We start from the raw sequence: 1,130,647 nt of genomic DNA, 5'->3' as shown, positions 1-1,130,647 counted from the left end.
TCTCGGGGTGTCCGCGGCAGAAGTGCATCCCTTGCCCACAACTTATTGGAGGTTTTGTGTCCACCAACCCTGCCCGCCAGAGTGGCGCTTCTCCTACCCAAACCTTCCCTGCAGCCTCCCAAACCTTCCCTACAGCCTCCCAAACTGATGCCCCGGCCTCATTGTCTCGTCCTGTGAGAAAAACATAAATTGAGGACAATGACGTCTGCACTGAAGGGCTTATGTCCATTCGTTCAACATTCACTGAATGTCTACTTTAGGCCCGACATTATGAGCGGCTGTGTCCCTGCCCTCCTGGACTTGAACAGTGATACATAAAAAGGTAATGTTCCCTTAATGTTGTTTTTCTTCCTTACATCAGTCCTTTCTCTCATTTCCAGGAGGAAGCCGCTTGGACAGGATAAGGTCCAAGTCTTTACAAACATGGCACATACATCGCCGTCCACGACCTGCCCATGCAGCATCTTCTGCTCTCCTCACCTCCCTTGTGCTCCAGCAACGCACCTCTGTGGTTTCTGCCCACTTAGGCTTTGCTCATTCGGCCTCCCCCACTCCTCCACCTGCCTTGAATATCCTCTCCCCTCTCTTAGCTGGGCCAACTCGTACTCATCTCTTACCACCAGGCTTAAGGGTCACCTCCCCTAAAACCTTACTTGATATATGCCCCCTTTCTATATGCCTATTATTTCACTTATCACATTGAATTACAGTTATATTTATGTGTCTGTCTGTCCCAACAGATAGAATATCATTGAGGGCAGGGACTATCTGTTACCACATCAATGCTGGGCACTGCCTGGCACATGATATACAACTAATATATGATAAATAAATGAATGAATGACTGTGGAAATAAATGAAGACCACCCAAATGAGGACAAAAAGAGGCTATTTATACCTGCTTTAACACATCAACCACCATCACATGAGTCTGGCAGAGACTCAGAGGCTGTCAGGGGAGTGGAAAAGCTTAAAATGAAAAAAAAAAAAAAGGAGGGAGGAAGGTTTCATGTGTGCTCTGACTTAAGAGTATTAGCATGGGGAAGCTGGAGGCTGGCTAACTAGAAGCAGGGCGTCTTATGTGATTGGTTTGGAGGAGCATGTTTGGCTTTCTCTGGTTGGTCCTGAGTTGGAAGGGCAGGGGCAAAAAATAAGGAAGCTGACAGTCATTGACCGGTCATGAGAGTTCTGGGCTGATTGCTGCAGAGGTTGTGGGTCAGAGCTCTAACTATATATGGTATGGCCATCGTCCAGTTTGTATATTCAGTCTCTCCGGACTATTGTTTTTTCTCTCCTTTACCCTCCCAACCTGCTTGGGCTTCCTAACTTGCCTTTCTCCTTCAATTCTCAGTTCTCAGTTTTCTTCTCTGTCCTCCAATCCCTACTCTGTTTCAAGTGTTATATTTCATCTGGGCCCTCAGAAACCACATTGAGTAGAATAGTTGCATAAAGTTAGGATTAACCACAAAATTATACAAATATCAGGTAGTTTTATTATTCCAGAGTCCAGTTCAGTGCCTGAAACAAGGTAGACTCAACAAATGTTTTGGAATAATTTTTTTTTTTTTTAATTCTTGAAGTTGCCTGCCAACTGTGCAGTTCTATGTATCAGTCAGTTCTAAGCCTATGTATATTTCAAACTCCAGTCTTCCACTAAATGGGTGTTTTTAAGTGGAAATAGAATTCCTATGTATGTTTTAAATAGCACTTAATTCATATGGCTTATAAACTATATTAACTTAGAACTTGAAGGTGCATTGAAACATCTAGTTTGCATTTCACAACTACTGTTATAAAACAAAAAAAACCCCTGGATTTTAATCCCAACACCTTCTCGTTATACTTTCTTTGTCTGTCTGGTTTGGACAATACTTTCTTCAATAAGTCCATTTTCCCTCACATATTTGTAAAGCATGATTCTTTACAAAAGTCTGCAATGCTTATCTGACTAATAGCTCACAGGGCTGAGTTCTGAGGTTTCCAGTTAGGAGGCCAAAAAAATGGGTTGAGATCATTTCTCCATCTCATTTGCTGTAACTCAACATGTTGAAACAAATTACAGAGATCCATATTTCAAAACAGGTTTTTAACTGCTTTTTAAAGGCTTGTCCACAATTACACAAAATTTGCAATTTTCTCAAAAGTCCTTGATGCTACCCAGCCCTAAGCATAATTAGCCAAACCAGTCCCACACTAGGTGTCAGTAGTCTGCATCACTTTATTTCTCCTCATCAGTTCTCCTTCATTCAACATTCCATCCTGCCCTAACCTCTAAAGGAGTTTAAGTAATGTGGTCTTCACCCTCCCTTTCAAGTTTACTCATCTCTCTTTATGTGTCTTTTAGGCACCTCCTTATCCAAGACCAAACTCATTGTCTCTTCACTCTCACCATATCCACCCAAACCTCCTCTGTTCCTAATCCCAGCTTTGATGAGGTACCCTGTGATTCACCCAAGCAGAAATCTGCAAGTCATTCTGGAATTTCTTCCTTCTACTTCCTTTTCCCATTCCATCCAATTAGTCACTAGATTTCTTAATTCAAGTGCCTAAAATTATCTCCATTATCTTCTTATGAAGGCTTCTAACTGGTGGCCCTGCCTCCAGACCCATGGCCCTCCTGAGGACCCTTCCATTCTGATGTAGTGAAATATACTCATGCTGCTTCCTGTTTTAAAATCCTTCCGTGGTTCTCCATCCCAGTGGGATATAGTCCAAATTCCTTGGCATGATGTGGCAGATTCTGCTGACTGCCTACCCAAAAAGTCAACAATCTCTCTTCCACCTTGTTAACAGAATCCCCATTTTATTTGAATAAGCATACTCCTGTGCTTGGCCAGTGCTAAAGAGTGCTAGGCTCCAACCCCAGCCCCAGGGAGTAAACTGTGATTGGTCTAAGCCAATCATGGTGGCCCATTCCCTCACCAAATATTGAGCCTGGGCATATGATGCAATTCTAGCCAATGATGCTGAAGGGAGTCAGCTGTTGGGAGGAATGAGAGCAGGAGGAAAGACGTTTCTGGGAAAGATTTTCTCCGTCTTAAAAAGAGTATAAGTCAATAAAAAGTTTACATAATAAGAGAGAAAAGAAGGCCCCTTTTCTACCTCCAGAAGTAATCTTAAGGATATGATACCTGGAGTTGCTATAGCCATCTTTAACCATCTGTAACTCAATCCTTAATAACATCATTTAGCTGCTAAGTTAATTAACATGAGAGCAGCCCTACCAATGGACTTATTATTTGAGATACTAAATTCATTATTGTTCTTATTTTTAAGTAGCTTGAATCAGGGAATTCTGTTACCTGTAGCTTCCTAGCTGGTCTATGTGGCTTGCAATGCCTGCTATGATCTAGCCCCCAACATCTTCCAAGCTCCCCAATAGGTATTCTCACCCACAATCCTGACATATTTAAAGTTCTCAGAATTACACCTTTTCTCACCTCTGAGCCTTTGTACTTGCTGTTACTTCTGCGTAAATGACTTTCTTTCACTTCCCTGCCAAATGAACTCCTGTTTATCCTTCAAAACTCAGCTCAAATGTCGCCTCCTCTATGAGCTCCCCCAGTCAGCTTAGGAACTTCTTCTTCTCTGCTCTTGTAGCACTTTGCTCACGTATATTTCTATTATGGCAAGAACAATTGTTTTAAAAGCTGGCAGCTATTTGAGTGGACCTGGTCCAGTTGGCTTGGTAGGAAGACAGAATATCTAGGTTTTGGACCTTAATGGGTGTATTTGGTCAGGGAAAGTGGGATCCTTGGGCTTAGCCTAGATGAGAGAGGTTTAGACCAAGAAGGCTTAAATTACTCTGCATACTAAAATACAGGAATTTTGAGCATTCCCTCCAGAGGCTGGGTTTGGGGAGCTCTGGTAAGCAAAAAAGAAACAGAGATGAAACAAAAGAAGAGGGACCTGTGCAAGGTGGTAGCAGGCCGGACTGAAGAGAAGATCCTAGGAGAGAGTCCCTGTATTATTTGTCTATAGTTGCATGACAAATTACCCCAAAACTTGGTAACCTAAAACAATAATAAGCGTTATTATCTCTCACGGTTTTCATGGGTCAGGAATTTGGGAGAAGCTTGGCTCAGGTCTCTCATGAGGTTGCAATCAAGATGTCAGCTAGGGCTATAGTCATCTGAAGTCTTAAGTGGAACTAAAGGATATACTTCGGGCCGGCCCCGTGGCTTGGCGGTTAAGTGCGCGCGCTCCACTGCTGATGGCCCGGGTTCGGATCCTGGGAGCGCACCGACGCACCGCTTCTCCGGCCATGCTGAGGCCGCGTCCCACATACAGCAACTAGAAGGATGTGCAACTATGACATACAACTATCTACTGGGGCTTTAGGGAAAAAGAAATAAATAAATTAAATTAAAGGATATACTTCTAAGATGGCACACTTGCAGGGCTGGCAAGTTGATGCTGGCTGTTGGTGGGAGGCCTCAGTTCCTTTTCACATGTGACTTTCCCAGGGATGCTTGAGTGTCTTCATCACATGGCAGCTGGCTTCTCCCAGAGTGATCTGAAAGAGAGAGTGAGAGAGTGCCAGGTGGAAGCTCTGTCCTTTCTAAGACCTAATCTCAGAAGTCACGTATCTTCACTTCTGCCACATACTATTTGTTAAAAGTGAGTCACTAACTCCCAGCCCACATTCAAGGGGAGGGCAGTTAGGCTCCACCTTTTGAAGGGAGAAGTATCAAACAATTTGCAGACATATTTTAAAATCACCGCAGTACCCAAGGCAAGCTGGTCAGGGAAATTTCAGATAATAGCGTTGACATCTAGGGTTCAATTCTGAGTTCTGTGCTATGTTATAATCCTCTCCGTGACACCAAAGCTTCAGTAAAAGACTAATAACCCTACAGCCATGTGTTTGAGTACTTTGAAGAATGAAGGCACAGCAGTGCAAAAAGATGACAGCAACTGTAGGAAGTGAATTAACAAGTAGGATGATTGAAAAATTGACAAATGCAGGAAATCAATGCCACAGGTCATTCAGAGAAGTGAAGGGCCCCTCCTCAGAGATACCAGCAGGAGAGGCGGGGTGCGGTATGGCAAACTTAAAAATGCCCATAGTACTTGGGATGAAGGCATGGAGAGAAGGATATTGATCCCCTTCTCTTGGTATCTATTCCAATTTTATTTGGGTATGGGCACCTTCCCCATGCATAGCCCATGTGCATTTGAGGATTGACCCCACCCCTGGCTCTAGGAGTGGGACATGCAAGCCAGGCCTAAGGTATTGGGCAAAATCCAATGCCTTAGCCAAAGCTATTTTTTCAGGAGTGGGCATATAGCCTAATTTCAGATAAAAAGACATGTTTCCTGAGGGGAAAAAAATTTATTTGCTTTTCTTAGAGAGTGCATGAGGGAATAATTCCTTCTCTTTGTTTCTACCCTACTCCCTAGATTCTTGATGACATGGTTAAGCCACTGAATCAAACCAAACCTGAATTTCATTCTATCTCTGAACATCCAATTATATGAGCTAATAAATAATATCTTTTATTGTTGAAGTCAATATGAAATAGGTACTCTTCTTTCAATTTTTAATATGTTTAAGGATTTTCACAATTAAAATGTAGGGAAAAAACTACATTAGATACCATTTTTCAACTACCAGGTTGGCAAAGATTAAAATGTTTGATAATATGCTATGTTAGTTAAGGGGTAAAAAAAACTCCATACTTCCAGATGCTCCAGCCCAAAATCTTAATCCCTCTCTTGTACCCATACCCCACATCCAGTCCATGAGCAAAGCCTCTTGGCACTACCTTAAAATTGTGTCCAGAATCCAGCCATTTCTCACTAACCTCATTGCTTCTACTCTGGTCCAAACTACTATCATTTCTTACTGAATCATTGCAGTAGCCTCCTACCTGGGCTTTCTGCTTCTACCCTTGCCCTGTACAGTCTTTTCTGAACACTGTAATCAGTGTGATCCTTTCAAGTGTAGACCAAATCATCACTCCTCCTAACTCTCCAGTAGCTTCTCATCTCAGAGTAAAAGCCCTAGTCCTCATAACAACCTACAACACACACACCTCTTAGCTCTCTAACCTCATTGCTCACTGTTATCCCCTTCGCTCACTTTACTCCAGCCACACAGGGCTCCTTAACTGTCTCTAGAACATGACAGGTGCTCTCTTGCTTTAAGTTTTTTGTAAGCAGTGTTCCCTTCTCCAGAGCTTTGATACAATCTCTTCTCCCTACCTAGTGCCTTGCTCCCTTACCTCCTTCAGTCTTTATTAAAATATCAACTTCTCAGTGAGACCCACCCTAACCAGCCTGTTTAAATTACACCTGTCCTTCCCACCCACACTTCCTGTATCACCCTTTTCCTTGCTATTTCACCATTTTACATATAATATGTTTTGCTTATTGGTTTATTGTCTGTCTCCCTGCAACTAGAATATAAGCTGCATCGGAGCAGGAACTTGGCTCTAAAAATGAATAAAGTAGCTCTTTATGCACGGATATGAGAAGATCTCAAAGAAATGTTGTTAAATAAAAAACTGATAGCTAACGAAAAACCTCATATCACATATAAAAATTAACTTGAAATAGACCATAGTCCTTACTGTAAGGACTAAAACTATAAAACTTGTAAAAGAAAAAATAGGAGAAAATCTTAGTGACCTTGGGTTTAGCAAAGATTTCTTAGATTCAAAGCAGAAGCAAGATCCATAAAAGAAAAACTTAATAAATTGGTCTTCATTAAGACTAAGATCTCCTCCTCAAGAGACACTGGTAAGAAACTGAAAAGATGAGCCACACCCTGGGAGAGAAAGTGTTTGCGAATCACATATCTGATAAAAAACTTGTATCTAAAATATAAAAAGAATCTTCAAAACTAAACAGGAAAACAAACAACCCAATTATAAATAGACAAAAGACTTAGATACTTTACCAAAAAAGATATACAGATGGCAAATAAGCACATGATGTGTTCAACATCATTAGTCGTTAGGGAAATGCAAATTAAAACTACAATGACATACTACTACATACCCACTAGAATGGCTACAATCAGAGAGACAGACAAGGGGCCCGCCAAGTGGCGCAAGCGGTTAAGTGCGCACGCTCCGCTGCGGCGGCCTGGGGTTCGCCGGTTCGGATCCCCGGCGTGCACCGATGCACTGCTCGCCAGGCCATGCTGTGGCGGCGTCCCATATAAAGTGGGGGAAGATGGGCACGGATGTTAGCCCAGGGCCAGTCTTCCTCAGCAAAAAAAAAAAAAGAGGAGGAATAGCAGATGTTAGCACAGGGCTGATCTTCCTCACAAAAAAAAAAAAAGACAGACAATAATTTGCCAAGAACATGGTACCATGTGCTAGGACCCTGAAGCAGCTCCCCGGGGAGGCCCACATGGAGAGAAACTGAGGCCTCTTGCCAACAGCCAGCACCCACTTGACAGTCATGTGACTGAGTCATTGTGGAAGTGGATTCTCCAGCCCCAGTCAAGCCTTCAGGTAGCAGAAGCCCCTGCCAACATCTTGACTGCAACTTCATGAGATACCCTAAACCATAACCACTCATCTCAGCCACTATCAAATTCCTCACCCAGAGAAACTGATAATAAATTTTTATTGTTATTTTAAGCCACTTATGTTTTGTAGTAATTTGTCATAGAGCAGTAGATAACTAATATACAACCACATAGGCTTAAAAGAAATAATATATACATTGGCTGGCACATAGTAAGCCCTTCATAAAAGTTAGCTGTTATTATTATTATTGTTGTGTAATGGATGCATGTCGCTTTTCACCAGCGATTGCAAGTTTCTTAAAAAGGAAGACTGCAGCTCATTCCCTTTTTTTGCACTCTCTGCCTCTCCTCATCCCACTCAGCCCCTTAGCACACTGCTGGGCACGCGTATAACAGAAGCCCAATAAGTAACGCTCGAAGGGAGGGAATTAAATCTAAAAGTGAAACAGTTTACCTTTGTCACTTGGATGATAGCTTTCTACTTTCTAAAATATTCGATTATCTCTTTTGGTGCAGTCAGTGTAAATGCCTGAGCTTTTATATGCTAGTTTGTAACGAGTAAGCAGTAAAGGCAAGAAAGACCAAGGAGTGAAGAGAAAAGACTTGGTTGATTAAAAGGAGACAACTAAGAAATGAGCACTGGATAAGACAGAAGACCAGGTAAGAGGGTCAAGGATGCGCTTGTAGTAAAAGTAGCAAAAAATGGGAATAGGACCTGGAGAACAGCCAGAAAAATCACACAGATAACTCAGGGCTTCAAGGTTCGTGGGTTTGAGGCTCACATCTGCTGCCATACTTAGTTTTTTGTTAATGATGATGTTGTTATTGTTGTTGATAATGTTTGCTGCCTCCATAACCCTGGCTAGTTGCTTTGAGAATACATCTCATATTTATAAAGGATTCAATACTAGAACATTAAAAATACATCACATCTACTTAGATAAATAAGCCAAACCTCATCCCTTGCTGATAGCTTTTCTTCTTTGTATGTCAAGGACAACAGACCCTTACATTCTTTGATAATATTCGAGGAAAGTTTTGTAATTCTAGCTGTTTTACTTAAGGAATTAAAAATATTTAAATCTACTCTTTATGGTACAAAGTTCATACGATAATTGAGGTCACACATGACGTGGGCCTGAAGGAAGGATATTATTGTTAGGAGAAAAGAAGGCTTATTGTGAGCTGTCCCACACTTGGTGCTCTAGTCTAGCAACAAGTTGATTGTGCAAACAAGCAAAGGACAGTGACTAGTCATGGTCATTTTGGTTTCTTGCTTGGCAGTCAGGTAACATGTCATCAGTTTCTGCAATAGGTGGATGGACAGTCAAGGAAAAGTAGGTTATGTAAAGAATAATGATGAGAGTAGTAATAATAATCAACATTTGTTGAGTTCTAGCTATACGCCTGATAGTGTAGTAAGAACTTAACATTCTTTTTCTGACTGCATCCTCAAACAATCCAATGAAGTATGTGTTGTTATTACCATCTTGTAGATGAGATAACTGCAGCTTAGATCAAGTCATGGACCTTCAGCTACCCTATGATACCCACCTCTTGCTCGTTTTCTGACGGAGTCAGGACCAAGACAAAGGCAGCATGAGTCAGAGATAAGCCTCTCTGTTTCTTCCTTTTTAATCATTTTAACTAACTCTATTTTAACAGTTTATTACCTTTATATAGAGAGGCAGCAGACGGTGTGGTTAAGTTTACACTCTGGAGTCAGACAGACCACGTTTGAAACCTGGTTTCACTGCTTACTAACTGTGAGAGGAAGTTATGTTCATTAAAGCTCATTTTCTTATCCATAAAATAAGAATAATGACCCAAGTTCTAGGGTTGCTGCCCTCAATCTTTCTCCACAGCAGCCAAAGTGACCTTTTCAAAATGCAAAATTGACCGTGTTATCTAACTTCAACTTAAAATTCCACAGTGAGTTCCCATTGTTCTTAAGATATAAACTGATCCCCTTAACGTGACTTTCAAAGCCTGTCATGGTCTGGCCCCTCCACTCCTCCCAGGCTTCATCTCAAACTATGCTTCCCTTTGCCCCCAAAACATTGGCCTTATCTTCTCATTACGAAACTTTTTTTGTGTGTGTGAGGAAGATTGGCCCTGGGCTAACATCTGTTGCCAATCCTCCTCTTTTTGCTTGAGGAAGATTGTCCCTGAGCTAACATCTCTTCCAATCTTCCTCTCTTTTTTATTGTGGGACGCCGCCACAGCATGGCTTGATGAGCAGTGTGTAGGTCCATGCCTGGGATCCTAACCTGCGAACCCCGGGCTGCAGAAACAGAACTGGCGAATTTAACGCTATGCCACCAGGCCGGCCCCTCATTACAAGACTTTTGCAATATGATATTCTCTGTGTCCAGAAAGTCCTGCCTCCCTTACCCCTTCTACCACACCCCCATCTGACTTAGCTTAATTAACTCTTCTTATCTTTAAGATCTTATTTCAAATGTCACTTTCCCTGTGTGACATAACTCCCTAGACTAAGTCCCTTTAACATATGCTTTTAGTGTATCAGGTGTTTTCCCTTCATAGCACACATCCCAGTCATAATTTTACATTTATGAGTCTCTGGTTAATGCCTGTGTTCCCCAGTAGACTCTAACCTCCACCAGAGAAGAGACCATGTCTAGTTTTGCTCATCATTGTATCCCCCGCACCTAGTTCAGGGCCTGGCACATATTGTTTGAAAAAATACATGAATTGGCTAGCACTATTAGGCTTTACTGGCCCTGCTGAGACTATAATCTTAGCCTATGGAACAAGCATCTGGGTGTTTGGAACTAGTATGGCGACAACAAAGCAGTATTTCTCAAAGTGTGGTCCATGGACCACCTTCGTCAGAATAACCTGCTTGTAAAGTGCAGGTTCCCATGCCTCACTCCCAGAGGTATGATTTGATAGTTCTAGGATAGGATCTAGAAATTTGCCTATCTAACAAGCTCCCCTGGGTGATTTAAGAACCAACGGTAAAAAAAGGGAGGAAGGAAAGGAAAGGCGAGGAAGAAACTAATTTGTACTCCACTACCTTTTAATAAACTCTCACAAAGTAGTGGCAGGAGCTCTATTTCTAGTCCTGGCTCCTGAACTCACTGTAGGTCGTGTTGCTTCCAAGAGAGCTTCCCAGAATTAAGGCCAAGATTAGGAAAAGGATGAGTCTTGCTAGCTCCTTATTGGGTAATGTCTCTGGTTACAACTGCAGGACACCTAGGAGGGTTAGGCCTTGGCTGGGGAGGGTGGAACTCACTGGGTGAGTCACTGCCACCACCTAAGGGGAGAAATAGTAGCTCAGGCCCAAGATCTATGAATGTCTCATTCATTATTTACATATTCAAATAAATTTTACCAGACACTTATAGTGTTTCAAGTACTATGCTATTCTGAAAATATAATGGTACAGGGGGAAAAAGTAAGTAAAAAAGATGCTCCTCGCCTTGATGGGGCTTACCATCTATTGGTGATATAGACATTAATGAAATAATTTTATAAAATATGCAAAATTACAACTGTCTAAGCTCTGCAAAAGAGAAGACCTGAGGCACATGCTGGGAGAACTGATCAAGTCAGGGAGATCAAGGAAATAATGATTGATTAGGGATATGAAAACAATATAACTATAAGTCAGATTTTGATGAATAATTACTTCCATAAAAAGTAAAATTTTATTGGACTGCACCTCTTAATTGATAGACTGGGCTTTTAAACATTTTTAATTATATCATGGATCATTAGATGACTATTATTTTTTGGTAGAATCAGAGGTCTTCACCAATTCTATTCCTATTTTTTGTTATTATAGGTAGGTACCAAGGAACCTTTTTATACATATAAGTGAATGAGTGGAGGTTTGCCATCTTTGTCACAATTTTTCAATCTCCTTAAATTTTGTTAAAAGATTAGAAACCATCTCATTTGCAAAAGGATATATTACTCATTTGAATAATCACTTTCTCAGTCACAGGAATTAACATCAAAAAGGCTTATCAAGTGACTATTAATTATTCTTGTTTCTCTTTCACTTAGAGGCATTTCAGTTTTGGAGCTAAAAAATCCATAAAGTTGGGTGTGTTTCATGATTTTTTTGTTGATTGTGAACAAAGACCAATTTCAATTATTTAGGTCATGTTAAAGTGCCTAGAGAGTTCGTTACAGATGGGCAGAAATTGGTATCGTAAAATATTATACACAGGTTTGCAATTTCATTTCTAGATTTAAACAATAAGTTTAAAGTTATACTTCTGACAGAATTTAAAAATAACATGTCAACATCTGAGAAAGAGAAATTAATTGTAACTAAATAAACAGTTTCCTAAAGTTCAGGGTATTATATCCTAGATTACATTCTGGGAACACTTTGTTTTACCAGGTACATAAGTAGATGCTTCTAAGAGTGCAATTTTAGGGGCCGGCCCTGTGGTGTAGTGGTTAAGTGTGCGCACTCCGCTGCTGGCAGCCTGGGTTCGGACCCCGGGCACACACCAACACACTGCTTGTCAGGCCATGCTGTGGCAGTGTCCCATCTAAAGTGGAATAAGATGGGCACGGATGTTAGCTCAGGGCAAGTCCTCCTCAGCAAAAAGAGGAGGATTGGCATGGATGTTAGCTCAGGGCTGATCTTCCTCTCACATGCACAAACACACTAAAAAAAAAAAAAGAGTGCAATTTTATCTACTTTGTGGAAATAAACAGCAAAAAGAAGAGAAGGTGTTATATGATTAGTAGGTGCAGGGCTTACAAAAAGGTGTAAAAATAATTGTTTGGGGGCATTATTTACAGAATTTACAACATGTTTCTTTCAAGGTATAAGGATATCATAGAAATGCATAAATGAGGGGGAAAATGAGTGGCAGTGAGAAGATTTGTGCCCAAATGAGAATAAATATGGATTTACCATTTCAAATAATATTTTTTTCCTAACTGCATCTGTTTCAACTGAATTTGAGTATGAAATGAGCTGAAACTTCCTACTAGACAAGAATCAATGAAACTAAAGTAATTTTTCTGGATTCTTGCCTGTGAGCTAGAGATATGTTTGTTTCTTAGATAGATCAAAATGAGTAATTTTCCTGGTTTTGCCTTTTTTGCTTTTAGAAATAAGATCTTTTAGGAGAAACTTGAAAAAAAAAAAGGATAATGTGATCGCAGTAACTACCCCCCCAAAAAATGTGCAAAGAGAAACAGTTTATTGCTTAAAGCATGATGAAACTCAATTTCCAAAAGAAGATACTCTTCAACATATCCTAATTAGGTCTTTTACTTTTTTAAAAACAGCTTTATTGAGATATAATTCATATACCATAAAATTCACCCAATTCAATGGCTTTTAGTATATTCACAGGGTTGTGCAACCATTCCCACCATATAATTAAAAAAAAAATTTTTTTTTTTAATATTTGGAACTTTTTAATTAATTAATTTATTTTTTGTGAGGAAGATCAGCCCTGAGCTAACATCCACGCCAATCCTCCTCCTTTTTTTTTCCCCCCTTTTCTCCCCAAAGCCCCAGTAGATAGTTGTATGTCATAGTTGCACATCCTTCTAGTTGCTGTATGTGGGATGCGGCCTCAGCATGGCCGGACAGGCGGTGCGTCGGTGCGTGCCTGGGATCTGAACCCAGGCCGCCAGTAGCGGAGCGGGCGCACTTAACCGCTAAGCCACTGGGCTGGCCCCCTAAAACATTTTCATCAACCAAAAAGAAACTTTATATCCATGAGCTGTCACTTCCCAGATCTTTCACTTTTGTCCAAAGTAAATTTTCTTCAGGTTGATGTGAGGCAGACTAGGAGTTCTAAAATGACTAGTTTAGAGCTGCTGTTTGGAGTTACAGAGGCATAGACATTTGAGAGGATAATAAGATACTAGCTTGTTCAGCTCATCTGTTGGATGCTAGCCAATCTTTCCTTTTTCAAATTGAGATGAATCTCACATAACGTAAAATTAACCATCTTAAACTGAATAATTCAGTGACATTTAGTGCATTCACAATGTTGTGCAACCGCCACCTCTACCTACTTCCAAGATATTTTATCACCCCAAAAGGAAACCCAGTACCCATTAAGCAGTTGCTCCCATGCCCCACCCCTGCCACAGCTGGGTGTTCTGTCTCTATAGTGCTATCTATTCTGGATATTTCATATATGTGGAATCATATGTGACCTTTTGCATGTGACTTCTTTCACTTAACATGTTTTCAAGGTTCATTCACATTGTATTATATATCAGTACTTTGTTCCTTTTCATGGCTGAATTATATTCATTGTATGTATATACACAATTTATCCATTCTTCTGTTGATGGACAGTTGGGCTGTTTTCACCTTTTGCCTATTGTGAATAATGCTGCTATGACCAAGCATGTACACATACTTGTTTGAGTACCTGTTTTCAATTGTTTTGGATATACCTAGGAGTGGAATTTCTGGATCATATGGTAATTCGATGTTTAACTTTTTTTTTTTTTTTTTTTGGTGAGGACGATTAGCCCTGAGGAAGATAGGCCCTGAGCTAACAGCTGTGCCCATCTCCCTCTATTTTACATGTGGGACGCCTGCCACAGCATAGCTTGATAAGCGGCACATAGGTCCACGCCCGGGATCCGAAGCTGCGAAACCAGGGCTGCCGAAGTGGAGTGCACGAACTTAACCACTACGCCACCGGGCCAGCCCCTCGAAGTTTAACTTTTTGAGGAACTGCCAAACTGTTTTCCATGGCCACTGACAATTTTATACTCTCACCAGCAATATATGAAAATTCCAGTTTCCTCACATTCTCGCCAACACTTATTTTCTGAGTTTTTGATTATAGCCATCCTAGTGTGTATAAAGTGGTATAGCCAATAATCTTTTTTTGTGTGTGCCAATTTTAAATACAGTTTTATTTAAGACATTGCATTTTCCACTTACAATACAGTGCTTATAAAGTGCAACGTTATTTTCCTTTCCCTGTGCATATATTCCATATTCAAGTACCAAGAATGCCCAGTTATTTACTATAGCAGCTCAACTTTAAAACTGCCATGGAATTTGCTACAAATTTGGGCCCTTCAATTGTTTTGTGTGGAACAATGCTAAATCTATGCTCAGGTCCAACAATCTTTTAACAAAGGAAAATGAAAATGTTTTTACTACAAGCCTGAAGAAATATTCAACAAAATATAAAATACAAATTTACTTTTGACATATTTTCCTTTTACTTGAAAGCAGGATGTTGATCTGTGAAAAGTAAACATGTACTTCTAGAAATACTGCAAAATATAAAATTGAGACCCAAGTTGAGACATGAGTAAATGAAGAGTATCACTCAGCTCTTTCTTATTTCTGACCAAAGAGGGAGTATTGCCCTTTGCAGCACATTATTACTTCTCAGCATGCATTTTTATAAATCTTGAATATCCTAGTCCTAAGATGAATAGCTAACACACAGACCTTGCCATAAATGTGTCACCTGAATGAAATAAGGCACTACCTTTAATATTTAATTATGCTCTTTTTGTTTTGTTCTCAGGAGACTCCCTCAGAAACAATGTATTCTTAGATAATAGTCAGGGGTTGGAATAGGTGAATAGTTAAATTAAAAAACCACGATATATAGTACATAGAACATCTCACTAGGACCTAAATATCCATTCCTAAAGCCATGTTTTACCCTTAACAGAAATATACGTAAGTCAGAGAAAGACATGAAGTCTCCAGTTGTACCTTGATTAAAGGGGGCCTCGCTAATACCAGGATTGTTTGGCTACCAGGAGGTTTTTACGCACCAAGGCAGTGAACTATAGTAAGATGAAGGATGGGTGAAGGCTCACTTTTCTTTTGTAAGGTGGGAGGACAGACTGAGAAACAGGAGGACGGAAAGGAGAACTGCTTTCTCCGGAAGGTGAGTTTTAGGAAAGAAGCAGAAGATGAGGAATAGCAAATTCCCTTGAATCTTTGTTCCCCACAGACCCCTTGGAAAGTCTTCCTGTACACATTCTTCAGTCTGAAACTGCTAAAATATATAATGATATCTTCTCATCCCTTCAGCCCTCACTGACAGCTCCATCTCTGAATTCCTACAACTCTTATGGTCTGTTCTTCATAATTTAGGAATCAATTTCTCTTTAAGTGACTATAAAGAAATCAGTCTTATTTTCATGTGTGGCTGCTGGAATCAGTCTCATTTTGTATTATACTCATAACTCATGCCCAATCATGCATGATGGCACTTTAGGGAAAGCGGGTAATGTAGTGGGACCTGTTTTGGACCTTCAAGAATGAGAATTTTGATAAAAACAAAGGGAGAAATGCATTCTAGGGAAGAACATGTGTCGGTTAGGGTATAAATCAGCTGCTGTAACAAAGATTCAGACTAACAGCAATTTGTTGAACAAGTTCTCTCATGTACTAGAACATGAGTAGTCCAGAGGTACTACTGTTATCCACAAGGCAGCAAGTTTCTTCTACCTTTTGCTCTGACACCTGCTAAGGTATAGGCCTTGTCCTCAAGGCCAAAATGGTTGACATCGTCTGGGTCTGTATTCTAGATGACAAAAAGGGAGAAAATGAGGAAAATACTCAAAGAGGACATAATCTTTCTTTTAAAGGCAGAACCCAGATGTTTCACGTCACTTACACTCACCTGCCACTAGCTAGAACTTAGTCACACAGCCAGCCAACGCTAGCTGCAAGGGAAGCTGGGGAAAATATGGACTTCAGCTGGGAAGCCATGTGCCCAAGCTAAAACTTGGGGTTTCCATTATTAAAGAAAATAAATGAACTGATATTGAAACAACTAGTGGTCTCATAGATATATGTAGAAAAGAAAATGACAGGAGATAGAAGGGAGAATGCAGAAAACAAGTGTCCTAGGAATATCACAAAATAAGATTCTACAGTGCCTGACTGAGGAGTTGCAGATGTGGGAAGCTATTGAGAGTTAATAAAGAATATCACCAAGAAAGTTGTTTCTTTGCTTGCTAATTTGTTTTTTAGAAAGGTTTAAGTGCTGGTGAGATGTAGGATAGAGTGTGTATAGATGTGTTGAGGGGTATATCAGATAGGACGGGTTAGGTCCTTGCTATTCAAAGTGTGGTCCAAGGTCTCGCAGCATCAGCATCACCTGGGAGCTTGTCAAAAATGCAGAATCTCAGTCCCCACTCAGACCTACAGAATTATAGTCTGCATTTTAACAAATTCTTCAGGAGTTTAATATTATATTAAAATCTGAGAAGCACTGGGGTAGATTATGCTATGAGATGGAATAATCCTAAAGTCTGTGTCTTAAAACAACCAAGATTTATTTCTTACTCATGCTGAAACTCCATCTGGGAGGACAGGGGAGGCAAGTAGGCAACTCTGCTACATCAAGGCCCCAGTCATGTGGCAGGGGAAGTTAATGCGTGGCTCCCATGCTTCTCTCACATTTCATTGTTCAAAGCAAATCTCGTGGCCATGCCTATCTTCAAGGAGGTGGGAAGAATAATCCTACCTGGAAGGAGGGGAATCAAAATACTGGCAAAGCCAGGGGATCCCAGAAGTAGGGAGGCCTTTCAAAGGTTATTACAGTATAGATGTAAAGTGATCAGATACTGGGAAAGAATAATATCAATAGGAAAGAAAAGGAGAGCATAAACAAAAGAAACATTTCAGAATAATTATTCTGAAGGGGTAGTCAGGGAAGATTCCCAGCTTTGGAGTCTCATTGATTGGGTAGAAAAGGAAAATTTAGGAGGAATTGGTTGGAGTGGGGAGTGGAAAGGCTGAGTTTGGAATAGACATCCTGAGTCAGAAATTAAGGTGGATATTCACTCTCTGCCTATCTTCCCAAACTCATCTTGTATCACTTCCCCCCTCACTCACCATTCTCCAGCCACATTGACCTTCTTTCTGTTCCTTCATACACCAATCTTGTTCTCACCTTAGCCTTGTTGTACCTCCTGTTTCCTCTGGAATGTTCCTCTCTGGGTCCATCATGAGCTCCTGCCTATTATTCAGAACTTACCATAGTGTCATCTCCTCAGAAAGACCTTTCCTGGTCATACAAATGTAGCCACCCAGTCACACTATCACACCTCCCTATTTCAGTTATCAGCACAGTACCTAGAGCTATCTGATATTTTTCTTGTCTATCCCTCTCCCCCCATTAAAAAGTAAGCTCCATGAGAGCATGGACTCCCTCTGTCCTGTATCACCAGCTTCAAGTACATTGTCAGGCATAGAGTTGGTACTCAATAAATATTTACGGAAGGTTCACATGGAAATTTCAGTTAAAAAGTATACAATAAGGGAAACAGAAATAGGGCTCCAATGAGGAAATGATTTGGAATGGTAAAGTTCTCTAAGGTATTAAAGATGAACAAGAAGCATTAAACCTTTAGGAATGCTCCCCCTCAGTGGGTAGAGAAGTGTAGGAGATTCAGAAGTCTAAAATGTGGGATAGAAAGGGTCTTGAAGCTAGGAAAAAGTCTCAGTGAGGGATGGGTCAATGGTAGGGGGTAAGTGTTATCTCTCAGCCAAGAAAAACCAGAATAAGAAAAAGACCTTTGGACTTGGAAAGGTCATCTGTGACCACTGAATATGTAGGGCTTAAGGAGGGAAAGGACATAGCAGGTATAGGTCATTACTGGAGTAGTCTGGCAGTAAAGTGAATTAGTACTCTAGCAGGATGGAGTTCCTTTTTGTGAGACCTGTGAGAGCTCAGGTTCTTACCCTGAAGTTAATGGACCCCTAGGGGGGCCACGAGTCACCTTGAGGGACTCTGCAAACTCAGAAATTATATTCAAAATTGTGTGTGTGTGTGTGTGGGGGGGATTTATAGCTTCATTATTTTCCAAAAGGTCGAGACCCAAAAGTTAGTAACCACTGCTGAATAGGAATAGATGAGTTAAAAAAAAAAGTTAAAAAAACAAGACCCGCCAAAAACAGAGGCCCAGAGAAGAGCTAAGCTTTAGAGAAAAAAAGGAAAACCATTCCTTATTTAAGGAAAAGCTATAGACACATTGAGAAGGTCACACTTGCATCATCATCTCAGTAAAATAAGTAGTCAAGACAGAGCTGAAAACAGTGTGGAGGCTTGTGCAAACACGTTCCAGTGAAGGGAGACTGCAGAAGCCGGACAGACGGAGTGGGGAAAGCGCCTGTATTCCTCAACCCAGCCTGCAGCCCTAGTGTAGCTCCTGTGCAACGTCACGGCCCAGGAGATGGTGCTCAAGGCTGGGAACTGCTGGCATTGTTCTTTAACCAGCGCGCGCCCCTCTCAGACTCCAGCCGACCTGCCCCGGAGGGAGAGGGGTCTTATCACAAAAGGCAATTATTGCCAGGCGGTAGGGTTCATCAGCGCGTCAGCTCGGGGACAAGCTGTACGTCCGAACTTCCCTATAGCTGCCGTACTTTCCCTGCTGTGTTTGGGCAACTGCTTCCAGTCTGGCCTCTCCACCTGTCGTCATCTATGAATCATCCCGCCCGATTTCGACATCTCCCTTCCCAGTCTCCAGCTCTCAGCCTGGCGCAGGGCCCGGCGACAGCGGGCCCCCGAAGAACTCATTCATTCAACAACTGCGGGGTGTGCTGGGCGACTTGGGGTGCAAGCCCAGTACGGGGCGCTGGGGCCTGAGGAGGACCGGGTCCTCCGGAGTCAGCTCGCCCACGGCCTGGGAAGCCAACACTCCAGACCCAACTAGAGTCTAACGGGCCGCCGCCCGCATGTCGCAACAGTTTCCCGGACAGGCCCGCAGGCTGTGCCAGGGGATGCCCGGCCCGGGCCGGCTCGGCCTCACGCCAGCCCGAGATCCCGCGGGAACAGAGCTCTCGGGCCAGGGCCGCCCGCCCGCGAGCCGCGCGTCTCGGGATGTGGGGCCGGCGCCTGAGCGCGGGTTCTAACGGCATCCGTCAGTGGCTTGACCTTGAAGGCCTGGCACCCCTCCACCCCGCGATCCCGCCCGCAGCTACACAGGCGCCAGTCAGGACCCCAAATCCGGCCTCAATAACCCCTGGGCGCTTCGCTTTCTTCCTGCAGCCAATCGGGTCCCGACGTGGTGCGGCCCAATGGCCGCGGTCAGAGTATCAAGAGCGGTTGAGCCTATCAAAGCTCAGCCTTAAGTTTCTCCCGCCCTCCAGGAAAGTCGGAGGGCGGGTTAATTGTCCATGTCGGCCAATCAGTAGCCAATAAACAAGAAGCTTCCAAGATCAAAGGGGAAGGGGTGGGATCTAAGCGGCAGCAGCGCCGCGGTGCGGAGGAATGACAGGCAACTTCACTAATGCCACAGACAAATTTTTCCTACGTAAGCAAAGGGGCGGGGATAACTTGGCGGCTGCACCAATGGCTGGCGGAGGGGCGTGTCCACGGGGCCAAGCGGGAGCCGGAGGCCCCGGGCTCTCTGGGGCGCGCCTGAGGCGGACGCGACGGGGCTGGGGGGCGGTGGCGGCGGTGGCGGCAGCGGCGGCGGCGGGGGTGGGCGCCGCAGCTGGCCCGGGTGGATGGAGTTGGAGGGGAGGGGTGCTGGCGGTGTGGCGGGGGGGCCGGCGGCCGGGCCGGGGCGGAGCCCCGGGGAATCGGCGCTGCTGGACGGGTGGCTGCAGCGGGGCGTGGGCCGGGGGGCCGGCGGCGGGGAGGCCGGGGCCTGCAGGCCCCCGGTACGTCAGGACCCGGACTCCGGCCCGGACTACGAGGCGCTGCCGGCTGGAGCCACTGTCACCACGCACATGGTGGCGGGCGCCGTGGCAGGCATCCTGGAGCACTGTGTGATGTACCCCGTCGACTGCGTCAAGGTGAGACCTGGACCGGCTCCGAACCCGACCTGGGGCTGACCCGACCCCTGGGTCCTGTCCGGAGCCAGGATCCCCGCTGAGAGCGGGAGCTGACATGAGTTCTTCCTGGCTCCTGCCACCACCACACGATTCGACCGATACTCCATGCAAGCAAGGTCCCGGCTGGGAGCTGGTCCCAGTCAGGAACCAGGACCCATTTCTAACCACCAGTGAAATCTGAATTGGGACTCTGGACGGAAAATCTGTCAGCCCAAGCCCTGGATCCCAGCTGGGACTAAACAGGAATAGGGTGGGGTGGGATGGGATGGGAACAGGTAAGTGCTACTAACTTGATTAAGGTGAAGCCAACTGGCATGAATCAGACCCTGAATAGGACCTTAATGGCTTGAGATGTTCTCTGGGCCAGTGCTTTTACAAGCTCCTTGCTGTGTCTCCCCTTAAAAGTGACTGGGCAGGAACCAGAATCTGGAATCTCTCAGCCAGATAAAGGATTTACTTATTAAATCTTCACCCATGAGTGGCTGGAAATCATTGTGCAGTCAGAATTCAGAGTTCGAGACTGGAAATAATATGGGAAAGACCATGTTCAGGAAAAGGTTTCGGTTTCTCTGTGCAGCAAGCATGATACCCCACCTATTTCCTGAACATGAAAATTGAGCTAGGATTAGGATTGTGTATGTGCAGGGAGCACATCAGCCCTCAAACAAGAGATGGAACTGTCGTGTATTTCTTTAGCCACCTGAAGTTGACAAAAAGGGAAAAGTTGTCTCGAAGGGAAGCATGACAGTATTGGAAAGTACATGTAAGTGTGAAGAAAAGGAAATTGGATCAGCACAGGGGCATCATTCATGTGAAAGTAAAACTAATCGCATCCCTAACCAACCAGGCTGATTTGTGAGTACAGAAATCAAGTGCTTCTGAAGGAAGCTGGGTGAAGAGGGGAGCAGATTATTCTTTACGGTTCTTTTTCCTGTGCATTAGTAAAGGTACCAACGACTAAAAGTGAGGACTAAACTGACTGAGAAGTAAACTCAAAGGGAATGTTGAAATAAATATAAGACAGAGACTGGTGCTGCCTTTACATATCAAGGCTGTCAGTGTCCTCACAGCTCTTTGATGTATGTTTTCTCCTCGAATTAGGAAAATGTTACATATTCAAAAGTAGGAGAGTATCAAGTTCGGAAGTGCAAAGTCTCTCTCTTCTGCTTCTCCCTGCTTCCCGTACCACTTCATTAGTAATGTGAATGAGAAAATGGGGAAAGTGCTCATTAAGCTTTGTGAATGACATTGAGTTGGTAGGAGTATTCTAGCGCATTGCAAGGTAACGGCTACCAAGGGCCATACGCATTGGAACTGTGGTAAACACACTTGGCCTAAATGGTTATTAGAATTTTAAATACCCTGTCAATTGAGAGGAATAGAAATAAACAGTAAAATCCATGAGAGAGAAGAGGATGGTTAATGCTCTAATAATATTGAAATGTAAAATGGATAAGTACAAATAAAAAAGATTCAGGCATTCATGTAAAAGGGTCTAGGTTGAATGACTGAATCGTTAATGCTATATATCCGAAAGTTAACATGATCTAACTGCGAAGTAACCTCATTAAGTCTGTGAGTAGAGAGCAGGGTCTAGGGAGCTATGTTTCAGGATGGGTATCAAATGAAAACTAGATCAAGGAAAGCAATGAAAATTATTTAATGACTTGAAAAATACAATACAATAATGTAACTGATTTAGAAATATTACAACTTATCAATTTAAGTGTCATCCCATTACCTTGAGAGGCTATCTCCTTATTCCATGTTGCTACATAATGTTACTATTGCTGTAAATATTTTATAAATTCCTCTGTTAGAAATGCCTCTAGAATATTTGGGTGCATATCCTTAATGGGGGCAGATCTTTGTCCTGTGACAAGATGGGATTGAGTTTTTCAATTCCATCTTGAATTCAGAGAAAGCATTCAGAATCAAATATGGCAGACAAGGTGGGAAATCAAAATGGGTAATACCGGTTTGGGCAAAGATAAGGTGGGACTGGAAAGCAAGGAGACTGATTTACTCCTGAGGGCGATAAACTCACTGAGGGAACACTTCTAAAAGAGGAGTTCCAGAAATGTTTTGCATAACCACAGCATTGCTGGAATAAGTCACTTCTAGCCTTCCAAGGTAACTATTTTGAAGAACAGTTCTTATTCATTTACATAAATGTGCTTTGGAATTTTTGTTTTTTAAAAATTAGTCATACAACATTACAGTCATGCCTCAAAGCTCTACATTAAAGAAATAATTATTTGATCTGGAGGCAAAAATGCTCAGGAGTCTTCAAAAACACAAAAGCTTATTTTAGAAGAATCATTTTCATTTGCCATTAACGCTGGGATCTAAATGACCAGAGGAAAGAACTAGGTGAGACCAGTAGGGTTTAGTGTGAGTAAATATGTTAAACATGGTTGTGCAGACACAAAAGTAAAATTTAAATCTCTTTCTTCAGAAAGGGCTTCTCAGTTCACTTGTCCTGGGCAGCTGTTCTTCCTCTTTACCCTAAATAGGTGGTGGAGAGGAAGAGTAGCCCAACCATACCCTAAGACAAGAGGCAGGTATCCCTGTTGAAGCCTAAAAGGCAACCAGTGTTTGCAAATGAAAGCTGACATTGCCTCCTGGCATGCAAGCCTGTGCACCCCAGCCACTTACCAGGGTCAAGTTGACTTAAAATATCCTTGGGAGGGACCATGGGAAGTCAGCATAGCCTTGATAGGCCATAGTTCTTCAGCCAGCTATTTTCATGGTCATCATAGTGGGGTTTGGGAGCCCAAATAAATCCTAATTTTCCTTTTCTGAGCCTCAGAGGCAAGCCCCAGACTTTATCTAAAGGGATAGGCTCTGGAACCCGAACCAATCAGAACTCTTCTCAAAATCATCTGGCTAAGTACCCACTGCCTTTTGGCTCTTTAGTGATGAAGCAAATAATCTACTTACGTAATAAGTTTAAGAGGGAGAGAGCAAAGGGAAATCAATCTTTTCCAAACTCCAGATGTAAATGGTTATCTAACACATTCACCAATGAAAGGTTAGGAAATGGAAACATTGGCTTATTTGATTTTCTTGCATGTAATAATAATTATTTTTCAATAAATGGCAATTATTGTTTGCCAAGCACTATCTGATGTGCCTTACATACATTTATTCGTTTAATCCTTGAAACCACTACATGAAGTAGACACCATTTTCATTATTTTATAGATTAAGGAGGCAATTTAAGTGATTTGCCCAAGGTCACATAGATTAAGTGGCAGAGTCATGATTTGAACCCAGTCTTACTCCCAAGCCTTTCATACAGTCTCCGAAAAGCAGATTTCCAGAACTAAGCAAGGCACAGAATTTTACAGTAGTGCTTATTCCTAAACATGACCTTCAGATTATTAGCTGGACTTATAAATCATTATAGCCACAGAGAAACTTTAAGTAAAAAATACAAAATTAAACCTGATTTATTAGTGGTTGAGGACCAGTTAGTTGGCCATGCATATTTGTGAAATGACGTAAAAGAGATCTGCAAATTCTGAGATATGAACTAGTATTTCTGAGAATCATATTTGAATACAATAAAAAGCCTTCTACCTCTAGCACCTCATAAATTACCAAGGGCTTTTACATGCCTTAACTCTTTGAATCCCCACAACAACCCTATGAACCAGCCATTCTCTCTCATGATAGATAACAACATTGAAGCTCAGAGAGGTTGAGTGACATACCCAAGACAACACAGCTAGCAAACTCAGTCTTGCTGACTCAAATGAGGCCTCTCGTTTACCAAACCACTTACTTCCCCACTAGTTCATTTGGCTTTTCTTCAAAGCCAGGCAGTAGTTTTTTATATTGAAGACTATTCATAAATTCTTATTTAGCAATTTCATCTTTCTCCAGAAGAAAGATTTAGGGGCCCACAAATTTGGGGAGCCAAATTCATTTTTATATTTGGTGTAACTTATGCCTGGGTCCTCTCCATGAGGGTGTATTTTCACTGAGTTAGAATTGTGAGTTAGATTTAGACGGGGGTGTAAAATATTCCAAGTGACTTACTCACAGTCCAGGTTTCTCTTGGTGGTGAAGGGTTCCAGGCCTCTGAGGCCAGACCCTTCAAGACTAGTTGCTCAAATAAGCCATTGACTCCAGCAGAGCAATGCAATTTCTGAACATTCTCCCTATACAAGATCAGTTTTGAGCAAACCTGTGGAAACACATAATTGTTCAGCTACCAGGCCCAGTTTATCTTTATTAGTAGCCATAGCCAGCAAAGACCTGTAGTCTCTCTGAATAACTTCTCTGATGGATTTTATACCCCCCGGGTGATATGAAAGATCAGTAAGCACGTCCTTTATTGGAAATTTATGGGCTTTTTTTTTTTTTTTACAAGTGGAAGAGAATGTATCAAATTGTGATAAGTGATACTGTGTATTTCTGATTGAACTTCCAGTAATTAACCTTTTAAGCTTCCAGTTCTTTGTTGGTGGCAGGCAGGAGAAAATAACTAGAGGGATGTGGATTGCTTGTGGTTAACTAGGACCTGTTAATCTGGTTAATTTCTTTTCTCCCATGCTCTTGAGAAAAGCATTATTCTTGGATTCCAGGTGGCCAACAGAAGGTTCAAGCTTTTATTTATTTATTTATTTGTTTAATTGAGGTCATATTGGCTTACAACATGGTGTAAATTTCAGGTGTACATCACTATATTTCTCTTTCTGTATAGACTGCATCATGTTCACAACCAATAGTCTAGTTTTTATCCATCAGCATACTTATGTGCCTCTTTACCCCTTTCACCCTGCCCCCACCCCAGGAAGGTTCAAGCTTTTAAATCCACATTGATTCAGTGATTGGAAAGAAGTAGGAATTTAAACTGTCCTTGGGCATCAGTTGCCCCTATTGGCTCACTAATGGCCTACTTGTTACTTTCTGAACTGGTACAGACACAGCTAAGATTCATTCATTCTTTCATTCATTCAGCAAACAAATCTTGAGTGCCTACTGTGTTCCAGGTACTGGACATTGACTTTTAACTGTTAGTCTCCATGCTACCTTAGCCTTGAAATGGATCAACAGACAAGAGACCTTCATTGGGAGACACACACCACTTCAGAGAAGGTGTGTGATTTGGGAAAGTGTTTCAAATAAGATTCATTTCCCAAATTTCAATAAAACTTTGTCCAGCAGAGAAAACTGGACTGTGGTTACCAGGGCAGTGGGGGTGGGGGGTGGGCACAAGGGGTGAAGGGAGTCATATATGTGGTGATGGACAAACAAAAATGTACAACCCAAAATTTCACAATGTTAGAAACCATTAAAACATCAATTAAAAAAAAAAAAAAAAAAAAAAAACTTTGTCCAGGAACATCATACAAAATATCTATCATGTACTTTCGTTCCAGTCATTGATTCTTCTAGAGATTCCAAGGCTTATGTTTCACTGAGACTGATTTTATTCACTGATGACGGTTTGGGGATTCAGTCAGTGTAGATTAGAAATCTGGAAGTCTGTTTAGTTTTAGAGATTAGGTTGGTTTCCACCTTCATAGTTTCAGGGTAAACTTTCTTTCCCAGGAAATGAGAGGAACATCTATTAGGAATGCTACTTCTCTCAAGACTTTTAGCTTACAGGCCCAGCTGCCAATGCAAATAGTCTGAAAAAGTCAGATTATCATCAAGGATACATCAAAGGATGAGCCTCATCTCGTTAGTGTAGTGTGTGGTCAGGAAGCAGGCCCAGGATCAGTCTTCAGAAATAATGCATAAAGTATGTTGTAGACAGTAAATACTTAACTTTAGAATCCATTTGTAAAGAACTCTTAGTCTGAATTTATTGAGGCACAGAAGCAACTTCTGAAATACAGGTTTGATATTTGTTGCTGGAGCTATGAATCATTTTGGAGTTCCAAGGACACTTACCAAGGAGTGATATTCTCATGGAAAATAACAGTATACCACTCTTAGGGTCATAGATGACTAGAAAAGAAAGGTCTAAGGCTTGGAAAGGTTGGATATAGATTTGGAAGGAAGTAAAACTGGATGCCAGGTGTCACTCCTGCACATGGGCACCGTTCCATGTAGAACGTCTGCCCAGTGCCCAAAGGCTGAGTGTTGAGGTTGGGCGAGAAGTTGGCATCGCTGACATTACACTTCTCCTTTCTGTAATTTCAGACCCGGATGCAAAGCCTACAGCCTGACCCAGCTGCCCGATATCGAAATGTGTTGGAGGCCCTTTGGAGGATTATAAGAACGGAGGGCCTGTGGAGGCCCATGCGGGGGCTGAACGTCACAGCAACAGGCGCAGGGCCTGCCCACGCCCTCTATTTTGCCTGCTATGAAAAGTTAAAAAAGACATTGAGTGATGTAATCCACCCTGGGGGCAATAGCCATATTGCCAATGGTATTGAGCCTTCCTGTGCTGGTTCCCCCACTTTCCCAACTCTTTGGGCTTTGCTGCTGTCAATGCTTTCCAGTCTCAGCATGGTTTGGAGCTGAAGCTTTGGGCTGGGGTAGGCCAGATTATAGGGGAGGGACTTCCAAACCTGATGTTCTCAGACTGCGGGCTGCTTCAACCCCACGCCTCCTTTGGGGCACCTCAACAAAGGGTTACAGTCTCCTCCCTTACCTACCAGCTTGACTCTCCTCTCATCTCCCTGGCATCAACTTCTAATGCCCTGGTAATGTGGAGACACACATTGAACTACCCCATTGGTTGTATATTTCTTGATAGTCGGGTGGTATCCTGCTCAGGGCAGGATTGGAGGTGACCCAGTTACCCAAGGAAGACAATAATGGAGCTCCAGCTCTTCACCTCACCTTTTCAGGATCCCTACAGACCCGAGGCAGTTTGTGTCGTTGAGGACATGACAAGGCCTCGACAAGTGAATGGGGTGGGGCCAAGGGACTTCCGTACAGAGAAACCAGTGGGTTGGAAGTTGTGTGGTAATGGAAGGCATAACAGCCCGGAGATTTGGGATTGTCTGAAAGCCAAGTTGAGTGTGGAGAGGAGAGGGTGAGGAATCCAGTAGTTCAGGACCTGAGGAAAGGTCTAGATTTGGAGACTGGGGTTGGGCAGCATAGGGGAGGCAGGATAGAAGGTGAGATTCTGTCCTGAAGATCTGACCACCCTCCCCTAGTTTTCTCCCTCCATTGGAGGCATCCTTTGATGCAGCATCCTTGATTTGCTGCATCCTTTGGCACCAGTGAATCTGCTTCCTGTCTGGGGCATGAACTGCATTTATGCTCAGAACCATCTTTGTTGATAAAATCTGGGCTGTTTTCTTTGACTTTTCCTGGCCTTAATATAGATGCGGAATGTACATTGGTGACCTTACTCGGTTGGCAGGAACGGGAGTTTAGGAGCAGTGGGTTCCCATCTTTTGAACTGGCTCTCCCCCCCCCCCCCCCCCCCCCCCCCCCCCGGGGTTTAGCACCGTCCCTCTCCATTCTGTGGCCTCAGTGAATCACTCCCCTCCCTTGGCCTTACATGTGGCAGTTGTTTTCTCCTTTGCAGGTGCGGCGGGGTGTGTGGCAACATTACTTCATGATGCAGCCATGAATCCCGTGGAAGGTAATGATTCCTCAGCTTTTCCCTCCGTGGGGGTTCGCAGCCATATCTGCATCTCTGGGCTTTTCTTTTATTTCCGGTTTGTAGAAGAAAGCTGGGGCGCACTCCATCAGTTTTGGTGGGAAATTCCGCCGTGTTACCTTGTCTTACCACTAGAGGGCGCTCCTTCCCTGTTGTCGGTACGTAGGACCCCTTGGACGGGAAGCATATTTATTGAGATTTCATTCATCTTTGGGGCTTCCCTGGAAAAAGTTATGGCTCTACTTGGCTTGTTCCTGAGCCTTCTTGGAAATCCCCTTTGTAATGGATTTGATCTCATCTGAAAATTTAGCGGATTATTTCACCTTTTTTCAAAGAGGTGAAGATAGATTTTGACATTTAAAAATACTGCCTTTCTGGGGCCGGCCCCATGGCGCAAGGGGTTAAGTGCACTCGCTCTGCTGCGGTGGCCCCCGAGGGTTCGCCAGTTCTGATCCCAGGCGTGCACTGAAGAGCACCGCTTGTTAAGCCATGCTGTGGTGGCGTCCCATATAAAGTAGAGGAAGATGGGCACGGATGTTAGCCCAGGGCCAGTCTTCCTCAGCAAAAAAACAAGAAGAGGATTGGCATTGAACGTTAGCTCAGGGCTGGTCCTCCTCACACACACACACACACACACACACAAATACTGCCTTTCTTGTTGAATGAAGATAGTTGAGATAAGAATGAAAGGGTAAATTGTAGAGTTCAGTCCCTGTACTGCTACTTGGATCTTGGCTTTTCAGTTAGAGAATGAGGTACCCAAGTAAATGAAGAGATGGCTTAGTCCTCATGTTCCTTAAGTCCCACTTCTTTGCCTGTCTGGGCATGGCCATCGCATGGAAAGGGCCAAAGCTGAGCTAAAGATCCAGAGCTCACACCCTGTTATCTACTTGAGGGAGAAGGACATGTTTGGAAACTAAAGCCACACTCCTTTTGGCTAAGAATTTTGTTTTCTTTTTGGAAGCACTTTTTTCTCTCCTGTGGTAGAATAACTGTCCTCATGTCATAAGAGTTAGGTGTTCTGCATACCTGAGAATTGGGATTGTTAGGGTTATAGGTTCATTATGTTCACTGCCACTGAGTCATTTCTTGTCTCAGGAGTTATGAAAGGGTAAGATAATTATAACAGGTACTTATTTCAAGAAAACCCTCTGGATTCTCTAAACTAAAAATACATCCTGTGTGTTAATTGGCTGGCTTTAAAGAAATCCTACTGGAAGTGGGTCCCTTATTTTTTAGCTCTTTACCAACCTTCTCCTATCCCCTCCTCAAAAAAGGGAAACCTTAACTCATCAGGCTAACCGACAGCTCACCCATACTTTTTTCTTTCTCCATCCCATTGGCTGATCCACTGACTCGGGACTCTGAACCTGGACACTCTGGCTCACCGGTTGGTTGCTGTCCCCATTTCCATCCTCCTCGTTGATGGCATCACCAGTGGTCAAGCAGAGGATGCAGATGTACAACTCACCGTACCACCGGGTGACAGACTGTGTTCGGGCAGTGTGGCAAAATGAAGGGGCCGGGGCCTTTTACCGCAGCTACACCACCCAGCTAACCATGAACGTTCCCTTCCAAGCCATTCACTTCATGACCTATGAATTCCTGCAGGAGCACTTTAACCCCCAGAGACGGTACAACCCCAGCTCCCACGTCCTCTCCGGAGCCTGTGCAGGAGCTGTAGCTGCCGCTGCCACAACCCCACTGGACGTTTGCAAAACACTGCTCAACACCCAGGAGTCTCTGGCTTTGAACTCAAACATTACAGGACATATCACAGGCATGGCTAGTGCCTTCAGGACGGTGTATCAAGTAGGTGGGGTGACTGCCTACTTCCGAGGGGTGCAGGCTAGAGTAATCTACCAGATCCCCTCCACAGCCATCGCATGGTCTGTGTACGAGTTCTTCAAATACCTAATCACTAAACGGCAAGAAGAGCGGAGGGCAAGCAAGTGAAGTAGCACTGAAAGAAGCCGGGGGTTCAGACAACACTGCTGCGTCTGCCGCTCCAGCCACATTCTCTGTCTCCTGGCACGCTCCAGCCCTGAGTGGAGTTGGAAGGAAGGGAGAGGGCTCTCCCCAGGCTATTGGTGTTTTGGCAAACACCAGTTCCTGCCACCTTTCCTTCAGGCCCTAAACATGTGCAGCAGAGCACACTACAGCACCTTTGACAACCTCTCCATCCTGGGCCTGATGACCTGCTCTCGACTGTTATAGAGGGATAAGCAGCTCATTCCCCTGGTTCCTAATAAAAAGCCTTTAAATTAAATGGTTTCATGGGGTTTGTCTTGCCAAAGGGGAAGTGGAATGCTGTCAACTATTTTTGACTTTAAGTGTAAATCAAGGGGCCCAAGGGAAAGGTTTATTGCGTATGTCTGTAGTTTTTGTTTCTGCTGACTTTCCTGGTGATTTAAGACTTTGGGGCCCTACTACCCTTGTTTAAGTAATAGGCTCCAGGGAATCTCCCTGATGGCAGAACAATGGGTGCCCTTGATCCCCACTATTGCCTTTTCCCTAGGGCGGTGGTGTGGCACAGAAGAGGTAGACCTCTGCTCTGATTTTCAGCTTTGCCTGCCGCAGTAACACTTTCCATGTGGTGCTTTGTTTTCTAATGTTGCAAAACTAAAATTAGTCATTGAACTGCAAGCCCTGAAGATTACATGGTAAATAATAATAATTCCTTTCATTTGATTTTAAGGCTTTTACAAAGTACTTGAACATGCGTGATTTCATTTGGTTCTCACAAAATCTGTGAAGTAGGCAGTGCAGGTATCATCTCTATTTTACAGCTAAGCAAAGCTCAGCAAGGCTGTGACTTGCTCAAGGTCTCACAGTAAGTGCAGAGCTGAGACCCCAACCCACATCTTTTGCCCCCAGAAGTGAATCTAATTGTGCCTTTCTGCAGACAGGAAATGAGCAGAGGGCACATACTCCAACTCGCCACCTCCTGAAGAAGCTCTGCCCAGTGACCGCTTAGGCTGTTTGGAGACTTCCAGGGATGGGGCTTTCACTGGGCTTTGTGGATCAGTCTGTTCCTTTTTTTTTGGTATCACCAGTTATTAGCAGGTTCTTCAGTACATAGAGTGGAAATCTACCGCCATGAAACTTCCATCTATCATGCTTGTTATGTCGTCTGTCACTCATTCAATAACTATTGAGTGTCTCTGTGTCAGGCACTGGTGTTGGGGATACAATGATAAATAAAACCACCCCAGCTCTCAAGGAGCTTATTGTCTGGAGAGGAAGATAGATGTAAACAGGCAATTACAAGATAAAATAACAAGAAATATGATAGGTAAACCTAGAATACTCATTTGGAGGATATAAGAATTCCCAGCCTGGCCTTGGGTGACTGGCTTTAGGAGGAAATGACATCTGAGGTGACACCTGGAGGGTAAAAAAGCTAACTCGGTGAAGAGAGGAGGAGAAATGTTCTAGGCAAAGACCTGGAGGTAAGACAGGGTCAGAAGTGTTTGGGGTTTGGTGTGCAAGTGGCTTGGTAGGTCTGACACAATCTTAGCAAAGCGTGCAGCTGGAGAGCTGAGCAGGGCCTGCGTCTTAAAACCACCGCTAAGAAGTTTAGAGTTTATCCTGAAGGCAATGCAGAGGCATTACAGGGTTTTAAGCAGAGGTGTAGCGTGATCAGACTTACAATTTAAACAGATCGCTTCGGCTCTCTGAGAAAGGATTAGAAGAGCAGAGCAAGACTGGACAGGCAGGCAGACCTGTTAGGAGGCTGTCACAGTCCGTGAGGCAAGGCTGCACAGTGGTCTGGACCAGGACTGTGGCAAGGGAGACTGAGAAAAGTGCCAGACTGGAGTGATGTTAGGGTTGTTCAAGCAATACGGCTCCGTTACAGAATAAATCTTGTCCTCCTTCCACCTGACAGCCCTTCAAGTATCTATGGAGAATCATGTCTGAATGCACTGGGAAAAAAACTGTCAAGAAAACAGCAGGGTCTCCTGTCCTAAGTCTTATTTAAGTAAGCTGTGCTGCCCCTCTGATTTAGAGATGGAAAAGAGAGATGTTAATAGTGCTAAACGGTGGTCACCCGAGTTTGAATCGCCTGTGGAGTAAAAAGAGCATGATGACAAAATCATTGCAGAGGTCATTTCAGAGGGTTTGCAAGTAAAAATGTAAGAGCATGAGAACAAAGGGATGCCTCGCCAGCCCTTGCCCCTGCAGTCAGCCTTATAAAGCTACTGCCTGGCATGGTGTCCGGACCACAGTAGGCATTGTGGCAATAAGGCCCATGTTTCAAGAATAGGATATGGAGTAGTTTCTGAAAGAACGGTAGCCACTAAAAACCCTTCAGCTCTAATGCTGCTCACAGATAACGAGAAAAGAATGCAAAAGTGACCTTCCAATCTCCAATTGTGCCCTAGCTACTGGAGAACAGTTTGTTTGGATTTTGGACAGGGCATTAGGTTCTGCAGGTATCTTGGCCCTGTCACTAGAGAGGATAGAGACAGAATAGCGTGATAGGGTTGAGCAGTCTGAAATACCAGGGACTGGATACTTGGGTCAGGAACCAAACCTCACTTCCATGGGGCTCACCATCGCCGTGAGAGCTCTGGGCATTCGGGCATTCCCAGGTCCAGGGCCTCTCTGGAAAGCCAGGTAGGTTATGTGGCACCTTGAGGATTGAGGACCAAGCCACCATCAAGTGGCCAACTCCTGCACAGTGCTATGTGATGGGGAAAGTAAGGAAATAAGTCACAATTTGGTCAGAGAAAATTTTTCCTAATTGTTGAAACGAGACCAACGTGAATGAAACAACCTTGTAATAACACAAGACAGAATATAGCCAGTTACTGGATTATACAGAACAAACAATGAGGTTTAGAGACAGAAAAGATAAGTGTAGGTCAGACTTTATGGGGAAGAGGTGGCTTTGATGAATAGTAGAATAAAAAATATATAAAAGCCATTAAAAGTGGAATCATGCTTATCTTGTAAAATTTAGAAAACATAGAAAAAAAGAAAATACCTCCAATCCCATTACTCAGAGAATATGACATTTTGATATACACATCACCCAATATTTTTTCTATGCATTTTTTTGTTAATATTCAAAGTTCAGGTCACACTTTAACCAGCTTCTTTCACATGATAGTATATGGTGCCCATCTTTCCACATTATTAAATTTTCTTCCATCACTTCAATGTAAACGGCCATGCAACATTCCATTTATATGAATGTACAATAGCTTATTCAATCAGCCCCTTGTTGCACCTGTATAATAACTTATTATCAAGAGCATTGTTGTGTGGGGCCGGCCCCGTGGCTTAGTGGTTAAGTGCGTGCGCTCCACTGCTGGCGGCCCGGGTTCGGATCCCGGGCACGCACCGACGCACTGCTTCTCCGGCCATGCTGGGGCCGCGTCCCACATACAGCAGCTAGAAGGATGTGCAGCTATGACATACAACTATCTACTGGGGCTTTGGGGGAAAAAAAATAAATAAATAAAATCTAAAAAAAAAAAACAAAAAAAAAAAGAGCATTGTTGTGGGTAGCTAGAATCTGAACAACGAAGAGGAGAGTAGGGTAGGTGTGGAGAGAAGGTTCAGAGTGGGGAGACAGTTTGGCGCCACCTCCCGGCAGGTGCTGAGGGGATCCTGACTGGAGACCAGGGTGTGTGTCAGGGGATGGAGGGGATGAGGCTGACCAGCAGGAACGGCAGAGGGAGGAGGGTTCTTAGAAGTCATCCCTCCTGGAGCCCCCGACTTCACTCTACAGCATCCCGCCGCGTTCACCACCTCCACTCCTGTGTCTGGGAGCTCCCTGCTGCTCGAGGCCATCCATGTCATTGCTGCAAAGTTCATTGCTGTTAGAAAGTTCATTCTCCATGGTCTCCTGCTTCCATTCTAGGATCATGTCACTCCCTTGAGTCTGTTGTCAAATTTCTCACCATGGCTTGACATAATTTAGCCCCTGCCTCTCTCTCCAACCCAAACCTTCCACATTAACATGAGGCATTCAAAACAAACATGTATTTTTTTGAAAATCTAAAATATTCCCTCTGTTGTCTTCATTCATTGATTTAGGAGGCTTGATAAACAATATTTTGTCTAAACTATCAGAAACTTCACACCATTGATGTTCAGACTGGATGTGCAGGACTTTGTTACTTCCTGCCACCTTAGACTGGTGAGTAGAGAACAAGTTTTGTGGGTGCTGTACCCAGTATTCCATGCATCATCAGAGCTCCATAAATACAACCTTTACACCACCACCACTCCCGCCCCCTACATTCACATACTAAAAAGAAAAGAGAACAATTCTTTCTATCAAGGCACTTAGGTCTCCCTGTAATTTCCACTTATGATCTCCTTCTGCCAGCTGGAGCAGCATGGAATCAGACTAATCCTTCTCTCTGACAGCCCTTCAAAAATATTAAGACAGCTGTCATGTCACCCAGGGAGGGTCAGATTATGGAAAGCCTGAAAGCCAGGCAGAGGAGTTTACACTTGACTTGGCAGCTAATGAGGAGCTCTCATTCTTAAGCAGAGAGGGACACGACTAAAGTAATGTCTGAGGATGATTCAACGAGCAGCCCAGACATATACAACCTGGAAGAGAGGAGAAAGCTGGAGATAGGACCTCCAGCTGAGGCACTGTTGTCACCATGCAGAAAAAGAGGAATCTGAGAAAGATGGTTACAAGAAGGTGAAAGGGACTTGATGATGGCTGATGCATTCCTCAGGGAACTTACCTGTAGGTTGTCTTGCATTCATCTGGCTGTGTCATCTCTTTAGTTAGACTGGGGCCCAGAATTGCACCTTTTCGGTATCACCCCCTGCACCTCAGTACTCGTAACAGGTGCTTGATAACTACTTGCTGACAATGGAATGGTGGTGGTCAGACACTGAGGTTTGTCTGGGAAAATGATGGTGCTGGGGTTAGTAACGAGCCACTTCACAAACATGCACTGAGCAGGTGGGGGCACTGGGGTAGATGCTGGGCCTATGTGATGGTCAGTTTTTGTGTCAATGTGGCAGGGCTATAGCCCCCAGATTTTCAAACACTAGCCTAGACGTTGCTGTAAAGGTATTTTGTGGACATGATTCAAGTCTATAACCAGTTTACTTTAAGTAAGGAAGGTCATCCTAGATAATCTGGATGGGCCTGATTCAATCAGTTGAAAGGCTTTAAAAGCAGAACTGAAGTTTCCCTGATGAAGAAATTCCACCTGTGGGGGCCAGCCCCGTGGCATAGCGGTTAAGTGCGCGTGCTTTGCTGCTGGAGGCCCGGGTTCGGATCCCGGGCGCGCACTAATGCACCACTTGTCAGGCCATGCTGTGGCGGCGTCCCATATAAAGTGGAGGAAGATGGGCACAGATGTTAGCTCAGAGGCGGTCTTCCTCAGCAAAAAGAGGAGGATTGGCATGGATGTTAGCTCAGGGCTGATCTTCCTCACACACGAAAAAGAAATTCCACCTGTGGACACAGCTTCAGCTTGTGCCCAAGACTGTGTGTGTGTGTATAAATATGTATATATGTGTATGTATATGTATATACGTGTGTGTGTGTGCGTGCGCGCACATCTCCTACTGGTTCTGGTTCTCTGGTGGAACCCTCGCTGATGCAGTGGATAAGTGTGTATACACGTAGCAAAAGGAAACCATCACTTACTGAACCCCACTACTGGCCACACCCCTCAATTCCTCAGTCTTACTCAGTCCTTTCACAATCGTCCCAACTATACCGAGAGGTGAGCACTATTATTCCCATTTTTCAGAAGAGAAAACTGAGACTTAGAGGAGTTAAGTAATTTGCCCAGTCTTGTGTTCTTTCTACATACTGTTTCCTCTGTTTACAACATTTTGGCCCGGATCTTTGGATGGTGGGTTTCTTCTTATCGTTCAAGTCTGGGCTCAGAGGTCACCTTCTCAGACAGTCTTCCTTGACCACGCAGTCTAAAAGGAGTACCCTCAGTCACTTTCGTCTCCCCCTGTTTTATTTTATTTTTTCATAGACTTTATCACTATTTGATATTATGATGTTTATTCTAAGCACTCCTTGTTTTAGCACCGATCTCCCTTACAACCAGAACGTCAATTCCACAAGAGCAGTGCTTTTGTTGCCTATCTTATTCATCATGATTTCACCAGGGCCTAGAACAATGCTGGGCACTTAGTAGGAAGGCACTGAAAAACTGTTAAATGAGTGATTTCATTAATTAACTGAAACCAGCTCCTGCTGCCAAAGAACTCAAAGTCTAACGGACAACAGAGATAAATAAACAGCCGGCACGGTCATCGTGAGGGGGGAAATTCAGATCTGATACCTCTCAATGCTCATGGAAGTCAGAATGTTCCCTTTGAATCAGGCGTGTAGTCCTCAGGGCTGCGTAGCACTGTGGTTAAGAGCACATTCTCTGGTGCTGGCGTTACAGGGTTCGAATCCCAGCACTACCCTTTACTCACGAGTGTGTGACCTTGGACAAGTTCCTGGCCCCTCTTGCCTCTGTTTCCTCTTCTGTGAACTGGAAGTAACAACAGCAGTTATCTTATAAGGTTGTTTGTGAGGATTAACAGGGCTAATACATAGTGAGTGTGTTTAAAACCAGGCCTGGCACGTGGTAGGCACTGTTGAAGAATTTGCTATTACTAGTGTGCCAGACAACTAGACGTTAGACTCGCTATTCACGTCATTGTATTGTGATCGACTGTCCCAATTAGATTGTAAACTCCTTGAGGACAGAAGCCCAACTCTTTTTGAGCTCATTCCCTAATTCCAAGGAATTTGGGTTTTATTTTGGCATCTGGTTTGATGATGAGTCACCAAGGGATTTAATGCAGGGAGGGTGGTGGTCAGATTTGGGTTTTTGAAAAGATTCTTCTGGCAGCCAGGGGATGGTTTTGTGAAGGGGGAGTGTAGTGGGTTGAATGGTGTCCTCCCTAAAATTCATGTCCACCCAGAACCTCAGAACGTGACCTTATTTGGAATAGAGTTTTTGTAGATGGAATTAGGATTGAGATGAGATCACGCTGGATTAGAGGGGGCCCTAAATTCGATGACTCGTGTCCTTATAAGAAGAGGAAAGGAAACAGTCACAGAGAGAAGAAGGCATGTGAGACAGAGGAAGAGAGTGGAGTGGTGCAGCTATAAGCCAAGGAATGACAAGGATGGCCATAAACCAGGAGATGCTGGAAGAGGCACGGAAAGAGTCTTCCCTAGAGCTTTCAGAGGGAGCATGGCCTGGCAGACTCCTTGGTTTTTGAACTTCTAACCTCCAGAACTGTGAGAGAATAAATTTCTGTTGTTTGAAGCCACCCAGTTAGTGGTACTTTGTTACAGCAGCCTTGGGAAACTGATATAGACAGTGTAAGGAATGGAGGCAGGGAGACCAGTGAGGAGGCTGATGACGGGGCCTAAGCAGAAATTATGGGAGCCTGAACAAAGGCACTGAAGGTATGGAGAGGAAGAGACAAACTGGAGGGACATATAGGAGATTGAATCAACCGAACCTGGCAATTAGCTGTACTTAGGGTTACAGTGAGGAGTCATCTTGGATGGCTTGCAAATTTCTGGAACGGAAAGCAAGTTTTCTGGGGAGGAATAATAAATATAGTTATGAACATGTATTTGAGGCCTGACTAGATTTTTGTGATCTGCAATATGGATTTAGGAGTTAACTGTACAGAGATTATAGCTAAAGCCATAGAGAGAATGGAAAAGGCATGAGTTAGAATAGGTACTCTTTTTTTTTTTAAACTCTTTAAAAATAGCACACATAAGGGGCCAGCCCTGTGGCCTAGTGGTTAAGTTCGTACGCTCCGCTTCAGCGGCCTGGGTTCATGGGTTCGGACCCTAGGCATGGACCTACACCACTCATCAGCCATGCTGTGGCGGCGACCCACATACAAAATACAGGAAGACTGGCACAGATGTTAGCTCGGGGCTAATCTTCCTCAAGCGAAAAAAGAGGAAGATTGGAAACAGATGCCAGCTCAGGGCGAGCTTCCTCAACAACAACAACAAAAATAGCGTACATAAAACGCTTAAATAGCATACATAAAGTGCACAGCTTGATGAAGTTTTACGTATGTGTGCACCTGTGTAACTACTACACAGAATGTTTGCAAAACTCCAGAAGGCTCTTTTGTGTTCTCTCACAGCTAATACCATCCCCCAAAGGTAACCACTATGCTGACTTCTGCTATTGTGGATTAGTTTTGCCCGTGTCTGAACTTCATAAAAATGGATTCATATGGTATATACTCTTTTGTGGCTGGTTTCTTTGGCTTGACATTGTGTCTTTAAGATTCATCCATGTTGTTGCATATGGCTGTTTGTTCTTCCATTGCTGTGTAGTTTGGATACACCACAATGTATTTATCCATTCTCTTGTTGATGGATGTTTGGGTTGCATCCAGTTTTGGGTTATTTCCAGTTTTTACTCATATAAACATTCTTGTGCTTGTCCTTTAGTGGACACAAGCACTCTTTTCTGTTGGTTAAAAACATAAGAGTGGACTCGCTGGGTTGTAGGGATTTATATGTTTAGCTTTAGTAGATATTACCAAACAGTTCCAAAGTGATTGTATCAATTTATGCTCCCGCCAGCCCAGCAACATATGAGAGTTCCGGTTTAGCGCAAATATTTTTTCTACTTGTTAACTTTTAATTTGTATATAATTTCACAATTCTGGAAAAGTTACCAAAAAAAGTATGAAGAACTCCCATATATTTTTTACCCAGATTCTCTAATTGCTAACATTTTGCCCCATGTGATTTATCATTTTATCTATCTGTGTATCTAATCTATCCACACACATACATATTTTTATGAACTATTTATGCCCCCTTTATCCATAAATACTTGTATGTATTTCCTAAGAACAAGAACTTTCTCTTACATAACCACAAGACATTTATCAAAATCAGACAATGTAACATTGATACAAAATTATTATCTGATCCACAGTTCATATTCAAATTTCACCAATTGCTCCAACAATGCCCTATTTTATAGCTTTTTTTTTTTTCTGATCAAGCATCCAATCCAGGATCACACATCGCACTTACTATTCATATCTCTTTAGTCTTCTTTAAACTAGATCAGGTCCTCAGCCTTCCTTTATCTTTCACGAACTGGATTTTTTTTTTTTTTTTTTAAGATTACAGGCCAGTTATTTTGTAGAATGCCCTTCAATATGGTTTGCTTGATGGTTCCTCACAACTACATTCAGGTTATGCAGTTTTGGCAGGTGTACCATAGAAATGATTGAGTCCTTCTCAGGGCATCATATCAGGAGGCACACGAGGTCAGTTTGTCTCTTTATTGGTATTGTCAACTTTGATGAAATGTTTATGGTTGTTTTCACCACGTTAACCCACTTTGAATTACTAATTTTTCCTCTGTAGTTAATAAGTAACTTGTAGGGAAGTGCTTTTGAGTTTATGTTAATATCCTGTTCTTCATCAAACTTCCATCCACTAGTTTTAGCATAGACTGATAATTCTTGTCTAAATCAATTATTACTCTAATGGTTGCATAATGATGATATTCTAACTTCTACATTTATTAGTTGATGTTCTGCTAAAAGGGAGAGCTATCCCTTCTTCCCTGTTTATTTATCTATTTACCTTAGTATGAGCTCATAGATTCTTCTTTTAGTCTATGAATATTCTGTGGTAATATTACCATTGTATTTATTTTGATGTTCAGATTGTCTCAGACTTAGCCAATGGGAACCTCTCTGATTCCTCTGTTCTTTTGGCATATTGTCATCATCTTTTTAGAACTTCCTTGCTTGCTGGCACAACATAATATTCTAGGCTTATCTTGTACTTTCTCTATCTCAGCCCTGGAATCAGCTGTTTCTCCAAGGAGCCCTGGTTCTTTTTAGTGGAGAATGGTATTTAGAAACCAAGATCTGAGTGTCAAGTATGCACAGTGCTACTGGGTGTCTGCTTCTAAGCCCTTCAGCAGACAGAACTAAGAAATAGAAATAGATATTTATATCTTAATTTATTTCTATATCTGTACATACACACACACATACAACCATGAATTCATACAGATATCTCCAGTTCCAATTCAATACCACAAGGTTTATTTTAGTCTTCTCTTTCTCCATATTTGTAACTCTCTTCTCCAACAGAGAGAACTGGCTCCCATTATCACCAGTATATTTACTCATTTGCTCAATTCTATGGCACACAAAAACTATTTCAGAATTTCTGATCCACACCATTATAGGAAAAACTCCTTTTAACTAGAATTCACTATTTGTTAGTTTTGTTTGTTTGTTTACTCTCCCTTCAGTGTGGTAATGTTATTTATTTAAAAAAGAATTAGGTTCATCTGTTTCTATTTTTTTGTTTGTTTTTGTGTGTGTCTGAGGAAGACTGGCTCTGAGCTAACATCTGTGCCCATCTTCCTCTATTTTGTATATGGGATGCCACGACACGTGGCTTGATGAGCAGTGCATGGGTCCGCGCCTGGGATCCGAACCTGCAAACCCTGGGACACCGAAGAGGGAGCGCGTGAATTTAACTGCTATGCCACTGGGCCGGCCCCCATTATTTCTATTTGTATTCCATTTTAGGTTGTTTTTTCAACCTTGTTGCTCCTTTTTTTTTTTAAGAGTAAAAGTATTCCTCATGGAGGCCCTGTGGGGTTTGTGGATGAGTTTCATGGGGACTGTAAAACCCCTGGAATTTTATGCAAAATATTGGATATATGTGCATTTTTGGGGGGTAGAGAATCCGTAGCTTTCATATGATTCTCAAAGAGGTCTTTAGCCCCAAAAGGTTAAGGAAGAGCAGTAACCCAGGCCCTCTTAGATGCCTCCCACTAGTGGGGTGGGAAGTTCCACCAGACTGTGAAACTTTCCAGGGCAGACAAGATCTTATCCACTTTATAGCTTCAGTGCTGAGCACACATACAAATGCCAAGTGAACAGAAACCAAAGAGAAGGGAAACTTGGGAGCAAATCTGCACCTTGAAGCAAGCTCAGGGTTGCTTTCTTCCTGAGAATCTGTCTCCCCACCAGTGGCAGCATGGCATCTGGTCAGATGTCTTAGATTCTGAGCCTCCCAGGGCAGGTCTAGAACCAAACCAGAGTGGGGAAAACACAGTCTAGGCATTTGTTCACAGGTGTACACAGAAAAATAAACTAGAAGAAAAATCTGAGTTTGCTGCAGAGACACTGACCCAAGGCTCTGACGTACTCCCTGCATAGGTATCTTTTGGCTGCAAGGTCCCTGCCAAACTGGAGAACAAGAGTGATTATACATGAGTGGGGAAGCTGTGAGTCACACAGCGTTTGCCACCTGCAGGCACCAGCTAAAAGCTTTCCCTGGGTGTGGTGGGAGGTAGGGACCCACCCTGGCATCTGACACAGGACATTTCACTGAAGGGCGGCACCGCTCCTCAGGGAGCTTCTGCTGCTAAAGAGAGGCCTAGGAATGTAGACACAGTAGTCCAAAATTATTTAATGGAAAATTCCAGAAATAAACAAATTATAAGTTTTAAATCGTGTGCCATTCTGAGTAGCCTGACGAAATTTCGTGCCATCCTGCTCTGTCCCACCCAAGACATGAATCATCCCTTTGTCCAGTGCATCCAGGCTGTAACACTACCTGCCCATTAGTCACTTAGTAGCTGTCCGGGTTATCAGATCGACTGTCGAGGTATTACAGTGCTTGTGTTCCAGTAACTCTTATTTTACTTACTAATGGCCCCAAAGCACAAGAGCAATGACGCTGGCAATTCAGATACGCCAAAGAGAAGCCGTAAAGTGCTTCCTTTAGGTGAAAAAGGGAAAGTTCTCGACTTAATAAGGAAAGAAAAAAAATAGTTTGCTGAGGTTGCTAAGATCTACAGTAACTTTTAGAACAGTATATTGTTATAATTGTTCTATTTTATTAGAACTGTTGTTAATCTCTTACTGTGCTTAATTTATGAATTAAATTTTATCATAGGTATGTAGGTCTAGGAAAAAACATAGTATATATAGGATTTGCTACCATCCTCGGTTTCAGACATCCCCTGGGGGTCCTAGAACGTATCCCCTGTGGATAAGGGGTGCCTCGTGGTCAAGGACAGTCTCCCTGGAGGGCCTCATCCCAGCACATCCCACGGAGTGCTGGCCAGGAATCCAAAAGAAACAGAAGACCCCGTCCCTGCCAGGTGGCTCAAAGAATGTTTAGAAAGTCATAGGTTCTATGGCTATGGACCACGGGCCACACACTGAGCCCATACAAGCTAAGTGATCCGGGGATGTGGTAAGTCAGAGGAAGTTTCCTAAAGGAAGGAGATGATACTGACTTTGAAGAAAGGAGAGAGAAGAGAGAAAAGACAAGGGCGTTCCATCTGGGAGTGATGGCTCAAGGAATCAGCAGAGGTATGGAGAAGAGACGGCTGATCCTGACGGCACAGAAGGGAGGTTGCTTCCGAGACCAATCCAGAGGGTGCTGAAGCTGTACGCCCATAAAAGACGCTGCTCTTCAACAGGGGCAATGCGATGAAAATGATGTTTGAGGAAGAGACTGTGTGTAGGGCTGAATTTGGGGAGCCAAATGCAAGGAGGACAGCAGGGGGATTACTAAAGTCCTCCGGATGGGAGATATGCCTGGGCTGGGACAGGTGGCAGTGGGACCGCTTGTTAACCCTACCTGTTAGCAGATCAACAAATATAAGCAGATATTTATATCTTAGTTGATTTCTATATCTGTACACACACACAAAGATGAAAATAAGAATTTGCATCTTGTATGACTCTGTGGTTTAAAGTCACATTTGCATATATAGAATCCTTACAAGCAACAATGAGAATTATTTATAATTATTTATTGAGTGTCTATTGTGTGCTGGTCATTGAGTTAACTGCCCACTGAACCTCACAACCACTCTCTGAGGGAAATATATGGGAAGCAATGTACTTTCTACCACTTGATAGCATGTGTTGTAAGTCTGCTCAATGTGAGTCTCATAAGAACTCTGTGCGTTAGGTGTGGCAGGAATTATTATCCTCATTTTCCAGACAAGAAAACAGACGCTGAGAAAGCGTAAGGCAGTTGCTCACAGCAACACAGCCGAGGACTGTGAGCCAGCTCTTTGGACCCTTAGTTCGGGGATCCTTACACCTCACTTTCACTCTGATTTCATGTATGCAGTGTTAACAGAGACCTCCAGTGTAAAATACTACTTTGGCTAGATCTGCTGCCCACTTCAGCTAAACACACCAAATTCCTGGCATTGATTTACCAATGGTTAGTAATTCAGCTTGTTCAGGGTCACTCAGCAGAGTCTAATCTGCCTAGACAAAGTGCCCAAGGAGTGGAAGCAGAGGTGAGGGCCAGGGGACCAGCCCTCCCAGTCACCTCCCCATCTTCAGAAGACAAACACTCTCCATTTCCCCCACTCCCAACTCAGAGAGGGCCTAGGTTGCCAGAAGGTGGAAGATACATAGATTCGCATTACATCAGGTTGCACAACAAGATACAGGCAGACAGAGCTAGGGCAAGGTCTCAAGGTCACCACTATTTCTTCATGCCAGGGTTGGGTCTCAGGAAAGCAAAGAGAATGCTGAAGCTTGCTTGGAATTAGAGCAAGCAAGGAGGGGATCCCTGGGGAGGCACTTCCTAGGCCTCATCTAGCAGATGCTCCTGCCAGCCACTCGGAATGCACTCCCACTCCCCAGCCACAGCCAGCCATCAGCCAATTGTGGCCAAGTAAGCACCAAGTTCTTTCGTTTGAGGTGTTCTCCCCTTTTCCCCTCAAATCCTCTCTTTTCCAGGACCATCAGCAGCTTGTTGCAATTTTTCTAACCTACTCAATTACATGGGTAATTGTGAACCAAGATAGTGCTTGCTGATTTCACCTTTGGAACATGTGAACTTAAGGTACGTTTTACATCTGGCTAAATCCTGAGATCTCTGCTTTCTCTTCTGCTTGGCTCACCCGATTCTAAGACCGCTTTCCCCAGATTGCAGAGAGGGCTGCAACACAGCACTGGGGCTGGGGGTGCAGTGAGTACAAGGCCCACACATGGCTCCAGAGAGGAGCCCTCTCTGTGCAGGAGCTGGAAGACAGCCAACGCCTAGGCATCAAGCAAATGGGCGGCTTAGCTTCAGGCAAAGACCAAGTATCTGTTCTTATCAAGTTAATGGCTTGACATGTTTTCCAACTGAGAACAAGACCTTAGAACAGGCTCGAGAGCAAGAAGTCAGATTTGGGATTTAGCTTGCTTGCCTGTCTCACAGGTGTTCCAAGACGGATGGCTGTGTCTCTCCTGGGGGCACTGTACATCCCCTGGAAATAGCAGCAGCTCTAAGTATGAAATTCTTCATGCAGCATTTTCTTACTCTAGAGCTTTCATTCCACAAAACGTATCAAGCACTTATTGTATGCCAGGCATCTGGAATGTGGGCATTGACAGTGGAAAATATATAATTCTGCACTTACTGTATGCTGGGCCCTGTTCATTCTCACAACAGCCCTGTGGGTTGCTATAAAAATGCCCCCATTTTACAGAAGAGGAAACTGAGGCTTAGAAAGGTAAGAAATGTGCCTAAACTCACACAGCAAGTACATGACAGAACCAGGATTCCAACCCAGGATTCCAAAGCCTGTGTGGCTCACCACTGCCCCACAGGGCCCCTGAGAAGTGAGAGGCAGTCCTGCCCACAGAAGCCACGTCCCAGGGAGAGACTCACGCATAAACAGATCATGAAATGTAGGGTGCTCCTGGCTCGAACAGAGGCAGGAAGAAAGGATTTTCTTTCACTTTCTGCCTTTTCCTGTGGTGGTGCTTGTAAGTGGGACCCCAGCATGTTTCGAAATGTCAAGTTTAGGGGCTGGCCTGGTGGCGCAAGCGGTTAAGTGCACGTGTTCCGCTGTGGCGGCCTGGGGTTTGCCGGGTCGGATCCCGGGCGTGCACCGACGAACCACTTGGCAAGCCATGCTGTGGCGGTGTCCCATATAAAGTAGAGGAAGATGGGCATGGATATTAGCCCAGGGCCAGTCTTCCTCAGCAAAAAAAGAAGAGGATTGGCAGATGTTAGCACAGGGCTAATCTTCCTCACACACACACACAAAAGAAATGTCAAGTTTAGTACTTGTCTTTCTGTGGCTGCTCACTTCTTTGCTAGTTGTCAGAGAGTCGAGAGGCCAGTGAGGAATGGCCACCTTGGAGGGTCCTTCTGTTCACATGTGATGTCCAGCTCTGATAGGCTGAGACTGTGACATCCGTTGTCTCGCTTAAACTCATCCGGCTGCTCTTGCTGGTCCCTCTGCATGGAATGCGCTTCCCCGGATGCCACCTGGCTCACTATCTCACTTTTTCCCGGTCTCTGCTCCGGTATCACCTCCCCAGAGAGGTCTTCCTTGAATTCCTTATCTAAAATAGCTTCCTCCACCCTTTTCAGCCTTTCACTCTGCTTTATTTCTCTGACTGCACTCACAACTGTCTGCAGTTTTACTATATACATATCTGCTTGTTGTCTGTCTCCCCAGATGAAGACTGGGCCTTATTCTGTCTCGGTCACTGCTCTACCCCCAGTACCTAGAACAGGATCTGGAGCACAATAGATAATAATTTATTGAGCAAGCAAATCAATTTAAACCTTACAACAACCCCACAAGGAAAGTATCATTAACATCATGAACCTTGGGGCCGGCCCAGTGGCACAGCGGTTAAGTGTGCGCGCGCTCCAGTGCAGCTGCCCGGGGTTTGCAGGTTCGGATCCCGGGCACGCACCAATGCACCGCTTGTCAAGTCATGCTGTGGCAGCGTCCCATATGAAGTAGAGGAAGATGGGCACAGATGTTAGCCCAGGACCAATCTTCCTCGGCAAAAAGAGGAGGATTGGCATTGGATGTTAGCTCAGGGCTAATCTTCCTCACGAAAAAAAAAATCATGAACCTCATCACCATTTTAAAAATAAGGGAACGAGTGTTGAGAGGTTATACGGCAAGTCAAAGTCAAGCAGAGCATACCCGCCAGTCTGGATATACGCCCGGGCCCCTCTCACTCCCACACCACCCCCTTGGCCAACATTGCCCTCCTCTCCTCTCTTGACTCAACACAGTTCTGTGGTCCGGCACTGTTAGCTGATGATAGAAAGGAAAGAAACCCAACAACACCGAGGAGAGCCATGTACAATCCCTGGGCAGGGCAGAGTGGCGTCCTCTGAGGAGCACAACGCAGTGTCAGTGTCACCACCACCCTTCCAGTTGCCACCTTGGTCCAGCCGCCGCACAGTGGGCCAGCAAGAGCGGCTCAACCTTGCTGCACTGCAAGGACATGTGCCCCTCCCCCTCCTGGCCATTCACGGGGAGCCCTGACACAGGGCACCCACACTTCCGTCTCAATAAGTCCCATGTTGCATGAAAGAATCCGTCCTACCAATGTGCGGATGTCCGCCCCCTCATGGGCAGCAGGCTGCTCCCAGCACTCTGAGGGTGGAGACCCGGGTAATGACCCACCTTTGGGTTCCTGGTACCAGGCAGAGGCCGCCCAGAGGGAGGGGAAGTGAGGGCAGGACCCCAAGTGTGTGTGTGAGGGAGTGGCAGTGCTCCAGAGCTCACTCAAACAAGCACAGGGTCTGAGAGTGGGAAGAAATGTTAAAAGCAGCTGAGAGATCTGAGTGTGTGGCCCAGTCCACTTCTTAGAAGCTGTGTGGTATGACATAGGGAAGATACTTCCTTTGTCAGATGGGGATAATAAAATAATACCTGCTCAGAGTACTTCTTTCAGCGTAAGAATAAAATCCAGTAACAAATATGTAAAAGCAACGTAGAAACTCTAAAGTATCCACAAACACAGAGATATGTTACATATATATTCATTCTGATTAAAAAAAGGAAAAATGACTCATTATGGAAAATATAATGAATATAATCAATATGTAAAAAGTATAAAGAAGAAAATAAAAATTACCTATAATTCTACCACTCCGATAATCACCATAACCATTTTGTATATCCCTTCCAATCTTTTATCCAAAGCACACATATGCAAATATATATTATATATGCATATGCCCACCCACCACAAGACTGGCTTGCACGGACTGTATCCCTAGGGCTTCTCAGAATTTTTCTCATGAATTTCACTTGAGTAGTAATCTTAACCTACACTGGAACTTTATCATTGTTCTGGCTAAGTAAGAAGTTTTAGAAACTTATTGTTAATAGTTCTTCAGTCCTTTAGTTTAATAAATATGCAGTTATCTGCAACATGGTACACTGGAAAAACCATTACACTAGGAATCAGGAGATCTGAGCTCTTTCCCTGTGTCTGCCAAGAAAGAGCCTCTGTGTCTCAGTTTCCCCACCTGTGAAATGAAGGTGATGGTCTATGCCTTGAGGGTCAGATGAGAGCATCTATGGGAAGGTGTTTAGAAAAATCACAGAGCACTCCCAGGTGAGAGGTTCTGTTTGTATCCATCCCCACACACGCATGTACAACCAGGGAAACAGCGCGCCTGCATGAGTCCCGGTCTCATTTAACAAGTCCTGACAACTGAGGGCAAAGGCTTGAGAGAGTCTGCTGGTTTCTAAGATGCTAAAGTGCCATTCCCTTTGCCTCCAGCACTTACTAATGAGTCACTCCCATCTAACCCAGAGCTAAAGCATGCCCCAAAGTGGTTGACTGTTACCCCAAGAGATGAGGAGTACTGGTACACTTCCCAGCTCCAGAGTCTCATCCTTGAGGGCTTAGAGCCACATCTTCTCTGAGGCCATTGGGTCCTGTTTTCTGAAAGTGAATTCTTGCAATAACTGCAACTAGGCTTGTTAAACATGAAAGTTTCCAGAGTCAAAGTCTTTGGGGGTGGGGCTCAGGAATCTGCATGTTTAAGAGCCCCCCACTACATGATTCTGATGTACTCATCAAGTCTGAGAACCGATCCAGTCTGACCTCTCATTTTACAGGCAGGAAAACTGAGGCTCAAGATTACAAAGCCATGAGTGACCTGCTGAGTCAGGGCCATAGGACCAGAACTCAGATTTCTTTATCCATCTCTCTCTGCTTCTTTCTCTTCTTTCTTCCCTTCCTCCCTCCCTCCCTTCCTTCTTTTGTCTCTTTGTTTTGAGAACATAGACTTCTTTTCTCTCACCACATGCAGTTCAGCACAGGGGTTCCAGTTCACTGGGCAGTTCTGCTCTACATGGTTATAGAATTCAGATTTCTTGTTTGTATTTAAATAATGTTCTAGTTCTTTTTTTCTTTTAAAGTCATAATTCTTTTAAAAATCAGTAACAAGGAAAGATGGTTTGAAACATAGTAATGAGTGTCCACAAGTTTTCAACTGCCGGTGGAAGCTAAGACGTGGGAAGACAGGGTGGAGTGCGGGCACATGGAAAGTGGTTTTATTCATTTGTTCATGCATGCATACATTCATTTATTCATCAAGCCATCACTAAACATCTAGGAGGTGACTGGTGCTGGGAACACAACAGCACCTAAGACAGGGTGCCTGCTTTTGCTCTAAGTCAGCTCACGTCACAGCATCACTCACTAAGAAATGAAACCAGATGACCTAGTGAGCAAGCTCTAAGGCAAAAGGGGCCAGCAGTAGCCTGGAGGAAAAGAGAACATGGTCCCACCCCAGCTTTGTTCTCTCATGTGACTGTCACCCTCCGCTTCCCTCTTCTTGGAGATGCAGAATCTGTGGTCCAAGAGTCACATGCAGTGTTTCTATTCCCAGACTGGCCATACCCTTGGCTCAAGAACAGAATCCAGGATGGGGAAGGAGGGTGACTCTTCCTCTCTCCCAGAGCATCAGTGCCCCACATGTTGGGAACACCAGAGAGTCAATGAGGGGCATCCCTTGACAGACCAGCAGGCTTAGCAGACCACGCAGAGCCAATAAACATCATCTCCCTGGACTTTAATAAGGTTTTGAATGGGTTCCCACTTAAGTAGTCCTTGAGAAACTTGGAAAATACGGCAGAATATGAAAGTTTTATTAGGCAGTATGTTGGGGAAATTAGTGGTGCCATTTAGCACCCCCCAAAATCATTTTTGTCATTAATTTGCTTTGCCTAGGTGGTCTCCTAGCCACCCTAGTCTTCTTCCCTCGTCTCTCTCCTAATCTCTGTGACCCTTTAAAATCATATAACGTCCTTCAAAGGGATCGTGCGGCTTTGAGCAGAGTTGTAAACTGGGACTTGAATAAAAACTGGGGTCAAGGGAGGTATAACAGAATGATTTAAGCAAACAAAGACCACTTTATGTTCCAACCTAAATGCTGAAAACATGAAACCATTCTTAAATACATGCTGGCTGAGTTTAGGGTGAATAAAACTTCCTTTTGAAAATAAACTTTGTCTTCTACAATCAGTTCATTATATACCATCGCCAAAGTGTGATCCGGGCAGAGAGAAAAGCTTTGCAAAGGCAGATAAAGGAGCATAAATTGCCCAGTGGGTTCAGAGTGGGGAAGAGTCAGGTAGCTACAGCACAGGGACATAGGGTGGCTGAGGCTGAGGAAACCGCTCAGGGTTTCTGCCTCCCTCCTCAGACAGTCACACCGTAAACTCACAGCTACCCCACCTCCAGGAGGCAGAAAACAGAACGGAGAAAATAATAGCTATTGATATTTACAGACACATTATTATGTGTCTCCTAAATGGAGAGCACTGTGCTAAGAGATTTCCATACATTCTCTCACTTGATTTCCCCAAAAATTATGCAAGGAAGGCATTATCCCTTACCTCACAGATGACTTAGCCATGGTCATCCAGCTAAGGTAGGACTTAAACTCAGGCCCCCCACATGCCAAAGCCTGCACCATTTTTTTTAAAACCACATCACAGAGAAGATGAATATAAGGATCTGTGCCTGTGATAACATGAGCATTTCTCATGATTTTCCCACATTTATGAATATATTTTTTCTTTGAAAAATCATTCATTTAAAAAAAAATGTCATACATATTTAACACAGTACATTCTTATAAAAGCCAAACAATTCAGAGCGAATAGAATCAAAAGTAAGACTTCTCCTTGACATTCCCTAGAATTAAAAGTGTAGATGTAACAAATGCACATTGGAGAAAAATTTTCTAAAAGAAACATAATCTATAGTCCCTCCACTTTAATGAAACAACTGGGAGTAATTTAGAATATTACTTTTCAGTCTGCTTTTTCCTACACTTGGGGTGTTTGTTGTGTGATATCTACTTGATGTGGTTTGCATCCTGCTTTCCTCTGATTATGGCATGGGCATTTTCCATGCCATCTGCCTGGTCTTCTTACCCCTCGGAGTTACCAGCTGGGTGACATTTAATTGACAGCCACAGTTTGCTTAACCATCCCACTATTGCCAAACATTTAGACCGTTTCTAATTATTTGCTGTTATCAAGTGTGCTGTGATTAAGATCTCCATGCATTTTTTTTTTCTTTCTCTAGTTTGGATTATTTCCCTAGCATTCCCAGAAGTAGAATTACTGGGTCAAAGGGTGTGAACATTCTTAAAGCTCTTGATCCATAGTGCCAAACTGTTTTCCAAAAGAATTGAACCAATTTTCGCTATTTGGAAGCTTGCTACTTTCTCTGTGTGAGAAGTTCGGAGGAAGGACTTTGTTTAAGGCTTCTTATTCTGCTTAACTGAAATCACTACACTTTAATCCTGCTGTTTCATACGGCCCCTTTCAAAGTCTGTTGACAATGTTTGACCATCTGATTACTGGGTGGAAGATTTATACTGGTCTCGCTGTCTCCAGGCTTTTCCTGCCTTCAATCTGTTTTCCACACTTCAGCCAGATTAATTCTTTTGGAAACATCACTTGCCTTGTGTCACTGCCCTGCTCAGTAACTTGCAGTGACTCTATTTCCTCCGGGATCAAGTCCAAACTCCTCTACCGGGTCTTGAAGACCCTCCATAATAGGGTCCCACCCCCTTCCCGGTCATTCTGATCTCCTACCACCCTCTGCAGACACCTTCAGCCGCTTCCCTTCTCGTCTCTAAATTATGCTCCATCTGCTTTCCACCTTTGCTTATGTTTTCTCCCACCTGGAATGCTTCCCCCTCCTTTCCACCTAGTCCAAATCCTTCTCTGCTTTCAGGGCGGTTCAGCCCCCCCAGTCAGTTGAGAATTCTGCAAGAAGAGCCGTGGAAAGTGGGGAAAGACCTAGAATCAAGAATGAAGAAAGAGGGGGAAACAAAAGAAGGAAAGCAGTAGAGATACCATTAGGGGCCAGGAGGACATGGGTGCCCTCACATTAAAGGCAGGAATAGTTGGCAAGAGAGATCAGAACCAAGGCAAAATTCTTTGTACCATAGATGAAATTTAGGCTGTTTCTCATGGCCTAAAGAGGGGATCTGTGAGAAAGTAAGTTGTGGGGTAGGGCTAATAAAATAATGATGACAATAATATTTATAATGTATTAGTTAGGGTTAGTTTCCCCTTGAGAAACTGAGACCTGAAAAGTAATGGTTTAAATATGAGAAAAATTAACATATTTTTTGAAAAGAAATCCTCAGGAAGTCCAGAGCTGGAATGGCAGCTCCCTGCTCATCAAGGACACGAGCTCTTTAACTCTCTGCAATGCCATCCCCAGGGTGTGGCCTTGCTCCTCATGCTCTAAAATAGCAGTTGGGGCACCAGCCATCACATCTAGAGTCCAGACCAATAACAGGCAGAAGGATGATGAAGAGAGTCTCCTCTATTTAGGGAGTCTTCCTGGAAGTTCCATGCAATGCTTCTGCTCAGAACTCATGGGCCTAGTCACACGACTGCACCTAGCTGCAAAGAAGTCTATGTGCCCAGATAAAAATCAGTGTTATGTTACTAAAAGAAAGAAGAGAATAGATTTCGGGGCACACAGCTAGCAGTACGTAGCTATGTAGCACAGGTAGCACTATGCTACCATCTATTGAGGCACTGTGGTAATCAATTTATATCTATTATCTCTTTTAATTTGCATACCAATCCTATGAGCAAGTACATAGTGCAAAGGAGAGGAAGACCTGGACTGTGTCTGAGTTCAGAGCCTGGGCTCTTTTTTTTTTTTTTCCATTTAGGCTTCATGGAAACTTATTGTTCATGACATAAAAATCAGAAAATAATTGGTAAATATCTTTTTTTTTTTTTGCTTGACCAAACATCCACACACAGAGTTCACCTTTCAGAGACGGAATCTTACAGTATCTGAAATCTCATCTCACAGCACAGAACTCACTGGACTCCCTCCTTAGTATGTGTTTAGTTATATGTTTTGGTATATTGTTTGTATATTTTATTATTATGATTATGATTATTTGTGTGTTATATATATTTTAGTTACATTGTAGGTCTTATTTATGAAGAATATGTAAGACTTTATAGGTTATAAAATAAGCAGTTCTCAATAAATAATATTGAAATGATGTTCTAAAGGGAAAAATAGCAATTTATTTTTGAGAACATTCAAGGTAAGCAATTTTCACAAATGAGAGGTTTTACTAAAATAACTGTGAATGTGAAAGAGGGTAAGAAAGATGAAATTCTTCCTCCTTCAATTTGTATTGTGTTTTGGAATATTACTCCAGTTTTCCTGCAAAACAAATGAATGGAAAACTGCCACATAGAGAGGTGGGGCAGGTTTGCTGATGCTAATTTTCTGATGAATTGATATCTGAGATGCTGGGAAGCATGAACTCTTGTTGGAGTTGGACGAGTATCATGGCCCCAGTTGGAGAGGCAGGGAGGGGGTGAGGCAGGATGGTGGGGCTGGAGGGCATATTTGATTACAAAAGGAAAGCTGTTTGGAAAAAGGGCTTCAGACTGATAGAGATTGCAGACAGAGAAGGAAGAGAGAGTCTAGGGCAGAGTCTAGGTTAAAAAAATACAGCGGGCATGGAATGTGGGGGCGGGCAGCCGATTGGAGCTTAAGTATTGGCAGATAAGGCAGTTTCAGCCGTGCACCACTGGCTACCCTTAGTTCCTCCCAAGCTCCCGAGGCTGAATTCTACCCAGTGACTACAGCTAAAGAACCATCAGGCCCAGTAACTGCCAATGTCTTGTCACTGTGCCTTCTGTGGCTGTGTGAACCTGGGCTGTCTGCATGCTGCAGTAGAGGGGGGTTTGCATTCTGGAGGAATGACCAAGGCTGGGTGTTGCCAAGGGAAGGGAGCCAGAGGAAGCCACAGGGAAAGACTAGTTCCTGGAATGTAAGCAGCTAGAGGGCAAGGAACAGGTCAGTTTTGTTCCACGCCTATGTCACCATGCCAAGTACAGTGCCTAGTCCATGGTCCCCTACACTCTCAGCCAATGAAGTTTTGTTGAATGAATGAATGAATGAAAGACTGTGGCCCAAGGTCACAAGCTGAGAAGGATCCATAAGCACCTTCCTGCTGGCCCTTTAAGATGGCCAGTTGGGAACATCAGGAAACATTGTACGGGAGGCAGCCCTGGCCTATGTCATCACAGGGGCGACTGCAGGTTGAAGACAGGGGCTGGTCACAACAATGTGGTGGGTCACTGGTGTGGCGTCTAGGGCCTTACATGGCAGAGACTGAGAAATCACTGAGATTGGGTAAGGGGAGGACTTTGTCCTTTCTGTGTCTCTTTTGCCCTCTTCCTACATTTATTGACCCCTTACTAAGTCTCAGGCATCGTCCTAAAAGCTGTACATGCATTATCTCATTTAATCCTTTGATATTCCAAGGAAGTTGACATTAACACCCCCATTTTCCAGATGAAGAAACTGGAACTCAAAGAGGTTAAGTAACCTTTTCAAGGTATGACCACTCTTAAATGGGAAAGCAAGAAGCCAGCCCAACTCTCTCTGAGCCCAAAGCCCTCATCTTAACCACTCCGCTCCCTGCCTCTCTCAGCTGCAGGCTGTCCCTCATCCTCTTGCTCACTTACTCAACCTGGTCGCAAAACGTATTTTGTTTATCTAACTAACATTTTATTTTGAGATATTTTCAGATGAACAGAAATTTTGCAAAAACAGTATGAAGAATCCCCATTTTACTCCATCCACCTGCCCCAAATGTTGGCCTTTAACTGCTGGGAGTAAATATTGGTTACATTCTCTGACTACATTTTTATATTCCCTTGGACTTAAATTTTCATTTGGTTTTCGGGGATTGCAGACGCTTGCAGAAGGCGAGGAGAAGAAGTGACATGGCAGCTGGCCGGTAGGCAGCAGGCTCCACTGACCACGTGGGAACCTGAGCCCCAGGAACAGATGTGCCGACTCCCAGCATTCCCCCAGAGGACAAGAGGGTCATCCAGTGACTCGCCTAATGGGGAGGCTTCTGAGGAATGTCCCAGACACCAGGCTTGAGAGATTCATTAGCTACAAAAGATGTCTAAACAAGGGAAATATTAGCAATGACAGCCCCTCGGAATAATCCCATCTCTTATTCCTTCGCACTGTCAATTTAGGGCAGAAGGACTTATTGTGAACCTACTGTGTGTCGGGACTGAATTAAGTACTGGGGCAAATGATAAGATTGTCAATGATGCTGCCTCTATCAGCAGAAAAATCGAGATGGTTGACTAGAAAAGATAAGGGAGCCTTGGTAGGAATTTCCCCACAAGTAGTTGATTAGGGATCCTTGGTTGGGGGAAAACCTCACAATTATTTTGGAAACAAAATTAGGAGGCTGGGAGATGGGGGGAGGGAGGCAGGAGAAGATGGGACAAGTTCTTGCATGAAAACAAGGGAACCCAGCTCTGTTTCCTGCCTCATGCTGGTGGTCTTTGGAAGGAGGGGCAGCCCAGGAGGGAAGGAGGCCAGAGAGGCCAGGGGGCCAGAACACTGCAGTTCTAAGGGCGGAACCTACCTGCAACGAACGCAGGCAGAGCCCCAGTTCAGCCCGCAAGCAAATCTACAGACCGTAAAAAAGAAGAGGGGATTCGGCTAATGCTTCTGGGACATATTTGCAGACAGAGTAGAGGGGAGATCCGTGGAGAGCGAGGAAGAAGCCCTGCCCCACCCCAGGATCTTTCCCTGTACCCGCAAACCTTCTTGGTTCTTTTTCCTTGCATGTTCTCTGTGCCTCCCTCATGCCCAGTTTCACCCTGCAGACTTTGACCCACAAAACCCCAGTGGGGACCTGCTGAGGCTCTCAAGTCAGACAGATTTGGATTCAAGTCCCGACTTGCTACTACAGGCTGGGTGGCCGCTTAACCTCTCTGAGCCTCAATTTCTCAACTGTAAAGTGGAAGTGCTGACACCTCATTCACAAATTTGACATGATGATTGAGGGAGATTAGCCATGTCAAGTGCCCTACATGGCTCCAGGCAAGCAGTCTTCTTTCTGACTTCTCAGCCCACTTTCCCTCATAGCTGCCTGCCCTTCATCTCTGATAACACTAGTGGCCAGCGTGTGGCTCTCTCCTTGTCCATTCTTTCCAGGTTATGGTGGAAACAGACCAAGGAGCCTGAATCTGGGTTTGACTCCTGGTTCTATCACTTAACAGCTATGTGATCGTGGACAAACCAGTTAACCTCTCTGAGCTCAAGCTTCTCACTTGCAAAATGGAAATTGTACCTGCCTGGAACAAGATAATGTAGGGAAGAGCTTTGCAAGTGTTAAAGCACTTTATGAGAGTTAGCTGCCGTAGGGTGCCCCGCCCTCCATCCTCCCACACCAGGCCAACTTGGGTAGAAGGAGCACTGAACAGGGAGTTAGGAGCTCTGAGCTCGGGTCCCAGCCCCATCACCAATTTTGGGTCCTTCGACAAATCACGATCCTCCCAGCGCCTCAGTTTCCTCACATGTAAACTGAAGTGTCTGAACAGAATATCTTTTATGGCCTCTTCTACCATGAGGTTCCACACATTTGTCACTGAAGGGGTCAGGAGTTTATTTTCTGACAAAAACACAGTTGGGCCTCGAGGACGTCCCTGCTTCTGTGCTCAGATCTGCTCTCCTCGCATTCTTCTATTAATAACGCCAGGATCATGCACTTCTGGGTCGTGTGTGAGCCTGAGGGTGTCTCCAATACTCGGGTTAGGGTAATTAGTCTTTTTGACCCTTAGCAGGGGAAATGTCTCCAGTTGGGGGGAAATGAAGTTGTCAAACATAGTCCTTAAGGAGAGGGAGATTTATAGGGGATCACATACAAAAGCACAGGAATTAAACAAACAAACAGGGAAAGAGCTCTTAAAAGCTCAGACCAAACAATATATACCGCACGCTATGGTCAGGCAGGTCAACCAGTGGTCCGAGGGCTCCCCAGGCACCACCCAGGCGGAACAGCTCGGACAATTGTTCATCTTCCAAGAATCCCTTCCCAGAAACCATAGGGTTGCAGGAAGGTAAAGCCAATGACTTCATCGAGCGGAAGAAATAGCAGTGGTCAGTACAGTCCTCTGGTGACCATGTGGTTTTTTAAAACTTGCCTCTCTGTAGCCCAAGATTTGGGCTCTGCTCTCTCTCCTACCCCTCCTCATGGCACCCTGCGCCCTGACTAGCCCAGTCCCACTGCTCCTCCTTGTGTCACTCCAGCTCCCCTGCCCGTCTTGGCCCTCTTTCAGGAAGAGTCTCCATAAAACACAGGATGTCCAGTTAAATTTGAATTTCAGGTAAACTACAAATACTTCTTCTAGTATAAGTATGTCCCATGCAATGTTTGGGATATATTTATACCAAAAATTATTCATGGTTTAGCTAAGTTTAAATTTAAGTGAGCCTTCTGTACTTTTATTTGCTAAATCTGGCAACCTACTTTCAAGGCATTTTTACTCGCTGTTGTCTCTGTCCAGAACACACCACTCCCACATCTTCCCTTGGCCAGCTCTTTGTCATTCAGGCTCCACTCAAGTGTCCCCTCCTTAGAGAGACGCTCTCTGACCCTTCCCCCCAATTTAAAGTAGCCACTCTGCCCCCATAGTGCCTCTCTAGCACATTCCCCTGTATTACTTTTTTCACTCTGAAATGAGTTTGCTTATTGGCTTTCTTGCTTAATGTCTGTTTCCTCCAACTAGAATGATAGACATTGCTGTGTTCTTCCCTGAACACTTTCCATCACCTGAATGTACCTGGCCCATACCAGGCACTTAATAATATTGGTTTAAAGAATGAATGAATGGAATGTATGCTTTAGAGCAGTGCTTCACAAATTTATTGAAAACCCTGGAGATTTTGTTCAATTTTGTTAAAATCTAAATTCTGATTTGGTAGGCTGGGCATGGGCCCGAGATTGTGCATTTCTAACAAGCTCCTAGTGATGCTGCGGATGCTGCATCCGTGGTCCGTGGACCACACTGTAAGAGGCAATAGAATTCTCTGTAATGATGGAAATGTTCTATATCTGCATTGTCCAATATGGCAGCCACAAGTCACATGTGGCTCTTGCGTACTTGAAATGTGGCTAGTGTGACTGAGGATTGCATTTTAAATTCTATTTAATTCTAATTAATTTAAGTTTAAATAGTGACATGCGGCTAGTGGCTACTCTAATGGATCGCACAGCTCTAGGGAAGTGGTTCTCAATCTTGGCTGCACGTTGGAATCATCAGACGCAAATTTAAAAATACAAATGCCCAGGACTCACTCCAGACCAATCAAATCAGAATCTCTGGGTTTGGGTCTTAGAGCGCTGGGTTTTGTGGTTGTTTTTTCAAGCTCCCTCAGGTTATTCCAAAGTGCATCCAGAGTTGAGGAGCCTGCCCTCGAGTTTTCAAAGCAGTCATGCCTTCCTCGGCTCATTCAATCCTACCACAGACTGGACAGCAGATGAGACAAGTGTGACTAAGTATCATCAATCCCATTTTGCTGGGAGTAACAGGTTCAGGAAGGTGAAGGGATTTGCCCAAGGTTATATAGCTGATATTTGATGGAGCTAGGACCCACCTAGCCCTTGTGTATCCCCACCCAGCCGCTGCCTCAAATTCTTTGTGAAAAAGGGGCAAACATTTATCCATCAAATTACCTTTGTGAAAAGAGGCAAATGTCTGTCCTTCAATCAGACAGTCAGGCAAGTCCATCCTTTCTCCATAGCTGCCACCAACTTCCATCTGCTTTTGATGCCCCCTTTCCCAGGGCCTTGTCTGGCCACATCCCTCCCCAGGGAGGTGAGTCGATTAGAATCCTCACCCTGTTTCATCATTGACCAATAAAAGAGGTCTCTCTCTACAAGACAGGAAGGAAATCCAAGTTTGAGTGGAAGAGGGCACCTTGCCATGGAACTCACCACTCCCAGGGTGGGGCCTCCAAGTGGGACAGACCCGCTCCTTCCTGCCGGGCCTGCCCACAAGACTGACGGGTTTTAGGGAGAGAAGTCAACAGTGACAATACTGGTGACCCGGGAGGGTCTCCCAAAGAATTTACAGACTTTGCCAGGGTTTCTCATGGCTGGGTCGGGATACCACTGGTGGGGGCCACGTGGGGAGGGTGGTTTTGGGTGATCCATGGGAAAACTTACAAAATGTTTAATAGTTATGTATTTATCTTAATGTATATTGAGAAAAATGCAGCTCACTAAGTCTGTAATTTCGCAGATATTTCTGATACAAAGTTCCCAGCAACATTAATTTAATTAAGAAAAAAGGGAGCACATTTAAAGCAAAATGTTAAGGAAATAATAGTACCAGTGGGACTTGGATATGGCCAACATGGTGACGACGCCTGGGTGTCCCCAAAGGGTGCAGTGGGAGGGGGTGGACAATGTCCTTTGTACGGAAGGTCAGAGTTGGAAAGGAAGGCTTTCGTGGAAACATTTCATGGAAAGACGTCAGCAGCACATCTTTCAATAATAAAGAATTACTGTTGTTGACAAGAAATTCATTGTCTTGGAATAATGGCCAGGAATGAAAATAGCACAGCCTCAAGCCCTCCTGGGCCTGCAGTGAGGTCCAGCTGCGGGAAGAGACTAGCAGCTTCTCCAGCCCTTTCAAGTCCCAACAAGCCTTTGAGAGACCACACTCAGCCCAACACCTCAGTCCTGCTGCAGACATGAGGAGAGAACTGCGTGCGTCCAAGCCCCGTGTCAGAGGACAGATCATAGTGGAGACCAAAGAGCCTGGTCCCAGCTGTCCAGGGATAGGATTTCCTCAGTCTCACCAGCCCCTGCCTGGAGCCTGGGTGGACTAAGCTCAGAGTGGTTACTGTCTAAAAGGACACACCCGGATCCATGGGGCCAACCCCACATACACTCATTCACACCTTTACTTGTCAATGGGACTCAGAGCTCCCTGGGGAATGGATGCTCCGGGACCCTGGGATGGGAAAGGATGTGTGTTCAGTTTAAGGGGCTGACAGTCACATTCTGAGAATGAAAAGGGATTGGATCCAGTTTTTAAGAATGAGAGTTGCCATCTTTAAAATATCCCAAGACGGGAGGAGGCATGAATAGGCAGAGCCCTGAGGATTTTAGGGAGGTGAAAATACTCTGTATGATATGGTAATGGTGGACACATGTCATTATACATTTGTCCAAACCCATAGAATATACAATAGCAAGAGTGAAACTAGGGACTCTGGGTGATGATATGTCACTGTGGGTGCATCAATAGTAACAGAAGTGCCACTCTGGTGGGGGATGTTGATAGCGGGGGAGGCTATGCATGTGTAGGGCCAGGGGGTGTACAAGAAACCTCTGTACTTTCCTCTTAATATTGCTGTGAACCTAAAACTGCTCTAAAAAAATAAAGTCTTAAAAAAAAAAGTCCCAAGAGAATTTATGAACATGCAAAATCCAATCAAACTAACTTGGGGCAGGGTGGCAACTTCAGGGAGACCTGACTAGATTGTGAGTGTAACTGAGGAAGCTTAAAGTGTTTATATTTTATGGGGCTCTAGCTAAAGAAAGACTGTGCCCAGAACTGGCATAGTCTGTATAAGGCACCCACGAAGGTGCACTCAGAGAAGCAGTTGGGCCTTATATCCTCAGTACGATGTAAGGGACAAGGTGCCCAGAGCCACAACTTGGAAATCCATCGGGTTTGGAAGCAGCTAACAACCACAACCACGATCACATCAACAGCTAACATTAACTGAGTACTTACTATGTGCCAGTCACCATTTTAAAAGCATTTAATCCTTTCAACAACCCTAGGAGGTAGGCACTAATATTATCCCCATTCTACAGATGAGGAAACTGAGGCACAGAGAGGTTAAGTGACCCACCCAAAGCCACATCTGGATAGTGGACCTGGAGATATCTGGTACTCACAGCTGCATGATACTGCCACTGAGACCATCAAGGTAACACCCATGCTCCAAGCCCATGCTCACCAAGCCATCCTCAAAGGCAATGCTGGCTAAGAGTCAGCAGAGTGGGGTTCAAATCTTGGCTCTGTCACAATTCAGTTTCTTAACCACTTTATGCCCCAGTGCCTCATCTGTAAAATGGGAATAACAACATCTGAGGGTGTGTGAAGATGAAATGAGAGAATATACTCAAAGCCCTTAGCAGCGTTGGTGGCATGGGGGAAGCTCTCCACAGTTACTCATGGTTACTGCAGCGTGACCTCGCCGACAGGCAAATCTTCCTGGGAAACCTCATAATAACCATGGCTCCCTTTTACTGAGGGCTTCCCTCATGCCACGCACTCTGCTAAGAGCTTTGAGTACATCTCCATCTTGTTTCATTTTCACACACCCTGCGTGGCAGGTGTTATTCTAATTCAAAACATTTGAATTCTGGTTTAGCCATTTGAATTTAATCGTTTCCCAAGAGACAAATGTCTTCTGGATGTAGAAACCAAACAGCACCTTCCAGCCTGCAGAGCTAAGGCCCAGGCCCCCGGAGGGCTCCGTGGGGGTGCCCAGCAGGAACCCCCCAGGCACCAGCATGGAGCTGTCTCTATAGGCTGCCACAGGATATACCCGGGACACCCTGAAGCTGCTAATCCTAGCATCAACACTGTGCTTTTCCTTGAAGGATTTCCTTTCCTTTAACAAAATTGGTATTGACTAATATTAACACATAATCACAAACTGTTAACACCAATGCTTGTTTCATGTGTGGCTTCCTAGGCATTTTCACATGTGTGTATATATACATCCTTTTTTAAAAAACAAAAATGGGATTCTATTTTATGTGCTGTTCTTGCTTTTTCACCTAATATATGATAGAAATTTTTTCGTGTCTGAATATATAGCTCTGTATCATTTTTTAAAATGCTATATAGAATGAAGCATGCTTTTTTTTTTTAAAACTGGTTAAGGAATATTGAACATTTTTCCTTTTTACTCATCTGCGTTTTGTAATTTTTCAACAATGAAGATACATCACTTACGTAAAAAAGAGATCATACATGCTTTTTAAAAAATAATATTGAAAAGGTAATGTAATGACCCTAGGAAAGTACACACAGCTACAAATGAAACACAAATGTTCACAAAATGAACACAGTTTCATCTTTGTTAATTGTTTTCCTGTTTTTGTCCACATACAAGAACTAAAACAAATATTTTTACTTAATTATAACCCATGCTGAAATACTCCTTTATCACATTATCTGAAACATTTGTCCATGTGCCTGCAGCGCTCCCTGAAAGGCTCGTATAAAGGTGCAGAGGGCGTGGGGGGGGGGTGGAAGGTGTTGGGCTGTTCCACAGGGCACTGTCTAGTCCAGGGATGGAGCCCTTAGCAGTATGGTGAAACCTCTGGACCCCTTCTCAGAATAATACTTTCAAATGTATAAAATAAAATATATAGGATTTCAGAAGCAACCAATTACACTGAAATACAATTATTACAATGAAAATATGTACTGTGGTAATAATATACGTACTTCTTGTGCATGAAGGAGCCAAGTCTAGCAGTGAGTCTAATTTCTATCATAACTTCAAAGTGATGATAAACACAAATATTTCATGATATCTACAACACAATAATGTGATTTGAAAACATCTGTGATTTCTATTGGTGACAAATCTCAAGTACAGCTGTGGTCGGTTGTGTACATTTGTAATTGAAGGAAAAGTTACATTTCATTTTATGTTAGCGAAAATAGAGGTGTCATATTTCTCCCCACTCAAGTTCACAGACCTCCTGAATTCTATAAGGGTAGAGGGTTCTAGGTCAACAGACGCCTGTACCACAGAATTTCTAGACTTATTAGCCTAGGAAAGGTGAAGGGAGAAAATTATTTCCAAATCTCTTTCCCTTTTCATTTTTTTCTATCCCTTCTACCCAAGCCACCTGCCTCTCCAGCTCCCATGACTATGAGATCATTCAAAATTAATTTTGGGGTTTCTCCCATTTCTAACCATCTTTCCAGCCCCAAAACACTTCGGCTTTCTGGTCATCTCTGCACATACATAGAAAGAAGCTCGTCTTGCTGTCTTCCATCTCACCATGTTTTATATGTGCACTAGATTGAACATGCACATCCCTTCTTCTTCCTTCCTGAGAGTTATGAAGTCGTCCAACAAGTCCAGTCAGTTCTGAACGAAGGAAGCTGGATAATCCGCCTACTTATTGGAGGCTGCCTAGTCCAAATAGATGTTTTTCATCACCGAAGGTATTTTCCAGGCCTCTGCAAATCCAGAGGATCAGTCTCCTTCCTTCATACAAGCATTGGCACTGGATTCATTTCTGAAATCTCCGGCACCAACCAGGCTCTGGTTTTTGGCCCAGATTTCAGAAATTATCTGCGATTGTACTCTCTTTTCCTTCCACCAATAATTATAACATATTGCATTTGTGTGGCATCTTATGCTTCTCAGAAGTAGTGTTCCAAGGGACAGGATGTGGACTCAGAACTCCAGATTCCTAACCCAATGTTCATTCCATGATGCCATGATTCAATTATTACTACTTCTGTTATAACACAGAATTCCTTAAACATAGTAAACTCGTGTCCCTTTTCGATAAACATGAAAATCTCATGCTCTCCTTTAATATTTTTTGAAAATTTAAAATAATTAAAATATTGTGGCTAAAAACAAATTAAAACAATGGGAATTTAAAAAAATACCCTATTTTATTTTTTAAAATACTACTCTTATTTTGATTTTTAAAAACAACATATATTTAACTTTAATCATAAAATATCCTAGGGTGATCAAACTGTCCCAGTTTGCCTGGGACTGTCCCAGTTTTAAAACTGAAAATCCTACAGCCCACAAACCTCTCAGTCTCAGACAAACCCTCTGCCCTGGGTAAACCAGAATAGTTGGTCATAGCAGATATCACCATGAGCTTTGACTTTGATTATTGGACACCATTTTTTTAAATCCTGCATCGGGTCAAAGACAGAGCACAACAGGGGTTATTTTCCTTGCCACACCTGTGTTGCTCCACAGAGATGTGGATCCTCCCCCATCAATTTTCTAAACTAAATGGTCACATTTAGCCAGACAGAAAAATCAAATCAAATACTTGTTTCTCTAAATGATTTTTAAAATTAAAAACGTATTTAAATGCCAAAAAGTTAGGCTTCATTGGTTGTAAGCAACAGAAACCAACTCACTTTAACTTAAGTGAAAAAAGGATTTCTCAGAAAAATACGGAGTAGCTCACAGAATCCAAGGAAACCCTGAAGAACCAGGCTTTGGAATAGACAGGAACCAGGATAGCTCCTGGGATCTAGGTAGCAGGAATCAATGGGCAATCTCTTTAGGGCAGAGATTAGCAAACTTTTTCTGTAAAGGTCCAGAGAGCAAATATTTTAGGCTTTGTGGGGCAGTCTCTACTATAACTACTCAGTTTTGTCTTTGTAGCATGAAAGCAGCCATAGACAATACATAAACAAATGATTGTGTCTGTGTCCCAATACAACTTTATTTACAAAAATTGTCAGAGGGCCGGATTTGGTCCATGGCCATAGTTTGTTGACTCTGCTTTAGGGTGTATCCTTTGGCATGGATCTGCTATAATAACTCTTTTCAATCTACACATCCCTTGGCTCAAGACTCAAATTTAAGGGAGAGAGCATATGATTGGCAGAACTTGGGTCCCTGGCTCATTCTTTGGCCAGGGGAAAGTGGGATGGCTTGAGTGGCCAGACTTTATCCAATTAGGAGGGATGATTCCCCAAAGCAAAATTAAGGACAGTCAAGAAAAGAAGGAGGAATGGATATAGGTGAACAACAGATGTTCACCACCTCATCTTCTGACTTTCTCCATCATCTTGTTAGTTTACCTCTACCACTTTACTCTCTAGGGAAGGAGTCAAAGCAATCCACATGGTTCTAGCATCAGATTACAGTGTTTATTCAACTGACACTAAGTGAGCATTGTGTGACAAAAATCACATTTCTCCCAGATTGGTGATTAGAATTGAACCCTAAAGAATGTCGACTGAAAGATAAAGACTATCATCAAATTTAGTCCTTCATTTTTTAGAGGAAGAATTGGAGGACCAGAAAGTTTATGGGGGTCCCCGTATTGCCAGTTACAAGGGGGCTTATTCACATGTCTCTGTGAATGACATGCGCCCCCCTGGAGTTGCACAGGGAGAAGTGGGCAGCTTGAAGTTAGTTAGTTCATGAAAGGGATGCAATGAGAACTTAGTTTTCTGACTTTTGGTCCAAGCCTCTTTGTTGCACCATTATATTAAGTTTAATTCAGCCCAAGCCTTGATTTCTCCAACACACATAATCCTCTCTCCTCTCTCCTGCAATCGCCAGGACCTGGCACTTTTGTCCTTGTGGATTCAGAGCCTGCTACACACTTGCGCAGAGTAGGCAAGGCATTGGTGGTAGGATTTGAGAATATGTAATGCACTTCTTCCCCAGTGATATATATCCTACTAGTCTATCACACGGCTAAGGTTAGAATGATTAGTGAGTGAGGAAGACTACTGCTCTTTTATATTCTGGCAAGTCAGTCCTGGGAGACTGCTCTGCTTCTTTCTTCTAGAAGCAAAGTATTCCCACCTTCCACTGTCCTGGAGTCTTTCTGCCTTGTGTTGTTCTCTAGCCCTATTTTGACCCCCACCCCCACTTCTCCTCTCCCAACACCTTCCTCTTCTTGGCAGTGGGAGGGGGGCTCTTTGATGTTGGCTCAGGTGGAAACCAGAGGAAATCCTAGATTAGGCTCTGATGGCCAAGAATGTCTAGCAGCCCCAGGGAGGGGCACTCAACTGGAATAAGATAAGAGCATGGACTTTATGTTTATGAAAAAAATTGCATTTTGTGATATTTCTGTAAAAGTTGAGCTAATCAATGCAGGTACTGAGTACTATGATTTTGGTAGAGGAAAAAAACATACATTGCACACGACAATAGGGTGAAGGGTGACCAGATGTCCCAGTTTTCTCAGGACTGAAGGATTTCCCAGGACTTGGGACTTTCAGTGATAAAACCAGGAAAATCCCAGGCAAATGGAGACAAGTTGGTCACCCTAGGGATAAAGAATAATAATAATTTACTATGCGTCAGGCACTGTTCTAAGCACTTTACATTCATTTACTTCTCAACCGACTCAGTGAGAGAGGTACTATATTTATTTCTGTTTCACAAATGAGGAAATTGAGGATCAGATAAGGCAAGTAACTCACTCAAGGTCACACAGTTAAGTAAATGTAGACTGGGATTAAAACCCAGGTCAGTCTGACTCCCAAATCAATCCAATCTGTGACGATTCTTAACCATCATGATAATTTTTTTCTTTCAACTATTTATGAAGTTTAGTAAACATAAATTGGGATTAGCCTTTCAGAGATTACCATATTGAATTGGGTGGCTCTGGATAAGCCACATCTCTCTATTACCACACCTTAAATTGGAAAGACGTTTGGAAAATTCTTTTTTTTGACACATCATGTTCAACCATTCTTACAGGTGAAATAGGATGTTCAGAAATAGACACAAATACATATAAGAATTTACTATTTGATAAAGATAGGACTTCAAATTAGTGTGGGAAAGTGTTAATTATTCAATAATTGTTGCTGGGACAATTAGGCAGCCATCTGGAAAAAAGTAAAGCTGGATCTCTTATTTCACACTTTATCTAACATAAATTCCAAATGGAGCAAAAGTTTATTTGAGGGAATGAAATCAAAGAAATACTAGAAGGGAGTACGGGAGTGGAGAAGATCTTTCTGAGTATGATACAAAATTCAGAAGCCATAGAAGAAAAACTGATAAATTCAACTACATTTAAAAAATTCTCTGCATGGAAAAACAAAGTTAAAAGATAAAACCAACTGGGAGAAATATTTTCAATGCATCACAAACCAAGAACGAATTTCCTTAATGGATAAAGCATTTGTACAAATCATAAGAAAAAGATTAACAAACAACACAACAACACAACACAATAATACAATGCAACACAATACAGCAATGATGAGAATAGACAGACCGTTCACAGAAGAGACTGACTCCTAACCATTTGAAAAGACATTCAGCTTCACTGATAATAAGAGAAATGAAAATCAAGACTACAATGAAGCATTGTGACCCATCCATTGGATTGGCAAAGATCCAAAAATCTGATAACTCTGTTTTGGTGAGAGTGTAAACTGGTACAATCTCTTTAGAGGGCTATTGGCAAGGTCTATCACAATTTAAGACAAACCATAACCTTTGACTTGACAATTCCACAGAAACACTTCCATACGTAGGAAAACAATCTGCAAGGATTTTTGTTGCAGTATTTTTGGTCATTGAAAGCAACCAATACATCCATCAAAGGGAAATGGATAAATAATTGTATTATATCTATACAGCAGAATATTATGCAGCCATGGAAAAGAAGGAGGAGCCTACCTATAGTGATAAGGAATGATCTCCAAGATATGTTGTTAAGAAAACAAAATGCAGGACAATGTGTAAAGTATGGTACTATTTGTACATGTGTGCCCTGAAGGAGGGTAGATAATATGTTGTGCATATGTGCCTTTCTAAATGAATGAAAATCTCTGGAAAGATACACAAAAAACTGATAACAGTGGTTCCAATAAGGAACTCTCCCTTCCCTAGAGACTTACTTTTATATCTTTTAGAATTTGCAATATGTCAATGTCCTACCAATAAGTAAGTAAACAAGTAAATTAGTAAATAAATAAGTTGTTTTAAATGTAAGGGACAGCCAGGGCTGGTTTCATGGATGTACAACCTGTGCACTTGCAAAGGGCCCTCCCTTGGTTTAATGTTCTGACGTTGTCATCTTGAAATTCTTAATGACTGGGCTAAGTTATTTAGCCAGTCCCGTGGAGACCCTTAATTTACAAGTGCTATCTGGGACTGAGTCCTGATTTAAAAGGAGATCCTCATGGAATTCAAAGACTTTTTCATTTTCTTGTGGCCACTAATGACCACCATTGAACAATAAATATCCAAATAAATCTTTGCAATTGTAGGGCAAACAATCAAAATCATAACTATTTGCCTGATCTCTAAAAGCCACACATTTGCCAGCTAAAATACCTACCCTCAAATGATGAGATTCACTCTGCCCAAACTGGAAAAGCCATTTACAACTCTTCAAAACCTGCCTGACATTTCAGCTTTCTGTGAAAGGAGGGTCTGCACAAGAAAAATCTCACGTGGTTTCTGCCTGCCAAGCAGACTAAACAAAATGATGGTTCTGTTAAAACACATCTGCATGAGATAGTTTGCTTTTAGGAATTTTGTTATGATAACCTCGGGGGGCAAACAAACACAGCAGCACTAGCTCCTACCTGGCCGGGGTTGCACTGGTCCGCCCATCGCAAGTGTAATGGTCTGTTCCATCTGGGTGGTTTCATCGAAGGATGATTATTCGCAAGTGAATGGATTATAAACATATTTTCTTGTAGGACTAGAATAAGAGCCAGAAACACTACAGCAAAATGAACCAAAGACAACATTCAAAGGCTAAGGAAGGAGAAAGATGTAGCTTAGACAACCGTGATGTGCCTTTATTACGTATTTAGTTTCTCAGCTGTAAAATATTACCTTCTTCACAAAACCATGCCACAGATTAAATGAGATAATGGATGTGAACATGCTTTATAAATTGCTAATTACGGAGGTATCATCATCCATATTATTACATAAGGGTATTATTTTGAGTGGGTATTTGTGTTTTTACTGCCGGTGCTGTTTTGAATGGGAGGGGGCAGCCACATTTAATACCTCCAACACTAACTAAAGAAACCTTTTTTTCTAAGTACAAAAGTAATACAGGACCTCACAATGTAAAATAAACTAACAACCAAGAAGTAATTAGGGTGAAAAGTGAAAGTTCCCCTTCACCTTCTGCCACAAATTCTACTCCTCTGTTAGCATAGTATGAATTCTTCTGGGAAGCTTTTTTTTTTCTTTTTTTGGTGAGGAAGACTGGCCCTGAGCTAAAATCTGTGCCCATCTTCCTCCATTTTGTATGTGGGACGCTGCCACAGCATGGTTTGATGAGCATCGTGTAGATCCGCATCAGGGATCCGAATCTCGAATCCCTGGCTGCCAAAGTAGAATGTGCAAACTCAACCACTATGCCACCAGGCTGGCCCCCTAGGAGTTTTTTTTTTTTTAATGTATCTGAAAAATTTAAAATAAAACCACTCGAACTCTATGAGATGCATCTCAACCCCCTCCCCCTCTTTAGGGAATGTCATTGCTTCTCATGGGATAAGATCTCACCCCTAAACCCTTTGCAAAAGCAGAGATGCCTCTAACTCCTAACCTTGCTTCATTAAATTAGTTGCCCAATACAACTGCTTCCAGGACGTTAAGAATATTCACAAGAAGTTTTTTGAAAAGTAGATCCTGCCATTAGGTGTTAGAATAATCCGTGGACTGATTACTAGATTTATCCTCAGGGCATTAGATCTTGGGGGGAAGACCAGTGGGTGACTCTAATCATTACAGGAAATAGTAATTTCCAGTCACCTGTTAAAGTAATAATAATTTTAAAAAGTACTTTGCATGTATCAGCTCTTCAATTTTTACAAAGACTGTATTAGGTAGGCAGGATTATGAGTCCCATTTTAGAGATGAAGAATCTAAAGCACAAGGGTCCAGTGGTTTTGTCACACACTGGTAAGTGACAGTCAGTACGTTAAAACTCTGGTGGTGGATGATCTTATGCAGGGCTTTTGGAAAGTATGAACACAGCCATCATCACAGAATTCCAATGTTTCTCCAAGACCACCTGCAGCAAAACCTCCAGGGGCTTAAAAAAGGCAGACTCCTGGGTTTCCTTCCAGAGCTATGGAATCAGTAGCGTGAGACCCCGGAAACCGCACCTAAAATTTTTTTATTTACTTTTTTTATTGTGCTAAAATATACATAACAGAATTTACCATTTTAATCATTTGCAAGTATACAATTCAGTGGCATTAAACATATTCACAATGTAGCACAACCATCACCATCATCCACCTCCAGAACTTTTTCATCATCCCAAACTGAAACTCTGCACCCATTCAACAACAGCTCCCCATTGCTCCCTCCCCAGCCCCTGGCAACTGCCATTCTACTTTCCGTCTCTCTGTATTTGACTATTTTAGGTAACTCATAAGTGGAAGCATACAATATTTGTCCTTTTGTGTCTGGCTTATTTCACTCAGCATAACATCTTCAAGGTTCATCCATGTTGTAGCATCTACCAGAATTTCATTCCTTTTTAAGGCTGAATAATATTCCATTGTACAGACATACCACAGTTTGTTTACCCATTCATCCATTGGTGGACATTTGGGTTGTTTCCACCTTCTCAGTATTGTGAATATTGCTGTTATGAACATAGATGTATAAATATCTGTTGAAGTCCCTGCTTTCAGTTCTTTTGGGTATATACCTAGAAGAGGAATTGCTGGAGCAAATGGTAATTCTACGTTTAATTTTTTGAGGAACCACCATAGTGTTTTCCTCAGCAGCTGCACCATTTTACATTCCCACCAGCAATGTACAAGGGTTCCAATTTCTCCACATTCTCTCCCACACTTGTTATTTTCTGGGTTTTTAAAATTTGTTTTTGTTTTCAATAATAGCTGTCCTAATAAGTGTGAAGTGGTGGAATCTGCACTTTTAACATGATCCTCCACATGATTCTCATTCACACCCAAGTTTGAGAACCGCTCGTATTCAGAAATCTTAGCAGCAGGAAGAGAAGGGGCGGCAACCCTTCTAAGCCTGAGAAGTGAAGCAGGGATTTGGCTACGAGTGTCATCATCAACAGCAGGTTGATGGGGAAATCTTGACCACCCCCAAATGAAAAACTTTTTCAAAGGAATGGTCTTAAACCACCTACTAAGAAGTTGGTAGGTTGAAGAGAAATAGGGAGACTGTTTCTGAGCTTGGTAGCCACCCTGAGCTGAGTCAAAGCAAAGAAAAAAGTCCTTCAAACCACAGTGCCCCCAGCAGCGTTGAGCAGGGCTTTGAAATAACTAATAATGTTTAGCGGCACAGTCCACAAAGGGAAAAAAGGTCTTCTCTGGCAATGTCTGGCTGAGCACGCGTGGCGAGGCCCTGCCACCACAGGCGAGGAGAACTGATGCCAGTGATGACAGAAAGGATGAAAGGAGGCAAGGGAGAGGAGACCCTTACAAGGGTGGAATGTGAGCCTGTGACCTTGGGTTTCCCTCCACCTGAAATCTTTCTTAATACTTAGGTTGGTATTCACATAACTTTTGGATGGAGAAAAGCACTGGTTAAAAAGTTGGGGAAGTGGGACCCAGGCTTTCAGGTGATGAAATTGTGCCCCCTCGTGGTTGTTCTCTAAGACATTCAAGTCATTAAAGATTCGCAGGCGAGGGCGAGGAATGAACTGGCGGTGGAGGTAAGTAACAGCTTTAACTTAACTCACTGTAGTTGGCTGGAACGGGGAGAATTTTGAAAACAACTCTATTTCCTGTGGTAATCTGGACGCTGACAGTACTTTCTGTAGCGAAGAGTGATACCAGTTGCATTTCTTGAATGCTTCCATCTCATACCACGCTCCTCTGCCCAACACTGACAGGTAGGTTTTATTATTGTTATTATTATTACTGTTCTCATGCAATGGGTGAAGGAACGGAGGCTCGGAGAGGTTAAGTGACTTTTTCAAGCCCACAAGCTCCACTCTTGAACCACAGCTCCTCTCAACATGTAAGCACATAAGAACATAATGGAAAAGAACAGTAAGATCATTGGAAGGAAAATCCATGCCTTTTTACTTAAGTTTCCCACCATGGCAAGGGTCAAGCAGAGACAGACACTGGAAAATAATTTTATGTATGTTTGTACCATACAAATAATAAAATTATTTGTAGAGAAATTAGAAGATACAAATAGGCAAAAAAAAAAAAAAGGGAAACAGAATTATTTATCATCCCATCACACAGATCTATTCACTATTTGCATTTTGGCAAATATTATACAAGACTTTTTACCATGCCTATATATAACAGTATGTATTATTAAGAAAGAAATAATAGTCTTTTGTTGTTGTTGTTCACTGAGGCATTGTATTTGTATGTATGTATTACACCCCTAGAAAAAAATTCTGGGATTTTTCCCTCCTGTGTGTTTTGGTCTTGCTTCCTCTTGGTCCATGGTGCCAGCTGAAGACATTAGTACAATGAAACCAAACTGATGGGATGAAAGCAGATTGTTTTGTCACTTTTCTAGATCATTGAATTGCACACCAAGTCTGGGGCTGATCACCACACGCTTGTTTAACCTGCCTGTGAGGTTCACAACAATTTCCCCAGCTCTGTGATCACTAGTGGTTTCACATTCACCAGTGTAAGCATGCTTCATCATCAGTTAGAAACCGGATGATGCCTTTGGAGCACAGCCTAATAAGAACCCGGTGTTTGCCTCTCTTCTCGGCAGTGTTGAGGCTCTTGAGAACATTGGCCAGGACGCTCATGTGCACCACTATGGTGGCACGGAAAGGTGGTAGAAAGAGCAGATCGTCTTTTATAACCTAGTTTTCCTCTTACCATATCACAACATTCTAAAGGCTGCCTTTAACTTTTTTTTTAGTGGCTTTATTCATAATAGCTAAACACTGAAAGAAGCCAAATAGCCAAATATCCATCGACCAGTTGAATGAATAAAACATTTGTTATATATATATATATTTACATATCTCATATGATATATATATATATATTTCATCTGATATACAATATACATAACATAAAATTTACCATTCTAATCATTTTGAGCATACAACTCAGTGGCATTAAGTACATTCACAATGCTGTGCAACCATTACCACCATCCATCTCTACTTTTTCATCATCCCACACTGCAACCCTCTACCCATTAAACAATAACTCCCCATTCTCCCCTCCCCTCAGCCCTTGGTAACTCCTATTCTATTTTCTTTCTCTATGAATTTGACTATTCTAGCTACATCATGTAAGTGAGAGAATACAGTATTTGTCTTTTTGTGACTGGCTTATTTCACTTAGTGTAATGTCTTCAAGGTTCATCTCTATTGTAGCATGTATCAGAATTTCCTTCTGTTTTAAGGCTGAATCATATTCCGTTGTATGGACATACCATATTTTGTATATCCATTCATCCATCAATGGACATTTGTGTTGGGCCTTTAACTTTTCAAGTTTGTTTTCTTGCCACTTCTATAATTACAAAGCCATTAGAACATAAAGGGGTGATATGGTCCTGATTTGTGAACCCAGCATATGGGAAAGACAACTTAAGTGAATGGTTTGAAGAAGTTACCTCAAGTTCTTAAATCTTTACTGAAGGCCAAAAGAATTCACCCTATCTTAGAAGGTGCCTGCTGGGCACGCTGGAAAAAGCATTAGAAGTAAACCAGAGAGTATTTTGTTGATCTGTAGCGGACTATGGTGCCTGTTGCAAGTGGTTCTGACCTTGAGACCTCAACCAAAACAGAGATGAGTTGAAATAGTCCTGAGAAGGAAACTTCTGGAAAGACCAAAGTTTCAGGAAGGCATGAGTATTAGGCAGGAAGTAGTAGGCGTGAGTACTAGGAGAGAGCCCTAAGGAACATCTTTTGAAGTTACAGAGAGTGATTTAGGACAAACAAAAGTATCCAATGGGTAATAAAAATACACTGGTAGTTACCTTAAGAGGTATTTGAAGTTAAACTATAACTAGGTACGCATCAATATCTGTGGCATGAATAGAAGAATGAGTTTAAATGAATCCAGGCCCATAATAAGTCATCACCCACCATATATTTTTCATTTTGAAGAGTGCTCACCTCCCTATTATCTCATTTAGTTTGGTCCTGATAACAATCAAGCAAGTCAGGCAGGGAAGGGCTCACTCTCCTGACTGCACAGATCAGGAAACCAAGGCCCAGGGAAATGAAGTGATCTGTGGTGTTATGGAAGGAACAGGGTGTGGGCTCGCAGGCCAGAGTTCTCTGGGCTCTGCCACCTGTAGCTCCTAAGCCTTTCCTGTGACACCATGGTATGGAGAATTGAGGAACAGACCCCTAATCTTTAGCAACTGATGTAGCACAGAGTAACCTCTCTCTCCACTGGGTGTCCCTGGAGACCACATCAGAGATGCTCAACAGATGGACCACAGCCCAGCCCTGTCTACCACTTCTGTGTCTACAACACTTCTCTCTGCAGTCCTCAGCAGTAAAGGTTTGCCTATGGCTGTTGTCTAAGCTACGGAGCAACCCCTCCTTTTCCTCCTCTATAAAAATGCTGGGTTGGACTCTGAGGGCAACTTTAAATTTAAGGCTGTAGTCTCCTCAAGTCTAAAATGCAATAACCTCTCTCCACCAAACAATTTAACTTGTTTAAATCAGGAGGTATCTTACAATCAATGTCCAAAGGAACTCACCTGCCACCACTTCCCCTGCCCTGGCCCTCTGCATTGTTATCAAATGGACGACATCTTTGAATTGAAGAAATCACGGAGTCCCTCAGGGCACGGGAGAGAGGAAAAAAGAGTTGCTGGTGGGATTCTGGCTGGGTTGTCCAGCTGACTTGCATCCCACCACCTTGTTGTTGGTTGGTGACTGCTCATTGAAGTCCCAAGCCCAGGCTGAAACCTTTATGTGTGAAAAGGGCTTGACATGAAATGCATCAAAATGTAAACTTTGTGTGCAACAGCAATCCTACTCCTAGGTATATACTCAGGAAAATTGAAAACATATGTTCCCACAAAAGCTTGTTCACAAATGTTCACAGCAGCATTTTTCATAACAGCCAAAAAGTGGAGACAACCCAAATGTCCATCAACTGATTAACAGATAAACAAAATGTGGTATATCCATACAATGGAATATTATTTGGTCACAAAAAGGAAGGGCATTCTGATATATACTACAAGATGGATGAACTTGAAGTGAAAGTGAAGCGAAAGAAGTGAAAAGAAGTCAATCACAAAATGCCACATATTGTGTGATTCCCTTTATATGAAGTCTCCACAATAGGCAAATCCATAGAGAAGGAAAGTAGATTAGTGGTTGCTGGGACTGGGGGAAGGGAGAATGGGACTGCTAACGGGTATGGGGTTTCTTTTTTGGGTGATAAAAATGTTCTGGAATTACGTAGTAGTAATGGTTGCATAACTCTTTGAATATACTAAAAATCACTGAGCTGTACACTTTAAAATGGTGACTTTTATGGCATATAAATTGTATCTCAATAAAAATTTATAAAAAAACAAAAAAGGGGTATGTAAATAATTGTATAAATTATACCTCAATAAAAATGATAATAAAAGGGGAGAGGGCTTTAGCAGCTTCCTCCTCGACTCTGGAAAGCTGGTCCGGAAGCACCCCTTTGCCCAGAGGACAGGGCAAATTCCTACGAAGCCAGAGCCTCTCCACTTCCCAAGCTTCCAGCAGGGAGATCTGCAGGGACTGGAGAGATCCCACGTTACATCTCAAGGCATCTGACATTCCCAGACCCTCCTAAGGGAGCACACTTAGTGACACAGGAATCCATCCCAACACACCTGAAGGGCTGTCACGTGACACGGGGATTGGGCTTCCGAGTGACTCCAGTGGGCAGAATCAGGACCAGTGGATGAAGTGACAAGAAGGCACGGTCTGGTCCATAAGAAGAAAGAGTCCCGAGGGATTAGAGCCATCTGGAGATGGTGTGAGTGCCCAATCTGGGCTGCAATCAAGCAAGGCCGGAGGTCCACCTCTAGGACCTCGTGTATTTATATATTTTCCTAGCCAGGACCGGATGTTCCAACTCTGAGGTCCTAACAGTCTATATGAAGGATGAGGGAGGAAAACAGGAAAAAAGAAACTGAGAAGGGAGGGTCAAGAGGGGCTATTGCCAGGATGTGTGACAGAGGCATCACATGCAGTTTGAAGGTGGCCGTTTCTTAGCAGGTGGGCACTGAGATGAGGAAGACATAGCTGTTAGCAGAGCCAGACTACAGACTGACCCTTTTGAGGGGAAAAGTTACTCAAACTCAAACCCTCAAATGCTATTGGGAAGTCTCATGTGGTGATTAAGTGCAAGGGCTCTGGGTTCAGCTGGTCCTGGGTTCAAATCCTGATCCACTACTTGGTAGCTGTGTGACCTCGGGCAATGCATTAAGATCTCTGGGCCTTCTTTTCCCTGGTTAAAGACATTAGAATAGGTGGCTGGCCCCATGGTGTAGTGGTTAAGTTCAGTGCGCTCTGCTCTGGCGGCCCAGGGTGCGCGGGCTCAGATCCCAGGAGCAGACCTACACCATTCATCAGCCATGCTGTGGCGGCAAACCACATATAAAACAGAGGAAGATTGGCACAGATGTTAGCTCAGGGCTAGTCTTCCTCACCAAAAAAGAAAAAAACAAACGAAAAAACCATTGGTGTAATAATAGGTCCTACCTCACCGATTTGTTCTGAGGATTAAAAGAAATAAGGTAAATAAAGTGCTTAGCCCTAACATATATTCACAGTAGCTGTTGCAAGCTGACCTAAACAGATTTCATTATGCACAAACTATCAGGTTGCTTTTGGTAGACGTAGGGAGGTGACAACATTATGGGTGGTTGAGGGCTAGCTGCTCCTCCCACAACTTCACTTCACGCGAGTTTCAGACCAAATTCTGCCACGTTTTAGACATTTATTAGACACACTTTTATCAGCAACTAGACGCAAAATCTGTTCTGAAAGCTGGAGATAGCTCTGTCCTTTCAGGTGCTCTCAGCAGGTCTTGCATGAAAGGTTTGCTTGAGAGGGACCTTCCAATCTAGAAGCAGAATTAGGTTAACCCCTAGGCTCCGGGCAAATCAAATCCTTTGACATGATGGCTGGACACAGGACCCCGTTAGAATCTAGCTACAGGTACCATCCAGAAAGGCGAAATGTATGGGGCTCAGTAAACTTTTTTCTTCCTGTCATGCAGGGGTGAGGAGGGACTGTAAGTTGTCTTAGCCATTATGCGTGTCTTCCATACCACAGATTTCAATGATGAGAACTCATTTCTAACTGGTTTATTAACAAGCCATTTTTCCCCAGTGAAACCAATCTAATCCACTTATTACGCTGACTACAATGCTCTGGTGCTAGTGGGAGGTGACGGCTGCAGCCCTCAGAGCAGCGGTGAATGTCTGACTAATGCTAGCTGATCACTCCTGTGCCGTATATTCTGGATCAAGGCACCGGCCTTCCCCAGAGCACAGTTTAAATGCACACATATTTACTACCACATTGTAACCACAGACATCAGAGAGCTGGCTGCTTGTCTCCAGTGCCCTGGTACTTCTGAAGTAGAGACTTGTCTTTCGTAGTAGCTAACCACCTAGGTTATGGAAGCCTCCTATAAGCCAGTCATTCCCTTACATCCTTGAGCTCATTTACATTCTCATAACAACCCTTTGAGGTGTGGGCTATGACTCCCATTTTGTCGACAAGGAAAGTGAAGAGAGGCTAAGTTACTTGCCCAAAGCCACAGAGCTGTAGGACATTTGGCAGACATAAAGTGAAGAAAACAGAAATAAGAATCTCCTTGTAAATGTGGTATCTCATCTTAGGTGACGAGCAAAAAAGAGATTGTGTGGCCACCAAGTCGGCCAGCTGTCTCCTGCAGAGAGCCTTCCCTCAGCAAAAAGAATCACCTATCCTCTCATGTAATCCAGCACATCTCATTTACCTCCATTTGAGCATTAATGTCATACTCTCAATTGACTGCAGAGAGATGCACTCTCTTCCCACTGTTCATACCACCTTGTCCACACCCAGCCCCAGACCACCTCCATCTAGAATTACACAAGCCAAGGGCTAGGGTTACTGCACTTAGCACTGAAAGGCCGCCTCATTCCAGCCTTTTAGAGCCAGGCAGCTCATCACTCACCACCTGCCAGTTGGATGGTGTATTCTGGGCTTGCTCTGTTTCTGCCAGGGCTGAAAACATGCAAAGGGGGAAGGGCCAGCAGGAATGGAACAGGCTGAGCAGGGCTGGAGGATATAAGTGACATGGGAATTTGGAGAACCAACATCCCTCGGGGGTTAGGGCTGGTGGACAGGTGTGAGGGTCTCCACAACTGACATAGTGTATGTGACTAACGGCCTGCATGCACTGTCCCCAACTGGGATTACTGAGGGCCTTCTATGTGCAAGGCATTTTTTAAATGGGGATTTCAACACAGTCCCTGTCTTTAAGGGAAGACAAGATAGGTGTCCTCCTCGTTCACCCCCCAACACTCTCAATCAACCTGTTCCTCCTCTCCTTTTCCAGTCTCCATGAAAGATACTCCCAGTCACCTTCTCACCTAGTCCAGGAATCTCAGAGTCATCCTGGAGTCTCCCCTCTCCTTCACCTCTTACATCCAATAAACTGGCATGTCCTACAGATGCTATCTCCTTTTCTTTCCCATTTTCATGATCCTAGTTGAATATTTCACCATTCCTCGCTTGGACTATTGCAATAGTCTCCCCACTAGTTTCCCTGACTCTAGGATTGGCCCCTTACCCCACTCCTCCCCACTATAGCCAGATGATCTCTCTAAAATGTGCATCTGACCTTGTCATTTCCCTGCTAGAAATCCCTCAGCAGCTTCCCACGACCACAGAATAAAGCCCAAGCTCTGATTCATTCTGTTACTCTTTCACTAAATATTTGATGAGCGCTTTCTCTGTACTAGGCACTGTGCCAGGAGTGAGTATACAGGTGTGAACAGAACAGAAATGGTCTTTGTCCTCAGGAGGTTTGCAGATGAGTGGAGGAAACAAACAAAACAAACAGACCAACATAATATGACATCAAATTGTGATAAGAGCTGCCAAATGAAGGAACCAGGGGCTAGAATAGAGAATCACAGTGGGTGCCTACTTGAGGCCAGGCATTCAGGAAAGGCGTCTCTGAGACTGAAGGATGAGCAGGAGGCAGCCACGCGAAGAGTGGGCAGGGCATAAAAGAACTTCATATATTTTACAAACGGAAGGAAGGCTGCGTGGCTGCACAGTGATGAGCAAGGTGAGTTTGGGGAGGTCACAGGGGTCAGATCATGCCTTGTGGACCATGGGGAAGAGTTTAGATTTCATTCTAAGTACACTGGGAAGCCACTGAAGGCTTTTAAGCAGGTGAATAACTCGGTCTGACTTACATTTTCAGAAAATCACTTTGGTGGCTACCTGAAGAATGGCTCAGGGGCGGTCCCCGGTGGCCTAGTGCTTAAGTTCGGCACACTCTGCTTCGGCGGCCCAGGTTCGGTTCCTGGGCGCAGACCTACACCACTCGTCTGTCAGTGGCTGTGCTGGGGAGGCGGCTCACATACAAAATAGAGGAAGATTGGCAACAGATGTTAGCTCAGGGCTAATCTTCCTCAGCAAAAAAATAAAAATAAAAATAAAAAGAATGGCTCAGAGGGCCACAAGAGTAGAAGTGGTATTATGCACTGAATTCATCTGTTGAAGTCCTAATCCCCAGTACCTCAGATTGTGACTGCATTTGGAGACAGAGTTCTTAAAGAGGTAATTAAGTTAAAGTGAGGTCGTTAGGGTGGGCCTTAATCTAATATTAGTGGTCTCTTTATGAGAAGAGGAAATCTGGACACAGATACAGAGGGAAGATCCTGTGAAGACACAGGGAGAAGACGGCCATCTACAAGCCAAGGGGAGAGGCCGTAGAAGAAAATGACCATGCTGATACCATGATCTCAGACTTCCAGCCTCCAGAATTGTGAGAAAATAAGTTTCTGTTGTTTAAGGCACCCGGTCTGTGGTACTTTGTTATGGCAGCTTGAGCAGCCTAATACGAGTGGGATGTCCACTTAAGAGGCCATTGAAGAAACCAGGAGAAAGATGATGGTGGCTTGTTCCAGAGCCGAGGAAAAGGAGATGAAGCGAAGGAGTGATTCCAAAAAGAGCTTGAAGTATGATATAGAACTAGCTGATGGTCTAGATGTGGGGTGAGGGAGATGGAGGGATCAAGGATGACCAAATCAGCTGGGCCTGAGCAGGGTGACAGCGGTGCCCTTCACTGAGATGGGACAGGACTAGAGAGAAGGAGAGGAGGGAAGAGAAGCAAAGCCCCTCGTCGTGACCTCCATGGAGTTCCAGGTTCTCAATGACAACGAAGATAACATTGGCTGCCCTCCTCCAAAAATTAAGTTAAATAACCCACCATAAGGTTTTTAAAAATTAATAGACTTTATTTTTCAGAATATTTTTAGATCTACAGAAAAATTGAGTAGACAGTACAGAGAGTTCCCATATACCCCTCTCCTCTGCACACAGTTTCCCCGATTATTCCAACATAAGTTTTAAAGGCAAAGGAAATTGCTCTGAGAGTCAAAACCAAACCCATGCATGTCTACCTGTTGCTCCCCCAACACAGAGATATGGTTTCAGCGTGGGAAAACTTCACAGTGACACGGGGGAGCACAACCTGCCCCCGGCTCTCTTTTAACCCTCTCTCCACCAACCTCCCACCTTTCTTTTTACAGAACTAGTTTAACTTTTTGTGTGTGTGAGGAAGACCAGCCCTGACTTAACATCCAATGCCAATCCTCCTTTTTTTTTGCCAAGGAAGGCTGGCCCTGGGCTAACATCCATGCCCATCTTCCTCTACTTTATATGGGACGCCGCCACAGCGTGGCTTAACAAGCGATGCGTCAGTGCGCGCCCGGGATCCGAACCGGCGAACCCCAGGCCGCCACACTGGAGTGCGCACACTTAACTGCTTGCGGCCCTAGTTTAACTTTTCTTCACTTAGCCTGGCTAACTCCTATTCATGCCTCAAAACTTGCTTCAGGTGTCACCCCCTCCCAGAAGGCTGTCCTGATCCTCCCCTGGTTGGGACAATAGCACCCTGCGCAACCCACAGGTTATCCCTTCCCATCTCAGATGGAGGGAAATGTTCTTTATGAATGTGCCTCTCCCATGATACTATAACCAACTGGAGGGCAGGGCCCCTGGCTTCTTGTATCTGTATTCCTACTGCCCAGCACAGTGCTTGGCTATAGTAAATACTCCATAAATATTTTTTCGACTGAACAGAAAGTGATTGGTGCCATTAAAAAAAAAAAAAAAAGAACAAAGTGCTCTGGGAGTTCAGGACTTAATAAACTCAAAGCCAGTCAGCAAGACTGCCTGCTAATTGCAGATCAGAGGCTCCCGGGGAAGAGGAATCGCATGGCTTATTGCGGAAGGTACTTAGAGGATGCAGAAGGGAGTACAGTAAAGGGAGCAGCTGCTTGCGGTGAGCTGTGGTCTGACATGTCAGCGAGGAGGCTGGGCATGTGCTGACACTGACAGGAAAGCAGGTCATCTTCTGTGTGCGTGGCCCATTGCCCTGCCCCTCCATTAGAGTGGCCCATTGTGTGTGAATGTGAATTTGACACGGAATCTATAGACTTTGGGGTTGAATCCGATTTTGTCCGCCTGATAAATGAGTGTTGGTTAAATGATCTATCTTCTCCCTGGAGGTCCTAATTCCATTTCAGTGGTAATTGGGTCTTATTAAGCTGCTTGAATTCTTGTAGCTCCCAGGATGGCCTCATATTATATACCCCGTGTTATGTATTTGTTGTGTTCAACAAATAGGTTCTACTCAAGGTTTTGCCATGAACTGGCTGTGTGACTTTGGAGAAATCATGTAACTTCTCTGGCCCTCCATTTTCTGTCTGGGGGCATTGAAATGATCTATTTGTCTTTTCCAGAAAGCTCTGGGGAGATGAGGAAGAGCCTGGAAACAAAGCAAGGAGCTTGGAGTAGAGGATCCACCTTCAACATTCTGCCATCCTACACCTTCTTTGCTGTTGGTATCCTGAGGATTTCCCTTTGCTGCTAATCAGATGATTGCCGCCTTGCTGGCTCCCCTCCCCTCCCTTGTACTGAATACACTCTGTGCGTGGGGGACTTTTCTCTGTCAAAGACCACTGATGCACATAAAAAAGTACTACAGTTTATATACAAATAAAAAAGTAATGTAATATAGTTGCCATTTTCATGAGATAATTATGATGGGTTCAAGTTGTCTTATTTTTACATATAAATAACAGAATGCATAAAGCTATCCAATATTCTTTAATTCCATATTATGTCAGTTAGCAGATAAAAGGAGAAGTGAGGGAAGAATGAAGAAAGGGAAAAGGAGAAAGAGAGGAAGAATGACAAGCAGAGGTTTAAAGAGGAAGAGATGGGGAGGGAGAGAGGGGGAGAGGAGAAGGGGGGGAGAGAAGAGGTGAAGGGAGGAGAGGTGAGCAGAGGAGAGGAGCAAGGTGAGGAGAGGACAAGAAAGGGAGAGGAGAGGTGAGGAGAGGAAAGAAGAAGACAGGAGAGAGGCGAGGAGAGGAGAAAGGTGAGGAGAGGAAAGTGAGAAGAGCATCAGGAGAAACAAGAAAGCCGAGTCTAAAGAGCGCCCGTGGGCCCTGCCCTCATCAGGGCTGCTGTCTTTCATCGAAGGGTTTTTTGTTCGCACTTGCCCCCAGGATGTTAGTCTCTGAGTCATCACTGTCCACAACCCAAGTCCTCACCTGTAGCTTTTAGTGCCTTGAGGATTAAATCCACTGTAGGAACTACAGTCAGCTGGGGGAAGAATTCTTCTTTAGCCTGTAGGGGCTGTGACAAGAGCAATATTTGTCCCAGTGCCTGAGGAAATCGAGCAAACCCAGTCACAGGGCTGGACACTCCCTCCCCCGGATAGAGGCCAAGCCACCTATTTATTGCTGAATTTTGCCCAAGACAGCGATTGTTTTGGTGTCCTGGAAAGGTAGTCAGCACATCCGCTTAGTGTCATGTTATTCAGGGTATAGAGAGAGGAGTTAATAGATGCACGTGGCAGCAAAGCTTCCATGTTTGGTTGTGTGAGTTGTTCACTGAACAAGGGTGTCCACCCTAAGAGTCACCCATTTCTACCCACCAAGCCAAGCACATGGCAAAGCCATGTCCACTTGTAGGAAGTGATACCTTTTTCTAATTTGCCCAAAGGTGACCCAGAGTCCATTCAGAGCAGGTTTGCTCATTTATCTGAAGGAAAAATACTGAGAGACTGTGAGCAGCTCTGGAGGCTCGATCTGCACCTGGACTCCAGGGCCCTAGAGATGGCAGTGGGAGAGGAAGGGAAACTAGCGCAGACCTCCCCCCCACTTTACATTTGCTCTCTGGCTTGATCGTCATCACATCCCTACAGTGTGGGTGAGGCAGGTGTTCCCTGTTTTCAGATGAGGCTGCTGTTGCTTAGAGAGATTAAGAGACCCGGTCAAGGGCATGCAAGAGAAGTAAATGTGGGAACTTAGCACAATACCAGGCATAGGTGTGTCAATGAACAAAGGACTGTGGGAGCTAAGAATAGACATCAGTTATGCAGACTCCAAGTCAGATGCTCTTGCTGACTCTCTGAAGAGGAATTGGGCTATTGCCAAGTTCCCCTCTTATCTGATTTTGGTCACTGTCAAGCATGAGTGGGTCTTCCTTAAAGGACTAGCAGGAGTGGGGGACCTGGAGAATTCAGGTCCTTCCTCAGCCCAGGGAAGCCTGGGAGATGTATGCACCTCTGAAGCCTGAGTCTATATGGCCTTGGGTCCCTGGCCAACACCAGAGGGTACTGACAGAGGTCCTCAGAGGCAGTGCCAGAGAGAGCTGTGCATCTCCCTGTGACCACTAGAGGGCGCAGGCAGGGCACTGCTGCTTCGTACTCCAAAGATGCTAAACAGATGAGATCAGTGATAGAGCCAAGGTAGGAGAGGGAGCAGTTCTTAGATGAGAGACCTCACCAAGAGCAGCCATTGAGGAGGAAGTGGGCATCCAAGCGAAGAGCCAACAGCTGGTCAGTGTGTCTCAAGGAGTTTTCTGAGAAAGCAAATAGATCAGCTCAATCGCCTGCTCTGATACTAGCTGAGTGACCTTAAACAAGTCTGAGCCTCAGTTTACTCATCTGTAAAATGGAGCTACTATGACTTGGGGTTGCAGAGTTGTCATGAGCCTTCCAGAATGTCTAGTACGCTGCCTGGCACTTTCGGCAGCTGGACTATGGTTTATTATTATAAAAATCCTACTATGTTTCTGTTCTCAGGGAAATTCTGAAAGGATATTTGAGCCGTGGAGAGAGTCCCTGAAGAGATTCTGAATTGTAGCCTCCTGGTGGAGGCTGTGTTCCTCCCAAATAGTCAAACATTATTCAAGTGCGTATGCCCACAACCTCGGAGGTATTTTTTGTTTACAGTCCCAAAGAGCACTGTGTACAATGTTAAACACAAGTTGGGGACACGCGGAGCTGGGAGAGGGGATGTGGGAAAGGAAACTTGCCAGAGAGGAAAAAGGGCTGGGGATAGGTGCAGGGACAGGACGTTGAAAAGAGGGAGTTAGTGGAATATAGTGGGGAAAACACTGGATTGGGTGGGACGTCAGAAGGCTACTAAGAGGAGGGGTGACCTGGGGGCAGACATTCTCCTCTCTGGGGTCATTTCTTCATCTTCCAAATGGGGAGGTTGAGCTGATCCCTGCTAGCTCTGACATTCTCTCATTCCACATGGGGAAGCAGGAAGAGAATCCCAAAGGAAGTGGAAATATAGGACAATGCCAATATCTGCTCCAGGTCATACCTCCAGTTGTTCATCCTTTTGTCAAACACGTATCAAACATCCAGCATGTGCTGGGCACTGTACTAAGGTGCTGAAAAAACTGGACAGACAAGCCATGTGTTCCTTGTCCTTAAGAAGCCAGTCATCGAGTGGGCAGTGTAGGTGCCTCTCCTCTTACACGTTCAGTCTGAGAGGGCAGGAAGGCGTTGTTAGGGACTAAATAGGAGGAGGAGGAACTCTGGGTCTGATTTATTTATCGAATTCCTCAAATTCCTGCTGACTGTTTGCCGAGCCTGTGCCCAATATCAACCAGGCAATCAATTTTGCCAATGTTTACAACATTAGTAATTTTTAAAATAATATATTTATTTGTTTGTATTGCACTTTATACTTTTCTAAGCATTTTCTCCTAAATTATTTTCTTTATGCCTATCTCTGTAGGCAATACAAAAGAAACACAAAACATGATCCTTACCCTCAAGGAGCTTATTTTCTAACTGAGGGTGGAAATAATGAGACAATAAACAAAATTACTTAGGTCAAGAGCTAAATTTTGCCAGGTGAGGCCATTTCATCTATATTAAGAGAACGTAATGTGCAATCACTGTCAGCTGTGGTAGCTGGAGAAGACTTCATAACAGGAAGGCACTCGACTTAGAGATAGGAGGGGTTTCACTGGGAAGAGCTGAGAGGCTCCTCCAGGAATGAACATGGCAGACAAGGGGTCAGGGGAGAGGCACAGTAAGGAGATTGTGTAGATCATTAAAAATTAATGAGAAATTTCGCTGATTAGGCACGGTAATGAGGGTTCACTAGTTGTTTTGAGAGCATGTCTGATCCTACACACAGTGAGGAGCCATAGTTTGGTTGAGAAAATGCAGGAACCTTCCATTAAGAGGCATTTGGGGAAAATGAATCTGGAGCCAGTATAAGGAAGGGGTTTCTCAGCGATACGCCCAAGCCAAGGTGCCAAGTTAGGAGGCCATTATAGTAAAGTGCTCAGGCTTTAGAATCAGACACACCTTGATTTGAACCCTGGCTTTTGTCACTTAAGAACAGGGTGTCCTTGAGTAAGGTGTTTATATTCTCAAACTTTCATTTCTTAACCCATAAAATGGAGATCGTATCACTTAGCTTTCAGGATGCTTCCAGTATTAAACAGGTCAGAACATGCAGAGCCCAGTGCCTGAAATGTATTAGGTGCTCAGTCAGTGTTAGTTCTCCCATTCCTTCTACTCTAAGTGAAGAGAGACTTGCAGGGAAATCATTTGTTGACTGATTGGTTCCAACCAAAGGGAAGAGAACAAGGAAAGGTGATGCCCTTGGCAGAAGGAGATGTGAGTACTTTGGGGGAGTGGTGATGAACTTGAGATGACAATGGTAGAGGCACAAGCAGAATCATCCCCTAGGCATTTGAAAATATGACATTAGAGGGAGACCAAGGCTACAGCTGTAGATTCAGGGGCCCTTAGTATAAAAGTAATCCTTGACCCTGTATGTGCAAAGACAAGCTTCAGGACAGCAGGAGTGTAGACAAGCCACTGAGACTCGGAGGGTTCCATTGTGTGGGGCTGCAGACACAGGAGGAGAAACTGCTCTGTGAGAAAAAAAATGATCAGGATAGTACCGAGTGTCAAAACCACGATCAGATCTCGCAGGAAAAAAGTGATTGTGATAAAGCGCAAGCTGAGGAGAAGCCACTTGATCTCAAAGACTGAGTCTCGCATACTTAGGGGGAGTGGTGGGACTTGAACCCCTCGGGAGTGCTGGAGAAGGGGATCAGGTGTCAGGGAAAGAGCTGAACCAGTTACCAGAACCACAAAGGTAACTTCCAACTGGGCATCCATCTTCACCACTTGGGAGGTAAGCATCATTTTGGCTGAAGGAAAGGTAAGTAGCTCGTGAAGACAAATATTCAGAAATCTGACCCGAAAAGAGATAGGAAAGATATTTGAGGAAGGGGCACCAGTGTTAAGATAATATGGAGAGATTGCTACATGTTTGAGGGTGAAAGGAAGAAAGGTATAGAATATTAAATTGTAGGGTGGGGGGACCTCAGAACTCAAAATAAGAAGCATTGTTTCTAGAAGTAGGAAAGAAATTATGTCTGGACTTTAAGGGGAAGTGTTACTTTTAGAGAGAATGGATACTTATTCCTCTGAAGACTGAGGAATAAAAACATACACTGAGGAGAGTGGGAACCAAGAGGGAGAGCCTCCCAGTGGGCCTCAGCCTTCTCAGAAGAGCAAAGGAAGATGGAAGTGTTTTAAAGGCTTAGGATGAGGGGACCTCCTGTGGGGAATATGCCAGACAGTCCAGGCACAGAAGAAATGGGTGATCCAGAGAACACCTACTGAAGAATGACCAAGAGGCTGAGGACAGTCAAAGAAACTGAGGCCATTTCACCTGGAGAAGGGAAGGTCTACATGGGATTCAATGGCTGGCTGCAAATATTTGAAGAAATGACATGTGGAAGGAGTAGACATCTGTGAGAATAGGTGGAGAAGCTGATGGAAGTCGCAAGAGGCAGATTCCACATGAACATAAGGTAGAACTTTCTCACGCTTATGGAGTGGAGAGGTGAGTGTTTCTTCCACGGGTGGTGTCCAGGACATACCGGACAGTTACTTGCCCAGGATGCTGCAGACAAGATTCAACATCAGAAATGAGTTGGACTTTGGTGATTTCTAAAGCCCTTCCCACCAGCACAGCTGAAATCTATAGCTGAATCTATAGGCATGTAACAAATCTAATTTCAAGAATCTCAAGGCTAGAAGGAACCTTAAAGTTCATCTAATCTAATAATCCATTTGACTCTTGAGCCCCCTCCATGAGAGGCCCGCCAAGTGATTGGGGACTTTACAACATACCCAAGCTAAGCCTGAATCCACCAGTAGCCGCTGGGGGCACGGAGTTTCTAGTCACTTATCATCTGGATAGAGAACTAATCTGTGGACCGTGCAGAGAACTCACTGTCAAGATGGTCCAGGTGAAACTTTCATGAGAACCCTTCTCAATGAAAGAGGAAATATATGTGAAATATTGATTAATCTTGTGTATAATTTTGAGTTGCTCTTCACCCTTGTTTACTACCTGAAAACCCAAACTTACAAAGCAAATGCTGGGTTATTATTCATATTTCAAAAGGATTCTTCATTTTATAAAACAATTCACTTTGGGATACTTTTAAGCAACAAATTCCAGAGATGAACTTAAAATGTACTGTTTTTCTCCTTCCTCACAAGCAAAAAGCTCTTTACACACAACTTCCTGAGAACTCGTGTGTCACAAAAAGTGAATTCCACTGGTATTACAACATGACAAACACTTCCTCTGCTTAACTGGCCACACACAAGTGGTCAATGATCCGTTTGGATCTGTCCAAAGGGAGGCTTAGCAAAGGACATCTAATCTGATCCAGAATTTCAAGATCTGCACCAGCCAGGGCTCCCTTTACCCAGGGAAGGGAGTTAGAAAACATTAGAAATATTCTCAGTGGCACTGGGTGGAAAGTCCTATTGAGGTTACTGCTATGTTTACTAGCTGTGTGGCCTTGATGGGAGTGACTTAATCTCTCCCAGCCTCAGTTTCTACATGTGTAAACAAGGAATATCTAACTCACATGGTTATTCTGAGGATTAGAGAGAATGTCTACAAAGCAACACACACACACACACACACACACACACACACGCCCTGACACATAGTAGGCAGTCCCTCTGCTGGCTCCCCAGGGCATCCTTTGCTTCTCAGCAAGCCAGTGAGGTAGCACACCCAAGGATTAGTAATACCATTTTATATACGGCACAGCCAAGTTGCAAACTAAAACTGAGCCAGCACAAAACTTGGCTTCTCTGGCATGGCTGCAGCCCTCCAGGCAATCTCACCATCTCCTCTGGTGGGATATTCCAGTAAGAAACAGTAAAGGAAGAGGAGCTCTGATTTTAAGAAGGCATAAAGTAACAAGAGCTGGGGGAGATGGGCCACCTCCAAACTCATGGTCCTTTCCTAATGCACTGCTAACCCTGGTCCAGTTCCTAGGGGAGAAGGCTGATTGGGTGGGAGGCCTGACTGCAGGAGTGGGATAGTATAAAGAGTGAACTTTAGACCCCATTAATGTCTCTCAGTCCCCAAGAATCCCTCCAACCATCATCATCATATTTACTATGGTGGCAATTTTCATTATCTTACTTAAAAGTGAACCAAAGCCTCTTTTAACTACATGCTCAGCAGAATGACCAAAACGAAAAAGAAATGAAACAAAAATACTAAGCATTGGGGAGCATGTGGTGCTACTGCTGGCGGGAGTATAAATTGCTATGGCCAACTTTAGAACACTGCTTGTCAGAATCTACTAAAGCTGGTATTCATACCCTATGACACAGTGAATGCACTCCTAGGTATATACCAAATAGAAATATCTATTACAGTCGCCAAAAGACATACTAGAACTGTGTTGTCCAATACACGTGGCTCTTTATATTGAAATTAACTATAATTTTAGAAAATTAAAAATCCAATTCCTCAGTTACACCAGCCATGTTTCAAGTGCTCAGTAGCCACATGTGACTAGTGACTACCCTATTGGACAGCACAGACATAGAACATTTCCAACAATGCAGAAAGTTCTATTGGACACTGTTCTAGAATGTTTGTAGCAGCACTATTTGCAACAGTCAAAAACTAGAAACTACCCAAATGCCCATCAACAGCAGAATGGATAAATTAATTGTGGTGTATGCACACAAGGGAATACTCTAGAGTAATGAAAGCGAGCGATCTAGAGCTACGCGCAGCAATATGGATAAACCTCACAAACGAAAGAAGCCAGGCACATTCGAGGACACACTACACGATTCCATTTATAAATGTTCCAAACCAGACAAAACTAACCTACACTGTTAGAAGCCAGGACAGTGGTGACCCTTGGCAATGGTAGTAGTGAGGAGAAGGGAGTGTGTGGGGAGTTTTGGGGGACTGGTAATGTTCTGTTTCTTCTGGGAGTTGGTCTCATGGGAGTGTTCAGTTTATGAAGATTTAGCGAGCTGTACACATATTTTCTGTGTTTCAAACTTCAATAAATTTTCTAAACGCCCCTTTAGAAAGCTTTGCTGTTATTAATGTTACCTACAATCTAGGTTGAAAAAAACCCTGCGTCATTTCACTAAGGCAAACGTGGTTTTGAGATCAGTGCCTCTTCCCCAGACGCCTCCCCTGGACTTCCTACAGAGGCCTTATGGACTCACCAAACCCTCCCCGGAGCGTCCTACCTCCGTGCTGCACGCTGGGCCTGGCTCCGCGCCCAGGTTGCGATTCTCAGGACTGCTGGCTCTTCAAGTTTGGGTTCTCATCCCGAGGGTTGGCCAGGCTCTCCCGGGGATCGTCGGTGAGCTCCCTGCCCAGCGGGCTCTGACCGCCCCAGGCCTGTCGGGGAGGCGGCGCCCGCCCCGCGGCACCTGCGCTACCCGCGGCGGTTCCGAGGATCCTTCCCCTTCGCGCGGAGCCAGGCTGCGGCCGAGCTCTGAACCGTCTGGTCACGGCGAATCTGCCGGCCTTCCAGAGCTCGGCCCCTCGAGCTGGGAGAAGGCGCCCAGGAAGTCCCCTCTGGAGCTCCGAACCAAAAAGCGAAGGAGGAGGAGGAGGCTGCGATTGAGGCCTTGAACCAACCCGCCTCCAGCACGCGCCTTTCTGCAGGGGAGCGCCCGCCCACCCGGCCCCACCCTTGCGGAGATGCGCAGCCCCAGGTCACTCTGGCAGCGTCCGGGAACAGTGGCGCGCGGGACCCGGGAGAAACCCTGCGGAGAGGGGCTGGGTTTCCCCTTCTGACCCTTTCCTCCCAGCAGTGATGGGCTAGAGGGGACTCGCGGCTCCATCTGGAACCTCGTTTCACCTCTCCCTTCAGTCGAATTCCCGAGACCCAGCCAAGGTCCAAGCCTCTGCGAAGCTGTCCCAGGCCTGCAGGCCCCGCCGGGCGCCGCCTGCCCCTGGCTTGCCAGTAATAGCTCCGACCTGCCTCTGTGATGACGCGCGCCCGCAGCGTTGGGGTTCGGAATCCTCGGGCCTGCCCTGCTCTCCCCGCGGACCTGGAAGTGCCTCAAGCGCAGAATAGAGTCCTGGGCTTAGCGTACAAGGCGACTAGCACCGGGCTGGCCCGTAACATTGATGCAATCAATGCCTAACGCGTACCAGACACTCAGCTAAGCTGCTTTTACACGGATAATCTCATGTAATTTTCAAAGCCAAAGTGATTAGTACATGAGTGTTTACATATATAAACATTCATTGAGTTGTACACTTAATATTTTTGGCGTTTTACTGTAGGTTAAAAAAAACTATGAGAGAAGTGCTATAAGCATACCCATTTTATAGAGAAGGAAACTGAGGTTCAGAGTGCTCCCAACTTACTCAAGGTCTCTACCGCTGGTTGTGGTGGTGCTGAGATTAGAATAGAGGCAGCCTGTCTCCAGAGTCCAGACTCTTAACCCCTCAAGATTAGGCTTTGCAGGAAAAAAAAATGCCGGCCTTCTAGAACCCATTTCACCTCTGCCAACAGTGGTGCCTACCCACTTCTTGAGCCCAGTGTGGCACCAGTCACTGGGAAGGGAGGGATTATCCACTCATTCAGGGAAGCAAGGAGGGTTTGAGCCAGAGGTGACCCCTGAAATCATCTAGTCCATCCTTCTCTCTGCCTTAGAGCTCAGACACCAGAGCCCAAAGGGGTGACTGACTTCACCTGCTCAAGTCTCACGGGTCATTAGAAGCCATGCCTGGATTTTAGGATTCCTCCTGGCTCACAAGACAGTCCAGTGAAGCAGCAGTTTGGGCCTGGGAGGGGGTCTTTCACCTTTCGATGGCCGAGGCCCTGGAACCCCAGCAAGGAGCAGTACGGAAATCCTTCATGGAAGAGATGGGAGCTATTTATACCCGGAGATTGCAGGCTCCAGGGAAGGGTAGGGAGCGGGGAGGGGTCTAGTCCAGGCTGGCTTTAAGTATTTCAAGACACGCAAACTGCGCGGAAGCCAATCCATAGAACCACCTCTGTTTCCTCTACAAGGGTCACACGCCTCTTTTCCAGAACAGGAGGGGATGCAGAGTGAAGGAAGACTAACGCGGGCCAGGAGGAAGCTGAGCAAGGAAGATGGGGATCTGCCACTGGGAGCGCTGAGAGGCCACGGCCCGGCAGGATACAGACTAGGTTGGAGAAGAAGGAGTTGCTTACTTAGGAAACCCCCAGAGGAGGGAGGGCGTCTGCTTCCAGAGCCTTGGGTTCCTAGTGCGCAGGCGCTGAAATCCCGCCTTGGAAGTGAGCTCTTCGGGAGTGCGCGGCAGCATCCCCATCACCTACCATAACTCTCACCTGGTGAATGTAGGGGAAGTCGAACTGGGTCTCACAGACAGGTCCCGGATTTATCGTATACGTCCGAGCTTCCCATCCTCACCCCGCCCGAGTCCTCGCTCTCTTCCCTATCCCCGCGTCCTCCCCAACCCCTAAACGTTGAGTCATAGTGTCAAGGTCATCACCAAGTTCTCAGCCTCCTTTTCTAGGTTTTGAGCTGCAGAGCGAGGGAGGGGCAACAACCTCTTAAGGAAGCCCCAGGCGGCATCTCGGAGTACCGAAGATGGGAACTTCCTGTGGGATCGGGATGGGTTGCACGTCTTCCACTGGCGATTTCAGGTGTCCTGGCTCCGCCCAGGTGGGCCAAGAGACCGGCTCCGCATCTCCCTTGCATCCAGCACCGAACGCCGAAGCTCCACACCACTGGAGCCTCCTGCGGGGCCCTGGAGCGCCCAGGAAGGCGCCGCTGAAGGAACCTGCCCCCATGGTCTCCTACTGTGTTATCTGTCCCAGAGGAAAAAGATGCCAACCTGGCCCCCCACGACCTCACTGGGACCTCGCGGGGAGGGAAAGAGACAAATCTTTGCACGACACTATGTTGTGATATTGGAAAGTACCTAAGACTCTGGCGGCACATATGAGGGAGTGATTACCTCCACTTGGGTGGCTCAGGAAAGAAGTCTGGCCTTAAATGAGGAGCAAGAGTTCACCAGAAAGATGGGGGTGGAAGGGCATTCCAGAAGGAGGCAAGGGCATGGACAGAAGCATGGAATGGAGGCTGCAACAGCAAAGCGCTGTTTGGGTTGGCTTCCTTCTTGTCATTTGGGCATCAGTTTAAATGTAATCTCTTCAACGTGGCTTTCTCTGACCACCTACTCCAAAAGAACCCTCCCGCCAGCATTTGGTTCTATTTCCTTTCTAGAATTTATCTATTTTTTTACATGCATTTGTTTTGTTATTTACCTCTCCGCCACACCACCCCTGAAAATAAACTCCATAAGCCTGTGGACAGTGGTTTTATCACCGTCCTCAGCATGCGTAACAGTGCAGGTGAACATACATTAGTAGGTGCTCAATAAATACTGTTGCATGGATGAATGAATGAATGAGTGGTTCGCGGCTGCCAGCAGTGAGAAACGAGTTAGGAGGCGAGAATTCCCTCCCCAGCCCTTAGCCTAAGCAACTCAAGGGAAGATGATAGCTGCAGAAGAGAGGGCTCGCTAGCAAGGGGGCTCGGGGCGTCGTGGTGCTGAAAGCAGTGGTGGGAGGCGGTGTCCCAGCTCCAGGGCGGCTTGAGGGAGGAGGGAACCGGCGGCGAGGAGCTGAGGGACCGGCGGTCTGGTGCAGTAACTCACGCTCGGCTCCAGGGTCTTTCTGCCTCCAGAGAGGCGACGGGAAGGAGGGTCTTCGCCCCCCGGGCGCCGCCTCTCCAGCCTCCTGCTAGGCCCTTTTGGATGCGTCCAAGCCTCATCCTGGGCGGTCAGCGGGTTTTGCAGGATTCCCTTGCCTGCTTCTCTCCCTTCCTCCCCTCCTCTTTTTTCGTCCTCCTCTTCTGGGTCTCTGCAGCTCTCTAGCCCCGCGGCCCCGCAGCAGCCTAGCAGCCCCCGCCCCCTCCTGTAAGGGCGAAATTGCTAAACTTGTAGCAATAATGACCCTGCATTCAGGCCGCCGACTCCCGCTGAACGTCTCCGCGCCCCGGCCGGCCCGGCCTGATCAGAGCTCCCCTCCCTGCTGCCTGCCTAGCCCCCGTCCCGCTTGCCGCCCCCTCCCCCAGCGCACAAAAAGTGGGGAACAAAACCCCCGCGCATTTCTCCGTCCCTCTGTTGAGCAGACTGCTGCACAAAGCCCCCGCTCTGAGAAGCAATGGGGAGCTCGGGGGGGATGTCAATCCCGACGCGCTGGGGTTTTTGTTCGCGCAGGGGACTTCGCCTTCCTACCACACCTTTTGTTCGGGACTCCAATAAAAAGCCATTCTTTCCGCACCTTCCCGGCCCGGAGCTGCCTTTCAGCGAGGCCCGGCCCCACAATGGCACGGCGCTCTGAGGCCTCCCCATTCACCCGCCTTGGCACGCTCACAATCGGCCGTGTGGCAGCACAGGCCTCGCACAGGCATTCTCCGCAAGTGACAAGGAGCCGCATAAAGCCGCGGCCGCCGGGGGAGAAGGGAGGGCGGCCAAGGGGGCGAACTCGGCCGCGGCGGGGCGCAGCGCAGCGCCCGCCAGCGCGCTGGAAGCCCGGGAGGCGGCCGAAGAAGGAGCCGCCTTCGCGCCGCCTACGGCTGGGCCTGGGGACGAGGTTTCCTTTTCCCTGGCGACCCTCGAGGTGGGGCTGAGTCAAAACCTTGATCTAACGCAAGCCCAGGCACTACCCAAGAACTGGGTAAAACTTAAGTGGATTAGAAAGCCCGGGACCTCAAAAGGCCCTGAGTCTCCGACCTGTCCTCCTCACAAGAGTAAAGAGAAATTAACGAACAAAGCCATGAGGAGATCAGATTTGCAGCCTGGGGGCTGACGCAGGGGAGACCAGGCCTGCTACCGTCCAGAGAGGACTGCTTTTCCTCAGGCACCTTTTCCTGCCCTGCCCGCCCTGTTTAAAGGATCCCTCCCCACTTTTCGGGGCTAAACAGTCTGCAGCCGGCCAACGGTTTGGAAATATTGCACCTTGTTTATTGACTCCTGTAGTGTATGGCAGCGGGTGTGTACACGGCGTGCGGATATAGTTATATATATATTATATGTGCTGAATACAGAATATGAAACAGAAAGGAAACCCGGTAACACCTCCGGTAGGCCACCAGGTCTCCGATTTGTTCAGCCCCCCAACTTCTGATCTCGCTCCACTGGCTTTTCTCGCAGAGTTCTGCTCCCCCTGACAACGCGGAGATCCAGGCCGAGGTATCTGCTGCGGACGGCAGGCGGTTGGAAAAAGGAAAATCGACTGTGGTGTGGCGCCCCGGGCCCGCAAAGGAGGCAGAGGGTCGGTGGGGCCTGGGGATTTCTCAAGCCACGACGCCCATTTTTCTCTCCTTCATGCCTTTTTTGTCCTTGGGTTCTTCGTCAATGCTTCTTGGAGGCCGCGGGAAAGCGGAGGGAGAGAAGCCCTTCTGGCTCTGGGAGAACCAAGCGGCAGCCAGAGTCCCAGCCTCTCGCACTCCCTTCGGGGCCAGGGTCGGGGCCATCGTCCACCCCGGAACCCAGCCAGCGTTTCTGCCTCAAAGACAGTCTCCGAGAGCGGTCCCGGGCATCCTCCTCGCCCCTGAGCCCCCTTCCCCAGGCCTCGTGTGAGTGGCGCTCCGCGGCCCTGGGGAGCGAGACGTGTATATATTTTTTAACGAGGGGACCTGGCCCTTGGATCCAGCCTTTCTCGCGCTTCAGTCCCGCGGCGCCAGGCTGCGGTGGGGCGCCCGCCGCGTGACCCGCCCGGTTCCTACCAGGCCCGGATGCCCTGCAAGGTGCCCTGCGCGCACGCGGCCCCAGCCGCGGCACCCTGGTGCAACGGCTGCGCGCCCCCACCGCTGCCGAAGCCGCCCAGGTTGCTCACGTTCACAAAGGGGCCGCCTCCCGCCGCGCTGCAGGGGGGCTGCATGGCCGCGGCCGCCGCAGAGGCGCCGCCACCCCCGCCGCCGCCGCCGCCGCCGCCGCCCGCCGGGTACGCACAGCCGTAGCTGCCGCTATAGGCCGCGGCGGCGGCGGCGGCGGCGGCGGCGGCGGCGGCCGCGGCGGCTGAGTTCCCATAGCCGTAGGCGGGGAAGCTGTTGTAAGAGTAGGCGCCCGCGCCCACGCTGTAGGGCGCGCCGTAGGGTTGCGCGCCTGGCGTGACACACGGCTTGCCGTCCCGCACCAGCACCGGCACGGCCACGCGGCGCGGGGGTGGCGGGGGCGCGTGCGCGCCGAGCTCCAGAGACTTGTCCTGCCGTTGTCTCTTGCACTTGTACCTGCGATTCTGGAACCAGATCTTCACCTGCGTGGACGTGAGCTTCAGGCTGCTGGCGAGGTGCTCGCGCTCGGGCGCCGACAGGTACCGCTGCTGCTTGAACCTGCGTTCCAGCTCGAAGACCTGGGCTTGTGAGAAGAGGACCCGGGGCTTCCGCCGGCTGCGTGGCTTCGGCCTCTCGCTCTCCTCCGCCGCCTTACAGTCTCCGGCCGCCTCCAGAGGCTTCTTCAGCGGGCAGCTTTCTGCGGAAGAAGCAAAACAACAGCGTCCCTTAGCTGTTCGCGACCTCACCGCGGCTCCGGTCCCGGAACACTGTGGCCCCTTTTGGTGGCAGCGCGGAGCGTGCGGTAGTAAATGCTCGGACTTTTTGGAAAGTTTGTGGCTCCTGGAGCCGTGGGACCCTGTGGCAGCCCAAGTACCCTCAGAATGCCCTCGGCGGGCGGAGGCACGTTCCGTGGGGAGGGTAGTTAGTGCACGTTTATTTAGAACTTGTGCATCTGCAAGAGAAGAGATTACCCTGTATTAAATGTGCGGCTCTGAGCACTAATGACTATTTTCAGGATGAAAGTTTGCAACTACATAATAACGACAGTATTTGCAAACTCGTTTGCCTTCCACTCCGTCGCGGAGAGCTAAAGGTGTGAGGAGTGTTGGTATTTGGGGGCCGGTGTGCGTGAGTTGCGGGAAAATCTTTCTGTTGGGAAATATCTGAGTGTAACGCTCGTGCATTGCCCAGGGACTATTTTGTTTATTTATTTATTTATTTATTTATTTATTTATTTATTTATTTATTTATTTATTTATTGCTTTTAAAAGACCACATACCCACAACTAAAAGTCTGTGTGACCTTAGAAAGAAAAAGAAATTTGATTGACTGACTGATTTAGAGTTTCATGTCGATTTTAGGCCCAGGGGAGCTGTCAGAGCACAGGCCTTGGCTTCCGCCACATCAAACCTCCTCTTGGGGAAGGAGGTTCTCTGACCCTGTCCTCTCAGAAACAGACACTTCCTTGGAGGCTTTATTCAGTTATCCGATTTCCCTACCCAGCACCTCCCGTCTGATGTGAGCGGCCGGGATCTCGGACTAAGTTCCGCGCGTTTTTCATTGGGCCGGCAGCCCACAGCCTGGGACACAAAGCAAAACGTTACGAATTTTCAAAAAAGGCCGGCGCCTCAGGGGTGTGAATGCTATGCTCAGCGCGGAATGGAGTGTTCTCACGCACTCTGCGACCATCCCTCCCTCCCTGCGGATGCGGTGCATGCCAGGACTCTGAGCTCCAAGCGGAGAAGTGAGGAAACCATCCAGCTAAGACTCTACCACAGTTCCTGCGTTCTCCGGACGCTAGGGACATAACCTGCTTGGACAGACTTTTCTGAGAAGAGAGAGCAGCTGCCCTGGCCTCAGAGAACTCGTCTCACGCCAGAGGGAAAGTGGAAAAGGTTCAGGCTCTTGCCCCTTTGGATCTTGGGAAGAGCAAAAATACTGTGAGTTGTCAGGACCCAGCAGCTGAGCCCGTGTTGCAGCATCAGGGCAGCAATAACTACCTTCTCCTCCCTCGGGGGCTGCACCGCCTCCCCCCTCTGGGGGGGAGTAGTTGTCGGGGTCACCTCGTCCTTCTCCCTCCGCCCCGGCTCCCTCTCAGGCACCTGCGCTTTGCGGAGCTCTCATTGACCAGGGCGAGGCATGACCCCAAGCAAAGGTTAAAGGGTGGGCAGCCGTGCTAGCAAGCTTTGTGGGCTGTTTGCGGGCGCTCCGCTCCAGATGTGCGGGTGCGTTTCCTTTCCCCCTCTACTCACTTTGGCTCCGGTCCCTCACGACCTCGGGCTCCTCTTCATGTTCCTTAGGCCCGCTGCACGAGTCTCGCAGAACCGTGTGGACATAGCTCTGGGGACAGAGCCCCGAATCCCCGTGGCCATCGGCTGTGGCTAGTGAGTTCAAATAGGACAGTTTCTCACCCTCTTCTTCCTCGTCCTCCTCCCCTCCGTCAGAAAACTGCGTCCCTTCCGCGGCGGCCAGCATGCAGGGCGCCGAGTGGAAGTGGTGCTCCAAGTCCGCCTGCAAGTGCGCACCGTGGAAGTGCTGTTGCTGCTGCTGCTCCAGATTCAAAATATCTTTGACTGAGAAAGGGGTGGAGGTGACCGGGCTTGGTAACATCATCAGGGCCACTTAATTGTCCAGTCCAAATACTCAATAAATCCCGGCGGGGGCGGGGAGGCAGCGCGGCAGCTCCAGCTCTGCTTCTGGACTCCGCCGCTGCTGCCGAGTCGGGCTTTTGACAGACGCGGTCCCGCTCCAGTCTAAATCGCCTCCATTGGCCCGGACCTGGGGGTCTGGGTTTTGTTACAGCCACTGCAGGGACTAGGGCCGGGGCTGCGAAGCCTGTGTCCGGGGGTCGTGCGTCACGTCGGGGGCGGGGCTCTCGCCTCGGCATCCCTCCCCATTGGTTCCGGTTCATGTGGGCCACGCCCCCCGCATCCACTGAGTGGGGTGCTGTGGCGCTACCAGAAATAGACAAGGACTAGTATAGAGTCGCGAAATCCAAGATGCTGCGGACGAGGCTGCACTGCCCCGGGTGCCCGAAGGACCGATTCCCGCCTCGCCTGGCCGCACCTTCCCGGCCAGGGCCAGTGGTGGGAGGCTTCCTGTCCGCGAACCAACTGCTGGGAAGGATGACCCAGGAGCATGGTTTCTCCAGCAGCTGCGGGGGCAGGAAAACTTCCTGGCCTGTAAATACCCGGCACTGGATCCCTAAAGAGACGGAATGTTCTATATACCTATGGATGGGCGACGTGTCTGATTCCGCCTCGTTGACTTTGCTCAAGCCGTTCCATCAACTTGGAACGTCTTCCCCGCCCTTGTCTCCATGGGTCGAAAGCTGTTCTCGAAGACTGCTCCAATACTACCTTCTCCAAGGAAGCGCTCCCCGATCGCCTAGCCGGAAGTCATCTCTCCCGCGTCTGAATTTGCACCACGTGTTAGTAAAGGACAGTCGTGTCACTTATCACTTTCCACCTAGTACTATAGCTGTGTTGCCTGCCTGGTCTCCCCGGGTAGACTATGAACCCCCGAGGGCAAGGTCCTGGTTGCGTTTGCCCTTGTAGCCCTTGCAGCGGCCGCGGTAAGCAGGTATGTGAGAGACAGGACAAAGGAGTTATTACTGAACTTTGTTGTCTGACAGTTCTTGGTTCGAATCCTGGCCTAGTCAGTGTGTGGCCTTGGGCGTTTCTAAGCCTCGGTTTCTTTGTATACAAAAAGGAGACAGTAATACCCTTTTCAAGGTTGTTGCCAGGGATAAATGAGGCAAATCATGCCAGGAGCTTAGTGCAGGGCCCTGCTCATGTTAGTGCTCAATACATGTCAGTTACCGCTATTCTGAATCAGAGGCCAAACAGTGTTTGACTGCATTGGTGATGACGTGGCTGGAATGCCGCACACGCTGGGTAGCTTCATAAGGTCTTGAGAGCAGGATCTGTCCTCACAAGGGAGGTTACCCTGCCGTGGCGGCCGTCTTTTCCGTCTGTTGAAATTGGGCGCCTGGATCTAGGCCTTGATCCCCGGAGGCCTTCTTTCTAATTTCTCCAGCCCACATACCTTCTGGCGCCCTCGTGCGGCTCTGGTTGTTTTCTGGGCGAATCTACAGGGTCCCCTGAGATTCTGGAAACTCCGCGCTGGTGGGGATCATCTTCCCGCCCAATAGATATTCGCCTGCCACCACGCCTAGCCCAGTGAGGAGCAGCGGGCCCTACTGTGAGGCCCACAGAAAGACCTCCACGCGGCGCTGGCTTTGAAAAAATAGGAACCGGTTCCGGCCCAAATGTGGCGCCCCTCGTCCGGCCCTAGCCGCCCCCAAGCATTTTTTGGCAGCCACGATGGTGGAGCTGGGGGGGGCGGGGACCGGCCTCAGCTGGAAGGGGCGGGTGGAAGGCGCAGGGACTGTGGACAACGCCCCGGGGAGGCGCAGACTTGAGATGGGAGTGGGGGTGAGAATGGAGAGCTACCATGCGGGGCCCCGCACCGGCGGGAGGAGTGGGTGCCCAAGGCCGAGGAGAGAAAGAACAGCCAGTCGGGAGGGGGGAGAGGCGGGGCTGTTCCGGAGCGAGCGGAAATGGTGCGGGGAGTCAGCCTCTGGGGCCGCCCGGGGAGCTGGGATGCGGCGCGGGCCACGTGCGCCAGGGAGTACTTAGGGTGGCAGGCGGCCCGCGGCGGTGGTGGAGACCCTCTGTGGGCAGAGCCTAGCGCTGGGACGACCATCCCTCAGCCGCAGGTGTGCCCGGTGACTTTCAGCTTTGAATTCAGTGACTATTGACGCCCCAGGCGGGGCCGGCGTCTCCAAACCAGGCCACGGGGCTGCAGAGAGAAGAACGCGCCTGCTTTTGCCGCGGATCGCGAGCGCTCGGGCGCGAAGATCCAGAGAGAGGTGGGGGTGAGTGCGCGGCACTGCGGGGCGGGAGTCCTTGAGTGTGTGCGTCGCGGTACCAGGCGAGCATAAAAGAAGGAAGCCTCCAGTCCCACTCCTCCACCCCCATCCCCAGGGCTAGACAGGCGCGGGGAATGTTTCTGCTCCTCTCTGGTCTCCAATTTATTTCACCTCTTTGGGTGATTTTCTTGAGTAATTTCAAGATTCCAAAAAGAAAAGAAAAGAACAGAAAAAGAAAAAAGCTACCGAAACTCTCCCCAGTTTCCAACCGAAGCCTGCATCTCCTTGTCGCCTTGCTGCCTTCCCTTGCTTCTCCGCGGCGCTCTGCTCCTAGACCTTCCCAAAGCCCATCCCCAAGAACCCCCATCTTAGAACCCGTAGCCCCGGGGTGCCGGGAACACCCAGACACGCCCACACACCCGCTGCTGCAACCAGGAGTCCACCGAGTTGCCTCCTCCCTGAGCACGCAGAAGGCTGTCTCCTCCCCACTCGTAGGCCTACGCGGTCCGCTCTCGCCCAAATCCGCTGCCACCACTGCCCCGCTAGGTACTCTGGGGCCAGGCCCGAGTGGTTCTCTCCGGCGGCCCCTGACCAGGTTGCTCCTCGGCAGGCCGTCCTGGGACGCAGTTCAGGCCCGCCAGGCTGGAGGCCCCTGAGGATCCGGAGCGTGAGGAGTCCAGGCGAAGGGGCCTAGCGGGCGGTTTCTGTGCCGCATCCCCCTTTTCTCTTCTCATCCGCAGCCCTGCGCAGGGCTGATTTGGCGGCCGAGAGACTTCTACCCGCTACCTAGAGCTCATCTTGGTCTTATGCCCTGAGCAGGCGTTCAGGTCGTCGTCTCTGGCTGCCCTCTCCCTGTTGTTCAAGGCTCTCTTTGGTCAGTCTGGTTCTCCCGAAGCGGAGCTTCCCAGCAGGGATCCCTGCCAGGCCAATCCCATCTAGGCGGCCTGTTTTTCCCTCGCCCACAGCCCGCAGCCCCGACGACCCGGGAGGGTGTGCGCCACCAGCTGCGCGCCGCTGTCCGGGAGGAAAACGCCAGAGCGGTAGTTACACTACAGCAGCGGTCGGTTCTTGGGAGTCGCTTTGATGAACGTGGAATCTGGGTCCATCGCGTATCCGGTTACGGTCCCGTTCTGGGGCATTTGCATTCTCTGGTCTGAAATGAGGATCTTTGAAATTCTGGAGCTGTGCTCGACTAATAATAGGTTTTCGTTTCTTAGACAGTTTAGCCAATTACTGTCAGATAAAGTAAATATCGTTGCATCCATGGAAGCGTTTGATTTTATATTAATTGAGTGTATCTGCCCCCGGACGATTTTGTCACGTTATACATTTATGCAAGTCCCCCTCCTCCCGTCTATCATTAAAGAGCATAGTAAAATGATGGCAAATTCTATGAGGGGGAAGTGCTATATAGATGCATAAGTGATAAATAAAAATATACCACTTTTTTTGGAGAAAAGCCATGTGCTAATCATTACAATAAAGATCAAAGTGTGATGATTCTTTGAAAACTGTAAAGTGTTCCCATAAGTTATTATTCTCTGCACAAAAATTGCTTAATATACATATAAATATAGGCAGATAATCGATCATTTTAGTTGTATACGCCACTGCTAATGTTGTTACCTTCCAAGTATTCAAATAGCCATTTAATTATGTAACCTATGCCACAAAAATGTTGAAATTTATCGTGGCTTTCTAATCTAAATATAGCACCACAGTCAGAAGTGATTTTCTTTAAAGCATGAAAAACCATCCTGTGATGAACTCAGCTAGCCAAAACTATACGATAACATTTCAGGTGAATTTTTTTCATCAAATATTTTCATTTTTCACTGCTCTCCCAGAAATTTCATTTTCAATGACGTTTTACAAAAAAAGAAGAAAGAAAAACGTTTCCTCTTTATCGGCAGCACTAAATAGTTTTTATTTTGTTGTTACTGCTGGTGGTGGTGTGTATGTGTGTGTGTTTTGGTTTGGTCTTTAGTTGAGGGATGTTAGAGAGTTATCCAAAATTTTTGAGCAAGCTAGAGACAATAGTGTTTTGTGAGAAGAGTTAATACATTTTCGACTTTTAAAGAAATGTCAACTAGGTAGGTCAGTCCCAGAAAGCATTAAACTGATCTAGTTTCTTGAGAGGATTTTTTCCCTTGTTTTGGTAATATTGTAAAAAGATTTTAAAATGGCATTTTGAGCAGTTTAGCTTGTTTTGTATGTGTTTGTATAAATGCCAGATTTTCCTAGATTGTATTTGGAATTGAGTTTTCTAAATAACCCACCACTTCCCTTCCCTCGGAGAAAATCAGTCCAAGTTCAGTAATCCGTGTAGTTCTTTGTAAATTACAGGCCCTCGCTGAAGAAGGGAGTTTCGATTTCTCAGGGAGAGGACCTTCCACATCTATCTATGTGTATCTGCCCCCTCCAGAAAATTTTAAGATAACAGTGTAAATATAGCTTTCATCACGAAAACCAGTGCTGTTCTGCCATTAGAACACACAAGTCAGAAAGGCTATTTTGTCGAATTAAAATCAACTCGATATTTTTTCAAACAAAAACGCCTAGAGGACGCCTATACGCAGACATTTATTTGTACTATTTGCGTGTGCTATTTGGGAGTGCAGTGAGCGGTTTTAACTTGGGGATTAAATTGGAATTCTGGATGCATTCCTTAACTCTTTTTTTTTTTAGCGTGAGTTTAACTTCCTGTAGAGAAATTTCAATGTCTATAGACCTTTTAAAATATAATCTGACTTCAGAAGAGCAGCTGCAGTCTTTAGCGAATTAATTCACTTAAACCAGAAAGCCAGCCTGCTCTATGCCGATCTCTGAGCAGTAAGGGTGGGGGTGGAGGAATGTGGTTATCCCGTTCCAAGAAGCAGAGATTCTTCGTGAGTCTTCCTAGCGCGATCTTCTCAACCCTGTCTGCTCTCAACCGCAAGTCCTGGGACCTCTGCCTCCTCAGACGTGGAAATCTTTTCCCAAATCTCCATGGGGGTCACGTTGCGGCGAATTACTTCAAACCGTTTGAGAAGGAAAACACCTTTCTCTCTTGGAAACAAACGTTTGCCGCAGTCTTGTCGCTTAAGTATCGCCTTATCCCGCCGTCGCTGCGTCCAGCCTGAAGGTCCTACTATTTGGTCGACACCGGGAGAGCGATTCCCAAAGTGCGGCGGAACCATTGCTCCGTCAATGGGCGACCAGTCTGCGGGCCTAGCCGCCCACTTGCCCTTGGTTCCCTGAAGCTCTGGGGGCACCCAACAATTACCACTGCCCTGGCGACAGTCCCAGCTTGCCTGACCCTAGGGAGATGTTGGCAGACGGGGGCAAGGAGTGACTGCCGGCTTTGCTTGGAACGAGCTAGGGACCCGACCTGGAAAGGATCGAGGCCCTAGGCGGCCGCGGCGCACCAGGGCGCACAACCACAGGGACAGAAGGCGTGACGCGCCGGAGGAGCCAGGTCCAGGCCCGCAATTCGGGGCCTCTGGACTTTGCTGGTGTGTCTGGTCGGAGGTCAAGAGTTCGGCGGCCTCGAGGCTGCGGGCGCTGTAAGGTTGGCAGGCCTCACTCTGCCCTGCCAAACACGGGCGCCGCGTCTCCAAGCCCGCGCACTTTGTCCGCGCTGGTTGAGGACGGGGGTGCGGGGCTTTCTCTCCTGGAGCGTCTCTCTCCAGCTGCCAGTCAAAAGCACCGGGCCCTAGCGAGGAGCCCCAGGGAGACCTGGGCTGCGCTTCTGTCCTTGAACCTACCTATATCTTCTCAAACTCTGCTCGACTCCTCCGCACTCCCGCCAACCGGGCAGAAGAATCTTACCTCTCGAGTTTCGTGGCACCCAGAGACTCGGCAGAATCTCTGAGTCCGGGACCCCAGAACTTCTGTGGGCATCCTCCTCTCCCCCCTCCAGCCAGCCTCTCTCCCCTTTAGGCCCCTTCCTCTTTCGCTGGGCCCATCTCTTACTCCCCCACCCCGTCCCTTCCTCACTCTCTCTTTTTCTCACTACCCTTCCCCCACCTCCCTTCGCTCTCACCTCCTCTCCCTCTCCCTGGCCTCCTTTCTCCCTCCTTCTCCACTCCTCCCCACCTGTTTCACTGTTCCTTATTTTTTCATTCCCTCTTCCCTTCCCCCCATCTTATTTCATTCCCTTTCCCCCCCTTTTTTCTCGCTCCTTCACTCCCGATGCTCTCATGCATTTTGTCCCTGGACACTGAGCAGGGCTCCACTCCTGAGCCCCAGACCCCTCTCCCCCATTTCCACCTCTGTGCTTACGCTGTCCCAAGAGCTGCTCATAAAAATGCCCAGGCACCCTTGGGCGTGCGATAGGGACACTCTTCTGCACCCTGCTCCAGCCTGTAGGATCTCTGCCACCTTCCAGCCCCCAGTTCCCAGCAGCCTGGGCTGTGGGCCCTGACCCGGCTGTGGGACTCCAGGAGGCAGGCTTGGCCACCCTCCCCATGGAAATCCCCACTAAGGCAGATCCTGCAGAGCCTCCATTTCCTTCTATTGTGGCGAACCACAGCGGAGCTGAAGGTGACCATAAGGCCTGGGCCCCAGGCATCCCTTGAGAGCAGATGGGGGCTCCTAGACCAGAGTCTACGCCCTCCCAGAACAGGGCCAGGACAAGAGCAGACTGAACTGACCTTCCCTTTTCTTTCTTTCCTGCCGGCTCCACTTTAGATTAGGGGGCTGTTTAGCCTTAAGATCACCCCAGCTGGAAAGTGTTTCCGAGACTGCCTTAAAATGCAGGAGCCAAATGTGGGAGAGAAGAGTGGGGTCCCCGGCTCACATATCAGCCAGAAGGGGCAAGGACTGAGCACTCTGTAGCTGTTCCGGGCCCACCTATGATCTCCTACCTCTTCCTAGCTGCTGGGCATGGGGCCAGTGGAGCCACTGAGTCACTGGCTTCCAGAGAGGAGACAGGGCTTTCGACCTTCTCCCCTGTGAGTCAGGCTCCCCAGCTGCATGGTAGGCAGCTGACTGCCCTCTACCCTTTCACCTCCCATCTGCAACCATGTTTCTGAGGTTGAGGGCAGTTGCATAACTCTGATAAATATGGGTTTCCACCAGATGGACATGGACCTGACATATGTTTCTTATGACTTATCTTTCTCCTTGAATGAAAAGGAAGGTGCTTTCCTGTGTGAACCCATCAGTGTGTGCATATATGGATAGGCACAGGGAAGAAGGCACTCAGGACTCCCCGTAAATGTAGACTCTACATTAGGGCTCTGCTCTTTCAGAGAGTGTGGTCATCACAGAAGGGCTGGGCCAATACTCATTCTGAATCCCCCTCCTCCTTTTTTCCCATAATAACGTGAATTACTGGTAGTGACATGAGATTTGGAGAGAAATGTTTACATGATCTAAGATGAAAACTTGCTTCCATAACTATTAGATGCTCTATTTCCATACAGGCAATTTATGGGATCATTACAATTAGTCTTGAAGAAAGTGGTCCCATAAGGACCTGTCTAAGCTGCAGTCAGAGAAGAGGGAATAGATTTTATTATCAGAGTTGTAACGACTGTGGGTGTTCTTGAAAGTAATAAAACCACATTGAAATTATTCTGCAATTTAGACTTTTAAAAACTCCACATCCCCCCCATTAGTATGGTAGAGAGGGTGGCCTGTGTGTATGTGTGTTTATGTACCGTGCCCCCCACACTGAGTGAACACAGATGTGGGCACATGTGAACGATTTACACCTCCCACAACCAGTAAGCCAGTAAGCGTGTATGTGAATGGATGTGCACAGACCTCCTGAGCGTGCATGTATAAGAGTTGGCACCTATGACACCCTCCTCAGCAGGGAGAGCCCACAGAGTGAGGAGGCTGGGTTTGGGGTGGGGCCTGGGGAAGATGTGGCTTTCTCTAAATCATAATCACACCTCTGCCTTGGGCCAAAGCATCAACCCTGGAGTCCGCCAGAGCGGTGTGGAGCCTGGTCCTGCGGCTTTAGTCTTGTAACCTTGAGCCAGTCCTTTAACCTCGCTGAGCAGCAGTTCTCTCACCTATAAAAGGAGATAATAATGGTGCGGACTTTACAGGCCTGCAGTAGGGATTAAAGAAACGATGGAAGGAAAGCGCTTACAGAGAAGCCTGCAGTAAATGTTCTTGTGATGGTGGCTGAGCGTGGGCACAAGGGGTGGTTTTTAAGCACAAGGAGGGAGGCCCTGAACCTCTCCTCCACTGAACAGAGATCAGGGAGCAGGATTCCCAGGTGCTTCTTTTTCTCACTTGGAGAAAAAAGTATTATTTAACTATCAATCAAATTTTGCACTTTTTTCTTTTTTTTCCGGTCCCCAAACAAGGAGACTAGTTGTCTTAATCGTTAGAGTTTTAGGATATACTCTCAGAACCATTAACAGCCTCCTCTCTGCTTGGCCCCCCCCCCCCCCCCCCCCCGCTTCCCACTCCCCACCCTCTGTAGCAGAAGTAAACAAATTCCACACCCAGACCGAGCTTTCCGCTCCCACAAATGCATCATTTTTAGCGGCAGTAAACAAATCTGCTAAGCCCATGTCATTGTTATCGTGTTTAGATAAAGATCTGACCAATTAGTGTCCTAGCTGGAATGTAAATAAATCAGCTGCCCTGGACCTACCCTGGTGGTGGGCGTCCATCTCCCACCCAGGCCTTGCACCCCGATGCAAGGCCCAGCACTGCTCCTTCTCTCCTTTTCCCTCTGGTGCGGGTGAGAACCTCTGGCCTTGGGATTCACAAGGTTTCTAATGTCTGTCCCAGATCTGCTGTGTGACTTCAGGCAAGTCACTTAACCTCTCTGAGCCTGTTTCCTTTTCCATAAAGTGGAGTTAATGATGACTACCTCTCAGGGTTGAGAGTGAGCAGCAGTAATAACAGAAATAATACAGCTGATAATGACAATAATACTCCCACCAGCAATGCTCATATAGATAACATTAGCTACCATTCATGGCTTTCCTATAAGCATGGTATGGCTCAGTGACTAAGAGCCTCCCCACTCCCAGACTCCCACATAAACTGTCAGAGGGTGGGCAAGCGAGCTCTGTAGGGCTGGGAGACTCATGGGTATGGAGATGGGAGAACAGCACCTGTGTGTAAACCCCCGCTAAGTGTCCACCGTTGTGACTGTTTCTGCTTCTTGCAGCAGCTCTTGTCTATGGCCCTATTCATGTAACCATTTGACAGAGGAGGAAACGAAGGCTCAGAGAGGTGAGGTAACTTGCCCAAGGTTAAATTGCTTGCCTTCCACATTCCTCTCCCTCTCTTTCCTCCTCTCTCTCCCCTGGGCAGCCCCAGTTACCAGGCTGAGCACCACGCAGGGACTGCCTGCCCAGGCACTGTTCTCTCTGCTTCTGTGAATTCCTGCTCGGTACTCGACAGCCCTCCCCCACCCCAAATCTTCCTGGAGGGCCCAGGCGGTAGTCCGCAGCGCAGCCCCCAAGAAGAATGTGCCCGGGTGACGGGATTGACTGGAAGCTGCCTTGAAGATAAACAGGCTGGGCGGTGGGGTGGAGCCGCGTGGATCCTCCTCCCCTCCTCTCCCTACCAGCAGCCCCTCAGAGCTGCTTCCTTTCTCCCCATCTCTGTCCTTCTTAGCTTTCTTCTCAAAAAGAAGAGGGGCTGCCAGTCCTGCGCTCTGTCTTCTGAGGCGCCTGCCATGGAGTTAATATTAATCGTGATAATAAACTTCCCATGTGATAACAAAGCGTTCCACATGCATGATCATTACAACATCCCCAAGAGACAGACATTATTGCTCCTCCCTTCTCAATTTAGAGCTATGGAAATTGAGGCCTGCAGAAGTGAAATGACTTGTCTAAGGTCACAGAGCAGGTAAGGGGTGGATGCAGGACTTCCAGGCCCGTGTGCTAGATGCTGCTGCTCCACCGCCTGGTGGGCTGGAGAGACCGTCCTGGTCCAGCCGGACTCCAGGAACAGGGACCCCAAGGCCACCTGCCCTCAGGGAGACCTTCTTGTGTGAGGCCCCTGAGCTGACCCCCTAGCCCACAGGCCTCATTCTGGGAGCAGCTCCTCCTGAGCCCTGGCATTCTCCCTCTGGGAGCGGTGTCAGCAGCCCCTGCGCTAGAGCAGGCCCACCGATGCCTCTGGGAGCGCCACGAGCCCCACTCCGGGTCCCTGGGAACAGGCTGCAGGGGAGGTGGCTCCCCTCCCTCTCTGTCCTGACCTCTCAGGCCACTCTGCCCACGCCCTCCGCAGAAGACGGAACTTCCCACTGGAAGCCAAACCACCGCAGCCCGCAGCCCGGCGGGGCCGGGGACGCGCTGGAGCCAGGCTCCAGACCCTGGAAACCCGGCCCGTCGGAATCTGAGCAAGTGCCTGTACTTCAGTGTGCACGGTGCGCTTCCTGGAGCAGAGTGGTGGGTTCAAATCCTGTCTCCGGGCGAATTCCTTAATTCGGAGCCCCGTTTTTCTGATTTGTAGAACCGGGAATACTGAAAGTACCCACCTCCTAGGTGGCTCTGAGGACTAAAGGAGATTACCTCTGTGAAGCAATTAGCGCGGTGCCTGGCACAATAAACGCTCAATAAATGTTAGTTTATCATTAACCCTGGGACTGGTGGAGGCTGGCTTTTCCGTTTCTGGGTGTGAGCTCTGTGTCCCTGTGCGCCGCGAGGCTGCGGATGGGGCCGGGTAGCACCCGCGGGCTGTGGCTGGACACTTAGGCGCGCGAGTTTTTGGAGAAGAGCGGGGTTAACCCGGTTGGGCTGTGTTTGGGGCCGGGCTTAGGCGGTTACGTTAACGAGCAGCGGCGGCGGCACGGCGTCCTCGGCGTGTGTGTCTGTCCCGAGCCGCGTGCGTGACGAGGCCTGTGCGTGTCAGGAGCCGGTCCCCGTTGACGCGCCTGCGGGGACCTCACCTGCTCTGGATTTAGATTTCGGTCAGGCCAAGAACCTCTGGTTTACCTGACGGATGCGTGGTGTCCACGATGTGTACACAAACCCGAGCGAGGCTAGAGTCCCGGGTGCTCGGCCTCTGGATCATCGAACAATTTGCGCTATTAATGGTTATTTTATTTATATCGTTAGAATTGTCCCCCCCGGGTCTGTTTACACCAACGTCTGGCCGTCCAGGCCGCAGTGTTTGGACAGGGGATTACACTAATGGATGGCGAGCTGGGAGGAGGGAAGGAGGCGCGGCTGGAAACTGGGCTCCCGGCTGCCACGCGGGGTGGGCCTCGAGGGAAGAGGGAGCGGGCCTCTTCTAGGCTCGACCTCTGACCTTAGGAGGGAAGGAAACGTGTCTGCCCGCGATAGGAAGCTTCGGCCTCGGGTGGGGTGGAGGCTGGAGGTGCCTGCTCCCGGGGAGGCCCCTACCTCTCTTCTCTCAAGGCCATTCCGAATTCGAGGTCGTCCCGCTTGGGCGCACACACGTCAACAAGTAAACAAGACCTGGAGCTACCAGGATGGCGGCCGCTTTGATTCCCTCTGTGGGTGGACGCCAGCTCAGTGCTTCGGCCTCTAAATCCGGATTATGGCTGAGCCCCGGGCGCCTGGCGGCCGACGGGGTTAGAGCTGCCTTCAAAGGGCGGCCTCCCAGCGAGCGCAGAGCTCCCCAAATCGCGGAGGCCCCCCAGCACCCAGCCCTAGGTGCGCACCCCACGCCCACTGAGCACTTGGGAGCAAATTCAGCCTGCGCACCCACCCCACGCAGTGGAAGGGCCGCCATCTGACAGCGGGCAGGTGGCCTGCCCGCTGGCACCCAGGGCCGACGAGGATTTCTGGGATTTTTGGCAGCCTCCAGCTTCAAAAGACCTAGGCCTGGAATTCCTGGCTTTGGAGCCAAGCGTCTTTGCTACAGGGCTAGGGCTGATGCGTAAAAATATCTAACGTTTAGTTAGCATTTACTATGTGCCAGACACCATGGCAAGCATTTTTACTCTCCCCAACAATCCTAGGGACTGTTATCTCATTTTACAGAAGAGGAAACAGGAGGCTTCAGGAGCTTGGGCAAGGTCTCTGACAGCTGGTGTCAGAGCCAGACCTCAAACCATGAGGTCTGGCTACAGAACTAGCGCGGTGGTCCTCAACGTTTTGGGGTTCGAGCACCCGTTTCTGACCCAGATGTAAGCTATGGACCCTCTCCCTGGAAGAATGCTCATGGGCACATGCAACCCTTTGTCAACAATTTCAGAGTCTTCACGGAGCCCCCTAGTTCCTGGCCAAGTACCTCTGTAAAGCTTTGGCTTTACAGGTTATACAAATAGCATTTGATTTAATTTGTTAATTTTGAACGTAGACTAGGAGGGTAGTACTTTTTATATCTGTTTCGTAACTGAAGATTCCTGAAGCTCAGAGAGGTAAAGTCACTTGCTGGAGATCACACAGCTAGTAAACGTGGAGTTGGGCTCTCAGATCTTTGGATTCTAGAGTCTTCGTGCGAACCACTTCTCCAGTCTCCCAAGACCCTGAAGTTTTCCTTTTCCTTCCCTCTTAGCTCTTGCTTTCTCTCCTCCGGTGGCGGCGGCGAGTACGTGGGTCCAGCCCTTTGGAGGATCTGGGTTTTTCTTGGGGGCCTCTGCGAGGTGCTCGGCTGGCGGGGGCGCAGCGCCAGGACCCCGTTGCCCTGTGCTCTGTGGGCCGCGCTGCCAGGACGCGCGCTCCGGTAAACGGTTTATCTAAAGACAACTTCTGTTTCTCGTTCGCTGTCGGGAGTTGCCCTGTAGCCAGCAATGAAAAATGCGCCTTTTCCCGAGACTCTGGCGCTGGTGATTTATGTGGGAACCGTCCTCACCCGTGAGGCCTGGGCTGCTCAGCCGGGCCTAGGGGGTGGAGGAAGGGGGCCGGCCTGGAAGAGAACCTGGTGCCCTGGCCCTTCCAGCGCCCGCTTTTACGGTGCCCCCCTCCATCCCTACCTCCAGGACATTTTACAGCCGCTCCCCCAGGAAGCTGAGCGCTTTATCGCGGTAAAGTAAACACCATTATCCCAGGTCCATTAACACGGAGATTTTGGCGTTGTAAATAGACTGCGAGAGGGAAAAGAGCAGCCCCCGCGAACTCCCTTGTAAAACGGTGAAGGTTCTCCAAGATTTATGGCCGCTGATTGGCCCCCCAACCTTCTAAAAAATCTCGGTCTTGACCAAAGCCAGAAGGTAGGGCATTCCCCCCAGCCTAGAAATCCCGCCCCGGGTGTTAAGACTGCAAGGGAAGGGAGTCCCCAGCCGCGACTAGCCTAGTCATTAATTTTCTTTAAGTCACAAGCCCAGGAATGCTGATTCTTTTCCGGCTGTGGATGCGTAGATAAACCCTGCAGCTCCCCAGGAGCTCTTAGCAGGGAGCAACCAGTGTAGATGGTGCCAGGGGCCAGGATGCTTGTGTTCCAGGCTTCTTCCTCATTTGTAAACTGGATAGTGCTTTCAGCAGCTACTTAGGAATCTATAAAGCACGGGAGACTTGTCATGGGTGGGTACTGCCCAAACACCGTCTCCTAGGGCAGTCGTTCGGCCAGTTTGTATGGCCTTGCTTTTGCTTCTCTTTCCAAAAGGGTATGCCCACCTTATTTACTCTTGGGCCAGCCTAGATATGCAGTCAAGTGAGGACGATGGTGCTGGCACACAGTAGAGTAGACAGTCCTAGCTCTCCATCTCTCTGCATTTCTATTTCTGACGAGTATCTAGTGACCTGTTCCAGGAACTTTCTGTCCAACTGGAGTGTGGTTTTCTTATCCCCTCAAGTCAATATTTATATCAAACAGCGGATTTTGATCTAGGAAAGGTGGCTCAGTTTGATTGAGAAAACAAAGGGACAAGTTCTCTAGGCCAAGGAAGCTTCAGGAGGACCCAGCCTCTCCTACCTCTCGCCGAGGTCACTTTCAGGACACAGTCCATGCCCGCTGGAGCCACTTGTTTTTCAGCCCTGAGCATTCAGTAATTCTTGTGGGAGCCTCCGTCCCGCTGAAGGGTTGGCTTTGGGGGAGGGGCAATAGAGAAAAAACCAGGAGCAGAAGAGTGCCAAAAATTGTTTTGGTCCTTTGGCATAACTGGCTTTATCTAGAGCAGGGACTTGTAACCTTTTTTTTGTACCAAAGACCCCTTAGACAACTTTGACAGTCTGTCAAAGCCTATAGACCCTCTCCCAGAATATTTTTAAATGCATAAAATGAAATACGTATAATAATATTGAAATACGGTTCTCAAAATCCTTTTTAAAAATAGTGCTATAATAATTTATATGCTTCTTTATTAATTGATTAAATAACAAAATCTAGTGGCAAGCCTAACAACAACCATAATTTCAAAGTAGTGATGAGTGTAAATGGGATTTCCATGTATCTGCAGCATCAGTAATGTGCTATGACAGTATCAGTGATTCCTCTGGGTGACAAAGCCATGGGTACTACCAATACTACTGAGTTTGTTGCTTACATTTAATAATGAAGTAAATGCTAACTTACAGTTATAACTAATAAAAATAAAGATGTATTCTTCCCCTTCAAGTTCATGGACCCCCCCCCCCCAATTCTATCCTCAGATTCCTTGGAAATCTATAAACCACCAGGTTAAGAACCGCTGGTCCAGGGTCAAAATCTAGACTACTTCATCTCAAACAGTGGTCTTCAGATCACCTGCATCAGAATCTTCTAGAGGTGTTTGTTAGAAAATTCTAGGGCCCCCTCTGAGGTCTACTCTGTAGCTGGATCCTGGAAACTACATTTTAAACTTAATTCTCAGAGGATTGTTTTCACACAAAGTGTGAGAATGGCTGTATCTGGACCTCACTGATTAGCATCAGCACTTTGGCTGGCTGCTTGGATAATGAAAGGAAGATCCCCTTGGAGAGCTGGGGAGTGGGGTGGGAAAGCAGGGATGCTGGGCAGAAGCTCTTCTGTGGAGACTGCTTTGAGGTAGTGAACATGAACTCGGTGGGCACAGCAAGCTGGGGCACAGGAGAACACCAGGGAAGGAAGCTGGAATGGGACATTTTGGTGAAGGGTCCTAACACGCTGGCAGAGGCCCTGGAAAAACTTCGGGAATTAACTGGTCTCCATCCGCACCTTTATCCTGAGTCTTACACATGAGAAGAGAAATTTGCCAAAGGGCACATTGCTAGTGGCAGAGGTGGGTCTATAGTCCACTATACTGAAATGCCATGTTTAATCCCCACACTTGCTGATGGTGAGTTCAGGGCATAACACGTGGTCAGTGGCAAGCCCCATCCCTATGGCCCTATATAAACTTCTCTATCAGCCCTCTGCACTGGCTTCCTTTTTTCTTTCAGGTGCTCCTGAGTTTTGAGCTCCTTTATAGAGTCTTCCCACGTTGGCGCCTTTGGAGCATTCATTCATTCATTCACTCACTCATTCTTCACTCAGTGGATGCCATGACCAGGCCTTGTCCTAGATCCTATGAAAGATATAGAAGTGAGTAAAAAAGTGATCACTACCCTTAAGGAATTTTCACAGATACTCTCTCTTACCACTACCAATCTTAAGTAACCCTGATATGCATTAAACCTCTTTTGACCCAGGCCTGATTTGATGTTCGTGCAATCACCAAAGGCCAAAGAAGTATTGTCAGAAGGGAGGAAGAGCTTGTAGCGTATTGATTAGTTGGGACCTGTCTTTTCTATTATAAAAGGAAACTAGTTAGACCATGAGCTTTGATGAGCATCCTTACAATGTTCAAGTGTCGAACAAAGTGGAGCTTGTTCCAAATGTAAGAAATGTACAAGACACACCCAACATGACACTTGAGGATAGTTGTGAAATTGCTGGCCCCAGATCAAGCAAGTGATGATAATTGACATCACAGAGTAAATACAGCTCTAGCTAATAAGTTTTCGCTTGGCGTGAGCTTCAGTACTGTTTGCCTCACTTTGTATTCTCATACGTGTCTTCATGAGGGTCTTAGATGACTCTCATAGATAGCAGATCGGTCTGTGTGCAGAATTCAGAGTTTAATAAAAACACGGAAGAGTGGAAAGGGAATAGGGTCTCGAGTCAGAAGATTTGAGTTCCAGTTCTGTTTCTGTCACTTAAGAACTTTGTGACTTGGGCAAATAAGTTGAGTTGAGTTTTCTCTTTGGTAAAAATGAGTATAGCAATGCCTGTTTCATAAACTTGTTGAAAGGAGTGAGATAATGTACGATAAAGGTGATTTGTAAACTCTAAATCACTATACAATGTCAGTAGTTATTATATGTTTTTGGAGCCAGATGGACCTGGATTCCAAGCCTGGCGTGGAATACTTGCTGTTTGTATAAGTCATTTAACATAACATAACATACTTGCCATTTGTATAAGTTATTTAACTTTCCGAGCTTCAGTTTCATTATCCATAAAATCGGACTAATAATACCTATTTCTCTGGATCATTGTTCTAAGATTTAAATAAAATCATGTATATAAAAGAGTGTCCACCACTTTGTAAGGCAGCCCACAGTCATTCGTAGGTTGTTGATGTTGGAATGGTAGTGACTGTGTACTATTTGTCCTTGTGTCCTTAGAACACAGCAGAGAGTGCTGCGCATAGTAGACTTAATTTTAGTTGAAGGAATGATGAAAGAAGCTTTGTATATGTGTCACCAGGCACAGCATAAGCTATACGTCCTCAATGGCCAAGCATAGCTACTCCTGGATCAATTGCAACCTCAATTTTACCCCCATGGGCCCGTTGCATTCACCCCCCTCCCTGGAGGAAGATGGGGTCATGATGAGACTCGGAGAGTCAGTAGCAACAAACTGCTCCAGTACATGGCTTGGGAAAAAAATATAAGTTCCTAAATTACCATTCATCAATCAAGCAATCAATCAACAAATGTTTATTGAGCTGCTACTGTGTACCAAGCACTGTTCTAGGTGTTGGGAATTCAGTAATAAACAAGACAGACAAGATTTCTGTCATCAGTCCCATGAGCCAGTGCGAAAAGTGACACCTAGAGTTTCTGTTTCTTTTCTTGTTTTCTTTTTGAGATGAGTGGATTTGCAAATCTGGAGGTTGAAGCCCAGGGAAGTTGCTGTGGTGGCTGAGCCTGGGAAAGTGGTCTCTGTTTGAGGAATTCAAGGATGTACAAAGGACTGGAGAATCAAGCACAGCATAGTAACATACACTAGTCAATAAAGACGCAATTGACAGAGGGAGCAAGAGGATGACAGAGAGAGGGCAGGAGGTTGTGGGGGAGACATAGAATTAGTTTTCTATTGCTGCCACAACAAATTACCACAAGCTTAGTGATTTAAAACAACACAAATTTATTGTCTTAACAGTTCTGTAGGTCAGAAATCTGACATGGGTCTCACTGGACTAAAATCAAAGTGTTAGCCTTTTTGGAAGCTCTAGAGGAGAATCCATTTCCTTGCCTTTTCCATCTTCTAGAGGCTGCCCACTTCTTTGGTTAATGGCACCCTTCCTCAATCTTCAAAGCCAGCAATGACAGACTAAGCCCTTCTCAGCTGCCATCTCACTGGTTCTCTCTCTGACCCTTCTTCTGTAGTCAAGTCTCTCTCTGATCACAGTTGAGAAAGGTTCTCTGCTATTAAGGATTCATGTAATTAGGTTGGGTTCACCTGGATAATCCAGGATAATCTCCCCACATCAAGGTCTATACCCTTAATCACAGTGCAAATTTGCCATGTAAGGTAACATATTCACAGGTTCCAGGGATTAGGGTGTGGACATCTTTGGAGACCATTATTCTGCCTACCAGAGGGAAAGAAAGAGAGAGAGAGAGAGAAGAGAGGTGAGAGAGAGGAGAAGGGGGAGAAGGGGGAGAGGGAATGGGGAGGGGAGAGATAGAAGAGAAGGGAGAGAGAAACATATGCCTGATATCTTTCCTGGAAAAATGGACTTCCAATAACTGAACAATTAAGAATTAAGAATGCAGCTAAAGGGGCCGGCCCTGTGGCTTAGCGGTTAAGTGCGCGCACTCTGCTGCTGGCGGCCCGAGTTCGGATCCCGGGCACGCATCAACACACCACTTCTCCGGCCATGCTGAGGCTGTGTCCCACATACAGCAGCTAGAAGGATGTGCAGCTATGACATACAACTAACTACTGGGGCTTTGGGGAAAAAAAGGAGGAGGATTGGCAATAGGTGTTAGCTCAGAGCCGGTCTTCCTCAACAAAAAAAACCACGGGGGATTAGCATGGATGTTAGCTCAGGGCTGATCTTCCTCACACACACACACAAAAAAGAATGCAGCTAATGTTCAACGTTTTCTAGTAAATTGTATTTTACTTTTTGCTGCACATTCAGCAGCTGTAGACATAACATATGACACTCAGAGCACAAGCCAGCATTATTAACTTCTGCCTCCTCTTCCCATCTAGGAGTCCCTACTACATGCAAGCTATATTCGAGGGTGCAGGCAATTAACTCCTTGTTAATTACGCTTTATCTTTGTCATATTTCCAGGTTTCCATCTGATGCAAGATGAGCCCCAGGCAATGCTGCGGGAGAGCTGCTATTTGTCTTTCGTGCCGCTCTTGTCTTTACCACTAAACAGACTCCTCTGCTTAAAAGCACATGCACAATTGTCTGAGGAATTTTTTTCTATTTTTTTAAGGTATACATATGGCAAAAGACTGGGTGAGAGAACTGCAAAATGATAGTATTTATTAGGTGGTAAAATTATGGATTTCGTCCTTATTTCTTTTTTAAACAATACCCACTGTTCTTTTGTATTTATCAATAAAAATGTCTATTCACAAGTGTTAGCCACGTGCTAGTTTTGCAATATGGAACTGAGAATTGGAGATCAAGATTTAGATTTTATCCTTTTATTTCTGAGGAGGCAGCCTTGCCCAGAAGAGAGGAATGGAAGACTCAGGTAGATCTGAGTTGCAGTCTTAATTCCTCCATATACAACCTGCTTGACCCTGGGCAAGTGACTCAGTTTCTTCAGGTGTAAAATGAGGACACTAAATAGCTTTTATCTCATAGCGTTTCTGTGAGATTAAATCACAGATGCACACAACCTGCTTAGGCTGGTGTCTGGCACGTAATAGGCCCTCAATAAATACAAATTGTTATTTTTAGAGCTCAAACATTCCTTAATCCAGCCCTCAGAGCAAATATCAAATCTGTTATCAGGGACAGCAAGGATGGTCATGTTCCCAATTTCTGAATGTGGCAATTATGGACAAACAGAATGTGTTTTTATTTGAGAACCTTCAATTTAGGTGAAAGCCTATAAGTGACTTAATTATATAGACAAACACTATTGGTAATGCAAGATATTAAGGCAAAGAATAAAAAAGCAGTCTTCGAATTTATTTACTTATTACTTATGGAGCACTTAGTATTTTCCTGGTCCTCTAGAGATGGGTCTCTGTCCCCAAGAATTTACAGTGTACCAGGGGAAAAAAGAAATGAACACAAATAGCTATACAAAGAGGCAGAATAGACAACAAGAACCTTGGAAGATTCAAGAAGGAAGTTTTCCTGGAGGATGGTCAGGGAAGAATTCATGAGGAGGTGGGATTTGAGCTGGGCCTCGAAGGAGGATGGGGTTTTGACAGGGTAATGCCATGGTGGGAGGACATTCTAGATCGCCCTGCAAGCATTTTCAGAGAAAATCTTCCACTAGCACAAAGATTCAATCCATGTTATTCCCAAGAGTTATGTTCTTTGAAACATGGAAGAGTTTAGATGCAATATTACAATAGTTCTAAAATGATAAATATGCAAAGAATTTAATAATATAAGATGCTTATGTTAAACAGGCTCTCAAAAAAGGCATATGTCAAAAATGTGTGCACAGTTTGTTGTCAATTATGTAAAATACACAGAAAAAAGAATGCAGGAAATACTTAAAAATGTTAACACTTAACTGCGTTTAGGTGTTGGGATTATGGAATTTTCCTTCTATATGGTTATTGTGTGTGTGTGTGTGTGTGTGTGTGTGTGTACTAAATACTAAGAAAGGAATATATAAAACACATATGTTCAGTTTCAATATCAACAACAACAATAGTATAAACACTTATGAACTCACCGCCCAGGTAAAGAAATAAAACTTTGCTGGTACTTAGAAGTCCCTTGTGCACCCCTCCCAAATTGTATGCCTTCCTTTCCCACAGACATTATTGCTAACTATTTCCTTAGAGTTTTTCAGCCTATGTGTGTATCCTTAAACACCATATTGCTTAACTTGGGGGGAAAAAATGAGTGTGAAACATGAATCTAGCTCTGTGAGAAAAGAACTATATTGCCACTATTATATATGAAGGCTCCAAGAAGGAGGAGAGAGGTGAACAGAGTCTGTGGGTCATAGGCCTACCATAGCATTCCTGAGATTTTGCCTGAACCCTCTGGGAGAAGTCAATGGGCAAGACCATAAATAAGTTTTGAAGTCTAGAGCTCTGGAACCAGGGAATCTAGAAGGGCTGTAGTGTGGGACAGAGACTGGATATCCAATGGATATATGGGCAAAGGGAGTGGGCTGCTCTGTATGTTTTGCTTCTAAGCACCTATAGACTCCCTCTAACACTCAAGAGTAGATCCAAGAAGACTTCTCTGGAGTGAACTGAACATCTTCAGCTGATCCATTTAGCTGGCATGGACAGGAGAGCTAGAATTCGATCTGCACATGGTCAGGGCAAGCAAGTATAAATAAGAATCAGGGTCAGGCTCACCTGGGCACTCTGTCCTCAAGTTAAGAAGATGGTATAGGGGCCAGCCCCGTGGCTTAGTGATTAAGTGCACGCACTCCGATGCTGGTGGCCTGGGTTCGGATCCCGGGCGCGCACCGACGCACCGCTTCTCCGGCCATGCTGAGGCCACGTCCCACATAACAGCAACTAGAAGGATGTGCAACTATGACGTACAACTATCTACTGGGGCTTTGGGGGAAAAATAAATAAATAAATAAAATTAAAAAAAAAAAAGAAGAAGGTATAATGGCAGAGGAAATCTTGGTGATGACAATGCTAAGAATGTCTGGTCCTTAGATCTTACTGGTCCAGTCTGAACTGGAGGCTGTCCTCTTCAGTGGGGGCAAACTGTTCTCTTGGGATCTCCATCAATCTCTTAGGGATTCCCTTCAGCTCTCTCCTAGGCTGGCTTATTGGTTTCCTGTTCCCACTTGCTCTTCCTGGTTAGTGCTTTATTTTGTAGGAACACTACTTGCAAAAGCTTTTTGAAAAAGAAAGGGTGCATGGGAGATCAATAGCTTGAGAACTCAAATATCTTAAAATGACTTTTATTCTACCTTCCTATTTGTTGATTGTTTGTCTGGATCTAGAATTCTTGTTTGGAAAATAATTTTTCTTCAGAATTTGGAAAACATTGCATTCTAGCTTCCTTGTTAGTATTGAGAAGTCCCAATCCTCTCTAAATCATCTGTTCTCTCTCTCAAAACTTGTAGAAGATTTTCTTTTTCCTCAATGTTGTGAAATTCCACAATAATGTGCCTTATTGTAGATCTATTTTCATCCCTTGTGTTAAGCACTTGGTGGACCCTTTCAGTCTATCAATTCACGTCCTTCAGTTTAGGAAATTTTCTTGGATTATTTCATTAATTTTTATCCCTTCTGTTTTCTTCTCTCTCTCTTCTATTATTTGGATATTGGATATTTTGGACTGATCTTCTATTTTTCTTTTCTTTTCTTTTCATTCCTTATTTTCACCTCTTTGACTTTTTGCTTAACTGGGAGATTTCCTCAATGGTATCCTCCTACTCAAGAGGAACTTTTCATTGTTGCTTTAATGTTTTTAATTCTCAAGAGCTCCTTTTAATTTTGTCTTCTGAGTGTTAGTTTGTTGAAACACACATCCTGTTCCTGTGTCATGATTGCAATATCTTCTCTTATTTCTTTGAAGTTAATATTGATAATTTTGTTTTGTTTTCTCCTTTGCATAGTTGCTGTTTCTTCCAAGTTACATTTTTTTCTGTTTTTGTTGTTGTTTTGTTTTATCTTTGCATTTCACAATAATGGCTTTCCTCAGATATCTGGTCATACTTGAATGTCTGATTGTGATTAAGAATGGGCACCCAAAATGCTGGTCGGACCTTCTGAGAGCAGGAGTGTGGCTTTGGACTCTGAACTCACTGTTTGGTGATTTGGGTGAGCTGTTTTTTGCAGATCTGACATCCCCGATGTCAGGATCTTTAGATGTTTCCTCTTGGGCTTGTCAAATTCTCAGGCAAGATTATTCCAGTTTCCTGCCTGGTGCTGCCCATTCTGAGATTTTGAGGGTTCTATGGTATAAATTGGATTGGTTCTCAGCTTTCTCCACTGCTAATTTGAGATTCAGCTCTCTTGATTCTGCCACCTGTCCCTAATCTTACAATTGAGAAGTGAAAAAACTAAGGAACAAACAATCAAAGGTAGGACTACGGAGTCAGGTTCAATTCTGGATCCTAACATCCAATTTCTGTTTCAGAAAGGAGTCAGACCTGTGTAAGAGGATGCAAAAATCAATTAAATTATATATGTCCTAGATGTTCAGCTAACTCTTTAATCATGTGGGGTAGTGGAGGGAATCTTGGATTCCCAGAACAGCTAAAGGTCAGAACTGGAAGGCACTTCGGAACCAATTCAAGCCTGACATGTGCAGAAAAATAGCCCCGAAACCAGTCACCCTGTATTTGCTCCAGAAGGCATTCTCTGAGCTCTGTGTTTGCCTGGCCTAATACACAGCTAGCTCAAGATCCTTGTGCACACATCTCCCAAGGGAAGAGAGGGAGCCCAGAAGTCTGGATCTTGAGGGAAAAGAAACTTTCAGAGGTGATCTGCTCAGTGGATTGGTACTCACTGAGGCACCAAAGCAAACTGTTGCCTTATCAGGTTTTGCCTCTTTTAATAAAGTTAGGAACATTTGGGAAGGGCTTGGTCCTGGAGGAGTGGATCATAGAGTGATCATAAGGAAGGATGATGGAAGAATATTTCACCTCCCGTTCCCTACCAGGGGCAGTCCAAAGATGGAACCCCAATTTCCAAACCCATCATTAGAACCTGTGCTACGGGGCAAGTCAATACAAAGTATTGTTATTCCTAGCAGCCTCAATTGGTAGAATCATAGCTAAAAATAGGAATCAGAGGCTTTTAAAGTGATCTGAGCTGTCATTCTGGTTGGTCTTTCTCTCATAATTTCCCTCACCTGATATTGTGCTGACTTGGCTCCACATCCTCCCTTTTTTGTTTCATTATATTTTGTATTAAACTTTAATTTTATTTATTTATTTGAATAGGTATTAAATTCATGTTTTTCAGATTTCAAAACGTACGAGTCTCCTATTTTCTCATGTGCCCCAGCCCCTAGTTTCTTTCCCTCGAGGCAACCAATGTTATAAGTTTTTTAAATGTATCTTTCAGAAGCATTTTGTGCACATACAAGCAAATAAGTACATATTCTTTTTTCTTCCTTTTTGCCTTTTGCACAGATGGTAGCATTCTGTACATAGTTTTCTGCACCTATCTCCCCACCAAATAGCACTTTTCATTGCTGTTGTTTAATATACCTCTACATAGTATTCCATTGTATGGATAAACTGTAGTGTATTCAACCAATCCACTGTTGATGAACCCTTATGTTATTTCATCTCTATTTTTTATTTTGAAGGCTTTATTTTTTAGGATTTTTCCTCCACTCTTCTTTTAGATTTTTATTTTTTAAAAAAGGATAAAAATTCAGAATTTTAATAGACATTGAGAAATTACATGCCAAAAAGATTACAGCAATTTACAGTCCCACCAAATATAGGAGAGTGCCTGTTTTGCATTATTCACAATAGCCAAAATATGGAAACAACCCAAATTTCCATCAACAGATGAATAGATAAAGACAATGTGGTATATACATACAATGGAATATTATCCAGCCTTAAAAAATAAGGAAATCCTGCCATTTGTGATAACATGGATGAACCTGGAGGACATTATGTTAAGTGACATAAGCCAATCATAGAAGGACAAATACTGCATGATTCCACTTATTTGAGGTAACTAAAATAGTCAAACACAGAAGCAGGGGCTGGAGGAGGGGAAGATGGGGAGTTGTTTAACTGGTATAAAGTTTAAGTTATGCAAGATGAATAAGTTCTAGAGATTTGTTGTACAATATAGCACCTATAGTTAATAATACTGTTTGTGCATTTAAAAATTTGTTAAGAGAGTAGATCTCATAGTAAGTGCTCTAAACACACACACACACATGCACACACACACAAAGGGACACAAGGAAACTTTTGGAAGTGATGAACATGTTTATTACTTTGATTGTGGTGATGGTTTCATGGGTGTATGCATATGTCCAAACTCATCAAATTGTATACATTAAATATGTGCAGTTTTTGGTATATCAATAATACCTCAATAAAGCTGTTTTTTAGAAAAGAGAAAGTGCCTTTTTTTCAGAGCTTCACCAGTATAACTTATTCTCAATCTCTGAAATAGTCACCATCTAATAGGCTTTATTTGTTTATTTCTAAATAACATTTTCCACAATCTGTACAAAAAAAATATTGCTAGATAAAATTTACAAAATGCAGAGAAGCAAAATGATTAAAAAATAACTGTAATAACCAGGTTACAATTATTATATTCTTTTTCTTCCTTTTTTTTGGTATAAATATGGTAACATACTACATATATTGTTTCTTTTTTTTTTTTTTTTGAGGAGATCAGCCCTGTGGTAACATCTGCCAATCCTCCTCTCTCTCTTTTTTTTTGCTGAGGAAGACTGGCCCTGGGCTAACATCCATGCCCATCTTCCCCCACTTTATATGGGATGCCGCCACAGCATGGCTTGCCAAGCAGTGTGTCGGTGTGCGCCCAGGATCCGAACCGGCGAACCCCAGGCCGCCGCAGCGGAGCGCAAGCACTTAACCGCTTGCACCACCAGGCTAGCCCCCATATATTGTTTCTTAACTCAGTTCCTAAAGTTAATAACATTTGATGAACATTTTCTATACTATTAATTACTTCCCTGTCTATAACACATTAAAATTTATTTTATAAAAACTTTAAAACATGTAAAAGTGGATAGAATATAAGAATATCATAATAAACATTCATATACACACCACCTAGATTTAAAAATTAACATTTTCAGGAGGGATGCACTTACATGGTGACTGATAAACAATAACGTACAACAAAAATTTCACAATAAAAAAATAAAAATTAACATTTTCCCATTTAACTTAATCTATTTCTTTTTTTTTTCTGAGTATTTTAACATACTTCCTGGCCATCATGATATTTTACCCTACATATATTTTTTTAGATTTTAGTAAAACCACTCTTCCTCGGTTATCTCCTTAGAATACATATAAAAAGTGATTTTATATATATTTGTATATGTGCATACCTACACGTACATGCATATATATATAATTATATGATGTTATATGTATTATATATATCTATATTTTACATATATATAAAACTACATGATAAAATTACAGGGCTTCCCTGAGGCAAAATGGTAGAACCAGGCAAGCTCCTCGTCCTGAGGTACACGGCACCCTTGTCCTTTGTCTAGGGACCCAACAAAGCCATTTGCACAAAGTTGCTGGGAACTTAAAAAATATAATAAATATTGAATAGCAGATAAGTCTGTAAAAATTTCTCTTTAAAGCAACATTAGCTGTGAGGTAGCTAGGGAAAACATTCGTATCCTTATTTTACAGACTGGAAAACCAAGGTTCCGTGAAGTTAAGGACTTGCTATAGACCACACGCTAATGAACAGAGATGGGATTCTAACTCATCTTTTTACTTCAAAACAAAATGTTCTTCCTCCCAGGAATTTTGCATCCTAAAAGAGGGCTGCAGGGGAGGGTGATGCTTTACACACAGTGATGAATTGGTGGTGTGGGATTCTGGGCTTTGGAGGAAGAAATTTTGGGAAAGCACTACCTTTCCAAAGACCAATGTCTACCTGCTCCACCTGGAGTTGGAGGTAAGCACATAAGGGTCTTCCTTGGGGGAGGAAGCAGTTGGAGAGATTTTGCAAAGGGAGAGCTAAAAGGATTTGGGAATTTGCTGGACACTGGGAAAGGGGAAGAGGTATTAGGGAAGATGCCAAGTCTTGAGCTCAGATGAAATGAAGAATTTCGGCTTGGAGTTGTTTTTGGGGAAAAGATGACAGTACCCACCAACTTTGGCATATCGCCTTTGGAAAACATCTAGAGAGAGATGCCAAGTGGTCATTTGGAGATTCAGGATTGAAGCTCAGAAAAGGAATCTATAAGACTATAGAGTTAGGAATCATTGAAGTAGAGGTGATGGTATATAGAGGCCATGGCAGGAGATGGATAGAGACAGAGAGAGTGGAGAGGGCCAAGGATGAGGTCATATGCAGGATCATCAGGAGAAGGAAAGAGAAAACCAAGAACAAATGAAGGAGACAGAGAAGAAGCATCAGAGAGAGAGAATAGGAGGAGGATGGTGTGGTGTCACCAAAGTCTGATGAAGAGTCCCATCAAAGAAGGCAGGGCCTATCAACAGACCAAAGGTTCCTGGACAGTCAAGGAGGATGAGAACTGAGAAAAGGCCATTGGATGTGATGAGAGCTGACAGTGTGTTACTGAACTGAGTAGTTAGGGGAAAAATCAGGTTGGAGGATTATGAATGGGGTGAAATATGGAAAAAATAAGCATGTATCACTCCATCACCTTATGCTCCTCTGCAGGGGTCGCTGGCCCATGATGAGGGCAAAGTAGTGGGACGCTTCCTCCTCTCTTCCTGCTGCTTCATGTCCCAGCTTCCACTCTCTTGCAAGTACATATTGCATTCAAATCTATTGTTTTCCACTTAAACTACCTTCTTCCTAAATAAAAATATTGGCAAGAAATTATAATACGAGGCTCTTTGCCCTCCACCGCCCTATGTCCTACATAGCTCTGTGCTTCAAAATATTCATAGCGGGGGGCCGGGGCTTAGCGGTTAAGTGCACACGCTCCGCTACTGGCGGCCTGGGTTCAGATCCCGGGCGCGCACCAACGCACTGCTTGTCTGGCCATGCTGAGGCTACATCCCACATACAGCAACTAGAAGGATGTGCAATTATGACATACAACTATCTACTGGGGCTTTGGGGAGAAAAAGGGAAAAAAAGGAGGAGGGTTGGCAATAGATGTTAGCTCAGGGTCGGTCTTCCTCAGCAAAAAGAGGAGGATTGGCATGGATGTTAGCTCAGGGCTGATCTTCCTTACAAAAAAAAAAAAAATTAAAAAAAAAATATTCATAGGGAAGGTCCTAGTAATAATGTGTGTGTGAGAGAGAGTTTGTGTGTGTGTTTAATTAAGGTATAACATACATACAGGAAGGTGCACAAATCTTAAGTGTACAGCTTAATGAATTTTTATGTAGCACATGCCTGTGTAGCTACTATCCAGATCCTGATATAGAACATTTCCAGCTCTCTAGAAGGTACTCTCAATGCCTTTGGCTGTGATTATGGAGACCTGGTCCAACTCCAGAGGTGAACCCATGGTGGGGAGAAGTCCTGACGTCAACGTTTAGCTGCCTCTGAGAAGTAGGATGAACGATGGTGAAAAGTGTGTGTGGACACCGGACTACTACATGGGTTTAAATTCCGGTTCCACTGCTTACCAGCTCTGTGACCTTTGGCAACTTACTTAACATTTCTGTACCTCAATTTCTGTAAAATGGGGCAATAATGATACTTACTTGATAGGATGGTGGAGAAAATTAAACGAGGCACTGAGAAGAGTGCCTCGCACATGGTAGGCACTCAATAAATGTTAGCTCTTTTTAAGCCATTGTTGGGAATTCCAGGGGCACTACTGGAGCCAATGGAGCATATATTTGGGGGTGGGTCACGTTGATCCTTCAAATCCCATCCTTAGTCATTACCACCATGCTTAAAAGGACTGGGGCTTTTCACTACCTCACCCCAATCTCTCCATGGGATCTCTGTTCTACCTGGGCACTGCATACTCAGCTGAGGAAGTGGAGACGCCAAACCTAGCTCTGGTGGTGACTTTATCAAGATTTTTCCATCACACTTGCTGGGTCATCGGAAAGGCTTGCTCACTGTGCAGGCCAGCCAGCTTCCAGGGAATTCATCAGCGAGTTGGATCTCGGTGTGTGTGACCCTCAGCTGCTCCCAGGGCTTTCCCCTTCCTTCTTCCCACCCAGGGTTCACCTCTGGAATTGGACCAGTTCTCCACAATCACAGCCAGAGTGACAGCAAGGTGTGATGGATGGACAAGGAGCTGTGGAGTGGCAGCGCTCTTGGTCAGGAACCCAAGGCTGTGTTTATGAGAAGGAAGAGGCTGTTTCCTGGAGCAAGCATAATGCAGCTCTAAAAAAGGCAGAGGAAATACATCATGCGAGGGAGCGTAACCCTGGGAGGACTGCTGGGAATCCGAGTACCAGAGAAGCCCTGGCAGGTCAAGGTGCCTCTGACAAGGCCTTTTTTATAGGCCATTTGCGTGAGGGTTTGCCGCTGTTCCCTGCAGAGCTGACAGCCACTCAAGGTCTCAGTAGGGAGCTTGGAAGCTAATCTTAGCTGTCGCTTTCCAGACTTTCTCCACTGGCCCTGCTGATGCATTTAGAAAAGAAATAACAAACTCTATTGTTTTAAAAAACTGCAAAAATGACAGTTTTGGCTGTTGACTCTTGCACTGATGCAAACAGAATGGGAGTGTCAGCTCTTTGCCTCCTTCCAAACTCAGGGCAAAAGAAAGTCTAACTGGATTCCCCCAATGGTCAAGAGAGGTCCGAAAATGTGTTTTCCCCAAAGAGTGTTAATATCTCTGTTTATCTCTAAGTATTCTTGTTCCTCTGACTTCCCTGAAGGGCCTGCTGGGTGATAAAGGAGATTCAGGGTAGAAGCAGCTCTCTGTGTGAGCTTCCTATGGCTGCTGCAACAAACTACACACTTAGTGGCTTTAAACAACAGAAACATATTCTCTTACATTTCTGGAAACCAGAAGTCCGAACTGAGTCTTACAGGGCTAAACTCAAGATCCTGGTAGGGCTGCTTCCTTCTGGAGGCTCCAGGGAAGAATCTGTTCCTTGCCTCTTCCAGTTCTGGTGGTTGCAGGCATTTCTTGGCTTTGTGGCTCCTTCCTCCATCTTCAAAGCCAGCAGCATAGCATCTTCTCTTTACATCTGCTTCCCTCTGCTTCTGTCTTCTAATCTCCCTCTGCCTCCTTCTTCTTTTTTGTTTTTTTAATTTTTTTATCGTGGTAAAATATACTTAACATAGTTTACCATCTTGACCATTTTTAAGCGATTCAGTGGTATTAAATACATTCATAATGTTGTGCAACCATCACCCCCATCCATCTCCGTAGCTCTTTTCGTCTTGTAAAACTGAAACTCTATATTCATTAAACAACAACCTCCCATTCCCTCCTCCAGCCCCTGACAACCACCAGTCTACTTTCTGTCTCTGTGATTTTGGCCACTCTAAGTATCTCATGTAGGTGGAATCATACAGTATTTGTCTTTTTGCAACTAGCTTATTTCAGTGGCATAATGTCCTCAAGGTTTGTCCATGTTGCAGCATGTGTCAGAACTTCCTTCCTTTTTAAGGCTGGATAATATTCCATTGTATGTATATACCACATTTTGGTTATCCATTCATCTGTCAATGGACACTTGGGTTCCTTTCACATTTTAGCTATTGCGAATAATGCTGTGAACATGGGTATATAAATATCTCTTTGAGACTCTGCTTTTAATTCTTTTGAGTATATACCCAGAAATGGAGTTGCTGAATCATATGGTAATTCTATATTTAGTTTTTTGAAGAACTGCCACAATGTTTCCCACCACAACTGTACCATTTTACATTCCCACCAACAGTGCACAAGAGTTCCAATTTCTCCACATCATTGTCACCACTTGTTACTTTCTGTTCTGTTGATAGTAACCATCCTAACGGGTGTGAGTGAGGTGGTCTCATTGTTTTGATTTGTGTTTCCTTAATGATCAATGCTTTTCAACATCTTTTCCTGTGCTTATTGGCCATTTGTATATCTTCTTCAGAGAAATGTCTATTCAAGTCCTTTGTTCATTTTTGAATTGGGTTGTTTGTTTGTTGCTGAGTTTCTGCCTCCCTCTTACAGGACACTTGTGATTACATTTAGGGCCTACTTGGATAATCCAGAATAATCTCCCCATTTGAAGATCTTAAAAAGTCTCTTGTCCCATTTAAGGTAACATTCACAGGTTTCAGAGATTAGGACCTGCATGGTGAGGGCCAAATTCAGCCTATCCCGCCCTTTAATAACCATAGGAATTTATTGAGCATTTACTGTGTGCTAAGTACTGTGCTAGGTGCCTTAATGCAGGTACCCTTCTAATTCTCCCCCTCTATGAAGTAGTACTGCCTCCGATTTGCAGACAATAATAGCTAGCACTCACTGAATTCTTAGCATGTGCCAAGGTCTCTTCTTGGACTTTAGATGTATTAACTCTTTTAAGTCTTACAGCAGCCTATGAGATAGGTACTATTATTACCTGCATCTTAGAGATGGGGAAACTGAGGCATAGATAGGTTAAGTAATTTGCCCAAGATCTTCTAGTAAGAAGCAAAACTGGAATTTGAACCTAAGCAAATAGCTACTAAACTTTCTGCCAATTCATCTTTGTTCTTCCTACTTCATAGCAGAAGGTTTACCTGTCTCTTTATAGTCTTTATTCCACTGACAAGGTGAAAGTTGTACTGTGATCTGAGGGTCACCTATAACGTCAACTGGCCAAATACCAGTTTTTTCATTGCCTGGGTATATTCCTTTGCATTCAGTGTTGGCTTTACACCCCTTTGAAACTAAACATTCTTAGAGGAGTAACATATTAAGTCATTAATACTCTTGTGTGAATAGGTTTCTGGGTAGTTTTTATAATAGAAAAAGAAGCATGAACTTGAGGGTTAAGAAAGAGAAAGCTGGGATCATGGCAGGGTGAAAAATCATGAAGTGGATGGAGGAATGGGGCATAAAATGACCCAGCCTTGAGAACCTGTCATGCTTAGGAAGGAGGGATGGAGAAAGGGGTGGGGGAGGGGTGAGAGACAGAGAGACAGAGAGACAGAGAGAGAGACATGACAAATGAGAACTGGAGTGTTTTGAACCCATGGAAGTCAAGTTTGCTTCAAGATGGCCAAGCTGAAAGTGTGGAAATGAATGAACAGCTGGGCACTGGAGCAGGCGCTTTACTGGGAAGCAAGGTGGAGAGAAGAGATGATAAAGGGGACTCACTCCATCAGACTTTTCAGACCGATAAAACCCCAGTTCATCACTACAATATATTAATTCAAGAAGTATTCATTAAACTCCTACTGTGCCCTCAAGGCTTTTCAAAGAGCTGCCATTGGAGAGGCTTCTGCTGTCATGAGTACAGTCATGAAGTAATGCTGGATTGCCAACTGGCAACCCCGGAGCCTATTTCTGGAAGCAATATTTTTACCAGCAAAGCATTTAAAAATGGAATTAGATTTTTTTTTTTTTTAGCTTGAGCATGCCCACACTTCTCACATTCTATACTGGCATGTTCCTAACCCACTTCATGCAGTACTTATCCAGCTCCTGAAGGCTTTTGAATTTATACCCCTTGGGATAAGGCCTTTTGCCGTGTGATAGAGGCTGCCAAACTTTCAGAATGAAAGCTGTTAAGCCAAGGAAAACTATGATTACAACCATCTTAACTCTAGAAGGTCACACACCTCACCTTTCAGCCTCATTTGTCCATCATCATACGCCATTAGAAGATCCATATGTCATGAATTTTACTGCTACAAATTATAGGGTCAGATCCTATCCCATTTTGTCATCCTCATTTGGCTCTCCTGGGAGGCTGGAGGCTATTTCTCCTTTTGAGTAAATGGGAAGTGTTTGTCTCAATGGCCTTTAACGGGTGGGCAAAATTAACCTTCAGCCTCCACATGTACAGGAGTTGTGTGGCAAAGAGGGTAGTTTGGGCTAAGACTCATTGGGAGCTGGTAGGAGCTGAGGAACCAACATTATATCAGGTGATTCTGCTAAAAATGATAGGATGGCAGAGCTAGAAGACAGCTTAGATTATTCATTCATTCAACAAATACTGATTGAGGGCTGATGTTTTACTAGGTGCTGGGGTCACAGCAGTAAAAGACAAAGTCCCTGCCCTCATGAAACTTGTGTCTAATAGTGCAGCTATTCATAATCATGTGTGTAGTCCAATGCCTTTATTAGATAGACAATGAAACCAGGATCAGAGCAGGCACATGAATTGCCTAAGGTCATTCAGCTTGTTAGTGATGAAACCATGACTGAAAATAAGGTTTGACACTCATTCCCAGGCTTTTTCTTCTTCCTACCTCCTTGTCCTTTTTAATGGTTTTTATCTGCCTTAATCTTCCACATTGATCCATCCCAAACCATTCTTGTATTGAAGTTGACTTTATTGAGGTCCTCTGAGCTCGATTATCAATCGACTCTTTTATATTAAAGAATTGAGCAATTTGTCCCATATTTATAGAGCAACTTCCCTCATTTATTGCCATTCCTTCTTCCCAGTATGTTACATTCAAAGGCATCACTGCCTACTGCAATTATTATATTTCTATAAATGGGTTAAATGGGTCATTTTCACAGAAGAGTACATACTGTATCATTCCATTTTTATGAAATTCTAAAAAAGAGAAATTCTATTTATGTGAAATTCTAGAAGACTGTGGAAAAGAGAAGTGTATGAATAGTTACCTAGTGTCAGGGGTGGGAATTTATTGCAAAGAGGCACAACAGAACTTTTGGGGTGATGGAAATGTTCTCACTCTTTAATGTGGGGTGGTCACCTAGTATATACATTTGTCAAACTCTTCAAATTGTATACTTAAGATGGATGTGTTTTATTGTTTGTAGGTTATACATCAATAAAGTCAATTTTTTGAAAAAGAGACTTTTTGAAACAGGTTTGCTTCTCTGCAAAGAGGCACATAGGATCTGCCCAGAGTAGAGAGTTGAGACTTAAAATGCAACCACTGAACTAGTATGGGTGATTCTACCCAGAGAGGAAGTGAGACTAGAGAGATGAATCTGCTCTTCGCTCACTTGGTCTTATTTGCTATGTGCCTGTCGTAAGGCAAGCATTTTACTGTAGTGGGTGTGATATCGGTGTTTAAAGATGCTTTAACTGGCTAGGCTTACTTATGGAGATGTCTTTAGAGAGGCATGTAAGTGTGGGCACGTCTATTCTACTTTATAGCTGATTTAAAGACTTTTCAAACATAGTTTTTATCATACATAATTTTCACCATATCAGCTGTGTTAAAAACTTAACTATCCACTTTTTTTTCTGTTGGAATTGCCATCTTCCAGTAATTGCCAAAATGACCAACACAAAGGGAAAGAGGAGAGGTGCCTATTATATGATCTCAAGGCCTTTTAGCAGGCATGGCGTTGGTCTTTTGGCCACATACATGCAAATCTACAAGAAAGATGATGTTGTTGACATCAAGGGAATGGGCACTATTCACAAAGTAATGCCCCACCAATGTTACTACGGCAAAACTGAAAGAGTCTACTGTGTTACCAAGCGTGCTGTTGGCATTATTGTAAACAAACAAGAGCTCGATTCTTGCCAAAAGAATTAATGTACATGTAAATATATTAAACACCTTAAGAGCCTAGATAGCTTCCTGAAATGTGTGAAGGAAAATGATCAGAAAAAGAAGGAAGCCAAAGAGAAAGGTACCTGGGTTCAACTGAAGCACCAGCCTGCTGCACTCAGAGAAGCACACTTTTGTGAGAACCAAGAGAAAGGATCCTGAGCTGCTGGAACCCATTCTCTATGATTCATGGCATAATAGGTGTAAAATTAAACAAATAAATAAAAGACCTCTGGACTATGAAAAACAAAAAGAAAAACAAAACTTTAACTATCCCATGGAAAAATCAACTCCATTATTTGTTCTCAGTTTGTTTGGAGGTAGAGGACAGAAACTGAGTTCTAGGTCCATCACAGTCTAATCCCTCTCCCTTCTAGGGTATTTGATAAAATATTTTCCTGGGGTCTTGAATCAGTTTATCAACCTGCAAATAAGCCTAGCCCTTTATGTGTCTCTGAATATGGATGTGTGTGTGTGGATGTGTGAGTGTATGCTTACAGTCGGTGGCCTTGTCTTTTCTATCAACTTGGAATCACTTCCAAACTCCTAGAAGTGAGAAGTTATGTTCATTTTTTTCTTTTTCTGCTGAGGAAGATTAGCCCTGAGCTAATGCCTGTGCCAATCTTCCTCCACTTTATATGTGGGTCACTGCCACAGCATGGCTGACGAGTGGTATATGTCCGCGCCCCGGATCAGAACCTGCGAACCGGGCCACCAAAGTGGAGCACGCCATACTTAACCACTATGCCACGGGGCTGGCCCCAATTTTTTTTTTTTTAAAGATTTTATTTATTCATTTTTTTCCCCCCAAAGCCCCAGTAGATAGTTGTATGTCATAGATTCGCATCCTTCCAGTTGCTGCACGTGGGACCCGGCCTCGGGTTGGACGGAGAAGTGGTGCCTTGGGGCGTGCCCGGGATCCGAACCCGGGCCGCCAGCATCAGAGCGCGCGCACTTAACCGCCAAGCCACGGAGCCGGCCCATGGCCCCAATTTTTACAATAATATAAGTATGTACAACGGTTTCTGTGGTTACCTGGTAAATGTATGTGGACCATTTGATTCCTTCTGCTTTTCTAACCTCAAATTGTAATTGCAATTTAATACAGGGCTCAAACACCCTTGGTGGGCAAATCTCCCCACAGAAGTATCACAGAGCCAATGAAACCATTTTAGGGGGTCTGTGCAATAATTATTTCGCTGAAGTTACTCAGTCTTTCTCCAGCCTCACCCCAGCCTCTGGGTGATGGATATATAATTTTGGGAAGTGATACATATAGGGCCTAATTCTAATAATACCTTAGATTTGCTGGGCACTTGGTGCATTTCGTGGTACTTTCACATGTACTATCCTCATAACCAGCCTGGGAGGTGTATTGGACAGATATTATTATCCTCATTTCATTGATGAAAAGCCCAGGCTCAGAGAGGACATGAGATTTGCCCAAGGTCATATGGTAAATCAGCAGCAGAGTTGGAACAAGGACCAATAGCCATGGACAATTAATGAGACAAGGACAGAATAGAAAACCTGGAGAGTCATCATAAAAGGATTCAACAGGCAAATATATGAGGAAGGCAGTCACAATTTATTGAGTACCTACTCTGTGTCAGGCACTGTGAGAGGTGCTTTATGTATATTACAAATGCAAGGTCATAGAAAATAGGGAGTTGTGATTACGTGGGGGAATGACTTGCTATTATCCCATTTTACAGAAGAAGAAATTAGGAGTCCAAAAGGATGAGTTTGCTCAAAGTACTGGAAGGAAATCCATTCACCATCCTTTTATAAGAATATCCCAGAGTGTATCGATGACCCAAGCCCTAGTCATTCCTTAACCTCAGCTTCAGTCTCTACTTTCTTCTCCTTGGGCTTCACCCTCATTATCAATCTTTGTTTTCACTTCATCTTCAACTGTATTTTCTATCTCAACCTCACTCTCAGTTTTAAATTAATCTTCTCGCCATGATCAGGGAGAATCAGTTTCAATAAATAGTAGTTGATGATAAGGAATTTCACATTTCCTGAGCAACCCCACCTAGTCTCCAACTTGCCAGCACAATTTCTGACACACCATCTTTCTCACGCCAGTCTGTAGATAATTGTTTTCAAATATTTCTGTTGAATAAGTTTGTGTATTGTCTTCTCCATTATTTGTAAGCTCCCTCAGGATAGGAATTATGGCTATACTTTGCTCTTTAGACTAAGCTGGCATAGTTATTTTTGGATTGTGGGGAGTTAATATAGGTTTGTTTCTGGTGATGACATGTTTACACTCACACTGGGTACACAGGATTTCTTCACTGATCATTTTCGTTTGCTTTTTGTGTTGGATCCAGAAGTTTACTGCATTTTTTTATTTTCATGATACATTATTTACTATTACCATTAGATTTTACTCAATGTATTCATTTATTCATTCCACAAACATTTATTGTGCTAGGTAGCAGGTATACAAAAAGAACAAGACAATCTCAGATTTCAAGTCTTGAGGCATCAACTACATTTTTCTCATTTTGAAAGCATTTTATTTATTTTGGCTTTGTAGTTGTTTTGCAAGCAGTAATTTGATCAGAAAGAATAACCATAATTTTGTGACTAATTGTTGGATTATTTTTGTAAGCACCAGGAGAGACAGCAGCTTTTGAGGTCTTGACTGATTCTTTTCAAATGCTGTTTAGCCACAATATGGCTGAATTTACTCTTAGATTTGGCATGCCCTGCATTTCTCTAGCATTGAACCAGACTCCTCTGGCTATTTCCTTTTCATGAGGCGGAAGCTTAGGTTAAATAAAAGGGGCACCCCGAAAGTAGTGAGATGCCAAAGAAACATTAGGAACAACTGTACCAAAAAAAGGAGATCCTTTCATGATTCATGGTCTTCACCCTGTAAGGGTATTTATTTACTACCATGGAATGATACTGCCATCTACAAATAGTTGTTAGATGCCCATAGTCGGGGAATATGACAGACTGGAGTTGTGGGATTCCAGCCACATTGGATCTTGGTGAAGGACCGTGTAGGGATGCATGCTGCCCTTTCTCGTCAGTGTGCTGATTTAGTACTGGGGTAGATCAGTATGTGAAAGAAAAGAAGGGTACAGGGTACCCTTTCCTAGAACATTCTAATTAGGAAGATGCTTTGTTGCATCTTTTAGAAGACATCTAACTAGATAAAAATGATTTTGTTTCTGAGAGCATAAAGAATAAATTTCAAAGTGTTCCCTCCCTACATATAGCATCCGTCACTGTTGATTATATTATTATTATTGTCATAATTTCCACTGACCAATATAGTTCACTATGGTGGTTTTGCAGTATAGACCAGAGCAAGAAATATTTCAGAAGAATGGAGCATTGGGTATATTCTGTGGTACAGTGCAGGTAAAAAGTTGGTGAGCATCCTTCATCTAGTATCTTTACTCTTTCCTCTATCTTTGTTTTTCTAGATCTTCATAATCAGAGGCTCCCTTATCTCCCTAAACTTATTTTCCATATGGTTCCTCAATCAAAACCCCTCTCACAGTTTAGGCCAAGTTTCCTTACTTCCATCCCTCCCCCACAGGATACAAATCCCTTCCTCAGTTCCCCTTGGGAGGAATGCCTTTTCTGCCTTTCCCCAAACCTTTCCTTCCTCCAAGGTCCACTTTAGACCAATGTCCTCCATCAAGTCCTCCCTGACAGCTCCTGCCCAGTTCCCTCTTCCTTCTCTGACCTCCTACTACACAATGGTCTGTGATAATAATAGCCTTCATTGGCCCAGTGGTTGACAAAGCACTCACTCACTTGTGATTTTCACAAACCCCTGAGGTTGGTAAGGAGAATTTTCTTGTCCCCTCAGACAGAATGAAAAACCATCTCAAGGTTGCATTGCAAATGGCAAAACTGGGACGTCAGCCCAGGTCTTTGAAGTGCAAAGCTTTTCCATTACAGTTTTTTTTTCTCTATCTCACACGTCTATACCCCAATAGAGCCTAGTTCAGAGTTGAGAAAAATTAGATTCTCCAATAACTCTTTGTAGATTGCTCTACTGACCTTGTCAGATCTTCATCTTTCTTCTTATATCCCATCTGCTCCCAATTCAAAGTGGCTACTTCTACTTGTCATGAACCATGTGTCTACAAAGCACCAGAGGTGGAAGATCTGTTTTTCCCAGACACCATCTCTGATGGAAGCTGTTTCTGGGGAGTGGGGCTGAGGTCTGTTCTCTGGCAATGCTGTCTGTGAGGGGCACGTTCTCCCTGAAGAGCTAGGGAGGGGAGATATTGCTAAAGCACGGCAGAATGAGGACATGATTTCACTTGTTTGTTATGAGATTTTTTTTTTTAACCAGAGAAAAGGGGTATTTAAAAAAACACTAGCAGAGAAAATCTCTCTCCTTTGGCTGAGTGACATTTCATGCCTGTTCATATCGTTGTGTCAGTCTTTGAAAAATGAAGAGCTATAAGCAGACTCTTTCCTCACTAGACAAAAGGAAGAGCTGGGTGTTTCCCTGGTAGGAGACCTGCACGTGACGAGTGAAGCATTAGGATTGGGGCTGAGTCACTGGCATTGGGAGGGTGGGGGTCAGAACCTTCCCCTGAGCTGTCAAAGCCAGCAAATGTGCTTAGGGCCATAGTTACACACACCTGTTGGCTGCAGCCAGTGCTGGTATTGTCAGCATCTGGGACATGGCTCAGGGAAAATCTCCAGCTGCCTTCAGTTCTTTCAAAATGGATCTTCTCCAGATCAGGGGGGCTAGTGCTTTATTTTTTAATAACAAAATTATTTAGGACTCATGATTAGTTGCAAAATAGTATAGAGAGTTCTTGTGTACCTTTCACCCAGCTTCCCCCAATGATAATATCTTATCTAACCATAGGTGTTTGTTTTTAATATAGTATCTAAGAATAAATACTTTATTATTATCTCTTATGGTTCTGGGGGTTGATGAGCTCATTTGGGTGGTTCCCATGTGGTGTCCTTCATTCGGTTGCTATCAGATGGCAGCTAGGCTAGAGCCATCTGAAGGTTTCTTCACTCATGTGAAGCTGGGCTGGTAAGGGATCTCCGTCTCCACGTGGCCTCTCCCAGAGGGTAGCTCTGGCTTCCTTAACAGCAGGGCAGTCTCAGGGTAATCAGGTTTTTTATATGGTAGCTGACAGAGCAATTGTTCCAAGAGGGCTGGGTGGAAGCTGCAAGGCTTCTTATGATCTAGTCTTGAAAGTCCCAGAACATCACTTCCATCACATTCTATTGGTCAAGCAAGTCACTCAGGCCAGCCAGATTCAAGGAAAGAAGAATTAGACTCCACATCACAACAGGAGAAGTAGCAAAAAATTGACAGCTATCTTTTTTTTTTTTTTTTTGTGAGGAAGATCAGCCCTGAGCTAACATCCATGCTAATCTTCCTCTTTTTGCTGAGGAAGACCGGCTCTGAGCTAACGTCTATTGCCAATCGTCCTCCTTTTTTCTCCCCAAAGCCCCAGTAGATAGTTGTATGTCATAGTTGCACATCCTTCCAGTTTTGACAGCTATCTTTATTCCTCCACAACCGCCCTGCAGTCTGCTGGTCCCCAAGTGAGGGGACAAACATGACAAGGAATAGCATTGTTTATGTCACTAGTAGGATAAGCCCTTTTGTCTGATTGACTCTATGAGAATTTTCATACAGTCACAGTGTCACAGCACCAGTGGGCAGCACATGCTCAATTGCTGTTGTCTGACAGAGCAATTGAGTCACCTTCTCAACCCATAGACAGTAAGTGGAAATAAATAGGGAGATAGTGAATATCTCTGTGGACTTTAGGGTAAACCCTGGAATTGGCCTTGAACTGTTGCAGCTTTCATTCTCCAAATAGGCTGGCAACCATCACATATTTTTTGCTACATTTGTGTCTGTCACAAAGCAATCTGCCTGGACTAGACAAGGTACTGGGCTAGGTGCTACATGGGTTACCAAGATGACTTATGCATGGCTCCTGCTCTCAGGAACGTGGATAACAATTCCTCCCTACTTGTCTGCTGGGGTCTGGCCTGGGTGTTAAGCAAGACTGGAAAAATGGAGAGGCCTTGGGTGGTGAGGGGAAGCAATGGCCACATTGTTGTGATGGTTAAACAGGTTCACGTGGTTATTCCATGAGGGAATCAGCAGCGTGCTTCTGGACAGCAGCCACTATGTGAGGGGAATATTCTTGTTCTCTCTCAGGCAGAGAGCAGGAGATGGGGATTGGCGTGTTGGATCTCGACTTTTCTTCTAAAACATTTACCCTCTTCTGTGCCCGGATGTCAGATTATCCAGGGAACAATTCTTTGAGCATGCCTTGTCTGGGTGGAAAGAAATCTTCCCCGAGCAGTGGGGAATGTCCAACTCTGGGCGGGTGGAGTTGGGGAAGTCTTTCAGGTAGAAGCACAATGGGCTTCAACAGAAGCTGGTGAAGCGAGGAGAGGGGAATGAATCCAGCGCACCTCGGATTAAGGGAAAGGCTCAAACTGAACAACTCAACTGGTTTGTGTTTTGAACATGCTTCCTGTGATCCTTTTCCTCAGATAAAAGATGATTGTAGTTCCAGTTCTGGGGTTTATGGGTGAGGAAATTGAGTGGAGAGGAAATTCTGTGGAAAGCGAAAATGGGTGTGTCTGATAATAGCAGAAGAATTGGGTGAAAGGGCTCCACCTGGAGGCCTTTTTTGGTGGTGGCAGCAGAAAAGTGGAACCCGGGTGCCTCTGGGCAGTGGTCTCGGGGTCTGAAGAAGAGAGGAGGAGGGTTCTCGCCTGAGACTCCCTCATGAACGGTGTCAGAATTGTGGAGCTCTGGGTTGATAGAATGGGCTGGAAGAGAACTGTGCACGTCTGACTGAGCCCTGAAGCGTGTTGCTCAGAGGAAGGGGGAAAGGCTGCCTTAGGCATGGGTTGGGCGGAGGGAGACGCTGTTAGGCAAATTCCAAGGGTTGGGCTTATGGGAAGCCTCCTCAGCTATGGTATTGCCAGTTCTCTGGATGTGCCATGTTCTTTCATACCTCCGTGCCTTTGGCAATGCTGTTCTTTTTGCCTGGAATACTCTCCCCTCTTCTTGGGCCTGGATGATAGGAGATTTTAAGATTCAGTGGAAACTTCAGGACTTTAGGGGGATCTTTTCTGATCATTCTCAATTTGGATTAGGGGCCCCTCTTCTGTGTCCCATGTGACTTGAGGTTCCCATTGGACATGAGCTCCATGAAGGTAGGGATTGTGTCTGTCTTGCTCATTGTAACATTCCTAGCACCTAAAACTTGAAAATTCTCATTAAATATCTATTACTGAATGAAATAACTCAGTTGTAGCAGTTATCATAGGTACGAATATTGTCTGTAGACTTGTCTGTCTCTCCCACCAGACTATGAGCTTCCTGAGGGCAGGGACTGTGGCTTACTCATCTTGGTAGCTCCAGCCCATTAGCTTAGAGTCTGGGAATTAGAGGGTGGCTTATCAATATTTGTTGAATGAATGTTAGACAGGGAGGGAGCAGTCTGGGGGTACATGTAAGGCTAGTCAGTGATTCTAAGCTCTGGCTTTAAGAACACCAGGGGAGCTTTAAAAGTGAAAACAGAGTCTCTGGCGTGGGGCCCAGGCATCGGTCTTTTTTAAAAGCTCCATAGGTGAATCTAACGTTGGGAACCTCAGGGCTAGGCTCTAAAGGAATGTGAAATCTAGGGCAGCCAAGAGAACGTTCCAGAACAGAATCCCTTTCTGCTGGAGAGGGAAAGGCTTTAGTTCTCTTCCAAAACTGTGTAGGTATTGGAGCAGAAGAGTGCATCCTAACACTCAATAGATTGTCTCCAGAAGAAGAACTGAGGTAGCCAAATGCATTCCGATTTTAAGAAATTAGAACATTTCCAAGAATGGTCTTCACTGTAATTCTCCAGGACCAGCAGAATCAGTATCACCTGGAAGCTTACTAGAAACGCAGAATCTCAAGCCCTCACCCTCCCAAAGCTACTGAGTCGGAATCTGCATTTGCACAAGATCCCCACGTGATTCGTGTGCACATTAAAGTTGGAGAAGCATTGTTCTGAAGTAGTTATTCTCAAAGTATGGCTGGGGCACCAGCATCACCTGGGGTAAGGAATGGGGTGGGGGTGGAGAGTTATGGTTCTCACACTTTAGCTTGCGTCAGAATTACCTGGAGGGTTTGTTAATCTCAGGTTGCTGGGACAATTCCCAGTTCAAAGGGAAACTGGTAAACCCATGAACCACTTCATTCAGGAGGTCTGGGTCGGATGTGAGAATTTGCATTCCCTACAAGCTCCCAGGTGATGTTGATGCTGCTGGTTCAGAGACTACACTTTTTGGCTGACTAAGGCTGTTATGACCATTCACGTACAAGTCTTTGTGCTGACATATGCTTTCCTTTCTTTTAGGTAAATGCCTAGGAGTGGGATTGCTGGATGATGTGAGAGTTGTATGTTTAATTTTTTAAGAAACTGCCAAACTATCGTCCAAAGTGGTTAGACCATTTTACATTCCCATCAACAGTGGATGAGTTCTGTTCCTCCACATCTTCACCAACCCTTGGTATGGTCTGTATTTTAATTTTACCTACTCTAATAGATGCGTGGTGATATTTCATTGTAGTTTTAATCTGCATTTCCTTAATGACTAATAAAATTGAACATCTTTTCATGTGCTTATTTGCCATCTATATATCCTCTTTGGTGAAGTGTCTGTTCAAATCTTTTGCCATTTTCTTATTGGATGGGTTAATTGGTTATTATTGAGTTCTTTTCTTAAGTTTTGATATTTCTTTACCCTAGAAATAAGTCCTTTATCATATATATGATTTGCAAATATTTCCTTTCAATTATTTGTGGCTTTTCTTTTCATTCTCTTAGTAACTTTCAAAGAGCAGAAGTTTTAAAATTTGATGTGGTCCAATTTATCAATTTGTTTTTTTATGGATTGTGCTTTTGGCATTGTGTCTAAGAAATCTTTACCTAACCTAAGGTCACAAAGATTTTCTCCTATGTTTTCTTCTGGAAATTTTATAGTTTTAGGTCTTACATTTAAATCTATAATCTATTTTTTGTATATAGATATTTGATTTTTTCATCATTGTATGTTGAAAAGACAATCTACTGAATTGCCTTGTTGAAAATCAGTTGTTCATAAATGTGTAGGTCTATTTCTGGACTCTATTCTGTTCCATTGATCTAATTGTCTGTCTTTACTCTCATACATTGTCTTAATTATTTTAACCTTGTAATCAAAGAGTGTTAGTCCTCCTCCTTTTTTGTTCTTTTTCAAAGTTGGTTTGACAATGCTAGGTCCTTTACATTTCCATATGAATTTTAGAAGCAACTTTTTAAATTCTACAAAAAAGGCCTACTGGGATTTTTGTTGGGATTGCGTTTAATCTACAGATCAACTCGGGAAGAACTGACATCTTAACAATATTGTGTCTTCCAAGTCATGAATGTGGTATATCTCTTTATTTATTTAGACCTTTAATTTTTCTCTTAATGCCAGGATATAGAAACACTATTAATTTTTTGGGGGGTAGATTCTGTAGGATTTTCTACATATATGATCATGTTATCGGTGAATAAAGACAGTTTTACTTCTTTCTTTTCAATCTGGATGCTTTTCTTTCCTTTTCTTTCTTATCACAGTGCCTAGATCCTCAGTGCAAAGTTGAATAGGAGTGGTAAGAGGGCATATTCTTATCATCTTCCTGATCATAGGAAGAAAACAGTCAGTCTTTCACAATTAGGTATGATGATATAGCTGTAGATTTTTCAGAGATTTTTCTTTTAATCAGGTTGAGGATGTTCTCAACTATTCCTAGTTTGTTGACTTTTTAAAAAAACCAGGAATGGATATTCGATTTTGTTAAGTGATTTCTCTGCATTTGTTGAGATGATTATATGGCTTTTCTTTTTTAGTTTATTAATATGATGAATTACATTGATTTTTGAATGTTAAACCAAGCTTGCATTCCTTGGATAAACCTCACTTGGTCATGATGTATCCTTCTTATGTATTATTGGGATCCGTTTTGATAAAATTCTGTTTAGAATCTTTGCATCTCTGTTCATAATTCCTGTAGTAAGTATCTGGTTTTGGTATCAGAGTAATGCTGGCCTCATAGACTGAGTTAGGGAATATTTCCAGTTTTTTAATTATCTGGAAGAGTTAGTATAGAATTAACACTATTTTATCCTTAAATGTTTGTTAGAATTCACCAGTGAGGCCATCTGGGCCTGGAGTTTTCTTGTGGAAAGCTTTCTAACTATGAATCCAATTTCTTTAGTAGTTAAAGGGCTATTCAGGTCACCTATTTCTTCTTGAGTGAACTTTGGTAGTTTGTGTCTTTCAAGGAATTTATTCATTTCATATAAATTGTTAAATTTATTGGCATTAATTTTTCATAATATTCCCTCATCATCCTTTTAATACGTGTGGAATCTGTAGTGATGTCACTTCTCACATTCTTTATGTTAGTAATTTTTCTCTTCTCTTTTTCCTGATCAGTCTAGCTAGAGTTTTATTAATATTGTTGTTCTTTTCAAAGAACCAGATTTTGGTTTCATTGATTTTTCTATTTTTCTGTTTTCTATTTCATCTCTTTCTGTTCTGACTTTTATTATTTTGTTTCTTCTACTTGATCTGCTTTTTCTGGTTTCTTATGGTGGAAGCTGAGGTCCACCAATCATTTGACTCGTTGACTTGAGACCTTTCTTCTATTCAAATACAGATATTTAGTGCTATAAGTTTCCCCCTAAGTACTGCTTTAGCAGTACCCTACAAATTTTGAGATGTTGTGTTTTCATTTTCTTTCAGTTAAAAATATTTTATAATTTATAATTATAAAAAATTTATAATCTCTTTTGATTTCTTCTTTGATTCATGGGATTTTTTAGAAGTTGTCATTTAATTTAAAAATACTTGGGGATTTTTCCAGAGATATTTTGGGTTTTATTTATGTCTTAATTCCATTGTGGTCAGAGAACATACTTGGTATGCCTTGAATTCTTTTAAATTTATTTAGACCAGTTCGTGGCTCACTGTATGATTTATCTTGGTGAGTGTGCCATGTGCACATGACAAGAACATGGATTCTGCTATTGTTGGGTGGAGTGTTCTGTAAACGTCAATTAGGTCAATTTGGTTGATTGTTTAACTCTTCTATATGCTGACTTTCTTATTACTTATTATATGAATTGTTGAGAAAAGAGTACTTAAATGTCACACTGTAATTGTGGATTTGTCCATTTCTTCTCGCAGTTCCATCAGTTTTTGCTTCATCTACTTTGAAGTTCTGTTATGAGGTGCATAAATGTTTATTCTTTTGATGATTTGATGCCTTTATCCCTGGTAGTATTCTTTGCTGTGAAATCTATCCTGTGTGAAATTAACAGAGCCACTCCAGGTTTCTTTTGGTAAGTGTTAGTGTGGCATATCTTTTCCTATCCTTTTACTTTTAACCTACTTGTATTTTTAGATTTGAAGTGCATTTCCTATAGACAGCATAGAGTCTGTCTATTTTGCTACATTGCTATTTTGTCTACATTGCTTTTTTTTAAAATCCAATCTGACGATCTCTGACTCTTAATTGAAGTATTTAGATCATTTACATTTCATGTTGTTATTTATATGGTTAGATTTAAATCTATCATCTTGCTGTTTGTTTTCTATTTGTTCCGTCTGCTCTTTGTACCCCTTTTCTCTTTTTCTGCCTTCTTTTGGATTAATTGACTTTTTTATGATTTAATTTTATCTCCTTTGTTGGCTCGTTACCTATAACTCTTTGTTTTATTTTAGTGTTTGCTTTAGAGTTGATAGTATACATCCCTAATATATCACAGTCTACCTTCAAGTGATATTATATCACTTCATGAATAGTATAAGATCCTTACAATAGTATACGTTCATTTCTCCCTTCCTGACTTTTATACTATTGTTGCCGCACATTTTACTTTTACATATGTTATAAACCCCATACTAATTGTTATTATTTTTGTTGAGATGGTCAATTAGCTCTCAAAGAGACTTAAATAATAATAAGAAAATTTATATATTTAACCATGTAATTACTATTTCCAGCTTTCTCTATTATGTTGTATAGATCCATATTTCCATCTGTTATCATTTTTCCTCTGCCTGAAGGACTTCCTGTAATAATTCTCTTATTATGGGTCTGCTGGTGGAGAGTTCTTTCAACTTTTGCTTTAGAAAGATATTTTACCAAATGTAAAATTCTTGGTTGACACTTTTTTTGCTTTTAACACAATTGTGTGCCACATAATGACATTTAGGTCAATAAAAGACTGCATATATGATGGTGGTCCCGTGAAATTAGTACCATGTAGCCTAGGTGTGTAGTAGGCTATACCATATAGGTTTGTGTAAGTACTGTAGGGGAGGAAGAAATTTTCCTCTACTCTTCTAGGTTCTTTGGCTGGGCTAAGAATTAAATCGACATGAGACAGATTAACAGGAGAAAAACAAAAGTTTAATAACATGTACACTTGGGAGAAACCCAGGAAAATCAAAGCCCTCATCTTAAGCACCATCCTCAGCTAAAAACAAAAGAAGATGTTGGGAGTGGGGAGAGTCAGGGACTTAAACGGCAAGGAAGGCAATTCACAAGTAGGTGAAAAGGAGCAAACATTTGGAGAACGAGTGTTTGGCCACACAGAAACTGAAGAACAGAGAGGGGAGCCCAACAAACAGGCTTTTCTAGGTTCCTCCCTGTCTACCACCTAGTTCCTGTTATACTAAGGTGATAGCTTGTTTCCTGAGACAGGGTTTTTTATCTGAATTCTTTTAGGCAGTTAAGGGGAAAGTAACAAGAAAAACTTTCTGAGTCTTTTGTTTCTTAAAAATAATCAGCCTAAAATCATCTTCATGTTAACGAGACACATTTTGGGGTGGCAGATTTTGTTCTTCTTCAGTACACTCTATGATGTTTGCACAATGATAAAATCACCTAACAATGCATTTCTCAGAATGTATCCACATTGTTAAGCAACTCATCACTGTCCTTTAATGATGTTGCTCCATTGTCTCTTTGTTTACATTGTCTCTAAAAAGAAATCTGCTGTCAACCTGTCTTTGTTCCTCTGGACAGTCGTGTGTCTATTTTCTTTTTTTTTTCCTGGCTACTTTTAATATATTTTCTTCACTACTGCTTTGGAGGAATTTGTTTATGATGTGCCTTGATGTAGTTTTTTATATGCCTTGTGCTTGGAGTTCATTGAACTTCTTGGATCTATGGGTTTTCATAACGTTTGGAAAATTTTTGCCATTATTTATTACATATATTTTTGGCCTTCCCCTCCCTCCTTTTCATGAGGACTCCAGTTACATGTATTTTAGGCTGCTAGAAGTTGTCCCAGAGATCGCTGATGCTCCGTTGTTTTTTAATTATTATATTTTATTTCTGTTTTATTTTAGGTAATTCTGTTGCTATATATTCAAGGTCACTAATCTTTCCTTCCCCTGTCTAAACTGCCATTAATCTCATCTAATGTACGTTTTTCTCTCACATGTTTTCATGTCTGCAAGTGTGATTTGGATCTTTTTCTTTTCAAAATATGTGTTCCTCCTATGACTCAACAACAAAAACCCGAATAACCCAGTCAAAAAATGAGCAAAGGACTTGAATAAACATTTCTCCAGAGATGATATACAGATGGCCAACAAGCATATAAAAAGATGCTCAACATCACTAATCCTTAGAGATATGCAAATCAAAACCACAATGAGATATCACCTTACACCTATTAAGATAGGTATAAAAAAGCAACAACAGAAAATAACAACTTTCAGTGAAGATGTGGAGAAATTGGAACCCTGGGCACTGTTGGTGGCAATGTAAAATGGTGCAGTCACTATGGAAAACAGTAAGATGGTTCCTCAAAAAATTAAAAATAGAATTACCATATGACACAGCAATTCCACCTCTGGATATATATCCAAAAGAATTGAAAGCAGAATCTCGAAGAGGTATTTGCACAACCGTCTTCGTAGCAGCACTATTCACAATAGCCAAGAGGTGGAAGAAACCCAAGTGTCCATTGATGGATGAATGGATAAACAAAATTTGGTTTATACACACAATGGAATATTATTCAGGCTTAAAAAGGTAGGAAATTGACACATGCTACAACATGATGAACCTTGAGGATATTATGCTAATAAAATAAGTCAGTCACCAAAAGACAAATACTGTATGATTCCACTTATATGAGTTATCTTGAGTAGTAAAATTCAAAGAAACATAAATAGAATGGTGGTTGCCAGGAACTAGGGGGAGGGAGAAATGGGGAGTTATTTTTAATGGGTACAGAGTTTTAGTTTTGCAATATGAAAAAGTTCTGCAGATTGGTTACACAGCAATGTTAATATATTTAACACTACAGAACTGGACACTTAGAAATAGTTAAGATGGTAATTTTTTTACCACAATAAAAAAAATCCACAAGAAAACACAAAATAGATCATACAACAACAAAAAAATAATAAACAAGAACTCTATTAATGTATTGAGAATATATTTTTGGGAAAGGTAACATATTGTTCATCCCTTTAGAAAGTCTATTTTAAAAACATGTTCTTTCTAACCATATAATTAGAAATAAAACAAATGGTGTTTACTTTTTAAAGAAATATATCTTCCAGGTCTGTACTTAATTTTTGAAACATATGCAATACAATTATAACTGTTTTAGTGTCTTTCTCTGCTAAATCTAACATCTGTATCTGTTCTGTATCAGTTTCAATTGATTGTTTTATCTCCTCACTATGAATTGTACTTTCCTGCTTTTTTTGCATGCCTAGTAATTTTTTATTGGATTCCAGACATTTAAATTTTATTTTGTTGGGTGCTAGGTATTTCTGTATTCCTATAAATATTCTGGGGCTTTGTTCTAGGGCTTGGTTAAATCACTTAGAAACAGTTTGATCTTTTGGGTCTTGTTCTTAAGATTTGTCAGGAAGGACTGGAGCGGTGTTCACTCTAGGACTGATGAGTCCTTACTACCAACTGTGTACTCTACCCTGCCTCCTCCACCCATGAATCTTGAGGTTTTCAAGACTGGCTGGTGGGAACAGAGACTATTCCCATGTGAGTGCCAGTCAGTCACCTCTAGTCTTTTTGGATGGGTCTTTCTCTGGCCTCAGATAATTTCCTTATATGTATGTGCTGATCAGTAGTCAGCTGAATACTCAAGTGGAAACCCTCTGCAAACCTCCAAAACTTCGTCTCTCAGTGCAGTTGTCTCTTTGTTTGTACTCTGTCCCAAGAATAGAGTTCTTAGGAACTCTGTTCTAGCAGTCTTGGGCTCCTCAGATTCTCAGCTTTGTATTCTCACCTCGTTGAGTTTTCCCGGCTCTGCCTGGGCTCCCCATCTCTGTACTGTGGCCTGGAAACTCTCTCAAGGCAGCAAGCTGGGGCAACTGTAGTACTTCCTTCATTTTTTTCAAATCTTCAAGGATCACTATCCTTCTTTGCGTAATATCCAGTGCCTTTCAAACTATTGTTTCAGATATTTTGTCAAGTTTTTTGGTTACTCTCAGGTGGGAGAGTAAACCAGTCCTCTATCTTGGCTGGAACTAGAAGTCTGCATTTAAAATTAAATTCATACTTTTATTTGAAAAGTTCTTTATATATTTCATAGAATTAAAAATAAATGATTTATCTATTTCTCAACTAAAACCATAGTTTTCTTTACTTGAAAACGATTCCTGACCAAGTGAATTACCCTTTGCTTTAAAAGCAACCCCATTGCTCACTCCAAGATGTTAGAGCAGAGCTGCATCTGTATCTAAACCAAGCTGCATTAAATCACTGTGTGTGTACTTCACGATGACTGGCAAACACAACTGTCGTTCTAGGTACAGCCACTTGAACTAGAGCAGCAGCATTAAATCTTTGCCTCACTCAAGTATGGCCATTCTGTGGTTTCGTTTACAGCTGACACGTCAAAGACATTATAAAGAAGAAGATGAAACTCAAAGGTAAGATTTATAAACATAGGCTCCCTGCTCTTAGATTAAGTGTCCCTGAAGACTTCAACCTAAAGTGGATCTCTGTAAGTAGAATCCTGGTCGTGCACATGCTGATGTCTTCTGTTTGGATACTGAGGGGAATCGTTAAGTGACTATGTAAATCTGACGATAGTGAAGCACAAGCATTTATTTGATAGTGTTGAATGGGGGGAGGTGCAAAATGTGAAGCAGTAACAAATGAAAACTGCCTGTAGACGTGGAGGAAAGGCGAAGATATATTCAGGTGTGCATTGAAGTATTGAAATGTAAGTGCACTACAGAAACAACGCAGACTCTGGGGCCTGGATTCAAATCCTATCTGTGACAATTACAGTTATGTAACCTTGGGAAAGTGACTTACTCTTCCTGTCTTAGTTCCTACAGTACTACTGCACAGGATTGTTGCAAGAATTAAATGAAATAATATGGGCAAAGCACTTAGAACAGTGCCCAGAGATAATGAGCTCAATACAGTGTTAGTTATTGGTACCATCGTCATCATCATTGCTGTTTTGGAGAATTGCATGTGCAAGGGCAGAAAGGAATATAGAATGTGTAGAGCATCAACAGAGAAGGTCTCCTTGAGAAGGAAGAATCTGAGCTGGGCTTTAAGCGTAGAAAGAACTTAAAACAATGGAAATGGGCAGTAGGAAACAGGCAGATTCTGGGTGTAGGAAACAGAATGAGCCAAAGTACAAAGAAAAAAGGTTTGAGATATAAGAAAGTCTAGCTGGTGTGTATGGTGTTGCTGGGCAGTAGAGAGTGATAAGACTGGAAGGGGGAAAAATCACAAAGTTTGGCAACTGTTTAGATGTGGAAAATGAGGGAGAAGGGGGTGTCATGTATAACCCAAATATAAGCTGGACATTCATATGGCTCAGTCTCCAAGCAAAAATGAAATGAAAAAACAGTCTAGCAACCAAAACTGTATTAAAATTAATTCAAAATTTTGCTTGCCTTTCTCCAAGAACATTAAAAAGCATGCAATTCATAAACTTTAGGAACAATCTCTAAACTTCTCTTTCCTTTCCTCTGTAATTCTTACATCCCACCAGCTCTGGAGCTTCTCAATCTCTTAACCCCTCACTTTCCATTTCTTCTGTCCTGAAACTCTCTCAATAGCCTCAACCCGTGAGGCCCTTGTCTTTTGTTCCCCTCCTCCTTTCCTTCTGCCTCTTCAGTCTTGTCTCTGTTTATCCATGCTCCTGATTTTGAGTCATGAAGCCTAGGGACCATCCTGAAAGAGGCAGAACTCTCCTTAGAGGGCAGGCTGAGCAAAGCTATCAAAGACAATATTCTCTTTATGGGTGAGTGGTAGAGAGATTTATGTTGTGGCAGAGAGGTTATGTTTTAACATTCTCATGTTAATACATTTTTTAAATCATCAAAGAGAACACTAAGGTTTTGAGCCTTGGTGATAGGATAATGGAGGATATATCATTACAGAAATAGGGAAGCCAAGGAGGGAAGGGCTTGGGGGAGCAAGATGTTGAGTTTGGAATTGAACATGTACTGGAGCTACAGCATCATTCCAGCTGTAGGTAGACAAAAGGAAGCTGGTTAAATAGATCAGGGATTTCGACAGATTTGGGCATCATCCCAAAGAAGTGATAGTTGAAGATGCGAGAATGAATGAGAAGAGAAATATAAAGAAAACGTAGAGAAAGATGAGAGTTAAGGACATAACTTTAGGAAATACCTACATTTCAGGATAGGAATTGACAAGAGGATTTGGGAAAGGAGAAAGAAATCCTGGTGTCCAGGCCTCACCCAGACCAATTCTATCAAAATCTCTGGAGGTGGGATTCATACATTAACATTGTTGACAGCTTCCCAAGTGATTCCATGTGGAATCAAGACTGAAAACCATTGTTCTAGTGGCTCTCACGATGCCTGATCGCTTTTAGGGTTGTGTGGAAAGCAGTTGTTAAGGAATAAAGTTCTAGTTTATTGGATTTAAAAACCAGAAATTCTAACATTCTCATTTTGCTGAAGAGCCCAAGGCTCAAAGAGATTAATTAATTTTGTGACCTTAAATGAGAAATTTAATGAATTTTCAGCCTCCTACTTACCTCTCACTGTCATAGACACAAAATCCTCGGTCATCTGCTCTCACCCCACTCCTCCTCACCCCAGCCCAAGGCCTCTACTACTTCTGCCCTAAGACTTCCTGTCTCTCATTCTAAGACTGTGCAATCCTTCCAAAGGCTCTTGGTTTGGACTTTAGGACACCATATTTCTGTCTGGTTAAAGGCTCGCTTGAGGTGCCTTCAGCAGTGCAGACCAGACCACACGGTCAGAGGAAAACCCTTTAAGGCACTCTCTTATAACTTTGTGAGCCTGGAGGGAAGGTTAACCTCTAGAAGAAAATGCGGCGGGGGAGACATCCTGTATTTTGAGGTGTTGGAGGTGGAGATGCCCTGACTTCTAGCACAGCCTGCTCCCCAGAAACTCTAGCAGCCCCCTCCATGCTGTTTATGAAGTGGCGTCAAAGTCTGGGGCTGTGGTGGTGAGGCCTGCCAGAGCTCATGAGGACACAGCATTTGTGGGAATTCTGTGACTCCAGAAGGCGAAAGGTCAGTTTCTTTTCATTGACAGTGTTCTTGCTGCCCAAGGGTTTATCTCTGAGAATCTTGACTGGCTTCCAGGGTCAGGCTTCACCTCCATTGTTATCTGGAAACACAGGAACAGCCCTTTTGTCGTGCCAGACTGGGTCAGACATCGGACCCCATTCCCCACGGCACTGTTATCACGCCCTCCTCCCACGAGTAAAGTTCTGCAGTCTTCCAAAACAGCTGGAAGAGGATTTTTAAAAATACACAAACCTGCTCATGTTCCTCTCATACACATCCATTTGTGCTTGATTTATGCTCCCCTCTGTGTTTCATTTTCTCTCTAGGCTCCACAAAATGACCCGTGAATAAGATCCAGCATTGGAATGCTCCGTGGAGCTTGAGGACACGCCTGAAATCCCCTGCAAACACTTGTCTTTCACTCCTGCTCATACACAGAGAGGATGCGCACATATAACCCCTGAACTCACACATGACTGCAGCCCACAGTCATACTAAAAGTGGGTTCGAGTTACACATGTGCTTGCTTATACCTCAGCTCACACACTCCCACCTGGAGGTTTGTGTACACATGCCTGTTCATTCCTAGCAGAGCCGACATCTGCATTTATAGCCACATCAAAAACACACCTTTAGGTTCCTAAGAAACAAATGGCAACAGAGAAGGGAAACAGGGCAGCTGTAAGAATGGCCCTGCTCCTTCCTCTTCTGTCCTGAAGCAAAGCAACCAGGATCTTTTGGGCTAACTCTGTGTGCTGGGCCCCAGTGTGCTGGGCCCCAGTATAGACTCTTAAAACAGGCCCTGATCCGACTCTAAGGCTAAGAACAGCAATCTCCGCCCCAGCCACGTCTGCTGGGTTCCTCCAGCTGTCTCCAGGGCAGTTCTCCCTACATGCAAACTATTAGCATTTCCTGTTAAAACATTTCTAATAAATAAATGAATACATCATCTTCCCAACCCAAAGCAGGTCTGTAAGCAGCCTAGGAGCTACTCTGAGCTAAGGATGGACATGGACCACCCGGCACCAGCCCACTGGCCCAGGGCCAATGCTGCTTTTGTTTGAATTCCTGTATGAGTAACTGCTCGAGCTGACGCCAGCCAAACTCAGTGAAATATTATTTTTAATATTAAATAAATACATGGTAGGGTGTGTTGATCTTTTTTTTTTTTTCCCAGTAAATTGCAGCATCACAACATAGAAACCAGCTCTGTATCCAGATTTCCTCGGAGAGCAGAAGGAAGGTTGACATTCTTTTGACCTTCCTCATGGAGCACTTACCCCCCAAGAGACAGAAAAGTCCCAGTTGGTCTTGACAGGACCCTATTTGGAGTAAGCTGGGAGTTCAAATGGTAACAAAGCTTATATAGGATCACTAACCATTTTTGTTAATTTTTCTAACTTAGTGTTTCCTTTCAATATACAAAAAGCCCATAGTCTTTACATAAAAATCAGAAAACACAGATAAATGAGAAGCTGCTGAAATCCCATTATCCAGTAAGAGAATTACTGCTGAATTTTGGTGACTACTCTTTCCAGCTTTGACGTATTTACATGTATATATCACATAAAGTGAATGCTGATTTTACAAAAATGGTCTCACAATGTACATATGTATATTTTTTAGATAAAATTAATTTTTGGCATTTATTTTATGTTAGTAAATACTTTCCTGAAATTCTACATGTAAGGGCTACTTAATACTCCATCATATGAATATGACACAGTGCACTCAACCATTCTCCCATTGCCGGATATTAAGGTTGTTTCCAAGTTTTTGCTCTTATAAACAGCACGCCACTAAAACATCCTTGTGGTTAAATCTCTGCTTATATGCTTCATTATTTTCTTAGGATAAAGTCCCAAAAGTAGAATTTTAAGACTTTGGCAGTATATTGTCACATTGCCCTCTGGAATGATTATACCAACTTATATTGCCACCAGCAAGGAATCAAAACGTTCCCCTGCTTATACCTCTGCCACACTGCATATTGTTCTTCAAAAACGATCTTTGACAATTGGTTAATAAAAAAAGAAAAGAGCAACCAACCTTAAACATTTAATGTGAGAGGCAAGCAAGGTAGAAATTTTTCAAATCTGAGTGGTGGGTGGCTGCACTGTTGGGCAGTGAAGGGGACAGACAGAAAAGGAGCCCTTGGCTGTGATGGCCTTGAGAAAGGCTCTGGCAAGTGAGAAGGCACCTGACACCAGGTGCGGCTGGATGAAGTCAGTGCTCTGAAGCCCCAAGGAGAGCCAAGACAGGAGGCCCCACCATGGGGTTTCCCAAAATGTATTCTCAGTGAGATCAATTTATTTGGAGAGAAAAGACACTAAGGTCAAGGAGGTTGTGGGAACAGTGGGATAAGCCAGGTTAGACCAGTTTTTTCATAGCAGGATTTCCTTAAACCTGTAAAATGCTAATGGGGGGCATGTGTGGTATGCAATGTTTCCTGAGCTTAATTAACCACAGATCCAGCCCCACCCCTATCTTTTTTATTTTCCACAATGCATCTCATGGATCTAGCCCTTGGTGGAACACATTCTAGGAAATGCACTTTAGTCTGATGCCATAAATGGAAAATGCTTTTCACAGAAAGGGCAGAGAGTGGGAGATAGGACAGAAAAGAGGATGGGGTGACAGAAAGAGGAGGACAAGAAAAAGCAGGAGAAGAAATGGAATTAGAAAAAAGGGGCAGGAGAGAAACACAAAGAGGAAAGGGAAGAAGAAAGGGATGCAAAGGGAGGGAGGAACAATTGAAGAGAATGAGGAAAGTAGCAACAGAGAGGCCCCTTATTACTAGAACCACCTCCCCACTGCTTTTAGGGAGACCCAGGAGCCTGTAATCTCCTCCGGGCTCATCTCCCCTTACAGGCCACCCCAACCCCCATGTCACTCTCCACACCGGGTTTTCTCTGAAATATTACCCATCTCACAGCCCCTTCCTCAATGGCTATTACTTAAATGCAAGAATTCATTTGAAAGGGAAGCTCAGAACATAGAAATAAAGAGTAGGCCCCAAAAAAACCCAGAAAAAAAACCATAAAATAAGAAATTCCAAAAATATTTAATCACTACGTCTTATTGTTGGTGTATAGCTTCTTGTGGCACAATAGGACATGACCAAAACTAAACAAACACACTCCAGTCAGCCAGGAAGTCTAGTTGCCTAAAGAGCAGACGAAGGCAAATTGACAGCTTTTAAACACCAACTGGGCCTTTCACCCAAGAGGGCCTGATGTCAAGCAAACTGAAAGCACAAAAGTGGCAAAATAAATTCCTAAAGCTTAAATGCAGTGCATGTACACAGTGCTAAGCCCTTTAGAATTCCACAACAAAAAGACATTTAATTATTTAATGGAAGCTATTTTTTATTTTTTAAAAGTCTCAAGTAACACATGCTAAAATAGAAATAGGCATTTTGAAATAAACTAATGGAGCGTTCATCCAAATCTGAAACCCCTGAGTTCTCACCGTCATATAGCTAAGGAAGGGATGGAATTGGAGAAAGAACCTGGATTTTAAAACTCCAAGTCTAGCACTCTCTCTGATGCACCTGTGCTACTTCACATTGAGGTGCAAGCATGCCAGGATAGGCAGAGACTAGGAGATTACTTCAAAGATTTGAGATAAAATGGCATTTCTCAAAGATTTTTAGGGAAACATTTTGATATAAAAGTATAAAGGTACATTATGAAGTAGAACGCAGAATTTGCTTGACATTTTACTATAAAATAAAAGATTTCAAAGAAATTGGCACTAATGTGGACCCTTTCTGTCTGTGCCCCCAGACCTTCGGATGGTGTGCTTTCATTGTTCTCTGCTCTTCTGGTGGAAATGAATGAGAAGTACTGGCTCTTCACCGTGCTGCCTCTCATCTCTTCTCTTCTCCTCCTCGTTCTTCTTTATCAACTTCATTTATTTAGGCGGTGTTGCCACTCTCAGAACCCCCCAAAGGCAGCTTGCTTGTGAATCATTTCAGAGGTGTGGGGATCCTATGTCAGGTTCTGGTGAGGCTGTCTTCCCGGCTTACGGACAGCTGCCTTCTCACCATGTCCTCACATGGCAGAGAGAGAGAGAGAGGCTCTCCGTTCTCTCTTCTTATAAGGCTACTAATCCCATCACGGGGGCTCAACCCTCAGGACCTCTTTTAAACCTTGTTACCTCCCAAAGGCCCCATCTCCAAATAGCATCACATTGGGGGTTAGAGTTTCAACAAATGAATTTGGAGGGGACACAATTCAGTCCATAGTGATCAGTTAGGATGATTTCAGTTGTAAGTAACAGGAGACCCAACTCAATGGGCTTAAACAATAAAAGGCATTTGTTGGCCCAGAGACTTGAGGCAAATTAGGGTGGGCCTCAGAAATAGTTGATCCAGAGCCTGAACCATATTATCAAGGACTCTGATGTCCAAAGCGTTGCCTTCATGCTAAGACTGTAATTCTCTCAGTGTAGGTTGTCTGAGACTTTGTGCTTCCTAGTTCACCTCCAGTGAACATGTCTCAGTAGTTGGAATTATGGCATGAATCCATTCCCAGACCAATCACTGTGGCCAGTGTGATGGGCTTTACTGATCCACTTAAACCACTCCAAGAGCTCAAGGAAGGTTCAACTCATCCAAATTCCATGGCTGCTTCATAATCTGGGAAAGAGAGGAGTAGAGATGATGGGACATGACTCTGGGGCCCACTATACTTTCCTCTTTAAAACTATCCACTTTAACCTGTTGAGTGTTCATGATATGTGACAAGTTCTAAGTAAATAAGAACTGTCTAACTGATCATCTGCCTGATTATTATGACCTTTGGTGAATATCCTGGGAGGACGTAATAATGGTGTGAACCCTACAGAAAACGTAAAGGAAATGCTGTGAATACTAAGGTCAACATCTCTCTGAACTCTAATGTTGTGGCAACACAAAGGAATTCAAGAAAAGGACAGAAGTCTCTGGCCCCAAAAACTGCATTTGGGGTTTCATTGGGTCCACGTTTCATCAGCATCTACTCCCTCTTCCAGGTCTGGGAAGAGCCATCTTCGTTCTTCTTCCATATAGAAACTGGCATTGTATCATACCAGTCTGGTAGGATCTGAATTCTTATTTTTAAATTTTGTTTCATTTAAATCACTTTGCAAAACGCTTTGGAATATATGTAGTTTAGAAGTTGGGAGTCCAGGGCCAGCCTGGTGGTGCAAGCGGTTAAGCGCACGCCTTCCGCCACGGCGGCCCGGGGTTCACTGGTTCAGATCCCGGGTGTGCACCGACTCACCGCTTGGCAAGCCATGGCGTAGCAGCATCCCATATAAAGTGGAGGAAGATGGGCACAGATGTTAGCCCAGGGCCAGTCTTCCTCAGCAAAAAAAGAGGAGGATTAGCAGATGTTAGCTCAGGGCTGATCTTCCTCACAAAAAATAAAAATAAAAAAAAAAAGAAGTTGGGAGTCCATTATGCTAAGTGAAATAAGCCAGTCACAAAAGGGCAAATACTGTATGATTCCATTTATATGTGGTACCTGGAGCAGTCAAATTCGTAGAGACAGAAAGAATGGTGGCTGCCAAGGGCTGGAGGAGGGGAGAATGAGGAGTTATTGTTTAATGGGTACAGAGTTTCAGTTTTTCAAGAAGAAGAAGAAGAGTTCTGGACATGGATGGTGGTGATGGTTGTACAACGTGTGAATGTACTTAATACGACTGAACTGTACACTTAAAAATGGTTAAGATGGCAAATTTTATGTTATGTGTATTTGACCACAATTTAAAAAAAATGTCGGGAGTCATATGTGGGATTTCCTTTTCTTTACCTTACTTTCACCATTATTTTTTTAAAAGCCTCTTTTCCATTTCTATTATAAACATCTTACTTGAACAATAAGCAAAACTTTTTCCCACCTCAGACACTAGGACTTTTTTTTCTTAAGATTAAATTTAGACCTTCTTTGAGGTACTCTAGATTTTTTTTCTAGATAGACAATGTATTTTTTTCTTCTCAAATGTTCCTTTCCATTTTTACCCTCCCTGATAATGGAGTTATTTTGCAGCTCATTTTTCTTTCCCAAATGAAATAACTTTAGTGGCTATTAGAGTTATCATCATCACACATTTTCTTGGGAGGGTGAGAATAGTCTAACCACATTTTGGGTAGGATTCAGCAAAAGCCAAATTCTACCACTTATTGGGATATATACAGCCTGAGTGTTGCAACTTTCCCCAGGCACTCAGCAGTCACCTTCTCTGCCAGGCCCTTTAGGAACACGATTTCATTGAGTTGTCCCAGCTTCCCTGCGTGGTCTGTATGTCATCACCAGCATACACGGGGACACTCAGAGGGGTTACGTTACTTGTTCAAATCTCGCAGTTGGTGTCCTTGGCTCCAAAGTTTTGTAATGTCTTTCTTTCTACACCACACTGCCTCCACCCAGTCTTTTCCTTCTACTCCAAGTCATTAGGACACCTCGATTTCTGATCTCCTGGAGCACTGACTGCCTTTTGTGGAAGATTGAAAAACCCTGCTGGGAAGAGCTGGTGCTGAGTCCCCTGTGGTACGACATTAGTCATCACAGCTTTCGACTCTCCTCCCACCTTCTCCCCTCTACATCCACCCAGTTCTTCCTGGTCCCCCCAGTTCTCTGGCTGCCACCACCACACCTAACCCAAAGGACACTTCAGTCCTCTCCTTGAGCCAGCCCAGGTGAGACCAAATCCCTTTCTTCCCTTTTTTTTTTTTTTGTGAGGAGATCAGCCCTGTGCTAACATCCGCCAACCCTCCTCTTTTTTTGCTGAGGAAGACGGCCCTGGGCTAACATCTGTGCCCATCTTCCTCCACTTTATATGGGACGCCGCCACAGCACGGCTTGCCAAGCAGTGCGTCGGTGCGCGCCCGGGATCCGAACCAGCGAACCCCGGGCCGCCGCAGCGGAGCGCGCGCACTTAACCGCTTGCGCCACTGGGCCGGCCCCCCTTTCTTCCCTTTTTAAGCAGAAACAAGGAGAGCACTTTTCAAAAGTAAAGGAACGTTTACTATGAATGTAAGATGAAACCAAACAAAACTGCAAGCAGGAAAGACAAAAGCATCAGAGTAGATGTACTGACAGAAGGAGGATCCTCTTCATGATTTAACTGCAGTCCTTCCAGAATGGCTGAGGGTTGACTTGACTTCAGTTCCGTTCCCATCTATACTCCCTAATCCCCTCATGGGGAAGGAAGCAGAATCCCAATTCCTTCATCCTTTCTGGGTCTGGAGGACAAATGGACAATTGTCCCCAGAGAAAGAACCCTCACAGCTCTCCAGCATTAAAGTAACATGACTGATTTCCATACCTGGAACCTTGAGTCCTTCTCTTCGGTTGAGGGGTAGAGGAAACTAACATATTGAGCATGTAGTGTGAGAGGACTTGACAGGAGTCTAATCCTCAAGGCCACTCCCACAAATAAAGTATTGTAAGGAAGAGTTAAGAGTGTGTTCAAATTCCAGCAGTGCCCACCACTAGCTGGGAGACTGGGCAAGTCATTCCACCCCTCCAAGTCCCACTTCTCTCCTATGTAGGATATCAAGGGGGATTGAAGAGGTAAATGCACACAGCACTCCAAATGTTTGCTGTTATCAATGACCCTATGATTAGGTGTCAGTACTCCAATTTCACAGATGAGGCAGCCTTTGAACCCAGGTCTGCCATGGTCAAGGCCCACGTTCTTTCCATTTCTCCATTGCTGTGGCCCTCATGTGAACACTTGTTCTCTTAACCGTTACCAGGTCGTGCATTGTTGGAGGCCATAACAGCCCTAAGTAAACAACTGTTTGAATTGAATGCATGAATGCTCATGTTAGTAAAAGGAGAGGAAATGATTTGAATTTGAGAGACAGAAGAGGCACTTATACCAGAGGCTAATAGATTAATTCATTCAGACAGTTAGTATTTACTGAGCACTCACAGGATACCTGGCCCTGTTCATATAGGTTGTACCATTTTGGATGCCTGGAGGAAGTGAGGAAGGCAGGATGGGGGAATTGGAGGAATGGGGAAGTTGGTCTAAAAAAATTAAAAGTCTGAATTATAATTTTTAATATTATTTCATTATTTCCGGATAATTATAATCCTCAAACTTGGCTAAAAAAGTATTTTTGGCGAAAGTTAAAACTGATTGGATGATTGTAATAAGCATATTAGTAGTTGTTATATGAAAACATTTCTGTCCTCTTCTATCTTCAAATCCTGGTTACATGAATACTTTGCGTAATCTCCCAAAGCTGGTGATTTTAAATTTCAAATCAGCATAGAGTCCAAGTGAAGGTTTTTATTGGACTATTGCTATGGGCGGAAAGTGCTTGAAAAGAAGACATCATGCCTTGGATTGGAGGACAAGATTCCAGAGAGCAAGACTCTGTGTCTTGAAGGAGGTTTATGCTCCTTAACTCAGTAATTCATTTGATTTAGGAAGGGGACAAGTAGCACAGGTAGGAGCCCCAAAGGTCAGAAGCATGCACAGTTAGTTGGGAGTAACACCACCACTGCTGAGAAGGCTTGATGCAGTTAGGGTTGTGGATGGATTGGTGGAGACAGGGGAAAAGAGGGAGGAACCCAAGGCCAAGGATCCCTCCGTGTGGGCATCTGCAGGTTCAGACAGGTAAGAGAGCAGACAGGTTAAAGCAGGTTGGATCTCAGGTGACACAGTGAGATAGGGCTCATGGGAGCAGCTCCCAACCACGAATCCTCAAAACAAGTGTTGTAACAGGAGTGAGATCAATCCGAGGACCTCACTCCTCTTGCAGTCAATCTTGAGTCGTCAAATGGACTCTGGTTGGTGCAGAAAGGGGACTTGCGAAGGCAGTCTACTAAGTTGCCTCCAGGCGTATTTGAATCTCGGTCTGTCACAGGTTGAGCCATCTTGGTAAATCATTTAATCTTCAGGCTTTCACTTCCTCATCTGTAAAGTGGGGTTGACAACAGTCCCTGCCTCACTGGGATGTTATGAGGATTAAATAACTTGATGAATGCCACATGTTTAGCGCTGTACCCAGCGCCTAGGTGCTCAACACCAGGCAGTGATGATTACTATTGAACTCTAGGGACCTACGGCTACCACTTTGGGTTTGTGAGCCCCTCAAGAACAGGTTCTATGGTTTTATCTTTAAGTACTCATCAAATTACTTAGTTCAGCATCATTATTGTTGTTAATAAAATAACATTCAGCTATTTGGAAACATGGCTTCTGCTTCCAACAGTGAATAATACCTGAAACCAAGCAACCTCTCTATGGACCTGGAACCAACTCTCCCAGATTTTTTCCACCAGAAAAAGGAGATAGCTGAGTCATAGCAGTACAGTTAGGCTGTCATGTGAGTCATCCCTCCTCCCATTGCATATCCTTACATCATTCCCTGAACCTCAGATCACAATAGAGGAGACACCATAGAAAGAAAGAAGCAAGAAATATGAAAGCAGAGTAGAGAAGTGTCGACTCCGAGGGTAGGAAGGCATTGAAGGTTCTCCAGACCAACCACCCCACAGTCATTAAGAGTGGTAACAGTGATGTCAAGAAGGGAATGGGGACTAATAATAATCCCTTTCAGAAAGCTAAAGAAATTTAAATGATCTATCTCCTCAGAACAAACCTGCATTTTTTAAAAGCTTTCTTCTTGTTACCTCTTAGCCTTCCCTCACTTCTCTATACCACTGCAGCTGCTCCTACTCAGCCTGTGGAGGAGGGGAGATTAGGGATTCCTCTGGAGCTACTGTCACATGTTCAGCTGCCCATTGCTATCACTGTCATATTCCCAGCTCTGACGCCCCTATTCTAGTAGCAGAATATTAAGAGGAGAAAGCTGACAATATACCTGGTCCTACTCACTAAGTTTGGCATTAGATCTCTGCAAAACTAAGATATTGCTCCAAAGATTAAGAGGATAAGACCAACGAGTTTATTTGGAAATTTGTTTTTTAAATGTCATGTTAAAAATCTGTATATGTAAGAACACTCTCATTTCTACTTACCTGTTCACAACCCAAATAATGCTATGCGGCACATTAACAGTATTCAATTTAGACAAAGAAAAATCTCCCTCAGTGGGACACACCCTTACAAGTGAAATGCTGATGAAAATTTGGCTTAGACTTCACCAGTTCTTTAAAAAGAAAAACAAAAAGACTCATGCAAAGTCTTTAAGATTTACAATTTTTATTGTTTCTGCAAAATCATGGGACCAAACCAATTATTTAACCATTTATCTTAAAACTAAAGCTGTCTTTTGGGGAAATAAAGGGAGAATGGAGAGAAGCAAAGAGAGGAAGGAAGGGAACCCTCTAAGGAAAGGCACGGGCAAAGGCTCTAGGGTGGTTCAACAGAAGCTTTGCTCCTAATGACAACGTTAACAGTTGCCCAGTGTTACAGGGGATAGGCTGAGATCCCTGGGGGAGCAGAGAGGAGGTCTCTTCACCGGATCCTGAGGTCTCTGGCTGAGAAGCTCTTTTGCAAAGATGCAGCTATCATCTCCTGTGAATATTCTCACCAGATAAGTTAGGTTAAATTATGAGAGACCTCTCTTTTTTCTGACCCTGATTACTGTCTTCTGCTGAGCTTTCTTAGTACTGATGCGTGTTACCATCTTTTTTTCTTTGCAATCCTTTCCTTTTTAAATGCTGTCTCTCTACATATCTCTTTCATTCAGAGTATAAACTTTTTTTAAAAAGTCCCTTCATTTCCTAATTTTCTCTCCCTCTCCAACTCTCTATCTCCTACCCTTTGCCCTTCTGTTCTTTTGATTATTTATCTCCTTTTCTGTCTTACTTGCCATTCATCTTGCTCTAACACTGCATATGCGTGCCTAGTCATATTCAGGTCTACATCTTCAGCCCAAGATAACTCCATCTCTTCACAGGGAGGAAAAGCCAGAAAAAACCCAGAGCTCTGGGTTCTGGCCCTTCTCTTGTGTGTGGCTCTGTTATTCCCCTAGAGCTTCCAGATCTTAGTCTCAGCATTGAAACAAGAGAATGAACTAGGATACCACTCAGTAAAGCACTCCGTGAATCACCTTTTGACTAAAGACTCGGAAAACACAACTTCACCAATTAAAGTGTGAGATGTTCCAGGCTGACATTATGCCATTGATATTATGCTCTTATAGGACCAGGTATTCTGGCTAAAGCCCAGCCTCTGCTACACTACTGCCCACAGGCATTGGGACGCTTTGTAATTCTCAGTAGGCTTCACTTTGGAATTATAGAGACTTTGGCAGAAAGGTTCTTCAAAGTCAATGCAGTCCATCTAGCCATCTGCATCCCCAAATCCAGGGAAGGGGAAACTTAACTACTTCCCAAGGTAGCCCAGTCCATTCCATGGGCAAATAAGAAAGTTGAATTTTCAAAGAAAACATTCCTATGTTTGGTCATGGTGGTTGTTTGCTTAGCAAACTATCCTTCCATGAATGATAGTTATTCTTAATTTTCAGTAGCCATAGGTCATTCCTCTTCTATCAAGGTCTTTGCAAGAGAAAGCGCTTAAAGTTATCCGAATACTGGATTATCTTTTTAAAATTTACAGATGTGGAGGTAAAAATGAGTTTGTAGTGCATGGATCCAACCTCATCAGCCTCATCATCATGAATAATAATAATAGCTAACACTTCTATAGAATTACTATGTGCCAGGCATTATTCTAAGCATTTTAAATATATTAAATCGAGAAAATATGATTTCCCTAAACAGCTCTTCCTATTTGCTTCCCTACAGGGGCCCAGAATATGATGGCACATCAACAAAAGAGGAATCTAGGTGTCATCTAGTCCAATTCTCAACTGTCCAGAAAAGTCCCAGAGAGCTAATGTGCCTTACCTTAGGTCACACAACTATTAGTGGTAGAGTGGGATCTCAAATGTCTTAATAACAACAAGCTCACCATTCATAGCCAGGATTAAGTAAGGTATTTTAGGAACTTGGGATTCTTTTTCATAAGAATCTGCCTCATTTTGCTCTATGTGGCTAATATTCTGCACAAGGTGCCAGAATCACTTTTCTATTTTTTCCTACCTTTTTATCTTTTTTTTTTTTTTTTTGGTGAGGAAGATCAGCCCTGAGCTAACATCCATGCTAATCCTCCCTTTTTTTTTTTTTTGCTGAGGAAGACCGGCTCTGAGCTAACATCCATTGCCAATCCTCCTCCTTTTTTTTTTCCCCCAAAGACCCCCAGTAGATAGTTGTACATCATAGCTGCACATCCCTCTAGCTGCTGCATGTGGGACGCGGCCTCAGCATGGCCGGAGAAGCGGTGCATCGGTGCGTGCCCGGGATCCGAACCCTGGCCGCCAGCAGCGGAGCGCGCGCACTTAACCGCTAAGCCACGGGGCCGGCCCCCTTTTTATCTTTTAAAATAAGCCCTTCTTTGAATTTCTTTTCAGGCACTTGTATCATCTCTCTTCCATTTCCCAGTCTATTTAAAAACATTTTTTTTTGTGAGGAAGATCAGCCTCAGCTGAGCTAACATCTGACAATCCTCCTCTTTTTGCTGAGGAAGACCGGCCCTGGGCTAACATCCGTGCCCATCTTCCTCTACTGTATGTGAGACACCGCCACAGCATGGCTTGACAAGCAGTGCATTGGTGCGCGCCCCGGATCGGAACCCCGGGCCACTGCAGCGGAGCGCGCACGCTTAACCACTATGCCACAGGGCTGGCCCCATATTTAAAAACGTTTTTAATGTAGCTAAGTGAGTTTCTTTCCAAGTTAGAGTGAGATTTCTGGATCAGGAAGAAAATAATCATTTCAGCTTCTCTGCCATTAACTCTCTTATCGGAACAACTGGCAAACACAGTTCAGTTGACCTATTCAAGATCTGTCAAATCTTTCTCCCGCGTGGTTTGTGGTGAAGGATGTAAGAAGCAGTGGGAAAGCAGGTGTCAGGGAGAGGGAACCCTGTATAGAACAAGGAGATGGACAGTCTCTTAGCTGTTGAACAGAATACCTCGCTGGCAAGACAGAAGGGAGCTGGCTCCCTGGCTAGTTGCTTCCGTGGAAATTCACCTGAATTCTGCTCCTGGGACAGTCCTGGAGCATGATATGGAAACTCCTGCCCAACTCTGGTTGTGAACATTTCTTCCCAAGAAGCTCTGTCTGGGCCCTATCCACATTTGGAACCAGATCTGTCAACATCAGTAGAGAGGAAAGACTTTCCTCCTCTCAAAACATGGGAATATTCTATATCAGCAACCGTTCTTTTCACTAGGAGTTTGGTGCATCATGTGTGGGCTACCTAGAATATTTTAAAATCATATTTGCCTTCAAACAATCACAGCTTTATAAACAGTATGGACACGGACAGAGGAGTCAAATTCAATCTATAACGAATGCTAAGGCAATTCCAAAAATATTTTATTGTGTAATATATTGTTCAGAATTTGTTTATTGGGTTTAAGCTTCTTTTATTTTTAATACAGATATTATTATAGTTGTATTTGTTGGGAAAAAATACAGAAGAGAAATTGGTTGATGTTTACTTAGGTTTTGGGCAAAAGCATGTTTTCCCTAATTGAACTTTTCTCCACTTCTGTAACTATAAAAATGGGATTTGTATAGATTTTAGGGTCACACACACCTGGGGCTGAATCTTTCTTCTACAACTAACAGTGTAGAACATTGTTCTAACAGTTGTAGGAGCTCGTGTATGTGACTTAACTCTCTGAGTCTCTGCTTCCTTCCATGTGATAGCACTTATCTCACAAGCCAATGTGGGTTTCAAACAAGATATTTGAAAAGCACATGGAATAAGTTTGCATAGTGCTAGGTACACAGACACTCAGTAAATGTTAGTTTCCTTCTTTCTCTGTGTGTGTATGTTTGTAGTGAAGAGGAGGAAATGAGTTGATGAGTATGAATTGGAGGACCAGTCCAGACATAAAGGATCTGTAAACAATCAAACTAATAAAAAATCAAACACAAAACAGAAAGGAACAGAGGTGAGAAACAGAAAAAGTTTAGAAAAATGCTATCCAAAACAAAGGTTTACTCAGCACCTCCCACTTATATGTTTAAGTCCTCGACCTGGTAACCAATGTCTGGGACTCAAGGATAGTTCTTGTCTGCAAAGAACGTACAATACTTTTGAGGAGACCAGCTTTATTCATTTGTAAAATAGATAAATAAAATGCAAAGGAGTTGTTACTCTTGAAGTTGAGAGGAGAGCAATTTCTGTATTTATGGTATCTTTGGAGACCAGACAGAAGTTCAGTGGTGCTGTGGATGGGAGGCAAGAGCAGATGAGAAAATGACCAGCCTTTTGAGCCTGATGACAAAGGCTTGGGAACATCTTAACACGGGGAGACTGTCGGTTTTGTTAAAACAGCAGCGGTGAAAAATGATCTTAATATTCTTTGAAACAACAGAAAATCCCAAAACAAACCTAAATGGGGCCTGGTAGTCTCACTGCGTTTATGTTCAGGGGGAGGGGTGGGTGGACAAGCTGAAGATGTCCAGCGCATACTCCTGGTTTCCCTATTCTGCCTGAGAGACACCGATACTCTTTGTTGAGTTACTTATCCAGATCCTCTTTAAGCTCCATTTCTTTCTTTTCTCAGCAGATCCCTGGAGAGATGCCCTTTCAACCCTCCATCTCTGCTAAATGCCTTTTGGATCCCAGAAGTGGAGCCCATTGGATGGTTGGATTGACTCAGAGCAGACTATTACTGAGGCCTATTAGGGCTGACTAAAAGAATTCTAGCCAAATCTTCCAGGTTAGAAGAGAAATGACAGCTCCTCCCAAAGATATTTCCATGACAAAGCACAGCAACCGTCCTACAAAGGGTTAATCCTCCCCCCTCCCCTGCCCCCCAACTTGCTGCCAGAGATCAGCTAATCTGATAATTACGGCAACAAACACAGTTTAGACAAACAAGACCTGACCCTGAGGGTTTGGAATGAAAACATTTACTCTCTCCCTCCCCAGAGAGATGGTGCCTGGAGCATACACACAGAGAGACACTGGGAAAATACCCTTGTGCTGGAGCGACAGGGTGAAAACATCTGTGTTCCTGAGCTGCTTAAGAAGATAAAGTTAATGGGGAGAAGGGACGGGCGGGGGAGGTGGGAGGAGGGGGAAATGGTGCAGTTGAAGGGCGTACATGTTTGGAGCAGATGGAAAATGTACCCATAACTGGAGATGTAAGCCAATTGTAATTAAGTTTACAATAGAGGCAGAGTGAGAGGAGAGGTACAAAGGAGACTCAACATGCAGAATTCCAGGGAAAACCTGGACAGTGGCTAAAGGAGGAGAGACATCTTAAAACACCAAAGTGGGATTTACTCCTGAGAGCTAGAGGGGAAGGATATCCAAAGTCGTCCATGATTCTAAGTGAATTCAATATCTGCCAGCCAAGGAGTGAGGCTCACAGTCTAAGTTGGTTGGTCATCCTCTTCTTACCCCCAGATTTGCTTCTAAGCTGAATAACGTGCCTCTTTCCCCTCTCTGCCTCAAAACTTGTCAAGCTACTTTTTCCCCCTTTTACTTCTAAAATACTGCTTCCTAGAAGATATCTGCTTGGTTATTTAAGCTGGAGAGATTCTGACCTTGGCTTGCTTCAATCTGGAATTCCAACAGTTCTCCTTTCCCAATACCCTCAAGCTTTGCCCCATGTACCCATGTCCTAGTGCCAAACGTCATTTCTTTTTTACATGTGGCTGACGGTGTGTCAGCTGGTAAACACTCCTTGCCCTTTAGAACTCTCCAAATTATCTCTAGGCATCCAAATCCTTGGGGAATTTGCAGATCATATATATGGATGACACCAAGCTAAGAGGAATAGCTACTGTGATTGATGAGAGGGATCAAGGTTTAAAATGAATCCCATAAGCTGAAAGATGGTCTAAAATCAATACGATAGGATGTGCCAGGAAGAAATGTGAAGCATTGTCTAAATGATCCAATAATCAATTGTACAAGTATAGGATGAAGAGACTTACAGAACAAAAGTTTATGAAAAAACAAAACAAAACATTTTTTGGTTGACAGCTTGTTCAATGAGACAACAATGAACCTATCTGCTTAAAGAATGACTACAGTCCTAGTAGGCATTAATAAAATTATTGTGATCACATTAGCACTGTGCTGTGTTCTTAACCAGGGAAGGGTAGGACTGAACAAATCTCTTTTTTTTTTTTTTTTTTGAGTATAATTGTCAGCTGACCAAGCACACAGAGTCCAGTAGGCTGTGCAGAACAATCTTGTTTTATTTGTTTGTGCTTTAATTTATTTTCAGGTTCAAGTGATCTATTGCAATCTATACAGGGTCCACCTTGGCAATCATCAGTGGCTCCCATACCACTGACGATTTTGAAGCTCATACAAGCCCACTTGGCTGCCGCTCTACTGGTCTGTTGGAGAGTCCCCCACTTCCCAAGGAGAGACTCTTCTTTCCAAATAGGCCAGTCTTCTCACTGTCCCTCACACACCCCACAGTTCTTGGTTCATTCATTCCTTCCTCATAGATCCATTGACCATTCACTATGTGCCAGGCACTATTCCAGGAACTGGAGATTCAGTGATGAGCAAGATAGGGTCCTTGCCTTCACCAAGCTTATGGTATCATGGGGTAGGCAGACCCTAAACAAAAACTGAAAAAAAATCAGATAATAAAAAGGTATGAAAAGTTATCAGGTACTTGAAAAGCCTTCCACCTTCTGCCTGGACTTCTCAGAACATTACCTCCTGCTTCCTAATCCAGCTCAAGTTCCATCTTCCCCTTGGAGGCAGAGAAATCCTCCAGCTCTCTCTGCCCTGAGCTCCTAGTGTCCAGGGGCTTGTAACACATAATTTATCACTCAACTACTCTGTGTTTCCCTAATTCTAATTTTGCCTCCCAACAGACTATAGGAGATGGTAAACTTTGAAGTTATAGGATATGCCTTCAATTTAAATATATTCAGTCAATCTCTCCCTAGAATGTTCTTTAAAAGGAAATGAAAAGCACAGTTCAAACATGACTTGAAGTTTTTAAGCTGATTCCCAGATAACAAGAGAACTTCTTCCAGTGCCTCGAAATCCTCTAGAAAAAGAATGTAAAGTTAGGACAATAGTTTGTTTATTTGCTGAACTTAACCTCCTCCAAAGGATCCTAGACTCTGTAAGGAGATCTTTAAAGCAACAAACATAACTTAAACTGCGTAGTAGCAAGATTAGAGGGAACAGCAGGAGGGAAACATCCAACAAGCTCAAAAAGGGAGGAAGGTAAGGACAGACAATGGCAAATGCAGAAAAATGATCAGCCCCATATTGAGCCCAAACAACATTCTTTTGGGCCCCTCACACTCTGTAGAATAAAAGTGGGCTAAGAAAAACCAGAAACAATACGAATGGCCATCAATAGAGGACTGGTTAAAGAAATAATGGCAACCTGATATGGTAGACTGGTATACAGAAAGAATAAGGTAGATAAAGCTACACTGACAGAGAGAGATGGCCACTGCATAGCTTAAGAAGCAAGTCTCAGAACAATACAGGCAATATGATCCTTTTCATTTAAAAACTATATTCATATATGTGTAGAAAAATGTGTGTAAGGATATATACCAAATTGTTAACAATGGTATTTCTGGGAATGGGGTTATAGGCAATGGCGTGGGGGAGACAGATAGGCAGAGGAATTTAATAATTTATTTTTACTTTATAACTTCTGAACTGTTGTATATCCTGCACCTAATTATATATGTATTTTGAGAATGAGCGTTTATTGCTTTAATGAAACAATAAACAGTCAAAAAAAGCAGCTAGAGTCTTCATTAATCTCTCTTTTGGAGAAGACACCCATGTTGTGGGGAACAAGGTCATTCCTAATTTTTGGTTTGCTCCTTGGAGAATTATGGATACCCAAAGGGGTTCTTGGATTTATATAGGTCTCCTTGTGCTACATGCCACATGGAAGGACTTCTGAAGAAAAATCCTAAGTATTCACCAATGGACTGAACATGGCTATGCCCTAGGAGGTGTTCCTAGGTAGAACGAGAGCATACCCAAACCAAAGATACAGCAGGGCACGGAAGGAGGGAGATGAGGGGGCAGCTAGAATCATGTTTCACAAGTTTGCTTCCTTAGTGCAACTAAAGGATGCACTGAACAAATTCCTTAACAAATTTTTTTGTTCTATAAATGAACTTCTGGAAAAATATGCATAAATAAAATTTTTACATCAACCATAATTTTAGGCACTAAGGGAAAACAATATTTAAGGGATGTTGAGGTCAGGAATGTGGCTTTGGAATGATAGAGACACCTCTAGGTTTGCCGCTTACTAGATTTGTGATCTTGGCCAAATTATGTCATCTCTCCTACATCTTCTGAGTTTCTTTTGGGGGGCTCCTCCTTCACTTTCCAGCCCTGAAATGCTGATGATCCTAAGGCTGCTGTCTGAGGCCCTCTTCTCCCTTCCTTGGGTAATATCTTCCCATGGCTCGTTACCGCCACATGCCCAGGCCATACAAGTCAACAGATCAGGCCAAATCTCTCTCCTCAGCTTTATGCTCTGCCGAACACGTTTTAATGGATCCCCATTTCCCACATAGTAACATGCTTTACATGGTCCTTCAGAATCTGGTTTTGGTGTATCCTTTCCAATCTCATCACTCACACACTGCCCTCTTCCCTGTCTGCTCCAGTCATACCAAACCACTTTTCATTTTTTTGACTAACCACGTTATGTAGTCACTTAATTCTGGGCCTTTGCAAGTACTGTCTCCTTAGCCTCGAGCCTCCTTCCTCCTTTTCTTCTCTTGGCTAACTTGTACTCATTGCTTAGATCTCTGCTCACGTCTCACTTTTTTTGAGAAACTCTTCTTGATCCTCCTGGTCTAGGCCGCATCTTAGCACCTAATGCAGTGGTTTCCTGACACTGCACTGCTGGCACCGCATGGAATGACTTATTTACACAGTTGGATTGCTCACTAGATCATGAACCCCAGGAAAGCAAGGACCACATTTGTCTTGTTTGTCACAGTATACTTAGGACATAACCCCAATACTGACGTTTAATAGTCTTACAATAGATATTTGTTGAATAAAGCACTATTATTATTTACATGAGCAAGGTGATGTAATGGTTGAGAATTAGTCTCTGGGTTCAAATTCTAGCTTTACTACTTAACAGCTGTGCAACCTTTGGCAAGTAAATTAACTCGTTTGTGCCTCAGTTTCCTCATCTGTTACTCCATCTAAAATGGTTAGATGAAATGAAAGACTAAATGAAATAATCTTTTTCATTACAAAGCAAGGACTCGATAAATATCAGCTATTTTAATACTTGAAAAAATGCTGAGAGGGCCGGCCCCGTGGCTCAGCAGTTAAGTGCGCGCGCTCCGCTGCTGGCGGCCCGGGTTCGGATCCCGGGCGCGCACCGACGGACTGCTTCTCCGGCCACGCTGAGGCCGCGTCCCACATACAGCAACTAGAAAGATGTGCAGCTATGACGTACAACTATCTACTGGGGCTTTGGGGGAAAATAAATAAATAAATAAAATTATAAAAAAAAAAAAGAAAAAATGCTGAGAGCATTACCTGGCACATAATAAGAACTTAATAAATATTAGTTATTACTATCACTATGATTTTTTGTAATGATAAAAAAAAATCTCTAATTAGTTTAGAAAGTGGAGATTTTTGAGTATAGATTTTCTTAAACTGCAGCATATTTGTACTTAGTAAGTCAGGTAGTCTAGTAGCTATTCCCTCTAGGAAAGTATTTGAATACTTGGGTGGAAAATTACTAGGGACATTAAGAGAGCAAGAAAGGAGAACCAATTGTGCTCAGTGTTAATAATATTTTAGATTTCAGTTTTTACTCTACAGTGGTTGGACATTAAAAATAATATTGTTTCTATGATTGTTGCTTTTGTTCTAGACGGGAGTTCTCAAACTTTGGTGTGCAGCCACATCGTCTGGTAGCTTGTCAAGCTACTGACCACCTGCCTCTATCCCAGAGGTGATTCTGAGATGGGCCTGGGTCCCTGGACTTTAACCAAGCTACCCTGGCATCTCTGATGTATACAGAGGTTTAAGAACTTGTGATCTAACAAAAAGCAGTTGGTTAAAATCAACCACTTCTCTGACCATGTCTCAGCAAGACTTGTCAGGAGTTGCCTCCTCCAGGGGTCTCTGAGAGATTGGTCTCTGGGAGATGCCTCTGCTGCTGAGTGTGGCCTCTGGGGACTATTGTTACCTCCAGGAGAATCCCAGAGATAACTGGCTCCACCTCTGAGGGCAACAGCTGCTGAGAACTGGCTCTGGGCTTGTTGGCCAAAGGGGAGAGGAGCTTGGGCCAAGAGGTGTGCTGGGAGTGCCAGTAGGAGCCCTTGCTGGAGGCGCTGCACCAGGTAGCAGCAGGTAGCCGCTGTGCTTCTCAAAGTGGGGCCCCAGGATCACTGAGAGTTTGTAAAAATGCAGGTTCCTTGGTCCTACTCCAGACCTACTGAATCAGGATCTGCATTTTAAATGAGGTTCACAGATTTTTCTGAGGCATGTAAAGTCTTAGAACCCACTAACAGAAGGGTGAGTTGAAGAGACATTGGGATTCCAGTGTGTCTGTCCTCAGCAGTCTAGAGTGCAGAGGTGTTTTTGTTTTGTTTTGTCACATTCCCCTTCCTGGTAATGTGGCAAAGTTGGAGGCCCAGGCATTCTGCCTGGAACCTCAGATGGACTTCTCAGATCTTAGGTGGTCATCCACCCTCAAAGACCAGGTGGAGGACGTAACCTGGAAAAGACTTTTTTTTTTGTGAGAAAGATCAGCACTGAGCTAACATCTGATGCCAATCCTCCTCTTTTTGCTGAGGAAGATCGGCCCTGAGCTAACATTCATGCCCATCTTCCTCTACTTTATATGGGGCGCCGCCACAGCATGGCTCTACAAGCAGTGCATCAGTGCACACCCGGGATCTGAACCAGCGAAGCCCAGGCCGCCGCAGTGGAGCGCGCACACTTAACCACTTGCACCACCGGGCCGGCCCCTGGAAAAGATTTTGTAAATCAAAGCATAGCTTTCTTTGAGTTATTAGGTGTTATGCACTTTTCTGAGGACAACTAGAGTGGGCATTTGGTTTTTAGGAACTATCTGGTTAACATGATTTTCTTTTGAGAGAAATTTCGATTGTGGTAGGTGGGCCTTGTCTGGATTCCTCCTGTAGGATCCTGCGAGGGTGACAGGGCTATCTATCCTGGCACACTTGGCTCAGGTGAGTGAAGCGTTTTGTAGGTGACATCTACTCTCCTTATCTGTCAAACAAAGATAGATGAGCAGGGACCTGGTTGCCGCGGGGTATGTTACCACCTTGGCTTTCCCATCAAACTCTGTCAGGCTTTGTAACTTGAAGAAATGAAAGGGGGAGCACGAGAGAGACAGTTTCTAATGAGCTGTCAGCGGGGCCCCACCACGGGCTAGAAGCCTCGTTCTTTGTCAGCCAGCTTCAGCCCTGACTTTGTTCCACTGCTATTAGGGTAAAATCCTTGAGTTTCTCTCAGAGAAAGAGAAGTGGCCTGGGGCTGAGAGGCACAGATTCATAAGTAATTTCTCTCATTATACACTTCCAGTGCTTAATCACCATCTCAAAGATGAAGGGCTATCACAGCAGACTTTGAGAATTTTGCCCTAGACAAGATACACCTCCCTCATACTACAGCTTAATCAGTGTGTGCTTTCCTCATTTGCCTGAAATGGGAGAGACCTGGTTTTCAGCAAGGCTGGGTGGTAGGTGACTTTCTGTCCCTAGTGAGTTTTAGGGCTGGGACAAGGGAGAATGTACACAGTGCTAACGTAGAGATCCTTCTAGAAGTGGGATCTGCTCACATGAGTGAGTTATCCGAGGAACCAGAGAGGTTGTTAAGAGGTTGTTGGCCAAGTATGACATTGGATGGGAGAGTATCTAGAGAAGTCAGCAATAGGATTCCAATAATCCCAGAGTCGAGAAGTGACAGATTTAATAACAAAAACCTCGGGTGCCCTAGCAGTTTTTGTTTTGTATAGGTATCATAGGTTTGTTTTATCTTTGTCAGTCACTATACTATTTGTTATAAAATTATGCGTTCAAGATTCTGATATTAAAATAATAATTAGTTTAAATAGTCCATAATCCAGGATTACAGATGGTATGACAGCCAACAGCCCTGGAATGTGTTTTGAATAGTTACCCAAGCAGTGCATGGATACATTCTTGTTGTAAAATATTTAGAAGTTTACACAGCAAAAAGTCCCTTTTCCTCCCATTCCTCTTCCCAGAGGTAACGACTGTCAAATACTCACCAAACCACTGTTTGGTGAGTATCCTTCAGTGATCTTTCTAAACATTTACATATACATGTATGTATATATGCACACATATTTTCACATAAATGAAATCATATATCATATATTGTTACGTAACTTTTAAAAAACGTTATAATGTATATCTTGGAGATATTTTCATGGCAGTACATATAAGTCTTCCTCATTCATTTTACCATCAGCACAGTATTGCATTATATGGATGTGCCCTACTTATGTAATCACTCACCAATTGGTGGATATTAAAATTGTTTCCAATATGTTTGCTATTACAAACAATGCTACAGTAAGCCTCTGTGCACATACATCTTTGTACACGTATATTTGTAGGATAGATTCCTGGAAGTAGAATTGCCGGGTCAACGGCACAGCTTAAGCCATTTTTTTGTTTCATTACTATTTCTACATTTGTTTATTATGCAACATGTCTAACTCTGTTCATCTCTTGATTCACCTCTATCAATGGTTCTCAACTATGGCAGTGTATTAGATGCACCTGAGGAACTTTTAAAAATTATGTATGCCCAGCCTGCACCCCAGATCCACTTTGGGAGTGGAGGCTCTTTGGGAGTAGGGCTCAGGCTTTGGATTTTCAGAAAAACATCTGAAAATTCTAATGTGCAGTGAGGATTGAGAATCAGTGATCTATACATTAAACAAAATAAAAAATCTAGAGCACTTTAAGATAGTACAACTGATTATAATGGAAACAATCAGAGTCAGTCAAATAGTCACTGATTACTCTTTAATCGTTTACTCTGAAAATAGCTTGAGTAAATCAAGTTGTCCGGGTGAAAATAAATTTGATGTTTAATAGTTTATATCATTTTTATCTCTTGAAAATCCTTTCCTTTCCTTTTCTTTTATCTCAGAGCGTCTTCAGTTCAAAACTGCGAGCAAGGTGGGCCAGGAATGACCTTGCCCATTTTGCAGTCCAGAAAGCTGATGGGGGTAAAGTGATGCTTTTCAATTTTAACGTGATTAGGAAAAATCTGAGGATCTTCCTAAAATGCAGATTCTGACTTAGTAGGTCTGGGGTGGGGCCTGAGATTTTGTTTTTCTAACAAGCACCTAGGTGACACTGATGTCACTGGTGTGAGGGTCACACTCTGACTGGTGAGCACTAATCACTAAGCACTAATCACTAAATACAATGGAGAACCAAATCTAATAGAAGAAACTGGTTGTCATCAAAGTGACAAACACTTGGCATAACAAAGAACGAAGTGGAAGAAGAAGGGAATACAGGGTAGGGAAGGATGGAGGGCAAAGAAGCCCTTCCTCTACATCAGTTAACTGAGAATGCCCGTTATCCTGGAATCTCATGCTCTAAACAAGGGCACGTCCTGAATATGGCACTAAAAGCATTGCAAGCCTATTGGCTGTCATACCATCTGTAATCCTGGAGCTTGCCCAACACTGTTTCTTGTCTCTGACTACAACCTTCCCTCCTGGGGGATCCTGATGGGAGCCCATGAGACCTTTAGTGCTCATTGCACTGCCTTTCATACCTCAGTGACAGCCCAATCTTCCTCTGGGGAACCAGAGGCCCCAACTCTGGACTTGACTTGTCTCCTCCCATCACTTACTCTCTTGACATAATAGTCTTCCAGAGGAGACTTTGCAGCCCAGCGCCGGCTCTCATGCCCATCACACATGAAGGAGATGCTGCGAGTCTCTTGGCCACATCCACGCACCATCTGTGACAGGGCTGTCCTCTTTGGACAGTGCCTGCCATCAGTTTTCTTCTCACCCTTTAGAGATTCTTGTCCTATGTAGGATAAGAATAATAAACTGTAAATAAATGTTTCTTATTCTCTTTTCTCTTGATATTTGTTTCTTTCTTTAAATTAATAAAGATCTATGTTACTCAGAGTAAATTTCTTACTTGCTTCACATTTCTCAACTGAATCGCAAAGATAAAAATACTTGTATCTGAACTAACGGAAATTAGATTTTTTTAAATGATATTTTTGTGTTTTTATCATTTGCAACAAAATTGCTAAAAGCAACAACAAAATAACAAATTAAAGGTGTTATTTTTAATGGGCCATTTTCTCTTGGAAACATTGGCTACTAAAATGAATTCCAGAAATTTAAGATTAATGTGTGCAAGTGTAGGGTCTAAGAGGTGCTACTGGGGTAGGAATTAGAAGTGGAATGCTATCCATGCTGGAGGGAACATTCTGAGGGGGAAAGAACTGGCCTCAACTAGGTTAATTTCCCTTCTTATATGCTTTCATGTGCCTTTTCCATGAAGGTACGTAGCACTCACCATGGCTGTAATTTTAGTAATTTGTTTGTGCAATGCTCTTATTATCTGTCTTCTCCATTAGATTAGAGAATCCATGAGGATAGGGACTTTGTTTTTTTACTCACCATGTTATCCTTAGCATTTGGTGCAATGCCTGGCACATAGTAGATGATCAATAAATATTTATGGAATGAATGAATAAATGGATGAATAAATCATGAAGAAAAATAAACACTGGTATTATGTTATGAGATGAAGTTAAACTAAGGTTAAAACTCAAATTAAAAAAAAAAAGCTCTCAAAAAAAAAAAAAAAAGCTCTCAAGAAGTCTACAAAGCTTAGCTACAGAAGAAAGATTCCTGATTGGAAAAGTTGGAGACTCATTGCTTTAGTTATGTGGAAGATTAAAACTCACACACAACACCTTACCCCTTTAAATAATTTTGACACTGTTATGTCATTCTTCTCTGTAAGCCCTCTGCCTCTTCCATCTCTAGAGCAGGATGTTTCCCTGTTAAGAACTTGGAAGTGTTGTATGGAAATTAACATGATGTCAGAAAGCAAATACAGTGACTTCATCACAGGAACAAGGACCTCCCGTGGTCTTCTTAAACACAGTTAATGAACCAGTAATACATTAAAAGTGTTTTTAAAAATATGCTCTACCTCAAAGGGAAGTTGTGGGATTGATTTTCAGCTATGATTTAACATAAAATATTTTGAGTTCCCTGGAATAAAAGCACAATACAAGCGCTAAAAACAGTAACGTCTCATATTTCATTCAATATATTTTTATCATGTAAGAGGTAACATGGCACAGTGCAGCAGGGATCCTGAAGCTAGACTGTCTGCTTCCATATCCTCATCGTTGTCTAGCTGTGCCATCTTGTGCAAATTGCTCAATTGCTTTTTGCCTCAATTGCCTCATCTGTTAAATGGGATAATAAGACCACCTACTTCAGTTGTTATTGTAATTTGAATGAGTTAGTGTTCGTAAAGTGCTTAGAACAGTACATAGCATATAGTAAGCACTATATACATGGTTGTAATGTGCTAGGCTGGTATTAAGCATCAACAGGCCCCCAGGAAAGTAGTGAACTAGTATCTACTGGACACTTGCTGTGTATCAAACATCAACCTTTAGGCAGTTTTGCATCAATTCTTATGACAATCCTGATGGAGATGTCATCCTCATTAATTCCTTCAGCCAATATTTATTGAGTGTCTACTAGATGTTAGGAGCTGTTTTAGGTCCTGGGATATAGCATCTTGCGATTTATATTTTTAAAAATCACTGTATTATTAACAAGTGATTTTCAATAGCTCCCTTGATTTCCAGATCAGCTCTAAAATGTAGCACACCATGCTATTCTTTATTACAAAAGTTTCTCATAATTTCTGAAGTTTTAAATTACTACATCAGTAGTGCTTTGGAGAGCTATTTTTTTCCTATATTCTACTTAACTATTATTGTTAGAGACTATCTTAATTTTGTACTTTTGTGAAGTTTCTTTCAAGTCTGTTATTTTTTAAAGAAAAAATTGATTTTTTAGGTTATAAAATAACACATTTGTTGGAAAGTATGTCATTGTTTACTATTTTTCTATGAAAGCAATGCTGCAATGCATAAGTGTATCCCTCTATACCTATCCGTCTGTGCACACTTGCATACATTTCTGTAGGATAGAGTCCTAGAGGGGAAATTGCTTGGTAAAATGGGATGTGCTTTAATTTTGACTGATATTGCCAAAATGTGCTCTAAGAAAAGGTGTTATCGATTGACACTCTCACCAATAGTGCATGGAAGTGCCTTTCCCCTGCACTCTCAACATTGTTTTTAATTTTTGTCAGTCTGATGAGCAAAAATGGATAAATTGGTATGGTTTCAAATTAATAACGAGAATGATTTTTGGTATGTTTACTGGTCATTTGTATTTACTCTTTCCTGATTGATTTCTTTATAGCCTTAATTCATTTTTCTATCAATACAATAAAGTTCTGAGTATCTAATAGATGTGACTGATAAACATGCTGCAAATATTTTTTCCACATCATCATATTTTTATTTATGGTGTCTATCACCACACAAAGTCACTTTTTTTCTTTACAGCTTCTGAGATTGTGTCATTATTGGGAAAGTCTATTCCACCCTAATACTGTTTCAAAAATCTCCAGTATTTTCGCTATTTTGTTTGTAGTTTAAAACATTTAGATCTTAAATCCATCTAGAGTTTATTTTTGTGCTTGGTGCAAAGGAGAAAACCAAATTTTTTATCCCAAATGAATTTGACATGATAATTGACATTCACGACATTATATGACGATCTGTGCTTGAAACGGTGCATTATCTCGAAAAGCACATATTACGAATTAAATACTGTCATGCTATCCTGAGGGTTCCAGAAGCACATACATCTATAGCTAAAGCATGGTCTTTTTCTGGGACAGTTTCCTTCTGTACTCCAGTCCTTACACATACCAGCTAAATAAAAATGCTACTGTGATAGCAATAATGATTAAAAATAATACTTTTCCCCAGTAATTAACAAGTCAGATATTCTGAAAATAAAATAATTGGCAAGTTAGTTTATATTTCAATGTGATAGTTTTCTTCTCATAAATGTTTACATGCTAGATGTAAATGACCCGTGAAAGCACTTTATAGAGGTCCCTCCCTTTTCTGGCAAATATTCCCAGGTTTACAGAAAATGGCGATCTATAGGTTAGAGAGACTAGGGCAGAACCTCTATGAGGGGAGGATGAAATCTTGTGATTACCTTGCTCCACACATCCATAGCCACAGAGTGAAAGTTCTATATTTTTTTCTATATTTTCTAAATAAAGTTCTATACTTTTTCCAATCAATAAAGAAGCACTTTGGAAACCAGGTACTAGTGATGTGGAAGATAGTTATTAAGAATTAATTCTGGATGAAAAAGTTCTAGAGATCTGTTGCTCAACAATGTGCATATAGTCAACACTACTGCACTGTATACTTTACAATGGTTAATATGGTAAATTTTATGTTCTATGTTTTTTACCAAAATTAAATAAAAAGAGTAAAAAAATTCTTCATTGTAGTTGATGTTTTTAATCAATCAACAAATATTTGAGTACCTATTATGTACCAAATATCTTGTTGCTGTGGAAGATACTAGGAAATACAATTGGTGATTTCAATTCTTAAGGAACTACCAACAGGCAAGTTGGAGGGAAATATTAAGTACACATGAAACTGAACAGCCTCAGGCAATATAATGGTATTAAATGAGAAGAGACACAAAGTCTTATAGGAGTTTAGAAAAAGCAGGAATCTGGCTACAGTGATAGAAATATTTGTTAGGTATGTAAACAGCTTTCAAAGCACTTTGATATATGTTTTCCAAATTGACCCTTTTACTTGATCTAGAAGGCATTATCTCCACTTAACAGATGAGGAAACAAAGGCTCAGGGGTTGTAATTTTTCCAAGTTCACATGGCAGAACTGGGAACTAGACTCAATGTCTTCCAGTTTATACTCCTGGTGGGATTTACTTAAATTGGAACTGAAGATTTGCTGCCAAAAGAGTTTTGAGGGTTAGAGCAGAATCCAATGTGCTAGGGATACTGTAGTTAGGTATTTGCTAAAATTGTGATTATTCTCTCCTCTCTGTCATCCTGCCAAAGAGCATCATGTAACTTTTAGTACAAAATTATATACATATATATAATATACATACATGGTCACTTAATGGGTAGAGAAACTCAAATTACACTGCAATAGAATGAGGACTAGCATATAAGGCTTCAATTTCACTCTTATATACACACAGCCCTTTAGCCAACTGCAGTCCCATGAAAGACATTGCTTACCCATCATGTCCAACATCATTCTTTAGAGTCATAATACATCTGGTACAGTTGAGATAGGTCTCATCTGACCCAGGTGTGACAGAGAGGAAAACTAACACAGACAGCAGAATAAAGTCAGTGAATTAGAATTTAAAAGCAGTTATCAGGGCTAAGACCATATGAGTTGCACACATTTTTTAAACCACATCCTGCTAGTTCAGTAGATTGACTCCTACCCAGAAAGTGCAGGAGCATTAAGTCTGTTCATACAATAACCCTATCTGATTGCCCAGGGTCAAGCTACTGTTTATCTTTGCCAGACAGAGCCCATATCCTGAGCAGGGGACCTAAAACCTTCCGCATTTTTCCCCAATTATTTCAAGGCAGTACAGGCTCTGACGTTGTTTCTACGTAATCACCGAAACAATAAGAAAAATACTTATATATATTTTTAAGTATTGGGTGAAAGTAAACACCAAGACACAGTGGTCAAGAGCTTCGCGTTTATTTTCCTTCTCATGAACGCGCAACATTTTGCAAAAGAAGGGCAGTCCTGCCCTCTACTGCTGGATGCTGAGATGTTAGCAATACACTTCTATATTCCCGCTAGCTGTGTGGAATAGATTAAGACAATCTACTACGTTGTTTTAGACAATCCCTTTAAAGAGTTGTTTAGAAGAAATGTGTTCACGGCAAACACATTGAATTTGTTTCCTTCATTATTTTTTCTTCTACCTTCATCTTGTACCAAAGCATAGAACTTTAGGACATGACCCAAAAGGATATCACAACTGGGGGAAAAAAAGCTTAGGACATTGCTCTAGAAGTAGGAGGCTGTATTTGTGATGCATTAAGGGAGAAACAGGTCAATGAGAGGAAATTTTCTTCTGACTTTGTCTGTAGCCTTCTTGATCTTCTGTCATTTGGAGTGTCTTCATTTGCTTTTTACTAAGGTGATCCATTTCCTTCCTTGTGTTTCTTTGACTGGAGAGACAGAGACATTGAGAGAGTAGCGGAATAGTGTTTCTAAAACACTTTCTGCTCTTCAGAAAAAGATAGTATAGAAATACAGGGCCGGCCCCGTGGCTTAGCGGTTAAGTGCGGGCGCTCCGCTGCTGACGGCCCGGGTTCGGATCCCGGGCGCGGATCCCGGGCGTGTACCGACTCAGTGCTTCGCCGGCCATGCTGAGGCTGCATCCCACATACAGCAACTAGAAGGATGTGCAGCTATGACATACAACTACCTACTGGGGCTTTGGGGGAAAAAATGAATGAATAAAAAAATTATTAAAAAAAAAAGAAATACAAAGGGCTATTATTAACACTGTTACATTGTAATTAATTATTAAATCTGTTGTCTTGTTACCTTTAAATTGCTTTGAGATTTTACCCATCTCTACAAAGACTTCTTGGAGGAGTCTAAATATTTAAAAAATTGTGTTCTCTGCTTTCTTTTCCATTTTTTTTGTATTCACCTTTTTTTAACTGTGAAATTTTTGTTATACATTATTGCTTGTCAGTCACCATATAAGTGCATCCTTCCACCCCTTGTGCCCACCCCCAACTCCCCTAGCCCCTGGTAACCACCAAAGAGTTCTATCTGTTCGTGTGTTGGTTTATCTTCCACATATGAGTGAAATCATGCACTATTTGTCTTTCTCTTTCTGGCTTATTTCGCTTAACATAATATCCTCCAAGTCCATCCATGTTGTTGCAAATGGGACGATTTTGTCTTTTTTATGGCTGAGTAGTATTCCATGGTGTATATCTACCACATCTTCTTTATCCAATCATCAGTTGAGGGACACTTGGGTTGCTTCCATGTCTTGGCTATAGTGAATAATGCTGCAATGAACATAGGGGTGCATAAGCCTCTTTGGATTGTTGATTTCGTATTTGTTGGGTAGATACCCAGCAGTGGGATAGCTGGATCATAAGGTATTTCTATTTTTAATTTTTTGAGGAATCTCCATCCTGTTTTCCATAGAGGCTGCACCAGTTTGCATTCCCACCAGCAGTGGATTAGGGTTCCCATTTCTCCATAGCCTCTCCAGCATTTGTTGTTTTTTGTCTTGGTGATTATAGCCATTCTAATGAGTGTAAGATGATATCTTGGTGTGGTTTTGATTTGCATTTCCCTGATGATTAGTGATGTTGAGCATCTTTCCATGTGCCTATTGGCCATCTGTATATCTTCTTTGGAGAAGTGTCTGTTCATTTCCTCTGCCCATGTTTTTATCAGATTGTTTGTTGTCTGGTTGTCCAGTTGTGTGAGTTCTTCGTATATGATGGAGATTAATCCCTTGTTGGATATATGGTTTACAAATATTTTTTCCCAGCTGGTGGGTTCCTTATTCATTTTGATCCTGGTTTCATTTGCCTTGTAGAAGCTCTTTAATTTGATGAAGTCCCACTTGTTTATTTTTTCTTTTGTTTCCCTTGTCTGAGTAGACATGGAATTCGAAAAGATCCCTTTATGGCTGATGACGAGTAGTGTACTACCTATATTTTCCTCCAGGAGTTTTATAGTTTCAGGTCTCACCTTCAGGTCTTTGATCAATTTTCATTTAATTTTTGTGTATAGTGAAAGAAGATGGTCTACTTTCATTCTTTTGCAAGTGGCTGTCCAGTTTTCAGCACCATTTATTGAAGAGACTTTCCTTTCTCTACTGTATGTCCTTAGCTCCTTTGTCAAAGATTAGCTGCCTGTAGATGTGTCTTTTCCATTTTTAAAAAATTTCAGAGTATTACACCTTCAAGAGGCTGGAGCAGACAGACTTCAAAGAGAGCTAACCTAACCCTTACGCTACAGTGACCTAGGGACTACAGTGCAATCTCTATGACAATAATAATAACTTCTACAACTGTGTTAAAGGTGTGTGTGTGTATCAACACTAAGCAAAAATCTTTTTGTCCCAATTTACAGATAAGAATACTAAAACTCAGACACACTAATTTACTCAAAGTTTCAAAACTAGTAACAGGCAAAACTAGAATTTGATAGGAAGTGTTCTACTATGCAGCTCATCATTCAATGGACAAACTAAGCAAATCTCAAAGGCAAGTGCTTGTAAACAACATCTGTGATGTTGATGACAGCTAATACACTGAGTACTCACTAAGTGGTACAATCCAAAATGTTTTACATTAAATCATTTAATCCTCACAGCAACCACATGAGGTAGAACTATTATTATCCCATGTTACAAATGAGGAAACTGAGGCACACAGAGGAAATCTAGTTCCAGAGGACATGATTTAACCATTATGCTATACTGCCTCATTTTTTTTTTTCGGTGAGGAAGATTGGCCCTGAGCTAACATTTGTTGCCAATCTTGCTCTCTTTTTGCTTGAGGAAGATGGTCCCTGAGCTAACATCTGTGCCAATCTTCCTCTACTTTGTATATGGGATGCCGTCACAGCATGGCTTGATGAGCAGTGTGTAGGTCCACGCCCAGGATCTGAACCCGAGAACCCTGGGCAGCCAAAGTGGAGTGTGTGAACTTAACCACTACGCCACCAGCTGGCCCTCTATTTCCTCTTAAGTAAAGTACAAAACCTATACAGCACAACAATTTCTGAATGGTGCCCTGGAACTTAACTACATTCAACAAATAGATAAAACCATCAGTAGTTGTCATCCTGTTGATATCTCTGTTACCCAAAGTTCTCAGCAGCTAAAAAAAACATTCTGCTCATTTTGGTGCCCAGTTCAGGAACTAACATAAGACCCTGTCCACTCCAGGCCTTATTGGATATGCCCTTCCATGAGATAGAAAGCAGGGAGAGACCCTCACTTGGTCCAATCCATGTGTGGGAGTAAGGAGAGGAGTCATACGTAAGGAAGGGAGGAGAGAATCGAGGGAAGAGAAGCAAGGGGAGATGGTTCCACCAAGGCACAGCAGGAAACAAGCCAGTTAATTTGAGGGGAGAGGTTGATGAGTGACCACTTTCCTTAGCAAGAGTAAACTGAATAGGGTGAGAAAACAGCCCCACCTTAGGGGCTGTATGCTTATCTTATCACGCAATATTTAACTACACGGTGAGGCTTGAACAGATTTCCTCTTACAGCTTTGGTTTTTAAAGAAACATTCGTTCAGCACACAACTCAGCTTCTAAATAATATTCTACCCTTCGTGACAGCATACACCCAAATATAACCATTCCGAAGCACTTTGCCCTTGAGTGCAAAGTGTGAAAAACTCCTCCCTCCCCTGACTTGCTCCTAAATTTAGAGCTTCTGGGTCTTAGGGGCAAGACTGAGTACAGTAAGCAGGTGTGGATTTGCTTGGAGGTCCATGTAGCACCCACTGCTGCCCGGTCTGGCATGCCTCTTATGCTATGGGGCAGTGCTGTTCAGCCCTGAAGGCTTCAGATTTGAGAGTATATTCTAAAGGAATTCATTCCAGATCAAGCTGTTGGTTTGTGGTTCCCAGTTCCTTTCTTCCACTTCTTTTGAAGAAAAGAGAAGCAAAAAAGGCAGAAGAGAGATGGTAGGGAGGACACTTGAACAGTCAGTCATAGCAAAGTGGAGGCAGGGAGAATACCAGCCTCTTTTTCTTCTGACTCTTACTGCCCTTTCCCTGGACACTCACTTTACCTGGCTGCCTACTGGTCTGGGCAACGTTGGCTTCTCAAGAGTCTTTTGCTTGAATTCTCCATTCAGCAGGGAGGCAGTGTCGTGCCAATTCAAAGTCAAAGTGTTAAAATTAGCGATGGCCTGGGAAGCATTTTGTTTATTTCAAGACTGGCACTTTCCTTAGAGGGGCAGTCTGCAAGGCTCAAGACAGAAGGGGACTGAACTTAATCTCCAAGAACCTTATATTCCCAAGGACAAAAGTTTGAGACTTGGATCCCACATAATACGTAGTCCTCCTCCTCCCCACACCCAGTAACTGTTTGCCCCTTCTAAAATTCAGAACAAATATTATGGAGAAATACTACACATGGCACTTTCTTTGCCCCTGTCAGCATTAGTTATGGAGATGCTTAGGTTGTCAATAAATATTTATTTGGACTTAGCTAAGTTGATAGTGTTTGGGTAACCTAGGGTTGTTTTTCCCCCAGGGAATGATGTAAGCAGTGACCGTGATGTTGTTGGCCAATGCTGTGAAGATCATACTTTGAAGTCAAGCTCTGGGAAGGCTGAGCTATAGAAAGGCCCCTCTGCCTCTGCTTTTGGAAGCACTGAAAGTTCATGGTCATTTCACCTTCAGTACTGAACTCGCAATTCTTAGAGGAAAGAGTTGTTAACAAAACACTGGGCAGTTACCTTTAAAACCAGAGGCAAAGTTTCTGAAAAGAAGCAGATGCTACAAAGGTTGGCAAGTGTTGCACAAAGTTCTCTTGGCTTATGTCTATTACTTTGAATGAAAATTCATTTTGAGATTCGTGGTATTATCCAATGAATAAAGGCTGAGGTATTGTTTTCTTCTGAAACACCAAGAGAACTGACTCCTCCTTCCACCATTTATTGAATGCTTACTAAGTGCAAGAAACTGAGGGAGGCTTATACAGGGTCAGATCGCTAGCCAAAAGAAGCCTGCTCTCCACAAGGGGTGTGGCAGATGTGCAATGGTAACAATAGCCAACATGTAGGGAGTGCTTACTACATGCAACTAAACACTTTATACGTATTAACTCACATAATCCCCACAATAACCCGGAGGAAAATACTATTATCTCCACTTTACAGAGCAGGAACAGAGAGGTTAGCTACTTGCCTAAACCTGCCCAACTCAGTAAGTGGCACAGCCAGAATCCATACCTAGGTAGTCTGGCTCCAGAGGTAGGTTCTTAACTAGGGCATTTTCTAAAATGGTAATATTGCCAACAAGCTACAGAAGCACAGGTAGGAGAGACAGATTTTGACCAGAGTCGGGGTTACGGGAGGACTTTATGGAGGCAGCATTTGCTCTGGGTCTTGAAGGTCACCGAATGCAGAGGGGTCTGGGGAAGAAGGAAAGAATGAAAAATCGGGGGTAGGAACAGCCTGACTAAAAGAGGCAGTTCGGGTACCAGGCGGCTGACTACAGCGAGATCTGGTTGAGTGAGTGTGTGGGGGGAAAGCTGGAATGGGAGGCCGCGCCCAGATCCTGAAGGTCCTTGAGGACCAGGCTCTCTGTAAGGAAAGGGGAGCAAAAATCTCAAACTGGAAGAGCGGCGGAAAGGAGTTCCCGGTCACTCCCTCACTTTTAGTAGCATGTTCCTTCTCAGAGACCAGGGCGGGCGGCCCACCCACACGTCCCTCAGGGGGAAACAGCCAGCCGAGACGGTCAAGGTCGCGCGCGGGCTCCGGAGCTGTACGTCCTGGCCGAGGACGGCGTCCCCAGCGCAGACGCCGGGGGTCTGGCTGCCAGCCCGGCCGGGCAAGGCCGGGTCAGGAACGTGCGCGCTGCCGGGCCTGGCAGCGAGAGCACCAGCTCCGCGGTTACCGGAAGACCGGTCCTCCGGAATTCCCGCCGACCATCTCTCCCTCGTCCCATGGCCCTCGAAGGTCGCGGAGGCCGCCGGGACCGGCCTCTCAGACCGGTCCCCCAGCACCGGGAGACCCAAGGAATAACGGCCTCAGCGATAGGAGCACCCTCTGCCAATCAACCCTAGCCCCCGCCCCATCTCAGCCGGCGTACATTGCATTGGTTGTATCATTACCGGCCTCCGATAAGATTCTCTTCTTGGATTGGCTAATAGCATCTCCTCTCGCCTGTCCTTTCTACGTCAGAAGCTCGCGATTGGTTAAGCGCGTTGCCAAGCTCTGGACGCGGCCAGACCATTGGAGGCCGCGGGCCCGCCCTCGCCGGCTAGGTGAAGGTGAGCGTCTCCTCCAGCCGCCGTGACTAGAGGGGACTGCAGGGCTCCCGGCGCCTGTTGAAAGCTCTCGGCTGACTCGTGCTCTCTCGCCATGACGTCTCCTTCAGTCTTTACCGAGGTTCCGCAAGCCCAGCCGGTCCTTGTCTTTAAGCTCACTGCTGATTTCCGGGAGGATCCAGACCCCCGCAAGGTTAACCTGGGAGTAGGAGGTAAAGATGCAGTGCCCGGGAGGGTGAGCTGCCTTGGGAGTGGAGCGGACCTAACCCGGGCCGTGGGGACTTGGGAGAGGCCGAGGCCCAGCTGGGCGCTGGCCAGAGAAGGGAGCCCCGGAGAGGAGTCAAGATCCACAAGGCTTAGTTCAATCTGCCCATTTTACAGATGGGCATATTGGAGTCCCGGAAAAGGGAGATGTGTCCAGGGTCACCCAGAACAGATGTAGCAGCCAGGACACAAACTCAGTTATGCCGCTTCCCCGTTCTGTGTTCTTTATACTACATCCTTTCGCCTCTTAAGAAATGGGGTGGCCAGAGATTATAAGGAAAGGGAGGAAAATAGGAAGCCTGATAGGCTTGGAGTCCTGGTGGCTGGGGAATGGATGAAGGAGAATTCTTAGCTCTAGAGACCTCTGGTCTGCGTGGGTAAATATTTGAGTGACTACCAGGTATCAATCAGGTACTTTACCAAGACTTGTGGGGAAGACTGAGGCTTGGTTTTGGCCTCAAGGAGTTTAAAATCACCAGGTGTTAAGTGAAATAATAGAGATGTAAAACGCTTCTGAGATAGGTTAATGCTGCCTGGGGGGGATCTGGGAAGAATGTTCTAGCCCTCAAAGATATGGTAGGAATGAGCAGAGATGGTGGAAAGAGTGTAGACAGAAGCTCACTTTCTACGCATCTTGTCTTCCTTTCTTGCTTCTGTATTTCTTGGACTTTGGACAGTTCAGAACATGGGCCTCAGTTTCCCCTTCTGTCAAGTAAAAGATTTGGAATGGAGTGCCCCTGAAATTCCTTTAACTCTAATCTTCTCTGGTAAATTTATTTCTGTCACTGTCGTTTGGGTGTTTGAAGCCCCACAGACAATTGACCACGTACAAAGACCAGCCAGGGAGAAGAAAATGGGTAGGATGATGTTCTAAGCGAGGAACAGACTTAGAGTAAATGGACTAGAAATTTTGGAAAGAGAAAATTGAACTGTTTTGTAGCAGAGGGTGGGTGAGAAAGAGGTTCAGAATCAGGCTTCCCACAGTGACTGTGTCTTTACATAGGACCTGTTAAAAAAAAGTCTTCACCAAGGAGTACGGGGGAGGGGTGAGAAAAAAGCCATTAAAAAGTGTGGTTTGTTGAAGCTAGGTAATGGGTACATGGGCATCCATCATATTATTCTCGCAACTTCTGTATGTGTTTGAAATTTTACATAATAAAGCATTTTTTTAAAAAAGTCAGTACTACATAGTTTCACCCATGGACAGAAAGCAGGCGGCAAAGTGGGAGAAATATTGAAAGACTGTCTTGCATTGAATTGGAATGGGCACCATTCAAACTCTTAATTTAAATTCAATCCAAAATCTCCAAGTATTTCTATAGGGCCAGATATATAATGAAGAACTAATATTGGTGCTGATCTAAATACATCTTTTTAAAATCTCAGATTTTATTGGCTCAGTGACCTTTGAACTATCTTACAGGTTTTTTTCTGAGGATTAAATACATTTAAAGTGCTTAGTATCTGGCACATAAGTAGGAGTTATGTAAGTATTAGCTATCACTATTATTGTTGTTTTCACATTTATTTGGGGAGGTCGCATAAAAGATGTTGAATAGAAATTTTCAGCTCGAGAACTGCAAAATGAATGTCATTGGTTCAGAAATAAACTGCTCAGGCAGAGAAAAAGCTCGCTGCCAGCCCAGGCCACAGGTGACTGGCTCAGAAGCATAGCCCGCAGCTCAGATGGTCACCTCAACTGTAACAGTGCCTTTGTCGTTGTTGTCCAGGAACCCAGGAACTCCCGTCTCCTTACTATGAGCAACTGATTTATGCATTTTATCTCGTTTAATGCTTACCATTGACTCTGGAGGGTTGTTTGTTACACTAACTGTTTTAGAGATAAGGAAGCTGCAGCCCAGATTGATGAAGGGTTTGCCCCAGGTCATGTGGCCATAGATGTAGAGCTGGGATTCCAGGCCAGGTCTCGCAAGCTCATGGGTTCCTGCCCCCTCCTCTATTTTGGGTACCTTCAGGTCTTCCAGAGGGAGCCAGTACACTGGAGTGGGAAGAACCAGGAGATCTGGGTACAGGCCCAGCCCTGCGGTCGAGCAGTATGACCTTGGGAGGGTTATTTAACATCCGGGATTCAGTCTGTTAAATAAGGAGCCAGGACTGAATGACCTCTTTCTAAAATTCTACTCTAAGGTTCGCTAGCACATTACATGACTATAGTATAGGACAATAATGTTACTGTAGCCTCATCAGTTGACTGAGCATTAAATGAATAATTACGTGTGAAATGTGACATATAAATGAAAAGTGTTGTATAAATGTTATTTTTGTTGATCACTGTGACCCGTCTTTTCTGTGGATGGCAGGTGCTCAGTAAGGGTGTAATTAAAATAAAATAAGAGGTCTCTTTCCAGCTTTTGTATGTCCTAGTTCTATTTATTCACATCACAAAGTATATCCTTTGTGAAGGAAATGTAATTTATTGCTGACTTTGGGGAAGATACTCTTTTTTTTTCCGAGTTAAGATAAAACCCAGTGGAGGTTATCCAGCTCAAGTTCTAGTGATGTTGGACATGTTTAGAATAAACTGCAACTGTAATCTCCTTAGCTATTTCCTACTTGCAGATGGTTTCCCTAGAGATTTTTTTCTTGCTGTGACTATTTCTGTAATTTCCTCACAGTTAAACAGAGCAGAGCATCACATTTTCCACTGTTAAGAATGACGCTCTCTGAGTTGACTGTTTTAGTGCTTCTCAAAGTTTCAGACAAGTGGCTTTAAAGGCAGGGGAGACATGGGTCCAGCCTGATGCAGCCTGAAGCAAGACATTTCTTCATAGATTCCAGTCCATTTATCATGTAAACCTAGCTTTATTTCGTTCCAGATAGACTGCGCTTACTTTAATGTTGGTTGTTGTTTTTAATGTGGGTTCTTAGCGTCGTCAAGTAAAATTGTTGGAGAGATGTGCTGTATCAGGTGTTTCTGAGTACCCCCTGGCCCTCTCCCCAGGACCCTAGTTGGAGGAGGGCCTTACAGGCATCTCTGCCTGGGCTCTTGGGTGGGGATGGGAAGGGAAGTGGAGATCTTAGGGGGAGGATGAGGGTGATGGTTTGATCATTTCATTCTCTATGTTCTTCTTTTCTTTTCTTCTGGAAAGCAAGACTGCTGGACTTACCTGAAACCTGTGTGACTCCTCTAAAAGGGCTTGTACCCAGGAAGAAGGGGAGTGGTGCGTGGAGCTGGGACCATGCTAATAAAAAGGCCCATTAAACAGTCCTCTGGGGCCTGCTTGCTTTGGCCTTTCCTTAGACATCTCTTGCTCTTAAAAAAAAACACATGGATCCATGAACTTAATAGTGTGACGACCTAGCTCTTACAGTCCTTGTGATCTTGGGCAACTTATTCAAGTTTTCTGGCCTCAGTTTCCAGATCCATAAAATAGGGATCACAATATCTATTTTGTGAATTGTTATAAGAATTAAATGAGTAAAGAATTAAAAGAGTAAAAAAAAAAAGTAAAGTATTTAGCACAGTGTCTTGTATGTATGAAGTATTCAGTAAATCCTTGTTATTACTATGGCATCAGCTACCGTAGTCAATGTCTGTAATTATGAAATCTTTCTTTCCATCCTAGACTTCTGTCCTGAATGCCAGACCCATACTTGCTACAGTTTGCTGGACACATCCTACAACCTCCTCACCTTCAACATGTTTAAAACACAACTCATCATTTCCACCTTCCCCTCGATCTTTTCCTTTTTCTTCCCCTTATATTCTATATCGTGGTCGTTCCCCCCGCCTCCCCAGTCAATATCCAGACTAGAGAGAGACCTTGGAGTCGTCGGTGACCCTTTCCTCGTTTCCACGTCTGTTTATGTGGTCATTAGGTTCTGTCTTTCCTACCTCATAAGTCTATTTTGAGTATCTCCTCTTTTCTTTATCCCTGCTGCCACTGCCTTCCATCAAGACCTCATTATTTCCCGTCTGGATTATTGCAGTAGCCTCTTGACTTCACTATCTGTCTCTGTCCTCCTCTCCACTTTATTTTCCATCGTGTCACTCAAATGATCCTGTTAAAATGTATAGCTGGCCATGTCACTCTCTTGCTTAAATGCTCTCAGTGGTTCTGCATTGAAACGCAGTTCCTTAGAGGAGACTCTCAAGATTCTTTGAGCCACTCCCTGTTCTTCCTCTCTGGATCCTACCCCCAGCCATGAAAATGCAGATCCTCAAAAACCTCATGTCTCCAAGCCTCTGGGAACTTGCACAGATGTCCCCTCTGTCTGGAGTGCCCTCCTTTCCTTGTCTACCTTTTAAACTCTTATTCATCTTTCACACTTCATTCTTTGTAAAATCTTCCCTGACCCCTCACAGGAGAATTAAGGGCTCTATGCTGTTTCCTGGAGGGCAGATAATATTTTATTTTATCTTATCCGTTTCTGTGTAGCTACTTCTAGCTAGTGCCTGGTTCATGGTAGATTGTGTAAGTCCTTGTTAAATGAATGAGTGAATGAAAGAGCAAATGAGAAACTTATGGGTCCAACAAACAGAATAAAAATCCCCTGGGAGAGCAGGCGTAGTGGTTGTTGATAATGCTTGACCTCGTTGCTCTAATCACCCAAGAGTAATCTGCAGTTCTGCTTCAGTTAGGTGAGGCATTGGGAATAAATCTGGAACTGAACCTGGGGGAAACTGGGCAGTGAAGTAGGAAGAGGGGTGCAAATTGGCCAATTTCTCTTTAGTCATAATATAGACACAATGCCTCTCTGCCTCCAGTCGTATTATAGGAATTTTTAGAGTTGCACAGAGTACCCATTACTGGTAAGAACAGTGGTACTATGGCTTTTTCTTTATCTTTCATATTTTATTTATTTACAATACATGATTTACTAATGACATATTTTCATAAATATATATAGCATAAATATATAATATATATAACATCCAAGCACAGATGTGAAGTGTAATGGAACTGGTTTTTTATGAACACCCACACTCTTGTACATCTAAATAGTATCCTCGCTGTGTAGTGTAGTCCATGTATACTGCTATCCTTCAAAGATTTCTGGAAACCCTCTTTTGGAATGGCCTTCAGAGCATGTTAGAACCACACAGGAGACCATCTCTTAATTATTGGTCTCCGTTAATATCATCCAGTTTATTCACCCACCTACTTTGCTGAATGTGATGCAAGTACTATTTCCAAAAATTAAATTTACTTTTCAAGGATGAAGATTTGGCACCATTTAGGATATTCACAGTAATGAGATGTTGCCTCTAAAAACAATTCCAAAAGAAGAATTCTAAGAATACTTTGAACAATGGTAGCATTGTGATCATAGATAGGGTGATCTGCTTCAGGGACAACTCTTACTTGGAAGTAATTATTTTGGTATCTCTTTAAAAAACCAGACCAAATCCCACCTGATAAAGTAGGCATTTTGAACTTGCTGAGAGGGAGTTAGTTTGGTGGGCCAGGGGGTATAATGTGAGTGGTGTGACAGTAGTGTGAGTTAGATCCACTTGCCCAGAGACTGTTGGGTGGTTAGTGGCTGTGTTAGTCTGGAGCTCTGTCCACATTTTTATTACTAGCTCGATGTGCTTATCAGATTTGCAGATGACACCTTCCTGGAGGATAGAGTTAGTTGATAGAATAGAAGACAGATGCACAATCAAAATGATCTTAGTGTTCTATAACTTTTGACCTAGTAATGTTACATCTAGAAATTTTTCATAAGGAAACACTCACGAATATGTGTAAAGATAGAAGAACATTCATCACAATGTTTATAATAGCAAATAATCAACACAAATAGCTAATAAATTATCCATAGAAAGGAATATTGTCTAGCCACTAAAATCATGCTGTAAATGGCTCATATATATGAAAAATGCCCAATTGCATTCATAATAAGAGAAAAGCAAACTAAAATTGCCCTGAGGTACCATTTGCACCCTCATTTTGGCAAATTCACTTGGTGGGTGAGGCTGTGAGGAAGCAGAGCCTCTTATACATTGATGGTAGGAATGGAAACTGATAAAATCCGTATGGAGGCCAATTTGGGTATATCTGTCAAAACTGCAAATACACATACTTCTCAGCCTGCTCTTCCATTTTCATCCCTGCCTCTTACAGATATATTTGCACACATGTAAGATGACATATGTACAAGGTTGTTCACTGAAGTATTGTTTTGTAATAGCCAAAGATTGGAAACAACTCAAATGTCCAAATTATGGTACATTAATCAATTATGCAGCTGTAAAAAAGAGCAAAGACACTCTGTATGCACAGATATAAAAAGATCTTCAAGTGGAAAAAGCAAGGAACAAAACAGGATATAATATGCTATCTGTTACCTTTTGCGTAAAAGGGAAAACATAAGCTGTATTTGCTTGTGTAAGCATAGGGAAATTCTGGAAGGATACAAAAAGAAATTAAGAACAGTTGTTATTTATGGAAGGAGAGGATTTGGAACTAGGTGGATGGAGGATATGAATGGGATGTGGGGCCGGTTACGTTTGGTGGTTAAGTTTATAGTGGTTAAGTTTGGCACGTTCCACTTTGGCAGCCTGGGTTCACAAGTTCAGTTCCCAGGCGCGGATGGACGCCACTCGTCAGCCATGCTGTGGTGGCAACCCACATATAAAGTAGAGGAAGACGGGCACAGATGTTAGCTCAGAGCTAATCTTTCTCAAGCAAAAAAAGAAAAAAAACCACGAGGAGGACTGGCAACAGATGTTAGCGCAGGGCTAATCTTGCTCAGGAAAAAAAAAAAATGGGATGCGGACATGTGAATAGATCACCTATTAGAAGAATAGTTAATGACGATGAAAGATATTCATGATATATATTTAATAAGTGGAAGAAAGCATGTTGAAAATTCTATATTCAATATGATGCGTATTTTATAAAGGAATATACTCATGTAAAATAAAGCTTAGAAGGCTGCCCACCAAAATTTTCATACTTATTTCTGAGTGCTGGGATTATATGTTAATCATGTTTATTATTTACTTCCTGGGCTTTTTTAAATTTTATACAATGAACATGTATTGTTTAATAAACAATATCACCACCCTAAAAGGTGATTTAAAAAAAAAAAAGTCAGGGATTAATGTTGGGCAGAAATCAACCAGATAAAACTTAATCAGAATTATTCTAAAATTTTCAGTTTCAAAACCTTGCAAAAGCATAGGCTTGTTAGAGACTTAAACATTCCAGCAGAGAGACTTAAACATTCCAGGGGAGAGGCACATGACCCCTGTCAGGAGTCCTAGTCAGGGGGATCATTGGGTTGGCTGCACGCCAAAGCAGCTGCCCTCTAAAGCTATAATCCCCAAATAATCATAGAGTAGTACAGAAAAAAAAATCAGTGATAGGATAACTCAGTAGACTAAAAATACTTTTATTGTAGAAGAAATGCTTAGACATTCGCTGTAAGCAAGATTAAATATCATGAAAAAGATAAATGTAGGTCAATAAAAGTGTGAAGCAGATGAAGTAGAAGAGTCAAAACGGTAAACACTGGCTGATGTCAGCACACAGAGAGGACAAAGATGTGTTTAAATGGGTTATTGGCTGATTGCATAACCAGTTGCTGGAATCTTCAGTCAGTTTACTCACCATTTGTCCCATTTCTGTTCTTATAGGACAAGAGGAGGAAGTGGTCCTCCTTCCACCCCTCTTTCTCCATGTTTATGTTTGAAGGTGCAGCATTCATCTGAAGTAGCTCCTAGCCCTTTTCTGGAAATCTCTTGGGGAGATGCAGGAGGAAGAAGATGACTGGGCCAGTGGCTGTAGAGACCTCAGTCCAATAGTAGTACTGACAGGGCATTTGTAAGATACTTTTTAGGGTGCAGAGTGCTTTCGCATGCACTCTCTCTCTCGATCAGGCTCTGTGATGCCCCAGTTTTATGTTAGCATTCTACTTTTTGGGGGTCATATATTTAAGAACTATAAGTTCCATAATGGTAGGAACCATGCCTGTCCTTCTGTTTTCCCAGCACCTAGTCCAGTGCCTGGCCCAAAGCAGGCAGTCAGTAAATGAATGAGCTTTATTTTAATTTTTCTCACTGTTCTGTTTTGATTGGAAGATGGTAGAATTCTCCCTGTTCATGGTTCCAAACTCTTACTTGGATGAATCTTGACTCCTCCGTTCTATAACTCTTTCCCATGTTCCAGCTTATCGCACAGATGATAGCCAGCCCTGGGTTTTGCCTGTAGTGAGAAAGGTGGAGCAGAAGATTGCTAACGACAGTAGCCTAAACCACGAGTACCTGCCGATTCTGGGCCTAGCAGAGTTCCGGTCCAGTGCTTCCCGCCTTGCCCTTGGGGATGACAGCCGAGCTCTCCAGGAGAAGCGGGTGAGTTTTGGGTGAGGATATATTTTCTCTTTAGAAACTGTGAAGGTAAAAAGAGGTTGAAAATTCAATTTGTTTTAGAGTATTAAACGTTATGTCTGTTGAACTGTCAATGAATAGTGTTTAAGTGGAGTGACCTCAGGAACCTGGTAGTGCAAATAATGATCCATACACAAAGCACAGCTCCTTTGCTTGTTCACTTTTTCCCAGTAGATCATCAGATTTCAGCTGTTGGGTTTGAGGCAGTCAGTAGAAATGCCTCAGGGGAATTTAATGGCATGATCAAGACATTGGGGTCTAGACTCAGCTCTGCTACTGCTTTTCACCATAGGCAAGTCATTTACCCGTCTCGCCCCTTCGTCTCACCTACATGTTAGAAACAGACTAGTCTGTGGTTCATGGTCCCATAAGGAACACTTGCATAAGGGGATCATTTAAGGGGCCTCTGAACCCCCTGAAATTTTTTGCAGAATTCTGTGTGTATGTGTTTTTCTGGGGAGAAGGCTCATAGCTTTTATCAGATTTTCAAAAGGAGTCTGTCACCCCCTTAAGTTCAAGAGCCACTAGTCTAGATGCTCTCTGAAGTTCCTACCAGTTCTTTTTTTTTGGTAAGGAAGATTAGCCCTGAGCTAACATCTGTTGCCAATTCTCCTCTTTTTGCTGAGGAAGATTGGCCCTGGGCTAACATCCGTGCCCATTTTCCTCTACTTTATATGTGGGACGCCTGCCCACAGCATGGCTTGATAAGCGGTGTGTGGGTCCAAGCCCGGGATCTGAACCTGCAAACCATGGGCCACCAAAGCGGAGCGCTCAAACTTAACCACTATGCTACTGGGCTGCCCCCCCCTCCTTTTTTTTTTGAGGAAGATTGGCCCTGAGCTAACATCTGTTGCCAATCTTCCTCTTTTTCTTTTTTTTCTCCCCAAAGCCCCAGTACATAGTTGTATATCCTAGTTGTAGGTCCTTCTAGTTCTTCTATGTGGGATGCCACCTCAGCATGGCTTGATGAGCAGTGCGTCGGTCCGTGCCTAGGATCTGAACTGGCGAATGCTGGGCCGCCACAGCGGAACACGTGAACTTAACCATTACACCACAGGGCCAGTCCCCTCCCGGTTCTAATATTCTTTAATTCTTCTAGCCTTGATCTCAGCGTCTTTCATTTAAGTGCTTCTTGGTACGTATTCTGTGTCTAACTAGAGACACATGGAAGAAGAACACATTTGGAAGCAGACACGGTGAGAGAGGCTCTATGTGGTGGGAAGTGGTGTGGTCGAGATGCTCAGTGTTGTAGGGATTCAGAGGAGAGGGAGGCTGGTAAGGGCTGATGATGGGACTTGAGCTCAATGTTAGGGAATGAGGCCACACACTGGTTCTCAACTTTGGCTGTACATTAATATCACCTGGGGAGTTTTTAAAAACATGCTGATGGCTGGACCCCATGCCAGACCAGTTCAATCAGAATCTTGGAGGGTACCACCATTTCCTGCCCTTTCACTCCCTTTCCCCTCAATTCCCTTCCCTCCATGAGCATATTTTTAAAAGCTCCCCAGGTGATTCTAAAGTCCAGCTGGGGTGGAGAACCACAAAGTACAGAGGAAGGAAAAAGGCAAGGTATTTGTCTGGAATAGTCGGAGTCCAGGGTAGAGGTAGGAGGTAGGCAGGTCTAGGTTGTAAAGAGACCTACCTTATTAGAGCTGGGAGTGTGTTGGATCAGTCAGGCAGGCTGATTTTGGCAGCCAGGGCAGGAGAAGCCACCTGAAGTTCTGAGCAGAGGAGTTGCCCAATAAAAGTGTTGTTTGAAAAAGATAAACCTGGCTGGATGAGTAGGAAAGGGAAGAGCTCAGGTTTTTGCAATAGTCCAGTTAGGGATTGTGTAATTGAAACCAGCTGCCGTTTTTGCTCCCCCAGGTCAGTGTTAGAGTGCAGCCTTCACACATGGAATGGACCCCATCCTAGAATCATTTGATTTATTCCCCACATGCTGTTACCCAGATGCCCTGATAAGCAAAAGGCATGGTAAAATGAAGGTTGCACACAGGCACATTCTTGTGTGTATCAGGCAGCAGGGAGGCTCTGGGTGAAGGTCTTGGAACTCAGGCCAATGATTAGGCAAGTAACTAACTTAATTAGGGTTTTACCTGGATTGATATGAGAGACTATGACTTGCTTCAAGGAACTGAAGGAATACTGAAGTAGAAATGGTAGTTTAGAGATTATAGGTGGCATTGGGAAGTTGCTCTGGAAATCCAGTGTTTCTACAGAGGGAGAAGAGAGTTTTGATGAAGTTTGAAAGTGGGGAACTTTGGCAACTAGAGGCTATCTTCTGAGATGCTGTTGATAAATTAGTTGGAATTCTGTTGTTGACAGATAAAAACAGAGTTCTGCATTGGGGAGCTTCTTTCTCTGACTGTACATTTCTTATACCCTTATTAACTGTGTTAGGCAAATGCTTGTTCCTCTGCCCAGTGTTCCCCTTTTGATCACTTAATTCTGTAAGACATGGGGCTGTTGCTTGTGGAACATAGCCCTCCCTCTTGTAGTTCATCCTGTTTTGTGTTTTTAATCATAGAACAAATTTAAATGGCAGTCTGTAAATATTCGAAGACCTTCTTTTTTTGGCCTGGTTTACACTTTTCTTGGCATCTACATCACCCAAGGTACCATTTGATTCTGAGCTCTGAGCCTTTCCTCTTTTCCTGGACATCGTCACCATCCCCAAGCAACTGTCTTAGTTCAGCCCACCATCATCTCATTTGGAATCTTGTAATAGTCCCTTGCTTCTGGTTTTCCTCATTCTAGTACATTCTGCACATTGCAGCTAGAATGATCTTCCTTAGCAAAAAAAGTTAATCATGTCACCTGCTCCCCCCTCACACACACACAGTAGCTTCTCCATTATCTACAGGGTAGAATCCAGACTTTGAACTGGTCATGCAACATATTTTGTAGCCAGCCTTCATCCTGTTCTTGCGTTACCCTCATCCCCTGTCCTCCCTGGTGTCCTGGCATTCTGAGAACCTGTTTTCTGATGTTTTTAGACATACTAGGCCCTGTCGTGACTTAGATCCTTTGCCTCAGCTGTTCACTCTGATTGGAATGTGCCCCTTCACTTCTCTGACTCCCCAGTCCCCACCTCCAAGTCCTTCAATGCCCAATCAAGGGTTACCTCCCTGCTGAATCCTTAGCTCTCAGGCAGAGCTGGTTGTTCGAATCCTCTGAGTTATCACAGGACTTTGTTCACAGCTTGGGAATAACAGTACTTACTGTAACATATAATTTTATAGGTCTGTCTCCTCACAAGACCATAACTTCCCTCAGGGCAGGGATGATGGCTTACTTATTTATCCACAAATCTTCAGCATTTAGCTCTTAGCCTGGCACCTCAGAGATTCTCCGATGTTTGAATTCACTCATTCAGTCAGTCAACAGATGCGTGCTCACCACTAGGGGTAGATGCTCCAGCTCTAGATGCTGAGCACAACCGTGACCAGAACACCCCAGATCCTCTGCCCTGGCTTACAGTTTTGTAGAGAGAAACTGACTATACACATAATAAATAAGAACATGATACAGTATATCAGAAGATGATAAATGCTATGAAAACAGAGCAGGGGAAGGCATATTAGGAGTGCTGAGGGAGGGAGTGAGAGTGGATACAGTTTTAACTAGGGTGGTCATGGTAGAAAGAGAAATGACATTTGAGCCAAAACTTGAAGGAGATGAGGCATGAATAGAAGAATGAATGAACCAGAAAACAAACAGTAATCATGTCTTCCCTTAGATTTTTCTTCCCGAGATTTAACATTACCAGGTCCATCACTCATTTTGAGGAGACCTGTTTTCTAGATCATCACTGCATCTTATTGCTTCTCCATTTTCAGACCTTAGGACTCAGACCAAATGTCTAATTTTCATCTCCTACATGGTCATGTTTCAGCTTCTGAAATTACTGAGCTGCTGCAGCTAGGAGAGCTGGTGACATCCCAGTTTCTCACTTTGGCCATTGCCTCTGGGAGACTTGGGGATTTTGCTGTGGCTCTCATCTTTCCAACACTGTCCTTTTCTTCATCTAGTTCAGCCCATGTTTATTTAGTGCCATGTGCCAGATACCATGAGAATTGCTAGGGGCACCCAGAACTTCAGTGCTTCATGGTCTTGGCTACAAGCAGCTTCTAGTCAGCTCTCCTGCTCCTCACAGTGAAGTCATAACTTCAGCATATTGTGATCTCAGACAAGTGTTCTAGAGTCCAGCAGGGATTTCTTCAGGTGGTGTGGCTAAGTCGGGAGTACAGATTATCTATTGGCATCACTTCACACCATCTTACTGGGTTTCCCTTATTCTGAATACCCCTGTCCAGCCCCCCAGGTCCAGTTGCCTGGCTCCTTGAGAAGTCTGTACTTATTTCCTTTGGTATTGTGGTTTCCCTTCATCCCGAATACAGGACTTTCTTGGGCTCCAGAGCAATTCACCAAAAATCAATTCACAGAAGGACCAAATTGTTACATTATTGATTCGCCAAAAATTTGTTTCTGTTAATTGCTCATATAGTTTAGAGCAATTTGTGTTTCACTGAAGCTATCCAGTATTCAGTATATTTTTAGGGAGTGATAATTTCTTGAGAATTTGATATTTCAAGAGTCATATATATCCTGAATGTCAAAGATTAGTTAATGTTAGTGAAGTGGGTTTATCTCCTCCAAACACATTTTCAATCTAGTCTGCTGACTTTCTAACTTCCTTTAATTAATGAATTTGCTTTCTGGAGTGGGAGAGAAAGGGTGGAGTTAAAAGTTGAGCACAGGAAATAAAAAATTATGCCTGGGAATATTTTCACTGATGTCCATGTGCACATCTCATGCGTTCATGATGACTTAAAACCGTGTTCAAGGGAAACCTTGTTCATTTGTATAGAAAGTATTAACATTCCAGAATTGTGTATGTATTTGAAATGTGAAATAATGTATAAAGTTGATATTCAATTTAGCTGATGACAAATCCATGAAAAATAAATGCGCATTTGGGTTATATCACCTTGGTAGCTATTTGCATAAACAATGTAGGTAGATCACAATGTGGGGGCAAAACCTTTACAGTAATGGGAAGGAACTGGTTCCCAGTGGGGATCACTGTGAAGAACAGAGATGTTAGTGTGCCAAATTGGACATGCACTGGCCGTTTTCACCCTAGCCCACTGCCTTTGCTTCTCTCTGCAATCTACGGCCACGCTCAGTTCCTCATTTCCTTGAGCATCAATTTTGCTTCTGTTTCATGTTTCAGATGGTATTCTTTCACTGATAGAACAGTGGGGAATAATAATGGTGATAATTGATATCATTGCCTTGTTCTCAGCTTAAAGAGGATTTCTGCTAATGATTCATCATATGAAGGTGACTTATTCATCATGGCTGAATGAGTTTTTTTTTTTTCTGGTTATTTTCAGCAAGTATCCATTGTTTGCTGTTTTACTGAGCATTTATATCAGGAATGGCTATACTTTTCTCATCTGTTATGATGATCATCTGAGTTATCTCTATCTAACAGCACGACAAATTTTATAATATATTTGTTAATTATCATGCATTCATGGGATGACTCCCTTGGTCAAGGGAGTATTTTTTAATCTACTGTTGGATTCATACAGTTCATTAATGTTTATTTGGGAGGTTAGTATGAATATTCATGAAAGAGCTTGGTCTCTCCCTTTTTTCTATTGTTTTTTCCTTTGTCATCTTTTAGCATCAGTGTTATGTTAGTTTTTTTAAAAAAGATTTTGGAAGATTTTCTTTTTTATCCAGGAAGATTTTTTTACCTTTTTATTGTGGAAAATTTCAAATACATACAAAAATAGATAAAACAGTGTAATGAACAAACCCACATGTATCTATCACCTAGCTTCAACAACGATCCGTATTTGGTCAGTCTCGGTCTCCCTGCCAAAGCTGGATTATTTTACAGCAAATCCCAGACATCTAAATATATTTTAAAAATTATTTGAAAATTTTACAAATAATACATGAATACATTCTCCTTATTTTTAAAAAACAACTTATAGATTAGGCCAAAGTCCTTTGACCACTGTTCTCATATCTTAGACCTTCCTCAGATGTTGCCACTGTTATTATATTGGTGTGTGCCCTTCTTTTTATTTAGATAGACTTTCTCCTGTGATCTTTTTCTTTCTCCTTAATCCTTTAGACATATTAAGCACATGTAATGTATGATATTTCTCTACTGAGGGAGTTATGCTAAAACCAAATTAGAATTGTGAAAGATATATAGGCAGAACAACATCAGCAGGGCATAGAGATCTAGAGTGAGAGGACCTGCATTCATGCCCAGCTCTGCCACTCACCAGCTGTGTATCCTTTGGCAAACCACTTCACTGAATCAGTTTCCTTATGTGTAAATTTGGGATCTAGAACTTACTTTACAGGGTTGTGTGAGGATCAAATAAGAATGTGTGTGAAGGTATTTTGTAAATGGTATAAAACATAGGACTTTTATTATTGCCCATGTGAGGTCATTTTAAGATGAGAGGAAGCTTAAGAAGAGGAAAGGAGTATTCACATATCACCTTTGTTTCATTAGAACGTGTTTCTAAGGATTAATAAGCCTGTGTTATAGCAAACAGAAGGAGTATTGCAGATTGATGTCAATGGCAAGGTAGAAAAATTATTTTACAGGCTTCTGCTGGAGGGCACTTTGATCTTGGGATGGGTGCCAAAGGGATGGGTTTGCCTTCCAGGGCACACTCTAATGTGGCCTATGTCCTCTACCTCTGTGTTCAGAGGGGAACTCCCCTGAGAGTGAGACTTCCAGACTTCCTGGGTTGAAGACCTGGCCCTACTGCTCAGTAGCTGGTAACTTTGAGCAAGGCGCTTCATTTCTCTTAGCTTCAGCAAATAATAGTATCTCTTCATGTAGTTGTGAGGTTTTGATGAGATCATACATTTAAAGAGCTTAGCACAGAGCAGGCACAAAGTAAGTGCTCTTCATTACTATATTTTTCCTAATATTTTTTGACCTTCCCATTATCACCCAGTGACCCTGCTTCTTCTCTTTCAGGTAGGAGGTGTGCAATCTTTGGGGGGAACAGGTGCGCTTCGAATCGGAGCTGAGTTCTTAGCGCGATGGTACAATGGAACAAACAACAAGGACACGCCTGTCTATGTATCCTCACCAACCTGGGGTGAGTCCTTTTTTTTTTTCTTTTTTTTCTGGCGAGGAAGATTAGCCTTGAGCTAATGTCTGTTGCTAATCCTCCCCCTTTTTGCTGAGGAAGAGTGGCCCTGGGCTAATATCTGTGCCCATCTTCCTCTACTTTATATGTGGGACGCCTGCCACAGCATGGCTTGATAAGCGGTGTGTAGGTCTGCACGCAGGATCCGAACCCACAAACCGTGGGCCTCCGAAGTGGAGTGCGCCAACTTAACCACTACGCCACCAGGCTAGTCCGTAGGGTGAGTCCTTTAGCTGTAGTGAGAGGAGAAACAGAGAAGGCAGGGAGAATTATCCTCATGGCTCTCACTGCTTACACAGAAAATGTAACCCAGCCCTGGGTCAACTGACATTTGGGAATGGCTTAAGCAGTGGATTATGGCAGGACATGAATAACCTGATGCTTAAGTGCAGATTTGGAATACTTTTTCCCAGGACTCTTGGTAGACTTGTATTTTAGTATATGTTGAAACTTCCCTGAGGAGGCATAAAATCTAGGTGAAGGAAGTCCCACTATAGTAGGATGTAAGTTTACCATGACTACGACTGGTTGAATTTGTTCTTGGTTACAATTGTTCTTCTAAATCTTAACCCTTTGCCTCCATGTCACCCAGTAGACATTGAGCCTGCAAAGGCCCTGGAAGCTGACTTGTGTCCTTTCCAATTATGCCTCCTTGTGTTTGTAAAGGTGTTTAACGTTTTACCCCTTTGCTTACAGAGAATCATAATGCCGTGTTTTCTGGTGCTGGATTTAAAGACATTCGGTCGTATCACTATTGGGACGCAGTGAAGAGAGGACTTGACCTCCAGGGTTTACTGAATGATCTGGAGGTGGGTGATTAGTTGACAAAGTAAACAGAATTCTGTGGTGTCAGGAGGAGCAGGGAAAAGTGTTTGCATCAGTTGATAAGTTTGAGAGTCTGAGACATCCTACCCAGACCAGATGGTGGTTTCTGAAATAGCACATGAGGAGGGAATATGCTGCCCCTTGACCAGTGAGCCACTGCCTCTGTCCCCCCATATTCCTGCTAGTGTCAGAGCTGACATAAAAGCTTCCTTCTCCTCAGAATGCTCCTGAGTTCTCCATCATTGTCCTCCATGCCTGTGCACACAACCCAACTGGGACTGACCCAACTCCAGAGCAGTGGAAACAGATCGCCTCTGTCATGAAGGTAACTGCCTTTTCAGAGCATCTCTTAAAAAATGGTATATATTAATATTTAATGTATTCAAAAGCAGTAGCTGTTTAGTGAAGAATTTGGAAAATGGAGATGAGCCCAAAGAAGAAAATAAATATTAACTGTAAATCCTATTACCCAAAGAAGGCCACTGTTAGCATTTTGGTGTACAGAATGTCAGGCTTTTTTTTTTTTTTTTAGTGTGGTGATATATATATATATATAGTTTACATAGATGGGATCATTTTGTCTATACTGTTTTGTAACGTACTTTGTCTTTCATTTGAACTCCTTTACATGTCATCAGCATTGTTTTCCATGCATGGATATGTCACATTAGGGATTAATTAAATCGATGGACATTTAGATCTCAGGTTTCTTGCTCTTATGAACAATTATTTAATAAAACTGCTTTTTTTATTACTTCTTTTTGGAATAGTTTTCTAGATTGGAATTTCCAGCTATATAGTCTTCATTAATGTGTTTAAAGAATACTTATTGAGAAACTATTATGTGCCAGGCACCATGGGAATACAGTAGTGAACCAAGCAGAGATAGTCCCTGCCCTCAAAGAGCATACAGCCTGTCCGGGGAGACAGCTGTGTTGATGGGGTTATATGGAGGCACAGAGCCAGACTTTGGGGAGTGTGTGTGTGTTGGGAGGGGTGGTAGTGGCAGAAGAAGCCTTTCTGGAAGAAGTGGTTTCCATGTTGAGATTTGAAGGAAGAGGACAGGTGGGGGCTGACAGGGAAAGAATGTTCCCTACAGAGGGAAGAACATGGTCAAAAGTCCAAGGCAGAGGTCATGGCCTATTTAAGGAAGTGAAAGTAATTTGTGGCATGGCCTGGAGTTCCAAGGGAGTTGGGGGAGTATGAGTGATGACACCCGGGAGGTAAACGGGGCCAGATCCTGTGCTGAGTCACTGAACTTTATTCTGAGGGCAGTGGGGAGCCACTGAGATCTTTGACATCATGGAGTGACGTGTGGGATGTGATTGTCTTCAGGTCACCCTGGCCACATAGCAGGGAATGGATCAGAGGGAGGCAAGATTAGACAGGCTGGGAGAGCAGTTAGGAGGCTATTGCCCTAATCCAGGGAGGAGTTGATGGTGACCTGAATGAAGTAGGTGGCAGTGGCAGATGTGAAAGGATTCTAGAGCTCTCAGGAGACTGGAGTGATGGGACTTGGAGTGTGATTGGCTGTGAGGGCTGAGCTGCAGAGGTAGGAGTGGAGGATGCACCCTGGCCTCTGGGTTGGACAGTTTGGGGCAGGGAAGTATCTCCTCAGAGTGAGCCCAGTAGGAGGAACAAGTTCAGTGTGGGGAGCTCTTTGAGGAGATCAGAGTGATCAGAATAGATCACTTCCTTCCTTCATCTTGAGTAAGCAGACACTTGACTACACTTATCACACCAGGAATTCATGCGGAAGAATCCACCAACATAGGATACTACCTCCATGCCTCAAAAATTAGCTTTGTTGGCAAAATGGCATTTTGACATCTAGGACAATATACTTAAAAAACATGAGGTTTACTGAAATTGTTAGATTTGTTGGTTGGTTTTTAGCTGAACAGAGAAGCAGATGTAAAGTGGTTGGATGCAGCAAGAAGAGAAATAGGAGAAATGGACAGTATTAGAAACTCCTTCCAGGCACCAGTTGGGGATGGAAGGCTGGTGTCTAAAGTTGGTTCCAGAAAGATTTCCTGCCCTGACTTGCTTTCTTTCCTTGCAGCGCCGGTTTCTGTTCCCCTTCTTTGACTCGGCCTATCAGGGCTTCGCATCTGGAGACCTAGACAGAGACGCCTGGGCCGTTCGCTATTTCGTGTCTGAAGGATTCGAGCTCTTCTGTGCCCAGTCCTTCTCCAAGAACTTTGGGCTCTACAGTGAGTGCTCTCCTGAGTTACCGCTCCACCCAACCCCTGTCCCCCAACAGGGCTACTAAGGCTGATTCTTGTCCCTCTCTTTAGATGAGAGAGTGGGGAATCTGACCGTGGTTGCAAAAGAACCTGATAGCATTCTGCGGGTCCTTTCCCAGATGGAGAAGATTGTGCGAATTACTTGGTCCAATCCCCCTGCTCAGGGAGCGCGAATCGTGGCCTTCACCCTCTCTGACCCCGAGCTCTTTAAGGAATGGTAAGGGGCTCAAAGCCTGATGGGCAAGGGATGGGAATGCAGAACAGCAGTTGTCCCATTACATTTAACTGTCTGTTCCTTTTATTTTGGCAAAGGCAGGACAAAATTACTTTAACCTCTTTGAGTCTCAGATATTTCTGTAAAGTAGGGCTGGCAGCTACTCACATGTGTGTAACACAACATGGGAACACAACATCAAGGAGGTCCTCTATGAGTGCGAGTTTCCCCCACTCTCCCACCACCCAGGCTTCCTCTGCCTGAAGTCGGGAAACAGAGGAAGGAATTCCTGATAGAATAGAATATCCAACTTCAAGTTAGTGTGACAATTTTGGGGCTTTTCATTCTTACCTAATTTACATAGATTTTATCTTATTTTGAAAGAGTAATTTTTTATAACAGCTAAATTTGTAGTCTCTACTTAATTAGGCCTGATAAAATATATTCTCCTGCCTAGGTCAGCACCTAGGTGAAGTCTGAGTTAAAACATAAGTGGTATTACAGCCAGTATACCCAAGACTAGCACTAAACTCCATCAGTAAATATCGTCCTTTCCTTCTGCAGGTAAGTCTGTCTCTCTGGTCTGCTTATCCACCTCTCCAGCATCCACAGACCATAATGGGCAGATCATGATCCCATTTTCAGTTTATCGATTAAATTACGGTTTTTAAATGGACGTGTTTTTGTGTACCATCTCTCCCATCTGGGTTGGTATTGATATTGCCATCCACTCAGGACAGGTAATGTGAAGACAATGGCTGAACGGATTCTGTCCATGAGATCTGAACTCCGGGCACGATTAGAAGCCCTCAAGACCCCTGGAACCTGGAACCATATCACTGACCAAATTGGAATGTTCAGCTTCACCGGGTTGAACTGTAAGTGGCCCCGCACCTTGAATGCTCTCTGTTGGACACAGCTCTCCTCTCGTCAGTGTTCTTGGGTTCAGCTCCATTTGCTCTTGCCTGATTGGTCAGCCATGACTTTGGACCAGAGCAAGTTAGGTTTTCTCACTGTGTCCTACCCATCTCCGAACCCCTTGGGTCTCAGAAGAGCATTACTATGGTCTGCCCTGGTGACCCATAAGTAAGATATTTTCATTTTTGTGGGCTGGGAAGTAGCTCAGAGCATGCTGGGAAGTAACAGGATTTGTAGCTTGGCGCCTTGATTTATGAAAGGTCTTATAAATGCTCAGGTACCTTTTGGCTTTTCCTCAATCCTAAGTATAAATATTATAGATGATTATTCAGGGACCTAATTTCTTAACAGATCTTTCCTAGTCTCCAGGCATTGCCCTCAGAAAGAGGTTGCAAAGTTCTCTCTCCATGTCTAAAGGACTTAGATTGGTATTGGTATTAAAAGCCAATTGAAAGTCTAGTGGGCAGCCATGCATGATCTCGGTCAGCTGTCAGTAGGATACATCAGTGACTGGCTGTCCCTTCTGATGACAGAGGATTCATTCATCTAGTAAATAATTCCTGAGCACCTACCTGCCAAACCGCCAGTCACATGGTGCAGATGTGGCTACCCACCTGGGTGTGGAGCTTGTGTCCAGGTGGCTCTAGGGACAGATGTGTGCCTGGCTTGGTAGTAAGTGGAACATCACAGGTGCTGCGAGGTACTTTAAACCACCAGAGTGCCTCTTTGAAATGGGCTCAGAAAAAGCCAAGGGAAATAAATATAAACAAGAAAGGTGGTAGAGATTGTATATTGTAGACCCCTTGGAATACTTTGTGGTAAAATAAGGCTACCCAAGAAAGTAAAGGATAGCTCCGTTAGCTGTAGGTGTCCTCACGACCCTGGAATGGGGAGTTAGTTCACTGGAATAAGTAAAATCATCCCTATATAAGTTTTAAAATATTAAATGTAATGGAAATGGTGTTTAGTAGTAATATTCTAAAAGCTCACAAGATGGGGATGTCTCCCCATAAAATATCCATATCATCCCACTCTCCAGAGTAGGAAATTAGTTTTTTTATGAATTGAAAAATGGTGAGAATAGACCTGTGCTTATAACACAAAAGTTTTATTTTTAGCACTTAGCACCATTTACCCTTTTTAAAAACAGGGTTTTTTTTTTTTTGCTCCCAACATTTTCAAGTTTTAACATAGGAAAGAAAAGTTTTAAACATACAGAAAGGTTGGAGGAGTTGTACAGTGAATGCCATATACCTACCAGCTAGTTTCTACAATTCTCATGTTGCACAGTACTTCCTTTATTATGTTTTATTCATCAGAATGGGGGCTTTCAGCTTGTAGTCCATGGATGTACTTTTGGAGATGTGTGAAGCTCCTGAAATTATATTTTAAAAATCATGTATGTGTATATTGGCCTTTTTCTCGGCAGAGTCCATAACTTTTACTAGCTTCTCAACTGTGATGCTCCCCTCCCCAACAAAAGTAGAGAAGTTTCATATTTATTAAAAACACAGGTGGGAGCCCTGTAACCACAACATCTGCCTCTGGGGCATAGGCTTTACAAATAGTGGTGCGCCTGTGGCTCTGTTGTTGGTGTGTGAGGTTAGGCTTTATCTCCTTGGATGACTGTAATTCACACAGACCACAGAGTGGTCCAGGCTACTTCCGAGGTCGGTTTGTTTGGAGTGGCCCAGGGATAGCACTGAGCACAGGGTCCAGGTTTTCCATTTACATAGAGACAGCATAGCATCCTGGCCAAGAGCTCGGACCCTAGAGTTACAGTCTCTGCCTTAAAATCCCAGACTCACCACTGACGGTGTGACCTTGGGAAGGTCATTTAACTTCCCTCTGTGCCATCTATAAGATGGGGATGATGATATTATTATTAAGATTAACTGAGTTAATATAAAGTGCTTAGAACACTGCCTGGCACATAGTGTTTGCTCCTGATGATTATGATTTTATTACCATCTTAGCTCAGGCTGCTATAACAAAATACCACAGACTGGTGGCTTAAACAACAGAGATTTATTCTTATAGTTCTGGAGGCTGGAAGTCTGAGATCAGGGTGCCAGCATGGTCAGGTTCTGGTGAGGGCTCTCTGCCTGGCTTGCAGATGGCTGTCTCCTTGCTGTGTCCTCACATGGGGGGCGGGGGGAGGTGGACAGAAAGAGAAAGCTTTCTGATCTCCTCTTATAAGGACACTAATCCCATCATGGGAGTTCCACCCTCATGACCTCATCTAAACCGAATTACCTACCAAAGGCCCCATCTCCAAATACCATCACATTGAGGGGTAGGGTTTCAACATATGAATTTTGGAGGGACACAAACATTCAGTGTGTAACAGTTATCATCATCCCATTCTCTCAAATTGATGGTGTCTTAAGGGTGCTAATTACTTAGGCAAAAGTCAGCTAAAATCCTATCATGGCTTTGCAATAAAGCAAAAATGCTCTGTAGATTGTGCCATAAAGGAAGTCCAGGAAGTCCCCTCCTATTTCATACACGAGCATTCCTGCAAACACATGAGAAAGCCCTCCTGCCTGTATTTGAATGAGAGAGCTGAGAAAGGCCAGGTTAGAGAGGTCTTTGCAGTTTTCCAGCCCGTTGGTTCATGCACACAGACTTTATCCAGCACCTCTCACGCGGGGTCTTGTACAATGTACTAGGAAAATGAAGTGTCAAAAGAGGTTGCTGCTAGGTGCTCAGGGATAAGCAGATACAGGTTAAGGAAGAGATAAAGGAAGCACTTCATAACTAGTTGTTCACATCAGTGGAGTGTTCTTAAGTCTGAGGGTTGTCTTAGTTGGTAGGATGTCCTGGTGAATGTAATGTGCAAGGTTTGGTTGGGAGGTGGTCCCAGGTTAAAATTCCCATCAGGAGGAGCCATATTAAACTTTCTGGAGATTAGAAAGTTAGCTAATAAGAGTAGTTTCCAGAATCTATTGAGCGTATTTCCCTATGTGTCAACTAGACAAAATAGCTCCTTTTGTTTTGCTTCTCTGCCTGAGGGGGAAAGAAGGAAAATTGTAATTGTCATGGAATCTCTGAATCTCCATTGCTTAAAGGATTCCTACTACTCTGATTATCTCTCTTTTGGTTTTCAACAGCCAAGCAGGTTGAATATCTGGTCAATGAAAAGCACATCTATCTGTTGCCAAGTGGTCGGATCAACATGTGTGGCTTAACCACCAAAAATCTAGATTATGTGGCCACTTCCATCCATGAAGCAGTAACCAAATTCCAGTGAAGAAACACCACCCAAACCTCTGTCACGTGTGTTCCCTGCCTGTGCAAACCTAGTTGTGTATATCGTGGATTCCAGACTCCCAGAGGACGGAAAAGGCTGCTCTGCCTCTGTTTAAACTGGCTCCGTGTGAAGAGAACATCCCTTGCAAAGAAATGGGGGCCTGGGATTAGAGCCCTTTTGGAAGCCAGAGCAAATTTAGGTATTTATTTAAGAAGAAGAAAAAGGTACTTTGATCATGAGATATAGATATTTTGTCCCCTCACTAGAAACGGGAGTGTTGCCATGTCACTCATGTGCTTCTGCGTGTTGCTTGACTCTGTGCAAAGTCTACTTCCAAAGATCAAGTTGTCTGAAGAGCCACGTGTGACTGTGGGTGTTGGCTGTGTCATTAAAACTCATCATCTTGACCCAGGGTGTCTGTCTCCCTGCTCTTTCTGCATGGCTGTGTCCCTAGCCCTAAGCTTTAGGTTTTTATGGTGACCGAGGTAAGAAATATATTTATATCTCACACACACACATACATATTTAACTGAAATATTTAACTGAAACAAAAGTGTCACAAAACAGTATTTGCCCTTGTGATGTGTAGTGCATTCTGGTATTTTCTAGTCCATTCTATTCTATTGTGTTCTATTTCACAAAAAAAATAAAAGTGCTGATCAAGACCCATGGAATTGATTTTGTGGTCCACTAATGGGTGTGTACCCCTGGTTTAAAATGAATACTATAAAGGGATTTACTAGTTGCTAAAGAAAAAACTACAATGTATTCTTGCAATATGCCTCTCTTTAGTGAACTCGCGGTACCACAACTCTATTTTAGTTTTGTGGGCTTGTCTATCAGAAGGCCAACTCTCTTCTTATATCATTCTGGAAACTGGACTTCACGGATTCATAGAAGGGTTGACATGACTCACGGTGATGCTAGAACACCAGCCCCACCCATTGTGGTTGGAGTACCGCCTACCCTATTGAAACAATTAGAGCCACTTCAACATAGATCACATTTTCCATAAGAGTCCAAGGGACTCTCCAAATGATGGTTATGTAGAATTTCGTGGGGTTGAGTCTTACTTACACCAAGAGGGCTACTTGGAGTTTTAGAATATTGAAAGATAATTCTTGTTATTTTAATGGATCTCCCCTTTTGAGTTGTTATAAAATCCTACAGTCTTGAGAGTGATTAGGTCTTAGAAGTGATCCCCTGGTGCAATAGTCTCTTCTGTATTGTCTCTGACTTGTCATTTTCAACTGGGGTGGGGGTAGGGGGATGGATGCATCAATACATGGTGAAGCATCCCATTCTATTGATGGAGCACCTTCATTAAAAAGATCTTTTACCTTGATCCAGAACATGATCTCCATCTGTCCTATTCCCCGGTCCCCTCCTCCCTTCCTTTAAACCACAGACACTAAGTCGACTGGCTCTTCTAATTGATGACCTTTCAAATATTTGAAAGTAGCAGTTGTTATTCCTTGTTTTTGCTTTTCCACATGCAACTCCCCTCCCCCATTCTTCAGTGTTTCCGCACAGCATATGGTTTCCAGATCCTTCAACGTCCTGCTGGATGCCCAGCAGTCCATCAGAGGACACTGTGCAAGTGTGTGATTGGGCCTGGCACACGTGAACGGACTTCAAGTGATTGGATGATCCTGCACTCATCTCTTCATTACCTTCCTTTCTATCGATATTTGCTCTCCTTCCTATTTAAAGATGTTTGTGAGTCAGGGAATACAGGCAAAAGAGGAGTCAAATGATTCACCTTCTGTCCGTCTATCATTCCCCCCAAGCATAGTTTAAACCATGAATTCTCAAGAGGGTGACAGCACCTCCAAGGGGGCAAAAGTTGGTTCTTGGAGGCAAAAAAAGCCTGAGATATGAAAATGGTTGGTGGCCCTTCAAAGTGCAATCCTCCTTGACAACATCTTATTTCTTGGTATTTTAATTTCTCTTGTTAGGGAGGATTTAAATTTAATTTTTCCCTTTGGGAGAGCACCAATGAAAAAAATGGTTAAAAGCACTTCTTTAAATCAAAGTGCTAAAATGTTGCAGCATTTTAAAAAAGCACCAATCTCAGTGGGACTTTGGCCTCTTCACTTTGTTCCTACATATATTTTGGTCAGTGTTTCCTCCAGTGTGTTCTAGTTTCCCAGGTGTGTTCACATGAAAAAAGGGCTCTGTGTAAGTTGGGGACAAGCTGGGCTTACTGAGTTCTGATGGTTTCTGTCCCGTAGGACTTCTCAGGGCCCCTAGCACGCAGGTGTGCACTGTGGCTGTGGGAGGTAGGATGGTTTCACACGTTTTGCCTGCTCCCCAGAAGGGTGCTCACACCTCCGGCTCTGCCACCTCCTGGCTGTGGAACCTTGAGCAAGTCACCTAACTGCTCAGAGCCCGGTTCACAGTCTACGAAACAGGGACAGACTGTAATGCCTCCTTCACAGGGTAGTACTAAGAAAGAAATGAGCTAATGTATACTTTGCACAAGATTTGGCACATAAAGCCCTCAGCAAAATAGTTGTTACTAACATTTATTATTATTGTTAATGAAGTTAAGAGCTTTTATGGAGGCTCCTGGGAAGAATCTTAAGTCGTTCTGGCACAGGCCGCTAATCAGCCTGTGTGCAGGTTTGAGAAATTGGTGGTAGGAGTCCGATTCCAACCTTCCTCAAAGATGTTAGATGCTCAGACACCTTCCCACCTGTCTAGCTGTTCCCTCCCTCCACATTGTTTAAAACTCACCAATAAGCCTGGCCCACTCCCTGTTCCTTTTCCCAGCCTTTGGTTGGAAACTGCTGGAGTCGTGTTACTTTGGCTCCTCTCCAAATGGTCTGCAGAAGCGAGCTGGTGTGACTAACACATTGTCTCTGGGCTTGCCTGGGTCTGGTCCCCAAGCCCTTGAACTTGGAAGGCACCCAGCCCATACCTCGCATATCACAGGGGTTCACAAATGCCAGCCCTTCTTATTGTCTTAGTGCTTCTTCCGTGTCCTTATCCACACTCTGGCTTCTCATTTGGGTTTTACTTTCCATTTCCGGCATTCGCTCCTGCAAAATTTTACCCATCTGACCTCCCAAAGCAGAGCCTGGGCGTTTTCCTGTAACCTTAACAGCAGCGTCACACCTGGCCCTGGCAGGTGCGGCTTCAGGCAGGTGGGCCTCGGGCGAGGTAATTACAGGTGTGTACCAGCCAACCGGCATCTCAAATACCACCAGGGGCAAGGAAAACAGCCACATTCCAGGAAAGGCATTTTCATTTTATTTAAAAATTATTTACAATTTATTGAGCCTTCATAAATCCTTTATTTTAAAATCCTCTTTTTTTTAAACTTTTTTTAACCTGAAGAAAATCTTGGGGGCGGGGGCGAGGAATAAGGCGGGGAGTGGTGACAGGCTCCTCAGGGATTTTGCAAAGGGAGGGATGTAATGCAGCAGCAGTGGCCTGAGCCCGGTGGCCTAAGGGGTAATGAAGACTAGCCAGGCAGGCCCCCTTGGGCCAGTGGCCAGCTGGGCAAGAAGACTGCATGATGGCAGTTCTTGCTTGAAACTCACCGTTCACCGCTTGGGTCGGAGGCACCCAGCACCGAGGGCTGACCCTTTGCCTATTCCTACCAGGCAAGAGTAGGTTTGGGGGTGGCTGGTAGCTGTGGAGTTGTCTACGAGAAGTCATGCACTGCTGAGCCTCAGACAGAACCAGGCAAGCGGTATGAAGTCAATAACACATTGCTGGGAAAGCCATCTCCAGCTGAAAAGTCTTTACTTCCACACGCTGTGGCCCTCCTGTCTGCAACACCTGCTCTAGTTTGGCAGGGAAGAGGGGACGGGGTTGTGTGGTGTATAGGTTGTATAATACTCTAGGGTATGCCAAGAATTTCTGAGGACTTCCACTGCTTGATGGGTGCCAGCTTTCCCCATCGATTTGATGGACACTTGAGAAGACCACTTATAACTAAAAATCTGTCTCAAACTGCCCACTATTCACTTAACTCTGCATTGCAGAAACTTTGGGCTGAAAGTTCCACTAGCTTAAACAGTGGTTTTTAACCTTGTGGGTCTGAGACCTTTGAGAATTTTAGGAAAGCTTCAGCCCTTTGGAAAACACGCATGAGAACACATACTAAATTCTGACAGTGCTAGGGGTTTCATGGACCCTCTGAAGTCCAACAGTGGACCCTCTGGGGTGATGGACCCCAAGTTAAGAACCCCTGAGTTAAAGGCTCTGGTGGGTAAGCATTTTCTTTTGAGATGCAAATAACCCAGAGGAAATATCAGTCTCCCACCTCCCATGTGATTACTGATTGAATGGGTATGGAGATGTAGCAGTAATGGTTTTAGAGGAAGCAGAGGTAAGCCTGGATGGAAAAGCTTGGGAACAGTTTGGAGATTCAGCAGGCAGCACTGGATCACTGGATCTCTGACTGAGGGAACCCAAAGGGTGGGAGATAGATCAGAAAGGGAGACAGATGTCCCAATGACAAGCTTCACTTACTTCCACATTTTCCCAGAGGCTGGCGGTGTGGTTCCTCACCAGAATAATTTTATTCTTTAAGTAGGTATATGCCGTCATTCTGCCATCTGGTGGTTATGCTTGGAATTGCATCTGCCCCAACATCCAGGTGAAAACCCAGAGATCTAGTAAGTTCTTGGAATAAAGTACACTTAGCTGACCTGCTGGGGTGGAGTAAGGGTGGGGGTGAGAAGAATGGATGAAAAAGAAGAGTGATTCTTCACTGTTGCTGTTTGGTGCACACTGAAGTCCCAGGAGAGCTTGCATCCTTCTTGGCTGACCTGGGCACTCTTTGGTCTGTCATGGCTAACCTTGCTTTAGCAGCTTAGAATTTTTCCACATAATTTTTTTTGTTGTTGCTTTGATTTGAACTTAAAACCTGAAGTTGCATCTCTGGCTCCCAATTGGGTCTCTCTGCTCCCTGCTCCTCTTCCAGAGCAGATTTATCCATGGATCAATGACTGCTGATTGGGAGCCAAAACAGATATGTCCCTGGGGAAAACAGTGACTTGAGGTTCCATCTCACATTCTTTCCCTTCCAGCTGAGGCACACTTCCCAGGTTGCTGGAACCCTTATCTACAGGAAACTGGTCACTGACAGTTTTCTGTACTGTAACTTCACATGCCAACATGGCTGAGTCCCACTGCTCTAAAGTTCTGGAGGAATTCTTGGTGCATCTCCTGAAATTAACCTTCATACCTGCTACTCCAGCCTCCTATGTGCCTGTCTGCCAGTGGCACCTTCTGAGTTAAGCTAAGCATGAAATATGGCATCAGGGGATCCCAAAGAACTAAAAGGGCATCAGGGGTCCCAGAGTGGCACTGTCAGCTTGGGGTCATTTCTTCTCCAGTCTCAGACTGTGCTGTGGACAAGACCATTTCTAGCATGTTCCATCGCAGGCACCTCCCATTATGGCCACAGGAAGGCTCTGCGTCAAACTGGAGGCAATGAGGGAAAATCTGCCAAACTGACAGCTAGGGGTGAAGAGATGGTAAGGAAAGCAGAACGCTCTGTCACCTGTGGGAGGAAGCAGACGATGGGAGGGTGGGTTCTCCCCCAAAGCTCTGGAATCTCACGCACCCAGTGAATGCTGTCTGCCCTGTCATGTGATCAGAGGCATTAAGTTGGAGTTCTCCTCAGAGGCTCGCTCTCCATCTGATGACCTCTTCCTTTTTCGACCACCTGAAAAACACAGTTTGTAAGGATCAATCTGTAAGACTGGGAGGACATTCACACTTTCTTGGTGGTCCAAGCTCTCTTCAAAATGAAGCAGAAATGGAGACGAAGCCCTTAATAGTTTGGCAGGAAGTAATCTGCATTGTATCCTGTGCTAATATCAGCATATTTACATCTTGAAAGATTAGGATGCACCTTCCACTGAGATGACATCTCCTAAAAGCCAGAAACCCAGGCTAGTGCCAATGGAATGGAGATTTCCTGGAGAAGACTGAATAAAGCCCAGGTAACGCCTCAGGATCATGCCTTCCCCATCCCCTGAAGGCCCTGGCCCGAATGACTGCTAGACACTCTCTGAGAGAGGACTGGTCTCACAGCCTGTGATGTCCCATGAGCCAGTGGTGGTGGGTGTAGCTGGGAGCCACTCCCAGGGCCTACATTCTCTAACTCAGAAGCAACCTCCCTGCTGCACTGGGGCAGGTGGGGGTAATTACATAATTATCCTCAAGGATGGAAGGGCACTCTGTTCCTAGCTCTGTTGTTTTTAGGAAGAAGTATTTTTCACCTTGTTCTCTCTGCCATTGACTTCCTTCCTTGGAGGATACTGCTTTCTTTTTATTTATTTTATTTCCTTTGAGTCTCCCAGACACAAATTCTTTCTTTAAAGGGCCAGATAGTAAATATAGGTTTTGCAGACCACTTGGTCCCTGTTGCAACTACTCAACTCTGCCATTGGGGCCATAGATAACAAATGGGTCTATAATCCAATAAATCTTTATTTACAAGAACAGGTGGGGAAGGGAGGCCAGGATTTGGCCCATGCCATGGTTTGCAGACTCCTGTCCTAGATCACCAACTGAAGGGGACAGATCCCCAAACCATCAAGGGTGCAGTCCTGGCCCAACCCCTATTGTGGATTTCCACAATTGAACCTCATTAGGGTTCCCAAAAGGAGTCAGTGGTTCCTCCTCCAGCAGTAATATCCTAACATGATGTTTCTACTAACTAGCAGGTGTGCAGCTCTTGTCTGGGTGAAAAGCTACTCACTCAAGGTTCTCAGCAGCTTCTTGCCCATAGTTTCCTCAAAGTCGCTACTGCAGGGGCTGGTCTCTGTGTCCAGGTTAATATTACAACATTCACTATCTGATGCTGTGAGAAAGGAAAGAAGACAGAACTCAAGTCTTTCCAACCTACACACCCAGGGATCTAGTAGGGTGATTCTGGTTGATGTTCCTCTGCAGGTGGAAGTTCAAACAAGAGCCAAGTCAGTGGTGGCCATAACAAGGAAGGGATGCCCAGGATGGTGTTGGCTCTAGTTAGTTAGCAAGAGGCATTTTAGTGCCACAAAAGGAACAAAGAGACAGAGAACAGGAGTGGGAATCCAGCTATCCAAACACTGTTTGGCAGGAGATAGAAGAAGAGAACAAGATGTTCTCTATTCAGTATCTTTGCCAGACAAAAAGCACATCTGAAGACAAGTGGGGATGGCTCCTTCCTCTACTTGCACAGACCTTGGAAAATCACAGAGTTCAATAACAATTAAGCACATGCCTCGATCTTCTCCGACCAAACCCAGTGCGGATTCAGAGAGCCACAGACTCGCAGAGCCGGGAAGGGGCCCAGGCCCTTATAGTCAATGTAATAAGAACCTAACCAGCGAGGCAAAGTGGTGTGTGGAAACTGCACTGCACCCAAAGCCACGAGGTTGCGCCCGCTTCTATGTAGTATATAGACTTGGGCAAGTCATTTCCCTTCTCCAGGCCTTAGGGTCCTCATGTGTCATACAAGGAGGATGGACTAGATGATCTCCAAAGACAGCCCCATTTCCTCCATTCCTACTCCTTTATACAATTTCTTGCTACATGCTTTAGCCGCTAAATTCAGTGTGTGCAGGAGAAAACGAACATCAGTGCTAAATTCAGGTCGTGTAATGGTGATTAAGTATGTTCCAGATTTTCTGAGTTAGCCACAAGTTCAATCATGTTGACTCACTGACTTCAAAAATCTATGAGCACTTGTCAGGTCATTGCTCTGGATTTGAGGGGTCTCAGACTATGGAGTGGGGCAGGTCTGGAAGGGCAGGTGGGGTAACTGCTGGGCTAGAAGATAGGTAGGGCGCTGCTGAGCGCTTGGGGAAGTATATCTTACTGAGGCAAGCACAGGAGGATCCCAGGACTGGTGGGACACTGGGAGCTTGGAGCAAATCACTGTCAAGACAGAAGCGTTCAATGTCTCAGAGGGAGGTGATATGATCTCAGACCTCAGGACAAGTCCTACAGTTACTGCTGGTCTCTGGGGCCCAAAGGAAGGGAAGAGCTCTGCCAGTAAGAGTGATGGCTGACTTCAGTTTCCTAATCTGTAAAGTAGGAAACATGATGTGCCCTCTATCTATGTTATCTCATCTATACTCCAAGCTACTTTATGAGCTGGCCACCATGATTTATATCTATCAACATAAGGAAACTTATCTAGGAAGACAAGGAAACTGAGTCTTAGGTTAAAGTAACTTGCCTAAAATTGCATAGCTCCTAAATGAAGGAGCCGGGGTCTGAATCCAGATGGAAACCCAGCTCCTAACACTGTGTACACACTGCCTTCCTGGGAGAGTGAATTAATGGGCCTGAGGCATGGAAGGTGCTCATTAAATGTTAGTTTCCTTCCCTGGTGGCATAAGGAGGTGGGAAGTTTTACACGCGGGCTGGGGGCCCAGGCTCCCCTCACCCACTCAGCCTGGGCCCTCCCACTGCCTGGTGGTGATGACCCTCCCCTGCTCCTGTGGGCCCAGTTTCCCTCCCTGACCTGCTCTGGTGGGAACAGCTGCAGGAGACAATGAGAGCTGCTGTGTACTGCGCTCCTCGAAGTCCATCATTTCCTCCTGGGTGAATGCCATCTCCTCCATCCTCAAGTACACGACCTCGCCGGGGCTTCTTAGCCCGTCTGAGCGGCTGCCTGGGGAGGACAGCGAGCGCATCACCCCTCTGCTTTAAAGAAGATTTGGGGCTCCATGAAGCACAAGATGGCAGCTCTGGGCCTCACTGAGGAGCAAGGCAGGGCCGTCCTCACCCCGTGGTAGCCGAGTCCAACCACCTGACTGACTTACACAGCAGGCTGTTCCTGTTGTTCAGCAGGGTGACAGCAGCATCATCCTTGGGGGTCTGGGGTGTGCCCCGGGTCGCAGGGGCCTTGGTGGAGTCTCCATCAGTGAAGGCCTCCACGTCAGGTGACTGGGGTGAGCTGTCCATGTGGCAGGCGGTGAGCGCGTTCTGGTACTGCTGCCGTGTGATCTAGAAGGAAGCGGCAGAGATGAGCAGAAGCTCAGGAGGAGCTGGGCAGAGCCCTCGCTGGATGTGGCCAGCCTTCCTGAGCTCAGAAGCAGCCCCACTAGGGTGCTTAGGAACCCCTGGCCTCTGTGGCCTGGGATCTATGAAGTGGGGGCCTTACCCAAGCTGTACCAGCCCAGTGGTTGAGAGGCAATGAGGGGACCCTTTGCTTATTTGCCACCAGAGTTCCCACTGTTCATTTTTATTAGCTCTGGACTCCTACAGTGCACCTAGAGGAGCCAAGCCTTCTTTTCCCGAGACCCTGGAGAGGATGGAGGGCGTCTTCTGTTAGCAGGGTGGTTTCCATGGAGAAGTTTAAAAGACACACTTATACTATTGCCAAGGGCCCTCTCCTATAGGGTCAGTCAGTGGGGACTCTGGTAAGGGAAGCTCTGCTGCCCCAGGTCTTACAGTCAGGAAGCTGGAGGCTGCGGCTTGAGAGAGCATGGGCATTTCTAATTTGGACTTGGCCCATCACTGGATGTGGGATCATGCTCCTATGTGAGAAAAGTCCACAGCAGAGGTGTCTCCCAGATGTCTCCTCAGATCCTGGGAGTCCTACTAGTGACTTTCCTGATGTGTCAAACCTCACTGGCAAGTGAAGGCATCTGGAGAGTTAGGCTCAGCCAGACCAGAAAGGAACTTCCATAATTCCATGCAGGAAAAATATGGATCAAATGTCTTTTCTGGAAAACAGGAAGAAGGTTTCTCTGTCATCCCTGTTCTCTGGGTGTATGTCATAGACTGGTGCTGCGAATGCTTGTTTCCAGTGAAAACAGGCCAGTTTTTGCACCTCCCACTATAGGAATATGATACTGTTAATCAGTGAATGGCACTGGGGGGAAAATGAAAATGCTCATAGCACAGCATCCTTCCCAGTCCCGGGTCCCCTAAAGTGTTCGGACCCTTCTTCATTGCATTTGGCTGGAGACCTGGCACAACTACAAACTGTGCTCATTTTGCCTCCTCTTTCCTTTGGGGGCAGGATTGGTATTACATGTGAGAACAGTAACAATGTCTGGCTGGAAACCGGAGAGGGGATGGTTAAGATTTACACACTGGAACACAGGGGGCTTGAAGTTAGCTTGGTATCTGGCAAGGGCTCTTTCAACAGTGGCCCCTTGTCAACTGCTGACTCCTCGGCACCTGCTCTCCAAGACCTCCTTTCCCTGCTGGCTTGGGTGTGTCCCACACCTGGCCTCCCTGGGGGCTGTGGGTCATGGTCAAACCCAAGGCCTTGAGTCAGTCCTAGACTGCTCATTACTCGTACCTTCTGGGTTGACTCTCTGTCATCTCTGGCTCATCCCACTTCTGCCTTCCCCATCCACCAGGCTTTCCTCTTTCCCTTTCTGTACAGGCTGTTGCTCTAGTCATTTTTATTGACTGAGTTAATTTTTTCTGCTTTATTATTCTGTGATGTTCTTGCTACCATTTTCTAGATCCTATGGTCTTCTGATTCCTCCAAAATGTCTTAAAATCACCAATGCTAACAAGAGCTTCTTGACACAATCTCTTGTTTTAAGAATTATTTAGCACTCATCCTGAATATTAGGTCACAATCTCCCCCAAAATATTTGACCTCAACAACCATTCAGGCAATGTTTACTCTTCATAAAGAGAAATCTTTGATTTTCCCTCAAGTTGGGAACCCATTACTTTGTTGGACATTATCAATCCTTTCTTTCTTCCCTAACAAACTTCATGCAGAAAATCTTGCATGAAGATCAAGCAAATTCTAAGGACAACTAATTAATCACAAAAACACCAATGAAGAATGTATGTTGGGGCCGGCCCGGTGGCGCAAGCGGTTAAGTGCGCGCGCTCCGCTGCGGCGGCCCGGGGTTCGCTGGTTCAGATCCCGGGCGCGCACCGACGCACTGCTTGGTAAGCCATGCTGTGGCGGCGTCCCATATAAAGTGGAGGAAGATAGGCACAGATGTTAGCCCAGGGCCGTCTTCCTCAGCAAAAAAAAAAAAAAAGAGGAGGATTGGCGGATGTTAGCTCAGGGCTGATCTCCTCACAAAAAAAAAAAAAAAAAAAAAGAATGTATGTTGTTTGCAATACTTACAGGACACACACATGTAGAGATCCCAGGCTTCTAATCATACTACTGCCCATTAGAGGGGGCAAAAGCAATTCTCTTGATAGTTTAAATCAGTGGTTCTCAAACTCAGGACCAGAATCATCTGGAGGGCTTGTTAAAATAAGATTACTGAACCCTACTCTCAAAGTTTCTAATATAGTAGGTCTGGGGTGGACCCTGAGAATTTGCATTTCTAACAAGTTCTCAGGTGATGCTGCTGCTGGTTTGGAGACCACACTTTGAGAACCACAGACTTAAGACCTAGTTAAAATCAGACACCATCTGGGCCTGCCCCGTGGCTTAGCGGTTAAGTGTGCGTGCTCCAGTACTGGCGGCCCGGATTCGGATCCCGGGTGCGCACCGACACACCGCTTCCCCGCCCATGTCGAGGCCGCGTCCCACATACAGCAACTAAAAGGTATGTGCAACTATGACATACAACTATTTACTGGGGTTTTGGGGGAAAAACAACGAGGAGGATGGGCAATAGATGTTAGCTCAGAGCCGGTCTTCCTCAGCAAAAAAGAGGAGGATTAGCACGGATATTAGCTCAGGGCTGATCTTCCTCACAGCAAAAAAAAAAAAAAAAAAAAAATCAGACACCATCCTACTCAGGTTTTTGTTTTTCTCCCTTTAAAGGATTTAAAAGGATAAAACAGCAAAGTGTTAACAACTGGCTTTGATATTTTTCAGGTCAAAATGATATGTCCTATGATTTATGGCATGGAATGATGGGTCTCAACTTAGTATTTGTCCAGTCTTCAATAGATTCCATGTTCTTGTTGAGAACACCTGACTTTTGCAGCCTCGTCTGTTGGGAAGTGAGAAGAGAAATCAGGTTTCAAAATTACCTCAAGATGTCAACTCTGTAGCCTGCCCTCAACTAGTCTAAAACCTTATCTTTGGTCAGTCACACAATATCAACCCATTGACTGTGATACAGCCCATGCTGGTGGCTTAGGGACATGTAAGGCTTCAGATAAAGGATCAAAGTGACATGTCAATTACTCATGCCTGGGCTGGCCCCGTGGCTTAGCGGTTAAGTGCGCGTGCTCCACTGCTGGCACCCCGGGTTCGGATCCCGGGCGCGCACCGACACACCGCTTCTCCAGCCATGCTGAGGCCGCGTCCCACATACAGCAACTAGAAGGATGTGCAGCTATGACATACAACTATCTACTGGGGCTTTGGGAGGAAGATAAATAAATAAATAAAATCTTAAAAAAAAAAAATTACTCATGCCTCCAGGGACAGTGGTTCTCAACGTTGGCAGCACATTAGAATCACTCAGGGAGCTTTAAAAAAGTCCCATGCTCAGGCAACACCCTTGAGCAATTATATCCAAATCTCTAAGGGGGGCCCAGACATCAGTGGTTTTTAAAGCTCCCCAGGTGATCCCAATGCAAGCCAAGGATGAGAACCACGGCTCTGGACTCGAAAATTCCCCCTGCAATCAATTATTATCTTCACTCTCCTCAATAATTGCCTTCACTGATGTTAAACTTTCATATTGGACCCCCGGCTTGTATAGAGGGCTAAAATAAGAATCCTCCATATGAAGAACATAAACTCTGGCAAAACCACAGATGAAGCCAATATGTATTTTTTTTTTTTCTGATGCCTTCCATAGTCATGTAGGAATCCATCAAGAAATCACTGCCAGGAAAAAGCTCCTTTCTCTAGATGAATTATATACTTCCTTATACTGGATGAGAACACAAAAATCCACTATATTTCCCCTTTTTGTTTTTATGACCAGTAAGCTTACAGATAAATTTAGTATTTACTTGCAGTAGCAAACTCATTCCTGATAGCTTTTTCACCAAATTGTTTTGCAATTTCTTTTAAATTTTTTATTTAAAACATCATTGGATTATTTATTTTTGGAAATCATATATACTACTGGAAGTGCTACAAATATCCTAAAGAGATGGAACTGATATTAAATTTTCAGAACGTGGTGAAAGCTCTAGTGCTAGTGTTATCCAGAAGAGCTTGCTTTTGCAGATAGAGGGTGGTATATGAGGATGGAACCTTCCATCCGTATAGTGCACTATGGCTTACAGAGCACTTAGGTATGTGTTATCTCCTTTGCTGTTCATAATGACTGTATGGGACAGGCATGAGAGGTCTTGTGATCCTCACTTTACAAATAAGGAAATGAGGTCCAGAAAGGTTGAGGGATTGCCTAAGGTTTGACAGTTAGCAAGCCTTCAGAGCCCTAGCCAGTGCACTGTCTCATACAGTGTGTGTTTTGCCTGGGAAAGTTCTGATAAATAAATGAAAAGCGATAGGATATATTGGAGTATATGAGGAAGCTATTTGGTTTAAAACTAATTCAGCCTGACCTTGTTTTTCCCAAAGGGCCTGAGGTGGCCTGTTGAGCGTGCATTGTACACCTGCTTTAAACATTTACAATGTCCCAAAGACAAGAATGATGCCCTTAAAGATAGAGATGTATCTTCCCCCATATCGGCATTTCCTTAAGGATAAGCATCTCCTTCTAGAAATAAGGATTAATTACCGACCTGCTGTGCTCACTTTGTGACCACTGATCTGCTGTGCCAGCAAATCAGTGACTATTGTGAAAGGGACATTCCTATCACATGTGACGTATGCTCTTTGTTCCAAGACAGTATATAACCACTCTGTACACCCTACTTCTTTGGTGCCCTTGGAGAAGGAAAGCCCTGGGTTATACTCCTGAGACTTGGCTCATAAAAAACCCACTCCAATTTTGACTTATATATTGATTATGGATTATTTGCATCAACAGTGCTATTCACTCTTTGGAGCCAGAGAGAGGGAAGGTAAAGTGAGAATGTGGACTCCAAGTTCTCAGGGAGAAGAAAACTCCAGAGTCTAATAATGGCACCCCTTTCAATCTGGAAATTTTGTTTAAAGGGCCTTTACTCCTGCTCTCCAGGGAAAATCGTCTGAGCCTGGGCTCTGTACACTGCAGACGTACCTGGCTGCATTAGGCTGCCTTTAACATGCCTACTAAGGTTGCCTTTCACAATCCTTTAGGGGAGGTGCCCCAGAACTGCTTTGTAGTTTTAGGGGCTGGACATGGCCTGAACCAAGGTCATCATCAAAACTCAATTTTCTAATGAGCCCACAGGTTTTCTGAAGGTGAAGCTTTCTTTGGAGTCCTGCAGGTTCCCCTGGCTTAAAGGACAGGAAAATTTCCTAAATGACACTTGATAAGTTCAACAAAACACTTGATATTACTGTTTGGGTTCTCTTAACTAGTTAATTTAGATTTGGCTTCCAGTTTAGTCAAAGAAGGCCAAATGACCTTTCACCTACAAAATATGGTGTGAAACACATTGCGTACTCAACACAAAGGTTCAAGTCCCAGTTTTGCCACTTTCAAGCTGGGTGACTTTGACAAATCATTAACTTCTTTGAGCCTGTGAAAGAGGTCCACAGATAATGAGATAATGTGAGTGAAATGTGTTATACAACTGCTAGGAATGATTGTTTAAAACATGTCCACATCCGTCTCTCACAATTTAACTTTATAACGGGCGTACATTTCAAAGAAGGGAGTCAAACACACCATCTCATTATGTCTAAACTGTTCACTGCACACCATGAGGTGGGGGTGTGGGAAGGAGTAGTGTCCTGCCCCCAGAGTAAGTGTGATGGGAGGTGCTGTGAAGGCAAGCTTAGGTCTTGGGAAAGTAAATCCTTAGCCAAAGACATAAAGCAAAAGAGGAAGTAGTGGAAGGAAGAAGATTCCAAGTAGGGACAAGGGTAAAGGAAGATGGAGAAGAAAAGAGACAGTGAGTGAAAGAAAGAGGAAGGAGGGAGAAGGAAGGGGTGCCTTCTGGTTTGACTTTGAAATAAATTTGTGGGCTTAGGGCTCCTATCATTCATTTGTACATTAGCTGTGGTCCCCAAGCTAGAAGCCTCTTAGAAGTGTTGCAAAGTGCTCTATTTTATTTAACTAATTTATTTATTTTTGGAAAGGTTCTGTCCAGGTTGTACATGCAGTGAGCTGTATCACTGTCTTTTTGTTCTTAAGAAACAATGATATGCCTCTCCAGTAACCTGGAATCAAGGATCCAGGAACCTAACCCTCTCTTTAAGCACTGTTACGGAAGAAAGGATGAGCTGGGAATAAAGGATTACTTCTGGTAACAACACCAAGTAGTAAATATATTCTTTCCTCATAAGGTACTGAGTTCCCTGTCATTGGAGGCATTCACACAGACGTTAAACAATCACTTGTCAATTGTTTTAAAGAGAAGATTCAGACAGCTACAACCAGAATCTAACGTCAGTGGGAAGAAGCATGGTAATGTGTGTGTGTAGGGGGTGGGGGTGGTTGGCCCACATACAGGGATAGGAGGCAGAGGTTCGGGGAGGGTCTGCACTGGTGGGTGGTTGTATAAAAGGAGAGGCATTACCCGTTGGTCACCTTCTCTATGTGTCTCACAGCCTTGCTTTCACACTGCTTCCTCTTTTTAAATTTAAAAAAAAAAATCATAAACTACTGCCATGTCAATGTGTCACCTTAAAAGAAACTGTTGGCCAGGCACCACTCTGGAAAATGTATTGAGGGAAGCAAGCTCTCCCCAGCTGCATTTCTAGATTTGAGCATCATTTTTTGTCAGTTCCCTCCCCTTGTTCAACAACCTATGAGAACTTCTTTCTACCTAACACAGTACTGTCCAATAGAAATACAATGTGAGTCATAGAGGTAATTTAAAATTCTCTACTAGTCACATTAAAAAAAGTAAAAACAAACAGGTGAAATTAATTTTAATAATATATTTCATTTAACCCAACATATCCAATATAAGTTTACTTCAACATGTCACCAATATAAAATTATTAATGAGGAATCTTACATTCTTTTTTTCACTAAGTCTTTGAAATCCAGTGTGTATTTACATTTACTGCACATCAGTTTGGATGAGCCACATTTCATGTGCTCAGTAGCCACATGTGGCTACTGGCTGTTGTACTGGACAGCGATGGTCTAGCAGATCAACCTAAACCACTCTGCCTGGTTTTGATAATCCGGCCTTGCAATAGCGTGCCTACTGCTTGCCAGAGCAGAACCACCGGTCCAGCACAGCTCCTCTTTCACAGTTCCTTGAATGCGCTGTGTTTACTTGCCTTCCATTACCCTGTTTATTGGTGTCCCTCCTCATGGTATTGCCTTGACTTCTCTCTTCTTCTTTCCTAATTCTTAAAGGCCCAGTACATTCTCAAGCCAATATAGTGCTTAAAATTAGTGCTACACAATTTTGTAACCAATTAGATACTACCCTGCATTGGTCACTGTTATTATGTTTTTTCTCCCTAACTAGATTTTAATCTCTTTATGATATGTTTTATACTTTTTTAAAAAAATTTTTTGTGAGGAAGATCAGCCCTGAGCTAACACCCATGCCAATCCTCCTCTTTTTGCTGAGGAAGACCAGCCCTGAGCTAACATCTATTGCCAATCCTCCTCCTTTTTTTCCCTTTTTCTCCCCAAAGCCCCAGTAGATAGTTGTATGTCATAGTTGCACATCCTTCTAGTTGCTGTATGCAGGACGCTGCCTCAGCATGGCCGGAGAAGCGGTGGTCAGTGTGCGCCCTGGATCCGAACCCAGGCCGCCAGTAGCGGAGCACGCGCACTTAACCACTAAGCCACCAGGCTGGCCCCCCACCCTTTTATTTTGGTGAGGAAGATCAGCCCTGAGGTAACATCCGATGCTGATCCTCCTCTTTTTGCTGAGGAAGACCAGCCCTGAGCTAACATCTATTGCCAATCCTCCTCCTTTTTTTCCCTTTTTCTCCCCAAAGCCCCAGTAGATAGTTGTATGTCATAGTTGCACATCCTTCTAGTTGCTGTATGCAGGACGCCGCCTCAGCATGGCCGGAGAAGCGGTGGTCAGTGTGCGCCCCGGATCCAAACCTGGGCCGCCGGTAGCGAAGCACGCGCACTTAACCACTAAGCCACTGGGCTGGCCCCCCACCCTTTTATTTTGGTGAGGAAGATCAGCCTTGAGGTAACATCCGATGCTGATCCTCCTCTTTTTTGCTGAGGAAGACTGGCCCTGAGCTAACATCCGTGCCCATCTTCCTCTACTTTGTATGGGATGCCGCCACAGCATGGCGTGACATGCGGCGCATAGGTGCCGCACCCAGGATCCAAACCTGCGAACCCCGGGCCACCGAAGCGGAGCGCCGGCACTTAACCACTTGTGCCACTGGCAAGCCCTATACTTCTTTAGTATAGCTCATGGTGCCTAGAACCATCATTAGTGCTCAACAAAGACACTGATTGGTTCATTGAGGGAATCAAACCACTGTTCTAAAGAAACACATTTTTATTCTGTCTTCATTACTGTAGATACAACCATTTCTTAGCAATAGCTTGAGTTTAAATTGTCTTCTCTTATACTTTGGCCAGTTAAGAACTCAAGCATCCTCTAAATTACAAAGGAGGGTCAGCCCCATGGCTTCGCGGTTTAGTGCACGCACTCCGCTGCTGGTGGCCCAGGTTTGGATCCCGGGAGCGCACCGACGCACCGCTTCTCTGGCCATGCTGAGGCCGCATCCCACATACAGCAACTAGAAGGATGTGCAGCTATGACATACAACCATCTACTGGGGCTTTGGGGGAAAAAAATAAATAAATAAAATTATAAATTACAAAGGAAATGGAGATTTGTTTATCTTGAAACTAACAAAAGGTTAGGGTGCCCTTTTGGACATTTGACATAGCAGCTAACGTATCCAGAAGTTAACCTTTTGGCCAGTGTGACAGCTCCCATCATTTTATGACGTTCATCCCTCAAAACACGATCCTGCAATTTAGGGGTTCTGCCACCAGATGGTGATGGGGCACCTTGGGCAGGGTTACACAACCCAGACTATAAGACATCTGCCAAATATTCTTAGTTCAATAATGATATTTACAGAACATATTTTTAAAAAATTCATAAGGATTCTTTGTTACCTTCATAACTTATTAATTACTATTCATCATGGCTTTAATATCTTTCCCAGATAATCATTAGATACACCTCTCTATCTGATTTTGTAACTCATCTTTAAGTCAAATTACTCCTGGACTTCATAAACAGTTCTGGAACTTCATTCTATTTGGACATGAAAAGCCCTTGCAAAATCTTCCCAGCCAGGCACGGGGCTTCAGCCAGTGAAAACACCCCTTTAGCACGGTCTTCTCTTTAGCTTCCTCAAAACTCTCTTCACGTGAATGCGGGGGGAGGCAGGTAGGGGAGGTGAATAAAAGAGCAGCCCAAACAATGGCCCTAACAAATCCATTAAATCAGGAGGAGGGAATTTTTAACTTTAATCTAAAGCATCATCTTAACTTATATGAAAAAATAAAAGAGAAAACCAACACCAAAATAGAACAAACACTTGTGTTAAAACAAGGGTTTGAACTCCCCAAATTCCCTTCTACAGAACTACCCATTCCAACTGAAGTTTCTAAGAGACTAGAGCTACAAGTTTCAAGAGGTTTTTGAATAAGGCTTTAATTGGTTTCTCAATTCCCCTCAACTTCTACTTTTGATATTTAGTCTTCTCAGTTTCAACATGTTTAGGTGGAAAAAAAGACCATGTTCTGTGCTGCTCAGCTGCCCTGGTCACCACAAGGTCCTCTGGCCTGCACCTGAGAACTGACCTCGGATTTGGGGTCATCAACACCCCCACTGTCTCATGTCAGGAAAGAGACTTCCCTTTTATGTTCCTCGTTATTTGTAGAATGTTCCCTTTCCTTATGTTCTAAGGGAGGATAAGTGAGATCATCTATAAGTTTTAAGAAAATTCTTACAAACTCAAGGCTAGGTATTCATCTTAATACATTCCTCTTGGAGGAGTTGCCAATCCATCTCCTGCAAGTGCTCTCCAACCTAGGCACACCTACAGATGGTTCAGAAAACTCTGGGGCTCATTAAACATGACTCCTCAAAATCTTTTTCACTTTTCTCCCCAAGCAGCAAGCCAAGTCCTCATATTGATTTTCTGAACTTATGATATAAAGGGTGTTATGGACTAAATGTTTGTGTTCTCCCAAAATTCATATGCTGAAATCCTCACCCCCAAGGTGATGGTGTTTGGAGGTGAGGCCTTTGGGAGGTAATTAGGTCATAAGGATGGAGCCCTCATGAATGAGATTACTGCCCTTATAAGAAGAGGGTTTGCTTCCCCCCTCTCTCTCTCCTCCTCACCATTTGAGGACACAAGGAGAAGATGGTCACCTGCAAACCAGGTAGGGGGCCCTCACTAGACACTGGATCTGCTGGCACCTTGAACTTGGAATTCCAGTCTCCAGAACTGTGAGAAATAAATATTTGTTGTTTAAGTCACCCAGTCTATGGTAATTTGTTATAGCAGCCAGACCAGACGAAGACCAATGGAAAGACCTGAGAAACAAACTTGAAATTCCCAATGCACTTGAAATAGAATCCAAATGCCTTACTCTGGCTTAAAGATGCCAGATACTCTGGCTTAAAGGTAACACTGCTGCCGATGCTCCATTCTCACCGCACACCAGCCTCTGTCTTTGTGCACCATGTACCAGCACTCAGATCCTTGACCCACCAAACTCTTCTCTGCTTCTGTTGTTTCTATCTTGAACATCCTTCCCACCTCCCCTTTCAGGTCTCAGCAAAAATGTCCTTTTCTCAGTCTGCTCTGATAACCATTTCTAAAGCAGCCTCCTTGCCAACTCTGCCCAATCACTGTTTACCCGACGACCCTGTTTCTTTCTTTCATGGCCTTTATCACTACCTGAAATTGTCTAGGTTAATTATGTGGTTACTTGTTTATCATCTTTCTCCCTCTATGAGCACGGAAGCTCCAGAAAGGCAGGAGCTTGCTGTCTTGTTCACCACAGCATCTTGCCAATGCCTAGACAGTGCCGAGCACAGGGCAGGCATTTAATAAGTATTTCTTTAACCACTTACTCACATTGTGACTTTCAATTTCTTTCCCCACAAACCATGTGACCAGTACTACAAACCAATAAGAGTTAGCATAGTTTCCCATTTTTTCCTACCTCTACTTCTGAGAAAGGTCTGCAATGAGAGGGCTTCACTGCTGGAAGCAACAGGGAGGAGAATCAGAGGCTGAGGTTTTCTGAGGCTTAACCTCATTGTCACGTTAGAATTAAGTGTCCACACCTGTGGACACACCTGTGAGTCATACACACCTGTGAGTATTGCTGGGTTAGTTCCTAAAGTCACTTCTCCACGGCTCCTTCAACTCTGGTTTCCCACAACTCTTCCTAAAGCCCCGGGATTTGTGGGTTTGGACTCTGAAGACAGAGAGACCCAACTTTGAAGCTCGGCTCTGCCACTTACTAGCCACATGACCTCATACTTCTCAAGCCCCAGCTTCTTCATATATAAAATGGAAATGACAGTAGGACCTACCTCATAGGGTGGCTGTGAGACTAGATGGATAATTCAAACAAAGGACTAGTAAAGTGTGGTGCACAGAGCACCCCACAAACAGTTATTATCCCATCCCACCCCCACGTTCAGCCCCTCCCTCTGGTAACTTTCCATGGTTACTTTTATCAACTGATGTCAGTTTTAGCTCAGGCTCTCTGCAGAGTTGTGGAACACAGAAAGCTAACCAGCACACACGACTCTCAAATAATCAGGGCGTGTGTTCTGGACAGAAGGAAAAGACCTTCTCCCACCTTTGAGATTTAATACACCTCTTGTTATGCAGCCTGCAACCGGCACGAGAGTTACCAGGTGGACTCATTGGGTGTTTTTGTTGGACTCAGATAAATGGGGCTCTCTCCTGATCTCAGGCCCAAGCACGTAACGGTTTGTAGAACGCTAGCAAACAAAACAGATAAAATCTATCAAAGCAAGAGAAAGGAGGACATTTTAGAAGGTTTCTGTGCAATACCAGTCTCACTGAGGGGTATGAAGAAACAGCTCCCTCCTCTTTAATTACAAGGCTGCGAACATTGCTGCCTCCCTCCACTGCATTTGCCAAGTGGTTCTCTCCAAATAGCTCAGTGATGTCAAGGGGCGTAGTAGTTACACAAAGGATTTTCAGCTAACATACAGGCAGAATTCTGTTTTAGACTTAAATATTAAGAAGTGAAAATAAACTATCATACGTAAAATCATAGCATGGTTTCTTCTATATACTTGGTTTATTAATCACATGCAAATTTATCTTGAAAAAACAAAATCAAACTGGTGCCTATGGCGGGGGATCCAAAGGAAACAGTGCTGCTTTTTAATTCCCTATTGCTTTGTGCCTCAATTTCCCCACCCAAAAAATGGGTATCAGGAGATCTTAAAAGATTGACAAATAATGAATAGTAATCAAGCTAACTGAAAACAGGGTCCTTATAAAGCCAGGGAACAACCGCCACCCAGCATTACCTGGGGGAATGGGATGCACATCCTGTCCCGCTGCCCCAGCCAACTCTGCCCCTGGGCGTGAGGGGATGGCCCTCCCGGGGGGTGTTACCTTCACAAACTGCACATCGCTGAGGATGTGGACTGAGTAGTCGGGCGTGTAGAGGTTGTTGCTGCTGCTGCACAGCTGGGTGTTGCTCCCCCCAAAGTCACTGCGCTCACGGTTGGGAGACTCGGAGCGGTTCAACCCGCTGCAGCGAGAAGGGGATCGGTTTACTGCAGATGGTGCGGGAGGGGAGAGGGAGGAAGGCAAGGAGGGCGGGTGGGGAGAAAGGAGAGGGAAACGAAAAGAGAGAGAGAGGTGTTGTTTACTGAGGCACCACGGGACTGTTAGGCAATGGTAACACCGAATGGCGGAACCAGGCCCTCACCCCCCATCAGAGCCCAGCTGCTCCACTGATGTTTATTCCTGTGAGGAGCAAATACCTAAGACAGGAACTCATGGCTCCACTCTGCTCAGGCTCTTCCTGTTCCCCACGACCTCTACCAGGGAGGAGCAGGGGCAGAGGTGGTCCACTGCCTTTCTCATTTCTGGTCTTTGGGTTAAGTGCAGGAGATGAGGACTGTGCTGTGAGTGTGGTTAGCTACCCTAGACCCTGAGACCCCGAGATCTCCTACCAGAGTGATTTTATATAAACTTAATTCACAAACTTATTTTAGAAGGGCCAAGGCCCTAAGTTTGCCCTCAAAACCCCCTGTCCCGGCACAGATAACCAATCCTCCCCGTGGTGAGGCATTTTAGTGGGCATAACTCAGGTCTGCCCCAACAGCAGCAGGGCCCGGGACAAGCGGAGGCCCACAAACTACATATTTAAATCACATTAATAAACTGTTAAAATATGTTCTTTGTCCTTGACAAACATACCTTTATAACAACCTAGAAGGCCAGGTCCAACTCCTTAGAGTTTTGTGCCAGAAAATAGGGCTGTGTGGGGAGAACCAGCCCCCAGCCTCGGGCTTCCTGGGTCGCTTTCCCCAGGGCTGTCTGGGTGGGAATTCCGGGATTCTTGTATCTGAAATATGCTCTAGAGGCAAGAATACATCTCTGGGTGGGCACATCTCTTTGTCCCTGCAAACTCCTCACCCCACAGAGAGGGCCAGGGCTGAGGTGGGCCAAAGTGGGGCCCTCTGAAGTATGGGTCTAGGGCAGGGCTCCCTCTAGGCCTAAGTAGGGGGACTAGAATAACCTAGAGGCTTTCTGTCAAAGGCCTCCTAAATGTTCAGACTCAGGTCCTTTTTCCATTTTCAAGAACCACTTCTTGGGAATGTTCAATTAAGACCATGTCACTTGGTTTCAAAATGGACTATGTGAACTACCTTCCCCAGGATCAATAGAAGAGAGGTTCTTAAGGTGACCCTAGCATTATCTTAACGACAGAATAACCCCAGATGAGAGACTGTGAAGCCCCATCCACCCCTCTCCTTCCCAACTGATGCTGCTCTGCATTTCTTCCCCCAAAAAGGGGGAGGCTGTCAGCCTCTCATAACATAGGTTTAGTTCAGGGGCTCAAATGAAGAGTTGGATTTCTCAGAGATTCTGTTCCTTGTTCTTTCAGGGTAGAACCTTGGGAATTTAATTCTGTTTCTTGAGATAATGCTGCCATCAATCAAAATATTTGATTAGCATCAATTTGGAATGAGTCCTGGAGGGCTGATGATCTGTTTAGCTGCCAAGCTGTTATTGTCTGGCAAACCACTTAGTGGAAAGATTAAAATAACAATAGATTGAATCACTTTCTCATTAGAACCATAATAATCACTGCCTTGATAGGATTATAGAATTAAGGATTCCAATTCCAGTCTTCCCCTTCTCAGTAAATGTCATTCACAAACCTGGGGGTCACCCTTGACTCCTGCCATTCCCTCAGCCCCACATCAAGTCCTCTTATCTCCACTTCCCACATAATAAGCCCATCTGCCTCTATCTCTGTCTCCACTCAAGTCTGAGTTACCATCACCCTCGCCTGGACCATGGTCTGTCTCCCCACTTATAATCATATAGTTTGTTCTCACCTCAGCTGCCAGAAGCACATTTAAAAAACACAAATAAGCTTCCTTTTATTCAGTCTGAATAAAATCTAAACTCCTTGCTTTGTCCCCTAAAGCCCCCCATGACCTGACTCCTGCTTTCCCGTCTGATGTCATCTTGGGGCTCCTTCCCCCTCCCCTGCTTGCTCTGCTCTAGCCCACTGGCTGCCTTGGGATCCTCAATCAGGCAAGCATCCATGGAAAAGCAGATGCCATTTCCCCTACTCCCCTCTCATCCCCACCTCCCCTGCTTGCTTCTCAGTCATTAGGTCTCAGCTGAAATGCCACGTTCTCTGAAGACTTTGGCCACCCTAAGAAGATTCCCCCTGTTTTCCTCTATCACTTCCCCCTATTCATTCCTTCAAAGTACTTTCTATAAGTTTTAATGAATTACACATTTGTACTTATTTGTTATGTCTACTCAATTCAACTCTAAATTCCATGATGGCAGAGACCTTGTCTTTTCACATCATTGTACACCTCGTACCTAGCACACAGCCTGGCAGAGCAGGTGCTCAATAAAAATGTACAGAACGAATGAATTAGCACCTAAGAGTCCCTTAAGGAGTTTTTATTTTGAATCTAAATTTTGTTTAAAAAAAGGTTTCAGAGCTCTCAAATCACCCTGGAATCCGAAGCCTTTCCTCTGCAACCTAAAGTCATTCTGGGGAAGCTGGCTTCTCCAAGAAGCTAGGAGTGGGCAGAAGAAAACTGCAGAAATGCAGCTAGAGAGAGATAAATAGTGTGCAATGAGAATCAAAGGGCACTGAGAAGCTGCAGGCCTTGGCCCAGTACCTTGTGGAAGGGCCATAGGGAGAATCAGGACTTTGTGTTTGTTTATTTGTCTGCTTAACAAGAGGTTGGAGGTCCTGGAGTCAGTCTCTAGGGTCCCACTTATCCACTGGGTGATGGAGGACAAGACCCTCCCCCAGAGTGACCAAGGACTGAGAGGGACAGTGACGGTGCCACGAATAAAGTGAAGCACCAGGTGATTGTAAATGGCAGTAGTACTGGGGAGACAAATATGCATTTCATTTCTGGTCCTGGTCGCTTGAAAACAAATGGATGAGTTCCGGCTTGGCTAGACCCTTTGTGGCTGTTCTAAGGTGGTGGCTGGCTAAGTAAGTCAATGGTGCTTCCTCAGGGCTAGTTGTTGTGGAAAAGAGGGGCAGGCAGTCCTGCAGGAGAGTGGCTTCTTTGGTCTGTAAGTGGAGTCTGGAAAACTAGACCTTGACCTGGGGTGTCTTATCCTCAACTCAGTTTGGAACAGGGGAGAGAGTGTGAGCAGGTCCCGTGGCTTCAGTTACTCTTAGAAATAACCATCGCTCCTTGATAATCCTCCTGGTTGGACATGTGCTTCACAAACCCCACATCTGCTGTACCACATCCTGAGGCCTATGTCACAATTCAAGATAAGTTCAGGGAGGGTGAGAGGGAAAGACAGCCCTTTCTTATCTACTAAACAACTTCCATCCATAGAAGGTTCTGCCTGAATCACTTCCACCCTCCATTGGAAAAGAAGCAACAACTACATCTCTGTTCCCCAAAAAGCTCTCATCCTCACTGGCTCTCAGCACAGGCACGTCACTCTGCTGTCACTCACAGGGACCTGCATGTCAAACACAAGCGATAGCACTGCTGTACTGGGAGGAGAAACATGGTTTGCTTTTTTTTTTTTAAAGTAAAAACAATGCTATTGAAGCTTTATTCATACAGTCCCAAAGGATTCCCAACATCAAAAGACATAACTGTCTTACAATCGGGTCTATAAAAACATTTTAAAAGGAAAAGGAATCCTCATTTCATGACAAAGTCCCAGCTCATCTGACTATTGTGCAAGATCAATGTTTTCATGTCCCAGAGCCTGACATTCCTCAATAGGTGGGATGCTGATGACTCGGCATTTTGGTAATTGTGTACATACATTCAGAGGTTTCTGAGCAAGTGAAATGGAAATGCTTTTAATGAAAAAAAGAGAAGAAATCAGTAACAGACGAGTATCCCAGCAGCATGGCAAACTAGTTCAAGTTGTATAATTCCCCTTGGCATTTCCTAAGAGCACAGAGGCACAGCTTGGGGGAGTGAAGTAAGGAGAAAAATCCTAAGTATACTGCAAAGAGGTCTAAGAGGGGATAGACCAAACAGTGATGCGTAATACTGACCACAGGACCCCTCAACAGGAGGGAGGCTAAGCAGCCAACATACCCCTTGCCCACTGTTGCTCTTACATCACACCCTCAAGCTGGCCCTGGAGAGACTGGGTGGTGGGGAGCAGGGTTTTCTGCTCTAGACGCCCAAGTGCTGTGGAGAAGTGTGGTGGACCTCATTTCCTGCGGCCTTTGCATGGCCAGTCTGCAAGAGATATCTGTCCTAGATGGCAAGTTGGGGTTATTGAGGTTGGGTGGAGAAGACACTGGAGTAAAATTGGGGTTGGGGTGGGAGATGGGGTGGAAGAGGATTTTACACTGTAATAGGGGCTGGATGGAATCTCCTCTCACTCTGCACTGATATGCAGGGGCCCCAAAAACCTATACACAGCTCTGGGACTCCGCTTCACTCATGACACCTGTATCTGGGGAGCAGGATCCATGTTACAGAAGAATGCCCCATTCCCTTTTTCAGTCTGGGGAGTGGAGGGGAAAGTAGGGTTCAGTGGCTGCATGTTTGCATCTTTTGGAGCCCCAGTGAGTAACAAGGGGGACCAGCCCACTTTGGTCATGGTCACTGTGCCATAGGCCACCCATATTCTCCAAACTGGATGGGGGAGTTTAATTACATAGGCTTATTAGAGTACAAACTAGGGTTATTAAAATTCATCATTCTGGGGTAATATTCAACATCAGACAACCAAATGCCAAAAGCTCTCTGTCAAAGCTACAATGTGAACTCTGCAAATCAGCCCAAGTCAGGAGCCCAGATGAACTCGCTCACGTTACATGGAGCTTTAATGGTTCCCAAATGTTTACTATGCAAGAGCCAACCCAAAGGAAAATTTCCACTTACCACATTTCACAAAGTAAAAAGATTATTTTTAGGGACTTCCTGTATATTCTGGGAGAAACCTCTATCCTTGCCAATTTCAAAGCACATTACAGACGGACAATCGAGCAAACCCTTGCTCCCGATGCCTCTCCCTGCTCTCGACCTCTCTCCTGCCTCTGTGCTTTTGTGGATTTGGAAGGATTGTCATGGGCAACTCGAAATCATTTCCACCACTGGAGAAGAAAGAAGGAATCAGTCTGGGGAGGGGGAATGATAACTGCCATGTGGCCATGTAGCTTCAGTGGGTTGACCAGAAGGTTCATTTTTAAATGCAAGCACCTGCAAAGCTGGCTAATTACACTGCACTCTGGAGGTAGTCCACAAACCCTCTACTTTCCTTATTTCACACTAAGGCTCACATAGAAGGAAGCTCTCTATGGATAATGGTGCCAATATTCGGTGTGGCCTCAATCCAGTGTGAGCACCATATTCGCTAGCACGGCTGCTTTCAAAATGCAAGTGTCATAGCTCTCTAGGGGGCACAAAATGCCTACTTTCAGAGGGGCGGCAAGGTCCCAGGCAATAGGAGCAGGACCTAAGAGACTTGTATTCCAGTCCTCATCCCTCTACCTTCTTACTACACCTATGACACTGACCCAATGGCTTAATTTCTCAGAGCCTGTTTCCGTACCTGTTGTTTCCCAACAATAATTCCCGCCCATCTCCTAAGGTGGTTGTGGGGATCAAATAAAACGACAAGGTTCTTTTTAAAGACCCTATTAATTTCCAAGATTTATCTTTTTCCCTGTGTAAGAAGGGGGTAAGACATAATATACATAAATTAATGTATCTGGATCATAAATCAACTATGGGGCCAGAAAATACCCAGGGCTGCTTTCCACAAAAGTCCTATGACTGAGGCTTCTTCTGGTGATATGAGAAGCAAGAGTGACAGTGGAAATACCATAATATATGTCCAGGGGATGTCACCTGATCACTGAGGAGGCTTGGAGGTTGGTGTAGAGACCAGACAAAGAAAGTGTGGAGAGAAAAGAGCCGAGGGAGAAGCAGGGCACCCCCATCTCGTTTTCTCCTGCTGTGCCAGTCACTGCTCCACTCCACTGAGTTAAACCAAGGGTGGGAATAAGCTGGCCTTGATCTCACTCTTTGTTGCTCACTTGTTTCCTGCTGGGTTGAACACCCACAGTCATGAAAAGGGGGGGGAAGGTTAAAAGAGCTCTCAGGAGCACACAGCACCAGCCAGAGTTAGATTGGAAGTATCAGTACCTCCTGGGGAATGGTACAGCACGAATGAGTCACTTTAATCTTGTCTGACACTGGGTTGCCATGAAGTTTCTCATAATAAATATTAATGAACTAGAATCAGCCTTCCTTTAGCTGGGAAATTACAATTAACTCGGTTGTCTGGTTAACTTGAGGGTTAATTAAAAAGGAAAATATACTCCTGCTTTGATCCTTTCGTTTGAACATCTTTTTAAAATGTGCATTTTTCATTTCTGCTGAACCTTCATAGCACACTGTACGTTTACCAAGATTCCCCCCATGCGAAGGATCCTGAAGGTCCATGATATGGTCATTTCTAATTTTGCTCGCATGCAGGAGTAGACCAGTTAGCTGTGGGGGCGGGGTGTGTGTGTGCACCAGCTTGGCATCTCACATTGATCGCTCTGTCCTGTAGTCATCATGAAGGCACGAGCTCTCACGAAGCAAGAAAAATTTTATTTCATGGTGGAAAATCACCATCAAGTGAGAGAGAAAATTTTGGTAAAATTCGAGAAGGTGGTTAATTTGTCTTGTACCTCTAAACATGGGAATCAGATGGGTTTTGATGGAAAAATGTGATTTGGTAGAAAGTAGAAGTCAACATAAATACTTCTGAAGTTGCAAACTTGGGGGCTTGAGGTCTCAGGACACAGCCTTTTTGAATGTTGAGGGTCTACTGCACAGACAGTGAAACATGGCTGGATTCTTTATGACTGAGGATATGGTGGGGGCTCAGAATCATTATCGTAGCAGTGGAATAAGGAAGAGAGACACAGACGGTATAGGAAATTGGACTGTGTTCTAACTTGAGGGCATTACTTGCTCCATGAGCCTAAGAGATGAAAACAATGTGAACAGTTAACTGATTCAATGCGAACAGTTAACTGATGGTTCAGATTTATTGCATTCTACTCAATCCTTGGATTACTATATAGCTCTATGAGGAGCTGCTTAACCTGATTAAAAAGAAACCCAGTAACTTTTATTTAACTAACAAGAGAAGTTAACCTAATGAAACATTATTTTGAAATTTTTACGTACAGCATCCTTTGTATGACCAGAGCCAGAGGGAATATGGTCACCACATAGTAACATAACTAGAAAGATGAGGGTGGGTTAGTGGTTGGCTAAAGGCAGAGACCACATAGAAGGAAAGGTGGAGGAAAAATAGGAATAAAGCATAACATTCCATTGTTTCTTTCTATTTTTCTCCTGCTGCACTCCTCATCCCTCCATTCTGCAGTCAGACAAATGATGAGGAAGAACTCACACCATCCCTTACCCCCACTATTTCTCTATGTACATACACAGGTACATCCCTGGGAGCTAAATTCACAGTGATGGCACTGGACCAGCAATGCCTGGGTTGTGTGTGCAAATGAGTGTTATTTGCACAATGTGCTATGCCCTAGTCATGGGAGTGCCTGCTGGGAGAGACTAGTTCTCATGCGGGACAGTGACAGAGACCAAAGGCCTCTTGCGAACCCCACTGGATCTATGGAGACCGAGACACCCATGCATGTTTACCTGGGGAGCCTGCCAGAGAGTCCCCTCTGCTGAAGGCGAAGGTACGAGACACAGAGACAGGCACTAAAGAGTCAAGGGCCAAGGAGTTGTGAGTTGCAAGGGGAAGATAAACACAAAAGGAGAGAGACAAAGAGCAAAGTGGGTGAGACAGTCTGTTCCTGGATCTTCACAATATCACATTTCTCTGCAAAAGGGAATCTTTTCTCTGAAAACATGGAAATCACATCCTCTTACAAAGTCACTCTCCAGAAAGAGGAAAATAAAACAGACTTTGCTGAAGGTCGTCCAAAGAGATGTGCAATCATCTTAGAGGGAATCAGACCTGCCAATGACTAGAACAGGCAGTGCCCCGTGGGGAGCGCGTGTAGGCAGCGTTCTCTCTGAGGCAGACTTTTTGAGCCAGCAGATACGCTGGGAGCCCAGCACTGCATTCCCTTCAGGCTCTCCCAGGTGCCACATGTATCCTGCTCACCTGCTGGAGGGCTGAAAGCAGAGTGCATGCTCCTGCTAGGGGCATCCTTGAGGAGGCCGTATCCCGCCTCAGACTCCTAGGAATTCCCTCTGTGGTCACAGTGCTGGGGAGAAACTGTGCATTGCTAGAGGCTCGGGACACAGGAAGGGCAGCATTTCTAGCAATCTTAATGTGAATCAACTTGATGATTTAAACCAAAGTCACTTCTTAGCAAGTTCAAGTGCTCCCAAGCACCTCTCTTCCTATCCCCTTTTCCTGCTCTCTCCTTCCCCAGAGAGTCTGAAATGGTGCTGACAATCACTTGTGGCCTGGGGCAGGGTGAAGTGCATAGCAATACTCCAGTCCTTCTCCCATCTTGACTCTGATGAAGTGGTGTTTGGCATGAGAATCTGTCTTCATCTCTCTTGTCTGATCATTCCCAGAGTCCTTTCCAAGGAGCTAAATGAAGTCAGTGTGCAGGTGACAGCACACTGAAATAGGCAGCTTCCGCAGTCTTATTCGCTGCACCAGAGGATTTTACTGAAACTACCCAGACATAGAGGGGAGTTGGGGGTGCTTTATTCCTACCTGATAATCATTTACTTTGACAAGAGATGTCAAAGAATATTTGAATGGGTCCCTAATTTTGTGAGACACACTGGAATAAGAAACTCCACATTCTCAAGAAGAATCCTAGCACTTCTGGGCTACAAATTAAATGTATATCCTGCCAAGTGACAGAAGACTTGTTCTCTCCCCATCTGTACAGCCCTGTGAGCAACTATTCCGGCTACCCTGAGCTCAGGCCCAGTGCCTCCAGAGTGCCAGGTGCACCAGGGTCCTCCAGGGTTTTCCGGCAATCAGAACCAAGATAAAGGAGACAGTGCTGGCTGTGTTCCCTTAGCCCTGCTCAGGAAATCACAGTGACTTACTTGTAACCTCAAGTTCAACTTTGAGGCATCGGTCACAGGGCCAGTGTTCTAGCAAATTCGTCACCCCAGTTATCACCCTCAAAGGTTGATAAAGCTAAAGTCTGGCTTCAAGGACAGGGGTAGTTTGCTAGACCAAGATCCTACAAGAGTTTACTGCCTTGTGGTTTAGACTTATGCCCTCCCTCAACCTACAGGCTGAGGTTCTTGGCCGGTGAAAGATGCTGGGTGGCTGGACCTGGGCTGAGAGTCCACCAGGGACAACCATAGGGTGTGGTGGCCTTTACAGTTACTTCACACTTCACCCCACTAAGTGGTGAGGGCTTGGGGGAGGATGGAAAACGTCTCCATACCCCTACAGGCTAATTCAAGATCTTTTTCCTCCCGAAGATTGATCAAGATCCTCTGAATGGGAAGGGAAAGAGAATTTAGTGCTTCCTTTTAGTTAACCAGTTTTGAAGGAGAGATCAGTGTTGCAAGTTTACTCTTCTCTCACTGATAAAATGAAAGGATTTTGATAGAAAGAATTAGAGACAGGAGGGAAGAAAAGGAGGAAACTAGATAACATCTTCCTACTACTTAAAAAATAGTGTTTTTTTTTAAAAGAAAGAAGGTCATCTAAATTAGGTGGGCTGGGGAGCCTTATGTAGCTCTTTCCGCCAGAGTTCCCTCCTCTTCCTTTTGGTCTTCTGGAAGGGCTAGAACACGGCCAACATGTCTAGGAAACATTTAGAATCCCAGGAGTTACTCACCTTGAGCAATCTCTAATGTGAGGATGGAAATCTCCTTAAAGAACCAAGGTTGACCCAGTCCTGTAGCCCATCCCTCTCCTGTCCAGAGTTCTTGTACTGAGTACTGATGCTTCCTTCATCAACCCTAATTGAGATTTGTTGGCTTATATAAGTATACTAACATACCAGGGTTTCTATTTTACAGATCTCCTTCAATTCATGTTGGGCCACCCCTTGGGTGTGGGCACTATTTCAATTTCATTTCAGCCCTCTGCTGGGCTACAATGTGAAATTACAGTGTAAATTATTCTAATATTCCCACATAGCAATTGCATTCTGGAACATGATGGATCACAAATCTGTATTTCTTTGTGCTGTGTGAACTAGTCAGGGCACTGGAATGCATCCAGTTAAGTCACCAACTTGCTGGGTGATTTGGAGCAAGTCATTTCTTTAGTTTCTCTGTGTTAAAATGATATCTACCTTTCATGTGTGAGGGACTGTGATATCAAGCTTTGGGACCTTCTGATCAATCCCAATATAAAACACGATGTAAAATCTTTTTTATGCTGAGAGAAAACACCCCTTTTGGCATTAAAACGGCCACCATAAACACTAACAGCTCAAAACAATGCAAAATTCAGACCAGTGAATCAAAAAGAAATCTAGGAAAATCATTCTTTCTGGATCACACTTATGTCACAATAAATGCCATGCCTTCTAAACGCAAGTGCAGTAACTATGCAGGAAACTGTGAGAAGCTAGAGCACAGAAGGGGCACAGCAATCCAGCCAGCAGCCCTGTGCCAGCCCCCACCATTAGCATGCACGGCCAGCTGGCAGACACCTCTCCACCAGCTAAGATGTGGTAAACGAGGAAAGAGAAGCAGATAAGCAACATACTGCACCAGCCTGGGACATATATCCCAAGATCTTGCAGTCACTTCTTACTAACCCCACACACACATAGTAGCATATTAGGTTTTTGAGAGAAGGCCAGTGGGTGAATTATCATAGCAGAGAAGGAAAGGCTGAACTTCCACCAGACTGCACAAATCACCTGCCTGCATTCCCTGGCAGGTGACAATAAACAGTGCCTCCCCTCACAGCCTCCCTCCCCGCCATTCATCACTTGCATGTGAGCAGGGAAGCAGCAGAAAACATTCCAGACACACAGAAACTAAGCCCCCATGGTCTGTGGGTACCTGACAGGAAGCAGTGTTCCTGGCAGAGCATTACAAAGAGTCTGCCAGCATTTGTGTTAGCCCCAGCCCAGGTTCAGAGTGCTCAGCCCAGGTCCCCAGCATGGGCTGAGGCAGGACTACAATGGGGAGGATGAGGGAAGGGTTTGAGAGATACATACGAAAGACACAGGATCCAGCCAGACTTCCAACCTTTCGCACGTCGTTATCTAAGCACAGAAGGATGCAATGTGTTTCAGAGGCAATTCAGAAAACACACCTACTTATGGGAATTCTCCCTCTTCCACCCCACCCTCAGCCCCAATTAACCCTGTAAAAACCAGGCAATCAAATGGAAGTGTAAAAAGCAAAATAAACTTGTCTTTTCATACTGAAAAATACCACTATCCATCCCTAACACATAATAATGTTACAGTTCACCATGAACTTCCACAAAAAATCTCTCTGAATGAACAATGATTCTCATACCCGTTTTACAAAGGAGGAAACTAAAGCCCAGGAAGTTAAATGGCTTGTCCAGAGTCCCTAACAAGAGTCAAGATTTGAACCCAGATGCTTTTTTTCCCTACAATATTCCATTGCCTCCCCAATAAGCTATGGCTCGGGAACTGGAATACCTGAGCAAGCAGTGGTCATGATGGCTGGGACACCATAGTAGGTGAAGGCTCCGTTCTCAAAGCGAAGGCCTTCCTTACCAACCTCCACCTCCACTTTACCCTGGAGAAAGAAGGAAGTGTACTAAGAGTGTGTACAAGCACCTCCAGCTCTATTATTGACTACAACCCTAAGCACTTCTGCCTGGATAACAAATGGACTTAAGTTCCTATCACAGCAGAATGTGAATTCTGTCCAGACTTAACGTTTCAGAAACAGCACCTCTCACTTCAGTAACCTTCGCAGTAAATTAATTGCTTAGTTCATAAAGCAGCATCCAGTCATGAATAACCAAGATGTCCTTGCATACTATAATGGCCTCTCCATGATGCAGGTCCAGGCACCAGCTAGCCTGGGCCCCTGTAAAGTGCCCCACTGGTTTAGTCTGAGATTAGACCATCTTTAAGTCTGGTTGAGATAAAATCTGATTCTGTGTAAAGCTTGTTTAATTCATCAGCAATAATAATGATACTAATGGGTATCAGATAGTGTACGTCTATGGGCCTGACACTGTGTTACGTGCACTGCATGGGTTCTCATTCAATCGGTCCCACAACTCTATGAGGCCCATATTGCTTCTATCCCTAGTTTACAGATGAATCAATTTTGAGGCTCACAGAGGTTAAATAACTTGGTCAAGGTTGGTTAGGAAGCAGCAATACTGGAATTTTAAAGCCAGATCTTTCCAATTTCTGAACTTACACTCTTGCCACTACATTTTACTTCCTTCAAGTTTTATTTGAAAACAGTTAAGTTTACATTAAGCATAAGACAGCAGATTGTATGGGTTCATTATGTTATATAAACAAGGTAACAGGACTCTTCTCGATTTCCAATAGTGGAGAATGTGACTCCATTTTTGGAGAAGGGAGGTCATTTTATGGAGGCTATTTGGAAGGATGAGTGTGGGCACTCAGCAGTGTCAGAGCAGACAGGCTGCAGGTGGACTGTAACAAAGAGAGGCCACTTCTAAGTTAATGCAAGCTTAAGTAAGATTTTAAGACAATTGCTGTATTTAGGCTTCATAAGATTCTGTTGGGAAGAGACAGGGAATAGTGACAGAGCTAATGGTGGAGCCAGGCCAGGGCACCAGCAGTGTCACAAGCTGGAATCATGCCTGACACTTACTTACAACAGGCTTATCCAGGCACCCAGGGCAGAAGGTGATCGTACTTAAGTGAGTACCAAAAAGATGCTGCACATTTTTCACTCTGTGATTTATTCCCTTCCTGGTCCTCTCAAGGGGAAGAAGATTCAAGGGACTGCAAAGGCTGAAACGTGGCAGAGAGAATGGATGTGGTCTGTGTACCTCCAGAGAGCAGAGCAAGGACCAGTGGGTGGAAGTCAGAGATGGTGAGATTTCAGCTTGACAGAGGGAAGGGCTTTAAACAAGAAGTATCTAAAGTTTGGGAGGCAGTGGACTGTTCCATTTCTGGGCATGTCCAAGCAGAGACAAGGAGGTATTAGGGATTCTGTAGGACAGCAGTTGTGGAAATTTGGTCACAGAAACTCTCTGCTAGAGAAGCACCCGCCCTACTGCCCCACCACAAACACTGCTCATGTCAGACTAAATGCCATCAACATCCCACCATTCCCAGGACATCAGCCAGTCACACCTGGCCCCTTTTGCGGGTCATGGACAAACGCCCACCCCAACTGGCCTTGCTCCCGAGGCAGCCAGCTGAGTCTTGGAACCTGGCACTGAGGACGCACAGCCATTCCTCTCCAGGATGGAGATGCCCTCATCTTGCCCTTAGAGGGTCCCTGGCTTTCCTACTCACCTGCAGAAGCAGCACAAAGTAGTCCACAGGGCGGTTGCGCTGGTAGATGTAGTGTTCTGGAGCCTTCTTGTTCTTCTCATCAAACTTCAACTCCTGGATCACATTTGGATGTTTCAAGAGCCGGAGGAGGATCTTCTCCGAAAGGTACAGAGACTTAAAGGGCTCCACTTCTAGGGGAGAGTGAGAGGCAGGAGGAATCGGCAGCTGGGAGGAGTCAGGGTGGGTACAACCAGGGCATGTGTCTAGAGCCACCTCCACTCATACTCCTGGCACCCGGCTAGCAGGGCTCCTGCGATTCCCTCGGGTTGGGTGTCTCAGGCCTTCCCCCTGCCCTCTGGGGATGTGTGTCCCTGCACTGGCACCTCAGGAGAAACAAATTACCATTTTGAAAATGTCAGTTTTGTTATTAATTTTCTCCTTGATTCTATTTAAAGTCAGGCATTGACTTAAAAAAGAAGGCAATCTTGCCATTTGTGACAGCATGGATGAACCTGGAGGACATCATGCTAAGTGAAATAAGCCAGACACAGAAGGACAAATATTGCATGATACCACTTACATGATGAATCTAAAATAGTCAAACTCATAGAAGCAGAGAGGAGAATGGAGGTTGCCAGGGACTAGGGGGAGGGGGAAATGGGGAAGTATTAGTCAAAGGGTACGAAGCTTCAGTTATGCAAGATGAACAAGTTCTAGAGAGCTACTGCACAGCATAGAGCCTATAGTTAACAATACTGTACTGTGTACTTAAAAATTTGCTAAAAGAGTAGATATTATATGTTAAGTGTTCTTATCACACAAATAATAATAATAAATAAAGAGGGTGGGAGGAAACTTTTGCAGGTGATGCTTATGTTTATGGCATAGATTGTGGTGATGGTTTCATGGGTGTATACTTATCTCCAAACTCATCAAGTTGTATACACTAAACATATATTGCCTTTCGTATGTCAATAATACCTCAATAAAGTGGTTTTAAAAAAAGTTAGGGGCCGGCCCCGCGGCTTAGTGGTTAAGTGCGCGCGCTCCGCTACTGGCGGCCCGGGTTCGGATCCCGGGCGCGCACCGACGCACCACTTCTCCAGCCATGCTGAGGCCGCGTCCCACATACGGCAACTAGAAAGATGTGCAACTATGACATACAACTATCTACTGGGGCTTTGGGGAAAAAAAAAAGGAGGAGGATTGGCAATAGATGTTAGCTCAGAGCCGGTCTTCCTCAGCAAAAAGAGGAGGGTTAACATGGATGTTAGCTTAGGGCTGATCTTCCTCACATAAAAAAAAAAAAAAGTTAGGTATGGATAACTAAGCCTTGTGAACAACAAAGGCTTTAATGCTATAATCAAATGATATACAGAGAATTTAATCTGACCTATTTGTATGACATGAATGAAATGAAATTCCATGTTAATAGAGACAATTATTTAAGTGTTAAGTTCTCAATCATGTGAAGTATCATCACATCATATTTACATATTAGCAGATATTATACATTATATTGTTATATTATATTATACTGTACTATATTACATTATATTAGCAGACACAGCTGCTTTGCTCTAGGAAATCTGACAGCCAGTAGTTAAAAGAAATCTGTTTTCAGAACTAGATAACATAGTTATCTAGTTGATAACTATGTTGATAACTAAGTTGATATCTAGTTGATAACTAAGTTGAAAACTCTACTTTAAAGAAGCTCCAATTTAAAATTTTCTACTTTTTAGCACCTGGAACAGCACTAGCACTCATTATACACTCAATAAATATTTGTTGGATTAATTAAATATTGAACTTAACGATGGGTGAGATCATTTGAGGTCAGCACATTAATTAGGCATGGATGAGAAGGTTAGGGGGTTCAAAGGCAAATTTTACCTTCTTTATAAGAAAGAGAAGTTTATCTTTGGATCCTCTCACCTTTTTTTCTTTCTACAGATTCCAAGACTGACAATCCACTTCTGTATTTTAAGAACTCGTAGCTCACAGGCCTATATGGTCCCTGCAGGGTATGGGCCCCCAGGCCTTGTTGCTGGATAAGACAACACCTTTCCCTCCCTCACAAATCCTCTGGGGCACCCCCAACTCCAACAGGATGGAGGTCGGCCTCAGTCTCCTGCCAGGAGGCAAGAGGAGGAAAGGAAAAGTGCAGCAGTGGTTTCTTTAGCTCTTTTCTCCAGCAGAAGAGAGAAAGGCAGAGTTCCTTCATAGAAGATCAGGCCTGGGGCTGAAAATGACAATATGTGGCATCCTGTCGCTCTATCTAAGGCAACCTCCTCTCCTGGAACAGCGGTTCTCAGTCCTGGCTGCACACTGGAATTAGCTTGCAAGATATTAAAAATGATTGGTGCCTGGGTCCCACCCTCCAGATTCTGCTTTACCTGCCTGCTGTGGAGACGCAGGTGGGCAGAGTCATACCTGTGGCCATGAAGCGGTGTGTGGCCAGCAGAAGCTGTGGAGAGATCTTCACCCTCATCTCTGAGTCGGAAAGCTTAAACAAGGAGAAGTCGTGCCGCTTCCTCTCCCGGTGTGGGACCCTCTGCTTTTTCCGATTGTCAGCTGCAGGATCACAGGGGACAGATTGTGGCTATCTCAGAATCACTGTTGGGTTTGGAGGTCTTCCCAGAGTCACATGGGACAGATAGGTCCTTTGGGACCACATGAATTTCTGCAAAGTGTCAACTGTAGGTGATGTTACAACATCTCTTTCCCAGGGAGTGGAAGGATGTTGATAAGGGGTAGAAGGCGGGAGATGCTATAATGTCTCAGGATTACTTACACTTAGGTGGTGGGTAGTGAAAAGGGAAAAGGCTGGCGTGGGGCCGCCAAGGCCAGGGTTCTAGGGCTGGATCCCCTACTTACAAGCTGTGCAACCTCTCTAAGCATGTTTGTTTGTTTCACTCTATACAATAAGGTTAATCATTACTAATAACTCTTCTACTCATCTTGTGCAGTTATTATGAGACTCCAACCAGAACCCATCTGTGAAATGCTCACAAAAAGGCATTCAGACACAAGGGACTTCCATTCTCAGCATCAAGGGGTTTCTGCCTCTGTCCCTCTCCTGTCCCTGGAGCTGGGCTCACCTGGTCTCTTCCTGCTGATTTAAACCACACTCTGAGCAGTGGAGGCATGCCACCCAAGGGAGCTTGTGGTCACCTCCTCTTCCTACTCACAATTCCCCTGCTTCAACCCTAGCCCCTCCATGGGGAGAAAACTGGAGGAAATAAAGGGAAGAAAGGAGAAGAAATGGGAACAGCTCTGTAACCTACAGAGACAGGTTCTCTGGGCAGTGGTCTCAGGCAGGACCTAGAAGAATCCAGAAAGCCTGTGATTATTGATTGAGAAAATTCGCTTTTTCCAATTTAATTTTTTTCTCTCTCTCTTTTTTTTTTTTTTTTTTTTTTGCTGAGGAACATCTCCCTGAGCTAACATCTGTGCCCCTCTTCCTCCATTTTGTATGTGGGATGCCACCACAGCATGGCTTGATGAGTGATGTAGGTCCTCGCCTGGGATCTGAACCCGCGAGCCAACGGGCCAACGTTGCCGGACCAAAGAAGCCAAAGCAGAACATACCAAACTTAACCACTACACCACCAGGCCGGCCCCTCTCTCTTCTTTTTTTAAGCTTGTCTTATAAAAAGTATTTTTTAGGGGTAGAGGAAATGTTTTCTTTGGTCATATCTCTTTTGCTTTCCCTTAGTTTTGAGTAAAACTTTGAAACTTCCAGCCTAGCTCACCTGTGCGAAGGGGAGCAGGGAAAGGGATCTGGGTTTTCTCCAAACTTGGCCTGGAGAAAAACAGGGCTGCGGGGAACCGACAGTGCAGGCTGAGTGGACGGAGTGGAGATTAAAGGGAATGAACCCCAGGGACAGGCAACCAGGGCCCCAGAATCTGGCTCCCTTGGACTCTCTTTCTCCTTTTGGAGCTCACTTCAGCTGCACCCTTTGGGTTTCCTTCTAGAGCAGAGAAAGTGCCCTTCCATCACACCATTCTCCTGTGGGCCTGCCTTGGACTCTGGGCCCCTGCTTAACACCTTTTGCTCAGATCGCAACAGTGGCGAGATCCAGACCCAGGTCTCCTGTGGGTCAGGGTCAAGTGGGAAGAAACACAGTATTCCCGGCTCCTCGGCCTTCTCAGAGCTCTTAAGAAATCATGCCAGAAGCTTATTTATAAGGGTGGGAAAACCCTAACCCTCTCATTTAGAAAGAGGATCGCTCAGCAAGAGCACAGCAAATATATGTATCGGACCCATTCTTTTGCTCTCACTGGTGAGCAACCTTCTGCTTTGCATGACATGTTTGCCTAAATATCCCCTCTTTCCTCCATCAGAATGCCACTTAACATTTCATCATTGGAGAATAATTCTTCTGATTTCCTCTTCATTCCTTTTATTTTAATACTGAGTATTTGGAGCATTAAGGTTGTTAGAACAAATGCCCTAGGAGGAGCTTCTTCATTCATTTAGACTACTATCACTACTATCAGCCACTAACACTTTAGTGTGAATGTCTTCACCAATATAACTATGGAAACACTTGGGAATTCTCAATCAAGAGTGGTGGGCAGAGGTGGAGAAGGGAATGGAGAGGGAGAGGTCAATCCCTATTTAAAGAAGACGAGCCTGGCCAGGGCACCACAGCAATACTAGATACTGTGACACTCCTGCTGTATTCTCTCAAGGTCTGGCCCACCTTTTAGGTTTGATCTCTTCTTAGTCCAAGGGGAACGCACTCTTTCTGCACCACTCACTGCCTTATAGTATCAAAGTGTTTTCTACCAGGAGCTAGTTTCTAGCTGCTGAACAGCTGCTTCTAGCAGACCGAGGGGAGGAAAAGGGATTGCTGTCCCATAAGATGAAATTCAGAGGAGGAAACATTTCCCAGCCTAGGGACTCCCATGGATTTAGATAACACTCCCAACCCCGGAGACTGAGACAAGCAGGAGACAAAGCACGCCTTTGCAATGTTTGCAAGCAAAGCTCTGATAAGGCTCAGTACCCCAAAGCAGTTACTATCTGCATAGAGGAGTCCGTATTGTTCCTGAGGGGGAGTGGGCAGGAGGGTGAAGAGACCAGGAAGAAGGGAGCAGGGACAGGAGCAGAGACTGGAGCCAGGGGTGGGGAAGGGAGGAGAACAAGAAACCAGGCGGCAGGGCTGAAAAAGCATAAGAGAGAAAAGCAGTGTCTAAGACGGGATAGTTAAAGTTTCGGCATAGGTTGCAAGTGGGCAACCTCACGACAGTCTCCATTGCACACTGATGTTCCAGTGTGAGTGGAACCCCAGGGGATGCTGGGGTCCAAGTCTAGGTGGGCGAAGAGACAAAACAGGAACACAGGGGACAGAAACAAGGGCGGAGTGGCCTCTGGCCACCATCCGAGGTACACTTTGTTTCCTTTAGTTCCTTTTCCATCCAAAGGCCAGGAGGTCTCCTTTTCATAGTCTTGGCTCAGCTCCTGAAGGCTCCCTCCTGATAAACATTTAGCTAGCATGTTCTCAGTGATTCAGGGGTGATTCAAGTGAGGGTATCTGGCCATGCCAGCCCTGGCATCAGGTGGTCGACACATACATGGGGCTTGCCCTGACACCCTTTCATACTGTATATCAAACTAAGCCAGCTTTGAGAGTCTCAGAGGAAAACAGGATGACCTTGGATGATAGCCAAGGCTGTGCACTTACTGTAGAGGTCAGTTTCGTCCAGGATCTCCGATTTGATGATCTCCTCTATGATGTCCTCCAGCGTGACAATGCCCATCACCTCATAGAAGGGGTCCCCTTCTCCCTCATTATTCACCCGCTGGACAATGGCCAGGTGAGATTTTCCTAGAAAACAAATAAAGTCGCAGTTAAGCATCTGAGACACTTTCAGAGACCTTTCCTTGTGAGAAAATTATACAAACTTGCTCTCTGACTAAGCTTGGGACTGAACCCATCCCAGGACCTCCTTAAAATATGAAGTTTGTGTACAAGCTCTTGCAAATGCAAACCTTATACTTTTACATCTCTGTCTCTTTTTAGGAAAGTTACCTAATACATCCAAAGCCAGTTAAATTTGTTTTCTTTGAATTTTCACATATAGCAAATATATCTAAGCTGAAGGATAATGAATAATCTAATTGAAAGAACAATAATTTGGAGTCAGAAGATTGGGTTGAAGCTGTTCTCCTCCTCCAGGCTTCCTCCCTCCTGTGCCCCCAACTATTCCACTTACTATCTATGCACCTGACCCTCAGCAAATCACTTAACCTCTACTGAGTCTCAATCTTCTCATCTAGAATTAGGGACTAATACCAGTGTGGTGACTTTAAAACATGGCCCCCAAGTTCTTTGATATGCCTCCCATTGAGAGGTGTGGTCTATAGTCCCTTCCCTTGAGTCTGGGCAGGCTTGTGACTGCTTTGACCAATAAAGAAGGGGGAAGTGTCTGCTATGTGACTTCTGAGGCTAGGTCATAAAAGGCATGTGGCTTCTGCTGCAGAAACACTCTAAGAAGTCTGATGACTACCCTGAGGCCACCATGGTGGAGAGACCACTTAGATGCTTAGGCGACAGTACCAGCTGAGCCCAGCCTTCCAGCCATCCTACTAAAGTACCAGACAGGTTAGCGAAGAAGCCTTCTTGGCAGCGGATCCACAATCTCAGCTGATCCAGCACCACCCTCTGGAGTCCTCCCCAGCCATTCAAGTCATCTCCAGCTGTGGCTCCAGATACTGTGAAGCAGAGATAAGTCATTCCCGCTGTACCTCCTCTGAATTCCTGACTCACAGAATCTGTGAGCATAATAAAATCGTTGTTGTTTTATGTCTCTAAGTTTTGGAGTGGTTTGTTAGCAGCAATGGTAATGAGGACAACCAGTACCCATAGGTGACTGTGGAGCTCAAACAACCTTGAGCATATATGAAGGTGCTTCGTAAACTATAATGTGTCATTGGCAGTTATTTAATTTTTATTGCCTAACAACTGAATAATAATAATTAACATTTATTGAGCTCTAACTATGTGCCAGGTGCTATTCGGAGCACTTTATATGTATTGATTCGTTTAATCTTCATAACAACCCTGAGGCGAGTACTATTATTATGGCCATTTTACAGATGAAAGAATTGAGGCACAGATTGGCTAAGTAACATGACTAAAGTTACACAGCCCACAAGTGGCAGAGCTGGATTGCAAACCCAGATAACTGGGTTCAGTCCTAACCTAGGGACTGACTCTTCCCTAACAGTCCTGCTTCACGTTGGTTTCTTTTCATCTGCTGATAGACACATTTCCTGGTCCTGTTTCTAAAGTGCAAATCTGGGTGGTTCTTTCTTGGGCTAAGAGACATTTAAGGAGAAAATCGAGAGTACTGACTCAGATGTGCTATTCTTGCCGAAAAAAAAAAGGAAGTTCATGCTTTCTCAGTGTTATTCTTTATAAGCTATTGCTTGGCCATCAACAAACATATCAGATAAGAGGAGCAGTCAGTTTGCAGGAGGCATAAATAACCATTAAAATTTAAACACATGAACTCCTGCATCAAATACCTCAAATCACAAGATAGTTACCCATTGGGATTTTTACCTGAAAAGAAATTGGAAAGATGGCATGTATATCCCTCAAGAATGGTCTCTAATTTCTTCTCCACCTTCAACCCGTCCTTTGACTTACTTGCACGGATCTGATCATGCCACTGCCTTGCTCAAAAACCCTCTATGGCTCCTAGTGCTCACAGAAGCAAGTCTAGATTCATTAATTTGGTATTATCAAGACTGCAAATGGGCCGGCCCCGTGGCTTGGTGGTTAAGTGAGTGCGCTCCACTGCTGGCGACCCGGGTTCGGATCCCGGGCTCGCACCGACGCGCTGCTTCTCTGGCCATGCTGAGGCCGCGTCCCACATACAGCAACTAGAAGGATGTGCAGCTATGACACACAACTATCTACTGGGGCTTTGGGGGGAAAAAATAAATAAATAAAATCTTTAAAAAAAAAAAAAAAAAAAAAGAATATCACAGCAATATTTATAAAATGGGCCGGCCCTGTGGCTTGGTGGTTAAGTGCGCGCGCTGCGATGCTGGTGGCCCGGGTTCGGATCCCGGGTGCGCATTGAGGCACCGCTTCTCCGTTCATCCTGAGGCCGAGTCCCGCATACAGCAACTAGAAGGATGTGCAGCTACGACATACAACTATCCACTGGGGCTTTGGGGGGAAAAAAATAAAATAAATAAAATCTTTAAAAAAAAAAAAAAAAAAAAAAGACTGCAAAATGTGGCTCTTCTCTATCTTTCTAAATGCATGCCCTGCTACATCCCCTAATCATTCTATAGTCCAGGTGCAGATTACCTCCACTCCTCAACTTCCTCCACGCCCACTTTCTAAGTCTTGGCTCACCGTGTTTCTTTCTCCCATCCTGCCTCTGCTGGCCCTTCAAGTTATAGCTCAGGTGCCAGCTCCTCCAGAAAGCTCTCCCAGATCTGTCCCATTCTGAATCGGAACCAACCTCTCCTTGCCTCTGTTTCTAAGCCCTTAATAACTACATTAGAGAATTTATCACAATGTGCTGCTTCTTGTAACTAGCAATGTGTGTGTCCTCTGCTGGACCATGTTTCTTGCTCAGATCATAAGCTCCTTCAGGACAAAGGCTCAAACACGTAGATATGGTTCCCTCCATGTAACACGCAGCCAATAAGTGCCTGATGAACTGAACTAAGGCTGAATAAAAATCCATAGTTGATATAATAAATGATATTAAAATGAGATACTAAAACCTTTATTTTTTGATAAAATACAATGTGTTTAAATTAAAATTTAAACTCTGTGTCAGTGGTTCTAAAATTATCCTTCTTTGAAACAACTGCATCCTACCCAACTGGACTAAAGTGTTTTGTAGCTCAAATTAGATTATGTTAATTGTTAGAATGTGCTCAATTTAAAGTTTTTTTTTTCAACACATTGTTCTTAAATTTATGGTACCCATTCTCACTTTTCTGCTAAGATGTGCTAGCAGATAACAAATGCCTAGTATGACGGGAAAACTTGGAAAAGCAATTTCTTAAAATTGTTTTCTATAATTGGATAATTTTTGCAGTGTGGAGCCCAGAATATATATAATACAGCCGTACTTCCCACCACTAAGATGTTAGATCATAAGATAGGATTAAATAAATTGATATTTTATGATGTTTTACAAAGAGTACCATAACTTCCATGTGAAAATCTACCATTGGTTTATACTTCATAAGTTCAATTTGAGGACACACTATGTGATTACCAGTAAACACTGATTTTAAGTCCTAATTACATAATATTCAAGACAATGCACTTATGTAATCTATTTAGAAACATTTTATAATTCACAATCAGCCCTTAAGATTCCCTCAAGTGCCTGTAGAGATCTACAAACAAATGAAGGAAGTCATTCTTTCTTGGGTACAGACAGGAACAGGAATCAGCAATCACATAATCCTGTTCTGAGCTGACACTCAGGGAAAGAAAACTGCTGTTCCCATGACACACATACCTTAGGTCCTTCCTCTCTCAAAAAGGTTGGCCTTTAAGAAACCTATCTCCTTGTACCCCTCCTCTTCCTGGGCCCCAGAGGTGTTGGAGTGGCCCCAAGTAAAGCCAATCTTGAGACATGGAAAAGTGAGTCACTTCCTCCTGCCACAGCAATGTACATCCCTCTCTATTGGCATTTACAATAATAACAGCTATTATTACTATTATTATTATTATTATTATTATTATAGCAGCTACCAGTTGCTATACACACTCTAGGGACCAGGCACAGTGCTGGGCACCATATACACATTATTTCACTGTGTTATTGTTCTCTATTTATATGTGGTCGCCCCACTATGATAGTAAGCTCCTTGAGGAGCAATAGCTATGTTCTACTTATCTCTATGTCCCCAGAATCCAGAATAGTACCTGGCACAGAGTGAGAACACCATAACTAGTGGGTGATAAGTAGATGTCCACAAGCAAAAGAATGAAGTTGGACACCTACCTCACACCATACACAAAAATTAATTCAAAGTGGATCAAATGCCTAAATGTAAAAGCGAAAACTATAAAACTCTTAGGAAAAAACATAGGAGTAAATCTTTGTGACCTTGGAGTAGGAAATAGTTTTTTAGATAAGACATCAAATGCATAAGCAAGCACAGTAAAATAAGTAGATAAATTGGACTTCATCAGAATTAAAAAAGGACAAGCCAGCCCTGATGCCCTAGTGGTTAAAGTTCGGGATGCTCTGCTTTGGCAGCCCAGGTTCAGTTCCTGGGCACCGAACCACACCACTCGTCTGTCAGCAGCCGTGCTGTGGCGGTGGTTCACATAGAAGAACTAGAAGGACTTACAACTAGAATATACAACTATGTACTGGGGCTTTGGGGAGGAAAAAAAAAAAAAGAGGAAGATTGGCAACAGATGTTAGCTCAGGGTGAATCTTTCCTAGCAAACAAACAAAAAAATCCTTCTTGATTGATCTTAAAAAAAAAAAAAATTGAAAAAGGACATCAGCAAAAAAGTGAAAGACAACTTACAGAATAGGAGAAAATATTTGCAAATCATATATCTGATAGGGAGCTTGTATTCAGAATATATAAAGAAAATTTACAACTCATAAAAACAACTCAATTAAAAAGTGGGGGCCGGCCCGGTGGCGCAAGCGGTTAAGTGCGCGCGCTCAGCTGCGGCGGCCCGGGGTTCGCTGGTTCGGATCCCCGGCGCACACCGACGCACTGCTTGGCAAGCCATGCTGTGGCGGCGTCCCATATAAAGTGGAGGAAGATGGGCACAGATGTTAGCCCAGGGCCGTCTTCCTCAGCAAAAAGAAAAAAAAAAAAAAGAGGAGGATTGGCAGATGTTAGCACAGGGCTGATCTCCTCACACACACACAAAAAAAAGTGGACAAAGGATGAGAATAGACATTTATCCATGCAAGATATACAACTGGCCAATAAGCACATGAAAAGATGCTCAACATCTTCATCAACAGAGAAAAGCAAATCAAAATGCCAATGAGATACCACTTTATACCCACTAGAACAGCTATACCCAAAAAGATAGACAAAACCAAATGTTTTTTGTTTGTTTGTTTTTTTAAACATTTTGAATTTTTATTTTTTATGTAGTTGTTTTTTTTTTAATTTATTTATTTGTTTTTCCCCCAAAGCCCCAGTAGATAGTTGTATGTTACAGCTGCACATCCTTCTAGTTGCTGTATGTGGGACGCGGCCTCAGCATGGCCAGAGGAGCGGTGCGGCGGTGCGCGCCCGGGATCCGAACCCGGGCTGCCAGTAGCGGAGCGCTTGCACTTAACCGCTAAGCCACGGGGCTGGCCCAAGACAAAAACAAATGTTGATGAGGATGTGGAGACACTGGAATCCTCAGACATTGCTGGCAGGATTGTAAAATGATTTACCTGCCTTGGAAAACAGTTTGGCACTTTCTCAAAATATTAAACATAAATCATCTTATGACCCAGCAATTCCACTCCTAGGTATATACCCAAGAGAAATAAAAGCATATGTCCACACAAAAACATGTACGCAAATGTTCACCGTCATATTAATCCTAACAGCTAAAAAGTGGAAACAATCCAAATGTCCATCAACTGATGAACAGATAAACAAAATGTGGTATATCCAGGCAATGGAATATCATCTGGCCATAAAAAGGGAATGAAGTACTGATAAATGCTACAACATGGACAAACTTCGAAAACATTATGCTGAGTGAAAGACGCTAGACACAAAAGGCCACACATTGTAAGACTCCATTTATAGGCAAATTCCAGAATAGGCTAATCTATAGAGAAAGAAAGTAGATTAGTGATTGCTAGGAGCTAGGAGAAGATGGGAATGGGGAGAATCTATGGAGTTTCTTTTGGGGTGATGAAATGTTCTAGAATTAGATAGTGATGGTTGCATTAGATGGCTGATGGTCCACTGAGTTGTACACCTTAAAAGGGTGAATGTTATGGTACGTGAATTCTATCTCAATCAAGCTGTTACTAAAAAAGAAAGCCAATTGGAAAAAAACAATAACCAGTTCCTGAATGAACAGGTAGGTTGGTGGGGCTGAAAGTTGCAAGCAACACACAGGTGAGTAAAAATAGGAACTACCTCATAAAAAGAGAATAGGTTGAAATGAAAGAGCAATACTGGTTTGGACACGGGTGGTAGTGCTGGTAGCATGCTGGTTTAGAGTGCTTGTTGTCATTTGGTGCTCTAGGACGTGGCAGAGACCACAAGTGGACACAGGTGAGGCAACTGGGAGACCAGGAATGGGGAAGAAAGCACCATCTTATGACTTTCTGTGGTGGTGGAAATGATGAATGAGTGCTTGTCACAGATGAGAGGAGAGAATCTGAGGATAAAGAGCTGTTGGCCTGGGACATAGTAGGTTCCCATCTTTATTAGAGATATTATCAACCTGAGGGACGACTTATGGTTATTTAAAACTTGTAAACTAGGGCAAACTGGGGCAGTGGGGGCTCAAATTTCCCAAATGTTTCCATCTTTTTCTGAGCAAATGCTGATTTCTAACATGCATTATTTCTCTTCCCAAGGATGAGTGTTGTGTTTTCTTCCTAATGACATACTTGAGGGAGTGGCTTAAATTTGGGATATTCCTCTCTTCTTATGCCCTTCTGTGAGGTTCTGTGAAGGAGAACTGTGGCCTTTCCTGTGGAGCTGTCCCTCTACAGATCAGCAGAATTTCTCAAGGGCTTTCTCATGATTATTAGTCTATTAATTTCAGTTTCCTTCCAACTTACTAGAAAAGCGGGATGCCTGTGAAATAGTTTAGGCTAATAATGATGATGATCATTAACATTCGTACAGAACTTCACAGTTTGTCAGGAGGCTTCATATAGAGTCCAGGAGAGTCTTAGAGTTTATGAAAAGATGTTCTTGAGAACTGTGAGAATCCCTCATTTTGTGAATCAAAAATGTTTGGACAGGCCCCCAGCTTTCTCCAGAATCTATTGAGAGACAATAGGAACTGCAGTCTTATGTACATGCCTTATGCATATTTTTAAGCAAGTTGGCCTCTTTTTTTCAACTTCCTCTAAAGGATTCTCTTTCATTTGGTGCCCATTTTCCTTGAAGAAGAAAAAAAGACCATTTCTTTAGGATCATTACTGCAAACAAGATGACACAAGGAGACGGGCAGAGCCCTGTTGAACAGCAGATGTTGAGGAGCTGCTAAATGCTCTGCTTTGCACATTCTCAGCCTTGAGATAAATCCGAAGCAATGGGGCACTGGAAAAATTACCCTTCTATTTGCTAAAAATAGTCAAAGTGACAAACTTTAAGCTTGGTAATTCCAATGGCCTATTGGATCTCATTAAGATACAATGAGGCAAAAAAGTTATTCTTTAAGTAGAAAATTCGTGAATGCTTCTACTTTATGAGGTATATTTACATGTCCCTTGACCATACTGTTGTGGCACTTAACACCAACAGATGGGAAATCTCTGGGCTAAGTTGAAAGATAAACAGTGGATTTTTATGGCAATACATTTTCTAAAAACTAAGGCTCCATCTGTCTCTGTTGTAAAGAGTATATTTTATTCTGGGTTCACTGGTGTTCTACTTCGGAACTGGTAACTACAGACTCTCTGGCCTCTGGTTTGGCTCGCTGCTGTGTTCCTGGTGTCCAGCCTCAGCAGAAACCCCAGCCCTGTCCTGATGGCTTGGCTTGCCAACACACCTTTCCTGGTTTCTAGCAGCTGTGGGCTCCTGAAGCCTTGGTTTGCTTCCCACAAGCCTGGATTACTTCCTCCCGGCCTCTGATTTACAATCTTTAGCTCCACTGCTGTCCACACCCTGATGAGACACAAAGTAGAGAATACGCACCTATAGCTCGTTTGGACTACACTGTTAGGATGGTTTTGGTTGGAACTGGAAAATTAATCCTTAATGAAGCATAAGGGGTCAGAGTCACACCTTCCTGGGATTAAGTCATATTACAGCCCTCCATTAAACAGGGCCACCCTCCATGCCCAATGTTTCGGAATGCATTTCACTTAGTTCAATAGTTATCAATGCTGACTGTACATTAGAATGATCTGAGAAGCTTTAAATACATTCTAAAGAGTGGATCCCTGCCCAGAAATTCTGATTCTATCAGTTTGGGGTGGGGCCATGGCATCAACAGTTTAAAATGTTCTCCAGGTGATGCTAAAATTCAGCCAAGGCTGAGAACTATTACTTGTTTTATAGTAATGGGTCTCAAAGTACGGTCCCTGGACCAGTAGCATCAGCATCACTTGAGAACTTAGTTAGAAATGCAAATTCTCAGGCCCTACCCCAGACCTACTAGGGGTGTGGTCCAGTGATCTGTGATTTAATAAGCTTTACAGCTGTTCTGATGCAGGCTAAAGTTTGAAAACCACAGATTTATGGGTAGGCTCTATGGCACTCTGGTTATTTGTCTGATGACCTATTAATGAGGAAGAGAAACAAGCACTGAGATGTCTAGTAGAATCCTGGTCCCTTTGGTGCACCTGGTTTAAGTCACAAGATGCTAAGTACTCATGGAAAGAGAAAAGGACCTCCTGGAACAAAGGGTGGTTGTGATGGCAAGCTGATGAATGCTTCTCTCATATGATGTGGTGGTTATGGTATTTTGTTGACAGGGGGCAGAGAGTGATTGTTGACTGTTAAATGCTGAGCTTGGAAAGAGGTTTCTTGTAGCTTTTGTACCAATCACCTCTGAGATGAGCTTGAGGTACTGCACTATGTATTGAGCTCTTGGTGTGTCTGAGGTCAATAAAATTCTCCACTACTGAAAGTCAAACCAGTCTTTTCTGTTGCCCCAAGAATCCAAAGGGTGGTCTCGGTACTGGTGACTGGTAGTGCTCTATGTCATCAACACCTGGCATCAACAAACCCAAACTACAAGTCAGATTTCTTAGAAGAGCGACTAGGTTTTTAGACATTGCTTTTAGAGCAGCGGTTCTCAACTGGCACTGATTTTGCCCCCAGGTGACATTTGGCAATGTCTGGAGACAAAATAGGTTGTCACAACTTGGGGTAGGGAATGCTAGTGGGTAGAGGCCAGGGATGCAGCTAAACATCCTACAATGCCCAGGACAGCCCCACATCCACAACAAGGAATGTCAATAGAGCTCACTGGAAACCCTGCTTTAAAGAGACAGAAAGTTAGGAAGTGGGAGCAACATCACAACTGTATTTTGGTATTCAAAGAAATTGAAATATCCTCCAAAGGTCTTTAATAATTATAACCTCTAGATGGTTTAGGCACGTCCACAAAGAAGAGCTCCCAAAGACTCTGTTAGCATACCTCCTATGCCTTGAAAAAAAAGCAAATAATTGATTTGCTTCCTCTCTCTTTCAAAAATAGCTACAGCACTTTGGTAAGGTAACTGTTCCCAAGATAAAATATAGAAGCTAGCAGGAAAGCATATTGCTTGGAAATAGAAAACTAAGGAAAGTAGAAACCATTTTATGGTTTTATGGTTTCTACCTCACTCATGACCTTCACCTTGTAAAATAAAGTGGCTTTTGCCATGTTCTTATTCTCCCTGGTGTCCCTGCAGCATCTTTTATTCATTTGGTAGACAGTATTGAGTGCCTCTTCTTTCTTACCTTGGTCTTGATGACCCTCTACCACTCGAAGTGTGTTCCTTGGAGCAATAGCATTGAACATCACTTGGGCACTTTTCAAAATGCAGGTTCTCAGGTCCCACCCCTGACCTGCAGAATCAGGACCTTGGGTGGTGAGGTGGGGCCCAGACAGCTGTTTTAATGATATTCTAGGTGATTCTTATGCACACCAAGTTTGAGAAGCACAGCTCTTGCCACTTGCTACTCAAAGTGTGGCCCTTGTACCAGAAGATTTGGCATCACCTGAGAGCTTGTGAGAGATGCAGAAGTTTGGCCCCCATCCCAGCAGTCTAAGTCAGAATGTGCATTTCCTCAAGCTCTCCACATGATTCTTATGCACTTTTGAGTATGAGAAGAACTGGTAAAGACTACACTGGTTTTCTCTCCACCATTCAAGACTGATATTTTTCTGTTTCCATTGTGGATTCCTTTACTTTATCCTCACCAAAAGACAAATATACCTCAAAGACCAGCTCAGTGATTCTCAACCCTGGCTGCATGTGAGAATTACCCAGGGAGCTTTAAAACCTATTGATACCTGTGGCCCACCCACAGAAGTTCTGATCTAATTGGTCTGGGATTGGTCCAGGCATTGGATGTTTAAAACTTCTTCAGGTGACTCTAATGGGCAGTTGCAGGTAAAAAATCTCTGCTCCAGTCCTTGATCCTCTGCTCTTCTCTCTCCTCTCGATCAAAGATCCTAGCGAGCCCATCACTTTAAATATAACCATCACCTCTTTCCTGAGAACTCAATTTATATCCTAACTTCAGTGTCCATTTTGAACTCTCATCCTGTTTTAGATATTTTGCCAGAGCTGCCCCCTTGTCTTGTCAAAATCACTTATCCAAATAGGAACACATGATCTACAAGACCCACCATCCCTGCTCTTCCTCCCTCTTCACTACAGTAAATGGCGCCATCAACCTTCTAGTTACCCAGACTCATAATCCAGGAGTCATTTTTACCTCCTTTTCCTTTGCTGTTATTTAGATAAAAATCCCCACATTCCTCCAATTTGTGTTTTCTTCCTTCATTCTTTCAACAAGTACTAACCGAATGCCTCCTATGTGCCAAGCACTCTTTTAGGCACTAGAAATGCAGCAATGAATACATGAACAAATAATTTTCCTTCTGTAGCTGACATTCTAGTAAGTGGGGATGAGAGATAATAAACCAAATAAATATATAAAATCCATAGCACAGTTCTATAGAGAAAAGCAAAGGACGGAAGGTTGATGAGGGAGTGTGTAGGAGTGAGTGAGCAGGTGTTACAATTTTAGGAAAGGGAAGCCAGGGATGAACTCCCTGAGAAGGTGGTATTCGAATAAATTTCTGAAGGCAGTGAGGGAGCCCCATGGGTATCTGTGGGATATCTTGGCAGTAGAACAAGATGCAAAAGCCTTGAGTTGGAAGTGTAACTGATGTGCTGGAGGAACGGGAAGGAGGCTGGTGCAGTGGCTGTAGAGTGTGGGAGAAGAGAGTAGTAGGAGTCAAGGTCAGGGAGGTAAGGGGTGGGGTGGCTGCAGCTGCAACAGAGCCTGGAAGGCCTTTGTAAGGATTCCTACTCTGAGTGAGATAAAGCCATTGCAGAGTTTTGTATTGTTGTGTGTGTTTTTTGGGCAAAAAAAGTGATATGATCTGACTCATGTTTTAAACAGATCTCTAGCTGTTGTGTTAAGAATGGACACAACGTGGGCAGAGGTGGAAGCAGCGAGACCTCATAGGAAGCTCTGGCACTCATCTGAGGGAGAAATGGCTGGTGGCTTGGACTGGGATGGTAGTAGCCGAGGGGGTGAGATGTAGTCAGATTCTCTAGATATGTTGAAAGCAGAGTCTACATGAGGGACTGGATGTGGGGCAAGAGAGAAAGAGAAGTTTGGGCCTGAACTATAAGAATGGAACTGCAATTTACAGAGTTTGGGAATATTGTGCAAGGAGTAGGTTTGGCAAAGAGAGCAGAAGCTCTGTTTTGGACAGGTTTAAGTTTGAGATGCCTTTTTAGATGTCCAAGTGGAGATGTCAAGTGGCAATTGGAAATGTAAGTCTGGAGTTAATATATCTTTGGGAGAATGAATGAAATGACCAAGGGAGTGAGAGTAGACAAAGAGATCCATTTCTGAGCCCTTGGGCATTCTAACATTTAGAGGTCATAGAAATGCAACCAACACTCATGCAACAAATATCTGAGTGTCTGATATGGGTAGGCCCTGCCTCAAGTGCTGAGGGTACATCAGTGAATATGATGTGGGAGGAACCAGTAAAGCAGACTGAGGAGGAGCATCCAGAAGGTAATGAAGTCTCAGAGATTTCCTCCTCTTCCAGTTGCAAGTGCATAGTCCTTAATTTCTATGTCCTCATCATATCCTGGATGACTGCACTAATATCCTAACCAATCCTCCTTTTGGTTTTTCAAGCTCTAATCCACCAAAACCAGACTGACTGCCCCCAAACACTGCATTTATGAGGTTATTCCCCATCTTAGTAACATGTACCAGTTACCGGGGAGGATCATCTCTGAAGTCTTCTTGCTGCCATTAAAGACCTCCATGGTTTTTGGTATATACCTTCCCTTCTTTCCCACCCCTCTTTCAAAATGCATTGTGCTTATTCCCCATTCAGAAATTAACTGGTCGAAGAATACCCAGCTAATAAATGGTAGAGCCAATATTTGAACTCAGGGAATTGAATAGGACCCACCCTAGCTGGGGTCTGTGGAAAGCTTCAAGACACAACTAAACAAGACTGAATACTTTAACCTCAGTCCTCTCAGACTCAGAACTGGTCTTGGAGGCTGCCCATGGGGCCAGTTTGTCTCTCTCCAGGTTCAGGCCAAACATAACCAAGATCCCCTGCTTAAAAATCACTGTATTGAGGGTCAGCCCCAGTGGTCTAGTGGTTAAGTTTGGTGCGCTCCGCTTCAGTAGCCCAGGTTCGGTTCCTGGTTGAGGACCTACATTACTCATCCGTCAGTGGCCATGCTGTGGCGGTGGCTCACCTACAAAAAGAGGAAGATTGGCAGTGGATGCTAGCTCAGGGCGAATCTTCCTCAGCAAAAAAAAAAAATCACCATGTTGACCCAGAGTTATCTGGCTAAGCTTTGGCTAATGGTGACATTCTCAGATCATGAACCAATCTCAGATATGAGGATGATATATTGAAAGGCAAATGGGGGGGCTGGCCCCAAGGCATAGTGGCTAAGTTTGGTGCGCTCTGCTTCAGCGGCCCGGGTTTGCGGGTTCAGATCCTGGGCACAGACTCATACCACTTGTCAGCCATGCTGTGGCAGCGACTCACATATAAAGTGGAGGAAGACTGGCACAGATGTTAGCTCAGGGCAAATCTTCCTCAGCAAAAAATAAAGAAAGAAAGAAAAAAGAAAGGCAAATAGGGCTGGCCTTAGTCATCCAAAGAGCATTTAGTTCTGGGCCAGCCCAGGGGCTATGGTCAAACTAGGCTGGTCCCTGGGAGAAGAGAGAGGTGTGGCTCTCAGAGGTTCTATTTGAAGTAAGCCAGACACCTGAGGTGACCTTAAAACCGCAGCCTTTTGAAGGTTCTCATTCCAGGCGAAGACAGCCTACAGCTATTCCAATGTTCTCCACACTGTTTCTCATCTAAACCAAGCTGACTCCTGAGGGCACAGGTCAACATTCATTCCATTTTCCAGTTTTTGCCACAGTGGTGATTGCCACACCTACTGTTCACGAGGTGCATACGTAACCTCTGGTCTTCATTGTATCTCTGCAAATGAGGATTGTTATTACTAGTCTGTGGATGAGAAAACTGAGACTCAGAAAAATTAAGTGACTTGCCCAAGGGCCAAGAGTTAGTATGCGACAGAACTGGAAACACACCCAGGTCTGTCTGCCTCCACAGCCTGTGCTCTTCCCAACATGCCTTGCAGACTCCACATTTCAAGCCAAATCTCAGGTTTCCTGCCTCAAATGTGTTAACAGAAATGTGAACTTATTTTGTAAGTGCCCAGAGCCTGCAGGAAAGTATGCAGCCCAGCATCTCACTAGTGAGTTAGTTAGCAAGAGAGGAGAAGAGCTTTGAACGGGGAAGGGGAAAGGAGGCACAGTCCCACCTCTCCACAATACTTCTGCCTTCTGGTCCAACCCTTTTTCCCATGTCTAGCCTGATATTTCATTTTAGTGGACTGTTTGGAGCTTAGAGGGGTTTCGTTGATCTGACTGTGATGTTTATTTACATGGTCATGTTTTTTTATTTGCCTGGGGTGTCTGAGGAAGGGCAGAGTGATGGGGGAGGAAACCTAATGCTAACTGATGGCAGGATAAGAGAAATGTAAGGAAATTGCCACAATTCAATTTTGGTCTCCTGGGCCCTATGCAAAGTATACAGCTCTCATTTCTGTTTTCTTATCATATATGTGACCTTTACAGTGGCTGGATCAGAGGAAGCACTTGTTATACAAAATGACTGACTAGATACAATTCATTTACCTAGGTCAGTGAGGTAAGAGGCAAATGGTGGAGTGTCTTACTGTACAGGCATTATTTAGCCTTCCTAGTAAGCTTACAACGTAGGATCATTATTTCCATTTTAAGAAGAAGGAAGATAAGCCTCATTCAGAGTGGTAGCGTGACCTGCCCCAGTCACATAGTTAGTAAATGAAGGAGCTGGCATCTGAGCCCAGGTGTCTACGACTCTCTGTGTTTGTGGCTCTAGAGTCTGAGGCGGTGAGTCACAGATGCGGCTTCTGCTTCTGCCTCAGTCACTAACATTGAGCAGGATACTCAAGTCTTGAGATCCCAGGTGCAAAATGGGGATAAATTCTACTGACTTCACGTGCACAGTGAGCACAAAATGAGTTACTGTTTCGGAAAGATCTTTGCAAACATAAAAGGCTTTGCAACTATAAGGGATTATCGTTGCTGTTTTTATTATTTGTCCTTGCTGGGCTTGGTTTTCTCCACCTGAAAATTAACGGATGGGACCAGGTGATCTCCAAGCTTCCTTTTCTGGCTCTAAAATTCTATACTTTTATGAGTCTAAACAATCCTTGGCTACAAAAACAGTTTGGCTTTGCAGGAGGCTTCTTTGTGATGATAAATGGCATATTAGAATTTTAACAGTGCCAACAGTTACAGCCTCTCGCCTTTACAAAGGGCTGTGAACTCCTAATGTTTATATCTTAATATTGGAGAATTCCATTGGAATGAGAGGAGAAAAGGCTGCCTTGACCCATGCTAGATAGTTTTTATGTAGACAATCAAATCAAATCACTTTCTATCAAATCAGGAAGAGAAACACAAAAAACACAAAAACCAGTCCTGTAGCAACCACCTTGATTTGGAAAAACAAAATGTCCCTTTCTCTAGTTTAAAAAAAAAAAAGCTGCACTTTGTAGTAATTGTCCTGTTCTACTTCATTGGAAATAGAGTAATCAACGCATTTATCACCAAAAAATTTCTTGAGCCTTAAAAAGCAATTATAAAAAAGAGAACCATGTCACCCAGAGAACCATGGTAACCAGCATCATCAGGGCATGAAAAAATAGTTGTTAGTCACTAGAATCTAAGCCGGATGGCAGTTTGGCTTGCTAAGCAACACTGCAAAAATAGCAGAGTAACGACCCATTATCAGCAGGTCTGACTTTGCACGGCTCTGAATCTGGTCCCAGAAGGAATTATCCCAGGTTCATACAGCAACCCCATACCCTAGGCTCCCAGTTAAAGCCTAATTAATCATTTATTCAACAAATATTTATTGAAGCTTATTGTATGCCAAGCACACAATTCCCAAAATGTGTATTTACTTGGCTTCTCAGTTAAATAGAAGCTCTGAGATACACACAGAAAGAGCGGTTTTGTGATGAGTGAGGTGGGGGCAGGGATTTGCTGGAGGCTGGCTCAAAGAGAACCAGCAGCTGATAGCCAGAGGACAGAGATAAATAAAAGAGTAGACAGAGAACTGCTTTATAATACTGCATAAAATAATGACAGTCTCATGACCGTGATCCTGTGTCATCAGGAAAAGATTAAGTTATATTTAGGATCCTTTGTTAGGGAAGGCAGGAATGGGTATAAAATATTTTAGAAATATCACCACCAAAAATAGTTAAAATATACAGTTTTGGCATTTAGAGGAAACAAAAATGACGTTTGACAAATACCTCTTTCTGCCTAGTTCCCCATTTTGCTGGAAGGAAAGCAGCATTATGATCATTGCCCTACCAGCATTCAAATGTAGCATCCGCTCCCTTTCTGCCTTTAGCTGAAGCTCCTGCCTCAGCTGGAATGCCCTTTCCCTTCAGAATTGCTTATCAGAGTCCCTCTCCTCTCACTTCCTCAGAGAAGTTTTCCTCGACCCTTTCAGGGAATTATATCTTCCTTCTGCCTTCACCCACAGATGTTGTCTGGATGCCCTTGCCTGCACCCCAGGTGGCCTTGTATCATTTCCATCAGGGCGCTTCCTCCTTTCATGCTCCTGGAGGGCAGGGTCTTTCCTATATCCATATCCATCCCTAAGCCCTGGTAGCTCAGCGCTCAGTGAATGTTCCTGAACTCAATTGCCCAGATGACATCATCAATCACTAGGGGGAGACGGAGGGTTGGTTGGCAGAGGCGGCGCTTCCCCTAATGGCTGTAGATAGCCCAGGAACCCCACATGGCACCCATGCTCTTTCGTCAGAGCCTTTGCATGTCTGCTCCCTTCTAAAAAGTTCTTCCTCTGGTGAACTCCTTCTCACCACCCTTTAGGATTCAGCTCAAATATCACTTGGGGAGGGGGGAGTCTATCCTGACCCACAAGACCAGGTCAGAGCACCCTATTATATGCTCTCTTAGCTCCCTATACCTTTTCTTCAAATCACTTGTCCCCATTTGTAATTATTTATTAGTTAGTGCACATCTCCCTACTGAACTGCAAGCACCAAGAGGGCAGGAGACCTGACGTAGAATAATGTCGTATGGAAGGAAGGAAGGAGGGAAGAAGGAAGGAAGGAAGATAGGTGAGGATGAAGAAAGGAAGGAAAGTATTTGATGGTTAAAAAATGGAATTGAAGTGAGCTACGATATTCTTCAAATAAAAAAGGACTCACAAAGGATGATAAAAAGAGGAAACAGAATTTAGCTACAGCCTGTGGGATTTAGATTAGATAAAAAGATAGTCTGACAATGAAGCCTGTTATGCCCTCCACAGGATAACTAAATCTAAAAAGAAAAAGTGTGAATTAGAGTTCTTCTCAGGTTTTTCAGTGCCCCTTCCAGCTCAGGCTCCACTGTTACCTGGTATTTCTTTTGCCAGGTTGACAAAAAAAATTATTGCAGAACAATATGACAACCATCATAATGAAAACTTTTAAAGAAAGAAATATAAATCAACAATTTTAGCACCTTATATACTTAATTATTTTCACTTTTTCTTGTTTCCTTTTGTTCTTCCTCCCTGCACATGATGGACTAGGCTCTGTTTATTATTTGCTCTAATTATTGTTCAGAAGGTAAACATCTTATTCTAAATTATATTAATTATTATTTAGCAACATTTAACACATTTTTAAGAATATTATCCCTAATTATACCCATGAAAATAACTTTTTATTTTCTTATATTGAAGACAAAGAATGTAGAACTAATGCTTTGTCAGCTTTTTATAGAATTAAGCAATGGGATGATTATTCTTCCTGCTAAAATAGCTCACACCAGAATTTTAGAGTGATAAAGCAAAGCACTGACTTTTCAACCAGATTATTCCTGGTGAAAATATTACATTGTGTGTCTGCACCAGGAGCACTTACTGGCTAGTTGGATATACTTTAGGCAACAGATCACATGCTGTAGGACCAAAGATTGAAGAGGATGCCTTTCAGCTCCATATATATGGCTGGTCAATGGCTTTTTTGTCCACACTGTATTCCTAGGGAGCACAGTGCCTGGCCCACAGCAGGAGATCAATAAATATTTACTGAATGAATGAATGGATGAATGAGCAAAGACTGAGTATGAAAACTGCAACAGGGCATTTTACATAATTTTACATGGCTATGCTAATCTACAGATGGAGTAACCCAACATTATGTGGATTACCCCATCTTTTGTTTGGGAAGATGGTGATACTAACCCAGCAGAGCTGAGTTGCTTAACTAAGTTAAGTACCAGAGCTGTAGTGCCCAGAGGCCTTTGACTTCAGAAGAAAGCTTTATTCCTTCTCCCTGTTGTCTATACAAGGTTGGTTTTCTCCTAAAAACAATCCAATAAGTAGACTAGTAAACTTTAAAAATTAAGTTCAATAAATCTCTAAGGCTCCATTTTATAAATTTGTTTTCCCAAATTACAGAACTCAACCCCAAGGAGACTATTGTGAAAATAATACTATCACATCAAAAAATCACTCTTGGGATTAGAACGGGATATTTGATTTGTGGAAGAAGGCAAGACCATGGGTTTTTCCCTTTACTTTCTTTTTAAGTATTTGATTAAGGTTCTTATTATGTGTAATATATTTTTACATGACAAAATATTAAAAGTTATTATTTCAGGATAGTGGGATGATTAACTTCAGGTGATTTTCATATTTTATCTACTGTTCTATATTTTTCAATTTTCTATAATAAATACGCAGTACAGAAATTTATAAACTTGAGTAAAATTTTCATAAAAGCAAAATAACCTAACCATAGTTACTCTCTTCTTCATGTTCTCATTGCATTTTTATATTTCTATTATAGCACTTTGTTTTAAGGATTTATGTACAGGTCTGTCTTATCCACATACTTATAAGCTGAGCCATGATTTGGGAATTGTAATGTTGTTGGAAGTCAGGGGAAAGGTGAGTCTAGCCTGCCTTCTAGCTTTACAAAAGGCAATACTATTCTCCCATTAGGTTGTAGGCTCTTTGGGAGCAGGGATTGTATCTCACACACCCAACTCTTAACACAGTGCTTTGAACATGAAAAGGGCTATATAATTGTTACAATAAATAGATGTACCTAAAGAAGCAAAGAAACAATATACAACATTTTCTTCTAACATTTAAAATTTGTCTTTGTCCTGCTGCATGGGCCAAAATGATTAGGCTGGAAATAATTAACGATTCATTTACTAGAGCTCTGCAGATCCCGTCCATTATGTTAAAGTTTAACTCCTTCAGTCATTCAGTCAGTCATTCAACAAACATTTATTGAAAACTTACTTTGTGTCATATCCATTGTTAGGTGCTACAGCTACAAAAAAAGATAAGACAGTCTTTGCCCTCCAGATGCTCATTATATGGGTGGGTGGCACTTATAAACAGATACTGATAATGCGGCCTGTTAGTTCAATAATAGAGATATCGAACAATTAAGTTGGCCAAAAATGGGGTTTACAGGAGAAGGTTCCCAGAGGAGGAGGCCCCTGTATTGAGCATTAAAGGAGGATCTGGAGTAGGGATTAGTCAGGCAACACATATTCCTGACAAAGAGTACAGCATGAGTAAAGGGACAAAGGCAAGAAATAGCACAGTGTGGCCAAGGAGTTCGGTGTTGCTGGAGCATAAAGCTGTGGCAGGGAGCGGTAAGTGACGAGGCTGGAGAGGAGGGCAGGGAGCAGGTCGTGAGGGCACAGCTTAGACTTTGTCCTGCTGGCAGTGGGGAGTGCAGAAGGGTTTTAAGCAGGGATGACATCACCAGAGATTATTTTAGCAGCACTGGAGAGGACGGATTTGAGGGAGCCAAAAACTGGAAGAAGCGAAACATCTTAGGAGGCATTTGCACAAATGGTAATAGATTTGTGTTTATATTTAATAACCACAGCTAACATTTATTTAGGATTTATTATGATAGTTACTAAACAAGCATTATTATGCAATGTCTTAACATTTCAAGCAACCCTACGAGTAAATACTCTTATTATCTTTATTTTATAGCTAATGAAACAAACAGTTAAGTACTTGCCCAAGGCCAGGATGCAACCCAGGCAGTCTGGCACCAAAGCTTATGCTCTTAATCACTATCCCATTTGTTTAATTTCTGTATCTTGCATTAGAATGAAAGCTCCATGCAGACAGGAACCTTATTGGTGGTGTTCTCCACTGTGCCTACACAACAGGTACATAGTAACTATTTGCTGAACAAAATCAATGAATAGCCTAAGTGGAAGAAATAGTGGGATAAATTATGTACAGGTACAAGAACTATCTATACATTGGATGCAACATTGGCAAATTTTTTGCAGACTTTGTTCCAAATATTTGGTAGACTTTGGTGATTGTTATGGACTGAATGTTTGTGTCCCTTCCCCACTCCAAACTCATATGTTGAAGTCCTAACCCCCAGTGGGGCTTCTAAGAAAGTAATTAAGGTTAAATGAGATCCAAAGGGTGGGGCCCTAATCCAACAGGATTGGTGTCTTTATAAGAAGAAGAGGAGAGACAAGCACTCCTGCTCTCTCTCTCTCTCTTTGCGTGTGCCCCGAGGAAAGGCCATGTGAGGACATAGTGAGAAGGTGGCCGTCTACAAGCCAAGAAGGGAGCTCTCACCAGAAACCAAATTGGCTGGAACCTTGATCTTGGACTTCTAGCCTCCTGAATTGTGAGAAAATAAATTTCTGTTTAAACCACTCAGTCTATGGTATTTTGCTATGGCAGCCTGAGCAGCCTAAGACAGTGATTAGTAGGATGAGGGTGGGGAGTGAAGGAGAGGTTTCTAGCCTGGGAGACTGGAGGGGCAGTAGTGCCACTAACTGGGGTAGAGAACCCAGGAAGAGTAAGAGGAGAGTTGGTTATGGTCAGTGGAATGGAGTTAGGGTTCACCTCACTGAAACATAGAAATATAGTAGAAGTTAGCTATTTAAGACCATTTATTCAACAAATGTTTATTCATCCCCTAGCCATGGTGGCCCCTGTGCTTGCCCTGAGAATACAACGTAAATAAGATTCATTCTCCGCTCTCAAGGAACTCACAGTCCAGTGGGGAGAAATACTGTTCCCTTTTATAAAGCTAGCATGCTGGCTGGAAAGAAAAACCATTTTCCTTTTCCCCACTTCTAAAGACCTGGAACCCATAAGAAATATATAGAGAAAATCCCATATGGAGAAGAGCTTTGGAGTTACACGATCTGGATTTGAATCTGGACCTTGGAATATACTAGCTGAGTGCTGACCTTAGGCAGGCCAAGTTATCCTTCTGGGCCTTAGCGTCCTCACCTGTACCTGCAGAGTTGCTTTAAGGATCAGATAAGAGAGGGCAGGTAGAAATGTTTTGTAAAATGCAATATGTATGTTAGCAAGTATTGTAACTATAACAGCTACATTTCTAACCTGCAGAAACAAGAGGTGAATCAGCCATGGGCAGCAAGTCAGAGGCAAAAGGCCAGCTTTGAATCCTGTGGGTGGCAGGAGTTTTGGGATAGAGGATGGAACAAGACTGGTGTAGTGGGAAAAAGAACAGGCTTTGGGCTCCTACGGACTAGTTCAAATCACAATTCTGTCAGCTATGAGAAGTTGAGCAAATCATGTTATTGATTTGAGCTTCAGTATCTTCATCTGTAAAATGGATTTGATAATACCTACCCAGGAGGGTTGTTCTGAGAATGTAAAGGGCTTGGTGTGGTGCCTGGCAGAGCTATTGCTCAATTAATGGCAACTGTTGTTCCTATTAATATTATTTTCCTCTCCTACCTCCTAAGGGCTTTGTTTAGGTGCTTAAGTTACTTGAGATGCAAGGAAGTGAGGCAAATGGAAGGGCTGTTACAACTTGCTTAAAAAGTTATTTTTAAAGGCAAAGAAAAGTAATTCAACTTGGTTTTCCTCTCCTAACCTATAGTACAAACATAACTCTTACAGAAAATGACTACTGGATTATATGGCTTGGACCCAGAGAACACCTACCTTGATAATTATTCCTTGTATTTATTCTAAGTAAATCTACCAATCAGTGTTGATAAGGGTTCTCTGAAGGCAATGCTTCTCAAACTTTAATATACACACAAGTCAAGTGGGGGCTTGTTAAAATGCAGATTTTCATTCAGTGGATTTAGAGTGAGGCATGAAATTCTGTATTTCTGAAAAGCACCCAGGTGAGGCCCATGCTGCTGGTTTACGGTCTACACTTTGAGGAAGGAGCAAGGCTCTGAAGGGACATAGAAATTTCTTCCTTGGTGTGGTATTCACTGTAATGGCCTTCTTCTCTTTAGTGATCTACCTAATTACAAACTAACTACTAAATAGAACACTAACAAGTCTTTTTCACACCAGATTTAGAAATTCTGCAACAGGACTCATTTCAGATCAATACAGACTTTTTTTAGCAGCCTACTACATGCAAGGTGGTGGGGATAAAAAGGTTAGTAAGACACAACTCCTGCTTCTGAAGACTGCCCGTAGTCTATCACTGCATGCCCTTGTAGACTGTTCTTTTCTGAGGGCAGTCTTATTGTCCACCCTGTTGCCTAACACTATATAGATGCTCAATACACACTAAATGAATGGATAAATGAGTTCACAGGAGTTTCATTGAAAACGTCTTCTGGCAGCACATGATAATGAGGTTCTATCTTTTTGTGTGTGTGTGTGTGTGTGAGGAAGATCGGCCCTGAGCTAACATCTGATGCCAATCCTCCTCTTTTTTGCTGAGGAAGACTGGCCCTGAGCTAACATCCATGCCCATCTTCCTCCACTTTATATGGGACGCCACCAGAGCATGGCTTGACAAGCGGTGAGTCGGTATGTGCCCGGGATCCGAACCTGCAAACCCTGGGCCGCCAAAGCGGGGCGCCTGCACTTAACTGCTTATGCCATTGGGCTGGCCCCAATGAGATTCTATCTTAACTGCACTCTATCTTACCTATCACATGGAAGAGGTGGTTAAGGTAAAACAAGGCTGATAGAGTGGGCCTTAATCCAATTTGACTGGAGTCCTTATAAGAAGAGATTAGAACACATAGAGAGACGCCAAGGATGAGCACACACAGACAGAGGGGCAACCGTGTAAGGACACAGTGAGAAGGCAGCCATGTGCAAGCCAAGGAGAGAGGCTCAGAAGAAACCAAACCTGCTGACACCTTGAACTTGGACTTTCAGCTTCCAGAACTGTGAGAAAATAACTTTCTGTTGTTTAAGCCACCCAGTTTGTGGTATTTTGTTACAGCAACCCTAGCAAACTAATATAGATTTTTACAGTTTTTAAGCCCAGATCCAAGGCTCCCTTCTGCAGGGTACACAAAATGTAAGAATAATTCTAAGAGTGGATGGATGAACCTGAGTGCTTTGGGAATGAGTCATGCAAGGACTTGGAGGAGACAGACACAAGAGGGTGAGACAGTAGCTCAGACTGGGCTAAAACAGCTGCAATATACGCAATTTCCCTCCCCTTATGATACCAACACAAAATCTAAGGCTGTTCTTTCCCCAAATCTGAGACTGAAAGTAGCTTTTCAACTTTTTTTCCCCTTCTCCGGCTACATTTTGATGTTTAACACAATTTCACTTGTCTAAAAATACTGTGGCAGAGGAAGACCCCAGATTTCTCTCTGCATGCAAAGTCTTTATATACAAAGAGTACCTGGTCTGATAAGGTAATGAGATTGAATTTTTGACAAGAAAGTGTATCAAAAATACACAATCAAATGAGATTCTTGCTAGCCACAGGGAAGCTACATTTGAAGCCAGATTCTAAAGTCAGGGGATTGATGTTTGTTTTGTTTTGTTTTTAATAAACATGCCATCTCATATATACAGATGAATACCTCCTTCAAAATAGTCATTCTGGAAAGTTCTACTGTTCTCAAATCATTTCTGGAATTGCTTTCAGGGTCTGTGAGTTAGTCTTCTGAATGCTCTCAGTGGTGACTCTTGAAGGTAGATCTGATTTTCAAAAACAACCAAAGGTCCTCTGGTGTCAGCTCTGGCTAACTAGGGTGATCAGTCACATGTGTAATGCCACATGTAATCAACTCTAAAATATCCAGGCCAATTTTTCTGGAGTGAATTGTACTCAACCCCAGAAGCCAGTTTCTAAAGGGAAACTCTAGACATGTAGTAAATGTGTTATGGGCATGACATCAAGGGGGGGGATGGTGACTGCTTTGAAGGAAACCCCATTAATTTGGATATGCAAGTTTTCTAATGGGTCCCTATACCAGAATATTTCCTCAGGTCCAGATCTACCCTACCTCGTGGGACCACAGTTCCCAGAAGTACAAGGACCTCACCGTCCTACTCAACTTTTAATCTCCAACCTGGGTACTTGGTGTAATGAATAGCTGATGGAAAGCTCAGTATGAGGGGAGAATGCCTAAAGTGTCTGGGGCTGAATCTATGTGATCCAAAGGCCAGAACTAGGACCCAGAGAGACATTCTGGAGAGGTAAATTTCTGCTTCATGTAAGAAAGACATTGTCAGCAGCTGGAGCTGTCCAGCAATGGAGTCAGTTTGCCCTGGAAATGGTGAGTTTCCCACCCAGGGAGGAGTTTAAAGCAAAGGCTGCTTGTTATGGGAACCTGCAGAGGTTCTTCCTGTAATAGGGAGCCATGCAATCCCATCCAAGGGCTATCCCCTGAGTTCAACCTGCACAATACCCGGCAACTGTTAGGCCCTGAAAAAATACTGGAATAGAATGAATGAGGAACCGGGAGTGAGGCACACATCTTGTGAGCCAAGTAAAGGAGAAGAGGCCAGGGGCTCAGGCAGCTGCAAAAAAGGTAGGGAGAAGAGAAATAAAAAGAGCCAGGGAGCCATGAGATGGGCCTTCCTTGAGTTTTTGGTACCGTAGCAGAGAAGTTGCTTTGGGTACTGAAGCCTCACATGTTTATGAAAGGGCAATACTTTTGAAGGGGGTAGGAGTTGAGGGAGGAGATAGACCACTGCTCACCCTTCTTAAACTCCTCCAGCACCGTATCCAGCCTGGTATCATTGAAGACGCAGTGCAGGGGCCGGTTGTAGAAGCGGGTGACGGTGAGAAGCGGGGTGCAGTCGTCAGGGTCCACGAAGGCCAAGTCCTTGACAAACAGAATGTCCACAATGTTGTGCCGCTGGTCGCCCTCGTACACGGGGATGCGAGTGTAGCCGCTGCGCAGGATCTCGGAGACGGTGGCGAAGTCGAGCACGGCGTCGGAGCGCAGCATGAAGCAGTCCCCGAGAGGGGTCAGCACCTCCTCCACCACCTTGGTGCGAAGCTCCAGGGCGCCTTGGATGATGTTGAGCTCTTCCTTCACCAGGTCGCTGTAGGGGTCCGCGGCCCGCAGCGTCTCAAGCAGCTTCTCCCGCGTGTAGAAGGTGCTTATTTCCTGGCGCAGCGCCCAGTCCAGCAGGCGGCTCAGTGGGTAGCACACAGGGAAGGCGGCCGCCATCAGGAGCCGGGTCAGGCACACGCTGTGCGAGGCAATGGCCAGCCCGTGCCGCGAGCACACCGAGTAGGGGCAGATCTCGGCGCCCAGGAACACGGCGCCGGTGCACACGAGCGCCGGCAGCCACGGGAAGTGAATCCCCGCCTCACCGTAGTCTTCCTCCGGACCCCCGACGCCCGGCGGCAACGAGGCATACAGCCAGCCGGCCAGGGCCGCGTTGGCTCCGGCTTGGCCCAGGAGCAAGGTGCAAAGCAGATGGGTCCCCCTGCCGCGCACGGCCTGCACGCGGCGCGCCTGCTCCTGCTCGGCGGCTGAGCCGCTGTTCCGCAGCACCCGTAACTCCACCGGGTCTAGCGAGAGCAGGCTCAGGCGCAGGCCGCTGAACAGTGCGGACAGGGCCAGCAGCAGGAGCGCCCCGAGCGCCCGCAGCCACGCGGGGGGCAGCAGGTCCCCGCCCGGGCCATACAGCCGCGGGCGGACGCGCAGCAGGAAGCCGCCGGCGGCGCCGTGGTGGTGCCAGGTGCGCCCGTCCCAGGCGCACAGCGAGAAGAGCTTCCCGCCACCGTCCGCGCCGCCCCGCTCTGCCTCGCCCTTGCGCAGCTCCCGCACCCGCACCTGGACTAGAGCAGAGCCTGCTACGCCTCCGGGGCGCAGGGGCCCCAGGACCTCCACGTCCGACGCCCAGTCGCTCTGCTCGCGGCAGCGCTGCGGCCCCGGGGAGCGCGTGGGGACAGCGCTGGGCAGCAGGCCACTCCCGCCCGGGGGCTCCTCGATAAACACGAGCCGCGGAGCCCAGTCGCCGGTGCCGTTCTCCCCCGGGGAAAGGGTGGGTGCGGGCACCGGAGGAGCAGGCGCCGCGGGCCCGGGCTGGAAATAGACGCGCAGGAGAAAGCTGGTGCCTTCGGCCGCGCGCAGGGTGCCCCCCTCCAGGGACACGCGGCCTCCAGCGGTGTCCTCGGGCCGAAGGCCCAGCAGCCAAGCGGCGGCGGCTGGGGGCCGAGGAGACAGGGAGAAGAAGAGCAGGAGCACAGCGCCTCGGCTGCAGCAGTGCCGGAGCCTGACACCCACCGCGGCTGCCGCCGCCGCCGCCGCCGCCGCCGCCATCCTGCACCCGGCGCGGCTGCACGTGATACTGCAGACAGCGGAGCAAGAGCTGGGGGGAGGAGGAGCCAGGGCCGGGAACTGGCCTGGGGCAGGTCACCACGTGTACGCCCCCTGCGCGCGTGGGCTGGAGGCGGTGAAGGTTCAGACCCTGCTTGGGCAGGTGGTCCCCGCTGGAGGCTGGAGCTCTTCACGCATCACTGCATAACCCTAACACACTTCGGTGTATCTGAGATGCAGCTGAGAAAGCTTGGTTTGGAGCACGGCCTCCACTCCAGCAGTAGAGCGCCCCTCCGCAGACTCCTACCCGGCGGTAATTCCCTGCCGGCCCACCGCTTCCCCATTGGCCGAGGCAATTTCCCAGCATTTCGCCTCTCGTCCTGCCTTTTGCGTTCCCCCTTCTGGTCAAAGGGTATTCTGGAGGCAAGTCTTGAATCTGTGAAAACTTTATGTTTGGTCTCAACTCCAACTGACCTTTCATGTTTCAAAAATTTCCAAATTACTTAAATTCAATTCCTTGTTAAGATTCGAATGTAATACCATTGTGCAATGGAATACTATGCAGCCAGAAAAAAAGAATGAGTGTATCCATGTGTTTGTGATATGGAAAAATCTCCAAAGTAATAGTTGAAAAATAACAAGGTGCAGAAGGATGTATATAATATGCTACTATTTGTGCTAAAAGTATTCATGTATAAATTTATATGTACATGTATACATATATAAAATATTAGATTTAACATACAGAGGATACACAAGAAATTTGTAATAGTGTTCCCCTCCCGAGCACGACTAGAGTCTGGAAGTTTGGTTGAAAGATACTTTAAAATATAGGGACAGAGAGATGAACAAGAAGTTACAAAGATAATACAGAGATCCCAGTACCCGTCACCCACCCAGTTTCCCCCAATGGGTACATCGTAACTAGAGTAGAATATAAATTGCAGGAAATTGAAATTGGTATGATGTGTGAGTATGGTTCTATGTCATTTTATCACACGTGTAGATTTATGTAACCATCACTGCAATCAAAATACAGAATTATTCTATCATTACAAAGATCTAGCAGGGAAACTTTTGATTGAATTCCTTGCATTGTTTGAATTTACCGTGGGTCTGTATTACCTTATTTTTACTTTCATGCATTTATTGAAAATTTTTATAGTAAAATTCACTTTTTGGTGTGCTGTTCTATGAGTTTTGACAAATGCATATTCATGTAACCATCACAATCAAGAATAGTGCCATTACCCCCCAATATTCCCTCTTACTGTCTCTGTGGTCAACCCCTCCCCCCACCTCATCCTCCGGCAACTACTAATTTGTTCTCCGCTATAGTCTTCCTTTTCCAGAATGTCATGTAAATGGAATAATACAATGTGTAGCCTTTTGTATCTGGCTTCCCTTACCTTGTTAGTGTAATGCATTTGAGAGTCATCCATGTCGTAGTGTTTATCAATAGTTCATTCCTTTTTATGGCTGGATAATATTCCATTATATGGGCTGTATCACAGTTTGATTATCTGTTTACTGGTTAAAGAACATTTGAGTTATTTCCAGTTTTTGGCAATTATGAATAAAGCAGCTATAAACATTCATGTGCAGGATTTTGTGTGAACGTACGTTTTCATTTCTCTTGGGTAAATTTACCATAGGTCTGTATTACTTTTTAAAATATAAAAGTAACAATAATTTGGCATACTACTTTGGCACTTCTAATTTAAAAATAATTGCTGTGTGTGAAATCTTATTTTCCATAGAATTTGTGAGACCCCAAAGATAAAGAAAGCCCTGCAAAGAATAAAGCTCAATACAAATGGTCCAGCTAAAAGTTACCTTCTTTTCACAACAAACTTTTATCATCCGGAGTGGAAAGAGCCTCTTTCTGGTTCGGGATTAGAAAGGCCTTAGTAGGCTGCTGGTCACATTCCTACATAGGTTGCCTTTCACACTCTGCAGGCAATGGGAAACAAACCTGCCATCGCCTTAAAATACACTAGATCCTGTCCACTACAAGCTGCCTCTTGCCTAGGCTGCTTAAGAGACAGACAGAAGATTTCATCTGAAGAGGGCACATTGAGGCATTTATTGGAAGTACAGGGGATATACAGGGGAGAAGTGGGGTAAGGCATGTGATTGTTTCTGGTAAGTGTTGGCAAAAAATCTCTCACTTTTCTCCTGACACTTAGATCTCTCTCCTCTGCCAACATAAGCTCCTCAGCACAAAGCTGTTATCCTAAGGGCTCTCCCACCTCTTTTAGATCACGGGCCTTTATCATCCACATAATACCACCTAACACCTTTATCAAGCTTTAGAGTTACAAAGGAATTTCATATTTATTATTTCACGTGCACAATAGCCCTGTGAAGTAGATTTAATTATACTCATTTTATAGATCAGGTTAAATGACTGGTGCAACTGATTTGGATTCTAGGTTGATGCTCCCTCACACCACAGTGCTGACCAGTACCAAAATAAAACTTTTCAAAAACGTTAGATCAGGAATTAAAAAACCTAAAGTTCTTATTATAAAGTATTACATGCTCATTGAAAATAAAATTTATTGCAGAAAAGCATAAATAAAAATAAACTATATCCCCACCAACCAGAGATAAACACTGTTAATATTTTGACACGCTTTTTTATTTTCTACATAGATTACTGAGAAATACACACACATATGTATGCCCTCATATATTTCTGTATTCTATAATTGAATACATATTATATGTACAATTCTGGTCTGCTTCTGTCACTTAACATATCAAGAGCATTTTTCCTAATGTAATAAAAAAACTTTCATAAACATAATTTTTTTCTTTTTGCTGAGGAAGATTTGCCCTGAGCTAACATCTGTTGCCAATCTTCCTCTTTTTGCTTGAGGAAGGTTCACCCTGAGCTAACATCTGTGCCAGTCTTCTATTTTGTATGTAGGTTGCTGCCATAGCATGGCCACCGATGAGTGGTATAAGTCAGCACCCAGGAACCAAACCTAGGCCGCTGAAGTGCATGCTGAACTTAACCACTAGGCCACAGGGCCAGCCCCGTAAACGTAATTTTTAGTGAATGATACTATTACATTATTGGATATATATATATTATATTACACTATATTATATTATATTACATTATATTATATTATATTGAGAGAGAGAGAACTGTAAGAATGATCCCATTTCTGTTTGCACCAGCTCTATTATTAACAAGTGTTAGGCTTAGGAAAGTCAATCTACTTTTCTGGGCCCATTTTCTCATCTGTGAAATAAAAGAGAATTTTAAGGTCCCAACCCTTTTATGAGTCTGTGAGTAAGGGCTAATGTACACTGGGGAAAGATAATCTAGAAAGACTAAGTACTTTTCCTTTACTGAATAAGAGATTCTGCAAAAGTACTGAGTTTCCAGAGCTCTATTCTAAGTGAAAGGATTCCTGGGGACAGGTTCAGGCAGTGTGATTCTAATAAGGAAGAGCTGCCAAAAATAGCTCCCCAGAATCTAAATGTTGACTACCTTTCTAGTTTACAATATAAGCACTTCCTAGTTTCCAAGATGGGCAATTCCTCACTTCCTAGAGAGGTGGAGGAAATGATACTTGCCTTTAATCTCATGACTATGCTATTTCATAATATACATGTTAAATGCTTTTGCTTATTTCATTACTTGTTCATTCATTCAATAAATTCTTGTTAGTCAACACGGTGCCAGGCCCTGTGCTAGATATTGTGCATAAACAGATACCATCCTTGCCATCATGGAGCTGAGAGTCTACTGAGGATGACAGACATGAACCAGAGACTGCTTACCTACCTCATTAATTAATTACTCCTATGAAGGAGATGTTCAAAGTGCCATGCAAGTATATAATCTGGGGGCCCATCTAGAGAGGAAGGTCTGGGAAGACTATACCCAAAAATGAAATTTAATGAAAATGGAAGAATTTATACACTAGGAAGACTATGAAAAATGTATTTTGTGCCTTCTATTCCTTTTTGTACTACTTTTAAAACTATGACAATGTAATAATAATATTCTGATAATATAATCCATTAACATTTATTGAGTGCTTACTATGTGCTGAGTACATTATCCTTTCTAATCCTCACAATAGGTGAGAAAACTGAGGCTCTAATTGGGTAACTGTGAAAGTCATGTCATTAACGGGGAGTGGGGCCCAGTTGGTTGGACAGACTCTGAGTCCAGAGTCTACAGTATAAAAAATTAGGAAAATAATAATACCAAGTAACACTTACATAAGGTTTACTAGATATCAGGCATAAATTAACACATTTAATTCTCATAAGAACTTTTGGAGGTGGGTATTATTATGATTATTTCCACTTTACATGAGGAAGCTAAGCTACAGAGAGATTAAGTACCTTGGTGGTCAAGATTTTACACTACACTGCCTATAGCTATCTGTCATACTTTTGTCCATTTACATACATTGTTTTACATAGTTGCACTTGTAATGTTCCTACTATTGTATTATTCTGTTTCCTTTCATTCGTCATTATGGCATAAGTATTTTCCCTCATTAAAACTATTTATAAACATGTTTTTCCTTTTTCCTTCCTTCCCCTCACCCTCTATTGTTATTGTTGTTTATTTGTTGGTTTTACCACAGGCAGAGGATTGAGTTAATCATTTTCAGTTCATGGGCTATGAAAAGGCCTCCTCCACCCCATCCTAATCCCAATCCCATCTCCCACCCCTTCAGACAGCCACTGCCGTATTTTGATATGTCCTTAAACATGTATGTATCCTTGTAAAATATATAGTATTGGTTTGTGTCTGTGTTTTCTTTTATTGAGATATGATTCACATACGATAAAATTGACCCTTTTAAACTATACGATTCAGTGGTTTTTAGTGTATTCATAAAGTTGTATAACCATCATCACTAATTCCAGAATATTTTCATCACCCCCAAAAGAAACCCTATACCTTCTAATGCTCATTCCCATTCCCTGCTGCAGACTCTAGCAACCGCTAATATACCTTCTGCCTGTGTATGTGCTTTTAATTTTCATAAAATGTGCTGTAGAACTTGTTCTGTTTCTTTCATTTTCATTCAACACTATGTTTGTAAAATCTGTCCGTGTTGCTGAATGTACCCCTGGTTTGATGTTTCTAAATGCTGGGTGGTCTTCCAAAGTGGATAGCCACAATGTTATTTTCATCCATTCCCTTGGAGATGGATGCTTAGATTACCACCAACTTCCTACTACCGAAAACAAAGCCACGGTGAAATCCTTGACCATTCCCTACTGGACCTGTGGGGGATACCTCTGGGATGTACCCACTGTGGGACTGTCAGGTCACAGTGTATACATATACTTAATTTCACTCAGTACAGCCAGATTACTCTCCACCAATGGTGACTGAAGTTGCCTGCTTTCCTATATCTTAGCTTACACTTAGCGTTATTCACTTCCCAAATTTGGCCAAGCCGATGGGCAGGAAGTGCTATCTCATTTTTAAAATTTGAATGTCTCTGATTCCTAGCAACTTTGAGCATCTCTTCATATATTTGTTAGGCTTTTAGGTGTGAAATTGGGTGGAATGGGGCTAAAGTTTTGGGCCGGCATTTAAAGTACATCTGCTCTTTTATAGGACATACATTCAACAGTGCTTCATATTTGAAACTAAAACACTAACCCATGCTTTACTCTGCTTGAAGCCCTGGACCCTACTCAGACAGAAGCACGGAGATGGAGCTTCCCAGTACAGCAGGGGTAAGGCAGTCTGGACTTGTTAATGTCTACAATAAACAGTTAATTGTGTGCACAGCATTTCTGAGATACAGACATTTCTATCCATTAATAAGGGAAGCTCCTGCCTAGGACAGAGAGGGTTTGTTTGTTTCTTCCCCAAAAGATCAAGAAGTTTTTTTTTGAGAATGATTAATCCCCAGCATCTGGGCAGTCAGAAGATCAATCCAACTTTAACCACCAGCTAATCAGTTTCTTCAACCCTTGAATCAGGTAATCCAGTGTGGGGTACCAGACTGGGTCACGAAGAGCTGGAAGTAGAAGTGATAACCCCCAGCCAAACAGAAACGAATATTGGAGATGCTTTCTTTACTGGGAGGAGATAGAAAAATGGGAAGTCATTCATATGTGATTGGTTTGAGTGTTCTTTTTCAGGGTAATCTGGTTCTCAGGTGGGCAGGGAGGGACAGTCAGTCTGATTGAGACAGCCTTTAATGCAGGTAAACATTCGTTTTTTTTTCTTCTGTATAGAGCAAAGATTCTCAAATTTTATTATGCATAAAAATCACCTGCAAGTTTTTTTTTTTTTAACAGATTCTAGAAGAATACACAGGAAACTAGTAACAGTGGTTGCCTCTAAAGAGAAACTAGTAGATGGAAAGGGGGATAGGAGAGAGATCTTCCCTTTGATCGTTTAAATTTTGTACAATTAACATATATTTTCTATTCAAAATAATTTACATTTAATTTAAAAATGTGCCTTTCTCGGGCGGGCCTGGTGGCACAAGCGGTTAAGTGCACGCGCTCCGCCGCGGTGGCCCGGGGTTTGCAGGCTCGGATCCCTGGCGCGCTCCGACACACCACTTGGCAAGCCATGCTGCAGCCACGTCCCATATAAAGTGGAGGAAGCTGGGCACAGATGATCGCTCAGGGCCAGTCTTCCTCAGCAAAAAAAGAGGAGGATTGGCAGATGTTAGCACAAGGCTGATCTTCCTCACACACACACACAAAATGCGCCTTCCTATCTCCATTTTGATTCTGTGAGTCTGGAATACGACCCAAGAACTTGCATTTTAACAAACATGTAATGTGACTCCAATACAGCTGACTGTTGGCTCACTTTTTGAGACAATGATATTAAAAGAGTGGTTCTTGGGACCGGCCTGGTGGCGTAGCAGTTAAGTGCGTGCTTCACCTCGGCAGCCTGCGGTTCGCAGGTTTGGATCCCGGGCACGCACTGACACACCGCTTGTCAAGCTGTGCTGTGGCGGTGTCCCATATAAAGTAGAGGAAGATGGGCATGGATGTTAGCCCAGGGCCAATCTTCCTCAGCAAAAAAAAAAAAAAAAGAGGAGTATTGGCATTGGATGTTAGCTCAGGGCTAGTCTTCCTCACAAAAAATAAAAGAGTGATTCTTAACCTTTTTTTTGGATTTACGCATGCCTGTGAATTTCTGATGAAATCTATGGGTCTTTTCCTTAGAAAACTGCACATATATTCAAGGACACAATGTGAATATGTTGTGAATACAACTGCAGGAGGTTCATGGGAACCCCGGTGGCATTATGTCTGTGATTCTTATGTTAGGGACTCCTGATATAGAAATTTTGTTCTATATCATGGCAAGGAGTTTTTATAAGAGAGAGTTTCAGAGAATTGAGAACACCTTTAAGTGTGAGTGTGTGTGCATGCATGTGTGTGCGTGCACGTGTGTGTAAGAAAAGAGCAGAGGTGATTTCTACTTTTGATGAAAGGGTTCCTTCTTCATTTCTAGAATCAGTTCCTAACTAATAAAGGAACAGAAGATAGATCCCTCAACAATTCTCTTCCAGGTACATACTGTCCACAAACATTTTAATGAAATTTGCAGATGACCCCAAAAAAAGGATATGTTGCAAACACCAGGAAAGCCAAAGAAATTATATAAAACATTAGCAATATGGCAGAGAATGACACTCAATTTGGAAAATTTTCAAGTAGATGCATCTGGAGAAAAGTAATTGGAAAGAAAATTTTTCCTGGGGAGGGCAACACCTGGAAAATAGTAATGGCTATAAAAGGCCCAAGGGTGATGCTAAATGGCAAATTAGATACATGTTTGTTGTATAATATTGCTAGAAAAATATGACACTGGCCTCTTGTCACAAAGCAAGGAGATAATGGCTCTTTCTGTTTGGCCCTAGTGAGATAGCACCTGGGATGCTGTTTTTAGTTTTGGACACTTCATTAGTGGAAAATTGTTGATTAGCATTTGGGAATTTGGAGGCAAAAACCAAGAACAATTAAAAGCATTTATTTGACACGACTCAACCATTCCAAACCAACTGCACGGAGGGAAAGAGAAATAATGAAACTCCAAATTTAAATTGTGTTGCTGAGGAATCAAAGAAATCAAGGTCTCTTCATTTCAATTTCAGCATAGAACCACTGATTATTGGAGTTGGGAGGGACTTTGGAGATGGATTTTGATGACCTTTGAGTTCCTGTGCAGTGCTAAAATTTTGTTAGCTGGGCAGGTTGCTCTTGGGCTATGCATTCCACAGAGATCTATAAAGGGTCCTCTTAAAATACAGATCTGATGTTATTCACCTAGTTGAAACCCTACAATGGATTCCCATGGCATTTAGAATAAATCCAGGCATTTCACAGGACTCCCATTGTCCTGCTGAATCTGGCCTTTGCCTAAATCTTGGCTTCTACCACTCTTCCCTTAACTCACCAGTCTTCATCCACAATGGCCTCCTTGCTCTTTCTAGACCTCTCCAAGATCGTTCTAGCCTCATAGTCTTTGCATTGCTGTTTATTCCCCCAGCTCCTTGTATTATTGATTCCTTCTCATCTTTCTTCTTTTCATAACCATATTATCTAAAGTTTCCATCCCCACACCATCATCCTGTTTATAAGTATTATCACAATCTGTAAATATGTTTATTTACTTGCTTGTTTATTATCTTTTTCTCCTATTAGGATGTAAAGTCCAGGAGAGCAAGGACCTTTTCTATATCATTCATTCCTATATTTCCAGTGCCTTGCATGAAGTAATAGCTAACACATATTGAGTTCTTACATATTCCCAACCCTGTTCAGTGATTTACATGTATCAGCTCATTTAATCCTCCCAGCAACCCTGTAAGATAGGACTATGATTCTTTCCGCCCTACAAATGGGGAAATTGAAGTACAAAGAGGCTAAGTTTAATTTGCCCAAGGTTAAACAGCAAGTAAGTTTGGTTGGACCAGGGTTTGAACCTTGGCAGTGTAACTTGCCCAGGGTCTGAGAAGTTAATGGAAAAGCCAAAGCTAGCATCTAGGGCTTCTGGCTGCCTGGTACTCATCTGTCTGGAGAACAGGCAATGGATTAATTACTTGGATAGTTATGTACCGTTATCTTTTCCCCTATGAGACATTCTAGTAAATGAGGATTTGCCTCCATATTTGAGAATGTGTGATCTTGAGTCATTCCTTTTGGGGATAGTGAGGAAAAGAGAAAATTTAGGAAGAGGGACAGGAACAAAAACAGAAGGTAAAACATATGGCAGAACAAGATTTCAACTTTTTGTGACACAGTCTTGGGAGAGGCAAAGGAAGCTAAGAGGAAGTAAAGCAAGGACTTGTTTTCTGGACCATTATGAGGCAGGGAATTGGGCTGGTATAAGAGGAGTTGAGGGCCATGTGCCATGGCATGAACTTGTTTATCATGAGCCAAAACAAGCCTTACATAACCCCGTATTTTGGAGAGAAGGTGGAGAAATACCTGCTTAGCTAGGCCAAACAGACTAAACAAAGTGTGTCTAAGGCCTTTTTGTATTGAGCATCCAGTGACTCAGTCTCTGTGAACCTGTGGGATCAAGGATATGGGAGTCGGTGACACCTCTATGTTATAAAATCAGAAAGACATGTTTGGATGGAGGAGCCAACAGGGACATCTTTTTTTTTTTTAATTTTTTGTTTATTGCAGTAACATTGGTTTATAACATTGTATAAATTCCAGGTGTACATCATTATACTTCTATTTCTGCATAGATTACCTCATGTTCACCACCCAAATACTAATTACAACCCATCACGACACACATGTGCCGAATCATCCCTTTCGCCCTCCACCCTCTCCGCCTCCCCTCTGGCAACCACCAATCCAATCTCTGTCTCTATGTGTTTGTTTATTGTCATTATTATCAACTACTTAATGAAGGAAATCATACGGTATTTGACCTTATCCCTCTGACTTATTTCACTTTGCATAATACCCTCAATGTCCATGCATGTTGTCAAAAATGGCTGGATTTCATCGTTTCTTATGGCTGAGTAGTATTCCATTGTGTATATATACCACATCTTCTTTATCCATTCGTCCCCTGATGGGCATTTAGGTTGCTTCCAAGTCTTGGCTATTGTGAATAACGCTGCAATGAACACAGGGGTGCATGTATCTTTATGCATTGGTGTTTTCAAGTTCTTTGGATAAATACCCAGCAGTGGAATACCTGGATCATATGTTAGTTCTATCCTTGATTTTTTGAGGAATCTCCATACTGTTTTCCATAGTGGCTGCACCAGTTTGCACTCCCACCAGCAGTGTATGAGAGTTCCCTTCTCTCCACATCCTCTCCAACACTTGTTGTTTCCTGTCTTGTTAATTATAGGCATTCTGACGGGCGTGAGGTGATACCTCATTGTAGTTTTGATTCGCATTTCCCTGATAGTTAATGATTTTGAACACCTTTTCATGTGTCTGTTGGCCATCTGTATATCTTCTTTGGAGAAACGTCTGTTCAGGTCTTTTGCCCATTTTTTAATTGGGTTGTTAGATTTTTGTTGTTGAGATGCATGAGTTCTTTATATATTTTGGAGATTAAGCCCTTATCAGATGTATGGTTTGCAAATATCTTCTCCCAATTGTTAGGTTGTCTTTTCGTTTTGTTGATGGTTTCCTTTGCTGTGCAGAAGCTTTTTAGTTTGATGTAGTCCCATTTGTTTACTTTTTCTATTGTTTCTCTTGCCCCGTCAGACATGGTGCTTGAAAATATGTTGCTAAGACCGATGTCAAAGAGCGTACTGCCTATGTTTTCTTCTAGAAGTTTCATAGTTTCAGGTCTTACATTCAAGTCTTTAATCCATTTTGAGTTAATTTTTGTGTGTGGTGTAAGGTGAGGGTCTACTTTCATTTTTTTGCATGTGGCTATCCAGTTTTCCCAACACCATTTGTTGAAGAGACTTTCTTTTCTCCATTGTATGTTCTTGGCTCCTTTGTCAAAGATTAGCTGTCCATAGATGTGTGGGTTTATTTCTGGGCTTTCGATTCTATTCCATTGATCTGTGTGTCTGTTTTTGTGCCAGTACCATGCTGTTTTGGTTACTATAGCTTTGTAGTATATTTTGAAATCAGGGAGTGTGATACCTCCAGCTTTGTTCTTTTTTCTCAGGATTCCTTTACCTATTCGAGGTATTTTGTTGTTCCATATAAATTTTAGGATTCTTTGTTCTATTTCTGTGGAAAATATTGTTGGAACTTTGATAGGGATTGCATTGAATCTATAGATTGCTTTAGGAAGTATGGACATCTTAGCTATGTTAATTCTTCCAATCCAAGAGCACTGAATATCTTTCCATTTCTTTGTGTCTTCTTCAATTTCTTTCAGCAATGTTTTATAGTTTTCCATGTACAGCTCTCTCACCTCTTTGGTTAAGTTCATTCCTAGGTATTTCATTCTTTTTGTTGCAATTGTAAATGGGATTGTATTCTTAATTTCTCTTCCTGCTACTTCGTTGTTAGTGTATAGAAATGCAACTGATTTTTGTATATTGATTTTGTATCCTGCAACTTTACCATATTGGTTTATTACTTCTAAAAGTTTTTTGGTGGATTCTTTAGGGCTTTCTATATATAAAATCATGTCATCTGCAAATAGTGAGAGTTTCACTTCTTCCTTTCCAATTTGGATCCATTTTTTTTCTTTTTCTTGCCTGATTGTTCTGGCGAGGACTTCCAGTACTATGTTAAATAGGAGTGGTGAGAGTGGGGATCCTTGTCTGGTTCCTGTTCTTAAAGGGATAGCTTTCAGTTTTTCACCACTGAGGATGATATTAGCTGTGGGTTTGTCATATATGGCCTTTATTATGTTGAGGTACTTTCCTTCTATACCCATTTTATTCAGAGTTTTTATCATAAATGGATGCTGTATCTTGTCAAATGCTTTCTTTGCATCAATTGAGGTGATCACGTGATTTTTATTCTTCATTTTATTAATGTGCTGTATTACGTTGATTGATTTGCGAATGTTGAACCATCCCTGCGTCCCTGGAGTAAATCTCACTTGATCATGGGGTATCATCTTTTTAATGTATTGTTGTATGCGATTTGCTCGTATTTTGTTGAGGATTTTTGCATCGATGTTCATCAATGATATTGGCCTGTAATTTTCCTTTTTTGTGTTGTCCTTGTCTGGTTTTGGTATCAGGGTAATGTCAGCTTCGTAGAATGAGATAGGGAGCTTCCCCCTCTCCTCAACTTTTTGGAAGAGTTTGAGAAGGATAGGTATTAAGTCTGCTTTGAATGTTTGGTAGAATTCACCAGGGAAGCCATCTGGTCCTGGACTTTTATTTTTGGGGAGGTTTTTGATTACTGTTTCGATCTCCTTACTGGTGATTGGTCTATTCAAATTCTCTACTTCTTCTTGATCCAGTTTTGGAAGGTTGTATGATTCTAAGAATTTATCCATTTCTTCCAGATTGTCAAATTTGTTGGCACATAGCTTTTCATAGTATTCTCTTATAATGTTTTGTATTTCTGAGGTGTCTGTTGTAATTTCTCCTCTTTCATTTCTAACTTTACTTATTTGTGCCTTCTCTCGTTTTTTCTTGGTGAATCTAGCTAAAGGTTTGTCAATTTTGTTTATCTTTTCAAAGAACCAGCTCTTGGTTTTATTGATTTTTTTCTGTTGTTTTTTTGGTCTCTATTTCATTTATTTCTGCTCTGATTTTTATTGTTTCCCTCCTTCTACTGATTTTGGGCTTTGTTTGTTCTTCTTTTTCCAGTTGCTTTAGGTGCATTGTTAGATTATTTATTTGAGATTTTTCTTGTTTGTTGAGATAGGCCTGTATTGCTATAAACTTCCCTCTTAGAACCGCTTTTGCTGTATCCCATAAATTCTGACATGTCGTATTTTCATTTTCATTTGTCTCCAGGTATTTTTTGATTTCTTCATTGACCCAGTCATTGTTCAGTAGCATTTTGTTTAATCTCCACGTATTCGTGGCTTTTCTGATTTTCTTTCTATAGTTGATTTCTAGTTTCATACCATTGTGGTCAGAAAAGATGCTTGGTATTATTTCAATCTTCTTAAATTTATGGAGACTTGTTTTGTGGCCTAATATGTGATCAATCCTGGAGAATGTTCCATGTGCATTTGAAAAGAACGTGTATTCTTCGGTTTTTGGATGGAATGCTCTGTATATATCTACTAGGTCCATCTGTTCTAGTGTGTCATTTAAGGGCAATGTTTCCTTATTGATCTTCTGTTTGGATGATCTATCCGTTGGTGTAAGTGGAGTGTTAAAGTCCCTTACTATTATTGTGTTACTGTCTATTTCTCTTTTTATGTCTGTTAATAATTGCTTTATATATTTAGGTGCACCTACATTGGGTGCATAGATATTTACAAGTGTTATATCCTCTTATTGGATTGTTCCCTTGATCATTATGTAATGCCCTTCTTTGTCTCTTTTTACAGTTTTTCTTTTAAAATCTATTTTGTCTGATATGAGTATTGCTACTCCAGCTTTCTTTTCATTGCCATTTGCATGGAGTATCTTTTTCCATCCCTTCACTTTCAGTTTGTGAGGGTCTTTAGGTCTGCAGTGTGTCTCTTGTATGCAGCATATATATGGGTCTTGTTTTTTTATCCAATCAGCCACCCTGTGTCTTTTAATTGGAGCATTTAGTCCATTCACCTTTAAAGTAGCTATTGATAAGCATGTACTTACTGCCATTTTTTAACTTTTTTTTTTTTCTCAGTGTTTTAGTAGTCCTTCTCTATTCCTATCTTCTTCTATACAGAATTGATGGTCTCCTTAGTTTGACCTCTGGCTGAAAGCTCTACTCTTTAACTCCCCTCCTTTTATGTTTTTGATATCATATCTAACCACTTTGTTGTGCATTTGTATCCATTACCCTCTTATCATGGAAATAGATAATTTTTCCTATTTGTGGTCTTCTCTTTTCCCCTTAAATCAGTCCCTTTAACATTTCTTGTAGCACTGGTTTCTTGGTGACAAACTCCTTTAATTTTTGTTTGTCTGGGAAATTTTTGATCTCTCCTTCCATTTTGAATGATAACCTTGCTGGGTAGAGTATTCTTGGCTGTAAGTTTTTTCCTTTTAGCACTTTAAATATATCGTGCCACTCTCTTCTAGCCTGTAAGGTTTCTGCTGAGAAGTCAGCTGATAGCCTTATGGGGTTTCCTTTGTATGTAACTTGACTTTCTCTCGTGGCTTTTAGGATTCTCTCTTTATCTTTAATTCTGGACATTTTGATTATGATGTGTCTTGGTGTGGGCCTCTTTGGGTTTATCTTGTTTGGGGCTCTCTGTGCTTCCTGTACCTGGATGTCTGTTTCCTTTCTTAGGTTAGGGAAGTTTTCATCTATTATTTCTTGAAATAGATTCTCTGCCCCTTTGTCTCACTCTTCTCCTTCTGGGACACCTATAACATGGATGTTAGTGCGCTTGAGGTTATCCCAGAGGTCCCTTAGACTGTCCTCACTCTTTTTAATTCTTTTCTCTTTTACCTGTTCAGCTTGGGTAATTTCCTCTAGTCTTTCATCCAGCTCGCAGATCCGTTCTTCTGTATCCTCTACTCTGCTTTTGAGTCCCTCTAGTGAATTTTTCCTTTCCAGCATTGTATTCTTCATTTCTGATTGGTTCTTTTCTATATCTTCCATTTCTTTGTTGACATTCTCACTGAGTTCATCTATTCTTTTCCCCAGATCAGTGAGCATCCTTAACACTCTTTGTTTGAACTCTCTGTTGGGTAGGTTGCTCATTTCTGTTTCACTTAGTTCCTTTTCTGGGGTTTTGTCCTGTTCCCTTACTTGGAATGTATTCCTTTGCCTCCTCATTTTGCCTCTTTCCCTGTGCTACGTATTAGGTAGGTCAGCTACGTCTCCTGCTCTTGGATAGGTGACCTTATGTAAGTGATGCCTTAGGAGACCTGCAGTGTACTTCCCTCAGTTCTCAATGTTCCAGGGGTGACCTCTATGTGGGCTACGTGTGTCCTTCTGTTGTGGTCTGTTTGCTCTCCCTGTCGGCACCCAGGGAGGCCGAGTTATGCTCCTGGCCAGCTGTTGTAATGCTCAGCTGCTTGTAGTTGTTGTGGGCCCTTCAGTCTCTTTATCAGGTCTGGGGAGCCCCAGCACAGTTGGCTGCAAGTTCTAATACCACACTTGTGTTTCAGTATTTCTTTTAAGTGAGTAGGCCCCCAGCGTGGCAGGTTGTTAGGCTCAGGGGCTTACAATTGCTATAAGCCTCCAGCCTTTAGGTCTCTTGTCAGTTCTCTGAGGATTGCAGCTGGGTGGGGCTGGCCTCAGGCATGGGAGCACCCAGTTGTTTCAAGCTTTGGAGGGTGGGGCAAACCCCCTCTGTGGGTCTTTGAGAAGCACAAGTCTTCTGCAGCTGAGAAGGCCTGCCACCCACAGGTCCACACACACAGTCAACACAGTCCTGCCCTGTGTGCATGCCCCGACTTCCTGAAGCGGACCCAGTCTCTCCATGGCGGGAGCCCCACACTCTCCACCTGCTCCTTGTGCCCGCCCTGCCCCACTGAAGTGGGCTCAGTTGTCAGGCTGCAGAGCATCTAGTCACCAATCTATGCAGCCCCACAAGTTGCCTGAGGGCTTGTTGTTGGGTGAGGCCAGTCTCTAGGGTGGGCTGCCTGCCCTGGCTGAGCTGGATTAAATCGGTGCTCTAGTGGGTGGGGCAGACACTGGGCTAGCAGGCCTCAGGGAGAACTCCAATGGCTTCTGTGTCAGCATGCCCACACCAGGCCACAACAATGGCCGCCGCCAATGTCCCAGTCCCTGGAGAGGTCTCAAGTCTCACTGAGATGCACTCAGGACCTATTAGGTGAGTCTCTTTTCACCAAAGCACCATGCACCTTTCTTTCTGGTGATTTTAGGTTGCTTTCTGAAACGGGTGAGTTTGTGCATGGGCCCTTTAAGAGCTGGTTTTACTTTCTTTGTAAACCAGCTTTTCTGGGGGTACTCCCCAATGTTTTAGTAGCAGGCAAAGTCAGATATTATGCCGCTTGTCTCGATTGTGCTGGGTCCACAAAATGCCCACAGTGGGGACGCTCCCTGGCTCTGGGCCCTGCTCCTCCAGGGAGGGCTGCGTACCTTTGGGCTGCTCCCGGGTGGCCATGACGCTGGCGGCTTGTGAAGGTGGTGTTTTTCTTCTCCAGAAGGGAGTTTCTGCCTCTTCCACCTCAATTAGGATTGTCTGTTATTGCAGGAGTTCCTCTCATCCAGTTTTCAGTTCTGTCTCAGGGGTAATTTTTCCACGAGTAGTTGTAAATTGGCTGTGTCCGCAGGAGGAGGTGAGTTCAGAGTCTGCCTACGCCACCATCTTGACTTCTCCCTCAGGGACATCTTCTTAGTTTGCAGATTATCTGCAACCAAGCAAAACAAATTTCCAAGCATGTTGTCAAAAATGAAAAGTTTTTAGCAAGCGTGGGATGAAACATTGAAATTATTTGGACATATCACTATTACATAGGTGAATATTAATATTAACTGCCTTAACTGTTTTATTAGTAGGAATGAAAACATATCTATAAGTGATTTCGTTGGTTCACTCATGCTGGCCTTGGTTTCTTTAACTCCAGTCTTGTTTTGTTTCTCCATTCTTCATGATGAAGAGATTGATCATTTTTTTTAAATTTTACTTTTTTAAATTGACTTTATTTTTTAGAGTAGTTTTAGGTTCACAGCAAAATTGAGAGGAAGGTTCAGAGATTTCTCATATGACCCCCGCCCCATATATGCATAGACTGTTCCATTATCAACATCGCCCACCAGAGTGGTACATTTCTTCCAGTTGATGAATCTACATTGACACATCACAATCACCCGAAGTCTATAGTTTACATTACTGTTCACTCTTGGTGTTGTACATTCTATGGGTTTGGACAAATATATAATGATATGTATCCATCATTACGGTATCATACAGAGTATTTTCACTGCCCTAAAAATTGTCTGTGCTCTGCCTATTCATCTCTGGCCACACCCCCTGAAAACCAGTGATCTTTTAACGTCTCCATAAGTTTTCCTTTTCCAAAGTGTCATAGAGATGGAATCATATAGTATGTAGTCTTTTCAGATTGGTTTCTTTCACTTAGTAATATGCATTTAAGTTCTCTATGTCTTTTCATGGCTTGATAGCTCATTTCTTTTAGCACAGAATAATATTCCATTATCTGGATGTTCCACAGTGTTCTTATCCGTTTACCTACTGAAGGATATCTTAGTTGCTTCGAAGTTTTGGCAATTCCAAATAAAGCTACTATACACATCTGTGTGCAGGTTTTTGTGTAGATATAAGTTTTTATCTCCTTTGAATAAATATCAGGGAGTGCAACTGCTGGATCATATGGTAAGAGTATGATTACTTTTGTAAGAAACCACCAAACTGTCAGTGGCTGTACCAATTTGCATTCCCACCAGCAATGATGGAGATTTCCCGTTGCTCCACACTCTCACCAGCACTTAGTGTTGTCAGTGTTTTGGATCTCGGCTGTTCTAATAGATGTGTAGTGGTATCTCATTGTTGTTTTAATTTGCATTTTCCTGATGACATATGATGCGGAGCATCTTTTCATATGCTTACTTGCCAACTATATATTTTCTCTGGTGAGGTATCCATTAAGGTCTTTGGCACATTTTTTAATCTGGTTGTTTGTTTTCTTATTGTTAAGTTTTAACAGTTCTTTGTATATTTTTTCCAACTTCATTGAGGAATAATTGACAAATAAAATTGTGTATATTTAAACTGTACAACGTGACAATTTGATATTCATATACATTGTGAAATGATCACCATGAACAAGTTAATTAACATGTCCGTCATCTCACATAGTTACTTCTTTTTGTGTGTGTGGTGAGAACACTTAAGATTTACTCAGCAAATTTCAAGTATACAATATCATATTATTAACTATAGTAACTGTGCTGTACATTAGATCCTCAGAACTTACTCATCTTATAACTGAAAATTTATACCCTTTCACCTACATCTTTCCATTTCCCCCTCCCCCAGTCCCTGGCAACCACAGTTCTACTCTCTGTTTCTATGAGATCGACTTTTTTTCAGATTCCACATGTAAGTGAGATCATACAGTATTTGTCTTTCTCCATCTGGCTTATTTCACTTAGCATAATGCACTCCAGGTTCATCCATGCTGTTGCAAATGGCAGGATTTCCTTTTTTTAAAGGTGGAATAATATTCCATTGTATATATATACTACATTTTCTTTATGCATTCATCTGTCGATTGACACTTAGGTTGTTTCCATATCTTGGCTATTGTGAGTAATGTTGCAATGAATGTGGGAATGCAGATATATCTTTGAGATATTGATTTTGTTTCTTTTCAATATATAGCCAAGAGTGGGATTGCTGAATCATACGATAGATTTTTAATTTTTTGAGGAACCTCATACCATTTTCCATAATGGCTATACCAATTTACATTCCCACCAACAGTGTATAAGGATTCCCTTTTCTCTATATCCTCGCCAACATTTGTTTTCTCTTATCTTTTTGATAATAGCCATCCTAACAGGTATAAGGTGATATCTTGTGGTTTTAATTAGCATTTTTCTGATGGTTAGTGATGTTGAGAACCTTCTCATGTACTATTGGCCATTTGTATGTCTTCTTTGGAAAAATATCTATTCAGGTTCTTTAACCATTTTTTAATTGTATTGTTTTTCTGCTATTGAGTTGTATGAGTTCCTTATATATTTTGGATATTAACCCCTTATCAGATATATGTTCTGCAAATATTTTCTCCCAATACATAGGTTGCCTTTTCATTTTATTATTTTCTTTTCTGTCCAGAAGCTTTTTAGTTTGATATAGTCTCACTTGTTTATTTTAGCTTTTGCTGCCTGTGCTTTTGGCTTCATATCCAAAAAATCATTGCCAATATCAATGTCGAAGAGCTTTCCCTCTACATTTTCCTCTAGAAGATTTATGGTTTCAGGTCTACAGTAGTGTACAGTAATGCCCTAGGCCTTCACAATTCACTCACCACTCACTCACTGACTCACCCAGAGTAACTTCCAGTCCTGCAAGCTCCATTCATGGTGAGTGCCCTATCAGGTGTACCATTTTTTATCTTCTATGCCATATTTTTACTGTACCTTTTCTATGTTTAGATATGTTTAAATACACAAATACTTACCATTGTGTTACAGTTGCCTACAATATTCAGTACAGCAACATGCTGTACAGATTTGTAGCTTAGGAGCAATAGGCTATACCACATAGCCTAGGTGTATAGTAGGCTATACATCTAGGTTTGTGTAAGTACATTCTATCATGTTCACATAATGATGAAATTGCCTAATAATGCATTTCTCAGAATGTATCCTCATCATTAAGAGACACAAGACTGTACCGTTTTGATTGCTATATCTTTATAATATAGTTTCAAATCAGGGTGCATGATGCCTCCAGTTTTGTTCTTTTTTCTCAAGATTGGTTTGGCTCTTTGGGATCTCTTGTGGTCCCATATGACTTTTAGGATTGTTTTTTCTATTTCTGTGAAAAATGTCATTGGAATTTTTCTCATCTTTTCCTCCTCAGTTTTATTGAGATATAATTGACATACATCACTGTATAAGTTTAAGATATACAGCATAATGGTTTGACACACATATATCATGAAATGATTACCACAATAAGTTTAGTTAGCATCCATCATCTCATATAGATACAATAAAAAGATAAAACAGAAAAAGAATAAAAAGAATTTTTTTCCTTATGATGAGAACTCTTAGAATTTACTCTCTTAACTTTCATATATATTATACAGCAGTGTTAACTAAAGTCATCTTGCTGTACATTACAACCCCAGTACTTATTTATCTTGTAACTGGCAATTTGTACCTTTAGACCACCTTTTTCTAATTCCCCTGCCCCCCAACCTCCAGTAACCACAAATCTGGTCTTTTTTTCTATGAGTTTTTTTTTTTTTTAAGATTCCACATATAAGTGAGATTGTACAGTATTTGTCTTTCTCTGTCTGACTTATTTCAGTTAGCATAATGCCCTCAAGGTCCATCCATGTCGTTGCAAAAGGCAAGATTTCTCTTTTTTATGGCTGAATAATATTCCACTATATATATATATATATCTTTCGGGTCTCACAATTATAACTGAGAAACATTTTATTTTTGTATAAATAGCAGTATTCTCTCTAGATCTCATTGGCTTCAATAGTATATTGAATAGTATATATATATACTATATGGGCCGGCCCTGTGGCTTAGCGGTTAAGTATGTGCGCTCCGGTGCTGGCGCCCCGGGTTCGGATCCCAGGCGCGCACCAACACACTACTTCTCCGGCCATGCTGGGGCCGCGTCCCACATGCAGCAACTGGAGGAATGTGCAACTATGACATACAACTATCTACTGGGGCTTTGGGGGAAAAATAAATAAATAAATAAAATTAAATATATACTATATATGTGTGTGTATATATATATCACAACTTCTTTATCTATTTATCTATTGATGGACATTTAGGTTGTTTCCATGTCTTTGCTATTGTAAATAATGCTGCTATGAACATGGGGGTGCAGATATCTTTTAGAGTTAGTGTTTTCATTTCCTTTGGATATATTCCCAGAAGTGGAATTGGTGGATCAAATGTAGTTCTATTTTTAATTTTCTGAAGATCTCCTGTACTGTTTTCCATAGTGGCTGTACCAATTTACAATCCCACCAACAGTGCACAAGGGTTCCCTTTTATCCACATCCTCACCAGCATTTATCTCTTATCTTTTTGATGATGGCCATTTTAACAGGTATGAGGTGATATCTCACTGTGGTTTTGATTTGCATTTCCCTAATGACTAGTGATGTTGAGGATCTTTTCATGTACCTGTTGCCCTTTTGTATATCTTCTGTGGAAAAATCTCTATTCAAGTCTTTTGCCCATCTTTTAGTTGGATTATTTGTTTTTTTGGTATTGAGTTGTATGAGTTCTTTATATATTTTGGATATTAACCCCTTATCAGATTCATGGTTTGCAAATAGTTTTTTCCTGTTCCATAGGTTGTTTTTTCACTTCATTAATTGTTTTACTTTGAAGCTTTTTAGTTTGATGTAGTCCCACTTGTTTATTTTTGATTTTGTTGCTTGCGCTTCGAGCGTTGTATCCAAAGAATCATTTCCAAGACCCATGTCAAGGAGCTTTTTTTCTTCTAGAAGTTTCATGGTTTCAGTTCTCATGTTTAAATCTTGAATCCATTTTGAGTTAATTTTTGTGAGTGGTGTAAGATAGCAGTCTAGTTTCATTCTTTTACATGTGAATATACAATTTTCCGAGCATCATTTATTGAAGACACTGTCTTTTTTCCATTGAGTATGTTAGCTGTGGTCTTGTCATATATGAACTTTATTATGTTGAGGTACATTCCTTCTATACCTAATTTGTTGAGAGTTTTTGTCAGGAAAGGATGTTGAATTTTGTCAAATGCTTTTTCTGCATCTATTGAGATGATCATATGAATTTTATCTTTCATTCTATGAATGTGGTGCATCACATTTATTGATTTGCATAGGTTGAACCATCCTTGCATCCCTGTAATAAATCCCACTTGATTGTGGTATATGATCCTTTTAATGTGCTGTTGAATTTAATTTGCTGGTATTTAGTTGAGGATTTTTGCATCTATGTTCATTAGGGATATTGGCCTGTAATTTTCTTTTCTTGTAGTATCCTTGTCTGGTTTTGGTATCAGGGTAATGCTGGCCTCATAAAATGAGTTTGGAAGAGTTGGTTCCTCCTTCATTTTTAGAGAGAGTTTTAGAAGGATTAGTAATAATTCTTCTTTAAATGTTTTGATAAAATTCACCAGTGAAGCTGTCTGGTTCTGTGCTTTTATTTGTTAGGTCTGTTTGGTCTAAAGTGTGGTTCAAGTCTAGTCTTTCCTTATTGATTTTCTGTCTGGATGGTCTATCTGTTGTTGAAAGTGTTAAAGTTCCCTACTATTATTGTATTGCTGTCTATTTCCGCCTTCAAATCTGTTAATAATCACATAATATATTTAGTTACTCCAATGTTGGGTGCATATATGTTTATAATTGTTATATCCTCTTGATGAATTGACACTTTTATCATCATATAATGACTTTTTTTGTCCCTTGTTACAGCTTTTGTCTCATTATAGCTTTTGTCTGATATAAGCATAGCTACCCCTCTTCTCTTTTGGTTTTCATTTGTGTGGAATATCTTTTTCCATCCCTCCACTTTCAGCCTATGATTGTCCTTAAAGCTAAAGTGAGTCTCTTATAGACAGCATATAGTTGAGTCTTGTTTTTTAATCCATTCAGCCTCTTTATGTCTTTTGAATGGAGAATTTAATCCACTTACATTTAGAATAATTATTCTAAAGAGACAAAACTGCTGTTTTGTCAATTGTTTTCTGTTGGTGTTGTAGTTCTCTTATTCCTTTCTTCTTCTGTTTGCAAATTGATGATTTTTTGTAGTGGTATGCTTTGATTCTTTTCTCTTTATCTTTAGTGTATCTACTATAGGTTTTGCTTTGTGGTTACTACGAGGCTTTCATAATACATCATATAACAGTATATTTTAAGCCAATAACAACTTAACTTCAATCATATAAAAAAGCTCTACATATTTACTTGCCCCACACACATATTTTATGTTGTCGATGTCACAGTTTATATCTTTTTATATTGGGTATCCATTAAAAGAATATTTAGCCATACTTATTTTTAACACTTTTGTCTTTTAGCCTTTACACTAGAGTTCAATGTGATTTATATGCCTTCATTATAGTATTAGAGTATTATAAATTCGACTATATATTTACCTTTACCAGTGAATTTTAAACTTTCATATGTTTTCTGGTTACTAACTAGTGTCCTTTCATTTCAGCTTGAAGAACTCCCTTTAGCAATTCTTGTAAGGAAAGTCTAGTGGTGATGAATTCCCTCAGTTTTTTTTTTTTTTTTTTTTTTTTTTTTAAAGATTTTATTTATTTTATTTTTTCCCCCCAAAGCAGATAGTTGTATGTCATAGCTGCACATCCTTCTAGTTGCGGCATGTGGGACTCGGCCTCAGGATGGACGGAGAAGTGGCGCCTCGATGCGCACCCGGGATCCGAACCCAGGCCGCCAGCATTGCAGCGCGCGCACTTAACCACCAAGCCACAGGGCCGGCCCTCCCTCAGTTTTGTTTGGGAAAAAACCGATATTTATAAAACAGAAATCTGATTACACCAAATCCTCTGCTTCCAATGGCTCCCTATTGCTCTTAGGATAAAGTACAAATTCCTTAACCTGGCTAATCAAAGTCCTTCATGAGCAGCCTTCTCTCTGCTTCGTTACTCTGCTTCTCAATGGTGGTTAAGTGGCGGAGCTGGGATTTGAATCCGGATAATTGACTTCCATAGCCAATATTCTTAATTGCTTCCCTGCATTGTCCCAGCAGTCAGCCATATTGAATTTCTTTCATTGTCTCCCATGAACTATGCTTTTCGTTGTCTTTAGGCTTTGCTATATGCTGTTGCCTCTGCTGGAATTTCCTCTGTCCACTCTCTTGACCTGGAAAACCCCTTCCTATTTATCCTCAGATCTCAGCTTTGAAATTTGTCTAAGAAGCTTTACGTGATTCTCCAAGTCTAAGTCAGAAGCCCCTGCCCTATAGTTCTATAAATCCTTTTCCTTCCCCAACATATAACTTATTCTTTATATTATAATTGACCATTTATTTATTTACCTCCTTGACAAGAATTTGGATTCTGTGATTTCAGGGACTATGATCATCTTATGCATCGTTATATCCCCAGTGCCTACCACATAGTAGGCACTGGGAACATATTTGCTGTATAAACGAACAGAAGTCTTAAAATTTCTTAATAGGGTATTTTATTCTGAAAGTTTTTGGAAACTTAATACTGGGGGTTGGGAAGGGAATACTATAGTTATTTTCCTGTTTGGATCTTTCGTGGGGGCAATTCAAAGTACAACCTAGAAAGAACTCAAAGGCAGGAGAGATGCTCATGAGAGACAGAAAAAGAGACATCTGGGATGGGTAGAAGCTGGTGCGGCTTTGCTCCTAGTGTTTTCCTCTCAACGGCCCTTCTTAGCTGGTTTATCAATATGTTGGCCGGGTGGGGGCCACACCGTCCCTAGGGGGCGTCTGTGAGCCCTGGGAAGGCGGCTCCCTCGCAGCCAGGAGCCTCCTCACAGCGGAAAACATCGCGGTGCTTCATCACCCTTGAGGGCATCTCGGAGCCTCATCACGGCCGGTAACATCGCGGTACTTCATCACCTCTGAGGGCGTCTTGGAGCGTCCTCACAGCCCATAACATCGCGGGGCTTTGCCACCCATGGGGGCATCTCGGAGTCTCCTCACAGCCCAGAATGTTCGCGTTCGGGAGCTTCCCAGAGGTCTTCGAAAGTCCAGGAACTTCTTATAGGTCGTCGAATGTGCAGTGGCCCTCCAACACGTGTTCCGCCTCTGCCTGTCTTTTCGTGGGGCCCAGAACGCCTGACTGGAACCGACCGAGCCTGCGGAAGAATGGCGGTCGCCTGACTGGAGCCCTTGAGAGGAAAGATCCCCGCGAGTGAAGGAGAGGAGGCCTGAGCTTGCGGGAGTCGTCAGCAGCAGGACTCCGTCCAGGCTGGGGCCTGTGCTCTCCGAGGGGCGGAGGATAAAAGGAAAAACTGGAGGATAAAATGTAGAAAATAAAGTCATATGTTTCCCGGGAAAGCTCTACTTCCAAAAAAGAGGGAGCCAGGAGGGGATTATTTTTCCTCGGCCGTCAATGGTGAAGAGACCCTTGGTGGGTGGAGAGGAGGCCCATGAGCCCGACAGCCGACTCCGGGCTGACGGACCCTGGCTGAGGTCAGAGAGCAGCAGGCGGCGGCTCAGAAGACAGGTGAGCACCACCCCCTTTGGAGAACTCCTAAAGAGACTAATCGAGGAGGGGATATCCCGAGAAATGTGGACTCCCTGCTCATCAGGGGGATGGGGACTGAGAGCGCAAGATTGGGGCTGTGGCCCTGAAGGGGTCAGATTTATACTCACCATTCTGGAAGACTGTGGGAAACACTAGTGTATTTGGATTTTCAGTTGCTGCAACTGGGTGACCTTTTATGGAACTGAGGAAGAGATTAGTGGGTAGGACTCAGCTGAAGAACCTACTAGTTATAAAATGTTAATATAAAATCACCATAGAAATAACTAAAGCCCTGCCAGTGAATCTCCAAGCTTATTTGCTTAGCCTGAGTCCAGAGATTTAGATATATTTATTTTTTGCTTGCCCTCCTCATTCCATTCCTCCTACCTGCCCTCCGTGCCTTCTTCCTCCTCACTTTTTGATCCTCTCCTTAGGTCGTCTCCTCCTCATCATTCCCTCCTTCCTTCCATTAACCCCGGAGTTCTTAACCCTAGAATTCTGGTGGTCTGTGAACTAGGAAGGAAAGAAAATCACATCTTTATTTTGTTTAACATCTAAATAAATTTTTGCATCGTCATCAATTATGAAAGTAATCGTAAACAGCAGTAGTAGCAGCAGTACCTATGACTATGTCATCAATAGAAATGACGTATTAACAGTAGTGCTACCTTTGTCACCATAGAAATTACAGATGTCATTTACATTGTGGTATTTAGAAATATTTTTGCTCACTGCTGTGAAGTTATATGTTATTTGACTTGCCACCTGATCTTTTATTCACTGCATTAACATTGAAACATATTTATACTATATCATTAATTTTTAAAAATATTTTGATAACTATAGTTCAATATAATTGGTTTCGTTTGCATACGTCTCATCCATTCCTTATCTTACTATGGTGCATAGAAGGAAAATTGGTGCTGATCTTGAGAAAGTGAATGATCGAAATCCTTGGGCCACAAATCTTTTTTCCAATTTAGGTGGTTTCCAGTTCGTTCTTTCAACAAAATTGAAGGAGGACCTAATGTAGTTGTTAATTGATAGATAATTAAAAGTAATTTTTAATAATAGGTCACTATTTGGGGGATTTTTGGCATATAACTCTGGAGGAGTTCAAAGAATTATGTGATGTTGCCATAATGAAATGGGTACTATTCCCATCTACTAATTTATGTAAACAGGCTTTCTCAAAGCTTACTTAAAAAATAAATGAAAAAAGGCAAGGGATTGATTTTGTACATGCACTCATACTATCAGCAAATGCATAGACATAAAATAAAAGCCACATTGATCTCACAAGAGGTATGATGCCAATAAAAATTTTGTTTAATATCTATATGAATTTTATTATGTTTATGCTATTTTTCTCCATTGGGTACTAGTACTAATTGTAATGACAGTAGTTCAGAAGAAAATTTTTAATACTCTGAGCCTTATGATCACAGTAAGTGACACCTTGATTTTGGACTACTGGCCTCCAAAACTGTGAGAGAATAAATTTCTGTTGTTTTAAGCCATCAAGGCTACGGTAATTTGTTACAGCAGCCATAGGAAACTAATACAGCGGGTATATAGTGTATACAAACATTCAGTTTTAGTGGATACTGCCAAATAGTTTTCCAGACTGGTTGTACCAGTTTACACTTAGTAGCAGTGTATGAAAGTTCTGGTTGTTCTACATCAAAGATTGGGGGCCAGATATTAAAGAGTCAGAGAGTAAATATTTTAGGCTTTATAGGTCATATGGATTTGTGGCAGATATTCAGCTCTGTCGTAGCGTGAAAAAAGCCATAGATAATACATAAATGAATGAGCATAGCTATGTTCCAATAAAACTTTATTTACAAAAATAGGTGGTGGGTCCTAGTTTGCTGACCCTTGCTCTGTATCCTCACCAACGCTTTGTGTTTTCTGTCCTTTTCGTTTTAGCTATTCTGGTCTATGTGTTGTGGTATCTCATGGTTTTAAATCACATATCCCTGATGACTAATGAGGTTGAGCATCTTTTCAGGTGTTGTCCATTTAGATGTACTCTTTTGTGAAGTGCCTGTTCAAGTGTTTTGCTCATTTTTAGAATAACAGTTTGAGATATAATCCATATACCATAAAATTCATCCTTTTAAAGTATACAGTTCAGTGGTCATTAATATATTCAAAGTTGTGTAACTATCATCAGTACCTAATTTCACAGCATTTTCATCACCCCCCTCTTCAAAAAAAATCCCATACCCATTTACAATTACTTTCCATTCCTTCTACTCCTAGCCCCTGGAAACCATTAGTCTCCTTTCTGTCTCTATGGATTTGCCTATTCTGGACATTTCATATAAGTGAAATCATACAATATATATGATCTTTTGTGTCTGGCTTCTTTGACTTAGCATAGTGTTTTCAAAGTTCATCCATGTTGTAACATGTATCAGTACTTCATTCCTTATTACAGCCAGATAATATTCCATTGTATTGAATACACCACATTTTCTTTATCCATTCATCAGTTGATGGGCATTAGGGTTGTTTCCTGTTTTGGCTAATATGAATAATGTTGCTATGAATATTTGTATACAAGGTTTTTTATGGACATATGTTTTTAATTCTCTTGGGTGTATACCTCAGAATGGAATTGCTGGTTCATATGGTTACTTTATGTTTAACATTTTGAAGAACTGCCCAACTATTTTCCAAAACAGGTAAATCATTTTACAGTCCCACAAGCAATGTCTGAGAGTTCCACTATCTTCACATCCTCACCATCACTTGTTATTGTTTGCCTTTTTTTATTATAGCTATCTTAGTGGGTGTGAAGTAGTATCTCGCTGGGGTTTTGGTTTGCATTCCCTTAATGACTAATGATGTTGAGCATCTTTTCATGGTTTATTGGCCAATTATATATATTCCTTAAAGAAATGTCTATTCAGATTCTCTGACCACTTTTTAATTGGGTTACCCATCTTTTTATTGTTGAGTTGTCAGATTTCTTTTTACGTTCTGGATACAAGTCCCTTATCTGATATATGATTTGCAATATTTTCTACCATTCTGTTGGTTGTCTTTTCACTTTCTTGATGGTGTCCTTTGAAGTGCAAGCATTTTTTCTTTTGATGAAATCTGATTTGTGTATTTTTTTTCTTTTGTCACTTGGGCTTTTCGTGTCATATCTAGGAAACCATTGCCTAATCCAAGTTTATAAAGATTTCCACCTATTTCTTCTAAGAGTTTTATAGTTTCAGCTTTTACATTTAGGTGTTTCATACATTTTGAGTTAATTTTTGTATATGGCGTCAGGTAAGGGCCCAATATTACTTTTTTGCATGTGGATATCCAGTTGTCCCAACATTTGTTGAAAAGGCTATTCTTCCCCCATTGAATGGTCTTGGCACCATTGTTGAAAATCAGTTGACCATACATGTAAGGGTTTATTTTTGGACTCTCAATTCTGTTCCATTGCTCTATATGTCTGTCCTTATGCTAGTACCACACTCTCTTGATTATTGTAGCTTTGTAGTAAGTTTTGATGTCTGGAAGCATTAGTCCTCCAACTTTGTTCTTTTTCAAGGTTGTTTTGGCCACTCTGAGTCCTTTGCTTGTCAAGCAATGCAAAGAAGACAGCTGGGATTTTGATAGGGCTTGTCTTGAATCTGTAGATCAATTTGGTGACTATTGCCAACTTAACAATATGAAGTTTTTTGATCCATGAACGTTGGAACAGGGGATGTCCTGCCATTTATTTAGGGCTTCTGTAATTTTCTTCAACAGTGTTTTGTAGTTTTCAGTGTATAAGTCTTGCACTTCTTTTGTTAAATTTGTTCCTAAGCATTTTATTCTTGTTAATGCTATTGTAGATGGAATTGTTTTCTTAATTTTATTTTTAGGTGTTCACTACAAGTGTATGGAAATATGTTCTATTTTTAGGTGTTGATCTTGTATCCTACAACATTACTGAATTTGTTTATTAGTTCTAATTGTTTTTTTAGTGGATTTCTTGGAATTTTATATAGATATAAGATCATGTCATCTGTGAATAGAGATCCTTTTACTTCTTCCTTTCCAATCTGGATGCTTTTTTTGTGTGTGTGTGTGTGTGTGTGAGGAAGGTTAGCCCTGAGCTAACATCTGTTGCCAATCCTCCTCTTTTTGCTGAGAAAGATTGGCCCTGGGCTAACATCCGTGCCCATCTTCCTCTACTTTCTATGTGGGACGCCTGCCACAGCATGGCTTGATAAACGGTGCATAGGTCCACGCCCAGGATCTGAACCTGTGAACCCTGGGCTGCTGAAGTGGAGCACATGAACTTAACCACTATGCCACAGGGCCGGCCCCTAATCTGGATGCTTTTTAATTCTCTTTCTTGCCTGATTGCCCTGGTTAGGTTAAAACCTCCAGTAAAATGTTGAATAGAAGTGGTAAGAGCAGACATCTTTGTTTTGTTTCTGATTTTAGGGAGAACACTTTCAGACTATTACCATTAAATATTATGTTAGCTGTGGGTTTTATGTAGATGCCCTTTATCATTAGGGATAAAATGCCCTTCTATTCCTAGTTTTTTTTGAGTAATTTTGTTATGAAAGGGTGTTAGAATTTGTCAGATATTTTCTCTGTGTCTACTAAGATGTGGTTATTGTCCTTTATTCTATATATATATGGTTTATTACATTGATTGATTTTCTTATGTTGATAATCTTTTTTATATGTTGCCTTTTGCTCACTTAAAAATTGGGTTTGTCTGTGGTTTTTGTTTTTATTTGTAGGAGTTCATTATATCTTCTGATGGTGTCATTGCACTCTTAATGATGTCTTTTAATGAGCAAAAATTATTAATTTTAATATAATCCAGTTTACCATTTTTTTCTTATGGTTAACACTTTTTGTGTCTTATTTAAGAAATCTTTGTCTACTCCAAGATTATGAAGATGTTTTCTTATTTCTTTTTTTTCTGAAAGTTTTACTGTTTACTTTTCACATTTAGATCTTTAATCCATTTGGAATTGATTTTTAGGTGTTAGCAAGAGGTCAGGGTTACTTTTATTTTTATATGGATATCCAATTCACTTTTCCTTACTGGACTGTCATCTTTTTTCATGAATTAGTTGGCCACATATATGTGGGTGTGTTTCTAAGCTCTCTATTCTGTTCCAATAGTATTGAAAAAAATTTTTTTTTAACTCTTTATGCATTCAGTTCACTTTTTGTATTATTTCAGGGCTACTCTTTCTAGTTTAAAACCATTTGTCATAATTTTTAAAGTTAAGGTGAAATTCATATAATATAAAATTAGCCATTTTAAAGTGAACAGTCCAGTGGCGTTAGTGCATTTAGTGCACAGTGTTGTGCAACCACCACCTCTGTCTAGTTCCAAAACATTTTCATCACTCCAAAATAAAACCCCATACCCATTAAGCAGATACTCCCCATTTTCCCTTCCTTCCTGCTCCTGACAACCTCCAATATGCTTTCTGTCCCTATGGATTTACCCATGGATTTACTCTATGGATTCCTTCTGGATATTTCATATAAATTGAATTATAGAATGTGTTACTTTTTGTGTCTGGCTTCTTTCACTTAGCACAGTGTTTTCTACTTTTATCCACATTGTATCATGTATTGTTACATTAGTTTTTGTTTATCCTTGCACCAATGTCTTAATTCCTAGGGTTTTATAATAGGCCTTCTTGTCTGGTAGTTCCCTAATTTTATTCTTTTTCAGGATTGCCTTGGCTATTGTTGGTCTTTTGTATTTTCCTATAAATTATAGAATTAGCTTGCCTATAATACAAAAAAAAAAAAACCCAAAAAACCCTGGGGGCTGGCCCGGTGGTGTAGTGGTTAAGTTCATGTGCTCTGCTTCGGCGGCCTGGGGTTTGTGGGTTTGGGTTCCAGGCGCGGACCTACACACCGCTTGTCAAGCTGTGCTGTGGCGGCGTCCCACATACAACATAGAGGAAGACTGGCACAGATGTTAGCTCAGTGACAATCTTCCTCAAGCCAAAAGAAGAAGATTGGCAGTGGATGTTAGCTCAGGGCCAATCTTCCTCACCAAAAAAAAAAAAAAAAAACCCCCAATAAAACCTGCTTAGGATTTTAATTGAGATAGTATTAAATCTATAGATCTGGTTGGAGTAGAGCTGACAGTTTAACATTTTAACAATTTAAATTTAACAATTGCAATTCATAAATATAGTATATCCCTCCATTTTAGTTTAAAAATCTTGCATGTTTAAAAAAAAACTTATTCCTAGATATTTGACATTTTTGATGTTGTTATAAATGGTATCTTTTCTTAAAATTTCATATTCTATTTATTTGTTGCTGGCATATAGAAATACAATTATTATTTTTTATATTGGCTGTGTATCCAGCCACCTTGCTAAATTCACTTATTAATTCTAATAGTTTACCTGTAAATTCCTTTAGATTTTATACAGTATAATCATTTGCTGAATATGCCATCTTTATTTCTTCCTTTTTAATCCTTTTTGTCTTTTTAAACTAGTTAATTAATTAATTTAGCTTTAGTGCATTGGCACTGTTGAATATTTCTAGCTGTCATCCTTATTCATTTCTGATCTCAGGGGAATCTTTTTCTATGTTTCATTATTAGCTATGATTTTTTTTGTATTCTTTTTATCAGATTAAGGAAGTTACTTTCTATTATTACTTTACTAACAGATTTTATTTATGAATGTGTATTAACTTTTATCAATTCTTTTTCTTCAACTATCAAGATGATCATATGATTTTACTTTCCTCTTTTTTCTATTAATGTGGTGAATTACCCTGACTAATTTTTTTACTTCCATTTTAATTTTTTTATTGAGGTGAAATTCATATAACACACAATTAACCATTTTAAAGTGCACAGTCCAGTAGTCGGTGTATTCACAATGTTGTTTAACCACCAGCTCTCCCTAGTTTCAAAACCTTTTCATGACCCCATAAAAACACCCTGTACACATTAAATAATCACTCTCCATTCTCTCCTCCCAACTCCTGGTGACTTCTAATCTGCTTTCTATCTCTATGGATTTGCCTATTATGGATATATCATATAAAAGGAATCATACAATATGTGACCTTTTGTGCCTGGCTTCCTTCGCTTAGCATGTTTTTGAGGTTCATCTAAGTTTTAGCAGGCGTGAATACTTCATTCCTTTTTATGGCTGAATAATATTCTGTTGTATGGGTATATCACATTTTGTTTATCCATCCATCCATTGATGGACATTTGGGTTGTTTCAGTTTTTGGCTATTATGAATAATGCTGCTAAAAACACTCATGAACATGTTTCTTTGTGGACATACGTTTTCATTTATCTTGGCTATATACCAAGGAGTAGAGTTGCTGCTTCATATAATTCTGTGTTCAACTTTTTGAGATCCTATAGACATTAAAAAGAAAATAGAAAGATATTATGAACAACTTGATTTCAGTTAATCTGAAAAGCTGGATAAAATTGACAAATTCCTTGAAAAACATGAATAATCTGTAATCAGATATTTTCTATTTCATTTTTCTCCTGTATTAATCAGTTCATTATGTATTCTTTTACTATTTCAGTTACTCTAGAAATTGTAACATACATTATTGACCTAATACAATCTAACTAAAATTATTGCTTTTATTATATTTCCAATGCTTGAATCTCTGGTAAATAACATTTCACGTGTGTTGGCACAACTTGTTGCTGGAGGAATTAGGTGTGTCCTGTGTGACTCCGTGGAGAAGGGACTCTTGGAAGCTTGCACCTGGTGGCCTCTGGACTTTGCCCCATGTACCATTTCCCTTTGTTGATTTTGCTTTGAATCCTTTCACTATAGTAAATTATAGCCATGAATATGACTATAAGTTGAGTCCTGTGAGTCCTTCATGCAGATCTTTGAACTTGGGAGTGGTCTTGAGGACTCTCAGCATAGATGTTGAGACTGATGGTGCCACACATACATTAAGAGGATATGAAAAGAATTATTAACTTACATAATGAGCCTTTCTAGGGAGAGGAGGGCTCGGCTCTCAGTAGGTCCAAAAATGACTTTCGAGAACAAGGAGAGGTGACAGGCTTTGGCTTTTATTGTGGTTAGGGGTTGGGCTGGAGTGAGGGTTCTCATGTGAGCTGGGGCTTGCATATTTTAAATTCCCACCTGTGCCAAAGGAGAGAGTGAATGTGCATTGTTATCAGCTTTCTCAGATATGGAGTTTGAAGCCATCAGTAGTCAAACATCAAAAATGGGAGTCAGACTCTTTGTTATAATTCAGCTCTGATATTTGACAGCTGAAATGTTCCATGTTTCATTTAATTGAATTTGAACTTGTTTAAGCCGTATGGCATTTTTTGAGGCCTGCAGCCTGGGGCTGGTAAGGGAGTTAAAGTTCTATTGAATGCCTTGTTCAAGAGCCCAGTATTGTATATTTTGAGAATTGAATTGAGTGTCTTGGTCACTGTAAATAATGTTTGGCACAACAAAGGTGAGAAGAAATGTCTTGGTGAGGTTTGTAGTGTGACTTTACTATGTGCAGAGATGTGTAATCTTGGTATATATTTTGAATATCAGTAAGGCATAAGATTCTGAGAGTTCTTTACCCTGAATGGAGTAACTTTGGATAAGAAATTATTTCTACCATTTGCAATGACCCAAAGGTCAGTAAAAATGTGTAAATGGGACAGATTGTTGACTAGAGCATCCAGTGCTAAGATGACTGCTTGAAGTTTGGCTAATTTTGCTGATCCTTTGATTCCATCCTTTATCAGAGATGTGCCATTAAGGGATGAAAAGCAGCAGTTCTCCATTGAACTCCATCATGTATGATGGTGGTATTGCTGCCCGTAAAGTACGTGAACTCCCTTTGCTGTTCACTCAGTTGATCCCAAGGGGCTCCCTAGGCATCTGGGAGAAAAATGACCTTCTCGAGCACCATGGCATCTGTCAAGGGACTGAGGACAGGGGAGGCCACCCCCTCCTGCAAGTGGAATACACCAGAGGGCCCAGATTTGGTTCTATCTTGTAGGTACTATTTCCATTTAGCAAGGAGGCCTCAATGGCCATGCTGAGTTTGGGGGTGCTGCTTCCGTGACCTAATACATAATGGGCAGCTGGGTATGGAGCATCACCAGGTTGTGGTCTGTGAGAGCCTCTGTTTCCAGGAGAGCCCAGTAATGAACTAATGATTGCCTCTCTAATAGCGTGTACAGGGTGGGGTTGAGGAGAGCAGATTCTTGCACCAAAAACCCATGGGCAATTTATGGCCATCATTGGTGATCCAGAGCTCTAGAATCTATGAGAGGAGGTTGCTAAAGCCTCTTGTGGTAGGAGAATAATGGCCCCAAAGATGTCCATGTCCTACTCTCTGGAATATGTTATCTTACATGGCAAAAGGGACTTTGCAGATATAATTAAGTTAAAGACTTAATTGATATGGGGAGATTATCCTGGATTATCTGGCTGGGTCCAGTCTAATCACAGGAGTTCTTAAAAGTGGAGGACCTTTCCTGGCTGTAATCAGAGGGAGATTTAATTATGGAAGAATGGTCAAAGAGGTATAATTTTGCTGGCTTTGAAGATGGAGGAAGGGGACATGAGCTAAGGCATGTGGGCAGCCTCTAGAAGGTACAAAAGGCAAGTAAATGGGTACTTCCCTAGAGCCTCCAGAAAGAAATGAAGTTTTACTGACAGTTTGATTTTAGCCTGGTGAGAACTGTGTTGGGTTTCTGACTTACAGAATTGTAAGATAATGAATTTTGTCTTGTTTTTAGCCGTCAAGTTTGTGGTAATTTGTTACAGCAGTAATAGAAAACTAATACACCACTACTTGAAGTAGCCTTGGAATTTGGACAGATTCTAGAACCTTTTGTTGTAGGAAGCTATATTTAAAGTGAGCCAGGGCCAGCCCCGTGGCTTAGCAGTTAAGTGCGTGCACTCTGCTACTGGCGGCCCGGGTTTGGATCCCGGGTGCACACCGACTCACCGCTTCTCCGGCCATGCTGAGGCCACGTCCCACATACAGCAACTAGAAGGATGTGCAACTGTGACGTACAACTATCTACTGGGGCTTTGGGGGGGGGGGGAGTGAGCCAATTTGTGATCAACAGCATGAATGGGCCAAGTAAAATTTCTTAATGAGAAATATGTTGCTTCCAGAACCGAAAAAGGCCTAAAAGATGTTGGGCTTTTTTAATGTTGTGGGTGTTGAGAGGATCAAGAGCTATTTCTTGCTTGTGTCAGAGATGGAGGCATATCTGTTTGTCCCTTTATCCTCTATTTTATTTTTCATAACTCCTGCAGGAGTATAGGAGGTATCTTAGTTAAATTTAGTGGGATTGGCAGATATAACTATAATTAGAGCCTCAGTATCATTTAAGGCCATGGAGATTTGCCAATTGGTATATTTCAGCAGATGTTAATGTTAATTCAGAACCTATGTTGTAGCGGCACACAAGCCAATTTGGCACTCTTTTTTCTTTTTGTTGTATAAATTATTTTAGTAAATTTTAGATTTCTAATTGGATTAAATTGTGAACCTCTGTTCCAGATTTTTGTTTCTTCCCTCTGTAACCGTGTATGTGTGTGTTTACTGGATATATTCCTGGGGGTGGGACCCTCTCTACTCTGCTTGTATTTATAACTTTCTTCTTCCAGAGATTCTCAAATCCATATCATCAGAGTTAGGGGCCTACCCCATGGCGATGGTAGTTTGATCGGGTTTAAGGACTTTGGGCTTAACTCAAGTTTGAATTACCTCCTTGGCTGGGCCAAAGGGGTGCCATGAGTGTTTTTCTCTATATATCTGAGGATCAAGATCTTTTTTTGGAAACAGAAGCCTAGCTGGCAGCAGGAGAAGCAGAGGTATTTAAGGCATAGAGTGCTAGTGAGCCGTATGTGCTTAGGAGAGTGGACCTCAGCATGCTACATGGTGATTACTTTACCTCCACACAAGTGATGACTTGAGCTGTTTATTGCACAGTGTATCAGTCTTTTCTCTGAGTGTTCTATAGAATAGTAACCAACACCTGGTTGAGACACACAGCCATTGGTCACATGGTAAGAGTCATTTCCCTGAGTCTAGTGTTAGTCATGGCTTATGCTGGAATTGAGACACACAATTCAGTTTGAGACACACTGATGGGTCCTGGTCAAGACACATGACCCAGGGCTACTTTAAGGAGGAACCCACTCCCATACCTCTGTCTCTAAATGCCAATTATTGAAACTCCCAACTTAGGTCTGTTAAATCTCTAACAGAAGCTTAGTAGGAATCAGAAAACGCAGCACAAAACAGCACAGTTCCAAGTGCAAGCTCTCCAGCAGATAGCAGTGCAGTTCAAAGAGCTTGCTTTCCAGCAGGCAGCTCCTTAAAGTGCATCCTCATTAGCAATCAGCAGAGCCAGTTAGCAGGCTAAAGAGAGAGAAGAAAGACCCCCAGTAGCAGTGATCATCATCCCAACATCCTGCTCACAGGATGTTATGATTATTCCTTTGGGGGGCAGGATCAACCCCCTCCACCAAAAAGTTCATTCAGTTGTTGAGACTGATTTTACCCCACTTGAACGAAGAGGTGAGAAGAGGATTTATTATTCACATAATGAGGCTTTCTGGAGGAGAGCAGGGCAGATTCCCAAGCAGGTCCAAGAATGCCTTGAGAGAGCAAGGAGAAGAGAGTGGCTTTAGCTTTTATTGTGGAAAGAGGGTGGGGATGGGGTGAGAGTAGCTACACATGGCCAGGGCTTGTGTGGTTTGGACTTCCTGTCAGTGCCAAAAGAGGGGATATGCAGGCTCTCTTATTGGTTTGTCCATATGTGGGGCAAGAAGGTAAAAGGGAGGGGTGGAGCTTGAAAGCTACCAAAAACAGAGTCAAGTTTTTTATTCTAATGGATCTTTGATCAGTTTTAGAAAATCCGCAATCATCATCTCTTCAAATATTGCTTCTGCCCCATTTTCTCTCTCCTCTTCTTCTGGAACTCTAATTACATGTTAGATTTTTTGACTGTGTCTCATATGTTTCTGCGCTCTGTTTGTTCTCTCTCTTTCTCTTCATGTTGTCTCTCTCTCCTCTACCACTCTCCAGCAGTCTTTTTGTGCTTAGATATTTTCTGTTGATTTCTCTTTGAGTTCACTTCCTATCTTCTGCTAGGTCCATTGATTTTTAGACACATCCATTGAGTTCTTAATTTTATATATTTTATTTTCAGTTTTAGAATATCCATTTGATTCTTTATATAAATTCTACATCTCTGTTGAAATTTTGTATCCTTTCTTCTCTTTTGTCCATCTTTTCCTTTATTTTCTTTAATTTATGAATCATTTAAAGTCCTTGTCTGCTAACTCCAATATCTGGATCACCTAGGGTCTGTTTTTACTGGTTATCAGTCAAATAGTTCTGTCTTCTATACCTAGTAATTTTTGTTTGAATGTCAGATGTTTTGTATTAAACACACACACACATCCCAACTTTAGATGCTTCAGATGATGGTGTCTTTCACTAGAGAGGTAAAATTCTAAGAGAGACTGGGGGTCGGATCACCTTAATCCAGTTACAGGCTTGTTTAGATCAAGACTGGTTTGCAGTTTTAGTCAGATCTAGTCCACCTTTGTTTTCCTTGTTCCTAGGACATGGTCCTTCATGGCTTTTCATTGAGAGCAATGGTTGGGGAGAGGGTCCTTTGTTTAGAACCAAGATTCTGCAGAAATTTTCACTCTACTTTACAGAGGTATTTTGATTAGCTATTTAGCCTTGAAGCTAAATAGCCTTGAAGCCTTGAAGCTCCCATGAAGCTTCAAAATATCACACATCTTTTTGAGGAGGAGACTGGCTGTGAGTTTGAGGTTTCTCAAGTCTCCAATTTGGGTGCTTTGGTCCTGCACAACTGCCAAGATGGCTGGTTTCTCTATTCTCCAGAAGCAGCCTTCTGACAAGCCTGGATTCTCAGTTTCAGGCTGTGCCCATATTGGCAAATGCTGTGAGGAAAAAAGTGGTAGTAGCTGGTAGTATTAATCCATCATTCCCTCCAGGGCTTCACCTCTCATTGGTTGTATTCAAGGTCCTTTTTCTTAGTCAGGCTTTGTCTCCTAAGTATGCATAGACTCTAGGAAATTGCCGTCTGCCTTTTGGAAGTTTTGGCTTATCCTCAGAATTCAGCGAATAACCTGAGGAAGAAACTGGCCTTGTATCTGAAGCTTCTCAGATGTTCAGTTTTGTCACTCCAGCCCAAGCAACTGTCAAAAATTTTGTTCACTTCTCTGTCCTATAGCAGTATTCCTGTGCTTGGCCCAATTCCTGATCTCAGCCATTAACCAGTGCCCAGAAATAGCAAATGACCTTTAGATCACCTCTGAATGGTTCTCTGCTCTCTGGAATTTTGTTCCTGATATTCCTTATTGCCTTCACAGCTCCTTGATACCTTTAAATATGTGATTTTTCTAATTTATCCATATTTTAGTTATTGTTAAGTGGTAATGTTTACCTGCTTCAGACTACTCCATCCCACATGGGACCATAAGTGGTCAAAGGTCCATATTTTTTAAAAAGTCTTTTGGAGGGCTAAGTGAGCAACCTTTTGAAAACCTCTAAACTAGAAAGTGATTAAACAGACAATACTGCAGTGAGGTAAGTGTTGTGACAACTTTAGGAGACTAAGGGCTACCTGAGCTAAGGTTAAAGAAGGCAGATTTGGGGAGTCAGGGGGCACTTTCTGGAGGCAGTGTTGTCTAAGATGATAACCTAAAGGTTAAGCAGGAATTAGTCAGGCATAGTTGAGGGTAGACTTTTCAGAATTTTTCTTGGAATCTCTCACTTTAGCTAGCAGGCTGCATCTGGCGTGTACCTCAGACTTTCCAGATAATCAGTCCTGAGCACTTGGGAACTGAATACCATGATTTCTGGTGTCCTGAGGTCTGGATGTGCCCAAACCACACTTCCTATCTGCCCTTCACAATTGACCCACCTTTCTAAAATTCTTATCATCACACATAAATTTAGATGCTAGATTCTTGGAAACAATGCATTTTAAATCAGATCTGCCTTCTGGATTCAACTTTGGGTTCTAATTCCACCAGTTTAGGGTAGCATTATTTCAAAGAAACTTTACTTCCCAGTGGAGTACTCACTTTCATAGGACACCAGGATAAAGGAGAGGAAAAGTTTGCTAAGGTCCTTTGCCTGACCTGGCCTTTGTTAGAGAGGATGCAGCTTCTTTCAGAAGCTGGAGATAGTGAAAAATGTTTTCACAGTCCTTGAGGCTAGGAAGTAGAACATGGTACCTGGGAAGGTTTGATTGTAAATTGGCTTTTTCTGTATCTTCAGATACCTGTGTTCATCTTCCCATGCTTAAAAGTTAACTAGGGGCCGGCCCCGTGGCTTAGCGGTTAAGTGCGCGCGCTCTGATGCTGGCGGCCCGGGTTCGGATCCCGGGAGCGCCCCGAGGCACCACTTCTCTGTCCAACGCGAGGCCGAGTCCCACGTACAGCAACTAGAAGGATGTGAACCTATGACGTACAACTATCTACTGGGGCTTTGAGGGGAAGAACTGAATAAATAAAATCTTTAAAAAAAAAAAAAAAAAAAAAAGTTAACTAGGATTGCCATTGGTAATCCTAATCCTAATGACTGTGAAGTCATTAGGAACTTGGATGCTATTAACTTCCCTTCTGTATTCCTTTCTCTTCTCACTTTTACTCTTTCACCAGAGAAGTCAAAGAAAGGAACAACAGGAGTCTTTACAACCAGGTAGCTCACCAACACTTATAAAGCATTTTCATGAATGCAGTGCAAAACAGCTCAGAGGAAGTAAGGGACTGCTTAAGGGACAGTGATGGGCTTTTCTTTGTGTCCTTAGTAGGCACATGGTGGTCTGGTGGAGTGTTTAAGAATATTTTAGACCCCATGTGGGATCAGATTTACTTTCGTTGTTTGTTGTTATTGCCATTGTGTCGATTTCGACTCCTAGTGACCCTGTGTGCAGCAGGGCTGAACCCTGCCCAGTCTTTTTGTGCCATCCTCTCACCTTCTGGCACTTCGATGCTCCACAGCTATTCATAGAGTTTTCATGGCCAATTTTTTCAGAGGTGGGTGGCCAGGTCCTTTTTCCTAGTCTGTTTTAGTCTGGAAGCTCTGCTGAAACCTGTCCACCATGAGTGACCCTGCTGGTATTTGAAATACTGATGGCACAGCTTTTAGCATCACAGCAATACATAGCTGCCACAGTATGACAACTGACTGACAGGTAGTATGGTTCCCTGACGGGGAAACAAACCCCAGGTGTGGTGGTGAGAGCACGGAATCTTAACCACTAGACCACCAGGGCTAGCTACTTTTATTGTAGTTTCTCTTATTCTGCCATTCCACGGCCCAGTGTTTTCAATGTATCTCTCACTACTTTAGACCAACGTTTGGTCTGCTATCAGTCATTTATGAGTTTGATCTGCTATCAGTCACTTATGAGTTGGAATAGGCTGGCTCAGCTGGGACTATTAGATCTGTTCCCAGAAACTACTTGTTGAGAAGACCTTCTATAGATTTAAACTGTTTTATGTTTGTTGGAGTTTTTATTGCAATCATATAAAATTTTAGCAGTGTGGATCAACTAGGAGTTAACTGTCCATTTGCGTTTCTGTAGGAAAATGTATTTGACTTTAAAATAAATCAATGAATACAGCTTATTTGTAAATTTTAAAGATTTTTATTTATTTATTTATTTTACCCCCAAAGCCCCAGTAGATAGTTGTATGTCATGGCTGCACATCCTTCTAGTTGATGTATGTGGGACGCAGCCTCAGCATGGCCAGAGAAGCAGTGCGTCGGTGCGCGCCCGGGATCCGAACCCGGGCCGCCAGCAGCGGAGCACGCGCACTTAACCGCTAAGCCACGGGGCCAGCCCTTATTTGTAAATTTTAAACTGACCATATTTGAGGGTTTTTTTGGGGGGAGGGGGATAAATATCTTGATTTCTGATGGGGATAAAACACCTTTTATCTAAGTCCTGGATGCAGAGAGGGCTAGGGGAGTTCTGGTCTGTAGTCTCAGCACTATGTTGCTAGTGGTTAGAGTTGAGAAGGAAGAAGCAGTGGTACTGATGAATACCCAGGAATGGCCTCAGTTTGGCTGATATATAGATCACTTCACAGGGTTGGCATGGTGGGGATTATCTGGATATGGATATATCTCCTGGGCCCCGAGGCCACTGGGCTAGAGAAGTAAAAACAGGCTCACTTAGGGGAAGAGGAGAGAGATTTGTAGCCCAGCTGACCTGTAGAGGAAGAAGGAATACTTTGATCAAGGCTGGGAAATAATACCAAATTGTTTTCCAATTTATTTTCACCTGAATCATTTTATTTTCTCTTCACAGTAATTGTAGGATTTGTTTATATTACCATTCTACAGATGAGGCTACTCTGCCTTAAAGGGATTAAGTGGCATGTTTCAGGTTTTTCAGCCCAAGTCTTTCGATTCCAAAGCCATAATCCTTATCTGCTCTACCTTGCTGCCTTATTTAGTGTTATTTTTTATAAGTGATATTTTGAAAACAAAGTGTATCTTTGGCTCTTGTCAGTAGAAGTATGGCAGTATTTTCCAGTTGTCCTTTTTTTTCAAATAAAAATTTAAATACAGTATTATAAATAATTTGGAAAATATAGAAAAGAAGAAAGAAGAGAAAAAGTCATCTTTAATCCAGTCTTTTCTTGCCTTTTTAAAATAGTTGAAATAATAAATGTGAGCATGTTTATGTATAATTGTATCTTGCTTTTTTCATTTAACATTACAATGTCAGTGTTTTCAAAGTTTTAATAAACCATTCATAAATAAACCTAATTTTAATGGCTATTTGATAGTCCTTTGTGTGGATATACCATAATTCCATTCTGTTGAGGGGCAGTATGGTATAATGGTTAAGAAGACAGACTACGGACTATTTGTGTTTTAATCCTGATTCTGCCACCTTTTAGCTGTCTGTATTACCTTGACAACTTAAGTACCTCAATTTCTTCATTTTTAAATTGAGAATATAGTACCCACTTGTTGAAAAGATTAAATGAGTCTACACTTGAAAAACCCTTCAAATATTGCCTAATACAAAATAAATGCTATTTAAGTAAAGGATATTATTACTGTTATTTTTCTACTGATAAATATGTAGGTTATTTCATTTTCTCATCTGATAAATAATGCTATTAAAAACATCTCTGTTCTTTTCATGGTTACCGGGGCAAGGTGGTTGGGAGGTGGGCACAAGGGGTGAAAGGAGGCATTTATATTGTGACTGACAAACAATAATGTACAACTAAAATTTCACAATGTTATAAACTATTAAGACATCAATAAGAAAAATCTCTGTTCTTATAGATTTTGTGGGATTTTCATTACTTGCTTAAAATAGATTTCCAGAAGTGGAATTACTAAGTCAAAGTGTATTTTTTAAAGCTTTTGAAAGGTCTCACCAAATTGCTTTCCAAGTGTGTTGCTAATTTACAATTTACCCTCTCACCTGCAGTATATTAAAATGATTATAGCTCTGTCCTATGAATGCTGTATAAATAGAGCACAGCTTTTTTTTTTTTTTAAGATTTTATTTATTTATTTTTTCCCCCCAAAGCCCCAGTAGATAGTTGTGTGTCATAGCTGCACATCCTTCTAGTTGCTGTATGTGGGACACGGCCTCAGCATGGCCGGAGAAGCAGCGCGTCGGTGCGAGCCCAGGATCCGAACCCGGGTCGCCAGCAGTGGAGCGCGCTCACTTAACCACCAAGCCACGGGGCCGGCCCAAGCACAGCTTTTCCTTGACACACACACACACACACACACACATATATAATTTTTTGGTGAGGAAGATTGGCCCTGAGCTAACATCCATGCTAGTCTTCCTCCATTTTGTATGTGGGACGCCACCACAGCACGCCTTGATGAGCAGTGTGTAGGTCAGCACCTGGGATCTGAATCTGTGAAGCCCAGACTGCTGAAGCAAAGCATGGGAGCTTATATATATATATGTATATTTTCTTTTGTGAGGAAGATTGGCCTTGAGCTAACGTCTGTTGCTAATCTTCCTCTTTTTGTTTGAGGAAGATTGTCCCTGAGCTAACATTGTGCCAGTCTTCCTCCATTTTGTATGTGGGATGCTGCCACAGCATGGCTTGATGAGCAGTGTGTAGGTCCTTGCCTGGGATCCAAACCAGCGAACCCAGGGCCACCGAAGTGGAGTGCGCAAACTTAACCACTATGCCACTGGGCTGGCCCCCATATATATATTTTTAAATTAGATTTATCTTCAATTAGAAATAGTACTGCTCTGGGAACTATCATGTATATAAATGAAAACCCATTCTCTTGTAGATGGACTTCAGTAGAAAGCCATGTTTTCTGAGTATAGACTCAGAACAAAGGGAGTTGGTGGAAAAAATCAAATATTTCATGTCACTTGGCTGAGATTGCCTGATATCTCTGTCTCTACAATGGAGGTCATCATGTCAATGGGAAAATAATGATAATAAAATCACATTGAGCACTTACTAGATGCAGGCCCTATAATAAGGAATTTGCACCTATTGTGTCATTTAAGGCCTACAACAGCTTATCAGGTAATATTACTATTACTGCTATTTTACACTTGGAGAACTGAAGCTCTGAGAGGCTGGGAACTTGCCTAAGATCATCAGAGTGGGGATTCAAACCCTGGCAGTGTAATGCTCAAGTCTGTACTCTTTACCACTACCCCATTTTGAGTATTGAAAGTTGTTAGTTAAGGTATACTCTTATTGGATATAATTTTAAAACATAATCCATTGATCAGACAATACTATTGCATTTACCTGAGAGAAATATCCCTAGAAAGGGGTATTCTTGCCCTAAATAGGTTTGCCAGGAGGTGAAGACTAAGGAGGAAACCTGGAACCTCATTTGGAGTTTAAAGTGTTAGCCTTGTCCATCAGTGGTGGACCTGGACAAGTCTTTGTCCAGTCATATTGGCAAGCATCTTGGCTGGTGGACTTGGAAAATCACAGGGATGGCCAGGGTTTGGACTGAGACAGTAAGATGTTTTTACCTTTCTCTGCCCATGTTTTCCTCTCCTTTCCATCTTCTGTAATTGGCTATAATCTGGGGCTGAGGTTTAAAAAAAATCATAATTGTTATATTATTGATTAAAATCTAAAATTCTGTTTTCTTGATCAATTTTTCAGTTATTATTCTGTGGTTATACACTGTTTTAAATTGTTTAAAGATTTAAAAAATTACCTTTCTAGTGTCTGTGTTTGCTTTTAAAACTGGCAGCTGTAAAAAACAAAAGTTGTTTTTCACTTGAGCATGATCCTTAATTGACTTCCCCCACCCCTGCCCCTGTTTTTATAGGAAGAACAAAATGTTCATATCTTCTTCCCTAAAACTTATTCTAGGACTGGGTACACAATCTCCTCAGAATTTTTTTAAATGCATTTTAAGTCATGGCTTCCCCAAGCTTTCAAATTCCTATTTTTATATGACAAAGGCAAAGTATTTTAAATTTTATTTCAATGTGCATTATTCATCTTTCAAGGCACAGTTCAAGTCCCATTCCCTTGAAGGGGAGGAAGACTATCCTCTACCCACTCTGGGTCCTTTCTGGCTGGGCTACAAATTAAATTGAATAAGAGAACGAATAGCAGGAGAAAATCAAACAAAGCTTTATAGCATGTATACATGGGAGAGACCTGGAAAAACTGGGCAACTTGACAAAATGGCGGAGGTTCTCCTCTTAAACACCCTCTTCAGCTAAAGACAAAGGAGGATGTTGGGAGTGGAGGGATTCAGTTATGGGAGATTACCAGAAAAGTACAATAAACAAGAGTAAGGTTATTATGCAGCCTTACCTTCCGCACTGATAAGTTTCTAGAGATGAGGTCATCCCCTCCTCTTCCCAGTACAGAGAGGGAGATACTTTTACAAATGGAGATTTCCCTTACAAATGTAAATGTTCAGTAAACAGAACTTTGATAAGAACGGGCTTAGCAAGGACCCTCCCAGTTTATTGATACCCAGAGTTATCTATGGTGATGGCCTGTCCTGGGGCCAGGCCTCTTATCTTAAATTCTTTTAGGCAGTTTAGGAGAAGGTCAAATGTCCTTCATGATTCTTCTGAGTCTTTATTATCTTCCACTTGAAATAATCCGCATACCAGAGTGGCACATCTTGGGGCGGCCTGCCCTGAACCCCATCACCCTTAATAAAGCTTTGCCTGACTGCTCTTGATTATCCAATATTTCTCAATCCCAAATCAACATTTGCTGTATAATCATGCACTGCTTTGTGAAGTAGCTTATATAGTTTGCTGTTTTTTTTTTTTGGCTATTTACTTCTATAACAGTAACTGTATTTTTTTTTTAAATATTTATGTGCCCTTTAGATTTAATGGTGATTCTCAGATAGGTGTCGTATGTGTGTGTGATGGTGGTGGTGGGGGACAGGTAGCTGCTTATCAGACCTTACACATGAAGAGGGTCACGTGTACTCTGGAAAAGCATAGAACTTCTAGCAAGCAAAGTAGAGATTACCAAGTGGGTGGGGATAGAATGGGAGAGGTGAAAATGGAGAGGGAATTCCTCCTTGAATAAGAGTTGGGGGCAGGTGGGAGCAGGGAAGATAACGTATCAGAAACTTCAGAGCTGTGTGAGATGTTTAGGTTTATCAAAAGAAGATTGAGAAGTATTGCTCTAGAACTGTACTCCAATGGCTTTTGAGCACTTGACATGTGGCTAGAGTGAATTGAGATGTGCTGTGTGTAAAATAAACACTGGATTTCAGACTTAGTATGAAAAAAGTAAAATGTCTCATTAATAATTTTTATATTAATTACATGTTGAAGTGATAGTATTTTAGATATATTGGGCTAAACAAAACAAAATTAATTTTACGTTTTTTAATATGACTGCTATGTGGCTCATATTTGTGGTTCTCATATTCTGTTGGGCAGCACTGCTCTAGAATGCAAGTTCTGTGAGTGCATGGGCTGTCTCATTCGTCTCTGTAATACCTTGCACCTAGCACAGTGCCAAGCATGTGGTAGGCATTCCCTGAATGCTTGTTTAATCATTTGTCTTCCCCTCCAACTAGATTATAAGCTTCTGACGACTCAGGACTGCATTATAATGTTTGAGTACCTCCCCATATGCCTAGTAGAGGGTTACACACATAGGCATTCAGAACATATTTATTAGATGAATAAATAAAATAATGCTTTCTGATGGAAACTTCCCAAATGTTTGTTTCCTCTGTTATTAGCCAGTTCCCAGCTGGTTTTCAAACATCTCCAATATGATATGTCTGGCTGCTTGCCCCTCCCCTTTCCCCTTTTTTCTCCTTTCCTCTGTCTTTGTCCTTCTAAACTCTTCTTTTTCTTAGATATCTTAAAACTGACATGGTATGTAGGTCCTGACAACTTTTATTTATTCCTTCAAAAGGCATTTAGTCAGCCCCCTCCTGTTTCGAGCTTTTTGTTCATCCTTGCAAATTTCCATTAAAGTTCACTGGAGGGAAATGGAGCTTGCCAAGGGCTGAGAGGAAGATCTAGCTTTCCTTTCTCTCTGCCCAGACACCTGCACAGGCCTTCTCAGTGGGGCTCACTACAGTGTGATTTACTTGGCAGATTGGAACCCTCTACAAGCCAGTGTCTTTTATAAGTAAATAACTAAATGGGAGTGAGAACAAGAGAGGAAAAAAGAGAGAATGTGAGCCAAGGAAGAAAAACCGCATAACCCACAGACAGTCTGAAGATCTGGGGAATGATGCCAGCTCTAGTCCTTACTAGGAGTGTAATTTTGGGGAAATCTCTTCTCAGAGTCTTAGATATTCATTAGAAAAACCCAAGGAGATAGGATGATTTCTGTGGTCCCTTCTGGCGCTAACACTCAGTGTTCTCTAACCACTAACGAGAGAGAGCAGAAATGAGAAACAAATGAAGATCAGACCATTGTGAATTCAGGATAGGAACTCCATTGGTTGACCCACCATTTGTGACCTTGTGTGCTATATTATTCCAACATCAACATTGTAAAGTCTCTTACTCTTTAATTCTACTGTTATTCTTTCCTCCCTAGTAGTTTTTTTTTTAAATGAGACTTATTTTAATTTTATTTATTTATTTCCCCCAAAGCCCCAGTAGATAGTTGTATGTCATAGTTGCACATCCTTCTAGTTGCTGTATGTGGGACGCCGCCTCAGCATGGCTGGAGAAGCGGTGCGGCAGTGCGCGCCCGGGGTCCGAACCCTGGCCTCCAGCATTGGAGTGCGTGCACTTAACCGCTAAGCCACGGGGCCGGCCCTCCCTAGTATTCTTTCTGAAAACAGTATACGCATAAGAAGGGGGCTCCTTCAGGGTTTGCTTTAGCTCTAATTACTTTGGTTGGTCAACAATTTCTTTTTTTTCTTTTTTTTTTTTTGGTATTAAAATACACATCTAAAATTTACCATCTTAACCATTTTTAAGTGTATAGTTCAGTGGTATTAAATATATTCACATTGTTGTGCAGCCGTCACCACCATCCATCCCCATAACTCTTTGCATCCAGTAAATCTGAAACTCTATGCTTATTGAACAATAACTCCCCCTTCTCCCTTCTATACTTTCTGACTACTGTAAGTACCTCATATAAATGGAATCACAGTAGTTGTCTTTTTGTGACTGGCTTGTTTCACTTAGTATAATGTCCTCAAGGGTCATCCATGTTGAAGCATATTGCAGAATTTCCTTCCTTTTTAAGGCTGAATAGTATTTCATTGTATGTATATACCATATTTTGCTTATCCATTCATCTGTCGATGGACACTTGGAGTGCTTCCATGTTTTAGCTATTGTGAATAATGCTGCTATGAACATGGGTATACAAATACCTCTTTGAGACCCTGCTTTCAGTTCTTTTGGATATATATATACCCAGAAGTGGAATTGGCTGGGTCATATGGTAATTCTAATTTTAATTTTTTTGAGGAAACTTCATACTGTTTTCTATAGCAGCTATACCATTTTACATTCCCACCAACAGTGCACGAGTGTTCCAATTTCTCCACATCCTCACCAACACTTGCTGTTTTCTGTTTTATTTTTGATATTAGCCATCCTAATGGGTGAGATGATATCTCATTGTAGTTTTGATTTGCATTTCCCTAATGATTAGTGATGTTGAGCATCTTTTCATGTGCTTATTGGCTATTTGTATGTCTTGGAGAAATGTCTGTTCAAGTCCTTTGCCCATTTTTAAATTGGGTTGTTTCTTTCATTATTTGAGTTTTAGGAGTTCTCTATATATTCTGGATATTAATCCCTTATTAGATATATGATTTGCAAATATTTTCTCTCATTCTGTGGGTTGCCTTTTTACTCTGTGGATAGTGTGTCTTGATGTACAAAATTTTTAAATTTTCACGAAGTCCAATTTGTCTGTTTTTTCTTTGGTTGCCTATACCGTTGGTATCATATCCAAGAAATCATTGCCATATCCAATGTTATGAACCTTTAATCCTATGTTTTCTGCTAAGAGTTTTAGGTCTTACATTTAAGTCCTTGATCCATTCTGAGTTAATTTTTGTATCTGATGTTAGGTAAGGTCCAACATCATTCTTTTACATGTTGATATTCAGCTTTCCCAGCACCATTTGTTGAAGAGACTGTCCTTTCCCCATTGAATGGTCTTGGCACCCTTGTCAAAAATCGTTTGACCATATATACGAGGGTTTCTTTCTGGGCTCTATATTCTATTCCATTGGTCTATATGTCTGTCTTTATGCCAATACCACATTGTTTTGATTACTGTAGTTTTGTAGTAGGTTTTGAAATCAGGAAATGTAAGTCCTCCAGATTTTTGTTCTTTTTCAAGATTGTTTTGGCTATTTGGGGTCCCTTGAGAGTCCATATGAATTTTAGGATGAGATTTTCTATTTCTGCAAAAAAGTTATTGTGATTTTGATAGGGATTGCATTGAATCTGTAGATTGCTTTGGGTAATATTGACATTTTAATAATATTAAGTCTTCCAATTAATGAACATGGAATGTGTTTCCATTTATTTATGTCTGCTTTAATTTCTTTCAGCAATGTTTTGTAGTTTTCGTTATATAAGTCTTTCACCTCATTGGTTAAGTTAATTCCTAAGTATTTTATTCTTTTTGATGCTATTATAAATGGAATTGTTTTTGTAATTTCCTTTTCAGATTGTTCATTGTTTGTATATGGAGATGCAACTGATTTTTGTTTGTTGACTTTGTATCTTGCTGCTTTACTGAATTCATTTATTCTAACAGCTTTTCTGTGGACTCTAGGATTTTCTACATATAAGATCATATTATCTGCAAACAGAGATAATTTTACTTCTTTCTTTCCAATTTGGATGTCTTTTATTTCCTTTTCTTTCCTAATTACCTTGGCTAGAACTTCCAGTACTGTGTTGAATAGAAGTGGTGAAAGTGGGAATCCTTGCCTTGTTCCTGATCTTAGAGGAAAAGCTTTCAGTCTTTCACCATTGAGTATTATGTTTGCTGTGGGTTTTTCATATATGGCTTTTATTATGTGGAGGTAGTTTCCTTCTGTTTTGTTGAGTGTTTTTTATCATGAAAGGATGTTGAATTTTGTCAAATGCTTTTTCTGCGTCAATTGAGATGATCATGTGGTTTTTTCCCTTCATTTTTTTGATGTGACATATTGCATTGATTTTTTTTTTTTTTTTGTGAGGAAGATCAGCCCTGAGCTAACATCCGATGCTGATCCTCCTCTTTTTGCTGAGGAACATTGGCCCTGAGCTAACATCTGTGCCCATCTTCCTTTACTTTATATGGGATGCCGCCACAGCATGGTGTGACAAAGTGCATCGGTGTGCGCCTGGGATCCAAACCCGCGAACCCTGGGCCACCGAAGCGGAGCATGCACACTTAACCACTTTTGCCACCAGGCCGCCCCTGCATTGATTGATTTTCATATGTTGAACCATCTTTGCATTCCAGGAATAAATCCCACTTGGTAATGTTGTATAATCCTTTTAATATGCTGCTGACTTCTGTTTGCTAGTATTTTGTGGAGGATTTTTACATCAAGGTTTATATGGGATATTGGTTTGTAGTTTTCTTTTCTTGTAGTGTCTTTGTCTGGCTTTGGTATCAAGGTTATGCTGGCCTCATAGAATGAGCTAGAAAGTGTTCCCTCCTCTTTAATTTTTTGGAGAAGTTTGAGGATGATTGGTATTAGTTCTTCTTTAAATGTTTGGTAGAATTCACCAGTGAAGCCATCAGATCCACGGCTTTTCTTTGTTGGGAGATTTTTGATTACTGATTCAATCTCCTTACTAGTTATAGGTCTATTCATATTGTCCATTTCTTCATAATTTAGTTTTGGTAGGTTTTGTGTTTCTAAGAATTTGTCCATTTCATCTAGGTTATCCATTTTCTTTGGCATACAGTTGTTCATAGTACTTTCTTATAATCCTTTTTATTTCTGTAGAATTGGTAGTAATGTCCCCACTTTTATTTCTGATTTTGGTAATTGGAGTCTTCTCTCTTTTTTTCTTAGTCTGTCTAGCTAAAGATTTGTCAATTTTGTTGGATCTTTTCAAAGAATCAACTTTTTGTTTTATTGATTTTGTCTATTATTTTTCTGTTCTCTCTTCCATTTATCTCTGCTCTGATCTTTATAATTTCTTTTCTTCTACTAGCTTTGAGTTTAGTTCTTCTTTTTCTAGTTCCTTAAGTTGTAAAGTTAGGTTGTTGATTTGAGATCTTTCTTGTTTTTTAATGTAAGCATTTATAGCTATAAATTTCCATCTTAGCACCACTTTTGCCGTGTCCCATAAGTTTTGGTATGTTGTGTTTTCATTTTCATTCATTTTTTAGTATTTTTAAATTTCTCTCGTGATTTCTTCTTTGATCCATTGGTTGTTTAAAAATGTGTTGTCAAATTTTCAAAATTTTCCAGTTTTCTTCATGTTACTGATTTCTAACTTCATCTGTTGTGGTTAGAAAAGAAACTTTGTATGACATTTATATTTTTAAATCTATTGAGGCTTAATTTGTGGCCTAACATATATCTATCCCAGAAAATGCCCCATGTGCACTTGAGAAGAATGTGTATGTGTTACTGTTGAGTGGAGTGTTCTATGTATGTCTGTTAGATTTAGTTGGTTTATTGTGTTAAGTCCTCTGTTTCCTTACTTACCTTCTGTCTGGTTGTTCTATTCCTTATTGTGAGTGAGGTATTGAAGTCTCCACCTATTATTATGGAACTGTTTATTTCTCCCTTCAATTCTGTCAGTTTTTGCTTCCTAGATTTTGATAGTCTGTCATTAAGTACGTAAATGTTTACAACTGTTATATCTTCTTGCTGTATTGAACCTTTTATTAATATATAACGTCCTTCTTTTTCTCTCGTAACCTTTTTTGATTTAAAGTCTATTTTGTCTGAGATTAGTATAGCCACTCCTGCTCTCTTTTGGTTACTATTTGCTTGGAATATAGTTTTCCATCCTTTTACTTGCAACCTTTTGTGTCTAAAGATACTTTGGATACTTTGTATCTAAAGTGAATCTCTTATAGACAATATATAGATGGATCATGTTTGGTTTTTTTTTAATCCATTCTGCCAATCTCTGCCTTTTAATTGAAGAATTAATCTGTTTACATTTAAAATAATTACTGATAAGGAAGGGCCTACTTCTGCCATTTAGCTGTTTGTTTTCTGTGTGTCATAAATGCTTTTTATTCCTCAGTTCCTCCACAGGCCTCAAATTGTGGAGGAAATCAAGAATCATGGTTTTAATACCTAATACTTAAAAGTACTTTTTGAATGCATACACATTATGATCCAGTACCAAGATGAGAAAGATAAGTTATCAAATGTTAAATAGTCTTCAAGGGAAGTAGAACATTCTTGAAAAAAATGAAGTTATTTAAGGGTACATTTTTAAAAAACTATTTATTAAGCACTTAATATTTACAAAGTACAGTGCTTGGCTCTGTGGAGATATAAAATAAAATAATAACAATGGCAGCCACCATTTATTGAGCAAAAACAAGCACGATGTTAAGCCATTTAAAATGTGAGTTTATTTAATCCTTACAACAACCCTGTGAGGTTAAGCAGTGTTGTTATTCTCTTTTTCCCTGACTCCATTAATGAATCTTCTTGGCTCTACTTCCAAAATATATCTCATTTCAGTCCACTTCTCAGCATCTTTACTGCTACTACTCTAGTCTAAGTCCAATAATTTCTCATGTGACCTGCTGATCTCTCTACTTGCATTCATGTCTCCCTGTGATCCTCTTTCCACAGAGCAGCCATCATGAACTTCTAAAAACTGTCTATAAGATTATGTCATTCTTCTGCTTAAAACCCTTCAATGACTTTCTGGCACATGTAGAATAAAGTCCAAACTCTTTACCATGATCTACAGAGTCTTACACAATTTGTTCCTTGCTTATCAATCTTAATTTAATTTTATTTATTTATATTTTTTTCCCCCAAAGCCCCAGTAGATAGTTGCATGCCATAGTTGCACATCCTTCTAGTTGCTGTATGTGGGACGCGGCCTCAGCGTGGCTGGAGAAGCGGCGCGTCAGTGCGCGCCTGGGATGCGAAGCCAGGCCGCCAGCAGCGGAGCGCGTGCACTTAACCGCTAAGCCACGGGGCTGGCCCTCAATCTTAATTTAAATGAGACAAGTCCTTTTAATAGGGAATCCAACAGAGTTATGAGATTTATTACAACTTTTAATGATAAAGGGAAGAAAAAGGAAATTCCAAAGCTCTTCCTTTCACTTAACAAAGAACTTCTCAAGTATTATACTTTTCAGAAAATAGATTCAAGTATTATTACAAGGACAATAAATTATTAAATGAAGCAATCAATCAGAAATGGAGACTTTTAGAACTTATAGGTTACTTTCACAGGACAAAGCAACAATTACTTATGTTTTTATAAATGACATTTTATAATAACAGAAAACAGACAATATTATATATTTTCAAATGTCTTTCACAGTAGATAGCAGAGAAAGTCGGATATTTTTGTGAATGTTCTCAATATAACACCTTGTTAAATATAGTAATTACAAAAATAACAATAAATAACATATATTACTTATACTATGTGCTAGGTGCTATTCTAATTTATTTATATTTATTAACTCTTAATCCTTCCCAAAACTCATGAAGTAGGTACTATTATTATCATTTTACAGATGATGAATTGAGGTACAGAAAGGTTAAGTAGTCTGCCTTAAGTCACATTTCTAGTAGGTAGTAGGATTATAGGATTTGAACCCAGGCAATCTGGCTCCAGAGTCCACACTTTTAATAGTATACTGTATTGCTTCTCAAATACAGTGTACTATGGAGCCTTCTTTTCTTGCAGTTGTATAGTAAGAGAGAACAGTTTTCTTTACTCTCTTTCTGAGACTTCCGTCTCAAGTAGTTTTGAGGAACTATAGCTTCAAGGCTAAGCATTGGAATTCCAGTGGAACTGAGAGAAAAGAGTAGACTTGAGAATCTTAAAACTGTTGATACAGAAAAGGATGGAATAGAATTGTAACAAATGGAATATGAGGCATGGGATGTTTTGCATCAATATTCTCCAACCTAATCTCTTCCAAGTCTCTTTCTGGTTTACTAAGCCCCTGGTACAGTGGTCTTCTTTTGCTTCTTCCCAACATACCAAGGTTGAACTGCCTCAGAGCCTTTGTACTTGCTGTGATTTCTGCTTGAGATGCATTTCTCTTGGCTCTTTGAATTGCTGACTTCTTGACATTTAGGTCTTGCTTCAAATTTCACTTCCTTAAAAGGTGCCATCTCTCACCATCCCGTCTACTGTTCTCCCTCCTTTATTCTATATCACTTTGTTTTGTTTTCTTTATAGCATTGAATTATTTATTTGTTTACCTTTTTATTGCCTTTCTCCCCATTATAATAGAAGCTCCATGAGTGCAAGGACCTTGAATTTTTTACTAGTCTACCCTCAGCATCTAGAGCTGCACCTCACATATATAGGTATTCAGTCAATACTTGTTGAGTGAATGAATGAAATCTCATTTAACAGATAAAGAAACTGAGGCTCAAGAAAGTGTCTTGTCTAAGGTCACAGAGCTATTAAGTGTAGGAGTTTGGATTTGAAGCCAGAGCTGCATTTTTTTTTCTTTTGTTTTGTGAGGAAAATTCACCCTGACCTAACATCTGTTGCCAATCTTCCTCTTTTTTGCTTGAGGAAGATTTGCCCTGAGCTAACATCTGTGCCAGTCTTCCTCTATTTTGTATGTGGGTTGCCGCCACAGCATGGCCGCCAGTGAGTGGTATAGGTCTGCACCTGGGAACCGAACCTGGGCTGCCAAAGTGGAGTGTGCTGAACTTAACCACTAGGCCATGGGGCTGGCCCCCAGAGTTGGAATTTTAACAACTGCCTAGCTTGCAACATGAGACTGGCGTAACCATAACACAGGGTGACAAGGAGTGAGGGCTGCGTTACATATGCAGGCTAGGTAGTGATGATAGAGAATGGTTCCAGAATTTGGTCAGAGGTTCTTTGCTTTTATGCTTCAAATTGTGGCTCTTTCACTGTTCCCCAGAGTCTGGGAAAGGTTAAAGGGAAATTTTGTCATTGTTTAACTGCTCTTATGAAAGGTGTAAAAGAGAGGTTGACGTAATTATTAGGTAGTTGAGATTGGGGGAATGCATATAAATCTCAAATGTCCATTTTGTTCCTTTTCTCTATAACTGGGGACATTTGCGGCTCTACTATATTGCAGATATTAAATAAATACAGGTGTGTTTTAAGAGATGTAATGGCATGATAAATTTGGGATACTCACAAACTAACTATCTTGGAGTTGGAAGGGACTTTGAAGAACTTCTGATCCAGAAAGCTGAAGAGACTTGTCTGGGATCACACAACAGTTAATGGCAAAGCTAGTCAAGAACCCAGTTCTCCAGGACTTGCAGTCACAGGCTCTGTGCACAGCCCCATTCTGCCTCACTTTCGAGTTGCTAGGAGCAGTCTCTAAAGGATATGCTGAGAGGGCCTCTGGGTCTCCTCTGACATCAACTTTAAAATATGTGCCAGTGTGAATTTTCATATACAGAGTATGGGATTTTTCAAGTAAGTCACGTCTGTTTTATTTACTCAGTGTAGTCCCTGACAGCAATATGCAAATATAGAATTTATTTAGTCTGCCTTCCCTGGTGACTTGCCAGTCTATGAGGGGGGAGGAACACATTTTATGTTTCCCATGGGTTTTGTTTGTCATAGCTCGGTTTCCCATAATGAAAAGAGTCCTGGGTAGCCCCATATGGGACAAAGCTGGAGATTATTAAATGCTTCTGTCTTTTGTACATTGGGCATTCACATTTACTTATGAAGTTCCTCCATGCATTGAATTTAGAACTTGCCAAAATCTGCTACTCAAAAATTGGTTTCTTGGGTTTTCTATGAACTACAGTATTTGACAAAGGAAAGCTAGTCTTTTAGTTACAGTGTAAGACATTGGAACCTGGGTTTTATTTACAATTTAGGAATCTCTCTTAGCTAAGTGTACTCCCTTAGGTAAAGAATAAAAGCCTTGATTCTTATTGAAAACTATATATTCTTTCACCTCTGCTTTTCCCATGCCAACATGTTCTTTATCAGAATGAATGTTCTGGGCCGGCCCTGTGGCTTAGCGGTTAAGTGCGCGCGCTCTGCTGCTGGCGGCCCGGGTTCGGATCCCGGGCGCTCACTGACGCACCGCTTCTCCGGCCATGCTGATGCCGCGTCCCACATACAGCAACTAGATGGATGTGAAACTATGATGTACAATTATCTACTGGGGCTTTGGGGGAAAATAAATAAATAAATAAAAATTATGAAGAATGAATGTTCTTGGTCTAAAAATCCAGTGTCATGCTTTCTGTATGTAATTTGCTTGTAGCATATTTCTCTGAGATAGCTCATTTACATGCTATCACTTTCTATGTTATCAGTAAAAAACAATGCAACCTTCTCATGAAAAGAAGCCATTTCTTCCTCCCTCCTATTGGTTCTGTCATCTCTCAAAAAGAATAACAATTGCAACTCTGTTGTTCTGAAATGAGATTTCTTTTTTTCTGATGATAAAGGAAGATCCAGGGAATTTATATGAGCTCAATGACTAGGAGAAAACTAATAATTTTTGTAAATTGTGATTTTGATGACTCAATCAGTTATCTTTGGTATTTTGAAGTCTACTAAAAAGGCATTTTTTTAAAAGGGAAATATGTGTCTAGAATATAGTCTCTTTTCAACATTTCACTATTACTCTCTTCTCCCATTGCAGAATACTCACTCGGTATTTGTAGTAAAGGAATGATCTGATGTTGAACACTTACTGTGTGGCAGCTACTTTTACATACTTTAACTCATTTAATCCCCTCAACAACTTTATGAAGTGGTTATTTTTATACTAATTGTTACTGATGAAGAAATAGAAGGTCAGAAAGTCCAAGTAATTTGCCTAAGGTCACACAGTTAGTGTAGTAGAGCTGGAATTTAAACCCAGATGTGTTGATTTCTGTGGTGGTGAGTGCCAGCTGCCTACTCAATATTAATTTACTCTTTCTTATCAATAGAACCCCAATTTTATTTGAGGCGGAAAAAGATTCTATTTATCAGCCTGCTTTTCAGCTAGGAGTGGCCATGAGATACAGGTGAAAATTGTTAAATGAGACTTCCAGGAAGGACTCAGCTGGGAGTTGTATTTTGCTCTTCTCATCTTCCATGTTTCTGTCTAGAAATTAGATGTGATGGCTGGAATTCCAGCAGTTATCTTGTGATCATGAGGGAGCCTTGAGAATGGAAGCTGCATGCCAATGCTAAGGATAGCAGAGTAGAAAAATAGGAGTCTGAGACCCTGATGACAATGTGGTGCCACCATAGCCCTGGACTGCCTACCTTCAGACTTTATGTTAATGAAAGAGAGAGAGGAAAAAAACTCACTGGCAGATCTGTGTAAGAAGCAGCTGATTGTAGTTCCTAATTAAGACAGACTTCAAGAACCATTCTACATTTACGACAGTAGTCCAGTACTGCTGCTGAATGTTTTGGAAATATAAAAAAATATAAAGAATAACATAAAAATCACTTGTAAACTCAGAAATAGCCATGTCTACCTTTCAAACTTTTTTTTTCTGACATACATATTACTTTACACATATTCATCGTCAAAGTATTGTGAAGAGTCCTGCTGTTCCTAATTTATTGTTTGGAGTTTTACATATCAGATTTTCTTAAAGTGAGGTGCACATGTATTAAATTGTATTATATGATAGACATCTTGATGTTTCCATCCTCTTCTTAGGAATTTGAGAATTTATATTTCATTATATTGTGCATATGGCATTTATACTATCAAAAGTTAGCTAATTGTTTCAAAAACTACCAGGATGCACAAATGCTAATTATTTCTATTATTAAATGCCTTCTAACATGGAGCGTGGGGGTGGTATCTGAAGTACCCTTTGAGATAGAAGGGCTTGTAGAGATCTCAACTGGTGAAGAACTACCCCCTTCCATTATCCTATCTTTTCATGGCTTCATCCAGCAAGACTGAGATCACTGTTTCAAAAGGCATCCATTTCATTTTTGTTGAACATCTTAACTTGGTAGATTAGTTAAGATCTACCTTAAACTGAGCCCAAACCTTAATTTCCTTTGCTACTACCTGTGGACCTAGCTCTGCTTTCCACTGCAAAATAGAACAAAGTACTTCAGCTTCTTTTACATTTTTCTCGAAGTGGGGCGCAAGCGAAGTCCCAGGAGAATGAATGAGATGATCTACCTTTTTGATTTGTATTTTTGTGTATTTTTAATGTACATTATTTGTTACAGTAGTAAATGTATATAATTCATACATTAATGTATATTTGATATGTTAAAATATGGTCAAAAAGTTTGGAGACGACTCTTCTATCCTTCCAATATCCTTCCAATATCTAAAGCCTCTCTTTTATAGCCCTTTTCTAGCTAAGAAGTCTTTGGGGGCCTTTCTTCAACTGACCCTCGTAAGATATTGTTTTTAGAATTCTACCACCTGGTTTTTCTTCTCATGAGCTTCCTAGCTTATCAGTGTCCCTCCAGATGTGGCCTGCTTAGGCAGAACAACATTTTGTGAGGACTGACTCTAATATTTCATTGTACCATGAGTTATTTAACTATCCTTTTATTGCTAGACATTTAGGTTCTTTCCAACTTATAAATAAGGCTCTGTGCTCATGCTCATTTTGAGTATTTCCTTAGGATAACTTCCTAATTGTAATTATTCTGTTAATAAATAATAATATTTTTAAGGCATTTGATATATATTGCCAAATTGTCCCCTAGAAAGATTATATCACTTTATTCTTCCACTAGAAATAGATGAGAGTATCCAGTTATTATAGCCTTGGCAAAAATTAGTTATATTACTGGGTGTTAATATTTTATTTTACTGTTGTCTAATTAGGTGGACAAAATGAAATTCATTGTTGTTTTATTTTTAATTTCTTTGATCTTGGTGTTCTAATTGTTTTCTGTAATTAATTTATAAATTGTACCAAATGTTGTCTATTCTGTACATTATTTATTTTGAACATTAAGTATTCAATATTTGCTAAATACCCTTTTCCTTGATTTACTTTTTGGACCAACAACAAATAAATGGAAAAATATTAATTAAGCCATCACATAGAGGTAGATTTTGTCTCTGTGGGAATAAGGAAAAAGAAGCCTAAGGTTTGGATTGCAGGTTTGGATTGGTGTACCCATAATTTTAAAATACAGACCAGCAGATCATCTGAAGAGAAAGACAGAAAGACATTTTACTGGCATAAAGTCAGGATTTCCTTTTTTCCCGGATGCTAGCAAAATTGTTTTTCCCTCTGTCACAATACATTTTTTGTTTTATTATTCAAGTTGCTCTGTAAGCGTTGGGTGTGTGCAAGTGTGTGAGTATGTGTGTGTGTGTGTCTGGAATTTATAATGCCATAAAATGATAGAGATTACTGTTTTTATGCTATTTCTCCTGCCCCCCCCCCCCCGGGGGTATCCTAGTTTCAATGGGGGATAAATTAACTCCCAGGAGTTTTCCAACTTGTTCACTTTAAATATTTTCCCTGTAAAAAACCCACCTGACAGTCATTATCCATTTTCTCCTCTTTGTTCCATTCTTTCAGAATTCACCTGGTAGCTTACAAGTTATGACTCCAGGGTGGGTGGTGGTGGTGGTGGTGAAAGGGGGGGTGGCTTGGTGGCGTAGAGGTTAAGTGTGCGTGCGCACCGATGCACCGCTTGTCAAGCCATGCCGTGGCGGTGTCCCGTATAAAGTAGAGGAAGATGGGCACCGATGTTAGCTCAGGGCCAATCTTCCTCAGCAAAAAGAGGAGGGTTGGCATCGGATGTTAGCTCAGGGCTAATCTTCCTTGCCAAAAAAAAAAAAATTATGACTCTGGGTAATATAGCACTATGATTTAATATATCTGTTCCCAGCACATAATCTTACAATAATCAATGTAAATGCTTGCAGTAATCAGTTCTGGCTGTATTTTAAATTTATAAATACTTCCCACTATTATAGTAGGATAATATTTTTATATTACACTATTCTTTCCAGTACCTAAGTCACTTCCTGGTATCTAATTTGTTGTACTAGGATACTTCTCTTGAACTAAATGGCACCCTTGTGGCTTGAAAAGAAAGAAGTTGCCTTTCTGTATACATGTGTCACTGTCACTGATTTAATAACCCTTGCAGAGAATGGAACTCAATATTGTTTCTTGTCTGCTGTTACTAATAGCAGTTATCCTATTTGCCAGTTATGGGATTTTCAAGACTCTAAGCACAAATTAAAAAAACAAGATAGATTTTTTAAAAACTCTAGAATGCATAAAAGAGCATTATAAATGTAATTTGGATGAGGCTATGAATGTTCAGGTAAGAAAAGAAGGGGCCAATGGGTTATTTGAGACATACATATTAAAGGGATCAGTGTGTAGTGAAACACCCTGGGCTAGAAGCAAAATTCCTTTTAAAAATTATGACTAGATAATCATGCTACACAAGTACCAAACTATGAAATTTTAACACTTTTCTATAGGTTTTTATATGCTAATGAAATAAAGACATTTAATGATACGTAGAATAGTTCGTAGGCTATAGGGCAAATAGGCATTAGTAAAGAAAATGTATATGAAGCACTAAGCGTAGTGTCTGGCTCATTGCAGGTGTTAGTAGATGGAGCTATTATGATTATTGTTCTAACTAGTAATATTGTTATATATATGTGATAAAATAGTTCAAAAATTAGTTTTATTCATTTTTCAACAAATATTTATTAGACACTAACTGTAGGCAAAGTACTATGTGTGGTAATAAGATGAATAAGATACTATTATTTGTGGCATATAAGCTATCATTACTAAAGATTACTAATAAAACCAAATTTTTACTATCTCTATTTTGCTGTCTTTTGTCCCCCCATATCTATGTTCATATACCATGTACTTTTAATCAGTCATTAACATTACCAGGATTTCATATCACACACATACACACCCTCCTGTAACAATCTCTTCCCTATAAGAGAAGAATATAGAAATATGTAAGAATATAGAAACTCTCAATAGAAGGATTTTCTTACAGTCCCATGTTCTAGATATTCTGGCCTAAGGGAGCCTGGTCTGGGCTGGTACCTGGTATGCCCTCGGGGCAACACTACAGTCATCTTGTTGGAGAGAGGGGATGGAGAAGACCCAGGGAGGATACTACAGCTGGAAAAAGGGAGGATTCAAAGTGAATAAGCTTTACATATCCCTGGGATGGACCCCATGAGCAGGGGGTGGGGAGTGAGAGGGAGGCGGAGGAAGAAGAGAGGGGATTCAGTAAGATGGGTCAGGATTAATAAAAAAGGAAGGAAGAGAGAGGGCTATCTCTGGGATCCTTTCTGGTCTAGACAACTGAAGCAGGTAATACTTAAGTAGGGTGACCATAATATGTTCCAGATTGTCCAGAAAAGTCTAGTTTATACCTTGGTCCTTATGTACTTAATAGTATTCTCTTAGCTCTCAGAAGTGTCCCAGGTTGAATGATAAATTATATGGTCACCTTACCCTTAGGGTACTAAGGTGTCCAGGTCAAGAAACTTCCCTTGGCTCATGCCATCTACAGGACTACCTACAGAGAGAATGGGGATGCACTGAGGGGAAATGATAACAAAAAGTCAACTGCAAATAGTAAGATAAACTTTAAAGATTTCACCTCAGCTTGTCTTTCATCTCAATAGGAAAAAGTAGAAGCTGAATGCAAATGTACTCCAATTCTCCAGGAGCTGTAATACTGGGTTTTGGAGGAACTAGATTCTAGATCTAACTCAGTCACTAACTTGCTAATATGACTTTTCCTCTTTCGCCTTTGCAAGAGCCTCAGTTTCCGCATCTGTACAATGAAGGACTGAATTAAATTATTTCTTAGGTCCCTTGCAGTTCTGATATTAAATGTTTATTTTTTCATGAGAAGTGGACTGGAAAAGAGCACCCTTGCAGAATTTTGTTCAAGTTTAAAAAGTTATATCCATGTAAGTGAGATTGCTACATCCGCTGTTGGTGAATTATATTTCCCAGCTGAGTGTTGTGTGGTTTAACTTTATACTACATGAAGACTTGCTACAGTTTGCTCTGTGGCAATTGAGAAAAAATTGCTTTTCAGGCAGCTGTAGTGCCATCCTTGTTAGAGAATTTCATTACCTGCATTTAGCCTCCCAAGATGTGATCGCAGACAGAATGGGAAGCTCTGAAAACATCCATCTGCCCCCAGAGATGTTATCTCTTGCCAAGGCAGTTCTGATGCAGGAGCTGAAAGCCCCCTTTCTGTTTCTGTGTCCATTGATTGGTAGATTGCAGCTCAGGAGCTCCAAGCTTAGTCCTTAGTTTCTGTTCCTGTCTCCTTGGATTTCCTGCCTCACACTGTTACAGGCATTTTGCTATTCTCTATGTATACAAATGGTACCAGAGAAGTTTTGTGACCCTAGATTGGTTAATGATCTGTTTGCCTTTATCTTCTATAATAAGTGCTTGCTTCAGATTGGATCTTAGAAGTCATGTCTGTGGCATCAGAGAGAGTGCATATATCCTCATTGGCCAGAGCATCATGGATTCCTTTTTTGTCCCCACTGTGGTTAAAGGCCACTCCTTCCCTCTGTAGTATTCATTTTTCTAGAAGGTCTGTCAGTTACCGGATCATTTATCTGTCACTCCATCCACCCATCTATCTATCCATCTGTCCATTTTATATGCGCCCTGCTTAAAGATCTGTATCAAGTGACTCTAAGAAAGAAGACTTGTATCCTTTGTTTCTCTTGGGAACTAATCCCCTACTCGCAGGGGAACTTTATATGTTAGACTTGATTCTCCCAGATTTTAGTGCCTGGATTTAGAACCCTATTTTCTTAGAATCTATTTTTCTTGTCTATAATTTGTTAAGCATTTACCCTTAACTTGCTTTACAGTGATTGCATTTGGGCCAAAGGGAGAAGGAGAAGGAAAATTCTCAGGCCATATATATAGATACACATTTTATGTCAAAAAACTCTTTTATTATGGAGAGTTTCCAAAAGACTCCAGAAGTAGAAATATATAATGAACTGCCATGTATCTATCACCTAGATTCAATAATTACAACATTTTGAGAATTTTTTCAGCTATCTTCCCTCTCTCTTCTTTTTCCTAGAGTATTTTAAAGCAAATCCCAACATATAATTTCACTTATAAATATTTCAAGATACATCATTAACTCTGAGCACTTTTTCTTTTTTTTAAACATAACTACATGACGGCCTGAGTTTGGCTCCATCTTCAATGTCCTAGTTTTTGCTTAACGGGAACTTTCATAATGGGAAAAGTATAAGGAAGTAATGAAGGGGAAGTTGGGGTGTGTATATGGGGGCATGGGAGTCTAGCAGTGAAGGTCAGAGTTGTTCAAGGGAATTTTAATCCCTCTCTTAAAATCAGCTACAGGTGATTCAAACTCTAACTGGTTACCTCTGATAGCGCCATGTTACAATTATTATTTAATCTCACTTGTAAGCAGATGTTCTTCTAGGGCTTCCCAACACAGGTCTAGAGCTTGAGGACATTTTCATGAATATTCCATTATGTATCTCTAAAATATAAGGGTTTTTAAAAAACCATAACTGTATAGTTATATCATATATATATTACATAAAAGAATTACTAGTAAATCCTTAATATCAAATAACCAAATTTCCAGTTGCCTCATAATACTCTGAACTTTTTTTCATTTTACTTGAATCATGTTGTGATCGGTTAATATATTTTTAAAGTCTCTCTTAATCTGAAGTGCCCCTGCCTTGCAGTTTTTTGCAGAAGAAACTAGGTAATTTGTCCTGTAGAATTTTCCTAAGTCTGGATTTTCCTGCTTGCATCTCCTTGATGTTTAACGTATTCCTCTGCTCTCTGTATTTTCCTGTAAATTGGTAGTTGAGTTTGGAGATCACGTTCTTTTTTTTTTTTCTGCTCAAAACTTTTTCATAGATAGTGCTGTGTTCTTCCACCAGGAGGCACACCATATGATTGTCTTTCTTTTTGTAGTGTTATTTTCCCAAAGATCTGTGATTCCTCTTGCTAGAGAAATCTGTGCATTAAGAATGCTCAGTGCTACTGGGTTGGTCATTTTTTCTAGGCTATTTCAGTGGATGGAACTAGGAAACCTGATTTTTTTAAAAGATAAAATACATCCTGAATTCTCCATAATACTTCCAATTCAAATTCAGTACTATAGGATTTTTACTTAACTTCATTTTTTTGTTTATTTGTTTTTTAATATTATGTGTTATTCTAATTCTCTTTCTTTTCTTCTATGCTGAGAACTCTGGTTCTCCTGAATACTGAATATGATAGAATAAAATAGAAAATAACATAAAAGTTAATTTGCTTTATTCCACATTACACATATAACAGTCTAAGAATAACATCAATACTATCACTAACAATTATGATGACTATTAGAGATGTATAAACTATTATGCTCTAAAGTCACTTGACATAGTTCTTCTGTGTGTAGTTATACCTCCACTGGATATACATTTAGGTTTCTTTGTTTCATTTTATTTTCAATTTTTAAGGGTTGCTTTAAAAAAAGCTTTCTTTTATAATTAAGTAAAATATTTACATGACTCTAAGTCAAATCAGTAAAACAAGCTATATTTTAAAAGTTCAATATCTCTATATAATATCTAAGTCCACTTATACTTTGATTTTTGTCTGTTGGCTTCCTATGTAAGCAATATTAAAATTAGCTAGAAAACTACTTCTTCCCTTCCCATTTCTTCTCCCCCAGCATCTGATTTGAAGTCATATCCTTTTACTCCCAGTTAATCTGCAAGCTTATTCTACTTTTGTTACCCTTTCCCATGTTTTGATAGTTTTACTGGATCTACATTTAAAGCATATAGCCACTGCCTACTATATTCCCTCCCTTATAACTATCATTTAGTCTTGGTTCTATAAGTAAATATGTAGTTAATGTTCACCACCAGTTCTCACGTAGATGTCTCTCCAGTCATTTGGGTTGTCTAAAGTTCATTCTCTAATAGATTTCTCTGGAAGGTTTCATGAGAGCTATATTCCTTGAGTTCATATGTGTCCTCAACAGTTTTTCTGTGGCTTACTAGAAAGTCAGTTTGGCTTGATATAAAATCCTTGGTTCATATTTTCTGTCCTTGAATATCTTAATATACTATTTTGTTGTCTCCCAGTATAAAGTGTTGTTGTTGAAAACTGATAATAAATCTGATTTCGTATCGCTTATAAGTAAGTTGGTCAGATTTTTTTCCCTCAGCTTTATTGAGCTAAAGGATATTTTCTTTTCTTTTTTACCCAATATTTTACCCAGTATGTCATTGGTGATTCTGTGATGCAATGTGTCCTTTAAATAAGCAGGGGTTTTTTTCAGGAAAGTTTTATTGAGTTGTAATTTTTCATATTTATTCTGTTCCACTTTTTTGGTTTTCTTCCTCAGGAACTCCTATTATACTTTTGCTAGATCTTTTTTACCTATTTTCTGTATTTGTCACTTTCTTTGAAATTTTTAAATCTTTTTCTTCTTTTCCTTTCTTCTTTTTATCTCTTTTTCTCTTTTTTGTCTGTTTATTTTAAGGCAGTATCTTTTATGTTATTCATTCTTTCAGTTGTTTTGGTCTTCATTTCTGAAATGATATTTTTCTTTTATTTTTAATTCTCTTCGGAGTTTTGTTACCCTATTTCAGGGATTTTCTAATTGTGATTTATGCTTTTCTTTCATATCTTCTATCATTTTCTTAATTTCTTTTACCATGTTTTAAAATATTTGCTTATAATTTTCATAGTTTTCATGGGCATGTCTTTTCTGGCATGATTATTTTTTATTTGTAGAGAGATTATTCAACTTCTATTCTCTTTCTTATTATATTTTTGCATGAAGTTGATTATGATTCTTTTTCATTGCTCATTTTTATGCAAAATTAGTTTTCCTGAACTTTTAGGAAGGAGAGGTGGATTATGAGAGATTTTCTAGCTTCACAGCTCTAGAGCTCCCGTCTGTGTGTGTGTGTGTGTGTGTGTGTGTAGCATTAAAAAGTATGGCCTATTGCTTTCTGAGATATCCTGATTTTGTTTCCCTCCTCCAATTTTATCTCAGCTTTTTGTTTTTCTTTGCCTCAAGTGTCTACGTACTGTACAATTCAGATTCTTTTCCCAGATGTTTCTCCTCATTATGGGGTTTTATTTGTGGAAGGGAGTTTTGGCTGGTTGATTTTGTGAGTTCACAAGGCCTAGAGTGCTTCAAGCCCTTCAGACTTCCCATGGATCCTTGAACCCACTCACAAATTGAATTATATAAAATTTTCCCAGTCTTCTGGTGCTGTTTTCAAATATGCCTGCTGTTCTTTGCATTGAGTCTATGTTAGAGAGAGAGAGAGAGAGAGAGAGAGAGACAGAGAGAGACAGAGAGAGACAGAGAGAGACAGAGAATGAACATAAACAAGAATGTGCACATATGAGTTAGAGGATTTCTGAGACAGCTTCAGGAGCCAGATTCTCTATGCCTTGCTCTCTAACCATACTATGCTCAGTAAAAGTGAACAGAATCATGGGTATAGACTTAGTCTTTATACACTAGAAAATGTTGTATATCAAATTCAAAATCTATAGAGAAAATCAAATTATCAACATTGTTGAAAAAGGAGATAAAATTTGTTTTGTGCAAAATATATCCTCTGTTAGAGAGAAGGGAGTGTCATTTAGATTGAGAAGGGAAAGCTGATAAAAATGCTAAAAGACATGTTACATTGATTTAAATGTTTATTAACTCTAAATATATGGGCCTACTTATATGTTACATAGACTGGTTCAGAATATCTGAGTGATTAAGAGCTTAGCCTCTGGGATGACAGATCTAGAGTTGAATCCCCAAACTACTTCTTACTAGCTATTGACTTCCAGCAAGTTACTTAATCTCTCCAAGCTTCAGTTTTTTCCTTCTTTAAAATGAGGCTATAAGAACCTGTCTATTAGAGTTATTATAAAGATTAAATGAGGTAATGCATTAAAATGCTTTCCATAGTATCTGGTACTTAATAAATGCTCAAGAAAGCTGGTTATTTTAAGTATTATTCTTTGTCTGTATGGGCAGGTAGATGGATTTCATACCTGAGATGATGAAGGAAGGGCTTAGAGTGACATCAGCTTTATTTTCATATTGAGTCTTCCTCTGGCAACATTTTTTTCCTGCTTGCCTGCCAGCACAGTATTGTGTGCTTACTCTTTTTCTGTAATAGTATGACTTTGTTTTGATTCCATCATGCCTTGCATACAATGCGTACTAAAATAAATATTTGATAACTGTTTTTGTCTTCACAGAATACGAGTAGCACATTACATGTTTTTAGGTAATCTGGTTAAAGCTCAAGCGGGCCATTCCCAACTTTGTCTTCAGGAAGTTCATGCTTTTTCAGCATCTGGACTTTCAGACTTCCCAGCGACTGGGAGTTATTCCTCACAGACCTCCTGGCTGTTGCTAGGTTTGAGATTGGTGGTTTATCTATCATAACTCTCACAAAGACCCATAGACACATCTGTAGGCATTAATTTTCATGTTGTTTCTGACCTATTCCATATTTTACAATTGCTTATTCACAAAACCCCTGTAATTCTGTATTCCTTGTAGTGTTTACCTAGTCAATTTCTGTCTTCTTTGGCTTTGGAGCATCATTTTATTAATGATAGCAGTATCACATTTTCCTATCTCCCTTTTTTCCATGGGCTGTATGTTAAGTGCTATGTAAATGCAAAGATGAGTTTCACTAAAAATTTAGAGAACTGAAGAAGTTTCAGTACTTAATTGCTAAACCTTAGATAAATTTAGCCAAGGGTTGTAGAGCAGAGCCAGTTCTGGAAACCGTTTCTAAAATAATAGATCTCAGGTTCTATTTGCTGTCCCCTAAAGTAATGCTTCTCAGACTTTAGATCTGAATTTTAATCACTTGGGGAACTTGTTAAAAATGTAGACTCTAATTTTGTAGGTCTGGAGTGGAGCCTGAAATTCTGCATTTCTAACCAGCTCCCAGGTTATGCTGATGCTGTTGGATCTGTGGAGCAGAAGTATGATCTGACCAGATATGCAATGAACTATGAAAACACATTTTGCCTTTCATTTACACTTTTTATGGTAATTAATCATATGAAATATCTTAACAGCTGGCAAATTATTTATATTAAATATAAATATCAAAGATAAATGAGAGGAAGATCTATTTACAGTTTTTAGCTTCATTGAAGATGGATTAGGAAGCATATATAAATTAGTATTAGAGGTTTAGTTTAGCCATTAAATTTTTTTCTGACATTGCTAGGCATTTTATTTTTACATGTACCCACACAAATTATTACAACAACCCTGTAAATTAGATTACTGTTCCTATTTTACATATAAAGAAATTGAGATTCAGGAAAGTTAACTTTCCTTAAGGCTTCTTAGTAAATAGTAAAGATGGGGTGAACTTAAGTCTGACCTCAAAGTTCATTCACTTGGCACTGCAATAAGCTGCCTTTCTAAGATTGTTTTCCTGGGAAATGGGCTTTATATAAATGTTAAACATGTCTTAAGGAACCTTCTAAGGGAGTTTATATGTTTATATATCTGGGAAAATTTAGATAGTTTAGCTTTGTGAGTCTTTACTGTACAGAGTTCTGTGACACTTATAGTGGTGATGGAAGGGATGTGTACAGTGTATGTGTTTGTGTGTGTGTGTGCACATGTGCTTTCCTTAAATAAAATGCAATCTTGTAAGGAGGTATTTCCTCCTCTCTAAAACCAGAGGCCTGAAATAAATGATCTCTAAGATTCCTTCAAGCCCAAATATCCTATGATATATGTGATATTTTTGTTTTTGAAAATGGATTGTGAGAGAGATGGGGGATTTAAAACATTTCCACCAGCAGATGGCACTCCAACATTTCTATAGCAGGCAACCCTTAGCTATTCCCCCAAAGTAGAAACTAGGCAAAATTGGAGACAGATAAAAAAGAAAAAAACAAAACAAAAACCCAACTCATTAAATTATGAAATATTTCAGTCATCATTGTGATGAAAAATTATGTGTATCAAATAATATATACAAATTAGTGTTAAGTCATAATCCCTTACAGTGCTCCACAGTACTTTTCACCAAATTCTAAACTATAGCACTCTTCGAATGGGTTTGTATTTGTATTTGTTAACCTGTTCATTTTTCCAGCTAGACTGTGAGGTTTCCAAGGACAAGAATATTCTTTGGATCCCAAGGTGGGGGAGCAGACACACTACCTAGCCCATGGTCAGTACTTAGTAAATATCTCTCCCTTTCATTCCCCAGAAAATTGGTTAAGTTTTGCCTTGTATGCAGGAGAATATTTTTGAACATTGGTCCATGTAAAGCCTTTTGTTTTATTTTTTCGCCTTTCAACAATTACTTTATAGGCATCAACTTTGATGAGTTTGATGTATGTCCTTTGATATTTTTGTATCCTTATAAAATACACTGTTTCATATATGTTTAATTTGCACTAATGTTATTAGGCTACAGATCTCATTCTGTTTTTTTTTTGTTTCTCACATCTCGTATTTAAAGCCCATCCAAGTTGTCATATGTACATTTAGTTCATTGCTTCTAACTGCTGCACTCTTTATTTCACCTGTCCATTTCTCTTGTGATGGACATCTAGGTGCCTCCATTTCCTTAGTATTAAAATCAATGCTTTATAGACTATCTTCATTTGAGTCCTTTTACGAGCCTTTTGTGAGTTTCTTGGGAGTTTGTGTCCATAGTGGGATTGCTGGGTCTTAGGGAATACACATACATGATTTCAATAAATGTTGCCAGATCACTTTCCAGAATGGCCCAACCAATTTACACTCCCATCAGCATGCAAGAAGGTATCCATCTCTCCACATCCACAATTAGTGTTATCCAGTATTCAAATTTTGCCAGTCAGATGGTGTAAAGTGAAAACATTTCTTGAATAAAAGAATAATCAGTTGAGAATCCATTAAAGCTAATAGGATGTATAGTATTTTCCCCCTTTGAGGGTAGTTCCTCACTATCTGAACTTCCATTGTCTAAACTTAGGAACAGAATAGATTACAATAATTTTTTTTGAGATATCCGTTAGTATTTGAACTCTTGCTCCTCATAACCTGAAACCTAGGAATCAAATAGATTCAGAACATGGTATCCCTTGTCATCTAAATTTGCTCTCTGAAACTGGTAAGAGAATTGTATAGCAAGGGATCCAGAATATGTCCAGGCCCCACTCCAAATCAGTTATCAGAATATCTGGGGGTGGGCCTGGGCATGATCATGTTTAAAAAGCTCCTCAGGGGGCCGGCCTTGTGGTGTAATGGTTAAATACGCGCGCTCCACTTCGGCGGCCCAGGGTTCACAGGTTTGGATCCCAGGTGCGGCCCTATGCACTGCTTATCAAGCTATGCTGTGGCAGGCATCCCACATATAAAGTAGAGGAAGATGGGGATGGATGTTAGCCCAGAGCCAATCTTCCTCAGCAAAAAAGAGGAGGCTTGGCAAAGGATGTTAGCTCAGGGCTAGTCTTCCTCGCTCCCCCCCGCCCCAAAAAAAGCTCCTCAGGTGATTTTAACGTGCAGCCAGGGTTGAGAATCGCTAACCTAGACTCCCAAATTATTTTCATGTCTTCCTGAAAGGTAAAAACACTTTTAAGTATTTAAACACAGGAAATACTATTTTATTATGATGGACAGGCTTCAGAAAATCAAAAGAGAAATTTAAAATCTAAGTGTCTGATGGAAATGAAGCAAACGTCCTTAAAGTTACAGCACATAAATGTCTCTAGGTAACCAAAAAGACTAGAAGAATTGGAAAATTTTGGTAAGAGTTAAGGCTGGTAAGATTTAGCATAACTGGCACTGAACTAAGGAAGAAATTGGATCTGCTTATGTGGGGACAAAAGTACTCCAAAGAATTAGGGATCTAGATGTTAATTCAGGTGGAGGTAAAATATTCAGTTGAGTAAATATATACCAGTAGAGTCTATCAGCTGATTTTGATTATTGAAGAGTGGCTTGAACCTGTGGTATGCTTTCTATTGTCAATATTTGTTTAACTGTCATTATTATGAACTAAGCACATTAGGGTATTTAAAAAGGTCAAAGTGTGCTGTTAGCCTAGGGAACGAAAGAAAATACAGTCACAGCTAGTTATTTTTTGGGGGTCAACAAACACAATTGTGTTCCAGGCAAATGTTTTCTTACAGGTCCTATTTCTAAATGTCAAGATTAAAGTAGGATATATATTGAGATAAATATATATGATTTAGATATTTCACTTTCTTAGAAATCATCTTTAGCATTAATTAATGCTTAGAATTGTCTGACTAGGAAAGTGGTATGTATAAACAACTTATACAAACATATGTAGTTAATGAAGCTATAGAACATGTGAAAGGCAATCTGAATTTTTCTCCTGGGACATTATATCTGAAAGTTCTCAGGTATTTTTCAATAACAAACATACCAAAATCATAGTCTAGTTATCAGTCAGTAGAGCTGGCTTTAGTCTCAGGTTCTTCAAGAAACAGCATTTTGAACTTTTTGACTCTTGATTTCCTTACCTGAATTATGAGGATAAAGTTTGTCCTATCTATGCTATGAGCATAAAATGGGATAGTATATATGTAGTTATTATTATACTATTTCAAGACCTTAGATTTCAGGTGTATAATTTCTTCCTACCTTATATATGCAAGTTACATTTATTTCCACAATGAAACCCAACCAATGAAAATGATAGTAGAGTAGCAACTATGTGCCAGGAACTAAAGACATTACCACTATTAATTCTCACAACACATGTGGAGGGAAGCATACTTATGCCTATTTTATAGATGGGGCAGTTGGGGCTCAGCAAGAATAAATGACTTGTTGGTCACATGAGCAGACAGTAAATTGTGAACTGGGTTTTAATCAAAGTCTATTGCACTTCAAAGCCCGTACAATTTCCAGTATGAAATGATGATTTTCAGGACTTTCCTGAATGTACAAAAGGCAAAATGGGCCAGGCTGATAAAATCACTCTTCAGTGGGTGTGACTAATAAGACGTGAATAATTTTAATCTCTTTTTCATTACTTGGTTTTCTACCTTTAGCAGTTCCTCAAATAACTGTCATCCCTACTCCCAAACATGCTAAGGGATTTCAAAATGAACTCATTAGAGTCAACTACATTTATTATGATTATGATCTTCCCCACATAAATCTGTTGCTTGATGGCAACAATGAGAACAAAAACCATCCAGCTAGAGTTTTCTTATATAATGAGATTGAACAATCATAGAGTTATAAATTCCTTTCCTCTTTAACTTTCCATATGGAGAAAGTGTTGCCATCTCTTGCTTCTCCAAGCAGGACAGAGACACAGTCTTTGATGATAAAACAACATACCTCGTTATTCCCCAGCATTGTCCTCTGCCCACTCCTGACTCCCCTCTCCTAGTGGAAAATTGAAGGAGGCATGTAAAACCTACTTAACTTTTCTTCCTTTTTCAGATGCTAATCACAGGCAGAAGAGCCTGCGTGGTAAAAATATGTGGTATGTACTTGTTTTATTTTTGCATTTATTGACATCATATTAGATAGAGTTGACCTTTTTTTCACGTTTATCACTAAGTTATTTATGTATAACTTAATTCTTGCCCAAGTCATCAATTAAGGGGATGTATATGTGGCAAATGTGGGAGAGAGGGAATAAGAATAAACAAGAAACAAACAGCACAGTTGTATAATATTTTATAATTTATACAGCAATTTCTCTATACATAACTTTATTAGATTCTTACTCTATTCTAGGATATTATATTAATTTTACAGAGTAGGCTGCTGAGGCTTAGAACAGTTAAAAAATTTACCCAAGTTTTCAAAGCTAGGATCTGGCAAAATCAGATCTTAAACTCAGGTCTTCCAACTCCCAGTCCAATGTTTTTTCCACTTTATATTGACAAGTTGTTAGAGGGTATGCAGTAATTTAGCCACTTACAGTAGAGTCTTGTGGTTAAGAACACAGATATAGCTTTAGAATCAGGTGGCCCTGGGTTTCAATCCTGTGCTGCCACTTATTAGCTGTGTACCATGAGAAAGTTGCTTAACATCTCTGAGTCTCAGTTTTCTCATAGGTAGATTAGATATAATAATGAATTATATCTACCTCTCAGAGTTATTTGAAAAGATTAATAAGAGAACAGAGATAGCCCTGAGTACCATCCTGGACCATAAGATCTTGATAGATAGAAGTCATCATGGGCAAGTATATAGGTAGCGATGAGACAGTGGACTGGCTGCTATAGTTTCATGCTTCCCAGTCCCAGTTATGTTGGAAAGAATTTTTTTCTCACTATTAGATATCTTTGTATAGTTTTCTTAGAAGGGGAAAATGGGCATAGAAATAACTATGGCTTTGAATGCTTAATAGAAGGAGAGGGAGGTGGCATATAAAGTCAATGAGTTTGTGACAGGCTAAAGATGAGAAAAAAGCATAGGAAGAGTGGAAAGAAATTACTGTAGTCAGGATGACTATATTAAAAAGCATGCACATGTTGCAGCAACACTGTATGCTACAAAGTAAAATTTGGCCATAAACACAGGATACATCAGTAGTCCCAGTCACCAGTCCTAATACCCATTTTGGTCACTGGCATATTTCCACTGGTCTGAGATGAAATGATAAAAATAATATAGTGATTTTTCATGAAGCTAAATTTATTCAGTTTAAACATTTGCTCTTTATTTTGACATATCTTTTCAGCTTTTTTTGGCTGTTAAAATGTTCTTTTCTTTTGGGAAGTAATAGTGATAAGTAGTTGATAGATTTTTTTAAGGTCCTTACTAGACAAAATAAAAGGTTGGCAAATATATGTCAGCTCTTCCCCACTACGTAATATTTATTTTGAAATCCCAAAGTCTAGAAATCACTGAAGCAGATAATCTTCAAGATTTCTTACAGGTCTGGGAACCTAGACTCCTAGATAACAAAGGAATTTATCTATAAGGACCATTCAGTAACACCAGGCAGAGCATTTCCAAGGAGTCTTCAATGCATCTAGTTCCCAATAATTCATATTTTATACAGAGGCCCAGTTCTTGTCCCTTAGGAAATTACAATCTAAGATGGAACAGAGATGCAGATGGTTGTTACCCAGCACTCAGAAGACAGGAGAGAAACATCAGTCTAAAATACAGATTAATAATGAGCTACTTACAGCCTATAATTTACCATTAGATGAGAGGCAAGACAAAAACCATGATATGGGAGAGGGGGGTGTGCCATTTGGAAAGAGTAGCCCTGTGAAGATCTATACCCAAACTAGGCCAAAGGACCAGACAATCAGGTCATCGGGGAGTCAACCAGGGCTATCTGGAACTCCTTAAATGTTATTAAATTGCCTTCTTTGCCCCATGTCCTGAGGCTGGCCATGACTATAGAATTTCAATGGCTAGAGAGATGGTTTTCATCAGGGCATAAGAAAAATGCACTTTGTTTTGTTGGTTTTGATTTTTATACCACATACAGGTCTTTATAAAAGCATTAAATATTGGTTAAAGTAACTAGGCCACCAAACAATTACAGAATAGTTGGGTCAGTAAGCAAATAGATAAAATTTATAATTAAGCAGATTCACATTATACTTAGGTTCATCTTTAGTTACAAGAGTAGATACTTTTGAAAGGTACATTAATTTTGGACATCTAGTGGATAGACGATTTCTATATTTAAGTGGTCTTCCACTGGTCCTGATTAATGTGGCTTCTAAAAGTACATTCACTTTTAAGCCAGGGGGTGTTTAGGCCCTTGGAACATCTGGCTCCTTGTTAAAAACATATAATTGGTTTTAATTCTGGATATAGAAATAAACTAATGGCTTCTGAATTTGCAAGAAAGTATTTCCTGAAGGAGATGATCAGGAAAATACTAATAACTGGAAAAACAAATTACTGAACAGAAACCTAAAACCAAGTTTACTGTGACAAATAAAGGTATTTTTTCACATTCTTCTTGAGAGCAATATATGATTTTAGTGCATTGAGCATGATTTGATTTAACATTAATTTATTTCACAGACATTTATTGTGCCTACTAAGTGCTTGGGTCTAGAGATATAAAGATAAATAAAAATCTTTGCTCACCAGACTATCACCATCTCTAGGAGGTGCTCAGTGCACATTTTAAAATTACAATTTTTACTAGAACTTCTACCATACCACACACCCACACACAGAAACACGTCTATGTTCTAAAGGATCTAGGAGTGTTAGAAATTTTCAGGAACTGAAGGAAGCAGATCTTAGGGCTGGAGCCCACATCTAAGACTCCAGTATGTAACATCTTGGTTTTTAAAATCATCTTTAAATGATATGCCTTGGATTTTCTTTCTCCTTTGGCCTCATTTTATGCAGTCCTACTTCTAGAAGGTCTTCATGGCACTTCCCAGTCTAACCCAACTTAACCTCTGGATTTCTTGATCGCTTAGTTTGGTAAAAGCTCCTCAGGGAACCTCAGTTGAAGGTCGTCTACTCCAGTCCTTCCCAGATTCCTTCATCCTATCTTGGGGGAGGAGGTTAGGGGAGACAGGTTGCCATTTCAATGTTTGTCCGGCAGCTCTGAGACTGCCCTTTGCACCTCCACCCTTCGGGAAAACCTTTGCTCTGCATTTTCGAGTTTTGCCTGTTTGATATCAGGAGGCCCTGGGACGCTCATGTGTACCCTCACTGCATAAAGTAGTTCTCATCTGCCAAGTGGAAGACCCGTTTTGTTCCACAAAGCAGCTGAAAGTGGGGCCCAACGGTGTGACTGCAGCACACTCTACCTGGCCTTTTCCCAGCGCTTTAGTTTGGGACCCGGGCTCGATCTGAGAGATGCTGTGGTTCAGGGCTCCATGAGCTGGGGCGGGTGGTGCACCGCGCGGCTCCCGGCTGTTCTCGCGCATCCAGGAGCTATGTGCGGGCGAACTCTGGCTGTGACCCCAGGCCGAGTTTGAAAACGTAGCTGTGTCTGTCTGTACCTCTCCGGCACCATAAGGGCGTCCGTCCCCGCAGGAGGGGCAAGCCCAGGGTCGACCTCGAGGAGGGGCTGGAGGAGCGGCTCTGCTTGTTCCCTAGAGTGGTCAAGCAGTGGCTCAAAGGCGTGCAGCGCCGCCCAGACTCTCCAAATACAGACAAGGTTGCTTTGGTTTGGCCTAAGTCAGCAAATATTGGAGCCCCCAAGACACTTTCACCTCGGATGCAAAGCAGAACGGAGCCACGCCTAGTCTGGGATCTTTTGCCCTCACGGGAAGATAAGCCCTTTGACCTGGTCACTCCATGTATTCCTTCTGGCTACCTTTTGCCCTGTCGAAGTCAGAGGATGCGTCTGTGTGGTTGCCCAGCGCATCGCAGAGGTCCAGACTTGTGTGCATGGAGTCTCGCTCTGCGCTCTATGCTGTGGCAAGAATCACAGTCGCCGCCGCAGGACCCTTCTGCAACTTAATCACCCTTGCTTTTGCTGCTTCAACCCAAAAGGAAGGCCCGGAGCGGACGATATGCCTGACGCTGTCAGGACAAACAGGCGCGCGGCCGGTGCGGACTCTTTACCCCAGCGCGCCCGCGGCGGGCGTGGGGCTGTAGTGTGAGGGTCGGAGCTAGAACCGCCCATCCCGGAGCCTCGCAGCGTGGAAAGTAAAACAAGACCCCAACGCCGTACCCCAAACGTTACAACAGTACTGTTTCGATCCCTTCCTCCGCTTTCTGACCCTAGAGGGTTAAATCAGGAGGGTACAACACCACCCCTTCCTCCTACATCCCGCCTCTCCCCACACCCCCTTACCTTTAAAAAGTTAAAAAATGTCTGCAGTCGAAATCTCTTAAAGGGGCGGTCCTGGTGAACGAGTACTCTTGGCACGAGTCGCTGAGAAGGCTGGCTAGGGGCGTGAGTTCGCTCCACCAGCACCAAAACACTGAAGAAGAAGAAAAAAAAAAAAAAAAAAAAAGAGTGAGAGAAGGGGGGAAAAAGGAAGGGAAAAAAAGGGGGGAAAAAGGCAGACAGACACACACTTTAGATAAGGACAATTAGTCACCAGCGAGACCCTGTAGGAAGAGGTTTAAATCAGAGGGATTTAATGAGGGTGCTCTGTGCCTTCCCTGAAGCCATGCCCTCCAGCAACTCCCGCCCCCCCGCGTGCCTAGCCCCGGTGGCTCTCTTCTTGGCTCTGTTGCTCCATCTCTCCCTTTCCTCCCAAGCTGGAGACAGGAGACCCTTGCCTGTAGACAGAGCTTCAGGTTTGAAGGAAAAGACTCTGATTCTACTTGATGTGAGCACCAAGAACCCAGTCAGGACAGTCAATGAGAACTTCCTCTCTCTGCAGCTGGATCCGTCCATCATTCATGATGGCTGGCTCGATTTCTTAAGGTAAGGCAGGGGCTTCGATGGATCATTTTTTTTTTTTAAGTAACAACCCCCACCCCTTCCAACCCCCCATTCCAAAGGGGGAAGAAGAAGAAAATAAGCCAAGCGGATCTCTCAGAGAAGAAAGGAGGTTTTCCTCCTCCTGGAATATTTGCTGTGAGGCTGTAACTGGTGATTGAGAAAAGCAATGTTTTCTATTAAGATGCACATGTTTGCAATGCAGAAGGCATTTCAGAAACTTATCAGTTATGACTGAAAAAATGTTGTGCTTACATATATCCACAATTAGCCTCCCTGTCTCCTTCTGATAAAGAAGCAAGAAGTTCAGGGAAGTTGCAAAAGCGAAGAGATGATCTTGAGCAACAAAGACCCGAGAGGAATGGGTGTGTGTGTGTGTGTGTGAGAGAGAGTGCGTGTCTGTGAGTGTTTAAGCCGGGATCGCACGAAAGTGGAATTTTCCACGGAAAGATCGCTTCGTCTGTTCTCTCCCACTTCCAGACGGAAAACGAATTTAAGCAGGAGGCTTGAACGGTGGGCAAGTTGGATCGGATTTTTAAAATTTTATTTTATATCCTCCGCTGTTGTCTCCAGACTTCAGGACTTTGTAAGACGCTTTTTATAGATCAAATGGCCCCCAGTCCCTCCTCCTTAAATCTCCTGCGGTAACTGCATAGTTTAGTTTTTCTTTAAAGAAAAAAAAAAAAAAATCCTCGCTCCGGTCACAGCATATATAAGGAGAACGGAAAGGGTCCTAGAAATACTCCGGGGATGTTTCGGAGGTCTGAACCTAGCACCGGCGGATTAGCAAACCTGGAGGTTTATGATCACCGACTCCCTCTCAACTCTAGGGCTTGGAATCTAACTGGACTCACTCTCCTTGAGTTGTTACTGTTCAGCAGTTAGGCAACCACGATCCCTTCCCATTAGGGACAGAGTTGCAGTGTAAAAAAAGAAATAAATAAATCTTCTGCAATATCGAATCCAAGTGTTGAATTTTTAAAAACTCCCTTCAAGTTGGAGCCTCAGCGGCGGTCTCCCTCGAAGAGCCCTGAGCGCTCTCAGTCCCACTTCTCTGCCCAGAGGCCGAGTCCGCTGCGCGTCTTTCGTGAGTATTTTTCACTCCTTGCGAAATTCGAGTTTTGCTTCTCGCGTGCGCCGGCCGCTCAGTCTCCGGGTCTCCTCGGCTCGGCGGGGTCAGCGGACGCGGCAGGTAGCGACAGGCGCCACGTGGAGCGCTCCTTCCACGTGGAGCGCTCCTTCCACGTGGAGCGAGCGTTGCCGGAGGACTGAGTGGCGGCGGCTGCTGCTGCTGCTGCTGCCGAGGCCATTTCTGTTCGAGCCCATGCCTCCGCTGGGAGGGCGGGAACAGCTCCGCGCGGCCCAGCTTCCTCCTCGGAAGCTCTGCAGAGCGCGTCTCTGAGCTCGTCCGAGTGTGGAGGGTGACAGGAGTTTTCCGAAATATTTGCCCCACTTGCGTTGCCCTTCTCCAGCTATGCGGACTTCTTCAGGTCCCCCCCCCCCCTTTTTTTTAACTATCCCGTTCGCGCTAAATGCTTGCCGCAGAAAAGATTCTGGAAGGGAGCTTTTCGGGGAAGAAGCCGTGGCGGGGCGCATTTGCATTGGCTGTGCAGGCTTCCGGATGGACAGTTGTTGGAAATGTGGTTTCCGCGGAGCTGGACTCTTGCAAACGTCTCCTCTGCCCGCCGCGAGCCCACGCGACGCCGGACTACGCCTGCCCTGGAACGCGGAGTCCTGGAGTCCTTGGCCAAACCCTTCCGGCCACCAGACTTCTCGGGGCGGCCACGACTCTTGTCAGAAACTCTCCGAAAGTGGAGTCTCCGGTTTTTTTTCTCTCTGTTTCCGCCTCATTTATGATACTCTCTAGTTTCTTCATTTGGATTTGGATTTTCAGAAGCTGAACCAGTAAAGCGTTAAAAATAACCTTCAGATCCGGAACTCAGCTGATCTGTGATGCTGCTTCTCTATCCCTTCCCGAAGTTGCAGCGTTCGGCTTTTTAAGAACCTGTTTATGGAAATCCTGACCCTAAATAGATGTAAATGCTGCTGTTCTGGTGCTTCTCGAGTCTCCTCCGACGCGTAGGGTCCACTTTTCAGCAAACTTTACGTTCCCCAGCGCTTCCAAACGGCCCCAAGTGGGAAGTAAAAAAGATGGAGCCCAACTCGGGGTATGGAGAGAAGGATGTTACCTTTCCTGAGATCAGGCTGAATTATTTCAGGGGCCAGAGAGACATTGTTTTACTGTGCAAGGCGGGGGTGGGGAGTGTTCTCAGAGAGGCAAGGATTTGCCCCGGCAGTCTCTCTTGCCCAGGGATTTGGGAGATGGATGCGGTTGTTATAAGGCAGTGGAAAAGGAAAATTAACTTTGGCATTAAAAAAAAGTCAGAATCAACTTGAGCTCAAGTGCCTGGTCTGAGAGAAAGAAGGCAGGTTTCACCTTCTCCACTGAGGTTGCGGTGTCCCTGGGGCGAGGAGGCAGATCCCGGCCTTCAGCCTAGAAGTTTGGCAAAAGTCTGAGGCCCCAGGTCCGTGCGCTGCGCGTCTCTGCCAGGAGCGCTTTCCCGGCAGTGGCAGAAGCCGGCCAACTGCGCCGTAGCCTCGTGTTCTCAGCAGAAGTGTCCTCCTCACCCCATACGCACACTCTGTTAATAAACACAATCTAACCCTTTGAAAAGAAGTACCTTTGGCGAGCAGCGTCTGGGCTTCTGAGGGAGGGGGCCGCGGCCGGCTGGGCGCAGAAGGCGTAGCCCCCGCAAGCCAGGCGGCTGAGGGCAGGGCGGGCTGGGGCGCCGGGCGCACGCGAGACGCCGCGGAGCGGCCAGAGGCCCGCGCGGGCGTTGGGCTGGGGCGGACACAGAGCCCCCTAGCCTCGGCAAGGTGCTCGCAGAGAGTGGGAAGAGGGCCTTGCTCGGTGCCTCGCCCCCTCTCTCCTTCCCCCCCGGATCCTTTCCTCTCTCTTTCTCTACCCCTGCAGCTCCAAGCGTCTGGTGACTCTGGCCCGGGGACTTGCGCCCGCCTTTCTGCGCTTCGGGGGCAAAAGGACCGATTTTCTGCAGTTTCAGAACCTGAGGAACCCAGCGAAAAGCCGCGGGGGTCCCGGCCCGGATTACTATCTGAAAAACTATGAGGATGGTGAGAAACTTGCTTCCCATTCTTGCGGGGTGGGGGAAGTTTGGGGAAAAGCTGGTAGCTGCGGGCAAGGAGACACAGGAGAGTGGGACTCCTGACGTGATTACGCAAAGGGGGCTCGCCGGGTTGTCCTTGTCCCTGCTGCGGGCCTTTCGCTGGGCAGCCGAGTCTCCCAGGCCGCGAACTGGTAACGAAAACTTCTGGCAGGCTAGTCCTGTGGGGGAGAAGATGCAGTGGGTTTCTTGAGAAAATTCAGCCAGGTTCATAGGCTACTAAAGGGTCAGGGTCACAATTCATTCCTAAAATTCTAGAAAAAAGTGCCTTTTTGTTTTTCTTAGTTCTTGCTTTCCTGAGTTGAGGATGTGGAAGGATTCAGCCTTTTTGAAACTCTCTCGCAAGTTTTCTGGAATAATCCCTTTTAGATTGGTCTCTTGTTGGGGAAGGTTTGAAAATCTCCGCAGTGAGTTCTCCTTCAGATTGCCCAATCTCAGAGTAAAATTTTTTCTGTTTTAAAATAGGCTTATTATAAATGCCAGCCTTCTGTCTTGCCAAGATCAGATGAGTTAAGTGTTGGAAGGACTTTGAAAACTCCAAATCCCATTCCAGTGTGAGAGGCCAATCTTTTTAGTTTTGAACAGTGTCATTTTAACTAGAAAAAAAATGAAAATGGTATTTTAAAATATTTGTTTAGTGGGTTTGATGTTACTATCTATGAACTATGTGGGTAGAGGGACATACTTTGTTTCAAATATGCAAAATGGGACTTGATAGGTCCTCAGCCACTGAGGCTGTTTAGATTGGGTAGAAGAGGCGTTAGTGTCCATTCTTGGAGGACTATCTCTGCCTTGCTGTCCCTTTTCATAAGTGAGCTACAGTTTTATTTTTAAAGGACTCAGGGACAGGTTCTTAGAGCTCCCTGGATTTTCTTACATCTTGTCCTTATAAATCTGCAAAACAAGGAAATGCCGTTGTATTTTCTGGGGCTTTCACTGAATGGGAATTCTGGAGAGGTATTGGGATCTATTTCAAGGGTATCTGAGAAACATGTTTTTAAAGTGCCAGAATGGAGAAAGAGAGCAAGGCTGAGGCTTCTTGAGTTTGAAGCATGAATAGGAGTTACCCTTTTATAACATTTGCCAAAGTATGTAGGTGTTTAAGGCTACGTCTTTTCAAAGGTAAATGCCATTGCCCTAAAAACGTACATTGCAAGTAGATTTTGCTGTCACTCAGCATAAAATGCTGAAAGGTAAAAGATAATCCTGAACAGCAGCTCTGATGGTAATTTGACCCAGGGCCTTATGGCTCCCAGGGTCACTGTCAGCTTTGTGATCAGACACAAGAAGGGAGAATATTAATGGTTTTCGTGATGAAACAGCTCTTCTTCGAATCTATTTGAACTACTTCCTCTTTAGTTTGTGGAAAAACTTGTAAGAGCCCCAGCAACCACTGGGGGAAAAAGGACCATTATAACTTTTTGGAATTGGCTTTTTTCTTCCAAACTTATACCTAGGATTATATTACTGATTCATTGAGAACATGAGAGCTACTTAAAATGAAGGATACAATTAGTTTCCCTTTGTAAAAGGAGAAAGTGGGCATCATGGGGAGAAAGGAAATTGGCAAAAGGCCGTGCCCCGTAAAACTTCATAGAATTAAAAACAATCAGAAATGGAAAAGATCTAAGAGGCTATCTTCAATCCTTCCACCACTTCAGGGGTCAGTGCAGGATCATTCCATATGGAATCCTTTTCTTATTTTGTCCAACCTGGTATTAAATATCTCTAGGAATGTAATTTTCACCACTCCTGTGGGAGAGAGTTCTCTGTGCCATAGATTTTTGCCAGCAAATTTATCCTGAATTTTCCCTTTATAAATATTCTCCAAATATTTGTGATTATTCTTCTTTGCATTTTTTAGACATCTACCTTCAAAATAATTTCTATCTTTGGTGTGAGTGTCAGCTTCAAAAAAATGTTTCTTCATAGCTGTTTTTTATCTAGACTACCTGGATTTAATTCTTTTAAAACTTTCTTTAAAGTCAGTCCTTCCAGACACTAATCTGTTTTATTGCTCCTAGCTGAACTCCTTTTGATTTATGTCTCCCTGGTAATAAGATGCTCTGAACTATATCAGTATTTGAGGCCTTAGCAGAGTTAAAGAGAGTAGGAATGCCCTATTTCTGCCCTTTGATGCTCGCATATCCTTAAATCACCCACATTGTCTTTGTTGTTGCATTGCAGAATTCAAGGCAAAAATGTTTCTGGTATAGTCTTAGCAGTTTTGCAAAGTTATGCTTCAGTTGTCACTTTTCATCCAGTGATAATTGTCATCATCATGAGCATCTTAAAATAATTAGGTCTTCTTAGTAAATGGACCTGTAATAGGCACCTGTAATAAGCACCTTATTAAAAAAAAAAAAAAAAAAGATCTGTTGGTTTAAACATACTACAGAATAACAACATACATTTTGAGTAATAAGATACACCTACTGGCACATTATGAAACTGAATGATATAGTGAAGAGAATAGGGAATTTGAGCTTAGAAAGCCTGCATTGCAGCCTGGCTCTATCACTTATGAATGTGTGGCCCTGGGCATGCTGCTTCTGTATAACATATGGATGATGATAATACCTGCTGTGCATTTCTTCTGTGAGGGTTCTAAGAGATAATGTGTGTAAAATATTTTGTCAGTTGCACAGCACTGTATGAAGGCTAAGGATTCTTACTTTCATTAAAGGCAATTTTGGAAAATTTATAACATATATTTAATATTTCAAAATGGGACTAAGGAGTGAATAAGATTCAGTGAGACAGGACTTTATACAGAAAAAAGAAGATAGATTTAGGGAATTGTTTGAGAAGATTAAGAGAATGTAAGGAGAATTGCCTTTAAGGAATGGAGGTGGAGAACATGGGGTGGCTTTCTTTTATGTATGTGGTAATGAGAGAAGAGACTAATCTTTAGTTTTGTAATATACTAACGTTAAAATGAACTCATAGTTCCAGCTTGGGTAAAATATGCTTTTCCGGTTAATTCATTCGTATTGCTATCTTGATGTGATTTTCTGTTATTGTTGCTTTCTCCTGAATTAATAGTTCAATTAAGAAGTCATGTGGTTTCTATTTTCCAAATACTTTTTTTTATTGAGGTATAATTGACTATTTTCCAAATACTTTTTAAGCACTTTAGTGCAACTGCGTTTTCTCTAACTTTCTAAAGCCACTGTTATATATCGCTTTGGAGGTTCTCTGGTTACTCCTTTAATACAGTTACCTGTTCTACTCTATGCTTAGGCAACTTGAATTTCATAGAAACATGGTGATGATGGAGGAAGTAAAAATAGGATTGTTCTTCATGCCTTGGAATCTTACCCTTTGCCTAACTTCCTCTCTGTTCTATCTAATGTTATGCTTTTCATGCTCCCAACAAAGAAATCTCAGGTTAATCTTTAGTTCTTAAGTCTATTTTGCTCCAGTTACCCCTCTTTGTTATATATCAGTGTGCTTTTTTTTGTTTGCCTGTCTTTTTACTGCCATAACCATATCTTTAATCAAGATGTACACCGTTTATTATGTGCATAAAAAGCCAGCTTGATATTTCTAAAATATCGTAATTCATCATGTCACTCTTTTGCTCTAAAACCTTGATGATTTTTGGATTGCATGCAGAAAATGTTCAAACTCCTGAACATGGCATTCGAAGCCTTTCCCTTCTCAGTCTCAGCTTTCCTTTTGTACCCAATGTTGCCATATACCTTTTATTACAGCCCTACTTGATTTTCACTGTCTCTTTAAAGCACCTTCATTATCTCAACCCCATACCTTTGTTCAGCCAGTGTATCTCTGCTTTGAATGCCTTTCTCTTGGCTCTGTGCAAATCTTACCCTCAACTCCACCCAGTTCTTGAAGGACTGTAAATGCCCCTTATTTTCACAAAGCCTTTCTTGAACAGGTCATTCCATAGCGATCTCTTCTTTCTCTGGACTGTTTTAGCTTTTACTCTCTAAGCTGTTCTTTTGGCCACTTCGGCCTTGTTTTGCTCTTTAACTTTTCACTTATATATTTGTTTGTTTTACCTTTCCAACTAGAATGCAAATTCTTTATAGGAAGGGACTATATCTAATTATTGTATATCCCCAATGTCTAGCATTATGTATGACACATAGTAGAGCTTCAGCAAATATTTGTGGGTACACAGTAGGTTAAGCACCCTCTTAAAGGCACTGGGAAAATGGAGACGCCCAATGAAGAGACGAGTGAACGCATACATGAAGATTCTATTCATTTTTCACCTTCAGTGCATATTCCCTTGAAGTCCCTTCTTAATGCTTATTGTAATGACATTTTTCATTATTTTAACCATGGACTCTTTATCTTTGGTAGTCTAAGTTGTCTTGGTTTCATGCTATGCATTAAAGCAACTTTACCACCTGCTTTAAAGCCTTGCAGTGGACCCACACTATTTTTTTATCGTTCTGTTTCTTCTTTCCTTTACTTTTGCTTTCCCTTGTTAGCCTTATGTAGTTTCTATGCCTAATTTTCCAATTTCTGATTTTAATAGTGCCTTTTGACAAGTTTCAAATTTTTTTTTTATTTCCATCTCCTGAAGATTTTCTCTTCAGAGAGCTTCTGAAATCCTAAATGATGAATGTGAGTACACTTCGTAAGCTCTAAGGCACTATACAACTATTATTATTGTTTCCCTTTCTGGAGGACGTTTTCCCAGTTTTAGTAAAGGTGAGGTAGTTAATTCTTTTCTTTGTATTCCCATTTCATCAGTCAAGACATATGACGTAAGAACAGCACAACTGCCAAAATACAGATTTGCCTTGAACTTATTCACCTTTCACGATCTCGTTTTATTTCACATAAATGTTTCTTGAAATTCAATTACATTTAACAAGTATTTATTGGTTACCTTCTCTGTGTTTAGTTTGATGCTAGACAAAGAATGGCAGAATATAAAATAAATAAAAGATACTATCCCAAATCACCATTAGAATACAAGAGTAATATTTGCTATAGGCAAGATCCACTAATCAGAGTTAATGTTAGTAGGAGAAACTTGAAGGTAAAATAGGATATTTGCATAGCTTCAAAGACATTCCCCCACAATATTTATTAATTAATTATTGTGGTGGTTTTAGCATATGTCCACAAATTCTTTGATACTTCTCCCTCTACGAGGTGAAGCTTGACTCCCCTCTCCTTGAGTGTGGGCTGGATTTAATGACTTGCTTCTTTTTTTTTTTTTAAGATTTTTATTTATTTATTTTTCCCCCCCAAAGCCCCAGTAGATAGTTGTATATCATAGCTGCACATCCTTCTAGTTGCTGTATGTGGGACGCGGCCTCAGCATGGCCGGAGAAGCGGTGCCTCAGTGCACGCCTGGGATCCGAACCTGGGCCACCAGCAGCGGAGCGCACACACTTAACCGCTAAGCCACGGAGCTGGCCCTAATGACTTGCTTCTAAAGAAAAGAGTCTAGAAAGGGGAAAATAGTAACTTTATAGTGGAGAAACTGACAGATATCATTTTAACAAAGTCATCAGATAAATCGCGTTGATATCATGTATTCCCTGATATGATGTGATGAGAAGGGCACTTCATCTTTGTAATATTCTTCTTCCAAATCCGTAACTCTCTATAAACCTGAGAAAACACTGGTGAACCCCAAATTGAAGGACATTCTACGAAATACCTGACCTGTACTGTTCAAAAGACACTGTCCCTGCTGTCACGAACTAATAGCTTAGTTGGTGAGATAACATTTATACTGATAAAACTGAAGAGTAACGCAAAGACAATAAAGAATGAAGTGCTAAATGGAACATAATGGTGTGCCAGGGTGTAACAGGAAAAGTAGAGATTGAATGCTGGCTGAATTTAGATGGGAGTTAGGTTGGGCCTTGTGAAAGATGGGTAGACTTTGGAGAGGTGGAGAAGAAGAAGAGAATACATTTAACTCAAGGGAAAGAGCATGAGGCAAAGCCTGAGTATATGTTTGGGCAGTAAGGAGACCACCCTGGCTGCATAGAAGGTACATGTTAGAAATTATCTTAGTTTATGTTGCTAGAACCATGTCAAATTCTTCTTTATAAAAACCTATTTGCACATTTTTTTGTTAATTCAGAAATGTTTATATCTAAAAAAAATCAAAAATAAAGTACATATTATAAATTATTCTACGAAAGTTTATATTGGTAGAACTATGTCTAAATTGGGTTTTAAGAAGTCCTAATGTATTTTTGTTAGCTCCAAAATATGTAATTAAAAAAGAAGAAAGTACATGCGTGAGAGAAAATGTTGGTTGGGTAAATCTAGATCAGATTATGAAAATCTTGAATTTTAGGCTCAGTAAAATGGAATTGGCCCTATAGGAAAATAGAGGCCGTTATAAGTTCTTTTACTCCATTGGAGAAGGGAAGGATGTGTTTTCGACATGGACAATGATCCTTGCCCTCTCCCATTCTCCTTTTCCAAATCACTGCACACATTCATGTACTTGAGCTAAAGTGTGTTATAACTTGCTTAGTGAAGTTTGAGTTATGAAGCATGTTTGAAAGACAGATAGTTTAAAATTGAACTGTTAATTTGATTCTTATAGGGTATATAAAATAAAGGTTTTAGAATTTGCTTGATAATTTTTATGTTATCATTCCTTCTTTTATAGAGTAAAAACAGGCAAGTATTTTATAATACTCATTGACTCATGAATTTACTCATTGAGCAGATGTCTAATATCAGGCCCCTGTTTGACAGTGAGGCTGGGAAGATGAATGAGGGCCAGGTACTATTGTCAAATTACATACTACTGACCTCTTGTCACTTCAATAGCATCAGCCAAAAGCAGTTTCTAGAGATTTTTAGGCCCAAGAAAAGCTTCCATTCTAACTTCATCATTGGCATTTCATGATTTGTCTGCTAGCAACTTTAGAAGGATTTGATACACTTTAATATTGTATTAAAGGATGTCAGAAATCACCTGAAGTTTTATATATGTTATTCTACCTTTTGGAAACAAAATGGATGCATTTTCTGTAATGTTTGAAATTTGGTACCCAGGTCCTGAGTGCTAGCTGCAGCTCACTATACCTGGGTACTCTTGTGAATTTGAATGTGGTATCTCACAGAGACATAGTCATCATGTCATTTAGTCACAGTTTAGTCGTTGTGGCCACCTCTGTAGTGCTAGAAGTGGTAGAGATCAGGAAACTCTGGTCTATTGCTTGTAGAGATGGTTTAATTAATTTTAGTGAGTCAGAAAATCCAGTAAATAAACCTTTCAGTTGCAACTACATTTGTATAGTTTATCACCTGGTCACTGGGGCCAAAGGTAATCCACAAACAGTTGTGTGTCCCTGTACAACACAAATTGTGCTACTGTTGCCAATACCAAATATCATTATTTCTCTTGCCAAAAAATTTGTTTAAATTCTCTCATTCTCCCAAGCCCTCCTGGTGGGATGGGTACCTCATGGAAGAAAAAAAGTTTCCTTCAAGATTCTCTGAGTCTGTTCAGTCTGCCAGTCGCATGGTCTGGGCTCCTGGAGTCAGGATCCTCTTCTGAGAATCCTTTGTCAAAATGAATTAGGTGTTAAGAGTCTTAATTTTGGTTTTCTTGGTGCATTAATCAAGTTTTCCACTGTCTCAGGCTATGAGGCGATGGATTGGAATTCTGAGCAGAGTGTGTGTGAGTGTGTGTGTGTGTGTGTGTATGTGTGTGTGAGAGAGACAGAGACAGAGACAGAGAGAGGCAGAGACAGGAGAATGAATGAATATTTGAGCATGGAGAATTTGGTCAGTTTTATTTCTTGCACTCATCCATGGATGGTGATGTAGCACATTTCTAGACTAGTGGCTGGTGCTGTTGAAGGTATATATACCTTGTTGAACTCCTTTGTCCTTTGGTTTCATGATCTGATTGAGTTGGGTTCAGTTCAATTTTCTTCACTTTAGTATGGTGAAAAACAGTGTAATTTTGCTTAATTCAATAAACATATTTTGGTTATAGTTATATGCCAAGCTTAGTGCTAGGTATTGGGGCTACGAAGAGGAATAAAACATGAACTGTACTTTCAACGTGCTCTAGTCATACATATCCAATAGAATTTCACAGTGGTCTCCAGTATCATCTCTCTACTTTAGTCAGACTAATCTTCACCCAGTCCCTCTCCTTTACTCACACTATACCCTCCACCTTGAACACTCATCTTCCCTCTTGAATTCAACATTTTACTTGTCCTTCAAAGCTCTGCCCAAGTCCCCTCTCTCATTAAGTCTTCTGCTAAGCCAATTCACGTTAATCCCCCCTCATTCTCTGAATTTTTCTGAAATTCCTCTCTGAATACTCAATCTAATTTAGTCCAAGTGCCCCAGAATTTATGTTTGATTGACTTAAGCAAACATCGTTTTTGTCTCTAGGAATTTACAGTCAAAACACATTGCATCGACACACGCATAAAAATCCATATAGAGATAACCATCATCATGCTACATGGAACAGACATATTAAGTCAAATAAAGTATTTATGTTATTTACAAACTTTAATGCATGTGTTGCTTTTTGTGTGGCAAAGGATTAAGAGTGAAAAATATAAGCTGCGTATTTAGAAAAGATGGAGTACGTGTCTGTATCTATATGTTTGTATTGAGGGAGTTGGGGATTAAACCAGTACCTTATTTTTGCTTGCTCTGGAAAGGCAAAAACACCTTAAAGGATGGAAGGTGAGATTGGATAGCTGAGAAAAGGTTAATTGCCCAGATTTGGGGTATTATTTCTGAAATACTATGGAAGAAAGGATATTTCTCTGCGGTGTAATAATAGTGATAACAGAGCAGCCCTGATGGTCTAGTGGTTAAAGTTCGGTGTGCTCAGCTTCAGTGGCCTGGGTTCGGTTCCTGAGTGCAGAACCACACCACTCATCTGTCAGTAGCCATGCTGTGGCAGCAGCTCACATAGAAGAACTAGAAGGACTTACAACTAGATTATACAACTATGTACTGGGGCTTTGGGAGTTAAAAAAAAAAAAAAGAGGAAGATTAGCAACAGATGTTAGCTCAGGGGAAATCTTTGCCAGCAAAAAAAAAAAAAAAAAAAAAGCAATGCCATTTAAAAAAATAAAAATAATAGTGATAATATAATAATAATATTACTTAGCATTATCGCGTGCTTATGTACCAAGTACTGTTTCAAGTAATTTACGTGTATTAACACATTTAATCCTCTTCTCAACCCTGTGAGGAAAGTACTGTTTTCCCCATTTGACAAATGGAGAAATCAAGGCACAAAGTGGTTAACTAACTTGCCCAAGACCACCCAGCTAATGAGTTGTGGAGCAGGGACTTGATGACATCAGTCGTTAAACCTGCAGGCTTAAATGGAACCTCTGCTGTGAACTTCACAAGGAGACTGGTTACTAGTCTCAATTCTTCTACTAACTAACTATGTGCTGTTGGGCAACTTGTTAACCCTCCTGAATCCTTCCTTATCCATAAAATGAAGAAAACTGACTGCATTGACTACATGTAGCATCTAATTCTAAGATTCTGTGAGTTAAAGATCTCCTCAGGCACACAAGATGTGCAGGAAATAATAGCAACAAGAACAAGATAGGATATATTCAAAGGTTGAAGGCTGTAGAACAAGCTGTAAGGGCTATAGGAGTTCAGAGAAGAGGGTTAAGTGAGAACTGGAGTAGTCAAGGGGTCTTGACCTGGCCTTAAGGGTAAATAATAATAATGTTAATAATAGCTGCTGTGTGTTGAGCTCTTACTGTGTTTTACATTGTTACCTCATTTAATTCTTAAATCAATCTGATGAGAAACCTTTGTGTGTGTGTGTGTGTGTGTGTGTGAAGAAACCGAGACTCAGAAAAGACATGTGACTTGCTTAAGTCATACAGATGAGTAGTTGGTAGAACCAGGATTAGAACCCAGTCCTGTCCTCTCTTCACCATGCTTAGAAAAGAGAGGGATCCAGTCTTTGATCCATTCATTATTTCATTTATTCATCCATTCATTTATCTGGGACTCAAAAGCCCTATGCTTCACGTTGTGGAGCATTAAAAAAATGTGTGCCATAGTCCTTCCCATGAGGGTCTTCGAAGGTCTTATGGGTTAGAACACAAAATAGTTGTTAGGTAAAACAACAAGAGAATAATCACGTAGAGATAACACGAACAATTGAAAGAGATGGTTGTCACACTTGATGACATAGTGAAGGAATAGAACAACAACTGATTCAGTATGGGGTAGAACTTAGTTTCTCTGGGAAGGAGATATATTTTGGAAGCAGATGCACTGAAGAAAATAATAGAAATGGATCAACAGTTATTGATGTAATGAAAATGGCAGGAAAAAAAGCAGAAAAATAAGAATGTTTGAAAAAGTTGTCGGAAAGTTACTGTCAAATTGTTGGACAATTTTAGAATTACTTTACTTTTTATTTATAAACTGGCCCCAGACTCTGCCTTATTCGTCCTTCAAGTTCTAGGCCCAGTGAAACGTTGTGAAGGGTAAAAGGGACTGATAAGGGTGAAGTTTCAAGAAAATCCTCCCTTCATACCTCCTTCCCTTATCTTTCTCTTTGAACTGAGATTTTGTTAAATTCAAGTAGAGAACACTTTTATAGCCACTTAAAATGAAGAAACCAAGGAGCAAAGAGGTTGTGTATTCTACACAAAGTCTCAGGGGTTGTTTAAGTAACTGTGCTGGTTAAGTGACAGAGCTGTGGATGGATCCAGGACAGTCTCACTCTGAAGCTGGTGATGTTCACTGCCCCTGTTATAGCATAACAGCACAATGTTCCTCTTTCTTCTACCAAGACAGCTTCAAAGGCCTTTCCTCTAAGGGTTTATATTAGCTTGAGTCTGATTTGAAAGTTTGAGAATGGGGCTAAATGAAAGCTATTGTTGTTTCCCTTGTGGCTGTTTGCATCTGGTTTGGGCACCTATCACCTCACATCTATTCTGTCACCTCTCTCTGAGGGAGCTGGGTTCCTTGTCTCCAGCCTCTTTCCATCCTGCTGCCTGATTAATCTTGCTGAAGCTCCACTGTCCTCCTGTCACTGCCCAGCTAGCAACCTTCAGGGATATCCCTTGTCTGCTAACTCAAGTCCCCTTCGCTCTCCTGCAGCTTTCCAAGGCCCTCTAGAGTCAGCCCACCCTGCTTGGCCAGTTTCTTCTCTCCTCCTCCTCGCAGGAACGTGAGTCTATTCACAAGGAGATGGTGTAGCTTCCTGTTACAGAGCTCCTGCTCTCTTTGCCATTCTCTTAATTTCTAACCCTCTGGATCCCCTACTTCATCATCCATCCACCCACTTTCTTCCCTTTTCTGAATTCTTCATACCTTTCAAAGCCATGCTCAAATCTGTCTTTCTCTATGAATTCTTCACTATTTCACCTCAAAGATTTAATTAGTTCATTAACTAACTGAAACGTTAATTGAGCCTGAATTTCTAAGGCACTTTTGGTCTAAAAATCACTCCTTTGGCTATTTTCATATTCTGCCTTTTGTTCTTAGGTATCTTTTTGTGTGTGTTCATGTAAACTTGGCTCTACCCCTAGATTATAAGTCACTGTGAGAGTAGTGATTATTTCTACAACATCTCGTAAAGTGCCTGTTGCATTGCAGCTCTTCAGTAAATACTTGTTGACTGATTATTTACCATTTATTTGTTAACTTAATATGCCAAAGGGAATAACTTCTTTTCTAGTCATTGTTTCTGCTTTCTTTTTTTAATTCGTAGGATATTTCTGGTTAATGCTTAACTTCTTTATTGATATTTTTACTTTTAAAGATTTATGATTTTTATTTATTTTATTAATTACCAACGTACTGCATACTCATTAATATAACTTCAATAATACATATATCAAATAATCCCCAATCCCACTCCATAGATATAACCACTTTTAACAGTCTGGCATGTATCTTTTCAGACCTTTCTCTATGCATACAGATGTATATACATTTTTAAATATGTAAGTGGGATCACATTGTTGTACAACTTCCTTATCTAGATAACCTTTTGATCAGTAATTATGGTCTGTTTTTCAGTGGCTAAAGAATAATAATAAAGAATAATATGGATGAGCTATAATTTTAACCATTCTCTCTCTTTCATTGGTACTTTTTTGCAAGAACTTCTCTGTTTGCTATTTGTCTATAGTTTCTAACAAAGCAGTGCTGTAGCATCATACTTCTCTCTCCATATTGGAACTTGATCTAAATTATTTATTTTCCCCTAACGTCTTTTTAAACAACCTTATCCATTTTAATCCTTTTAGCTATAATACATTCTTGGAGCAAACGTCAAGAAAACAGCCTTGGCAAAACTAACCCTGTGCATCAAAATATGGTTTCCTTTTGTAAAACAAGTGCTTTGTAAAGTTTTGGATTCAGATGGAAAATAACACTAAAAATATTTAGACTTTTTTTTCAAATAGTTTTTTGTTCAAATCACTATGTGATTTGAAAGAAATCCTAGCGGAGGATTTCTTGATTCTCTTTGTATGTTACTCATCTCATTAAGTCTGCTCTGTGAATTTGAATACTAGTCAGCCAAAGAAGGGAGATTTATAAAGACCTGGTGTAATGTTTTATTAGAAACAGTCTAACGAAGACAGAAGGTAGCCATTTTTGAATAGCTCCCTAATCAGTCATTTGCAGAAGAAAAAGAATTACACTTTACATTTGTAATATTCTTTAAAGATTATAAAAACTCCTCTGATTCTCACAGAAACTGTATATAGTAAGTCTTATTTTAAATTTTGGCATTTCCATTTTATAAATGAGAAAACAGACTAAAAGAAGTTGCTCAAAGTAACATGGCTTTTAAGTGATAGAGCCGGGATTAGAACTCAGTACTTCCACCTTCAAGCCTGACACCCTTAAATGAGGTATCATAGCTAATGATAATCCCTTCACTCCACTGCAGTGAGCCAGGCGGGTGCTTGTGTTCTGTGGTGGGTAGGCCAATCTGAAAGAGGTTCTCTGGGAGACTAGAAAGGGTCTATGGTTTTTATGAGAGGCCATGTTTGCTTGTAGGTGTGCTAGGGTCCAGTTTAGTCCCAGATTCTTACATCTTTTTGAACAGTTCTTCATTAACAAACTACTGAACAGGCTGCAGAATGCCATTCTTGGAGATCTAGCACCTGAATCCCAGATTCCCTTGAGACTGGGCTCCAGACCCAGAGTGAGGTTAGAAGCAGCCCAGAGAATAGGACAGAGGGGACTTTGAGAGCATTCCTTGGGATGCTAATATCACAGAGGAGGCTTCCAACAAAGAATTTAAAAGCCTTTTAAGTGCAGACATTCATTAGCTATCACAGTGCACCCAGTGAGAGGGAGGAGGAGTCTGTTTCATTTACCTCAGAGGAGGCCCAGAGTGTGTAAACAGAGGAGCTGGCAATAGAATATGAGCTTTTTGGTGACATAGTCACTAAACCATGCACACTTAGAAAAAAAATGTTTGTAATCACCATTGAGATAAATCTTTGCGTATCTCTCAGTGTCCTAATAGGTACGCTATTTTCATCTGGGTGTTTATTTCTTTGAAATTATTGAAAAATCAGATTGTGGACTTGTTTGCCTGGCCATTAGGAATTCCCTTGGAAGAGTAGACTCAGGTTAAATCCAGTGACATGTAGATTCAAAAGGAACTACAGGCCAGGCTTAGCCAAGTTAAAATCCATAGGTGAAACTGAACATGTAACCTAAAACCTTTAGAAAAATAAATGCTGTTGTTTCATAGAACATTTGTAGAAGCAAATGAATGGCACCCCAGTCCAAAGGTCAGGATTTTCAACAACTTGCAGCAGAAAACTTACAGTTATTAAATGTCTTCACTAGGGGTTTTTGTGTTAGTGGATGACTGAGGTCTTTTGTTTCTTCTGTTTTCCTCATGGCAATAAAGTTGAAATTTAGCAAGCTTTCAAAATGAAGTTTCTCATAGAAGTTATAACCACAGGTTTTAAGTTTTCATCACCTAATTGTGGAACAGAACGAGTGAAAACTTGGGGGGAGGGGAAAGGAAAGTTGAGGACACATGTGGTGTATATCAAGAATCTGTGTAAATCAGGAAGGTGTGGTAAGGGGGATTTCCTGTGTTACAGAACTGCTGAAATAGTGATCCCTACCCTCCATCAAGACCTTCCAGATGAAGGTGCTGGCCTTTCCTGACAACGGGCAGAGATGGTTTGCCCCTTACCTGACACACTGTAGTTTCCTTGAAGCTTCAATCAACACTTTGCTGCTATGAAGAACTCATCCTGGGAATAATGTGTTCTTTGATTGTGTCCTTTCTTTTGTGCCTCATGAGTTTGGCGGGTACCTACCTGTAGGATGAGGCCAGACTAGTAAATTTGAGCCTGTACTTTTTTCTCCCTGCTGTAGGACAATTCATTTCCAGGTTTCCAGGTATTATAATAATAACTACCAATTATTGAATACTCATACATCCCAAGCACTGAGCCAGAGGTTTTCAAAGGTGATCATGTTTTTTCCTCACAACCCCATGAGGCAGGTACTATTAATTGTCCCATTTGATAGAAGCTTAGAGAAGTTAGTCAGTAGTTCTCAATTCTGGCTGCACATTAGAATTAGCTAGGGGAGCTTTAAAAAATATTGAGTCCTAGGCCAATTAAATCAATCTCTAGGGTGGAGCTGAGACATTGTGATTTTTAAAAATCTCTCCAGCATTTCTGAAGTGCACAGCAGGGTAAGAACCCCTGGGTGAAGTGATTTGCCTAAGGTGCCCCACATCATCTGAATCTAGAGCCCAGGCATAACCACCTCTGCTGTTGTAGTGATGCCTGAACTTTAATGTGCCTGTGAATCACCTGGGGATCTAGTTAGAAATGAGATTCTGCGTTTCTAACAAACTCTGAGGTCATGCCCATGCTGCTTCTGGATACTACTATTAGTACCTGTGGTAGCCAGAAGGGGAAAATGTTCACTGAAAGGCAGGAGCAAGATGGGAAGTTGGGAGGGGCTTCTCAACCATTTTACTTTAGTGGTGATGTCAGGGATCGCAGACTGACTATATAAACTTCTTAGTGTTTTCCTAGGGCTAATTAACCTGTTTCAGATTATTTCCCTGTTCCTGAGAATCCTAGGAACTTCAAGACTGTGGCAAAACTAGTAAAACTTCCCTTGTTGAGGCATTTTCATCTATTAGTCGGGTAGAGATGTGGGTTGTAATTACTAAATTGGTCAGCTTTCAGAACCCTTTTCTTCTCTTCTTTAAGGAGGCTGAAGCAGGAATTTAGATAGATGAGAAATTACAAGAAATCCATGAATTTTCAGTTAAATGCTCATTCAATAAACATTTGTTAAGCACCTACTATGAACCAGCATTGCATTATACTTTCCGTACAGGATGCAAAAATGAATGGGACATAGTCCTTGCTCTGATAGAAGTCACACTTTAGTGGGAAAAAATGACATATACAAAGATAATGATATGGTAGCAATATGAGTAGATAAATTACAGAGGAAGATGCGGTAAACTTTACCTGAAGTAGTTGAGGAAGACTTCATAGGTGTCACCAGACAAATTTACTGTTGTTATTTTTGATTATTGTAAATGTTTATAAGCGTTTAGGTTATTAGACCATGGCTGAGATTTCTTAAAGTTTCCTCTGTATTACAGAATGGTTTTATAATTTTGAGATTAAGGGTCCAGATGATTCTCATCAATTAATCTCAATCTAAAAAAAATTGAGATTAAATGTATTTTCTTCTGGAAACTACAATATCAGTAACATCATCAGTTTGCATTTATTAAGCACTTCCAAGGTGCTACAAGCGTTGTCTCATTTAATCTTTTTTTTAAATAGCTTTATTGAGCTGTAATTCACATTCCATACAATTCAAGTACCATTTAAAGTATACACTTGGGTGGTTTTTAGTATATTCATAGAGTTGTGCAACCATCACCATTATCAATTTTAGAACATTTTCGTCACTCTAAAAGGAAACGTTGTACCCCTTAGTTATCTCACCCAAACTCCCCCAACCCCAGCCTACCTGGGCAACCACTAATATACCTTCTGTCTCTCTGGTTTTGCCTATTCTGGATATTTCATATGAATGGAATTATGCAACATGTGGTTTTTGGGACTGACTTCTTTAACTTAGCATAATGTTTTCAAGGTTCATCTTTGTTGTAGCATATATCAGTACTTCATTTCTTTTTATTCCTGAATAATATTCCACTGTATGGGTATACCACATTTTGTTTACCCTTCATCAGTTTAATCGGCATTTGGGTTTTCACTTTTTGGCTCTTGTGAATAATATTGCTGTGCAGGTTTTTGTGTGGACATACATTTTCATTTCTCTTGGCTGTGTACCAAAGAGTGGAAATAAATGCTAGGTCATATGGTAATTCTATATTTAACTTTTTGAGGTGCTGCCAAACTGTTTTCCCCAGTGCCTGTACCATTTTACATTCCCATCGTCAGGGTATGAGGGTTCCAATTTCTCCACATCCTTGCTAACACTTGTTACTGTCTCTCTTTTTGATTCTAGCTATCCCACTGGGTGCAAGATGGTATCTCATTATGGTTTTGCCTTGCGTTTCCCTGATAGCTAATGATGTTGAACATCTTTTCCTATGCTTTTTGGCCATGTGTATATCTTCTTTGGAGAAATGTCTATTCAGATCCTTTGCCCATTTTTAAATTGAGCTGTGTTTTTATTATTGAGTTCTAAGAGTTCTTTAAATATATTAGATGTAAGTCCCCTACGGGATATATAATTTGCAAAATTTTCTCCTGTTTTGGTGGTTATCTTTTCACTTTCTTGATTATGTCCTTTGAAGCACAAATTTTGATGATGTCTCATTTAATTTTCACAATGTCTCTGGGAGGTAGATTCTATTATTATTTTCATTTTATAGAAGAAGAAATTGAGGCTCAGAGATGTTAAATCTCTTGGACAAGGCCACACAGTTAATAAGTAGCAGAGCCAGGATTTTATACCCACCTCATGCCCCTCACCCCACCCCTCGCAGGCAGTTCGTCTCTAGCACTTGATTCCTAATGCTTCTTTCAGATTACTTTTTCTAAACAAGTGAACCCAGAGCACAGATGCTCAAGAGAGAATGTAAACCTTCTAGGCCTCTTATATTGGCTCTGGCTATTGACAGTGACATTGTCTCAGGTATTTACCTCAAACTGAAGTTCTGTACTGGGCGGGGCGGTGCCTCAAAGGGAACAGTCTTTTTTTTCTTTGCCAAACACTCAATGAATAGGATGCTTTCTTTTGGTCATGGACATCATGATCTCGGGCAGCAGAGGGATGGAGCCCATGGCTAGAAGTGGTCTATTTAATCATTGTATGATTCTGTATCAAAGATTGTTAATGAAGGAATTCATTACTGTTGATCTCTTCAGAGAATTTTGTTTTCCTTCTTCTTACTGAAGTGTAATGACCTAAAATATTTTACCCCCAGGATATCTTTTCCTCTTCTCTGCTTTTTAGGCTTTGCTTAGAAGTCTGATTTTTCTTAAGATAGACAAAAGTTCAACCTTATTTTGAGACCTAGGCTTTTCTCTCAAAGAACGTTTCTTTTAGTTCATGAGTATAATGAAACCTTTTTGATGCAATGCCAACTCTCCTTCCCGCCTGTTTAACTACCTTTGGTATTGCTCACTTTTCGTTTGGTCTTACTGTTACTGTCGTATTCCAAGCCTCCTAGTAGAATGGTAGGTCGGTATCCATAATTTCTTTGAAAGGAAGAGAATAAACAGTTCTTGAGCACCTGCCTTTTGCAAGGCACTTTGTTATATCTCATTTAATATTCACAACAACACTTACTAGGCGGGTTCTCGAAATATCACCATTTAAAGATGAGGAAACTGAAATTCAGAGAAGTTAAGTGACTTGTCCCAGCTGTACAACTAGGACTTGGCAGAGTTAGAGCTGATAATTCTAAAATCTATTTTTTTTTTAACAATATATGGTTGCTTCCAGTCCATTTTAGAATCTTATCATATCTAGTTCAGTGATGAGTACATAGTGTGTGGTCAAAAATTCTTACTTACTTATGAGGCCAGCCCAGTGACATAGTGGTTAAGTTCGCACGCTCTGCTTTGGCGACCTGGGGTTCGCAGGTTCGAATCCCAGGTGCAGACTGATGTGCTGCCCATCAAGTCATGCTGTGGTGGCGTCCCATGTACAAAATGGAGGAAGATGGGCACAGATGTTAGCTCAGAGCCAGTCTTCCTTGGCAAAAAGAGGAGGATTGGCAATAGATTTTAACTCAGGGCCAGTCTTCCTCACCATCCCCCCCACAAAGTGATTACTTACTTGTACTGAATTCCTGTTTTAACATGCCCTTACAACATTTAAAAGCCAGAGAGAGGCTAATGATCCTCTTACTATAAAATAATGATGCCTAAGGACTCATTCCACACTTCATCTTAGAGTAGACCTCTATCCCTGGTATCTCTACCCTTGAGTGTATGGTGATGTCTTTTAAATCACTATATATCCTGTGCCAAGCTCAGGGCCTGGCGTACAGTAGGTACTTGATAAATATTTGTTGAAAGAATAATGAATGGGTTAGGTTGTAATGGTCTGGAATCCATCAAAATTGTAAACAAAGGTCTTTAATTCACGTAACTTAAGGGTAGTTGTCCTTCCAGTGGTTGTTTCTGGATCTGTGTTTGCAATCTCCATTAACCAAAAGAGCCCCAGAGTCTGCAGAGAATCTACAAGTCTAATGTAATAAAATATTCTCATGCAGAAAATAGAGGTCTTGAGGAGCCGCAGCTTGCATGTGAAGAGGGAGCTCTCACATCTTGAGAGTCTTACTGTTTTAGAGCTAGCTTGTGTATTCAGAAGGAAAAAAATACAGGGAAAAACTAAAAACAGACAAAAGCTAAATGGACGACTCTTAGTAATGGGATGTGAGGAGTGAGTAGAATTCTTGGATTCTGTTCCCAACCTGGCAGATGATTTATTCCACTACTTCCCACCCCTGGCTTTCTACCCTGGTAGTCTCATTTCCTTTACTAGTATAGGAGTGGACTGTGGTGAGGATATGGAGTAAGCATTGTGAAACCTAGATGACATTGGTAGACGGATGATTACCACCATGGATACCAGTAACATGTTCACCTTCTGGCATGGTGATTCTTGGTTTACTGGAAGTTGGAAGGGCTCTGGAAGTAACTGGGATCCTAGGCTGAGAAGTAAAATTTTCTTGGGAATGAAGGAATATAGGATGAGTTTCTGTTTTATGCATATTAACCTTTGATCCCTTTTCTGAGGTTTTTAGTCAAGGTCGGAAGTTATTTGGAAATGAAGGCATGCTCTTCTTTTATCTTTTTTTTTCCACAAACTGTTTAAAGTTTGGAATTGATGAGCTAAAGATAATGATCACGTGCCATTGGGCCAATCCCATTTCTAATATACCAAAGCCATTTGGGAACCAGTTTTAAAAGGCTTTCCTTGGGAGATGAAATTGGATTGAGGTTTGGGATCAGATTATGGAAGACAATCTGAGAGTTAACTTGAAAGTTAAGGAGTTTGGACTTTATCCTTTAGACAAAAGAGAGTGAAGGAAGGACTGTGACTAAGAAAATTATATGTGATATTTTAGGACGATTTATCTAATGCTCCTCACAGGACAAAATAGAACAGTGGTAAATTCCTAGCTGCAGAGGGACCAAGGAGAGGCTAGTGAAGATATTCAGGAGTGAGATGAGGATAGATTACATTAGTGAAGCAGAAGTTGGAAAGAAAGGGATAGTTAGGGAGTCATTACAAAGGAAAATTTAACAGGACATGGTAATTGATTTGATATGGATAGTATCTTTTGCAATTAATTTGTGCTCCAATTGTAACATGAAAGGGAGAGTTGTTTTTTTTTTTTTTTAAGAGAATTCACTGGGATCAAGCAATGCTTATAAACTGAGAGATTAATAGCATTGGCATGAGTCAAACGTAATTTTTTAAAAATTTTGTCAGTGCAGAGCAGGTTTTTGGCTCTGTCAGTTTGACTGGAAACAATCCCCTTTTCTACATTTTTTTTTTTTTTGCATAATTCCTCTCTCAGAATGCAAAATAAAGCCACACATTTGGATAGTGGAGGATGGGGTTAAAAAATGTTTTCCGAGTATTAGTACATGGGCAGAAAACACTTTTGTATTTAAGACTTCCCCAGATATATATGACATATCTGTGTGACAGATACATATGAATCTAGCTAACATATAGGGGAAAAAACCTTTCCTAGTAGCTAATACTGCACCCTTAAAGCTGCCGTGTTGTCGTACAGTTATATGTTCTTGCTTATAAATAGGGACTAGTTGACTGAGTAGATGGTCCAGTTAATTGTCATCATCATCATCACTGTTGTTATCATCATATAGCTATTTTTATTATTAATGACTCTTATTAAACATTTAATATGAGCCAGACATTGTACCCACATTATACCTACTATTTTATTTAATTCTAATAACTATCTCATGAGGTAGGTAACATTTTTTATTACTGCACAGATGAGGAAACTCAGGCTCAGAGATGTTAAGTAATTTATTCAAGATCATACAGCTAGTAAGTGGCAGAGCTAGGACAGAACTTAAATCACTTTGACGTGAAAGCTCTATTATATCTGGTGAACACTTCCAAGTATATCTCCAACAGACATATGGGGAGCATCAGTTTTAGAACTAAAAATCAGCAGCATAATATTATTGTATCTCCTAAAGAGAAATCTGATTATAGGGGCAAGGAATTATTTACAAAATGTTTGATGGGGCAGGCCTGGTGGCGTGGTCGTTAAGTTCATGTGCTCTGCTTCGGCAGCCTGGGGTTCCAGGGTTCAGATCTCAGGTGTGGACCTGCGCACTGCTTATCAAGCCATGCTGAGGCAGGTGTCCACATATAAAGTAGAGAAAGATAGGCACATATGTTGGCTCAGGGCCAATATTCCTCAGCAAAAAGAGGAGGATTGGTAACAGATGTTAGCTCAGGGCTAATTTTCCTCACCAAAAAAAAAAAAAAAGTCTGATGCCATTATTTTAGGTGCCTATCACTTTGCTACATCCTGATCTTATTTCCATAAGTCAGTGACTAATAGTAATGAGTCACTATCTGCCCAGGTAGGTTTTTTTTAATTGTGACCAAAAAAAAATAACAAAATTTACCATCTTAGAACTATAATGTAAATTCAGTAAAGTTGCAGGATACAAAATCAACATACAAAAATAAGTTTCATTTCTATGCACTAACAACAAATATGAAAAGGAAATTAAGAAAACAGTCCCACTTACAATAGCATCAAAGAGAATAAAATACTTATGAATAAACTTAACTAAAGAGATGAAAGACATGTACACTGAAAACTAGAAAACATTGATGAAAGAAATTAAAGAAGACTCAAATAAATGGAAAGACATCCATGTTCATGGATTGAAAGACTTAATATTGTTAAAATGTCCATGCTACCCAAAGCAATCTGCAGATTGAATGCAATCTATACAGAAATAGAAAAAACAGTCCTAAAATTCATTTGAAATTATAAGGGACCCCAAAGAGCCAAAACTATTTTGAGAAAGAAGAACAAAGCTGGAAGCATCACACTTCCTGATTTCAAAATATATTACAAAGCTACAGTAATTAAAACAGTATGGTACTGGCATAATGACAGGCATATAGACCCATGGAACAGAATAGAGAGTCCAGAAATAAATCCACGCATATTCAGTCAACTGATCTTCAACAAGGGTGCCAAGAATACACAATGGGGAAAGGATAGTTGCTTCAACAAGTGGTGTTGGGAAAACTGGATATCCACTATTCACAAGCAGAAGAATGAAATTGGACCCTCATCTTACACCATGCACAAAATCAACTCAAAATGGATTAGAGACTTAAACATAAGAACTGGAAGTGTAAAACTCCTAGAAGAAAATATGGGGAAAATCTTCATGACATTGGTCTTGGCAATGATTTCTTGGATATGACAACAAAAGCACAGGCAACAAAAGCAAAAACAGACAAGTGGGACTATAACAGACTAAAAGGTGTCTGCACAGCAAAGGAAACAACAGGGTAGAGAGGCAACTCATGGAATGGAAGAAAATATTTGCAAACCATATATCTGATAAGAAGTTACTAGCCAAAATATATAAGGAACTCCTTTAACTCAATAGCAAGGAAACAAATAACCCGATTACAAATTGGGCGAAGGACTTTAATAGGCATTTCTCCACAGAAGACATACAGATAGCCAACAGGTTTATGAAAAGATGCTCAAGATTACTAATCATCAGGGAAATGCAAATCAAGAACACAATGAGATATCACCTCATACCTGTTAGGATGGCTATTATCAAAGAAACAAAAGATAACAAATGTTGGTGAGGATGTGGAGAAATGGAAACCCTTGTATACATTGGTGGGAATGTAAAATGCTGCGGCCACTATGGAACTGTACAGAGGTTCCTCAAAAAATTAACAATAGAAATACCATATGATCCAGCAATACCACTTCTGAGTGTTTACCCAAAAGAATTGAAATCAAGATTGCAAGGATATTTGCACTCCCATGTTTATTACAGCATTATTCACAATAGCCAAGGTGTGGAAACAACTTAAATTGTCCATTGATGGATGAGTAGATAAAGAAAATATGGTATATACATACAATGGAATATTATTCAGCCTTAAAAAATAAAGAAATCCTGTCATATGTGACAATATGGATGAATCTTGAGGACATTACGCTAAGTGAAATAAGCCGGTCACAGAATGGCAAATACTGCATGATTCCACTTGTATGAGGTATCTAAAATAGTCAAACACATAGAAGCAGAGTAGAATGTTGGTTTCCAAGGCCTGGGGTGAGAGGACATGGGGAATTGCTATTCAACAGGTAAAGAATTTCAGTTATGCAAGATGATTAAGTTCTAGAGATATGCGGTATGACATTGTAGCATATCTGCTGTAACAACACTGTATTGTACACTTAAAATTTTAAGAGTTGATCTCAAGTGTTCTTACCACAATAAAAAAAGATTTCTATCACAACAATATTATAGAACCCTAAGGTTTATTATACGAATATATAAGAGTATTAAAGTGTTCCAACAGTAGATAATTAATACTTTGATTAATGGATAGATTGGTTAATTATGAGAAAAGTAAGGACATTCAAACTGATATTTTTGGACATTTACTATTTGTCAGACGCTGTGCTAAATGTTTAGTATAGTTTGTTTCATTTGAATATTCAGAAAACCCTGAGAGAAAGTTATTACTACTCACCTTTTAACGATGAGGTATCTGAGATTCAGAAACATAAGTGAGTTGTGTGAGATATTATGGTTAGTAAGATTTAAAACCAGGTCTTTGTTGTTTTTGAGTGTTTGTTTTTTCTTACTTCAGAAACTTATCTCTTTAGCTAATAATAAATTATTGTGACCTTTAAACAAAAATTTACTGCCTTAACCATTTTTAAGTGTTCATTTCAGTAGTGTTACTCCCAGGTAGTTTTGAGTCTATGGAAAGGCTGTATCCTCTCTATCTTCTTCACCTTTCTCAGATTCAGGTTTTTACATTAGTAATTCTATATTATGTTTACATGGTATATTATTGTTCACTAAGCGCTTGGCATATGGGCGTCATTTAATCTTCAAACAACCCTGTCAGATGGGTGTTCTTATTCTTATTTCAAAGAAGAAGAAACAGAAATTAGGTGGCTTGCCCAGTTCAAAAGATTAAATTGGTCAGAACTGAAACTTGCACTTGGTGCTTCTAACTCCATCTTTAGTCCTTTCCTGTAACCTATTCAAGTTTTAGTAGGGTGTTCTGCTAGGAGGTGGAGGAAAGGCAATTTGCTAATGCTGGTGATTCAGAGATGAATAACACCATGCTTGCTTTTAAGGAACTCCTCTTGTAGGAAAGACAGATATGTGCATAATGCATGTAAAATAGAATGTTAATGTTAACCTGGAGACACATACAAAGTCTGGTGTTAGCAAGGAGACATGAAGAACTAAGTCATCCTTAGCTGGAATACAAATTTTCGTCTCTCCTTATATACCTGTAGGACAGTATTTCTCTAACTGGAATCTGAAGACTGCTGGAGGGTAGTATGCCTCTGTCAATATCTTCTCAGCTGTCCAGGAATTCTTTACTAGGATTTAAAAACTTTATGTTTCATCCTAATGATAATCTAATATTTATGTGGATCTGGCTATATTCTAATTCATCTGGATGAACGCTTCTGCCACACAGGATTTTATTATCTGTATTTATTGGTCTTTAGGATTGTGTTGGTGCCAAGACCTACTACTTTAATTGTCTTAGATTTGTGGGGAAAGAGCAGGGGCAAACTTAATACGTAAATGATATGATTTGCCCAGATGAAGGCACAATCACGTCAGAGAGGGCTATAGGAAAAAAAGTTTAGAAATACTTCAAATAGAGGGAAGTCATGGGGGAACTGAATGATCCATAGGGCCTACACCAGATTCAAGATGATGATGGTGATGATGATGATGACAATGACAAGGATGACGATACTGGTTATGGTGACAGTTAACATTTTTTGAGTGCTTGCTATGTACCAGGTACTGGTACTTTGCGGCTATTAGCTCATTAATTTATCATAATAATGTTATGAGCTAAGTATTTTTATTTCCTTATTTTGTGTATGAGGAAACTGAGCATAACTTGTGCCATAAATCCTAGCTATAGTCAGATCATGAGTGGTACTTGGTATTTCAATAAAAATGATGCCATCCGTCATATTAAATTGATGATGGTAATTTAAATTTTATGGATTTTTTCTTAGTTTGTTTCTATTTAACTTATAAATTTGTTTGTTTTTTGTAATTGCCTAAGAACTATAGGTAAAGTCTGGTTTTTATGTTTTTAAATACTTAAATAACATGATGATAAAAATAATTTAATTTTGAGAATAATCCATGAGAATTTCTTTTTTTCTCTCTTTGTCTTTAAAAGTAGAGCTATATCTGAAGCACACTGCCAGGGTACGTCATAGATATTCTACTCTGTCTTCTGTTGTCCTCTGTCATAGCAGCATGACACTCTCTGGGTCTAGAGACTGAAATGATGGACTCCCAACTTTTTTGACATGTACTTCTGTTAGTAAAAACTTTTGAGCACACCCACAAATTTTGTTTGTGTATTTATTTATTTATAAGTTATATATTTATACTATTGTATTGATTATATGTTCTACTATCGCATATTCACAAAAATAGAAATTATAATAGATTAAAATGTATAAAGAGATGTCACATTATTTTCTCCTCACATCCTCAGTGCATACATAACCCATTTTGGAGACCACTGGTATAGAAGACAGAGTTTTAGACTAAGATTCAGAAGACTGGGTTGTATTCCTGGCTCCATTGCCTTGGCCAAGTAATTTATTATTTCTAGGCCTCTGTTTATTCTTAAAACTTGAATTTCATAGGCTGCTTTTTCTGTGAACAAATTATAACTTTGCTCTTTCTTACATTACAGTTAGTTTAGGGTTGTAGGTAATGATTGGTGTGCGTTACTAATTGTAGGAGTTAGGACATTTGAACATATTTCTTGCCAACATTATCCACATTTTATTTGTGATGGGTTAACTCCTTGGATTTTTTAGTAAAAGATGTTCCCATGATCCTGAATATATATGAAATATAGTTTATCAAATATATTTGTGAAACATTAGGTTAAACAAAGTTAAATAGGTTTCTTTAAGGAGTTTTTAATATACTAATATGCAGTGTAAGTCTCCAAGAGAAGGATAAAGTATGTGTTTCGTGAGACCAGTGTTCCACAGAACATGCTTTGAGAATCTCTGGGTCTGAGAACTTTTTTGAAGTCATTGGGTATAGCAGTTAAGGACATTGGCTTTAGAGTCAGACCTATATCTGAACTCTGAGTGAAGCTAGAAAAACTCCATAGGGAGGCAGGCAGTGGGGGAGATTAATGTGGGGTGACAGAAGCATCTACGTAGGCTAGTTCTCAGAGGGTTGGAGGCACTCTCTCTGCTTCCAGAACATCTCTTGAGCCCCCTTTGATGAAGAGAACAGCGAGAACTCCCCATCAGGCAGCGTGGTCAGTTAATTCAGAGGAAGGCAAGACATTCTAGGATATTTCAAGGGTTTCCCTCTGTCTCCAAAAGGACCCACATGAGATGCACCGCTCCCTTCAGAGCCATGGTCAGAGCCCACTCGGAAGAATATGTTTTACCTAAACAAAAATAAACAAACTGGCAAACAAAATAGAAAAAATTGTCCTTGACATGGAATTGGTGAGCTATACCATGCAGTTAAGTGAGTTCTTTCAGGACACTAACTTTGGCACTTCTTAACTTAGGGTTAAGCTCCAGTCTTCAGGTGGGTCTGATGTCATTTTGTGTATAGCTCCCACTAGGCAATAATCAAACTTTGCAGCAGAGAGCACTTTATTAGATTTCCACATAATGACAAAACCACTTAAGTAAGTTTGTGCTTTTTAATGAGGCCCTCTCCTCTGCTCCCAAACATGAGGTCTTTTGCTCCTCAATTGTCTACTCTGACATATAGAAAAGGAGAGAAAGGTAGGTGTCTCTGCCTTTTGGGGAAATGTGGGATCTTCCATTTAAACTTGCTCTCGTGTGTTTTGCTTTCTTGGCCTGTTTATATAAATATAAGAAGCCAGAAGCCAGTGAAAATAAAAATCATGAAGCTGTCCATGAGACATGCAGAAGCAGCCTCCTTGAATGATAAACAAGCTCAGCTGCAGAAAGATCTGTGGTCTGATATTCATTACTGAAAAACTTCCATTGGATGGACAGTTTGTCCGGATGAGTTAATTAATTTTAAGAGCTCTTTCTCCCCTTAGAAATATACCATTCCAGATTGGCTGAAAACATGTTTACTTTGAACATTCATCAGTAATTCTGGGTCTGGCACCCCACAGCTTGGTTTGCTTTGGTGCCAGCTGCATGTGGCAAAGAAGTTAATTAGATGTCTCTTGTGTTAAAAGGGGGAGAAGTCATGAGGGGGAACAGGACTCTTGCAGAGAGAAGGAGTGTGGAGTTTCCAGTTCTCCTCACGACTGGGAAGCCATGAGCACAGAGACTAGTTCATATGAATCCATAAGGAATTCAGAGGCTTTTTCCAAGGGCAGCTTCTCATCTCTGCAAATGAATTTCCATTTCGATATTCTAAAAATATTTAAACAAATTATTTCACTTGTCCAAAGTGAAATAATTTTCTATCCCAGATTTAACCTGCCTTCCAAGTCCTATTTGAATCCTACCTTTACTCCCAAACTTTCTCTTATTGCAATGGCTTTATTAAGTTCTTGTCTGAAGTTCTAAAGCACCAGGAGATTATAACTGTGCTCTTTTCCAATGTATGGTATTATTTACTGGTGTTGCAAGTGTATTTAGTAGGTCTCTCATTTAGATTTGAGTGAGGAATTGCCTTGTGAGTGGTAGAACAAGTGACAGCCTTTGCAAATGATTTTTAAAAAAATTTCCTCTTCTTCCACCACCTCCCCATCTCCTTTTTATTGATCAGCATTATTTAGGTAAAATTTGCCAGTTTTTAAATGTACAATTTGATACATTTTGACAATTATATTCATTTGTTAACTACTACTGTAGTCATGATATAGAACACTTCTCAAAAAGTTTCTTCTTGCCCCTTTATAGTTAACTCCCTACTCCCCCCTAGGAACTACTGATCTGCTTTCTATTACTATAATTTTACATTTCCTAGACTTTTATTTAAATGAAATCATGCAATAGAAAGCCTTTTAGGTTGAGCTTCTTTCACTTAGTGTAACACTTTGGAGATTCATCAATGTTGTTGCATGTATCAGTAGTTTGTTTCTTTTTATTGTTAAGTAGTTTTCATTGAATGGATATACTACAATTTGCTTTATCCATTTTCCACCTGATGGAAATTTGGGTTCTTTCAAGTTTTTGGCTATTATGAATAAAACTGCTGTGAAAATTCATATCTTTTCATGGATGCATGTTTTTATTTCTTTGGAATAAATACTTGGGAGTGGAATTGCTGGAATGTGTGGTAAGTGTATGTTTAACTTTTTAAGAAATTGACAAACTTTTTCCCAAAGTGATTAGACTGTTTTGCATTCCCACCACCAATGTATGAGAGTTCCATTGCTCCACATCCTCATCAAAGCTTGTTATGGTCAGTCTTTTTAATTTGAGCTATTCTAGTGAGTGTGCACTGGTATCTCATTGTGTTTTTATTTGCATTTCCCTAATGACTAATGATATTGAGCATTATTTTATGTGCTTATTTGCCATGTATATTTTCTTTGGTGAAATTTCTGTTCAAATCCTTTCTTTATCTTTAAGTTGGGTTGTTTGTCTTATTAAGTTGTAAGAGATTTTATATATTCTGGATACAAATCCTTTGTCAAATATTTGTTTTGTAAATATTTTTCCCCTGTATCTGGTTTGCCTTTCATTTTCTTAAAACATGTCTTTTGAAGAGTAAAAGTTTTTAATTTTGGTGAAGTCCAACTCATCATTTAAAAAAATAATTTGTGCTTTTTGTATTCTAGGGTTTATAAAATGCATTTTTAAATGATCAGAATCTATTTTCAATTAATATTCTACAGTTTCATGCATAGTTTAAGTACCATATTACTCCCTCCCATCCCTCATGCCATTGATAGCATAATTTCCTTTTACCATATGCTGTGCACAAAATTCATTGTTCCTATTTTTGCTTGAATCATTCAGCTATCTGTTAGAGTAATTAAAAATAAGGGAAAAGGATTTTGTTTTACCTTCATTTATTCCTTTTCTGACACTCTTCAATGTTTTTTTACATCCAAGTTTCTGACCTATATCATATTCCTTCTGCCTGAAGACGTTCTTTAATATTTCTTAAAGAGTAGGTATGCCAATAATGAATTTGTTTGTCTGAGGAAGTATTTCTCCTTTACTTTTGAAGGATGTTTTTGCAGTATAGAATTCTGGGTTGACCTTTTTTTTCTTTCAATATATATATATGTACATAAAGATGTCAGTCCATTCTCTTCCATGGTTTCTGAAGAGAAGTTTGCTGTAATTCTTATTCTTGTTTCTCTGTAGGCAGTGTATCTTTTTTTTCTCTGTTTTCAAGATTTTCTCCTTATCTTTGGATTTTAGCATTTTAACTTTGATATTCCTAGGTGTGTGTGTGTGAGTGTGTGTTTGGTGGTTATTTATCCTGTTTAGTGTTATCTGAGTTTATTGGATCTGGCCATGGTTTGTTGTCTGTCAATAATTTTGGAAATTTTTTTTGTACTTCTATTTCTGTATTGATTATGTCATGTTCACAATGCAAATACTAATTACAGTCCATCACCACATACATGCCTAATCATCCCTTTCGCCCTCCTCCCTCCTCTCCTCCCCTCTGATAACCACCAATCCAATCTCAGTCTCAGTGTGTTTGTTGTTGTTGTTATTATCTACTACTTAATGAGTGAGATCATTTGACCTCCCTCTGACTTATTTCACTTAACATAATACCCTTATTGTCCATCCACGTTGTCACAAATGGCTGGATTTCATCGTTTCTCATGGCAGAGTAGTGTTCCATTGTGTATATATACCACATCTTCTTCATCCATTCATCCCTTGATGGGCACTTAGGTTGCTTGCAGGACTTGGCTATTGTGAATAATGCTGCAGTGAACACAGGGGTGCATGTATCTTCATGCATTGGTGTTTTCATGTTCTTTGGATAAATACCCAGCAGTGGAATAGCTGGATCATATGGTAGTTCTATCCTTAATTTTTTGAGGAATCTCCATACTGTATTCCATAGTGGCTGCACCAGTTTGCACTCCCACCAGCAGTGTATGAGAGTTCCCTTCTCTCCACATCCTCTCCAACACTTCTTGTTTCCTGTCTTGTTAATTATAGCCATTCTGACTGGCATGAGGTGATATCTCATTGTAGTTTTGATTTGCATTTCCCAGATAGTTAATTATGTGGAGCATCTTTTCATGTGCCTGTTGGCTATCTGTACATCTTCTTTGGAGAAATGTCTGTTCAGGTCCTTTGCCCATTTTTCAATTGAGTTGTTAGGTTTTTTGTTGTTGAGATATATAAGTTCTTTATATGTTTTGGAGAATAACCCCTTATCAGATACATGGTTTTCAAATATCTTCTCCCAATTGTTAGTTTGTCTTTTCGTTTTGTTGATGGTTTCCTTCACTGTGCAGAAGCTTTTCAGTTGGATGTAGTCCCATTTGTTTATTTTTTCTATTGTTTCTCTTGCCTGGTCAGACATGGTACTTGAAAATATATTGCTGACACCAACGTTGAAAAGCGTACTTCCTATGTTTTCTTCTAGAAGTTTCATGGTTTCAGGTCTTACATTGAAGTCTTTAATCCATTTTGAGTTAATTTTTGTGTATGGTGTAAGATAATAGTCTACTTTAATTTTTTTGCATGTGGCTGTTCAGTTTTCCCAACACCATTTATTGAAGAGACTTTCCTTTCTCCATTTTATGTTCTTGGCTCCTTTGTCGAAAATTAGCTGTCCATAGATATGTGTGTTTATTTCTGGGCTCTCCATTCTGTTCCGTTGATCTGTGTGTCTGTTTTTGTCCCAGTACCATGCTGTTTTGATTACTATAGCTTTGTAGTGTATTTTGAAATCAGGGAGTGTGATACCTCCAGCTTTGTGCTTTTTTCTCAGGATTCCCTTAGCTGTTTGGGGTCTCTTGTTATTCCATATAAATTTTAGGATTCTTTGTTCTATGTCTGTGAAAAATGTTGTTGGAACTTAGATAGGGATTGCACTGAATCTATAGATTGCTTTAGAAAGTATGGACATCTTAACTATGTTAATTCTTCCAATCTAAGAGCATGGAATATCTTTCTATTTCTTTGTGGCTTCTTCAATTTCTTTCAGCAATGTTTTATCGTTTTCAATGTACAGATCTTTCACCTCTTTGGCTATGTTTATTCCTAGGTATTTTATTCTTTTTGTTGCAATTGTAAAAGGGATTGTATTGTTAATTTCTCTTTCTGCTGCTTCGTTTTTAGTGTATAGAAATGCAACTGATTTTTGTTTGATGGTTTTGTATCCTGCAACTTTACTGTATTCATTTATTATTTCTAAAAGTTTTTTGGTGTATTCTTTAGGGTTTTCTATATATAAAATCATGTCATCTGCAAATAGTGACAGTTTCACTTCTTCCTTTCCAATTCGGATCCCTTTTATTTCTTTTTCTTGCCTGATTGCTCTGGCTAGGACTTCCAATACTATGTTACATAGGAGTGGTGAGAGTGGGCATCCTTGTCTGGTTCCTGTTCTTAGAGAGATAGCTTTCAGTTTTTCACCATTGAGGATGATATTAGCTGTGGGTTTGTCATATATGGCCTTTATTGTGTTGAGGTACTTTCCTTCTATACCCATTTTATTCAGAGTTTTTATCATAAATGGATGCTGTATCTTGTCAAATGCTTTCTTTGCATCAATTGAGGTGATCACGTGATTTTTATTCTTCATTTTATTAATGTGGTGTGTCACGTTGATTGATTTCCCGACGTTGAACCCTCCCTGCATCTCTGGAATAAATCCCAGGTGGGATTTATCATGGTGTATAATCTTTTTAATGTATTGTTGTATGAGATTTGCTCGTATTTTGTTGAGAATTTTTGCTTCGATGTTCATCAGTGATACTGGCCTGTAATTTTCTTTTTTTGTGTTGTTCTTGTCTGGTTTTGGTATCAGGGTAATGTTGGCTTCATAGAATGAGTTAGGTAGCTTCCCCTCCTCTTCAATTTTTTGGAAGAGTTTGAGAAGGATAGGTATTAAGTCTTCTTTGAATGTTTGGTAGAATTCACCAGGGAAGCTGTCTGGTCCTGGCCTTTTATTTTTGGGGAGGCTTTTGATTACTGTTTTGATCTGCTTACTGGTGATTGGTGTATTCAAATTCTCCATTTCTTCTTGATTCAGTTTTGGAAGATTGTATGATTCTAAGAATTTTTCCATTTCTTCTAGATTATCCAATTTGTTGGCATATGGCTTTTCATAGCTCTTATAATCTTTTGTATTTCTGAAGTGTCCACTGTAATTTCTCCTCTTTCATTTCTGATTTCACTTATTTGAGCCTTCTCTCTTTTTGTCTTGGTGAGTCTAGCTGAAGGTTTGTCAATTTTGTTTATCTTTTCAAAGAACCAGCTGTTGGTTTTATTAATTTTTTCTATTGTTTTTTTAGTGTCTATTTCATGTATTTCTGGTCTGATTTTTATTATTTCCCTTCTTTGACTGATTTTGGGCTTTGTTTGTTTTTCTTTTTCCAGTTCTTTTAGGTGTGCTGTTAGATTGTTTATTTGAGATTTTTCTTGTTTGTTGAGATAGGCCTACATTGCTATAAACTTCCCTCTTAGAACCACTGTTGCTGTATCCCATAAATTCTGGCATGTTGTAATCTAGTTTTCATTTGTATCCAGGTATTTTTTGGTTTCTCCTTTGATTTATTCATTGAACCAATCTTGTTCAGTAGCATTTTGTTTAGTCTCCACATATTTGTGGCTTTTCTGTTTTTCTTCCTATAGTTGATTTCTAGTTTCATACCTTTGTGGTCAGAAAAGATGGTTGGTATTATTTCAATCTTCTTAAATTTATGGAGACTTGTTTTGTGGCCTAGTATGTGATCTGTCCTGGAGAATGTTCCATGTGCATGTGAAAAGAATGTGTATTCTTCGGTCTTTGGATGGAATGTTCTGTATATATCTACTAGGTCCATCTGTTCTAGTGTGTCATTTAAGGCCAATGTTTCCTTATTGATCTTCTGTTTGGATGATCTATCCATTGGTGTAAGTGGAGTGTTAAAGTCCCTTACTATTATTGTGTTACTGTCTATTTCTCTTTTTATGTTTGTTAATAATTGATTTATATATTTAGGTGCTCCTATGTTGGGTGCATAGATATTTATAACTGTTATATCCTCTTGTTGGATTGTTCCCGTGATTGTTATATAGTGCCCTTCTTTGTCTCTTGTTAGTTTTTGTTTTAAAGTCTATTTTGTCCGATATGAGTATTGCTACCCCAGCTTTCTTTTCATTGCGATTTGCATGGAGTATCTTTTTCCATCTCTTCACTTTTAGTTTGTGAGTGTCTTTAGGTCTGAAGTGTGTCTCTTGTTTGCAGCATATATATGGGTCTTGTTTTTTTATCCAGTCAGCCACTCTGTGCATTTTAATTGGAGCATTTAGTCCATTGATGCTTAAAGTAGCTATTGGTAAGTATGTACTTAGTGCCATTTTTTAAGGTTTTTTTTCTCAGTGTTTTAGTATTTCTTCTCTGTTTGTTTCTTCTTCACTTGCTTTCTTCCATTGTGGTTTGATGGCTTTCTTTAGTATTATGTTTAGGTTCCTTTCTCTTAGGTTTTTTGTGTATTTATTATAGGTTTCTCATTTGTGATTACCATGGGGTTCATATACAGTAACCTACATATATAGCAATCTGTATTAAGTTCATGGTCTCTTTCATTTGACCTCTGTCTGAAAGCTCTACTCTTTAACTGCCCTCCTCCCACATTTTATGTTTTGGATGTCATATCTAACCTTTTTTTTTTGCGTTTCTATCTGTTACCCTCTTATCCTGGAAATAGATAAATTTTCCTATTTGTGGTCTTCTCTTTCCGCCTTAGATAAGTCCCTTTAGCATTTCTTGTAGCACTGGTTTCTTGGTAACAAACTCTTTTGATTTTTACTTGTCCGAGAAACTTTTTATCTCTCCTTCCATTTTGAATGATAACCTTGCTGGGTAGAGTATTCTTGGCTATAGGTTTTTTCCTTTTAGCACTTTAAATATATCATGCTACTCTCTTCTAGCCTGTAAGATTTCTGCTGAGAAGTCAGCTGATAGCCTTATGGGGTTTCCTTTGTATGTAACTTGTCTTTCTCTTGCGGTTTTTAGGATTCTTTCTTTATCTTTAATTCTGGACATTTTAATTATGATGTGTCTTGGTGTGGGCCTCTTTGGGTTTATCTTGTTTGCTGTTCCCTGTGCTTCGTGTACCTGGATGTCTTTTTCCTTCCTTAGGTTAGGGAAGTTTTCAGCTATTATTTCTTTGAATAGATTCTCTGCTCCTTTGTCTCACTCTTCTTCTGGGACACCTATAACATGGATGTTAGTGCACTTGATGTTGTCCTAGAGGTCTCTTAGACTGTCCTCACTCTCTTTAATTCTTTTTTCTTTTATCTGTTTGGCTTGTGTGATTTCTTCTAGTCTTTCATTCAGCTCGCTAATCCATTCTTCTGTATCCTCTACTCTGCTTTTGAGTCCCTCTAGTGAATTTTTCATTTCCAGTATTGTATCTTCATTTCTGATTGGTTCTTTTCTATATCTTCCATTTCTTTGTTGACATTCTCACTGAGTTCATCCATTCTTCTCCCAAGATCAGTGAGCATCCTTAACACTCTTTGTTTGAAGTCTCTGTCAGGTAGGTTGCTCATTTCTGTTTCACTTAGTTCCTTTTCTGGGGTTTTGTCCTGTCCCCCATTTGGAATATATTCTTTTGCCTCCTCATTTTGCCTCTTTCCTTGTGCTTGTGTCTAAGTATTAGGTAGGTCAGCTACATCTCCTGATCTTGGAGAGGTGACCTTATATAAGTGATGCCTTATGAGGTCCGGCAGTGTGCATCCCTCTTGTCACCAGTTCCAGATGTTCCAGGAGTGACCCCTGTGTGGGCTACATGTGTCCTTCTGTTGTGGTGGCATTGCTCTTCCTGTAGGTGCCAAGGGAGGCTGAGCTGTCCCCCTCTCAGCTATGTATAGTTGTTTTGGGCCCTTCAGTCTCTTTATTGGGTGTTGGGAGCCCCCTACAGTTGGCTGCAAGGTCTAATAGCACATTCCTGTTGCAGTTTTTCTATTAAGTGAGTAGGCCCCCAGTGTGGCTGGTCATTAGGCTCAGAGACTATTGCTATAAGCCTCCAGCCTAGAAGGCTCTTGTCAGCTCTCTGAGTATTGCAGCTGGGTGGGACTGGCCTCAGGCATGGGAGCACTCAATTGTTCCAGTATTTGGAAGGTAGGGCCAATCCCCTATGTGTGTCTTTGAGAAGCACAAGTCTTCTGCAGCTGACATGCCCTGCCACCCACAAGTCCACACACGTCGTCAACACAGTCCTGCCCCTTGTGCACTCCCCGGCCCCCTGAAGTGGACCCAGTCTCTCCAAGGCAGCAGCCCCATACACTCCAGCAACACCCCACACTCTCCACCTGTTCCTTGTGTACGCCCTGCCCCACAGAGGTGGAGCCACTTGCCAGGCTGCGAAAATCCAGTTACCAATCTGTGCAGGCCCACAAGTTGCCCAAGGGCTTGCTGTTGGGTGGGACCAGTCCCTAGGGTAGGCTGCCTGCCCTGGCTTACCTGGATTAAATTGGTGCTCTAGTGAGTGGGGCAGACCCTGGGCTAGCAGGGCCCAGCGAGAGCTCCAATGGCATCTGCCAGTGTCTGTGTCAGCACACCCACGCCAGGCCACACCAATGGCCGCTGCCAATGTCCCAGTCCCTGGAGAGGTGTGACCTCTCACCGAGGTGCACTCAGAGCCTGTCAGGTGAGTCTCTTTTCACCAAAAGACCGTGCACCTTTCTGTCTGGTTATTTTAGGTTGCTTTCTGAGACAGGTGAATTTGTGCATGGGCCCTTTAAGAACTGGCTTTAATTTCTTTGTGAACCAGCTTTTCTGGGGGTATTCCCCAATGTTGTTAGTAGCCAGGGAAGTCAGATATTATGCCACTCATCTCAGTTGTGCTAGGTCCAAAAAATGCCTATAGCAAGCATGCTTCCCGGCTCAGGGCCCCCACTACTCCAGGGAAGGCTGCGTACCTTTGGGTTGCTCCCAGGCAGCCATGAAGCACTGCGGCTTGTGAAAGTGGCGTTTTTTCTCTCCAGAAGGGAATTTCTGCGTCTACCACCTCAGTTAGGACTATTGTTTGCTTCAGGGGTTCCTCTCATCCAGTTTTCAGTTCTCTCTCAGGGGTAATTTTTCCAAGAGTAGTTGTAAATTGGCTGTGTCTGTGGGAAGAGGTGAGTTCAGAGTCCGCCTACGCCACCATCTTGACTTCTCTCCACACCTGCTCTGGAAAATTCTTAGCCATTATTTCTTCAGCCCTGTTCTCCCTTTCTTTGCCTTTTAGGAATGCAATTATGCATATAATATAACATTTGATATTGTTCCTTTGCTCTTGGGTTCTCTGTTCTGTTTTTTTTTTTTTACCTCTTTTTTTTCTCTGTGCATTTCCTTTAAGTAACCTCTATTTGACCTGTCCTCTCTTGCTTGTATGGTTTCTTACAACAGTCTGCTGTCATTCATATATGTATACGTGTGTGTGTGTATATATATATATTTTTTTTCTTTTCCCCCTTGTACCTACTGTGTCTTTTTGCTCTGTCTACTTTTAAGAGTTTCTTTTCATCTTTGGTTTTCAGTAATTTGATTATGATGTACTTTGGTGTTTGGTTGTTCCTGTTTCTTTTTCTTGAGGTTCTCTGGGTTTGTAGTTTTCATCTAATTTAGAAGTTTTGACTATTATTTTTTCAAATATTTTCCCTGTCTTCTCCCATCCATTTTTGGTACTAATTCCTCATATGTTAGGCTGCTTAATATTGTCTGATAGCTCAGTGATGCTGTGTTAAAATTTTTTCAGTCTTTTTTCCTCTCTCTATATTAATTTTGGATAGTTTCTACTGCTATGTCTTTAATTCCATTAATCTTTTCCTCTGCAGTGTCTAAGTTACTGTTAATCCAATCCAATATACTTTTCATTTCAGTTATTAGATATATATATATATATATTTTTCTTTTTTGCTGAGGAACATTTGCCCTCAGGTAACATCCATTGCCTATCTTCCTCTTTTTTCTTTTTTTTTAACATGAGCCGCCACCACTGCATGGCCACTGACAGATGAGTGGTGTGGTTCTGTGCCCAGAAACCGAACCTAGGCCACCAAAGCAGACCACAGTGAACTTTAACCACTAGGCCATCAGGGCTGGCCCTCAGTTATTATATTTTTTATTTCTAGAAATTCAATTTGTTTCTTTTATATTTCTCATTTTCACTCTTGTGCTTTCTTTTATCTTCCCAAACATATACAATATATTTTTAATAGTTTTTTCATATCTTTGTTTACTACTTCTATCATCTGTGTTATTTTTGTGTCTATTTATATTTATTGCTTTTTCTCCTATTTATACATCATATTTTCTTGCTTCTTTGTGTGCCTGGTAATTTTTAATTGGATGCCTGACATTTTGAATTTTACATTGTTGGATGCTCGATATTTTGATATTCCTTTAAATATTTTTTTTTCTTTTTCGGGGATGAATTTAAGCTCCTTGGAGCCAGTTTGATTTTTGTTCAAGGCTTTCTGTTAAGCTTTGTTAGGGTGGTCAAAAAAAGTCTCTAGGCTTTGGCTAATTTGGCTTCTCTACTGAGGCAATACCTTTCTGAGGCAGTACCTTCTACATCCATACCCTTCTTACTTGATGCCTTGTGTGTTATGAGGTCTTTTCAGTCTGGCTGGCCAGAATATGAACTGTTCCTGGTCCTGTGTGAACTGTGGTGATTGTTCCACTTTCTCCTTCCTGGGGGATCTTTTCCTTGCCTTGGTAGTTTTCTCACATATGGCAGGTCCTTACTCAAAGGTGTCAGGTAACTGTGCTGTAGATCTCTGGAGCTAATGCTCTTTGTGTAGCTCCCTCCTCCCCTATACTATTTTCTGTAAATTCTAGGTGCCTTGGCCTCTCCTAACTCTGCACTCTGTCTCCTCGACTCAGAAAGACTGCTGAGTTCTGTTTGGGTTTCCCCTCCCTGTACTACAGACTGGAGGCTCTCTCGAGGTAGTGAGATAGGGCATCGTAGGGCTCACCTTGTTTGTTTTTACTTCCTCAGGGATCACTGTCCTGTGCTTTCTATTTTCTTATGTCTGAAACCTTTGTCCCATGTATTCTGGTCCTTTTTTCAGTTATTTAAGGTAGGAGAGTTAATCTGGTTCCTGTTATACCATCGTGATTGGATGCTGAAATTCGTGATATGATTTTAAGTTTCCCAAAATGTCTTCCTGTCCCCAAATATCTTCCTTACTGCATTTTAGGTGCTTATAATTCCACCATTAAATAATCATTAATTTGGATCTTTTGGTATTTGAATATCCTAATAAGATGCAAAAGTGCCCCATAGGAAAGGAAGCATAATAGTACAAGCAGCTCACTAAATATTTATGGAGCATCTGGAAGCATAGAAATGTTATAGAACTAGAACTCTAGGTGCCTGGCTTCAGTCTCAGATCTACCACAAACTATGTGTGAACCCTGGCCAAGTTATTTAACTGGCCTGCGTCCAGTTGTATCATCTGTAAAATAAGTAAGGTGGAATAGGTCATTAGATGGAATAAGTGATTAGTTGGCCTCTGGCTGAGAGCAGAAGTAGGCCCATGCTTTACTCCTTAAGGAACTTAATATAGTTGGAGAAACACAACTAAATTTCTTTAAAACTCCAACAATTCATAAAGGACACTGTAGGAAAATATAATCTATGCTAAGTGCTATGAGAGTTCAGACGTGTTAACCAAATAGATTAATATATAAGGTCTGAAAGAATAAGATAAGACTTTGTAGCAGTGGAACTCAGGGTGTTTCCTGGAAGGTTAGATATTTGTGGATAAGCCAAAGGGGACAAAAGTAAGGGGAATAAGATGTTCACCTTTGTTAGAAAATTTTCATTGTCTAATGAGAGGGTAGTCTTCTGAGACTGGATCAATTTCAGGGTGTTATTTATGAAAATGGAAGTAATTGTTCCTTTTCCTATATCACTAAGAGCTAACAACAATTAATATTTTAATAGTGGTTGTAACTCTTGTGGTTATTTTGAGATGGTTATAATATAATTTTTTCAGAGTTACGAGTTTTGCAGACCCTTCCTACTATTTCTTAAACAAATCCCAGATCTAATTTGTACCCCAAACAAAATTTACTAAAGTTCCATATTATTATTCATCCCTTTGACTTCTCTTGTGTTCCCTACCTTGGTCAATGGCATCACTGTCTACCTTGTCTCTTAAGGAAAACTTTGAACTATTTTTGATTCTTTTCTGATCCTAATCTCTCATATTCATTTGGCTGTCAGGTATAGTTGTCCTTAACTCTGGAATCCTCTTTTATTGATGCCTTAATAGTTTATAACATTGTGAAATTTTAGTTGTACGTTATTATTTGTCTGTCACCATATAAATGCCTCCTTTCACCCATTGTGCCCCCACCCTACCCCCCTTGCCCCTGGTAACCACGAAACAGTTCTCTCTGTCCGTGTGTTGGTTTATATGCCACATATGAGTCAAATCATGTGGTGTTTGTCTTTTTCTCTCTGGCTTATTTCGCTTAACATAATACCCTCCAGGTCTGTCCATGTTGCTGCAAATGGGACAATTTTGTCTTTTTTTATGGCTGAGTAGTATGAAATCCTCTTTTTTGCTACTGCAGTGTTGCCAGCTTCTTACCTCTGTCCCGGACTATTATGACAGATTAATGGGTTCCTCTCTTCCTCAGCTCTCCTAATATATTCCTCGTACTGCTATCAGAGTTATTCTTGTGGCTAGCCTTCAGTAGGTCACTTCTCTGATTCAGAGCCTCTCACATCTCTTCAGAGCCTGGAAGATAAAGCTCAAACCATAAAGGCACTCGTAATTTTGCTCCCAGCTGTTTTTCCAGGTTTCTTCCCACCCTACTGTACTCTAGTCTTGATATTCTAAATATGATATGTGGAGAAGGGAATATTCCAAACAGGAAGCAGAGTTTGCAAAGGAATGAAAGTATATAATGTATTTAGATTCTCCATCAGATAGACTTCTACTTATCCTGTAGTAAATACTTGGCTAAGATGTCGCCCCTTTTATTATATACTCCTGACTTTATCCCCTTTCCCTATTTATGCAGATTATAAGTGCTTACCACATTGTTTCAGAGTTATTTTTCTTCTTACTTTTTTCCAGAGTAGGTTGTGAGCTCCATGTGGGTAGGAACCAACGTTTATTCTCTTTGCATTCCTAGAGTCCAATATAGTGTGTTGAGCACATTGTAGGACCTGACATGTTTGTTTGAATTGATCACCGGCACACATAACTAATATGCTCTTGTGAAAGCCGGGTTCTTTCCAGGACTTCTGGTTCTCTGGGTCCCCCCGGGCTGCCACTAGGAGGCTCCAAAGCCATCCACATGAGGAAATTTGGTTTGCTTCCAGGTTAGGCAAGGAAGTGATGATGCTTGACAAATCCTTCTTGAAAGTTCAGATATCTAAACCTTTGTTTTAATTTGTTTAGAATTCTGTTTTGTTTTCTGGTTGACTTTGACATTTAGCAGCTTTAGATTACACATTGCCCTTTGGAGAACTTATAATATACCTAAATGGTGATAGGCCAGGGATATAAACATTCTAGTCCCAGCCAATCTACCCATATCATGGGGGAAATCAACTGTCAAAGAAGCTAAGTTAGTTTTTTCAGGTACAAAGCGAAGGCAAGGGCTACTGACTCTAATCCAGTGCCAAAATATTTCTTCTCTTCTTCATCGAAAAGCATGTATTAAGTGTAATTGTTGGCTCCTGTCCTTGCCTATCATTCATTTACCTTAAAACATTTGAATACATCAGATTCCAGCAGAAATTGCCATCTAAGATTATTGCTGCTCAATGACCAAATATGCCAGGCCATTGGCTCTAGTTGGCATTCATGACTGCTGCGTTGGTGCAGTAATTTCTAAACCATTTATTAGAAGATTGTCTCTTTAGGGGCTTCTTGATACTGGGATAACTCTAGAGCTTCTGAGTGGTTTTTACTGTTTGGATATGAGGAGGAAGAGAGGAACCCTTCGGTGAAGAGCTACATTATCTCTTCACGCATCTGTGTCTTCTCTTTCCATATCTAAATTCTGTCTATTCTTCATGGTTGAGTTCATCTTCTATGAGGATTTCTCTAGGCTGTAACATTCTCTCTTTTTTCTGAGTTCAAAATAACTAAATCTTAGAGTTGGAAGAACTGTAGTTCATGAAGTCCAATCTTCCACTCAATGTGTGAATCCCAAGTCTGGGTTAAAATGGTTCACTGAGTGAACCAGCAGATGTCTTGGTTTTGAGCAAGGCTTCTTATGTAGCTGTTCGTGTCTAAGCTCAGTACTCTTCTAAGAACTAAGGCTTTACTTCAAGCTGCTTGTATCACTGTTAACAGCTATTTGTGATTACACAGTCTGTCCATGAGGCAATTTATTTGGCACTTTTGTGAAGAAATGATTAGGTCAAACAAAATATCTTTGTGGATGGAATCTCAGCAATTGCGGATGAAAGAAATGAAGTAGATGTGATACATTCTGGTACTTTGTATAGATTAGAATTAGATCCAGTTCTTCAGGGATGCTCGCTTGAAAATAGACTTCAAGTTGATTGGGTATGAGTCCTGGTATACAGATGAAAAATCAGGGCTGTGGTCAATACTGTGAGGACAGCCTTAAAACTGTTTAGCAGATGATTGATTTATGGTGAGTTGTTGTGAGAAGGCTCTGCTGCTTGGTTCAGCTTCCAACCCAATTGTATTGCATGTTTTCATGAACATTTTTGAGATGGAACAATGGTGTCTTCAATTGGGAATGATGCAATACTGGAGAAATACTGCAGACCACAGAGGAGGGAGCTGAAGCAGAGAGTTGAATATTCATGGACATCTGCCAAATATCCATATATATTTGCATACATTTAGTAGAAATGGATAAAAATGCTTGCTGAGGCCAATTCTGCCATGGTGTCATTTATTCTGCTGGGTGATTTAGTGGGAAGAGCATCAGCAGTAGAGGCCTGGGTTCTTATCATTACTTGATACAAAATGCTGTGCAATCTTGGGCAAGTCACTTCATCCCTGGCCCTAGTATTTTTATCTGTGAAATTTTAGGGTATTCTATCTCTACTAGTCCCTCTAGAGCAGGAGTCAGCAAAGTGCAGCCTGCAGGCCAAATCTGGGTCCACGTGTCTTTGTAAAATTTTATTGGAACAGAGCCATGCCCATATATTGTCTATGGCTGCTTTTGCATTACAACAGCAGAGTTGAGTAGTTGCAACAAAGGCTGTATGGCCCACAAAAGTAAAAATATGTACTGCCTGGCTCTTTATAAAAAAGGTCTGCCAACTCCTGCTTTAGAGAGCTTTTGAAAATATTGGGAGGTTTTAAATCATTGAGACTAGGGATGCTACCAGTATCTGGTTTGTGGGGGCCAAGAATGTAAAGTGTCTTGTAGAGCAGGACATACTGAAGAGCTGTCTTACCTGAAATTCCAATAACTCCATCCTAAGGATTCCTTCCTTATTTTTGATTCTAAGGAGAGCCACTTTTAAAAACTATAACAACTCTCTTAGGCCACTAAGGCAACAGAGTTTCCCAAGATAAGTGGGTTAGGAATTTTTTTAACCACTCCCCATAACTGAAAAAGAGTATCCACCAAGAATTTAAATCAATTATTATGCTTAATGGTGAAATGCTAGAAGCATTCTCTTTATTTTTTATTTATTTATTTATTTTTTTGTGAGGAAGATCAGCCCTGAGCTAACATCCATGCTAATCCTCCTCTTTTTGCTGAGGAAGACCGGCTCTGAGCTAACATCTATTGCCAATCCTCCTCCTTTTTTCTCCCCAAAGCCCCAGTAGATAGTTGTATGTCATAGTTGCACATCCTTCTAGTTGCTGTATGTGGGACGCGGCCTCAGCATGGCCGGAGAAGCGGTGCGTTGGTGCGCGCCCGGGATCCGAACCCGGGCCACCAGTAGCGGAGCGAGTGTACCTAACCGCTAAGCCACGGGGCTGGCCCCAGAAGCATTTTCTTTAAAATCAGGAAGAAGCCAACAATGCCTGCAGGTGACCTTTGTACTAGAGGTTCTAACTGGCACAATAATGTCAAGAACTGTGAAGGATGAGATTTTACCCTACTTGCAAGCTACAAGGTAGCCTACCAGAGTTTCATGTATGCTGGCAGAAGATATAAGACTCCTGTATCAGACACAAAGGAGTTTATTTTTTACAGCAATAGCAGCGGCCAGAGTATAAGCAATTTTTTTGCACTGTTTTCCTGAGTCTCAGTTCACATAGGACAACAGGAAGAGTGCTAGGTGATACTTGCACATGCAATGGTTGTATTATAGGAGGGAATCCTGAGATTAAAGAACCTGAATCTTTTATGAGAAGTAAACAGGCCTGCCCTTTGCTCTGGAGGGAGGTTCTATCTCTATTTTCTAAGACTGTTTGACATACAAACATCTTTGAAAAGATAATCTAGAACAAAGGCAGCCAGTGTCTCTGATTGTAATATAAGCAGAAATGCAAGAATCCTATGTTTTCCAACAAATAAGAAAAGTAAAATCAATAAAATATATAAGAATTAAGAAGGAAGAAACAAACTTGTTTTTATTAGCAGATGTATGATTGTTTGTATAGTGAATTCATGAACATCTAGTCACAAATGGTTAGAAATAATAAGAAAGTTTGCCAAGATTGCTGGATTCAAACTCTATATAGCAAAACCAGTTGCATTTTTATAAACTAGGGACAAAAATTTAGAACATATTATAAAAATGATACAATTTATAAAATCAGCAAAAAACATAATACCTTTGAATAAATCTGTGAAATATTGCACCAAATTTTAATAGAGGACATTGTAAAACTTTACTGAAAAACACATAAAATTAGACCTACATGGCCATGCATAATATCATGGATAGGAAGATTAAATATCTTGAAATTGTCTCCAAATTAATTTATAAATTCAGTGCAGTTCAAACTCCTACAAGCTGTGTGTGTGTGTGTGTATGTGTGTGTGTCTTACTTAACAGGTTGATCATCTCAATAGATACAGAGAAAGCATTTGATAAAATTTAACATCCATACATGATAAAAACTCTCAGCAAACTAGGAAGAGTAAGGAACTTTCCTAACCTGATAAAAATCATCTATAAAAATACTACAGTAATGTCATTCTTAATGATGAAAGACTGAATACTATCCAAGATTGAGAAGTAGGCAAGGTTGTTCACTCTCACCACTACTATTGAACATCATACTTGAAGTCTTAACCAGTACAATAAGGCAAAATAATGAAATAAAAGGCATACAGATTGGAAAGGTAGACATAAAACCGTCTCTATTTGCAGCTAAGACAATAATCTACATTAGAAAATCCCAAAGAATCTATAAGAAAGTTCTTAGAACTAGTAATGAGTTTACCAAGGCTGCACAATACCAGGTTAATATACAAAAGTGAACCATATTTCTATATATGTACTTACAACGAACACTGGAATTTGAAATTTGCAAAAAATACTGTTTACAATAGCACAAAAAGATATAAATCTAACAAAATGTATGCAGAATATTTATGCTGAAAACTACAAAATTGTGGTGAAAGAAATCAAATAAATGAAAAGAGAAAGATATAGCATGTTCATGGTTTAGAAGACTCAGTATTGTTAAGACATCAATTTTCTCCCTAATGTGTGATCTATAGATTCAAGTCAATCCCAATCAAAATTACAGAAAACTTTTTTTTTCCACAAAGGAACTAAAATTGGCAAAACAATTCTGAAAAAGAACAACAAAGTTGTAAGACTCACATTACCTGATTTCAAGACTTAATAAAAAGCTCCAGTAATCGAAGGAGTATGGTATTGGTAAAGGATAAACACATAGATCAGTAGAACAGAATAGAGAGCTTAGAAATAGATGCACACAAATATTGTCAACTGATTTTTGACAAAGGTGCAAAGGCAATTTAATAGAGAAAGGAAGTCTTTTCAACAAATGGCACTGGAACAATTGGAAATTCTATGTGAAAAGATGAACCTTGATACGTACCTCACACTTTATATAAAAATTAACTCAAAAGTGTTCATATACCTAAATATAAAACACAAAAATTATAATAATTCTAGAAGAAAAAGTAGGATAAATCTCTGTGGCCTTGGAATTGGCAAAAAATTTTTAGATACAATATCAAAAGTATAGTCCATAGAAGAAAAAAAATGATAAATTGGACTTTATCATAATTAAAAACTTCTGCTCTGTGAAAGACCCTGTAAAGAAAATGAGAAAGTGAAGCCACAAACTGGGAACAAATATTTTTAAAATCACAAATCTGATAAAAGATTTGTATCCAGAACTTTTAAAGAACTCTTAAAATAAAAAACAATAGAAAATAAATAACTGAATAAAAAATGGGCAAAAGATATGAACAGACACTTTACCAAAGAAAATATTTGGATGGAAAATAAGTATATGAAAATATGTTCAACATCATTGTCATTAGGGAATGGAAATTAAAACCACAATGAGATACCACTACAAATCTATTAGATTATCTAACAAACAAACAAAACTAACAATAGCAAGTGCTGTTGAGGGTGTGGAGCAAATAGAATTCTCATACATTGCTGATGAGAATGCAAATTAGTACAGCCACTCTGGGAAAGAGTTTGGCAGTTTCCTATACAGCTAAACATACATTTATCATATGACTCTGTAGTCTTGCTCCTAGGAATTTACCCAAGTCAGTTGAAAACTTATGTTCACAGGAAAACCTATATGTGAATGTTTATAGAAGCTTTACTCATTGCCAAAAACTGGAAACAACCCAGGTTTCAGTGGGTTTCCTTCAGTGGGTGAATGGGTAAACAAACTGTGGTACATCCATTCAATGAAATACTACTCAGTAATAAAGAGGAATGAACTATTGATCCACAACATGGATGAATCCTAAATGCATTTTGCTAAGTGAATGAAGCCATATCCCAAAGACCACATATTGTATGATTTCATTGATATGACTTTCTGAAAAAGACAAAGTCAGAGAGACAAAATCCCCAAACCAAAAAACAATAGATCAGTGTTTGCCCTCGGGTGAGAATGGAAGAAGGGATGGATAATGAAGAAGTAGCATGAGGGAGTTTCTTAGGTGATCAAAATGTTTTGAGTGATAATGTGCTAGTGGATACTTGATTCTATACAGTTGTCAAAACTCATAGAACTGTATACCACAAAGAGTGAATTTTGCTGTCTTCAAATTTAAAAATATCAACCAGCATGTTGGGGAAACCAAAGATGGAATGTAGATTTACAAATGAATCTTAACTGCATTATAGTGAATGACACAACCACACTGAAGGCTTAGAGAAGAAAGGAGCTGACCTAAGTAGCTTTAGTTTGACTGGATATTGTAAGGCTAATGAAAAAAGAACTGAACAAAAATGCTATACTGTAGTTGGTAAATTTGTTTCTCATAGGATTAACAAATCTGAAACTGCTTGTATACTGCTGTTGAACAAATAAGTAAATATATTGTTGTTGATGACAAGCAGGTTTCTCACTGTCAGAGAAAGAAATTAAAATAAGCAAATGGGAATGCTAGAATGAACCATTTGGTATTAGATTGGAGTTGGAGGCATCAATATGAACTAATGTGTTCTTTTTTTTCTTTTAATAGATATGCAGAAATAAATATAGATATGTGTGTATGCATCAGTTACTACATACATATACATTTCCTAGCTCTATTTACTGAAAGGGCCTAGAAATTTTCAACTTAAAAGGCAAATTTGCCTATTATTTTACCTTCAAAATGAGTTTATTTGGGAATAGCCAAAAAAATTGCAATTCAGGATGTGCATGCTATGGCAAACCATAGGCAAATCCAGAAAACAAAGGAGAGGAGCTTGCTTTTATAGAGAAAAAGGAGAAGTAGAGAAGGGCTGTTCTAAATGAAAGTCCATTGGGGGAAAGTAACAGTTTGGGGCAGCAATGGCTTCTCATTGGCTGAGCTGCATTGTTTCTCATTGGCTGGGCTGTTGCCAGGTGGAGAGAGAAATCTTCCTTCAGTAGTAAAGTAGTTTTACTTTCTGTTGAAGATGTAAGCATATGTCTCTTCCTGTTTGGAGTAATTGACCATGTATGCTAGGGCATGAGAGCTCCCCCTACAGTCCTTCCTGACACCGGTTTAGTTGAGGTTTTTCTTATTCATTTCACCAAGTAGTGACACCCCAGTAGCAATGAGCACATGGTGTGCCCAGATCTTGCTTTTTAAATACCGTTCTCCAACGAAAGGAACCAGGGCTCCTTGGAAAAATGTGTGATTCCAGGACTGGGGCAGGAAAAATACAAGATAATCTTGGAACATTTGTGGTGTTAGAAAGTAAGGAAGTGCTTTAAAAAAAAATGATGGGAGTATGTCAAAAGGACACAGAAGCTGACCTGAAAAAACTCCCAATAGCCAAAGCTGGAACAACTTATGCAACAAAATAAATAAATATGCTGACTTAAAGAATAAAATAAATATCCATAAGTCAGTACTTATATAGACAGTGGTTGAATAAATAAATGGAGAAAGGACAGCTCTTCCTTACAGATGAATTCCAATTAATAAATGTAGAAGGAATGATAAAAATAGAAAATCACCATTAGAATATCAGAATAATAATTACTGTAGGCAAGATCCACTGATGAATGCTAAAATTAGTGGGTAGAAGTTTACAGAAAAATGCAGTATTGCATAGCCTCAAAGTGTCTCCTACAAAATATTCGTTAATTACAAAGGCAAAATAGTAACTTCACAGTGGAGAAACCTGTTAGAAACCACCTTAACCGAGTGATCAAGGTTAACATCATCGTTAATAATACCTCTGTGGTATCCTTCCCCCAAATCCATAACTTATTCCAGCTATGAAAAAGCTTCAGCCATCACTTAGAATACCTCTGTGGTATCCTTCCCCCAAATCCATAACTTATTCCAGCTATGAAAAAACTTCAGCCAGCCCAAATTGAGGCACAGTCTATTTGAACCTGATGAGTATTCAACCAGTACTGTTCAAAAGTGTCAAAGTCACGAAAGACAAGGAAAGACTGAAGGACTGTCATGGTTTAGAGGAGATTAAGGAGACATAGAAACTAATGCAATGTGAAATCCTGGATCAGGTTCTGGACTACAAAAAGGGTACTAATAGAGAAACTTGTGAAATCTAATACAGTCTGTAGCTTAGGTAATAGTAATTTGTACCAATGTTGATTTCTTAGTGTTGATAATTGTCCCTTGGCTGTAAAGAATGTATACTAATACCAAATATTTTTATGTATATAATAAAAGCATATATGCACACACATACATACATACAGCTATATATTACTTGCAGGATTTAGAATGGTGATTATCTTTCTGAGGATGGAGAGGGGAAGGAGAATGTCATTGCAGAGAGGTAAGCAGAGGGCTTCAAGTGTTTCTGAACTGTTTTATTTCTTCAAACAAATCTGAAGCAAATATGGCAAAATGCTATGAAAGGATAGAGCTGGGTGAGAGTACATGGGTGTGGGTGGGTATTCTTTGTACAGTTCTCTATTTGAAACATTTTATAATGAAGACAATGTAAAAATGAAGGATTTTTTTTTTTTCTAAAAGTGATATACTGAATGCTTAGGAGATCCATTCTACTTTCTGTCTCTATAAATTTGACCATCATAGGTACCTCATACAAAATGGAATCATACAGTATTTGTCTTATTGTGACTGGATTATTTCACTTAGCATAATGTCCTCCAGGTTCATCCATGTTGTAGCATGTGTCAGAATTTCCTTCCTTTTAAGGTCGAATAATATTCCACTGTATGTATGTACCACATTTTGTTTATTTATCCAACGATGGACACTTTGGTTGCTTTTACGGCTATTGTGAATAATGCTGCTATGAACATTGATGTATTATTTTTGTTACTTTTTAACAATTTTTTGAGCTGTAATTTCCATACCATAAAAATTCACCCATTATAAGTATATAGTTCAGTTATTTCTGTGAAATGTATAGAGTTGTGCAACTGTTATCACAGTCCAGTTTTAGAATTCTCATGCCTGTTTGTAATCAATCCTTGCTCCCATACCAGCCTCAGGAAACCATTCATAGCTTTCTGTCTCTATCAATTTGATTTGCCCTTTCTAGAAATTTTACATAAATGGAGTCATACAATACACATTCTTTTCATGTCTAGCTTCTGTGTTGTTGAGGTTATCCAGGTCTTTCATTTATCAGTAGTTTGTTTCTTTTTATTGCTGAGTGGTATTCACCTGTATGGATCTACCGCATTTTGTTTATCTGTTTACCAGTTTATGAACATTTGGGTTGTTTCCAGTTTGGGCTGTTATGCACAATACCACTTTGAATATTCATGTACAAGTCTTTGTGTGAACATATGTTTTCATTTCTCTTGCATAGATTCCTAGGAGTGGATTTGTTGGGTCGCACAGTAAGTGTATGTTTATCTTTTTAAGAAACTGCTAAAGTGTTTTCCAAAGTGGCTGTACCATTTTACATTTTTCACTAGCAACGTATGAGGGCTCCTGTTTCTCTACATCCCTGCTAACACTTGGTTTTGTCAATCTTTTGGATTGTAGCCATTCTAGTGGGTAGCACCTCATTGTGGTTTTAATTTGCATTTGCCTAATGACTAATGATGTGCATCTTTTCGTGTGCCTTTTAGCCATTTGTATATCTTCCTTGGTGAAATGTCTATTCAGATATTTTGCCCGATTTTTAATTGGGTTGTTTGTCTTTTTAAGTTGTAGAAGTTTTATTTATATATTTTATTATGTATGATTTTCAAATATTTTCTCTCAGTCTGTGGCTTGCCTTTTCATTTTCTTAATGACGTCTTTTAAAGAGCAAAAACTTGTACTTTTGATGAAGTTCAGATCATTATTTTCTTCCATTATGAATTGTATTTTTAGTGTTATAACTAACAACTCTTTACCTAACCTAAGGAAACAAAGACTTTCTATATTTTCTTCTAGAAAATTTAGACCTTGAGTTCTTTTTTTTTTTTTTCTTATCTTTACTGTTCGTTTATTTTTCTTAAAAACGAAGAAAAACATCAGAATTTAACATGCAATAATGCCCAGAAATAGCGCATAATGGCAGATATGATTCCTGATTTTAGATAATGGAAATTGGCAATCTGTTTTCTAAAGTTTCTAACATTGTCCATATCTTTAAAGCAGGCACATGTATATGATAACTCATAAAGTCATATGCGGTCTTGAAAATACTATTCTTATTTTGTTGATAAGTTTAGATTAAAATATCATTCATAATTTATTATTTGGAGTTAGAAATGTTATGTAATCTTTAAAAGCTATTTTTGGAGAAGAGCCCAACTGTGGAAATGAATTATTCAGATTTGCAATGTATGCTGACGTGTTTAAATGCTTCAAGCTTTCAGTCTTGTAAGCAAGCTATTCGTAAGGTTATTTTAAATAATACATGCATCTCTGAGCACTTAAGTTGTCTAACTCCTTGGACTTAATAGTCTTGTTGACAAGTATTTTCTTTTTTTTTTTTTTTTTTTTCCTCTGGCTTGCCTTTTATCTTTTTAATTAAAAAACAACTTTTACAACACATATTTTGATACATAATTTTGTGAAGTAAACAACAATTGTCTAATTGTGGATATGACTTTATATATATTTGTTTTTTTTTTTTGCATTTTTTTTTTAATTTTTTGTTTATTGCAGTAACATTGGTTTATAACATTGTAAAAATTTCAGGTGTACATCATTGTACTTCTATTTCTGCATAGATTACATCATGTTCACCACCAAAATACTAATTACAACCCATCACCACACACATGTACCGAATTATCCCTTTCACCCTCCTCCCTCCCCCCTTCCCCTCTGGTAACCACCAATCCAATCTCTGTCCCTATGTGTTTGTTTATTGTTGTTATTATCTACTACTTAATGAAGGAAATCATGCGGTATTTGACCTTCTCCCTCTGACTTATTTCACTTTGCATTATACCCTCAATGTCCATCCATGATGTCACAAATGGCTGGATTTCATCGTTTCTTATGGCTGAGTAGTATTCCATTGTGTATATATACCACAGCTTCTTTATCCATTCGTCCCTTGATGGGCACTTAGGTTGCTTCCAAGTCTTGGCTATCGTGAATAACGCTGCAATGAACACATGGGTGCATGTACCTTTACAAATTGGTGTTTTCAAGTTCTTTGGATAAATACCCAGCAGTGGGATGGCTGGATGATATGGTAGTTCTATCCTTGATTTTTTGAGGAATCTCCATACTGTTTTCCGTAGTGGCTGCACCAGTTTGCACTCCCACCAGCAGTGTATGAGAGTTCCCTTCTCTCCACATTCTCTCCAACACATGTTGTTTCCTGTCTTGTTAATTATAGCCATTCTGACGGGCGTCAGGTGATATCTCATTGTAGTTTTGATTTGCATTTCCCTGATAGTTAATGATTTTGAACATCTTTTCATGTGTCTGTTGGCCATCTGTATATCTTCTTTGGAGAAATGTCTGTTCAGGTCCTTTGCCCATTTTTTAATTGGGTTGGTAGTTTTTTTGTTGGTAAGATGCATGAGTTCTTTATATATTTTGGAGATTAAGCCCTTATCAGAAGTATGGTTTGCAAATATCTTCTCCCAATTGTTAGGTTGTCTTTTCGTTTTGTTGATGGTTTCCTTTGCTGTGCAGAAGCTTTTTAGTTTGATGTAGTCCCATTTGTTTATTTTTTCTATTGTTTCTCTTGCCCCGTCAGACGTGGTGTTTGAGAAGATGTTGCTAAGACTGATGTCGAAGAGCGTACTGCCTATGTTTTCTTCTAGAAGTTTCACAGTTTCAGGTCTTACATTCAAGTCTTTAATCCATTTGGATTAATTTTTGTGTATGGTGTAAGGTAAGGGTCTACTTTCATTTTTGCATATGGCTATCCAGTTTTCCCAACACCATTTTTTGAAGAGACTTTCTTTTCCCCATTGTATGTTCTTGGCTCCTTTGTCAAAGATTAGCTGTCCGAAGATGTGTGGGTTTATTTCTGGGCTTTCGATTCTATTCCATTGATCTGTGTGTCTGTTTTTGTGCCAGTACCATGCTGTTTTGGTTACTACAGCTTTGTAGTATATTTTGAAATCAGGGAGTGTGATACCTCCAGCTTTGTTCTTTTTTCTCAGGATTCCTTTAGCTATTCGGGGTCTTTTGTTGTTCCATATAAATTTTAGGATTCTTTGTTCTATTTCTGTGAAAAATGTTGTTGGAACTTTGATAGGGATTGCATTGAATCTATAGATGGTTTTAGGAAGTATGGACATCTTAACTATGGTAATTCTTCCAATCCAAGAGCACGGAATATCTTTCCATTTCTTTGTGTCTTCTTCAATTTCTTTCAGAAATGTTTTATAGTTTTCGGTGTACAGATCTTTCACCTCTTTGGTTAAGTTTATTCCTAGGTATTTTATTCTTTTTGTTGCAATTGTAAATGGGATGGTATTCTTAATTTCTCTTTCAGCTACTTCGTTGTTAGTGTACAGAAATGCAACTGATTTTTGTATGTTGATTTTGTATCCTGCAACTTTACCATATTCGTTTATTACTTCTAAAAGTTTTCTGGTGGATTCTTTGGGGTTTTCTATATATAAAATCATGTCATCTGCAAATAGTGACAGTTTCACTTCTTCCTTTCCAATTTGAATCCCTTTTATTTCTTTCTCTTGCCTGATTGCTCTGGCTAGGACTTCCAGTACTATGTTAAATAGGAGTGGTGAGAGTGGGCATCCTTGTCTGGTTCCTGTTCTTAGAGGGATGGCTTTCAGTTTTTCACCATCGAGGATGATATTAGCTGTGGGTTTCTCATATATGGTCTTTATTATGTTGAGGTACTTTCCTTCTATACCCATTTTATTCAGAGTTTTTATCATAAATGGATGCTGTATCTTGTTAAATGCTTTCTCTGCATCTATTGAGATGATCATGTGATTTTTATTCTTCATTTTATTAATGTGGTGTATTACGTTGATTGATTTGCGAATGTTAAACCATCCCTGCATCCCTGGAATAAATCCCACTTGATCATGGTGTATAATCTGTTTAACGTATTGTTGTACGCGATTTGCTAGTATTTTATTGAGGATTTTTGCATCGATGTTCCTCAGTGATATTGGCCTGTAATTTTCTTTTTTTGTGTTGTCCTTGTCTGGTTTTGGTATCAGGGTAATGTCAGCTTCGTAAAATGAGTTAGGGAGCTTCCCCCCCCCCTCAATTTTTTGGAAGAGTTTGAGAAGGATAGGTATTAAGTCTTCTTTGAATGTTTGGTAGAATTCACCGGGGAAGCCGTCTGGTCCTGGACTTTTGTTTTTGGGGAGGTTTGTGATTACTGTTTCGATCTCCTTACTGGTGATTGGTCTATTCAAATTCTCTACTCCTTCTTGATCCAGTTTTGGAAGGTTGTATGATTCTAAGAATTTATCCATTTCTTCCAGATTGTTGAATTGGTTGGCATATAGCTTTTCATAGTATTCTCTTATAATCTTTTGTATTTCTGAGGTGTCTGTTCTAACCTCTCCTCTTTCATTTCTGATTTTACTTATTTGTGCCTTCTCTCTTTTTTTCTTGGTGCGTCTAGCTAAAGGTTTGTCAATTTTGTTGATCTTTTCAAAGAACCAGCTCTTGGTTTTATTAATTTTTTCTATTGTTTTTTTGGTCTCTATTTCATTAATTTCTGCTCTGATTTTTATTATTTCCCTTCTTCTACTGATTTTGGGCTTTCTTTGTTCTTCTTTTTCCAGTTCCTTTAGGTGCATTGTTAGATTGTTTTTTTTTTTTTAAAGATTTTATTTATTTATTTTTCCCCCAAAGCCCCAGTACATAGTTGTCTGTCATAGCTGCACATCCTTCTAGTTGCTGTATGTGGGACGCAGCCTCAGCATGGCTGGAGGAGTGGTGCCTCGGTGCGCACCTGGGAACCGAACCCGGGCCGCCGGCAGCGGAGCGCACGCGCTTAACCGCTAAGCCACGGGGCCGGCCCTGTTAGATTGTTTATTTGAGATTTTTCTTGTTTGTTGAGATAGGCCTGTATCGCTATAAACTTCCCTCTTAGAACTGCTTTTGCTGTATCCCATAAATTCTGGTATGTCGTATTTTCATTTTCATTTGTCTCCAGGTATTTTTTGATTTCTTCTTTGATTTCTTCGTTAACCCAGTCGTTGTTCAGTAGCATTTTGTTTAATCTCCACGTATTTGTGGCTTTTCTGATTTTCTTCCTATAGTTGATTTCTAGTTTCATACCGTTGTGGTCAGAAAAGATGCTTGGTATTATTTCAATCTTCTTAAATTTATGGAGACTTGTTTTGTGGCCTAATATGTGATCAATCCTGGAGAATGTTCCATGTGCCTTTGAAAAGAACGTGTATTCTTCGGTTTTTGGATGGAATGCTCTGTATATATTTACTAGGTCCATCTGTTCTAGTGTGTTGTTTAAGGCCAATGTTTCCTTATTGATCTTCTGTTTGGATGATCTATCCGTTGGTGTAAGTGGAGTGTTAAAGTCCCCTGCTATTATTGTGTTACTGTCTATTTCTGTTTTTATGTCTGTTAATAATTTCTTTATATATTTAGGTGCACCTACATTGGGTGCGTAGATATTTACAAGTGTTATATCCTCTTGTTGGATTGTTCCCTTGATCATTATGTAATGCCCTTCTTTGTCCCTTTTTACAGTTTTTGTTTTAAAGTCTGTTTTGTCTGATATGAGTACTGCTACCCCAGCTTTCTTTTCATTGCCATCTGCGTGGAGTATCTTTTTCCATCCCTTCACTTTCAGTTTGTGAGTGTCTTTAGGTCTGAAGTGTGTCTCTTGTATGCAGCATATATATGGGTCTTGTTTTTTTATCCAGTCAGCCACCCTATGCCTTTTAATTGGAGCATTTAGTCCATTGACGTTTAAAGTAGCTATTGATAAGTATGTACTTACTGCCATTTTTTAACTTTTTTTTTTTTTCTCAGTGTTTTAGTAGTCCTTCTGTATTCCTTTCTTCTTCTATAGAGAATTGATGGTCACTTTAGTTTGACCTCTGTCTGAAAGCTGTACTCTTAACTCCCCTTCTCCCTCATGTTTTTGATATCATATCTACCCTCTTTGTTGTGCATTTGTATCCATTTCGTTCTAATCATGGAAATAGATAATTTTTCCTATTTGTGGTCTTTTCTTTTCCCCTTAAATCAGTCCCTTTAACATTTCTTGTAGCACTGGTTTCTTGGTGACAAACTCCTTTAATTTTTGCTTATCTGGGAAAATTTTGATCTCTCCTTCCATTTTGAATGATAACCTTGCTGGGTAGAGTATTCTTGGCTGTAAGTTTTTTCCTTTTAGCACTTTAAATATATCGTGCCATTCTCTTCTAGCCTGTAACGTTTCTGCAGAGAAGTCAGCTGATAGCCTTATGGGTTTTCCTTTGTACATAACTTGACATTCTCTTGCGGCTTTTAGGATTCTCTCTTTATCTTTAATTCTGGACATTTTGATTATGATGTGTCTTGGTGTGGGCCTCTTTGGGTTTATCTTGTTTGGGGCTCTCTGTGCTTCCTGTACTTGGATGTCTGTTTCCTTCCTTAGGTTAGGGAAGTTTTCATCTATTATTTCTTGAAATAGATTCTCTGCCCCCTTGTCTCGTCGCTCTTCTCCTTCCGGGACACCTATAACACGGATGTTAGTGCACCTGATGTTGTCCCAGAGGTCCCTTAGACTGTCCTCAGTCTTTTTAATTCTTTTCTCTTTTACCTGTTCACCTCGGGTAATTTCTTCTAGTCTTTCGTCCAGCTCACAGATCCGTTCTTCTGTATCCTCTACTCTGCTTTTGAGTCCCTCTAATGAATTTTTCATTTCCAGTATTGTATTCTTCATTTCTGCTTGGTTCTTTTTTATATCTTCCATTTCTTTGTTGACATTCTCACTGAGTTCATCTATTCTTTTCCCCAGATCAGTGAGCATCCTTAACACTCTTAGTCTGAACTCTCTGTCGGGTAGGTTGCTCATTTCTGTTTCACTTACTTCCTTTTCTGGGGTTTTGTCCTGTTCCCTTACTTGGAATGTATTCTTTTGCCTCTTCATTTTGCCTCTTTCCCTGTGCTTGTGTCTACGTATTAGGTAGGTCAGCTACATCTCCTGCTCTTGGATAGGTGACCTTATGTAAATGATGGCTTAGGAAGCTTCCAGTGTGCTTCCCTCAGTTCTCAATGTTCCAGGCGTGACCCCTATGTGGGCTACATGTATCCTTCTGCTGTGGCCTGTTTCCTCTCCCTGTAGGCGCCCAGGGAGGCTGAGTTATGCTCCTGGCCAGCTGTTGTAATGCTCAGCTGCTTGTAGTTGTTGTGGGCCCTTCAGTCTCTTTATCAGGTGTGGGGATCCCCAGCACAGTTGGCTGCACGTTCTAATACCACAATTGTGTTGCAGTATTTCTTTTAAGTGAGTAGGCCCCCAGCGTCGCAGGTTGTTAGGCTCAGGGCCTTACAATTGCTGTAAGCCTCTAGCCTATTAGGTCTCTTGTCAGCTCTCTGAGGATTGCAGCTGGGTGGGGCTGACCTCAGGCACAGGAGCACCCAATTGTTTCAGGTTTTGGAAGGTGGAGCAAACCTCCTATGTGGGTCTTTGAGAAGTACAAGTCTTCTGCGGCTGAGAAGCCCTGCCGCCCACAGGTCCACACACACAGTCAACACAGTCCTGCCCTGTGTGAGCGCCCCGACCTCCCCAAGCGGACCCAGTCTCTCCACGGTGGGAGCCCCACACACTCTGCCACCGCCCCACACTCTCCACCCGCTCCTTGTGCACACCCTGCCCTGCTCAAGTCAGCTCAGTTGCCAGGCTGCAGAGAATCCAGTCACCAATCTATGCTGGCCCACAAGTTGCCTGAGGGCTTGTTGTTGGGTGGGACCAGTCTCTAGGGTGGGCTGCCTGCCCTGGCTGAGCTGGATTAAATCGGTGCTCTAGCGGGTGGGGCAGACCCTGGGCTAGCAGGCCTCAGGGAGAACTCCAATGGTGTCTGTGTCAGCACGCCCACACCAGGCCACAACAATGGCTGCCGCCAATGTCCCAGTCCCTGGAGAGGTCTCACCCCTCACCGAGATGCACTCAGGGCCTATTAGGTGAGTCTCTTGTCACCAAAGCACTGTACACCTTTCTTTCTGGTGATTTTAGGGTGCTTCCTGAAACGGGTGTGTTTGCGCGCGGGCCCTTTAAGAGCCAGTTTTAGTTTCTTTGTGAACCGGGTTTTCTGGGGGTGCTCCCCAGTGTTTTAGTAGCAGGCACAGTCAGATATTATGCCGCTGGTCTCGATTGTGCTGGGTCCACAAAATGCCCACAGCGGGGGCGCTCTCCGGCTCAGGGCCCGTGTCTCCAGGGAGGGCTGCGTACCTGTGAGCTGCTCCCGGGGGCTGTGAAGCTGGCGGCTTGTGAAGGCGGCGTTTTTCCTCTCCAGAAGGGAGTTTCTGCCTCTTCCACCTCAGTTAGAATTGTCCGTTGTTGCAGGAGTTCCTCTCATCCAGTTTTCAGTTCTGTCTCAGGGGTAATTTTTCCACGAGTAGTTGTAAATTGGCTGTGTCCACGGGAGGAGGTGAGTTCCGAGTCTGCTTACGCTGCCATCTTGACTCCTCTCCGACCTTGAGTTCTTATATTTAAGTCTGTGATCCACTTTGAGTTAATTTCTTGTGTATGGTGTGAGGTAAATGTCTAAGTTCTTTTTTTTGTATGTGAGGAAGATTGGCCCTGAGCTAACATCTGTTGTCAATCTTCCTGTTTTTTTTTTTTTGCTTGAGGAAGATTGTCCCTGAGCCAACATCCGTGCCAGTCTTCCTCTACTCCACATATGGGACACAGCCACAGCACGGCCCAACGAGCGGTGTGCAGGTCCGTGCCTGGGATCTTAACTGGCAAACCCTGGGCCGCTGAAGCGGAGCATGCAAACTCAACCATTACGCCACCTGGCCGGCCCTCTAAGTCCTTTTTAATTTTATTTTGAAATAATTTTGGACTTATCAAAACTTACAAAAAATAGTACAGAAAGTTAACTAAACTGTAGACCTTATTTGTATTTACCAGTTTTTACATGCACTTGTTTCTTCTGTGTGTGTGTGTGTCATTCTGTGAAATTTTATTACATATATGAATTTGTGTAACTGATGTAACGGTCAGAATACAGAACTGTTTCTCCACACAAAAGCACCAACCTCATGCTACCCCTTTTTAATTTATTCTCTATCACTATAATTTTGTCATTTTGAAAATGTTATACAAATGGAATCACACAGTATATAACTTTTTGAGATTGCCTTTCCTCCCTTGTTTTTGGTAATTTGTGTCTTCTTACTTTGTCAGTCTAGCTCAGGTTTTTCAATTTTATTGATCTTTTCAAAGAAGCAATATTTTGTTTCATTGATTTTCTTTTTTCTATTTCATTGATTTCTTTTTTTTTTTTTTTTAAAGATTTTATTTATTCAGTTTTTTCCCCCCAAAGCCCCAGTAGATAGTTGTATGTCATAGGTTCACATCCTTCTAGTTGCTGTACGTGGGACTCGGCCTCGCGTTGGACGGAGAAGTGGTGCCTCGGGGTGCTCCCGGGATCCGAACCCCGGTCGCCAGCATCAGAGCGCGTGCACTTAACCGCTAAGCCACAGAGCTGGCCCGTATTTCATTGATTTCTATTCTGATCTTTATTTTCTTCCTCTGCTTGCATTGTGTTTAATTTTTTTCTTATTTTTCTAGTGTCTAAGTGGGAACTTAGATTATTGATTTGAGACCTTTCTTCTTTTCTAATATAGATGTGTAAAGCTATAGATTTCTCTCTAAGCACTATTTAGGCTCTGTCCCATAAATTTTGATATCTTGTGTTTCCATTTTCATTCAGTTCGAAATATTTTTTAATTTCCCTTGTGATTTCTTTGACACATAGGTTATTTAGAAGTGTGTTGTTTAGTTTCCTAATTTGGGGGGATTTTCTAGAGATCTTTCTGTTACGGATTCTTAATTTAATTCTAGTGTTGTCAGAGAACATACTTTGACTTCAATTTTTTTAAATTTGTGAGACTTATTTTATGGCCTAGCATGGGACTAGGACTATCCTGGTTATGTTTCATGTGTGCTTGGAAACTATGTGTATTCTGCTTTTGTTTGGTGTGTTCTATAAATGTCTGTAGGTCAAGTTCATGGATAGTAGTTTTCACACCTTCAATACCCTTGCTGACTTTCTGTCTAGTTCATCAAATATTGAGTGGGGTATTGAAATCTCCAACCTTAATTGTTGAATTCCCTTTTCAATTTAGTCAGATGTTGCTTCATGTATTTTTTTTTTTTTTTTTTTGGTGAGGAAGAATTGCCCTGAGCTAATATCTGTTGCCAATCCTCCTCTTTTTGCTGAGGAAGATTGGCCCTGGGATAACATCTGTGCCCATCCTCCTCTACTTTATATGTAGGACACCTGCCACAGCATGGCTTGATAAGTGGTACCTAGGTCCACGCCTGGGATCCAAACCTGCAAACCGCAGGTCCCCGAAATGCAGTGCGCAAACTTAACTACTACACCACCCGACCGGCTTCTGCTTAATGTATTTTTGAACTCATTTGTTAGGTGCATATACATTTATAGTTGTTACATATGTATTCACCCTTTTATCACTATGAATTGTGCCTGTTTGCCTCTAGTAGTATTTCTTGTCTTAAAAACAATTTTGTCTGTTATGAATATAGTCACTTCAGCTCTCTTATGGTTATTCTTTGCATGATATATCTTTTCCCACTCTTTTATTTTCAAGCTATTTGTGTCTTTAAATCTAAAATGTGTCTCTTTTCAACATGTATTTGGATGTTTCTTTTTTAAACTCAATCTGACCATCTGTATCTTTGATTAGAGTGTTTAGTCATTCAGATTTAATGCAGCTATTGATATGGTTGAATTTATGTCTGCCATTTTGATATTTTCTATATTTCTTATGTTTACTGCCTTCTTTCTGTTAAACAAATTTTCTAGATTTTTTTTTTTAGATTACTTATGTAGTTTCTTTTCTGATTTTTACATTATATTATTTTCAGTTATTTCCTTAGTGGTTGTTCCAGGGGCTATGCTATGTGTCTTAACTTATCACAGTCAAATTCAGGTTAATACTAATTTCATTTTGATGAATTACAGCAGCTTTGCTCCAATACAGCTCATTTGCCTATTCCTTCTATTGTGCTAATTTTGATCTATATATTACATCTATATGTTATAACTATAGTATATTTTCTTCTTTATATAATCTTATGTATTTAAAAAAATTGAGTATAAAAGGTCTTTTATATTTAGCTACATATTTACTATTTCTAATGTATTTCATTTCTTTCTGTGTGTTTGAATTACTGTCTGGTATCTTTTTCTTTCAGCCTGAAGGATTTCCTTTAATATTTCTTATATTGCAGATATGCTAGCAATAAATTTAGTCTTTTGTTTAACGTGGAAATTTCTGTATTTTTGCCTTCACTTTTGAATGATAGTTTTGCTGTATATAGAATTCTTGGTTATCAGAATTTTTTTTTTTTGGCTCTTTGAATATGTCATTGCACTACTTTCTGGCCTTCATTGTTTTGGATTAGAAGTCAACCATTAATTGTATTGCTGGTACCCTTTACCAGATGAGTTTTTTCCTCTTGCTTTTAAGATTTTCTTTTTATATTGATCTTTCAATAGTTTTACTATATGTTTAGGTGTAGATCTCTTTGTAACGATCTTACTTGGAATTTTTTGCACTTCTTGGATCCATGGATTAATGATTTTACGATTTAATGATTAAATCAAATTTGGGGTGTTTTGATCATTTTTTTCCAAATAATTTTCTGTCCTTTCTCTCATTCTCTTCTCCTTCTGAGATGCCCATTACCCATCTGTTGGATTGCTTTGTTTTACCCCATAAGTCTCTGAGGCTCTGCTCATTTTTCCTTGATCTTTTTTCTCTCTGTTTTTCAAGTTAGCTTACTTCTATTCATCTGTCTTCACATTCTCTGATTTTTTCTCCTGCCCTCTCACATCTGCTGTTAAGCCTTTCTAGTGCATTTTTCCTTTCAATCACTGTATTTTCCAACTCAAGAATATCCATTTGGTTCTTTTTTAATAAAAATTTCTATTTCTTTATTTCAGTCTCCTATTTATTGAGTCATTGTCAGACTTTAATTATTTAAACATGGTTTCTTTTAATTTTTTAAAACATATTTATAATCTCTTCTTTGAACTCTTTGGCTGCTGAGCTCACATAGATTTAGTTCTGCTGACTGCTTTTTTTTTTCTTGATTGTGAGTCACGCTTTCCTGTTTTTTGCATGACTTATAATTTTTGTTGGAAACTGACATTTTAGTTAGATTGTAGCCAATCTATAATCTTATTTTTTCTCATGAGAATTGTTATTGTTTTGCCTTTTTAAAAAGTAAATTATTTATACTTAATTTTTCTATCCTGTGCTGCCACTGATATTTCTTCTCGGTTTTTGAAATTATTTAAAATTTTTTTTTAGCTTGGCTTCCTAGGGTTTACCTCTTGAGTCTTCATAGCTTAGTGATCAGCCAATGATTGTTCAGAAGTTGTGTTTCAAACACTTTGAATCCTTAAGGCTTCTACTCTCTGCTGGTAGATTTCTGTGTGGATTGGTAAAAGTATTTAGTTTTGTGGCAGTTTTAAAGTCTACCTTGCCTTTTACTTTCCTCACAGCCTCTTGGGTCTCTCCTGTGTTTGTGTACAGTCTCCCTGTTAGCCAGTTTTGTGTGAAGAACTTATGCTATTTTGAGTCTCTCCTGCATGTGCACACAGCCTCCTAGTCAGCCAAAGATGTGTGGAAAGCTTATATAGCTCATTTTTATGTCTTTCAAAGTTCTAGGACCTCCCTGTTAAAATTTTTGGCTGGTCTGCCAGTCTGTTGCTTGCCCATACCAGAACTGCAACCTTAGGCTAGCGGAACTGTGGGTTACTAATGATTGAAGCATGGAGAAAGACATTTAGCAGAAAGAAGAAAGAACAAAAATACAAACACTACCATGCTCATGTGTGCATAAGTTATGATGAGCAATAACTTGACACCAAGATATCAACTTTGGTGCGAGATGTTCTCTCCCTTGGTACTTCCCTCAGGGTATGTGTTGGGTCTTTTGGCATCCTTGAACTATATATCAGGGTAAAGATCATAGGAGAGATGAGGAGATGACATATGGATAGCTTGATATTTGGAACTACTTTGGTCACATAATAACAAAGAATATCAGCAAGGAGGGGAGAGCTAGTAGGGAGAGAGTGGAGATTTAGAAATCATCCACTCCATCAGCTTCTCGGTTTGGTAGACCAGGAAAAAACTGAGGCACAAGGATGTTAAGTTTTTAGTCTATAGCTTCATGATTATTTGGTAAATTAGTTGTAATTTGTACATTAAGTCTTCTGGTTTTGAGTCTTTATTCTTTCTATTATGGCTGGCAGAGAATACGAGAAAAGTATAAGTTTTTGTAGAGCCATAAAATTTGTGAGTTAAAAATGACCTAAAGGAGTAATAATATCCTCTAATAATAACTTTCTGATATTGTTATAATCATTATTGGCTACCACTAAAACGACCAGCACGCGTTAAATGCCTAATATATCCCTATCACTGTGTAAGCTCATCATAAATATGTTATTAGTGTTCTCATTTTTAAAAATTAGGGAAAGCATTGAGAGATTTAGTGATTTGTCCAAGAACTCTCAGATAGTAAGTAGTAGAGCTGAGATCCAAACTTATAACTGTTTGAATTCAAAGCCTGTGCCTTTAACTGCCTGTTATATTATAGGTGATAGTGCCTAACCCTATACCTGGAAGGCTTTAATGCCTATACTGGAATTATTTATTGTGCATGTGTCACCCAGTCTATGCTTGAATACCTCTAGGGATGGGAAACTCACTCCATCCTCAAGTAGCTCTTTTCCTTATGTGATGGCTTCTGTTACAATTTTCTTATGTGGAATTAAATAGTATGTCTTTTGATTACTCCTGTAATGTTTGGCTTTCTGGATTTACACAGAATAAGTCAGTTATCTCTTCTGTATGAAAGCAAGTCTTCTTTAGTTTTTTCTTTGCCAGGTTCAGTACTCTCGTTTTTTTCAGCTATTTTTAAAAAATCAAAATTATTTCCCATCTTTATACTTTTCTTTGGATACACTCTAGACAATTAGTATCTAGCTGAGACTATTACAGCTGGGGATAAATATAATACCACAAGTTGGATACTAATAACAAAAATAATAATAGCTATACTTTATGGAGCTGTTATTATGTGGCATGCATAGTGCTAGTCTTTTATATATCTTTACAATAAGTTAGATGAAGAAATTGAGGCTTACAGAGGCTATGTGAACTTGAGCAGGTCACTTAAGCTTTGTGGACCTCAGTTTCCTCATATATACAATAGAAATAATAATATTTTTTATCATTTAGGATTACAAAAACAGATTAGGATTTCAAAAATAGGTAACTGACTATTAATAGCTTGTACAAATAATGCATTTGTCTCACATAACAAGAAATCAAGAGATGGGCAGTCTAGCACAAGTATGGTAGCTGTGGTAGCTCAATAAAGACATTAGGGGGCCGGCCCCATGGCTTAGCGGTTAAGTGCGTGTGCTCCACTACTGGTGGCCCGGGTTCGGATCCCGGGCTCACACCGACGCACCGCTTCTCCGGCCATGCTGAGGCCGTGTCCCACATACAGCAGCTAGAAGGATGTGCAACTGTGACATACAACTATCTGCTGGGGCTTTGGGGGTGGGGGGGGGAAGGAGGAGGATTGGCAATAGATGTTAGCTCAGAGCTGGTCTTCCTCAGCAAAAAGAGGATGATTAGCATGAATGTTAGCTCAGGGCTGATCTTCCTCAAAAAAAAAAAAAAAAGACATTAGGGACTTAGGCCCTTTCCGTCTTTCTATTCACCATCCTTGGTATGTAGTAGTACTTTGCTGTCTTGCTTCTTGACTCATTGTCACAAAATGGATACTATACCTTCGGGCCTCATATCTATGTTTTAGGCATGAATAATAGGAAGAACTAAAGACTGAAGGAAAAAACTTTCTCTTAGTGAGGCTTTGTCTTTTAGTTTGGCAAGGGAAATCCCCCTAGGGGATGGCCTGCAGCTCTTTGGCTAAAAACATGTTACATGGCTACCGCTTGCTTCAAGAAAAGCTGGAAAGTTGAATATTTTAGCTTTTCAGTCAGTAGAGGAAGGCAAAGGAGAAGGGATTGTGTTTAGGGTTTGGGTCAGCTAGTCAACAATGTCTACTATATACTTTCAGAGGATTTTTGGAAAAATTCAATGATACAATGTAATTTAAAAGTTTTATAGAGTGTAATTTAAATAAATGTAAACTATCTATTTATTATTCCTCTTGCCATCTATTGGATGGTCTTAAAAACTAGAGTGTATCCTTGAATTAATTTATCCTAATTTTGTATTTAAGCCTGAGAAAATCTATGAGGTTAGTTAGTTACTTCTGTTAAATGAGTTCACTTTATTGCCCACATTCTAGAAATTGGTATAAATATGTTTAGGCATAAATACTGCGTTATTTCCATCCAGCTCCCCTGTTTTCATCTAAGAATTAGTGAGGATCATTTCCATATCTGGCTAATCTTTGTGTACTACATGTCCTAACCCTCATTGTTATGGCTTTGTATTTATATCTGGGTTTCTTTTTTAGGGCTCCATTGATGTATTTGAAGACTGTCTGTCCAGAGAGATGTTACACTCTTCATGCCACATGCCATATTTTCTCCTAGGTGTCATTGAGCATTGCTTAAAGAACTAAACTTTCCTATTGGTACCATCAATATGGGCATTAGTTTTTCCCTTCCAAAGCCGTTGGTGTCAACAGTTGCAGAGCAGTTATATTTTAGCATTTTCTCCTAAAATCTTTCAGTTTTCTGTGTAAAATTTGAAAATTTCTAGAGTTGTCAACCTGATTGATGCTGATAGCGTCATTTTTTTCTATGATAATCAGCTGAATTATATTTTAATTTGTAAAAATAGACAACTTCAGGGCAGGAAAGCTCCCTGCTCATTGGAAGCTTTCTAGATGAACGTTTGTTTTTGAGGAAGAGTGTTTTCTGGAGAATAACATCTGCTTTGAGTGAAAATCATACTGAAGTATAAAAAGCAGCCCATCACTAAAATAATTAGGAAAGAGGCAGATCTGCAAAGTGATTCTAGCCCTACTCTTGGTTTCTTCTGTGACCAACAAAATACTTCCAGATTGAAGGCGTGATTACTGAGTTAGAATATATGCAGAGGTACATGAAAAATATCAGGAGAAATTCTGAGCAGCTCACCCACAGAATAGCAGCCCTAATTGGAGCTGAATGGGCTGGCTGAGTGGTAACTTTGAAAATAGGTCAAGTATCCTGAATACACATGCTGGAGCTATCACCTGGTCCTACAGCACGAAGTAGAGGAAATGACCTTTATAGTCACTAGTATTCAGACAAAGTTGTATTATTTTTCCCCATGGAGAATGGTAAAAGATGTTAAGAAAAGGCCCCAGGAGGTAAATGAGTCTTGGAGGTGAGCTGAGAAGGGAAATAGAGGAGTAAGAATCTTAAATGAGGTCAGAGAGAGCTAAGAAACAGAAATCTCCAAAGAATTTGGAAATGACCAGAGAAACTTGAAGGATGTACTGTGGAGTATGAGACCCTTCAGGTTTATTACTTCTGAATCTCTTCATTCTGATGAAAATGTTGGTAGTTTATAAGTTCTGTCATTTTGGGTGAAACAAGACGTTGATGTGTGTATGGTTTTTCGTCTTGTTTTGTTTTGTTTTTGCTGCCTGCCTTCTTTCTTTCTTTCTGTAGACATTGTTCGAAGTGATGTTGCCTTGGATAAACAGAAGGGCTGCAAGATTGCCCAGCATCCTGATGTTATGTTGGAGCTCCAGCGGGAGAAGGCAGCTCACATGCATCTGGTTCTTCTAAAGGAGCAATTTTCCAATACTTACAGTAATCTCATATTAACAGGTAAGGCTATAGGAGCTGGCTGAAATCGTAGAGCACCATCGATTGATGGCCTCCATCAGTTAGCAACTTGACGCTTGGAAAACACTAGAGTGGGATCCAGATGAGCCTACATTTGTCTGTCTCCACCCACTGTATCCCTTTTTTAATTGAGATGGCTCTTGTCTTCCTATAAAAATATTTTTTGTAGTTTGCAGATGTATTTTTGCCTTGAGGTTATGGGTGATTCAGCATGTGTGATCTCAAAAGACAGAACCAATGAAAACCTAAGGAAGCCTTATAAAAATATGACTTTTTAGATTTGCGCCAATAGATTTGAGAGAATTACTAAATTTGGTGTCTAAGAAGCAGCTATTTTCTCTTTCTGCGTATGCCCTTTCTATGAACCCAGTGAATTTAAAGATGAAATATAAAGGAGATAATGATCCACAGGCAGAGCTGAGAATGTTCTATTCCTGGTAGAGTTTGAAAATATCTGGGGAATTTGATTTTCTTTTTAAGAGCAAAGAAGCTATGAGACTGAGTCATACTCCCTTACATCCTTGGTTCTAGGAGGGAAGTGAATATGTGTCAGAGCTCCAAGGAGAAACAACTTTTTGCAGGACTGCTTGCAAACTGCTGGTAAAGAGCATGCGAGCTGCATGCCTTTCTCAAGCTTTGGAAAAGATTCTAGTAGCAGAATCTAATGTGAGACTCAATGAAGGACTTGAGATGAACTAAGAAGAGCAGTCCAAGTTGCCTCCATTTTCTTGAGGGTATGCAAGGCAGACCTGCAATATATTGACCCAAATAAACTTTAGCAAATCAAAAGTGTTTGTTTTCCCTTGTTTATGATTATTTAAAAAAATAAAAAGATGGAATATTTGACAGGCTATGAACATCTCATACTTATTTTTGTAAACTCCAAGTTAGGAAAATTTTAACTTTTTTACAGGCTTCCTGACATGTCATCAGGAATTGCTGAGTGGCAACTCAACTGTTTTGCTTTTTAAAAAGCTAAGACTCTTCCAACTTTTTATCTTGTACCTGGTGGAAAACCCAACAGCATGAGATGAAAGCCAAATTTGAATGTGGCTTTGGTGAACAGAGAAGAGGATTATGAATTTCATAAGTATAGGCCCTATTTTTTGCTCTCTGATAGGTCATTAAGGAGGGAAAACTTAAAAGTGATTTTTGGCCAATTTTGTATGCATGTATTTCCCTAAATTGGTTAGTGAAACTGTGTTTAAGTTTAGATGTTTGGGAAGAACATAGATTTTTCTCAAAATTTCTTCAGTCTACCTCAAATGTACAAATGTACATGTATTTAGTATTTTCCAATTCAGTTATTGGAAATGAAATATTTTTATTTCATCCTTATTCTAATATTTTTAGGCACATATTGGAGATGTCAGACCCCATGTTCTTTAATGTGGCATAGAAAGGGCTTAGGGTAATTCTAACCCTAAACTGTGGATCCAGAGTGTGGCTTGAAAGCGTATTATCTTTGAAAACGCAAGTGTTCTATTGAGTTCAATGGAATCTTTTCTAATTCTCAGTAACATAATCCCTTTGGATGTTTATTCGCAGTTCAAACTGTTGGAATCAACATTGTCAACTTTTACCCTGACAACTTGCTTACTTTCCGCTAAACAAACTTACCCTAGAGAAGAGCCTCTTTCCTGCTCTCACTTCTCCCAAGCTGCTTCAAAGAGTCCTCAGGCATTTTCGACATTTTTCACCCAAATGCCTGTGCAGAGGTGGTACCTTGCTGCAGACAGAGCATTTGGTGTGCCCCGGTGTGTTTACATGAAAGTTCAAAAGGTTTTGGTTCCAGGTGTTGGGAAGAGACGGAGTCATTTCAATTTAGCACCAATGGTAAAACTATTTTAATGTCCTTTAACTAAGTCTTTGATTTTACACAGTGTGGTTTTCTAATTGTTATGAAGTTTAATCCTTGATTTCTTATATAAATTTTGAGAACATGGTCTCCAGACAGCTAAACATAATATTTAAACATAACTAAACTAACTTTTGTAAATATTTCCCTTTTCAGTGATGAATGTGTATTAGTAAGGAGAGTGAGGTTGAAGGGGCCGAGACCTCTCAAATGAAGTGACTTTCTCTACCAACATGTTCAGAACACCTACTCTAGGATTTCTACTTGGTGATGTTCCACTTATTTTATATAACTCGGGCATAATGTTTGAAATACCTGCAGTGAAAGTATTTATGTGGGAACAGGATGAGGAAACTGGGCCTTCAAAGAAACATCAGAAAGAGATCAATTTTTCATGCTTCTGCCCTTCCCTCACTTGCTCTCCCCAGTATTTGCAGAATTTTATGTATATGGGTAGCAGTGTATTGTAAATATTTCCTGGTCAGTTAGTGGTATATTCTTTATTTTAAAATTGGACAGCTAAGATCACAGTATAGGAAAGAAATTAATAAAGTGATTGAAATGTCAGATGGTTAAAAGCATGTTAAAAATGCTGGTTGTTGCCCTCCACCTCACAAGCAATCCCTCATTCTTAGATGTTCCATCTTTAGCTGATGTGACTGTCAGCGTTGAGGTGAGAGGCATGCCTTCATATTCTGCATTCCAGCCCATGATCTCTCTTAAATAGCCACCCCTCAGATGAGAAAAATGATATTTTAGCTTTGAGGGAACATTTAATAAAAGGAAACAACTCTACAGTCCTTAGAGACAGCCCAGTTAATGGAAACTAATAACAATTCTTTAATGCATGTATCTTATTGAAGTATTCTCATTATATCATATTTTTAGAAAAGTGGATTGTGTTTTTGCATGGTACTAAACATATCTTAATGTTTTCATTTGGATGATTTACAGAGTATTGGAAATAATGTTAGCTTCACCTAATCTAGAGGGTTTTTGAGGTAAATTCTAAGGTTATGGGAAGGTGATGGAGAAATTCCAGTAAAACATCAGTGATAGAACTATTTTAAATGGTGATGAGTCGTACGCTGTGCTTTTCACACTGACTCACAACATGTGCATGTGTGCTTGTCCTGCAGCTTCTTGAATCTGAGTGTGCTAATGTCACTGTGCATGTTACTCAAGGAGTGATAAATGAGAGAGTGAGTTGGACAGGGAACCTTTAAGAAAGTACAGGGATCATGTCTTTCATTTCTTTGTGCTCTCGTGATTCTTAATGTAATACTGCTCTGTAAATGTTACATGTATATAATAATGTATATAATACATGATGGATATAATACTGTGTATATAATACTGTGTATATAGTAAATGAATTTACTTGAAGACTACTTTTTTATTTTTTATTTTATTTTATTTTATTTTTGGTGAGGAAGATCAGGACTGAGCTAACATCCTTTGCCAATTTTCCTCTTTTTGTTGAGGAAGATTAGCCCTGAGCTAACATCCGTGGCCATCTTCCTCTATTTTGTATGTGAGATGCTGCCACAGCATGGCTTGATGAGTGGTTTGTAAGTTTGTGCCTGGGATTTGAACCTCTGAACCCCAGGCCGCTGAAGCAGAGTGCGCGAACTTAACCACTACGCCACTAGGCCGGCCCCCTTGGAGACTACTTTTTAAGGGATAATTTTGACATCTATTAAATAACTTTTATAGGTTCAGATTCAGTTATTTGTCTCCCCTCACCTCACCCTGCCTCCTTTTTTGAGGTGGAAATTGAACTTCTGTGGCAGATCCTTGTACTATAATCAAATGAAAAATAGAAAACAAAAGTTAACAGTCAGCCTTAAGGGGAGATAACATTTTCTAGGGAGGATACATTTTCTAGGATTTTGTTTAGAATATAAACTCCTGGAGGGCGAGGAATATCATATTTCTATAGCATTATACGTAGTATGTAGAACATAGTGAATGATCTTGAAATGAGGTCAAATTTTAAAAAATTTATTTGTGCTATGAAGTCATCTAGTCAACTCTCTGTAGCCAGGCAGCCTGAACCGTTGCCATCATAAATGGGTGGCATTACTCAAGATGCTTTCCAGTATTCCCTTATGAGAACTCTTGTCATGTTATTGGCTGCCACTTTTTGTTTTGTAACTCTTTTTTCAGTCATTAGATTCCAAAGTGGCCTGGGATTCCTGTGGTGCGCTTTACTGTGTTACTGTGGCAAATGAATTGAGCAAAAGAGGCTCATACTTCCCTGTTGTGGCCCATTCTTCTAAATTCAATTGAGCAAAAATCAGTGGAACAAGAACTGTTCTTTTAGTTCCCACAAACCATAATACTCAAAGGACTATTTCCAGGTCTTTTTAATTATTTGCATTATATTCTATAATATTGAATATAACATACTTTATTTAACCATTTCTGTATTAATTTACATTAATTTATATACATGTTGACACATTTCTTTTTTTTTTTTTTTTTCCTTCTGTGAGGAGGGTCAGCCCTGAGCTAACATCCATGCTAATCCTCTTTTTGCTGAGGAAGACCAGCTCTGAGCTAACATCTATTGCCAATCCTCCTCGTTTTTTTTTCCCCCCAAAGTCCCAGTAGACAGGTGTATGTCGTAGTTGCACATCCCTCTAGTTGCCGTTATGTGGGACGCTGCCTCAGCATGGCTGCAGAAGCAGTGTGTTGGTGTGCGCCCGGTATCCGAACCGGGGCCGCCAGTAGTGGAGCGTGCGCACTTAACTGCTAAGCCACGGGGCCGGCCCAACACATTTGTTTCTGTAGAGTAGATTTCTCAAAGTGGGATGTCTGGATCAAAAGGTATGTATTTTTAAATTTATAAATTCAGCTTTATTGAGGTATATTTTACATGCAGAAAAAATAAATTTTGACAAATTTACGTACTATAAAGTTACATAACCGCCAACACCATCAAGATATAGAAGATTTCTGTCACCCTAAAAAGTTCTCTTGTCTCTCTGCAGTCAATCTCCTTTCCTTTCCTCTAGTTCTTAGCTGTGTCTGATCTGATAATTGTCCCTAAATGTCATATAAATGGAATAATAAAGTGGTTGTGTGTGTCTGATTTCTTTCACTTAGCATAATTTTTTTGAGATTCATTCATCTTGTTGCGTATATCAGCAGTTCATTCCTTTTTATTGGTGGGTAGTATTTCATGTTATAAATATCCTACAATTTGTTTATCCATTCATCTGTTGATGGACATTTGGTTTGTCTCTAGTTTTTGGTGATTACGAATAAAGCCACTATAAACATTTGTTCTCAGATTTTTGTGTTGACATATGGTTTCATTTCTCTTAGGTAGATACCTAGGAGTGGAATTGCTTGATTTTTATGGTGTCTGTTTAACTTTATAAGAAACTGTCAGAGTGTTTTCCAAAGTGGCTATACTATCTTTCATTGCACCAACAGTGTGGGAGAGTTCTAGTTCCTCCACTTCCTTGCCAACAATTAGTATTGTTTATTTTTTAAGTTTTGGCTATTCTAGTGATTATGTAGTAGTATCTGGTGGTTTTAATTTGCAGTTTACCTTATGACTAATGATATTGAGCATCTCTTCATGTGCTTATTTGTCATCTATATATTTTCTTTGGTGAAGGGTCTGTTCAAGCCTTTTGTCCATTTTTGAAAAGTAATGAGTTTTGTTTTCTTACTATTGAGTTTTGAGAGTTCTGTGTTTATTTTGGGCTACAAGTCCTTTATCAGACATGTGATTTGCAAATATTTTTTCCTCTATGACTTGTCTTTTTATTTTCTTAATAGTTTCTTTCAAAGAGCAGAAACAATTTTGATGAAGTCCAATTTATGAATTTTTTCTTTTATGGTTTGCATTTAAAATTTTAATGAGTCTTGCCAGACAGTTTTCAGAAAAGATTGTAGCAATTCCCATTCCCACTAGCAGTGTACGAGAGCAATTATTTCCTAGCATTCTCATTAGCCTCTGGGTATTAGTGGTCTTTTCAAAGTCTACCAAGTGAGAACTGTTATCTCACTGGTGCAACTTTATAGCCAGGTTGAGTATATTTTCATATATTCGTTGGTGGTTAGCGTTTTCTGTTGTGAATTACCTATTCATATTCTTTGACTTTTTAAAAAATTGAGTGTTGATCTGTTTCTTATCAGTTTGTAAATACTCTTTGTGAATTAGGAATGTTAATCCTTTGTTATATGTATTGCAAACCATTTTCCTCTGATATCACTTATTTATCGACTGTTTTCAATTTAGAGTTTTAGTCTTTTACTATGACTGGAATTTGTGATTACATATAGTGTGATATAAGTATATAACATTATTTTCTTCCAAGTAGCTAGCCAGCTTTGCATACACTGCTTTTTAAAATAAAACATTCTTTTGCCACTGCATTGAAACATCATATATGTTATATATTATAATCCCACATATATTTTTACCTATTTCTTCTTTTTTTCTTTTTTGCTGAGGAAGATTTGCCCTGAGCTAACATCTGTGCCAGTCTTCCTCTATTTTGTATGTGGGTCGCTGCCACAGTGTGGGGGCTGACAGTGGTGTAGGTCTACACCCAGGAACCAAAGCCAGGCTGCTGAAGCAGAGCGTGCCAAACTTAACCACTAGGCTGTGGGGCTGGCCCCAATTTTTACCTATGTTTGAACTCTATTTTCTGCCATTTTTCTGTTCTTTATTTCTCTGCCAAAGCTATACCGTTTTGATATCTGGTAAGGCGTATTAACCATTCCTTCGCTTTTCTTTTCCAAGATTTTCGTGGCTATTTTCATATAATTACTTTTTTGGAATGAACTTCTCATTTTCTCCAGTTCAAGAAAATTCATCACTGGATTCTGATTGGAATTATGTTCAATTTATATCCTAGTTTGGGAAGGGTTGATATTTTTGTGATATTGTCTTCCAGTTAAGAACACGGTATATCACTTTACTTGTTCAGTTCTTGTTTTATGTTTTGTTTGTTTGGTTTTTGTGAGGAAGATCAGCCCTGAGCTAACATCCATGCCAATCCTCCTCTTTTTGTGCTGAGGAAGACTGGCCCTGGGATAACATCTGTGCCCATCTTCCTCTACTTTATATGGGATGCCGCCACAGCATGGCCTGACAAGTGGTGAGTTGGTGCGCATCTGGGATCTGAACCCGGGTTGCCAGCAGCTGAGTGCGCGCGTTTAACCGCTATGCCACGGGGCCGGCCCCTCTTGTTTTATGTTTGATAATATTTTATAATTTTTTCCTATAGCTTTCTTGTTAAATTTATTCTTTAATATTTTATACTTTTGCTGATGTTGGGAGTGAACTTCTTTCTTTCTCTTTATAACTTATTTCCAGTATAGAGAGAAGTTATTGATCAAAGACAAGGGTATATTCATCCCTTTTCTAAATTTTTACCAATTATTTTTCTTTTAATTTCTAAAAACCTTCCAAACAATATTGAAAAATAGTGGTATCTGCTTTTCACATGATTTTAATAAAAATGACTTCACTATTTTATGTGCATAAAGATCTGAATAATTATCTACTAAAACCAATACCTTTAAAATCAACATGTATTTTTCAAAATGAATATGACTTTATTATTGTTTATGATTGTAATAGAGATAAAAATATTTTGATTAATATTTTTATAGGCCTCTCTATATCTATACACACATATATGCATAAGTCATAAACATATAGTAAACACATACATATATATATACAAATCAAGTAATGTAATACATGCCTATTACTTTGTAACATCTTTTTTCTTAACAGTGTTTTGTGGACATTTTTCTATATCAAAGAATATAGGTTCATATTCTTTTTAACAGCTACGTTAGAATTTCATTGTATGGATATATCATAATTATTTAGCTGATGTTATTTAACTGTCTATTGATAGAAATCATAGTTGTCTCTAATTTTTCATGATTATACACAATGTTGTAATGAACATCATTGAATATATATCTTTGTACAATTCCTGGAAGTATAAGTGCTATGTAAAAGGAAAACACATTTAAAATTTTGATGCACTTAGTAAGTGGACTTCCAGAAAGGTCATGCCATCTTATACTTAGACCAGCAATGCATGAGAGAACTCATTTATCTTGTGTTTTGCTAATGCTGATTATTATTATTTTTTTATTGCGGTAACATTGGTTTATAACATTATATAAATTTCAAGTGTACATCATTATATTTAAATTTCTGTGTTGATTACATGTTCACCATGTAGTGTTGACCACCCAAAGACTAATTACAATCCATCACCATACACATGTGTCTAACCACCCTCCTCCATCCTCACTTCCTCTTTGGTAACCACCAGTCTCTGTCTCTATGTGTTTGTTTATTGTTGTTTTTATCTTCTATTTATGAGTGAGATCATAACAGTATTTGACTTTCTCCCTCTGACTTATTTTGCTTAGCATAATACCCTCAAGGTCCATCCATGTGGTCACAAATGGCAAGATTTCACCCTTTTTTATGGCTGAGTAGTATTCCATTGTGTATATACCACATCTTATTCATCCATTCATCCCTTGATGGGCACCTAGGTTGCTTCCAAGTCTTGGCTATTGTGAATAATGCTGCAGTGAACAAAGGGGTGCATGTATCTGTACGCATTTGTGTCTTCATGTTCTCTGGATAAATATCCAGCAGTGCAATAGCTGGATCATATGGTAGTTCTATTCTTAATCTTTTAAGGAATCTCCATACTGTTTTCCACAGTGGCTGCACCGGTTTGTGCTCCCACCAGCAGTGTATGAGAGTTCCCTTCTCTCCACATCCTCACCAACACTTGTTATTTCCTATGTTGTTAATTATAGCCATTCTGACAGGTGTGAGGTGATATCTCGTAATTTTGATTTGCATTTCCCTGATAACTAGTAATGTTGAACACCTTTTTATGTGCCTGTTGGCCATCTGTATATCTTCTTTCAAGAAATGTCTGTTCAGATCTTTCCCCCATTTTTTTAATTGGGTTGTTACTTGTTTTATTGTTGAGATGTATGAGTTCTTTATATGTTTTGGATATTAACCCCTTATCAGATATATGGTTTGCAAATATCTTCTCCCAATTGTTAGTCTTTTTGTTTTGTTGATTTCCTTTGCTGTGCAGAAGATTTTTAGTTTGATGTAGTCCCATTTGTTTATTTTTTCTATTATTTCCCTTGCCCAGTCAGATATGGTACTTGAAAATATGCTGCTAAGACTGATGTCGAACAGCATGCTGCCTATGTTTTCTTCTAGAAGTTTCATGGTTTCAGGTCTTACATTCAAGTCTTTAATAATCCATTTTGAGTTAATTTTTGTGTATGGTGTAGGATAATGGTCTACTTTCATTCTTTTGCATGTGGCTGTTCAGTTTTCCCAGCACCATTTATTGAAGAGACTTTCCTTTCTCCATTGTATGTTCTTGGCTCCCTTGTCAAAAATTAGCTGTCCATAGATGTATGGGTTTATTTCTGGGCTCTCGGTTCTGTTCCATTGATATGTGTGTCTGTTTTTGTGCCAGTACCATGCTGTTCTGATTACTATAACTTTGTAGTATATTTTGAAATCAGAGAGTGTGATACCTCCAGCTTTGTGCTTTTTCCTTAGGATTCCTTTGGCTATTCGGGGTCTTTGGTTGTTCCATATAAATTTTAGGATTCTTTTTCCTATTTCTGTGAAAAATGTTGTTGGAACTTTGATAGGGATTGCGTTGAATCTGTAGATTGCTTTAGGAAGTATGGACATTTTAACTATGTTAATTATTCCAATCCAAGAGCACAGAATATCTTTCCATTTCTTTTTGTTTTAAAGTCTATTTTGTCTGATATAAGTATTGCTTCTCCAGCTTTCTTTTCTTTGCCTTCTGCATGGAGTATCTTTTTCCATCCCTTTACTTTTAGTTTGTGAGTGACTTTAGGTCTGAAGTGTGTCTCTTGTATGCAGCATATATATGGGTCTTGTTTTTTAATCCAGTCAGCTGCCCTATACCTTTTGATTGGAGCATTTAGTCCATTGAGATTTAAAGTAGCTATTAAAAAGAATGTACTTACTGCCATTTTGTTACTTTTTTCCTGAGTGTTTTAGTAGTTCTTCTCTGTTTTCTTCTTCTCCTGCTCTCTTCCTTTGTGGTTTGATGGCTTTCTTTAGTATTATGTTTGGCTTCCTTTCTCTTGTTTTTTTGTATGTTTATTATAGGTTTCTGGTTTATTGTGGTTACCATGAGGTTCGTATATAATAACCTACATGTATAGCAATCTATATTAAGTTGATGGTCTCTTTAGTTTGACCTCTTGCTAAAAGCTCTACTCTTTTATTCCCCTCTTCCCACATTTTATGTTTTTGATATCAAATCTAACCTCTTTTTTGTGCTTGTTTATCCATTACCCTCTTATCATGGAAATAGATAATTTTAATACTTTTGTCTTTTGACCATCATATTAGCTTTATAGGTAGTTGATCTGCTACCTGTACTGTATATTTGCCTTTACCAGTTTTTTAATGGTTTATTTATTTATTTGATAATTTTCTTATTCCTATTTGTGGTCGTCTTTTTTCCACCTAAATAAGTCCCTTTAGCATTTCTTGTAAGGCTGGTTTCTTGCTGATAAACTCCTTTAGTTTTTGCTTGTCTGGGACACTCTTTATCTCTCCTTCCATTCTGAATGATTATCTTGCTGGGTAGAGTATTCTTGGCTGTACGTTTTTTCCTTTCAGCACTTTAAATATATTGTGCCATTCCCTTCTAGTCCGTAAGATTTCTGCTGAGAAGTCAGCTGATAGCCTTATAGGGTTTCCTTTGTATGTAATTTGCTGTCTTTCTCTTGCAGCTTTTAGGATTCTCTCTTTATCTTTAATTCTTGACATTTTAATTATGATGTGTCTTGGTGTGGGCCTCTTTGGGTTTATCTTGTTTGGTGCTCTCTGTGATTCCTGTACCTGGATATCTGTTTCCTTCCTTTGGTTAGGAAAGTTTTCAGCTATTATTTCTTCAGATAGATTCTCTGCCCCTTTGTCTTTCTCATTTCCTTCTGTGACACCTATAATACGGATGTTAGTGTGCTTGATGTTGTCCTGGAGGTCCCTTTGACTACCTCGTTCTTTTTAATTCTTTTTTCTTTTATCTGTTCAGCTTGGGTGATTTCCTCTAGTCTTTCATCCAGCTTGCTGATCTGTTCTTCTGTATGATCTACTCTGCTATTGAGTCCTCTTAGTGAATTTTTCATTCCCAGTATTATATTCTTTATTTCTGATTGGTTCTCTTTTTGTTTTTTGGTGAGGAAGACTAGCCCTGAGCTAACATCTGCTGCCAATCCTCCTCTTTTTTTTGCTGACGAGGATTGGCCCTGGGCTAACGTCCGTGCCTATCTTCCTCTACTTTACATGTGGGGTGCCAGCCACAGTATGGCTTCATGAACAGTGTGTAGGTCCATGCCTGGGATCTGAACCTGTGAACCCCGGGCCACCCAAGTGGAGCACAGGAACTTGACCACTATGCCACCGGGCCAGCCCTGATTGGTTCTTTTTTATATTTTTCAGTTCTTTGTTGAAGTTCTCACTGAGTTCATCCATTCTTCTCCCAAGATCAGTGAGCATCCTTATGACAATTAGTTTGGACTCTTTGTCAGGTAGATTTTTTTTTTTCCTGTGAGGAAGATTAGCTCTGAGCTAACATCCATTACCAATCCTCTTGTTTTTTGCTGAGGAAGAATGGTCCTGGGCTAACATCCATGCCCATCTTCCTCTACTTTATATGGGATGCCACCACAGCATGGCTTTGACAAGTGGTGCATTGGTCTGCACCCCGGATCCGAACCTGGGAACCCTAGGCTGCCGAAGCAGAGTGCGTGAACTTAACTGCTACATCACTGGGCTGGCCCCTGTCAGGTAGATTTTTTATCTCTGTTTAGTTTAGTTCTAGTTCTGTGGTTTTGTCCTGTTCTCTTACTTGGAACATAGTCCTTTGTCTCCCCCTTTTTGCCACTTTCTCTGTGCTTACATCTATGTATTAGATAGGTCAGCTACATCTCCCGATCTTGGAGAGGTGGCCTCATGTAAGACATGCTTTATGAGCCCCAGCAGTGTCTTTCCCTCTCATCACCCATTCCAAATGTTCCAGGAGTGTCCCCTGTGGGGGCTACATGTATTCTTCTGGTGTGGCACGGTTGTTCTTGCTGCAGGTGCCCGGAGAGGCTAGGCTGTCCCCCTGTCCAGCTGGTTGTAATGGTCAGCTGCATGTGGCTGCTATGGTCCCTTCAGTCACTTTATCAGGCATGGGGAGCCCCAGCACAGTTGGCTGCAAGGTCTACTAGCACATTCCTGTTGCCGCTTTTTCTGTTGAGTGAGCAGACCCCCAGCGTGGCTGATTGCTAGGCTCACGGGCTTACAATTGCTATAGGCCTCTGGGCTGCAAGGCTGTTGTCAGCTCTCTGAGGATTGCAGCTGAGTGGGGCTGGCCCCAGGCATGGGAGCACCCAATTGTTTCAGGCTTTGGAGGGTGGGGCCGATTCTCTATGTGGCTGTTTGAGAAGTACAAGTCTGCTGCAGCTGACAAGCCCCACCGCCTGCAGGGCCACACACCCCATCAACGTGGGCCTGCCCCTTGCGCGTGTCCTGCCCCGCTGAAGTGGACCCACTCACCCGGCTGCAGAGGTTCCAGGCACCCCACTTATGCAGGCCCACAAATTGCCCAAGGGCTTGCTGTCAGGTGGGACTAGTCCCTAGGGTGGGCTGCCTGCCCTAGCTGAGCTGGATTAAATTGGTGCTCTAGTGGGTGGGGCAGATCCTGGGCTAACAGGCCAGGGGAAGAACTCCAATGGCATCTGCCAGTGTCTGTGTCAGCACTCCTGATCTAGGTCACAATAATGGCTGCTGCCAATGTCTCAGTCCCTTGGGAGGTAGTCTGAGCCTGGGAGGTCTCACCTCTCATTGAGATGCACCTGGAGCCTCTCAAGTGAGTCTCTTTTCACTAAAGGACTGTGTACCTTTCTTTCTGGTGATATTAAGTTGCCGTCTGAAACAGGTGAATTTGTGCATGGGCCCTTTAAGAGCAGTTTTTTTTTTCCCCTTATGTCTATGGCTTTTCTGGGGGTATTCCTCATTGTAGTTAATAACCAGCAAAGCCAGATATTATGACACTTGTCTTGGTTGTGCTGAGTTCAAAAGCTGCTTATTGTGGAAACATTACCCCACTCAGATCCCCCACTCCTCTAGGGAAGGCTTCGTACCTTAGGGTTGCTCCTAGCTGGCTGTGAAGAGCCATGGCTTGAAGGTGGCTTTTTTCTCTCCAGAAAGGAATTTCTTCTTCTTTCAGCTCAGTCGGCACTGTCCCTTGTTGTGAGGGTTCTTTTTATCCAATTTTCAGTTCTCTTTCAAAGAACTTTGTAATTGTTCCAAGAGTAGTGGTAAATTTGTTTGTGGGAGGAGGGAGGAGGGAGAATTCAGAGTCCACCTATGCCGCCATCTTGACACCAGATCTTGGTAATGCTGATTATTTTTTCATTTTTATCTATGTCAGTGTAATAGACAATAATTGATATGGAATTATTTTTTTTTATTTTATATTTTTTGTGAGGAAGATCAGCCCTGAGCTAACATCCATGCCAATCCTCCTCTTTTTGCTGAGGAAGACCGGCCCTGAGCTAACATCTATTGCCAATCCTCCTCCTTTTTTTCCCCAAAGCCCCAGTAGATAGTTGTATGTCGTAGTTGCACATCCTGCTAGTTGCTGTATGTGGGACACTGCCTCAGCGTGGCTGGACAAATGGTGCGTCGGTGCGTGCCCAGGATCTGAACCCGGGCCGCCAGTAGCAGACCGTGTGCACTTAACCGCTAAGCCACAGGGCCGGCGCCTGATATGGCATTATTATTTTTCATTACATTTCATTGATTACTAGTGAGGTTAGTGGTCTTTCTACATTTTTTGCCATTTTTATTTCTTCTGTGAATTGTCTGTTTCTGTAACCCAATTTTTTATTGGGTTATTGGTCAGTTTCTTATTGAATTATAAGGTCTTTTATATATTAGTGATAGTAATTTTTTGTCATGTATATTACAAAAAGAGAAGTCTATTCTTGAGCTTTTTAAATTTGTTTTTGGTGTATGTATAGTTTAGTAGTCTTTCCATTTTGTTTCTCTTCTCTCTCTGTCTGCTCACTCCTGCCAGGCTAGCAGTTTGGGGATTTTCTCTATCCTATTCTCTATTCCTGCCCTCAGTGTGGCTAGTCCAGAACCAGGTTTATTGTAGTCTTTGGTTCTACTCTGTGGTGATATTTGGGGTGTTGTACATCCAGTCTTTAGGCCACATGGCCTGCCTGGGTTCTAGGTGTTCTGTAGCCCCTCTCATCCCGTCTCCCTGCCACTTGCCATCAACTGCTCCCTCTGGCAGCAGGCTGCAGTGGTTTTTCTTTTTCCATTTAGTGAGTCTGGCTCTGGTTTTCCATGTCTCCCAGGTCACTTTTTATCTACATTATCTCTTAGCATTCCAACTACTGGCTGCCACTGTGATAGTGAAGAGGTCAGCAGGTTTGGAGCAGGGACTACTTTAGATATGGCAGTCAAGGAAGACCTCTCTTAGCTGAGGCTTTCCAGCTGTGTAATCAATCGTTAGTATGTTCTAAGCCTCAGTGTCCCCATCATAAATAGGTGAATAATAGTATGTGCATTGCTTTTCTCTTGGAGTTGTTTTTGGGAATCATCATCTCAGAGTGTGTGAAAACTAGAGGAATAATGTTCTGTTCTTATATTTCAATAATAAAATGAGTGTGAAAATACTTCATAAATGGCAAGAGCTCTGCTTCATCTCTTTATAAACGAAGGAATCATAGTGGTCCCTTGGTGCAGAAATACACAAGTAGTTGGGCAGCTTTCAATTCCACCTAGTGTATTGGTTCAGCATGTGAGTTTTGGAATCAGACAGTCTGAGTTTGACTCTAGAATAGCAGCTTACCAGCTCTCTTATCTTGGGCACATTTTTTATTCTCTCTTCAACTTTAATTTCCTCACGTGTAAAATGGTGATTGTATCTTACCTACCTCAGAGAATTGTTTGAAGATTGAGGTTTAAATTGTTTGAGGATTAAATGAGGTTATGTATACAATGCTTTTAGCACAGTGCCTGGCACATGGTAAGTATTCAACATATGTTAGCTTTATTATTGTGGTTAATCTTACTGTGCTTTCAAATGCAAATATTACTCTTGGGTAGCTCAGTTTCTTTTCTGGTACTGACATCTTTCTGCTTTTAAAACCTTAGTTGATACGGTATGGTAAGATAAAACCAATCAGAGACAATTTTGAGCTCTCCTGTTAACTTAGGGTAACTTCATGATAAATCTCCCTACCACTCTGAACCTTAGATTTCTCAGTTATCTAGGACGTGTGTAAGGATTAGTAAAATAAAGCACAAAGAGTCATTCAGTCCCCTGGAAAATGAAAGTGTGAAAATGTGTCATGTGGGAAGCATTGTTCATAATTTTTTGGGCAAGCATTTTGAGTTCCTTGAAGGCGTGATATTAACTAGATGAATATTAGTTGGTATTAGAATTCTTCCTGATTACCCTAAAATGAAGCTCTGAGGCTGTCTTTGTTGTTAGTGCCATCAAGTCAATTCAAACTCCTAGTGGCCCTGTGTACAGCAGAGAGGAACCCTGCCCAGCCTTATTACACTGTCCTCTCATCCTCTGGCGCTGTATCAGACAATGCTCTACTGCTATTCATAGGGTTTTCATGGCTAGTTTTTTGGAAGTGGGTGACCAGGTCCTTCTTCTTAGTCTGTCTTAGTCTGGAGCCTCTGCTGAAACCTCTACCATGGGTGACCCTGCTAGTATTTGAAATACCGGTGACATAACTTTTAGCATCAGAGCAACACGTAGCTGTCACAGTATGATAGCCAACAGACAGGTGGTGTGGTTCCCTGACCGGAAAATGAACCCAGGCTGCGGTGATGAGAGCACTGAATCTTAACCACTAGACCACCAGAGCTGAGGCTGAGCAGAACAGAAATTAGATGGTATTTTACATATTTAGAATTAGCCTAATGCTGTTATTAACACAATGAAATGTCTGCGTAAAAAAGTCAGTGGCCATACACAAATGCACAATCATGAGGTTAAATAACACAGGACTAGAAGTTTGCCTTTTCTCCAACCACTTTGGGGTTTTAAGTACGAAGATATACTCTGTTGCTCATAAGTCCTCTTACAAACCATCACATAAGTGAAGCATTTTTTTTTTACAAATTAAATTTCTTATTATTAGATTCAACAGACATAAAATTACATTTCAGTAAGTATGATTAAAAAGTAACAGGAGAAAAGGATATAATTACAAAAACTGTACATTTTGTACATTAAAAACATAGTATTGGCAATTAGTATAGAGAATCGTTAAAAGATATTTTTGAAAAAGTGTTTGTGTTCTGCTTCTCTCAAAATTAGACTTGGGAACATTGATTGATTTCTCTCCTAAGTTGATGGAAGCTTTGTCTTTATGAATCACAGAATGAACTTCCTTGTTTGCAGGAGACTTTGTGTTAGGAAACCTGGAGAGATGGTGATTACTTCTTGCTTTTCACCTGTACTCTGTAAAAGATAATGTAGGAAGGAATCTTTTGAATTAATTTTGACTTTAGCTTTCCTATTTTCTCACTATGGGAAGCAGTTTCTCAGAGGTTTCTTCATTTAGGTTGATGGCATCATGTCAAAACCTAATTGAATAAAAACAATTTTTTGGACAGTGAATTAAATACAGACAACCCTCTGCAGGTCTGTTTGAACCCATTGGTGGATTTTAGAGTATTTAGGTCACTGATTCATCTCCAAGGTTCCAGGCGGATGTGGGAGAGGGGGTATGGGCACTCCATGAGATGTGCAATCAAATTCATTGAGTGGGGGAGTTTTGCTAATAATTAATTACGCAGCCATCTTGTCAAAAGATTATTAGTTTTGTACATTTTTTATTCGTTCTGAGAATAAAGTAAGAATTTTCATAATTGAGAGGAATGGACAATGTTCTATCATCCATTAATTTTTAATGTATTTGAACATATTGCAGTTCACATGTGCCCAGTTAAGTGGATTTAAAGGGATTTTGAAAAGAAACTGGATTAAATATAGTGCTAATAATCCCAGCACAGAGGAACAACAATTGCAAAGCCAACGGTTTGTCTTTTAGTATGAAATATTTGTCAGCCACATAATAAAGTAAAAATAATCAAACAAGAAATTGTCCTAAAATTGTCTGAATTATCAAGAAGACTATCTGAAAATTGAATTTACATGTCTTTTGTTTTGTTTTTGTTTTTTGTTTTTTTTGCTGAGGAAGATTGCCAATCTTCCTCTTTTTGCTTGAGGAAAGGTTCGCCCTGAGCTAACATTTGTGCCAGTCTTCCTCTGTTTTGTATGTGGGTTGCCACCACAACATGGTCGCTGATGAGTGGTGCAGGTCCGTGCCCAGGAACCAAACCACTAGGCCACAGGGCTGGCCCCGCTACATGTTATTTTTAGTAATGTGTCTTATTGAAAGTTTGTATAATGCCCAGACATTAATATTATATAATACTGTTTAAAAAATAGCAAAAAAGTTTTTGAACCATTATCAAAATAAAACACAATTTTAAATTATTGCTTATTTAATTTTAGCTGATTATTTTAAAATTTCTATTTGACGTGTTTTATAATGTATCTAACATATTACTGCAGTAGGTGCATGTGTAATATATATCAATGTATATGTAATATATATTATATATAGATGATTTATATAAAAAATGTTTTACTGATATGTAATCAAAAAAATTTGGAGACCAAAAACCTATGAAGACCTTTGTTCCTCAAGGCAGCATAGGAGAGTAGATATGAACAGGAACTTTAGGGTTAAATAGACCTCGGTTTTGATCCTGTACTTACCATGTACTAGTTGTGTAGATTTCGGCAAACCTACTTAATCTCATTCCCATTTGTAAATTAGGGAAAATAATATCTTACATGGTGTAAGGATTAGATTAACTGATGTTATGAAGTGCTTAATACAAAGCCATACACTCAATGAATGTTAGCTATTGTTATAATTATATTATTATTAATAGAGAGATTGTCTATCTTTTAGGGGATCTTCTATAAATAAACCCATGTCTCAGATACTATCACAATACAAAGTGAAAAACAGCTGAGTAGATTTTAAAAGAAACAAGTTCTTAAATTTCATGATTGTTGTCAGAGCTAAATGTTTCCATGCATCTGTTGTGTGTGTGTGTTTGTGTGTGTATGTCTTTGTGTCTGTGAAAGGGTCGAGGCTTTGGAGGAAATAGAGAGTTTATTACAGGATTATAGGGGCACAGGCACATCAACACAGTTGCCACACTTCTTGCCCAGAGCAGCTCTAGTCTCTGTTAGGGTTATGAAGAGGAGAAATGCAAGCATCCTACAATATATTTAGTCCTTTGCCTATTTCCTTTGACTACAATGGCTTCAGCTATTATATGTTACCTGTTTCTTTTCTTGGTATGACAAAAACTTGCAGATCTGCAGATGAAGCTTCACACATAATCTGGGTGAATGTGGAACTATGATGGGAGTAGGAAGTGATAAATTGTACTATGCAGCAGGGAAAAATAACATTTTGTTCGTTTGGAATAGCCATTTGATTCTCCTGTGGCTTATATTGTAAAGTATATTATTGTAACAGTGATTGATGGTTAAAGTATTTGGGAGAATTTTTCAGAGTTGAGAGACCTGGATTTCAGTCGTGCCATTTGCTTCACATGTGTCCTGGGGCAAGCCTCAGCTTTCTCATTCATAAATTTGGAATCATAGTATCTGCCTTTTGTCAATATTCATTCAACCCATATATGAGCTGCTATCATGTGCTAGCACTGTACTATCCACTAGGGATATTTAGGTAAGAAGATTGATCTGATCCCTGCCCTCACTGATGTTAGAGTCCTGTAAGGAGATAAACCTGCAATCAATTATAGCTTGTTGTGATTAGGGCTATATTAGAGGAATAGCAGTCTGAGTTGGCCTAGGAATCAGAGGGGTCTTCATGAAGGAAGTGGTGCTAATGATCTCTAAGTGTCCTACGCTTACACTAAAATTCTGTTTAGCACTTGATTCAGAAATTATGGACTGTTTGGCAAACTAAAACGGATAGGCACAGGAGCAGTTTTTCTTCAAATGTGTTGGTAGTCTCTGATGCCTTCAAATAAAAAAATTAGTTTACAGGTAAGTAACATTGCTTTTTTTGTGCAGTAGGATGAGAGGTACTATATGTAGGTACCTGCATATGAGGTTTAGAATTAGAAGGGTTGAGCAACTTGGAAAATCTCAATCTTTCTTCCTTCTTCTTCTTCTTTTTCCTAATCTTTTTTGCTTGTGTGAGGATATACGTCAGGGCCTCACTCTCTGTTTTTTCCCTCCAGGTTTTAATCCACACTTATGGCTTAAATTTATGTCACACAGAGGTAGGTCCTGATTTTTGTGAGATCTGTAGCTTATAGAACTTTATTTGCCCTCTTTAAGAAAAAGGATACAAAATTATAAACTGAGAACTACATATAAAAGTTTATATGGAAAATCAAAAGACTCAGAATACCAACACAATACTAAAAAAGAACAAAGTCTGAGGACTGATACTACCGGACTTCAAGACTTGCTATAAAGCTACCATAATCAAGATAATGTGATATTGGTGAAAGATTAGACAAATAGATCAATGGGACAGAATAGAGACTCCAGAAATAGACCCTCACAAATATAGTCAACTGATCTTTGACAAAGGAGGAAAGGTAATTCAGTGGAGAATGGTTAGTCTTTTCAACGCACTGTGCTGGAATAACTGGACGTGCACATATTCAAAAAATGAATCTAGAAGCAGACCCTAGACCTTTCACAAAACTTAACTCAAAATGCATCATAGACTTAAGTGTAAAACACTAAATTATAAAACTTCTAGAAGATAGCATAGAAGAAAATCTAGGTGATCTTGGGTTTGGTGATGAGTTTTTAGATATAACGCCAAGAATGTGATCCATGTAAGAAAAAATTAAGCTGGACTTCATTAAGATTGAAAGCTTCTGCTCTTCAATAGACACTCTTAAGAGAATGAGCAACTAGGTCCAGAAATACTCTGAATTCTTAATTTTTAACTTGGAATAAAATAAAATGATATTTTGTGTTTGATTTGTCAAAAAATTATCTTCCCTTTCTCTCCACATACACTGTGGTATGTATTTCAAAAGTGAAGTTGCTGATCCTCTACAAACTTAGAAATTTCTGTTTTATGAAAGGGAAAATGGCTAATAATAAAGATTTGAATGATGCTTTTATGAATCTTTTGGGTAATTTCAGTAGAATTTTTGGGTTTCCTCACCATTAATAAAGGAGAGATAGAATAAAAATATTTTTCTTTTGTCATCAGGATTTAAGTATATTTATTTTGCCCAGTAAAAGCCTTATTTTCAATTGCCACTTTCCATTTACTCTGAACATATTTTCTCAGGATTACTATTTTCTCAACTCATTTTGTGAAAATGGGACTCTATACATCTTCATGTAGGTGAATCTTACTTTTTCATAAATATTCCCCTTTCCAATACATTGAAGTCATACTTTATATTGGAAGGGAGGAGGATGCTTATTATTCTGTTCTCCTAAGGCAAGGAGGACAGGGTATACCTGCCAAGGGTGGAACTTGTACACATACCCAGAAGAGCAGTTTCCACGTTTGTGCTGTGGCTGCTGCTCCCTTGTCTTCAGAGAGGACTTTGGGCTGAAGAGCTGACCAGGAGCTGAGAATGCAATCTCCTTTTCAAGTGGGGCTAGTCAAAGGAAGTGTATGTGCTAAGCAGGAAACAGTACAGGAAACTAATGCTAATGGGTGTGCCTTTTTCTTTTAAAATAGCTTCAAGATTATATTCTCCTAGGAAGAGAAATCCCCAAACTAACAACCTTGTGTGTTTGAGTCTGATAATTCTGTTTATGATGTTTAAGAGATGTTTGCTTATGACACAAACTTATTTGTTAGCATATGATTTCTGGAGAACAAGATTTTTTATTCACACTTTTTCCCTCTTCACATCACTGAGTCCAGGACTATATTTCTTGATCCTCCATATGAGGAGATGCACAGAACCTGGTTTTCATGGGACCTCATACAACTAGTCTCATATTCAACAGTGATGTTTACTACTCTTATTTCTTCCAAGTTAATTGTTGTATCTGTGATAACTCCATTTTTTTTCCGTGTGCCTGCAGTGTCCAACTCAGTGTATGGAAAATTTTTCTTCATGTCTTCTTTAACCTCTTTGTAGAAGAGGAGTATGGAAGAGAAGAACAAGGCTCACATTTGTTATGCAGCCAAAAGCCATTCTGGAGTGTTTGGGGGGTTATTGAATGCTGCCACATTTTTTGTGTGTGTGTGTGTAAGCTTAGCTCTGAGCTAACATCTGTTGCCAATCCTCCTCTTTTTGCGAGAACGTCCATGCCCATCTTCCTCTACTTTATATGGGACGCCGCCACAGCGTGAGTTGACAAGTGGTGCGTCAGTCAGCGCCCGGGACCCGAACTCGCAAACCCCAGGCCGCTGAAGCGGAGCATGTAAACCTAACCGCTATGCCACCGGGCTGGCCCCGGAATGCTGCCACTTTTGTTCCATTTTTTTTTCTCCTGAGAAGAAGAGGCAATAAAGAGCCAGCCCCATATAGCACAAGAGCTTCCTGTTCAGCATTATCATTCATTCTTGGAGTCACCCCACTTTCAACTGGGAAATAATCCATTCCGCCCTATGCGAGTTGGGAATGACTCTTTTGTTTGCCTGGCTGAAGTCATCATTTCAGCAGTTAGTACTCTAGGCAAGCATTCCAAGAAACTCATAAAAAGCTAACTAGATAAAAGATTTTCCAAATTAAGTATAAATTTATAGCTGGGAGTATTATTAGGAATCAAGTCCAACCCTGCCACATTATAGGTAAATAAACTAAGGCTACTTGTTCAAGGTCACACAGTTGCCTAGGTGGGACTAAAATCCAGGCTTTGAATTCTTAAGTTCATTGTTCTTCCCACTACGTTGCAAAATGCTTTCTCTCCTGGAAATGAAATAACATATGTCCAATGGAAAAATAATTGTACAATTAAAGAATTAATTCATATATGTACTCCAAAATGTTTATTGAAAGGCTGCTCTGTCTAACGCAGAGGTTGCCATTCATAATATGGAGGCAAATATGTCAGTGTTTCAGTCCCAGTATGATCCTGTTGTCTGTTGGTGTGACCAACAGGCAGATCCATGACAACACAAGGAGGATAAGTGCCCTACTCTCAGATGTGGGGACCCAGAGAAACTGCCTGGGGGATAAGGAGGTGGACATTTTACCTGAGTCTTGAAGGAAGACTGAATTGTAAAATGCACGAGAGGATACAGTTTACTTTTATTGAAAATGTGATATATCATTTAACCCTTTATGACCTACTGAGACTTTCAAATCTCTGTAGTAAAGGCATCACTTGCAAGAACATCCAATTTAAGAAACAATTACAGGCTAAGAGGATTAAGGCTACAAGGTAAATCCAAGAGGGACTTTTTAATTCTTTTTAGGTCTTTTATCTTTATTTTTGGTGTTTGCGTGGTAGCTATTTATATGGTCTTTTTTTTTAGGGTAATGATTAGATTTTAGGCATAGATAATGGCAAAAAACAATATCCCTCTGTTATGTGCTTTTATTTTTCATAGAATTATTATTAATAGAATTACCTAGGTGATAATATAAATTAGCCATGAAATATTATATAGGGAGAAGTTGGAAGAAACAGATTTCTCAATATGAGGGGCATACTGTGTTACTAAAAAAATTCTGAATTTTTTTCTCTAAACAGTGTCTCCTCTTTCTCTTACCTGCAGGTTTGCCACAGATCACTTTCGGTATACCCTCTCTTTTTAGTTTATTCTTTTTAGTCTGAAGTCATGAAATACCTAGTTAGTACTTTTCTGCTAATCTGTCTGAGTACAATAAGCTTTTAACAGACTCTCAAAGCCTCCCAGCACGTCTGTTTTCTAACTGCCTAGTTTTGTGTCTCTGTATTTTTGTCCACAGCTGTTTCCTGTCTTATAGCTCAAAATAATAGTATCTTCTTTTAACTCTCCAGAAGCTGTGAACTATTTCTTAAAGAGGAGACATGCAATGTCATTGTCTGCTTCAGCCATTTATAATTCCCTTCATCTAGAGAGGAAAATTGCCTGTTTTATTTTACAGGAGTTAGATCTATATTTTTATGTCCTATTTGAAAAGCAAAATAGATTTAAGCCTGCTAAAAAGGTCTCCTTACAGTTAGTCCTATCTTGCTTCTCAGTAGAATATTAATATTTGCAGAAGCCTGGTGGGATGTCCTCTCAGAAAAATGAACTCAGGAGATACTTAATGTTCACCTTGTTCCTCTTCTTCATTCCACGAAAACCGAATATGCTCAGTGTACATGTCCCTGGGAGATACATATCGAATGTTCATCCAGAAGTTCCATGATAATTCCAATAATATGCTGTTGGGATTTGAGTAGTCTTTTATCCATAAATCATTTATTAACTGAAAATCAAATGTATATAAGGCACAATGCTAGGAGCCATGGAGAAAAAGAAGTTGTATATATGTTCTTTATTTCCAGAGTAACTAAAACACACAAAGTGTTAAATGTTGATCAAAGAATAAATGCCAATATAAAAATATCATTTAGAATTACAAAGTTAATAGGCACATGTGAAATTAATTCTTACAATTCGTGTTTAGTGTTGGTTGAGGTAGAGCAGGACATGGCTCCTTTGGGGAAGGAGTCTGTGAAGAGAGCACTAACTCATTTTCTGAATTAGCTTAGAAATGATAAAGGGCTAGAAAACCAATGGCAGAAATTTTTTTTAAATGACAGTATTGGAATAGAAACTGATTAGTAGATAAAGGTATAGTTAACCTTTCAGAAGCAAGGGATCTGTTTAAGGGAAAGTTTAAATATTCTATTTCAAAAAATGCCTAGACTACTATCAGATTAATGTCAGAGAAAAGATCATGGAACATGTTCTAGAAAAATTAGTGAAGTGTAGTAAATTCTTAAAACGTAGGAATCAGAAAGGCCAGCAGGACTAGAATTTTGACTTTTAGCACCAACAGTGGGCTTTGGAAAATGCCTTCTTTAAGCCTCAGCTTCCTCAGCTATAATATGGGGATAATAGTAGTATCTATTTCATAGAGTTGATGTGAGGATTAAGTAATATGTATGTTTGGGCTTAGCACAATGCCCAGTTTATAGTAAGCCCTCAAGTAAGTGGCAACCATTATAAATATTATATAACCTAAGCTTGGAAAAATAGTAGGGGTTTAAAATATAATAATGTTATTTTTAAATTTTTACTCTGTTTTTCTCTTATATTAAAATCAGAATTGCTCTTCTTATACCAGTTCCTGAGAACCCTAGCACTTTAGTCAGCTGGTGCAGGTTTAAAAAAATCGTTGGTGAAATATTATTGATAAAATGTCATTAACCTGGTATTTAAATTGCCCCCTCTTAAAACTCTGTTAAAATCTACATCAATAACATGATTACCATAAGTAGAGCTGATTCTAGCTTTTTTTTCTTACAGAGATTTCAGAATAGATTGTTTAAATGTGATAAATTGGCTATTTAAGATCTTTTTAAGAACTAAGGTTTTCTACAAAACTAAGTACCAGTATGAGAGATAATTTTTGCCTTCTTTAATGATTCAGATAATAAGATGGAATTAAGAATAAAAGAAGTATATAAGAACATACACATATGCACATACGTTTTACTTTGAAAGAGAGAATATACCATCTTTTTAAAAGTGCCCCATGGAACATTCTCTGAACTTGAATAAGTAAAAAGTTCACAAAGAACATCTCAATATAGTCTCTAAAGAATAAATAGTGTAGGGGCCGGCACCGTGGCATAGCAGTTAAGTGCGCGCTCTCTGTTGCTGGAGGCCTGGGTTTGGATCCCGGGTGCGCACCGAGGCACCGCTTGTCAGCCCATGCTGTGGCGGCGTCCCGTATAAAGTGGAGGAAGATGGGCACAGATGTTAGCCCAGGGCCAGTCTTCCTCAGCAAAAAGAGCAGGATTGGCATGGGTGTTAGCTCAGGGCTGATCTTCCTCACCAAAAAAAAAAAAAAAAAAAAAAGACTAAATAGTGTATAATATAATAAAACTAGATATTAATAACAAGAACAACAATGAAACCCTGCCCCAATCTGGAAATTAAAAAAAAAAAATCCCAAGAAATCTCTCTTAAGCAATTCCTGGAGTAAACAAGAAATAAACAATCTAAAGTTATAAAATTTCTAGAAAACAATGGTAATGAAAATACTAGATGTCAGAAACTAAGGGATACAGCTAAGGCAGTGCTCATAGAAAAATTTGGAGGCCTAAATAATTATCTCAATAATGAAAGAATGAAAATCAATGTACTAAACACTTAACTCAAAAAATTCAAAAAAAATAAAAAAGTGTATCTATACATATTGATAATAGTATGTATTTGCATAAAGAAATTCAAGAGGGAAACCTTAGAAACAAAAGTGATTATCTACGGCCTGCCACAGGCAGAGGCATGGGATGAATAAAAGGTTGAGAGGGAAACTTTATATGCCATTTTATGATGTTTTGCTTCTTAAACTATGTGAATGTATAAATTATTCAGAAATTTGAAGAAATTTTAAAAGTACAAGTTACTAGTTTTTTTCAGGAAAATATTCTCACACAAAAACTTAAACAAGACAACTCAGATAGCTAGTTAATAGATCTGAGAGAGGAACTCTTGAGAGGTGGGAAGGGCTGTGCTTTTCAAGAAATGTTCTTTTTGGAGAATGAAGTGAGTTAGTTTGCATGCCCAAGTCTATATTATATTTTTAAGATTCTCAGAAGTCAACGAGTCTTATTGGAACCAGAAAAGCAGTTTTTTCCTCTTTTTAATGCCTTTTATGTACTAGGTGTGTTATTTCTAGTGTTTACAACAACCTTGCAAAAATTGATGGTGATATCCTCAGTTTACATCTTAAGAAACTGTGGCACAGAAAGGCTGAGGGACCAGGCTGGCTTTGAATGTTTGACTCCAAAACTCAGTGGGGCTACTTCCGTCACACCATGCTGTCTCCAAACTCAAGCTGATTATGCTTTCAGATATTCTGAAGTAGTAGCGTTTCAGAACTATTGATGCTTAGCTCCCTGAGGGTTTTCTGAATATTTTTCCCCTATGAATTTTCCATTGGAAATAGTAAACTGACATTATTCCCAAGTGTCAGTGGAGGGGCTTTGAAATGAGCACATTAGGACCACAGTTTACCGTCTTTAGAGTAATGGACTAGCCATGTCATGACATTTATTGACCTGCTTTTTTTTTTTTTTTTTTTTTTTTTTTTGTGAGGAAGACCAGCCCTGAGCTAACATCCGTTGCCAATCCCCCTCTTTTTGCTGAGGAAGACTGGCCCTGGGCTAACATCCATGCCCATCTTCCTCCACTTTATATGGGAGCCACCACAGCATGGCTTGACCAGCGGTGCGTCAGTGCGCGCCCGGGATCTGAACCGGTGAACTCTGGGCCGCCGCAGCGGAGCGCACGCACTCAACCGCTTGCACCACCTGGCCGGCCCCATGACCTGCTTTTTAGTGATGACAACAATAATAGCTACCATTTGTTGAGAATTTATTATTTAGGAGGCATTATACATTTATTGGGTCTTTTAATGTTTACCATATAGTAAATTCTGTGGGATGTTATTAGGTGTTGAGAGGGGGGAAAATGATTGCATGGTAAAGCAGGTTTGGGAAATGCTGAGTTAAAACCATTTTTTCAGTGAAGGACTTATTAGAGCCTTTAATATGCTGATATACATGTGAATTTCAATGAGGGGTCTACAGAATGTGGTTTTTCCTAACCTTATTTGACCAGACCAGTAACCTTTTCCTTCCCCTTTTCCTCTCCACTTTCTTTGCATTGCCTTGAGACTAGGATGATCTGAAGAATATACTTTCAAAAACACCATCTAAAAGGATTTGTTTGGAAACCTCAGGAGTCTCAGCGTTTGAGCTCATGCATATAACAAAGATGAGAGCAACTTTTGAGTTAAATTAAAGAACCTTTAAAAGGAAAGCTCATAGAGCAGCCCGGTAGCGTAGTGGTTAAGTTTGCTCACTCTGCTTCGGCAGCCTGGGGTTCACCAGTTCGGACCTACTCACTGCTCATCAAGCCATGATGAGGAGATGTCCCATATATAAGAGCTACAACTCTACAACTATGATACACAACTATGTACTGGGGCTTTGGGGAGACAAAAGGAAAAAAAAAAAAAAAAAAAGAAGTTTGGCAACAGATATTAGCGCAGGGCCAGTCTTCCTCAAAAAAAAAAAAAAGGAAAGCTCATACAGATTAAAAACCCATAGTGAATTTTGTTTTAAGCTAATGAATAATGTAACATGTCCTTTATTGAAAGAGAATATGAGAAAAGGACCAGAAAAAAAAAATGACACGGCAGAATGCAACATCAAGAACATTTGAATCAGGGGACATAGTAATGACATGCCCCCGTAAAAGCATATATTAAAAGCAGCTGGGGCAGAAGAATATGCTGGCAGAGCTATCAAGAAACACCACCATAGGGAATGGAGTACAGAATATCAAATGCAATATGTGTAGGAGACTTTGTGCCCTTCATTTTTTTTCTTTAATTAGAGCAACTCCACTTTTTAAGGAAACAGAGAATGGGCCAAAATCACAGTAAGTAGTGGCTGTGACTTTAAACAACTCTGTTATTTATAGATCGATGAAGCTGTGAGTATTCTAGAAATAATCGTGGACTTAGAGTCTGGAGACCTGGGTTCAGATTTTGCTCTGCAGGTACCAGCTAAGTGGCTCTGGACAAATAACACGGTGTTACTTACCCGTATTTCACAAGGTTTAGGTTAAATGAGGTAGTGAATGTGATTCTCTGTGCTACATAGTAGGAGCTTAATAAGTTTAGTTGTAGCTCTGTGCCTCTTTGAGTACATAAAAGAAGGTTAGGATATTTCAGAACTTCTATTTCCTAAATTTATGGGATACTATTACAAGAAGCTTCTTTTTGTCACTGATGGAAATAATCTGTAAATAGCATCTCTTGAAGGATTATTACTATCAAAAGAAGAAAGTATTGTTTTGTTTACACCTAGTTAAGGTACAATCCAAGTGTTTGAATTAAAAGATTATCTGGCCTCAGAGAGAGTCCTGTGGGAGGGAGGCTGAGACAGAGATGGCTGCTGTGGGTTTTGAGGACTGATGGACTAAACCAATAGTTCCCAAACTTAAGTAAGCATAAGAATCCCTTGGGGGAACTTGTTAAGAAATGCAGATTTATAGGCTATAGCCCCAGAGCTCTTGGGTGGAGGCAGTAAATTCCATTTTTGCCAATAAGCACCTCAGATGTTTTTGATGCAGATCTTTGAACACATTTTGAAAAAATTGAGCTATAACCTATATAAAACTATCATAACAATAATGGAATAAGATACAATAATAATGTGCAGATGAAATAATTGTTTTTAGAAAATTTATTAATATTTTTACATGTTTGATCACTATGTTAAATTTTTTGAAATATTTTTTCTTATCCTACTCATCTATTGATTGGTTCATGTATTTCTCATGTAAGCATGTATACTTAAATTTTATTTAGAATTTATAGATATTTAAATTTATACTTGTGAAAGAGAGTATTCTGATAATGATTTACTGCTTTGGGGAAGTCTTGTTGCAGTAGAACTTCCCAAATGTTCCAGGTTCTTCTTGAGCAAGTTCCCGCATTCATTCAGAACATATTTATTGGGGATCCAGTATGTGCCAGGCACTGTTTTAAGTGCTGCAGAATATAACAATGACCATTTTAGAAGGGAAGAGAACATCAACTAAATGAATAAAATATATACTCTGTTAGATGGTGATGAGTGCTATGGAGAAAAATAAAAGCAAAAAAAGGAGGTAGGAGTGCTGGGATAGGTATTCCATTTTAAGTAGGGTGTTGAGAGAAGAACTCACTGTGAAAGTGACATTTGAGGAAGACCTAAAGTAGGTGGGGAGCAAGTCATACAGGTAATAGGGGAAGAGCATTCTAGGCTGATGGAGCACCATGAGCAAAGACCCTGAGCCATGAGCATGTCTGTTGTCTTTCAGGGACATCTGGGAACCCAGTGTGGCTGGAGAGGTGTGAGCAAGGTGAGTGTAGTAGGGAAACGCGTTTAGCGAGTTAATGAGAAGGGAGGTTCAGAAAGTAAGAGATGGAAGAGGACAGATGGTTTATGGTCTTGGGAATTTTTCAAGTTACAATAATGATCCTAAAATAATCAGAAAGCATCACAGCATTCTGAGTTGGTTTTAATAATCTTGTTAAGAATTGCCACACAGCGGGGCCAGCCCTGTGGCGTAGCGGTTAGGTGCGCACGCTCCGCTGCTGGCGGCCCAGGTTCAGATCCCGGGTGTGCACTGATGCACTGCTTGTCAAGCCCTGCTGTGGTGGCGTGCCATATAAAGTAGAGGAAGGTGGGCACAGATGTTAGCCCAGGGCCAGTCTTTCTCAGCAAACAATAGAGGAGGATTGGTGTGGATGTTAACTCAGGGCTGATCTTCCTCACACACACAAAAACAAAATTGAAACAAAAAAAAAGATTAAAAAAAAAAAATTGCCACACAGGACCATTGCTATGATAAAATAATTTTCAAGGACTGGGAAATGTCTTATTCCTCTTAGAAAATCCAGTGCCTGCAAAATAAGCATTTGATAAGTATTTTGTTGAGCTGCATTTCTGAAATGAATGGTCAGAAATGGGGTTTGGGATTGAGAACTCCACATTAAGGATTTTTAGAAGAAATTACTTACAGGTTGATTTTGATAATAAATGCCAAAGTTCAGTCAAGTTTCTGTAATCATTTCTTGATGTGAACTCCTGGTCCTCAGATGAGTTAATTCAAGGCCAACACAATCACAAAAACTTTTCTTTTGGATAAAAGATATGTCTTTCCCTTAGTAATTTTTTCAACTGAAATACATTGTGCATATTTTAGTTTTTTATTAGGAATTGCACTCATTCTACCAAATAACATGTTTATTATCACTAAGTGTTTTTTGTTTTTTTTTTTTCAGTCTGGGACTTAAAAAATTGTAAAGAAGTTTGAGCTTAAGTTAGAGTTTCTAAATCTCATTGAACTTGATGGATAGGTTGGTAGAGGGATCTAGATAACTTTACTGAATTTGCTATTTGGGGACAGTTCAGATAATGGACTGTTGGATATTCCCTGAAGCCAATGAAAAGCCATTGGATTATATTAATGAGAGTGTCATTCTTATTAGATTTGGAGTTTAAAAGGATCGTTCTTCCACCTGTGTGGAGAGTGGACAGTATTCAAGATAGGGGGACAGGAGGCCAGAGCAATGATACTATTGCAATTGTCTGGGGAAAAAATGAACAAGGCTAAAGAGAGTAGAGCTGAAGAAGAAGGGAGATGCTCAAGAGTTATTAAGGAGACAGAACTGAGAGGTCTTGTTGACTGAATGAATATGTGTGTTTCTGTGTGTGTGTGGGCAAGGAGAGATGGGAGATCAGTAGAGGAAGAGTGAGGAATGTAGGATGAGTCTCAAGTTTCTGGGTATTACTAGATTGCCACTTCACCAGTTGGTATCTATTTGTATGCAAGTTCATAAATGTCCTGGAACTATTAGAGTTTACAGTTCAACTCAATGAAAAACAACAAATAAAAAACAAGAAAGAAATACAATTTAGTGGCTAAAGAGTCAAGTTGTTTTGGAATTGAGTGCAGCTTTTATTCTAATATTCTTAATAATTGTTTTTTAACCTTCATGTATCACTTCTGGTATTGTGTGCACATTTAAGAGAAAAGGAGCCATAATAATTGTTTTTTAACCTTCATGTATCACTTCTGGTATTGTGTGCACATTTAAGAGAAAGGAGCCAAAATCAAACCATCTTAACAAAGAAAATTACAGCAGTCAAATTAGGATATGCAGAGGACCATAGTCTGCCCTCAGATGCAAACCCAGAATTTCCATTGACGTCAATACTTACTGCTCACACGTATCCAAGGGCAGAACCTGGCCCTTAGAAATTAAATTAAATAATTCCCTGTGTGGGACACCAGAAAGTATCACAGATCTTCTGAGAGGGACAAGCTACTAACCATGAAAGGAAAGTTTTTCTGTGGTAATGTCAACATTGATGGATTAAGATGGCCCAGGGATGTAAAATATAGGCCCTGCCCACTACTGTTTAAGTTTACAAACAGTTATGATCTGCAGATGTGTTTTCAAGAGTACACATGACTTTTCAAACATACAAGAGATGGCTCTAGTGATGTTTTCATCCTTTGCCTGTTGTATGCTTTTAAATACAATGAAATTAAAATTCTAAACCTATTTCAAAATCACTCCCATTCTATAATTTTAGAATTGGAATAGTACAGAGAAAAATAAACATTTTCCAAATTAGTGCTACATTTCCTCCATTGGTGGATACATTTTGCACAATGATCGTACTAGAGTTTGAGAATTGCTAGTAATCTTTTGGACTCAATAAATGGGAAGTTGATACTCTGCATGATCTTCTGATTTGGGGGTTGGATGGAGGTTGAGGTCTTGTCCATCCTCTGAAGGAGAGACGTGGTCCTTTTTTTGCGTAGTAGTAAGCTGAAGGGAGTCTTCATTTTGTGACACCATCACTTTTGTTCTTTGACTGAAAGAAAACACACTGTTCTTTGAATGAAAGATGAGATTAGGATAATTTGTTTTCTATAAGAAATACATTTCAAATATATACAGAGGTCATCATTTAAACTCTTCAGATGAAAGTACTCCTGTGTATTACCATATTTAAGCTGTTTAATAATACTTCCTTTCTCCCAAACCTTCAGTTCAACTACGGAAACATTTATTGTGTGACTCCTTTAGGGTAGTCTCAGGGATGGCGCTCTGGGCTGAAAATCCAGTCCCAGTTATCCTGGTACTTAACATCTCTTGATAGGGGCAGACATACTACACTCTGCACAGAAGACAGAGTGTGGTAAGTTCTGTAATAGACATAATAAACAAAATTCTGGGAGAGAATAGAGTGGGAGAGTAAAAGTCCAAGTTTTCCTCCTGTTTTGGAAAGGCTTCAAGTAGCCCTGATCATCTGTGGTGCACTTTGAAAATAAGTGTGGTTTTGATTGGTGACAGAGGTGTAGGTGGGATAATAAGAACCGTATTCCAGGTGGAATGATAAGACTGAACAAAGAATTAGATGAGTGCTTGATAGGAATATTGGGGATCAGTGAGGCATCTGGGGTGGTTAGAACACAGGGTGCACTGAGTAGTAATAGTGGAGATGAAATAGTTGTGACCAACCTTTGGCCCTTGTATGCCAAGCTCAGGAATTTGGATTTTGCTCTGAAAGCACTTCACATTTGGCCAACCTCAGTACATGTCAGGATAAAATTCCAGTCATTTCTCTTAATAAAAACAGTCTCACGGATATTATCTTTAAGGCTCTTATACTCACATCCAGTTTTTATTTTTTCACTTTCTTTCAATACTTTTAATAAATACGGTTCTCTCTCCGTTCAGGAAAGTTTTAATATTGAATAAACAGGTTTATGAACCAGTATGATGGATATCATAGAAGGAATTCAAAGTGAAAAAGGGTGATGTGAAAATCTTTGGGTGAGAAGGAGACACATGAAGTAGATACAGCTTTCAGCTCTTACTCTCTCGCTATAGTTTTCTGTTGCTTAGAGATGATGTAGGTTACCAGCACAGGCATGCACCTAGCCCCAGCCTGGCAAACTGTGGTGCTGGGAAGTAATCTTGGACCTCTGTGTTAGCCCCAATATGCAGACTTGGATAAATTACTCCACTTCTCTGCATCTCATGTTCTTTATTTTGAAAATCAGGAGTTGGTCTAAATAAACTCCAGGTTCCTTTCCCCTTCCGTGATTCAATATTGAGCAGTCACGGCTGCACCTAGCAAGAGAGACCTCCTCTTGGATTTTTCTTTGTTGCTGCTGGGCATTGCTGAGGCACACTAGCATCTCACTCTGGATGCACTCACAGATTCCTGCATCTGGCTTGCTCTGTTCTCTCCCCTTGTGTCACACCTACCGGCCTAGTGAAGGGTGGTGGAAGAGATGGGAATGAGGGGTGCTAGAGATAGAGAGGAAAGTTGTACTTTGAGCTGGAGGTGTGAAGGATATAGACCAGGAGAGGGAGAACTACAAAATAGGCAAAGCTGATCTTTCTCACTGCTGAGTTTGTTGTTTTTCCTATGTACCTTCTCTGTGTCATGTGATATTGACTGGGGCCCGTTGCTCAATTGGCTTGTTTTTGCAGGTTCTACTCTGTAAACCTCTTCAGATAAAAATCACTGTTTGCTGGCAGCCAAAGGCATGCATTTATAAGAGGTGCTATCTCTGGTCTTACCAAGTTTTTTTGTTTTTGTTTTTGTTGCTGCTTTTTAAAATTTTGTCCCTTGAGGGGTACAATTCAAATTGTTAGCCTCATTTAAATCAATTTCTAACCAGTGGAGCCAACCTGCCCAGCAAAAGTGGTTCCCCAGGGAGGCTCAGTGTTGGCTTGTTTGCAGAAAGATCTAACTTTAAAAATAACCCCCTGAGTATAAGGGAAAACCCATGCCCTGAGAACATTTGGATCATTTTCTGTGAGGACCTTTGACCTACCTGGGAACTAATGTGCATCACATGGTTTGTTAGTGAAAGGGGCCAATACATATTTGCATAAAAAAAAGGCCACTTTACATCTTAATTTCTTCCAGCATTTTCCTGAGGGGGAAGAAAGCCTGAAATCATTGTCATTGCCCTTAGTTCTCTGGTATTGAAAATATGGACTTCAGTGCCCCCAAATGTACTGGTTACTAAGAAAAGCAAATGCTTCTCTGTGGCATTCTGTTGACATTCTGGAAACAGTAGTCTGCCTAGCATTTATTTCAGGATGGGGAGGAATCAAGTTTTATGGTCCTCTCTGTAAAGGGCAGAAGCCAAACAAATCTCAGACTTCTGACCTGGCTGTGAATGGCAGCCTTTTTCCAATAGCTGTACCTCCATTTCAGATCGAAAATGCGCTAACCAGGCCTGAAATGACTCTTGGGAGAAAACTTTAAGCAGTTACTTTAAAAAAAAAAGCCTTTTGCACATTCCCTTACAGCTTTGCAGGTCTTCAGTTCAGACTTGCAGATGGACAGTGCCTTCTGGCTCATAGACATTTTCAGACATTTGCAAAATTCTCATTTTGTTCTTTGACATTTGTTCTTTTTCCTTCAAGACATTTTCTTTTCCATTATTGACCCCAAAAGTATATTTGTTGCAGGAAAAGAAACTCGAGTCCCTCTCAACAAACATCTCTTTCCCAGAAAAATAAATGACAAGATAGTTGAGAAGGGATGGAGGACTTTTCACTGCCCTCTGCACTGCCCACAGTGCACGCAGTTATAGTGTCTGGATTGAGGAAGCAAAGACCTTTACTGTTAGTTAGTGTATCTTTGCAGTCTTCTCCCTTTGTTCTTCTCATAATCTGTGAAACGACGTTGTCCATCATGTGTGAGGCCTTTGTGAGTTTCTGAGCCTAGGTTTATTTAAAACTAAAATCTGATCTGTTCCCTTTGTCCCCTTTATCCTTCAAGCTTAGGCAGGAAATCTGAGGTACCATGTCATGATAAAAATAAAAAAGTGCAATACATAAAAGCTCATTGTAAATGGGGAAATGCTATTTAAATGTAAGATCTTACCTAAAGTGAAATGGAGGGTGTCAAAATTGACTTTATTGGAATCATTTTAAATGGAGTCAGAGCTGCCTTTCCAGAGAAACTGCCTTGCTGTCTTGAACCTTGGACTGGGCCAAACCTTTAGACTGAACCGAAATGGCAACTGTTTTACAAGCAATTGTTTAAGTCAGCAGGAAAACAGAAGTCCTGATCACAAAGACTGAGGATTATGGACTTTCTGAATACAGAATCAATAGTCAATCAGTGTTTAGCCAAGACTAGCTTCTGCCTCCAATTCTAATTAAAATTCTTTGTAATACAAACCTCCTTTTGCCTTTAAAAGCCCCTGACTTTTACTCCCTAGTGGGACGCTATTTGGGTTTCTACCTGAGTCTGTGCTCCTTGAATTGCAAATCTTTGATCCTAAATAAACGCTTTGCCTCTTAAGTTGGTTTCTGTTTTTGTAGGCTGACAAGATTTTAAAAAAATCTCCTAGGCCTTTTATGTGATTTACTTTAGGTACTTGGAAATGCCCTATTTTTCACAGTTGCTTTTGATTCAAAAATGTTTAGAATAGTGACCTTGAAGTTATCTAGTTCACACTTTCCTTTGGGCAGAAATTCACTTAAATAATCTTAGAAAGACAGATACTCTTTTCATCAAAGACTGTAGAGTATAAGAATCCATATCTCTTTTGGCAGGCTTTGCCAGGGTTTCACATCCCTTGAGATGTGGATTCTGATTTTCTTTTTTTCTTTCTTTCTTTTTTTTTTTTTTGTGAGGAAGATCAGCCCTGAGCTAACACCCACGCCAATCCTCCTCTCTTTCCCCCCCCCACCCAAAGCCCCAGTAGATAGTTGTGTGTCATAGTTGCACATCCTTCTAGTTGCTGTATGTGGGACGCAGCCTCAGCATGGCCGGAGAAGCAGTGCCCAGTACCCGAACCTGGGCCGCTGGGGGCGGAGCACGCGCACTTAACCACTAAACCACAGGGCCCGTCCCATGGATTCTGATTTTCAGTCTAAGGATCTCCTGCTCTAATTGAAGGCTGTACCTTTGTCCCATTACAATGGAAACAGGACAGCCATTCACCATGATCAATGTAACATTCCTTTGAAGTCTTGAAGGCTCAGCTTCTCTGGATGAATATGTCTGGTTTCTTTAGACTTTCTATATAGTGACTATTTCCAATAACTTTGTTATTCCAAGCATCGTCTCAATTTCCCAAATCTTGTTTTAGTTTTAGGGCCCCAAAGTAGAGATCTCTAATTAAAGGCATGCTCAGTGCTGGAAGATGAATTTGTCTCTCTACTGTTCTCTTCTTTTTTATGTGTTTCTATACATAGTAATCCAATTTTTCTTTTTTTTTTGGCTACCAAATTACATAATGTACTTTTTGACATTCACATATTTTTCTGTTTTGCATAGTAAGGCCTTAATTTAGGACCTGGCAAAATATGAACTTCAAGGTTCCTAGGAAATAGGGTGGAATGGCATAACTAATAGTGTTTATGCTCTCTGTGAATTCCTTTTTTCATTCATTCAACAAATAATGTGTATCTAGTATGTGCCAGGCACTAGAAACTTAGCAGTGAGCAAAGATGATAAAATCTCTGTCTTCCTGGAACCAACATTCTAGTCAAGAATTTCTCACCCCCCAACTTTTTCAGTTGAAGTGTGTATGGCCTAAGAATGTAGCTGAGACTGGATATGTAAGGTGAGTGATAGCAAGTTACCTGTTCAGCTATAACACAGAATAACTGTGAATTTCTGAGGAGGTAATATCAGCCAACTGCCTAATATTCAGGAGCTTAACTGGAGTGTTCAGCCTTAGCAAAGACATCAAATAGGCTGTACAGCAACTCTTAAGTTTGCAAGATGACAGGCCCTGTCATTGTCTCTAGTCCTCTGAAGGGCTATGGAAGAAGGATTTACCATGGCCTGTAGGGTCTAGGGTCTCATGAAATACCACTGGTACAATTTAAAAAGAGACATGTTTTAGTTCACGGTATGGAAGGGCTTTGCAATAAAGCTGTCTAAAAATGAATGGATAGCTTTAGGAAATTGTATCATTATCATCATCACCATCGTTATTTTTTGTGGTAGAATAGTACTCTAGTAGTTACTTTTTGAGTGATTAATATGTCCAGGTAGTGTTCTAAGGGCTTGAAAGACATTATTTTTAATTTTCAAATCATCCTGTGAAGTATCATTATCCCTATTTTACAGATAAGGAACCTGAGACTTAGAGAGTTTGTGAGTTTCCCGTTCCGCATCTAGGCTAAATGACAGATGGTGGTGTTGTAAAGAGATTGAAATAGTACATGGGAGGAGGTGGACCACTATTTGTCTTTATATTGTACAATGTGAGTTTTAAATGCACGTATAAGAGCTTTTTACTTGTATGCGGAACCACAGAAATTACATGAGTTGTATTTCGTAGCTCATACTTGCATATGTATTTTGATCTTACCACAACAGTGGAAATGCTGTGCAGTCCATCTCAACAGTCTTTTTTTTTTTTTTGAGGAAGATCAGGCCCTGAGCTAACATCCATGCTAATCCTCCTCTTTTTGCTGAGGAAGACCGGCTGTGAGCTAACATCTATTGCCAATCCTCCTCCTTTTTTTTCCCCCAAAGCCCCAGTAGATAGTTGTATGTCATAGTTGCACATCCTTCTAGTTGCTGTATGTGGGATGTGGCCTCAGCATGGCCGGAGAAGCGGTGTGTTGGTGCACGCCCAGTATCCGAACCGGGCCATCAATAGGGAAGCACGCGCACTTAACTGCTAAGCCACGGGGCCGGCCCCTCAACAGTTTTTACTTCACTCTTTGATAATGCGCACATTCTCCCAACATTCTCTACCTTCAGCTTACTGATGAATAAGGAAAAACCAAAAGGAAAAAGAACTATGGATTGTCCTCTTTCCCTTTCTTTCTATGTCATCATTTTCATTGTAAGTGGTTGGTTAATACAGGGAAGGAACATGAGTAAGAAAGCAAATGATAGGCTTCCTTGGTTGTTCGAGTTTCTTAGAATGCCACTGCCTTCTTTCTGCAGTCAAAGCAGGTTCTGGTTTGAATGAAAAGTGTGATTTCTCAAGGCTGCTAGTGCCTCCGCTTTCTCAATTGTAGACGTAACATGCTTATCCTAGACTCACTTTGAGTCTCCCTGTAACTCCCACATATTGTGGATCCATCAGAATTTTGTGCTCATAGAGCTTCATGAAGGCTATACGTGAAAGGAGTGACAAGGGATGGCAGGTGAAGGGGTGGGGGTGAGGGGGTGGAGGGTGAGAGGAATATGCATATTACACATATCGCCTCTACTGATGTGCATGCTGCATTGTTCCATGGATTTAACTTACAAAACACAAGTTCAAAGATAATATCATTAAGAATTTTAAGATAGCAATGGCAGAGCATTAAACTAAGCACAGAGCCCTTATAAGCACAGGGCTTTGAGTATAAAGTAAGCATGTTATAGATGCATCACAAAAGCTATATGCTAATGGGATAGCGAGGAACTGTGGCAGACATGCATATTGTGTGCATCGCCCCTGTTCACACTCATGTTCCATTGTCCCATCAGACTTAGATTACAAAACACAAGTTCAAAGATAAAATTATTAAGAATTTTAATATGGCAACAATAGAGATTAAACTAGGCATAAAGCCCTTCTGAGTGTGGGCCCCTGTGACTCTTCAGGTTGCATGCCTATGAAACTGGTCCTGGCTTCGTCACTCACTTTTCTGATGCTTGGGATGGGATGACTCAAAGGCTGAACTCAACTGGGCCGGTTGACTAGAGCACCTACCTGCGGTCTCTCAATGTGAATTGGATTTCTCCCAACGTGGTGGTTGGGTACCAAGTGGTAGAGTCCTTAGAGGGACCTTTCAGTGGACAAATATTCCAAAAGAATCAGGTGGAAGCTTTTTGGCCTTTAATAACCTAATATTGGATATCACCTAATATCAGCTCTGCCATACTCTACTGGTGGAAGCAATTAGAAGACTAGTCTGATTCAAGGAGAAGGGACATAGAGCCCACTTGTCAATGGGAAGGTGTCAAAAAATTTGGGATCATGTTTTAAAACTGCTTCAGTGCTTAAAACTTACCAGGTGCTCAGGTGTTTTCACACTCTTCTCTTTCTCTCTCTGTTGCCATTTCCTCACGTCTAGTTCTTTCTCTCTCATCTCCCGTCTTCCTCCTCCTCTTTCCTCCTCCTCTTTTTTCTTATTTTTTTTTTATTTTGACTCTCATTGCACCACACTTTTCTCATTGTTGAATAGGAGAAAACATTTAGAGAGTTGGAGAGAAACATGAAAGTGGGTGAGAAACTAAGAGGAAGAGAGAGAAGTGTGGATTTATGGCAATATTTTAAAATTTCAGACACCTAAGTTATCTCCATTCACTCTATCTCAGACCCACCTTCATTTCAAGGAAGATCTGTGTACACATTTCCATTTCTTCCTATTTATTTCGCATTTATTTACCTTTGAATATGAGCACTTCTGCTAGCCCTGGTCTCATGTTCTCTGCACTTCATTTCTCTATAACTCTACTACATTTCTTGACTCTTCTAGAATTCAAGCAACATGGCTTCAAATATTCTATAACCAGCATTATATAAAAGAGATAGAAACTTATTCCAAATAAACTGAAGCAAGATGTGGCTGCAAGAAGAATTTTGGCCTATAAATGTGAAAAAAAATCTCATTGTATATTTTAAGAGAATGCATTTGGCAAGAGCATGGACTTCAGTGGAAACTGATAGAGCTGGTTTATATAAAGCATCTTTAACCCATCTGCCACTTAAATGATGGATTCTGACTCAGTCTCCTTATTTCAAAGGATACCACTTGAGTATTGCCTTAAATCTCAAGCAGCACTCATAAAACAGCACTTTGATTTGCTGAGTGAAGCTAAATCAGAAACGTGTAGACTTGGCATCACTCAGATTTACAAAATGATTGAGCAGTGTCAGGCTAATGCCAAATAAAACAATGTGATGAACTCTAAACATTATTTTCTCACATACCTAAGAGTACTTGGTTCCAGGCTCTCCAGAGTCAATGCCAAAGATACCCTCGCCCTGACAGAATCTATGGCTTTGAGAGGGAAATGTATCATGGTGTTTGTCCCCAAAGCCATTATTTCCCACATGCCACAGACCTGGTTTATATTGTTTACTAGATAATTAAGAAGCAACAAAAGCATTTTATATTGGTATTATTTGTTTTTTGGCTAAGATAATTCAAACTAGGTACGTTAAAGTAGTGTCCCACAAGGAACATTAGGCTAACAGTTTAAACCCCAAATGAAATCTTTTTTCAATAAGAAATTATCTTTTATCTCAACAGCCTAAGATAGGTGTTTCCATTTTTGCTCTTTTAAAATCGTTACAGTGTCATGTCCATACCATTTTGTATTCCTCTTTTCCCATGAATTATAACAGTATGAAGAACATGGGCTTAGGAGCCAGACAGACCTGGATTTAAATCTTGGCTCTATCATCTACAATCTTTATGGGTTTGGTCAGGTTGTTTATCCACTTTGGTCTTCAGTTTGTTTATCTGTAAAATGAGGATAACAACTGACCCCCAAATATAACTTGGATTCCACATGACTAGTCTCTGTGTAGCATCTTATTCAAAAAAATAGTAATTTAGCAGAAAAATATGACTGAAAGTAGTTAAGATATTTAGTCTTTAAAATATAAAAAAAAATTTATAAAATAAATTTTAGTGGCTTTATTGATATATGATTAATATAGAATAAACTGCATGTATTTAAAGCATAAAATTTAATAAATTTTAACATTTATATACGCCCATGAAATTATCACCACAATGAAGATAATGAACACAGCTATGTTCCCCAAAAGTTTCTTCATGCCCCTTTGTAATACCTTCTTTCTGCCCTACCCTCACTCCCCCATCCCTAGGCACCTGACCTGTTTTCTGTCATTAAACATCAGATTGCATTTTTAAAAATTTTATATAAATGGAATCATAAATTATGTACTGTTTTTTTGTTGGCTTCTTTCACATAGCATAATTATTTTGAGATTCAACCATGTTGTTGCACATATCAATAGTTCATTCCTTTTTATTGCTGAATAATAATCTGTTGTGTCAATAGATCACAATTTGGTTACCCATTTACCTGTTGATGGACATCTGGGTTTTTCTCCTTAGTTTTTGACTATTACAAATAAAGCTGCTATGAATATTCTTGTACAAGGCTTTGTATGAATATATGCCTTTATTTCTCTGGCAAGTGTATGTTTAACTTTTTAGGAAATTACCAAACTGTTTTCTATAGTGGTTGTAATCATTATGCTTCCCACTAGTATTGTATGGAAATTCTAGTTGCTCCACATCCTTGTCAATACTTGGTATGATCAATCTTTGTAATTTTAGTCATTCTAATAGATAGGTAGTGCTATCTCATTGTGATTTTAATTTGCATTTCCCTAATGAAAAATGGCATTGAGCATCATTTTATGTGGTTATTTGCTATCAGTATATTGTCTTTGGAGAAGAGTATGTTCAAATATTTTGCCCATTTTAAAAAATTGGATTGTTTATTTATTATTGAGTTTTGTGAGTTCTTCATATAGTCTAGATAAAGTTCCTTTATCAGATATGTGATTTGCAAATATTTTCTCCTGGTCTATGGCTTGTCTTTTTCTTCTCTGAACAGTGTTTTTCATAGAGCAGAAATTCTTAATTTTGATGATCTCCTGTTTATCATTTTTTTTCTTTCTTTGTTTTATGAGTCATGCTTTTGGTGGTGTTACATTCTTAATGCACAGAAAAACTTAAAAAAAAAAGTCTTTAGACATCTCTCTCTAAATTGCTCTGGTCCTTGCTCTATACTTTCCCTAAATCTCCTCAATACCTAGATATGTAGACTCTTTTGTTTTTCTGCCTCTACCCTACTTTTCCTGTCTTTATTATGGACGAAATATCCCAATCTTATTTGTCCAAGTAAGCATTTTTTTTCAGTTTACCAAATAAGAAACTGCTACAGTTATAGTAGCTGCAGTGTCTACATAACCCTCTTTAGATGAGAACCAACATGGACAACATGAGCATTAGATGAGATGACACATGACAGTGCTGATTACCAAGTAAATGCTTGATGTGGCTATCATTATCATTTCCATTTTGTGTGAATTTAGCTAAACACTTTTCAGCATTGCTCACAACTGTGAAGCTGAGTATTGGTACTATATAGATATAACTACAGTGTGCATATAATAAATGTAAGCATATAAGAAGCAAGGAGAGAGGGAAGAAAAAGTTCTTTTTTGGAACATACTCTTAAATGTAATTTTTTTTTTAACTGGAAAATCACTTGTTTTCCATAGATGTAGTAACCTCACATATGAGATATCACCTAAACCAAGAAGGATGTCCAAAATCTGTAAAGTGATTTGAGAACTGAGAGGCTTAGGTCTCATGACTTGATCCCAGTATTGCCCTGCAAGCCAAAATATTGCAGTTACTAACTTTTTTGGGCAACGATAGCAGGAAAAAAAAGTTCTCGTATGGCCTTTTTAGATAGCTATTCTCAATTTCCCCGTGAGATCGCCTTAAATATTTAAAGGACTTTTGAGATCCAGGTTGGTTCTAGAGCTTTTTAAACATATACTTGGACAACATTTCCAGCTTTCTAGCTGGTCTTAAGAATCCTTCTGGAACCCAGAGGTATCAGAGCTAACTGAGTTCTATGATTCTGGGTTTTGTTCAGACCAGGATTAGAGAGTACTCTCAGGGGAACACTGGCCTCATAGAATGAGTTGGGAAGTATTCCCTCCTCCTCCATTTCCTGGAAGAGGATGTGAAGATTGGTATTATTTCTTCTAAATGTTTAATAGAATTCACCAGTAAAGCCATCTGGATCTGGTTTTTTCTTTGAGCAAAAGTTTTTAATTACTAATTTAGTGTCTTTAATCATTATAGGTCTGTTCAAATTTTCTGTTTCTTCCTGAGTCACTTTTGGTCAACATTTGTGTCTTTCTAGGAATTTTTTATTTCATCTGAGTTGTCTAATTTTTGACATAAAATTGTTCATAATACTGCTTTATAATTCTTTTAATTTCTGTGGGAGCAATGGTGATGTGTCCTTTTTTCATTCCTGATTTTGGTGATCTTTCTTCTCATTTTTTTTCTTAGTGGGTCTTGCTAAAAGTTTGACAGTTTTTTTACCTTTTCTTACAATCATTTTTTGGTTTTATTTATTTTTTGGTTTTATTTACTTTCTCTATTGCTTTTCTATTTAATTGATTTGCAGTCTATATTATTTCCTTTCCTCTCTTTGCTTTGGGTTGAGTTTACTTTTCATTTTCTAGATTCTGAAGGTGGAAGCTTAGGTTGTTGGTTTGAGATCTTTTTTCTAGCAGAGGCATTTAAAGTTATAAATTCCCCTCTAAGTATTGCTTTGCTAAAAATGGATAAATTTATTGCTGGCTATTTTTTACTTCAGAAGATATAGTAGTAGTTTTTAATCTTGTTTTGGCAGAGACTATCCAGATATTTGTTCTGTTTGGACATTGGGGTTGAATATTTACTGCCCTGCCAAAGCTACAATCTTTAGGGGCATATACACTGTTGCTGGGAATTCTGTTTTGTCCCAAACATTTGTCCTCCAGAGAAAGTCTTACAAAACCATTTCTCCAGCTGTCTACCTATACCTATTCACTTTCTGCCCTGCATTTGTGATTTTCTGTGACTTCTCATTTTACTAGTTCAGTTGCTTTCCATGATCACTTGAAGCTGAGAGAGGAGAGGAAGTGAGGGATATAGTGTTCCAAATGATGAAAGGAACTCATCAGTGTCAAACATAAATTTTGGATGAATGGGGTGATGTGATTTCAGAGGTGTCAGGAAGGCACTCCTCATGCCTTCATTTCTTCTTCCCACCCACATTTGTCTGGTTGATGCCAACTCACTCTTCAATCCTTGGCTTAGATATTTCTTCTTCTAGAATTCTCTGACCCTTTGCACTTGCTTAGACCTCCCTCTCATAACACTATGTCTTAACTCTATCAGCAATTTCCACACTTTGTGTAACTGTTTATTTATCTGTTCTCCATGTTTTCTGAGGACGGGGCCCATCAGTTTGGTTCACATTGTGTACAGTACCTGGCAATACTGGGTACTCATGTGGAATTTAAAAAATCGATTTCTGAAATTTAGCAGTTATAGCTTTAGTCCTTTGTATGCTTTTTACTCATCAATGTAAATTTGTTTTTCAGATCCTTCCCTAAAAGCAGGTTTTGTTGGGAGGGTGCTTGGGGTGCATCAAAAGAGAACTGAAAGGGGCAAAGGGTACACTAAGGTTCCCTTAGTGTGCTTAAAATGGCTTATTGGAATTCTTGTTTTTTGATAAATTTGTAACATTTTGATATTACCTTCAATGATGAAATGGAAAGCATGTATATTTAATTTATTTCACAAAATTGAGCTGGTGATCTTGTTGTACCTGAAAGAAGTATGTTTAAATTTAAAATGATCTGACAAACTGAGAAAAAGGGAAGATAAAAAAAAAAGGAAATTTCAATTTGGGGTGATTACTTTAGAAGACAAGTAGGTCAGAGATGATGTCATGTTCTAGGGATAGCATTAATGTCTGTAAGATGCTTTAATCATGAGAATAATAGTAAAAAAAGGTAAGAATTGCTAAAATTTACAAGGAAATTTTCTCTGATCATACTCTTTTTAAAGACAGCTATAATTCCATACTTTAACCTAGAATTACCACATTTTTATGCATATGGAAGGCTTGACACAACTTTTTTTTTTTTTTAGTTTTTTCAACTCAAATTATTTTAAGTAAGAAATTCTGGTGAGAAATAATAACACTTCACATATGTATATCACCTTAAATTCTTTATGGCTGATAAGGTGTAACTTAAGAATAGTAACACTGGTACTTTGCTTTATAATTTGCAAAACACTTTTTTTTCTTTAAAACTTATGAAAGAAGTTCATTTGGTTGGAGAAAATTACAAGATATACTATGTATATATATATGTAAATATATATAAAGTATAAGTATGTATAAAGTATATTTCCCCCATACATTCTCTAATTACATTTCCCTGGAATTAATACCATTAACAGTTGTGTAAACTTCTAGACCTTTTTCTATTCACATATAAACATATATATGTGTGCATATAAAAGATATATAGCAAAGGTATAAATGTAAAATATCTATATATAGGCACACATTTATTCACAATAAATTTAGTTATTTTAATGCATATCCTGGACATGTATTTTTATGAATTTAAGATAGTATTTCTGATTGATAGTTTACTAGCAGTAGAATTGACGGACTAAAGGTTGTTCACATTTTAAATGTTACAGGCAAATTGCCTACTTAAAGGTTCATACTCCCTCCAACTGTGTATGTATCCTTTTCCCTACACCATTGCCAACATAGGTGTTATCAATTTTTTTAATTCTTGCTAAGCTGAAAAGTGGTATCTCTTTGTTTAGTTTGCAATTTCCTGATCTCTAGTGAGGTCGAACATCTTGTATTTCTTCTGCAAATTGCCTATGTATGCATTTCCATATTTTTATTTGGTATGTTATTTGTATTTTTCATATTGATTTGTAGAGGTTTTTAAATTATTAGAGATATTAACATTTTTGTTAAATATTTGTAATAACTATTTTCTCTCAGTTTAACATTTATCTTTTAACTTTGTTTATAGTGTGTCTTACAAAAAATTTTTTTTTGTCAAATCTTTAAGATTTTCACATGTATTCTCATACAATCCCTAAAACAAATCTATGAAGGTAATAAGTACTGTCATCATTGTACAGATGAGCCAGCTGAGGTTCATAGAGCTTAAAGGTTCATAGAGACGGGACCAAGGAGGAAGGGACTCACATCTAAGCCTATACTGCTAGAAATGCACACCATGTCAAGGGAAACTGTAGAGAATAGGTGAATAGGCTAAGGAGCCACAGAACTAAGAAGGAGCCACAGAACTAAGAAGGAGCCACAGAACAAAGTTCCCTTCTAAACTGAGTATTCCTCAGGGCCCAGCCATTGGTCAACAGTCTTTAAGGAGGCTGTGCCTAAAGCAGCAGTAATAGTTTTGCAATGGCCTCTAGGTGGTTCTGGTGATATGAGGTGTTTGTAACTCCTTTGGCTTAGATTTGACACCCATTTCCCTTCCTCGCCTCTCCCTGCCAACTTTGTTTTATGGCTCTTGGCTCAGATCTTGGATATTAACTTTGCTTATTTCGTGACTTCTGGCTCTGACCATTGGCTGGGCCTATGGACAGATTACTGGCTGTAATCTCAATGGATCCTCTGGTTCCAGATCCATGGTTGAAGGCCATTGTGCTGAGAGTAGGTCTTAGGCCTTTGTATCACTGGATGACAGAGAGATGGAGAGTTGGGGAAAATGCAACAGAAAAAACTTTACTTAAAAATGCCCTCAAAATGTTTAATGAGAAAACTGAGCTACTGGATGGAGTGGTACATTTCATTCTTTTTTCTGACTGGAAAGAACTAGTTATGGGCAGTTTACTCTCTCAGCATGGATTGAAGTCATATAAATTCTCCTTAATCATTCTCTCACCTGGGGTTTGAGAGGAGCAGGGAGACTAGAAGAAACTGGCATACACCTCCTAGCCAATCTGAAATCTGGAAGGTAAAGTAAGCTATTGTCAAATAAAAAAGCAAAGTATAGAACATTGTGCATAGTATAATCCTATTATTATAAAATAAAAGCCTACTCTAGAATATTAATATTGGTTGGGATTCTAACTCAAAAGTAGTAAAATCCAACTTAGGCTAATTGAAGCAGAAAACCTTCTGATAGGGATTTTGGTGGCAAATTGATAGAAGTCTTAGAGCAGTTTCTGCCCATTTCTCCCTCCCTCTCCCTACAACCATGAGCTCACTATAAACATATGCAATCACTATCTCATAGCCAACCATGGGGAAAAGCCAAAATTTTCTCTCCAATACTTCTTAGCATATGGAAGTTTCTATCTCATAAGTTAATGTTTATTAACAAACATTTCTATTTTAAAGCATTTCTATTTGTTTAGATATTGTTTACGTACAATATCTCATTTAATCCATACAACAACCCTATTTACAGATAGGGAATGTGAGACAAAGAGAGCTTAGGTAATTTGCCCAAGCTTACACAGCTAGTAAGTGGTAGAGCGAGGGGCTCAAGAATATATGCTCTTGGGGCCTGCCCCGTGGCTCAGCGGTTAAGTGCGCATGCTCCGGTGCTGGCGGCCAGGGTTCGGATCCTGGGCGCGCACCGATGCACGGCTTCTCCGGCCATGCTGAGGCCGCATCCCACATACAGCAACTAGAAGGATGTGCAGCTATGACATACAACTATCTACTGGGGCTTTGGGGGAAAAAATAAATAAATAAAATTTAAAAACACTGCAAGATTTCTTAAAAAAAAAAAAAAGAATATATACTCTTTACCATCTTCATCGCTAAGCAATGCCACCCCTCATGGGTGAAAATATGAGAGAGGGTGAATGTTTTTTTAAATGATAGCTAACATTTATTATAGCTAACATTTATTGAGTGTTTATTATATTTCAGGACATGTAGTACATACTTTACATGTAAAATGTTGCTTAATCTTCACGACAGTTCTTTGTGGGAGGCACTATTTTTAATCTCTTTTTTATAAACTTGAGGGTAGGGAGGTAAAAGAACTTGCTGAAGCCCATACAATCAGTAATGGCAATGCTAGAATTTAAGCATATACGTCTCTGATGCCAGGACCTATGATATTAACTATCTTCTATACTGATAAAAAAACAAACAACAAAACCCAGCTACATTTAGTCTTCTAAGTATTGAACTCACAAACCTACCACTATTAAGTTCAGACACTGAAAGGCGACTTTCAGAAATTTTTGAGAGAGTAACAGGAATGGACACACTTAACTTGAGGACTTGCTGTGGAGGCAGTGTGGTGCAATGGACAGCATACTGGACCATCTGGGAGATAGGGTACTAGGATTGGAGTCCTAGACCTGCCACCAACTCGTTATGTGAGTTAGTTCACCTCTCTGGGTCGAAGACTCATTTATAAAATTAGTGCATAGGATTAGATCATCTCAAAGGAACTTTCTGATTCTAATGTTCATTGATTATCGCCACAGATAGATTATAAAGAGGAGATGTTAGACTATCTTAGAGTTTGGTTTTGCATGACTGTTCAGTTGGACATTATGCTGTCTAGGTCTTTTTTGGATTATTTTCCAGCTGATGGACTACCTTTGTCATGGGCAGACAGATTTCCTTCCTGCCCAAGTTCCCTCTCATCATCACCCTGTCTCTGGTACACCACCCCTTCCTGTCAACATCCAGGTTTCTTTTCTACAGGGCTCTCTGTGTAGGACTACATACTTCTGTAAACCACTACCCCTGACCTGAGCCTTCTCTGAGTTCCTGGGTTATTTGTCATCTGTATCTGTCACCAGATACTTAGTTACCTTGAATTATTTATTGTTGCCCATGTTTGCATTTTATGTCGAATTTTAAACACTACAAGCTCAAACTTTTAAATTCACAGTTGACTTTAAACATAAAAATATGTCCCCACATATATACCACAAGGACATTCATTTAGTCCATATTATCATTGTTATGTCTTTTGTGATTTATTTATCATATTTTATTATGTTTGTAATGTGTCCTCTTTTTCTTTTGAGATGCTCCTTCATTTTTATACATAAGTTTTTTTGGGGGGGTTACATTTCATTATTGCCTTTTCTGGCATTTTTCTAATTTTGTTCTTGTTAGGAAATATTTTTTAAACATATTTGTGAGATTTTCATATATATTGAATCATGTGAAGTGTTTGTGGTTCTTATATTACTCTTCTATGTGTCTCTTATGCCTCCACAACTAGACTAAGTTTTTTTTTTTTTTTTTTTTGTGAGGAACATCAGCCCTGAGCTAACATCCATGCTAATCCTCCTCTTTTTGCCGAGGAAGACTGGCCCTGGGCTAACATCCATGCCCATCTTCCTCTACTTTATATGGGACGCCGCCACAGCATGGCCTGGCAAGTGGTGTATTGGTGTGTGCCCAGGATCCGAACCCTGGCCTCCAGCAGCGGAGCGCGCACACTTAACCGCTACTCCCCGGGGCTGGCCCCTAGACTAAGTTTTTTGAGGGCAGGACCATATCTGTTGTACCAGCTCCTGTCCTGGTACCTTTATCTAGGAATGATCCCTTCAGTGAAAACTCTGTGAAAAGTGCTGTGCCAAGACTTATAGTTATAAATTATAAACCACTCTTCTTGCCTAATTTTTTTGTACGTAGCTCTATTTCCTCTTTCAAAATGACATATGAATTTGTTATTCCCAGCAAATAAGTCTACCACAGTAGAGATGATAATTTATTTGGGTGAACATGTTAGTGTTTTCATTAAAAAAAAAGAGAAAGAGAGAAGATAAAAGAAGTGTACTAATACCTATATTAGCCTTTATCATCACCAAAGTAAAGCACTAGTAGAGACTTGAAAATGTTTGTGATCGTTAAGAGACTACCCTTTCTTGATGCTAACAAGAATGAAAGAAGATACATAAAAAGAACAGGCAAAGTAGAAAATTCTTGAAAGTTTAAAAGTGGGAAAGAAATTTATTTTAGATACACATTTATTTAGACCTCTGGCATCTGCTGATCCTGAGTATGAAAAGTTCACCACAGTTCCTCATGGTAGGATTGAACACTTCAATTTTTAAAAAATCTACTTTGAGTAAGGAGTCATGTGAGACTCTTGCTGTAACCATTGTGCAGTTCTGGAACCGAACCTTGAATAATGGTCTTTATTGGTATGAACAATGGTCTTTATTGGTATTAAACAGGGATTGGCAAACTATGGCCCATCGGCTAAATCTGGCCTGCTGACTTTGTATAGTTTGTGAGCTAAGAATGATTTTTACATTTTTACATTTTTTAAATGATTGGGGAAAAAAATCAAAATAATAATGTTTTGTGACATGTGAAAAGTATATGAAAAACAAACTTCAGTATCCATAAATTGGAACAAAGCCATTCTCATTCGTTTACCTATTGTCTATGGTTGTTTTTACTCTACAATGACAGAGTTGAGTAGTTGTGACAGAACCCGCATGTCCCACGAAGCCTAAAATAGTTGCTATCTGGCCCTTTACAGAAAAAGTTTGCTTTTATACTTCTGGTATAAAGTAAGATACGATAGGAGACCAAAAAAAAGTGGGTTGGGGGCAGAAAAGAGGATAGAAGATAGAGGCAGAATCCCTTTCCTGCTACCTTTTGGTCCTTCCCTTGTCCTTCCTGTTCCCCAGGAATCTCTCTCTTTTTCTCTTTCACACCCCCTCCCCCACTGCACCCCACTTCTGTATTCACAAACACATGTATGTTGTGAAACAAAAAAAAACAAAGTCTTTCATTCTTATGAGGGTTTGTGGTTGCTTTTAATCTTTTAAATTATATTTTCCTTTATTATTTTAAATCTGGAGTTTGGACCATCTGGGAGAGAAAACTGGGGACCTCAGTATGTAGGCTCTCCATTTGGCAACAGCTAAAAGTAGTGCTAAGACTAGTCAAGAAGAGTGAGACTGAAAATGAAGCTTTGTTGGCCTGTTTTGGGAAATTTGGACCAGATCCAACAGTTTGAGCACCATTTTTGACCACCGCGCTGGGAATCCTGTTTTGTTCCACTGTACAGAAAACCTTTAGGGGTTAAAATTCTATCATTCAGTTCTACATGGAGAAACGACGACACAAAACTAGGGGCTCTATTAGAGGAGAAGCTGAAACTGATTCAAACAAGATTTCATTAACTAATTTGGGGAGCATTTGGAGCTGTTCTGAGCTATACAATTACTCTTTTTCTCATTTCCACTGGCACTCTGAGAATCAGATCACCTGGGGAAAGCAGATTTAAAAAATTCCAGATGGTGTGTGCGATGCTCCAGCTGTGGAGAATCTCTCCCAGTCAGGCAATCTGCCTTTCTGCCGGGACCCTCTAAAACTGTGCTGCCCATTTGTCATGCTTCTCCAATTGCAGCCTTCTGGATAGCTTCTTTTTGCCTTGTCTGACTCTTGCTTTCCAGTTTTTATCATCCCCCTTCATGAGCTAATGTAGTAACATCTCTTCATTGGCTATAAATCCATAGAAGAACCTGATATAAAATATGGTTTTGTGAAAGAAAATTGGAAAACATCTGTTTTTTTACCCATAAGATTCAGTGTTCACTTGTCTCATATGACGACGTGACTCTTTGTGCATGTGTGAAAAAGAAAAGAAACAGGAAGAGGGGAGGGAAAGGCTAGCATGAGGGTGAGCAAGAAAGAATTCGTGCATGTGGCTTTGGAGCCAGCTGGACAAAATAAGTTCATCTCCATGTCAGCTTGATTAGAATCCTGGGTTAATGTTGGGAAAGGTCAGTCTCACCGACTTGAATGAACTTGATGGGGCTACCAAAGACGTGATTGCTCCTGAATTGGTCCTGGATATTGTCTTGATTATAAGCTTTGTCTGGAGTTATTCTTAGCTTATGATGCAAGGCCTGAAGCTTATAGGCATCTTTTGGTCTCCAGAGGGTTCAGGTGGGCTTTTCTTGGAGCTTGAACACTGTGGGGAAGTAAAAGGAAGAAGCAGACAGCAGATGAAACCCCAGGCTGTTGGCTACCTGCTGCCCTTGTTGTGTCTTTCTATAGTGAATATACCTTTCCTAATTTGTAGAATATTAAATGGGTGAATTTTAGAACCTTCCATTTTAGGTATGTTATAGTCTATAATTGGGTTCAGGAAAGATACATGGGTCACTTGAGTTTTATTTTACTTGGTACGTGGTACCTTTTGAAATCTAGATGGAAAATAACATAAATTGGCAGGAACTGAAATTTCGTTTCCCATATTTTGATGTTAAAAAAATTATATATCATAAAATGCAAAGATCTTAAGTTTACAGTTTGATTAGTTTTGTTAAAAGTAAACAGCTATGTACCCACCACCTCAGACAAGATCTAGAACATTTCCATCATCCAGAAAGTTCTCTGTGGTCCCTTTCCAGTCAATCCTCATCTTCCAAAGGCACCCACTGTTCTGATTTCTATCACCATAGATTATTTTGCCTGTTCTTGAACTTCATGTGTATTCTTTTGTGTCTGGCTTTTTAAGCTTAAAATAATGTTTCCTATACTTATCCATGTTGGGTGTATCAGTAGTTCATTTAAAAAAATTACTGAGTTGTTTTCCGTTGTATGAATATCCCACAATTCCTTCATACTTTCTCCTGTTAATGAACTTCTAAGTTGTTTTCAGTTTTACAGTCATTTGTCACTTAACCACGGGGATATGTTCTGAGAAATGCATCATTAGGCAATTTTGTCATTGTGGGAACGTCATAGAGTGTACTTACACAAACCTAGATGGCATAGCTTACTACACACATAGGCTGTATGGTACTAATCTTATGGGACCACTGTCATATATGTGGTCTGTCCTTGACCAACATGTTGTTATGAGGCACATGACTGTATAGAGCAGAAAGTTTTAATTATGACGTCTAATTTATCAAAATTTTCTTTTGTAGTTAATGCTTTCTGTGTGCCATCTAAGAAATCCTTGTCTACTCCCAAGGCCACAAATATTTTTTTCCATGTTTTCTTCTAGACATTTTATAGCTTTAGATTTTACACTGAAGTATATGACCCATTTCACATTAATTAATTGTGTCAGGGAGAGATTAATGTTCATTTTTTCCATATTTATCTAGTTATTGCAGTGGCATTTGTTGAAAAAACTATTCTTTCCTCACTTAATTAAACAGTTGAGGATTTGGGCTATTGGTCTGTAACTTTCTTTTTTTGTAATGTCCTTGTCAGATTTTGGTATCAGGGTTAAGCTGGCTTATAAAATAAGGTGGAAGCATTCTTTTCTATTTTCTGAAAGAGTTTGTGTAATATTGATATTGTCTTCCTTGGAGGTTGATAGAATTTACCAGTGAACCCACCTGAGCCTGGAGCTTTCTTTGTATGAAATTTTTATTATAAATTTAGTTTCTGTAATATATGTAGGGCTATTCAGATTTTCTATGTCTTCTTTAGTCATTTTTGTTAATTTTTTAAAGGAATTTTCCCATTTTAAGTTGTTGAATTTCTTGGCATAAAGTTGTTCATAATATTACCTTATTATCCTTTTCATGTCTGTTGGATCTGTAGTGATGCTTCTCTTTTATTCCTGATATTATTAATTTGTGTTTTTTCTCATTCTTAATTATTCTTGGTAGGTGTTTATTAGTTTTATTAATCCTTTAAAAGAAAAAACTTTTGGCTTTGTTAATTTTCTCTATTGTTTGCTGATTTATACTCTGATCTTTATTATTCCTTTCCTACTACTTACTTTGGATTTAATTTGCTCTTCTTTCTCTAGCTTCTTAAGGTGGAAACAGATACTTGATTTTAAATCTTTCTTTTTTCTCTAACATAGGAATTTATAACTATAGATTCCATCTTGAAGGACTGTTTTGGCTGCATTCCACAAATTTTGATATGTTATTATTATTCAGTTGGAAGTATTTTCTAATTTCTCTTGTGATTTCTTCCTTGACCAATGGGTTATTTAGAAGTGTGTTATTTAATTTCCAAATACTGGAGATTTTCTATATATCTCATTATTATTTATTTCTAATTTAATTTAATTTTATTGTCAGAGAACACACTGTGTAGTATCTAAGTTTTCAGTCTTTTGGTTTTTAGATTTACAGTTGGTGTTTTTCCTCAAAAGTTTTTGGCCTTTATTTCTTCAAATATTTTATTTGCTCTAGTCTCCTTTGGGACCCAATTATATGTATGTTAGATCATTCCATATTGTCCAAATATCTATGAGGCTCTATTAAATTTTTTCAATAATTTCTTTTCTCTCTTTTTCAAATTGGATTATTTTTATTCATCTGTCTTCAAGTTCACTGCTTTTTATTCTACAATCTGTTTTGAAGCCCATCTAGTGAATTTTTTATTTCAGTTCTAGAATTTCTGTTTGGTTCTCACTTATTTATTTATAGTTTCCATTTCTCCACTGAGTTTTCTTATCTGTTAACTCATTAAAACTATATTTTCTTTTTCTTCTTCTTCTTCCTCTTCTTTTCTTTCTTTCTTTTTTTTTTTTTTTTTACATATTTATAATAGGTGCTTAAAGTCTTTGTTAAGTCCAACATTTGGGCCCTTTCTGATCTGGTTTCTGTTGACTGATTTTAATTTTTTTGTTTATTTATTTTTGACTATAGATAACATTTTTCTGTTTTTTTTTTTTTTTTTTTTGATGTTTTAATGGTTTCTAACATTGTGAAATTTTGGGTTGTACATTTTTGTTTGTCCATCACCATATATATGACTTCCTTCACCCCTTGTGCCCTCCCCCACCCCCACTGCCCCTGGTAACCACAGTCCAGTTTTCTCTGTCCGTGTATTGGTTTATATTCCACATATGAGTGAGATCATACAGTTGTTGTCTTTCTCTTTCTGGCTTATTTCACTTAACATAATATGCTCCAGACCCATTCATGTTGTTGCAAATGGGACGATTTTGTCTTTTTTTAGTATTCCATTGTATATATATATATACCACATTTTCTTAATCCAATCGTCAGTCGAGGGACACTTAGGTTGCTTCCACTTCTTGGCTATGGTGAATAATGCTGCAATGAACATAGGGGTGCATAAGCCTCATTGGATTGTTGATTTCAGGTGCGTTGGATAGATTCCCAGTAGTGGGATGGGTGGATCATAGGGCGTCTCTATTTTTAATTCTTTGAGGAATCTCCATACCGTTTTCCATAGAGGCTGCACCAATTTGCATTCCCACCAGCTGTGTATGAGGGTTCCTGTTTCTCCACATCCTCTCCAACATTTGTTGTTTTTTGTCTTGGTGATTATAGCCATTCTAACAGGCGTGAGGTGGTATCTTAGTGTTGTTTTGATTTGCATTTCCCTGATGATTAGTGATGTTGAGCATCTTTTCATGTGCCTATTGGCCATCTGTATATCTTCCTTGGAGAAGTGTCTGTTCATTTCCTCTGCCCATTTTTTGATCGGGTTGTTTGTTTTTTTGTTGTTCAATTGTGTGAGTTCTTTATATATTATGGAGATCAACCCCTTGTCAGATGTATGTTTTGCAAATATTCTCTCCCAGCTGGTTGGTTGTCTGTTCATCTTGATTCTGGTTTCATTTGTCTTATAAAAGCTCTTTAATCTGATAAAGTCCCACTTGTTTATTTTTTCTTTAGTTTCCCTAGTCTGAGTAGGCATGTCATCTGAAAAGATTCCTTTAAAACCAATGTCAAATAGTGTGTTGCCAATATTTTCTTCTATGAGTTTTATAGTTTCAGGTCTCACCTTCAGGTCTCTGATCCATTTTGAGTTAATTTTTGTGAATGGTGATAGCACATGGTCCACTTTCATTCTTTTGCATGTGGCTGTCCAGTTTTCCCAACACCATTTATTGAAGAGACTTTCCTTTCTCCATTGCATGTTCTTAGCACCTTTGTCGAAAATTAGCTGTCCGTATATGTGTGGTTTTATTTCTGGGCTTTCAATTCTGTTCCATTGATCTGTGTGTCTGTTTTTGTACCAGTACCATGCTGTTTTGATTACTATTGCTTTGTAGTATGTTTTGAAGTCAGGGATTGTGATGCCTCCTGCTTTGTTCTTTTTCTTTAGGATTTCTTTAGCTATTCGGGGTCTTTTGTTGCCCCATATAAATTTTAGTATTCTTTTTTCTATTTCTGTGAAGAATGTCATTGGGATTCTGATTGGGATTGCATTGAATCTGTAGATTGCTTTAGGTAATATAGACATTTTAACTATGTTTATTCTTCCAATCCACGTGCATGGGATATCTTTCCATTTCTTTATGTCATCTTGGATTTCTTTCAATAATGTCTTGTAGTTCTCATTGTATAGGTCCTTCACCTCCTTGGTAAGATTTATTCCTAGGTATTTTATTCTTTTGGATGCAATTGTAAATGGTATTATCTTTTTGAGCTCTCTTTCTGTTAGTTCATTATTAGCATATAGAAATGCAACTGATTTTTGTAGATTGATTTTGTACCCTGCAACTTTGCTGTAGTTGTTGATTGTTTCTAATAGTTTTCCAACAGATTCTTTAGGGTTTTCTATATATACAATCATGTCATCTGCAAATAGTGAGAGTTTCACTTCTTCGTTACCTATTTGGATTCCTTTTATTCCTTTTTCTTGCCTAATTGCTCTGGCCAAAACCTCCAGTACTATGTTGAACAGGAGTGGTGAGAGTGGGCAGCCCTGCCTCGTTCCTGTTCTCAGAGGAATGGCTTTCAGTCTTTCCCTGTTGAGTATGATGTTGGCTGTGGGTTTGTCATATATGGCCTTTATTATGTTGAGGTACTTTCCTTCTATTCCCATTTTATTGAGAGTTTTTATCATAAATGGATGTAGTATCTTGTCAAGTGCCTTCTCTGCGTCTATTGAGATGATCATGTGGTTTTTATTCTTTGTTTTGTTGATGTGATGTATCACGTTGATTGATTTGCGGATGTTGAACCATCCCTGCGTCCCTGGTATAAATCCCACTTGATCATGGTGTATGATCTTTTTAATGTAGTGTTGTATTCGGTTTGCCAATATTTTGTTGAGGATTTTATGTATCTGATTTTTAAATTGAATACTGACATTGTGAATAAAAATACTATACAGTGTCTGGATTCTGTTTTCTTTTTCTGGATAGTATTGATTCTTATTTTAATGTGCAGTTCAATCACTGGCCGGTCACCTTAAACTTTTGTGGGCTCCGCTTTATACTTGTTCAGTACAGTGGAAAGTTCAGGGTGTTTCTTAAGCCCCTCTAGCTTGGCAGGACTTAACTTTCAAACTCTGTCTCCCTTGTGGATCTCATTAGGATTTGGTTTCAGGCTTTGTTAGGGTGGATCTAGAGTATGTCTTACACTAGCATTTGATTCTTACTCCTGTGGTCTGGCCTTCTCGTGTCTCAACTGAATGCCAGGGATGTTATCAAAGTATTAACAGGATCTCTCTACTCTGAAAGGGCCAGGAACTCTGCTTTTCTTCTAGCACTGCTTATCCTCTAATATCTCTATTCCCCTCTCAATTCCACAGTAACTGCTATCTGGTAAACCTTGCAAGGTCTCACTCTGAACATGTACAGACTCAGTCTTAGTCAGGGATTCACACAGGACTTCCCATGTGGACTCCTAGGGCCTTCTTCTCTGCACAGCCACCTTTTCTCTGATGCTTTGCCTCATAGAGTGCAGTTCAACCAACCTGAACTCTGATTTGTTTCTCCTCAGGTCAGTAGGATCACCTTGATCTGCTCAGATTCCAACTCTGCACTGCAGTTGGGAAATTGTATCCAGTCAGAGAGCTGGGTGATCATAGGGCTGACCTCATGAGTTTCCTTTCTCTCAAGGGTTGCAGTCATGTGCTGTCTGTTGTCCACTGCCTGAAAAAGTTTGCCTCAAATAGCTTGCTCAGTTTTATAGTTGTTCACGTCAGGAGGGCTGATCTAGTACCAGTTACTCCAACATAGTTGAAAGTGGAATTCTAGATCTACCATTTTGCTATTTGTTTTCTATTTGTCCTGTCTTTTTTTTCCCCCTGTTTTTCTCCTTTCCTGCTTTCTTTTGGGTTAATCAGATTTTTAATGTTTCATTTTAATCCTTCTAATGACTTTCTGGCTATAATCTTTGTATTATTTTTAAGTGGTTGCACTGGAGATTACAATATGGATCTTTAATTTACCACAGTCTACTTAGAGTTAATATTGTACTATTTCCAAAAAAAAAGTAAAAGTTTTATAATACTATAATTCCATTTAATCCCCCACCTTTTGTGATATTATTATATATTTTACATCTACATATATTATAATCCCCACAATACAATATTATAATTTTTTCATTAAATAGTTTTTTTTATTGTGGTAAAAACACACATCATAAAATTTATCATCTTAACCATTTTTAAGTATATACTTCAGTAGTGTTAAGTATATGTAGTCAGTTGTTTTTTCAAGAAATTGATAGAGCCGGCCCCGTGGCTTAGCGGTTAAGTGCGCACACTCTGCTACTGGTGGCCCGGGTTCGGATCCTGGACGTGCACCGACGCACTGCTTCTCCGGCCATGCTGAGGCCGCGTCCCACATACAGCAACAAGAAGAATGTGCAACTATGAAATACAACTATCTACTGGGGCTTTGGGGGAAAAAAAAAGGAGGAGGATTGGCAATAGATGTTAGCTCAGAGCCAGTCTTCCTCAGCAAAAAGAGGAGGATTAGCATGGATGTTAGCTCAGGACTGATCTTCCTCACAAAAAAATAAATAAATAAATAGAGTGTATTGTTATAATTGTTCTATACAAGAAATTGATAGAAGATAGAAAATATCACCTGTTAAAATTATCCACATATTTACCATTTCCAGTCCCCTTTAATTCTCCTTGTAGGTATGAATTTCCATCTGATGTCATTTCTCTTCAGCCAGAGAACTTCTTTTAGCATGAAGTGTGTGTCTTGAAGACATCCTCTCAAATTTTGTCCGTATGAAAATGTCTTCAATTCTGCTTCATTTTTGAAGGATATTTTACCTAGCTATGGAATTCTGAGTTGATGGTTTTTAATTTTTGTTTTGTTTTTGTTTTTTGGTTTTAAAAAATGTTGTCACACTTTCTTCTGGCCTTCATTCTTTGTGTTGAGAAGCTAGCTTTCATTTATATTATTCTTCCTTTTTATGTAATGTGTCATTTTACTCTGGCTGCTCTTAAGATTTTCTTATTACCTTTGGTTTTCTGCCATTTTACTAAGATGTGCCTAATGTGGCTCTCTTTATGTTTTTCCTAATTTTGGTTTGGTGAACTTCTTGGATCTAAAAGTCAGTTTTTCATCAAATTTGGGGATTTTTCATACATTATATTTTCACAATTTTTTGCCCACAACTTCATGCTCTTTTCCTTCTGAGATTTTTATTACGCATATGTCCAACTATTTGATATTGTTCTACAAATCCCTGAGACTCTGTTAATTTTGTCCCATCTTTTTTTCTCTGTGTTCTTCAGGGTTAATACTTTCTATTGATCTGTTTTCAAGTTTGTGATCATTTCTTGGAATGGCTCCAATCTTTTGTTAAGCCCATCTATTGAATTTTTTATTTCAGATATTGTGCTTTTCATTTCTAGAGTTTTCATTTGGTTCTTTTTCACGGTTTCTATTCTTCTGCTTAGATATTCCATCTTTTCATTCATTATTATCATCTTTTCTTCTAGTCCTTGATCGTATTTATAATAGCAGCTTTAAAGCCCCTGTCTGCGAATCCTAGTATCTGCATCATTTTGGGGTTTCTATTGACTGCTTTTTCTTTTAACTATGGGTCACATTTTTCTATTCCTATGTCTGGTAATTTTTAAATTGTATCTGGACATTGTTTGATTCATTGTAGAGAATCTGGATTTTGTTCTCTTTGTCTGAAGAGTGCTTTTTTAAAAAATTCAAGCAGACAGCTCAATTATTGGCTGATCAACTAAAGTAGTGTAGGCTTTGTTTTACACTTTGATAGAGCAGGTCTGTTTTAGTTTTTGTTTTAGTCTTAGGGTGAGACATAGTCTTGACTCCTATAGCATTGCTCCCTTCTGCAATTTTACTGGAGAGTCCAGATGTTTATCAAGCCTCTCTACCTTGGCAGAATTCAAACTCAAAACACTCTCTCTCTGCATTGGGCAGCAGCTGAAATCTCTCCTTAGCCTTTTCAGCTTTCCAGCTGTTGCTTTCCAGCAGACTTTTTGGAGTCTCACAGTTCAATGGTCAGTTTATACTTAGATTTTATACTTGGATTAGAATCGTATGCTTAGAATTTATACTTAGTTTTGAGGGCTCCCTCTTCTGTGTAGCTTTTTCCCCTCTTGGATTTTCTATCTCAATTTCCAGACTCTTTACCAGCCCTAAACTCTGTGCCCTGGGGTTTTCTGCACCATTTTGCACAGACTGGGGAATGCCCTGAATAGATTATTGAGTAAATTATTGTATATGGCTCATTCATTATCTGTCTTTGGACTGAATCACTGTTCCATGGAAAAAAGGGAGAATGTTTATTAAAAAAACAGTTGCGCCAATAAACTGTCATGGTGACAAGCCTACATGGGTCTTCTGTGACTGGCGTGGAAAATGATCGGCAATGATAGATTGGCATACTATATCTCATCAGGAGTCAAATTAGGAACATTCTGTCACTGCAGATCATTGAGCAACCTATATCACCATGTTTTTTTAAACAAGATCCCCCTGAAGAGTATGTGCATTTCTCCTTCTTGTTTGGTTGTAGTAGAATAGGTGAGGTGCCCAGATAAGTGGCTTTGTGAAACTTCACATATCTTGTGAAATAGAATTTGTATGTCTTCTTTCTGATTTGCACTGTTCATGAGAAGGTGTTTCTGGTATGTTTGCCCAGCATATTTTATTTTCTTCCTTCTGATTATAACATTTCGGCTACCATCCTACGTTTTCTTTGGAGAACTCTTCATGTTGTTTATGGGGGACACTGAGTCTTTATACTTGTGCTCCTTGCCTATCTTCTTGATCTATACCCTATCTTTCTTTCCTCAGGAGTGGAAATATGGCCCCAAATTACCATAGTGATTGGTTCAAGTATAGGCCAGGATACAGGTAAGACCAAATACATCTATGGACAGCTAATCTTTGACAAAGGAGCCAAGAACATACAATGGAGAAAAGAAAGTCTCTTCAACAAATGGTATTGGGAAAACTGGATAGCCACATGCAAAAAAATGAAAGTAGACCCTTACCTTACACCATACACAAAAATTAACTCAAAATGGATTAAAAACTTGAATGTAAGACCTGAAACTATGAAAATTCTAGAAGAAAACATAGGTAATATGCTCTTCAACATCGGTCTTAGCAACATATTTTCAAGCACCATGTCTGACCGGGCAAGAGAAACAATAGAAAAAATAAACAAATGGGACTACATCAAACTAAAAAGCTTCTGCACAGCAAAGGAAACCATCAACAAAACGAAAAGACAGCCTAACAATTGGGAGAAGATATTTGCAAATCATACATCTGATAAGGGCTTAATCTCCAAAATATATAAAGAACTCATGCATCTCAACAACAAAAAAACTAACAACCCAATTAAAAAATGGGCAAAAGACCTGAACAGACATTTCTCCAAAGAAGGTATACAGATGGCCAACAGACACATGAAAAGATGTTCAAAATCATTAACTATCAGGGAAATGCAAATCAAAACTACAATGAGATATCACCTCACACCCGTCAGAATGGCTATAATTAACAAGACAGGAAACAACATGTGTTGGAGAGGATGTGGAGAGAAGGGAACTCTCATGCACTGCTGGTGGCAGTGCAAACTGGTGCAGCCACTATGGAAGGCGGTATGGAGATTCCTCAAAAAATCAAGGATAGAACTACCATATGATCCAGGTATTCCACTGCTGGGTATTTATCTAAAGAACTTGAAAAAACCAATGCATAAAGATACATGCACCCCTGTGTTCATTGCAGCGTTATTCACAACAGCCAAGACTTGGAAGCAACCTAAGTGCCCATCAAGGGACGAATGGATAAAGAAACTGTGGTATATGTACACAATGGAATACTACTCAGCCATAAGAAACGATGAAATCCAGCCATTTGTGACAACATGGATAGACATTGAGGGTGTTACGCAAAGTGAAATAAGTCAGAGGGAGAAGGTCAAATACCGTATGATTTCCTTCATTAAGTAGTAGATAATAACAACAATAAACAAACACATAGAGACAGAGATTTGATTGGTGTTTACCAGAGGGGAAGGGGGGAGGGAGGAGGGCGAAAGGGATAGTTTGGCATGTGTGTGTGGTGATGGGTTGTAGTTAGTATTTGGGTGGTGAACATGATGTAATCTATGCAGAAATAGAAGTATAATGATGTACACCTGAAACTTATACAATGTTATGAACCAATGTTACTGCAATAAACAAAAAATAAAATAAAATAAACCCTCTACGGGAAAAAAAAAAAAAGACCAAATAGAATTCTCTTCAGTATATTTCTGTTTAGCTTAGACCATAGCTCCTAAGGCAAGAACCATGTTTTGCTCACCATTGCACCCTCTGCACCTAGCACAGGCCTGGAACAACGTGAATGAGTGTTGAATAGAATGAGTGGCCCTTGGCAGAATCATGTAGTGATGGTGACTTTGGCTTTCCAAGACTGGATGCTTCTTTTCCTACCTGATAGCATTTTTCTAAGAAATGTGAGTTAGAAATTGGCAAAGCTGTTCATCAAGTGGACCTCACCAATATATCATTGGGGGCATGACTGAGAGAGAAGAAAATCCCAGAGGGAGCACATTTGAAGCTAGACCCTCATTTCCCCAGAGCAGTACAAACTTTTGATCTTTGAAACAGGTGTGTGTGTGTGTGCGTGTATGTGCGTGGACATGTGCGCACATGTACATGTGTGTGTAAAATGAAAGATGAACCAGGAGGTTTGTTCCTTTTCTTAGAGCTCTTTCCTTCAAGTCTTTGTTCCCCATTCTGTCCCCAGGACATCAAAGGGGACTCAGGAAGCTCTCTCTCTAGATATGCCTATTTCAAGTATATCAGCTCTATATCTCAAACTTTGGGGAAATACCATTAGTATTATTGAAATAACATTTGTGAATTAGGAGACCCGGACGCAGTCACAGACTGGTCAGGGGAAGAACAATTTAGGAAGTGGGAATGATGGCACCTGGTTAAGATGTATTACTTTTGCAACCATCTCCATTTTTTTGTTCTTCCTCCTTCTGTTCTGAGGTACTCAGTTGCTGTTGATCTCAGAGTCATAGCTTTCCTTGTAGAGATTTTAGGAGAAGTATTGTTACTATACTATAGGCTAAACAAGAATAAGCTTTTTGGAAAATTTGGAAGTTTAATTACCATGCATATCATTGTTTCATTGTGAAACTGTTATTAAGTTCTAAACATCTAGCCTATATATGCACATTTATAAAACAGCCTGCTTCTAAGTTGGAATGATTCCTTGTCAACAAATTTAGATTCAACTAATGGTTAAGTGCCCATATAAAGTAGCACTAAGCTAGGGCTTTCATATGTTATCTTGCATAATTATCATAAAAACCTTGTGTGCATGTAGGGGGGAGATATTATTCTTCCTTATATTATAGAGAGGAATTTGGCAAACAATTAGAATTCAAAATGAACACTGTGACTTCTGGTTTCTTGTCTGGCATGTAAGGAATTTAGATGTCTCTACTCCATCTTAACAAGAAATAAAACACTGAACAAACAAAAATCATACCTTGTTAGACCTGTTGGAGAAGTGAGGTCACAGGGCAAACCACTGCCCCCAAAATTGGAGATACAGACAGGTGAATACAAAGAACCACAACTTACCAGAGCCGAAGCCTCCATGGGAAGCAGTGCTGGGACAAGGAAACCTGAACTGTAATGATGAATTGCTAGAGACTCAGTGTGGACAACTCTGAGAGTTAAAAACTCCAGGAGGGACCCAGTCATTGGGGGAACTCCTACACTTTTGTGAGTTTTGCCTCCAGCAGCTTGACCTGGTTCTCACAGTGAATATTGGAGAAAAATCCTTTTCGTGCTTCTGGCAGGGGGAGGGGAAAAGAAACCATCTTGAAATATGCCAGAGCATTCTGTTCTTCTTAACCAGGTCTTCTCTCAGGAGAAACTATTTAACCAAAGGCTGATCTGCTGGGGTTTTATCAGAGCCTAACTGACTTGGGAGATGGAAAATACCTAACTCCAGCCTCCTCTAGCCATCCTGTTCCGCCTAAAGTTGGGGGCCCGGGGCGGGGGCGGTTACTGAGAAGCACTTGTGAAGTTTACAGTCAAGAGGTACAGGATCACTAAAAGACTGAGACCTAATCATAGTACTATAAAATGCTTTCCCTCCCCATATCTTACCACCACATCACTAAAGGCCTACAGCAATTCTAGTACATCACGTTCAGCTATCAAGAAAAATTACAAGACATACTAAAAGGCAAAAAAAAACATAGTTTGAAGAGACAGAGCAAGCATCAAACCAGATCCAGATATCACAGGGATGTCAGAATTATCAGACCAGGATTTTAAAACAATGATGATTAATATACTAAGGGATCTAATGGATAAAGTGGGCAGCATGCAAGAACAGATTGGCAATGTAAGCATAGAGGTCAAAATTCTAAGAAAGAATCAAAAAGAAATATTAGAGATAAGAAATGCTGTAACAGAAATGAAGAATGCCTTTGATGGGTATATTAGTATTCGTATAACCTAGATGAAATGGACCAATTCCTCGAAAGATACAATCTGCCAAAACTCAAACAAGAAGAAATAGACAATCTGAGTAGGCCTACATCTATTAAAGAAATTGAATCAATAATTAAGGTTCCAAAACATCGCCAGGCCCAGATGGGTTCACAGGAGAATTATACCAAATATTTAAGGAAGAAATTTTACTAATTCTCTACAATGTCTTTCAGAAGATAGAAGCAGGGCAACTACATCCTACTCATTCTATGAGGCCAGCATTTCCTTAATACCAAAACTAGGCAAAGACATTACAAAAAAATTACAGGACAATATCTCTCATGAACATAGATGCAGAAATCCTTGACAAAATGTCTTTCAGTAGGTGAATGGATAAACTGTGGTACATCCAAACATGGAATATTATTCAGTGCTAAAAAGAAATGAGCTATCAATCCATGAAAAGACATGGAGGAATCTTAAATGCATATTACTAAGTGAAAGAAGCCAGTCTGAAAAGGCTACATACTATATGATTCCAACTATGTGATGTTCTGGAAAAGATAAAACTATTGAGACAGTAAAAATATCAGTGGTTACCAGGGGTTAGGGAGGAAAGAGGGATGGATAGGCAGAGCACAGATTATTTTTAGGGTAGTGAATCTCGTCTATATGATGATATAATGATAGATACAACTCATTATAAATTTGTCCAAACCCATAGAATTAAAACACCCAGAGTGAACTCTAATTCGACCTATGGACTTTGAGTGATAATGATGTGTCAATATATGTTCATGAGTTGTAACGAATGTACCACTCTGGTGGCAGATGTTGATAATGGGGAAGGTATGCACATGTAGGGGAAGAGGGGATATGGGAAATCTCTGTACCTTTTGCTCAGTTTTGCTGTGAACCTAAAACTGCTCTAAAAAATAAAGTCTGTTTCTAAAAAATGAACATTGTATTATTCTTTGATAATAACAAAAGGGAAAATGATAAAACCTTTAGCATTTAAATGCTCATTTGATATTTGACTAAAGTCTTGGTACTCATTTCTTTAACTTCCATTATATCTCCTATAAAAATACAATTTTATCATATATATTTATAATTAATTATTTCAAGTAAAATGGTGTGGATTGCTGCTAAATGTGCCCAGCACTCTTCTAGGCAGAACAACATGTACAGAAGATGAGGAAGATACAGATCCTACTCTCAGAAGGACTTCAGTCACAGTTAAGAAATATTAATTTAGGAAACAGCAATACACAACACTTTGAAGTACCAATGTTTCAGAATATCTGCTTTTTTTTTTTTTTTTTGTAGTATCAGGGCTGTGATAGTCCTTTTCCTGATTAGTTATTCTTAGTCCACGTTGCTTATGGATCATTTAATTTGGAATAAGATCAAGTCTAACCCAGAGAAATCTCATAGCCAAAAAATGAGTAACAATGTGAAAGCTGCTCCCTCAGAAGACACGTAAAGCCAATCTTTTAACAAACACCAGAAGAACAATAAGTACCTTAATTAGCCTATTCACCATCAAAATTTCAGTGACTGTAGGAAGATATAACTCAAAATCCAGTAATGTTCTTATCCCCGAGTAAGACTCAGAGCCTTCTCTCTTAGAAATGGCTTCCCAGCCTCCCAGTGGAATAAAAAGCTCTCATCACCTTCTGTTTTCCATCTTACTTTAAATCCTACTTCACAGATTGTGTTAAGGGTCAATTTGGCATCCATTTCTCAAATCAGGCTTGGCTAGTGCTCTTTATGAACAAAGCACAATTCTTGAAAAAATGCTACTAATTCAAGTTTTAAAAAATGCACTCCTTGGGTGATTCCAGAAGTGTTTGGCAACAATTGCATTGTTAGACAAAACAGAAATAATCATCAAGCTGAGAAAGAGCTTCTTTTATATACTGTTTGGTAGAAAGTTAAATAGTTCCCCATACTCAAACATTGATTGGTGTCCTGACCTTTCCAAATATTTAACCTGTAAAGACATTTGAGAAGCCCAGGACTTGCTCTCTCCATCTCTTCAAAAATGATAGATTTCACTTGAATTTTTACAAATGGAAACTCACAACTCCCTATTGCTGCAAAGGAGCAGCTGTCTTATAAGATACAGAGTGTGAGAAAACACTTTCCAGAGAGCTCTGGGACTTTCTATTATCTGGAAGTTTTAAGGTCTTAAAATTTGTGAAGAAAATGAAAGTTTTATTTGTTTATTTGGTTTTAAATGACGGGTCTACTAGATAATTGGCTGCACCTGTTTGGAAGCAGCCCTTCCCAGTTTTCACTTAGCATGCTGCTGCAGGTATTTGCTTAATTTCTCTCAGAAATGTGTGTCATCAAATAAGAAATGTATAAAATTACCATTTAAAAATAAGTAGTTGGCATTTTCAGAAGAATCATTTCCATGAAATTCCATGATTATGAACTAATGCTAAGCTTTTTCAAACCAGTTGTTTCAAGAATTTAAAGAAAATTTACTACTATTAAATCTTGGCCAGATGACCAGTGATAGCAGATTATATATGTAGTTTCAAAATTTTTGTTTTGCATTATCAGGGATTAAGTACAATGGAACATATTTTGTGAAATCAGAAGTAGAGCTGGGGCAAAGAGTTCTCAAAGATCTTGGTATTCTGTAAGGCTCTTATTAGAACTGGTAGGAGAACATAGAAATGGAACCAGCAAACGTGTGGGGCGCCTTACCCTCCAAATGCCAACTGTAGGATTCTGCCTCATTCCCGACTAGATTAATTACCAAGTTATCTCCAGGGAACTAGCCTTCCGGGAGTGAGTGAAGATATTTAAAGGAAGAGCTGAATAGCCCAGTGGCTGAGAACTCTTTCAACTTAGAGTTGCTTCATATTCTGATGGTTGAGTAGAGGCCCTGGCCAGTGGACTCTTGCAATTATATGGAAATTAAGCTATACCTTTTATATTCCAATGAAAAGGAAGTACAGCAGCATGTTAAACTGGAAGTTTCTACTAAAGCATAAATGTACAGTAGATGTCACATACTAAAACAAAGTACCAGTCCAACATGTAGAAGGATAAACCTGGAAACTGGTCACATAATCTTAAAAACTCCTCATCCATACACAGGGTTTTAAAGAGTGGATTGTTAGATGTTTGAGGAGGATTTTTTAAGGAAGCTTTATTTGGAGAAAGTTGTACTCTGAATCTCTACACCTCTCTCCCAAGAGTGGGGTGAGAGTGCTTCCCTCTTCACCTAAGGTGAAGAGAGAAGGGCTATCTAAGGCCCTTCATATGGATTTCCTGTCATTGGGTATGGGAGAGTGCATTGGGAGAACTGACTTCTCTTCAGGAAATCTAGAAAATAAAAGATAGATGGCCTAGCTGCTTTCATGGTGGGGCAAAGGAGAATTGCTATTGCATTGGGATTTAACTGAACTTTTCAGAGTATTTTTGGGGAAAGTATCCATGTGTTTCTAGTGGATCAAATGTGGGGTCTAGTGGATCCCCCAAAGTGTTTCTAGTGAATCAAATGTGGGGTCATATGAACAAGGGCCGGTATGGGGACATCTTAGATCCAGTTCAGTAGAAATTCCTAGAGGGGTAAACAGGCCTCAGCGGAGGTGTACTACTGTGTCCCTAGAGCCTGAGGACTGCCAGAACAATATAAAGTAATGCATTCCTCCAAGTCAAGGGAAATGAATGTGACAGACTGCCAGCATTTGGGAGTGTGTATGGTGCTTTGAATAATCTGTGAAGACACCTACAAGAGAAAGAGTAGCTTTAAGCTTCTGCCAGGCTCAGAGCATGAAGCCAGATTATAACCATACTAATTAAGTAAGAGTTTTCTGGCTTCCCTTACTTTTCCCTTATGCTTGTGCAAAGCCTTGAGCAGGAGGTAGATGTAATTTTGAATAAAGTATAAAGGTTTGATTATACCCTGGGTCCTGGGTTTAGACATTTTGTGAACTTTAAGACTGTGGCTAAGTCTTAAAGTGATCATAGAACATTTGTTACCTGAGAGTGAGAATTAAAAGCCATGGAACTGCCCAAGTTTCCATCCAGGGGCATAGGAAATGCTTCCCCTCCAAAATAGATTTTAAAGGAATAGTGTGAGACTAACTATGCTATCCGATTATCTCCCATGAGTCTACTTGTTCAGTGTGCTGGTTTTGTAAAAGTTTTTTTTGAAGTTTGCAAATTATGGCACAGGATCATTTTAGAAGAGAGTGTCATGGTGGTTAAGAACATGAGCTCTAGAATTAGACGAGGCTCAAATCCTGGCTCTGCCACTTTTTAGTTATGTGATTTTGCATAAGTTACTTAACTTCTTTAGAATCAATTTCCTTATCTGTAAAATGAGGATATCAGTAGTAACTACCACAAAAGGTTGTTGTTAGGATTAGATAGGATGATGTAGGTAAAATGTACACCTTGGTGCCTAGCTCAAAATGTTAGATATACAACAAATTTGGACTTGGAAGAGGTTAAATTTTGCAGTAAGGGAATTTAATCATATAGATTTTAAAGTAATAGCTAATTGTGAGCTAGATTGGTTTTTAAGCTTTTTGCTGTTGAAAATATTGTCAAAATATTTTTTCAATGTAAATTATCAATGATTATTATTTGTAATTTTTTAATGTGCCACTATGAACCATGCTAGAATACAGATGCTTGTAATCCTCATTTACTGTTGCATTTATTTCTGTAGAGTAGATTTATCAAAGTGGGATGTCTAGTTCAAAAGGTGTATGTATTTTAAAATTTCACAAAGTTAACCTTATTAAGATATAATTTACATATGGCAAAAAATGACTTTGACAAATGATTGTAGTATACAGTAGTCCCCCCTGATCCACAGGGGATGCATTCCAAGACCCCTAGTGGATGCCTGAATCTGTGAATAGTACTGAATCCTATATATACTATATTTTTCCCTATACATACATACCTATGATAAAGTTTAATTTATAAATCAGACACAGTAAGAGATTAACAACAATAACTGGTAATAAAAGATAATATATACTGTAATAAAAGTTACCACAGATTTTAGCAACCTCAGCGTACGATCTTTTTCTTTCCTTGTTAAGTCGAGAACTTTCACCTATTCACTTAAAGGAAGCACTTTATGGCTTCTCTTTGGTGTATCCAAATTGCTGGCATCACTACTCTTGCACTTTGGGGCCATTATTAAGTAAAATAAGGATTACTTGAACACAAGCACTGTGATACCTCAGCAGTCGATCTGATAACCCAGACGGCTGACTAACAAGTGGGTAGGGTAAACAGTGTAGATATGCTGGACTAACGGATGATTCAAGCCCCGGGCAGGATGGATGGATGGTGGGAGATTTCATCATGCCGCTCAGAACAGTGTGCAGTTTAAAACTTATGAATTGTTTATTTCTGAAATTTTCCATTGGGGAGGACTACTGTGTAGTTATGTAACCACCACCACCATCAAGATAATAGATTTAAATCACCCTGAAAAGTTCTCTTGTGCCCCTTTGCAATCAATCTCTTCTACCTAATCCTAGTCTTCAGCTGTCTCTGATCTGATATCTATTCCTAAAGTTTTGCATTTTCCAGAATGTCATATAAATGGGATAATAAAGTGGTCATATGTATCTGGCTTCTTAGCATAATGCTTTTGGAGATGTATCCCTCTTGTTGCATATATCTGCATTTTCTTTTTAATTAATGAATAGTATACTATTATATAGATGTTGTACAATTTGTTTATTCATTCATCTATTGACGGACGTTTGATTTGTTTCTAATTTTTTTGTGATTATGAATAAAGTCACTATAAACACTTGTTCTCAGATCTTTGTGTGGACATATGTTTTCATTTCTAATTGCTTAGGCATTATTAAGTGTATGTTTGACTTTTTAAGAAATTACCAAATTTTTTCCAAAGTGACTACCATTTCACATTCCCACCAGCAATGTACGAGAGTTTCAGTTTTCCCACATCATTGCCAACACTTGGTATGGTCAATCTCTTCAATTATTGACATTCTAGTGGGTGCGAAGTGGTATCTCATTGTGGTAATTTGCGTTTCCCTAATGACTTTGCATCTTTACATGTGCTTATTAGCCATTTGTATATGGTGAAATGTCTGTTCAGATCTCCAGTTCATTTTTTATTTTTTGTGAGGAAGATCAGCCCTGAGCTAACATCTGATGTCAATCCTCCTCTTTTTTTTTTTCCCCGAGGAAGACTGGCCCTGAGCTAACATCCGTGCCCATCTTCCTTTACTTTATATGGGACACCGCCACAGCATGGCTCGACAAGCAGTGAGTCAGTGTGCGCCCAGGATCCCAACCGGCAAACCCCTGGCTGCTGCAGCGGAGCGTGTGCACTTAACCGCTTGCACCACCGGGCCGGCCCCTCCAGTTCATTTTTTAATTGAGTTGTTCACCTTGTTGAATTTTGTGAGAGTTCTTTACGTATTCTGGGTACAAGTCCTTTATCATATAAGTGATTTGCAAAAATACCTTCTCTTAGTCTGTAGCTTGTTGTTGTTGTTGTTTTATTTTCTTAAAAGTATCTTTTGGAAGAGCAAAAATTTTTTATTTGTCAAATCATTTTAATTTTTTTTTTATGATTATCTGAGTATATCTTTATTTTGCCTTCACATTTATAGTATAGTTTTGCTGGATATAGAATCTTTGGTTGACAGGTTTTTTTCCTCCAGTTCTTTGAATATGCCATTTCACTGCCTCTGTCCTCCACTGTTTCTGATTAGAAGTCAATCTTCAATGATATTGTTATTCTTCTGTATGTGAGGGATAGTTTTTCTCTTGATACTTTCAAAAATTTCTCTTTGCTTTTGTGTTTCAAAGTTTGACTTATGATGTGTCTAGGTTTGGATCTCTGTGTGTTTATCCTACTTGGGGGTTCTTGAGCTTTTTTGGATATTTACAATAATGTATTTCATCATTTTGGATATTTTCAGCCCTTGTTTCTTCAAATACTTTTTCTGTGCCTTTTATCTTTGCTCTCCTTCTGGGGTTCCCATTATAATATATTGATATAATTGATGTTGTCTTACAGGTCTCTGAAGCTTTGCTAATTTATCTTTCATCTTTTTTTCCCTCTCTCCTTCATGTTGGATAGTTTCTATTGATCTCTCTTCTAGTTCACTGATTCTTTCTTCTGCCATCTCCAGTTTACTGTTGAGCCCATTTAATGAGTTTTTCATTCCAGTTGTTATACTTTTCAACTTTAGAATTTCCATTTAGTTTTTTTGTAGTTTATATTTCTCTCTTGAGATTTCCCATTTCCCATAAAAATTTCCCATAAAAATTTTGAGTCATCATTCTCATATTTCCCTTCAACTTTCTGAACAAACTATTTTTAAAAGTTTTTTGAACATATTTATAAATAAACAGTTACTTTGAAGTCTTTGACTGCTAACATCTAGGCTCACTCAGAGTTAGTTTCTTTTGTCTTCTTTCTTTTCCCTGAGTGTTTCTTTGCATGCGTTATAATTTTTTTTTGCTGTTGTTGTTGCTGAAAGCTGGATATTTTAGATAATATATTGTAGCAACTCTGGATTCTGATTTTTTTCCCCATTAAAAGTCTGTGTCTGTGTTTTGTTTTTTGACTTTTTCTTAGTTTGTTTTTAGTACTTGCCTGTACCTACACAGAAGAATCTGTCTGCCCTGTGGTGTTCAGCTAATTGATGTCTCTGTTAGTTTTCTGTTATTATTTTATTTTTTTTAGTTTTGCTTCCTAGGGGTTGCTTTGTGCCTACATAGGTTAGTGGTAGCTAGTGGTTTGAGAAGAAATTGTGCACAAGTTCCCTCAAGCCCATAAGGTTTCCACCTTCTGTTGATGAATGTGTATGTGGCTTGAAGAGTGTATTCAGAGTTCAGCCAATTTACAAGTCTGCCTTCACTTTCTGCCTGGCTCTTTCTGGTCTTCTCTTTGTATGTCTGTCAGCCGGGACATGTGATGAGCTTATCTAGCTCTTATATGTCTCTTTCATTTCAAGGCTCTCCACGTTCAATTTCTGGCTAATCCATCACTTGTACCAACTGGAACTTCTTTTTGGAGAGAGTATTGGCTGATCTCTTTAATCCACCATAGCTGGAAGTCTTGCTTATCTTAATGTTTTAAGACTGTTGATTCATATTACTGAATTTGTTTCTTTCTTCTTTCAGTCTGTAGGTATACGTATGCAAGATATTTTTAAAGGTGGATAATTGAGTGAATTATTGTATGAGTCCATGAATATTTGAGAATATTTTTCTGTTTTCTCTACATGTGAGTGACAACTTGGCTTAGTATAAAAATTTGTGGTCACAATCATTTCTCCTTAAATTTGGTAATACATAGTTGTCTTGCATTTGGTGTTGTAGAGAAGAAATATGACTTTTGTACCTTTATATAGAATTTTTTTCATGTTTGAATGATTTTAGAGATTTTTCTTTATTGTTTCAATTTGAAAGTAGAATATATCTATGTATAAGCATTTTAAAATTAATTTGGTCTAAAATTGAAATAAATTTAATGAGAAATACATGAAATCTAAATAAAGAAAACAGTAAAGTTGTACTGAAGTTCATAAAACCAGATCTGAATAAATAGAGAAACATACCATATTCCTGGAGAGGAAAACTAAATGTTATTTCTTCCCAAATGCTGTGTTACTTCATCTTTCATCATATCAGGTGACACGTAATGTATGTTTGTCTCACCTTTAGTAATACAATTATAGTCTGAATCCCAAAGGGGTTTTGGGGGGATAAAATTTGACAAATTGATTTTAAAGTTCATTTATAATAATAAATATGTGAGAGTATCCAAGAAAATTTTGGAAAGAATATATTATAAATCTAATGTTTTTAAAACACTGGGATAGGTAAAAAGATTAATGGCATAGAAGAATGAGTCTAGAAAAAGAAGTAAGTATATATGGAAATTTAATATATAAAAAAGATTTTGACATTTCAGATCAATGAGGAAAGATAGATTCAATAAATTGTGCTGAATACATGACTATGCAACTTTAAGAAAATAAATTTAAATTTAATTTTCTACTTCATATCACATACAAAAAAATTCCAGATGAATTAAAAATCTAAATATAACTCTTTTCCCAATGATATGAATGTTATAAAAATGTGGAGGAATATTTTTAAGATTTTGGGTATAAATACACGTTATAAAACTTAGTAATAATAAAGGAAATGTATAGCAGATTTGACTATATCAGACTACACTTCTGTTTTATAAATACTATATGAAGTTGAGACAAACAACAGATTAGAAGAAAATGGATGAGAAATATAGAAGACAAAAACTTGGTAAGCATCTGTGAAAATGGACACTGCTGGTGGAAATATAAATTGGTATAATAATTAGGAGGCACGTTCTTAGCAATCCTATAAGTAAGACTCTATCTTATAGAAATAATTCCATGAGCATATTAATATATATTTTATTTGTAGCATAATTTAAAATAGCAAAATACTAGAAATAACTGAATGTGCAATAATAGAGGAATTGATTAGATAAATTTGGTACATCTATTCAGTTGAAATACATACAGCTATTAAAAGGAATGCAGTAGAACTATATGTGCTGATACGGAAAGATGACTGTGATATGTTTTTAAATGAAAAAAATGCAATTTGAAGAACATCTGTTAAGCATGACCCAGTTTTTACAAAAAGAAAAATATACATGTGAAGATCTGTGTGTACATATATGCATGTCTATAATCCATAATCTACCTGTATAATCATAGAAAAATTGTGAAAGAATACATATTTTACAGTCAATAGTGGTTAGATCTAGTGTATGAGTTTTAAGGGATGGAGGTAGACATTTACACTTGAAAATCATTTTTGAAGAATAATTAAGGGCAAGTAAATATGCTCAAGATATAAAGTATAAAAAGTACTGCCCTGACTCTTTAGTTATTTTGGTTAGGCCAGGTCAGAAATAAGACAGTTGGATGGGAGAGCTGACGTCATTCCTTTTCTTTCCTTCCTTCCACTCTTAGCATTAACCCTGCCTTTCTATTGCTTGATTCCAAGACTTCTAGAGCCCATTTCCACTGAACTAGCTCCCTTTCTCTGTGCTACCATCCCTAGCTTGGACTTTCTATAACACATTGCAATTTGAGGATCTTGCTGAAGCTATACTCTACTTGGAAAGGTCAAACACAGTATCATGGCCCAGAATACCTGCTGCTTCAGAGGGGAAATGGCAAATATATATATTTAATGTCCTTCATTTGTATGGAACTTTACATAATGATTTTATGTGCACTATCTTGTTTGAGTATTCCACTAGTTCTGTGAATTGGGCAAGGCAATCATTCCTATTTTAACAGAGGCTTGACATGGTTGGTGTCTTACTCGAGACAGGCAGGTATGAGAGTGAAAGATAGATCTAGATAATTACCCAGTTAGAATGAGAGCATGACAAATAGGAAGTGAAATAACTCCAAAGAGTAGGTAGAGCACTGGCTGGGAGTCAGAAGCCTATTTCTTTGAACATTTCATTTTACCACTTCAGACCTCTGCTTCACATTAAAAAGATTAGTCAGAGTGGCAAACTCAAATGCCTTTAAGGATCAGACAGGGATTTAAATGAGTGGAGCACAGGGTAAACATTTTAAAGGAGTGGAAACTGGTGAACTAGAGCTCATGTACTCCCTCCAAAACCTGGGAAATTTAGAAAAAGATTAGTGCTGTTAACACTGATTAATGCTGTTAACACTGATTAATGCTGTTAACATTGGAGCTTTAGCAAGTCTGTTGGCCAGTCCAGCCCATGGGCTTCCAGTTTGTAGCTCCTAGATTAGTTGATTTCTTTTCAAGTCTAACATCCTCTTATCCTTATTGTAACATAGAAAAGTAATTGAATGAATGAGGGGAGCAGTTGGTACAGGGTATTGAATTTATAATATGATTTGATTTTTAAAAACTTTTTATTTGGGAATATTTTAGCAATTCGCGATATACAGGAAGTTGCAAAGATGATACAGAGAGGTCCTGGGTACCCTTCATCTAGTTTCTCCCTTTTGCTACATATTGCATGACTATAGTACAATATCAAAACCAGGAAATAGACATTGGTATGAAGTGTGTGTATAGTTTGTTTTCATTTTATCACATGTGTAGATTTGTGTAACTGCCACCACAATCAAGATACGTAACTATTCCATCACCACAAAGATCTTCTTGTGTTACCCCTTTACAGTCCCACCTACTCCTTTGCCCCCAACCCATGGATGTACCACAGTTTAATCATTCACCTATTATAGGACATTTGGTCATTTCCAGTTTTTGGCTATTGCAAATAATGTATGAACAATTGTGTATAGGTTTTTGTGTGGACTTCATTTTCATTCTGGGATAAATGCCCAGGAGTGTGATCGCTGGGTCGTATGGTGAAAGTATATTTATTTATTTATTTATTTATTTATTTATTTATTTATTTATTTTTAAATTTTATTTATTAATTTTTCCCCCAAAGCCCCAGTAGATAGCTGCATGTCACAGCTGCACATCCTTCCAGTTGCTGTACGTGGGACGCGGCCTCAGCATGGCCGTAGAAGCGGTGCGTCGGTGTGCGCCCGGGATCCAAACCCCGGCCGACAGCAGCGGAGCTCATGCACTCAACCGCTAAGCCACGGGGCCGGCCCGTGAAAGTATATTTAATTTTTTTAAACTGCCAAACTATTTTTAAGAGTGACTGTGCCATTTTATAATCTTACCAGCAATGCTTCTTTGCATTCTTGCCAGAATATAGTATTGTTACTATTTTTATTTTAGCTGTTCTAATAGTTACGTAGTGATATCATCATGGTCTTAATTTGCATTTCTCTATAGGCTAGTGATGTTGAACATCTTTTCATGGTCTTATTTGCCATCCATATATCCTTTTTGGTGAAAGGTCTCTTCATGTCTTTTGTTCCTTTTCTATTGTATTGTTTGTTTATTTTACTGTTGAGTTCCCTCAGAACTGTGAATATGTCACCTTATGTGTCAAAAGGGAATTTAGGTTGCAGATGGAATTAAAATTGCTAATTAGTTGACCTTAAGATAGAGTAATTATTCTGGATTATCTGGGTGGACCCAACAGAATCACAAGGATCCTTGAAAGTAGAAGACCAAGGCAGAAGAGTAAGTCAGAGTGATTAGATGTGATGTGAGAAAAACTTGACCTGTTGGTGTTCTGTCTGTTGTTGTTTGCTTTGAAGAGGAAGAAAGGGGGTCATGAGCCAAGGAATGTGAGTGGCACCCAGAAGCTGGAAAAGGCAAGGAAATGGATTCTTCCCTAGAGCTTCCAGAAAGAAGTGCAGCCTTGCCAACACCTTAATTTTAGCCCAGTGAGACCCATTTCATACTTCTTATTTTCAGTAATATAAGATGATAAATTTATATTGTTTAAGCTACTTTATTTGTGGTAATTTGTTATAACAGCAACAGAAAACTAATATAAGTATCAAGGTAATTCTTCTATATCAATAAGTGTTCATTAACTATAGGATTTTTAAAAACTTTTTAAAAGCAGAGGCATAGATGAAATTTAAGATAAATAAACGTGAATTTGAAAGGGATGGAGGAGAGAATATGTGGGAATCCTGAGGTACTTCAATGGAATCTTTAGGGTTCCATGGTATTCATTTGAAGGTTATTGATTTTTTTTTTTTCTTTTCTGAGGAAGATTCTCCCTGAGCTTACATCCATTGCCAATCCTCCTCTTTTTTGGCTTGAGGAAGATTAGCCCTGAGCTAACATCTGTGCCAGTCTTCCTCTATTTTGTACATGGGACACTGCCACAGCATGGCTGGTGAGTGGAGTAGGTCCACGCCTGGGATCTGAACCCGTGAACCTGACTGCTGAAGGGGAGCATGCAGAACTTTAACCACTCAGCCATGGGGCCGGGCCCCGAAGATTATTCATTTTTAATGGTTGAATAGTGGTGTGTTTTTCTGCTTTTGTAGACCCATAGTTTCTTATGTGCTGATGTTTTTTTTTTTTTCTCTCTCTACTTCTTTCTTCAAGCAGTGGGTGAACAGAAGGGGGACCTCATGATCTCAAGAAGTAATAGAACAGGTTGAAGACATTTTCTAAACATTGCCCTGTGTGCAAATATGTGTCTGCTGAATCTAGATACAACAGCTGTTTCTCACTTTCTTATGATGTGCTCCAAACATTCAGCAGTATCTGTGAAAAACACGTTTAAAATGTCTTATTTATGATGTGGCAAGTAGAGATTAAGATTATTGTGCTTATACTTGAGCCAGATATATGTGGTGTGATTGATGCAGACATTCAAACTAAGACTAAAAGTGTAGGTTGATTCGTGCGTATTTTGTGAATGTTGTGATTGCTCTCATACTTAATAAGGCAGTGGAAATCCCAGGAACAAAAATCACTGACTAATAGCTTGCCATATTTGAACTTCTGGCGTTCCCTACCTAAGCCTAAAAAGTGCTGAGCCTATTCCTTTTTCATTGCCAATATGTTGCATTTATCTTAGAGATGGACCTACTGACTTAACTACAAATTGTTTATCCTTGTATTTGAGGACTTTCACAGGCTTCCCTGCTTTGTTTCCCAAGAGTGTCCTATAAATAATTCAAATATTATAAAAAATGGTTGTTTTCTGGTCCCTACAACTAGTTGTACGTTTTCCTTTCCATGCCTTTATCTACTTAGAATTCTCTCCCGTCCTTCCTCCATCTTAGCCTACAAAGGTTGCACGCATTTTTCAGATCCCAGCTCAAATTCTATCTCCTTATGTGAAATGTCCTCATTCCCTCTGAATATGAAGGAATTTGTTATAGAGAGGTTAATTTACTATGCTATGTGTTATGGAAATTTGAGTATTTATAAACTCCTTGAGATAGAAGCTTTCTGAATGTTTTTTTTCACTTATTTAGGACCTAATATAAATTTAAGATTCTCAGAAGGTATTGTATAAGGTTATATGAAATAGCTATTGGAGTAGAAAAACTAGGACAATTGTCATGGGCCCACCCCCAAAGAAAATTCTTCACATTTGAAAACCAGCTTTTGGTGACTTGGTTTCAGTGTTCATATGTGTGCCTTTTATTTTGTATTAATGTATTTTTTATACCTAACACACTGGTTTCATGTATTTGATATTGAAGTTTCAAAGAACTAGATTATTTAAGAGCAAGTTGTATATTAGCCTCCTTGGTAATGTTACTTTAGAACAAAGAAGGGGAAAATATGACTATCCTATTTCAGAGCTCATCTTATAATTGACGAATACCTCAGAAATTGCTATTCTCTTTTAAGCCTTGGGAAGCCAAGAGGGGTAAAGGATGAGGATTCTTCCAAAGTTTTTTGTTCTATTATGTGCAAGTTCCTTCTTGTTACATACATTCTTATTTCTCCCTTCAGCTGCTCAAATGAACCAAAAATTAGCTTTCAAGTGAAACCAAATAGGTCCTCTACATATAACTCTCATTTCCCCATTTCCATTTATGTAAGGGGAGAGGAAGAGGGGTCAGCCTCAACTGTATTCATTCAGCAAATGTTCATCCAACATACATGTTTGTTGAGCACCTAGAACAGTGTCTAGTCCATACATCAGTGACTAAGACAAAGTCTTTGCTCTCATAGAGCAATCGTTGTAGTAGGGACCTTTTCCAAATCATTAATATATCATTTTCTCATTGAAAGGCTATGCTGTCTTATCTTTCTATTCTTCTCAAAACTTTGTTGACCTCCGCTACCATATTGGAGTTACTTCTACCTTCCTTTGTTACTTCACCTTATTTTTGCTGTTATGTTGCACTTTAGAACCCATGTTATCTGGATGCCCCACACGCTGGCTGCAGTTCACTGTCATTCTTGATCTTCATCTTCATATCACTGTTCTTCATGGCCAGAACCTGGCGCTTACTCTCAAAAGAGACTGGGGACTTCTGTGTCTGATTAAGAGGGAGTAATAGGGATTGGATTTAGGCCTTCCTGCCTGAAACATCTACAATACCAGGCAAAATATATGAATAATAGTTTGAAGACAGCACATCAGGCAGCTCAGGACTGTGACCTCTGAGAAAGGGAAACAGATGAGATAAGCTCTACAGTTGTACCAGCTTACTGCTTGGAGAGAATTTCCAGACTTCATTGGAGGAGGAGGAAGCCAAGGCTGACCCCAGTGGTTTTCCTGAGATGAGGAGATGAAACTTGGAGTCCAGGGAGGCCAAGGTGGCTAAAGTGCACATTTGTACAAGGAGAGAGCTTCAGAGATATTCAGAGGGTCCCCATTGAGTTTTCAGCTTACTATTGACCAGCACTTGTGTATAATGAAACTGTCAGGGGCCAGGGAGTGTCTACCCAAAAGAAGCAGAGGAATAATCTGTGGGGTTCACACAGGTCTGGGAATAGTTCATATTCTCACCAACCATAGTGAAAAATCTCATAATTAATAGGACATTGGATAAATTACTCAGAAAGATATTCTCTCATTGGTGGGGTAAAATCAGTATTAGGTCCAAGGTTGCTTTGGTCCTGCTTAACAAAACTAAAAAGTAGGCATCAACAGAATCAAACTAGTTCCAAGAGGAAGGAGATCATGAAAGTAACTGAGTTGCTTATGTGCTTCATGGCTCATCCCTGAGCTGGGCGTGTATGAATCTGATCCTAAACACCAGATTGAAAACTTTGAGAACCGAACTAAGAGTTAGACCACTGATCCAGTACAATGCTGGCCGCTGCGGGGAAAGAGGGGGCACAAACACAGAATATATTAAAATAGCACTGTAAAGTCTTTGAAAACAGAACTGTCATTGAAACCATAACCCAAGGAGGACTGGTTTGCACTTATGGCCTGAACTCATCTGGGTTGATTGACTACTAAAACAAAAATATCAACATTCTCCATAGGACTGAACAAGGCTGAGAGTCTTATATCATACTATTCAAAATGTCCAGCATATAGCGAAAAATTACATGACATACAAATAATCAGGAAAATCTCAACTTGCATTGGAAAAAATAATCAACAGATGCAAATGACAAGATGACACAGATGTTGGAATTATCTGACAAAGACTCTAAGGTAACTCTTATAATAATGCTCTAACAAGTAAAGGTGGACACTCTTAAAACAAATAGACTGTCTCAGTAAAGAATAGAAAATGTAAAGCAGAAGCAAATGGAAATTTTAGAATTGAAAAATATAATAACTGAAATACAAAACTCACTGCAGGGGCCGGCCCCCTGGCCTAGTGGTTAAGTTTGGCATGCTCTGCTTCAGCAGCCCCGGTTCAGTTCCCAGGCACGAAGCTACACCACTCGTCAGTGGCCATGCTGTGGTGGGGACCCACGTACAAAATAGAGGAAGATAGGCACAGATGTTAGCTCAGGGTGGATATTCCTCAAGCAAAAAGAGGAAGATGGGCAACAGATGTTAGCTCAGGGCAAATCTTCCTCAGGAAAAAACAAAAACTCACTGCAGAAGCTTAATAGCAGAGTGAAGATGACCGCTGAAAGTGTCAGTGAATGTGAAGATAGATCAAGAGAAACTATCCAATCTGAACAAAAGAGAGAAAAAAGATTGAAAAATAATTTAACAGATCCTCGGGGATATGAGGGTCAGTACTAAAATGTCTAACATTCATGTCATTGGAGTCTCAGAGGGAGAGGAGGAGAAGTGCAGTGCAGAAAAAATACTTTAATAAATAATGTCTAAAACTTATCAAATTTGATGAACGATATAATCCTGCAGATTCAGGAAGCTCAGAGAATCCCAAACAGTATAAACCCAAAGAAATTTACATTGGACACATCAAAATCAGTCTGCTAAAAACTTAAAGCAAAGACAAAAACTTGAAAGCAGCCAGAGAAAAATGATCTATTATTTATAGGCGAGCTAAGATCCAAATAACTCCATATTTCTCATCAGAAACCATGCTGGCCAGAAAGAAGTGGAACAATGTTTTGTAAGTGCTGACAGAAAACTGTTAACTGCAAATTCTGTATCAGGTGAAAATATCCTTCAGAAAGAAAGTGAAATAAAGATGTTCTCAGACCAATGAAAATGATTCATTTCTAGGAAACCTCTTGGAAGAATTGCTAAAGGAAGTTCTTCAGACATAGGGGAAATGGTACCAGAAGGAAACTTGGAAGATCAGAAATGAAGTAAGAGGAATAGAAATGGTAAATTTTATATTATGTATCTTTTACTACAATAAAAAAGTAAAAGGATGGAAAAAGTTATACTATAGAAACACTAATATAAAGAAAATTAGAGAGGTTACAATAATATCAGACAAGTAGACTTCAGAAAAAAGAAAATTACCAGGGATAAAAAATAATGATAAAAAGATAATTCACCAAGAAAACATAATCCTGAATTTGTGTGCACCTCCCAACAGAGCTTTAAAATACATGGAGCAAAAACTTACTAGGATAAATTAATTATTTAGATAAGTTACATTAAAAGTGATTCTATTTATGTAAAATTGTACAAAATGTAAACTAATGTACAGCAACAGAAGTCAGATCAATGATTGCCTGGGTACAAGAGGGTAGATTACAAACAGGAACAAGGAAACCCTCAAGGGTGATGGAAATGTTCATTATCTTGATTGTAGTGATGTTTTCTTGTGTAGTACATATTTTAAAATTTATCAAATTGTATACTTTAAATATATGTTGTTTGTTGTGTATTGATTATACCTCAATAAAGCTATACAGAAAATTAAAAGAGATAGACTGGAACAGATCTAATCTTCCACACTTGTCTTAGTTCATAGACTCCATATTTCTCACTATTCCTACTCTTCTTCCCTACAAATCTGCTGTTTACCTTTTTTGGATCTCTGGTGTCTTCACCACTTGAAGCTCTTTCTTTGCTTTTGGATAGCCCCTTTCTGGCCATACATCAAGGAAAGCCAGCAGACTGAGGGAAGTGCTAGAATGTCTGACCTTGCCATTCCAACTGAGAAAAGAGAACCTAATCTAAAGGGAGAGGGTATGGGAAGGACAGACTGTTAAAAAAAATTGTTTTAAGATCTTGAGTCTTGAAGTCACAAAACTACCAGTTATTTCTAAGCTTTGTCTACTGGAAGGAAGCTCCCTAAAAAGCACATGAAAAGATGCTTAATATCATTAGTCATTAAGGAAATGCAAATCAAAACCCCAGTGAAATGCTACTTCACACTCACTAGGATGGCCATAATAAAAATTTTTTAAATGGAAAATAACAAGTGTTGGCAAGGGTGTGGAGAAATTGGAATCCTCAGACAATGCTGGTAAATTGTATGCTTATGGTCTGAATGTGTGACGTGATATCTCTGGGATGTGATCTGTGGTTTGTTTGGGTTGATGGCATGTGTGCTTGTATTTGTGTTCATTAAATGATTGTAGAAGGGCTTTGTGAATAAGTGCTGCCTTTAGGGCATCGTAAATTTGGGAGTAATGTAAAACAGAGGGCCCCGGCAAGTGTTAGACTCCAGAAGAGTCCTAGAAAAGAAAAAGGCCCCATTTTAGAAGATTATAATTAACTGGAAGAGTAACTTGTGTAGTTATAGAATATTAATAACTAATTAAGACTTGTATGAATATTCTGAAATTTGAAAAGCATGTTACCATATTCAATCTCATTGATTCTTATAATGTCTCAGTGATGTAAGTAACATTATCCTTATTTTATGAAGGAGAAAACTACTTACATTTTAGTGCACTTAGTACTAACCTAATGAGTTTTTTGCTGAGTTGAAGATTGCTTAATCTACCAACATCAATAAGAGATGATCTGTTTACTCCTGAGTTTTCTCTCTTCTTTGAAGGGTAGGGTTCCTCCCAAGTCTTCTAGAGCTTTTGCAGTTCAGGTCAAACACGTGTCCCTCCCCCCAAAATGCTTCTGGGATGAAGAAGCAATTGGAAAGTAAATGTTGGTTTGGAGACTACTAATATTATAGAGAGAAATCAATACTCAACCAGATAGCTTGGGGCTCAGGCAGTGAACCCTTCAAGATACAATATGTAGAGTTAATGGACAAGCCATTTTGTGTCCATCATCATGTGTACTATGTCAGATATAGAGATTTAGAGAGAGAAAGGCTGTTGGGAAATGTGAACTTGTTGATATGGATGATTTGATAGTAATCTTCACTCTCTGTGTAAGCCTTGAATATGCTATTCTAAGTTGATGTTTTCTCATCTATAAAATAGAGATAATGGTAGTGGCTGCTTCAAAGGGCTTCTCTAAGGATGAAAAAAGATAATGCATACAAATCAGTTAATATCAGACCTGATGCACAATAAGCAATTGATACATATTAGCTATTAATATTAATAAATTGTCATGGGTGAAGACAAAGATTATATACTCTAGTAGTAGAAAATCAGTTAGAAAACACTTGGAAGTGGGAGGAGGAAAGTCACAGAGAACATCTTTAGGTAGAGAGAAAGAACTTGGAGGAAAGAGAGGCTCCATGAATGGATGTTAGGACCACCAGCGGTGCAGCCTGATCTGAACTAAAGGATAGGTCTTGGAAGAATAAGAGAAAAAGATTTCTACTCATAAGTAATCATGAAAGCAATGAGGTAGAGTATTCTCTGGACTTTGGGGGTGGCAGTAGAAGCAAGGGTAGAATTAGGAAGGGAAGTGACAGCCTATAAAAGTCTCATCATTGCATTCTTTCTGTCAGGCTAATTTAGGCAGTGAGATTTTGTCCTGGAAAGTGATTTATTCTAGATCATCATACACTTAATTAAATAGAATCAGAATTTAATTAAACAGACATTTATTGAACACCTTGTACTTATAAGGCAATGTCTTATGTAACTGTTAATTTTGATATGTTCGGTATATGACAAGGCCCATGTTCTTCAGGAGCCTACTCAATATGAGCAAATGAGTATGCAATGCAGATGATCAGTCATGGATTAGGGGTACTGAGAGAATTGATGGGGTAGGAATATATTCTCCCAGTGGCATGGTCTTGAAGATGAAAAATACCTGGAATCACTCTTGAGTGTTGTTGGTAATAGAAAATGTTTAGGACAAAGTGCTTGGGGACCTTGTTTATGAAAAGTACCCAATTTGTTTATTCACATGCTTTCTCTGCTAGATATGGTTACACTTGGAGCACTGTGTTGGTTTGCTATTGTTATGTAACAAACTACCTGAAAATTCAGTGGCTTTAAACAACAAATATTTGTCATTGTTCGTAAGTCTGAGAGTCAGCTGCCTGGGGGTTAGTTGATCTATACTGGGCTTGGCTCAGGCATTTCTTGCTCTTTGGACCAGTATTCATATTCTTACAGTGATGGTAGAAGGCAAGAGAGCAGATGGAAACATGCAAGGCCTCTTGAGGCCTAGGTTCAGAAATAGGTCACTGTCATTTCAGCTTCATTCTGTTGGCCACAGAAAGTCACATGGCCAACCAAACGTAGGGTCAAGAAATAGGGAAGTATACTTGGCTCATGGAGGTGGAGGAAAATGAGTGAAAATTTCTGAACAATTATCTAATCTACCAACCACAAGCTCTGAGAACACTGGCAAAAGGCTCTTCAGAAAGCCAAATAGTTTGGGTCCCATTACACTGACCATGTAAGTCATGCCCCTGGCTAAAATTGGAACTTTGAACAGTGCTTTCTATTTGCATAGCAAATTAAAATTCACAAAGAACTTTCACATGTGTTATTTCAGAACTGCTCATTAATATAAGCAGAGATTATCATCCCTAAATTAAGAATCAGACATGAAATTGCAATCCTAGGTTAACAATCTCTAGGGATAAACAGACAGGAATGGTTTCCACCTGATTTAGTACAGAAGAAATTCCGAAACATAGTTATGTAATCAGGGGCCATCTCGGGGACCTAGATGCAGCAAATAGGCCTTTCTCTTCTTGTCTGGGACAGGGAGATTGGAAGAATGTCTTCTATATATTTCCTTCTCTTTGTCTAGAATCTGGACTTTATACTGAGAAAGAAATCATGGTTTTTCTTTCTTTGACATCAGATGAGTAGAAAACATTATTTTGGCTGCTTTTATAATTTCCTCTTATTCCAAAAGCCTAGAAGATTGGAACTGATTACTACTTTGCCTTTGTTTTTTTGGTTGTTGTTGTTTGTTTGTTTATTACAGTAACATTGGTTTATAACATTGTATAAATTTCAGGTGAACATAACTAGATTTGAAAGCATTTGTCAACTAGCATTTGGCAGTGGTTAGAAAATGCCTCAGTTGATATAGCTTCTAGTTTCACTTGTGATTTGGGTATGTGGCAGTTACTATTAGTTTCCTGCTCAGCAGCCATTCCTGCCCTTCTTCCTTCCTAAGAAGGGCCTCAATTTTGTTCAGGAACAGGCAGCTAAATTCTTCAGGGGAGCTGATTCCTTCCCAACCTTAGGTAGATGGATCTTGATTACTTTAAGTCAATTGTGGTAATTCTAATCTCTTTACCAGTGATTGGTTTGGGAATGGCCAATGAAGTAAAAATGGAAATCTGCTGGGTGGCTTCTGGGAAAGGTTTCTTCACTTTTAGAAGAACTGCACTGAGAAAAACAGCCCCTTTTCTGCCTCTAGACACAACTATGTGAGGAGATAATGCCTGCAGCTGCTGCAGCCATCTTGTTACCATGAAGAGACATACCTGAAGACAAAAGCCAACATCTAAGGACAGCAGAACAGAAATTGAAAGGATTTGCATCATTAAAGATATCGTTGAGCTACTGAATTAATCAACCCTAAAAACACCTTACTTCAAGAATTCTCTTTTCATGTGAGAGATTACATTTGTGTATTGTTAACAGTATTTTTTTTTTCCTGGCGTTTGCTGCTGAAAGTGCCCTAATTAATTGAAAGTAGGACCTTTAGTGAAATGCTCTACGTCTTGCCCTGCCTTGACCCTCAAGGAGGCAATAAATACGGTGATCAGGAGCGTGGGCTTTCAAGTGTAACAGACCTGCATTTAAATCTTGGCCCTTGCCTTTTATTAGCTGAATAACTTTTAAGTTATTTAACCTCTCTAAGCTTCCTTTGTCTTCTCATCTATGAAATGGGAATAATTATATTAGCTATTTTACAGAGTTATTAGGATTAAGTAGGATAATGCATTCACAGCCTTCACACAGTATGAATCACACAGTGCTCAATAAAGTCTTATTATTTTTAATGTTTACAAATGCAGATTGATGGCACTGTCCATACCATTTGTGCATTCAGCAAATATTGATTAGGCACATAGTTTGTAGGTTGAGTGTTGAAGAGAGTGTGCTTCTCTCCTGTGGGGACAGAAATCTAAGTTGTGAGAGGAGTTTTTTTTTTTTTTTTTTTTTTTTTTTTGTGAGGAAGTTCAGCCCTGAGCTAACATCCATGCTAATCCTCCTCCTTTTGCTGAGGAAGACCGGCTCTGAGCTAACATCTATTGCCAATCCTCCTCCTTTTTTCTCCCCAAAGCCCCAGTAGATAGTTGTGTGTCATAGTTGCACATCCCTCTAGTTGCTATATGTGAGGCGTGGCCTCAGCATGGCCAGAGAAGCGGTGCGTCGGTGCGCGTCCAGATCCGAACCCGGGCTGCCAGTAGCGAAGCTAGCGCACCGCTAAGCCATGGGGCCGGCCCAGGAGTTATGTTTATGGGAGAAAGTTTTACAATTTACAAGAAACTGTAAAGCTCTTAATAGAGGGATCAGATAGTTGAGAGTTCTTTACTTCCCTGTCCTTTCCTCTTCCTCTGGGGAGGAGGAAATAGACTACCCCATCCTGTTACTGTGACTTTTGAGATATGTTTCAGAGGGCCTTGACTCCACTCTCCTAGCCAAGAATCATCCTCCTGTGCCATAGTTGGTTGTTCTAGTTTGCCAAGTCATGTCCATGGCCTCTGTGTTCTCTGGCCCTTTAAGCTGAGCTGAGTCAATATTTTCAGCCAGTATTTAAGACAGAAGCTGGTGGTAGTCTAGAAAACCACTTAGAATGCCTCCCTTCACCTATCCCCACATATACCAGGCAGGTTATCCCTGCCCCGAAAGAAAAGCCACTGCTGTCTTCTTTCACTAGCGTAGTCTTGTGTGTTCTTCATACAAACTTAGGAGACCTCCATCATGGTGTCACCTCTAGGTACCCCGCCCTCCCCCAACACACAAACATACGCCCAACCTGCCCTTCCCCTAGGCAGAAAAGAGCAAAGCATTTTATAGTTGTGGTAGGAGGTAAAAGCTTGGGAAGCCCCGCTCTAGAGAAGCTGCTGTGAGATTGCCTTGGAAATAGAATGTCAGATCATCTTTCAATCCAGGGCAAGCACACTGAAATGCACTGGGGTACAGAGAAAGAGAACTGGGCCGGGACCCAGGAGAGTGGTGTTCTAGAACAGACTTACTGTTGGACCTTAGGCAGTTACTTTACCTTTCAATGTCTATTTACTCATCCCCAATTAAGAACTATATATAAACAGAATAGTTATTTAATTTATTTAATTATGAATATTTAATGTATGAATTATACGTTCATTTGAATAATTAGTTAATGTTTTATTATTTAAGTAAGTGCCTCTACGAGATCAGAGACCATGTCTGGTTCTACTTGTTATTGTATCTGCTAGCCTAATTCCTGACATAGAATAAGTGCTCAAAAATGATTATGACTGAAGAAATGAATCTATAATATGAATGGGCTCTGAAGAGGATCCCTAAGGTCCCTTACTGTTCTATAAATAAAGGGAAACTTATATTTCCTTATGCCCTCCTTAGTGTAAAACCAATAGTGCTTCTTTGAGAAGGAACACAAATGCCATTGTATTTGACGGGGGAAGCCATCTCAGTCTCTGAAGCATCAAGATACCGGGGGCACTAGAAAGAGCTTCTGAGGAAAATCTGGTTATTTTAACTCGACAAGAGTGCATTTGATAAAGCTTGAAAGTATACTCATGTATGCACTTATCTTAAAGAACAAGATAGGATCATATAAAGGTAAGACTATTATCTTGGACTATTTGTCTCAATCAAGAATAAGAGAAAGTTCAGGGGCCGGCCCTGTGGCTTAGCAGTTAAGCGTGTGCTCCACTACTGGCGGCCCAGGTTCGGATCCTGGGCGTGCACCGACGCACCGCTTGTCCGGCCATGCTGAGGTGGCATCCCACATACAGCAGCTAGAAGGATGTGCAACTATGACATACAACTATCTACTGGGGCTTGGGGAGAAAAAGGGAAAAAAAGGAGGAAGATTGGCAATAGATGTTAGCTCAGGGCTGGTCTTCCTCAGCAAAAAAAAAAAAAAAAAAAAACAGGAGGATTGGCATGGATGTCAGCACAGGGCTGATCTTCCTCACAAAAAAAAAAAGAATAAGAGATAGTTCAATGCTACATGTTGAAATAAATTTGGGAGCTTCCATAAAAGTAATTGGAACACTGAAGAATTCTATAGGAGAAATTGACTCCTATATGTGAGATGCCTCTGATGTGGAGGACATCTTGAAGTAATATGCAACTCTTGATGACACCTCTTCAACACTTAGTAAATCTGACCTTTCCTTTTATCTGTTATTATGCTGAATCACATGGCCCAGCAGGCAGCTAACACATTGCAACCAAACTTCACAATTGCAGGCTGGAAACATGTGCTCCTCAAGTTGATTAGTGATATTACCAGTGTTTAAACCCATTTCCTGTCACCTTGGAGGATGGAGGTTACTTGACAGGAAGTCATTCTGCTGTCATCCAGCAGGGCTGCCAATGCAATTCTTTAAACTTGTCGGTGAGTAGCGAGGCAGCCGGCTTTACTCTCATCTAAAGCTTTTGCACATGTTGAGTAATGCAGGCATTTAGCATATCATGGAAGCACCTAGTTTTGATACTAATGGAATGTGCATTTCCTTGAGATTTCTAAGTCCCCAAAGGTTTTGGCAAATGCTGACATGGAAACTGTTTTAGTTAAAAATGGGTTTATTTTGTGCTTAAAGGGTCATTTCGTATTAGCTGTGTCTTCAAGTCAGTTTTGAAAAATCACCTCTTTGGGGCGTGGGCAAAAAAGAAGTCCCAAGAGGCGGCACATTTCCTCTAATAAATTCAAGCAACTTTTTCTTTGTATTGAAGATATTATTTGTCATACATTTTCCTTGTCATACTAAGCATTCCCAGACCATCATTTAAAACAGATTGGTAATTTGGCCCTTAATTTTGGCACCTGTACATCTTTTAAAGCTCTGGTCTGTGTTTGGAGACTTAACTACTCTGTAAGTTAATACCCTTTTAGGGCCTAAACACCACCATTAACAGCAAATTGGCCTCTCAGGATGCTGGATAGAACCATTTTTTATATTTATTTGTTTAATCTTTATTAGCCAAAGGTTGTCCAACAGCTCTAAGGGAGTGAATTGCCCATGAGGCTTGGAGGCATGTTTAAATCTTTCCCTTCTTCCTAACTTCAGGGTTAGGAAAACGTTGGATCGCTGTAAGTACTTTGGGCTGCTTATGATTCCAATCTCCGTTTCTAGGCGGCCCTGAAAATCCAGCCATAAGCTGCTCCCATTCTCTGGCCTGTAGGCCTAATAAGTAATTCCTAGATTTTCATAGCTGGAGGAGACCACAGAGATCATCTGGTCAAAACCACTTATTTTTACAGGTAGGAAAACTGAAGTGCAAAGAGGGGAAGTGATTAAGTTGCTAGAATCTTAAGTTATTTTTCTTCCCAGGAGGTATTTGCTTTTTAATAAAAGTCTTCTAACACAAAATCTTCAAGAACCAAGGGAAAGGATTCCTGTTGATGGAGTTTCATGAACTGTCAGGTGGTGGGGAGCTATTCCTGGACTGGGAAGCTCTTCAAGTAGGTGCCTATTCCTTCTGCTTTTCTTTCTTATTAGTACTAACTCCTCCTCTGCTAGGGAGTAAGACTTTTTAAAATTAAAGACTTCATTCCATGTAATATCTGGCTGTGTTTATTTCAGGACTACACCTAAGTACAGTGCCTGGCATGAAGCAGGTGCTTAAAAATGTGTATTGAAAGCATATATCGAAATAGCTTTAAAGATTCCTGTCTAATGAAAAGTAACATTCTGTTGAAGGAAGAGCATTTTATTTAAGAGTCCAGATTCCCAACCCCTAATAATAGCTCTGCCAAGCATGACTGGTGATTACCGACTTGTCAATGTTCTTTTTTTTTTTTTTTTTTTTTTTTAAATATTTTATTTATTCAGTTTTTTCCCCCCAAAGCCCCAGTAGACAGCTGTATGTCATAGGTTCACATCCTTCTAGTTGCTGTACGTGGGACTCGGCCTCGCGTTGGACAGAGAAGTGGTGCCTCGGGCGCTCCCGGGATCCGAACCCGGGCCGCCAGCATCAGAGCGCGCGCACTTAACCGCTAAGCCACGGAGCCGGCCCTCAATGTTCTGAAATTGTGCAATTAACATTCATCTTCATAAGGTTTTTGTGTCTATTCTGAATACTTATGAATACTTGGCTAATCTTTTGCTGGTTCTTGGCTGGTAGGGATTGAGATGAGAAGAAAATCCTAGATTCTTAGAGTTAGATGGCCTCTTAGAGGTCATCTAGGCCAACCTACTATCTGAACCTTGCTTGATTTCCCGTTGCAATAAACCTGCCAAATTGTTAACAAGGTTTTGCTTAAAGCACTTCCTGGGTAGGGCAGCTCTCCATACCACGAATTGGTCCAGTCATCTTTGAACAGACTTAGAAAGTTATGCCTTTAAAAACAAGTTTTTATCTTTAGCCATATCCTGCATCCTTAAAATTTCTACCCATTGGTGGTAGTTCTGATCTCTGGAATCATAGGAGTGAAGTCTAATCCCTCTTCCACAAGACTGCAATTCATGAGTCTATTTTTTCCCAAGCTTGGAGGGCATATTATTAACATTATTCCTAATGAATTCCTTTATTATTATTATTTATTATTCCTGAAGATTCTTAGGCTGATTCCATGGTAATTTTTCTTACCAAGTATATTTTATTTACCTTTATAATATTTTGTGCTTAAAGATTTTCAAAGTGGAAGCTAATAAACACATTTAATTTGTTTAGTCTGCCTTCCTAGTCTGTTGGCTTTCCGTAATGATAGTTGCTTTGTGTTTTTGTTTGTTACTTTCAATAGAAAAGTTTCATTTGATGTCCTCTTTAGGCAGAGTAAAGAATCTCATTCGCCAAAGAATCTCACTGAGTTTTGGATTATTTCTTCATGGGAGAACAGCTATGGTCACAACAGAGGTCTGTCATTAATAATTGGTCTTTGAGAGATTCCATTTTCAGTCCAAAATAAATGAATAAATAGACAATAATAGAGTGTATCGCTCCTCTTCTCAAAAAGTTTCAGTTGGCCATGACTGTCTTCCATTTATGTCTAAATCTTACTGAATGTTACAGTACTACTCACAGTGTCATCTACAGACAAGCAGCATCAACATTACCTAGGAGCTTATTGGAAATGAATTCCCAGGGCCTACGTAGACCTATTGGATCAGAATCTTTGGTCCCCAAAATCTGTGTTCTAATAACTTTCAGGGAATTCTTAAGCACACTAAAGTTTAAGATGCATTGGTGTAAACTTCTTAGACTAGCATTCAACATCTACTGAAATAGCAAAACAACCTTTCTTGCTCTTTCCTTCTTATCTAACTCTTAAGCTTTGTCCAAATTCACATACTTGATATTCCATCATAGATCCTTTACTTACTTTCCTACTAATTTTCGCTCACATCATTCACTTGGCTATGAATGTCCTTACTGCCTTTTTTCCTTAAGGCTCAGTTCAAATGTGACCTCTTCTATGAAGACATCAGAAAGTCCCCAACTCTAAGTGGCTCCTCCTATTTCTAAAACTATTTTAGCAATTTGCATCTCCCTGCACATTACATTCTTCTCTAAATTAAAATTGTTACTTATCTTTTCTCCAAACCTCCCTCCTCCTCCCTATTCCACTCTGACCATAAATTCTTAAGGAGAGGTCTCTTTTTGAACTTTCCCATAAACATGTAGTCAGGGATCAGGAAATGTTTGTTGAGCACATGAAGTAATCTGCTATCAATGGAAAAGCAACATATTCAGAATTTAGAGATCTGGGTTCTGGTCTAACCTCTGCCATCAGTCAGTTTCATTTCTTTGAGCAAGTCTCTTCATCTCTCAGGAAGTCAGTGTTCTCATCAGTAAAGTAAAAGTGTTGGACTGGCTGATTGTTTTTCAGACAATGGTCTATAGATAAATACCAGTCTGTGATGAAGTTTTCAGCAACTTAGGATGAAATGAGAAAATAAGAACAATGTGGTGAGTTTAATGAGGCTAAATTCATTTAATTTTTAAGTTCTAAGTTTATGTTCTTCCCACATTTTTGTTTTTAAAATGTCTATAACGTTATGCAACGGTGCTAATAATTGAGGGTAGTTGCTAGTTTAAATGCCTGTATTTCGCTAAAGCAAATGACTGTGAGAAAATGAGCAACCCTTTTTGGTGCAGTTAATATTTAATTTTTTGAAATGTTACTGGTCTATGAAATCCATAAATATGTGAATCACTTGCTTAGATGCTCTCCAAGTCTTCTCCCAGGGTTAACATTCTATAGTCTGTGAACTGTAGTTGGATCAGGCTTGGACACGAAATCCCTGTGGAGAACCCAGGTGCTACAGGAACTGAAGTTTGGAATTCTACAAGAGACTGGCTGCCTTGTCGCTGTGGTTCAGTGTTGAATCGGTACTTCAGGATGGTTACAAGGACATGTGGCTGCCAGTAACCTTGCTCTGGGGGGAGATTGAAAGCTGGCCCTGGTGCTCAGTCTTCTAAGATCCTACAGAACAGCTCCAAAAGCTTTTGCACTGAAAAACTACATAATTGAACCAAAATGGAAATTTTCATAATTCTCCCAACCCTCGAAAAGTTTTTGGTTCATGCTTGACAGGGCAATAGGAACTTTCAGGTATAAGTTAAGGAAGTGGTGTCATTAATAGTAAATGACAGTTTTTCTAAAATGCTACATGTTTTCAGATATAGGACTGAATTCTATTACAATAAAAAAGGGGCCATTTAAGAAAAGCTTATCAAACGGTCCTCAAGATTGCTTCATTCTGTTTCCATTTCAGTCCCCATATCCATTCCAGTCCCCCAAGCACTGAGTCTGGCTGCTTTAGTATTCAAGCACACTGACTCAACAGGCTTTCTGTATCTAATTTTACAGTAGCATATCACTCGATTATTAACACATTAAAGGCAATATACAGGGCCGGCCCCGTGGCTTAGCGGTTAAGTGCGCGCGCTCCGCTGCTGGCGGCCTGGGTTCGGATCCCGGGCGTGCACCAACGCACCGCTTCTCCGGCCATGCTGAGGCCGCGTCCCACATACAGCAACTAGAAGGATGTGCAACTATGACGTACAACAATCTACTGGGGCTTTGGGGGGAAAAAATAAATAAATAAAGGCAATATACTTCTAGCTTAGAAATCTGATACTAACTGGCTTTGGGATGTTTTATTTAAAAAGCATTTTCCAAATGGGGCTGTGAATTGTTCAGTTTCTTTATTCAGGACTAAAGAAAACATTAATTCTGCCAGCAAGTTTGTCCAACAGGGCAGAAATATTAGAGTCTTGGAGTTTACCTGTCAATCTTGTATTTTCATGTCCTTTGCGTAGAAACAAGCCTACAAGCTAATTGACTTCTGTTCCTTTCCTGTTGGCCTCTCATTTTTCTGAACATGGAGACTCAAATTAAAACAAAGATAAAATTCCAGGGGAAGCTGGCATTGATCAAGTTTTGGATAAATTAAATTAAGTGCTTTTTACTGAACTCAGCAGTATTAGTTATTAAAACCAGAGGGCTATACCCTGACTAGTGTAAAAAAAGAAAACAATGACTCATACTGCGGCACAGATTTTATTGGGAAATTAAAGCACTCATTTTCTTTTATTCCATTAAAACTTTTGCAGACAAACACATGTAAACAAGATCAGGAGATGGAAAGCAGTCAGGAAATCAGTCTTGCTGGGCTCTAGTGCTTCATGGGTTCTAGCTTTCAGTTGAAAGAACTTAGCGGGGAACAAATTTTATCTGGGAAGAAAACAGGAAGGCATACTAGGATTTTCTTTTTTGGAGGGTATAAGTCAGATGAGTTGTCAAAGTGCTCCTTTGTTTCTGGAGTAAGTGGGAATTATGTATAAAGGGAAAGGAAAGAGGGCAGCAGTAAAGAGTAGCATAACATTTATTAGCTAGGAAGTTAGACTCTCAAATCCCAGCTTTAGGTCTACCACTTACAGGCTAGTTGACCTTAGGTAAGACATTTAACCTCTCTGCTCTTGTTTTCTCAGCTGTGAAATAAGGGGCTAGACTAGTTAGTTTCTAAAGGCCCTGCTCTCATTCTGTCATCTATTTCTATGTCTTGTTTTGTGCTGTGGAAGACCACCATGACCTATAGTGAATATAGCAATTAACCCAGGCTGGCCCAGGCCAAATCTGTCCTGCCATCTATTGTTGTTATTTTTTTAAGTTAACTAAAAAAGTCTATACTTTATTCAGATTTCCCTAGTTTTTACGTTTTTTTTTTTTTTTTTTCTGTTTAGTGTCTCATCCAGGATACCATACTATGTTTAATCGTCATGCCTTTTTTAGACACATTTTGATTGTAACAGTTTCTTAGACTTCCCTTGCTTTTCATGACTTTGACAGTTTTGAGGAGTGCTGGTCAGGTATTTCATAGAATGTCTCTGTATTGAGATTTGCCTGATGTTTTTCTCATGATTAGACTAGGGCTACAGGTTTTGGGAAGGAAACCACAGAGGTAAAATACCATTCTTTCATCATATCAAGAGTACATACTATCAACATGACTTATCACTGTTGATGTTGACCTTGATCACCTGGCTGAGGTAGTGTTTGTGAAATTTCTCTACTATAAAGTTACTTTTTTCCCTCCCCTTTCCATACTGTACTTTTTGGAAGGAAGTCCTTATGCATAGACCACACTTAAGGAATGGGGAGTTATGATCCACTTCCTTGAGAACAGAGTATCTACATAAATTATTTGTATTCTTCTGCATGAGGAATTTGTCCCTTCTCCCTCTTTTATTTATTTATTCAATCATTTATTAATATCAATATGAATTCGTGGATATTTATTTTATTTTTTGGTTATAGCCAATATTTCTTTATCTATTTCATTGCTCAACTTATTCTAGCTTTGGCCATTGGGAGCTCTTTCACTTGGCTATTATGTCCCTTTGACATACTTCATCATTGGGCTTTTGTTGTTGTTTTTGAGCATTTCCTTTTGCCACCTGTTTTTGTAAATAAAGTTTTATTGGAACACAGCCACCCTCATTCTTTTATGTATTCTCTATGGCTGCTTTTGCACTACAAAGGCAGAGTTAAGTCAATGTAACAGAGACCATATGGCCTGCAAAGCCTGAAATATTTCCTATTTGATCCTTTACAGAAAAAAGTTTGCTGACTCCTGATTTAGACCATTTTCTATGTTTTCTAGTAATGCACTGTAGCTGTAACTTGATGGAGTATAATTTAAAGGATTTTCAGATTTAACTTTATGTCATTTTTTTCCTTCAGAACATTATCTTGACCCTGACGTATAATCACCAGTGGTACCATCAACAAGCCTTTGCTAAACGCTCATGGGTTTGGGTGGCTATGTTCCTTTGGCTATGACTGCTTCCTTGCCCAGATACTTGACTATGTAGTTGCAATGTGCCTTTTCTGTCAGTAGTTTTTTCATTGAAAGGAAAAATTTAAAGATCAGGTCTATTGTGTCTTTATTCCTTTTACTAACTTGGACTAAAAGAATTCATATCACCAAGGCCTGAATATTTTTTTTTAAGGTCTGAATTGTTTAAATGGCTGAGTACTTGAGAAATTCCTTGTTGATAGCACTAGGTCTGCCTCATGGAAGCAGATAAGTGGAGAATTTGATGCGAAGTGAAGAATGTTGACTAGTTTTGTACAAGTCCGTCGAGCTTATGTCATTGGTAAATTTACTCAAATTAGAACCAAAGTTTTCAGTAGTGAAATATGAGTGCATTAGCCCACTTCTCTTAAGTGTTCTCTAAGCCATGTGCTCTGACCTGTAGTGAGAGAAAATAAATCATCAGGCTCCATGGGTTTAATATGTCTAAACATCTGGATTTAGACATAAATCTTATTTCAATATGGTTTTCACACTCCAACATCATCATCTCACCAAATGAATAAAGTTGTCAATAGAGGGTGATTAGAGAAATGGGGGTGATTTATTTCAAATAATAAGTGTATTAATGTCCCAATGAAGCAACATTAGTGTTATAAATTCAAATTTCATTTCAACCCTGGAATTACACAGATAGGAGTAGAATGGACAAGGATAATACTCATTTGCTTTCTCTGGTGTGTTGGGACTGATATCCTGTATAACACCATGCACGCAGGGGACAGGATTTGACCCACAGTATGGCCTAATTCAGATTAGAGAATAGTGGTGCTTGATATTAAAATTTTACTATAAAAATAAAAATTAAAATAATGGACTGAGAAAGTTAAAGTTCTCTCAGGTATATTAAGCTTAGCACATAATATAAAGTTCTATTTCTTTCTGTTTTCACTGCCAATCTTTTCAATTATGTAGTCTGTCCCATAGTCTCCATTTTCAATTCATGCTCTCATTAGTTTTCTGAAATCTGCCCTTTTCTCTGATTACTTGCCTGAGCCAGATTTCTTGAAGGTCACCATGACCTCCTAATTGCCAATTCTAATTGTCTTTTCCCAGCCTTGGTTTCCTTGATTTGCATGCAACATTTGATACTGTTTTGCACCTCTGAGCAGGGGTGCGTGTTTTTTTTAAAGTCTAGTTCTTAGCCCTTAGCTTTTGTCACTCTGTGCAATATTCCTTGGTAATTTTGTTTCCTACTTTGGCTCCACCTCTGTGCAGATAATGGTCAAATCTAAATCTCCAGCCTGATCTCTGTCCCTGGTAATTATCTCCACTAGACATTTTCACGTGGTGTCTTGGGTCATCTCAAATTCAGTGTATCTTAACCTGTCATTTTTCTTTCTTAAATTTGGTTCCTTTCTTTTAAATTTCTTATTTCTATTAATAATTCCACCATTCTCAGGGTTGTCTGTGCCTGACATTAGAGTGACATTGGATGCACCTTTTCTCTTGTTCTCCATAGCTCGTGAGTTAACAAGTTCTAATGACTTTCTCCCTGCATTGCCTTTTTTTCCCCTGCTTTACCTTTCTGTAAATATTTACTGAGTACTGTCCACCGTGTGCTAGGGATTGTTTTAATTTTTCTCTTCCTCTCCATTCTATCCTGGTTTACCACTCCACGTCTACACTATTACAATGACCACCTCAGATTGGCTTCTCCTGCTTTATTGTTTCTCGACGAATCCATCTGTCATACTCCATGCCAGATGACATTTCTTAAAAGTGAATTCCATAATGTCATTCAAATAATTATAGTAGCTCCCCACTATAAAGAGAATAAGGTAAAACTCCTAAGCTTAGTAGTAGAATCTTTCCGATATTTCGCCCAGGCTTGTCTTTGGAGTATTAGCTCCCTCTTTTCTCTAGAATCCTCTTTCCACCAAAGCAAGCTTCCCCATAACTCACTAAACTCACCTTTGTTTGGGCTTTTCCTCTTGAAAATCACGGTAATCATAGTCTGTTTACCTAAAATGCCTTCTTTATTCCATTTCACAGTACAATCTGCACGTCTTTCAAGTCCCAGGTCACATCTCACTTTCAGTGAAATTACATCAGTATAGGGTAGCAGCATGGTAGATAGAAGGAGAAACAAGAGATTTGAAATCAAGATTTACCTCTGCTAGTCACCATCTGGGTAACTTTGGACAAATCACTTTGCCCAACCTTTGTTTCCTCATCTATAAAAGAGTATGCTGTTACCTTTACAAGGATGTTGGGACGATTAAATAAATACCCCTATGTAAACTCTCCAGGCACCTAATAATTGCCCACAAATGTTTGTTGCATCTGAGTCTCCAAAGCCAAATTGCAATAGCATTTTTTGCACAACTCATTTTTTCCTCTATATATTTACTGCATACTATGGCGAGTTATCTCTTTGTAATCTTTCTCTCTCTATATAGACACACACACAGACTCTCTCTCTCTCTCTCTCCTCTCTCTCTCATCTAGCAGAGTGCTTTGGGCATAGCATGGGGCTAGTGAATATTGATTTATATATTATTTCACATGATGGCACAGGGTTTAACTGTAACCATCTCTCTCCTTTTCCCCTAACCTCAGTCATCCCCAAATACCACCCCCACCCCCATACTCACATATCCATATACTTGGATCCAAGCAATAATAGATAAATCTAATTCCAGCCTCTATTGGAATTCTGTCTTTGAGCTGCCTTCCCTTTGGGCAGAATGGAAGGGGAATAAGACTTGTCCTTTGATATTGATGGATGAGTTTGCAAGATTGGAGTCTCTGTAGTATTCTCTGGTATTCAGGAGGTGTCACTATAGCCTTATTTGCATTGTGAAAGGGTAGCACATACCGTTAGCACGAGTGGACCACTTGCAGTAGTACAGAACTCTGGGTGCTGAGTTATCTTCATCTGGCCTTTCAAATAGTGTGTGCAAGACTATCAAGGGGAAAGCATTGAAATTCAAGGCACATATCTTTATATACTCCTGAGAAGTGATGGGGAGTTGCTGGAATGCTGAGTGATCTGGTTCAATTGTTGTGTATGGAAAAAATGATTTCAGTTCTAGCATCCAGAACAGTTTGGAGCTAAATGAAGGAGGAACCACGTTTCTAGGGAGCTGAGGCCAAGGTGTGATGATTATTTACAGGCATGTTCATGCCCTTCTTATAAGAAGCTTTTATAGGCAGATAGTACTGGCCAAAATCATGTGAAGTTATCTGTGGTCTTCTTTCATCTCTTCTACTTCTTCTAAAATTCTCCTCTAGATTCAGCAAAAACTAGCTGAGCTTTCCTTCAGGAAAGCTTGAAGGCTATCACAGGGAAAAAAAAAATCTCAAAATTTTCTCCTTTAATTTGGCAAATCTAAACAAATAAAAGTTTTCAAAAAATGCCTGAAAGGAGTCTTTGGATGGCAACGTGTTTGTCTATAATCCCTTAACCCAAATCACAGCTTTCTCCTGTTCTATTTGCTTGTGATGAAATATATTCAACTAAGTGTTGGCTTGACCTTCTGACATCAGGATAAAAACCTTGTCAAATTTCAACACAGTTAAGCTCACGTGCACTATAGTACCTGGAAAGGAGACCTCAGAAAAGAATGGTTTGGGCATGACTAGTGGGAACACTTTTCCTGTTGTATTAGAAATAAACCAGTGCTCCTGATGGAAGGAAAAGGTCGCTGTGCTGTGGGACATGCCTTCTGTGAGATGAGGCTCTGACCACTAATGACACTTGTGCTTTTCATTACAACAGAGGTGTTAACCACATCATGCTGGCGGTGCTCCAGCCCTGGCCATTGCAGCCTTCTGCTTCTGCAGCCTTCCTTGTCTTTGCCTCGGTTGGCTGTAGAATTCTTCACTTCCTGTCCTAAACTTTTGTGAGGTGTCGTGGCTGTTAAACAGCTGCCATGTTGCAGGCCAGATGTCGCTGCACTTTAGTGTGCATGAAATGTTCCTTCTATAAAAAATTAGATAGTTTAAAAATCTGTTTTGAAGGTTTGTAAAACACTTAGGATTCTTTCAGATAAGAGGACTATTTGTATATTCTTAAACTGTGTGTGAAAAATGGGCCAAAGTATAAAATACAAAGGGTGAAAATAGTGTAGTCCCTCAGTCTCCTGATTGTGAAAATAAGTTGCTAGCTATTTTGAGGGGAACAAGTAGATATCATCCAATTAGACTTTCAAAAATCTATAACAGGTTTTCTAATCAAAGGCTTTTAAAATGCAGTTATTGCATTGATTTTGGAGCGGGAAGGGTGTGTTTTGACTGAAGTAGGGACTTTATTTAGGAACAAGAAACAAAAGGAAGAAATAACGCATACTTAAGTTATTTTAAAAATTGTTTTATTAAGGTATAATTTACATAGAGTGAAGTAAGAGATCTTAAGTGAACAGTTTGATCAGTTTTCACAAATGCACACCCTTGTGTAACCCCATCCCTGTCAGCACCCAGTACATTCCCATCACCCCCAGAAAGTTTCCTCATGCTCCTTCCCAGTCAGTGCTCACGCTGTCCCACCCTCAAACAACCACTGGTCTGATTTCTGTCACCATAGATTGAGTTTGACTATTGTAGAACTTCATAAAAATAGAATCATGCAGCATCTAGTTTTTGTATCTGACTTCTTTCACATAACATTTTTGAGATTCACCCATGTCGTTGTTTCTGTCAGTAATTTGTCCCTTTTTTTTTTTTTTTTTTTTGTTAAAACTTATGAGTTGTTTATTTCTGGAATTTTCCACTTAATATTGTCAGACCATGGTTGACTGCAGATAACTAAAACTACAGAAAGTGAAACCATAGATAAGAGGGGACTACTGTATATGAAAAAAACACTCTATAAAACATGATATACATTATTATCCTGTTTTTAGTTATGTTATACTTACATGTGTTTAGGCATAGAAAAAAGTCTTAAAGGTTATACTCTTTTTTTTTTTTTAATTTTTTGTTTATTGCAGTAACACTGGTTTATAACATTGTAAAAATTTCAGGTGTACATCATTGTACTTCTATTTCTGCATAGATTACATCATGTTCACCACTAAAATACTAATTACAACCCATCACCACACACATGTACCTAATTATCCCTTTCGCCCTCCTCCCTCCCCCCTTCCCCTCTGGTAACCACCAATCCAATCTCTGTCCCTATGTGTTTGTTTATTGTTGTTATTATCTACTACTTAATGAAGGAAATCATACGGTATTTGACCTTCTCCCTCTGACTTATTTCACTTTGCATTATACCCTCAATGTCCATCCATGATGTCACAAATGGCTGGATTTCATCGTTTCTTATGGCTGAGTAGTATTCCATTGTGTATATATACCACAGCTTCTTTATCCATTCGTCCCTTGATGGGCACTTAGGTTGCTTCCAAGTCTTGGCTATTATGAATAACGCTGCAATGAACACATGGGTGCATGTACCTTTACAAATTGGTGTTTTCAAGTTCTTTGGATAAATACCCAGCAGTGGGATGGCTGGATCATATGGTAGTTCTATCCTTGATTTTTTGAGGAATCTCCATACTGTTTTCCATAGTGGCTGCACCAGTTTGCACTCCCACCAGCAGTGTATGAGAGTTCCCTTCTCTCCACATCCTCTCCAACACATGTTGTTTCCTGTCTTGTTAATTATAGCCATTCTGACGGGCGTGAGGTGATATCTCATTGTAGTTTTGATTTGCATTTCCCTGATAGTTAATGATTTTGAACATCTTTTCATGTGTCTGTTGGCCATCTGTATATCTTCTTTGGAGAAATGTCTGTTCAGGTCCTTTGCCCATTTTTTAATTGGGTTGGTAGTTTTTTTGTTGGTAAGATGCATGAGTTCTTTATATATTTTGGAGATTAAGCCCTTATCAGAAGTATGGTTTGCAAATATCTTCTCCCAATTGTTAGGTTGTCTTTTCGTTTTGTTGATGGTTTCCTTTGCTGTGCAGAAGCTTTTTAGTTTGATGTAGTCCCATTTGTTTATTTTTTCTATTGTTTCTCTTGCCCCGTCAGACGTGGTGTTTGAGAAGATGTTGCTAAGACTGATGTCGAAGAGCGTACTGCCTATGTTTTCTTCTAGAAGTTTCACAGTTTCAGGTCTTACATTCAAGTCTTTAATCCATTTGGATTAATTTTTGTGTATGGTGTAAGGTAAGGGTCTACTTTCATTTTTTTGCATATGGCTATCCAGTTTTCCCAACACCATTTTTTGAAGAGACTTTCTTTTCCCCATTGTATGTTCTTGGCTCCTTTGTCAAAGATTAGCTGTCCGAAGATGTGTGGGTTTATTTCTGGGCTTTCGATTCTATTCCATTGATCTGTGTGTCTGTTTTTGTGCCAGTACCATGCTGTTTTGGTTACTACAGCTTTGTAGTATATTTTGAAATCAGGGAGTGTGATACCTCCAGCTTTGTTCTTTTTTCTCAGGATTCCTTTAGCTATTCGGGGTCTTTTGTTGTTTCATATAAATTTTAGGATTCTTTGTTCTATTTCTGTGAAAAATGTTGTTGGAACTTTGATAGGGATTGCATTGAATCTATAGATGGCTTTAGGAAGTATGGACATCTTAACTAGGTTAATTCTTCCAATCCAAGAGCACGGAATATCTTTCCATTTCTTTGTGTCTTCTTCAATTTCTTTCAGAAATATTTTATAGTTTTCCGTGTACAGATCTTTCACCTCTTTGGTTAAGTTTATTCCTAGGTATTTTATTCTTTTTGTTGCAATTGTAAATGGGATGGTATTCTTAATTTCTCTTTCTGCTACTTCGTTGTTAGTGTACAGAAATGCAACTGATTTTTGTATGTTGATTTTGTATCCTGCAACTTTACCATATTCGTTTATTACTTCTAAAAGTTTTCTGGTGGATTCTTTGGGGTTTTCTATATATAAAATCATGTCATCTGCAAATAGTGACAGTTTCACTTCTTCCTTTCCAATTTGGATCCCTTTTATTTCTTTCTCTTGCCTGATTACTCTGGCTAGGACTTCCAGTACTATGTTAAATAGGAGTGGTGAGAGTGGGCATCCTTGTCTGGTTCCTGTTCTTAGAGGGATGGCTTTCAGTTTTTCACCATTGAGGATGATATTAGCTGTGGGTTTCTCATATATGGTCTTTATTATGTTGAGGTACTTTCCTTCTATACCCATTTTATTCAGAGTTTTTATCATAAATGGATGCTGTATCTTGTCAAATGCTTTCTCTGCATCTATTGAGATGATCATGTGATTTTTATTCTTCATTTTATTAATGTGGTGTATTACGTTGATTGATTTGCGAATGTTAAACCATCCCTGCATCCCTGGAATAAATCCCACTTGATCATGGTGTATAATCTGTTTAACGTATTGTTGTACGCGATTTGCTAGTATTTTATTGAGGATTTTTGCATCGATGTTCATCAGTGATATTGGCCTGTAATTTTCTTTTTTTGTGTTGTCCTTGTCTGGTTTTGGTATCAGGGTAATGTCAGCTTCGTAGAATGAGTTAGGGAGCTTACCCCCCTCCTCAATTTTTTGGAAGAGTTTGAGAAGGATAGGTATTAAGTCATCTTTGAATGTTTGGTAGAATTCACTAGGGAAGCCGTCTGGTCCTGGACTTTTATTTTTGGGGAGGTTTGTGATTACTGTTTCGATCTCCTTACTGGTGATTGGTCTATTCAAATTCTCTACTTCTTCTTGATCCAGTTTTGGAAGGTTGTATGATTCTAAGAATTTATCCATTTCTTCCAGATTGTCGAATTGGTTGGCATATAGCTTTTCATAGTATTCTCTTATAATCTTTTGTATTTCTGAGGTGTCTGTTCTAACCTCTCCTCTTTCATTTCTGATTTTACTTATTTGTGCCTTCTCTCTTTTTTTCTTGGTGCGTCTAGCTAAAGGTTTGTCAATTTTGTTGATCTTTTCAAAGAACCAGCTCTTGGTTTTATTAATTTTTTCTATTGTTTTTTTGGTCTCTATTTCATTAATTTCTGCTCTGATTTTTATTATTTCCCTTCTTCTACTGATTTTGGGCTTTGTTTGTTCTTCTTTTTCCAATTCCTTTAGGTGCATTGTTAGATTGTTTATTTGAGATTTTTCTTGTTTGTTGAGATAGGCCTGTATCGCTATAAACTTCCCTCTTAGAACTGCTTTTGCTGTATCCCATAAATTCTGGCATGTCGTATTTTCATTTTCATTTGTCTCCAGGTATTTTTTGATTTCTTCTTTGATTTCCTCGTTAACCCAGTCGTTGTTCAGTAGCATTTTGTTTAATCTCCACGTATTTGTGGCTTTTCTGATTTTCTTCCTATAGTTGATTTCTAGTTTCATACCGTTGTGGTCAGAAAAGATGCTTGGTATTATTTCAATCTTCTTAAATTTATGGAGACTTGTTTTGTGGCCTAATATGTGATCAATCCTGGAGAATGTTCCATGTGCCTTTGAAAAGAACGTGTATTCTTCGGTTTTTGGATGGAATGCTCTGTATATATCTACTAGGTCCATCTGTTGTAGTGTGTCGTTTAAGGCCAATGTTTCCTTATTGATCTTCTGTTTGGATGATCTATCCGTTGGTGTAAGTGGAGTGTTAAAGTCCCGTACTATTATTGTGTTACTGTCTATTTCTGTTTTTATGTCTGTTAATAATTGCTTTATATATTTAGGTGCACCTACATTGGGTGCGTAGATATTTACAAGTGTTATATCCTCTTGTTGGATTGTTCCCTTGATCATTATGTAATGCCCTTCTTTGTCCCTTTTTACAGTTTTTGTTTTAAAGTCTATTTTGTCTGATATGAGTACTGCTACCCCAGCTTTCTTTTCATTGCCATTTGCGTGGAGTATCTTTTTCCATCCCTTCACTTTCAGTTTGTGAGTGTCTTTAGGTCTGAAGTGTGTCTCTTGTATGCAGCATATATATGGGTCTTGTTTTTTTATCCAGTCAGCCACCCTATACCTTTTAATTGGAGCATTTAGTCCATTGACGTTTAAAGTAGCTATTGATAAGTATGTACTTACTGCCATTTTTTAACTTTTTTTTTTTTCCTCAGTGTTTTAGTAGTCCTTCTGTGTTCCTTTCTTCTTCTGTAGAGAATTGATGGTCACTTTAGTTTGACCTCTGTCTGAAAGCTGTACTCTTGAACTCCCCTCCTCCCTCATGTTTTTCATATCATATCTAACCTCTTTGTTGTGCATTTGTATCCATTACGTTCTAATCGTGGAAATAGATAATTTTTCGTATTTGTGGTCTTTTCTTTTCCCCTTAAATCAGTCCCTTTAACATTTCTTGTAGCACTTGTTTCTTGGTGACAAACTCCTTTAATTTTTGCTTATCTGGGAAAATTTTGATCTCTCCTTCCATTTTGAATGATAACCTTGCTGGGTAGAGTATTCTTGGCTGTAAGTTTTTTCCTTTTAGCACTTTAAATATATCGTGCCATTCTCTTCTAGCCTGTAAGGTTTCTGCAGAGAAGTCAGCTGATAGCCTTATGGGGTTTCCTTTGTACGTAACTTGACATTCTCTTGCGGCTTTTAGGATTCTCTCTTTATCTTTAATTCTGGACATTTTGATTATGATGTGTCTTGGTGTGGGCCTCTTTGGGTTTATCTTGTTTGGGGCTCTCTGTGCCTCCTGTACCTGGATGTCTGTTTCCTTCCTTAGGTTAGGGAAGTTTTCATCTATTATTTCTTGAAATATATTCTCTGCCCCCTTGTCTCGCTCTTCTCCTTCCGGGACACCTATAACACGGATGTTAGTGCGCTTGATGTTGTCCCAGAGGTCCCTTAGACTGTCCTCACTCTTTTTAATTCTTTTCTCTTTTACCTGTTCACCTCGGGTAATTTCTTCTAGTCTTTCGTCCAGCTCACAGATCCGTTCTTCTGTATCCTCTACTCTGCTTTTGAGTCCCTCTAATGAATTTTTCATTTCCAGTATTGTATTCTTCATTTCTGCTTGGTTCTTTTTTATATCTTCCATTTCTTTGTTGACATTCTCACTGAGTTCATCTATTCTTTTCCCCAGATCAGTGAGCATCCTTAACACTCTTAGTTTGAACTCTCTGTCGGGTAGGTTGCTCATTTCTGTTTCACTTACTTCCTTTTCTGGGGTTTTGTCCTGTTCCCTTACTTGGAATGTATTCTTTTGCCTCTTCATTTTGCCTCTTTCCCTGTGCTTTTGTCTACGTATTAGGTAGGTCAGCTACATCTCCTGCTCTTGGATAGGTGACCTTATGTAAGTGATGGCTTAGGAGGCTTCCAGTGTGCTTCCCTCAGTTCTCAATGTTCCAGGTGTGACCCCTATGTGGGCTACGTGTATCCTTCTGCTGTGGCCTGTTTGCTCTCCCTGTAGGCGCCCAGGGAGGCTGAGTTATGCTCCTGGCCAGCTGTTGTAATGCTCAGCTGCTTGTAGTTGTTGTGGGCCCTTCAGTCTCTTTATCAGGTGTGGGGATCCCCAGCACAGTTGGCTGCAAGTTCTAATACCACATTTGTGTTGCAGTATTTCTTTTAAGTGAGTAGGCCCCCACCGTGGCAGGTTGTTAGGCTCAGGGCCTTTTTTTTTTTTTTTTTTTTTTTTTTTTTTTGTTTATTGCAGTAACATTGGTTTATAACATTGTAAAAATTTCAGGTGTACATCATTGTACTTCTATTTCTGCATGGACTACATCATGTTCACCACCAAAATACTAATTACAACCCATCACCACACACATGTACCGAATTATCCCTTTCACCCTCCTCCCTCCCCCCTTCCCCTCTGGTAACCACCAATCCAATCTCTGTCCCTATGTGTTTGTTTATTGTTGTTATTATCTACTACTTAATGAAGGAAATCATACGGTATTTGACCTTCTCCCTCTGACTTATTTCACTTTGCATTATACCCTCAATGTCCATCCATGTTGTCACAAATGGCTGGATTTCGTCGTTTCTTATGGCTGAGTAGTATTCCATTGTGTATATATACCACAGCTTCTTTATCCATTCGTCCCTTGATGGGCACTTGGGTTGCTTCCAAGTCTTGGCTATCGTGAATAAGGCTGCAATGAACACAGGGGTGAATGTACCTTTGCAAATTGGTGTTTTCAAATTCTTTGGATAAATACCCAACAGTGGAATAGCTGGATCATATGGTAGTTCTATCGTTGATTTTTTGAGGAATCTCCATACTGTTTTCCATAGTGGCTGCACCAGTTTGCACTCCCACCAGCAGTGTATGAGAGTTCCCTTCTCTCCACAACCTCTCCAACACATGTTGTTTCCTGTCTTGTTAATTATAGCCATTCTGACAGGCGTGAGGTGCTATCTCATTGTAGTTTTGATTTGCATTTCCCTGATAGTTAGTGATTTTGAACATCTTTTCATGTGTCTGTTGGCCATCTGTATATCTTCTTTGGAGAAATGTCTGTTCAGGTCTTTTGCCCATTTTTTAATTGGTTTGGTAGTTTTTTTGTTGTTGAGATGCATGAGTTCTTTATATATTTTGGAGATTAAGCCCTTATCAGATGTATGGTTTGCAAATATCTTCTCCCAATTGTTAGGTTCTCTTTTCGTTTTGTTGATGGTTTCCTTTGCTGTGCAGAAGCTTTTTAGTTTGATGTAGTCCCATTTGTTTATTTTTTCTATTGTTTCTCTTGCCCGGTCAGATGTGGTGTTTGAAAAGATGTTGCTAAGACCGATGTCGAAGAGTGTACTGCCTATGTTTTCTTCTAGAACTTTCACAGTTTCAGGTCTTACATTCAAGTCTTTAATCCATTTGGAGTTAATTTTTGTGTATGGTGTAAGGTAAGGGTCTACTTTCATTTTTTTGCATGTGGCTATCCAGTTTTCCCAACACCATTTGTTGAAGAGACTTTCTTTTCCCCATTGTATGTTCTTGGCTCCTTTGTCGAAGATTAGCTGTCCATAGATGTGTGGGTTTATTTCTGGGCTTTCGATTCTATTCCATTGATCTGTGTGTCTGTTTTTGTGCCAGTACCATGCTGTTTTGGTTACTATAGCTTTGTAGTATATTTTGAAATCAGGGAGTGTGATCCCTCCAGCTTTGTTCTTTTTTCTCAGGATTCCTTTAGCTATTCGGGGTCTTTTGTTGTTCCATATAAATTTTAGGATTCTTTGTTCTATTTCTGTGAAAAATGTTGTTGGAACTTTGATAGGGATTGCATTGAATCTATAGATGGCTTTAGGAAGTATGGACATCTTAACTATGTTAATTCTTCCAATCCAAGAGCACGGAATATCTTTCCATTTCTTTGTGTCCTCTTCAATTTCTTTCAGCAATGTTTTATAGTTTTCAGTGTACAGATCTTTCACCTCTTTGGTTAAGTTTATTCCTAGGTATTTTATTCTTTTTGTTGCAATTGTAAATGGGATGGTATTCTTAATTTCTCTTTCTGCTACTTCGTTGTTAGTGTACAGAAATGCAACTGATTTTTGTATGTTGATTTTGTATCCTGCAACTTTACCATAGTCGTTTATTACTTCTAAAAGTTTTCTGGTGGATTCTTTAGGGTTTTCTATATATAAAATCATGTCATCTGCAAATAGTGACAGTTTCACTTCTTCCTTTCCAATTTGGATCCCTTTTATTTCTTTCTCTTGCCTGATTGCTCTGGCTAGGACTTCCAATACTATGTTAAATAGGAGTGGTGACAGTGGGCATCCTTGTCTGGTTCCTGTTCTTAGAGGGATAGCTTTCAGTTTTTCACCATTGAGGATGATATTAGCTGTGGGTTTCTCATATATGGTCTTTATTATGTTGAGGTACTTTCCTTCTATACCCATTTTATTCAGAGTTTTTATCATAAGTGGATGCTGTATCTTGTCAAATGCTTTCTCTGCATCTATTGAGATGATCATGTGATTTTTATTCTTCATTTTATTAATGTGGTGTATTACGTTGATTGATTTGCGAATGTTAAACCATCCCTGCATCCCTGGAATAAATCCCACTTGATCATGGTGTATAATCTTTTTAACGTATTGTTGTACGCGATTTGCTAGTATTTTGTTGAGGATTTTTGCATCGATGTTCATCAGTGATATTGGCCTGTAATTTTCTTTTTTTTGTGTTGTCCTTGTCTGGTTTTGGTATCAGGGTAATGTCAGCTTCGTAGAATGAGTTAGGGAGCTTCCCCCCCTCCTCAATTGTTTGGAAGAGTTTGAGAAGGATAGGTATTAACTCTTCTTTGAATGTTTGGTAGAATTCACCAGGGAAGCCATCTGGTCCTGGACTTTTATTTTTGGGGAGGTTTTTGATTACTGTTTCGATCTCCTTACTGGTGATTGGTCTATTCAAATTCTCTACTTCTTCTTGATCCAGTTTTGGAAGGTTGTATGATTCTAAGAATTTATCCATTTCTTCCAGATTGTCGAATTGGTTGGCATATAGTTTTTCATAGTATTCTCTTATAATCTTTTGTATTTCTGAGGTGTCTGTTGTAACCTCTCCTCTTTCATTTCTGATTTTACTTATTTGTGCCTTCTCTCTTTTTTTCTTGGTGAGTCTAGCTAAAGGTTTGTCAATTTTGTTGATCTTTTCAAAGAACCAGCTCTTGGTTTTATTAATTTTTCTATTGTTTTTTGGTCTCTATTTCATTAATTTCTGCTCTGATTTTTATTATTTCCCTTCTTCTACTGATTTTGGGCTTTGTTTGTTCTTCTTTTTCCAATTCCTTTAGGTGCATTGTTAGATTGTTTATTTGAGATTTTTCTTGTTTGTTGAGATAGGCCTGTATTGCTATAAACTTCCCTCTTAGAACCGCTTTTGCTGTATCCCATAAATTCTGGCATGTCGTATTTTCATTTTCATTTGTCTCCAGGTATTTTTTGATTTCTTCTTTGATTTCTTCGTTAACCCAATCGTTGTTCAGTAGCATTTTGTTTAATCTCCATGTATTTGTGGCTTTTCTGATTTTCTTCCTATAGCTGATTTCTAGTTTCATACCGTTGTGGTCAGAAAAGTTGGTTGGTATTATTTCAATCTTCTTAAATTTATGGAGACTTGTTTTGTGGCCTAATATGTGATCAATCCTGGAGAATGTTCCATGTGCATTTGAAAAGAACGTGTATTCTTCGGTTTTTGGATGGAATGCTCTGTATATATCTACTAGGTCCATCTGTTGTAGTGTGTCGTTTAAGGCCAATGTTTCCTTATTGATCTTCTGTTTGGATGATCTATCCGTTGGTGTAAGTGGAGTGTTAAAGTCCCCTACTATTATTGTGTTACTGTCTATTTCTGTTTTTATGTCTGTTAATAATTGCTTTATATATTTAGGTGCACCTACATTGGGTGCGTAGATATTTACAAGTGTTATATCCTCTTGTTGGATTGTTCCCTTGATCATTATGTAATGCCCTTCTTTGTCTCGTTTTACAGTTTTTGTTTTAAAGTCTATTTTGTCTGATATGAGTACTGCTACCCCTGCTTTCTTTTCATTGCCATTTGCGTGGAGTATCTTTTTCCATCCCTTCACTTTCAGTTTGTGAGTGTCTTTAGGTCTGAAGTGTGTCTCTTGTATGCAGCATATATATGGGTCCTGTTTTTTTATCCAGTCAGCCACCCTATGCCTTTTAATTGGAGCATTTAGTCCATTGACGTTTAAAGTAGCTATTGATAAGTATGTACTTACTGCCATTTTTTAACTTTTTTTTTTTTTTTCCCTCAGTGTTTTAGTAGTCCTTCTCTGTTCCTTACTTCTTCTATACAGAATTGATGGTCACTATAGTTTGACCTCTGTCTGAAAGCTGTACTCTTTAACTACCCTCCTCCCTCCTTTTATGTTTTTGATATCATATCCAACTTCTTTTTTGTGCATTTGTATCCATTACGTTCTAATCGTGGAAATAGATAATTTTTCCTATTTGTGGTCTTCTCTTTTCCCCTTAAATCAGTCCCTTTAACATTTCTTGTAACACTGGTTTCTTGGTGACAAACTCCTTTAATTTTTGCTTGTCTGGGAAATTTTTGATCTCTCCTTCCATTTTGAATGATAACCTTGCTGGGTAGAGTATTCTTGGCTGTAAGTTTTTTCCTTTTAGCACTTTAAATATATCATGCCATTCTCTTCTAGCCTGTAAGGTTTCTGCTGAGAAGTCAGCTGATAGCCTTATGGGGTTTCCTTTGTATGTAACTTGACATTCTCTTGCGGCTTTTAGGATTCTCTCTTTATCTTTAATTCTGGACATTTTGATTATGATGCTTCTTGGTGTGGGCCTCTTTGGGTTTATCTTGTTTGGGGCTCTCTGTGCCTCCTGTACCTGGATGTCTGTTTCCTTCCTTAGGTTAGGGAAGTTTTCATCTATTATTTCTTGAAATAGATTCTCTGCCCCCTTGTCTCGCTCTTCTCCTTCCGGGACACCTATAACACGGATGTTAGTGTGCTTGATGTTGTCCCAGAGGTCCCTTAGACTGTCCTCACTCTTTTTAATTCTTTTCTCTTTTACCTATTCACCTCGGGTAATTTATTCTAGTCTTTCTTCCAGCTCACAGATCCGTTCTTCTGTATCCTCTACTCTGCTTTTGAGTCCCTCTAATGAATTTTTCATTTCCAGTATTGTATTCTTCATTTCTGATTGGTTCTTTTTTATATCTTCCATTTCTTTGTTGACATTCTCACTGAGTTCATCTATTCTTCTCCCCAGATCAGTGAGCATCCTTAACACTCTTAGTTTGAACTCTCTGTCGGGTAGGTTGCTCATTTCTGTTTCACTTAGTTCCTTTTCTGGGGTTTTGTCCTGTTCCCTTACTTGGAATGTATTCTTTTGCCTCCTCATTTTGCCTCTTTCCCTGTGCTTGTGTCTATGTATTAGGGAGGTCAGCCACGTCTCCTGCTCTTGGATAGGTGACCTTATGTAAGTGATGGCTTAGGAGGCTTCCAGTGTGCTTCCCTCAGTTCTCAATGTTCCAGGGTGGCCCCTATGTGGGCTACGTGTGTCCTTCTATTGTGGCCTGTTAGCTCTCCCTATAGGCGCCCAGGGAGGCTGAGTTATGCTCCTGGCCAGCTGTTGTAATGCTCAGCTGCTTGTAGTTGTTGTGGGCCCTTCAGTCTCTTTATCAGGTGTGAGGAGCCCCAGCACAGTTGGCTGCAAGTTCTAATACCACATCTGTGTTGCAGTATTTCTTTTAAGTGAGTAGGCCCCCAGCGTGGCAGGTTGTTAGGCTCAGGGCCTTAGAATTGCTGTAAACCTCTAGCCTATTAGGTCTCTTGTCAGCTCTCTGAGGATTGCAGCTGGGTGGGGCTGGCCTCAGGCACAGGAGCACCCAATTGTTTCAGGCTTTGGAAGGTGGGGCAAACCTCCTATGTGGGTCTTTGAGAAGCACAAGTCTTCTGCAGCTGACAAGCCCTGCCGCCCACAGGTCCACACACACAGTCAACACAGTCCTGCCCCGTGTGAGCGCCCCGACCTCCCCAAGCGGACCCAGTCTCTCCACAGCGGGAGCCCCACACACTCCGCCACCACCCCACACTCTCCACCCGCTCCTTGTGCACACCCTGCCCCGCTCAAGTCAGCTCAGTTGCCAGGCTGCAGAAAATCCAGTCACCAATCTATGCAGGCCCACACGTTGCCTGAGGGTTTGTTGTTAGGTGGGGCCAGTCTCTAGGGTGGGCTGCCTGCCCTGGCTGAGCTGGATTAAATCGGTGCTCTAGCGGGTGGAGCAGACCCTGGGCTAGCAGGTCTCAGGGAAAACTCCAAAGGGGTGTGTGTCAGCACGCCCACACCAGGCCACAACAATGGCCGCCGCCAATGTCCCAGTCCCTGGAGAGGTCTCACCCCTCACCGAGATGCACTCAGGGCCTATTAGGTGAGTCTCTTGTCACCAAAGCAGTGTGCACCTTTCTTTCTGGTGATTTTAGGATGCTTTCTGGAACGGGTGAGTTTGTGCGCGGGTCCTTTAAGAGCCAGTTTTAGTTTCTTTGTGAGCCGGGTTTTCTGGTGGTGCTCCCCAATGCTTTAGTAGCAGCAAAGTCAGATATTATGCCGCTGGTCCCGATTGTGCTGGGTCCACACAATGCCCACAGCGGGGGCGCTCCCCGGCTCAGGGCCCCGCGCCTCCAGGGAGGCTGCGTACCTGTGAGCTGCTCCCGGCGGCCGTGACGCTGGCGGCTTGTGAAGGCGGCGTTTTTCCTCTCCGGAAGGGAGTCTCTGCCTCTTCCACCCCTGTTAGGACTGTCCGTTGTTGCAGGAGTTCCTCTTATCCAGTTTTCAGCTCTGTCTCAGGGGTAATTTTTCCACGAGTAGTTGTAAATTGGCTGTGTCCACGGGAGGAGGTGAGTTCAGAGTCTGCCTACGCCGCCATCTTGACTCCCTCCTCAGGGCCTTACAATTGCTGTAAGCCTCTAGCCTATTAGGTCTCTTGTCAGCTCTCTGAGGATTGCAGCTGGGTGGGGCTGGCCTCAGGCACAGGAGCACCCAATTGTTTCAGGCTTTGGAAGGTGGAGCAAACCTCCTATGTGGGTCTATGAGAAGTACAAGTCTTCTGCGGCTGAGAAGCCCTGCCGCCCACAGGTCCACACACACAGTCAATACAGTCCTGCCCTGTGTGAGCGCCCCGACCTCCCCAAGCGGACCTAGTCTCTCCACGGTGGGAGCCCCACACACTCTGCCACCATCCCACACTCTCCACCCGCTCCTTGTGCACACCCTGCCCTGCTCAAGTCAGCTCAGTTGCCAGGCTGCAGAGAATCCAGTCACCAATCTATGCTGGCCCACAAGTTGCCTGACGGCTTGTTGTTGGGTGGGGCCAGTCTCTAGGGTGGGCTACCTGCCCTGGCTGAGCTGGATTAAATCGGTGCTCTAGCTGGTGGGGCAGACCCTGGGATAGCAGGCCTCAGGGAGAACTCCAATGGTGTCTGTGTCAGCATGCCCACACCAGGCCACAACAATGGCCGCCGCCAATGTCCCAGTCCCTGGAGAGGTCTCACCCCTCACCGAGATGCACTCAGGGCCTATTAGGTGAGTCTCTTGTCACCAAAGTACTGTACACCTTTCTTTCTGGTGATTTTAGGGTGCTTCCTGAAACGGGTGAGTTTGCGCACGGGCCCTTTAAGAGCCTGTTTTAGTTTCTTTGTGAACCGGGTTTTCTGGGGGTGCTCCCCAGTGTTTTAGTAGCAGGCACAGTCAGATATTATGCCACTGGTCTCGATTGTGCTGGGTCCACAAAATGCCCACAGCGGGGGTGCTCCCGGCTCAGGGCCCCGCGTCTCCTGGGAGGGTGCGTACCTGTGAGCTGCTCCCGGCGGCCGTGAAGCTGGCGGCTTGTGAAGGCGGCGTTTTTCCTCTCCAGAAGGGAGTTTCTGCCTCTTCCACCTCAATTAGGATTGTTCATTGTTGCAGGAGTTCCTCTTATCCAGTTTTCAGTTCTGTCTCAGGGGTAATTTTTCCACGAGTAGTTGTATATTGGCTGTGTCCACGGGGGGAGGTGAGTTCAGAGTCTGCTTACGCCGCCATCTTGACTCCTCTCTTCAATTTGTCCCTTTTTTGTTGCTGAGTACTACTCTATTATATGAATATACCACAGTTTGTCCATTATCCTATTGATAGATATTTGGATGTTTCCAGTCTTTGGCTAGTATGAATAAAGTTGGTATGAATGTTATTGTGCAAAGCTTTTTTAGACATAGGTTTTCATTTTTCTAATACAAATATCTAGGAGTGAAATTGCTGAGTCATAGAATAGAGAGATGTATGTTTAATGTTTTAAGACACTGCCAAACTATTTTACAAAGTGGTTATACCATTTACACTCCCACCAACAATGTATGAGAGTTCTGATTGTTCCACATTCTCTTCAACATTCTTTCTTTTTAATTTTACTGATTCTAGTAGATGTGCAGTGGTATCTCTTTTTTTTTTTTAAGTTTCTATTTTCAAATTTTGGCTTTACAGAAGTTTTAAAACTTTTGCAAGTTTGGATTTGAAAGTTCCTATAGACCCTTCGCCTAGCTTCCCTTAATATTAACATCTTACATCATCCTGGTACATTGATCAAAACTAAGAGATTAACAGTGTTAGAAGACTATTAACTATTCTATAGCTTTTAATTGGATTTCCTCATTTTTTCTACGAATGTCTTTGTTTTGTTCCAGGGTCAAATCCAGGATAGGACATTGCATTTAATCTTCTTGTGATTTTAATTTGCACTTTTCTGCTGACTAAGGATGATCATTTTTTGTGTGTTCATTGGCTATTTATATGTTTTCTTTTGTAAAGTGTCTGTCCAAGTGTCTTGCCTGTTTTTTTGGTGGGGGGGGGGATTATTTGCCTTTTTATCATGGATTTTTAAGAACTTCTTATTTTGTTCTGGATATGGGTCTATTGTTAGATATATGTGTTGTGAATATTTTTTTCCAGTCTGTGGCTTATCTATTTATTTTCTTAATGGTATTTTTTGATGAATATAAGTAAGTATTTAAGAAGGAAGTGTAATATTAGAGTTCTCATGGATCAGAAAGGTGGCTCAGATTTAGTATTTTCAAAATTAATCTGGAGGGCCGGCCCCGTGGCTTAGTGGTTAAGTGCATGCGCTCCGCTGCTGGCGGCGCGGGTTCGGATCCCGGGCGTGCACCGACGCACCGCTTCTCCGGCTATGCTGAGGCCACGTCCCACATACAGCAACTAGAAGGCTGTGCAACTATGACACTCAACTATCTACTGGAGCTTTGGGGGGAAAAAAAATTAATCTGGAGAGAAGAACATACTATGACTTCTTCAAAGACATAGGTTGAACTAAGTTTGTCTGGACTCTGCAATATAAACCCAAAGGGCCATATATCAGGAATAGGCCTAATAATAATAATAATAATAACAACAACAACAACAGTAATTACTAATACTTGTTGGGTGTTTACTTTGTAGCAGACCTTTTGCTTATTGCTTTATAGGCATTATTTCATTTTATTCTCACAACAATCCTATGAGGTAGGATTATTATTATCTGCATTTAAAGGTAAGGAAACCAAGGCTTAAAGAAATTAAATATTTTGTTCAAATTATGGCTAGAAAATGGTGAATTTGGGGTTTGAATCCAGGCAGTTTGATTCCAGAGCCTGCAGAATTAATTTCTGCACCATTCTGATAGAAAGAAAGAAAATCAGTGAACTTCAGTGTATGTTGGCTATGAACGTGGGAATCAAGAGCTATAGAATACTATGTTCTGATGTCATCGCTGTGGCTAAAGGTGTATATTGATACCTTTCTGGGAAACACTACTTTATCTTTGGATAAAACAGGTGCCCTTCTACCTAGAGCAGCATGTGTAATTTTTTTTGGTGACCATACTTCAAAATGATGGCATCAGAAAGGTCAACTAAAATACTATAGAGAGAGGAGGAAGAGTGGTGGTGATGGAGATGTTCAGGAACAAATTACACAGATTGGAAGTGATGTATGAAGCTGAGAGGGACGATAACCAATATATAAAAGTATTCAGAATATGGACAAAATGAGCATTGTCTTAGTCACTGGATCTCAGAACTGTAGCATATGAGGACCGTCACTGAAGTTTTTACCATTGATGAAAGCTTATGTAAAATAAAAGAAAGAATTCTTGTACACAACTTGTGGACCTTTTTAACTGAAGAGGTAGTGAAGGGTAAAAATAGAAATATATTCAGATGAAAGGTTGAAAGGTTTGATGAATGGCAGTTCCATGAGTTATTTAGGGGAGCTAGGCTGTGACAGGGAGGGGACAGGGACAATCCTAAGCTTTGAATTTGATGTCCAAGAGGACAACTATGTTCAATTTTGACAAATCCCATAGTAAAACTTTAGGATGTTCTGTATGTTTGAACAAGTTGTCTTTTCTAGAATATGACATTGTATTTTTATGTTATTGTTTATGCAGTGCTCTCTGGCTCAGGTGCCCTAGCCCTCTTCATTATTTAAGTCTCAGTTCAAATATACCTCTTTTGTGAAGCCTTCCATAACAATTCCAGGCAGCTGTTACTCCCTGCTCTGTGTTCCTTGTAATTTCCTCTATTTTAGCACCGATCACAGTGTTTAGGCAATCTTATAGACTAAATTTTTACTGTTTGGTGAATGATTGGATGGAGGGACCATGACTCAAACTCAGTGTGTCAAATCTTGAGGTCAAAGAGATCAAAGAGGAAACAAGAATATATAATCCTCCTATATGCCCAGAACTAGAAAACTTGATATTGGTTAACTGTAGTGATTCCCATCACAACTATTATCCCCATTGTGAGGTAAGGCTCAGAGAAGTTAAATATTTTGTTCAAGGTCAAACAGCTGCAAAGAAGTATACCCAGGATTGGAACCCAATGCTGTCTAACTTCAAACCCCATGCTTTTAACCATTCAAAAATGAAGACTTTTTGGCTCCTGTATCACATTTAAATTTGCTCCACACCTGGCTACCATTAAGAATACCCATAGGGAAAAGGGATGTTATTCCTTTTCTTAAGCCTCTTTTAAAGACATCATTCTCCTCTTCCTTGTATATACTTTCTTGTATGATCAGCTTCTTGACTGCAAGGCTTTTCCTTCTTATTTCATTATTTCCACCATAGATCTAGCACAGTGCCTTGCACATAGTAGGTGCTCAGTGAAAATTTATTGAATTGAATTAAATCTTACTGTGCTCCAATGATTCAACACAGAGGCTGGGCTGTGGCTTGGAAATAAAACCCTCATTGCCTCAGCTTCCCTATAGATCTCCCTGCTAAATGATTGGCAGCAACATAATCTCATGCCTGTGTTCTGGAATACATTGACATTTTCTATTTTAAAATGTTTTATTTTGGCCCTATTAGAGAGTTATTACTAAGAAATTCCATAAAAAAAAAAATAAAAGTTACTGTGATAAAACAACTATTTAAATTTTAGAATTGGTCATAAAGAAGGCAGAAAATTAAAGGGGAAAAGGGCTATTCTAGTTCCTTAGGGCCCAAGGGAACAATAAATTATTTTATATAGTAATATATATTTTTGTTATTTTTAATATGTACTTTTAAAAAGTAATCTTGCCTTACATACGAGTTTATCCTGTATTTAGGAATATGCAGTAACATATTGTCTCTGTCTTTAGGAAATTAAAATCTGGTTGGGAAGACAAGATAAAGTTAAAAGATGCAATTGATTTATTTCTACATGAGTAGAAAAGAGTCAGGGCTATATGGCTTTAGAGAAATATTTGTGGAACTGATGAAGCGGAAGAGGTGGTTGAAACCTGAAAATGGTCAGCAAGAGTTTTGGAGAGAGTGGAGTTGTCCGAGTGCAGCCTACTTCAGACTGCTCCCAAGCAGTTTTATGTGACTGGAGGAAAAAACACCACCTTGCTAACTAGTCTCACTTTGATTTCATGATCGTTAACCTGAAATAGGTCTTGATGATACCCAGCAATCTTACTATTTTTCTTGTCCATTCACTCTCCTATTCTCACTTTATCTTCTTTCACCAAAATCTACATTTCTTTTTCCCTCTTTTCCTTTACTTTCATTGGCATACAAACATAGATCCTTTTAAACCTAAGTCAGACCGTGCAATTCTTCTGCTCAAAACCTCCCATTGGCTTCCCATATCTTTCATATTAAAGTACAGAGCATGCTTTTATGTGAGGGCTTTTGCATTAGCTATTCTTCTGCTTGGAAATTTCCTCCCTCAGATGCCTATGTGGCTTGTGTCTTACTTCCTTCAGGTCTTTCTTCAAATGTCAGAGAGGCTTTTCCTGGCTGGCCACCCATACAGAATCCAATCCCCACTCTGACCTCAGCACTCTCCAGTCTCCTTACTCTGCTTTATTTCTCTCCACATTTTATATTTATTTGTTTATCCATTTAATATCTGTCACTTCTCATTTGAATGTAAGGGACTTTGTTTTGTTCTGTGTTATATTCTCAGAGCCTACATGCTGCAGACACTCACTAAATTTTGAGTGAATGAATGAGTGAATGTACTAGACATTTGAAAAACGAGTAGACATTTGCTAGATGAAGTAAGGAAAGTCATTCCATGTTAGGGAAATGATAAGAGAAAACAAGTAGAGGTGAAAATATGCATGATCATTTGTAGAGATAGTAGACCAGTGTGACTAGGGCATCGGATTTGAGTTGGGAAATGGTGGGACAAACTTATAAAGTTATGTTGGGGTATGCTGTGAAATGTTCTGAAGGACAAACTAAGGTTTTTTATTTGTATGTGTAGATAATGTGAAGTGATTGCAGGTTTTAGAAGAATGGAATGGGTCTTTCCTGCCACTAGGACAGAATCCATTAGGCACATCCCATGGAAGCTAACAATCTCTCCAATGTCCCTATTGTAGAGCTCCAGATGCCTGCCTTATTTTGGAATATAGATGAAAAGATTTTAATTAATTTTCATTTTTGAGCTGGAAGACACATTTGACGTCATATCGTTCAAACTACTACCATGATGCTCTAAGTGCTTTCATGGCAAGAAACATTGTTTAGCACATTGTCTGACATTTAGTAGGAGGCAGTAAATATTAGTTGTATGCACACTATTTGTTGAGTGAAAACAAGTCTCAAAGAATTTGAATGACTTACCTTAAGGTCACCCAACAGAATAGTTCCCAACTTTAGTCTTTTGGCAACTGTTCTTCATGGTTTCTTTATAGCAAGTAATTCAAGAGATTAACCACATAATCCAGACTCTAGACTTAGATTTTTTCTCCCTTAAATGATTAACTTAATGTTAAAATACAACCGTATTTGTTGTATTAGATGTAAATAACTAAATGAGATATACTTTGCATTAAAATGGAATGGAATAGAACTGTAAGCACGAGTTACCTATTCCTAGTTGATTGCTTATTAGGATTATAATCTTTCTAAAATGCATTGTGAATTTTCTTTACCATAACTTTATCTTGGCCTCTGCTTGGTTGGTTGCTGGCTACTTTGACATTAGAAAGCCACATCTGTTTTTAGGTGCTTAAAAGCTCTTTTCTCCTGATTCTTGACTTTCTTTTATTCTTTCTTATCAAAAAGAAATAAAATTTATTCTCTTTGCTTTTAGATATCAGATGTTCAGTGACTTTACCCTAAAAACTGAGCCAATAATTCATTTGTCTATGAGTCTTGTGTTAGAGAATCTATTGAGTACATAGAGAAAACTTTCTCCATAGAGCATCATTCCAGCTCTTTCATCTGTTTTTATTGTTGTTGTTTTTGTTTATGTTTTTTATTAACTTAAACATCTTATAACTTGTCAGCTTTGCATCCATCTCTCTTCTCAGTGCCCCAGATTCCTCACAAGACAGCATCTCTGTGGGTATATGCCATAGCAGTTGAAAGAGAGCTTTAGATGACACTATTCAGATCAGCAAGCATTTTCTATTTTTTTTATGATGGTTGACCTTTTATCTCCACTTGAATTTCTTTTTTTTTTTTTTTTTTTGTGAGGAAGATCAGCCCTGAGCTGTGTGTCACCAATCCTCCTCATTTTGCTGAGGAAGATTGGCCCTGGGCTAACATCCGTGCTCATCTTCCTCTACTTTATATGGGATGCCGCCACAGCATGGCTTGACGAGCTGGGCGTTGGTGCGTGCCCGGGATCTGAACCTGCGAACCCCGGGCCACTGCAGCAGAGCGCGTGCACTTAACCGCTGCACCACCAGGCCGGCCCCTCCACTTGAATTTCTGATGGGGGTTAAGGCTTTTTTCTTTAAAAAATATTTTAAAACATACGTTGATAAAAATGAAACAAAACTTAATTTTTGAGGGAAAAAAAGGATAGAAGAGCTATTTTCTCACAGTGATAATTTGGAAGCAGTGATTTAAGAGTAGTATGGAGTTAGTCAAGTGGACAGTTCAAGAGAAGGAGACCAGTTATGAGGGTGTTGCTTTAATCCAGGCTCAGGTATTAGTGTTAAGGAGGTATTAGGGAAATAGGAAAAAATGTATGAAAGCAAGGGTAGGATTGACTTTTTTGAGGAATAATAAGGGAGAATTAAAAATAGCTATAGACATAAGGCATTCAGGAGGGCAAACTGGTTTTAGATATATTGGGGATACAGGGAGAAAAGGACATAGAGGTAGAAATAGCCACTAGGCAGATGATGATATTGGACAAGAAGATAGAAGAGATGTCAATATTGGAAACAGTTTTGAACTTTCATTAGTCTAGTGTTCTTTTACCTAAAGACTGTCTGGATCTCCTGGTGGAGCCAGAGTGAGAGGGAACAGGAAGAATTAACATTTCTTGAACCCAGCAGTAAGTTGGATACTATGCTACCCTTTCATAAATGTTATTTCAGTGACTCTTACACTCACCCTGTGCGAGTATGAGACTCACTTTCCAGATGAGGAGGTTAAGAGACTTGCCCAAGGTCTCTTGCTAGCACATGATAAAGCCAGGGTTAAACAGGGTTAAATTTTGTGTCCAAAGGCCATGCTCTTCCCATTTATATCTTACTGATTCTGACACCTAGAAAGAGGACAACTGGAAAGGAACTTTGGGAATAGGGATTAAGAAATACACGGGGATGGTGAATTGGGGTTGAGAGGGCAGATGAAGAGCATGAAAGAGTTAAGTTAGTTGTCTACGAAAGAAAACAGGGATTGGCTTAGGCAGTGTGAGAACCTCATTGACTAGTAAGTAATAGGTTATTCAAAACCAGGTTATGTAAAGGTAGAGCTGATTCTATTTAAGATCTTTTTTCAATTGTCTGGTGGCTGATATGGTTGAGGTTTTCCTTCACTATTTCATATTCTTAATATATTGGAATGTTGCCACCTACCATAAACGTATTGCCATCTTTGGCTAAAGATTCTACAAGGGATAGCTACTGAAACTGTCAGAATTTGGAAAGGTTCTAATTATAATATCCGATCATACTCCATCTTTGCAGCCAAACCACAACAGAGATTGAGCCATAGAGGAAAAGCTTTTTTGACTTGTCAGCCAGAATATATAGCTACTAGACATAAATGTGCCTTAACTGTTTATTTAACGTTAAAAGTTGGGCTGTGCAATAATATTAGGTTCAGCCATATGAAACTGCCAATATTCCACCATTTTTAACAACAATAATAGCAAAATAATAAAAACAATAATTTATTGGCATTACCAAATCTTTACAATGTGCTAAATGCTTACCATGATTATTTCATTTAATTCTCCAAGAAAAACTGTGTGATGGATACCATTTTCCTCCTTTTAGAGATGAGGCTAAGAAATGTAAGAAATGTTAAGAGTTGTCCATGGGCACATAGGTTGGAGGGTAGCAGAGTTTGAATTTGAACTGAGGTCTCTCTTATGAGTAGCAGCTATTTAGTCCTGTCGAAAACATCCATAAGACATTTGGTCCACGCCAAAAGGTCCTTGATATTTGGTCCTGTCCAAAATGTCCATGAGCATATTTGGTCCATGCCAAATGGTTTTGGACAGGACCAAATATCGAGGACTTTTTGGCAGAGACCCAATGTCTCCGTGGATGTTTTGGACAGGACCAAATATGACAAAATATCAGGGACCTTTTGGCATAGACCCAATGTCCTATGGACATTTGGAACAGGACGAAATGGTCCCACAAACATCAAGGACCTTTTGACGTGGACCAAAGGTCTTACAGACGTTTTGGACAGGACCAAATGTCTTGCAAGGCTCTCTGACGATAAATGCCCTGCCTTTCAGTATACTAGTTTGATTCCTTATGGAGAACTATAAAAATGAAGACACTTGTAGTAATAATTATCTGTCTGTGGTATTCATCTCACATGGAATGTGTTATTTACATTTTAATTAAGACATGCAAAAATTGGTATCTTGCCTCTCTAGCTGCAGGTGCCTTCCTAATGTGGCTTCAAGATTAGAATAACTTTCTTTATTCTGAGGCCAATCAAATGTGGCTTTGCCTCTTTTACTTTGCCTTGCAAAAACTCCTTCTCTGGACATTTCTGCTTTTGTTGCTTACATGTCCTTTTGGAAAATAGGGAGAATGTCTGAAATAGTATATCAATAAGGAAGAATTTCTTTCTTTTCTATTTGTTGTTTCTTTTTTCATGAGCTACTCTAGTAGTTATGTTCTAAACGTTGCCAAAAGCACTGAATTAGGGAATACTGAGCCGCTGCTCCTGGGGGAAATACAAGGTTAGTTTCCTGTGAGCTTCTGGTCACATTTTTGTCAACTGACCAATACATAGCCTTGTTTTATATGTGTTTCTTTTAAAAGAAACCTTATTTAATATGTACTGCATACAGATAATTAATTGCATGCAGTATTTCTTTATAATAAAACACTAGCTGAGAGGAATGTAACATTTTTCTGACTCTGGGTAATGTGACTATAAATTTTTTTGGCTTTTAGCCTCACAACAATGCTGTCCACTATGCTTTTTTTTAATTGGTCATCATCTCATGAATCCATAAATTTAGCCTCTTTTCCATCTTTCCCATAGCTTTACCACACACTGTAAATGCTATTTTAGCACTGTCTGGAGTGGAGTGGCCTTTCACTGGAGGTACTGTATGGTTAATTCATTAACATTGAACTCAAGACCAACAACACTGGAACTCGCTGCCTGAGGAAGTTTATCTAATACTCGTATTTCCTCTTTAAGGCATATCACAGCATTCTTGCACACTTAGGAACACTAGAGAGCACTTCGGCACTATGCTTGGGCACCATTTTAAATAGCGAAATCACCAGCAAAGAGCACAAAAATGTGAAAACGTGGCAGGAATAGGCCGAGAAAAGCACACTTGTTTACAGTTTGAGAGCTGAAACAAGAAGGCATACATCACCTCATTTGACCTCAGATGGGAACATGTGAGAAGGGCGTCAAATTTTCTCTGCTCTGCACATGTCCATGAATGAGCTCGAGAGCACCACAGTATTGACTTTGGGGTTGCAAGTAAATTTTAGCAAGCAGACAAATTTGCAAATACAGAATCAGCAGAAATAAGGATCAACTGTAATTGGATTTATTACAAACCACAGTTTTTTCATGCATTGCAATTTTCAGGACTTTTATGATGCCTTGAATGAATTAGGAAGAACAAAGTAACATCTTAAAGCTACCACATGCTGTATAACTATATTTCTTGGAGTAGCCCTGTAAAGGAAAATGTTGAATTTATTTTCAGGTTACTATTAGACAGACAGAAGCTGAAGTAAGTAAAGGAATTATTTTCAAATCACAGAACAAGCCATTGTTGAGTCAAAATGCAACTGTAACAAAACACCAGATTGCCAGGTTATTTTTGCCATATCTGTTGATACTACCCTACACCTCTTTTTTTTTTTTTTTTTTTTGAGGGTCTGCTGATGAAGGTAATTTCTTTGAGACTATAGCCTTTTTTCCTTACTCTCTTATGCCTGCTCAACTGTACATGTTTATTTAACAAATACTTACTGAAGGCTTTATCTAACAATGTTTGCAATTTTTTTTTTTTTTTTTTTTTGTGAGGAGATCAGCCCTGTGCTAACATCCGCCAATCCTCCTCTTTTTTTGCTGAGGAAGACGGCCCTGGGCTAACATCTGTGCCCATCTTCCTCCACTTTTTTTATATGGGACGCCGCCACAGCATGGCTCGCCAAGCAGTGCGTCAGTGCACGCCCGGGATCTGAACCAGCGAACCCCAGGCCGCCGCAACGGAGCGCGCGCACCCAACCGCTTGCGCCACCGCGCTGGCCCCTGCAATTTTTAATATTTGTGTAATAAATATGATGTAGTGGTTAAAACCTCAGGCTGTGATGGCTGGCTGAAATGCTGGCTTTACCGTTTACTAGCTGTGTGGATTTGGGCATGATATTTATTGTCCCTAAATCTGTTTCTCCATTTGTAAAACTGGTGAAATAATAGTATATTATTTCATATATACAATAAATGATTTTTATATAATTCATATATATAAATAGTTATTAGGTTGTTGTGAGAGTTAAATGAGATAATTTGTATAAAATGCATAGCACAACAGTAGGTACATATAAGCATTTTATAGGAAGTATGTATTAACATTACAAAGAACCTATTTTAAATGAGAATACAACAGTTCTCTAAGGCAGGGGATGTTTGTATTACCTCTGTTATTTATTATCTGTTTTATAATGAAATCTCAGAGAAGTTAAGTGACTTGCTTCCCAGACTCCACCACCTTTAAGTCTGGTGAGCTGTCCCTCCAGTGAATTTACAATAAATCCTGTTCTTCCACTGTTAGAGTATTAATTTACAAGATAATGTAATAAGTCACTTGAAATGACATGTGGGCAAGGATCACGTTTGTTGTCTTCATGGTTGCCTAGCTCATTGCCTGGCACATAGGAGGTCCCTAGTGTATCATTACTGAATGAAAAGATTAAATGCCCGAGTCACCTAGTTTTTATGTAGCCCTGCTGTTTTCCATTTCCACTCTTAATTCCCAGTATTATTGCCATTATACCCCTGCTTCTTAGGCACTACACTAGATTGAAAGAGTGAAGACAACAAAGAGACACAAAACACAGTTCCTGTTCAAGGAGTGTACAGTCTATTACAGATAGCAGATGGATAGTGTATCAGTTTCCTGTGGCTGCAGTAACAAATTACCACAAACATGGTGGCATAAGACAGTAGAAATTTATTCTCTTCACAGTTCTGGAGGCTAGAAGGTGTTGGCAGGGCTGGCTTCATTTGAAGGCTCTCTGGCAGATTCTGTTCCTAACTCTTCAAGCTTTTGGTGACTCCAAGTGTTCCGTGGCTTGTGGCTGCATCACTCCAATCTCTGCCTCTGTGGTCACATTGCCACCTCCTCTTCTAACTGTTCTCTGTATGTCTCTTAAAAGGACACCTGTCATTGGATTTAGGGCCCACTCGGATACTCCAAGATGATCTCATCTCAAATTCTTGCCTTAATTACATCTGCAAAGACCCTTTTTCCAAATAAGGTAACATTCACAGGTTCCAAGGATTTGATGTGGATATTTTGAGGGGCCATTTTTTAGCTGACCACAGATAGCAACCACTGTCAAGTCCATTTTTATGAAGGTACAAACAGTTCCGTACTTTGGGTATGAGGAATGATTATGTTGCCAAAAATAAAGAGGGAGATGGCAGTACGTACAAAACACAGCTCAGGCATGCTTAAGAGTTGTCTTTTTAAAATATGTTAGGTTCTGAATACCTTCCCAGCTACACATGCTAAGTTCTTATTGAGAAATGTAATATGCAGTTCCCCCTCCCCCTCCCCCCCTTCCATATCCCCACCCCTAGAAAAGATAGTGGAATATAGGCTCTGGAACCAGATTCCTTGGCTATAAATCCCTCATCCTACCCCCATCTTTTCTAGCCATGTGGCCTTGGGTAAGTCTTGCCTGTAAAATGGGAATTATAATAGTACTTACCTCTTTGAGTTGTTGTAAGGATTAAATGAGTTAATACACATAAAGCATTTAGAACAGTGCCTGGCACTTAATAAGCACTTAATTAGTTAATACATGTTAACTATTATTAGCTATTGTTGTACTTGCCTTTGTTGGAGATACAGGAGAAATATAAGACATGGCCCCTTTCTTTGAGGTGTCTAAAATCCTGTGGAAAATAAGGACTAAAATAGCTGAGTTCTGGTTGTAGGATGAGAGAGCAAAATCAAGTCTACCTCAGAGGTTGTTATGGTAAATCTCATGTGAGATAAGTAGGCCTGAACTGGTGCTGTGGTAGGGAGTGGAAGAGAAGGGTGGGTTAAGTGAAGAGTTTTAAAGGAAAAATGGAACAAGACTTGCCAACTTTATTCTCCCTTGCTATGGTGGGAAAAACAATCTTTTTCTTAGTTTCACTCTATTTCTAAAACCAGCATTGGTTAGCCTTTTTCTCTAAGGTGGATTAATTGTAAGATTCCTTCCAGATCTCAGATTTCTCAATCTGAACTGTTCTGATTTTTGAAGAAATCCCCTAGGTCCAACAATCTGTCCGAGTGAAGCCTAATCTAGTTCCAACCTCTCTGTTGTCTGAATTATTCTCTGCTGAATAATCTACCCTTAAACCCACTGACTCCTGCTCTTATAGCTCTTGAAACCCATGAGCTGGGTTTCAGATACCTCTATATGAGAAAGGACTTCCTGAATAAAGTATATATGCTTATATTTTTCTGTAAATACTTAATCTCCTTCCAATCCCTTCCTCTGATGGAAATATAGAGAAATAGCCAGGAAGAAAGAAGAGCAAAAGTCTTGTGAAAAGATGTGGCTGTTGTTTCTTTTCTTTGAATAGTTGGTGTGATGTCAGGGTAGTTTTTCTTTCTACTTTGTAAGTATATAGCAGAGTACACACTGATTCAGCCAGAAATAGCAACATTATAATCTCAGTTTCTGTTGCAGTTTCTCTGTTAAATCTAATAAAATTCCTTGAAAAGCAGTCACCCAAACAAATGTGAAAAAGGAATCCTTTTAGGAAATGAAGTTGAAGAAGATAAAATTAAAACCAAATTAGAAGAACATTCTTATATTATTCTCATAGTTCAGCCTTCATATAGTTGTTATTCATTAAAAGAAGATAAATATAACATTTCATTTGCTATATTGAACACCAGAATAATAAAACTGCTACATTGAAACCAGAATAACAAAACTAATAGCATTAAATTTTCCCACTAATAAATGTTTGATGTTATCTTTATTCAAGTATCAGTTCCCTGCTTCCAAAGTGGTACATCTGCAGTCAATCTCTAGTTAGTGGTTGTAGCTGGAGAGAGATTTATTAACAGTAAAAGGGAACAAGGCAATATGATTTTTAGTTACTTTATAATGAATATATTGGTGCCTAAAGTAGAATTACCGTGACTGACATATAACTCAGAATTTTCCACAATCTCTTTCTGTGATCACTGGGTAATTCTCTTCTCTCTCTCTCTTTTTTTTTTTTTTTGTGAGGAAGATTAGCCCTGAGCTAACATCCGTTGCCAATCCTCCTCTTTTTGCTGAGGAAGATTGGCCCTTGGCTAACATCTGTGCCCATCATCCTCTACTTTATATGTGGGATGCCTGCCACAGCATGGCTTGATAAGCGGTGCATAAGTCCGCGCCTGGGATCTGAACCTGTGAACCCCAGGCCGCCGAAGTGGAGCACACGAACTTAACCACTACACCACTCGGCCAGCCCCAGTAAAGTTGCTGTATCAGAGCAACTTTTAAAATCCTGCATTATAGATATTTTATTTGGCATTAAAAATCATTCTCTTTGCTCACTCAAGCTCCCCTGTATTTTTTTTTTTTTTTGGTGAGGAAGATCAGCCCTCTGCTAACATCTGCCAATCCTCCTCTTTTTTTGCTGAGGAAGACTGGCCCTGGGCTAACATCCGTGCCCATCTTCCTCCACGTTATATGGGATGCCGACACAGCATGGCTTGCCAAGCGGTGCGTCGGTGCACGCCCGGGATCCAAACCGGCGAACCCCGGGCCACCGCAGGGGAGTGCGCACCCTTAACCGCTTGTGCCACCGGGCAGACCCCAAAGCTCCCCTGTATTTTGAACCTCCCTTTTGTCTCTGTGTCTGTGTGTGGTGGTACTGGTAGTGGGGATATAGAAGATGATGAGGATGAATATAGTTTTTTTTAAAGAAATTATTTCATTTTTGTCCATTTTGCTTATTATAGGAAATTTGCAAAATACAGACACATAGAAAGGATGATTTAAAACATTACCCAGGGCCGGCCCCGTGGCTTAGCGGTTAAGTGCGCGCGCTCCGCTGCTGGCGGCCTGGGTTCGATCCCTGGCGCACACCAACGCACCACTTCTCCAGCCATGCTGAGGCCGTGTCCCACATACGGCAACTAGAAGGATGTGCAGCTATGACATACAACTACCTACTGGGGCTTTGGGGGAAAAAATAAATAAGTAAAATTATAAAAAAAAAATAAATAAATAAAATAAAATAAAATAAAACATTATCCAAATATACTTCTGGAAAATTCCAGTGAAAAACCTGAGCCTCTTATTTTTTTCCGTTGTCAAAAATGCTGTACTCTTGTTCTTAGGAGTTGTTCACATTATAGCAAATTTGAAACTTACCTTTTGTTATTCCTAAGATGTGGTCATCAAGACCATCCAGTTTAGAAGTACTGTTTACATAGCAGTTGCTTTTGTAAGTTTTGTAGGCCTGAGTATTTTACTTTGGAGGCAGAATCTTCACTATATACAAGAATTTACCTTCAGAGACAAAGGCATTTGTGAGCAGGAACTTGTTCGAGCATTCTTGGAAATTGATACATTGGAGGGATATTCTGAAATTAGTGAATTAGCTTGGCGCTTTTACTGGGTAACAGCTTTCTTCTGAAAGATGTTTCTTTCTTTACATCAAAGTTGTGACTTGCATTTGATCTAGACAATAGATGGCTTATTCATTCAGGTAATTTGGCGTACTTGTAATCATGGTTATATAGTTCAAATGCAGAAAATTGCAAACGTTCTCAATTTTGTGTTATTTGTTGGTGGTTTTCTTGACAAGGGTTACTATAGCCTCTGATTGATGAAAGGTACAATACGCCTTAAATTTATGGTTCCTTAGTGTAGTTTATTATCGTTCTCACTTGATTTGTACAAACCATATTGTACGATAGAAGCCACTGCAGCTTTGTAAGTAAAAAAATTCACAGATTTTTTTTTTTTTGGTTGCTTGGTGAAATCTAGAAGAATATGTGTACAATTCAACATGATGGTGTTACTATTACATGACTCAGGAGTCTATATATAAAATTTGTCATCTTAAAAAAAAAACTTATCATCTGTATCAAAAGCATTTTAATCTGTAAACAAGGAACATGTCCACATGGAGTTGTCCCCAAAATACTTATCTCATAAATACATTAAGAGGTAACTGCATCAACATGAGACTACATTTCTGGGAACTGAAATGCTCTCTGCATTGCTAATGAGGGGTAGGATTTGCTATAAAGAAAATAGAACAAGGATATAAAGATAATAGAACTAGGATGGCTGTCTTCCTTCTTTCCGTTGGCACTCTTAAGCTTTTTGGGATAGAGGTTGAAGGGGTGGTTTGAGCTATGTAAGAGAAGACAGGAAGAAGGACAGATGATAGCAGAGTTGTTTTATTTACTGCATAAATAACGTAATGATGCAATGTCAGATAAACAGTCCAATGGAGCAGAATAGAGATCTTGAAGAAAGATCCATGTGTATGTGTTACTTATATATGATAAAGTGGCACCACAAATCAATGGAGCTATATGTGAAAGATAAGTCTATAAAGCTAATGGAAGAAAGTATAAGTGAATATCTGTGTAATCTAAGGGCTCAAGAAATGACTTCTCAATAAAATTTTAAAAGCACAACCTGTAAGGGAAATACTGATAAATTAAAATTAAGAATTTTTTTCATTGAAGCCTCCAGAGACAAAGATAAAAGACAGACGACAGAAGGAGAGAATATATTGACAATGTCTATAATTATGAACAAGAGGTTAATATCGTGGGTATATATGGGACTCCTGGAATCAACAAGAGAAAAATAGGTGAAAGATAGGAACAGAAATTTTATTTAGGAAAAAACCCTAAAAACTAACAAGCATATGCTCAAAATTATTAGTAATTTTGAAGATAAAAATTGTAAAAACAATGAGATACTACTTTCTATCCATTAGACTAACGCAGTTAGAAAGTTTGACAAAGCCAAGTGCTCAGAAGTATGAGGGATATAGGTGCCCCCATGCACTGCTGGTAGGATTGTGGAGTGGTACAGCTACTCTGGAGAGCAAATGAAGAGTATCCTTACTCTCGGACTTGGAAATTCCACTTATGTGTTTTTATTCCCGTGGAAATTCTCATCAGGGTACATAAAGGGACATGTACAAGAGTATTCATTGCAGCCTTATTTGTGGTGGGGGTGGTTAGAGCAATCTGGGTGTTCATTACTGGGAGAGTGCATAGATAAAATGTGGTGATTGCAGGACAAGGAGTATTATGTAACAATTTGTTCTTTTATCTAATAGCATGGATGGATTGTAAAAACATTGTGAATGAAACAGTAATATAAAATACAATATCATTTATGTGATATATAAAAAAATACGTACAAAATAATACACATTTATGAAAGTATGTGCAAAGAAAAATATATTAAACACATTTAAGTCGTTGGTTGTCTTCAGAATGGTGGGACTTGAATGGATACAAAGAGAAATAAAAAAATAGATGTAATAAGAGAGGGGCTTTGCAAAGATCAGTGAAAATGATGTGCCATGAACTGAGTGTAATTAATTCTACCCTCTGCATTTGAGGTCACAAGCAAAAAAAACCAACAAAAACAATGTTATAACAATAACATAAATTAAATAACAATAATAGAAATTAAAAACCAAAAGAACCACAATTCCTCTACAAATTCTTTATTGTTTGCAAGAATAAATTTCGTTGTTGTTGTTACTCTTGGTAATTCTGGTGCCTGGCATGTAGTAGTAAGTGCAAGTAAATTTTTGTTAGATAAATGAGTAAAATGAATGGATGAATGAATACAAATAATTATTTTTCAGTAATCCTGTGCTCTTTGTAGTTGTTATCTCCAAGTTTTAAACTGCTCTGAGTCAGGGAAATAAATATAGCCTCTCCATTTTAGTGGCTCTCCATTTTGGTGTGCACCATATCACAAAGTGTTTTAATTAAATTAGAGGCTTCTTTATAAAATACAAATTTGATTACTTCCATGACCAAATGCTTTATTGGCTCCATTTAAGCTTTTAGGGGAAAAATGACTTTTCAAAACTTAACATGCATGTGATTTGGCTTCTGACTGCATCTTTTTGCTTCATCTCTTTCCTTAAGCACCCTGAGTGCTGTGCCATAGGGAACTTCTTTCATATCACAAATGTGACATTTTGTATGATGACCATTTGCCTCTGTACATTCTGATCCTGGAATAATGCTCTTTCACTGAAGAAATTTATGAAGTGGTTTCAGATACTTGGGACAATCAAAAAAGTCTATTTTAGGCCAGTTATTTGTGTTAAGCACCTGGATTCAAAGGATGCTATCAATGATAAGAGAAAAGGGTACATTACTTAAGTTAATGTATTTTTTAGTATCAGCTCACTTTGCTTGAGCAGGGTTACCAAATTATTAATTTTCCGCTAATCTAACCTTGTTCTTGCCTTCACTGAGCCAGAGAAGGTTCCATAGTTATAAAATGTCAGAGTTGCAAGGGGCCTTTAAGGTCACTGTAGGGCAAACGCTCGGGTCACTGGTTAGGGACTGAAGACAATAGGGGGAAGTGACTGGCTTACCACCACAATGCATTTTGTCTTCAATCAAGTGTTCTTTCTAGAAACCACATCATGCTGCTTCTTAATTAACCTCAAGTAATGACTCAACATGAACACCTACCTAGAAAGACAAAACCAGAAAAGTAAAGAAGACAAGGTTAAAATATCGACTTGTCCATTTGCCACCCTGAGGCTTGTGGAAGTTTCCTTTCCTATTGAATAGGGAAGTCTGGGCAAAAATAGTTGGCATTGAGCTTCAGACCAATGCATGCAGCTATTAACTATTTGAACTAGGAATGAACAGTGGACATTTCCTTTCTGATACTGGAGAACAGGTGGAAAAAGGAAAGGTTAGTATAGGAAGTCCTCAGGTTACTAAGACTTGACTTACAAAGACTTGGCTTTACATACTTTTCCTTAGCCAAGATGAATTCTTCATGGTACATAATCATATACGTCAGGCTAAGCCTTGAGTAGTTTGTTGTGTGAGGAATGAGAAGACCTGACAGGAGTCTCATTGGGAAGTTGTATTTTCTCTCTCTGTCTTTTTCTATTACAGATAACCATTTAATTATCTAGTAATGTAAAGTGACTTTGATTCATGTGAAAAAAAGTACTTACATAAGAGTTTCCACAATAGTAACTTTATAGAAGTCAGAGAATATTAATGATATGAAACCAGAGCAATGTAGCTATGGAGATCCAGACGGTGCTGATTACCCAAAAGCAAACTAGGCATATGCTTAGGATGCTAGTGAAAATAGACTTGCCAGATTCTTTTAAAAAATTTTTTTATTGATGTCATAATAGTTTATAACATTGTGAGATTCCAGTTGCACATTATTATTTGTCAGTCACCATATAAATGCACTCCTTCATTCCTTGTGCCCACCCCCCAACTCCCTTCCCCCTGGTGACCATCAAACTGTTCTCTTGTCCGTGTGTTAGTTTATATTCCACATGTGAGTGAAGTCATACAGTGTTTGTCTTTCTCTATCTGGCTTATTTCACTTAACATAATACCCTCCAGGTCCATCCGTGTTATTGCAAATGGGACGATTTTGTCTTTTTTTATGACTGAGTAGTATTCCATTGTACATATATACCACATCTTCTTTATCCAATCATCTGTCAATGGACGCTTGGGTTGCCTCCACTTCTTGGCTATAATGAATAATGCTGTAGTGAACACAGGGGTGCATAGGCCTCTTTTGATTGTTGATTTCAAGTTCTTTGGATAAATACCCAGAAGTAGGATAGTTGGATCACAAGGTATTTCTATTTTTAATTTTTTGAGGAATCTCCATACTGTTTTCCATAGAGGCTGCACGAGTTTGCATTCCCACCAGCAGTGAATGAGGGTTCCCTTTTCTCCACAACCTCTCCAACATTTGTTATTTTTCGTCTTGGTGATTATAGCCATTCTCACGGGTGTAAGGTGATATCTTAGTGTAGTTTTGATTTGCATTTCCCTGGTGATTAGTAATGTTGAACATCTTTTCATATGCCTATTGGCCATCTGTATATCTTCCTTGGAAAAATGTCTTTTCATATCCTCTGCCTATTATTTGTTTTTTTGTTGTTCAGTTGTGTGAGTTCTTTATATATTATGGAGATTAACCCCTTGTCAAATATATGATTTGCAATTATATTCTCCCAGCTGGTGGGTTGTCTTTTCATTTTGATCCTGGTTTCCTTTGCCTTGTAGATGCTCTTTGGTCTGATGAAGGCCCACTTTTTTATTTTTTCTTTTGTTTCCCTTATCCAAGTAGACATGGAATTCAAAAAGATCCCTCTAAGACCAACGTCAAAGAGTGTTCTGCCTATCTTTTCTTCTAGAAGTTTTATAGTTTCAAGTCTTTGATCCATTTTGAGTTAATTTTTGTGTATGGTGAAAGATAATGGTCTTCTTTTATTCTTTTGCATGTGGCTGTCCAGTTTTCCCAGCACCATTTGTTGAGGAGACTTTCCTTTCTCCATTCTAGGTTCTTAGCTCCTTTGTCGAAGATTAGCTGTCCATATATGTGTGGTTTTATTTCTGGACTCTCAGTTCTGTTCCATTGAATTGTATGTCTGTTTTTGTACCAGTACCATGCTGTTTTGATTATTATAGCTTTGTAGTATGTTTTGAAGTCCGGGATTGTAATGCCTACAGCTTTCTTCTTTTTTCTCAGGATTGCTTTAGCTATTTGGGGTCTTTTGTTGCCCCATATGAATTTTAGGATTCTTTGTTCTATTTCCATGAAGAATGTCATTGGGATTCTGATTGGGATTGCACTGAATCTGTAGATTGCTTTAGGTAGTGTGGACATTTTAACTATGTTTATTCTTCCAATCCATGTGCATGGGGTATCTTTCCATTTCTTTATGTCATCATCGATTTCTTTCAATAATGTCTTATAGTTTTCATTGTATAGGTCTTTCATCTCCTTGGTTAAATTTATTCCTAGATATTTTATTCTTTTTGTTGCAATTGTAAATGGTATTGTATTCTTGAGTTCTCTTTCTGTTAGTGCAAAATGCAAAAATGCAACTGATTTTTGTAAGTTGATTTTGTACCCTGAAACTTTGCTGTAGTTGTTGATTACTTCTAATAGTTTTCTGATGGATTCTTTAGGGATTTCTATATATAATATCATGTCATCTGCAAGCAGTGAGAGTTTCACTTCTTCATTGTCTATTTGGATTCCTTTTATTCCTTTTTCTTGCCTAATTGCTCTGGTGAGAAGCTCCAGTACTATGTTGAATAAGAGTGGCGAGAGTGGGCACCCTTGTCTTGTTCCTGTTCTCAGAGGGATGGCTTTCAGTTTTCCCCATTGAGTATGATGTTGCCTGTGGGTTTGTCATCTATGGCCTTTATTATGTTGTGGTACTTCCTTTCTATACCCATTTTGTTGAGAGTCTTTATCATAAATGGATGTTGGATCTTGTCAAATGCTTTCTCTGCATCTATTGAGATGATCATGTGGTTTTTATTCCTCATTTTGTTAATGTGGTATATCACATTGATTGATTTGCAGATGTTGAACTTATCCCTGTGTCACTGGTATAAATCTCACTTGATCATGGTGTATGATCTTTCTAATGTATTGCTGTATTCGGTTTGCCAATATTTTGTTGAGGATTTTTGCATCCATGTTCATCAGCAATATTGGCCTGTAATTTTCCTTCTTTGTATTGTCCTTGTCTGGCTTTGGTATCAGAGTGATGTTGGCCTCATAGAATGTGGCAAGAAGTGTTCCATCTTCCTCTATTTTTTGTAATAGTTTGAGAAGGATAGGTATTAAATCTTCTTTGAATGTTTTGTAAAATTCTCCAGAGAAGCCATCTGGTCCTGGACTTTTATTTTTTGGGAGGATTTTGATTACTGTTTCAATCTCTTTACTTGTGACTGATCTATTCAGATTCTCTATTTCTTCTTGATTCAGTTTTGGGAGGTTGTATGAGTCAAAGAATTTATCCATTTCTTCTACATTGTCCAATTTGTTGGAATATAGTTTTTCATAGTATTCTCTTATAATCCTTTGTATTTCTGTGGTTTCCATTATGATTTCTCCTCTTTCATTTCTAATTTCATTTATTTGAGCCTTCTCTCTTTTTTGCTTGGCGAGTCTGGCTAAGGGTTTGTTAATGTTGTTTATCTTCTCAAAGAACCAGCTTTTTGTTTCATTGATCCTTTCTCCAGTTTTTTGGGTTTCCATTTCGTTTATTTATTGTTTCCCTCCTTCTGATAACTTTGGGATTTGTTAGTTCTTCTTTTTCTAATTCCGTTATGTGTAGTTTAAGATTGTTTATTTGGAATTTTTCTTGTTTGTTAAAGTGAGCCTGTATTGCTATGAATTTCCCTCTCAGCACTGCTTTTGCTGCACCTCATATGAGTTGGTATGGTATATTTTCATTTTCAATTGTTGCCAGATAGTCTTTGATTTCTCCTTTAATTTTCCAATGATCCATTGGTCTTTCAGTAGCATATTGTTTAGTCTCCACATCTTTGTCACTTTCCCAGCTTTTTTCTTATAGTTGATTTCTAGTTTCATAGCCTTATGGTTGGAAAAGATGCTTGTTATTATTTCAGTCTTCTTAAATTTATAGAGATTTGCCTTGTTTCCCAGAATATGGTCTATCCTTGAGAATGTTCCATGTGCACTTGAGAAGAATGTGTAATCTGCTGTTTTTGAATGGAGTGCTCTCTCTATATCTATTAAGTCCATCTGGTCTAGTTTTTCATTTAAATCCATTATTTCCTTATTGACTTTCTGTCTGGGTGATCTATCCATTGATGTAAGTGGGTGTTAAGGTCCCCTAGTATTATTGTGTTGTTGTTGATATTTCCTTTTAGGTTTGTTAATAGTTGCTTTATGTACTTTGGTGCTCCTGTGTTGGAGCCTATATGTTTATAAGTGATATGTCTTCTTGGTGACATGTCCCTTTTATCTTTATATATTGCCCCTCTTTGTCTCTCATTACCTTTTTTATCTTGAAGTCTACTTTGTCTGATATAAGTATGGCAACACCTGCTTTCTTTTGTTTGCCATTAGCTTGGAGTATTGACTTCTATCCCTTCACTCTGTAGGCTCACCAGATTTTTTTTTTAGTTAGCCTTTTTTTAAAAAGGCATAAAATTGGGCACCAGGGGCAAAATCAGAAATTTGTTGGGCTTCCTTACACTTTTTGTTTCCTTTACAGGCTAGCATTGTTTTTATTTTGAATTACATAGTGAGAGATGTGTAGGGAGAGGGAAGTCCATAATTTTTCAGTCCTATAAGGTCTTAGTTCTTAATCTGAAAAATTCATTATTCAAGCCAGGAGTGAATGAGTCATGTGTTTGATAGACTTGTTTCCAGTATTCTCTAAGGCCTCAGAATTTCAATCTTGAGTAGATCAGACACTCCCTCTCCTCATGCTTCTATACCCCCTGGTCAATTTGGAAAGACACCCAACATAATTGAGTTGTTTCTAAACTCTCCCAAGTTAAAATCTTAATGAGCCATCTATCCGTAACAAGTGGCAGTTTGGGGTCACTAGTCGTTACTCAACTGAATCATCATCCAAATATTTTTCTTTATTTGCTTTACTGGTTCATTATTTAAATTATTTTTTTTTTCAAACTTAGCTTAGAGTCTGTCTGAGTCTTGACCACATGTGAAGTTTGACATTTTAAAGGTCAGCTGGTTTGAGTTATTTGTATGTAAGAGTCAACAGATTTGTTTTTTCTTTTTAAATGGGGAAATGTCTATTGTTTTTTCCACTTGAAAAACTAAAGAAAACATAGAAATATCTCAGGAGCTTTCTCCAGACTTTCCCAGAAAGAGTCCGTATTTGTGCCGACACCAAGCACAGGGAAGTTGCAGCCTCATGTGGTTTGGAGACAGTTCACATTGCAATAGCTGAAGGGTTATATGAGGGGAAACCTGTAGAAGAAAGATTTCCACTGGTTTAGGTGCAGAGAAGAAAATATGACTTCTTCATATCTGTGTTATAACACTCTAGAGTATCACAAACCCTAATGTGGAACCACATTTGGGACATGGCTGGGGTGGGGCTAACATTATCATGTTAGCTAAGCTGTTTCTGGCATATTCTATCGCCTCTTAGCTCAGACCAGCTCCAGTATCTCTATCATCTTTTTAAGCTTAGTCTTCCATGGCAACTGCTAGCTAAAAGCTCAAAAGAAAACATTTTGGAGTCTACCACCTTCTCCTAACTGCTTTCTCCTCTAAAGCGTGATTTGCATGGCAGAGGATGATCTTCTTAAAATGAAGACCAGTCATGCATTCCCTTGCATCAAACCGTAACCTTTTCCATAACCTGGAAAAACCCTGCATAATCTGAACCCCAGCCTAGAAGGATTTTAATATTAACTTAGTTGAGGGGGCAGGGCTAGGGAGGGTGTGGACCAAGGGACCTTGACATTGGTTGGTAGAAAAGTTACAATTTACAAAAGCACCACCATTTAACTATCTTTTCTTTTTGTCATCCTGGCAGCTTTCATATTGCTACCTCTGAAGTCTTTTCATTGTAGTATTAACAGCTGTAATTCAATATATTACTGGTACCTTTTAAAAATGTGACACTTTGGTAGAATATACTCAGGGGAAGGAGTTGTTTCCTTTCTCTCCTATCTTACTGTATTTCAGCCTGGTCTCTTTCTATTTCTCTACCTCATCTCTTTTTTCAGTTACTTTAATTTACCAACCTTTTTCTGGCCTCAGGACCTTCACACAAGCTGTTCCTTCTGCCTAGAAACTCTTCCTCCCTCTCTTTGCCTGGCTAAATTCTACTAATCCTTTAGAACTTGGTGTAATTCAGTCCTCATCAATGAGGACTTCCCACGAATGACTGAATGAATTAGAGATACAAAGAGGAACAATGCAGGGTAGTAGCCCTCAGGGCGCATATAATATTGCTAGGATGATATGTTGTGAATACGTGAAGAGTTCATGATACAAGACAGCTAGTAAGTTAAGAGACCTGAGTGCTTAGAAGAGGCAGTAACCATTTTTAACTGAGGTTTTTATTATAGACTTCACAGAGTAGGGTAGGTTTTGAAGAGAACTTGAAGGATGATAATATTTGTGTTGGTATAGAGGAGGGGCACAAGAAAATGGAATTTTCTTGTTTGGGAGAAGTGACTGTGGGAGTTGGATTGGAGTGGAGACACTGATTGGGGAAGGAAATCATTGACCTTTAGAGGTGAAAGAGACCTTATATTCAGATTCAAATGACTTCAGTTGAATGCCTACCATATGTCAAGAATGTTAATTTTTTTTTAACTTAAATTTATATTTACCCTAACTATATGAAAACACTATTACTTATAGTTATATTCTAGATAAGGAAATTGAAATTCATAGAGGTTAAGTGACTTGCCCAAGATTGCAAATTAGCAAGTGGCAGAAACTGATATTTTAACCCCTTAACTCCTTAGTTGGAGCCTGGTACTCCTTCTACTTTCACATGCTACTTCTTATAAATAGTCCCAAAATAAAAATCGGGTTGGAAATAGATTGTAGAGGACCTGAATGTGAAATTTGAACTTTCTTTTTTAGGCAACGGTGCCTATTAAAGATATTCTGATCAGGGGAATTACATGATGAAAGTAATATTTTAGGAAGATTATTCTGTTAGGCAAATGCAGGATAGGTGAGAAATGGGAGTCTGTTGACAGAGTGACTAGTGAGGAAGGTATTGTAGTAGTCTAGGTATGAGGTAATAAGTGGCCTTATCTGGAAATTGGAAACGTGGGAAGCAAGTTATGTGTATTAGGAAGAGGATTAAGGAAGAATCAATAATACTTGGTGATGATTAAATATGATGGGCAGGAAAGAGAAGCCAAGGGTGATTCCAAGGTTTTGAGTCATCTAGGAGAATGGTTTACCTCCATTAAGAGAGAAAGGAAAATTAGGGATTGGCATTGATTTAGGGGAAAATATAATGAAATTGGGTTATTTATATGATGCTAGCAAGACATATAATTGGAGATATTCTGCGGGCATCTTAAGAAGATATGACTGGAACTTGGGAGAGAAGTCAAGGCTTGAGAGATTTAATTAATAGTTGACTAATAAATGGGATAGCAAATGTCAGGAATGCAGACGAAATCTCTGGAAGTAGGAGGTCTTGATAGAGCAGAGGATTGGGAACAGATCCTTGGGGAATACTAACATCTAGAGGGAAGGAGAGGTAAGCAGTACCTGAAATACAGACAGTAGAGTGATTGGAAGGTAGGAGAGCCAGACTAGAGGAACACTATGGAAAGGAAGTGTAGTGAGCTATGTCACAGTGTCAGATGCTTGATACTTGCAGATAATGTGGTTTCTAAGTTATTATTAAAACAAATTATTTGCTAGGAAAAGGGCCAAAATGAAAGTAATGCCAAGGAATACCAAGTAGCTCAATTTAATTACACTTTCAATAAACTCATTTATTTATAATGTGTAACAGCTGTTTCCTTTTAAAGCTTAGATCTCTGTACAGAAAACTTTAAGGAGGGACTGCTTATGTTACACATTCACAAGAAGGAAAATAGAAAATAACTGGAAAGTAAAATATAACACAAAATTAGAAAAGGCTAGGCAGTTGAGGGAAGAGCAAAATCAAAATGCAGAAGAGTGATGGTCATAAGTCGCTGGATGGGCTCTGGGGTGGGGAAAAATTTGTGTGGATTCATTGAGCCCTGCAGGTGTTCCTCATTTAGTAATAGACCTGTTTTTCTCAAGTTGTATGAACATTCATTCACCTGTGTTTCCCATTGACTTACATTATAATGTGAAATATTTTATCTCCATCTGGCAGTGAATCTAGATAATAGACCCTGCTGTTCCTAATGAGTGTTCTTTGCTAAGTCATTAACTTTATCTTGACTTTTGGTTCTTAGTGTATAAAGGCATTTCTGAAGCCTTTTGCCCCCCACGCAGTCTATGGTTCTGTGACTAATCCTTAACTGGAAACTGCTACCATTGATGTTCTCCACCTAAAGAAACATTTTGACACATCTTTTTGATGTGAAACTCCTTATTATTTCTTCTAAGTCATAGAATGCCTCTACTGGGCAAAAGGCTCTAAGGGGGCAATTATACCCATACTTCTGTATTTCTTGATGTTTCTATATTTCTAGTCACTCACGTGGCTGCTATATGTAAACCAAGTACAAAACAAGAGTGAATGTGAGGATGAGTGAGATGAAACACAGTAACACAATTTAATACACAAATGCATTCTCAATGCTGAAAACAAACAAACAAGCAAAGAAAAGAGACTGGAACATTCTAAATTTTTAATGTCTGCAATTGTGGGAATTGTGGTTTATTTGTTTTATATTTTCGTATCTTTTTGCCTTTGCTTTTTGTATTGTCTAAATTTTTCTGCAGTTATCATATTTTAACTTCTACAATCAAAAAAATGATAAAAGTGTCTTGTTAGTTTTTTATGCATATCCCAAAGGGCTTTTAACATGATAGAAGTGTAATAAGTCTATCTTGATTGTTTATTGGCTGATCTTTAATGAAAGTAATGAAAATCGTGTGCTGTAGAGAAATCTTATGCTGTGTGGGTCCTGAGGATCCTTAAGGTGACTACCAGTATTCTACAGTTGGGATCTAGTGAATTAGGTTCCCAATTCAACAAATATTCACAGAGAATATACTCTGAATAACATAAAGGGGATCTACAAAGATTAGCAAGACTTCCAGGAGCTAACAATCCTTTTAGGGAAAATGAGAAACATACATAACTAACTACAATTCCAAGAAAATGAATTCATGCTGCATTAGAGTTATAAACAGGGCTGTGTGACTACAGATGAGGGGGAGAGTAGCTCTGACTTGGGATAGTAGAAGGATACATTTTTAAATGTTCTCTTTTCAGATTATATAATAACTAATTTTCCCCAAATTTAATCATTTTCAACCCACCTTCATAATTTCTCTCTTATCTGCGTGCCATTTTTACAGTTGATCCATCTTTTTAACTTTAATAATTCAAATAAATGAATTAAAGAAGTAAACTTTATCTTAGTACTGTAAATGGAAAACCCTTTCACTTGCCATAAAAAGACAGTAACTAAAAATAAAGACAGTATAAATAAAACAGTGTTATTAAATTCTATCTAGGTGGTGTTGCCTGTTCCTTGGCTCTGAGACTGAGTCCTTATAAAAAGAAAGCTTAGCAAGTGTGGGAGAGATGCTAATGACATATTAGCATGGCACTGAGACTTGCTTCTTAACAAATAAGAAAATCAGAAAAAGAATTGAAAATGGAATGGCTTTCTAACTATGTGATTCAATGCTATTTAATGTCTTCTCTCAACACTCATGGTTCGTTGTACCAGTCTCACCTCTTTGGAAGTACTTTAGTGAATCAACAGTCCAGATTTTAGGTGTGATGGATATGATCTCAGTAGAAAAGAGGCAGATTTCATGGAAGAAGTGGTGTCTGAGGCTTTTGGTTGGCAGAATCTGATGTAAGGATATTCCCGTGGAAAAGCTGTGCACAGAAGCATACTGGTTTCTATGGTGGCAGTAGAAAGAGGAGAAAGAGGAAGACTTGCTTATATTTTACAGTCTTATTTTTCTGCCCCCAGAACTCATTTTGGGTCTAGAAGGAAGGAGAAGCTGAATGCCTGCTTTCCTATATTTGTAATGCCTTCTTCTTAGTTGTCTCCATCTAGATGAAGGCCTCCACCCCCAGTCCTCTGTGAGTCTGCTTTAGACTATAAATGCCTCTGCAGATGTGAATAATGGGTGCCTTTTCTAATGCAGATGACATTTGTGTACTGAAAATGGACTTCACTATTGGGGTTTGCTGGAGTTTATCGGGTCCAGAAATACAACCTCTCGACTGTAGATCGTTGAACACATTAGTATCATTTCACAAAACATCTTCAGCACCAACAGTGCTTTGATGTTTTGAAATCCAAGATAAATGCTGTCAGTCAAGATAGAAAGTGATATTTCTTTATGGGCTAGACCTTTGAAAAGACACGGGTGTTGGACTTGGCAGTATGTCAGCAGCCCCTGGGACTCCTTTCCCACTGGCCATTTTTTTCAGAGATAATTTTGACAAGAGACTGGAGAGAATCCCTCTCAGTTCTCTGGGGAATGTGAAATTACTGGATTTATAAGATCTATCTTGTTTGCCTCAGAAGAGCCCAACTTTAAGCTTGGTGAGAACTGGAGTTTGTAGCAGAATGCAAAGTTACAATGAAACTACTGCCTTAGAAAGTATATATTCACATCTCATGCAAATGTGCACAAAACATGATCAATATCTTAGTTACGCTCCTCTCAGAATAATAATACATGTATTGGCTGTCATGTTTTTAGTGCCTTTTCTGCTTACGATATGCCAGACACTGTGTTTTTCAGTTCACACACATTATCTCTAATCTTGACATGAACTCTGTAAAGTTGATATTTTTTCCACTTTCAGATGAAGAAATTCAGGTTCTTATGGAACTGGCCAAGCTCACATAGTTAGAAGTGGTGGGAGCCAGTACTTCTTAACTCTATAAGTCTGTCTTTAAATTTAGTTCCTAAATTTGACATGATATTCCGTGAGATATGATAGGAATATAATCCAGCAGAAATATTATAAACTTTTAATATTAACGTAGCTTAAGTTTACATTTTCCTTTCTCCTCCTTCCTACCCCCTGTGGCACATGAGCATCACACAAGCATAAGAAGGTGCTAGAGCACAGGATTTAGAGCCAGACAAATCTGGTTTGAGTCCAGCTCCATCACTTACTAGTTCTCAGACGTGGCAAGAGATTTAATTTCTCTAGTACTCAGTTTTTTTAAACTATAAATCAGGTGTAATAACAGTGCCTATCGCTTGAGGTTAGTATTATTAAATGAGATAAGGTAATTTAAGTACTTAGCACATTGCCTAGCTTGTAGTAAATGCTCAATAATAGACAGCTTGAATAATAATCATTATTCATTTATTTAATTGAATTTCAACTTTCCCTATTGTTTCAGCTTCTCTTTTGTTCCATAGTTCTCTGTGTGACCTCTTTTTCCTTGTGTTTTTTAAAACTCCATTATTTGTTTGACTAATCCTTGACTTTAATTTGTTCTCTACGATGCCCAGCTAGGTTCTACAAATGTGTTGAAAATATGTCATATGCAAATTACTTGGCTTGGTTTAGCTATTGTACATGTATATAAATATATATGAATGTGTGTGTGTGTGTGTGTTTGAGTGTGTGAGTGACATATATAGAGACAATGAAAGACCTCTGAGACACTGGCCCCATAGGGCATTATTTTGTTAACAACCCTGCTGATCTCCTCTTGGGAATTCAGATCCATCCTTAAACAGCTAAACTTTCTGGAAGATTGTGACTCAGCTTGTCAAAGCTTACAGAGAGCAAATGCTGGAAGAAGAGAAAGCCACTCTAGCTGCTTTCTTTCTTCTCTCTGCAGATGTGAATACTTCCCACAAACTCCTATATGAAATCTGGGAGAACCAGGGAAACTGTTGAGCTGTTAAAGAATTTTATTTATTTATTTTTTCCCCCAAAGCCCCAGCAGATAGTTGTATGTCATAGTTGCACATCCTTCTAGTTGCTGTATGTGGGAGGCGGCCTCAGCATGGCCAGAGAAGCGGTAGCATTGGTGCGCTCGGTGCGCGCCCGGGGTCTGAACCCGGGCCGCCAGCAGCAGAGCGCGCGCGCTTAACTGCTAAGCCACGGGGCCGGCCCTGAGCTGTTTATTTTGTTGCAAACAAGGGTTAAGAGAGTCTTTTCTGAATATTTTTATTGAAAGACAAGAATGAAATCTTATATTACTTGACCAATATGTTTATTTTGAGGGAATTTAAGATTTAACTACCTTGAATTGTATCTCTGTTAATGACATGCCTACATGATCTTCCTAAAGCCCAAGCAGTCCAATGCAACAACTAGGAAAAGCTGCTAAGGAAGCAGGGGGAGGAGGAGTGAGACTCAAGAATTGCAAGCCACTTTATTGATTGGGCACATTGAATTAGAAGACTGCTGTGTGGGCATGCGTTCACATGGGGACTTAGATAAATCAGACGTTTGATGGGCTCAGGCTAAGGTGACCTTATCCATCCTTATCACAGTGAGGATGGCCCTTTTGAGAGGACTGAAAATACTCCAATCTAGACTTACTGCTATGACCTATGATAAGGTCTAAATGCCAGTCTCCTGACTTCAGCTGTAGCACTCTTTCCCTCATTCAGTTTTTGCCAGCACCCTAGCTTTCTTTTGATTCCAAAGATACACAGAGTTCATTCCTACTTTGGACATTTTGCGCTTGTCCTTCCCTCTGATTGAAATGCTCTACCTCCAGATTTTTTTATGGCTGCCTCCTTCTAATCCTCAAGGCTTCAGCCCGTATGTTAGCTCCTCAGAGAGGTCTTCTCTGACCACCTTTGGCAAGAATGCTATTTGCTGACCAATATTCCTTCTTCCTTTCTTCCCTTGTTAGGCACATTGGCACACTCAAGTAACTATATTACCCAGGCTCCCTTGCAGCTGGATGTTGCCCTGCAGCTAAGTTCTGGCCAATGAAATGTAAGCCAAAGTGTAATGTAGTGCTTTGAAAACAACCCCTAAAAGGAAGGAGGTGCACCTTTCTTTCTCCTCGCTCTATCCTCTTCCCTGGAACACCAAGGTGATGACTGGGCTCTGGCAGCCATCTTGGATCATGGAGAAAAGGGCATTCACTAGGTATGGTGGAGAAGAGATCTGGAAAGCCCGAGTCCCTGATGAATTTGTGAGTCTCTAAAGTAGCCCTGGGTTGTCTATTTCCAGGCTTCTTTTAAATGATAGGGAAATAAACTTTATCCATTTAAGCCACTGCTATATTTGGTTCTTTCATATATTCAGCCAAACCTACTACAAACCTATTTAAAGTATCCCTCTCCTGCCTGCACACACCATGTTCTATCATACCATTATTCTCTGGTTTGTCTTTGTCAAGGCACTTTTTAACAATTGGAAATTCTCATTTCTTTCTTTCTTTATTGTTTGTCCCTCCCATCTAGAATGTAAGGTCTGTGGGGGAGAGATCTTATCTTCCTTGTTCACTATGATGTCCTCAGAGCTAAAACAACGTCAATAGAAAATTGTGCTCATGGTGGCAAGATTGAGTCCTCTGGACCCATAAGGGCAAGGGAAAATTGTGAAAGATAAGAGGTTTCAGGGTTTTGTTGGAGAGAAGGAGATAGCAAGGAGGATTATGAGAGTAGAAGGAAATGTAGAGAGAATGCAAAAGGATATTACTCCAAGTACAGAGGTGGAGAGCACAGCTCTCCCCACAAAGGACTCCTGCATCTCAGTGTCCTCAGCATTCACACAGGGCTGGCACTTAGGGGTGCTCAGTAAATGGTGAATTGAGTAGAAAAAGTGTAGGCTGTCTCCTCTGTGTAGGCACCATCAATGCTACACCTTATCTCATGTTTCATAATGAAGGAAGCAGTCTTTTTCATTATATTTCTTCATATGAATCGATAGGCTTTCTACACCAAAGTTACAAAAGCCATAGAAAAATATCTATGCTAAAATCGATCTGCAGATGTCTTTTCTAAAAGTAAAAGCATAGTAAATAAAAAACGTTCAGAAATGTCAGCAAGTAATTTCAACAAATTGGTGACTTTTAAAGCTTATTATGTTCTCCCTAATGCTGTTCGTGTTGTCATTTTTGAGGAAACCTTGATATCTTGCTATCATGAGTAGCAGTAAATCAAGAAGATTTTTAGTGATACATTTGGTGCCTCTAGAGCTCCCAACAGAGTGGAAAAGGGAATGAAGATTTTTAGGCCTTCCCACTTTACTGCCCGTAGACCTCTCTAAACTCTTAGTGGTCTTTTCTTCCTACTCTGTGTTCCTTATTAATAATAATGACTATGCTTTGTTGCGTGCTTATTATAGATTTGACACTGTACTCAGCACTTTGCTTACATTATCTTTTTTTCACTCTTTTTTTTGTTGTTGTTGAGGAAGATTCACCCTAAGCTAACATCCATTGGCAATCTTCCTGTTTTTTTTCTTCTTTTTTTGCTTGAGGAAGATTCACCCTGAGCTAACATCTGTGCCAATCTTCCTCTTTTTTGTACGTGGGATGCCTCCACAGCATGGCTGATGAGTGGAGTAGGTCTATGCTTGGGATCTGAACCCGCGAACCCGGGCCACTGAAGTGGAGTGCGTGGAAATTTAACCACTCGGCCATGGGGCCGGCCCCTACGTTACCTTTTTAATCCTGGGCAAAACCATGTGAATTTGGGAATTTTATTCCCAGTTTACAGATGAAGAAGCTGAGGCTTAGAGGAGTTAAGTAAAGTGTTCAACGTTGCATAGGCACCAATTGGGCTGAGCTGAGATGAGGACTCAGGTCTTTTGGGCTCCAAAGCCTGTGTTCTTAACCAGTTGCACTGTTACATGGCCATGTTATACTGCCTCCACAATGCCTCTTGTGCCACTCTCTAGTTGCCATGTATCATCAAGATAAGTCTTACCCATTTCTCCCAATTCCTCAAGCTCCTAAATAGTCCATTCCTTCTACTCTCTCAATGTGGAACTGTGTCCTTTTGCTCTGAACCAAGTGGGCCCACAAATTCAAGGAGGGCTGGGTGAATAATACAGCATCCCACAGTGTACAGATCTGGTTGGGGGTAGAAGGGACCAGACCCAGGCAGTGTGAGCACAGTTTGGTGCAGTGAGATGGCTGAGTCTGTCCATATCCCTGCTGTGTTGGACAGCAGGGAACAGTAGCAGAACTGGATTTGATATGTCCATATGGGATAAGACCAAGTCAGCAAGGTTCCAGTCATGTGTGAAGACTCCTATCCCAAGGTCTCTATACCAAGGCAAGGGCCAAATGAATTCTAGCTCCTGCTGGCATCTTACAACTGAAACCTTTTTCTCATTGGGCGTCTCAGAACTGCCGGGTCAACCCAGCTTCCAGAAGGAAGCCCAGTTCTCTTATGTAAGAGATATCCCCCTTGCCAACCGGGAGCCTTTGGCATCTTTTTTCCAACTATATAATAGTCCCCTGGACTTATTTGGGGCTCTGGCAGAAGTAGGGGGAAGAGAAAATGTGGGTTGGGTATCATGAGTCATTATTCTTTGTGATAGCTTATGATCACTACTGCTGTGGACTCAGTTGTGTCCTGCCAAAGTTATATGTTGAAACTCTTACCCTGCACTGTGACTATATTTGGAGATAGGGCTTTTAAGAGGTAATTAAGGTTAAATGAGGTCATAAGGGTGGGGTCCTAATCCTATAGAATTGGTGGCCTTATAAGAAGAGGAAGAGGGAAGAGATGTTTCTCTCTCTCTCTCTCTCTCTCTCTCTCCATGTACATGCACCAAAGAAAGGCCTTGTGAAGACACAGTGAGAAGGAGGCCACCTACAAGCCAGGAAGAGAGCTCTCACCAGAACCCAACCATACTGGCCCCCTGATATTGGACTTCTAGCCTCCAGAACCGTGAGAAAATAAATTCTGTTGTGTAAGCCACCCAGTCTATGGTATTTTGTTACGGCAGCCCCAGCTGATGAATACTACTACTTTATCATCAGAGCCTTTGTCCTCAGTGGCTGGCCATTTTCTTTGGCCAGAGCAGCAGGAATTTTTTAAGTCCCTAAAAGGAAAGCAAACTGATCAAAGTAATTCACAGTGAGTTGTGAACGGCTGACAAGTTTAACCTGAGCGAGGAGAGATTTGCCATTTTAAAGTGAGGTTTGTACAGCCCATCTCTCACTCCTTTCCCACCCCACCCCCAATCCTGGCCTGTTTTTTGCTCAACTACACACACACACACACACACACACACTCTCACACACACACTAATCCTTTTGAGCAAGTAATCCTTCCTCAATAGCCCGTGGCTTTCTAGACCATCCTCTTTTCACACACATGGGGGCCGTGGGACACAGAAAAAAGAGGTGACCTGCTTAGCACCTCACTTGTGAAAGGGATCCCACCTCTGAGAGTAGATTGTTTTTTTCTGTCCATAATATATGAAAAACAAAATCCTGTAAAATGGAGTCAGGAAGAGGTCACACTCATCATTCCCCTCTGTAAGTAAGAACGGCAATTCAAGTCAGCAATCATTCTGTGTAGGGTTAAGAGTGGTTAAGGCTTTGGCATCAGCTACCTGGGCTTGAATCTTGGCTCCACAGATTATAGCTATATGAAGTTGGGCAAGTGATTTTACCTTTCCAAGCCTTCACTGCCACATCTGTAAGATGGGGTTTATTATAATGACTATTCAAAGGGATGTGGGGATTCAGTTGGGTAATTTATGTTAAGCTTATAGCAGAGAATCTGGTTATCTAAGTACTCCATAAATGTTGGCTTTATTATTATTTACTAAGCACCTCCTGTAAAGGACACTATACTTGGAAATACACAGAGAAATAATGCTCTGTACCTGCCCTCAGGAAGCTTACATGTATGAAAACAGCATGCAGGATTTCTGTGTGATGAAGAGACCCTCATAGACACCAAGTCTTTCAAAACATCTTCAAAATTCCTGTTTTCCAATAAAGCTACTGTCATGTTTTCCTGCACACTCAGTTTATCTGTCTTCTTAAGCCTTTTGAAGTCAGCTACACTAGGCTTTTTTGCATCTTTCCTTCTAGCCCTGTGCACAATGTGGCCAAATATTATACCTCATGTATTATTTTTTTTTGTCACATCCCTGGTGCTTCTCCAAAGCAGACCCTTTTCTTGCATGCAAAGGAGGGAGACTTCCTTGGAAGAACATCTAGTCCAAAGGCTCCACGTATCACATATGCCGACTTTGTCGTTTCTTCACAAAGACATATTTTCTTGGAAAAAAAAAACAAAAACAAAATAGAACAGCTCTGTAAGAATGATCAGCCTATCTTAATGGTACCAATAAGGATAAAAGTACTTTGTTTCTCTTCTCCGTTGGAGCCAGAGCTGTAATATTTCTGCAATCATACTGTTGTTGTTTTTTTTTTTTAATAATTTTATTTATTCATTTATTTTTTTCCCCCAAAGCCCCAGTAGATAGCTGTATGTCAGTTGCACATCCTTCTAGTTGCTGCATGTGGGACGCGGCCTCAGCATGGCCGGAGAAGCGGTGCGACGGTGCGCGCCCAGGATCTGAACCCAGGCCGCCAGCAGCAGAGCGCGCGCACTTAACCGCTAAGCCACAGGGCCGGCCCTGCAATCATGCTGTTGTTGTCCATACACGGTTATTGCAGTGTGCTTTTGGTTTGAAAAAGAAAAGGAGCTGGTATTTGTCTCCTCATGCTTATAAATGGCTCTTTCACCTTCTCCCTCATCTTGCACTCCTCTTCCTTCTCTAGTTAAGCTAGTAGAATGCGGAAAGGGCTAACCACCACTTCTTGACACTTGTTCTTAGAGGCCCGGCTTAGATAGCTTTCAAAGGAAATTTCCTTCATTGTAGTCTCTGATAAAAGGTGGCACAGAAAGCTAGATTGAGGCTAGTGCATATGTAAACAGTGATGCCAATAGTTAGAAGATGTAAAGGGGAAAAAAATGCTTACCACTTCTCAATGGACTAAAAATCACAATGGTACTATGTGGTTTTTGGAAGAGGGAGCATGTTGTCAGCTCATGACTTATCATTTGAATTGCTTATTCTCTTGAACGAGTTCTTTGAGATGGAAATGTTTATTTGTTTATTGAGTGAGCACATGTCAATATTGCATTGAAAAAAAGGCACTGGTACATTCTGCCATCATATAACATCCTATTGAAAGGCCAGATTAATTGTATTGCCTCTGTGATTGTCTGCTTTTAGAAAATCAGTTTTAGAGATCTTGGTACAGCCACAGAGATGGTCAGAAACATTTGGAAATATTGATAACATAGCAGGAAAATTATAATTGATTCTGTGAAAAAAGCTGTATCATTTTATCTTTTTCATTCATTTTAATCATTTGACAAATATTTACTGAGTACCTCATACTGTGTTTCAGTGAATCTAAGACTTTATCCATTATGAGATGCATCATCATTTCAGGTACCACTAGAGTGGTATGCAGCTTCTGATATGGCTCCCAGTGATCCCCACCTCCTAATATTTGTGCCCTTGGGTAATCCTTGAGCGTGGGCTGGACCTAGTGACTTGCTTCTGAAGAATAAAATATGAGAAAACATATGCGATGTCACTTCATGACTAGGTTAAAAAAGACTGTGGCTTTAATCTTTCTAACACTCTGTCTCTCTTTCTGGCACTCTCCTTTGTCTTCTTGCTTGCCTGTTCTGATAAAGCAAGCTGCTATGTTGTGATATGCTCTTGGAGAGGCCCAAGTGAGAAACCCTGAGGCAGAAGACCCGGTTAAGCTGCTCCTGGATTCCATAGACATAAAAAAGAAAAAAGGAAACACTAAGATAAAATCAACTGTTACTAAAGAGTCTCAAGAGTTCTGTTTTCTAGCTTAATATGGAAACACTCAGTCTTTTTTCAGTTTCAACTAGGCATAGATGCTGTTACCATATGTGTGTGTGTGTGTACTGGTATTTTTATAGCATTTTTTTCCCATTTACCATGCGTCTGCTTTTTTGTTTTGTGTTTTCCCTTTTTATGCCTTTTTCTTTTAGCTGCTTTTTTTTTCTTCCATGGGCTGCAGCTTGTCTTTATAGAAAAGATATATGCTTCAAGGCCCAAACTTACTGACTTTGTAATTTTACTTAATTTTTCTGAACCTTAGGTATCCTATGTGTAAAATGGGAATAACATCTGCTATATTAGGCATGATCTTTTTATTTCAAGTATCAGAAACCCAACTCAGACTAACTTAGGCAAACAATAAAAGAAGAAATTACTGATTGAGGTAACCAGAAAGGGGTGCAATTGAGGCTCGGGGATTACTGCCCCAGGGACTGCAGTGTCATAAGAACTGTCCCTTTCCATCTATAAATTCTACTACTTTCTTGTTGGCTTCATTTCCTTAGACTGGCTTCTTTCACATGGCTGGAAACTTGGTTACCAGCAGCTCCCGTTTCTTACGTCTCTGACACAGTCTTGCCATCTGAGAGGGACTGAATTTCTTTCCCAAGCTCTAATCTAATAAATGCCAAGCAAAGACTGATTGGCCCACCTTGGGTTACATTCACTGTGGGAAAAGGCAGAGGCCTGTATTTGGCAACCCTCAAGAAAACTACCTGGTTAGAATGTATGTGGGGAGCATTACACCATTTTTTTGAAGGATTATTATGAGAGTTAGAAAAAAAAATTCTTCTAAAGTACTTGGTTTATATTATTGTTGTTGTTATTTTTTCTATGAGTGTGAAAGGTACAGTCTCATCTGTATATGTGAAAATAGAGACTGTGGTCTGTGCTTTAGCTTCATCACTAACCAATTTTGAGGATTGGGCAAAATAAAATACAATGTGAATGGTAAATGTAAAACAAGAGATTAGTATTATCTAATTGTCTTTCTTTAGGTACCATTAAATTTTCTCTAAAAAGGATTTTGACATTGAAAACAATCAATATAAGATTAAAAAAAACTTTGAGGAGGGAAAATAATTACCTACAATCTCATTTACTTAATGCATATTCCTTTCCAGGCCTCTTTCACATCCCAAAAACATCTACAGAGTTATAATTGTATTTACCTATACTTTCTATCCAGCTTTTAATATTACATAATAAACATTTTCCATCTTTCTAGGTAGCAATCAGAATAATAATGTAATGGCTATATATTATTATGTTATGTTGATAGAGCATAATTTATGCTGCACTTCCCCTTTATTGGCTGGATTTTACAATTTAATTTAATATAATTTAATTTATTTTTGGCTGTTATATATAATGTCACATTGTAAATTCTTAGTAGTACACTGGATTAAAGATAGATTGTACTAGCATAAAGTTGTTCACAAATAGGTAGTTACACTACTGGCTAAGTCTTCAATAAATACTTGTTGTATGAGTGAATGTGTCAAAGAATGGGCTTCATGGAAGTAAGCAAACTTTAACATGGAAAGAGCATTTGGCTGAGCATAAAAGGAGAGGGAAAGTTATGTGCACTTGAAAATTGTGGGGAGGGGGAGAGCTTGTGTTGCAATGTAAGATGCCTTCTGTATCAGGAACTTTGACTTCTGTATGTGCCCAGCTCTGTGACCTCAGACTATGCCTTTACTCTCCTGAGCCTCAGTTTCTAGAGGATTCCTAAAGTTCCTTTCAAATAAAAAATTATTTGATTGTCTGATATCGACTGTGTACAGACAGTCTGACCAGAGAGAGGGTATGGATAATGATTTCCTGATATAGATTACACAGCTGAACACAGCAAATTATAGGTATTGTGAGCAACTTAACTATCTTGATGGCTGCTGGAAGCTAGTGTCAGCCCAAGGCTGGACATCTTATGAATTCTTGTTTGATTGACAGTTTTACGTTTAAGACGGTGAAGCAGGAAAGCAATGAGAGAATATTTCTGTGTCATCTATAAATGTGATAAGTAGGGAAAGCTATCAGAAGATCAAATGTGAGCAAAAGGTCATTTTTCTTAAGGGAAAAGGAGTGAATTCCAGAAACAATAGAGTGATTTATATGTTCCAATATATGTAAAAACAATGTAGAGAATTATAAAGCCTATGCTTTGTGAACATTTAGAATAAAAAGTGGTGATCAGTAAGAGCCAACTTGTGTTCACTAACAAGAAACCCTGCCAAAGTAAATTTGCTTCCTTTTAGGGTGCAGTTAGTGGCTTGATGTATTGGAGAATTCTGTACACAAAGGATATATTGATTTCAGCAATCAATTTACAAAGGCTTCCATGTCATATATCTTGTAGCTAAAATGACGAATTTGCACCTAAGTGAATTTGCAGTTGATTGAGCAACCATTGTGATGTGACAGCAAAACAATCTAAGCAATCTTAGGCTCCATTAATAGACGTGTAATGTCCATTAAAAGGGAAATAATGGTCCCCCCAGTTATTAAAATTAATAGTGCTCAGGAAGGTCCTTGGCTCTCCAGGTGCCCTTTCCTTCCAAAGTCAGCACTATGGAGAAGATAAAAGAATAGATGTGTGAGCTTAAAAAGGTCAGGGATGAAGAAACTTGAAGCTAACTAAGGATTTCAGGGACAGATGAGGAAAGAGGAACCTTTCTACTTAAGCCAAAAGACAGGTATTGTGATAGTGTTAGACTAGGTACAATGAGTGAGTTATGGGTTTCCTGAGGAATGGTATTGTGTCTCATTGACCTGTGTAATCCATTCTCACCCTTAAAGCCTAGCACATTATGTCTGGAACAGAAGAAATACTCAGTAAACAACTATTGAATAAATGTTAAATGCAAATGCATGAATGGCGTTGCCTTCCAAGCTGAGAAGATGCCCTGCCAATACCTCTGTCCCTCAAGACCACTGAAACAGTATAAATTATAAGTTGCCCAAGGCAGTGCTACTGGCTCTAGCATTGTGCAAAGAGAATACTCCAATGGTAGAGTTTATAGACATCCTATTCAACTCTCCTTTTTCGATAAGAAAACTGAATCCCCAAAGAGACCAAGAAGCTTGTCCAGGATCTCATAGCTAAATAGAAACACTATTGGTTTAGGAAGTGCTAGTCTCTTGGATCCTAGTCCAGCAAAGCTTTCTCTGCCTCCTTCCTGCCCTACTGCTCTCTGCCTCTGCTGCTTCCTAGACAAGTCCTTTAATACGTTTTCTCCTTGAACACTTGACATAAATGGACTCCTGTCAATCACTCCTGAGCTCATTCCCTACTTTCAACTTTTGCCATCCAAACTGATCTGGATTCTTGTTCTTGTATCTATTTGGCCTCTCAGTATGAGAGGCCTTCCCTGTACCCCTCACTGCTCCCAGTCTGAGATTTTGGTCCTCAACACTATCCCAATTCTTTCTCTCTTAGAAAGCGAAAGATGATGGTTTTATTAGTTATCTATTACTGTGTAACAGACTACCCCAGAACTAAGTGCTTTAAACTACAAACATTTATCATCTCAGTTTCTATGGGGAAGGAATCTGGGAGCTGCTTAGCTGGGTGGTTCTGGTTTAAGGTCTCTCATGAGGTTTCAGTCAAGATATTGGCTGTGGCTGCAGTCTTATCTGAAGGCTCTACATGGGGAGGATCCATTTATAAACTCTTTCACATGGTGTTGACAGGCCTCAGTTCCTTACTGGCTGTTGGTCAGAGGCTTCAGTTCCTCACCACATGGAACTTCCCATAGGTTGCTTGAATGTCCTCATGACACAGCAGCTGGTTTTACCCAGAGCTAGTGAGCTGGGAGACAGAGAAGAGAAAGAGAAACAGGGACAGGGAAAGAAAAGCCATTGTCTTTTATAACCCAGTCTTGGAAGTGACATACCATCTGCCACAAATTATTTGTCACACAAACATTCCTGGTACAGTGAAGGAAGGGACTATACAAGGGCGTGAATACCAGGAGGTGGGCATCCATCTTGGAGGCTGGCTACCACACGAGTACAGGAGTGCTCTTTGGCAAGGAGGTGCAGAAACAATTAAAATTTATTTTAAAAGCTATTTTAATGTGGAATACATTCATGTAGTCCAAAAATCAAAATAATATAATAAAAAGATATTCAATACAAGTTCTTGCCCTCATCCTTCTCTCTTCTCATAGGTAACCATTGTTAAAAGTTTCTTGTATATTAATTTAGAGCAGAGGTTGGAAAATATTTTTTATTGAGTCAGATAGTAAATATTTTAGGCTTTATGGGCCATACAATCTCTGTTGCAACTACTTAGCTTTGTTGTTGTAGCATGAAAGCACCTATAAACAATAATAAACAGGAGAACATGGCTGTGTGCCAATAAAACTTTATTTATGGACACTGAAATTTGAATTAAAAGAAAATTTTTCTGTGTCATGAAATATTCTTCTTTTGATTTTTTTCAGCCATTAAAAAAAGAAAAAAAAACATCCTTAGCTTGTGAGTTGTATTAAAACAGGCTGATTTTGTGCTGGCAGTAGTTTGCCAACCTTTGTTCTAGACTTTCTTTATGCAAATACAAACAAATACAAATATGTAGTCTTATTTTTTCTCCATTAGGGACATTAAACAATTCTGGGTCACCCCAGAACAATCCTCTTATCTGTACTCTCTCAATTTTTGATTATTGAAGATTCTTCTGGCAACTACCCTCTGTCTTCAGCAGCCATTCAACCTGAATACTTCTTCACAAAGCTGGTCTTGTCCTCCCTTTGTTCAGAAGGAAGAAACTTTTAGTATGTAGTATCTTGGATCAATAGGGCCCAGGATACCTTAGATATCATCTTGTTTGCCTCCTTCCTCCTTTTTCCATTTTATAGACAAGGCATCTGAAGTCTAGAGCTTTTTAGATTTTATTTTATCAAGCATAGAGCTAGTATTCCAACCCTCATCAAAGAAAGCCTTACTTTGCTATAGGTTGTAAACAAACGGAAAATGGAAGATTATAGGGTCTGCAGTGTGCACTGTCATTGAAGCTTCCATTTTCTCTGTTCCTTTGCCTGGCATGATGACAGTGGTGTATGTTTCTGGAACTTTATGTCTGCTATGTGTGTTTACAAGGGCACGTTCAATGTACTATGAGTATTAATAGGAATGTGGCAGGATGTTGATGGCTGCTAGAGAGTGTCAGGGGCCAGGGACTCAAAGGTAGGGTGGGTTTGTGGTAGAAATATGAGATTTGGTGGTAACTGTGTAAACAAAAGGTTGCTTGTATGTCTAATTGGCTTTCTTTTTTTAATTTAGAGTTTGGGGTTTGGTTTTCAGTGTCATGGAAAGAATAAGGATGAGTAAGGGAGAAAATGTATTATAACTTTCAGTTAATGTGTCTTAATAACTGCCTTTTTTTTTTCTCCTTGTGGGCTTGGTGGAAAAAGCATGTCTCAGATTTAATGGTGCCTTGAAGACATGTTGACGTTTTGTTGTCACGACCATCGTTGTCAACTCTGGGGACATTGGTTGATTGGCAGGGAAGGCAAAGAGAAGGTATTTAGGCAAATAGGTTGGTGAAGACTTTTCCATTACCTAAAAAGCTACTATGAATCATGCCTCCTTTTTCTCATGCTTCATGCAGTGCGTGCTGATCACGGGGTACACTAAATCAGGATCTATCTCCATGAGTGGGCAATCCTAGCTGTATTACATCTCCTACCTTCAGTACGGCTCTGTGTACTTTACATGTTTCACTACTCTCTGATCACATTTTATTTTAATTTTGTTTTCTACCTTTAATTCTTATTTAGACCTTTTCTTCATTCTTCCTATTCACTTTCAAACCTCCTCCCACTGGCTCAGAATCAATTGAAAAATCAGAGTTCTGGGCAGACCCATGGCGTAGCGGTTAAGTGCGTGTGCTCTGCTGCTGGCAGCCCGGGTTCCGATCCCGGGCGCACACCGGTGCACCACTTGTCAGGCCATGCTGTGGCGGCGTCCCATATAAAGTGGAGGAAGATAGGCACAGATGTTAGCCCAGGGCCAGTCTTCCTCAGCAAAAAGAGGAGGATTGGCATGGATGTTAGCTCAGGGATGATCTTCCTCACCAAAAAAAAAAAAAAAAAAAAAAAAAATCAGAGTTTTTACTATTTCTTTTCTGAGAGCTGTCATTTTATGGCTTCATAAATTCATTGAACAAACTACTATTGCCAGGCAAAAAGCCTGCCCTTTGAGGCTTGCTTTCTAGCAGAGGAAGACAGACAATCAATAATAAACATTATCACTGAATAAATATAGTATTTTAAAAGGTAATGTAGCCTACTTCCATTTCCAGAAAGATAGAGTAGATGTACTTTTCTCTATTCCTCTTGCTAAGTACAACTAAAAACTTAGCATTAAAAATAATGCCAGTATTGTATATCTATATATTGGCATTGGGGGTTAGGATTTCAACATAAGTATTTTGTTCAATGAACTGAACAAACATTCAGTTCATTGTAGATGACAACTCTGAGATAAAAGAAATGTTAGAATTATCTGACAAAGATTTTAAAGTAACCATGATAGAAATGCTTCAATGAGCAAAATATATATATATGTATATACATTAAGTATATATGTATACTTAAAATGGATTATAGACTTAAAATACGAATCATAAAACTATGAACTTTCCAGAAAACAAAATAGGAGAAAATCTTCAGGATCTAGAGCTAGGCCAACAATTCTTAGACTTGACACCAAAAGCACAATCCATAAAAAGAAAAATTAGTACATTGGAGTTCATCAAAATTAAAAGTTTGCTCTCTGAAAGGCCCTCTTAAGAGGATAAAAAGACAAGCTGCGGACTGGGCGAAAATAATTTGTGAATCACATATCTCATAAAATAGAATATATAAAGAACTCTCAAAACTCAACAGTAAAAAACTAAACAATCCAGTTAGAAAACTAACAAAAGACATGCCAGATACTTCACTTGAAGAGGACATACAGACGGCAAATAAGCACATGAAAAGATGTTCAATACCGTTAGCCAGTAGGAAAATGCAAATTGAAACCACAGTGAGATCATTACGCACCCATCAGATTGGCTAAAATTAAAAATAGTGACAACAAATGCTGGTAAGGACGTGAAGAAACATACATTGCTGGTAAGAATATAAAATGGCACAGTCACTCTGGAAAACACTTTGGCAGTTTCTTAAAAATACTAAACATGCTACCACCACTTAACCCAGCAATTGCACTACTAGACATTATCCTGAGAGAAATAAAAACATGTTCACACGTAATTGATAGTAACTTATTTGTTATAGCCCCAAATGAGAAACATCCTAGATGTCCTTCAGTGGGTTAATGGTTGAACAAACAGTAGTGCATTCAAACCATGGACTACTACTCAGCAACAGAAATGAACGGACTACTGGTAACACACAACAACTGGGATGAATCTCCAGATAATTATGCTGAATGAAAAAAAGCTAATCCCCAAAGGTTACATATTGAATGATTCCATTTATGTATCATTCTTGAAGTTACAAAATTGTAGAAATGGAGAACAGATTGGATTAGTGGTTGCCAGGGGTTAAATTGGGAGAGTAGGGGGTTGGCATAGGAGGGAAGTATGTGTGGCTATACAAGGAGAATATAAAGGATGCTTGTGATGATGGAAATGTTCTGTATCTTGATTATCAATGCCCATATACTGGTTGTGATAATGTACTGAAGTTTTGAAAAATGTTACCATTGGAGGAAACTGGGTAAAGGGTACATGGGATCTCCCTGTATTATTCCTCTCAACTGCATGTGAATCTATAATTATCTCAATAAAAAGTTTAATTTAAATTAATTAATTCTATAATTAAACAAAATTAATTAATTAATGCTATAAAGCAGGGTAAGGATTATTGGGAATTCTAGATTTGCAGGGAGTAGGTATGATTTTAGAATGGTCAGAGTATGCTTAATTGAGACAGTGACATTTGAGTAAAGATTTGGATAGGTTGAGGAGTTAACCATATGCCTATCTAGGAGGAAAACCATTCAACTAGGAGCAGCCAGTGTAATCAGTAGCTTGATTGTAGGGCTTGTTATTAACTGCTTATATATTGTCTGCCCCTAGAATCTGAGTTAACTGAAGACTACATGTATGTATTATTTGCATCTGTATTTCCAGTGCCTACCTGGGCACATAGACATAGAGTAAATTCCTTAATTCTATTCTTAAACTCAACCTTATTTTTCATTATATAGATTTAATTCTCCCACTCTTCTTCCTAGAATTTTATTTGTAATATATCAAGTAGGATTACAATGTAACATTGTTGTTGTGCTGGTATATTTCATCACCAGAAACAGATAATCTTACTCTTTGTCAGTGATGGATGCACTAAGAACCCTGAGGAGGGGGCAAATGATTTCTGTTCACTTTAGTTTTCCTTTCCTTTCACAGAATAAGATTCAGATAGGTGCTCAGAAGTCTTTCAGTTGTTCTTCCTCCTTCCCCTCTTTTCTTGCCCATTCCCTTCTTGTAGTGTGTCAATTTCATGTTGCTGCCATGTTTGTGCTCAATGATTGTGAGAATCCTTTCTCTTTGTGTCCATTTTTTCTGTGTTTCGGAGTGGAACACCTCTAAGGCAAAGACAAGCACACCTCTTTTGCTTAGCCTGGTGGCCTTTTGTAGCTTAACTTCAATTTGTCAGGCTCTCAGACACCCTACCTTTCACTAAGGAGTGAGGATGGGTTACAAAGAAGTAGATAGAGTACCCTATCTTGTCATTCTTGATAATCATAATAGTTAGCACTTTATATGAGCACAAACTATGTACCAAGCACTGTGCTAAGAACACGATAATGACATACATTATCTCTGTTAATCTTCAAATACCCTACAAAGAAGATGCTATTATTATTTCTGCATATACTAATGAGGAAATGGAGATCCAGAGACTGAGTGGCTTGTTCAGAGTAACAGGCACAGTAAATGGCAGAGCTGGGACTTGATCCCTTGTCTCTATAATACCAAAATCTGGATAGGACATTATCTAGATTTCTTTATCCATTTGGATTCATAGTTGAAACTACAGAACCCACTCTAGCTAGGTTAAGCATAAGGGAATTTATTAAAGGATATTAATCAGCTCACAGAATCTCTGGGAATGTCAAAGGGGTCCTAGATTTAGCCTTTTCGTTACAGCTGATCACTTGCATCTAGCACATGAATCTTTCCCCACGAATTGTCACCTACTAATTTATAGTTACCAACCCTTACCTTAAAAGAGGAGCATGAGGGTAGGTGACAGAACATCATGGAAAATATTCCCTTAATTATGTTCTCCTGCACCCATGGGAGAAGGTCTGTGACTGCACTGATTTCAGAAAATTTCCTCACAGGACATTGGCTCCAACTGCTAAAGAATAGACTTTGAAAAGAGAAGGTCTGTCCTGATAAGTGATGTCACAGTTGGGCAAAGGAGTATGTACTAATGAACCATGCAAAGCCCCAGTCACTAAAGTTGGGGTTTTACAGATGTGTTTTTATGGATCCTTATTTACCATGAACGTTTAGATGGTAATTGGAGCACAAATTGTCTGTTAAAATAGTTATTTCAGCTTTCCCCTGACCATCGTAATCTTCTGGTAATCCCTCTCTTGGCCCTCTCCAGCTGTCTGCCCCTTATTCAGAGAGAGGCCAGCTTCCCCTTTGCTGCTGTGAGTGAAGGCTGAGCCTTAATGTGTGGCCACTTACATAGCTTCTCCGCTTTCTAGTCTAAAAGGAGGCTAGATCACTATATATGGTCACTGGCTTCTCTGATGTGGAGAGCAACCCCGTCCTCTCCCAAAGCAGATGTTCCCACTGACAACAATGACATAAATAATAGTAATTTCCAGTTACTGAGTACTCAGTGTGTGCCAGGAACTGTGCTAAATGCTCAAGCTGCCTTGACCCACTTAATCCTCACAACAAGCGCACAAGATAGGTACTATTATTATAATCAGTTTACAGAAGAGGGAACTGAGGATCAGAGAGGAAAAACCTTGCCTAGGGTCACCCAGTTTGAGTACCTCACAGAGCCAGGATTTAGACTCAAGTGTGTTAGGAGTATAGAGCCTATGCACTTAACTATGATGCCAGACTGCCTCCCTTGACTAGAATTCTTGTGTGTTGACTTTGAGGCAGTGTCATCTAAATACTCTCATGGCAGCTGGATGAAGCTGCTTGTAGCAGGAAAGGCAAATTCTCCTGAGAAGTGGATGAACACTGTACTCCAGAGAAGGCTATGTTGTCTGCCTGCATTGCTTGTGCCCCTGGGGCTCAAAGAGGAGACTATGATTATTTAAGTTGAGAATTCACTTGGTTCAAAACAAAATTCTTATGGATAGAGTTTTCACTATTTTTAGTTCAATCCGGTTTTTATGGGAAGTTTAATCTAATTTAATTCAATTACATGAAATGTTAGTAAAAGATGTTCTGGAAGTTAGAATGGAACGTATGACCCAAAGGAGGTGGATAAGTCATTAAGAATAAAATGTCTGACTGTGAGAGCTGTTAAACACTGGGCCGTTGTGTAATTTCTGGAAAATCCTAAGGACCAGCTACATTTCTGTCTCCTAGAGGTGGTTTACATGTGAGATTCTCTGTGGAGGGCCTCACATTTCCCTGTGATTCTTTTTTTTTTTTTTTTAAAGATTTTATTTATTTATTTTTTCCCCCCAAAGCCCCAGTAGATAGTTGTATGTCATAGCTGCACATTCTTCTAGTTGCTGTATGTGGGACGCGGCCTCAGCATGGCCGGAGAAGCGGTGTGTCGGTGCGCGCCTGGGATCCGAACCCTGGGCCGCCAGCAGCAGAGCGCACACACTCAACCACTAAGCCACGGGGCTGGCCCTTCCCTGTGATTCTTATTCTTAGTTTAATAAACTTACTTAAACTACTGTATCAGTTCAAGTCCTCTGAGAAGCAGACACCAACAGAGAAATTAGACACATATAAGTTTTTTTCTGGAGAAACACCCGTGAAGAGTAAAGGAGAAAGGAGCAGGAGTAGGCAGGGAGAGCCTTCAAATGGTGATGCAGGTCTGACATTTGTAAAAGGAGCAGATGAGGGAAAGAAAATTGGGCAGGAGGAGCTTTATACCACAATGCAGTTCTGAGGAAGACCTGGACAGGCTGATGGGAGTCTTTAGGCAAACGTTCCCCATTAGAGAAATCTGTGTTGGGGGGATGGCCTAGCTCTGCTGCACCTTCTGTGTTTAGTCATTGCCTGGGAGCAGCACAGGGCTGGGGTGGGAGTGGGGTTGGTCAAAGGATGGGGGCGGGTGGGAAACATGGCCTCAGAGTGAACGCTGCTGCAGTGGATCTAAAGGTACAGCAGCTGGAGGCTGTCAGATAGCTATGCTTCTAGCAGCAGGTTCTCTTGAAGGGAGAGCTGAGTGGGGCATCTCCATGTCTGCCACAGTTACATATTGCATTGCCAAACTGGGGAACTTTCCTAAAATTTACTGCTAATGTCAAGTGAACCAAGAAGCAGACTTTGCATTTCAACAGTATTTTCTCCTAAAAGTAAATCCCCTGGCATCAAAGTGCATTGTCTATAAAAATCCCTTCATCCCTTCCTTTCTAGACACCATATCCAACTATCTGGCCTTTTATTTTTTTCTGCAATATTTGCCATTTTGATATCTAATAATTTTTCTAAATGCTTCAAATTTCTGTTCTGATGTGAAAAGAAAGTACACTCTTGTACATACTTGTCACTTTCACTTTTCCATAAATGTTGATTAATCTAAAACGATAATTTTGTCTCTTGAATATACTTAAAATTTGTTCTTCCTCTCCTGTGCTTTTAGATTAGCTCAGTTCCCTCATCCTCACTTCCTTGGATTATTTTAGTAGCTTTCCATTTGTTCTCTCTGCCTCTGTGTTGTCGCTGTTTGGTTCACCTTCTGTACAGGCACAAAGCGTGAATCTGACCTTTTTGGAGAACTTCAGTGGCTTACTAGCAGTTAGAGGAAAAAAAAATCCAAGGTCCCTAACATGGCAAGCGAGGTAATTAACTTATCCCTGCTCACCTTGCTCAGCTTATCTCCTTTTCTACTCCCCGATGTGCTTTCTATTCCAGTGCTATGGAACCAATTACAGTTCTGCACACTGCCTGCCTGTGTATATACTCTTTTCTTGTCTAGACTGTACTCTTTTGTGTCCGCTTGATACACTGCGACTAAAAATCTGGTCACGTATCACATTCTCTTTGAAGCTTTTCTTGATTTCTCTTCAGAATTGATCACTTCATCTTTTGTATTCTACTGAATCTCCTACCAGTCTGTAATTGCAAGCTCCATGTTTTATATTATAATTTTTTGTAATCTTTCTTCAAGGGCCCTGGTTGTATCTTATTTTTCTTTACAGCCTTTCCACCTAGCACAATGCTTAGCCCATGAGAGGTGCTCAATAAATGTTGGTAAACTGAACCAAAATTGAGTTACATTCTTTGTATTGCCCACAACGTCTAGCACAGAGTCTCCTAGAACAAATATTTGTGTAATGGGATGTAAATGAATGAAACGAAAATATATTTAAGGAACCGTAAGAAACCTCAATTTCAATTATTCATTAACTGGACTTGATGATGTTTACATCTTATCATTTTGATTATTTGAGAGCAGTTGCCTTGCTTGTCTTACTGTGAGGTCAACACCATTCATATATGTGTCACATGTGTATGTATAAATGTGGTGATACAGTAGGCAAGAACTGAGGGCTAGAGTTATCTGGCAAGTATGGTCCTGACATGATATCATTTTCATTTCCATATAATCTGTACCTGAACAATTATATTGGGTTGTATCTGCAGAAAAATGTCACTAGTGATGTGTGACTGCTCTTCATTAAAATTCTTTGTAGGCATTGCCATCAGAAAGACTAACAAAAAAGAAATGAAACTTCCCTGCCCGATACCTACCAGAGTCACTCCTTTACAAGTGTTGCTAGATGTTTATTTGTTCCTTCCTTCCTTCATTCATTTCACTCATTCATTCATTTATCTTTCAGTTTATAGTGATAAGTGAAAACAATCCACGAGAAAAATAATAATAGTAATAATAAGAGAAGATGCCAGTTATTGAGTTCTCATTCAGGCACAAAACTAGGTGACTTAATCCTTAGAACAGTGCTATAGGTAGAAAATATTATTTTCACTTTAAAGGTGAAGAATTGCATGCTCCGAGAAGTTAAGTGGTAGAGCTAGGATTTGAAGGCAGGAGTTAGTGCTTTGAAATAGCCCTATTCCAGGATTGATTTCAGAATCATCTATTTCAGAATTATTCCCACCAATACACCTTAAGATTGCTTAAGTGATTTTTATTGCCGAGTTTTTTTCCACTCAAATCAGGAATCTGATGATACCAACTTCTAAATTTGATGATGGCATACAAAATTAAATTCTGAATCACCATCATATTTATTGAACAGCTAATGTATATAGTTAGAATGTTTGTAGTTTAGTTCTTATTTTGCTTGCAAGAATTGTTTCTATTAAAAATGCTAGTGATTCTTCCTCAAATTCCTCCAGTTTTCAACCAGCTAATGGTGAGGAGGGTGTCTGCATTTAAATTGACAATGATAAAATAGTCTTGTGTGGCTCTGCATTTGTGTAACATTTATAAATGGCTTCCTCCTTCCCTACTTCCCCTACCAAAAGAGCAAGAATTGAAAAACTTGGCACAATCTGGAATAGCTGCCAAGTCCCCATGTGAGGCCTTTATTTTGCTTTTAATAAAGACAAACCACAATATAGCCCAAGGGGAACTCCAGTCAGACCTATAGCAGCCTCATTTCCTCCCAATCGGAGGCATGGTGTGGATAGATGCTCTAGAGATACAGCAATGCTAACGTGGGAAGGGCTGACTAGGGAGGGGAGCCTAGGCTGAGCTCTGTGTAGAGGCAGGGCCATGCCTATGTGTTAAGGCTAATCAGAATAGATGATCTGATTATCTCCCAGAATATAAACACTCCCGAAACTTAATGGTTCTATTTATGTTGAAAGAAATCAAGAAACAAACTTTGTTATGTTATTTGGAATAAATCTGTGCAGATAGTAAGCAGAACCAGAAACTGTTTGAAGTTGACAAGCCAGGGGCATACATGAATATGATAACTTTTCGTTTTTGAAAGCACTTGATTTTATCAGCTTGTTTACCTATCTGTCACAATAGAGCATAAAACCAAGAAATGCTTTCATAGACTGATATCTGTGAAATGTGTTCCTGGTAGCTAAGAAGCAACCAGAGAGTCATATATCAGTTTTCTGCTCTTTGTTAAATGCAGTAATAAACTAGTTCTTCAAAAATCACCTAACTGGATATCAAATAGATTGTGGCAGTGGGCAGATTTATAGCAAGGGGTAGACACTGTCTGTGTAACAAATTGCTCTCGCACCAGTATTTCACGCCCTGTGCAGATAAATCAAAAGCAATTTGTCACATTCTCAAAAATTCACTTCTATTAAGTTGTTAAACAAAGCAAGTAATTGCGGTACAGAATTTTCTATTCTTTAATCCTCAACCAAAGGACACCATTTAGGCCTCTGACAAACCTGGATGGTTATCGCAGCCGGAACAGAACTGGTTAAATCTTATTCTGCCTTCCAACAGGGAGCTAAAAGTAATTGCAAAATATTTTGTCCCCCCTGGCTCTGCGTGTAGATTTAAAATTAAATTGGTTCTGGTTAGCAAGCTAGAACAGGGCAACTAAATTGAATTTTCTGAGGAATGTTGTGAATCCTATGTGAAAAAAAAAATCACATACGGAGTTTGTATGTTTCCTGCTATCCTTTCTTTTGTACTCTGCTCTCTCCTGTCCATTGTAATCTTTCCATACTCTCCTCCCTGTTGGTAAAGCCAGCCTCAACAGCCTCAATTGTATCTCATTTGGAGTTTTATATGTATTTTTACCTGTGTGTATTTCTCTGAAAGTTTCAGACACTTCTTTTTCTCATCACCCTTACCAAACACTCCTCAAGTGCAAATTGCTCTGTTTTTCTCTCCTCTCACTCACACACTTTCTGTGGAATGAGATTATTGTTAGCATTTTATCAAGTTTGCGCAGAAGAAAAGCAAACACAGAAACATCAGAGACTGGGGCATATGAAGTTTTAGGCTGTTGATTATGTTTTTAAAGCACAGTTATAGACTTTTGTGTTGCTAACTTCCAGAGTAGATGATGACATTCTAAAGAAGATTCTAGAATTATCCCCTTCGAATTGAGTTTTTTCCTCCCTCTCATTTTTCTTTTTTTATTTTAACATTTATTTTTCTTACTGTAGAAAATATGGAAAATTCAGAAAAGTATATAGAAAAATATAAAAATTGTATCAAAGTTTATTGAGGTTTATAGACATATATAGAAGAAAAAATAATCTTACCATCAAAGACAAAAACAATGAATGATTTGGCATTTTCCTTCCAATGTTTTTTTTTTTTTTAATGTGCATATTACTTTCTATATTGTTAGGATTATACCGTGTATACACTTTTGGAGGTTGCTTTAACCTTGGAAAGTTTTATAATGGTTTTTTCTTAAATTGATCTTTGACGTAGGGGCCTGGCCTTGGGTTGAAGTCTGCCACATACTTTGCTTCCATGATTCTCTGAATGTTTAGCTAGCAGGACATCTGGAATATGATAAAATTGGCTTCAGTTTGGCAGCAGACAGATGTCCATCTTCTAAGCTCTTCTCCCTTTGCTCTTGAGTTTAGAGGGCAGATATCTTAGTGCTGCCACAGTTCGGATTTCTCAGCTTCCACCAGGGTGCTTTTTCATAGGACCTGAGTAACTTTTCTTATTAAATATTCATTCTGTATGTAAGAAGATACTAGATCAGACATACATCTGATGTTACAGCAAGTTACTAAGTGTGTCTGCCCTGGATTAAGAAGTGTTTGCTATTTGGCCTTTAGGCAACATATTGGAGCAATCTTAATTTTTATTTTGTGGTTCCTTCCAGGAAGATAAATGCCCCAACTGATACTAAATTGTGTGGGTTTGAGAAATTCATAGCGTTTTTTGTTTTGCCTCTTATTTTTGTCGAAGAAATAGCACTAGGTCTCACAATGTTTAAATCCTCCATTTTCACCTTCTAAAATTTCATTTCCCTCACTGATCTTATGAGAAAGAGAAAAAAGATAATAGCTGTTTACTTTATTCCCCTAAATTATTTGTGGATTTGAGGCTCCATCAGTCCTTCAGTATGGTACTTTGCTTGCTTTTATTAAGGAATCATCCCTTTCTTTTTAAGTTCTTAAATACTTCCCTTTTAAGAAATCTGTTTAAAAAATTTTGAAGATCCATCTCAGATGCCCCCAGTGAGAGCTTTAATTTCATTTTATTTGCTCTGATTTAGGCATTTCCAAGCCAGGGTGGGCAGTCAGTGGTCCACATCACTGGGCTCTGTCAGTGGCGTTTGGGTTGCTCATTTGGGAAACTTTTAGACCAGTTTTTCTCACAAATGAAGTGTCTTTAGGGTGGTATTTTCTGATATTTCAAAAGGAAACCAAAAACCAGGAATATTTCAGTCTTCTTTGAGGCCATTTCTTTTTTTCAAGTACTGTTGGGCCCTGCTTTGCCTCCACTGTGCACTAACTGAAGATACCATAAGAGGGTATAGAGATTTACACACAATTTACTTCATTACATGAAGACAGATTACAAATGATTTCTGTCCTGCAATTCGTCTCAGCAATTGTCCCATTAAAGCAGATAAATAATTTAAAATGGTGATTGACTTCCAGTGTGTACAATACTCAAGTTTCAGGGACAGTGACTTTAGTCATCTCAGTTTGGTTGTAGGTCCTCTCTGTGGGCTACTCAAGATTTCACTATAAAGAGATGGGATTCTTTTAGCATTTTGCAACTGGTGTTGCTAATTAGATTATAACTCCACCTTGGATATAAATTATTTAATACAATTCTTTAATACATTTCTTTTGAATATCTGAAATCTTTGAATAGAGAATTTTAACTTTAGCCAATCAAGTAAAGGGAGATATAAGAAAGAAGAAAAACCTAAACTTAACACTAATGGCATTGCTAGAGATTTCTGTTCTACCAGGCGTGGTATCTAGCTGAGGCAGATGTTAGAATTCAGTGGGTTGATATTAGAGATGTTTATTACAGAGAACAAAGTGGTTGCTAAATACAGGACTTTTCCCTCTTTCTGCATCTTCCTTAAATTCCATATCCAATCAGTCACCAAATCCTGCTCATGGTAATCTGTCTCCTTATCTTCAATGCCGCAGCACTATCAGTGTATTTGTTGCTAACATTTATTGTCTAATATGTAGCCAGATACTACAATAGCTACATTATCGTATTTAGACACATTAACAATTCTGCAAAAGTAGGTATTATTGTCTGTATTTTACAGAAGAAGAAACAGAGGTTTGGGGAGATTATGTAATTTTTCAAGGTCAAACAACTTATAAGTGACAAAACCAGGTTTTAAACCGAAATCCATCTGGCTTCAAAACAAATTCATCCATTGCTTGCTCTATTTGCAAAAGCCTCCTAATTTTCCTGCCCCCACCTCCATCTCATTTCTAGCTCCCTCCTATCCTTTTTTGCTGTACTACTATGTTAATATTCAAATATGCAAACATCAGTGTACCCCCTAATTGCCTAAACAATGAAATCTAAACCTCTGGGCTTGTTTCAACCTGATCTTAGTTGGATCCCTACCTCATCTCTAACTACTCTCCCACCCGTTCCCTGTCTCTCTACCTCCTGGCTCCTTATGCTTCAGCTGCTTATGCTTCAAATTTGTTGGCATTATCTGAATGTTCCCTACTCTTTAACATCTTTGTGCTATTTCAATTGCCCAGAAAATACTCCACCTGCCCCTTCTTAGTCTGTGAACTCCTATTCATCTTCCTAGACCAGCTGGTGTTACTTCCTTTGTGAGGCTTCTCCCAGCTTTCCCAGGCAGTCCCTCTGACCTCTGTACTTCCATTACACATGCAAAGAGCCTTAATTGCTTATGTTTTTGTTCTGCCTAACAAGCCTGCAAACTCCTTAAGAGCAGGAGCCAAGTCTTATTCTTTGTACTATCTCCTATGGCTCCTAGCAAACAGTCTGGCAATGGGCACCAAATAATGTGTTGCCTCTAGAAAACTGGGAACCACATTATGTCTTGATCAAGGAAATATAGTCCAAAGACTAGAGCAACATTTGTTAAAGTCTTCTTTCTCCTCCAAGCCATTTCTTCTATGCCTGGTGGAATTGTTTCTCATTGCTAGCTGTCTGATACTTTCTCCTCTTTCCCTCTCCTCTTTCTTGGCTAAGCTTGTTTTGTTTTTCTTCTGGTTTAATTCTGTCTTCCTTGTCTGATTCTTCATACTCTGCATCACAAAGACTTAGAGAACATTTTCTTGTGGGAATAGAAATTTCTTCAGAATGACTGGTGGAACCTCAAATCCACAAATAATTGAGAAGAATAAGCAGCTAATATTTTTTTTCCTCTTTCCCATATGATCATTGAGGGAAATGAAATTTTAGTGGGTGAAAATGGGAGAGACCTAGTTGTATTTCTTCAACAAAAATAAGAGGCAAAACAAAATAAAAATGCTATGAATTTCTTAAACTCAGGCAATTTAGTATCAACCGGGGCATTTATCTTCTTGGAGGATGGCCAGGAGAAGCTGAGCAGGCAAAAACTCAATTCCTTTTAGTTCAGTAAGGTCTTAAAGGAAGACTGTGAACACTCATGCCTTAAGACCTTTAACAAAATTTTTAATCCACAAATGTATTTTTCATTGAATTTGGTCTAGTGGAAAGATCACTGCATATGATCAGCTGACTTGGGTTCCAAGGTCTCTGTTCTGGGTTCTTCTGAGTCTTAAATGTGGTATGCAATGTAGAAGTACTTTGCAAGCTACAAAAAAATACATGACATTGAGTGATTACTGTTCCTCTGGGCCTGTCCTCAGGCCTGCGTGGGCATTGTCCCCTCCTTCCTTTAAAGCCTTCTCCTGTCTCAGCAGATACTGCTGCTGGATTTTTTTTTCTTTTACATTTTGTTATTATATATAGCATACAAACTAAAAAGTGCATAAAACATATACTTACAATTTAACAAACAGTTAGGGGCTGGCCTGGTGGTGTAGTGGTTAAGTTCACGTGCTCCACTTTGGTGGCCCCAGGGTTCGCAGGTTTGGATCCCTGGCGCGGACTTACACACCTCTTATCAAGCCATGCTGTGGCAGCGTCCCACATATAAAATAGAGGAAGATGGGCACGGATGTTAGCCTAGGGCCAATCTTCCTCAGCAAAAAGAGGAGGACTGGCAATGGATGTTAGCTCAGGGCTAATCTTCCTCACAAAAACAACAACAACAAAAAAACAAACAAAAAACCAAATAGTTGTACATGAAACCTCATGTAACTGTCAAGAAATAGAACATTGCTGGCACTCCTTGAAGCCCCACCCTACCCAATGTGTCCTTTTGCTGATTTTTCACACTTTTAGCACTGGTCTCTTTATCTTCTTCAGTTGAAACTTTTCTTTCCGGGTAACTTAGAATCCTCCTTGGGCCTGATGCTATACTGAAGACAGTGAGGGCATCTGACCAGGGAAAGCTTTATCCAGTAAAGCAATTCCATCTCATTGCCCCAGCTCCTCCTTGGGCACCAGAGTACTACTCCCCTCGCTCACAACCATCAGCTTCTTTTCTCTATCCCTCAGAAGGTAAGCAAATGGTCCCTAGGTGCCTCTCCTTGTAGCCACATTGCATCAATGGTCTTGCTGTTGTTTTTCTCTCTCTCAGCATAGTTAGATGTGTTTTTATGAATACATTTTTCTTCTTCTAAAAGCAACATGGTCTCTTTTTAGAAAACTTGGAAAATACTATAAAGTATAGATAAGAGTATTAAGTAATCATGCAGAGATTGCTTACATTTCTCTTGACTTTTTTTTTCATATTTGAATGACTTTTAATTTTGCTTTCTTTATTTAATGTGATATTATAGGTGTTTGCTCATGTCATTAAAATTCTTCATTAATATCATCTTAATGGTTACCTAATATTCCATCACATGGATGTTGTTTACTAAACCATTCCTTATGAATGGCATTTTAAATGTTTTCTATTTTTTTTTTTTAATTTTATAAGTAACCTTTCAGTAAACACCTTTACGCGTACATTTTTATCTGTATTTCCATTTATTGGCTTAGGCTAAATTCCCTAAACTGAAATTTTTGAGTTAAAAAGCATGTATTTCAAAATATAACATTTTTTAAATGATTATTGAAGTATTACATGTTCCTTATTAGCCTTTTTGAAAATACAGGGAAAGAACAAAGATTATAGAAGTTACCTGTATCAGTTACTGAGGTAACAAATAAACCCTGAGATGTCAGTGGTTTAACACATTAGTAGTTTATTTCTCTCTCAGAGAAATGTGGATCAGGCCTCTTCTGTGTGACTCTCTTCCAAGCATCAGGGACCCAGGATACTTCTCTTTGTGGCTTCACCATTTTGTGGCTTCAAAGTCACTTTGGTGTCACAGCTGACTGACAGGGGAAAAGGAAAGTGAAGTGTGGAAGATCACACGTGGATCTAGGCCTGGAATTGACATATATGGCTCCCACCCACATTCCATTGCCTGAGCTCAGTTTCATGGCCAAGGGAGATACAAGGCTACAAGGGAGAGGGTATTTAGGGCAGAACATTTGTCTTTTTGTGCCAGGAGGAAAATGAAATGGTTTGGAGAATATACAGCGTTGTTTTTAGCATATCACCCAAAATCCTGTCTCCTAGAAGTAACCCCTATTGGTGTGCACTATGGTCTGATTGTATCACCCCAAAATTCATATGTTGAAAACCTAATGCCCCATGTGATGGTATTAGGAGGTGGGACCTTTGGGAGGTGATTAGGTCATGAGGGCAAAACCCTCCTGAATGAGATTAGTGCCTTTATAAAAGAGACCCCAGAGAGATCCCTCACCCCTTTCACCATATGAGGATACAAAGAGAAGTTGGCAGTCTGTAACCTGGAAGAGGGCCTTCACCAGAACCCAACTATGCTGACACCTTGATCTTGGATTTTCAGCCTTTAGAACTGTGAGAAATAAATTTCTGTTGTTTATAAGCCACCCAGTTTATGGTATTTTGTTATAGCAGTCTGAATGGACTAAGATAGTATGCTGATATATTTCCTTTTGATCTTTTTATATAAATATATTGAATATTAAATAAAGTAACAATTACTTTTCATATATATCTTGTATCCAGTATTTATTGCCTAACATCTTAGGAACATTTTTATGTTATTAAATATTCTAGCTTTGAATATTTTTAAAGTTCTTGTTGTATAAAGACAAATTGTTTTTCAAAAATGTGGCATCAGCACTGTGTAAAGGTGACTTGTGTGGTGCTTTATTGTTTCATGTCTTGCTTAACCTCTTTGGGCCTTGGTTTCCTCATCTGGCTACCTTATATGGTTGTTGTGAATATTTAACAACTTAGTGCAGGCGCTTAAAATAGCGCCTAGCATAGAGTAAGTACTCAGTAAATATTATCTATTACTATTATTGTACGAAGAGACTTGAACTCCCCACGTCAACTATCAGTCTTTTGCTTTTACGTTGGTATCTTGGATATGTTTTGCATCCCTCTGTGTTTGATATTGAGTGTTCTAAGCTTTTTTTTTTTTGGTGAGGAAGATTGACCATGAGGTAACATCCATTGCCAATCTTCCTCTTTTTGCTGATGAAGATTGGCCCTGAGCTAGCATCTGTGCCCATCTTACTCTATATTGTATATGGGGCGCCACCACAGCATGGCTTGATGAGCAGTGCATAGGTCTGTGCCTGGGATCTGAGCCTGCAAACCCGGGGCTGCCGAAGTGGAGCACACAAACTTAACCACTATGCCACCGGACCGGGCCCTCTAAGCATTTTTAAAGTAATTTTTTATTCACAAAATAGGGTGATCTTTATCAAATAAGCTTAACTACAGTGGTGAAAGAGATTTTCAATAAATACTGAGTGTTTCTTGGGGATACAGGGAGGGAAAGGAAATTATAGTTTGTTGAACTTTTATACCAGGTCTCATGTAATTCTCCTAGCAACCCTGTAAAGCGGGTATTATTATCCAGATTGATTAGATAAGGAAAGTGAGGTTCAGATAATTAATCCAAGATCACAAAATGCTAGTAAATAGTAGGATCAGAATTTAAACCCAGATCTGTCTCCCATCAAAGTCTCTCTGCTATTCCATGATGCCATTTATACTGTTTTCCTTGTTGCACTTGTGGTATGTTAATATGGAATAATGCGCAGTTTTTAGGCCAAGCGGTGTTCAAGCAATTACAGTGACTATTGTTAAGCACCCAAAAAAGAATCCTGAAGCACATTTATGCTTTATGGTTGATAGCTGCTTCTTCACCTCTCCATCCTCTTTTCTTTCTTTTAGATTTTTGAATTGAGAACCAGAAAGAACTCTTAACTTTAGCTTACAAACATTCAAACAATGTGCTAGCATTAAAAACAAAGTAGAACATTGTACCCCTGTATTGGCCAGAAAGCCCTGACACCTCAGCTATGAATGTATATCAAAACACAAGTCCACTTCCCCTCAACATTTTTTATATTAAGTACTTACCTTGCTGGCCATTTAAAACTCAGTCTGGATTGATACAGAAACTTGGGGAAGTTTCAGCACAATTATTATTTAAGTTTCTTTCCCACATCCAGTCTTATCAGTTCTCCTCTCAGTTATATTCCTGCTGCCATGGTTGGGGTCTCTATAACCTCACAAATGGGCTGCAGTCATAATCTTCTAACAGGTCTCCTGGCCTCTGGTCCTTTTTCTTCTACTTCATCTAGATCAGTCTGTGGACCAAATCTGGGCCTGTTTTAGCACAGTCCTGAGAGCTAACAATAGTTTTTACATTTTTAAAGGGTTGGGAAAAAAAGAAGAAGAAGAAAATGTGACAGATCCTGACAGCCAAAAATATTTACTATCTGGTGTTTTACAGAAAAGAGTTTACTAACCCCTGATCTAAATTACCTCTGGCAGATCAATCTATGGAAAAACCCCTCACAGAGACCATGAAGTATATGACATAATGGGACAAACACTAGCCCTGGGCAGTGGAGTCTTGGCTTCTCGTCCCAGGCTAAGCTTCCTGTATCTGTTTCCTCATTTAGAAAGGGAAGTGAAATGATATGACCTTAAGTTCTTCTTCTTTTGACTTTCTAACATTTGTGGGTTTTTTTTTATTTTTAAAATTATATGAGTAATTCATGCATATGAGAATAGTTTAAAGTAATATAGAATATATATGTATATATGTTCTTGTGTGTATGTGTCTGTGTGTGTATATATATATTTTTAAAAGTGTCTAGGTGAAACTTTTCAAGTGTTTTACACACAATACTTATACATACACATAGACATATACATATGAATATATATCTACAATTTTTTTCCAAGTCAACAATACATTGTGGATATCCTAACTTGTCATTGTATACAATATTTCCTTTATAAAAATGGCAATACGGTGGTCTGTTGACCCTCCAGATGGGTGCCATGGCAAATGGGAAATCTGCACTTGTGCTTTGAAAGAAAAGCCTTGTGAACCACTGTTCTGGGCTATTCCCCAGACTTCATAAAAAGATGGTGTTAAGTCATTCCATATGGATGAGAATTATTCTTTCTTTTTCAAAGACTTATCCTCCTCAAACATGCCATGCTTATTCTTGATCTTGTTCGTGTTGTTCTGTCTTGTGTGAATGACCTGCCTACCTCACATCTGTCCTGATTCTACCAGCCTTCCAATATTCATCTTTATCTCAAGGTGCCTTTCTTACTGGGAACTTTCACATCCCATTGCTTAAGCCTAATTTACTGTTTTCAGAATTCCTACTCTTTGATTTCTATTCTCCAGAAGTATATGACTTGCCTTTTAAAGGGACTGCATATAAGGACATTATTTCTGCCCCCAATTTTTTCCAAATCATTCATCAGAGCAGCTTCCTATAAGTGAATAATACTGTGTAGTTTCTTAAAGGCATATAACATTCTGAAAAATTTTATTGTATTCTACAAAAATTATAGAATCTTAGATTTTATTGATAAGGGGGGCTTCCGGCAATTATTTGTTTTTCTGAATGCCTTTAGGCAAAAAAAGGCATCGTTATCTCTATTGACAAAGACAGCAACAGAGGCCCCAAGAGATTCTATAATTTGTCAAAATCTACATCAATTTGTCATTCTTCCCTCTGGATTAAGGAAAATTAAGCAAGTCTTTTCATCTTCTCAGAATCTAACACAGTAGACAATATATGCACACAAAGAGGCAGTAGTTTAGAGCATGTGTTTTAGAGTCAGAAAGACCTGAGTTTGAGTCCTTACTTCATGATTTCCTAGCTGTGTAATTCTAGACAAATTACTTTATCTTTGTAAGCCTTAATTTCCTTATCTGTAAAATGGGCATAATAATAGTTCTTCCTCACAGTATTGTTGTGAAAATTAAATACTTAATACAGTATATGACATGCTTAGCATAGCTCCTAACATAGAGTAAATTCAAATTGTTGTTATTATAAATGATATTAAGTGAATAAATTATCTTTATTACCAAGTTGTTCTAATATTCTAATTATTCACACGTGTCCTTATGTGTAACCTATATCCTTTATACTAAAATTTTACTCTCTATTCTTATACTATTGGTTTTCTCCCTTTCACTTGTCTCTGAAATAAGTAATTCCATTCCTTTCACCTTTCTTCTAATGTTCCTTTGGCACCTCTGACTCCTCTCCAGGTTTTCTGTAGCCTATTCAGTTGTCAAATAGTGAGATGAACATCATAACTGAGCAAGAACCTGATCAACTGCCTAGTGTCTGGGGTTGCCTAGAGACCTGTGATGTTCCTAATATCGTAGTTTCTTCACAATGAAACTGCATGGCAGTGGTTTATTATCTCCTTGTTGCTTCTTGAGTTTCCTAGAAAGCAGATTCTGAGGTAGAGATTAGCATGGAGGGAGTTTTCTGGGGAGTGCTCTCAGGATCAATACTTTTGAGGGAAGGGCAGGAGGCAGAATTGGGCAGAGGGAGAAGTTGGTCTGTGATACGTTCCAAACAGGGGCTCCACAAACTCCATCAAGGCTCTGGAGCTGGGATGGCCTTTCAGAGTCGAGGTGAAGGGGTCAGACCTTCAGACCCCCACATCAACCAATCGTTGGAGGCAAGCTGCAAGAATTTGGAAGAAACAACTCTTTTCAGCCATGGACAATTCCTAGAGAGGGCTGTCAGCTGAGGGTTGTCAGCTGACAGCACTCCCAGTCTCTGAGGAAATGAGTCCTTCATTCTTGAAGAGGGATCTGGTAGGTGCAACATAACGTCCACTGTAGCTTGTTTTGTGCCGTTGTTTCCCCTAACCTTGAAGGTCTTTGTCTTCCGTTGTCTGTAGTGAATATCATTCTTTTAATTTCCAATTCTATCTTCAGTTTGTGTCCTTCTCATTTTGCCTCAGAAATTATACAGTGCATCTGAACACAACAAAGGGCTTTTCAATCCAGAGCCAGTAACTCTCAACCTATTCCTCTCTAGCCTTTATTGAATAGTACCATGCTGGTACTATTTAGCAACTCATTGAAAAAATCTTTATAGCTAGTTGTTTCTAATGCTGATCTGGGAGGGAGGGCCACCAAAATACCATGGGTAATAGTTGCTACCTCCATACCTATAGGCTGGTTGGATAGGAGTCATTGGGGCGTGAACATTTGTATTTCTGTAAGTTATTTAAATAAAATGCCTCCCTTTTCCTAAGTTTGATCCCCCCGACCCATGTCTATCAGTTGCTGGGCTCCAATCTGACATACTTGTTAGTAACCATGGTAAGTATTATATAGGTATAATGCAGACATTTAGCCTGTATATGTGATTGATGTCATATATGGTCTCTATTTTACTCCTGTCTCTTATTATGCCCAGATAAGTGAGAACTGGCAATAATGTATTAAATGTTAAAGACTTAAAAAAAAAATCTTACATTTGTATGTTATTAAGATTGAAATATATGTACACAAGAATCGGGACATTGAAATATTAAATGTCAAATAGTACTATTAACTCTGCTATATTACAGCGAGTATTATTTGAGATTATAATTTAAATTCTTTGCCCATTTTTAATATAGACAATCTGTAGAACCACCTTACTTTTACCTTGTTTTTATTTCTTGATTTTATATGAATTTATTGATTAACTTGTTATGTAGCTTATAATTTCCTTGATGGTTGTTTTTAAAGATAAGGGAGGGGTAGGAAATGTGTAGAGAATCAGCAGTTTTTATTAGAAGCCATCATGGTACAGATAAGCAAATATTAAATCAACCAGAGAAAACACTGTGCTTATGGCTGTGCATGTGGGAGATTTGAACTACAGTAGAACTTTGTGTTTAAATTATTCTGGGAGAGGATATTGTCCTCACTGAGATAACTTCACTTTCACCTTTTAAAAGAAAATGCATGTGATTGATAAGGGTATGGCAAGCTCATAGCTCCCACTAAAATTCCTGCTTACCTTCAGAACCCTGCCTTCAACACCATGTTTTCTACCACAGCTATGTACTGTTCAAGCTTACTATTCAGTTGGCCTTTGTCTCTTCCAACCATGATCTAACCCTTCTTCCATGTTATTCTCCATCTCCTCAGTCAGTCTTGAAATCATTACATTTCAAGCTGTTTCCTTTTCTTCCAGAAACGATTACAATTCCATCTGTTACTCTCAGTTATAAGAAAAATATTGTATTTATTATTTTTTCTCGGATCTTAGAGCATGTTACCAACTTTATCCTCACTAATTTACAAAGAAAGTAAATAAAGCAACAATTATTTCTAAGATATTGATATGTCTCAGTTTATATAGTTTACAAAATACTTTCATATCATGTTTGCATTTAATTATCACAATAAACTGGTGAAGTGGGTGGCGTTTTCTCCATTTTGCAGTTAAAACACTGGGACTCTGGATATTTAAATGACTTTTTTTTAAAATCACAAAGCTATTAAGCCTAATTCATTCAACCCAAGTTTTCTGACTCTAAGTCTAATGGCAAAGTCTGTTCTCCCTTAGCACTTTTACATGCTTCAATTATGGTACATGTTGATTTATGTCTTAATTATGTGTTTACATATCTGCCTCCCTTACTAGACTATAAACTTTTTGAAGGCAGGTACCAGGTCTTATTTGACTTTATATGATAGGTGCTTAATACAGTGTCTGACATGACGTAACCACTCTATAAATTTATCAAGTAAATGAATGAAATCAGGAAAGCCTCACAAATTATTGTAGTCCAAGAACAAAGATGAAATAAAACCCCAAAAGAAAATCTGAGGATCACTTTTCCAGGACTATATAAGAAAATTTTAAGTGCTTCTAAAGCAAGGAAGAAGAGAAAGAGTTGATGAGACCACTTCTTAATCATAGTGCTAAAGAGGCATAGGGTGGAGAAGAGACTAGAGAGAGACTGGATAAATTTTTTGACTTGAGTTTTTAATGTTTTTAAACAGCTTTATTAAGGCATAATTAATATACCATACAATTCACCCATCGAAACTATACAACCCAATGACTTTTAAGGTATGCATCTAATCACCACAATCAGTTTTAGAACATTTCACTACCCCAAAGAGAAAACCTGCACTTATTAGCCATCACTCCCTAAACTCTCACCTCTTCTAGCCCTGGGGAACCAGTAACCTATTTTCTGTCTCTATAGGTTTACTTATTCTGGACATTTCATATAAATGGGATCATGTAATATATGGTATTTTGTGACTATCTTCGTTCACTTAGCATAATGTATTCAAGTTTCATTCATTTTGTAGCATGTATCAATAGTTCATTCCTTTTTATAGCTGAATAATATTCCATTGTATGAGGGCTGGCCCCATGGCTTAGCGGTTAAGTGCACGCGCTCCGCTACTAGTGGCCCCGGTTCAGTTCCCGGGTGCACACCAACACACTGCTTGTCTAGCCATGCTGAGGCGGTGTCCCACATACAGCAACTAGAAGGATGTGCAACTATGACATACAACTATCTACGGGGGCTTTGAGGAGAAAAAGGGAAAAAAAAGGAGGAGGATTGGCAATAGATGTTAGCTCAGGGCCAGTCTTCCTCAGCAAAAAAAGAGGAGGATTGGCATGGATGTTAGCTCAGGGCTGATCTTCCTCACACACACACACACAAAATTTAATTTCTGATTTTACATTGCTAATATATAAAAATACTATTGATTGTTGTATATTTATTTTATATATTGCAACATAGTAGCTTTTTTTGAAGATTCCATTGGATTTTCTACGTAAACAATGATGTCATCTGAGAAAAAAGAATTTTCTTTCTTCTTTTCCAATCTGAATGCCTTCTTTTCTTGGCATATTTCACTGGCTAGAACCTCTAATCCAATGCCGAATGAAGTGGTAAGAATGGGCAACTTTTTGTTGCTCTGAATCTTGGGGGAAAGCATTCACACTTTTACTATAAAGCATGATGCTAGCTATAGAACACTTATAGATGCCCTTTATCAAATTAAGAATGTTTTCTTCTATTCCTATTTTGCTGAGAGTGTTTATCATGAATGGATGTTGAATTTTGTCAAGTTTTTTTTTGTATTTATTGAGATGATTTTATGGTTTTTCCTTTTGATCTGCTAATACGATTAATTACATTGGTTTTTCAAATGTTGAAACAATCTTGTACTTCTGGGATACACATCACTTGGTCATGATGTATTATTGTTTTATATATTGCAAGAATTTTCCTTGTGGGAAAGTTTTAGATTACAAATCAATTTCTTTAGTAGATATATGGTATTCAGATTTTCAATTTCTTCTTGAGTCACTTTTGACAATTTGTGTTGTTCAAGGAATTTTTCATTTCTTCTACATCGTCAAATTGATTGCCATAAAATTGTTCATAATATTCTCTTATTACTCTTTTGATATATCTAAGATATCCAGTGATGACTACTTTTTTATTCCTGATATTGGTAGCATGTGTCTTCTTTCTTTTTTATGCTCAGTTTAATTTAAGAATTTTATTTATTTACATTTTCAAACAACTAGATTTTGGTTTAATTATTATTTTTGTTTTTTTATCTTTTTAAAAGTGTTATTCATCTCAGCTCTTATTTTGATTTCTATCCTTCTATCTACTTATGGTTTAATTTTCTCTTTTCCTTTTAGCATCTTAAGAAAGAACCTTATATTATTGATTTTATACTTTTCTTCTTTTACTGAAAAAAGCATTTAAGGTTATAAATTTCCCTTAAGGACTACTTTATCTGTATACCACAAATTTTATTATGTTGTTTTCTTTTTTGTTCAATACAAAATATTTTCTAATTCCCTTATCTTTTCTTCTTTTACCCATGGATTGTTTAGAAGTGTGTTGTTTAATTTCCATATGTTTTTGAAATTTCCAAGATATTATGTTGTGGCTGATTTACAGGTTTAACACAATTGCTATCAAAATCTCAGCAAGATGTTTTTGTACATATAAACAAGATTTTTTTTCTAAAATTGGTATGGAAAGGCAAAAGTGAGGGAAATCAGTCTACCTAATTTCAAGATTTATTATGTCACTATAGTAATCAAGAATGTCTGCTATTGACAGAGGAATAGACACATAGATCAATGGGATATAATAGATAATCAAGAAATAGATGCACATATATATACCCAACTGATTTTCCTTTCTTTTTTTTTTTTCTCTTTATTTTGAACAAATTTTAGATTTACAATTAAGGCTGCAAAAATAATACAGAGAATTTTGAATACCCCTCACCCAGCTTCCTCTTACGTTAACATCTTACATGACCATAGTACAATTATCAAAACCAAGAAATTAACATTTGTACCATTCAAATTTCACCAATATTTCCACTGATGTTATTTTTATGTTCCAGGATCTTATCCAGGATCCAGCATTACCATTTAGTTATTAATTCTTCTTAGTCTCCTCTATTATGTAAAGTCTCAATTATTCCTTGTCGTTCATGGCCTGAACACTTTTTTTAAAAATAAACTTTTCATGATAGACAATTTTACAGTGACATCAGCAGAGTGAGTTGTTCCCTTTGTCTCTTCTCTCTAAGTTACAACCAGTTGGACATCCTTTGACCAACAGAGGATTCCCTACACAGCACAACAGGATGCATAAGAGATCTATGCATCTATACATCTGAAGATGGGTGGACTGGATCCCTGGGAGGCAGTGTAACTAGGAGAGCAGCCTCCTACCCGCTCCCCTGGCTGCAGTGATCCAGGGCATGGATCCTCACGTAGCAGCTTGTGTGACTGTTAGTGGAGGCAGCAGGCACCCCAGCCTATGGGTCTGCAAGTGGACCAGAGATGGTGGGCGCCACAGCCTGTGTGACTGTGAGAAGTCGTGGCAGGGGCAGAAGAAATAGCTCTTCTCCTCCCCAGTGGTGGCAGGTAGAGCCTGCTACCAGAGGCTTCAGGAACTACAGCAGAACTGGTGACCTAGCCGCCAGTGGCAGCACCCCTGACACCAGCTCCACCAGCAGCAGGGGCTGCATACAAGTCCCTGGGTCCCTGGGCCCCCAGCAGCAACAGCAACACCTTTGAATCCAGCACCCCTGGCAGTGGTGCAACCAGCACCCCTGGACAACCCAGGAACAGCAGCACAGGTGGTGCACAGGGCAGTAGCATCCGAGCTTGTGGAGAGTGAATGGAGGAACATGAGACCGAGGGGATCCCAGAAGGAGCAGAAGTGCTCATAGCCTGGTGACCCCAGTGGTGACACCTGAGACTACAGTGATATCATAAGCAGCAAGGCACTAGCAACATCAGAGGCACAAGGCAGCACAAGGAAGGCATTGACAACACCTCTAGCAGAGGCAGTGGAGGGTAGAAAGTGCAGGCCCTCAAATACAATGAGAAGCAGCTCAGAACCAAAGTAACCAAAACCATACCCAAATAAGAAAAGGTGGTTACTACCACAGAGGTGCTAGCAGAGGACCAATTCATCAAACACCATGAAGAACTACAGTAACATGGCAGAACAGAAAGAGAATGACAACTCTCCAGAAACAAAACTTGAAGTCATAGAAAATTACAATCTAACTGACAAAGAAATCAAAATAACTGTCATAGAGAAACTCAATGAGTTACAAGAAAACTCAGACAGTTCAGTGAGCTCAGGAATAAAGTTAATGAATAGAAGGAGTACATCACCGAAGAGATTGAAAGTCTAAAAAAAAAAACCAAACAGACATTCTGGAGATGAAGAAACCAATTAATGAGATGAAAAAATAATGTAGAAAGCATTAAAAATAGAACAGACCATATGAGGGAGAGAATTAGTGAGCTCGAAGATAAAAACATAGAAATGATTCAGGTGGAGGAGGAGAGAGAACTAATATTTTTAAAAAATGAAGAAATTCTTCAAGAAATATCTGACTTAATTAGTAAAGTAATCTAAGGATTATAGGTATCTCAGAAGGATAAGAGAGAGAGGAAGGAGAAGAGAGCTTATTTAAAGAAATAATAGTGGAGAACTTCCCAAACCTGGCAAAGGAGTGGGACATGCAAGTACACGAAGCTAATAGAACTCCTAATTACCTCAATGCAAAAAGACCTTATCCAAGGCATATAATATTAAAACTGTCAAAAGTCAGTGGCAAGAAAAATATGAAGGGCAGCAAAAGAGAAAAAAATAACCTACAAAGGAACCCCCATCAGGTTTTCAGTCGATTTCTCAGCAAAAACCCTACAGACTAGGAGAGAGTGGAATGATATATTCAAATACTGAAAGACAAAAACTATTAGCCAAGAATACTCTATCCAGCGAAATTATCCTTCAGATAGGATGGAGAAATAAAAGCTTTTCCAGACAAACAAAAGCTGAGGGAGTTCATTGCCACTAGACCTCCTTACAAGAAATGTTGAAAAGAGCCTTCTGACCTGAAACAAAAAGGCAAAAGTTTATGAAGCTTTGAGCAAGGAGATAGACAGACTGAATTAGAAAATTTCAGCTCTATATCAGAATAGGTGAGTAAATGCTTAATTATAACTTAAAGGATAAAGGTAAAGAAAGCATCAAAAATAACTATAACCACTTCAATTTGGTCACAGACTCACAACACAAAAAGAATAATTTGTGACAACAATAACATAGAAAGGGAAGAGCAAAAGGATGGAACCTGCATAGGCTAATGGAGATAAGAGGCTATCAGAAAAAGGACTATCTCTTCTATGAGATCTTTTATAAAAACCTCATGGTAAGCACAAAACAAAAAATGAGAGCAGAGTGACAAATCGTAAATTAAGATAAAACTGAGAAAAACATCATGAAAACCACCAAACTGAAATGGCAGACAGAAATACAGGAGAAAGAAACAATGGAAATTTAGAGCATCCAGAGGGGAAAACAAAAAAGATAACCTGGCAGTATTAAGCCCTCATGTATCAATAATCACTCTAAATGTAAATGGATTGGATTCACCAATTAAAAGACATAGAATGGCTGGATGGATTAAAAAACAAGACCTAACAATATGCTGCCTCCAGGAAACACATCTCATGGTAATAGTCTTTGGGTGCTGAACATAATGTAATCTACACAGAAATTGAAATATAATGATGTACACCTGAAATTTATGTAATGTTACAAATGTTACCAATGTTAACTCAATTAAAAATAAATAAATAAAAGGAAACATATCTCAGCTCTAAAGACAAACATAGGCTCAGAGTGAGGGGATGGAAGATGATACTCCAAGCAAATGGCAAGCAAAAGAAAATAGATGTAGCTATACTTATATCAGACAAAACAGTCTTCAAGACAAAAAAGATAATAAGAGACAAAGATGGGAATTATATAATGATAAAGGGACATTCCACCAAGAAGACATAATATTTATTAATATATATGCACCTAACACAGGAGCACCAAAGTATGTAAAGCAACTATTAACAGACCTAAAGGGAGAAATTGACAGCAACACAATAATAGTAGGGGACCTTAACACCCCACTTATGTCAATGGATAGATTATTCAGACAGAAAGTCAATAAGAAAACAGTGACCTTAAATGAAACATTAGATCAGATAGAGTTAACAGCTATATATAGTACATTCCTTCTAAAAACAGCAGAATACTCATTCTTCTCAAGTGCACGTGGAACATTCTCAAAGATAGATCATATGTTGGGAAACAAAGCAAGGCTCAATAAATTTAAGAAGATTGAAATCATAGCAAGCATCTTTTCTGACCACAATGCTATGAAACTAGAAATAAACTACAGGAAAAAAGCTGGGAACATCACAAATATGTGGAGACTAAACAGCATGCTACCGAACAACCGTTGGATCAATGAAGAAATCAAAGGAGAAATCAAAAAATACCTGGAGACAAATGAAAATGAAAACACAACATACCAAAACTTATAAGATGCAGCAAAAGTGGTACTAATAGCAAGACAGGCCTACCTCAACAAACAAGAAAAATCTCAAATAAACAATCTTACACTATACCTAAAAGAACTAGAAAAAAAGAACAAAGCCCAAAGTCAGCAGAATGAAGGAAATAATAAAAATTAAAGCAGAAATAAATGAAATAGAGACTAAAAAAACAATAGCAAGGATCAATCAAACTAAGAGCTGGTTCTTTGAGAAGATAAACAAAATTGACAAACCTTTTAGCCAAACTCACTAAGAAAAAAAGAGATAAGGCTCTAATAAATAAAATCAGACATGAAAAAGGAGAAATTACAACAGACACCACAGAAATACAAAAGATTATAAGAGAATACTATGAAAAGCTATACGCCAACAAATTGGATAACCTAAAAGAAATGGATAAATTCTTAGAATCATACAACCTCCCAAAACTGAATCAAGAAGAAATAGAGAATCTGAATAGATCAATCACAAGTAAAGAGACTGAAATATTGATCAAAAACCTCCCCCAAAACAAAAGTCCAGGACCTGACGGTTTCTCTGGTGAATTCTATTTTAGATTGTTTTAGATTTAGAGAAAAATGCAAAGATAGTGTTGAGAGTTCCCATATACACCATACCTAGTTTCCCTTATTATTAATATCTTACATTAGCATAGTACATTTGTGACAATTAATGAATCAATACTGATACATTATTATTAGCTGAAGTCCATACTTTTTTAAGATTTCTTTAGTTTTTACCTAATGTCCTTTTTTTGTTCCAGAATCCCATGCAAGAGACCACATTATGTTTAGTCGTCACGTTTCCTTTGGCTCTTGGCTATAAGTTTCTCAGACTTCTCTTGTTTTTGATGACCTTGACAGCAGTGAGGTATTTTGTAGAATGTCTCTCATTTGGGATCTATTTGATATTTTTCTCGTGATTAGATTGGGGTTATGTGTTTTTGGCAGGAAGACCACAGAGGTAAAGCACCATTTTCATCACATAATATCAAGGATATATGGTATCAACATGACTTATCCCTGTTGTTGACCTTGATCACCTGCCTAAGGTGGTATTTGTCAGGTTTCTCCACTATAAAGTTACTTTTTCCCCCTTCTGTTCATATTGTGCTCCTTGGAAGGAAGTCGTTATTCACAGCCCACTTTTAAGGAGTGACAGTTATGCTCTGCCTCTTTGAGGGTGGAATAGCTATACAAATTATTTGGAATTCTTACGAATGAAAGATCTGTCTCTTCTCCCCATTTATTTATTTATTCAATCATTTATTTGTATCAGTATGGACTGTTGGATATATATTTTCTTCTTTGGGTTATAATCCAATACTACTTTATTTCATTGCTCAATATGGATCATATATTTTAATGTAAAATGCAACACTATAACTTCAGAAGAAAACATAAGAGACAATCTATGAGACTTTGATTTGGTGATGAATTTTAGATATAATGCCAAAAGTGTGATCCATGAAGGCAAAAAATTAATGTTACACTTTACTGAAATTAAAAACTTCTTTTCAGCAAAATATACCATTAAGAGAATGAAAAGACAAGCCATAGAATGAAAGAAAAGATTTGCAAAGCATATATCTGATAAAAGACTGGCACTCAAAATATACAAAGAACTCTTAAAACTCAACAATTGAGAAAAGGAAAAAGCCCCACCAGATTTAAAAAACAAGCGAAAGATATGAACAGACACCTCATCAAAGAAAATATACGGGTGTAAATAAGCATATAAAGAGATACTCAACATCATTTGTTATTAGGGTATTGCAAATGGACTGCAAAATGCTACTGCCACTTTGAAAGGCAGTTTGGCAGTGAACTAGTCTTACCATACAATCCCACAATCACACTCATAGGTATTTACTCAACTAATATGAACTTTTCTGTCCACAAAAATACCTGCATGTGAATGTTTGTAGCAGCTTTATTCATAATTGCCAAACACTTGAAGCAACCAAGATATCGTAGGTGAATGTATAAACAAAAGTGGTACATCCATACAGTGGAATGTTATTCAGTGATAAAAAAAAGAAATGTTATCAAGCCACAAAAGGCATGGGGATGCATCTTAAATGTATATTGCTAAGAGAAAGAAGCAAGTCTGAAAAGGCTACATACTATATGATTCAAAATCTCTGGATTCCTTAATTTCTACCCTCTTTGATTTCTCTTATTTTCTTGCCAGCTCAGTAATTCATTTTATATTTTTATATTTTATTCAGAATTTAATTTTCTATGCAGGTCAAGTAATGTTCAGGGTATCTAATTTGCTATCTCATTAGAAATGCAATTCAAGCATTTTCTTTCAATATTTGGTATCCCACCTCATGGCTTTCTTGTAATTTGACTCTGTAAATACAGATGTTTACATGGAATGCATACCCTTTTGTCTTCAGGAAAAAGGGATATCTTTACTAGCTTTGTGACCGTGTAGCAGTTATTTAACCTTTTTAAGCCTCATTCTAAAAATGAGAATGATAATGATATACTTCCTAGTATTGTTTGTAAGAATTAAATAAGATAATATACATAAAGCACTTAGACCAGTGTGTGGCATTTGGTAAGCACTCAAATCAGCTACCCGTCTGCTCCCTGCTTCAGGAAACCCTCCTACAAAGGTTTAACACCAAAAATAAAAGTGTTAATGGCTTTTTCAACAATATACTTCTCACTTCTGTCACAGAAGTTAGTCACAATTCTTGGGTACAGAGATAATTAAAATCATTCATGGGAAACAAGAGACTTGTCATAAGGCAATTAATTTTCATTGTCAGAGAGTTAACTTGTTGATGAATTAGCTTGTGGTTTTTGGAAGTTGGGACTGAAACTCAACTCAGCAGAAAGGGCACTGGCCCAGTTGTGAATATCTTGTTTGTACCTAAATCGATCTGTAAAGGATAGTAGAAGGTTCTTCTGCTCAAGAAACATCGGAGAGTATGTAAATTGAGACATCAGGAGAGAAAGGTTCATATTTGTTCATTTCTGGTAGATTTCCTGTACCTACTCCCATGTCTTACATATGATAAGCACTTAATAAATATTTGCTGAATTAAGTAGAAGATGGACTCAGTGGTGTCAGGATATATTGAAGAATTTTTATTCCAAATTTATTCCAAAGCTCCTTTAGGATCTTTGGGATTGTGATGCAGCCTTGGTTGTCATATTAGGTTGTGACCTCTGACAGTTGAGGATTTGGATAATGCAACGGAGATATAGTGCACCTAATCCTGAGAGCTCTCTCATTTTCTGACAACATTTATTTTACTTAAGTTTTTCTTTTTTCTTTTCCTTTAACTTAATTTTGAGAAGAATATTTTTCAACTTTTTGCTCATCTTTTTTCTTATGTTCCCCATCCCTAGTTTTATGTCTGAAAGATTTGTGATCAAATGCCAGAAGTATAAGTAATTCTCCCACACTCTCAGTTTAAGAATGTAACAACCGTTAATTCCATTACTTATGTTCCATGAGTCAGAAATAAATGTTCCACATCTATGGGGTTTCAGCTGCACTGACTCTATATGGTTTGAATTAATTATTCAGTTTATTCTTAACCCTTCCATGCTTATGGGATCATTTTGAAATTCTGATGACTTGCTATTCAAATGGTTTTTATTGGCTCTTGCTGCTAATTTGCATAGTCTCTTTTTTGTTTCTTTCTGAGTTCCATATATAATTTGGAGTAAATACTTTGATGGAGTGACCAGAAGAGTTTAAAATCTAGTTCTGTCCATAAAATAGCCATGTCAAAAGCATGCTCTCTAATTACCCTCTGCACATAGCATAGAGATGTATAGGTTTCTATGTAGCTATTAGAATGCCCTGGGCTTGGTGCCCCTTTTACAACCCCAAATGAGCCAGAACTGTCATTTATTAATGCTATCCTTTAGCTGGAAAGTTTTTTCCTTTTATTTTTGTTTCATTTGTTAGTTTCTATCTACTGACTTAGTTTTTTTTTTTTTGTGAGGAAGATCGTTCCTGAGCTAAGATCTGCCAATCCTCCTCTTTTTGCTGAGGAAGACTGGCCCTGGGCTAACATCCATGCCCATCTTCCTCCACTTTATATGGGATGCTGCCACAGCATAGCTTGACAAGCGGTGTGTCGGTGTGCGCCCGGGATCCAAACCAGTGAACCCCAGGCCACCGCAGCGGAGCGTGCGCACCCAACCAGTTGCGCCACTGGGCTGGCCCCCGAATTAATTATTTTAAATGCATTATATAACAATACCACACTAATACTGGAAACATTTTTAAAAAGAAAAAAACAGGATAACTCAATTTATCCAAATATATCAACTCATTTCATTTTTCTGTGTTCTTTTCCAGCTCTTATATACATGTATACACATTTCTATATAGTTGAAATCATAATGTTCAGGCAATTTGGGTCATGCTTTCTTCACTTAGCATTATGTCGTACATATTTTACCATAATATAATCTACCCTCTAATTCTCTATCAGGTTTTTTACCACTTTTAATTTGTTGAATATTTAGGTTTTTTTCATTTTTTTTTCCTACTACATTCAGTAATATCACAAATTATCTCACTAAAAACTTGTTTCTCCTTTACAATTATTTCTTAAGGATAAATCCCCAGGGGTGAGGTTATTGGATCAAAATGTAATAAAAAATAATAGCTTGTATGTCTTCACTATTTCCCATGTGCCAAGTTGTGAGTGGGGCAGGAATTTACCTGAATTTGATCTTCACAATAACTCCTTCAGATAGCTACATTATTATCTTTATTTTACAGATAAGGTAACTATGTTAAACAATTTAAGTAAATGGGTATTGAAACCTTGCTACTCTGAAAACTAGAGACTGCAATTTAGAACTACTATATGAATCTCATGTTCTGGATGTCTTTTATCAAATTGCTCTTCTAAAGAGTTACATTAATTTGTAGTAGTTCTCCACCCTGTCCTGTCCACCCAAGCTGTGAACCTTAGAAAAGGTTATGCATTCCTCTCTTCCCTGCCCCACCTTCCACTCAGTTTTGTGAATTTAATGAAAGCAAAAGATACCCCATAGTTAATCTAGAATTTTGGAGTTGGAAGGGAACTCCTGGAATATCATCTTATTGATTAATAAAGTGAGGTTCAGAAGAGTGAAATAATTTGTCCAAGACCAACCTGGGATACTTGATGCCCTGGGCTAGTGACTCCTGCAGGCTACTTTGCTGCCATCCAGCTGTTCCTATCTTCCTTCTGTGTTCTTTCTTTACTTGGTCCTTGCCAGCAGATACTAACTATAAATGTTGCAGAGCAAGCCCAAGAATAAAAGTTTAAAAACTAAAACAAATCCAGTCTATATGACTGAATCAACCTTATTTCCAGTTCATTTTTCTGGGGAAGGGGCAAGAGAAAATATCTAAAACAAAAATATGTTGTTTTAGAAGAGAAAGTGATTGATATGACACTAGTATCACTGGTGAGATTACTAATTCTGAGGCTATGGCTCCAAATGACTAGTTTTCACATATCTTTTAAGCAAGTCCAGATTGAAAGAAGTATCAAATTTAATTGGCTTCCCACAATTCCTTGTTTTTGTTGGAGAAATGCCTTGTTCATAGTTAACAAGGGATTTACTAAGGCCTTATGGATTGTAGAGAAACACCTTTTGATATATAAATGAATTATGTGTATTTCAGTGTGTTTATGCCAGTCATTTTGAGGAGGAGAAAAGGAGAGGGTATTTGAGCACTTAGTATGTGCCAGATTTGTTTAACATACCTTCACTTCCGTAATCCTCAAACAGAGGATGTTTTCCCATTTTACAGATGAGAAACCTGAAGCTCAGAAAAGTTAACCGACTGACTCAAGGTTACAACAGATAATTAAGAGGTGAGATTATATCTGATTCCACTATGGTTTCTTCTCTCATTGAAGCTCACTGATAGTTTTCCTTAATTTTGTAGCACAAAAATTGGGATAGTCAATTATAATTATCATTTTTTAAGGAAGTAGACAAAAATATTTGTCCTTTTTTGACTTTAGAAAAGGTGATTTCTGAATAACGACTCTGACTAGGAGTTATTCTGAAGCAATTTCCTTAAGCATGAGAATGTAAGTGATCAGACTCAACCAACAGTTTTCAATGGAAAATAAATGTAGAGATAACAGAAGGAAGAGTCTATTTACTAAATTTCCTTCACTGCGGATTACCATGCACTGCTGGGCTTTCTTTAGAACCTATCTTGATGTGTATGTGTGTGTGCATGTGTGTTTAAAGGCCTGTCTCTATTCATTAAATTCTGTGACTGTTCTTTTTGTGTGTTTGCATTTTCATTTTAAAATTGCTTTAATTGTATTTTCCTGTGTCATGTTGTTTTCACCAAGGCTGACATTTCTTGTTTTCCAAAGGATACATTTGCACCAAGTTTGGCAAAGGCTTGTTTTCTGTCTCTCCCCCATGCAGCTTCTCTTACTTTCTCCCTGATCAGTTCTCCCTTTATGTCTTCAAGATTGCATCGTTTCTGCCCCTCCTCCCTTTTTGCTTTTCCTGTTAGTTTCTGGTCTCCTGAATTGTTTTTCTTCAAAGTTCATCTCTGTGAATGCTTCTTGGATTAATCCTATTTTACTTTCGAACTCCCACCACACCTCGGATGCTCTTTCTTTCCTGACCCCATGGCTTTCATAATGCCTCTTTGTCTAACCTTGCTCCTCATTTACTCGACTCATTGATCCTGTGTTGTCCACATGGTTCACATTTTTTAAACCAGAAACATCTGCATGGGCAGGAGATGCTAATAATAAATAATTAAATTTAGCACTTGCCATGTCTTAGACCTCTTTACCAATGTTACTTAGTTTTTTTCACACAGCAGAGATAATAGGTAATATCAATTTTTTTCCCCCACTGCGGAAACAGAGGGGGCTAATAACTTGAAGAAATTGAGATCCAACTCTGGAATTCATGCAATATTAAAGCTGATATTATGATTCCCAGCTTTGACCTGAAAAAAATTAATTTATATTGTATGTTTGTGTTCAATAGAGGATTAATCAGAGGTGATTATGTACATTTGGTGATACAGGAAAACTCATTGTTTAGTATCTTAATAATTTGAAATTTGTGACTTTTTTGACAGTGAGCACCGAGGCATTCTTTTGTGCTATCTCTTTAAATTTACAGAGGACCCAAAACTATAAGTCTCTGCTTTACCTTCTTCAGAAAGCAGAAGATTGAGGATCTGACCATTTTTATGAATATGACTAATTGCAAATGAAAGCCATTGAAATTTGGAAACTGTTTTTAAGCAGTTAGTTATACTGTTATATCTTCCAAATTCATGATTCATCCTATCACTCTCCTGCTTGAAAAAAACATTCTGGCTCCCCATTCCTTGCTGGATTAAGGAAGTACTCCGGGAGCCATACCGGGCTGGCTCTGCATTAAATACATCCATCTTTTCTTGTGCTTTTCTGATCCTCTTAACCCCTTTCTCCTCCCTAAGTTCTACTCCCGATAAATTTACTCATCTGGCCATTTCAGTATTAGCACTAAGCCTAGAACATGTTAGGAACTCATGTTCATTCAACTCTTTTTTGAATGGATAACTCTCAATATCCCTCCTAATGAATCCTTTTATCTCTATCCTTTGAACCTTTCTAACTCTGCAGCAGCCTCCCTATGGTGTTCTTCTCTTAGTAGACTTTGTATTTGCGTCATTAGCATGCATCTCTTCTGTCCCCTACAGGCCTTTAACTCCTCTGGCTAGAAATTATGTGTTGCTACAGTGTTAAGACATTATACATAATAGATGCTCTATAAATTTATGTGGAGTTGGATATATGTGAAGTAGTAAATCTTTGTTAAATGTATTCTACTAGATTAGATTGGCGTGCTTTTTATTTAGTCCAAACAAATGTGGTTTTACCTTATATGTTTTGGATGTTATCTATGCATATAATTCATATGTAGAATATATAGAGAATATATGAATATTTATAATATTTCCTCCCCAGCCTTGTTTTTAAAAAACCATGTGGCAGGAGATTTATGATTGAGAAATATAAGAACTCACGGCACAAATGGTCTTAGGAGGACTAAGAACTCATCTATAAACATCTTTATAAAATTCTTTATTTTGTATATTTTAGTATTGACACTTCAAAAGAAACTTTTCATCCTAAAGTTTTAACAAGATATGCGTAAATTTGTTATGCTTTTTTGTAGATAATATGGGTACTAAGAGGATGTTTATTTTTCTATAGCTGGTCTTTCATCTAAACTTTCAACACCTTTCAGGTTGTGTGCTCTATCTCTAGGTTTCATCATGTTTCCAGAGGTTAAAATAATTTGGATACTTTGAATGGAAATACAAAAACAAAAATAAAAAACTACAAATAGCCTTAATTTAATATACTCTGCAGAACTGAGTAGGCATTTCCCAATTCTCCTAGTCCTTAGCTCTGTCCATGCCAAAGCATATTTTTTCAGCCCCTATTCTACATATTTTAGCTTCTTTTCTCCTAATAAGTTAAGTATACAGTTCTAAGTCTTGGATTTACCTTCTATAGTTTCCTTTCTGTACTTTAAGGCAGCAGGGCAAATATTTCTACTCTTGTTCTGTGAACATTTTTACATTTTTTTTATTCCCAGCACCATCCTTCTTTTTCTGGAGTACCCTCAAATCAGCTGTTCATCATTTGCATCTCTGTGAATAGTTATGGATGTAGAATTTAGTACCTATTGGAATTTCCTCACCACCTCCCCTAAATTTACTTCCTCTAAAGCACCAGCAAACAATATAGACTTTGTTGAAGATTTCCTGGAGGAGCAGAGGAGAGAGTTTACATCACTCATTCCACAGCCAACACCTTCAAAATCTCTATTAGATATTCCTATTCTTTAAAATCTCTTCTTAGCCTTATTACCATCAAGGATTGTCTTCCCTAATGTTTTCTCCATGCACAACTCAGCCTTCTTGGCTCCTTTCTCTACCAGATTTTCCATGAGAATTTTCAGTACCTCATCAGTTTATTATGCAAAGTTATAGAGATCAATTCTAGCTCCTACCTGTAAACTTATATATCTAAATCCATCACAGGGCTCAGAAAAATAAAGGAAGGAACCTTAGTTGTAGGATCTGTGTTGCTTAGAAGGAATGATCTTCTTTTATTACTTGGAGGATCTTACTCCAAACTCTGAGCATATGAAATATTTATTTCAACTAAGTTCTGTGCTCTCCTCAAAAGAAGCTGTCTTATCATTTGCTAAGAGAATAAACACTTCTTTATATTGTTGTTATGTATAATATCTCTAATAGGAGTGGCTTAAAATGACTATATTTTGGAATATATTCATTGGAAAAGGAAATGTACACAAAAATCTTCCTATACTAGAATTTTGTCCAAAGTCCTAGCTGTTATGGAGGAATTTCTGTTTGGAGGATTAAATAAGACAACATGTATTACATGAGGTGTGTGGTTATTCTTATTGTTATTTATTATTCTTGTTTATTATTGTAAATTTTATTAGATACCAAGCTAAAATGATATGCAAGAATCTTTTAAAAACAAACATATTAGAACTCTAATATCCAAATGAGTTTTAATCGCTTTAAAGTAGTTTTTATTAGAGGTCAGACATATTACAACAGTGTTATCATGCTTATAATTTTTGTCCAGGGGAATTAGCTTTCAGGCAGTTATATTAAGGCCTCACCAGAAGAAAATGTATTTCACTATAATGTAATTTTTTTTTTTTTTTAAAGATTTTATTTATTTTACTTTTTCCCCCCAAAGCCCCAGTAGATAGTTGTATGTCATAGCTGCACATCCTTCTAGTTGCTGTATGCGGGATTCGGCCTCAGGATGGACGGAGAAGTGGTGCCTCGATGCGCACCCGGGATCCGAACCCGGGCCACCAGCATTGCAGCGCGCGCACTTAACCACCAAGCCACAGGGCCGGCCCACACTATAATGTAATTAAAAATTTTTTTTTATTCCAAATTGGTACTTAGGTAGTTTAGTCCCAAACTTTCTTTACTAACTTGGCTCCAAATTGCTTTTGATTTACCATCAGTGAGAGTGTTTGTTTAAAATGATGTGCCACAGGCTCAGAAGGCAGTGTCCAAGGAGAACCAATGGTAGCAAATTTGGAATAAATATACTATTTCCTAAATACTTGTGTGATCTTTGGCAAGCCATTTCTCTTTTCCTCTGGGACTCAGGTTTCATTCTTTAGTATATTGAGGGGGTTCCTGTCAAACTCTATCATTCAGTGATCACAATAGAAAATAGTAGCATGTTAAAGCAACAACCTGAGGCAACTTGAGTTGGAGCTTCAAGAAAGAGAAGAAAGAGGATGAATGTTTATCAGGAGCATGGTTTTATTATATACTCTTGCCTATTTTTTAATGCCATAATTTAAATTTTAAATTTTTAGATTTGGAAAAAATAGTTCTTGCGACTACCATATTAATAGGAGAGGCAGGTCTAAAGTGTACAGGCATACCTTGTAGATATTGTGGGCTCAGTTCCAGACCACTGCAATAAAGGGACTGTCACAATAAAGTGAGTCACATGAGTTTTTTGGTTTCCCAGTGCATATAAATGATGTTTACACTATTCTGTAGTCTATTAATTTTGCAATAGCGTTATGTCTTAAAAAATATACATACCTTAATTAAAAAATACTTTATTGCTAAGAAATCTTAACCATCGTCTGAGCCTTTAGCAAGTTGTAGTCTTTTTGCTGGTGGAGAATCTTGCCTTGGTGTTGATGACTGATCAGGGTGGTGGTTGCTGAAGGTTGAGGTGTCTGTTGCAATTTCTTAAAACAAGACCATAGTGAAGTTTGCCACATCAGTTCACTCTTCCTTTCACAAACAATTTCTCTGTAGCATGAAATGCTGTTTGATAGCATTTTACCCACGGTAGAACTTCTTTCAAAATTGGAGTCAATCCTCTCAAACCCTGCCACTGCTTCATCAACTAAGTTTATGTAATATTCTAAATCCTTTGTTGTCATTTCAACAATCTTCACAGCATCTTCACCAGGAGTAGATTCCATCTCAGGAAACCACTTTCTTTGCTCATCCGTAAGAAGCAACTTCTCATCCATTAAAGTTTTATCATGTGATTGCAGCAATTCAGTCACATCTTCAGGCTCCACTTCTAATTCTAGTTCTCATGCTATATCCACCACATCTGCAGTTACTTCCTCCACTGAAGTCTTGAACCCCTCAAAGTCATCCGTGAGATTTGGAATTGACTTCTTTCACACTTCTGTTAATGTTGATATATTGACCTCTTCCCATGAATCACAAATGTTCTTATTGGCATCTAAAATGGTAAATCCTTTTCAGAAGATTTTCAATTTACTTTGCCCAGACCCATCAGAGGAATCACTATTTATGGCAGCTCTAGCCTTACAAAATGTATTTTTTAAATAATAAAACTTGAAAGTCAAAATTAGCCCTTGATCCATGGGCTGCAGAATGGATGTTGTGTTAACAAGCATGAAAACAACAATAATCTTGTATATCTCCATCAGAGCCCTTGAGTGACCAGGTGCATTGTCAGTGAGCAGTAATATTTTGAAAGGAATCTTTTTTTTTTCTGAGCAGTAGATCTCAATAGTGGGCTTAAAATATTCAGTAAACCGTGTTGTAAACAGATGTGCTGTCATCTAGGCTTTGTTGTGCCATTTATAGAGCATAGGCAGAGTATATTTAGCATACTTCCTAGAGGATTTTCAGGTTGGTAAATGAGCATTGGCTTCAACTTCAAGTCGCTGGCTGCATTAGCCCTAACAAGAGAGTCAACCTGTCATTAGAAGCGTTGAAGCCAGGCTTTGACTTCACCTCTCCGGCTATGAAAGTCCTAGATGGCATCTTCTTCCAGTATAAGGCTACACTGAAAATCTGTTTCGTCTACATTGAAAATCTGTTTTTTAGTGTAGCCACCTTCATTAATTATCTTAGCTAGATCTTCTGGATAACTTGCTGCGGCTTCTACATCAGCACTTGCTGCTTCACCTTGCACTTTTGTTATGGAGACAGCTTCTTTCCTTAAACCTCATGAACCAACCTCTGCTAGCTTCACACTTTTCTTCTGCAGCTTCCTTACCCCTCTCAGCCTTCATAGAATTGAAGTGAGTTAGGGGCTTGCTCTGGATTAAGTTTATAAACAAGGGCATCTTGCTCCACTCTGTCTGCAGCACTGTGGATTAAATGAATGTCTTCTTTTCCTTCCTATGGTGGAGAGATTACTAGGCTCAGTTCTGGTGGTCAACATGAGATATATAATCCTAGCATTAGCCTGAGCAAGAGTTTCCCAAACTTCAGTCATTTATACCATCTTCATGATTTTTGCTGTATCTACTCACCATCTGTTCAATTGTTGAGTTAATATTTTTCTTTAAAGCAACTTAAACTTTTTACTTAAATACTTAGGTTTAGCTCACCTACAGTAAATATGTCTGTAAAATCTCAGGTTTGATATGCTAGTTATATTTTTAAATTCACAGTAAAATTAAAAAGTTTGCCTATTTACCATCCAAAATCATCTCATGACCCACCAGTGGTACACATACAACATTTTGAGCAGTGATAATTTCAACTCACCACTGCCCCTTGATCCTGCTGACTGGAACATCTAAGAAAAGGATATCTGAAAAGTGCCAAGAAAACTAGAGGGAATGCTAGATATTATTTCTTACCATGTCAGAATATGAAGCTGTCTTGTTCATCCTGTCACCCAGAACCTAGAACAGTTTCTGGCACATGATAGATTTTCAATAAACTGTTAGGAATGAACTTTTGGATAATTGAAGACCCAAAGATTTGTTTACTTCTCCTCTTTTTATTCAGAAAATTTCAGAGTGTGGCTTCCATTGGAGATATACTAAGCAGCATCAGCTTATTCCATGTAGATTTACCATAGAAGGTTAAGCTTGACCACACTTAGTTATCTTGGTGCCTTCATGGTCAAAGGGGCCCATTTTTAACCTCACTTAATGCTGCAGTTTTGCTTCCCAACATATAGAACATACAGTTTTAGGTGGTATCTGAATTGATTTCATATGGTTCATGAACATGGCATTAAATAACATTTGAACCACATAGTGAGGAAGTTACTCTAGTTTCAAGCTTCCTTTAATTCTGTTTATGTTAAGTACACTTTCTTAGTTTGGCACTAGCTGAATATGTCTCAAATATTTCAAAAGGCAGGCAACAGTATATAAATAGATTTTAATAACATTGTTTTGTTTTCCATTTGTATCTATGTTTACAGAGCAGTATATTATATTGGTTAGGCAAACAGGCTTTGGAGTCTCTCAGCCTGGATTAAAAATACCAGGTCTGCTACCTACTGGGTGTGAGATCTAGGGTAGGTTACTTAATTTCTCTGTGTCTCTTTGCTCTCAACTGTATATGGATCTAATGATGGTACTTACTTCATGGGGTTCATATAAAGATCAAAAGAGCTAATACATGTAAGGCACTTAAAATAGTACCAAGCACTAGCAATACTCAAAAAGTGTTAGCTATTGTATTTACTTTTGGCAAGTGAGAGTAGTTTTCCATTATAGTAGGAAAATAAATTTATGTTAAAATAAAATTTGAGAAGTAAAAAAGTGGTCAATGTAGAGAAAAATATTAAATAAATGCTAGCATAGGTAGTAGGAGGCTCTAGCTAAAATCTCGTGAAAATGGATGACTAAACTTTGGAATTTGTTTTTGGAATTTTTGAGGAAAATGTTGAGCCCTATTTTCAGCCACCCTATGGTCCATCTCTAAGCAGACTTAAGGTGGATTTTTCTAGTTATTTTCATAATCAAGTGGCAACTTTGCCAGCTGTACATTAATATTCAAATCCATTCAAAATATGGATTTTCTTGCAAGCAGCAGCAGTAGAATATCTTCACTGCAGGCTCTCACTAGAGAGCTTTGTCCTGAAATGTCACTTCCGCAATTTTTGCCACAGTCTTAGCTGAGATCATTAGGAGTTGCAGAAGATGGGCTAAAGGACATGTTCTCTCTCATCCTTTCTATGAATTCCAAGTTCTATTCTCAGACCAGATAAAACCAACAGATGGATATTTGTCCGAATCTCATTACTTACTATCCTGCACATATGCTTTCATTGAGATTTTTATATTATACCTCTGGAGTTACTTGGACATGGCTTTATTATAAGGAATGCTATTGAATATTTTATAAAATTATTCTCAGAAACATTGTTTATTTTGTTGTGAAATATCTATTATATAAGAACTTACTGTATAAATTCCTTGTAGAAGATGAATTAGCATCCTTCCTTTTATTATAAAATAAAATTCATTTGGTGGACTTGTTGTTTCCCTTTTACTCCTAAGTGATGGGAAGTTTGGAACTAAAATTAATATTTTTTTTCAGTAATATATATTAGCCTAGATTTTTAAGGAAATATGTACTTCCTATCACTGTGACTTTTATTTTAAATTTCTATTTTAATAAAATTTTGTAGATGTCTTTTATTGTAAGCTGTCTCTAATCCTATTTGGAAGTACTAGGAGGCAATTTAGGTAGTGACAAAGTGCACATGCTCAAGCTGTCTGTGTTCAGATCCTGGCTCCATTGTGGCCCAGATGTGTTATCTTGACATTTCACTTAATCTTTCTGTGCCTCATTTTCTCATCAATTGAATGGGAATAATAACAGATACCACCTCGTAAGTTTGTTGAGAGGATTAAATCAGTTATTGCTTAGTATAGTGCCCAGCAAATCATAACTGAAAATAAATGCTAGCTGTTTTTCAAAAGTAAGAAATGTGAGAAATTAAATAATAAGTAGCATTTAATCATTATGAAGAGTAAACTGATAAGGAATTAAAATAGTTAGGAATTAAATGTGCAATTTTTTTCATTTCCAAAACCAATGTACCAATTATTTGTAGGATTGTGATTTGCCAAGGCCTATGTCCTACTTTAGGCTGGGTAGCAGATATGCAATGAGTGAGGGTATTTTGGGGCAGTTTTCATTCACCTCTTAATTTATTCAGTGTTTATCACGTTCCCTGTGTGGTTGCTCTGGGCTCTGGGGATTCAGAAATAAACAAAATGAAGTCCTAGCCCAGTGGAAATTAGCATCTAGGTTTAAGAGGGTATCAAAGGAAGAAGGCTAGCTTCAGGGGGGAAATAGAATCTAAACCACAGAGAGTGCTAATATGTAGTAATTACAAGAGAAAGTCTGTGAGTTCTAGTCTTTAAAATTGACCTGGAACATCCACTTCCAGTCAAGATGGAATCACAGGAACCAGAATTATGCTCTTGACTTAAACACCTATAAAGCCGGACAAAATATAGGTTTCAGATCTTGGACAACAGGCAGCACAGGACTGTGATCACTGAGAAAAGGAAAACAAATGTCTCTAACTTATTGCCTGGAGGTAGTTTCTAGGTCACAGCCCATGTACAGGATGCTATCGGAGTGTATGGTAAAGGGATCTAATTTTTTTCTAGAAGTCATAGAAGGCCTCCTTGAGGAAGTGTTATTTATGCCAAGACCTAAAAGACTCATTTATTCATTCAACAAATATTTATTGAACAACTATCATGTGCACGCATTGTTCTAGGTGCTAGGGTGGCAGAGATGAACAATGCAGATAAAGTAGGTAACTTGCTCTCATGGACTTTACTTACTGGTGGATGGATAAGAGATAAGCAGGACAAGGTGGTTAGGGGTGATAGAATGTTCCAGACTGAAGAAACAGAAGGTTCAATGACCCAAGATTGAGAGTGATCCTAGTATGTCCAAGCGATTAAACATTAAGTTTGATTAGAATGGAAATAGAGGGAGTTGACAGTTGAGGAGTGACGATGAAGCTGGAGAATGATGCAGGGATCAGAGCATGCAGAGTGTTGTAGACCACGTTAAGAATACGATGCTTTATCCCAACAGTAATGGGAAACCACTGATGTTATTTAAGCAAAGAAGAGATTGAATCAATTTTTATATTATTAAAAGATCACTCTCGCTCTAAATTAAGACTGAATTGGAATGGGCAAGAGGCAGGGAGATCAGTTAGGAGGCTAATGCAGATGCCCCAGAGAGTGGGTTTAGAGACAGGATTACAGTATGACAGTGGGATGGAAAGAAGCAGATGAGTGAGACAGATTGCATGATAGATTAAACGTCTGGGGAGGGAGGAAAGGGAGAGAGAGAAGTGAGGGATGACTTCTCTATTTCTGTCTTCAGCAACTGGGAGAATGATGTCCTTTTCTGAAGAAGAAACTATTTGCGGGAGGACAAGATAAGTCTACCTTTGGACATAGTGCATTTGAGATGCCTATCAAATATCCACATGGTGTGTCAAGGTAGTGAATACACAAGTCTAGAGCTCAGGTGAGAGTGCCAGCATGATATGGAAGGCCTCAGCATGTAGGTGGTAGTAGAAGTTGTGGACGTTGGTGAAAGTAGCCCTGTCGCCCATGATATGCCTAAGCATCTTTAGTTTTTCTGTTATTTGTTTTTGTCTTTGTTTTTTATCTGTCTGTATGCTTAGTAGTTGTTTTAAGGTGTTCCACACACATCTGTGATCTGTAAGAGATGCTCTTAATCTTTGATTTCCTTTAGAGGACTTCTACTTTTTCCTAGCTTTTGGTGTAAACTTCTATACATAGTGCATACACCATAAACATTTTTGATAGAGAAACCAGGAAGCATTATTCCTGTTCCAGTTGCTGACTGGTCAGCACCCACTTTTCTCTCTAACAGGTATATCATTCCACATTTGAGGCAATAGGAATTACAGGAATTTTGAAGGATTTTTTTCTTCCACTATTATGTGTATCCTGGCAAAATAAATATGCGTTCCCTTATTGGATCAGGCAGCCAGAAATGTAGAGCTCTAGGAAATCCCTAAAGTAATGAGCTCTGCAGTGTAAAGACCCACGTGAATCATTTTCAGGCACAAGTTGATTCAGCTTGTCCCCAAATTGGCGACGGTTTTATGGAGCAAACATCTGTGGCCTTGGTGGACCTCAAGAAATTAGACTTACAGCCGACAATTTTTGAGTTAATACTGGGGAACAACTGTAGCTCTGTGTGTGTGTGTGTGTGTGTGTGTAAGATGCATTTCTGCAGAATTCTGTTCCAACAGGGAACATGAGTTTTACATTATGGTTGTTTGCCTTTCCATACATGACTTTGCCTTCAGTCTTTCTCTCGTTGGAGCTGCAGTGCTGCTCTATTCTGCTCTATGTTTCTTCAGTGCAGCTGCAGGCATGTCTTTTGGCAAGGTTCTGTGTTTATTATAATCTCTGTGATGTGCAAAAGTAAATTTCTTTTTTAACTTTCTCTTTAAATACTTAGAATTATGAATGTGGTTTTCATTAAGGGTTTCAAATTGAAACATTTCCTTTTTCTTAAGACAGTTTTCGGTTAGAATATTTTAGGGTTTTGAGAAATACCAGATGCCCAACTCACAAAGTGCAAAAAAAAAAAAAAAAAAAAAAATCATCAGTTACTCCTTTAAGCTGCCATGGTGTGGCTAAGGTTGTAGGGCATGGATTTGGGTCACAGTCACAACTAAGTAACTCTTTTTTACCCCTTTAAATGACTACAACCTATTTACAAACTTGGGAAACCTTCCCTAAATAATATGATGGGTGTTTTTCGTTTATGTAAACTCATGCCTGTTAGGCTTAGGGCTTACTTCAGGCCTGGCTTTTCAGATCAGATACTGGTTTTTCCTCTTGTAGGCTTATGACCTTGAGAAGTCAGCTAACCTTTGTGAAGGTTAAGAGCTCAAGAGCTTCATATGTGTAACTCAGATGTTCTGCTCTTATTATATATAAAATGAATATTCAAAATTAAATGACTATATGCTCTGCTTCCTTTTGATTATTAAATATATCTATGTATATATAAATATGCTTGTGATTACATGGAAATAACTCTGCAGTGCTATTACAGAACCTGAGTAACAATTGTTGCATAGAGGTAAGGGGGAGACTTATTTTTCACTACGTATTATTTTCTATAGTTGAATTTTTTTCCATGTTCAAGTATTATTTTTAAAAAAACAATATAAAGCAAAATCAATATGAATACAAGCCCCTATTTTGTGAATTGTGAGAAATATTTCCTATTCTTGAGTTTGTCTTTTCAGATATCCTAGTCCTAAGTGGTCAATCCTCTTTACTGTCAATGGAAAGTCTGCCATGCCAGCAAAGGATTTGTACCTGGCTGCTTTTGCTGCTCTCTCTCCCCTATAGAGATAGATAGTGTTGCTCCTTTATTTGAGGACAGCTTGTCGCACCCACTAGTTCCTGCTCAGAAGCAGAGCATTGTTTGCTTCCAGATTTGGGACTCCACCCTCCTCTCCTCACAGTCTCATGGCCTCAACACAGGCTGCAAGCAGCTGCTCAGGAAGAACACAGAAAGAATGATGAACTCATAGAATTACCAGTGTTTTCAGGAGGTCTACTCTTGCAGGAAGCTGTCAGCTCTGTTTTTATGGGTAGGAATTCCACAGCTTCCCTGGGTAGATACGGTCCATTTGGGTCCTTTCCTCCTATGTTGTCAGTATACCATTTCTCTCAATGACTTGGATGAAGATAAAGAGTCTATGTGTGACATGAAGGTGATACAATCAGGATCCAAAAATATCTGAATTTAGCAAGATCAATAAATATACATATAGCCAAATGATCTATCACTTAATGGGAAGAGATGTTTGAACATCAGTCTGTATGAAAGAGAACTGGGACTTTAGGTGAAAGTGATGGGCTACCAAACATGTTAATGCTTAGGCTATTTTAAAGTAAGAAAAATACCTAGAATGAATCTCATCCAGTTAGGCCATATATAAACTATTGCTTTCTGTATCAACATTTTATTTTTGAGGGGGATAGTAACAAACTGCATTTATAGGAGAGTAACAAACAGAGAAGAGCTTGAATCACTGTGATGATGTTTAATTACGATAGCTAGCATTTGTTTACAAGTTTCTATGTACCAAACATTCTGTTAAGAGCTTGTATTAGTTTTTGCTGTGTAACTATGGTAGATTAGATTATTGTTTAGTAAATATTCACTCCTTCCTCTTCCCAAATCCGTTAGAAGAGTAAACTTTCCCACTCCATTGTTACTAAGCATGGCTATGGGACTCGCTTTGGACTCATGGCCTGCAGAGTTTGCTTCCTCTCCCCTTGACTTTGGACTTGGGCACACGACTTTCTTTGACTAGTAGTAAGGTAGTAGATGTCACAGGCAAAAGCCCAGCTTTTTTGGTGTTTTTTCTTAGTTAGGTTTGCCCTCTTATACTCCTGCTTTTCACTTTTAGGTGAACATATCTTGGGTAGCTGCTGGTCTGAGAAGGATAGGACATATTTGGAGCAGACCTAGACCCAATCTGCAGCTTTTTGAGTGAATCACAGCCAAGACCAGTGTAGATCAGCTGAACTCCAGACATCCTATAGAAAAGAGAGCTAGAAATAAATGCTTATTGTTGTACACTATTGAGTTTTCGTATAGTTTGTTATGCAGCATTATTATGGCAATAGTTGATCAATATTGTAACAGACAACCTCAAAGTCTCAATGACTTACAACAAAAAACTGTTTTTCTCAAAAGTCTGCAAATCAGTTATGGCTCTGCTGGACTTGGCTGAGATAGGCTAGGCTTGGCTTCAGACGACTGCAGGTTGGGTTCAGGTCTGCTTTGTGTGATTTCTTATTTTCCTTGGGCTAGTGACTCCATGGGGGCATATTCTTATGGAAAATCATAACAGCACAAGAGAGCAAACATATTTAAAGTTTCTGTCACTTCTGCTAACATTACATTGGCTAAAACAAGTCACTTGGCTAAACCCAACATCACTGGAACACCGACGTATGCTCCATCCACAGTAGTAGGCCCTGCCTACATGGCAAAGAGCATGAATGTGTACTTCTAACACAGGGAAGGTATGAAAAGTTGGGAACAATGATCATCCAATCTACCCCAGTGCTTGACACATAATTTATTTTAATCTTTACAATAATACTATGGAATCAATACCATTACTATTTCTCTGTTACAGATGGGGGAAACTGAGATACAGAATGGATATTAAATATCCAAATATCACACAGTCAGCAGGTTGTGGTTATAGAATGTGAACCTTTGGAGTATAATGCCAAAGACTGTACTCTTTACCACTATGATTTACCTCCTCCCAAACATGTCATGGGCAATGTCTAAAGGAATAAGAGCTGCTTTGCTTGGAGAGGAGAAGCCATGTGTTCACCATCTTCCTAGCTCTGAAGGGCTATCATACATTTTATGTGTCATCAAAATGTAGTACTCTTAGTATGGGTAGTGGGTAGAGAGATCAAAGGGATATAAATTTTGGCACAATTAAAGAAAACCTTTTTAACAGTCAAAAATTCTGAGAGTGAATGTATCCAAGCAGATACCTAGGTGACCACTAGGTATGGATGTTATAGAGAAGATCCCAATATCATATGGAGAATCAGGTTTGCTTGAGAGAAGAATCTTGGAACTTTAAGGATCCTTCCAGCCAAAGAATTCTATAATTCTATGAAAATGTAAATTGTTTTAAAAATAGATACTTATTCTCAGTTAATAAAAACTTACCAGTAGTAATAGAGTTTTCCAGTGTTTAAAATGGCTAGACATTTTTTAGAGCTAGCTAATAATTAAGAATCTTATGTCATGCTATGAGTCAGCTATGCCCCATTTTATAATATTCCAGATGTGTGCAATAGATAACTTAGACGTGGGTTATTTATGACAGTGAGGTATAAGGACAATTCATTGAACTTCAATTCATTGAAGTCACTAACTGACCTCATTGTTCCGCTCTGGAACCCAGTTTCCTCCTATGTAAAATGGGTGGTGTTAGGTTAGATACTCTTTAAAGACTTTCAACTTGTCTCTGATAGTCTGTATATGAAGAATTTGAGGATTTATTGTTTGTTTATTAAAAAGAGTAAAAGTAACTTGGGGCATCCAAAATTTACACTCTTGTTCTTTTAAATAAAAATAACCCTATCTATATGCAGATATCTAGGAGCACGTCAGGTGTGCAAAGCAAAGTGTGATTCTGTGTCTCTTTAGGTGACACACGGGAATCTCTCTCTTTTCTTTTTCTCTTCCTATGCTCATTCCTCTTCTCTATTGGATTTTGTGGCAAACTTTTAATTTTAAAGTTTATAATTAAAATAAAAAATTCATTATAAAGATAGCATTTGAAGTTTCTACTAACTGCTTCAAGTTTTAAAGAATATTTTTTTAACAGGAAAATATGCTAAAATATGTATCTGATAGCAAATTCCAAATTCTCATGGAATTCTTGCTCAGCAGAATGTTCTGTGATGTGATATATTGTGATTTATTGATAGGGTCATGTGCTAACATCCTCTTGGGTTGATGCCACATGACCTTTCCACTGTTGCAGTCTCTTACATATGCATATAACAGAGGCTGTCAACTGAAAGTCAGAGGATGTCACAAAACAAAAAAATGCTTGGTGGCAACAGAAGTACCACCCTACACTTTATATTTTTCAGGAGAGATGTCAAGGGACCAGTTGTATGATATTTGAAGCTTCTGTTTCTGATGAATGTGTTGGTTAGAGTAGAAATATCAATTTCTTTGAACAGATGTGTCTTGCTGTGCTTAAGTGGCATGGTGTATTACAGAAATCTACTTGTTACAACAAATTATGAGAGGGATAGCTTCCTGAAGTCTTTATATATTTAAAATTACATAATTAGTGATATAACTTCCCATAGAAATAAATGTAAAGCCTTGTAACCATTGTAGAAAGTTTTGGGCTTTAATGATGCTTTTTGTTCTCCTAACCTTATCTCAACACACTGGAAGTAACTCAGGATAAACTGCAGTCTCCTTAATTAGCAGCATGACATACTGATTGTGATTGTCTAGCATTCTTCATGACATTTTATCAGATCTAATTTTCTTTTTTTTTTTTTTTTTTAAAGATTTTATTTATTCATTTTTTCCCCCCAAAGCCCCAGTAGACAGTTGTATGTCGTAGGTTCACATCCTTCTAGTTGCTGTACGCGGGACTCGGCCTCGGGTTGGACGGAGATGTGGTGCCTCGGGGCGCGCCCGGGATCCAAACCCGGGCCGCCAGCATCAGAGCGCGCGCACCCAACCGCTAAGCCACGGAGCCGGCCCAGATCTAATTTTCTTAAGTATACTTTTATGTTTTAACTTTTTGTTTATTGAAGTAACATTGGTTTATAACATTGTATAAATTTCAGGCGTACATCATTATACTTCTATTTCTGCGTGGATTACATCATGTTCTCATGTTCACCACCCAAATACTAATTACAGTCCATCACCACACACATGTGCCTAATTATCCCTTTCGCCCTCCTCCCTCCCCCCTTCCCCTCTGGTAACCACCAATCCAATCTCTGTCTCTATGTGTTTGTTTGTTGTTGTTATTATCTACTACTTAATGAGTGAGAGCATATGTTATTTGACCTTCTCCCTCTGACTTATTTCACTTTGCACAATACCCTCAGTGTCCATCCATGTTGTCACAAATGGCTGGATTTCATCGTTTCTTATGGCTGAGTAGTATTCCATTGTGTATATATACCACATCTTCTTTATCCATTCGTCCCTTGATGGGCACTTAGGTTGCTTCCAAGTCTTGGCTATTGTGAATAACACTGCAATGAACACAGCAGTGCATTTATCTTTATGCATTAATGTTTTCAAGTTCCTTGAATAAATACCCAGAAGTGGAATAGCTGGATTGTAGGGTAGTTCTAATCTTAATTTTTTTTTTTTTTTTTTAAAGTATCGTTTCTTTTTTTTTTTTTTTAAAGATTTTATTTATTTTATTTTTCCCCCCAAAGCCCCAGTGGATAGCTGTATGTCGTAGCTGCACATCTTTCTAGTTGCTGTATGCGGGACTCGGCCTCAGGATGAACGGAGAAGCGGTGCCTCGATGCGCACCCGGGATCCGAACCCGGGCCACCAGCATCGCAGCGTGCGCACTTAACCACCAAGCCACAGGGCCGGCCCTAACCTTAATTTTTTGAGGAATCTCCATACTGTTTTCCACAGTGGCTGCACCAGTTTACACTCCCACCAGCAGTGTATGAGAGTTCCCTTCTCCCCACATCCTCTCCAACACTTGTTGTTTCTTGTCTTGTTAATTATAGGCATTCTGACAGGCATGAGGTGATATCTCATTGTAGTTTTGATTTGCATTTCCCTGATGGTTAATGATTTTGAACACCTTTTCATGTGTCTGTTGGCCATCTGTATATCTTCTTTGGAGAAATGTCTGTTCAGGTCTTTTGCCCATTTTTTAACTGGGTTGTTAGTTTTTTTGTTGTTGAGATGCATGAGTTCTTTATATATTTTGGAGATTGACCCCTTATCAGCTGTATGGTTTGCAAATATCTTCTCCCAATTGTTAGGTTGTCTTTTCGTTTTGTTGATGGTTTCCTTTGCTGTGCAGAAGCTTTTTAGTTTGATGTAGTCCCATTTGTTTATTTTTTCTATTGTTTCTCTTGCCCGGTCAGACATGTTGCTTGAAAATATGTTGCTAAGACTGATGTCGAACAATGTACTGCCTATGTTTTCTTCTAGAAGTTTCATAGTTTCAGGTCTTACATTCAAGTCTTTAATCCATTTTGAGTTAATTTTTGTGTATGGTGTAAGGTAACGGTCTACTTTCATTTTGTTGCCTGTGGCTGTCCAGTTTTCCCAACACCATTTGTTGAAGAGACTTTCTTTTCTCCATTATATCTTCTTGGCTCCTTTGTTGAAAATTAGCAGTCCATAGATGTGTGGGTTTATTTCTGGGCTTTTGATTCTATTCCATTGATCTGTGTGTCTGTTTTTGTGCCAGTACCATGCTGTTTTGGTTACTATAGCTTTGTAGTATATTTTGAAATCAGGGAGTGTGATACCTCCAGCTTTGTTCTTTTTTCTCAGGAGTCTCTTGTTGTTCCATATATTCGGGGTCTCTTGTTGTTCCATATAAATTTTAGGGTTCTTTGTTCTATTTCTGTGAAAAATGCTATTGGAACTTTGATAGGGATTGCATTGAATCTATAGATTGCTTTAGGAAGTATGGACATCTTAACTATGTTAATTCTTCCAATCCAAGAGCTTGGAATATCTTTCCATTTCTTTGTGTCTTCTTCAATTTCTTTTAGCAATGTTTTATAGTTTTCGGTGTACAGATCTTTTACCTCTTTGGTTAAGTTTATTCCTAGGTATTTTAGTCTTTTTGTTGCAATTGTAAATGGGACTATATTCTTAATTTCTCTTTCTGCTACTTCGTTGTTAGTGTATAGAAATGCAACTGATTTTTGTATGTTCATTTTGTATCCTGCAACTTTACTGTATTCGTTTATTACTTCTAAAAGTTTTTTGGTGGATTCTTTAGGGTTTTCTATATATAAAATCATGTGATCTGCAAATAGTGAGAGTTTCACTTCTTCCTTTCCAATTTGGATCCGTTTTTTTTTTCTTTTTCTTGCCTGATTTTTCTGGCTAGGACTTCCAGTACTATGTTATATAGGAGTGGTGAGAGTGGGCATCCTTGTCTGGTTCCTGTTCTTAGAGGGATAGCTTTCAGTTTTTCACCACTGAGGATATTAGCTGTGGGCTTGTCATATATGGCCTTTATTATGTTAAGGTACTTTCATTCTATACCCATTTTATTCAGAGTTTTTATCATAAATGGATGCTGTATCTTGTCAAATGCTTTCTCTGCATCTATTGAGATGATCATGTGATTTTTATTCTTCATTTTATTAATGTGTGCTGTATTATGTTGATTGATTTGCGAATGTTGAACCATCCCTGCGTCCCTGGAGTAAATCCCACTTGATCTTGGGGTATAATCTTTTTAATGTATTGTTGTATGCGATTTGCTAGTATTTTGTTGAGGATTTTTGCATCGATGTTCATCAGTGATATTGGCCTGTAATTTTCTTTTTTTGTGTTGTCCTTGTCTGGTTTTGGTATCAGGGTAATGTCAGCTTCGTAGAATGAGTTAGGGAGCTTCCCCCAGTCCTCAATTTTTGGAAGAGTTTGAGAAGGATAGGTATTAAATCTTCTTTGAATGTTTGGTAGAAGTCACCAGGGAAACTGGCTGGTCCTGAACTTTTATTTTTGGGGAGGTTTTTGATTACTGTTTCAATCTCCTTACTGGTGATTGGTCTATTCAAATTCTCTACTTCTTCTTGATCCAGTTTTGGAAGGTTGTATGATTCTAAGAATTTATCTATTTCTTCCAGATTGTCAAATTTGTTGGCATATAGCATTTCAAAGTATTGTCTTATAATGTTTTGTATTTCTGAGGTGTCCATTGTAATTTCTCCTCTTTCATTTCTGATTTTACTTATTTGAGCCTTCTCTCTTTTTTTCTTGGTGAGTCTAGCTAAAGATTTGTCAATTTTGTGTATCTTTTCAAAGAACCAGCTGTTGGTTTCATTAATTTTTTCTATTTTTTTTTTAGTCTCTATTTTATTTATTTCTACTTTGATTTTTATTATTTCCTCTTCTTCTACTGATTTTGGGCTTTGTTTTTTCTTCTTTTTCCAGTTCCTTTAGGTGCATTGTTAGATTGTTTATTTGAGATTTTTCTTGTTTGTTATGATAGGCCTGTATTGCTATAAACTTCCCTCTTAGAACTGCTTTTGCCGTATCCCATAAATTCTGGTATGTCATATTTTATCATTTGTCTCCAGGTATTTTTTGATTTCTCCTTTGATTTCTTCGTTGACCCAATCATTGTTCAGTAGCATTTTGTTTAATCTCCACATATTTGTGGCTTTTCTGATTTTCTTCCTATAGTTGATTTCTAGTTTTATACCATTGTGGTCAGAAAAGATGCTTGGTATTATTTCAATCTTCTTAAATTTATGGAGACTTGTTTTGTGGCCTAATATGTGATCAATCCTGGAGAATGTTCCATGTGCAATTGAAAAGAACGTGTATTCTTCGGTTTTTGCATGGAATGTTCTGTATATCTACTAGGTCCATCTGTTCTAGTGTGTCATTTAAGGCCAATGTTTCCTTATTGATCTTCTGTTTGGATGATCTATCTGTTGGTGTAAGTGGAGTGTTAAAGTCCCGTACTATTATTGTGTTACTGTCTATTTCTGTTTTTATTATATATTTAGGTGCTCCTACATTGGGTGCGTAGATATTTACAAGTGTTATATCCTCTTGTTGGATTGTTCCCTTGATCATTATGTAATGCCCTTCTTTGTCTCTTTTTACAATTTTTGTTTTAAAGTCTATTTTGTCTCATATGAGTATTGCTACCCCAGCTTTCTTTTCATTGCCATTTGCATGGAGTATCTTTTTCCATCCCTTCACTTTCAGTTTGTGAGTGTCTTTAGGTCTGAAGTGTGTCTCTCGTATGCAGCATATACATGGGTCTTGTTTTTTTTATCCAATCAGCCATCCTATGCCTTTTAATTGGAGCATTTAGTCCATTGACATTTAAAGTAGCTATTGATAAGTATGTACTTACTGCCATTTTTTAACCTTTTTTTTTCCTCAGTGTTTTAGTAGTCCTTCTCTGTTCCTTTCTTTTTCTTTTGCTCTCTTCCCTTGTGGTTTGATGGCTTTCTTTAGTATTATGTTTGGGTTCCTTTCTCTTAGTTTTTTGTCTATTTATTATAGGTTTCTGGTTTGTGATTACCATGGGGTCCATATACAGAATTGATGGTCTTTTTAGTTTGACCTCTGTCTGAAAGCTCTACTCTTTAACTCCCCTCCTCCCACATTTTATGTTTTTGTTATCATATCTAACCTCTTTTTTATGCATTTGTATCCATTACCCTCTTATCGTGGAAATAGATTATTTTTCCTATTTGCAGTCTTCTCTTTTCCTCTTAAATAAGGCCCCTTAACATTTCTTGTAGTATTGGTTTCTTAGTGACAAACTACTTTAATTTTTGCTTGTCTGGGAAACTTTTTATCTCTCCTTCCATTTTGAATGATAACCTTGCCGGGTAGAGTGTTCTTGGCTGTACGTTTTTTCCTTTTAGCACTTTAAATATATTGTGCCACTCTCTTCTGGCCTGTAAGGTTTCTCCTGACAAGTCAGCTGATAGCCTTATGAGGTTTCCTTTGTATGTAACTTGTCTTTCTCTTGCAGCTTTTAGGATTCTCTCTTTATCTTTAATTCTGGACATTTTAATTATGATGTCTTGGTGTGGGCCTCTGTGCTTTTATCTTGTTTAGTGCTCTCTGTGCTTCCTGTAGCTGGATGTCTGTTTCCTTCCTTAGGTTAGGGAAGTTTTCATCTATTATGTCTTGAAATAGATTCTCTGCCCCTTTGTCTCACTCTTCTCCTTCTGGGACACCTATAACATGGATGTTAGTGTGCTTGATGTTGTCTCAGAGGTCCCTTAGACTGTCCTCACTCTTTTTTAATTTTTTTTCTTTTACCTGTTCGGCTTGGGTGATTTCTTCTAGTCTTTCGTCCAGCTTGCAGATGCATTCTTCTGTCTCCTCTACTCCTCTACTCTGCTTTTGAGTCCCTCTAGTGAATTTTTCATTTCCAGTATTGTATTCTTCATTTCTGATTGGTTCTTTTTTATATCTTCCATTTCTTTGTTGACATTCTCACTGAGTTCATCCATTCTTCTCCCAAGATCAGTGAGCATCCTTAACACTCTTTGTTTGAAGTCTCTGTCAGGTAGGTTGCTCATTTCTGTTTCACTTAGTTCCTTTTCTGGGGTTTTGTCCTGTTCCCTTACTTGGAATGTATTCCTTTACCTCCTCATTTTGCCTCTTTCCCTGTGCTTTTGTCTATGTCTTAGGTAGGTCAGCTATGTCCCTGTTCTTGGATAGGTAACCTCATATAAGTGATGCCTTATGAGGCCTGCAGTGTGCTTCCCTCAGTTCTGAATGTTCCAGGAGTTACCCCTTTGTGGGCTACGTGTATCCTTCTGTTGTGGCGTGTTTGCTCTCCCTGTAGGTGCCCAGGGAGACTGAGCTATGCTCCTGGTCAGCTGTTGTAAAACTCAGCTGATTGTAGTTGTTGTGGGCTCTTCAGTCTCTTTATCGGGTGTGGGGATCCCAGCACAGTTGGCTGCAAGTTCTAATAGCATATCTGTGTTGCAGTATTTCTTTTAAGTGAGTAGGCCCCCAGCGTGTCAGGTTGTTAGGCTCAGCGGCTTACAATTGCTATAAGCCCCCTGCCTTTAGTTCTCTTGTCAGCTCTCCGAGGATTACAGCTGGGTGGGGCTGGCCTCAGGCATGGGAGCACCCAATGTTTCAGGCTTTGGAAGGTGGGGCAAACCTCCTATGTAGGTCTTTGAGAAGCACAAGTCTTCTGCAGCTGACAGGCTCCACCACCCACAGATCCACACACACAGTCAACACAGTCCTGCCCCATGTGTGCACCCCGACCTCCTGAAGTAGACCCAGTCTCTCCACGGCGAGAGCCCCATACACTCCACCACCGCCCCACACTTTCCACCCTCTCTTTCTGCACGCCCTGCCCCACTGAAATGGGCCCAGTCGCTAGGCTGCAGAGAAACTAGTCACCAATCTATGCAGGCTCACAAGTGGCCTGAGGGCTTGTTGTTGGGTGGGGCCAGTCCCTAGGGTGGCCTGCTGCCCACGCTGAGCTGGATTACATCGGTGGTCTAGTGGGTGGGGCAGACCCTGGGCTAACAGGCCCCAGGAAGAACTCCAATGGCTTCTGTGTCAGCATGCCCACACCAGGCCACAACAATGGCCGCCACCAATTTCCCAGTCCCTGGAGCGGTCTCATCTCTCACTGAGATGCACTCAGAGCCTATCAGGTGAGTCTCTTTTCACCAAAGCACTGTGCACCTTTTTTTTCTGGTGATTTTAGGTTGCTTTCTGAAATGGGTGAATTTGTGCATGGGCCCTTTAAAAGCCAGTTTTAATTTCTTTGTGAACCAGCTTTTCTGGGAGTATTCCCCAATGTTTTAGTAGCAGGCAAAGTCAGATATTATGTCACTCGTCTCCATTGTGCTGTGTCCACAAAATGCCTATAGCGGGAGCGCTCCCTGGTTCAGTGACCCGTTCCTCCAGAGAGGGCTGCTCCTGGGTGGCTGTGTAGCTGGCAGCTTGTGAAGGTGGCGTTTTTTCTCTCCAGAAGGGAATTTCTGCCTCTTCCACCTCAATTACGATTATTGTTTGTTGCAGAAGTTCCTCTTACCCAGTTTTCAGTTCTCTCTCAGGGGTAATTTTTCCATGAGTAGTTGTAAATTGGCTGTGTCCGTGGGAGGAGGTGAGTTCAGAGTCTGCTTATGCCGCCATCTTGACCTCTCCAAAGTGCTTTCTGACTATACTTTTAAACACCAGTTCCACTACTGATTTGAGTGATGTAACAGCATCATTATAAATAAAAATTATTTTAAATTGAAGAGATGGCCACTGTTAAAATAATTGCATAATAGTTACCAAGACATCTTGTCCAAGTTTTATTACCCATGAACAGTATGGCTGATCTGTTTACCACCTTAAACGGCACCACTATGAGGCAAATTATAAACTGTTTATAATTCACTTGGCCTGCCAGCTTTGAAATTGTGTTTCTTAACAAATAATTTTTTTCAAATTTTGCACATAAACTGAGGCTTTATTTCTATTTTTATGTCAAACTTTTTCAGATTTGAATAATTCAAAATGCAATGGAACTGTACCTACATGCTACTTACAAATGGATGTATCCAGTAGTCAGGCTGGGATACTTTGCTGGAAGATCTTCTCTTGAGCAGAAAAGGGATTTGAGGTGTTCTGTAAGAGTTTCAGGGTCATAGAGCTTTCCCACCCTATGTTTCACATGATGGGCTCCAGTCTCAGGTAAAAGGTGAGCACATTTATACGTGCAAAAGGAAGAGCACAGAAGTTGGGTTCTTATAACCAACAAGCAGATTCAATTGATCATCTTGCTCATATAAATGACAGCTCATACAAATGCACATACTCATTCCTTCTTGTTGAAATGAAATGAAATACTAATGAACACTTTCAAATGAAGATCTGGAGGTAGCTTTTTTTTTTTGACAGACTTGTAGTTTATTTTGTATTTTTTAAAAATAAATACACTTTAAAGAAAAAAGTCTTTCATTTGTAATTTCCATATTGGTGAGAAAGGGAAGAAAAAAAGATTTTTGAAAAACTGAATGAAAAGAAAAATAGAGGGAGTGAACTTATATCCTAAGTTCCCTCAACTCCACAAAACCAATATCCACAATGATCTTACTGTCCCCAAACCATGGAGGTGGATGAACCTAGGCATTTATTCAGCAAACAAGCAGTGCCTTCCTCTCCACCTCTGGCATGAAGGAAAACAAATTAACCTGATAGCATATGAGGCAACAAAACAGGTTAAAAATCATATATTTATAATAAAATATTCTTAATCCTTATCAATTTAAGAAACCACAATTTTCCTTTTCATCTAAATATGTATGAAAAATGCTTCTGTTCTTTGGACATTTTCTTCTATAGAAAACGAAGTACAAGGACAAGAGATGTGGTGCATATATGTTTATACTCTCAGTTGGGCATCTTCCACCCATGATATAGAAAGCTGGAAAGAGGGTCACTCCTACTCTAAAAGAAAAAGCCAGATAATGTGAGAATTCATAACTTTTCTTGAACCCATCAGTGAGCTGAGGTTGCAAGAAAACCATCCACCTTGAAATCTGAGGGAAGACAGTTGCCTCCAAGACAGCGCTGGCTTACATGTAGCAGAGCACAGGAAGGTGGGGCCATAATCAACTGGGTAAGATGAATTCAGGTAAAAATTTTAACAAATTGTTAGGTGCTGAATGTGGGCTAGCATGAGAGTGTACAACCTCTGGGAGCTTCACACACAAGGGAGAATTCAGACCCACTTGCTGGCTCTTCTCCATGGGCCTCTACTGGGTGTTCACAAGAAAGACTGGGAATGTGATGAAGTGGAAACTGAAGGAGGGGAGTGGCCACCACTGCAGGAAAGACAAAAATTCCCCATTGGACTCTTTTTCCCTAAGGAACAGAAGCCTTAAGTCACTGGGGGAAGGGCAGCAAACCTTGTTTTGTATGTATGACTTTATTCTGTCATCCTCCTTCTTTAACCCCAGAAAGGCAGACATACTCCATTTATTTATTCATCTTAGAGGGTATAGCAGGATTTTGAAGTGACTCAACCCTACTTTTTCTTAATAAATAAATAAATTCATATTTAATAATGTATGCTAAGAACAATGTAATGTATAGGAGCTTCTGTCAGTTCTCTGCTCTTTTTCAAAATAAATGTATCTGAATTTATCTACCAAGTATTTTTCATTTTGTCTACAATTTGTTGATAACTCTTTTACATTTTTACATTATATTTTTCTTTCTCATGTTTCTACATTTCTCTTTCCTAGAATACATTTATAGAAGGACTAAGTTTTACAACAGCGAACCAATCCTGCCGTATATAATGTTCTCACAAACTCTACTTTATATCCATTCTTGTGTTATTGTACTAGCCTAATATATTGTAACCATTGCTTATCAACTCTTAATATTCAACACCTCTTCCTAGATTCAATCCATTTCCTTTGTCATTCATTAGGTACCTGTTTTCTCTTACTGGTTGTTGGTTTTATTTATTTACTTTCGTAATCTTGTTTCCTAGGGACACAGCAGACTTTTATAGGGAATAAAGCAATTCAGGTGTCATTAGTTGTGAGTTCTTACAGTTGCATAGAGTATTTCACTTTGCAAAGGCCACTTCTCTTACATTGCCTCATTCAAGTTTCTCAGCATCCCTGTGCAGTGGATATTATAGATGTTATTTTTCCCAATTTGCAGATTAGGAAACAGGTTTATCTGGATTCACAGGCACACAGTTAGTAATAGACTTATCCCTCAAACTCAGCTTTTCTGACTTCAAATCTAAAGTTCTTTTACCTATATTTTCCAGTTAAATTCTATGAAAAGGAATGAGCTTCCCTGATTTTTTTTAACATATTGTATCATTGTCCTGTTTTCACTGATGCAGAAAACCAACACCTTTTATTTCCGTTTAAGTGACAACTTTCAACTTACAGTAAACTTTCTCATCTCTGAATCTGGCCTTTAAGCCCTAAGTTAGGACTGAACTTATTTTGCAGGAATGAGAGTTTTGCAGACAACACTTACTCAAGACTACACCTTCTGAGAGAGGAGCCATAGAGATTTTTTGGTTTTCCAGAAAAATGGTACAACTTCTAGTGACCCATGGCTCCAGGTTTACCAGAGGCATTTGAGTGAATCACGGCAGGCTCCTTGTTTTGGATAATGAAATCACAGAAAATTATAGCTGTAAGTGACCTTGCTGACTTACCCTTTCATTTTATTGATGTGTAAACTTGGGCCCAAAGAGATAACTTGCTGAAAAGTATGTAATGATTAGTGATAGGATCAAGACTAGCATACACGGTATACCTACTATTAAATCTTCTCCATTAGTAACTATGGACTCGGGGATTTTAGGGTAATGTATTGAAGACAGAGACCAGTATGGTTTACAGGATCTTAGAAACATTATTAGACTTGATATCTTGGGAGTAGTGAAGATGACATCTCAAGCCTAGATTAAAGGAATTGTTTTGACAAAGGCTTATATAAATTAAAAAATTATGTGCACTTAAAAATTTCTTTTGTAACATTTATAACTCCCTCCAAGATCAGCTCTATTCTACCATCATATAAACCCACATCAAATAACTGGTAATAGAATTATTAAGAGAAATGAGAGGAAAAAGCTTAGTCTCATGACCTATGCTATCAGTTTGGAAATCATTGACTTTATAGGGTCTACCTAGTTAATCTTATCTTCTTGTGAGGTCTTAGGATCTTATGATATGTGTACCCACTTGTAGGAACCTAATTATTTCATTAGGTTTGGCATTTTCTTGGCATCGAGGATGCCACATATATAAGTAAAAAATACAGCAAAATTACATAAATCCTACATATCAGTTAAGTCAGAGCCTACAAAAATGTGCACAGTGGAATAGTAACTCTATGAGATTCTCCACAGAAAGAAGTTCTTTGGCCAATTAAACTTGAGACTGGCTGCAAATTATACTCTCCTTTTGGAAATTCTCAATGCTTGTTCATGTATTAAAGGCTCCAGGAAGTCTTGTAGTAAAAACCTAACATTTTCTTTACTCTGTTTCTCTCAACACTTTTTGAGCATAGAACTTTTTTTTTTTAACACGATACTTTTCACATTCTATACATTTTGGGACACAGTGGAATACATTTTGGGACACAGTGAACTAAGAGAAATAAAGGCAAACATTCTAAGATACAAAGGAGTGTGTGCAATAACCATGTGGCCCTATCTGCTGATGTGGTAGTTGAATAACGGCCCCCAAAGATATTCACGTCCTAGTCCCAGAACCTGACTCTTACCTTATATGGCAAAAGGGAGTTTGCAGATGTGATTAAATTAAGCATCTTGAGGTGGGGAGATTTTCCTAGATTATCCAGGTAGGCCCTAAATGTAATCACAAGTGTCCTTAATAAGAGAGAGGCAGAGGGGGATTTAACACAGAAGAGGAAGTAGGAGATGTGACAATGGAAGCAAGAGGTTGCAGTGTTTTGAGGAAGGGGTCATGAACTAAGGAAGGCAGGTGACCTCCAGAAGCTAGAAAAAGTAGGAAAGCATATTCTCCTCAGAGCCTCCAGAAGGAACCAGCCCTGCTGACACTTTGATAGTAGCTCAGTGAAACAGATTTTGGACTTCTGACCTTCAGAACTGTAAAAGAATAAATTTGTGTTGTTTTAAGCCACTAAGTTTGTGATAATTTGTTTCAGCAACAATAGGAAACTAATACAACTGATAAGGAAAAGCAGGATATTAGAGAGCTAGAACTAGTCCTAACCTGGCTGGATATACCTCACCCCAATTCCATTTTATTACACCCTTTTATAGACTCCCTCACAAAAACTCCTGACTTAAACTAGTAATCTTTCCCCCACTTTGGATGGTAAATGGAAAGCATTTGTATACAATTATCAATATTAACGTAAGCAAAATAAATAATTTTTTAAAGATGTTTATAGAATCATTTGAGACCTCAGTCACCTATTGCAAGGAATGCTGAAATCCATATGGCCATTGTTTTGTCTATTCACTAAATAAATAATATTCTTCTCATATAAATGTGAGAATTAAGTTTTGAATATATATATTGCTGTGAGCATACTGAATTCTGAGAGCCTTTCTATTATACATTTTCTCAATCAACAGAACTAAAAGGCTGCCTGGGTTTCTATCCTAGCACTGCCACTTGCTAGTTGCATGACCTTGGCCAAGTTCTTTCACTTATCCAAGCTTCAGATAGCTCATCAGTAAAATGAGGAAAATAATAATATTACCTCATGCCCTTATTGACAGATTAAATGATATAATACGTGCAAAATATTGATCATGGAGCCCAGTTTATAATAAATTCTCAAACATGTGAGCTACTGTTGTTATTAATCATGTAATTAATCCTCAATACCCAGTGGTACCCATAGTTCTATTTGTTGGTATCCAACTTATAGCACTGGTTTCTTATTGGAAGCCATGGACCTTTGCAGTGACCCTGTGGCTGTTTACTAAGAATGGTCTGCAGTGTCACTTTAGCCACTTAGAAAGAACACACTTCTCCTTTATGTAATTATTTTTATAAAATTTTGACCTTCTGCTTTTTAACAAAATATTTTAATATGGCACAAATAACAAATATAATGAACAATATATTTCACATTCATTCCTTTTGTGCTTTTCAAATTAAAATTCCAGTTGGTTAAACTTTAATATACAAAATTTAATTTATATAGAATTCCAATTAAAACAGGGTAAAGTCTGCCAGATCCTTTAGCCTTCTGAAGTACCTCCTAGAAACCACTCCTTTTTGGGCCCTTTTTCTGGAATAGAAGCCAATTAGAAAAATAAAAGCAAGCAAACAAAAACTTTCCTGTCAATGACAATTCACTATGTGAAATCAAATTTTTTAGAGAAAAAAACAAATCTCATCCTGAAGGATCAGTGGCCTTCAATATCTATAAATTTGTAGAACAGAAATTTCTTGGATGCCACACTTTTTGTTCCAAAGACTTAAGATAAGGCAATTTCCCATTTAAACTTTATTAAACTGTTTTCTGTTTTGTTTTTCAAATTTCCTTTGATTGCTTTCAGTAGAAAAACACGTACAAAATGAACAGTTGCTACTTAACAGATATATATTAGTATTTTCCAAGTGGGCAAGCCTTCGTAAGAAGTACTAAACGACAATACCACTCCCATCAGCAAATAGTTTATCTGCTTTTCAAATAGTTTATGTATTCTTCTTACCCAGATTAAGTTCTGTTTATTCACCTTTTTCCTTTTTAAAAACAGCTTTATTGAGGTATAATTGACATACAATAAACTGTACATATCTAAAGTGTTTGGTTTCACAATTTTCACATATGCATACACCCATAAAGCATCACCACAATCAAGATAGTTAACATATCTATCAATCCCAAAAGTTTCCATGTGTCCCTTTGTAATACCTCTGTTTGTTGAATAGACTGTTCATTCTCCACTGTTTGGCCGTTGCACCTTTGTCAAAGATCAGTTTTCCATAGAGGTGTGCATTTATTTCTGGACTCTATCCTGTTTCATTGATATATTTGTTTTTATGCCAGTACGACACTGTCTTGATTACTGTAGCTTTAAAATAATCTTTGAAATCAGATGGTGTTAGCCCTCCAACTTTGTTCTCCTCCTTCAGAGTTCTTTTGGCGAATTTAGATCCCTTGCATTTTCATACGAATTTTAGAATCAGCTTATCTATTTCTACAAAAAAAGCTTGTTGGGATTTTGATTGGGATTGTGTTGAGTATGTAGACTAATTTTTGGATTATTGAGAGCTCAACAATATTGAGTCTTTTGACTCAATAAATCTCTCTACATTTGTTTAGGTCTTCCTTAGTTTCTCTCAGCAATATATTGTAGTCTTCAGTGCACAAATCATTCATAGATTTTTGTCAGGTTTGTCCTGTTATGGACTGAATTGTGCCCCCCACCAAAAAAAAATCATATGTTGAAGCTCTAACTCCCAATATATTTGGAGATAGGGAATTTAAGGTGCTAATTAAGGTTAAATGAAATCATAAGAGTGGGGCCCTAATCCAATGGGATTGTGTCCTTATAAGAAGACGAAGAGACGCCAGGAGTGTGTGTGCACAGAGGAAAGGCCATGTGAGGAAATGGTGAGAAGGTGGCTGGCTGCAAGCCAGGAAGAGAGGCCTCACCAGAAACCAACCCTGCTAGCACCTTGATCTTGGACTTCCAGCCTCCAGAACTATGAAAAAATAAATTTCTGTTGTTTAACCCACCCAGTCTGTGGTATTCTGTTATGGCAGCCCAATCAGACTAATACATATCTCTAAATATTTCATATTTTTGATAATATTTTAAATGTTACTTTTAAAATTTCAATTTCTGATTGTTCATTGCCAGTATGTATAGAAATGCAATAGCTTTTTTATATTGATCTTGTATCCTGCAAATTTGCTAAAGTCACTTATTAGTTCTAGCAGTTTTTTTGTACATTCCATTGAATTTTTTATGTAGATATGTTATCTGTGAATAAAGATAGTTTTACTTACTCATTTCCAATCTAGATGCCTCTTATTTCTTTTTCTTTGCTTAATCAACTGGCTTGAATCTCCAGTACAATGTTGCATAGAAGTTGTGAGAGCAGATATCCCAGTCTTGTTTCTGTTCTTAAAAGGAAAGCATTCATTCCTTGATTATTAAGTATATTGCTAGCTAGATTTTTCATAGATGCCCTTTATCAGATTGAGGAAGTTCCTTTCTATTCATAGTTTGTTGAGTTTTTATCTGGAAATGATGTTGTATTTTGTCAAATGAGATATTTTTTCTCTGTCTATTGAGATAATATCTTTTTCTTTTTAGTTTGTTAATATTGTAAATTTTATTGATTGATCTTCAGATGTTAAACCAGCTCTGCATTCCTGCAATAAACCCTACTGGTCACAGTGTATCATCTATTTAATATATTGTTGAATTCAATTTGCTAAAAAATTTGTTTAGAATTTTTGCATTATTTTTTGCATCAGTTTATGAGGAATGGTGGTCTGTGTTTTTCTTGTAATGTCTTTGTTTTGATATCAGGGTAATGCTGGCCTCATAGAAAGAGTTAGGAAATACTTCCTCCTCTTCTATTTTCTTGAATAATTTGGCACTATTTCTTCCTTAAATGTGGGTAGAATTTACCATTGAAGCCAACTGGACCTGGAGTTTTCTAGGAGGGAAAGTTTTTAAACTACTATTTAAATTTCTTTAATAGATATAAAACTATTTAGGTTATCTAGTTCTGTTATCTGTAGAATTTGTAGTGATGTCATCTCTCTCATTTTTATTACTAGCAATTTGGGTCTTCTCTCTTTTTTTCCTAGTTAGTCTGGCTTGAGGTTTTATTGATCTTCTCAAAGAACCAGGTTTTAGTTTCATTGATTTTTCTCTATTATTTTTCTGTTTTGTTGACTTCTGTTTTGATCTTTATTATTTCCTTTCTTCTGGGTACTTGGTCTTTAATTTGTTCTGCTTTTTCTAGTTTCTTAAGGTAGAAGATGAGATCTAATATAGGCATTTAATGGTATAAATTTCCTCCTAAGTACTGCTTTAGTGACATCTCATAAATTCTGGTATGTTGTGGTTTTATTTTTATTCAGTTCAAAATACATTCTAATTTCTCTCTCTCTCTGTCTTTATATAGACTTAATTTTTTTTAGAGCAGTTTTAGGTTCACAGCAAAACTGAGTGGAAAATACAGAGTTCCCAAGTATTCCCTGCCCCCACAGAGGCACACTCTCCCATACCATCAAAGTCCCACACCAGAGTGGTACATTTGTTATAATAGGTAAATCAACATCGACACATCATTATCAAACCAAAGTCAATAATTTACATTAGGGTTCACTGTTGGTGTTGTAGTTCTAAGGGTTTTGACAAATGTATGATAATATGTATCCACCATTATAGTATCATACCAAATCATTTAACTGCCTTAAAAATCTGCTGTGCTTCACCTATTCATCCTCCTCCCCAACCCCTGTCAACCACTGACCTTTTACCATCTCCATAGTTTTCCAGAATGTCATATAGTTGGAATAATACAGTATATAGTCTTTTCAGATTGTCTTCTTTCACTTAGTAGTATGTATTTAAAGTTCCTTTATGTCTTCTAGTGGCTTGATAGTTAATTTCTTTTTAGTGCTGATTAATATTCCATTGTCTGGATGTACCATGGTTTATTTACCCATTCACCTATTGAAGAACATGTTGGTTATATCCAGGCTTGGGCAGTTAATGAGTGAAGCTGCTATAAACATCCATGTGCAGGTTTTTGTGTGGGATGAAGTTGTCAGTTTATTTGGGTAAATATCAAGGAGTGCGATTGCTGGATGGTGTGTTATTAAGAAATGTTTAATTTTGTTTCCAAATGTTTAGGATTTTTCTAAGGGTCTTTCTGTTATTGATTTCTAATTGAATTCCATTGTGATCAGAGAACATACTTCATATGACTTGAATTTTTTTGAATTTTATGTTTTATGGCCTAGAATATGGTCTATTTTGGTAAATGTTTTGTGTGTAGTTGAGAAGAATGAGTATTCTGCTGTTGGGTATAATGTTTTATAAATGTCAATAAGGTCAAATTATTTGATAGTGTTATTCAAGTCTACGCTATCCCTGCTAATTTTTTGCCTACTTTTCTATAAATTATTGAGAGAGTGGTATTGAAATTTCTGACTATAATTGTAGATTTGTCTATTTCTCCTTGCCAGTCTGTCGGTTTTTCTTCATGTATTTTGAAGCTTTGTTATTAGGTACATAAATGTTTAGGATCATTATTTCCTCTTGATTTATTGACCACCTTATCATTATGAAATGACCCTCTTTATCCCTGTTAATACTGTTTGCTCTGAAGTCTACTTTGAGTGATATAGATATAACCACTCTAACTTTCTTTGACTAGTGTTAGCATGGTGAAACCTTTGCCCATACTTTTGCTTTTAACCTATTTGTTTCTTTACATTTAAGGTGCAGTTCTGGTAGCCAGCATATGGTTGGTCTTGGTTTTTATCCAGTCTGACAATCTTTGCTTTTTAATCAGAGTAGTTAGAGAATTTATATTGATAATCAATGATTTTCTCTATGTGTTTCATTTAGGATAGTTTCTAATACTATTCCTTCAAGTTCACTAATATTTTTTCCTACATTGTTTAATCAGCTGTTAATCCCATCCAGTATATTTTTCATCTCATACATTGTAGATTTTATCTCTAGAAATTTGATTTGGGTCTTTTTTATGTCTTCCATGTCTCTACTTAACTTTCTGAACATATAGAATATAGTTACAGGGGCCGGCCCTGTGGCTTGGCGGTTAAGTGCGCGCCCTGCGATGCTGGCGGCCCAGGTTCGGATCCCGGGTGCGCATCGAGGTACCACTTCTCCGTTCATCCTGAGGCCGAGTCCCACATACAGCAACTAGAAGGATGTGCAGCTACGACACACAACTATCCACTGGGGCTTTGGGGGGAAAAAATAAAATAAATAAAATCTTTAAAAAAAAAAAAAGAATATAGTTACAGTAATTGTTTTAAAGTCATTCTTTATCAGTTCTAACATACCTATCAGTTTGGGTTTGGTTTTGATTAACTGATTATTTTCTTTATTATGGGTCATGTTTTCCTGCTTCTTTGCATACGAGGTAATCTTTGATTGAATGCCAGATATTGTGAATTTTACCTTGCCAGGGTCTGTATATTTTTGCATTCTCATACATTGTTTTGAGTTTTGTTTAGTGATAGAGTTAAGTTACATGGAAACAGTTTGATCCTTTCATGGCTTTCTTTTATGATTTGGTAGGCAGGTCTGGAGCAGTGTTCAGTCTACGGCTAATATTCTCTACACTGAGGCAACTCAGATCTTTCTGAATTGTCTCTCCAATGCACTGTGAATTATTACATTCCCAGTCTGACTGGTGGAAATTAACACTATTCTCAGTCTTGGTGAGCATCAGGCACTGTTCTCTATAATTCTTTTGGATGGTTTTTTCCATGGCTTCAGATAGTTTCTTCATACTCACGTGCTGATCTGTATTCTGCTAAATACATGAGGAGGACTTTCTACAGATATTCAGGGTTATGTCTCTGTGCATCTCTTTCCTCTCTGGTACTGTGAACTAGGTGCCTTGGTCTTCATACTTTCTCATCTTCATCTCCTCAAATCAAGGAGTCTACTAAGCTCCCTCTCACTTCTTCCTCCCTGTGCCATGGCCTATAAACCCTCTCAAGGCAGAAAGATGGGAAATTATAGTGCTACCTTATTTCTCCTCTCTCAGAGTTCACTGCCCTTTGTTGTCTGATGTCTAGTGTCTTGAAAATCATCATTTCATGTATTGAATCTGGCCCTTGTTACTCCATCTTGGCTGGAAGAAGTATCCCACGTTTTCCTTTAAACTACATTTAGTGACTTACCAATTTCAAAATATCTTAGGAATCAGTCAGCATACCTTCTATTTTTAAAATCTGTAATTTTATTTTCTTTTTATGGTCACCTAGCTTAAATTGATTCATTCATTTGAGAAGAGAAAGTTTTCAACTATAATTCAAGTCTTAATTCTTCTCCTAACTAGGGGTATGATTGTTGGATTTCAGTAGAGATTATCTTCTATGAACCTTTTTAAAACCAAGATTTTATGCATCTGTTCTCCTGTGACAATAGTTAAAAACTGTTTTGGTAACAGTTTGTGAAGATAAAAATATGGAATAAAAAAATTAATTTAACCTAGTTAGATATCATTGCTGCCTGCTAAAATTACCCAGTGGTAAAACCTACTCTCATTTATCCTCTAAGGTGTTGAGAAGGAAATGGTCCAAGAACCATAATTCTTTAAATTCCTTGGGTTATTAGGAAATGAAAATTTCAAAACATTTAAAAATGTTGTTAAATGTACATTTGATCAGTAGTGCTCAAAAATTATTCTAGTACCAAGCCAGCAAAGACTTTCCAGTCATAGTCAAATAATGAACGTCAGAAAAAGAAAACCTGGCCATTTATATAGCAGCTTCTCCTCATACAGAATGCATGGGCCTTGACACTGTCATTCTTTAAGGTCAACTTGAATTTATGGGTATCCTATTGGCTTGCCTGGGAAATGTGCCATGTATAGTGTTTCCATACAGTCCCCGTGTTGGCTTAGTGAGTCTGACAAACTGGGTGAGTTTGTTTAGCCTCTCTCAGCCTCACTGTCTTCATCTATAAAAATGAGAATAATTATAATACCCATCTTAGTATAAGGATTAAATAAAATAATTCCTTAGTCCATGCATTCTCAGTAGGGGCAATATAACCCTCAAGTTGGTGAAAAATTGTTTCTTAGGGGAGTGTGTGTAAAAAAAACTTTGATATCACAATGGTTTGTGCCTCTCCAAAGTGCTTCAGTAATAAAACAGATATACAGTATATGTGTGGTATTAAAATTTCATGGGGGGGCCGGCCTGGTGGCGTAGTGGTTAAGTTCGAGCACTTCTCTTTGGCAGCCCAGGGGTCACAGGTTCGGATCCCAGGCACGGACCGATGCACCACTTGTCAAGGCATGCTGTGGCGGCATCCCATATAAAGTAGAGGAAGATGGGCATGGATGTTAGCCCAGGGCCAATCTTCCTCAGCAAAAAAGAGGAGGATTGGCAATGGTTGTTAGCTCAGGGCTAATCTTCCTCACACACACACACACAAATTTCATGGGGGAGGGAGGGTGATTAAGAAAAATAAATGTCTAAAAGGGCTCCTGGGGAAGATGATAATAAAAACAATTGAGAATCACTGCCTTGATCCAATGTTTAGGCATTATCATTAGTTTATTAGTTTGGTTGGTCAATTAGAACCCAGAATGCATTTTCTGTGTGAGATTAGTGTTATAAATCAATGATTCCCAACATATGGACATGGTTTCTGGAACCTCAGAAGTAGAAGAGGTCTTTGAATCCATTTATATACCAATCATTACCTATAGGCTAAATAAATTTTGTGTTTTGTGTAGTATATATAACTTCTCAATTATACATACGTATAAACTATATCTGTACATATTGTTATGATATTTACAACTTCTCAAATATATATTTATTATGATGATAAACAAAAACTGAAATTCATTTAAAAGTTTTGAATTCATAGCAGCTTTCTTCATTATGTATTTTCTAAACTAATAGATTCTAAAAAGTCCAGCTACCATCATTTGAAAGCTCAGAAGATGTTTTTGTATTTGAAAAAGCTCCTTATACTCGGTATAAGTTTGGTAAACACACTTATAAATGAGAGTTAGGGTTTTTAGGCCAGCATTGAAGATCTGTTTAACCCATAGGGTAGCTGAGCTGTTTTACTAATTGTGGGCCTGAGTACCTCTGAGACAAGCCACTTCTAAACTTGAAGCAGGAGAGTATGGAAGAAGTGGAGGCTAGCTGTAAGTTTCCTCTACTGACTACCCTTTATTGGCACTGGACAGGGTGAGTAGGAGGAGCCAAGAAGCAGCAACTGTGTACATATGGGCAGTTCACAGGGCAAATGTTCCTGAATCGGGAAATATATATGTATTTACATAAATACAAATATATAAATATATGTGTTATATATATATTTATTTTTTGCCAGATCTATTCCTGTTTTCTAGCTGTTAGAATTACTGACAAGATCTCGCAGAAGTAATGTCAATGATTTGGGGTATTGGAATTTCCTAGATCCTATTAACTGCTTTGTTATTTCCTTTCCCATATTTTTTCCAAGGCTTAGGTCTCTTTGCCTGTGACTTTTTCTGGGAACCAGTAGTCAGCAAAGATTCCCTCTTTTCCTTGTGTTTTCAACTGCTGTCACATGTTTCATTCCTTAGGGAATCAAGGATTTTCCTTTCTACTTATAAACAGTATTGTTTCTACCTCTGGTCCCAAGAATCCTGATCAGGCCTCCTTGATAGTTGTCTCTTGCCTGCTCTACTCTTTTGGGACTTTATGTACAATGACAGTGTTTTATTTCAAAATTTTCTCTATAGATTCTGCTCTGTTTTCTGAACCCTATTATATCCTTCCACGATCATGCTCTCATAGGCATAGGAGAGAATAACCGTAGACTCTAAACTGATGATCTGATGACAGCATTAAAGGGCTGAATATTTTGAAATTTATCATCTACATTTTAATATGAGGTTAGCAACACTATGAGATAGGACAGATATTAGTTCCACTGGACAGATCAGAGACAAAATAACGTCATAGGTCTAGAAAGTGGAAGTGCCAGGACTTCAAAGCAGATTTTCTGAATCCAAACCTAGAGATTTTTCTAAATTTCTAAGAATTGACATTTGGAATGTATGAGCGGTTCAGGTTTTACCAGTTTGAATATCCTGAATAAAGCCCTTTAATTCCCTCCTTCTCTATTTTTCTCTCTCTGGAAGCCAGCTTGCTTCCAGCCTCTTTTCTTGGCCTCTCATGCTGTGGACCTCATCTCCAGTACCCTTCGGGCTCTGGTTCCAGAGTGCTAAAGATGTCACCTAGCTCCACACAATGGTAGAGCCATATGAGCCTTGGCTGTAACCCAGCCAGTACCCCTATTATGGATTCAAATGAATCTTTTCTTGGTATATCTGCTAATCAATATTTAATTAGAAGCACATAATTTTTTTTTTTTCCGTTTAAGCATGGATTTTCACCTTGATATCATACTGGAGAAATCATTATTCCTGTGAACACTAGACAGCCTTATTTCAAACATTCACCCCCTCCAGGTGATATTTAAAAATCATGAGACATCTTGGAGTCATAAGTAACAATGGTCACATTCCTTACCACTGACTATGGTCAGCTTGCTGCAGTGTTGAGATGTGGCCCTCTGAGACCTCTTTCTGCCTCCCCTTCTTGATTGTGTCATCTTCGTTCTCTTTTGGTTGTTCAGTGACTCTCTGATATGGCTTCCTTCTCATGTCTATCCTCTTCTAATCCCTTACACGATCCTTCTTAACCTCATATCCATCAAAATTTATCTTCACATTATGTCAACAGGCACATATTGAAGGCTGATTGCTTCAAGGCCCTATCTTGTTCTAAGGATAACTGATGATCTAGTAAGTGATAAACTAATAATGGATGAAAATGCATGAATGAGTTAACATTTATTTCGTATGGTTTCCAAAGTCAAATTGTGCTCTCTGTCCTAGATGTTCTGTGGTGGTGCTCCAGGGTTCCTTGGAGGTGGAAGGATTCTAGATTCCTCCCCCGACCCCTCCAACCTCCACTGCTGCAATCACAAGAGTTTCAGTTTCATCTATTTCATAATTTGGACTTCCATGTAAGGTTTCATTAAATAAAATATTCAGTGAATAAAAAAGATTGGAAGAGCACTGCCTTAACCCCAAAGAGAGATGAATGTTGGGGCTCCTGTTTCTCTGGCTAGATCTTATATGCAGAAAAGAGCTTCTTCAAGCCCCATATTTGGCTATACTTAAGGCTTGCTTCAGATGGTTATGTAGGCGAGAGAAGAATGTCCTATGACTAACTTTGAACAGCAAATGAAGCCAAGGTCCCTACCTTTCATAATGAGAATATTTTAATATCTTTACCAGCTGAGAAATTTTCTTCATTAGAATATTTTGTTTAATATCAGAAGCCAGCTGCTTCTGCATTCATCCACTCAATCAGAATGCATTTATAGTGAACTGTATGTTCCCTGCCCTCACTGAGCCTAAAATCCACACTTTTTTTGTGTATGTGCCTGTGGGAGGGGGGATTTGGGGGCATATAAATTAGAATTCAGAGTAAAATGAACTGAATGCTTTGTAGACGTGTGGAGAGCTGACAAAGCAATTCATGCAATTATTTTGAATTTACGGCCATAGGGAATCTGGGAGAAAGGCTTCATGAAGAAGCTGGCATTTGAATTAAGTCTTAGAAGTTGAAAGGACTTTCAAAAGTTGAAAAAGGGGATATAGCCTCATGGTTAGTGGATAATAGCACAATATCTGAGATTTTGTTAGAATGCCAGGGCTCTAGCACATAGTGTTACTTGGAGCAAGTTATTTAACTTCTCTTGGTGTCAATTTCCCCATCTGTAAATGGGCATATTAATAGTAACTATTTCATTGAGTTGTTGCGAGGATTAAATAAAGCAATGTGTGCAAAATACTTAAAACATATAGAAAATGCTCAATTTCGTTAACTTATAAAAGTTAGCTATTTTATGTTTTTGTTGTGGGAAGGATAATCCAAGTTGAGTGAACAGCATAAGCAAAGATAGGAAAGTATGCCTTTAAAAGGTTTGCTCTGATAGTCAATGCTTCCACAGCTGGGATGCCACCAGAGTTCTCCAAAGAGCTCAAGGCATAGACTTAGGGATGCTATTAACACCACAGCACAACCACATTTTAAAATGATATCACTTTTTGCCAGCCAACCTGGGAGTGTAATATTCATTCATAATGAGGACTAGCAAATTTTTTCTGTAAAGGGCCAGATAGTGTGTGAGTACATGTGTTTTAGGCTTTGTGAGCCATGTGGTCTCTGTTGCAACTCTGCTATTATATGTCAAAGCAGCCATAGACAACACATAAAGAAATGATCATGGATGTATTCCAATAAAACTTTATCTATGGACACTGAAATTTGAATTTCATGTTATTTTCATGTGTCATGAAATATTAGTTATCCTTTGATTTTTTTCAACCATTTAAAATATAAAAACCATTCTTAGCTTGCGGGCCATATGAAAACAGGAGGTGGGCTGGATTTGGCCTGCAGGCCATAGTGCTGATCCCAGATTTGGAACATTGTTCCCTTGGTGAAATGAATTCTGCATTCTAAACAATTGACTTTGAAACAGACTTTTGTAATACAACCTGTTGGTTACGTAGGGGCTACGCAGCCCCTGTATTCTTTTAGCAGCCCCCTCTGCTGGTTGATTTTATTCACACATTACCATGAACAGATTTCTCAGCAATTCATTCCCCTTACAAATAATTTGTAAAACCAACTCACATTTACTGGTAACATTGAGTTTGGCACCCTTCCACACAATTACAAAGAGGTTTTTCAGCAACTTTTCGTCTCCAGCTTTCAGTCTCTGATACGAACCACTGTTCCTTCTTCAAACTTACTTTTCTCTAACTTCCTGCTGATTTATTAATAAAGGTTGCAGCTTTATGACCATGGAAATCAACCTATTAAGTACAGGAATGAAATTCCTATTGTCAAATTTGGTTTTCTATTAGTTGTCCTAAAAATATCACAGACCTTTCAAGTTGCCAGAGAATCAAAGCTTAATAATCATGCCTCAGGGTTTTTTTTTTCTTTCTTTTTTTCTTTTTTACAGGCTGCTAATTGCCAGCACTTACTCTATTCCAGACAATCAAGGTCAAGAGTGGCAAAATATACAGTTTCTGAGTCAGCCTTTGTCTTTGTATCTGAAAAACCAAATTTCAGCCTCCGCAGTTAGGGATGCTAATAATTAAGACAAATTTATTCATGTAAGGCATTCAACAACCATTATTATAGTGTTAGGCAAGCTACTTAAACTTTCTGAGCCTCATCTTGTCTGTAAAATGGGAATAGCTATTTTGAAGGATTGTTAAGGATTGAATGAGATGATGTATGATGCCTGATAGCTATTGGTAGTTATGATTATTATTTGATGATTATTTGCCTCTAAGACCAGTGTTTTTCCTTTATAAAACTCTTTCTCAAATGGTTCAGTCATGGGGCCAGCCTGGTGGTGCAGCGGTTATGTTCTCAGATTCCGCTTCCAGCAGCCCAGGGTTCGCCAGTTGGGATCCTGGGTGCGGACCTCTCACTGCTCATCAAGCCGTGCTGAGGTGGCATCCCATATAGAAGAGCTGCAGCTCTACAACTATGATACACAGCTATGTGCTGGGGCTTTGGAGAGAAAAGAGAAAAAAAAGAGAAAGATTGGCAACCGATGTTAGCACAGGGCCACTCTCCCTCAAAAAAAAAAAAAAATAGTTCTGTCACATTTTTTTCTGACTCACAATGTTTTGTGAGATCACATCATGTTTTCTTCTCATCTCTTTGACATCTTACAACCAGAAAAGTTTCTGTATGCTACAAATGTGAGCATTCCCTGTTTCAGATAATGCATAAAAATGCTAAATAAAGCTGTCTTAGATTGGATTCCTGGGTAACTCCATTATTAATACTTCTTTATTGGGGCAGGCGTGGTGGCATAGTGGTTAAGTTCATATGCTCTGCTTTGGCAGCCTGAGGTTCGTGGGTTCAGATCCCGGGCATGGACCTACACACTGCTTGTCAAGTCATGCTGTGGCGGTGTCCCACATACAAAAAAAAAAAAAAAATAGAGGAAGATTGGCACAGTTGTTAGCTCAGGGCCAATCTTCCTCACACACACAAAAAGAAACTTCTTTAGAAAAAGTCATATACATTTAACTCTCATCCTTGCTTCTGGTCATTAATGTAATTCCCTTTCTAGTGTAAGACGAAACTCCTTTGAGATTCATGCTGTAGGTTATTTTCTCATGTCTTTGGAACTTGATTTGGGGTGGTGTGTGTGTATGTTTACTATTCTGTATTTCAATCCTCATTTTTATGTTGTAAATATTGTACTTGTATTAATAGACTTTAGGGATTTAAAAATTTATGGTATTCAATGTTCTCAACCAATAAAGAAATATTTGTTGCTCTGAAAAGATAATGCTATTTCTATTCCAACTAGCACGTGGAGGGCTGAATTGCCTTCACAGTACAATGAGCTATTTTCTAGCTTATACAGACATGTAAACGTGTTTTCCTTCTATTACATATATGTCTGGCTACAAAGTACAGATATGAAGTCCTTTATACCTGTTCAAGGTATTCAAAGGGGACTATAAGTAAAATAGATGATCCTGGAATAAATAGGAAGGGCTGATCAACATAATTAGGTGAATACAAGGTCCAAGAGTAAGAGGATGAATTAGCCCAAAGTTCCAAAAGGGAGATGACTGCACATATTTGGTTGGATATCTCCTGAGAGATGATGTCTCTGAGTGACTCTACTAATTATAACATTTTGTGATCAAGATTTAATGGGCATGGGCCTTGAGGTAAGAGTCAGCTGAGGAAAAGCTGAATGTGAGGAAGTGGTAGAGAGATAAAGGAGAAATTATCTATATTGTGGAAAAGCTAGACTACCCACTGGGTCACTGAGTCTTGGCCAGACTGCAGCTGATCACGGGCTTCCTTGAGTATCAAGGGTTCTCCTGTGGGAATAATACTAAAGTGGTACCTATTACAATGTTTCTGATTTTTATAGGAGACAATGGATAGCTACATGTGGGATGACTGTGTACTTGCTAGACTAGTTGGGAAAGGCAAGGGGCAGGAGGTTCATTCTATATTGTCCTGGGTTCAGCCTTAGTCTTAGATAGGTACTGTGTCCCCGGGGCTCAGAGTAGGCCTTTCTCATCATTGATTCTGCCTCATCCTGGGTGATAGAGAATCTCTGATGATCTGAGCCCAGGACTGTTTCCTGCTCCACCCACAGGGGTAGTGGGTTTTTTTTATTCCCACCCCTCAACTGCAGTGGGTTTTCAACTGTGCCCTGAGAGTGATAGGGCGTTCTTCCAAACCCCTAGCAGCTTAGAGCTTTTGTACCTTAGAGAAGATAGGGGAGAAGGACTTGGACACGGCTTTGTGCCTTTCCCAGAGTGACTGTTATTCTCCTCCCCTCCCCTCACCCTTTCCAGGCCTGAACCACCAAGGAAAGCTCTCCTTGGTCTCTTGCCCTGCCATTCCTGCTACCCCACCCAACATTTTAATGCATGCCTGGGGATATCCGGAGAGAAGAGATTGCAAGTGGATACAAAACTACCTTTGTATCTCAGACTCCCAGGAGTTCTATATTCTTAGGCTAGCCCCCAGCTGCCTTTTGCAGTTTATTGAATTTTTTAGTTGAGTTCTTCTTACCAGCTTGTAAGGTGTCTGGCATCTCCTACTTCCATGCTTTGCCCCAGGTAAGCAAGTGCAGGCATTCCATCATTCCTTGAAAGTGCCTGTCTTTCCTTAGAATTCAGGCTAGTTTGTTGCCCTGAGGTTTTTGTACTGTCTTGTTCAAGAAATAATTTTGTAGATTATCTGGCTTTTTCTTATTGTTAGGGTGAGAGCAAAGCTTCCTATTCTAAGATGTGAAAACTCCAGTGAGTTGACTCCAGAACTTAAAGATGTTGAATAGATTAATTTCTCTCCTTTCGTTAGCTTTATTGATTATTATAGGTGAACATTATATAGAAGGAGACTCTATGGTTTAGAATAACTTCCTTTAAAACTAAATCTACAGGGTTAGAAAGCTTGGCTCTCTTGCCCCTCACTGGTAGTGAGTGTCCTTCCCTCTTTAGTGCCCATGGATCCTGGTTTTCATGTGTTTCTATGTATGCTCCTTGCATGTTGTATGTCCTTCTCTTTTCTCTCTACTAGAATTTCAGCTCCTTGGGGGCAGAAGTTATATCTATTATTCATATTTGTCATTCCCCATCTCCCCCTAGCATACGGCCTATGTGTAGCAGTAGATTCATACACGTTTGCTAAATTCCAGTTAAAGAAATTTGCCCTCAATTGTAGATCACTAGATTACTGGGTCTTTCAATTCATTTCATTCCCTGAATGAAAAGTTGAAATGTCATGACAAGCAAAGAAATGCTGACATTAATGCCTAATGATACGTTAAAAAAAACCAAAAATCAAAAAACAGGTTTCAGTCTTCTCTGTGTGAGCAGTACATTTAGCAATTCATAATTGAATTTCTTGTAAGTGAACCTTGAGATAATTCTCTCTCTGCTTGATTACACAGTAAACCATTTCTCATAAAAGAATCATCAACTCATAAAATAGTCATTATGATGCAAAGTGTGCATGAAATGTGCAATATAAGGAAAGCAGTCTAGAGGAAATCAAGACCAGAGGACATTCAAGAAAGCTTCACTTTTAAATTCTCATTCTTGCCTTTAAGGTCTTCAATTCCCAGAGTAAAGGAAAGGGACAACTTTTTCTTGTTATATTATTCCAGGTTGATTTTCTTAATATAATGTTTTAAAATTTAAAATTATTGTTTTAAGATTAAAAATTATTTAAAATTATTAATGTTTTAAAATTTAATATTTAAAATTATTTAAATTATATCTAAAATATAATGTTTTAAAATTATTAATGCACAAGTCTTTTTTATTGTCTTGGTCTTCTGATCAGTGTACTTAGAATTAGAGAAAAGACTAGAGGGATGATTAAGAAGAAAATAATGTTCCCTTTCACTTGTCTAGCACTTTATAGTTTACAAAACAATTTCACATACTTCATGTGTGACAGGGTTAGGACCTTCAGTTCCATTTTACAGATAAAGTAACTGAAGCTTGGAGCAGAAATATGAGTGGCCCAAAGTCATGCAGTTAGTAAGAAGTAGAGTTGGACCATCTCTTCTGGCTTAGCATCATAAATTGCCTCTTTTTAACTGCTCTGTTTTTGTTAGGGTTCTTTTATACATATATTCAAGTTCCAAATGCATGAAATAGTTGGTGCCGAGGAAGAGATTACTGTGAGTGGGTGGCGTTCATGGAGGAGATAGCACTTTTACTTTTTCTTGGCCATTTTACTGTGAACCATGCCACCTCACTATGCCCAGAGCATTTTCCTAATGATATATATGGAAAGGAGAGATGAAAAGAAAGGAGAGGTGATAAGGAGATGAGACAAAAAAAAAAGAGTACGAGAAAAAGAAAAAGATAGGAAGCTCTATTTTTCTTTCTGTCTACTGTCAATATCAAAGGCTATAACACTGACCAAGAGAACTTGGATTAGAACTCAAATCTTGAGGAGCTCTGTTTGCTGAAGCACCTTGCTTCTCTAGAGAGGAATGGAATGAGTTACCTTAATGCCTTATTTGGCTTTATGGTAAACATAAGAGGGAAAGCATCTCCTCTTTGTTTGTGTTTTCTTTAAAAGCCCTCCACAAATGTTTAGAACTTTTAGGGGAAGTTTTGCTGTTCCTCCTCATTTGGCTGTGAAAATAAAATGGCTCAGCCTTCCATAAATTGCCTATTGCATAAGAATTTTTCAAAGGAGATTAATGACAAGGATATTTATGAAAATGTCTATGTGACTTTCATTTGTAACTATTTGGATATGTGGCTTTTGCCATCTGTATTTAATTTACATTTTAAAACTTTTGTTTTGGAGCTCAGCCATACAACATATAGGCCAGCAGAGGGCCTTGAAACTGTGTAAACAAATAAATAAGTGATCCAATGAATGTTATATGCATATAGGAATCTCCTCAGCTCTTGTTCAAGGAAGTCGGCAGCTCTCTAGTGGCAGGTGGGTAGAGAAGTTCATCTTGCATTTTCCAATTTCTTTCTTCAGTTTATAGGTTGTTAGAAAAGATGCAGGCTTACAATGTTTGTGAAATATTCGTCTAAAGAAGATTAGTTCTTTAAATGTAAATGAAAGTGGGGGCTACTATAGCTGGACACCATTCTTGCTGACATGGTGGATTCATGGTAAACCCTAAACTTTTAGAGTCATTTCTAGTCTCCCTTTCTGATTTAACTCCTAATTACAGCACCTATTTCTCCTAGCTCTCTTAGAAGACAAGATGAGAGAAAAGCGTTACCAACCTGGCTTGTCTAGGTGATTCTGATTACTTACGACATTTGGTTGTAGAGAAAAGGACTCCAGAAATAACTGGTCTGATCCAATATATAAACTTTTTTGGAGGTAGAAGTGAGCTTATTTGCAGCACAATTAAAATAAAACTAGTTTACTCTGTCTTAATGACCTCAAGCCAGCCTTCTAGTTAGGTTTTAAGGGAGGTGAGTGTAGGATTAGAGAATTTTTTAAAGAAAGAACCCCACAAAATACAAAGGAACATGGGAAAGAAGACCCAAGTGGTGAAAAGCCAGGGAGAAACTAAAGAGAATGTGTTGTTCCATATGAGAGACACTTGCTCTTTTCAGAAAGAAGAGCAGAAGGATCTTGGAAGAGGTTACAAGGGAGGCATGAGTTGGTTATGGGACATATTTTCTTGAGGAATACTTTCCTGGCTTTGTGTTGAACAAAAATATAAAAACTTTAATTGGGTAAAAACCTGTGCAGCATAAGGACAAGTGGGAAGAGGGGGGACATTGAGGCATTCCAGAGAGAAATCGCAGCAAACACAGCATCACTAAAATTCAAGGCTTCCTCTGTTGAGCCAGGCTCCCTAAGTCTCAGTAACTTCCTGCCTCTGTCATCAAGACCTTTTGGGGTTTCACTTCCAGAGATTTTATAAGGTCCAGATATGGATATCTCTGAGGTAACTCTTCCCTTCTAAATTTACCTCTACTCAACATGTATGGTTCACTCTTTAAGTCATGTTATTATATTACTGTGTAGAACAATCTAAAATACAGACTGTTAGTTTCAAATATTTAGTGTTAGTCACATTGCCAACTCAGTTTGACATGGATTAACAATAAATCCTAAGTTTTAGAGTCTTTTCTAGTCTCCCTTTCTGGTTCACCTGCTAATTAAACATCTATTTCTCCTAGCTCCCTTGGAAGACAAGATAAGGGAAAAGCACTATCTACCTGGTTTTGTCTCAGAAGGTTATTCGGCCTCTCTGAAATTTCTTACCTATAAAATGGCAATAATAATATCCACTTTGCAGGCTTGTTGGGAGGATTCAAGTAATAATTCTAACTCATTTAGTGTAATACCTTGATCCCAATAAGCAGTGGAGTCTACCAATTTGTTTCAGATAGTAACTTCTTCTAAAGTTGCTAGAACTGTTTTTATTAAGTCTTTCTTTGTCACTTCTAAGGCTGTATTTCTCACTTATATAAGGGCTTGGTACATCTGTTGAACAATGTCAAATAGACATGGAATGTGCAGTCCGCTCCATGTGGGATGATTTGTGTGGTACAGAGAGGCCTTTTCTACGAGGAAACTTCTCTATCATTAGCTTGTATAAAACTAGCCCTTCTTACAAAAGTGATGTCATTTTTATATTCAACTCACTTCTTCATATATCAAATAAGAACAAATATTTTTTAATTCAATTTTCTTATTTTTACTTTTTAAAGCTAACTTATAGCTAATTATTGCTACTTTATATTTATCCATATATTGAGAAAGAATGAGTCTTCTTACTTTTCTAGTTCTCATCTTTCCTCTCCCTTTAGGAGATCCTATGGCTGTGTTAAAGCCTTGACTTTCACTTCCACAGCCTTTGGTAAATCTATTCCTTAACTTCTTAGTGATGAATCCAGTACTTTCCTATCTTGGTAGACTGATTGATTGATTGATTAGACCTCTTCAGCCCAGCTAGGTTTCTTGAATGGTTCATCCTGAACCTTGAAATGTATTGCCTTTTGCAAGCAGAAGAATGGTTGTCAGATATTTCAAATCTTAGCTTACTCTTTTGCTTATTTACTTTGATTCTGTGTAATAATGGTGCTAACTTATACTTGCTTAGCCTTTTGCAAAGTGCAGGGTACTTTAACCTATATCTAGTGTTATCTTTTACACACATGTGTATGCATATATGTGTGTGTGTATATATGTATATATATATATGTCAGAGTATATGTATATTAATTATGCAGCCTATGGTGAAACTTAATTAACTGGGAGAGAAAGATGGTAGCCTTCACTTTCTTTTCACTCATTCTTTCCTTCTCTGTCTCTTTTCTGTTACCTATATTCTATGCTACAGGGTTGATATTGGACAATTCACTTAACCTCAGTTTCTTCATTTGTAAAAGGGAGATAGTAATTCCCGGACCTATGTGAGAAAGTGCTTTATAAAGTGCTATGAAATTATAATGTATTATTTTTCTTCCTCCCCCCTGGACTGTGGGCCTGGGAATGACAGTGAATTTGATTCACTTGTTTAAGCTCCAAGTACTTGGAATATAGCAGGCTCTCAACGATGTCTTGTGAGAGGATGGAAAGAAGAGAGTAAAGAGTGGAGGGAAAGGCAGCAAGAGGAAGGACGGAGGGGAATAGAGTTAAGACGAAAGGGAGAGGGTAGAGGAAAAATCTTCAGTGCGTTTGGTACTTTCTCATCTTGGTTGAGTTTAGCAGGTGAGACTGTGCTGCAGTCAAAGGAATGTGTTGCAGCTGAAGGAATGCTAGCAGCCCGACTTCTTGACGTTGTCTCCGGACCTGGGCACTCTCACCCATTTCCACAGCTTCTGAAATGTAATTTGTGTTCCTGTATCCACAAGACTAACTCTGACCCATGTTTTGGTGCAGTGATAAAAATTGCCAGAATATAAGCAGTAAGCAAATAATCCTTCTTTAGAGTAAGACATGGCTTTTGTAAGTTTCCAGCTTTGCTTTGATTCTCTTTTCTCTAACCTTGCTGCTCTTTGGCCTTTCTTAGTTTTTAATCCCTTTGCTTACCTCCTAAGTCTATTTTCTTTTTTAGTCTCAAATCTTGTATTAACTCCCTTGGCTGTGGACAATTCTGTTTCATCCTAGTCTTAATCTTTTTAAGATTATTTTTTTACCTGAATTATTTTATGAATGATAGGCACAGAAAATATCTAGCTAGTGCGTAGAGGTTTGTTCACATTCTTTAAATTGATACGCTGGTTCTTCTTGTTCTTCTACCCCAATAGAACCACCAAATTCTTATGGAAAACTCAAGCCTGGTACTTGTTTCCCACAAATGGTACAGTGACCTCACAGCCTGGATAGTCTAATAGAGTAATAATTAAGGAAATTCTGGTAAGTTGACAGACCAAGTGTTCTCATATTGGTCTGGCAAAATATGGTCACATAGATGTGACAGAAGCTGGTCTACAGAGTAGATCACATATCATATATATAGAGAGTAATAATTCATAGAAGAAGCACTACCTAGGGCAGAGTTGGCAAATATCTGATGTGTATGTCAAAACTACCACTTTTTACTTACTCATAGCAGATATCAATAAATGATCATAATTCTTTTTCCCAGTGAGGTCATACTTTGCCTAAGAACCCTAGGAATGTATTCCAAGCAAATTGGTATATAAAGTGGAATCCAATAGCCGTGCCTGGAGTAGTGGTTAAAACCATAGACTTTAGTGTTTAGGCAAATTTGGGTTCAATCTCAGCCCAACCATTTATTAGCCGTGTAACCTCTCCTAGCCTGAATTCCCTTAGCTATCAAATGGGGATGAAAATAAATGCCTCCTAATGTTGTTATAAATATTAAATGATATAATATGAAGCACTCAACAAATGCCTGACATATAACAAGTGTTCGGTAAGTGGCAGCTGCTATCATGATTAGAATTAAAAGAGTTAGCAAATGCATTTTGGGAGGCATATGACACATCGGTGGCTGAAAGACAAGGGGACATAGATTCCACTCTTAATTCAGTATCCACGTAGCTCTAGGAAACTTGTTAATAATTTGGATTTTGTGTTTCCTGTCAAACGTTGTTATTGAATCTGAAGGTGGATGGTGAATTGAAGAGATGGCTGTGCCAGACTGTGAAGGATATGCTTGGGCTAACTTCAGCCATCGATATTCTTCCTCTGTATTTTCTACTTGCTTGAAACTTCTGTCGGTTGTTTTGCATCTGCAGATACACACTCTCTGACTTGCACAGGATATTATGGAATTCATCTCCTCCTCTCATTAGTGTGAACTCTGCCATTGAAAACAATGTGCCATTATAGCAGTTTGGCAACTGCCTTAGGGAAGCTCATTTTAAAAAAGCGTTTGTTTATTTTTATCTGTTTCTTTGCTTGTTGGCTTGAGTTTCAGTAACTTTTTGATTTTTTAGATTTTACTGTTTTTTCCTTAATATGAAGATGTTTGAATTGTGCATCACTTATTTCAGAGGTATCTTCAACAGATGCTACCGCATTCTTTGGTTTCCTAGAAAACAAGGAAAAAATGTGTGCAGGAGATACGTAGCAAGGTGTGTCTCCATGTTCAGCATACTCACATATAGCCTTGTGCTGTATTTTCAGCTTCCTTTTCATCTAATCATGAACTTCAAAACCCAGGTCATGATAAAGAAGAAATATAACCAAATGTAGGAAGTAGCATAGCATAACTAACAGATCCAGGAGCCTTGGATCCTAGTCCCAGATCTGGTACTAATGAGTTGTCTCTGTCTTGTTTAAATCACTTAACCACCCTGGGCCCTAATATCTTTGTTTCCTATGTGAAAACACAGGCCCACATTACTCATTCTTGGTGACTTGAAGGAGCCTCTCGGTCTTTTTAGAATGCAGTGGAATGTCATATGAGTAGCTTGAAAGTGTATATTCAATATTATAATGTTATACTTGATAAACAAAAAGTTTATCATTCCTATCAATAAAATTACAGAAACTAGAACTCAAAAAACTCTCTGTGGTTGATAGGACATGTGTTAAAAAAGATTAAGAAACAAATCTTTGCAGGTATGTCAGACCTGTTCTACATTTATTTGCCATGTAAGAGATGCCAGAATCTGTTAGAACTGGCACATTCAAATGTGACTATAACGCAATTTCTGGCCTCTAGGAGCTAGTTAATTGGACAGTAATATCCTTTACCCTTACTTTCCAGTCTCTGCTCCTTGAACTCTTAAATTTTTTTTTATTATTTCTTGCCAATTTTAAGTCATCATTTCTAGGTAACATAACAACTGCCATTTCAAAGTTTTTCTAAGAATATCCCTTAAAATAACGCTTTATGTTTTCTATTTCAAAAATCCAAGACATGAAATCTGAAAATAAAATAGCAGTCATGCTTTTAAATTTCTAATGCTAAAGAATGTTCTACTTGAAATGGGTAAAAAAAGTCTTAATTCACTATAATAAACTTTAATTCACTGTTCTCTATTTCTTAATATAACTATAAAAAGAGAACTTAAAATAGATTCAAATATGACCAGGGTCAATAAAATCATTAGGTTTAATTTTGTTCATAGTCAAGTAGTTGTATGTTCAATCTAAATAGAACTTTTTGCTTTTCAAAGCACTTGGAGTTAGATAGATCTGTATAGTGATCCCAGGAGGCAGGCAAGCAGGGCATTATATAATTATCAAAAATTTCAACTTTGACTTGCTTCCTTTTTTAAAAATCTCAAAAGCTAGTATAGGCTTTTTAACAGAGCTTATTTTCTTGTTATTTTGTCTTTGTTAAGGCAAAATAAAAAATTTTTATCAGTAAGTTTATAATATATTTCTCTGCAGAATCAGCCATGACAAAAACCCATCTGATGGTGAATAAACTCTAGCTGTAAAAAGAATCTGTAAACTTATCTTGCTTGATAGGAAACAGAAATCCCACATCACATGCCAGGCCCTTTTTCTGCATCTGTTCAAGGGTGAAAAACTCAGAAAAAATTCCTGTTGGTTGGGAAACACAACTACTGGTAATTAAAATATCTGATTCCTTTACTGAGCAGTCCCAAGACAATCAGTAGGAGCTTATGCTCTAAAGACTCCAGCTGCCTTCAGCCTGCAAATGACCTAGTTCCCAACCTTATGTTAGTCCATGACACACCTGTGCACTGGCCAGGATACACTGGAGACTAGACGGGAAGTCCCTTGTCCTGCCTGCTTGCAGCCACATCAGAGACACACACCAGGTGTGACTGGAAAGTAATGAGGCTCACTCAGAAATAAAACAAGACAACTGGACCAAGAACAGGATTTATGCATCCAACTGAGGATTGTTCCTCAAAGTGGTCATCATGAAAAACATAAAATGCTGCCATTGCTTATAACACTTTTAAAATGTCTCCTTGAAAATGGCCTTTAAAGATTATGATCTTCTCACGAAAATTTGTCCATTTCTTTATACTCACATGTCAGTCTTTTAACCAAAAACTTTGTGATTTGCTATATAGATCTGGTGCTCAGAAGAGAGGTCTACACAGGAGCTACACATCACCAGAGATGCCATCATTGCCACCAACCACCTGTTAGAAATAGTAAAAGGAGATGAGAAACTGAGGTTGAAAGTCATCTTAGGCTACTTACCCAATCTTCAGCTCTGCAGCATTAATTTGAGTAGGGTGAGAGGAGTAAAGTAAGGAGCCCTCCTGCCCTGACCCCATGCTCCTAACTTAGTTTGGCAATTGTTTGTTATTGTTTGTTATTTCCCTTTCTCCAAGTCTTCCTCATCTCTGCCTAGCTCTGAGACAGCTGCCTTGTTCCTAGCTGTCTCTCACTACCTTTCCACTCCCAGTTACAACTTTAGGAGTTACCTCCATTTCATTTGTGTCACACTTGGCAATGCCTTCAGCCAGGAAATTAAAATCTTAATGGCATTTAACAACTGCCTTACCTTGTACATAATAGAAATAAATATTCTTGATTTGATATAATTTGCTAATGGAGGAGTGCACTGGAAGTTGGGGTTTTCAGTCAGAAGGCCAGGGTTAGAATCTCTTGGTGTTCTCAAGTAATGTCACCACTCTGAGTTTTAGATTCCTTGTCTGCACCATGGGAATAGGAATACCTACTTTTCAGGATTTGTTGTAAAGATTAAATATTAGAAATATATATGTAATGTAAACCTACATAATGCTCTAGAACATAGTATATATTTAATATGTGTAGGTATTATTAAAAGTAAATGCTGAAGTTCTTAGAGGCTAAGTGACTTACCCAAGGTCATATGGGTGACTAATATCCTGGTATGGACTTGGATTCAAGTATGTTGAATCTGTGATTACTGGTAATCCATGGTGCTAGCTTTTTCATTTCATTGAGATTTCTCTGTCTTTGTCTCTGAAACTTTCCTTTGTGCAGGTCAAAAATTGACAAATATCTAAATTCTTCCATCTATTTCTAGTTCTAAGGAAATTATTGTTGGACATACTGCTATCATTTAAATAATTATAAAAACCACATAAGAATATGAATAGCTTAATATGAAGTCAAGCATAGCCCACAGCCCCAAAATGTAAGCAATTCTAAATGAAGATTCCTGCAGTCTAGAGACTGACCACTCCATACACACTTAGTTCTTACTGGAAGGTTTAACCTTGCAGATGCCTTCTGAGGAAGCTCCTCTCCTCTTCTTTTATACTTATCAACCCAGAGAATATCAGAGCTGGAAGAGACCTCAGAAATCATCTAGTTCACTTCCTCAGTTTAAAGATGAGGAAACAGACTCAGAGAGGGAAAGTGACTTGCCTAAGATCACATAACTTAGAAAAATAGAACCAGGTAAATTAATGCCTAATTTAAATGAGCCCCTGTCACAGATAATTTTTTAGAAGTACCAGGGAATTCCTGTCTTCCAATGAAACTACCATCCCTGGAATGAAAGAGAATCTGTCTTTGGCCAGAATTAGCATTGAGGTAATAATATTTTCTAAAAATAACATTTAAAAAAATATATGTGAGGGAGTGATGTCAGCATCATGGCAGAGTGAGTTGTTCTCTTTGTCTCACCACTCTAAGTTACAACTAAATGGAAATTCATTAATCAACAGAGGATTCCCTACACAGCACAACAGGATTCCTCAGAGATCCATGCAGCCATACAAGTGAAGGTGGGTAGACTGGATCCCCAGGAAGCAGTGAAACTAGGTGAGCAGACCACTCCCCCTCTCTAGTGGCAGTGATCCGGGTCTTGGGTCCTCACACAGCAGCTGGTGTGACTGTAAGGGGGGGGCAGCCCAACCTATGTGCCAATACTTTCAGGGTGGTAGCCCGGCCCATGGGAGCACCCACTATGCCATGGCAGCCCCACTGAGTGGCAGCGGCTCAGCCTTTGCAAAGGAGCTCCACCTACCAAGTGTAGTATCTCAGGTGAACTGCCCATGAGCACAGAGCTGGCCCATGCAAAAGAAAGCGTCCCTCCCGCCTAGCACAGCAGCTCAGCCAGTCCCCTGCCGAGCACAGCAGCCCCACCAGTGTGAGAGCGACCCATCAGTGGAGCACAGTGGCCCTGCCTGCATGTGTGTGCTGTGCAGTGGCACCCACAAGCAGCTACAGCCAGCCCATGCAAACACAGAGCAGCCCTACCAGCACAACTTCCAGCAGACAGGGCAGGATCAGAAAACACAGCTCCTGCCCCCTTCCAGCGGTGGCAGGTGGAATCTGTGATCTGATACTACCACAAATGCACTGACAAAGGATCAATTCATCAAACATCATGAAGAACCACAGTAACACTTCAGAGCAGAAGGAAAATGACAAATATCCAGAAGCCAATTCTGAAGTCACAGAAATTTACAATTTAAATGACAGATGATTCAAAATAATTGTCATAAAGAAACTCAACAAGTTACAAAAAAAACTCAGAAAGACAATTCATTGAGCTCAGGAATAAAATTAACGAGCAAAAGGAATACTTCACCAAAGAGATTGGAGCCCATAAATAAAACTATACAGAAATTCTGGATATGAAGAACACAATCAATGAGATAAAAAATAATCTAGTGACCATAAAAAAAAAATAGAGCTGACCTTATGGAGGAGACAATAAGTGAACTAGAAGATAGAAACCTAGAAATGCTTCAAGTGGAGGAGGAGAGAAACTAAGATTTTTATAAAATGAAGAAATTCTTCAAGAAATATCCAACTCACTTAGGAAAAGCAACATAAGGATTATAGGTATTCCAGAGGGAGAAAAGAGCAGAGAGCTTATTCAAAGAAATAATAGCTGAGAACTTCCCAAACCTTAGGAAGAAATTGGACTTACAAACACATGAAGCCGATAGAACTCCTAATTACATCAGTACAAAAAGACCTTCTCCAAGGATTATAAAATCAAAACTGGCAAAAATAGACGACAAAGAAGAAATATTCAGGGCAGTAAGGCAGAAGAAAATAACCTACAAAGGAACTCCTATCAGACTTTCAGTGGATTTCTCAGCAGAAACCTAACAGGCTAGGAGAGAATGGAATGATATATTCAAAATACTGAAAGACAAAATCTTTCAGCCAAGAATACTCTATCCACTGAAACTGTGCTTCACATATGATGGAAAAATAAAAGTTGTCTCAGAAAACAAAAGCTGAAGGAGTTCATCACCACTAGGCCTGCCTTATAAGAAACGTTGAAAGGAGCCCTCCTATCTGAAATTAAAAGGCAAATGTTTACAAATCGTTAAGCCAGGAGATAAACAGACAGATGGAATCAGAAAATTGCAGGTCTATATCAGAATAGGATAGTAAACACTTACTTATAACATAGAAGATAAAGGAAAGGAAAGCATCAAAAATAATTATATACACTTAGTCACAAACTCACAACACAACAAGGAATAATTTGTGACAATAATAACTCAGAACGGGAAGAGGAAAGGGTGGAACTTGCTTAGACTAATGGAGATAAGAGGCTATCAGAAAATGGACTGTCTCATCTATGACATCTTTTATATAAAGCTCATGGTAACCAATAAACAAAAAATCAGAACAGAACCACAAATCGTAAATAAAGAGAAAACTGAGAAAACCATCACAGAAAACCACCAAACTGAAATGGCAGTCAGAAATAAAAAGGAAAAGAAATAATGGAAGTATAGAACAACCAGAAAACAAGACATAAAATGGCAGTATTAAGCCCTTATATATAAATAATGACTCTAAATGTGAACGGATTGAATTTTCCAATCAATAGACAACAGAGTGGCTGGATGGATTAAAAAATAAGACCCAACAATATGCTGCCTCCAGGAAATACATCTCAGCTCTAAAGACAAACATAGGCTCAGAGTGAAGGGAGGGAAGATGATACTCCAAGCAAATGGCAAGCAAAAGAAAGCAGGTGTTGCCATACTTATATCAGACAAAGCAGACTTTGAGATAAAAAAGACAATGAGAGGGAAAGAGGGGCAGTATATAATGATAAAAGGGACATTCCACCAAGAGGACATAACACTTTTGAATATATGTGCACCTAACACAGGAGCACCAAAGGATATAAAGCAACTATTAACAGACCTAATGGGGGAAATTAACAGCAACACAATAATAGTAGGGGACCTTAACACCCCACTTAACGTCAATGGATAGATCATCCAGACAGAAAGTCAACAAGGAAACAGTGGCCTTAAATGAAACTAGATCAGATGGACTTAATAGATATATGTAGAACATTCCATCCAAGAACAGCAGAATACACATTCTTCTCAAGTGCACATGGAACATTCTCAAAGATCGACCATTTGCTGGGAAACGAGGCAAGCCTTAATAAATTTAAGAGGATTGAAATCATATCGAGCATCTTTTCCAACCACAATGCTATGAAACTAGAAATCAACTACAAGAAAAAAGCTGGGAACATCACAAATATGTGGAGACTAAACAACATGCTACTTAACAACCATTAGATCAATGAAAAAAATCAAAGGAGAAATTAAAAAACACCTGGAGACAAATGAAAATGAAAACACAACATAGCAACTCTTATTACATGCAGCAAAAGTGGTACTAAGAGGGAAATTTATACCAATACAGGCCTATATCAACAAACAAGAAAAATCTCAAATAAGTAATCTTAAACTACACCTAAGAGAACTAGAAAAAGAAGAACAAACAAAGCCCAAAGTCAGCAGAAGGAGGGAAATAATAAAAATTAGAGCAGAAATAAATAAAATAGATATTAAAAAAACAATAGAAAGGATCAATGAAAACAAGAGCTGGTTCTTTGAGAAGATGAACAAAATTTACAAACCATTAGCCAGACTCACTAAGAAAAAAAAGAGAGAAGGCACAAATAAATAAAATTAAAAATGAAAGAGGATAAATTACACAGAATTACAAAGGATTATAAGAGAATACTATGAAAAACTAAATGCCAACAAATTGGACAACATAGAATAAATGGATAAATTCTTACACTCATACAACCTCCCAAAACTGGAACAAGAAGAAATAATCTGAATAGACCAATCACAAGTAAAGAGATGGAAGCAGTAATCAAAAACTTCCCCCAAAACAAAAGTCCATGACCACATGGCTTCTTTGCAGAATTCTACCAAACATTCAAAGAAGATTTAATACCTATCCTCCTTAAAATATTCCAAAAAATTGAAAAAGATAGAATGCTTCCTAACTCATTCTATGAGGCCAGCATTACCCTGATACCAAAACCAGACAAGGACAACACAAAGAAGGAAAATTACAAGCCAACATTGCTGAAGAACATAGATGCAAAAATCCTCAACAAAATATTGGCAAACCGAATCCAGCAGTACATTAAAAGGATCATATACCATGATCAAGTGGGATTTATACCAGGGACACAGAGGTGGTTCAACATCTGCAAATAAGTCAATGTGATACACCACATTAACAAAACGAGGAATAAAAATCACTTGATCATCTTAATAGATGCAGAGAAAGCATTTGACAAGATCTAACATCCATTTATGATAAAAACTCTCAATAAAATAAGTATAGAAGGAAAGTATCTCAACATAATAAAGGCCATATATTACAAACCCACAGCCAACATTGTACTTAATGGTGAAAAACTGAAAACCATCCCTCTGAGAACAGGAACAAGAGTGCCCACTCTTGGCACTCCTATTCAACATAGTACTTGAGGTTCACCAGAGAAATTAGGCAAGAAAAAGAAATAAAAGGTATCCAAATTGGAAAAGAAGAAGTGAAACTCTCACTGTTTGCAGATGACATGATTCTGTATATAGAAAACCCTAACGATTCCACCAGGAAACTATTAGTAATAATCAAAAAATACAGCAAAGTTGCAGGGTACAAAATCAACTTACAAAAATCAGTTGCATTTCTGGGCCAGCCCAGTGGCATAGCGGTTAAGTTCATGCACTCCGCCTCTGGTGGCCCAAGGTTCACAGATCTGGATCCCAGGCGGCGACCCATGCACTGCTCATCAAGCCATGCTGTGGAAGGCATCCTAAATAAAGTAGAGGAAGATGGGCATGGATGTTAGCCCAGGACCAATCTTCCTCAGCAAAAAGGAGGAGGATTGGCAACAGGTGTTATCTCAGGGCTAATCTTCCTCACACAAAAAAAACAAAAACAAACAAAAATCAGTTGCATTTCTATACATTACTAACAAAAGAGCAGAAAGAGAAGTCAAGAATACAATCCCATTTACTATCGCAACAAAAAGAAAAAATAGCTAGGAATAGGGGCTGGCCTGGTGGCGTAGCGGTTAAGTGCACGCACTCCACTTCAGGGGCCCAGGGTTCTTGGTTCAGATCCCGGGTGCGCACCAATGCACGGCTCATCAAGCCATGCTGTGGCAGCGTCCCATGTAAAGTAGAGGAAGATGGACACGGATGTTAGCCCAGGGCCAATCTTCCTCAGCAAAAAGAGGAGGATTGGCATTGGATGTTAGCTCAGGGCTGACCTTCCTCACACACACACACACACACACACACACAAAAATAGCTAGGAATAAAGTTAACCAAGGAGATGAAAGACCTATACACTGAAAACTATGAGACATTGAGAGAAATCAAAGAAGACATAAGATATTCCATGCTCATGGATTGGAAGAATAAACATAGTTAAAATGTCCAAATTACCTAAAGCAATTTTCAGATTCAATGCAATCCCAATGAGAATCCCAATGACATTCTTCACGGAAATAGAACAAACAATCCTAAAATTTATATGGAATAACAGAAGACCCCAAATAGCCAGAGCAATCCTGAGAAAAAAGAAAAAAAGAACAAAGCTGGAGGCATCACAATCCCTGACTTCAAAATCTACTACAAAGCTATAGTAATCAAAACAGCATGGTACTGGTACAAAAGCAGACACACAGATCAATGGAACAGACTTGAAAGCCTGGAAATAAAACCATACATCTGTGGATAGCTAATCTTTGACAAAGGTGCCAAGGACATACAATGGAGAAAGGAATGTCTCCACAATAAATGGTGTTGGGAAAACTGGACAGCCACACACAAAAAAATGAAAGTAGACCATTATCTTATACCATACACAAAAATTAACTCAAAATGGATTCAAGACTTGAATGTAAGACCTGAAACCATAACATTCCTAGAAGGAAAGATAGGCAGTATACTCTTTGACATTGGTTTTAGCAGGATCTTTTTGAATACCATGTCTGCTCAGGCAAGGGAAACGAAAGAAAAAATAAACAAATGGGACTACATCAGACTAAAGAGCTTCTGCAAGGCAAAGGAAACCATGAACAAAATGAAAAGACAACCTACCAACTGGGAGAAAATATTTGCAAATCATATATCCGGCAAGGGGTTAATTTCCAAAATATATAAAGAACTCATACAACTCAACAACAAAAAAACAAACAACCTGATCAAAAAATGGCCAGATGATATGAACAGACATTTTTCCAAAGAATATATGCAGATGGACAACAGGCACATGAAAAGATGTTCAACGTCCACTAATTATTAGGGAAATGCAAATCAAAACTACAATGAGATATTACCTTACACCTATCAGAATGACTATAACTAACAAGATAAAAAATAACAAGTGTTGGAGAGGATGTGGAGAAAGGGAACCCACATACACTGCTGGTGGGAGTGCAAACTGGTGCAGCTACTGTGGAAAACAGTTTGGAGATCTCTCAAAAAATTAAAAATAGAAATACCATATGATCCAGCTATCCCACTACTGGGTATTTATCCAAAGAACATGAAATCAACAATACAAAGAGATTTATGCACCCCCATGTTCATTGCAGCATTATTCACAATAGCTAAGATGTGAAAGCAACACAAGTGCCCATCAACTGATACATGGATAAAGAAGATGTGGTATATATATGCAATGGAATACTACTCAACCATAAAAAAAACGCAAAATCGTCCCATTTATGGGACATGGATGGACCTTGAGGGTGTTATGCTAAGTGAAATAAGCCAGACAGAGAAAGACAAACACTGTAGGATTTCACTCATATGCAAGATAAACAAACAAATGGATAAGGAGAACAGATTAGTGGTTACCAGAGGGGAAGGGGATGGGGGTGTGGGCAAAAGGGGTAAAGGGACACATATATATGGTGACAGATAAAAACTAGACTACTGGTGGTCAGCACGATGCAGTCTATACAGAAACTGATATAATAATCTACACTTGAAATTACACAATGTTATAAACCAATATGACCTCAATAAAAATTTTAAAAATATATATATATATGTATCTAAAGTTACACTGGAAGACTCAGGATTTTATTTGTCTTTGCTCACCAGGCACTAAAGTCTCACTTGGAGGCTTTAGGACCAAAACATTTGAATACCCTTTCCTCAACATGGGGAAGGAGTAATGTACAAATATAGACATTTAGAGAGAAAAGAAGACTACTTATTAGTAGCTTTGTTGTAGAATGCTAGTTTTTCATGAGAGGTGTTGTTATGTTTACTTTCAACAGTGAGAATGGGGATGAGAATAGCTGTTAGCAGAAAGTAGATTAGGGAATTTGAGGAAGTTTTCATTTCTTTTTCCATCAGTCTTTATGTTATGGTTTAATTTAATTATAGAAATTTTATATAGTTCCAAAACCTCTCTGTATTCAAATGTAGGTGCCCAAATCATAAAGCCAAATACAAATAACTTTTGAATTAGCTATATCATTGTTTCACTCCAGTTTTTTCATAACTGACAATGTATTGTGTTCTGTATTGGATTCTCCTTTCTAGTATTTTCTTTGTAACCCAAAATAGAATTTTAAGTTAGAAGGGGTGTTAAATCTCAATGAATCCAACTTTGTATCATTGACATGACTGTAAAATGAAGACACAAAATAGCTTGGCAAACTCAACCAGTACCAATTCATTCAACTGGACACTGTCCTTTATAAGAGTAGACTTGTGGAGGCAGAGAACAGAGTCATGATAAACTTGGAGTCTGTGATGGGTTGTTGCTCCTATGTAAGCACATAAAAAGATAGTATCTTCTGATGACTTACTCTCTCTTTAGACCACTAACGTTTCTGTATACTTGTTCCCATTGCTTAGATGTATATGAGTAAATATTTTTTGAGTATCTATTATGAGCCAGGTAAGGAGATGCAGTGTGAACAGGGAAGACTAATCCCTGCCAAAAATCATGGAATTTACATTTTACTGGAGGAAGACAATGTACTTTTTGTCACATCCTTAACAACTCTCATATTAGCATGTTACATGAGAATTGTTGAAAAAGGAATCCTTATAGAAAATATACTCAGGGGGAGTAATTGCTGCCCCTGTTTCACTCAGGTACAATTCTGTGGGCAAGACTGAATATGATTCCACAGATGCATTATAGCTACATAGAAGTAAGGATGAATCTTAGTAATCCTATTGAGTGAGAAAAATAAGTTCCAGAAGATTGCTTAAAGCATAAGCATAAAGTCATGATATATTTTTATAAAGCCAAATACAATTAAAACTAAGAAATATACTTTTTAGGAATATGTATATGATCAACCTATATTTTTAAAAAAGGTAAGAGAATCATAAACAAAAGATTGGGGTAGTAGTTACCTCAGAGTAGCTACTGTCAGAGAGGTGGAAGGAAGGGATAGGGAAGGAACATATAGGTCAATGCATGTTATTATCAGTATTACACTTATTGTGTTGGGTGTTGATTTCATAAGTGTTAATTAGTTAACTAAACAATAATTACAGTGTGTCATGAACCAAGAATTACGATTAATTGTGTACAATAGATTTAAAAAAAAAATTTTCCCTCTTAAAGGTGACAGACTTTTAAATAAACATGGCTATCATGAATTCCTTTCATTTTCTTACTTCCAGGCTAAACATGCTAATTTCTTCACCATTCTCACATATCTCAGTATGACTAAAAGTCAACTTTTCTTCTTCTTCCCAAACAATTTTTTCTTCTGCATTTCATGTTTCAGTTAATGGCACTATCCTCCTCTGAGCCACTCAAGCTTGAAAATTTGGAGTCATCTCTGTGCTTTTTCTTTTGTCTCCTCCCAAATCTAATCAGTTTTCAAGCCCTGTAAAGTCTCTCTCTGTCCCCCTCTTCTCTATTCCCACTGTCATCACCCTAGCCCAAGCCCTTATTATCTCTTTCCTACATGTTGAAATAGCTCCCAACTGCTGTCTCTGCTTCTAGCCTATCACATCTCCCACCCATTTTCACTGTGCTGTCAGATTTATTCTGCCTTCATACTTTATACTTCATGGCACACCTCTGCTCAGAACTTTTTAACATCTAAGGATAAAGTCCAAACTCAATAGCTTGTTCTTCTAGACCTGCCATCTGCCCCCACCTATTTTCCACCATATTTTTTACTCTTCTCCTTTACCCATTATATAATCCAGCCCAGCTGAATGATTAATTCACTTTTTCTTGTAAATGATTTCCTGCCCCATCCTGATAGTCAGGATGTTTTCTTAATTAAAGGATAATTTGTTTACTGGAATGAACAATGGACATGAAATAAGACAACTTGAGTTTAAGTTCACCAGCTGTAGGATCTTGGACAAATCACTGAATTTCTCCAAGCCCCAATGTCCTTACCTGCAGAAAATGAAATTCAACTCAAGATTATCATAAGGTTTAAATTAGAATGTATAATTTTAAATGCAAATGTATATTTTTTAAATGCTTTGTAAAATATTTTTAAATGTAATTAGTTTCTCCTGTTTGTGCTTCTCAAAGATGATTTTAAATGCCACTCTTGGAAATTTTCTTTTACCATCATTACCTCTTCCTCCAACTGAAAGTTGTCTTCCCTTTTTTGAACCCCAGTAGCAATTTCACTATGCTTTACTTGGGTCACTTAACCTGTATACCTTTTATTGTAATTATTTATGTATATGTCTTATCTCTCCTACTAAATCGTAAGGATCTGGAGGACTGGGTTCCAGATCATTTCTTATTGGTATCCGCCTCCTGGAACTTAGTATGTCGTCTTGAACATTGTGGATGCTCTATTATACGTAATGGATGAATGATGAATTTGAATTCATGATTACAAAAGTATTATTCACCTTTTTATAATCCATTTCTTTTTCAAATCTCTATCTTATCTTTCAAGAACAGAATACTGGTGAGGTTTTGGAAAGGGTTTGAATTTGATAAGAGGTTAGAGCCTCATAAGTGATATCAAATGCAACAGCAATGCTATGTGAGTTGAGTTACCAGACATTACCTCTCCCAACTTCTGCATTCCAATTTTCAGCCTTAATGTTGCATGGCTTTGGTTTTGGCCTTTTTTTTTTTAATTTTATTTATTTTTCCCCCAAAGCCCCAGTAGATAGTTGTATGTCATAGTTGCACATCCTTCTAGTTGCTGTATGTGGAAAGCAGCCTCAGCATGGCCGGAGAAGTGGTGCGTCGGTGCGCGCCTGGGAGCCGAACCCGGGCTGCCAGCAGCGGAGCGTGCGCACTTAACCGCTAAGCCACGGGGCCGGCCCCTGGTTTTGGCCTTTAATTTATAAAGTTTCTGTATTTTAATTATGTCTGGATGAATGAAGTGAATATTCTCTATATGCCTCATTACCTACACTAGAAAAGACATACTGCAGTAAAACATGAATCACATTTTTTGTGTGTGTGAGGAAGATCAGCCCTGAGCTAACATCGGATGCCGATCCTCCTCTTTTTTCCTGAGGAAGATTGGCCCTGGGCTGACATCCGTGCCCATCTTCCTCTATTTTATATGGGACGCTGCCACAGCATGGCTTGATGAGTGGTGCGTCGGTGTGCGCCCAGGATCTGAACCGGCGAACGCCGGGCTGCGGAAGTGGAGCCCGTGCACTTAACCGCAGTGACACGGGACCGCCCCGTGAATCACGTATTTTTCACTGGCCTATTTCTAGAACTGATCTATTACAGTTTTATATTAACTTCTTTAGATGGTTTGTGAGTTTTAAAGATAGACTAGATCATAAATTTCCAAACTCCTGTAGCCGCGTGAAGACTGTTATGTGGGATCCACAGATGTGCCCCTATGTGCGTTGTTAGGAGAGCTCTGCCTTATAGGAGGTCAGCTGAGGGCTTAGAAGGCCAGTAGCATGGATAAAATAGGGGATGGACACCTTCCCGCATAATTTTATAATCATTTGAACACCTAGCACTGTGCTAGGTGCTGTGAGGAATAAAAATGAAGCAGGCCTGGATCTTTCTCTAAAAGAACAGATGAAAATGTAAAAAGATAATTATATTACAAGGTAGACAGAAATAATACAATGCATTCAGCTTTTATGTGCCAGGCTCTATGTACATTATTGTTATATTTTAATGTAGTTAATCTTTACACTAAAAGGACAAGATGCACACTATTATCTCCACTTTACAGATTAGAAAACTGAGGCTCAAAGGGATAAAGTAATTTGTCTATGGTCACTGAACTAGTAAGCTATGGAGCTAGGATTTAACCCCAAGTCTGTCTGACTTAACTGTCAATTACAGCAGGATTTGAACCATAGGTGGGTGGTACAAACTACTATGGGAGAAAAAATTCTTCCAACTTGCAGTGTTAGGGACAATTGCAACTATATATGATAGGAATTTGTCTGAAATATGTAGTATACTTTGCTGATGTCTTTTTTAAAATTATGAAATAGTTCAAGCATACAGAATGATGTAGAGAAAATTACAATGAATATTCATGTATCTACTACCCAGATTTGTTATATATTAGTAATTTATCAAATCTGTTTCAGATCTTTTTTTTTTAACAAAACTTTACATATACTTAGAGCTTTCTTTGTACTCCTCTTAGATCCAGTTTCTTCTCTCTCACAAGGTAATGACTATCCTGATTTTGCTGTTTGTTCTGAATTTGATCCCATACATAGAAAATCAGAAACAGTAGTAGTGCCACGGGGTGGCATTGAATGGCAGCCTTAGCAACCCCATCATTTTCTGGTACCTGCCCCATTCTTTGAAATAGACAATTGTCATTTCTCTACCTTATGTGAAGTACAGTACAAATGCTGTTTAAGCTCCCATTCTAACCAGCTTACTTCCTCTAAGCCTTTCCAACACAAAAATTCTTGAGTCACGACTGACTGAAAATAATGCGTATATTTCTTGATGTTGCTGGGTCAAACTATGGTGTTAATGATAATGCTGTCTATACTGTGGTGTATTTTGGTGTGTCACCTTGGCAAGGTTAAAGTACCCAGCTATTCAATCAAACACTAATCTACATGTTGCTGTGAAGGTATTTTGTAGATGTGATTCAAGTTTACAATCAGTTAACTTTATTTAAGGGAGATTATCCTAGATAATCCAGGTGGACTTGATTTAATCAGTTGAAAGGCCTTAAAAAGCAGGGTTAAGACTTCCTGAGGGAAAGAAGAAATTCTGCCTATGGACAGCAGCTTCAGTCTGTCCCTGTGAGTTGCAGCCTGCCCTTACTGGTGGCCTGTCTTATGCATTTCAGACTTGCTAGCTAGACCCTAAAATTGCATAAAACTTGTAATAAACCTTTTAATATGTATGTCTCCTATTGGTTCTACTTCTCTGGTTAAACTCCGACTAATGCATATACGATATTGAGAAAAAATTCTGGTAGGGTGTCTATTTCTTTGTTTCTTTACTCTTTTCCTCCTCCTTTCCTCCCTCTCTCCCTCCCTCCCTTTTTAAGTATTAGGTATGTTGTTGTTATTATTCAGTCACCCAAAAATTATTATTTTGAGTTGTTTCACTATTTCCTCTCACTTTGAGGCTATTTTTATCTTCCAGTATTTAACGGTGTATTGCACATAATAGGTACACAATACACATTTTCTGAACTGATAACCTATAGCTATCCCTCTCCATTTCTAATATGTCAGTTCTAACATACTATAAGTTTATAAAACAGACAAGCAAGTATTTAAGAAAAGTGCATGAAGTGAGAATAGACAGTGTCTAAGTGAGGGTTGGAGGAACAAAATAAATGGCGTGGATTTCCATGCATCTGGCGCAGAAATCTGTAATTCTTCTCAGAAGCCATTTTAAAATTTGTCAGATCATTATGTAATTGGTTTCCTGAGAACTTGCTTTGTGCCAGTCTACTGCAAGGAGGCGGATAAGTGGATAAAGACAGCAAAGCCTTCCAGGTTCTATGCTAGAGATTTGCATGGGGTCCATCAAGGGTCTGAAGGAGGCTGGAGATCGCTTTATAACTCAAGTAATGGACTACACATGTGCAACATTACTTCATTTTCAAAGGTGGTTAGATTCCAAAGAAACAGTGTGAAAACCCAAGATTAGAGAGTTACAGATGCAAGAACTTGAGAGGCATATAGCTAGTATCCTATCTTTTTATTTATTTATTTAAATTTTGTGTGTGTGTGTGTGAGGAAAATCAGCCCTGAGCTAACATCCATGCTAATCCTCCTCTTTTTGCTGAGGAAGACCAGCTCTGAGCTAACGTCTATTGCCAATCCTCCTCTTTTTTCTCCCCAAAGCCCCAGTAGATAGTTGTACGTCATAGTTGCACATCCTTCTAGTTGCTGTATGTGGGATGCGGCCTCAGCATGGCCGGAGAAGCGGTGCGTCGGTGTGCGCCCGGGATCCGAACCCGGGCCGCCAGCAGTGGAGTGCACGCACTTAACCGCTAAGCCACAGGGCCGGCCCCCTATCTTTTACGTATGTAGTTGACGAATGGTCTTTTCAAGTTGTAACACACTCAGCAGCATAGCATAATGGTTAAGCAGACAGGCTTTGCACCCATTCCTGCACTGAAAGGATTGAGCAGCATGGGAACTTGCCATAGCTTATTGATTCTAAGATGGAGTCTTTAGGGCTTGATGAGTTATTATGAGGTGAACACCTTTGTAACCACCATCAAGGTCAAGAAGTAAAACTTTTTTTTAGCCACCCCAAATCCCTTTAATGTGCACCACCCCAGCTAACTCCCTCCCTCCCTCCAAAGTAACCACTATGGCAATCACTTTGTTGTATTTCTTTATACTTTTATCACACAGATGTGTATCCCTAAACACTATAGTTTAGTCTTGCCCATTTTTAAAAAAAATTTCATGTTTTTGAAGTCTCTTTTAATAAATTCTCACTGCATTCTTTTCTGTTCCTGTGGAAGAATCCAGGGCATGTGACCTGTAGAGTTTTCCACAGTTTGAGTTGTGCTGTTTACATACTTATGTTGCAGTTCAACATGTTCCACTGTCCTCTGTATTTCCAGAAAATTGACAGCTGGATCCAGAAGCTTGATGAGACTCAGATTCTATCTCTTTGGCAAAACCAATGGTTCTCAAACATTTTAATTTCAGGATTCTTTTTTTTCTTAAAATTTTTTGAAGACCCCCCCAAAAAGCTTTTGTTTATGTCAGTCATATTTATCAATATTTGCCAAATTAGAAATTGAAAATGAGAAATTTAAAAATATTTATGTAATAATTCATTTAAAATAATAATAATAAACCCATTACATGTTAACATAACATTTTAAATCATAAGTAACTATATTTTACAAAATGACAAAATGTCTAGTGAGAAGAATGACATTGTTTTACATTTTTTTGCAAATCCTTTTAATGTTTGGCTTAATGGAAGACAGCTGGATTGTTATATCTGCTTTTGCATTCAATCTGTTGCGTTATGTTGTTTTATTTGAAGTGTATGAAGAAAACCTGGCCTCACGCAGATATGTAGTTGGAAATGTAAGGACCTCACAGATTCCCTGTGAAACGGTTCCAGGGTCTTTAGAATGCATTTTGAGAATCTCTGGGTAAGTCTACAGGTGGTTTTGAGTTATTTCATCAAGAGGGACATGATGTTGGTTACCCCTCTTTTTTATGGTGATAGCAGCTATTGATGCTCACTGCCCAAATGCATTAAATCATTGGAGATTGCAAAATGGTGATATTCTATCACTTATTTTTAACTTATTGGTTGAAATACTTTCATAAAAATCTGCTTCCTACATCTACTTGTTACTCAGTGGTACAGTTAATGTAGGAAAGGAAGGGTAAATGATTCTTTTCCCTTATTTACCATTTTCTAAGATAATTAATTGGTTCTCTATCATCCTCCAAAGGTGACTGGTTATTTTTTAAAATATCACTACGGATTAATGGACCTAAATTTATTTCATGTGTTCCAACCAATTGCAATTATTATCCTTTATGAAGCTTATATTGCTTCATCTTAACTAGTTGGAGCCTCTTGAAATTGCCTCCTGATTCCTGACAGTCAGGAAGCTAAGCCCTGTCATTTTTCCACAACCAACATCTCTGCAATAAATGTGTGCCTTACAATTAGTTGAGTGTCATTGTTTATTTTTTTCCTAGTGATATTTTAAATAATAGTGGATAATATAATCAGTAGCATCTTAGATTTATTGAAATATTTTAACATAATTAAGATTTATTTCTTGCTTAAAGTATGATTGAAGCATGTTAAGGAGCCCTTGTCCGTCTTGTTATATCATCTGAAGCACTGGCTTCTAAGATTACTGGAGCAGGGTTATAAAAAATCTGAGGATTGTACCAGATGCTTTAAAAATCTAGGCCCAAAACATTCCTCATTGGCTGAATTTAATCACATGATTGTAACTCAATTGCAAGGGATGCTGGGAAATGTAGTCTTCCATTGTGCCTAGGAAAAAGTGGTATGATGAACACAGCAATGCCTCTGTAACATTAAATAACTTGCTTAACATCTGTATCTTAGTTTCTGTATCCATAAAATGAGGATAATACCAACAAGACCTACTTTATAGGATTATGTTAAGGATTAAATAAGTTAGTACATAGAAAATATTTCATACAGAACCTGACATATAATAAGTGCTCAATAAATGTTACCTATTAATAACAATATTATTTCAATAGCAATGTCTTAAAACAAATGCCTAATATGTTCCAGAAGTCTGAAGCATGGTTATTCCTTAAAAGGTATTCTTCAGAACATGCTCAGATTCAAGAACCACAGAAGGTTTTGGCAGATATATCCATGCTCTAAACCAGTCTGCTAATGAGGCCATATTTTTTGAATTGTCAGGTCAAAGAGTAAAGATCTCCAGGAAGAAAACTAGTTGGTAGTCATGGCTTGATTTTTGCTTCTTCCCTAAGGGATCTAGTTCCATTTTTGTCTCTTTAAGAGCCTCATGGATTGTTAGGTGTTTGGAGAGCTGTCTGCCTCTTGACTATTTGAGTATGCTTTTAAAAGGTTCCAGAAACTGCTGTTTGTTGATAAATCAGAATAATCAGAAAGAAGAGTATTAGTGAAGCTGTAAAAGTAGGAACAAGATTTTATGCAGTGGTGCCAGCTGTCATCCCACTTAGCAACACACATCATAGATTTCAGTGCTTTTCAGACATCTGCTCTCTTAGCCATATAAAACCGTCGTTCTGTCAGCAAAAGTCCTGGCAAAAGAGCTCCATTATTTCAAGAATCACATTCCCAGGCCTGGTGCCTGTATCTCCATAGTTATGGATATGGAGAAGTCCCATAATATTCTCTTGCAAAATTAGCCCATGACCTAGTACTTGTATACACATTTTCTTACCCCGTGGCTGGAATTCAAGCTTCCTTCTGCATTAGCTAAATATGGAGACCTAGATCAGTGGTATCTGGGCACCCTCTCTATCTCGTAAGCTGAAAAGATTAGCCACTATCTAAATCCTTTTGCATATGGATCACGACCACAAGTTGTCTCTAATCATCTGGTGCAGATTCTTAGCTACCTCACCTAGACTTTTAGAATCCTCCAAGCTGAACTCATTCCTCATGACAATTATCTAAACCCTTAACATTTCAAGATTGAACCCAGATCTTGCAGTTTATTTCAAGCTGTTTGTCAGCTTTCACTTGAACCTAGAAACAATTGTTGTCATTTGAACTCTTTACCATCTGACGATTGAAACCAGACCCCAAGCTGGTCTTCCAGGCTTTTTAATGACAAGAGATTGAACCCAGACCTCATTCCTGACATCCAAAACTCTTACCATTTGAGGATTATATTCATTCCCAAATATTGTCCAAGCTCCATGCCATTTGAGGACCAAACTTTAGGTCTTAGGACTTTTATCTAAGTTCTTTATAGTTTCTGGATTTAACCCATGCTGCTCATATGTTATCAAAGCATTATATCAATTGGAGATTGACTGCACACCACAAGGCGGACAGCCAGGCTCTTTAGCAATTAGATATTGAACCCAGACCTCACTGAGGATTGTCTTCCAAGTTTTGTGCCAGCTGGATTTCGAGCCCAGTCTGTGGCCGCCTTCCAACCCGCTTTATTGATGGAGGAGAAACAGAGGTCCCCAATCCACTTTAGGCATTCTATCTCGAGGGATCAAACCTATCTGTAGTCATTATCCAACCTCTTTACCAGCTGTGGATTGGACTCAGCTGTCAAAAACCAAGCAGAAAGATTGGTTGAAAGCCTATTTATCTTTTTCAGCTGCTAAAGATCTTATGATGATATTAGTAGCTCTGAGGAGCAGTACTTCTCAAAATGTGGTTTCCCACCACCTGCATCAGAATCACCTGAGGCTACTTATTAAAAAGGCAGATTTCTGGGCTATATCCAAGATCTTCTGGCTCAGAATTCTTATGCCTGTGACCATGGAATCTGCATTTTTAACAAGCAATCTAGCTGATTCCCATACACACTAAAATTTGAGAACCACTGCCCTTGAGCAAGGTCTCCCTTATCTGTTGGAGAATAATCCCAGATCTCCCAGCTGCCATCCAGCTGCTCACCAGCTGGGTCTAAAATGCAGGTTCTTATTTAATATACTCTATTAGCTTGGATGTATAAGCCAAGTTTTTCCTAACTGTTATTCAGTTATGCTGGTTTATAGGACAAGCCTCATTCTCCTGGTTCAATAAATATGGGGGGAGGGGAGTAAGTTGAGTTGTGGTAAAGCACAGCCAGCTCTGCCACAGGGATTTTATTTCCCACCCAAAGAGGACCACCTATACAGTACCTTGTCTTGGGGGAAGGACACCAGCAGCCCTAAATTCATGTTCCTTAACACCACACCACCCTGCAAATATAGAAAGGCCAGTATGGCCTCTATGAACGTAAAAACTGGTCCTCCCCCAGCTTCTTTCCAGCAGACAAGCTGGTCAAATTATCATAGTGAGTGAGACCCTAAACTTCTTGCCTCCCTTACTTCTTCCTGCTTTCTTGCACCCCCCCTCAGTATAAAAACATCAGAACATTTACAAATGTACTGTTTTATAAGGAAATGCAGAAGGATGGGGAATGAAAAACAAACAACCTAGATGTTAACATCTGGAGCAGACCAAATTAAGACATAAGAACTCATTACTGCAGCAATTACTTACTAAGTCTGGAAACTTAAACCTAAATCTGGGTTAAAATTTTTCAAGCATGCCTTAATACAAAAATAACTTGGGAAAAAATCTGCATGTGCTATTGTGAATCAAATTGAATTTCATGTCCACTGTTGGAAATGCACGGCCCTGATTTCCCACTGATTCTGAGGGGAGAATCATGCTCTCTAGGGCTGACATGTGTGTTTGCTTTTGACTAAGGGATGTTAAGTTAAAGAATATTTTATTTCGTTTTTTTTTTTTAAAGCCTTCCCTTTTTCTTTTTTTTTTTTTTTTGTGAGGAAGCTTGGCCATGAGCTAGCATCCATTGCTAATCTTCCTCTTTTTTTGCTGAGGAAGATTGGCCCTGAGCTAACATATGTGCCCATCTTTCTCTGTTTTGTATATGGGATGCCTCCACAGCATGGCTTGATGAGTCGTGGGTAGGTCTGTGCCTGGGATCCGAACCTGTGAACCACGGGCTGATGAAGCAGAGCACGTGAACTTAACCGCTACGCCACCGGGCAGGCCCCTAAAGAATATTTTAAGCCATCAAGTCTTTTACCTACACTCAAGATGGCTGTTTATTTTTTAAACTTCTTAGTTCAAGTGAAGCAAAAATTCTCATAATGTTAGAAGTTTTGTTAATAAGGCTTGCTTGTGTCTACACAAGCACTTTTTATATAGGATTAGATTCAGGAAGTGTCAAGCATAGTTCTTATAAATTCTTCTTCTTCCCAGGGGGTGTAACCCCTGAGTCTCAGGGTTATGTCATTGAACCTACTATTTTCAGGCTGAAGCCTTTTGTTTTTAGGTCATAGGTGTCTTTTGCCCGTTAAATAGAGGGAGGCATGATGCTGATTCAAAAAATCCCTTCCTCTCCACTAAGTCCTATTCCTTATCCTGCTTTCTTGTTTTTCTCCATCTTCCTCTCTTCCTCTTCATTTCCCTCCTCCTCCCCTTACTTCTCCATGACACTTATTGTTTTCTGTCTTCCCCACTAGAAGGTAATCTCCATGAGGTCAGGGATGCATCTGCCTCATTCACTGCAGTTTCCTCAGTGCCTGGCACACAGGAGACAATAGTATTTATTGACAACTGCAGGACTGCCTGATTAAATAAAAGAGTGAATGAGAACAGCCAGAAAAGAAACAAGTAACTTTTAAAAATCCCACTGGTATTGGAGAATAGTGAGAGGTAAAAATTTCATAAGTCAAGGTGGTGTTGGAAAAATCACATTGAAAATACAATCCAAGCCCTTATATTAAAGGTTGGATAAAATTTTCATTATTTTGTTTGTTTGGGGGTTTTTATGGTATTAACTTTTTAAAAATTTTATTTTTAATTGTAGTAAATATACATAATATAAAATTTAATGCTTTAAGCTTTTTTTTTTTAATTTTATTTATTTTATTTTTTCCCCCAAAGCCCCAGTAGATAGTTGTGTGTCATAGCTGCACATCCTTCTAGTTGCTGTATGTGGGACGCGGCCTCAGCATGGCCGGAGAAGCGGTGCGTCGGTGCGCGCCCGGGATCTGAACCCGGGCCGCCAGTAGCAGAGCGCGTGCACTTAACCGCTAAGCCGTGGGGCCGGCCCACTTTAAGCTTTTTTAAGTGTACAGTTCAATTTGTCAAAAAAACAAACAAAAAGCACTCTGCACACTGAGTAAAATAAAGCAGAGAGTTAAGTTTATTGCAAGGCTTGTGACCTACAAGCCAGGAAACTCAAGGCTATGGGAGCAATGAGTTCTGAGTTGCTCACAGACTAAGGGATTTTTGTGGGGTAAATGCAGAAGTTGATGTTTTCAGCTGATTGGTTGCCTAGCGATCTTCTTTCTTATTTGGATCAGGATAGCTGAGTCAGGGAACAAGGAATTCCAGAGATGGCATGAACAGACTTGGCGTTTGGGGATGGCTAGTGTCCTCTGCTGATTTCTGAGATGAACTGTAAATTCCTGTAAGGTTAGGTTAAGTTTCCTTTATGCTCCTACGTTACTGTTTTCATTTTGTCCCTGACATAAGTAACTGCGTTTTAGTTTAGTTCTACAAATTGTGTTAAGTACCTTCACATCGTTGTGTAACCATCACCACCATCCATCTCCAGAACTTTTTTCATCTTGCAAAACTGAAACTCTGTACCCATTAAACAATAATACCCCATTTCCCCCTCCTCCTAGGCCCTGACAACCACCATTCTACTTTCTGTCTCTATGAATTTGACTACTCTAAGTACCTCATGTGAGTGTAATCCTATAGTATTTGTCCTTTGTGACTGGCTTATTTTACTTAGCATAATGTCCTCAAAGTTCAACCATGTTGTTGTATTCATCAGAATTTCCTTCCTTTTTAAGGCTGAATAACATTCCATTGTATATGTATACCACATTTTGTTTATGCATTAATCTGTCAATGGACACTTGGGTTGATTTCACCTTTTGGCTATTGTGAATAATACTGCTATAAACATGGGTGCAACAAATGTCTGTTCATGTCCCTGCTTTCAGTTCTTTTGGGTATATACCCAGAAGTAGAATTTCTGGATCATGTGATAGTTCTATTTCTAATTTTTGAGGAACCTCCATACTGTTTTTTATAATGGCTCTACCATTTTACATTCCCACCAGCAGTGCACAAGGATTCCAATTCCTCCACATCCTTACCAACACTTGTTGTCTTGTTTTTTGATAATAGCCATCCTAATGGGTGTGAAATGATATCTCATTGTGGTTTTGATTTGCATTTCCCTAATGATTAGTGATGTTCGGCATCTTTTCATGTGCTTATTAGCCATTTGTATATCTTCTTTGGAGAAATGTCTATTCAAGTCCTTTGCTCTTTCTTGAATTGGGTTGTTTGTTTTTTTGTTGTTGAGTTTTAGGAATACATGAAGGTGTCTTCATGAAAATGTGTCAAAGTTAATACAGAAGGCAGGATGCTATAGCACCAGTAATCTGTACCAAGAGTCAGATGATTATGCGTTCTAGCCCAGGCTCTACCACTTGGCAGCTTTGTGACTCCGGAAAAATTCTTTATTCTTTCCAAGCTTCAGTGTTCTTAAAATTTTCACTCTGCTTGCCTTTCAAGATTGTGGGCCTCCAATAAGAAAATATATATGAACATTCTTTGAAAACTACAAAACTTTATGCAAGAGGAAGCAGTGTATATTAGTTAGGGTTCTCCAGAGAAATAGAACCAATGGTGTGTGTGTGTCTGTGTCTGTGTCTGTGTGTCTGTGTGTGTCTGTGTGTCTAGAGAGAGAGAGATTGGTTTATTTTAAGAATTGGCTTTCACAATTGTAGAGGCTGGTAAGTCCAAAATCTGCAGGTAGGCTGGCAGGCTGGAGACCCAGGGAAGAGTTACAGTTTAAGTCCAAAGGCAGTCTGCTGGCAGAGTCCCTTTTCCTCTAGGGAGGTCAGTCATTTTTCCTCTTGAGGCTTTCAACTGATTGGATGAAGCTCACTCATATTATAGAGGGTAATCTATTTTACTAAAAGTTTACTGATTTAAATGTCAATCTCATCTGAAAAAATACCTTCACAGAAACATCTAGAATAATGTTTGACCAAATATCTGGGTACTGTGGCCTAGCAAAGTTGACACATAAAATTAACCATCACTCGGTGATATAGAGGGCAGATATATTCCTTAGTGGCACCATTGCCCAAACAATCTTAAAGCAGCTTTTAACTATTAACTTTCACCACATGATAAAATATGTAATTCAGTGACGCTTTCATTTCCCAGTTCTTTAACTACCATATTTATAATTACCATTATTGTTTCTCCTTTGTAACCAAATTCAAGCTGCCCTTCTCGAAACATCTTTCTGTCTTTTTCTGTTGAAGGCTGTTGCAGTTATTTATTGCTGTATAACAAACCACTCCCAAATCTAGTGGTTTACAACAATAATTATTTAGCTTACAAGTTTGCAGTTTGTCCAGTGCTTGTCAGAGAAGGCTTATCTCTGCTCCATGTGGTATCAACCAGCTGGGCAGCTTGATCCGGGGCCTGGATCCATTTCCAATGCAGCTGACTCACATGGCCAGTAAGTTGGAGCTAGCACAATGCCTGCTGGGACGGAGAGCTAGGGGCCTCAGTTCCTTTCCACATGGATCTCTCCATGGGCTGTTTGTCTTTTTCTTGGCATGGTAGCTGAGTACCAAGTGAGCATTACTAGAGACAGGAAGTGGAAGCTGCCAATTTCTTAAGAGGCCAGGTGGAAAAAACTGGCACATTGTCATTCCTGGAGTAGTCTATTGGTCAAATAGTCACAGAGTCCAGATTCAAGGACAGGAGACATAGACTCCACCTTTCAATGGTAGGAGTGTCAAAGAATTTGAGGCCATATTTTAAATCTGCCACAAAGGTACTTCCATAAATCTCATTGTTGGGTCTTGTCTCCCCTCTCTTTTTGTGTTGCTATTTTAATTTAAAATTTTATGGAGTATAGTAAGATGAATGTAAAAAACATTAGAAATAGAGTCAGTTTGTTGCTCCTACACAATATAGACACTTAAAATCCTTCAGCATTTTCTCATGTATTCGTTCGACAAATATTTATTGAGCATCTACTATGTACTTGGCACTATTCTAAACACTCGGCATACAATGGTGAACAAGACAGACAAGATCTTTATATTCTTTGGTGCATACATTTTAGTGGGGAAACAAATACATGAAAATCAAATGATGATAGATACTATTAAAGAATTAAACTACAGTGATGTGATAAAATGAAAATGAATGTTTTCAGCGGCAAGTTCCTTAGCAGCTGCAGTTAATTAAGAGTAATTTAAATAATGAGGAGTCTAGAATTGAGGTGGTTCTGGCTGGTTAATTTAGTGGTCAGAGACATCATCAATAACCAGGTATTTTCCATCTTTCCCCTTGCATAGTCATAAAATGGCTGCAGCTGTTCTGACACGATGATAGTCATGCATTCATGATGGTGTCCAATGACAAAGAGGTAAACAGAAGGGATGTGGATGCACATCTTCTCTATTTTCCTTTTGCATAAGTGAGGGAAATTTTCCCAGAGGTGGGTTTCTTTCATGTCTCACTGTCTAGAATTGTGTCACATGCCCATGCTCAAAGCAATCCTAGCGATGGTAATGAGACCACTCTAACTGACTTAGACCGTAGGATTAGTCCCCTGGAGATGGAATCTGTCTCCCCACAAGCACCAGTCTTCTCAAGAGAAGCGTAAATAAAATTGGAGTTTTGTTAGCAGAGAAGAAGGGGGAACTGGCTTTAACTTCAGTGACTAATTATAAGTTGGGAGGTTAGGAAAGAACTTTCTTGGACAGGTAACAGTTAAGCTGAAATCTTAATGACAGAAAGGAGCCAGCCTTGCTTGAGGAAAAGGAAACATTTAAGGACGTATACAAATGGCATCTTACCTAATTCTTGAGCCTCTTCTCAAATAATTATCCACATTTCCATTTCAGCCTTTGCTTATGACATTCCCTGTGGCTGTACGCTCTTCTCTCCTTTCTTTCATCATAGTAGTACCTATTTGTCCTTCAGGGAAGCTCAGCTCAAGTATTACTTCTTTGCCTCTTGTCACCTCACAAACATCCAAACACCAGATCAAACCTTCTTGGATTGATAAACTCTCAAGAATCGTGTATCTTTTGTAAGATACATGTATCTCTCTTTTGTTGTAATTATTATAGCAGAGTTTTTTGAGTATGATTACTTGAGTAGTGTGTGGTACTCCTGCTATACCTTTGGCTGCAAGAACACAGACACCATATCCATTTTTTTCTCAATATTATATCTCTAATGCCTAGCACAGTGCCTGACACATAGTAGGTGTTCCATAATGTCTAAGTGAGTAAAAGGAAGGAATGGAGGGAATTCCTACCCATAAGAAACATACACACTACTAAGGAAGATAGAGAAATAAGCAAACAATTTCAGCGTGGCCTGCTAAGATCAAAAACAGCAAAAACTAACTCTGCTTGAAGTGCTTTCTTAAAAACAAAGCCAACTCATGAAGTGGTTTCGGTATTCTAGGCAGTTCTCATCACTTAATTCTGTCCTCAGATGGCCCAACTGAATAGCTTAAGGGAATAAAATAATTTTAGTATGAGAATCAGAATGTGATTAAATCTTTTCCCTAGTTTATAGAATCATAAAAAGTTAGAAATGAGATGGGCATCTGAAGTCATCAAAAGATTAATTCCTTCGTTTTAAAGATAAGGTAAATGAAGTGACACTTTGTTAATCTAGTTAGCCATCTATGATGGTGAGAGACATTGGCACACACACACAATCTTCAAGTACCACAGGAAGTAAAAATGAGGAAATATATTCTGAGTTATTTTTAATAAAATTTTACTGAATTAAAACATACATGCAGAAAAGTGCACACAGTAAATAGCTAGATGCATTTTTACAGTGAGCATAACTGTATAACCACCACCCAGATCAGGAAGTAGACCATTACTAACACTGAGAAGGTCTCGCCATGACCTTTCTCTATCACGAAACTTAATCTTCTTTTTGAATATAACTACTATTCTGACTTGAAGCATCATAAATTAGTTTTGCCTGGTTTTGAACTTTATATATATGGAAACAGAATGTGTACTCTTTTGTGTGTGGCTTCTTTCACTCAACATTGTTTTTGTGAGATTTGTGTTCCAGGTAGCTGTGGTTTTTTCATTATCATTGCTATATAGTATTCTATTATTTGAGTATACCAAGTTTATTTAATATGCCTATTGTTGATGAACACTTTGGTTTTTCCAGTTTTTGGTTATTAAAAATAGTACAAGAGTATCTAGAGACGTTTTTGGGTTTTGGTGAACATATGTTCATATTTTATTGGGTATATGCTTAGGAGCGAAATTGGTAGGTCACAGGATAAATATTGGGCTTCATGTATTACATATTGTATAAAATATGTTGAAATTGAATAACCCAAAGTGGTTATTCACCTATTAGCTGTTCCAGTTTTTCTACATTGTCACCAATACTTGGTATTGACCATCTCTTTCATTTTAGCTGTTCTGGTGAGTACATAATGTTATCTCACTGCATTTTCCTGATGACTAAGGAGGCTACGCACATTTTCAAATGTCTTTTAACCATTGGCCATCCTCCTTTATGAAGTGCCTATTCAAGTCTACCCATTTTAGGTATTCTGTCTTTATATATTCTGAATACAATCCCCCTGTTGATTATATGTATTCCATTATCTTCACGTATTCTGTGGATTGCCTATTCACGGGCTTAGAGGTGTCTTTTGGTGAAAAGAAGTTTTTAATTTTATTATAGATCAATTTATCAATCTTTGCCCTTTCTGGTAATGTTTTTTGTTCAGGAAATTATTGCCTACCTCAACTAATGAATATATTCTCCTGTGTTGTTTTTGATAATCTTTATTGTTTTACCCTTTGCATTTAGACCTACAATACCCATTGAATTGATTATTTTGTATATGAGGTAGGAATGGGGGGGTAGGTTAAAATTTTTTTCTATTTGCATGTTCTGTTGACCAAGCATCATTTTCTGAAAAGATCATCCTTTCCCTGCTTATCTGCAGTGTAGCTTTTATCATAAAGCAAGTGTCCAGATATGTGTAAGTATGCTTCTGGACTCTCTGTTCTGTTGCATTGGCCTGTTTGCCTATCTTTATACCAATATCACACACTCTTAATTATTGTAGATTTATAAGTCTAGATATCTGGTAGAATAAATTCTCCAGCTTTGTTCTTCCTCTTCATGGTTGCTGTAGTGATTCTTGGCCTTCATATTACTATATGAATTTTAGCATTAGCTAATCAGTTTCTATGAAAAGCCTGCTCATGATCTGATTGGGATTGCATTCAATTTATAAATCAGTTGGGGAACATGATATAGACATTCATTTATATATTGCTTATTTTCAGCAATATTTCATAGTTTTCTGTGTAGATGTCTTATACATCTTTAAGTTTATTCAGATTTATTCAGAGCAATCTGATTGCATATGCATTATGCTATTGGAAATAGTCTCATGTTTTTGTAATTTCATTTTCTCATTGTTTGTTGATGGAATATGGAAATACAATTGATTTTTTTATATATTGACTTATATCCAGTGACCCTGCTTAATTTACTTATTCATTCTAAAAAAATTGTCTGCAGATTTTTTTGGATTTTTATGTACAGAATCATGTCACCTATGAATAATGATAGTTTTATTACTCCCTTTCCATTTCTTATACCTTTATTTTCAATTCTTGGCTTATCAGATAATGAGGACCTCCAGTACAATGTTGAAAAGAAGTAGTGCTAATGGGCATCCTTATGTTATTACCAATGTTAGGGAGAAACATTTCACTTTTCTTCATTAATTTGAGGGTTGTTGTAGATATTTGTAGATATCCTTTATCATATTAAGGATGTTTCCTTCACTCCTTGTTTGTTCAGAATTTTTATCATAAATGGGTGTTGAGTTTTATTTAATGCTTTTGCTATATCTATTGAGATGATCATATAATTTTTCTCCTATATGGTGAATAACATTAATTGTGTTTTTTTGTGGGTTTTTTTGCTGAAGAAGATTCACCCTGAGCTAGCATCTGTTGCCAATCTTCCTCTTTTTGTCTGTGAGCTGCTGCCACAGCATGGCCACTGACAGGCGAGTGGTGTAGGTCCAAGCCTGGGAATGGAACCTGGGCCGCTGAAGTGGAGCATGCCAAATTAACCACTAGGCCACTGGGGCTGGTCCTTACATTAATTGGTTTTTGAATGTTGAACTAACTTTGCATTCCTGGAATAAATTCAGTTTGGTTTTGATGTATTATCCTTTTTATACATTGCTAGATTTTGTTTGCTAAGATTTCATTTAGGATTTTTACATCATGTTCATGGGGATGCCTGACCTGTATTTTTTTTCTTTCTTGTAGGACCATGCTCTACCTCTGAATTTAAAATATTTTATTTCAAATGTGGCCAAATTGGCTATCTTAACTTTTCAGACACTGGTTGGTTGATTAAAGCAAAAACATATTGAAAGAAAGAATACCATTAAAAAATATAATGAACATAACCATTTGTTAATCAAATTCACGAAACAAAGGCCAAGGAACTGTCATATGGAAAATATTACCTTATAAATGCTGATAGCAGTGAAGAAGTTTATTTGTAGAGAGAGAATAATTTGGAACCCACAGGGTAAAGTAAAGGATCTAATAAAATTGATTTCATTACTTTAGGGTATCTATTACTCCTTGGGAGAAATCACACTTTTTCATATCCTTTAACCCTATCAGACCCATACAGCATCAGCTCAATGCAAAAGCATAGTATTGTAGCATTATGTCACAAAGTACCTAACCTATTTTTAGTTAGAAATTGATTTCCAGGAAAGCTGATTGTGAAATGCAACATGAGCATAAGACCAGATATAAGGGAGTTTGCAGTAGGTCATTGCATCAATAGATCATGTGGCTTCTTCTAGACTGGTGATTATGTGAGAACTTCAATACACAGTAGCTATAGTTATACATTTATATATATATGTATAATTATTATTATATATATTTAATAAGTGTGGCTTTATATATAATTATTATATATATAATATTATATAAATGTAAATAATCCACTAAAATTTACCATAAGTAATTAAATTAATAAATAACCATTTATATATATAATTTATATCCTTATATCACTATATATAATGATTTATTTTATATTTTATAAATATTTTATATGTAATATTTATATAATTAATAATATATAAAATGTATAATATATAATAATATATTATTATCTATACAATATATAAAATAAATAATAATTTCTATATATTTATATATAGGAATATATATAAAATTTACCTCTCAATGATCCTACAAAGCATTTTCCAGTTGATAAAAATGAAACATAGAAATAAAGCAAATTAGTCTAGGCTGTAGCTGGTCAGCAGTGGAGTTGGGACCCAGTCCCATGCTGATAGATTCCAGAATCTGTATATTTAAATGTTATATTTTACTCTTGTATGACATTTCTTTAATTGATCTAGTTCTATTTGACTCTTGGGGGCAGGGCCACTTTTATACTACATAGAGAAGGAAGTGATTTTAGAGATTCTAAGATCAACAATTTCTGCTCTTCAACTTCACGATGCTTTGGAGCCCATGAATTGAAGCTTCTTGTTAAAGTGACGATATTCAAGCTAATGACTGGGACACCACCTAAAAAAGGGACATTCAGCTTCTATCTAGGGGATTTAGTTTAGAGACCAAAAATGCTGGAAATTCTGGGCCTTTTTATGATTTTTAAGAAGAAAATATTTAAAATTCTGGTCATGAGTCTTTAATCCAGGTTTGTGTTTAAGTGGCTCAAGTCTCGAGGTGAGTGACATTTGTTATTAGTTGTTTATCTCCTTATAGGAATGATAGATCAGAAAGCAATTTTCCTGGAAGGAAGAAAATGAGGTCATTGGGAGTAACAGAAATATCCTTGAGGTAAGGGGAAGTAAACAGAATCAGGAAGCTAGAGAAAGCCAGGACTGACCAATTCTTTCATGTTCTGGGGTCTCTTATCATGTATTTGGCCCCATCCAGCCAGTAGAGAATATTTGCCTGAGAGCCCACCTGAGCTGTGGCCCATGCTCTGTTGCTGTGAGTCCCAAACTTCTCTGAAAATAAGAATCACTCGATCTGGCATGAATGCTTAGGGTTCCCCACCCAAACCTACTGAATTAGAAGTTTCAGAAACACTGCTGAAGTTGAGAAACATTGCTTTAAATCTATGCTGTTGCATATAGTAGCCACTAGCCCCATGTGGCTATTGAGTGCTTGAAAAGTGGGCTGGTACCAAATGTCAAAATGATAATATTTTGGCTATATTAGGCTAAAGAAAATATATTATTAAAATTAATCTCATCTGTTTTTTCTTTTTTACTTTTTTTAATGGGCCTACCAAAAAATATGAAATTACATATGTGGCTTATATGACATTTGTTTTTCAGAACAGTGCTGCTTTAGAGAACACAGAATAGATTAGTATTTCTCAAGTACGGTTCATGGACCACCTGCATCAGACTCACCTGGGATGGCTTGTTAAAATGGCAGATTCCTGGGTACTAGCACAGGAATCTCTAAGTGTGGGCCTCAGAAATCTGTATTTTTAACAGATGTTCACAGGTGATTCCTGTAAAGTTTGAGAATTCCTGGAGAAGTCTTTTATTCCTGTCTTTCCTATTTCCAAATCATAGGAGTTGGTACAATTCAGGTCACTTCAGGATTGCTACCAGATGATCTCCTATGGGTAACTCTTGATCCATTCATAATCTTCTCTGAGTAATATTCCTCGTGGATTGAGGATGGAGCAAGGGTTACCCATAAGAAGATTGTCCTGCGATTGAAACCTGTCTGATATTAATGTAACATTTTCCTTGGCTAGTGCTGAATAGGTTTATGAGAAAGAACCACACTAATCAAATGAAAGCTGGAGTGGCTTTATTAAAATAAGACAAAGTAGACATCAGAATAAGAAATATTGCCAGGGGTAAAGAGGAATGCTACATAATGATAAAGGGGTTGATTCATCAAAAAGGCATAACAATCCTAAATATGTATGTGCATAACAACAGAGATTCAAAATATGTGAAGCGGAACCAGATAAAATTGAAAGAAGAAATAGACAAATTCACATTTCTACCTTGAGACTTCAATACTCCTTTCACAATAATTGACAAGATGAGTGAAAATAAGGGTATGGAAGACCTGACAATGCTATCACCCAACTTTACTTGATTAACATTTATAGAACACTCAACCAACAACAGCAAAATATGTACTCTTTTTAAGTAGACAGACAACATTCACCAAGATAGACCATATTCTGGCCATAAATCCAGGCCCAATCTTAATAAATTTAAAAACACTGAAATCAAAGTATGTTCTCAGACTACAATGGAATTAAACTAGAAACTAATAACAGAAAGATATCAGGAAAATTCCCCAAATATTTTGAAATTCCTCAAATATTTGTAAATTAAACCACACATATCTAAATAACCCACAGGTCAAAGAAGAAGTCTCAAAGGAAATTTAAAATATATGAAATAGAAATATATTAAAATACACTATATTAAAATCTGTAGGATGCAGCAAAAGCAGTGCTTTGAGGGAAATTTGTAGCATTAAATGCTTATGTAAGCATCAATGATCTAAGTGTCAACATTACAGAACTATAAAAAGAAGAAAAATGTAAACCCAAAGCAAGCAGAAGGAAGGAAATAGTGAAGATAAGAACAGATATCAGTGAAATTGAAAACCGAGTAACAATAAATTTAATGAAACAAAAGTTGGTTCTTTGAAAATATCAATAAAATTGACAAACCTCTAGCCAGACTGACTGAGAAAAAAAGAGATAAGACACAAATTATATGCTCCAAAATTCAAGAACTTAGATGAAATAGACAAATTCCGTGAAAGACTTGAATTATCAAAATTCACTCAAGAAAAAATAGATAACCTGAATAGTACTGTATTTATTAAAGAAAGAAAATGAATTAATAGTTAAAAACCTTTCAACAAAGAAAACTCCAGGTCTATATTTCTTCATTGGCAAATTCTACCAAACATATAAGGAAGGTTGATTATATATCAACTCTTCAAGAAAATAGAAGAGGAGGAAATACTTCCCAACTCATTTTATGAGGCTAGTATTACCCTGATACCAAAATAAGACAAAGCCAATGCAAGAAAAGAAAACTACAGACCAATATTCCTCATGAACATACAATCAGAAATCCTTAACAAAATTTGAGCAAATTAAATCCAACAATATGTAAAAAGGATCAAGTTGCATTTATCTTGAGAATGCAAGGCTGGTTCTACATTCAAAAATCAGTATTCTTAAGACTAAATAAGAAAAACAATGTGATCATCTCAATAGATGCAGAAAAAATATTTGACAAAATTCAACATCCATTAATGATGAAAACTCTCAGCAAACTAGGAATACAAGGGAATTTCTGCAACCTGATAAAGAGCATCTACAAAAACCACTGTACTGCTTATTGGAAGACTAAATGTTTTCCCCTTGAATAAAGAACAAAGCAAGGATGTCCACTTTAACTACTCCTATTCAGCAAGACAATAGGCAAGAAGAAGAAATAAAAGGCATCCAGATTGGAAAGGAATAAGTAAAATTGTCTCTATTCACAGACAATATGATTGTATAGAAAATTTAAAAGAATCTAGAAAAACCCCACTGGAACTGGTAAGTGTGTTTAGCAAGGTTGCAGGATACAAGGTTAATATAAAAAATTATATTGCCATATCCTACCAATGAACAATCAGAAATGGAAATTTAAAAAATAGTATTATTTACAGTAGCATCCCAAACCATGTAATAATTAGGTATAACCCTTAACAAAATATATGTAAGATCGGTGTGCTGAAAACTACAAAACATTGATAAAATAAATCAAAGAATATCTGAATAAATGGAGATATTTGCTGTGTTCATGGTTTGCAATACTCATTATTAAGATGTCAGTTTGATTTTAGAGGGATCTGTAGAGTGAATGCAATCCCAATCAAAATTCAGCAGAATTTTTTGTAGAAATTAACAAGTTTATTCTAATATCTACTTGCTTATAAGGTTGTTCCAAGGATTAAATGAGAAACTACATATAAAGAGGTTACTGCAAAGCCTAGCATACAACAAGCAATAAATATTAGCTGTTATTATGCAGTCTTTTCATTGCTCCTTTTGACCAGTGGATGTCTTTGATATTAGACACTACATTTCCTTCAATATATACCAAGAATTATATCCTCTTGGGCATTTATCTTCATTCATTAATTTCTTCATTCATTCTACAAATATTTATTGAGCACCTACTCAGTACACAGCATTGTGGTAAACTGGGGAAACAATGAATAAACAAACACACTATGACCCCTGCCTTCATGAAGTTTTCATTCCAGTAGCAAAATAGATCAACTCCTTTTTACACAACTCTGTAATTACAATTGTGAAAGTGTTTTGAAGTAGAGAATACCATGAGTGAGATGACTGGGAGATTTAACCTAGGCTGGAGTCTTCCTTGACAAAGTAGCATTTGAACGGAGGTAGAGGGATAGAAATAGGGGTCTAGACAGAGGGAACTGCCTACGTACAGGTCCCAAGGTGGTTAGAGAAGGCCAGTGTAGCTGGGTATATAAAGTAAGAAAGAGAGGAGTTTAAGAGGCTTTAGGAGAGGAAGACAAGGGCTAGATTATGCGGTAGTCTTTTATCTTAACAGTAATGGGAAGCCATTGAAGTGTTTGTAAGAGGGATTTGGTAAAAGGAGGATTAATCCATTCATCCCTGCTTTCATGCATCACAGCTATATTTTGAAGACCTAATATGTGTACGGCACTAAGCTGATTGCTGAGAACTCAGCAATGAAGAAGCCAGACATAGATTTATGGTGAAGCTAATGAAGCTAAAATTTTAGAACTCATCACTTGCACAGGCCTTTGTGAGGGCCAGTAATGGGAAAAGAAAGCCAGGTTGCAATCAGGATGCATTTCTATGCAAGCATTTCTAGTAAATTGTCTAAAGAAGTCTCAGAAGAGACGGATCTTAATCTCTCTATATCTTCAATAACCTGTTGTGATTTCTCTTCTCATTCTAAATAAATATATGTTTCTACATAATTTTGTATGCATAATTTATATTCTTTTCTAAAAGAAAGCTCCCTAAGTTGTATTAGTTTCAGGTCCCACGACACCTGGATTCACCTCTGGTTGTAGTCTTAGTCTTACAGGGGAGGCAGATAAGTAAACAATTTCAGTATAATATGACAAGTGCTGTGATAGAGGAAGGCACCAGACCCCGGCATGGATGGGGAGGTAGTGAAAAGCAGGGAAACTAGTACCTGAAGATTATGAGAATTAGTAGGTACAAAAGTAAAGAGGGGTTCAGATCCCCTAGTAAAAATAGGGGAGTAGTAGGAGTGTTTTTGACCAACCAGAAAGTTAGTAGCCACTGGTTGCATGGAAACACAAATCAACTTCAATCATGACTTTGGAAAAAATTATGAATTTGCACCAGACTAAAGGGCAAGAAAATCTTTTATGGTTTTCCTCCATCTGTTCTGCCTATAACAAGGAAAAACCAAAGAATTAAGTAAAACCTTGCCAGGAAGTAACAGAAGGCAGTCCCAGATAAGGTTGGTAGGAAAAGCACTTAATTAAAGTCAATGCCTTGAGAGAGCAGGTCAGATAAATGAATTTTATTTTCAATATGTAGCATGCTTTGAAGTATAGATGTATATCTTTAGTATTCCTTGGTATTTAATACTCCCAAGAATACAAGACTCCAGGTGCCTGTGGCACTAAAGATTTTAGCTGTTGAAATTATTATTAATATTTTCTTTATTTTTTAAATCTACAGATGCTAGTAAAAATTCAAACCTTATTGCAGTGTGTAGAGTAAGACATGATCATCTACTCTTATCTCTCCTAATTCCCAGGGTTAACTGTCAGTTTGATGGGTCTCTGTCCAGACCTTTATCTGTGGATATGCGAACATATATATACACTCATAAACACACAGAGAGCTTTCAAACCCCCCTAATGGAGCCATACTGTACTTATTGTTTATTAACTTGCTGTTTTTCACTTAACAGTATATCATAGCCCTATTTCTATGAGTACAGATCAATAAATATTGTTTGTAGTATTACATTATATCCATAGTTGATATGTACCTTAATTAAAATTTTTTTATGAAAAAAATTTTAAACATATGCCAAAAAGCAGAGAGAATTATATAATGAACCGATTACTCAATTTCAACAATTAACTCATGGCAATTTTGTTTTATCTATATCCTCAGCCACTCTCCTACCCAGTTATGAATAGACATAAATGTTATGTCTAAGATTTTACTAAACAAATGCAACTGTAGTGGATATATTTGTAAATGTATCTGTGCATGCATATTATCAAAACTTTGAATCCCAGAGCACTGGAGTGAGTGACTGTCAGTTGGGGTATTCTCTGATGGAAGAGTCACCTGGGAAGGGTGATGTCTGGACTACACTAGATTGCAAGAGAAAAACTAAGCAGAAAACTAAAATCTGGTAGTTAGCTGTTTTGTATAGCTGGGGGCTTGGAATGGAAACCAGTCATTAGAGATAAGTGTTTAGTTAAGACAAGCTGTAGCTTGCATGTTAAGCTAGTAAACTGGAACTTCAGAGCTGTGTAGCTAGGACACTAATTGGAGAGTATCAAGACTGAAACTTTATGGCACCTTTCAAGGGCTCTGTAAATGTAATAATGGGAATGTAAGTTTTTATATAGAGACTGTAAAATTAGGGAAATGTGAGCTGTATTTGAGAGGGCCTAGATTGCACTCAGATTTTGTTGGTGTGATTTCTCTGAAGATTATCAGATGTTTGCATTATTCAGACCTAGTTATAAAATAACATGCTTTACCAATGAAGAGAACTTTGTTTTTTCTGGCTAAGAAAAAGGACTTATGTCTTTTTAAACTCGCCTAAGTGTTAGTTGAAGGGCTGCTGAGGCATGATTCTCACTTAATTCCTAAAGAGTTCAGAATTCTGGCTTCTTGATTAAGCCTTATGTGCTAGAAATTGTATTTGATTGAACACATGAGCTATTGCATTAATTAGGTTGTGAAGTTGTAATGTCTCCAATTAGTGGAGTTGGGAAAAGAATGGAGCAAATAAAAGATATTTCTAAGGAAGAATCACTCTTCTTTGGAGTTGAATTGGGTATAGGAGATAAAGGGTTTAAAAATGGAAGGATGAGGCTCTAGTTTAAGACAGGATGACCAGGAGGGTGATGGTACCATCAACAGAAACAGAGGATTTCTGGGAGGGAGAAGGAGTTTGAGGGGGATGATGATGAATTCAGAATATTCTTGGAGTCAGAAAATTGTGGGCTGGAGTTGTTGATTTTAGAGCAGCTCATATAGAGATGTAGACTGAAGTCATGTAAACGAGTCATCTATTGGAGCTTGTAAAAGAACTTGAGGCTGAGGAATACGTCTTAGAATATCTCCCCATTTACCGTGCAGAAGGATAAAGTGAGGCTGAGAAGGATCTGTCAGAGACGAGAGAGCCTTGTCAGAGCAGTGACCCAGAAGAGAGGAGTCAACGCTTCCCTGTGTCCTTCACAGTGACTCAGTCATTAAAGAGAAGCCAAAGTATGTTTGATTTACCCATCAATACACTTGAATAAGTAGCTGCAATGAGTTGAGAAACTCCTCGCTTAGGCTACTGGAGTTTATTTTATTGCTTTTATAATTAAATACTACCACCAACATATAAAGAACTTCTTTATTACTTTTCTACAAAGAACATTATTATTGGAAATTTAATTAGGTTTATATGTCCCACCTAGATAAGGTAAAAGGGAACAATGAAGAAATGTCAAAAAAACACTCCACATAAAACTTGAGAGTCATCATATCAGTGAAATGAAATCCATTGTGTTATCAGCACAGCTTCTCTGGGAACAGTCCCACCATATAAATGGTGTGGGTGAGTGAGCTAACAGTTATTGGGTGCCTGCTATGTGATATTACAGTGCATTCTCTAAACTTCAGAGCTACTTTGAAGAGAGAGGCGTTATGATCTCATGAAGGGGGAATTGAGGATTAGGGCAAAAAAATTGCATGTGAATTTGGATGGAAATTTTTAAGTGTTAGATGTCTGATTTTAAAAAGTGAGATTCTCATAATCATGGAGTCGATAGGTGGGGAGTGTGTGGAGGTTTAGATGGTTTAAGAATGGCAGACACAACATATGAATGTACTTAATGCCACTGAACCGTACACTTAAAAATGATTAAAATGGTAAATTTTATGTCATGTGTATTTTACCACAATAAGAAAAAGAATGGCAGAATTTTGAAAATATTGAAGCTGAGTAATAGGTACATAGGGATTCATTATATTCTACTTACTTTGTATATGTTTGAAATGTTCCGTAATCAAAATTTTTAAAAAATTAAGATTCTTTAAGGGAAAATTTATATGTATGAAACATCTTTTCTGGAGCATGAGAATTAGAGATATAAACTACCTGTTATACAACGTTCACATAACAGTCCACTTGAGAGACATTACATCTGTTTAACAAAATTGTGATTATGAGATAATCATCATAATAATACATCCTAATAGTTTTAATATTTAATGTTTTTTACAAAGCACTTTTGCACCAAGTATACATAACATTTTCATGAGGTAGGTCTCATCATTCTCCCTTTATAGAGAGTTGCAGTGATTGCCCATGGTCTCACAGAAAATAAGAGGCAGAGCTGGGATCCAAATACAAGTTTTCTGACTCTTTGTCCAGTGCTCTGTCCCTGGGCTCCCTGGGTTGTGTTAATTCGGTAGTGACATCTTTATGACACCTTTACCGGTATTCTGAGGCTCCAAGCCTGAACTGTCTGCTCCCTGGTAGTGTCACTGCTGGATAACTTTGGGCAAGTCAGTTAACTTTAGTCACTTCATTTTTCTCATTTGAAAATGGAGGGAACTGAACTAAATGACAGTGTTGGTTCTTCATCTCTCAAATTCTGCAGATTAGATTTGATGGTAACTTAGGCACTAACAGAGCTGTAGAAACAAAAAGAGAAGAAGCAGTCCTGTTGTATGTGCTAGGTCATGTACAGAGTTTTAATTTGATTTCTGGATACCACGTCTTAAGAGAGACATTGATGAAGAAAACTATAACTGGAGAACAACCATAGTCTATGCCCTGTAGTCCCTTATGATCCAGTGATCTAGTTAATTCATGTTACAGTACTTCTTGCTCAATCCTTACCCACTCTCATTCTTTATATTTTCTGTATAGACTTTGGATTTTCTCGTCTTTTCCTTCTCTATTATTCCTAGTGACAAAATTTCCAGCCACATCTTTCTTGTTTGCTTTTAGCTAGTATTTGTGTCAAAATAAACTATACTACACTACAGTCGAAGGAAAGCTACACTACAGTGGAAATACTTGTGATTGCCATTGGGTGTCTATACGAATTTCAATTTCATAAATGCTCAACAATTCCTTTTCACATTGCGTATGTAAAAGCAACTTATTTATTTACCTAAATATTTATTCTATTTTATTTAAACTATATAGATTTATATTCAAAATCACAGTTATTTTTATTTGTTGGAGTTTATAAACATATCTTTATCTTTATTAATGACTCACTTCCTGTTTTCCATTTCTTTCTTCCTTAATTTTTTAGTGACCCTTGAGATTTTCCTAAAGCTCTATATTCAGGATTCTGAACAAGTAAGGAAAGCCTTCTTGCATTTGCATTGAATTCATAGAAATTTGTCCACATTATACTTCTATGTTTAGAAGTATAACATTGTATTTTTGTTACCATCTAAAGCATAAGCATACATTGATCTCTCCCTAGCAAAACATAAATGTTTTTCATCCCACCCCCACCCCCAGAATATTAGTAATGGAGTTACGATATTGTGTACCTCCTGATATTTTACATTGAAAAGGATAAACTTTTCATAACTTCTGTTACCTGAGTCTGATCTCAAGGAAACATCAGACAAACCCCAATTTAAGAATATACTGCAAAAAAAGGGCCAATACTTTAAAAAAATGTCAATGTCATGAAAGATAAAGGATGAGGAGCAGTTCCAGATTAAAGGAGACTAAAGAGGTATGAAAATTAAATGCAATGTGTGATCCTGGATTGGAACAATTCAATGACTATAAAGATGTTTTTGAAACCATTAGCAAAATTTAAGTAAGGTCTATAAATTAGATAATTTTTTATTGATATATAATTATAATAATGTATTAATGTTGTTTTCTGATTATGATAATTATCCTCTGGTTATGTTAGTGAAAATCTCCTGATTTTTATAATTGTACTTTTATAATTGTCCTTGATCTTAGGAAAATACCAAAATATTTAGGAGTTAAAAAAAACCTTCACAGTTCTTGAGATCCCCCACGTGTAACGTCTTCATGATTTAGCAGCCCCAGCCTCCCTCTTGAAACTCTAAGAACTCTTGTCCTACCTCCCACTCCCTTTCAATAGGATTCAACAACCTTGGCCTTCTTTTGTTCCTCAAACATTCCAAGCTTGTTCTGCCTCAAAACCTTTTGTACTTGCTATTTTCTCTGCCTACAACATTCTCTTCCCGGATCTGTGCCTGGCTGGCTTATTGTCATCGTTGGGCCCTGGCTCAAATGTGACACTTCAGCACCTCATCTCAGGGCATCAGTCTCTGACTTCTCAAACAAAAGTAGCTCTCCACTCAGTCTTGTTTACATTAACCTCTTTTCTTGTCTTCATAGGACTTAACCACTATCTGAATTTATCTTGTTTATTTATTGCCTGTCACCTCCTTTACTCGCACTCTTCCTTTCCTACGTAGTTAGAATATAGGTCCATGAAAGCAGGGACCTTGTCCGTCTTGATGACTGCTATAAACCCATTGTCTAGAACAATATTTGGCACACAGCCTGTGTTCAGTCATAATTTTTTGAAGGGATGAATGCATTTATGTGTACAAAGAATGCATTTATGTGTACAAAGACTAGAGATGAATAGCAGCAGAAAAAAAATCAGTTGTAGGGGGTGATGTTATGGATAACTAAAAAATTTATTCGACTCTATTAGCCAGTTGATATTATAATAGAAAGTGCCTGTGACTCCAAAAGGGTTAACACCTAAAGTGCTGTCAGCTGTAATAGTAGCAGTGATGGGTTACTTTCTACTTAGACCAAGGGACAAAGGGATAGGACATGGTATAAGGATTAGGGAGAATAGAGTTTCCAGACTTAACTGGTATGACAGTTAGGGGAAAACATCTGAAATCCAAACATACCTAGAGCAGTAGGTATGTCCCTGAGAGAGGAGGGGTTCCCAGGCTGGTGGAAATAGGGCATTCACACACTTAGAGAACAACCCACTGGCCCAAGGGCCTATCTTAATGAAAAATTCCACATTCCAAATCATTTTTTTGTCTGTGAAGTGGGCATGTCATTATTACTGTGCCACATTTTGAGACGTGCTGGAGAAGAGCTAAGGCAAGCATTTGTTTAATAAAGGCACTAAGTAACAAAATTCCTCATTTCATCTTCTTTCGAACTTTTCAAAGCCCTCCTTCAAAGCTGCTCTCTTTGAGACTCTGTTTACTCCATATTAAATGTCTCTCTGGGTAAATTCTTTGGGTAAGGGCCAGTCTTCATGTGTTCTTGCTAATGCAAGACTTTGGAGCTATCTATAAGAGACAGGTCTCCTTTGTACAATTGGTTGGACAATAACTACTACTCTGACCTCGGGGTGGCAGGAACCATTTCCCATTCTTCACTTTCTATAGGGATTTGTAAGGAGCTGGGCTTCATTAGAGTCTTTTAAATGCATAAAAATGCCAACCACACTTTGCAGACATGATGTTTTCAGACACTTGTAAGTTCAAAAATATCCTTTATGCTTTCCGACTCAGTAAGAAGTCTGTTCCCCATGGAGGCCTAGCTACAAAGCAAGTTTGAAGTTTTCTTTTGTTTGGCTTATATGGAGTTATTGATGAACTATCTATAGAAGTCCCTCCACCCTTTTTTCTATGTGGTGGGGGAGGTGAATGGGAGGAACAAAGCTAAAGTTGTCTTTGTTTCACTCTTCTTTATGTCTAAAGTGATCAAACAGATTTTTACACAAATACAGACACCAATACTGTTTTCATCTTGATGATAAAAATGAATGGCTAATGATTGGATTTATTGACTGAAAAAAAAACTGTTTTAGATTGTATGGTGGACTGTATTCTAGCATAGGTATTCTAGCATAGGTATTCTACTTATCCACCTGAAACAACAGGCATAGGATTTTATCTCTGCAATGGTATGATAATTTATAAGTTCTTTTTTTAAGTTCAGATAAAGGTCATACTCAATTTTGCAAAAAGCAGAGATGATAATGAGCGTATTTTCCCATACTATTCTAGATACAGGTAATGTTTAACTATTACATATCTGAGATAGCATGGAAAATATTCAAAACAGGGTAATTTCAAAGAGCCATTGTCATTTTATGCATGCCAGAAAAATGAAGCTACTAAGTGGAAAACTTGAACTAGAAATGAAGTGACAGGATAAATAATTCAGTAGGAGTATGGACTTAGGCATGAGAAAACTTTGACCCATGGCTCTGTTTCTGTCTAACTGTGCAATGTTAGGCAAATCTTGTTATCTCTCTAGGCCTTGATTCAAACATTCACTCTATGGGCAATATGAGAAATAGGTATGAAATAGTTTGAAAAAAAATAAGTGTTATGGGGCCGGCCTGGTGGCGCAAGTGGTTAAGTGCGTGCGCTCCGCTGTGGTGGCTCAGGGTTCACCGGTTTGGATCCCGGGCACGCACCAATGCACTGCTTGTTAAGCCATGATGTGGCGGCGTCCCATATAAAGCAGAGGAAGATGGGCACGGATGTTAGCCCAGGGCCAGTCTTCCTCAGCAAAAAGAGGAGAATTGGCATTGGATGTTAGCTCAGGGCTGGTCCTCCTCACAAAAAAAAAAAAGAAAGAAAGAAATAAGTGTTATAATATTGAGTGACTAAAAGGGTTATTTAGTTAAGTAGAACCATCCCTGCAACACAAATGCATTTGCCTTGTAGAGATATTGTTATGTGAGGCCAACTGCCATTTAACAGGTATTTTGGTCAACTATTTGAAACTTATGAATAAGGCAAACAAACCCTTATTTGGGAAGGAATTTTATATAGGGAAGAAGTTCACCTGTCTTCCCTCCTATCTTGCACAGCAGATGTGCTAAACACATAGTCTGTCTGCTTTCTCAGCACATTATCAGTCCTCAACACCAGGCAGTCTGGCTTCCATTTCCATCAGTATTAGTTTTCTTGAAGCTCATCAGTCATTATCTGATGGCCAAATCCAACAGCCTTTTGTTAAGGCTTTGTACTGAGTATCTACAATAGCATTACACTTGCTCCTTCCTCCAGTTTCTAATGCCTGCCCCACTCAATTCTAGCATTCATTATGTCTTCATATTCTAAAGGGAACAACAATGATAAGCTGTGGAAAAATGATAGAACAAGAAGCACAATGTTATACGTTAAGTTGTGAAATATAAGATATTCTCTTTGTTCTATGACAATAAAAACTTTGCAGAATGTTTATTGATAGAAACTCAGAAAAAGAGGAACTGTGAGTGCCATCTTGTGGCAAGGCATGCCCTACCACATCTAATTTGACATACCTTATCCTCTCCCACTAAATATTTTAGCTGTGCTCTGCCTGTCTGTGTCATTTGACATTGGACTCCATTCCTTTTTGAGGCTTTTTTATCCCTAGTCTCTGAGTGACTGCAGTAATTCTCAGTCTTTATCTTCCTCTATCTATCTTGTTTACTTTTCAAAATTTGATATTATATCACCCTTAGTTTGAAAATCATCTCCTTCCTTAGATCTCATTGCCATTATTTTATCTTGGTTCTTGGATCATTCTATGACTTCCTCTTATCTCTTCTTGACAATTCCACTCCCTTCTCTCCTGACAACTGTGGCTCTGCTCTAAGACTCAGCCCTTAGTAGTGTTGCCAGATAAAATACAGGACACCTAGTTAAACTTGAATTTCAAATAAACAGTGAATAATTTTTTAGCGTAAGTATGTCCTAAATATTAACGGGACAACATGATTATATTAATGTAATAACATTATTTGTATTTGCTAAATTTGGCAACCTCAGCCATTAGCTGTCTCTTCTTTCCTTATTGTGGTCGATATGGAGATGTATTGCTCAGATTTCCCTTCAAAGAAGTACTAGCCACCCAGCTGTGGGGAGTGAGGTCAGCAGACATCCTCCAGCTGACAGCTCCTTCAGGATTTGCCTCACCCAAGGTTAGCCCTTCTCAGGGCAGCCCATATCATTGACTGAGTGAAATGGGGGTATAAAGGCCCAACCATTTTGGTCTGATGCAAGGCAATTTTGACAGGCAGTATTTGCTTCAGAGTTCCCCATCAGGTTGGCTGAGGCATTTTCAGCCTGCGTTGCAGTTTGACTTCTTCCTCTGTCTAATTCACTTCCTTCCCTTTCTTTCAAAGGTGTTGATCCTTAATAAACATCCAGACTTTGCATCAGCTTCTGCTCTTGAAGAACCCAGCCTGCAACACTCACCCTCTCAAGGAACTCATTCCAATGACTTCAACTATGACCCCTCCAACTATGTTGATGTGTCCCAAGTATGTGTCTATGGATCTCTCATACCTACATTCATAGCTGTCCATAGTCCCTCTCCACTTGAAGATCTGTTTTTCAGACCAAACTAAACTTATCATCTTTTTATTCATTCATTCAACAAATATCTGTTGAGTGCCTACCATATTCCAAACACTGTATCACAGGGGTTGTGATATTGAACCAAACACAAATCCCCGCCCTCATGGAGCTTACATTCTACAGATGTAAGACAGATAATAAACAAGGTAGATAAAATGCGTTGTAAGTTATAGAGTGACAAGTGCTAAAGAGAAAAAAGAGCAAGAAAGAAGGATAGCAAATGTGTATGTGTAAATATATGTATGTGTTTGTTTTTATCTGGGGAACGGGGCAGAGGAAATCTTAGATATGGTGGCCAGGGAAGGTGTTTTAATCAAAATAGACTATGATATGCCATAGTAGTAAATCTACATACCAGTGGTTTAGCCCAACAAAAGTTTAGTTTTTGTTCGTAGGAAGTCTGATATAGGTGACTCATCACTCCACCCAGAGATTCAGGCTCCCACGCTTCCTCCATGTTGTGATGCTGCCACATGGATGTATAGTTTCTAGAGGCAGAGAGAGATGGAGGTAATCAGTAGCCAATAAGTGCCTTGGCCTGGAAGTGACACGTCCCTCCTTTCACATTTCCATTTGCCAAAACTAAGTCATATGCTCCCACCTTTAACTACAAGAGAAGCCAGGAAGTGTCCTCCTGTCTACCCAGGAAATGGAAATGGTGCAGTGATCATGCCATTTTTGTTTCCTGCCACAGGAGGCTTCATTGAAAAAGTGACATTTGAATAAAAATCTGAAGGAAATTTTGCTCTATTTTAAAGTCTATTTGTTTCAAATATATTAACACTCACAACCCCTTTTCCTATTGAAAACTTGCAGTCATCTTGTGTTCTTTTATCTTCTCTATCTAACCAATCAAAAGTCTAAATCTTGTCTATAGCATTGCAATAATCTCCTATATTCTATTTCTATCTCTAGCCCTTCCCTGTTCTCCGGCCTCCAGTCCACCTTCCATGCCACAGCCAGAGTGGACGTTCTAAAGCAAAAAAATCCTGTTGATGTATATGCTTTCATTAAAAAAAATTTTTTTTTGATATAGGAAACCCAATTATCTATAACCATGTATCTGTGATTTCCCCACTACTATTATTTACACGTGTCTTGAAAGTTATAACAGAGCAAGATTGAAAAAAATATAAACACCTAAGGACAAATGAAACACCTTCCTAGTAAAAATTTAGCTATTTACTAATCATTGCCAACACTAATAGATACAATTTTTTCTAAGGATTAGAGATTTTCTGTTTTGTTTTGACTGTGCTTTCATTTTTTTTTTTTTTTTTGTGAGGAGGACTAGCCCTGAGCTAACATCCGGTGCCAATCCTCCCATTTTTTCTTGAGGAAGAGTGGTCCTGAGCTAACATCCATGCCCATCTTCCTCTACTTTATATGGGACGCTGCCACAGCATGGCTTACCAAGCGGTGCATCAGTGCGTGCCCGGGATCCAAACCTGCGAACCCCGAGCTGTGGAAGCGGAGCGCACGCACTTAACCGCTTGTGCCACTGGGCTGGCCCCAGTGCTTTCATTTTTTATATCAGCACTTTGTAAGCTTCCCTCAGCTCTTGAATTATCTGCCTATATTTATCAGAAAGATGTCATGTGTTTTCTGAGCACTTGGTAAATAGCTCTCAGAACCTCCTTTCTAATTCTGCCTTTCTGCATATACTGTTTCTCCCTCTTTCCCTCTCCTTCCCTTCCCCACATTTATTTTCATAAAGGAAACAACTTTAATTCCATGTAATTTTTAAAAATTGGCTCAGAGAATTCCAGCTTGAAGGAGAAAAAGATACATACATATTATGGGAGACCCTCATGTTTGCAACCAATGTGTGGTTTTCTGGTAAATCTCTTCCGAATCAAGAAACTCCCTACCCTTTAATGTCAGCTTCTTGGTAAAAACCTTCTAAGTTAACTCCAATGTTTTGGATTTGAAGATGAATATCCTTAAAGACATCAGCAGTATTGGGACTGGTGTTTAGTTTGTGAACTTTTTGAGATTAGGGACTGTTCCTTACTCATTTTTGTATTCCCTTTACCTCACTCAGTGTATGGCATAACTAAGTATTTAATAAATATTGAGTGTTGAATGAATTAATGAATGCTAGAGTCTTCTTTAAAGATTTTTGCTAGTTTTGCTTCCGAACATCTAAAAACACATTTTAAAATAAGTTTTTGAACAGCAATATGTATTAATTTTCTTATTCTCAAGATAATTTCCTATTAGGGCTTGGATGGGTAGAGCAGAGCCCATGGTGTCTGTTAAACACATCAGCTCTTTCTAGTATTACTACTTGCCTGAAGTCCCTCCTGAATAAAAGAGTGGAATTGTAGAAACCAGTACCTTCTTCTCTCATTTGTGCTCCCACTGTGCACGTTGAGTGAGTTGAATAATAGGGACTGTTTCTTCCTCTTTATTACAATTGATTCCACCTCACCAAAGTGTCAGTTTCAATGTGTGGAAGGAGCTCTGAGTCTTTTGGAAGAAAAAGAGGGAGATATTGAATAATTTCAAAGTATTCTTGTGTTAGTGATTTCAGGCACTCATCTTCTCCAGAGCTTTTAATGATTTATCTCTGTATCTAACAGATGAGAGAAAATGAGACACGAAGAAACTAATTTTTCTCCTTCATAGGCTACATTCATATCAGGGCATTTACATAGACTCACTGCCCCCTGAGCAACCAAAGTGAAGCTAAATCTTATATTGCAGGTTAAAATTAATCTCTCACTTAACATCTATTTCACTGTATTATTTAGATTTTCATGTGTAATTTGATATAAATCTCAAAGATGATACATCTTGGGTTTCTGTTATATCATCAGTGAAGTCCATTAAACTTGATTGTGATTTGGAACTTTATCCTTTTTTTGACTTTCACGACTTCTTGGAGATGATTTCCCTTATGAGGAGGAAAATCTCTTCTATACCAGAGTTTATCACACAAATTCCCTTGTGATTTCTCTAGAACAACTTCATAGATACATGGACATTGAGAGAAGAGAGCAGATGGACACTAGAGATGATCTGATTTAAACTCTTGCTTGTATAGATGAACAAACTGAGGCCAGTGAAGAAAAGGGACTTGCCCTAGTCGCCAACCTGGAAGCAGAATCCTGGTCTCCTGACTCCTTCTATGTATAGATTTGGTCTTGGGTGTTCTTGTGTTCGATATGCTTGCATTAGGCATTCCTGGGGCGTGAAGGGCCACATCACATTTCCCCTAATTTAAACCACCACCGAGAAATCATGGCGGCATGAGAGAACCTATGCTTCAAGGAAGTATGAGTACTTAAATATGGCTGTAGCATAGCGAGTAAAAGGGGATGTGACAGGGGAGAGGAAGGACAGGGAGACAGGGACTCTTTCATAAAGAACCTTCAGGTTGCCATGCAAAATGCAACAAGGATTTTTTCAGGGCTTGACACAGGGTTTTTCTTTTGTTTCATTTTGTTGTGAGGCAGAATAAAACTATAATATATAGAAGACAAATGGCAAGTTAAAGAAAAGCAAAGAAGAAGAAAAACAAAGACTAGAAGAAAAACAAAAATTCAAGTATCCTATTTTTAAAAGGTTAACGTGTTTACTCTTTGAAAACCTCTAGTATCACATAATAATGTACTTCATTTGTTTGACAGTTATAAAAACTCTAGGACATAATTCAGTTTGGTTTGCCCTTGGTTTTCTCATCTCTAAAATGAAGGTAAGTATCTCATTTGGTTATTGTTAGGATTCAATGAGAGTTTGCTTGTAATTGTTTTCATATTCTTTGGTGTAAAAAAAATGGCTGACGAATTCAATTCGTCTGTTGAACTACCTATCCACTTCTATATATAGCTCTTAAGTCTTGTGTTAATTTGAGTTATTGTGCTTACTGGAGATTAAGCCTGCCCAAGGTGCTGGGGAAGAGGGTAAATGCCTTTTGTAATTCAACCTTAGTAACCTCCCTACCATCTTATTTTGAATCTCCAAGAAATTCAAGTTGTTTTTGTAACATAGAAGATGTCTACTGGAAGAACAATGTAGCAGTGGTGACTGCCTGCTCTCTCTCTTTATTTTTTCCTCCACAACTTTTTATTTTGAAAAATTTAAAACCTGAAGGGAAGTTGGAAGACTAGATTCATCAGTTGTTTACACTTGTCACATTTTTTTCTTTCTCTCTATCACGTATCTACTTATGTAATTTTTTGCTGAATCATTTGAGAGTAAGTTGTAGACATCACGACATTTCACCCCTAAATACCTGAGCATGTGTCTCCTAGGAACTTGAGCTTTCTCCTGCATAACCACAATATCATTATGACACCTAAGAAACTTGACATTTATTGATTAAATATCATCTAATACATAATTCATATCCTAATTTTTCTTAATTATCCCAATAATGTATGTGGTAGCTATTCCCAGCTCCTCCCCATCAATACTGAATCCAAACAAGGATTGTGTTTACATTTAGTTTTCTTGTCTCTATAGTCTTCTTTAATCTAGAACAGTTCTTTCAATTATATTTTGTCTTTTGGGACATTGACATTTTTAGAGTCCAGGCTAGTGTTCTTGCAAAATGCACCTAAATCTGCATTTGTCTGATTGTTTTCTTATGGTCAGATTTTGTTTAAATATGTTTGGCAAGAATACAACATAGATGATATGTAGATATCCTTTTTATAAAGCTCTCTGGGCTGTAGTAGGGACATGGGATTGAAGAGTACTCAATAAGAAGGCTGTGGCAGTTATTTGGGTGAATGATATGGTGGCCTGAATTGAGATAGAGGTTGTGGACATTGAGGAAGGGAAAATCTGGGAAAGGTTTAGAAGATGGTCTTGATGACTAATTTGGTTGTGATAGATGATAGAGGAGGAGGAACCTAGGATAATTCCCAGAGTTACTGATAAATGACTATGTCACTCATCAATTCAGGGAATATAAGAAAAGAAATGTTTATTGGGGTGGCTGATGAGTTTATTTTTCACATGTATCATTTGAAATGCCTGTGGGTCATTCAGATAGAGATGATTGATATTACCAGTCTGGAGTTCAGGAGACAAACCCTGGACTGGAGATTTAAATTTGGGCCTAAAATATTAACATGTAGGCAGGGGTAAAGCCATAAGGATGGATCAGATTACTTAGAGAGAATATTAGGTGAAGAGTGATGGAGTGATCAAGTGTTCTTAGTTTAGCCATAGCTCCTAGTCCAGTGCTATTTCCCTAGAGTTCTTGCTTAGTTTTTCAGCATTTTAAGTTCTAAGGTTGTTCCACTGATTTGGTCTTTAGTCACCAACTAAATTCAGAATTGTTGGGCCTCATCACAGATTGCATTTGCCCCAACTAGACTAGAGAATCGCTGGCACTGACCCCATACTCATAGTGATCCATGTTTCCTCCAGGCACCCTAGGCTAAGTGTGGGGCTGTCTCCCACAAAGAGGCCATCCCTATTTAAGATGGGACTGCCAGACCTCCCCAATTGTTCCTTGGTTCAATCCCAGAATGTGCTAAGGTACATTATGCAAAGCAACCAAACGCAAGAAAGATGATCATACATCAGCTGTGCATGTGCACATGTGTGTTTCTGCAATCTGGATTGCAATTCTGTGATGGAATAGTTCCAAACTGACCTAGTAGAATAAAAAGAAAGGAAACGCAAAGAATGTTCTCACAGCTCCATTTAATGCTTTGACTTTATCAAATATGTGCTTTGTTCCTGCCTGTAGCTCTCAGCATATGGAGAAAAGAGTCAGGACCCAATCATTCCTCCCCACTCCTCCAAGAAATCTTTTATATTTTCTCCATAGGTAGAAGCCCAGGTCACTAACAACACTAGCAAGTGTTTTATTGACACTTGTGGTATTCTATTATGAAAACCTTCCTAGTCCCAACACACTTAGAATCATGTTAAGTGAATATCTACAAAATGGAAATTATTATTCAATGACCTCTAAAGAAGAGATGAAGGAGATTGGGGCGATGTAAAGGAAAAGGGAAAGACTAAATACTTCTTGCAGGGAAGGGAAGGCTGAGCCCAGTGGGGACGGCTGAGTGCTCAGCTGCCAATACCTGTTACTCAAGGACTGACATTTTCCAGATCTCGCTTCAGGGAAGGCAACACCTGATTTCACTTAAAACTGCAGCATCTGCCCTGCTGCTTTCCCCTGACCAGGCCCACGCCTCACCAGCAAGAGCCATGAGGTCTGCTAAGAAAAAGGAGAATGCAATTAGCGGGTGAATGGGGGTTGGTATGAGTGGGAACCTCTTGAGAGTTCTGATCTGATTGTGCAGCTGACTTAGAAGGTTTCTCCCACACACTAACACACATTAATAATATAGCCAAGTGCCAAGAAGCAAGAGAGAGAGCTGATGCAATCATTTAAACATAGTGCTATGTTTTGTTTTGCTGGTTGTTGGTGGTGTTGGTTACATAACTGTGGCTCTCTAGCTTCTGCTTTCTTGAATCACCAACAGTGCTTGATATGTGGAGCAGATAGGGATTTTTCTCTTAAATATTATATTAACTTTGCCAAGGAGAACTGTAAAAGTTGATCAGGACACTAATGTTCAATTATTTTGTTATTTTCTATTCTGGTCCTTAATATCTTCTCTACCTTGACTATATGTATGTGTGTACACAAAAAAATACAGTGAAGACAGAGAAGACATTAAGGACCAGAATAGAATGTGTGTGTATGTATGTATGTATGTACAGATGTAAAACATATTTTAAAATATGTATATATTTATATATAGGTTTACCCAGAAGATGATCCAAATTTCCTGATGTTAATTTTTTTTTTTTTTTTGTAAGGAGATCAGCCCTGTGCTAACATCTGCCAATCCTCATCTTTCTTTGCTGAGGAAGACTGGCCCTGGGCTAACATCCGTGCCCATCTTCCTCTACTTTATATGGGTCACCGCCACAACATGGCTTGCCAAGCAGTGAGTTGGTGTGCGCCCGGGATCCGAACCAGCGAACCCCGGGCCGCCTCAGCCGAGCGTGCGTGCACTTAACCACTTGCACCAGCGGGCCGGCCCCTCCTGATGTTAATTTTAATCTAAAAGATCTCTATTAAGGCTGGAGTAAGACAAAAAGCTCAAAATTGCAGCCAATGCAGAAAACTATAAAAGCACAGAAATATTTGTTTAGTGATTTTTTTAACAACAAAAGTATTACATTTATTGTTTTGCAGCCTATTTTTCACTTAGCAGTATATTAATATTTTCCCATGTCAAAAAATATTTTTCTCTAGTGCATTTATTGGACTCATCCTACAGATTTATTTATTCACTCCCCTATTATTGGAAATTTAGCCGTCAGTCTCTCTCTCTCTCTCTGACATTAAACAAAGCTCTGATGAACATTCTTATGAACTTTTTGTATCCAGTTCTATATATTTCCTCAGAGAAAATTTTTAGAAGTGGAGTTTTTGAGTCAAAGCATATTTACATTTTTAAAGCTTTTGATATATATTGCTAAAATGTCTCTTTGCAGAGGAGGTTTTAAAGTCCTATGAGGGGGGCCGGCCCAGTGGTGTAGCAGCTAAGTGGATGCACTCTGCTTTGGCAGCCCGGGGTTCGGTTCCCGGGTGCGCACGGACTCACCGCTTGTCAAGCCATGCTGTGGCGGCATCCCATATAAAGTGGAGGAAGATGGGCATGGATGTTAGCCCAGGGCCAGTCTTCCTCAGCAAAAAGAGGAGGATTGGTAGATGTTAGCTCAGGGCTGATCTTCCTCACAAAAAAAAAAAAAAAAAGTCTTAGGAGGATTATCTGATCTGAAATTTCCATAAACAGATTGGGGTTTAGAGCAGGGGATTACAAATTACAAGGGAGGTCATTACTGTATATCTTAAAAGTGTCAGGACTAGAATAATTGCGATAGTTGTTATTGAAGAGTATGCAAGTGTAAGTCCTCTCTACCCCTCTGTACTGGCTCAGAGAAAGAGAGCTAATCTGAGAATTGGGCCTCTGATTCTCTATTGATGGTGTACTCATTGATGCATAGGTAGTGCTAGTATCTAAATGAACCCACAGGGTCTGAGTTGCAGAATACTAAAAGCCTAGAGTCTCATTTTTTAAAAAATCCAAGAAAATATAAGGAGATAATATTATAGGAGAAAAATAATTAAACTGTAAAGGAATAGATTCTTGCTGTCTCCACTGAATTAAATACTTCTATTACACAAAATATCCTTGACTCTGGGTGGAGGTTCATATGACTTTAGCTAGGATCTCGGAAACAGGCCACCAAAAGTAAGCTTTTAAGTAGGGAGCAGGCAAAGCAGAAGTGAAGGGCCTCCACAAGAAGGGGAAATAGATCTTCCCTGATCAATCATAATTCTTTGCTGACCTCATTAGCTTACTGCAGCATAATGGAAGAACTGTCCTTGCAATTCTCATCTTTCCTAGAAACCTCTGGTGTCTAATAAATTGCTATTCAGAGTTCCAATCTCCCAGCAGTGATTCTTGTACTCAACACATTTTGCTAATGATATTTTTGTCTCTAGAATTTATATGTAGAAGATTACTTTCTGTAGCTATGTCTAAGGGATGGAAACTTTCCCCTTATTTTCCATATCCATTCTTGTAGTAAATCAAATCAATCAATCAATAATATGTATCTTATTTGCATTAGGCATAATTCTAGGACTCCATTTATTACCTGACCTCCATAATCTCCACTCTAATATGGGTGCCGTGTCGACACTTTGGCTCTCCAGGTATCACTGTCCACTCAGACCCTGTGCTAAATATTTCTGAAAATGTCTGCATTTTTTCTTTTCCTCAGTGTACAGTCACCTGAGTAAATGGCTCTAGGTCTCTTTGGGGAAAGAGAATCATTATTATATATGATGCTACATTGTTCCTCCTAAAGACCTGGCCATCTCTTTAGTCAATGAGTTCTAGATCTGAAAATTGGCTCAGGACCAAGAGCTAGCAAAGGATTAGGACTTTTCATTGGGACAACCATCCTCAGGCTCCTGCTCATGCATTTTTGTCTTTTTGTGGTTGTAGACATTAAATAATGCTCCTATTGGCTGCCCATCTTTTTGCCCCGAGGGATGTCATGCTCTGTGAAACATCTCCACAGCTCCCTGCTGGTCAAGCCCTATTGGCGGCCACTCTAACCTTGCTGGCCATTGTGGTAATGACAACTTTTTGGCTTCTTACAGTTAAGCACCAGCTGGGCTCTATTGCTTTGTTCCCCATCATCCTTATGGTTATTGACAGATAAGAGCCTCGCCTGCAGATAAGAGCCACCATTGAACTTCTTAGTGATGTTGTGCCCCTTTCACCAGCACATTCCTTGGTGGAATGGTGTCCTTTGAGTTCTCCCTTGGACCATAATCCTCTGGTGGGTCTTTTGGCTTTATTAATATATCCATTCTAGCATGACCACTTCCCTCAGTCTCTTTTATTCCTCCCTCTACCATCTTCCAGGGCAATTCAGGCATTTCTTCTTTGCTCAACATGGCCATTACTTTTTCCAGTCTTCTAAAAGTCATTCTAGTAGCGAGTTTCCCTCATCCCCTGGGATCCTTGCCAGGGTGTTAAATCTCATGTCCCAAGAAAGCACTCCAAAGTCAATGAATTCCTGATTATCCTGATTATCCAGTCTTATATCCTGGCCCTTGATAGGGCATCTTCAAAATCCAATCCCAGGAGTACATCCCTGGCTCTTGTTGATAAATTCTAGCTAATTCTCTCAACTCCTTGACTGCATAGAGATCCTTGACTCCATCTCTTCATTTCCTTAACTGGGTAATGCTGGGCTTTAGTCCTAGTTATCAGCCTGGCAGCCAGGCGAGGAGGTGGGACAGCTCCTGACGGGGGCATCTGCTGCCTTGCAGGGCAGAGCCTTCTGCAGCATTTTCCAACATAGGACAAGTGCTACCTCTTACTAGGGAAGGGTGGGACACCTTGTAAACTCTAGAGGTTCAGGGGGCTCTTCAGCCCCAATATCTGGGGCATCCATCCAGATGTCTCTATTCCATATTTCAGGGTTTGGGTTTTTTCTAACCAGAGCTCTGATATTACCATAACAGACCTGTCATGACCAAGCATTCAAATGTCTCTGAAGCCCTGTAACTCTACCAGATCTTCAGCCTTCTGCTTAGTTGTGTCTGCTCTTCCACCACAGGATCTAAAGACACCTTCGTAAATGACCAGAGAAGTCCTCCCACTCTCACTTTTAGCCATTTGTTACTTGTTAACCACTCTCAGTTTCTCATTATTTTTCTTTAGAGCCTCAATACAATTTTGCAGTAACATGCAATTCTGCTGTCTTTGTAGACAACCCTCCCTATATCTTTTATATTATTGCAGCTGCATACCTCTACCTGGGTGTTTTCTCAAGTCACCACCAGTGAAATCTTTAGCAATTGAGCTGTCACCTTTTGTCAGACTATCCATCCCTACTTACCCCACTCAGGATGGCATCCTTTCTGCCTACTGGGTGGTGTATGAACCAGTCCCAAATCCCCATCTTACTGCTTTCTTGGACTATTCTCACTATCATTTGCAGTAGTTTGAGTATGCCAAGAAGCAGACACAAAGATAGGATTAGATGTGCCAGAGATTGATTGGGGGTTGGGGAGTTGGCAAAGGCTAAGAAAGACTTCAGACTAATGTAATGTCTGTGGAGAGAAGAAAGGAAAGATGAAAAAGTAGGAGGAGTCTTAGACTACAGCATGGTTCCAAAAAAGGTTCTATGAGGCTTATGGGGAGTCTTCAAGCCATATTTGTCCATAGGTGTCCTGCGACTTGCTGGAATAAACATGCTTTAGTACCTCTGGCCACCATGTTCAGTCGTTGACTGGGAACAACTCATGGGAAGTGTGGCCTCAGCACAAACACAGTGGTGAATGCAGAAGGGCAGCAGCTGGAGCTGATAATCAGTAATCCTCCCTGTAGCAGGATTTCTGAGTGGTATATTTTGTGGCGTGTGTGCGTGCACGCACACTCACAGAATCATTGCTTAAGATGAGTAAATCTTCATATTCAATACTAGCAGATGAGAGAGTATCTGAAGGGCTGTATCCAGAGAAAGAGGATTCTGGCATCTATAATTCAAATTCAGAAAACACCAACACACACACAGATAGTACACCTGAGGATCAGACTCTACCATACCATTATTATTATAATCTTTTTTTTTTAAATGGGTTTGTATAACCTTTCTTGGCAAGTTTAAAGAAATGACCCCTATTTGTGGCTTTGTTTCTGTATGAAAATATGTAGTACTAAGTTTCCCATGGCTGACTGACCACAACTGACTGACAAGTGAGTCTGTAGAACACAACAAAATTATAAACTGAGAACTCCCTGTAGCCATGAGAGGCCACCTGGACTCTTTCTGGGCACTTTGAGATATAAATCAGCAAGTGTGTGCTCTATCACTGTTTTAGTGGCTTGAGCAAAGGAACTTCTCTATCTATGCCCTTTCGGGACAGAGACTCTTCAAGCTTAGCAACAACCTTCCACCTTCACATCCAAAAGAAAAATAATGTAATATAAAAGTGAGGCTTTTGTATGTGACCAACATGACTAGTGCATATGTTTTTGTTTCATTATTCTATCCTGAGTTGATAATCTGCAGGCTGTATCCAAGTTACTATATCTTAGCCTATAAATTCCTTGAAAGCAAAGACCATGTCACATCTTTGATTACACTCAATAGCCAAGTGACTAATTCAATGCCAACAAATATTTGGTGACCTCTTTCCTTAACCCTCTTCCTCTTTCCATGGACCAGCTCTTTATAGTTCCCCATTAGAATCACAGTCTTTGGAGAGATGCCCCATATCTCTGTATAATCATTTCTGTTCCCTGCGTTATTAACTACCCCTCTGCCTGTCGCTCATGGGAGAGCTGGGTCTGTCCTAGAGCCAGAATGGTTTTAAGTCAAGTAAGAAATGTTATACTTGTTACTGCCGTACAGTAGGATTTATCACTGGCTCAATAGGACCTTCACCAAAAAATTGGTTACTGTGTCATCATGGCATCTTAAGAAACTTCTTCCTAAGAAAATAGCTTTATTACTAAAGAAGCCAATTTCCATAATATCCCTAACCAAAATATCACCATTCCCACCTCCACCTCCATACCATCAGAACAACAAGCCATATTCAGAGGCTTCAAGGCACATATATGGAAGTAAGTTTTTTTATGGTTAATGACATGTTCTGGAAAAGGATGGACTGTGGATGTTAAGGTGATGATATGATCTCTTGAGAATTCTTCCCAGTCTTTCAGTGATCCCCTGCATTTCTTCAATTCGTATATGCTCCATACTTTTCAAAAAAATTGATATCCATTTTCTGTTTGAAACTTAGAATGGCCTTAGGCAGTAGGCAAAACAGTATTATTATTGACACCTGAAAAATAAGGAATTTGAAGTACCATAGAGTTAAATGATTTGTCTAAGGAGTAAATTTGTGGCCAATTATTAGAGAACAGAGAGATCAGGGTGGGCTATAATCTTTAGGAAATAAAACAAAACAAATAGCATTATGTACTTGCTGTGCACTGTGTGGTGGGCACTGCAGCTAGACTCAAGAACAAAAGGACAAACAAGACCAGCACATGAAAGAATTTAGACTCTGTGATGTGGTGCTCAAAGTTTTCTTGTATAAGATCACTTTCATTAAAACAAATAAATATAATCTTATCATTATAGTCGTAAACAGACAAGGTAACAAATGAAGTAGTACAGAGGTGCTTATCACGAAAACAATAGTCTCCTGCTCCTTCTTCCACCACCACCTGTGCCAGCTCCTCTCTCCAGAGGCAACCTTTTTCATTAAAACAAGTGTGTTAAACCTTTTTGCTTTTTAGTATTTTTATTAGAAAAAAAAAAACTATACAAAAAGGTATAGAAAATAATGAAGTAAATACCCATCTACCCACCAGTAACTAACTTTCTTAAGATTGATGAATCTTTACATATGGACATATCTGCTTCAGAATTTTTTTTTTTAAGAAAGAAAACATTACAGATGTAGTTAAAGCCCTCCAATCCCATTACCCTCCATCTTGATATAGAGGTAACCACTAACCATTGAATTTTTTATTTACTTTTCTGCTCATTTTTCTCTTACTTATACTATAGGCATAATACATATATGTATATATATATATAGTATATTTTATAAACAATGTATTTTCATAATAAATGTATAGTATTATTTTATGTTTTAACAATCCATGTAAATAGCATCATATTGCATATATCATTCTGCAACTCACTTTTTTTATTCCACATTATGTTTTTGAGATTTATCTTTTAGTTCTAATACATGTAGCTCTGGTTCATTCTCTTTAAATTATCAGTTCTCATTGATGGACATTTAGGTTGTTTCTTATTTGTTGTTACTGCAAACAGCATTTCAATCGAAATTCTTGTTCTTGATCCTTATACATTTGTGAAAAAGCTTCTCTGGAGGGAGAAGCATTCGGTCTTTCACCATTAAGTATGACATTAGCTGGAGATTTGTTTTTAATCCACTCTATTGAGGTATGATTAACATACAAAAAGCTGTAGATATTTAATGTATACAACTTGATGTGTTTGGGGATAAGTATACACCCGTGAAACCCTTGTCACTATCAATGCCATAATCTTATCTATCATATCCAAAAGTTTCCTCCCACCTCCTTTGTTTTGTTTTGTTTTTTGTCCTTTTGTGGTTAGAGCACTTAACATAAGATCTACCCTCTTGGCAAAATTTTAAGTATACAATACAGTATTGTTAATCAGAGGCCCTATGTTGTACAGTAGATCTCCAGAACTTATTTTTCATAATAAAATTTTCTACCCTTTGACCAACACTTCCCCATTTGTCCCTCCCCCCAGCCCCTGGCAACCACCATTCTACTCTCTGCTTCCACGTGTTTGACTATTTTAGATTGCACATATAAGTGGGATCACGTAGTATTTGTCTTTCTGTGTTTGGCTTTTTTTGCCTAGCATAATGTCCTCCAGGTTCATCTATTCTAACAACCTAAATATCCATCAACGGTTGAATAGCTGAAGAAAATAAATGTAGTATATACGTGCAATGGAATATCATTCGGCCATACAAATGGCAGGATTTCCTTCTTTTTTTAAAGCTGAATAATATTCTGTTGTATATATGTGCTACATTTTCTTTTTCATTTAACTGTTGATCGTTGTTTAGGTTGTTTTCATAACTTGGCTATTGTGAATGATGCTACAATGAATGTGGGAGTGCAGATTTCTCTTTGAGATACTGATTTTGTTTCCTTTGGGTACATATCCAAAAGTGAGATTTCTGGATCAAATGGTAATTCTATTTTTAATTTTTTGAGGAATCTACATACTGCTTTCCATAGTGGCTGCACCAATTTACATTCCCACCAAGAGTATACAAGGATTCCCTTTTCTCTACATCTTCGCCAACACTTCTCGTCCTTTTTCTGATAATAGTTGTCCTAACGGTGTGAGATGATGTTGGCCATTTGTATGTCTTCTTTGGAGAAATATCTATCAGGTCCTTTGCCCATTTTTTAATCAGGTTATTTGTTTTTTGCTATTGAGTTGTAGGAGTGCCTTACATTTTGGATATTAAGCTCTTATAACACATATGGTCTGCAAATATTTTTTTCCCATTGTAGGTTGCCTTTTCATTTTGTTTCCGTTGCTATGCAGAAGGTTTTCAGTTTGATATAATCTCATTTGTCTATTTTTGCTTTTGTTGCCTCTGCTTTTGATGTCATATCCAAGAAATCATTGCCCAGCCCAATATCTAGAAGCTTTTTCTCTATGTTTTCTTCTAAGAGTTTTATTGTTTCAGGTTTTATGTATAAGTCTTTAATCCATTTTGAGTTGATTTTTGTGTATGGTGTGAAATAAGGGTCCAGTTTCATTCTTTTGCATGTGGATATCCAATTTTCTCAAAACAGTTTATTTAATAGACTATCTTTTCCCCATTATGTATTCTTGGCACCCTTGTTAAAGATTAGTTGACCATATCTTCATGGGTTTATTTCTGGGCTGTCTATTCTGTTCCATTAGTCTATATGTCTGCTTTTATGCCAGTACCATACTGTTTTGATTACTGTAGCTCTGTAATATGTTTTGAAATCAGAGAGTATAATACCTCTAGCTTTGTTGTTGCTCAAAATTTCTTTGGTTATTCGAGATCTTTTGTGGTTCCAAATGAATTTTATGATAGTTTGTATATTTATGTAAAAAATGCCATTGGGATTGTGATAGGGATTACATTGAACCTATAGATCATTTTGGGAAGTATGGACATTTTAACAATATTAATTCTTCTAGTCTATAAACACAAGATGTCCTTCCATTTATTTGTGTCTTTTAAATTTCTTTTGTTATCATTTTGTAGTTTTCAGTGCACAAATCTTTCACCTCCTTGGTTAAGTTTATTCCTAGTATTTTATTCTTTTGATGCTAATGTATATGGAATTGTTTTCTTAATTTCCTTTTCGGATAGGTTGTTGTTAATGTATAGAGATACAACTGATTTTTGTATGTTGATTTTGTATCCTGCAACTTTACTGAATTTTCTTATTAGTTCTAACGGGTTGTTGTTGTTGTTGTTGTTGTTGTTTTTTGAGGAAGATTGGCCCTGAGCTAACATCTGTTGCCAATCTTCCTCGTTTTCTTTTTCCTCCCCGAAGCCCCAGTACATAGTTGTATATCCTAGTTGTAGGTCCTTCTAGGTCTTCTATGTGGGATGCTACCTCAGCATGACTTAATGAGCGGTGAGTAGGTCCATGCCCAGGATCTGATCCAGTGAACCCCGAGCCACCAAAGCAGAATGTGCAAACTTAACTGCTACACCATTGGCCTGGCCACTAGTTCTAATGGTTTTTTATGGAGTTTTTAGGATTTCTACATATAAGATCATGTCATCTGCAAACAGAGACAATTTTACTTCTTCCTTTCTTATTTGGATGCCTTTTATTTTTTTTCTTTCCTAATTGCTCTGGCTAGGAAAAAGCCCACAACTAACGTCATACTCAATAGTAAAAAGCTGAAAGCTTTCCCTCTAAGAGCTGGAAATTTTCTTGTGGATGCCCTTTATCAAGTTAAGGATCTCTTCTACTCATAGTTTCCTTAGAGTTTTTATCATGAATGGATGTTGAATTTGTCAAATGCTTTCTCTGCATCTATTGGAATGAATGTAATTTTTCTTCTTTAATCTGTTGATATGGTGAATTACATTGCTTGTCTTTTGAACATTGAATCAGCCTTTCATTACTGGGATAAACTCCACTTGGTTGTGTTATTCTTTTTTTTTTATTTTTGGATTGAATTTTTTAACATTTTGTTGGGGATTTTTTTTATATTTTCATGAGGGCTATTAGCCTCCATCTTTTATTTCTTGGAATGTCTTTTTTCATTTTGGCATCAAGGTAATGGCTGGTCTCCTAAAATGTGTTGAAAACTGTTTTCTCCTCTTCTGTTTTTTGGAAGAGATTGTGTTAAGTTGGTATTATTTCTTCCTTAAATATTGATATAGAATTGGTTTCACCAGTGAAATTGACTGGACCTGTTTTCTTTTTTGAAAAGTTTTGAACTATGAATTCAATTTCTTTAGTAGATATATGACTGTTTCTATAATATAATTTTTCTTGAGTAAATTTTGGTAGTTTATATCTTTCAAGGCACTGTTCCATTTTATGTAAGTTCTCAAATTTATGAATACTAAATTGTTCATAATATCTTATTTTCCTTTTAATGTCTATAGGATTTGTAATAATTCTTCTCTTTCATTTTTTCTGTTGGTAATTTGTGTCCTTCCCCTTTTTTTCTTGGATACTTTGCTAGTGTTTTATCAATTTTATTGACCTTTTCAAAGAACTAGCTTTTGGTTTCATTGATTTTTTTTCCCAATTTTATTCATTTCTACTCCTATCCTTATTGTTTTTCTCTTCTTGCTAGCTTTGGATTTTATTTGCTTTTCTTTTTGTAGCTTCTTAAGGTGGAAGATTAGATTAATGATGTGACAAATTTCTTCATTTTAAGTGAAGGTACATATTTAATACTATCAATTTCTATCTAAGCACTGCTTTGGTCACATCCCCCAAATTTTATATGTTATATATTTATTTTCATTCTGCTCAATGTATTTTTTAATTCCCCTTTTGACTTCTTCTTTTACCTAAAAGTTATTTATAAGTGTGGTTTAATTTCCAAATATTTTGGGGAATTTTCCAGATATCTTTCTGTTATTAATTTTCAGGTTAATTCCAATAAGATCAGAGAACAGTTTTATGATTTCAATTCTTTTAAATTTATTTAAGTTTGTTTTATGGGCCACAATATGGTCTATCTTGGTGAATGTATTATATTATGTTCACTTTGTAAAGAATGTATATTCTGCTATTGTTGCCTGCAGTGTTCTATAAGTGTCAATTAGGTCAAGTTGGTTGATAGTATTACTTAGGTCTCTATATCTTTGCTAATTTTGTGTCTATTTATTCTCTCTATTACTGAGAAAGAAATATTAGAGTCTCCAAGTGTAACTGTGCATTTAACTATTTCTCCTTTTAGTTATATCAGGTTTTGCTTCAAGTATTTTGGAACTTTATTGTTAGGTGCATATATTCTTAGGATTGTTATATCTTCTTTGTGAACTGACTTGTATCATAATATTATGCCACTTTTTATCCTTAATAAATTTCCTTTTTCTAAAGTCTATATTCTCTATTATTAATATAGACACTCAAGTTTTCTTTTGGTTAGTGTTGGATAGCATGTCTTTTTTCCATTCTTTTAACCTGTTTATATCACAGTTTAAGTAAGTTTCTTATGGATAACATATAGTTGGATTTGTTATTTTTTTTAATCCAATCTGACAACATTTGTCTCTTTTGGTGTGTTTACATTTAACCTAATTACTGATATACTATCAGTAATTTTTATTTTTAAATTTTTTTTCATTTATTTGATTTCTATTTGTACCACTCTATTTTTTTGTGCCTCCATTTCCTCATTCCTCCTTTCTTTTGGATTATATGAATAATTTTAGTATTCCATTTGAATTTGTCAAGTTCCGTTTGAATTTTTTGCTATATGTTTTTACATTATTTTTGATGGTCTCTCCAGGAATTAAAATACACATACCTAACTCTTCTCAGTCTCTTTAGAGTTTTTTTACCATTTCAAGTAAGATATTAAAGCTGAACAACCATGTAGGATCCTTTACCCTCTCCCTTTATGTTATAGTTATTTAATATATTATATCTACATACATTAAAATCCTTTCGATGTTATATTTTTTGCTTTAAACTGTCATACATATTTTAAATAATTTGACAGAAAAAATAGTCTATTACATTTACTGTCAAATTTGCTATTTTTATTGCGCTTTCTTCATTTATTTCCCTCTGGAAAATATCTTCTGTTTAGCCTAAAGAAATTTCTTGTAGAGTAGATCTCACAACAAATTCTTTTAGTTTTTCTTCACCTAAAAATATCTTTACAACACATTTATTCCTGAAAGATATATTATCTAGATATAGAATTTTCAGTTGACTGTCTTTTCTTCATCAGCACCTTAAAGATGTCCTACTGTTTTTTCACCTCCATGGTCCAGAAATACATAGTCATCTGAATCATTGTTCTCTTATACATAATGTGTTGTTTTTCTCTGGTTGTTTTCAGTATTTTTTCTTCATGTTTGGATTTAAGCAGTTTGATTATGATGTGTCTGGGTGTGTGGTGGTTTTGTTTTGTTTTTTAGTTCACCTTGTTTGGTATTCACTAAGTACGTTGAATCTGTTAAGTTTATTATTTTTAAAATCAGATTTAGGAGGTTTTCAACTACTATTTTTTCAAATCTGTTTTTTCTATATACTTTCTTTCTTTTTTTTTTTTTAAAATTTATTTATTTATTTTTTCCCCCAAAGCCCCAGTAGATAGTTGTATGTCATAGCTGCACATCCTTCTAGTTGCTGTATGTGGGCAGCGGCCTCAGCATGGCTGGAGAAGCGGTGCATCAGTGCGCACCCGGGATCCGAACTTGGGCCGCCAAGCAGAGCGCGCGCACTTAACCGCTAAGCCACGGGGCCGGCCCCTATACACTTTCTTTCTGATTCTGGAATGTCAATGACATGAATGTTAGAAGTTTTGATATTATCTCACAGTTCCCTGAGACTATGTTTATGTTTTAAATTTTTTTCTCTCTGTCTTTATGTTGTACATTTCTTTCTTTTTTTCTTTTTGCTGAGGAAGATTCACCCTGAGCTAACATCTGCTGCCAACCTTCCTCTTTTTGTATGTGAGCTGCCACCACAGCGTGGCCACTGACAGACATGTGGTGTAGGTCCGCGCCCAGAAACTGAACCCGGGCTGCTGAAGCAGAGTGAGCTGAACTTAAACATTAGGCCACTAGGCTGGCCCCTCTTCTGTTCTATCTTCAAGTTAATTGACTCTTTCTTCTATTTCCCTTCTGCTATTGGACCCATCAAGTGAATTTTTAATTTTGGATATTGTATTTTCCAGCTCTAAAATTTGCATTTGGTTCTGTTTTATAGTTTCCATTTCTCTACTTAGAAGTTCTGTCTTTTTATTGATTTTAAGCATGTTCATCATTACCTTATGGATGACAGCTATAATAGCTGCTTTCAAGTCTTTGTCTGATAATTTCGATGTCTAGGTCATCTCAGGATTTCCATATGTGGATTGTCTTTTCTCCTGAGAATTGGTCAGATTTTCCTTTTATCTATTCTGTTCGGTTTTGAATTTTTTCATGTTGCTTAATTTGAATCATATTCTGGACATTTTGAATATTATGTTGTGAGACCCTGGGTCCTGTTTTTTTGTTTTGTTTTGTTTTGTTTTCTGGTATATGGTCAACCTGGTTGTATTCAGACTATAAATTCTGTCTCATCTTCCATGGGGGTGGCTTCGATGTCAGTTCTGTTTTCAAAGCTGTTTTTATGCTGTTTGGGACTGCCAAGTTCATCTGCCACTTAGGGATTAGTTTGGACTTGGTCTATGGTTTATATAATATTTTATTCTTAAATACTTTTCTATGCTTCTTTGGATCTCTTAGGCATATGTGCAACTCTGGGGCAATCCCGGGTCTTATGTTGTTTAATATCCAGAGCTAGGTATATCTCCTTCTCCAACTCTCTCCTCTCTTGGAATCTCTTCACCTGTGAAACACACACACACAGGTCCAAAAGACTCTTTTCCTCAATTCTTTTGTCCCAAATGGTGGGTTTTTCTCAGAGTTTTATCACCCCATGTTTTTATGTAGTTCTGTGACACTGGGACTACCTTAGGGGCAAACCATTGAGAGAAAAGAGGATGAAAAAAATAACAGAGAATTCCTCCACATTATTTGGTCAATGGGGACCCATTTCTCAATTTCCCTGTCCAGAGAGATGAGTCTTTTCTCAGGGTTTTGGGTGCTTGTGACATCACTGCCACAGCCATAAAACTCCCCAACTGGCCAGTGCTATGGGCAGGGCTGGGAGAGAAAGGAGAATGAAGAAAAATGCTAAAAGAGATGGGGATTTCTGCACACATTGTCTGGCATTCAGGAGCCTCTTTTCCTGGTTCCATGGCTAGAAGTAGTATTTTATTTCTGATAATTTTTGCTTTCAGCACCCATGGCACAGTTCTGCCAGTTGGGTCTTCCCTTAATCAAAGCCTGGAGATAAAGGAAGAAAATAAGACCATGAAATTCATTCTCTTTACCAGTCATTGTCCAGATTTTGAGTTCAGTCCACAGTCTGCTTGCTAATGTTTACTTTCAGAGTAATTAGGTAGTTGTCTTTGTATTCTGTCCAGAGATTTTAGTTGTAATCAATGTGAGAGTTGGCTTACTCCATTTTGGCCACACAGATGGAGTCTTGGAAGTCTTGTCCTCATTTTTGGAGGATATTTTCTTCTGGGTAGATGATTCTATGTTGAAAGTTTTTACTTTCAGAACTTTAAAAATGCTATTCCATTGTCACCTGACTTAGTAGTTTCTATTGAAAAGTGAGCTGTCAGTCTTACTGTTGATATTTTGAAGGTAATATGCCTTTCTCCCCCATAATTGCTTTTAAGTTGTTCCCTTTGGTTTTTGGCAGTTTGGCTATAATATTTCTAGATTTTCTTTGTATTTTTCCTACTCAGAGTTGCTGAGTTTCTTAAATTTTTGAATTGATTTCTTTCATCAGATTTGGAAAATTCTTGGCTATTATCTCTTCAAATATTGCTTGTCCCTTATTCTCTTTCTCTTCTCATATGGAACTCAATTACACATATGTTAGACCTTTTGATTCTTCATGCTAGTCTAGAATTGGCAAATGTCACCACAGAATAAAATGAGTGACAATCATCAGCTAACCTCAGGGGGGCTCCTCACGCTATTTTTTGCCCTTTATTCTTCCATATTAATTTTAAGACCACTTTGTCAAGTTCTGTGATAACATCTGGTGGATCTTTTATTGCAATTACTTTATACTCATATGTTAATACTCATATATTAATATAGAGAGAATTGACATTTTTTAAAATATCAAGCCTTCTTACCCCCAAATAAGGCATAAATTTTATTTATTCAAATCCTCTTGTATCTATCAATAAGGTTTTATAATTTTCTCCCTAAAGGTAATGCACATTTTTGTTGGGTATATGCCTTGGTATCCCAAAGATATTTGTATTTATTTATTATACCATATTCATAATATGTTACTGTTATGAATGGTAAGATTTTTGTTTTTGTTTTGTTTGTTTTTAGATTTGCGTTTATTGCTGGCATGTAAGATTGTCTATCTCAACTTAAGTGGCATAATGCTATTGATATGTATTGCTATAATGTAAAAATACTTACTTTAACAAAAGTTATACTTCCTTATTTGTTAAATTGTTGTTCTATACCTTTTCTCCATTTTTTCTTATTCTTTTCTTTTCTCTCTTATTAGTTTTGTTAGAGATTTGACCATTTTTTTTAGTCTTTCAAAGAATTACCTTACAGTATTGTGGGATTTTCTACCATTTTTTAATCTTTCAATATTTATCTCCTTTTGATAAGATAATATGCTCACACCTCCTTTTATTTATTTAATAACTTTAGCTCTATTGACTCTATGCTGAGAAAAATGGGGATTTAGCTCACTTAACTACCTTCTCATCTCTCTTCTTGTCTTCCCAGTGTTTGATAGCTTTATGATATAAATATATGATAAAGGATATATATGATATTCATATTCATCAATTATATAAACCTATAATATATTAATAAATTTATAAATATTTTAGAATAATCTATTGATTGTCATTGTAACTTTAACATTTTAACTTCAACTTGTTTTCTCCATTTTTGACAATATTTCTTGGTGCTCTGCTCTGTAAGATGAGGATATTAATACTGCTATCCTTTTATCTACTTCTTTCAAGACTCTGCCATTTTCAGTAACACATTTACTTTTATTTTTTTAATTTTTTGTTTATTGCAGTAACATTGGTTTATAACATTGTATAAATTTCAGGTGTACATCATTATACTTCTATTTCTGCATAGATTACATCATGTTCACCACCCAAATACTAATTACAACCCATCACCACACACATGTGCTGAATTATCCCTTTTGCCCTCCTCCCTCCCCCCTTCCTCTCTGGTAAACACCAATCAAATCTCTGTCTCTATGTGTTTGTTTATTGTTGTTATTATCTGCTACTTAATGAGGGAAATCATACGTTATTTAACCTTTTCCCTCTGACTTATTTCACTTTGCATAATACCCTCAATGTCCATCCATGTTGTCACAAATGGCTGGATTTCATCGTTTCTTATGGCTGAGTAGTATTCCATTGTGTATATATTCCACATCTTCGTTATCCATTTGTCCCTCGATGGGCACTTAGGTTGCTTCCAAGTCTTGGCTATTGTGAATAACGCTGCAATGAACACAGGGTTGTGTGTATCTTTATGCATTGGTTTTTTCAAGTTCTTTGGATGAATACCCAGCAGTGGAATACCTGGATCATATGGTAGTTCTATCCTTGATTTTTTGAGGAATCTCCATACTGTTTTCCATAGTGGCTGCACCAGTTTGCACTCCCACCAGCAGTGTATGAGAGTTCCCTTCTCTCCACATCCTCTCCAACACCTGTTGTTTCCTGTCTTGTTAATTATAGCCATTCTGACGGGCGTCAGGTGATATCTCATTGTAGTTTTGATTTGCATTTCCCTGATAGTTAATGATGTTGAACACCTTTTCATGTGTCTGTTGGCCATCTGTATATCTTCTTTGGAGAAATGTCTGTTCAGGTCTTTTGCCCATTTTTTGATTGGGTTGGTAGTTTTTATGTTGTTGAGATGCATGAGTTCTTTGTATATTTTGGAGATTAAGCCCTTATCAGATGTATGGTTTGCAAATATCTTCTCCCAATTGTTAGGTTGTCTTTTCATTTTGTTGATGGTTTCCTTTGCTGTGCAGAAGCTTTTTAGTTTGATGTAGTCCCATTTGTTTATTTTTTCTATTGTTTCTCTTGCCCCGTCAGACGTGGTGTTTGAGAAGATGTTGCTAAGACTGATGTCGAAGAGCGTACTGCCTATGTTTTCTTCTAGAACTTTCACAGTTTCAGGTCTTACATTCAAGTCTTTAATCCATTTGGATTAATTTTTGTGTATGGTGTAAGGTAAGGGTCTACTTTCATTTTTTTGCATATGGCTATCCAGTTTTCCCAACACCATTTGTTGAAGAGACTTTCTTTTCCCCATTGTATGTTCTTGGCTCCTTTGTCAAAGATTAGCTGTCCATAGATGTGTGGGTTTATTTCTGGACTTTCGATTCTATTCCATTGATCTGTGTGTCTGTTTTTGTGCCAGTACCATGCTGTTTGGTTACTACAGCTTTGTAGTATATTTTGAAATCAGGGAGTGTGATACCTCCAGCTTTGTTCTTTTTTCTCAGGATTCCTTTAGCTATTCGGGGTCTTTTGTTGTTCCAAATAAATTTTAGGATTCTTTGTTCTATTTCAGTGAAAAATGCTGTTGGAACTTTGATAGGGATTGCATTGAATCTATAGATGGCTTTAGGAAGTATGGACATCTTAACTATGTTAATTCTTCCAATCCAAGAGCACGGAATATCTTTCCATTTCTTTGTGTCTTCTTCAATTTCTTTCAGCAATGTTTTATAGTTTTCCGTGTACAGCTCTTTCACCTCTTTGGTTAAGTTTATTCCTAGGTATTTTATTCTTTTTGTTGGAATTGTAAATGGGATGGTATTCTTAATTTCTGTTTCTGATACTTCGTTGCTAGTGTATAGAAATGCAACTGATATTTGTATGTTGATTTTGTATCCTGCAACTTTACCATATTTGTTTATTACTTCTAAAAGTTTTCTGGTGGATTCTTTAGGGTTTTCTATATATAAAATCATGTCATCTGCAAATAGTAACAGTTTCACTTCTTCCTTTCCAATTTGGATCTCTTTTATTTCTTTCTCTTGCCTGATTACTCTGGCTAGGACTTCCAATACTATGTTAAATAGGAGTGGTGAGAGTAGGCATCCTTGTCTGGTTCCTGTTCTTAGAGGGATAGCTTTCAGTTTTTCACCATTGAGGATGATATTAGCTGTGGGTTTCTCATATATGGTCTTTATTATGTTGAGGTACTTTCCTTCTATACCCATTTTATTCAGAGTTTTTATCATGAATGGATGCTGTATCTTGTCAAATGCTTTCTCTGCATCTATTGAGATGATCATGTGGTTTTTATTTTTCATTTTATTAATGTGGTGTATTACATTGATTGATTTGCGAATGTTGAACCACCCCTGCATACCTGGAATAAATCCCACTTGGTAATGGTGTATAATCTTTTTAACGTATTGTTGTATGCGATTTGCTAGTATTTTGTTGAGGATTTTTGCATCGATGTTCATCAGTGATATTGGCCTGTAGTTTTCTTTTTTTTGTGTTGTCCTTGTCTGGTTTTGGTATCAGGGTAATGTCGGCTTCATAGAATGAGTTAGGGAGCTTCCCCCCCTCCTCAATTTTTTGGAAGAGTTTGAGAAGGACAGGTATTAATTCTTCTTTGAATGTTTGGTAGAATTCACCAGGGAAGCCATCTGGTCCTGGACTTTTATTTTTGGGGAGGTTTGTGATTACTGTTTCGATCTCCTTACTGGTGATTGGTCTATTCAAATTCTCTACTCCTTCTTGATCCAGTTTTGGAAGGTTGTATGATTCTAAGAATTTATCCATTTCCTCCAGATTGTCGAACTGGTTGGCATATAGCTTTTCATAGTATTCTCTTATAATCTTTTTTGTATTTCTGAGGTGTCTGTTGTAATTTCTCCTCTTTCGTTTCTGATTTTACTTATTTGTGCCTTCTCTCTTTTTTTCTTGGTGAGTCTAGCTAAAGGTTTGTCAATTTTGTTGATCTTTTCAAAGAACAAGCTGTTGGTTTTATTAATTTTTTCTCTTGTTTTTTTGGTCTCTACTTCATTTATTTCTCCTCTGATTTTTATTATTTCCCTTCTTCTACTGATTTTGGGCTTTGTTTGTTCTTCTTTTTCCAGTTCCTTTAGGTGCATTGTTAGATTGTTTATTCGAGATTTTTCTTGTTTGTTGAGATAGGCCTGTATTGCTATAAACTTCCCTCTTAGAACCGCTTTTGCTGTATCCCATAAATTCTGGCATGTCGTATTTTCATTTTAATTTGTCTCCAGGTATTTTTTGATTTCTTCTTTGATTTGTTCATTGACCCAGTTGTTGTTCAGTAGCATTTTGTGTAATCTCCACATATTTGTGGCTTTTCTGATTTCTTTTCCTATAGTTGATTTCTAGTTTCATACCGTTGTGGTCAGAAAAGATACTTGGTATTATTTCACTCTTCTTAAATTTATGGAGACTTGTTTTGTGGCCTAATATGTGATCAATCCTGGAGAATGTTCCATGTGCATTTGAAAAGAACGTGTATTCTTCTGTTTTTGGATGGAATGCTCTGATTATATCTGCTAGGTGCATCTGTTCTAGTGTCATTTAAGGCCAATGTTTCCTTATTAATCTTCTGTTTGGATGATCTATCCGTTGGTGTAAGTGTAGTGTTAAAGTCCCCTACTATTATTGTGTTACTGTCTATTTCTGTTTTTATGTCTGTTAATAATTGCTTTATATATTTAGGTGCACCTACATTGAGTGTGTAGATATTTACAAGTGTTATATCCTCTTGTTGGATTGTTCCCTTGATCATTATGTAATGCCTTTCTTTGTCTCTTTTTACAGTTTTTGTTTTAAAGTCTATTTTGTCTGATATGAGTACTGCTACCCCAGCTTTCTTTTCATTGCCATTTGCATGGAGTATCTTTTTCCATCCCTTCACTTTCAGTTTGTGAGTGTCTTTAGGTCTGAAGTGTGTCTCTTGTATGCAGCATATATATGGGTCTTGTTTTTTTATCCAATCAACCACCCTATGCCTTTTAATTGGAGCATTTAGTCCATTGACATTTAAAGTAGCTATTGATAAGTATGTACTTACTGTCATTTTTTAACTTTTTTTTTTTCTCAGTGTTTTATTAGTCCTTCTCTGTTCCTTCCTTCTTCTACACAGAATTGATGGTCTCTTCTGTTTGACCTCTGTCTGAAAGCTCTACTCTTTAACTCCCCTCCTCCCACATTTTATGTTTTTGATATCATATCTAACCTCTTTTTTGTGCATTTGTATCCATTACCCTCTTATCATGGAAATAGATAATTTTTCGTATTTGTGGTCTTCTCTTTTCCCCTTAAATCAGTCCCTTTAACATTTCTTGTAGCACTGGTTTCTTGGTGACAAACTCCTTTAATTTTTGCTTGTCTGGGAAATTTTTGATCTCTCCTTCCATTTTGGGTGATAACCTTGCTGGATAGAGTATTCTTGGCTGTAAGTTTTTTTCCTTTTAGCACTTTAAATATATCATGCCATTCTCTTCTAGCCTGTAAGGTTTCTGCTGAGAAGTCAGCTGAAAGGTTTATGGGGTTTCCTTTGTATGTAACTTGACTTTCTCTTGCGGCTTTTAGGATTCTCTCTTTATCTTTAATTCTGGACATTTTGATTATGATGTGTCTTGGTGAGCCTCTTTGGATTTATCTTGTTTGGGGCTCTCTCTGCTTCCTTTACCTGGTTGTCTGTTTCCTTCCTTAGGTTAGGGAAATTTTCATCTATTATTTCTTGAAATAGATTCTCTGCCCCTTTGTCTCGCTCTTCTCCTTCCGGGACACCTATAACACGGATGTTAGTGCGCTTGATGTTGTCCCAGAGGTCCCTTAGACTGTCCTCACTCTTTTTAATTCTTTTCTCTTTTACCTGTTCAGCTTGGGCAATTTCTTCTAGTCTTTCGTCCAGGTCACAGATCCGTTCTTCTGTATCCTCTACTCTGCTTTTGAGTCCCTCTAGTGAATTTTTCATTTCCAGCATTGTATTCTTCATTTCTGATTGGTTCTTTTTTATATCTTGCATTTCTTTGTTGACATTCTCACTGAGTTCATTCTCCCCAGATCAGTGAGCATCCTTAACACTCTTAGTTTGAACTCTCTGTCAGGTAGGTTGCTCATTTCTGTTTCACTTAGTTCCTTTTCTGGGGTTTTGTCCTGTTCCCTTACTTGGAATGTATTCCTTTGCCTCCTCATTTTGCCTCTTTCCCTGTGCTTGTGACTACATATTAGGTCAGTCAGCTACGTCTCCTGCTCTTGGATAGGTGACCTTATGTAAGTGATGGCTTAGGAGGCCTGCAGTGTGCTTCCCTCAGTTCTCAATGTTCCAGGGGTGACCCCTATGTGGGCTACGTGTGTCCCTCTGTTGTGGCCTCTTTGCTCTCCCTGTAGGCGCCCAGGGAGGCCGAGTTATGCTCCTAGCCAGCTGTTGTAATGCTCAGCTGCTTGTAGTTGTTGTGGGCCCTTCAGTGTCTTTACCAGGTGTGGGGAGCCCCAGCACAGTTGGCTGCAAGTTCTAATACCACATTTGTGTTGCAGTATTTCTTTTAAGTGAGTGGGCCCCCAGCGTGGCAGGTTGTTATGCTCAGGGCCTTACAATTGCTTTAAGCCTCCAGCCTTTAGGTCTCTTGTCAGCTCTCTGAGGATTGCAGCTGCATGGGGCTGGCCTCAGGCATGGGAGCACCCAATTGTTTCAGGCTTTGGAACGTGGGGCAAACCCCCATGTGGTCTTTGAGAAGCACAAGTCTTCTGCAGCTGACAAGCCCTGCCGCCCACAGGTCCACACACACAGTCAACACAGTCCTGCCCCGTGTGCGTGCCCCGACCTCCCCAAGCGGACCCAGTCTCTCCATGGTGGGAGCCCCACACACTCCACCACCGCCCCACACTCCCCACCCGCTCCTTGTGCATGCCCTGACCCACTGAAGTGGGCTCAGTTGCCAGGCTGCAGAGAATCCAGTCACCAATCTATGCAGGCCCACAAGTTGCCTGAGGGCTTGTTGTTGGGTGGGGCCAGTCTCTAGGGTGGGCTGCCTGCCTTGGCTAAGCTGGATTAAATCGTGCTCTAGCGGGTGGGGCAGACCCTGGGCTAGCAGGCCCCAGGGAGAACTCCAATGGCGTCTGTGTCAGCACGCCCACACCAGGCCACAAGAATGGCCGCCGCCAATGTCCCAGTCCCTGGAGAGGTCTCACCTCTCACTGCAATGCACACAGGGCCTATCAGGTGAGTCTCTTTTCACCAAAGCACTGTGCACCTTTCTTTCTGGTGATTTTAGGTTGCTTTCTGAAATGGGTGAGTTTGTGCGTTGGCCCTTTAAAAGCCAGTTTTAATTTCTTTGTGAACCAGCTTTTCTGGGGGTATTCCCCAATGTTTTAGTAGCAGGCAAAGTCAGATATTATGCCACTCTTCTCGATTGTGCTGGGTCCACAAAATGCCCACAGCGGGGGCGCTCCCCGGCTCAGGGCCCCACACCTCCAGGGAGGGCTACGTACCTATGGGCTGCTCCCGGGTGGCTGTGAGGCGCTGCAGCTTGTGAAGGCGGCATTTTCCTCTCCAGAAGGGAGTTTCTGCCTCTTCTACCTCAGTTAGGATTGTCCCTTGTTGCAGGAGTTCCTCTTATCCAGTTTTCAGTTCTGTCTCGGGGTAATTTTTCCACGATAGTTGTAAATTGGCTGTGTCTGCGGTAGGAGGTGAGTTCAGAGTCTGCCTACGACGCCATCTTGACTTCCTCCCTTCCAACACATTTACTTTTACCTTATCATTGGTGTTATTTATATTTTGTGTTGCAATATCAACGGAATCCTCTATGCCTTACTATTGAAAGTATCCAAATATTGAAAAGCAATAAAGAGGATTTACATAATTATGACATAGAAAAGTCGTTTACTGAATTTGCTGGGACAAGATCCATGTAGATTGATATTTTCTACTTTATAGTCTAATGTCACAACTCCTGGGCCACTCAAAGAAGAATTTTCCTATCATCAATGTCCTTCTGTGAGGACTCCTTTTTAATATTGGGGCATTTAATGGACATTCCACATAAATATCAGTTGCCATTTTGATATTCACTTATTCAGAAAATTAGTGAGGACAGGAAGTTATTATAAATTCATTAATGCTTTTAAAAATTATTTGAAAAATAATTTGTTTTGTGTTAATCCCAGAAGCATCTATACCTATTTAGAAAGTATCAGTACATATGTGTATGACATATGTCATTTATTCAGTCTAAAGATGGAGTAATTTTTAGAATTCTGCAATAACTTATCCATGGCCCTCACGTTCAGAACCCAGTATGAACTAAGAATGGAATTTACCTTTTTAAATGATTATTAAAAAACAAAGAAAAAGAAGGAGAAGAAGAGTATGTGACAGAGATAGAATATGGGTCAAAAAACCTAAAATATTTACTATATGGCCCTTTACAGAAAAAGCTTGCCAACTCCTGTTCTAGACTAAAGGAAGACTTCATAGAAGAGGGGCAGGTTATAGCTCAGTGGACCGCAAGGGAAATAACATTTCAGGCTGAGGAAACTGAACGAGTAAAAGCATAGAGGACCGAGTATGACTGTTAGAAGGATTCATTGGAAATTGAGACAGTGCCATATCTTAAAGCTTCTACAAGTGATATCACTCTTAGATAAACTTCCATAAACCTAAATAAGAATAATCCACATGTTCTTTGTTTCACTACAACCAAGTGCTAGGTTGTATTGTTTGCTAGCAGTGAGTGGGGAGCCTTCTTACTTCAGAATTCATGTGAACCAGACTCACAAAAAAATATTGGGGATTATATACAAAAGAACAAGTTTACATAGAAGAGTTAAGCACTGAAGACAATTAAAAAAATCTCCCCACAAAAGAAAACCCATTATATTATATGGTAAATATTACATATTAACCTTTTTCAATTTTTCTTCTATTCCTTTATTTTAATAGAGAGAGGTATAAAGGACCATGAAGCATCAAAAAAAAAAAAAAAAGGACCATAAATTCCTGCCTAGATAATCCTTGTATGCATAGAAATGCAGACTCGATGAAAATTGAAAAGTAAAAGTTTCACTCCCCTCTCTCACCTCCACTTCCCCTCCTCCCAAATCATCAGTCTTAACAGTTTGGTTTTCTTACAGCAAAATGAGTTATTCATATATGTGTATGTGTATATGTGTATTATGTATATATGTACACATATATGATTGTGTATGTGTGTGCATATATGTATACATAGATATATCACCCAGAAGGGATCATATTATATGTACCATTCTGGTCATTGCTGTTTTTCTTTTTTACTTTTTAAAAACCTAATAATATATCTTGATAGTCTTTTCATATAAATATATACAGACATACTTTGTTCTTTTAAAAAAAGTTTTATATTGAATTATTTTTAGGATTATAGGAAAGTTCATCAAATTTTTTTGCATTCAGGGGCCGGCCCTGTGGCTTAGCAGTTAAGTGTGCGCGCTCCACTACTGGCGGCCCGGGTTTGGATCCTGGGCGCGCACTGAGGCACCGCTTCTCCGGCTATGCTGAGGCCGTGTCCCACATACAGAAACTAGAAGGACGTGTAACTATGACGTACAACTATCTACTGGGGCTTGGGGGGGGTGGGGAAAGGAGGAGGATTGGCAATGGATGTTAGCTCAGAGCTGGTCTTCCTCAGCAAAAGAGGAGGATTAGCATGGATGTTAGCTCAGGGCTGATCTTCCTCACAAAAAAAAAAAAATTTTTTTTGCATTCATAATTCATATATGATTCATAGAGTTTTTATATACTCTTCATCCAGCTTCCCCTAATGTTAACATTTGACATAACTGTAGTACAATTATAGAAATAAGAAAATTAACATTGATACAATACTATTAACTAACCTATAGGCCTTTTCAAATTCAGCCAATTTTCCCATTATTGTCCTTTTTTTGTTTTGGGATCCTGTCTAAGATTTAATTATTAGTTATTTAGTTATTTAATTGCATTTAGTCGTCATGTCTCCTTCAATCTGTACCTTAGTCTTTCATTATCTTTCATGACCTTGACACCTTTGAAAAGTCTAAGCCAGTTATTTTGTAGAATGACCCTTTGTCTGATATTTTCTAATGATCAAGCTGAAGTTTTACATTTTTGGCAAAAATACCACTAAAATGATGTTGTAGTGTTCTGAGGGCTTCATATGTCAGTATGTCTACTAGGATTAACTGATCACAAGGAAAAGATGCTGTCTGCCAGTTTCCTCTTCTGTAAAGTTACTGGGTTTTTTAATTGAGGTGTAATTGACATATAACATTATATTAGTTTCAGGTGTATAACATAATGATTAATGTTTGTATACATTCCGAAATGATCACAACAGTAAGTCTAGTTAACATCTGTCACCTTACATAGTTACAAAAAACATTTTTTTTCTTGTGATGAGAACTGTTAAGGTTTACTGTCTTAGCAACTTTCAAATATGCAAACAGTATTATTAACTGTAGTCACCATGCTGTACATCACATCCCCATTATTGATTTGTTTTATAACTGGAGGTTTGTACCTTTTGACCCCCTTTACCCATTTCACCAACCCCCTGCCTCCTCTGGCAACCACCAATCTGTTCTCTGTATCTATGAGCTTGGTTTTTGTTTTATTAGATTCCACATATAAGTGAGACCATATGGTGTTTGTCTTTCTCTGACTTACTAATTTACTATTTTTTTTCTTTGTAATTAATGAATATTTTGTGGGGAGTTACTTTAAGGCTATCCAAATATCTTTCTTTTAAGTTTTTAATACTGCTTTATTTTTTGAGGGGCATTGACAGTGGGCGGTGGTCACCAACCTTCCCACGTTATCAGTACATGATGATTCTAAAACATCTTGGCTACAGAAATGTTAAAATGTGATTAAAAAACAATGTGTTTTAGAATTGAGAAAATATAGTGTTTTATTTCTGTCTTTCCATAAGGAATAAGCCTTGTTAAAGGTAGCATTTTGTAAGGGTTCTTCTTAGGTGGCCTGCTCTCTCTGGATATCAGAATTTTTATTACAGTTGTCAGCTGGAGTTCAGCCTGGTTCAGATATCTATTGTTTTTTATTAATGTAAAATCAGTAAATAACATTATATAAATTTCAGGTATACAACATTATAATTTAACATCTGTGTATACTACAAGTTAGCCCTGGTGGTCTACTGGTTAAGACTCTGTGCTCTCACTGCCACAGCCTGGTTTTGATTCCCAGTCAGGGAAACACACCACCCATCTGTCAGTTGTCATACTGTGTTGGCTGTGTGTTGCTGTGATGCTGAAAGCTGTGCCACCGGTATTTTCAATACCAGCAGGGTCACCACTGGTGAACAGGTTTCAGCAGAGCTTCCAGAGTAGGGAGAAGGACCTGGCCACTCACTTCTGAAAAAATTGGCCATGAAAACCCTATGAATAGCAGCAGAGCATTGTCTGATATCGTGCTGGAAGGTAAGAGGATGGTGCAAAAAGACTTGGCAGGGTTCAACTCTGCTCTACACAGGGTCACTAGGGGTCAAAATTGACTCGACAACCTTAACAACAAATCCACTACAAAGTGATCACTACCAAAACTCTAGTTACCGTCCATCACCATCCAATTGACCCCTTCACCCATTTCACCCAACCCCCAACCCTCTTTCCCTCTGGTAACCACCAGTCTGTTCTCTGTATCTATGAGTTTGTTTTCATTTTGTTTTGTTTGTTCATTTGTTTTGTTTTTTTAGATTCCACATATGAGTGAAATAATACAATATTTGTCTTTCTCCATGTGACTCATTTCACATAGCATAATACCCTCAAGGTCCATCTGTGTTGGTGCAAATGGCAGGATTTCATTCTTTTTCATGGCTGAGTAGTATTCTATTGTTTGTATACATATATATATGTGTGTGTGTGTGTATATATACACACACACCACATTGTCTTTATCCATTCATCCACCGATGGACACTTTGGTTGTTTCCATATCTTGGCTATTGTAAATAATGCCGCAGTAGGGGCTGGCCCAGTGGCACAGCGGTTAAGTGCTTGTGCTCCGCTCCGGTGGCCCGGGGTTCGCAGGTTCGGATCCCAGGCGCGCACCGATGCACCTCTTGCTAAGCCATGCTGTGGTGGCGTCCCATATAAAGTAGAGGAGGATGGGCACGGATGTTAGCCCAGGGCCAATCTTCCTCAAGAAAAAAGGGGAGGATTGGCATCGGATGTTAGCTCAGGGCTAGTCCTCCTCACAAAAAAATAAAAATAATGCTGCAGTAAACATAAGAGTGCATATATCTTTTCAAATTAGTGTTTTTGTATTTTTCAGATAAATACCCTCAAGTGAAATAGCTGTATCATGTGGTAATTCTATTCTTAATTTTTTGAGGAATCTCCCTGCTATTTTCCACAGTGGCTGCACCAATTTCAATTCCCACCAATAGTGTATGAGGGCTCCCTTTTCTCCACATCCTCTCCAACGTTTGTTATTTCTTGTCTTTTTGATAATAGCCATTCTAACAGGTGTCAGTTGATATCTCGTTGTGGCCAAATATTTTTTTGTCATCATACTCTCACATACTAATTTTAGCATCCAACAATGATTCTTGACTTTAACAGTTACTAGTGAGGTGTTGCCTGCTGGCAATTTTCTATTTCCATTCTTTCTTATATATTTACTATTAATTGGTATTCTGTAAGGAAGATCTGTTCCTCCTCCCCCTTTTATTTGTTTAGTCAATTATTAATTTATACAAGATGACTTACAGGTATTTATTTTATTCTGTGGGTTATAATCCAATGCTATCATTATTGATTTTGTTGTTCAAATAATCTCAGCGTTGGCCATTGGGGGCTCCTACAGGTTGGCTCCTATGTCCTTTTGACATGCCTCCATCATTTTTTGAGCACTTCCTTACTTTCTGGTATCAAAGAATGTCCTGGGCTTATCTTCTGTTTTCTCTAACTTAGTTTTGGCATCAGCCATTTCTCCAAGGAACTCTGGTTCCTTTTATTAGATAATGGTATTTAGAAACCAAGGTCTGAGTGCTAGGTGTACTCATTGATACTGGAATTTCATTGCTTCCAGCCCTGCTCAGGAGACAGGAAATAAATCTATGTATATATTAAACACACCCACATACGCATCTATATTTCTGTATCTATCGATCTGTACATGTATTAAAAACCATGAGTTATACCAATAGCTTTAATTCCAATCCAACTCCACAGGGTTTATTATAGCCTTCTTCCTTTCCTTATTTGGAATCTCTTTCTGTAACAGATTCTTTATAATTGTTTAACCAGTCCCCATTTGATAGGCATTTAGATTGTTTTTACTTATTGGCTATTAAAAAGAGCATTGCAGTGATAATCTTTGTACATATATCTTAGAAAGATTCTGCAAGTGTATATTAGGAAAAATGTGTAGCAGTGGGCTTGCTTAGTCTAAGGGAATGTGCATTTAAAATTTGGTAGATATTTTTAAACTATCCCCTAGAAATAGTATTTGCATACTTTAAAATTAGTTTCTTAAGGTCACGTTTCTTAAAAGCAATCCTAGCCTCTTTACTAATGTCGGTGTCTTTTTTACTCTTTTCCTGTCACCATTTAAATGGACTTCTAATGGGATCCAGAGGTCCCACTATACTCACTGGCATTCACTTTTCCCTTTAATCTAGTTAAATTGATTAATGTAACAATTAGTCTCTAGCCTGGAGTCTTCTGATAGTGTTGTAATTTTTATTCACAGACATTTCCCAAATCTCATTCTCTTTCAACAGTTTCAGTCAAATTACAGACATTTGCGCTGATTTCTTTATAACCTAGTTAAGGTTTCATTGCCCTGACTAAACTGGAAATATTTCTCTTCGTATTGAAATCAGCTCTCAGCTGGGAGGTATCTTCACTCGTTCTGAAATGGCTGTTTTCTTCCTAGGCAATTTTCAAATTGTTCTCTCTTAATAGCTACAATTAAAATGCCCCCCTTCTTACTGGATGTACTCACTAATTCAAACGGCTCCCCACTAACTGATGCTTTCTCTCCAAATTACAAGAGGCAGAGTTGGTTCAGAGTTAACCTCACTCTACTTTCACTCTCACATTTCTTTTCTGGATTCCACTAGAAATTCCTCTATTCTTCCAGCCTCTATTGGATAGTCACCTATGCCTCCCCAGTATTATTCATTCCAAACTGAACATCTAAAGCAATGAGTATATTATTTGAATGCATTAACAGCATGGAGTAATAGACGTAATCGAGAGGGAATTTTCTACAATGAATAGTGATAAATAAGGTTGAGTGTATAGGGTGCAGACAGATTGTAAGTGGTATTGAATGGGCCTAAATAACACCTGTTTGAGTCAGGTGTTTATTAAGGCTTATTGTGTATCAGACACTAAAATGGATGCTAAAAAAGCAGACATGGTACTTTCTCTTTAGCAGATACTCCAGTCTGCCTTTAGAGACGGAGACAGAGCTGAACAATGATAGCATGGTTGGCTTTTGCTGTAACAGGAGCTGATAAAGAAGTGGGAGAGAACAGAGGAGGGAGCCCCAATGTCTCTTCACCTTAGGGAGTCAAGGAAGACCTCAGAGAGAAGACCATTGACCTAGGCTATGAAGAATAAAGAGAAGAGGAGGAAGGATATTCCAGGCAGAGATAAAAAGCTTAGAATAACAGGGAGCCATGGAATAATGTGGTTTGTCAAGGAATGATGAAGACTTCTAATGAGGCCCAAAGTTCATCAGACTAGTGTTTGAGAAACTCTTCGGCCGAGTGTAAGCAAGTATCATACAGAAAACATAGTTTATTTGTTATAGGACTCAGTCCAATCCTATTCATTTCTAAATTGGTAAAAAAGATTAAAACACACCCTTTGTGACTATTTTGATCTTTCAAAACCTTTATGTGAAGGGAGAGTGCTTTTTCTGGGTAAAGACTTGTACCCATGACCCTTAGCCTTAGCTCTTGGAGGACAGTACTGGTGTCTCCAAAAGAGGAAATTGGTGCTGAGTGCAATAGAGTCAGCTTCTTCTAATTGTGAGTACGTGAGAATATGAACAGATTATCAAGATGAACAACAAAATATAGAGATCGGACATACTTGAGGAGAGCTCTATTAATATTTTAGTGTCAGTCCCCTGAGGCAGCTGCCTCCTTCTCCTGAAGAAAAAAAGCATGTAATGGACAGGGGCCTGTTTAGGGTAGGGTCAATAATGGAATGACTTCCTAGGTATTGAGTTATGAAGAAACTTTAATGCTTCATCTTGATAGAACTCTGGGGAAGCACAATTGGAAGCCAAAATTACTCAGCAAATCACTATTTAATTCATAGGTGATATTTGTGGCTGCATGATTTCTATAGAAGAGGAATTTAGAGATGGCTATCAGTTTTGAAAGTGAGAGATAGGGCCATGTCTATAAGCTTTGTTTGTATAGTACTTTACATAAGATTAAGAAAATGACAATTGTCTCTGTCAAATAATGGTGGAAACGTAGGGTAGCCATTACTTTGGGGGGAATAAATAAACACAAACAGGATGAAAAAGGGAGAAGCTATCCTGGAGAGGGAGTCAAGGAAGGTAAGAATCAAGAAACCTTTAGTGCCCAGCAGAAAAGAGAGCAGGGGAAGTGCTGGGATAGACTGCTTTGAGGACACATTGGTATGTGTAAGTCAGAAAATTCCTATGACGGTTCTACTCTCCCTCCTCTACAGCTCTGTACCTCTCCCAACCTTTCAAAATGTTTTACTTAATCAGATTTATATCTTCAGTTGATACCTCTCCCCTTGACTCTGAATTTGTAAATTCTGCCCACTCAAATTCTTTACTTATATGTCTAATAGGCATCTCAAACTTAATGTGTCCAAAACCAAAATTCTGATCTTGGCCTTCCTCTCTTCCTTTCTATCAATCTTCAACACTTCCTTCTTCAACGTCAAGTTCACTTTCTGTTGCTTAAGCCAAAAACTTGAGAGTTTTCCTTGACTCTTTTTTTTTTCTCACACTCCATATCCAACCCTTCAGCAGATCTTATCAGCCCTACCTTTAAAACATCCCAGGATCTCAACCACTTCTATCACTCTGCTGCTACCACCGTGGTCCAAGCTACTATGGTCCCTTGCCTGAATTATTACTATAGACTCCTAACTACTTTCCTTGCTCTCACCTTTGCCCTCTATTCCCCCTGCAGTCTCTTTTTAGCTAAGCAGCCAGAGTGACGCTTTTAAAATGTGAATCAGGTCATGTTCAAAACCATCCAGTGGTATCCTGTGTCATTCAGAGTAAGAGCCAAAGACCGTACGATGGCCAGTAAGGCCCTACACAATCTGGCCTTGCTACCCCTCTGATCTCATCTCCTACTGCTCTCCCTTTCCCTCATTCTGGGGCAGCCACACTGGTCCCTTTGCTGGTCGTCACATTCATCAGTCTCCTACTTGTCTTGGGCCTTTGCCTTTACTGTACCCTCTGCCTGGAATTCTTTCCATAGTTGTCCACTTGACTTATTCCCTCACCTCCATCAGGTCTCTACTCAAATGTTACGTTATCAGTGAGGTTTATAGCATACCACCCACATTGGTTCTAGACTCCCCTACGTTGCTTTACCTCCCCCATCGACCCCCACTGCAACCACATTAAATGTAAACTCCATGAGGCTAGGACTTGTTTTCTGTTTTGTTCATTGCTGTGACTCTAGAGACTATAATCTTGCCTGGCATATAGTAAGTGGTCAATAAATATTTGTTGAATAAATGAATGAATCCTACTAGAAATTCCAGCCAGCCTGTTGCTTAATTTAACGAGAATCCTATTTTTTGTATTTTGGATTGTTGTTTGTCTATTTTGTTTTTAAAATGCCAACACCTGAGGAAACTAAGGTAAATGACCGTCATTCATATCTTATTGTAAATTCATTGATCCTACCTGTTTCTAATATACAGCTGAGATTAGCCTCATTGAAGAAACGGCTTTTCAACAGATGGAGGTCTTAGATTTTGGTTAATTTTTTTAACCTATCTCTGGTGCTTCTCTAGTTACTATTTTGTTTCTTTTCTTCCTTTTGTTGCCACAGAATTTCAAGAAGTAAGTTCGTTTACCACAGTCTATTCCTTTTCCTCTACCACTCATTTTTTAAGTTCACACCCCCACTTTAAATCTAGTTTCTAACCTCACTGTTTGATTAACCATAATAGCTTCTTTTTTTCTCAGTCCTTTTTCTCCTCAATTTCTCACCAACACCTACTGTCATTGACCAGCTCCTCCTTGAAACTGTCTTCTTTTGGGTTCCTTAAGACTACTATTCTGATTCTCCTCTTTCTTCCCTGACCTTTTTTTTCCCCTTCTTCCTGACCTTTATGTGTGGACATTTCTCAAAGTTTTGTCCTCAGCCATTTTATTCTTCGGAAGTCTCAAGAGCCTTCACGGCATCAGCTATCAGCACTATATAGACAACTTGCAAGGCTGTTCTCTCTTACATCTCCCTCAAGCCCCAGTTCCTCCTCCTCAACTGCCTGCTAGACAGGGCTCCTTAGACTTATATTCCTATGAGATGCCAAGGCATTCTGACTGGAGGACAGAGAGGCATTGGCACCCTCTGGTGGAGAGAGTAGAAAATCGTCTTTAAGTATCGGCTTGCTTGAATGGAACCTGACAGCAAATGTTCCAAGGAAGATTACATTTGTTGAGCAGCTACTAAATGCTCTATATTCAGATATATGTAATTTTCTAATAAACTCTAGAGTACATCTCTTGAACTAGAAATAATAATTATTACACAGATCTCTCTTTGGGACCTTTCAGTTTCTTACTAGACCACTTTTATGCAACAAAAAGGATTTGGACTTGGAGAACTCTTCAGCATGATTTTAAGGCAGGAAATTGCTCTCTGATAGATGCTGTGAAGGATATAATGAGATATAGTACCAGCCTTAAAGAACTTCACAGTTTAACTGGGTAAACATTCACTCTAGAGAAGTGACTAAGAGGTAAATACCCAAGGTAAGACAGTGTCACAGGAGATGTCACAAGGCACTCAGATACCAGCAAATGGTAGACCCTGAGTTTAGAGAAGGTTGAGGTCACAGTAGGGAGATTGGTGTGTTCAGGAATGGCTTCATGGAGGAGGCAGGACTTAAACTTATCCTTAATGAAGTATTTCCCAAATTTGCACTCTAGTTCTCAATTTTTGCCATGTTAACAAACCATCTATATTGTTATTTCTCCACACTTTTCTTTACATTGACACCTTTTTTGGGGTAAATACCTTTTACCTTGTCTTAAACCACCAAATCCAAGAAATCACAGGTTTGATTTATGTTTGTGTTTGATACATATTTGTTTTTCTAATGCATGTGAAACAAACACAGGAAATCTTCATTATGTGGAGATAATTAGTTCTAGAAAAAGGCCACTTAAAGGGAATCAATCTACCAAAAAAGTTTTCAGTCATTCACATTAAATTTTGATGCAAAAGTTTGATTAGGATTTTAGTTTATAAATGACACATGAAAATTTTGAAAATAAGTATATTTCATTATATACTTAGCAAATTATAAGCTGTCATTGCAACTGTGAACAATTTGAATGCATAAAATGTTGTTTAGTTGAATATTGAGTATTTTTCTGATAAAATACCTTTTGTGGCACCATCATAAATATTAAAAGACTTCAAAATAGACCTCTCTTGATCTTAATATTTCAATTATTTTTTGAGCAGCCTATTTCATTATCATCCTTGTGAGTTTTCTCTTGTTCAGTTAATTGATCTAATTCTTCAAGAGCTTTATTTGCTAGTGGATTGCGTGTGTTTTGAGCGGTTATCAGACGTTATTTTCATTGATCTCGTGAAATCTTGCCTCTTTTGCTCAGATTTGCAACTTTGGGTAGATTTATACTGGGTTTGCATTATACTGGAGAAATTGAAAACATCATTGATTTGATTAGTGAGGATGTTGCCAAGTGGAAGGAATGTTTAATTCAGTTCTCAGTTCAACAGTGAATATTTTGGTATTAGGATGACTTTTATTTTCCTATGCATCTCTTAGCTTTAGGACAGCCTTCTGAAACTTTTTATGCCAGAGGAACGCTTGAAATAATTCTCAAGTCTCAGGGAACCCCTGGATAAAAATTATATCTCAAGCTCATAGTATGTCAGTGCGATCATTTAGTTGTGGATGTAATCCAATAGTAATTGCCAATGGTCTTTTAAATAGAGAGTGATATTTCCCTAAGAATCTGTTTAGTATGCCAACTTCTTTTAGTCTATTCTTTTGTAGGTTCCCCCTCCCCACAAAGGATACTGACTCTAATGTAGGTCAGTGGTATAGATAGAAGAAACTTCAGTTTTTCCTTTTTAAAATTTCCTACTTGATTTTTTTGTACCTTACCCGAGTAGGGCTAAAAGTCTTATCACGAATTTCTGTCATACAAATGCTGTTGAGGTATGGTATGTGGTATACAGTAAGTGTAAGGATAGGTTTTTTTCCCTCCTATTTAAAACTAAAAATGACTTTTTAGACAACCTTTCTTGAAAATAAAAAAAAGTAGTTAACTTACTTTCTTGAAATTAATCCTTTTCTTTCCTTTTTATGAATTTGAAACCTTATGAGGCATAGTATGGTTTTGTTAAGTAACTTGTTTAAGCCAAAATGAGATATAATTTTCTTAAAGGTAGGCTTGTTAGGTTTATTTAAATAAAGTTTATGAATTTAATTAATATTGTTTTCAATATAAAATAAATTAACAGTATTGAATAGTAAAGTTACTAAAACTATACATCAAAGCAATATGAATAAATTATAGCCTAAGACAAAATTTTGTATAAGAGTTTGAAAGAAACCATTTTATTACTGAATGGCATGGTCAGGCTCATGTAGATAACTCTGAAATTAATACATACATGTGTTGGTTTCATGATCACTATAGTAGGCCTATAAATGCATTTTAATTTTAATTGCTCTTTTGGAACTAAAAGTAGATAATTGTTTATTTCTTTAATGTGAAACTTATGCCTTTTGTTGTTGCCTAGTTACTTGATTCTGGTTTGAGTGTGAGATAAGTTCCTATGGATTTTATTTTCAACTGAAATGAGACAATTTCTGTTCTTGTCTTTGATGCTTCTTAAAAAATACTTTCTCATACATGAGAAGATGAAAATGGCAGCCCCCTATATCCCATTTCAAAAACTGATAATGGACTCAACCAAATGATCATGGTCCTGCGTTATAGGACTAAAAAACCTATAACAATTGCTATTGGGGCACCTTGGTCACTCTGTCATCTTTTGTGCACTCCCTAGTGACATCTTGTGGAACTCCTCTTCCCAGTGTTCCTTAGAATCCCATTTGAGAAACCCTGCTCTAGGGCTTGGATAATAAATAGTAGGATAATGTGAACTCCTGTACATAATTAATAACCTAAAATTTTTTTTTCAGTCTGTATACCTCTTAAAGTCATGTCATCCATACATTGGGAAACACTCCTAAAAGGACAAGTAAGATCTGAATATATTTAAAGGAGGAAAAAAGGCATGCCAAATGAGGAGAATAATTAGAGCAAAGGCCAATGGGACAGGAGATTCTATAATAAATAGAGCTGGCTGACACCAACAAAGAACTCACTGACAATAATAAAGAGGCCTGAAGCAGGGGTGGGGAGGGGAATTATGGTTGAGTTGAAGAGGCCTTGAACTAAGGAAAAAAAAGTTCTTGAAAATCCACTAAGATTTTGAAGGGTGAGGAAAACTGATGAAAGTGATAGGGGGAAGATGAATCTGGCAAGATGGGGAGACTTTAGAAGAGTAGACAGGCAAGTACAGACATTGTTGTGACAATTCATGCAAGTGGAAATGAGAGCCGGAACCAGAATGGTGGCAGTAGAAATGAAGGAATCGGATGGGTATGGAACACACGGTGAATAGAGTTGATGGTATCTGGGATCAACCTGACAATGTACATATTTCTACGAATGGTTATTGTATTTCCCTTCTCAGAAATATTAGAAATGTGGAATCAACTGAAATTTTTTTGGAAGTGCTGCTAGGCTGAGCTATTTTCCAAAACTCACCAGCCAATCGTCTTTCCTAGCCTGTCTCCTAACACTATTCCTATGATTTTATTAAAAAAATACAGAACCAGCCAGGCCAGATCTTCTGATTTTTCAAGAAAAGCTAGAAATCTAGCTACCTTATATATCTTCCCATTTTTAAATGTTAGCAATTCAATTTTTTTGTTAACAAAACATACTGTGGACTAAACTTGGTTGCCAATTTGCAACCTCTAGCTGGAATTGTGTATGCTGCTTTCTAAAATCACCTTGAAATCTACCCCGAATCAAAAGGTAATAGTCCCTTTTAGAAGCCTATCTGTAATTCCTATTAACAGGAAGCTCATAGGAAGGCTTTTTGTAGTAGCTAATATTTTCCTTTTGTTGGAATGTTGATTTGAAAGTTACAAGCCTTTCTCTGTTTCTTCCCAGCCAGGTCTCTAGATAAACTTTATAACTTCGCTGATTGCTCTGGACTCCACCTGATATTTGCTCTAAATGCACTGCGTCGTAATCCCAATAACTCCTGGAACAGTTCTAGTGCCTTGAGTCTGTTGAAGTACAGTGCCAGCAAAAAGTACAACATTTCTTGGGAACTGGGTAATGGTAAGTAAGGATGTTATTTCCTCTCAATTGACAAGATGAAGGGTGAAAAATAAGTTGGCTTGGGATATAGTCTCAGTCAGACTATCTCTAGGGTGCTGGCCCAGAAACATTTGCGATGTTTGGCCACTGAGTTGACCTTCCAAATATTAAAAGACCAGATGGTGAAGGACAGTAGATTTAGTGAACCCACACCATATGAACTTATAGTTATCTCTAGTTAGCTCATTCCAAATAGGGGAAAATGCCATATGTGATTTACAACTAACAAATTGATGTTAAACCAGATACGAGCTGTCTGCACAGCCTAAGCTGCATTTTACAATGTGTGTTCTATGGAACACTGCTTCTACAAGATGACCCTTATAATAATTCAAAAGAGCTTGGTCAAATATATTTGAGGACTGCTCTACAGTGTATGTACCTCTTGAAGGTTCACAATACGCATTAGCATATAAAAGGCTCTGAGAAGTTCTGCTGCAACAAAATCTGTATAACACTTTTTAACCCCGCATTTCTTAAACCATTTAACCAGGGTTTGTTTCAGGGGTGTGCAGCCTATGCAGTCGCATAGGGCCCCAGGCTTAGAAGAGACCCATGCTTAGTTTAATGCTCTGCTGTCGCCATCTTGAAATTCTTAGTTTTTTAACAAAGGGACTCACTTTTTCATTTTGCATGGTCCCTACAAATTATATAACCAGCCTTGTTTAATCATTGAACTGTGTGTGTATGTAAGAGAGAGAGAGACCTATTATCATCCCATGGAAAAATATTCCATGGAACATACTTTGGAGAAATATTGCCTGAATTACGCTACTTTTCCTAATGATATATATGTATGTAGGATATATATGGTATTCTGTATATCACAACTCTCTAATATATTTTTTAATTATTTTATTGAGGTCAAGATGGTTTATAACATTGTATACTTTCAGGTATACATTATTGTTTATCAGTTTCTGTATAGACTACATCGTGCTCACCAATAATAGTCCAGTTTTTATCCGTCACCTTACCTATGTGCTCCTTTACCCTTTTCACCCACCCACCCCCAGCCCCTTCCCTTATGGTAACCACTAATCTGTTCTCTTTATACCTGTGTTTATCTTCCATATATGAGTGAAATCATATGGTATTTGCATGACTCTCTAATATTATTGAGTCAGTTAATATGGGTGTTAGTTAAAATTATGGATAGTATAAATTTGAAAATATTCTGATTCTCTAATTAAAAGACATTTTGGTAGACCTTAGAACAAAACTACTGAGTGTAACAAACCAAGACGTCTCTTAAAATTACTGTTACAAATTGATATCAACATTTTTGTCCATGGCTTCATATATCCACGGCTAACCCATATTTGTTTGGAGTGCTGTGTATGTGTGTGCACGTACACATTCACATGTGTGTATTTATTGCACTCTAGAATTTGAAGTCTTCATAATAAGATAGCAAGGGATGGGGGTCTTATATAAGAATAAGTGTCCTATTTACCTATCAGTAGCCATTTACTGGAATGTAGCTCTCAGTTTCTTTCCTCTTACTCTTTCTTTCTCTCTTCCTCTCCTGAAGTGGGGAAAATTTGGGGAGAATTAGGGACCAAATGGAGACCCACTGAGCTGAACTGAAAGATGCTTTGGCTGTCGGGGTTAGAACTGAGGTAGCCTGAGGTTTTTCATCTTCCCAACCAGTCTGGGTATCATACATTCTATGATGAAAGCAAGAGTGATGTGATCAGCTGTGAACTTGGCAAAATTATTGCATAGTAGGCAAAGTCCTTTACTGATCCCTACCCTTCCCATCTTCTATTTCATGCCCTTTAACATTATTTGGTATTTTACGTTGTCTACTCATCACCCTGCCAGCTAACCTTACCCTACCCCAGTATCAGACTCCACCTAGCTTAGCTATCTTCCCCAAACAGAGCAAAATATTCTTCAAACAGTGCGTTCCCCAAACAGGGCATTATACCTGTCATGAGGGACCAATTAGGTATAATGTTTAAAGTGTGTGAGTATAAGACAGTAAGGAGTGGTAGGGCCTCTGGTGAATTAGAGAATACATGCTCTGCCTAAAGGCTTCATTTGTTTGTTTTCTTTTTAAAATATTGTGCTACCTAAATAAAATTGGTTTGTAAAAAATCTCAGCTAGCTATAGATAAGTCCAAAGCAATTAAAAGTTACTTCCAGGGTTTTTAACATCTCTGAATGTAGGAGCTTGTTAAACTTAATAAATCTTTAATTGGTATAACTGGGGTAATTTGGTGGTGCGGGTGGGTGGGGAAAGCGAATATATATATCTTTCTGTATATACCCATCTATTCCAGACAACTGAGAGCCTGGCCTTCCTCATCTACCTCCTTCCCCCAAACTATGCTAAATAGTTTGGAGATAGAGCTAATTACCTTAAAAGAATGTTATTTAGTCACCTTAGCCATACAACACTTGATTCCCATCATCATCTTTTTAAGTGTCTCTTCAGGGCTTAACAAAAACAGAGAATCATTGAGGAGGAGAAAAGGCACAATCATAGATAAGAAAATAGATGGGGATGTAGATAGGAATAGATAGGAAAATAACCAAATCTATGAATTTAAAAATTCAATCAAGTGAAAAGTATGTGGTAATGTTTTTGTGAGCATTTCTATCAAGGCAGATACAGATGATTTTTGAGTCTCTAGTCAAGAAGACTAGAATTGGTTCATTTTTCCTCCCTTACTTGTACTTTAAAAACTACGTTTCTATTTTTTGATATGACTAATAAATAATCTGCCCAACTCAACATACCTTTTAGGGTTTGAAGATTTATTTTGCTGCTTCTTCCAATCCATTCTACAACTACTGTTAGTTTTTCTTGTGCTAGAATCATATTACTTAAGATTTCTATTGTGTTATGCTCACAACCATTGTGTGTTGTATATTCAGGCCCTTCTCTCTCAAAATTGTCTGGTTATCCTCCTGGCCTAGACTTGTCTCTCCAATATTTTATCCATTTTCTTGTTTGTAACCTTATCTTCTTGGACAGAGGTAATAGTTTAATCATTATATCCAGATAGAGAGAGGGACAATAGAACTGGTCAGTCCTCTTATCACTCATCCTTTGGTATACTCACATCCTGTTAGCAAGCATTTTATCTCTCAAGCAAATCTAGCATTGGAAAAACCAAAGTGGACATTTCTTTGGTTGTTTCTCCTAGAGTGGCTAAACTTCAAGGGACTAACCTTTTTTTTCTCCTGTGAAATCAGTGAATATTATGGGCTACAGACCACAAAAGCAAGACACACCCAATATCAATAGGTAAAGATGAAGAAAGTTTAGGATGTCAAAGTCTATGAAAGAGTGACTTTCTTGATACAAGATTTTTAACAACTACATTTTGTAGATATAAAATGTTTCCTTAAGTGTCATAAATTGTAAACTCTGCATTTGATTAATGCTAGGTGATAATTGTAATTATTTGCATTTCTATTAATCATTGGTGAATCTAAAGTAAGGAAGAACTGGGGGAATTTTGAAGCTGGGACTCAAACTCTGGAAGGGTAGAATAAGATAGTCTTATTAAGAAAAGTCTTAATAAGATAGAATAGTCCAACTCTGCTCTAGAGAGACAGTGTTTGTTCTCTAGAGGGCCATCCTTAACAAAAATCCTCTGAAGATAATGCAGCATCTCTAATTGAACTTTACATTATGAATTGCCCCTCAAATTAAGTGTGCTTCCCAAATAGATCTGCCCACTTCTGTGAACAAATAAAAGCTACTGTAATTAATTACTGAATCAGTGTCATATATTCATACCTACACCTGACCTGTACATTCACCAGTTATTCTCTTACGATTTTAGTCATATGATTCAGTTCCCTGGAACCTGATATATACTAGGTGATTTCATAAAATCAAATTTCTGACTTTACAAAATTTAGCCCCTTAGGGATGATGATTCTGGCAGCTCAGCTTTATTTATTCATTCATTCACTCAATATTTATTAAGCATTTAGTCTGTGTTTGTGTGGATAAATGTATGATGTATTTATGTCTAGCCATTTATACATTTTGATCATGTATATTTGTGTATATATAACAGTTATAGCCTTGTGAAGGCCAAATACAGGGTTGAGCCACCGTCCTCAAACATGTTGCCAATTGTTTATGAGGCTAGATCATAGCTCAGAGCTTTAGAGAACTATATTTTCATAGGATAGAGTTCTGATGGTTAGGGAAGGAGAAAAGGAGAAAAGAGGAGGAGAGAGGAAGATGAGAATCCATATATAGTTTCTTTACCTTCTTACTTCTCTCCTTTTCCTCTCGCTGTCTGCTTCTCACCTTCATCACCTTCATCTTCTCAATTCTTTCTCCACATACTCCTATCCACATACATACTCTCATGCCATTTCATCATTTAATTTGTGTTTAACATTTAATACATATGTATTGAGCACCTGCTATGCAAAATATTATGCCAAGTGCTGGAGTGGGAGTTGGAGGATATCCTTAAAATCCTTCTCTGCCCACCACTGTATTGCTTGGTAGAGCACACTGTGATAGAGAAGAAATGTACAGAATAAAGAATTCCCAGCCTCTAGGAGTTTATTATCTAAAGGTAAAGGCAGGATAAACTTAAAACTATTGAATTACTAAACCCTCATATGTTAGAACTGGAGGGACCCCTTATGGTTAGAAAGAAGTATAGAATAAATCAGAGAAGTTGTTAAACTAACAAATAATATAGCATAAAAATATAAATTAATGCACAAAAAGTGTTGATAAATTCATAGCTTACATTTGCAAGCACTGACGTTAATTATCCTTTGATTGTTAAGGGAATTTAGTGATGTTTGAATTGCATCAATTCTTTATTTGATTTATTGTTATTGTAGAGAACTATGTTCTCTCATGAAAATGGTTTAGTGTTACAGGTTACGGTGTAACTGTTTAGGGTTAGTTAGATAGTTGAGGAAAGCTTATGTGGGATAGCTGCTGTGTGTGGAGGTTTGATGAATAATTGATATGACCAAGATCATCTGTTTTGTTGTTCTCACTAATATGAGCCACCGTTGAGATGTGGTTGACACTTGAAGGAACATAATAAATAATTATCATTTTCTACTCATTTCTTAAATTCACCTTTGTTTGCTCAGAACAGGATACTATGAAAGAGAACACGTCTAACTGACATGGTCTGATAGAACTCTTGCCAGCTATTCTTAAATATTTTGAAACCCTGTCAGTAACTCGTAAAAACTGAGATTGAACCTGTAGTTCTGACTTACCTCATTGACACACCAGTGACTTCTCTGGCCATATGAGGTTGACAAGGTACAGAAAACCTGCTTTGGTCATTCTTTGGCTTCAGGTAATGGATGTGCACCAGCAGTAACTGTTCACAGCATATGAGGCTAACTCCGTATCTCGTTTGAAAGACTGTGAGCCACAATTCCAGCTACATGACATTTTGGAAAAAGTAAAGCTATAGAAAGAGAGTGAACAGACCAGTGGTTTCCAAGAGTTAAGAGTGGAGGAAGGAAGGATGAATAGGTGAAGCACAGGGAATTTTTACAGGTGATTATTTTGTATGGTACTGTAATGATAGATACATGACGTTATGCATTTATCAAAACCCATACAGCCTTACAACACAAATAGTAAATTGTAATGTAAACTATGGACTTTGCTTATAATAATATATCACTATTGATTCAATTATAAGAAATGTATCACACCAAGGCAAGATGTTACTAATAGGGGAAATTATGTGTGTGGACGGGGAAGATGGAGTATACAGGAATTAACTGTACCATCTATGCAATTTTCTATAAACCTAAAATTGCTCTAAAAATAAAAATAAAGTATATTAATTATGAAAAAAAGACTATGAGCCACAGTGTAGACCTACTTCTTGGAACTATGAATATCACTTAATGTATTGTTTCACTTCATATTAGGGACAACACAAGAATCAGTTCAAAGAATACTATTGGGCAAAGGATCTAAGTAGACATTTCTCCAAAGAAGAAATATAAATGGCCAATAAACACATTAAAAGATGTTCAACATCATTAGCCCTTGGGGAAAAGCAAATCAAAACCACAATGAGATAGTACTTCACATCCACTAGGATGGCCATAATAATAAAGGAAAGTAACAACTATTGGCAAGGATGTGGAGAAATTGGAACCCTCACACACTGCTGGTGGGAATGGAAAATGGTGTAGTCACTTTGGAAAACAGTCTGCAGCAGTTCCTCAAAAAGTTAAATGTAGAGTTAGATGTGACCTAGCAGTTCTACTCCTAGATATATATCTAAGTGAAATAAAAACATATGTCCACACAAAAAACTTGTACACAAATATTCATAGTAGCATTATTCATAATAGCCAAAAAGTGGAAACAACCCAAATGTCCACCAACTGATGAATGGATAAATAAATTGCCATATAGCCATAAATGAAATATTGTTTGACCATAAAAAGGAATGAGGTACTGATACACATTACAACATGGATGGACCTTGAAAAGACTATGCTAAATGAAAGAACCCAGACACAAAAGACCACGCTGTATGATTCTTTTTATATGAAATGTACAGAATAGGCAAATCTAAAGAGACAGAAAGTAAATTAGTGGTTGCCTAGGGATAAGGGTAGTAGGGCTGAGGGGTGACTTCTAAAGGACATGAGGTTTCTTTTTGGGTTGATGAAAATGTTCTAAAATTTATTGTGGTGATTGTTGCACAACTGTGTGAATATGCTTAAAACCATTGAATGATATACATTAACTTGGTGAATTGTGCAGTATATAAATTATATCTCAATACTTCTGTTATGAAAAAAGAAGACTATTGTGTGTTAATCTTTTTTATTTTAAAGAGAATACAACGCATATTCTCTGCCACTGGTTAATGACAAAAGACTTAGAGTTACTTCATTAGGAGGTTTACATGGGTAATTATCAACAGTATTGTCATCCTATATTTGTATAGTGTTTAGGTTACATAGCACTTCCAAATACTCTTCTATTTGGACCTCAAAACGCTAACTAAAGTGCCTAATACAGTAAATATTATACAAGTGAGGAAACATTGAAAAAGGTGAAGCAAATTGCTAAATTCTAAATCTCTGTCAGGAACTTGGGACTTCTAACAGAAAGGGAGGTACTTTTCCTACTACCTTATGGGCTTTTTTTTTTAATGGTATTAAAACTTCTTGGCTTTCTTCACTTCATTCAACTTTCATTCAACACATATTTATTGACTACCTAGTAAGTGCCAAAGGTACTGTCCTAGTTTTGAGAGATACAACAGTAAATAGTGGATAAATATCCTTGCCTACATCCTAAAAGAGGAGATGGATAATAAACAGGATTTGAAAACAATTTTGATCATTATCCTCTCTCACACAACATTTTTGCCTTTTAGTAATTCAAATTGAAATATTCAACTTGACCCTATTGCTTTTCTAACAATGAATTAATGTACCCCTCCCTCTCTCTCTACCACTCTCCTCCCCTCCCTTCCTTCCTCTTCATTTTATAATTCAGCAATCCTTAGAAAATTTACAGACTTGTACAACCGTCTCCACAATCCAATTTTAGAACGTTTCCATCACTCCAAAAAGATCCCTCATGCCAGCTTATGGTCAATCCCTGCAGCTATTCCCAGTCCCAGGAAACACTAATCTGCTTTCTGTCTTTATAGATTTGTCTTTTATGGACATTTCATATAACTGAAATCATACAATATGTAGTCTTTCGCACCTGACTTCTTTCACTTAGCATGTTTTTGAGGTTTATCCATGTTGTAGCATGTAAAAGTAGTTATTCCTTCTTATTGCTAAATAGTATTCCAGTGTATGGATATATGTTACATTTTGCTTTTCCATTCACCAGATGATGGACATTTGGATTGTTTCTGCTTTTTGGCTATGATAAATAATACTGCTATAAATATTCACATGCAAGTCTTTGTGAGGATATATGCTGTTATTTCTGTTAGGAAGATACCGGGGAGGGGAGTGGAGTTGCTATTTCGTATGGTAAATTTATTTTTTAACAAACTGCCAAACCATTTTACATTTTCACCAGCAACGTATAAGGTTTCCAGTTTTTCTCTATCTTTGGAAACACTTGTTAATGTCTGTCTTTTTTATTATAGCCCTTCTAGTGGGTTTGATATAGTATCTTAATATGGCTTTAATTTGCACTTCCCTAATGTCAAATGATGTTGAGTATCTTTTCATGTCCTTATCAGCCATTCTTACATCTTCTTTGATCGACTCAAATTTTATGCCCTTTTAATTGGATTGTCTTATTATTGAGTTGTAAGAGTTTTAAATATATTCTGGATACAAGTTCTTTATCAAATATATGATTTGAAAATATTTTTCCCAGTCTATAGGTCATCTTTTCATTTTCTTTATGGCATCTTTTGAAGTGCAGAAGTTTTGAATTTTGATAGAGTTCACTTTATTAATTTTTTTATTTTATGGATTGTACTTTTGGTGTCATATCTTTGCCTAACCAAAGGTCACAATGTGTTTTCTCCTATATTTTCTTCTAAAAGTTTTACAGTTTTTGCTCTTACATTTGGGCATAAGATTATTAAGGAGTTAATTTTTAAGTATGATGGGAAGTATAAATCTAAATCATCTTGTTACATGTAAATATCAAGTTATCTCGGCACTGTTCGTTTAAAAGACTATCCTTTCCCTATTGAATTCTCTTGACACTTTTGTCAAAAATCAATTGACCATAAATGGGTTTATTTCTGCACTATTAATTCTGTTCCACTCATCTGTATGTCTGTTCTTAGACTAGAACTACATTGTCTTGGTTACAATAGCTTTATAATGAGTTTTGAAATTGGAAAGTGTAAGTCCTCTAACTTTGTTCTTCTTTTTCAAAATTGTTTTGGCTATCCTAGTTGTTTGTATTTCCACGTAAATTTTAGGATCACCTTGTTGATTTCCTCAGTAAAGCCTGAAATTTTAATAGAGATAGCATTGAATCTATAGATCAGTTTGAAGAGAACTGTCATCTTAACAATATTGAGTCTTTCTATCCATGAGCATAGATTATCTCCTCACTTATTTAATTTTTGATTTCTCTCAGCAATGTTTTATAGTTTTCAGTGTGCAAGTTTTACACTTCTTGTGTTAAGTTTATTCTTAAGTATTTTATCCTTTTTGATGCAATTGTGAATGGAATTAATTCCTTAATTTCATTTTTGTACTGTGCATTGCTAGTGTTTAGAAATAAAATTGATTTTATATATAGATCTTTGATCCTTAAGCCTTGCTGAACTTGATTTTTAGATCTGGTATTTTTTCCTCCATGTGTGTGAATTCTTTAGGATTTTCAGTATACAGGATATGTTGTTTGAGAATAAAGACAGTTTTACTTTTTTATATGACAGTTTATGTGCTTTTTATTTCTTTTCCTTGCCTGATTGCTGACTAGAACCTCTAATACAAATGATGAACATAAGTAGCAAGAGCACACGTCCTTGCCTTGTTTGCAATCCTAGGGGGAGAACATTCAATATTTCACCATTAAGTATGATGTTTTACCATTAAGCATTCAGTATTTCACCATTAAATATGTAGGTTTTTCTTAGATACTGTTTATCAGATTGAGAAATTTCCCTTCTATTCATAGTTTGTTGAGAGTATTTATCAGGAATGGGTGTGAGATTTTGTCAATGCTTTTTTGTGTGTGTCTTTTGAGATAATAATGTTGTTTTGGCCTCTTATTCTTTTAATGGGATATTTTACATTAGTTGAGTTTTGGTATTAAATCAACCTTGCATTCCTGGCGTAAACCCCACTTGGTCATGGGATTTTAATACTTTTTATGTATTACTGGATTCAGTTTGTAAATATTTTATTGGGAATTTTTTTGTGTGTGTGAGGAAGATCAGCCCTATGCTCACATCTGCCAATCCTCCTCTTTTTGGCTGAGGAAGACTGGCCCTGGGCTAACATCCATGCCCATCTTCCTCCACTTTATATGGGCCACCGCCACAGCATGGTTTGCCAAGCGGTGCGTCGGTGCACGCCCGGGATCCAAACCCGCAAACCCCGGGCTTCCGCAGTGGAGCGCGCACACTCAACCACTTGCGACACCAGGCCAGCCCCTTTATTGGGAATTTTTGAATCCACATTTATGAGGGGTATCCATCTGTAGTTTTCTTTTCTTGTGATGTCTTTGTCTGGCTTTGGTATCAGGGGAAATTTGCCTCATAAAATGAGTTGGGAAGTATTCCCTCTTCCTCCATTTTCTGGAAGAGTTTGTGAAGGATTGGTATCATTTATTCCTTAAATATTTGATAGAATTCACCAGTTAATCCATCCGGGTCTAGGCTTTCTTTGTGAAATTATTTTTAATGATTAATGAATTAATATGTGGTTGTTTTTTTTTTTTTTTTGGTGAAGAAGATTGGCCCTGAGCTAACACCTGTTGCCAATCTTCCTCTTTTTGCTTGAGGAAGATTGTTGCTGAGCTAACATCTATGCCAATCTTCCTCTATTTTGTATGTGGGATGCTGCCACCACATCGTTTAATGAGCAGTATGTATGTCTGAGCCCAGGATTGGAACCAGCGAACCCCGGGTTGCCGAAGTGGAGCGTGCAAACTTAACCACTACACCACTGGGCTGGCCCCACAAATTAATATTTTTAATTCAATGTGTTTTGTTGTTATAGGCCTATTCAGATTTTCTATTTCTTTTTGAGTGGGTTTTAGTAATTTGTGTCTTCTTGAAATTTTTTCATTTCATCTGAGTTGTCTAAATTATTGGCATGAAGTTGTTCTTAATAGTCCCTGATCCTTTTAATTACTATGAGGTCCTTAGTGGTGTTACCTATTTTATTCCTAATTTTGGTAATCTGTGACTTCTCTCTTTTTTTCTTGGTCAGTCTAGTTAACAGTATGTCAATTTTGTTGATGTTTTCAAAGAACCAACTTGCTTTCATTGATTTTCTCTATTTTTTTATATCACTGATTTTACACTCTAAGTTTTATTATTTCATTCCTTCTTCTTGCTTTGGGTTTAGTTTTCTCTTCTTTTTCTACTGTCTTAAGATAGAAGCTTAGATTATTGGTTTGAGATCTTTCTTCTTTTTCTTCTTTTTTTTTTTTTTTTTTTTGGTGAGTAAGATTAGCCCTGTGCTAACATCTGTTGCCAATCCTCCTCTTTTTGCTGAGGAAGATTGGCCCTGGGCTAACATCCGTGCCTGTCTTCCTCTACTTTATATGTGAGATGCCTGCCATAGCATGGCTTGATAAGCAGGATCCGAATCTGCATACCCCGGGCTGCCGAAGTGGAGCATGTGAACTTAACCACTATGCCACCAGTCCAGCCCTGAGATCTTTCTGCTTTTTTAATATAGGGGTGTAAGGCTGTAAATTTCCCTTTAAGCATTGCTTTTTTTTTTTTTTCCCCCTAAACAACAAAAGTTTATTTTCTCACTGTTCTGGAAGCTGTAAGTCCAAGATCAAGATATCAGCAGATCTGGTTTCTTCTGAGGCCTCTCTTCTTGACTTGCAGGTGGCCACTTTCTCAGTATGTCCTCACATGGCCTTCCTTCTGAGTGTGCATCCCTAGTGTCTCTTTGTGTGTCCAAATTTCCTTGTTTTAAGACTTTTTTTTAGAGCAATTTTATATTCACAGCAAAATTGAGAGGAAAGTACAGATATTTTCCATATATTCCTTGGCTCCACACATGCATAACCTTTCCTGCTATTAACATCCCCCTCTAGAGTGTTACATTTGTGATAATTGATGAACCTACATTAATACATCATAATCACCCAAAGTCCATAGTTTACCTTATGGTTCACTTTTGGTGTGAACATACTAAGGGTTTGGATAAACGTATAATGACATGTATCCATCATTATGGTATCATACGGAGTATTTTCACTGCCCTAAAAATCCTCTGTGCTTCACCTATTTATCTTTCCCTCCTCTCCCCAACCCCTGGCAACCACTGATCTTTTCACTGTCACCATAGTTTTGCCTTTTCCAGAATGTCATATAGTTGGAATCATATAGTATGTAGCCTTTTCAGATTGGCTTCTTTCACTTAGTAATATGCATTTAATTTTCCTCTATGTCTTTTCATAGCTTGATAGCTCATTTCTTCTTAGTACTGAATAATATTCCGTTGTCTAGATGTACCACAGAGGGACCTTTGGGTAAATAGCAAGGAGCACAAGTGCTAGATTGTGTGGTCAGAGTATGTTTTGGTTTGTAAGAAACCACCAAAGTCTTCCAAAGAGATCGTATCATTTTGCATTCCCACCAGCAGCCAATGAGAGTTCCTGTTGCTCCACATCCTAGCTAATATTTGGTGTTGTCAGTGTTCCAAATTTTGGCCATTCTAACAGGTATGTAGTGGTATTTCATTGTTGTTTTAGTTTGCATTTCCCCGATGACATATGATATGGAGCATCTTTTCATATATGTATTTACCATCTGTATATCTTCTGTATATCTTCTTTGGTGAGGTGTCTGTTAAGGTCTTTGGCCCATTTTTTAATCAGGTTGTTTGTTTTCTTATTGTTGAGTTTTAAGAGTTCTTTGTATATTTTGGATAACAGTTCTTTATCGGATGTGTCTTTTGCAAGTATTTTCTCCCAGTCTGTGGCTTGTCTTCTCATTCTCTTGACAGTTTTTTTTGCAGAGCAGAAGTTTTTAATTTTAATGAAGTCCAGCTTATTAATTATTTCTTTCGTGGAATATGCCCTTGGTGTTATCCCATACATTTTTATATATTATATTTTCATTTTCATTCCATTAAAAATATTTTCTGATTCCCCTTGTGATTTCTTCTTTGACTCATGGATTATTTGTTTAATTTCCAAATATTTGTAGATTTCTCAAATTTCTTTCTGTTATTGAATTCTAGTTTAATTCTGTTGTGGTCAGGGCACATACATTATATGATTTAATCCTTTTAAATATATGAGATTTGTTTTATGATCCAGCATATGGTCTACCCTGTATGATAGTCTATATGCACTAGAAAAGAATGTGTATCCTGCTGTTGTTGAGTAGAGTGTTTGTAGATATCAGTCAGGTCAAGTTAGCTGATAGTGTTACTCAGGTTTTCTATATCCTTGCTGATTTTCTGTCTAGTTGTTCTATCCATTATTAAGAATATGGTATTGAAGTCTTCTTTTATTATTGTTGAATTTTCTATTTTTCTCTTCAGTTTTGTAAATTTTGCTTCATGTATTTTGCTGTTCTGTTGTGGGTATGTATATATTTGTAACTGTTATATCTTCCTGATAAATTGACCATATTATCATTATAAAATGCCCCACATTGTCTCTAGTAACATTTTTGTCTTAAAATCTATTTTGTCTGATATCAGTGTAGTCATTCCAGTTGTCTTATGGTTACTATTTGCATGGTATATCTTTTTTCATCCTTTTACTTGCAACTTCTTTGACTTTAAAGTATGTCTCTTTAGTTTGAATCTTATTTTTTTATTCAGCCTGACAATTTCTGCTTTTAATTGGAGTGTTTAATCTATTTACATTTAAAGTAATTGTTGATATGGTTGAATTTAATCTTGCTATTTTCCATTTATTTCATTTTTTTTCTTCCTGTGTTTCTCCTTTACTGCTATTTTATGCAAAAGTGATATTGCCTAAGGCACCATTTTAATTTCTTTGTTTTTGTTTTTAGTTATTTCTTAGTGGTTTCTTCTTATACTACATCTTAACTCATTACAATCTACTTTAGAGTAATACTAACTGAATTCCAGTTAAATACAGAAACTTTGATCCAACAGAGCTCAATTTCCCCCCCGTTTGTGCCATTATTATTCTAAATATTGCATCTGTATAAGTCTAACAATACAGTTTTATAGTTTTTGTTTTATGCAACTGTTATTTAAATTAGTTAAGAAAAGAGTGATGAATATTTTCAATTGTCTTTTATATTTTCCTATGTAATTACCCTAATTGGTGTTTATTTCTTTGTGTAGTTTTGAGTCACCATCTGGTGCCATTTCCTTTCAACCTAAAAGACTTCCTTTCTTACTTCTTATAAGGCAGATTTTCTCACAACAAATTCTGTCCTTTGTTTTTCTGGGAAGGTCTAAATTTTATTTTGAAGGATATATAGAATGCATATAGAATTCTTGGTTGACATTTTTTTTTCTTTCAGTATTTTGAATATGTCATCCCACTGTCTTCTGCCCTCCATTATTTCTAGTAAAAATTCAGCTGTTGATTTCATTGTGTTCCCCTGTATATGAAGAGTCATTTCAGTTCCAAAATTTACATTTGATCATTTTTTATAATTTCTATCTCTTTATTTATATTTGATTAGTCAATAAAATCATACTTTCATTTACTTTTTTATTGTTCCCTTTAGTTCTTTGTACATAATTATAATGGCAGTTTTGAAGTCCTTGTCTGCTAAATCTAACATTTGGGCGCCCTAAGAGACAATTTCTATTGACTGCTTTTTTTCTTGTTTATGGGTCACACTTTCCTATTTCTTTGCATGTCGTAATTTTTGTTGTTGTTGAAAACTATACATTTTAGATAATATGTTGGAGCAACTCTGGATTTTGAATCCTTGATCCCAGAGGTTGTTTCTGTTGTTTCTTTTTTGTTTATTTGTTTGTTAGTGACTTACATGGGCTAATTTTGTAGAATCTGTCTCCTTTGCATCATATAGCTGCTGATATTTCTTAAGTTTTTGATTTTTTAGTCATTTTTTATTTTTAAGTCCAGTTTCCTAGGGGTTGCCCCTGAGTCAACATAGCTTAATGGTGAGACAATGATTGATCAGAACTTGTGCTTTGTGGGGGCTGGCCCTGTGGCTTAGCAGTTAAGTGCACGCGCTCCGCTACTGGCAGCCTGGGTTCGGATCCCAGACGTGCACTGATGCACCACTCGTCTGGCCATGCTGAGGCAGCTACAACAACTAGTAGGATGTGCAACTACAACATACAACTATCTACTAGGGCTTTGGGGAGAAAAAGGAGGAGGATTGGCAAGAGATGTTAGCTCAGGGCCGGTCTTCCTCAGCAAAAAGAGGAGGATTGGCATGGATGTTAGCTCAGGGCTGATCTCCTCACAAAAAAAAAGAAGTTGTGCTTTGAGCCTGTAAGGCTTCTACCCTTTGCCAGTGGATCTGTGTATGAGTTGAGGAACAAATTTAGGCAGTTTACAAATCTGACTGGCTTTTACTGTTTGACATGCCTTCTCAAGTCTCCTTTACGAGTGTACTAGGTTTCACATTCATCTGGGAATGGCTGGACAGCTAATGCCCCCTCCAGTCTCACCTGAGCATGCACAGCCTTGCAGACTACAAGGAGTATGTGTGAGCTTATCAAGGCCCACGGTGGCTGTCTCATTCCCTAGATCTCCCTTGTTAAATTTCTTGCAAGTCTGCTGGTCTATTTCTTGTCCCTACCAGTATCAAAACGTCAAGCTAGCCAGAGATGTTGGCCTTCCCTGTGGCATGTGCTTCATTCCAAATCAAGTTAGCCCCCTCCAGCAGGGGAGCTGCTAGTTTTTAGGACTTCCTTGCCCTTTTATTTAATTAATTAATTAATTAATTTATTTTTTAATTTTTTGTTTATTGCAGTAACATTGGTTTATAACATTGTATAAATTTCAGATGTACATCATTATACTTCTATTTCTGCATAGATTACATCATGTTCACCACCCAAATACTAATTACAACCCATCACCACACACATCTGTCAAATTATCCCTTTCGCCCTCCTCCCTCCCCCTTCCACTCTGGTAACCACTAATCCAATCTCTGTCTCTATGTGTTTGTTTGTTGTTGTTATTATCTACTACTTAATGAGGGAAATCATATGTTATTTGACCTTCTCCCTCTGACTTATTTTACTTTGCATAATACCCTCAATGTCCATCCATGTTGTCACAAATGGCTGGATTTCATCGTTTCTTATGGCTGAGTAGTATTCTGTTGTGTATATATACCACATCTTCTTTATCCATTCGTCCCTTGATGGGCACTTAGGTTGCTTCCAAGTCTTGGCTATTGTGAATAACGCTGAAATGAACACAGGGGTGCGTGTATCTTTACGCATTGGTGTTTTCAAGTTCTTTGGATAAATACCCAGCAGTGGAATACCTGGATCATATGGTAGTTCTATCCTTGATTTCTTGAGGAATCTCCATACCGCCTTCCATAGTGGCTGCACCAGTTTGCACTCCCACCAGCAGTGTATGAGAGTTCCCTTCTCTCCACATCCTCTCCAACACCTGTTGTTTCCTGTCTTGTTAATTATAGCCATTCTGATGGGTGTGAGGTGATACCTCATTGTAGTTTTGATTTGCATTTCCCTGATAGTTAATGATTTTGAACATCTTTTCATGTGTCTGTTGGCCATCTGTATATCTTTTTTGGAGAAATGTCTGTTCAGGTCTTTTGCCCACTTTTTAATTTGGTTGTTAGTTTTTTTGTTGTTGAGATGCCTGTGTTCTTTATATATTTTGGAGATTAACCCCTTATCAGGTGTATGGTTTGCAAATATCTTCTCCCAATTGTTAGGTTGTCTTTTCGTTTTGTTGATGGTTTCCTTTCCTGTGCAGAAGCTTTTTAGTTTGATGTAGTCCCATTTGTTTATTTTTTCTATTGTTTCTCTTGCCCGGTCTGACATGGTGCTTGAAAATATGTTGCTAAGACCAATGTCGAAGAGTGTGCTGGCTATGGTTTCTTCTAGAAGTTTCATAGTTTCAGGTCTTACATTCAAATCTTTAATCCATTTTGAGTTAATTTTTTTGTATGGTGTAAGGTAAGGGTCTACTTTCATTTTTTTGCATGTAGCTATCCAGTTTTCCCAACACCATTTGTTGAAGAGACTTTCTTTTCTCCATTGTATGTTTTTGGCTCCTTTGTCGAAGATTAGCTGTCCGTAGATGTGTGGGTTTATTTCTGGGCTTTCAATTCTATTCCATTGATCTGTGTGTCTGTTTTTGTGCCAGTACCAAGCTGTTTTGGTTACTATAGCTTTGCAGTATAGTTTGAAATCAGGGAGTGTGATACCTCCAGCTTTGTTCTTTTTTTCTCAGGATTCCTTTAGCTATTCGAGGTCTTTTGTTGTTCCATATAAATTTTAGGGTTCTTTGTTCTATTTTTGTGAAAAATGTTGTTGGAACTTTGACAGGGATTGCACTGAGTCTAGAGATTGCTTTAGGAAGTATGGACATCTTAACTATGTTAATTCTTCCAATCCAAGAGCACAGAATATCTTTCCATTTCTTTGTGTCATCTTCAATTTCTTTTAGCAAAGTTTTATAGTTTTTGGTGTACAGATATTTCACCTCTTTGGTTAAGTTTATTCTTAGGTATTTTATTCTTCATGTTGCAATTGTAAATGGGATTGTATTCTTAATTTCTCTTTCTGCTACTTCATTGTTAGTGTATAGAAATGCAACTGATTTTTGTATGTTGATTTTGTATCCTGCAACTTTACTGTATTTGTTTATTACTTCTGAAAGTTTTTTGGTGGATTCTTTAGGGTTTTCTATATATAAAATCATGTGATCTGCAAATAGTGAGAGTTTCACTTCTTCCTTTCCAATTTGGATCCCTTTTATTTCTTTCTCTTGCCTTATTGCTCTGGCTAGGACTTCCAGTACTATGTTAAATAGGAGTAGTGAGAGTGGGCATCTTTGTCTGGTTCCTGTTCTTGGAGGGATAGCTTTCAGTTTTTCACCATTGAGGATGATATTAGCTGTGGGTTTCTCATATATGGTCTTATTATGTTGAGGTACTTTCCTTCTATACCCATTTTGTTCAGAGTTTTTATCATAAACGGATGCTGTATCTTGTCAAATGCTTTCTCTGCATCTATTGAGATGATCATGTGGTTTTTATTTTTCATTTTATTAATGAATTAATTAATTAATGATTGATTTGCGAATGTTGAACCATCCCTGCATACCTGGAATAAATCCCACTTGATCATGGTGTATCATCTTTTTAATGTATTGTTGTATGTGATTTGCTAGTATTTTGTTGAGGATTTTTGCATCAATGTTCATCAGTGATATTGGCCTGTAATTTTCTTTTTTTGTGTTGTCCTTGTCTGGTTTTGGTATCAGGGTAATGTTGGCTTCATAGAATGAGTTAGGGAGCTTCCCCCTCTCCTCAATTTTTTGGAAGAGTTTGAGAAGGATAGGTATTAATTCTTCTTTGAATGTTTGGTAGAATTCACCAGGGAAGCCGTCTGGTCCTGGACTTTTATTTTTGGGGAGGTTTGTGATTACTGTTTCAATCTCCTTACTGGTGATTGGTCTTTTCAAATTGTCTATTTCTTCTTGATTCAGTTTTGGAAGGTTGTATGATTCTAAGAATTTATCCATTTCTTCCAGATTGTCGAATTGGTTGGCATATAGCTTTTCATAGTATTCTCTTATAATCTTTTGTATTTCTGAGGTATCTGTTGTAATTTCTCCTCTTTCATTTCTGATTTTACTTATTTGTGCCTTCTCTCTTTTTGTGTTCGTGAGTCTAGCTAAAAGTTTGTCAATTTTGTTGATCTTTGCAAAGAACCAGCTCGTGGTTTTATTGATTTTTTCTATTGTTTTTTTAGTTGCTATTTCATTTATTTCTGCTCTGATTTTTATTATTTCACTTGTCCTACTGATTTTGGGCTTTGTTTGTTCTTCTTTTTCCAGTTCCTTTAGGTGCAATGTTAGATTGTTTATTTGAGATTTTTCTTGTTTGTTGAGATAGGCCTGTATTGCTATAAACTTCCCTCTTAGAATCGCTTTTGCTGTATCCCATAAAATGTGGCATTTAATTTTCATTTGTCTCCAGGTATTTTTTGATTTCTCCTTTGATTACTTCGTTGACCCAATCGTTGTTCAGTAGCATTTTGTTTAATCTCCACGGATTTGTGGCTTTTCTGATCTTCTTCCTATAGTTGATTTCTAGTTGCATACCATTGTGGTCAGAAAAGATGCTTGGTATTATTTCAATCTTCTTAAATTTATGGAGACTTGTTTTGTGGCCTAATATGTGATCAATCCTGGAGAATGTTCCGTGTGCATTTGAAAAGAACGTGTATTCTTCGGTTTTTGGATGGAATGCTCTGTATATATCTACTAGGTCCATCTGTTCTAGTGTGTCATTTAAGGCCAGTGTTTCCTTATTGATCTTCTGTTTGGATGATCTATCCGTTGGTGTAAGTGGAGTGTTGAAGTCCCCTACTATTATTGTGTTACTGTCTATTTCTGTTTTTATGTCTGTTATAATTGCTTTATATATTTAGGTGCACCTACATTGGGTGCGTAGATATTTACAAGTGTTATATCCTCTTGTTGGATTGTTCCCTTGATCATTATGTAATGCCCTTCTTTGTCTCTTTTTACAGTTTTTGTTTTAAAGTCTATTTTGTCTGATATGAGTACTGCTACCCCAGCTTTCTTTTCATCGCCACTTGCGTGGAGTATCTTTTTCCATCCCTTCACTTTCAGTTTGTGAGTGTCTTTAGGTCTGAAGTGTGTCTCTTGTATGCAGCATATATATGGGTCTTGTTTTTTTTATCCAATCAGCCACCCTATGGCTTTTAATTGGAGCATTTAGTCCATTGATGTTTAATGTAGCTATTGATAAGTATGTACTTACTGCCATTTTCAACTTTTTTTTTTTCTCAGTGTTTTAGTAGTCCTTCTCTGTTCCTTTCTTCTTCTACACAGAATTGATGGTCTCTTTAGTTTGACCTCTGTCTGAAAGCTCTACTCTTTAACTCCCCTCCTCCCACATTTTGTTTTGATATCATATCTAACCTCTTTTTTGTGCATTTGTATCCATTACCCTCTTATCATGGAAATAGATAATTTTTCCTACTTGTAGTCTTCTCTTTTCCCCTTAAATCAGTCCCTTTAACATTTCTTGTAGCACTGGTTTCTTGGTGACAAACTCCTTTAATTTTTGCTTGTCTGGGAAACTTTTGATCTCTCCTTCCATTTTGAATGATAACCTTGCTGGGTAGAGTATTCTTGGCTGTAAGTTTTTTCTTTTTAGCACTTTAAATATACCGTGCCACTCTCTTCTAGCCTGTAAGGTTTCTGCTGAAGTCAGCTGATAGCCTTATGGTGTTTCCTTTGTATGTAACTTGTCTTTCTCTTGCGGCTTTTAGGATTCTTTCTTTATCTTTAATTCTGGACGTTTTGATTATGATGTGTCTTGGTGTGGGCCTCTTTGGGTTTATCTTGTTTGGGGCTTTCTGTGCTCCCTGTACCTGGATGTCTGTTTCCTTCCTTAGGTTAGGGAAGTTTTCATCTATTATTTCTTGAAATTGATCCTCTGCCCCCTTGTCTCGCTCTTCTCCTTCCGGGACACCTATAACATGGATGTTAGTGCACTTGATGTTGTCCCAGATGTCCCTTAGACTGTCCTCACTATTTTTAATTCTTTTCTCTTTTACCTGTTCAGCTTGGGTTTTCTTCTAGTCTTTTGTCCAGCTCACAGATCTGTTCTCCTGTATCCTCTACTCTGCTTTTGAGTCCCTCTAGTGAATTTTTCATTTCCAGCATTGTATTCTTCATTTCTGATTGGTTCTTTTTTATATCTTGCATTTCTTTGTTGACATTCTCACTGAGTTCATCTATTCTTCTCCCCAGCTCTGTGAGCATCCTTAACACTCTTAGTTTGAACTCCCTGTCGGGTAGGTTGCTCGTTTCTGTTTCACTTAGTTCCTTTTCTGGGGTTTTGTTTTGTTCCCTTACTTGGAATGTATTCCTTTGCCTCCTCATTTTGCCTCTTTCCCTGTGCTTCTGTCTATGTCTTAGGTAGGTCAGCTACGTCTCCTGCTCTGGGATAGGTGACCTTATATAAGTGATGCCTTAGGAGACCTGCAGTGTGCTTCCCTCAGTTCTCAGTGTTTCAGGGGTGACCCCTATGTGGGCTACATGTGTGCTTCTGTTGTAGCCTGTTTCCTCTCCCTGTAGGTGCCCAGGGAGGCTGAGTTATGCTCCTGGCCAGCTGTTGTAATGCTCAGCTGCTTGTAGTTGTTGTGGGCCCTTCAGTCTCTTTATCAGGTGTGGGGAGTCCCAGCACAGTTGGCTGCAAGTTCTAATACCACATTTGTGTTGCAGTATTTCTTTTAAGTGAGTGGGCCCCCAGCGTGGCAGGTTGTTAGGCTCAGGGCCTTACAATTGCTATAAGCCTCCAGCCTTTAGGTCTCTTGTCAGCTCTCTGAGGATTGCAGCTGGATGCAGCTGGCCTCAGGCACTGGAGCACCCAATTGTTTCAGGCTTTGGAAGGTGGGGCAAACCCCCTATGTGGGTCTTTGAGAAGCACAAGTCTTCTGCAGCTAACAAGCCCTGCTGCCCACAGGTCCACACACATAGTCAACACAGTCTTGCCCCATGCGTACGCCCCAACCTCCTGAAGTGGACTCAGTCTCTCCATGGCGGGAGCCCTACACACTCCACCACTGCCCCACACTCTCCACCCACCTCTTGTGCACACCCTGCCCCGCTGAAGTGGGCTCAGTTGCCAGGCTGCAGAGAATCCAGTCACCAATCTATGCAGGCCCACAAGTTGCCTGAGGGCTTGTTGTTGGGTGGGGCCAGTCTCGAGGGTGGGCTGCCTGCCCTTACTGAGCTGGATTAAATCGGTGCTCTAGTGAGTGGGGCAGGCCTGGGCTAGCAGGCCCCAGGGAAAACTCCAATGGCGTCTGTGTCAGAACACCCACAGCAGGCCACAACAATGGCCGCTGCCAATGTCCCAGTCCCTGGAGAGGTCTCACCTCTCACTGCAATGCACTCAGAGCCTATCAGGTGAGTCTCCTTTCCCCAAAACACTGTGCACCTTTCTTTATGGTTATTTTAGGTTGCTTTCTGAACTGGGTGACTTTGCGTGTGGGCCTTTTAAGAGCCGGTTTTAATTTCTTTGTGAACCAGCTTTTCTGGGGGGGTACTCCCCAATGTTTTATTAGCAGGCAAAGTCAGATATTATGCCACTCGTCTCCATTGTGCTGGGTCCACAAAATGCCCACAGCGAGAGCCCTCCCCGGCTCAGGGCCCCACTCCTCCAGGGAGGCCTGTGTACCTTTGGGCTGCTCCCAGGCGGCCGTGAAGCTGACAGCTTGTGAAGATGATGTTGTTTTCTCTCCAGAAGGGAATTTCTGCCTCTTCCACCTCGATTAGGATTGTGCTTTGTTGCAGGACTTCCTCTTATCCTGTTTTCAGTTCTCTCTTGGGTAATTTTTCCACAAGTAGTTGTAAATTGGCTGTGTCCACGACAGGAGGTGAGTTCAGAGTCTGCTTATGCCGCCATCTTTACTTGGGCTCTTTCTCCTTGCCCTTTTAGAACTACGAAGTTAATATAAACTGGAGGAGGAAGTTTTGCTCTAAATTATTTCACGCAGCCACTTTGTTATTATTGAACATTAAAGTTTTTCTAACTTTTCGGTACAATGAATGTCTTTATGCAGCTTTCTTTTCTCACGATTTGTGTTAGTTTCCCAGGCCTGTCATAACTAATTACCATAAGCTTGGTGCTGTAAAACAACAGAAATTTATTTCCTTACAGTTTAGGAGACCATAAATCCAAAATCAAAGCATCGCTTGAGTTGATTCCTTCTAGAGGCTCTGAGGGAGAATCTATTCCATGCCTCTCTCCTAGCTTCTGGGAGCTGCCAGCAATCCTTGGCATAGCAGCATCCCTCCAATCTTTGCCTCCATCGTCACATGGTCTTCTTCCCTGTATGTCTGCGTACCTGAATCTCCCTCTCCTTTCTCTTATAAAAACACCAGTCCTTGGATTTAGGGAACACTCTAATCCCATATGACCTCATCTTAACAAATTACATCTTCAAAGACCCTATTTCCAAATAAGACCAAATTCTGAAGTTCCAGGTAGACATGAATTTGGGGGGACACTATTCATCCCAGTACACCATTCATTACAAAGCATCACCTGAAAGTCAGTAAGGTCTCTCTGTTGTGGAATAGGTGATCTTTTGTGAAGATTAGTTTGAAAATGAGTTGAATTGTAAGATGGCATTGACTTTTTTGTTGGGGTAATTCCTCCAGTTAAGCTAGCTCACATCCTCTTTTTGCTTATTTTATTCACATTGTTGAGAAAAGGGCAGAGAGGTCTGTGGACAGGAAAGGGTTGGCAGAGCCTCACCCTTCTCAACTCTGACTTGCACGTCTGCTTTTAATCTAGAGCCAAATAACTATCGGACCATGCATGGCCGGGCAGTAAATGGCAGCCAGTTGGGAAAGGATTACATCCAGCTGAAGAGCCTGTTGCAGCCCATCCGGATTTACTCCAGAGCCAGCTTATATGGCCCTAACATTGGGCGGCCCAGGAAGAATGTCATCGCCCTTCTAGATGGGTAGGTCAGATTATTTAGCAGTTCTTATAACATTGTTCATTAAATGTAATGAATTAATGTATTTGTGTTTTTCCTGGTTATTTCTGGTCTTAAGAAGGATGGAGAGACTTTTTCCAGTGGTTTCTCCCACTCTAAATCAGGGCTTCTCCATCAAATAGGAAGAACTTGTCATTTCTCCAGGTCTTCCACAGGTGGCAGAAAGTGGTGGGATTGGGGAGGGATATCACAATCTCTAGGACAGATTGGAAAGGATGCATTGTTTAAAAAAAGCACATTTAATATTACAGCATTTCATAGCATCATTTTATTTTTTAAAAAAGCAAAATAATATCTATTCTATTCTTGTAACCTTACATAAAGTAAAGCTTGGCAGAATCCTGGCCTGTGGAGCTGGGTTAAAAAGCTGAGAAACACTACAAATACTTGTAGATTAAAGTACAACTTAACCAATAGATTTATTAGGTATTCTGGAGAATTGCTATCATGCAATTTTTTAAAATTTGACTAAATCTAATAATCTTTTTTTATGCATTGGTTATGAATGAGGTACTATGTTAAATGCTCTCTGCCCCAGTCCTACTGGTGGGCCAGGCCCAGAGTGAATGACTGGACATCCATGCAGGTTGGGTCCCCTTATGGAGGATGAGAGGGGATGTCTGAGGGAATGGCATGAGGAAGGCTGAAGATGTATGTTGAATCCAAGATCCAAAGTGGAGATGTAACTGGAGCAGGAAGGGTAGAAACAATGAAGTTGGAAGACTCAGGAGTTCTTCTGGAACACAGAGTATGCACCAAGGCACACCTTTTATGTGGCATCTTGTCATACTCCGGAATAGGTATGGCTATTCCTGCAAATTCAAAGATAAGTGAGACATTTTCCAGTGAAGTACACAGCCCAAGTGAGGTTAGATAAATGCCACATGAATACAGATATCTGAGGAAAGAGAAACCTTTGGCCAACGTCTCGGATGGCCCTTGTGGCGTGATGGCTCCTGTGACTCTTTCTCCTCCCTTTTATGGTGGCTTAGTCTTGATCTAAGCTAATGAACATAGCAGACATTACTGAAGGTTTGGGAAGGCAGAAGGATTTACATTGTAACAACATTAACAACCTGAAATTTTTTTTTTTTTTTTTTTTTAAAGATTTTATTTATTTATTTTTTCCCCCAAAGCCCCAGTAGATAGTTGTATGTCATAGCTGCACATCCTTCTAGTTGCTGTATGTGGGACGCGGTCTCAGCATGGCCGGAGAAGCAGCACGTCGGTGCGAGCCCGGGATCCGAACCCGGGTCGCCAGCACTGGAGCGCGCTCACTTAACCACCAAGCCACGGGGCCGGCCCTGAAATTTAATTTTAAACATTTTCCTCTTTACAAAGTCTTCTTAAGCCCTTGCTTCAACTCCTGTCCTTTCCCCGTTCTTCTTTTTTCTCCCCTTCTCCTCTGGAGCAACTTTCCCTTTTTCTTGAAGAACAATTTCATGACCTTGGCCCCTACCCACAAATGTAGCTCTGGGCTTCCCTTTGCATACTTTCACTGAACTTTGAAATTACTCTGTGTGTGTGTGTGCGCGCGCATGTGTATGGGATGCAGTTGGAGAAGTTAGTTCCATTTTATGTGTTATAATTAGGGAATAAGAATAACATGTGTAGAACTTTATTCACAGTTCATAATACATAATCAAGCAAAGCCAATAATTCTATCATTTAAGCCCACATAGTTATTCTTTTGGATTATCTTTTTTTCTTTAATGTTTTGATTAATGTATTCTCATTGGACTGACAATGTCTTCTGAGTATCCTGACCCTGTATCAATCTTTCATTCATCCTGCAAGTGTTTCTTGAGTAACTGCTATGTTCTGGGTACTTTGTTAGGAACTGGGACTGTAAAAATAAGCAAAAACAGATACTTTCTCTACCCTCATGGAGTATATAATGTGGTAAGGGAGACACAGACATTAATCAACTGATCTTAAAACTGAGACAATGCCAAGAGAGGTACGTGGTGCTATGAATGACTATAAGGGCTGGGATTTGACCCAGGAGGGCATGGAAGTGTTCCCTGAAGGAGTCACACATAAGAGAAAGAGAAATATTTAAAGTGTAATCTAAATGATGAGTAGGCCTTATCTAGACAAGGTGAAAAGTGAACAGTATCAGTGTTCTTGAGAGAAAGAAAGGGATGTGCAATGGCTCAGGGGATGGAAAAAGGGCCAGGTTGGCTAAAGAAAGGTATAGCTAGAGAAGTAATTAGGAGTTGTATTATATAGGGGCTTATAGGCATAGTGGAGGTGTTAGAATTTTTTCTAAGTGCAGTGGGAAAGATATTGAATGTTTTTAACCTGGGGAGGGAAATAATTTGATTTATTATACAAAAAGTATGCTGCGTCTACTCTGTGGAAAATGGATTTGGAGAGGAAGCAGGGAAGTCAATGAGAAGGCTGCTGCAGTAGAATGACGGGGACCTGGACTAGGATGGTGGCAATGGAATATATTGTTGGAGGTAGAATCCACAGGACTTGACATATTGGATAAGTGTATAATGATGTGACATAGGGATGTGTAAGTAGCTGGGTGAATTGTACTGTCATTTACTGAGATGAGAAGACTGGGGGAATAATTGGTTCTGGGAAGAAAATCGTAACTTTAGTTTTCCTTTTATGTTTATTATGCTTGAATCTATATGTAGGTATCAGCTGTATCATTGAATATGAGACAAGGGATCAAGGTCTCTGCTAGAAATGTTAATTTAGGGGTGTCATTAGCATAAAAATGAGATTTAAGCCCATGGGGATAGAGTAGATCATTTAGAGAGAACGTGGAAAGAGAAGAAACAGAGGCTTAGGAGATGATATGAAAAAAGAGGAATGGCCTCAGAGGTAAGAGGAAAGGCAGAGATTGAAGTGTAACAGGAACCAAGGAAAGAGAGTTTTAAATAAGGAGGAGTGCTGCTAGGAAGCCAGGAGGTCAAGTAACAGGAGGACAGAAAGTGCCGTTGGATTTGGTAACATGCAGGTTGTTGGTGCCTTGAGAAAAACAGTTCAGTGGAGTGGTGGGAGCAGAAGTCAGATCACAATAGTTTGAAGAGTGAATGGGGGGTGAGAAATTGGAAACAATGATGCAGACAACAACTCTTAGGAGAATTTTTACTATGAAGGAGAGCAGAAAAATGAAGGGAGATGTGGAATCAAGGAAGGTGATGGCATTTTCCCTCTTTAGTGTGGAAGACAGCAGAACAGGTTTATATGTTGATGAGACTTATCCAAGAAAGGAGAAGAGCTAGGTGATACAAAAGATTGAGGATATAACCAAAGTGAGAAGTTCTTTTAAGGTTAGCAGAAATGGAATCCAGAGGGATTGGCCTTCATTCAATGGAGGGGCAATTCTATCAGGGTAACAGAAGGTAAGAAACAAATATTTCTCTAAGAAACAAATATTTCTCTATGTCAGAGATTTAAAAGTCAAACTGAGGAGACACTTCTACCCAGCACATAAGGTGTAGTTAGGGCATCCCAGTTTGTGTACATGGTGTAAATGTGAGCACATAGATGCTGGTTTGTTATGAATATGTCAAGAAACTTGGACACAACAGTAAACGACAGATGAAAGAAATGAGCACGTGACTAGGTATTGTGGTGGCAAGTGTTAGGGTGCACTTCCCCATACGAAAACTAATAGGACTCAAGAGACTAGAGAAAATCACTCAGGGCAAGGAAAGGTACTGATGAGCATTTTTTTCTTTTACATGCCAGAAGAAAAATGAGGATTTATCTTTCTTAATATATATGTGCTAAATATACAGTGAAATATAACTTGAAACACATAAGCATTCCCAGCAACTCAACCAACAATAACAAAAATGTCAGCACTCTAGATTACCAGCTCTGTAATCTTTTCCAGTCCTCTCATATAACCAGATATAATTTTATATAGTTGTGATCATTGTATATGCATCATTTTGAGTTCTGCATTTTTTAGTCATTGCTGTATATTGTCCTTTCCTTATTTCTACATAGTTCTCGTATTTGTCATTCTTAATAGCAATAAAATATTCCATTGCATTAAAGTACCAAAGTCTGCCTAAGCATTCCCTCACTGTTGGGCATTGGGCTGTTTCCAGTTTTTGTCTGTACTATATAGCATGGCTATAAACATCTTTATACAAATAGGTTTTTTATTTCTTTTGAATTACGTCCTTGGGCTATTTTCCAAAAACGTTGGGTTTCTGGGTCAAAGTATATGATAATCTGTATGGCTCTTATATTTGTTGCCAAATTTCTTTTCGGAATAATTTCATCAGGTTGCAAAGCAGCAATGTGTTAGTGTATCTTTTTCCGCAATACCTCACAGCAATGAGTATTGTCATTTTTATTAATTTCCCCTGTTAATTAATGCAAGAGCTCACCTCGTGTTGTTTAAATTTGAATTCTATTAACTGTGAAAAGAACTGAACATTTTCCAAACTCTTATGTTGTCTCTTTTCCTCCATCCCAGGTTTGGTTAATGACACAATAACCAGTTTGCCTGAGGCGCAGACCAGCAGGCCATTTTAGATTAATTCCTCTCTTTTGTTCACATACTCCATTAGTTAAGTTCTGTTATTTCTGACTTCTTAGTATCACTCATATCCCATCTTCTTTTCATTTTTATTTTAAACCTTATCATTTTCCTCCTAAACGATTTCTCCATATCTAGTCTCTGACTCTAATAATTTCTCCATATTGCTTTCTGAGCAGTTTTTAAAAAATGTAACATGTGGTCAAGTTGCTCTTGCTTGAAATCCAAACCCTTTCACATGCAGGGTCCAGGGCCTGCCTCACTTTGCAGATAGTAAACAACTATACCCCCTTGTACAACCTGTTCTTAGCTACATCAAAGTATGTGTAAATTTTGGAAAATGCCATACACTTTTTTACCTTGTATCTTTTTATTTTGTATCATTTTCTTTGGAATACCACCCTCTCCCCTTATTTTTCCTCTTTCCAATAGATCTTCTCGACATCTTCAGACAGGATTACTTATCACCTCCTCTGTCCTTGTATGGCACTTTATTTTTCTTCTGTAGCACTTATCAAATTGATGATAACTTATTTATTTACATATCTGCCCTCCGTAATAGACTGTGGACTAGGGTCAGGACCTAGTCTATGTTTTATTCATTCTGTAGCCTCAGAACATAGGACTACAGTAGGTGTCTTATAAATGCTTGTTGAATGAATACTGTTTTACTCAAAAACAGGCTCTAAATTCATCTGACCCCAAAACAGTATATATAAAAGTGATTGTGAAGCATTGTAAATCATTGTATAAATAGTGATTTAAATAAATTATGATGATTTAAATAAATCATAATGACTAGCTTTAGTTTTAGTTTTTATAGAGCCAAACTAATTTTTAAATTTTTTACTTAGGTTGTTACAGGACTAAACAGAACTATCTTCCCACTTGGGATATGAACTCCATTAGGACAGAGGTAGAATCTTCATGTTCGTATCTTCAAGGACTAGCGTGTTGCCTAGAATATGGGAAGTACTTAATAAAATGCTTGTTTTACTATTTTCATTTCCTCATTCGGGAACCGGCTATTACCAGTCATTGATTTTTATCTAAAGGCATGAAGAATTGTTCTTTAGGGTTATGTCAGTTTCCTCTGTTTTTCTTTTGTAAACTTTTATGCATCATCTATGTAGTCACAATTTTATCTTAATCTATTGCTTTTCTTATTACTTTGAAATGTGTTTCTATTGTTTCAGAAGTATATTTTTATTATGGTTGTTCCTGTCTACTTTTTTGCTGATAGTCTTTTGTGTTTGTTCCCTTATATAGTTAGGATAAAGTTACTATATCATTTTCATCTAGGCTTTTTTAGTGTTTTAATCTTCAATGTTAGGCTCTTTTAACTTATTTGAAGTCTATTGCTATATCTGCTGTAGGATAAGGACCTAATCTATTTTTTGGTGAGGAGGCAGTGTCAAGAAAAGCAGGTATTCATTGAAAGCATGTTTACTGAGGCTCTTTTTGAGGGCTTTAAATCATAGTGAGATGAGTACTAAATTCCCTCTCAATAAATATTTATTGAACACCTATTTTGTGTTTGATCCTTGCTTAAGTTCTGGGTATATATTGATGAATAAAGCCAAAGTGATTCTTAACCTCTTGGAGCTTAGCAAGAGAGAGCCATAGTAAATAAGAAAACAAGTAAATTATTACAAGTTGTTTGTAATTCTGTGAAGGAAATGATCAGGATGCCTGGGGTTGGGAGATCTGTTTGGACAAGGTGATCAGAGAAGACTTACCTGAGGAACAATTTATTTAAGCCAAGAACAAAAGAAGGAGAAGGAGCCCACTGTTCAAAGAGTGGAGGGAAGAAAGTTCTAGGTAGAGGTACTAGGTCATGTTTGTCAATGTCTTGAATCAGAAACAAGGTTAAGGCATTTGAGGAATAGAAAGATAGGCAGTATAGTGGGCACTAGGAGAGTGGTGTAGGAGATGAGAATGCATGAACAGGCAAGGACCAGATTGTTACTGGACCATGTATTACATGGTAGAGAGGTTGTGTATTTTATTTTATGAGCAATGGAAAGACATTACAGGGTTTTTATAAAGGCAGTGACATGTATTAGAGTCTATTCTACTCTATTCTGTGTGCCAAATAGATTTCAAGGTGCAAAAGTAAAGGATCAAAAAGCTCAGTAAGGAGGCTGTTTCACTACAAGATGATGGTGGATTGGGTTAAGGTAATGGCAGAGGAAAAAGAGAAGTTGATGGATATCTCGGTGAGGTGGGGGTGAGAGAATGGGAGTAATTAATTAAATAAAGATGACTTCCAACTTTTGAAGAGTTAGCATCTCTCTTACAAGTGCCATCCATGCAGAAAAGGGAGTTTCTCAAAAGGAAGTTATACCCAAATGAACACATATTCATACTCAGGAAATATTATCTCTGGAGCAACAAAAGATGGCTTTAAAATGTATTGGGTGTGCTTCAAGTTCAGGATAGTGATCTGAGCACAAGCTCCATTTCCTCCTGGAGCCATATCCCAACTTCTATTAGAAGTTGATATAGAAAAAATCTGTAATAACACACAAAAGAAAGATCATCAGCAGATGAGAATTTTTTGACAAATTTCTATAAGACAGTAAACAGATGGAAGCCTGTTGACAGATTAAGCAGGGTGAGGAAGTGACAACCAAGAGAACATGGGCTCTGGGAAAAGATAGCCAATCTGCCTAGCAGACAGGCTCAGACTCAGGAGGGGGTGGGCTGAGAAAGGGGAACCAAGCCAGGGGATTTATATGAATGTCTGCAGAGGGACTACACCCACAGCTCAACTCTCCCCTTCATCATTTTAAGTCCCCTACCCTGCCCATACAGAGGAAAGACAGCTCAGGGTATTATCTCCAAGCAAGTGCCAAACCAAAACTTAGGATCCTTCACCAAAGAAACTGAAGGAATAGCCTGGGCATGAGCTCGTATTGCTAAGGAGTTGCTTCTGCATAGTAAAACCCTGAGTACAGCACAATGGGATACCCAAAGGCTGTCTGTGCCCTGACCCTCCTCCCTCTCTAAAGTGAAGTGTCTTGGTCAACAAGCTCTGCCCACAAAATAGAGATTCCATTGAAAGGAGAGACTTTAAGCCCACATATTCAACAGCTGAGAAAATCTGCACCTGCCTAGAAGAATCTACTTAGTCCCTAATTTCTAAATATGAATAGATAGCCAAAGATCACAAGACATAAGAAGGAAACCAGTAGCATGAAAGAGAAAAACCAAGATAAATAAATTAAAAAGTTGACCCAAGAAGAATTAGAATTTAAGATCAGAACTTTAAAAATAAGAACCGGTGATTAGTATTCTCATAAAGATATAGTAAGATATTGTACTTACAGAGTAAAAACACATTTCTGTGAAAAAAAAGGTACAATCAGAACAAGAAGGTATCTTTTGAAACTAGACATATAATTGCTGACATTAAGCCCAATAAAGGTTAGGCAATAATTTCTTAGATACAACACTAAAAGCATAAATGATAAAAGAAAACGTTGATTAATTGGACCTCATCAAAATTAAGAACTTCTGTACATCAAAGGACACCATCAAGAATGTGAACAGAATGGGAGAAAATATTTGCAAGTTGTATAACTGATAAGGAACTTGTATCCAGAATATATATAAAGAACCCTTACAACTCAACCATAAAAATAGCCTATTTTAAAAATGAGCAAAAGGTATTTGAATAGACATTTCTCCAAAGAAGATATACAAATGGCCAATGAGCACATGAATAGATGCTCAACATCATTAGTCATTAGAGAAATGCAAATCAAAATCACAATGAGATACCACTTCACATCCACTAGGATGGCTATAATCAAAAAGACATATAAGAACAAATATTGGAAAGGATATGGAGAAATCGGAACTCTCGTACCCTGCTGGGGGGAACGTAACATGGTACAACTGCTTTGGAAAACAGTCTGGCAATTACTCAAAAGGTTAAACATAGGGTTACCATATGACTCAGCATTTCCACTCCTAGGTATATACCCAAGAGAAATAAAAACACATGTCCACACAAAAATTTGTACACCAATATTCATAGTGGCATTATTTATAATAGCCAAAAAGTAGAACAACCCAAATATCCATCAACTGATGAATGGATAAATAAAATCTGATGTATCCATACAATGGAATATGATTTGACAATGCAAACGAATGAATTACTGACGCATGTTACAAGATAGATGAACCCTGAAACCATTATGCTAACTAACTGGCTTCTTTCAGCCAGTCACAAAAGGCCACAGTTTGTATGATTCCCTTTATATGAAATGTCTAGAATAGGCAAATCTAGAGAGACAAAAAGTAGATTAGTGGTTGCTTAGGGCTGATGGAGACTGTGGGGAAATGGAGAGTGACTGCTTGTGGGTATGGGATTCCTTTTTGAAATTAAATATTCTAGAATTATATTATATTGATGATTGCACAACTCTGTAAATATAATAAAAATTATTAAATCGTACACTTAAGTGGGCAGATTAGATGATATTAAATTATATCTCCAAAAAGCTGTTAAAAGAAAAAGTCCAATAAGTGAATTGGAAGATAAAATCAAGGAAATCTCCCAAGTACAGAGCTTTAGACAGAGACAGAAAATTTGAGATAAAATATTTCTGATATGGAGGATCAAGTCAGGATACCCAACAGCTATCTCATAGGAGATCCAAATCCAGAAAAAAGGAAGAAAATTATTGTTACAGAAAAGAATGAAAGCTTTATCAACCTTTATAATATAAAAGTAAAGGGACAGTTGACAGAAAATAGGTGGTAGAATGGAAAGAAGAAATAAGACATACAAAGCCTGGTATCCTCATATAATATATGTGGAATCAGAAAATATTGTCTCAACCATTGAAAAAATAAATAGAGAGGTGGAGAGGAGAAGGCCCAGTAAACCAAGTACATGGAATTAACTCGGTTAAAATGACTTGTAGCCTTTCCTTAAATGTGCTCTGAAGAATATCGGTTCTGCAGGATATTAACATTATGTGGAGCGGAAAAAAAAACAAAAGGTTATGTGGTGAAGTAAGTTTGAGAAATACTGGGATACCTAAATTTACTGAAACATTCCCAGCACCTTTAACACATTAGTTTACATTCTGAATCTCCAAGAAGGGGATTTAGCATGTGGAATTTTTTGAATTTATCTGACCAGAATCTTATTTTCAGAGACCATCTTGAGGAACTTGTGTTCCGCTAATGTGTTTGGATCACATTGACTTGGAATATGAGCCCTGCTTTAGGTGAGGGTTGGCAGTAGAGCAGACGATAACAAAAGAATTACAATTTGGAGAACTCAGAACCTGGACCAGTTCAAACGCCTGGTTACTGGTCTACTTGCTTCCACTCTTGTCCTCTCCAATCTATTCACCACTCAGTTGCCAGAAAATCTTTTGCAAACATAATTCACATGATGTCAGTCACTTGCTAAAGACTCCTTAATGACTTTTTATTGCCCTTAGAATAAAATTTAATCTCTTTACCATGTCAGACAGGCTCTACAATGAATGATCTGGCTGCTGCCCAGCTCTTCCTTCTTATCTTTTCCAGCTTTCCCTTTTTCTTACTTCACTCAGGCCTCACTGGCCTGGTATGTGCTAAGCTTCTGCTTATTTGGGGGCCTTCACTCTTCTCTACCTAGAGAGTTCTTCTCTCTGCTTGCCACATGGCTGGTTTCTCCTCATCCATCAGAGACCTTCCTTGAGTAACTTAGCTAAGTAATTCTCTATCAACAAACTCAGTGAGTTCTCTTTATGGCATTTATCACAAGTTATAACCACATATTTATTGTTTGTTTATTTGTTGGTTATAGATTATAAATTCCACCAGGGTGGGAAGTATGTTATTATATCTACCAATGTATATGCAGTGCTAGCAAAAAGCCTAGTACATAGTAGGTGCTCAAATTTGTTGAACGAAAGAATGAAGAATGGAAGTTATCCTAACATTCTACAGAATTGCTAGTGGAATATTCTAACCTGAATCTGCGTTAGAACAGAAAGCTAGACAGGGCCTTTAGCTCCCATGGTGGCCCAGAGAGCTATGGAAAGCATTCTAATTTGGGCAAAGAGGATAAAAGGAGAAGAGAATTAGCCTTTTCCATCACAGCAGACCACATGATATATGCTATATGCTCAACGGTCTACTAAACAGAAACAGAAAAATTGCCTTTTTATGTCCAGAATTTCTATCTTTAGTTGTACTTAATTACCAACACTTCTACTAAGTACCTAATGCTGGTTTATAGACTTCGTTTATACTCAAAGCATAGATAGCAATGAAGTCTGTATGGGGAGTAAGGATGGAAACTTCACCATGTTCCTATACACCAGCCTCCATTATGAATTTTGTGGGCCCTGGGCATTTTTGACTTCGTGGGTTAAAACAACAGCCTTCTGTTTTCTACTGTAGTGAGTCAATATAGCAGGATCGGGGGGAAAAAAATAGCAGGATAGTGAAGAGCATGCATTTGGGAACTAGGTGAGACCCAGGTTAGCTACTAGACAGGTCATCTTGAGGAACTATTTAATCTCTCTAAAACCTGAGTCTCCTCATCTGTAAAATAGGACTAATGAAATTACCTACTTCTTAGGCTTGTTGTGAAGTTAAATGAAATAATGAATTTAAAGTGCTTAGCACAGTTCCTGGTATAGTTGACAACTAAAGAAATGTCAACTACAATTTTTAAGAAGAAGAAGTGTATTTCAAAGATGAAAGGCAGGTTTTTTCTAACTGCTTTTTTGCATATGACTCAATGTAGAATTGTGTGAGGATGGGAACTAGAAAGATTAGCTACAATAACATATCAGCATGATGAGGGTGAGCATAGCTCTACTTCCTGCCTAGAAACCTGCTTACACCACATTCTCATTTGGAGTGGGAAGATGCACAGCTGGGGACAATTTGGTGCACTGAGTAATTATTACAGTGTTATTCCTAATAATTGTTCTATTTTATTTCAACTGTGAAAGAGTTATATGACTTGACCAAACTGCAGGAGGAGAGAACAGTTTATTCCTATTAGTTCATAAGAAGCGAGTTTCCATCTCTGCCTCTAGAGAGAGGCAAGGCCTCCTAGCAGCTGTTCAATGCTCATGAACAAGGAATAACTGGCTACTGCAGTGGTCTGTTCCCTAACTGAAAATTGTGTTAACAACTACTTACTTCTAAACATGCTTTCTTTTGTTTTATTTTTTCCTGATTAGAGAAACAGCCTAATTCGTTACCCAAGCCCAAGGTTATCAGTTATTGCCATTATGATGAAAGATGTTTCTCTCATCCTTTAATGTCAGAGAAGTTAGATGGGGGTTAGAAAGAACGTTAGAGAAGGAGGCTGGAGTCCTGGGACATAGACTTAGATTTGACACAGTTGGTCTTAGGAAATATTCCTTCTCACTTTCTTTTTTCCATTTCTTTTCTCCCTTCCCTATTCTACTTTCCCTTAGAACCCTACTTTCTCCTTCAAGAATAGCCTGCTCCAACAGGTGCTGCTCAGATCAGAATCTGTCAAAAGTGTAGCCCATGGTCCTCCTGCATTAGAAACACCTGGAAAGCTTCTTAAAAAATTTTGCTTGATTCTTAGGCTCCAGCCCAGACCTACCAAATCAGAATGTGTGGGAATGGGCCCTAGATATTGGCATTTTGAACGGGGACCCCAAGGGATTCTTTGCACACCAAAGTATGAGAACCATTGCCCTGTAATATAGGCAGAGCAGGCTTTATTATCTTTATTTTACAGATCAAGGAATAGGTGCACAGATGTGAAATTATTTACCAAGCTCACATCTATTGAATGCTGGGAAGTACCCTTGTTCCTTCATGAATGTTACCTTGTTAATCTTCACAACACCTTTGGGAAATAGATGCTGTTCTCTCTTTTTGAAGTGGTTCAGGAAGGTTAAACAACTTACCCAAGGTCACACGGCTGATAAGCTGTGGAGCCAGGTCTTAAATCAGATATCTGTCTGACTTTTGGGCCCATGCTCTTTCTACTCTGTGCTGCTGTTTTCCTGAATCTTCGTCTTTGAAGAAGCCACAGAGGCTGGCATACTAGAAAAAAATATAATCCTTCTCCACCTTAGTTCCACAGTGTTCACTCTCATAGACTCAGCTTCATACCAGGGCTTGAGCTTTTAGAAAGTTTGCTTTTCCATATGAAATACTTCATGACATCTTGGTGCATTTTTCCTCCTTACCAGCAGGCTCTACAGCCATGGCAAATCATATCAGGTCAGTTATAGCCTTCTTTGCTTGAATCCAAGTCTTTATGACTTCCTCAGCAGCATTTTAGACTGTCAAAACATATCTACTTTTTATTCCCCTAACCAGCACCTCCCAGCTCCAGCCATAGCCTCCCAGATCTGTTTCAGCATCTTCTCTCATCATCTGTCATCTCCCTGCTGTTTGTCTTCATTCTAATCAAGCAAACCTGTTTTGTCCTTTATGTAGTATTGTCTCACATCCACCTCTATTTTGTTCCAGACATTGTCCTATAGCCTGCCTCCTCTCAACCCCATTAGCAGCAAATAGGCTTTATCTTGGGGGCCAGTTCCAGGTAACAGTACCTGGCACCCTGTCTTGAGAAGGCTTCTTAGGCTAAGTCTGAGATTAGTGAGAGAGTACTGAGATCTATTACCAATATCTACCATGGGCTCAGAAAAAGGGAGCAGCACCACACATACCACAAATTTGCCATCTCCACATGGTTAAAACAAGGGCTTTAAAGTTAGAGCTGGGTTTGAATCTCAGCTCTGTAACTTATTACCTGGGTGATCTTGAGCACAGTTCCTTCATCTATAAAATGAAAGTCATATTATCAACCTTATTCAGTATGTAAACTGCTTACCAGGTGCCTGACAATCAGTAAATGGTAGCCAACTCATTTTTTCCTTTCTTCATTCAAGATATCCCTCAAATTAAACCTCATGGATATAACTTTTATGGGTAAGAGAGATTGGTTGAAGATTCTCACCCATCTCAAGTCCCTGTATACTAAAAGTTCTATAAATCTATCAAATTAGGGGAATTGTAAGCTAGAAGGGAAGCCTAAGTAGAGAGCTGCACTTATCATTAAAGTCAATGAAGTCAATATAGTCAATAAAGTCATAAAGTCAATATAGCTGTGCTATTTATTAGCCTTTTGTCAATATAATATTATATGTAAATAGGGGTGGGGAGAGAAAAGGAAGAGAGGGAGAGAGGAAGGGAAGATGCAAGGGAGAAAGAGAGAGATAGAGAGAGAGAGATGTCAATATTTTATTTGTTCTATGCAGCACCTAGTATAGCTCAATATATAATTAGCCGTGGAAAAGTAAGTGGCTTTGGACCAAATGGAAGATGCCTAGTTTGCTGTAATTCAAGATGAATAATTTCCTCACAAGTTTTTCCTAGGCCTTTGTGTAGAATGGCTGTCACATTGTATTCATGTTAGTTAACTAACCAAAGATTCTCTTTAAGGACAAGGAAAGAAAGATCAGGCTGTCGCACTCTTACTGAAGTTTATACTCATTTAGACATTCAGTTCTTTATGAAGGATTTATCCTCTTTCCTGGGAGCAAAAATCAGAGTGTAGTTTTTAGGGTTGTACTCTGTGGTTCAGAAGTAGAAATCAAACCCCTAAGACCATGAATAAAGATGTGCCTTATAAGAGAGAGCTGTGATATGCCCTGGGAGAAAAGGCTCAACAATATTTCAGATACGTCATATGTGCAGGTGGATAACAAAGGAAAGAAATTCTCCCAGATTTGGGGTCCCTTGGGGGAGGAAAGGAACTCTCACAATGAAAGGAGATATTTTGTTCTTTTCCATAGCAGCAGATTGTCTCCAATGGGAAAGATCTTCCAATACTGAAAGGTTGGCTTGGCACTGGCCAATTTCCTTTGATATAGGTCCCTGCCTCTTCCCTCTCTTATCCTTCTTGCGTGACTGGGTGTCAGCATGAGGGCAGACACCTCCTGTTCTCTGAGATAATCATCCAGAGTTTCTGTCTTCATAATTCAGGTATGGAGACGTCCAACCCTGGAAAACCAAGATCTTCCCCTCTTGTCGTTATTCACATCCTGGGTTATCTTTTACTTGTACATTCACAGACCTAAATCTAGGGATTAGAATAGAAGTAGATGGTTGAAAATCCTTGGATAATACCAGACCCTAAACGGAATTTCACTTTCCCAGTGGTATTTCACTCCTGACAGCACTAGTCTGTGTGCATGTTATTCCACCTCTAATATTACTGTTGCTGAGCACTCTGCAGCTGTGTTGAAGTTATCCATTTATGTGGTTTGGGCCAGTTTCTGAGAAACAGGCAGAACTAGAGAGCAGAAGAATCCATCAATGTCAGATTTGAACAAAGAAAATTATGATCTTTTTGAACTTGTTGTCCTCCACAGTGCCAATAAAGATATAAAAACAGAATATAGAAATGAGATACAGAGTAGAGATAGAGCACCCTAATTTTCATGGAAGGAACATGGGGGTGGGGAGAATACCCCCAAACTCACTGACTGTAATATCTATTCCTTAGAGTTTTGTCTAATCAGTTTCCTTTATGTGTTATTTCTGTGGTTGATTTTTCTTTTTCTGGTTGGTTTTTTTTAAAAATATTATTCAAAGACTTCTGAAAACAGAATATTTGCCCCATTTTAGATGAGTTTTTACACTTCCCAAAAAACAAGGGTGTGTTTGGTCACCCTGGTAATATTTGGAAATGGGTATTTTATTTAACATTATTTGCAAATTAGATTTTCCTCTTCAGAATAAGTATAGAAATGCTTCCATATGCTGGAGGTTGGTCTCATCATTTTGCTAAGAGGTAAAAGGAAGAATGTAGTTTATAGTAATTTTCATGTGAAGACATATCATATGATGGTGTTTTCTCAAAGTTAGCTAAAACAAGTTTTCTGCTGCTTCAATATACTACTAAAGTTAAGAAGATAATATCATTTGTTTAAAAATACTAAATTGTGATTGAAATATTTTTAAAAATATAATGAAACTAAACTATATTTTACTACTTTGATTTCTTATACAAAATTAGATATTAGGTAAGGATCTGACTTTAACTTTTTTCCCAAATAGCCAGAAATCACATATTAAAAAATACTTCAGTTTTTTCATGTACTAAATTCTTTTTCATGTAATAAATTCTATATATAAATTTTTTAAAAATCTTTTCTGTTCCATAGATCTCGTTACTAATTTCTGAGCTAGAAATATTTTAATCATTACAACTTTTATGACATGTTTTAATAAATGTTAGATCAAATAAATGTCCCTTCATTATTCCAATTTTTCAGAATTTTCTTGGCTTCTTCAGATGAATATTAGAGTAATTTTTTTAAAGTTTCAAAAATATCTGCTGGGATTTTTTTTTATTAGAATTTCATTATACCCATAAATTAGTTTAGGAAGAATAATTGATTTTCCTATCTAGGATCATGGTAGATCTTTTCCTATATGCAATTTTAAAATATTCTTTTGTAAACTATATAATATTCTACATATGGGTCTAGTATATTTCATATTTAATTATAGATTTTATAGATTTTCTTTGAGGGATGTGGGATAGGTATGTGAGGAGAAAACATTAACATTACTTTAAATGTTCTTAACTCTAGTTTTCCCATTCTTTTTATAATGCTACTTTTGATAATGGAAGGTTATTTAAGGACTTATATCAACCTATAGCAGAACAAACTATCTAATGCATATGAGGGTCTCCAGATTGTAGTATCATTTAGAAGCAGTCTCTAACTTCTAAGACACCAAATTAGGTGTATTCTTAATTGCCTGTTTAGAGCCTTTTAGCCAAGCAGGGCCCTGATGATGTGTATTTTTCCTCCTAATTTTCTTGTGAATGTGTAGCTGTTATCATCAATGAAGATTTACTTCAAGTTCTTTGAGGCATATTCAGGAGGATTGGAATACATCTACGAGCAGCATCAAAAGTTAATTCCTGTGTTGCCCATCTTGGGCGATGGCATTACTGCAATTCAAACTTCAGGGTCCTCACTTATACCCCGTACCCCACTTAAACTCCCCGCCAAGTCCTCTTCAGAGCTCCAACAGTGTTTCTCAATTGTGTCTTTTTTTTCATTCTCACATTTCAAAGCATCCCACCTCTCTACAGTCACCTCCTGCCTGTTTGTCTTCACCAGTACCTTTCACCTTCACGTTAGCCAGACTAATCTTCCTAAAACTCACATCTGATCCTGATGCATTTAAACACACGATAAACACAGGATAAATCCAACAAATATATGTGAAGGAGGAGCTAACTGTATTTTACAATATCATGTTGGGCACTAGTCATACAAAGATAAATAGGACCTGGACTTGTATCTAGTTGTTTAGGGATAAAGGCCAGACGTGTTAGCATCCCAGTCTGACCTCCTGCTACCCCCTTACCTGTCACCTGACATCCTGGACTCCTAAGGACACACTTACCTTGACTCTTTCTCGCTCTGCTCAAGCTGTTCCTATGCCTGGCCTGCTCTTCATAGCAAAATCCTATCCTTCTTTCAATGCCAGATTCAATGTCATGTACGATGTGAAGCTTTTCTCAATGCTTATCCCTCTTCTAACACCATGGAAGGTAGAGCTAACTGCGCCCTTGTCTCCTATCCCACAGCAGTTATTCTGTACCGGTAGTGCAGCACATAGAGACTCTTGAGAGCTAATTGTCTCAGTGTCTATTTTCTCAGCCTTGTTGTGGTTGTCTTATAGCAGAGGCCCTGAGTGAGTCAATCACGTTTTGATACCTGCTGCAGTGCATTGTCTTCCAAGTAGGCACTGAAATGCTCAAGTCTGTGAGAGGAAGCCAACAAGCAAAGAAGGTGCTTGGGACTTTTTCCTTTTTCTGATAAATATGGTAGTATTTTCTCAAAGCAAAAATTCAACTTATTTTTTGCATCTTGGAGTTGTACTGTGCTTCTTGGCCTCAGTGAAAACAGCTTGGAGGCAGTTTAGGATCCTAGAAAGCCGGTAGAATTTGGAATCAGAGAACCTGGTTTAGTCCACATTAGCTCTGTGAATTTGAGCAAGTCACATAACCTCTACGAGACACAGCCTCCTCCACTATAAATTAGAAGTATCTAGCTATCGGGGTTGTTTTGAAGGTTATGTGAAATTATACACATAAGAAGCTGTAAAACATTTTATAATGAGAAAGCACTATAAATGTCAGTGTTCTTTTCATTATGGTTATTTTTATATGTAAATGGAGACAGTTTCACATAAAATATTTCTATTTCAGAGATTTTTAAAAGTTATTTTGGAGGAGTAAAGCCCACGTAAATAAATTTTTTTAAGTATTTTATTTCTTTTTTTAAGATGACACTTGTATCTAAGTTTGTCTAGTTTTTTTAATTTTTAAAATATCCTGGGGAAGGGGTGCAAAATTTTATCTTCCTCTCTTTATTTTTCGGTCACTCTACTTCTAAGATTATCATCAGGTCTCCACTTCTCAGAGTACATGTGTGGCAGGGATACTATTTTGGATACTAATCTGTTTTCTTTCTCCCTGTAGTTTTCCATTTTCCTCCTCTCCATTCAAGCAGGGAGCTGACTGTGTGCTTATTGACTCAGGGCTAACACATGGCAGGATGGAAAAGACAATGGACAAGCCTTTCTGGCTTTTGAATTCCAAAGGGGGGAACCTAGGCATAGGGCCAGAAATAGTGAGGAGAGTGGAGCTACCCTCCCAGACTCAGGAGATTTTCCTGGGTTGGAGAAGGGAGATGAGGAGAAGAGAGAAATCCATGGGCTCCAAAAGCAGAAGGTACCTTTGTCTTGCTTCCCAAGGAGTGCTGCTAGGAGGGGTAGAATGACCCCATAAAAATGGGCTGTTTGGGGTGTCTGGAGATACTACTTCTCTAGCCAGTAGGGAAGTTAGTAATCTGTATAATAGGATCAATAATATCTACCTCACCAAGCAAAGCAATGTTGAGAATTATCAGAAATAACACATGTGAATGGCTGGTACTAAGTACGTACTCAGTAATTATATTCCCAGTTGACATTTTGTCCTGCCCATCAAACCAATTCCATTCCTTGATCACTCCCATGCTCCATTTCCCATCTTCTTGCTCCTGGACTGCTGAATGATACTGGAGAAAAAGAGCAAAAACCATACAGACAAGGGCCAAGCTGCCTCCTCCTCCTCATCTGCTCCTTATCCTGTCCTCCTTGTCTCCTCTTCCTCTTCTTTCCCTCCTCCTCCTTCTCCTGTCTTCTTTTTCCTCCTCCTTCTCCTTCCTCCCCAACCTTCCCCAGTATCCTTCCTTTTCATCTGCTTTTATAAACTTCACTGAGATGTTCCTTTTGATTTCCTGTGTCTGTGTGGTAACTCTCTCAATTAGTAACATCAGCCATGACAGCACATGGCCTCAGAACATGTGGATGGGGAGAAGGAGGCAAGTAGGTAAATTGAGTTATTCACAGACTTGCAATTTTCTGTGAAGCCTCGGACACTTCCTCCCGGCCCTTTGGTTCTCCTGTAATCTCCAGGAGCATAGGAGGATAGGGAATTGCTAGCAAGGCTTTGCTGTGTGCTTTGCAGGGAAACAGGTCTGGTTTCCCTTTTGAGCTGAGCATGCTTGTCAGATGACAGTTCTCTACTTCGCTGCTGCGGAAATGGTTAGCTTTCTCTGTGTGGTGCTCAGGTTTCTACACTTAGACAGGTGTGGCAGCCCATCATGAGGGCATATTTGATAGTGCTTTATATTTAGATAAATTTTTTTTCCCATGCTCTCTTCAGAAGGAGAGGCCTGTTTTTCAAAGGCATCTATTGTGTTGTCATCCTTGGGAAATATTATTGTTTATTTGTTTCCTAGTGGATCTCAGAGTCCTTAGAGAACAGAAAATGAGACAGATACATTTTGATCATAGAGAAAGCAATGTGGGAACCATCAGACATGGGCTTGGGACGACACATATAGGTAGAATATCATATTGTGGTCTTGATTCCAGATGGTGAAGGATATGTGGAGAGCTAAAAGTATGATTACCTTCACCTTCTGTATAGTTTAACTTCCAATAGCTATGGATAGGCCATGATTGTGGCTGTGGACCCTTTCAAGAAGCATAGCCTCCCAGGGATTGGGCTGATCTATGACTCAGTTTATTTTATTTTAACCCTGGGGATATGGTTTACTTTAAGTTGCAATATCTTTGTTCTTTCTGTTCCTTACAGATTCATGAAGGTGGCAGGAAGCACAGTGGATGCAGTTACCTGGCAACAGTAGGTATTCACCATTTTTGCTTTTACTTATTATCAGCTGCTATGAAATGAAAGATAATTATTATTATTATTTTTTTTTTTGTGATGATTCTTTCTACAACACTTTTATTCACTCTGCTGATGGATTCAGAAGGTCTTGGCAAACTGCGTTCTCCTTTCTTTCCAAAGGGACCCAGTCTTCTCATCCTTTTTTTTTTTTTCTTTTTTTTTTTTTTCAGGTGTACATCATTGTACTTCTATTTCTGCATGGACTACATCATGTTCACCACCAAAATACTAATTACAACCCATCACCACACACATGTACCGAATTATCCCTTTCACCCTCCTCCCTCCCCCCTTCGCCTCTGGTAACCACCAATCCAATCTCTGTCCCTGTGTGTTTGTTTATTGTTGTTATTATCTACTACTTAATGAAGGAAATCATACGGTATTTGACCTTCTCCCTCTGACTTATTTCACTTTGCATTATACCCTCAATGTCCATCCATGTTGTCACAAATGCCTGGATTTCATCGTTTCTTATGGCTGAGTAGTATTCCATTGTGTATATATACCACATCTTCTTTATCCATTCGTCCCTTGATGGGCACTTAGGTTGCTTCCAAGTCTTGGCTATTGTGAATAACGCTGCAATGAACACAGGGGTGCATGTACCTTTGCAAATTGGTGTTTTCAAGTTCTTTGGTTAAATACCCAACAGTGGAATACCTGGATCATATGGTAGTTCTATCCTTGATTTTTTGAGGAATCTCCATACTGTTTTCCATAGTGGCTGCACCAGTTTGCACTCCCACCAGCAGTGTATGAGAGTTCCCTTCTCTCCACATCCTCTCCAACACATATTGTTTTCTGTCTTGTTAATTATAGCCATTCTGACGGGCTTGAGGTGATATCTCATTGTAGTTTTGATTTGCATTTCCCTGATAGTTAGTGATTTTGAACATCTTTTCATGTGTCTGTTGGCCATCTGTATATCTTCTTTGGAGAAATGTCTGTTCAGGTCTTTTGCCCATTTTTTAATTGGGTTGGTAGTTTTGTTGTTGAGATGCATGAGTTCTTTGTATATTTTGGAGATTAAGCCCTTATCAGATGTATGGTTTGCAAATATCTTCTCCCAATTGTTAGGTTGTCTTTTCATTTTGTTGATGGTTTCCTTTGCTGTGCAGAAGCTTTTTAGTTTGATGTAGTCCCATTTGTTTATTTTTTCTATTGTTTCTCTTGCCCGGTCAGATGTGGTGTTTGAAAAGATGTTGCTAAGACCGATGTGGAAGAGCATACTGCCTATGTTTTCTTCTAGAAGTTTCATAGTTTCAGGTCTTACATTCAAGTCTTTAATCCATTTGGAGTTAATTTTTGTGCATGGTGTAAGGTAAGGGTCTACTTTCATTTTTTTGCATGTGGCTATCTAGTTTTCCCAACACCATTTGTTGAAGAGACTTTCTTTTCTCCATTGTATGTTCTTGGCTCCTTTGTCAAAGATTAGCTGTCCATAGATGTGTGGGTTTATTTCTGGACTTTCGATTCTATTCCATTGATCTGTGTGTCTATTTTTGTGCGAGTACCAAGCTGTTTTGGTTACTATAGCTTTGTAGTATATTTTGAAATCAGGGAGTGTGATACCTCCAGCTTTGTTCTTTTTTCTCAGGATCCCTTTAGCTATTCGAGGTCTTTTGTTGTTCCATATAAATTTTAGGATTCTTTGTTCTATTTCTGTGAAAAATGTTGTTGGAACTTTGATAGGGATTGCATTGAATCTATAGATGGCTTTAGGAAGTATGGACATCTTAACTATGTTAATTCTTCCAATCCTAGAGCACGGAATATATTTCCATTTCTTTGTGTCTTCTTCAATTTCTTTCAGAAATGTTTTATAGTTTTCGGTGTACAGCTCTTTCACCTCTTTGGTTAAGTTTATTCCTAGGTATTTTATTCTTTTTGTTGCAATTGTAAATGGGATGGTATTCTTAATTTCTCTTTCAGCTACTTCGTTGTTAGTGTACAGAAATGCAACTGATTTTTGTATGTTGATTTTGTATCCTGCAACTTTACCATACTCGTTTATTACTTCTAAAAGTTTTCTGGTGGATTCTTTAGGGTTTTCTATATACAAAATCATGTCATCTGCAAATAGTGACAGTTTCACTTCTTCCTTTCCAATTTGAATCCCTTTTATTTCTTTCTCTTGCCTGATTACTCTGGCTAGGACTTCCAATACTATGTTAAATAGGAGTGGTGACAGTGGGCATCCTTGTCTGGTTCCTGTTCTTAGAGGGATGGCTTTCAGTTTTTCACCATTGAGGATGATATTAGCTGTGGGTTTCTCATATATGGTCTTTATTATGTTGAGGTACTTTCCTTCTATACCCATTTTATTCAGAGTTTTTATCATGAATGGATGCTGTATCTTGTCAAATGCTTTCTCTGCATCTATTGAGATGATCATGTGGTTTTTGTTCTTCATTTTATTAATGTGGTGTATCACGTTGATTGATTTGCGAATGTTAAACCATCCCTGCATACCTGGAATAAATCCCACTTGATCATGGTGTATAATCTTTTTAACATATTGTTGTATGCGATTTGCTAGTATTTTGTTGAGGATTTTCACATCGATGTTCATCAGTGATATTGGCCTGTAATTTTCTTTTTTTGTGTTGTCCTTGTCTGGTTTTGGTATCAGGGTAATGTCAGCTTCGTAGAATGAGTTAGGGAGCTTCCCCCCCTCCTCAATTTTTTGGAAGAGTTTGAGAAGGATAGGTATTAAGTCTTCTTTGAATGTTTGGTAGAATTCACCAGGGAAGCCGTCTGGTCCTGGACTTTTATTTTTGGGGAGGTTTTGATTACTGTTTCGATCTCCTTACTGGTGATTGGTCTATTCAAATTCTCTACTTCTTCTTGATCCAGTTTTGGAAGGTTGTATGATTCTAAGAATTTATCCATTTCTTCCAGATTGTCGAATTGGTTGGCATATAGCTTTTCATAGTATTCTCTTATAATCTTTTGTATTTCCGAGGTGTCTGTTGTAACCTCTCCTCTTGAAATGAAAGATAATTAGTTGTCACGAAGTTTATAGCTGACATTTAATAAGCTATTCTTCATCCGCCAAGAACAGTTAAAACTAACTCCAAAGCTGTTTTTGTGACGTATGATGCATGCTGTCTCATAGTAATATCATTTTGTTTTGTTGTTTCAAAAAACAACAACAGTGACACATTTTGGAAAGCTCAGCTATTATGTATACTTTTAAGTTAATTTGTCATCAGTGAACAGGTAATAGGAAGCTGAACATACCATCATTTCCCTATAAGCTTTTCCTTGGGAATAAATTTGCTTAAGAGAGGAAATAGTTTTAATTACTCAATATATCATGTGAAAATAGAAACACTTCATTATATTAATAGTAGTGGTCTTAATTAGTGCCAAGAGAGTCACTAATATGAAGCAAGTAAAAAAAAAAAAAAATATTATGAAGAGAAAGAGGCAGTTTCGAGAGAGGATAAACCCCAGCATTCCAGGAAGAAGCTTACAATGGCAAAGACCTGTTACCCTAAAGGTAGCTTGACTTATAAAGATAATTATCTGATATATAAATTTAAATTTCCAGGTCTCCTTATGGCATTTGTACTGGAATGTCCAGGATCTCACAATGTCCCACCAGTTTTATACTGGAATCCTGCCCTTCCTTTTTGTAAGAAATCTATTCCACACTATCTTCCAAATCATCTCTCATCTAATGTGGTCCTCACAGCTCAGACATGTACTGCCATTCTGGGCCCTCATAGCTGTCAACTCTGGCCATCTTTTTCAGTTACTCTAACCCTGCCTGCCTAGCACATTTGCTTCTCTTGTCTATCCTCCATTTTAAGTGGGTCACAGAATCCCTTGGGATTCATGACAGTAGTGAAAGAAAGAGGAGTGGATGAAATCTTTATTAAACATCCCAAAAAGATTTTGGTTGTTGGCAATCAATAATTTAAATCATAGTTGAAAATATTTTATTCTACATTTATGCTCTTAGTTTCTCTAAACAGCAAGTTCCAAATGTTTCCAGAAATTCTTATCCTCCTTCAGTTTGTTTTTATGAGTCATAGATTGAGGAGGTCTGAGGATCTTGTCATTCCCTCGCTTGAAACCCCTCAGTGCCTTCCCTTTGCACTTAGACAAAAGCCAAACTGCTTCCTCAGGCCTATAAGGCCCTTTGTGCTTGGCTTTGCTACCTTCTAACTGCATCTGGTGCCACTCTGCCCTTATTCATTCTGTCCCAACATACTGGTGGTCTTTCAGTTCTTAGAATGTTCACGTATGTGTCTGCCTCGGGATCTTTGTACATACTATTCCTTCTGCCTGGAATGCTGTTCTCCCCATTTTTTGTGTGCCTGGCTCCTTCTCATCTTTTAAGACTTAGCTTACATGTCATCTCCTTCAAGAGGCCTTCCCCAATGGTCCTATCTAAAACAGATTCTCTATTTAATTCTCTTTCTTAGCTCTTTTTTTTTTCATAGTACTTATCGTAACTTACAATTATTATTTTTTTCTCATAATGTGTTTTGGTAATTGTTGTCTTTTTCTCTTTCACCATAACAGTACTTACTCAATTCAACATGTGCTTATTAGGCAATTGTTTATTGGGCATTTACTACAGGGGAAAATAACAACAATGATAATAATAATATCAGTGTGGCAGGAACTGTTGCAAACCTTTGTCTACCTTACCATGTCGGATCCTTACAACAACCAAAGGAGATCAGGAGTATTTTTATCTCTATTTTTCTACAACTTAGAGGAAGTTGTAGAAAATCCAAAGACTATACAGAAAGTGGCAGATTTCAAACTTGAAGTTGGGTTTGTCTCCCTCCAAAGGCTATTCTCTTAACAACTACTGCTGTGATAACAAGACATGATCCTTTACTGAAAATATTACATTCTAGTGGGGGAATTAAAATCCTCTTCAGTGTCCTCACCAAAGGCTATCTGGATCATGTAGCGTAAAGGCTGAAGCTTGAAGAATTTGTAGTGTTTTTAGGGAGAAATAATGAGCTCAGTGTATGAAAATTATTGGTAAGAATGTAAGGCTTGCTCAGTTATCGTGGCTGACAGGGAGGAATCAGAGAAAGTTTCCTTCCCTATTGAAGCACTCTCCATAGCAGAAATGGAATGAAATGAGCACAGTATTTTTTTTATAATGTAGAAATACATTTTTTTATAAATACATTTTGTTTATTAGCTATTTTAAAAATATTGGCCATCTCTCAAGATAAATGTCATGTATTTGCAACTACTCTAAAAATACCCCCCAAAGCAGGCAAGGGGTTGTGTTTCTTTTGGCTCCAGGATCAGCCCTCATTTGGGGACAACAAGTAGCACCTAGAATTTACCATTTATCCCTTTCAGCCATAGTTTTCGGTCAAGACTTGAAATAGTCATGGAATAATTCCAGAAAATCTTGGCCAGGAGGACTCAGTGAAAATTAAAGCCAAATGCCATGTTTGTCTAACTCTGAGAAATGCTGAGGTGAAAATTTCTTAAAAAGTAAAAGAAATTGAGTTATTGTCAGGAAAAAAAAGAATTAACATAAAATTTGTCAATATATATCTAGATATAGGTAGCCAAAAGAATCAATTCAATACTGGGATGTTGAGCATGTTTAAATGACCAGAACTCTGAGTCTGAAGTCATAAATAAACAGATCTGTATAGTTAGACCATTTTGATTTGGAAGTTCATGATCTTGAGTTTTGAGGACCAAGATAAATGACTTAATGATTGGTCCTGCCCACCAACCTATGCAGAAAATCCAGCAAGAGTTAGTGAGATGAAGTTCCAATTACAGGAATGGTGAAATAGCTTGTATCATATATCAATGCTAAATCTAGACAAAAAAAATACACACATACACACACACATGAGTGACCAAAAGGCAGCAAAAACTGGAGGAAGTTGTTTAATCCTTGAAAGAAGAGAATGGTACTGGTGAGATCTGTGGTTCCTTAAGAATCCGTGCAGTATGAGGCATCTAGAACTGAAACGAAATACATGGACATATTGGTTTGAGGTGTCAGAAGGAGTCAGAAGGTAGAAATCTCAGAAAAAAGAAGCTGTGGGGCAAAACCCTAAATATATATATAAACTTTCCTCAAATCTTTGCCTGATCCCTGAAATGTGCATATTCAAGGGAGACTCCAAGGAGCCTGGCAGAAAACAACAGCTGGAAGCCTGAAAAAGTTGAACAGAGATTTCAGCTGCTGTCTGTCACATGAGGGACAAAGATTGGAATTTGAATCTCACAAATTTAGAGGGGCTTGGTAAACAGCTTGTGCTTTCCAGTGAAAACTAAAAGAGTTATACCTCAGAGCAGAGTCTATGTCCCAGGACTAAGGATTTGCCCTAAGTCTAATGTGTAACCAAAACATACTCCCCCTAACAAAGTGTAAACTGCAGCTGCCACAAGAACAAGATCATCAGCTATTCATCCAAATGATGGCTAACTTGACAGCAGAAGTAATGGAGGACAGAAGATAATAGAACAACATCTTTAAAGAGGTAAAGAGAAAGAGTCAAGGCAGAATTCTATGTCTAGCAAAAATATCCCTTAAAAATGAAAGTGAGGGGCCAGCCCAGTGGTGTAGTGGTTAAGTTCACGTGCTGCACTTTGGTGGCCTGGAGTTTGTGGGTTCAGATCCCAGGCATGGACCTACGTACTGCTTATCAAACCATGCCGTGGCAGGCGTCCTACATATAAAGTAGAGGAAGATGGGCATGGATGTTATCCCAGGGCCAGTCTTCCTCAGTAAAAAGAGGAAGATTGGCAACAAATGTTAGCTCAGGGCTAATCCTCCTCACAAAAAAAAAAAAAATAGAAAGTGAAATAAAGATCTTTTTGATAAATGAAAGCCAGTAGACCTGTGCTATAAGAAATATTGAAAGAAGTTCTTCAGACAGAAAGGCGGTGACATCAAAAGGAAACTTGGGTCTCAAAAAATAATAAAACACGTTAGAAATGGTAAATTCATAGATAAATATAAAAGACTATTTCTTCTCTTAATTTATTTAAAAAACAATTGACTCTGGGCCAGCCCTGGTGGCCTGGTGGTTAAGTTCAGCACGCTCCGCTTCAGTGGCCCGGGTTGGGTTCCTGGGCGCGGACCTACACCACTCTGTTAGTGGCCATGCTGTACTGGTAGCGACCCACATACTGAAAAGTAGAGGAAGATTGGCATGCATGTTAGCTCAGGGCGAATCTTCCTCAGCAAAAAAAATTAAAAAAAAAACTGACTTTGTTGCAAAAATATAACATTATATTATGGGATTTTTAACATATATAGATGTAAAAATACATGCAATAATACTACAAAGGATGATGAAGGCAGGAGGCAGTAAAAAGAATTACACTGTTGCAAGGTTCTTTTATGTGAAGTAATACAATATTTACTCTAAAAAGACTGTGATAAGTAAGGGTACAAATTGTATTCCTAGAATTAAGGTTGAAAATGGAACTAAAGTTGTTGACCTAGAGTAGAGAGGTTATCCTGGATAATCCAGGTGGACCCAATGTAACCGAAAGAGTGGAAAAGGGAGGCAGTAAAGGGGAGTCAAAGGAAGATTTAACTACGGAAGAGGAGGTCAGAGTGTTGTGAAGATTGATAGAAGATTTGAATAACGCTATCAATTAGCTTGACCTAATTGAACATTCATAGACTACAATTGAACACACATTCTTTTCAAGTGAAAAGAGGAGTCAAAGGAAGATTTAACTACAGAAGAGGAGGTCAGAGTGATGTCATGTGAGAAGGACTTGACCCATCATTGCTGGATTTGAAGATGGAAGAAGGGCGTCATGAGCCAAAGAGTGTGGGCAGTCTCTAGAAGCTGGAAAAGTCAAGGAAATGGATTCCTCGTGATCATTTTAGATTCCTTATGATCATTTGTTTAGATTCCTTGTGATGATTTGTTTGTGATCATTTGTTTAGAGCAGCAATAGAAAACTAATACATACCTAATAACAGAGATTCAAAATATACAAAGAAAAAACTAACAGAACCAAAGGGGAAAAAATAGACAAATTCACTGTCATAGTTGGAGATTTAAAAGCATCTCTTTCAGTAATTAATAGGACAAATAGGTTAAAATAAAAACAGGAAGAATATAGAAGATTTGAATAACACTATCAATTAGCTTGACCTAATTGAACATTTATAGACTACAATTGAACACACATTCTTTTCAAGTGCACATGGAATATTCACCAACATAGACCATATGCTCAGCTGTAAAACAAGTCTCAATAAATTTGAAAGGATTGAAATCATATAGAGTATTTTTTTTATGACAAAGAAATTTAGATGTTAGTAACAAAAATATTATAAAACACCTAAATATTTGGAAATAAAATAACACACTTTAAAATAATCTATGGATCCAAGAAGAAATCATGAGGGAAAGTAAGAAATATTTTGAAATGATTATGAAGATATGTTTTATCAAAATTTGTGGGATTCAGCAAAAGCAGTGCTTAGAGGGAAATTTATAGTCTAATATGCCTATATTAGAAAGGAAGAAACATTTGAAATCAATGACCTTAGTTTCTATCATAAGAAGCAAGAAAAAGAACAAACTAAACCCAGACTAAGTAAAATGAAGGAAATAATAAAGATAAAAGCAGAAAGCAATAAAACATAAAATAGACAAACCGTAGAGAAAATTTACAGAACCAAAAGTGTTTCTTTGAATAGATTGACAAATTTGAAAAACTATCTAGATAGAAAATGAGAAAGAAAGAACATAATTGCTAGAAAGAATGTATATCAGGAAAAGATTCCATAAACATTAAAAGTATAATAAGGAAATATTATAAACAACTTTATGCCAGCAAATTTGACAATTGAAATGGACAAATTCTTTGAAAAATACAATTTACCAAAAAATGACACAGGTTAAAAATTCTTAATATCCCTATATATCTGGCTCATTTTGGAAAATTGGCAATTTCTTACATAACTAAATATATACCTATCCTATGACAAAGCAATTCCATTGCTAGGTATTTACCCAAAGGAAAAGAAAACATACGTCCTACAAAAACTTTTATAAGAATGTTCATAGCAATTTTATTAATAATAGGCAAAAACTAGAAACAGCCCAGGTGTCCATCGGCAAAAGAATAGATTAAACAAACTCTTGTATATTCATCCAAAAGAATGCTACTCAGCGAGAAAAACAAACTAATGATACGCTCTACAACATGGATGAATCTCAAAATCATTATGCTGAGTGAAAAAAGCCTTATATAAAAAAGCACATTTGTATCATTCTAATTACATTAAGTTCTGGAATAGATTTTAAAAATGAGAGTGTTGACTGCCTCTGTGGACACAGTGGGTAGAGATATGGATTGAGAGGGAAAGACGCATGAGGGAATTTTCTGGGGTGATTGTAATGTTCTACATCTCAGTAGGCATTTGGGTTACACAGGAGTATGCATTTGTCAAAATTCATCAAATGATACACTTAAGATTTGTGCAGCTCATTATGTGTAAAACTTGCTTAAGAAAAAGAACCATAAACAGATATTGAACTCTAGTTAACGGGGTGCCTGGTGAAGTGCTTAGGATGAAGTGTACCAAAGCTTGCAACTTACTTTGAAATGCCTCAAAACATAAAATGGATCAGTGGATGGATAGAGGGATAGATAGATTGATAAATGTATGATAGAGCAAGTATAGTAAAATGTTAATTATAGAACCTAGGTGCTGGATATATGGTTTTTACTATACAATTCTTTCCATTTGTCTCTATGTTTGAAATTTTTCATAATAAAATACTGAGAAAAAGCCTAAATTGTTACAGCTAAATAATGTTATCTATTATGAAATAATATATTGCTTTGAAAATATTTATGTAAAACATAAATGGGAAAATGCTTCTAAGTGAGTAAAGTAAAATATAAAATATACAAATCATACCTCGATAATACAAAAAATGCACAAAAACTCAATGAAAGGGCACTAATAGGTTAATAGTGTTAATCTTTAGATGTAGGGAGTATAGAGACTTTTTTATTCTCACTTTTACTTTTCTGTAGTTTCCAGTTTTTCTGTAATAAGTATGTAATGCATTTTTGTTTATAATGGAAATAATCAGTGCCCAGCTCCACCCTTCCCACCCTCAATTCCCCCTCTCCAGGAGCATTTGTCACAATTTTAGCCACTTCTTCTGATATTTGTTTCCATATTTCTCTATCACAGTCTGATGCTGCTATTTCATGATATTTTTCCAATTCAAATATTATCTATTAATTTCCTGCTATGGAAGATGAGAATTTAGCTTTCAGACCTCCCTAACTCCTCACACACTGAAACATACTTACCTATCCCCATCCTCCAGTATTTTATATCTTAAGTATTGGTTAGATCAGAATTCAGTGCTCACATTTTTATTATTATGTAAATATGATTCATGGTAGAGAATGTGGTATGCTATGATTACATTTTCTTTCTTTCACTACTTTTTGTTTTCCCTGGAGTTAATAACTGTCTCTTTTTCGTTGCCTAGTTTCCTATTAATCTATCCCTAATTCATCCCTAAACTCTGTACCTGAGGGGTAAATCTCCTCTTTCTGTGCAAACACCCCAGGTAGCCATCAGTTTCATCTTGTCCTCAGAGATACTCTCTTGGAGCAGGGTCTCCTCTGGTCCCCCCTGGACTGGTTGATCTCCATGCTTCCTGCACAGCTGTTGTCCTGGGAGCTCCCTTCACCATCATCCTGGGGATTCCTTTTGACTCTCTAATTTGTTGGATCCATGCCTTTTTCTGAGGTTTCCTCTCTCATTTTGGTGGAACACTTTTTCCAGAAACTTCCTGAGAAAAGATAAATGAGAGGTAAGCATGTTGAGACCTGTATTAGAGTTTGATTTATATTTTGTATGCATATATATTTCCCTCAGATTTTGACTCTTTGGCTCCATTTTATTCTAGCCTTCCTTGTAACTATTGAGAAATCCAAAGCCTTTTCGATTTCCAATCTTTTTATTTGCCCTGTCTTTTCTCTTGGTATTTTTAAGGTCTTCTCTTTGTCTCCATGATCGTTTATGTGGCTCTTTTTAGTCTATTCACTAGGAATGTGGTGGATCCTCGCAATCTGAAATTCATGCCCTTCAGTTTAGGGAAATTTTCTTGAATATTTTTTCTTTGATAATTTCCTTCTTTTTATTTTTTGTACTCTCTTTTTCTGGAACTTCTACTAGTCAGATATTAGAACTCCTCAAAGAGTATTCTAATTTTTATATCTTTTTCTCTCCCTTGTTTTTTCTTCTGTTTTCTGATAAATCTACTTCATCACCTAAATTTTCTGTTGAAATTTTCATTTCTGTTATCATATTTCTAATTTCGAAAAGTTCTTTTTATTCCTCAAAACTTCCTTTTTTATGGCTTCTTATAGCTTCTTTCCTTGTTTCTGGATGCAATATCTTCTATTTTCTCTCTGAGGATATCAATTTTAGTTATGTTCCTTTATTTTGTTTCTTTTCTCTTTCCTCTCCCCTTCCTTCCTTCCATCCTTCCTTCTTTTCTTCCTTTTTCTAATAGTTTTCTTATAATTTCTGCATTAAACTTTTTTTTCCTCTGTGTACTTCCCTCCTCCTCCCATTTTTTAATGTTGGTTTCTGTCTTTCACATTAAAGATTTTCTTCAAATCTCAAATAATCCTTGGATCTCTATTCCTATTTAAGAGAGAGGCATGAAAAGCTGATTGGACATTTTTTGTTCATGGACATTTCCTCTCAACTAGTGGGGGTCTATGTAGGGTGATCTGGCTAGGTTATTACATTAGGGGACTTCTAACTGTCTCTATCTGTTGATCTTTTCTCTTGGACAATTTAGTTTTTCCAGAGAAGAATCTTTCTTCTTCCAATTTGGAAGTATAAATCTGCTAGCATCCTCACATCTGAGGAAAGGGGCTGGATAGCTCACTGTTTAGTATGTAGCCTTTTACTTAATCCTCTTGTTTTCAGTATGCTCACCCCCACATCAACTATGTTTGGTGGCCCACACTCTAGCCCAACGTCTAGTGTTCTGTTTTCTTGGAAATGGGGTAGTTTCTCAACTATACAGGGCAGTGGTTCTCCACCTTTTTTGTCCCAGGACCCTTTCAGTCTTTTTGTTTGTTTGTTTGTTTGTTTGTGAGGAAGATTAGCCCTGAGCTAACATCTGTCGCCAATCCTCTTCTTTTTGCTGAGGAAGAATGGCCGTGGGCTAACATCCGTGCCCATCTTCCTCCACTTTATATGGGATGCCACCACAGCATGGCTTGACAAGCAGTGCGTCAGTGCGCGCCCGGGATCCGAACCCTGGGCCGTCGCAGCGAAGCACATGCATTTAACCGCTGTGCCACCGGGCTGGCCCAGGACCCTTTCAATCTTGAAAAATATTGAGTGCCCCCAAAACTTTTGTTTATGTGGATCATATTTATAGATACTGTATTAGAATTAAAATAGAAATTTTAAAAACATTTATTTATTTTAAAATAATAAACCCATTAAATTTTACCATAAATAATGTATTTTTATAAAAAGTAACTATATTTCCCCCCAAAAACAAAAAGATTGTGAGAAGAGTGGCATTATTTTATATTCTTGAAAATGTCTTTAATACCTAGCTTAATTGAAGATACGTGGATTCTCATATCTTCTTCTATGTTTCTATGGCAATATGTTGTTTTAGTTTAAGAATATGAAGAAAATTTGCCCTCACAGAGATATGTAGCTAGAGAAGGGAGGAGTATTTGAATAGCCTTTTTTCAGATAATTGTGGCTATTCTTCTCAGTTACTATGCAACATTCAACAAGTGATAGTTTCTTAAAGGTTAGTTGCAATGTAGAATATGAAGCCATATCAATGAACTTTTCATGCTCTGATGCATTAAAATCTATTGGTCTTGCATTTTGAATGTGTCTTTTACCCATGCATGATTTTGTAACATCATGCATTGACTGGAAAATATTGTTTTATTGAGTTGTGAGTTATGCAAATCTTCCAAGTGCTGACATTTTGTTATGAAACATCAAAAAAAGAACATTTATTACTATCACCACTGACCTAATCAAAAAAGTCTTTAAGTTTTGGGAAGCTTACAAGCCCATGGTGGCAGATACAAATATTCTAAAATTCTAATTTTCACTTAGTTCAAAATTTATAATCAGCAACAAGTTTTGCCAGTTGTTTTCCTTGAAGTGACAGGCTTACTTTGTTTATTTTTGAGAAAAATATCTTCCAAATAACCAAGTCTGAATGATCATAATTTGTCAGTCATTCTTTCAAGTAAAAATGTTGTTCCAATGGAATACTACTCAGCCATAAAAAATGACAAAATTGTCCCATTTGCAACAACATGGATGGGCCTGGAGGGTATTATGTTAAGTGAAGTAAGCCAGAAAGAGAAAGACAAACACTGTATGATCTCACTCATATGTGGAATATAAACCAACACATGGACAGAGAAAACTGTATTGTGGTTACCAGGGGCAATGGGGGTGGAGGGTGGGCACAAGGGGAGAAGGGAGACATATATATGGTGACGGACAAACAAAAATGTACAACCCAAAATTTCACAATGTTAAAAACTGTTAAAACATCAATAAAATAAATAAATAAATAAAAATGTTGTTCCATGAAAAAATGACCAATTCAGTTTGCAACTCAATCATACAAATGTTTGTCCTCAAGACAACCATCATCCTTTGCTGTGGAGGTGAAGTCTTTTATGTATATTTCTCATTTAGTCATACAGAATATTTTTTAAAATGTGTACTTGGGAGTTAAAATTTAATAAAATTAATAATTTTTATTACCTCATCAAGGGAATTCTTAAGTGAAACTGTCATTTTTGCTTTATTGCAAGTCTGTGACAATGACCACCAGTAAAATTTGATGCTCCTGACTTGGCTTGTGCTAAGCTGCCAGTAGTTTTACCCACTGTTGCTTTTATATCATCAGTCCAGATGTCGACATAGTTATTCTGGTACAAACCATGAGAGTCAAATAAATTATTTAACGCTTTATATTTGTCATCACCATTTGTATTTAGTGCCAATACACCAAGTGTATTATAGTGCCATTCACATAAAAGAAGACCTTTATCAATGATTAGTTGGTGTTGATATTGGATGGATATAAGAAAGCTACATCTGTAGGTTTATCCAGATGTTAATATCCTGAGATTTACTAATATAACTTTGTCTTCATGTTTGCAGCTAAATCTTTAATTTAACAAGTTACTGTATTGTTGAGAAGTGGCGGTGGGATGAATTCTTTTACTAACTTTTACTGACTTCTCATCCAGCAGGCATTCAGCAGTGTCGACTGTACAGGCTCTATCAGTCTCTCAGCTGCCTTCTACATCTTTCTAGCCAATGCATTTTGATAACCTACTCTTTAAGATGCTTTTCTAAATTTAAAATTTAGAAAAGTCTTCAAAATAATTTTTAAATGTTATTGTAAAACAAGATAAAATATTCTTATTTCCATATAGGCATAAGAAAAACATTGGAATTTCAAAATAACTTATTGGTTATGGGTTACACAGATTACAGCAGTATTCATATAATAGAAAATAGTTTATTAGAACACAGTAGAAGTATTGAGAATAAACTGAGTTAATCTTTGAAAAGATACATATTCATACCCCAAAACCATACCTTAGAAAAGTCTAGGAAACAAGCATATACAAGTATACATTCCGTTAATTGTCAGAGCAAGACGTTGTCACATGTTATATAGACTGTGGAAAACCCCACCGTACACTTGTGGGAGAATGACAGTGAAAATGGCTAATAATTGTCATAGTTTACTGTTATTATGAAAATAGTTTTGATCTCCTGGACCCCTGAAAGGGTCTTGGGGGACCCTCAGGAGTCCCTGGACCACAGTCTAATAACCACTGATGTAGAGTGAGAGTAGGGATCTGAGAGTCTGGTTGCTTCTCAATTCTCCTATTTCAGTCCACCTATCCCCTCTTTCTCAAAGGCACCTGGTGCTTCCAGCTCCTGAGACTTTCTGGGGTTTCACAGCAAGAAGCAGCCTGCTTTTAGGCTTCACTAAAAGAATTCAGAGATATAGAATTCAGCCTCCTCTGGTCAGCTAAGTCAGTTACCACTCTTCCTTCTGTTTTCTAATATCAACATTTTACTGTGGTGTTTTTCAGTCCTATTCTCTTAGATCTTGTAGGTTAGTGCCTTTTTTTTTTTTTTTTTGGTCCTATTACTGTTGTTTTGATGGGGCTTGGGGAGGGAGCTTAGTAATGCCTATTTTTAAACTACCATATTTAACCTGAAATCCTGCTGTCTGCTTTTTTGTTCGCCTAGGATTATTTTTAATAAGACAAAATTTAAAAATTAATTTCTAAAAAAATATGAAATCCATTTTTAATATTTATCATTAGGCAAACCCAGGTGTTCCTAATGCCTGGCCCCACTAGAGACCAATAGCATAAAAAAATCTATGGCTGTGTGGCCCAGACATGAGTATTTTTAAGTTCATTAGGTGATTCTGATGTTTAGTGAGGATTGACAACTACTGCCCTGGAGCCTTCTGATTGAGCATCAGTAGCCCCTGGGCACTTAAACTCCAGAGAGCACACTTAACCTTTATGGCTTCTAGAGCAGCAGAGCGGCATTACCTGGAAACTTGTTAGAAACACAAATTCTCAAGCTCTACCCCAAACTCACTGAGTCAGAACCCAACAATCTGTGTTCTGACACACCCTCCAGGTGATTTTGATACACTTTAAAGTTGGAGAACCACTGTCATAAAAGATGACTGTCTGGATCTGATTTCAAAGAGTATATCTGTCACCGGACTTTTTGGCATAAAATTTTCTTCAGTAGCTTCTTTTCTGACATGTGGATGGGGGAAAAGATGTAAAAAAATTGTCCCAGGAATTGGCCTTTAGAAAATTCCTGCCTCTTGTAGTTACAGTCATAGCTTCAAGTCATCTCATTTTCAGTAAGTGTTTCTCTTATATAGAAGTCAGCACTTTTGTCTCTTTGGTCTTAGTCCTCACTTACGTACATCATTCCTCACTTCTGCTGTTGCAGAAAAATAAAATATGGTAGGTATATTACAGCTGTAGGCTTTAAAAGATCAATTTTAAGAAATCAATTTTATAATTTAGATTTTTAGCTACAGTTAAAAGCATAAAAATGAACATTTTTAAAAAGTCATTGCAAGAGCAACTAGCGATTTGCCCACAATATAACTAAATGTGAACAAAATGACTCTGAGAATAGCATCTATTGGAAATTCATGAACATTTTCAGGGGTAATGGGACATTAGAATGACTTGTTAAGCGAAGATTCTGCTTAAAAGGAAAAGCTGGGGGAATCCATCACATCGATACTCAATTTTAGAGAAAACAGTGCTAACAAAACATGGACCCTATTTAGAAAAAAATTGGAAAAAAGATTTAACAATATGATTCACAAGAGTGCTAAAACTTATTTAAAACTATTTTGGAAGCAAAGAACCTATAGAGCTGTGCATTATGGTTTGTAGAAAGAACAAGGGCTTTTTTTTTTTTTTTTAAGATTTTATTTATTTATTTTTCCCCCAAAGCCCCAGTACATAGTTGTCTGTCATAGCTGCACATCCTTCTAGTTGCTGTATGTGGGATGCGGCCTCAGCATGGCTGGAGGAGTGGTGCCTCGGTGCGCACCCGGGATGCGAACCCGGGCCGCCGGCAGCGGAGAGCACGCACTTAACCGCTAAGCCACGGGGCCGGCCCAGAACAAGGGCTTTGAAGTCAAATATACCTGGATAGAATATCTCTGACCCTTGGTAGATTTGTGGCCTTGAGGAGAAAAGAAATCCTTCAGAGCTCAGTTTTCTCATCTATACAATGGAGTTAATGCCTATCTCACAGAACTATGGTGAAGACTAAATGAAGTCATGCATGAAAAGCACTGCACAGTACACACAATATATCAAGCCCTCACAAAATGTAAGTTCTCTTCTTCCTTCTCCTTCTGTCTTTCTATGATCCCTCCCAATCTCTCTGTGTTTGTGAAAGTTTCTCACTGTAGAATATATAGACGTTATCACAGATTCTATTACTGAGCATTTTTATAACACTCTGCAGATGCTTCAGTTCTTTTGCTTATCGTCTTTTCAGCCAAAGGAGGAAATTGGGTGGTTCTGTAGGGTAACTCTGTCATATTTTATTTATTAATTCATTCAAAAGATATTTATTGAGCACCTTTGAAGTTTGGGCACTGTGCTAGATGTTATGGATAGATTAGGAAGAAAAAAGAGACAAGATCCTTCTCCCTGGAGAGCTTTGTGGGCTTCTAGTTAGCAAGGAGTTTACCCCTCTAATGATCACTTTGGCAAGCTATGCTTGTTCTCCTTCTTCCAGAAGAGAAGGTAGAAAGGGAGAGGTGGTCCTGGTGGAGGAAATAAGGACTATAATAGGAAGAAAATCCTTGTGGGCCCCAGAGAGATCTATGCCTAGACAAATATCTGCTGCAGAGGATTTAAAAAGGATAGGATAAAGAGGGAGAGAGCCCTAAATGACATATGGAGCTTGGCTGCAAAAAAAATTAGAGAAAAAGGAAGAGAGAGAAAACTTTCTAAAAGCAAGTTGAAGAATCAAAGAGCTCTTTCTTTTAAGGAAGAGAAGACTATACACACACACCCCTATATATGTATATACATATTTTATTTTAATTAGATATTTTCTGGAGTCAAGCTCTGTGCTAAGGTCTTTACGTCAGTGATCCGGAGCATGAGTTTTGCTGTGTAACAGACTGAATTCAAGTCCTTAGCATGTATGGTCTGTGTGACCTTGAGCGAGTTGCTCAGTACCTCATTGAGCCTCAATGTCTTCTTTTGTAAATTAGGCATAACAATACCTGTGATCCAGGTGGTAGGCTCCTTACTATTGGCCCAAGGGGTACTTGTAGCTTTCTTCTCAGTCTAATTCTGGAAGGCTGTGTAGTCTCCATTAGTGCCTCCCTTTACCTCAGTCACTCCCAGGGTTGCTGTCTCAAGTGTCTGCTATTGATATGGGCTAGAGAGAGTGGGCTACTTCCTTCCCATTTCAGAGCATATATACATACACAAAACCCCAAAGAAGGCTGCATCTGGCATTATCTCCAGGTTCCCACAGATGTCTCCTCTGCCTAAGGAGGGAAAGTTTGAGAAACACTGGTCCAGGGCCTTGCTAATAACATCTGCCATTCTTTAAAGCTGCCCGTGCACATTATATGCATTATATCAAGGGCATCTGCTAAATGTATCGATATTAAATGGGCTGCTTTAGAGACTTACCAGGCTTGAAATCCCAAGATCACCCCTTCTATCTTTGTGTCAGTGTTACTGCACAAAAATGGGTTTCTCTTACCCGATCACATAAAAAAAAGCAAATTATTATGGCATTAGCTTTTGGGAAAAGAAATCAGCTTTATTGCTAGATCAATCTGTAAGGAGAAAGGAGGCATCAGCTCTCAGATCTGTCTCCCCAATCCAGGGCTTGAGGCAAAATTGATGAGATGAAGGGGAGGGCAGGGTGAAGTGTGATAGATGATGATTGTAGGGAGGAGAAGATAGATGATTGTAGGTAAGGAGAAGTGAGGTAATTGACGATCTGCGCAAGCAAAGTCAAGCTTCGTGGCTCTCCAGAGGACACGTGTTCACAAGATGGTGGTGTCAGCATGATCTGAGGTGGAGTTCTAAGCACTTTGACATCAAAAGGGTCAGTTATTGGGCATTTGCACAGGCCCAGTTGATGGGTTGGTGGTCTCAACTGGCCTGAACTGGACAAGGGTTCTCAGTTCCCGAAAAACCACTCTTCATTGCTCTGTTGATAAAACGGGTCAGTTGAACCCGTCCTAGAGGGTCCTAGGGGGTCCCTAGAGGGTCCTAGAGGGCCCATGGTTATACCAGGTCCCAATTGTCCTTGTCTCAATCACCTTGGAGCCCACCCTGGAGAGGTATCATTTGGTTATACCTATCCATCCTGTAACTTGATGGGAAATCAAAGGGTCTAGGTGCCAACTTAGACTTGAAATTCCTGACCCTCACTTTCTTTATTCCTCTATTAAACAAGTGTTGCACTAGTCTGAACTCAGACTGTCTGGTTTTGAATTCTGGCTCTAATGCTTGTCTTGTACAAGTCATTTAACTGCACTGAGTCTCAATTTTTGCATCTGTAAAATAGGTATTCATTCATTCAAAAAATATTTGAGGAGTGTCTACTCTGTGCTAAGCACTGTTTGAGGTGCTTGGGTTAGATTAGTGAACAAAACAGACAAAAATCCCTGCTCTTGTGGAGCATACATTCTGGGAGGGGGTGGGGTGTTGGTGGGAAGGAGAAGGGACGGCATAAGACAATAAACAATAAATGTAATAAGCAAATTATATGATATGTTAGAAGGTCAAAAGTTGAAATAAAGGAAGTGCTAGAAGGAGGAGCGCAGACTGCAGTATTAAATAGAGTGATCTTTGAGAACATGAGATTTGAGCAAAGATGTGAAAGAGATGAGGGAGTTAGCTAAGCAGATACCCTGAGGAAGTGTGTTCCAAGCAGAGGGAGCAGCTAGATCCAAGGCTCCAAGATAGGAGGGAGTCTTAGGTGTCTTAGCTCCCACCACGTTGTGAGGATAAACGAGGTAAAAATGAGATAAAGCATCTGGCATAGTACATATAATCATGAGTGTTTAGTAAGTTTGGGTTATGATTATTAATTATCATTTTTATTGAAGTCACATTTCTAAATGTTCAATATGTTGTAGAATCTTTCAAAATGATCCACAGAGCCCATGAATATTATGGTGCCTTTTTGAAATTGCTATTTTCCTCCATACATATTCTTGACTTTTTTACATACTTCCTTTAGATGAAAAAATTTATTTATTGTCTCTGAATCAATTTCCTTCCTTGGCAAGAGTCATAAAAAAGGTGTAAACTGTGTTATATTAAAATTTTTACGAAGTTAAATGGGAGATAGGACCACTGTTCCCATGTCTTCAGTTGCTTTATTAATCTCTCAGTAGTTATTATCTGAAAGGCTGCTATGGTCAAAGCACAGCCACTTTCTTTCCAATATTCCCAACCAGTCTAACCATTTTTTCTTTCCATGTCTCTTTTAATTTTAGGAGAAAAGAGTGAGAGATTTTATGTTATTAGAATTCTATTTTGGCTGTCTCAAACTGCAAATCCTCTGAGGAATTGAAGCTCTGTATACATAGTTAGTGCTTTATGTAATATATTGTGTGGGGTGAGGATGATGAAAATAAAAGGGAAGAGCACTAACTGAAAGCCTTCCATGTGCCAAATATTGTTGTAGCTGCTTTTTATAATGTTAATCCTTGAAAGACCTAACTACCTTGCTACTCAAAGTGGGGTCCAGATCAGCAGGATCAGCATTGCCTGAGAGTTGTTAGAAATGCAGACTCTTGGGCCCCACCCCAGACCAGTTACTGAGTCCGAATCTGCGCGCTAATAAGATTCTCCCGGGTGTTTCATATGCATATTAAAATCTGAGAAGTAGTGCCCTGACAAGACAAATATCATTATATCATTAACACCATCTTCCTCAGATGAGGAAAGTAAGCTTCAGAGAGAGCACTTAACATGTCTAAGTAGTCACAGCTAGTAAATGGTGGTCCAGGATTTAACTGAGGTCGGTTCACAGAGAAGAGTCCATACTTGTTCTACTACACTATTTCTTTCACTAGTTCTTTTTGATGAGTGTATTTCATAATCTATTTTATAGAGAAAAAATAGGTCAGCTTCCACTTGAATGTACTTTGAAAGCATTTGCCCAGACAAGCTGAGTATAAACACCTGGTCCAAAGAAGTGGTTCTAGAAGATGATAATTGAGTTTGTGTGCGGTTGTGGGTGGATGAGTCACATGCTACCCTCCTCTTCTGAGGTGAACTGCCTGTCTTTTGAATTAGGGAACCCAAGTGTGATTGTTGGCAGGATTGTCTCCAAATCCTACTCTGATGAGCAGAAGACAAGAGCGAATGGGGAAAGGCAGCCCATAGCCTGAGGAGACGAACAATCTGGCTTACCAGTCAGTGAATGTCTTTTTTTATGAGCAAGGAGGTATTTTTATGGTTTGCCTTGAGTGAATAGCCTCTGATGTTGGGAAAACAGACTGGGAACAGCTGGACCCCACTTTGGATCAGTTGCCACAACAACTTGATACATTTGTCTCTGGTGTCATTTAATCCCTTTGAGATCTGTATTACCTCAGTGTGGATGTTTGACTTTCAGGCTTCCTCTGCGCAGTGAGCATGTTTGTTTGATTGTATTCCTCAGATTACATGCAGTGTTGATTATATTCATTTGGGAGTTTGGATTCTAGGATTACAGAACATGGCAATCTCACAGGTGACTGGATCCCAGCGTCTCATAGAACCATCGTTATATTTACCACCATCAGAACTCTGATTTCCAGGGATAAACCATGCCTGATAACATCTGGGAAAATCATACAGATATTCAAAGTCATCCCCAATTTTCAATTTCTGGTAATATATTCCACTTTATCATCTCAGGTGATCTTTGTGAGCAACACTTTCAAACTTGATCTCAGTAAAAACATTATATTATTATTATTTACTATTTACCTTTTTCTTGGAAAAATTAAGAGACACCAGTTGAAGGTTTGCAAAATAAAATTGAATGCACTTGTGTAATTTCAGGAGCAGCTTAAATCTTTCCTCTTAAGAAGTTTAGAAATGACCAGTCTCTTGATGACAAATGAGAGTGAGCCCAACTACTGTCATACGAGAAAGGACTGAGTGCTCTGTGTGAATCATTTACCCTGAAAGACATTTGTTCTCGTTAGGAAAAGTGGCCGCTTCCTCCTCTCTTAGATAAAAAGTCAAGCACTCTTATCCCAGCTCCCAAATTTATGGTAGCTGAAACTAGAGGTCCTGATAAACTTATGTTACCACATCTGTGCCCACCATCACCACCATCATCACCTTCTCTGAAAATCATAGTTAGGCTCCTTTCTAAGGAACAAAATCTCCTGAGAGAGTTCAGGAAAGCAAAGAGGAAAAAAAAAAATTAATGTCGTTAGAAGCTGTGGAGGATGGTTTTGAGCATGTGCAGGATATAATTTCATTATTGTCTAGAGTTACATGGCTGTTTCTGGGATAAGGGAGTTTCCCAAACAGAATATATTGGGTTAGAAAACTGTGGTTTTCAGCTGGTGTTTTGGTGCAGAGGAGGAGAGCTGTTTCCTGTCATTTTTCCTCTTTTTTTCTCTCTTCCCACTTCATTTCGTATAAAAAAAAGGAAACAAAGTTAAGGGTACCAAAAAAACCACCACCAACAAACACTTCTGTTAAAGTTCTAGACTTGGCCTATAGGAGTCAAAGAATTAAAATTTTCTATAATTTTTAAAAATTCATTTACATTGTGCATAGCTAGTATAGTTTTTTCAATGCTTGTTCAACTTTTACATAAGATATTTTAATGTGAATCACATGAAAAACATGGCCGAACATTATGAGCACTTTAATATTTGCATTTTCTGTTCTGTGTGGATAATTTTGTAAATTTGGGGTTAGCCTAACAGGCTGAGAGGGGGACAAAGAGGGAGTTGGCCAGCTGGTTTGGAAAATGCCCTTCCTTTTTGGATATTTGGCATGCCTTGTGTGAAGAGACGGTGATTTCCCTATGGCATGGGGGACGCTTTAATTCATGAAGAGTCAAGTTTTGCTGTAAGGAGAGCATAAAGCTTCTGTTCCAGACAGGGCAAATCAATAACATTGCCCACAGCAGCAATCTTTCAGAGCTTAAGAAAACCAGTGGACCCAGCCTAGTGAGTGGGCAGACTATGGGCTTGTAGGACTTGAGGTCCCAGGAGAGACCTCCAGGTCAAATGAGATTTCCCAGGTCCTTGTCCACTTACCACAGAAGCCAGATCTCCAGTGCTACTTCTTTGGGTTTAAGACACTTTTTAAGGTAAATCCTTTTTCAATTCTGATGAAAACTATTGATTTTCTTAGAAAAAAGCATATGTGTATGTGCAGAAATACACACACACATAATTTTACATAGTATTTCAAGGTTTTTATGAATTCCCTGGGGCCCATTCATGGACCTCATAAGGAATCCAAAGACCCTATGTTAAGAACTAGGTTTGAACATCACTTCCTCTTGCCCTCACACCACACTACTAACTCCCGTGCCTCCAAGCCCTGTTTTTAAATGCCTTCGAAGTAGAACACATAAAGGCCCAACAATCTTAATGGAAATTAATTTATTCTTGTGTAACAAGAGACAGAAAGGGGTTGTGGGTACCAGCAGAAAGAAGAGTCTTTCTTAGTCTCCCTTCCATAACTTCAGTTGATGTTCTGTGTGGTGTATGATCAGTACTCATTAAATCACTGTAGAGACAACTGGAGAAGATATACAGAAAGGACACATATGACTGTCTGGAGACATTTTATTTTATTTTATCTTATTTTATTTTGCCTGGACTGATATTGGCCAGAGTTTGAATGTGAGAGAAAAAAAGATAGTGAAATATTTGTCTAATATCATGATCCATATAGTTTTTATGAATTCCCCTTTCATAGATTCATGGAATATTGCTGGATGGCATATTCTCTTTCCCAGTACTTCTGGGAACATCTGTAAAGACAAGCATTTTTACTACAATCATACTACTAAGAATTTTAATTAACAGAAAATAATGTACAACCCATATATCAGACATTTAGTGGACAGATTGCAAAACGCTGTTGATTATTCTGGCACAACATCATTTTGCAGAATCTATTCAATCAACAATTGCTTTCTACTCACTTGCTTCTGTGTTCATGTTAAACTTCAGTGTTCCAAGAGCTACACTGGTGTGACTTTAGCAGATAGACAGGAAAATCCTCTTGACTCTACCCCAGTCTCTTTCCTTTGTCTCCTCTCCAGTATCTCTACCTCTGTTTACTCAGATTAAATTAGTTGCTGCCTTGTGGGTACCCTGAAGTCACATGGTAGCTGTTACTTGCCTCCTTTGCTCTCTGCCTTACGACATATACTGTTGAAACTATAATTCCAGTGTCTCCAAGAGGAAGGGAACTGGTATATTTTTGTAGGTAATTATTTTATTTCACTGCTCTACTTCTCAACTTCTTTGGAGAGTCTTAGGGCTTCTTAGCCCACTGAGTCTTCCCAACATCTGCCCACTTTTATTACATTACTGAATCACTGTTTTTTTAATTTATGTATTATTTTGTAGTATGGAAGAAATACCATTCTACTTGGAATCCAGAGATCTTAGGTTTCTCGCTATAATCTGCTATTGACAAGTTGTAGGGCTCTAGGCAGGTCAATTTAATTTTTGAGCCTGATTTCTTCATCTGTAAAATAAGAGTAATATCATATACCTCATAGAATAGTTGTAAGAGAAAAGGGAGATAACATATGTTAGGGTGAAGCATATGAAATTGCCAGTACTCAACAGTTTTTGACCCACAAGACAGGCAATTTCATGTGGTTCAACCTAATATCAAACATAGATCATTGTAAATGGGAGACAGTCAATAAATGTTAAAGCTGAATCTGTTCCAACTGGCAGAAAAGTAGAACAACGATAACTACAAGGTTACTTTTCAGATACCTTCCCTATCACACCATAAAATACATCTTTGTTCCTGAAGAACACCCTTAACAGTGCGGTGGGGAGACAATTCAGGTCTATTCTATATCACAACTTGCCCCTGAGCATAAAATATAAAAGTTTCAAGGCCAAGGTGTTAGATAACAAGATGTTTTTTAGGCCCTCTGAAAAAGAATAACCTTAAATAAAACACTTTTTAACTTTCCAACAGTGTCGCCAAAGTTACATTGTTTTTAATTAATAAAAATTACATTATAGCACGTGTTAAGAATATTGTTCCTGGAACTATGCTTTTGGTCAAAACAATATTATTATTCTGTTTTGTAGATAATGAAAAAGAGATTGAAAAAGGTTAAATAATTTAATCAATTTGTTATCTTTATTATAATATAATAATTAATATATTTAGTTAGTAGCGAAGCTTTTACTCGAACGTAGGTTTCTAGAATTTCATGTCTTCCTTCATTTCTTTACTCAGTTGGATTCATACTTATTGAGTACTCACTACGTGACAGGCCCTGTGCTCCTTCTGTTCAGTTCCATGGTATGGTTTATTGGTTTGAACTGCCAGTCCTGCTCTCCACCTGTGCCTGAGCTCGGCCTGGGCAAGTCTGTCTCTCTGAAGTTGTGTCTAATCTGTAAAATTAGGTGTGTAAACTGAGTCATCTCTAGGTTCCGTTTTAGTTCTAGTTACAATTCTATTCCCAATAGAAACAAGACAGTAATTGTCAAATGTCACTGTAATAATGGTGCTGGTGCTGCTTTTTAATATTCTACCCATAGAGGTGAATTAAGCATCTGTAAATAGATTGAAAACAAGATTGGTTCACTGTCTAATCAATTGGGTGGTAACAGAATGAGCCACTTTGTAATCTGGTATTATATTTACATTGGATATAAATAAAGAAGGAGGTGAAGCAGACGAAAATAAAACAGCAGAGGAACAGGAACAGGAAAAAGGTAGGAAAATGAAGACAATAGGGAAATAATATTCAAGAGTACTTGCTATCTATACATTTTGTCTCTAGTAGGTTTAAACCATTGAAAAATATGACAATTTATGATGTTTTTTCTAAGAGGGCTTTTCTTTCTTGTTAACATTCACTAGGAGGGCAGTTAAAGGGAGATGAAAACCGGAAGTGCTGAAAACAAACTTATCCCTTATAATGTGACCAATTTTCCCAAGGCTGGGCCTGCCTTTAGTATGCACATTAGGAGATGTCGGATTTGAGGAGACATTGCCATCTCCCTCAAATTAGTTGGAAATGCACCCACCTCAGGTGGTCCAGAATAAAAGTTTTACATGTCTTAGAAGGGTTTTTAAAAAATTAAATCAGTGGTTTCCTTGCAGTCTTCAAGTGGTAATTTAATTAACTAAAATGTGAAAAACCAAGGAGGCAAGTATGATTATATTTCATGTAGGTCTCAAAAGCAGTTCGTGCCAACCTTTCTAATGTCAACTGGCCATCAACTAGCATTTCAGGGCCAGCTGGCACTGTGACTAGCTCCTCTATGCCATGTGTCTAAAGACCCCAGAACCTTCACAGTTAATTGACATGCTCCTAGAACACACATTGCTAAGGGCCCCATGCTTGTACTTTTAGAGCCTTGAGACATGAACATTACCGCTTGAATGCCAATGTGATTTATTCCTTGCAAGGCTGGCTTAATGGCTGTGTGACACAGGGCTCCTTGCCCAGAAAGGCCTTCCTTGTACTTGGTTTTGTGGGGAGAGAGTGAGAATCCCCCTCTGCCCTTTCCCTTAAGGTTCTTATGGCTGGCCAAATAATCAACAAGACAGGTTAGCAGGAGAAAATATTACCAAGTTTAATAACATGTATACATGGGAGAAACTCAGAAATGAGCAACTCGTCCCTCTGTCTAAGCTGCCTGCTTAAGTATTGTAGCTAAAGGCGAGGAAGGTGTTGGGGGTGGGTAGTGGTCTGGGACCTCAGAGGGCAAGAAGACAGTTCTTTTCAGGGTCGTCTATAGATAATGTGGTCAGGGAGAGATAGAGTTTTTTTGATAAAAGGGGCTTGGTGCCCCTCCCATTGTAACATCTATTTTACATTATCATTACAGCCATCATGATAGAAGATCTGTTCCAGGAAGGAGCCACCATGTCAAATTCTTTAGGCAGTTAGTGGGGGAGGTCAAATGTCCCTCAGAGAAAACAATCAAGGTAAAGAGATATATTTCAGGGTGGCCAAATCTTGATCTCCCACAGTTTAATGCTCTGCTGTCATTGTCTTGAAATTCTTAATGATTTTTTAACAAGGGGTCTTGCATTTTCATTTTGCACTGGACCCCACAAATTGTGTAGCTAGACCTGATTCCTTATAACCTCTTTTAAGCTTTTTTTGCTCTGTTTTAAATTTTTCATGAAAATGCGTGACTTTGTTGGGAAGATCATCAAATATCTGTCTAACCTGGGGCATAAGAGGCATGAAGGAATAAGAAATGAATAGTATGATTCATTGTGATTCTGCTCTGCTTCCAAAATGTCAAATGCTAAAATTCCCCTTTCTGACTATTAGCTCAGGTTACCCTTTCCCAAGTCCTTTTTACTACAGAACTAGCCCTTTGCCTTCTCCCTGATGGAGTGAATAGCTATATGTGTCACACCCTTATTATGTGCCTTGTACTTTACGTCTATCATCTCATTTAATCCTCACGACAATCATGGAAGGTTGGTGTTACTATATCCTTTTTATTGGTAAGGAAGGCAAGGCTCAGAGGGCTTCACTGATTTGCTCTGGATTTAAAGCCAGTCTGTCTAATTTTTGTTTGTTTGTTTGTGGCATCACCCGCATCTGTTCCTCAGTTACACGAAGATCCTTTTTTACATAAGACAAATATTTAGTTCTGTCTGAGTCCTTTCTAAATATCTCTCAATCCTGACCTCTTTCATTTCCTTTGTCTCCTCTCCTATCTTATCCCACATTCTCATTGCTTTTTTTCCCTGGTTCTTACTCCTTCTAGGCCTGGACTTCCGTTTCTCATTTGTTCTCTAGTCCTGTTGAAAAATCTGTTTCCTTGTGAAGAAATTCCTTCACATCCTTGACCTTTTCACAAATAGCCCCTTGCATTCTTGCCTTTTGTAATTTCATGACTTTGATGTCGTCTAGTAAATAAAATTATGTAAACCAGCCATCACTGCAGGAAAGCAGAAACTGTTTTGCATACATCATAGACAATATTATTCTCCACAGTAAACTAATCAGTTGCAGCAACTTAGTATCATTGTTATTGCATATTGATTGACCTATCAGCAAACAAAGCAGATTAGGTAATGTAGAATTAATTAATGTCTTTTCTACATTAATTTTACAAATATTTATTGAAAACCCCTACATGCTAATATTTTTAAAGGAAATATAGTTGTTATTAGCATTAAATTATTTAAATCCTATTTAACAAAAATGATTATAATAAAAATCATCGTATACCTGGCCTATTTAGTCTCACCCAGACTGTTGATAATCAGCTAACTAGCTGGTCTCCCTGCCTCTTGTCTATCTTATTTGCCAGTACCTTCTCATCACTGCCACCAGTTATATTTCTAAAACACACATCTGATTATATCATTCTTCTGTTTAAAAACAGTGATTCATTCAGTAACTATTTACTGAACTGCTACTATTTGCCAGGCATGCACTAGGCACTGAGAATACAATGGAGAACAGGATAGGCCTAAGGCCTTGCTACCATGGTGATGACATTCTAAAGATAGCTTCCCATTTTCTCCTTGGTAACACCAACACTTTAGAACAACTTGTAGGGCTGATGATAATCTGGAGGCCACTTATTTTCCAGCTTTATTTCTCCCCATTCTTCCGCCTCCCTCACCCCTGGGCATGCTGTGTTCCAACTGAGGCAGTGGTTCTTTTTCCACAGCATGCACTTTCATGCTGGTGCTATTTCTTCTCCTGGGATGCCTTTCTTTCTCTTCTCTGTGTTATGAAATCTTACCTCTCCTTCAAGTTGAGCTCCCATGTCAAACTTTCAACTTCTTTTCTACGCCTTTTTTAAACTTGTTTACCTACCTCAACCTAGCAACTATCGAGTTGGAATTTTCTTCCTCTTTCTCTTCCCTTTCTTGTTCTTTGAAACTGGGGCTTGTTCTTAAGCACTAAATTTAAAGATTCACAAGTAAAAGTAAAAGAAGTAGTGACAGATGAAGAATTGCAAAATCCATTAGCAAACCAAATGTAGCACTATAATTCACCTAGGGTTATTAGAGGATTGGTTATTCTCAATCAGTTGATAAACTCTGGGTCATATATAGGGGTATTAGACAAGGTCCCAGTCTCCACAGAATTTACAATATAGTGGAGAAGATACAGTTCTCTACATGAAACTATAATGGTAAATGCAAAAGAGTAAATAATGGAGCACTGATTTTGAGGCACAGACTAAACCGAATTTATAGCTTTTACAACTGGAGGCACCTAAAGAGACATTTGACTTGGCCCCCTAACTCTAAGCAAGAAGTTAATGACCCCATTTTATGGAAGGGGTAAGTAAGGCCCAAAGGGGTTATGTGGCTTGCTCAAAGACCAGAACCCAGGATTTTTCCCTCCTTGTGCAGAACTCTTTGTCCTACACTATTATCAGGCAAGCCATCAGCAAATCCTGTTAGTTCTACCTTCAAAATATATCCAGATTCCAAACATTTCTAACCATTCCCACTACAACATCAAAATTCAAAACAATTTCATTTCTTCCCCAGACTATTGCAGTAGCCTCTTAACTGATCTCCTTACTCCCACCTATAGCCTATTTTCAACACGCAACTAGAGTGATCCTATCATTCCTCTGCTCAAAATCTTTCAATGTCTCTTCACCTGACTTAGAATGAGAACCAAAGCACTTAAGATGGCCTGTAAGCCCCTGCATTAACTGGCTCCCTGAATTCATCTCCTGCCTCACCCTCCTACCCCTACCCAACTCTACTCCCACCTACTGGCTGTTCCTTGAACATGACAATCATGCTCCCATCTTTGATCTTTACATTTGCTTTCTCTTTGCCTAGCATATTCTTCCCCCAGAAATCTGCATGACTCTCTCATTTCTTTCAGGACTCTGCTCCAATGTCACCTAACCAAAGTGGCCTTCCATGGCCACCTTTTGTAAAACAGCAATTTTCCCCAGCCCAATACTCTTTGTAACCCCTTCATCTTGCTTTATTTTTTTCATAGCATGTATCCCCAATCTGACATATTTATTGGTTTATTTCTTATATTTTCTCCCCCTTCTAGAATGTAAGTTCCATGAGAGCAGAGGTATTGTCTGTCTTATTCACGGCTGTATGCCCAGTACTTAGAATGATGCCTGGTAAATAGTAGGTGCTCAATAATGAATTGCTGAGTGAGAGAACTAAAGGAATATTGATGAAGACTGGAGGCCTAATCGAACTGGTTTCCATTATGCCCAGAACATGCCTTGTGTTTTCTTGACTCCTGGAACATCTAACCCTCACACCTCTGCCCTTGAGTCTATTCATCTTTTGTGACCCATATATTAAGTCTCTCTTCGTCTATAAATGTTGAATCACCTTCATCTATCTCTAAACTCCTATAGTCAGCATGGGGCAATTTATTTGATGACTCATCATATCCTATCTTGGTCTCATCAATCTTTTATTTACTATTCTTTAAATCTTTTAAAATTTATTTTACCAGTTTGTATTATCTTCCTAGACAAATAACTGACTGTTTGAAGCAAATCAAACAATATTTATTGAGCTTACTGTTCAAGCATGGATTAGATGCTGAACATACAAAACCTTGAACCTCTCTGATTTCATGGCTATAAAATAAGAGGAAATGGGACTAGACTCCCTTTTCTCAAAGTTTATTTTATAGAACATTAATTCCACAGCATGTTAATAGTTGGTCCCTGTATTAGTCGGAGTTCTCCAGAGAAGTGGAACTGATAGGATGTGTATAGCTTTAGAAAGAGATTCATTATAAGGAATTGGCTCACACTATTATGGAGACTGGCAAGTCCAAATCTGCAGTGTGGCAGGCTCGAGCCTCAGGAGAGCTAATGGTGCAAGTGAAGTCCAAAGGAGTCTGTGTACTGCCTTTTGCTCTCTCTCTCACACTCAGTCTTTTTGTTCTATTTAAGCCTTCAACTGATTGAATGAGGCCCACTCACATTATGGAGGGCAATCTGCTTACTCAAAGTTCACCAATTTAAAAGTTAATCTCATCCCAAAACACCTAAAATTAATCATCTCAGTCTCTGAAAAAAATAACTCATTATTAAATAAATTTGTGAAACCCTTGATTAAATAATGTTTGTTCACTGTGGTCTTCTCAGAGTCTAATGTTTACTATCAATTTCCAGGGGAACACCCTTTGGGACTAATGTTCCATGCACATGCTTTAGGAAAATGCTAGACCAAATGGTCATTAAGATTCTTTCCATTTCTAAAAGGTCACAGTCCTAACTGACTTGCCTGAGGCTACATGACTGCACAGTATTAGAGCTTAAAATTCGGTTCTCTTAGTCATCCAATCCACAAGGTTATTTATTGCTGCTTTGTTTGTAATAGCAAAAAGTTGAAAACAACTTAATGGTTAATTAATAGGGAATTGGTTAAATAAAAACCGTGGTATATGCATGTAAAAGAATATTCTGGGGCTTAAAAAAGAAAGAGGAAACTCTTTGTGTATTAATATGATACAATCTCCAAAATATATTATTTAGGTGAAAAATAGAAAAGTCAAAAAAATGTGTATAGAATATTACCTTTGTGTAAAAATGTATGTGTGCTGGGGGGGGGTGGTTATATGCTTTGCTTATACTTGCTTAAAGTCATTGATAACATTTTTGGCCTCTAAGGAGGGGAATAAGGTCACTAGGACATGGAGGTGGGAGGGAGACTTTTCACCGTATCCTTTTGTTCCTTTTGATTTCTGAGCCTTGTGAATCTATTACTTATTCAAAAACAAAAATTAAATAAATAAAAAGCAACCTCAGGTGGTTCTAATGAAGCAGGTATTTGGAAACCACTAGACTATATGTTGTCCTCCCAGATCAGACTCCTTTGAGACTTCATTAGTCCGAGTTTTATCATGCTACCTCCACTGACTTTCCTTAGGCATCCTTTGAAAGAGATAGTCATGCCTCCTCCCTTCTCCTGCCTCCCCTACTTCTCAGCCCTCACACAGGCTTGTGATTCCCAGGGGAGCACCAGTGCTAGTTATTCTCTATCTACAGGTTTAGTACAACCTGGGAGGAAGGCTATGCCAGGGTAAGGAGGGGCCAAGGAATGGCTAGCAGCCCAGATTCAAAGTAGGCATCCTGAGATGAGCCCTGGCCTCTGGTGCCAATTCACCCTACTTATTCCTTACATTTCAACGTTATCCTTGGGAAAATTGGGATAATGGGGTCTGACTTACTTGTATCAGGGAGGTTTTGAGGCTCAAAGGAAATTATAGATAAAAATGTGTTTGGCAAACACAATGAGTTCCATATATATGGAAGAGAGGAATTTGTTGTGGAGAGTAAATTGCTCCAGGTGCATCCACTAACATGACTATAAAGCAGCATTGTTCCTGGTGGCTGCACCATCATGTCTCATGAAGGAAGCAGAAAGTGGCCATATCTTCTTCAAGCTCTGGAATCTCACCTTGAGCGTATAAGGGACATTATGGGGAAGCTGAAGTCCAGAGACACTGCTGATGCCAGGAATTTTCCCTGTTCAAATGGGCTCACTTGCCAGCCGTTTGCCAAGTCTTTCCTATGTCAAGAGAGGCGATGCTGTGTCAAGGGTGCCTTTTAAAAGCCATCTTTTTAATAGGAGTGGAATAATTTTTTTTTATTTTTTTATTTTTTATTTATTATTTTTTTTTATTGATGTCTTAATGGTTTCTAACATTGTGAAATTTTGGGTTGTACATTTTTGTTTGTCCATCACCACATATATGACTCCCTTCACCCCTTGTGCCCACCCCCCCACCCCCACTGCCCTGGTAACCACAGTCCAGTTTTCTCTGTCCATGTGTTGGTTTATATTCCACATATGAGTGAGATCATGCAGTGTTTGTCTTTCTCTTTCTGGCTTATTTCACTTAACATAATACGCTCCAGGCCCATCCATGTTGTTGCAAATGGGACGATTTTGTCTTTTTTTATGGCTGAGTAGTATTCCATTGTATATATATACCACATTTTCTTAATCCAGTCGTCAGTCGAGGGACACTTAGGTTGCTTCCACTTCTTGGCTATGGTGAATAATGCTGCAATGAACATAGGGGTGCATAAGCCTCTTTGGATTGTTGATTTCAGGTGCGTTGGATAGATTCCCAGTAGTGGGATGGCTGGATCATAGGGCATCTCTATTTTTAATTCTTTGAGGAATCTCCATACCGTTTTCCATAGAGGCTGCACCAATTTGCATTAGGAGTGGAATAATTTTATTTGTAGAACATGGAATAATTTTCAGAGGCATTGGAAGGAGGTCTAGGAATGAGTTTTATGACTTTGGACCAACAATTTCACCTCTCTAGGTCTCAGTTTCCAAGTCTGTAAATGAGGAGGTCCTTAGGACCACATTGTTGTTAGTGCCATCAAGTTGATTCCAACTCCTAGTGACCCTGTGTACAGCAGAGTGACCCTGTGTATAGCAGAGAGGAACCCTGCCCTGTCTTTTTGTACCATCCTGTCACCTTCTGGTGCTATATCAGACAATGCTCTGCTACTATTCCTAGGGTTTTGATGGCCAATTATTTCGGAAGTGGGTGGCTAGATCCTTCTTCTCAGTATCTTAGTCTGGAAGTTCCGCTGAAACCTGTCCACCATGGGTGACCCTGCTGGTATTTGAAATACCAGTGGCGTAGCTTTCAGCATCACAGCAACACGCAGCTGCCATATTATGACACTTGACAGATGGTGGTGTGAAATGAACCTGTGGCTGCAGTGGTGAGAGTACTGAATCTTAGCCACTAGACCACCAAGGCTGGTCTAGGACTATGTAGCCCCTTCCAATTCAAAGTAAGGAAACTACCCAACACAACTGGAAAAAGGAAAACAGAAATCCCAGGCATTTGTGTATTCTGCACTCAAACTATCATATTTAGAAAATAAATTTGCAGTGAGAAGATTGTGCTGAGAACCACTCCAGGATCAGCTCTGTCTTATTTCTTTTTTGTGAGGAAGATCAGCCCTGAGCTAACATCCATGCTAATCCTCCTCTTTTTTTGCTGAGGAAGACTGGCCTCTGAGCTAACATCTATTGCCAATCCTCCTCCTTTATTTTTTCCCCAAAGCCCCAGTAGGTAGTTGTATGTCATAGTTGTACATGCCTCTAGTTGCTGTATGTGGGACGCGGCCTCAGCATGGCCGGAGAAGTGGTGCATCGGTGTGCACCCGGGATCCGAACCCTGGGCCGCCAGTAGTGGAGCACACGCACTTAACCGCTAAGCCACGGGCCGGCCCCTGTCTTATTTCTTAACACATGACAATTCTTTTCCCTCATGTTTACTTCTATCTGATCTGCCCCACCAGCAGCACTTCTTCTCTTCATTCAGATGAATAAATAACCAGCCTAGTAGCCAAGAAAGAAATTAGTAGCAGATGGAACAGCTTAGTTTTCATGATGCTGCAACCAAATTTTAATTGAACTAAGACTCATAACTTTCTTAGCCCATTAATGCTTCACAAGTACTCAGTGAAGTTGGCCAGACGTAGTCTCCCAGAGAGGAAAGGGCTACCACTCTTGGCATCTATTCTCAGCTCTCCTTTCTACCTCTAGAAATGGACAAACTCCCCTATAAAATCTCTGTTTCACTTTGGCCTGGGTTTTGTTTGTTTTTCTTTATCTTCTAAAATTTTGTGTGTGGAAATTCATTCAGAGGAAACTCTTGACTGACTGTTTTCCTGAAGTGAGAGGGTGATTTCAAGAGAACCATCCATAGGACCCTCCTACTGTCTTGTTTTATAAGAAGTTAGAAATGGCAGCAGAAATAATTATATGAAAACATTTGTGTATCCATACTCATAATTAATAACTATTAATGTATTTTTAAGTTTTGCTTATGATATTTTTATTTAAAAAATCATAGATATAAAATTGAAGTCTTCCTATGCTCCTCCCATCTAGTCCCATTACTTCCCAGAGATAACCACTTATGTAACTTTAAATTGCTTGCTTCCAGCCCATATTTATTTTTATATTTTTACTAAAGCCATGAGAATCTATAAATCATCAATTGTATTGCTTTGCATGCTTTAAAAATTTACATAAATTACATAATCGTAAATTATGTAAAATTATGTAAATATAGATAACACTACGTATTCTATAAATTGCTTTCTTTGTTCAACATGTTAAGAGCTATGCATATTTTTACATATAAATTTATTTCATTTATTTTTTCCGCTATATAGTGTAATTAAAAACATTTCCTATTATAAGATCATAAAGATATTCTCCTATTTTTTTTCTTAGAGTTTTAAAGGTTTTTTTTGATATACTTAGGTCTAATTCCATCTGGAATATATTTTTATTGATGGATGTGAATTAGAAATCTTATTTCATAATTTTCTTTATATAGTTCTTGCACATTTGGATAGATTTATTCCCAAGGACCTTACAAGTTTGCTACCATTATGAATGTTATTTTTTTAATACATTTTCTAGTTAGTTGTTTTTAGTATTTGGGAACACTACAGATTTCATATGTTCAACTTTTAAATAACTACTATGATAAATTTTCTTACTAGTTCTCAAATTTTATCTATAGTTTCTCTTAGCTTTTCTATACACAATCATACTGCTTGCAAATAATGATGTTTGTCTCTTTGTTTCCAGTAGTTATGTGCTTATGTATTTATTACTTTTCATTTTGATTTTTTTAACTGGTATAGGACCTTCAGTACAGTGTTAAATGGAAGGGTGATGGAAGAAGGCATCCTTGTGTGTTCTTGACTTGAATGGGAATGAGTTAATTTTCACCATAAAGTATGATGTTTTCTCTGAGTTTTTGGTAGATAGCCTTTATTAGGCTAAAAAGATCTTCTTATCTTCCTGGTCTGTTAAAGAGTTGTTTTATTATATATTTTTTTAAGTAATGCAAAGTGTCAAATTTTATCCTACTTCTTTTCCATATCTATCAAGACCATATGATCTTTTCTCCTTTAATATGTTAAGATAGTGTGTTACATGGACAGAGTTTTTGATTGGACTATCTTTGTATTTATGGGATAAACCTTATCTAGACTGGAATATTTTTTAATAACTTGCTGGATTCTCTTTGCTAATATTTTATTTTAAGGTTTTTTTCCATAGTCATAGTTGAGATGATTTTATGATTTTATTTTCTTCTACTATTCTTTACTGCCTTTGGAATCAGGGCTCTACCGCCATCATAAAATGAATTAGGTAGTTTTCCTTCTTTGTCTATTCTTTGCAACAATGTATTTAATATCCTGATTATTTGTTCTTTAAAGATTTTGTTAAACTTGTTTGTAGAGAGCTTCTGGTCTGGCCATGATGGAATAGTTTGTATTGGACTGACCCTTCCACCAAAAACAACCCTAAAAGCTCGTCAAATACAAAAAATAACCTTTCCAAGGCGTTGGAGTACAACCAACACAGGGAGACTAGAGGGTCAGGGATCCTTGAAAGAAGGGAAATTTATGAAGTGAGCTCTATACCACCATCATCCCTAGCTTTTTCCCTAAGGACATGTTATGAGAGGTTCGGGGATTCTATCGGAGACGTAAAAGAAACTTTCCACTCCAAACAAATGGACTGAAGGTATATTTTATTATATAGAGGATAGTAAAGGCGATAGTCTGCAAACAGATCCGAATAGGTCAAATAATAAGAGGGAAGAAACACCAGCTCGACTGGAAAGGGAAAACATCCACATCGGCTGAGATAGCAGCAGATCCGAATAGATCTTATAGTAAGAGGGAAAAACATCAGATCGATCGGAAAGGGAAACATCAGATCGATTGGAAAGGGAAACACCAGATCGACTGAAGGGAAATGACACAAATCAATCGGAAAGAGAAACACCAGGTTGACCGAAAAGAAAACACATCAGATCAATTACTTCACAATAAATCAATTACTCACAACATCCACGCCCCACTGCCAGGAGAATCCTGTCAATCGACACGGCTGGGCAAGGATCACACGTCCTGGGCAAGGCGTCCCTTCCACAGGTGGAACTCTCACCAGGTCTCAGTCTCCAGCAGTTTTTTATAGCATCAGTAATTTCCAGAGTAAGCAGTTACAGAGCTTTTTTTCAGAGCAAGCATCTAGTGTTCTCACGCACAAATGGTTATCAGTGGCGTATGTGCACTGAGCACCCCCCGGCTGTCATCCCAGCCCAGTAGTTGTGTACGTGCATTGTTTACCTTGCTTATCGTCCCAGCCCCGCACAGATGGCCAGTCTGCCCCAGGCTGCGGCCCCCGAAAAGCCTTGAAATTTTTACACATTGCAACTATCTCCATGGGAGAAGGGCCAGTTCCCACCACGCAGAAAGCAGCTTTTATATTTCTTTTTGTGCTGGTGGCTGTAGGTCAATGGAGAGGCCAAACATGGCTGTACTCATGTCAAGACAGGACATTTTCCAGATTACAGCCTAGGAGAATAGAGTTTAAGCAGAAACACCATTGTTATTGGGCTGGGGAGACAGTCAGAATTTGAGGCTGCCAAAGTAGCTTATTAAAGGGTAAAATCCCAGAGAAAAGCAAAGTACAGAGAAAGAGCCCAAAAATATGAATACAGATTTCCCACAAGTCACTGACTGGCTCCTCAGCTGCATGAACAAGTGGTGAGACCCCTAGAAACCAAGCTGAAAACAGCAGCTGAGAGGCTAAAGTGCTGTACAAAGATTTGAGCAACCACATGGTGATAGAGACAGAGATTAGAACTCAAGTCCTGCCAATATGTAGGCATTTTAGTAAACGTCCCTGGCTTTCAGTTGAGACTCTGCAAAACTTACACTGTAGGAGTAATGACCATGCCCTAGAAGTAAGGACAGTGTCTCAGGAGTGGGGACAAATCTGAAATAGACCAAACCTACAAAGCCTTAAACCAAGCTTCAGTAGAATCAAGGTGATGTGCTGGCTGGTATTCTACATTCTTCCCAGAAGAAAACATAATCTTTTTTCCAAAAGTGATTCTGGTGATTCTGGCATTGGAGTTATCAGACAAGAAACTTTAAATAACTCTGATCAATATGTTTAGGAAAATATGAATAAAAGGTAGAAAAAAGAATTTTAGCAGAGAATTGTAATCTATTTTACAAAACAAATGGACAGTCTATAAGTACAAAAATATCTGAAATTAAGAGTTCTCTGGATGTGTTTAACAACAGACAGGATATAGCCAAAAAATAGGATTAATAAACTTGTGGTCAGGTTAATAGAAAATATCCTAAATTAAGCACAAGGAAAAAAAGAATGGTGAAAAATGAGTGTGTGGAACATGTGAGTTACAGTCAACTTTTATTATACTTAGAATTGGAGTACCAGAAGGAGAGGAGAGAATGCAACAGAAGCAATGTTTGAAGACAGAATGACCAAGAAAATCCCATAGATTCAAGAAGCTCACATTCTCAAAAAATTAATGTAGAATTACGACGACCTAGCAATTCTACTCCTAGTTATATACCACAAATAATTGAAAACTGATGTTCTTAGAAACAAATAATTGTATATGAATTTTCATAGCAACACTATTCACAATAGCCAAAAGGTAGAAGCAGTCCAAATACGCATGAATTAGTATAAACAAAATGTGGTATATCTATACAATGGAAAAGTAGTGATACGTGATACAAGATAGGTGAACTTCAAAAACACTATGCAAAGTGATAGAAGCCAGTCACAAAGTACCACATATTATTTGTTCTATTTACATGAAATACCCAAAATAGGTAAATCCGTAGAGACAGAAAGAAGATTAGTGGTTTCTAGGGGATGGAGGAGTGACTGCTTAATGGGTATGAGGTTTCCTTTTGGAGTGATGAAAATGTTTTGGAATTAGATAGCGATGATGGTTGCTCAACATTGTGATTGTACTAAATGCCACTGAATTATACAGTTTAAAATGGTTAATTTTGTGTTTTGCAATTTTGCCTCAATTAAAAAATATTTCGAGAAGAAACTCAGCAAATTACAATAAGGATACATACAAAGAAAACCACACCTAGATAAATCATAGTCATACTGCTGGAAAACAAAATTAGCAGTTGAAAAAATGTCATTTCATTATCTTCTAGCTTCTATAGTTCATGTTGATAAGTCAAATATAAGTAATATGGTCGTTCTTTTGAAGGTAATATCTTTTTTTCTTTGGCTGCTTTTAAGATTTTTCCTTGATCTCTACCTCACACCATAAACAAAAATATTAATTCAAGAGAGATCACAGGCCTAAATGTGAAAGGTAAAACAATAAAGCTTCAGAAGAAAACAGAATATTCTCATGACCTTAGAGTATACAAAGATTTTTTAAATAGGACATAAAAATCACTAATCCTAAAAACAGATTGATTAATTGGACTTTATTTCAATCAAGAATGTCTGTTCATTAAATTAAAAAAAAAGACACCATACAAGAGTAGAAATGCAGGTTACAAACTGAGAGAAGATATTGGCCATATATATATACATATATAACAAAAGATTTGCATCCAGAATACATAAAATATTCCTGCTAGTCAATAAGAAAAGACAGAGAGTTTGATCTTAAAAAGGGCAAAAGACATGAACAGGTGCTTCATAAAATGCTCTGTTTACTGTATGGAGCAGCCTTCTGAGATTTCTGGTGTGAGTTGTAGCGCCCACTTCCCACCCTTGAGACCTCTACTTGATTGAGGCTCTCTTGATTCTGCTCAGTTACCATTCTGATTTTGAATCCCTGTTTATTTCTACTATTTGGGGATTTTCCTCCATTTTAAGTTTAGCTAATATTCTTTGTTTTATTTGTGCAGCATTTCTACATGTTTAAGATTGGAGGGGGGATTTCTAGCATCCACTCAGTCCTGTGTGTTTACTTAGAAGTCCAAATTCCATTTTTATGAAGTCAGTTTAGATTAGAATGGGTGATACAGCCCTGGATTGTTGCTGGATTCATGACTTTATATTACTATAAATCTTGCGGGCACAGTAGGTTAGAAGAGTTCACAGAGAAGAAAGCTATTTAGAGTAGAAAGAGTGAAATAAAGGAATCTGGAGGTTTATACAACTGTTGCAAACCAATGTTGGAAGGCACAGTGTACTTTCAGCACCTTCTTTTCTGGTTGACCTTATTGTGAACACTTGCTCTTTGACACTAGGGGCCTAGTGGGTTTTTGTTTGTTTTGTATAAGCAAAGGATCTAATAAGTTACAGTGATCAAATGATTCTCAAAGTTTGGATCTACTCACATATAGTATCACCTGAGATGCTGATTAGAAATGTAGATTCAAGGGCTCTACCCAGGGCCAGGGAATCGACATTTAACGTACTTTCTATGATAGTGATTCATATACTTAAGTGTGAAAATCATTACAGATAGGTAGCAGAGATATGTACGTTAACCCTACCAGTAGTTGTTGTATATCAACTGTGGGAAATCTGGCAGATAATGCTTAATCCAAGAGGATAACTGGTAGTTTCCTAGCTGCAGGGAATTTTAACTATTTAGGGCAGCAGGGGAACTAACAACCTATGGCCTGCAGGCCAAATCCCGCCCATCGTGGGTTTTTGTATGGCCAGTGAGCCTTACAAAATGCTATTTGCATTTGTAAATGGTTGAAAAAAATCAAAAGAAGAATAATACTTTGTGACGTGAAAATTCTACGAAATTCAAATTTTAGTGTCCATAAACAGTTTTATTGTAACACAGCTATGCTTATCAATTTATGAATTGTCTATGGCTGCGTTTGCATTATAATAGCAGAGTTGAGAAGTCGCAACAGAGACTATATAGCCCCCAAGGCCTAAATTACTTATTATCTATCTCTTTATAGAAAAAGTTTATAGATCCCTGAGCAAGGCTAAAGGCCTTTATTGAACTGTGCAAGCCTGTCAATCTCCCCATAACCCCAAGGCTGCCTCTTCTTTTCTTACCTCCTCCCCTGTCCCCACCACACACACAAACACACACACACACACACACACACACACACACACAAATCCTGACTGAATGCCCTGCATTGAAGCCCTGTACTGTCTTCTTCATTGTGAAAGAATGCAAAACTGCCCTGTTCTCATTCAGAAAGATCCTTTAAATTTACCTGTGAAGTATTCTGTGATCATTGGGGAAATATGTTCTGGAAATATCAGGTAGCTCTGATTATATTAATTCAAACTTACCAACTCTTGGAGCCACTTAGGAGGGCCAATTCTAGCCCCAGGAAAACATAAAAACCTCTAAAAATTCTTAGAAAATGAAATCCATTTCCAACAAGCTAAAGGTTAATGGATTCATGATTCAACCTCAAACTATATTGTGACAAATAAAACATTTGATCTGATGAAGAAAAAAGTGTTTTTAAACTTGATAAGAGAATAGGGTTTCCTGAAGCTTTCCTAGATATATGATAAGATAAAAGATGAATTTTAGAGAAAAGAAAATAAACCAGGAAATAAGACTAAGGGTCTTTGCTTTGTTTTGCTTTGTGTGTACAGAGGGCTAATATACAGTTTGCGAATTACTGAGTGCTTTTTTTTTTTTTTTTTGCACAGCTTCTCTTAAACTTCCTTCTGCTCACTTTTCTGTTTAATAGCAAAATGATAAAAATAAATAAATGAGGAAGAAAGTAAATGGAAAATAGGGTTAGAAGAATAATAAAGTAGTGGAAAAGATTAGGACTCTAAAATGTATATCAGCTGGTTTAATTCTCTTGTTAGAGATGGGCTACAAATTTGATTCTGTGCTTGCATGTGGCCAATGCAAAGTGGAAAAGAAAATCTAGTGTCTGTAAGGAAAAACCGAAACTAATTTTTCATGAGAAACATCATTTTCTTGGTACTAAGCCTTGAGATAAGTTTTTCTGGGGGGTCCTCATAAAAAGTCTATTATGTGATAACATGTATGCTGTTTTACACACACACAGGTAATATAGACACATTTTGTCCTATTCTTTCAAAAATATGCATATAAAATCCCATATTAAGGAAATGGTGTGGCATAGAGACTGAGACAATGCAAAATAGCAATAATTTTTCAATCTCATATATAAATGAGGGTGTGGAAAATCTAACTCAAATAGGAAACTTACATGAGACCTTTGGTCAAGTCATTTTCTTTTGCTTTCTCAATGTTGGATATATTCCTGTGTGCATCTGTTGGACAACATCCTATACAAATGCAGTTTAATTAATACCAGCTGAAATATAGAACCTCATATGTGCAAAGGGGACACCCAATGGTATCATTCCACTCTATGTCAAAGAGAAGACCTTGAGCCTTGGATCTCGAAAAAGCCTTAGAAATCATCTTGGTCAAAAATGTCAAATACATAGCACATGTGCCTCCATTTCTTACTTCCATTACCATGGCAGACATCACTAACTGATCACATTAATATGCTGATTGACAATACAAAGTGGAGATAAGGCTATTTTTCAACACAACACTTAATGCAAGTACTGCCAAAAGATCACTGTTGGAATGCACAATAAAAATGCTATTAGCAGACTTCTGGTCTCATTCATTCAACAGGAAAAAGCTGAACAAATTGAAAACAACAACTTTTCTTGAACCCTTTTTCTTGAACCGAGATCGTAAGGCAAACCACCACCCTGAAATCTGGAAAGACAGGTGAATCCAAAGAATCCCAACCAAAATTTGCTTACCTGGAACAGAAAATACTGAAGCCATAAACTGGTAGGAACACTTAAATGGTAATTTTGATGAATTGCTGGAGACTGTGTGTGGACTAGCTGGAGAGTGAGAAACTCCTGGAGGCTGCAGTCTTAGGGCACCCCTCCTACCCTTTTGTGGAATCCAAGAAAAATCCCCTAGTAGCTCTGGCAGGAGAAGGGTAAGAGTAATCATTGTGAAATATGACCAGAGAATTCTCAATAATAAAGGCCAACTTTCCAAGGGAAAAGACATAACCAGGGACTTATCCCAGCTGGGGAAGGACATTCTTCCCACTCTAACCCCCTCTAGCCTTCCTTTCTCACCTAAGGGAGGAAAAAGCTATACCACTGGAAAAAAATTATGAAGGTTATAGCCAAAAAAAACAAGTCCATTGAAAGACTGAGATTTAATCATAAAGTTATAGAAAAGTTTCCTTCTTCTATACCCAACCATGACACCAACAGGGTCTTTGTATAATAATGGTGCATTAAAGTTGAAAGAGCTGCAAGACATAGACTTTCTCTGAAGAGGAGTAATTAGGGAAGCCTAAAGTCAAGAGGATACAGAAAAAAGGACATTAAAGGAATTTGAAGCCTCTGGTAAATACAGCTACAGAAAACACAAAACATAGCCCAACTCTTAGCCCAAATCCTCACACTAAAGGTCTGTTTATCTCGGTTCCTATTACCCAATTCAGCATGTGTGCTTTCAACAAAAAATTACAAGGTATGCCAAAAGGCAAGAAAAAACACAGCCTGAACAAATAAAGCAAGCACCAGAACTAGAATCAGATATGACACAGATATTGGAATTATTAGACAGGGATTTTAAAATAGCAATGATTAATAAATTAAGGGATCTAATGGAAAAAGTACACAGCATGCAATAATAGATGGGTAATGTAAGCAGAGAGATGGAAACTCTACAAAAGAATTAAAAGGAAAGACAAGAAATCAAAAACACTGTAACAGAAATGAGGAATGCCTTTGATAGGCTCATCAGTAGACTAGACATAGCTTAGGAATCAGTGAGCTTAAGGCTAGGTCAATAGAAATTTCCAAAACTGAAATGCAAAAAGAGAAAAGAATGAAAAAAAAAACAGGAACAGAACATCCAAGAAGTGTGGGACAGTTTCAAAGTATATAACATACACATAATTGGAATTCTGGAAGGAGAAGAAAGAGAGAACAGAGCAGAAGAATAATGAAGTAATATTGGCTTGAAGTATTTCAAGTATTGAAATAATAATGGCTGAAAACTTTCCAAAATTAGTGACAGACACAAAACTACACCTCCAGGAGATTCAGAGAACACCATACAGGATAAATACCAAGAAAACTACAACTAGGAATATCATATACAAACTGTAGAAAACCAAAGGAAAAGAGAAAACGTTGAAAGAAGCCAGACCAAAACCAGACCTTACCTACAGAGGATGAGGATATGAAGTACAATGATATGAAGCAATGTGAACAAGGATATGAAGTCTCATGAGAAGCCATACCAACATGAAGAGAACTGAGTGAAATAATTAAAATTGAATGAAAAAAGTCATCAACCTAGAGTTGTATATCCAGTGAAATTATCCTTAAACAGTGAAGGAGAAATAAAGACTATCTCAGGCAAACAAAAACTGAGAGAATTTATCACTAGCAGACCTGCCCTGCAAGAAAGATGGAAAGAAGTTTTTTAGGGAGAAGAGACGTGATATTCAAATTCAAATCTACGTAAAGAAAGGAAGAGTGTCAGGGAAGGAGTAAATGAAGTAAAAATAAAGTAAATAAAATAAATAAAATCTCCTATTGTTCTTATTTTTAATTGATCTAAAAGATAACCGTTTAAAGTAATAATAGCAACAATGTATTGAGTGATTATAGCATATGGATAAGTGAAATGAATGACAAGAGATGGGAGGGAGAAATTGAGGATAGTATAAGATACCTACACTACATGTGAAGTGGTATAGTGTTATTTAAAGGTACATTTAGATAGTTAAAAATTTATATTGGAAACTCTAGGGCAACTACTTAAAAATTTTTACAAAGAATTACATCTTAAGAGACGAAATAAAATATAATTATATAAAATGTTCAATTAGAACTAGAGAAACAGAAAAAAAAGGGACCAAAAAAAAAGAGAACAAACACAAAGAATAGTATAGAAAATACTTACAAATATAGTAGATATTAATCCCAACTATATCAATCATCACTTTACATGTGAATGGTCTAAATATGCCAATTAAAAGAGATTGTCAGAGAAGATACAAAAACAAAATCCAACTATATGTTGTCTACAAGAAACCCAATTTAAATAAAAAGACTCAGATAGGTTAAAAGCAAAGGGATGGAGAAAGATATGCCATGCTAACATGAATCAAAACAAAGCCGAAGCAACTACATTAATTTCAGACAAAGCTGACTTCAAAACAAGGAAAATTATCAGAGATAAAGAGGGTCATTATATGATGATAAAGGGGTCAATTCTCCAAGACGTAACAGTCCTAAACGTGTATGTACCTAATAACAGAGCATGAAAATACACAAGTCAAAAACTGACAGAATACTATTAGCCATCTTTCATTTAGGCTAAGCAACCACCTTGATAGATGAGATGATAAAAGAGGTTAAGTGACTTGCTTAAGGTCACAAGACTAATAACTGGCAGAACACAGGACTCCTAGTTCCTTGTCTAGATCATGATCCAATAAGTAAAAATTTTGTTTGTACTTGAATACAGGACAAATGAAGTAAGCACAGTATTTTATAGCTCGAACACTTGGCAGAGCAGAGTAGAGAGGGAAGAGTTTTTGGTATCTGTCGCTTAGTACCTATGTGATCTCTGGTTTCCTAGTTACTAAATCTCTGTAAGACAGTTTTTAATCAGCAAAACAGGAAATTTTCATGAGATTAAATGAAACACTATATGTAAAAAAGCTAGCAAATAAGAAGGAACTTAATACATATAAGGCTTCTCTCTTCCTCTTTCTCCTTTCTGTGTTCTCCTAGTTAGTTACACTAACTTAATTATAGTTAAGTTAGTTGTGCTATTCTGCTACAAGCAATGACAATTATATGAAAAGAGGCCAGGGAAAGAATGTGGTAACTATATAAGCAGTCCCCAATTCACAAACACTGAATTAAAAAATTCTGCATATAGATGGTTAGGTTCTCGCAACTTAGACCTTGCCATTCCTATTATTGATGCCCCTCGATTAGATTTACCATGAAGCTAATGAATTAAACTTCAAGTCCCTCACTTGCATTGTTTCCTATGAGTGCTGAGAGTAGTTGAGAATTGTAAGATATTCTAGGTATAATCTAGATAATCAGGAAGCATTTTATGTAGGCATTTCCAGTAAGTTGCCTAAAGAGCTCTCAGAAAAAAAGGGACTTGATTCTCTAAGTTTCTGGGATTTTGTTGTGATTTATTTTGTCATTCTAAATAAATATTTACTTTTGTACGTAATTTTGTGTTTTGTACTTTTGATTTCTTTTTCTTACAGAGGGCCCCACAAATTGTTTAAGTTTCAGACCAAAACACATGGATCCACTCCTGCCCACACTTTTGGTGCCATCACCTGCCACTACTCTGAACATTCCCAGAGGTGCCCTCCTCAGAGGCCACTCCGATGGCTGGAGCTGCAGATAGCTTTCCTACCCCTCTCCTTCTCTAATTTCTATAGTGCTCATCTCAGTACTGGTAGGATCATGGGCCAGCTGTTTGAGTCTCTGCCAGGACACATTGTCTCTCCATGTACACTGGGTTCATGGGAGAGAATAGTCTGGGCTCAAGGAATTAGGTCTGTGCAAGGAGTTAGGAGAGAGAAAAGATCAAGAAAATGGGGTCCTTAGCGCAACGCTTGAGCCTCAGGGCCACCCTTTGGCTCATTGTGGGTTAGATTATACAGGCACTCATGCTTTCATTAAATATATTTTTTGAGGACCCATTATGTTCCTGTGGGATTGCCCAAAGCCCTGACCTTTACTTGTACCATTTTTCTATGATAGCATTTTTCCACAGTACGAACTCTTAAATTCCTGAACTACAACCCTTTAGTCAGCTGGGTGACTGCTGTATGGATTTATAGGAACTGGTTTAAGAAAGCCAAAGAAACATCTGTATTCTGTAGAATCTTTTTATGTAACAATGTTCATTTCCTTCAAGCTTTACCTGCCCAAAGTAGTTTTGAACACAAGATAGGAAGGTTGACCCATTGCAAAGAAGATTAAGAATAATGTAGCCTCAGAAAGAAAACCTTAAGTCAAGTGTAAAGAAGAATGTGCTCAGCAGGAGCCCAGAGTGAGGGCCTTTGGAGGAGGGGCCAAGGCAATTTATAAAGCTGTAGAGAGACTCAAGTCAGCCTCTCCAGTGTTTGGCTTCAAGGTGTCAGCATAGGTTTTATAGGTCAACAGGATTGTTCTAATGATTACCCAAGCTTATCCCTCTTCAATGGGGAAGGCCCCAGTTTTATAGAGTTATCTGCCCAGTCAGCAGGCTGGGTGTTAGAATTCTGAGAAGACTGCCCCTCCTCTCTGAAAGCAGCAGGCAGCAAAATAGGTCCGGAAATTCCTGAGCAATGGGAAGCCAGCTCTAACGCAATTACCTGAAATAAAAGAAGAGGTCAGATAATGAGGGGCAAAGGTTTTTCCTTTTAAAGTAAAGGGCCAGGTAAACAAAACCAGCTGCCTCTGGAGCCAACAAACTCTCCTCATTAAATGTTTTAAGAGGCTAATGGGCATAAGTGGCTAATTGTAGTACAATCCTGAAGACTGAATCTAGGGGCCTGGAGAAGGGTGGAGGGGAGATGGGGTTAAAACCAGGCTGGCAGAGACAGAAAGGAGATGAGACCTGCCCCTTGGCAAAGGATCCCTAAATAGCGAGAATAGAATTAAAATAAGAGTAAGATGATTTGACTGGGAGTCTCTAACATTTCTATCAGTGTCCCTGTATGATGGGCCTGGGAGTCACAGCTAGGGCAGTTTTAGGTTAATATGCTAGTAGAATAGAATCTGGAATAAATTTTTAAAATAACTAGTTATGGGAAATTTTATGTGTATTTACTATGAAAAACTCTGGAAGGGTATACAGCAATATGTTAACAAGTGGTATCTCTAGGTGTTGGGCCTATCAGTGATTTTTCATCTCCATATTTTAATTTTGTTAATGTGCATTTTCTAATTTGTCTACAGTGAGCACTTATTTCTTTTATAATAAACAAATAAAAAGCAAAAGTTTAAATAAGATGAAAGGTATTAAACTGGAAATAAAATTTAAAACTAAGAAGGACAAGAAAGTTGGTGAATGAATTGGTGAGTGGTTCCATTTACTTTGTATACTCTGCCATCCTTGCCACCTCTCCAGATGGATGCTTGATATGACTTGCCAATCTAGAGGCCAGCAGAGGAAGGGCTGATGGTTGCTGGTATTGTGCCAGACAGGCTATTTGTCCGTGCACAAAAGTTTCAACCTCATTGCATTTGTAATAGTTCCCAGAAAGGTTATTTCTGCATAGCCTCTCTTGGCTTCAGCTTTTGCAGTGTGCTCAGCCACTGGTAGTATGATCCTAAGATGTTGAAATTTCAAGAGAGCTTGGAGGAAGACTATGATTTACCTAAAAGTATCAGTCTAAGTGTTTCTAGCGCCAACCATTCTGCCAGGGTTTATGCGGAAGATGCCAAAGCACCTCTAATTGATGAATTTCCTTCCTCTCGCCTTTCTTTCTTTCCTTCCCTCAATCCTTCCTTTCCTCTCTAATTTATTTGGTCTTCTGATGCCTTTCTAGCCATTACGAAACTAATTAACTCTTGTGGAGAGACTGATTGGTAGCTAAGAATCACCTTTATCTTCCCAGTGAGAAAGAGAGAAAAGCAGAGAGAGTTGCCCCCAGGTCACTGGACAATCCGTTGGAATCCAGCCTTACTTCCTTTTACCCAGGCTTAGTTAAAAATCACCATCTTCATCATTTTAGCAATCTATTCTCACCAAATGGTTACCGCAGGCTACTCCACCTCCTTCATGTCCAAATCTAAATGATATACTGGGCCCTTTACCACCGGCAGCCACTATCAGAGAACCAAAGTTCTGTAACGGGCAGGAATTTTTCAAATAACCACAGATTGCTGAAGTTGAATATTTTCTTAGAAGCTTCACATTTACAAAGGACAAGTGCAGCAAGCTATCCCCCAAAAGTACCCAAGAAAAAGGCTTAGATATTTATTAGACTCATATTCAGGGTTAAATTATCCTCTCTCTTACAGGTGATACTAAATTCTGGGGGACCAAAGTTCATGTTTTCATAGTACAATATAAATATGGATTTAAGGCTGCAAATGAAAGTTACTGAAACTTCTCAGTATAATATGAGGATTCCTTTGACATCGAAACGTGAGTTTGACTTAGACTGAGGTTATTAAAACTACACCGTGATGGTCAGGCTGGGGAAGGAAAGGAGTCTTAGCTGGGCCAAAAGTAGAGGCAATGCCCAGGGCCATATTTGAGAAGCATTTTAAAGGGTCTCTGACATCTCTTGTTGATTTCTCTTATTCTCTCAGAGGGCTCATCTACAGCCATGGCTTTATCCATTACTTATAAGCTGAAGAAGACACCCAGGTCGACATTTCCTGTCTCAATTTTTCTCTGCACCTTTTTCTCATATTTCCAACTACCCATTGTATATTTCATCTTTGATATTCTCTGTGTTGTTGATATCTTAGACAGAATCATTCATCTCTTTTAACAAATCTAAACTCTAGTCTGACTTGCCTACATGTCCTTGCCACCAGTGTTCTCCAAGACATTCTCTTTTATAACCTCCTGGTCATCATTGACTCCCTTCCTCTTATGCTCTACAGAAGCTTTGTTAGTTCTTCCTTCATAGCCTCTCACTTTTACTTCTTTCCATTACCTCCCTTACTTAGAGTCAGATCACTTCTTGCCTGCACTATTGAGATAAGATAACCTCATCACACTGGTTTCCTCCCTGAAGCTCTCCCTTTCTCCAATCTAATTCACAGCCCATAGGAATATCCTGAGACCAACTGAGAATGATTGAATCTAGCTTGTTAGGTTAAAAGTGGGACCACAAATAGGCTCTAAAAAGTTTAAGCCAAAGTTTTTACTGGAATTTGTCTCCAATGTGTCATGTGAAGGAGAAATTGGACTATTTCTGGGTCTAAAAAAGCCATTGAGTTGACAGTAAGAGGGAGCAAATTTTAGACCCATATTAGAAGTACCTTTCATCAATTCAAGCTGTAGTACGATGGGACAGTACTAGTATTTATGAGAGTGGGTTCCCTGTCCTGGAAAATCACTTCTCAGGGATGTTGTAGCAAGCTTACGTGCTTTAGACCATATGACCATTAAGGTCTTTTCAAACCCCATATTTTTGTAACATAATCTTAGCCCTTTCCATCCCTCCCTCTGCCTCCCACCTACTGGGAATCCAGAGTCTGTTCTTGCTGCTCCATACTTCCCTCATTCCAAATCCTATAGTGGATGAACATACTTTCCTTCTCCAGACAGGTCCTCCCCTGCTCACCCCATCCCACAGCTTTTCAGTCTAAGTTGCTGCTACCTTGTACCCCTAAGTAACCTGAAGGATAGATTTGGTTATTGAATACCTTTTATGTGCTAGGTTCTGTGTCCAGCATTTTTCCTAATTTGATTGGTACTATAACCCTATGAAAATACTATAGGTTTGTGCTTCTTTTAAAACCCATTTTAAAGAAGGAGAAACCCAACATCATATAGGTAGTAAGTGGCACAGCTGGGACTGAACCAAGGTTTTCTAACTCCATGTTCTGTGTACTTGAGAAAAGGAACAAAAGGAAGGAGGGGAAAAGTGAAGAGACCTTCAACCCAGGGCCATGGATTGTGTGGGATAGGGAGGGTGTCCACAGGGAATCCTACATAGTGAAAAAATACATCTGGCATTTTTGTCTCAATAAGTATTAAACAAAATATGTTGCCAGCAAAAATCATAAACACTGATGTTTAAAATAGTAACCGGGAGCTAACAAAGAAAAAAGAGGAAACTATAATATATTTAACTAAAGCATAAAAGAACACTAATTATAGTGCATTTTTATCATATGCCTAGTCATCATGTAATATAGTAACTAGTATTCATGTTAAATGTGTGTTAGATTAACATTACATAAATTATTTTTCATTTTCACACTACTCTGTTCTAATATGCTTAGCTTTCACTTAGTATGCCATCTAATCACAACTTTAAATAAAATCAGAGGTGCTAGTAGTGAAGTACTAATAGGAAGAGGTTGTGAGGTCATGGACATGCCCAGCACCATGTGTTGCACATAATAAATGTTTATTGGATCTGAGTCTAGCATCTGTACCAGGAATGAGGTGAAAGATCATGTCATTGTTTTGTGTTATTCCCTAATATAAGTAACCACTCCAAATTTTCAAAAGCGTGTACCCTTTGACACAGCAATTCCATTTTTAGGATTCTATACTCATACAAAAGTTAATTCATCAGTCTCCTATTGTTTATGACCCCATCTTTATGAGTTGAAAATTAGAGAAATTAGAACAGAACAAAGAGGTATTGAGTGCCTACTGTGTGCCAGACACTTTAGGTTTGTTATCTATTTAATCTTCAATTAATCCTAGGAAGTAGATGTTTTCTCTAAGAATAAGAAAACGGAGGCCCATAGAGGCCATGTGCCCAAGATCGTAAAGGTGGTAAATACCTAATCTGGAATTTGAATTCAGATATCTCTGGATCCAAAACCCATACTCTTTCCAATATACCAATGATTTAAACAGTGGATTCTGTGGAAATGTCTGAGGTGGTGAGGGAAGCAAGGGGAAGGGGAAGGGCTGAGTAGGTGGAACTCATCTCCCACCCTCACTTCAACCAGAGCACCTGTTTAAAAAATTTTTAACCATTCTACTACATCACATATTGGTATGGGAATTTAACACTCAAAAAAAATTTCACATATTTTTGTAGTATGTACTAATAGGTTGGTGTCTTGTTAAAAATGAAGTAATCTATCATTAGCCATCAGCCAAGGAGACCTAAGTGTGTTGGAAAAGGCATCCAGGAGTCGTAAGTGTTGATTTAAATTAAATTGTTTTAGTTCAGAATTTTGCAAAGATGGAAGTGGGGAGGTATGAGATAATGAAGCTCACCTCATCCTGGGCCAGTCTCAGCTTAGTTTTCAGCGTAAGGATTCACAAAGAAGGTCCTCACCGAGCGGGATGGACCTGTTTTGGTCAAATGTTCACAACACAGGATCAGCACAGCTTGATGTTTCACTTAAGCTACCTAACAAAACCTGGACACCACCACACCGATGTATGCCAAACTTGTTACTATTTTAGGAGAGGGCTCCTGGACTTTAACCTGCCTAACTTATTTGTTTGTTTGCTTATTTATTCATGTATTGATTAATTTATTCTGGAAGTGGTAGGAGAAGGTTGGCTACAAGGTATTTTGCCCAGGGAAGTGAGCTGGAGATGAGATCCAGTCACTGAACTAAATTAGATTTTTGTGGTTGGTGTTTGTTTTCTTATTTAAAGGTGTGGAAACCTACCAACGTGTTTGAGTATTCTTTCAACCCTCTCACATACCTTTATTTAAGGTGGCAGCAGAGATGATGGGTATTGAATTACTTTCCCTAGGGGAAAACAGTAAGCTTTTCCCCATTACCCAATTTGTGTTATGAATTCCTGTCAGTTCCTATAGAGCAAGCAATGCAGTTTCATGTGACAAAAGTTGAAAAAAAATCACAATATTAGCCCACAAATGGAGGTGGAAATGAAGAAGATAAAAAGTATATTATTTGTTTGAACAGTACTCAAGGTCAAAACTTTTTAGGATATAAGATCCCGAGTGAACCCTGGGCTATTTCCTCAGGCAACAGACACCTCCAGCTAGAGAAGTGTATTTGTAGTCTCCTGCTTGAGGTTTTATCTGATTCTTATTTTATTTTTATTCCAGTTGCTACATTGATGGCCGGGTGGTCAAGGTGATGGACTTCCTGAAAACTCGCCTGTTAGACACACTCTCTGACCAGATTAGGAAAATTCAGAAAGTGAGTAAAAGTCTTCCGGGAAGAAGAGGAGTGAGTTTGGGGGTAAGCAAGGAAAAGGTCACTGGGTGCCAGCTGGACATCAGCACTGTGGGAACCAGGGTAGAAAAACAGTACAGTCCAGATTCACACGGTCAGGAGCTCCCTCTCAAAGTCGATGATTGTCGTTTATTGTTTTTCAAATTGAGAAAGGTTTGAATGTGCCGTATCAAGGTTTAAACACTTCTATATTTTAATAACAGATAATTTGCAATAGCTTGCTTCTAAATTGTGAGTTTCTTAAAGGAAGGATAGGTTTGCTTTGTTTTCTTTTGGCAGGGGTTTATTTTGAGTTAGTTTCAGGAGGAATGATTTATTTAGTGAAATTCTGAGCCATATTTACACTATTCCTGGATGTCTTAGAATCAGCCAAGTAATATCTTAGTTTTATAGAGATGTTACATAGTAGGGGATCTTAACACCCCACTTACATCAATGGATAGATCATCCAGACAGAAAGTCAATAAGAAAATATTGGACTTAAATGAAAAATTTGATGAGATAGACAAAATAGATATCTATAGAGCATTCCATCCAAACACAGCAGATTATACATTCTTCTCAAGCACACTTGGAACATTCTCAAGAATAGACCATATGCTGGGAAACAAGGCATGCCTCTATACATTTAAGAAGATTGAAATCATAAGAAGCATCTTTTCTGACCATAAGGCCATGAAGCTAGAAATCAACTACAAGAAAAAAAATGGGAAAGTGACAAAGATGTGGAGACTAAACAACATGCTACTGAACAACCAATGGATCATTGATGAAATTAAAGGAGAAATCAGATCATATCTGGAGACATATGAAAATGAAAATACACTGTACCAACTCATGTGGGATGCAGCAAAAGCAGTCCTGAAAGGGAAACTCATAGCAATACAGGCCTACCTTAACGAACAAGAAAAAAACCAAATAAGCAACCTCAAACTACACCTAAAACAATTAGAAAAAGAAGAACAAACAAAGCCCAAAGTCAGCAGAAGGAGGGAAATAATGAAAATCAGAGCAGAAATGAATGAAATCGAAACCAAAAAAACAGTAGAAAAGATCAGTGAAACAAAGGGCTGGTTCTTTGAGAAGATAAACAAAATTGACAAACCCTTAGCCAGACTCACCAAGAAAAAAGAGAGAAGGCTCAAATAAATAAAATTAGAAATGAAAAAGGAGGGCCGGCCCCATGGCATAGCAGTTAAGTTCCCACACTCTGCTGCTTGTGGCCTGGGTTTGGATCCCGGGCGTGCACCAGTGCACCGCTTGTCAGGCCATGCTGTGGCGGTGTCCCATATAAAGTAGAGGAAGAGGGGCATGGATGTTAGCCCAGGGCCAGTCTTCCTCAGCAAAAAGAGGAAGATTGGCATGGATGTTAGCTCAGGGCTGATCTTCTTCACAAAAAAAAAAAGAAATGAAAAAGTAGAAATTACAATGGATACCACAGAAATACAAAGGATTATAAGAGAATACTATGACAAATTATATGCCAACAAATTGGATAATCTAGAAGAAAGGGATAAATTCTTAGACTCATACAACCTCCCAAAACTGGAACAAGAAGAAATAATCTGAATATACCAATCACAAGTAAAGAGATTGAAACAGTAATCAAGAACCTCCCAAAAAATAAAAGTCCAGGACCAGATGGCTTCTCTGGAGAATTTTACAAAACATTCAAAGAAGATTTAATACCTATCCTTCTCAAACTATTCCAAAAAATAGAGGAAGGTGGAGCACTTCACAACACATCCTATGAGGCCAACATCACTCTGATACCAAAGCCAGACAAAGACGATATTAAGAAGGAAAACTACAGACCAATATCCCCGATGAACGTGGATGCAAAAATCCTCAACAAAATATTGGCAGACCAAATACAGCAATACATTAAAAAGATCATACACCATGATCAAGTGGGATTCATACCAGGGATACAGGGATGGTTCAACATCTGCAAATCAATGAATGTGATACACCACATTAACAAAATGAGGAATAAAAACCATATGATCATCTCAATAGATGCAGAGAAGGCATTTGACAAGATCCAAAATCCATTTATGATAAAAACGCTCAACAAAATGGGTATAGAAGGAAAGTACCTTAACATAATAAAGGCCATATATGACAAACCCACAACCAACATCATACTCAAGGGGGAAAAACTGCAAGCCATCCCTCTGAAAACAGGAACAAGACAAGGGTGCCCACTCTCACCACTCTTAATCAACATAGTACTGGAGGTTCTGGCCAGAGAAATTAGACAAGAAAAAGGAATCAAAGGAATACAAATAGGCAATGAAGAAGTGAAACTCTCACTGTTTGCAGATGACATGCTATTTTATATAGAAAACCCTAAAGAATCCGTTGGAAAACTATTAGACATAATCAACACCTACAGCAAAGTTGCAGGGTACAAAATCAACTTACAGAAATCAGTGGCATTTCTATATGCCAACAATGAACTAACAGAAACAGAACTCAAGAAGACAATCTCATTTACAATTGCAACAAAAAGAATGAAATATCTGGGAATGACTTTACCAGGGAAGTGAAAGCCCTATACAATGAGAACTATAAGACATTATTGAGTGAAATCAATGATGACATAAAAAATGGAAGAATATTCCATGGACATGGATTGGAAGAATAAACATAGTTAAAATGTCCATATTACCTAAAGCAATCTACAGATTCAATGCAATCCCAATCATAATCCCACAGACATTCTTCACGGAAATAGAACAAAAAATACTAAAATTCATATCGGGCAACAAAAGACCTCGAATAGCTAAAGCAATCCTGAGAAAAAAGAACAAAACTGGAGACATCACAATCCCTGACTTCAAAATATACTACAAAGCGATAGTAATCAAAACAGCGTGGTACTGGTACAAAAACAGACACACAGATCAATGGAACAGAATTGAAAGCCCAGAAATAAAACCTCACATCTATGGGCAGCTAATCTTTGACAAAGGAGCTAAGAACATGCAATGGAGAAAGTCTATTCAATAAATGGTGCTGGGAAAACTGGACAGCCATGTGCAAAAGAATGAAAGTGGACCATCTTCTTTTTGCCATATAATTCAAAATCAACCAAAGACCTGAAGGTGAGACCTGAAACTATAAAACTCCTAGAAGAAAATAGAGGCAGTACACTCTTTGACATCGGTCATAGAGGGATCTTTTCAAATTCCGTGTCTACTCGGACAAGGGAAACAAAAGAAAAAGTAAACAAGTGGGACTTCATCAGATTAAAGAACTTCTACAAGGCAAATAAAACCAAGATCAAAATGAATAGGCAACCCACCAGCCTAAAAATATTTGCAAACCATATATCTGACAAGGGATTGATCTCTATAATATATTAAAAAACTCACACAACTGAACAACAAAAAAACAAACAACCCAATCAAAAAGTGGGCAGAGGAAATGAACAGACACTTCTCCAAAGAAGATATATGGATGGACAATAGGCACATGAAAAGATGCTCAACATCACTAATCATCAGGGAAATGCAAATCAAAACTACACTAAGATATCATCTTATACCCATTAGAATGGCTATAATCACCAAGACAAAATATAACAAATGCTGTAGAGGCTGTGGAGAAACAGGAACCCTAATTCACTGCTGGTGGGAATGCAAACTGGTGCAACCTCTATGTAAAACAGTATGGAGAGTCCTCAAAAAATTACAAATAGAATACCTTATGATCCAGCTATCCCACTGCTGGGTATCTACCCAGTGAACCTGAAATCAACAATCCAAAGAGGCTTATGCACCCCTGTGTTCACTGCAGCATTATTCACTATAGCCAAGACATGGAAGCAACACAAGTGTCCCTCGACAGATGAGTGGATAAAGAAGATGTGGTATATATATATATATATACATGCAATGGAATGCTACTCAGCCATAAAAAAAGACAAAATCGTCCCATTTGCAACAACATGGATGGACCTGGAGGGTATTATGTTAAGTGAAATAAGCCAGAAAGAGAAAGACAAACACCACATGATTTCACTCATAAGTGGAAGATAAACCAACACACTAACAGAGATAACTGTTTGATGGTTACCAGGGGCAAGGGGGGTGGGGGTGGGCACAAGGGGTGAAGGGATGCACTTATATGGTGACTGACAAACAATAATGTACAACAAAAATTTCGCTATAAAGAAAAAATTATATATAGTACCTAATGCAATAGAATGTCAACCTATTGAGCACTATGGTTTCTAATCGCATTAGCTAATCCAATATTAGGTATTGCTCTCTAGAAAGAGGGGGGAGTTTTCATTCATTCATTCATTCAATAGATATTTATTGAGTGCTTACTATGTTCCAGGAACTATTCTAAGTGTTTGTATTATAACAACGTACAAGACAGACAAATCCCTATATTTTTGGCTTTTCCAGTTTTGAGTCCAATGACCTAATCAAAGAATTGTCATTGGAAGTAAAATGACTAGTGCTATCATGGCACTGAGAGTGAAGACTCTACCTATGCTCATGTAATTATTTAAGTAGCTTATTTAAACAGGCAGCTCTAGATCAGAACTAAGACAAAGGTATTGGGGAGTTAGGTTCTTCCCTTTCTCTCCACTACCTGTTACCCTCCACACTGCATGCTCCTTAACCATCTCAGAATGTTCAAAGACTGAAACAAGTGAGCTAAGTAAGTAATAAGTAAGCTAAGCTTACCTCCTGATTTGTCTAGGGCTCAAGAAACTTGAGGAAAAGGGTTCAAACCCTGTGTACAATTGAGATTCAGACCTTTAAAAACATGTCTGATGGACCTGGACAGGGAGGGGCCAAGTGAGATCGCAGGGAGGAACAGTGGGGCCTCTAAGAGAAATGACCTATATAGAGAAGCCTCCTGGGGGGGGCTTGGGGCAGAGGGGGCATGGATAGACTTAGCAGTAAGGCCTGGAGTCATCTTTTGGCTATTGCAAATAGAACATGCCCAGGGGTCCTCTCAGGCCTAGGTTCCTGTTCTGGTTCTATCTTACTGTGCAACAAATTACCCCAAAACTTAGTGGCATAAAACGACCATTTATTATGCCCGTGGAGTCTGTGGGCCAGGAATCCCCGCAGGGCACTGCGGAAATGGTTTGTCTTTGCTCCATGATGTCTGAAGCTTCAGCTGGAAGACTCCAAGGCCAGGGTGACTTAACGACTGGCAGCTAGAATCATCAGAAGGCTTGTTCACTCGCGTGTCTGGTAGTTGATGGCAGCTGTCAGCTGTGGGACTGATAACTGGAATACCTACATATGTTCTTTATATAGCCTGGGCTTCACCCTAAGATTCTATAGTCAGAAGCCCAAGAGAGGGAGTCAGGTGGAAGCTGTACACCTTTTCTAACCTGCCCTCAGAAGTCCCAGGGCATCGCTTTAACCAAGGTCTGTTCATCCAGAGAGTCACCAAGACCAATGGAGATTTGAGAGGAGAGGAAATAAACTCCTTTTGATGGGGGAGTGGCAAGATTCTGGAAGAATGTATAGGACCAAAAATATTTTTGCAGTCATTTTTGGAAAATACTGTCTTCCACAGGTCCATCCTCTTTGTATCATTTAGTAGCCCTTCAGTCATTTCCCTGACTAGTTTTCTTTTTCCAACTCTCCTTTACAAAGCTCTTGCCAGATATTGCCTTAAATGGGTATCTGCTGGAGGTGTTGCTTGATCACAGATTCCCTAAGATTTGATTCACAGGATAGATTTTCCATTGGCTGCAACAGCCTGGACCCAGTTCTTAGGGGCTCCAGGATGAGAGGCTCTCATCACAGCCCAGGATGTGCTAGGTCTTGGCCTGCCCTAGGGAGATGAGGGCTGGGAGACCAGAGAAGGGTCACCAAGCTTTGCCAGTTGAAAAGTTGCTTTGGCTGTTCCTGAAGTCCCCTGTGGCAGGAAGTAGTGTCTGGGGAATTAGAGTCCAAGATACAAACTGGGGCAGAGTGGCCAAACTTCTTTCCTGCAAGCCCCCAAAAGCAGTTCGAAGATGGGCCAATTAAGATTTTAGTAAGTATATACCTGGAATCCTCATACAAAAACGAGAAATGGAATCTTTGTTTCTTTTCTATTTGGGGAAGTTCAGAGAAACCCTAATGACGCCCCTTAGGCCCACAATGATGGGAAAAGGGCAGATTTCCCACCAAAAGTGATTCATGTGGGAGTGGTTAGATAAATCAGTGGTCAGGCTGTTTGAATAACAGATAGAATACAGGATTTGAAGTCTGATGGCTTGGGTTGGAGCTCAGGCTTAGCTGTATGACTTTGGGCCATTGACTTAATTTCTCTGATTTTGTTTCTTCATCTATAAAATGAGGATGCTAAGAATACTATCCTCCTTCCCTCTTAGGGAGATTAGGAAGGTCATGTGAGGCCTTATTTTATTAATTGCTATTGAATGCTAGTTTTTATTGCTATTATTATTTGTTGTTTCAATTTATTATAGCTATTTTTAATAATAATTTATGTGACTGAAGAAGTTTCATGCTACCTTTCTACTCAACTTATTCTTTGCTTTTTTCCTCTTTCCTCTTCCTTTGAACCCTGGAGAATATGATAGGTGATATTTTTGGCACGTGAAAGGCAATGATTCAATTGCTAAAAACAGCTGTGGTTTCCAAATTTAGACTGCCACTTATAGAAGAATTCTTAGTTTTCTGAGCAGTGGGTGAATTCTGGTTATGTGAAAATCTCCATGATGCGTTTGAAAGCCAAACAGAGACAATGTTTGGACAACCCACTCCTTTGGATGATCCACACACTCTCTCCCTTCCATTAGAATGGGGATAATCATCCATACTTTGGGAGATGAGTCAAGGGAAAGATTGAAAGTCTGACAATGCAGGCAAGAGTCAGATGGGAAAATGAGAGATGTTTAAGATACAGTGCAGATGGTATAGTGTGGATAGCTGGTCTGACTCCAAAACAATGACATAAAAACCAAGAAGAACCACTTTGGCTTAAGTCACTTGGACTCTATGATTTGCATCTTCATCTCCTAGAGGAATCAGAGGAGGAAATAACACTTTTTTATATTATTTTCAGCAATTCAATAAGTACAGGAAGGAGTTGGTGAAATCCCAGTCATAAGAGAAGTATTTCCAAAAGTGCTGTCCATATCATTGCATTTTGAATACTAAATGAACTGAACAATTGGCTTCTCTAATATTTGAAAAGTTCCTTCCTTCCTCCCTTCCTTATTTCTTCCCTTCCTTCCTTCCTTTATCAGCTGTTTATAACATTCTTAGTATTTTCCAGCCCCCTGGCGATAAAATGATGAGCAAGTCTGATGTGGTGGTTGTCCTCATAGATCTTATGGTCTAGTTGGAAAATAGTTAACAAAGCAAGCAATGATAATAAGATGCGATGACTCCTATAATAGCGTACATATCGGGTGCTATGGGAGCTCATAGTGGGAAGTATCTATCTTAGTGTGTAAAGGAAGGGAAATCAGGGAAGTCATGCCAGAGGAAGTGACATTTAGGCTAACACCTGAAGGATAGAAACCTTCTAATTTATACAGTTTTTCTTAGAGTGTGATCAGAAGACTACTGGTAGTTTGGTGTGTATGGTGGAGGAATGGTTTATATGGTTGATAATATGGCCATGATCATTCTTTTGTTAATGTCATCATTACTTATAATTTTAATTATTTAATAAGGATTAACTCTTTTGAGGTCAAAATAAATGCAGTAACATTATGCCACTTCTTCCAATATATCGTAGTCGCGGGGCCATGGAAATAGGTAAGGCAGAAGGATATTTAATCCTTTTGAAGTAATTAATAGATCAAACAAGAAGCTTTTGTTCTCAACTAACCTTCTGATTTACCCACTTATTTGAGCCTCTTAGAATATCAAAGGAGAAGGGGGTAAAAAAAATAAGTTATTCTCTTTTTTTTTGTAAGATCGACTTTCTTTTTATTCACGTGTTGGTACAAAATATATCTGATGATATGAATTGAAATTGTGCCCCTAGATTTTCAGGTATTATCACTTAAAATGACCCTGTGATCTGGACGTCTCTTCATGATGCCTGGCCATCTGTCCCCCAGCAGGGCTAATCCTGGGTCAGCCATCACTGAGGTCATCAGTCAAAAACACCTGGGTTTGGATCCTGGCTCAATAAAAGTTATTCTTGAGGATAATAGAATAACAAGCACAACTAAAGGAACAGTGAGAACAATCTTCTCTAATGAAGAAAACTGGAAAATAAGAACATATTACTAGGGTAAGGACAGTAGTTTCACCACAAAAATCAGTGTTGGATTAACTGATTCATTCAGTAATGTTGAGTGCTTATTTCAATGTGCAGTACCTACCTACCATAATGCCTATGGTAGGTGCTCAATAAACACCTGCCAAGGGGAAGGAGGCAGGCAGTGAGGGGAGGGTGAATGAGCAGAGTGATGGTGGGAGAAGTATGAAAGAAGTAAAGTGATGTCTTTGTCTCATTCACATTTGAACAGCTGTCTCTGCTATTCATGTGCAGAAGAACCTAATCTACTACTAACTTTGTAGCATAGTGTTGAGTAGACAGAAATTGAGTTAGGCAGCCATAAATGGGCTATGCCTATATGTAGGTATAGTAGGAGAGTGTCTCTGGGTATGTGTTTAGGGGTGAAGGAAAGGTCTCTTTGTGGCTCAAAATAACATTTCAGTCTGTTCGCTAATGCCAGATATTTCATTTGACCAAAATAACTTCTTTCTATGTTAGGAGGAGGATGTAAAATCTAAATAACCTGAGAAGAGGTAAACTACACTGGTTTAAATTCACACTAAAGTGTTAATATCAAATAGGAGGTCCTTTCCAAGAGCAGGTTTTGATGCAGGGGAAGAGAAACACAGGCCAAAGAAGTACTCAAGAGAGGCAGAGGAACCTAAATACAAACTGTGCTACACTCGTACCTTGGGTGACATCCATGGGTGATTCTGAGTTTTATGGGGCCTGAAGCTTATACAATAGGGGCCTCTTTAAGAAAAAGAAAACAAAACAAATTTGTACATTTTAGAAGTATATCTGGCCTTTTGAACACGTTGCTAGGGCCCTTCTCAGGACATTAGTAGAAACCTGTGAAAGTGGGGAGCTAGAATTTTAAGCTTCATGAGGTTCCCAGTAAATTATCCTGTGACCCCACTTGGCTGTGCATCTGCAAGTGGGAGATTATCACCCAAGGGAAACTTTGGCCCTTCTCCTTCATATCTAAGACACTAATGATAAATAGGGGAATCTAGCTGGAAAGGTATGTTTACCACAAAAGAGCTCCCAAGTTTCAGTCGTTGTCATTCCATGAACCATATTTCCTTGTTTCTTAAACACAAATAATGATAAAATGTACCATCAATTTAATAGCTGGGGGGAGAGAGTAAACAGCTAGTAAGTTTATTTTGATATTGATTATGAAAAACATTCTGATTTCAAAACCCTTAAAATGTGAAAAATGCATCATTTACTTACAGAAATATGGTAATTATGTTACCTTTTAGGTTACAAATACCATTTGCTGAGTACATCATATATTACTAACCCATTGAAGAAACCAGTAATTTGCTCAAGGCCACACTTGCTAAGTAGTGAAATTAGAATTCAAACCCAAGGCCACCTAACTCCAGAGCCCACACTCTTATCCAATACACTATTCTGCATCTCCCATACTTGTTAATCATTTATTTTGTAACCCAGGTAATATTTATATTCCTAACCACCCAGGATTTAGAAGGCTTTTAAAGAAGAATACTGAATGTCCCTAGTGAAAGAACATCAAATTGACCCCTAATCCATTGATATGATCTCGGGTGGGTATCCTAGAAGTGAGGGTTGGGTGAAAGTTGGGTACCACAATATTAGGTAATATCTAATTTTACCACAATATTAGATAGTGGAACAGGACGAGGCTTTTCAGGGAGTGATTTGCATTCATTCAATGGACTCCATTCATATGTTTCATGTGCACGGGCTTTTGGTCAGTGGGTAGTGAGGTCCTGTTATGATGCAAGGCAATGACAGTGTGAAGGTATGTGCTACCCACGGACACTTGGAGGAATGGCCCTGGGAACAAGTTGCTGTTTGGGGCAAAAACTTCTTCAGGAGGAAGAGGCAACTTGAAGTGACCTTCCGCCTTTTCCACATGGAAGTGGGGGATTATAGGGTTTGTCCTGAGCAAGAGAAAATTACCTCTGAGGCTGGTGGAACCTATGACTTGTCAGTGGTAGATCGTCGTCCAGTAAGCCTGAGGGATTGGTTAGTCATAGAAAAGGAGTGGGGAAGGGGGGAAGAGGGATTTATGTGCAAGTAGCTGCTGCCCAATCTCTCCCTCCACCAGCACTTATCCTTGAACATAGTCATTGCTTTGGGACTCTGTGAAACTCTCTTCCTTATTTTCTCGCATGTGCTCATAATTTCCTTGCCTCCCCAGTGACTTTATCTTTTTTGTGTATGTTCTTATTTTAATTTTATGTTTTATTGCAATTACATTCAATTGCTTTTCTGTGGTTTGAGATAACAAGAGCAGAGAATGCAATTTTAAATCCTAAAAATGACACAGAAACAAAAGCCACAAATTAAAAATTGATCTGATACCAAAAGAAAATGGGCAAATGTGGCACTCTGGAACAGGGAGATGCTAAACAGAAATCATACAGAAAAAAATTAATGAAACCAACAGGAAATACATTAGACAGAAGAAATAAATCAGGAAGAATGTGACGAGATATTGGAATGGCTGAGCTCAGAATAGCCTGCCTTGTCTAACCTAAGAAGGATATATTAAATATGGAGGCAGTTTAGTCAACCAGAAGCTTCTAGGTCTCATCAAATAGGAAAATTCAGTTAGAAAGTGGACAGAGCCCTGAACTGGAACTGTGAGGATTTGGTGTTTGCACTTACGGTTCTGAGGTTATTAGTTACCTTCTCTGAAACTAGGCCTTTTCATTGGGAAAATATTATCTCTCTCACTTATTAACAAGTAAACTATTTCATTATCTCATTATTTAACAAATATTTAATAAGCAAAGTAACTTTCAAGCATTCTATAGGGCATGAAAAAAGGAAAAAAAAAATGTGGCTTTCTCAAGCTGCCTATAATATAGGAGGGAAAACAGGCAAACAGAAAATTACAACTCAGTATAATAAGGTCAAGGTCAGAGAGGGGTTCAAAGAACTTTGGGGACCAGAGGAGTGAAGAATTAATTCTCTGAAGGTTTGAGGAAAGTTTCACACAGGAAGTAACATTTGAAATAAGCCCCGAAAAAAAAAATCAGACAATGTGGGTGAGGAGGACCTAGGGGAGAAGGTGATCGGTAAAAACCTAAAAGAAGATCACGTAGTGGAAAAATGGTGTGTGCACTCTGTGTGGTGAACCATAGGTTTTGTGGGGAGCGAGGGGAGAAGAGGTAGCTAAGGGGTGGTTATGAAGGGTCTTAGATACCAAGTTCCATAAAGCAATTGGCATCATATCCTATGGGTCAGTGGGTCTCACCACCATTCCACCATATGTAACATACTCCCATAGACAAATAGATAAAATAAACTATGAGTTGTGTGTAGTTTACTGGCTCCTTAGCTTGTTTTTCCAGGTTAAGGAAACAGTTCATAATTCTGGTGAATGAAAAGTAAGTTATTGTGATAACTTTTAATCCACTCTTTTTATTTTTAAGTAAATCATTCCCCAGATCACTTCTTTCAGTATTATCAGAAATAAGTTACTCGTAGCACATCTGCTAGCTAATCACACAGACCTTTGTAAGCACACCCTTGAGTACTGCTGCTGGTAATGGGGAACCATTGAAGGTTCTGAAGCTGCAGAGGGACTTTTCAAGTTAACAGATGGCAGCAATGTAGAAGATGGACTAGAGGAGGATGCACTTGGCAGGAAGAACAAGGAAGAAATGGTAAGATCCAGAACTCAGGAAGGGGCAGTGAGAAAGAAGAGAGCAGAATGGAATGATCCCCTCCTATTCTAATATAGTAGGTGGCTTAGACTCAAAAACACACAAGAAGGATAAAGAAAAATTGGAACATTACTGAACTCTTACCTAGAACTCTTGTAAATACAATAGGGACAAAGAGGCAGGGGCACCCCCAAGAAGAGCTCTGTCCATAGGTAAGGTTAGAGAAGCTTCCTGAAGCTATTCAGCTGCTTCTAACCAACAATACAGGGGACCAGTTCTGATTCAAGAGCTACTGCTCTTCCTGAGGTCCTGGGGAAGGTTGATTTCCAAGTAGATGAGATGCTGGAATTAATGGACTCCAGCTTCTTTTGGAGGGTGGGCCTCTTGCCAGGACTGATTAGCCCAGCTGGCCTGTCCACTATTCCTATTTTATTGCTTCCTTTCTCATTAAGGAAGGTGTTGGGTTTGGATAACCATAAACAACATATCTGCTGCTACAAAGCTACCATCTCTTAGCCAGTGGCTGAAACCAGGCTCTCAGGAGTCTTTTTAAAAGATTTAGATCACAGTTTTGGAGAAACAGGAAAAGGAAGCGCAAGTTTGAAAATGTGCCACATGAATGGTTATTTTCCTATTTTTACTGTTTTTCCTTTTTTAAAAAAATTTAAAGAGGTAAGGAAAATAAAACTTAAAAAAAAAAAAAAATCAGTGCTATTTTTCCTAACCTCTCTCCTCTCTCACCCCTTCTCTTTCAACATAGCCACATGTAACAGTCCTGATGTCCTCAACCCCCAAAATGTGAAGGAAGGGAGCTTGAAGGATTTCCCTTTACACCGCCCTGCCCCCAGCAGGCCCAAGGATTCTGAGCAGCCACTGGCCGCTTGCTGAGCTGTTCTGTGGGTACCTCAAAGCTCCCTTGTCCACATGGGCCCAAAAGCCAAAGTCTATTTGGACAAAAGAACTGCTGAAAGGGAGCCAACTGCTCAGTTCCCTCTGCCGTCACTTCAGTAATCTCAGCATTTGTACTTCTCCCCTGACAATGTGTTCCTTAAAATAACCTTCACTGGCACATCATTTCTCACAGAAACTGTACCCGTGTTCTTTCCAGTTGTCCAATTTTCTCTCTTCCAGCACAGGGAGAATCATATTTACTCAGAAAACCGCAGTGTTGAACTATAGCCCTCAGTTTCTTAGAGTTTCACTTTTTAAGGAAATTTTGCAGCTGGTTCCATCCGCTTTTCCTGATTTTTTCTATCCTCTTCTGCCCATACTGATTTCCTCCACAGTCCTAACCAGCACCCAGCCTTGGTACTACCTCCCCAACACGTCACTATGACAGTCCTCTCTGCTCCTGGTAGACACACAACTCATCAAGCCTCTCACTGTGTCCCTAACAGTAAATGCTCAGAAAATCGTTGTTGATTCGTACCAACTACTCCAAGAACTTTTAACGTTAATACTTTCTAGGAATCTGTCTTCCACAGAACGTTTCATATAACTGGTTTAGGTTTTGTATCAAAGTTCTTCCTCACTGTGTGTTTTGTTTACACAGCTTCTCTAGAAAAAGACAGGAATTGTTCCTGTGCTGAGAGTGGATAAATGAACTACTCTAAATGCTAATTATATTAATGTGAATTATCCATGTGCATTTTAAATCCTAAATGGGCCTTTCCCTGCTACTTAGCATACATCTGGGCTATTACCTACCGCCACAAGCGGTGTGCCCAAAAGAAAAGCAACTAACTGTAATGTTAGATTGATACAAACACAATTCCATGTGCTTGGACAAGGAGAGTGGTCTAGGTAACATTTTGGTTTACACTTTAAGAGCTGACCAGACACCAGACACTTTTCCAAGCTTTACAAATATTAGGTAATTTAAGTACTATCAAATGCTCTGAGATAGATATTATAATTTTACAGCCGAGAAAATTAAGGCACAGGGAGGTCACACAGTGAGTAAACGATAGAATTAGGATTCCAACACAGGCAATCTGGGTGCAGAGTCCAGGCCCCTAACCACTACTTAATGCTACCTCACCAATAATACAATTTTCAGATTGTTTTCTTCCAAATCTCTCTGCAAGTCGGAAGAGAATTCACATGAGCTTTTATTTACACAGTGTCTGTGTCTTTGCAGAGTCCTGTGTACACAGTATTTTATAACTCCAACCATTTTCTGGAATCAAGTCCTCATTAAAGGAGCTACTTTGACTTCCTTTTGAAATATAACCGTCTCATACAAATTGCTGCTCCAAGCTGGGCATGCCACCTTCTAACTAAGTACTTATGACAAATGTCCTTATAGGATAAGTGGTAGAAACACATGATTGTCTTTTTATCTTCAGTATCAGAACATCATAATGAGCTTGATACTTCATAAGATCCTTGTGGTATACAGATCACATTGGATGGTGATTTTCCTTTACCACTTCTGGGGTTATTGAATTTCATATATAAATTACCTGGTGAACAAAGCAGTAGTTCCCTTTCCTTCTCTGAAATTTCTGTCTTTCAAAATTCCAGGGGCAAACCCCAAGCCTGATATCCTGAGCTTTAGCAAATAGACGTGTGTTGGTCTTATCTAGATCTTTCATGCTGTTGTATGTTTTCATGGTTATGCCTTTATTTTTCCTGATTTCTAAGACTGTTTTGCAATCAGGGTATTGCTTCCAATTCTTTGACCAGTTTAGTTGCCCTTTCTTAGGTCGTATAACTTGTTTGAAGAGTGGCAGTTTCCTGTGAGCTTGTGTGTGGGCAGGTTTGGAATCATTTTGACTTCTTTGTGTGACTAGAGCACCAAACCTCTGGTTAAGCACTTACCCTGTGCCAGGCTCTCTGCTAGGAAGTAAACACAAAAGCAAATAATACAAGATCTCTACCCTCAAAGAGCTGATAGTTCAGGGTTTCTAGGAAGTAGTCCATAGACTCCTGGGCTTCTTTGTTGTATCATAAATGATAGTTCAGAATCCCACCACCAAACTGTAAGTATATTTGGCATTAGTTCCTCTGAATTCATGCATCACCTTAGAGGGATCCACATAAATGTTCATCTGCTGCGTCTATGCCACTTCCCACTGGCTCTCAGGATCTTCCTGTGATTGGCCTAATGTTATTTATACTTTGCCTAGTAGTCGGGATCCTTAGCACAACCCTGTAAAGTATTATTCCATCTCATGGATGAGGAAATTGAAGCTCAGAGAGGTCATAGAAGTAACAGAACTTTAATGTGTCTATCACTTTACAGTTTCATTATATATATATATATATTTATCTGATCTCATAGCAGTTACAGTGATCTTTACATAAGTCAGATCATATCACTCTCTTGTTTAAATCTCCCCAGTAGCTTTCCATCACACTCAGAATAAGAAACACCCTTCCTCGCTTCTCTGAACTTTAAATCTTTTGTTCCCTTACTCACTACACTCCACATGGTCTTCTCTTGGTTCTACAAACAACAGTCCTGTTTCCATCTCAGGTCCTTTTTCTGTGCTGCTCCTGCAGATCCATTAAGGGGCTAGTTCCCACTTCACTCAGGTCTCAGCTCAGACACCACCTTTTAGAGGGGTGACCTGACCACAATCTAAAGTATCTACCTTCCCCTCCTGCCAAGTCACTTTCTGTCAGATTCCTCTGTTTCATTTCTTTCCTAGCTCTTATTATTTCTAAATTTCTTTTATTTGTTTAGTTGTTTATTATTAGTCTCCTCCCCTTGACTAAAATGTAAGCCAATGAGAGCAGAGCCTTGTTCTGTTTCATTCATTGCTATATTCCTGCCCCTAGAATCTGCTCGGCATGTAGCAGGTGCTCAGTAAATGTTTGTGGAGTGAATGAATGAATGCATTTGATAATGCCTTAATGTTTGGGCATGGAAACCCTTAGCCCTTTTCTAGTCTCATTTTTATATATTCTCCTTAGGTAATTTCATCAACCTCTGTGGGTTTTTCTACCACTCTCACAATTTACCTCTGGATCCTTGTTTCTGAGATGACCAGTGCTAAACTGTATTTGACTTTTTTTTCTGTCTCCCATATTTGTCATTTATGTAATTTTAACTTACATAATCAAAGATTCTCTTGACCCATGAGGGATGGGGCCAAGGGGACCTACATTAGTATTATAAAATATTAATACATTTTAACATTTTGTACTTAGAAGGGACTTAGATTTTATCTATTCCAAATTCATGGCTGTACATGTGGATGAAGAAATTAAAGTCCAAGATGATGACGAGCCAAAAGCCTCACAGCTAGTGTGTGGTAGAACCCAAAATTTCCAGGGCATGTTCCTCTTTCCACATTAGTTATCTGCCTCTTAGATTCTACTTCTCCTTTTGCTAATGATGTACACACACACACACACAAAGAGCTTTATTGAAGTAAAATTCACATGCCATTAAATTCACCCTTTAAAAGTGTGCAATTCAATAGTTTTTAGGATATTCATGGAATTGTGAAACCATCACCAGTGTTTAATTTTAGAACATGTTCATCACTGCCCAGAGAAACCCCGTACCTATTTGTAATCAATCTGCATCCTCCCCCTTCCCCGTATCCCTCCCCTTCTCCAACCCTAGGAAACCACTAATCTACTTTCTGTCTCTATGGACTTGCCTGTTCTGGACATTTCATATAAATAGAATCATACAATATGTGGCTTTTTGTGTCTGGCTTCTTTCACTTAGCTTAATGATTTCAAGGTTCATCACCTTGTGATATTTACCTTTTTGTTTTGTTTTGTTTTGTTTAACCAAACCCCCTTTCTCTAACTGCCTCGTTTCAATATCTATCTTTGAGCAAAAATTAAATTCTGAATATCCTGGAAGCCAAAGGCAAAAACGAAAAACACAAATATGTTACTCAGCTCTAGTTAGTCATAAAGGAAGCACAAATAGTATCAAGAGCACAGATATTTTTCTAGCACTATATTTTAAGGGGAATCATCAGTCTAGTCCTTTAATTTCACTATACAGCTCTATCTTTTGATCATTTAAGGTGTGTTTCTTGCTTTCTTATCTCTACTATTTCCAGCTCCCCTTGGGTTGGGCACTCTGGGCAGTGTTGAGAAGTGGGAGAGGACTATCTTTTGGTATCCTCAATGATTCTTCTCTTCCTGGGTGCTGGGGGGAATTCTTATTTAATCTTTAACATTCCCATTTGACCTCCACTATTAATTCTCAGGGTCTTTCTTCCATTTTTGATCACAATCCTTACTTCCATCTCAAATTTGAGAAATATTTTTATAACTTTATTCCTGAAAGGCTCAAGCACTTTGTCAACTCTGATTTTAAAATAGGTCTCAAATAGGGGCTGGCGCCGTGGCCGAGTGGTTATAGTTCGGCACGCTCGGCTTCGGTGGCTGGGTATGCGGGTTCTGATCCTAGGCACTGACATACTCCACTCATCAGCCATGCTGTGGAGGCATCCCACGTACAAAGTAGAGAAAGATTGGCAACAGATGTTAGCTCAGGGAGAATCTTCCTCAACAAAAAAAGGTCTCAAATAATACAAATTCTCTAGTAGATGGGGAGAGAGGGCAGGGAGCCATACCTAGGGAGAGATAAAAGAGAACTATGATTGTTTGTTGCCTATGGGTTTGGGAAAGGGAGAGTTCTGGCATTTATGCTGCATCCTACATATGTATTTTTTTTTTCTTTTTTTGGACCTGAGGTTCAGAGAATTAAATTAAAATCATACTCCTCAACTACAGCAAACTATTTTCATCAGTTCATGCAAAGCCCTGCTTTTGTTTAAATTTTCACCTAGATCTCTAATCCCCATGCACATTCACCTCCCTCTTATACATGCCTTCCTTATGTGTTTAATATGTATCCTTAAGAGACATGTATCTTTATATACTATTTAGTGTTATTGAGTGTGAATAAGTAATTACATACATAATATTGTGACATAAATCTCATTCTGTTGCTATTTTTGCTTAAACTCACCACTAAGTCTTTAAAGCCCATTCATGTTGCTAGATTTACATTGAATCTATTGCTCTAACTACTGCATAATGTTTTATGATATGTATCCACCACATTTTACTTGTCCAATCCTCTATCAATGGAAACCTATCTCAAACAGTGACATAGTGACATCCTCATACTTGTCTCCTTAGAGGCCTGAGGAAGAATTCCCTTGGTCTGTATGTCTGGGAGAGCAATTGGTGGGCCATAGGACCTAAATACACCATTGTCTTTATCCAACCCCTCTTTTGCATAACCAGGATCCTCTCAGTCCTACCTCCTATGCTAACCATCTCTACAGACACCAGAACTAGTCAGGTACACAGGCTGCAACCAGATTGGTTCTAGTATGAGGCAGTAGGAGCTCGCCTCTCATTTCCTTCTCTGGGACTTCTCTAAGGCAGAGATGTGGAGCTCAGGGAACCTGCTCAACACTCATGCCTGCACAATGAAATCGGGTAATGGGAGGAGGTTAGCAGTCAGGATACTACTCTTGACCTTTGGAGGATAGGAGCCAAGGGATAAATGCTTCCCTTTGTATCCCCTTGGGGGACAGTTCTGAGACACAGTTCATAAGGCTCTTACGAAGATCCCTGTGGGATTGAGTGCAAGTTGCCAGCAGTGGTTGCCTTGAAAATACATCCTTGTACTGGTTTTCCCTTCTTACCTAATTCAGTCCCCCAATTCCTCATTCTTGCTCCTTGTTATTACTTCCCAAATGAGCTACATCAATGCTAATGCTTTTGTGTATGAGTGTGCCAGCTCACTGTATAGGGAGAATCATCATGAAAAAAGCACAGATCATGACCACCTGGGAGCAGGAGATTGGGAACTTCCTTAAGGAAATGTGTGTTCCTTCTCATTTGGGAACAACTTCTAAAAATCTCATTATCCCCTTCTGCTTTTGTTGTGTGACAGGTAGTTAATACATACACCCCAGGAAAGAAGATTTGGCTTGAAGGCGTGGTGACCACCTCAGCTGGAGGCACAAACAATCTGTCAGATTCCTATGCCGCAGGATTCTTGTGAGTAAGACTTGTAATTTCACTCTCAGGGATTTGAGGGAGGAAGGATCGCAGACTGTGGCACTGCTCCTTATTCTGCCCATTGAAGGGAGGATGGTTCATTTCCCATTGAAAGTTCTTTGTCCATTCCTTGTGAATGTGTTTAACCACCAACAGTGATTAGCGACTGCTCTAGATACTAAGATGTCAGGCACAGTCATCAGAGCAAAGATGGTAGTAACAGCAGTAGTAGTAGTAGAAGTAGTAATCATAATAGTGGTAAGACCTTTATTTAATGTCTACAGTACAAAGTGCGGTACAGACAACATACATTTTCTCATCTAATTTTCACCAGAGTCCTGGGAGATAGGTAAGAGGAAGACAAGGTTTTAGCCCTCCAGAGACTCGTGATTAAAGGAATGGAGAAAGGACATAAGTAAAGCTGTAGGAGATAAGTGCCTTAATAATAATAATTTTAACTATATAGTGCTTACTGTGTGCCAAGTACTTTCTGAAGTGCTTCATATATGTTTAATAATTTAACAACCAGTGAGGTAGATATCATTATTTTATAACCACCCAGTGAGATAGATGTGAGAGCTCAGACTCAAGCCCAGGCAATCTGCTCCTGGGTCCAGCCTCTTTGCCGCTACATTAGACCATGTCTCTTTCTGCTTCACATGGTCTGTCCACAAAAGGAAAGTGGTAGACATGCAAAGGAATCAAGAATTTCTCTGACTGAGAGAATCAGGAAGGGCTTCATGGAGGAAGTAGCATTTGAGTAGGACATAGAAAGATTCCTCTAATTTCTCTAGGGAGAGGATGGTGGTGATGGTAGAGGGGAGCGTTCTAGGCTGAAGGAACATTAAGGGCAAAGGCACAGGGTGGGAGAAATGATTGGTGTGATGAAAGCCTTGGCATCTGCAGGGATGTAGTGAGGGCTGAGACTAGTTTACCACCAAATCATGGAAGGCCTTGAAAACCAGGCAGAAAAAATGAGGCCTTGTTCTAGCCTCAGTAGCAAGCCATTGAAGATTTTGAAGGAGAAGAGAGACACTATCTGACCTGTGTTTTAGAACATTGGCTTTGGGAATAGTATACACAAGGGTTTGAAGTGGCAAGACATGGGTAAATGGATTGAGGCTACTGAAGTCTTCTGGAGAACTACTTAAGCCAGAAACATAAGGGCCTCTGAGTGGCCTGCCAGTGTCAGGTGGCAGGAACAAACCCCTCAGGACCCTGGACTAACCAAGTGACTTGTTCCTGGTCCAGTCTAGTCCTGTGGCCCTGGCTTTTTGGCTGAGCAACGTCCTCCTAAGAACTACAGCTCTGCCCTCAGCTACGTGTTTCATTTTAACAGCTGTTCCTAATTATACAGTTGTAGTTTCCCTTCATTAAGGCAGCTTTTTCAATATATTCGTGAAGAACAAATCAGGCCGGTCAAGTAGATTGTGTTTGCAGATGGAATCCTGGCAAATGCAGATGAAGATAACGAGTCAATGTAATATATGATGATACCTTAGGTCTTCCATCCCTGTGTCCTCCTAACATTCAGTGGCATAGAGCAATTGTTCAATGAGCATGGGTCTAATGAATGAAATGGAGTGAATCAGCGTTTGATACAGTGTTGCTGAGAACCTTTTTTCAAAAATAGACTCCTCACTGTGAGCCCTGGGAGCAAGGATGAGAAACCAGCGGCAATCAGTACTGCCGGGGCCCCTTGGAATCAGCAGAGGAATGGCTTTTTCTCAGCCATCACAGAAGGACTCTGCTGCAGGGCCCAGCAAGCAGCCCAGTTGTACTGAGTGTTTTCATGAGCATTCTTCCCTTTAAGGAATGATGTGAATTGAGAAATACCACAGACTTTCATGGAGGGAGCTGGAGAGAGACCTGCCTTTTCATGAGCATCAGCCAAATGTCCATAGATCTCTGCAGTCACTTTGGGAACACAGATTAACATAGTTATTTAGATTTTGGTTGTAGTTCAGATATCCAATTCTTGGTTGACACAGATCAAATGAAAACTAGCTCATTCTGCTCCTGGTCTTCTCTCTTACCTATCACCCATTTGCTCTCAACTCCACTGGCAGTACCCAGCAATGTGCCCTTTGAGTCCATTTGTCCAAGGGGCATAAATTGCTTCCTGGAAAAAAAGAGTAAAGCATCCTAGGAAGCTCCATAAGATTAGCAAGAAATTGGAAAGAAGGCATTTATCAGCTTTTTTTTCAACAAATGGCATAACTATGACCTTACTAGGACACATACATACACAAATCAGAATTCTCTGCTGCCAGGTATTCAAGGGTAGTTTTCCTAATCAGGGCTTTGAGATTCTTTGATTCACTACAGATCCACCCTTGGCATACTATTGTGTCTCCAGTACCTAGTAGTGTGTTGCCATGTAGTAGACATTCAATAAATTTTTGTGGAATGGAAAGTAATGGCTGCAGTAGCATCTTTGGTGGGATATACCAGTCATCTTGCCACTTTTCTCTACTTGAACATAAAAGAGAGACTTGGAACACCATTTATTTCCCCCTCTCAGAGGGCTTATTATTATAGGAGGAAGATGAAGATAACTTCAATACTAACCATTCCACTCTGAAAAGCCATAGGGAAGCAGAGGTTCTGACCATAGTCATTTTTGAATGCTCCAGACCCTGGTTGTGCGTATAGGATATGGGTTTGGAGAGGAGGATGCATATTCTTTCCTCTCACTTTAGAGGTCCTTCAAAAACTCCCCATATACTAGCAAAAAAACCCCTGAGATTTACTAATTAACATTTATTTGTTGAGTATATATTCTTTGCAGGTCACTGTGCTAGGCTCTGTAGAGGTCAAAAGTAGGAATTTGATACTGTTCATATAAATGTGTATAAACAGGTATTTACATACTCAGTGTTTTACAAATGACTTACATGGTCTCACAAGTATTTTTGTATCTATCCTCAATGCTGAGAACAAGGCCCGGCATTTACAGCTGATTAATTAAAATTGTTGAATGAATAATGAATGAATGAACAAATGGGATCTTTTCACATATAAAAGTACCAAAATACGGGCTTGTGTTGATATCCAGATACTGCTAGATGTAGGGACTCACATTTATGTGATTATGTGCTTAGTCATCATTTTTTTTCTTCATTTGTTCAACAAGCATAGGGATAGAAGAGTGAATAAGACATACTTGTTTTTATAGCTAAATGCTTGTTAGACGTAGACCCTGTTGTATTTGTGCTATTTCAGTGGGAAGAGCACTGATTTAGGAGGCATCAGCCCAGAATTCATGCTATGGTTCTTCTCCAGGACATTTTATCCTGTGTCTCAGTGGCTAAAGGAAAAGCTAACCCTGTTATCCTGATTTCACAGGGTTGCTAAATTAACAAAAATAATAAACATAAGAAGCTTAGCCAGGTGATATTCCAAAAGTAATTTCAATTCCCTGGGTCACAACGTCCCAATATGAACAACAACAACACACAAGGCTCTATTATTGTCAGATTTTCTTTTTGATTTAAAACTTTCATTTTTGTGTTTTGCTTTGGTTTGTCTTGTTTTTGTAACTCTAATTATCAGTAAATATTTCTTAGTTTTTATGAGAATAAAATATAATTGCCAGTGTGAAAAAGATTTGAAAATATTAATCATATTCATTCATAGTATAAAAATTAGCAATGCTCTTTATTCCAGTAAGGAAAAAACTTAATTCTACAAGTCACTGGCTTGGAGCTCCATATGGTTTCAGATTTGGCAAATCATAACTATGCATAATTTGTCCATAGTATGCTGAATGGTAATTCTCAAAGTTCCTAGAATCTGATTTTATCCAGATCAGTTTCAACGTATCAAAGAGTACTGAGTGAACTGTGATGGGTGTTTTGGGTACAAAGCTAAAACATTGTGTCTGTTCTTGATGAGCTCATAACCAACTAGGAGACCTTGGAGAATTAAGTAAGTGATTCTCATTCAGTGGGCTGGCAGAGGACATATACACGAGTTCTGGGGAAGCACGGAGGAGGAAGGTACCACTGTTGGCTGAGGCAGCAGAGTTTAAAAGGAGATGACACTTGACTTGGAGTTTAACAGGTGGGAAGAAATTTGCCAGATGAGGTGGGTTAGAGAAAGAGAGGAAGGGAATTCTAAGTAGCAGTTAAAACATGTGTCAAGATTCAGGTAAGTATGTGAAAGCATGGTGTATTGGGGCAGCCAAAAGTAGTTTTATGTGCCTGAGAGCCTGAGGATTGGAGTTTGGGGTGAGAGAAGAGAGGAGAAGAGGTGACAGACGGAGCCAGACACATGCTCAGGAAAGACTGTGAAATGCCTTATCTTTTATACTGAGAAAACAGAAGCTCTCAATCACATTTCTTATGTATATATTACTACAGTTAGAAGTTTCCCTAAATTTAAGAAGTAGGAATACAAAGAGAGAGAGAAAAGTAAATGAATTCATGAATGAATGAATGAATTGAATGTGTAAATAATGAAGACAGAGTTAGCAGTGGGTGTTGGAAGAACCAAGAGGGCAGTAATTTTTGAAGGATAGCATGCCCCGGAAATTGGGTGTTGGGCGTAGTGGAGTATGTGATAAGTGTGTGAGCAATGCAGGTCCTCCATTGTGACATGTGTGATGGTAGCATACTTGAATCCCGGTGTATTTAGTTATAGTGCCAAGGAAAATTATTATTGCATCGACTGCTGACAGTGATATATGAGGGATGCAAATGACTGACCTCTCTTGCATAGGTCAAAGGAGTATATGGCTTAGAGTCACATGGAAAGTACATGTACAGTGATAGGTGCAAGCAGGGGAGTTTGAATGGTGGAAAGTATAGTGTGTGTGCTCCTATGATTGTGTGTCCTGTGGCCAAGGATGATAATTGGGCTTACAAGTGGCTAGAATGTTCATTTTATTTGTTAGTATAACAGGAATAAGAGATAAGTCATCAGCAACAAGCTATTTTATGACCAAGGGCAGCTCACTTGACTCCCCTGGACCTCTGTTTCTTTTCCTGTAAAATGAAGAAGTTGGATTTGATCATCTCTAAAATCTCTTCCAGCTGTGTATTCAATGCTTAAAATAATCTCCTTTAAAGTAGTAGGTAAATTTGGTGATGGAGGGTTGGTGTGTATGTGCATGCCTTAGCCAATCTCTATAGAGCTTGTTCTATGCCATTTAAAAAATGTATTGATGTAGCTTTTCCCCCTGCTTTTTAGATGGTTGAACACTCTAGGAATGCTGGCCAATCAAGGCATTGATGTTGTGATACGGCACTCATTTTTTGATCATGGATATAATCACCTCGTGGACCAGAATTTCAACCCATTACCAGTAAGTGTAAGAAAAGAGTCCCAACTCCTTTTCCGTGTCAGTCAGTTCTTTTGATTGTGCCTTGTTCTACACTGGGAGAATTTTTCTCGTTCTTCTATTACCAGTTAATTTCATAAATTGGACAGAAGCATTCTTTTCTTTGTTTTCTTGACCCATTTCACAGTTTTTTGGCTTCACTACACATACACACACACACACACACACACACACACACACCCCTACATATACACATATGCATGTATGCGTATACATATATATACATTTATATATTTATTTACTACTATTATTTTAACAAACCTTGTGCATTTGAGATTCCACATCTATTTGTGGCCTGTTTGAACTCTGCTTGAGAGTGAATTTTTCCAGATTGTTTTCTTTTAATGCTAATAGGAGATATTAGTTGACATCAGATAGAACATGTTGAAAGCAGATGGGAGAATGTTGGCCAAGATCAAATATAGTAGGAACCCATCTCTTGTGGAGTGGCTGAAGTATGCTTATAGTTACATGTTGATCCCTGTGTGACAACAAGGGGATTTGCCCAGAGCACCAACTTCTCTCAGCAAGCAAAGGAAGGCAAAGGCTAAAGAAGAATGGCAAAAGCAGAGATCTGGGTTTGTCCAGTGACTTTATTAACCAATCAAAGAAAGCCCACTTAGCCTAGAAAAGCTGTACTTATCAGAAATATTGCATGGGTTATCCTTTTCACAGACTTCTCGGTCATGATAAAAGATCGGACTCCTCTCATTAACTCATAGAATGTCAGAGCTGGGATTCCCTTCAAGATGATCCAGTTCCACCTCATGTAACAGAGGGACTGATAGCCCGGGGTGGGGAAAAGAGGCGTGTAGGGCAACCCTCAAAACTGTCCCAGTGCCCTGGTCCGGCACTCTTCCTGTGGAATTACTGCTGCCCTAGGGTCCACAGTAGACAAGCCCAAATGGAACCACTGAGTGTTGCTGCCTCTGCCTGTTTCCACCCCCTATCCTGTCACCCAGCCTTGAGCCAAGAGGCCTCCAAGCCCAGAACAGAATAGCCTGGCGCTCAACAGCACCATTTCTATGTCTCAAAAGAATCCCTCTAGCTTAGAGTACTAAGTAATTATTGCATCACTGATTAAGTATACATGACTCTAATTAAATCACAAATATTAAAACTGACTGGCACACTTGCTTTTATTCACAGGGCCAGGAGACCTCTTTCAAGTGTGTGGGGGGCTGGCATATGGTGGACAGGGAGTTTTCAGTTTGGAACCATAGGGGTTTTTATTTGGTTGATTGTTTGTTTTGAGCTTATAAACTTATGGAGATAAAACAAAATGATAATTAGAAAAGTATTTATGAAATGTAAGCATTAAATAAATATAATGTGACACAAAAATAGTCATTGACCATTAGGCAGTAGGGAGGAGACTAATACTAGATAAATGAATAAATAAATAACGGGTTGCTGTAACAGGGAGTCAGTGAGGGCTCCTTTAGAGCTCACATACAAGGAAGTCTTCTGAGAAGGTGACATTTAAGCCAAGAGTGCAATGACAAGAAGGAGCCAGCCATGTGGATTTTGCAGAAGAGCTTTCACATGGGGAAGGGGCTAGCACAAAGCCTCCAAAGCAGGAATAGACCTGGCATGTTTGAGAAAACACAAGAACACCGGAGTGATGGGGACCTGGCCAGGAAAGGGGAGAGGGGCTGGATACAAGGCCGTCACGGGTCAGATCACATAGCGCTTCTTAAGCTAAAAGAGTTTAACTTTTATTGTATGTAGTATAAAAAGCCAGTAGAGGGTTTTATGCAGGGAAGTGACCTGATCTAACTTACATTTTTAAAAGGTCACCCCGGTATAATTAATGCATCAAATGTTAGTTATAATTGTTTTGATAATGTGGGTAATACTTAATAATTTACAGACCACTTTCATATACAGTATCTCAATAATGCTCCAGACACTTTGTCCTCCCTTCCCTCTGTCCTCCCTTCTTTCCTTTTTTCCTTCTTTCCTTAATTCCTTCCCTCACTCATTCCAATCCCATTCACCCCTTTTCATCATGTGCTATGTGCTGATGGCTATTCCTGGCGATGGGCCACTGTGAGGACCCAAAAAGACAAGGACCCTGAGCTCTTGGAGCCTATAATCTAGTGACACACCTTGAGAAATGGGAAATAAATGGACATATAAACCAGATAATTGTACTTTGTCATAATTGCTCTGAAGAGAGTCTGGTGAGATAAGTATGACCATTTATACTTATTTTGCTGAAGAGAAGCTAAGGTCCTATGAAGTTATTAAGTGACTTATCCAAGGTCAGACAAGCAGTAAGAGCTGGAACTCTCAAGAGTTTTTCGGCTCTAAATCCTATTTTGTCCTCACTATGCCACACTATTTCTTGCAGTACTCACTTTGATGTCTGTGGCCAATATTTGCCTTAGAATAAGTTCTGGAGATGGAAACGGGCATCTTAAGGAACCGGAGAGAACAAAATCTCAGCTACAAAAAGCTGGTCTTTGGGTGACTAGACAGGCTTGATTTCCAGAGTTGGACAAACCTGGATTCCATAACAACTCTCTGTGTACCTTTGCTGGCAGTGTGTAGGTTAAAGATGCAAGTCCTCATGGCTATGTTCTCCCCAAATAAGAGTTGCTGCAGGTGACTTCCTTTGAAAGCGTGGCACAAGAGACCTCGGTTGATACGTGGTGGCAGCAGAGCTCACAGAAGTTCATAGGAAGCTAAAATAAGTCCCATTAATTTTGCACAAAGGCTCAAATGAGCTGGGCAGCTGTATTTCTGAAAACACCAAACTCTAATAAAGAAACTATATGTAAAAGCACTTAAAAAGGTAGCAGGCTTTCTTTTTATCTTTCTTTGCACTAGTAAATTCTTCACCTTATAAGCAGAGAACTTGGCAGCTGGGAGAGTGTGTCCTAAATCTCCCCTGGAAAGAATTTACTAGGCTGGACCAGGGCAATCCAATTGATCCAATTGGCTGGACCAATCTGACAGCCCTTGCCAGTAGGCCCCTGGAATGTGTAATGGAGACAGATCTGGGAATCGTATTGGTTGCCACTTCAGAGAGCTGTGCAGCTGATAACCAAACACTGCCAATAAAAACTTGTGGATTTTACATTGTGATTAAATCTTCAAGAGAGTTTGTTAAGAGCTTAGGGGATTAGTGAATTGTGTTTTGGTTGCCTCCCAGAAAAATCAGTATTTTCTATTCCAACTCCTTCAAACCTAGCTCAGTACCATTTCAGGAAAGGTTCTTATTAGCAAATACTATTTGTTTTTGTTATTGCTCTAGGATAAATTCAGAAAAAGTGAGGATCTTGGCCTAATGGCTCCTCACCCTAGATCCCATATTACCTCTCCACCCACCCAGTCAACTTTGATTCCAGTTTGTAGGATTCTGGCCCAGCTCTGACAAGTCCATTCCAATAGCACCATTCCAATCTAAGGTAAGAAAGAATATGAGGGTGGCCCTTTAAAAAAGAAACTTGTCTTCAGAAAAGATCATTTTCAGCTACATCCCATGTGCTTTACTGTTGTTCCTCTAGAAAAGTGCCAACACTCCTCCTATTGTGAGATTTTCCTTCTCCTGGGAAGAGGAGAACATTTAGTTCAGCAGTGCTTCATCACTCGACTCCCACCCGTTTCCCCTGACCCCCCTGCCATTGGGAAAGAGGGAACGGGTGAGTCTCCACAGCCAGTCAGCCAGTCATGGGCTCCCCTGGGAGTAAGCAATGTTTGTGCAGAAGAGATCTGCACATTCAGTGGACATAGTCCAGACCCCACCAGCCGTGGGCATTTCTCCTAAGAGAGGGTTTTGGAATTTAGCTTGCTGCTTTTTTTAAGAGCTTGATTTACAGAGCTTTCAGGGAAAGGAATGGTGAATTACTAGTCAACATCTTCTTAACTCCCACGCCAGCCAGCAAATATAATTCAATTCAAAAAACATTGACACTTCAAATGTGTCTGTCTCTGTGCTAGGTATTCTGGGGACATGCAGATAAATAAGATACAGTTTCTTTATCTAAAGAGCTAACAATCTGGTGTGTGTTTGTGTTTGGAGGATTACAATTTAGTCCTCTATTAGAATAAAATAGAAAACTAGTTCACATTCGATTACTTTTTCTATATTGGGCATAGTGGTGGGGATATTTATATTTGCAGTCACATTCTCTTTTGCCGACTGTCCCTGCTGAATAATAATAAACATTCAGTTCAGCCCAATGCACACTTATTGAACACCTGATGTGTACATTATTCTGGAATACAGTCAGTGGTCATGGGCTGGAGTACAACTCACTAGTCTATGATGGGATTGAACTATAGCAACGTGGTTGCTATACTTCCCATAGCAACGTGGTTCCCATAGCAACGTGCTCTGAGCCAAGCCACCACTGTTCAAATGTCATTTGGCTCTTGGAAAGAAATTCTGACTCTTTATGGTGGCTGCCTAGCTCCATTGGTTAGCCAATCACAGGGTTGAGATCCTAGGTGCTCCATCCTTGTTTCCCTTTGAAATGTTAGACAGTGCCCCTTATGTACTGCACAGCCGTGATATAGACACAGAATCAGCTTAAATCTGTCACTTTCCTGAGAAGAACGTCTAATTACAAACCCATGTCACATTGATGCTGGATTGATGTACAATTTCTTCTTGCAAGAAGAACACCACCTAATTAGGAGGCTTCATGGGAACAGCAGGAACCTGGGACTAGGACAAGATTTGTGGGTTCCAGTCCTAGTTCTGCCATTAATTAGATGTGTATCTTTGAGTTCCAGTTTTCTTATCACTTAAATTGGAATAAATTTCTCCTCTATCTACCTCCAAAATTTATTATTACACTCCTTGAGAAAATTAGGTATGACAGTAGGATTCTGATTTTGTATGTACACATACACATAGAAAATTACATGTAAATGTTAAAAGTGGTTTTGTTTGGGTGGTGGGATTACAGGTAGTTTTTATTTTCTTCTTTGTGGATTTTTTGTATGTAAAATTGCTGTAATCAGCATTATTGCTTTTATAATCTGAAAAAAAATAACGGCTATTTTTTAAAAAATAGAGTGTTTTGAAAGAACTAAGTGCTTTAAATAGTTAAGCAAATATTATCCCAGCCTAATTCATTTATCATTCATAATTCATTTATTCATAAACACTTATTACACTCATGCTACATACCAGATACTGTGCTAGACACTGGAGACACTGTCTTGCCCTCAAGGAGGTTACAGTGTGGATGGGAGACAGATGAGTCAGCAGGGACTATGGCACAAGTGCCTCAACAGGACAGAAGAGGAACAGATGCCAGCCTGGGGGAGGCGGGCATGGGGCATCAAGGAAGGCTTTCTGGAAGAGACATTGCCTGAGCTGGATCTTGAAAAAGAAGGGCAAGTTAGCCAGGGGAAGAAGAGTTTGGGGCCTGAGGGGGATCTTCCAAACCAAGGCAATAGCATGTGCAAAGGTACAAAGGCATTAATTTTCCAGAGAGTCATGGTGGATGGATTATGAAAAATTACTTAGGCAAGCTTTTCCCATTGCTATCTGGTGGCCACACCGGGTGTGTGAAAATTAAAGAATTTCAAAGCTGCAGATCTGGAAGTGGCGGGGCAAGGGAGGTCCAAAACCTAGCCAAACCAGCCTGTGACCAGTTTCTTGGTGTAGCTTCCTTTCTCTTTCTTTTCTTTCCCGTGGGAGCCATCAGGAAGATCAAAGAAGCAGAGTGTACCTGTTTAGGGGTAGCTGTGATGTGAAACCCAATCCTCTCATTAGAGGCCCTGACAAAGACTTCTCCATGCGCAGCCTTCCTTTGTGGGAACCTGCAGCTGCTGAGAGACGGGCATCGGCTGCAGGATCAATCGCTGGGACTCAGGCTGGCTCCATGTCAGTGGCCGAAGTGCCTGGGCTGCATGCCCGATGGGCATGACTTGCTTCTTTCCTTCTCTGTGTCTCTAAACCCTGTGTCTCAGATCAGAGTCTGCGCCTGCACCATCTGACTAGGCAGGCAGCTTTCTTGCTTGTTACGCTTTCAATAGAAGCCCCTCTGATTTTTTACTACCAGGCTTCATTCTTTGCTTATTTATCAACCTGAGTGGTGTGTATGGGATGTCAGTGACACACTCTAGCAGTTGTAACAGCTCACTCTGATGGAAGCTGTCTGGGGAAGTAGAAAGAGCTCTGCACCTGAAATCAGAAGATGTAGCCCCAAAGTGCAGCACTGCAATGTTTGGGTTGCTTGAGTCTTCATTTCCTGCTTTATAAAATGGGGCTAACTGTGCTAGGGTTGGGAGTGGGGAGTATCTGAATGTCGTGCTTAAAAGTATTGGCTTTGGAATCAGACTGACCTGAGTTTCAAGCCCAGGTCCTACAATTTACTAGTCTGTATCCCTGGGCAGATTACCAAACATCAATTTCCCTCATAAAATGGAGACAATAATAAGTGTCTGTCTCAGAGCATTGTTGAATGAGCCAATGCATATGTATCTTTTACCACATAGTAAGTACTCAGTAAATGTTAGCTGCTATTATTATTTATAAAGTCACTTTGTAAAATGTAAAATTTTGTAAGTCACAATAATAATTATCATTAATAACTTGAACATAACTGTGATGAGATAATATACATTTGAATATTTCTCAGATATTTGGAAATCAATTTAAGTAACGATAACTAAAGTATGAAAAGTAGATTTTTTTTGTAAAAATTAAATTACTAGAAAATTAGAAGAACACAAAAAGGAAATTTGTGATTCCAGCACTTGAGAGGAATTGACTGCAAATGGTTAAAGTTAAAGACAAACTAGAAATTACATTTTATTTTCCTCCAGAGAAGATGCTGCCAGCCCTTCCCAGAGAAGGCAATTAAGGAAGTAACAACGCTGCAATACTAGCTCTAACACCTTCATTTGGTATTTATAAATGGCCCAATAAGCCCTGGAAACCATGATATGTCACATCAAAGTACTAATGACAACACATGTGAATCACTGAGAAGCAACAATTGAAAATCTCACTTTGCCGTCAACCATTTATATTGTTCCCAGATTGCAATACTGAGGGATTTCAGCTACAGCAAATTGTGCAGCAACCTAAATAAATTAGGGAGCAGAAGCAATTACCGCCTCACTGCATTTGAGCTTAGGAGCACAGTGTCCCATCCTCGAAGCAGCCTTCAGATGATGGAGGAGCAAGGCGAACTCTGAAAATGAGAAAAGGTGCACCTCACCTAATCTCATCAATTCACCTAAAACACTAGAAAATTATCTAAAAATAATCTAGGCCGGCCTGATGGTTTAGCGGTTAAGTGCGTGCGTTCCGCTACTGGTGGCCTGGGTTTGGATCCCGGGCGCGCACCGATGCACCGCTTCTCGGGCCATGCTGAGGCCACGTCCCACATACAGCAACTAGAAGGATGTGCAACTATGACATACAACTATCTACTGGGGCTGTGGGGAAAAAAAGGAGGAGGATTGGCAATAGATGTTAGCTCAGAGCCGGTCTACCTCAGCAAAAAGAGGAGGATCAGCATGGATGTTAGCTCAGGGCTGATCTCCCTCACACAAAAAAATAAATAAATAAAATAATCTGACAAGAAAGAGAGGAAGGGAGGGAGGGAGGGAGGAAGAAAAAAGAAAGAAGGGAGAGAAAAAATAGAATGCCCTTTGGTAGGTTGGAAATATCTTCTGCAAGTGCCACAATATGATACACTTAAGATTATTTCATCTTAAACATTATATTTGCGAACACTAAGGGCACAACAATGTCCGGTTGTAACATGTAGGAACCAACAAATAGGCCTCTGATAGAAGTGACTGTGAGAGCCAAAGATAATACATTGTTTTTTCTAACTCAGTTATGTTTTTATTGTTGTCTGTTTAAATAAAAGCAGAGGTCTTTTAAAATAGAAATAGAACAAATACACATAAATTCTGTTTTTAGTTCTTATTTAAATGCACTGCATTATTTATAAATTTTTTTAAATTTATCAGTCATTAGGTACCTTACTCACTTTCACCTATTATCAATCTCTGTTTATTTCATCTCTGAATTGGTGTTAAGCATTGAAAGGATTGAATGGAACATATCATTTTGACTCTTTCTAAACTTGACTTGAGCAGACCTGCCTTCTACTCCGGAAGTCACTGCCCTCATCTTGATTTCAAAATTCTTATAGCCTTTCTTCATTAGAGCAGTGATTCTCAAGCCTATGTACACTATAGTCACCAAGGGGGCTTTCAGCCAGCCCTGGTGGTCTAGTGGTTAAGATTCCCGCTCTCACCGCTGCGCCCCAGGTTAGCTTCCCAGCCAGGGAACCACACCACCTGTCTGTTGGTTGTCATATCGTGGAAGGTGAGAAGATGGTGCAAAATGACTGGGCAGAGTTCTGCTCTGAGTCAGAATCAGTTGGATAGCAGTAACAACAACAACAACAAAATTTCAGTAATAATTTTTTTTAATGTCCTCATGCTAGGGTGTTGTGATGTATATTAAAGCAAAGCACTGTTTTAGTTGATCTGAGACATAAAAAATAAAGTCGGATTCCTTCTCTCCATGTTTACAATTTGTTTGGGGTGACGAAACATAGAACTTTGGAGAGAGAGCTAATAAATGACGTATGTTATGTCTGTCTTGTTCACTCAGTCTCTCCAGAGCCAAACCTTTGAGTAGAAGATCTTACTACTGGCTGGAGGGGAGGAGCTAGAAGAGAGAACTGGAGATGGCTTGTGCAACAAGATGTCATTAGTGGACACTTGTAATGTGTTAGCTACCCAAAGAATACATGATCCTGATAAAGCACTTTGTCCCCAGGGCACTGCCGTGCTGAGACAGCAGGAAGGAAGGAGTGCTTTAGGATAGAAGGAAGACCGGGAGTTTCCGATCTGATTCCAGGTTCTGCCACCATCTCATTCATCCTGGGGCACTGGCTGCTCTGGGTCCATCTCAAATGTGGGTATTGAACTCAACCATCTGAGGTCCTCTGCAGCTCTGATGTTTTCTGATTCATCTTCAAGATTTTCATACCAGTATCTTCAGACAGACCTCCCAGCTGAACTTACATTAATAAAACCTTTTAAAATAAAACTAAACAGCACTATTTCACTTTTAAACCATTCAGGGAGTAATTTCTCTTTTCTCAAGGCTCTTGTAGCCCTGTTATAGCCGTTGTCACTTTCTTTGGTTATTCGAGTTGTTTGGATACATCTAATTTCCTCTCTCTGATTGTAAACTCCTTAAAAACAGAAGCCATTTCTCCTATCTTTATATCCCCCATAATGCTCTGCTCATAGCCTATCCTTACTGAATTCTAAAGATGCTCAGTGACTGGGATTCTGGGGGCTGCAGTGCACTGCTCAGTAATGGAAATATGGAAGGCAGGCTTTTGTCAGGTGTTGTGTACACACTGTGTACAGAGAGGCAGCATAGCTTAGTGCTTAAGAGATTGGATTCTGGAGTCAGACGGATCTGGATGTGAATCCCAGCTTCATTACTTGCTGTGTCACTTTTGGCAAATTCCTTCATCTTCCATCATCTGTATAATGGGGATGCTAATAATCTGTACCTCACAGGGTTCTTGTGAGTGCTTAAGACAGTGCCTGACACTTAGTAAGCACATAATAATGTGACCATTATTGTCTATTCTAAATAAATGAACATTATTCCTTGGAATTGGATGAAATTCTAACATCTTTGGTAATATGGGAACACCTGGGAAACAGCCATCCCGACAGGCATGTACTACTTAAAAAGTGTTGGTAACACAGGGAAAGAGGCAAAATGAGGAGGCAAAAGAATACATTCCAAGTAAGGGAACAGGACAAAACCCCAGAAAAGGAACTAAGTGAAACAGAAATGAGCAACCTACCTGACAGAGAGTTCAAACTAAGAGTGTTAAGGATGCTCACTGATCTGGGGAGAAGAATAGATGACCTCAGTGAGAATGTCAACAAAGAAATGGAAGATATAAAAAAGAACCAATCAGAAATGAAGAATACAATACTGGAAATGAAAAACTCATTAGAGGGACTCAAAAGCAGAGTAGAGGATACAGAAGAACGGATCAGTGAGCTGGAAGAAAGACTAGAAGAAATTACCCAAGGTGAACAGGTAAAAGAGAAAAGAATTAAAAAGAGTGAGGACAGTCTAAGGGACCTCTGGGACAACATCAAGCGCACTAACATCCGTGTTATAGGTGTCCCGGAAGGAGAAGAGCGAGACAAAGGGGCAGAGAATCTATTTCAAGAAATAATAGATGAAAACTTCCCTAACCTAAGGAAGGAAACAGACATCCAGGTACAGGAGGCACAGAGAGCCCCAAACAAGATAAACCCAAAGAGGCCCACACCAAGACACATCATAATCAAAATGTCCAGAATTAAAGATAAAGAGAGAATCCTAAAAGCCGCAAGAGAATGTCAAGTTACATACAAAGGAAACCCCATAAGGCTATCAGCTGACTTCTCAGCAGAAACCTTACAGGCTAGAAGAGAATGGCACGATATATTTAAAGTGCTAAAAGGAAAAAACTTACAGCCAAGAATACTCTACCCGGCAAGGTTATCGTTCAAAATGGAAGGAGAGATCAAAATTTTCCCAGATAAGCAAAAATTAAAGGAGTTTGTCACCAAGAAACCAGTGTTACAAGAAATGTTAAAGGGACTGATTTAAGAGGAAAAGAGAAGACCACAAATAGGAAAAATTATCTATTTCCACGATTAGAACGTAATGGATACAAATGCACAAAAAAGAGGTTAGATATGATATCAAAAACATAAAAGGAGGGAGGAGGGTAGTTAAAGAGTACAGCTTTCAGACAGAGGTCAAACTAAAGTGACCATCAATTCTGTATAGAAGAAGTAAGGAACAGAGAAGGACTACTTAAACACTGAGGGAAAAAAAAAAAAAAGTTAAAAAATGGCAGTAAGTACATACTTATCAATAGCTACTTTAAACGTCAATGGACTAAATGCCCCAATTAAAAGGCATAGGGTGGCTGACTGGATAAAAACAAGACCCATATATATGCTGCATAGAAGAGACCCACTTCCGACCTAAAGACACTCACAAACTGAAAGTGAAGGGATGGAAAAAGATACTCCACGCAAATGGCAATGAAAAGAAAGCTGGGGTAGCAGTACTCATATCAGACAAAATAGACTTTAAAACAAAAACTAGGAAAAGAGACAAAGAAAGGGCATTACATAATGATCAAGGGAACAATCCAACAAGAGGATATAACACTTGTAAATATCTACGCACTCCAATGTAGGTGCACCTAAATATATAAAGCAATTATTAACAGACATAAAAACAGAAATAGACAGTAACACAATAATAGTAGGGGACTTTAACACTCCACTTACACCAACAGATAGATCATCCAAACAGAAGATCAATAAGGAAACATTGGCCTTAAACGACACCTTAGAACAGATGGACCTAGTAGATATATACAGAGCATTCCATCCAAAAACCGAAGAATACACGTTCTTTTCAAATGCACATGGAACATTCTCCAAGATTGATCACATATTAGGCCACAAAACAAGTCTCCATAAATTTAAGAAGATTGAAATAATACCAAGCATCTTTTCTGACCACAACGGTATGAAACTAGAAATCAACTATAGGAAGAAAATCAGAAAAGCCACAAATACATGGAGATTAAACAAAATGCTACTGAACAACGACTGGGTTAACGAAGAAATCAAAGAAGAAATCAAAAATACCTGGAGACAAATGAAAATGAAAATACGACATGCCAGAATTTATGGGATACAGCAAAAGCAGTTCTAAGAGGGAAGTTTATAGCGATACAGGCCTATCTCAACAAACAAGAAAAATCTCAAATAAACAATCTAAAAATGCACCTAAAGGAACTGGAAAAAGAAGAACAAACAAAGCCCAAAATCAGTAGAAGAAGGGAAATAATAAAAATCAGAGCAGAAATAAATGAAATAGAGACCAAAAAAACAATAGAAAAAATTAATAAAACCAAGAGCTGGTTCTTTGAAAAGATCAACAAAATAGACAAACCTTTAGCTAGACTCACCAAGAACAAAAAAGAGAAGGCACAAATAAGTAAAATCAGAAATGAAAGAGGAGAGGTTACAACAGACACTTCAGAAATACAAAAGATTATAAGAGAATACTATGAAAAACTATATGCCAACCAATTCGACAATCTGGAAGAAATGGATAAATTCTTAGAATCATACAACCTTCCAAAACTGGATCAAGAAGAAGTGGAGAATTTGAATAGACCAATCACCAGTAAGGAGATCGAAACAGTAATCAAAAACCTCCCCAAAAATAAAAGTCCAGGACCAGACGGCTTCCCTGGTGAATTCTACCAAACATTCAAAGAAGACTTAATACCTATCCTTCTCAAACTCTTCCAAAAAATTGAGGAGGGGGGGAAGCTCCCTAACTCATTCTACGAAGCTGACATTACCCTGATACCAAAACCAGACAAGGACAACACAAAAAAAGAAAATTACAGGCCAATATCACTGATGAACATCGATGCAAAAATCCTCAACAAAATACTAGCAAATCGCATACAACAATACGTTAAAAAGATTATACACCATGATCAAGTGGGATTTATTCCAGGGATGCAGGGATGGTTTAACATTCACAAATCAATCAACGTAATACACCACATTAATAAAATGAAGAACAAAAATCACATGATCATCTCAATAGATGCAGAGAAAGCATTTGACAAGATCCAGCATCCATTTATGATAAAAACTCTGAATAAAATGGGTATAGAAGGAAAGTACCTCAACATAATAAAGACCATATATGAGAAACCCACAGCTAATATCATCCTCAATGGTGAAAAACTGAAAGCTATCCCTCTAAGAACAGGAACCAGACAAGGATGCCCACTGTCACCACTCCTATTTAACATAGTATTGGAAGTCCTAGCCAGAGCAATCAGGCAAGAGAAAGAAATAAAAGGGATCCAAATTGGAAAGGAAGAAGTGAAACTGTCACTATTTGCAGATGACATGATTTTATATATAGAAAACCCTAAAGAATCCACCAGAAAACTTTTAGAAGTAATAAACGAATATGGTAAAGTTGCAGGATACAAAATCAACATACAAAAATCAGTCGCATTTCTGTACACTAACAACGAAGTAGCAGAAAGAGAAATTAAGAATACCATCCCATTTACAATTGCAACAAAAAGAATAAAATACCTAGGAATAAATTTAACCAAAGAGGTGAAAGATCTGTACACTGAAAACTATAAAACATTTCTGAAAGAAATTGAAGAAGACACAAAGAAATGGAAAGATATTCCGTGCTCTTGGATTGGAAGAATTAACATAGTTAAGATGTCCATACTTCCTAAAGCCATCTATAGATTCAATGCAATCCCTATCAAAGTTCCAACAACATTTTTCACAGAAATAGAACAAAGAATCCTAAAATTCATATGGAACAACAAAAGAACCCGAATAGCTAAAGGAATCCTGAGAAAAAAGAACAAAGCTGGAGGTATCACACTCCCTGATATCAAAATATACTACAAAGCTATAGTAACCAAAACAGCATGGTACTGGCACAAAAACAGACACACAGATCAATGGAATAGAATCGAAAGCCCAGAAATAAACCCACACATCTATGGACAGCTAATCTTTGACAAAGGAGCCAAGAACATACAATGGGGAAAAGAAAGTCTCTTCAACAAATGGTGTTGGGAAAACTGGATAGTCATATGCAAAAAAATGAAAGTAGATCCTTACCTTACACCATACACAAAAATTAACTCCAAATGGATTAAAGACTTGAATGTAAGACCTGAAACTGTGAAAGTTCTCGAAGAAAACATAGGCAGTACGCTCTTCGACATCGGTCTTAGCAACATGTTTTCTAACACCACATCTGACCGGGCAAGAGAAACAATAGAAAAAATAAACAAATGGGACTACATCAAACTAAAAAGCTTCTGCACAGCAAAGGAAACCATCAACAAAACGAAAAGACAACCTAACAATTGGGAGAAGATATTTGCAAACCATACATCTGATAAGGGCTTAATCTCCAAAATATATAAAGAACTCATGCATCTCAACAACAAAAAAACTACCAACCCAATTAAAAAATGGGCAAAAGAGCTGAACAGACATTTCTCCAAAGAAGATATACAGATGGCCAACAGACACATGAAAAGATGTTCAAAATCACTAACTATCAGGGAAATGCAAATCAAAACTACAATGAGATATCACCTCACGCCCGTCAGAATGGCTATAATTAACAAGACAGGAAACAACATGTGTTGGAGAGGATGTGGAGAGAAGGGAACTCTCATACACTGCTGGTGGGAGTGCAAACTGGTGCAGCCACTATGGAAAACAGTATGGAGATTCCTCAAAAAATCAAGGATAGAACTACCATATGATCCAGCTATTCCACTGTTGGGTATTTATCCAAAGAACTTGAAAACACCAATTTGCAAAGGTACATGCACCCCTGTGTTCATCGCAGCCTTATTCACAATAGCCAAGACTTGGAAGCAACCTAAGTGCCCATCAAGGGACGAATGGATAAAGAAGCTGTGGTATATATACACAATGGAATACTACTCAGCCATAAGAAACGACGAAATCCAGCCATTTGTGACAACATGGATGGACATTGAGGGTATAATGCAAAGTGAAATAAGTCAGAGGGAGAAGGCCAAATACCGTATGATTTCCTTCATTAAGTAGTAGATAATAACAACAATAAACAAACACATAGGGACAGAGATTGGATTGGTGGTTACCAGAGGGAAGGGGGAGGGTGGAGGGTGAAAGGGATAATTCGGTACATGTGTGTGGTGATGGGTTATAATTAGTATTTTGGTGGTGAACATGATGTAATCTATGCAGAAATAGAAGTACAATGATGTACACCTGAAATTTTTGCAATGTTATAAACCAATGTTACTGCAATAAAAAAAAAAAAAAAAAAAAAAAAAAAAAAAGTGTTGGTAACAGAAAATACTTTAGTTACAATAATGTTAGTTGGCACATGTAGATTGTTTTATAATATTTAAAATCCTCCACATCTCATTTCATACTCCAAAAACCCATATAATAATAGTTTGCTTCTTTGGCTTCTTTGACTTTATTCTGTATGTTCCACCGTAAGTTTACACAGCTCATTTCCATCCATTAATTCATCTGGCCATTCCAGCTTCCTGATAAGGCAGGTAGGATTGATATACCCATCCTGTTCATAAGGGAAGAAAACTGAGGCCCAGAGAGGTCCCACAACTTACTCAAGGGAACACAGCAAGGTAGAGCCGGGGGTTCTGAGTTCTGTGATTCTTCATTACTACTTCATCTTCTCCCTCTGGTTTGTTCTGCCATAGCTTTGTCAAGTCAAGAATTCAGGTTAACTATATCCTCTAGTACCCAAGGCAGGTAGAAATGGCAATGAGGAAGCAGAAAAGCTGGCTTCAAGGTAAAATAAAATGATCCAGGAGATAAAACGTGGAATTGAACAGTGGCTGACTCTTGTAGATTTACATTTTTACTGAATAATTAAAGAAAAAAGGAAGAAAGGAACAAATTTTCAATTTCATGCAGCAGTAGGTTAGTTTCACTGCTTATGCTGAATATATTAACAGAGCAATATAGAATGTTGACCTCTCTTATGGCAGTTATCATTTCACCTCATTGTAATATATGTATATATCTACCTCCCTGAAAGTGAAACCATTTTAAAACATTTCCACTCCTAGAAGCATGAGCAGTGCAAGAGCTGGGCCATCCCCTAATGTTTAGCCATCTGATGATGGACGGCAGATCCAGATCCAAAAGTCAATTAAATTGTTTGGGAGAGCCACACCAGGGCATTTTCCTTCTTGAGGAAGGTTCCAGGGTGGCTCTGAAATACAAAAGATCATTAATGACCCTTCATTAATCTTACCTCCTGGGAAGTACTGCAAACACTTATTGGAGGCTTTGCCGTGAATGTGAACTGATCCAGACTCTTCCCCTTGGGGGCAAATGGAATAGGAAGGAAGGTGTTGGCAATGTCCAAGACAGCATACAAAGTGCCATCAGTCTGCAGTGGATTCAGTGCAGTTACAATGTCTGGAACAGCTGGGTCTGTAGGAGTAACAATTGAATTCAGTTGGAGAAAATCTACCATAAGTCTCTAGTTCCCATTCCTCTGGACATACAGGGTTGTAGTATTGAGATATTACATCTCTTACTATCCCTGGTGCCTTTTAGACCTTAATCAAGGCTGTGATTTTCCTTTCTCAACCTGGGACCACTCAAGGTGAAATAGGGAGGCGGGTTGGGGAATGATTTACATGTCCTACTACATGTGAATATTCCCACTACATGTAAACATCCCACTACATGTCCCACTACTTCTCTACATGTGACTCTTCTCGATCAGGACCTTGTGAGCATTCACAGCACAAGCATGTAAAACATCAACACCAGTATACATCCAGTAGGGAATGTGTATTGGAAGCCACAACAACAGGACATTGAATTGGTCCAAAGGGCCTCACCCACAAGGTCACTTCAGATTTATTTTCCCTACTGGGAACCTTGCCCAAACCTTACTAACTGAATGCAAGAGCCCTACTCCCCAACAAAATGGGTAAAATAATGTCTTGGGCACCTGAATCTAACAGAGCCATAAGAATTTGAGTTCCTTCCTCCCCAACGTTTCCCAGCATACTTGAATGGATACATATGGCCTTTGTCCCCATGGAGACAGGGAGACCTCAGTGCTGCCTCTAGTCATCTTTCTCCTTTAAACAGCTAGAGTTGGGATGAAGGGAAGAATTGGGAGTGCTGAGGGAGAGAGCAGCACTATGCCAGTAAGCAAGGCTTTGCATTTACATTAATTTAGGTTTTTTAAAATAACAGTTTTATTGAGATAAAATTTACTCTTTAAAAGTGCAGTTGTTTTTAGTAGATTCACCGAGTTGTGCAACAATCATGACATCTATTTTAGAATATCACCCGAAAAGGAAACCCCATACCTATTGGCAGTTACTTCCCATTCTCCTTTTCCCCCAGCCCCTGGCAACCACTAATCTACTTTCCATCTCTGTACATTCGCCTACTCTAGATATTTCATATAAATGGAATCATGCAACATGTGGCCTTTTGTAACTGGTTTCTTTCACTTAGCATAATCAAGCTTCATCCATATTGTAATATATATATCAATACTTCATTCTCTTCTATTGCTGAATAATAGTCTATCATGTGGATATACCAAATTTTATTTATCTATTCATCAGTTGATAGATATTAGAGCTGTTTCTACTTTTTGTCTATTACGAAAAATACTGCTATTAAACATTCATGGACAAGTTTTTACATGGTGTATGTTTTCATTTCTCTTTGGGTATATACCTTGGAGTGCAATTGCTAGGTCATGTGTTTAAGTTTTTGAGGAATTGCCAAATTGTTGTCCAAAGTGACTTCACTATTTTATATTCCCACCAGCAATGTATGAGAGTTCCAATTTCTTCACATCTTCATCAACACTTGTTATTGGCTGTCTTCTGATTATAGCCATCCTAGTGGGTGTGAAGTGGTATCTCATTATGGTTTTGATTTGCATTTCCCAGATGACTAATGATGTTGAGTATCTTTTCATGTGCGTATTGACTATTTGTGAATTTTCTTTGGAGAAATGTTTATTCAAATTCTTTGCCATTTTTTAAGGGAGGTATTTGTCTTTTTATTGTTGAGTTGTAAAAGTTCTGTATAATACAAATCCCTTATCACATATGTGATTTGCAAACATATTCTCCAACTCTATGTGTTGTCTTTTCATTCTCTTGATGGTATCTTTTAAGCACAAAAGTTTTTAATTTTGATAAAATCCAATTTATCTATTTTTCCTTTTGTCCTTTGTGCTTTTGATGTCTAATCCAAAGTTACAGAGATTACGCCTATATTTTCCTCTAAGAGTTTTATGGTTAGCTCTTACATGTAGATCTCTGATCCATTTGAGTTAATTTTTGCATATGGTGTGAGGTAGGGACCCAATTTCATTCTTTTTCAAGTGGATACAGTTGTTCCAACACCATCTGTTGGAAAGACTATTCTTTTCCCATTAAATTGTCTTGGCACTCTTGTTGAAAATCAGTTGACTGTAAATGTAAGGGTCTATTTCTGGACTCTCAATTCTATTCCATTGATCTATATGTCTATCTTTATGCCAGTACCATACTGTCTTGATTACTGTAGCTTTGTAGTAAATTTTGAAATTGGGAATTTTGAGTCCCAAAAAGAAAATGTCCTTTTTTTTTAAGATTGTTTTATGTACTACTTTCAGTTTTAAGTGGTGTGGCAGCTGCTCATAGCTCAACCAAATGAACTTTCAATGTTTTAAGTCCACCCAAAGCCCCTTATTAGGTGGCAAGGTTGTCATTACTGACACCATCTGTTTCAGCTTTAGGAACCCCTAGGCTCAGTAACCACAGCCACATTGACTTTAGCTTCGGGTCACAGGGCTTGCTGCTCCATTGTCATGATAATATCCTTTCTCTTACCCATCGGGGAGTATGAACAACAGTCAAATTACTATTTTGGTGGCTTGTTTCAATCTTACCTCTTACTACTCAGCCTCTAAATATTAACTCAACTTTTGTTCATTAACAGGCAGGGCATTGGGGGACACTTACTCCCCAACCTCACTCACTGTTTAGGTGAGAGCATTCACTACTAGATCCTTAAAAATCTTCTTATATCCCTGAACCTGGCCTGCAAAGCCCTTGTCCTTCCTCTTCCAGAAAGTCATGTCACTGTCAGTACCCCATCCTCATCACCATAGCTGTCAAGAACTGTGAAGGACATGAGATTTTACCCTACTTGCAAGCTAATATGTTAGCCTTTGCTGCTTCATAGCTGTAGGCAGAAGACACAAGACTCCTAGGTCAGAGACAAAAGGCTTTACATACTCATGCATAGCAAGCAGCATGAGCATTAGCATATTTGCATTGGTTCCTCTGGCTGCCAAGTCCCAGGAGCAATACAATGGGCCCAAATGTATGCTACACATGCACTGGGTTTGAGTTGCAGCTGAGGAATTCAGGACTAAGGGTCTGGCACTTTTTTGAGCAAGCAGCAAATATTATAGCAAGCAGCAAACAAGCCAGTCTTCCTCCCCCCAGGAGTAAGCAATTATATGGTAGTCACACTGTGGTCACTTTAACCTGCTTAGCTACCTGTGTGGTTAACTACATAAACTGCTCTTTATCAGAAGATGGATAAGCCTTGTAGTCTGGCACACTCACCAAGAACATGCAGGGATAATCAGGGCTGGTGGCTGACTGCCTCTCCCAACAATCCACCCCTCAGCCCTACATGTTCTTGGCTGAACTCAAAGTTACACCTGAGTGTGCCACTCTGTCAGCCATTCTGATTAATCTGACTGACAGAGGCTGGCACCAGATTTCTTCCATTTATCTCATATAGTACAATGTTTAATTTTATGTGTCAAGTTGGCTAGGCCATGGTACCCAGATATTTAATCAATCATTATTCTAGATATTTCAGTGAAGGTATTTTTTAGATGGGGTTAACATTTAAATCAGTAGACTTTGAGTAAAGCAGATTATCCAACATAATGTGGATGGGCTTCATCCAATAAGTTGAAGGCTTTAATAGAAACAAAACTGATCTCCCCTGAGCAAGAAGGAATTCTGCTAGCAGACTGCCTTAAGACTCTAATTGCAACATAATTCTTCCCTGGGTCTTCAGCCTGCAGGCCTACCGTACAGATTTTGGACTTGCCAGCTTCCACAATCATGTGAGCCAATTACTTAAAATCAATCTCTTGATAGATAGATAGATAGATAGATAGATAGATAGATAGATAGATATAGAAATATACACATGTACACATCCTATTGGTTATTGGTCCTGTTTCTCTAAAGAACACTAACTAATACATATAGCAATTTAATTAAAGTTACTATCAGCAGGACCTTTTTAAAATACTGACCATATTGTATTACAATTCAGCTGTTCATCTCTCTTTCTGCTCCTCTCGCATAAGGAGAAGAAACATTTGAGCTGAAAGAGACTGTGAAACCTTGGGTGCAGAGACCATATTTTTGTAATCTCTGTCTTCCTCAAACATTGTAGGCACTCAATAAAGGTTTGTTGAATGAAAGAGGGACTGAGTGTGTGAGCAAATGATTGGAATTCTTCAGTCGCCCAAAGTTGCCCTCCCTAACATCTCCATCCAGCGAGAAGGCCTATCTTTCAAGGTCCATCTCACAGACCAAGTCTTTCTCAGAGTGTTTCTTGAATTCTCCTAAGTGAGTGTTTTCTCTCCTGCGTCTAATCCCCATTAACATTTTATCTGTATCCCTTTATACATTTAGTAGGTATCATATTATCTATAAATATTTATAGTCTTTTGCAAACGTGTCGTATTTGCCTTCCTAAAATATAAGTTCCTTGAGAGTAGAAACTTGGTATACTGATCCTTATATCTCCTCTACCACTCAGTACACAGTCCGCACCCAATAGGCACTCAAAAATTGTCTGCTCGGCATCCCACGTACAGCAACTGGAAGGATGTGCAACTGTGACATACAACTGTCTACTGGGGCTTGGGGGAGAAAAAGGGGAAAAAAAGGAGGAGGATTGGCAATAGATGTTAGATCAAAGCTGGTCTTCCTCAGCAAAAAGAGGATTGGCATGGATGTTAGCTCAGGGCTGATCTTCCTCACAAAAAAAAAAAAAAATTGCTGAATTGGGCTGTCTCAAACCAGAGTAGGGGAATCACTGGTGCAAACGTGCTAATTACCCACGGCTGGTTTTAAAGGTGTTTCTGATTATTAGTTAGCAATTCAGATTCCCTTTAGGAAACATGGCCTTTTTGTTAATGATCACTTTAACTACCACACATCTCTGTAATGACTACTTGCCCTTAAAATGAGCCAATAACTAGATGTTTATAGAGAGCAATCATGTGAAAGACCTGTGAATAGAATATACAAAATGTTCAGAGACCCAATAGCATGGGTGTTGAATTGTTCTAGAAATCCTAGTTCATACACCTCATTATCATCTTCATCTTCTGAGCTACCAAGAAATAGCCTGCTGTATGCCAGAAACTAGGTCATTTCATATGTTTTTTAATCCTTAAAGTGGGTGGAAATATCTTTAATCTACTGTTGAAGAAATGGAGGCCCAGAGAGTTTAGGTAATTTACCCAGAGATCACTCACAGTCTACTTAAACTTCATATCTTGCTTATCTCTAAGCTCTTTGGAGTCCATCTCAGCAGTATGTCTCAAGGCCAAACCATCTCCTGTCATTACTTTAGTCTCTCTGTCATCATTTGGCACCTCTTTAGGTCTCGTCTGGATCATCACAGTGGCCTCCTCATGGTCTCCCTGCCTATAGTTTCTCCTGCTTCCAATATATCTTCCACAGTATCACTCAGAGACATAGTCATGTCATTCTCCTTCAAAACTTTTGTTGGATCCCTATTGCCTACAAAATGTCCTCAACTCCTAAGCATGGCATTCAAGGCTTTCCCTAATCTAGACTTGCCCTGCCTTTCTAGTCCTATTTCAAATCAGTCACTCCCAGATTGTGTCTTCCATTGGAATTACCTACTCATTATTATCCCCAACATACTCAGTACTTTGCTTCAAAGCCCATCCTCATTGCCACCTTCTCTAATGTCCCCAATAGGAATCTCTTACTCTGGTTCTCTCGTGGCACTTCGATTATATGTTACACTTGGTTCTCACTATACCATGCTGTCTCACTATACCATGCTGTCTATCATTGTTACAAATATACAGGTCCGTCTCCCCTTTTAGACAAGGAGCACATTGAAGGCAAGGAATATCACGACTTATTGTGCCTAGCACATAATAGGTTCATAAGGAAAGATTATTAAATTGACTCAGATTAAATTGAAATGAGCTTGAATTTTGGGTGAATAAGCCATTGGAAGCCATACCCCACTCGAGGAATAGTTACAGTTGCTGCCTAAAGTGACACTGATTATAAATTCTTTAATCATTCTCTATACTGTCAGACACCAACCATTCAGGCAATTGTATATCAACTACAATATTGGCAGAATATATATATACATATATTTTGAATATGTATGGCATTTCGTATATATCAGGACTGCCTGTCTAAGTGTTTTGCCAGCTCTGAAAAGCACCTGGATGCAGTGGTTCCATACCAACTCAAATAAGACTTAAAAGGGGATTTGAAGGGTGAGAGAGAGGTAGCTTGCCAAATGAAATGTCTTAGAAACACCAATTTAATGACTTACATATAAGTTAATCATAAACATGTGGATTAAATTTTCTAAGAAAAGGCATGTTTTAGCTCTCTGTGGACCACAAATAATTGAAAAATGATTGGAGATATTTCCTGAGCCCAAAGATAAAGAAGGAGCAGGTCTATACTTCTTTAACTACAAATATTAGTGTAATAGATAAATTATCCGGGGAGTATGGGGAAGTTAGAAATGTGGACAGGAAATAAGAAAATGAGATTCAGCCTGAAAGTATGCTCCAGGTACATCTGGGGCAAAATAATCAGAAACAGAGAGATTTTGTTTGAGGGAGAACCCAATAAAGTTATGGGTTACTAAACATTCAGGATGATTTCTAGTTGGCATGGCCCATGTGATAGAAGGCAGGTCATTCTTATTCCTGAGAATGCAAGAGGAAAGGCCCTGGACTATGGAATATAAAATGGACTTATTGCCTGCAGAATGTAAACAAAGCTTTTGTTTTTGGTTATGTCAGGATTTACCTGGTACAAGAAATGTTTGGCTAAAATTGGACTACCTTTTTTAGATAACTCACAGAAATAAATGACCAAAATCAAGACTGTAGTCTTTGAGCATAGAGTCCAGAGACAAGATGGAGTCTGAGGTGCAAAGCAAGAGAAACTGAAGCTCAACTTCAAGCCTTTCCTTTGCTAGGAAAGCATGCAATCTTTGTTTGAAGCCATAAACGCATTATGGGCCATTCACAGGAGACCTTCCTAGAAGTGTTTTATCCTTCGTTGTCATTTGAAAACACTTTTTGAAAAGATCAGACATCCAAATAGACCAAACTAAAGTACAGTCACTATAGGCAAGTTCTGACCTTGGAAACTGGGCCACGTTTTGCACTGTTATACAAGTGTATTGCAGTGAAGACCAAATGTTCTAATGCCAAGGAAATGCAAAGAGGTTTTCTCCAAGTCTGGAAAAGAGAGTTGAAGAAAACAATCTATTGCTTTCTAGGAGGCAGGATATCTTGATCTTATAAAAATCTCCAGATGCCCAATGAAGTGTGAGAAAAATAATAATGATCAATGGCAATAACAATCTTTTACATTTGTACCATGCTTTGCCATTTACACGGTGTTCCATATAAATTGTCCCATAATCTTCTCAGTAACTACCAGGCAATATTACTATCTCATTTTTACAGATGAAGAAACTGAAGCAAAGAAATGAAAAATAATTTGCTAGCTAGTGGCAGTGTCAGGGACTCAAGTCTGGTTCTTCTGACCCCTAATTTAGTATTCTTCCTGTATCTAAATAACTTCATAGCTTATTGGTATAACTCTATAGGGAAGAAGATTACTACAGCTTGTTGAAACTCTCTTTGCATAATTCAAATCACTTGTTGATTGGATTGATTGAATGGTCTAAGCACTTTACTATATTAACTCATTTACTGTTCACAACAACACTATAAGGTAGACCTTATTATTACTCTCATTTTAAAGATAGAGAAATAGGTACAGAGGGATTAAGTGACTTGCCCACTGGCTAGTAAGTGGAGGGGCTGGAATTCAAATCCAGACAATCTGGCTCTAGGACGCATTCTCTAACCACTACATTGTACTCAATTTAGAAGCTACTTTATTATAAATAACATTTTCCCTGGTGAAGGGAAAGCTATGTCGGAATGAAGTTGGCATATAATTCTGGGTGTATCTAATCCTGGGGTGTAGATTTCAATTAATTACATGTTTGTGTGCTGGGGAAAAGCCGATGTGACGTGCCTATCAGCAGATGGCACATTGTGACTCCACCTTAGACATATAACTCTATTCTCAGCCACTATTGTGACTGCTCAATCCTGAACAGAAAGGAGAACTCCAAAGTGAAAGAATAAGAGTGGTTTTTAAATACTATAATATTTAAATGATATGACCCGTAGAAGCATAACCACAGATTTCCATTTGCAGGATGGTTACTTCTTTCTTCTTAATGGGTAATGGAGAGAATGGAAATTTATCTTTTTTGATTAGGAGAAAGGGGAACAGGCTTTGGCGGCTGGTGTTGGAACATGCAGACACCTCTGCCTAATTCTCTTATTTTTCTATTCTTGCTTTGTTGAGAAGTAGTGACCAGGGGACTTGGACCCAACAGCTGACCTTCTAATTCAGCTCATCTTTTTATTTAACTCTATTAGCTTAATGGACACAAGGCAGGGAAAATTGTGAACACCTGGATAGTTAAGTCACAGCTGCCAGAAGGCCTTTCCTGACAGGCTGACTAAATTCTGCAGTAATTCCATGAGGGGTTTGAGTCAAAAGATGAGGATTCAAATGGAATAAAAAGAACCATTCCAGTCAAGGCTAAGGATAAAAATGAGTTCTTATCAAGCAGTGGTGTGCAACAGTGTGGAATGAGTGTGAAGAGATTATAGACAATTTGCAAATGCGTCTGGGAGAGGAGTCTAGTTGGTGAAGGGACTGTGAATCATATGACATGAGTGTGGGTTGAAAGTCCTGGGAATGTAGTTGAAAGAAGGGCAAACTCACAGGTGATGTGAAGGTTGTCTTCCGACTTGCGAGAGGCTGTCATGTACAAGAAAGTTTATATTTCTTCTATAAGGCATAGATTTCTTGTAAGGCACAGAACTGCCCTGCTGGGTAGAAACTAAAACGAGGAGGATTTCAACTCCTGCTAAAAGTGATGCGACAGGATTTGAAGCCCAAGTGTGACCGCAGAGCACTTCATCTTAACCACTATGTTATTTTAAAGGGGGGAGGCTTGAATTTATACTCTACAACTCAGATATTTAAGAAAACAGACTTTATTTCACTAACTGATCACTCCTGAGCCCCTAACCCTGCTTGAGAGGAACAAAACAACAACAAAAATCAACTTCCCGGTTAAAGGCACATCAATCTTTTCTTCCTGGTAATTTCGCAGACTTTTCAGAGTTTTGATCCCTTACTCCTTCATCTTTTCTTCCTCCTAGATGCCATCTGGGTACAAAGGGATGCTGACATCATGTGCTGGTAATGGGGAGGGGCTGCATGGTTCATGTGCTGTCACGTGGGATACTCACTCAATCATCCTCCCTGGTTACTTGACACTCTACCCTGGTATTCACTGAGGTGTAGTGGATGCTGCCAGGTCTTTTTGGCTTCATGCTGGCACCTGCTATTGAGCATGGGCATTACTATTGCTCCATACTAAGCTCCCCTCACTCTGGGACTTCCTTGTACTGTCACCAAGATTCTTCCAGAACACCAGTCCCCTCAGCAGTTCTCTGTGGCCTCACAGAGCACATGGGAACTTACAGATCTCCTGCCAAATGAAGGCCATGGCAGACGGGAAACACTGACTGAGGCCCTTGTTTTGCAGAATCACACCAACCCGGCGTTTCTGTGCCACTGTAGCTGCCCTATGTGAAGTCTGCCCGCGGAGTTCCATAAGAAAAGTGGAACCCATGTATGCTCTTCTTTCAGTTTCTCCTTCTTCCTGGCCTGAAAACAGGAGGATGAACACTGAGCCTCTTTTATGTGATCCAAGCAACTTCCTAAGCCTGGCCTCATTCCCTCCAAACCTTCCCTATATCATATCCTCACTGCTTTCTATGGTAAGGCCTCCAGTGAAACTGTATGTTCAGATCTTTAAGCTTTGCTATGTTAAGAAAAGCTGTAAGAATTTAGGGGCGGGGAGGAGAGTACTTAACAAAATCTGTTTTCCGAGACATTGCCTCACTAAGTTTTTTCAGGCTAATTTGAAACTCAAAGCTAAGCACTGACCCATCTTTTCTAAGTGGTTTCTGACCTTCTAAAGAAGGTTGAATGTCCTTGATTCAGTACATAAAAAGCTGAAGGGCAACAAGATTTACAGAGAATGAAAGCTAAAATTGGTTACAGAGAATGAAAATGAAATTGGTTATTTTATGTATTCTTTTGTTTCAGTGAAATATTTTATAATAAAAAAATTTAAATACATTGGTTTAAGATTGTAAAATATCATTCTCATTATACTTTACTGCCTTCTGTAGTAAAGAAAATCAAGCAGAGCACGATAGCATAAGCCTGTATTCAAAAATGCCAGGCAAGAGAAGATTCTGAAGGAGTGTTCTAACCTGGGAAAGCAGGGCAGAAGTTTTTAATAGGGCTTTAGCAGGAGGGTTAGCTGAAGTTCAGCTAGTTTCAGGAATAGTTGGATCAAGACAGTTCTCAGAAGAGAGAGGAATTGTACTTGTGAGCTCGCTGCCATTGTTGGGGCAATTTGAATTTTATTAAGAGTAGAGACGAACAGCTGTGAGAGACAAGGACATGCTAGAGCTGTAGTGGAAAATTCTCTGGCCTTAATTATCTCTTAATTTACAACATGGAAAAGTATACCAGTTGGTCTGTTCAGCATGTAAAAGGCTGTTTTCTGAGCAACTGTTCTAATGATGCGGCTATAACCCACCTTGAGTAGTCTGTCTTTTGATAACTAAATTTGCAAATTTTTTCCAAATAATGATACGGTTCAAAAAGCTTTGAACACAGTAGGCTTTCAATCAATGTCTGCTTTGCTGGGCTGAGAAGAGGCCCTGACTTTGAAGAACTCACCAAACAACAAGTGGCACAGACATAAAAACAAATTATGCTATCAGAATAAAATATGTTCAGAGTGTTGTGAAATATCACGGAAGAAAGTAGTATTTTTGCAGAGGGAATGACATTTGATTTATACCTTAAAGGATGGTGATGATAATGATGATAAAGTTAATAGAATTAATATAAGATACTGTTCATTTAGACCTATCATGTGCTAGCCACACTATGTCTATGTTATCTCAAATCCTCAAAATATCCCCCTGTGTTCATGCATTTGGGCTGCTATAACAAAAATACCATAGATTGGCTAGCTTATAAACAGCAGAAATTAATTTTTGACAGTTCTGGAGGATGGGAAGTTCAAGATCAAGGTACCAACAGATTCAGTGTCTGGTGTGGGCCTGCTTCCTGGTTCATAGGTGACTGTCTTTTCTCTGTGTCCTCATATAGAGGAAGGGATGAGGGATCTCTCTGGGGTCTCTTTTGTAAGGGCACTGATCCCATTCATGAGGGGGACACCCTCAGGACTGAATCACCTCCTAAAGGCCCCATCTCCAGATACCATCACCTTTGGGGATTAGGATTTCAACACATTAATTTTGAGGGGGGACACAAACATTCAGTCTATAGCACCCACTTTTGTTTACTTAAGAAAAAATAAAAAATGAAGCTCACAGAGTTTAAGTGACCTTTCCAAAGCCAGATTTATAAATGGTAAAACTTAGATTCGAGCCCAGAACAATCTGGCTCCAAAGTCCACCACCGTTCTCCTGCACCAGTGTTTCCCAAAATGTGAACAGGCACCAGTGATGATCAGGGAAAGGAATCTAGGTGTGCTGTAAATGAGATTAGAAGAAACATAGTATATCATTATGTAACATTGAACCCATAGTGGAGGATTATTCTCATTTCATTGTTCTGTGAAAGTCTAAGAGGAAGTTTCAATGTCCTTACACCTCTTTAATCTTGCCAATCTCTCATTTCACAGAGAGTCTCAGGCTCAAAGCATTTGGTAGCTTTCTAGCTAGAATTTAATACTGCATTTTTGGGGCCGGCCCCATGGCTTAGCGGTTAAGTGTGTGCGCTCCGCTACTGGTGGCCCGGGTTTGGATCCCGGGAGCGCACCGACACAGCACTTGTCCGGCCATGCTGAGGTGGCATCCCACATACAGCAACTAGAAGGATGTGCAACTATGACATACAACTATCTACTGGGGCTTTGGGGAGAAAAAAGGGGGAAAAAAGGAGGAGGATTAGCAATAGATGTTAGCTCAGGGCCTGTCTTCCTCAGCAAAAAGAGGAGGATTGGCATGGATGTTAGCTCAGGGCTGATCTTCCTCACACACACACACACACACAAAAGATAATACTGCATTCTTTCCTGATACTTATTTTTATGGTTACTTTCTAATTATTAACATGATGCTTTTTAAAAATTTACATAATTTGATATGAAGTTTCCAATTTATACTTAAGTTTAAAAGTAAGTATTTTTTGAAACATTGGGAAAACACCAGTGGAGATGGATGATGAATATGTGATAGTGGCCTGTGTGAGTGACATTTGGGCCACTAAGGCACTGTACCTTACTGAATAGGATTTCACTAGATAAACAGAGATGATGGGAAATAGCTGCTGGTGGTAAAGGGAAAAGAGCGCTCCAAGGAGAGGAAATGACTCATAAAATGAGAAGCATATCAAAATATGATGTATTTGGAAACAGTGAACAGGCTGGGGAGCTAAGATAGGCATGGTGGATATTGAGGCATGAAACTGGCAATGTTATTATTACACATGAATCCTTACCTCACAATTTCATAAAATAGAGATACAACTGATATTAAATAGCATTCTTGGTTTTTGTTGTCTATTGTGAACTCTCGTTTCCTTTTTTGTAAAAGGGTACCATAACCTTGATTAAAAATTAGAAAAGCTTTATATAAGTATAAGTAGGTGAAAGACAAAGATGAAGGGAATCAGAGTATGCCACCCCAAAATATGCCACTTTGGCATATGAATTATTTTGGGCTAAAGGCAATTAAGAAGCAGCAAGTACAGAAAGAACTATCTGCCTCCCCTGACTGGTCTAAAAGAAGGACATAAATTTCCTTTTGTGAAGGTCTTTCTCCTCCCCTCTCCCATACTAGGAAGAGGAAGAACAGTGATTATCACTAGAAATAGAAAGTCAGCGCTGAGATGGGTCTGCACAAACAAATTTTACTAAAATAACCCTTATCTTCTATTAGATATGCTAGTTTCCCTATATATTTCCCTCCCCACAGTTACTGCTCCTAGAAGCCCAATATCCTTTTCCTTAGTCTTGCCACTTCCCCACAAATCTGTCACCCTTTGTTAAAATGGTATACAACCTCTGAGTCTAACTGCTTCTTTGGGTCTTCACTTCTTTGTCTGTGAAGACCTCCATGCATGTAAGAATTAAAATAGTAACATCCTATAAAATTTGTGTGCCTTTTGTCCTGTTAATCTGTCTGTTGTCAGTCTAATTCACAGGCCCCAGATGCAGAATCTAAGAGAGTAGAGGAAATGTTTTTTTCTCCCATACATAGGCCTTCTAAGCAAATAGCCCTATCACAGATTTCTCAGAAGGGAATATGGGGGAAGAATGAGGCTCTTTTTAGTTTGAAAAATATGCTCCCATAGTGAAGTATGCCCATCTTCTTGAAGAAATGTATTTTTAGGAAAATTTCTGACTTTTTCCCATCTTCCACCTCCAGTTATTTCAAGTAAAATAATAGCAAGAGAAATATGTGAGAACGTATATGCAAAGTAAGTTATACTCATTTTCAACTAAATAAGTTAAATAATTTCTGAGAAAGACAAAGAAAGGAGTTTGGTGACAGTTAAACCTTCTTATGCCATAAGTGTAGCCTGAGAGACTGTTATGCTACCTGGAGCAAACCACCCTCTTTCACTTTGTTTCTCTCGCTCATCTGTGATTAGTATAGAAAAGAAGGAAGATGTTTGAGAGAGAGGAGGTAGCAAAGAGAATTGAGGCCTTCTTATGATTTAGTTCAAACACCCTAGGCAAGATGTATAGAGAAATATAGCAAAAGCCATAAATAACGATATCCCTATATGCTGTGTCACTGAGCCGGCCTTAAGGGTGAGGACAAAAAAGGAGAAGTAAAGCTTAAGGCAGAGGTATGTCTTTATCCCAGGGTGATGGCAGCTTCTGCCCTCCTCATTTAATCGTTAACAAATTGTCACTTGCCAAAAATATGCCTTTTTAATATAAAACATTCAGCATCAAATAAACATGAGGCAATCGTTCCTTTTAAAAGACACTACTTTAGAACAACTTTTAAAACAAAGAAGCACTTATGGTGTAATTTGGCACCTTTCTTACTGATGGTAACTTTCCATGTAGCAACTAACCCAAGATTCAGGGCAATCATGTGACTTAAGGCATTCTAGTCATGGCTTTGTCACACTGCCACCACCTGGTAGCAACAGACCAAACTGCAGGGGTTTTTTGAGTGATTGAGTCATTAAATTATTGGAAACCTCTAAGAGAACTTATATTCTTACAGAAAATTTAAATTTTATTTTCTGTCTTTGCTTTTCTCATTTTACTACCACAGTATTTTGTGATTTTTTTTACACTCTCCTTAGTAATACAGGAGCCTTTTACTACTCATCCCTGAGCAGGTCTGGCCTTTCAGGTAGGAAGGCAAGACACCTGTCGACATATATACTTGGGATTGCTGCTTCCTTTTACAAATGTCCACTGTTGAATGCTAGCTTCTCAGAATGTCTCCAAACCAACATGTTGATAAGACAAAACTGAGTTTGTTTTTGCTGGTAATGAAAACACTACCTAAACAGAGTCTTGGTATACTAGCAAAAAAAAACAACGTTACCTAAACAGAGTCTTGGTAGCATCTCAGAGTGGGAAGGGCAAAGTCAGAATACTTATGAAATTTTTGAAATCTGGCTTAGGGTGGGGCTTTCAGTGTGGGAGCTTGGTTAGTATTGGGTAAGGATCATGATATAATAGTTTAGTATTGGTGGACAGCCAGGTGAGGATTTTGAGGTAAGGAGTTCAAAGCTGTCTTGGGGTATAGACTGTTCTTTGCTGCTTTCTATTGAGGGATTGATGGGTCTTCTAGGAAGTTCCTGAAATGCACAATTAAATTATTTCCCACTTCTATCATACCTAGACAAGAATTTCCTGGAGTAGTAAAGTTATATTGATGAAGACAGTGGAATGGTAAAGTCAGGTTACTGTGGACAGTAAGCTGTGTAGGTCTAGATAGTTTCACTTCTTATTACCCAACCACCCAATTCCATATTTCTGCCGTTACACGGCTTAAGATTCATTCCAATGAAGGCTTTTTGGTCTTGAGGGCCGTACAATGAAAACTGCACAAATTTTGGAGTTAATATATGTTGTATAGCCTGGTGCTCAGCAAGTGTTTATTCACTTCACCCTCCCTTTCCTCTCCCTGCTTTCAAAGCCTTCTGTTAAGATGTGGAGAAATTGGAACCCTCATACATTGCTGATGGAAATGTAAAATGGTGCAACCATTTTGGAAAACAGTTTTGCAAAATATTAAACATAGAGTTACCATATGCCCCAGCGTTTCCACTCCTAGGTGTATACCCAAGAGAATTAAAAACATATGTCCACATAGAAGCTTGTACACAGAGGTTCATAGCAGTATTATTCACAATAGCTAAAAAGTGGAAACAACTTAATGTCCATCAACTGATGAATGAATGAATAGAATGTGAAATGTCCATGCAATGGGATATTATTTGGCAATAAAAGGAACAAATCATTGTACATGGATGAACATGGATGAAACTTGAAAACATTATGCTAAGTGAAAGAAGCCAGTCACAAAAGACCACATACATATGATTGCATTTATATGAAATGTCCAGAATAGGCAAATACATAGAGACAAAAAGTAGATTATTGATTGCCTGGGGCTGGTGTGGGGGGGAGCAGCGGGGGGAGAGGATGAGTGTGGGGGAATGAAGAGTGACTACTAATAGTTATGTGGTTTCCTTTTTGGGGTGATGACAACATTCTAAAATTGATTGTGGTGATGGTTGCACAAGTGTGTGAATATAGTGAAAACCATTGGATTGTACACTTTAAATACGTGAATTGTGTGGTATGTGAATTATATCTCAAGAAAGCTGTTTTTTAATAAAGGTTCCCATAAAATGTAAATACTCTTCAGTGAGAGTCATGCTATAAAAGAGTACATTAACTGACTGCTGAGAGTGAAACTTAAGAAAAGGAGTCTTGGATTGGCAAAGAATGGAGTGGAGACTAGGAAGGAACAGGGCCTGAAAGAGGAAGTGCCTGTGGGGCCGATGAACTGGCACCACCAACCTCACCTGGTTCAAACACCGCCTGGGCTGCCTGAGCAGCCGGCTGAGTCACACAGGGGCATGCCCAGTGCATCTGGTACCCAGAGGGGGATCAAAGTTTTAATATCCCCATTCCTCAGTATGGCAGTTATTTGTAGTGATGATCAGTAATAACATTATTTTCTTAATTCGTTTTTTAGTATTAAAACAGATGACAGTTTAAAAGAGTGAATACATTTCCATTTTGAAGATATTTCTATTTAAAGAGATTGTTCAAATTCAGTAAAAGATTTTAGTAGAAACTAAAATGTGCATTTGTCAAACAGGAATAGTACACCCCACAGCTTGTTCTCTGTTTTACGGTTTAAATTTTAAACACAAAACCTCCAAGTGGTCACATAAAATGACAGAATTGAAATAACTCTAGTTCTGTTTTTTCATCTTTAAGATCACTGTGCAATCCTTGTTTATTTAGAAGCTCCAGTTTAAATACAGGAATATGCAGTACCACAGGGGTTGGAGATTTGAAGCACTGGCCAGAAGAGAGCTCGCACAATTCGAAACAGCTCACACTGGAACAAACTTATTCTCAAGAGGAACATGTGTCGCCAACTCCGCATGTGTAGGGACCCACTGAATAACTGAGAGTTCTCAGAATTAACTTTCCTGTAGAATACAATGTTTACTAACAGATAAATTATTAAGATGTACTAATTTGAAGCTTACATATATATTATTAAAACTCAACAGTAACCACTGCAGTTGTTTCGAAGTTAGACCGACAAAAGACTTTTTCAGGGAGGAGTATTTTATCACTGGCAATGTTTACAATTGTTGGCATATGGTGATAATAAAAACCAGACTCACTTTTAGTCAGTTTTATTGTTGTTTTTTAAATCTCTACACATAATGCACCTTCCTTGATGCCTGTACCCAGGGCAGACTGCCCCAACCCCACTACACATGGAACACCACCGATGTTAAGCTGCATAAATCTGTGTCGATTGAACTGTATCCAAGTAAATGATTGCTTATATATTCTAAAAACTGTAGTTAATGTGAATAAAATATGTTAACCTAAGAGTAAAAAAATTGTATCATTTCAATCTAGATTTGCTGTAAGTCTGTTATATAATCCTAACACTGAAATTAAAAGGTTAATTTTTATTAAACCTCCGAGCTCATGGACACTCTAAAAGCCCACACTAAGTTGTAATAAGTTAAAATGGATTTCTCCAGGTAAAAATTGATTTTGTTCATTAAGAAGAAAAGACTGACTTTTACAAACTACTTATAGCCAAATGTTGAGCTCTGGGGGCACCCAACACACATTTTGTTTAAATGTTGAAAATCTTTTTAATATAAAAAATAGATCGAACATTAAAAGAGGAATAATAATAAGCAAATAATCATAGCAATACTATATAAAAGCATTTGAAACTACAACTTGTAATGGTATATTGTCTGGGTTTACCTCTTTTTCAACAGAAAGGTGATATGAAATCTAAGAGAAATATACATATAAGGAAAACAAGACCAATTGACCCTATAGCCTAAATCATTAAGAATTCTAGAGACTTCTCATATAATTTACTCATATATTAGAGATCTAAAGTATGTTTGGAGAACTAAAATAGCCATCAGCCTATCCATCCATTCTCTTTCCTTCCTTCTTGCCTGCCTTTCTGCCCTCTTCTCATTTTTTTCATTCTTCATTTATTTCCTCTTATATTTCAGGCATTGTGGTAAGTACTGAATTACAAAGATGAATGTTATCTGTCCTCAAAAATCTCTGTCTGGTGGCAAAGACAGACACATAAACAGCTTATTATAATTCAGTGTGGTTAGTGCTGCAATGTAAGATTGTACAGAGAGCTGCAGGAGCATCAAGGAAGGGGTAATTAGCTGTGTATGGGCACAGAGAAACTCTATACAGGAAGTGACATCAAACTGAGTTGTAAGGGCTTCAAGAGTTCTCCAGGTGGTGATGTATATGTGTGGGGTGGAGGTGGTGGTGGAGCAGAGGGAAGACATTCTACAGTCAGAATCCAAGACTTGGTTTACTTTTTTCTTCTCTTGTTCCTCAATTTTAAATTGAGGTAATTTAAAAATTCATTCATTCTCAAGGTTTTACTGAGCACCTCATATGTACAACATTCAGTTAATGGGAAATTCCAGGATTATTGACAGCTTACAAATCATGAATTGATTTTGTAGAATAGGTTATCAAGCTCATTAAAATAAGATCGTCACAAATTTGAGTTCTTATCCTAAAATCTCCTTTTCTTTCTGCTTAGCTCTACACAAGAGTGAGTTTTGTACAAGCAGTACTTTATAATTTTTCCCCATCTCCATCTTTCAGGTTTAAGGGATCCTATTAATTCTAATAGTCCATTCCTTGGTATACAAAACCTGCTTACCCCTCGTTGATTCCCTTGAGAGCAGGGTTAGGAAAGTCAATAGGCCCCCCTGGCATTTTCTGTCCTCAGAAAGCTGTTTCAGGGTGAGCAGCCTGCTCAGCCTCATTGGAAGAAGCACCATCAGGCCCATCCAAGGACTACCTTCTCTAGCCCCTGAAGTTCCCAACCACAGCAAAATCAGACAGTTGAGAAAGGAGAGCTGCTTCTCAGAAATAGAGCTGCTCCCACATGGACTTAGATCAATGAAAATTCACTCAATCAAAAACCTGGAAGTATGCTTGTGCCTTATTGTTTTCCAAACTACCACAGCAATATCTCCCATCCCACATAGTCTTCCTACACTGTGACCTTGACATTCCTCCCCTTGAGTAGAGGGCTCTGTGTTCCCTCTCCTTGGATCTGGACCACCACTGTGCCATCTGGACTGGCTCCACTAATAAAGTACACTGGAAGATACACTATGTGACTTCCCAGACTAGATCATTAAAATAGTGGGCACTCTGCCAGATTCTCTCAGGACACTTACTCTTATATCCCAGCCTCCATGCTGTGAGGAAGCCCAAACTAGCCTACACGGAGAGACCACATGGAGAAGCCACATGTAGGTGTTCCAGCCAAGAGCCCACCTGAGATCCCAGCCAACCTCAGCCACCAGATAAGTAAAATGCCTCCAGATGATTCTAGTCCCCAGCCTTTGAGTCCCTGTAATTATTTTATTAATATTTTATTTTTTAAATTAACCTGATACTATTAACCTATAAATCCATATGACCTAGTATGCTAAACTAGACTAGCATGTAGATCTACCATGACAAATATTTTACATCTAGGTTTTTGTTGGGTTAATTTAAGTAGGACACACTGTAATGGGAAATGTCACAAATTCTTTTCTTTATGCCTTCCCTGTTCACATCTGAGAAAAGGAAAAATAAATAAATAAATAAAAACTAGTCTAGCTATTCCGCCCCCTCTCGAGATTATAGTGCTTTCATCATGGCTGGGAGTCTGAGAGCTGCAAATGGAATCTAACATGAATGATTTAAGGTAACCCTATCAGCCCAGGGTTTGAATTGGACACTCTTCTCTCCTCCCACTTCCTGACTCTACTCAGCAAGATATGTTGTCCCATTATCCACCTGGCTTCAACATAACCACACAGTCTTCTGTCATTCTATTTTTTTTTTCCTGTTGGTCAGCCTAGGAAATTGGCCCAATATATAGAAATTTCCGGAGCTTAGAAGAGAGAGAAAAGTTGGCATTTCTGTAGTTCTGGGAGTAATAACAACCTACCTCATGTGTCTATCCTTTATAGTTTCAAATGCTTTGTACTGCTGATGAGGATGCAAAGAGACTGGATCTTCACACATTGCTGTGAAATGGTACAGCCACTCTGGAAAAAAAGGTTGGCAGTTTCTTAAAAACTAAATACACACTTGCCATACCACCCAGCAGTCATACTCCTAGGCATTTATCCCAGAGAAATGAAAACTTAGGTTTACATAAAAACATATACACTGTTGTTCATAGCAGCTTTATTAGTAATTATTAACGACCTGTCAACAACAAAAATGTCTCTCAATAGGTGAATGGTTAAAATGTGGTGCATCTGTACCATGGAACACTACTCAGCAATAAAAACATACAACAACAAATTGGATGGATTTCAAGGGCGGTATGCTGGGTGAACAAAGCCACTATCAAAAGGTCAAATAATGTATGATTCCATTTATATAACATTCTTGAAATAACAGAATTATAGAGATGGAGAACAGATTCATGTTGCCAGGGGTTCAAGGTGGTGGGGGAGTTGTGGGGTGGGTATGACTACAAAGGGGTAGCCCGAAGGAGATCTTTGTGGTGGAACAGTTCTGTATGTTGATTGTGGTGGTGGTTACGCAAATGTATACATGGGATAAAATGGCATAAAACTCTACACACATTATACCTATGTGACATTCCTTGTTTTGATATTGTACTATAGTCACATTAAGATGTAACCATTAGGGGAAACTGGGTGAAGGGTACACGAGACCACTCTGTACTATCTTGCAACTTTCTAAGAATCTCTAATAATTTCAAAATTAAATTTTTTAAAATGTATTTTTCTCACTCACTTAAAAATCCTTTCAGACATGTGAGCATTTGATATTTATCCCCATTTTACAAGTGAAGAAACTGAATTTCTGAAAGGTTTTGCCTTGCCTAAAGCCACATGGCTAAGACAGTTCTGGAACTGGGTCTTCTAACTCCAATTCCAGTGCTCTTTCATGCAGGTTTTGGTAGAACCACCTTAGTTCTAAGGGTCAGAAGCTTAAAGCTTCTGTTCTAGTTACACTAATGTTTCATTAGGTTAGTTTCACATGGTTTATTCAATTGATTTTTTTAACCATCTGAATTTACTAAACAGTGTATCATTTTATGGAATAAGCTTTGTACCTCTGTAAAATTAATTCCTTATTTATATGAGTAGAAATGTTGTAGAACCAAAATAACATGAAGTATGTATTTGAGTACTAAGGTTGAACTCAAGATCTTTTAAAAAGCCATATAGTAAATATATTTAGAGCTTTAGGGATTAAAAAATTGAAAGTCTCAAAATATTTTTGGGTTTCCTTCTGCAAAATGGCTGGTCAAGGTATGTTTGCCTCTCATTTTGTAGCCTCAGTATTTATACAACTGAAAGAGAATACAAAGGTTGCTAATCCAAAATGCGTATAACTCCTTTTGACTTTTTCCAATTTCATTTTCTTTAGAGCCAGATATTAAAGATATTTAAGAAAAATCTTAGACTAGAATCCTTATATAGTTTTATGATATTTTCTCCAGTTCTTGTCCACATCTAAGTTAACAGCAATTTTCTTTTCAGAGGGCTCTCCTGTATCAAGTCTTTCCAAAACATTCAACATAGTTTTCATGGAAATAACAACTCTCTTCATATTTCTTTAGTTTTCATCATAAATTATATATGTATATGAAAATCAACCACCATTGAAATAAATAGATTTGGAGAAAAAAACACAACTCTTCTTGATAGGTATTCAACTTAGCTGATGGAAGTAAGAATGTGGGCAAACCTGTGAGTGGCGGAATAGCCATGAGTATGCAGTAAGTCATGAGCACTAGTCATTGTGTTTCTCAGAGGGACTGGAAAGTGTCCATTAATCCAGTAAGCTGGTTGATGGAAGTCAGCTAAAAGAGCCTCTAGTGTGTTATATTCAAAAATCAGAACAGCAGAGTATATTATATATATAATATATAATATGTATAAAGGGGAACAATTAAAAAACAAAGACCTCTTGGAAATTAAAAATATGATTTCCAAAAATAATAATAATAATATTAATAATAGAAAATGAAGTAGAGAATAATAACCAAAAATGGAACAGAAAGAAAAACAAAGAAACAGAAAATAGGAGGTAAGATTTCTGAAATAGGACTAGAAGGCCCCCCCCCGATTTCACTAGTAGGATTCCAGAAAGAGAGAACTAAGCAAATGGAGGAGAAGAAGTGATCAAGGAAATAATACAATAAAATATCCCAGAATTGAATATATCCCAGAGCTGAAAGGGAGTAAAAACCTTGACATTTAAGGGCCTAGCAAATGCTGAGCAGAATGAAGAAAAATAACCTGTATCTATACACATTGTTATACAGTTTCAAAAAACCAAGGATAAGTAGAAGATACTAAAAGCTTCCAGAGAGAAAAGGGAACAAGGCTTAGACTGGCATCAAATTTCTCATCAATAACATGGGAGGCTAAGACACAGTGGAGCAATGCTTTCAAAGTTCTAAGAAAAGTTAGTTTTTGACTCAGAAATCTATAACTCATGTAACTGGCAATCAGATGTGAGGGCAAAATACAGAAATTTTCAGACATGAAAGTCCAAAAAGCAGCAGCTGGATAGCACATCTACAGAGCAGACAGTCCAGATTGGAGCAGGAAGATGGAGGACTCCAGGAGGAAGGTTGCTGGGGCGAAAAAGGCAATTGGATGAAACAGCCAGTGTGTTAGAGATTTTAGGAAAAAACTGAGAACATGATAAAGGCATAGAGTTCAAGAATAACAGACAAGCCTTTTAGAAACTCTGAGGTGAAGGGGAAGAGTGAGGAGAAGGGGAGAGAACTAAAGAAAAAAAGTCAAGATTCAAATATGAGCAAACTGAAAGTTGGTATGACTTTCAGTGGTGGTTTTCAGTATTTAGAATACACCGTCAGACAAATAATGGAAAATAACCAGGGTTATAGAATAGACCATAAATATTATCAGCCTTGGAAAAATGTAAAAGTAAAGGCACAGCTGACAGAAGTTGGGAGGTGGAAGGTGAGAGGAGAGGTGGAGGGAAAGATGGGAGAATTAGTGACCTTCTTTTACGAAGTGGAATTGAGTGCCCTGAAAATACCACCCAAATAACCTGCTGATACTGCAAAGCTGAGTGTATTGCTTACTGCAGTAATAGAGAGCACTATCGTGGCAAATCTTATTCTATTTTTGTTCTAAGACTCTTTTTAAATGTACAGTGAGGTATTGATGGTCTGGCAATAGGACTCTTTCCCATTTTAGATTTTGCCTGCATATTAAATCCACTATTTCTAGTTTAAGGCCATTCACAGCTAAAACTAGTCTAAATTCCTCTGCAAATTTCACTATCTCTTGTCTAGATTTGGAAAGTCTTTTTTCTTTTTTTTCATCCTTTTTTTAAAAAATTATTTTTTTGAGGTCATGTTGGCTTATAACATTGTGTAAATTTCAGGTGTACATTATTATGTATCAGTTTCTGTATAGACAGCATCGTGTTCACCACTGATAGTCTAGCTTTTATCCATCACCATACATATGTGCCCCTTTACCCCTTTTGCCCTCCCCCACCCCCTTCCACTCTGGTAACCACTAATCTGTTCTCCTTATCCATGTGTTTGTTTATCTTGCATATGAGTGAAATCATATGGTGTTTGTCTTTCTCTGTGTGGCTTATTTAGCTTAGCATAATACCCTCAAGGTCCATCGATGTTGTCGCAAATGGCACAATTTTGTCTTTTTTATGGCTGAGTAGTATTCCATTTTATGTATATATCACGTCCTGTTTATCCATTTATCATTGATGGGCACGTGAGTTGCTTCCATGTCTTGGCTATTGTGAATAATGCTGCAAGGAACATAGGGGTGCATAAATCTCTGAATTGTTGATTTTATGTTCCTTGGATAAATACCCAGTAGTGGGATAGCTGGATCATATGGTATTTCTATTTTTAGTTTTTTGAGAAATCTCCATACTGTTTTCCATAGTGGCTGCACCAATTTGCATTCCCACCAGCAGTGTATAAGGATTGCGTTTTCTCCATACCCTCTCCATCCTCTTGCATTTGTTATTTCTTATCTTGTTAATTATAGCCATTCTGATGGGTGTTAAGGTGATATCTCCTTGTAGTTTTGATTTGCATTTCCCTAGTAATTAGGGATGTTGAACTTCTTTCCATGTGCCTATTGGCCATCTGTATATCTTCTTTGGAAAAATGTTTGTTCATATCCTCTGCCCATTTTTTGATCAGGTTGTTTTTCTTGTTGTTGTTGAGTTGTATGAGTTCTTTATATATTTTGGAAATTAACCCCTTGTCGGATGTATGATTTGCAAATATTTTCTCCCAATTGGTGGGTTATCTTTTCGTTTTGTTCATGGTTTCCTTTGCCTTGCAGAAGCTTTTTAGTCTGATGTAGTCCCATTTGTTTATTTTTTCTTTTGTTTCCCCTGCCTGAGTAGACATGGTATTTGGAAAGACACTGCTAAGACCGATATCAGAGAGTGTACTGCCTATATTTTCTTCCAGGAGTTTTATGGTTTCAGGTCTTACATTCAAATCCTTAATCCATTTTAAGTTAATTTTAGTGTATGGTGTAAGATAATGGTCTTCTTTCATTCTTTTGCATGTGGCTGTCCAGTTTTCCCAACACCACTTATTGAAGAGACTTTCCTTTCTTCATTGTATGTTCTTGGCCCCTTTGACGAAGATTAGCTGTCCATAGATGTCTGGTTTTATTTCTGGGCTTTCAATTCTGTTCCATTGATCTGTGTGTCTGTTTTTGTGCCAGTACCATGCTGTTTTGATTACCATAGCTTTGTAGTAAATTTTGAAGTCAGGGATTGTGATACCTCCAACCTTGTTCTTTTTTCTCAGGATTGCTTTGGCTATTCAGGGTCTTTTGTTGTTCCATATAAATTTTAGGATTCTATGTTCTATTTCCATGAAGAATGTCATTGGAATTCCAATTGGGATTGCATTGAATTTGTAGATCGCTTTAGGTAATATGGAAATTTTAACTATGTTTATTCTTCCAATCCCTGAGCATGGAATGTCTTTCCATTTCTTTATGTCTTCTTCGATTTCTTTTGATAATGTCTTATAGTTTTCTATGTATAGGTCTTTCACTTCCTTGGTTAAATTTATTCCTAGGTGTTTTATTCTTTTTTTGTGATTGTAAATGGGATTGTATTCTTGATATCTCTTTCTGCTAGTTCATTATTAGTGTATAGAAATGCTACTGATTTTGTATGTTGATTTTGTACCCTGCACCTTCTGTAGTTGTTGACTATTTCTAATAGTTTTCTGGTGGATTCTTTAGGGTTTTCTATATATAGAATCATGTCATCTGCAAACAATGAGAGTTCTACTTCTTCCTTTCCAATTTAGATCCCTTTTATTTCTTTTTCTTGCCTAATTGCTCTGGCTAAAACGTCCAGCCCTGTGTTCAATAGGAGTGGTGAGAGTGGGCACCCTTGTCTTGTTCCTGTTCTCAGAAGAATAGCTTTCAGTTTTTCACCACTAAGTATGATGTTGGCTATGGGTCTGTCATATACGGCCTTTATTATGTTCAGGTACTTGCCTTCTATACCCATTTTATTGAGAGCTTTTATCATATATGGATGTTGGATCTTGTCGAATGCTTTCTCTGCATCATGATCACGTGATCATATATGATTATGTGATCTTTATTCCTCATTTTGTTAATGTGGTGTATCACACTGACTGATCTGCAGATGTTGAACCATCGCTGCATCCCTGGAATAAATCCCACTTGATCATGGTGTATGATCTTGTCAATGTATTATTGTATTTGATTTGTTAATATTTTGTTGAAGATTTTTGCGTCTATGCTCATCAGAGATATTGGCCTGTAATTTTCCTTTTTTGTATTTTCCTTGTCTGGTTTTGATATTAGGGTAACGTTGGCCTCATAAAGTGAGTTAGGAAGCATCCTGTCCTCTTCAATTTTTCGGATTAATTTGAAAAGGATGGAAATTTCGTCTTCTTTGAATGTTTGGTAGAATTTACCAGAGAAGCCATCTGGTCCTGGACTTTTGTTTTTGGGGAGGTTTTTGGGTTTTGTTTTTTTTTTTAAACATGAAAGAAATTTTATTTACTTTCCCACACCACCCATCATAGATATAAGTGGCTAAATCTTATATCTCCTTAGGAAAACAGCACTATTGAGTGACTGTTATATCCTATGGAGAAATTGAATCTTTGGTCACAGAGTTAAGAACTCCTAGTTTTGGTCTCACAAGCAGCCCTCTTTGAAATGACCTTTGGGGAGGTTTTTGATTACTGTTTCAATCTCTTTGCTTGAGATTGGTCTATTCAGATTCTCTGTTTCTTCTTGATTCAGTTTTGGGACATTGTATGTTCTAAGAATTTATCCATTTCTTCTAGGTTATCAAGTTTGTTGGTGTATAGCTTTTCATAGTATTCTCTTATAATCCTTTGTATTTCTGTGGTGTCCATTGTAATGTCTCCTCTTTTGTTTCTGATTTTATTTATTTGAGTCTTCTGTCTTTTTTTCTTAGTGAGTCTGGCTAAGCGTTTGTCAATTTTGTTTATCTTCTCAAAGAACCAGCTCTTCGTTTCATTGATCCTTTCTATTGTTTTCTTAGTCTCTATTTCATTTATTTCTGCTCTGATTTTTATTATTTCCTTCCTTCTACCAACTTTGGGCTTTTTTTGTTCTTCTTTTTCTAGTTCTTTTAGGTATAGTATGAGCTTGTTTATTTGAGATTTTTCTTGTTGTTTGAGGAAAGTCTTTTTTCAATGGCTCTCGGCTCAGATTCATAAAAGCCAGGGGATTTCCCTGTTCTAAAAGGGGTTTGACTTTAAGGGGTAATTGAGCTTTGAGGGTTTCTGGCCTGCCGGGAGAGAAGGGGAGTGGGTGAAGAAGAGAGAAGCAGAAGGAAGTGGAAGGGCATAGGATGGGGCAAGAGGAAGAATAAGGTAAGGGCCATTTGTTTCAGGGTGTGAGTTGTGGGAGATCTAAAAGACAAACAGTTTTAAGTGTTTCACATTTTTCCTTTGCCTTGACCAAGGAATCTCTGAAAGAAACAATTTGGAGTTTGAATTTCTTTTGGATGCTTCTTTGTATCAATCAAAAAATGCAGACCATTAGATATTTACTCCCTCTTCATTCTAAGGTGTTTCTCAAATGAACATGTTTTGTTTTATCAAAAATTTTGTAATTCTAAGTTGTCTTTGGTGAAATTATTTCATTTAGGAAGTAAGTTCATGAGTTTGGATTTTGTGTAAGTATAGTAAGAAGAAGAAGTGTGGCCTGGAAGGTTGAATCATTAGATTTAGACTGAGACAAACCCATGAGAGGCTGTGGAAACAGTTGGTTAAAAGTGTCACATCATGACTTAGGTCCCCATCCAATGGTTGGGCCATCTCCATTGGCAAACTTGATGAATTTCCAGTTCTCCTGGGACAGAAAGGTTGGAGAGGACATCTTTCCCAGAATCAAAGTCTCACGACAGAACAGCAAGAGGAAGGAAAGCTCTTATAAGGCTTTGAAAACTGACCCAATGCATAGTTTGTCCAAAGGATGCTGGTCAAGAAGAAACTGATGGAGTTCAAGACACACTATCCCAAAATATGGCACCTTGGCATATTGAGTATTTTAAGCTGAAGGAGTTTGAGAAAACAGCAGAAGCAGGAAGGTCACTCTGACCTTCCCCCCACTCCTGCCCCCTTCTTTCCTGAAGCAGAGAAGTCGAGAAGAATCTGAAGAAACAGGCCTTGATAATTTTTTCCAGTTTCCTGCACCTATCTCATGCTCTTTGACCTATCATATTTATCCATGACTGTCCACTTTTCATCAGTCCTAGCATAAAAATACTCAGGCTTAACCATTTCTTTGGTCTTTATTTCTTTATGAAGGCTACTATATCACGTAAAAACTTATATTAATAAATTTGTTTGCTTTTCTCCTGTTAATCTGTCTTTGTTGATTTAACTTTCAGACCCAGCCAGGGACCCTGAGAGGATCAAGGAAAACTTTTTCCTCCCCAACAAAACTTCCTGAATTTCTTAGTCCTTGGGGCTAGCTTGGGGAACAGACTCTGAGTCTTTGATTTCTCCCCTTTGAACTTTCATCTTTAAAGATGCACAATAAGAAATGGGAAAGACAGAAACAAGTAGTAGGGTTTTTAATAATAAGGCAGATTTCCACTAAGGATAATAGTTTTTCGATCTGATCAGATAATCAAAAGATCCCTAAAATGGATTTCTTAATCCTGGGACACAAAATAAATTCAGCATTTGGGGAGCTCAAGGAAATTAAATAAATAAGAAATCAGAATCAGGCCCAAGGCAGGACTTACAAACTTCAGTGTCAATGTCAGAGTGATCCCAGCAGGAGACAGAGGGACTCTGAGGAGCACTGTTTCTGAACTGAGAGTCTTGGGTCATGATAGTGAAACGGTCTCAATTGGATCTCAGTGAGACTGCCAAAATTGTTGAATGCTGACTGCAAAATACCACCAAACTAACCTGTTGATAAGGAAAAACTGAGTTTATTGCTTGCTGTGGTAAGAAAGAAAATACCTTGTGACAGTCTTAGAAGTATCTCAGAAGGGCAAAGACAAGGTTGGGATATTTATGAAGCTTTTTTTGAGGTCTGGCTTAGAGTAGGTCTTTCAATGTGCAGGCTTGATTAGGATTAGCTAAGTATCATGACATAATGGTTTAGGATTGGTGGACACAGCAAAGCAAGGGTTTTTAGGTGAGGGTTTCAAAGACTATGGGAGAGTAAACAGTCGTTTGATACTATCTATTGAAAACTTGTGGTTGGATGTTCGTTTAAATGGGTTTTCAGAAAGTTCCTGAAACAAACAATAAACTTATTTTCAAGTTGCATCTTCTTGGGCAAGAGCTTCCTGGAATACCAAAGTCATGTTGATGAAGACAGTGAAATAATAAAGAGGTGTAGCTGGTTTCCTTTCTCAGTGGAGTATCAATAGATAATTGTGTGTAGTTGCTAACAAAAGAATTATAAGTTTTAATACGTTGTTTGAAATTACAGAGGTGAACAGTAGAGAAAGTGAGAATATAATTTAATGCTATTGGGAGAAGGAAGGAAGGAATAGAGGGTGGGGGCCTTTAAAGAGCGAAATCCTCATCTTTCATACCAGAAAATCAAGGATAATTTCTAAAACTGATAATTAAAAAATAGTAGTCTATTTGGTGGGAGAAGCAGCACTCTTCACTGTAAGTCTTTTGGTATTTTTTTTTTTTAACCATCTGAATATATATTACTTTGGTAATTAAAAAAAAAAAAAAAGAATAAAGAAGGAAAGGCTGATTAGCAATTGAAAGTTCCAGAGAAAGGCCATAGAGAGTAGGGGCTGCTATTAGAGAAGAGGTCATTGATAATCTCCAAATTTCCTCAGAGCCCTGAGTGGGGATGGTTAGGGAGAACATGGGGGAGAGGGAGAAAGCAGGCACGAGGAGAGTGCTTGAGAAGTTTCAGCAGCAAGGAAACCAAGAAATAGGATAGTCCTGAGGAGGGCACTCTGTGAGAAGGAAAGGGGTCTGACAGTGACAGGTGCAGAGGTAGCTGAGACCCTGCTGGGCATCTTCTTTTCTCTCCCCTGCACTCCCTCCCTCTCTGCTTCTCCTTTCCTCTTTCACTCGCTGTAACATGGTCCTAGAGTAGTTTTTATTACAATTTTTGGTGTATTTATTGACTAAAGTTTTATGTTTCCTGTTCATAATTGAAAAAGCAGATGAGTTAAACATTTTCTGTTTCTCACACATACACAAAAAAACTAAACCAAATTGAGTTGCTTTTTATTTCACTGTGGTCTTCAGTTGACTTGGTTCTGTGGGTAAGTGGTCTTCAAAGACTTGCCCTCCCCCTCCCCCCAGCCTACATTATTCCCTTTGGTAAATGTAATCCGCCTTCTCATATGCCAGAATTTTTATTGTTTCCCTGGTGATTTGTGCTCTTCTATGACGCCTTTGATTATTTTAACCTACTCTAGGTTTTATCTGTGATGTCATAAGTCGGTCATTTTGTAGCTTAGAATATAATATTTAAATTATTTCTGAACTCATCTTTGACCTTTATTTCTTCCAGTAAAAAGTGAAGCAGGGGTTTCATTCCACTTAGAAACTCAGGAGTCAATTTTAATTTTTAGTTAAACAATGACAATAAACACCTAAATTATAAGTGTCAGCATATGAAAATACTAACCAGAGGTTCACACAGGATGCGCAAAATTCTAGTGGATAATTATTTACTAAAATAACATTTGTCATTATCAGATGAATTTAGCTCAAATATACAATTAAAAATGACCAGTATAGATTAGCCTGTCTTCAATTTGGAAGCTATAGAGAATTAAATATTTTAGTGGTTGTAGGAGGCCTAGGGCAAGAAAGTCAAGAATTGGCATCATGGCATGGCAGTGATATTAGACTGGAATCAGAAAACGTGAGGTGTGGTTCTAGCCTCTTACTAGCTGTGTGACCTTAAGGAAATTACTTAATCTCTCTGAGCTTCTATTTTTACTCCATAAAATGGGAATAATGATAATATCTGTATCATAAGGCTGTTGTGATGATTAATTGAAATAATGAATATGAAATGCTTATCATAGTGCTTGGCACATAGTAAGCACTTAATAGATATTAACTGTTTTCTTGTCAATGTTTCTATGACTATTGCCACTACAAATTCACCAGCGGGCTTCAAGCACGTGAGTTGACCTATTTGGGGATCTGTTAGAATAGATGAGTTCTATCTTATCTCTGTTTTTTGTGACACTCCAATTTGACTCTCTTCTACCTAAGATCCACCATGGACCACCACATCTGTGTAGCGACCTGAATTCTATCCCTAGAGGGGTAGATAGCAGACGTGTCTTCTAAGGTTATTATGTAAGCAAATTCAGTTATGCTTAGGTCTTAAGCAACATCAGAGTCTGTTGAAAATGAACCTAAATTCTACTCATGATCCATAATTAGCTACTTAAACCCAGGATCCTATCTAATGTCTTTTCCTTTTCAAGGGTGCTCAGCCTATTTTCTTAGGGATCCTCCCCTACAATGACTGGCTGCCAAGGTAGCCTGCTCCACTTCTCTCTTCCCTGCTATCCCAGAAAATAGTGGAAAAAAAAAAGTTCCCTTTTTCTGTTTTTGTTTTAAGAGCTACTCCACTAATCGCTGTGGAGACACTAATGTCTGTGGAGACTACTGAGGTTGAGGTAGTTCCCAAGGTTCTAGAAATTGGATCCTGGTCTCTGTGTAACCATCCTGGGTAATGTGGTTCCTGCCTCACTTATATTTCCTGGATTTGCCAGTCTTTCTCAGTGCTCACAGTTCCCAGTCTCCCACTTCCCCTTAAATTAGTAGGAAACTGAGGACAACTTGGGATTGGCCTGTGGTTGAAGTAGACCTTGTTCTTGATTCCCATGCACAAAGGGGATTATCCCTCCCTGGGCTTTGCTATGGGCCTGGATCTTTTCAAGGAGTTTGTCTACGCATGGGTCAATTGGATGGGTCTGTGATGTCTGAATGGTTCCAGGTTCTTCAGGAGGTGTCAGGGCACATAGGACTTCCTGTCCAGCTTCCTTCTGGGGCTTTCCAAGGAAAGCTCTTCCTTCTCTCTCTCTCATTTCTGATCTTCACTTTTTCAGTCTTTGTTCTCTTTGCTTTTTGTTTTTTGAGGATTCTATTGATATATCCTCTAGCTCAGAGATTTTTTTTCCTCAGCCGTGTCCAGTCTACTAATAAGCCTGTCAAAGGCACCCCTCATTTCTGTTACAGTTTTTTTATCTCTTGCATTTCTTTTTATTTCTTTCTTGGGATTTCCATCTCTCTGCTTACGTTGTCTATCTGTTCTTGCGTGCTGTCTCCTTTATCCATTTGAGCCCTTAGCATATTAATCATAGACGTTTTAAATTCCCCATCTGGTAATTCCGGCATCCTTGCTATGTCTGGTTCTGATGCTTACTCTGTCTCTTCAAATTGTGTTTTTTTGGCTTTTGTGTGACTTGTAGTTTTTTCTTGCTGGCTGGACATGATGTACTGGGTAAAAGGAACTACTGTAAAAAGGCCTTTAGTGATGTGGTGGTGAGGTGTGGAGGGAGGGGACGCATTCTGTAGTCCTATGATTAAGTCTCAGTCTTTCAGTGAGCCTGTGAACTTCACAAACATTTCTCAATTTTTTTCCTCCTCCCTTCAGGCAGGACAGCATGGCTAGAATGGACTGAGTTGGGTATTTCCCTTCCCTTGGTCAGTTAGGCTATGATAAAATCCTAATAGGTTAGGCTCTGGTTAACTAGTTTCCCGGAAGGCAGGCCTTGCTAAGAAGAATAGTGCTCTGGTTTATTTCAAAAATGGTTCCTCCCTCCTCCCCTCCCCACCAGAAGCAGGAGGGGATTTTTCTCTGATATTTACTATGGGAACCTGATTGAGCTCCTGGAAGTAAATCTCACAATATTGTGGGGGGCCCCTCTGACTGGGTCCCCCTGGAGTTTTTAACTCTCAGAGTCAATTAAAGTTCAGGTCTCCCTACACGGGCACTGGTTCCTGCAGTGGCTTCTGCTCCCAAGTCTCTGCTCCTGTTAGCGGTGATAACCTACCTGTATTCACCTGTATGCCTCTCCAATCTTGGGGGCATAAAGTTTGCACTGTGTTCTCCCTTTTCTTATAAATCCAAGAAAAGTTGTTGATTTTTCAGTCTTTTCAGCTTTTTACTTATTGTTAGGACAGATTGACTACTTCCAAGCTCCTTACGTGCAGAATGGGAAACCAGAAGTCTAATGTTCTCTTTTTAATTAATTTTTAATTTTAAAGTAATGCATGAATAAATTATCCTTGAAAAAAATTAATATATTCCAAATAAGAAAAGTCTTCTTTGCATTCCATCCCCAGTCTTATTCCTCTCTCCCCACTCCCTGAAGCTCTCCACTTTTGTCATTTTGATGTATATTCTTCCAGATTTCATATTTATATGCATATATTGGAGACCCATTTTTTTAAAGTGCTGCAATAATCCACAGTATAGCTGCACTCTGCTTTATTTAGCAAATCCTCTTTGACAAACCTTGAAGATACCTCTGTCTTCAAGAAATATAGTAGTGCTAAATGAAAGAAGCCAGTCATGAAGGACCACCTATTGGATGATTCCATTTATATGAAATATCCAGAATAGGAAAATATGTAGTAGAGATAGAAAATAGATTAGTGGTTTCCTGGGCTGGGGACAGGGGCAGGGGGAAGAGCAGTATGGGGGCTCATAGTTGGGGGGTTCAGGGTTTCTTTTTAGGGTAATGAAAATATTCCAAAATGAATTTTAGTGATGGATGCACAACTCTGTGAATATACTAAAAGCCATTGAATTCTACACATTAATCAATGAATTGTATGGTAGTGATAGCTATATCACAATAAAGCTATATGAATGAAAAAGAAATAGTAGTAATCTCATTAGGTATGATTTATCAGGACTAATTAAATTAGAGATGTCCAGGGACTGCCTAATAGCACTGGTGGTTTTTAACCTCAGCTCCTCATCTACACAGGTAGCATGTTCTGTGAGAAGCCTAGTCTCCTTAGCAGTTAACATTTTTTAGGTTTGAACTGTGACCTTTGTGAGCAAAGTAAGGGGAGAGGAAGACAGTGGCTGAGCAGTACAGAGTTCCTGGTGGTTTCCATCCTCTAACCTAAGAGCAAGAATCAAGCAGGAAACTTGCTCTGGTCTTATTTCACTGTGATTCTAGAATGGAAGGCAGCAAACCCAGTGTCCTCCTCTTCATCCTGTGAGCCTGAGCAATAAACAACACTTCCCAGAGTGGGCTCTCCAGAGTCCTTCTTCAATCGCCTCATGATAAAAAATGGACCCTTTCCTCAGGAGTAGAAAGATGTTCTATATGCTGGCCTCAATAGTCAGGCTCACCAAAAAGGCTGGAACAATGTCTTTCTCCTCTGTACCAAAGGCATCTCTGAAGGCTTTTCTACAAAGAGGTGAGTTTCAGATTTTGTATTGCTGACTCTAGGTCCCTAATAGTAAATGCTGCTGTTATATTAAAAAATAATGACGACTAACAATTAATCACCATTTGTTGAATGCCTAGTATATACCACTTGCAGTAATAAATCTTCACAAGAACCCCAATGAGAAAAGTATTATCTCCTTTTACAATTGAGGAAAATAAGGTTAAGTAACTGGCCCAAAGTCATGCAGATCTGTTGCCCCAAAGCCAATGCCCTTTCTACTTACATCATACTGTCGTCTATGTATTTTAGCCTTGAATATCATGTTAAGGATCTGAAGCTTTTCAAGGTCAGAGGCCTCACTCAATTAATCTCTGTCTTATTCACCACTACTAGCAGGGTGCTCAGCACACAGTTGGTTCCTAATGCATGGCGGTAGAAATGCATTCTTAGAACTCTCTGCTTTACTTCGTCTGTGCAGGCCTTGTCTGCGCATGGCCATGTACCACCTGAGGCTTCTGAGCTCCTCGTGAGGAGTTCACATAGGAGGCCATGTGGAGCCTCCCACTAACTCCAAGAAGGGGATTTTCTTTTAAAAGAGAGGATGTTAGGAAGAGTCTAAAGGGAAATGTTAGGAAATTAAAATCTGTGGAGTCAGCATGAAGGCTGCTTACGGATTGCATTAGTCATGGAAAGTGAGTTCACTCTCGAGAAAGCAGAAAAGTGGAGAGATGGGGAGGATGCAAATGACAGGTACAAGAGTCAACAAAGTACCTTCAGAAGGAAGAAACTCAACCCCAGTCATCCCTAATGCACGTGAGCATGTGTGGATCAGTTTAGGAAGGAAAGAAAATTAAAGCAGTGGCCGAAGCAGAAAGATGCACGTTGAGATATGGTTATATGTTCATAGAAACAAATAAAACTGACCTCTGGAACACGCAGATGCGATCTCCAGACAAAAAATAAATCATCAACTATAGCATCTCACCTCAATGGAAGGGGGATGCTATATTTGCAAAGCAGGTTTTGTTTTTTTTTTTTTTTAATTAGAAGTAAGGCCAGATAAGAATGGAAGAGAAATAAAGGAATCCTCTTCCTCTGGATTAGAACTCAAGGACTTGAAGCCCAGAGTAGAAGGATAAAAGTCCTTGTGAGATGGACCGCTGTGAAAATAAGACTGGCCTAGTTGCCAGTGCCTGAAATGAATCAGGCTAGGCCTAAAGACCCTCCCTTGCCTAGCAATTATTTTGTGTGAGATTTTTATGGAGCTTTGTTTTAGAGACGTCTTTGAATGTGCTCAATTCTGCTCTCAATTTCTTCATCTCAAGAAATAAGTCAGCAGTTCATGAACATTGTAACTTCAAAATTGGAGTCCAAACTCTGGAGTAAGTAAATCTTGAATTCAATCCTAGGTCTACTATGGACATGTTAAGAGACACGGGTCAGTTACTTCATTTTTCTCTTCCTCAGTTTCTCCTTTTGTAACAGAGATAGTGTGGTTTTATTGGTCAGTTACCTCAGGATAAATGCTTTTAAAAAATGTAAAATTATTTTACTCCTCTGAAACCCGTTCAACAATCATTCATTAAATATTGGTCTCCTTTGTGCAAGGTACAGGGCTAGAGTCTGTGCAACATGATCCGCATGCTTAATCCACAGGATTATTGTACCAGGCAGCAAATGGACCAAGCACTGACATGCATTAGGTCTTTTCTACTTTCTTTTCTAGAAATATCTCTCCTGGAATCTGACTCTGGAATTTCCTGACTTTTCCAAGTTTAGATAATAAATCTTCCATTGCACTAGTATAACTTAATGCCCTTATTTGCCTGAATTATATTTTAAAAAGGAAGTTATACAGTCCCACTGCCCTCAGTGAGGCCACAACAAGCGTATTTTATTAGATTTATACACTTGAGATTTTACACTGTACAGTACTAAGAACTTTAAACATACAATAATTAACACTATACAGCTGAAAACAGAATCTGGGAAGGAATAGTATTTTTAAAATTGGACAGGATAGATTATTTCAAGCCTCAAACCTAGAGTCAGAAGATACAAGTGCAATTTGAAAGAATGAACTCCAGTTGACCTATCCTGGTTATTTGTCCAACCCTGGACCCCTCATCTGTGGCCACAGGGTCACTTTGTACAAAGGGCTGCTTCTGTGGTAACTATGATGGCTCTGCTTTACATGCACAAGTTAATGGAATCAGTAGATGGGGGCTGAGCAGACAAAATAATGGATGCTTAGCCCATTGTTGGAATCCATTGGAAACTAATGGATTCAACTACCAGGTCACCCCTAATTGCTGGTTTTCCTATTCTAATGACCAGGTCAAAAAAAGAGAAAGAAATAGTCCCACAATGCCTAGTACATGGATAATTAAGAGTTAATTAATTAACAGTTTATTGTTAGAAACAAAATAAACTTCTTCATGGTCCAGAGGGAGAGCTCTGAAGCAGTCAGGAGGTTCTTCTTAAAGAAGAAAAGTCAAGTCAGCAAACATTAATTTGAGTATCTACAGAGTACAGTGTATGGTACTGTGCGGTGAGGGCATAAAAGCGAGAGAAGATATGCCGTGTAGATATTACCAGTAATGGCAAAATAATGGACCATAGGCTGAACAAAGAAAGATCAGGTAAGTGTGGAATAAGGCTCCTTAGGGGAGGATTTCCTTCAAGGAGAAGGAATATTCAGATCTGGCTTTGAGAAGAGGTGAGCAACAAGGAAGGAGCAGCTTGGAGAAAGGATTCCACCTGCCAGGAAGAACACTTGCAGAGACAGCAAGTGGGCATGTTGGGAAGTGGTAGGAGATGTCAATGAGATATAAAACAGCTGGTCCAGAGAAGGCCTCTTAGCACTTATGTGGACTCAATAAGCAATTGGGATCATGTTGGGTTCCTAATTAGGAGAGGAGAGTAAATGGAAGCAGTGTATGAGGAAATTTCTTTTGAGGCAGCTCTTTGGGAGTCAGTAGAGTAGGAGGATCCAGGAGACAGGAAGGTCTTCTGGGCATCAGCCCTGGTCTGAGTCGGAGACTGGGGAACTGTCCTGGAAGAGGTGAATGGGAGAGACTTCTGGGTGGAAGTGTCCCCAAGAGTGGTCTTGTTAATATTCTCCTTCACCTCCTCTTTTCTGCACCCTTGAGCCTGGTCCCATGCAGAACAGACAGGAGTAACTAAGCACAGGTTTGATAAGTGATTAGAGGCAGGAGACTTGCTAGCGGAGACCAGATAATACTCCATAGGATAAATCTAGAAAAATGAATTGAGTTTTGACGGGTACAATAGTACTTGATGAGGAAGAGAGAGAGACAATGAGAAGGAATATAGATTTGCAGGAGTAGAGTGGTATTTAAGCTTGGTTCAAAATGTTATATGGTGGGCTGGCCCCATGGCTTGGCGGTTAAGTGCACGCGCTCCGCTGCTGGCGGCCCGGGTTTCGGATCCCGGGCACGCACAGGCGCACCACTTGTCCGGCCATGCTGAGGCCGCGTCCCACATACAGCAACTAGAAGGATGTGCAGCTATGACATACAACTATCTACTGGGGCTTTGGGGGGAAAAATAAATAAATAAAATTATAAAAAAAAAAAATGTTATATGGTATGTTATGGCTCTTTATAGTTTAATTAAATTTATAGTTTATAATTTAAATTTGTAATTTAAATTTATAATTAAATTATAATTTGTATTTTAATTAAAACTAGAGAAGGACAGAACAGAAAACTAACTAGATAGTCTGACCTTTTTATTTATAATGGTTTTATTGAGATATAACTCACATACCATAAAGTTCACCCTTTTAAAGTGTACAATTCAGTGATTTTTAGCATATTCACAGAGTTGTGCAACCATCACCACTCTCTAATTTTAGAAAATTTTCATCACCCCACAAAGAAATCCCATACTCTTTAGCAGTAGTCTGACCTAACACAATGAGAATGGAGCCTCTGATTGCCAGGGATTTTCTTTCTTTCTTAGCTGGGTAGAGTGACTCTCATTAATCCTCGAGTCCCATGTCACTGCTGCTCTATGGAAAAACGTCCTGATGTGGCTACACTGCAGGGGTGGAGAGGAAAGGTCCTGGAGCCCAGAAAGGAGGAACATGTAAGAGAACCTCTAGGGAGAGAAAGGGAGCTTTGGGTCCCGAGAGAAAGAGAAGCCAGCCAGGGTCAGGGTTGCAGAGCCGATGACAAGGCAGCCCTTCTCCCAGCAGCCCCAGTAATGTAGAATATTACGGGACAATTCTGCAACTGCTCTATCCCCACAGACCTCCTGGGGCTTGACTGAGCAGGAAGTTATTTCCCTTTTTCTACCAATCCTCCCTGGAGCAGTTGAGCATGCTCATCTCCCCCTTTCTGCCATGGTGCTGCTAAGTACCAGACCCCAAGCTAGGGACTTTCTCTGTGTTATCTCACAGAGATAGTTAATCCCCATAACAGCCCTGTGAGGTAGATATGGCTGTCCCTCTTGTTTTAGAGATTAACAAACTAAAGCTCATAGAGTTAAAGTAAGCTGCTCAAGACCATACACCTCATAAGTGCCAGAGATGATTTCAAACCCAGGACTCCAACCAAGACTCATTTAGCTGCTAGAGATTTACTATCACTGCCTCAGTGGGGTCAACATCCCTCTGCTTTCCTCTTGACACCCCAGGACAAAGAACCAAGGTTAAGAAGAAGTCTACTACCCAAGCCTGATGAAAGCACTGTGGTGACTAAGGTTATAAAAATCTTTGACTCTCTCACTAATGTTTTTGAGAGTGATGTGGTCTTCCCAGCAGTGTCTTTTCTGTGTTAGCCCTTTGCACATCTGGCATGCTAGATCCCAGATGTGTGATTTTCACCCCATGCAGTGGGGCCACGGTACTGGGGACCTGCCGGTTCAGCTGTGCTCAAGAAGGCCTGTTTCTTTGACAGGGCCTGCAGGAGGTGGCTAGTGGTACTTTTGTAGCCCCCGATTTATTACTGTCTCCAGCCAGAGACAAGTGCTACACAGTTTGGTACACACACACACACACACACACACCATCCATTTGGAGAGGAACATGAAGAAGGAAACATTCACAAGGCATCACCAGTGATTTCTCTTCTCCCAGATCAACTAGTCTGACTTCTCCCTGTTGCCTCCTTTGCCTGTGGTCTGTCAGCTGGAGGTGATGACAAGGAATATTTCAGACTCTTTCCCCATCTGCTCCAAACACCAGGAAGCTGCAGGCCTGCTTCCCTCCAGGCCAGCTTAGAAATCCTTGTGTCAGGATAGAGCAGGCTTCCAAAAGCCAACCACGGAACATTTAATACCTGTGCAAACCCCACATAGAATTCATATGCCATAGGGTCATGGCTTTATGAGTGTTTCCATGACATGGTATTATTACACCCCAGATCTCTCACCTCATATGTCACTCAAGCATTCTCTGTCAGGAAACCAAAGAATAAACATCCAAAAAGAAGATTAATATTAGAGAGACTAAAAGAGTAAAGTTCACCCAAACCATATGGTTCAGCTCAGAGGGGATGTGTGTCCGCCTTCTCTCTATCCCTTCACCCCTGCCTTCCACTTCCTCTCGCCTCATACTCCAAACAGGAATCCCTTTACAGCAGTGTTGCTTAGGCTACCTGTGTCAGAGTCAGTGAGAAACTTGTTAAAAATGCAGATTCCTGGGAATCATCATTTTTGGGACCTGACCTAGGAATCTGCATTTCACAAGCTCCCCAAGACATGTTTGTGAATGGCAGACTCCCTTGTGAGCTCTCCAAGAAGCAAACCATCTACCCCTGTTTGAGTACATTTTGTCATGTGGAACTCACTGCTCCCTTGGGCAGCTAAGTCTAGCACAAGATGATTGTAAGGAGGGGAAAGGTCTCTTTTATTGGGCTGAATTTGACCTTCTATAATTCTCACCCACTTTTCTTTCCATGTGTCCTCTTCCATCTGGAGCCACAGGGACTAAGTCACCTCCCTTCCATGGGAGAGCCTCTAGCTCAAACCCTTCTGTGACCCACCTCAGGAAGCAGAGAACTTAATCCACCCACTGGACTGGTAGAGCTAGTCAGGGTGGAGGACTGAAGCAAGAGATTTTGACCTGCCAGGGTCTTGCAGAAGGCCTGGAGTTGAGTGTCTTGATTAAAGGCCCAGCCCCTGGACTCCTATTAGGGGCAGACTCTCACTGTATACCCTTAGGCAAGATGCTGCCTGACTCTGTGACCCATTTCTTCATCTACAAAACATGATGACAATGATATTATAAGTTTTTGTGAATATTAAATAAAATAATACATATAAAGCACTCACGAGAGTGCCTGGTATATGTTAAGTGCTCTCTAAGTATAATCGTCATCAAGTGGGAAGAGGGCAAGAAAAAAATTCTTCAGGTTTTGCCTACTTGGGCTTCTGTGTCTTTTTTTCCCATTCCACAAATTGACAAAAAAGTAAAAGCTTAAGAACATAAGATTGTTACATAGACTATGAGAACCAGTTGTTCTTCTCCACTGAGTACCAAGTAAAATGATGTGGACAGCACTCATAACAGGAAGGATTGCCATTAGTGTGGTGACTAATGGCACCCAGCAGTTTGCCCAGAATTGCCCCACTTTGTTCCTGTGGTAATTATTAATACCCTTAAAAATGTCCCAGTTTGGATGATAAATTGTCGAGTTACCCCAGACGTTAGATTTTCAGAAGACTTTCAATGTGGATTGGAAGCATTAAGACAGGTTACTAAGAGAGCTTGTGAAATCTCTTCCTTGGAAATATTTAAAACATGCCCATCTGGCTGGGATGATTTAGAGGAACTGCAAATAAGTGCTCATTTATAAACCCCTAAAATGCTTTGTTTGGTTTTGTTGACTAAACTGCCTTGCCTTGCCTCCAGGAGGTACGTAGGTAGTAAAGTTAATGGAAACAACATTCCTAACTACTCAATTTGCCAAACAAAAATTGCTTTGTGCTGTGGGCTAGTAGATGTGGATGAGCAACCATTGTGAGTTTAGAGCCAGTAACAGTCTGCCTCAGATTATAGAAAAGAGATACTTAGGTTTGGAAGTTAAATTCTTGGACCACTAAAAGTTTGAAATAAGAATGTAGACTGCTACTTGGGTAAGAATATTGTAATAATAGCTAAGAATGTGCCAGGTACTGTACAGATATTAACATATTTCATCCTCAAAAAACCCTATGAATTTAGTACTACTATTATATATGTATACAGATGAGAAAACTGAGTCACAGAGAGTTAAGGAACTTGCTCAAAGTTAATGGCAGAGTCACAATTTGTCCCAGGCGGTTTGGATCCAGAGCCCATGCTCTCTACCACTATGCTGCATGCTCTCTAGAAAGAGAGAACGCTCTAGTTGAAATGAAGTGGGGACAATAGCACGAGTCAGTTAGTTTCTAGTCTATCTGAGCTGGCTACTAGTGAGAGCAGACTGCCTTGCAACTGAGGGAAACAAACTGGTCCTTACTGAGGAACAAGTGAAGAAAAATAGAATTTACAGAACTTTACATTTAATCCTCGTGTCATCCGTGGAAATTAGGTATCATCATTTCCATTTCACAGTTAAGGAAAGTGAGGGCTTAGAGAGGTTAAAGAGTTTGCTCAGGCCTCAAAGTAACTCAGGGGCAGAAACAAGATTCTGACTCAGGAATCCTGTCTGACCCCAGAACTCTTGCTCTTAGCATCTGTAGAAAGTGCCTATGTTCACTATTAAGCCAAACATGTAGTCTATAAACTTGAATATAGAAAATGACTCTAGCTGTGTGTGTGTGTGTGTGTGTGTGTGTTCACAGAAAAGGGATGAGAAGGAACTATAGCAAAAATGTCAACAATGGTTTTCTCTGGTGGTAGAATAATGGGTAATTTGTTTCTTCTGTATGTATTTATTTTCTACATTTTGCTTAATGAACATGTGTCTTTTTCATAATAGCTTTATTGAGATATAACTTACATGCCATACACTTCACTCACTTAAAGTGTACAATTCAGCAGTTTTTAGTATCTTCACAGAGTTGTGCAACCATCACCACAATCACTTTTAGGACATTTTCATCACCCAAATAAAGAAACCCCGTAATCATTAGCAGTCACTCCCTATTTGCCCCCAATGCTTGTAGCCCTAGACCTATTCTGGACATTTCATATAAACTGAATCATACAATATTTGATCTTTCATTAATTGCTTCTTTCACTTAGCATAATATTTTCGAGGTTCATCCATGTTGTAACATGTATTTATACTTTATTTTTTTATTGCCAAATAATATTCCATTACATGGATATGCCACATTTTATTTATCCACCTATCAGTTGATGAACATTTGAGTTGTGTCCATTGTTTGGCTCTTATGAACATTTATGTACAAGTTTTTGTGTGCACATGTTTTTCATTTCTCTTAGGTATATCCCTAGGAGTGAAATTCCTGGGTCATATGGAAACTCTATGTGTAACCTTTTGAGAAACACACGTACCTTTTTTTTCTTCTTCTTTTTTTTTTGCTGAGGAAGACTTACCCTGAGCTAACATCCTTTGCTAATCTTTCTCTTTTTTTGCTTGAGGAAGATTATCCCTGAGCTAACATCTGTGCCAGTCCTCCTTTACTTATATGTGGAACACGGTCACAGCATGGCTGGTGAGTGGAGGAGGTCTGTACCCAAGATCCAAACCCATGAACCCAGGCCGCCGGAGCAGAACACATGGAACTTGAACCACTCAGCCATGGGGCCGAGCCCTCACGTGTATCTTTTTAAAAGTAATTTTTTTTAAGCCAGGGCCCCAGGAACCACTTATATGATAGTTGGAGCAGGGAAGATTATCTTAAAATTAGATGTTTCATGTCAAGGTTCTTATAAAATTAAATCATCCAAATAACAAAGAGAAAAATAGAATAAAAAATAAGAAACTAATCCTCAAGAGAGATTGATATGTACATTGAATCATTTGTCTGTTCATACTACAAATATTTTTTGAATATCTGTTACATACAAGAAAGGACCAGTGGATTTGAAGTAGGAAGACCTAATCACTGCCTTTCCAGGCTCTCTTAAAGGGTGTCTGTGAGGCTCCAATGGGATCAAGTGTTTCATACACTGTAAATGGCTGTTTGACTGTGAAGAAGTTGTAGTAGGCATGATCTCAGGGAGGCAAAGTACTCCTGAGGTGGACCAAGAAAATGCACTCGGTGGAGAAAAAAAGGCCTGAGAGGCAAAGAGGAAGCTGAGGCCTTCGTGGGGAAAGGACTAAGCTTTGATCTTAGGCTGCTCAGGGTTTATCAGGAGACCCCAAAGGGAGGGGCAGGGCCCAGCACCATCCGTGATATGCATCTCAGGGCAGAGACAAGTCCTGTGTGGCTTTGCCCCTTTCTCCACCTGCTTTTTATCCCAATAAAACCTGGTTGGGAGAAGAAGCCAGCACATGTGGGAGATTTCAGGCTCACTAACAAAGGAATAGAGAGAAAGGAGTAGGTTGTGACTATCATTTCCAGTCCCTAGGACTGCTGTGGTGGTTGGGGGAGGAAACTTTCAAGGAGATTTGGGGATGCCATCAGCAGTAATGATAGGTAGAGCTTAAGGGGGAGGCCAAGGGATTTAGAGAGAGCGGGAGAGGTGAGTGTGGATGAAACGAATTCTTTATAACCCCAGCTCTGCACTTCCTTTCTGAAAACTTTTCAATAACCTGTATTACCTATAAAATGAAGTCCTTAGTGAGGCATCCAGGACCCTCCATGGCCTGACCCCAGCCTAATTTTCCAACCTTACTTCCCACTTCTCCCCTTCAGTATATACAACCACACTAAAGTATTACTCTCTCCCAGATGAAACCAGAATCCAGCCTTTGTTTGGAATTACCTCCTTTACTGTGTCTCCAAATAACTGCCAGTTCTTCAAAGCCCAGCTCACAAAGCATCTCCTCCACATGGACTCTCCAGAACCCCCACACCCTGATTCCTAGACAGAATCTTAGACTTGCCAGGATGCTTATAATGCTTTACCTGTCTAACGACTCTCACAGGTTGTCTTTACTTCTCATCAGAGGGTAGACCTCTCAGGGACAAAGACTGTCCTTTAATCTACCTGCCCCTAATGTAGAGTCTAGCACATAATAGGTATTCAATAAATGATCGTTGAATCAGTGGGTGGATGAATTAATTGAATAGAGATGTGGATAAGGGGAGAAAGAAAGGGCCTCAGGGGATGTAAGGATAGACGTAATCAGATAAGTGCCAGTGCAGGCGGGGGAGAAGGCTTCAGGGTGAGATGACTAGAGATGTGCTGAGGTATAATCAGATGGGAGTGGAGATTGGTGGTGAGGAGCAAGAGTGGGCAGAGAGGAAGGGAGTATACAGGGCAAAGAGTGAGCTCTATCCTAGGGACTCAGACTTGAGCTGAAGAACCAATGGACAGAACAGCTTTAATTCCCAGGGCCAAACTCAGATGCCTACAGAGACTAGACAGGGAGCATCGTGAGTGAAGTGGGTAGGGAGTAATGAGTACCTTTTCTGAAGGGCACAGCCTCTGCTCAGCTCTGGTGGGTTCTTGGAGGTGAGCCATCCTGGCCAGATCTTGAAATATTTTCAAGAAAAGCCAAAAATATGGTGGGTTTTTTGCTGAAATCTCCCATTTGTGAAATATTAGAAACTAATTGGGGTTTTTAAAACTTTTTATTGAAGCATAATGTATATACAGAAATGTACACATATCCTAAGTGAATTTTCAATGAATATACACAAGCTGAACACATCCATGTAACCAGTACTCTGATCAAGTATCAGAATATTACCAGCAATTCAGAAGCACCCCCCAGATGCTCCCTTCCAGTGCTTACTGTCTCAGTAATAACAACTATCTTGACTTCTAATATCATAGAATAATTTTGCCAGTTTTATAGTCTCTATAAATGAAATCTTATGCTATTTAATTTTTTGTGTGTCTAGGTTTTTTCACTCATTATGTTTGTGAGGAATATCCATATTGTTGGATATAGTTGTGGATTGCTCATTCTCATTGTTGTATAGGATCCACTGTGTGAATATACCACAATTTATACGTCCATTCTACTACTGAAGGACGTTTAGTTTCAGTGGCTTACCTATTACACATAGTGCTGCTAGTAACATCCGGTAGATGTCTTAAATGTCTTTTGGTGAACATATGAGCGCATTTCTACTGAGTGTATTCCTAGGAATGAAGTAGCAGGATCATAAAATATGTATATATTCAAGTTTAATAGATACTGCCAAAGTGTTTGTACAGATTTACCTTCCCACCAGCAGTATATGAAAGTTCTGGTTTCTCCACACTTTGTCAACGCGAATTTTTTTTTTTCATTTTAGCCATTCTCATGGATGTGTAGTGGTATTGCACTGTGGTTTTGATTTATATCACCCTGATGAATAATGAAGTTGAACACCTTCTCCTATGTTCATTGGCTATTTAGTAGCCTCTTTTATGGGGTTACTGTTCAAGTTATTTGCTCATTTTTCTATTGAGTTGTCTATCTTTTTCTTTATATATTCTAGATATGAATCCTTTGACAGATACATGTATTATGAATGTCTGCTGCCACTCAGTCACCTGCCTTTTCACTCCTTCAATTGTGTCTTTGGATAAACACAAGTTCTTAACTTTAACATCATCCAATTTATCAATTTTCTCTTTATGATCAGCATTCTTTGTGTCTTGCTTAAGAAATATTTGCATACTCCACTGTCACAAAGATGTTCTCCTATATTTCCTCTAAAAGCTTTATTCTTTTACCTTTCATATTTAGCTCTGCAGTCCATCTGGAATTTTTTATTGTGTGGCATAAGGTAGGGTCAATAAACTTTTTTTTTGCTGAGGAAGATTTGCCCTGAGCTAATATCCGTTGCCAATCTTCCTCTTTTTGCTTGAGGAAGATTCTCCCTGAGCTAACATCTGTGCCAATCTTCCTCTATTTTGTATGTGGGTCACTGCCACAGCATGGCCACTGCCAAGTGGTGTAGGTCCACACCCGGGAACCAAACCTGGGCCGCCAAAGCAGAGCGTGCCAAACTTAACCACCAGGCCATGGGGCCGGCCCCATAAACATTTTTTCATATGAATTGTTGAGACAATTGTTGAGACAATTCCAATTGTCTCAACACCATTTTTTTTTCTTCTTTTTTTTCTTTTCCCCCCAAAGCCCCAGTAGATAGTTGTATGTCATAGTTGCACATCCTTCTAGTTGCTGTATGTGGGATGCGGCCTCAGCATGGCCAGAGAAGCGGTGCGTTGGTGCATGCCCGGGATCTGAACCTGGGCCGCCAGTAGCGGAGCACGCGCACTTAACCGCTAAGCCACGGGGCCGGCCCTCAACACCCATTTATTGAAAAAGATCATCCTTTCCCCAGTGTTCTGCAATTGTTGCCTTTGTCGTTAATCTGGTTATCATATATATGAAGGTCTGTTTCCGGACTCTGTATTACATTTCATTTGTTCATTTGTCTGTTCTTGCACCAAAACCTCAGTGTCTTAATTGCTATAGCTTTATAATAAGTGTCATATCTGGTGGTATAAGTCTCTTCCAGCTTTGTTTTTCTTCTTCAAGATTCCATTGAATATTTTTGGCCTTTTACACTTCCATATGAATTCTAGAACCAGCTTATTAATTTCTGCAAAAGAACCTGCTGACATTTTGATAGAGATTGCATTAAATCTGTAGTTTAATTTAGGGAGAGTTAACATCTTTACAACAGTGAATCTTCCATTCCATGAATATGGTAAATCTCTTCATTTATTTAGATTACTCAGTTCTTCTCAATAATGTTTTATAGTTTTCAGGGTAGAGGTCTTACTCACTTTTCATTAGATATATTCCTGGGTATTTGATATTTGTTGAAATTATATCTTTTTTAAAGTTTCATTTTCTATGTAGTTGTTGCTAGTATATAGCAATCAAATTGATTTTTGTATGTGGACCTTATATCCAGTAATCTTGCTAAATTCACTTAATTATAATAGTTTGTAGATTCTTTTGGATTTTCTACATACACAATAATATCGTCAGCAAATAATGATAGTTTTATTTCTCCTATTTCTGATTATTAGTCGTCTTTGATTGGGGCCATCTATTTGCTGAAGAAGCATGTTTACTGTTTCTATTGAGATTTGTTGTGCATAACTCCTTCCACCAAGTTTGTATTTCCTTTGCTCTGGAAGTGTGCTCCTTCCTCTGTTCTCTGCATTCCAGGGATCAGTGTAACTCACAGTAAATTCCTTTAGATCTAGACTCTCTGTTACTATCTGGTGAGCTCACCCTCCTCTTTATCACCACCAGTCTCTTTTGGCTAGAAGTGCATGTGGTAAACAATAGAAGTGGGAAGTTAACATGGTTCTTCCTCAACTCAATCTTTTCCGTGCTAGGGAGCTAAGTCTCTAATAGGAACATGCTCCACTTCTCTGGTGGCCCTCCTATGCCCTTAGATTTCTTAGTGCTAACAGAAGTATACTTTTAAGACTGTGACTCTTTATTCTACCTCAAGCAAACAAGCCTAACACTTGGTGAGGATGCTCATTATGGTGTATGGTGCTAATTATGGTGTATTATGGTTGTTTCCTTTTTTCATTGATAATGGGCCTTCTTAATGCTGCTTTTCATTCTTTTTGTTTTTGTCAATGGGTTTTGAAAGAGGGCAGTGAAGTTAAAATGACTTTATTACATCATCTGCAACCAGATGTCCTGTTCACATTTGGTTTCTCCCTTCACATTTTTAAAAACTAAAATTTATAGTTTTTTATTATAAACTTTATACAAATTCTTTGTAGAAAGTATAGAAAATAAATAGAAATACACAGAAGAATCATTAAGAATAGAATAGCATGGACTTATTTGCTTGAGGCAAGAGCAACAAAGACTTTGGTATAACTGCAAGACAAGAGGTGTTAATGGACAAAAGAATCCCTTAGAGAACCAGACTGTGCCAAAATATACAGCCCTCAAAGGGGAGTTTAGTTAGACAAGTCCACAGGACAAGCCGAGTGTGCAAACATAAACAGCCCTCAGAGGGGAGATCTGGGCAGGCAAACACAGACAGGGCCCTGCAGGAAAGCAAAGGCTGCAAAAGAGGCAGAATGTGCAAACAGCACCGCTCAGAGGGGAGGCATAACGGGGGTGAAATCCCAGGCTTTAGAGGTGCTAGAAGGCCTATTAAGTTACATTCCATTCCCCGGGGTTAATGCTGAATCATTCCCAGTTAAAGATTTATTTAATGCATTTTGCTAAATGGCTCAAGAGGGGGCATGACTTCCCCAGAGAAGACAGCTGTTATTGCTGGGAGGGACCTCGGGAAGAGTCTAGGCCAGTACCTCCCAAAGTATGGTCCATGTGCCACTACTGGCATAGGAAGTTATTTTAATGGTACACTGATTATTTTTACGTTAATAGTTATATTTATTTTAATTTGTGCTAGAAAAAAATTATAGCTAATGGAATGAAACCACAATTTCACAGATATCCTCATTTAAGTTGAGGCTAATGTTGGTAGTAGCGTTAGGCCTGGGTTGATTTGAAGAAAACTATTAAGCAAACAAAGCACAAGTATGGTGCAGATATTGCAAAAATCGAGAAGGTTTGGGAAATACTGATCTAGAGCAACCTCTTCATCTCAACTATGAGGAAACTATGCCAGAGAAGAGACATGGCCCACCCCAGGCAGAACCAAGACAAACACACAAGTCTCTTAATTCCCAGACCAGCGTGCTTTCTTTTGCAACTAACAAGATTTCCTAGTTAATTTGAGAGAATTCTAAATTGGAAGAGTTTCTAGGTATTCAGCTTACCTTTCTGGCTACTTCTTACTTTTATGACACTTGGATAATTGTAAAGAAACTTTCTGCCTTTATGTAGTCATTCATTTAAAAAACATTACAGAGCATTGTGGGGAGAGATGTAAGAAATACTGAAATAAGAAGATGGGGTCCCTGACCACAAAGAAGTTATGAGGAATTAAATGTTTAAGTACAAATAATTATTCAAGACACAATAAAGTAGGTGTAGATACAGCAGTACAAGAAAAGAATTGTAGAAGAATAGAGGAACAGGCAATTATTTCCAGGTAGAGACTGAGAGACTTCATGAAGTAGCTGCTAGTTGAGTTTGGCTTGGATGAATGAGAAGGATTTCAGTGGGCAAAAAGGAGGGAAAGGGTGTCAAAGAGAGGTTTTTACATGCATGGTCATAGCAGCATTATTTGCAATAGCTAAAATGTGGAGGCAACCCAAGTATGCATAGACAAATGAATGGATAGACAAAATGTGGTGTATGCACACTATGGACTATTATTCAGCCTTAAAAAGGAAGCACATTCTGACACATGCTACAACATGGATGTTGAAGACATTATGCTAAGTGAAATAAGCCAGTCATAAAAAGAAAAATACTGCATGAATCCGCTCATATGAGGTACTTCGAGAAGTCAAATTCATAGCGACAAAAAGTAGATGGTAGTGGCCACGAGCTGGGGAGAAGGGTGAATGAGGAGTTATTATTTAATGGGTATAGAGTTTCCATTTTGCAAAATAAAAAGAGTTCTGCAGATGGATGGTGGTGATGATTGCACAGCAATTTGAATGTCCTTAGTACCACTGAACTGTACACTTAAAAATGGTTAAGATAGTAAATTTTATATTATGTGTATTTTACCACAATAAAAAAAAATACAGAAAAAAAGAAGGGAGAAAGAAAAGTCCCGGCTCAGGTAAACAGCAGGAACAAAGATTGAGAGGTGCCTGAGTACATGGTGAGTTTGGATAATGGTGAATAGTCTGATCTACCTGAAGGCCTAGGTGGAGGAGGCAGTGTGTAGGATGTTCTGAGAGGTAAGGCTTGAAGGATGGGATGAGTCTAAGTCTTGGTGGGCATTGGACGCAGTGCTAAGAAATTTGAGTTTTACTCCCTAGATGATGAAAAAGGTAAATGGGACTGAGGACTCATGTATTCCCATAGTGATCATTACATGCCTCTATCCCAATTTACTTAACACTAAGAATACTCAAAGTACCCTGACTCCTTGGTGAGTTCTGAGGAGGGGAGAACACTGATGAACAAGATCGTGATGCCAGATTGTACTATAAAAAGAAACAGGGGCTACAAGACCGACAAGACAGAGACACAGGTTGCTGTCCATCTGGACAAAAGGAGTCCGAATGGGGATGAAAAGCAACTCCTCAACCAGCACAGGAAGAGCAGTTGAGAGAAAAGAGAGAAACAAAATAGTAATCATTGGTGAGGACAATTAAGTTCCTCTTTCCTATTGTGACAGTGGAGAGGCTTCAGCAACCTATGGCCATGGAAAAATAGGAAGGCTAATGACTTAATTGATCTAAGGATTCAGAAGGTAAGAGGTGAAATCAAGGTTTGAGCAATGGGATGGCAGGGCTAGAAGTGGCAGGAGAGACGAATGGGAGAAAGATCAGCTGGGGCCAACCAAGAGCATTTATCTGGCCATTGCCAATGCTTGAGGTATGCTCTGTGCAAAGGGTGGGCTTAGGGGAGAGGTAAGCCCTTTACTTCAATAAGGATGCATGTCTGAGCATGACCCCTGGGGATCCTGGGAGACTGAACACACAGGTGAGGGCCACCCAGAGTTTCACATGTCAACAGGGAAAAGAATAAAGCTTCATGAATAGGTAGAAAGAGCAGACAATGCAAATTGAGATCACTCCAAAAGAATAAGCATCTACTGCAATTCGTAGTTAATAATTAGTATGTATATGAACATTCTTCTTTGTTCTCAGTATGGCTTTGTGGTAAGATTTCTGATCCTGTCTTTTAAATAGTCCCAGAAATGCCTGAAATATGCTTTTGTGAAATAGTTCATATAATCAACTACCTATGGAATTCACCTGACAGATGCTTTGAATCAGGCGTAATGTTAGTAATCTGAAAACAAGTGTGTGTTTATGCATGTCAAATTAACTAAGGGATGGGAACAGTGATGAGGCTAATTGCAAAATATCAAAAATTCTAAAAATAATTGATATCCTGCTTTGGAATCCAATTTAATTCAAGCATTTTTTATTGATATCCTTCTGTAGGCAGAACCGTTTAGTGTGTCCTTAGAGAAACAAAAAGGAGAATCAGGGGCTTTCTTGACCCTTGGGGACCTTGCAGTCTGGTAGTTGATGGACATCTCTAATATAGGCAAACTAAAATAAATGTTATAGGGAAAGCTTATCTAGGGTGTCTTGGAGGTTCAAAGAAGAGAGATCACACTTCTCATATCTCATCAAATCTAAGATGCTGACTATTGAAAGACACACCATTATTTTATGTGCCACTGAGAAAAAAAAGAACTCTGATAATTAAACTATTGATGTGTCAATGATTGTATAAGAGGCATCCCTTTTCCAGAGTGTTAAAAATGTGAAAAAAGTCCTCGGAGAATTGATGAAATGTGGTAATTGAAGAATTTTGACAAGTTGAAATATGAGAAAAAGCCCACCAAGCAGGAGTCTTTCTGTTTTTTAGACAGTACATACTTCCTTTGGTCATTCGCATGACTTCAATCATTCCCTCTAGGACCATAACTCACAAATCTTCATCTCCTGGCAGAATTTCTCCTCTTAAATGCAGACCCTTACATCCAACTTTATTCCATTTATTTATTTAACACTACATGGTACCTATCATGTGCCAGGCAGCATTCTAAGTGTTTTATATTAAGTGTCATAAAAACCCTATTAATAGGTATTATTATTATCCCCATTATACATAGAGGTTAAGTAACTTGCCCAAGGTCATACAGCTAGTAAGTGGCATAACTAGAAAAGATGGGCATGAGAGACATTGCAGATCTACAGAACTCAAATCTACAGTATTTTTCAGCTGAGTGGGGATGTAAGCTGAGAGAGAAGGAAGGTTTTAAACGACGATGACAGGGGCTGGCCCGGTGGCATAGTGGTTAAGTTTGTACACTCCATTTTGGCGTCCCGTGGTTCACAGGTTCAGATCCTGGGCGCGGACCTACACACCACTCATCAAGCCATGCTGTGGTGGCATCCCATATACAAACTGGAGAAAGATGGGCACTGATGTTAGCTCAGGGCTAATCTTCCTCAGCAAAAAGAGGAAGATTGGCAACGGATGTTAGCTCGGGGCCGATCATCCTCACCAAAAAAAAAAAGAAAAAAGATTATGACAGGAAGAATCACTGTCTTGGTCAGCTCAGGCTGCTATAACAAAATGCCACATACTGGGTGGCATAAACAACAGAAATTTATTTCTCACAGTTCTGGAGGCTGGAAGTCCAATATCAAGGTGCCAGCAGATTCAGTTCCTGGTGAGAGCCCTCTTCCTGGCTTGTAGATGGCCACCTTCTCACTGTGTCTTCACATGGGGAAAAGAGAGCTCTAGACTCTCTTCCTCTTCTTGTAAGGACACTAGTCCCATCATGGGGCCCCACCCTCATGGTCTCATCTAAACCTAATTACCTCCCAAGGGCCTCGTCCCCAAATACCATCACATTGGGGATTAGGACTTCAACATATTAATTTGAGAGGGACACAGACATTCAGTCCATAACAATCACCAACAGGGATAAAGAAGTCAAATAAGAAAATTTCCTTTGGAAGGAAAATTTTTAACTTGGACAAGTTGAGTTTTTAAGTGCTGCAAGAAATGCAGGTGCAAATATCCACTACTCAGTTGGAAGCACTAGTGTGTAGATTTTGGCAGATATCCAGCCAGGGATGTTGCTTTGGGAATCAGACGCAAAGCTGACTGTGGGAGTAGATGATATTGCTGAGGAAGAGATCTGGTAGAAGCAAGCTAAGGACAGCTTGAGAAATGCCCACATCTAAGAGATAGAAAAGAAGGCTCAGTCTGAGGTAGGAAGAGAACTCAAACTGTAGAGGGTCACAAAAAGCAAAGAACAGAGTTCAAGAAGGAGGAGGTTGTTGGCGAATGTTAAATCGCCAGTGAAAAATGCAGAGGTGGAGAAGAATGACTGAGTACAGCCCTCACAGGTGTAATGAGAAGCTCATTGGTGATGAGAAAGAACACTTGTATCAGATTGATTAGATAGAAACTAGTGGGTAGTGATTTTAAAAGAAAGCAGAAGAGGCAGATATTTTTTCAACAAGTTTGTCCGTGCTTCGAGGGAGAGCCACAGTCCTGTAGCAGGAATGAGGAAATAGGTTTTTAAAATGGAATTTTGAAGTAGTGAAGGAATAGACTTAATGGAAATAAGTCAAGATATAATACGCAGATAATTAAAGGAGTCGACTTCTGAAGGAGGGCAGAGGAAAGGGGGATCCTTAACAAGTTGGACACTTCATCCTCTGGAATGGAGGGATAATAATAATAATAACAGTATTATTATTTTAACTTTTGCGAAGTATCAGGAGCTATCCTAAGTAGTTCAGAAGTGTTTAATCTTATCAAAAATTCTGTAAGGTAAGCACTATTATTTTCCTCATTTTACAGATGAAAAAATGAGTCTCAGAGTTTTAAACAACTTCTCTGAGATCTCAAAGCAAGTAAATGATATATACAAGATTAAATTCCAAGTACCTAGATTCCAGGATCTCCACTCTAAACCAGGATACTATAAGGGTAATAAAGATTTTGAGGTTGCTGGAATGGAAATTTCAGATACTTGTGTAAGATGGCCTAAAACCTTGTAGTAAAATAGAATTTGAGGTCATCTTCTGCAACTGGGCAAAAGAAGGTGAGGTTGGGGGCTCTACGGGAACACCCTTAATTCTTCAATCAAGTACTTTAGCATCTAGATACATCTTGGAAGGGTCAAGAAAAATAAGCACATTAATCATACTGTGATACCCGTATTTCAGGGTATTCCTCTTCTTCACATTGTTCTTACTTCTCTTTTATAATTTGATACAGTTTGTATTATAGTCCTTAAGTCTATACAACCTTAAATTTAATTATCCTGATATTTCCTTTTTATATCTAGAATCCAGTTACATTATGGTGGATGCAACTGAAATGGCTGTGCATTTCAAACTTGCTGTTTGCTAACTGGGTTATAAGTCTTCATGTGCTATGGTTTAGTTGCTTTTGTTTACTTAATTTTCTTGCTGTCTAACTGTCTCTTCATTTTACAAACTATATTTTCAGAGAGCAAACATTATCTATTTAAGTTATTTATGTGCTTTTGAAGGAGTTTATGTTTTATATCTTTGGTTTATTGCTCCAAGATCCTTTGGACTCTGTTCTCTATTCATATAGTCTATTTTTAAAAAATGATTCTTTTGCTTTCTTCATATGCTCTTGATTTCCTCAAAAATGTGTTTAAGACAGACTTGTAAATGATTTTAGAAAATGGTCAAGCCAACCATAATTGCTTTTGGCCCACTACATCTTCATGGTCCAGCGATGGTCAAGGTCACAAGCCCTTTACCACATGGGCCAGTTTGTGTCGCACCATTTACGGAACACAGACTTCACTCATGAGCTTGTTCAAAATTTACACAAATGTATATTTTTAGGCACAAGAGAAACTAGGAGAAAACATATGTATGAATAAATCCAAATCCATCCCCACTGCTAAAAAAGTGGTCTAATGTATGTGCTCTACCATTGATGACTTATTCAGTAAACTTATTCATTTATTCAACAAAAATTATTGACTTCTTCCTATGTTCCATGTTCTCTTTTGTTACTGGAGAAACACAAGGAACAAAAGAGACTATTGTAGCCTCATGGAATTTTCATTATTGTAGACCTCCATCACAGATAATAAACATGATAACTAAGTAAGATGTATAGTATGTTACATGGAGATAAATGCCAAGAATTTTTTTAAAAAGCAAGTAAGGTGCTTAGGAAGTATTTGAGAGAAAGGTAAAATTTTAAGTACAGTGGCATCTCTGTGAATATCTATTGAGCACCTACTCTGTTCCATGTGTATGGTGAAAAGGCAGACATAGTTCCTGCCCTCAGGGAGCTCACGGTCAGCAGGTAAGACAGATATTGAACAAGCAAAAACCAATCTGATGAGGGTCCTAAAAAGGGGAGAGTAGAGTGCAGCTAGTTATTATAAGGAGTGGCAACCTGAGTGTCAGGAAAATATTTTTGAAGAAGTGGCATTTAAAATGAGACCTAATAAATGAAGGGTTAGCTAGGTGACAATGAGGGGCAGCATTTCAGGTGAATCAGTAGGGTCACCTCAGGAAGCCCAGTCAAAGTTATAGAATCATAGAATTCACAGGGCCCTTAGACATCACTCTTTTAAACCCTAGAAAGATCAAATTATTTACCCAAGTTACACAGTGAGTAGGGACAGGATTAGGACTAGAACCCAGAACCTCCAAAATGGAAGTTCCACAGGAAAGGGATTTTCATCTGTTTTCTTCACTACTCTATTTCTATTGCCTAGAACAGTACACATTTGTCAAATCAAAGAATGAATGAATTGCCTGATTGGCTTGTCTTTTTTTTTTCCCACTTTATCATAAAGCTCATACATAATACTGTACTAGGCCCATAAGGCTGAGTGTGTGGTGTGAAGAGAAGCAGACACATTCCCTATTCTCAAATAGCTGTCGTGTTAGACCAGCAGTTCTCAAAGTTTTTGGTCTCAGATCCCCTGTATACTCTTAAAAATTATTGAAGAACCCAAAGATATGTGGGTTATGTCTATCAATATTTACCTCATAGAAATTAAAACTGAAAGAATTTTTAAAATATTTATGTGTTAATTCATTCAAAAATAACAATAAATCCCATTATGTGTTAACATAAATAACACATCTTATGAAAAATAACTATATTTTTCAAAACAAAAAAGTAATTAGTGAGAAGAGTGGTATTGTTTTACATTTTTGCAAATCTCTTTTATGGCTGGTTTAACAGAAGATAGCTGAATTTTCATCTGCTTCTGCATTCAATTTGTTGCAATGTGTTGTTTTGGTTGAACTATATGAAGAAAATCTGTACTTACACAGACATGTAATTGGAAAAGAGAGGGGTATTTAATAGACTTTCCAGGTAATTTAGATATTCCTGTTTGATACTTCACCAAAACTCAATTAGTAGTGATTTTTCAAGGGTTAATTGCAATGTGGAAACTGAAAGTCTACCAATGAACTCTTCATACTCTGTTACATTAAAATCCGTTGGTTTGTCTCGTAGTTTGAATGGATCTTTCACTTATGCATGATTTTGTAACATCACTCATTGGTCATCTGCAAAATATTTGGTTCACTGAGCTATATAGATCTTCCAAATGTTATATAATTTCATTATATAATATCAAAAAAAATCACTTCGTTGATATGACTACCAATCTCATCAGAAAAGTCATTCATTATTGGGAAGCTGTCAGGCTCACAGAGGTAGATCCAAGTTTTCCAAAGTTCTAATTTTCACTTGAAAGTTCAAATTTTTATTAGTGGCAAAAAATGCTGTCAGTCATTTTCCTTGAAGTGACAGACTCATTTCATTCATTTTGGAGAAAAAGTCTGCCAAAATATCCAAGTCTGAATAATCGTAGTTTGTCTGTTAATCATTCATTCAAGCAAAAATTATGTTCCATGACAAAAGCGGTTAGTTTAGCTCACAACTCAATCACATAAGCGCTTCTCCATGAGATAATCGTTGTACCTTCGCATGCAGTAGAATTGCTGTATGCCTGTTTCACCACGTGGAATATTAAACAGATGTGCATTCAAGGTCAAGATTTAAGAAATGAATTTTTGTACTGCTTTGTCAAGAACGTCCTTAAATGAAACTGATTTTGTTGTTGTTGTTTGCTGCAAGTATGTGGTAGTGAAGAATATGACTGCTGGTACAGTTTGGTGCCACTGCCTTGACCTGTGCCAAGGTTCCAGGAGTTCCACCCTCCATGGCTTTGCCACCATCAATCCAAATGCCAACATAGTAAATGAAGCAAATAAGGTCTTAATATTTTGAAAATAGTTTTGACTTCACAGACTCGCTGAAACGGTCTCAGGGATCCCCTGGGGTTTGCAGACCATCCTTTGAAATCTGCTGAATTAGACAATCCCTAACAGTTCTTCCAGAGCCTCTGTATCCATAGTTTTATAAAACTGAAATTCTTGGCTTTTAATTCAACATTTTAACCTTTTTATTCATGTGAACATTTCTGCTTGGCACTTAGATTAGTGCTTTGCCTTCTCATCGAGATTTTCCATGCACAGGTCTATACTCCTTACTGTGCTGTTTACCTCATGCAAGTCATTATCGATGTGGTTAAATTAAATGTGCCTTCCAGCCAGTCCTCTCAGATTCCTTTTTAACTGCATCCTAGTGCTATTTGCTCATTCCCATTTGTTTTCACTCAGCCTTAAAAACCTAGAATCTTGGAACTATGAAATCGGAAAGTTTCTCCAACGCAGAGCCAGACTTCATATAGGCAAATGAAGGTAGGGGGATGGAACTTGGGAGATTCTGAGAGCAATCTCCTTCCTATCCTAGAGAGAGGTTCTTTAGGCAGAGAAAGTGGACCTGGCATTGATTCCATCAGCACATATTCTGCTTTCACTGATCAGGAATGGGACCCTGACATTGGAACTTTTGAAAAAGCTTTCCAGATAATTCTACCCTATGCAGTCAAGGTTGAGAACTACTGATCCATACCAACTTTATTTTCAGGTGAGGAAACTGAGGCTTATCAGTGTTTAAGTGTCTTATTTCAGGTAATACAACTGTCAGGGCAGAACCTGAAATCCAGTTTCATACTTCTCCACTCAAGGGCTTTTCTCCCATAATGCCTTCTCCTAAAGATATAGGAATACTGTCAGGGTCCAGGGAGAATTGTGGAAGACAGAGCTAAGAAGGGTGTGCTTAACAGTGGGTAAACACAAGAATGAATATGGAGGTTAAAAGAAAAAAAAAGAGGCAAAGAGCTTAAGGCAAAGTGCCAAGAAACTGAAAGAGGCAGATGTGTGGGAGACAGAGAAGGAAGAGGAGGGAAAGAGTGAAGAAGGGAAATATGGAGGCAGAGAGAGCCAGGGACAAAGAAAGAAGGAGATACAGAGGTGACAAGAAAGAGGTAGGTGGAAAAGTTGCTGTAGTACAATGCCACCCACACTCTTCTAAAAGTATGAGTAAAATGTTAAGAGTAGGATCACACAAACAGGTTTCTTAACATGACTTTTAAGGAAGGGTAAGCGTCATGCCTTGCTTACCAGGCTGTTGAGTATTGTGGAGCTGATTTGTTGATAAAATGGTTTGACAAGAGAGGGCCAAAAACAGATTTCAGCCTCTTCATCACTTTCCTGAGCTTAATGTTAAGCAGTCACCTATTGCCTTCCCCATATAATGAGTCAGCAATTCTGGAGAATGGTGTTCTGGTTCTCTATTTGGTGCTGCTACTAGAGAGCCAGCCCATGTCGCTGGCCAACTATGGACAATTTAAACAAGATATGTCCAAGTACTTGGCCATACATAAGAAACCATGTGCTGTGGCCCCACCAGTGTCTTCATTATCCCCACAAATGGGCATGCTCACTCCATTCACTTGCATTCCTCAAGAGCCTGTTCAAACTTTTCACTTCTTCCATTAATTTAAACCAGGCAGTTCTCTAGAGATGAACGTATGTCCTTTATTAGGAAACACAGATGCAAGATCAGAAACCATCTTAATTAAGGTCAATTGTTCTCCATGTTGGCTACACATTTAGGATCACCTAGAGAGCTTTTAAGAATTGCAATTCCCAGGCAACATTCTAGACCAATTAAATCAGAGTTTTAGGGGATAGGACCCATTTATCAGTATTTTTTAAAGCTCCCCAGATGATTCCAGTATACAGTCAAGGTTCAGAACCATTGACTTGAGCCTTCTTAATGAGATAATACTGGAGGACATCACAGAGACCTAGAAAATAAATAATCTGCCTTGTTCATTTCCAGCTGCCCAAAAAACTAATGTAAAGTAGTAATAAATACATTCCAAAATCTATTGGTAATATTAGGTAAACTGAGTATCAGGAAGGTTCCTGACTGTCAGGACCACAAGAAGATGAAGAAAGCCCAATGGAAGAGGAGGCCAATAATGCTTGATTTTGAGACACCATTCTTTCCTGGGTTCCCACCGACTTCTCTGGCTACATTTTTCATTTCCGTTTTGCAAGCTCTTCTTCCTCTACCCATCCTATAAATATCAATATCCTTCAGGGTTCTTTCCTAGGCTTACTTATTTTCTTATTCTACATATATCTTGTGTAAGCTCATCCACTCACATACTCCAGTTATCATCTGTTCATCAGTCATTCATAAATACATGTCTAGCCCATTTCTCTCTCTTGACCTTCAGCTTCCTACTGGACATATCTGATTGGGTGCTTCACCAGCATGTCTAAATGTAGACTCAACATCTCAATTCTCCTACCCCTCCCCTCCCTTGCCATAAGTTTGAATCTCCTCCTGTTCTTTATTGAAATGGATGGCACCACCATCCACCCAATTGCCTGAGCTAGAAACCTTAACTTATCCCTTCACCTCACTCCCCAAGTCTCCTTAATTTGTCTCTGCCCTTCTGCCATGCCTCTCTTCAATCTATTTTCTATACTGCAGCCAAGGTGATTTTCTGCCTGCTTAAAACCCTTTAATTCATTGCCTCTGGAATAAAGTTCAGATGCATTAAAATTCAGGGACCCACGTGATTTGGTCTCTGCCTACATCTCCAGCCCCATCTCCTGCCACCCTTCTTCTTGCACCCTGTGCTCTAGCCAAATTGAATTTCTTTTAGTTCCTTGAATGTGGTTTATTTATTTCTCATCTCTGGGTAAACCCTATTGTGTTCATTGCTGCAATCCCAGTGCCTCCCACAGTACCTAGTACTGAGTAAGGATCCACAGAGCACTTGTGGCATGTGAGTATGCATGCATGAGAGAGTGAATATGTTTTCAGGAACTTAAAGCCTTAGATGTTCTCCTCCCTAATAATGAGCTAATTCACCAGCACTAATCTATTGATTCAGAATAATAATGCTTCTCTTGCCCTTCCTGACTCTGATCTCTGGTTTTCTTGTCCTTGGCTTAGCAAACCTGACTCTGGCCTCTTATGTTATTGACCTCACTTCCTGATGTTTCATCACCAACCCTGACCTTCCCTGTTCTTCCCCCTCTCTGATAACCAGATCCATCTCCACTTAACTCTGCCTTAATAGTTTGGTAGGAAGGACATCAATATTTGCTGTTTACATCAGAAGCACTCTCTCTTTCCAGTATCACCTCAATGATTTCCACCAGCCCTGCTTCTGTAGCAGTTTTGTTTGGGTTCTCCACCAACCCAAAATAAAGCAATAAAGAAATAGTTATGTATGAAATGACTTTTCTAATGATAAATTGAGAATATCCTTTCAGCTCTGCCTTGGTTTCAGTTCTCATTGAGCCTCTACTTTTGTAACAAATGGGACTTTTCTTTGTCTATTTCAGCTGAGGCCCCAAAGCTGAGGTCAATGGGTATAAAGTGCCACACATCGTAAAGAGAGGTTAGAGCTAGCCCATCCTTTCAGAACTTCTAAGCCAGTTCTAAGCCAAACCAGATGAGATCCATTGCCCATTTCCTACATATAAAAGGGGGCTGGAAGTTTGATGAAAGAGAAGACTGTGTTTGTTTCTGAAGAAAGTTGTATCAGCCTGGCAGTAGGGACAAGAAGAAGGTTCTTCCTGTCTACCCCAAGCTGAATAAGAGGGCTCCTTGGCCCCTGAAGTGCTACAGGAGGAGTATAAGGAGAGTTGCTGGAAGGACTTGACATGTGTCCCCTGAAGCTTGGCAGGCACAGAGTCCAATGCCTGATCCTCAGCTAGAAAGGTCTAATGAAGAGGCTGGCTGGAGCTGTCCTTAATGATTGAATGAGGTGAGAGAGCTACTGCGTTATCAAGTTACATATCTATTGAGGGCAGAGCAAGTGTACCTATTTCCCTTGGACTAGAGTGGACACCACAAAAGGTAATCAAGCTTCAGTTGTCTTAAAAGAATCACACCCCAACAGAAAGAGGCTGTGAGAGATATATCACCAGGGTAGAAGCTTAGAGGAGTTTTAAGTGGTCAGCCATAAAATCTATTGCCTGCGTAAGAAAACAGTATAACATGGAAGTTCCCAGCAACAAAGCATTGGAAGGACCCACAAAAATGTCCCACAAGAGAAAGGTCCATGATTTTGGCATCTCCCTCAGAGGGTACACCAAAGCCAGTTATAATAACACCTGTCAACAAGATGTTTTTGCCCTCATTTTATCTTTCTTCTTTCCCTCTACTCCTTCAGGAATTGATGGGGAAGACAATTAAATAAAAAACAAACAAATAAGCAAACAAACAAAAATATGTATCCTCTTCCTTCACTACAGCTTTCTGATTTATGTCAAGCCTAAACTGGTCAAGATATGAATCAAATTGAATGAAAAACTAAGGTTTAGGTATAATATTGGGCTGGACTTGTTAATACCTAAAAATGAAATAGTCCATCAATATCCAAAAACTAAGAAATCATCTTTGAGATGACATTCAGGGACAGGAAAGTGGGTTTGAAAGGCAATGGTTAAAAAAAAAAAAAAAAAAGTGTAAAGTTGTTTTCTGTAGGTACTCCACCAAGTTGAGCCATTTCAATAAACCACTACACTTGTACTCCTAACATCTAATGGGGTGGGGGAGGGAACGACTTCATATATGAAGCAAGCTTAAGAGAGAACATGCTAACTTTTTGTCAAACATTCCAGAACTTATATACCCAAATGGAAGGAGTTCTTATCAAAAAGAGTTCCTTCAGGGACTGAAGAAAGCTCTGTAGTTCTTTTTCTGATATTGCCTTTTCTCAAAATGGCTGTGAAACATCTCTTTAGGAACTGCTACCTGAGTTTATGGCACATTCTTTGGTATCTTATGCATGGCTAATCTTTAGCTGTTAGTGGTGAGTTGGATTTTAAGAAATAGCTAAATGTTATTTGGAGCCAAGACTAATGAACAGTGTGGATAATTTAACTGAGAAATTTCACTTGGGGCGAAAAAAAATCCATGACTTTTACTGGCTCAGAAGGCAATTCCAATCTAAATATCCAAATGGTTGTGAGTCATAGCTGTGTTATTTGAAGCACAAGTGACCAAGTTGGTGTCCAGCTTTAAGAATCAAATTGTCTTCAATCTCTTGGTAGGACAAAACAGGTGGTAGCTGTCAGATCTTCAGAGCAGATGCCACCGATCCCTCAGTTTCATGGTTTTTGTCAGTTCTTCTAATTGTGATGTCCTGGCATTTAAAGCCTTATGTCTAACCCTTATTTCTGTTACTTTTTAAACTATGAATTTCTTCTTGTCCTGAAAAGCTAAGTCATCTCCCAGCCTCCTTTTCTTCAGACAAAACAACAGCACAGTTGTTGGACACTAACAAAAAGTCTGGTTAATTGCTCTCTGAGGACCGAGCGAAACTGTTTCACATCATTAGAAAAAAATGAAAATGGTCAATTTGAAATGGAGAATGACTATTAATGACCAACAAAATGAGTATGTTCTCCATCTGCATTTAAAGTCCCCATGAAAAGGTTCTCACATTGGCTTTCATTGTTCTGTCCAATTTTGAACTTTCCAGATCCTACCAAAGTCTGCCGGACAGCTTCCTAACTCCCTCCATTCCTCAGAGTGAGCAATATTCACTGAGCTATTCCAGGCCTTTGTGCTTTGCTTCAGGAAATACCTTTCCAATTCCTCTGCTGGCCCCATTGCTGGAGTGATTTAAGGATTTCTCCCCAATCTTGAATACCAATTAGAACCACCTCTGAAAAATCAGACCCTAATTTCATCAAAGAGTTAACTAGTGTTTGGAACCATACAGGTCTATTGAATATAAAAAACATATGTTTAAAATTGACATTTGGACCAATTTTTGCATCCATTAGATCCCAGATTTAGACGAATTGCATGTGATTAACATTATGAAATATAAACACTGTGTTCCAGTGACTCAAAAGAAAGCCAGGAAATTTTGTATTAAGGCTTTATTATATCTTCAGAATGTCCCATTGTGACTCCCATAAATTCCTCCTGAAACCTACCTTCTTCTATAAAATTCCACTCTACGCTGTTTGCCCCTCAAATTATGGTGATGCTTCTTGACATCACAGCTGCTTCATTTACAGTCTAGCTCATAGGCTAAAATCTTTATTGCCCACACTGCCCTTGAATGCATTCAGCTTTGTAGCAGTTATAGCCAAACATCAACTGGAAAAGGGTACCAATTGAGATCTACAGACTCAGAGAATGCTGGAATTAGAAGGAACCTTAGGGATCATCTGGTTTCTGCAACTGAGAATATTGAGGCTCCAAGAAGGGGCGTATCTAGTCCTAGGTCCTCAGTGAATATCAAGATACCAAGGGATCAGAGTAAGTCCAGAGTATCTGCAGAAATGGAAATGGACTCAGACCCAAGAAAGAGAAAGAACCAAGTCAGTCCTCGTCCCTCAGAGTCAGTAAGGCCAGATGCAATAAAGGTCCAAATAGACAAACAAAGGGAAGCTTTTCCAGGGTTTGCAGTCTATTCTCTAAATCCCAGAGAGAGAGAGGGCTATGGTTCCACCCCCCAAAAGGGAAGATGATGGGGTAAAATCAGTTGACTAGACTTGGGAAGAATCTTTTGAGATCTTCTCCTGATCCTTTATTCTATAAAAAAGGGAAGTGAGGCCATGAGAGGTTGTCTAATATCATAGATTATCAGTGGCATGCCTGGACCAAAAGTCTATTACTTCAACTTCCAGTCTGATCTTCTTTGCGTTATGCTACAAGACCTAATATTATTGAATGCTTGTATGTGCCAAGCACTATACTAATAATGCTTTACCCAAAATATGTTATTTAGTCCTCTCAACAACCTCTTGAGGTAGGTACTTTTATCATCTCCATTTTTCCAGATAAGTAAAGTGAGGCAAAGAGTGGTTAAGGTGCATGTTCAAGATCACAAAGCAGAGGCAGGATCCAGACCTACGCTAATTCAAGAGTCAGTGAACTTACCATTCCACACTCCCTTTAGGGGAAGAGGTGGTTCAAGACTTCTGTGCTGGGCCAGCCCTGTGGCGTAGCAGTTAAGTTTGTGCACTCCACTTTGGCGGCCCAGGGTTCATGGGTTCAGATCCTGGGCTCAGACCGACACACTGCTTATCAAGCCATGCTGTGGCAGCATCCCATATCAAGTAGAGGAAGATGGACACAGATGTTAGCCCAGGGCCAATCTTCCTCAGCAAAAAGAGGAGGATTGGCAACAGATGTTAGCTCAGGGCTAATCTTCCTCAAAAAAAAAAAAAAGAAAGAAAGAAAGAAAGACTTCTGTGCTGGTCATTTGTGTTGTAAATTATCCCTTAGCATCTGATGTACCCTCTCTATTTTTTTCTGACTTTGTACCTCATAAACAATTTGGGGGAAGTATTAAAAATATACTAGAGACTCCCAACATATAGGAAGGAGGAGACTTTTCTTCCCCCACACTCTCCAATATCTGAAGAACTGCTCAGCCATAGAACTTAATTAGAGGCCTTCCATGTTGAAAGGGCCAACATTGCGCATGGCATGTCTTAGGAAGGGCCCTTATAAAATCCAGATAAAGAGTTCTGAATTAAAGATATGAAAAAAAAAGTGGAAATGCAAGGGCCTTCTAGGGCCAATTCACCTAAAAATATATTTGCTTGGCTTAAATGTCAATAGGAAAAAAAACCCCAAAAAACTAATAGTTATTGTGTGCTTGCATGTATTAATTCATTTAATTCTCACAACAACCCTATGAGTTTAGGTATTATAATCCCCATTTATGGATGCAGAAAATTGAGGCACAGAGAGGTAAAGAAACTCGCTAGGCATTAACACAATTAGGAGTTAGACAGTAGAAGTTCAAAGTCACTAGAAGGCTTTCTGTGTTGCATTTTTAGTTAGATATCCAGAAAAATAACTGCTCCATTTCCTAGGTCACAGGGAACAAGTAAAGAAAGGCCACATGTCTAGTAAAGCCATGCGTCTGAAGTGTAGGTACATGTGTGAAGATGAGATGTGTGAGACTGAGCTTGTGGTCCTACATTTGAAAAACTGGACGTCTTTCCCTAAAAAGACCTTCTTTGGGATTTTAAACTCTATTAGTCCTGGGCTGCCCCCCATTTTTAGCCTGCATGTGCACTAAGCTTTTTAGCCCCAGAGTAAAATAGATCACAACAGCAGCTGCAAACTTAGGAATCTGACAAACACCCCTGGAGGGCAGAGCTATAGTTGGAAAGATCTGACGCTCTTGATGGCACTGAGTAAAAGCTTGGAAATGTACCGTTTCCCCATCTCCCCTCCCCAACTCCCATAGCACAGAAGGGCACTGTACTAAGGGGAGATTCTGATATTTGCTGTTCCCCAAAGCACAGGCTCCCTGCTCTTTCCATTCTTCTCCTGTGGCCAACTGAAATGGCACCCACTTTTTGAAGTCTCCTCTAATTTCTCCAGTCAGAAGTAATTGTTCCTACTTCTGTGCTTCCTGTACTTCCGTGGATTTGCATGTGAGCACTTACTGCTTTTGATCTTCTATGGTAATCACTTAGATGTCTGCCTCCTCCACTGGAGTGTAAATTGTTTGAGGGTGGGGACAAGTTTTCCACATTTGTTGTTGCTAAGGTGCCCAGTACAGTGTCTGGCACATAGTATATATTCAGTTAATGTTGGGAGAAGAAAGGAAAGAAGAAAATGCGTGTGGTGGGGGGAAACAATAGAAAGAAGGAATGAGTAATACATCAGGCCCTTCTCCACACGGCCGAGACCCTTCCTATAGTAACGTGCTCACTAAACAGTCCCTCTGCTTAATCCCTACTCTTCTCCAGGAGGTCACCTTCCTGGGAGGGCAAACAGGGGCACAATGCTTGGGGGGAATGAGAATGCAGAGATGCATCCTGTTCCACAGCTGACACTCCAAAGTCCTGCTAGAGGTTATGTGTGAAATGCTGTGTACACACAGCATGGGGTGGGGGAGGCGGTGTGGGCAGGGTACAAGCTGGAACCATGGAGCCATGCAGAGGCAGAGTAGAGTTATTCCAAACAGCTACGTGCTGCCTCTCTAAAGCAGAAATTGCTGGGAGCTTGTCAGGCAATGAAATTAAGGCTTTAGACTGAGCACTAAAAAAAGAGGTGGGCGCTCTCCTGTATGACCTCGTGATGCTTGCCTCAGGATCCCTTTGCATGGAGAAAGGAGGGTTACTCCATTAAAGCAGTGATTCTCAAAGTCCCCAGACCATCAAGCATCACCTAGGAACTTGTTAGAAATGCAAATTCTCTGGCCCACCCCAATCTAACTAAATCAGAATCTCTGGGGGTGGGACCCAGGAATCTGGGTTTTCACAAGCCCTCCAGGTGATTCTTTATGCATGCTAAAGTTTGAGAACCACTAGAGGTTTTAAAGGCCTCCAAGTGAGAGATGGAACATGCAAATGAACTGAAGTAAGTCTAGCCAGGCTTAGTACCTTTGAGCAGGAGAGACCACATACTTGACCATACCCCATCGCCATGTACATACACCCCTCCAATACGTCTGTCTATAAATACAAATGAAGCAGCCAGAAAGAAACCAAAAGGAGCCAATGGGCACCAATGTGGTCTGCAGATTTTTCAAATCAGACAAAGCCCTGGCAATTGGTGAGGATCAAGGAGGTCTGTGCCGGAGGCGTGAGGAATGATTCTAATCATCTAAGTACTTTAAAACTAAAGGTAACTCCGTCTTATTACTGTTAGCAGAGGAGCAATGGGAATGTTACTTGATTCGTACTTTTTAAATCATAAAATGTTATGAAGATGTTAAATTTATTCCAGTAGATCAATCTTGCTAGCAGCCCAGATTAAACTTTTTAAAGCTCAAAGTCTTCTATGACCCCCTAGTTCCCATTCAGTTAAATGTAGACTACTTGCTCTGCATACAAGGTCCTCCCTGATCTGTTTATAAATCCACATTTTCTGACTGTCACATTAAACACAGTTATTTGTAGTCACCTAGAGTTAATTTTTTGGAACAAGGTAGAGCAGGTCTCCATTAATTAATGAAAATGGTTACTTACACATGTGTTCTTTACCCTGTAACTTCTAGCAAGTAGGGCCTAGTAGCCCTTGGAGAAGGAACACAATACATAGCTAAGTTTTTGTTAATTAATGTATATTTGCATTTTAATTTTAAGAAGGTTTTTTAATTATAAAAGTAAGACAAAATTATGGTAAGAAATTCAAGCTATAGGGGAGGACATAAAGGATTCCCTCTAAACAGAAGTATCAGCTGTTAACAGTTTCTTATGTTAGTTTCAGAAACTTGCCATGCATATGCAATAGTATATTGATGTGTGGCATAAACCTTTTTTAAAACCATGTTCTGCAGTTTACCTTTTTTGCTTAATATATCTTGGACGGCTTTCTATCTCTGTGCAAATAGTTCCACCTCTTAATAGTCTAAGGATATGCCATCATTTATATAACCTTTCACTTATTAATAGACATTCAAGCTATTTACATTTTTTGCTGTTACAACAATGCTATAACTAACATTCTTGGATTCATTCATTTACTCAAATGTTCATCAATATTTATTGATCTCTTTCTATATGTGGCATACTATGGGAAGGGCTAGGTATACATATCTGAATAATATTCCCTGCCTTGTGGAGCTTACAATCTAGCAGCAGAAATATATAGAATAAGTGAGGAAGTAAATATATAATTAGAAATTATAAGTGCTATGAGGGAAATGAAATGTGCTAATGTAAAGTTAACTGGGAACACTGACCTGGATAGCAGAGCCAAGGAAGGACTTTTTGAGAAGTTGACATTTAAATTGGGACCCAAAGATGGTAGAGCATTCCAGGCATAGGGAACAGCACTTGCAGAGCCCTAGATGGGAAGAACTTGGCATTTTCAAGGAACTAAAAAGAGGCCAATGTGGCTAAAAGGTGGTGGATGAGAGAGAGTAGCATGAAGTAACATTGGAGAGGTAGGCAGAGACCAACCATAAAATATCTTGTAAGCCATGGTAAGAAGTTTGAGTTTTATCTGCAGTGTTATGGGAAGCTGCTGGAGAATTTTATTCAGAGGAGTAATGAGATCAGATTAGATATAGATATAGATATATAAAAGACTATGTAACTACTCTGTGGAGAATAGAGTGTAATGGGATAAGCATGAGGCTAGGACAATATTTCAGTAGTACAGGCAAGATGATGATGGATGGTTTGGACCAGGCTTGGGACTATAGAGATAGACAGATTCAAGATATATTTAAAAAGTAGAACTGATGTGAATAACAGGAATGGATGTGGGGACTGAAGAAGAGAGACCTGGACAACTAATGAGTAGTAGAGCCCTTCACTGCATGAGGAAGACTAGGAGAAGAATACATTTATGGGAGAAGGTTGAATCAAGGGTCCTCTTTGAATATGTTAAGTTTGAGATGCTTGGGAGACATCAAGTGGAGTATGGAGTATGCAGATTAATCACAAGAAAATGCAGGAGAGAAACAGGATGAGAGATGATAGACAGAGAACAACTTTCTTTAGGAGAAACAGCACTTTTGACTTGTACAGGAAGCAAGAGTAGGGTACAGAGGCAACCATGCATAGATTGGGTGATGGGAAAAAAGGACCTCCCATATCATGGTTTGTTGTATTGCTTGAAGCATAAGACAGGTCATTGGCTGAGAGGAAGGGAAGTGAATGGAGAAGAGGATTTGAGCAGAAAGGGAATGTACAAAATAGTCGTTTCAGAGAATAGAAAACCGAGCTTGATCAAGAAACTAGAGAAACATCATAGGATTACTGTAGCGTTGAGAGCACATTTAAGGTATGGGATCATATTTAAAGTGAAACCTGACTGCCTGATTGTGTGCTTTTCTCTAGCTACATTCAGCTGCTTGGGTACAAAAGTGGAGAAGATGGGTGGTTAAGGATGTCTTTGTATATTGTTGTAAGTCTGTAGTAAAAGTACTTAGAAATAAAATTACTGAGTCAAAGGGTATGTGCATTTTAAATATTGACAGATATCACTATCAACCAATATATTTGCAGGTTTAACTAGAAAATTTTTTTAGAAAACACTGTTTTTATCCCTGTTAGTCTCTTTCAACATAACAAAAACAAAAGTGCTACCTGGATAATGGTGCTATTAAAACCAATAACTAAGAAGTTTTAAAACAGACAGAAAAGTTTAATGCATTTTAGGGAGAAAAACAAAATGTACTTGCATGTGTGTGTGTGGCGTTGTTGTGTGTATGAGATCGTGTGTATGAGGTTGTTGTTGTGTATGTGTTGGTTGAGTAGAGGTTTGGGGTGTGTGTGTGTATTTGCAAATGGAAAGTGACCTCCCTTGCCCTGAATGGACCCAAAGACATCATGACTGAGCCCAGAGTGTACCATAAGTGGTTTGTGGTTACTACCACTGATTTTTCACAATATCTTCCCACCATGCAGGTGTCTCTCAGGAAAATAAAGTGGTTTTGCTAGAGATGATTGGGATTTGCTCCGAGTGGGGTGGAACTGTCAGATTTATATGGCTTTTTCTCTTAAAAATATATGGCCTTTCCCATTCAGAGTAACTGTAAATCTCATTTGGGGCTGTTGCTTCCCAATCACTTGGCTCCCAGAGTTCTAAATAAATGCACAGCACATTGCTCAGAGGGACTGCACTTCCGGCTGACGCATCAGGTGGGAAACTCAGAGTCGTTTGGTCCCAAAATTCCTTCTGGGTGTCCACATTTCCATAGTCCTCTCCTTTCACTTACCAGTCAAAGGTTATTATAACTAATTGGGTGTCTGTCCTCCACTGGCTCTCACTGTTTGATCTGCACACACTTAGGTCCTCTGATGAAATCACCATGTGGCCTGGGGAATGAGTGTTGATCAAAGTACCATCCATCCTCTTGCTCTCTGATTCTTTTTTTTTTTAAATTCCAGCTCTGCTTTCGGAAATGCCCTCTAAAACTTGGATCATATGCTTTTTTGATAAAAAGACATGACTCAGAGAATGTAAGCTTCTAGAATTATATCTCATAAAGCTCAGCTTTCAAAACTTAAGTGTGTTGAACCAAAGCCAGTCAAATGAACTAAAAGCTGGCTGGGGAAAGACAAACACGGGAGAGTGATGAGTGACTCTGGGCTGAACAGAGGGAGCCCTGCTGTGAAGCTGTCAGGGATGAGGAACCATTTAATTGTTGTCTCTCTCATCATCATTTGTGATCTAGAAGGCAGATGTTAAAGCCACCTTAATGAAAATGTAGGTGATACTATTTAGAGGAATTCCTAAGGCATACAAAATGTAGGTGGAAAACATACAAAAGAAAAAAATGTTTTTGCCAAAGTTACCACTCCTGTAATAAAAAGTTCAGAGGTTCAGAGATCACATGAGCGTGCATCATACCCACCTGTCCCACCCCTGAAGGGCCTCAGAAAAGCAACTTGGGAGCTCGAAGATATGGTTAATTTTACTGTCCAGGTACATTCATCAGCTCTTTGGCTACAGATACCATCCCCAGGAATGACCATAGGATTCAGAGGTCCAGTTTTAAAATATGCTGGGCACTGCAGTGGCCTCATGGTAGGAGATGAGTTCAGTTATTCATTATGTACTTATTGAGTGCCAGCCTTGTGCTCACACTGTGCTAGTGTCTGGGAATATAGCTATGAAGGAAATAGACATGGCCTCTTGCTTTCAAGAAGCTCAGAGTGGTAACCAGATAAATAAGATAATTACCACAGATTGTGAGAAATGCAATAAGGGTTTGGAGAAATCTGGTGAAGGGGCTATTTTAGATAAAGTGGTAGAGATAGGGCTCTGAGGATGGACACTTAAGCAGAGACCTTAAGGATGAGAATGAGGTGGCCTCAAGAAGAGCTAGGGGAAGATTTTGTGCAGGGGCCTTAGAAGGGAGAAGGTCTGGAGGATTCAGAGAACAGAGAAGAAAGCTAGGTGTAGTGGGGTAGGAGAAGAGTGGTGTGGAATGAGGTTGGAGAGCTAAGCAGGAGCCAGATCATGAAGATCTGATCTTCAGGGGCAGAGCATGAAGATCACCATGAGGAGCTTGGATTTTAGTCTAAGAGCAATGAGCAGCCAGAGAAGGGATTTAACAAGGAACTTATGTGATCTGCTTTACGTTTTAGGACTATGACTTTAGTGGAGAACGGGTCATAAAGAGTCAAGAGTGGCGGCAGAGAGCCTAGATAGGAGGCTCTTGCAGAACATGTGAGAGACGGTGATGGCTCAGACAAGGATAACAGCAATGAAGAGGGCAAAAGGGGACAGATGAGAGATATATTAGGAGGTAGAAATGAAAAGACATGTGGATGGATTGGGCAGTAAGGAGTAAGGGTAAGAGGGAAACCAAGGGATCACTATGTACATTCTAACTCCTTTTATGCAACCCCCAGGATGGTATTATCCTAAATCACACTGTACAAATGCCGGAATGGGCTTGAGCTCTCCTGAAAAACATTTCCACCCCTCCCCAAGCAAGAGTGGACTGCCTGAAAATCTTTGCAAGGAGTTTGAATTGATATTAGCACAGTTGGACCCTGGGCCCTTGTCCAGAGTGCTAGGCCCCAGAAATTTATACCAGCTTCATCTCCCCCAACCCCAATGAGCTCTGATCCTAATCTAGTCCTGACCACACAAAGGCAGTCCTTCAACATCGTTTGCTTTTATAGTTACGATTTTCTCTCCAGGCCTCTACCCTGCATTTATTCCTATTTAGAATTCCTAACCCGCTCTACTTCCCATTAGTGTCATCTATAAAGTTAATGATGATCATCCTCTCTATTTTAGCCTCCAGGTCCTTTAAAAACAGTGTTCTCCGTATTGATTTTTGGTCATGAGCAGATAGCCGTGCTACATGAGTACAGGCACTGAAATTTGAACGAAAGAAATGTGATTTTGGAATGAGACTGGTTCTCTATGACTAGTGCTAAACTTTATACTATAGAGTTTAATATAATATTGGAGTTAGTGTTGTAATCAAAAATAAAACTTACATCAGAGCTGATCTGCTACATCTAATAACGTGATTGTTGTTATGCTATGAGAGAAATGACATTTCTGTCACTGACTTATACACACTTCTATTTCACAGTCACACTAAAGCTGTAGTTTTCCTTATAAGAATTGTTAATAATTTTCCCTATCACCCATGTGAACAACAATCCGCAGTAAAAGACAAAGATTCTGTCTAGACCTTATTTCTAATGACCGTGCTCACAGGGCTGAGATTCCCTTTACTGCACCAAGGCTTTTCCTACACCTGCCCCCACGCCCGGGTCCTTAAGTAGCACACACAACTGTTTTCTCCACCTGAGTGTAATAGAAAGCTAAAAATAGCAGAAACCCTGAGGCTGTGCACTTTTTGCCTGAGATATAATGACAATCATCATATCCCTGTTCTGTGGGGTGACCAAGGGGTGTGTAATGTTGGAAAATTACATCTTAGACAGTACATTCTTAGACAACTTGTTGTGTAATTTTGCCTTGCATTCGTGGGAGCGTCTACCCTACAGGACAGGGACTCTCACTGGAGAGTTATATCAAAAATTTTAAGTTGAAACGTTATTCATAGTTGGTGTTAAATGCTGCCAAACACTACTTCCCTCATGCTGCCAAATTCCCGCATTCTTTTATGGAGGTAAAATATTGGAGAATCTTTCTACCAGTCTCGCCCTTCTGGGTTCACATGCTTCCCACCCCACCACACCCCACCCCCATGTTTCACTTCCTGCCCTTCTGAGCTCCGGAGGCCACAGAGGTAGGTGTCGGTCACTACAACAGCCCACAGGCCTGCTTTGCTTTCTCTGAGACTTGTGGGTCTCACCCACCAAACTCAATTTTCACCAGAGGAAGATCATTCTATTTCCCTTAATTAGCAGGTACCATCTTTTCTTCTCCTTCTAGGGCTTTTCCTTTTTTAGTCAAAAAGCCACTTTGCCCTCATACACTACTGGTGGGAAGGCAAACTGGTACAGCTTCTATGGAAAATAGTATGGAGATTCCTCAAAAAATTAAAAATAGGAATAACGTATGACCCAGCCTATCCTACTACTGGGTATTTATCCAAAGAACTTGAAATCAACAATCGAAAGAGAATTATGCACCCCCATGTTCATTTCAGCATTATTCACTATAGCCAAGAAGTGGAAGCAACTCAAGTGTCCCTCGACTGATGAGTGGATAAAGAAGATGTGGTATATATATACAATGGAATATACTCAACCATAAAAAAAAGACAAAATTGTCCCATTTGCAACAACATGGATGGACCTTGAGGGTATTATGTTAAGTGAAATAAGCCAGCCAGAGAAAGACAAACACCATATGATTTCACTCATATGTGGAACATAAATTAACACATGGACAGAGAGAACAGTTTGCTGGTTACCAGGGGGATGGGGATTGGGAGGTGGGCACAAGGGGTGAAGGGGCGCATTTATATGGTAACTGACAAATGATAATGTACAACTGGAATTTCACAATGTTATAAACTATTATGACCTCAATAAAAAAAAAAAAAGCCACTTTGGCTCTCCCTTAGGCCTGTCTTCCCAGCACGTAGTCCATCAGTCTCTCTTGTGTTTTTTGGACTTCCACCCTATTTTATAGTACATGCCCATGACATATCAACAAGAATAAGGGGATATTGCGATTCTGTAGAGTTGTTAAGAAAAGTGAGGACTGATCATGACACCTACATAACTTGCAGGACCCCATGCAAAATGAAAATATGGGGGCTCAACTTCAAAAAAGTGCCATTAAAAGTACTAAAATATAAAGATTTTTTCCTTTCTGCCAGTCTCTCTCTTGACTTATGGTATTTTTTATTTGCTATTTAATGTTGTTGTAAGTAAAGAAAAATTAAATTTTAAATAATTGGCGTGAATTTTGCCATTCATCTTTATATTGTGCAAGTGAGACATAAATGCTAATATAAGAGCATTTAAATTATATGCAAATTACCAAAATTATACAATTTGTGTTTTATAGCTTGTACATGCATATGTATTTTGTTCTTACAAGAACAACAGAGACACTGTGCAAAACTCAGCTATTTTTATTTCACTTCTTGATAGGAGCATATTCTACCAATACTCTCTACCTTGGGATTATTGATACGTAAGGAAGGAATGAAGGAACAGGAACTGTAGGTTTCCCTGACTTTCCCTTTCCTTCTGTTATCATTTTCAGCAAAAGTGGTTGGCTAATACAAGAAAGTAATATGAGTAAGAATGAGTACAATAGGGTTCTTTTCTGTTTCTTAGAATGCTATTGCCTTCTTCCTGTGTTGGAAACAAGTTTTGGTGTGAACAGAAAGTGTGGCCTCTGGAGGCTATCACTCCCTCCATTCCCCACCTCCACACTCACCTTGCACTCACTTTGAGTCTCATTGAACTACCATGCATCATGGATCCACCAGAATTCTGTCCTCACGGTGCATCGCAAAAGCTATATGTTAATTGGACAGCAAAGAACTACAGACACGCATATTGTGCATATCTCCCCTGCTCATGTGCATGGTCCATTGTCTCATTAGACTTTACTTAAAAAACACAAGTTCAAAGACAAAATTATTAAGAATTTCAAGACATCATCAGTAGAGCGTTAAGCCAAGTGCAGGGCTCTTTTGGGCACAGGGCCCTTCTGAGCGTGGGGTCCTGTGGAGTTGCACAGGTTGCATGCCCATGAAGCCAACTCTGGGACTGAGAAAGCATTATAGGATTGGGTAGTTGGGAGAAAGCAGGTGGAACAGAACCTTGGCTCTGCCAAAAGAAATCTCTTGTTATATTATAAAAGGCCCCTAACCTGTTGGACTTTCTGGTCCAGTTTCTGTTAAAAACATCTGAAAATTTTGTTTATATCTTTGGCTAAGGGGGTAGAGAAGATAGGAGAGAGCTCTGCCAATTTTTTCATTCTAGTTGACAAGAAAACTTCACTGAGGTGGAAGTGAGAGACCAGGTAGTGAACCTATACGACATAGACTTTAATTCTTAATCCTAAGGGAAAATTTTAAATGCATTTTCAATGTTCCACTTATACTTTTAAAACAACTGCTGTCACTTAAAACTAAGGAATGGCAATCAGTGCAAAATTAGGATAAAATTTTTCCATCCAGCTTATTTTGTGTGGAGAATTTGACTTTGTGCAATTCAAGACTTATGTCAGTGTGCTTTTGCAAATGTCAGAATTATCAAATTATGTAATGAGATTTATAATAATGTCTTCATTCAGGGTTTAATAAGCTGTTTTCCAGCTGGCAATTTTCTGGAATTGGGCTTTTCTTTGAACTTTGAAAATTTTGCACATTTCAAAGAATTCATATTCCATTTCATACTGGGTTTCTGTGCCAAGATTGCTATTCTTTATAGCTTATCCGTCAACTAGTATTTCTTTATGCAAAGTCTATAAAATCCCATAAATGAAGTTATTCAGGTTTGTAATGATTGATTTGCAATATGTGGGAGTTGTGTATGAAAATATCAAAGGTAGTTACTGAGTTGGTCCTGTAGCCTCCTATTTGCACTTATTAAAAATAAGAATATATATTGGCAAAGTACCCACTCCAAAGTGTTCCTGTCACTAACCTTCAATCATTCCCTGAATAGTAAGGATGAGGTAATGGCTGAAAATAAAAACTTTTTCCAATGGTTCTGTGCTGTGCCCAACCAAGAGGACTGCTTGTTGTCCCTGGTCATAGGGCAGCATTCATATAGGAAATACTGAGCCATAATCCAGAAAAGTCCTGCTCTATGAATAACTGCTTTGCTTAATTTTGTTTCTAGTGTATTTTCTGTTGGAATGATCTAGTTTGGCAACATGGGTTTGCCAGTTAATTATTAATCCTCCTCTTCACTTGATATCAACAAAGATGGCCACCATAATGAGAACTCTACTTAAGGCACAGGCTAGATGCAGGTCTTCTGCCTTCTCTCTCTACTGCCTCTGTCTCCTCCTCACAAGATTCCCTGATGGAGGTGGGCTTTATTCCACAAGAACTGTTTTTTCACATCCTGGAACTGCCTCACACACCTCATATACTTCTTTGCTGTTCGCAAACAGCAAAGTACCTGTCCGCTTCCAGTGTAGGATATGGAGAGGAACAAAGATTCTCTGCCCTCCCCAGCTTGATTCTTCATCTTATTCATATTTCTACACATATGCCCTGGCTTTGGGGTACAGTAAATACACTTTGGTGACTGCAAAGTTAGCTATTCTTTTAAAATCACATAAAGTCTGATATCACTGAAAATATCCTAAAAGTCATTAGATATGCAGTTTCTTCTTAAAGGGTGGATCTTACCTTGCACCTTGAAGCCCACGTTACTGGAAGGTCTGGATCCACTTGCGTATGGGCCTTGTAGAGCAGGGTCTGGGATCCAAACAAACTTGATGGACCCCATAAAAGCACAGACAGCATATTCTACACTTGAAAAAGTAAAATGTGAGGTTATTTTGGACTGTTTCCTGAAAATTGGTTTTTAAATCTCTCTGTAGATGGTCCTAGGGTCTATAAGTTTTGTCCTGCCTAGCAATTTAACTTCTGCTCAGGACCAAGGGGAGAGATGAAGAGACTAACCTAGTTATCTGAAGGCAGCATTTCTTTTCCTCAGGAAAGATCCTGAACTTAGAAGTACCTCAAGCATAGAAAACCCTTCTCCAGTGTTCAGAAAAAGTCAAGGGAGCTAGCCCCTTCTCCTAACCCCAGTTGAGTTCTAGGTGCATTTGTCCTGCAGAGGGTGGATTGATAGACTGCTATGGTCATGCTTTCCCACCAGTTACACACTGCAGCCATTTCAGGTTCAGCCATGTGTGCCAGATTGAATTAAATGCTTTTTAAAAAGTCTCCAAAGCAGGAAAACATCTTTCTCAGACTGGTATTTTTTTACATATTTGTTAATGAGTGTCTGCACAATAAAGATGTGGTCTATAGCTTGTTTTCCAAGGAGGAATCCAATTTGGCTCTCAAAGATGTTGCTGCTACTCAGATATTGTTTAATTTTTTAATTGAAGCAGCTGCAAAATAGCTTGGGGACAATGCAATGTTCCACAGGCTTTCCTGGAGCTGTCTGGGTGGAGACCACCTTCACTCTTGTGTTCCGAATCCCCTGAGGTCATCAAAGTGGCTGTCAACAAAATGTCTCCTCTAGGGTTGGTTGACCCTGCTGTTGGCCTATTAAAACTGTGGTTAAGTCTCTGGCTGGCTTTACAGACTTGATTCTACTCTTTGTAGTCAGAAAGGTGCTAGCATTATGCCACCCTGGACAAAGGGGCGAACCACTTTCTCTCCAAATGCCCTTCCGGAAATCTCTCTACTGGCTCAGCTTCTGTAGCCTACCCAGAAGGCAGTGCATTCTTATAAAGCCTCTTCTCTAAGCACCTCATGTGCACTTAACTTTCCCAACTTGTACAAATACTTTGAGTACAGAAAGCTGTGGTGGTAAAAGAGGGCAAGTTTGGGGAGAGAAAGTACCTGCTCAAACCTACAAGGGCTTGCACTCTTCTGCCTACCAACATCCAAAGGATGAGTCAGTTAAGGAAGGAAAAGTGCGACCTCAGAGTTAGCTCCAGAACTCTACTTAGAGACCACACTGGCTTTTGGCCAACTAAACTATGAGTTCTTCAGGGTGTGAAACTGTGTCTTAGTTATTTCTGTTTGTCCAATGCATCACAGGTGCTCAGCAAATATTGACTGATGACAATGATGATGATGATGATATCTAGACAAAAAGTCCTTTCTATATCTATCCATTCATTTCTAGTGAAGCAAGACCCTCTTTGTCCCTGTCCCTGGCCTGATTCTCTAAGACTTTGGTACACACAGGTAGCTGGCCCCCAGCTTGTACGCAAAAGTGCCACTATTCACTTTTAACCTTTGTCTTTTTTGCCTACTTTTTCTTTCTATCTTGTTCCTGCATTTTTCTCCCATATGTACTTTATCCTCTGCTTGTTCTCTTTCAATTGATTAGTTGTTTGAGTTCTGTCTTATCTACCTTGAGCCTTGTTTTCCCCATCATTCATCCTTTCTAGAATATATTGAGATATGATACATATAAGCACAGGCATTTACAGAAGATGATTATTAAGAGTAGTATCAGCTAGTATTTCTCAGCGTCTACTACCCACAATGCACTGGGCTGATTCCTTTACATATATTACCTTGTTAAGCTTCACAACAACCTCTTGAGGTAGACACAAGTATTATCCTATCTTATAGATGATGATCCTGAGGCTTGAAGGGAAAGTAACTTGCCCAAGGTGGTAGTCTCATCCAGGAAGTGCTGAAGTTGTACTAGAACCCAAGTCTGACTTCAGTTACTGTCACCCATGTTATAGCTTGCAAAATGACGTCAAAGAGGTCTGCTGAGTGAAGCAAAACCTCTGTACCAGCAGCCCTCTCACCCTGTAAGGACACTCTTCCTGACAAAGCCCTACCCACTCAAGCCCAGTCTTCACTAACTGCCTCCCGAGTCGCTTCCAGCCAACTCCAGGAGAAAGATGCACGTCACGTTCAAGAACCTTCCCTGATTATCCCAGCATGACTTTTCCATCTGCCATCACTGTTTTGAGAAGAGCTGCAGGACTATTCTGAGGCACTAGACACTGGAAGGGAAGCTTTCCCCTACTCCTACTTCCTGGGTAATAATCAAACTCCAAAGGAAGGAAACATTCATGACCAGGAATTGGTTCCACCTCCAGGACTGGGCCAGGCATTTTCCAGGACTCATCTCATTTAATGTTCACCATGATCAAGCAAGGAAGGTTTCTATCATTGAGGAATTTGCAGCTAAGAGCAGTTGAGTGGCTTGCAGTGAGTACAGACCAACTAGTTTTAAGTGGAATTCCAGTCCAGGGTGCCTGACTCCAAAGTGCAGGCTTTTCTGCCTCTGCTAGGAGCATACACAAGTGTCCAGAAATCCAAAGTGGTCCAGGGAACCAGCTCCATTGCAAAGGCAAAGATTGTAATACAAGTTTTCCATGCTTGGAAACGTTAGTTGACTGAGGTAAATGAAAGGAAAAGTTCTTAAATGATCATTAACAAAACATTAGACATTCTTACATATCACCATCAAACAGAAAATGTTTGGTTAATGGGATACGATTTACTTCCACCTCTTCTTGTAAATAAACAAGAAACATGAGTATGTCCACGTGTACACTATGATGTGTGGGAGGGGAGCGCACCAGTGTTTTCCACTTGCCACGCTCTGGGTCAGTGTATCTCTAAAATAGGAGAGGTGGATTTTGACCTCCAGGGGAAATTTGGAGACATTTTTGGTTGTCACAACTAGGGGAAATGTGTGCTACTGGCATCTAGTAGGTACAGAGTAGGGATGCTGCTAAAATCCTACAATGCACAGGACAGCCTACCACAACAGAGAATTCTTGGCCCAAGCTACCAATAGTGCCAGGGATGAAAGACCCTGCTCTAGGTTTCAGGATTAGGAAAATGGTATACTTTCTCTCAGGTTCCTGGGATCCAAGAGAAGGGATTATTCCTTCTCTAATATATTCCCCTGCATTCTGGATAAAAAGTCACTGTGCCTGGAACTGGGAATGTCTAGGAAAAGCTCAGTTTTTTCTTTTACTCTCACACTACTACTACACTCACAACATTTTTAACACCAGGTGTGTGGTGGGTTTTTTCCCACACTGACCAATTCTCTGACACCACATGGGTGTCCTACAATTCAATTCAGTTCTGACACTGTCTACCTGGAGTTAGCACCAGATCCCACAAGTTAAGGGCTCAGTCCCGCAAGACTGCCCCCACTCAGATGCCAATCTCAAGTCCCATGTTGCCCCCGGTACTGCTGACTAACAACCAACTATAAATCAGGATTCCAATGACTCTTTCCTCAGATTCAATAATTTGCTAGAAAAGCTCACAGAACTCAGGGAAACACTTAATTAGGTTTACCGATTTATTATATAGTAAGGGATATGATAAAAGATAGAGATGAACAGCCAGATGAAGGGATACATGGGGCAAGGTCCAGAAGAGTCCTGAGCATAGGAGCTTCTGTCCCTCTGGAGTTGGGGTGTGTCACTCTCCCAGCACACGGATATATTGACCAACCCAGAACTCTGTGAACCCCATACTTTTGGATTTTTATGGAGACTTCATAAGTTAGACATGATCAATTATAAACTCAATTTCCAGCCCCTTTCCCCTCTCCAGAAAATGGAGAGTGGGGCTGGAAGTACCAAGCTTATCATGGCTTCGTCTTTCTGGTGACCAGCCCCCATTAAGGAGCCCACCAAGAGTCACCTCATTAGATCAAAAACTCTCTTATCACTCAAGAAATTACAAAAGTTTTAGGAGCTCTGTGTCAGGAACTGTGGTCAAAGACCAAGTATTAACAGGAACCAAAGGCAGAGACGTATATAGATTAAAAGAAATATATATATATATATATATATATATATAAAATATATAAGATTTTATAAATATTATATAAGGTACATAAGATATTATAAATATAAATATAAATAAGATGTATATCTTATAATTTTACAGAATCTCTTAGAAAATTAGGGACACCCCAGTGAATTTAGGAAATTTAACAATCCTAGTGAAGAGCAGGAAATTTCTTATCACCTGCTTTTGTTTGCTGAATCTCAACTTAAAATTGAGATTTTGGCAGCCTGCTCCTTTTCTCTTCACTGCAGTGCTTAATTGATGATCATATCTGTCCCCGGTTAGTTCTTCATATTCCAGGCCCTTTCTCACAGTGTGAAATCTGGACAATGACCTTCACACTTGGGGCTCAGGCTCTGCTCAGGTCTTCAGAGTGCAGCAAAGAGTGGTACAGGGCATCTTGGGGGCATTTCAGACGAGGAAATGCGTTTACCTCTTGCCTTTCCCTACCTAATTCAGCCAATGAAGTGTGGCCTTCATTTTACTAAGTCTCTCAGAAGCACTCAGAGGAGGAGAGAGGATGGGGCTGATTTTTATCTCCAGGCAGCAGTGACTCTGAATTTTTAAAGGAGCTTCACAGTGAATTCACTAATCAGTGAGATAAGATGTTTTTCCCTTTTGGTGGCATACTGATATCTCACCCATTTGATCATGCTGCCACTTTTAATTCTAGCAACACTTTTTAACTATAGATTCAGAGAACTGCAATAGTGAGATTTATTGACATAATTTTAGTACATTCATTCATTAATTTGACAAATATTTATTAAGCACCTACTATATGCCTAGACACTGTGCTAGGTCCTGGAGCTACCACTCCATCACTTTAGGTACATTGCTTTCTATCTCTAAGGCTCAGTAACCTCACCTGTAAAAAGGAAAAATAATAGTGCTTCCTCATAGCTAGGATTGATTGGTGAACTCAATGAGATAATACATGTGGAGCACATATTAAGCACTCAAGAAATGCTCATTGACGTTGTTATGAACAAACATGAACCCTGATCTCACGGAGGGATCTAGTGGAGAATACATACAAGTAAATAGGCAATTCACATACAGTGTGAAAACCGCTAGGACGGGGAACCGCAGTGTCCACAGGATCGAAACAAGAGAAACCCTAACCCAGACTTGGGGCTTCAGGAGGCTTCCTAGAGGAAGTTTCTCTTAAGCAGAAACCCAAAGAATGAGAAAGAGTTAGCCAGGCAGGGCATGGGTTGTGGGAGGTACTTCAAACAAAGGGAACAGCATTTCTAGAGCCCAGAGGAGTAGGAGAATGGGCCTTCAAGGAGCTGGAAAGAGAGTAGTGCTACTCAGAGATAACCATTGTTTTCCTTAGGTTTGGAATCTTTGAGTTTAACTGCACAGAGAGACACTTATTTCCACTCAAAAATAGGATCACCCTGTTTTAGAGCCTGCTCTTTTTCTACTTATTATAATGAACATATTTTGACATCATTAAATATTCTTCTAAAATATAATTTAGACTGCAAAATGTCCATTGTTGGTTCCACAATAATTAGTTTATCTAGTAGTTTATTTATTGAACGTTTCTTTGTTTTCAGGGGTTTTTCCCCCATTAAAAATAATGCTGTGATGACCATTGAACCAATTAAGATTCTTTTTTAAGAAAAGGAAGGAGGGAAGGAATCTAGGGAACTTCAGCAGAGAAGAAATGAGGTAGTTGAAAAGCTAAAGCACCCAGCTTGGAAGGATAGGATCCAGGGCACCATGGAATCCAGGTGGCAGCACCAGTAAACGGTCAGTCTCCACAAGGTGCCACTCCATAGAATGAATCCGCTCCAGCCACTCTCAGTGTACTTGGCTATACTATTCAGTTTCCAGATTCCCTGGAGAGAAAGCCCAACTGGCCTAAGATGATCACTCACTCTCCTCAAGAGAGATCAGAGAACCTTGATAAACAGTATACACTCATGGCTGAATCATTTCCCAAAAGAAAATCCAGATGCTATAATCAGAAGGAGGACAAATAGATATCAGGGCACAAAACCAACAGTGGCCACTACCACCATCTTACAGATAAATCTTTGCACATATCTATGATTATTTCTCTGGAATAAATTATGAGAAGTGGAATTGTTGGGTCAAAGGGTATGCAGCAATTTTAGGCTTTTGATGCACATTACCAAGTTATTCTCAAGAAAGGTTATTTCTGGGAATTCATTCTTTTTTTTTCTTTTTTATTGTGGAAAAATAGATATAACACAAAATTTGCTAATTTAACCATTTTTAAATATATGATTCAGTGGCATTAAATACATTCATAACGTTGTGCAACCATCTCCACTATTCCCAAAATTTTTCATCACTCGGATAGAAACTCTATACCATTAAGCAATAACTCTGCATTCTTGCCTCCCCCCAGCCTCTGGTAACCTCTATTCTACTTTCTGTCTCTATGAATTTACCTATTCTAGATATTTCATTTAAGTGGAATCATACAACATTTGTCCTTTTGTATCTGGCTTGTTTCCTAGCACAGTGTTTTCAAGATTCATCCATGTTGTAGCGTGTATCAGAACTTCATTCTTTTTATGGCTGAATAATATTCCATTGTATGGATACACTACATTTTGTTTATCCATTCATCCGTTAATGGACACTTGGGTTGTTTCCACCTTTTGGCTACTGTGAATAATGCTGTAATGAACATTCACATACAAGTATCTATTTGAGTCCCTATTTTCAATTCTTTGGGGCATATACTTAGGAGTGGAATTGCTGGGTCATATGGTAATTCTATGTTTAGCTTTTTGAGGATCCGCCAAACTGTTTTCCACAGTGGCTGCTCCATTTGACAATTCGTTCTTGATACTAAAAACTAGGAAATGTTTCATTGGCATGCTAGACCTTTGTGATCTGGCTAGCCAAGTTGTTGAAACAAGAATAGTTCAAATGCATTTTTTCCAAAAATAAATCTCATTAAAAGCATATAATTTGGCATTTTTTATAGCAAACTTATCAGTTCTGCCCCTGGCATTTTGAACCCAGATAACATCATCTACCTTTTCCCAGTCAGCAGATGAAGGCAGGTCTTTATAATTCTTTGTGCAAGCTTGTGATTACTTTCACTTGCAGCATGGCTGGAATTCTGATTTCATACCCAGAGCCCTTGAATGATGACCTTCTGGGCTGCATTTCTAGGTTGGAGTCTTCCTGGGTCTCAATTCCACTCAATTCTCTGGTTTGGGGATCTTTCCCATTGTATTGGGCTAGAAATTCCTCACTGCTGCCACTGGCTGCTCTATGGAGCCCCACCTGGGCCAATGCTTCCTCTCACCCTTGCTCAGGTCTGGGATTGATGGGGCTGAGTACAGAAAAACTCTGTAATTTGTTTCAAAGTAGATTACCTACTGGTTAGATTACAGATTGGACAACTGTAGATAAGACTGGGTAAGAGAAGCAAGGGGCAGGAGGCCAGACCAAGGGGAAAATGGGTATCTCTTCCAGTTCCAACTGTTCATCAAGCACCATTATGTTCTAGATGCTGTGTTAGGCTCTGGGGATACAGCTGTGAGAAAACACAGTCCCATCATCATGGAATTCGTAGTATAGAAGGGAACAGACATATGAGTCAGAAAATCCTACCAATAAATGCGTAAATACAAACTGAATCAAGTGCCCTAAGAGAAAGAAATGGATCCTTGAGAACATAGAACACAGAAATGTAACTTAGCCTGGGCAGGGGATGAGGGTGGTCCAGGAAGGCTTCCCTGAGAAAGTGACCATAGAGCTAACATTTCAGTTCAGAGTTTAAAAAGCATGTGTGGGGCTGGCCCAGTGGCGTAGTGGTTGAGTTTGCCTGCTCCACTTTGGCAGCCCAGGGTTCGCGGGTTCGGAGGGGGAAAAACAATCAATGTCCTTGAGCATAAAAGGCCAGGTAGAGAAAGGCAAGGTGGTAAGGGGCCAATTCATGTTAAAACCACTGGTCTCAGTCTCTAGCCTGCAAGCAAGCACTTGACAGTTTTAAGTAAGGTGATCAAAAAATGAATTGGAGGGGATGTCGTTCCCTCTAGAGAGGGCAGCAGGGAAAATTGTAGCTTTGAGTATTTCCAAAGATTCTGTAGTCACATGGAAACTTCCTGGATCTGCTCTGCAGCTCCCTTTCTGTGGAGGAAGTCGGAGCAGCAGGGTTCTTCCCCTTACGTGTGAGCTCTGGCATACCGCCACATCTGGCGCAAAACCAACAGGGATGTTCCACTTCATTTCTTCGTGGCTCTCTGAGGTCAGATATCTAGATGAAGAGTGGCTACTGGTGTAGCATTTGTGCCCACTAAACTTTACTAGGTTTTTGTGACTTTGGAAGTCAGATAAGAGGCTCCATGAAGGAAAAATGTGTGTCATTTTGCTGTCACATTTCAGTGCATGTATACTTCCCAGAAGCAGAAAATATTGAGATTACACAAGTTTAGGCGCCTGCAGCAAGGCCCATCAGTGCTCAGGAAAACCATGACCTTTGAACCTTGCAAAGCTATCATGTCGCTCCCATTCAGCCCTGGAAGCCCTCCCATCAGCTTCAGGAGGTGAATCTTCGGTTGATTGTTCATTCAATCAAACATTTATTGAATACCAATATCTATGTTCACAGGCACTGGGGATGCAAAGGTAAGCCCTGATCTCAAGGAGCTTCCTTCCAACCATCCTTAACCTTCCCAACACATGCACACATGCATGCACACACACACACCGGGTATGTTTATATTTTCAGGGCAACTTGGAACATAACTGTGTACATACTAGAGTATAACTATTTTCATGAGGCTAAAAAAAATCTTTCAAGGAATAAAGAGAAGAATAAGCAACATTTATTAGATACTTTTAATATATCAGCACTATGATAATGTTTCCAGATATGTTATCTCATTAAACCCCTGTGAGGAAATGGAGGTTTGGAGATAATAAATAACTTTCCAGGATTTTAATACGTATTTTTCAACTCTAAGCAAATTACTCCTCTGCTTTTGTTTCTCTGTGAAGCCTTCCCTGAATCCCCCAGTCATAAATAATTGTTTCCTCATCTGAATTCCCAAAGTACTACAAGTGTTTCCTGCTCATGTGGTGTTTACCTTAGTCAGCCTCATTTTATAGAGAATCGTTTACATGTATCTTGGCCCCTAAGATCCTTGAGGACAGGAAGATGTCTTGTTCATCTTTGTATCACCCAGGCTGAAGAGAATACCTTGCATGCCACTAATATGTGCTCAGAAAATGCTTGTAGAATGAAATAATGTATTCATAGCTCTTACCTGGGTGGTCAGAACCTAGGGCCACAGGCAAGCACCCCCTTCCCACCTCTAGTTCTGTAGTATATAAGCAAGGTCTCGTGGTCATGTGGTGTAGACAACGCAGTCTGCAAGCCCAAGCCCTGATTGCACCTCCATAAGTAGCTGCCTCCTGCCCCCTTTCCAGCCTAGTGGTATATACTCCAGAACTACAGTCTACTCTCAGGAAGCCAGACTCCAGGTTGAGGTCCATGCACGTCCTGGCAACAAGCTAGAGAATATCTGAGCAGATAATTCTAGGGTCATGGGGACACAGAACATGGCCTGGAAAGAGGCATGAGCCTTTGGCTCTGTGGACTTCTTGTCCATGGAGAAGGGTGCAGCTGAACAAGGGCCAGAGCTTGGCTCTCTAAAGCAAGAGTCCCCTTGCCCAGCTCTAGATTAGTGGAAATAATAAACTTGAGAAACAGTGAGGAAAGTAAGTGGATCAAGACAAAACATTTCAAAAATATGCATTGGATTTATATGCACTAAAAATGAAAAAAAGAAACTTCAGAACTAAATTTCAGGGACACTTTAGGAAAGATTTAACGAATGCACATTTTTTGGTTATTACTATTAATCTGTTTGATTCTGTTTTCTTTTAGGTATGTTCTTTATTTGTCCCTGGTAGAACTTGATCTCACTAAGCTTTTATGGGCTGGGGTTGGGTTAGGAGGAGGTGGGGTTGAAGATAGAAGGAATATACTGTTTTGTTGCTATGCTTCCAGAAGCCATCACGTCCTCTGGAATTAAGGATTTGAACACTTAAAAGCTATGAATCCTGTTTCATGCTCATTCTCTATATCCAATCAATCACCACATCCAATCAATTTTATCTCCTAAATAGTATCTCCCAAATCTCTCTTTTTCTCTCCAATTTAACTTCCTCATCTTAATCAAACTATCATCATTTTTCTTCTAAACTAACCTCCTAAATGATTTTATCCAATCCATTTTCTGCACAGCTGTGAAAGTCAACTTGCTAAATGTAAATTGAATAATGTCACTTTCTCTTTTAAAATTCTGCAATGGCTTCTCATTTATTTTAAAATGAATTCTAAAATCCTGAGGTCTATGTGAACTGGCCTTCCCATCCTCATCTTGTATTTACTTGCTGAGCTCCAAGCTGAATTGGTCTGCTTTCCAAACTCCTTTCCAAACTCCTTTGCATAAGCTCTTTCTCTTGCTCCAAACACTTTCTATTGCCTCCCCTCTTTTCCTCAAATCTTAATGTCTCTCCATGAGAGACTCCTTCCTTCCCTGACCACCTCCCCACCAGACTGGGTCACATCTTCTGTTTTATGGTCTCATAGATTCCTCCATTACCATTAGCACCATTGAAATTAATTAATTGCCTAACTCATTGGCTTCAGGACTATCTTTCTTGCTAGGTTATAAACTTCATTCTGGCAAGAATGTATTTGTCTGTATTTGTCTTATTCATCACTATATCCCTAATGCTTAGCATGGAGCCTTAAACACAGTACACATTCCATAACTGAATTCTAGCACATCCTATAGGCCAGGCACTCTACTAGATATGTGGGCTATAGGCATGGGTAAGTAGTCTTAGACCTCGAGGAACACATGGTTCAGTGATTAATCCAGTAAACTCTGCAACCCTCTGTCAGTTTCTTTCTCTTTCCCCATTTATTTAGGTTCAACTTACTCTATATACTGCATTGTCTAGCTTTCAGACAACAATTGACTTTTTGACAAATACAAAAGAAAAGGAAAAGATTTAAAACCTCTGTCTTTTCAGTGTCATCTGTTATTGGTTTTCCCTCTCCAACTAATAAATGGACACTATTTTTCTTCAACCTCTTCTCATGTCTGATACACTTAAAGGATGTCTGTCTGTGTCTCTCTTTGTCCCTTGAAAATTGCAATACATTCCTTGCTTTGGAGTTTTTTATTATTGACATAAAAAGCCATTATATTTGCCTTCCTTCTTGATGACTCTTATTGTCTGAAAACTTCTCTTTATATTCCGTCTTTCACACAATGTCTTTTTTTTTTTTAATGAGTTTATTTATTTTATTTTTCCCCCCCAAAGCCCCAGTAGATAGTTGTATGTCATAGCTGCACATCCTTCTAGTTGCTGTATGTGGGACTCGGCCTCAGGATGGACGGAGAAGTGGTGCCTCGATGCACTCCCGGGATCCGAACCCGGGCCACCAGCATTGCAGCGCGCGCACTTAACCACCAAGCCACGGGGCCGGCCCTCACACAATGTCTTTTTGTTGTTGTTTGTTAGACATATTATGTGCATTCTTTTTTTTTCCTATCTATTCTATGCATAAAGATAATTTTTTCTGCCCCTTCATGGCATTTCCGTAAGAGGTATTCAAGAATCATTTCATTTGTTTAATTTTATTTGTGATTATATAAATGGCACATATTCATAGTAAAATAAAAGAAAGAGGAGAGAGGGAGGGAGAGAGGAAGGAAGGAAATATAATTTGATTCTGCTGAGAGCTGGTTTACATGAAGGAGAGATAAGGACAGTGAGAGAGGGAAGACGGACTTTAAAAAAAGAAGAACAAGGGTGAGAGAGGAGTCTGGAAATGGTGCATGAAGCTAAGGTGAAAATTTCACATTCTCCTAGGCTTTTAACAACTGACTTACCAACAAAAATCCTCCATTCCTCTGAAGGAAGAGATGATAAACTAAGAGCAAATCACCATACACTCATCTCTCTTTGGGTAAAACAATACAAAGAGATGCCAGCCTATGGGTGGATAAATGATGTAATCTTCAGAAAGGAAGCTCTGATAAAAAAATCCATGCATAATTTTTCTTTATTATCTTTTTAATATATTATTTGACACATTCAAAAGATTATCTATGCCTACATGTTACGTTTAAAGCAAAATAATACAATCAGCACCTGTGAATCCACCACCCAACCCCAAAACTAAAACATTACCAATAACTCCCATCAACCTATAAGTCCTCTCATTAGTCCATTCCCTTGATTCCTCCTGCACTGCCCAAGGTAAAGATTATCCTAAATTTTATGTTTATCAACCTGTTGCTTATACACCTATATACACACAATTTTATTACAAATGTGTGTGTGCTTAAACAAAATATATGAGCTAAATGTGAACAGATATTTAAAAAAAAACCAAAAAGCAGACATTTGCCTACAGCATATGAGAAGCACACTGCTGTTGCCTAGATCACACACTTTACCTGAGAACAATATCCTTGAATTCCAGGGGATGGCGTGGGGTGACAGGTGGGGAAATGAAGGTTTTTGTCCATCAATGTACACTTTTGGAAATGGAAGTGAAGAGATTCATCACAAATAGTTTCCACAGAATACCAAAATGATAGACAGGGAAGAAAAGGAATGTAGAAGCACTTTGAAAGTGCTTTCTGTAGAAATGGAAAATCAGTGAATCTGCTGACAGAGCAAGTTTGGGTCTTAACACTGGATTCTCCTTATTGCTATGCTTACTACTAAATGGTTAATAGAAAATTGTCTCAAATAAAATGTTTTCTGATTTTAGTTTCTGAACTGAAAAGGTTTCCATATTTTCTTCTCCTTTCAAGATTTGTTTTCATTATAAGAGATCTAGGATAATTTCTTAATAGAAAAAAATTACATGATTGCAAAGTTTCACTTTCAAAGAAAGGAAGGAAGAGAGGGAGGGAGGGAAGGAAGAAAGATTCCCTCACTGGAAGGATTTTATTTTTCAGTTCCTTTCCTATTTATGGATAATAAGACTCGATATCATAAAAATGTAAAATCTCCTCATTTGAGCCATAAATTCAGTGAAATTCCAAAATTCTAGCAGATTTTGTTTAGATACTTGATAATGTGATTCTAAAATGTCTATGATTGAGCAAAGGCCCCATATTAGCAAAGCCATTCTTGAAGAATAAGATAGGAGGACTTGCTCCACTAGATTTCAAGACATATGAAAACAATGGTAATTAAAACAGTGTAGTATTGGTGCAGGACAGAATAGACAGCCCAGAAACGAACGCATGAGTACATGGAAGTTTGACATATGACACCAAAGGCATTGCAGATCACTAAAGAAAGGAGAGACTATTTAATAAATGATGCTGGTATAATTGACTATTCATATGGAAAAATAAGAAATTAGATATCTACCTCACACCATACCCCCAGATCAATTCTAGATTGATCAAAGATTTAACTATGAAAAAAAAGTTAAAAGTTTTAAAAGAAAATATAAATTATCTTTATGAACTAGACATGAGGAAGGACTTCTTAACACACAAAAAGAACTAGACATTTTATGCCCATTAGATTGACAAAAATTAAAATGTCTGAAAATAACAGGTGTTGGCAAGGATGTGGATCAACGGGAAGTCATACAGACACTTCTGGAGGAAGTGTATGTTGGAATAATTTGAATCACTTTGGAAAACAATTTGATATTATCTTGTAAAGTTGAATATTTGTATACCTGTGTATGACAGCAATTCCACTCTTAGGTTTATACTCTAGAACAGTGCTTCTTTAATTTTAACGAGCATCAGAATCACCTGGAAAGCCACACAATTTGAGAGCCCCACTCCTGGAGATTCGGATTCAATAGGTCTTGGATAAAGTCCATGAATTTGCATTTCTAAGGAGCACCCATGTGATGAGGCTGCTGCTGGCTTCCAATCACAGTTGGAGTATTGCTTCTCTAGATTTCTTCACCTGTGTCTTGGGAAATAGGAACAAGAATGTTCAAAGCCACATTGTTCATAATAGCAAAAATCTGGACACAACCCAAATATCCATCAGCAGAAGAATGGATAAATAAATTGTAGTATGTTCACACAATGAAGTATCATACAATATTGAAAATGAATGAACTATAAGTACATGTAACAACCTGGATGAATTTTAGAAGCGTAATATTAAGTGAATAAAGACGGTCACAGAAAATTACATACAGCATGATATCACTTTTATAAAGCTGACAAATTAAGTAATATATTGCTTAGAAACAAATATATGGATAAAACTAAAATATGAAACAAGGGAATGAAAAACACAAAAATGGGAAAGGGAAGAATTACATTAACTAGATGTGACAGCGTGAGTATTATGGTAGCTTTAAGGTGGATGATTGTTTCTCCTATACTTCAGAACTGTCATGTAAGTTACATACATTCTCCTGTATATGGAAAACATATACATAATACACATAAAATGGGAAAATATTTTTAATAAGTGCCAAACAATCAGGTAAATTAAATGATACCAGAAAAGATTACAAGGGAACTAAAATTGTAATAACAGTTGAAATACTCATTAGACTTAGTAAATGACAGAAATAATCCTAGAGAAAACGGATATGCAACGTGGAGGACAAACTTGAGACATCATTTTGCAGAGGGAAAAAAAGGATTAAAAAACAATGAGAAAGGAGATAATAGATGCGCAGAACTCAGGATGGAGATCTAACAAGCAGATTCCTGAAACAGAGATTGACAAACAGAAAGAAATAAGAATTCAAAGCTATATTTAAAGAAAATTCTCACAGGTTGAAGACAGCCTTTAGTCTTTCTGATCAAAAGTATTCCCCAAATACTGGCAAATTAATGCAGAAGCCCACATTGACACATTTTTGGTAAAAGCTCAAATATCAAGGATAAAACGTGACTCCAGAAGCATCCTGCCAGAACACGAAAGAGAAAATAAACAGGCTAACCAAACATAGAGTAAAATTCATGTTAGCCTCAAACTTCTCTGCAATAACAAACATGACAAAAAATGATTTCAAAGTTTATTTGGAAAAATAAATGGAGGTGACTAATTAAGGAAAGTTTGAACAAAGAAAGAAAATTATAACAAAATGGACTTAAACCTCTAGATATTAAAATATAACTTATAGTAATTAAAATGAAGTGAAACTGATAAAAGAAATGGAGAGTTCAGTGGAAAAGAACAGAAAATCCACACAGAATTATATATAACATTTCTTATCAGTATGTCATGATATACATATCATAAAAAATCATATATATTTACATGTGCATTGTATATAATATATTATATATTATAATTATATGTTTTATAATTTTAAGTATTTATATATTTATTATAAAATTTTATAATTTTTTTTCCTCACCACATTTAAATGGATTTTTTTTTCCCCCAGTAACTTTACTGAGATAGTAATGGTTTATAACATTGTGAAAATTCGGGTGTACATTATTGTTTACTCTTTTCTGAGTAGACTTCATTGTGATCATCCCAAGTAGTCTAATTATTGTCTATCACCACACATAAGTGTCTCTTTACCCCTTTCACCCACCCTCCACCCCCCTTTCCCTCTAGTAACCACAAATCTGTTCTCTTTATCCATGTATTTGTTATACTCCACATATAAGTGAAATCATGCAGTATTTGTCCTTCTCTGTCTGGTTTATTTCACTTAACATCATACCCTCAAGGTCCATCCATGTTGTTGCAAATGGGACTATTTTGTCTTTATTTATGGCTGAGTAGTATTCCATTATATATATATACCACATCTTCTTTATCCATTCATCAATTTATGGGCACTTGGGTTGCTTCCATGTCTTGGCTATTGTGAATAATGCTGCAATGAACATAGGGGTGCATAGATCTCTTTGGATCATTGATTTCAAGTTCTTTGGATAAATGCCCAGTAGTAGGATAGCTGGATAGTATGGTATTTCTATTTTTAATTTTTTGAGAAATCTCCATACTGTTTTCCATAGTGGCTGCACCAGTTTGCATTCTCACCAGCAGTGCATAAGGGTTCGCTTTTCTCCACATCCTCTCCAACATTTGTTGTTTTTTGTCTTGGTAATTATAGCCATTCTGACAGGTGTAAGGTGCTATCTCATTGTTATTTTGATTTGCATTTCCCTAATAATTAGTGATGTTGAACATCTTTTCATGTGCCTGTTGGTCATCTGTATATCTTCTTTGGAAAAATGTCTGTTCATATCCTCTGCCATTTTTTGATTGAGTTGTTTGTTTTTTTGTCATTGAGTTGAATGAGTTCTTTATATATTTTGGAGATCAACCCCTTATCAGATAGGTGATTTGCAAATATTTTGTCCCAGTTGGTGGGTTGTCTTTTATTTATTTATTTATTTATTTATTTATTTATTTATTTATTTATTTATTTATTTTTGTGAGGAAGATCAGCCCTGAGCTAACATCCCTGCTAATCCTCCTCTTTTTGCTGAGAAAGACCGGCTCTGAGCTAACATCTATCGCCAATCCTCCTCCTTTTTTCCCCTTTTTTTTTTACCCAAAGCCCCAGGATATAGTTGTATGTCATAGTTGCACATCCTTCTAGTTGCTGTATGTGGGACGTGGCCTCAGCATGGCCAGAGAAGCGGTGCGTCGGTGCGCACCCGGGATCTGAACCCCGGGCCGCCAGTAGCGGAGCGCGCGCACTTAACCGCTAAGCCACGGGGCCAGCCCAGGTTGTCTTTTAATTTTGTTCATGGTTTCCTTTGCTTTGCAGAAGCTTTTTAGTCTGATGTAGTCCCATTTGTTACCTTTTTCTTTTGTTTCCCTTGCCCAGTCAGACATGTTATTTGAAAAGATGCTGCTAAGGTCAATGTCACATAATGTACTACCTGTATTTTCTTCCAGGAGTTTTATGGTTTCAGGTCTTATATTCAAGTCTTTAATCCATTTTGAGTTAATTTTTGTATATGGTGTAAGATAATGGTCTACTTTCATTCTTGTGCATGTGGCTGTTCAGTTTTCCCAACACCACTTATTGAAGAGACTTTCTTTTCTCCACTGTATGTTCTTGGCCCCTTTGTCAAAGATTAACTGTCCATAGATGTGTGGTTTTATTTTTGGACTTTCAATTCTGTTCCATTGATCTGTGTGTGTGTTTTTGTGCCAGTACCATGCTGTTTTGATTACTATAGCTTTGTAGTATATTTTGAAGTCAGGGATTATGATGTCTCCAGCTTTGTTCTTTTTTCTCAGGATTGCTTTGGCTATTCGGGGTCTTTTGTTGTTCCACATAGATTTTAGGATTCTTTGTTCAATTTCTGTGAAGAATGTCGTTGGGATTCTAATTGGCATTGGGTTGAATCTGTAGATTGCTTTAGGTAGTATGGACATTTACTTATGTTGATTCTTCCAACCCATGAGCATGGAATAATTTTGCATTTCCATTTATTATAATTATAAAATTATAAAATTGTATAATTATAATTATATAAGTATATACAATATATAATATTATGTATTATAATTATACATATATAAATTATAAATATATAATGTTATATATTATATATAATACATATAAATATATGTGTATATATTATATTATATATTACATAACATATAATGTATATTATAATTATATATTTATATACTTACATACATATATACACATATATTATAAATATAGAATATATATTACATATAAATATAATTATATAATATATTAATTACAATATATATTACTTATAATATATATTATACATATATTATATATTATTTATAATATATATTATACATATGTTATATAAATATATATTTACATACATATATGTATATACAACTTAGTATGTGATAATGATGGGCTTGGGGATAGGTTGTTCACTATAGCAACTAGTAAATTATTTAGAAAATAACAGTATCATATACCAAAATATTTTTCAATGAATTAAATGATTAAATTTTAAAATGATAATATAAAAAGAACTAGAAGAAATGTAAGTGAAGATTTATCTGATCCTTGTGCAAGGAAGAACTTTCTAAGAATAAAAGAAAAGGAAGAAACCAAAAGAAAAAGATTGATTTATTTTCTTGTAACAATTTTAAAAATTAAAAAAACTTTTAAACATCAGGAGACCATATTTAACCAAAAAAAATCATAAAAAGTGATAAAAGGCAAACTACAAATTTGGACAGAATACTTATTCCATATACATTCCAAAGGATTCTTATTACTAACACTAAAAGATATGTTACAAATCAGTAAGAAAAAGGTGGACGTGACATTGGAAATATGGGTGACATGATAATCACTTCATGAAGTAGTAATCAAGAAAACAGACATTGTAATCAAATAAGAGCAAATAAAACCAATGAGATGTTTTCATCTATGTGATTGACAATAATGAAATATTTGCCATTTTAAATATCAGGAGACCATATTTAACAGTGACACTAAGGCCACTTAAAGTTAGTTGAGGTAAATGCTCAGGCAAGGCCTAGAGCCCCGCCCCACCCACCCACCCCGTGCAGGACAGATTTGGAGCTATGCTAGTGGCAAAGGGGCTTTGAGACTTTGTTTGGATTTATGCAATTCAGCAGACATTTTAAAGCAGCTGATGTTATAGATGGCCACACAAGAAAAAAAAAAAAGATCATTAAGAGGCTTCTGCCTGGAAAGATGAAGGCTGAGAAGACATAGTTGATGTCTTTAAGACCTTTAGTAGCATGCACTGAAGAGTATGTTCACTGAATTCCAGAACTGGGGAGGGGAAGAGTTGGGGAAGCCCCTAAACAAGTTAAGAAGCCCTATTTTACATGGTGAGTTATAAACACTGCAGTCATTACCCATAATAGGTGATAAAAGCTTACACAATACAAATGCAAATTTTATATTTGTATCAAATGCAAAAACAAAATATGATAATAGCAAATACAATACAAACTAAGGTGGTGGTGAATAGGCTTTTGTAAATTCAAATACATATGGGGGTTACAGATTGAATATTTATTAATCAGTTACACATGGACCCTGGAATGGTTAAAAGCATCACATTCTTTTTAGTTTAGAATTATTCTTTTTATTTCAGAATTAGAGGATGACCAAGAATTAGTACCATGGTTTGCAAATATTCTTCCTTTTGCATTTCTGACTCTGGAATCCAGAACTCTGCTCTCCTGCCCAGAGGAGCTTCATCTCCCTCCCACCGCACTAATGGTCTTTAGTGACAACATTTAGAGAATGACATTTTGGATTCTCATATTGATGACAGTCCTCAAGATTGGAAATCTTCCATTCTACGATTAAACAGAAACCATAAACCAGTATGAAAGTAAAGTCATAGGAAAAGAAAGTTGGAAATTTAAGGCCCCAACTGGTTGTTATTTCACATGTGAAAAACTTTGCTTCATTTCTTTGTATACTGCTCTGGGTCCACCCTACTTACATTTTCCCATTTGGCCAATTGAAAAGGCATCTTTAGACAATGCCCACTTCACTGTCAACCCAGGGTGAGCGCTTCATTGGGGTGACTGTGGTTACAGGGTTAGGGTCTAGTTGGTCGTGATTCACTGTGCTCCTGGTAAGAAGTGGTTTCTGGCCTATGTGTTTGTGTGTTTACTCAGAGCACTGCACCTGAACGTGCGTCTTTCTCTGATTCTGCCTCTCTGTTTTCCTCAGGACTACTGGCTCTCTCTCCTTTACAAGCGCCTGATAGGCCCCAAAGTCTTGGCGGTGCATGTTGCTGGGCTCCAGCGGAAGCCACGGCCAGGCCGAGTGATCCGGGACAAACTAAGGATTTATGCTCACTGCACAAACCACCACAAGTAAGTCTTCACAGAGATGGCACAGAAAACCATCCCCGAGGGGCTGCAGGCTTCCGGGCCCTCTTAGAATTCCATACCATTTGGGACCCGTTCAAGACTAATTGATAACTGCTTCTGGAATCACTATACCTGCTCTTGGCAGGTTTCAAATGATCTCTGATAAATAGCTTGTTCTCCAGGTAAACCCTCTTTCTCACACTTAGAGGATTTATCCATAAAACGTTCATCAAAATACATGCCATTTGTTCATTTACTTCTTCATTCAACAAATTTTTATTGAGCATTTTCTCTGTGCCAGTTGACATAATGCCCACCACACTTTTTTGTGTGCCTACACCTGAACCAAGGCTAGAGATATAAAATCTGTTCCTATGATCCGCCAGCAGAGCTTGAGGAAATAAGTCTACATTTCTAACACGCATGCCAGAGAGCTGTACCACTAGAAACCTGGCTATAGACCAGTGTGTCCCAAGCTGAGAGTGCCCAAAAGTAGTCATGCCAGCTTTAGAGCCATCTTCAGTATTCCAAAAATCTTTCAGCTGTTTTAGAGGTTAAGAGGTTAAATACAATCTAGGCTTCCTTTTTTAGGGGGCTGGTCTTAGAATAATCAGCGGGGTAATGTATGGTTATTCTTCTCTTTTTGATCTGAAGTACTGGTTGTCATTAGAATTATCATTAAACAAACAGGAAAAATAATTATCAGTAAATAAATAAAGTTTGGCAGATAAAATATTTTAAAACATGAGGATCATAAAGTAAATACTTAAAACTGAGCGTAAAGCAAAACGCATCGGACCAAATATGGTTTCTTACATCACTTCCTATTTAAGGAGCAGAGTAGGCAGCTCTGGAAGAGAAAACTCTTTCTTTAAATGCAGAGAAACCCTGGCGGGATGAGGTGGGGGAGAAGGAAGTAAGCACCTCCAGCCAGGCCTTCATTCCAGCCGCCTATCAGGGGCTGATCACCGGGCTGTGGAGCACAAAGAGCTCTGGTGGTCAGGTTACAACAGACGCTCATTCCCCTTCCTTGATGAGAGAGGAGCCAAGCCAACTAATTTATCATGATAAGATTTTTCAAAGAATCACTCTGAGCATAGGGAGGCAAGGGCCCTGTTGTCTTGTCTTTAGATACAAGTGCCTATTGTGGATGAGAGGAGGCTGGTTTGGGCAGAAGCCAGAGGCTTTCAACGTCCCTTTTGCTCAACAGGAAGCTCAATCCAATACCTGACAGAGAGTGACTGCTTTATGGCCTTGGCTGGAGCTATCTGATCACAACACAAGGAAACATTGTATTCCTTGTCTCTGCCCTGTCCCTGAGGTAACCACCCAAAAGGTAGACCCCCAGCTTCAGGAGAGAAAAATTACTCTTGGCACCTTTTGTCTCTGTTGGGAAGGACATCAGTTTGTGGCCCTTGTACTATCAGTCTGAGGACCCAGGAAAAAAATAGTAGCCATGGGCTTAGTAGGATTTGGGTGTCCTCACAGTGGGCTCATATAGTCTCATCCCAGTGTTCATCCTGACATTCTTTGACATTCTTGTGGGAAATTGTCTCTAATATTTTGAGTATACCATGAACTCGAGGCTGGTGTCTCATTTGTTTTTGTATTCTTGGTGTCTAATATAGTGACTGGCATGAAGAAGGTCTCAGTGAATGTTTGATGAGTGAATGAATAAATGAATGCAGAGATAGGATATCAAGACATCACTGATGATTTACAGTTCTAGCCCTCTTCCCCTTTGATATCACCACATCAGCCAGAAGGAGGGGGTGTGGCGGAGTGGTTAAGAATTCTGCCATTCACTAGCATGAGACCTTAAACAAGTTACTAAAATAATCTGGATTCAACATTCTCTGTACATCACCAGCTCTCCTCTCCTTTCTTTTGGAAGTTGCTCCAGAATCTCCCTGGGGAAATGGTGCCACTGTGCTTCTATCAGTATCATCCCTCCTTCTCCCCATTAAAAAAAGGAAAGAGAAGACTTTACTAATTCATTCCACATATGACTTTAACGATAATAATTGGAGTGAAGGTCTTTTTGTTCTTATTAGGAAAGAAAGCCCAAAATGGATGCACTGAGCTGGCTCCACCCTGTCAGTGGGTGTCAGGTGCCCCAGATAGGTAGGCACAAGGATAGGAGAAGTGTCTCTGCTCCTTCTTTTGGGGAAACCATGTGCCCAGTCTGTGCCCTCTCATCCTCCACAACAGTCGTGAGGAAGCACTACTGTTCACTTAGTTTATTTGTGGCCAATGAAGCCAAGGTCACAGAAATGTCCCAGAGTGGGCATGTTGGCTTCACACTATTCTGACCAATACTCTGAAAACATATATCCTTGGTCGAAACAGGGATGGGGTGAGAAAGTATAAACTTACCAGTAGAACAACCCAAAGAAAGTGTCTATTAAAACAACTTTGCACTCCAGTGTATACTGAACACTTGCTATGTGACAAGCATCTTGCCAGAGATTTGCAATTATATTATCATATTGAATTCTGAAAGTTCTATGGTATCACCCTGTATACAAATAACTACATTAATAATGCAAAGAATTTTACATTTGAAAGAACCCTTAGAGATCTTTTGGCCCAGTGTCCCTACAACACAGAAATTCCTTTCACCATCTCCCTGACAGTCATGCAACCTCTACTGGAATACCTCACTGCCTCCTGTGGCAGTCTCTTGCATTGTGGGTCATTTCTGACCCAGTAGGTGTTGTCTTTTATAATTGATTTAGGAAAAAAAGTTAGATACTCATACCAAAACCAGCAGGTGCTTCTCTGCTTTCTGTTCTAGAATTAACAAATTAAGACACTGGCAGCATGGCAGTTCTCACCCTAAGTCTTCCTATTCAGAGAACAAATAAGTTTTGACTGGGAAATCTTCTTTTTATAAACCATTCTGCTAAGACAATATATGTTTCTGGGGAGGAGCTGAGGTCCTTAGCCGAGTTCAAAACCAACTGGAATCTGGTGGATACTGAAGCAAAGCTGAGCCTTTTGGGGTTCAAGTTCGTTTATTATTGGCAAAACATGACTTCCTGTTTTTCAGAAGAAGTTTTTTTTAAAGACTCATAAAATAGGTTCCTGAGGCTTCTTGGACATCAAATCGTTCTTACAAAACAATATTTTGATGAGTTAAGTGTAAATGAATCAGAAACATGTGGATTAAATTTCCCTTAAAATACACATGGGCTTTGAAATTAGGAGAAAAAATGTTTGGCAAAATATGGCCTGAGTTTTACCGAACCCAAAACTTTGAATTATATTTGGAGACAATGGACCAACCCAGTTTTCAAGCACATTGACTTTCACTGGGAATGACTATGGATTCCAAAGCATCGTCCTCCCTTCCCTTTCCTAGTCTCTCAGCTTCACTGGAGACATTTCTAGAACAGTGACTGTTTTTTATCTGGAAGTCAAGATGCACGTCCCCATGTGACATCCTCCACCTCTTACATCCAGGATATTTCAATTCCAGCCTCTCTTCCCTGACTCACTTCATCCTCCTCCCATGGCAACACAAGAAAAGAAAGACATCAGGCAGCAAAAGAACAGCCAGAAAGATGAACTCCAGATTCATGGACTCTCTGCTGGTGAAAAAGTCTCACCATGAGTGAGACATGGAGCAAGATAGATGTTCTACCAGATGGAAAGGGGCGTTCACTAAAAAAACCAAAGGCCACCTGGACTTGATGACATCAGAAGGTCAGCAATTGCTTGCAGGTCACGCCTTCAGACCCCATTTTCAGATACTCCTCCAAGATTATTTTTCTGTGGGCAGAGAAAATACATTCTTCAGGAATCTGGATTCTCAACACAGTACTTTCAGGTTGGTGCTACGCTCCAGCCAAGAATGTGTCTTCATAGCCAAAAGGCCTCTGCTTAACGTCCTTGCCCATCAGCAAGTCAGGGAAAGGGATGGCTGAGGCGGTCTTCAATGCCAGTTCCTACCTGAGGAGGCACCAGGAGTTCTGTGAGAGCCTCTGCATGCTGGTCTCTGGGCTGGGTTTCAGTACTGGTTTGTCTCCCCCCAGGGGAACTATGTAAATGGAAATCAGACCATTGCCAAGCAGCTTGAAAAGACAGCTTTCCCTGCAGCAATGCTGTGATTTCAGGTCTCCCTCCAACCCACCACATCCCCACATCCCATCCTTCTCCTCTGCAGTCTCTGAGGGCTCATTCTGCCCCAGCTCTGCAGAGGAGAAACTCATAAATGCAAGCACACAGCTCTCTCCTCCTCCACTGCTGGCCTTTGTGAAGGCTGTTTGATGGTAGTTAGCCACAGGGTTTACCGCAGCCTGGTAAAATTGGTATCTATCCATGCCCACTTTTGCTCACACTCTGAGCCCAGAGTACCTGTATATAATGGTGTCTTCCTCAATTTTGCACACAGCTAAGCTAAGCTTAAAGCCCACCAATGGAGTATAGTCAGTATTCTTTAATGATAGTAAACACTGACACAGGCTAGCAGCATCCTTTTTCAGAGCTCTGGTGATACAAGTCTGCGCAAATAAATTGGCATTCTCTTCTGAGCTAACTTATTTGGCTCCAAAAGCTAGTTCACATGCTTCAGGGGATAGAGAAGAAGGACCAGAGGAGGAGGGACCAGATAAAAGAGTCATTTAGTAATTTATCAGAATATAAATGCAGGCATCCAGGGGCCGGCCTGGTGGCATAGCGGTTAAGATCACGTGCTCTGCTTTGGCGTCCCGGGGTTTGCTGGTTTGGATCCGAGACGCGGACCAACACACTGCTTGTCAAGTCATGCTGTGGTGGCGTCCCATATAAAGTAGAGAGAGATGGGGGCTGGCCCGGTGGCACAAGTGGTTAAGTGCGCGTGCTCCGCTGGGGTGGTTCGCTGGTTCGGATCCCAGGCGTGCACCGATGCACCGCTTGTCAAGCCATGCTGTGGCGGCGTCCCATATAAAGTGGAGGAAGATGGGCATGGATGTTAGCCCAGGGCCAGTCTTCCTCAGCAAAAAGAGGAGGATTGGCAGATGTTAGCTCAGGGAGGATCTTCCTCACAAAAATAAATAAATAAATAAAGTAGAGGAAGATGGGCACAGATGTTAGCCCAAGGCCAATCTTCCTCAGCAAAAAGAGGAGAATTGGCATCGGATGTTAGCTCAGGGCTAATCTTCCTCACAACAAAATAAATAAATAAATGCAGGCATCCAAAGAGCCTTGAACACAATAATGTGCCCTCTACAGATGCAAGAAAAATCATCTGACACACAACCAGCAGATATACTTTAGGAAGTCTTCTCATAACCTTAATGGATTGCTCTAGGCAAGTGGTTCCCAAACCCAACTCATCTGCCAAAATATCTCAGAAAGATGTTTTTAAAAATACAGATTGCCAGGGCCCAATTCCAAATGGACTGAATCAAAATCTCCAAGGGATGAGCCCTGGAAATGGTATTATTTAAAAAACAAACAAACAACTCAAGTTATGATATTGACCTGCCCTTGGTCACTCAACTCTTAATTAGCGCCTTTAGAAGCAGAGATGAGTGACCCAGAGGCTGAGGGGTGCTATTTCTGCAAGGAATGATGTTTTCCTCTGGGCAAAGTTGACTTGGAGTTTCTCTGAACTCCTCCTTTGAAGGCAGGACTGGGTCAGTTTTTCTGTTTCCTCTCATTAACCCATCCAGGTGGGGCCCTAAGGGACCCCTTAGAAACAAAGTCTTTTTTCCTATGCGAGAGAAGGAAATCATTATAGTTTTGTTGATACATGCTGAAAGGCTCTTGCATGTAGGCATATAGTTCTTCCAGGCTTCTGAACATTCTGTGCTGGTTTAAAAGGATTCCAAAAATAGTTTTAGTAATATTCCAAAAATAGTTTTTATAATCTTGTGGTAGGTAAAACAGCCAAAGCAGAAATCAAAAAGATTGATAAATTTGATCACATAAAAGTTTTTGACTTTTATACATCAGAATACAATGTAAACTAACTGAATTGGTCAAAGAAAACTGGGGGAAATTTTGCAACATACATGCAGACAAAGGATCACTATCTTTAATAAATAAATAGTTTTTATAAATCAATAGAAAAATGGGCAAAGACATGAGCAGCCAGTTTACAAAAAAAGAAATGAAATGGCAAATAAGCAAATGAAAAAATGCACCTCAGTATGAATTTTTCCAAAATACAAATTAATACAACATTGAAATCCCATTATCCCCTCTCAGGTTGAGAAAGATATTTTGATCAGAGCAAATTAGTGTTACCGAACCAAGTGGGTTTGCCTCCTGGCAAGTTAAATAAGACTCTACACCAGTGGAAGCTGTCTCACAAAGTATATTTGCAGCAAACAGGAGACCATGAGGAATCATTTCCAAAGTCATGGCGTCCCTGAACAAAGGAAAGCAAGGACCTTTTATTTCGGATGGGGAATGAATATTCAAAAGGGAGAGGCAGGTATTCAGTTGGGCAGGCTCAGTTAGAAAACATGCTTTCACATACACTGCAGATTGCAGTGATAAGGCCTAAGCTCCTCCTGGAGAGATCTTAGCATTAAAAATAAGGCAAAGGTCATGGGCATAACTCTTGTGGTGAGGCTTGGTTCAGGGTGGTTGGTGGTTGCATCTCCTTAACATAACAAAAAGGGAAGAAAACAATTTGGAAAAACAGTTAAATGCTTCCAAACCCACCTTGAGTTCCTCAGTTCCTAGTCGGTGAGACTAGTACAAGCATTCTAGAGAGTTAATGTCAATATTATCAAAATGTGTGTATCAGTCAAGATAGGCTGTGATAACAAAGAACCTCCAAATCTCCATGGCTTTCAATAAGAAAATTTATTTCTCATTCATAATACTTGTCTGTTATGGCTCAGCAGGAGCTGTGCTTAACATCATCTTCATTCCAGGATGCAGATCAATAGAGCAGCCTCTGTCGAGAATGTTGTCTGTCTTCTGGCTGAGGGAAAAGAGACGTGACAAAACATGAGCTGCCTCTTAAAGCTTCTGCCCAGAGATTTTTAACATGCCCATCCACATCTCATTGGCCAAAGCCAGTCACGTGATCACTCCAGGGTTCCACAGAGCCTGGGACATAAAATCTTTCCACAGGGAGGAGCAGCACTGGGAATGAACTAGATTTGGTGATGAATCATACGATGTGTGTCCCCTTGACCTAATGTTTCCAACTTCCAGGACTTTATCCATCAGAAATAATCATGATGTGCAAAAAGTTTATGTACAATGAAGTCCATCACATAATTTATAATGGCAAAAAAATTGAAAACAACATAAGTCCCCAAAAGTAGGGGCTTAGTTAAATAAATTATGTTACATTTCTGATTGAAGATTTTAGCATTTTTCTACAAGAAGAATATATAACAACATGGGAACATGCCTAAGATGTTCATGAACTGAAAAAACTATGTGAACAGTGTGATCCCAATTATGTAAAAACTGAGTAATATACATAATATACACACATGTGTCAAAATACTCAATAAATATTTGTCAAATTAATAAACTAAAAAATACTGGAAGGATGTTTACCAAAATATTATCATATCTGAAGATACTAGGATTATAAAGATTTTTATTTTTCTTCTTTGTGTTTCTCTATATTTTTCCTTTTTTTTTTTTGCAATCAGTATGTTTTCCTTCCATACTCAGAAAAAAATATTTTGTTTTCTAAAATCATTGCAATACATTCACACACAAACAAAAGGAGTGTGGTGGGAAGTGGGTATCTTTGCAGGAAACCACAAGAACAAGGCCTTCCTGTCACTGAAGGTCTAGAGTGGCCAAGAACCATAAAATAAATGCCCTTTCCTGAGGTAATCCTGTTTCATGTAGTCTATAAATTATTTAGAAGCATCTAACTGACCACTTTGTTTCCATCTTTCCCTTTTCTCTCTCTCTGGATCTCAGCCACAACTATGTTCGAGGGTCCATTACACTTTTTATCATCAACCTGCACCGATCAAGAAAGAAAATCAAACTGGCCGGGACTCTCAGGGACAAGCTGGTGCACCAGTATCTGCTGCAGCCCTATGGACAGGAGGGCCTGAAGTCCAAGTAAGTGCCTGCCTGGAAATAGCTTAGGAGCAAATGCAGCAGGAGCTGGAAGGAGAGGGAGCCCATTTACTGAAGGCACCAAGGTTGCTGCTCATTCACTCGGGCTCGGTGGGATGGAGTCAGGGGACTGCTCCCTGTCTCTAGGCTTAGATTCCTCAACTGTAAAGTCAAATGGTGGACAAAACATTTCTCAACCAGGGCACTCTCACTATCTGGGCAAGACAGTTCTTCATTATGCAGGATGATCACATTTCAAGCTATTTAGCACCCTTGGTCCCTGCTCCCCCCTAGTCATGTAACAACCAAAAACACTGGTAGTTGAGAACCATGTCCCTTCCAGCTGTAACATTCTGTAATGCTATAACTCTCTGCCATCATCTACAAACATAGTGGGACTTAGAGGAAGGAGCACTGGATAAAGAGTCAAAAGTTCAGAGATCAAGAGTCACTTCTGCCCCTAGCTTTATAACTTTGGGCAAGCACCTCTCTAGATCTGTTTCCTTATCTGAACATTAGGAAAGAAATTATATTCTGGGGGCTCTGTGATCCCTTCAAACTCTATAAATATATGATTCTGTGATACTCCCTACCTCCCTCAGTCTCTACTGCTGAAAACACTGACCTCTACCAGCAGAAAGCAGCTCTAGGCCACAGTGAGAAGGGCCTAGTCAAGGGCAAGTCCACCCCGGCTCCTGAGCAAGGCCTCCCAGGAAGGGTATGGGATGCTGTACAGACTGGGAGTGTTCCCATTCCATTTTTAATGTTTACCAAGTTTAACAAAGCTGTAAACTTGGAGCAGGTGGCTTACACTCCCACAGCTGCCCACAACTATTTGCACTATAATTGTTCACTGCTTCACTGCAACCTTGGTGGCTTGCATTTGGCTTCCAACTGTATGTGCAATGGGAACAAAACGCAATCTGGGAAGTCACTTATTACATCTCCTTCCCACCTTAGATCTGTATTTTCAGTCTTGGTTCACATCCTGGCTCTTTTTTCTGCTCTACTTTTCTTTCCTCTCAGTCCTACCTATATCAGCAGGACTCTCTTGAGTATTTTATCCCCTCTCTCTTCACTGCCCAGTAGTTCATAACTGGTGTGCTGAATTCATGGTCTTCATCCTAGGCAAGAGACTAGGTTCTGGCTCACTAAATAATCATATGACCCAGGAAAATCCTTTAATTCTAATCCCTAGGCCTCACTTTCCTCATCTGCAAAATTTAGGAGTTGCTATATATTTGGTAAGGTCCCGTCCAGCTCTAAAATTCTGATCCTGGGTCTGATTTTCTGAGGACAAAGAGTATGTTTAAGTCTTCCACTGCCACTCAATAATGACCTGCAAAATCATTTCTGGCAGAGGGTCTGACTCCTCAGCAGTGACTGTGACAGCTCAGGGTTCTCTGGAGCCAAAGAGATTAGGAGCTGAGCCTGCCCAGTGTCAGGAAGACCACATGTATTGCGTGGAAGGAACTGGCCAAATGCCTTAGTCTAACAGGTTGAGAGATCAGTCCCTGCTCTGCCACTGCTGGCTCTGTGTCCTTAGGCAAATTACATAATCTCTATGAGCCTCAGTTTCCTCATCTGTAAAACTTCTCTTATGGAGAGGAATAAATGAGGTAACCTGTGTCAAGTTCCTGACATATAACTAACGCTCAGTAAAGGCCCACTGCCTTCCTTTTCCTCAGCTCAGAATTCAAGCCGGGTGGGGAAGAAGCTGGTTGCTCTTTCTAAGAACGTTCTTCAAAAGCGGAGTCTCCTCAGATTTTTAAGATAATGTGTTCATAAGACGTTTGTTAAGATTATGGTAAAAAGACATGATAAGAATTGCATAAATGCAAAACCATGAAAGATGAGGAGAAGGTGTCAGAGGGTGGCACCATTTTATAAGCTGTTTCCCCACCAACCAAGGGCAAAAGCCTCACCCCTATTTATCCAACTCTATGTCCCTGCCTCCAGGATTACTCCCCTGGCCACACCTTGGCCCCTGTCCTGCCTAAGCTGTCCTTAAGAGTGACTGAAGTGACTTTCACTGGCCACCAATATGTTATATGTTCCAGATATGCTGTTTTGTACCTCACGTCGTCACCGTATTGGTGAGGAGTTGTGTTATGGCTTTGTTGAGAATGTTGGAGAGAGACAGGAAAAAGAATTTCATTCCACAGGGGTCCTGAAGAGGGATTTTGTGACGCCCGCTGAGAGCAAATAACAATGTCATGCAATTGGAAGAAGAGGGTACCGGAATCAGAAGGCCTGGATATGAATCCAGTTGCTGCCATTTGTCTGTGTGACAAACCTCAGCTCCCTTACCTGTCAGGTGGGGTATTGTAAGAATCAGATTAGAGCATATGGGTGAAATGAAGCCTTCTACAAATGTAAATTTCACACACCTAGGCATATACATACATATATAAGTATAAATACAGACACATACGTGTGATTTGACACATATTGTATTAGAGAAAGTTTTGGACTGGAAGTCAAAAGAACTGGATTCCAGCCCTAATCCTGCTACTACTTCACTGCGGAATTTTGGGCCCTTCACTTACTTCTCTAAGTTAGTTCCTCTCCTATAAACTACTGCTAATTTAACACCTCTCCCATTCTAGACCTCAGTGGCTCTGACCCCGTGCTATGCCATCTTGGACTATAAGCTGCTGGGCAGGGACTGTCATGTACGTGTTCAGTGCCACATCCATCACTCTGTTCAGTAACTACTAATGAGAGAAAGAGCCCTCAGGGTTCTTGGATGGGGGTCTCACAGGAAGGGTGTGGTTTCAGTGCGGACTCTGCAGGAAAGAACGAAAGGCTATGCTAGGAAGTGATTTCAGCCTTTGATGTCTCCTTCTTTCTTTTATAAGCCTCTGGGGCCAGATTCTGTGTTCTGTGTCTGCTAATTCCTTGCTGCAGCTCGAAGCCATATTAGCTCAGAAGAGGATGGAAAGCTCTGGGAGCAGGGGAACCTGTGATTGCTCCTGTCTGGAGGAACCAGGAAGAGGATATAGAAGAAGTCAGTGCACGATTCAATCTACCAGTTGGGCATCTTGGCCTAGAGTTTCAGGATTAGGGAGATGCCAGCAAACTTTTTTGATTAGTACAGAACATGGGGTAATTCTCATCTCTTAGAATTGCCATAAGGGCTGGAAATATTTGAAATCTCTGAAAGGGTATTTCCATGTGAACTCAGTGTTCAGGTATATCAGGTACTGCACAGGAAGCACCCTTGGGGTCACTAATTAGGCATTGTCCAGGCATCCAGGTCCACAGGAAGGTTCCTATTTCTCATCTGAGTGAGCGAACCAATCATAAGACTCACCACTCAAGTCTCAACTCTTTATATAATAAGAGATAGTTCTAATTCTAAGAACCAGACAAAAGGTGGGTGCCCTGTACACTATAGGATAGGAGAATGGCAATGTGTACAAGAGAACAGGTATTCTGTGTCTGGAATACCTGTTCTTCAAGGATGGCTGAAGGAAACAGGGAGATTTAATTCAGAGAAGAAAAATAGGGTAAGTCACAAGGATTTTCTTCAGATATTCAAAGGACTGATGAGTGAAAGAAAACAGATTTGGCCCAGAATCCTCTAAAATGACAGAAAACCAGGGAGTGCAATTTAAAATTTGCCTGGTCTGACCAGGACAGAATAGGCTTTCTCAGGAGGTAGCCTATTAATCAGAGTAAGCCGAGGTGCTCTAAGATTCCTCACTCAGTGGGAGGTTGAAGTAAAAGACTACTGCTTCCTGTGAAACTCTAAAATTTCATTATTCTCTTCCATTTCCTCCCTCCCACTTCACTTTTGGAGCCTGTTGTCTATATGGTCACCAGCAAAGTAGCTTCTTCAAGCCACTAAAATGCCACACAAAGAGATTGTGCTACAAGAGGAAGTGGTGGGATTATCGGGCTATTTTTTCCTCCAAAAAATCTCCAGCTGCAGGTCCCTTCCATGTCATGCTCCCTGGTTTCTCACCTTTCTGGGAGAAAGACTGACCATTCACACCCAAGACAATAATAGTCCCCCTTCTGGATAGGTCAAAGGAGAAGAGCACTCCCATGCTCAAAGGAGAGAATCTGCCCAATGCCTCATGTGATCACAAATCAATAAAAATTGCCCTCTAGGGAATCAATTCCACCCAAGACAGAATACTTAAGTAACTCCCAGGTACTAAGACTTAAAAATATCTTAATGTCCCTGTTGGAACAGACCACATTATGATACTTCATGTCCAGATTCAGAGCTTGCCTTGTGTGAAAAGTCCTGAGGGCTGAACTGGCCACCACTTGACCCACCACAATTTCTCTCTAATGATAACTCTCTAATGATCACATTTATTTTGGGACATGGACAGATCTGGCAAAAGGAGCTTTGGGGAAAACACAGAGCAGCAATATTTTTAAGTCTTTGTCAACTTCATAATGAAGAACTGTATTATTATTTTAATTTGTATTCTTTGAGTATTAGTGAGGTGAAAAATTTTTCACATCTATTTTTATTGTATTGCTTTTATGAATTTTCTATGTCCTTTGCTTATTTTTCTATTGGACTATTATGTGTTTTATTAATAGTTTATAAGTTTTTTCTAATATAAGGCAATTTCCCCTTTGCTATCATATGTGTTGAAATATTTTCTCCAGTATTTTATTTGCTATTTTTCCAACTATTTCATTTTTAGAGTATTATCTTGACATATGGAAGTGTTCCCTTTTTATATAGTTAAATCTATTTATCTTTTGCTTTGTGGTTTCGTTTTGTTTTTTTTTTTTTTTGTGAGGAGGACTAGCCCTGAGCTAACATCTGATGCCAATCCTCCTCTTTTTTGCTGAGGAAGAGTGGCTCTGGGCTAACATCTGTGCCCATCTTACTTTACTTTATATGGGACGCCACTACAGCATGGCTTGACAAGCGATGCGTCAGTGCACACCCGGGATCCAAACCTGTGAACCCCGGGGCCGCCGAAGCGGAGCGTGAGCACTTAACCACTTGCACCACCATGCTGGCCCCTGCTTTGTGGTTTCTTCCATTCCACTTATATGTGTATGTATTTATGTTCCTCAAATCAGATAAATATGTGTCTTTATTTTCTTCTAGTTTCTTTTTCTGATTCATTTTTTTATACTCATTTCTTTAATGCATTTGGAATTTGTGTTGATGTACTATAAGAGATAAAGAACATCAGTAGTGCTGTTCAGGCTGAGAGTGTGTGAGGAAACCTGTTAACTCATGCAAGGCTTCAGGTGGTGGTTTAAGATGTCAGAAAAAAAGAAGGTTCTTTTTTAAAAAGCATGCATTAGGATAGAGACCTCGACCTCTTTTACCTGGAGGAAAAGGCCCTGCTGGTACAGATGTAACCACATCATCTGCAGCCTTTTTGAAAGGCCACTCAGAGCCCCTCAGGAGGAAAGATAAGCCACAGAGCCCAGGAGCACTGAGTGGCAAGAAAGGTGCCTGGGATTGGGTAGGATTGGGTGGGATTGGGAAGAATTATGAGCTGGCCATGAGTGAGCAGGAAGGTGGTACTTACTCTAACCAGCAAGGTTCAAGTCACTGTTCCAGTTCAGAAAGTCTGAAATAGACACTGTAAAAGTAGAAATATAAATATATATGAGTATATTTATTTATAAAAATACTTATACTTAAGGCTCTGAGTCAGTGTGTAGAAAAAATAAAGAGAAGTAAATATAGAGAGAAGTGAGCCTTACAAATCTGTACTTAATGTGAGCTTACTCACTGAAACTTAGAGGAATTTGGATTCTTTTAACCCTTGTGCTCATTTGAGGGTGCTTTGTGGCTCATAAAGAGGCAGTAACTATAACCAATGTATATAGTGTTAACTAAGTAAATAATTATATACTTATCTGGAAAATATAGTGAAGGTACTGAATGATATATTTAGTTCCTCTTGCCTGAAGAGAGCTTGAACCACTCTGTCTGTAGGGAGCTCTCTGTCACACAGCCCAGGACCCAAGAGAAATCTAAATGACTATATAGAACTTGCCCTTCAAGAAAAGCACAGAATTTTTTTTTTTTAATTTTTTTAGTAGCTTTAATCACATATATTAATTAGAAATTTTAACCTTTAGAAACCTTAATTTGTAAATAAAAACTAAACAATTATAAACTTTCTTTTACATTAGTATCTTGTGGCTTGGAAAATTTATAAACACTTCATAACTTTTAGAAACATGTTACTTTATAGTACAATCTTTTTTTGTTTTTTTTTAATGATGTTTTAATGGTTTCTAACATTGTGAAATTTTGGGTTGTACATTTTTGTTTGTCCATCACCACATATATGATTCCCTTCACCCCTTGTGCCCACCCCCCACCCCCACTGCCCTGGTAACCACAGTCCAGTTTTCTCTGTCCATGTGTTGGTTTATATTCCACATATGAGTGAGATCATACAGTGTTTGTCTTTCTCTTTCTGGCTTATTTCACTTAACATAATACGCTCCAGGCCCATCCATGTTGTTGCAAATGGGACGATTTTGTCTTTTTTTATGGCTGAGTAGTATTCCATTGTATATATATACCACATTTTCTTAATCCAATTGTCAGTCGAGGGAGAAAAGCACAGAATTTTTCTTCTCAGTGTTAAAAAACGCAGAGTTCATTATCCGTGCAAATGCTTCATCTGATTCAGTTCTTAATTCATCATGTGAAGTGCTACATACACACTTCCCTGGTACGTATTGAGGAACATTTTCATCTCACCAGAATACAAATGACAGCGAAAAACATTAAATGAAGCAGTTCTGTTGAAATAGCAGAAATGCTCACTTCAGACTATATGACAAAAAACATGCCTTTGAAAAGTTCACATCTTTCTTTTAGGTTAAAAAATGTGGCCTCCTGACATGGTACTCCAGAAGAGTAAGAAAAGCTCTTTTTATTCAAAATAAATTCAGAACGTAGTGGTTAGAAACCTCTTTGATTCCTCTCCACCCCCAGCTGCAAACACACCCCCACTCTTTCTTCAGCCCTGGTGCTCAACCGTGGCTAGACTTGGAATCATCCAGGGAGCTTTAAAAACCCTGTTGCCCAAGCTGCACCCCAGACCAATTAAACCAAAATTTCTGGGCTGGGACCCAGGCACCAGTATTTTTTAAAGCTCCCCAAGGGATTCAAATATGTGGCCATGGTTGAGAACCATTGTCCGTCTAGAAAACGCTGGAACAAGATCCCAGTTGATTTGCAACTTTGATTTCACCCAGGTTATATTCTTCATTCAGGCACTAAGCCATTTTGCCAAAGGTGTGAACATGCCATGAGCCCCTGGGAGTTCTCTATGACTAAGGGGAGGATGTGTATGCCTCCCAAAGGTTTTATTGTTTGTTTTGTTTTAACTCCCATATTAGTAATGTACAGATCACTGTGCAGATTAGAGGATTATAAAATGCTTTTATATTTTACAGTGACTTGACATCTTAAACCAAGATGTTTAGAAATCTAGTGTTTTCACTGTTATTTTCTGAGTTTTTCATTTGTTCTCTGCTCCAGAATACATTTTCTTCCAGCTCACTCCCAGCAGCTGGAATCTCTCTGCATAGCTGTCCATAAAGACTATGGTCTCCCCTCCCACATCCACTCACTTGGGGACCCTCATTGCAGGCAGAGATCTGGTCCATTCTATTCCAGATGACCCAGATGAAACACTGGTAAATGAGCACTTTAGGGTAAAGCTAACATGTTTCCGATCAGTTGATTCTAAACTGAGCGGCAGGGAAGCAGAATATGTAGGCAGTTCTGGTGTACTGAGAAGAAACAGCCCTTGTCTTCTCCTTTCTCCACACCCTTCAAGGGCTGTGGTTTGGGTGATGGACAAACATAAGCCCCAGGGAACTGAAAAGCCCTAATCCAGCTCATCCCTATAGCAGGGCCTGGGCCGTGAATCAGTATTTCTTTGGCTGCCAAGCATGGGGAGCCCACCACGGGATATGGTTCATTCCAGACAAGGGGCTGGAGAACAAACTGTGGACCGACTGCCACACACCAGCAACCACTTGGCAGACAACCTCTTCCCTGCTCACCTTCACAAGAATGACTCAGGATCACCACACTCTTTGTACTTGGACATCTGTGGACCCTGGAATACAGCCTGTGCCACCTGGGTCATCTTATTTTTCCCTTTTGAGGGTACACCAGTGCACCTGATACTATAGGAAACACCGTCAAAATCCGATAAAACTGAGATATTTGTCCCTTTGATTTACCATATTTGAATAGGTATCCAGGGAGCCATGATCTTATAGTAATGGAACTAATTTTGGGCGTGGTTTATGGACTCTATCTCATACTCTCACATATGGAAAACCTGTCTGTTCATGTGTGCACACACACACCCACACCTGCCCTCTTACTTGACTCTATCCATCTCACCGGTAGATGCCTATAAAGGGGATGCTTCTGACCCGGCACTGTCTCTTCCAGCTCCACACAACCAGGGCTGGGGAAACCTGGTCCCTCCCCACAGAGGATTCTTTAACTCTAAGACAACACAGACCACAAGAGGGTAAATACAGGAGAGTGGGAGTGTAGGGAAGGGAGAGATGAATTCTGACCTGGGAATCGGGGAAATCCTCAGAGCTGAGGGCCATTGAGCAGGAGCTGGAAGGATGAGCCATATGTCTAGGAAATGCTGGAGGGAAGGCGATTCCAGGCAATAGGATGAGCTTACTAAAGGTGTAGAAGTACAAAATTTCGAGGCCATTTTGTTTGGGGACGTGGCACATTATCTCACATGACCGGAATATAGGATGCTTTATGGGGTGAGAGGAAGGGCCACAAAAATATATTAGGGCCAGAATGCAGGAGGCCTCAAAATCCAGGCTGAGAAGTTTGATTTTCCTTCTGTCTGTCTCTTAGTGTAATGTGTTAATTATCATGTGTCTGACTACACATTTGCATGTTTCCATGTTTTCTATCTTAGCCAGTAAGGACTATGTCTGTTATAACTGAATTATAACAGAACAGTAGGAATATAACAACTATATAACAATTATATAACAATTATAAAGAACAGTAGGAATATGAGTAATGCCCCTCACACACCATCTGTGAATGCCAGTGATCATGGCACTGATTCTGACAATGGGAAGGGAACAGACAACCACATATTAAAGTCTTCATGGTTGTTATAGCTGGTTCCTATTGTGTCCTGTGGTTTAAGTGTGATATGCCTGTGACATGGAGCTTTGAGATGGTTGCACAATCAAATGTTCTTCCCACACTGCCCCGAGATGATTCTCTCATCTGCTGGGAGTTAAGAATATCAGTATAAATCCAGGTTCCTTAGCTGGGCTCTCACCTTGTCTGCCCAGTGTGCCAAGTTATTCTAAACTATTAGAAGCACATGGTGGGATCCCATTATAGCTTGGACCATTATTATACAGACTTGGATAGAACACAGATCAAATCATGACCCCCAAACCTAACTGCAAACAGGAAAAGCCAATATCCCTAACAACTTGCCTATAAAATCCCCCAGCTCTGCTTGCATAAAGGAGGCCTAGTGTTTTCTCTGTTCAGTGATACCGAAGCTAGATCGAAACTCCTCATTGTTTCAATGTGCCTTCACAGAGGAGGACGAAGGGCAAATGAACTTGTGGGCCTCCAAGTGTCTCTGGCCAGGAACTTCATATAAGATGTGGGCTTTTGGAGGAGTAAGGAGAACAGGAAGTTTCATCTCCATTTTTTCTTTCTCTTAATCTCCTCTCTTTAACAACAATAGAGGAAGGAATTGGAGTGTCCAACTAGGCACATGAGAACTCCTAGAGAGGTTGACTGAGTGGAACTCAACAAGCATTAATTTGAACTACTAACATAGGCAAGAAGGCACTGAACCACTGTGTTATTGAAAATTAGCTGCTGAGAATGTGCCTCTCTTCCAGCTGGGGCTCTCAGATAAGGCCCCAGTGGAGGAGGCCACATTCCATGGGGCCTGGAGGGAAGAGTTAGGCTTTTTGACAGTTTGTACCAGATTCCAGGCAGAAAAAAAGCACATAGGAGAAAAGCTTCAGGACACATTTGAGAAGAAGTAATTCTCCCATGACCCCTCAGAGGTAGGAGCGACTCTGAGAGGGTCGTGAGCATCCTACAGCCTTTGCTCCAGTTGGGCATGTAGGACCAGGCGACACTGGCCTGCGGTGGCCACTCCTGAGCAGCCCTCCTCAGCGGGGTGGCGATCACTCATGGCCATTTCAAAGGAACTTCCTCTCTAAGCTACCCCAGATGCACAGCCTCTCCCAGAGCTGGGGAGAGGGGCAAGGCCCTTCTGTCCTCAAACGCGGCCGGGCTCCCTCCTGGCTCTAACCTGCCCCTGACCTGGAGAAGGGCAGGGCAGCTGCACATACCAGCTTCCTAACTCAGCCAGGGGCCTCGGGGGCCCATAAAGCGCACACAGGTGCGCGGCCAGCGGGGAGGGCGGGGGCGCCGGGGACCGGGGCCGGGAGAGCCAGACGCCGAGTCGCGCGGACCCCCCTCCCTGCACACTGGCCGGGGAGCTCGAGCCTCCGGCAGGAATCGCAGCCCGGCTTCGCACATTTCCTTAATATTAGCCACATTCAGGTGGGCCCCCTGCCAAGTGGACCGCAACGAAGTTTTTGTTGGGATTTGATTGATCCTGTGGTTTGTTCCTCGGGGAGGCCAAGTGCAAGGCACATCTCCCAGCCTTCCCGGGACTGGAGTGCGGTCTGGGCGGCAGACGCGCGCGCTCGGCTTCCTGGGAGCCACGGCTAAGCCGGGCTCTCCAGCACCGTTGTGTAGAACAAGACTGACCCCTAGTGGCACCTGGGGAAGCACACTGGAAGCAGAGTCGGAACTGGGAGGTGTGCGTGTGATTGAGGAGCCTCCTACTGCCCCTCCCCGCGCACACTCAGATCCTTATACACTCCCCTTCCTCTCCCTTCTCCTTCCCTCTTCCTTGACCCCCACTCCTTCTTTCCCTCCCTCCCTCTCTCTGATCATTTAACAATCCAGAAACCAAGACCAGAGCCAAATGGTGACGTATCTAGGCCTGCCTGCACATGTCCTGCTCAGAGTCTGGATTAAAACTCAGGTCTCTGGCCTTCCAGTCCAGTGTCTTTTCCTTCTAGATCTACCCACATATTTATATCCTCTCCTTTTATTGAGCACCTACTGTCTGAGTTGGTGGACAGGAGAATGCAGGATGAACAGGGCAGACACGTGGTCTTTCTGTCCAGTGGACAGACTGACAGGCAGTCAGCAATCTCAATACCTGTGATGGGTACAGAGGCCCAAGAAGTCCTGGATAATATTGGAGTACTTTGGAGGGCCACCTGAAGGACAGGTGGGAGTTAGCTGGGAAAAGGAAGCTGGAAGAGGGGAGGGAGTATGGAGAAGGTTCCAGGCAGAGAACAACATGTACAAAAACCCGGAGATGAAAGAGATCGTGACTGGAGAAATTGCAGCACAGAATGAAAGGAGGTGGTGGATGGTGGGGAGCTGGAATGGGCAGGAGCTAGAGTGAGCCTCTAAGGGGCTGGAAAAGTAGGTAAAAGGCCTTGCTTATGGGGTCTTGTAAGGACTTTGGAGAATGTTCTAAGATCAGCAGGGAGCTACTGAACATTTAGAGAGGTGAATGTCATGATCAAACTTCTATTTGTGCAGGATCACTCTGAATTTGGCATTAAACTCTGCCTCAGGCTAGCTGTTAACCTGTGGGCAACTTTCCTGAAAAATGTCAAAGGCAGAAGGAATCTTAGGGTTCATCTAGTCTATCTTACAGATAGAGAAACCCAAGCTCAGAGAAGGCAAATCACTTTCTCAAAGTGGCTGCGTTGGAACTAGTATCTCTAAGTCCCTTCACCTTCCACTCAAAGCCCCAAATATGCCAGCCGGAACCAGAAACCAGCTCCCAAGGCTGCTCTCTATAATACATAGGCTTCCCCTGCCTCTGCCTCCACAAAAGTCCACCCAGGGCCACACCAGAGTCCAGCAAATTATCTTCAAGACTGGCAAAGGGCATGCTCGCTAGACTTGCTTCCCGGAGACCTCAGAACACTTGAAAGCTTGCTTCAATATCCATGGCTAGCAAGAAGTATGATAAGACACTAAGACCAGAGATTGTAAACAGGTGCTTGGGGGGGAAGGAGAGTGACCTGGCCAAGGGGCTCCCACTGAGACCTGGGGAGCAGAGGGCTTGACTCCAAATTGAGACATTGAATCCATTTCAAATAGCATGCAAAATAAAGAAAACAAGTTTAGGAATTGCAAAGTAACTCAGACTTTGTAAAAACAGATGGCGATAAAATGCAGTTGTCTTAATATTTGGATAATTTAAATGCCCTCAGCAGCTAGGGAATTAAAAGAAATAGTTCAACATAGACTGGATCATTTAGCGTTTGGTTTGAAAAGTCATGGGCCAGTAAGGAGGTCCCAGAATATGATAAAAATATGATAAGAAAGGTTTTCAAAGAAAGAAACACAATCCTGGTGATTGCCATCTGGAATTGGAGAACAATATGAAATTGTAGAAAGAGGTGTCAGGAGGCCTGAATTTGAGACCTAGCTTAGCCACCTATTAGCTATATGACCTTGTGCACACCACTTAACCTCTCTGACCTCATCTCAATAGTAAAGTTACAATAATAGTAATAATACTTGCGCTGTGTACCTCACAGGGCTCTTTAGCAATCACAAGGAAGGCCAGATAGGACTATGGTGAAGGGCAGCAGTGCAAATCTCAGCTCTACCACTTACTGTGCAGCTTGGGTGAGTTTTAGACCCCTCTGACCTTTGATTTCCTCATCTGTAATATTGGGATGCTAACACCTGCCTCAGTTGGTAGCTGTAAGGACTAAATGTAACAGTCAAGATAAATAATAGCATGGTGCCTTGTGCATAGACAGTGTTCAATAATCAGTGATTTTTTATCATTAACATGACTATGTTTGCAAACTTATAAATTGTTCAATGCATAAAAATGAAAGATTATTGTAATATTTAGCGTAATATGATGTCACTGGGTAACAGGATAAATATTAAAAGAAAAATGTAAGCAGGAAAAATAGAATGGAGATGGTAAAGCACACAGTCCATCTTTATAATGAAGGGACTTTGTAGATAAGGATGTATGAGGACTCAGGTTCTCACAGAAGTAACTCATGTTGGCTTAGCTAAGAGATGGTCATATAGATCTTTTTTAAGGATGAAAAACACTGGCAATGATCAATGGCCTCCTGTCAGGTTGGGATAAGGTATCTAGTGAGTGACTGAGAAGCAGCGATAATTCAGGTCTTATCTAACATCTCCAGAGCCACTGGGAGCAAGAGTAATTGGTACGTTAATGAAATCTGTAAAGACACTCGGTGAGCCTCCAGGGATCCTCTTTAGAGCTGGAGAAACTCAACCCAGGAAGACCAGAAATAATGCAAAAGAGCCTCAAAAGTCTATTTGCTTGTTCAGAAAATATTTCATCCCCACTCTGTGCCAAATATCTCTTAGGCACTGGATTTAGGGACAAAAGACACAATCCTTTTTGCATCAAGCTCACAGTCCAGTGAGGGACAGAGCAGGTAAATCACTACAGTTCAGTGAGGTGGTTATAGGTACGTTTTGGGTACAAGAGAGCACAGAGGTGGGGCTCCCCCTAACCCAGGGGTCAGAGAAGGTTCCCCAGAGGGGGCCACACCTGAGCAGGCTCCACAAGGACCCGAGGCAGTTAGTCTGACAGAGGAGGAGGGCTGGCTGTGTTCTAGGTGGAGTGAGCATCGTATGCAGCGACCCAGAAGCTGAACTGCAGGTCATTTAATTTGGTCACACTGGGGCAAGGGTGCTGGCCTCTTCAAGTACAAGGGTTCCTTTGTAATGTCAACAAATGTCATGGCCCTCCCACATTATAGTAATTGTCCTTTTAAAATCTCTTGCTTAAAAAAAAACACATGATGCCCTCATCCTCCCAAAAAATCTATTAGGAATTTTATAACAGTTTTAAATCAGGTTATGTCTTATTAATCCCAACAGTGTCTACTGGCATTTACATTTGAAAAATATTTACTGTACTTTTAAATGAACTTGTGTATTTTAATCCCAACAGTATCTACTTACATTTTCATTTGAGAAATATTTACCTCATCTATGTGCAAGACTTACTAGTTTTTCATTGTAAAACAATCTTTGTTCATGCATCTATTGATGAAATCCTTACAATAACTGCTGATTCATCCCACCCCCACCCCCAGAGGTCTGTGATGCACAGTTAGTTAGCACTGGAGTAAGGGTACTGGCAGGATCTGAGACTAGACAGGTAGTTGAGCTAGGCTTCATCGTCTGTATTATACAGGAAGGGATGAGGAGTGTTGGAGAGTTTGAAGCAGTGACAGCAACAGAGGCTCGGTCAGCAATATGGAAAGCAGGGTGGAGGAGGGTGGTCTGAAATAAAATAATAGCAGTGAATGGAGAGAAAGGAGCAGATTTCAAAAATATTAAAAGGTAGAATTGATTGGACTTGTGACCCTAGACATGGGAACTGGGAGAGAAGTCTCAGATGACTCCCAGCTTTCTGGCTTAGGTAATCGGATAAATAGTGGATAAAAAGGCAGAGAGAAGGACAGAGTTTGAGTAGACGATTTTGACTCTGGATATAGTGACTTTGAAGTTCCTGTGGGACAGCCAAGTGGAGATACATAAGGCAGAAGAATGATCTGGGACAGACAGACAGGTTTGGGAAGCATGGAAAGGTGGATAGCAATCAAAGTCCTGGGTGTGGGTAACAGCACCCAGGGGGAGCACGCAGTGTGGGAAGAGAAGAGGTCCAAGGACAAAGCACCAGGACCTCAGCATCTGAGAGGCAGGTAGAAGGGAACAGTCCCCCTGAAATGGAAACAACATGCTGAAATAAAGGAGGAAAACTGAGGCAGAGAGAGGGAGAGAGAGAGACACCATGGGAGCCAAGGGAAGAGAGGGCTTTAAGAAGGGAGCCGTGAAACTTAGTGCCACAGAGCAGTCAAGTACAAAGACCAAAAGTTTATCTACCCATAACGACAATGGAAAGAATAACAACAAAAAAACACCATCTCCCACTTATATGGCTCATTATGCTTTCAGAGCACTTTCATATTTTTTATTTCATTTCATTCACACTAGAGCCTATATAGCATTCTTACAGATGCAAAAACTGCAGGCAGTGAGGTTAAGAGATTGGCCAGAGCCACCTAGCAAGTTAGTGGCCGGGCTCCTGAAATTAGAGATCAGTCCAGAATCTTGACCATGCTCCCTGTTTCCAAGTTAGCTTTTTAACCAACCAATAATGAAATCAGAATGGGGCCTGTTCCAGAATAACTACTTGTTATTAGTATGGAAATTAAAAGCAAAAACTTTGTTTTGCGCTTCCCAGAACCCAAAGATATCCATACCCTGGGGTCATCTGAATCTAAAAGAGCATTACCTAATTCCTGGGGGGGAGGGCGGGGTGCGGCTTGCACCTAATTCTGTATATAAGAGGAATCATTGAAGGTTTTCAAGTAGAGAAGTGAATATGCCTTGGAAATATTAATTGTATTATTGAACTTGTATTTGACAGTGCATATATGGTTGTTGGATATTCATACCACCTGAAACAAAATAATGAAAATACATTATGAAGACCTGTCTGGGCGTTTTTTTGGAACTGAACCCCCTCTCCTCACCCTGCCTCCCACTCCAACGAGTAGGCTGTCTTCACCAGAGAAGATTACTTGAATTTAAAGCAAAAGCTCCTTGCATATTTGATGAGGTCAACACTGATCTTCAGATCTCAATTCTCCCACCTTACACCTTCCAGAAGCAGGCTTGGCTCTCCATACAGGAGTCCCCTGCTCGCTCAGTTCATTCATTCTTCAGTCATACCCAAGAGAAGGGGGGCTGCCCCTCTGGCTTGTCAGATCTGGACTGGGCCCAAACCTATCCATGTGGGCCCAGGCCTGGAGCTGCTTCTCTGCCAAGCTCTCCATTGGGAGCAATTTACAACACACTTCTCTCTGGGAATTCACTGCTCTATTGGGCATGGGTCTGATTATCTCTCTCTAAACCTATCATTCACAGCACAGAAGGAACACCAAACAAAGACCTCTATATCAATTTCTAACATTTTATTCTCTTTACAGCTCAGATAATATCACTACAATGTTATCACATGGAGGTTGGGCAAGGCTCAGAAACAGTGATCACTACGCAATGTTGATTTTCTTACGGTGACTCACAGTTTTGTTTCCAGCTGGTGGCCTGGTTCTGGCCTTTTCTGCTGACCCATAAAGCTGAGCTTCAAGCTGGGTACATGGCTGTACGATCCCTCCCTAGTCTGGAGCAGCTGGGAAGTTGTCTGGATTCTGTACCACAGGCCAAGGATGAGCAATGAGCTGTTTCCCTTTTCCTCTGAGGGTGCTCCATATGTGGCCCCTTCTCAGGGTTGGAGACGGCTGGTACACAGGAAGAATAAAAGCAAGCAAGATAGGTGAATTGTGATCACAGATGCCTTATTTTATCACCTACTTCATTGTGTTGCTAAAATGGAAACATCTGTTAATTATTAGATATGGAAATTCATTCTTAGGTTAGAAAAAGTAAAGTCGTTAGATACATCTCTGTCCTCCTTCAGAACAGCCCTCAACAAGCAACATGATGTCAGTTCTTTAATCTGTCAGATAAATTAATGAAAGATACGAGTTCAATAGGAGATTTCTAAAATATCTTAAGCCTATGCATCATTCCACAGGTAAAAACTCTTTAGGTAGAAAGTCAATCTAAAGTGCTATTATGATTTTTTAAAAAAGTGGACATGAGACTCTTTTCAGCTTCTGCATCACAGAGACTTTCCACTTGTCTATATGATGGGTCTGTTGACCTAGACTACCTGTGTTCACATCCTGGCTCCCAGACCTATAAGCTGTATGACCTTGGGTGAGTCATGTAACCACTCTAGGTAGAATGGGGATAATGACGGTTTCTTCCTCTGAGTGTGTTGAGATGTTTGAATGCGTTATTAAAGGAAGGCACCTGGTGAGAGCTTGGGCACAGCAAGCGTCAATAAGTGATAGCTGGGCACAGATCAGGCCATCTGGGGCCACCCCAGCTTAGTTGCGATGGCTCTCTTGTAACACAATAACAAGTTGCATGCTATTTTTCCTCACTGCAGGTCAGTGCAGCTGAACGGCCAGCTCTTAGTGATGGTGGATGATGGGACCCTTCCAGAATTGAAGCCCCGCCCCCTGCGGGCCGGCCGGACATTGGTCATCCCTCCAGTCACCATGGGCTTTTATGTGGTCAAGAATGTCAATGCTTTGGCCTGCCGCTACCGATAAGCCACCCTCACACTCACAAGGTGCCAGCGTGCCTGCTGGACTGCTTTCCACTCTTCTACCCTAATTGTAACCTTATTTTTCAGACATCTTCTTAGCAACAAAGCAGCCTCTGCTGCCCCCATCCTGCTGGAATCGACATAGATTTGCTCTCCAAAGAGATAAATGTCAAACGTTAGCCTAGGTAGGTCACATCCACCCCAAAGGAAAATGTAGACATGATCTGTACCTGTAAGGATGAAGATATGTGTGTAGAGCTGTGTATATCCTTATACATGCACCATGAAGACAAGCTGACAGTGCACTCCCAGGACAAAGGAAACAACTCCCCATGATCCTGGTCACAGCAATATAACTACAGATCTTAGCCTGTGGCTGCTGTCCCCAGTGGAATATGAGCGAGGAAAAAACGCGGTGGACCTACGAGAGCTCAGTCTTCTTCTAACTCCACTTCTTTGTCTGCTCCCTGCTATTGCCCTGGGTTTCCCATCACCTCTCTTCCCATAGGGGCGCAAGTGGGTGAGTCAGCACCAGCCTGCTGGGTGAGCTGTTTCTGTAATTTCCAGGCTGATGTATGAGTGTGTGCATCTGGGTTTCTGACAGTGGCATCAATCAATGGCTATTCCTCTGGGAAGCGGGTGCTTCAAAAGTAAAATTGCAATCATACTCCAGATTTTGTAAGAAGGTTCTATTCCTCTGTAAATCCAGATACCCCTGGGGTTGGAATGGGAGTCAGGTAACAATATTCATTGAGTGGAGAGCAATGTATTAGGCACCACAAAAAGCCATCATCATCCGTCATGTGGCTGTGAGGGAGAGAGTTTTAGTACAAAGAGAAAGCACGTCAAACCGCCAAACACAGACACACACGCACTCACCAACTGAACAAAGCAAATAATTAGACCTTCTTCGAATTTGAGAAGGGTGAGCCCTTACTTGTTTGGTTGACCAAAACCATTAGGAAAAAAAAGAGGTGTAAACCAAAGGTCATCACCATTAAGACACAACTGAATCCAGCCTTTCTGCCTCCTCCCAAGTAGCTGTGTGCCTCTCAGTGCATTTACCAGGCAGATATCTAATCTGGGCATTAAAGAGGACCAGGTCCATCCTGGCCCAGACCAGCTTATCTGAGCACGGAACAAAGCTTACAGTCAGCCATTTTGAGGAACGGGGAATCTGGAGACAGGTCTGACAGGAAAACTATGGAATGGTAGGTGGGAAGCTCTCAAGTTGGGCAGGGGGGACGTGGAGTGATTTAAAGTTGATGATGAGGACATTCTCTGTGATTCAAGGAGTATGTGTGGGGCTTTGCAAACAGGCTGCAACTGAACACTACTTTCTTTCTGTGGATGTGATTCTTTTTCACAGGATAAATGACATGAATGACGCTTTTTTTTAAAGGAGAAGATATTTGACAATGTCATAGGATTCCAATTAAGAGAGTGATACAATTTCTGCTGCTTTGAAAGGATAGAAATGGAGGAGAGGGGTAGGGTTGCTGAGGCCAGAGGCCAAGGAGATGCCTAAGATACCCAAGGAGTCAAGGATTAGGGCCAAGTCTGCAAAGTGGACAGTAAGGTGAGAGACAGAAGGTAAAGGATTCTCAGCTTGGAGAACCGGGAATTTGGGAGAGAGAAGCCAACAGGCTCACTGTATGTGTAAGGAAGAGAGTGGACTCAGTTTTGACATGCTTGTTATTAGGTATAGGAGGAACAGCACAGGAGGTGTATGCTACTCGAGCAAGAAAGGGTGAGAATGAGAACCAGGCTGGACCCGGTCACTGGGTGGCTCAACCTGGAAGCAGCTGAGAGAGGAGGAGACCCTGACACTGCCGCTGCAAGGCGACCCAGAGAGGCCTCCTCTTCTCTAGAAGCAGGCACCTCTTGCTGAAGCTTCAGCTCTGAGAGGGGAGGAGAGAAGTGCCAAGACTCGGGGTAGAAAGGAGAGAAAGAAGCAGCAGAGGAAAGTGAGGAAGAGAAAGGAAAAGAGAAATGAGAGACAAAGAGATTGTTTCCCCACATTTTTCCAAATTTATGAAGATATCAAAATTTCTTCTATATACTGGTGCAGGTACAGCCACAAGGCCACCTCACAATAACAAGAGTAACCAGAGGTCCCTGTGGACCCAGCCCTGGGCTCATTTGCTTTACAAACACAGTAGCCCCCTCAGGGTCTGTAGCTTGCCCAGGGTCACCCAGCGGAATGGGTTGCTGAGCTCGGAATAATCCAGAGTCTATTCATTTAACCACCAAGCTCAGTGGCTGCCCAATCACACACTCACTCCCTTCACCTCTCCACAGGTCCTCCAGAGCTCCATTCAAACATACTTTCTGTAAATAAGTGTTGATTCCTCACTAAGCCTCTAAACTTGCAGGATATAGTCAGTTCCTGCTTCTTTTGTCTTTCTCTGTGTATTAAATGCTGCTCCTAAGCGGTCTAAGTTTTGTTTTATTGTTTTTAGTTAATAAAACGGGAGGAGGGAATCACTAAAATTTATCTTTGGAGTCCTGCAATTCTCACTTTGCAATTGTCTCATGGAAGAAGTATTTGCATCGTTCAAAGGATAGTGAGAAACTCACTATACCATCACATTCCGCAGGGATTTTAGTACAGGGCATCTGTCCTGGCTTTTTCATTTTGGGGTGGGGGGTAATTACTAAATCAGTAGGGATCACTCCTTATAAGCGATTCTCCTCTCACATTCCCCCCAAAAGACAGCCTTTGGCAAAACTCAGCATCATGATGCACATCAAGGGAGCAGCTTGCAGGCTAGGCCCTGGGACAAAAGAGCTCACCCACCAGCTTCCCCAGATCGGATTCTTCCTCCTAAAACAAGACATGGCTGAGATAATCTAAGGCTTAAGAGTCACTATATTTTATACTAGAGAATAGGCTTGCAGAAATGCTCATTTGAAAGCATAATAATGTATAATGAGAAGTCTGTGCCTCTCGTTCAGATGATTTTCTGCTCCTCATGCCTCTAGGAATGATCTTCTTTCTCCTTTCTTATCGCAAAGGCTCAGAACAAATTCTCGTTGTTATTTGAAGAGAAAGTCTCAATTCTTGTAGTGCCCCGAAAAAGCTGCAATTGTGGGATATTAGCATTATCTCCAGCTGGAGAAAAGCTTGAAAATACCAGAACTGGGCCACAGTGAGACTAAGGCCTGGACTCCCAGAACCACAGTTTCCAAAGGCCCACTGGCCCTCTGTAGCCCCAGCCCCTCCTGAGCAGTTGGGCAGTCCCCGGGCAGATGGGGCCAAGCCCTGAACATTTGACAGGGCAAAGGTTGTTGACGGATTCTGCCTGAGAGGCTGCCACCGGCTCTCAGCACCAGGGAGCCTTTGGGGCCTTCCCGGGTGGGGCAGCCAGGAGGATCCAGCAGGACTGTACACTGCTGAGCTGCCAAATGGTCCAGGCCAGGCCCAGCATCTGCAGGTGTGCCCCGCCAGAGGCACTCAAGGTCCCTGTGTTTGGGACGGATGCAGCTGCAGAATTCACCTTGGAAACCCACTGAGAGCGGCTTTCTTTCTGAAAACAAAAGGGCAATGTTTAATCTCTGCAGAAGCAAAGGTGAACCAGGTAGATCCCTCTGACAATAAAAACACTGGGACAGGGAAGGACTTTAAAAATTTGAAATATCAATAGAGCAACCAAAAATAATAGAGATATGGCTTGGAGAAGGCAAAAGATGTAGGCGCATAAACATTTATGTAGCATGGCTTCCTCCACTGGCCCCTCTGTCCAACCTCAGCACCCCTGCCCCAGCCTGGACACTGCCAATTGCTCTTTTCCACTAACTTTCTCTCCAGTTCCATAGCCTCACCTCTGCCAGCCACTCTATCCCCAACCGGGAGCCCAGGGAAATCTGCTGTACAGAGAGAGAATTAAGATTTGATTATAGAATCATTCGCAATCTTTTTTTAGGATGTACCAGAATTGCAAATAAATAGTAAGGGGGACTCAAAGAGAAACAGCGCAAATAACTGGAGCATTGGAATCCCTCTGAGTTCCACTAACAGGGATGCAAAGGCTCCTGTAACTGCCTTCCTACCCCCGTCCTAGGTGGTGACTCTGGGGAGGACCAGAGAAGTAATTTGTCCAAGGCGATGCAGATAAGCAGTGTAGCATAACTGGGACTTGAACCCAGATCTGTTGGATTCCAAAGCCTGCTGTCATTGCACTGTGCTCTCTCTCATTGGACTTGCTGTGGCCAACTCTTTCTTACCTCTGTGTTGCCCACAGCTGGCTTTCTTAGCATCCTGTGTGTGTCTACAGAGAACCCTAAAAGTGCCTTCACCCAGGACAGTTGATCTTGGATTTGAGGAAGCCGACTAGCAGCTCTGATGAGTAGTGAGTAGGGCCGTGACCAGCCTTGGCTGTAGAATTTTGAATCCAGGCTCACCTTGGCCCACCAGTGGCCTTCCTGATCTGCTCCTCTCCCTCTGTGTTTTTCTGCAGAACAATTTCAAGGGCCACTCCCACCACCCAACATAGGTGATGATTCTTGATATTTCTAAGTCCTGGAGGTAAGTGGCAGGTGGAGTCAGCAACCACACCTGTACTGCCTCTAAGAGCACTCCTCCTCCTCCCGCCACAACCCAGAGGTTTGGAAGTTTCTCTTCGCCTTCCTAGACTAAATAATAAATCCATTAACTATCACCCAATGGATAGTATTTGCAAATATCACTCTAAAACAAGAAGGCCAAAATACAGCAAATTAACTGCTTTGGCACCCACTTCCTTCCAAACACCAGAGCAGCCCCTGGGAGCCCTGGGAGGCCTGACCTGCTTCCAGATGACTGGCTCCTGAACAAATCCCCCTGTCCCATGCACCCAGCAGAGAAAAGGGGCCTTTCTTTACAGCCCACATCATGAACATTTCTCTTCTAATTATTGATGAGTGCTCTTCTAATTATAAATGAGTGCAGGAACACCTCCCAGGGAAAATTTCTTCTCTGCGCAGGCGATTTTAACACGTGTTAATATTTTCTTCCAGAAAACAGATTATATTAAGGTTTCTATTTGCCTGGTGATTGCAGAGAGTTTGGGTCCATGAGGTAGTTTATATTTTGAGGTAATGTTTTGTAAGTAATAAAATGTGAATACTCTAACTTTCTGTTCTCAGGGTATTCTGTGGGGAGAGAGAGGCCACTGCTGTCCACACTACACCTTGACCTTAAGACTGATTGCCTGATGAACTAACACATGCTGGAGATCTTTGATTTCACGGTTGCTGCCCTCTCCCTCTCCCCTTCCTCACAAGCTTTGCTTCAAGTACTCTGTGGAAATTAAATTTTATTATTCAAGTTAGACGTCACTGACTATGTTAAAGTAACTGTTAGCTGCAATAACAGGTAAACCCCAGAATCTCAATGGCTTAACACAGTCGAAGTTTATTTCTTATTAGTAGATCATGTAAAGTTCAGTTGGTGGTAATGGGGTAAGGCAAGCAGTGTCTGTTCCATGGAGTCATTGCTATCGATTGAATGTCTGTGTTGCCCTAAAATTCATATGTTGAAACCTAATCTCTAATGTGATGGGACTTGGAGGTGGGGCCTTTGGGAGGTGATTAGGTCATGACAGTGGAGCCCTCACAAATGGGATTATAAAAGACACCCCAGACAGGGGGAAGGGAGATGGGGGGTGAGCACAAGGGGTGCAGGGATATATTTATATGGTGACTGACAAACAATAATGTACAACAAAAATTTCACAATGTTATAAACTATTATGACATCAATAAAAAAAAAAAAAAGGAGAGACCCCAGAGGGCTTCTTTGCCCCTTCCAGCATGTGAGGACACATCTAAAAGATTCCTATGAACCAGGAAGCAGGCTCTCATCAGACACTGAATCTGCCAGAGCCTTGGTCTTAGACTTCCCAGCCTCCAGAACTGTGAGGAATAAATTTCTGTTGTTTATAAGCCACCCAGTCTGTGGTATTTTTGTTATAGCAGCCCGAACAGACTAAGATATTCATGAAAAAGTAGCACAAAACTTTGATGGACAGCTAGGAGACCAGAGAATGAGTCAATGATATTGGGTCCCTCCAGTTGATTTGCCATCAAGTGAGTATTACAAACAGACTGTATGTGATAATATCTAAATTCAAGGGATTTTTTCCACATACTTCATAATGACCTAAAGGAGCTTCTTCTCCATCTCCCCCATTCTGTAAGTCTTGCCTTTCCCAATATTTGGCTGATTTTAGCAGAAAACAGTCTCTGTGTTGTTCCACTGCCATCCAGACTAGATGCACCTAGTACTGGATGCTGCGCCCTCTACTAGACACAACAAAAATGTAATCTAAGACCTCAAATACCAAAGTGGGTTAACGGATCACTGGAGAATCATAGAGGCCTCAGCTATAGATGAAATGGGTACCCATACCCAGAGATCACAACAATGCTGTCTGACGGAGTGAGTCCACCTGAGGACAGCAGGAAACTAGACCTGCAGGCAATTGAAGGAGGCTGCTCTGTGCAAAGACCTTGATTCTAGTCCTGGCTCTCCACTAACTAACTGTGTGATGTTAGACAAGTCACTCAGCCTCTCTGGACCTCACTGAACTCATCTGTAAAATGAAGACTTTGGATTAAGTGAACTCTAGGGTCACCTGAAACTCCATGTTGTCCAACCATATGTCAGATGATCCCTGTTCCAGCTTCTGGTGTTTTTCTTTTTCCTCCTCATATATATATATATGTGTATATATATATGTGTGTGTATATATATGTGTGTATATATATGTGTATATATGTGTGTATATATATATGTGTATATATATGTGTATATATATATAATCAACTTATATATTAGATATATTTTTCGAGAGGTTTTAAAGTTAGCTTGAATTTTTGTTGCTATTTATACATAAATGCAATGTCCCTTTCAGGATGTGTGCACGTAAAATTCAACACAGACAACACATTCTGAAGATGGCTTCTTTTTTTCTAGAGATAATGTCATGATTTTTCTTTGAGTTAATTACTTGACTCCTCTCATCCAAATTTCTTCAAAGCAGTGATTTAGTGCAAATTGAATGTAGATGAAGCATGCCCGAAGGTACATCACCTTGTTATTAGGTTTTAAAAGAAAAAGATTGACCTCCCTTTTGAGAAATTAGTTAAATTGAACTTTAAGTCACGTACATGGGATTACACAGTAGCATCTGAAATGTAACAGTAGAATTTTATCATGTGTGTACCTAATGTCCTGAAATTCAACGATTTCTGGGTGGGGGGAGGCAGTGGAGGGGTGAGTGAAGAAATTGGAGGAGCAATGAAAGGAAAGATGGAGGGGAGCAAAAGAATGAATAATCAAAATAATGCTAAGGGAGATGCAGAAAAGAATGAAGAACAACACAGGGTAAACATGGGGAAAATCCAAATAAATATAAAACAATAATAATAATTTCTCATGAAAATTAAAATATATATAGAATTAAAAATGCATTACAAGAATAGCATACATATTGAAAGCAGGCAAATGGAAAGTATTCTAACATCCTTCCATTTGCAAGGAAGAAGTAAAAGTACCAATTTATATTAAACATTGATAAGTCAAGGATGCATATTTTCATCTCCTGCATAACCACTAAAAGAATATTAAAAGAGTGTATTACTTCTAAGTGAACAGGGGAGGGAGTGGAATCATAATTTTAAAAAAGTTGATCTAAAAGAAAGCAAGAAAGAAGAGAAAGATAACAAAGAACAGATAGGACAAATAGAAAGCAAATAGTCATATGATAGATTTGAACACAAATTTACTTGTAATGTTATCAAATGTAAATAGAATAAATGCTCCAATTAAAAAACAAAGATTGTCAGATGAGGTTAAAAAGAAAGTTCACCTGGGCCGGCCCCGTGGCTTAGCAGCAGTTAAGTGCGCGCACTCTGCTACTGGCAGCCCGGGTTCGGATCCCGGGCTGCACTGACGCACCTCTTCTCCAGCCATGCTGAGGCTGCGTCCCACATACAGCAACTAGAAGGATGTGCAACTATGACATACAACTATCTACTGGGGCTTTGGGGAAAAAAAGGAGGAGGATTGGCAATAGATGTTAGCCCAGAGCCGGTCTTCCTCAGCAAAAAGAGGAGGATTAGCATGGATGTTAGCTCAGGGCTGATCTTCCTCACCAAAAAAAAAAAAAAAGTTCACCTAAATGCTGTTTCAAAAGAAACATCTAAAATATAAGAAAATAAAAAGATTAGGAAAAAGACATGCCACGCACGGAAAGGTAATGTAGCTATGTTGATATGAGACAAAAAGCATTGTTAACAGAGAGGAACATTTCATAAAGAAGAAAATTTTGGTTTAACAGTAAAAATTCTAGATTTGCAACCACCTAATGATATACCCTATACATAAAGTGAAACCTCACAGAAATAAAAGACGAATTCACAATTATAATAGGAGATTTTTAACATACTTCTCTCAGGAAATGAGGAAAAAAGCAGACAAAATCAGAAATAGAAAAGATTTAGACAATACAATTAACAAATTGCACCTAAATGACATATATATATATATAGAATACCACAGCCAACAAATAACTACATAGCCTTTTTTCAAGGGCACATGGAAACATTCACAAAACGACTATATGCTGTGACATAAAGAAACTTTCAAAAAACTGCAAAGAATGATAGCATACAATGTATTCTCTGACAACACTGGAATACAGGTGAAAATTTAAAAAAAAAAGATAACTAGAATATCTCCCTATGTTTGGAAGTTAAGAAACAGACTTCTAAATAATTCATGAGTCAAAAAAATCAGGGGCCAGCCCAGTGGCATAGTGGTTAAGTTTGTACACTCCACTTTGGTGGCTCAGGGTTTGTGGGTTTGGATCCTGGGTGCAGACCTACACACCGCTCATCAAGCCATGCTGTGGCAGTGTCCCATGTACAAAATAGAGGAAGACTGGCACAGATGTTAGCTCAGGGACAAACTTCCTCACCAAAAAAAAAAAAAAAACCTAAAAATTAAAAAAAATCAGAAATCACAATGAAAAGTAGAAAATATTTCAAACTAAATGGAAAATACTATATATCAAAATGTGCAGGAAGAACTTCCGACTTCTGGTAATGTTAAAGTTTTATTAGACTGACCCTTTTGGTAACAGCAATTATAAACTCTGGACAAAATACCAAAAAACAAACAAACAAAAAGACCCTCTTTGAAGGCAATGGAGAACAGCAAAAGGCAGATAGAAACTGCAGGAGACATGACCCTTGAATGACAGGAATCATAATGAGTAAGATCCACATTTATCTGGCTTTTCCCTGAAGGAATTCCTCCGGTTCACAACAAAATGGGAATTGAGGTCAAGCAGAAAGCAGCTGTGTATTGGACTGCAGAGTAAGAGACTGGTTTTCAGGACTGCCAGAGCAGCTGAAAATTGAAGGGGGTGGGAAAAGGAAAAATAGTGGGAGAAGCCTAAAAGGCTGGTATCAAGTGCCCTCAAATATTTGGTTGACTTCTGAACCGTGTATGTACAGAGTGAGACTCCAAAAACCCCAGCAGAAAGAAATAGCCAGAGACTGAGAGAGCAGGAGAGATATAAATTGCCCAGTGCTGGGGAGAATTTGAGCTCAAGTCCTACCAAGTTCAAGGGGCTTTGTAAACACCTCAGACTTTCCATTGAAAGCCCAGAGAGGCCATACCTTAGGAGTAAGGATCCCACTTTCTTAAAGGAAAAACTGAAATACATCATTCTAGTAAAGCCTAAAATCAAGCCTCCACAGGATCAAAGTGAACTGCCATTAATTCAACTGCCTCCTAGAACAAAACTCAATACTCTTCAGTGGAAGATAACAGAACCCAGAGTCTTTTCAATGCATCACTAACAATGTCCAGTATAAAATACAAAATTAGTAGACACACAAAGAAGCAGGAAAATGTGACACACAGTCAGTAATAGTGTTATGCCATGCTACATGGGAGCCTGAAGCAAAGTGAAAAATCAGAAATAGTGATTATGTTTATATTTAAAATTTTGATATTTGTTCATCATAGCATTACTTCTGCATTATTTTTGACTTTTAAAAATACTAATTAAAATAATATTTATCTTGATTACCAAGTTTTTTTGACATTCCTTTAAATTTTTCACTCAAAGTGAGAATCTCATTCTCCTCACCCCAGTCTTGATGTAGAAGCCAATAAAAGAGATAAACAGAATCATAAAAATACTCAACAAATTTTTTAAAAGGCATAAAAAGAGGGAAAAAGGAACAAAGAAAAGATAGGACAAATAGAAAACAAATAGCAAGATAACAGACTAATAGAATTAAACCAAACCATATTAATAATTGTATTCTATGTAAGGTGTCTTACCACAGAATCTGACAATTCAGTCTGGCAGAGATTGTCAGTCTGGATAAAAAATCAGATCCAACCATATGCTGCCTATGAAAAAAATGCACTTTAAATATGAAGACACAAGTAGGTTAAAAGTAAAAGGGTGGAAAATTACATATGTAGGGGAGGTAAAATTTCTCTTCTACCCTCTTAGGGTTTCCAGCTGGGACTGACATAAAACAGACTAACAGGAGAAAAGCATACAAATTTTATTTAGTAATTTTTTACATGTACATAGGAGCGCCCAACAAGAAAAATGAAGACCCAAAGAAACGGCTAGGCCTAAGTGCTTACATATTAGGTTTAACAATGAGTAGCAATTGTGGAAAAGTAACTAAACTACATGAGGAAACCAAAGAAAGATAAGAGTTATTTTAACAAAGCCTATTTGTACATATTTCTCTCCATCTGGACTCACCATCTCCGGTAATAAGAATGTTTCTTTTCTCCAGGTATAGGGAGGGTATCTTTCACATGGAAGTTTCATCTCCTGCTTTCAGAAAGAAAAGGGAAGATCAGAGTGCCCTTCTTGCATCCACTGATTTTCAAGTGCCTTTAGTTCAAAATAATTAATATACCAAAGTGGCATATTTTAAAGTATCATATCCTGAACTCCTTCAATACCATGTTAACACTAATCAAAAGAAAGCTGTAGTGGCTACACTCTTTTCAGACAAAGTAGATTTAGTGCAATGAATATTGCCAAAGACTAAAAAGTAATTTCATAATAATACAGGGGTTAATTCCTCAAGAGGACATAACAATCATAAATGCTTATGCATCAAATACCAGAGCTATAAAATATATGAAGCAAAAGCTGATAGAACTGCAAGGAGAAATAGATAAATCCACAATTATAGTTACAGAGTTCAGTATCATTCTCTCAATATTTGATAGAACAAGTACACAGAAAATCATTAAGGATATAGAAGACTTGAATATTGCTATCAACCAGCTTGACCTAATTGACATTTTATAGTTCACTCAACCCAGCAAAAGAAGAATATATATTCTTTTCAAGTACCCATGGAACATCCACCAAGATAGACCATATCCTAGGCCATCAATAAATTTAAAAGGATTTAAGTCACACCAAGCATATCCTTTGACCAAATGGAATTGAAATAGAAACCAAGCACAGAAAAATACCTGGAAAACCTCCAGATATTTGGAAATTAATAACACACTTCTAAATAATGCAAGTGTCAAAAAAAAATCAAAAGAAAAATTAGAAAGCATTTTGAACTAATTGAAAATGAAAATACAACACATCAAAAGTTGTGGGTGTTGATGAAGCAGTACCTTGGGGGAAATTTATAGCAGTAAACTCCTTCATTAGAAAAGACAAAAGGTCTCAAATCAATGGGTCAGTTTCCACCTTAAGAAACTATAAAAAAAAGAAGAGCAAATTAAATCCAAAGTGAAAATAAGAAAGGAAATAGTAAATATCTGTACAGAAATTGGTGAAATAAAAACCAGAAAACCAGGGGCGGGCCCCGTGGCTTAGCAGTTAAGTGCGTGCACTCCTATGCTGGCAGCCAGGGTTCGGATCCCCGGCGCGCACCAACGCACTGCTTCTCCGGCCATGCTGAGGCCGCGTCCCACGTACAGCAACTAGAAGGATGTGCAACTATGACGTACAACTATCTACTCGGGCTTTGGGGGAAATAAAATAAATTAAAAAAAAAAAAAAAAAACCAGAAAACCAATGAAAACTGATGAAACCAAAAGTTGTTTCTTTGAGAAAATCGATAAAATCCTTAGTGTGACCTGAATCTTTCTAAATTTATTGAACAGAATAGAGAGTCCAGAAATAGATCCATACATATATGGTCAATTGATTTGAGATAAATATGTCAAAGTAATTCAATGGAGAAAGGATATTTTTCAACAAATAGTGCTAGAAAACTGGATATCTAAATGCAAAAATATAAATCTGAACCCTTCCCTCACACCATCTACAAAAATCAACTCGAAATGGATCACAGACCTAAATGCAAAACCTAAAACTATAAAACTTTTGGAAGAGAACACAGGAGAAAATCTTTGTGACCCTGGCTTAGGCAAAGACTCCTTAGACAGTACATAACAACCACAAAGATTTCTGTTCTTCGAAAGTCACTGTAAAGAAAATGAAAAGACAAAGCCACAGACTGGAAAAAAAAATAATAATGCAAAACAGATAGCTGATAAAGGATTTTTATCCAAATATATAAAGAAAGCATATAAATAATAATAAGAAAAACAATCCAATTTAAAAATGGGCAAACAATTTGAACACTTTACCAGGGAAGATATACAGATGGCATATAAGCACATGAAAAGAAGTTCAACATCATTAGTCATTAGGAAAATGGAAATTAAAGCCACAATGAGATACTACTACATACCTACTGGAATGGCTAAAGTTAGAAAAAGACAATGTCAAGTGCTAAGGAGGCTACAGAGCCACTAAAACTCTCAGTATTGCTAGGGTGAATGTAAAATCGTGCATGCACTTTAGAAATCAGTTCAGCAGTTTAACATAAACTTAAACATACACTTACCATACAGCCCAGCTATTCCGCTGCTAGGGATTTACCTAAGTGAAATAAAAACCTATGTTGACACAAAAATCTGGACATATTACAAATAGATAAATGATTACATCAAAATTGAAAGCTTTTATGCTACAAGTGACACCATTAAAAAAGTGAAAGGAAAAACCACATAATGGGAGAAAATTTTTGCAAATCATATATCTAATAAGAGGCTTGTATCCAGAATACATAAAGAATACTTACAACTCAATAGTAAAAAGACAATTTTAAAATGGGCAAAGGATTTGAATAGACATTTCTCCAAAGAAGATACACAAATGGCCAAAAAGCACATGACAAGATGCTGAACATCATTAGCCATCAGAGAAATATAAATCAAAATCACAATGAGATATCACTTCACACCCACTAGGACGGCTAAATTAAAACAAGTGTTTGCAAACAAGTGTTTGCAAAGATGTGGAGAAATTGGGATCCTCGTACATTGCTGGTGGGAAATGGAAACTACCAGCAGTGAGAGTGAATAAGTAAATAGCAGCATCTCCTTTTGATGGAATTTCTTCAACCACTGAAATTCATGCTCATGAAGAGTTTGACACAAGAGAGAAACACGGTGAGTGAAAATAGCAGGATAAGGAGCACACAGCTAGACTGGTCTCAGCTGTGGGCTGGAGAGAGCCATGCCTGATGTGCTGTAGATGGGGAGTAGGAAGGCTTGGGCCCTAAGGTAGGCTGGAAGGGATGCGCAGTGAATGAAGGGGGAAGGGAGGGGAGTGATGCTTTGTCTGCAGGAGGTGGAGGCATTAATTCTTGGCCCCTGCCTTTCCCCAGGGGGTGTTCAATATGCTGTACCCCAGCCAGTTCCACAACTCATCCACTGCTGGGCTGCGCTCAAAGCTCCCAGACAGCACTCAGGCACTGAGGAGGGACTTGGGTGGGGGTTAGTCCCTTGCATGATATTCATCAGCTCCCGGCTACCTTCAGCCACTCCAAATACACACGCAATTTCAGAAAATCTTGAAAACGAAGGTTCAAAATAAAGCCTCTAATGTGCACCCCCAACCCCAAAATGAATTGAGAGCCCTTACAGAGAAATTCCAGAGTTGGCGCTCTGGGGTAAACTGGGCCCTTCTGCAGGCTGTCTCCTCCACAGGAGGCCAAGGAAAACAGTCACAGAAGGGCAGCTCTCGCTCCGGAAATGCAGTTCATTAAGTATAGCCAGCGGGTGGGAAAGAGCCCAGCCGGGAGCCAGGAGACCTGGGTTCTGATCCTAACTCGGCCCCTCAGCAAGTTACTTCCTCTCTCTGGGCCTCAGTTTCCTCTTCTGGAAAATGGGGCTAAAACGCCGCCGTTCCTATGCCTCATTGGGGAATCGCTCGACCTAAGGCTGGTGCAAGAGCCGAGGACAGTGCGGGACGCAGCAGGTGCCCCCGACGGCCACAGGCGAGGCCCCCAACCTTTGGGTCTCGGCGCCCTCCTGGACGACAGGAGGACCCTCACCACGGGACGGCTAGAGTCAGAGCTCCCTAGGCCCGGCTGCCGAGCGGGAGTGGCCGGCACCGCGGGCGGGGGCGGGGCCAGGCAGGCGGGGCTCCACCCTGCGGAGCGGGCCCCGGACTTCCAGCCTCTCCCCGGGCGGGGCGGGGCGGTCACGGGGGCGGTCGTGTGACTCCACCCGGAAGCGCGCCCGCGGGCCCTTGGCACGCCTGCTGGGTGCTGTTTGGCTGTGATCGGTACGTGGGCCTCCCGGACGGTGGAAGAGCTACCCTCGACTGCCCCTCCGTGGGCTTCCTCCGGGACCCCGCGCGGCCCTCCTGGAAGTAGGGGAGCGGGCCCCAGCCCCAGCCTCACACCGGCCTTGGGCCGGTCGCTTCACCTCTCGGAGCCAAAGTTTCTGCAGCTACGACGTGGGGCCGGTGCCACAAGGCGGGCCTTCTTCCCAGGGTAGCTGTGAGGTTCCGGGGGATTTGGCGGTGAAACTGCTGCGTAAACTGTAGAGTGCGGAGCAAACAGGCAGGGAGCCCCGCGGCGGCGAACTGCTAACTCGAGCCTGCGGATTCTCACCCCCGGGTCCTCCAGCCCAGCGGGGGCAAGGCCGAGGCTTCCAGGGAGCGGCCCCAAGACGGAGCTGCGGGGACGCAGGAACGGCGGCAGTAGGGGCAGTTTGCTGGGGAGGGAGGTGAGGGCCCGGGTCCAGATGGTGAAAATGGGCGCTGCGAGTTTCCCCAGGTTGGCCCAGCGCAATCTGGACCTCCAGTGAGTCCTGTGTTCCCTCTTTAGAGCAGGATAGGGAGAAGACGGAAATCACAAAATGACACCGGTGAGGTTCTCTTTCCAACAGCCTTTTGGAATAAAAAACGTAGAACCTAATGTACATTAAAAAGCATTCCCATGTCTCTGGGAATATGGCTTTAAGGCCGGTGATGTACCCAGTCTCAGATACGTTGCAAAAGATGCTGAGTCCTTAACAGCGCTTTCTTGCCTTATTTGCTTACGATGTTTGGTTTCCTAATTAAGCTAAAGCTTTTTATTGTTCCTGCCTTTTATCATCAAAATGTGAATGATTCTGGAACAGGTTTAGTTCATCCTGTTATTTGACTGAAGGGAAGCTGGGAAATAATAACGACCCCCCCACCTGTGTGTAAGAAAGCCGAGTTTGCTAAAGGCTGTCCCACCTGGTTACTCCGTGACTCTCTCCATAACCCTGTAGGGAGGTGGAGCAGGGGTTGAATCGTTTCACTGCCTGAGTCTGAGGCTCAGAGAGGTTAAAGTGACTTGTCGAAGCCAAAACTAGAACCAGGTGTCCGACATCTTTTGTGTTGGTTTACTTTCGTTGTGTGGTTCCAGGATACCTCCTCTCTCCTCCTGCCACTGCTTCCCTGTCGGCCTGGGTGTGCTGTGCTGTCTGTCGGCAGTCCCTCATAGCAAGCTCCCTGGGGTTGCTCAGGGCAGGTTTGCTGACCACACCATGACTCTGAGTGACCTAGAGTGAAATGAGAGGGCTTGGAGGGAAACAGAGTAGGTGGGAATTCATGTTTGTGGGCGCCTGCTATGTCCAAACGACTGTGCTGGCCAGGTTCGTGTTCTTGAATGTGGGAGGGTGGGGGTGGTGGGATACCAGGCACTGGGACACCTGGCCATGGGGAGTATGTTCTCAGCAGACTGCCTAAGGGCCAGAGACCACTTTGACCACTCAGTTGTTCACCAGCTTCTCCACTTGGAGGAATGGACAGCAGTTGGAATGAGAGCCTCTGCTTGCCCTCATGACCTCTCTGTTTTAAGCGTTTGCAGGACTGGAGATGCTATGCTGCTCTCATGAGCTGGTCACTGAGTCTGTCTACCAAAGCCCTTTCGGAACCTCTGGCTGTCCAGAAGCTCTGCTGTGCTCCTTGCCAAGGTAGATGATCCTGCCTGACCCACTCTGTGTCTCTGGGAGGTGGACAGAGTGAGGCAGGCAGTGGACTGAGCTCTCCGGGGCTCTGCAGTGCTCTCTCATCCCCAGCCCCCTGCCTCAGCTCTGCATCCTGATGTCACCTTGCCTGTTCTCTCCTTCCTCCCTTGTATCCAGGCGGTCATCGAGGCCTGCTAAGTCTCTAAGCTACCTTCCTTGAATAGGCCCCTTCCTCTCCTGGCCTCCACCAAAGAGTGGATCCTCATTACCCCACACCAGGACGACTGGCCTGCATAACCTTCATCTCACCCATCTGTGACCAGCACGTCACTTCCCACACCCTTCCCAGCCTACAGGGGCTCCCTGCTGTCGATCACAGCCTCCATTCCATAGTCCACTGTTCCCCAGCCCACACACTCCCTTCCCATCAGGCTGGCCCCTCGAGCCCCCAACTTTGTCATACTCACCTGGGAGCCCCAGAGCAGCCTCTTCCAGGCCCACCTGCCCTCATCCAGCAGCCTTTTCTTCACATCCGTTGCTGTCGCAGTCTCTGCCTTAGTGTTTAGCAATTCCATGGGAATAGGCTACATGCTTTGTTTTTCACTGCACTGGAAACACTTTGAGGCCAGGTGCTCTGAGTTAGAGTTGATAAACCAAAGGGAGATTTGAGAGGAATTCAGTAAGTACCACTAAGCTGGTCTCATCGGGGATCCTGAAGAGTGTCATGAGTCCAGGACCTCCAGATGCTGTGATCCTGTTGAGGAGACCAGACATCTGCTCATGGAAGAGTTAGGGCAGAGCTTCCTAATCACTGTCATGTCTTAGCACACGCACAACGTGATCGTGTCTGTGTGGCATACTGAGGTACACGAGAGGATCTGAAGCCCCTGCCAAGGGTTCTCTCAGCTGTAAGCAGCTGGCGTGAGAGCTCTGGCCTCACCAGACTTGGTCAGGCTGCCCCAAGCGTTGAGAGGATCACTGTCCTGCTACACCCCAGGGGCCAGGGCGTAGTGTGGGAAGCTCTGGATTAAGAATCTACCAGTTGGTGAGTAATAAAACACATTTCACATAATCAAGCATCAAAATGGGTGGCACAGAGGGTATGTGCGTGGGTGGTGGGGCAGGATGTTCAGAAGGGCCAGACCCTGGTGGATGTGTCTGAGGAGCACAGCAGCTAAGCAGGTATGAGAAAGAATCGTGGACAAGGTCAGGCAGCCTATGTTTCCACCCAGAGCAGGAGGAACTTGTGAATGAAATTCCTGTAATGCTGACTCCATTCCTCATGGGCTTTGAGGCTCATCTTCTGGAGCTGCTTTTTTTTTTTTTTAATTTTATTTATTTATTTTTTCCCCCAAAGCCCCAGCAGATAGTTGTAGGTCATAGCTGCACATCCTTCTAGTTGCTGTTGGAGCTGCTTTTGACTTGAAGAAAAACGCATCTCTGGACTGCCCAGAGGGAGGTGCACTAGCCGGCCTCCCTTGCGGACCAGGCACTGACTGTCTGCCGTGAGCATGGCTCCCTCGTGCAGTTTACTCCGTGTCCAGATTAAGAGCTGGGCCCTTCCTTAGTTTGGTTCTTTTAGGCCCTGTGGTGGGTCTGATGCTATGGTGAGAGAGGCCGGATAACACAGAGGAAAGAGCCCCAGCTTGGCATTAGCCAGGCCTGGGTTTGGATTCCAGCTCTGACACTTCTCGCTGTGCCCGTGTCCTCTCCTGTGAAATGGGAGTAACTGGAGATTCCTGCTTTACCAAGTTGTTGTGAGGTTGTGATGAAATAGCACCGGGTAGGCTTTGTGGTGGCACGTGGCTCACAGTGAGGGCTCGGTGGATGTTTGCTGGGATTATGATCCTCTGTGTCACTCAGATTGAGCTTTTGGATGTGGGGGCTGGGAGGTGACCTTGACCTTCCTTCTCCCTGCAGATGAAGTGCGTCTTGGTGGCCACGGAGGGTGCGGAGGTCCTCTTCTACTGGACGGACAAAGAGTTTGAGGAGAGTCTGCGGCTGAAGTTTGGGCAGTCAGAGAATGAGGGAGAAGAGGTGAGTGCAGGGTAGGAGGGATGGAGGGGAAGGAATAGCACAGAACTACCAGCAGGCCCGGAGGCAGGAGAACCTGTTCACCCCCTCCTGGCCCAGCCCGAGGAATCAACAGGGTGGTGTGTGTGGTCCAGTGTCCCTCACACCCGGCCATGCATCCTCAGAAGTCGGCCTCCTGATGCTCTTGAGTACAATGACCCCCTCCCCCAGGGCTCACTGGGCTAAATGAGGGTGGGAGGAGGTAGAATTTTAATCACACGTCAGAGAAACTTAGTGTCATTAGTTTCTTTACCTAAAAAATTTAGCATAAGCTTAACTCATTAATTTTTTTAACAGCTATATTAAGGTATAATTGACATGCTATAAAATGAACATACTCAAAGTGTACAATTTGATAGGCTTTAATATGCATATATACCTGCGATTTCATCACAGTCAATAAAATGAACATATCCACCATCCCAAAAGTTTATGATCCCTCCTTCACCTCCCCTCACAAGGGCAACCACTGATCTGCTTTCCATCACAATACATGAGTTTGAATTTATAGACTCTTATATAAATGAAATCATACAATATATATTCAGGTTTGTTTGGGTTTGGTTTTGGTCTGGCTTCTCTCACTCAGTGTGATGATTTTGAGATTCATCCATGTGGTAGCGTGAGCCACGGTCTGTTGTATTAATACGCCACCGTTTGTTCATCCGTTTACCTGTTGATGGCAGCAACAGCTGGGTTGTTTCCAGTTTTTACTCTTACAAATAAAGCATCTGTGAACATTCATGTGGAGGTCTTTGTCTGGACATTGGCTTTCACTTTTCCTGGGGAAATACCTAGGATAGAAAGGCTGGATCATGTAGGTGTGTGTCAAACTTTTTAAGAAACAGCCAAACTTTTCCAAAGAGGTTGTGTCATTTTATATTCCACTAGTAGCGTATGAGAATTCTGGTTCCTCCGTATCCTCGCTAACACTTGCTACAGTCACTCTTTTTAATTGTAGCCATTCTTATAGGTGTCTACTAGAATCCCATTGTGTTTTAATTTCATTTCCTTAATGATTAATGATTTTGAGCATCTTTTCATGTGCTTATTTGCCATCCTTATATCTAATGAAGTGTCTGTTCAAATCTTTTGCCTATTTTTTATTGGGTTGATTTTTTTCTTATTATTCTTACTGAGTTTTGAGAGTTTGTTACATGTTTTTTATATCAGTCCTTTAGTAGATATACATTTTGCAGATATTTTCTTCCAGTCTGTGTCATATCTTTGCATCCACTTAACAGTGTCTTTTAAAGAGCAGAAGTTTTTAGTTTTGATAACTCCACTTTATCCATTTTTTTGCTTTTATGTATCATGCTTTTGGTGTCATATCTAAGAAGTCTTTGTCCAACCCAAGAGTTTTCCTGTATTTTCTTCTGGAAGTTTTATAGTTTTAGGTTTTATATTAGGTCTAGTGATCCATTTTGAATTTTTGTGTATAGTGTGAGGTATGGATTAAAGTTAATTTTGTTTTTTGCATATGGACATCCAGTTTAACACTCTAATGTTACAACGCAGAGATAGTTGTCATTTTCACTTATACTATTTCCTCTCTACATTTTAAAGGAGTAATTTATTTTGAAAATTTTTCCAGATTAATTTTGGGTTTAAAAAAATCTTTATTGGAGACACAGTAGAGAGAGCTCCTGTATTTCTTCAGCAGCGTATACTGCTGCCCCTCAGTGTCCCTCCTGCTCTAACGGCTCAAGCATCAGCTGAACCAGCTCCCCTTTGGCAAGTTAATCCATCTCAACATCACTGATACTCTTGTTACATTTTTTAGGAATAAAACAAGATATCAGAGATTGTGGACATTTAAGTGGTTTTGCTTCAACTGAAAACCAGACCTATCTGTTAGGTTCTTTTATTTTTGAGCAGTCAATACATGTAATTTTTAAGTTAAGAATTTTTAAGTATTTCAGTTCTTAAGCTATTATTTCAACCAGCTATTTGATGGTGTTTCTCTTCCTCTTGGTTAAAAACCCGGTAAAGGAATAAACTAACAAACTCCTGATTTTTCAGTTTCTAAATGACTAGTGTAAAGAAAAAAAGTCTTTAAAGTTTTATTCCCTAAGTATACAACACTTATGTTTTTCCTGATCCAATAAATAATGTGAATTAATTGTAGGAAATTTGGAAATACAGAAAAGTAGTTTTTAAGTGACCCATAATTCTATTACCCAGAGCTATTAGCTGTTGAATATATTTTCTTTGGGTCTTCATCTTTTATATATAGTTGGGATCATACCACATTCACAGTTTGATTTCCTGTTTTTGTTCATTTGCAATTATATCAAAAGCATTATTCCATTTTGTTAAATATTCTCAAAAGCATAAATCTTAATGGAAACATTATATTCCAGTATATGAATAAATGTATCATCATTTGTTTAACCATTTCTCCAATACTAGACATGTATATTGCTTCTAGTTTGCTATAACTATTGCCGTAGGGAACATTTGTGCTTGAATTTTATCCCACATCACATTATTTCTTTAGGATAAATTCCTAAAAATAGAAACATCTAGTCAAATGCCATTCAAAGGTATTGTACCACTTTGTAATTCCTCCAAGTACTATATGAGAATGTCCCTTTGCACTCTGCCTACACCAAATATTTTCATCTCCCCCCCAAAAAATCTTGCTCTACGTATGGAAAAAGTTACTGCTTTTAAAGTGAATTGCTGTACACTTACTACTTTTAAAGTGAGTTGCTGTACACAATCTAGATTTTTTTTTTTTTTTTGGTGAGGAAGATCGGCCCTGAGCTAACATCTGCCAATCCTCCTCTTTTTTTTGCAGAGGAAGACTGGCCCTGGGCTAACATCTGTGCCCATCTTCCTCTGCTTTATATGGGAGGCCACCACAGCATGGCTTGACAAGTGGTGCGTTGGTGCACGCCCGGGATCCAAACTAGCGAACCCCGGGCCACCGCAGCAGAGCATGCGCACTTAACTGCTTGTTAATGATGTTTAATATAATTTATTCATGACAGTTCAAGAAAATTGCGGTATGCAAATAATTCAACAAGTGTTTGCCTATGTGGAGGGGTATTCATTCAACACATGTTAATTGAGAACCTACTGTTTGCTGGCCTCTGGGGGTAAAGCAGTGAACCTAGCAACAAGACCCTGCTCTCGGGGAACCTAGAGGCTGAAGAGGGATGACATACAATGAACCCGATGGCAAATACAGTGGGTTCAGGGAGTGATAACTGGTCTGAAGAAGTTCAGCAGGTTATGGGATGGGGAGTGACTGGGACAGGGTGGCCTGAGGGTGGTCAGGGAAGGAGCCATCTGAGCTGGGACCTGAATGATGAGACAGAACCATTGTTCAAGCTCAACTGACAGACTCTGCAGCAGTTGGACACAGACCTTGGTTCCTGAATGTTGGGAGAAAATATGCTCCACGATGCTGTGTCCCACTCATATTTTAAATGCTGCACATTGCCACTGGCCGGTTGCCCGTTTTTCTTTTCAAGGCAAGGTCCTTCTCAGCTCCTTGCAGATTTCACCAGCTCAGAGTCAGGATCTGCTTTCTCCCTTTTTCTGTCAAGGTTCCTGACATCAGCCGGGGAAGGTCAGCTGTTTGCCTCCTTCCTTTTCCTTCCAATATGAGAATTTGAGTTGTGGCTGTCCCCTGGCTTTATCCCATATTTATTCACAGATTTGCAACAAATCTGTCTGGTTTCTTTTTGGTTTCATTTGTTTTGTTCCTTATTTTGGAGGGCAGAGAGAATGGATGGGGGAAGAGCTTATAAAAGTAAATGCATGCTTGTTAAGGAAATAGAGAAATTACAGAAACATACAAAAAGTAGGGGGAAAATCACTCATAATCCCTCTATCCAGAAATAATAAATTTAACAATGTTGGTTTTTTTAATATTTTTTCATTACTTTGTTTTTTCTATGCATTTTAAAATACAGAGCATTTACAACCAATTTTTTAACATAACATTGTATCAGAGGAATTTTCCATGTCGTTGCAAGACTCCAGTATTTTAAGTGACTGTATATTGTTCCATCATTTAAAGATTTTATTTATTTTATTTTTTCCCCCCAAAGCCCCAGCAGATAGTTGTATGTCATAGCTGCACATCCTTCTAGTTGCTGTATGTGGGACTCGGCCTCAGGATGGATGGAGAAGTGGTGCCTCGATGCGCACCCGGGATCCGAACCTGGGCCACCAGCATTGCAGCGCGCGCACTTAACCCCCAAGCCACAGGGCCGGCCCTGTTCCATCATTTAGATGTACTGTTATTTATTTAACTGTTACCCTGGGCACTTGCATATTTTCCAGTTGTTTTGCCACTATAAATTATGCGATAGGGAACAAGTTTGTGCGTGTATCCTGGCCCCTGTTTCTGATTATCTTCCTTAGGATATGTTCCCCAAAGTAGACTTACTGCAACAAAGAGCGTGGACTTTGGTTCATGTCGCAGACTTCCTTCGAGTTGGCCGGTTCTCCATTAAATGCCCCAGATGTTGTGCTGTGGAGATGCGGCCTCATTCCTTAACGTTTCCTTCTAGATTCAGAGCCTGAACAGCACAGTCAGCTGGCTGACTCTTCCCAGCCTTCCTAAAACCACCCAAGGTGTTGGAGGCCATCTCTTTTTGGCCCCCTCCCTGTCAGGACAGTGATACCCTCCCAGGTGGGTCTAAAACTATAGAGACCCTTGATGGCAAGGCCTGGATCGTGTCCATGCCTTTGTCCTGGTATCTGGCACTCTAAAGAGTGTTGTTTTCTTCCCCTCCTTCAGCTTCCCGCCCTGGAGGACCAGCTCAGCACCCTCCTAGCCCCGGTCATCATCTCCTCCATGACGATGCTGGAGAAGCTCTCAGACACATACACCTGCTTCTCGACGGAGAACGGCAACTACCTGTATGTCCTTCACCTGGTGAGTGTGCAGCCTGGGGCCCGAGTTCTTCTTCCCTCAGCTCCATGGGCGTCCACTTGCCTCTCCCTTATCTGGAGCTTTAGACTCCTTTAGAAGGCAGAAACTGCATCTTAACAAAACCCCCGGGGACCCAAGCCTCCCCTCACAGTCCCCAGGGATCCGGGCAGGTGAGGGGAGTTCCTCGGGGCTGGCTGACATCAGCCCACTGTGCCTACAGTTCGGAGAGTGCCTGTTCGTTGCCGTCAATGGAGACCACACAGAGGGCGAGGGGGACCTGCGGCGGAAGCTGTGCGTGCTCAAGTACCTGTTCGAGGTGCACTTCGGGCTGGTTACCGTGGACGGCCAGCTCATCCGAAAGGAGTGAGTCCTCTTGGCTGGTCCCCTCTGTGTCCTTTGCTAAGCACCATCGTGAGGCTAGGCAGTGTGTGCACAGCCTCTGTGAAGCTGCCTGTCCACACTCTGCCCCTGCCTGGCTCCCAGGGTCTGAGAAGCAGAGCTCAAAGGAAGCTTGGAGATCATCTGATCCAACCCTCTCGTTTTACAGATGAGGGAACGAGGGCAAACAACTTAACGTGCCCAGGGCCATCCAGCTGGTTGGTGGCAGCACCCAGCCTAGAAATCAGAGCTCAGGACTCCCAGGCCGGTGCCCTTTCTACTCCCCAACATTGGTCATCACAAACCTGGTCTGAGCTGGTCCTCTCTGGCTTCTCAAAGCTTTAGACTCTTGTGCAAAAGAAAGCATCCCATGCACACACATACAATTTTGTGAACATTTTGTGGGGAGTCAGACCCTAAACCCATCATCTCTGGGCCCCCAGTAAAGACCCCGGCAAAGGAGAATGGTGGTTCAGAGTATACAGTGATGTGGGGAGGACCCCAGAAAAGGAGCCTGGTTGAAATGTGGACCCAGAAGAGAGGTTCATGGTGGGATCACTGGTGATTCTTAAATATGGATTGGGAAGTTACAGAGTTTGAAACTGTGGCTCATTTGAGTTGTAGAGATGTGAGCAGTACCCCTATGAAGGCACTCATCAAAGAGCACACGTCATTTCATGAGTCCTCTGGGCCCAGGCAGGCCACAGGGTCAGCGACAAATGCTGCAGGCAGTGAGTGCCTGTTGCACAGACCACGTTTACAGATTCAGGTCTCGTCAGCATTCGAGATGGTACAACCCTTCATATGGCCCTGATTAAAATCCCCAAGGTTTTCTGTTTTCAGTAGCCTGTGGGAGAAGGGAGAGTATAGGAGACTCAGGCGCCTTCCTGGGTGACTCTCGCTGGCTTCGTCTCTGTGTGAGAGACACTGAGAGAGGAGCGGTTTGCTCGGGGGCCTGAATCCTGGCTCTGTGCCCGTCCCGCTCCACTCCATGGCTGCCCGAGCTCGGCCCCGCTGTGCTTGTGGGCTCCCCCAGTTGTTTGGTCATGTCCCCTGGGCTCACTTGGCTCTGACAGTGAACTGGGACTGTGCTCCTTTGGTTGAAGTTGGGGACAACTGGCTTTTTCATGATGTCTCGCACTCTCTCTGGCTCTGCCCCTAGGCTGCGGCCCCCAGAACTGGAGCAGCGCATCCAGGTGTGGGAGCACTTCCAGAGCCTGCTGGGGACCTACGGCCGCCTACGGGAGCAGGAGCAGTGCTTTGCTGTGGAGGTGACTACTGGGTGCGGGGGTCCTCGGACCGTGGAGGTGTCGGATCAGAGGGGTCGTGCAGCTTTAAGCCTGTGTTTTGACCCTGATGAGTGAGGGCAGAGGCAGACCCTGAAAGTCATGCATTTAGGGAGTTGCTCTTTCTGGCCAGAAATTATGGAAATCTCTGAAGATAGCCCCCTCAACTCTGCCCTGCCCCCCTGGAAATTATATTGAGCTGAAACTAGAGTGTAAAGCAGTGAAAAATAAGCAACCCTGAAGGCAGGACTGGCTGAGTGCAAATCATGATACCAACACCATGGCCAGAAGACCGTGCCGTAGGCTGGCAGCGAGATGGGGGCTGAGCCTGAACTCCTAGCCTCCGCGTGAAGCACAGCCCGAGGAGTTCAGCTGGCTGTTGGCAGTGGTGCTCTTTGGCTCCCTGTATAGACGAACACAGATTCTCTCTGGATCAGTGGTTCTCACACTCCAGTGTGCATCAGAATCATCTGGAAAGCTTGTTAAACACAAGTTGCTGGGCTTCACCCGCAGTTTCTCATTTTGTTGGGGGGGGTGGCTCTAGAATTCACATTTCTAACAAGTTCCCTGATGATACAGGTTATGCTAGTGCAGATTAAGAGCAAACAATTAGGAGGTCACAAATAAAGATCAGATACACAAGAAAATAAGCTACCGCGAGTGAGAGTCGGGGGAATCGATCACCAACAGATTTAGATTCCCAAGGAGCTTGATATATGGCAATTATTGGGTATAGAGTATAGAATAACTATGAAATATTTAAAGACGTGAAAGCGAGAAAAGAACCCATATAGATATTTTAGGAATGAAAACATAATCGTTAAAATGAAAACCTCGAGGGATGGGTTGAGTAGTAGATGAGACATAGCTTGAAAGAGAATTAGTGAACTGGAAAATAGATCTGAAGGAATTCATTTTCACACTCCTTCTCACTCTTCTAATAAGCCTGTAGTACCTACTATATGCTGAGAGGTTCGCCAGGCCCTGGGAATACAGAGATGAGTAAAGACAAAGTCTCTGCCCTTGAGGCAAATCAGCCGTACATATCTACTAAAAAATACAGTAAAGTATCCTGGATGCTGCCATATTAGGTTTCCCATCAAAATCCATGGAGGCACAGGGGGCCGGCCCGGTTGCGCAAGCGGTTAAGTGCGCGCGCTCCGCTGCGGCGGCCCGGGGTTTGCTGGTTCGGATCCCGGGCGCGCACCGACGCACTGCTTGGCAAGCCATGCTGTGGCGGCGTCCCATATAAAGTGGAGGAAGATGGGCACAGATGTTAGCCCAGGGCCGTCTTCCTCAGCAAAAAAAGAGGAGGATTGGCGGATGTTAGCACAGGGCTGATCTCCTCATAAAAAAAAAAAAAAAAAAAAAAAAATCCACGGAGGCACAAAGGACGGTGTGGTCAGCTCTTTCTGAGGCATCAGGAAAGGCTTCTTGTAGGAGGTGATCTAATGCAGTTAAGATAAAATCCAAACTCCTTCTCTAGCCTGCTGGGCTCTGTATGATCTGCTGCTGCCTGTCTTGCCCAGCCTCATCTCAAGCCTCTCTTGTCCTCACTCACTATGCACTGGCCACCTGGGACTTCTCTCCATTTCAGGAGGACCCGGCATTTAGTTCTGTGCAGTATGGTAGTCATTAGCTACATGTTGCTGTTGAACATTTGAAATGTAGTTAGTCCAAATTGAGTTACGCTGTGCTTGTAAAATATATACTGGATTTTGATGACTTAGTACAAAAAAAGAATGTCAGACATCCCATTAGCAGTGCTTTTATATTGCATGTGGAAAGGCCAATGTTTTAGATAGGTTGGGTAAACTATTAAAATTTTCACTTGTTTCTTTTTTAATGTAGTTAGTAGGAAATTTTAAATTACACATAGGGCTTGCCTTATATTCACTTGGACAGCATTGCTCCAAACTCTCTCCCCACCTCAGGGCCTTTGCATATGCTCTTTCCTCGGTTTGCAGACTTCTCCCCTCCCTCTTTCTCTGGCAGGCTTTCTTGTTCCTTAGATATCAGTTTAAAGGTCACCTCCTCAGGGACATTTTCTTTGAGCACCGTACCCAAGTAGGTCTCTGCTATTTTTCTCTAGTTCAGTATTATGTATTTCCTACTTAGCACTTACTACAGTCGGCACTTACTTAGTCTGCTTCCTTGCATATTATCTGTCTCATCCACTAGAGTCTAGTGACCAGACTGTTAGGCCCAGGAAGGCAGGGACTGTACGGGTCTGAGTCTCCCTGTTCCCGAGTGTCTGGCACGTAGTACGTGCTCAGTGTGGACTGAGTGAATGTACCCACCGGCCAGGGCCTGGAGCAGGAGATGGTGGTGGGTGACGTGGCTTCCTCTCTCTGCCTGCCTGTGGCCAGGCCGTGGAGCGGCTGATTCACCCCCAGCTCTGTGAGCTGTGCATCGAGGCGCTGGAGCAGGACGTCATCCAGGCCGTGAACTGCAGCCGCGAGCGGGCCAGCGAGGAGGCCCTGCACGCCCTCCTGCTCGTGCACTCCAAGCTGCTGGCCTTCTACTCCAGGTGAGCCAAGGCCCCGGCTCTCCCTCGCCCCTTCTCACCCCCTCCCTCTGAGAAGCACCTCCTCCCTGGCCAAGAAAACCTTCAAGACCCATCTCTGCCAAGAGGCCTTCTCCGATTCTTCAGTTCTTCAGCCCCTCTCGGCTCACTCCCTTCTCTGAATTATTCTTCCTGGAACACTGTCTCAGAGACTGAATTTAGGACTTCCTGATATGCTGACACTCGTCCCTGCTGGTTTCCCATTGGTAATTGTTTTATTTTAACACAACCAAGTTTTATTTTAAAAATTGATGAGTTAATTTTATTTATACCTTGCCTTTCTCCAAAAGGGATGAAGTCAGTTGACACATCCATAAACTCCTTGAGGCCAGGGACCGTGCTGCAGTCTCCCTTCACCCACCTGCCCCCATCCACTGCCACCTGCAGGGCGCTGGGGACACCGGGCACGTGCTGACTGGCTGTCTGTTCTGCTCTGTAGCCATGGCGCCAGCTCCCTGCGCCCAGCCGACCTCCTCGCCCTCATTCTCCTGGTTCAGGACCTCTACCCCAGCGAGAGCACAGCGGAGGATGATGACACTCAGGTCCGGGGCAGCTCTCTGGGCAGCGGGTGGCCATCAGGGAGACGGCTCAGAAAACCGGTCTGGAGGGTGCGGGGCAGGCTGCATGGGAGGCCATGGTTTCCAAGTCACAGTGTGGTTGGGCATGACTTTTTTCCTGCTGCTTTCAGGATGTAAGGGGAATTCTAGAATGCATGTTGTTCAGTGGGTTAAAAGTGCAGATTTTTGGAGTCAGTCCCAACTTTACCACTTAGCTATGTGAGCTGGGCAAGTACTTGCCCCGTCTGAGCCTCAGTTCCCTCGTCTATGCAGTGGAACAGTGATGGCATCTTCCTCTCAGGGTGATTGTGAGGAATGAAGGAGACAGTTCACCTAGAGCCCAGCCCAGCCCTGCCTGGTGTGTAGTGAACGCTCCCTGTGTGCCAGCCGCCACCATTACCATTGTGATCCTCATCCTCATCAGTGGTGGTGGTGGTAGTCCTGGTTTGGATGCCAGTTGGAATTTTCTGAAATTTTGGTGGTTCTGGAAAAAGACTAGACCAGCCAGAATTGAAATATCTCTGGAAAGTGGGGACACATACCCAGGGCTGCGCAGTGGAGGGGGGCACAGCAAGGTGCAGTGGGGTACAGGGCCCTGCGTGGCCCTCTGCTCTGAGGGCTGTGCTGTGAAGTGCTGGGGGTTGGAGGACCAGTGGGGAAGAGCTGGTCAGACATGCTCTAACCAGCTTCTCCTGCGCCTATCGCAGCCTTCCCCATGGAGGGGCCGGAGCAGCCAGAACATTCCCGTGCAGCAGGCCTGGAGCCCTCGCTCTACAGGCCGGACCAGGAGGAGTTCTGCAGGGACTGTATGTGCTGTGCACCACGTGGAGGGGAGCGGGGAGGGTCTGCCTCTCCCGGGAGAGTGGGGGCCAAAATGAGCCTGCTGGGCAAGCCTCTCGGAGCCCTCAGCCTAAGGTGCCCTCTCTCCCTCCCAGGAGACAGACAGCTCCCTCCCTGAGGAGTACTTCACACCGGCTCCTTCTCCTGGGGAGCAGAGTTCAGGTGAGACCTGGGAGGAGAGGAGCAGGAGGGGGAGGAGGCAGATGCCAGTTGGCAGCCCCGGGACTCTCTGTCTTAGGGCTCCGTGGACCTCCACATCTTGTAAGCGCCCAGGCACAGACACCCAGATTCCTAGAGCACGGGATGCTGTCTGCAGCTCCCCCCGTCTACCCTGCCAGCTCCGGCTTGAATTCAAGGACCGTTAAGGCCACTCAAATGATTCCTAAAACTTTTTATGACAAGTTGATTTCATGTAAAAATTCCTCTCTCCTATGTGTGTTCTCTGCCTTCTCTTTTTTTATACCTAAGTAATCGAGTAATTAAAATTAGTAATCATTTGATTTCAGTACAATGATTCAGAATATAGATATTCAGTCTCTGTAGTTTATACCTTATCTGTTTTTCCAAAGTATGTGGGTAAACAGTAAAAAGAAACTAGAAATATTCAAAATGTTATTAACAAAACAAAAAAGACAGCATTGCTTAGAGAAATAGATAAGCCAAAATCCAGACTATTGTAGTCACTATGAATGAGCATCACACTTATTCCTGAAGTTCTTGGGGAAAACGAAGGATGGTGTGGTCACGTCACTGATAGAAGAAAGGGGGCCAGCGTTTCCGGAGGAGACACTTCTCAGGGACTGAGTTTTGAAAGGGATTTACTGTGTGGCGTCCTTAAACCAGTGGTCTCGACCGTGGCTGCGTGTTAGAATCATCTGGGTGGCTTTAGCCAGACCAATTAAGCTATACATAGGCCAAGGGCTGGGGCCCAGGTGTGAATACTTGTAGAAATTTCCCCAGTGAAGCCAGTGAGCATCAGAATGGGAACCACTGCTCTGCACAGATTTAGGTTAGGGCAGTGGTTCTCAGCCCTGGCTGCACAGTGGGCTCACTGGGGGTCTTTTTTTTTTTTTTGCTGGGAAGGAGTCACACTGAGCTAACATCTGTTGCCAATCTTCCGCTTTTTTTTTTTTTCCCCCTCCTCAAAGCCCCAGTACGTAGTTGTATATTCTAGTTGGAAGTCCTTCTAGTTCTTCTATGTGAGCTGCCGCCACAGCATGGCTACTGACAGACAAGTGGTATGGTTCCATGCCGGGGAACCGAACCCAGGCCGCTGAAGCGGAGTGCATGGAACTTTAACCATGAGGGCTGGCTCGACAGGGGATGGGGGTGGTCTTTAAAAACTGAAGCTGGGCCTGTGCTGGAGATTCTGACTTAATTGGTCTGGGGTGTGGCCTGGACATCAGGATTTTTAAAAGGTCTCCTGCAGCCACTGCACGAGTAGTTGCTGAAAACCACTGGGTTAGATGTTTTAACTTTAGGTCCTCAGATGGGCTGCAAGGAGCCTGGGCCCCCTGAGATCATGCCCCAGCTCACGTGCGCTTGCCTGTTTCTCTGGGGCCGCGGTGCATAGCTGTCCTCGGGTTCTCTGAGCTCTCCGTGAGCCCAGCACACGTAGAGAAGCACCGCTCTGGGAAGCTCCTTTTTCTTCTTACTGCTCCCTTCCCTCATTCATCATGATCCTTCTCCTGGCCCCTTTCTCCCAGTGGTTAGTTTTTTATGCCTCAGAGCTGTGAGTAATGCCATCCCACAGTGCATGGAACTCACAGCTTACAAATAGCTTAAGTTGCAGTCATCCATTTGTAAATCAGGTGTTTGAAACGCAGGAACAGGCTTCCCCAGAGAAACATGATTATAAATGATAGTTATTTGCAGTGAACTATAAGAGAGAACACTATTGTTACAAACATCATATGTCAAATATGGAGCGGTTCAGTAGGTTTTTGTGAGCTGTCCTAGGAAAGGAAGTCTAGCTCAATTCCCAGCACAGAGTAGGTGCTCAGTGAAAGTTTCCTGATTGACTCCGTGGCGGGGGAAATGGTAGAGCATGTGTGCCGCCTCCTAGTGAAGAGGCCCTGTTATAGCCAGAGAGGGGGCCTGAAGGAATGGAGAGGGCAGAAACAAGGAGGGGATTAAGGGGGCAGAGGAACACGCCCCCCCACCATTGCCAGGCACACCCTCAGGAGCCTGCTCCCAGCCACTGGCTCTGGGGAGAGCTTCCCTTCCCCAGGCCCAGGCTGCTTTAGCCTGGGTACCCTAGAGTTGACCCTGCGCTTGCCGGCTTGGGATAGGATGGGAAGGGCAGTGCTGCTGCAGCCCCCACCACCATGCCCCTGCCCCTCCCTGCCAGGGGCTGGGAGCTACTGATGGGGCGGGGCCACATCTGCACGAGCGTCCCCTCTGCCATGCTGTTGGCCACTGTTTACATTTTCCCGTTATTCATGTTATGTTATTACCTGTGGCCTGCAGGTAGCACCGTCTGGCTGGATGGGGGCACCCCACCCACTGATACTCCCCAGGTCCAGGTGAGTTTCTCCTGGGGGAGGGGTCCCGTGGGGGCACCGGCTGATCTGAGATGCTGCAGTGAGCATTGGGGACTCAGGGTTTTTCCTCCAGGGTGACTGCACCAGCCCTGGCCTTCCTCCTGCCGCCTCGGGGCTGGTCAGTGCAGGGGGCAGAGCTCAGCTCAGAGGCAGGGGCCAGCAGTGGGGTTGGTGGGTGAAGGGGGATCTCAGCTCCTGAGAAGTCCTCACCCTCCTCACTGTTCTTGGGAGTGATTCCAACTTAATTTTTAATGTTTTTTTAAATGAGAAAGTAAATATGTTCATTGTAGAAAAATTGGGAAATACAAAAGTAAAGTATAGAAAAGGAATAAAAATCACTCACTCCCACTCCAGATGTTAACTACTATTAGATTTGTGTGTTTCCTTCTGGTCTTTCCTGTGATTTTATATATATGTACACACACAGACACTACACATATTTTTTTTTATTTTACCAACTTTGAATCCTAAGGTGATTCATTATATGTTTTTCTTTAATCGTTTTCCCATTTACTGGGCACTCTTCAACAGTATGGTATTTAAGGACTGTTCGAGAGTCCCTCACATCCATGTTATTATTTATTGAGGAGGTCCCCAGAACAACTAGTCCATTGTGTCTGGTTTTTTGCTGTTATCATAAGACTGCAGTGACATCCTTATAGAGAAGTTTCTGTGGCATCTGGAATGATTTCCTTAATTCTCTACTTTTGCCCACTAAAGGCTTGCTTACTCAGAGCCCTCCATACGGCTGGAGTTTTGCTCATTTTGTCATTTTATGCCTCAGTTTCCCCATTGGAATGGCTGGCAGGCTGTCCTGGGGGTGGTGAAATGACAGAATGTTATCTAAACGCCTTCGTCCAGTGAAGGCGTGGGGAGGGAGCCTCTTCCCTCATTCCCCCCACGTTTGTCCTGCCTCCTCCGTCCCTTCTTTACCCCCTACCGTCCCTGCTTGGCGTCCAGTCCTGACTCCAGGCAGAAGGGCCCGGGAGAAGCTGAGTGCGAGACAGCAGGCAGCAGTCCTGGAGCTGCCAGGGCAGTTTCCACCGAGTGCGGGGATGGAAGAACTGGGCTTTCTTGGAGCTGCAGGTGTTTACCCCAACTGGTGCACAGGGAGGACAGCGCATGGGCAGCCGCGGGTGGATCCAGATGCTCCCCCGCCCCCTCCACCGACAGCTCATCCTCCTCCACAGATGGCTGAGGACACCCTCCAGACGCTGCTCCCTGGCTCCCCGGGACCTTCCAGCCCCAGAAGGATTTTCCTGGATGCCAGTGTGAAAGAGAGCTACTGCCCCATGGTGCCCCACACCATGTACTGCCTGCCCCTGTGGCCGGGCATCAACATGGTGCTCCTGACCAAGGTAGAGCGCCCCCACCTACCCCAGCGATCCTCCGGCCTGGACGCCCTCCCCACGGCTGTACATGCGCCCTGCCCTGCGTTTCTTCCCTCAGAGCCCCAGCACGCCCCTGGCCCTGGCCCTGTACCAGCTGCTGGACGGGTTTTCCCTGCTGGAGAAGAGGCTGAAGGAGGGGCAGGAGGCCGGGAGCACCCTACGGTCCCACCCCCTTATGGGGGACCTGCGCCAGAGGATGGACAAGTTTGTCAAGAATCGTGGGGGGCAAGAGATTCAGGTGAGACCCGGACCCCGGATACACCTGCCTCGGGGAGAGGAGGCTGGGCCTGTTTTGTCCACACCCCGGGGAGGGCCACAGGTTTGTGATCCTCATTTCCCCGTCAGCAAATGAGAACAAAAACTTACAGCGGCACTTGACATTTTCAGAACATTTTTATGTGAGTTTGGTAGAACACGAATTATAATTCCCATTTTTTAGATGAGAAAACTGGGCTTAGGTAGATGGTGACTTGGCCAGGATTTCTGGGCTGGTGAGCATTGGAGCCAAAGCCTGACTCGATGACTCAGTGATGGCCAGCGGTCTGCCTGTGGCGCCCGTCACAGTGAGGCAGGTCACACAAGAGCAGGACACAGAGACCACTCCCACCTCCGGGGGCTTAGAGCCCAGGTTAGGCGATGAGGCCAGGAGGGGGGGGACAACGCATAAAAAGTAAAAAATGGCACAGTCTGGTCGGGAGCCTAGCAGGAAGTTCGGGAGGGGCGGATCACCTGGGTAAGCCACTGGGGCTGCTCACGCAGCTGGCAGCACTTGAGTCTGCTTGAGAAACTGTGGTTCATGGTGGCTGGAGTGTGTGTTGGTCTAAAAATGAGCCAGAAGGATTAGAGGAGGCAGAGCAAGCAACTGAAGCCCGCACCCAAACAGACCCCGGTGCTCCGCTCCAGGAGTCAGAAGGCTCCTTGGTGTCTGACAGTGCCTCCGGGCGTGGCCACATGCACCATGTTAGAATGCAGATTCCCCTGTCAGGAGAGGCCCAGGGCTCCTCCTCAGCACCCGCTGCCCCGTGTCCACCCCGCCCTGGAAGCCTGCCCTGTCACTCTGACAGCATTAGTTTACCTGTCTGCCAGCTGGACAGTGAGCCCAGGACATGACACACAGAAGCTACTTTTCAAATAAATGCGTACTGTAAACAGAATGTCGTGTAGCGGGGTGCAGAGAGCTGGGGGCACCTGCCAGAGACCTACCTGTGGCTGTGCGAGGGCAGGTGTGTGCTGAGCCTAAATACTGAAGCTGTCAGGAGGTGTGGTGACCTTTCAGAGCCCGACTCGGAAGGGTCTCCCCTCGACCTCACTGTGGGAATATCATCACCTATCATTGTGACCTGTCACCTGTCCTTCTACAGAGCACCTGGCTGGAGTTCAAGACCAAGGCCTTCTCCAGGAGTGAACCTGCATCGTCCTGGGAGTGAGTGGTGGGCTCTGGGGATGGGGGAAGTCATTTGGACAGAGAGGCTGTTTCCTCCAGGCCAAGAGGGGGAGAATGCTCAGGAAGGTGCTTATGAGGGCAGAGGGGGTCCTGGGAGAGCAGGGTCCAGCCTGCGGCTGCCAGAGGGGCACTGGGAAGCAGAGAGGCTAGAGGTTGAGCAGAGCTGTGAGGACCCAACACGGGGGTTAGAAGGTCTGTGTCCGGCCTAGCTTCACCACTGACTGGGTGCGACCCTGAGCAAGTCACTGCTCCTCATTTATCAGCAAAATAAACCATGCAGCCGTGTGCATGGAGCATCATGTTGGGGGGAAACTAGGACGCTGCCCCGCGGCTTACTGAGGGCGAGGGTGTGCTTCATCAGCTGTGTCTGCCATCAGTCAGGAGCAGGGTGACCACAAGGGACGACTCATTCTCCCCGGGCCCTTCCCACTGTGACGTTCTCATCCCCTGGCGCCCAGGCTGCTGCAGGCGTGCGGGAAGGTGAAGCGGCAGCTCTGTGCCATCTACCGTCTTAGCTTCCTGAGCACGGCTCCAGGCCGGGGAGGCCCCCAGCTGCCCCAGCACCTGCAGGACCAGGTCCAGAAGCTGATGCAGTAAGTGCAGCTGTGGCCCCTCGGTAGGCAGAGCGGGCGCAGGGGGCTCGCCTCACCGCACCCTGCCTCCCCTGCCTCCCCTGCAGAGAAAAGCTAATGGACTGGAAGGACTTTCTGTTGGTGAAGAGCAGGAGGAACGTCACCATGGTGTCATATCCTGGTGCCCTCGCCCCGAGCCGGCCCAGAAAAGCCCCTCGTGTCTGCCTGTCTCCTCCACCTGCTCACTCTGAAGGACTGCGGGCTTTGGGGAAGGAGAACGTGCGTTCCACCACCTCAACTGCTTTTCTCTGAAGAAAAATAATAGGAGATAGTGTCCAGGGTGCCTTCTCTTAGAAACGCTCCGAGGCTGAAATTTCAGAAACCCCTGCTGTCCCACAGTTACTTCATTAAGGCCTTGAAGATGGTTCAGGTCGGTGCTGTCCAGCCGTGGTAACAGGTGTTCCATGAGGGGGTGTCCTGGGTCAGGTAGGTTTGAGAGGCTGTGTCCTCTTCCTCAGAGGTTATACTTCACAGTGGACTGTGAAGGATCTGAGAAGGCCTGCAGTAACTTTGTTTATCCCTGTTTAAAAAACCATGTCCAAGACTTATGTGGTCCTTTTATTATGGAACATTAGTTTTACCAAATACTGATTTTTCCCTGGAACTTTCTATAAAGCAGTTTTTCTGATATTAAAATCTGTAAAGGGTCAGGCCTCCAGTCTCCTGAGACTGCTGTCTTCAGTACACAGGTGAAAGGGATGACAGAGGGCCTGGTTAACCACCAGCCACCGCCCTTCCATGGGTGTCTGTTCCCCTCTCTGCTAAATGGGAACCATCCAACCTCTCGAGATGAAGTGTAGAGCTGAACAAAATCACGGTGAGCTGTGTGGGCCGGGTGGTCAGCTAGGCTGCCTCATTAGCTCTGTAGCTCTGCTCTCACACCAGCCTCACCGTGTGTATAATTTAAACTCATCCCTCATGAAAATGATAAAATATGAACATACCATGTTCCTGTTGGGTCCAGAACTTCCCGTGTTAAATGTACTAGTGTCAAGGATCCATTGTACTCGCATCTTAGAACTTCTCAGGGTTAGGGGTTTGGAGGTAAAGAATGATTGGGGAAGAGGGGATACTAGAGGGTTTGCTGGGATGGAAACCCGTGAGGAGGGGCAGGGGTGGCAGGCCTGGCCGGCCTGGCCTCCCGACTCCACGGCTTAGCCTTGCTGGAAGCCCAGGTCCAGGACAGAGTAGTGCCCTCCCGGGTTCCTGGTTTTCCGAGCACCTTAACTCCAACCTTCACGTACCTAGAGGACTTCCCAGGCTTGGTGCATTTCATCTACGTGGACCGCACGACCGGGCAGATGGTGGCCCCTTCCCTCAGCAGCAGTGAAAGGACTTCATCGGAGCTGGGCAAGGGGCCCCTGGCCGCCTTCATCAGAACCAAGGTAACTGCTGCCCAGGCCGGGCTCTCTCCACTGCCCATCAGACAGGACGTGCTGGCCTGACCCCTGCCAGGCAACAGCTAGCCCCCTGCCCTTGGGGTGGGGCTCGCATGAGGCTCTGAGCACACCCACTTTAACCTCTCCTGACTTCTTCTGTCAGCGTCCACGCCCAGCTCTGCAGGCTCCTAGGAATAGTGGCTTATCTTCGTCACCCTAGGGGTCCAGTCAGCACCCGGGCCTTGTGGTCCTCAGTCAGTGTCGGGGGGTTCTTCCTGGGTGTGTTCTGACATGCCTGGATGAGCAGTCTGGGCAGCAAGGTCAGAGGAGGGAATGGCCGGAAACTGACACCAGGCTGGGCATAAATAAATGCCCAGTAAGTATTTGTTGAATTAACTAAAACAGAAAGAAGAAACACAAGTTAATCAATCTGAGTATCAGAAGAATTTAAAACTAGGTGGTTTCTACTAAGGAAATATTCCCTGGGGGTTCGTTTATTCTCCTTAACTGCTTCATGGCAAACTAGTATATGTATATATACATTTATCTACTATATAGATATTAATACTATGTACCATGGTATAATATACTATAGTACACGACATATGTATATATTGTGTGTGTCCAAATAAAGTATATCATAATAGTGAATATAAGATGGGTGACAGGAGGCCTGTGTTGGAGTCCCAGCTCTGCCCCTCACCAGCTCTGTGACCTGGGGTGTTACTTAGTCTCAGTTTCCCTTTCCTTATCTGTAAAAGAGGATAGTAATACTATTGACATCATAGAATTATCACAAAGATTACAAACGCATGAGATGATGCATCTAAAACATTTAGCTCTGTATGTGGCACAAAATTTGGATAGAATTTGTTGAGTGTTTACTGGTACCATCATCAGCATCAGCATCTTCATCTTCATCCTCTTCCCGGAGATAGTTGGGTTTCTTAGTACATTTCCTTCATTGTTGTTCTGTGCAGTGTGTTGTAGTTGAGATCATTCTGTGTGTGCAGTTGTGTTCACCACATTTCACTTTGCTTTATATCTGATGCATTTCCTCATGTCATTAATTCTTTATAAACATGATTTTTAACAACTCCACAGTAGTCCATCATGTGAAGGTAACGTAATTTACTTAGCCGTTTCCCCAGTGTTGAGCATTTAGATTGTTTCCAGGCTTTCACTGTTATAAATAATTCTGCAGTACACACCTTTGTGCATCCATCTTTGTCCTCATCCTGATTATTTTCTCAATAAGGATTCCCAGAAATGGAGTTACTAAGTCAAATGGGAGGAATGTATTTAAGGTTATTGATACATGTTTTCAAATTGCTTTCCTGAAAAATATGGCAAATCCACATATTTGTTTGCAGATTTAATTAGACATTACGTTGTGGTCAGGTTTGGAGTGAATCGTGTATGCTTTCCACTAAGCTTTTTGGTGAGAGCGCTCATCAGACCTTTTCCCAGGGAGATGGGGGAGCCCAGCTTCCCTGCTGCCTTCCCCCGGGCAGTTCACAGGCAGCATCAGGGAGTCCTAGAATTAGGCCAGAGATTGTCCCAGAGGGGTCCTAAGGCATTGTCCCTCAGTCACTGTGTTTCCCTCAGACTCCCTGGTGAGCCCTAGTTTGGACTTCAGCCCTGGAGCAGAGGACCCCCTGGATCAGGTGCGCCACTCGTTCACACACCCTACCTGCACTGTCCCAGGCTGGAACCCATGCCAGATTCCCAGCCCTGGAACCCATGCCAGATTCCCAGCCCTGGAGGGGCCATTGAGTGGCCGGCCCTGGACTGCAGGAGGGTTTCCAGGTGGCCACACCTTCTTCTCCTAGCGTGTGAATTAACAGTGTCACTGACTGTTTTCTGGCCTGAATGCTGAGTTTACTAATTTACGGCTTGTGTGCGTGATGAAGTTATATAGAGCATCTTCACGTATATTTGATCATCACAGCAGCTGTGGGGGCTAGTCCATCCCCAGCTGCTGCACTGAGCCGATGCCGTGCGGGCACTAAGGAGGAAGACGCGCAGGAGGGGCCCTTGGCCTTCAAGGAGCTCATACTCCGGCAGCTGTCCGTCCCTCTGAGGCGAGAGCCTGCGCTCTGCCCCTGCGGTGGGGAGGGGGTCCACCCGCAGGCTGTGGCCGTCAGCCGGTGCTGAGCGCTCCTCCTCCTTCCCCAGGTCTGGTCTCTGATCCGGCTGGCGCGCAGATACCTGCAGAAGGGCTACACCACGCTGTTGTTCCAGGAGGGCGACTTCTACTGCTCCTACTTCCTGTGGTTCGAGAACGAGATGGTGGGTGGCCAGGCCCCCGGCAGGACAGTCCTGAAATGTTTTCCTTCCCTGTGACTCTTGGACTCCTCTCTTCTGGATTGTGTTCAGTCTGTCTGTCTCTTCATCTCTTCTCGTCCCTGGTGGAGCTGACAGGTAAGCACAGCTGGTCAGGACCAGAACTCAGAGGTCCCATATGCACGCAGGCTCTGTGATCCCTCCACCCAGCTGTCTGAAAAGCTCATGCCATCGTTCAGAGCAGCGTCCAGGTAACATGTGAGCAGATGGACGCTTGCCCCACGTGAGAAAGGCTGCTCGGATCCGTGCTTCCTCAGTGGCGCTTCACCATCATCAGCTCCATTTAGGAAGTGTGGCACACTGTGGTCCCATTGTAGAGGTGGATAAACCGAGGCTCACAGCAATTACCTGTCCTGCCCAAGGTGACGCTGACAGTGTGGCTAGGGTCTCTTGCCTCCTGGCCCTGTTCCCCAAACCTACAGTCACTATGGTGTAAGCACAGGTCATGGGGCCTTGTCTGCATCTTCCCCCGCCCCTCTCTCGCTCTGTCTCTCCTCTTCCCTTTCCTGTTTCTCTCTTTGTTTTCTCCACACTTGTCACCTCTAATCATTGTCCCAGGTCTCTAAGGGCCACTCCTTCCACCCCTCACATTCCTTTGGTCGCTGTTCTGTCCCCTCCCTGTTCACGCCCTGCCCTCTCTCTGTTCTCCGCACGAGCCCTCCTTCCCCTCACCCTGAGAGCGATGGCCCGCCCCTTTCCATAGTGCAGTGTGGTTGTTGGGGTCTCTCACAGCCTCACGTCGCGCAGCCCCGCACCGTGGCTGGGCCAGGTGTCATTGGCCCCGTTTTACAGATGGAGACAGTGGTGCCCTACAGATCCAACACCGTGGCCAGGGCCACCGACGTCATAAACAATGAAGCCAGAACCCAGGCTCAGCTCTCCTGACCTGCAGGCTCCCGTCTTTGCTCTGTGCCCTCCTCGGAAGTTCCCAGGCTGTGTGGATGACCTTCCCTTAGCTTCTAGGGAGAGAGATGGCTTTGTGTGCATGATGGTCCCACGGGGTAACAGGCTGAAGGAGAGCTGTTGGGAGGGAGACTGGTGTGCAGGTGTCAAGGCTGGCTGCACCTGTGGGGTCGTAGGCGGCCACTTGACACTGCCGAGTCCACCTCCTTACCTGCAGGGTGGGCCCATGGGTCCCACACGAGCATTTGGAGGGCACATGACTGTGCCTGGCACACAGTGGGTGCCCAGTGGATCTTGATTCCCCTTCCCTCCTTATCCTCCCCGGAGTGCCCACTGCTTTCAAGGAGAGACGTGGGCCTTTTGGTGACACCTTGCTCTTTGTGACACCTTTCTGGTCACCCTCCGGAGCACATGCCCATCGCTCAATACCCAGGTCCACTCATGGATGGGAATGAGAGCTGCCACGTACCAGGCACGGTGCTTAGAGCTTTATATACGTTGTTTCTGATGTTCATCAGGAGCTTATTGTTGTTCCCACTTCACAGATGAGAAAACGGTAAAAAGAGGCCCATGTGTTTTCCCAGGGACCCAGCACATACCAAGCAGGGCTGAGCCGGGTGACAGCTATTGTGTCTGACTCAGCCCACATTCTTTCCACCACCTCCCCATTCAGACCCTTTTCCTTCTTCCTCAGGGGTACAAGCTGCAGATAATGGAGGTGCCTGTCCTGTCCGATGACTCGGCCCCCGTCGGCATGCTGGGGGGAGACTACTACAGGTGAGGCCCACTCGGGAGGCTGCCGGGAACAGCGGGTGCACAGATGCTGAGTGATAAGTGCCTGTTCCCTCATGGGGGAGCAGCTCCTCCTTCAGGATTGCCTCCCAAGAAGCGAGAAACCTCATTAGAAGCTCCTCACAGTCTGGCTCAGTGTTCAGTGAGAGGAAGAGAGTGGGGGCACATGTGAGTTTCTGCCCATCTTAGGTTGGCACACTCAGCGGCATTTGCCAACCTCTGCCCTGGGTCTCCAGAAGAACTTGCCTGCTGGCTCTGTGGCATCCCTTAGCTAGGACACTGCCATCAATAGACGCCATGCAGGTTGGAGAACCCAAAGGGATGGACCGTAGCAGCCTGGGGCTGAGCCTCGTAAGGTGAGGTCAGCGAGAGGCAGAGAAGGCCTCGCTGGCCCGGATGCTGGGTCCTAGTGTGGTGACTGAGTCCCTGCACGGTGCCGGGAGAGGCCCCTGGCTTTGGGAGCAGTGCCAGGGCCTCGCTCCTGAATCCTGTCCTCCCTTTCCTCTCCCAGGAAGCTCCTGCGATACTACAGCAAGGGCCACCCGGCTGAGGCTGTCAAGTGTTACGAGCTGCTAGCCCTCCACCTGTCGGTCATCCCCACGGACGTGCTGGTGCAGCAGGCCGGCGAGCTGGCCCGGCGCCTGTGGGAGGCCTCGCGCGTCCCCCTGCTCTAGGCCAGCCCGGACTGCCCCAGTGCAGTCTGCCTGTGCGTCCTGGTTCTCCAGGCCCAACCCCGCTTGCAAACATCCTCACGGCAAGAGCCTCCTCCTGGTCCTGGAGGCCACCCGAGGGTGGCACAGAGTTCCAGGGCAGCCCCAGGGTTTCTTAAAGAAATTCCACCTAGACCAGGCTCCACGGGGTTGTGAACAAACCCCCACTCCTTCCCTCTGGAGGAGGAGGGAGGCCAGGGGGTTCCATTGGTCTCCTTATAACAGCAGTGGCTGTGAGGTTGGAGCTAGGGCAGCCACTGTTTCACACTGCCTCTTCGTTTATCCCCAGGAGACAGGGAAGAAGTCCCCAGTGCCCGCGGGTGTCTGGAGACACCCTCCTTTCCTGCTGTTCTCGGAGTGGAGAAAGAACTCCCTCCCTCGGGAAGCCATTTGCCTCCCAGATGAAAGGGGCTCCACTGGCTGGGCGTGATTCCAGCTCTGCGGCTCTGGGCAGGTTTCCTACACTCTCACCTGTCTCCCCACGTTTAGCACCACCTCTCAGGATGGTTGTGAGGGCCCCAGACATGCGCAGGTGCTCAATAAATGCTGGTTACGTTTATTGTTATTCACGCCCAGCAAGTCTGGGCTCCTGGGCCTTTCTTGGTGCCGATAAGCCCTGTGAAGTCCTGGCCCTTTGTGCCCTGCTCTGTTCTCTTCTCCTGCCCAGGCCCTGCCCCAGAGATTCGTGTCACTCGGTCCAGTGGATCCCAGACTTTGAGGTTTTTAAAAGCTTCCCAGGCGATGCTGGGGTGCCCTGGATTGAGAACCACTGCCCGGGGGCCACAGCCCCTCTCCTCTAACCTAGAAGTCCCCACCCTAGAATGGACACAAGGACAATGGACCATCAGAGACTGGGAGTGGGCAGCGTCCAGAGGCCACTGCTGGGGTGGAGAGAAGTGCTGCGGCAGAAGTCAGTGCCCAGCGCAGCAGAGCAGCACGGGCCTCATGCACAGACGTGCAGCCGGTGGCCAGGCCTTCTGTGTCCTGAGCTGAAATTCATGCGAAGGAGACTGTTCTTTCCTGTTAAGGGAACAGCTTAGCGGGGATAGAGGTACTGAAGGACCTAGGACCACACCTCGGGCTAAAGTCCTCAGAAGGTGGCAGTGAGAGACAGAGTCACCTGAGATGATCAGGACGGTGTTCCTTCTCAATGTGGCTTCACAGATGGAAATTTAAAACATTGATTGTGGAAAATAGAGAAGAGCTCAAAGGGGAAAAATGAAGCCTAGAAGCCCACTGCTGTCTAGGATCCCACATCCCCACTTTGTCACCTAATATTTTCCCTTAATTTTTAGCACCTGTGTGATGTGACAGGTCTAGTTTAACCAGTCCTCTTAGTTTTTCAATATCGCGACAACACTGGGTGCACATCCTGAGTCAGTTCTAGCAGAGAGTCACACGTGGTAGGAACCCTCTGTGGCATGTGGAGGGTGTCGGATTGGAGAGCAGCAGTGTCCTCAGGAAGCCCTTTACTCAGAAGCACCTTCACATATTCTTCCGACCCTGAGATGCGTGTCTGAAAGCGGCTTTCTAGAACACTGACAGATGACAGAGCAGGACAGACACTTGGCTCCTAGGGTGCTCTTTTCCTACCGGGGGATGGCCTGCAGGCTAGTGGGCGGAGAACAAAGGGCTCCTAATCAAGACAGGCCAGAGGACAGCAAGAAAGCACTCTAGCTGAAGATATTTACAGATGGGAGCTTGGGAAAATGGGAAAGGTGCCAAACGACAGAAGAGAAATGCCCAGGCTTCCAAAGAAAAAGGCGGACCCCAGTAATTAGAGAGAAGCCCTTGGAGCTTCTCAGCAGCCTGTTGAGCACATGGTGTTGAAGCGATGGGGAGAGAATGCAGGCTCTCTGGGGCCCCGGTGACAGATGTGGCGATCCTGCAGTTTTGCTGAGGCTGCGGGCATGCGATGCTAGGGGTTGGTCTGGAGACCTTCGGCCCGCGCCTCCCTGGTCCTGTGGGTGTAGCGCAGTCACCACGCTATGGGCAGGGAGGACAGGGAGTTGAGACAGTCTGACCTGAGTGTCTCTCTCAGGATTCCCATCCCAGCACGTCCTGGACGTTTAATTCCTTAACGAGAGGCAGGATAGCACAGGGAGGAGGGGGCCTTTGGAACCCTGTCTGGCTCCACCAGAACCGACACACACTGCGCACGCTCACCCCTTCTCTGAGCCTCAGTGCCCTCGTCTGTAAAATGGGGCTTCTGGGGCTTATGTGAGAGGCTGCATGGCTGTGGTCAGCCCAGCGCCTGGCATGTGGGAGCCCTAGACAATTATCAGCTCTGGGAATACTCTCCGGAGGCAGCACAGCTTCTGCTCCGTTAATAGGTGACCTCCAGAGACTCCGCCCCGTGTAGACTCCGCCCCGTGTAGACTCCACCCCATGTAGACTCGGGGCCACGTGCACTCACAGTGTCTTCTGATCACTCACTCGTGGCCCAAAGCCAAGTGCAGCCGCTGGACCGCAGCTCCTCCTCTCTTCCTGCTTTCTTCCTGCTCCTCCCCCTGCCTGGGGAGCACAAAAAGCTGATTGTAAGCAAATTCCTGGCCTAGCACTGGGCAGAAATGGCTGTAAGCAGCGGAGGTCTCGGCAGGGCCGTGGGCGCCTCTCTCCGCCCAGGGTGGAGACGAGCTCACTGGGAAGCGAGGGGACGCCTGAAGCCTGAGTACGACGCGGTGGTGATAGGAGCAGGTAAAGCAGGCTGAGCCAGAACTGAGGGGCGGGAGGGCAGCCCCGCTCAGAGGCCTGCAGGGCTCCTTCGAAAGCCCCTCCCTTCCTTCTACCCTGAGCACAGGCTGGCCAGGAGTGGGGGCGAGAGCAGAGGCTGTGGTGGAAAGCCCACCAGTCTGCAAGCAGGCACTGGGGTTCTGGGACTGGCTCTGCCATCGACTTGCTGTGTGGTCTGGAGCAGATTCTTGCCCTCTCTGGGCTTAGGTCTTCTCATCTAGAATGACAGGGAGGACTAGGTGAGCTCAGGGGTTTCCATGTATCTCCTGTGAAATTAGCTAGTTGCCACCATACCCTTGGAAAGCATAGGGTACATAAGGGTTGGAAAGAAAGAACCCTGGAATGACAGACCAGTGAGATCCAAACACCAAGTGCCCTGAGTTCTGGTTACCATCCCCTCATCACTAAGGTCACCCATCCCCAAAGGAAATGGGAATCACAAATCGTAAGGGGCATTTGGGAAAAAAGAGAAATAAGTCACAGAGATCCTACTGCACGTCGGCCGAGGGTGACAGCGCCTCATTGCCTTGCAATCTGGCACGTGGGGGGAATCTGCCACAGTAGTCCTGAACACGCCGCTGACCCCCGGGCTGCCGAGTCTCCATCTGCCGGGTGATTATGTGAGGCTGCGGGCCAGGACCAAGTTGCCTTCCATTCACACTCCCAGAGGGCCTGAATTTCAACTGTTGACATTGTGTCCAGCCGGTCCATTGTCAGAGAGACAGTGACGGGACTGAAAGAAGATGCTCATCATCCAGCTCAAAAGCCGCATCCCTGTTCTGGCATTTCTTCATTTTTGTGTGAACTAGGAGCAGTCATGGTTAACAGCCACCTCTCCAGGGAAAAATGTGTGCATATACATACACATACGTAAGTTTATTCTAAATACTGAAATAAAAGAAGTATAGCACACAGTTTTACAAATAAAATAACAATACTCTAAATTCCAAGTAGCCAATGGATTCTCATCGAATTTCTGTGGTTTTTGCCAAACTCAGTAGCCAAGATATGGTCGCAATTGACAGATGAGGATAGATCCAAAAGGAATGTTGTTGGATATTTTCATTTACTTTGAAGAGCAGAACAAAAGTGAAACAACGAAGATTTATGTCCAAACTTCACTCGTTCTTCAATGACGGGAATGACTGCTTGATCAGATATTTTTCCAATACTGGAAGAATATTTCCTCAACTTTTGTGCTATTCACAGTGTAACAGCAACAGACACAACACGCTGTTAGGTTTAATCCGCATTATTAGCATTTTCTCCATCACTTTCTTAAGTCGAATAGTCAACAAAGTAATAAATCAAGCTCTGATGTGTACTGTTTGCTGAATTCCATGGCTTGAATACTCCCACTGCGGCCTGTTTCAAGTTGCCAGCATGACGTTGCTGAATGTGAATTTGGGAGCGAGACGCAGCAGAGCATCCTTACATAGTATGGCTGCCATACGGATCCATGGGGGACTACAGCCACAAGAGCATAGGTAATAGTAAAATGTAGTAAAATAATCAGGCAGTGACAAGTTTTGCGTATTTATGACTTTTAGTTTTAATATTATTTATTCTAAGTTGATATCATTTCATTTTTAACAATGTCTGTGTCCGACAACCAGCTCACAAGCTTCCCAGGCTGGAGGAAGCCAGCTCCAGCCCCACTGGCTGGGCTCGGTAGATGGAAGTGCCCCAGGCCTCTGGGCCTCAGAGAAGCCGCATGCCTCTTTCTGCTCCTGGTGACAGCCCACCCTGCTGTCTCCTGGCAAGGAGGATGGACCCTGGGTCTCATCTCTGCATCCTGGGAGCCACCTTGAAGGTGACTCTGCTTTAGTCATTGGACTGAATATGCCAAAGCATGACCCAGGAGCTTATTAAAAGGCAGTTCCTGGGCCCTGTATCTGGTGATGAGGGTTCCAAGGACTGAAGATGACTCTCAGAAGTCAGCACATCTAACTGACACTTTGAGTGGATCAGACGCAGGCAGCTGCAGCCCACACGTCCCAGAACCTAAGTGCAGAGCAGCTTCTCTCAAGAGCCCCGCGTGCCTGCTGCCTAAGGATCCCCGGAGTCAGGGCCGGGGATTAGAGGAGCCTGCAGCTTATGACCCCTCCAAGGGGAAAGGGGAGGTCACCAGAAGCCACAGGAGGGCTCAAGACTGGGGATGGGGGGGATGGTGGAGGAAGGGGGGTCCTGAGCTGTTGGATCCTCAGGCTTTGTCATTTGAGTCTGTTTGTGCATTTGTGGGCTTACATGTGATGACTGAACTGGACCCAGTTGCCTGGAAGACTTTATTAGTTTTGCAAGATTTATGATCAGCACTAATTAAAAGACAAATAGCTATTTATTGCAGGTCTGCTAGGGCTCAGGTGCTTTCCATATATGTTGGTGGTTCTCCCTGCGACACTGCTAGGTCCAGCGTCCTCTCTGGTTTACACTCGAGGAAGCTTGAGGCTCAGGGCGGCTGAAATGACTCTCCAAGGGCCGCGTCCTGGTAAACAGTGGAAGCCAGGGGGAGCCCAGGACGGCCAGCCTTTCATCTGTTGTATGGATTTGAGAGCAGGGCTTTTCAAACTGCAGGCTGCAATCCATGTATGAGTCCAATCAGCATATTTTTAAACTATCTTATGAAAAATTTCAAAAATATGTAAAAATAATACGTCAACCAGCATTTTAAAAAATGAAACATAATCAAATACATCACATGCTTATCACATGTTAAGAGTTAATATTAGTTCATGAAGCTTTTGTTTCTGTGAAATACATTTATATGTGGGGTGTGGGCCAGAAAATGGTGTAAAAGGCATTTCTCCCCGTGGATCATGGTCAAAGAGGTTTGAAAAACTCCATTTTAGAGACTCCTTTAATGGAAGAGAAGTTAGCTCAGTGACCTCTAAAATTCTGGGAGTCTCTGTGTGGAGAATTTAAAATAAAGTCAGCTCAGCCATGAAGAAATCCTTCATGTGGGTCATTGCTTCCTCCTCTTTATGGATGTTTGTCAAATTAACGGTGAGCGTTTTATTTGAGTCAACACTGGGTTCAGGTCGGTACCCAGAGAATATAGTCATCTGCTGACATCTTTGGAGACTCAGAGTGACCTTCTATCACCAAGGAGAAGCATGAGCCAAGTGTTCCAGATGAGGCCTGCCCCACCTCCCCCGAAAACGACCGGGGCCTGTTCTCTGCCGAACAAAAGATTCTCCAGCAGCAGCTGCTCCTTGTCCTGAGTAAAGAAAAAGGAAGCCGGCTCAAGCCAAGGGTCTGTGAGCTCGGCTTGTGGGTCTGAGCCCTGCCTCAGAGTGACCTGGGAGCTGGTGAGAAATCCGTTCCAGGTCCCCGCCCCCAGCCTGCTGAGTAGACTCAGGAGGGGTCTGAGAATCAGCGTTTGCAGGAGTTCTCGGGTGATCCTGAAACTTCTCAAAGCTGGAGGGCCACTCACTCCCAGTGGGACATGGGATCCCAAGCCAAGTTCAGGGCTCCTAACCCTGGGACTTTTGGGAAGAACTTTATACATAAGACAGATGAATTTGCCCGGTCAGCGGGCACTCCTGAAGCACGCCTGGTTACTCCAGCTCACACGGAACCTGTATGTGTTGACTTTATTTTTGGACTGTTCCTATTTTATTTCGGGAGCACTGGGGATTAACAAAGACAAACCCATGTGAGTAAAGCCTTCTGGGGCAAAGGCTTTTGCCCATTGTGAACCACACTTGGGCAAAACAGGCCACGCCTGACAGCAACCGTCCACGTGACCAGCACTCACCTGACGGCCAATGATTTCATACTAGACAAGGACATCCAGCCTCAGTGTACCAGCCACACTTCCCTTCTCTTCTCTGCCAAGGACACTGTGACGCGCGCTCGACAGTCACCGGCTCATCCCCAGCGAGGGAAGCCCAGCGATGCAAGGCTTCGTGCGATGGCTTTCGTCTGATGACCATGGATTTCTCCCTGCCCCTCTCTCCAGCGTGGGGCCACTGGCCAAGCCAGGGTGACAGGACTGTTTTCAAGCCAGGGCAAGAACGCAGGTTTTCTGACTCCCCATAGACCAGATGTCTTATGGCATCGAGCTAGATGCTGTTCCAACAGCCAGGGACAGGTGGGAGAGTCCCCCAAGTTTCTGCTGCTCTCCAAGACCACACTCGTCAAGGAATGTGTCTGCCCACTGACCAGTGTTGGTTTCCTCCCCTCTCCCCGTCTCATTGCAGGACACAATGGGCTGGTGGCTGTGAGTACTTCCCCCTCTGCCCGCTTCACCGGCCCTGGGCGCGTGGTTCTCAGCAGGCGTGTGAGGAAGCGGGCAGGATGAGGGCCACGGGAGAGAAGGAAGGAGGCTAGTCCCTCTCCCTGGTGCCAGCCGGTGGCTGGGTTGATGGACATCTGCGGTAGTTAGGGAGGATAGCAGGGACTCCCTTTCCTCTCCTCCCCTTAACACACGTGGATTTCCCCCATGACCTTGGGAGAGTCCAGGAGCTTTAAGAAGCCAGATGACGGGAAGGTGGGAAAGCGTGTGTCTGGCATACGCTGGGAGACATGTTGGAGCCTGGGGATTAGGTAACTGGGGCGGGGGGCCCTGACTCCGGATTATGAGCAGTCCTTGTGTACAGAGCCCTGTGCTCCCCAGCTGGGTCTGGGCCCCATACCAACCTGGGCCACCCAGCAGCTACACAGTCCAAGTGTACCCTAGAGACGGTGAAGAAGGAGAGGAGGCAGGGCCCCCCCAACACAGCTGGCTTCTGTCCCAGGCTGAGCCGAGCCACGGTTACCCGAAGGCTGTGCTTCTGACACCTGAGCCTGTGTACCCCTAGGAGGCCACAGCGTGTGCTAGAGGCTGTTCAGGTCACAAGACAAACACAGAACATCTTCCTGAAGCAGTGGCAGCTCTAGAACCTCAGTATAGAGGGACTTAGCAACGTGGGGGCGCTATGAGACTTGTGTTAAATCTTCATACTTTCCCCGACATATCAGTTTTACTTGAACATTTTACAGGCGACATTATGTATCTCAACTGACCAGTAATTTAAAACCTCCATTTTATATTAATATAAACACGGGTTCACCTCCCGGCTCTTCCGCTTTCCATCTGTGAAGGTTAAGGCGCGTCGCTTAGGCTCTCTGAGCCACAGTAAATGAGAATAAAGACGCCCACCCTCACCGAGTTGCTGCGAAGGGAGTAGATGATGTGCTTCAAGGGCCTGCCACACAAAGCCTGACACAAACGGTGGCTCTTATTACTGGAGGTTTCCAGCCCAAGGGAGGATAGTGTCGGTGCCCTTCAGAGACTCAGGCCCAGCCCTGTGGTTGGTGGAGTGGGGTGGTGCCTTGCTGCAGCAGGGAGAGCACAGCGTGCGGACCGTGGGGTGTCGGTACAAGGGTGTCAGGAGGTGCCTATTCTAGGGATCGGGCTTTGGTTGGAGGATTTGGGGGAGAGTCTAGGGAAGTCTAGATTGGATGCAGTCAGGAAGCGGGACAACCCTGTGACTGGGCATCTCGATAAATCTTACCTGAAGGGAGGGGGACTGGTGTGAGGAGAGCCGTAATTGGTAAAGAAGCAGCAGTCGCTCACCTTGACCAAGAGAGAGAGGACATTTGGTATTTTGTGGGCAGGCAGAGACCTTGTTTTTGTCTGTGCTTAGACAAAACCGTGAAGTGGGCTCGCTCTGTCTCATTTTATCGTGGTCTCAGACTCCCCTTGTCCGAGGTTGTCATTCTCACAGGAGAATAACACGGCTTACCCTTGAGGGCCAGGCCATTTTCTGAATGTTGGGGGCTGCTCTTTTTCTTTTCTCATTAGGATGTGACTGGAGTATAGGTCCTGGGTCAGACCATCTGGGTTCAGTTCCCCACATCTCTACTCATCAGCTGCATGAGCATGAGACAAGCTGTTTGCCTCACTGAGCCCCAGTTTCCTCATCTGTGAAGTGGGGGGAATCATAGTGCCTCCCTCTGGCGTGGTGGGAGGATGGAATGAGATGGTCCACTGCAGTGTCTGGCACACAGCAGTTGCCAAGTGAACTTTCTAAAAAGTCTGACTTCTGAATTACACCGTCCCTATGGTCACCTTGGTGGTGCTGGTGGGACCAGCATAGACTCAGGACTGGACTAGTTCCATTCAACAAATGTTTATTGATTTCCCACTAAATGCTAGAGAAAATTTAATAAAACTCCTCCATCATTTGTTCTCCCAAATAAAGCCGTGCTGTAATCATAGCTTCATTCATTGAGCACGTCCTGTGTGCCAGGGATAGTGTAAGCCCCTTTTAGGGACCAGCTCAGTGAACCCTCACAGCACCTGTGAAGCAGGCAAAGTGGGTATTATCATCATCAGCCCCATTTTTGCACACAAGGAAACTGAGGCCAGATGGATCAGGTACTGAGGCTGCCCTACCAGGGGGAGAGGGGAGTAGACCCTGGGCGTCTGGCTCAGCACTCACAGGCAAGCTCCCTGTGCTGCTCTCGGGGCTGTGAGGGAGGTGAGGCCGCCCCCGCCTGGAGGAGATAGGCGCCCTGGGCAGGGCTGGGCAGGTGCAGTATGAGTTCACAGAGGCACCCAGGCCCTGCGGGAGGGAAGGCCGCCTTCGGCTGGGAAGTGGAGGGGCAAGAGCAATCATGTCAGATCTTAGAAGATATCTGGGAAAGTGGGAATCTACAGGGGAAGCAAGGGGATGGCATTCCCAGAGGCGGGAACAACCTGAGCCTAGGGGCCACATGCTGGCCCTGTAGTGAGGACCCTGAGATGGCAGATCAGCCCCCAGGGATACAGGGAGGGCCCTGTGTGCGCCCCCAGGCGGCGTACCTGCAGAGACTGGGGGTGAACACGGCAGTTTTCGAGAGACGCCACGTGATCGGGGGTGCAGCTGTCACCGAGGAGATCATCCCAGGTGAGCCTTGAGAGGTGGGGGGGCGAAAGGGGGTGACTGCTGGTGACCACTGGTGACTGTTGTCATCTGATTCTGTTTCAGGGTTTAAGTTCTCCCGAGCGTCCTACCTCCTCAGCCTGCTGAGGCCGCAGATTTACACCGACCTGGAGCTGAAGGTAGAGTCCCCCATGGCCCAACAGTGGGGGTGGTTTCCATCTCCCTGCCCTGGGATGAAGGCTCCTACCACGTGCCCACAGTGATTCCCTGCACCTAAGGTCTCTCTTCCACCCGAGGGTTTGTCTACCCAACACAGTCTTCTTGGTGCATTTCCCCAGATGGGCTTGTCTAACCCACCCGTGTCTTAAAATCGGGAAGTTTCACATAAAAATCGGACCTCTTTTGAAGAACGAGCCTTGTCAACATCAGGCCTGTGTTCCTATGTGCAGCTCTGGCCGGTGCCTTACATGGGACCGGGTCCCCAGCTCCACCCTGCCCCGTCACTTCCTGGCGTCTTGTCTGGCCTTCGCAGGGAACCTGCCTGAACCCTTGGGCCTCTGAGTTTGCAAAGCTGCCTTAGGACATGAGCCCTCATTAAACTTTAGATCCCGTTTCCCTTCTTGGCGGCTTGAGCAGGAAGTCGGACCCCGGGGACTTTCACTTCTTTTGGCATCTGGGCTGTTTTCAGGGGATCCTGAGAGCTCTCAGTCTGTGCTTGTTGACTTCTCTTAGTCAGCGTAACCTCGGTCCACGGGCTTGCCCAACTCTGCCCCCACCCTTCAGATTCTTTTCACCCCTCACTGACTCTTTCATAAACTCAGTCATCACGTTCCTGGAGCTCACGTAGCTTCTACCCGCTTGGTGCCTCTGTCACCCATCACTCAGAGAAAAGGGTCCTTTGTGCCGTCTGTGCAAGAAGCTGCGTGCACTTTAGCACCAACTTTGCTCTAAGTTGAAAGTTAGGAATTAATAAGACGTTCAGCCATTGTTCACAGCTCTTTGACTGCTCGAACTGGTTCATGTAGAGGAGTTCTCTGAACTAGATAACTATAGAAACCCACCAGAGAAATTATTCTTGAGCCCCTCAGAGACAGAGACACAGAGAGAGACAGAGAGAGAGACAGAGAGAAGAAAGAGCCCATCACCAGCCAGGACTGGATGAAATCTAGCCATGCCCTGGGAATGGGTCACTGCTCTTCAGTCCATACCAGACTGAGGCAGGGTCTCGCAGACTGTGCTGAAGGGACTGCATTTATCCCAAGTGCAGTGGGAAGCCAGTAGAGCTGTTTAATCAGGAAGGGGGGTGATGGGATTTATGACTTTACAAAAGGTCAGTCCATCTGCTGGATGGTGTGGATTGTGGTAGAAGCAGACATGGTCTCAGGGAGGTGGCTGCTGCCATGGTTCACAAGATAGTGGCTTGGGCTGAGGAGCAGTGGAGATGGAGAGATGTGGACAACTTCTGGAGATGAGCTGGTGAGACTTGGCAATGGATGGGATGAGAGAAAAGGGTGAGAGAAAAAGAGGAACTAAGGGTACCCCCTGGGTGATAAAGAGTTCGCTATGTCAAGAGGAACCAGGCTGGAAGTTCCTCTAGCTTGGAATCAAAGAAATTTCCATCTTCATGTTAGAAAGGGCCCTGCAAGTCTTCCAGCCCCAGCCCCTACCAATGTTTGGACTGGCCTCCACAGAATGCTCAACCTGTGATGTTCCTGCCATCTGGAATGTCTCTGGTTTGGGGAAAATTCAGCTGTAATTATTGGAAAGGTTTAAATCTTCTTTCCTAAATCTTCTACTCACAGATCTCGTTTCTGTCCTCTAGGATTGTCTGCCATGTCGCATTCATTTATTCAGTCAACAGAATACATATTGACTGCACTGTGTCTAGATGCTGGGGATACAGCACTGAGCAAGAGACAATGCCCCTGACCTCACAGAGCTTACAGTCTACCTGGGAGAGATGGGGGAAAACTATGTCATTAGCCAGGTGGCGATAAGTGCTTCAGAGAGAAATAGAACAGGGTGAGGGGCAGGGATGCTGGGGGCGGGGAGACCTTGCTGTTCCGGTGACCTGTGAACAGAGACCTCAGAGAGGTGAGGGAGCTGGCTGAGTATCTGGGAAAAGAAGTCTCTAGAGGCCAAATTCATCAAGTTACATACATTAAATACATACAGCTTTTTATATGTCAATCATACCTCAATAAAGTGGTTTAAGAAGAAAGAAGTCTCCAGCGGGAACAGTGCGTTTTATTTGTGGGGGTAGCACAGGCCCCTTCTGTTTTATCTGTCTCTCTTTTGAAGAAGTAGATGTGCTCTTGGAAAGTTCTGCATGCTAGTCAAATATTTGTAAATCAAATCATATTTTAAATGCATCAAGGGAACTTCCATTTAAAGTGACCCTGGAGTAAATGAGTCTGCAAAGTAAATAAAAATTTTTGATGTGAATAATTTATCTACCTTGTAAGTATAGATTTTCACATAACCGTTGCTTTATTGTGTCTTTCTAAATTTTAATTATTTATTTCTGAAGTGGGGGCAGTTGTAGACAAGTGCCAAGAGCCAGAGATGTGGTTTTGAAACCTGGATCCACCTCCCAAGGTGACCTTGGACAAGTTATTGCACTTCTCTGAGCCTCTGTTGTTGCAATTATATGATAAGGATGACATACTTATAGAGTTGTTGTGAGGTAACCATTGTAAACCCTGTCACAGTCCCTGGCAGAGGGTAGTGTGGTGTGGTGTTGTGTGGTGTGGTGTGGTATGGTACGGTATGGTGTGACATGGCATGGTGTGGTATGGTATGGTCTGCCATAGGGTGCCTGAGCAAGAGGATGTTTTATACACTTCTATTAAAAAAATAGGAACCAGGACCACATGCCTTGGGAACCAGCATGCAGGTGCCTAAATGGTCACAAGCACACTTGGAGACTGGTCAAGGGCAGATGCCTTCAAATGTTACCTGTGCTGTCTGTGTTCTGCAGAAACACGGGCTGAGGCTTCATCTTCGAAACCCCCACTCCTTCACCCCGATGCTGGAAGAGGGTGTAGGGAGCAAGACACCCAGGTCTCTTCTGCTGGGCACAGACATGGCAGAAAACCAGAAGCAAATCGCCCAGTTCTCACGGAAGGATGCCCAGGTAGGAAAAGTGATCGGCAACTGGTCTCCTCCTCCCTCGCCAGCCAGGGGGCAGCTCCTGAGAGGAAATGGGCCTGGTTGGAGTTGTCCTGGAGCATGTTGTCCAAGGCCACAGGGGCTTGGACAGGCCACCACACCTGCCCTAGAGGGCTCCAGTCTGTGCTAGTCTTTGATCTTGGGCGCTGGGAAGAGAAGGGAATGGAAGACAGTGATTAAGACCAGGGGACACGGGAGACCCTCAAACCTGTGAGTGTTCAGTTTGAGGCCATTGTTCAGGTGACCAATGCCTGCTGAATTTCAAAGGGGAGTCTACCGGTATGTACTTACACTGTATATACTTTCTATCTCTACTGCTTTCAGACAGAACTCTAGGTGGTTATCAGTATTAAAGCACATGAAGGCCAAAAAGAAGGATGAAGGAAGGATCAGAGATAATTAAGGATAGAATGAACTGGATCAGGAATTTAGGACAAGAGAGTTGTAATAAACATTCATTTGATTTGGCATCAATCCTCTGGCAGCCCAAGGCAGGAATGTGTCCATAATGGCATGCAGATCTGGTGAAAGGAAGTACACACATCTGATGGAGAAGGCACATTTTTTTCTTGGGATTGCATTGTAAGGAAATAGTTGGGTAGTTTCATCTAGATGGGTCATTGAATGTAGTGGGCCTGGTGTGATTGGTTTTGCAGATGTAAACAGATTCTTTGAATGGACACTTTTTGTACCAAGCCTAGATACAAGCTGAAGACATAGCATTAACTCCTGTCTTGGCGGAGACGTTTTGATAGGAAGAACCTAGGTTACTATGATCAACGTGTGTTGCTTTTGGTTGTGTTAATCTAGTGTTGGGTAAAACCAAGAGAACCACGAACACACAGCATATCCCCTCAACCAGTGGTTTCCAAACCTGGCCGATGATCAGCATCACCTGGGAGCTTTGCTTTATTTTATTTTATTTTTTTTGTGAGGAACATCAGCCCTGAGCTAACATCTATTGCCAATCCTCCACCTTTTTTTTTTTCCCCTTTTTCTCCCCAAAGCCCCAGTAGATAGTTGTATGTCATAGTTGCACATCCGTCTAGTTGCTGTATCTGGGATGCAGCCTCAGCATGGCCGGACAAGCAGTGCTTCGGTGCACGCCGAGGATCCAAACCCGGGCTGCCAGTAGTGGAACGCGCGCACTTAACGGCTAAACCGTGGGGTCAGCCCTTTGCTTTATTTTTAAAAGTGTTTCTCAAATGAGTCTTTTGTGCAGCAGGTTGGAGACCACTGCCTACACCCTCCTCTCCAAATCCTAATAGTCTCAGGTGCACTGGAGAGGATTCAGGACAAGGCCGGGTCCCTGGGCCTACAGGACAGTGGCTGTGACCTTGCATGCTAGTGGCCACAGGAGCAGGAGGCAGAGGCCACATCCCACTGTGGAAAGTAAGGAGCCCGAGTTCTGGTTTTGTCTTTGCACGTTGTCATATTAATGGCCTGCTCCAGAGAAAGCTGCTCAACTTCATTTTTATCAAGACCTCTCCAATGTACTTCAACATGGAACTTTTCTTTATGTAACTGTTATTAAAATTCCATGGCTATCTCCATGAGTCTAGATGAACCAGAAATTCAAAGCTCTGGGCTGAGATTCAAGCTAGAGCCTCCAGTGGCTCAGGCATCCATCCTGCTCCTGTCGCCCTCCAGTGAAGGGGGGGTGTCCTAACCCGGCTGTCGAAATGGATTCTGTTGTGGGAGCTTGTGGGGTGAAGGGCTGCAGGTTTCTCTGTTCCTGCTTAAGACGAGAGGATGTGGGAGATTTGCAGACCTGGGAAGAACAATCAGCGAGCTGGAATACAGGGAAAGAGATCTTACTTTTACCGTAATATATGGAAAGACAGGACAGAGGGAAGAAACTTATAGGCAATTTTTGGTTTATCCGAGAGAGCGCATCCTAAGACACTTGCCAGCTTTCTGTGGCTGACGACTTGTCTTAGCCAGCATTAACCACTTGTCCCTGCCACCGCCCGGTGGCTCTCCTACCGCCCAGGCTCTCTGACCTCCCCTCATGTTGACATCTGTACACAGACCTTGAACTGGGAGTGACTCAGCACAGCCTCACTGAGCCACGTCTGGGCAGGAGGCCTGAGGAGCCATCAAGGGTGGGCTGAGATGCAGCAGGCCACACGAGGGCGGCATGGAGGGCAGAGCACAGGGAATTCTAGGCAATGAGGCCTTGACTCGGAGCTCTGTTCCAGGCCTTTCCCAAATATGAGGCGTTCATGAATCGCTTGGCATTAGCCATTGATCCTCTGCTGGACGCAGCCCCCGTGGACATGGAGGCCCTCCTGCGGGGCTCCCTGCTACAAAGGCTCAGGTCGCTCTCCACCCTCAAACCCCTGTTGCAGGCAGGTGAGTCCAAAGTGCAGGCATCAGGGTGTGGGAGGGCCTCCACGTAGTTGAGCCCATTTCCTTGATGATCAGACATAAGCCTGAACCTCCAATTCATAGGGGCTGCCTGGAGGACTTTAGTGAGAAGATCTTAGCCTGGCGTGCCCTGAGACAAAGGCTTCTGTGCAAGCAGTTCATTGAGAAGGGTAATCCCAGAGAAAGTAGCAGCAAAACTGGAAGGAGGGCAAGTCAGTACCAGGGTGTTACTGTGCTGGCCACCACCGTGGGTGACAGGTGCTGGCTCCTGCATGGACCCTCTGAGAAGCCTTGTGAAATGCACATGAGGACCAATCCCAAGAGAAGAAAGGGGGAACATTTATCCATCGGGTTCTGTCCCCCATTGGTCAAAGGCATTAACTTCTGGGCTGTGCATCCATGGGTGCCACGTGGGTTCCTGTGAGTATCCTGTCAGGGTGCAGAGAAGCCCCAGGGAAGAAATGAAGAGGGACATCTTAAGGTCTGAGGTGAGATGCCGTCAGGTTGCACTGTGTGAAGCTGACGGAAGCCTGCCTGGGCTTGTCACCATGGCCATAGCTAGAATAAGAGGCACGGGCCAAGAGAGTCTGAAGAGATGCCCCCATACAAGAAGGATGCTAGATTTGGGCTCAACAAGAAAACATTCTGTGGTCAATTAGTGATGTCTGCCATGGGTTTTGAGAAGGGAAGTTTCACCAAGCATGCTATTATTTTCTACCACTCCTCTAGGGTATAAAGTCCAGTTTAGCTGCTATATTCTAGAAAAATACTGAATCAGTTGGCTATGGTCACAAAATTGCTGCATAATAAACAACTACAAAACTCCAGTGGTGTATAAAAATAAACATTTATTTCATCTGCATGGTTCAGCTGATCCCAGAGGGGCTCAGCTGATCTGGTCTGGTCTCACACGTGTTTGTGACTGGGGCAGATCAGCTGGGGCAGCTCTGCTCCAGGTGCCTCTCATCCTGGTCTTGGAAACAGCAGCATCTAAGCACGGCCTTCTTCATCAATGGCAGAAGCACAGAGGGCAAGCCCAGATGCGCAGGCCTTCAGGCCTCTGATTGCATCACATCTGCAGACATTCCGATGGCCGAGCAATCACGTGGATGAGTCCAGAATCAAGGAGAGGGCAGGTCAACCCACCTGGGGGGGGGGGCGGGGCACTGCAGAGTTACATGGTAAAGTGTGTGGATACAGGGAGGGGGGAAGGATCAGAGCCACTAGACTGTGTCACAAATGCCAAAAGTAGACGTTGCCTCTCAGATTACCAGTCCAAAGAGCTTCGTGCAATAAGCATGCAATAAACATTCATGTAGTGAACATTTATTGAGTAACCACTGTGTGCCAGACACTACACTAGGCACTGGGGCTACAATGGCTAGAGATCATGGTCCCTGCCCTCAAGGCCTTCCTGCCTAGTTACTCTCAGAGATAGTCTGAATCAGCATCAGAGGAATGGCTTAGCCAAGCCGGCCACGTCCCAGGGTACAGGCTTTATGGAGTTCAAAGTAAGAGAATAAGATACAAGTTAAAATTTTTCCAAAATAATGCTAACAGTTAAAATGTGTTAAGTGCCTATGGACATGCAAATGCTTTACATATCTCGTTTAATCCTCACAGTATCCCTGGAGGATATGAAATATTACTGCCATTTTACAGATAAACAGGTGCAGGGGTGTTACAGATGGGAGTTTTTCCTTCTTCCCCGTCTCAATTTATGTTGTGTGGATCTTCTCTCTTAGGCCGCATCCTGGGGGCCCAGCTGCCCCAGTGCTACCAGGTCCTCACAGCTCCAATCACCAAGGTGAGGGCCTCCCCAGCCTCCGGCCGGACCTCTCAATGAGGGGCCTCTCCTCCCGAGATTTTCTGTCCAGGTGCTGGATCAGTGGTTTGAGTCGGAGCCTCTAAAAGCCACTCTGGCAACAGATGCTGTGATTGGCGCCATGGCAAGTCCCCACACTCCGGGGAGTGGGTGAGTGTGGGAGGCGAGGTGGGGCAGCAGGAGTGGGGCGAATTCCCCGACGAGAGTCATACCAACAATTGTCATTCACTGAGCTCCCCCAGGAGCCAAACGTGAAGCCAGGAACTTCATACACGTTCATTTAACCCTCAAAGCAACATCTGAGAGCTGTGGTTCAGAGAAGGGAAGCATCTTGCCCAAAGTCACATAGCTAGTAAGTGGCAGAGCTGATTTCCAGCCCAAGATGCCTGACTCTCCCAAATCTTCCTTCTTGGTCACTACTCTCTACTCTTCAGTAAGAAAAGCCTCTCTCCCACCTCCCACTGGTACCTCAACATGAATGTCTTCTTCCCACTTTCTTTCTCCTCTTCTCTCACTTGCTCGCTTCTCTTTCTATCTCTTTCCCTCCCAGGAAGCCTCATTGCCCCTCCCCCTCCCACTAGTCTTTCCCTAGGTTCCAGGACTCGCTCACACACAGACACCTTTGTATGGGTGGGAAGCTGCCTGATCGGAGAGGGGGCAGGCAGACACAGTGGAGTCTGCAGTTGTGATATGACTTAATGAGCCCCTGTAGGAGCAGGAATGGAGGGGTGTGTGTGCATGTGTGTGTGTTGGGATAGAGGATGCTGCCAAGTGTTGGGCCATTTCCAGTGCACCAGGAGATGCACCTAGAGGCTGTCGATGTGGCTTTTCTCTCAAGGGATAAGAGCACCCCTTGAAAGTGATTTTTCAACACACATTAAGCCAGCCCCCACTTCCCCAGGGCCATGGAAAAGGGGGCTTGGCAGCAATTGCCACACCTTGGCCAAGCTCTGTGATCAACCAGCCAATTTGAATCTTCCAGCTGGGGCCTCGCATCCTTTTCCCTATGGGTCTCTGGGAGGCTTAGCTACTGCCCAGTTTGTGAAATGTGCCTTTAAGTAATTTGTTTCTTCATTAATTCTTTCAATAAGTATTGATGGAGCACCCGCCTGGGCTGGGTGCTGGGGATACAGCAGTGAACAGAGCTGAAATCCTAATGGGAGAGGCAGACACAGAGCAAGTAATGATAATGGAGCCTGGGAGTGTGATGATAGGGGAAATACAGCAGAGAAACAAGTGGGTCCAGGGTCAGAGAAGCCCTCCACAAGGAAGAGATGTTTAATCTGAGACTCTAAGGGCAGGAGAAATTAGCAAAACAAAAGATGAGGGAGGAAGGGGGTTCTAGGCTGCTGGAACAGTATGTGCAAATGCTGGGAGCTGAGAATGGACCATGTGGTCCATTCAAGGAACTGAAAGAGGGCCAGTTTGGTAGGAGTGTGGGATGCGAGGGGGATCTTGGTGAGGGATGAGGCTGATGAGCAGGCAGGAGCCCTGGAGGCCATTTTCAGAGACTGGCCATCACCCTAAGAGCAATGAGGAGCCAGTGAAGGTTTGAAAGGAGAGAAGTGACAGGAGCATAGCCCGGTTTTGAGATCGGGCTCCAGGTTCTGTGTGGAGAAAGGTCTGCAAGGAAGAAAGAGTGGGAGAAGGTAGTCCAATTAGGAGGGTGTTACTGCAGCGGTTTAAGGAAGAGAAGAGTGGCCTGGGCCAGGGGAGAGGCAGCAGGGAGCAGGGCCATTGGAAAGCTCTTTAGGAGGCAGAGTTGACAGCGCTTGATTGGATGTAGGTGGTGAGGGACTAGTAGGAGTCAAGACTGACACCCAGGGTTCTGTTGGAAACTGAAGGTGCCATCACCGGGATGGGGAAGATTGAGGAGAAACAGGTTGGCGAGTGGGGAAAACGGGATGGGTTTAAGGTGACTGCCCAAAACCCATCCAGATGGAGATGTCTGTGGGTAGTGAGACATATGGGCTGGAGCTCAGGATAGAGCTGGCTACATCGTTGGAACTAAGGTCTGCACGCAGACAACATTTGCACAGGGAGAGAATGTGGACTGGGGGCAGCAAAGGGCTCTTACGACAGCCTAGAGCTCCTTGGAAGGCTAGTGAAACAGGGCTGGATGGGGGCAGGGAGAGGCTGAAGGTACAAGACGGAAAGGAGTATTTCCGCCTGGAACTCTGGGGAGATGAAAGCCAACCTCCAGCCGCGATTCTGATGGTCTGTCCTCAGGTACGTGCTGCTACATCATGTGATGGGGGGCCTGGAGGAGATGCAGGGAGCCTGGGGCTACGTCCAGGGTGGCATGGGCGCCCTCTCTGATGCCATCGCAAGCTCAGCCACTGCGCATGGAGCAAGTATCTTCACTGAAAAGGTGAACGGCCCCTCTACCCCTTACCCTGATTATTGGCAAGGATCCCAGGATGAACAAAATCTCAGATTCGGAAGGTCCCTCGTTTTACTGATGGACAAGACGGGGCTCCAAATCAAGGGCCTTGGGTTATGCAGCCTGTTAGTGGATAAGCAGCTATCAACCAAGTTCCAGTTCTCTGCCCGCCCCCTTTGAATTCACAGCCCCTAACCCACATTTAGGCCGGGTCTTCGCATTGGAGAGGGTAGGCTAAGGCTTCACCGAGGAGCTGCAGAGCTGGGCAGGGTGGATTCGGGATGAGGAAGCTGCGAGTGCCTAGGAGCAGCACAGACACTGGAAATCCTCCGAGGTCCAGCCTGCATTTCCCTTCCTGGGGGTTTCTGGGGCTCATTCCGGTGGCTCTAGACAGTGGCCAAGGTGCAGGTGAGCAGTGGAGGGCATGTGCAAGGAGTCGTGCTACAAGATGGCTCCGAGGTGAGGAGCAGAGTGGTGCTGTCCAACGCGTCACCGCAGATCACCTTCCTGAAGCTGACGCCCCAGGTGAGGCCTTTGGGGTGAGGTGAGATGTCTGCCTAGACGGGTTGGACATGGGGGGATCGAGGGAGCCAGGACTGCGTCAGGGTGGGAGATGCAAGCACCAGGTCTCTCCACATTTGAGGAAGCCAGTTCTTCTCTCCCTTACCCAACGGGCAGGTAGCAACAGGGAAGAGGCCTCACAGGTGAGGAGAAAGGTCCAGAGAGGTGAGGAAACCTGGGCCATGAAGCTGGCAATTGGCAGAGCCGGAGTTAGAACCCAGTCTGACTTTCCACCCAGAGTTATTTCTACAACTTTCCTCCTATCCTGACTTCTCCCTTTGACCAACTCTAATTCCACTGTCTGTGTCAATGATCTGTAGCCATGTTAATGCTGCGTAACAACCAATCACACAGCCCCTGGGCATATACCAAGAAGCACACAGAGCTGGAGAATTCAGTTGATCTTGGCTGAGTTCAGCTGATCTGGGCTCACTCATGCATCTTCCATCAGCTGTGGGTCAACAGTGGGCCCTGCTGATCTTGGCTGGCCTTGCTCACACGCCCGGGGATTGCTGTCTGTGGCTAGTCCAGGACGGTTTCTGCCAGAATGACCAGGGTGACTCAGCTTTGTTCCATGTGTCTTTCGTCTTCTAGCACCATAGTCCAGGCATGTTCTCAGAGTCTGGCAGAGGGCAGAAGTGAGCAAACTCAATCATGCAAGGGCTTTTCAGGCTTCTGTTTGCATCCTATTTCCTTACATTGGCCTTGTCTTATGGTCAAGCCCAGAGTCACAGTGGGAGGGCGTTACAAGGGGGCGTGCATACAGGGAGGGATGAGGATTTGGGGCAGTTGTTGCGATTGTCCACACCTACCTTGTCCACAGAAGATATGATAATATGTTTGTGAGCATGGATCTCCCAACCACTCTTGGGATTATTCTTGGGGACAAGCACCACTTTTTCTGAGTGATTCTGCTAATAAAATTCAACAAACATCAATTCAAAAGCATCTTGTTAAGGCAATTCTGAGATCATCAAGACTTCCAAGAGCTTACAGACCAGAGAGAAACAAGGCCTGCAGCCCACTGGCCATATCTGAACAGGAGTTGATGTGGGCCATTTACAGTCAGGACAGCTGGCAGAGGACAGAAGAAGAAGTGGTTAGTGCTGAGCAGGTGGGGGTCCAGGAGGGCTTCATAGAGGAGGTGGTTTGGCTGAGCTCTGAAGGATGGAGAGGATTTCTGGTGGTAGAGGTTGAGGGACCAATCTGAGCAAAGGAAGAAGGCAGCTCCCTTGGGCCATCCCCAGGCCTTTCATGGAACCTTCTTGCAGGAGTGGCTTCCTGAGGAGTTCGTGCAAAGAATCTCCCAGCTAGACACCCAGTCCCCTGTTACCAAGATCAATGGTAAGAGACACCCAGTCCCCTGTTACCAAGATCAATGGTAAGAGACACCCAGTCCCCTGTTACCAAGATCAATGGTAAGAGACACCCAGTCCCCTGTTACCAAGATCAATGGTAAGAGACACCCAGTCCCCTGTTACCAAGATCAATGGTAAGAGACACCCAGTCCCCTGTTACCAAGATCAATGGTAAGAGACACCCAGTCCCCTGTTACCAAGATCAATGGTAAGAGACACCCAGTCCCCTGTTACCAAGATCAATGGTAAGAGACACCCAGTCCCCTGTTACCAAGATCAATGGTAAGAGACACCCAGTCCCCTGTTACCAAGATCAATGGTAAGAGACACCCCAGACTGCAGAGCTCTTTTGACATTATGCGAGTGAGAAATCTCCAAATCTGGGAAAACCTGGCCTACGTCATCATATCTACTCCCTGACCTCCAGCCTCCCCCCGACTTGAAGGTGGAACACTTTCTCATAGTTTTTCTTCCCAGTCCACCACTTGGGTGAGCAGGGCGATGGGTAGAGAAAGAGGATCCTGGGGGGCTGAGGACACAGGCCTTTGGACCCTGACCCTCCTCTTTGGTCCCTCAGTGGCTGTGGACAGGCTGCCTGACTTCCTGGCAGCCCCCAATGCTCCCAGCGGCCAGCCGCTGCCCCATCACCAGTGCTCCATCCACCTGAACTGTGAAAACACCCTCCTCCTCCATCAGGCCTTTGAAGATGCCATGGGTGGCCTGCCTTCCCGCAGGTGAGTGGACCCTGGGCTTGGTGTCCCTGGGATATTCTTACACATGGCCAGGGGGTGGGGGTGACTGTCCAGACATGGGACTGCCTCTGCCTCCTGAGGTCAAACATTCACGGTGACTTAGGATCTGCCTAAATCTGTCCCAAAGTTCTAAGGATAGAAAGTGCACCCCAGCAAGGACTCTGTGGGCCAGGGCAGGGAAGGCGTGAAGAGCAGGATACATTGGGCACATGTCACAGGTTAGCAGAAGGGGCAGAGGACCGCAGGGAGAACACGCTGGGATTTGGGAAGAACTGGAGAAAATGCTTCCTGGGAGAGAACAGGAGTTTCTCAGCTCCCATAGCCCATCAGAGGGCACACCGTCACCTCATTCCGTATTCTTATTCTTATCTCTGATAAGCTGCCTTCATGCAAAACTCCTAAAAGCATTTCCCACCTGCCACTGCAGCTGTATCTCCATCCTTCTGGGAACAGGCAGGGAGGTTACAGGAACAAGCATCTTTCCATACTGTCAGCTGTCCACCAAGACATGTTGAAAACCTATTCTGTGCCTGGCTCTGTCTTAGGTACAAGATGAGGGAATTGGGAGTCGGCAGGGCATGAAACAGACAAAAGCTTGTCACAGGACAGGCACACAAATGTTTATAGCGTGAGGTGAAGAGGCTGTGTGCCCTGAGAGAAGGGTAGAGGGTAAAGTCCGCTTATCCTTTCATAAATATTTTGGGGCCCAAGTCTGGGTCAGGCTTAGCTCAGGGACCTGGGCACAGAGCAGCAAGCAAAGTCAACACGGCCTCTACCCTCAGGTCACTGCCCTTCTATGTTGGGAGATAAGACAGTCAACAAATGTGCACTGAGGGCATGCAGAAGAATAGGTCAGGGGAAGGGAGGGTTTGCCAGTCTATAAGGAGGTCAGGAAAGGCCTCTCTGATAATGTGACGTTTGAGCAGAGACCCAAAGGAAGCAAGAATATAGGTCTTGTGGGTATCTGAGGAAGAACATCCAGACAGAGGGAAAGTCAGGTGCAAAGGCCCTGGGGTAGGAGTGTGCTGCTGTGTTGGAGGCACAGGGATGAGGCCAGAGTGACTGGAGAAAGAGAACTTGGGAGCGAAGGGTGGGAAGTGGCATCCAAGCTGCAGCTGCTACATCCTGCCGGGCCTTGTCGATGGCTCCTGGCCCTTACTCCAGGAAAGTTTGTGCAGAGCCTGACTTATATTTTAGAAGGGCCACTCTGGCCACTGTGTGGAGAAAAAGGGCACCTGTGGTAATTGGTTACTCTTGCAGAGTCCAAGGGAGGGAGGACAGTGGCTTGGACCCGGGTGGGGCAGCAGAAGCGAGGAGAAGTGGCGGGATACTTGGATGGGAAGTGGGGTGTGAGCAAAAAGGAGGAGCCGCTGGAAGATGGTGCTTCCCTTTATTGAACAGGGAAGATGGTGTGTAGGAGGAACAGGGTTTAGGGGACACCTGGCATTCGGGTTGGTCAAGTGACGTTTGAAATGCTTAGTGGATGTCCAAGTTCAGGGGAAACTGCAAGTGGGGGATGCAGGGAGAAGGGGCATTCCACTTGGCCTCGAAGGATGGGCGTATTTGGAGATAGGAGGAAAAATGTGCTCCAAGTAGAACAGGTGTTGCAGGCAAGGGTGGGGGGAGGGGCAGGAAACAGTTTGCAGTTCTGTTGGGTGTCAGGCAGCCCCAGCAGCTCTGTTGTGCTCGGCCTGCCCAGGAAAAGGGAATCAGGCCGGGTGAGCGGGGTTGAAATCTGGCCGCCTGAGCTCCTGCTCTCAGGCCTGGCCCCTTCGCTCATTCGTGTTGTCTGGACCCTGGAGACATTTGAGCCCCTGGTTAGAGGGCAGCCTGTGTGGTGGGGGAAGGCAGGGACAGGCCACGCATTCAGAGGGGCTGGGGGAGCTCCCCAGGGGTGGCCTGGACCGTCCTAGTGATCACTGAGCCCATGCAGGCAAACAGCCACCGTGGCCTTGCAGAGATAATCTGCCCGGCCTTGGCGTCCTCTCATCCCAGGCCTTCCTTTTGAGATGTCAGCATCTCGGAGCGGCTCCCAGGCCCTTCCCTCGGGCAGCTGCTGCTCTTCAGACCTGACCCTCTCTCCTCCCTGTGTGGCAGGCCTGTGATTGAGCTCTGCATCCCTTCCTCGCTGGACCCCACCCTGGCTCCCCCCGGCTGCCATGTCATCTCCCTCTTCACTCAGTACACTCCCTACACCCTGGCTGGAGGCAAGGTCTGGGACCAGCAGGAGCGGAACGCCTATGCAGACAGAGGTAAAGAGGGCCAGACCCTCCTGTCTCCAGAGTGGCCGTGCAGCCTGAATGGACCCCTCCCTTCCCGACTGCCTCGTTCAGAATTAACACCTGCAAGTTCTGTCCCAAAGGGAGAGAAGTCAACACAAGGGAACCCAAGTCAACACCGTGAATCCTGTGTTGGGCTCAGGCACTGGGCTAAGAAAGACAAAAAGACACAGTTCCTGCCCTCAAGGTGCTCGCAGTCCAGTGGGGGAGACTAATAAAGAAGGCAATCTCACAGTACAACATACCGTGTGAGCCAAAGGAGAAAGCAGTGAGCCAGAGACAGGGAGAGCTTTCCAAAGGAAGGGATATTTGAACTGGGTTTTAAAGGAATGAATAGGAGTTGGCCAGGAATAAAGGGCATTCCATCAAAAGAAACAACTTGAGCAAAGCAACAAGGTGAAGAAAGCTTTACATATTCAAGGGGAGAGAAGCAACTTGGTGTTTAGGGTTGGGGTAAGGAGATGGGAAAGAGTTGGGGGTTGGACTAGCCTGAGGCCCATAGGCCTTTGTACTGAATTATTTATTTGCCTGTGGACTGTTTTTGTTTTTTGCTTGAGATATAATTTGCATATGATAAAATAAATCCATTTTAAGTGTACATTTAATGAATTTTAGTAAATTTGCCAAGTTGCACCATCATAACGCCTCTTCTCCTTCCTCCCAACACCGTCTCCTTTCCTGCTGTTCGGCACCCAGTGTTCGATTGCCTCGAGGCCTACGCCCCCAGCTTCAAGAGCTCCGTGGTGGGCAGAGACATCCTCACTCCGCCTGACCTGGAGAGAATCTTTGGGCTTCCTGGCGGGGTGAGTACACGCCTGGGGGTCCCTCTTCCCATTCTTCTGCCTGCACCCCCACTCCCTGGCCTGTGCCCTCCACACCCAGCCTTCATCGGGGAGGGAGGACAGTGGCCGAGACCACGGCGGAGAGGGGACAGAAAATGGTCAGCTCTAGGGAGTGGGGGAGGAGTGAGGAGACACACACGGGCTGCTGAGAAGGTCACCAGGACTGTGGCCCTTCTACCTGGACGTCCGGGTCAGCCTCTCCCATCTGGCTTCCTTCAGAGGGTGCTCCCCTCCTTATGGCAGCACGTCCCCGGACTTCCCTTCAATATCACACACTCACTGAGCCTGGGGGCAGGGGGACTGGTTAGGAGGCCAGGCCCAACATGGCAGCCACTAGCCTCATGTGGCTATTGATCACTTGCCTGTGGCTAGGCCGACATGTGATGTGCTGCAGATGTGAAACGCACACCAGACTGCAAAGGCTTCGTACGAAAAAAAAGTAAAATGTCTCCTTAATTTTATATTGATCACATGTTGAAATGATCACATTTTGGATCTCTTGGGTTAAATAAAATATATCATGGACAATAATTTCACCAGTTCCTTTTGAATTTTTAATGTGGTGACTGGAAAATCTAAAATTACACGTGTGGCTCCCGTTACATTTTATTGGACAGCGCTGGTCCAGATGTAGAGTGAAGGAGGCCAGGCAGCACGCAGGGAAAGGGGTGGAGGGATGCAGAAGGCGTGGGGCGGGCAGAATTGAGAAGTCTTGGAAGCAGTGTGCGTGCAGAGGTCAGGGTGGAGGTGATGTGAAGGATCCCGCCTGGAGGCGGAGGAGAGGGAGGTGGTGTCATCCACTGAGGCAGGGAAGACGGGAGAGGAGCAGACTTGAAGGAGGAGGATGAGCTCAGTTTGGGACATGTTGAAGGGGCAGCAGGAAGGACATCCCTGTGGTCACTGCCAGCAGATGCTGGTCTTCTTGTCACTCTGACCTCCCCCCATCCCACACGCCTCCCTCCTCGGCTGGTCTGACCCAGGCCAGTGGAGCAGAACCGAGCTCGGGTCCCAGTGCCCCTTGTCTGCCGTTTACTAGGATTCTGCTGGAGCTTGGACTCCTAGGGCCCAGGCTCAGATGGGTGTCTTGGCCAAATAAACATGTGCCAGCAGGCAAAATAAGTCACATTCCTCAATTTTTCAAACAGAGTGAAGGAGATTCATAGTCCACAGCAAAACCTTTCAAATCTCCCTTTGCTTTCCATTCCATTTCCTCACACTCTGAAGATGCTCCCTACCCTTCTTTCTGCCTGAAAAAATGCCTCTAGAAAACTTCACCCCCAGCCCCAGCACATGCACCTACTCTCTCTTCCCCTCCCCTTTCTGCACCATAAGAACCCAAGAAAACATCCTGGAAGGAGAAGAACCTTCCTCAGAGAACAGGGGATGGGGAGAAACCCGCAAAAGCAGTCAAGACCCGAGCGCTCCTACATTAACGACTGTGGCCCTGCCTCCCGCAGAACATCTTCCACTGCGCCATGGTCCTGGACCAGCTCTACTTCGCCCGCCCCGTGCCCCTGCACTCCAGCTACCGCTGCCCTCTCCGGGGCCTGTATCTCTGCGGAAGTGGGGCCCATCCTGGTGAGTGACCTTCGGTCCCAGTACACGGTGTGGGCTGTGAGAGCTGGCTGGACATCAGAGGCTGGCAGACAGGGGAAGAGGATAAACGATGGGGGAGGCAGGGAGAGAGGGAGAGGAGCGTGGAGATCCCACGAGAACAGGCCACCCATGTGCACGGGTAAACAAACAGTGGCGGCCTCTGCCAGGCCGGCCACAGCCCTCGGGGCCGCTCACACCTCCCCGCTGAGGTTTGAGGATACGTCCCAGAGGCATCTCTCCAAATTCCAGTTTTGTGTTGTGAGAGACCCCTGTCCCTAAATTCCCCCTCTGTATTTTAGACCACTGAGGATCTATCAAGTTGAGTTTCTCAATATTAAAATGCTTCCCTGTGCCTATTCCAGGCCTCGCTGACCTCGCCCAGGCTGCCATGTCGTATTGACACTTTCTCTGAGCTCTGTGGGCCCCAGCCTCCCAGAAAGGGTCTGGACTTCCACATCTTGCCCCTCTCCCTTAGTCTCGTGTTTTAGCTTCACGTGCTGAGTCTCGCCAGCCAGCACCCTGGCTCTCAGACTGAGGGGGGGGCACCTGCTCAGACCATGCGCCCGGCCCTCTCCCTGGCGCTCTGATGCAGGAGGCCTGGAGGGGAGCCCAGCATCTGTCTTCATAGTTGTCCCAGGTGGTTCCGACGCCCAGGGCCCTAGCACCACCCTTCAAGAATCCCTGCTCTGCTTTGTCGCTGGCTCCTCTGTGGGCCCTGGCCCTGCCCACTCCCGGGGCGGGGGGTTTGAGTACAGCTTTGGTTCACGGGAGATTCCCTTCCAGGAGGAGGTGTCATGGGAGCCGCTGGACGCAATGCAGCCCACATGGTCTTCAGGGACCTCAAGAGCATGTGACCCTGAACCACCTCTGACCCAGGAAGAAGAATTCACCTTTGCAATTTTAAGTCCCCATTGGGTCAACTTCCCAGGCTGTGGCTGGAGGCAGATGTCCTCAAGCTCCAGCCGCTATTTTAGAAGAAACGTACATGATGCATGCGGTAATAGTTAACCTTGTGCCCATGACTTCAGGAATGAACTGATTTTGTTTTATTCAAAACAATATTTTATATAGTTTGCATTTTTTCCATATATTAGTAGCACAGGTAATATGTCATAATTATGTAATCATGTATGACTGTGTAATAATACATGGGATAAACTTGTCCAGGATTCTCAGTGTCCTCACAACACCACTTCCAAAGAGTCCATTCGACCAACAAGCATCCCCCCTTCTCCCTGCTGGGCCCCCCACCCACTGATGGGGACGCTGCCCTGGTGAGGCCCAGGCTACTGCTGTCACAGTCCTGGCCAACTGTAAGAAAGGACCCAATTCCCCATGACCCATAAAGTCATCCACCGGCCCCACGGGTCTGAACAATGCTTGGCATCTCAAGCCATCAAAACCACCAGAATCAGGCAAACCGCAGTCAAGGGTGAGTGCAGAGTGAATGCAGCTGAGGGCCACCTGAGAGCCCACATCCTGATTCTAGAGCATTCAACCTCTTACTTCCCATGAGCGAGCCATACCTGTCACATCACTAAAATCTTCCCACATAAACCTATGTTATTCTAAAGTGAGGTGGGTTGTCACTCTTGGTCAGAAAGATTCATACAAATATCCCCATAGTAATGCAACTCTCTCAGCCAGCCTCTCCAATCCCAGCAGCCAAGGCTGTGGTCCAGAGGGCCCCACTGGCAGAGGAGGAGGAAGGTGCCCTGGGGCATCTCCTCACTCCTTTCCCCAGGGAAATTTATAGAGATTAAGATATACCCACCTCATTACTTAACCTCGCTAAACTCAGATTTCTCATCTGTAGAAGAGTTGTTTTAAAGATCAAATAAGACAACAGGTCATGTTTTGGTCCAGTATCTGGCACATGATAAGCATTCAGTACGTGGTAGTGGTCTTGCTGCTAATATTGTTGGTGACAATGTTATTGTTATTTTGTATTCTGCAGAAGGCAGTCTTTTCAATATTCTTTTTTCAACCTGGCACCCAGAGTTGAAACCTGCCCGCTGGAAGCAGTGCAACCAGGGCAGGGCAATCGCTGGATCCACCGAGCTTTTTCCAAAAGAAGAGCTGACAAACCAACCCCTCACCCCCCCCACCCCCCCACCTCCCACCCCGCCGTCATCGTTGGTACAACTAGCTTTTTGAGCTTGTTGAAAATTTGATTTTGGTCTGGGTTCTACGATTTTCTTTTCTCGAAGGACTTCCTAGGGCTCAAGGGGAAAAAAATGTTTGAAAGAAAGAGAGAGAGCAGAAAGGAGGGAGGAAGGAAAGAAGCAGAAGGGGAGAAAGAGAGAGAGAAAGAAAGGGAAAGGAAAGGAAGGAAGGAAGAGAGAGAGAGAAAGGGAAAGAAGGGAAGGAAGGGAGGAGGAAGGGCAGGAGGAAGGAAGACAGGAGGATAGGAAGATGTGGGACTGAGGGCGAGTGCTAGCTAGCATCTTTACTAAGCCGTGTCTTCATCCTCTGGGAAGGCAGTTGCCTTGTTCCCATCACAGCACACCCGTTCCTCACACTGGCATAGAGAAAGCAGAATTGAGTAACAAATAGGAACTTGTGAAATCCCCGGGGGGCTGGGGCAGATCACATCTGGTCTTTCAAAATATCAGTGATTGTTTTTTTGGTAAACAAAAGTCACAAATGCTTAATGTAGGAAATTTTTAAAATATAATAAGTAAGAACATAAACCTGAAACATAGTCTTACCTGCAGAGATAATCACGATTACCATTTTACAATATTTCTAGCTAGTCTTTCACATAATTGGGATCATTTTCTATATTTTATATGTGGGTTTTACACCTTTCTTTCTTTCATTTTACTTCACATCATGAGCATTTTTTAGTGTCATAAAAATTCTTTGAAAACGTTATTTTTAATAGCTGCCTAATATTCTCTTGTAAGGATATACCATCATTTATTATGGGACATTGAGTTCAGCCTTGGCCTTGATTGCTAATTAGCACCAGCAAAGGTGGGAAAGCTACTCTTTTCCACGATGACTCCTATTTGACTTGAATGACTCTATTGTGTCTCCCAGGACGCAGCTGCCGTCCAGACAAACATTCCCTCTAAAGGAGGCGGAACTCAGAGGAGGCCAGAAGAGGCGAAAGAGCAGTTTCGCACGGAGAGGAAGAATTTCCCACTGTTTGGTGACTTCCTCTCTCTGTCTCATGTCTCTGGAAGATAGCATTTGATCCAGACCACGATGCATGATGGATCAGGCCTCCGCCCTGTGGGGTGCCTTGGTTCCTACAAGCCCCCAGCCTGCCCTCCCGCTGAGCGAGGCGGACTGAGCATCCCCAAGGTGACCACCCTGCAAATCGGCCGTGGATCGGGCAATGGGTACCTTGCCGACTTCAGAACATAAAACTCTCACAAGGATAATAAGTCAGCGCCGTATTGTCACCTGATTTGTGGTTGCCCGTTTCCCCAAGGCAGTAGGGAGCACTTCCTCTGAAGCACGTGACACTCACCTGGTTAAGTCATTAGGTAATGTAGCCAGCCCCTCCTGTTCTGACGGCCCCTGGGTGATGGTGTCCAGAGTCTGGGTGAGGTGTGAGTTTTACAGCTCCGGGTGGAATTCGGGTGTCCCAGTCGGAGGAATGACAGATGTGGCTGGCTAAGCCACCTGCAGGCCTTGTGAGTGTGCGTTTTTCTGACACATGTTCTGTTTGCAAAGCATTTGACAAGGCTGAGTTCTGTGGACACTGATATGACTTCTGTGGTAAAGGCAGAGACGCAGCAGGGAAAGAGTGGCCCGAGCACAGCATGGCTTTCTGTGGGGAAGTGGGAAATAAAAAGGAGCACAAAACACAAAATAAGGAGAAACGCAAATGGACAGCAAATCTTAAAAAATATTTAACCTCACTAGGAATCAATTAAATGCAATAAAACCAAACTATCGTGTTTTACCTATAAAACTGAGAAAAATTATTTGTAATAGAAAATTACCGGCATGAGCAGAAAAGACATTCCCATACACTGTCGGCAGCAGCATAAATCTGTATTTGATAATGAGACTGAAAAGCCAACCCATTTGGGGGTCTTAGTCAACATCTTGTCACTGAGCCTCAGGAGAATATCAGAGGTGTCCCCAAGGATTGAGGTACAAGCATATTCACGCAGTGTTATTTGCAATGGCAAAATATTGGAAACAGCTTAAATATCCCAAAATAGAGAATTAGTTAAATTAATCATGGTAACTGAGTGTGATGGAGTATCAAACAGCAATTTTTTAAAAAGTTTTTGAAATTACTTTTTTTAATCTCATGGAAAAATGCTAATAAAAAACATCCCAATTTTATTTATAGATAGAGCTATAAAGAGATATCTTTCTGTCTCTAATATATATGTATGTATATATTTATATATATGTTAGAGATGTATGTATGATATATATAAATGTATATCATACATACAGAGCGAGACACAGAGAGAGAGACACAGAGAGAGAGAGAGAGACAGAGATGGAGAAGAACGGAAAGAGAGAGACAGTTGGGGAAGAACCCAGTCCGCCCAAGTGTTAGCAATGGCCTGAAGTCTTTCTGGCCACTTGGTGGCAGTTTGGAAAATGTTCGTTGCTACCTTCATATAACCTATCTTAATTTAAGAACAAGCTCAAAGTAAATGGATGGGGCTGTGAAATTTTGTTTAAAATGATGATCTAGGCCTAGTCCAAATGATTTGTGAATTACTTATGCATTAATGTATATTTATTGATCATAAGTCAAAGGATTTCAGACACAGTCTGGGTCTTAGCTTCCTTGAGTGGAGGGTTGGGCTTTCCATCTCCTAAAGTTCCCCTCACATCACAAAGGGGAGGGGTGGCGTATTTTCAGTGTTTCAACAGCCCAACAGAAATCCTGGGTTCTTGTGAGGGTGCTACAGAGGTGAACCCGAACCTGGACTTCCTCTGGTTTTGTCTGAAATTACGCCAGTTCTGTTCTGCAGGTTCTCGGATCAGCAGCTCTGCAGCTGGTTAGATGTGTCTGCAGCTCATAGGAGAATTGGAAGATGAATTAAATTATGTTGAGCAAACGACATTTGTTTGGTAGCTTGTTACGCAGAAATCTTTCAAAACAAAAGGTCTCTTAAGAAAAAGTAATAAAGAGGGTTGTCAGTAGTGCAAAAGCATTGGAGCCAGACCTGCGCTCTCTCTTCTGTGCCAGTGTGATCTTTCAGGACCTCTGGAGGAAGTGTGGGTCTGGCTCAAAGGCTGCCGCTCATAAAGGGGCTATGATGCTAGCCCACCAAAATATGCGTACCCTGTGACCCAGCATTCCACTCCAGGTGTGTATCCAACAGAAGTGCTTACGGGTGCTCACCAAAAGACACATACTAGACTGCTCATAGCAGCACTAATAAAATATCTCCAAACTGGAAACGACCCAGATGCCTGTCAACAGCAGAATGGATAAGTAAATTGTGGCAAATTCACACGATGGCATGCTACTCAGCAATGAGAATGAACCATCGAGAGCCAGATGCCACCATACTATGCTGAGTCAGGAAAGCCAGCCAAAAAATAATATAGGCTGTAGGATTTCATTTATAAAATGTACAAAGACAGGCAAAAGTAATCTATGCTGTTAGAGACTCACCTTTGAGAGTGTTAGGGACTTGAAGGGAGCCTGGGAAGGGCTTTGGGGTGCTGGTAATATCCTTCTGTTTGAGCTGTGTGATGGTTACACGGGTATGTTCAGTCTCCGAAAAATTCACCGAGCTCTACACTTAGAATGTTTCTTATTATACTTCAATAGAAAGTTAGAAATAAAAGTAGGTTGGTGCCTGGCACAAAGTGATGTTACAATAGTCCTCCCTTATCTTTCCTCAGTTTCAGTTGCCCAGAGTAGAACCATAGTTGACCATGGAGAACCGAAACCACAGATAAGGAGGAAAGCGAAACTGAGGCTAATAAGGGACTACTGTAAGGTTTAGTACCATCCCCAGTTTCAAGCCTCCACTTGGGGTCTTGGAGTGCATGCTGTATGCATAAGGGAGGACCACTGTACTTGTTAACCTCATTACTGTATGGCTCTTATTTCCTGACAAGTCCTATGTCTGAGACAGACGAGGATGGGGAAATGAAAGAGGAGGGGAAGAAAGGAGAAGACAGTGGAAAGGATGAGAGGGATGTAGTGGAGAGACCATCAAGGGCCCCCTCACCCGTGATCTCTGCTTCCTGTTGTTCATGCCCTGGTGTGATCCCCACCCCTTGAGTGTGGACAGGACCTGTGACTTGCTTCTAACCAATAGAATATGACAAAGGTGATGGATGTATATGATTATGTCACAAAAATGATATCTTGCAAGAATCTCTCTCTGCCTGGCTGGCTGTGAGGAAGCAGGTGGCCGCATGGGGACTACCCACATGGCAAATAACTTCTGCAGCCTCTAGGATCAGAGAGAAGCCTCCAGCCAACAGGCAGCAAAAAACTGAAGGTCTTAGTCCTATAACCTCAAGGAACTGAATGCTACCAACAGCCATGTGAGCGTGGAAATAGATCCTTCCCCAGTCGAGCCTCCAGACCAGAGTGCAGCCCTGGCCAACACCTTGATGGCAGCCTTTCAAGACCTTAAGCAAAGGATTCAGCTAAACTTGCCTGGACTCCTGGCCTATGGAAACTATGAGATAATAAATATGTCTTGTTTTAAGACACTAAGTTTGTGGTAATTTGTTACACAGCAATAGATGATACAAGGGAGGCCAAACAGCCATGCACATGGTGGGTACAAAATATATTTGATGATATGGATTGAAATTGTGCCCCTATATTTCAAAGTATTTCCATTTAAAAATGACCCTGTGATCTGGACGTCTCTCCTGGGCTAGCCATCTGTGTCCCAGCAGGGCTGAGCCTGGAGTCAGCCATCACTGGGTTCATTAGTCAGACACATCTGGGTTTAGATCCTGGCTCTACTGCCATTTGATCTTGGGAAAGTTCTTTAACTCTTCTGAGTCTCAGTTTCTTTTGACTAACAGGGATAGTGATATTGTACCTGGCACAAGGCACACAACAAAGACTAGTTTTCTTCCTTCCTTACAGACTGACATGTTACTGCACTTAGAAACAGAGGGTTCCGACAGGTGAGAGGCACTCTGGAACATTCTGGGCCCACTTGAAGCAGAGGAATGAAATTAAAGCCACCATAAAAAGAAATGGAGCAAGATTCCCCTCAGTTTCAGGTTTGGAGATCCCTCAGAGAGAGGGCTCCCAAGCTAGGAGCTTCCATCTTGAGACACAGCACATACACACACCTCTACAATAAACTACACCAACTCACACCCACAGATCAATATATCAGGGCAAGAGAGAAGGAAGCAGGCAGGGCAGTCTGCCAAAGGCAGTATCTGTGTGTGGGTTGTTGGTCCAATAAATCAATCTGCCTTGAAAGAGCTCTTCCAACTCCATGACTGTAATTGGAGCTACCTTCCTTGGGGGCTGTTTGTTGCGTTCAAGGTGAGGTGACAAGTACAGGTTGTTAGAGTCATGCACAGTCACTCTTCACCTGCCTCTGGGAAAAGCTCTGCAATATCTGGAGAATCAGCTAAAAGCTAGGCTGTCTGCAGGCTTTTGAAAAGTTGGGAGAAATAGGATTGGGTTAACCTCTGATTTCTCTCCTTGTGGGATCTCCAAAACTCACTTCAACATTCTCTCTAGGATGCCTCCCCTAAAACCAACATCTCCATTAATTTGCTATTTGTTGAGTCTTGCTGTAACAGAGGTACCTGGGCACCAGCCCAAAAAAGCAGCAGATAATAATAACAGCTGCTGTTTCTTGAGCCCTGATTCTGTGCCAGGCACTGCACCCACCATGCATTTCACGTGCGTTATTTCACTTGAATCCACAACAAATCCAGGAGCCAACTACACTGAGTGTCTATTTTCACAGATGAGGAAACAAGCCCAGTGAGATTAAATAGCTTGCCTAAGGTCACAGAGCTGGGAGTCGACACAGTCAATATTTGAACTGAGGTTTTTCTGACACCAAAAGTCATGTTCTAAGCAAGAAGCTCCACTCTGGATCCAACTAGTAAACACCTAGTTGTGTCATCATTAAGTTCCGCTGATTGTTGACCTACTTATGTGTCGGACTATCTGGAAATGTGAAGCAATGGTCCCTAGTCTCAGAGCATCTACAGTCTAGTGGGGGAGACAAAGAACATGATATAAGGATTATTAAGATCTCCAGTGCCATAGGAATCTGTACAAAGCACACTAGCAGAATTTGATGGAGAGATGAGCTGCCTGTGAGCAGGTGGGGCCAGGAAGTATTTCTTCAGAAGAGGAGACTTGAGCTAGAGTCAGATCACGCTCAATTCCTAGACCCAGGTGAAGAGACTCAAGGAGTGAAAAGGATGAGGAGGGCCTTCTCGTTCCTCCCGGGTGCCATGTGGCAAAGGCAGGGAGGTGGGAACGGACAGACAGCCCAGGAGCACACAGTTGGATGGGAGGGGGATTTGTGAAAAGCAATGATGGGAAATAAGATGGAATAAAAGGCTCAAGCTACTGAGAGCCCGAATGCCTGGCAGAAGGCGGGCTTCATTCTACGGCCAATGTTGGCTTTGTCTGAGAAGACACTGGGGATTTTACACATGTCAGAGGGTGTGAAGCCCCTTAACTTGTTTAAGTGACCACATTCACGGTTTTGGCAGAGACCATCCACAGCAAGCTTTTGGACTGCCTTCATTCCCTCCCTTGGCTCTCTCCCAATGTACCCAAACGAGCTGGTCAGAGATAGAAGTGAGTTAGGAATTGGGACAATGTCTGCAGGAGGCTAGAACCAGATCTTCAGACTATCACCCCCCCACTGTCTGCCCAGGCCAGGAGCTCAATGTGGGCGTGTCAGCAGGAGGCCAGTGTGGCTCCTTCTGGCCTCTGTAGAAGAGCCCTGCCACCAGCATCCTCGATGCCAATGGCTCCTTGTTAACCCCCGCCAAAAGAAAGGTGAGACACCCTAGCATGGGACCTGGATTTGGGAAGCTTTAGTAGGCAGCCCCTGCTTTTTGTTAGAGATGTTTGTAAAACCTTGTAACTAATGGCCCCAAGAGGCTTTAATTCCGAAGCAGCCTGGAAGCCTCTGCCATGAGCACTTGCTTTGGGACCGTGCAGCTGACCTACACGTCATCAAGGATCGAGGCAGATGGGAACCCAGGGGCTGGGTTTCGACTTGAGAAGCCAGAGACTCCTCTGCACCTTGGGTAAACTCGAGCAGCCCATATTCAGAGTTGGGAAGAAGTTTAATAATAGTAAACAAACTTCCTTCGAAAGGGATGGTGTAAAGGGGAACTGGTTATTAGAGGAAAAAATTTAAAAACCACCACTGCTTTTATAGTAACTCTTTTCAGTCTATAATGAGAAAACCTCTCCTCTGTATAAACAACCTCCTAATGTGAGTCACCCCGAGACCCAGCTCCCGACCCTTAGCCAGGAAGCAGGAGCATAATGGAGCAGTCAGGTGTAAATTATAGGAGCCCATCAGAGCAGGAAGCAAGGTGAGTTATAATAGTAGAGTAAATTAATTTCACATAAGTGGGATTAGCAGTTAAATAAATAGCAGTCCACCACTCACCCTGTCTGGAATGCTGAGTCTCCCTGCCAGGGGACAGAAAACCCTTATGGCTGAGCAAATATCAGGTCACAACACGGTCACCTACCCACTTTCAAGGACAACTCCTCTGGAAATATAAGGAATAAAAATGTTTGTGTTAGAAAAGACATTCCAAGTTGGGAAAAGGAAATGACATGCGGGTGGAAAGCTGCCTCCCATTGATGGGTCAGCCACCTCTTATGGTGGCCACAATGCCCCCTGAGCCCACAGAGCCCTAAATGCAACCTGAAGAGTAGGGGAGGGGTTCTCAGGATTTGGGGTAAATTGGGAGCAATGAATTCGAAGGACGGACCCATCAGGAGCTTCCATTCCAAGCTGAGTACAAATTGGTTTTATTTTTAAATTGCCAACCTCTTGTTTGTTTGGGCTTCTTAAGGCTTCTTCCCCTTTTGCAATTTGAAAGTGACCTCTGTTCAGGTGAGTCAGGTGCTGGGTTCTTTGGAATGTCAGAGGCTGCAGGGCGTGGTGGGGAGACCAGGGTTTGAGGTAAGTTAGGCCAAGGCAGCTTCCCGATCTACAAAGTGGGGTCACTCACACTTCACGGAGTTGTTGTGAGGACTAAATTAAGTCAAAAGCAAAAAGCCCCTAATTCGAGTCCTGACATGCTGAAGATGAACACGTAAATAAATAGCAGCTCTCCTTCCCTCCCCTCCCCACTTCCTGTAAAACAGTGGAGCCAAATAAGAGAATCCATATTGAACACGATCCAAAGGAGGCTATATCAATATCAAAATCTCCCTAAGTTGGGGAGAATTACCTACCCTTTAGGTAATTCTCCGTAAGGACCTCCGGGGAGGCTTCATAAGGCTGTGCTTCTCACTCTGCATTTGTGTAGGATCTCAGCTAAGACAAGAGGGATTTGCAACCAGAGGCTGCAGCGGGGTTGGAGGGGAGAAACATTCTTATGAGTCCTTTATCCAGAGATTCCTAAGCTTTTCTGACTATACCCACTTGAGCGTGGCCAAAGAGCATGAATGTCTCAGCTATTCCATGTCTCCCCTGAGTCTGGTAAGTAGAGGGATGGAGGTGAGAATTGCAGAGGAAACAAATGAATTTGATGCACTGAACTTATAGAACATGCAACATATATGACTCACTTCCTGTTTATGTTAAGAGAAGAACCTGACATTATACACTTGATTTTATCTTATAAATGAATGCCCTGTGGTCTCAAAAATAACCTTATTGGGGGCCAGCCCGGTGGCACAAGCGGTTAAGTGCGCGCGCTCCGCTGCGGCGGCCCGAGGTTCACCGGGTCGATCCCAGGCACACACCAACGCACTGCTTGTAGAGCCATGCTGTGGCGGTGTCCTATATAAAGTAGAGGAAGATGGGCACGGATGTTAGCTCAAGGCCAATCTTCCTTAGCAAAAAGAGGAGGATTGGCATCAGATGTTAGCTCAGTGCTGATCTTCCTCACAAAAATAAATAAATAAAAAATAACCTTACTAATTTTATTGTACTAACCTTGATTGTAAAATGAAAGCTATTAGAATAGCACAAATCCACAGGCAGCAAGCCACCAATGAAGTGTCCCTACATAACAGTGTGACCAGTCGTGCCAGGTTGCCCAGATTTTCTCAGTTTTAGCACTGAAAGTTTCGCATCCTGGCAAAACCCTCAGTCCTGGGCAAACTGGGATGGCTGGCCATTCTACCACACAAGGAAACCGTTAAGGGATTATGTGTATATCTCCTTCAGTAATAGGGATATATGAGTGAGTACTTACTGACCTGCGATTCATTTACATATACCGTCTTCACAGTGGACAATGTTATAGGCCCAAAATACCCACTCTGGGACAAGCCAAAAACTTCTCATCAGACTAAAATGGATAACGAGGGCACAAAATCAATAGTAATTTATAAATGAAAAGTACAAATAACAGCAATAGAAAACCACAACAACTCAAAACAACTGCTGAAGAACTAACTAAAAATATACCTCCAAAAACTGGAGAAATCCTGCCTATGTACAAAGCACAGTGTAGCCAGCCCTGGTGGTCTAGTGGTTAAGATTCGGTGCTCTCACCGCTGCGGCCCTGGTTCGTTTCCTGGTCAGGGAACCACGCCACCAGTCATTCGGTTGTCGTACTGTGGCGGCTGCATGTTGCTGTGATGCTGAATGCTCTGCCACAGGTATTTCACAGACCTGGCGGGCACCCCTCCCCTTCTCCCAGAGGGAGCTGTTCTCAGCCAAGTGCTTCCAGCAGGACCACTCGACATTTTCCTGTCCGCAGACCATTTGGCAGCAGGATCACCCATAATGGACAGGTTTCAGTGGAGCTTCCAGACTAGACAGACCAGGAAGAAGGACTTGGTCACCCACTTTCCAAAAAAATCGGCCATTAAAACCGTATGAATAGCAGCAGAGCATTGTCTGACAGTGATCCCAAAGGTGAGCGGATGGCTCAAAAAGACCAGGCAGGGTTCCCTCTGCTGTACCCCGGGGTCACTAGGACAGTGCTAACGAAGTACAGTGTGGAATAACAAGTTTGAGTCCTTAGTAAAACCCTGCAAACGTTAATTTTAGTTCATGAATACCAAATTTTTGTGGGTTACTGGCAAGTGGCTTTTAATTGTAGGTAAGGAGGAAAGTCCATGGACCGTGTGGGTGAGTCACCTGCAGGAACCACAGGAAAGATGTGCATTCTTGGGTCAGTTCATAGTCATCAGAATGACACTTAGTTCCCAGCAGGGTGTCAAGGCCAACACCTTGAAAGTCACTGCTTTAGCTCATTTAATAGATGAAGAAACCAAGGCCCAGAGAAGTTAAATGACTTTTCCAAAGCTATAGTCACCATGGAAACCCCAAAAAGATATTCTGTGTCGTGAAAGAAGATTAATTCAGTTGGCCTCCAAAAAGATATATTGAAGTTCTAACCCCCGGTATCTGTGAATGTGACCTTATTGGGATATAGGGTCTTTGCCGATGTAATCAAGATAAGATGAGGTTGTTAGGGCGGACCCTAATCCAATATGACTGATGTCCTCATAATAAGAGGGAATTCGCGCACGCATCCACCCACACACACAACCACACACACACACACACACACACACACACACACACACACACACACACAGGAGAAGGCCATGAGAAGACTCAGAGACAGAAGGAAGATGGCCATGTGAAGATGTAGGGAACATCTGGGTTGTGCTGCCACAAGCCAAGGAACACGTGGGGCTACCAGAACCTGGAAGAGGCGAGGAAGCGGGCATGGCCCTGCTGACACCTTGATTTTGGACCTTGAGCCTCCAGCGCTGTGAGAAAATAAATTTCTGTTATTTCAAACCACCCAGTTTGTGGTACTTTGTCAGGCAGCCCCAGGAAACTAATACAGGACCCCTGAGTGGCTCAGCCCCCAGGGGCTGCGTATCTCCCCTCTCACACCTCTCCCTGCAGCTGGCTGGGAACAGAAGAGAAGAGGCAGTTCCCCATCAATCTCTCCTCTGTGTCTTTCCTGTCTCTGTGACAGCAGATCAGAGGCTTTGGGGCCTCCCTCCCCTGGGTGGGCACACAGCTTGGGCGTGGAGAGGGTGGCATGATGTCTGGGAACCAGGAGGGTGGGGGTGCCCTGGCGGGCACCCCCCCTCTTCTCCCCCAGGGAGCTGTTCTTGGCCAAGTGCTTCCAGCAGGACTACTCGACATTTTCCCGTCCACACACCATTTGGCAAGGGCAAGAGACTCCATGAGCCGTCCTGCCCTTCACTGTTTTTTCTAAGACAAAAGCAAAGAGCTCATCAGATTACCGGGGGAAGGGCTTCCTCTGCGGAAACTGAGAAGGTTGCATATTATTCTGCTCTTGTGTTTAACATCTTCTTATAGATGCGACACGCAGAGTTGGTTGGGTTACAAACTACTCTGTGATCTGATTGCCTGTGACCTTCCACCCAGAGGGGAGAGTGAGCTTCCCCAGGCCAGGATGGCACCCGCCAGTGCCAGGTCCCTGGTTACAAATATTCACCAGATGCAGAGTGTGGTCCCAATTTTATAAAATAAATGTACTTACATGTCTACCTTCATATTACAATATCTGGAAAGAAAACAACAAAATGTTATCTATCCAGGGCAGAATCATGAATGTTTTATTTTATTTTACCTTTGTTTATTTCTTTTCTAGTATTGCTACAGTAAACAAGAAGGAATGACGTAATAAAGTTAACAAAAGAAAAAATTCACCCATGATTACAGCTCTCGAGCACAAACACTGATAATATTTTGTTGCTTCACAGATAGATGAAAACACTGAGAGAACTACAATGATATAACTACACATAACATATAACATTAACCCTTTACTTCAGAAAAGAATTGAGGGCTTTTTCCCAAGAAGCACTTTTTTTTTCTAGTTTTGATCATCCTGTGTTTACAAAACTGTAAACAACTCATAACAAGCATTTCCCCACATTGTTCTAAACCCTTCATTCATAATAATCATAATATTTAATAAGTGCATAATAGGCCATTAGGTACATAAACCTTCATTTGCTTAGTCCCTATAGGTGGACATTTTCATTTTAGGTTTAGAATTTTTTTTTTAATTTTTTTTTGTTTTTTTGCAGGGGAAGATTCACCCTAAGCTAACGTCTGTTGTCAATCTTCCTCCTTTTTTTTTCTTCCTTTTTCCCCTCGAAAGCCTCAGTACATAGTTGCATATAGTTGTAAATTCTTCTGGTTCTTCTATGTGAGCCGCTGCCACAGCATGGCAACTGACAGACTAGCAGTGTGATTCTGCGCTGGAGAACCAAGCCCAGGCTGCCAAAGCAGAATGCACCGAACTTTAACCACTAGGCCATCAGGGCTGGCTCTAGGTTTAGAATTTTTTAATTCAGAATTTTGTGTTTTACTTCTAGTATCAAAATTCAGAGGGCCACGTAATTTTCAAATTGTATTATCTCTTTTAATCCCATTGGTTTATTTTTCTTAGCAAGCAATAATTTACTGTGTAACTCTCTATGGATGATATATCTATGTGTTTATTCGTGTCTCATCACAGTCTTATGTCCTTTTCTTGAAATTACAATTTTTTAAATGTCTCCAGCATTTTGCATCCCAGGATCCATTTTGATTTGCCCTCCTTGCAATGGCACCCTCCTTTCTGCTGAAGCTGAGAGAGAATTTGCAGAAATCAATTCAGAGCCAAGATTCTCGTAACGTGTGTAGCCCATAAAGTTGGCTGTACCTGGTCCAAAGGAGCAGGGGGTCTTGTTGTCTACGACCTCCCTGTCTTCCCTCCCACACCTCCCTGTGCTCCCTCCCACCAACACTCATGAGATGGAGATCAGCCACTTTGCCCTGGTTGTTTAGCCAACTTTTGGATTTAGGCCCGTTTTGCCCCATACCAGCCAGGTCGTGACTAGGCATTCATGCCATTTTTCACTTTGCTACTGGCCTTGTTAGGTTGAAAGTGATTTTGAATATCAATTGATATTGAGTAAAATAACACTATTTCTGCCACCAGGTCTCCACTTTCCTAAAATATCAGTGCTATTTTCCACTTGAATCCTGCCTTCCCTTCACCCATATGACATTGCTGTGTTTCTGCAAAGAGGCTAATATGTGGCATAGGCCACGCCACTCCTCATCCTTTAACTGTGGCCAAATCACTGAATGGTCACTACATTCTTTCCAGCAAAGCCTGGACACAGCATTGATCAGCATGGCACCTGAGATAGAAAACCATGCTATCCTCAGACTCAATAATATTTAATGTCTCTTCTAATGCTGATATCCTGTAAACCTTTATCCAAATCTTTCCACTTTCACCTTTTTACTTTAAAATCTGAATTGTGTAAGATTGCAAAGAGAACATAAGGAGTCTCCACAATCACACGAATCCTGACATGAGGAATCCCGATACAGGGAACGGAGTTTCCCAGGACTGACTGGTGTGGGGCAGGAACAGCCTGGAAGCTTCAGTGAGAGGACCAGGGGCACACAGACAATAAATCCAAACCAGGTGAGAACGGAGACACTTCCTAACCACACTTGGCTGAGGATTTTCCCCAATCCTCAGTGAGGAGTGATTGGAAATTAATATCAGCATCCCGCTGTGTATCTGAGTTCATAATATATAATTATGCTTAAGTTTACTTTACAGTAAACAGTCTATAATTCTCATTCCATAGTGTAGGTTCAGACAGTCTCAAACAATTCTTTTGTTGTCTGTAGAAGTCTTAGAGTAAAAACCTTACTGGATATCATTATAATTATAAATCTGTACTGGAGGGTCCCCCAAGTGACTGTAGCAAATGACATTCCAATTCCCAAAGCGAGAAGACCAGGTTAACAGAACCCTCTCTAGAATCCTGCTTTAGTAAAGCTTAGTTTTGACCGAAGATACTACGTGTTCCAGCAGCATACAGGGCTTACACATGCAGCTATGCATTCCTTTCACAAGCATTGACTGAGTACCTTTGATGGGGCAGGCACTGCACTGGGCTAGGCATACAGCAGAAAATAAGACAGAGGCCATAACCTCAAGAAGCCTCTAGGAGGTAAATCAGCAATAAAGATATGAGTGGGAATAGGGTTTTAAGAAGAGAAGGTCTAGAATAGTCACTAAGGGACAAGGATGAGGAAGACAATGAGAAACTAGTGAAAGGACTGATGTAAGACCAAGACTATATTGTGACAGACTAGTCCACAGAACCTGTAGGAAACATTTAGAATAAAGAGATGAGAGGGCTGATCTTTCTGTTTCCTGCCCAGGGAGCAGAAATAGTACAAATAGTGAGATTCTGGAGGATTTGGATGGTTTTGAACAGCAAGATGTCAGGTGGCAATGGCCCTATAGTGTGCGCAGATGGCTTGAAGTGGGACATGTGAGCCAGGAGAGGAATTCACGTCCTCCTGGAGTAGGGGAGATGGAGCTATTAGGGAGCGAGGGTTGAAATGCTCATCTTGGAGCACAGCTGCTGGAAGGACGGCCAACGAGGTACAGGCGGGAGATGGAAGAGGGAACGTTTCATCAGGTTCCATCGTTGTGCGATGCCAACCTGTGAAAGGCACAGAAAGAAAGCTTGGAGGTAACCCAGCTTTGTTAATGCTCAGCCTCGAGGAGCTTAATTGCCAGGAAGGGTTTAGCCATTGTGTTCTCAGTAAAGGAGATGGAGCTTAAATAAGAGCTTTTAAAATTACTGATGGAATTTATAACTCCACCCTTAGGCCATTTGGCCTTGGGGTGTGACGGAATGTAGTGGAGCCTCATCTATTCACAATGCTTGAAGTTGAGAACAGTCTGAGAGTGCAGACCACTGCCTCCTCCAGTCAGCCATCCTCCACTCCTCAGACCTCCACTCTGTTACTGTGGTTTGCAGCTGCTTTTCCTGCCTCCGTCCACTTATCCCGAGCAGCCTGGCCTCATTTGATAGTAATGAAAATTCTAGAATGCCTCCTTCTATCTGTATGTAGCTCACAGCTTACAAACTTTTAACAATTTGATTTCATTTGATAGAACAATATGGAGACAGAGGCAGAGTACACATTATCCCTCCATTTCACAGCAGAGCAGATGGAGGCTCAGAGAATAGGTGGGTGTTTTCTCCGAGTCTCATAGCTGGCAAATGGTGCTAGACTTCCAACTCAAGTCGTTTGACTCTAAGGAGCATTCTGAGCGATCTTTATAAGACAGTGTGTCTGCACAGTCGACTGTAAGCTGCTGATTGGTCTTCAACCTTACAGCTGCATCTTATGTTTTTGGATCAGGACTAATTCCTGAAAGAAGAGGAAACGCTCCCTCCCAGAAGCCAGGTTTGGAGGATGTGGGGGCCCAGTCCATCTCTGCTAGATAAAAAGAGAGGGTGAGAAGGATGGTGGCCAACCCAATGGCATGAGTAAAACTCAACCTGCAGGCCCCTGCCCAACCCTAATCCAGTTTGGGGTGGTCACATTCTTAGTCCCCAGTGCTTAGAAAGTTGTGGCACAGTAGTCACTTCTTTTTTGGGTGCTCAACATCCATTTCTCCTTCATTTGTAATGGCATTTGGAGAGTTAGATGTCTCTCCTCATTGTGTGCCATCCTGGGGCTCTGCTCTCCCCTGGCTTAGGGGTGACATGTGGTCCCAGGACAACCAATCAGGCTCTCTCCTGGAATTTTGACAATTACACAGAGCAAGAGGCAAATCGTTGGAGCAAATTTATTCCAGGGGCAGAGCCCCAAGGAAGCTATTAATTAGCTTCTCCTTTCCAGATGCTACAACACTCCGGTTCTTGTCCTTTTCTAAGCCCTGTTCTCCTACATTCCACTAGGCTCTGGAAGCCACCTGGTACCCCTCCAATAAAACCCTTTCCCATCTAAGCTAGCTAAAATGAGTTTCTGTTGCGTGCAACCAGAGAACAGTTGATCAACTCCATCTCCCTTCTACTCCCTGTGTCCTCTTCCTCCTCTATCTCCCTTAGGGGAAGCAGAATAGTACCAAGGAAAGAGCCCTGGAATCGAAGTCAGAAACCTGAGCTTGAATCTAGTCTCTGCCACCTCACAGCTGAGTAATCTTGTACAAGCTGTTTAACCTTTTGAAAACTCAGTTCCCTCAGCAAAAAATATGGATAATGATAATTACTTCATCAGTTTGTTGTAAGGATTACGTGAGATAGCATCTAAAGGACCTAGCGTAGTAATAGGTTCTACTACATAGTAAAGAACTGGTCATGTAGGAGATACTTCCCTTCTTTCCTTCCATTCAGTTCCACTCCCTGTCCATCGCCATCCCGTTTATTTCCATCTCCCACCTCCTCCTTCTCACCCTTCTTTCTCCTCTTTTCTTTCATCTCCTTCCTCTCTTCCCTATTGCCAATGCCCACGTCCACCTCCCCACACTCCACCCATCACCGTCCCTCTCAACTCTGACTCCTCCATCTCCAGTCCTCACCCTCCCACTCTCACCACGTAGCCATCAAACTGGGGACATTCAGGGTGAGGCCTCGACTTAACTGCAAGTTAACAGTGAGTTATGTGCACACAGGATGCTTTTTTTTTTCCTGAGGAAGATTCGCCCTGAGCTAACATCTATTGCCAATCCTCATCTATTTCGTATGTGAGTTGCCACCACAGCATGGCCCCCGCCAAGTGGTGTAGGTACACACATGGGAACTGAACCCAGGCCACCAAAGCAGAGTGTACCAAACTCAACCACTAGGCCACAGGGTCAGCCCCCACATGGGACACTTTTCATGGTGCTTTTATCGATACGTCATGAGATATCAGGTCAATTAAAAGGAAATTCTAAGATAAATAAGAATAAGGAAGGAATTCATAAATCTGAAGGCCACTGTTTATTCTGGGGGAGGAAGATGGAACGAGAGCGGGACCCACAATCCTTCCTCCATCTGAAGGGAAGCTTTGTCCTAGATACTTTGTGAGGAGAAGGGGCCTGTCCCGGAAATACTCTCTACAAAGAGAAGTAAACATGCTGGCACCCTGGGCACGAAGCGAGACAACCGTCCCTTTTCACATGGGGATGATGAGGGCACTGAGTTGGTGGACACGCTGAGGGTGGGTTAAGGTGAGGTTGGAAATGCGGCGGCTGGCAGGCTGGCTCCGAGTCAGCTGGTGTGTTGGGGCTGAACAACCCTTTCCTGTGTGCATCCGTCTCCTGTTTCACGCCATGTGTGGAAAGAGGGGTCATCAGGGCCTCCATGCGTTACCCAGAGGGATGTGTTGGTCCCTGGGCTGTAATTAGGCTTCAGGAAGTCAACAGGCAGCTAACAGATCAGGGCCTGACTCAGGCTTTTGAAATGTGGAGGCAAAGCCAAGCCTGCTTTGGATTTGGTCCCGCTGGTCTCGGTTGCTGTGGGCAGTTCATGCCCTGCGCTCTTCACTCGGCCTCACTTCATCTGAGTTCCTTCCCACCCAACTTGAAAGTGGCAATTTTTTTTTTTTTAATTTTGGTCTTAGATGATATTAACCATTGACTTGACTCCATGCAGCTTCCAACAGCCTTCGAGGCAGAAGCGTCTTGGGCGGGCATGGCAGAAGTTCCAGCGGGGTGGCCTGGCCTGCTCCTCCTTTGTTCTGAGCCAGAATTCAGTTCAGATCTCTCTTCCATCAAGTGACTTGTCTTCCTGTCCAGATGCATGTGCCCAGGTGAGCACTGCTGTTCTGCACATGTCAACAGGCTTTCTGGGACTTTATATCCAATGAAAGCTGTCTGAGTTAGACCAGTGTGTGGCCCACCTAGAGTTGTGTCTCTAGCCTAAAACATTCAAAATTGTTAAAAACCTGTGTCTGAAAGTGTGGAAAAGAATTTTGGTGACCAATGAGCCCTCAGAGAACAAAGGGACACTGTAAGAAAGAAGAGGTCTTCAGATTTGCTTCTCAGATGCCTAAAAATCATGGCAAATAGTGAAGTTTTGAAGGAAAACTTTCTGGAAATTAAGCTAAATTCACTCCCTAGAACAAATAAATGGACCATGGAGAGAAAAGTGCCCTGAAGTCCAGTTTACCAGGCAATCTCAGTGGGGGCCCAACCCAGGAGAGTTAGAGGTGGGCAGAGCGAGGCAGTTGCCGAGGGCAGATGGGAAGCCCTGGCCAGAGGGAGGTTAGGGGCACACATCCCAGTCATGGTCGCCACGCCAGGGCTGAGGAGGCAAGGGCAGGCCAGAAGCAAGGAGATGGACCATAAGGTCACAGTCTGGGAAAATCAGGAACACTCGGGGAGCAAAGAGCCAAGTAGGTCATAGTAATGGTTTTAGGACAAGAACTATGGATGCTGTGAGTGAATTGGCAGCTTCTCCAACTGCATGGTCCTGAAGCAGTTGATCTCTGGCTCTCAAATCACCAGAGACCCCCTCAAGGTTTGGCTGAACATGATCTCAGCAGATCAGTCAATTAGTGGGTCCAAATGAAGTGCCAACTATATACCCAAGGTTGGGCTAGGCACTCTGAGAGATATAAGAGCAGGCTAAGACCTCTGCCCTCAAGTGGCTTACAAGCTACCTCCTGGAAGCCATGCCAACCAAATCCAGAAAAGTAAGTTCAGAGTAATAAGTGGAGAAATAAGTGAGAGTTGAATTGTTCCGTACGGATTTCTGGAAGAGAAAGGCTTTAGTTAGACCACGAGGAATGGCTATAATTTAACAACAAGGAAGCTTTTTGGCCTGGGATCAAGACAGGTCAGTGTGAAAGAATGCCATGATTGATTAGTGATGTCTGCATGAGCTCAGGAATGGCAGCATCCTGCCATCTATTTAGCCTAGATGATATTTAAAGGCCCTTTGATCTCTAATGGTCCATGACTAATGGCATTTGTTGTAAGATGCAGCCATGGCACCCAGAGTCCCTGTTACTTTAGAGTGGTGATGGAAGGAGGGTGACGGGTATCATCCTTGTCTGGAGTTTTCACCCAGAAACCTGAGAAATTGGTTAGTCTGGTCTAGAATCCTCCCCACTGCAAACACGCTGGCCAGTATAGGCAAACAGACAAACAACCAGAAACCTTGGAAAACAACAGATGGAAAGAAAAGTAAGGGACTGATTAACATAAAATTCAGAATTTGCTTTGGGAGGAGGGAGAGCAATCCCACTGCGGAGGGCACACAAGAGTACCTAAATTCCTGGGAATATTCTGTTTTTTAAGCTGGCTGGTAAGCGCTTGAGTGTTCATTTTGTTCTGATTTGTGTGGATTTCATACACACACTTTTTAATGTATGATATATTTTATACACACACACACATTCAAATTATTGGGTCAAGTAAGAGAAATAATAGGCTGGGCACAACATCTGACATCAGCTGTATCTAAACCTAGCATTTTCCTCCAGAGTCTCCCCACTTCTAGTTACTAGTTAAAGGACCTTTACTACAAGAGTCTATCACCTCCAGTATTACGTGGTGGTAACGACCCAAGACTTGGAGTTGGAAGACCCGCCCTGTCACTTATTAGATATATCCCAACTTATTTACATTGATGTTATTATATTCTCATCTGTGAAATGGGGATAGTATTGAGGATAAAAGGTGATGATGAATGTCAATGTTCCAGAGATTTCCCTCTTTTATTAATGGATGCCCACTGGAACCACCATCTCCGAGGTTCCAGTGATGTGCTTTTGTGTCTCTTGTGCCTTCTTCAAGCCTCCCAATGTCACAGTTCACCTCGAGGCTCTGGTATTGCAGTCATCAGAAAAAGTATGTGTTCCTCTTCTTATCAAGTCAGGTTGCTGCTTTCCCAGAAAAAGCTTTGTCTTCTGCCACCTGGCTATCAGAGAAGGGACCTTCCTCTCTGGAGATTGCCCCCACTTTCTTTATCCCTAGATGAATGGCCACACCTGGGGCCCAGAGCCTCCCAAAACTAAACTAAGCATTAGTGACTTTTCTAGGTGACACACTCCCTCCCTTCAGAGCCCATGCCAGCCTCCCCTTAACTTGGGGTCACTGCTCAGGAAGATGTTCATCTCAGGCTCTCTATACTTTCAACCCCTTAGGAAAGTGCATAGCGGTGTTACCTTAGGGACCCGGATCTCTAGCAGGTGCCTGGCTGTCCCAATTGACCTAATTTACTCCCATGAGGCACTGGGGCATATTATGCAAAGCCCCACTCAACCCACATGTATTAATTATCTGTTACTGTGTTACAAATTACTCCAAAACTTAGTGACTTAAAACAACAAACATTTATTATCTCACCATTTCTGTGAGTCAGGAATTCAGAAGTGGTTTAGTTGGTGGTTCTAGCTCAGGATCTCTCATGAGTCTGTAGTCCCGTTGTCAGCCAGGCTGCAGTCATCGGAAGGCTGGCCTGGGGCTGGACGATCTGCTTCCAGGCTCACTCACATGGCTGTTAGCAGAAGGCTTTAGTTTCTTGCTGGCTGTTGGCTGGAAGCCTCTGTTCCTCACCATGGGGGCTTCTCCTTTCCACATGGCAGCTTACTTCCCCCAGAGCAAGTAATCCGAGAGAGCAAGGTAAAAGCCACAATGTCTTTAAGAATTTTTTTTAGATTCCTCATTGTCTTTTATTTGGCATTTTAAAAAATCATATGTAGTGATATTGACAAACTAGAATTTAACGTTTAACATTTTATATAGTTCAGACCAGGTGATAGAGATCTGCTATGCTTTGCAATGTTTTTTGTTTTTGTTTTTGTGTTTTTAATAACCCTTAATTGAGATGTAATTCACATACTATTCCTGACTGCAAACATGCCGGCCACTGTGGGCAAATAAACAAACAACCAGAAACTTTAGAAAACAATAGATGGAAAGAAAAGTAAGGGAATGATTAACATAAAATTCAGAATTACCTTTAGGAGAAGGTAGAAGAATTCCACAGGGAGGGCATACAAGAGTATCTAAGTTACTGGTAATATTCTACTTTTTGTGATGGCTGGTAAGTATTTGGGTGTATGCTGTGTGAATATTTTTAATATAGTTACAGAGTTGTGCAACCATCACCACAATCAATTTTTAGAACATTTTCATCACCCCAAAAAGAAACCCCATAGCCATTACTAGTCACTCCTCATTTCTCCGTAAGCCTCTCAGCTCTAGACAACAGTAATCTGCTTTCTGTCTTTATGGATTTTCCTATTCTGGGCATATCATATAAGTGCAATCATATAATCTTTTGTGATTGGCTTCTTTCACTTAGCATAATATTTTCAAAGATCATCCTTGTGGGAGCATATAGCAGTACTTCATTACATTTTATTGCTGAATAATATTCCATTGTGTGGATATACCACGTTTTGTTTACCTTTATCAATTGATAGGCATTTGGGTTGTTTCCACTTTTCAGCTTTTGGGAATAATGCTGCTATAAACATTCATGTACAAATTTTTGTGTGGACATATGTTTTTATTTCTCTTGAGTAAATACCTAGGAATGGAATTGCTTGTTCATATGGTAACACAATGTTTAATATTTTGAAAAACTGTCAGATTGTTTTTCAAAGTGGCCATTGTACATTGTACATTCCCACCAGCAACGTATGAAGGTTCCAATTTCTTCACATCCATGCCAACACTTGTTATTCTCTATCTTTTCTATTACAGCCATCCTAGTGGGTGAGAAGTGGCATCTTGTTATATTGTGGTTTTGATTTGCATTCCCCTGATGGCCATTGATGTTGAGCATCTTTTCTTGTGTTTATTGTCCTTGTGTATGTCTTATTTGGAGAAATGTCTATTCAGATCTTTGTCCATTTTTTAGTTGGGTTATTTGTCTTTATACTCTTAAGTTGTCAGAGTTCTTTATATAGTCTAGATACAAGACCCTTATCAGATATAATTTGCAAAAAGTTTCTCCAATTCTATGGGTTTTCTTTTCACTTTTTTAATCAAGACTTTTGTCTTAAAGCAAAAATTTTTTAATTTTGGTCATGTCCATTTTATGTGTTTTTTCCTTCTCTTCTTTGTGCTTTTGGTGTCATATCTAAGAAACCATTTCCTAATCCAAGGTCATAAATATTTTCCCTGTTTTCTTCTAAGAGTTTTATAGTTTTAAATCTTACATTCAGATCTTTGATCCATTTTGAGTTAATTATTGCATATGGTGTGAGATAGGGATCCAACCCCATTCTTTTGCATGTGGATACAATCTATTTTATGACCTAACCTCATGTAATTTACCGTTATTTCTGCCATATTCTATTGGCTGCACAAGCCAATCCTGTTACAATGTGGAAGGGACTACACATTCCTTCTGGTCATGAAGACCAGGAGAATCACTGGGCACCATCTGGGAAGCTGGTTACTTACCACAGACTTTCAATATTTGTAAATCAGGGAAATTCCTTGATATTACCTTTACTGAATAACAAAACAAGATTACAATAAGTGATAGCTAATTTATTCCTCTATTATTGATTTACTTTCTTGTGTGTCCTGGTAATAATAAGATCTACCGTTTCTTAAGCAACTACTTTGTTCCTGGCACACAGCCAATTTTCCTACTCATTATTTCTCTTTTTTTTTTTTAGCTTTTTTTTTTTTCTTCAGGGAATGATTCGCCCTGAGCTAACATCTGTTGCCAATCTCCCTCTTTCTTTTTTTTTTCCTCTCCAGATCCCTGGTGTCCAGTTGTATATCCTGGTTGTAAGTCCTTCTAGTTCTTCTATGTGAGCCACTGCCACAGCATGGCAACTAACAGACAGGTGGTGGTTCTGTGACCAGGAAATGAACCTGGGGCCACCAAAGTGGTGACAGCACCAACTTTTAACCACTAGGCCATCAGGGCTGGCTCAGCCACTCATTATTTCTAATCCCCACTTATTGGATATTAGAAACAAGGGATTTTTATACCCATGTATTGATAAAGGAACCAAAGGAGAGGTTAAGTGATGTGTCCAAGCTCACCCAGCCAGGACGTGGTAGTCAAGTTCTAAAACCTTGGTTTATCGGGCTTCCGAGTCCTTCCCTTCTCCTCCCCGACTGCTGTCTAAAAGGCTCCTGGATGTGCACATCGGGGTTGGGCCTCGCGTGCTTCTCTGCTCTCACCATGCCACGTCAACCTAGTTATTCTTAAAATCAGCCTCCTCAAAACACTCGGAAATGGACACTGAGGAGCTGTCAGCGTTAGTTTGCATTAGATCAAGCTGCAGGATTTGGGGAGTGGGTGTCATGGTGGTTGATGGGCCCCGGGGGATCTGCTCAGTTCAGCTGCCGTTCATGTTGCTACAGCAGATCTCTAAGAGATTGTGCCAAAATTCAAAATATAACCCAAGTACACTTTTATTTGCATTTTATAATTTATTTTGAATAGCTGAGCTCCTTAATAGTTATCCAAAGTGTATTATTTTCCTTTAAAAGCACACTTTAAAATGTTTCACAGCGTCTAATATGATTTTATTACATCTTGGAATCAAATTGTTTTCTAAAATTAATGTCTAATTTTATGACTCAAGACGATAAGAAAATAAGCCTAGTTACACATTCAAAAATTACATTACTGGATACTTTTACATGTACCCATTCCAAAAGGAGGGGTGATATGCTCCTCTCTCTCCTGCATTTCAAGGAGAGTCAGAGACTAACTGATGGGCATAGAGACAACGGGAATATTCTTGACCCCCAGAGAAATTTAAAACCATTTCCAAACATTAAGTTCCCTGTACTTTTTCGGGAGGATGAGATATTTGGGGCTTTTTCACTGTTTAAGACTTGCCATTAAAAAACAGCTGCTTTTTTTCTCCTTTAAACACACACCGCGAGCCACAGAGGGTGGAGTCCTCCTTGCGCTCTAGTCATTTCCATCCTACCTCCTAACCCCTGGGGATTTTATGTTTTAGGGACAGGCAACGCATTGGAAATCTAATTCTCCTAGCGAAGCTTCAGGCGAACACAGAAAAAGCACACCTATCCATAAAAGTGGCTCATTTATTCTGCTGTATTTAGTTGCTTCGTGGCCCTCAGGTGGCTCTCAAGTTTCTCCGGGTCACAAAAACAAGCCTGTAGCTTCAGAGGGACGCCTGCTGCTCCAGCGTGCCTTTGGCAAATGCAAACACACAGGCCCTCCTTGTTTACAAGGATCATCTGTGAGGCTGGAAGGCAGTAGCTTCTTCGACCACTGTAGGAGCTTCCTAACTGGCCTTCCTGCCTCCAGGTCTTTCTACCTCTGCCCAGGCTCCACTCCACAGAGAGACATTTCCAAAACACCCAGCTTAAAATCGCACTGATAGCAGGAAAGGAGGTGACCAGGCATTATGAACCTCCCGAAGCAGTCTCGGAAAAAAAGAAAGGATCAAATCTGAATCTGATGACATCTCTAGCTCTAACTCCCAATTTACAAGCAACACAGACAGAGGCACATGAGAAATGACACTGTGGGCAGGTAGCCCACAAAATCCAGACGGTGGAAAACTCCAGAGGACAAATGACCAGGTTTCTTCAACAAAAAATTGCAAAGAAAAAAAATAGAAAGATGAGAGGGGAGCCTATGAATTAAAAGAGGCTTTAAAAAGCAATTTACAAGCTTTATATTGATCCTGAATCAAATAAACAAACTGTTGAAAAACAGTTAGGGGAATGTGAACATCTGACTGGCTATTTGATAATGTTAAGGAAATATTGTTAAACATTTTAGTTGGCTTAAGGGTATTGTGGTTGTGGTTTTTTTTTAAAAAAGAGTCCTTATCTTTTAGAGATACATACCGAATATTTACAATCAAAACAATATGGTGTCTGGGATTAGCATCAAATTAATCCAGGAGGGTGGGATGAGGTAGAGGTACAGCTGAAACAAGACTGGCCATGACTTGGTCATTGTTGAAGGTGGGACATTGAGTCCATTATATTATTCCCCCTACTTTTGGTATGTTTGGAAGATCTCTATAATAAATAATTTTTTTAATGCAAAAAAACTGTTCTGATGGGTCCCCCATGGTCTATATCAACAGTAATGGATCTCATTGAGACTCCGATGAAATATACAGTCTCCTCTTAAAAAATCATGTACACTCAGATATTTCCATACAGTTTGGGAGATCACAGACCCCTGATGCCCCTTACACCTCTGGCCTTCAGGTTCAAGCTTTAGCAAATGCCATTGTGGTGTGGCCCCAACTTCCTCTCCAGCTTCTCTCCACCGCCTGCTGCAGGCTGTGCCCACACCAGCTCCTCCGCCCCTCTGTCCGATGACCCTTCCTAAGAAGGCCCTTCCTCTCTGTAGTTTTTCCTAACCAGCAGCACACCCATTGCCCGGGCCCCTGACCCCGCGGAATGGATTCTCCTGCCCCCTGCCCTCCAGTGGGCTGCCCATTCACCAGCCCCGTGTCCTGCCCTGCACTGGAAGCCTGGGCTTGCAGGTCTGTTCCTGTTGCACCACGAGCTCCCCAGGGCCAATTCACCCTTTTTTTTCCTATGCTGAGCCAAGAGCTTTGCACACAGCTAATAAATGTTGGTTGAAATGAATTCAATGGAAAATTTAAAGCCCCAGGGTCAGGGGAGAGCTAATGGAATCTTGCAGCTCAAATACTATATGCCAGGGCAGGGGAATAAAACACTGAGCTTGCTGCTGGCAAAGCTTGCTCACATTTGTCCGGTAAGGAGTCTGAATCCTGGGGTGACAGGGGTGGAAGTGTGGGGCTCAGCCAGGTCCAGTGGCCGGCAGAGCCTCAGCCCACAGGGACTCTGCCGTTGATCTCAGCTAAAAGCTGAAGGCCTCCAAGGACTGGGGGCTCATTTGAGTCCCACATCCTGTGCTTCCTTCTCTCTCCTGACAGCCTGGGGAGAAAGTGTCTGTGGGGTGTAGAGGGGGTCCTCCTTGGGCAAGGGGCAATCACACTGCTGCTGAAGGTGTGTGCTGGCTGCAAACTTGATGACTGCACATCCACCACTGCACCCCACCGTGATCCTCCATCGCTCGCACCTTCTGTCCTCCTGGGCTGCAAATGTATTCCTGAGTTAAGCCTCTTTCACCCCTCAGTGTAAATTAGCGCACTCTACAAGGCCGAGGTGAGATGGAGGTCTTTGCACGTTCAGCAGACAGACTGAGACCCAAGGCTGCTGGGACTGCAAAAGCAGGATGCTGGAGAAGGGTTGAGAAAGGGAAGGCCCAAACTAGAAGAGCCGGGCGATCATTACGTCCAGGCCAGACAGAGCTGCTAAAACTAGGAACAAAGCCGCCAGGCCCCAGAGGAGCAAACACAAGGCTCAGTCAGGAACAGACAGGGTCAACGACAAGGCTGAGGGTGGATCCCAGGGGCTAAGACCCCACCCACCCACCATGGCATTGGCCTGGCACCTGGTATTTCTGTTAAAGAGTTTGGCCTTTCCTGTTTTTTAAAAGGCACCCCTGGGCTTGAAAAGAAAGGAAAGAGACAGAGGGGAATAAGGCAATTTTTCTGAGCTTGCGTCGATGTCTAAATGACAAAGTTAGGAGCCGTCTGGGCAGCTGCAGGCTAAGATTCTATTGGCCCATCCATGCACCTTGGTTTCCTTAGACGAGGCGCTTCCTTGAATGCAGTATTGAGATATAACCCCGGGGGCGGGGGCTGCACCTGTTATCCTGGGGGATCTTCATTATCATCCTCTGAGGGAGGGAATGTCATTCCATTTTACTTTTGAGAGAACTGAGACTCCCCGAGTAAATTGAGTAGTTAAGTCCCTTTCCAAGGAGACATGGTTAGCAGGTAGTGACACCAGGATCAGAAGGCTGGTCTGACTTGCTTAGAAGGCCAGGGCCTGTCACGACCATTATTTTCCACATGTCGTCGTTTCCTTTCCAACAATGAGACTCTACTGCAGGGAACAAGCTTGGGCCTCGAATCACTCCATCAGCTCTCACCACTTATAGTAAGGCCGCTCAAACACCAGCCTGGTATTAAATTAAAATTCTTGCAAATAACATGATGTAGACAGGGACCCGGATTGCCAGGCTGCAAGGGGAGGAGGCAGGGATGCCGACCTTGGAGGTGAGCATGGGGTCACGTCTGCCACTGCAGGCCTGGCGGTGTTTGCTCTTTCTCCAGTTCTCTTCCTCTCTAGACAGTGAGGCAACGATTGCTAGGAGGAAGTTCTTTAATAGACGCCCCTGTTCCAGAAGTGGTCCTTCCCCTCCAGGGCTTCTGCATCCCTGGGCAAGGTTTCTGATTCTGAAATCCCCCATTTCCCCTTCTGTCAGTAGCATCTTAGAGGGGACACCAAATCGTATTCCAGTTTTAGCCATGCCCACGTTCTCTGACAGATCTGGAAATTGCTCTCATTAACCTCTCATTATCTCATTAGCGATTTGGTTTTGACTTGCCCTGGTTTGTCCTTCAAAGCTCGAGCCCACCCCGGCCCCTCCTCCCGTGGCGTGATGAAGGACGGACTTGCGGGGGAGCTGGAGCTCTTTCCTCCTCCTTTCCTGTCTTCAGAACTTTAATTCTCACTGTTCATTCTTTCATTTCTTCTCTAATCACAGATCTCCGGAGCCTGATGTGTATACTTGTCATTTTTTTCTTCTTTGCTCCTTGAAGCCTTTCGTGGGCACTTCCTGAGTGTCCTCAGCCCGTTCTGTCCTGAGCGCGTCTTGTGTGTGTTTTCACAGGGTTTTCCTCTGTTGCAATTTTAACTCCTATACAGCAATTCCAGGCGTCTGGAGCATGACCTGCCTTCCTAGCCTCTTTACCCCTTCCTTCTCCCAGGAAATGCCCCCCGACTCCAAAACCTCTGCTTCTTCATACATTGTGGTAGCAATATTCACTAACATTTAGAGGTGTGTTACTGTTTTCAAAGCCTGTTCGCTGCCCCACGTAAGCCTCCAGGCAACCCCATGCCTGTTTCACAGCAGGGGAAACTGAGGTTCGGAGACTATCAAAGGTTGCACTCTGGGTGAGAGGCATTGTGGTGCCTGCGATTCGGACATGCTTGCTGCTTTCACTTCAATAACTGTCACCAGCAAAAGCCCGGGAATGTAAGATACACTCTTACTCCAGGAAGACCTAGCTGTGGACATGTGTGGATTTGTCCAACTGAATTCCAAAAAAATTGTTCCGTGCCCACCCTCACCATCATGTGTCTGTTTCTGCACATGCTCAGCAATCTTGACAGGGGAGAATTTGGGCCGCCTGTTTGTTACTCCTGTAAAGACAGGGTGGTATCTGCCCTTCTTTGTCCAAAGTTCCTGGGCTCCAGGTCTTCTCTGCTTTGTGGAGACAAACGAGAGGGGAAAACGGAGGCCAGAGCCCCTCCGTGTGTTTGTCTGCCACCGAAGTTCCCTCTCCAGTGGGGCCTCCTCTGGCAACTCTCCACATTCCTCCAACCTCATCAGAATCTAGAGGTGTCTTCTCTGCAGACTGCATCGGCCGCCGCCTGTGACAGGCTGTCACAGATAGAGTCTACCTTTTCCTTTCTGAATATTTTCAAACATTTATACCAAGTTCACATGGAGGTTTCATCTGTGGTCTGATGTACACGTGAACGTCCTCAATAACCCTGCCCCTGCCTGTCCTCCCCTCCCTCCTGAGCTTGTACATGTCTCCAGATTATTTACAGTCTCTGGACTCTAGTCCTAGCTCTTGTCACTCATCCCTGTGGAACTTGTCAACGTTTTAAATTCTTCATCATTGATGCTTTCCCTCTTAATTGGGACAGACAGGACACGTTTTCTCTTCCTCACTGGAACAGAATTCCATGGCATGGGCTTCCACACCTTTCAGAGACGGGACTTTCCTCGGAGCTTGTACTCACGAGCTTGGCCTGTCCCCATTATCCGCAGCCTGTGGCCACCAACAGCAGCGCCCGTCTTAGTCAGCTGGGGCTGCCGTAGCAAAATACCATAGACTGGGTGGCTTACACAACAGACATTTATTTGTCACGGTCCCGGAGGCTGAAAAGCCCCAGATCAAGGTGCTGGCAGATTCAGTGTCTGTTGAGAGCCCTCTTCCCAGTTCATAGCCGCCGTCTTCTCCTTCTGTCCTCACATGGCAGAAGAGGTGAGAGAGCTCTCTGGAGTTCCTTTTACAGGGGCACTAATCCCATTCATGAGGCTCTGCTCTGATAACCCAATCACCTCCCAGAGGCCCTACCTCCAAACATCGTCACATTGGGGATTAGGTTTCAACATATGAATTTTGAGGGCACACACACATTCAGTCTATAGCAATACCTAACATCTACCCTTGCTACCCTCCCCAGCCAGGCCTCTGGGACCTACCGAGAGCCCTGCTCACACAGTGAGATATTCCTCCCTGATATGAGATTCTCCCAGGACAGGCCTTCACCTGGCACTAGAGCTTGTCTGAGAAGTCAGTACACGTGGAGCATGTGTCTTGTGGGTAGGGCGGCGGGGTGTGGGGGGGAGCTGCCTGTGGGAGTGATGCACAGGGTTGGGGGGAGTAGCCCATGGGAGTGTTGCTCCAAGAGACCCTCCAAAAGAGCCAGGATGAAGGCAAAACCGTCTGAGAGTCAGTAAAGTCCTTAGACCAAGGGCCACGGTGGTGATGATGGGCAAAGGAGAAAGGAAAGCAGAGTCAGCAACCAGGGTTATGGAGTCATAGAGGGGAGCAGTCAAGGAAATGAATCTCCAAACATAATAACTCTATTTGTAGCTATTTGTATCCCATCTCTTTTTTTTTTACCTTTCTGCTCTGGTGTTTTTTATCTTGAAATAATTATAGATTCACAGGATATTGCAAAGATAGTACAAAGATGCACAAAACTTCATTTTGTAGAACTTCATTTCAAAAGATAGTGCAAAACTTCACCCAGTTTCCGCCAATGGTTACATAACTATAATACAATATCAAAACCAGGAAATTGACCCTGGGCCAATGTGTCTATAGTTCTATGCCATTTTCTCACATGTGTAGATTCATGTAACCACCACCAAAATCAAGATACAGAACTATCCCATCGCTATGAAGAATATAGCTTCCCTCTTTATTGGGTCCTGAAGACGTTCCATGTACCATGCTGAGCATGATCTCCTTTACTTCCTGTAAATGCTGTACCACCGCAGGGCAGGGGTCAGGAGGCCCCTTCTAGTCTAAGTCTGTTGGGTGTCAAGCTGGGCTGGACACTTTGAACACACGGACTGAGGGGAACATCATCCTTGCATCTGCCTTGTCTGATTTCTACACCAAAATTTGGAAGTTCTTCTGGTTCATGTTAACAAATCTTTAGTGTGGAAAGTGGTTTGTGGCAGATAATAGGAGAAACAACATAATTTAAGAAGAAGTCTGGAATATCAACTCTAAACAAGAGAATGAATTTGTAAGAGAAAAAAATTGAGCAAAAAGAATGTTTTCTCCAGAATAGCAGGGAAGGGCAAGCCTAAGTCATCAGGGTTGGAAGGGCATTGCTAAAAATCTCTAGGTAAGGGATGCAAGAGCTGAAGCACCTGGAATGTGTGCACAGGCAGGAGCTATAGATACACAGTCCTGCAAATCTCAATCTCTTCCCACCACCTCAGCAGTGATGCTGTTCAGAGCAGACTCTTGGGGTACTTGCCTCAATTCCTGCCTCAACTACTTCATTCTGTGGAAGAAGAACTTTCCACTGCAGCATCATTTGCCTTGGAGATCAAAACTGGATGTTGTCTTTAACCCCTACTTGTTCTAACTTGGAAAAACTGATAAAGGACCATGAACTGTGTACAATCTCATTGTGCTGGGCCTAAAGGAGGACTCTTCTGAACACTGACACGTGGGACTTGTTTTAACTCATCATGTACGGACTTAAGAATGCATCATATATTTCATAGTAAAGACTCACGGATTCACACATATGAACTCGTGGATTCATAATACAGACTCATGGATTCATGGTATGGACTTATAGACTCATAGTACACACTCACGGATTCATACATGGATGTGGATTCACACATATGGGTTTAAGGATTCATTCCATCCTACCCAGGCTGTAAGCTTAAATCCTTAATTAGCATAACCACAATGAAACTCCCTTTTCTAGAACACAAAATCCCCAGACTATTTGTCATCCTCCAGCCACTTGGTGAACTTCTTCCCTTGTGTGAGTTCCCTCACAAAGCAAGCAGATTCTCTCTCATTTAATTGATCACTGTATGGTCTTTGTTTTTCCTTCAACAACTCCTTCTCTCTCACTCAGGAAATCACTTCAAAATACAAGTGAGATGATGATGTTTATTATGGAGAAATCTCAAATAGGTTTTCTTTCTTTTTTCTTCACAGCATGATTTCTTTACCTTTGAAACAAATGAGTTGTAACCTATCACACCTGACCAAAACAATGCAGTTGAGAACCAACCTCCATCATTCTTCCTGCAGGATGCATCATATTTTTTAAAGTCAAATGCAAGGATGTCTGAGATTCTAGCAAGTTGACTGTGGTCAGAAGCTCTGTGCAATCAGTTAGTGTGGCTGCTAGGAGAATGTCACTAACTTTGAGATGCCTTTAAGGTGGTTTCCACTTGGCAAGCAAGATGACTGCTGTTTAGTGAGATGGCATTTTTTGGAAGTGGCTCGATGGGGCAATTCACGGGGCCATTACTTACACGTAACTTCTTTCCCTTCTTTTTTTATGGCTGCAATGTTTTATAGTTACATGTTAATCACATTTGCTACTTCCTTCTCCACTAAGCCCAGCCCAGGCAGGGATCTGTTTAAGAGCCTCCTCTCAGCACGAAGCAAGGATGTCTGAATTCTTAGCTGACAGCAGCTTGCAGACTTGGAAGCTTTCCCTCTGTTATCCTGGAGAATATGGGCTTGTTTGAGGTCAGGACGTGGGAAGTGTCTGTGTTGGCCAGACCTGCTGGGTCCCCGGGGAGCCATACTTCAACAGCAAGAAAAATGTATAGTTCTTGCTCTTAGTTGCAAGGCCAGATGTGCACACTCTGAAGAGACAGCCCGCTGAGAGGTGTTCAGGGCAAACACTCAGGGCAGCTGCTCCTCAGAAGCGAGGCCTGTAATTCGGCACCAAGTACCCTCTCCTGCTGTTTGTCTGGAATTGACATTGCTGTTCCGGGTGTTTTGAGACAAGCTATAAATCTCTCCCTGCCTCTGATTTGATCTAACAAGCTGCCAACCCTCGTGGGATGAGTGGGGAGGTTGGCTCCTCAGTGGGGTACCTCCAGCCATCCTTCAGGCAGTGGCCTCAGGGAATGAATTATGGCCCCAGGGCCGTGATCGTTACTTAGAAATTTTGCACGTGGAATTGTTACCTATGTCTGCAGGTCTCGGGAGACCAGGGGAACTTAAATGTTCCAGCAGATTGATTGATTCACTTAGCTGTGATCCCGAAATTCTATGGAGAAGAGTACATGGAGGAGTTCTTGGGTGTGAATGCTGGAGACCTGGAGGGACTGGTGTTGGGAGACGATGAACACTCTTCTACCAACCCAAAAGGCAACTAAAACAAGTGGGAACTTCAAGTTCAGTGTCTAGAGGAGGCAGCCTTGATGAGGGGCAGGTGGTTTATGTTATGGTGGTTGTTTTTTTCTTCCGAGTGATCACACCAAGAGATGTTCTTGTCTCAGGATGAAGGTATCTTCCTTTAAATCTAACATTGTCTAAGTTAGAGTGTTACTGTGTCCCTGATACCCTGCATGAGACTTCTCACTCATCCTCACAATAGCCCTCCGTGATAGGTCTTGTGATCCACATCTTACCAATGACTACAATGAGGCTCAGAGAGAAAAGATAACGAGCCCAAGGCCCCTCAGCTAGTAAGTGGCAGCACCAAGGTTCAAATCATGCCTCCTTCTTGAAGTTACTTTACCTCTCAGAGGGTGTATTAATCTGCTTGGTCTGCTATAACAAAATATCATAGACTGGGTGGCTTACACAACAGAAATTTATTTTCTCACAGTTCTGGAAGGTGGGAAGTGCAAGATTAAGGTGCTGGCCGATTCAGTTTCTGGTGGGGCCCTCTTCCTGGCTTGCAGATGGCTACCTTCTTGCTGTGTCCTCACATGGCAGAGACAGAGACAGAGAAAAAGAGAGAGAGGACAAGCTCTGATGTCTTTTATAAGGACACTAATCCTATCAGATCAGGTCTCCACCCTATAACTTCATTTAACCTTCATCACTTCCTAGAGGCCCCTTCTCCAAATACAGCCACACTGGGGGTTAGGGCTTCAACATATGAATTTTGGGGGGACACAAACATGCAATCCACAACAGAGGGCTACCAAATCCCACTTGACATGAGCATGTTGAGGTCATGCATGAAAAGCCCGTATTATCCAGCTCACCATGCAATAAACAGCTGTCTTGCTTATACTAAAGGAGAACAGGCGGAGAGCTGCACCTAGGAAGGTCTGATGGGAGAGGTCACTGAGGATTGGGGCGACTGGAGTTGAACGCTAGACCCAGGCCTTGTGTGCCAGTGAGAGGCGGAGGTCTGGCTGGAGAAGCAGCATGTGAGCCACAGGTTGTTCTGAGGTGGGTGTGGGAGGTATCTGAGGTTCCCCAAGGGGGACCTGGGATTGGGGATGGAAAGGATTCTTAAGGAAGCAAAATGGCAGAGCTTTCTTCCCCTTCTTTCCCTCCCCTCTTCCCTTTCTTTCCCTTTTCCCTATTACTTTATATTATTTATTTGTTTTGGACTTTGTCTCCAGAGCCCTACAGGCAGGATTAGATGGGACCACGGAAGCCATCTTATATCTCACCTAGTATCATAGTAACTCTTCCACCTTAGTGCCACAAAGTCACTCAGCCTCTTCTTGAATACCTCCCCCGACAAGAAACTCACCGCCTCCTGAGCCAGCCAATTTTTAAATATCTTAATTGAAACAAACTCTGTCTCTCTGCAGGCTCTGGTTCCAATTTCTGGGGCAGCACAAATGGTGTCAGCCATTTAGAATGAATCTCCTCTCTCTACTGGATATTCACAGCTCCCTTACTTGTTCTTCATGCTTGAGTTGCCGTCCATATTTCCATCTCAAAGATGACCTGGTCACTTTCTAAAATACACTTTATTTCTACACCAGGAGCAAGTTCTAGTTAAAGAAGCATGAATCACCGGAATGAAGCCCATCTTAACTATTCGCTACCTTGCTTCCTTCTGAGTCAGAAAGCTGCCATTCATCTACTCAAAATTTAACGAGCATTATCTATGTGCCAGGACCACCCAAGGCACCAGGACTCCAGCTCTGAGTAAGATGTCAGATTTCCTGCTCTCGTGGAGCTCATAGTCCTATGGGCGAGACAGGAAATAAGCAGGCAAATGAATAAGAATGTCAGGTAGGAAATGTCACGAAATGATAACATTTTCTTTCACAATCAAACTACAATTCTAAAGTCTAGTGAGAGCTTATTTTCAGCAAGGCACTTTGCTAGTTATGGAACTAATAATCTTGTATGCAAGTATAGGGTTTTTTTTATAGGTTTCGTAAAGCTTTATGCTCTTTGATTCTCACAAGAATCTTATAAAGTAAATAGGATGGGCATTATTTTGATTATTTAAGCCCATTTTGCAAATAAGGAAACTGAGACTTATTTTAGCAGCAACACAGCCAGAAGTGTGTGAGAACTCGCTGCCCTGCGAAACCAGCGCTCTCGTCTTAGTGTCTGGCTGCCACAAATTAGTGGGTTTGCTGATGGCTTATTCTTGTTTCCCAAGCCAGCTCTAATTCAGTCATTAGGAGTATTGTATGCCAGTTTTTGACAAATGTATGCATTCAGATATTTATGCCTTTGGTGGTTTGGAAAATGTATCTTGCATCTCACTGTCATAATCAGCCTTTGTAGGGAGGACGTTGATGTGGGGAGCCAGGAAGAGGCTTGCTAGGATCAAGAGACATCACCGCAGAGCCGGAGGCTGGTTTCCGAGTCAGGAAGTGCAGGGTGAGACATCTGGGGAGGTGAAGCGGCCACTCATTCCATAGCCAGGACTTAGGGGCAGGCGGGGAGCCCGGCTCAGGCGGGTCACAGTGCACAGCTGCAGGGGAACAACTGCGGGGCTGGTGGGTTGTGGGGCTGCGGGGACGAGCAGAATGAAATGTGTCCCAGCAGCTGAGGAGGGGGCTGCATTTGGAAGTCTGCTAAATGAGGTGGCAAAAAATGCTTCTGGCTCCCTTGATGAGCACAATGCCTCAGCTAGACTCTCAGCCCTTCCTTCCTCCTTCTGCTCCCTCAAGAAGAAATGACCTGACACAGAACACACCCATCTTTCTTTGGGTTTCTCATCATTAGTCTTTTTTTTAAAAAAGCCAACACAGGACGTGTTTTATTCATTCTTTGATTGGTTCTTTAATCATTCTGCCATGTAACCTCTCTATGATATACATGCGTATGGCTATATATCAATCCTCGTGTTTGCAGGTACTGTTCAGTTAGCTAGACCAGGGCCCAAATAGGGACGCTTGGGTGGATTTGCCTTTGAGATGGTGCAGAGCTCTGTCAAAGACATCAGATAAAACGGAGGGGTGGTGGGAGGCAGTCTCTACACAAGAAACCAGAGAGAATCGAAGGAAATTTAACTTGGGCAAGAAAGAGTACAATGATGCTGCAGGACCCGAGGGAGCAGAGGCTTTTCATCTTTATCTCTCTTGCCTTGACAAGTCAGATCCTGGCCCTGCAGAAGGTCGTCCTTACCAAGCAGCCTGGCCGTAGCAGCAGAGATTCAAGGGGTCCGAGCTACCGTAATTACTACTATTAGGAAGACAGCAGGGCCTGGGGGCCACTGAGCAAGCTTCTCCGCCCCGCACTCAATAGTTAGGCCCCACTTTTCTGAGTGAGCAGCAGGAGCTGTCCTTAAAATGACATCTGGGATGAAAGTAAAATGGAAGCGAGGGGAGTAAAGAGCAAAGTAAAAACGTAAATTAGAAAAGTCCAGTTCAAACACCCTTTGATCAGTTTGATGGCATTTGATTTGTTTCTTAATTAGCCGCGTGTGACTGAATCTCTGAGCCCATCTCCTAGTCTAGAACATGACAGGAATGGGTCAAATGAACTCCAACACCCCTCCAGGCTTGGAGACACTGGGGTCCTGTGAAAACAACTGCGGAAAGAATGACAATACTTGTAAAGAATTCTTCAAAGACACTAGATGTTTTCAAGTCTTGCTAATTCACCTTCCCTTTGCATCGCATTTCACAGTTTACAGTGTTTCCACATATATTAGCTCCCTCATTAAATCCTCGCAGTGACTGGGTGCTGCTTCATTGCACCGACGGCGATGCGTGCAATGTGGAATGTGGAATGGGTGGGTGGAATGTAATGAGCTGTCCGAAGTGATGTGCCTCACAGAACCAGAACACGAGCCCAGGATGTCTGGCTTGGCCGCCCTTGTTCATTTTCTGGCTCTTGAACCCGTCACATCATCCCATTTTGTTCTCCGTCCTTTCATCTGTTCCTTATCTCATAAGCTCTCAGACTCCACCTGTGGCTCATATTCGTCTCCTGTCCCCATGGACTGGAATTATTCTCCTTTTACCATCTCTGGGCTTCCCCATCACAATCTGTACTCAGCCTTGGGTTGCATTGGTTATGTCGATCCAGGCAATACTCGGCTCAGACCCTGAGACGTCCCCTGGGTGAGACGATGTGACCAGTATCCCTGAGAAGGGGATGCCACGATAGCCACACAGAAGAACTATGCGCGTAGAGCAAGAGGGTCTTTCTGCCATATCTCCAAACAGGAAAATCAATTCAACAGATATTTATTGAGCACTTACTCTGTGCAAGGCACAGTCTGTATATTAAAAAGAAAAATAGTATGGCCTTGAGGTGGTGGAAAAAATAAAAACATAGTTCAAACAATTTGTAAACGTCTGAGAAACTACAGGGAACAAGGTAGGCTCCGTAAAGTACTTGTCCAATCAGACTAACATCTCCATTTATTCCACAATAAGAGTAATGACATCTCGAAGGCTATGTCTTCCCTTTGGGCAGCGGTATGACTTCTGTTCCAGAAGTCAGACAACAAGCTACATCAAGAAATGGCGCTGAGCCTGAGAGAGAACGAGCCGGGCCACCAGACAGCCAGTCTCCGGGCGGCTCCCTGGGCACCCCCTGGAGTGGAGTTGCAAGCGAAGCGGCCCCTAGGGTTGGAGGCGTACATTAGCTGGGAAGGCTTGGGCCGCTCGCTTCTCCTTGGCCACCCTTCCAGGAGCCCTTTTCCTTTCCACTGTTAGTACCCAATTTGGCCGCATGTGCCTGTTGTGTGTTCTTTTTTTCTCGCAGAAGGATCGTCGTCCACACCATCTTGGCACATGAAACTAAGAGATTAAGTCAAGGCTTCCTGGAATGTATTTGTCAGATAGAAATTAAGGTAGAAATGAAAGAAAGCAGACAGTGACCAGGCCCCCTGGAGAATGTCCCCTTAGCAGTCAGGCTGAACAACGTGCCTTCTGGGGCGTCACATGGAGTCACAGAACTGCAGGGACCCTGAGGACATGTGACACTTAAGTCTCTGACACCACTTCCAGCGGAGGGCACCCAGCCTCAGCCGGGACATCTGCACTGGCCATCACTGCCTGTGCTGGCCGAACAGCCAACCCCCGGGCAGCTCTGCTTATTAGCACGCTCTCTCTTATGTGCCTTCTCCCAATTGCTTGCACTCCGTGACCATAGCTTCTGCCCCTTGAGGCCATAACGAACAAGCACAATTCCTAGAATGTTCAGTGTCTCGGAGTCTAAAGCAAGATTAAGAGCTCCTAGAGGGTAGGGACCAAATGAAACATTTGAGATCCTCTTAAAATGATGAAAGAAATACAGCTCACTGTATAAAATTCAAACCACATAGTAAAAACATTCAGGTCTCCCTTCCCCCTTCCCCAGGGAACCCACTAGTAACAGTTTGATAGCTATGCCTCCAGACTTTTTATTACGCATTTCTATTAATCAAGAGTGTGATTGGGTCCGATTTCAATTTTTAAAAAGCTTCTCTCTAGAGGCCGGCCTGGTGGCATAGTGGTTAAGTTCCCGTGCTCCGCTCAGGCAGCCCAGGGTTCGCGGGTTCCGACCCCAGGCGAGGACATACACACCGCTCATTGAGCCATGCTGTGGCAGCAGCCCATATGCAGCATGGAGGGAGATGGGCACAGATGTTAGCTCAGAGCCAGTCCTCCTTACACACACACACACACACACACACACAAATGAAAAGAAAAAGCTTCTCCCTGGCAGGGAGGAGAACGGACTCCTGGAGGAGACATGAGTGAAAACAGGAAGTCCACTTAGCCGAGGTGAAAAATAATGGCTGCTAGACAAATATGGCAGCACAGGAGATGGAGCCAAGTGGGCAGATCCAATATAGTCTTGGGCAGTAGAACCGGTAACTAATTGCTGAGTGACTCACGGAACCAATGTTTGAGGTGACCTTCCCTTTGCTGTGCTCCTCTTTTGTCCACCTTCTCCCTGGCAACAGTCAGAAAACCAGAGAACTTTAAAAATAGATGCAAGCTTCCCCTCTCCTGCCATCTAAACATGGTCCCTGGATAGTGGAGCAAAGGACAGCACAGGGAACGGCCACTACTAGCCGCCGTGGAGACTTTTCTCTTTAAATCCCTATTTTTAAACACTGAGCACTTACTAGAAAGTGACCCCCAACGTGCATGTGTATTAATTTCTTGTCGGTTTCCAACCCAAGGGTGGAATTTGAAGATGCCGGATATTTGGGAAAATAACCAACTCGTACCACCTTTCGAATTGCCCCAGATTTATCCTTGGGGTGTGAGCCTATTTGCAGATTTTTCTTCTCTTCCCACTTGTTTTTAAATTGCTGAGTCGTCCCTATACATAGCCAGGGAAGAGGCCGGATTTGCCATGAAAATAGCTGCTTAGAGAAACAGAGCAATTTGGAAAAAGCAAAAATAGCTCTTTGCGGTAACTTGAGTGTCTCATTTCTGATATTGATTTCCGTGCCCTCTTGAGTGTGGTTTTCTGGAATTGCGTATACAGGCAGGTGAGGGCACCACCCTTGTTTATTTCCTGGTCCACACAACACATGGTGGCTCTCAGGTCACATATGTTTAGAATGCTGAAATAAACCCAGGAAGCTGACTTATTTTCACGTGTGGTCATTAAACCCGTAGGTACCACATTCACGATGGCCCGTGGCTGTCTTACAATGCATTTCAGACACCACAGAGCATCCCGTTTTTCCTGTGAAATGCGCATCACCGGGTGCTGCCTGAAGTCCCTTCCTTTTGCTTTAGCATTCACTGCCCAGGTAACTCTCGGAAATTAGTGGCATTACTTCAGAACAGTGGTTGTCAGCCATGCCACACCTCAGACCTACGAATCCCTGGGGATAGAGTCTGGGCCCATGTAATGTGAAAAGGCTGCCTGGTTTGAACACTTTACGTCCTGCAGCTTTTGGACCATCTGCATTTGCATGCCATTGGGACAGAGGAAGTGTCTCTGAGTGCTCAAAATGCACGTGTTAGAAACTCCAGGCAGCTGTAAGTCTGTGCCCGGAAACCCCAGCCAAGACCCTGAAGAAGCGCTCCACCGACCTGTGTCTCTCTTTGGAAATACTTTGTCCACCACGTGCAGGAGAACAGGACATCCAAAAAAAACAAGTCAATAATAGATAGGATGGATGAATCTCAAAATAATTATGCTGAGTAAAAGAAGCCAGACAAAGAACAAGTGCATATGGTAGGATTCGATTTATAAAAATTCTAGAGAATACAAGCCAATCTATAGTGACAGAAAGCAGATCAGTGTTTGCTGGGGGACAAGAAGGGAAAGAAAGGGATGGATTATAAAGGGACACAAGGAAATTTGGGGGGGCGGTGAGGGGTATGTTCATTATCTTGACTGTGGTGACAGTTTCATGGGTTTTGTACACATATGTCAAAACTCATCAAATCGGACACTTTAAGAATATGCAGTTTATTGTATGTCAGTTATCCTTCAAAAAAGTTGAAGACAAAAAAAGCCTACTTCAAAAGAATGAGATAGGCAGTATTATTCTTGAGCCATAGGAAGAGCATTAGAACTGTTACCAGATACATACCCAGGTTCTTTACCCACCACACAAGAGGGGCCAAATAAAACTAGAACGCCAGGCTTATGGCAAGGAAAGAGTTTTTATTTCGGATGATGTCAGCCGGGAGACGAGAGCTCTCAAATTTGTCCTGTCTCCCCGAAGATGGGAGGCAAGGGGTTTTAAAGGTTGTGAGGGAGAGCATGTGTTGGGGTTTTAGGTAAGGGAGGGGGAGCATGTGGACGTGCTGGCTGGCACCTTCCCACCAGCTCACATTTGGCCCTGAAGACTGAATGTCTTTCCCTTGACTGTCTGGACTTTCTGGTTAGTTTTCATCTTCAGCCTGCGTTTGGCCTTGTGAGGCTGAATCTTGATGTCTGGACCTTGATTTCCTGGGAAAGACAGCTCACTCATATACTAAGGAGGGACAGAAAGACCTGATTAGTTTTAAACAACAGTTGATTATGCTGAATATGCACAGCTGCAATTAGCAAAGCTTAAAAATTTTGCTAACTTCTTCTAGCCCAATGAAGATTTTTTAACCTCTTCTTCCTCGGTTTCAATAATTGTTCGCCTTCAGCACGATGCCAGGTCCGTGCTCAGCCTCTACATGTGTGATCTCATTTAATCCTCATCAGGGCCCGGGAGGAAAGGGAGGGGTAGAGATGCTGAGGGGTTGCTCAGATTCTCTCAGTGAGTAAAGGGTAGCGCCAGGATGGACCCGTGTCAGAACGATTCCACAGCCCAAGCTCTCAAGTCCAAAGAAGTATTTAGTCCTGGCTCTGCCACTCAACAGCCATGCGACTGAGGTGGGAGGGTCCCCAAGCAAATATCCTTTTGGGGGCCTGAGCACCCCCACCAAGCACTATCTCTTTATAATAAGACTCTTTTCTGGTGGGTTACGAAATTGTCCCCAAAATTAGTCAAAGTCTATTGGTCTTAAATAAAAAGCTGGCCAATGCCATTTAATTATAATGTAGTAATTTGAAGGTCACAGTCATTGCTGTTTGAAACGTAAGAGTACATTTGGCTTAGCTCTAGACTTTCAAAGAGGGCTGGGTGACTTGGGCCCCACAGTGAAAATCCCTGGTGGCCACCCCTCTGGGGCAGCCGAGGTAACAGGCTACCTGCGTGGGCAATGCTGCTAATGTTGACCTTCTGAGCCCCACGGTGGAAACGGCTGCTCCTCTCCTCACCAGAGGAGAAAGTACCGGAATCTTAGAGCCCTTCAGCCCTTCTCCACATCCTGGTACTCCACTCACTCCCAGGAGGGGTGAGAAGCTTGTCTTTCTCTTACTGGGGCCCCAGCTTGTTCAACCCACACTTCATGAGTCTCCAAGCGTCTCCAAGTCTCAGCTTTCCCCAGTTAGTTGGAAAAGAACCTGTTGCTGATTTCCCCTCTGAAACTAAATATGGCTTCAGACCAATGTCATGACCTTGAGCAAGTCACTTCAGTCTCCCTGAACCAGTCTCTTGCACCAGTAAAATGACCTTGGGCAAATGATCTAACCTCTCTGTGCCTTATTTTCCTCATCTGTAAAATGGGAATAAAAATAGTTGCTGTATATCATATGGTTAGTCATATGATCGTTGTAAGGATTAAACAAAATAATGTAAGTAAAGTGCTCAGAACAGACCCTGGCACATAATACACAACTGCTACCTGTGGTTACTGTTTACTTTGCCATTTGCAAACAGCTTTAGGTGCTAAATTTGCGCCCATGTTACATGATGTTCATGTAACGAGTGTTCATGAAAGTTAACTAAATTGCTTAGTTCATGAGTGCAAGCTAGAACTTGAACAAGGAATTGACTAGATGATGAAAAATTTCCCTCCCGCTCTAGCTCACAGTGGTTTTTCTTCGTTTTGACATCAGCAATGTTAACTCTGCAATATCCTTCCTACAAGGTCCTCCAAATCACTTAGAACTCTTGGATTGTCCTTGGGGGATGGAGGAAGAGGAAAGTGGGCAGGAGGGACCCCTCTGTTACACTGCCCCCTGTTGGCAGGTCGGCTACCCCGAGTAGTTTCCCTAATTAGTGGTTTACTTCTGATCACCTGGGGTCCACTGCCTCCTGCAAAAGGGGTTAATTTTCACTTCCAAAAGTATCTTCTGCTAGTGAGTCTGCAAACGTTTTCTGATTTGAACTTTGAAGTTATTTGGAACTGGATGTAAAGCATCCCCAGTAATCTTGAATCAACAGCAATCCTGAAGGACACTTGCACACTTGATTTAGAAGGCATCTTCGTGAACCAGACGAAAAATCTGGATAGCAATGCCAAAACCATAACTTGTGATTCTTCTTTATTTACTGCTGCAAAATCCCAAACCTTATCTGGCAATTCAGTGGTCTAGTTAAGAGGAATATTTTTCAGGGACAAAAACGTTGAGCTGAGTTTGCCTTCAAAATTGAAAGAAGAAAAAATTGCTAGTGTTCGCTCAGTGTCAGTACCTTAATACTCAGAGTGCTGGCTTCTTGGTGCAAAAGGCAGAAAGCCACTTGGGCTAATTTAAATAAAACAGTTTTGGAAAGAGTGAGGGTCATCTAAAGGCCACAAGTTTATATACTCATATCCATATTCCTTTTCTTAAAGAATGTTTCTTAAATGTTTCTCAAAGAATGTGTTACTAAAGTTGTATAAGTTTCAGGCCCCAGAAAAACTGGACACTTCCTGTGCTCTGTGCCTTAGTTCTGTCGCCAGACTGGCCTCCTCTGCTGGCCCACCCACCTGTGTGCAGCGGCTAAAGTGGCTGCCTCAGGCCACACTCTCCATGTCATTCACAAGCCCCAGTTCTGTTGCCTAGAGTGTCTGCCACCTTCAGCTGAAGTCCTGGATAGAAAGGATCTCACCAGTTGTCAGCCAAACAATACTTTGACTTGCCCTCATCCAATCACCTGGAAGAGTGGAGGGGATGGGAATCCTTTGGTATAAAAATAGGTACTCTCTTTAGCATAGCCTGTAGCGAGGGTGGTTCCCAAAGAAGGCAGCCCCAGGTTGGGTTAACTACAGAGGGAAGCAAGACAGAAAGACCCTGAAGAAAATGATCCAGTCCTCAAATTCCTCTTCCTCCTCATCTCCCTCTTTCTATTTCTTTTCTTCCCTCAGAGGGGGCAGTGTGGCCAGGGGCTGCAAGGCAGCAGGGCCAAGGAGGTGGTGCATGGCCCCCAGCCCAGGAAGTTGCCGTGGGCTGAGATGGTGGCGGCAGGGCCGGAAACTCAGAGGCTGCAGGCATTGTCAGGAGATGGGGTACACAGGGGAGAGTAAGAGAAGAAGTAAACATATTGAGGCTAATTGGAGCCAAGTTTTTGACTGTTGGAGAAAGGATTTACAAATATGGAACAGAGAAACATAGAAAGAGCCCTGAGGTGATAGACTGTAGTTGGAAGTGTTGATGTAATCTTGTGGTTAGACAAATAGATGATAGATAGATAGATAGATAGATAGATAGATAGATAGATAGATAGATAGATAATAGATAGACAGAGAGACAGACAGACAGATAGATAGATGGATGTGTGTGTTTGTGGGTGGGTACGTGCACATATACACAAACGTATAATTCCTAGCTGTATCTGCCAAGAAGACTTAGAAAACAACCAGAGCCCAGGAGGAAAGAGCACCCAGTGTGTGGTTTCTAAATATCGTCCTCCGCTAAAAGGAACCACAGCTCTGTGAAGAAATGTCTGATCCATAGCTGGGACAGGGAAAGTGCCAGACAAGGCAGGAACTTCTTGCTGTGTCAGAAAATTCTGTGACACTCTTTGTGTCAAAGAATGATGTAGACCTGTCCAAAGGACACAGGAGCCAGCTTGAATGGGCTCACTAGCCAAATCTGGGTAAATTGAGCTCCAAAACAAATAATGATATTAATGGATCACAATCCATTGTCTCTACTGGGGTAACTAGGTAGGTAGGTAGGTAGGTAGGTAGGTAGAGAGACATGGATAAGTAAATCAGAAGAGGTAGCTCTTCTTTACCATAAATGTCAACAAACAAATGTAGAAGCAATGATGGAAATCAATTCTCACCGTTTGGCAACCATCCTAGAGGTTGTTGATAAAGGCATCAATAGACACTAAGGCTGGGTAGAGGTTTGATGAGGAACAAAATATTGGCTGAATCTTGAAATATCTCCCCACAAAATACTTGTCGACCACAAGGGGGAAAATGGTGAGTTTACGGCAGAGAAGTCTGGCAGACACCACCTGGACCAGAGAGATGATGGAGGATCCATCACAGCGGTCTAAAGGGTCGACAGCGTGAGCCCCCTGATGAGATGCGCTGAGAAGAGTCCAGCCTCATTTCTGTGGTTTTTCTATCAAAATGCACGGCCTGAGTCGAGGCATGAAGAAACAAATGCAATGAGAGATCCATCATAAAAGATCCGTCACTCTTTATAAACTGTCAAGGTCAGGAAAGATAGGGAAAGACTGAGGAACTGTTCTGTACTGAAAGGAAATCAAGGAGCATGACAACCAAAAGCAATATGTGATCTTGGATTGGTCTTGAACCAGAAAAGAAAAAGAAACACTGTTGGGACAGTTGGCAGATTCTGAGTGAGGTCTGTGCACTGGATGGTCTCGTGGCAGCAATTCCATTTCCTGATTTGGGGGATTTGTGGTTATTACGTAGAAGAGTGTCCTTGATTTGGGGAAGTATTGAAGTATTTAGGAGTATGAGCCCTCACGTCTGCAACTTGTTCTCAAATAGTTCAGAAGAAGAATAACGATAATGGGTAGACAGAGAGAGAGAGAGAGAGAGAGAAGGTGATGGAGCAAATGGGGTAGTGAGTTAACAAATGGGGAATCAGGCAGAGCTGAGATGGGGGTTCTCTGTACCCTTCTTACAACATTCCTGTAAATTTGAAAGTACTCCAAAATAAATTATAAAAATTTGTTTATAAAACAACCAAGTCTTGAAACTGCTATCCATGCCCCCCAGACCCTTAATGAAGGGAAGGTGAGCAGAGCCTCTTGAAAAGTTCTAGCCATTATCCACTTCAGTGAAGCAAGGACAACCCCTCTTCTGCTGACCAGTGCAAAAAACCAAAGCAGAGGGGGCCGGCCCAGTGGCGCAAGCAATTAAGTGCACGTGCTCCGCTGCGGCGGCCTGGGGTTCGCCGGTTCGGATCCCGGGCGCACACCGACGCACCGCTTGGCAAGCCATGCTGTGGAGGCATCCCCTATAAAGTGGAGGAAGATGGGCATGGATGTTAGCCCAGGGCCAGTCTTCCTCAGCAAAAAGAGGAGGATTGGCAGATGTTAGCTCAGGGCCCGTCTTCCTCACAAAAAAAAAAAAAAAAAAGGCAGAATAAAATAGATCTCTCAGGGGAGTAAATAAGAAACTGGTTCTGCTTTGGTAAGACACCATAAAGTAACCCTTTATTTACAATCTCAAAAGCAAACAACTATTCATGCCAGAAATAGAAAGCATTTAACATTTTAAAAGTAAATGCCTCTGGCAAACAGTTGGAGCTGATCAGCGTCAAGACAAAAGCATCGTCCTAAATATTTTCGTCTACTTTTGTCATATTACAAATATTGATACTGAAGGAGATCGCATGGTAGAGCATACAGCCCTCATGCTTGGGAGTCAGACATGGCCGAGTTCAAATTCAGTCTCTTCTGCTTTCTAGCTGTGTGTCTTCAGGCAAGTTACTCAACCCTTCTGAACCTTGGTCTCTGCACCTATAGGGTGTGGATAACAACAGCTACTTCCTATGGTTGTGGTGAGGCTCGCTGAGATTTCACACGCCAGACATCCAGCATTTGGGACACCCTCAATAAATACTTGTTTCCTTGCTTGCTGTGAAACCCGTGGAAAATCTTCAAGGCCCACTCGGATCCCTGGGCCATACTTTGAAGAGCCATCTCAGCAGACACAAGGTCCTTTGCCAGCTTCACTTGTATCTCTCCAAGCCCAGGACTCCTGTATTCTGTGATTTCTTGCCTTCGCCCTAATGACATTTTTTCTGCCTGTCTTTATTTCATCCAGACACCCCTTCATCTCGCGGCACAAAGTCCAGGCAACACCTCTGACATGCCCAAATTTATTCCTCTCCCTTCAAGACATCTCCCGTCACTCCACGTGGCTTATAAGCTGGGGAAAGCAAGAGGAAAAATGTACATCTGTCTCAGCCTGTCTGCAAAGAGGAGCAACACGGTAAGAAACTGGACTGAGATGAATTTTCAAAGGGCTGAACTTAACAGCAAAAAGCCAAATAAATCTCAAGAAGTGTACACACAAGACACAGGGACGCTGCTGGGGTCCTTGTCTCTTAGAAGCTGGCTTATCCTGAGAAGAACGTGTCATCTTTTAAAAGCCAGCCTGATGTCAGGGTCAGCAACTGTTCTTGTTCTCGCTTCACACCACTTTTTATGTACAGCAGGGTGTATCACCCGTAAGCTGCTGTTTCGGGACGAGTCCTGTAATCATCTCAGAGCTAATCTTTCACCATCACATCTGTTGGGATGGGAGAGGGAGGAGAGAAGGATGGACCCGCTGGGGTTTCAGGCTCTCACATGAATTGCGTCAAACCCAGGGAGTACAAAAAGGAAATGACAGAGGAGACAAATGGCCTAGAGATGCTCTGACTGTTCAGCTTCTACTTACTCTCCTGAAGCCAGCAAGCCTGTTCCAAATATGCTCCTTAAAGAGCATCCCAACACTAGGGATGTTCCTCTAGTTTTCCTCCAGAAAACAAAACTATGAAATACTACTGCTTTGAAAAAATTCTTTTCTTCCTCCTTTTTTCTTATTACCAAAGAAATACATAGTCATAAAGAAATTTTAGTAAATACAGATAAGCCAAAAATAGGGGCAGAGGAAAGAAAGGGAAATCATCTATAATCCTCTGGTATATATATTTATCCTTTTTCCAAAAGTAGAATGGTCCTGTACATGATCTTTTACAACCTGCATTTTTCATTTAACAGAGAACCACAGAGCATCATCCCTGGCCATTAAGAGTCCTTTCAAGCTATTATTTGTGATGGTTGCATTGTGTTCTTTGGGACCACAGTTTATTTAGCTAAATCTCTAATGGTGAATATTTAGGTTGTTCCCCACACTTCACTATTCAGACAACGAGGTGAGGAATATTTTTACAGCTCAATCTTCACATGTAGTCACGATTATTTCTTTAGAATAAGTTCCCACAGGTAAAATTAGCACAGCAACAGTGTGCACATTTTTAAGACTTTTGCCACGTATTGCCAGTTTTCCTGCCAGAGAAGCAGTACCCATTCTTACTTTCGGGGGATCACAGCCACCGAGCTCTTCTTTACCCTGGGGTGAAACTAACGAGTGTGATTTATTTCCCCAGTTTGGGAAAGTGGGGTTGGGTTCAGCCGCCTGTGAGGGAAGCAGACACGGGAATGAGGAGCCTGCCGTAGTTCTGAAAGGGCTGATTCCCACCTACTTGGAAAAGCATCCGTTAGAGAGAACACAGGCTGTTGCTGGTGATTCCTCTCCACAACTCAAAGACCTCAAACATCAGGATTTACGAAGGAAACCTTTTTCTCTCTTTTGCTCCCTCTCTCTCTTTTTTTCTATTTATAAAAGTTAAGCCGTCTCAATCTAGAAGATCTGGAAAGGAAAGACAATTATAAAGAAAAGAATCCTCCAAATTTCCTCAACCCAAAGGTCAACACGATGAACATTTTGGCAAATTTCCTTTCAGTCTTTTTTCTTTACATCCATGTTTTGTTCGCGTGAATGAAAGAATACCGGTTCTGCTCTGTTTTGTAGTCCGATTTGTCAGGTTTTGTCCTGTACCAAGGGCCTTCCTGACCGTCCCCTGCTCAGGACGCTACCCTACTTCTCTCTCATGCTTCCAGGGGACACAGACATGCTGGTGTCAGCCAGGGAGAGCTGTCCCAGCCCGGCCCCCAGGAGGAAACCACACGTCTCTCCCAAGCCCTTGTCTCTGCTCCGGCACTGGCCTTCCGCACACTTCTACCTGGGCCTGCCTCTACCACAATCTATAAGCCATTAGCTAGGGCTGTATTAAATCTACCAGGGTTCGTCCCTAAGACCTCAGCTTTTATCCCGGGTTGATATAATAAATGACCAGCCGGAGAATGCGTCTGCATCTTCTGCAGAAGTCTTTGAAGCCAGGGTCTATTAGGTGCCTCGCTGTCCTTATATTGAGATTCTCATGATAAATTTGTGCTCACATTGAGTGTCAGGGGAAAGTTTGCCTCTCCTAACAAATGGCCATACTTCCTTTTATCCAATAACTCATCATATTTCTCCTTTCGCTTTAGCTCAATTTAATGCGCAATTGCAGTAACAATCTTCTGCTAGGTTTCTGGTTTAATCATTTCCTCCCTTCATCCGTGTGACTTTGGATATTTCATCTTTGATCTCACTGTCCTAGGGCCTTTATTTTTAATTGTCAGTCATCTCAAATTTGTTTTCAACTTAGTAGGAACACAAATCATAAATAAATAAATGATAATCTTGACCCCAGGCCATCTCTTTAAAGTCATATTTGCCTTAGCACTTAATAATTCCCTTCATTAATTCCAAGTTCCTTCCCAGTATTTCCAGGCAACTGCACCCAGAGAACTATTGTAAGATGCAGTTGGGTACATTAGGCCTGACTGAGAAGAATGGGATTTTTTAGGAATGAATTGTTATATACTGGTGTCACTTAGTCATTTTCCTATGTAATTAAAGTCCTAGTATGACTCTCTGATCAAATACGCCCTCTTACTGATATGACAGTAGCTTATTTTCATTCAAGGATGGTAGCCACGCCAGCCCCCTTGGCAACTGATAAACCAAATGGAGAGAGGCTTATTGGCAGTGCCCTGGGACCCGTGGGAGGGGACACTATTGTTTCTGCCTGAACTAGTTCTGTCACTTACCATTTCCTACTCCCTTAAGCCCCACCATGGAGCCCCTTCGGTGTGTGTCTCCCCACTTTGGTGTATGTCACCTTGGGGATCTCTCTATCTCCTAAATCCACTCCCCCCCAGCAGGTCCCACTCTTTAAGTGGTCGCTTAAGTCAGAGACCACAATTCTTCACGCCTCCTTGCAACTATACCCTTGCCCCGGCCTCAGCATGGGCAGAGTGCACTTCCCCACTCCTTGACTTGGGCTTGGCTCTGTGACTTACTTTGGTGAATACAGTGGGGCAGAGTGACAGTGTACCATTTGCAAGCCTAGGCCTGAAGAGGCCTGGAGAGCTTCCACTTGCTCCCTGTGCTCCTGCCATAGCCGTGAGAGGAGCTTCTGGGTAACTGCTGCTCCTTCAGCCTGGGGCCCATATGAAGCAGAGCTTCCCCAGAAGACTTGTAGATCCATGAGCGAAATAAATGCTTATTGTTGTGTGCCACTGAGATGTTATGGATGTTTGTTATGCAGCAGAAGCTGACTGATACCCTCTGTGATAGATCCTTCCCAGAAGATCTGGTTCTTGTTTTTGTCCTTACCCTTTTGGCTTTGATTCTTCAGACCATTCAATTGATTCCCAAGTCCCCTTGGAACTAGACTTCACTCCTACGTGCCATCCCAGCCTGTCCCAAGGACCCCAGCTCAGGTCAGAGTCCTGGGCCTCCTGCTTGTCCTGCATAAGGAGTCCTAATAAGGAGTAGGCATAGAATGTGTGCATCTTAGCCTCTGGAATTTGGGTTCTTGACACTAAAAATAGTGAACACTTACTGAACACATGCTGACAACACACCAGGCCCTAAACCAAGTGCCTACCTGCGTTATTTCAGACACCCCTCAGAATTGTGTGGCAGGTATTATCATTGTCTTTGCTGTACACACGAGGAGACTGATGCACTCAAAAGAAAGTAACTTGTCCAAGTCTCACAGCCACATGGAGGGAGAACTCAAGCCCACCCATGTCCCCCAGAGCCCATGCCACACTGCCACCCTTCTATTTACCTAAATTGTGTGAGTCACTCACACCCCACAACTCGGTTGGCAGACAAAGCATTCTCAGTCATGCTGGGCTTTCTCCCCATCTCCATGCTCAGGGCCAGAAAGCCTGGTGAGGGGCCAGATCCTGGGTTTGGGTAGTTGCCATCCTTGCCATTGCTCCCTTCCCTACTGCAATCGCCCATTGCAGGTGGCCTCTAGACAGGAATTGTGGCAGGAGCGTGTATAGGTCCTGTACAGGACCCCTGTGTGCTGTGTCCTGCCAAGCAGTAGCAAGGCCCGTGGAGGCTGGGGAACTCAGAGGCAAGGGAATGCTGGATAATCAGGGAGGCCTTCCAGAAGTCCAGGGAGGAGCTCCGTGTGGCTTGTAGGAAATTTGGATCACACTTGCTCTTCCAAGGCAGTGCCTGAGCTCCCCACTACCACAGAAAATCACTGAACCACAGCAAGGCAGAGCTGGATACAGCCCTAGAGAACTTTGGTTACAGATGGGTAAACTGAGGCCCATTTCTCTACAATGTGTTGTCTCACTTCTCACTTCCCAGCAGCATCAGCAAGAATTACACTGCTGGGGCAGCACGTTGGTCCCCTTATTAAGGCTTATCATAAGCCTTTGTCTTTAACTTAACTTGAGATTATATCCCTTAATCCTAATTCTGCCTCTTGTGCATCTATTACTACTAGTGTCCTAATTCATTCAACTGAGACTCGAACATGACAGACGATGAGGAACCAGGCACTCTTCTGGGCCCTGCGTGATGGAAGGTGCCGCGTTTTCCTTTAGAAGCTCTGCAAGAGCTTTTGTTTAACTAGGTGAGGATGTTTACGTTGTGAAAAACTGCCCACTCCACAGGCTCCAGGTTCGGGTGAATTTGCTCTTCTCAGAGGTCCCTCTGGATGGGAATCTGTTTCTGAGCAGACATGTGTCGTCGTCCAAAATCCTAAGAAGGGGCTCCTCTCCCCTTTGCTTATTTCGCGTCTGCTTCCCACCTTGCAATGAGGTGTCTTACCTGAGAGATGGCGTCCACTGCCTAAGAGACTCACTCCTCGGACGGGAGACCGAAGCTGGGCTCTGTTTCTGGTTGAGAACACTCATCTATCTTTTCTCAATTCCCTGGGAGCAAGGAAAAGAGAGGGTCACCCATTCACACCTTCATCCTCCGCACCTGACATCTCTCCCTTCATAGTGGGCAGTTAACTACCCTATCCCTCACAGAGAGGGAGGCCGAGATCCGCTCAGTGATGTCCCCAGAGGCCACTGCTTGGCTGTCCCCCGGCACGGACTGTGTGTCCTCACTGCCCTTCAACAAGTCTGCTGGAGGTGACAGCCTTGTCGTTCCCTAGCCATGGGTTTCAGTGCCACCCAGTGCCTCTCTCACCCTCCTCTGATGGGTGTAAATTGGTTCACAGATCCTGCAATTCCTTTAGCTCACGCTCCGCTGAGTTTCCTCAGCGATTTTCTGGTTTATTGCCCGTTGCCTGGTTGCTAAGATTCCTTGTAAATTGCGTTGCCCTCTGCTCTGCTCTGCCATTTGTCCAGGCTCAACATGGAAGCTGTTTTCCCGGTATTTGCCATGTGCCGGTCGTGAATCGCTCTAAAGCAACAGCTCTGCTGCAGGCAGGCCCGCCACCTGAATGGCAAGAAGGTGGCTCAGTGAGACGAAACCTCAAGGGCACGGAGCTAATTTATGCCACCAGGCAGAGCTCATCTTTCTCGCCTGTCTCATTCCGGAGGAGGAATCAATATATTGAGGCGGTGGGATCGCTCAGAGCTCTTGAAATGTTTCTTGATGCCATCCCATCACACCCTAGGGACTGCAGATGACTGAAAGGCAGACAGACGGCCCTCCACTAGCACTACAGCGACAGACAGATAGGATGTGACTGGGAAGAGGCTGAAAGTGCAGGCTCTAGTCAGAAGAGCTAGGTTCAAATGCAAGCTCTGCCACTTCCTGGCTGTGTGATCTTGGATAAGTTACTTAAGCTCTCTGTGCTTTAATTGCTCTTCTATAAAAGAGAAGTAACAAGAGGTCCTACTACACTGGATTGCTGTGAGGTTTAAATGAGATAGCATTTGTAAAGAATAATTCCTGGTGTATAGTGAGTGCTGAATAAATAGCTGTTATAACTATCATCGTCAACAACATCATCGTCCCAAAGCAGCATGTCCGAAGCCAGTGAACGCTGCATTCTTCACATCCCGTCTCCCAGCTGGTTTGTCTCCGAGCTGCAGCACAGTTACTCTGACCACTCCCTTGGCTGGGTGTTTCTTGTTAGTTCCCTCCCTTGTCTGCCTCCCTCTCCAGCTCCCTCTGGTTAACACTGTGGCTTCACATTTCCTTGCACCCTTTAATTGGGAGAGGCGAGCCACTCACCATAAGGAAAAGAGGGGCCCAGGCTTTTGCTCCCATTTCATCAGAACAGAATTGCAAATTACACATCACATTTCTATAGATGCCATATAATTATATAAATTGTAGGCAATGTTTTTATAACATATACACATGAACCTTTATATAGATAGAATATTTCTGTAGGTCCCTATAGAAAGGCTAATGTACATTCTGCTATCGACCGTTTCTCAAATGTTCTCAGGAGCCACCAGAGGCCAACATACTAATGGAAGCATTGTTCCATATTTTAACCTCCCTTTTAGCCGTCTTTACGAAAGAATGCTGCAGACCCCTGGGAGCTTAGAAGCCACTTTTGCAGAGCCCTTCACAGGAACTCAGAGGTGGGAGGAACCTTAGAAGTCACTGCACCCAAACTCCTACCACGCGCAGGAACCCCTTTCCAGCACCCGTCAGTCAGTGAATACTGCAGATCTCCACAGAGGAAGAGCCTGCTCAGCTGATGGGCGGGGCCCACGAGGTTAGACAGTTATTTCATAAGTTGAACTGGAATTTGTCCCTTTACAATTCCTCACCCCGCACCCTCTTGGACAACATTGGAAAAGACCAGCCCCTTTAAACACAACAGCCTTTTCACACGTTTGAATCTGCCCTCCCATCTTTCCTTAGCCCTCTCTTCTCCAGGCTAAATAGCCCAACTTCACTCAAACATTCCAGGCCTGGTTTCCTGACCCTTCTCCATCACAGTCATTTTCCTCTGACCCCACCCTGGTCTATTAATATGCTCCTTAGAAGGTAGAGCTGGCCTGGGGTGTCTTCTTCTAGATGTGGTCTGACCAGCCCAGTGGCTCTCATGTCCCACACTATGATACCATAATGAATTTAAATTCGGTCTCTGGTCTAAAATTTGAATTGGCTTTTCAGCTAGGTCCCCTAACCTGCACTTGCAAAATGGATTTCTGAACCTAAAAGCAGAACTTTGCCTTTGTTCCTGTGGTCTTCGGCTCAGCATCTCCATTTCCTCTACCAAGCAGGGACGTGGGCATAAAGTGGGTAGACTCAACCACTCCAGCACTTAGACAAGCTTGAATTTTAACAGTGACCCTGAGTCTGTCATTTCTCTTTCACCAGCATCTATCACGGCGCTGTGTACACAGTAGGTACTCAGTAATGACTGAATCTGCGTCTAACCTGCTGTGTCACCCCTGAATTATAAGCTCCAATATGTGGTGCATGTAAAATCTCTGCGAATATTCTCAGGTACCGTGCAGGTATTAGTTATTGTTAATACTGCTATTATTATGCCTACTAGAAGCTTATTGAAGGCAAGAGCCATAGGTTGTTTTTCTCTCTCACCATAGTGGCTGGAATGGTATCCTGTTTTTTTTTTTTTTTGAGGAAGATTGGCCCTGAGCTAACATCTGTTGCCAATCTTCCTCTTTTTTTTCCCAAAAGCCCCAGTACATAGTTGTATATCCTAGTTGTAGGTGCTTCTAGTTCTCCTATGTGCAACGCCGCCTCAGGATGGCTTGATGAGTGGTGAGTAGGTCCACGCCCAGGATCCGAACCGGTGAACCCCGAGCCACCGAAGAGGAACACGTGAACTTAACCGCTGCACCACTGGGCAGGCCCTGGAATGCTATCTTTTATACAGCAGGTGCACCATTAAAGGTGTTGGCTGAATTGAACTGAAGGAGCTTGCCCAGCGCCTTAGACACAGACTTAGGAGAAGAAAGTCCAAACATGGGATAGAAGGTTCTGGCTAGCATGTGACAGGAGACGAAGGCATAGGATAAAAAGGGAAAAGAAAGATGAAAAGTTGGGGCTATGCTGAAGCCAAACGGCATCCTTTCCCAAGATTTCTACACTGGATCAGCTCTCACAGCGTAACTAGCCACTCCATGGTTAAATGGTTTAGAGCAACAAG

At 40.6% G+C, this 1,130,647-nt stretch overlaps 7 protein-coding genes, 1 non-coding gene and 2 pseudogenes across 23 annotated transcripts; 6 read left to right on the top strand and 4 right to left on the bottom strand.

Moving 5' to 3' along the window:
* Positions 1–19,946: 19,946 nt before the first annotated feature.
* Positions 19,947–30,124, top strand: SLC25A28 (solute carrier family 25 member 28). The gene is made up of 4 exons (XM_014785639.2): positions 19,947–20,237; positions 26,439–26,667; positions 27,781–27,837; positions 29,294–30,124. The coding sequence occupies exons 1-4, from the start codon at positions 19,947–19,949 to the stop codon at positions 29,809–29,811; spliced, it is 1,095 nt and encodes a 364-aa protein (XP_014641125.2). The 3' UTR covers positions 29,812–30,124.
* Positions 30,125–71,121: 40,997 nt separating this feature from the next.
* Positions 71,122–71,503, bottom strand: LOC101387299 (small ribosomal subunit protein uS8 pseudogene; annotated as a pseudogene).
* A 22,821-nt stretch (positions 71,504–94,324) lies between these two features.
* Positions 94,325–96,990, bottom strand: NKX2-3 (NK2 homeobox 3). Its single transcript, XM_087432970.1, has 2 exons — positions 96,630–96,990; positions 94,325–95,073 (listed from the first exon to the last, which is right to left on the bottom strand). Exons 1-2 carry the CDS (start codon positions 96,988–96,990, stop codon positions 94,325–94,327), a joined length of 1,110 nt encoding a protein of 369 aa, XP_087289096.1.
* Positions 96,991–130,477: 33,487 nt separating this feature from the next.
* On the top strand, positions 130,478–131,117 carry LOC101408899 (large ribosomal subunit protein eL21 pseudogene; annotated as a pseudogene).
* A 53,415-nt stretch (positions 131,118–184,532) lies between these two features.
* GOT1 (glutamic-oxaloacetic transaminase 1) lies at positions 184,533–208,450 on the top strand. The gene is made up of 9 exons (XM_004427936.3): positions 184,533–184,719; positions 192,910–193,091; positions 200,155–200,278; positions 201,026–201,138; positions 201,375–201,479; positions 203,217–203,367; positions 203,452–203,617; positions 204,350–204,492; positions 207,646–208,450. Exons 1-9 carry the CDS (start codon positions 184,602–184,604, stop codon positions 207,783–207,785), a joined length of 1,242 nt encoding a protein of 413 aa, XP_004427993.1. The 5' UTR covers positions 184,533–184,601; the 3' UTR covers positions 207,786–208,450.
* Positions 208,451–211,017: 2,567 nt separating this feature from the next.
* Positions 211,018–274,865, bottom strand: CNNM1 (cyclin and CBS domain divalent metal cation transport mediator 1). The gene is made up of 11 exons (XM_004428159.3): positions 273,287–274,865; positions 248,536–248,679; positions 245,276–245,416; positions 242,861–243,030; positions 241,043–241,142; positions 240,587–240,634; positions 229,345–229,508; positions 216,566–216,749; positions 216,265–216,414; positions 214,513–214,614; positions 211,018–213,471 (listed from the first exon to the last, which is right to left on the bottom strand). The coding sequence occupies exons 1-11, from the start codon at positions 274,863–274,865 to the stop codon at positions 213,392–213,394; spliced, it is 2,862 nt and encodes a 953-aa protein (XP_004428216.1). The 3' UTR covers positions 211,018–213,391.
* A 24,325-nt stretch (positions 274,866–299,190) lies between these two features.
* HPSE2 (heparanase 2 (inactive)) lies at positions 299,191–1,009,353 on the top strand. Of its 2 annotated transcripts, XM_087432419.1 has the most exons (13): positions 299,191–299,763; positions 346,854–346,896; positions 354,731–354,888; positions 420,640–420,801; positions 749,341–749,514; positions 772,701–772,872; positions 792,624–792,671; positions 845,102–845,195; positions 864,021–864,127; positions 869,321–869,435; positions 981,347–981,492; positions 989,380–989,526; positions 1,006,656–1,009,353. In XM_087432419.1, the coding sequence occupies exons 2-13, from the start codon at positions 346,892–346,894 to the stop codon at positions 1,006,819–1,006,821; spliced, it is 1,494 nt and encodes a 497-aa protein (XP_087288545.1). In that variant the 5' UTR covers positions 299,191–299,763; positions 346,854–346,891; the 3' UTR covers positions 1,006,822–1,009,353. The 2 variants fall into 2 exon arrangements, with proteins under 2 accessions (XP_087288545.1, XP_087288546.1); XM_087432420.1 differs by lacking the exons at positions 299,191–299,763; positions 346,854–346,896 and adding an exon at positions 351,375–351,741.
* LOC147916875 (small nucleolar RNA SNORA25) lies at positions 911,494–911,621 on the bottom strand. The gene has a single exon (XR_015552595.1). It is a non-coding gene; the product is annotated as a small nucleolar RNA SNORA25 (small nucleolar RNA).
* A 12,026-nt stretch (positions 1,009,354–1,021,379) lies between the features above and the next one.
* On the top strand, positions 1,021,380–1,048,413 carry HPS1 (HPS1 biogenesis of lysosomal organelles complex 3 subunit 1). 11 transcript variants are annotated; one of them, XM_087432413.1, is made up of 21 exons: positions 1,021,465–1,021,902; positions 1,023,006–1,023,120; positions 1,024,472–1,024,619; positions 1,025,035–1,025,151; positions 1,029,947–1,030,084; positions 1,030,302–1,030,444; positions 1,031,622–1,031,730; positions 1,034,115–1,034,275; positions 1,034,751–1,034,853; positions 1,035,576–1,035,674; positions 1,035,804–1,035,870; positions 1,038,178–1,038,233; positions 1,039,442–1,039,609; positions 1,039,701–1,039,880; positions 1,041,004–1,041,065; positions 1,041,545–1,041,679; positions 1,041,766–1,041,831; positions 1,042,959–1,043,103; positions 1,045,276–1,045,389; positions 1,047,041–1,047,123; positions 1,047,650–1,048,413. In XM_087432413.1, the coding sequence occupies exons 4-21, from the start codon at positions 1,025,035–1,025,037 to the stop codon at positions 1,047,810–1,047,812; spliced, it is 2,109 nt and encodes a 702-aa protein (XP_087288539.1). In that variant the 5' UTR covers positions 1,021,465–1,021,902; positions 1,023,006–1,023,120; positions 1,024,472–1,024,619; the 3' UTR covers positions 1,047,813–1,048,413. The 11 variants fall into 11 exon arrangements, with proteins under 11 accessions (XP_004427989.1, XP_087288539.1, XP_087288534.1 ...); XM_004427932.3 differs by lacking the exons at positions 1,021,465–1,021,902; positions 1,024,472–1,024,619 and adding an exon at positions 1,021,380–1,021,456; XM_087432408.1 differs by lacking the exon at positions 1,024,472–1,024,619 and having other exon boundaries at positions 1,021,465–1,021,667.
* Positions 1,048,414–1,048,498: 85 nt separating this feature from the next.
* Positions 1,048,499–1,075,519, top strand: PYROXD2 (pyridine nucleotide-disulphide oxidoreductase domain 2). 5 transcript variants are annotated; one of them, XM_004427931.3, is made up of 16 exons: positions 1,048,499–1,050,545; positions 1,054,784–1,054,803; positions 1,057,363–1,057,456; positions 1,057,538–1,057,611; positions 1,060,413–1,060,568; positions 1,062,805–1,062,958; positions 1,064,719–1,064,780; positions 1,064,851–1,064,948; positions 1,067,028–1,067,169; positions 1,067,572–1,067,706; positions 1,069,014–1,069,086; positions 1,069,678–1,069,834; positions 1,071,950–1,072,104; positions 1,072,828–1,072,934; positions 1,074,431–1,074,551; positions 1,075,353–1,075,519. In XM_004427931.3, the coding sequence occupies exons 1-16, from the start codon at positions 1,050,419–1,050,421 to the stop codon at positions 1,075,421–1,075,423; spliced, it is 1,746 nt and encodes a 581-aa protein (XP_004427988.1). In that variant the 5' UTR covers positions 1,048,499–1,050,418; the 3' UTR covers positions 1,075,424–1,075,519. The 5 variants fall into 5 exon arrangements, with proteins under 5 accessions (XP_004427988.1, XP_087288544.1, XP_087288542.1 ...); XM_087432418.1 differs by having other exon boundaries at positions 1,069,642–1,069,834; XM_087432416.1 differs by having other exon boundaries at positions 1,050,467–1,050,545; positions 1,054,784–1,057,456.
* The last annotated feature ends 55,128 nt before the right edge of the window (positions 1,075,520–1,130,647 follow it).

Source organism: Ceratotherium simum, chromosome 6, assembly GCF_057802395.1.
Source record: "Ceratotherium simum simum isolate JZ-2026a chromosome 6, ASM5780239v1, whole genome shotgun sequence".
Classification (NCBI taxonomy): domain Eukaryota; kingdom Metazoa; phylum Chordata; class Mammalia; order Perissodactyla; family Rhinocerotidae; genus Ceratotherium; species Ceratotherium simum.
Note: the sequence above shows the minus strand (reverse complement) of the source record. Positions and strands in the feature narration are given on the sequence as shown.

Excerpts from the sequence above, each read along its gene's own strand:
- HPSE2 (XM_087432420.1), top strand. The coding sequence starts at position 351,452 with ATGAGGGTGCTCTGTGCCTTCCCTGAAGCCATGCCCTCCAGCAACTCC. Across the intron at positions 792,672-845,101 it reads GATGCAGTTACCTGGCAACA|TTGCTACATTGATGGCCGGG; the intron begins GTAGGTATTCAC and ends TTTTTATTCCAG. Across the intron at positions 845,196-864,020 it reads AGATTAGGAAAATTCAGAAA|GTAGTTAATACATACACCCC; the intron begins GTGAGTAAAAGT and ends GTTGTGTGACAG.
- NKX2-3 (XM_087432970.1), bottom strand. The coding sequence starts at position 96,990 with ATGATGTTACCAAGCCCGGTCACCTCCACCCCTTTCTCAGTCAAAGAT. Across the intron at positions 95,074-96,629 it reads CGTGAGGGACCGGAGCCAAA|AAAGCTGCCCGCTGAAGAAG; the intron begins GTGAGTAGAGGG and ends CTTCTTCCGCAG.
- CNNM1 (XM_004428159.3), bottom strand. The coding sequence starts at position 274,865 with ATGGCGGCGGCGGCGGCGGCGGCGGCGGCAGCCGCGGTGGGTGTCAGG. Across the intron at positions 214,615-216,264 it reads AGCTGTTCCCACCAGAGCAG|CATCAGATAGTGAATGTTGT; the intron begins GTCAGGGAGGGA and ends CCTTTCTCACAG. Across the intron at positions 213,472-214,512 it reads GAAGCTGCTGAGAACCTTGA|GTGGTCGAAAAAGGAAGAGG; the intron begins GTGAGTAGCTTT and ends TGTGTTTTTCAG.
- SLC25A28 (XM_014785639.2), top strand. The coding sequence starts at position 19,947 with ATGGAGTTGGAGGGGAGGGGTGCTGGCGGTGTGGCGGGGGGGCCGGCG. Across the intron at positions 20,238-26,438 it reads ACCCCGTCGACTGCGTCAAG|ACCCGGATGCAAAGCCTACA; the intron begins GTGAGACCTGGA and ends CTGTAATTTCAG. Across the intron at positions 26,668-27,780 it reads CAATAGCCATATTGCCAATG|GTGCGGCGGGGTGTGTGGCA; the intron begins GTATTGAGCCTT and ends TCTCCTTTGCAG.
- PYROXD2 (XM_087432416.1), top strand. The coding sequence starts at position 1,057,108 with ATGAGTTCACAGAGGCACCCAGGCCCTGCGGGAGGGAAGGCCGCCTTC. Across the intron at positions 1,072,105-1,072,827 it reads GAACGCCTATGCAGACAGAG|TGTTCGATTGCCTCGAGGCC; the intron begins GTAAAGAGGGCC and ends TTCGGCACCCAG. Across the intron at positions 1,074,552-1,075,352 it reads CGGAAGTGGGGCCCATCCTG|GAGGAGGTGTCATGGGAGCC; the intron begins GTGAGTGACCTT and ends ATTCCCTTCCAG.
- HPS1 (XM_004427932.3), top strand. The coding sequence starts at position 1,025,035 with ATGAAGTGCGTCTTGGTGGCCACGGAGGGTGCGGAGGTCCTCTTCTAC. Across the intron at positions 1,035,675-1,035,803 it reads GGAGGAGTTCTGCAGGGACT|GAGACAGACAGCTCCCTCCC; the intron begins GTATGTGCTGTG and ends TCTCCCTCCCAG. Across the intron at positions 1,035,871-1,038,177 it reads TCCTGGGGAGCAGAGTTCAG|GTAGCACCGTCTGGCTGGAT; the intron begins GTGAGACCTGGG and ends TGTGGCCTGCAG.
- GOT1 (XM_004427936.3), top strand. The coding sequence starts at position 184,602 with ATGACGTCTCCTTCAGTCTTTACCGAGGTTCCGCAAGCCCAGCCGGTC. Across the intron at positions 200,279-201,025 it reads TGTATCCTCACCAACCTGGG|AGAATCATAATGCCGTGTTT; the intron begins GTGAGTCCTTTT and ends CTTTGCTTACAG. Across the intron at positions 201,139-201,374 it reads GTTTACTGAATGATCTGGAG|AATGCTCCTGAGTTCTCCAT; the intron begins GTGGGTGATTAG and ends CCTTCTCCTCAG.